Source organism: Pelodiscus sinensis, chromosome 2, assembly GCF_052426305.1.
Source record: "Pelodiscus sinensis isolate ZL-2025 chromosome 2, ASM5242630v1, whole genome shotgun sequence".
Taxonomy (NCBI): Eukaryota; Metazoa; Chordata; order Testudines; family Trionychidae; genus Pelodiscus; species Pelodiscus sinensis.
Genome location: NC_143053.1, coordinates 209,077,345 through 210,230,777, shown reverse-complemented (window position 1 = coordinate 210,230,777; position 1,153,433 = coordinate 209,077,345). Strand labels below are relative to the sequence as shown.

Below are 1,153,433 nucleotides of genomic sequence, written 5' to 3'. Positions count from 1 at the left end.
GACAAAGAGCATCTACACTACATTCAGTTCTGTCGACAAAGCAAGCTGCTTTGTCGACATGGTAGTGTAGACACAAAGGACAGTTTACATGCAATAACACTTTCTGTCGACAGAAAGTCTGTCGACAGAAGGTGTTATGCCTCGTAAAATGAGGTTTACCAGCGTCGACAAAACGGCTGAGTTCTGTCGACGTTATGTCGACAGAACTCAGTGGTAGTGTAGATGCAGGTATAGTTTTGTCGACAAAAGTCCACTTTTGTCAACAAAACTCTGTAGCCTAGACACACCCTAAGTTAAAGCCCAACTATCCCCACACAGCAATTTTTTTCAGTCTGAAGCCTGACCCAAGCCAATCATGTATATTTTATTCCTGTGTAGACATACTCAATAAGACCAGTTGCATGTGGTCAGTATGCTACTAGCTGAAGACAGACACGGTTCTATTAGGATAGGAGCAAGATAACATTTAAATATTTTCTTAAACTAAGTTAAGCCTCACAAATCTCTCAGGCCTTGTCTCCACGTACCAGAGGACTGATGCTCCATTGATCCTCCAGGGTTCGAGTTAGCAGGTCTGGTAAAGACCACTTAGGTTGAACACAAAGGGTGACCCTGTCAGCTCTGGTACTCTTTGCTGTTGCAAGAAGTAAAGGAAGTCAATGGAAGTGTGGGGCCACTTCAGAAAATCGATGCAAAATACATTGACTTCCTCTGTGCAATAGCTGGAGTTGCATATCTTGCATTGATTTTCTCTGCCAATGTAGACCTGTCTTTAGTTTCTTGAAATGGTAGGACTTCATTTATGTCCTTCAGCAATCACACTCAGTGTAATACGCTACTCAAGAGTCTTATGATAGTTGTAAGTTAAATGCTGTGCATTTGTTACTGCTGTACAAGCTGTATATAGATTATCTGTATTTATTTATAACAGTGATACGATTATATTGATCTTACTTGAAGCTTAGTTTCCTATTATGCGAGTAGTTAGTATAAATCCATACTGCTACAGAGAGTAAATGCTAACTTAATCCAGTGATTTGTATAGTAGTTTATATTCAGACTGAGTTCCTTAGAGTTAAGGATCTTTGTGGACATTCTTGTCAGTTCTATTTAACACTTTAGTGAGGCTAGGCCTTTTCTTTTACCCTGAGTAAAGTTAGTGTTTTGTATGTTGACATCACTGAATCCATACAACCTTCTGCTTTATTTTCTTCTGTTCTCCATGCCTTTTCTTGTCTGTTTCTCTGTTCTTCTCCCTTAATTGCTAGAATTTTTCTTTTATGCCCAGGCCCATTTGATTTTTCATTTGTTTGTTATTTCCTAAAACTATATTTCTCCTCTCATGCTTTCCTGTTTCTACTGTCTTTTTCTCAAGCCTCCCCACTATGAATCACATAAGTGCCAATTTCTACAAAGTTGAACATCAATCATAATGTGTTTAAATGTTATTTTCCATTAAAAAGATGAAATTGCAACTACTAAAACAAGCTACACACACATTTGATAGGATCAGTCATTTTCTCCCCTACAAAAACATAATTCCAACCACTTTCAAAGCTGGAGATTTAAGGCAATCAACATGTTCTATAACAGGAAGGAATTAAAATGTTAGACATGGAGAAATTCCAGTTGTTTCTAGAAAAAATTAAATGCATTTATTCATCTTGTATTAGATGTCCATAATCATGGACATGTTTCTGTTAGAGTGATGCATAAGATGGAGAGTTTCTAGGATACAACATGCTGGGCTGAACAGTAGAAATTGAGAAAATATTTCTAGGTGAGAAAATCTAGATATCATTAAATAGAAGCCAAATCATTTCATAGCTTTGCAAAAGTACACAGACGCAAACCATAAAAGTCATGCTACAAATTCACAAATTCTATGTATTGTGAGAGTTTTTCAAAAGGCTGTTTAAAAGACAGATAAATCTAATATTTGAAAAAAAAATTCTTACAGAAGAACCTGAGTTATATGAGCACTTCAGGAATGGAGGTTGTTTGTGATGAACCAGAGGTTCGAGGATTGTCTAGGGGTGGTTTTTTGTGGCAAGGAACTGGGGCTGAGAAGGAGGAAAGCCCGGGACTTAAAAGCACTTAACCAATTACAAACATTATTAACTACAATTTGATTATATTAAATCACTGTCTCTGATTCGTCTTAGACAGCGCAGCATGCAAAAAAAGAATATAAGAAATAAAACCAATACAGCAATAATAAAAACTCCTCCTGTAGCCAATCCTTCTATGGTTATCTTTGAATACTGGTGGAGTTAGTCATTAATCTACATATACTTAACAACCTCTAAATATGAAATGGTTAATACAATATAGTAAGCAATACTCAAAGCCCAGAAACGATTACGATGCACAGACACAAAATAACGCGTAGCATGCTCCGGATTCGTACACCCTTTCGTGATTCGGTGGGTGGGAGGTGGCCTTGGGTGATCAACCCCTCAGCCAGGCTGGACGATACGTGCCTTCTATTTTTTTATACGGAACCTCCTCGAGCTTAGGGCTCGGGGTGCTTTATTCTATAATTTTGACATCCGGTGCCATATTAGGGTTCAGCTTTAGTTGATACTATGATTTGACATCCAGTACCATATTAGGGTTCCTTCCTGTGGTCAGTGCCTGATGCAGACATGACTGGCACATGTGAAAGCTAGCTATGTTTTTTCTTTCCCTGTTCCAGGTGCTTGTTAACTGGTGTATTATGACAGCTCATTTCCCTTATTCCTATCTTGTCCTGTTTTTAGTGCTCATTAACCTAACTTTTTTCCCTATTCTTATCTTCCTGGCCCGGGTGCTTGCCAAGTCCAGTTCCGTTTACTGAGAACTGTGCTGAGCACCCAAGGGAATTCAAGCTCTGTCTCTGGATCCGCCTCAGCGGCCTGTGTTTTTCTTGTGAGGGGCTTTTGTGTGGCAGTATGGGCAATACGCACGAGGCCGTGGTCAAAAGGACCTGCTACACGACAGCTTGTAATTGATCAAAACATTATTGTTCTTTCAAAAATGTACAGCTTTGAAACATTGCCATGACTAAGAAAAATGCTATTTTCCTCTTTTTTTAGTAGTTTATATTTAACACAGTATGGTACTATTGGGGAGATGTTTATTTTTGTCTCTGCTACTGCCTGATTGTGTACTTCTGGTTCTACATGAAGTGTGTGTTTAATAGTCTGTTCGTAACTCTGGGGCGTTGTAATTGAGGTTCTGCTGTAATGTTCTTATCTTTCAAAAGATAATTGAATATTGGTGACTTCATAGCAGAATTTTCAGGAGCCTTTTTGACCTATCACTAGTTTTGAAACATTCAGCAACTGACCTCAGAGTAATTTGCCTATCCTCTTTTTACTTGTATCCACCTACTATGATGACCCACCATTAGAGGAACTGACAGCCCTGGGCAAAGAAAGGATGGGATCAAGGGTGGAAGGGGCAGGATTGATGGCAGCCAGTTCTCAGTGCTTCCTGGACCATGGCACATCCCCCAGCGCTGCGTGGAGCATGGTCTTCTGCCTCCCCAGGCAGCCCTAAGAGCCACTTAGGCAGCACTCTGGGGGTGATTTAGAGATGTCAGGGCTAAGGATGTGAAAGCCAGCTCCCGGCACACATCGGCTCTGGCAGCAACACGGAGTGGTAGGTGGGTGCTGACTCCCACCCTGTATGTAACTGTAGCCACTGAAATTTTTCAGTGGTTACATGATTATTTAATTACACACATTTTAACATCCTTAGTCAGGGCTCTGGATGCTGGTGCTGCTACAGCAATAACAGCTGGAATCTCTCTAGCTCCTTTGAATCACTGGGCCTCAGGGCAGCATTCCCCTTTGTCTCCCCCTGTTGGTGGGCCTGCTCTCTTCCAGGATAGATATAGCTACTAAAGTTATCTCTATATTTGACGTGACCAAAGTACATAAACACACATATGACTTTCAATAGCATGATGTGCTTTCCCCAATAATATTTCTAATAAGCATTCGTCTTCTTTTTGATCTACAAGATACACAAGAGTCTTCACCAAGAACACGTTTTAAAGACTGCAGATTTCTTGTTAATAGCATTAGTTTCACAACCACAGAAAAATATATTACAATTATCTGAAAAACAATAAATACAAGGGCAAAGAAGAAGAATGATGCAGCAAGAACAATGCAGTGTTTATAAATAGGAATACTATTAAAAAGCAAGAGTTGGAAGGCTCTCCCCATCTAGTGTCCCATCACCTACTTTTGGAGTTATTTGCTAATAGCAATTGCAGAGGATATGCCATTGCAGGCAACTTCATCATGCCATCCCCTCCCTAAACTTAAGTTTAATCTTTAAACCAGTAAGTTTTTTTGCCACTCTGTCTCTACTGGAAATACCTCTCCTAATGCATTTTAGGATTTCATTAGACTTTTTCATACCTGAATCATGTTGATATTTCATAGTCATCTTGGGTATGTCTATACTACATGGATCCGTCAACGGAGCCATGTAGATGAGTTTACTAGACATAGGAAAATGAAGCGGTGATTTAAATAATTGCCGCTTCATTTACATCAAAATGGCCACCGTGCTGTGCTGATCAGCTGTTTGGCGGCATAGCGGGGCAGTCTGGACGTACCATGGTCAACACGGGAAGCCTTTGTCGACCGCTCTGATAAACCTCATTTCACGAGGCAAACCTGAGCAGTTGACAAAGGCTTCCCTTGTCGACCGCGGTGTGTCCAGACTGCCTCACTGTGCCGCCAAACGGCTGATCGGCACAGTGCGGCGGCCATTTTAATGTAAATGAAGTGGCAATTATTTAAATCGCCGCTTCATTTTCCTATGTCTAGTAAACTCATCTACATGGCTCTGTCGACGGAGCCATGTAGTCTAGACATACCCCTTGTGATCAACCAGTACACTCAGATCTTTCTCCTCCTGTCTCTTCCACCTCATAAACCCTTTGCTTAAAGCAAAAACTCTTGTCAGTCCCTGGGTATGTCTACACTACCCCGCTAGTTCGCACCAGCGGGGTAATGTATGCATACCGAACGTGCAAATGAAGCCCAGGATTTGAATTTCCCGGGCTTCATTTGCATAAGCCGGCCGGCGCCATTTTTAAATGCCGGCTTGTTCGAACCCCGTGCCGCGCGGCTACACGCGGCACGGGCTAGATAGTTCGAACTAGCAAGCCATTCCGAACTATCTGTACCACGAGGCGTACAGATAGTTCAGAATGGCTTGCTAGTTCGAACTATCTAGCCCGTGCTGCGTGTAGCCGCGCGGCACGGGGTTCGAACAAGCCGGCATTTAAAAATGGCGCCGGCCGGCTTATGCAAATGAAGCCCGGGAAATTCAAATCCCGGGCTTCATTTGCACGTTCGGTATGAATACATTACCCCGCTAGTGCGAACTAGCGGGGTAGTGTAGACATACCCCCTCAGTACAGGACTTTGCATTGTTACTTCGTATCCCACTTTTAATACTCCAGTTTTCAAGATCATCCTGATCTTCTTGCGTGTTATACTAGTCCTTTGTACTGGCAATACCTCCCAACTTTGTATCATCTGCAAATTATTAGCACACTCCCATTTTGTGCTAAGGTCATTAATAAAGGTATTAAATAAGATTAGCCCCTCAATCTTTGAGGAACTCCACTAGTATCCACCTTTAAATATGATTTGATGTAGTCTCCTCTTAAACAGTTCTTTACCAATCTTTCAGTTCTTGTAGTCATCCCCTAAGTTTTGAGACTGCCTAATATTTTGCTATATTTGGTCTCTCATATAAAAGCTCCAGTGGTTTATTTCAGTGGGGTTTTTTCCCCTCAAAAGCTAGATCTGCAGATCCATCCATGGCTTGTGGCAGCCTGTGTCCTCACACACCCTTCAGATATGTAAGTAGGAGTTGCGTAAGAAGGTCCTCCACTCTCACTGTTGAGGCCACTCTGGGCCTGGAAACTTAGAGATATACTAAGAAGAGCACTGGCATCTTTTAATTTGATGGCATTAATTCTGGGGGCAAGCACTATGATCGATAGTGTTTGCAGAATCAGACCCTTATGCTTCTATTCTGAGCTCACCCCTGCGCCAATGCAGAATCCCAATGATGGGAATGGGGCTTTGGATGGATTTAGAGATTTGCCCACACGCAGTTTATTGCAGTATTAGGGTGTTAGATTGTGCAGACTTCAGAATAAGTACTTTGCACTCATTTGCTATTTCATTAGGCCTTTGTAACACAAAGAAGAATAAGGCCCCTTGTCTTTGTACTTACCTGAAAAGCACTAGTACAGTCCGGGCTCTATATAAATTATAAGATAATAAATGGAAGCTCAGTTTATATCAAATTATACAACCCCACTCAAAACATGTGCTGCTAGCAGTCATGTAAATGAAATTCCTGTTTAACAGGGCCCTCGGAGAGTCAGACCAGAAGTTGGAAGACAGTGGTTATATTTTATTGTTATGATACATCTACTCTGCACCCGAAGCTCAAAATAAGCTATGCAATTTGAGCTACTCACATTGCATAGCTTATTTTGAGTTAATTTCAAAATAGAGCATTATTCCAAAATGTCCCTTACTCCTCGTGGAATGAGGTTTACAGGGAAGTTTGAATAGTGAGCCTGTTACATTTTGAAATAATGGGCTTGCTCAAAAGACGTGGAATAGTTATTTGGGATACTTCCAGTATCCTGAAATAGCTCTGCAGTGTAGACATAGTCTTAATGTGTAACAGGAAAGAGAGAGCATTCTATAGTGGAATAATTATAACAGTGCAAACACTGGGGTTTTTTTACTACATAATATATTTTCTGACACATAATCTGACATCCACTGTTGCCTCTCCAATAAAACAAATATAAATTACACCTTTGATTGTTAATCAAAACGTTATCTGTAAACATAAATATAGAGATATTTCTACTAAAATATTAAGATAATTTAGAATAGAATTCTTTAATTGTAGATTTTAATTGTCATTTTATTATTTTGTGCTAGGTTTTTTTTAGAATTATAAATTGCAGAGCTATACAAACTACAGTCATGTTAAATTAAAGACCAGAAACAGTTTTATGCAGATAACACTGACTTACCCGTTAACAAAAACTATAATAATTTCTAGGAAAATGAAATTGGTTAACTACAGACCTTGAGAGAAAGAAGATTACAAAACAATTTTTTGGCAAAATATGCCTTTAGTTACTAGTTTTTTAAATAAAATGTTGAGTTGTATTTCTGATTACTAGAATCTAGGCTGGTGTAAACTGCTGCACAAGTCAGCTTCAGTACAGTTCCAGAAATCTCTATAATTTTCCATATGCATTGTTACAGGGGTTCTGTTAACAGTATCTTTTAAATCTTATGAAGAAATGTTCATAAACATTCCCTTCACTGAAAAATCTACTAAAATACATATTTCACAGGGCATTCGGTGGATGTCTCAGGGTAAGTCTATACTACAGCATTATTTTGAAATATCTTATTTTGAAATAGTTATTTTGAAATATCTTAGTTCAAAATAACACGTCTAGACACAAAATGCAATTCGAAATGGCATTTTGCTATTTCAAAATAGCGCGTCCACATTGATTGGATGCTGAATTGCATTTAAGACCGTCCGGAACCAGCTCTGGCAGAGCATCAGGTCAGGAGTTACCTTGTGTGGCTGCTGCCTGAGGCTATGTAGCCGCGGGCACGGAGTCCGCACTAAGGGGGATTTAAAAATGGCGGCGCCCGGCAAGATGCAAATAACGCCCGGGATATTTAAATCCAGGGCTTCATTGGCAACTTCAAATGCCTATATTAGCCACCCTAGTTCGAACTAGGGTAGCAGTGTAGACATACCCTATAAGAGTATCATAAGGAGGAGGAAGAAAAATTGTTCTGCTTGGCCTCTGAGGTTAGGATGAGAAGCAATGGGCTTATATTGCAGATATTTAAGACCAGGTTAGACAGACACCTGTCAGGGATGAGCTAGGGCAACTCAACGTTGTAAGCCCCAGGGGCCACACTGATACTTACAGAACATGCTGAGGGCTTCAACTTAAGTGTGGTTGCATATGCAATCAAATATATACAAATAGCTTCTCTCACTCTAACAAGCATGAATACAAAGATTAAGGCAAGACTACACAACACACAGGCCCCATTTAAGTCAGTTCTGCTGATATTAATAAAATGCAATATTTATCTGATTTCTACCCATGTGACAGCACTTTTCATGAGCAATGACAGTCCAAGAATTTAACTACTAAAACACATATCAACAAAAGATCGTTACACTGACTACTTTTTTGTTTTGGCTCCCACTTGCCTGCCACGTGTTGATCCCCACATAAACCCAAACTGCACCCTGGGGCGCAAACAAACTGGCCATGGGCAGCATACCATGTTATTAATAAATATTTTATAAACCTTTACCTTTTCTCTTTGCTGCCATATCTCCTCTCCTTGCTCTATCATCTTCCCTGGTGTCTGCTGCCCTCCAACTCCTCACCCTGCTCTGCTGTCCTGACTCCTGCCCTTCTCACTGCCTTCAGCCCTCCTGCGACCTGCCCCCCTCCACCAGCCTTTCTCTCCCCCCTGTGTCCATTCCTCCAGTAGCCCCACTCTGATCATGTGAGCTACTCCTCTTCTAACGCCTCCCTCTACATACCTGCCCTGCCTCTCTCCTCTGGTGTTGTCCCTCCCCTGCAGGTGTCTGCCCTTCTGCTTCACACCCAGAATCCCCTGGCACCTGCACCTTCCCTTAGCCCTGCACCCTCCTCGTGCCTCCTCTTTCCCTCACTGCCCCTGCCTCCTTTGCCCTCTTTTTCCTTCTTGCCCATCCTCTCACCACTCTTTGCCACCGTTCCCCTCACACCTCTGTGCCCTCACACATGCCTTGCTCCATCCCCACCTCTCATGCCCATCCCTTCTTTCACGCCTTCTCCCAGCACCTTCTCCTCCAGCCCCCAATTCCCTTCCCCTCTCTTCTCCTCTCCCCACATCACCCTGTCCCCCCCTTCTGCCCTTTCCTCGTTGTCTGTACTTGGCTCCCTGGCATTTGTCTCTCCTCCAGCCTGTCTCTTGGTACCCTCTCCTTTCTTCCCCCTCCCGCTCCGCACAAGCCTCTTCCTCTCTCCTCTTCCTCCCCCAGCTCCCACTCCTGCTCCCCTACCTTCTGCCTTCTGCAGGGCTGGACTGCAAACCGCGTGTGCCGCGGCATGGCACTTTTCAGTTTTAAAATCCCAGGCATGACGTTACGTCATACCTGGGCGTCTCCCCGCCCACCTGCAAACAGCACGCATGGCAGCAGCAGCTGGCAGTGTGCGCAGCACAGGTAAGGGGGAGCCGAGTCGAGGGAGCCAACTTCCAGGTGCAGGGTGCAGGGCGCAGGGCCCCCTTAGCCGCGGGGCCCGATTAGGCCGAATCGGCCAAATCTGCTTAAGGCTGGGCCTGCTGCCGTAGATGGCCACGTTCCTCCATCTAGTGTGGAGATCATGGATGTTGGAGGCATCCCCCCAAACTTCAGTCAGGACCACGATCTCCGCACTGGATCAGGAAGGCACCCGCCTTCTCCAGCCCCTGGCAGGCTCCTGGGAGCTGGAGGACTGGGCCCAGGGAGCTGTGGAGGGCTGGCTGGCACTGACTGCCTCGCTCATGCTGGGGCCACTGGGTCAAGGGCAGTGAATACTGGCTCTGGGCTGGCAGGCCTGGAGCTGGCACAGACACTGTGGCCAGAGTCTACCCCTTTAAGGGCTCCGGGGAGGGAGGAGGAGAAGAGTTTTCCTGGTTGGTGCCAGAGTGGCCAGTAGGGTACCCTGGGAAGGGCTGGAGGCCCCCTATTTCGAAATATGCCCTATTCCATGTCTACACCAGCGCTTATTTCGAAATAGCAATTTTGAAATAGGCGCTATTCCTCGTGGAATGAGGTTTACTAAGTTCGAAATAAGTGCTCCGCTATTTTGATTTAATTTCAAAATAGCGGTTGGCTTGTGTAGACGCTGGTAAAGTTATTTAGAAATAACAGCTGTGATTTCTAGACATACCACTGGATGCATAACAAATTAATTAAGCCTTTATTTACTTATCGGTTAACAGATTCAAATCTGGTACAGTTCAGTAGTTATTAAACATCATTTTTTAATCAGATTTTTTTTGAGCAGTGTGGACTGAACCACTTGAAAGTGCGTCAGGTAATACACTCCACAGGAACAACTGACTTGAAGCAGAAGTCAGCTGAAATGGGTCTTTCTCATCCTGCTGAGAGACAATTGTTCAGACAGAAAATGCTGTGGATAGAAAAAAATAAACAGAATAGGATATGGTTACTGTGAGAGGATCGGGGTGCGATCACCCCCTCCCAGGTCGAGAGGGGGGTTCGGCAGACCCCTTCGCCTCTTTTTGGTTCGTCTCGTGACCGGGCTCCTAGTCGGAAGCCCGGGCAATCGGGTGCGATCACCCCCCTCCCTGGAAGGAAGGGGGGTGTCAGCGGACCCAGTAGTCGTTACCCGTCCCTGCGGTGTGGGGCCTGAGCCCCTTAGTCCGACCTCCACTTCCTGGAGGTGCGTGACTTGGTTCTGCTACACGCCTACGCCAGCGTCGCTCAGAGATGGACGCTCCTCTGGTGGAGGGAGGGGGACCCGGTCCCACCCTCTCTCTTGGTCCCAGCCCAGGGCCCTAAGCGTCGGGGCTTGCTCGCGCCCCGACGTGGTAGACGGGGTTCACTCTGCCCGTAACCCGTCTTCCACGGGTGCTAGAAGGCTTTCGCCCCGGTCTGCTTCCTCCCTTCACCCCACGCCCTTGAACGATCCGTCCATTCGCCCGGCTTACCGTGCCTCAGTTGGAGGAGTCGGGGGCTGGTCCGTACCAAACCCGGGGGCCAGCCGTCTACCATGTCTTCTCGCCCGGTCGGGCCGCTCCCTCCGTGGTTGTCGCGCACTATCCGGGTCACTGCTGGAGTCCGGGCTAGTGGCCCGTCTGCGATGGGGGCTGGCTTGGGATCCCCGAGCGCGGGGCTGCGCCACCGGCCACGCTCGGGTGCGTCCCCGGTCCGTCCTGAGACGCAATCTACCTCCCGTTCCCCCGAAGGAGACCTCCTCTCCCTGTGCCGACGGGCCGTTTTAAACTGTCCCGCCGGCCCTGACGTCAGCTGCCGGCCCCGCCCCCCTGATGATGCTTCCGGCATGTTGGCAGCGTCCCGAGCGGCGCTCGCGGCCCCTCCCCCTAACGCCTCAGGGTGGGGGCTGCCTGCCTCACGTCGTCGCCGCCGCCGAGGCAGATTCCAGCTGCCGCCACCATCGTCGCAGCTGCGGCTTCAGCGCTGGTGTTCTCTGCCTGCCACCACGAGAGCCCCCCGGGCGGCCGGACCCCCGGAAATGCGGGCCAGCGTCGGCCCGTCACAGTTACACATGAAATTCTGAGAGGGATAAAAATCCCAGGCTCGTACCTAAGCATTCATTTTTTGTTGATTTTGTAAGGGCCAAAACTATATCAGGGTTCAAAAAATAACTGGATAGGTTCATGGTAGGAATGTAAATGGATAACTGGTTAATGGGTGAGGCGTACCAGATTCAGTTAACCAGTAGGAGCTGAACCAGCCCTGTGGGGCCCACCATAGGCTGGGACTGCTCTGGCTGGCTGGAATAGTCCTTGTCCATGTCAGGCCCACCCTAGCCCCGCTGCCGCAGGTTACATGCTGGCTCCCTGGGAGCTGGCTTCAGAGCCTGTAGCAAAGCCTCCCCAGGAACAGACCCCTCTCCCAGGGAGCTGGCTTTGCTACAGCATGAGCAGTTTCTAACTTTAGAGATCTTCCATTTGCAGCTTTAGCATTCTTTTATTTATATTTTTACTGTAATTGCAAATAAATTGACATGGGGACAGAATACATTATCTAAATTTCTCTGTAAACAAGGAATGGGTTCCTGGAGTCCAGTTCTTCCTGAACACTTAGGCTACGTCTAGACTGGTATGATTTTCTGCAAATGCTTTTAACGGAAAACTTTTTCCGTTAAAAGCATTTGCGGAAAAGAGCATCTAGATTGGCACAAATGATTTGCGCAAAAGCACTTTTTGTGGAAACACGTCCATGCCAATCTAGACACTGTTTTGCGCAAGAAAGCCCTCATCGCCATTTTCGCCATCGGGGCTTTTTAGCGCAAAACAGCTTTTATCTGTCTACACTGGCCCTCTTGCACAGATGAATTTGCTCAAGAGGGATTTTTCCCAAGCGGGAGCAGCATAGTATTTGCGCAAGAACACTGACAATCTTACATTAGATTGTCAGTGTTCTTGCACAAATTCAAGCGGCCAATGTAGACAGCTGGCAAGTTTTTCCACAAAAGCAACTGCTTTTGTGGAAAAACTTGCCAATCTAGACGCCGCCTTTGGCTCTGTCTACACAGCAGCATTGTGATGTTATTTCAAAGTAACAAAGCGTGCGTCTACACAGCAAGCCATTATTTAGAAGTAATTTCAAGATGAAGGACTTCTTACTCCAGCTACTGTAACCGTCATTTCATGAGGACTAAGGGAAGTCAAAGGAAGAGTGTTCTTCCTTTGACTTCCTGCTTTGTAGACAGTGCCAAAAGCCGAATTAAGCTATTTCGACGTCAGCTACACAATTGACATAGCTGAAGATAGGTATCTTAATTCGTCTTTTGCCCTGCAATGTAGGTGTGCCGTTAGGGACTGTGACAAGTGTTATGAGTGTAGACTACAATGAGAATATGGGCTAAATAAATGTGTTGGGAAAATATTCTTTCAAGGGGAATAGGCATTTGTATTTTTTTAGCTGGAAGAGTCTAATATCATGCTTCAAATCTAGGCCTTTGTGCTCTGTTAACATATTTATCTTGACCAATGAATGCATTTCTGTTTTTTGATGCGGGTACTCTTGTAGACAACATCACAATATAGCAAAGGACTGTCTGGTTGCAGAAACATTGTTAGGATAATGTTGGAGCCTATATCTGATCTGTGGAGGTAACAAATGGAGACACCTGAACTGCACCTTTCTCAAGAATTAGTAAACAAGGAAGGACCAATACAAATGATCACTGATTTTCAAATATCATTTAACAAAGATTTATTTAACATCTTTGGTTCTAAATTAGGGATTAAGGTTGTTTCTATATCATATTAGACCAAAATGCTTAGACCTTCCTGGTATTTTTTGCTTTTTCAGTGGAACAGATACTATCTAGAAAATTGCAGACATGGAAAAATGTAGGTTACAGCGAAAGGATTAATATGAGGCGAAATTCTCTCTTAATTGAACAGGACCGGCAGTTCTTTGCAGATCAAACAACACAGCAGTCCTATAGATTGTGAGGGCGATGTGAAAAACAAATACTGACTGATGGTGAAGCTGGTAACAAATCATGCTTTTGGGGATCACAGGAAACCAAATTAATTTTCATTGAAAGGTTTTGGTGAAATAGACAGGGTTTTGTTTTGTTTGGTTGGTTTTTTCACAGTGAAAATATCTATAAAGAAAAGAAAAGAAAAGAAAAGAAAAGAAAAGAAAAGAAAAGAAAAGAAAAGAAAAGAAAAGAAAATTCACAATCTTATCCAGAAGGTGAAATTTGAGCATTTTGGCCATGAAAAGCTGTGTTTTAGAAACAGCAACAATTTGGCAGGGATAAGCTTACACTTATTCTTGCAAAACAATCACTTCCTACATATGAATATTCATGAAGCAAAACCTAGTATTTGCATAGCTCTCTGGTCAAACAAACTGTCTGGATTCCATCAGTTCTGCCTATGGTCGCCAGGCTGTTGGCTTATACATGTTTAAAAAACACAGGGAGTGGAGATCTAATTGTACAAGTTCATTGTAACTGCCACTCCGCCCACAAATTAGACAGGACTAGCAAGGGATGAGTCAGTGTCAGACCATCAGGAACTGTATTTCATCTTTCACCAACAGAGCTGCTCAAGAGCCCTTTCCAAACCTGGTATCTGGTGGAGAGCAACTTTGCTGCTGTTGTCTGTCCTTCCAGAAGTAAATCCTTACTTGGGAACAATTGCCATAGCTTCCACAGGAATGCCTTGAGCAACCAGTCTGAGGACAGAATAACGGGTGATTCGTTTATCAGCTTTTTGCCTTATAATCAACTTCTAAAATATGTAAAAATAAAGAATTTTATAGTTTACTGTTGACTAGGAGAGGTCAGACCCCACATTCACAATGAAATTTAAACATTAAAGAGACCAATACAGAACTAATGAAGGAGAAAGAAAACAGCTTATGTTTACAAAGTGTAGTTCTCCTTGCTGTGGTGTTAGCTGCACAAGCTGTGTTGGTAAAGGATTATGCAGTTAGAAAAGTATAAATAGATTTTGCATTCTAATTTATTTTTCTACATTTTCATTTCAGTGGTGAATGTCGCTCTTTTAATGGAATGCTGTATGGAGAAAATAAGATTCTCAAATCTCAAAGTACCAAGATATACTTTTGCTGCTATTGTTGTCAAAGATAGAACTTGAATTTGATGGGAGCAGGACAAGACCCTTTCTATGACTACATAGTACGGTTTTTCCCAAAACTATATTAAATAAGAAAAAAAATCTGTTTTTCATCTACTATGACTCTAATATGGGTATGTCTACACTACAAAGTTAATTTGAACTAACAGCCGTTAGTTCGAATTAACTTTCATAGCGTCTATACATGCAAAGCGCTAGTTCGAACTTAATTCGAACTAGCGGAGCGCATAATTCGAACTAGGTAAACCTCATTCTACGAGGAATAACGCCTAGTTCGAATTAAGTAGTTTGAATTAAGGGCTGTGTAGCCACTTAATTTGAACTAGTTGGAGGCTAGCCTTCCCAGCTTGCCCTGGTGGCCACTCTGGGCACAACCAGGGAAACTCTTCTGCCCCCTTCCCGGCCCCGGAGCCCTTAAAGGGGCACGGTCTGGCTACAGTGCTTGTGCCAGTTGCAAGCCTGCCAGCACCCAGCCAGCAGACCCTGCACCTGGCACGGCATGAGCCAGCCACCCGCTGCCGCCCAGCCCTTCGCCTCTTCCCAGGACCAGGCTGGCGGTTCCCAGGAGCCTGCCCAAGGCCGCAAGAGGTGGGCGCCCGCCTGGTCTAGTGCGGAGATTGTGGACCTCATCAAGGTTTGGGGGGAGGCTTCCAATGTCCATGACCTCCGCACTAGCCATAGGAATGCAGCTGTTTAGGCCACCAAAGGCCACATGCGAACCCAGAAGCAGGTTTGCATGAAAATCAAGTTGGTCCAGTGAGATCCCCGACCCTGAGGCCTGAGCTTAGAACATAAGAACATAAGAATGGCTGTACTGGGTCAGACCAAAGGTCCATCTAGCCCAGTAGCCTGTCTGCCGACAGCGGCCAACACCCCGGACGGGATGGACCGAAGACAATGACCAAGCGATTTGTCTCGTGCCATCCATCTCCAGTCTTCCACAAGCAGAGGCCAGGGACACCGTTCCTATCCTCTGGCTAATAGCACTCCATGGACCAACCTCCATGAATTTATCTAACTTCTCTTTAAACTCTGTTATAGTTCTAGCCTTTACAGCCTCCTGTGGCAAGGAGTTCCAGAGGTTGACTATGCGCTGTGTGAAGAAAAACTTTCGCTTATTAGTTTTAAGACTGCTGTCCATTCATTTCATTTGGTGTCCTCTAGTCCTTCTATTATGGGAACTAATGAAGAACTTTTCTTTATTCAGCCTCTCCACACCACTCATGCTTTTATAGACCTCTATCATATCCCCCCTCAGTCTCCTCTTTTCTAAGCTGAAAAGTCTCAGTCTCTTTAGCCTCTCTTCATATGGGACCTGTTCCAAACCCCCAATCATTGTAGTTGCCTTTTTCTGAACCCTTTCCAAGGCCAAAATATCTTTTTTGAGGTGAGGAGACCACATCTGTACCCAGTACTGAAGATATGGCGTACCATAGTTTTATACTTCCCCTCCTCCTTCTTCCCCTGGCTTCCCCCTTCCAGCTCCCTCCTCCCAGGTTTCTCCCTCCCCTCTTCCACCCTCTCTCTTCTCCTCTCCCACCTCCTTTTCCCAGTCTCCCCAGAGGTTATTCCCCCCACCCTCCAGTTTTGTTAAATAAAGAGAGTTTGTATTTTTGAACACACGTGTCCTTTATTTTTTACATCAGGAAGGGGGGCTAGGGAGGGGTAAGTGGAAGGAGGTGAGGGAGGAATGGGGCACTGTCAGCCGACGGTCAGGGCAGTGTGTGTGTGTATGTTTCCGAGAAAAGGTTTTAACGTCCGTGCCTTTACTGCTAGGACCGGGGTCCCATCGCAGAGGGTGGCCAGCAGGCCAACAGACGCCCCGTTATATAGGAAGAGCTTATTACATCTTAGATTTCAGCTGCTAGAATTCCATAATTCCTTCGCAGCGGGCAGCCTTGAGGAAAGACTGAAAGATGCCCCAGTGGGTCCTGTCACCTGGGAGTGACACAGATCCAAACGCCCAAGCTCTTCCTATAACTGTCCCTTTAGACCGGCTGAAGTTCTTTTAAATTGTGCTTGGTTCTGTTACAGCAACTGAAGGAGTCAGGTTAAAGCTTAAACAGTTACAGGTTTATTAAAGAAGCTTATAAATCATATGGTTACAATGGCTATTGCTCTATTTCTTAACTATTAGCAAAATATAGGTCTTAAAAATGGTTACAAAGAAGGTAAAGATAGAAAAATAGAAATAATGGTACCAAGTAACAGCTTACTCTTTCTATGTGTACACTTAAGACAGAGGACCACATCCAGGTACCATTTTTACCCCCTTCTGTGCCTCTCGACTCCAGCATGTCAGGCCAGGGCCGGTCCCTCAATTCCTAGGAAAGACGAAAATACGAGGTGGGCGTCCCCATAGAACCTCGGGAGGTCAAACACCTAACCCGACCAGCAGGTAGAGGGTAGAATGACACTCAAAGTGAGTGTGTGCTGGGCCCAACTTTTATAATCATGGGGTCACGTATTTCTCTTTCTTATCTATCATGCCAATTAATGCTGGTCTGTCTGCTGTGAGACCAGTTCTTACAAGGAAGTTGTGAACTTAATTTACACTTGTAAGAGAGATTTGAGATGATTAAATTTTGAAGTACAGGACATTGTTTTCTCAGTGGGAAATTCCTCTTCCTGGGACTGTGTGTTCGAATCAACATAGGTGCCAGCCGCAGCCTCGAGGCCAGCTTATTGACTTAGCTACTCTCTATCCACATATCTGTGTTTCAGCTTCTCAGGATCAGATGAGCCAGCATAGACTATGCTGATATTATTGCTCCTTCTCTGCCCTGTGCTTCAGAGAGGCAAATAAGATGGATAATATGGAGGCAGGCTGTCTGGCCACATTCCACCCCCTGATACGACACACCACGTCCCAAGAATGCAAGATGGTGGCTTGCCAGTGCCTCTTGCCCACCTTGGAGGAATTTAAAAGTACCCAATGGCCTGATTAGAGGGTTTAGGATCTAGGAATTGACTAGGGATCTTTCCTGGTGCTGTGTATCAAATGTGCACACAAGAGATAGCTACATTATCTAGGCATTGCACAATACATAGGGTTATGCAGAAAAGGAGTACAACAATCAAAACAATTAAAACAGTGGTCATAATAGAGTGTAGGAAAGAAGTTTAAGGAAAGTTCTAGCTGTTGGGCTAACCAATTTAGCCATGAGTTATTTACATTCTTAGTTACAGCATGTCTTATCCCATTCCGTTCGTTGCCACTTCCCTTGCCTCCCCCCAAAGTTATTTTGAGGACTGCGGTAGTTGCTGTCATCGAACCATACCGGTCCCCATCTGAAGATGTCACTCTTGTTTCACCAGTCATTTGGGCTGAGAGGGACAAACTCGATTCCCAGTCCAGTGGAGGAGTCAAGTAAGGTGTTCTGGTACAGCAGTAGCAGTTGGGATGAGGAAGAAGACCATGGCGAATTGGAGTGCCATGTCTCATTTCAATAGTCTGTAACTAACAACAGTGGTTGCAAGCGCTACAACAGCAAGCGGTGTATATATATATATATACAAAAGTTCATGGTGGTTTCCCGGATCCACACCAGCATTGGGAGGGATCCATCCCACTGGAGCGCTGTTCAGGGATATTGCCTCAGTTTCCTGTGATAAAACATAAGGTTTGCCGGTCTTGGATACAATCCAAGCCTCAGTAATGGTTATTGGTGTTCCAGACTCCTTTTCCCTTGTAGGAGTGCAGTGAATGGATTTGTGTTCCCAAACTGGGGTGTTGGGACAGGGCTATTAAGCCGTTTAGTCCCATGACTGTAAACAACCCTGTTGCCACTGGGGTTGAGTAAGTAAAACCAATTCCTGAAACAATTTCCACTCCAGTTAAAACATACTTCCACCCTTGCTTACTGGTGGGTAGTGTACCAATATAATCTACTTGCCAGGTTGCCCATAGTGCTTTTCCATCTCTTAGTCTGGCAAACCATTGCCCTTCTGTTATATGTTTCCTTGAGTTCAGCACATAGGGTGCAAGCTTGTACCAGATCTTTGGCTTGTTTGTGGGTGATAGGCCACCCCCTGGCATGTGCCTACCGCACTGGCTCATCGCTTTCTGTGTGTCCCAAGGTTTCATGTAGCCAAATGTACAGGCGTTCCCAATCCACCTGGGCAGCAAAAATTTGTATTGCTGCATCTGCTAGGTTATTTAACTGTGCAGCTAGAGTATTATTCTTTTGGACACATGACTTATGCTTAAGGCATGTGGGGTTGCATGCTGGTATATCCATTTCCAATATTCCAATCTATGGTACTGGCCCTTGCCTCACAAGCTAATTGATTGCTGCCAGCTCTGCAAGTTGAGCTGTTCCTTCTATGTTTGTGGTCAGGGGTGCAGTGGATATGTCTGCTGAGACAGCAACAGCCTTCCCTGTCCACTTTCCTTTGAAATAGCCAGGCAGCCTGTATTCACATATAATGTTGAATTTAAAAGCAAGCCAAAAGTGTTATCAACTCAGCCTTGAAAAAGACAGTTAAGTTTCAAAGCTTGAATTTCTAAACTAATAATTTGGTTTCTAGAAAGTTAAATGTCCTTAAGAGTTGAATGCCCAACAGAAGCACTAACCAATTTGTGCCTTGTCTGTTTGCAATTTTAAGCAAGAGGACATTATCCAAAACAAAATAAAACTAGTTAATTTGAAATCCACAAAATAGTTACAATATATAGAGCTCATTCTTTTATGCAGTTAACCAATTAAGTTTCAGTAGAATCCCTAATTGTCCTTTGCAGATTTAACAAAAGTGTCCATAGACAAAATGTTTACATTTGATTGCTTCTTTTCATAGATCGTTTGCACAGTGCTTAAGGAAGAGGCTGCAAAGAAACAAGGTGTCATTTTTAAAACAAGATTTCCCTTCACATATTACAACCATCACTTAATTCCTTCCACACTCCCATGGAGTCCACCTTTTATCTTCACACTCCCTTAAATCACTTACTTTGTCCTTTCAAAGGACATTCCTAGTAACTTTCAATGTCTGCTTTACTTTCCTTATTCCTTCAACTATGTCCATATAGGGCTCCAAACTTTTTGCCTTCCCCTTTTCACATGCTAAATGACTTTTCCCAATGAGACAGGTTTGTCCACTATTAATTTGGTAAGGAGGGTGAGCTTGTTTACTAAGCCTCATACCTCCTGGCCCTTTTCTTAAACATATTCCTGAGGGAAGGAAAACAAAAAATAAATCTGAGAGTTGCTTTAACTCTCAGCACCCATCCTTAAGGGAATCTAGCTTTGTCTGGGTACTGAGGGACATGCATTTCTACCTCTCTATGTCTGCAGCAGAGGTATCAGCCAATTTTGAAGAACACCTCTTTACAGGTTTTCCACAGAAGACAAAAGCTGAAGCTGTTTCCCTCTCCTTTGAAGTTGAGGGTTTACATATACACAAGTAGTTAGTTAATTTGTCTTGTAGGTCTGAAATTGTATGGACAGCAATTAACACTTGATCAGACCAAGGGCTATGCCCGAACCTTTGCAAGATTGTGTTCAAAAGGGGTAACATCTTTACAAATGCCAATTGTCTCAGTCTTCTCTCTGCCTTCTTAAAAGACTACTTACATTTAAACTGTTTTAGTATACCCAACCTCTTATTGGGACTAAAATAGCAATACCAGTACCTCCTTTTTTTTTTTTCTTTCTGGAGGGTTACAATTTGAACTTTCTGATCTCTATTACCTGCAAAGCTTCTTTGTGCTGCCAGCTAGGGCATTTACATCACAAAGGAAATCACAACCTGTTGTGGCTCTTGGAGCTTTCACAGCATTTTAGTCTGTTTGCAGTTTTTTTACTCATTCTATAGTTTACAGGAAAATGTGCAATCTTTGTTTACAACATTACTTAGCCACATTAAACTTTGCATATAGTGTAACTCTTTCTTTATGCTTACAGTTTTCCTGTACCTTCATTAAACAACTTGGACTAAAATGGTCTTACCAAACCAATTTACCAACCTACAAACAAGATTACTGGACCTTGAAAACTTCATATTATTTACACTATATATATATATATCTACACACAGATACACATACATTCTCTCTGAACCTTTCTTACACTATTTCTACATAGCTATACAACAATTACATTCCCTTTTTATTCATTGGGGTAGTTCAGTTCCAATAGAACCCCCTCTCTTTAGAGTTCTTTTAGCAGTCTCTCTAATCAAATGTACAGATTTGAGTCAAATTTGCCTGGATTATTTACAGACATTCCTTTGGAAAAAGGGCCCATTTTTCCTTCAGAATGACTGTAAAGAAACCACAGTTTTCTATCTACACCATTTTAGCATTTGCACAACTGCATTTGCTCTCCATTCTCTGCAGAGTTTAAATTCTCTGATTCTCTTTTCTTAAAACACTTTCTTATCTCTAAAATAAAAACTGGCATTGTTTCAGATATTACTCTTGTAAGTATGCTTAAGGACTTAGATTTCCAGTACTTACTGCCTTTTTTTCTCAGTTTCTACCACAAGGCTTTCAATCTTATCTGTTACCTGCCTGCTTGTCTGGGCCTGATCCTGTTTTCCTTTTTCTGCCTGCTTGCCTGGGCCTGATCCTGTTTTCCTTGCTAAATGGAAAGTGGCTCCTTTCCACAGACTCAGGCTTTGTCCCATTCTTTAGCTTGCAGGCAGTTCTATACTTACAGAACTGCACCCACAACTTCTCAGGATTTCCCCAATCCTTTTCTAACATTTCTCTATCCCATTTTGGGTTGCCCCAACCTTCCTGGGCAAACCCTTTCTCTATACCACTAAAATCCATGTCTATCATGACAGGCTTCATGTTGCTGTATGTGAACCAGTAGCACAATCCTGCCGACTACGCCAATTCTGTCAGCCGACGGTCAGGGCAGTGTGTGTGTGTATGTTTCCGAGAAAAGGTTTTAACGTCCGTGCCTTTACTGCTAGGACCGGGGTCCCATCGCAGAGGGTGGCCAGCAGGCCAACAGACGCCCCGTTATATAGGAAGAGCTTATTACATCTTAGATTTCAGCTGCTAGAATTCCATAATTCCTTCGCAGCGGGCAGCCTTGAGGAAAGACTGAAAGATGCCCCAGTGGGTCCTGTCACCTGGGAGTGACACAGATCCAAACGCCCAAGCTCTTCCTATAACTGTCCCTTTAGACCGGCTGAAGTTCTTTTAAATTGTGCTTGGTTCTGTTACAGCAACTGAAGGAGTCAGGTTAAAGCTTAAACAGTTACAGGTTTATTAAAGAAGCTTATAAATCATATGGTTACAATGGCTATTGCTCTATTTCTTAACTATTAGCAAAATATAGGTCTTAAAAATGGTTACAAAGAAGGTAAAGATAGAAAAATAGAAATAATGGTACCAAGTAACAGCTTACTCTTTCTATGTGTACACTTAAGACAGAGGACCACATCCAGGTACCATTTTTACCCCCTTCTGTGCCTCTCGACTCCAGCATGTCAGGCCAGGGCCGGTCCCTCAATTCCTAGGAAAGACGAAAATACGAGGTGGGCGTCCCCATAGAACCTCGGGAGGTCAAACACCTAACCCGACCAGCAGGTAGAGGGTAGAATGACACTCAAAGTGAGTGTGTGCTGGGCCCAACTTTTATAATCATGGGGTCACGTATTTCTCTTTCTTATCTATCATGCCAATTAATGCTGGTCTGTCTGCTGTGAGACCAGTTCTTACAAGGAAGTTGTGAACTTAATTTACACTTGTAAGAGAGATTTGAGATGATTAAATTTTGAAGTACAGGACATTGTTTTCTCAGTGGGAAATTCCTCTTCCTGGGACTGTGTGTTCGAATCAACATAGGTGCCAGCCGCAGCCTCGAGGCCAGCTTATTGACTTAGCTACTCTCTATCCACATATCTGTGTTTCAGCTTCTCAGGATCAGATGAGCCAGCATAGACTATGCTGATATTATTGCTCCTTCTCTGCCCTGTGCTTCAGAGAGGCAAATAAGATGGATAATATGGAGGCAGGCTGTCTGGCCACAGGCACGAGCCCCCGATGGGGAGGACTGGGGTGGCTCTGTGGGCTCCTCAGGGTGGAAGCTCTCCTGCAGGACCTCCTGGATCCTGACAGCCCCCCGATTGACCCCCCTCTCTGGATGGCAGCCTGCGGCAAATGCAGCCGGGCTGATGGCCGAGTGCTGTGATGTGCAAGTGAGGGCACTCAGGGCACTTCAAGACAGGACTGCTTTGCTGTCCCTCATCGAGTTAGACAAGCCAGCAGGGAACCCTGAGAACTGTCTGTCCGGGGTGGAGTGGGGTCCCTTTAAGCATAGCCCTCGGCTAGCCTGAGGCAGCAGCTCCACGCTCTAAGTCCTAACCTGATGCCCTGCCGGCACTGGTTCCAGTCAGCCTTAACTTCGGTTCAGGGTCCACTCAATGTGGACAAGCTATTTTGAATTAGCAAAACGCTAATTCAAATTAGGGTATGTCTACACTACCCCCCTAGTTCGAACTAGGGGGGGGTAATGTAGTCATACGGAGTTGCAAATGAAGCCCAGGATTTGAATTTCCCGGGCTTCATTTGCATAAAGCCGGACAGCGCCATTTTTAAATGGCGGCTAGTTCGGACTTCCTAATCCGAACTAGCTGTAGGCCTCGTTCCATTAGGAAGCCTAATCCGAACTAGCTAGTCCGTGCCGCGTGTAGCCGCGCGGCACGGGGTCCGAACTAGCCGGCATTTAAAAATGGCGCCGGCCGGCTTTATGCAAATGAAGCCCAGGAAATTCAAATCCCGGGCTTCATTTGCAACTCCGTATGACTACATTACCCCCCCTAGTTCGAACTAGGGGGGTAGTGTAGACATACCCTTAGTTTTTAGGTCTAGATGCACTCATTCGAATTAGCTTAGTTCGAATTAACTAATTCGAATTAAGTTAGTTCGAATTAGTGCTGTAGTGTAGACATACCCATACTGTGGCCTACCTACTACAATAAGTAAAGGGAGAGTCTCTATTTATGCACTAGAAGACTTACCCGATGTTGCTCAGGTCCTTCAGGTCAGGAGGCTGGTGTTGTGGGGGGTGTGTGTGTGCAGGAGTCAGGGTCGGAGGTTGAGGAGGGTCTTAGGGCAGGGAGTGGGGATGCAGGAATCAGGGCAGAGGGCTGGGAGAAGGGGAGGTTCATGGAAGGAGCTCAGGTCAGAGAGTGAGGGTGAGCACCGGCTTTTCCCTGGAACCAGGCCAGGTGATGGGGGCCATGTACCTTGCCCACTGGCTTCTCCCTGGGGTGGAGGTGCTGGCCTGAGATGGGGAGGAGGGGTATGCACCCCATCTTGCAGCTTCTCCCTGGGGCGGATCCAGGATGGGTGGAGGACTCACAGGCCACCCTCTGGCATTCCCTGGTACTGGCCCAGGATGGCAGAGGCTGCACAGCAGTTGCCAGATGCTCCACCTGAGGCAGGTTGAGATGGCAGGGGCCATGTTGCCGACCAGCAACTGCTTGCTGGGGTGCTTGGTACCCCCCATGCTTGCTGCCCACCCCCAACTCACAGACACATGGACAGACAGACAAATGCACATTCCTAAAATATATAGTAAGATTTTTTCTTGCACAGACAGTGAAATTAGCAATTGCAGCATTGGGAGATCAGAAGCAAACTGACTTTAACCATTGCAGACTGCTGCTCAGATAGTCACCAAGGAATTCATTATTTGCTTCTGCTTTCTCTTCCAATTTTATAGAGACATTAAGTGATAAGATATTTGGCTCACGAAGAATGTTTGAAAGTAGATTGGAATTTACAAACCTGGAGAGATTTACCTGAGTAGGAACTACAAGAGAAAACCTTTGGAAAATAAGTTATAAATCCAATATGCTTCAGAGAATGAGACAAGAAGAGAGGATGCTTAACCTCAGATGATTACATCTATTTCTTTGGGAATTTTAAAATTGTGCGGCAGCTCTCAGAGGTCCCCAACCTTTTGGGGCTGCCGGGTGTCTGGGGGCGGGACCGCGTATGTGATGCACGTCCGGGGCGGGAGCCGAGCATGCGCCATATGCCTGGGGGCGGCTCCGTGCATGCGCCATGCACCCGGGGCCTGGGGCACAAGAATGGCTCAGGCTGGCCCTGGTCACTAGGCACGCACACATAAATGCCCCGGCGGGCGCCATGGCGCCCACAGGCACTGCATTGGGGACCACTGGATAGATGGTAACAGAGCTATGTCTCGAAAGGGAGTAGCAGAGCTACATCTTCTTGGTTTGAATTTCAGTCGGTGACAGACATTGAGATTCTAGAGGTATTTAGGGAGGGAGTTGGGCTATGCCAACTGATTTAGATCTGTGCTTCTTTGGACTCATAATGCCTAGTGCTAGGGCACTTATTAGAGTTGATTAGAAATGTCTCTATGGGAGGCCACAACACCGGTTTCTAATATATCCTCAAGATTTTACGTCATTACATTGACTGTATCTGCAGTTATCATACTCTCTTGAATCTTTTTTTCTGCAAGAAATAGTTGGTGAGGCAATTCCGTCAATATCTGGAGCATTCTGATATTTTTTAATCCAGTAGTATTGGCTGTAGATGTGGGATATCAAGCGAGACTATGCTGGTTGTGTTAGTATCTCCTCCTGGTGATGGAAGAACATCACAGTCCATGCTGATCCTTTCTGATCTGTCAGCTGAGTTTAATACTGTTGCCCATTAGATATTACTAACACAATCAGGAAGGAGAAATGGAATAACTTCAGCATTGTTCCAATCTTCCTTCCAGGTGCTCTACTTCCCCCAAAGGCTCTCTCATGCAAGGAGCCACCATATTCTGTCACTCTCATGTTCACTGTGTATATATGCCATTAAGAGGATTAATACAAAGTTTGATTAGCTATATATGTGTTTTGAAAGAGTAGTTGCCAGAGATAGTCATAGAAATCCTGAGCTGTTTACACAGGATTCAGTTTCTCCGTAGATATTGGTCACCAAGTACCAATATTTTTTACTTCTACACACACAAGGTAGACATATTATATTAAATGATTTTTGGAGTAGTAGATCTCCATTTCAGGTTGTATGCAAACAGTAAAGCCACATTACCTCCATGTCTGTGTATCAAAACCTGGCAGATACCAACTATACAAAGCTGGTCCAGCAGTAATGAACAACCAACTTTCAGTAATCCTTACATGCAGGGGCGGATATAGGGCAGGGCGAACGGAGCAGCTGCCCTGGGCCCCGCGCTTCAAAAAGCCCTGCGCATGCGCCGTGGCACCGCTGCGCATGCGCATGGCGTCACTGCACATGCGCCGTGGCAAAGGGGGGGCCCCGCGGAATTACGCTGCCCGGGGCCCTGCAAAACTGTCATCTGCCCCTGCTTACATGATCCAGGTCTGGATTGCCAATGCCTTATGGCTCAACACATAAGGAATCCCAGTATCAGTTCTAAATTTAAAAAAGGGAGAGAGAAACGTTCAGAGAGGGTGGAGGGGAAGAGATGTGACAGAGAGAAAGAGAGAGAGAGAGAGAGAGAGAGAGAGAGAGAATGAATACCATGGGCTTTCATGTTTTATGGGCACAACCCACTTCTACAGATGAGTCATTGGGTTGTGCCCATGTCAGCCCATGTTACTATATATATATATATATATATATATATATATATATATATATACATACAGGGCTCGCTGAACCTCGGGGAGCCCTGCTCACCAGCTGCGCTGTCCGGCGATCTGCGTATGCACAGATCACCCGAACCCAGCTCTTCCAGGTTGCAATCTACTTGCCACGGCTGAGTAGATTGCATTATTTGTTGAGCCCTGTATGTGTGTGTGTGTGTGAGTGTGTGTTAGTTTCTAAGATGCTACAGGACCACTCTTTTTTTAAGTTACAGACTAACATGGCTGTCCATCTGCTCTATTAAAGTGTTATCAAGTGTGATGTATCACTTATTGGGAGAAAATATTTCCTTTTTCTTACTCTAGCACAATTTTTCTTTAAATACAATTTCATTTAAATGTGACAGGTTGTATTACTATATTTCGTATATGAGGAAAAAGCTAATAAAATGTTTAGATATGTGCACCAAGGCCCATACACTGAAGGATACATACAGTATGTCTGTAAAATTCACATGGTGTGATTGGATGTAATTTATAACTACGATAGGACTTCTAAGCCAGAATTTCTTATCGCCCTTTATTTGATCAACAGAGTCTAGACTGAGGTGAAAATTGTGTAATAAGGACAAATTTGGCATATTTTGATTGTGTATGTTTGTATATATAGTAAGATATCAAATGAGGCTTGATTAAAGGCTGAACATACAAGTCAACACACTAAAATAATGATGAGTTTCATATATGTAGGTGTTTCTATATCAAATAATGAATTTATGTTGCTCAGGAAATCAGATGGGTTAAAGAGAACAGAACGTTCTGTTTATTTACTTGTTGTTTCAGAGCATCCTCAGTCCTAAAAGTTGATGCCATGAGACCTCCTGTCTTTTACTAACCTTATTTGTCTGACTAACTCGCAAGACTGTACACTTTGTGATGCTGCTGCACTGATGCTGTCTCTGCCCATCTGTTTTTCCTCCTAGGGACTTGCCCCTTAAGAAACACCTCCTCCAGACTGCCATCTCTATTCAGTGAGACATGATCAAAACACTACAACTTGTCTGAAAGATCTGTCTAATACGCATCAGTTACATTCCCAGACTGCTCAAGCACCTACTTCTCTTGTCTTTTCTCCACAGAGTGAAGAATAAACACTGATAATACCTTACATTACCTAAGGTTTATAGACTGGCAATCTTATTTTAATCAAACATGTAGTTTTGACATACTGAACCACAGTACACCTCAAATGCAATAAGGAAGAAATCAGTTAAAGAAATACATTTCTTACCCTCAAATACTACAACAAAATAAAAAATCATATAGTGAAATTCAGTGAAGTCCTTTTAAAGGTGAACTTCAAAGATTTTTCAAAAGTACAATGAAATAATTGTCCTCTGCAGTGTCTCGCTCACACATGCAGACTGTCTCATTCATTCTTGTTTTTGTTCCCTCTTCCCCTCCTGTATTGGGTCTGAAGAAAAATCTTTATAATGATGGATCTCATTAACCTGCTTCACAGCATATTATTTCATGAGAACATGGGTTTTTCAGGAGATCTGAAAGTGTTGTCTTGGAGATAGTAGACACTACTGGCAATACTGGGATATGGATTCTTAAACTCTACTTTTTATAGAATCACTCTAAGGACCTGAATCCCCACTCCTAAAATAAAATTACATCTCAATGAGAGTACAGTTTCATTCCCTAGAGCAGCAATAAGCATGCTGGAGCATTAAGAAACACTGAGTGTGAAAACATTATTGTGGCTGGTCAACATTGACCAAAAAAAGAGTGCAAAAAGTGCTGTGTCACCTAAGTTGAAATGTTTAAACTGAAATGTTAAGTAAAATGGCTTCTGACACAACCACATTGTTTTGGCTTTTTGAGCAGATTCGTAGTGCTTCATTTTGAGTCAGGTGAGCATTAAACTTCATTTCACTATGATGCTGCATCTTCCCATGAGAACTGCCATTTTAAGTGCTTGGTGTCATAAGAATATAAGAACGGCCATACTGGGTCAGACTAATAGTCTAAGTAGCAGAGGAATAGGAAAACCCGGAACATGGAGCTGTGTCAGACGAATCTTGGATAATAACCACTGATGGACTTAACTTCCATGAACTTTTAAAATTATTTTTTTGGATTGAGTTATACTTTTGGCCTACTGGTCATCTTGATAGTACATTTCTATAGCACTCAATGCATTGCCAGGGAACACCCAGCATCTTTTGTGGACTTCTCAGTCCCATGCTGGTACCCAGCTGAGTAACAACACAAAACAGTGAGTTTCTACCATCAGTTGCCATTATTTTTCTAACATCAAGTGGAATTCTCTTTCTAATGGTATAGCATGGAAATATAGAAAAGTCATCTTTTTCTTTTGGAAGTTTGTTCTTGTATGAAGCAGCTCAGTTTTCAAGCTGGCCTGCCTCTCCTGGCATTCATTTAAACCTTCAATTTAAATGCAGGTTAAATGCAAGTTCATCATAGGCACACAATTATGTTCAAATGTTGGCTGTACAACGGTCATAATTTTTGTTTAACAAATATAGCGGTGCATATAAAAATTTCTTCTCAAATTTTTTTTCAGTTGGTTCTGTCCCTTCTAAACAATAAAATACAGTACACATCTACACATTTGAAGAAAATTTGGAATGTTATTCCTGTTTTGAAAGTTTAAAGAAATCTTTAACAAGTTTAACACTTCCAGAGATATAGAATTTTAAAAATTAGGGACGAGGAAGAGGGGTTTATTTTTTTCGAAAGAAGAGGCCTCCAGGAAAAAGCACAGGTGCCCTGGTGGCCACTCCATCCATAGTAATCACAACTTAAATGTGAGATAGCGTCCAATCAATGTGGATGCTATCTTTCAAAAAAGCAGATCGCTTTTACGATGCACTTTTACTGTGTATCAGAAAAGATCTCTTCCAGAAAAACTTCTTCCCAGAGAAGCCTGCAGTCTAGACATAGCCCTGTACTGGTAACTTTGGCTGGCTATAAAGCAGCATGGATACTTGCTTGTAGCAAGAAGCCATTCTTAGATGGAGAAATGGTGAAGGAAATTTTTCTCTTTGTCATGGAAAACTTGCTTGAAAATCATAACGAATAGACATGAAATAACATCTTGCAGAACGTTCGAAATTTGCAGCTGAGTCACCAAACAGTTTCACGTCAGTTGAAAGATTTGTCTATTGATCTCAAAAGTTGCCTGCTGAACTTGATCAGTTTTTGGCCTGTTCATTGGCACTGGATGAGTCATGTGACATCAGTGATACCACTCATCTCATCTTCTGGATTCGTTTTGTAACAGAAGATTTCCAGATTCATGAAGAACTGCTATCAGCGTGTGGGTTGAGAGATCAAACCTGTGGATCAAATATAGGAAGTCCCCGAGTTACATCAATCCGACTTTTTCTGAAATTTGATTTGTCCTTTTCATATGTGTTCTTTTTTTCTAAATTGTATCCTTTGGTATACAGGCAGTCCCCGACTTACGCGGATCCTACGTATGTCGGATCCGCACTTACGAACGGGGCTTTCTCGCCCCAAAGGTCGAGATAGCGGATTGCTACCTGCGAGCTCCGGGGCGAGAAAGCCCCGTTCGTAAGCTGCCCTGGTACCCCTGGTCTGCTGGAGACCGTCTCCAGCAGACCAGGGGCACCGGGCGGGTTCCCGCGCTTCTGAGGCTTTGCCAGAGCAAAGCCTCAGAAGCGCAGGGAACCGCCGCTGCTGCCGCTTCAGTCCCGGTGCCTGTGGTCTGCTGGGGACCGTCCCCAGCAGACCACAGGCACCGGGACTGAAGCCGCAGCCGCGGGGGGGTCCCGCGCCTCTGAGACTTTGCCAGAGCAAAGCCTCAGAGGCGCGGCACCCCGCTGCCGCTGCGGCTCTGCTCCCCGTGTCCCTGGTGTGCTGGGGGGGGGGGGGCGCGGCTAGTGTGTCCCCCCCCAGCAGACCAGGCTTTTGTTTTGGACCCTGGAGCAGAGCAGCTGGGGCGCTGCCGATTAGCCCTGCAGCGCCGCTCTGGGCACTACTGGACCAACCCGGCAGCACCCCAGCTGCTCTGCCCCAGGTCCTGATTCAGCCGCTGCTGGTCAGTTTCTGCAGTGGCTGAATCAGGACGCCTGGGGCAGAGCAGCTGGGGTGCTGCTGGGTTGGTCCAGTAGCGCCGAGGAGCGGTGCTACTGGAGCAACCCAGCAGCACCCCAGCTGCTCTGCCCCAGGCATCCCCAAGTCAGCCGCTGCTGAAACTGACCAGCGCTGACTACAGGAAGCCCGAGGCAGAGTTGCTCTGCCGCAGGCTTCCTGGAATCAGCACTGATCAGTTTCAGCAGCAGCTGACTTGGGGAAGCTTGGGGTTCTTAAGTAGAATCTGTATGTAAATCAGAACTGGCGGTCAGTTTCAGCAGCGGCTGAATCTGGACGCCAGTTCCGACTTACATACAGATTCAACTTAAGAACAAACCTACAGTCCCTATCTTGTACGTAACCCGGGGACTGCCTGTATATGGTTGTGACTATTTTCTTCCACTATTTGAACTGAGGAAGTGGGTCTGGCCCATGAAAGCTCATCAGCTAATAAACCATCTTGTTAGTCTTTAAAGTGCTACATAGTCCTGTATTTTGCTTGCTGGATACTGTAATCAAAATCGTGAATTTCATTCGCAGCAATGCTCTGCACCATCACCAATTTGTGGAATTTTTGAAAGAAATTGAATCTGAGCATTCTGAAATCATCCATTTTGCCAGTGAGTGATGGCTGAGACATGGGAAGGTGCTTGAGTGGTTCCTTGCACTGCTTACTCCAGTCAGAGACTTTCTTGTCGAGAAAGGAAAGCTGGACCGTTTTTCTGCTACATCCAATCGAAGTATTAGTCACTGTTACTGGATGGAAATATGGAAGATGAGTTGAGGTGTCCTGTCTGCCTGATTTCAGAGGGATAGCAGTAAAACAAAATTGTCAAGTGACCCATTGACTGAATTTCTGTGACGTGATGATTTCTGTTGAATAAAACCAATGTTGAAGCATTCTGTTGACATTAAAAGACAAGAATTGGTATGTTCAGAGAATCTTATAAAATTATTTACATTTTCAGAATAATGTGGCTAATTTGCTAGCTTCAGAACTGGTTGGATACCACGGCTATAGACGATGGATTGTGTAATGTGTCCTGCATGGAAGACAGGCAGATAGGTAAGAATGATTGTTAGTAGGTTCCCGATATAGTGATAGAAATGTAGCCGTGTTAGTCTGGGGTAGTTGAAGCAAAATGCAGGACAATGTAGCACTTTAAAGACTAACAAGATGGTTTATTAGATGATGAGCTTTCGTGGGCCAGACCCACTTCCTCAGATCAAATAGTGGAAGAAAGTAGTTACAACCATATATACCAAAGGATACAAAGTTGTGACTACTTTCTTCCACTATTTGATCTGAGGAAGTGGGTCTGGCCCACGAAAGCTCATCATCTAATAAACCATCGTGTTAGTCTTTAAAGTGCTACATTGTCCTGCATTTCCCGATATAGGACAGTGTTTATATCATTTATGTATCTTTGATGTCTGTTTTTCTAAGAAAAAGAAAAAAGAAAATTATATAAGTATCTTGATCAAATGAAAACCTTTCCCTGATTAGGACTGTCTGCATTCTGTTAATAATCATGATCTCATAGCTCAGAGTTTTTAATTAAAATATTTCAACAAAAGGCTGGATATTTTGGCAAAACCAATTTTAAAAATCAGCTTAGTTTCTATGAAATCGTAAAGACATGGAAGAAATCTTTTCTACATCTCTTGCTGCCCATTGAGCTGACTAGGAGATAATGAATACGAAAAAAAGGAAACAAATAGTGTACGGAATGTCTCTATTTTGTTTAAGAAGACAGAAAACATTAAAAATGTAAAGAATGAATTTTAACATGTATTTTATTTCATGTTTCTTAATTTTTAACTGATGATTTAAAATTAATAGAATCTCATAAAATCCAAAGAATCTGTATTTCTTTTTTACAAACAAATATATAGATTTTTTTTAAAAGAGATAAAATAGACTTCAATACATATTTTAAAGCAGATTTAGAAATATGTAATTCTTGGAAACTGATGGCTATATTTTCCTCTATTCAGGTCACAGCAATAGGATTTAGTGGGAAAAGCTTTATGTGAGAAGGGTCATTGTAATAATTCAAGTAATTATTCATATCTAATTAATTAACATTTTGGGGAAAAATTATGCAAGTGCTTAGACTATTTCCCATTAGTAACACAGCAGATCTGTGCTTTTTATGTTTGTTGTAGCAGATGTCTTTTATATCCCACTTTTCTTCAGAGAAACAACAACAATGAAATCCATCTGAATAATTTGTTGGATGGAGGACTGTGTCTGTTTTGCTGAGAAATATATACCACTCAGAAATAACTTCATAATGGACCATAAAGATCCAAAGCCAACTGAAGATGGTGACAGTTTTGGGTTTGGTACATAGATTCTAGATCTAGTTGAGTGTTAGATAAAGAGCTTTTGTACTCAGATAACTCTACTATTATTATTCACTATTCTTATTGTTTATACAGTACACCAAGGCAGATATGCTTTACCAACAAAGAAAACATGCCTGACCTGATAACTTTACAAACTAAGGGCTCTGATGATGATGAAGGCTCTTGCTTTTGTTAGTAATACTCAGTTTAGACTATTTGTGTGAGTAACGGATTGTGGGATTGGAACTTAAAATATTACACATGAACAAAAGATTACAGACACTGGAAGCAAAAAAGAGGGAGTAACAACCAGATGTATTGGGGTCTGATTGCATTCTACACCTGAATAGGACCTCACTGGAAGACAAACTCAGTGGCTGCGTCTAGATTGGCATGATTTTCCGGAAATGCTTTTAACGGAAAAGTTTTCCATTAAAAGCACTTTTTGCAGAAAAGCATCCGTGCCAATCAAGACACGCTTTTCCGCAAAAAAGCCCCGATCGCCATTTTCATGATCGGGACGTTTTTGCAGAAAACAAATCTGAGCTGTCTACACTGGCCCTTTTGTGCAAAAGTTTTGCGCAAAAGGACTTTTGCCCGAATGGGAGCAGCATAGTATTTCTGCAAGAACACTGACAATCTTACATGAGATCGTCAGTGCTTTTGCGTAAATTCAAGCGGCCAGTGTAGACAGCTGGCAAGTTTTTCCGGAAAAGCGGCTGATTTTCTGGAAAAACTGGCCAGTCTAGACACAGCCAGTATGTTTCCTATTCATTTACAGCAGGAGTAGGGAGCCGGGGGGGAAGGGAGTGGGGCGCTTATCCACCCCAGTGAGAGGTAAAAACAAAACCCCCAAAAAACCCTATCCCAACTGAGAAGGAGAAAGACATTCCCCACATTCCTCGTGCATACCAGAGCCTATGGGGACTTTTGTGTACTCCAGCCCAATGCTGGGGGAAATCTGCGCTTCAAGGGCAGATTAAGGCATGCCAGGTGCCTGGTACCACACCCGATTTACAGAATTGTGTGCTGTCATTAACTGACAATAGGAAACATAGAATCTTGAACCCAAGACTTTGCAAGTAAGGGGAGGTAATACATTTGTCTTGAGGGTTCACAGTGTTTTTAGATATACAATATAATTATTACAAAGGGATGCTAGTCATTTCAGCTCTCATGATTAACTGGCTTCATTTCTTCCCCCCAGCTGCCCTCAGGTGAGGGTGAAGGAAGGACTCCAGAATGTGGTCTTACAGTGAGAGGAGGCCCTGATGTAATGATTAAATGACCTCAGTAAACAGCAGCCTGCCACTGATTGAAAAGGAAGATAATCAGTTGAGATAAGGAGAGAATGAGTAAGGGGGAGGGAGTAATTAATTGGCTTAGGGGAAAGTCCCATATAGCTGCAGAGGCAGAAATTTAGCAGTTTCTTCAATCCTAGGCTGGGAAGAGGGATTGAAGGTGGGAGAAAGAGGGAGTGATTGAGTGCTGGCATCCTTGCAATGAGGTGGAGGCAGGGAGCCCTTTGTTGGGGTATCTGTCTTGCTGCAGTCCTTTCTGTTATGCTGGTTTTGGGGTGGGTGTGTTGTAGAAGGTCATTTGCATGATTATATTGCAAACAAAGACTAATACCTACATTTCTATCACTATTGCAAACAAAGTTTGCATATATGTGTTAATAGTTTAAGGGAAGAAAGAAAAGATTCTTTTAACAGTTTCAGAGGGGTAGCCATGTTAGTCTGTAGCTGAAAAAATATTTAAAAATACCAAATAGTACTAAGGAACTGCAGGACTATGTCTTGTTTTTTAATTCTTTTAACAGAATTTTTTGCAGTGTAGCAGATATTTAAACTCTGAAATTAATGACTTTTTAAAAAACCTTTTTTATTAATTAATAGATAGTAAATTGTGTTTAAAGCAACATCTTTGCTATCTGGTACCATTCTGGCTTTTATGAGTTAGAAGTAGGGATAGAGACTAAGACTGAGAGAATATATTATTGCCTCTATATAAAACCATGGCATGTGCACATATTGAACACTGTATACAGATGTGGTTGCCTCACCTCAAAAAAGGTATATTGGCATTGGAAAAGGTTCAGAAAAATGGTAACGAAATGATTAGGGGTTTGGAATGGGTCCCATATAAAGAGAAAGAGATTAAGAAGACTGGGACTTTTAATCTTAGAAAAGTGAGACTGAGGGGGAGATATGATAGAGGTCTATAAAATCATGACTGGTGTAGAAAAAGTGAATAAGGAAAAGTTATTTACTTATTCCCACAATATAAGAACTAGGGGTCACCAAATGAAACTAATACACAGCAGGTTTAAAACAAACCAAAGTAAGTTTTTCTTCGCTCAGTGTGCAGTCAACCTATAGAACTCCTTGCCAGCGGTTGTGGTGAAGACTAGAACTTTAACAGGGTTTTAAAAAAGAGATAGTCATGGAAGTTAGGTACATCAATGGCTATTAGCCAGGATGGATAGGAATGATGTCCGTAACTATTGTTTGTCTGGAAATGGATGACAGGAGAAGGATCGTGTGTTGATTACCTGTTGTATTCCCTCCCTCTGGGGCATCTGGTATTGGCCACTGTTGGCAGAGACGATACTGGGCTAGATGGCCCTTTGGTCTGACCTTTGGCAGTTCTTTTCTTCTTAAGTACAAGTACTAGATATAGTGCTAGTTGTTTTGTAAGATGAAACCTTATTTTCAAGCTCTCTGAAAATGTCTGCAGACCCTGAAGCCAAGTGTTAATTTGTTCTGGGGCTTCTACTCTTCCTTCAGTGGAAGAAGGCTAATTCCCTACCTTTGTACGGCACCTTTGTAGTCACTAAGTTTACCTCACAGCAACTAGTCACAGGTTCTCATTTTAATATATTTTATTCCACACATATGGACTGCTTAAAATATTTGTATATATGGTATGTGTCTGTATGTGTACATAATGTGTATATAATGTTTATTTTGTATTGGTGGTATACATTGACACACTACCTCAATGTTGGTGGTGCTCATAAGAAAATTCAACCCACCCAAAGATAGAAAATATTAGAGGGAATACTGACCCTAAAGCAGTGTAAGTGAAAGCAATAAATGACTGGATTACCATCCCCAGCTATTCTGTTAGAGGGGAAAGATTGTCACAAACTGGGAGACTCTTCCCCCCCCCCTTTCATCAAGAAGAGAGTGTGGAATGTTGCAGCTTGCTGCCTGAAATTGGAAGAGGCCAGAATCCTATGCCCCTTGTTATGAGGCCTGCTGCCTACATCAGAGAGTTGCAGGGAAACCAAGTGGATGGGTGTGCTCTGCTTCCCCCCATGGCTCCTGTCACTGTAGAGTATGTGTGGGACCCAGCTGCTGCTGCCACCCTGTGCCAGGCCCCCCGGTAATCCCCGAGGTCATGTCCCTCAATAGAACGATGACAGGATGGGGGTAAAGCTTGGGGAACCGGCATGGACAGGCCCCTGAAATGCACAATTGCACCAGTCAGTATGGTCCACGGGCTGGAAGTTTGAGCCCCCTGACCTAGAAGTACTGTAATAGCTTATCATCCTTTGCCATCTGATACAGCATTAATGCCACAAGTATTCACAATACCTTTGGACCTTTTTCTGCATCTTTGAGTTTGCATTAATGAAACTGAGTATGGGGACAGAATTAAATCCTGATCCTTTATTTTTTTTTTAAAAAAAAAGTACTCTAGTCAATGGGGATTATGTATTTAAAGTAAGTATATTAAAGTTAAGTCTGCATTGGCGAACTTCATTCTGTTTCTTTTAACTTTTCAATGCTTGACTTTGCAACTTCAGAATGTTATGTTAATGTAGCTTTTCTAAATTATATATTCAGTTAGGATTTTTTAAATTGTCAGGGCTTTCTTACAGTATGGATGCCACATAATCATGCAAAGATTAATAATCTGTCACTTACAGTAGGTCATGTGTTACCAATCAGAAGAAGAAATGTCTGAATTCATGAGGGGAACATTCCACAGCAACACTGTACTGCATTAGACTTTGTAGTAATAAGAGGAAGGGGTGGGAAAGGAAGAGACTTGTGCTGAGGGGAAAGGGGCAGGTCAGGAGAAGAAAGGGGAAGGCACCAAGGGACAGGGTGGAGGAGAGACAAATGCCAGGGGAGCAAGTGGATACAATGAGGAAAAGGGCAGGAGGGGAGGTGTCAGTGGGAGGGGGGTCAGGGTGACGCTGGGAGAGGAGCAGGTAAGGGCATTCGGGCCTGGAGAGGGAGGTGTTGGGATAAGGCTTGAAAGAAGGGGTGGGCATGAGGAAGGCAGGGATGGAGCAAGTCATGTGTGAGGGCACAGGGGCATGAGGGGAACGGGGGGCAGAGGGTGGTGAGTGGGTGGGCATGGGGGGGGAAAAGAAGGCAAAGGGGGTGGGGCAGTGAGGGAAGGGGGAGGGGGCAGGGGTAAGGGAAGGTAAAGGTGCTAGGGGATTCTGGGGGTGAAGCAGAAGAGCAGACACCTGCAGGGGAGGGACCAGCACCAGAGGAAAGAGGCAGGGCAGGTGTGTAGAGGGAGTTATTAGGAGAGGGGATGAGGAGGGGTCGCTCGCATGATCAGAGGGGGGCTGCTGGAAGAGTGGGCACAAGAGCAGAGAAGGGCTGGTGGAGGGGGGTAGGTCTCAGGAGGGCTGAGGGCAGTGAAAAGGGCAGGAGTCTGAGTCAGGACAGCAGAGGAGGGTGAGGGGTTGGGGTCCAGCAGGCACCAGGGGAGCTGATGGAGCAAGGGGAGGAGACCTGGCAGCAGAGGGAAAAGGTAGACATATATAAGATATTTTATTAAAACTTAGGTGCCACATCCAAATAAACATGATGAACTCAGTATTGGTGCACAATGAATTGTGTTCTGCTCATTGGAAGAAACTCTTAGAGGGAACATTTCCCCAAGCCTCTCTGCCCCTGAGTTAATGTCACACACATTGGGTTAATTCAATTGCAGGATAGTTACATGAGGGGGGTTTGGTGGGGGCCAAACTAATCCCTATTAGTAGGAGGATGGTGGGAGAAGTCCTTAGAGGGGTCACATGACACCTTTTACTTCTGGTTGTGTCCATCTTGCCCTGAGAGTGTTACGTCCAGAGGCCTGGCTAATGGGAGTCAGGGGCGTGGTTAACAGGGGTCAGAGGTGTGGCTAATGGGGGTCAAAGAGTAAATTAAAAAAAAATTCTTTGATGTGAAAAAGTGGGCTGTTCTCAACCCATTTCTCAAGCCCATTTTGATTGCCAGTCTGCCCCTGCCCTGCCTGCTCTGAATAGTGTAATTAGGCTGTGGGGAGTGGAGCTGGGCTGGACTTAGGTGCTTTGTGACCCAAGCTCCCTTCTATGGGCTGGGAGCACTGTTAAGAGCCAAGCTATATGCAGCACTCTTCTTTGGGTCTGAGAGCAGGGCTTGGTTTATGTTGCACTAGGAGCGCTTTAGCAAAGGTGCTTGGGTCATTGCTGAATTGCTATTGTATTTCTTAGCACAATAGTGCACCCACAAACATTATTTCCTTCTTTGTTTAGCAGTTGAAGAACACATTATGTGAAGATCAAGCTACTTGCTCTTTCAACAGATTTTGCACTTGAAGTTCAAACAAAGAGTAATTGTAATGCTCAGGTAACGGAATGACCAGATATTCTGAATGTCCCTCTGTATTTTTATATAGTAGTTATAGCAATATGGCTAAAATAACATTTTAATTCTAAACTTATTATTTTGTATATAACATTTACTCCTGGAGGTATTCTGTGCCACTGTGTAATGCAGAATTTGCACAGAATTCCATGCTCCCCCTGCAAAGAACTGGGACTACTACAGGCTGCTATTCAGAGTAAGTGGTGTACCCAGACCATTGGGGATGAAGGCTCTGCACACTCTCACTGCCTGACTTGATCCTTGTTCTCCCAGGGATATGAGAGGTTCCAGAAGACCCAGCTCCGACAGAGGGTGAAGAAGAGTAAAGGATGTGGGGATGCAGGTGACTGGATTGCTGCTGGGCTCTGGGGGAAGAGAGGCCCAGGTCTGGGCTCTGGAGGTACTCTGTGACTGGGCTCTGGGGCTGCAGGTATTGGGACTCCAGGAGTACCCTCTGGCTGGGCTCTGGGGGAGTTTAGTGGTGATGTCTGGGGCCAGTAGGTGCCCCACAGTTGAGTTCTTGAGGGGAGAGAATTTGATTTAAGTCTCTGTTCCTGGTGGAATCTCGTTGTTGTTACCTGTCAATAAGTATGATACAGATATTGTGAAATAAATTACCAAAATAATTCAAAGTGGAGTGATTATACTGTTTTGACACATATGCCGTTTTTGCAAAATTTTAAAATGTGCACATTTTTAATTTTTTTGTGCAGAATTCCCCCTAAGAGTGAATCTTGCATCTAAAAATGGCCCATCACTAACTAGATTCCCCAGAGATTGAGACAGATTTAATTAACCAATCAGGCTGTGAACAGATGAGCTCAATGGCTAATTATCTTATCAATGAGGATAATTAAAGAGTACAGAAAGGATATGCAAATGGGAGGAGAGTGGCAAACAGAGTCTAGGTTTCTGGATAGTGAGAACATCTCTTCCTAGAGAAAGATCTGAGGACTGAAAAATACTGTAGAGTTGTAGACAGAAGTGTTACAAGGGTATTGTGATGGTTGCTTGGTGATACAAACATAAATAAAAACTAAGAGGTGTTGACAGTCAAGACACATTCAAAACCATTTGAGAGAGCCAAAATCTATTGGTGTGAAGGGCATGCTGAAAAGTTCATGTTTGCAAGGGACATTTTTAGAAGGGAAATGGTGATGATTAAGGAGGCATAGAAATTTCTGGGCTATGTGGTTTAGTTACTGTTTTATTTGTGGGACTGCTGCTTGTTTCTATCTTTATATTATAGGTTGAACCTTTCTGGTCTGGCAGCATCCATGGTCTAGCATGATTTTAGTTAGCCTTATTATGGGTGTGGCAAAGTTTCTCACAGTCCCATAAAGTTTGTTTAAAGCCACCAGTTCAGGCTCTCAGTGTTCTGTGCTGTTATTTAGCTTTAATTTACCCATATATGTCGTCTAAGAGCTCAGTAAGCAGTTAAAATGTTGGTAACACTGCTAGACAATATTGACATCCTGTGGTTTGGCAAATTTTCTGTTTCAGCACTGGTCAGGTCTCAAGGGTGCTGGATCAGAGAAGTTCAACCTGTAGTAGCAGTGTTAGCGATAACTAGAGTATGAGAGTGTAAGTGTCCTTTCTGATTTGCATAAGACTGTAAAGAAATACAAAAGTCACTAACTGATTGAGAACCTGTTCACTGAGTGCTACAGTGAGTATGCCAACATCTACATACATGACTGAACAAAGATCTTTTAATGTGATAGTGTCAAACTTCCTAGATGGAGGACCAAATTCAGTCTTTAGTTATGGTTAGTGGGCTGAGATACATTTCAGTCTACATATTACTTCAGTTGACAGTGAACTGCTACTATTTGTGAGGCTTACACAAGAATTGAGAGTAGAAAGTGATCTTTATGTAATTACTAAACTTTTAGTAAGCAAAAACATGATTGAGATACAAAATAATAAATGGTAGAAAAGTTAAATTGCCCATTTCTATCAATCTGACTTGTTAGACAAGAACAAAGGAACACATTTAGAATAATATAGATATATTTAAACAAAGTAGCATTCAAAACTGAACTAAAACTTGAGAACTTTCACAGATCTTTTAGAAGTGTCATCAGTTTTTGCTATTTTTATTGCAAGTCTCACATGCTTTTCCTAAAGCCCCAGCTCTTGGAGTCATGTAATTACATGAATATCCCAGATTTTATTGAAAAAACACCCCCCCACACACACTTTATAGCCCTAGTAGTTATGAAGAACACCTGAAGATCTAAGACTCAAATCAGAATGTATTTTTTCAAATCTCATGGGTCTTAAATCAGTCTCATAGTTTTGGAGGTCAGATGTATGACATTCCAAGGAAGGGGAGTGGCAACACTGATTTAAACACAGATGTGGATGCGTGGTCATCTGCTCCGGAGGAGGCATCCATTTTCCCATATCAGGATTAGGCAGTGACCAGCATATCCAGCTTTTGTGATTTCACCATGAGTCTCTCAATATTTGGCTTATTAAAATCCCTAGCTCCTGGATGTATGTGATTAGATGAGCTTTCAAACAAGTAAATCTAAAAAGTGTGTGTGTGTGTGTGTGTGTGTGTAAAGAGGATTTCCTTGGAGGGGTAGCAGCTACAGTATTTACTCAACAACTTTAAAATGATTTTTAGCCCTCACAGTTGCTGTGATAAGTTGGAAAACTTGACCTGGGTGCAGTTTGAGAGTTCAGAAACCAATCACAACACGTGGCTAATCATAATCGTGTGTGTGACACACACGCTCGCTCTCTCTGTGTAAGGTGAGGTGATTGGTGACTTTTGAACACGTGGTGTTGCCAGCGCAGTGAGTGAACCGTGGCCCCTCTGCAGCCTCTCCTCCCTGTACTGAAAACACAGATCAGGACGCTGACGCCTGGGCAGCCCCCTCTGCCCCCTCAAATCCGGTCCCGGGCTGCTCCCCGGCAGGGCTAGGGGCAGGCACAGCGGCGCGTCCCAGCTGGGCTCCTGAGCTGCACAAGGGGGCGGGGCAGCCGGGAAGCTGGAGCGGTTTCGCTTTTCGCTAATGCACATGTGCGGCACTGCCGCGCATGCTCAGTGAAGCGAGCCGCCGTCGCAAAGCCCGCCCTGCTCGGTGGCCGGGATCTGCATCCGGGTCGCGGCTTGCGGCTGTGCCCATTGTCTGGGTTACCGGCCCGGACTCCGCCAGCTCCGGGGCCCCGCGCTGAGGAGCCGGAGGGGAGGGAGCCGCGCGCCTGCCGCCGGCGCCCGAGCCCGCCCTCCGCTTCCTTGTCTCGCCGGCCTTAGTGAGTGACTGTCCCGGGGAAGCCGCTTCTCCCCGCACTGCCAAGCTCCGTGCAGCCCCGGCGAGAGGCGTCGGTCTCATCTCTTCCCTCCCACGGTGGGAGGCCTTCCCTACCCGTGAGAGGCATTAGCCCCTCTCTGCCCCCCCCCCGGCTTTCCTTAGCCAATGCCCTTGGTCCCAAGGAGCTATGGGTTTGGGGGCACTGGTCCTGGGGGCTTGCGGGTGCCCCCACAGGAGCTGTGTTAACTCCGAGCCTTTATACATCACGTTTCCTTTCCTCTCTCCACTTGTAGGATGATTTGAGATCCTTGGCTGTAGGAGGGTGCTGTTGTATCTCGTGCTGTTTGAGCTTCCAACTGCACAGCAAAGACGCAAAGCACCTGTATGATCTGCACCGTTTATGTTTAATAATGTTGTTTTCATAGTCGTCTAATAATTGCATGTTTTCTTTCTACAGTGGATCGCAGCTCCAAGAGGAGGCAAGTGAAGCCTTTGGCAGCTTCACTGCTGGAAGCTTTAGATTATGATAGTTCAGATGACAGTGATTTTAAAGTTGGAGATGCTTCAGGTAAACATTTCCCTTCATCTCCCGAGTTCAAAATGATTTTGCATCTTTTATTTTTATCAAATTGTGGCTTTGGGTTTTTTAACTAGTATCTGAAATGGAAGGAAGAGTGGTACTGAAACATTGGAAGACTATACATGGAAATTGTATGGTTTTTGGTCATGTATAGAATATACATGTGTTGAAATGTTGGGACATAAAGCCTAATAATCTGGTTAGCTTGGAATCCTTGCCTTACAGAGAGCACCCAACTAAATTTAGACAGTACATCTGTGAAACACCTGACCCCAGATAGAACTTGAATTTTTTTCCAAGTAAAAATAGATTGCAGACTGATAATAAGTCAGAGTTGCTTTCAAACATTTCACCTTGTGGCTGAAACAAGGACCAGCAGGGAAAATATGAATCTTCTGTACAAGTGCCTTAGTTGTTGCACCTAGTTTTTATTTAGGCTATGTTAGCACTATAGCCTATGTTGGGATGATTTATATCTCTCAGTGTTGTGATCAAATCACCCTGCTGGGTGACATCAGTTATCCTGACATAATCATTCATGTGCACAGTACTATGCTAGCAGGAGAACTTTTTTGGCAAATACAGCTTTTTGCCATTTGTGGTGGTGGATTTTTTTATGCTGACAGGAGCATGTCTCTGGCATAGAGCATCTTCACCAGATGTGCTGTAGCAGTGGAGCTGCATCAGTACAGCTGAGCCACTGCAGTGCTGTATATACAGACCTGGCATTTCCATAACAAAAAACTGTTCTGGAAATACCTTATTCTTTGTAGTGTTGGATTAACATATCAATGTTAGACAGTCATTGCCTTCACAGGACTTTTTTTTTTTTTTTTTTCTTTTCAAAATCAGGTTCTGGGCTGCCTCTTTTTAAACCTGGTACCTGCGAAAAGTAGAAAGGAAAAAAGGAGGGGTGAAAAATCAACTTACACTTATTATAGTAGCACCAGAAAACTCAGTTGGATCAGTGCAGGGAGCTGTATGAACTCAAGATAATATTTCAAAGCATTTACAATTAATATAAAGCCCTATTCCTGCAGTCTAATTCATATGTGAAGACCCTTGTACCTGCTTGGACTCTCTCTCAAAGCCTTAAAGAAGCCCACACACTAAGGCTATGTCTACACTCGTGGCTTCTTGCGTGAGTAATATGCAAATGAGGCTAAGCGTGGAATATCACCAAGCCTCAATTGCATACCTAATGAGCCACCATTTTTTAAAGAGGCTCTTGTGCAAAAAGGAGCGTCTACACTGCTCCTTCTTGTGCAAGAAAAACCCTCTTGCGCAATGCTGTTCTTCCTGTCAAGTAATAGGTGTAACGGCATTGCACAAGAGGGGTTTTCTTGCGCAAGGAGGGGCAGTGTAGACGCTCCTTCTTGCGCAAGAGCCTCTTCTGGAAAAAAGGTGGCTCATTAGGTATGCAAATGAGGCTCGGTGATATTCCACGCTTAGCCTTATTTGCATATTACTGGCGCAAGAAGCCGCAAGTGTAGACATAGCCTAACTGACGTAACAGGAGAAAAAGAAGCTGGAGGTGGGAGGAAGAGGGTTAAAGTGATATTGCCATGTGGATAAACAAGAGGTCTAAAGCCGAAAGGCATCTCTTCCTCTGCTTTAGTCCCAATTTTAAAGATTCCCCTGGGGATTTTCTTGTAGGAAAGAATTGTAGCAGTACCAGAATGAAATGATCTCCATCTTGTAAACTTTATTTTAAGTTTCTTTTGAATTAAAGGTTTTTCATCTTGCAGATAGAACTGCTCTAAAAAGTTGTGAAACTAACTATATTGTCAATTTTCAGTGGCAAGCTAGTCTCTTTTATTCTCTTGCAATAGAAAAGATGGGATTCTTGGGAAAGGGAGCATAGAATGCACACTGAGAGGATCAAAATGTTCTAGGAGGTGATTGGAAAACAGATGCAGAAAGGAAAATACATAATATATTCCTATTTTTATTAATGTTCTCAGATTTAGTAAAAAAAAAAAAAATCAGAAATAAAACTTTCTTCTTAAATTTTTTTTGTTTGGAACCTAAATGCTCCACTTGTATAAAGGCCCATTGACCTATGGATGTTGAACTGGCAGGGATGGAAACTCAATTTGGGACCTGAATAGTTTACAATGGTTTAAGGAGTGAGAGTGGAAATTCCCTCAAGATACAACATAGAAGCCAAAGCAGTTTGGGGTCTCTGACAATGAAAGAAATCCACATGTTCTGTTTTTGAAATATTTTGACCTTTTGTGTGTTTATATTGTTAAATGGCTTTGCTTTAAAACTTCAGAGTTGGTTTGTGTAACTTCAGTTGGGAGTGCTTACTCTGTAAACTGTCAAAAGAAAAAAGTATTTGAAATGAAGTTCTGAATGTTTTGAGAGGAAAAGCTTGCCAGTTCTAAGTTCTACTGTGGCTTCTATCTTTTTAGCATTTTTTTAATAGTAAGTATAGTATAAATGTTTGGATTGCTTCTTGTGTCTCATTAGACAGTAATTGTATACTTGAAAAAGTAGGTCTATGCTCTTTTGTATGTGGTTGTCATGGTGTCTTAAATTTGTGCTGGGCCTAGGTTTTTTTCCTCTTTCGTGTGAAATTGTAAAGGGACTCTGGAATATACAGTTTCTCATAAGAAAGGCACTATTACAGATTGAAGAGTAGATTTTCCTTTAATGTACAACATTGATTCTACAATACATAACACATGGGCACACCTCTATGTTCATGTGGAACCTGGTTGAATTCAATTGTGCTCCATGTGGATCCATCGGTCTGTCTATGTATGGTATGTTGCATGATCAAGCCCTATATATAAAGTACTTTGGATTTAGAATTCTGTGGCTGAATTTCTTGTTTGCAATGGATTCCTTACATGTGTAGATAATCAATAAAAAAGTACATGGAGAACTACCTTAAAATATTGTGCAATATTGCATTTTCTAATAAATGCAGGTATGTTTGACTACTCAGCAAATATGCACTAATGCACATATTTGGATATACCAGTGTACACGTGTACACACACACACACACACACACACACACACAGCAATTTAAATCTTAATTTTTTTAGTAACAACTGAAGTTCTATGGAGGGAAAGTACATTAAATATCAAACGAGAATTTAAATGTACCAAAATTAAGAAATTTAAAAGTTGGGGTTTTCCCTCTGTCTGCCACATTGCATCTGTATGTGAAGGTGTAGAACTTAAAAGCCTGTGGTATAGTATAAAATGCTGAGATGATGCTTACTGTCACATTGAAATCAATTGAAGTGTGTGTTATAGCAAGGGTTTGCAAGATTGGACTCAACTGTTTTAAATAGGTATCCTAACTCTCAAATCTTCTGGAGTCTGTTCTTCTGATGTCCTGCATGTAATCAAGGAACTTCTGAAATTACTCACCTGTTCCTGTGAGAACCCTAGCATGGATAAGATTTCCTTGGGTAGACCTGTTTGTTATAAAAGTATCAGTTAGTTTGGTTTTTGTGCTTTTCTTCGAGTGTAATCAACACAATGGTAAATGATGGAAGCAACTGATACCTTATTTCTAGGATCCTATCTGATTCATGGCCATGAAAATTGTCATAGACCATGAAATCTGGTCTCACCATATGAAATCTGACCATATGAAATCTGGTCTTTTGTGTACCCTTACCTATATTATACCAATGTCCTGGAGGAGACCAACATTTTTCAAATTGGGGATCCTGACCTAAAAGGTGCAGGGGGGGTCGCAAGGCGATATTAAGGGGGTGGTTGTATTGCCACTCTTCTGCAGTGTGACTTTCAGAACTAGGTGGCTAGAGAGTGGCAGCTGCTGACCGAGGGCCCAGTTCTGCAGGCAGCAATGCCGAAGTAAGTATGGCAATACAGGTTGAACGTCTCTGCTCCAGCAATATCTGTAGTTCAGCATGGTTTTAGTTAGACACGTGTCCACTTACCATGGATGTGGCCAAGTTTTCTGCAGTCCCATATAGTTTGTTTAGAGCCACCAGTCCAGGCTCTGTGTTCTGTGCTGTAATTTCGCTCTAACTTACCCGTACATGTGTTCTAAGAATGCTACTAGACAATATCAGTCTCCTGTGCTTTGGCAAATTCTCTGGTTTGGCATTAGTCAGGTCCCAAGTAGGGATGTAAGTGAGTAGTTGAGTTGACTACTTGCTCGCTCCCCCCCCCCCCCCCCGGTTTATGTATCAGTGGCAGCAGGGTGTGTGTGTGTGTGTGTGTGTGTGTGTGTGAGACAACAGGAGCCAGTGCTGGGGGAAGGTGGCTTAAAAGCTGCTGCCTGCCCCCCCAGCTCTGTTTTCACTGTGCTGCCTCCCTCTTTTCTCTCCCCCCGCCCCTGCGCTACTGACTCCATAGTGGGTGGAGGGTAGAGGAGTCTGCAGTGGACCCAGACTTGCTATGAGCGGAGGCTGGTCCAGCAGCAGCTTTTGTTTGCGAGGGGTCCAAGTGGGGAGTTGCCCCCCCTCCCGTTCCCCAAAGACAGGGGCTGCTGTCAGCAAGCAGCCTGTTTGCAGCAGCTGGGGCTGGCTGCTGGACTTGGTGCAAGCTGGATCTGAGCAAATCTGGCTCAGTCTTGGCTTGCGCCAGTCTGGGATCGCTGCAGCTCTGCATTTTAAGTGTGGTAAGAGCTGCCTGGTTCTTACTACATTTAAACTGATGAGCTGTAGCAAGGGTAGCTCCTAGATCAGCACAAGCTGTGACAGAGTACCTTCCCTTATCGACTAATCGTGTAGTTAATGCAAATTGTATTGACTACATGATTAGTCATTTACCCAACTCTTAACATCCTTAATCCCAAGAGTGCTGAACTAGAGAGGTTCAACAAGTGGAGTTCCGCAAGGGTCTGTTTTGGGACCCGTACTGTTCAATATCTTCATCAATGATGTAGATATTGGGATAGAAAGTACGCTTATTAAGTTTGCAGATGATACCAAACTGGGTGGGGTTGCAACTTCTTTGGAGGATAGGGACATAATTCAAAATGACCTTAGCAAGTTAGAGAAATGGTCAGAGGTAAACAGGATGAGGTTTAATCAAGAGAAATGCAAAGTGCTCCACTTAGGAAGGAACAATCAGTTCCATACATACAAGATGGGAAGCGACTGTCTAGGAAGGAGCATGGCGGAAAGGGATCTAGGGGTCATAGTGGACCACAAGTTGAATATGAGTCAACAGTGTGATGCTGTTGCAAAAAAAGCAAATATGATTCTAGGTTGTATCAACAGGTGTGTTGTAAGCAAAACTCGTGAAGTCATTCTGCCGCTCTACTCTGCACTAGTTAGGCCTCAGCTGGAGTACTGTGTTCAGTTCTGGGCGCCACATTTCAAGAAAGATGTGGAGAAATTGGAAAGGGTACAGAGAAGAGCGACAAGAATGATTAAAGGTTTAGAGAACATGACTTATGAAGCCAGGCTTCATGAACTGGGCTTGTTTAGTTTGGAAAAACAAAGATTAAGGGGGGACATGATAGCGGTTTTTAAATATCTAAAAGGGTGTCACAAGGAGGAAGGAGAAAATTTGTTCCTCTTGGTTTCTGAGGACAGGACAAGGAGTAATGGGCTTAAAGTGCAGGAGGGGAGGTTTAGATTGGACATTAGGAAAAAATTCCTAACTGTGAGGGTGGTCAAATATTGGAATAAATTGCCAAGGGAGGTGGTGGAATCTCCCTCTCTGGAGATATTTAAGAACAGGTTAGATAGACATGTCAGGGATGGTGTAGATGGAGCTTGGTCCTGCCTTGAGGTCGGGGGGGCTGGACTTGATGACCTCTCGAGGTCCCTTCCAGTCCTATTATTCTATGATTCTATGATCATCTATACCATACCCTTACTTCTGCATTGCTGGTGGCTCTGCTTTCAGAGTTTGGCTTCCAGGCAGCAGTGGCTATCCTCCAGCTGCCCACCTCTGAAGGTAGCATCAACGGCAGCAATACAAAAGTAAGGTAGCAGTACTGCAAACCTCTCCTCTCCCCTCCCCAACTCATTTTTGAGAGAGGACCCATACAGTTAAAAGAAATGAGATTTTAATATTGAATAGCTGATATTATTGACACTTGTAATTTTTAAAATCCTATGATCATGAAATTCACCAAAATGGACCATGAATTTGGTAGGGTCCTACTTCTTATCTTTAAGGATCCCACTGCTTTTAACTTCCATTCAGTTCAACTGGTCTTGGAATTCATAAACTTCAGTGTAGACATGAAACTAGTTCTCAACTTTAGTGTTGCATTTGTATGGTTACTTTCAATGAACAAAGTAACCTTTTTACACCTCAGATTCTAAGGAGTACTACTTAGAAATAGTATCATTATAGCTAAAGTTGTATATATTCTCTTGTTTATTACAAATAATTTAGAGCAGGGGTGAGGAACCTGGGGGCTGGATGCAGCCTCTAGATTGCCTAGATCCTGCCTCGGGGGTTCAAGGCTCTACCCTAGCATTGGAGAGCCCGCCACTACACCACAGGATTGAAGCACACAATATCTACTAGCCGGGGCCCCCCAGGCTCTGTTGTGCAAGGGAAATGTGGGAAGTGTGTTTCTCCTTCTCAGTGAGGGAGTTTAGTTTTTTCATTTATTTATTTATTTGCTTCTCACTTGTGTGCGATTCTCCAGCCCTGATTTGCAAAGACCTGATCCTGGCTGCAGATGGGCATTACGTGGTCTCATTGCAGAAAAATTAAAAACATTGGTTTAGTTATAATTAAGTTACACGAGAAAGCATTGAGGTTTGTGATTTGGGCTGCTTGCTTTTATGCCATGATGCAAAGTTTCATGTCTTCGGCTGATGTTTTGCAATCCAATAGCATGCAATGAAGATCAGTTTGCTTTGAAAAGCAGTGATACTCTTCTCTTTTACTTTAAATAGGTGCAACCTAAGGATTCTTGATGCCTGGACTAGTGTATCTATTTGTTGCCTGTATAACTTTTGTGTACAGCACCTTTTTAGCCTAGAGCTTTCAAAGCACTTGATAAGCTGTGTGGATATGGAGTTGCTTCTGAGGGATGAACTCTGTATCCATTTGCATCAGCATTGCTGCATAATAAGTGGAGGGAAGAACATGAATGTTTCAGTTGAAACTACAGGTTGAACCTCTCTTATTTGTCACGCTCTGGTCTGGCATGATTTTAGTTAACTGGATGTACACTTATGAGTGTGGCCAAGTTTTCTGTGGTCCCATAAAGTTTGTTTACAGCCACCAGTCCTGGCTCTTGGTATTCTGTGCTACTGTTTAGCTTTAATTTACTCATAAACATCTTTCAAGAGTTCAGTAAACAGTGGAAGTATTGGTAATGCTGCTAGACAATATTGAGCTTCTGTGGTTTGGTAAATTCTCTGGTTTGGCACCAGTCAGGTCACTGAGGGTGCTGGACTAGAGAGATTCAAACTGTATAAAGATAATTTTTAAGTAAGCAGAATGGATTTAGCTATTTTGATTTGATAGCAGGGTTAAAGTGCTTATACCTTTTTACTCAACCTTTTAAAATTTTTCTATTGGCCACCAGCTGTATGTTGTGTTTTTGGCCATTATTTTTATTAAGCATCTGGTATTATGATAGCACCCGAAGCCAGCTCCCCCTGCGTTCTGTCTCCTGCCTGCTGCCTCGCGCTGCTCCCTCTGTATTAGGTGGCTCCACGGGAGCGGGTGTGTACCAGGAGCTAGTTTTTAAGCCTGTCCAAGGTCATTGATTAACCATTTACAAGGTTACACTACCATATCCCTATAGCATATGCTCTTCGTATAAAATGGCTCTCTTGATTATTTAAAAGTAAAATTTGTTAATTGAGAAGTTACATTTTATTGTAAGAAATGTGCCAAACTTCTTATAGGACCCCAGTGTCACTTTTTTTTGTACTTCATGATTTAATAGCAGAATAATACAGATGTTTCACACTCCTCATGTAGCAAAAACTCATTGAAATGTTGTGCATAGAAGTCACTTTGTTCTTTATGCCTTTGTTGAAGAATTTTTAGTTATGTCTTGCTTCAGACTTCCACAAAGAACTGCCCTCTTTTAAAGGCTACCCTCTTCAGTGTGTTCAATGGCATTCAAGCCTCAAGTGACCATTTTATAGAAAGGCATAACTTATCTTTCATATTTATTGTCAGTGGGACTGAGTATACCTTGCTGCTTTCTCACAATTTGGATTGTCACTGTCTTCCTTGAAAGCATCATGACTTCTCTCTCATTCTCTTCCCTCCCCCCCCCACCCCGTTTAATTAGCTAAATGGTTAAACTTAAACAAGATTTTTACATCCCTAGCTTTAGCTAATAATCATGTGTACTGTGGGATTCTCTGCATCTTGTCTCCTCCATACATAACCTTGCTAGTTCCACTGTCTGGGCTGTATATGACTATGAATGTATGTGCAGGAATTGCTGGTTGGTAATTAATAAAATGCTTTAGTCACTGTTATCTGGTAAGTGGGGTGATTTAAGGGCAGATGCATTTTTTACGTGCCAGTAAAGCAATTCTCTAACGTATGGTTCAAAAAATGCATGGTGAAGTTAGAGGTGTGTTTCTTTTGGCACTTGTTGGAGGTGATCAGTACAGTTTAGTGGTAGAACTGAACAACCTGGAAAATTTCAATCCTTGGTTCACAGAATAATATGCATATCACAGAAGCCCTTGTCTCATTGAGCGCATGTATGGTGAGGAACAGAACTTTTACTGTTTTCTAGCAAATTGCTCCAAATAAGACAATTTCTTCATTTCTCTTAAAATAAATATTCCAAATGAAAACTAGTTAAAAAAAAAATGTTACTAAGAGAAACACGCAAGCCATGAAGTTTATACATCTTTAAATGCATCACAGTAATCATTAATTACATTTTCACATGCTCTTTTCCATATAACTCCAACTTCATTTATTTGCACATTGAATAGAGAGAGAAGTCCAGAACTGATGAATTGTCCATTGTGCATATTGGACTTCATGTAGTGAATGAGTCAAGAGACTTCTAACTGAAGAAAAATAATGGAGTGATGATAATTCAGACTTGCATATTGTCCAAACTATGTACTGAATGAAACCGAGGTCTTGTAGGGTAAAAGTAGTAAGTTTTTAATCTGACCGTTGTTTACTGTGTGTGTGTGTGTGTGTATGTGTATGTGTGTGTATATATATATATATATATATATATATATATATATATATATATATATATATATATATATATATATATATATATATAGATATGGCAAGTGGCAGAGTTAAGTTTATATGAACAAACTCAACTTTGGCACTTCTTGACTTTTGAATACTTCATTTTGTAACTTTAATATACTTTAAATGGAGTGTTTTGTATTGAGTATCTGTTTTATATAAAGTTAATTTTCAAGGTTTAGAAAGTAACTAATTTTTTTAATAAGTGTACTTATTCATGCTTTATGTAGTCACCACTTGATATTTTCTGTCCCATAGTACTGCTTATTGGTAATATGAGCTGTGATGCAAAGGGGAATTTAATGGTGTCATTTAATATATTTTAGTCCTTTTTGTCACTTCAAAGTACACTCATTCAACAGATTCAGTACTACATGAAGTAGCGATATTTGGACACCAACTGCAACATAGGTTGGATGCCTAATAAGGGAACAACATACATCAATATGTAACTTTAACAACTTGTTACTTCAACAGCTTTGGGGTTTTTTGGGTACATTTGTGTTGGAACACTTTTTTTAAATTTTCATATGCTCAACAGATTCTGAAGGAAGTGGTCGTGGGAGTGAAGATGCATCGAAGGACAGTGGTGAAGGTTCCTGTAGTGAATCAGAAGAAAATGTCTTGGAGGAAGAATTGGCAGAAGTGAAAGTAGAGGAAGATCAGCAATCCAAACCTTCCACTGGAGAAGCAATGCCTACAACAGAAAAAGATGTGATTAAGACTGAAAATAAAGAACAGGAGGAGGAAGATGAGAAGCCAAAAAAGAAAAAAGAAAAAGAGAAAGAAAAAGCAACTGAATCTGATGCTGCTGCTGCTGCTGCTGCTGCTCCTGCTGCTGATGAGCAAGCAAATGAACCGAAAAAGTGGAATTTGCGTAGGAACCGACCTCTGCTGGATTTTGTATCAATGGAAGAACTAAATGATATGGATGATTATGACAGTGAGGATGACAACGACTGGCGACCTACTGCTGGGAAGAAGAAAGGAAAAACTGCACTGCGGAAAGAGGGAAGTGATGGAGACAACGAGGAGGATGAAGATGATGGAAGTGGTAGTGATGAGGAAGACAATGATGAGGAAGGCAATGAGGACAACAGCAGCACTGCTAGTGATGGTGGATCCAAGAAGAAGAAAAATAAAGTTCTTAGCAGGACTAGTGCTGATGATGAAGAACTGACAAATGATAGCCTGGCTCTTTCACAAAGCAAGAGCAATGAGGTAGAGCAACCAACTTTCTATAATATGTCTGAAAAATGGAAAGTATTCTGCAGTGCTATTTTTTTCTAAATTACTCATTGAAGTTAGACTGACTGGAATCCTATTTACAGTGTTTGATTTTTTTTTTTTTCCCTTAAAAAAAAAAAAAAAAAAAGCTCCAGAGCTATGCTGACTGGGTACTACATGTGAAATAAATTTGCTTGTGCTATAAGGGCCAATCAGTGCCCATTTAAGTCAATGAAACTCTTTTCATTGGCTTCAGTGGCCTTTGTATCAGCTTCATAGCAAGAAGGTCTATAGTGTGAATTAACTTCTGCTAATGATCAGTTTAGTTTTGTTATACAGGCAGTCCCCGGGTTACGTACAAAATAGGGACTGTAGGTTTGTTCTTAAGTTGAATTTGTATGTAAGTCGGAACTGGTACATATTGTAGGGGAAACTCTAGCCAAACATTTCTCCAGAGCTCAGTTTTATTCTCCCACACCTCACTTCCCTCAGTCCTTTATTCTCAAGCTGAGGTGTCTGCTGAGAAAAGCCGCTCCGCGTCTCCCTGGTCTGCTGGGGGGGAGCAGCTAGTGCGGGGTTGCCTCACCCCGTTTGTAAGTAGGGATCCGATGCAAGTCGGATCCATGTAACCCGGGGACTGCCTGTAACGTGCTTTATTAAACAGAAAGCAACACTAAAGCCATGTAAGAGCTTTGACATGTCCTAACAAATGCAAGAAAAAAAAGCAAGTGTTCTTGTCCAGTCCCTCATTGCAACAAATGTCGTAGAAAGCAAACATTACATTCACTGTTCGAAAGCTCTTCATAGAAAAACATGTACTCAGATGCAGGCTAAGCTAGAGTGAACATTATCTCTAACAAGCTATTTATCTGTTGTATGCTCTATTTTTTAATCACACCAAAAGGTACCATGGGTAACAATTAAGTGCATTGAATCATTGTGATTACAGAATGCAAATATTATGTATTAAGTTCCCAATGTTGTAATCTTCCTAATTTCTGTTGCCTTAAATAGGTGTAGCATTATTCTACTGAGTTGTTAAGATTCTTGACTTAATACATCATAGTTGCAAAATTTTATAAAAATCACTGTAAAGATTATTGACTTTTTGCAGGTAATCATAGTGTTGATACAATAGAATGTAATTTATGGATAAATTATAATTATACTGAATTACTTAGAGAATTGTTTCATTTAAAGGATATTTCCTGATGACTAATTTGTGCTGATTTTACTTTTAACACCCCCAATTGTGAGATTAGAGTTGAGTATTTTGAAATTTCTGTGTTTAAACTTTAATGAGAGACCACTTTAATGAATAAATCCATTACATTGGATATCAGTTGTGCATTTTGGTGCTAGTAACTGAGAGTAAAAAACCTTGAGAATTATATCCCTTATGTTTTGCTTTTATCAAATTCATGTACTGTTTATAACATTAAACCAGTACAGTTGTTTACATTTGGAAACTTTTGATATTGTGTACATTATATGCTTTATATGCCTGTTGTGACCTTACAAGGGATGGTTAGATTTTATAGTGTTAGCATCCTAATTACTTCTTGGATAAATGTGTCATTTTGAACTTCAGAGCAGGTAAAGTTAATCCTGATGCCGTACAATAGTTAGTGACATTGCAGGCCTATTTTACCTTGATCTTTAAGGAACTCTTAAAGTGAGAGTGGTCCACTTTCTTTCCTTTATTCTTTATATCATTTTCTAATTTTAAACTACCACTATACCTTTATCCCTGCCTTCTAGCTGAGACTCAAAAGTACTTCACAGATAGATGAAGCTTCACAGCACATCTGAGGCAGGTTAGCGTTGCTACAGTATAATCCCATATAACAGATGGGGAAATTGAAGGACAGAGCGATTAAGGTCTTAATCCTTGATATGTCCTGAGCCCCCACTGACGTGAATAATAATTATGGGTATTTAGCACCTTAATGGATTGATTCTTAAGTGACTTCACTACAGTCTCTGCCAGAAGTCAGAGTCAGAATTAAAACCCAGATCTCCTAGCTTTAAACACTGGGCTTTAATAAAACCATTTCCTCCTACCTTTCAGAAGGAACTATCACAATTGATTAAAAACTGTCCTAACACTGTTTAAGAACTGATTTTTTTTATTAAGCTATTTTTGTTTAGATCTGGTTTTCCTTCAGTACAAACCAAGGTACTGTAATTGAATCTCTAAAACTGAAAATTGGCTTAATGAACTATAATTTTTTTAAAATCTAGTTTTAACTTCTAGGTTAACAGCATATAACTCAAATTTCATTTTATGGGATTTGAAACAGCAAGCCTTCAAAGTGCTGCTGGCAGCATCACTATTATAATTTTTCACACTTAATAAAAGTGGTTCCTCTCAAGCCCAGTAGAATCTCATTACAATGCACAAGCTAAAGTCCTTTGTAATACAGATGTTACTGTGCTTGATGTAGGAAAGGACGGAGTATCTAAGCAACTGTGTAGGCAGTTAATATTGAGGTCTTTAATAAGGTTTAGTTTTTTTCTCTTTAAAGTCTTTTTGCTCAGTTTATTTTTTTACGCTTTCATTTTGCAAAGATAGAATTCAAGGACAGACTATGTTATACTTGATTCTGTGTTGTAATGAAGTACCTCTATAATGTTCTACTGTATTAAGCTTACATTGTCGCAACTTGTGTCAAGCATCATTAGTAGATAAATGATACTCTTCAATTTTATAATTGCTAGTGCTTTAAGGAGTTCTTTTCTTCCCCAATGAGGCCCTCTGCAATTCCCATTAAATCTATTTGGATATACATGTGCATAGATTGTGAAACTTAATACTTCTTACAAAAGTCCATATTATTTGTATGGTGAGTTAAATGGTGATGAGAATGAAATCCATCCATTTACCTTGAAGATGTAGGATTTGAGTTGGAACAGTGGTTCTTGACCCGTATAGGGATTCTTGGCCACTAAATACATCATACTAGAGAATCTGAGCCCCCTTACAAAACCTAATCTTGATGTTGAATTTGGTATCCTTGCAGCATTGGCTCATTCCTCTACCTTATCTGTTTCTCATACATATTTTCTCCATGCAAGTGAGGTAATATCAGTGTTTACATAGTACAGTTTTTTATTCATTTAGATAAAAACTTTAGTCAGAAGTTTTATAAATTGTCTTTTAGTTAGACAAATGTCAGTGTTTAGAGAACTACAAATCAGACCCAGTTTTAGACTTTTTTTCCAGTTAAGACCATCAAAATAAGAGCCTGTGGCACTGGCTGAAAATTCTGGCTTTCTATAGAGTTCTTAGAATGTTAAGGGAAGTGATTATTCCCCTTTATTCAGCACTGGTGTGGCAACATCTGGAGTATTATGTCCATTTCTGGCTCCCCCTCCCCCCTTTTTACAGAAAGGATGTGGACGCATTGGAGAAGATCCAGTGGAGGGCAACAAGTGATTAGGGGGCTGGAGCATATGACTTAGGGTGCATCTACACTGCACTGTTATTTCGAGAACTAGTGTTCTTCCAGAATAACTATGAGCATCTACACAGCAGTTCCATTATTTCAAAATAATTTTGAAATCTGTAAACTTCATTCCACGAGAAATAACGCCTCTTCCGAAATAGCTGTTTCAAAATAAGGCATGTGTAGATGGTCCACTTCTGCTATTTTGAAATAGCTGTCACCAGGGCCATTCCTCCTGGGGCTCTAAATCGAGATAGCACATCTACGTTAGAGACACCTGCTCAGACTAATTGAGGCAGTGTAGATGTGCTATTTTGGAATAACTATTCCAGAATAGTTTATTTCAAAATAACTCTGCAGTGTAGACATCCCCTCATTTGTCTCTTCTGTAGACTAAATAAGACAAAAATCCCTCAGACTCTGAGGGTGTAGTTTGATAGCAGCCTTCAGTACCTGAAAGCGGGGCGGGGGAGGGGATGGTTCCAAAAGAGGATGGATGTAAAGAGGCTGGTCTCAGTGGTGACTCACAGAATGAGGAGCAATGGTCTCAAGTTGTAGTGGGGGAGGTCTAGGTTGGATATTAGGGAAAAAAACTATTTCACTAAGAGGGTGGTAAAGCACTGGATTGGATTACCTGCGGAGGTGGTGGAGACTCCATCTCTAGGGGTTTCTAAATCCTGGCTTGACAAAGCCCTGGCTGGGATGATTTAGTTGGGATTGTTCCTTCTTTTAGTAGGGAGTTGGACTAAATGACCTCCTGAGGTCTCCTCCAACCCTATGATTCTGTGAAGCTGCATACCTAGTTTGGTAGTTCTTGCTCTTACTGTTAGGAGGAGTTTTTTGGACGGACGGCTGGCCAGCCTCGCTCACTCATAGACAAACTCTTTCAGATTTAGCAGATTATACTGGCAGAGAAATGTTCAATTCATTAGTTTTATAAAGTGCTGGCTTTTTAAAACCTTATTTTAAAAGAAGGGGGAAATCCTTGCTAATCCTGAATCTATGTAATATGAGGAAAACTTTATTTCCTGTTCTTCCCTTATGCAAACATGACACTGTATATTATTTTTATAATTTCTCTTATTCCTAGACTTTTCCACATTATCTCAAGGCTCATGCCCTCTTGATTAAGAGGGTAATGGAAAATATACTCAGTGACATCAGCGCATAAAGTTTATTAGCTTGCCTTCATCTTGTTACCCTCTCTTCTACCAAATTTTTTGTGAGCATCTTTAAACTCAGGACAATAGCTGCAAGCAGTCTGGGTAGAACTACTTGCTCCTTACTTAGATACCTGAAGAGATTGCCCATGTTATGAATGGGCTTTTAAATATGTAATGACTACCTGCATTTTTTATTTGTTTGGATGTTTGACATGAATATATAGCTTGTGCCAGATTAATAGCTCTGGAATTGGGAATCTTCTGTAAATAGAAAAAGTAGTAGCAGCAGTACAAACTTTCCCTGTGCCTCAAACTTTGTGTACCTCATACCTGAATCTGTGTCCACATTTTGGAATTGGAAGCTCATTTGTTCTGTCAGGTTCTTTGACCTGTTGGATCAGGATGTCATTTGTGTTGTGTAGTGGAACAAGACTGAGATCTGCAAACATTCCATGTAGGCTACTGAACAGCTATCCTAAAGCAAATTAGAAGTGACAAGAACTCTGCAGTATTGATCTGAGATTGTGGATTTAGCTCTAATTTTCTTAAAGTTCAGAACAATAGAACCAAATCAACATTTTCTCCATATTCTGCTGACATACACACCTATTAAATTGTTTTATTCCTAGTTCTAAGGTGCTGTATGAGATGTTTTAATCTATAACCTAGGCACATCTTTTGCTTAACATAGAAAGGATGGCTGTAAATGCCATGTTAGAAACATGTTTCCTTGAGGTTTTTGGAAAATTCACTAAAATGTTGAGGGAGCTAGACATATTACGCAGGCTTTCAGATCATCAGTTTGGTCCTGACCTCACTTTTCTTGGTGTTTGAGTACTAGAAATTAAAAAAAAAAAAGTACAGCTTTCATTATCTTTTGTAGAGAAGGCTATTTATGTGCATTTATTATATTGTAATGAAAACATAGCAGAATAACTTCCTGTTAATTTAATTCCTCTAATTCAACAGACTAATGGCCGTCAGGGAGGTGAGGGGACTTAAGGTTCTGCATAAACTTTTATCACCACATTGTTGTTGTTAACTGTATTCCTGCATATTGCAACTAGAAACATTTTTTGTTCTTATGAAAATTTGTGAAGTGAAAATATCATGAGGCCCACATCATCTGGAAACTAATTGCCTCTGCATCTGGGAAATGTTGACTACTCATGTTATTCTCTGTCTAGTACTGTATTGCTGCCAATTATGAGCTAAGTGATTGATCAGATCCAAGGATCGCATACGATTTTTTCTTCAGAGCCAATTGGGCATCAGATTTATTTTCTCAAACTGTTGTCCATGGGCCACAAGTTATCTATGGAGCGTTTCCTGGTGATGACAGAACACAAAGCATGGAGAGCAGTGCTGTGTGAGATTTTAGAGACTGTGGGTAATAGTTCACATGAGGATTGGAGAACCACTGACGTAAGGGGTGCAAGTATTCATTCTTTAAAATCTACTTTTATTAGGGAATATCTTGTCATTGTTACATGGTCAGGGTATTCAGAATGAGGATATAGCTACTTTATCACAATCATACATAAGGGATTTGGAGGAAATGGGTTGTTTGAAAAGGATAATTTCTACTCCACCCATTTTATATACTGCTGTGGCTTATGGTGCAGCAGGAAAAAATTCTGCCATATGCTAGGAATTCTAATAGTAGCAGTGCAGTGTCAAATATGGATTGGTAGTTTTAGGGCAAAGGTTATTACAAATGCTTCTTTAATCAGCTATGTTTTTATTTACTGGTGCATCTGGTGCCTCACTTCTCCATTTTTGTTAAGACTTTTATTGGTGAAGCCACTCCTTAAAAACAGAAAACTGGGGTGGGTAGATGGGTGAAGAATTCTAATACAGTACAGATGCACATTTCTACAGCTCAGAAACACATTGATCAATTTGAGGACAATCTTAAATCCATTCTAAATAGTATTCATTTTAATACCTTGAAAGGTTGAAAATACCCAGAACTTATCCTTAATTATTTTATGTCTGAATGATATAAACTGTTCTCATGAGAGAAATTCCTAATTAAATTATATAAAATTATATAAATTTCACTTTATATACGGTGTTTCACTGTGGAGAATTCTAAAGTACTTTATAGCTATATACGTGATTGCAAACCCTTATGTTTGTAGTCAAAAGGTGAGATGTGTATGTGTTTAAAAAATTGTATGTAAAAGTAACATAATACTTGTGTGGGTTTTTGCAAAGTTATAGACTCTGACAAAGTGAAGCAACTTTTTTTTAAGTTAGCTGGACTCCCAAAACATACTTTCAACATTTAAAAACTTCGTTACAAGAATTATATTTTCTGATTACCCTCTGTTCAAGAACACCAACAGATTAAATCAGGTTGGTCAATAAGGCTGCTGGAAGGGAGACCTGCTATAAGTAGATCTTATAGGCCCGCTTAAGGCTTGTGTGCTGCAGGCATCATTAAGATTCTTAAATGATGGATGGCAGAGTTGCACTAGGGAGTCATATGATTATAATGGAGAGGAAGACCCCCCCCCTTATTATACAGATGGGAAACTAAGCACTTGAAAGTTTGTACATGGTTTTTATATTTATAAAATTACAGGGCATCAGACGTTTTATCCTTAAGTATCTAATTTTTTTGTTTACACTGGATAAATATCTGTTTTTAATATAGGTTGAACCTCTTTAATCCAGAACTCTCTCATCCAGAAACATCTGTTGTCCAAGTGATTTTAGTTAGTCAGCTGTCCACTTTCCATAGGTGTGGCCAAGCTTCCGACAATTCTATAAAGTTTACAGTCACCAGTCCTTGCTTACGGTGTTCTGTGTATTGCTTAGCTGTATTTTATCCCAAATGTCCTCTAACAGCACAGTAAGCAGTGGAAGTGCTGGTAATGCTGCTAGAAAATATTGACCTCCTGTGGTCCAGAAAATTGTCCTGTTCAGAATTGGTCAGGTCCCAAGGGTTCCGGACTATAGAGGTTTCAGCCTGTAGCAATAAATAATTCCAGTGTGATTCCAAGTATAATCAGTACATCTTAATTTTCAATGCTAGGACTCGCTGATCCTTGAAAAGTCTCAAAACTGGACCTCCCAGAAAATGGACCATATTCTGATTTGCTGTGTTTGTCTTGGGGATAACAGTGAAGATGCTGATGAAATAATCCAGTGTGACAATTGTGGCATAACTGTGCATGAAGGTAATTTTATGCTCTTTATCATATGTTGTAATGGGAAAAGAAAAGATTAAAGGCAAAGTTTACTACTTTATGAAGACAGTAAACTGTCTTGTCTGACAGATGAATCTCCCCCAAAAAACTGGTGTTAAATTATTTGTATTCCTCTGAGAACAACGGTGGTAGCTATTTTTTTCCTTAGGTAAACGTGTTTTTACAGAAGAAAATTTCAGAGAATATGGGATAAGCTGTAAGAGCTTTTAATGTAAATCCAATTTGAAAACATTAAAATGCAGGATATTTTTCAGGACTTATTTTGGGGAGTTCAGCTAAAATTTAAATCTACTAATGTAGTGGTCCTTCAAACTAGGGAATAAGGTCTTGGCTGTAAGAATTTACTTCTGGGGGATTCTGCGTGACTGTATGCCCTCAGAAAACACTTTCCTGCAGAAAACAGCAGGGAAACAAAGGGAAATTTTGCAAGATGAATGAAGTGCGGAGACAACTGCGGGTGCAATTTTGGAGAAGGAGGATTGGCCCCCAAACAAAGGCCTGAGGCATGTGGGGGAATATGAGTTATGTGCAACTGCTTCCTCCTCCCCTCCCCATTTTTGTATTCTGCTGAAGGAAGCTGTCTCTCTTCCACTGAGAGTCTGCAGCTGAACACTCTGTATGCTGGGAGCCTTGCCGCTTTTTGTGCAACAGTGAGTGTCTGCATGGGACTGGGTAAGGGAAGGTTGGGGAAAATCAGGGAACAGAGAGGTGAGATGGGGAAGGAAGTGGTGTGGAATAGGGCATGGGGAGGGAAATGAATAAGAGGAATGGGGTGGACAAGAAAAGAGAATAGAGAAATGACAGTGGGGGAGGAATGGGAGCTCATCATGAAGTGTTGCCTGAGCACCAGTTGGGGCTCCTCCATTGAGCAGGCCCATTGAACTCTCACCCTGACAAGCTCTACCCTCCCCTAAATCTGGCCTTTTGTGATGACCCCCTGTAATGGGGCGGGCACTCACATCTCAAGAGCTTCCGCCTTTGGCTGAGTGCATGTGCCTGCACACAATCTCCGTGTAAGCCTTCTTTGGCAACTCAAGCCATCTGGCTGAGTAACTCTCCCACCTCCACCCTCATGTGCAATCCAAACAAACCCTTTCAGGGTATACATTTAACAGGGACCCATCTGTGTGTCCAGTCTGTAATGTCTGAGTCTGTTTCCCTCAGTCTGTTCCCCACTCTGGTAGAGAGTCGTGTCCCCAGGACTGCTTCCCCTTTTGGAGGTAGTGTACTCAATAGGGTTGTAAAGGAGTAGTGAACAGGATAGTCAACTAGTCACTCCCCCTTGCCCTCTGTTGCTGACTCTCAGACAGAGGCAGCAAGGGGGGAGAAAAAGGGGATACATAAAAGCGGCAGTGCCGCACGGAGCCTGGGATCAGCTGGGGAGTCCCCAGCTGATTCTGGGCTCCAAGTGATGCTGCTGCTTTGAAATGCTGTGCGGAGCCTGGGATCAGTTGGGCCCAGCTGATCCCAGGTTCAGTGTGGCATTGCCACTTTGAAATGCCAGGTGCAGCCCGGATCAGCTGGGGACTCCTCAGCTGACACCAGGCATCGTGTGGAACTTCAAAGCAGCTTGGAGCCTGGGATCAGTGCGGAGTGCCAGCTTTGAAATATACAAGGGTCCCCAGCGGGGGCTCTTGTGCATATCAAAGAGGAAGTGCCTGCATGGAGCCCAGAGTCAGCGGGACTTCCATGTGGCGTTCCAACTTTGAAATGCACAAGAGCCCCCTTCTGGGGCTCTTGTATATTTCAAAGGTGGAAAATGGAAGTGCTTATTGACTAATCCAGTGTGTGTCAACCTTTTTATAAAGTAAGTACCCCCAGTGCCTACAGTTTTCAGAACCAGTTTTTTTTTTCTACCATTGCAACACATTTGTTTAAACAACTTAATCATAGCCGGGCAGGCAATGAAATTTTTGGATGTAAAAGGTACAAAAATAATAAAGTGCTGTAAAACTTAAATTCAGTTTTCTCCAAATTTCAGTTGCATTGAGGTACCCCCAGACTTCTTTTGAGTATCCCTAAAGGTACTCGTACCACTGGTTGAGAAACACTGGACTAGTCGATGGCAATTCCATCGACTACTCGAATAGCAAAATTAATCGCTAGTTAACATCCTTAGTCCTCACCCTTCCCTTGGGGCTTTATCTATAAGTCCTAACTTAGTCCAGTGGTCTTTAATAGATCTCTGCACAGAGCTCTCCATGGTGCTGCTGCTGTCAGCCAGCCAATCTTCAAGTCTTCCCAGTTTGAGGTCTCCAGAGGAAATGAACTACCTCTGGTCCTGCAGCTCCTTCTAATAGAGCCGATTGGCTGCCTGGAAGCACTCTACCTTGCCTGGAGGACCTCTCTGGGCCGCCTTCTAGTACTGGTTGTGGCAAAGCCGCAAGTCTCCAGCATGGGTCTAGTCCGTCCCATCACACCCTCCTAGACTTTGACCTCACTGATTCCAAATCAACTGCACCTGAATTCTATTCCATCAAGCCTGCTCACTCAGCACCCAGATCCTACCTCTGACCTCCCAGTGCTAGAACGTCCCCCCCCCCCCACTGAACCCAAAGAGCGTTCAACTAGATCCACTGCAGTTTCATGTTGCCCCTATACCCAGAACCCTCTAGTGAATGCCTCTGCATCCAGAGCTCCCACACCTGATGCACCTAGCCCCTTCCCTCCCCCTGCCCCCATTTGGATCCTACTGTGCTAAGGTATACGTGGCTCAGAGGTACTTCTGAGGCAGGCCCAGCCTTTGTGCTGTGTCATGGTCAGGTGCAGCCTTGCTGCTGAGTCCTTGTACCAGGGAAGGCGGAGGCTTCTGGGTGATTTCCCAGCTCAGTGCAGTCAATGCCTGTGCTCCTTAAGCCACATTTATTAGACAAACACAATTTGAAGAATTTTTAACTTTTTGGTGTGGAATTCTCTCAGGAGTAAAGAATTCTAAGTGCAAAATTTGCAGTGGTGCAAAGTGGACTGACTGCCAATGAGGTCCTAAAAGTGCGTGGAACTGAATGGGAAAGGATATGGTCAGGGTAGTTGAGTTCATGTGAAAGTTAGATACTTGTTAAATATAGTATGTATATTGAGAATAAGAGGTCGAATTCAGGAGGAAAATCAGGCTATTTGGAAGAAAAAATTCAGTTCTTCATTTGGTAATTTCAGAAAGTCCTCACTGAGTAGTATTGTGTATGTAGAAGGCCTCTTGTAACACTGCAGAAAGTGATAATGGAGCTATGGGGAGTGGTCTTACAGGTACAATTAGGTAGAATTTTCAGTATGTAGTAGTAGATTGATAGTTACCTTTTATATGAACACTTTACTTTGAGCATGGATTTATTAAAATATGTAAAGAAATTCATTATGGAAATATTGTCTTGGCTATTTTGTTATGTATCTCTTCCAAGCAAGATAGAACTTACTGGGACCCTTAACTCAAAAGCCAAGCAGGTCTGTTTTTTTCTTTTAGGGGGAAAAGAGGAGATCTGCTGCTGTTTCTTTAAGTGAATAATGCCAAACAGAGGACTGAATTTCATGTTTGTGTATGCTCATGTAGATGTATTTACTTCCTTCTATCCATAGTGAAACATTCACCAATCTCAGTGGGAACTTTGCACAAAGACCCTGGAGAGAATATGACCTGTAGTGGCTATATTCTTAGTGCTTTTGTTCAGAGCTTTATTGTTGCTTATTATGTGGAAAAAAAATACTAGCCTTTTCAGATTGCCGCTGTATGTTCTATTCTTCCCCCATCCTTGGTGCTTCACTTCCACTTTGCTGTTTCCTTATTTTTCCTCTGTATTTCCTTTCATGAAGAAGCAGCTTTGCTCCCACCCTATTCTCTCTGCAAAAATAACTAGCAGTGAAATAGTTAATATTGCTATTAAATATCATTTGATTTTATAGTTATCGCTCCAGTAGGATTAATACAGGAAAAGGGAGGTCATACTGCTGAATCATTGTTTCAAGCTGTTGACAGACTTGGAAAAATCTCGCTGCACCGGTTGCCCTCAGTTCATATTTGGAAGCTTGGTTTTTTTCACAGCCTTAAGAGCAAGGAACATTTTTATATGAAAAATTAGTGTTTGTGCAAATTGAATGTTACATAAACTACTCAAATACGAGGCAGAGAACACTTAAGGTAGTTTTTGTTTGTTAGACACAACTAAAAATACTTTTTCTCAATTTTGGATTTAAGGAAGGAAGGACATCCCTTATTAAATGTATTGCAGTATAATTACTTTTCAGAATTATCCATACTGAGAAGTGAACAATCCTTTTTCTTTTTAAAAAATCTTCTTAAATTTGTCACTTTGGATACATGTTTTTATGCCAGGATCTTGTAACTTGTTTGTAATAACAGGGTACCCCTAACTGTGATGCCAATTCTTCTAACATATTGATTGCAGTGTGTCTGAAGAAAAATGTCTGGTACATATCATAGCCAATGACAGTCCTGTGGGTATTGCACTTTGCCAGCAGTTGCTCTTGGGTTTAGTTGATGTGAATTAAATGAAAAAGTTCTGCATTTGCCCAGACATCTTTCAAACTGTTTAATTTGTTACTTTGCTGTGAACTATATGGCAAGGAATAGAATTTTCTGTTCTTAAAAAGTGTGTACTCTTAAGAATAGTTACTAATCAGTAAATTTAATTACTGGTATTTTGATTGTACAGCTTTCTCTGTTCTAATGGTGCTTTCTCTGTGCAGGGATGTAAGCAAGTAGTTGACTAGTTCACTATCCGCTAATCAAAAGCTCTGAGGGGCGGGGCGAGGGAGGAGAATAGGGGAGGCTGCTCTGGCAGCAGCCACGGTCAGTGGGGGACCCAGCAGGGAGCTGGGCCCCTCCACAGATGGGGACTGATGCCTCCCAGCAGTCCCTGTTCTTGGCAGCCTGGGCTGGCAGCACCCAGGGGATGCTGCCAGAGCAGCTCCTGTACGTGGTGGATAGGACTGGCCTCCTCAAACAGGGACTGCTAGACTCAGCGTGAGCTGGGACTGAGCAATCCTGGCTCACGCTGGTCTGGGACACTGCGCTTCTGCATTTTAAATGTAGTAAGAGCCCAGCTCTTGGAGTTATCCCTGCTGTGGTTCTGCATAGCAGTCCTCATCAATTAGTTGGTAGTGGATACAAATTGTGGTTATCTAACTAAGCACGTAGTGGATACAAATTGTATCCACTACGTGATTAGTTAGATAATCACAATTTAACATCCTTCTTTTTGTGTACAATCTGTTTTGTGAAATCCATTGCCTACTCTCCATTCTGTGAAACTGACCTTGTAAGATTGAAGTTAAACTCACAATGGATCACAGAGAAGGACCTGTATTCGTCTGTAATTTAGAAAAAAACCCAACCAAGTAGTCCTGTAGTTTGTTAGTTTTTAAACACATTACAGTAGGTCAGTTGATAACTGTGGGGATGGGAGAAGACAGAATGCACTCAGATTTAATGGAAGTTTTTCATAGAAAATGTATTTTCAGAGGAAATTATGGGTTGTGAACATATTGCAATGTGTTTTTGCAAATGCTGGCTCTAAAATAACAGGTCACATTTTATGCCTGATGCAGCTGTCAGAACCTGAGCAGATGCTGTTGCTTTGTTAATATAACCTTACAGAAAGTAGCAGCAAAGGTGAGAACCTCAGTATGTTATGAATTTGAAAGCTCAGTTGGCGCTGTTTCAGTATAAGTGTTATTAAACCTTTGTGTAATTTTCCATTAAAAATACAATTCTATGAATTAAAGCCAATAATTAAGCGTCAGGTTTTCTAACCTAAAACTACATATTTACACTGAAGTCTGTTCTATGTAGTTTGTGGAAGAGTTAATAACACTATGAGAGTGATAACATATTTCCTGAGTTTTATGTTTTTAAATTTACACCTAATATTTATATAATGTCATCTCCCCCCCCCCCCCCCCCGTTTAGTGTAGAAAGAATTCTGATGTTATGGTGGCATACTGTGCTGTTCATAAAATTTATCTCGCAGTAGCTTCATGTCATCTGGTCATTGATATGAACAGGGCTTGCCGAACTGCGGCGAGCCCTACTCGCCAACTGCGCTGTCCGACAATCTTCGCATGTACAGATCGCCTGAACCTGGCTCTACCGGGTTACAATCTACTCGCCACAGGCGAGTAGATTGTATTATTTGTCAAGCCCTGGATATGAAATTGTGTATTGAATTATAAGGGTACAGTGGGAGAGGGGAGAGAATTAAGACAGAAGCACAATAATTGTAGCTCAGCCTTCCAACACATACTGGGAGGAACTTACAGGGCAATAGCATTCTTCCAGGTTACATCCTGAAGATACAGATTACGTTCTGGCCAAAAATTCAACGTTTTTATTTTTCACATCCCATCTTCAGGCAGGGGTGCATAATACCATACGAAGTCAACTCCTCACAACAAGGACCAGAAGCAATTAGATCTTTTTGGTCGGAAGAGTTACTTTTTGATAACTTTACAATTCAGAATTGCTAATAATCTAGAGTACATATAGACTAGGTGTACATAAATTGAAATATATTTAACAGCTTTATTAATCATTTCCCACAAGAACAGATTTTGGTAAAAACATAATAGCAGCTGATATTGCTTTGTAGTCTATTTCCACCGTGATTGTGATGTCACATGGATCTTGGATCCAGTTGTCAAGAATCCTAGGAAAGTACAGAGTAGAACTGAAGACTCTTCATATTTCAAAAGATTTGAGAGCCAGTTTGAGATCTCTTGGTATGCATCTGCAAATATAATAGTTTTAATAAATTGCAGGTAGCTTAAGTTTAGTCTAGTTCATTTCTTTAACTTCCATAGGCTTCCTGAGCTACCTGTAAAGTGACTAAGTTATTGAAAGAAGCAGCAACCAACTGCTACAGTTAACTCCTTTCAGGTATTTGTTTCACCCAAATGCCACTTTTAATGCTTGGTTGAGAGTTCATACCATCTTACTTGACAAGAATCAACATTTGCACCATCACATCTTTCCTCTCCCACTTTAGGTATTGATTTTTCTCAGTGCAAACAGCATGGGTGAGCATAACATCTGAAGAAAGGTTTGGATGCAGTAATGTTTTGTTGCTGCATCCATTTCATGTCCATCTCTTCCCTGTTCTTTCCGGGGATACATATTACAATAAGTTCAGAGACAAGAAGTCCTCTCTTATGCTTATACTAGAACTGATTCTATGCCCCCTAACACAAGAAAAGGTTTCTATTACTTTTGGGGACAAGAAAGCAATTGTAACAGGGGATGGAGACCAGATCTCTGTAATTACATGAAACAAAAGTTCTTCTTTGAGGATGTCCCTGCAGGTGCTCCACTGCGGGTGCTGGGCTTGCCCCGGCGCTGCAGAACGGATACTTGTTGGAAGCAGTCTTTGACTGGGCTGCGCATGCGCTGCTGTGCCTGTGGCGTTCATGCTCTTTTCCTGTGCGGTCTGGTCAACAGCTAGTTTATCTAGACCACCTCAGGCTGCAGACAGAGAAACCATGCTTTTCACCTCATTCTCTTTTGTGAGGCTATTTGTCCTCTAATCACCTTGTAAATTGCCCTAATTAGCTTCCCTTCCTCCTTGGTTCCCCTCCTAAAAAAAGAAAAGCTGCCTTTTTAAACTGCTTACCTGCTGTTACCTCCCTGCATTCCTGTCACTGGTTTTTCCATCTCATCTGTACATAGTTGTTCGTTTAATAATAAAAAAAAAACCCTAGTGAGGGGGAGACGGAAAGACTCTCGCTCCTTATTGACACCCGGTAGAACGCCGGCATGCCAGCATCCCCAGGCTTTAAGAAATGCGGCACTTGCCGGGAGGCAATGCCAGTCTCTGATGGACATGCGGACTGCATAAAAGGTCTTGGAGTACCATGTTCCCCAAAAGTGTTCCTTCTGCACCAAACTCACGGCTAGGGCTCGAAAGGATAGAGAGGCACCTGAGAATGCTCCTCTTCGACAAAGCCCTCCAGCTACAGCATCAGTCGCCTGCCACTGAGGAACAGCGCCCCCAAACGGCAGGCTTCATCTCCCACCATGGCCACATCAAAAAGACAAAGGCTGTAGATCCCCCACAGGATCCTGCCAGGGCAGGGTGAGCCAAGGAGACAGACGTGGGACCTCCGGCACTATTAAGCTGCATCCCAAACTGCCAGCTCTGCCGAAGTACAGGCAGCTGGAAAAGCCGGCATGTACCGCGGCATCGAGGGTAGCATTGGCACCGCCTGCTCCCCAGCCGCCGGCACCGACCACCGAGCTGCCAATGAGAGCTCCCTTGGAGCCGACCACAACGGTGCCGGAAGCGACGCCGTTCCCGGACCAACACACGGTGCCGGATCAAGCAGCGCCAGCGCGAGCACACCACACCATCTCGCCACCGGCCGCTTGGGTGCCTGGCTCATCGGCATCGTGGGAGGTGGCTCTGGCCAGATCTACAGCTCGCTCTTTCAGATCAGCATGGGACTATCCAGCCCCCTTGACTCCGTGCTGGAGCTGGTCTTGTTCTCTTGTCTTCTCCCCGGTGCCACCACGTTCTCCTTTTTATTATGGGAGCCACTGCAGATCTCCACACTCTCCGGTTAGACTGCCATCACCATTCCTGTCATCTCAGCCTCACTATCAAAGACATCTTCACCGCCGGTCGTCTATTTCTCCTGCCTCCTCCAGAGCATCATATGACTGTTATTGCTCACTGTATTCTCCAGGTCATCATGGGCATCTCTCACACTCTTACTATCCAGAGAGATGCTCACCACTGGACAGGCTATACCCTAGTGATGACTATTACACCCGTGACTCTCGCAGCAGGTACTCTTACCGCTCACACTCTGCATACGACTACGCCTCTTCCAGACCTTCCCTGGCTCCTGCCCCCTCCGTTCCTCTGGAATGTGTGACCTTGCCTTCTCACCCTCCATCAGAACCGGACCATGTGCCTTTCTCCAAACAGCCGGTCAAGGTCTCTCCAGCAGACTCCTCTCCACCAGACAAAGCGGTCATCCCTGGCAAGGACTCTCCACCTGATGACCTTCGACAGTACCACGAGCTGTTCAAGCAAGTAGCCATCACCCGGAGATAAGGACAAGCAGCACAAACTTTTTAGAATTCTTCAGCCGCAGCACAGATTGCGCCTCGCCATTCCCTTGGATGAGAGTATTTTAGACATTGCTGACGAAATATGGCACACCCGAGCACCAGCACTCCTGACTAACAAGAGGGCCGATAGAAAATATTTCGTCACTCCTGAAGGGAATGGAGTTTCTCTTTGTCCATCTTCAAGCTAACTCCCTCGTTGTGGGCGCAGCTCAACAGAGGGCCAAGACCCCACAATTCAAACACCAAGCTTCCGATAAAGAAACAAAGACCGGATCTTTTGGGCAGGAAAGTACACATCAGCAACCCTGTTGCTCAGAATTGCTAACTATACGGCTCACTTCTCCAACCACACCTTCAACACCTTCTCACGTTTGAGTCCAGTCATAGACCACTCTACCAGAGTCAAAGTCTATACTGAAATCGGTCATCCTTGAAAGTTACACGTCAGCAAGAACATCCCTCCAAATGGCCATGGACATAGCTGACACTACTGCTCTCTCTACTGCCACCATTATTGTTATGCGGGGAGCTTCTTTCTTGCAAGCAGCTGGTGTCGCTAAAGGATTTGCAGAGCAAGGTTGAGGACTTGCCCTTTGACAAGGACAAGCTTTTTGCTGAAAATACCGACACCGTCCTACACGCCTCAAAAGACTCACGCACAACGTTGAGGACCTTGGCGATGTACACGCCTCTTTTCAGGAGACGCCGATATACACCATACCAGTGCAGATACAACTATTCGTACGTCAGACATCAATGGCAGCAACATCAACAACAGAGGAGCTTTGATAGTCAACGCTCTCGCCAGAAACCTCAGCGACGTTGCAACTGGATTGGCCGTGGCCAAATGGGCCCCAATAACAAGCAGCAAGTTTGATGCCCTGGTTGGGGGTGTGCAGGTAGTCACAGGCAATGTCACATCAGTTTACTCACGTCTTCCACCACCGGTTGAGGCCCTTTTTCTGTCAAAGGGCATCAATCACCACAGAGAGATGGATGCTGGAAATTATTCAAATGCGCTACACCATCCCCTTCACTTTGATTCTCCCCTTCCCACCCCCGTCCCTTTCAGGGACCCCTCTCACAAGGCCCTACTGCGAACAGAAGTCGACCGCCTACTCCTCCCGGGGGCTATAGAGATGGTCCCGAACGAATTCAGAAATAGGGGCTTCTATTCCCATTATTTCCTCACCCAGAAGAGATCCGGAGGTTGGTGACCCATACTAGATCTCCGCCGTTTGAACAAGTTTCTGTGCAAACAAAGATTCAAAATGATCACGTTGTCTACCATCATTCCTGCACTGGAACATCACGACTGGTTTGCCGCCCTCGACCTCCAGGATGCCTATTTCCACGTTGCTATCCATCCCTCTCACAGGAGATTCCTACGCTTTGTTGTTGGCAAGGACCACTACCAGTACTAAGTCCTACCTTCGGGTTGTCCTCCGCCCCCAGGGTATTCTCAAAGATCCTGGCGGTCGTCACGGCCTTCCTCCAACACTGAGTAATCATCTTTCCATACTTAGACGATTGCCTTCTCAAGGCTCCTTCTGCCTCCGAAGATCTTCACATGATCCATCTCACCAGACGAATCTTCCACACCCTCAGACTTCTCCTCAACGACCAAAAGTCCGTTTTGCGTCCAACTCAGGAGTTCATAGGGGCTCACTTGGGACTCAGTCACGGGCAGGGCCTTCCTGCCCTTACATCGTTTTCAGTCCATTCAAGACGTCATTCAAACTCTCACTGGCAGTCCGACCATTCCACTCATAACATGTCTAAGACTCGTGGGCCCTATACCTGCCACATCATATGTGGTCCGATACGCAAGACTGTACTTCCGTGCCCTCCAATACTGGCTGGTGCTGATTTACAACCACACCAGCCATGACCTCCACAGGCTAGTAACGCCTCCTATTTCCATTACACGGTCCCTCCTATGGTGGACCAACTGGCAAAATCTGTTATCTGGCATACCTTTTCGCCAGCAGCAGCCATACCATCACATTACAACAAATGCCTCCCTTCTGGGTTGGGGAACCCACATGGGTCCCTTTTCGGCACAGGGCCAGTGGTCGCCATTGGAGAAGTGTCTGCACATAAACCTTTTGGAGCTATGTGTGACTTTCAATTCCTGCAAATGTTTCCGCGTACATATCCAAAACACCATGGTGAGAATACTTACGGACAATGTCACAGCCATGTACTACGTCAGCCGTCGGGGCAGGGTTCGCTCCCGTTCCCTGTGCATGGAAGCCATCCACTTCCGGAATTGGTGCATTTGCCACGGAATAACACCTACGGCATCTTATTTACCTGGCACCGCGGACTTCCTCAGCAGACACTTCAACGCGAAGCACGAGTGGGAGCTGCACGATTGTGTCCTGCACTCAATTTTCCAACGCTGGGGTACCCCTCGCATAGATCTGTTCGCGACCTTCAGCAATGTGGTGGGTCACAGGTAACGCTCCAGAGCGGGTCTCGGCCCAGCATCCCTGGGAGATGCTTTCCTCCTCAGTTGGCGCGGACCCCTTCTCTATGCCTTTCCTCCAATTCCAATGATCCCGAGACTTCTTCAGAAAGTGCGGACGGACGGAGCACAACTCATCCTCATAGTGCCGGTGTGGCCGCGCCAACATTGCCTCCCTTTTCTTCATCGCCTATCTTCACACCCACTCATCCACCTCCCGCTCCTCTCCAACCTCCTCACTCAGAACTGGGGACAGCTGAGACATCCCCTGAATCTCACAGCATGGTACCTAACTGGCTGAACCCCTCTGAGTCTCCATGTTTGGCATCTGTGAATAAGAACGTGTCTAACCGTAGACATCCAACAACAAGGAAGACTTACCTTCACAAGTGGTGCAGGTTCGTCTCATGGTGTGCTGCCAAACATCATCATCCTGAAGTAGTTCCTCTTCCTCTGGTATTGGACCATCTCACGCACCTAAGAGACCGGCCTTGTGTTAGCTTCTCTCCAAGTACACCTTGCGGCAATTTCGGCTTTTACATCACTGGTGGAGGGGGCTTCTATTTTCGCTCATCCCACCTCAAAGAGATTCCTCAAAGGCCTCACTAAATTAAGTCCACCATGAGACTCAATCCTGCCGTCATGGAACCTGGATGTGGCCCTTGAGGCCCTCTTGGGACCACCCTTTGAACCAATGGCCACTTTATCCTTTCACCTTTTAACCATAAAGACTCTTGCAATAACATCAGCACGTAGAGTAGGGGAGCTTTTCGCCTTGATAGCCACACCACTGTACACGATATTCTGAAAGGATGGGGTAATAAGACTACACCCGAAGTTCATTCCAAAGATTGCATCCCATTTTCATGTGAACGAGCCTATAGTCCTTCCAGTGTTGTACCCAAAACTCCATATCTCACCACGAGAAGTAGCTCTCCATTCCCTCGATGCTCGGAGGGCCCTAGTTTTCTATATTGACCTAACTAAACCCTTCAGATTCACTGACCGTTTTTTCGTGTCTCTTGCATCTAGATCGAAAGGTCAACTGATATCCTCCCAAAGGATATCCAACCTAATAACCTCCTGCATAACAGAAGCCTATGCAACAAAGCGTATACCTCTCCCGTCCTACCCACGTGCCCATTCCACTAGAGCCATGGCTACGTCGACAGCCTTCCTTAAAGAGGTTTCCCTTAAAGACATTTGCGGGACGGCCACGTGGCCCTCCCACGACACTTTTGCTAGACACTATTCTTTATCACTGGGCACTCGCTTGGATGGTGCGGTAGCAACTGCGGTGCTCGCCACAGCAGATAACTAGGGACTCGGTGTCTTCCTCCTTCTGTTTTGGTGGCTACTGCTGTGCAGTCACCCACAGTGGAGCACCTGCGGGGACATTCTCGAAAAAGAAAAGTTACTCACCTTTGGTGCAGTAAGTGTCGTTCTTCGAGATGGTGTCCCCGCAGGTGCTCCACTACCCTCCCTCCTCCCCGCTTCGGAGTCTGTTGTTGTTTTTCTTTGTGTCTCCCAGACTCTGAGGCGGTCTCGAGGAACTGGCGGTTGGCTGGACCGCACAGGAAAAGAGCGCGAATGCTGCAGGCACAGCAGCGCATGCGCGGCCCGGCCAAAGACTGCTTCCAACAAGTCTCCGTTCTGCGGCGCCAGGGCAAGTCCAGCACCCACAGTGGAGCACCCGTGGGGACACCATCTCAAAGAACGACAGTTACTGAACCAAGGTGAGTAACTTCGCTTTCCCCATGGTGACCTTTGCAGCAATAATTACAGATTGGTTAGTGACTCTCAACCTTCAGAACATGTCTCTTTGGGTCACAATTGCTCCCCTCCCAAAAGCCTGCTTCTCAATTATGAATACTTACAGAACCTTTTGCGTCCGTTTGGTCTGTCCTGTGCCCCAAAGCTATTTTCAAAGATCCTGGTAGTGATAGCTGCTCCTATTAATCATTTAGGGCTAATTGTGTTCTTTTTCCTTCATTGCTTCTCTGGAGGTGGGGGTTGATCATATCCAGAGATATGGTTGGTAGTTCAAAAAACAAGCTTGTTATCCCACAGATTAAGTGCTCAACTAAATCTTGAAGTCTCCTCTGACACAGTGCAGTGGATAGATTTCAGTGGGACTTGTTTGGATGCGGAGGTAGTCAGGGCTTATCTACCTATTGACAGATTTCTCACCCCAAAGAGTCTCAAGTATACATTTCAGGCTTCAACCCTCTGTAAGGAACTGTCACCAACTACTGGGGCACATGGCAGTTTCTCATTACCTCTTTGGTGGCTCTGGCCATGATTCATGATAGCCTATATATTGAACAAACACAATCTGAACAAGTGGGGGGCTGTATCCTGTTGGCTTGTACAGTTAATCAGCTGGTGAAAGGATTCTTTCAATGTCTATGCAGGAGTCCTATTTATTCAAGATCAGCTTTCTCTTGCGATAACATCAGATATTTTCCTTTTCTGATGGACAGTGTCATAATCTAGGGCAAAGGATCATCTGAAGAGCAGATTCTCCCCATTATCAGTCTGAATTTGAACAGTCAGCAATGCTTGCTTCTGCTACCTTCCTCTTATCCGAACCAAAACAGCTAGGTTTGTGACAGTGTTGCCTGCATGTTCAATATCAATTGTCAGGGAGGGGCACATTCTCCCTCATTCTGTATCAAACCAATAAAACTTTGAAATTATTTTATAGCCCTTAAAGTAGTCAAATCAGCATCTTATCTTCTTGGTATTCAGAACATCATAGCCAATGACCTCACCAGGTATTTCTCCCCAAATTACAAATGAGAACTCCTGAGTCTAGTTCCAACAATATATTATTCTTTGAGTGGTCCCTGTGGATGCTCCACTGTAGGTATCAGGCTTGTCTGAGCAATGCAGCTCGGAGATTTTCAATAGCTGTAATCAGCCAGGCTGCTCATGCACGATTAGTGGATCGCGCTGTTCACGCCCTTTGATCATCATGTGTGGCCCAGCTCCTGCCAGTTCCTTTCAATCATCCTGCGCCTCAGACGGAGCTCTCCTCTTCTCCTCAAAACTCTTGATCTTTCCTGTAAATAGATAGTTGTATATAAATTAGTTCAACGTAGTTTGTTTCATAGTTTTAATTCCAAAACAAAAAGAGGAAAGGAAGAAAACTGTTTTGTTACTGCTTGTGGCTTTGCCGCTTCCCCCTCTTTCTCCTCTCCCTCTGCCCCCCCCCCCCCCCCCCCGCGCTGAAGTAGCAGCGTCTTGCCAACTTAAAGAGAGAGAGAAAAGGAAGACTAACGACCTGGTGAGCACGATGTCTGGATCACCAGGTTTTAAGAAATGTGCCCTTTGCTGCAAGGGTATGACAGTCTGATGGCCATTCTGCTCGCATAAGGTGCGTGGGAGAGACGCACATTCCCCAAAAGTGCGCCCATTGCGTCAAGCTCATGGCTAGGGCCCACTGTGATAGGGAAATGCGCCTGAAGATGTTACTCTTTGACAAGGCGTTTCAACTATATGTTCCAGCATCAGGCCCTCAAAGGGCAGTGTCACACAAGTGCAGGGCCTCCTCTCCTGAATTGGCCATGCTCAAAGAAAAACGCGTCTCCCACCTGTTCTTTGCTGGCTAGCAGGATCAGCAGAGGGCACAGGCAGGGCACTTCTGGGCTTGCCCTGTAGCCTTCCGCACTGGCCTTGGCTGCAAGATCTAACAAAATGGCGGCTCTGGCACAGGTGCCGGTGGCACCAAAGCCCCCGCTGCACCAAGCGATGGCAACCGACCAACACAAGTGCCGTCAGCACCGGCCCTGCCAGAACAACTGGCACCATCACCAGTGCTGCATTCGGCACCAGAACAACCATCACCAGTGCCGCGTTCGGCGCCGGACCAACATGACACCGAGCCTTTAACTCTGGGACTGTCAGTGCCGCATCTGGATCCGGCAACATTGGCATTGGATGCTACAATGCCGGCACCGAGGAAAGCTTTGGACGCAACGCGCAACAACAGGAGCTCTCTATCCCCATCTCCTACTTTTTCTCCGTCCCCCTCCCCTCCACTGCATCACTTGCTTCTCCAGCATGTGTACCATTATCACAGTCCAGCACTGCATTACTATTCTTGATGGTGCCCTCGCTCCCCATATCGACAACCGTTGCGACACAATGAGCATCACTAAGATAATGGTTATATTCTTCATCTTCTTCCTAAAGGCAATCACTTCATTATTCCTACTCTCTGGTACGTTCACCTCAAGCCAGTTACAACAGCTGGTATGATCTTGCCAGTTCATCCAGACATTCCAGACATTCATCTCCATCAGAACAATATTACCGCCATCGTAGATCGGCTTACTCTGTGTTGTTACTATCATTTACACTCAATCATCTATCTTTATGCTCCTGTCATTCCCCAGCCCACCAGGTTGCTCCAGTGGAACCACAGCAACAGATGCACCAACAGACCTGTGACTCTCAAAGCCCGCTGACAGTGGCCCAACATTCGGAACCTGAAGAAGGCCAGTTGTCAAAGCCGATGATCAGCAACCGGAGCTACCAATGGCAGACTGCTCCTCATCTTCCCTGATGAGGTAGTTTTCCCGGAGGATATGTCGCCACCGGATGACTTGAAGCAATTTCAAAAGCTTTTAAAATGGATGGCACAGTTACAGGAGGTTCAATTGGCCGAGGTGCAGGCTAGATAGTATCAGCTACTGAAGAACTTGCACCTTCAGCAGAGCTCAAAGATCACCCTCCTGATAGCTTCATCAATCATGGAGGCTGCTGAGGAGATCTGGCAGACCCCAGCTTCCATACCACCGACTAGCAGACGAGGTATTTTGTGCCATCCAAAGGCCTTGAGTTCTTTTTCAAATCACCCACAACCAAATTTGTTAGTGGTTGATGCGGTGCAACAATGAGCTAAGGTGCCACACCACAGAAGCATGACACCTGATTCAAAGAAATTGGACACTTTTGGCAAAAAGGTTTGTCAGCCACTCTACTCCTTCTCATGGCAAATTATGCTGCCCTATTATCAAATCATAATTTTAATAACTAGTCTAAAATGGCGGCGCTTCTGCAATATCTCCCGGATTCAAAGAAACAACTTTTAAAATCGGGAATGCAAGAAGGTTTTGCGGCGGCGCAAGCAGGCTTGCAAATCGCCATAGCCATGGCAGACACTTACCCCATCCCTCTTCAGGGACCCATCTCACAAGGACCTTTAGAAACAGGAGGTCCGTCGTCTCCTGACCATTGGGGCTAAAGAAGTCGTCCCCAGGCAAGTCAGAGGAAGAGGGTTCTATTCTCGTTATTTCCTCACAGAGGAAAAAATTTGGAGGATGGAGACCCAATCTGGACCTCAAAGTTGAATCGGTATCTTTGGAAACAAATATTCAAAATGTTGACCCTCTCCACCATAGTATCCTCGTTAGACAAGGACGATTGCAAGACGCCTATTTCCGTATCACCATCCACCCGGCTCTCAGGCAATTCCTTCGTTTTGTTATCAGCGACAATCATTTTTGGTATCAAGTGCTTCCGTTTGGCCTCGCAGCTGCTCTCAGGGTTTTCTCAAAGACTCTGGTGGTGGTAGTGGCGTATTTGCCTTGCAAAGACGTCCTCATTTTTTCCGTATTTCGACGATTGCCTCAAAGGGTTGATCATGAGAAGAGGCGTTGCAGATGATCACGCTGTCCAGAAGGACCTTCAAATCGCTCAGTTTCATTATCAACGAGCAAAAATCGATGATAGAATCCACTCCGATCATAAAATTTATAGAGGAACAACTAGATTTCATCGCATCTCGAGCATACTTATCACTGGAATGTGTCCAAGCAATCCAAGACCTAGCCACCATTATCATACATTCTCCTACTGTCTCAGCACTCACATGTCTGCACCTCATGGGACATATGGCTGCTACCACCTTTATGGTCCAACACATGAGACTCCGCTTGTGTTGTGTCCAGCATCGGTGACATCGATATATAGCCCCATAAAGCACAGCATCCGCAAGATAGTAACCCCCAACCACTCTCGTCCGTAGATCCCTGCTCTGGTGGACAAAACCACGGAATGTCATGGCAGGTATACCGTTCCATTGTCAACAGCCACTGAGCCAGTTGACCACAGATGTCTCATGCTTAAAAATACAATGAAACAAAAGAAGAGTGGGCAACCGTATCTGAGTACACAATTACCTAGGGAAGTTAAGAAGTGGGCATTTAACTAATACTTGATTAGTCTATAGGCAGCTGACTTACTCCCAGCTTGCACCTGATCAAGGACGAAACCCCACTGTGGTTCTGTAATTTAAGAGGCAGTAACAGCTGGGCAGCCTGCCCCGTGGCTTCTACTGCATTTTAAATTGCACAGTCACAGCGGGCTTTGGTTCTGGACCAGCTTTTACAGGCACTGAGCTGGCTGCCTGACCAGCTGCCTCCTCCTACATTTTAAATACACAGTTGAGTCAATTATTCACATTCCCTGCACTCCTTGCTGCCTCTGTATCAGAAGCAGCAGTGTGGGTGGGGAGGGGGGATGGAAAGGTGGCACTGTGGAGACGGTACTGGGGGCAACCAGCTTTTAAGCTGGCTCCCTGTGGCACTGGCTCCTGCTTACCTATGTTGCTGCCTCTGATACAGAGACAGCCGGGGTGGGGCAGAGAACACGAGTAGTCGACTAGTACCTTACATCCCTACAGTAACCCACTTTAGAGATGTCAAGAAAACCAACTGGAAACTTGGAATAAAAGTGAGACACCACAAATATTTATCCTAGAAACCAGTTAACACTAACTTAAGAAAAATCAAAATAGGAATCTTTATTGCTCAGACCACCAAATCAACCTGTAAAAAATCCACACTGGAAACTCTCAGAATCATAGAATAGTAGAATTGGAAGAGACCTCAAGAAATCATCAGTTCCAGTCCCCTGCCCTCACGGCAGGACCTATCACAGTCTACATTATCCCTGCTAGATGTCTATCCAAACTGCTCTTAAATATCTCCAGTGATGGAGATTTCACAACCTCCCTAGGTAATTGATTCGTGTTTAACCACTCAGACAGTTAGGAAGCTTTTCCTAAGGTCCAGCATAAACCTCCTTTGCTGCACTTTAAGCCCATTGCTTCTTGTGCTATCATCAGAGGCCAAGGAGAACAAATTTTCTCCCTCCTCCTCCTTGTAACTTCCTTTTAGATACTTGAAAACTGCTATCCTGTTCCCTCTAGTCTTCTCTTTTCTCAACTAAACAAGCCCAATTCTTTCAGTCTTCCCTCATAGGTCATCACTTTCATTGTTCTTCTCTGGACTTTCTCCAGTTTCTCCCCACCTTTCTTCAAATATGGTGTCCATAATTGGACACAGTACTCCAATTGAGGCCTAATCTGTGCAGAGTAGAGCAGAAGAACTACTACTTGTGTCTTGCTCTCAACACTCCTGTTAATACATTCCAGAATCATGTTTGCTTTTGTGAAACAGTGTCACATTGACTCATTTAGCTTGTGGTCTACCGTGACCTCTAGATCTTTCAGCAGTACTCCTTCCTATACAGTCACGTCTCATTCTGTATACAGTAATTCCTCATTTAACACGGTAGATAGGCTTCAGAAAATGATTGTGCTAAGCAAAAACATGTTATGCGGGGTTAATTTTCCCATTGGAAATAATGGAAAAGGTGGGGGTTGCGTTTCAAGTGGTGGTGTTAAAGTCAGTTTTCTATTGGTGCTGAGTCGTCTCCAGCCTGCACTTGCTAGCAGCCGGCTGCTGAGCACAGGCAGCTGCCTTGGGACTAGGACATAAGGTTGGGGGAGAAAGGGCACTGGGTTACAGCAGGGAGGGGAGGTGTTTGGCTCTGGGGAAGGGAAGGAGAGGAGAGGTGGCTTGGGATGGGTGTGCTGGGACCTGCACTGCATCCGACGAGGGGAGTGGGGGTTGGAGGGGGTCAGTGGGGAACAGCACGGTGAGCAGCGAGCCCTCCATCGCTTTGCAGGGTAGGTAGGGCACTCCTCTGGATCCCTACAGGCCAGTGGGGCACGTTCCCAGAGTTTTTTGTCCTAAAAGTTGAGCGCATCAGCAATACCATTATCCACTCCTAGGGCCTGCCCTGCATGAAAAAATGTTGAACCACATATAGTGTTTAAATAAAGATGCTCACTAGCCTTGTTACCAGAGTAGTCTTAGCTGACAGACTGTTTACGATATGGTCTATGGGTTGGTTGCTCCAACAAAAATGAACTTTCTTCTTCTGAAAGTGTATTTTTCCCTTCAACTAATGACTGGCACTAATGTATGGAAAACTCAAGAAAAGTGATGTCCCATGTAATAGCCTGAGCTATTCAAGTTTCTGGCCACCTCTGCATACCATTCACCTTGGAAGTACTCCTCCCCCTCCAAAACCTGTGTTTCTTGAGGCGTCAATTTGTACCTGCTGCTCAGCTTTGGCACCCATTCCAAATGCCATCCCATTTAACTCTTTTAGGATTTCCCCCCACATTTCTAAGTCCTTTATTTCCCTTTCCATTTTGATAGTGGTGGGATTTTTTTGCACTCTCCAGGAGGCCAATATTAGATGGGCTCAAAATGCCCAATTGAGAGCCACCACCTGCTGTGCAAATTTTATGTTCCCTATGTCCACCTTTAGTACCATCACAGTAATTTTTTTGTGCTCCCCTAAGAGCCCGTATAAGTGCCCAGACTGATTTTTACTTCTCTAAGTAGTGTTATCAGTTTTTGTGTGTTCAGTCCAGACCAATGAGGGATTGTGTGTCTGGTTGCTTACCCTCCAGCGGTGGGTGCCTCAGAAAACTTTGCTGTTTTAGCTGACAACCAGGGCTGCTTACAAACCTCCTAACATCATACAGGTCCCATTCTGAATATCTGGGTTAAGCTGTCATCTTTGCACCCCAGTGGCCTAGCAACAACACTCTGTTAACACAGTGGTTTCCAGAAGGTTTGCTTATTACTTTCAGGGTGACCCTCAACACACTCCCAGTCCTGATTTTCCCCCAAAAACATGTTCTTCTAGTCTAGTCGTTCCCTTCAGTGTTCAGATATTAGTGTCAATAACAGTTTACTACTTTAACTGGAGTTGCCAAACAGTTCAAACACAATCATGGATTAGTTTAGATTAAAAATAAATACAAAGAGAGGATTTAAGGGAGTACACGTGTAAGGTATTAAGGTCAGAAGCCACTACAAGAAAAATAAAATGCTTTCTAATAGCTAAAACTCAAGAAGCTAGGCCTAATTCAAGGTAAAATACTTACCTCATATTTTCAGTCGCATAGCTGGCCAAATTGCAAGGTCAGAATTTTCCTCCACAGTCAAAGGATTGGTTCCTTTGTCATCTTATATGGAACGGGAGAGAGGGTGGGAGATGCCTTGGGATTTTCTTTGTCAATCGCTTTTGGAATATGGTCATCCTTTGAAGTGGATTCTTCTGAGATTTACTGCTGAAAGAAAGTGACATGAAGCTGGTGGTGAAGATACTACCATGTTTTCTTTCCCCTCTTCTGCCATTTCACCCTTTTGCTGTCTCATGGACCCTGTTTATTACTACAAAATTCATGGCCATGAAAACTATACAAGACAGACCTCCACTGTGAAATTTAGCTATTGGAGGGGAAGGGAACAGCTAGCGAGTCCTAGCATTCACCTGGTTCCAGGTCCTAGTCTGCTGTGTTTTGGCGGGACAGGACTTGTTCTCCTTTGCATGGTTGCTCTGTAAGGGGTAGAGTGGGAAGGAGATCAGGCTTGCTACTGGGTACCTATTCTAGCTTTGGGAAGCTCTGTGGTAGCTGCTTTCAGAGTCCAAATATGTAAACCGTGCAGAAGGGAGGGATGGCAATCCTGTGCCTTCCCGCCAGCTTTACAACTCCCCTCTCCCATGATCCACTGGATCTCCAGAGTTATAGTACTGAAATTTCAGATCTAGACACCTGAAAACCTAAAATTTGCCACTTCAAAAACCCTCTGACGGTTAAATAGATCAAAATGGACCATGAATCTGGTGGGACTCTACTTGTATGTAGACTGAGTTAGAAATACATTTCTTTTTTGAAGATAGACCAGCTTGGCAACTTTTACTTAGAGCTGTGTGGATTTGAACATGTGCTAACATCATCATATGAGGAGGATGTTTAAAGTAACATATAATGTTACTGCATAAACTTCATGATGTTATTGAACAGCTAGTTATAGTTACCCGTCATTGGTAGAGTACGGTAGAGCCGTGCCCCATCAACGGTCAGGATTGCCCTGCGAGGGACTGTCATGCACATGGATAGGTGTGTTGAGGGGCAGGACTTTCCATTTAACTTGATGGAGTGGTTCTGGGCAGTCACATACCAGTAGGTACAATTTATTTGGACCAACTCTGCATGTGTTATTTTCTTGGTAACAGCCACTACAAACCTAGACATTCGTTAAAGCGTTATATGGTCATGTACATACATAGAATCTTTGTCAGAGTGGGTGCAACATTCACTGGGGTACAGTGCCTTTCCAGCGACTTCAGAGTATGCAACACCTTCTATTCTGGTAACAAGCATCAGAGGGGTAGCCGTGTTAGTCTGAATCTGCAAAAGCGGCGAGGAGTCCTGTGGCACCTTATAGACTAACTGAAGTGTTGGAGCATAAGCTTTCGTGGGCAAAGACCCACTTCGTCAGATGCAAGTCATACATCTGATGAAGTAGGTCTTTGCCCACGAAAGCTTATGCTCCAACACTTCAGTTAGTTTATAAGGTGCCACAGGACTCGTTACCGCTATTCTGGTAACGTGACCTTGCTTTAACACTAGCAGGGAGATCACCATTCTCACTAGTTGAATGCAAGGGATGTCCATGGGTGCTCGAAGGTTAAAGATTATGCTATGGCCTGTCCATATCAGCCTTTGTATTCTCATGGATTCTCTGTTTCCCCATTCCCACAGAGGAATATTGCGAAGATGGGGGTCTCACCACTTCCATAAAGGCTGGGTGGACTCAGCCATCTAAAAGGTCTGTTACAATTCCTTGTGTGCTGATAGCTAGAGCTTTCCCCATTCTTGTTCCTGAGAACTCGGTTAATCGTTCCCAGCTAAAGGCACGTCAACACGGGCCATTGCTTCACAAAGATTTGCCATGCTTCCAGGGTGACTTCTGTCTGTGCTTTAAGTGGCAGGCCCATCCAGAGTCGGCAGGCCCTACTTCCACAGGCACTATGCCGGTGTAATCAATGCTTGACTTGATTTCAATGTTTGGTTTCTTACCTACGAGATCCCACTCAAGTTCTAATACAAAGGATTGTGTGGTTATTTCAATGCCAGTGTTGTTTTATAGTATGCAAAGTAGTTGTGTTTAAATGAGGGGTAGCCCAGTGCTTGTATTTTCCTTGGCTGTCAGTATGCAGCCATCCTTCTTTAAAGGTGATTTGGATGCTGGTTGCAAATACCGTCCCCTGAGAGGACCACAGCATGGTTTGAGAATGTCTTTCGTTATTAATGGGAAACCCATGCAATTCCATGGTGTTCTCCAGGTATTTTCGAAGCCTTTTAAGGCATCAGGCACCTAGCACCAGAGTAACTGGGCAATCGGCTGTTATTACAATGGTGAGGTTACTAGTTTCCCAATTATTAGGAGCAATAGTGTATGATTCTATCCACGTTTTCTGATGTTCCACTATCGTTACTTCTGGCCAAGTCCCTTTCACGGTTAGTGTGTAAGTTTTGCAAAAACTAAATATTTCATTAGTGTGGCAATTAAAGCAATCCCTTTCCGCTGGGTTTGCTTTGGTACCCCTCTCCCAGTCCTCCTTTTTCACATGGCAGACTCCTTGCTCTCTGTCAGGCTCCATAGGGGTAGCAGGAGCTGCCGCAGGAACGGTCTCATAGTTACCTTTTAGTTCCTTTTCTTGTTTACCTGTGACGACATTGTTAGCATTCACCTAGCTTAAACAATTACCAAACTATTATTCTTCCACTGAGTTTTTAGAGTTGCAATTTTATTGGGCCTGATCCTTTTTCTTTCCTTTTCACTTGTTAAACAGTTTTTTTTTCAGTTGCTTTTCAGCTGGTGCCAGTGCTTTCTGATGTTCTGAAAGACAAAAGAATAATTTTCTAACCCTGGTGGGGGTGGCACATTATATTTTAAAATCCTTTTTTACTTTGTTACAAGTATTCTTGCTGACTTCTTGATCAGCCTGTTGTTGCCCAATAATTACTTACGCACAGGGCTCACTGAACTGCGGCGAGCCCTGCTCGCTAGCCGCGCTATCTGGTGATCTGTGCATGTGCAGATAGTCCTGCGCATGCACAGATCACCTGAATCCGGCTCTTCCAGGTTGTGATCTACTCGCCACAGGCGAGTAGATTACATAGTTTGGCGAGCACTGCTTATGTGTTTGTTTTGCAAACCAGCTTTTAAGGGTTTGGGTAAAGTACTTCACTGCTCAATTATTAAGGTAAAGATGGTATGCCTCAATTTCCCTTTTATACCACAGACCAGATTTTTAATAGTCTGTCTGTTGTGAAGCTCCAAATTTATTCACAGGTAGTAACTGAGAGGCTTTACTGCTATTGTGATTTTCCTTAGCGCAAGGTGTTTGCTAGTTACCGTTCCAGCAAGCCTAAAAGGCATTCTCTTTGAAGCACATGAGGTGTTTTACAGGTTTTATGTAGCTTATTAGTGGAACAGTTTGCAATTTTAAGTGAGTGGGCATAATCCAAAACAAAATAAAAACCAATTCATTTGAAACCTACCAAACAGATTCACAAATTTGCAGTGCATTCCCGGTTATGTATTTGACCAGTTAAATTCCAGTAGAATCCCTTATTTCCCATTTAGCAAATTTAACAAGTGTCCATAGCTAACTATTAAAATTAGTCTAGATGGGGATCGGTCGACAAGGAAAGCCTTTTCCCACCAATCCCTTATGCCTCGTGCAATGAGGTTTACAGAATCAGTCAGAAAAGGCTTTCCTTGTTGACTGAACCCCGTCTAGACTGCTGCTTTTTGCTGGCAAAGTGCCGTGTCAGCAAAAAGCGGTGGCCATTTTTATTCAAATGAAGCGCAGGATATTTAAATCCCCACTTCATTTGTAATAGTGATGTGCCTAATCTACATCCCTCTATTGGCAGAGGGGTGTAGTTTAGACACCCCTGGAGTCAGGCTTCCCGTGGCATTTCAAAGCAGCAGTGCTGCGTCGAGCTCTGGATCAGCTGGGGACTCCTCTCTAACCCCGGATTCCATTCGGCGCTGCTTCTTTGAAATGCCACAGGGAGCCCGGCATCAGGCTCTTCCCAGCATTTCAAAGCGGCAGCGCTGAGTGGAGCTCTGGATCAGTCGGGGACTCCCCCAGTGACCCTAGGCTCCGTGCGGCACTGCCTCTTTAAAACGCCACAGGGTGCCTGGCGTAAGGCTTCTCTTGGTATTTCGAAGTGGCGGCACAGCACAGAGCCCCAGGTCAGTGGGGGAGTCCACAGCTGACCCTGGGCTCCATGCCACACAGCTGCTTTGAAATGCCAGGAAGAGCTTGATGCTGGCCTCAGGCTCTTCGCGGCACTGCCACTTTGAAGTACCCCCTGCTGCCTTTTTCTGATGGAGGCAGCAAAGGGGATGGGGCGCGACTAGTTGACAAGCTTGTTGACTATCCGATACGCATTTGCTTATTGGCTAGTCAACTAGTTCTTTACATCCCTAATGGTGGCCAGTCGTCATCCCTCTCTCCTGTAGGCTTATTAATTTTGGTTGGATGTGTTTCATCACTTGACAGTCTTTTAATTAAAATTATTCTTAATTTCTGGAGATTTGGCAACCCTATTCTCCCAGCTGGGCAGTGGGTGCTAGAGATTCTTAAAGGGGGAGCTACCTATTGTTCCTTGGTGAGTGCCTCTCTCTCTTTTGAAACTCTCAGTTCCATAAAGTTCCCGTATTCATTGATGCCGGTGGATGGCGTTTCTGTGACTTCATAGTAAACAATGTCCTAGACATAAAGCCATAATATCTGCAGAACAGATATTCTGTATAGTATAATTCCGTCTTTGAATACTTACAGTATAGCTTTATTTGCAAGTCTCTGGCTACATTGCATTTTTTTGGGTTGACATTCCTTCATTTCCTCTGTTGGGGACAAGATTCTTTCAGTGTATTTATCAGCAGTGATTAATGATAATCTAGTGCATTCTCTTTCAGGAACAGATGCCCTCTTACTGATTATGTCAATATGCTGCAGAGCTTTTGCAAGCCGTAGTTAACAGAAAGGTTGAACGCCTCCCTGTGGTTCATATATTTATTTTAAAATTATTAACGTGGTCACTGCGTCCAGCTTATGTTAAAAAATGCGTGGCTCAAGAAAAAATGACAAATGTGTGATGTAATTACATGATCGAAGGAGTTATATTTGTATTGTTACATAACTGAAGTTTGACCAGCACATGATAATGAAGGAAATAATTGTTAGAAATGCATTTGTAATTCTAGAAATAGTTAACTTAAGTACAGTAAAACTCCGACGGTCCGGCATCTGACGGTCCTGCACTCCTGATGGTCCGGCACCATCAGGAACCCAGAAGTGCTCTGGGCAGCCGGACCATTGGAGCTGCTCTGCCCCCAGCTTCCCGGATTCAGCCGCTGCTAAAACTGACCAGCGCTGAATCCGGGAAGCAGGGGGCAGAACAGCTGGAGTGCTGCCGGGTAGGTCCAGTAGCGCTGCCCCTTGAGGCTGCGGGACCAGCCCAGCAGCACCCCAGCTGTCCCGGATTCAGCCGCTGCTGAAATTGACCAGCGGCTGACTCCAGGAAGCCAGAGACAGAGCTGTTCTGCCCCAGCTTCCTGGAGTCAGCCCTGGTCAGTTTCAGCAGCAGCTGACTTGGGGACACCTGGGGCAGAGCAGCTGGGGTGCTGCTGGGTTGGTCCAGTTCAGTTACAGAGATCTCATATTTTTTAATCTTACCGATGAGTCTTGAACACAAATGGAAGACTATTTTAAAAAATGTCTGTTGTTGCTTAATTTCCTGAAGTTAGTTTTAGTTTACTATGGAAAATTCTAATTACGTCACTAGAGGAGTTTTAGCATTGTTACTACTTTGTTAGCCAATGGGTAATGAACCAAACAAATTACATTTGCCATATAATTGCAGAATTCAATATTATAATGCTCTGCAAACAAAAATATAAACTGATAATGTTACTTGAAAAGTAGCTGAATTTAATTTTTTAATAAGTCTTCCAGAATTTATTATGTTGTTTTAATGCAAAATATAGTTTCCTGCTGAGCAATAGGTGAATTTTCAGAGATTGAGATGTCATATAGATATACCTTATTGCCTTGAATATTTTGTTCATGGGCAAAATTTAATTGCTAGTGGCAATAACAGCACTTTTTTGTTCTCGCACAAAAATTTAAGTAGCAATTTCCTGAACTGCTTATTGCTAATTTAAAATATATTTTAAAAATAGAACTAGTTAAACTGTTGACTTTTTTATAACTAAAATTAATAAATCTGGCAACAGTGATTTAGTTTATATACAGACTTGCATAAATTTTAGATTTGAAGCATGTGAACATATCCATTATTGGTTGTATTTTATAAAGCAAAGAAAACAAACTGAAAATGTTTGAGTTTGAAGTTTAAAAAAAAAAGAGTAAGGTAGTAGTAGAGTTAATTAAAATTTTTAATGTAAAGCTGTTATAATTTATTGTTCAGACCTGAGGTATCTACACTTTGGATACCTATTGGTAGAACTAGACCATTAATCCCCAAGTTGACACACACACACTTTATTCTTCTACATATTTCAGTTGATTTGAATGAGGCTATTCACATAATTAAAATGACTTACATATTTGAGTATTTTTTTAGGTTTGGGACCCCAAGTCTTAATTTGAGAGGTACGTATCATGTTAGCAACTCCCATTGATCTACACAAGAATTGTGGGTGTTCAAGACTGTTTTTGGGCCTACTATTTTACTTTTTCTACTGTAAACAGGTAATAGTTTTTGCGCCAGAATTCACTGCAAGAAGCATAATCTAATACATAATCTAAGTTGCTAAATAGTTGGTTCCTTCAAGATCATAAACTGTGTTTTATAGAATAATATTTTAATTTTGTATTCATGAGAGTTTTAGCAATTTTTATTAACAAAAATAAGCTACAAAAGGAGGGAGGCAATTTTGTATTTGAACCCATTAATTAATTTAGGATAATTCATGTCTTTTTCTCGAAATGAGTACAGTGGTTTCCAGATAATCTATATGTTATACAGATGAACTGCATTGTATTCCTATTTTTGGAGGATCTGATTTTACTAGTTTACTACATGATTTTTTGTTCCTTGAAATTACCTGTAACATGTTTTGATTTGTTTTATGTTTTGGTTTGGTGTTTAGTAGGTAGATTTTTACATGGGAGTATCATTTTTATCTTGTTTGTTAGATTATAGCTGGTCTTGTATTCTGAATAACTCTTATCACCAGTAATATTTCTACTGTATGTAATTTCAAAGGTACCTTTGATGTTCTTAGTCTGCTAGCAGAATTCTTGCAGTGAGAAAAGAACCAATCATAGAAATATTCCTCTCTCCCCCCGTGTTTAGTAGGCAGGCTCACAAGTTAGGGGGAACATGTGATATGTACCATTCAGAGGTTACAGTACATTACTCGGTTGTTACCTTCAACTTGAAATTTATTTTTTAATGAACCAAAGTCAAAAATTGCTTTGGGTACTACCATCCTGACTGTTTCAGCTTTTGTGGTTTTACAATCACTTTTTTTTAAAGCTTTTTGTTTCTAAGAACTGACAGTGTATAGTAAACACCAAGTGATATCACATTCACAATTTTATTTTCACTGATCTTCAGCTGAGATCTTGTAACACTAGTAGATAATGTTTAAATTGATGGCCTCCCTTTTTAAAATGCATCTTATGCTGAATATATGCTTGCAAAAACATTATAGCTTTTTCTGAAATGTTAAATTGTTTACCTTAATATTGGTAAAACCAGAAAGGAGAATAGATTGTGTATTTTAGTTTTCTGTTTCTATAGATACTAGGATTTTGTTTGTTATATGGATGTAAAGTCATTGACAGCATTCACGGTACCTTTCTTTGCTTCATAGCTGTAAACTCCCACCTCTTCCCCTTTCCCTCTGACCGAATTGTCTTCAGATATTCTGGGATTTCATCTGTTTTTGTAGATAAGAGTTTATTCTTGCAACCAATTCATGCACACTCATATGCTGTTCCATTGCTCCCAGACCTACAAAAATGGCTAGGATGTATAAGAAAAGACAGTAATCTCTACAAAACATTTTCCGTTATGTTTTGCCTAGAAATAAATGAAAGGAGTTTCATGAGAAATATATACAAGAAAATCTCCTTGATCTGGTTAAAAAAGTTCAGGGAGATATGGAAACCCAGCTGTTAACAATTTCAAACAAGGGTTGTTATTACAAACAAATGTTCTTATGTGCTCAGTCAAAGTTGCTTGTACCTAAATTTCTATTTTACTGGAATTTTCTATTCAGTTATAGGTCCGTTTAATAACAAGCATACCATCTCAACTTGCCCAGGCCCTAATATGTGATGACAAACTGAAATAAAGAGGACAAAAATAATTTACGCAGGAAAGGTTAAAACAAAGGTTGTTAATCCTTTAATGTAACTAAATCTTGAAACCTGTTTCCTGATTCTTTATTTCTGATGTATGTAATTTTTAGTAATAAAAGCAAAAGGACTCCAATATAGGTGCCTTTGGACAGTGAATGAAGAGGAACATTTGAGGACAAGTTTAGGTTGATGCATAGAATAGTAACACATCTGTTTAGCTATGTTTTGTTTGTCTAAGTAATCCTAGTGTGTTTCTCTGTAGTACAGTATCTGAGCTTCAACAAACCACATTGGCCAGTGCACACCCTCACTTAACTCTGAACAATTTGTTTGCCTTTATACAGTGCTAAGAGCTACCTTTTGTAAGATGAGATGTAATATTAATGTGATAAGTATAATAATGCTAATACTATAGCCGTTTGTTGGGCATTTTGCTAATTTGACAGTGTAAAGTATACTTGTTGACATGATTCATGATTTATGCTTGAGAACATAAATACATGCAAGTCATATTTAAAAGAAAAAAATTAAATGCATGTTAATGTTCTCTTACTTGACAGATTCCAATAGAGATGGAAAGTCTTCAAAATTCCACTGCTTAAAAGTTGGAGTATGTAAACGTCATAATTGGAAAAAATAGTGTTCAGAAAGGAAGTAGAGACCCAAAATTAATACAGTTCTAACATCCTCTTTTAACCTGAAATGTCTGTAGAAGAACTAATGCAAATTCCCCAGTTTCTGTAATGTAAGTGATTGAGCAGCATTTAAGGCAGTGCACTTTGGGCAAGGAAATGTTTGTGGAAATTATCTTTAATTTTCGCCTGTAATATGCATTTTGTGATTAGCCTGGCTTTGTAGCTGAGTCTTTCATTGTTCTGGCATGAGATACTGTGACATGTTTTGGGGCCAACTAAAATCCAACGATAGCTAGCTGATTTTTTTTTCAAAAATACACTTTGAGGAGAACTTTGGTATAATTGTCATAAGCAATTGGTTTTATATTTTGGATAATGTTACGAATTATATTTTCATTAAAAACTGGGAGAGGTCACCCTTTTTTAATTTTGATTACAGATATCTGAAATACATGAGCAGATTTCTTTCTCTTAATGCGGAAGAGAATAGAAAGGTACAGGAGAAGGAAGGTTAATGTGCTCATGTGATGGTAAGGAAGAATGGTAGACATGGTTATGTGATATGGTAAGCAGAAGATGCAGAGAGGTCAATTTATGGAAGAGGTGAGATGGGCTCGAAGAGGTTAATTGATTAGTGATGAGAATGGAAGAGAAATCAGGACCTACGAGGAGTTTAGAAATGTAAGAGGGTAGATTTGAATGGCAGAATGGAAGGAGAGGAACCTTTAACCTTGCTGTTTTAGGCAAAATTAGAGAAATGGGAAGAGGAAAGGATAGCCTATGCTGAAAAATTTTGTATCCCTTATAAGACTTACGTAGGTGTGAGCGTGCTTCTACATTTCCTGAGCCCTGCAAATCCTCTCATTGAGCCTGTCTTTACATGAGATATGAGATTTTTGGGGGCAGAGAAGATAGTAAAGAACTTTGTTTAATATTCCAAAAGAACTGTTGGAAAATTAGATTTGTTTCAAGTAAGTATACTCAACATGTATATATTCTATGTCCTTATGATACATATTAAATGTTAAAGTTCAGGGGAATTGCTTCTGTATTCCCCACGTAGTGCTGCAAGGGTACTTGCTTTTAGGCCTCCATCTCCCTTTCTGTCATTTTTGTTGGGCCTACAGAAATACATTTGCTTTCCCTGCAGACCAGAGTTTTTTTTGCAGGCTTCAGAGTTCCTTGCCTACACTGTTATTCTCCAGAAGCCAGATGGCCTAAATAGCCAGCATCTCTAGTTTGCTTTTTCTTCAGAGCTGTAAACTGCATAACTACCAGTGTCAATAAATTACCACACAGGTATTTCTAGCAGGTACATTTATTTCTAAGGTGAAAGCATTATAGAGGAAAAACTATTCATAACAATAAACCTATACACATGCTTAAACTTGGCAGAGGTCACTCCGCTCTTCCTAGCCTCAGCAGGAGCTCTGACATAAGCCAGTCCTGTAGACCCTTCCCTAACCATTGGGGCTCCCCCTTGGACAGAAGGGTTTTTGGATCAGAAAGAAGGCCAGAGTTAAAGTTTAAGCTATGACAAAGTCTTTTGTATATTTGTCTCCTAGAAAATCCAGTTTGCTTGAGTGTTTGCAGACTTCTCCAGGTGCTGATATCTCACTGGAGATGTTACATGAGTGAATTTGCCTAATAATTCCTACTGTTCTTAATTCCTGGAGGGAGGTAATGACTTTCCCCAAGGAGTTGTATGAATCATTGAGAGCCACTGATTACATTCATTTAATACAGTAAGATTTCTCCTATATATTGCAAAAAGATTGCCAGCTCTGTCACACATCAGGATTGTTTTTAAAACCTTGATTTATTTTTACAGCACTTCCCTGTTACCAGTGATCTTTTATATGGCTGCAATGTTTTTGCAAACTTCTGGTTGATGGATCAAATACATTATTTTGCAGCTCTCAAATTTTGTTGGATGTTATAGAATAAGTGTTAATAAAGAACATCTATTTCACAATTTTAAATCGGAGAAATAAAGTAAAAGCCATTGTTCTGTATTCCTGAGCTCTGTATATTTCTCAAAGATGATGTTTTTACTATTTTTAGTGTATAGTAACAAATTCTTCATCTAGCTTTCAGTTTTGTGGTATCTCAGGTGGGAAATTCTATTCTAAAACTTCTAGAATAATAGTGTGTCTTACATTTTTAAAACATTCATTTCACTTCTCATGTTACCTCACCTTTCCCCCCACTCTCCCCTTCCTTGGCCAGTTATGCCAATCTTAACATGTCATTTGTCCACCTCGCCAGTAGTGTCTGCATTTCCTTCAATACTGATCTCTATACTTAACACTCTTCCTGATTTTGTTTATAAGGCTCTTTTTCCTTTCTTTCTAAACTCTCACCTCTGTCATTACATCTATTTTGCAATGATTGTGGGGTGCATGTTTGCAGAGTATTTGAAGTAAAAAAACATTAAAAACTTGCTTTTGGTGTGGGCAGTCACCACTTTACCATTTTACTTATTGGTCCTCTCCCTCTCTGCCTTTGGGACAACAGAACATGCCTGTTGTTGTTGTGTTTGTTGTTTTTTGTATAGTGTTAGTGTGTCCTGGATTCTCATGGATGAAGGGACTCCTAATAATGCTGGGGAAAATTCCCTTAAACTCTAATTTGAAATGTCGGAATAAGTGCTGTGTAAACATTCTAACCTCTTCATAAACTTACATTTACTTATTTAGATTTTTGTTTTTGCTTTGATGCATTTATTCATGTTGTGTATTTTAATTTTCAAGGTCACCTGAAAAGGAGGAAAAATAGCTTGTGCCAATTTTTGTATAATGTACAACAAAAGACGGCTTGAAAGCTTTTTTTTCCCCCATAGGTGTGGTGTGGTTTTTTTTGTTGGTTTTTTTTTTTTTTTTTTTTGGTTTTGTTTTTTTGCATTAGTACATCAGTTTCTGTCAGGGAAACTGTAAACTGACTGGAAAGTTAATGTTATCATGACATCATGAGCTAAAAAGTGAGGACTTTTAATTGCTATTTGAAATCCTTTTTTTAATGCCAATTTAAGTTTTACTGACTAACATTTGTAATAGTGGAAGCCTTTATTAAAGGTTTAACACTCTTATCCTTTCAGTTAAGATGTTGAAGTTTATCATTAAAAGCTTCCACATACCTTCCTACCAAACTAGGGAAGATCGCACTGCATAGTCTTGGTATTTTTGTGGTAAAATACATATAAATCATACAGATAAAATACATTATTTTTTTTTTTTTTTTTTTTTTACTTCTAAACAAACACTTTCAGGCCTTCTTTATATACTGGAAAAGTAAAATTAAAAAATCAAAAGTCTAATTTAAAAATAAATCCTTTGAAAGTCATCTTCAAGGACTACATTTATTAGATACTCACCTTTTTGTGGGTGCAAAGTTATGCTTCCTGTTGTTTGAACCTGCAAAAAACCTGTTTAGGGCTAGGTTGAAAATCTGTCCCTTGAAGTCTGTTTTGAAATAATCATGCCTCCTTTTGTATTCAGTTGTTTTTTCTTATCTATGTCTTTAGGTTGCTATGGTGTTGACGGAGAGAGTGATTCTATTATGAGCTCAGCTTCGGAAAACTCCACTGAACCTTGGTTTTGTGATGCATGCAAATGTGGGGTATCTCCTAGCTGTGAACTATGTCCCAACCAAGATGGAATCTTCAAGGAGACAGATGCTGGAAGGTCAGGTTGCAGAAGTGATTTAATATAACCACATAGTATTTAAAGTTAATACATGATTCTGGGCCTATTTGTTTGAGTTTCATTAGGGGGCACTATCATAAATGAAATTGCATAGGAGGTAATCTCTTTTCCCATTTTGATTTGGAAAAAAATGCTTGCATTTTCTAGTCAAGCATTTAATTTTTGTGTACTTTTAGTATCCTTTATGCCCTATATAATAGGAAGCAGATATTGATTGTTTGATTTGAACATCAAAATTTATAGCCCTATAAACTAAAAATAGACTGAGGTGAAGCAGAGGTCAATATGTAGTTCAGGAGGCAATAAATCTTGATGTTCACAGATATATGCAGTCAGCATACATTGTTATATACATTAATCAATATTGAGAGAGCTTCCCTTCTTGGCCATGAATTGCTTGTTGAGAGTAGGAAAAAAATATTTTAAAGAGTCAAAGGAAATTAAAAGTGTAGAAAGTTATTTACTTATTTTATGTATTTCCAGCATTTATACTGCATGCACCACCAAAATATATGGAACAGAGCTTAGAATAAGCCAAAACCAAAATCCTTGTGTAGGCAGCTAAATAACCAGTGGGGGCTCCTCCTTCCCTCTTAGTATCAATAATTCATAGAGATGTAGGACTTTGTTGGTAGATTAAATAACAGGAGAAGAGAACCAGCAATTATGGAAAACCCTTAACAAAGGCATGTATAATATAGTTTTATGAATATAGTCGGGGTGGGTTTAATCTAATTTCTGGCAGCAATGAATTCTGAAAATGAGGCCCTACTTCTGCCAACAAACTGGTTTCTTTGAACTTCACCTCTGTCAGAATTTATCTGGAGGGTTTTAGGCAAACACAGCTCATGTGATTGGTCAGAGAGGTCTTGTCATACTTAGGCCTTGGCCAATTATGGTTTTATAGATGTTAAGCAACACCTTAAATGTTACCCAGAAGCTTGCTGATAGCCATTGTGTAGTGTGAAGCACCCTTATAATATGTGTACCCCTGCTGGTCACCTTAATCAGATGACCGAATACTCCATTCTTCACTAGCTGGAGTTTGTGTTGCACCTGTGGTTGACAATGTATAGGGTGCATTGAAGCACTATTCTGGAAGTAACAAAGGCATGTAGGAACATAGTTTCTTCTTCAAGGAGCAATTAAAAAAAAGACTTTTGGCTACCCCAAGATAGAAAAAGACACTTCTGACCACTGAGAGATGCAAGAGGCTGAGATTGCAGACCACTTTGACAGTTGGCAAGCAGATGTAGTAATTTAGAGGATTGCTCATAGACATCATTATTTTTCTCTGTGAGGTGATTCCTGTCAGTGAGCGTCACCTCAGTCTTGTCTAGACTCTGCTTCAGTCTGTTAGCTTTCATGCTAGTGATGATCTCTGCCAGATAATAGGATAGCAAGTAAGTGTCTGTCAAGGTCTCTGTACCTCTTATTACCTCCCCATTTCCCCACATAGATTTCCATGTTGATCAAGTGGGATAACAATATTAAGCTCACATGGGACCCTGCATGCTAGACAACTCAGACAGGAATAGAACAGAACCATTGTTATTCCTCCTTTCCCGAGCTGATCAAATAAATAAATCAAGAACACTGGATGTTGATGATGATGATAAATCCTCTTAAAAAAATCCTGGCAGAATTAGCAATGGTGCCTGACTTCTGACCCACAAGATATCTAACCATCAAGGTCACTGCTGGTGCCACACCATATGCACATATATTTCTACACATCTGAAAATTGTGTGATATTCAAAGAATTGAAGAGTTTTCAGTTACTGGGCCTGTTATCAACACTTTAGTTATCAATCTTAGCAGAGGAAGAGAGTACAAATAGTTGGCAAGAACATTAATGTCAAAAGATAGTGGCGCTCAGCCTAGGTTAAAATCTATTGGACTTGAATGGGTGTAATAGTCCTGAGAAACTTTATTAGTTGTGGTGATGGATGTGTAAAAGACCCATGTAATTATGTATTATTATTATTTATTTATTGAAGTAGTACAATAAAACCTGTTATCCAGCATGCTCGGGGATTAGGGCATTCCAGTTATCTAAAAATTTCGGTTATCTGAGGGTCCCATCAATGGAAAAATCAATGGACAATAATAGTAAAACTCAAGTTTTTAATATTGGTAGTTTTATAGTGTGAGGCTGTTGGTCTCATTTCTATTTTGAGTTAAAGATGATTAGTACTACTTAATTTTTTATTTAAGCCAATCATGGTAAACCAAGCCAGGCCTGTGCTGCTGAAGATATGACAGTATTGTGGCTGGGGCCAATGCTGGTTAACAAAGTTTTCTGGTTAACAGAGTGCCGGATAACAAAGGTTTCACTGTATAAGCACACTAACCTTCAACCTTGCAGCATATATGACTATGAAATCATTCATAATTTCAGTGTGCATTTGTGGAGATAATGTTCATTTTGTATCTTTTAAAGCTAGTATAATCAGCTATGTATTGTACAACAAAATAGAGTCTTTATTAGTAAATAATGGTATAGACAAAGTATATTAGAGTGCCTGCTTTCTCCACTTTCAGATACCTGCTTAACTTGATAGCTGGATTTAATAACTTTCTCCCTCAGTAACTTCAAGAACCAAAAATTTTGGTATTACAAAAATGATCCAGTTATATTTTCATAAATATGGAAATAGTAAGAACTATTTAAGTACAATAAAGTTTCATTTTACTTTTTGTTGATAATCATTTGCTTTTGTGTTATGACTCAAAGGAAGATAGCCTCCGTGGGCTAGATGCGGCCCGTCGAGCCCTTTGATCCAGCTAGCAGCTGCTCTGCCGCTCCCCCACCCCGGGGCCAATTGAAATCTGGGGACAGTGTGTGAAGTTTCTCCGCCTGCCCAGAGCACGCACCACCAGAGGTAGCTGCCAGCTGTGCTGTTCAGAACAGCTGGCGGTTCTTTCTAGGTGCTGCACTCCCATGGTGGGGTAGGGGGTAAAGACTTCACATGCTCCCCCAGGCCTTGATTGACCTGGGGGTGGGGGGAAATGCAAAGTCGCCTCCCATTACCAGGTGTGTGTGGCAATTAGAGGGAACCACCAGCTGTTTTGAACTGCTGGCAGTTCCCTCTAAGTACTGTGTGTCCTTGGCAGGGTGAGGATAGGGGACAAAGACTTCACAATCTCCCACACTCTCAGGCCAATCAGGGTCTGTGGGCGAGGGAACATACAAAGTCTCCTGGCCTTGCCCCTTCTGTCTTGGGTTCTGCCCCTTCTGGGGTGGCCTGCAACCACTTCTGAAATTCATGATGTGGCCCTCCCTTCAAAAAATTAACGCCCATTCCTGCTTTATCTGGGAGGGAGGGGAGGAGGAAGCTTTAATTACACTGTTTGGTACTTTCCCTATCTGTTGCAGGTATGCTCTCATTCTTCAGTTCAAGTGCTATAAAACATTGTATACATATATTGTATATAATGTGCTCCAAGGATTTAGCTATGTTTTATGCCTGCCATCTGCTGTCTCTCCCTGCCAAGGATTTTGTTTCATCTTACTTTTAGCTTTCTTGTCCAACTTAGTTCTCTAGTAGTGATTTGACTCTGCAATCATTGGGAGATAAACACATTCAGGATGAGTCCCTTAGAAACGGCATTATGTAACAAAACTAGTTTTCCATCTCCTGTACAGTAAATGTTATGTTAAGAATAACTTTAATGAGTTTAATTCTTGCAGGAAAAATTATGGTAGTGTGTAAAGCTTCGTAGGGCCATATCTCCCCTTTACTTTTTAATCATTGGGGAGGATTCTATATAATGTGAGTTTAGTCTTGGGGAGGAGGGGAGAATGCGACCTACAATGAAAAACCTCTGGATACCAGAAACCATGCTCTTTAATGTTGCCCACCATGACATTTTAAAAAATAGACCAATGATTTAGGCCTTGTAGTCAACAGTTTACTCACATTCATAAAGTTATGGCACATGCTTGAATTATTAGCAGGACTGAGGCCTCAAACACTGCCAGAGACCTTACCTGAAGTTTGTTCTTAAACTAGTTTCCAGTGATTGGGTCTATATTTTAAAACAATTTGGAACAATTCAGTTCCTCACAATTAGCAGTTATCAAATTTTAAAGAGTAGTTGTAGTGGTAGAATAAATGGCACACACAACTATGCTAAAAAGAATATCAAGTTTGCAAAAGAAAGTATTCAGAAGCTACATAGTGCCAGCACTAAGGTTGAATATGCAACCTGTAGTTATCGCCCCTTGTACATGTGCATTGACAGTCTTTAATTTCATGTTCACATACTTTATAAAAACACTGGACCACAAAGTGTGCTTAAATATTTTGTAAACCAGAGAGGCATTGATCAATGTGAGAACATTTCTTCATTCTACTGGTTCTCTGCACAGCATGGCTGCATAGTTAGATAGGATTATTTTCTTCATTACTGACTTAAGGGGTCATCCCAGCTTGCTTATGTTTGAGTTCAGAAAATGTCTTCTATGGCAATCTTGGACCCATGGTCCAGAGCTCGAAAGTAGGAAAGCATAGTGTCCTCTGTAATAATCCTAGTTTAAGTAACAAGTGGGAGTAAGGGGACATATATGGAGTTTAAAAATTTGATTCTCAATCTGTGGGCTGGTCAGATTTTTTTCTGTCTGAAAGGACACAGATAAAGTGGAAGAGAACAATTACATTCAGTGTGAAAAGTCCCTCATCCTCTTCAGATCTTTGCCTGGAAGTTTCAGTCATTAGTAAGAACCATTACCCATTCATAAATTTTAAGCTGTTAAGGATAGGGACTGTCTATTATGTTTCAGAAGTGTCTAGTACAATGTTGTCCAGCCTGGTTGTAGTCTTTAGGCACTACCATAGCATAGATATTAAATAACAAAATCCTCTTTCCTCCATTAAATCCCACCATTTTAGAGGAACTCTAGCTATGTTAGACATGCATCAGTGCTTATGATGTGAAATTACATATAGATGAAAGTCCAACCTGTTCAATTTCTCTTCACAATGAAATCAGAATAATTTATCTCTGCTAAATAAAAGCTGAATAGTTATTTTAATGAAGTGTCTACTTTCGCTAAAGATTCTTTTTTGCCTTAACTTTGCAGTTCCATGAATATAAAGGTAGATTTTAAAGTTTTTCCTCCAAAAAGTATTATGCTAGCATATGAATTTTGTCCAGACCTTGTTTTGGGTGGTTATTTTCTTCTTCCTTAATCAACATCTGTTGTCATTGCTCCAAGCAAAATGGATGGTAAAGTAACAAGGAAGATTATTCTTCTATGATTACCCAATTTGTCTTAATTACAAGGTTCTAATACATGTGCAGCTAAACAAATGAGCAGGAAAATATTTAGAACTGGTATTAAATGCAGCTCAATCTGCCTCAGCTGTGAACTTGACTGACTTCTGTATGTTTTTTAATAAAGATTCAGGTTGGAGTTCGCACATAGGTGGTTGAGGAAATGAGACACTTGTGTGCCAATCACACTGAAATGGCAGTTTAAATCTGTAATACTGTAATACTTGCGTGACATGTACTAAAACATTTTGAGAAGGTCAGTGTGAAGCAAGCAGCCAGCTGTTGGGTTTATCATAGATAAACTCCTACAGAGTGCAGCAGCATTTAATACACCAGTGGAGCATGAAAAAACTGTGCAAATTAAATTGAGGAGCAGCTGCTTGTTGAAGATGTGTATCTTTATATTGAACTCTGCAGGGTGCATTTGGGAAGTTGTATTAAAACTTACTATCAAATCTTAAACTAAAACCTTGGCTTTTTTAAAATAGTAGATAATTGTGAAGATGTGTAACTATTTCTCCACTTCCACCTGTAAAAATGTTCTCAGTCTAACACATCTTAAATGAGTGGTATGGTGCAAAAAAGAACGCCTACACTTCAGAATGCTTTTAGTAACAATAAAACAGATCTTCTTTTAACGTTATCTCAAGGTTATGAGACTTCTACATATGGCTTCAGATGGCATTCTGTTGAGGAAAGTGTTAGAGCTGTGACACTTGGCATGCACACACAGATTATTGACACCCATAAATGATACACATTTGGAATTGTTTGAAATGCACGTATATTTCATTTGTTGAAGAAAACGAGAACACTTTGTACCTGATCATGGCTGGTCCTGTGTACTGGTGTGAGTTTGTAAAGTGGGGATCAGCTGATCCTTAAACAAGTGCACCATGTGACTTCCTTTCCAGTGGAAAATCAGGTTCACACTGCCTTCTCCATTTCCTCCCTCCAAAGGATGTTCAATGTCTTCGTGTATCAGGGTGCAAACACAGTGATAAGTACATATACCTAATAGCTTACTGCCTCTCTGGAGCAGTGGAAAGATTGAAAGGAATTTTTTGAAGCTCGAGTTATAACCCCTTGTAGCTGTGCAACAGTCACAAGGGGGCGGTGTCAGCCGACGGTCAGGGCAGTGAGTGGTTGTGTGTGTGTGTGTGTGTGTGTATATTATACACCTGAGACTTCAACTGCTGAGACCGGGGTCCCTTGCAGTGGGCAACCTGGAAGAGGTTGACGGGCGCCCCAATAAGTGTACAGAAAGAGCTTATTACACTTCAGATTTTAGCTGCTAGAATCTGTGATTCCTTCACAGCGGGCAGCCTGGGGGAGGCTGAGAAGTGCCCCAACGGATTCTGCCACCTGGGAGTGACACAAATCCAAAGGCCCAAGCTCTCCCTGTATCTGTCCCTAATGACTGGCTGACGTTCTTTTAAATTGTGCCTGGTTCTGTTACAGCAACTGAAGGAGTCAGGTTAAAGCTTAAACATTTACAGGTTTATTGAGGAAGCTTATAAATCATATGGTTGCAATGGCTATTGTTCTATTTCTTAACTGCTGGCAAGTGTGTGTGTGTGTGTGTGTGTGTGTGTGTATATCTTTAAAAAAATGGTTACAAAGAAGATAAAGATAGGAAATAGAAAATAATGGTACCAAATGACAGCTTAATCTTTAAAGAGCTCTATTCTATGCATGCACTATAACAAAAGGACACATACAGGTACAATTTTTACCCCCTTCTGCGTCACTCGGTCCCAGCGTGTCAGGCCAGGATCGGTCCCTCAATTCCTCGGAAAGACGAAAGTACGAGGTGAGCGTCCCCGTGGAACCTCGGGAGGTCAAACACCTAACCCGACCAGCAGGTAGAGGGCAGATTGACACTCAAAAGTGAGTGCGCTGCCATACCCACTTATACACCCATTGGGTCACGTATTTCTCTTTCTTATCTGTAATGCCAAATGGTGCTGGCCTGTCTTTTGTGACACCAGTTCTTACAAGGGAGTTGTGAACTTAATTTACACTTGTAAGAGAGAGCTGAGAGGATTAAATTGGAAGTACTGGGCATTCTTTTTCTCAGTGGGAAATTCCTCTCCCAGGGACTGTGTGTGTGTTCGAATCAACATGGGTGCCAGCCGGGCACTTCTTGCAGCTTCGAGCTCAGTATATTGCCTTAATTGTTACTCAGGGAACACTCGCATATCCTGATCTCGCATCAAAGCAGATCAAAGCTTAATGGCTATGCTGATTTTCTTATTGTTCCTTCTCTGCTCTGTATACAGACATCTCAGAGGGCAAGCAAGATTGTTTGAGACGGGGGGGGCTGTCTGGCTACAGGCGGGACTAAGCGTCCCCTACTGTTACCCTCGGTACCTCAGTCTCCTCTGTGTCGTATTGTCTTGAAAAGAAGTCTGCATTTTGGTGGCTCGCTCCAGCTCTGTGTGCCACCTTGAAGGCGTAGGGCTGTAGCAACAAATACCATCTCGTAAGGTGAGCATTGGAGATTCTCATCGTTTGCAGCCACCGTAAGGGGGCATGGTCCCTTACCACCTGGAACCGATTCCCTAGGAGGTAATAGCGTAACATATTAACAGCCCATTTCACTGCCAGGGCTTCTTTCTCTATGGTAGAGTACATATGCTCGCGCAGGAATAGCTTCCGGCTAATATATACTACCGGGTGCTCTTTGGGCCCTTCTCCTTGGGACAGTACAGCCCCATTCCTCTCTCGGATGCGTCGGTCTGCACTATGAATGGGTGGTCGAAGTCTGGCTGTGCCAATATGGGGGCCTCAGTCAGCCAGGCCTTTAGCATTTGGAACGCCTTCTTGCAATGGGGGGTCCACTGCACTCTCTGGGGCAAGGCTACTTGCATCAGATCCGTTAGCGGTGCGGCAACTGACACAAAGTTGGGTACTAAGCGTCGGTTGTAGCCTGCTAAGCCCAGAAACTGTCGCACCTGCTTCTTGGTCCGTGGGGTTGAGTAAGCCCGTACTGCCTCAATCTTGTCTACCAGAGGCCTGAGCTGTCCTCAACCAACTGTGTAACCCAGGTACGTCACTTCACTTTCCCCAAAATGACATTTCCTCAGGTTAGTGGTTAGCCCCGTGTCTTGAAGTGTCTTGAGGGTGGCTTCTACCCTTTGAAGGTGTTCTAACCACGTTGCACTGTAGATGACAATGTCATCAATATAGGCGGCTGCATATTGGCCATGGTCTCTCAGGACTCGGTCCATCAGTCGCTGGAAGGTCGCGGCTGCCCCATGGAGGCCAAACTGCATCCTCACAAATTGGTACAGGCCGAAGGGGGTGGAAAAGGCCGTCTTCTCTTGTGACACTGGGCTGAGGGGGATTTGCCAATATCCTCTGGTCAAATTGATGTTGGATAGATACTGGGCCCTCCCGAGGCGGTCCAGTAGCTCATTGACTCTGGGCATGGGGTAAGCATCGAAGCGGGATACCCCATTGACCTTTCAAAAATTGATACAAAATCTCATTGATCCATCTGGCTTTGGGACGAGGACTATCGGGCTCTGTCACTCGCAGTGTGACTCCTCGACTACCCCTCAGCGTAACATCCATTGCAATTCCTCGTGAACTGTTTCCCACATCTTCCAGGGCAGACTGGTTCGTGCACCTTCTTCTAGGCTTCTGTTGCGATGTGGTGGTGGATCAGGGTAGTGCGGCCCGGTTGGTCGGTCAGTACTCCCGGGAACCGGTGGAGGAGCATCTCCATCTCCTCTTTCTGCGTCGGCGACAAACCCGACCCCACCTGGTATGACACAGGAGCTGCTCCCCCTTCCCCAGGCCCTAGGTCCGGGTCGGGTGCTCTTGGGCTCACCAAGAACCCTTCCCGTTCTTTCCAGGCTTTTAGCAAGTTGACATGGTATACTTTTGTCCCCGCCTGGCTACCCATTAGCCTCACCTCATAATCCACTTCCCCTACCCTCCATACTATCTCGAAAGGGCCCTGCCAGTCATATTGCAGAGGGGCACTGCCTCTTGGTACCTGGTAGCATAGTCTATTACTACCAGTATGTACTGGCACCCAGTTCTGGCTCTTTCGAGCGACCCTACCAAGTCCAGTGTAATCCGCTCGAAGGGCATCTCTATGACCGGCAAGGGAAGCCCGTAACACTCCGCTGGGACCCGCTTTCTGGTATTTGGGACAGGAACTGCAGAAGTCCTTTACCTCCCAATATACCCCCAGCCAGTTAAATCATTGCAGTATCCGCTTCACTGTCTTTTCATAGCCCAAGTGACCAGCCCAGGGATTTGCGTGGGCCAGTTCTAAGAGTGGGAACAGATTCTGCTTGGGGGACCACTAATTGCCAGACCATGCTACCGGGCGTCTCCTCCTCGGTAACCCGGTATAAATGATCTTGATGTATCTCAAAGTGGGGTCCGGCTCGGTGCCCACCCTCTCGTTCGTCTGGGTCATCGGCTTCTTGGGCTTCGGCCCAGGCATGCTGGAGCACGGGGTCTTCCTGTTGTTCCTGAAGGAAGTCCCCCTCCCACAGGCTCAGATGACGGGGGGCTCCTGGATCCTCCACGGGCTGCAGATGTGTTTCTGTGAGACTCCCTCGGGCTTCGTTTGGGCCCTCCGGCCGCCTGAGCATCCCCTTCTCGGTTGGTACAGGTTCTTTCCTGGCCTGCCACTCTGTCATTGCCTACGGAAACCGGCCCAGTCCCGCCCTAATAGACAGGATATACTAGTCTCGGGGCAACCACCACATAGCAGCAGCTCACCTGTGCTCCGTCTGTTATCTGGATCCAGGTGGTGGGGTACTGATGCACATCTCCGTGGACTCTCTGTACACTCATGGGTGGGCCTCTCGGTCCCCCATCATCGACCAGATCCACCCGGACGATAGTTTGACTGCATCCGGAGTCCACAAGGGCCACCACCCAGTGTCCTCCGACATCTACTTCTCGTAAAATTTGGCCCCGCCCTCTGCTGCACGGGTGCATTCGCCGACCAGTGCCTGGGCATAGGGGCAGTCCATGAATGGGCAGTCTTTTTGAAAATGTCCCTCCTGCCCGGACTGATAACAGGTTCCGCAGTGGGCGCCATCTCTGGCTGGGCTTCGTCCTTTGTTGAGTGTGGCCTGGGGTCTTTCCCCTGGGGTTTCCCTCTGCGGGGTAGTCCAGGCCGGTGCGAGCTTCCTGGTCCCACTGCGCCCTTCCCCTCAGTGTCTGTCCCCCTTGAGGCGCCCCTTCGGGCGGAATCCTTTGTTCGGACCTCCCATCGGGGTGGGGGCGCTCCTACTCAGGCAGCTCGCTCCTTCTGCTGCTTCTGCGGCCTCGTACTTGTTCATCAGATCCCCTGCTTCCCTCAGAGTAGAGGGATGGTGTCGTCGTACCTGTCGCTGTCCCCCATTGGGCAGGATGTTGATAAACTGCTCCAGCACCACCATTTCAGCCTTCTGTGCTCTGGTACGCTGGTCTGGCTTGAGCCACTGCCACGCCACCTCTCTCAGCCTCTGGGCTGTCACCCGGGGTCTTGTCCCGTACGTCTCGGGGGTAATCCCCATCTGGTCTAGTATGGCCTCCTTCACTTTGTAGTAATGCAGGGCATCGTGGTCACTCAGACTACAATAGGCCAGTTGAGCCTGTCCCATTAGGTAAGGGGCCAACATTGTGGCCCACTGAGCCTCTGCCCATTGGGCTGCGGTTGCGACCCTCTCAAAGGTAGTCAGGTATGCTTCAGGGTCGTCTGCAGGTCCCATCTTGGTCAACCAGATTGTAGGCTGCAGGCCGTCATTGCCCTCATCCTCGCTGCTGCCTGCCGTGCCCAAGCCTCATAGACTCATAGACTTTAAGATCAGAAGGGACCATTATGATCATCTAGTCTGACCCCCTGCACAGTGCAGGCCACAGAATCTCACCCACCCCTCTTAGAATAATACTCTCACCTATGTCTCAGATATTGAAGCCTTAAAATACTTTGAAGGCCCCAAGATGCAGAGAATCCTCCAGCTGTGATCTGTGCCCCATGCTACAGAGGAAGGCAAAAAATCTCCAGGGTTTCTGCCAATCTACCCTGGAGGAAAATTCCTTCCCGACCCCAAATATGGCGATCAGCTAAACCCTGAGCATGTGGGCAAGACTCACCAGCCAGACACCCAGAAAGTTCTCTATAGTAACTCCATTGGACTATTTCCCACTGATAATGAATGGTCAATTAGTTACCAACATCATGTTCTCAAACCATCCCCTTATCATAGAACTGGAAGAGACATCAGAAAGTCATCAAGTCCAGCCCCCTGCTCTAGACAAGACCAATCCCATCTAAATCAACCCAGCCAGGGCTTTGTCAAGCCAGGACTTAAACACCTCTAGGGATGGAGACTCCACCACCTCCCTAGGTAACCCATTCCAGTGCTTCACCACCCTCCTAGTGAAATAGTTTTTCCTAATATCCAACCTGTACTTCTCCCACCACAACTTGAGACCATTGCTGCTGCTTCTGCCATCTGTCACTACTGAGAACAGCCTCTCTCCATCCTCTTTGGAACCTCCCTTCAGGAAGTTGAAGGCTGCTATCATATCCCCCCTCACTCTTTGCTTCTGCAGACTAAACAGACCCAACTGCCTCAGCCTCTCCTCATAAGTCATGCGCTCCAGCCCCCTAATCATTTTGGTTGCCCTCCGCTGGACCCTCTCCAATGCGTCCACATTCTTTTTGTAGTGGGGGGCCCAGAACTGGACACAATACTCCAGATGTAGCCTCACCAATGCCGAATAAAGGGGAATAATGACATCTCTGGATCTGCTGGCAGTGCTCCTCTTAATGCAACCTAATATGCCATTAGCCTTCTTAGCTACAAGGGCACACTGTTGACTCATATCCAGCTTCTCATCCACTGTAACCCCCAGGTCCTTTTCTGCAGAACTACTACTTAGCTGGTTGGTCCCCAGCTTGTAACTATGCTTGGGATTCTTCTGTCCCAAGTGCAGAACTCTACACTTGTCCTTGTTGAACCTCATCAGATTTCTTGTGGCCCAATCCTCCAATTTGTCTAAGTCACTCTGGACCCTATCTCTGCCCTTAAGCGTATCTACCTCTCCCCCTAGCTTAGTGTCATCCGCAAACTTGCTGAGGGTGCAATCCATCCCCTCATCCAGATCATTAATAAAGATATTGAACAAAACCAGTCCTAGAACCGAACCTTGGGGCACTCCACTAGAAACTGACCGCCATCCTGACATTGAGCCATTGATCACTACCCACTGGGCCCGGCCTTCTAGCCATCTTTCTATCCATCTTACCGTCCATTTATCCAATCCACATTCCCTTAACTTGCTGGCAAGAATATTGTGGGAGACCGTATCAAAAGCCTTGCTAAAGTCAAGGTATATAACATCCACTGACTTCCCCATGTCCACCGAGCCAGTTACCTCATCATAGAAGCTAATCAGATTGGTCAGGCACGATTTTCCCTTTGTGAATCCATGCTGACTATTCCTAATCACTTTCCTCTCATCCAAGTGCCTCAAAATGGATTCCTTAAGGATGCCTTCCATGATTTTTCCAGGAACCGAGGTAAGACTGACTGGCCTATAGTTCCCTGGATCATCATCCTTCCCTTTTTTGCAGATGGGCACTACATTTTCCTTTTTCCAATCGTCCGGGATTTCTCCCAATCTCCACGACTTTTCAAAGATAATAGCCAAAGACTCCTCAATGACATTTGCCAACTCCCTCAGTACCCTTGGGTGCATTAAGTCTGGACCCATGGATTTATGAACGTTTAGCTTTTCTGAATAGTTCCTAACCTGTTCTTTACCCACCACGGGCTGTCCATCTTCATCCCATCTTGCGTCACTTAGCGCAGAAGTCCAGGAGCCGACCTTGTCCGTGAATACAGAGGCAAAGAAAGCATTGAGTACTTCAGCTTTCCCCACATCATCTGTCACTAGGTTATCTCCTTCATCCATTAGGGGCTGCACACCCTCTCTGATCACCTTCTTCTTGTTAACATGCCTGTAGAAACCTTTCTTGTTATCCTTCACATCCTTAGCCAGTCACAATTCCATTTGTGCTTTCACCTTCCTGATAACCCCCTGGCATTCTTGAGCTATACCTTTAAACTCTTCCCTGGTCATTTGTCCAAGTTTCCACTTTTTGTAAGCTTCCTTTTTGTGCTTAAGTTCACCAAAGGTTTCCCCTGTAAATCCGGTCTCCTACCATTTTGCGTCGGGATGGTTTCTTTCTGTGCCTTCAATAAGGCTTCTTTAAAATACTGCCAGCAGTCTTGGACTCCTTTCCCCTTCATGTTAGCATCCCATGGGATTCTTCCCATCAGATCTCTGAGGGAGTCAAAATCTGCTTTTCTAAAGTCCAAGGTGTGTATTTTACTACTCTCTTTTCTTCCTTTGGTCAGGATCCTGAAATCTACCATCTCATGATCACTGCTTTCCAGGTTGTCACCTACCTCTTCTTCCCCTATTAGTTCCTCCCTGTTTGTGAGCAGAAGGTCAAGCTGCGCACGGCCCCTGGTCAGATCCTTCAGCACTTGTGTCAAGAAGTTATCCCCAACATTCTCCAAAAACTTCCTGGATTGCCTGTGTACTGCCATATTGGTTTCCCAACAGATGTCAGGGTGATTGAAGTCCCCCACGAGAACCAGAGCCTGCGATCTGGCAGCTTCGCTCAGTTGTCCTTGTAGGGTTGGCCCATACTGTCGTATCCATTGCTCCTGTTGGCTTTGGAACTGCTCTGACAGTTCCCTCGCTAGCTGTCGTGGCTGCTCCTGCTGCTGCGTGGCCAGCTGCTGGAGCAGGAGTGTCTGTTGCTCCTGCCCCTGTCTTTAGGCCTCCGTTAGCAACTCTAACACCTTGGCTGGGTCCATCTTGCGCCTTCCTGCTCGATGCGCCCCACCAGCTACATAATGTTGGGCGTCTTATTCTTGGGGGCCCGAAACAGGCAGACCTATGGAGGGGATAGACCTTCCTGGGGGCGGGGGGGGGGGGGTGTCTCAGCTAGCCCTCCCTTAGGTTCACCCCGTCCGTCCCCCCTGGGGAAGGGGGACAAAAAAGGGGGCCTTGTCTGACCTCAAAAACCCCTTTTAAATCCAGGGATGGGATTGATCAGTGCCCACATTCTCCACCATCTTGTAGCTGTGTAACAGTCACAAGGACGCGGGGCTAAGTGTCCTCTACTGTTACCCTCACCACACCCACAGTACCGTCTCTTATGAGTCTCGCTCTTCCGGCACTTACGGGTGTCCTGCACTGTTCCGGTTGTCCTCCCTTCCACAAGAGAGGGGAGCCCGGTCCGGCCGTCACTCACGGGCCCCAGCCCAGGGCCCAAAGGTCTGAGACCCTACGGCCACAGAAAAATTTTCAGAACTGTTTTAATCTTGAGAGATCCTTTTGAGTTAACTAAATGTAGTTACTTGTAGGCACTGTTTTCTACTGTTGATTACATGCAGGGAAAGGGGAGGATTCGGCTCAGTGGGAGATTCCTCTCCTCTCTCCCCCCCTTCCCCTCCCTCGTCACGTTGCTGCGTCCGTGTACACCAGCTCCTACCTGCCCCCCTGTACTGCTGCCTCTGATATAGAGTCAGCAGCATGGGGAGGGGGTTAGGTGGCTCCCTGGGAACCGGTGTTTGCGGGCAGCTTACTTAAAAGCTGGCTCCCCACGAGCAGCAGCTCCTGCTTGCTCCCTCTCCCCCTGCTTCTCCACTGCTGCCTCTGTATCAAAGGAAGCAGCTGGGTGGGATGGGGGGAGGGGAGGAGAGGGAAGGGGAAGGGCCTTGTATGTAACTGATGAGCCTAGGCACATTGGTTAAATGTGTAATCGTGTACACTATTACATCTCTAGTAGGAGTACCCCAGGGGTACACAGGTCTTCTAGGTATACATCAAGTCATTTATATATTTGCCTAATTTTACAACAGGCTACATTAAAAGTACTCTTAGTCAATAGAAACTAAAATTTCATACAGACAATATGAGAAAGTAAGCAATTTTTCAGTAATAAGGTGCTGTGACACTTCTGTATTTTTGTCTGATTTTGTAAGCAAGTAGTTTTTATGTGAGGTAAAACTTGCGGTTATTCCAGACACATCTGACTCCTGAAAGGGGTATAGTAGTTTGGAAAGACTGAGAACCACTGAGATTAAATTAATCAAGTTGTAGCTTAATTAAAGCACATCTCAGTATGTTTGTCTTTCTGCATCTCTGGGACAGCAGCCTCCTATACACGTGAAATAGGAAGAGTGATAATATAGAATAACCCTATGTGAGAGCTTTCAGAACAGAAAAAATAACCCAAAACTATCCTTTGGAATTTGAGACACAAGTATGAGGCCACTGTAAGGCAACTGTGTCTACTAAAGGGAGTTGAAGAGTCTTGTGCTTAGTGGTATCTAGAACAGAATCAGTGTGGATCTTGGCTTTTATCTGTTGTCAGATCATCACTGATATTGTATTACAATGAGATCTGAAGCCTGACTGATGTGGATAAAGGAATTCTCAACCATATAGGTTTTCGGAAGATTTCCTAGCTCCATTTTCTCCATGGAAATTAGTTACTTGTTTATAGTTGGCCAGGTTGCTGACATCAAGTACTAATTTTTTTAGGCCCATGCATTACAAACTTTTTTTTTAAAGAATTCTGCTCTTGTTAAATGAGATTTTGACCATCTCCACAAGGTCGTATATTACCCTTAATCATGCTGAAGGAACATGAGTCTTGACATTCTGAAACCAGATGGATGCTGTCTCAGATATAGTCTTGAAATGAGAGACCTTCTCACACACTTTAGTTGTAAGCAGTACAGCCATGTCACCTCCTCATCAATTTATCAGTCTTTCTGTGTGGCATGATGTTTTGACTACTCGGAATGAATTGCACTAGTGACAGCTCTGCATTGTTTTCCAGAAAGCATTCAGTGATGCATGGAATGCTTGAAACCTTTTCTATAATTAAATTATGGATATTTGCTAACTTTTATTAAGTAACCTTGTGTTAATCAACATTAATGTGAAGAGGAAGGATGGTTTTGTGGTGAGAATATTGGCCTATAGGATTTGGGAGATTTGTGCTCAAATCCTTCCTCTGCCACAAACTTTGAGACCTTTGGTAATAGTCTCTTTATGCTTCACTTCCCTGGATAAATGCAAGTGGCCATTCATATTATTAGTGGCTACTTGAATTATAAATTAACCTCTAGTTTCTATGTGTTAGCATACAACGTTCTGCCAGACTTTTTATTAGAGACTTTTTGTTAGCTATGCCTGCAGAGCTGAGACAGATTAAATGGTCTTATTGCATTTCCAGTTAACTGATGCTCCACTTTGAGACAAGAAATGCCATGCAGTACCAAGGTCACTTGTATTCAGGGGAGAAATCCCACTCCTGTTGTGTGGAGTATGATGATGTGGCTGATCTTTCATCATCCCTTTGCTACAGTAACTCTCACAGTCCTGGGTAAGAGCAGTTCCTTGCCCTTTACCATGTACAGAGGATCAGCACTGCTACGGAGTCGAAAACTGCATCTCCTAGAGTAGAAGCATTGGTGTGAAAGAGAGTCCAACAAACTAAGTAAACTCAGGAGTCTTTCGTTGCCCGAACTCCTCCTTCGTTGATTACAGACTCTGAACCAGGCTCAACAGACTATTCTCTAGTTTTCCAGAATTGTTGCAACTATATATTAGCGAGGCCTGATTTCCTTCTTAGAGTCACCATGGGATAAAATTGCAGACAATAACTTAGATTATAAAGAAATTCACATCTTGACATCTGCAGGGTGGCTTATAATATGAGAGAGAGACAGAGAGAGAGAGACAGAGAGAGATAGACAGAGAGAGAGAGAGAGACACCCCGAGTTACGCAGATCCGACTTATGTCGGATCCGCACTTACGAACGGGGCCCTCTCCCTGGTCTCCAGCAGATCAGGGAGAGGAAGCAAAGTGGCGGAACACGCTGGTAGCGGGCAGCCCAGACGCGTCTGGGCTGTCCGCCGCCCGCGTGCCCCGTGGCTGTGCTCTGCTTTGCTCCCCGTCCCCCTGCTAGGGGGACGGGGAGCAAAGCAGAGCACAGCGGCAGAACACGTGGGCGGTGGGCAGCCTGGCGGCAGCCCGCTGCCCAAGTGTTCCGCCGCTTTGCTCCCCGTCCTCCTGGTCTGCAGACCAGGGGGACGGGGAGCAAAGCAGAGCAAAGCCGCGGAGTCCGAGGGCAGCAGGACAGCCACGGCGCGTCTGGGCTGTCCCGCTGCCCCTGTGCTCTGCGGCTTTGCTCCGGGCGCCTGTGGTACAGCAGCTGGGGTGCTGCCGGTTGGTCCCGTAGCGCCGCTCTGGGCGCTACGGGACCAACCCGGCAGCACCCCAGCTGCTCTGCCCCAGGCGTCCTGATTCAGCCACTGCTGGTCAGTTTCAGCAGCGGCTGAATCAGGATGCCTGGGGCAGAGTAGCTTGGGTGCTGCTGGGTTGGTCCAGCAGCAGCGCTACTGGACCAACCCAGCAGCACCCTAACTGCTCTGCCCCAGGCGTTCCCAAGTCAGCTGCTGCTGAAACTGACCAGTGGCTGACTACAGGAAGCCCCTGCCTGGGGCTTCCTCTAATCAGCTGCTGATCAGTTTCAGCAGTGGCTGGCTTGGGGATGCCTGGGGTTCTTAAGTCGAATCTGTATGTAAGTCAGAACTGGCGTCCAGATTCAGCCACTGTTGAAACTGATCAGTTTCAGCAGCGGCTGAATCTGGATGCCAGTACCGACTTACATACAGATTCAACTTAAGAACAAACCTATAGTCCCTATCTTGTACGTAACCCGGGTAACCAGGTGGCCTCAAATTGGGAGATTAGCATGCTGTCTGTATATATTGTTGAAGATAATTTTGCCATGTTCACACATTGTTCATCTGATGTCCTCAAAGTCATCTTTTTTTTCATTTTATCATGTAGTCCTTCATTGATGATAAAGCTAGTAAGGACTATTGTGATAATTTAATCAGACTGCTGTAATGCAGATCATAAAACTTTCCTGAATTAATTCAATTTGAGATGTTTATAAGACCAGTCTTATACCTTAATATTTGATACTGCAAAACAGAGTATACCAGCTGGCTCCTAAGAAAACACACTCTGTGATTTGATGTTTCATTAAAGAAACCTTGCTTCTTTTTAAAAATCTCATTTATGAAGTGGTGGTTGGTTCTCAACATTCAAATTTTAGGTTTAGTACTGCTACTGCTTTTTGTAACTTACTTTCAGGACTTAGGCGATCTAATGAGTTCTGTCTTTGCATCATCAAATGACAGATCATTCAGAATATCCAGAAGCAAATCCAGAATCAGGAGAAGAGAAACTCCCTATGACAAAGTGACTTTTTGTCTCTGTTCTGGGAGCAGCGTCTCTTCATTCCCCACAAAAGTCAGCATACAAATCATGCAGTGTATAAGCCGAACGATAATAGGGGGAGGGAGAGGTAACGATTGTGGTTTTTACTGAACCTGTATTTCACAATGAGCCATATGAAGCTCCTGTCAACACTTGGTCTGGGGAAAGCCAAAATAAGAGCAGAAGTGGTGTTCTTGATGTTAATGGCATAATTTTATCTTTTGTTGCAGGTGGGTCCACATTGTTTGTGCCCTCTATGTTCCAGGAGTGGCATTTGGAGATATTGACAAGCTGCGGCCAGTAACTCTTACCGAAATGAACTATTCTAAATATGGTGCCAAGGTAAGTCTAGAAGAGACATGTTTATCTAGGTATAGTATTATTTTCTTTGTACATAATATGGCATGACATATCTTAGTAACTTTTTGTAATTCTTTTTGTGCAACAGATGCAATAAAAACAGAAGCATGTGTCCTTTTTTCTCTTGTCATCTTTTCCCCCCTCTCTCTTCCTTTCTGGAGACACTCATTACCTCATAATGTGTGTTAATGGCATTCTGCCAAAGTATGAATGTAGAGAGCTGAGGAGTGTATGGGAGTCTGAGTGGAGAAATAGAAAGAGAGTAATAAGAAAGGAGGCAGATATACATTCAGTAAGAATTACTTTAGGTTCTCTGGAATCCTAAACTAACAATGGATAAGAGAAATTTCAAAAGAATTTCTACAAAGCATATTTAAAACAAAAAATGACAGAACATCAAGGGCTCCACTTTGAACTGAAAAAAATCCTTTAACGTCCTACATTTTTATGTGAGGTGTAATTGTTCTTAATCCAGTTAATAAGAGGGTGCATATGCATAGTACTCAAATTACTATCACAATTGGCACAAAATGGCATTCAAGCAGAGACTAAAAAGCTTCTGGTAGATGGCTCATTGGTTTCCTTACATTCAAATATTGTTTCATTGTCAGGCCAAGTGGAACAGAGTTTGCTTGTTGCTTCTTTTGTTGTACCCATTTGGTGCATGTAAAATTTGAGTTCCCAAACATGTCAGTATGGGACTTTTCATAAGAATTAAATTAACCAACTCTTCTCTCCTCCCCCGCCCCCCCAAATGTTTATATCAGGATAACTGAAGAGCAGCCTGTGCATATTGGAACGGGCACTCCATCATTCCTACTACAAGTCTTCCAAAACATTCAGCAAATGGGCAGCCTCTGTACAGCAGCTATTCTACATAATAGCTGTTCTTTTTGTTAATATATCTGATTAATAGGAGTAGAAGTAGTAACTTGGGCACATCACAAGCTTTAAAAAAAGATTATAGGCTAAATAATACTCTTCACAGGTAAGCAGAGTCAGTAATCCAACGCTGAGCAGTATGTTAGCAAAATAAAATAGTAAACCTATCATAATCAAAAGTGCTTGACAAACGGCAGCAAAACCTGCTTGCCAGCTCCGCACTGTGCATGCGCAAGACCCACATTGTGCATGCGCAGGCCGCTGGTGAATGGGGCGACCAGCTGAAATCTACTTGCCATGGGTGAGTCGATTCAGTATTTGTCAAACCCTGATAATCAAGGCCAGGTCTCAGTTTTTAATGCAAATATAGATAGTTATATTTTGCCTATCTGAATTCCCTCAGAACTTCAGTTTTATACAGTTTAATGAAGTATTCTTCACTTCATGACTAAACTGTTGTATAGGGTTACTGCATTTTCACAGCTTCTTGCAAACCTGCAATATATTGCATTTTTGGGTGAGGTGATTCTTAATTTATCTGTAGAGTTTATAAAGTTGCTAGTGTAGTTTGGATACTGTTATGTTTAATTCCTCTTAATTTTTTATCCGTGAACTTTTAGGTGCATAAAAAAGTAATGTGCATAGTCTAAGTTGAAACCTACTAGTGTAAGGAAAAAATAAAAAAGAACCAGCATTATTATTTCAAGTCTTTTTGTACTTTACCTGTTTAAAAGGGAATACAGGATTATAAAAATTATAGCAAATCCTAGTTTAGATAGCTAGCCTTAACTGCCTGGGTATACCTCATAAGATTTAATCCATCCATTAGTAACATTTATACAGATTTTACATGTCTGTATAGAAGGCTTTAAAATATCTTTCATTTATGCCATTTTTAAATGGAATGTGGAATCTTTATTGTAGAGTTTATGCTGTAGTTAATTTTACCATTTTTCTGTGATAGGAATGCAGTTTCTGCGAAGATCCTCGTTTTGCCAGAACTGGTGTTTGCATTAGTTGTGATGCTGGCATGTGTAGAGCGTATTTCCATGTGACCTGTGCTCAGAAAGAAGGCCTGTTGTCAGAAGCAGCAGCAGAAGAGGTATGTTGTGATGCTGCAACTTTAGAAAAAATGTCAAATGGAAATGTCCTAACAAAAGCATGTGGGAAGCTTACTGTGTTCCTGGATAACATTTCCAAGGAGTGTTTTTTATAAGATGCTGCTGTGAGGTTTTAAGTATATTTTCAGAAGTGGGGAGGAAGCTGTTAAAATGCTCCTAACTAGGAAGTGGTGGACATTGGTGCAGGAGTTTGCTTTGTCAGCTTCATTCCTGTTTCAAATCTTCCTTTTGTTTTGCTCATTTTCCAGCTATAGCCAGATTACAATCCCCTTTGTAGTGTTCAAATAGGGCAATATTGGGCCTTGTGTCTTTTTTTAAATGTTTGTATATACATCTTTTTCAATATTATTATTAAATTGTGATATAAATTAGTAACTTTCATTGTGTTAACACAGTAATTCTTGATTTTCATTGAGTTTTGGTAAATATCAATAATTGCATCCTGCTAAAATACTTAGATTCAAATTCTGAGTTTCTTATACGTTCACTCTTGTTACCAGGTTTCTTCTTGATAATAGTGTGAATAAAGTGCTCCAAATGATAAGATTTTGCCTAAGAGCTGATTTATTCAATGGAAATACATTGGACGTGCCCAGTGGTCTATTTTAATCCTAAAATTTCAAGTTAAACAAGTCATATTCATCTCTACATATAATAAATGCAACAGGAAGTAAATTTTGTAAAGATAAATGAGATGCACACTCACATAACCGCACCACCAACATGCAGGCTTTGTTGTCATTCACTGTCTACATTTGAATCACTATTTTTCTTATTTCTGAAAGAACTATCTACTAAGATCATTAGTAATACTCTGGGAGAACTGTTCACAAAAAATAACTTTCACGTATAAGATGAAGTGTTGGAAAGATAAAAATGATGCTTTCAGCTAAACAGTGATGGCTTAACTGGATGGGGTTTAATGTTAACTGTTTAAGGAGCTCATCTTGTGAATCCCTATCATTGTATGGATTTGCTGTGATTTTCACTTAAAACCACTGCATATTGTTAAACAATTGCAAGCAAAGTATTTTGTAATCAAGGATTACATAATTGAGAGTTGTTAATTTAAATTCCTATGATAAGCTCTGTGCCACACACATTCCCCTAACCCTGAATTCTAAATATACAGAGTATGTTTTTAAATCAAACTTGCAAAATTTACTTCCCTCTGGTGAGTAGGTGGGTAAGCTTTTTTTTGGACAAAGTAAAATGTTTAATTTGCTCTTTGTCATGAGAGAATGAGTAGATTATTGTGCTTGGTTAGTACATTTTAGTGACAATTTTTCCTATAGAAAATGAGCTGAAAATTTGAGAGAAAATAAATTGAGACGTGTTAATCCTTCTTTTCCTCAGGAAGACTTATTCAGCTTACAGACTGTATACTCAAAATAAACGAGTTGATAAAGTAGTTCAGTCATAAGAATGTGAACATTTGAATAAGGGAAAAAATGAAAAATAGGAAAAAAAGTATGTATGTGAGAGATCATGTGGCTTATGCTTTAAAAAAACACTTTGAAGAAGTCAAAACGAAATCCAAGCTATTTGAAGTATGTACAGTAAAACTCCGGTGGTCCGGTACGCCTGATGGAACCCGGAAGTACTCCAACTGCAACCCGGAAGTACTCCGGCAGCTGCTTCAAGATGTTAATCAATTACACTAACTGCCGCTGGATCTGCAGGCGACAGGCTTGCAATTTAGCTTTGCTCTATCTATTGCCTCTGGGGGGGCGGGAGGGGAAGGAGAGAGGGAGGAGAAGGGGACCGAGGTCAGAGGCGGGGGCGCTGGCAGGGGCGCGGGTGCCAAACTCTTCGTCATGTTGCAGGGTGGTGGAGAGGGGGAAAGAGGCAGGCTGCTGCTTCAGGAATTTCTAGTCAATTACACTGCCCCAGGCTAGATCCACAGCTGACAAGCTCTCAATCTACCTTTCCTCTCTACTGCCTGGAGGGGGGGGGGGGGAGTTTCAGCAGCAGCCTGTCACCTGCGAATCTACCCGTTTCCACTGCCCCCCCACCCCCTTAGGCAGTAGAGAGGAAAGGTAGATTGAGAGCCTGGTGCCGGGGCACTGTAATTGACTAGAACTTCTTGAAACAGCTGCCTGCCTCTCCTTCCCTCTCTGGTTCTGCCGCTTGCAGGCTTTGCCTCCCTGCAGCAGGAGGTAGGGTTTGGCACACCCCCTCCCCCGCCGACCAGGGCAGAAGGGTCATGGGCCTTTGGGAGATTGGCTGAGGGCGGGGCAGCGGAAGGGATAGGATGGAAGACTGGCTGAGGTGGGTTTAAGGCAAAAGCTGATGGAGGTACTCCCAGATCTCGGCCCCTTAGAGTTGCTGCCTCAGCCCCACAGGGGCTGCATAGAACTCCCTCCCACTCTCCACTCCACTGGGGGAACAGCAGCATGCTGTCTAGAGGCTTTCCCCACTCCAAGGGGGCGCGAAGTCAGGTAAGTGCCCCCCCCGCCCAGACCCCTGCACCCCATTCCCTCTCACTCTCTCTCCTCCCCCCGCCAAAACCACTCACCCTCAGTTTGCTCCAACTCCCTCTCCCCTGGTCAGACACCTACCTGCATCCTGTTCCTACATCTGCCATTGCTCCTGCACCCTCCCTCCTGGACACAAACTGCACTCTCCCTTTCTCCTGCTCCCTCCCTCTGGCCAGACACCCTACTCCCAGCTTGCTTCTACACCCTACCTCCCACCCAGACCTCGCAACCTCTCCCCCTTCTATACCCCACCTCCCTCCCAGATCTTGCACCCCATTCCACTCTCTGGCAGCTCTGTCCCACACAATGAACCCCTCATTTTTGTCCTCACCCCAGAGCCTAAGGGGGGGTGCCCATAAAATCAAGTAACTTGGGAACCCCAGAAAAGTAAATCTGGCCTATGTGAAGCCCTGAACCTCAGTCCTTCCTATCCCTTCCCCTCGCCCTATGGGGCTGGAGCACCAGTGGAGTGAGGTGCTTCAGTTGGAGGCCATATCAGGGAGGGTTTGGTGTTTTTGGAGGAGTTTTTTTGCTTCTCGCATGTGTGGTTCCCCACTGATTTTTCTGTGGGTCAATGGCCCCTGACTCAAATAAAACATTGAAACCTTTTGTGTTGGATGTAATAGTTTACTTTATTTAAAATTAAGTTTGATAAACATGAGAATATTAAAACGTTTAATCTGTATAATATTGTAAATTAAACTGTTCTTCCTACCTGCAGCACTAGCAGAATGGCTCTGGCCTAATTATGTAATTAATGGTGATTTTTTTCCATTAGCAACTGTGTGGGGGGTCTGTAGAAAGATTTACATTAAGCCAGATGGTCCCTGGGCTAAAAAGTTTGAGAATCACTGATCTAGACAATTGAGAAGCACTGACCGTTTGCACATTAGATGCTTCCTTCTTCAGTGAAGTACTTTGCATTTGTCTTTATCGAATTTCATCTTACTTTATTTAGACCTGTTCTCCAGTTGGAGGTTCTTTTGAATTTTAAACTATCTTTCAAAGTGCTTTCATCTCCCAAGTTGGTATCCTCTGCAGATTTTATAGGCATACTTTCCACTTCATTATCCAAGTCAATATTGCAGATGACTGACCTCATTAAATGCACCATACCATCTTGACAGCAAACTATTGATAACTACCCTTAAAGTTTTGGTCTTTCAACCAGTTGTGCACCTACTTCATAATAAATTTATCTAGAACACATTTTCTTACTTTGGATATGTCATGTGGAACTGTATAAGGTTTATCACGTCTATTACTTTCCCCATCCACTTGCTCAGTTATCAAAGAAAGAAATTAAGTAAGTTTGGCATGTTTTGCTCTTCACCAATTCATGCTGACTCTTCCTTATAACCCTATTTTCCTCCAGATACTCACAAATCGATTGTCTAATAATTTGCTTCAATGCCTTTCCATATATTGAAGTTAGGCTGACTGGTCTATAATCCCCTGGGTCCTCTTTGTTCTGTCTTTTAAAAAGTAGTACTATATTTGCCCTTCTCCAGGCTTCTGGGACCTCTCCTGTCCTGCAGGAGGTGTCAGATAATTGTTAATGGCTCCAAGATTGCCTCGGCTAGTTCCTTAGGTACCCTGGTATTAATTTAATCAGTCCCAGATGTATTTAAGTTATATAAATATTTTTAACCTGTTCTTTTCCTATTTCAGATTATATTCCTTCCCACTGGCTGTCAATATTAATTGTGCTATATATGAAAAATATTCTAGAATGCTAACTATATATTCCTCCATATTATTGTACTAATTAGATTTTTTTTTCCCCCTCTTTCCCATCCCATTTTCTTGCTGTAACAGGACATAGCAGATCCTTTTTTTGCTTATTGCAAACAACATGCAGACAGGTTAGACAGAAAATGGAAACGGAAGAACTACTTGGCTTTACAGTCTTATTGTAAAATGTCCTTGCAGGAAAGAGAGAAACAGCTCTCGCCAGAAGCGCAGGTATTGTGCCCATGCCGAAGCTGCATGAATGTTCATCATCAATGTTAAATGAGAAATGGGGAAAGAGGAAAGGTGGATTGTGATGGTTAAAAATGAAATTTGGAATACACTGATGACACATGGTCAATTAATATGACAGTGAGTTACCTTTAGATTGGATTCCCTAAGGGTATGTCAACACTGCAAAGTTAATTCGAAATATCAACCATTATTTTGAATTAACTTTAATTGCGTCTATACATGCAAACCGCTATTTCGAAATTAATTTGAAATAGCGGAGCCCTTAATTCGAATTTGGTAAACCTGATTCTACGAGGAGTAATGCCAAATTCGAAATAGCTATTTTGAATTAAGTGCTGTGTAGACACTTAATTTGAAATAGGGGGCCTCCAACCCTTCCCAGGGAGCCCTGGTGGCCACTCTGGGCACAACCAGGAAAACTTACTCTCCTCTACCGCAGCCCCAGAGCCATTAAAGGGGTAGACCCTGGCCACAGTGTCTGTGCCAGCTCCAAGCCTGCCAGCCCAGAGCCAGCAGTGGCCACCGGGGCCCCTGACCCAGTGGCCCCAAAACATGAGCCAGCAAGCCACTGGCAGCCAACCATCCACCGCTCCCAGGAGCAGTCTGCCAGCTCCCAGGAGCCTGACGGGCTGGAGAAAGGTGGGTGTCTTCCTCGTCCAGGGTGGAGATCATGGACCTTATTCAGGTTTGGGGGGGGGTGCCCCCAATGTCCATGATCTCCGCACTAGATGGAGGAACGCAGCCGTTTATGGCAGGATAGCTGCCAGCCTGGCCACCAAAGGCCACATGCAAACCCAGGAGTCAGGTTGGTCCAGTGAGACCCCCAACCCGGAGCTTCACCTCCCCCTTCCTCCCCTTGCTTCCCTCTTCCAGTTCCCTCCTCCCAGGTTTTCCCCCTCCCCTCTCTCTTCTCCTCTCCCACCTCCTTTTCCCAGTCTTCCCAGAGGTTCATCCTCACTGCCAGTTTTGTTCAATAAACCCAGTTTCTATTTTTGAACATACGGGTCTTTTATTTGACATCAGGAAGAGGTGCTATGGAGGGGTAAGTTGAAGGACATGAGGGAGGAATGGGGCACGAGCCCCCAGTGGGGAGGACCGGGGAGCCTCTGAGGGCTCCTTGGGGTGGATGCTATCCTGCAGGGCCTCCTGGATCCTGACAGCCCCCGATGGATCCCCCCCCCGGATGGCAGTCTGCAGCAAGTGCAGCTGGGCTGATGGCAACGACCCCACGAGAAGCACCGGCGTGCCCAGGGGCAGCTCTGGCTCCATGTGGCCGAGTGCTGTGGTGTCCCAATTTTGGGCACTCAGGGCACTCCCAAGACAGGACTGCTTTGCTGTCCCTCATCGAGGTAGACAAGCATGTGGAGAACCCTGAGAACTGTCTGTCCGGGGTGGGGGTAGTGTCCCTTTAAGCACGGAGCTCAGTTAGCCGTAGGCAGCAGCCCCACATACTAAGTCCTAACCTGATGCCCTGCCGACACCTGGTTCCGGCCAACCTTAACTTTGGTTCAGGGTCCACTCAGTGTGGACGTGCTATTTTGAAATAGCAAAACGCTATTTCGAAATAGTTTTTGTGTATAGATGCGTTATTTCGAATCAGCTTAATTCGAATTAACTATTTCGATTTAAGTTAATTTGAAATAGCGCTGTAGTGTAGACATACCCAAAGAGTGAATGTCCCCCCAAAATAATCCTTGAAATACGTGCATGCAGGCATCTGAATGAAAATAATCCTTATTCACTTATATAATTCTGTATTTTATATCTAGGTAATTTATAATTATTTTAATTCTAGTCTTTATTTCACGATTATAAAAAATAAAAATCAAAGTAGCCAAGATTTCAGACTTTTTGCTACATGTATCTTAGAATGAACTTCTGTTTTCTCCCTTACGGTATGTCTACACTTGCTCCCTAGTTCCTGGTCGGCTGCATTTGCATCGCTAGCTTGAAGTGCACTCCGGGACACGTTAGTTCTAATCAAACTTCTTGGTTCCAACTAACGTTACTCCTCAAAAAATGTTAGTCCTCATTCGCACTTCCTGGTTCTAATCAGCTGGCGAGCAGAATAATATGTGGGCAAGACTATGCTAATGAATTGCGGGATATTTAAATCCCTGCTTCATTAGCAATTTCGGTAGGCTGCATTTGTGTCCCTTACTTGCTCCCTAGTTCAAGCATAGACGCACCCATAGTTATTACAAGGAGCTAGTAGCAAAGCCTATGTAAGGTTACCGCAACACTTTTTAATATAAGACTTGTATTTTCAGTTGCTTGTATATTTCACTCCTTTAGGCTGATATTTTCCATGCTGTGTGTCTGCCTCAGGTAGAGGGGGGGGTGTGTGTGTGTGTGTGTGTGTGTGTGTGTGTGTGTGTGTGTGTACACGCATGAATTCAGAATAAAGTTAGGGAAAATATGTTTTGTCCATACTAAATTATTGCATTCATTTCACTGAGCTTTACTGCCTCTGTGGTTTAAAGAAGGACTTGAACTTTAGAAAGTGAGTTGCCTTAGTGTCAATAGGATTTTGCAGACCTCATGGAAATCCACCCAAATTTGAATTTTTTCAGAGGATTATATATTTTCAGCTTTCATATATTTAGTGGATGATAGTTTTTAAACAAAACACTCAAAAGGTTCCATGGGCATGCCAAAGGCCAAGGCTGAATAAGATTTTACACATTGTTTCTCCTCCTGCCTGTCAGGGCTGCTGTAAACATCAGAGATAAGAATTGAGAGGCTGGAGACTGACTGACTGTGTTTCAAGGTCAGGGGGAGTAGAAATTGATGGTGGAGCGGAAAAGTGACTGAGAAACAGTGCAGGGGGATATGGATGGCAGCAGAGGCAAGCAGCGGATCTACACAATAGTGGCAGAAATGGTGGACAGGGGAAAAATGAATCTATAACCAATGCCTGTATCATAAAGGTCTGTGCACTGAATCTCATAGACTTTATGGATAGTAGGGACCATCATGATTATCTACTCTGACCTCCTACATATGGCAAGCCTCAGCACTTCATGTACTGACTTCTGTAATAGACCTATAACCTCTGGATGACCTAGAGAAGTCCTCAAATCATGATTCAAAATTAGTGAGAATCCACTATTTACACTATTTTAAATCTACACTGACCCAAGCCACTCCTCCCCTGCCTAGAGTCTCTGCCAGTCTGACTTGAGAAAAATTCTTTCCTGACCTCAAATGTGGTCATTTGAACCCTGATCATTTCAGCAAGACCCAGCACCCACACATGTGGAAAGAATTCCCCATAGTAACGTAGATCCCTCCTGGGCATTAGTTATTTGCTGCTCTCTGTCAGAGACATAGGTCAAGTTTTTAAAAAATTAGTGCTTAAAAGATTATTCCTAAATGTTTGTTTATTCACTTAAATTAATGGCCTGATTTTCAAAAGATCTCAACATCCATCATGTTCAAAAGAAAAGCGAGAGTGCAATACATGTCAGGTCTTCCAGTAAGAGACAGTGTACAGATTATTCTTATCAGTATACCCTAACAAATTGTAAGTGTTTCTTGTTCCTGCCATCATTTTGTATTTCCAGTTTCTCTAGTGAAGGGGTTAAACTTGTGTTAATACATGTTCTGTCACCAGAGCTAAATTATTCATTCCTTTAGAGACCATGACCAGGAACATAAAGTTTACTGGTAAGAGGCAAATTATGTATATTCTTCTGACTGCAGAATGTGCCCCCTTTTAATTAAGGAAGCTAAATATCACATTTAAAGATAAAGACTAATTTTGAAAAGTGTATGTGTTGGTGAAACCTTTCCCTGTATGCATTCTTCCATATTTAGCCAGCATTTCACCTCCCTGTGATTGCTGCTTCTTTTCCCTACCCACTTGCTCAACTCTGGACATCCTCAGCCTCCCTCTCTTTTTCTCTCCATTTTGGAGAATCATCCCCTGCTCTCTTTTTCCTTCTTTTCCCACAGCCATCATTTGGCTAGTTCTCCTTCTCGGTTATTTTCTTTGGAGGGGGAGACGCTAGCCTTTTCTTTATCTTGCAAGCATTGGTGGAAGGTGGGTAGCAGCAGTTGGAAAAATGCTTCCTTTCTAAACTGTCTTCACTGCCAAATAGGTAGGTAGGTAGGTGTGTGTGTGTGTGTGTGTGTGTGTGTGTGTGTGTGTGTGTGTGTGTGTGTGTGTGTGTGAGACAGCAAGGTAACTATGGTTTCTTCTTGGAGTGATACTGCTGTGGGTTCTCCACGCTAGGTATTAGTGTGTCCTAATGCTCACAATCAATGATTTTTATAGGAGTGCCCTGGTTGTACCGCATATGCACATTAGTTGTCTTGTGGTGTCATTGATGCCACTTCTCTCACACACGACACATCCCCTCCGTTCCTTCCCTACTGTTCTCAGCAGCAGGCAGAATCTTCATGCAGTGCTGATTCCTTCACCCTAAAATTTGAGAGAACTTTAAAATTAGTTATTCCCTTAATCTATCATAACTCTAATTCCCTCTATCATATCCTAACCCATCAGATTATTACTCTGTTTTAACAATTGACATTATGCTGGGCTCTCATGGCTTCAAAAAATGTGACTCTTGTCAAGAGGCCATACCAGTCTCAGATGGTCATGCTTCCTGTGTCCGGTGCCTGGGAGAATCCCCTATTCCACAGAAATGCTCTCATTATAACAACTTCAAAGCTAGAGCTAGGCAGGATAGAGAGAGCCCTGCTTAAAGATAATACTGGAAACATCACTACAGAACTCGGAAGATACTCCTTCCACAAGGTCCCACAAGCAAAGACAAGACTCAAGCTTCCAGTAGCTCCAGGAAGCGAGCCTCATCATTTCCTACCCAGGACATTCAAAAAACAAGAGCTTCCCTGGCAAGATCATTGCCCTTGATGCAGAACTCTTTGGGAATCCGCACTGCTGAGGCACTGGGCACTTCCGGTACCACCTGGCACAAATACTGAATGACTCAAAATGTGCCAAATCAGAACTGAGACACAAGGCCCCCTCCACCGTAGCACCAGCGCTGACGTGTGGACATGCTGCCTCTGCCAGCACCAACTCAGACGACAGCACTGACAAACAGGTCTCATGCACCAACGCAATTTCTCCACCACAAAGACATAAAGATCACTTTGGTACCACATATCAGAGGGGTAGCCGTGCTAATCTGGATCTGCAAAAGCGATAAGTAGTCCTGTGGCACCTTGTAGACTAACAGATGTATTGCAGCATAAGCTTCTGTGGGCAAAGACTCACTTCGTCAGATGCATGTAGTGGAAATTTCCAGAGGCAGGGATAAATATGCAGGCCAGAATAAGGCTAGAGATAACGAGGTGAATCCAGTCAGGGAGGATGAGGCCCACTTCTAGTAGCTGATCTGAAGGTGTGAATACCAAGAGAGGAGAAGCTGCTGGAAGTGCCATGGGTCTGGCCCCGGGTCCTGCGCTGCTTTGCTCAGCGTCTCTCTGGTCTGTAGACCAGGGAGATGCTGAGCAAAGCCGCGCAGGACCCGGCCGGACCCACGGCGCTTCCAGCTGATCTGGAAGCGGCCGCGGGTCTGGCCCCGGGTCCTCCGCCGCTTTGCTCCGCGTCTCTCTGGTCTGCTGGGGGGGATGCAGCTCGTGCCCCCCTCAGCAGACCAGGGAGGTGTGGAGCAAAGCCCAGGGCCTGTGGAAGAGCAGGTGGGGCGCTGCCGGTTGGTCCCACAGCACTGCTCCTTGGCGCTACTGGACCAACTCGGCAGCACCCCAGCTACTCTGCCCCAGGAGTCCTGATTCAGCCGCTGCTGATCAGTTTCAGCAGCAGCTGACTTGGGGACCCCTGGGGTTCTTAAGTTGAATCTGTATGTAAGTCGGAACTGGTGTCCAGATTCAGCGGCTGAATCTGGATGCCAGTTCCGACTTACATACAGATTCAACTTAAGAACAAACCTACAGTCCCTATCTTGTACGTAACCCGGGGACTGCCTGTATATTGCCATTCCTAATATCTGATTTGTGTCCATTTATTCTTTTACGTAGGGACTGTCCTACGTGGGATTCCTCAGATCCCACTGAGGAATACGCTAAGAAACTTCACCATCTGCTTAGGACACTCCCCACACAAACACAGCAACAAATCAACACACCTTTAGAGCCCTGACCAGGGTTGTTCTATTTCCCAAGATCCACAAACCTGGAAATCCTGGATGCCCCATCTTCTCGGGCATTGGCATTCTCACCCAAGGACTGTCTGGATATGTGGAGACTCTACTCAGACTCTACGCCACCAGCACTCCCAGTTACCTCCGTGACACTACTGATTTCCTGAGAGGACTACAATGCATTGGTGATCTTCCAGAAAACACAATCCTAGCCACCATGGATGTAGAGGCTCTCTACACAAACATCCCACACATAGATGGAATACAAGCTGTCAGGAACAATATCCCTGATGATGCCACAGCACAACTGGTGGCTGAACTCTGTGACTTTATCCTCACACACAACTATTTCAGATTCGGTGACGATATATACCTCCAGACCAGTGGCCCCACAATACGCCCCTGCATGGCCCCACAATACATGGCTCCAACATTTTTATGGCTGAACTGGAACAAAGCTTCCTCAACTCTCGTCCACTAATGCCCCTTCTCTACCTACGCTACATTGATGACATCATCATCATCTGAACCCATGGGAAGGAGACTCTGGAAGAATTCCACCACAATTTCAACAGTTTCTACCCCACCATCAACCTCAGCCTGGACCAGTCTACACAAGAGACACTTCCTGGACACCACGGTACAAATAAGTGATGGTCACATAAACACCACCTTATACTGAAAACCTACCAATCGCTGTGCCTACTTTCATGCCTCCAGCTTCCATCCCCGGCACACCACACGATCCATTGTCTCCAGCCAAGAACTAAGGTATAACCGCATTTGCACCAACCCCTCAGACAGAGACCAACACCTACAAGATCTTCACCAAGCATTCTTGAAACTACGATACCTGCATAAGGAAGTGAGGAAACAGGTTAACAGAGCCAGACATGTACCCAGAAGCCTTCTACTACAAGACAATCCCAAGAAAGACACCAACAGAACACCACTGGCCATCATCTACAGTCTTGAGCTAAAACCTCTTCAACTCATCATCAATGATCTACAACCCATCCTGGACAATGATCCCTCACTTTCACGGGCCTTTGGAGGCAGGCCGGGCCTTGCCCACAGACAACCCACCATCCTGAAACAAATTCTCACCAACTATACAATGCACCACAGTAACTCTAACTCAGGAACCAATCCAAGCAACAAACCTCGGTGCCAACTCTGCCCACATATCTACACCAGCACAGGACCTAACCAGATCAGCCACACCATCACTGGTTCATTCACCTGCACATCTACCAATGTAATATACACCATCATGTGCCAGCAATGCCCCTCTGCTATGTACATCGGCCAAACTGGACAGTCCCTATGTAAAAGAATAAATGGACACAAATCCTTTATTAGGAATGGCAATATACAAAAAGCCTGTAGGACAGTGGTCCCCAACCTGTGGAGGTTGCCGGGCGCCAGGGGCCGTGGCCGTTCGCCTGCCGGGCGCCAGAGGACGGGGCGGGGCCCCCCATAGCCACGCGTCCCCCTTCATAGCTGCGCCCGGGGCCAGCACCCCCCGCCCCTCCTCCAAGTGCCCGGGGCCACCTCCAAGGCATGCGTGCCCGGGGCCCGATGCCCCCCCCTCCAAGCGCCGCGCACCTGGGGCCGGTGCCCCCCCTCCTCCAAGCACTGGGGGCCGGGGTCCCCCTCCTCCAAACGCCCGGGGCCGGTGCCCCCCCCTCCAAGCTCCATGCGCCCGGGGCCGGCACCCCCCCCCTCCAAGCGCCGGGGGCCGGGGCCGGCGCCCCCCCTCCTCCAAGCGCCTGGGGCCGGCGCCCCCTCCCCCCCAAGCGCCGCGCACCCGGGGCCGGTGCCCCCCTTCCTCCAAGCGCCGGGGGCCAGCGCCCCTCCTCCTCCTCCAAGCGCCACGTGCCCGGGGCCGGCGCCCCCCCCCCCAAGTGCCCAGGGCCGGCGCCCCCCCTAAGCGCCCGGGGCCGGCTCCGGCACTGTGCATGCACCACGTGCCCAGGGCCAGGCCAGCCCCGAGCACGTGGCGGGCGCACACGAATGCCGCCGCGGGTGCCATGGGGCCCGCGGGCACCGTGTTGGGGACCACGGCTGTAGGAGAACACTTCAGTCTCCCTGGACACACAGTAGCATATTTAAAGTTAGCTATTCTGCAGCAAAAAAACTTCAAGACCAGACTTCAAAGAGAAACTACTAAACTACAGTTCATCTGCAAATTTGACACCATCATTTTAGGATTAAACAAAGACTGCGAATGGCTAGCTAACTACAAAAGCAGTTTCTCCTCTCTTGGTGATCACACCTCCACATCAGCTGCTAGAAGTGGGCCTCACCCTTCCTGATTGAATTAACCTCGTTATCTCTAGCCTTATTCTGGCCTGCATATTTATACCTGCCCCTGGAAATTTCCATTACGTGCATCTGATGAAGTGGGTCTTTGCCCACGAAAGCTTATGCTCCAATACATCTGTTAGTCTTTAAGGTGCCACAGGACTTCTTGTCACTTTTGGTATCACAATATCTGTTCTCTGGCATGGATCATTCACCAACCTGAAGGACAGACCAACTACCTCTAAGTCCTGCCTCCTACATGAAGTACAGGAAAAGCAATACAAACTCCTGGAGATCTTGCAATTCTCCATGATGATCAAAATCATCCTCTCCATAGATGAGAAATTCATACAACCAGCAGAGGCCATCTGCCAAACACTGCCTCCACTAACTAACAGATGGACAGGAAATATTTTGTCCTGGCTAAAGATGTGGACTTCCTCTCTTCACACCCATAATCTAACTCTTTCGTGGTCAATGCCATCTACCACCAAGTGAAACAACCACAGTTCCAGTCCACTGTCCAAGACAAAGATCACTAATATTTAGCTCTATTTGGGCAAAAAATATATTAATCGGACAGCCTTCAATTTTGGGTAGCCATCTATTTTGCACTACTAGCTAATTACAATTAGTCCAGTTATGCCAAACTGCAGGAGCTTCTTTATTGATTGGCAGAACACAACAACCACAGCTGCAGTCTAGAATTCAAGAGGGTCAAATATCACATAAATGGCTCTTCAGGCAGCCATGGACCTGTATATACAAGGCCTGGACCACTGCCACAGCAGTCACGAAGCAGAGAGCCTTTTGGTTACAAGCTTCTGGGATCCCCAAAGAGCTGTGTGGAATATCTCCCTTTTGACAGTGCACACCTGTTCATCTCTAAAACTGATGCAGTCCTGTGGCTTTCTTCTTGGATAGGACTAAATCTGCAAAACCACAAGACTGTTCATCTGCATAGTAGAATGATCCAGTGGTATTGCAATCTCTTCCCAATAACTCTCCAAATGGATCTCCAACTGTATATACACATGCTACACAGTACGTGATAACCTCTCACAGGGAATGAGTGCAGTCCGCTTGAGCTGTAGTAGCTTCCTTAGCGTTCCTTAAGAATGTACTATTAAGAGAAATATGCCGAGCTGCAACTTGGTCTTTGTAACACAACTCTGCAAAACATTATGCCATCACAAGTGGTCCCATCCCTTCTACCGCAATTGTGCTTGCTGTACTCTCTACCATGTCCTCCAAAACCCACCAACTGTATGGAGGACATTGTTCTACAGAAACTTAGAATGGAGCACCCACAGAAACAGCACTTGAAGAAAAAGAAGTTTTTCATCTTGTGTAGTAATTATGGTTCTTTGAGATGTGTGACCTTGTGGGTGCTCACTACACACCTTTTTCTCCACTTTGGAGTTCCATTTACTGTATTCTCTGGAGAAGGAACAGAGGGGGGGGTCTCATTATGCACATGAGCTCCACGAGACTACTACACAATCATAATGTGGCTAGACACTGCTAACAAATTGCCCAATTGCCAATGTGAGGATGCACCAACACCTAGGCTATGTCTAGACTAAATCCCTCTAGTGAGAGAGGGATGTAAATGAGCCCAATCGAAAGTGCAAATTTAAATATCCTGCACTTTTTTGAAACCACAGACACGAATATGCAAATAAAGGGTATTTTGAAAGTGAAACTGCAGTTTAGACACGGTTCTTTCAGGGGAATAAAAAAACCCTTTTTCGAAAGAAACCATACTCATTTTTTCAGAAGTACAGGTTCTTTCGAAAAGGGTTCCCCCCCCCCCCCCCAATGAACTGCATCTAGTTTGCGGTTTTGCTTTCAAAATACCCTTTTTTCAAAACAGTGATCAGATGTGAATATGCAAATCAAGTGCAGGATATTTAAATTTGCGCTTCATTTGCACTTTTGGGCTCATTTACATCCCTCTTTTGACATAGGGATGTAGTCTAGATGAGCCCCTGGAGTGGAACACCCATGGGGACGAACGTTTTGAAGAACCATTATTACCGCACAAGCTGAGTAACTTCTTTGTATTCTAGATCTTGCTGTGAAATTTTAGAGTAGCAACTCATGCAGGTGCTTCAAGAATCTTGGGGGAAGATTAGATCCAGATCTGCTTCTGGGAATCTCCCCCAGTTGCAGGCATCAGGTAGCTTCTTGGGTGCTGCCTTCAGAGCTGAACTCTGAAGCATTGCAGCTGTGGAGGTTTCTGCAACTGGAGGAGGTACCCAGAGGTGGGTCTGATCTCCCCCTGACAACAGCCATGCAGGGGAAGATGGGGAGAGGAATTCCTGTGCCTCCAAAGTTTGGGGAAGTCTGATTTCACAATCTTTGGTGAATGTTTCATGATCATAAATTTGGTAGGGCCCAAGTATTAGGAAAAATATTATTCATCTAAAATATTGTTGTTAATAATAATAATACCTAGCTCTCACATAGTACTTTTCACCTTTCTATTTCAAAGTCCTTTACAAAGGATTTCAGCATCATTTAGCTTTATTTTACAGATAAGGAGACTGAGCAATTCACTTCACTATTTTGTGCCACAAAGTCACCCAGCAGGCTAGGGCAGAGCCAGCACTAGAACTCAGGTCTCTGAAGTTCAAGTCCAGTAATCTATGTACTAAGGCACTCATTTTCCCTCCCTCTAGGTTGATCCTTTGCCTCATTTTCCCTTGTGGTGAAAATTATGGTGTCTTTTCATCACTAGGTTTTAGTGACATCAGAATAGCAAATGTGTGTTAGTTATTCCAGAGTAAAAACATGTCTTTTTTTTTTAACAGTGAAGACAAAATCTATGACTGGATCATAGCAGTGAGTATTGAGGCCCAGGTGAGAGTGAGAGAATAGTGGTTCTTCGAGAGACGTCCCTGTGGGTGCTCAACAGCAAGTGTTGGTGCGTTCCAGCACCACAGACCAGATTCTTCTGAGCAGTGCCTGGGGTGGGGCACACGTGTGGCAAAAGGGGTGCATGAGCACTGCCTGGTGCAACTGCACATGTGCAGTCACCCTCCCCTCAGTTCCTTTTTACTGTCCCCAGCTCAAGACGGAGCTCAGCAGTGCTCTTCGCACAGCATTGTTCTTCATAGATAAGCAGTGTGTTTTCCCCAATTCTCATTGTTCTTCATCCAAGTTCATCTTCGTACTAACCCCCCCCAAAAAATCTGTTATTCAAGTTGTTTCTCCTTTGCTCCAGCCTTTCCTTAACTGGACAAGAAATGCCTGGATCCTCAGGTTTTAAATGCTGCTCCTCACTCCAAATGCGTTGGTGAAAACCATGTGCAGCAGGATTCCCACCATTGTGCTAAACTTAAGGCACATACACACAGGGATAGAGAACTCCGCCTTAAGACATTAAAGCTTGAAAAGAACCAACACCCTGCCTCTGATTTGGACACCCAGTGGCCTGAATAACAGATCTGATAATGAGAAGAAATCCCCAAAGAAGTGAGTCTCCTCCTTACCTCAGAAACCGCAGTTGTCTAAGTGGTATGCAACGAGAAGTTGGTACTGAGAGTTGAGGGAGCACCACGCCTCAGCACTTAAGATGTGCCAAGGATCTCTGGCACCTAATGAGGAACCATCAAGCAGAGTGCTCAAAAATTCTGCACTGAAGCCACAGGCCATATTATGCCTGTCTCGACAGCCTCAGCTCCCATTATGGCACTGGAAAAACAAGAGACAGTCTCATCGGTCCCAATAATACAGCACTGGACTCAAGTTCCGTCAATATAACTGCCATAACTATCACGGCATGGAAACAGCTTTCAGTTCCAATAGATGCTCAACTAACATCGGTACTGTCCACCACACCATCATTAATGGCACCGTCTACACCGGCACTGAGGTATCTTCAAAGCAAGGATCTCACTGTTTCTTCTACCTTTAAGTCCCCTTTTCTTGGCACCGATATAGCATCAGCTACTGCGACACCACGGCACGTTTCCTCTTCCATGCTACTATCTAGCAATGAGGATGAATGAGCAGAGTTACCTTTCTCATCCCAACTTTTGCCCGGCACTGAGGCTTCTGTACTGTGCTTGCATCCCAGTTTCAGATGCTCAATAGGGCCCACAATCCCCGCCCCCCGCTCTGGGGGCCACACCACTGAATGCCACCACCCATTGCATGTGGTGCACAGTGGCAGTATTGGAGCCCATGGGGATATGGTTTTAAGAGAATGCACTAAGATGACAAACATGCAATCCGTGCCATCCCCTCCACCCCATTCTCCATTCCTTCAGAGAACCCAGGAAGAATTATAGGGTCAGCAAAACCGTGAATCAGGACCAGATACCTCGCCTGACATTAACGCATTATCATTGCCAGATGAAGCAATAATGCCACCACCTCAAACAGTGGCTGATGACTTAACATCTTTTCAGGACCTTTTCAAAAGGGTAGCAGCAGATCTCAACATAGCCACGGAGGAGTTCTCTGAGACCCAATATGAGCTTACCAATAGACTTCAGGCCACACCTACTGCAAAGATCATACTCCCCATAAATACATATTGGCAGACCCATGCAACCTATCCACCCTCTTGTAAAAGTGCTAATAGAAAATATTATGTTGCCCCAAAGGGATCCAATTTTTTTTTACCCACGTAACTCTCTGGTAGTCAAAGCTGCGCACAAGAGAAATAAACACCACCAGGTACTATCTACCGTAGCTGACCAAGACAAGAGACAAGACAAGCTAACCTCTTTGGTAGAAAGGCCTACTATCTCCCACCCTTCAGTTTAGAGTCGCCAATTACACCATACCCTTTAGCAAATATGACTTCAACTATTCACAACTCAGTACCTTTATTGACAATATAGCAGAGGCAAAGAAACAGCAATTTAAAGCAGTGATCACAGAGGGGTATGTGATTTCATGCACAGCCTAGCAAGCCACCCTTGATGCCTCTGACATGGCTACTAGGGCAACAGCCACAAAGGTTGTTATGAGGCAAGCCTCCTGGTTTAACTCCTCAGCATTTCCCCAGGGAAATACAGCCTGCCTTGGAGGACCTCCTCTTTGAGGTTGAGAAGCTTGTCTCAAAAAAAAAAACCCCAGTGAGGTCCTCCATTCCATGAAGGATTCACAGGCGACCTGCGTTCCTTGGGCATTCATATGCCTGCAACTAGGAGATGACAATTTAGGTACCAGCCATACGCAAGACCCAGATAGCCCTCGTATATCTACCATCAGCATAAACAGGGCCAGCAGTGTCAGCAACAACTTGGTCAGGGCAGGCAGCGCAGATGCAACCAGATCAACACTGCAAACTAGCCGCCCCAGCCAAACGAGCAAATTTGAGGCCTCCGTCGAGGGACCAAAAATCTCTCCCCCTGCTCCAAAGACTCTAACCTCTGAAAAAACATTTAACCATCATCTTGTGCCGTTTTACATAGCATGGTAGTCCATAACTGATAAATCGGTGCTACAATACAATACTGGATATACTGTCCCTTTGTTAGGATCTTTAATTCGAACTACCGTTACTCCTCATTCCATGAGGATCTTTAATTTGAAATTAGGATCTTTAATTCGAACTACCTAGTCCGTGCCACGTGTAGCCACGGGCATGGAGTTCGGACTAAGGGGGATTTAAAAATGGCGGCTCCCGGGAACATGCAAATGAAGCCCAGGATATTTAAATCCCGGGCTTCATTTGCAACTTCAATTGCCCTCATTATCCTACCTAGCTCGAACTAACGAGTTAGTGTAGACATATACCCTAAGATCCTTGCTGTAGTCACTGTCTATGTAAGGAAACTCAATATCATTTTTCCTTTTCTCGACAAGTGCCTAATCAAGTCCAGATCAGAGGCACAGTCTGGCAACGACATCCACATGGTCATTACTTGCTTCTAGTCCTTTGAGCCAGTGGCCATTTGGATACTTCATCTTTCTACGAAGACACCATTTTTGGTTGCAATCACATCTGCCAGATGAGTGGGAAAGGTGACCGCTCTAATGGCGGATCTTCCATACACCATCTTTTTTAAAGATAAAGTCATGCTTTGTACCCACCCAAAATTCCTCCCCAGGATCCGCTCTTCCTTTCACATAAACCAGATCATCCACGTAACTGTTCTTTTCTCTAGGCCTCATGTTATTCTCTTGAGGCAAAGATGCATACACTAGGTGTCTGCAGAGCTCTTTCATTCTTTTTACATTCATAGAACTAGGCCCTTTAGGACTTCGCCCAGCTTTTTATATCCATTGTAAAATGCAATAAAGGACAAAAGATATCTTCCCAAAGACTGTCTCACTGGATTTCAGACTGCATACCCTTATGCTACCAGCACAATCATCTTACTCCACCTGTCTCCATCTGGGCCCATTCCACCTAGCTTACCTCCGCAAGATCCCTCTTGAGGACATATGCGCTACAGCCACCTCCGTCTCTGATTAAACTTTTTCAAAGCACTGCGCACTTTCTCATGAGCGTCTTTCTTCAGCTAAGGTTGCTAAAGTGGTGTTGTCCACTGCTTACCTGCCGAATCCGGAGTCCCTACCTCCTGAGGACATACTGCTTTGCAGTCACCTGCTGTGGAGCACCCACAGGGATGTGTCTCGAAGAACAGGTTACTCACTTTTAGCAGTAACTGACGTTCTTCGATGTGAATGTCCGTATGAGTGCTCTGCTACCTTCCTTTCCTCCCATCCTCTTTGGAGTCTTTCTCTCTCTTGTACATGCTGGGTTTCTGAGTAGAGAAGGAACTGAGGGGAGGGTGGCCGCACATGCTTGGTTGCACCATGTGGTGCTCGCGCACCCCTTTTGCCATGCATGTATAGCCCCCCTAGGCGCTGCTTTGAAGAGTCCAGTCTGTGGAGCACCCAGAGGGATACACATCTCGAAGAATGTCAAGTTACTACTAAAGGTGAGTAACCTTCTCTTCATCTGGGAAGGAGCCTGCTTTGTCAGACCTCTGAGGCACTCTGGTGCTGTCTTCTCTATGAAAAGTAGCAGCTGAGGGAACAGGAATGGCAAAATGAAAAAGGAAGGGGCTCAGGTACCTGTGCCAAATTAAGCATGACCTCCCTACTCAGTCTGCCCACTCCAGTTCACTTCTGGGTCCTTTCTGCCTTGGACTGGAGAAGTGTGCTTCAGGCTGGAGTCAGCGTAGTGGCCAGATGTTTGGCAGTCTCCTCCAGATCATGCTGGTCATAAGCCAGTAAGTTGAACTGATGAGTTAACTGGTATTCCTTGAGTATAACATGTACATGCATATATTTTTGCCTTTTATTTCATGCAAGGTCGTTTTATATCTCATACTATGTGTTGGGGGAGTTGGATTAATGCTCTGTAGTCTAACTTCCTCTTCATGCAGGTGTGAGTATACAAGCTGTAACCTGGTACTCAGTGGGATTCATCCCTGTCATGATTTTTTTTGCTAGTGTTATCTTCCATTGCAGTATTTTCCGATTACATATAACAACATTGGTCTCCCAGATGTCCATAAATATAGGTACTGTCAGCAATAATAAATATGCCTCTTGCTTTTGTTTGTGAATTTTATTTCTGGTGCATTAATGTCCCCAGTGTAATAATCTGTAAAGAGGTATGTTTGGGCATTGCTAAAACTTGGAAAGGAGTTCCTTACAAGAGAGGGCCAATAGATTTGCCATAAATATCAGATGGGCATTTTTGCCAGCAATATACTTGATCTAAATGTGCTTTCTCATACCTAAGCCAAGGGCTTTACCCATTTTGTGAGCATAGACAGTTCCACCTACTTATGTTTATTAGACATGCCAGCAGATTGTCCCCAGAAGGCCACTACGTTAATAGTCTTGTTAAAGGTGCTGTTCCCAGAAAGAATGTTATGAATATTATTCCATTTGATTTAACAAACTTAAGGTTAAGAAAATACACTACCACATAACTATAAGTGTCAAGGTTAAAATCCAAATGATATTCATATGTGGTTTTTCCAGTTATCATATCCAAACACACTGATAAATGCTTGATTAGATTGTGCATTTTTTTCTTATTGAAAGTAGAGCCTAGCCTATCTGTAGTCTCATAGGAAGTTAAGTTTACTGCAGAAGTGATTTGGATTCCTTTTATACCTTTTCATTCCATTTTGATTTTCTGGGACTTTGATTGTAGGCCCGGATCAATGCCAGATTGCAACAGTATCGTGCCAAGGCAGAATTAGCTCGTACCACCAGGCCTCAGGCATGGGTACCCAGGGAGAAGCTGCCACGACCACTCACTAGCAGTGCTTCAGCCATACGTAAACTGATGCGCAAAGCTGAGTTAATGGGAATTAGTACAGATATCTTTCCAGTGGACACTTCAGATACAAATTCCAGTGTGGATGGAAGGAGAAAACATAAGCAACCGGCTCTCACTGCTGATTTTGTGAATTATTATCTTGGTAAGGATAAGACTATATTTAAGTTTCTTAAGCCATATAAACAATGCTTCATGCCTACAGACTTTGTGCTATATGATGTTTTGAAGAAAAAAATTGGATAATTATAGAAAGAAAGGAGAGGATTTGGTAATAGTAACACAATATGTTTGTGTGTGTGTGTGTGTGTGTGTATTAAAATCACTAGAGAAAAAAGCTAACTATCATTGCTCATTCACATGAATGCAAAGGTCACATAAATAGCATCTCAAAGTAAGTTAGTATGTGCCTTTTTGTAAATTAAATTTCTTCAAACATAAATAGCAGGGAGTATGTTTTTGATAGGTATAGAAGGGTAGATATTTGGCATCTTTTTTTCTTTTGTCCTCTTTGAATTCAGGTGGAAGACCATCCCTTTCCCCTCTGAACACCTTTAGCCTAATCTTGGGGGCTGTCCTCAATACTCAATTTCCATCTTAGAATGGCATACTCTTGTAATTGGTCACTCCAGGCTAAACTTCAATTAGTGCCCATCACTAAACAGTTACCTTAGCATTACTTTGCCCATGCAGCAAAATCATATGGCAGTAGTGCTGAGCGAATAACTGATTTTGTTCAATAGTAATAGAAATGTAGCTGTGTTAGTCTAGTCCAGCTGAAACACAAAACAGGACTATGTCGCACTTTAAAGACTAACAAGATGGTTTATTAGGTGATGAGCTTTCGTGGGCCAGACCCACTTCCTCAGATCAAATTGTGGAAGGAAATTGGCATGGCCATATATACCAAAGGGATACAATTAAAAAAAAGTGAACACATATGAAAAGGACAAATCAAATTTCAGAACAGAGGGAGGATGAGGGTGGGAGGTAAATGTCTGTTTGTGTCATATTTTCAAACTTGTGTCATATTTCAAGAATAGTTTTGGAAAGTTGTAGGTTAATTAAAACTGCATTTTTTTCATATAAACCAGGGGTCGGCAACCTTTTCAAACCAAAGAGCCAAACTACATCAAAATTCAAAACAAGTTGTCAACTAATAGCTGCGTAAGACTGCCCATTTGCATGACTGAAAATATACAACATAATATTATTGATAATTGACATAATGATTAATAATAGCATAAATGAAATGTACTCATAGACTTTAATGTGACTTTTGCTGTTGCATCTTTTTGCACATTTCTTTGAAGTTTACATCAAACATAACTGGTGAAATCCAGCTTCATGCATGCATTCAGTCTATTGTCTGTCATTCTTGTGGCAGGGGGTTGGGGATGTGGGGGTGCAGGGATGTGGGTTGGGGTGTATGAGGGGCTCAGGACACAGGATTGGGGTATGTGTGGGGTACAGGAGTGTTGTGGCAGGGGTCTGGGGATGTGGGTGTATATAAGGAGCTCAGAGCAGGGAGCTGAGGTGTATGATGGGCTCAGGGTTGGTATGTGGGGGTGCAGGAGTGTTATGAAACTGAAGCCAGATGGAGGGCTGGGCCCCAATTGGGGACTTGTTGGCCAGGCTTCATTTTTAAATAAAGTAAAATATTATGTCCAATGCAGAAGGTTTCAACATTATTTGACATGCATCTGACGAAGTGGGACTTTGCCCACGAAAGCTTATGCTCCTATACTTCAGTTAGTCTATAAAGTGCCACAGGACTCCTCGCCGCTTTTGCAGATTCAGACTAACACGGCTACCCCTCTGATACTTAACATTATTTATGGCAGGGGTGGGGACCCTTTTCTGGGTTGAGGGGACCACTGAGCTTGGTGGAAGGAGGCGGTTGTGACTCAAGGCATGGGATTAGGGTGCAGGAGTTTAGATTATGACCTAGAGCAGGGGATTATAGTGCAGGGATTTGGGTTGTGACCTAACGCAGGAGAGGATTTTGATCTGGGGTACGAGATTGGGATGCAGGGTCTGGGAGAGGGGTATGGGCTCAGGAGGGCGGCACAGGATTTTGGTTGTGGGGGAGGGGACAGAGGTTTAGAGGGAGGGAGGGGCTGGTTTGCCAGAGGCAGGCTGTGGCTGGGGCTCTTACCAGTGCAACTTCAGGCCAGCAGCCCAGCACATTTCTCAGGAGCCTGTCCTGCCCCCACACAGGTTGCAGGGACATGTGCTCTGTGAATACGAACCTGAGGAGAGGTGGGGTTAGTGCCTGTCGTGCTGCCTGTTTTTTTAAATAGGCTGCTTCCATTTGCCAGAAACCAGACAATGGGATTGTGCTGGGGCGGGAACAGCCATGAAGCACCACTTCCCCTCCCCTCCTCGCTCACAGTTGGTGAAAAACAGCCCCTCAGCCACTTTTCTTAGTGTCATGCAGGGGTGTGGCAAGCAGAAGAGTCTGCCTGAATGCTCCCTGCTGTGTCCGTGGGCCGGATTGTTCTGCTGTAATGCCAGAGCAGGCTCTCTGCTGCAGGGAGGAGGGGGAGCAAGGGGTGTGTGTGTGTGTGTGTGTGTGTGTGTCTCGAGCTTCAAAAGAGCTACATCTGGCTCTCTAGTGAGCCATATTTGTCTTATGAGCAAATATGGCTCACTAGGGGGTTGCCGACCCCTGATATAAACTATTTATCAAAAAAAGCTTTTCCCGGGTCTATATGGTGGGAGAATGCTTGTATTCCATCATTTCCATAATTTAACAAAATAGTGAACTGTATTTTGATAATTTCTCTGTGTGTGTGGTGGTATTGTTAATTTCACATGTTAAGGTTTTTTTGCTTAGCACTTAAATGTGTTGCACTTGTTTCATGTGTTAACAATGTGGGACACTTGCACTACTAAAGCTAGAAAGGCCTGGATTTTATTTAAACAGAGAGAAATATGCGCATGATTCAGATCCAAGAAAATATGGCTGAACAAAAGAACATTAAGGATAAACTAGAAAATGAACAAGAAAAGCTTCATGTGGAATATAACAAGGTAAGAAATGCTGTTAATACCGCTTTGCTAAGTATTTGTGCGTTGTTAACTGATAGAATTTAGCTTCTCAAAGGGCATTTCTTACCTATGTGGAAAACTTTTATTTAAAGATAGAGTACCAAGATAAAAATGCTACTTAAAATAATCTTAACTTTCCTATTTTAAATTTTCACAACTATAGTGAATTTCTAAAGTTTAATTTGTACCCTATCCTTCATACAAAGTCTGGTTTAAAAGGGGTCCACATGAGCACAGGGGCTCTTTTGCATGATTCATAGATGATTAGGTTTGGAAGAGACCTTATGAGGTTATCTGGTCCAACCCAGTGCTCCAAGCAGGACCAACCTCAGTTAAATTATGGAACTAATTTAAAGATTTGGGCCTACTTTTTACCGTTTTTATTGTTTGTATGCACTTAGTTCAGATTCTGACCCTTGACTTGTCCGTTTCACATTGTTTTGGGGTAATTTGATTTTCAGATTGTCTTCTAGTGGTAGTGTCTGGATTTCTATCAGTATAGAAGTTGTTTACATGAAATAGTGTAGAATACAAAACATGAAAATTGCTGCCCATTTTTTATCAATATCTAAATTTTGAGCCTTCCCCAGTTTTTAATGGGGAGTAACAGATGATAACATTGCCTCCAAAAATCTGTTATAATTAATGTGTATGAGCAAGTAATGGTATGTGGAGGGGTTAGTGTTGATTAAAAATTGCTTGATCACTTTTGGATTCTTTTGAAACAGAAATAATGTACATAATTTATCAAAATTATTATTTGTGCAGGCTGATACTGATGCTTGCTAAATTCATCAGATTAGAATTTATCAAAAGTGGTTTAAACAGATGTTTTAAATGAAAACACATTTTAACACCTGTTTGTTGAATAGTCTGAGAGAACGGGAGGGGACGATTAGCAAAATTACTAGGCTGTACATCTAATATTATAGCTGGCAATTACTTTTCAGAATGCTCTTCTGCTTTCGTGTTCTTTTAAAGTAACAGAGTAAGTGCTTGGCTTTTTTAAAGTATGTGTTTGCATTGGTTTTGGTTTTTGGTGGTGAAGGAACAAAACTTGATTTTTTTAAGTGTGGAAATATTAGCAATAACTTCAAAACTGGTAATAGTACAGTTGGTATAATGCATTTATGTGCTTGGATTTTGCTTTCTGATTGTGATTGTGGAACCTAATTGTCATGCTAAATTACTTCATATCCTCTTTTACAAAACAGATGGCTGTCCAACTTTTCTTCTTAGTGCTGTTATATGCCTGAATGACTACAAAGATCTCTGATGTATTGACTTGACTATTGAGTTCCTTTGTGTTTTTAATTATGTAATTTATAAAAGTTACAGGGTAAAGAGTTCTCAGATTATAGATGCTGAATAACTTCAGGAAATAAACTTTAAAATATTTTTTCAATTTTTTATTCTTCAGTTGTGTGAGTCTTTGGAAGAGCTTCAAAATATGAATGGAAAGCTACGGAATGAAGGACAAGGAATATGGACTCTCCTGGGTAGAATCATTGGACAGGTTGGCTTTTTCGTTTTTTCCACCTCTTTTGTACCACACAAGCGCGCACAATTTTAAAATAGGGTTTTCTTTTTATTTTGTACTCTAGGGTTAATGATTTCTGATTGAAATGTATCTAAAGCTCTGCAAGCAACCTACTGGGAACCTGTAGCTTAATTTTGTTTTTGTAATAGCTATCTTGTTTGCAAAATTCTTTCATTTGCTGTTACTGATTGACTTGTCATTTGTGATAAAGCTAAACCTGAAGCATGAGTTAATCCCACCATATTCCCCCCACTTTTTCTTTAGCAGTTGTAGATTTCAAATAGTATGGTTCCTTGGGTTTGTATTGACGGTTTATGACCATTTCATAAACTGTACATCCGTAAAACTACACATCACTTGCAACAGTGTTTTTTAAATTATGCAGATAAAATGATGTACTCTTTTTTTAGAAATAGAGAGTATATGGTGATATTGCAAAGTAAGATTATTTCTTGTTGCCACCAGTGACTCTGTTATCCATAGTCATGGGTATTTTTCATGCTTCGGTCTACTAAAAAATTAATTGAATGAAGAGAAAAGGTAAACAGATACATGGATTATGTTAATGATAATTCATTGAATCCCCATATATGTAAAATGGCAATGTGTCATTTATCCATCAAAGGAGAACATGAAACTATTTTCAGTCATGTGTTTAAAGAAGACGGAGAAACTTGTTCAGTACATATGTTCTTTTTCACACTGAATATTGTATCTATCAGTATGTAGATGGCTGTGTTTCTGAAACTGTGAGTCATTTCATTCGTCTTTTATATAATATCTCCCATATCCTCCTAAAGGGCTCAGACCTGGCATACAGGGAAACAGCAGTCTTTTTCAAGATGTAATGTATGGAGCACTGATGTACCACACTAATTATAAAGGTGCTTTTGGGAATTATACGGAATAAATATTGAGTCAGTATTTTAAGATGATCAGAATAAAAAGACATCACCTAATTAGGCCTTGTATCAGAGTCTTGTGATGGCCTTTGGTACTGCCTTGTTTGTATTATTGTACTTAAAATGAAATCTATCATTGATATCTACAGTAATGCTTGTGGCTTAACCATATTGGCTATGGCTGAATTATTTTGGCCTTCTTGTCTTTTACAAAAATCTCTTTGTTAGTAGGACTTGGTCTGTATGGAACAAGATTTTATCTTTTTAAAGTTGTTTGAAAAAAGTCCACAAATGTATTTTCCAGTGTAAACATTAATAAACCAGGGGAAAAAAAAGAAAGAAAGCAGAAATAGAAGTAAAATTCATTTGCACAGCTTGCATGACACTTTTTCCAGTTGGTTGAACAGATGCAGGCCCACAGGGCCGCCGAGAAATGACTTTGATAGATGGTTGCTGTCTGAGAAGCTTGCATACTGCAGATTAGTAGAAACCCGAAGAGAATCTGGTCTGCTTTGTGGAGAGTTTGGTCCAATAAGATAATTTTTCTAATTAACCTATGGAGCACCAGTATAACAGGGATGCTGAGGAAAATAAACTGCCTCAATATTCTTTTGTCAATTGTAGTGGATTCTTTCTCTCTCCCTCAAAGATTGGAGGGGAAAGTTAAAAGCCAAGACTTTAGTGTTTCCATGTTTTTTCTAACTTGGAAAATGTGTGTGTAATTCTGTGAAAAACAAAATTTGTTTTGAGACAAAATAAATATTGTAGTTGCTCATGCTACTGTAAAGTAGTTTAGGGCATGTCTTCACTAGGAAATTATTTCAAAATAACGTATTTTGAAATAATAACTTCTGAAATAACAGTGTCAAAATATGCTTATTCCCCAAGGAAAGCAGGAGTTATTTCGAAATAACAGGCTTGGTAGTGTGTACATTCTGCTTATTTCAAAATAAGGGGAGTTATTTTGAAATAACTCCCTAGTGTAGACCAGGGCTTAGAAAGCAGGTTTTCCCTAAGAAATCTAGTATCTTGAAGTTGACCAAATTTAACAGGCTGTGGAGTAGCAGACACGGGGGAGGGGGAAAGGGGGGACCTAAATTCTTCTTTAGAAACGTATATATACACTGAATTTGTTTAAATCCAATAGAAATTGAACATACCAACAATTTTGCGAGCACCCAAGGAGAGGAAACCAAGTAAAAAGGAAGGAGGAACACAAAAGATGTCTACTCTTCCAGCAGTACTTTATAGGCAAGTAATGCAGTCTTGGTAGAATAGGCTTGATACAATTAAGGAGAATTTTGATGAATCTTTATAACTGAAAAGTTTATTATACAACAGTTGAAGAAAATGCTTCCCCCACATGTTTCTATTGTCTGCTTTTAGAGTTATGGTTATCTCTAAGCTTAGAAGCTGAGACATTTGTTTATTTTGGCACATAAAATGGCAGGGCTTCCTCTGTTAATAGACAGCAGCACTTTAAAGGAAAAAGGCTCTCTACATCTGAAAGGTCAGAATTGTTTGCAGCTATAATTTGGAAATTTTAAATCCGTGCTTTTGTTGTTTGAATTTAGTAATATATATCGCTGTACGGATTTGATATGAACGATATTATGTACTCAGCAGCATAGTGTTCAAAAAAATTGCCATTTTGAGGATATTTATTCTTCCAGTTGATGAATCAGCAAGCTGCTTTTGAACAGATTTGTTTTTACTTTTCCGTACTCACATTTTCTGTTTGTCTGTGTCTGTCGCTCTTTCTTTTTGTCTGTTTCTCTTTCTGTCTTTCTGTTAATAAAAAATCTTTTTGAGACTACTAAACTAGAATGCCATATAGGGACAGTAGCTCAATTTAAAAAGTGAAGTTTGATTTATTTTGTGTTTGTTCATTACCCAGCATGATGAGATTGAAGTGCTGTTTGGGGTTTTCAGTGTTGTTGAAATAAATAAATGATTGATAATATTCTGTTTAGCTACTTTGTCACAGCATGGTGATTCTTCCCTTCCTGCCATTATCTCCCCCACCACATACACACTCACACATATTGTGTTTTGCCCCAACATGGTGATTCTTCCCTCCCCCAATCTCCCTTCCTTTCACAATCTGTTTTTTGCGCTGGTTCTTGGTGATATCATCCTCATTCGAGCATCAGAGGGTAACTGCAGTTCTACAATACTTGAATATGAAATTTCAAGAAAATGGGAGACTTAAAGATGAGATATAACATAGTTTGAAAATATAACCTTAAAGGCACAGATGCTTACTCATAAACTTTTTAAGAAGTAATCAGGTAGTTCGTTTACATGAACACTGAAAACTGTGATGTCATTAACCTATATTTGCATACTTGCACTTTTATTGTCAGTAAGAATACAGTACTGTACAATATGTGCTATACCATTTCAAATGTAATTTTAATGCTTTTTTGGCTGCATTTATTCAAAGTTGTGGAATTTGTAAGAAGAACCATGATCAACACCTCCTCTTACTGTGTGATACCTGTAAACTACATTACCATCTCGGCTGTCTGGACCCTCCTCTTACAAGAATGCCAAGAAAAACTAAAAACAGTTATTGGTAAGAATATTGTTAGTTATCTTTTGCACTGCAAATGAGAATTAAATGTGAAAAGCATTGTAAATGTTGAATCTTTAATAGGGATGTAAAAAACCGCTTACAATAGTTAACCAGTTAAATGAGTTGTTTAACCAGTTAACCACAGGCCACGGGCGGGCGACTGCTCTGGGATCCAGTTGGCCAGGTCTGCTGCAAGCGGGAAGTTGTTCTGGCCTGACCCTGCCTTGCTGAGGCTATGGGTGGCAGGAACTGCTTTGGTCCCTACATGGCTCACTACAGCTAAGGTCTGCCAGCCAGACCACCATGTTCAGGGGTGGGGTGCCTGCTTTGACTGGGCAGGCCCTCCCGTCAGCCAGTTACCCGGTGAGCATGCCGGTAAAGCTAATGCTTTCTAGGTAACCAGTTACCTGTTTAAACTTTTATATCCCTAGTATTTAAGCATTACCAAATACTGCTTAAAGTAGATAGTCTTGATTTCAAGTTTCTTTGCCAATGCATTATTACTTTTGAAAATTAAGCTATATGTTTAAGATCTGTATTTATTCTGACTTCACTTTCATCACTTTGAAGGGTAGGTGAATTGGGTTATTCTAATTGACAACATTGACATTTCACTCAACTTTATCAGGCTAGATGCTTATTTTCCATGTCTGCGAAATAAGAATATTATTCATAGAGACTTTTTAAACTCATGCTAATTGAAGACCATTACTGATGACTAATTTGAAATGTGTATTTTAATTGATAATTCAAGATGAATAGTTAAGTCTCTATTAAAACGCAAGTAAATGTGATTAGATTACAAACTTAATTTAATGTATTTGTATTGGGAAGTGTGCATTAGAAGATCTAGGTTGAATTTGTGAGAAGTTATTTCTCAAATGAATAAATTTAATCTGACAATGTTTTATCAACTGGTCATAATCTCTGGCATCTTTTCCAAATTATGAAGTATTCTATATTCAATATATACCGTGTTTGAGTTCAGTTTAATCTGAAATGTAGGAATATTTGAATGAATGAGGAAGAAGTAACAAATTCACACCTTTAGAAAAAGATATAGGGAACAATATTTTGAAAACTTAGGGTTGTAAAAATAACATCAAAAGATGCAAAATAGTGTTTTGATGAGAAAATGAATGGATTTCAATTTTCTCAGGTGATGTTGCATTCTAACTATGTATATGGATGTACATGGATGATATCTCCAGACACTCATCGCTAGCCTTAATGGATATGTCTGCAGGGGAAAATAAAACCCATGGTTCTAGAGTCTCAGAGCTCATGTCATTTGACTCAGTCTTGCTGGTTTTGGGCTTCATGGTTAGAAAATGTACCTCTGTTCAGGGTAGAGTCTGGGTTCTGAAACCCAGCAAGTGAGGTGGATCTTAGAGGCCAAACACCATGCTGTGCTGAAATGTATATGCTGTTATTTTTAGTTCTTTACTGCCAGACTTAATTACCCCAATATAAAATTAGTGTGTGGGTGTTTGTAAGCATTCTGCATGTTTGTAAAATGTTTTGAAAAATCTAATTATGCAGAAATAGTCTTTACTCATCTCTCTAGAAAAAAGGTTAATGTTACAACTTCCCCAAGAAAGGGCTTAGAACCTCCTAGCAGTGAGCCCTAATTTATCACATTGGAATAACCATTTCCAAAAGCAGGGTTTTTTTAACTAGCTCACTTAAAAATTGAGTTTCAACTTCCCCTTTGTATATAGTTCCTTTTGAATCGATGTCTAAAATAAACTGGGTCTGAAACTGTTTCTTTATTTGAGAATTACACAGGAAAATACTTAAGTATTTTTTCTGGGGATTTTAACAATACTTGTCACATTATGTTCAATGAGACATAAACAATTAAGTAACTTGGTGTTTCTTGTATGTGAGATCTTTATCCCTCAATTGACATCTCATTATGACCATATTAAATTAATTATTAGAGATTATCTTCAAAGATAAAAAATTCAAAGAGTCCCACCACTATTTGAAAATTTATTCTTTTGAGCTTTAGTCTAGGCCAGCCATTCTAAATTATTCCTGTGTAGTCCATTGTCTTTGACCTTAAGTGATTTCTTGTACCTTCATAAACTCCGGTTGAATTTGCAGAATGAATAATGTAAATGATTGTTTGACATTTTATTGCTGCCATAGCATGTGTACAGGAAGTCACTAGTTGTGATCTGCTTTATAACCAAGTTGAAAAGGCCATTAAAAGCCATCAGTTCAGAAGGACATTAACTATACTTCAATGGGTATTCAGGTTTAGTAGGTCAGGTAGATATCAATGCTTTTATTTCAAAGTGCTAGCTTGTCTTTGCTGTGAATTTCATGCTTCAGCTACACTGCTGATCACAAATTTAGCTTTCGCTTTTAATTAGCTCAGGCATAGTCAAGAGGATAAGATTATAGTAGAGAAATTGAGGTGTATTGATTGCATTCTTTTCATCTATGTCTTTGTCTTTGTATACTCTTTTTAAGATCACTAGAGACTGTGTAAAATAGACCCCTGTTCTAAGTGTTAAGTTCAGCAAAAGTTTTTCACTGCTGTTTTTAATACATCTTCTATTTAAACTATTTCATTAACACTTAAAATAGTTTGGTTTTATATAAATAAATATGTATAAACGATAACATATGTATAATTTTATTACACGAGGACAATGTACACCTCAGGTTTTTGCCTATTCATATGGAATTTAGTATAAAAACCATACAAAACAAAGTGAAGAACTATGAATTGCAAGACGTTCCCTGGAACGTGTGATCTTAGATAAATCAGGTCAGTGAATGAAATACTGTGACAGAATTTTAAAAGATTCAATACAATTATCAGTGTTCAGATAAAAACAATACTATGCTAATATGAGGGAACAGCATTTCTCCTACCCCCAATTGTCAAGAAGTGTTTCTGCTGACATTAAGGAGGTCCTAATGCCCCTAAATTAGGGGAGTATTGTGTCTGCTTTCTTCATTCGGAATGACAGGAGGGGCTCCATTTTCCCCTGTGTATTAACAAGTAACTTTAAAAAGTAGAGGACATTTGAAAAAAGTGGAATCTCACTAATTTATACCATAATGATTTTTTGGGAGGAGATGATGGAGAAATACATATGCTGAATAGGTCCCTCTCCTCTTAAATCTAAACTGGCTTTTTTGAGACATTTCTTTCCTGGCTGATTGACAAGTTTGCCCTGGCTTCCTACTATCTACTAAGGAAGGTGTTTAACCTTTTCTCGTATTGCAAAACCATTCAGTTTTAGAAATAATAAAATAAGTACTTTTGCATACAAAATGCAATTTTTAGTCTTTGGAACTCCGTGCTAGAGATACTATTGAGACCAAGATATTATTCTACTATCATAGAAAAAAAATACTAGTTATTTCATATAGATAAGAAGAGCATCTAGGGTAAAATAAATAGTCAGGATTAAAATGAAAGTCAGAAATTTAGGAAATATTATAAACTGACAGCATCAGTGTGTAAGCCAGACTCAAATTAGTGGGTGGTAGGAGGAAACTTTGAGAGGCTGGATTATTCCACAGCTTCCTACTTTGGGAATTTTTGTAATTTAACATTCATCTGCTACTAGGATTCATTAGAGTCTCTGTCCACAAACATCAGCGGAAGTGATTTTGTGGATTGGATGCAGCCATTAGATTACATTTCCACAAAGGTTAAAAATGGTAGTTTAAGTGTGTGTGTGTGTGTGTGTGTGCGCGCGTGCGCAATAATACAGCAGAAACACAATATGGGGGATCCCTCATCCCCTCTAATCAAAGGAATGTCTTAGGTGAATTTGTTCCTTGTAGCTTCCACACATGGTGCTGATGTTCTGTGTGTGGACATCTTTCTTTTGCCAGCTCTCCATGTAAGTGCCTTTAAGAGTGTCTTAGATATAAACATGGTCTTTTTGTAAGCCTTGAAAAATCTGACTAATTTTCCTTTATAGGCATTTTCGGGGGCTTGGAATACCAAATGAGAGAATTTATTAAAGCGGGATACTTTATATTCTAGTAAAGAGAATGGGATAAAAGTTGGTAAAGTACTGATAAGCACCGAAGAGAGACACTCAAATGAAAAATAATTTAGTTGTATTAAATTATATCATATGAAAGCAGACAACTAAATATTAACAAATTTTGTAAGTGCCTGTATACGAATGTGAACAGTATCATTCAATGTTCTCTTTTTAAAACACAATAGCACTGACATTTTTCAGTTGCTTACATTACTTAATGCCTGAATTGAAATACATGACAGCAAAGCTATTTCTGTTAAACTTATTTTAGGTTCAGTTTTGTAAACATTTCCTTTCCTCCTGATAAAGCATCCAGATCATTTATAGTAAATATGCCACAGTTAAATTTTGTTTTTAAAAATTAGCCTTTAATATAATTTTTAAAATAAAATTTCCTTTGACTTTTTGTAACCTGCATTGTATTGCAAAAATTCTGCGTTTATAGGCAGCAAATTAACTCACCTCCTTGTCTTCAAACCATGTAGTTAGAAATGAATAACAAAATACACATTTTTATTTCTTGCTGAAATAAGTTTTGCTGCTTCAGTTAAATTATCAATGTTTTTATGTTAATTTTAAATTGAAATTTTGTTTTTCAATAGTTGGCATGCTATTTCAGGCTATTTATAATAATTCCAAAATTAACCAATGTTTAAAATACCATTTTTGGTAAAAGTAAAAATTGCGTGGTGGTAGGATTTTGGTAAGATTTGCAGTAAAAGGAACAATATTTTAGGATACTCAAAGAAGTACTTGAAAAGTAATTTGTCACAGATATTTGCAGACCAGAAATTTCAACCTCATATTTTAGGGTTAATATCTGCATTTTTGACCTAACATCTTGTTATGAGGTATACAAGGAGGCCCCTGACATTTGACCGCCCGAGTTCTGACCCCCCCACACTTACAACCATTTTTGTAAGTGCGGAAAGGACCAGAAACCACTGACTTACGTCCTTGGCCCACATTTACGATGGTGCACAACACCTGTCGTAAATGAGGGTTCGAGTTATGACGACCCCGACTTGCAACGCTTTCCGTGGAACCAATCGCATCGCAAGTCGGGGCCTCCTGTATTATTTTCTTGTTATGAGAACCTATGAAGATGACTTCACATCTTGTTAATTTTTGTTCATGGAGCTTGTTGGTAGTATACATTAGAGATTGCTCATTTTTGTAGTTCTGACCATGAATTTATAATTTTTTGAAATAGAACATGGAGTTTTTCCGTAGAATATAAAAAATTGCTAATATGCACTTCACATTCTATATATTTTCGTTTGTCTTTAAATTTTTTCTAGACTTCAAAAAATGAATCTAGTGTGAGTTGAATTGTCCATTGTCTTTAAAATGGTTCATTGATTTTCAGAGGAAACCTTTCTTGCGAGTCTGTCAGTAAAAAACTGCCCACAGAGAGCAAATTCCGCACAGTATGTATGTAGTAGAGATTAGAGGCTGCAGCAGCTACAATAATGAATAGATGCAAGATCAATGGGGGTAGGATTAAAAAAAAAAAGTGAAATAAGAGAAGGAATATTTTTTTTCTAAATATAAAAAAAGCACTTTCAGAAAGTCTTAGATACAAAGTGACGCGAATGATGTAAATAAATACCCTGTATATCTGGCAGTGGCAGCTACTTAAATAACTGTTGTTTTGAGAAAAATACACTAAATTTGTGTGGAATTGGGTTTTTGTGTTTTTTATCAAAAAACTTTTTTCTGCTTTTGTGGCTGCTATTGTCCATAAAAAAATCTTTCTGATCTTCCAGGCAGTGCTCAGAGTGTGACCAGGCAGGCAGCAGTGACATGGAAGCAGATATTGCCATGGAAACTTTACCAGATGGGACTAAGAGATCGAGAAGGCAGATTAAGGAACCAGTGAAATTTGTTCCACAGGATGTGCCACCAGAACCAAAGAAGATTCCAATCAGAAACACGGTAAATCACAGCTTAATTGTCATTATACAGGTCATATTCAAAATGATTTGACTTGGTACAGATTAGGGATGTTAAATATAGTTTAATCAACTAATTGACTAGTTGATGGATTTTCCATTGATTAGTCGATAAGCAAGGGAGCCGCAGTGGGGTTAGCTTCCAGTCCCAGCGGTTAACCCCACTGTGCCTCTGCCTTTTAACTGAATTAGAGCCGGCAGGACCCAATGCAAGCTGGAGATCAGCTGTCCTTCATGCCAGGTCACTCCCCTCCTTCCCCACCCCCCCATGATTCTAATTTTTAAATGTATTAGGAGCTGGCAGGCTCTTAATACATTTAAAAAGCAGAGTTGCAGCATCTGGGACTGGGTGTGAGTTGGGAATCAGCTGATTGCTGGCTCGCACCCAGTCCCCGGTACTCACCTACCCCCTGCAGAGATAGTGCTGGGGGAAACTAGCTTTTAAGATGGCTCCCCCCAGCACTGGCTCCTGCTCCCCCCAGCTGTTAAAGGCAGCTGGTGGTGGAGCCAGGCCAACAGCCAGTGATGGGCTGGATGTGGGTGGCAGAGCTCCAGGAAGCAGGCCAGGGGTATCATGCTATCTGGGGACAGGAGAGCATCTCCAGATATCCAGATATTTGCCTCCCTGGTCCATCAAACTCCCTTTTTTGAGACCACACAGGTCCTGAAGGTGCCTGATGAGGGAAGTCCAACATGTATATTTAAAATTGGGACCTTTAGGCTACAATGAATTAGTTCTATATTTAAATAATGAGCACCTATGACATTCTAATATAGTTGTAAAAACTATTTCATCTGATTATTAGATAACCTCATTTTTTGTCTCTAATATGTGATTTACTTGACTGCTAAGGAAACACCTAAACTAATAATGGTGGTAACTGCATACTTTATAAGAATAGTAGATCAAGCTTTATCTTTAAGCTATAGGTCACCAACTGAAATACTGTAAATTTAACCACAAGTAAGTAACAACCAGAAATCTTTATATTTTGACAGATATTCTCTGGCCTATGTGAATTTGTCACCTAATCCACCCAGTTGGTACCATTTGTCATTCTGGCTTGGCAGTTTCTATGAATAGCCATAAAGAATAAATGACATTTATCCCTCTTCCAGTGGTTTCTCTAAGATAGTATAGAAGAAGATTGCATCTGTTCTACTTCCTCTTCTGAGGGGGAGAGAGTTCTTCCGTGTCAAGGCCTATCGCTTATCACTTGTATAGAACTAATTTTTAGAGGTAATTTGTTTAAAGTGAAAAAGTAGTCAAAGTTGCATTGTACAGATTATTTTAATTTGGTTCTTCAGAGCTGATCTGGTGGCCAGCAGTCCATAGGGCCAGTGGCCTGGGGGTGGCGGAGTGTAGCCGACAGCTAGGGAATGGCAGAGCCCAGCCAGCAGTTAAGGGGGACCAGCTTACTTGGTAATAGAAATGAAATTTTGGTGCTCTAGATAAGTTCTAAAGGGTGCTTTGCAAAGGTAATCACTTTGATGTTACCTATTATATTACTGCAAAGTGTAATCAATTGATTAATTTTATATGTGTGTATGTATGTTTATAAAAATGTTATTTTCACACTTAATGTAGTGGACTCCTCTAACACAACAGCAGAAGGGATAAAAACAATAGTTTAACTTCTAGTATGTCTCAAATACTATTATTAAACATAGATGTTTAAAAGATTAACTGATAAGCCTGGGTTTATTGGTTAATCCAAATGACTACATGCAACCTCCTCCCTCTCTGCTGCCTCTGTATTAAAGGCAGCAAGGGGGGGAAGGAGGCGGGATCTGGTGCCCATGGGGAGCCAGCTTTTAGAATGGCTCCCCATATGTGCCGCTTGCCAGGGAGCCACCTGTTCCACCGTGCTGCTTTCCACAGAAGCAGCAGTGTCGGGGACAGATGGGAGCTGGTGCTCAGAGAATTAAACAAATAAGCCAATGCTTATCAGTGCTCAGAGAGAGCTGGCTTAAAAGCCTGCTCCCCGTGAGTACAGGATTCCATGGAGCCACCCACCCCTTCACTCTTGCACTGTTGTCTCTGATAGAGAGGCAGCTGTGTGGATGGTGAGGGGGGGCAGGCAGGAGCTGGTAGATGCAGGAAGCTGGCTTTCAAGAGGCTGCAGCACAGGGGGAAGGGAGCAGATAGGAACCAGTATGTGCTGGTTCTGTGGCTTCACCTGTCTCCCCCCCCCAATCCTCCCCAGCTGCAGCAGTGGGGTTGGGCTTGCCACGGACAGAGGCTGCCACCGCCATGTGCTACTGCTACAGAGGGAGCAGTGCAGGGTGGCAGGGGGCTCCCTGGGAGTGGGGCAGTGAGCTAGGATTGCACTGGCTGCTAACCCTGCCCTGGGGGACCATTTTAGTAATTGTGTAATGATTAAAAATTGTTGAGGCTACCCTATTACTAAAAAACATGGTATCTAGCATCCCTAGTCATTATATAATTAAGTTATCATTTAGAATATTATCCTCTATATATTTCATTTTGTTATGAATGCTTTCACATGCTTTTAGACTGCTTTCTAATTGTTTTTCAGTGCTTCTGCTCTTTTATAAAAACAAATAAAAACACAAACATTATTGAATGCTTTTAAAGAACAGATTTTTTTTTTTTTTACTAGCAAAGAAAAAAGACCCCTGTAGGTCATTTCCATGAGAGAAGAGCTACTTTTAATCATTATAGTAATCATTAAGACAGAATATCTTATTGCCTCTATATAAATCCATTGTACGCTCACATCTTGAATACTGCATGCAGATGTGATCACCTCATCTCAAAAAAGATATATTGGCTTTGGAAAAGGTTCAGAAAAGGGCAACCAAAATGATTAGGAGTTTGGAATGGGTGCCATCTCAAGAGAGAGTAAAAAGATTGTGACTTTTTAGCTTAGAAAAGAGGAGACTAAGGGGGAGGGGGAGGTATGATAGAGGTCTATAGAATCATGACAGGCATGGAGAAAGTGAATAAGGAAAAGCTATTTACTCGTTCCTGTAACATAAAACTAGGGGGTCACCAAATGAAATTAATAGGTAGCATATTTAAAAGAAACAAAAAAGTTTTTCTTCAGTCAGTGCAGAGTCAACCTGTGGAACCCTTTGCTAGAGCATGCTGTGAAGACCTGGACTTTAACAGGGTTCAAAAAAGAACTAGATAAATTAACGGAGGTTAGGTTAATCAATACTAATTAGTCTGAATAGGAAACAGTGGTGTTCCTAACATCTGTTTGCCATGGATGACAGGAGAGAGATCACATGATGATTACCTGTTCTGCTCACTTCCTCTGAAGCATCTGGCATTGGCCACTTTTGGTTTCACCTAGTATGGTCATTCATGTTCTTCTGTTCAGTATTCTCTTGTCATTCTCTACCATACTCCGATCCTTTGAGATTTGTTTTCCTATAAGTTTCTAACTAAAGGCTTTTATTGACATTTTCATTGTAATATAATACTGCATAATAGGGACATAAAAGGGTACCTGGTTAATTGGGGCCCAGCTGGGCCGGAGCAGCCCTCCACCCGTGGTGCAGCTGGCCTGGCCTAGCTGGAGCAGCCCTCTATCTGTGGTGCAGGCCCATCTCGTCCTGGGGAGGGGGGGGGGGGGGAAGGGAGAGGCTGGCTAATAAGGTAAACATATAGTTTAACCAGTTAACATTTTAAATGGGATTTTACATCCCTTCTGCAAAAGAAGATGGAGAGAACTTGAGAAAATATCCATAAATGCAATAAAAAGAATATTTTTTTCCTAGAAAACAGTACTTTTGTCACTCAATGTGGTTTGGGGTAGGGCTGTTAAGTAACATGTATTTGTGTAAATGTGTGACCACTGGATTTTTTAGCAGTTACAAATTTACATGTGAGGGGAGGGAAGCAGGTGGAAGCTGGTGCTCATGGGGAGCTGGCTTTTAATCATGGGGTGGGTGCTTTGACAGCCTTTCCTGTGTGTACTGGCTCCTGCCTTGCTCCCTCCCCACCATGCTGCTGCCCCTCTATCAGAGGCAGCAGTGCAGTAGAGGGGCAGTCAGCTCGCTGGGAGTTGGTACACACAAGGAAGCCGACTTTCAAGGCTTCTCGGTTAATTGTGTGAACGGCTACATGCTAACATCCCTAGTTTGGGGATGTGTGATGTCTGTGACCTTTTAGTTGTGTATGAACTATGATTCATTCCTAAAAGAGCTACCCAAAGTAAGTACCAATCCTTCTTGCCCTCTTATCTCACTATAGCCGTATCCATTGTTCATTGAATGGCGTCACTAGATTTTCTTAAAGGAATCTGCCTTTGAGCCCCATTATGCTTTGCTTACAAATACCCCCCATCTAGTCCAGCTAACATTTGATGGGGTTAAGCTGTGGATTCTTATGATTGCTAGAAGCTTTTGTCTGCAGCAGAATTTTTATACTGGGATTGGTTTTTTTTCTATCTGTAGAACCTATTGCCAAAATGTCAAGCTTCAGTCAGAGGAATGCTTCCCTTCCTGTTCAAATAGCTAGGGAGAACTTTCAGAATCATTAAGAACAAAGCGGCTAATTCGATTCAGGCTGTAGACATGACAAAGCTAGGAAGTGAGGCTGCATGAATAAACCAAAGAGCCTCTTTGAACAGTAAGAGGGAAAGTTCAGCTTGAGGGAAAGTTCAGTTTCTGACCAATAGGCTCTTCAAATCATCTTAATGAAAGTACATCTTATAAGGCTTAAAGAATCAAGCAGTAGAAGAACATAAGAGTAGTGACTCCTAATCTCAGGAATTAGAATCAGTTTTTCATTCTCCTTCTCCCATTTCCTCTGGTGACGATTACAGCTGTAAATACTGAACATGAGGATGAAAAAATTGATTCTCTGAGGGAAATGGGGGATTTGTGGCAAGGGCATAGAACTAAATTTGGGAGATTTGTTTTTGTTTCACACGGTTGAATGTTTTGTCGAATCACTTAATCTTCCTCTTCCTCAATTTCCTCATCCAAAAAATATGACTAGACTTCATCCCCATGAAGCATACGTTTGTTTAATGTTTGCAAAGCATTTTGAGATCCTTGGTTGTGTTGAAGTGTCCTAAAATATGATTCGGCTCCTTAGTACAACTCCTTAGTACTTTTTAGAAATCGTACCCTTATATTGCATATTGTCACACTGTGTAGACAAGCTCCTCAGAGTATAAAAGAAAACGGAACTTTGATCTGCCCTTTCCCCCCAACCAGTTGATGTAACCTTTGCCCTTCAAAGTGCAGAAATATGATCTTACAACCTTTACAATTTAGGTAAAGTCCATGTCTGTGTTTCATTCCTTATTTCTCAGTTATTTCTCTTAGTGTAGAATCTAAGAAACTTGATAATTGTTGACCTTGAATCTTACTATTATGTATGTTTGAGACTGTGCTCTGTGATGTACTCAGTATCTCACACAGCACGACCAATTTCAGCATTCTTTAATCTCTTAGTTTCAAGACTTAATTATTTTCCTTTTCCCTTCCTTTTGGAGATGTTGGTAATTCAGTTGTTGTTCCTTTTACTCTGATTTTGCTAATCTTCAACTTTATCTCTGAGCCCTTTCAGGTCTTTTGAGTACAGATTGTAATTGCTGATGCATGTCGACTCAATTCTTGGCCTCAGTGATTTGATCTTTAACTTCTATCCTGTTGAATAAAGCTTGAAGAGAATCTTGTGAGTGTCTTAAACTGAATTTGTGAACTTGTTGTGGCAAACAAATACAAACTATATTTCGTTCTCCTTCAAAAAATTAAATTGATCCAGCAGATGTTCTGCCCAGAACAGGCAGCGGAGTAGAGTGGTGGTTGGGGTTGAGTGGGGCTGGCCTATGTCCCACTCTACCCCCAGCCCAGCTCTGCCTTGATTCCCTCTCTGTCCTCAGGCCAACTCTTACTCTAAACTGTAAGGTAGAGTTCCAGAGGATGGGGTGTAAAGGTAAAGAATGCTTAATAGTAACTTCTTTTATCAGTTAGGAAATGTAGTTAGTTGTTCAGAATGCATTCCAATGAAGTCTTATGTCAGAGTGATGATGGTTAAGGTGGGAATAAAAATGTGCCAATACATACAACTGAATTTTAATCTCCCTTGTACAGTGTGCTTTATTGGTTGCCCATTGGGTTGGTGCCATCTGTTCCAGTGCTGTTAAATGTGTGTGTGTTTTTATTTGATAGTGTACCTTTAAAGTACTGTCTGTAGATACTTAATCAGATATAAAGAATAAGTCCATTTGAAACCTCAATTCAGTGTTTCAATTTTCCAAATGTTTTGTAGAATATTTGAGTAAAAAAGTAGGAGTAAATTCTGCCATTTAGGTTGTTACTTTGCAGAGAGGGCAGCAGATTGTTTTAAAATAAGATTAAAATTGACTGCTACTTGAATTTTTTTAACCTACCACTGTTATAAAAAATAGCCAATATTGGCTATTTCTGTAACTAAAGCCAGAGTTTTTCTTCCATTTTTGTCAGTTAACATTGTACATTGTGACAGTTGTTTCACTATTCCTTTTGCATAATCAGCCATTTTTGTCTGGCTGTCAGCATGAGTCTACCACACTGGAATGGGAATAGAAAAAAATCAGGAACATTTGATAGTAAAACTACAGATGATGATGGGGACCCAGGAGCAGATGTAGTGCTTGAAATTACCTGAAAGCCTTTTTGAAGCCTAGTCCTGCATGCACATGTATGAGTAACCACTGGGCTCAACAGAACTTTCCAGTATTTAGGAAAGTTGATTTAGGAAACCTTGATTTAGGAAAGCATCTGTATTTAAGAAGAGCACCTGAGTATACGCTTAATTGCCATTTGAATAAGGATAAATTTAAGCACCATGTTTCAGTTCTTTCCTGAATCAGGAGTAGAGTAAGTAAAGGAATGTAAGGACACGTTTACACCACGAGAGGAGGTTGAATCTACAATGGTTGATTTCTGGGCACCCGATTTGAGAAGTTTAACGTTTGTGTTTTCACAACGAGTAAGAGTCTAATGTAATATGAAGTAGTGCATCCCCATTAGGGAGCCTACTATCAATTCAGAGAGCAAGGCACTGTGGGTAGCTTTGCATTCTGAGCTATGCTTATGGTGGTTGCTGGGTCCAAAATTCGGCAGCAGGTGCTTAAGGGCTTATGTTGCTAGCTTCCCATAGTGCACTAATCTAGTCCCTCCCCCCTCGTTTGAGATCAATGGGAGTGTAAGCCAAACTGGCTTAGTCCTGGGCCCAAGACCTGTGCTCAGGCCAGTAAGTAACAAGTTAGAGGCCCCCTTTTAAGCCTGGGCCTAGAGAATCGGGTGGGGCAGGCACACGACCACCAACTGTTCACTAGTTTGAGTAAGCCCAGTCCTGATACAGAGCTGGGTAACAAACAGTTTATAGCCTCAGCCCTGGCTGCAGGCTAGGTAAGAGTTTATAAGGACCATGCCCTGGGACAGGGCGGGGCAACAACAAACAATTTAAAGCCCAAGCCTGGGTGTAGACCGAGTCACAGTTTATAAGTCCAGGTCCTTATTCAGGCCGGGCCAGCAACTAAACAAGCAAATAGCCATAAGTGGCTATATAGTTCAAACAGTTCAATGCTCAGGCCCGCCTGCAAGCTGAGATGGGGGTTGGATCTCCTTGCTAGTGGAGAGCCGACAAGTGCAGGGGGTTTTACCCTATAAGAGGGGAATCTACCACCCCAGGGAAGGGATGGCGGGGGGACACAGGCCCACCTGCTCCACTGCGTCCTGTCCCAGCCCAGCACCCTAATCCAGGCTGCCACTGGATTGGCGGGGATCCTGGCTGCAACATGACAACTAGGTCACAGGTCAGCAGGGATCTGGGCTGTAACACAGTGCCCGATTGACCTCCATTTCCTTCACTGGCCTTAGGTTGGCTACCCCTGAACTGCTTCGTGGTTCCCCTTGGGACCGTACTTGGCTCCACCTCAGCTCTTCAGGGTCCGCTGGGGAGGAAGGTGCTGGCGGCATGTCCGTGGGCTCCGGGTCCAGCTTAGGCAGGGATCCAGACAGTTCAGCCCAGTCTTCAGGACCTGACAAGGGACCTGGGGATCTCATCGAATCCTTGGGCCCAGGAAGTGGTCTCAGCGGTCCTGACCAGTCCTTGGGTCCCAGCAGTGGCGGTGGCAGCCTGGATTAATTTTTGGGGCCTGGCAGTGGCTCTGGCGGCCCAACCCAGTCCTCCCTTCAAGGGCAGTGTGGCAGGGCCTTCCTCCTCTGGAGCTTGGGCAGAGTTTCTAACCTGCTCGGCACCCAGGTTCCACCTGAGCTCTGAGCTTCTCCTTTTATACTTCTGGCCCTGGCTTTCTTCTTCCTGAGGGTAGAATCGAGTTGATCAGGCAACGCCCACTAAGGGGGTCTCAGGGAGAGTTTCCTCTTCCGTGCCTTTTTGTGCCCTGGTTGCCTGTGAAGATACCAGAGTAGCATGAGTATGGAGCCCAGTTTGTAACAAATCATTGTGATATTCATGTGTGTCGTGGTGCACCTAATGGCGCAGTACTTGGGGAGCATACATGTTGCTTCTCCAGGAAAATCACAAGGATGAAGCTCGGCGTGGCATGTAGGTGCTGCTCATGCAAGGCCTGGTGCGGATGCTTGTTCAGCTGCTAGTCAATCCTGTGAACATGATGCAATGTCAGTTCTGGCATCGTGAGACAAGTTCAGATTGGCAGGACTGTATTTGAGATACAGAGCGGGGACAATCAGCTGTGGCTGCAGAACTTCTGAATGTGCAAGGCCACATTCATGGAACTTTGCAAATGGCTTTCTCCTGCTCTGAGGAGCCAGAATACCTGAATGAGACTTGCTATGACAGTGGAGAAGCACATGGCTATTGCCCTCTGGAAGCTTGCAGTGCCAAACAACTACAGGTCAGTGTGGAATCAGTTCGGAATGGGGAAATCCATAATACAGGTTGCTGTTAGACACATTGCCTAGGCGATCAATAATATTCTGCTACGAGGGTTGTGACCCTTGGGAGCATGGATACCATGGTGGGTGGCTTTGCTGCGATGGGGTTCCCTAACTGTAGTGGGGCAATGAACAGAACTCATATCCCCATCTTGGCTCTTGACCACCTTGCCACAGAGTATATAAACCAGAAGGGGTACTTGGTGATGGTGCTGCAGGAGCTGGTGGATTACAAGGGCCATTTCACCAACATCAGTGTAGGATGGTCAGGAAAGGTTCATGATACCTGCATCTTTAGGAACCCCTGCCTCTTCAGAATGATGTACAGTGGCACTTTTTTTCCCCAGACAGGAAAATTGGAGTTGGAGAGGTGGAAATGTTTATAGTGCTCCATGGCAACCCAGCCTACTCTTGCTCCCATAGCTCATGAAGCTGTACACAGGCAGCCTGGACCCCAGCCAGGAGGAGTTCAACAACAGGATAAGCAAGTGCCGAATGGTGGTTGAATGTACTTTTGGATGTTTAAAGGGTCTCCTGACGCATTTTGACCTTAGTGAATGCAACATTCCCTTTGTGGTTGCAGCCTGTTGTGTGCTCCATAATCTGTACGAGAGCAAAGAGGAAACTTTGTCTGGCAGGGTGGGTGGGTGGGCTGAGGCAGAGTGCCTAGTCAGAGAGTGAGAAGCTAGACACCAGTGCGGTAAGGAGAGCACAGCAAGGAGCTGCACAAATCAGAGGCATTAAAGGGCAGTTTTATGTGTGGCCAATACATGTGGCTTCCCATGACGGTGCTGCTTTTCCTGCCAGGGCTGGAGCCTACATGTAGGGGGTGAGACAGGGCAGGGCAGCTTCCTGCTGTGTTCAGCACATGCCAAGTCTGATGCATGTGGCTTCCTGGGGAGAGGGCTAATAGGTCCCCTCCTCCTTCATTCAGGTTGCTGTGCAAGGTATCAGTCCTCTCCAAATCACAGAGAGTGACTGGGAGCAGATTCTGACTGAATGTGACCAGAAGCCTGGGTCTTATGCTGTAGTGCTTTGTGGTTTGATGGCATCAGACCTCTTCCTGGTGGCTTGGCATGGGAAGATGTCTTACTGTGGAGGACAGAATAAGTCTGTCCTTCCAAAAAACCTTGTGAGAAGGATCAAAGAGTTCCTATCTGAGAGCTTCATGGAGATGAGCAGGCAAGATTCCGACTCCATCTGCAGACATATTAACAAGCTGTTCTGCATCTCATGTGCTGTGTAGGCACAGAGCACATGGCACATCAAATCCCATTGCTTTAACCCACTTGTAATTAGAAAAAGTTTGAACTCACTGCAAGTGCCCTCCATGAAGTTGGTGCTAGAATGGGAGACTTCCTGGGAGGAGGGAACTAGCTCCAGTGTCATGAACAGGTCCTGGCTCTTGGGGATTGGCAGCTGTCCATGCTGCTCCTCCTCCCCATCCACCACGCTGGTGCCAGGCATGCCTTGATCAGACGCCACAGTTATGCTGGGGAAGCTACCACTGTCCTCCCAAAATCACATCCAGCTGCTCGTAGAAGCATCATGTGTGAAGTGCTGCTCCAGAACGTCCGCTTGCTTCCTGTACCTTGTGGTAGGACTACCTCAGCTCCTTGATCTTGACTCGGCATTGCTGGGCTACCCTGGAATAGCCTTTAGCCACGAAGCAGCTTGCAGTCTTGCCACAAATGTCTGCATTCCTCTTGCTGGTTCAGAGCTCAGAGAGAAAGGATTCATCTCGCCACACCACAATGAAGTCCAAGAGCTCCTGGATAGTTCACACTGGTGCTCTTTTGTGCCCCTGGGAACTTGGGCTCTAGGGGTATGTCTAGACTACATGGCTCCGTCAACGGAGCCATGTAGATGAGTTTACTAGACATAGGAAAATGAAGCGACGATTTAAATAATCGCTGCTTCATTTACATCAAAATGGCCACCACGCTGTGCCGATCAGTTGTTTGGCAGCACAGCGGGGCAGTCTGGACACGCTGCAGTCGACAAGGGAAGCCTTTGTCGACTGCTGAGGTATGCCTCGTGAAATTAGGTTTACCTGAGCGGTCGACAAAGGCTTCCCTTGTCAACCATGACGCATCCAGACTGCCCCCCTGTGCCACCAAACAGCTGATCAGCACAGCGTGGTGGCCATTTTGATGTAAATGAAGCGGCAATTATTTAAATCGCCGCTTCATTTTCCTATGTCTAGTAAACTCATCTACATGGCTCTGTCGACGGAGCCATGTAGTCTGAATACTTCTGCTCCTAGGGTATGTCTAGAGTCATCACAGCGTTACTGGAATTGTTCGAAGTCATGTCCATGTGTCACATGGTGTGTTGCTCACTCTGAGATGTTCTCGCAGTGCTGGCCTCACAGGAAATGCAATTCAACTTTTCTCAGGACTTTTTCTGCTCATATGGAGAACATTAGACATAGAAGCCCTGGTCAGGGTGGGTAGCTGCAGGAGGCCTCCTGGGGGCCAATAGCTTTGACTTTCACCCAATGCTGAATCTCTACTGTCAATTCAACCATGCAAGGTCAGAAATAGTGTTACTCTGTGTTAAAAGCAGGAATACCTAAATCTATTTCAGCGGCCTTTTTGGTCAATGCAACAGGCTTGGTAATGTGGATGCATCATTTAAAAAATCAACCATATGCAGCTACATTTTATATGAAATTCTAGTGTAGACCAGGCCTAACTGTTTAGCAGATCAGCCATCAGTTTGCAAACCGCTTGAAAAGGACTGTTACGTAAATAAATAATTTAACATATTCTTGATGCTACCACTAGTCACACAATTTTAAAACTTTCTTGACTTAAGATTTGTGACCTTTTAAATTAATGTTTAGAATTTTACATAATTGATTCAGTTTATAAAACTAGGAAATGGAAAATGTAATCTCCACAAACCACATTTGATCTCTACACTAAGTTGCACTGATCTCCATTAGAAAATAACAGTCTAAATTATGACTTGTAAATTATGGCTTGTATATTGCTGAATAATTTAAATGGAAAAAGTATGAGAATTGATTATGTATTTTCCCTAGCCATATTTAGTTATCTTTGTTCTTGTAACATGTATATATCTCAGAATTTTTGCACAGGAAACTTGCATATAAACTATTGATAATATTTACTAGTGGAAGATTTACCTAGTATTATTTGGGTCCTTCAGGGCAGGGAGTTGGCTCTTCCCTAGGGCCAGCCCCATGGCAGTGGGAGCTGGAAGCCACGCTGCATGGCTGCCGGCTGCTCTCCAAGGTTAGGTTGGGGTAGCGGAGGCTGCGCTGCCTGGCTGGTGCCTGCTTCCCAGAGCTGAGCAGCCCCCCGTGGTTATTCAGCAGTATAATTGCCCCTCTGCTTGCTTGCCGCCATGTGGTCATTCAGAACTGTAATTGTCACTTCTGTCACAGTCCTCCCTTTCCTTTTGATGAGAGTCACATTCCATGTACATCCCATTGTCCTGGCACAACCAAATCCTGACCTTGTTTTTTTAAGTTATGATAAGACGAAGCTGCATACCAAATTTGATGGTCCTAGCTCTTACCATTTAGGAGGAGTTCTTGAATAAACAGACTTACGGTTGGATACGCAGACAGACAAACGCTCTCAAATATATAGTATACAGTTCTATGTATAGCTATAACGTATACAGTTCTATGTATTTTCTTTATAAAAATCTGTATGAAGTCATATGACTAGGGCGTCACAACAATTTTCATATATAAATTAAGTGGGCTGGATCCTAATATCTAGTTTAAATGCATATGCTCTTGTTTTTGAGAGAATTTATTAATGAGATGTCACCCAATTAAAAAAATAACAAGAAACTTTAAATGTCAAATCATTTTGTTCTCCTAAAAAAGGAGCAAATAAGGTAGGGGTGGTTTTTGTTGTTTGAGCCATTTGGTTTGTCTCACTAATGTAGGTGATTGCATTAAAATCTGGCCTCACTTTACTGGGAATAAACTAAGTATATTTTATTTGTTTGCATAATCTAAATAGCAATAAAATTTATTAGTGAATTTAAATTAGACTATAATAATCACTTTCCTTTAGAATATGACAAAATATTTGCTTTCCATATGTGATAATTCTCTCAAAGTGTAAATGTTGGAAGGAAAAAAGATCTTTGTGTAATAATACCATCTGCAGTCACATCTTTCAGAACAATGACTTTACATGATGGGACTCAGAACTTTTGGAAACGTCTATAGAAAATACATACATATGAAGAGGCTTTCTTATCAGTCAGTATACCTATTAATATTGTTCAGGGATATTGTGTTGATGGACTTACTGTCCTCAATGGGCAGACCTCAGTTCCGGTTCAGAATATTAATCATGAACACATTTTCCAGCCAAGAACTGTTTTGACACATTAAGACAGAAGAAAACATCCAGTATTATAATGGGGGGAAAAGTGTTATGTAATGTCATTTTGAGAAATGACTAATTCCATTATTTGAATAAAAGTATCTGATCTCTTACCATCAAAATTATATTGCCCTATCTACAAATTTATATGCAAATTATATGCCATTTTACAAAATCCCAGTGAGAATATTGTGTGTTTTTATAAAATGAATTATTTTTATTTGTTGGAGTGTTGCTGTGTGTATTGTTCAGATCATAGAGAAGGAAAGGTCCTTGCCACTAGAGGTCTTAGTCTAAATAAATGAATTTAAAAATTACATACACTGAGTACTTAGATTATAAGTGGTATTCAGCACAGGAAACTTTTGTGTATATTCTTTTTGGTTTACACATAAATATGGTTTCTTAGAGTGAATTAATATTCATTTTTGTTCAGTGTGTGGAAGAAAGATGATAGTGGAGGGAAGAATGATTTTCATTTAGGTTTACTAAGATAAATTTGATATCTTGACTCTAGTTATATTTAACAGAAGCATTTCTATGCAAATTCTTTCCGCTTACCTGTTGTGTGATTTTAATTATGAGATGTCATAGATATTATTTCTGAATAGATGATGACTAGAGAAGAGCCACTAAAATAAAGCTCTTTAGGAATATACACTTAAGTGTTCCTTGAAGCATGATAACAAATAATTATAATACATTTTAATATGTATTTGTCAATTACCAGGTGATAAAACAAAACATCTGGCCTTCTCAAACTATTCAGAATAATTGGTCATTTTATTACTTTTGAAAATGAGCATCTTAAAGCCTCTTAATTATGAATAGCTCTTCTTATTTTTTGGACATTTTTTGGACATTCTTCTTAATTTTTTGGACATTAAATCCAACATTTAATAGCACAACTCAGAGCAAAATAATCAGCAGTATTTCAAAACTCAAAGGCATAGAAAGAACTCTTTAAATTAAAATGTGCTTCTCAGCACTGAATGTAAAATTATTTAAATACTACAACATGTTGTTAATGAAAAGATAATTAAAGAATCATAGAAATGGAGGACTAGAAGGGACTTTGATAGGTCATCTAGACCAGGACTCTTGTGAGAGAGCACTAGGTCTTATCTAGGGACAATCTCTCATGTGTCTGCGTGACAGACATTCCACATCCCCCTTTGTAATTTATTCCAGTGCTTAAAACTATCCCTATAGTTGGTGAGTTTTTCCTAATGTCAAACTTAAATCTTTCTTGCTGAAATTTAAACCTATTACTTCTTGTCCTATTCTCAGTCAGTATCTTATTTAAAATAATCTTTTATGTACTTGAAGACTGATATGTCACCCCTCAGCCTTCTTTCCTCCAAACTAAAACACATTTTTTTCAGTCTTTGCTCAAAGGCCATTTTTTCTAGACCTTTAATCATTTTTTGTCATTCCCATTTGTCAGCAGCTTTCCCAAAGCATGATCCTCAGAACTGGAAACAGTGCTCCAGTTGAGGTCGTATTTATGCTGAGTAGCATGGAAGAATCCTGTTTTGTATTGCCTATACATCCCAGAATTATGTATGCTTTTTTGCAAATGTTACATTGTTCACTTATAGTTTGTGATTCTCAATCAGTTCCTTCAAATTTTGAACAGCCTGTCTCCTACTTGCTTTCTCTACCTTCAGTAATAAAAAGTTATCTTCAGTGCATGCCAAAAACTTGTCTGACAATCTGTACCCTTGTGTGTTATTTTCCCTTAGGCTGTCTAGGTCAGTAGTCACCAACCAGTAGATCAGGATCTACTGGTAGATCTTGGAGCCTCTGACAAGTGATCCTGACTGGTTTAATCAGGAAGCTCTCAAGCACTGGCACTTCAGTTGCCCCTCTACCCACTGTCATGCTGCTCCTTGGAGCTGCCCCTCCTCTCTCCCCCCCCCCCCCCCGGGAGCCTCCTGCTTGCTGTACAGGGTGTGGAGGAGAGAAGAGGGCGGTGCTGATGTCAGGGTGTCCCTTCCCCCCCCCCCAGCCTATTTCCACACAGAGAGAAGGGGGTAGAGAGAGCTTGGCAATGCAAATCTCTGTCACTCACACGTGGTGTGTGTCTGTCATTCTCACAAACACACCAACTGTCGTTCACTCTTGTGGAAGAAAACATTGGCCTCACTCTGAGTTTGTAAGCAACAAGTAGCCAGAGGCAGTTTTATTACGAGCTGCAGCAAGAGAAAAACTGGTTTGGACAGGGGGGAAGCCCCCCCTCCCCCGTTCCGAGGCAGATCTTCGAATACAAGCAATTATGAAGCAGTTTATATACTGTCTATTAGATATAATAACAATAACAATTAGTCTCCTTCCCATTACAAACACCAATGGCTAACAGTTATTTAGTTCCACCCAGATGCTCCTTATCTCAAGGTCCCTGCCAGAGTCAGCATTCTATCCTTATCTCCGTATAGAGGCGAGAGGCAAAGGCAGCGTCTAATTATAGATCTCGCGTTGTCAGGCCACAGACTTAGCCTGACTCTTGCTCTCTTGTTAACAAGACCAAGATGGCTGCACACAAATTCCCTTATTCCCTTTTCCTGCCTCCACACTCTCATCTCCCGAACCAACACGTGGGGAGGGTTTGTTACTACTAGTACTGCTTACAAAGTGAGTTATTTTTGACGTCTGTATTTCATTATTTTCATTTCTCGCTTACGCTTAAATTTAATTATTTGTGTAGTGAGTTCTAAAATGCCTAACCTCTGCCGTGGCTGGAGACATTATCCCTACGGTAATTGCTGCTCCTGGAAGTGACCCTGCAGCCCCAGAGAAGGGAAGAGCAGGGGGTCTCCACATGCTGTCCTTGCCTGCAGACACCACTCCTGCAGCTCCCATTGATCAATAAAAGGGAACCATGGCCAGTAGAAGCTGTGGTCTCAGTGCCTGTAGATGAGGGGCAGCATAGGGTGCCAGGGAGTCATACATGCCAGCTGCTTTCAGGAGTGGTGCAGGGCCAGGACAGGAGTAAGCTTGCTTTAACCCCACTGCTCCACCACCTGAAAGCTGTCTCAGTTAAATGGTGCTCAGCCAGAGCCTGCATCCTGAGCCACCCCAGCCTGGAACCTCTACCTGCATCCCCCAGACATGAGTTCCCCTGGACCCAAACTCCTTCCCAGAGCTTGCACCCTGAATCCCCTCCTGGACCCCAATCCTCCACCCTGGGATGAGCCCAGAACTCCTTCCACACTCTGAAACCTTTGGCCCAAGATCAGAGCCTGCATTCCAACTCCCGACCCTACCCTGGTGAGAGTGAGTGAAAATGGGAGAGGAAGGAGGATGGAGTGAGCAGGTGAGGTCTTAAAGAACGGCAGGAAGGAAGCAGGGGAAGGATATTTGGGTTCGAGGTAGATCTTATATTGCAGTTAAATTGAAAAAAGTGATCTTGTAGTTGAAGTCCCCAAACACCACCAAGTCCTCTACAGGCAGTCCCTGGGTTACGTACAAGATAGGGACTGTAGGTTTGTTCTTAAGTTGAATTTGTATGTAAGTTGGAACTGGCGTCCAGATTCAGCCGCTGCTGAAACTGACCAGTGGCTGACTACAGGAAACCCGAGGCAGAGTTGCTCTGCCCCGGGCTTCCTGGAATCAGCCGCTGATCAGTTTCAACAGTGGCTGAATCTGGATGCCTGGGACAGAGCAGCTGGGGTGCTGCCGGGTAGGTCCCCGCAGCGCTGCACCTCGGCCCCGCGGGGACCAACCCGGCAGCACCCCAGCTGCTCTACCCCAGGCATCTCCAAGTCGTCTGCTGCTGAAACTGATCAGCGGCTGATTCCAGGAAGCCGGGGCAGAGCAACTCTGCCTCGGGCTTCCTGTAGTCAGCCGCTGGTCAGTTTCAGCAGCGGCTGACGTGGGGACGCCTGGGGCAGAGCAGCTGGGGTGCTGCTGGGTTGGTCCAGTAGCGCCACTCCTCGGCGCTACTGGAGCAACCGAGCAGCACCCCAGCTGCTCTGCCCCAGGCGTCCTGATTCAGCCGCTGCTGAAACTGACCAGCAGCGGCTGAATCAAGACGCCTGGGGCAGAGCAGCTGGGGTGCTGCCGGGTTGGTTCAGTAGCGCTGAGAGCGGCGCTGCAGGACCAACCGGCAGCGCCCCAGCTGCTCTACCACAGGTGTCCTGAGAAAAGCCTGGTCTGCTGGGGGGGGGGGGGGTGCACTAGCTGCGCGCCCCCCCCCAGCAGACCAGGGAGGCGCGGGTGGTGGGACCGAGACGTGCCACGGTCCCGCCGCTCGGGTCCTCCGTGTCTCCCTGGTCTGCTGGGGGACCCCTCCCCCAGCAGACCAGGGAGACGCAGAGCAAAGCCGCGGAAAACCCCGCGGGACCGCGGTGCGTCTGGGCGGTCCCGCCGCCCGGGTCCTCCCTGGCTTTGCTCCTTGTGTTCCTGGTCTGCTGGGGGGGACTTCCCCCCCAGCAGACCAGGGAGACACAGAGCAGCTTTTCTTGCCCCAGAGGACGCGGAGGGCGGGACCGCGGCGCGTCTGGGCGGTCCCGCCGCTCGCATCCTCCGGAGCGAGAAAAGCCCCGTTCGTAAGTACGGATCCGACATAAGTCGGATCCGCGTAACCCGGGGACTGCCTGTACTTTGTATAATTTTCTTAGTTACTTAAAAAAAGGCTTCATCTTCCTTGCTAGATGGTGTGCTGTACACCCTGACAGCACTCTTGCGTTTTACCCTTACCCAGAGTCTTTCAGTGGGTCTTCCTGACATGTCAGCTAATCCAATAGCTGAATGAGCTTGTGCTGTTTTGTACATACCGTTTTGCTTGGGCTTTTGCTACACCAGGCTCAGATGGAGGACATGTTAAGATGAGGCGATATGGCTCTTTCACAGTGCTTTGTGGTAGTGGAATGTGTTTAAAAGGAATAAAATGATGGTCTTTAAGGTGTCATCTTTTCAGTTTCAAGACATGAAGACATCTAAGGGTATGTCTAGACTACAGACTTTTGTCGACAGAAGTTTTGTCGACAGATACTGTCGACAAAGCTTCTGTCGACAAAAAGCATCTAGACTACATCCAGTTCTGGCGACAAAGCAAGCCGCTTTGTCGACATGACAGTATAGATGCAATAATGCCTTTTGTCGACAGAACTCTTGTCGACAAAAGGCGTTATTCCTCGTAGAATGAGGTTTACAGCCGTCGACAAAACTGCCGAGTCCTGTTGACGTTATGTCGACAGAACTCAGCGGCAGTGTAGACGCAGATATAGTTTTGTCGACAAAAGTCCACTTTCCGACAAAACCCAGTAATCTAGACACACCTTAAGGGTGTGTCTAGACTACAGTTTGTTTTTTTAAAAGTGGACTTTTTCGAATAAACTTCCCCTGTGTCTAGACTGCCGCTGCGTTCTTTCGAAATTAAATCGAAAGAACACGGTGGTTTTTTGACCACAGTAAACCTCATTTTATGAGGAAGAACGCCTTTTTTCGGAAGTGCTCTTTTCAAAAAAGGCATTTTTGCATGCAAATGGCTTTTTTTGAAAAAGAGCATCCAGACTGCCTGGATGCTCTTTTTCGAAAAAGTGGCTCGCTTTTGCGAAAAGTGGTTGCAGTCTAGACACACTCTTTCGAAACAGGCTTTTTCGAAAGATTCTTTCAAAAAAGCCTTTTTTGAAAGAGGCTTGTAGTCTAGACGTAGCGACAGTGTGCAAAAGAACAAAAACAGAGAACAGAGAAGTTGATCAAGCAGTGACATTTGTAAATACCTGTAAGTGTAAAGAGTAAATTGAATCATTAATCTGTTGGGGGCAGATTTCTATAACAAAGCTATCCATTTTTCTCTTGTATTTTAATTTTCCACTTTCTGCCTTTGTTTTTCTGGAAATTTTTGAGAGGATTTCTTGTTTCAAAATTTCTTGGTAGTCTTCAATAAGCAGGGCTTGACAAACTGCGGTGAAAGCAGCTCGCCAGCCCCGCACTGCGCACGCGCAAGAGCCGCATTGTGCATGCGCGCGCGGCCAGTAAACGGGGCGCCGGGCTAATATTTACTCGCCGTGGGCGAGTGATTCAATAGATTGTCGAGCCCTGTCAATAAGAAGGAAAAACTTGTTTTCTAAAAATTCATAGATGTTTATATGCAAGTATTTGTTACATTTAGATATTTACCGCAATCAAGAGTAACAGCTTAGGGCAAAGCGTTAATACTAAAAATTAATGAAATCTCATATAGACATTGGCGAAAAGTTGATGTCTTATACAGTGCACACTAATCAAGGAACTCCAATAAATGCCACTATCGCATCATAGATGACAAACCTGACGTATTACAATCCTCTGGTATAGTTTTACCAAGATACTAAAAATTATATAACAACATTTTGGCAAATAAAAACAGTTTGTAATTAACTCTTTAAATTGAATTTCTATGATAAATATGTTGTATGTTTACAGTTGTATTAGAGTAACGTGTAATATACTAATATCCTGATTATAAACAAATTCACACAGATAGTACTCCTTTGTAGAATCGAAGTGACAGAAGTATTGCAAAATTCACTTGTATATGAAGTCAAAATTCTCAAAAGACTGCCAACCAAACAAATCCTGGGAGTCTGTAATTTTCGGTAATTATGCTTTTTTCCCCCTCTCACATTTCCTGGCATTTCTGTTTTTGACATTTCCCTTTTTATCACTTCCTATTCTCTGGAAAAACATATATTGGGGTAGTTCTGAATGTACATTGTTGTATGTGCTTGGATCAGCAGTAGTAGACACTTTTATCTTTATTGCACAAGTCTGCCATCTACTGTCTGTTTTGGCATTTTTGCCTTCTCTTAACACTTTCATTCCTGTGTGATACCATGTGTAGGTTACCTATTTTCAATTTTTAAATAGAATTAATTCAAATATTTTTCCTAACTAGGGGGCTTTATGTTCGTCTCATGTTTATAATGATTTCCCACTGACACTTTGCAATTACAAAATTGAATACATATTAGGGAATCTCTGAAATTGAGTGAAGAATTGCCATATTATTGCTAAAATGTGACTCCACACATACCAGATTCAAGCTTCATCAGAAAAGGCATTCCACTTGTGTGTGTTGCACAGTGTCAACTCAACCAGATTGTTCTCAGCGTTCTGAAAATATCTAGTTCATTGTTGACAAGCTCAGAGATTTAACACAGGCATTAGTGTAGTCTAGGAATGTAAGGTGTGTGTGTGGGGGGGGGGCGGGGGGGCGGAAGCAGGAGGTGGTGGTGGGAGCTGCTTAAAATCTGATTCTCCCAGTACTGTCTCCGCTCCTCCCCCCACCTCCATGAGAGACAGCAAGGGGAGGGGGCCAGCAGGAAGTTGGGACCCCCCTTAGACAGGGGTGGCTTCGTGGCAGCAGCTCTTGTCTCTGGGGGCCCCAATTTCCCACTGGGACCCTCTGCAGACAGAAGCTGCTGCTGCAAAGCAGCCCCTGTCCACTGCCAGTCCCCCTTCTCCTACTGTGTTTTAAATTGCAGAGCCGCAGCAGGATTTGGTTCCCACTCTAGCCTGAGCAGGAACTGAGCTGGACTGTCTGCCTGCCCGGCTCCTACTAAATTTAGCCCGCTTCAGTCCCTGCTTGCGTCCAGTTGGGAACCAAACCTCTCTTTGGTTCTGCAATTTAAATCACAGTAGGAGCCAGGAGGCAGGTTTCCTGGCCTCTACTGCCTCTTAAATTGCAGAGTCACAGTGGGATTTGGTCCTGGCACAAGCTGGGACTGAGCAGGGCTGCCTTCCCCTATTAAGTAATAGAATATGTTATGGAAAGTACTGTATACCTCCTGCTTTATTCACTTTCTCTGCACCTGTCATGATTTTATAGACCTCAATAATATCCCTCAGTTGTTTCTTTTCTAAGCTGAGAAGTCCCCATTTAATTATTCTCTCCTCCTATGCCAGTCATTCTATATCCTTAATTTTTGTTGCCTTTTTCTGTACTTTTTCCAATGACAACACATCTGCACAGAGTATACAAGATGAGGGATACCATGGATTTATGTAGAGGCAATAAGATATTCTGTCTTATCTGTCCTTTTCTTAATTATTCCCAACATTTTGTTTGCTTATTTGACTGCTGTTGCACATTCAGTGCATGTTTCTCAGTAGGGATGTTAGATAGCATGTACTTGAAGAACGGCGTAACCGATTTAAATTTTTACAGTTTTACAACTATTCAATAGTCCCGAGAGACTGGCAAGCAGCCAGTGCTCTCCCAACCTCACTCACAAGTTGCCCCCTGCTGCCCCATGCAGTTGCCTTTCAGGGGCAGCAGTACAGGGTGGTAGGCAGGAGCCAGTCCGTGAGGGAAGCCTGTTTAAAAACCAGCTCCCTGCACAGACAGACTCTCACCTGCCACCCCCTACAGCAGCCACTGTCTGGAGTAGGGATGTTAAGGACTAGTTGATTCTCTCTCCCCCACCCTCCACCCCGCCCAGCTGCTTCTATCAGATAGAGGCAGGAAAGTGTGTGTGTGGGGTGGGGGTGGAAGGGTTAGAGGGGATCCCCGGCTGAGCTGTATGGCACTGTCCTTTTGAAACACCACCTAAGTGTTTGAAAGGGGCAGCCCCGCACAACTGGACCCAGCGTTAGCTGGGAACTCCCAGCTGATCCAGGGCTCCAGCATGGCATTTCCACAGAACCTGGTATCAGCTGGGGAGTCCCCAGCTAACCCTGGCTCTGCATGGAATTTCAAATGAGCAGCGCAGCATGGAGCCTGGGGTCAGCGGGGGGATTCTGTGTCCCCTGCTGACTCTGGGCTTCATGCTATGTTGCCGCTTTGAAATGCACAAGAGCCCCCACTGGGGACTGTTGTACATTTCAAAGCTGGCACCCCACGTGCAGCCCAGAGTCAGTGGGACTACCCATTGGCCCTGGGCTGCAAACAGAGTTCTTCTTTGAGTGATTGCTCATGTGAATTTGAATGAGGGCCTGCAGGTCTCCCCCTGGAGTGGTGCTGCTATAGCGGAGCATAAATACCCCTGCCAGCACTCCCCCTCCTCAGTTCCTTCTTACCGCCTGTGACAGTTGTTGGAGCTTCGCTGTTATCACAACAGATCCTAGCGAGTGCTTTCTTTCTTTCATTGTTTTCAAGTAGTTAGTAGTGTTTGCAGTTCATTATCTCTCCCCTCCAGAGGAGGGGGATGCCAGGGCCGCACGGCTTCAAACCTTGTGCATCCTGCGCTAAACCAATGCCTAAAGGAGACCCCCATGACTCTTGCCTAAAGTATCTGAAGGAATCTCATCTTATGGACTCCTGCAAGATCTGCAGGAATTTTAAGCCGTGTACTAAGCGAGACACAGATTCCTGCTTAAAACTCTTGCTTATGGAGTCGGCTCTCCAACTGGCACTTTCCTGGGACATTGTGGTGCGCAGTGCGCCAGCTTTGGTGTGGGAGGCTCAACTGGAACTTCCCCGTACCGCGGCACTGAAGACGATGGCACCGAGGCACAGGTCGCAGTCTCCAGCACCAAAGAGGAGAATGGAAGGGAGAGGACGATCGCCGGGCCATAAGACCCATGGTGGCCAGCACTGTCCACATTCCCTGCACCCGGACTCCCCGAGGAGCAGTCGAGCGGGGGTGCAGATGAGGGGTGATGACCCACCACATGCTCAGAGCCCAGGGCCCATCCCCGTGTACCGCCCATCCACCCTGGAAACTTTTGAGGCACCTCATGAGCTCATTGAGCTAATGACCTCACCTCCATTGTCCCCACCCTGAGGGGTTCTTGCCTTCGGCACTGGGGACCATGTGGCACCAGTTGCAACGACCCAGCCGGTAGCCTGGTTAACACCGGCACCATCAGTGGCACCAATGCTCACACCGGAACTGACCCCAGAGCAGTATTGGCACCGGCACCGACGGCACCCCAGCATGCAGGGGTGACCCGTGCGGCACCGGCCGTTGCCGCCTATCACCAGGACTCACGTCTGGCGCTGGCACCACATGCTTTGGCAACACTGACTACCTTGGCGCCGGTACTGTCCTCAGTTCCCACTCACGGCCCGGGGCAGTAGTTGTCCGGTACCAGTGCTCCGACACCGCAATTAATGGCACCCTTAGGCAGGCCCATGTGGGGAAGCCGGAGTCCATGGACAGGTATAGGTTGAGCCATCGCTACAGGCAGTCCTCCACGGCACCACCCTGATCCACTTTAGACTATTCTTCGGAGTTGGAGCTGATGTTGGAGCCACAGTCCATGCATTCAGTGGGTTCATCGAGGGTTTCCTCCCGCCATCACCCCACCATCTGGGGACAGGTTGTCCCATTTTTTCCAAGCCTGGGCCCACATTACTTCTGACAAGTGGGTGCTGGGCTTGATAAGGATGGGTTACTCCATCCCCTTTCTCAGTTTGCCTCCTTCCCTCCCAGTTGCTCTTCAGGGACCCTTCTCACGAGGTCCTACTCCATCAGGAGGTCTTCTCGCTCATTGAAAAAGGAGTGGTGGAGAAGGTTCCAACTCACTTGGAGGGCAGAGGGTTTTATTCCCATTATTTTATTATTCCGAAGCTGAAGGGTGGGCTCCAGCCTATCTTGGACCTCAGAAACCTCAACAGGTTGATAAGGAAAATGAGGTTCAGAATGGTGACTCTGGCCTCCATCATTCCATCCCTAGAATTAGGGGACTGGTATGCGGCCCTCGACATAAAGGATGCCTATTTTCATGTGTCCATTTGGCCAAGTCACAGGAGATTCCTCTGGTTTGTAGTGGCACAGAATCACTTTTAGTTTACCGTGCTCCCCTTTGGGCTTTCCAGTGCCCCGAGAGTTTTAACAAAGTGTATGGCTGTGGTGGTGGCCTTTCTCAGAAGGCATGGGATAGAGGTTTTTCTGTACCTTGGTGACTGGCTCACTCGAGGCGGTCTAGGTACCAGTAGTAGCCCATATATCGTTTACAAGGGCCCTTTTCGGGCTCATGATAAATGAGGAAAAGTCATTCTTAACCCCTTCTCAGGATATAGAGTTCATAGGGGCTTACATAGATGTCAGAAGGGGTTGGGCTTACCTCCCCAAGGCCAGATTCCAGCCATTGGCTGCCATGGTGCACGACCTGATGCTGTCCCCACTCACTACAGCTTGGACTTGTATGAAACTGCTTGGGCATATGGTGGCCTGCACGTATGTTTGGCGTGCCAGGTTGAGACTCCGACTGCTTTAGACCTGGCTGGCAAAGTCTTTCAACCAGGCTAAAGTGCATTGTGAGTCTGTACTGACGTTGCCTCAGGAGGTGGTCAGCTCCCTGCAGTCGTGGTCTTGAGAGGATGAGGTGTGCAAGGCAGTGCCCTTTCTGATGGAGGTCCCCTCGGTCACGCCAATAACTGACGCCTCCGACTAGGGTTGGGGTGCGCATATGGTGCACCACAGGACTCAAGGGCTGTGGGCTTCTCACAAGAGAGACCTACATATAAACGTCAGGGAGTTGAGAGTTGTCAAAAGGGCGTGCATGGTCTTCCTGGCCAAACTCTCGGGGAAATCAGCGTCGGTACTGCTGGACAACGCAGCAGCCGTGTTCTATATAAACAAATGGGGTGGCTCACTCCTTTCCCTTGTGCCAGGAGGCTGTTCTCCTTTGGGAGTTCTGCATGGCCCACAACATTCATCTCCAGGTGGCGTACCTGCCAGGTTGCCAGAACACACTGGTGGATGCATTGAGCAGGTCCTTCAGAGCCCACAAGTGGTGCTTGAAGGATGCTGTTCTTCTGCCTCTTTTCCTGAGGTGGGGTCATCCCCAGGTGGACCTGTTTGCCACGGTGGAGAACAAGAAGTGCCCCAGTTACTACTTGTTCCTGGGCATGAGAACAGGATGCAGAGGGGATGCCCTGGTCACTCTCTTGCCATGGGGCCTGCTGTATGTCTTTCCCCATTGTTCCCAGGGTGCTAGCCAAGATCAGGGATTCCAAGTCTCGGGTCATCCTGATAGCCCTGGACTGGGCCAGACAGTTCTGATATCCCATCCTGTTGGAAATGTTGCAGGACGCGCCTCTCGCCTGCTCTGGACTTAATCACAGAGACCTGGGAGGGCGGTCCCCTTTACCACCCAAACATCAGGTCCCTCCACCTGATGGCCTGGCTTATCCATGGCTGACAGAGCTGGAGCTCGCTTGCTCTGAAGGTGTGCAGGCGATTCTGCTGGGGAGCAGAAAACCGGCTACCAGGTTGTCCTATGCAGCTAAATGGGAAAGGTTTTCCCTGTGGGCAGCCAGGAGGTGAGTAGATCCTTGCTCAGCCCCGATGCCAGTTGTCCTTGACTACCTCTTTGAGTTGCGCCTAGCAGGCCTATCTACCTCGTCTTTCAGGGTCCATTTGGTGGCCTTGTCGGCCTTCCACCATGGGGTGGGCAACAGATCCCTGTTTACTAACCAAGTGGTTAAGAGGTTCCTCAAGGGTCTAGACAGGCTATTTCCGCACGTGCGAGCACCTGTGCCTCAGTGGGACCGTAACTTGGTACTCACTAAACTTATGTCTCCCCCATTTGAGGCACTAGCCATGTGCTCGCTTAAATACCCATCGCTCAAGGTGGCCTTTATAATAGCCATTACTTCGGTGTGCAGGTTGTCTGAGCTCAGGGCTCTGACCGTAGAACCTCCTTACCTGGTGTTCACCGCAGGTAGGGTCAGGCTACGTCCCCACCCAGCCTTCCTCTCCAAGGTTGTTTCCTCCTTCCACATGTCAGAGGACACATATTTACCAGTCGTCTTTCCGAAGCCCCACCGCTATCCTAAGGAGCAGGCCCTACGTTCTCTGGACATGAAAAGGGCATTAGCTTTTTACATAGACAGAATGAGGCATTTTCGCAAATCATCTCAGCTGTTTATTTCCTTTGCAGAAAGGCTGAAAGGATTGCCAGTATCGGTGCAGAGATTGTCCTGTTGGATCTCCTTGTGTATACGAGAGTATTTTATCTTGGCACAGAGGGAGCCGTCCCATGTTAGGGCACACTCCACCAGAGCGCAGGCATCCTCCACGGCCTTTGTAGCGCAGGAGCCAATAGTTGATATTTGTAGAGCGGCCATGTGGTCCTCCATTCACACGTTTGTGGCGTATTATGCCATTACCCAACAGGCCAGGGGTGACACCGCTCTGGGTTCTGTGGTTCTCAGTTCAGTTCTGTGTGTGTGTGTGTGTGTGTGTGTGTGTGTGTGTGTGTGTGTGTGTAAAAAAAAAAAAAAAGAGAGAGAGAGAAAAGGGAGAGTTAGTTACGTTACTTGTACTTATATTATCTCAGGGGAGTTGTAGTTTATGTTCAGTAAAGTTGTATGGTTGTGTTGGTTATGCCCGGTGAATGGTGTTTTTACAATAGTTTCTCCAAACCCGAATGCACATGAGTAATCACTAGAAGAAAAGACGGTTAGTTACCTGTAATTGTTGTTCTTCGAGATGTGTTGCTCATGTCCATTTGATTTCCCCCACACACCTGCCCTTCGTCGGAGTCTCTGGCAAGAAGGAACTGAGGAGGGGGAGCGCCAGCAGGGATATTTATGCTCCGCTATAGCGGTGCCACTTTAGGGGGTGACCTGCTGGCCTGACGGGTACCGCTGGGGAAAAAATGCCTGGAAACTGTGCACGCACACCTCTCATTCGAATGGACATGAGCAACACATCTCGAACAACAGTTATAGGTACTGGGGTGTATGTGGGGAGGGCGGGGGGGGGGGAGAGAAGAAGGGGTAGGCAGATCCAGTGCTCATGAGAGTCAGGTTAAAGTAGGCTCCTCACATGCACCAGCTCCAGACTCCCATCCCCCTTGCTGCCTCTGATATAGAGGCAGCAAGGTGGGAGGGGAGAGGGAAATGCTATAGTCAACAGGATTAACCGATAAGCCCAGGCAGTCTACACATTAGCATCTTTAGTTTTCAGAGGACTATCCACAATGACTCCCAAGATCTCTGATTGGTAACAGATAATTTAGCCCCCTTCATTTTATATGTAGAGTTGGAATTCTGTTTACCAATATGCATTACTTTGCATTTATCAGTATTGAATTTCATCTGCCATTTTTTTGCCCAGTCAACCTTGGGCATTTCTACACAGCAGGGCTAAAGCCTAAATAAGCTGTACAACTTGAGCTGTATCAGTTGCATAGCTTATGTTTGAAATAGCTTGTTTTGGCTTTTGGCACTGTCTGTACAGCAGGAATTCCAAGTTAGAGCTCTCTTCTTCCAACTTTCCTTACTCATAAAATGAAGGTTACAGGAGTCGGAGTAAGAAGTCCTCCAGATGGACATTATGTTGAAATAACTGCTTGCTGTGTAGATGTGGAATATGTTTTTTCAGAATAACGTTAGTTATTCCAAAATAACCCTGCTGTGTAGATGTGCCCTTTGTTTTATGAGCCCCCTTTGAGGCTCTTAACAGTTTGCATTGGACTCAACTGTCTTGAGCAGTTTTGTGGAATCTGTAAATTTTGACATCTCACTGTTTACCCCTTTTTCTAAATCTTTTCTAAATATGTTGAACGCTACATTTCCCAGTACGGACCTCTTGGGGACACCACTAGTTACCTTTCGATTCTGAAAACTGACCATTTATTCCTACGCTTTGGTAACTGCTTAAAAGATAGGAAACAATCCATGAGAGGCCCTTCCCTCTTCTCCCATGGCAGCTTAATTTAAAGAGTGTTTGGTGACTGACCTTGTCTGGAAATCTAAGTACACTATATCCACTGGATCCCCCTTGACCTTATGCTTGTTGACCCCCTCAGAATTCTAGTAGATTGGTGAGGCATGATTTCCCCTTGCAGAAACCACATTGACTCTTCCCCAACAAATTATGTTCATATGTGTTTGACGATTTTATTTTTTACTTGCGTCTGCTGACAAGGGTGGAAGCAACGGGGGGAGGGGAGAGGGAGTTGCTGTGAAGTTCTATGATTCAGAAGGGCCTGAGGCTCCTGGCCACCTCTGCACACTCTGGGCAGCATTAAGGCATGGCGGGGTAGAGAGGGCGCTCACAACCCTGCCTTTTCTGCCTGAAGCACTGCCGTTGGCCGCCCTGTCTTTTTACTATAGTTTGAACCAGTTTACCTGGTACTGAAGTCAGTCTTACTGGCCTGAAATTGCTGAAATAACTTAGGAGCCCTTTTTAAAAAATTGGTGTCCTCCATTCATTTGATACAGAAGCAGGTTTAAAGGATAGATTACAAACTACACTTAGTTCTGCAATTTCACATTTGAGTTCTTTCAGAACTCTTGGGTGAATACCATCTGGTCCTGTTGACTTATTACTGTTTAGTTTATCAGTTTGTTCCAAAATATCCTCTGACACCTCAATCATCGACAGTTCTTCAGATTTGTCACCTGAAAAGAATGGCTCAAGTTTTGGAATCTTTCTCACTTTCAGTTCTGAAAAAAGATGCAGAGAACTCATTTAGTTTTTCCACAATGGTCTTATTGTCTTTGAGTGCTGATCGAGTGCCCCATGAGTGCTAATCATCCAGTGGCCCCAGCAGGTTTCCTATTTCTGGTGTACTTAATTTTTTATGCTATTACTTTTGAGTTTTTGGCTTTGTGTTCTTCAGATTCTTTTTTAGACTTCCTAATTCTCTTTTTATAGTTCATTTGCTAGAGTTCATGATCTCTTCTATTTAACACATTAGGATTTAATTTCCACTTTTTCAACAATGCCTTTTTATCTTTAACTGCTTCTTTTACTTGTTTGGTGGAGCCATGGTAGCACTTTTTGGTTCTCTTATTATGATTTTGCTTTGTTTTTTAATTTGTGGTATACATTTTAAATTGAGCCTCTTTTATGGTGCTTTTAAAAAGTTTCCATGCAGTTTTCAGGAATTTCACTTTTTATACTGTACATTTCAATTTCTTTTGGCACCAGTAGGTCCATTATTCTAGATGCCACAAGTGGCTGTTTCTTGGAACAGCTAGTCTTGGAACTCACAATGGGAGAGGCCATTCTTGAAGTAATCCATAGCAAGGTATAGTATCTGATCCAGGAGGTAAATACAGCTGCTCCGCTCGATAATAGTGACCATAATATAATTAAATTTTATATTCCCGCAGAAAGGGAAATACCAAAGAAATGCACCGTGGTACCATTTAACTTCCAAAAGGTGTACTATAGAAAAATGAAGAAATGGAAATAGCTAAATGGAAGTTAAAAAGAACAGTTTAAAAAAAAAAACAGTAAAATGTCTCCAAGCTACAAGAAACTCTTCAAAAACACCATAATAGAAGCTCAAACTAAAGGTATACACCAAAGTTTAAAAAAAACCACCCAAAACCCTGTAATAGGACCAAATAAATGCATCAGTGCTAAATGCCATAGTAAAGGAGATGGGCAGAGGCAAAAAGGCATTCTTAAAAAAAGGCAGTCAAATCTTCTTGAGGAGAATAGCATAAACTCTGGCAAGTTAAGAGTAAAAGTATAATTAAGTAGGCCAAAAAAGACTTTAAATCACAGCTAATGAAACACATACAAACTGCAAAAATATTAAGTACATCAAAACTAAGAAACCTTCCTAATAATCAGTACCATTGAACAATTGAGATGTTAAACACTGAAGAAAAAAAAAAGGCCACTGCAGAATCACCTATGGATTAAAAAATTGGTATTATAGCTATCTGCCTGTCATCTGGTAATACAAAGGCTGATTTAAGCACTAGGTTATAAACCACAGTTAGTAGTTCTGCAATTTCACATCTCAGTTGCTTCAGAAATCTTGGGTGAATACATATACAGTAAAGTAGCTGCAATTAGTTGAAAGAGATCTTGGAGTCCTCTTGGTTGCAATGACAGTCAAAAGAGTTAACCAAATGTTAGGAACCATTAGGAAAGGGGTAAATAGATCAACAGGAAATATTATAAGGTCACTATATAAATCTGTAGTATGCACATTCTTTGAATACTGCATGAAATTCTGGTCACCCAATCAGAAAAAAACAAAGGGAAAACTGGAAAAGGCATAGAGAATGACAAGAAAAATGATTAGGAGTATGGAACAGCGTCCATATGAGGAGAGATTTAAATGATTGGGACTGTTTCAGGTTAGAAAGAGATATGTACAGGGGGAGAAGGTACGATAGAAGTATATAAAATCATGAATAATGTGGAGAAAGTGAATCGGAAAGATTCATTTAGCCCCTTCAGATGGCACAATAACCAAGAGTTGTAGATGAGTTTAGTAAGCAACAGGTTTAAAACAAAAAGTATTTCTTCACCCAATGCTAAGTCAGCCTATGAAACTCATTGTCATGGGATGCTGTGAAGGCCAAATGTATAATGGGGTTTAAAAAAAAGGCCATGAATGTCTGTTAGAATGGTTAGGAGCACAGCCATGCTTTTGGAGTTCTTAAGTTCCTGACTCTGAGAGTGGACAACCGGGGATAATTCATTTGATAACTTCCCTGTTCTGTTCATTCCCTCTGGGTCCGAGCAAGAGATTTGCTTTTGGAATAAAAAAGGATGGATTCTGGAAATGCTGAAGAAGCAGGAGCAAGATTGGGAATGACCTGGATTTTTAGTTTACTGTATTGTATTGACTCATAATTTTTCTTGACTTTTTTAAATTTTAAACAGATGGAAAATTTTAACTAAACCAGATAATTAGATTGAATGTTGGTAGTGCATCCTTAATTAATTCCATTGTGTTAAGTTATAGTAAAGCAATGATACTCAGATCTCCAGTGGTACGGGAGCCACTTTAGTGACCAACATTACCTAAAAGTGCAACAGTGTGAATTCATTGTTTTGTTTACTATAGTACTGAGTATTCATATTTAAACAATTTGTAGGGGAAAGATGTAGTGGTTTTTTACGTTTATATTCTTCTCACAGCAAATAAGTTAATAACTTAGTGCAAGCTGATAACTTAATTGGTTAATAACATAGTAAAAGCATCCTTACTGGTTAATAGCTAAATCACATAGTGTTATAATATCATGTGCTGGAAAGAACAGCAAGAGACACATTAAAGAGCCACTTGTGGCTCACGAGTCCCAGTCTTAGTATCATTGTTGTAGTAAAGCATAAGGAACAGAAAATCACCTACTTACGTATTGAAGCATAGCTATGATATTGCAGATAATAATAATAATAATAATAATCATAATTAATTAATAGAAAATGCTTCAGTGTTTATCTTTTCAAGACATTGTTCTTCTTCCACAGCAATGGACCAGGCAATATTGTCTTAAAAATAATCTGAACGTTGTCTGTTTGTGTCTCTTTAATTGCATCCAATTTTTGGTAGGAAAAAGATTCTTTCAGATGAAAGCTCAAAAAAACAAGGATCTGTTCTACATGGACACTTAAAGTTCAGTTTCATTTACTGTCACAATAATTAGTGAAATTCAAGTTTGCAACTCTTGTTGTCAAATGTGCTATGCTTGTTGAGAGACTAGCTCCATCCTCAATCTTGAACATGGCTTGTTTCAGGCCCAGATGTGATTCCTGTGTAATAGAGAAGATCTGTCTAAAAGTTTGCAAATAATTTTGAGAGGTTTTTTATGATGAAAGGCATTATAGCAGTGTAAGATGCTGTTATTTACTCTCCATTTTCTTTGATATTAGAACTTTTTTCTCTTTTAATATAGATTGTTGTTTGAATTTGCATGCTTTGATGTACTATGTTTGTACATACCATGTTTGTATGTATGTCCATAATTTCTAATTGTACTTAGAACAGACATTGTCCCTTATGCTAATTTAACATGCTGATGATATTCAAGCTGACATGCAGTCTCTTTTCGCTTATTTAAAACTCATCAGCATGATTTTTCTTCCACTATTTGGATGTTAGCCCTTGGGACAGTGTTTCAACACCTGGCACTTCTTAATAGAATATCTTTTTAATTAAAATAAAAATCATGCATTATATTTTAATTAAAATTTGCATCATAAAATGTTTATCTGCTGCCCTTTTAGTTCATCCTACGTTGCCTTTGGGATTATCTGCTAATGAAATAGGGCAATTTAAACACTTACATTTTTTTCTTAATTAAAAAAATAGTGTCTGGTACTATGACACCTCACATAAATGGAGATTGTTTCCCTATTTCAAAAAAATAGTTCTTTTGTTTTTAATAACTATATTTGTAAGAAAAAATACCATGATTAAGTAATATTTTATTTGTGAAACCAATATGAATGAAGTCATAAATATGTTTTGCTACAATCATATTACCTTGTGCTAAGATTCTGTGACATTTCCTGAGCCAGTCAAGATGGGTCACGGTCAGTGCTTGATTTGGACTAGAAGATTCTATTTGTAGCTGGTTATTGGAGGAGATTAGCATTGGGTGTTGGCTTTTATAGGTTTTCCAGTAAAGTTCATATTGGTGGAAATTCATTTGAAACAAAGTTGAATCTGATATAAAATGTCAGTGTTCTAAAGATATATGTACTGTAAAAAAGCTCAATATTTCAGGTATAAATGCCCCAAAGGCTTATTTTAGTGTTAATTCTTAGTGTTTGCTCATGTCTATTCCACCATGTGCTTCATCTGCACTGATTAGGCCTCAATTGTGGAGTACTGTGTCCACTTCTGGGCACCACGTTTTAAGAAAGATTTGGAGAGGGTCCAGAGAAGAGCAACAAAAATGATTAAAGAACTAGAAGACAAGACCTGTGAGGGAAGACTGAAAGAATTAGGTTTGTTTAGTTTGGAAAAGAAAAAACTGAGAGAAGACATGATAGCAGTTTTCATGTACTTAAAATGATGTTACAAGGAGGAGGGAGGAAAAACTGTTCTCCTTGACCTCTGATAAGACAAGAAGCAATAGATTTAAATTGCAGAACAGGACTTTAGGAAAAATTTTATATGGGACTTTAGGAAAAATTTCCTGTCAGGGTGGTTAAACACTGGAATATATTGCCTAGAGAGGTTGTGGAATCTCCATCACTGAAGATATTTAAGAACAGGTTAGAGAGGCATCTATCAGGGAAGATCTAGATGGTACTTGGTCATCTCAGATACTGCAGACACAGCTGCTCAGACCATGGTCTCTGCGATCTCCATTAGCAGAGCATTGTGGATTCTTCTGTCTGGCCTCTCATCTGAGGCCCAGAGCTCACTGCAGAATCTTCCCTTTGATGGCAAGTTACAGTTTGTGGAGTAGACAGGTGTTAAACATCAAGGTCTGAAGGATTCTCAAGTGATTTTGAAGATGCTCCGCCATTATGTCCCAGTCCCTGCCCACACCAAATTTGAGCCCCAGCAGATCCCTAACCACGGGAGTCAACCCTGCCAGGGGCCAGTTCATAAATCATTCAAACGCTAGAAGAAGCGCTCCCCTGGCAACATCCATCAGCCCTTCATTTAGGCTTGTCCAAGAGCAAGGAGGCTCTAGCAAGTGCCCACTTTTATGGGACACTCGGGGATGAGCTACCAGTTTACATAGTTTCAGATCCCTTCCCATTCTCCAGACATTTTTCCTGTTTTTTCTCAGCATGCATGTCCATTTCCTCAGACTGGAGATGACACTGAAAATCCAGCAGATGTTATATCCTCCAGTTATACTCTACCTCTCCAATCCCACTCCAGGTACCTTTCTCATGAGCATCTCCTCTAACAGGAGATGCCCCAAGTCCTTTCTCAGGGATAGTGGAGTTCAGAAACAAGGGTTTTTTACTCCCAGTACTTTCTGATGCCCAAAGAGAAAGGGGGTCTCAGACCCATCCTCAACTTTCAAGACCTCAACCAGTACCTAGTATGGCTGAAGTTCTGCATAGTTTCCCTTTCTTCGTTCATCCCCTCCGTAGTTCCCAGAGACTGGTATGCTGCCCTTGACCTTCAGGACATATACTCCCACATCTTCATTTTTGAGGGCCACAGATGCTTCCTCTGCATTGTGGTAGGTCAGAAGCTCTGCCAGATTGCGGTCCTTCTGTTTGGCCTTTGAACAGTTCTAAAGTTTTTCATCAAGTGCATGTTGGTAGTAATAGGTTTTCACAGGCATCAGGGCATCCAGATATTTCCATATCTTGAAGACTGGGTGGAGAAGGGCAATTCCAGGTCCCAGATATGGAGTCATGTCACACTCCTCTGTCCACATGCAGTGCACTAGGTCTACTGGTGAATGCAGAAGTCCACATTAATACGAGTACAGAGGATAGAGTTCATCAGGGATATACTGGATGTTGAGATTGCCAAGGCATCCCTCTCCAGAGACAGGTTCCAGGCTCTGCTGGATCTCATTGTGGGTGTCTCCCGGTTCCCAGTAACTGAAGCCAAAATGTGTCTGCACCTCTTGGGTCGCATGGTGATGTCATGACTTACGTCATCTGACATGCCAGACTTCACAAGTGTCCCTTGCAAATGTGGCTGGCATCAGCCAGAGATCATCTGGACAGGATTCTCACAATCCCTGATCCCATACTTATTTCTATCTGGAGGTGGACTGTTCCAAGGAATGTACTTCATGGAGTCCTAGTCCAGAGTTGTCTTCCTACCATTGGACGGGTATTGGATGCATCAGACCAGGGCTGGGGAGCCCATCTTGGGGATGTCTGCACCAAAGACATGTGGTCCCCAGAAAAAGTGGGCCTGCACATCAATGTGAAAGAACTCAAGGCAGCACATCTCGTGTGCAAGGCCTTCCGCTTCTACCTAACAAGCAGAGTGGTCAGAGTCCTCCCAGACAACATGGCCTTGATATTGTATATCAACAGACAGAGAGGAGTCCTTTCTGCAGCCCTCTTCCAGGAAGCCCTCGTGCTATGGGATTTCTGTATTGCACATGGTACCGATCTGGAAGCTTATCACTTCCCAGGCTCCCTGAACTCTCTCGCAGACCTCTTGAGCCAAGATTTCTCACCACAAGTGAACATTGCATGTGGAGGTAATCCACCTGCTCTTCTGGAGGTGGGGCATCCCCTGTGTGGACCTTTTCACAATCAGGCAGAACCGCTGCTGTCCCTTGTTCTGTTACAAGTGGGGAATGAGTGCAAGTGCCCTCTAGGATGTCGTCTTGCTCCCATGGGTGGGAGATCTGCTCTGTGTTTCTTCCATTTCCGCTCATCAGCAAGTTACTACAGAAAATCAAAAAAGACAAGACCACTATCATTATGGCATGGTCCAATCAACACTGGTTTGGGATCCTGTCGAGCCAGGTGTTGCTTCCCCTATGGCTTCTGCCATTCTGACCAGATTTCCTGTCCCAGGACTACGGCCATCTCCTTCATCTCAGTTTTGCATCTCTGCGTTTCGTGGCATGAATGCTGTGTGGCTGAACCCAGAAGAACAAACCTTTCTCAGAGGGCATTCATTAAGTCCTACTCAAGAGCAGAAAACCCTTAACTCAACAAAACTATATGGCTAAATGGGCAAGGTTTGTGTATCAGACCGTGGCATTTCCATGACAAAGGACCAATCGATCTTAGATTACCTGTTTGTTTTATTTGAAGAACCAGGGCTTGGCACAGTCCTCCTTTAAGGTGTATCGGGCAGCGATTCCACTTTCCATCCCTTGGTGTAGGGCCATCTGGTCTTATTACATGACAGGCAGATTCCTTAAAGGTCTGGAATTTCTCTTTCCCCTGGTCAGAGCCTGGATCTCATCAGGGGAGTTTAACTTGGTCCTGCCTAGACCCACCCATGTGAACCACTGGCCACATGCTTTTGGTCTCATTTGTCATGGAAAGTAGCCTTCCCCATGGCAATAATGTCGACCAGATGAGTTTCTGAACTTTGAATCTTGACCTCAGAGCCACCACATATAGTCTTCCATAAGGACAAGGTTCAGCTCCATCTACATCCAGACTTGCTACCATAAGTGATGTCAGCTTTCTATTTTAGGTGAGGACATTTTCCTACTGGTTTTCTGTCCCAAACCTCTCTTTAAGTGAGGAGAGACACCTTCATTAACTTGATGTGCGGTGGGCCCTGGCCTTTTACCTAAAGAAAATTAGGCTGTTCTGGAAGTATACCTAGCTTGTTTATCTCCATGACTAAGGGAATAAGGGGTCAGGTGGCCTCTACCCAGAGAATTTCAAACTGGATCACTTGGTGCAACCTCACCTGCTACATCCTGGCTGATATTACCCCCCCCCCCACCAGTTGTGTTGGCAAACTTGGCACAATCAACTATGGTGCACACTTCTTTTGTGAGTTCTTGGCTCTTGACACTATTCAGGACATTTGTTGGGTGGCTACGTTGTTAACGGTGCACACCTGCACTACACACTACACCATTGTCTCCCAGAATATGTATGACACTGGGTTCAGCAGGATGATCCTTCATCCTTTTCTTTCATGACTCCTACCCATCTCCATGTGGATACTGCTCTCTAATTGTAAAGTGGTCATGAACAAGCATTTGAAGAACAAAAGACAGCTACATGTTCAGTAACTGGTTTTCTTCAAGATATGTTAATCATGTCCATTCCATATTCCACTCTCCTTCACCAGTGTGGGAGCCTCTGGCAAGAAGGAACTGAAGGTGTGGAGACACAGTGCCCCTAATACTGTGCCAGAGAGCTGCCATTCCAAGGATCGATAGTGACGCTCCCTTATGGACATTCTAGAAGAACAATTTCTGGCACTGGTGCAAGTAGCGAGCAAGCACACCTATTGTGGAACAGTCATGAGCAACACGTCTCGTAAAACATCAATTATCGGAAAAGGCAATTATCTTTTTTCCAAAGTAATTTATTCCCCCCCTCCCCCAAAAGTGTGTTTGAAGATAGTGAAATCTAATAGGAAAACAATAATATAGGTGAACCTTTCTAGTCTGGCACCCTTGGAACCTGAGTGGTGCTGAACTGTGGGAGGTCAATATTTCTCCATTAGTCAATATTAGCACCATTACCAATACTTCCATAGTTTAACATCTTTATGGCTGACCTAGAACAATGTTTCCTCAACTCCCGTCCCCTTTCACCCCTTCTCTACCTACGGTACATCGATGACATCTTTATGATCTGGACGCATGGCCAAGAAACACTGGAGATATTCCACAGAGATTTCAACAACCTACACCCCATCATCAACCTCAGCCTGGACCATTCTACACGAGAAATCCACTTCCTGGACACCACAGTACAAATCAACAATGGAAAGTTAGACACCACTCTCTATAGAAAACCCACTGACTCATACAGTTACCTACATGCTTCCAGCTCCCATCCAAAACACACCATACGATCCATCGTCTATAGCCAAGCCCTTCGATACAACCGCATCTGCTCTAATCCCACTGACAGAGACCAGAAGCTTCAGGATCTCTACCAAGCATTTATAAACCTCAACTACCCACCCGGAGAAATAAAAAAGCAAATTGAAAGAGCCAGACGAATACCTAGAAACCATCTACTTCAAGACAGACCCAAGAAAACCAACAATAGAACACCACTTGTCATCACCTACAACCCCCAACTTAAACCTGTCCAACACATTATCAATAAACTACAGCCTATACTGGAACAGGATACCATACTCCAAGAGGCTCTGGAAGACAGACCCATAGTCTCCTATAGACAACCACCTAACCTCAAGATGATTCTTACCAACCACCACAGGACATACCACACTAATACCAATCCTGGTACCTTCCCTTGCAACAAACCCCGTTGCCAGCTTTGTCCACATATTTATTCTGCTGATACCATTATTGGACCTAACCAAGTGAGTTATAAGATCAAGAACACATATTCCTGCGCATCCAGAAATATAATCTACGCTATCATGTGCCGAAAGTGTCCGTCTGCTATGTACATTGGACAAACATCTCAGACACTTCGCCAAAGGATTAATGCCCACAAAACAGATATCAGACAAGATCACAAAGAAAAAACAGTTTCTTGCCATTTTAACCAGAAAGGACACTCTCTCAATGACTTAACCACCTGCATTCTGCTATAAAGACCTTTTACATCTGCACTTGAAAGGGAATCCTCTGAACTGTCATTCATGTTAAAATTCGACACTCTCCAAAGAGGATTGAACAAACACTTGAACTATCTTACACATTATCAAGATAGCTTTCCCAATTATCACCTCTAATACCATTAACTCTCAAACATCCCACTCTCCCCACCTCTAATATCATCAATTCACAGACACTTACCTTCCTTCCTTCCTCCTCCCCCCCCCTGTATCCCCCTCCTGTTCTGAAATGTGATTTGTCCTTTTCATATGTGTTCATTTTTTTAAATTGTATCCTTTGGTATATATGGTTGTGACTATTTTCTTCCACTATTTGATCTGAGGAAGTGGGTCTGGCCCACGAAAGCTCATCATCTAATAAACCATCTTGTTAGTCTTTAAAGTGCTACATTGTCCTGCATTTTGCATAGTTTACTGGGCTCTTAAAATACTTTTAGAGGTAAATTAGAGCTAAGTAAGAGCCCAGAACACTGAGAGCCGCAACTGGCAGCTGTAAAAAAACTTTATGGGATTCCAGGGAACGTGGCCACCCCCTCCATAAGTAGACATCCAGCTAACTAAAATCATGCTGGACCACGGATGTTGCTAGTGCAGAGAGTGCCAGACTACGTTCAATCTTTACTATAATAGCTTCTTTAACACAGTTTTCTTAGTTGCCCCTATGTATTACATAACACATTTATTTAATTATAAGCAATTTATTGAGTTACCATTGCTATCAAGTAAACAATAAGGCTGTCTCTACACTGGCATGAATTTCCGGAAATGCTTAAAACGGAATACTATTCCGTTTTCAGTTTTTCCGGAAAAGGAGCGTCTACATTGGCAGGCTGCTTTTCCAGAAAATCCCTTTTTCCGGAAAAGCGTCTGTGGCCAATGTAGACGCACTTTTCCGGAAAAGAGCCCCGATCGCCATTTTCGCGATCGGGGCTTTTTTCCGGAAAAGACTACTGGGCTGTCTACACTGGCCCTTTTCCGGAACAGTGTTCCGGAATAAGGACTTATGCCTGAGCGGGAGTAGAATAGTTTTTCCGGAATAGCGGCTGATTTTGTACAGTAGAGCATCGTTGCTTTTCCGGAAATTCAAGGGCCAGTGTAGACAGCTCACAGCTCATTCCGGAAAAGCGGCTGATTTTCCGGAATAAGTGGCCCAGTGTAGACACAGCCTAAAAGTATTGACCCACCTCTGCTCCTTTTCTGGTCAAGTTAATGTTATTTTAAAAGTTACTATCCACTTGAAATCTAGTCAGTTTAAACAAGTTAAATGTAGCTTCAGTACTACTATCACCTTTGAATCCTCTGCCATTTTCCCTATTTTATGTACATGTTTTTTCTCTCATGCCTTTTGAAAGACCCACACAATGGAAACTAAGAATCAAGCTCTGCAGTACTAACACACAGAAATAACTTTACACTGCTGAATAGTCTTGCATGAGATTTGGGATTATGTACCAGGCTAAAATTGCCAGACTACAGTAGGCATGTTAAAATTTGTTTATTTTTGTAAACATGTAACCACTGAAATGTTCAGTGTTTGAAAAAGCCAGGACCTGCCTGCTCCTCCCCCTTCCACGCTGCTGCCTCTGTATCTGAGGTAGCAACAGGGGGGAGGAGGTCCCCTCTGGGAGAGGCAGGAGGAGGGGAAAAGGGGGGCAGGTGGCTCCACAGGACCAAGTGCCCCTCCACCCCTATGCTGCTGCTTCTGTGGGAGAAAGCAGTGCACAGGGGGAGGAGGGGAAGTGGCTCCATGGGAGTTGGCACATGCATAGAGACGGCTTAAAAGCTGGCTCCCCATGGCACTGGCTCCCGCATCCCTCTCTTGCCTCTGATACGGGGGGGGGGGGGGGGGGGGGGACCTGCATGTAACTATGAGGGTTATCCAATGAACTCAGGCTTATCAGTTAACCGTGTATTTGTATATATGTTCACATCCCTAGACTACATATGTGTTAGCAAGATCAGGACTTAAGTGGAGATGAAAAGTAATTAAACTGGCTGTCAGAAGTGGCAAGTAAATAAAATGAATGAAGAAGTCTTTTCCTCTGATGTTTTTATTTACAACTTTAGATATTTTTTATAAAAATTTTAGGTGACAAATTCTGACAGACATTATTTTTAAGTGATCCATATGCTTTTAAATATTTGTTACTTTAAGACTTGTTCCTGTAAACACCTTAACAGTATGCTATTAAAATTAGGGCTAGCTGCTTAGTTGGCAAACTTTGGGGTAGGAGTTTTCCTATTGTATGTATTTTTGTTAATTTTGAAAATTGATGATGATAATTTTAAATGGCGAGAGTACCTCTTACAAACAAATGTTAAACTGAGTGTTTAATTGTATGTATTTAGGGCTTGAATGTTGTTTTTCAATATTATATAAAATGGTTTTAGATTTGTTGTAGTTATCTTCTTACTGTGTTAGAAATATATGAAAATTAAATAATAAAATTTTCATTTCAGTTTGATTTTATTTAATTACATTTGACTTTATATAGTCTGTGTTTTACTTGTAAGCATTTTATGATGAGTCTTTTTTTCTTTTTCTGGGAAGTGCTGAGTATTCTTGTGGCTAGATTTTATTTTATATGAAAATTAAAATTAAAAGATCATTATATAGGTTGATAGGTCAAGAGCTTGAAATTAGGAAATGCAAGATTTGAGGTTTCTCATGCAACCTTAATTTTGACCCATGTGTGTCTAGCTTCTATATTGAATGACACAAAGGTTCAGGGGATGGGGGAGGGCAGAATGGTATGTGATCATTAAGTGAAAGACTTTTGTAAAGTATATCACAAGAAAGGAGAATTAAGGTTGCATTTCCTAGCTTTCAAATATTTTATTTCAGAAATGAAATAACTTACATACATTTTATGTTTTCCCAATATTTAAAAAAATGATTAAAACAAACTATTACGTAGTGCTGTTACAGACCTCCCCAACTGTGTATCATAAGGAGGGACTGAACCTTAAATCTTCAGTACTGCAGCATAGACCTCTGCCACCTGAGCAATACGACTAAGTGCCTTAGGCCAGGTCTACACTAGGGGCAAAGGTATGTGACTACAGCTAAATAAATAGTGTAGCTGTAGTTGAGGTACCTTAGATCGAATTAGTATGGCATCCCCACTGTGGGTGGCTGCTGGAAAAAAGTCTTACTTACTTTTTGCGCTCCAGTGGAGTCCTAGAGTTGACGGGAGTGTGATCAGTGGTCAATTTGGTGCTGTGGGTATTGATCCATTAATCTCCCAGTAACATAGACAAGGCAGTAACTAGCTGGCAGCAGCAGAAGTCTGTTATAAAGAGGGATATTAAAGAGTCACAGGAAGCGCAGGTACCTGTTCTTCCTATAACAGGTAAGCCTGCAGTCCTTTTATTGGTTCTACTTGGTCAGAACCCTGTACCACGCCAGAGCCCTCTTAAAATTAATTAGTACTTGGAGAATAGATCTGTCTGTCCAAAAGAGTTTGCAAGATCAGGGCCTAAAGTAGAAAAAGGAAATTACATTAAAGCACTGGAGTTGAAATTGTAAATGAAGTAATAAGCAAGATGTGAATTTTGGGATTTCATAAGAATTCTAAAGATGGATAACTAGAGGATTTACATGGCATTGCCTGGGTCCTTGTGCGGGCTCAGGGTAGAAGGTGCAGGGGGAGGGGAGGTGCAGCAGTCAGAGCAAGTGTAGGAGGGCTCAGGGCAGGGTTTTTTGCAGGAATCAGGGCATAGGGGGACTAATGCCAGGGGGCTGGGAAGTGTGAGGGCTTATCGGGGCTGCCCATGATGGTGAGGGTGGTGCTGCTCAGCTGCAGCTCTTCCTGGAGGAAGCAGGGGGATGGGGCTACAGTACTCAGCCCCTGTCCCTGGCTGGCGGTTCTTCTACTTGCAGGAGGCAGGAGGGCTGGTCTCCCCAATGTCTACTCCTAGAAAGGATCAGGACCTGGCCATGATTTCTGGCCTCCTAGAGTCTCCTGGCAAGTGGGGGCCAGAGTTTTGCTGTCTGGCCCCAGGTGTGGTCCCAGGGGGCCACAGTAGTGGGGCCAGTGGTAGGCAGGGCTCACTCCCTCGTCTGGCATTGTGGCTGAGAGTCTGGGAGTGGGGCTTAGGGCAGGTGGGCCACTTATTTGGTCTGATGGCTGGCAAGATGGTGAGCCTCGCCCCCAACTGGCCGCTCTCTTGTTGGTGTGGTTTCCTCCCTCTTTCCCCTGCAATTGGTGCCCCAGTGGTCACTCTGAAGTATAGCTGTATCTCTGATCAGTCCCCTCCCTTTTCATGTGCTGGAAAACATTGGATTCCAGGCACATTCTGTTTTATTCGCACAACCAAACCCTGACCTTACTTTTAAGTTAGGATAAGAGGAAGCTGCATATCAGATTTGGTGGTCCTAGCTCTTACCATTTAAGAGGAGTTTTTGAATAAACAGATTCATGGAAGGATGGACGGACAGACACTCACATTTTCTAAATGTATAGATAATTTAGAAATTGACTATTTCTGTGCTCAGCTTTCTCAATGTTCTATACATATTTGACAGATTTTACTGGCTTGGTGTTGGCTCCTAATTCTGGGATTATGTGCACATATGTTGGGCTCAGGAATTGTTTTTAAATGGCTCGCATATTACTCAAATGTTAAATGTTATCTTCATTTTTCAAACTACTGCAGCAGGAATGAAGGGCTCTGTTTTGGAGCTTATCTGCTTTAGGCAATTGAAATTGAATCTGTCTTGTGATTCAGTTATCCACTGCTAATGAGCTCCAAAGAGAGAAAAATCTGCTCTTTTTCTGTAAGTGAAGGTTACCTCAGCAATATGAACTCATTGTCAAATTGATCTGCACAGTTGGGTTTGATTATTAATGAGGGATGTGACTTGTAACTAACTTTTATCCACTGCTTGTTGTTTTGCTAATTCTTCTAGTACATATTCTATATATCTTTATTTTAAAAAATAAATAGGTAACATGAAATGGCATGCAAAGGGTAAAGTCCCAGTGAAACATACTTCGAAAAATGCTATAATCCCATGTTTTTAACACAGTATTATAGGAACAAGATGCAAAATACAGTGCAATAAAGTAAAAAACCAAACTGACTTGATATTAATTTCCCTGTCTACAAGGTTTGCCTAACTCACTTCTTCAGATAACCGGTGTGTTGGATGTCCAGAACCAAGAATAAATGGGGGAAGGAGCGGTAGGGGAGAAAAGGAAAAAAATGGAGGCAATGGGTAGAGATAAGTTTCAAAGGGAAAGCCGAGCCAGTCTGTAACAGGAAAAACTGAAAAAGTGGGCTGAAGAAGTGGGCTGTGTCCATGAAAGCTCAGGATACCATCTACATGTTTTATTAGTCTTTAAAGTGCTACTAGACCATTTGTTGTTTTTTTATGAAAAACAACATATAGTCTATTAGCACCTTAAAGACTAGATAGTTAAAAGAGGCTAAGAACCATTCATTTGCACTTGGAGAAGAAGAGTACTAACAGATTCTATACAGATATCAAGAACCATTGGCACATTCATTGTTCAACTTTAATAAATGTTAACTGATGCATATTGGAGGAGAGGGGGAGAAATGTGAAGTACTCATAGGCCTGGCAAGTTTCTAAGTTAACCAAAGAACTCTGAAAAGTGGCCTTGACATTATTGTAGACAATTTACTGTTTAGTGTACAGCTGTAGTGAAAATGGAAAATAGTACAGAAAATACTAGAAATATCAAATCATAGAAATGTAGTGCAGTATGCTCAAGACGTCATCTAATCCAGCTCCGTACACTGAGGCAGAGTGCGCCTAGGCCAGAGTTTCTCAAATATTTTATTAATGGACTCCTTTTTTTAAATGAAGTGATAATCACGGGTCCCTGTAGTGGTCTTATGTTGGGGTTTATTTCCTTCTAGGTCTGTGGAAGGGTATACCACCTCACTACACACCTGTATGTTGTTCACCATGGGGAATTAGCAGGGTGACAAGTCTTGAGCTGGAGCCTGATTTCAGGGAGGTGAGCAAGAAGCACAGTTGAATAGCCCATACCCCCAATCAGAGCAGGTCAGCAAGAATCTATGGATCAGATCTGAATAGAAAAAGAAAGGAAACAAAACAGTAAGAGTATCAGGCATCCTAGCTTCATTAGAGTACTGACAAACACAGGCTTCTTGGCCCAGAGAGAGGGAGACTGCTACCCCAGTGTATGTGGTGACAAGAGGGGCTTCAGGCTCACCTACTCCACTCCACTGTGGCCCGGGCCCCTACCAGTGGCAAAATGGTCTGCCATTGAGTTAGACCTCAAATTACTTGAACATTGTAATCAGGTCCTTTAGTCTTGAGAGAGACAATTGAACATGTCCAGTTTTAAAAAACTTTTTTCTCATAGGTGAGGTTTTTTAAACCTTTTGTCATTTTTGTTTCTGAACACACTCCAGTTTATTCACATCTTTTCTAAATTGTGGCAGCCAAAATTGAATACAGTATATAAATTAATGGTACAGCCTTATGTAGAATACTGTGTTCAGGAATGACCACTCTGTCTCTGAAAGGAGAGTGCAGAATTAGAGGGGATTCAGAAAAGGGTGAACAGTTATAAGGACTATAGACAAAGTGCAATATGAAAAGAGATTGTTTACTTTAGAAAGGAGGTAAATAAGAGGATGAGACAAAATAAAATAATGAATGGTACGAGGAAGTAGGTCAGGAACTTATGCTTTCCTAGCTTCCTAAAATAAGAAAAAAGGAATGTTAAATCTGTTTTGAAAGGTAGTGAATTCAAAATGATAGACTAAACTAGACCGTGCAACTCATTGCTAAAGGATGTCTTTGAGACATCCATGTGCAAGCATGGATTAGAATGATCAGTTCACCTAGCCATAGCAACATTTGATAATGCAGAGATCATACTTATTTTTTTAAAAGCACTAAAAGTTTTTTTTTTTTCTTTTTTGAGTCCTGTCCCTGTGGGTGCTCAACTTCACTTGTGTCCCTTTGTTGCTGACTGGAGGACTTTGCTGTTGGGCTCACACAGATACTGTGTTTCCTTGTACCCTGGGCAACCCCCCCACCCCCACCCCCCCGCTCCTTCTCAACTCCCCCTAGCTAAGGATGGAGCTATTTATTAGTGGTCAGTTTGTGATGGCTAATTTCTTTAGCATTTCTAGGAGTTAGTCTCCCTAGTCTTGGAGTTTGTCTACAGTAGCACTTTTGTCAGCAAAACTTTTGTTGGTCGGGATGTACAGAATCAACCCCTTCCCCCGACTGACAAAAGTTTCACATACAGAATTGCTGATGTGGATGATGCTATCTGCAGGAGATGCTCTCCTGCCAACATCGCTACTGACACTCACTGGGAAATGGTTTCATTATGCCAGTAGGAGAGATCTCTCCTATTGACATAGAATGACTACAAAGGAGACCTTACGGTGGCACAGATATACAGTGGGCATATCCTTAGTGTAGTGTTTTCTTTATTCTTCTCTACCCCAATGAAAAAAAATACGTAATTTTTCTCCTTTTTCCCGCTTAAAAGGTTTGCCCAACTCACCAGGCTTCAAGAAGTACTTCTCCTGAAAGGAACCCATTCCTTAGGCAGACAAGCACTCTTGCTTCATATGTTCCCATGGAGCAAGCCACATTCCACAGAAGTGTGATTGCTGCCAGCAACTTAGACTCAGGTCTTGAGAAGACAGGGTCTACAGAAGATCATCTTCATGGAGACAACCCTCCAACCCTACCTAGTCTTACAGCAACAATCATTTGGCAGAGAAAAGTCTCTCCACACCCCTCAACACCCTGGGATTCTGGGTCAATGGAGTTAGCTGTGGATCTCTCTTATAAGTAATTGAAAAAGAGAGCAGGAAGTCCCCAGAATGAGCTCTGAGCTAGCTGCAAAAGATCTCCACTGAGACAATCCCAATCCGGTACCCCTGCATCACAGAGATCTGAAATGGCAGGTAATGTTGATGCACCTAAGGACCTGATGAGCACAGGCACTGAGTCACAGTGGTTGGTATGGGGGAGGTACTCAGCACTCTCTGTATTACCAGGGGCACTGGATCAGTCAGCTTACCCCAAATTCTGGCACTCAAGAGCCCTCCAACTATCTGATATACCGGAGTCTCATCTTCTCAGCACTGGGATCTTGACACCAAGGCTCCTCCTAGTGCAGGAGTTTTCTGCAGTCCAATGCTGTCCATATTCACCTTTGAGTGAGTAGTCTGCGAGTCAGATGAGATCATTTCCTGCTACTCCTCTCATGCTTCCTATGGTGCCCACTGTGAATTAGGGATGTAAGCAACTACTGGAGTGGTCAACTACTAGCTCCCCACTCCCACTGTATCAGTGAGGAAGAAGGAGTGGTACTGGGGGAGTTCCTGTTCCCCCCAGCACTGTCTCCATGGTGTGTGTGGGGTGGAGGGAGGGGGAGAAAGAGGGCGGAGGCGGAGAGGGTATGCAGAGGTGCAGCAGTCCGGGAGCCGTCGTGAGCAGGGACTGTTCAGTCCCAGCTCACGCAGGGTCCCGGACCTACCCCCTCTGAAGCTCTGCGTTTTAAATGTAGTAAGAGCCGGCTGGCTGCAGAGAGTTGGACAGCTCTTACTGCATTTAAAATTCAGAGCTGCAGCGGTCCCCGAGCTGGCATGGCTCCGGGTGCTACCCCCGCTGTGGCTCTGTAAGTTGCCTCCCTTTATCGACTGATTGTGTAGTCAATACAAGTTGTATTGATAGCCAAATACCTAGCAGGCCCAGACTGCTGTGCCTCTGCATCCCCTCCCTCACTCCATACACCACAGAGACAGTGTTGGGGGAGGAACTCTGGCTTCCCCCAGCACCATTACTGCTCCCCCATCCCCGCTTACCTCCTTAACATCCTTACCATGAATAGGCTCCTTGAATACGTCTTCAGGCAGCCCCACCACCTTGGTTAGGCCACCCATGAACACCAAGATCGAGCTCTGTTCCATGACCCCGGTATCCATACTAGGACCTGTGAGCTGCATATCTCCCCCATGCTTTTCATAAGAACAGCCATACGAGGTCAGACCAAAGGTCCATCTAGCCCAATAGAGAATGGCTAATGCCAGGTGCCTCAGGTAGTCGTCATGTGGTCCATCCCAATGCCCATTCCTAGCTTCTGACAAACTCAGGCTAGGGACGCCATTCTTTCCCATCCTGGCTAATAGTTATTGATGGACTTACCTTCCATGAATTTTATCTCTTTTTTTTGTACCCTTTTAAAGTCCTGGCCTTCACAACATATTCTGGCAAGGAGTTCCACAAGTTGACTGTGCATTGTGTGAAGAAATACTTCCTTTTGTTTGTTTTAAACCAGCTACCCATTAATTTCATTTGGTGACCCCCTAGTTCTTGAGCTCCCAGTCTTTCTCTTGAGCTCCTAAGAAGTTTGTTTTCTGATACCATGTCCAGAACCTTGTAGCCCCCCACAGGAAATTGCTAAGGAGCAGGAGAATGGAATCAAGGAAGAGCTGATTCCAAGGACAAGCATATTCTCCTCTTGCCACAGTATACAGCCAGTGACTTTCATCTTTTCCCAGATTTGGCAGAAAAGTTTGCTAATATTCTGCAGATACATTACAAGTCTAGGACACCCATTACAAACTCTTTGCTATATTACACACTTCCTCAACCTCTAAAATAGTGTTCCCCATCAATGAGGTTCTCCTAGATTTCCCCCCCACACACACACACATACTCACTCATACAATACCATATGGCAGACCTCAGAATTGATGATTGCTGTTGAAAGTGGGCAAATAAAAAATATTGTGTTCAAGGTAGGAAGGTGGAATTTATTTTTTCCCATCTTCCCTCCAAATTCATAGTTGTGGACCAAGTGTGATTGACCCTCTGATAGGGACTGCAAGCACTTGGCCTTCTTTGGAAAGAGAGCCTATATCGCAGCCATCCTTCAGTTTCGAAACGCTACTTATCAAGCCTTACAGGTAAAGTGCAACTACATCAACTATTTGAAACTTGACAATTTTATTGATCAGCTCCTACAGTCACAATGTGATAAGTTCATTGCTGTCATATAGGAAAGACAACTGGTAGCCAAAACAGTGCTACATTCTGCCCTTGATGCAACTGACATTGTGGTCTGGTTCATTTCTTCAGTGGTGGTTACGCGACTTGCATCGTGGATACATCTTTCTGTCTGAATACACATCCAGTTCTGAATACACCCATGGCTCAGATATATTGAGTATGAGCTGGTATTTTTACTTACACTTTTTTTCAGAACAGAACTATTTTACATGTGCAGAACTTAAAAATACAGAACTTTATATTTAAAACTTAAATTATTTTTCCTTCTTAAGATAGGCAGGGGCAGATGACCGTTTTGCGGGGCTCCCCCTTTGCCATGGTGCATGTGCAGTGATGCTATGCGCATGCGCAGGGCTTTTTGAAGAGTGGGGCCCGGGGCAGCCGCCCCGTTCGCCCTGCCCTATATCCGCCCCTGAAGATAGGATACTAAGACAAGAGAGGATTGAAATTTCTAGCTTTCTCTGATTTTAAGCAACAGTACAGGAACGTAACTGCCATATCAATCAAACCAACAGTCAGAATGGTCCCAAGTCTTTTTCTCTAACAATGGCCAATTCTAGATGCTTCAGTAAAAGGTGCAAGAAACCACTGTGGGAATTACATAATAAAATGTGCATTAAACAGTGTTTCTTCCTTAAACAGTGTTGGCTTATTCCCTGAAGTTTGAGGATTTATATCTTTTTTCCATTTATATCTTTTGCTCATGTCCATTCCAAGATCCGCTCATCTCCTCTCTAACAGAGTATCTGTCAAGAAGGAACTGAATAGGTGACTGGTCCGCAGGGACCTATGTTCACCTACATACGGGCACCATTCCATGGGGACTGCAGTGCTTACCCAACGGCTATCTTTAGAATTTAAGCCTTCTCACATTCATATAGTCTGCGCGCACACACCTCCTTGGAATGGACATGATCAACAGATTTTCAAGAACAATTATATAAGATAAATAACCTTTTTTTTGTTTCTGATATTCTTACTGCCTCTTGATTCCCTGCTCTTTAACCATAAACTTATTCTTGTTTTCACTATATCTGTATATCTCTATAATAATAATAATTAATAATAATCTTGCTGTTAAGCAATGTGGTGATCCTGAGTTGACTCTTACAAACTTGTGTGTCCTGTTACTTTGGTAACAGTGTCTGTAAGAGTTCTGTTAGTGTTCAGTGGAATAGGAGCTGAGCATTCTAAATGGATTGGAGAACTCGGGGATTGGTGCATGTCTGTTGCTAACCTGTACAGAGAGAGTGAGGCCTGTGGAGGCCTGGAACATATTGCCTATGTTGCCTGAGGCTGTTGATTTCAGGGAACTGATCCACAGCAGGCACAGGCAAGACTCATTCATGCTAAAGCCCAGTGGTAGTGAGGCTCTTCACAACCCTGGGTACCTCAGGAAGCATCAAGATAGGACTTGTCTACACTCGTGGCAGCATATAGGATGCTTGAAGCTACGGTCTTCAGTAAAAGACAGGCTGTGTCCACACTGTTGAATGTAGCTACACATGGCAATGAAAGACTGGCAGAAGGGAGGCAGCAGGTAAAGGTTTCAGCAGAGAGTAGCTGTTAGATCCTTTCCTGCTCTTGGAGTCTTTCACTGCAGAGGGGAAAAACTTTGACAGTGGGAGATATTGGGTCACTATAGACATGGGAAGCCCGGCTTGAGCATGTATAGATCTGTATAGACTATATTCCCTAAGGTTCCTGTGTATCTGTAGTTTACTCCCTTAACCTGTGCCTCACTTTCTACACTGCTATCCCTGTGCTAGCTGCGTGTGCATTGTCTGTACTCTTCTGTATGCTCCCATAAGCGTAGACCTACTTATACGGCCTTGCATTTTAACCTCCTTTCCTGCAGTTCTGTAATACAGCTGCATCAGCTAGCTATAACTAGCTAACCAGCAGTATGTCAAGACATTCTTTTTAACGCTTGCAGTATCAAAGGGTGATTATTGGAATGATCCCTGAATTTCTTAGCTTCATTTTCTCTCATTTTCTAAAAAGGGTTTCCAGGGGCAATGAGGGGAAGGTGGTGTACAGCTTATACCAGTTATTTAGCACATGAAGGTTACAGTTAATATTGTGGTTTAAGAGAGATAAATGTTGTGACTCTCCCAAGGTGGACTTCTGTGTGTGACTTGCTTACTTGATTGGAAACCTTAACATTTGTTGCTGTGGAGATCACTGAAACCTTTTATGTTCCATTAGAGTTATTTTTTTTCCTTTGCGCTATTAGTATAAACTAAATTAAATAAATTATATTTTACGGTCAATTGGCAATGCTGGAATAGTTTTCACTTTTGGTGATAACCATTCCATCTGTTATATGCTAGTAGCCAATGAAAACAGATGGTATTAAATTCACACTGTTTAAATATGTTGCATTTTTAAATATATTCTGAGTGCTTTAATCTATGGTTTGTTTTCAGTACTTGTTTCATAATTTAAAAAAGATATCTGCTCAGTCTTTCCATATGTATTTGTAAATGTTGATATATAGTTAATGCTCCCACTTTAGGAACATCTGCCTGATGGCTTTTGGCATCACTTTCTCCATGCACATCAGTGCACGTACATCTAAAGCTTTGTAATTTGACAAAAGGTTTTGGGGAGCTGATTTAGTTGTCCTAGTTAACATTGAACATTTTTAATTTCCCCAGTACAGAAACATTTCCTTCATTTAAATATGAATTGGATTTGGAAAGATGCAACTAATAGCATAGAACTTGTCGATTAATTTTTGGCATGTATTAGTTTAAATGTTAATTTGTTCTGAGTAAGCTAAGCTAAGAGAAAATGAACATGCATAGTATTATCAATAGAATTTATATTTCCTATTAATTGCAGCCTGTGATAGTATTGTAATATATTTGGAGTATAAAGAAAATATAGAATAAAATGCTGTGTATAATATACTTCTACATACAGTCAATGCTGTTTTATGTATTTTTATGTATATAGAAAAAAAACAAAAGTTTAGGATGGTTATGGAATATGAACCATTATTTGTCACACACAAAAAACTAGTATAAATGCGTGTTTTGTGTGTATTAGAAGAATCAGGTCAAAAATTTTCAAAAATAGAGGCCTGAAGTTAGGCTTCTAAATTCATATTCAGGACTACGAATACTTTTGTTTTTCTCACTATTGAGTTCTAGCAACATTCATTCACCTCACTGATTCCTCTGAACTTTTGAACATTGGAAAGATACCTAGATGCAGATTTTGAGTTTAACTTTAGCCCCCTCAATACTTTAAAAAATGTGGGGGGGGGGGGAAATGAAATGCTTATAGAATACAAAATTTGGCCCAAATTTTTAATCAGATTGTCAGAGTGGAAGGTAAGGAAATGATTTTAACAAAACAGTGATTAATATTTATTGATGTCATGTTTAAAGCGGGTACACATTAGGGATGTGTAGTCAACTATCCGATAAGCATAGTGCTAGTGCTGAGGGGAGCTGTTTCCCCCAGCACTGTCTCCATGAGGGGGTGCCAAGGGTGCAGCAGAGAACTGGCAGTGCTTCCGCCTTTGAAATGTAGCAAGAGCTGAGCTCTTGTACATTTCAAAAGCAGAAGTGCTGCGGGGAGCACGGGGTGAGTGGGAGACCTTAACAGTCCTCTGCTGGCCCCATGCTCCCTGTCCGCTTTGCTTTTGAAATGTACAAGAGCCCCCTGCAGCTCTTACTACATTTCAAAGGTGGAGGCACCCTAATCGACTAATTGACTAGTCTATGCAAATTCCATCAACTATTTGATTAGTTGATTAATCTAAATTTAATATTCCTAGTACACATCTTTATTAAATTGTGTAATGGTTTATTTTTTAAATCCTCAAAATGTCTCCCTTTTTCCTTTTCCTTTTCTAAAATTGTTTACCACAGTGGCTGTTCTTGTCATGGCAATGCATATCTATTGTAGGCTTTTCCACTGTAGATCTGTGCTAGCGCAACACTTTACTATTTTTATAATTGTAGAAGAAATAATTATTACTGATTTATTTTTTAACCTTTTATACGTAAGCAATCCTTCCCCTGTTCCTTCAGGAACAAAATGCTTAAAATTTCTTAGCAAGTCAAGATCTGGACATTTTAAAATTTTCCATTGTTACAAGATGATAGCTACGTTATCAAAATTCTGATAACTTCTAATACACACTGCAGTTTAATTAGTTAAATCTCAAAAGCTTACATTTTTGTGTGTTTGGCTCTCTTCTCCTGAAGTATGGGTGAGTTAGATAAGTGAATGTGTTGAACTAGGCTCTGCCTATAAAAGATATTGGATACAATCATAATGTATGAATGTCTCTGTTCAAGTGAAGCAAAAACAGAACTGAAATATTCTTCTAAAGGGATCAAATACTCAAGGTTAGGTTTCAAATAACAGTACAGTCTCTTTACTAGAGCTAGAAGATCTAGCATAGTATTTGCTTATGTGTTTGAGGAATTGGACTCTTAGAAGTAGTTTGTCCCCACATATCTGTAAATTATGTATTTGTTAGGTTGCAGTAGTCTATAAATGGTTTGTGTATTTTTCTAGAATATGTCTGAGAAGAAAACCATTGAAATTTCTTTTTCTGGAACAAGAATCCACACTTGCAAATCCAATACGTTGCATAAAACTCTTTTGCTGTTGCTGTATTTCCAAAAGACTAAGGAAAGTGCTCTAACATCTACAACTGTAGTTACGTTTGCACTCTTTCAATAGTTCATGTTCTAACAAATTCCTGCAGGTGTTTCCCTTGTGAACATTTAATTGTAAAAATGTTTTGTGTTGAATTACATTAATTTTTAAATATATTTTCTTGTAGAGAACTAGAGGACGAAAACGAAGCTTTGTGCCTGAAGAAGAAAAGCCTGAGGTTGGGATAATCGAGTATTTTTTTAACTTAGATTAAAAAATATTAAACTTCAGGTGTGTAATATTGCCTTCAGTACTATAATTGAAAATATTTGCTCTCCCCCCCCTTTTTTTTTCCTGTGATAGGAACGTATTCCTAGAGAAAGACGGCAAAGACAGTCTGTTCTACAAAAGAAGCCCAAGTCAGAGGATTTAAGAACAGAATGTGCTACATGCAAGGGGACTGGAGACAATGAAAATCTAGTCAGGTAGGCTTAATGCTGTGACCTTTTCTACAGGGGATTAACGTTCCATCTTCATCACTTTCTCATGACCATAATGAAGAAAATCACACTATAGAACACTTCAAAAAAATCTGATGTAGGGGAAATGTTACTTTGGAAACATTGATTTGACCCACTTTTGACCTGCCACACACATTTACACTCAAGATTTAGATGTAAATAAGCAACGTGATCTGATTTTTCTAACACAAGAGAATTAGTTTTCTTTTGTCAGGGTGAATTGCCTGTGCTCTATAACAAGCCACAAAATTAAGCAGACTCACGATTTGGTTATTCCAATACTAGAGTTATGGCATTTATCTTACGTAAAAACTTTTGATCAATTAGCTATGGTAACATTCTGAGGTGAAGCATGTTTTGGTAAGGTGTATATATATGTGTTCAAAAATTGTATTGATAGTCTCCTGTTGTTCTATGACATAATGAATGCTTAGCATATGGAAGAAAGGTGAAAAGCTGTGTTCCGTGCAAATTTTAGAAAGCAGAACATTATAATCAGGGGTCTAAGCCAAGAGGGAAGTAATCAGCCATTCTTTGAGTGTTTGCTCATATCTCTTCCAAAGTAGGTGTATACATGCCACATACACTGCCCTAGAAAAAGTTTTTTCCTTCAGTGGCATCTGTTGGGATTGGCTCTGGTGCCCTCTGGAGTTGCTCTGGCTTATAGTAGAGATGGAAAAATTTGCTTAGAAGTCGCTGGAATACATGCTTTGTTTGGATGGGTCACTTGTCCTTTTGGGCTCATTTCATAGCAAAGATGCTTCAGAAGTGATAAGCTGGAGTGAAGACAGGAATGAAGACAAAGATGGAGGAACCTCCAGGGGCCTCTTTATTCCTTTGTACATTCAATGGGAATTTCATAGTTCTCTTTGTGTGAAAGTACCTCCCAAAATGGAGCATGTCACATGAACTCACCTATCCATGCATGATTCAGTCCTTTTTTCGGCAGCAGCCATTGCCAATATGCTGGCCTTAACATTCAGATTCCTTTCAATGTGCGTTGGCCCTACTTGAGGTGCATTGTCAGTGAAGTGCTGCTATTCACTTGACTAGCAATAGCCAATTCTCATAAAATCAGATATAGCAATAATACATGCATATGAATAGCATAAATAAAATCAGCAAATCATAAATTTTCTATAGATATCTCACTTGGCTCACGTTGCAGAAGATTTGGTGCACATATGACAGTAGTTGCAACAGTATTTTTTATGTTCACATCAGAGTCCATTGATGTCATAGGTTGCTCTAGGGGGCTGCTAACCCACCACATCCTTAAGTCCATTTTTTCCTGTATCAAGCTTATATAGCTTTCTATATTCATAGTTTGTTGTTATAGCTTTAGTGTTAGTTGTAATAGAATTGGAACCTACTTATTGGCATTTCCCATTTCCTCGCACCATGGCATGCCTTGGTCTCTAAGGTTTGAGGTTATAGCTCTCAGTGGAAATGCCAGTCACCCTATGTCTGTTTCTGGATTTCATCTCTGGGATCATGGATGCCTACATCATCTGAAACTTGAGTCCCTTAGTCTCATGACCTGGCAGCTACATTGGGGAACCCCAAGCAAGAGTTAACATGCTCAGGTGCAGTTCAAGAAGCTCTTATAGGGTATAGAAAGACAACCATTAGGACCACAACCTGGGAAAATGGAAGAGTTTCACAATTTGGTCAGTGCGGAAAGGAGTATTACCCACCCTAGCATCAGTGCAGGGTATTCTGGACTTTTTGCCACAGCTTAAGTAACAACAGCTATCAGTGTATTCAATTAGAGTATGTCTTGAGACTATTTCAGTCCCTTTCTTCCTCCTCCCCCCTGGTGTAAGAAAACAGCAGGTCCATGGTTTCTTGTGTTGTAACTGCTTCTTTCAGGGTCTGGACAGCTATACCCACAAGGCCCTCAGAGCCTAACTTGGTACTATCAAGGCTCATAGGTCCCCACTTCAAACCCTAGGCAATGTGCTCTGTACTCAATTTTTCCTGGAGGATGGCCTTTCTGGTGGCCTTCTCCTTGACCAGAAGGGTTGTGGAAATTAGAACTCTTACTTCAGTGGCCCATATATTGTTTTCTTTAAGGACAAGATCAAGCTGTTCACTCCCACAGCACAATAACCAGGACATCTTTCTTCCAGTTTTCCACCCAGAGCTGCATGCATATAGCCAGAAACAGAGCTACAGTCACTAGACACCAAGCAAGTGCTAACATTCTACATAGAAAGGACAAAATTGTTTAGGAAAACTACTGAGGTTTTCATGGCTATGGCAGACATCATGAAAGGTCTCCCAGTCTCGGCCAAGAGGATATAATCATGCATCACTTCTTGTATCTGCACATGCTGTGATCAGGTGAAAGTCCATGCTCAGGCCCTGATGGCAAGTTCCACAAGGATGCAAGCTTCTTCAGCCATATTTGTGGCACAGGTTCCCATCCGGAGCAATTGTAGAGAGGCAATATGGTCATAGGCCCCCATCTTCGCATCTCACTATTTCATCACTAAAGAGGCAAGAGATAATGCTGGATTTGGCATCATCACTCTGTAGGATTTGGCATTACTACACTCTGCTTGTCATTGAACTCTGAACTCACCTCCTTCATCTGCTTGGATGTCATCTCTATGGGAATGGACGTGAGCAAGCACTCGAAGAACAAATGTTTACTAGCCTTCTGTAACTGTTATTGCTTGAGATCTGTTGCTCATGTCAAAACCCACTCTCCTACCTCTTTTGGACTTGGCCAGCAAGAAGGATCTGAAGAGATGGCAGGGCAGCAGGCCCCTATATGCTAGTGCTATAGGGTGTGACTTCAGGATGCACAATAGCTGACCGTGTGAATAGCACTGCAGGAAAAATTTCCTGGTGGTGGTGCATGTGGTGAGCACACACCTACACTGGACGGGATATGAGCAACACATCTTGAACAACTATTTCAGAAGATTAGTATTAGTATTTTCACTGATTACCCACAGGGATGTGGGTTTGACATCGGAGTCAGCACTTTGTGTACTTGACCAAGCTAAAGAGACTTTACAGTTATTGTCTTCAGAGAGAATTAAAGGAACTCGGCAACCAAAAAGCACTTTAGTTAAATCAAAAGAAATCCCATTATAAGATCTCTTGGTTAACAGCAATAAAAATAAGAGAGGCTTGCTCTTTTTCTTATATATCTCCTCTTCAACCAGATGTTTCTATGGCAGTATCATCAGCTCAGGCACAACTGTTTAATTTTGGGGGGAATAAGGGAATTAAATTATATAATGAGTAACTTAAAAGATAAGGAACTAAAGCTATTGTAGAACTCTGGAATCAATAATACATGCACGGTAAATATTTTTAGTGCCTTATATGATCTTGGAAACAGGATTTATTTAAGATATATTTACATCATATCATTTACTTTGAATTTTGGTACCTGAAATAGAGTAAATCATTGAACATATTGGTGCATTAGTGTTTATGAATGCCATTTTAGCTATTGATTTAATATTTCTGCAAGTTAGAGAAGCTGTGTAGAAATGTGATATAACAGATAAGATGATGGCAATGATCCAAAAATACCCAACAATATTCAAGAAGAATAAATGGATCTAGGAAAGTTGTTTTACAGGTAGTTTGGGAGTGTTACTTAGCATACCATGCTTTTATTTAATGGGGGAGAGGGGAAGGTTCACATTTTCTTCAGGATTTGAAGTAAAAGCATGGAGAAGAGCCAAATGATTTTCATTAAATGAAATTTAAATCCTGGGTTCCAAGGACACAAACTAAAAGATAGGGAAATGGGCAAAGTGTAAATACATTTGGGAGTACTACCAAACAGGCTTTCTGCTGTATAGTGAATCTACTGGGAAAGGAGCTGCAGAAACCTTCCTCACATGAAAGGAGCTTAGTTCATTCAGATCACAAGAAATTGTGAGTTCTCTGACTCTCTGCCTTTCAGCGGGGGCTCCTCTCTTTTTCTCCCCTCCCCACAGCAGTGAGCCATAGGCTTTATTGATTGGATTAATTCCAGCTGCTCAGGCAGAGTGTACTTAACAGGATGTACCTGATCAGTGTGTTTTGCTGTAAGGTCGTCCTAGTCCTTAGGGATCTAAAATCTTGTTTACTTGGTTAACCGTTTAAACAAGATGTTTAACTCGTGGGCTGGAGCAGCCCCACAGTCCACCATGGGTGGGCTGAAGCAGCCCCCACCCCACCCCACCCCACCCCAGTTGGGGCTGGTCCAGACGGCCGAAGCAGTCCCTGTCTGCAACGTGCCTAGGCCCATAGCTGGCATCCCTACTAGTCTTAGCTAAGACCATCACAACATTATTGAAACTAACTCCTGATTTCTCCCTTTTAGGAGTTCTATGTTTATTGAGTGTTAATTCTGCTGCTCTTCACAGTTGTCCAGAAGCTGGTTTACAACATTTGGGTAGCCCCAGATTCTCTTTACGCTCTCCCATTGAGTTCTTCTAGTTATTTAAAGGTTATAGGTTTAATCTGCATTCTTGGATTCAAGCAGTTCCCTTTGGTGACATGTTGCCTAGTCTTAGTGCATGTGGTTGTACTGGAAATTTTTAACCTTTGTATAAAATATATCCCTTCTTGCTCTCCAGATGGGAAATTAAGATCATTGTACCTGCTTTCATGGCCAACATTCCCTCTACCAAACTGAATTTAAGCAAGTTCTGAATTTACAGGGTAGTACATGATGTATTGTTGAACACTAAATAATTGTTAATTCATCAACTCAGTCTTTCTGGTACCAAAATTGAACACTTATATTATAAACGACAAAACAGATTACTATATTTCTGTATACATAGAAAGTAATTTTAATATCAGATAATAAAGAATAAACCCTTAGACTTTATAAGCTGCAGCCCAGAAATTACATCAGAGTGTTGAGAATTAGGTTCATTTTTATTTTTTTCTGATTGTGCAACATTGGACATTACTGAAGAGTCATCTGCCTATCTTTTTTTAAGTGTTTTTTCCTCCACCACCACAAATGAATTTTAGTATTTGAATAATAGATTGCAAAAATAACTTGAGATCCTCTGATTAAAAAGGTGACATAGAAGTGTAAATATATTTTATTATAGTAGCTAAAAGAAATTTTATGATAGAAAATTATGATAGCCAAAAAGAATGTCTAAAGTAACTATACCTGTGTATCAAAACTGTGATAAAACAGATCTACCATAAATTATTAGCTTTGCTTTAAGCCGCAATTTGATGAAGGAAGTTTCTCTATTTAAATAGCGCCACTAGTATTGTCTATGTATAACATGCACATACCAAGACCCTATTTCCCTTTATTTATTACTCTTGTAAAATTCTATACATAGATGGTCTTATTGTTGTATGTTCCATTATCATTGAGAGATCTCTCTGTCTTTGTTGTCCTCCTTTTTAGTTTCTGTTTTTTGTCCATTCATGTATTATCCTATATTTCAGTGCTTTTAAAGAAAATTAGTAGAAGAATAAGAACAGTTTTCAATAACATAAAGGAAAAAATATACATTTGATTAATTAAAAGGCTGGCCTATAACATATAATTGTTGCAAGTCAAGAAAGTAAATCTGGGATTAGAACAAAGAAATGTTTTACAATTGTCTTTCTCTTGGGATTGAGTGCTACTGAGCAATAACTAAATTTTAAGTGTAATCTTAAAATGTTTGGACAGTTGGCCTACTTATTTTTTTCAGAAATTAATGTTAAGCTTTTAATGCAAAAAGTTTTGGTGTGGGTCTCTGAGACAATCCAGTACTTTCTGTGAAAGGATTAATTATTCAGATGAAAGAGTTGCATATTTGCAAGTTTGAATTGTTAGTAGCATATTGAATCCACCTAAAACATTGAACAGCTCAGTAAGTTAATAAAAATTCACCATTAATGTAAATTTAGAAGACAATGGATTATTTTTAATTTCGGGAATTCTCATATCTTGATATCAAAAGTAGACATGTTTTTAGAGCAGTCTTTGATGTGTTTCATATACCGTATTTTCCGGCGTATAAGGCGACTGAGTGTATAAGACGCCCCCCTAATTTTTTAGTTAAAAGATAGGGTTTCGTCTTATACCCCAGCGCCCCTCCGCCTCCTTTGCTCCCGGTGTCCCTGGTCTGCTGGAGACGGTCCCCAGCAGACCAGAGGCACCGGGAGCAAAGCCACAGCAGCAGCGGGGTCCCGCGCCTCTGAGGCTTTGCCAGAGCAAAGCCTCAGAAGCGCGGCACCCCGCCGCCGATTCGGCTTTGCTCCCGGTGCCTCTGGTCTGCTGGGGACCGTCTCCAACAGACCAGGGACACCGGGAGCAAAGCCTCAGGGGAAGCCGGCGGCGGGGCATCCCAGGCGTGCCTGGGCTGCCCCGCCGCCTGTATAACCGGCGTATAAGACGACCCCCAATTTTTGGGGGATGTTTTTTAACATCAAAAGTCGTCTTGTACGCCAGTATATACGGTAAGTAGCAAACTTTCAACAACAACTTGTTGCATACTAATTGGTTTAAGGTTATGAATAGTGTTCTTAATTTTAAAATATGTATGCTAGTATGTATAAAGTTAATTTGTTCCAAGAAACTTTTTGCAGTCTGGTAATGCTTCATTCTGATCTTATATGAGTCATTTATGAGGTCATTACACACTAATGCACATATTTAAAGTGTTCATGTCATCATGCTGCATAACAGTTATCTTGGGAATTTAACCATATTCTGTAGAAATGTGGCTAAATTGAAATATCTTCAAGTGGCTGAATAAGTATTAAATTATATAACTTTAGTTTTGAACTCTTGAACAAAACTAATTATCACTGGTCTGTTGGAATGTTCCAAGACACACACACACAAAGTGCCTTTATGCAACACCAAATTACTATCTATTCTTTTCTGATTTAAAAACAAAGATCTCAGTTGAACTATGTATATTGTACTTGAATACACAGTAGGAAGACCTTTTGAGGCAAAATACCCAAATACTCAAAGTTAAATCCCTAAAGTTAGGGTTTCTAAAGGAGTGTCCCTAAGTAAGCCAACTGATTTTCAGAGGTGCTGATTATCCAGTTGCTCTCAATCAACACTTTTAAAATGATATAGGAGAGGGCAGTTGTCATTTGCAGTTTTTAAGCCACTATGAACTGCCAATATTTGGAGAGATAATATTAGATGAAATACATGTTAGAGTGTTAGTGTGTGTCAGAAGACACAAACAGGATGTTTTACTGTGGCCTTTAAGAAGACAGTTATTATTAAGTGGGATAAACCACAAAATTGTTATTGAGGTCATTCCAACCAAACGCAGTAAAATCTTTTTACCATATCAAAACACATTTTCTGTATTGCGCATATTTTAAAGCAAATCTTTTATGTACAATGGTTAACTTTTGTAAACTTTATTGGATTTTTTTATATCTTCTTATAAGCCTAGTGATTCATAATAACTCAACTGATGCACGTTATCTTTTCCAGTTAAGCATTTGGTCTCTACTTACTAGGGAATTGGCAGTCCCTTAGTCTGTGGTGTGACAGCACAACTGCCAACTGTTAAGCAACCCAACTAGGGATTTTCATGGTTGTTTTTGGATAGACACCTCAACAGCATTCACACATTTTTAAATAGATTGTTAAAGCCAAAGTGATTTTTAGTTTTTACAAATAACACTGAGCTTTTAACATAGTAGGTGCTAAGTAGGTTTCTAGAAGAGTAACTGTAGGTCATTTCAGCCACTATTTGCAAGAAGCTGATGTGTTTCATATTACACCTGGATATTTTATTGGTGTGTGCAAATTAAATATTTAAAACTTCCTTTTGTAATGCTCAATAATATAATCTGTTTTCTGTGTATAGTTTTCAAAGATACATGCAGTATCTTTCAACAGGCTCTTGACAGGCAGAGGTTACGGGATATTGTGTTTTGCTGTAATTTTACTTGTTTTACAGTGCTGTTAATTTTTTATTGAAAAAGCAAGCCTTTTCTTTTACGCTAGATTTCATCTAAAGTATATTCAGTTTTTTGTTCGTAATTAGTATTTTCTTTAGATATCAGTTGTCTATTCTGCATAACTAATGGGTAACTGGACAATATTAATTGCTTGTCAGTGATGAAATTTGATGATGCAATGAATTTGTGCCCTAGCTGTTTTGCTCTGGAAACCAGACACAAAAATTTGGCATAGAGCCTAACTGATACTGCTTTCGGAGTCAATTGATTGACGTTTATGGGAGTGTTGCCTTTGTAAGAAATGTGGGATCAGGCCTTGAGGTGACAAGAGTAGAATTTTTATTTTTAAACTATTTCTTTCTTGGTGTAAAGAGATTTGAAGAAATAATGCCACATTTGGCTCTCTGCTTTAGACAGACTCAATATGGGAATATTGAGGCTATTGCTAGTCAGAACTGGAAAGCTATTTCGCACAAGTCAATCTCATTCTGGCTGAAAACCATGCTTATGCATTTTGAAAAGCAAGTTGTACAATAATCATGGGTCTAGCCACCTATGCCTTCTAGTCAGATCTAGGTATTGCAAAAAGAGAGAGATCAGTTTTGTCTTACTGTGAGTCGGGAATGAGTTTTCTTGATTTCTCATATTTTATTTGTTGAAAATACTTAGCTGAAAAGGTAGCTTTTAACATATGTAGAACAAGAAGAAAAGGTGCACATATGTTTGTGCTGTATTCTGTAATCATAACATGATGCTGGTTTCTGACAAGTTTGTTTTGGAGCCCATTAGCAAGAGATTTGCTGTTTTTCACCAAATTATACAAGTTGATGTAGACAGAGCATGGCGCTTAGCAGAGCTCAATCAACCTGAGCTGCTTAAAAGCTGATTCCCTCCAGCACCATCTCCACAGGGGGCAGGGGAGTAGTGAGGACCCAGGTGCCTCCAGTCCCAGAAGCTGTGACTCTTGCTTTTTAAATATATTAAGAGCCTGCCGGCTCTTTATATACATTTAAAGGGCTGGTGTGCAGGGAGAGAGGGAAGGGGAAGAGACCCTGCATGGGCCCAGCCAAACGAGCCTGGCTACAGTATCTTCATAAAACAAATGTCAAGTTATGTATTCATTCAAAATGCAGGACAATGTAGCACTTTAAAGACTAACAAGATGGTTTATTAGATGATGAGCTTTCGTGGGCCAGACCCACTTCCTCAGATCAAATAGTGGAAGAAAGTAGTCACAACCATATATACCAAAGGATACAATTTAAAAAAATGAACAAATATGAAAAGGACAAATCACATTGCAGAATAGGAGGGGGATGCAGGGGGGGGGGGGGGAGGATGTTTTGCTTCATTAAGCTAAGCCACTCTAGAGAACATGACCTATGAAGGAAGGCTGAAAGAATTGGGTTTGTTTAGTTTACAAAAGAGAAGATTGAGGGGGGACATGATAGCAGTTTTCAGATATAAAAAAGGGTGTCATGAGGAGGAAGGAGAAAACTTGTTCATCTTGGCCTCTGAGGATAGGACAAGAAGCAATGGGCTTAAACTGCAGCAAGGGAGGTTTAGGTTGAACATTAGGAAAAAGTTCCTACCTGTCAGGGTAGTCAAACACTAGAATAAATTGCCCACGGAGGTTGTGGAATCCCCATCTCTGGAGATATTTAAGAGTAGGTTAGATACATGTCTATAAGGGATGGTCTAGTCAGTACTTGGTCCTGCCATGAGGGCAGGGGACTGGATTCGATGACCTTTCGAGGTCCCTTCCAGTCCTAGTATTCTATGATTCCCCTGCAGTAGGTCCTTCCTGCTGTGCTTTAGCTCTTAATACATTTAAAGGGCTGGTGCCCAGTGGCAGGGAGGGAGAAAACCCAAGCCAGCAGGCTCTTAATACATTTAAAGGCCTAAAGCACAACAGGGGAGAAGCCAGGAATCAGCTGGCCTGGCTCATGCTGGGTTCCCCCCTCTGCACACCAGTCCTTTAAATGTATTTAAACGTCTGTAGGCTCTTAATACATTTAAAAATCAGAAGCTCAGCAGGAGGACCCAGCATGAGGCAGCAATCATCATGTCAGCTCTTAATACGTTTAAAAGGCAGAGCCAGGACCGGGAGCTAACCCTGCTGCAGCTCCCCTGGTTAACGACTAGTTGATGGAAAATCCATTGACTAGTCAATAAGTTGATTAAGCTATATTTAACATGCCTATTAGACCCTATAGTAATATATAATTCTCACTCATGAAATTTAAAAAGCTCTCTATAAGGAGATATTTAAGCATTTTTTTCTGGCAAGATTGCATCTTTTCCTAGTAGTACTATCAAAGAAAATTTTAACAACTATTTTTAAAGGGTGAATTTATTTATTTTATTTCTAGTTTTGTTTTATTATTTTTGGGGTGTTTTTTTTCTTGCTTGCCAAAGTCTGTGCTGCCATCCATACATTTATGCCTTATGGCCTGTCACTATATTTGACAGTTGTCATCCATTTCCAAAATGGCTGTGTACTAGGTTGCTTTATCAGATACCCCTGGGAATATATGCGTCATTGGCCTATTTGTAATTTTTAAAGTCCTGACATCCAAAAGACTTTCTGAAATGCAAAATGTAATGTCATAGCTCCTGTAATTACTGTCTTTAATTGAAAATAAGAATGCGTTATTGAGAGAAGGTCATTGAGTGGGTCATTGCCTTAGTGTAGAGGTCATTTGTACATTGGTGATACAGAACAAAATGTAGAGAGCAAAAGTGCAATAAAAACATTATAACCCCAGAGGACTGATAAAACTGAATTTATTTCCTGGTCCAGCTACCAGTAGTAGATCAGGATTACAAGAGGTTACTGTACTTGTCACAAGTCAGTATCTTCTGATTCCAGTGGCTACCATTAAAGATTAATTCTTTAAACAGTCATGTTGGTATGAAATAACCAAATTCACTTGGCATTTAAATTAATCAGACAATGCATGATTATAGGCAAATGTCTTCAGTTGTATGAAATTCAGTAAGCTTATCAAATATGAGTAGAACAGTATCTTCATAAAACAAATGTCAAGTTATTTATTAATTCAGATGTTTTGCTTCATTAAGCTAAGCCACTCTTACAGACCTGAAAGTTATACTCCAGAAATACATACCCACAGAATATTCTTGTTCAGATATTAAAATACAGCAATTTTTAAAAAGGCCATAGGAATATAAGACTTGAAAAGCAGTGGCTATTGTGATTTTTAATACAGTAAATGTGTTATTGCCTGCGCCTGCACTTTTTAATTGGGCGACTGTGCAGGCAGTTTTCTCAATTAAATGCCTGTCTGCAGCATCATGTCAACATTAGCTGACTATTGCAATAAGCAATCTTAATGTGCAAAGCAGTGATTTCTTACAGTTCACCAAATCTTTTCCATTTTATTTCTTCCTCATGCCCAGACTGTTATGTAGTTAATCTGTAATTGGTTGATCTTTGAGCTTTTTTGGTGGTAGGAAGCCTAAGTCTTCTATATAGCGTGTTGCACTGTTCTTTGTTCCAAAACACCTTTGCCCTCATCTTAATGTAAATAGGGTGTCATGTATTTACACTTTGAGGAAAAAGACACAACATGAAGGAGGCACGAATAATAACTGTATAGGAAGCTTCTCATACTGTTGAGACATTTTTGTAGTCTGTCATGATTAAGTGTATCTGATGGCACTATTTACAGTAATAAAAGTGCGAGCAACAAACTTATGTGCGACTAGAACTTAATTTGAATCTAAAATGAGCAATATACACTATGACTGACACTACAGCTCCTTGTTTCTGAATAGAAAAATGCATTCTTCCCTGATCTTTGAGTGTGCATTAGCTGACAGGGAAAGTATTGAGGAAAACCACTATATATTCTTTTCATATGCCTATCATCTTTGATTTCACATAGTTGCTTTTTAACATGAGGATCAAGAATCTTAATATTGACTTAAAAATGAGCTAGTCTTACATACTGTACTGTCATTCCACATGGATGACTAACATCAACCTTTAATTCCTTTAGCCTTGGCTACTGTAGAGCTAACTCTCAAATACAGTTGTGATTCATCAGTATATTTCTTTCCATCACAGTGCCTCTTAGTTGATCCAAATGAACTACTTGAGTGAAGGTGGATGTTAATATTAGTAAGACCTTGTGTACGCTTCCTGCTGTAGGAATTGATCTCCCATTAAAGACCCACTAAATCAAACACTGATCTCACTCCTCCGGTACTCCACCACAGCAAGAAAAGTAAGGGAAGTTGACAAGAGAGTTTATCCCATCATCTACTCCCTCGCTCCACGATGGGGGCACTGCTTGTTTTGCATGTCTCGCCTGATCCCAGGTTCACGCTGTTGTTGAGTTTATCATTAATGAAAACCAATATTTGCTCGACCCAAGGAAGAACTGTGGATCTTATAAGTGCATATTTTAGTTGAAAAGAAATTTTTTTGAAGTGTATTTTTATTACACTGTGTAATTCTTCTAGATTGTCATATTAGTAAAAGGATATTTTACATATCTGATATACACCGTATTGCACCAAAAAAAATTTGTGGCCAACTTTTTTACACGATAAAGGAAAAGAGACAAGAAATCACAATCTTTACACCAATCAGAGGCCAGATAACGGTACTAATACTGTGTCCTTATATGTTTGTAGAGTGTCATGCACAATGGGATCCTCGTCTTGTTTGGAATGTCTTTGTGTGTTCTGTAATATAAATAATAGTATTGTGTGAAAGAAATCAGAAAAAGTTATTTTCCTCCTTTTCCATTTAACCATTTTATGCATTAGGCAGCAAGTTTCTATATATTTATTTTAACTTTTCCCATGTAGTATGTCTGTATCTGTGCTTTTGAGTGTTTTCTGACACTGCAAGAGGTGGGACAAGGACATTTAAAAATGAAAATTGCAATTGTTAAATCACAAAAATTGGTATTTAAAATAATTTAAACTGATTTTTGAAGTTGATATTTCAGATTCATGGTGTCCCTTTAAAGTGTACCCGGTTTTAGCAAATTGTGTGTGTGTGTGTGTGTGTGTGTGTGTGTGTGTATTACATTTCTATTGGCCCTTGAATTGTGATAAACATGTCAGAAGTGTTAGCTAAATTCAGTGCAACTGCATCATTTTATGAAGCTGAAATGCTTTTTGTGGTGAAGCAGGGGCAAGAACAGGGGCAATTCCAACTGACATTCAGATCTGAAATTATGCCATATTAAGGAAATATAGAATAAAAAACTAAGTTGACAATGCAAGATGGTATAGCAATTGACTTATACCATTGCATATAAACAGAGCAGTTACTGTAAATCATAGCATCACTTTCAGCCAGATAACAACTAAAATCACTGCACTGTGGTTTTCTGAAAATGCCGTAATCTTTCAAGTGCCACATTAAGCCCAGGGAGAACAGCCATCAGTAGTGCCTGCATAGTATATTGAGGGACAAGCCCGGAAACAAGTGAGAAGATGTTCTGGAAGAACAGTAACCTTTCTCATGATGTGTGCATTTTCCATTATATTTCCGACAAAAAATGCTGTGAAATGATTTAATGGTGACATTTTATTTTGCTGACTTTCCTTTTTCTCATTAAAGAGAAACAAAAGTTAGGTAGCAAAGCAGAGTGAAAGTGACCAAGCATTTGAATTCTATTACAAGAATTTGTTTTCATAAAAAAAAGAACAAAGGCTTTTTAGAGCTCCACTGCTCATTCTTGGGTTTTAGTGATTTTGTTTTTAATATATACTTACTTCTAGGGACAATATTGAACACCTACTTCTTAAAGTTAATTTATGTTGTTCCTTAGCAGTAATTGCACACAAAGAAGTATGATAAATCAGGAAAGCATTCTTTCTAATTAGCAGCCACAGAGACCTTACACATCAGATATACGACAGAGCGCACAAACTATCCCATTTCTGCTTGTCATTTCTGATGTATATTACTAGAAATGATTGTGAAATGGAGCAAAGTATGAGTAGACATAGTATCCTGAAAGGTCAGTGCCTGTCACTTGTAAGAGGATAAATTTTTATGGAGAGAGAAGACATAAAGCCACTGCACATTAATATACTACAGAAGCTTGTCTGCATCTAAAGTAATGCATTTAAAAGTGGTTGGACAGAAAAATTACTTAGCTAAAATGCGGTGCGTGCATCCCATGGCAGCATTAGGTTTTCTGTTTTAGAACAGATGAAGAACCGTAGTGCTTATAACACACTTTACAAGTTTATCCTTGAAAAATGTAGTCAGTCCTTTCAGAGGATATATGGAGTTTTCTTGTTACCCCATTTCATCACCCCTCCCCCACCCCCTTTCCTTTTCTTTAATGGGTTGGATGATGATTGTTGTTTCTGGAAAGCATTAAGTTTGTTCGAGGAGGACATGGAAGTATTAATAAATACCATATGCTCGACTCACCGCAAGTTACCTTAGGGGTTCAGTTATCACATAATTTCTTGACAACATCAGAATCCTTTGTAGTGATGGTATTCCTTTAGAGATGAGTTTGATACAATATCAGTGCTCCCTACCCTTGTCAAGGAGCTTGGAACACAGTTGATCCCTTAGACCAACAGCCAATCCTTGGAGTGCTTCTCAAAACATTAAAAAAAATTTTTTTTGAAGAACCGAAATAAAAACAAGTTGGTAAAAAGTATATAATTTAAGACTTTAGTGATTCATTTTGATAGTTAAAAGGAGAGAAAACAAACCCACAATTACTATACTCTTTCTTGCTCTCGCTGTTCCTCCCATCTCTTTTACACCTCTCCCCTTGTTCTCCCAGCACCTTTCCTAAGGATTATTGTTGCAAATGGTTTTCATTATTTCAAAGTCTAACCCTGTTCCACACCCATAAAATCAATGTGGTATGCTGTAAATTTAATTAATGTTGCAGTATGTGTGTTACATTTAGATATTAAAAGCCATGCAAAAATGTTGTTCAAGTATTTCATTTATATCTTTTTTTGGGGGGGGGGGATTGACAGTGAATGATTATATCTTCATCAGCGATTTAGTTATTGGCAAAAAGAATATGCTTATTAAGTTGCAGATGATACGAAGCTGGGAGGGACTGCAACTGCTTTGGAGGGTAGGGTCATAATTCAAAATGATCTGGACAAACTGGAGAAATGGTCTGAGGTAAACAGGATGAAGTTTAATAAGGACAAATGCAAAGTACTCCACTTAGGAAGGAACAATCAGGCTCAAGCATACAGAATGGAAAATGACTGTCTAGGACGGAGTACGGCAGAAAGGGATCTAAGGGTTATAGTGGACCACAAGCTAAATATGAGTCAACAGTATGACTTGCAAAAAAATGCTAACATGATTCTGGGATGCATTAACAGGTGTGTTGTGAGCAAGACATGACAAGTCATTCTTACTCTCTATTCTGTGCTGATTAGGCCTCAGTTGGAGTATTGTGTCCAGTTCTGGGCACCACATTTCAAGAAAGATGTGGAGAAATTGGAGAGGGTCCAGAGAAGAGCAACAAGAATGATTAAAGGTCTAGAGAACATGACTCATGAAGGAAGACTGAAAGAATTGGGCTTGTTTAGTTTGGAAAGGAGAAGTCTGAGAGGGAACATGATAGCTGTTTTCAAGGATCTAAAAAGGGTGTCACAAGGAGGAGGGAGAAAAATTGTTCTCCTTAGCCTCTGAGGATAGGACAAGAAGCAATGGGCGTAAATTGCAGCAAGGGAGGTTTAGGTTGGACCTTAGGAAAAACTTCCTGTCAGGGTGGTTAAACACTGGAATAAGTTGCCTAAGAAGGTTTTGGAATCTTCATCTCTAGAGATATTTAAGATCAGGTTAGATAGACATCTATCAGGGATGGTCTAGAGAGTTCTGGGTCCTGCCATGAGGGCAGGGGACTGGACTCGATGACCTCTTGAGGTCCCTTCCAGTTCTAGTGTTCTATGATTCTATGGAGTTCAGTATGGCACATTGGTGATATTTTAGTGATTTTATCGCTTTTATAAAAGTGCAAATAAAATGTAAATCAGTTTTAGCTTGTTAGATGTAAATAACTATAAGTACTATAAAGAGAGTGGCGTGATAGTGAACATAGTAAATTGTTGAAAAATGGTGCTTTCTTTCTCTACTTCCTCTCCCCTGCACACTCTGCTTCCAAATGGAGCAAGAGAGGAGCAGAGAAAGAGAGCAGCATCTTGATCAGTATCAGTTGAGGAGAGTAAGGCTAGTGGGGTGTGGGTATGTGGCAGGGAACAGAGTTGAAGAATATTTTGTCAGTGGGAATCGAAAGGAATGGATGGATCTTGAAAATATTCAGAAGGTGTAACGAGCAGGAGTCAGTATCAGCAGCATGAGAAATTGTGACAGGGTCAGGTTTGTTTCAATATTCAATATGATTTTGTTTGTAAACGAAGAGAAAATGCAACAGATAACTGGAGTTCATGAAGAGTTAGGTAAAAACATTTAAAATGAAATGCTTATTTTTCTAGATCACTATTTAAAAAATTTTGTTTCCTTGAATATATAACGATTGATTAAAACTTTAAATACAGTCTGATACTGTACAAATATATAAGGTCCTGCACATGTATGTTTATATTAAGATTTTCAGATTTACATTAGTAAAATCAATTGTGCTTCTGATGATTGCTTCAGAAATTGTGTTTCTGATAATCCAGTTTTATGACAAGAATCAAATTTAATTAAGCTTTTAAATATATGTCTGGAGAGGCTATACCAGTACTGTTGTATAAGAAGTGACAAAGCAGCTGGGAATCCTCTAGTCTGAAGGCCAGATCCGGCCAGACACTTACTTTCATCTGGCCCATAGCATATCTCCATGAATTGAGCCACTGCTTCCCACAGCTCCCATTGGCTGGGAATGGTGAACCACAGCTAACTAGAGCTGTGAGCATCTGTATCTGCAGAAGCTCGGGTACATAAAGTGTTTAGTGGCTCACAAGGGGCTAATCTTGGTGTATTGCATCCACCCTGCAGGTCTCTTATTGCCCAAACCTGGGTTAGGGACGCCATTCCTGCCCATTCTTGCTAATAGCCATTGATGGACCTAACTTCCATGAATTTGCGTAAAGTTTTTTTTTAACTATATCTAATAAGTACATAGTTGTTTAAAGTTGTGCATAGGCTTTGAACCGAATTATTTTTTTAATCTGTCAGCTCTGTCTAGTTTTTATAAAGGACGCATTTTTTAAATGTCCCTGCCCTAAATTTTGTGACAGTAGTTAAGTGTTTATATAGTTGTTTCTGTTCAGGCACCTTATAGTTCAGTTCAGGCAGTGCACTCAAAAATTAGATAGAAAGTTCATCATCTACTATATAATTGAGAGAGTCTGTCAGTCTGCCTGCCTGCTTGCTGGTTTATTCAATAACTCCTCCTAAATCAGTGTTTCTCAAAGTAGTCCATGAAACCACTTTGAAAAATCTGCTAACTGGCCATGCCATTGTGTTTACTTATCAGTGCCATGGCCATGGAGCCTCACAGCTCCCATTCATTCTGGTTTTCTGTTTGCAGCCAAGGGGAGCCGTGAGAAGCCTCCATCTCCAGAACTGCCCGAGCCTCCCACTCTAACCCCCTTTAAAGAGGAAAGGGCCTGAAACTCCCCTCCATCCTGGATTCTTACAGGAGCGTTGCTGGTTGTTCCTCTTCATCAGGGAGCGAGGGGAAAGTGCAGCTTCCTGCATTCCTCATCCTGGTTGGGAGGTGCAGGAGGCAGATGAACCTGGACCTGCCCCAGTTGAGGGACATGTACCTCTCCCCTGCCTGTTCCCACAGGAGCTGCAGCAGCCATGGAGAGGCACTTGTCACCTGACTCCAAGCTGCTGCGGCGAGTGAGGGCTGAGGTAGTCCTCTCTCCCCAGGGCAGTCTGCATATTGAACCCCCCACTCCAACCCCACCCCCACCCCAGAGCAATGATTTAAATGAAGCACGCACATTTTCATTTGATTTTCCAAAAAGCAAAAGTTAATTGAGTAAAGGATCCGAGCAATGGCAGGTAAATCTTCTAGTTAAAATTAAGTTCAGTGTGTTGTGAAATTCCTCTGCAAAAAGCCCACTCTCCCTTATTCTGAATTTAAACTGCATTTTCAGTCACACCCATAATCTTAACAATGCAGTATTTATAGTTAATACTGATAAAATAATGAATGCAGGCTGCATAGTTATCTTCAATATAGATAAATCTTGGTTAAACTATTTTAATATACATTTTCTAGCTCCAGTTTATTTGTAAAAGATTGCTCCGAAGCCAGTACTTTATAAGCTAATATTTCATAGACAAGTGATGAGATTTGAAGTATCATTTTTACCTTACCTAATTAAGGTAAAACCATCAATTTAGAATGCATTTAATGTATAAACTTAATATGTTGCTTGAAGAGAATGAATAGCAGTACTATTACTAGATGCTATAGATATTTTACCTTACAGTATTGTATTAATTGTTTGCATTACAATAGTCACTAGAAGACTTAGTTGGGGACAGGAAGTTCTTTATTTTTTGCAAGGGTGGGCAATAATTTTTAATGGGTGGTAAATCAAGAATTTGATAAGTGCTCAAGAGCCGCATTTTTCTACAAATGTAATGGAATGGGCGTTGGGTCTGGGACAGACTTTGGATACAGAAGGGAGCTCTGAGTAGGGGGTGGTGTTCTGGGAGAGAGTTTAGGTGTAGGAGGGGGTTCTGACTTGGGACAATGGTGCAGGAGGGAGGGGGCAGGGTAGGGAGGGCCTTTGGATGCAGGAGGGGGTTGTGACAGGACTAGGGGTTGGGTGCAGGAAGGGATGGTGTGCTAGATGCAGTCTCTGGCCAGAAGCACTCCCTGGCTGCTGTTCAAAGTGGCTAGCTGCTGAGGCCAGTGTATGTGTTTCTGCATGTGTGCCCCCTGGCAGGAGGCAAGCAGCCAGGTCTTTGTGTGCTACATGCACCTGCAAGGACTGCTGGGGCCAGGGCACTGAGATTTCCCTCCCATCAATGGGCATGCACCATGCAGAGACACACATCAGCCAGCCTCTTTGAGCAGTACGTATGGCTATGGCAGCCACAGAACATGCTTAAAGCTCCCTCTGATCCTGATCCAAATGTTGGCAGGCCATATCTCGCCAATATCTGATCTAATCCTTACATTGATGGTTACAACAAAAATAAAGATCTGATATTCACTAGAGGAAATGATGCTGCTAAAGATGCAGAATGTTAATATGTTTGATTAAACATAGTTCTGAAGCATGTTTTAAAAATGTTTTCATTTTTGAAGGGGGAAAATTTCCACATTCTGTTTCTTCAAGAATCATGAGTGATACAGAAGTACTCATACTTCCTTTAATATATTTACATAACACACTAAATGGAAACATGTAAAAATGCACTCTTTTTCTGAAAGTATATGTCTGTCTGTCTGGCAGTGGTTAGGCATTATAGGTAGGGTGGGTAATAGTGCCCATTGTTAAGGTTGCCAGGTACTTTGCATTATAAACCCCTGTTTCAGTGACTTATAATTTTGCCATGTTTTAACCACTTGTCCTGAAACTCTATTTCTGGTGTCTGACACAGGCTGAATTGTGGGGGGAAATTTCTTGTGAAAAAAGTATAGTTTTTCGAGAGATGTGCCTGTGTGTGCTCCATATGTAGGTCCGTGCACCACCACTGAGCCATTCATCGGAAATTTTAGAGCAGTGTCCCTGGGACCACGCATGTGCACAATTGCAGCTGCAGTTCCTTCTCTACCGCCTCCAGTCAGAGACTGAGTTCAACAATGCTCCCTATCTCGTTTTGCATTTAGATAGGTCCTATTAGAGCAATGGTCTCCAACCTTTTTACACCCAAGATCACTTTTTAAATGACAGACCAAGCCAAGATCTACCGCCCCGCCACTTTCTCAAAGACCAGCCCTCTCTATTCTCCTCCTCTCCATCACATGATAAACTAGGCAAATATAACTTAGATAGGGCCACGATAAGGTGGGTGCATAATTGGCTGGATAACCGTAGTCAGAGAGTTGTTGTTAACGGTTCTAAATCCTGCTGGAAAGGGATAACAAATGGAGTTCCTCAAGGGTCTGTTTTGGGACCCGTACTATTCAATATCTTCATCAATGATGTAGATATTGGGATAGAGAGTACTCTTATTAAGTTTGCAGATGATACCAAACTGGGTGGGGTTGCGACTTCTTTGGAGGATAGGGACATAATTCAAAATGACCTTAGCAAGTTAGAGAAATGGTCAGAGGTAAACAGGATGAGGTTTAATAAAGAAAAATGCAAAGTGCTCCACTTAGGAAGGAACAATCAGTTCCATACATACAAGATGGGAAGCGGCTGTCTAGGAAGGAGCATGGCGGAAAGGGATCTAGGGGTCATAGTGGACCACAAGTTGAATATGAGTCAACAGTGTGATGCTGTTGCAAAAAAAGCAAATATGATTCTAGGTTGTATCAACAGGTGTGTTGTAAGCAAAACTCGTGAAGTCATTCTGCCGCTCTACTCTGCACTAGTTAGGCCTCAGCTGGAGTACTGTGTCCAGTTCTGGGCGCCACATTTCAAGAAAGATGTGGAGAAATTGGAAAGGGTACAGAGAAGAGCGACAAGAATGATTAAAGGTCTAGAGAACATGACCTATGAAGCCAGGCTTCATGAACTGGGCTTGTTTAGTTTGGAAAAAAGAAGATTAAGGGGGGACATGATAGCGGTTTTCAAATATCTAAAAGGGTGTCACAAGGAGGAAGGCGAAAATTTGTTCCTCTTGGTTTCTGAGGACAGGACAAGGAGTAATGGGCTTAAAGTGCAGCAGGGGAGGTTTAGATTGGACATTAGGAAAAAATTCCTAACTGTCAGGGTGGTCAAATATTGGAATAAATTGCCAAGGGAGGTGGTGGAATCTCCCTCTCTGGAGATATTTAAGAACAGGTTAGATAGACATCTGTCAGGGATGGTGTAGACGGAGCTTGATCCTGCCTTGAGGGCGGGGGGCTGGACTCGATGACCTCTCGAGGTCCCTTCCAGTCCTATTATTCTATGATTCTATGATTCTATGACTTGCTATCCCCAATCCTTATACTGCTGTTTTTTTAATTCTTCTGTAGGAAGAGGTTTTTCCAACATTTGGCCTGTCTAGACTGGACCAAATGTCAGGAAAAAAAAACCCTTCTCTTGGAAGCCGCCTTATTCCTTGTGGAAAGAGGAATATAGGGATGACCAAAAGAGCCTGTTTGCTCTTCCACTAAAAAAGCGGAAGAACAAACGCAACCCTGGATGCAGAAGAGTTTTTCTGGGATATCTCCAGAATCCTGAAAAACTCCTGCAGTCTAGCTGGACCCTTGCTGTGTTGAGACAGGATGTGTAGTCTCTGGGGTAGGAATGAGGGATTTGGGTGTGGGAAGGGGTGAGAGGTGCAAGCTCTGGGAGGAAATCTGGATGCAGGAGGAGGTGGAGAAGGGGACACTGGCTCGGGGAGGGGGCTCCAGGCTGGGCAGTGTTGGGATACTAAGCAAGCCACAGGCTTGTGGATGTGAGGGTGCAGGAATTTGGGTTGGAGTATGTGAGGGGCTGAGGGCAGGAGGTTCCAGTGTTTGACAGGCTCAGATCTAGGGTCGGGGGAAAGGGGAATGCAGGAGTGGTTGTGGCCAGATGGGGGCTTGGCCCCAATTGGGGGTTTGTTGGCCAGGCTTCATTTTTAAATAAAATACTATGTTAAACACAAAAAGTTTTTGCATTGTCTTTATTTATGAGAATGGCAGGAAACCTGCCTTGAGTCACTGACCCATAGAAAAGTCATTTGGGAGCAGGGGACACAGTACTGGGGAGGAGTGCTAGTGGGTTCTGGGGCAGGGAACAGGGTGCCAGTGGAGGCAGGGGAGAGGGGGCATGGTGCCAGGACAGGTTTCTGCAGCAGTGGACAGGGTGCTAGGGGGACAAGTTTCTGCAGGGGAGGGGGGACAAGTTTCTGCAGGGGAGTTGGGGCAGGTTTCTGCAGCGGGGTGAGGGGGTAAGAGAGAGGGAATAGGGGGCCAGGAGGGCGGGGGACAAGTTTGGGGCAGAGGAGACGGGAACAAGGTTGGGGGCAGGGAATCCCCTACACCAGCCATGGAGGGAAGCCTCCGACCCGTGCTCCCTCCGGACTGACCGCAGGGCAGCCAGGCTTGAGCAAAGAAAAGCGGCTGCCCGGCCAGCTGGCCATGGTGCTCAGCCAGGGTGCCACCAAGCTCCATGTGGGCAGGCGCAGAGGGGAAGCCGCCCGATCAGCTGGAGCACGGTTCAGCCTCCTCTAGGCTGAACGCCACAGCCAGCTGGACAGGTAGCTTCTCCTCTGCACCAGCCCATGTGAAGCGTGGTGCACACTGGCTGAGCGCCATGGCCAGCTGGCCGGGCAGCTGCTTCTCTTCCCTCCATCCCAGCTGCCCTGCGCTCAGCCCAGGGAGGCTGTGCCTAGCTCCAGCTGTGAAAGCCACAGTCAGCTGGCTGGGGTGTTTCAGCCCTCCCGACCTCCCAGCTCCCACCATTCCTCGCAGCTACTCACCTGTGTTGTTGCTTGGTGAGTAGCTGTTCCTCAAATGAGGAAATCTAATGTAAATGTACTGGATAGCCGCGCAGTTCAGAGAGGGCTCAAGAGCTACTCTTAGAGCCCCTGAGATCTACCGGTAGCTCACGATCTACTGGTTGGTGACCACGGTTTTAGAGCCTAGTTTTTTTTCTTCCCAGTTTCTCAGTTTTTGGTATTTTAGTCTAGCTTAACCACCTCACCCCCCTGACTAGTATAAGTTTTTCTCACAGTTTATTCCTTTCCTGTAGTTAGACAATTATTCAGTGCCATGCCTGACTCACTGGATTTTAAGTGCTGTTCCACCTGCATAGATCCTATTCCCGTTTCTGACTGGCATGCACAATGTGTCCGTTGCCTTGGAGAGACATCTGTTTCTCAAAAATATCCACATTGTGCCCTCAATTTCAATTTGCACAATGGGACAGAGATCTGCACCTCAAGCTATTTTTCCTTGAAAACTCATTAAGGCCTGCATCAGACCCGGGTCAACAGCATAGTGAACAGAAATAACATGGAGGTAAAAAGCCTGTCAAAGTGAGTCTCATCTTTACCTCAGAAGATGCTAGCACTGAAGTGGCCATCTCCTTCATGGCTGGTGCCGTGAGCTGCAGTGATACTGTGTTTAAGCACCTACAACACGCTGTGTATCTCTGGAGCTGCTACCACAGCTAGCAAAGCGGGACGCTCAAAACCCCACTCCGAGGCATCAGGCTTGAAGTTGCTTGCCTCATCAGCTGCGATAACATCCAGCATTCAAATTACCTCGCTGACACAGCATGAGAGTATGGTGCCTGCCATAACTTCTGGTGCTGATGCCTCTGCCACAGAGGCACCTAGCGTGTCTTCACTCTGATCAGCACCAAGGCATAATCCAACACCTCAAATACCATCAGTGCCATCTACTATAGCACCATCAATGCCAGCTCAGCAATACATACAACATAGAGACTTATTGGTCTCCTCCACGTTTAGTTCACCATTTCTCTGTACCAGTCATTCTCCTGTTATGTTAACATCACAAATAACATTGTCTCACGAAAGATTTTCATCTGAGTCTGAAGATGACCTTGATGTGGGGCTTTCTCCAGAAAACTCTCCCCACACAGATAAGTCTATTTACTCTTCCAGATGATACTCTGAATATGGGAACATGCCTCCATGCTATGGCAATCCCTGGGTAGCTCCTTCTATGCCATACCCACACTGGCAATATTTGAACAACTGGCAACCTTTGCCAGAAACACCAGTATGGCTGGAAACAACATTTAGTACAATATTTTCCTTCACCACAGGCCCCACCTACAAAGCGAGCATAGGAATGGGACCCACCCAACCAAATTGCAGATGTACCCCTCGAGCCAAATAACCTGCCCTAACAGAGGATGTGCCTGTGCTTCCAATTCCAACTACCTCAGGAGACTTTGCACATTTTCAAGACCTTTTTAAATGTGACTGCTGAATCAAACAGGTTGTCAAAAATCAACATGAATTAATGGACAAATTGCACTCAGTAAGATCTTCTAAACTAGCACTGACGATTAATCTAGCAATAATGGAACCTGCAAAGATGATGTGGCAAATCCCTGCATCCAACCACTCCTACCTCTAAGAGAACAGACAAAAAGCATTACATTCCACCCCAGAGGTCTGAGTTTCTTTTCACTTACCCAGTACCTGACTCTTTGGTGGTGGAAACTGCACACCAGAAAAGCAAGCAGCAGCAATTCTGGTCCACCCTATTGGACCATGATGGCAAGAGATTTGATTTATTCGTGTGTAAAATTTACACATCTTCCACCTTACAATTTTGTATTTCCAATTATGCTGCTCTGTTGAGTAAATATGACTACAGAAACTACATCAAACTCAATGATTTTATTGCAGACATTCCTGAGGCAAAAATACAACAGTTCAAAGCCTTGATAACGGGGTCACAAGATTGCCAGAACATCCTTGCAGTTACATTAGATGCTGCTGATAGGGCTGCATGATCTACAGTAACAGCAGTATTGATGAAAAGGGCTTCATGGTTTAACTCTGCTCCTTTTTCTAGAGAAATCTAAGCTACAGTGAAAGATCTTCCATGTAATGGCCAGAAACTGTTTGCAACTGATACCAATGAAATTCTTCACTCAGTGAAAGATTCCAGAGTAATGCTCTGCTCTCTAAGATTCCACAATGTGGCATCTAGAAGGAGACAATACCAGGTGTGAGCCCTGTCCTAGGCCCTGATACCCTCTGTATACTCAACATTACAACAGACAAGACCAACATCAACAGAACAGAGGTAGAGGCAGAAACCAGTGACAACGCCCTCCCTCTACCAACTTGGAACAGTCACAACACTCCAATAAGCAAATTTTAACATCCAGTCGAGGGTCAGGAAAGCCTCTCACCTATTCTAGCACTATCTTCGCAAGCTAAATTCTTTCACCATGTTCTGCTACCATTCTTTAAAAACTGACAGCGTATAACTTCTGACAGATGGGTGCTCCAGATAATTGAAGGCTGTCTTATTCCCTTTGTGTGTCTACCCCCATTTCATCGTCCATCACAGTCCCTCTTCAGGGATCACTCTCACAAAAATCTGCTTCGACAAGAAGTAGAACACCTTTTGCACATGGTGATTGAATCAGTCCCTGCACAGTATAGGGGGAGAGGTTTTTACTCGCATTACTTCCTGACGGAAAAAGGAGTGGGAGGTTGTAGACCTATCTTAGACCTGCGAGCACTCAACAAATTCATTCAGAAACAGAAATTCAAGATGGTGACATTTGCACCTATTATATTGGCATTGGAACAGGATGGATTGATTGGCTCTTGTCCCTTGACTTGCAAGATGCATTTTTTCGCATCTCCATCCATCCAGCTTATAGAAGTTTTCTCTGATTTTGTTGTAGGTTCACAACACTACCAATACAAAGTTACTCCCCTTTGGACTTTCTACAGCCCCGAGAGTCTTCTCAAAGGTTCAGGTGGTCATCACAGCATATCCGAAGAAGCAAAGCTTCATATTCCCTTACCTGGATGGCTGCCTTTCTGAACGTGCACTCTCACAACTCCTCCTGCCACTTGCAGTCAATCTCAAGACACCTATTCCAACACCTCGGCTTGCAAATAAACTAAGCCAAATCAACGCTATCTCCCATGCAAAAGATTCAATTTATAAGAGCATATCTCGACTCAACAAGGGCCACTATGTCCCTTCCTACGGACAGTTTCCAAAAATTTTTGGCCTTGGTAAATACCTTACAGTCCAGTTCCTGAGCAACAGCACACAAATACCTTCAGTTCCTTGGGCACATGGTAGCATGCAGTTTTGTTGTTAGCAACACTCTCCTCCACATGAGATGTTTACAGAGATGCCTGGGACAGGTCTACAAGGCCAATACCTGCCCACTATGCTCATTCTCCCACCTCAGTCAGACAATACAGCTTCCTACCTTTTTTCCCAAACCGCACGCCAACTCCTTTGAGATGAAAATGCAAACCCTTGACCTGCGCAGAGCACTCTCTTTTTACCTGCAACAAACTAGACCTTTTCAAACATCTGAGACGGTTCGTGTCAATAGCAAACCACAGTAAGGGCCAGGCCTTCATAAGAAAGACTCTCCCACTAGATTTCAGACGGTATTAAGCTTTGTTACTCCCAATCAGAAGTGGTTCCTCCAGACAATATAAGGGCACATTGCACCAGAGCAATGTCTACCTCAATAGCATTCCTCTGCAAACTACCCATGAGAGACATTTGTGCAGGTGCTGTATGGTCGTCAGACCACACATTTGCAAAGTACTATGCACTTATGCTGGGACCTCTCTCCAACCTGAAACTCTGCTGAGTTCATCCTTTCCTCCACATTTCTGCCAGATCAGAAATCCCTACCTCCTTAATCTGAAATAGCTTTTGTAGTCACCTAATGTAGAGCAGCTACGGGGACATCTCTCTCTCTCGAAGAGATTACTCTCATCAGCAGTAACTGATGTTCTTTGAGATGAGTGTCCCTTTGGGTGCTCCTCTTCCTTCCCTTTCCTCTCCTCTACTTTGGAAGTCTGGCCTCCTCAGTGTCATTGTTCTGGGGTAGAGAATGAACTGGGGAAGGAGGGGGAAAGGGGCTCATGCATGTGCAATGCCTGCCACCTAGGAAAACACAGCTGCAGACACGTGCTTGCATGGCCCCAAGGACACTGCTCTAAAATCTCCGATAGATGGCTTGGTGGCAGCTCACTAACCTGATATGGAGCACCCACAGGGACACTTATCTCAAAGAATGTCAGTTACTGCTGAGGTGAGTCACCTCCTCTTTTTTCCATGTTCACACATTTTTTTGTCTATATTCCTTTGAGAAGCTCTACCATCTCTATATTTTGGAGCAGGGTTTTAAAATTTGGCAGGTGGCTGATCTTGATGTCATGGATATGCTATTTTTCATTCTCCTCCTCAGAATCTGTCAATTTTACTAAGTAGTAAGCCTCTGAAGAAATCTCAATATGCCCATATACAGTGGAGACTGCTAGAGTTTACCAGTGAAATTCCTGGAGTCCACCTATGCTGAGTATGCCTCAGTCCAGGGTTGAGCAGTACTTTCTCTGCAATTGTAGCACTTGGCTGTATTGAGGCATGTTAGGACTAAGGCTGAGCATGTAGTCTGAAAGAAGGGAGCCTGTTTCTCCTGTGCTCTTAAGCAGCTTGAAGCTGCCTAATTTGAAAGCAGGAAATGAGAAGAACTGGATTTGGGGGGAGGAGATAGATTGAGACCAGGAACTTGGGTTGAGGAGATGTAATAGGAGCGGAGTGAGTGGTTGACTGTAACTTGGTGGGTGGGTTTAGTAGCCCAGAAGGGGAATGAGGAAGAGGAGGTAACTGTAAGTCATCCGGTTGAGGGAGACTAAGATTGCATGTTCCACTCCCAACTCTTCAGACAATGACTGGAAAAGGAGACTGAATCAGGAGAAGGAGGTAAATAAGGTGAGTGAACTTATTTGACAAGAAGCTAAGGTGTAGGGGCATTGGGGGGATGAAGACCGACTGAACAAGGAACTGGAGTGTGGGGAAGATACTAAGATTGAGTAGGAAACCTACGGAGGGAGATTGATTCCAAATATCAATGGGGAATATAGGCAAGAGGAGGGGAACAACTGGAGTCTCAAACTGGGGAAAGAGACGGATTGCATAAGGAACAAGGTAAAAGGAATTTGAACTGACTAGGATTGGGAATTTGGGAGAGTCTGTGGGTGAAATCAAGACTGTCTGCGTAAGAAGTCTGGGGAATGGGATGAGAACACAATGAAGTAGAGATTGGGCAGGCTATCTAAGGAGACTGGAACTACAATAGGGAGCCAAGGGTGGTAAGAGCAGCATTGAGATAGACAGATTGAAAGGGACAAAGCAGAAGTGGTCGTCCTTTTGGGGAAATAGGCACAAGAGTCTGCGCTCACCAGAGCGCTCTCTATTCCAGAGCATGGATTAGAACCCAAGGTTCCTGAGTCTCCCCATCAATCTGCTGTCATATGTCTGTGAAACCACCTGGTCTCATCCCCCTGTAGTTAGGGATATAAAAGGCTAACCGGTTACCCAGTAAGCATTAGTCTTACCAAAATGCTTAACTAGAGGGAGAGTTAGAGACCCTGGAGGGCAGGGATAGGGTCCAGAGTGACCTAGACAAATTGGAGGATTGGGCCAAAAGAAATCTGATGAGGTTCAACAAGGACAAGTGCAGAATCCTGTACTTGAGACAGAAGAATCCCAAGATTTCTATAGGCTGGGGACTGACTGACTAAGCAGAGTTCAGCAGAAAAGAACCTGGGGATTACAGTGGATGGGAAGCTGGATATGAATCAACAGTGTGCCCTCATAGCCAAGAAGACTAACAGCATATTGACAGCAGGAGCATTAGTTTTAGTATTAGTAGGAGCAGTGACAGCAGATCTAGGCAGTGATTATTCACCTTTATTCAGCACTGATGAGTCCACGTCTGGAAAATTGTGTCTGATTCTGGAACCCCAATATGGAAAGGATGTGAACACATTGGAAAAGGTCAAGTGGAGGGCAACAAAAATGATTAGGGGGCTGGAGAACATGTCTTATGAGGAGAGGCTGAGGAATTTGAGCTTATTTAGTCTACAGAAGAGAAGAGTGAGGAAAGTTAGCAGCCTTCAACTACCTGAAGGGTTTCAGAGAAGTGAGGCTGTTCTCTATGGTGACAGATGATAGAACAAGGAACAATGTTCTCAGGTTGAGTGGGGGAGGTCTAAGTTGGATATTATAATAAATTATTTCACTAGGGGGATGGTGAAGCACTGGAATGGGTTACATAGGGAGGTGGTGGATTCTCCATCCCTACAGATTTTTAAGTACTGGCTTGACAAAGCCCTGGGTGGGATGATTTAGTTAGGGTTGGTCTTGCTTTTAGCAGAGAGTTGGATTCAGTGACCTCCTGAGGTCTCTTCCAACCCTATGAGTCTATAATTCTAATTCTTACAAGTTAACTGGACTTCCAGCCATGCCAAGCCATAGCAGCCACAGCTGCGTTGGGATGGCCAGCAGGACCCCAGCCATATCAGCATGGCAGCTGGGGCCATGTAACAGGCAAGTGGGTCACCAGTCAGCTGCCGTGGAGCACCCCAGTGGGCAGGCAGGAACCCAACTGCACAGGAATGGCCCCAATGGGCCGGCGGAAACCCATCTGCGCTAGACTGGGGAGGTAGGTTCTGGCCATTTTGGATTGGCCCCTGCAGGCAGGTGGGACCATGGCTTCACAGGTGGGACCCCTGTCGTGGCTGCACTGGAGTGACCCAGCAACACCCGGCTGTGCCAGAAGAGCTCCAATGGGGAGGCCAGGCCAGGCCAGTGTAGATACGTATGACCCTAGCCCCACCAGAGTGGCCCTAACGGGCAAGCAGGACCCTGGTTGTGGCCACATTGGAGTAGTTATGGTTAGCAGGCTGTCCTGTAGCAGCCCCCTCCATGCCTGCCTCCACAGACCCAGTGGGACCACAGACCTGGTAAGTCCCCCTACTTTGCCTGCCCTGCACTGGCCCATCAATGTTTAAATGTAATAATTTAACCGATTAATTCTTTTGATTAATGTTTACATATCTGTAGTGCTGATCTATATAGAAGATGGCCATCTGATACTGCTGTTGGTTATTTCATTAGTTCAAGTGGGAGAGGCCTGGGTGATGGATCTAAAAGTTCCAACTCTGCTAATGACCCATATTGGTATGAGTGAGGTGCCACATACTGGAATTTGGTTTTGCTTTAAAAAAAAAACTAAGAAATTCACACAAAAGAATATTGTAAATTTGCAAGTCAAGTATTCATGTTAGAAATTGCCAGAATTAAAGTTGACTGTGCAACAGTAGTTTAGCCTCTTTATTTATATGCATCATGATAGTCTTTAATTACATGAATTAAGTGTGAGCTTGTATTATGTTAAAATGCAAATTTAAACTACTGAGGTGAATCTGTTTGAATGTTAGTTTGTGTAAACATTATACTGGTGAATGCTTAATTCATGTGAGAACTGTTGAAGTCAATGGAACTGCTCATATAAATTAAGTTTGTGGTCCCCAAACAGAGAGGTGCAGAAGAATGTCCAGGTGGCATGGAGAGGCTGGGCCAGTCCCTACGCTGTGGGGCCAGGGATGGAGTGCCACCCAGTCCTGCTGTGTCCCTAGCTCTGCTCCAATCCTAAATGTAGCTCTCTCCCCAGCCTCAGCGTAGGATTGGCATGTTACCCACAGCAATTGTCCTCCACCATTTGAGGGTGGGAAGGGTTGCTGCCAGAGCCTAGAGGATCACTCAGCAATGGCTCCAGCAGAGAGAGGTACCAGCAGCTCTCCTGTGCTGCCCCACTCACCATTCTACTCCCCCCCCAAACACTGTTCCCCTTCCTTGTCCTGTCCCACTCACCCTCCACCCCCAGAGGGCAGCTTCCTCTTCCCCTTCTTCATTGCCTTTTTCATGCACTAAAATTTTATTGTTTCCTGTCTGTAATGTTCCATAGTTGAAATTATTCTGTAATGTTTAGCGGTTTTTAAATGGCATAAAAGCATATAAGACATCAGACTCATTAGATTTAGAACTAGAGGACACCAAATGAAATTAATGGGTAGCAGGTTTAAAACTAATAAAAGGAAGTTCTTCACACAGCGTGTTGTCAATCTGTGGAACTCCTTGCCAGAGGAGGCTGTGAAGGCTAGGACTATAATAGAGTTTAAAGAGAAGCTGGATAAATTCATGGAGGTTAGGTCCATAAAAGGCTATTAGCCAGGGGATAAAATGGTGTCCTTGGCCTCTGTTTGTCAGAGGCTGGAGAGGGATGGCAGGAGACAAATCGCTTGATCATTGTCTTCGGTCCACCCTCTCTGGGGCACCTGGTGCTGGCCACTGTCGGTAGACAGGATACTGGGCTAGATGGACCTTTGGTCTGACCTAGTACGGCCGTTCTTATGTTCTTATTTTGAATTCCATCTTAAAACTTATTCTTTGGAGTTAGCTTTCCTAAGTGCTGTTTTTATGGCAAAAATGTGTATTGTTGCACTGGGAAATGTGAAATTTGCACTGTATGATTATTGAATTGTAATAATTTTGATTTCAGTCTCTATTATGGACATGCTGGACAATTTGACTAATGTTCTATGTAAAAGAAGAGTGCCTTAAATACTTTTATCAAACTATGCTACACACTTCATTTACAGTGTGCCTTAAATACCACCAGTTAAAATTAACTTACTGTTTTATAATAATCCTAAAATCCTCTTTTTAGCATTGATGTAATTCCATGCAGCTCTTATTGGATAATGTATTTGCATAGAAAGTCGTGCTGTAGTATATATGTATATTCTATGACAGTGTTTCTCAACCTTTTTTTATAAAGTACCCCCTTAAAAAATTATAAATACCCCTAGTACCTACAGTTTCAGACACACAATTTTTTTTCCTACCATTGCAACACGTTTGTTTAAACAACTTAATCATAGTCAGGTGGGCGATGACATTTTTTAGTGTAAAAAGTACAAAAATAATAAAGCGCTGTAAAAGTTAAATCAAAAATTATTTTTCTCCACATTTCAGTTGTGTTGATGTACCCCCTGTCCCCCGACTTCTCTCGAGTACCCCAGAGTGTACTTGTACTACTGGTTGAGATACACTGTTCCTTGACATTTTTTAAAATAAAGAATGTCATATAAGTTTGTTTTTCAGTGTTTTGAAATACAAATGCTGAAGAAATAATTACTATTTAGCCAGGTTCTAATTGTGTTCAGTGAACTGCTGTGTTGATTTAGGTAATTTGCTACTAACACTTCAGAAGTTTTCTATTGTCAGACTTATAAATTAGAAATAACACTTTTTCAGAAATTGTTGAAAGAAAGGTTTTTTTTAATGTATAATGGAAATTTGAAATGTGATGCTTAAATACTAAAATATTATCTTTTATGAGTGTAAAGATTTTGTTTCATAACCATCATTTATTGGTCTCAGAGGAGTAGCTGTGTTAGTCTATAACTGAAAAAAACTTAAACAACAAATAGTTCTGCAGCACCTTAGAGACTAACAAAAATGTAGATGGTATCATGAGCTTTCATGGGCACAACTCACTTCAGCTGAATGGAGTAAGTGGTCTAGGGTACAAATAAATGGCACAAAGAGAGGGAATGGGGGGAGGGAAAGAGAAGGGAAAAATAGTGGGGAGGAGGGAGGGAGTCAATTAGAGTGTATGTGTGAAATGAAGCTAATAAAGTGGGCTTGTAAGTACCTGGTGCTTAGCTTTTTTGTCATTATAGGGTATGAAATGTAGCAGTCCATCCAGGTCAGGTCTTTATTCAATCCTTGATTACAGGTGTCAAACTTATCATTTGTTTTCTATAATCTTAGGAGGGCTTAGCTTGGTATCTTGTTTAGTACATTTTCTAAGTATGTTTTGTGTTTCATACAGCTAATGTCCCTGTTTCATACTGAAGACAATTGGCTTTTTTTTAATTCAGAAAGGGAAATGGTGTGAATTATAAACATTTCAGAAAAAAATATACTTGAAGTTTTTATATTTCAAGTTAAGTAAATGTATTTTAAGAGAGCTCTTCTAGCCTTAAAATTATGAATTAATCTGGATTTACTGAAAAAGCATTTCTAGTAATGAAATTTTCAGCTATTACATGTTTACTTGAATAAATGTATTTTAACATCCCTAGCCCTTAGTGGCATTTGTTTCCAATGTTCCCTGTAAGCTGGGCGCTTATGCAGTTACTCAGGAGAGATTCTCATGCCGTCCAGCTGATTAGTAGAGAACTCACAGCTAGATTTTGGTTTCTGTTGACCCCACACATGCATCGGTGCACATAAAAAATTTATTCTGTACATGGATGGAGAAAATCTGTCCATGGATGGAAAAGATTAGAGGGAACATTGATTGTGTTCATCATTGCTATGACAGTGAATAATAATTGTGTATTTATTCAGGGGGTAGCTGAGTTAGTCTGTTACAGAAAAAAACAACAAATGGTCTGGTAGCACTTTATAGACTAACAAAACATGTAAATGATATCATGAGCTTTCATGGGCACAGCCCACTTCTCCAGACCATTTGTTGTTTTTTTATGTATTTATAGTTGGCGCTTGATTTACACAGTAGTTACATTCTTGAAAAAACACCTTGCAAATAAAAATTGCATAAAAAGATATCAAAGGTTTTGGGGGACAGGGGAGAGGGGATGGAATTAGATTCCAGACTCACAAGATGACTTCTCTAATTTTTGCAGAAAAGGTTTATTTAAAAAAATGAAATTTAAATTTGCTTTACTGATGTTGAGGATGAACTTGATATGCTGGTAATGCTCATCTGGAATTCAGAACTTTAAGGATTATAAGGGGGAGAGAAACTGACTAGATTGTTTGTCTCAACGAGTAGTGAGCCATCAACTCATTTAGTTGGCAGTCAGTATCAGCAGAATACCCCAAAGGTCAGTTCTGCGCCCAGTTTTGTTCAGCATCTTCATTAATGATCTGGATGATGCTTTGGTTTGTGTCCTCAGGAAGTTCATGGATGATATCTTGGGGGGAAGAGGTAGATCTGATGAAAGGTAGGGATAGGTTTCAAGTGACCTAGACAAATTGGGCCAAAAGAAATTGATGATGATTTAGTTGGGTTTTGTTCTGCTTTGAGCATGGGGATGGACTAGATGATCTCTTGAGGTCTCTTCCAACCCTTGTCCTCTGTGATTCTATGATTGTGCTTTATAGCTTTCATGGGCACAACCCACTTCAGCTGAATGGAGTAAGTGATCCAGGGTACAAATAAATAGCACAGAAAGAGAGGGAACGGGGGGAGGGAAAGAGAAGGGAAAAATAGGGTGGGGACACTAGTGTTGTAAACAAATAAATTACATATGTTGTTGCTGGTTATTTTTAACTTTATCAGAATGTGATGTGAACACCTGCTTTGAACTATACCTATAGACGTATCATTGCTTTAATGGTAAATACATGCTAAATACTGTAATTAAAAATGATAGTCCTCTAGTCCCTGATAATAGTATATCTAGCAGCGGTTAGATTATATTAATTGTACTTTATTCTCAGACTGAATATAAATCACCACTGCTCCAAGTATTAATATTTTTTATGTTTTATTTTTCTGAGAGGGTTAATCTTTAAGTGTCTTGGGGCAGAAATTATACCTTTTTAAATGTTCCCTTTTAGTGATCTAAATACCCTGTCTGGCCCCACTGTGTCATGCCACAAACAGGTGGGGAGCTGCTTTGGCTCCAGTTGTACTGCTTATGGGCAGACAGGGACATCTCCATCCCTTGCGGGCCCTTCAACTGTCAGGGTCATACTGGCCAGGCCTGTTCTGGGTGAGGGACTGCTCCCACCAGCCCAGCTCTCCGGTTAACCGGTCACTCTGGTAAGCATGCCAATAATGCTAATACTTACCAGATAACCAGTTGACCTTTTACATCTCTAGTTAGTTTTTCCACCCTTTTATTAGATTATGAATCTGCAATTTACAGTGAGTGAGCAGAAAATAGTACACATGCAGAGCCATATTAACGGGAAAATTCATACAATGGGAAAATTCAGTCTTAATGTTAAATACTTTGTTGAACTTGGGGTCAAAGTTACTGCTTTAGCTCAGTTGTTAGCATTTTCATTCTGGATTATTTTATTTTATTTACAAAACTATTATACATTACACCGTACATTTTGTATTATTCCCACAGCTCACTTTTCTCTGTTGAATAATCTATTTAATGAGATATGTGTAGATGGTTACATATGCATGTGTGCACTGAAAACTAACTTTTAGGAAAGTTTTCTAGAATAATATATTTTCCATTTCCAAAGAATTTAATAACATTTGTCACCCAAGTTCTTGACTAAGGGCTTGTCTACATAAACATAGTTGGTTCCTGAAAAGCTGGAGTGTGAAGTTACCCTTCTGCTTGTGTGCAAACTTCTGCTGCACATTAACAGTTTGTTAATTTAGTGTCTGTTTTTCTCATAGCTAATTCAACGTGTTAATTAAAATATTTTCTGCATTTTATAAATAAAGATATAATAATAAAATAATGATGAATCCAAGCTAATCATTTATTTGAGAGAAAATAAATTGTGATTGTGATTGTCAATAGCAAAAAGGGGCTGTATGTTCCCATTATTATTTGTTTATGGCAAAATTTTAGCTATGACTCGAGAGCAAGGATAGGGAACCTCCGGTCTGGGGGCTGTGTGCAGCCCTGGCTTGCCTGGATATCCCGCTCCTGAGGCTCAGGGCTCCGCCCCTGTATTGGGGAGCCCACTGCCCCACCATGGGGCTGGAGCATACAACATCTATTAGCTTGGGTCCCCCTAGGCTCTGGTGTCCAAGGGAATTGTGGGGAGTGTCTTTCTCTTCAGTTAGGGACCACATCAGTGAGGGAGTTTGGATTTTTTTTCTAACTTGTGTGCAGCCCCTGACTGATTTTTCTGTGGGTCAGCAGCCACCAACCCAAAAAAGGCTCTCCACCCCTGCCCTAGAGAGTATTAATGTTAAAATAGTCGTAATAAAAGAAAAATCTTCTGAGATGCTGAAATTTTAACCTATCTATTGAGCTTCTGCAGTGTCTTCAACCATTTTAATGTACACGTATTTATCGTGTCTTATTTATACGCTATTTCTGTAAGTTGTTAATAATTAGGGTATGTCTTCATTGCAATGTTAATTCAGTTGATCAGCAGCTATGTGTGGATATCCAGTTTGGAGTCCTGAAATTGACAAGAATGACAGCCAACAGCCTACGTATACAAGCAGTGTCTACATGAACACTGTCACTCTTAACTACATCAATATAAAACCTATGCCTCTTGTGGATGTAGTAAGGCACTTACACCACTACAAGGATGTAGTATGTACACTGACATAGTTAGACGATGTAAGCTGCCTTAATTAGACCTAACTCTTATGTGCATTGCTAGAATTTTTGTGGGCCTAGCTCTGGGTAATGAATTGAGCAGTACGATGAACTGCTGTAGGATTTTTTCCCAAAAGAATTGTCATTTCTGTTCTTCTGAGCACTTGAACAGAATGGGAGGAAATCCACTAGTGGACTATGAGAATTCAAGTGATTTTGCCTGTGTCCTCACTGTAAGTGGACAGATTACCAGACTGAGTGAATGCCTCACTTGGATTTTAGCCCGTAACCATAGAAGAAACCGCGACAGCGCTGTAACTGTGGTGGCAAGATTTTGTGTGTGGATAGGAGAGTGGTTGGGGGGAGTAAGATCCAGAGTTGATTCTGCAGTGCAGATAATGTTTAGACTGTTCTACCTCAGCCTCTCATAAGAAAACAAACAAACAAAAAAAGTCAATTTACAGTGATCAGATAATTTTGAAGGAACTATTTCAGTCTTTAAACATTTACTATTAAAAATCAATAATAGAAACTTTTTTAAAGTTTACTTGAAAATTTTCAAAACTCATGAAATTCAGAATTAAGACGCTCTATCCTTAATTCAAGCTGTAGTTTTAGTATGAGTTAACATCTATTTCTGTAGCCTAGCTCACAGAGCATTTCCCTGGGTAAGATGATAATTGAGTTTCTGGTGCCTACATATTAATTCTTGTCCATTGTTATTGGATGTATTGTTCATGTGCTTGTTTTTTAAACTATTTGTATCCACTAATATATATGTGGGTAAAAAGATTAGTGTTATAGATATATGATCTAGGTCTTCTCAAGTTGAAACCCTCTTTGAAAAGCATATATTAATTTCCTGGACAGCTCATTGTTTATAAATACAAGAGAGTACAGAAAATGAGAAAAATTGCATGTTAGACTCAGTATCTTGTGGAGATTCCTTAAATTGCTAAATTCCACTGCTTCATATTAATTTATAGGTGAATTTTATCTTGTAGACTTTATCACATGGTTACCCATAGCTTGATTATTCATTTTTTCTAGTAAAAAATCTATAATTATCACAGTCATTTAAGAGAAAATCACTAGTGTGGATTAAAATGAGAGATTAGAAATAATGTATTAACAAAATATGGATAATATTTTTTGAAAATTCTGTTTAGTCTAATAAGAAAATAAAAATTTTATATCAGCTGGATTTAAACTATAAAACCAAAACTTAAGTATGTTCATGTGCATACATGTTAGGTATTAAAGGAATATACTTCCTGAAAAGATGCATTTATTATGCACACAAGTCCCAAACTCTGATTCAGTGGAATTGTGTAAATAGAAATATCGGGTACCTGATGAAATTCTATAAATCACAGATTTTTGTGATAACACTGTGACATGTTTTAAGAATGCTATTCAAGGTACTTAATTTATAATTTCTATAGCTACTAGTGTAGTTCTTTTTAATTCAAGTTTCATTGAATTGTGTGAACACATTGTGTTTGACATTTTACCTGAGTGCATAGACATGCCTTTGTGTATTTTATATTAGTTTTTAGGAATAATGTAAGATATCAGAGTTGCAGAAAAACATTAGTAGTCATTAGAAATACTTTAATAAATAAATAAAGACTTATAATGTATGCTTCCATACAATTGCTTTGTCTGTCATGGACAGTGACATAAGTTCTTTTAAAAGAAATTGTCACTTAACACAAGTCATCTGGTGTGAATTTAATAGATTATAACTGTTTTTGATAAAGTTCTCCTACTTCATTAAAACAATTCATATATATTCTGCTTGCTAGCAGGTTATAGATATATATTTTAATCACACTGGTGACATTACTATTAGTAATGTTCTTATAGGTTGGTTAATTTCTGTTTTGAGCATGAGAAATGTATTAGAAGAGAGAGATTGGCAGGATAGGGATAGGCGATTTCTACTCTCCCTCCTGTGATATGTGAAGAGGTAAACAACCTCTAGCAAGCACTTAGAATCTACAGAAGCTCTTTTTTTCTCGTAAGCTTGTAGATACTAGCAGGTCATGGAACTATTTATTTTTCCAGGTAACCATATACCAGCATGAATATAGAGTTTGTTACATATACAACCTGTTTAAAGCAGAAATTAGACCTAGTCTTCATGGTCTGTATTGTAGTTAATAATTCAGTGTCATCAGAAACTACTGTCAGAACAATTTGCTTTCTGTGCTCTTAACACTAGCTGCCACTATTCTAGGTTTGTCTTAGTGGATCTAATATAAGAATTCCATTAAGGTGCTAAAAGAAACTTTGAGGCAACAAAACAAGAGTTACTTGTTTCAACACATCCATCATCCATTGTCTTGGAAGGTCATGGGTTCAGCTGTCAGCAATAGGCAGATATTTCACAGCTCTGTTATTTGTAAGGTACAATGACATTGTTGTCACCCAGCTATCTCAGTATATGGAGAAGATCAGCCATGGGTGAGAAGAAAATGGGTGAAGTTAAACCCTAGTAAAATAAAGATTGTGCTTGTAGGCAGAGGAAAACCACATGAAGACGTTGCTATCATTGCGTTCTGCCTCTAGAAGTGGAAGACTTCTGTACAGATTATCACACTACATTACAGGTCTTTGATTGTGTGGTGATAATTCTTGTTCAGTTGCATTCCAAAGTAATGGTTCTCCTTTAAAGGGTGTCTCTGTGGGTGCTCCACTCAGATGTTGGTGCGTCCTCGCACCAGCAATCGGAGATTTTTAGCCTAGCAGTGCCTTCCTGTGTCACACAGGCGCAGTCGCCATCTCATGCTGTTTTCGTCCCTTAGTTGCACACACAATACCGGTCGTCTTGGTTCCTTTTCTACTGTTCTCGGCAGAAGGTGGAGTTTTGAGCAGTGCTTTCCTCATGAGAAGAAGATTGAAAAATTAGTTTTTGACAGTTTTTAGTATTGTTAGTTGTTTTAGTTCTAGTTGCTTTTTTTCTTACAAAAAACAAAAAAGTTGCTCCCCTGGTTTGTTTCCTTTCTCCAAGTTCTTTGGAAACGCTTCATGTATAAAATGCCTCGACAAAAGTCATGTGGCGCAGTATGCCCAGAAAAGACCACAAGATGAGGATTAAAAAATTTGCTATGGGATTAATCCCTCCAGCCACCAGAGGCAAAGACAACTGCACCTTCAGAACCTCTAACTCTGAGGAAAAGTGTCAGTTCATCACCTGTGCGGGACTCCTGTTAGGCCCTAGTCTCTCTGGCATGGTCTTTATCAACTGTGCCATCAGCATCCTGTGCCGCACACTCCCCAGTGCCATCTACCTCCAGCACAATGCAGAAGTGGAAAACAGCACTGACAAAAGCCTGAGTTGAAACCTAAGAGGAAGGCCACTTCTACACTGTTGCCACCGGCACTAACAAAAGGCAGACAACCATTGGTGCCGCCTTCACTTGTCCCAGCAGGTAACACACCCCTGCATTCTTGTAAACTCGAGGGCTATGTCTAGACTACATCCCTTTTTCGTAAAAGGGAGGTAAATTAGATGTATAGCAATTGCTAATGAAGCGGGGATTTAAATCTCCCCCGCTTCATTAGCATAAAAATGGCTGCCGCTTTTTTTTGGCACGGCACAATGGTGGTGCTGACATCTCTGTGATGGAGGACTTGCTCTCACAATCTTCTTTCTGGAGTGCCTTTCCATTGCCCAGACCCCTCACGGGTAATAACTACAGATGCATCCCTCCTGGACTAGGGGTACCCACTGCGGATATCACATGGTTCAGAGATCTCAATCTTGTACTGGTCTCTCTAACAAGATGGCCCTTTGAACTATTAGTGACAGCCTCACTACAACACATGGCCACGAAAGTGTCCTTTCTCATAGAGATCTCATCTGCATGACGCATAGGTAAAATTGCAGCTCTTACGGCGGATCCATCTTATTTACTCTTCACCAATGGCAGGATCATTCTCAGACCCTATCCTAAGTTTTGCCAAAAGTTATTTCCAATTTTCACGTAAGTGAGCCCATTTACCTACCCACTTATTACCGTAAACCACATGATTCCCTGAGAGAAGTGATATCACACACTCTCGATACAAGACAGGTGCTCGCATTTTACATATACAGCCAGTCCCAGACTCTACGAACGAGTTACGTACCAAACACAAGGTCATAACTCGATCTGTTCGTAAGTCGGATTACATTCACTTATGTACAGCCATGCTGTTTGTAAGTGCACATTTCGTTCGTAACTCGGGTTCCAGCGGTATAGGAGGTTGGTCGTAAATACGAACGGTCGTAAGTCGATGCGTTCATAACTTGGGGACTGGCTGTACAGGGTTAAGCATCTTAGAAAATCCAGTAGACTTTTTATTTCTGCGACCGGTCCCCACAAGGGAACAGCTGCCTCCGCACAATGCATATCCAAGTGGATATCAAACTGTATAAATACCTGTTACAGGCTCTGTAACAAAGTTCCTCTAAAGACAGACACTGCACATTCCATGCAATAAATAGCTACATCAATTCCTTTCTACATAATTTTCCCCTGACCAACATCTGCAGGGTGCCTACATGGTCTTCATCCAATACCTTCGCACAGCACTATGCATTACAACAAGGGCCATTATCTAACACCTCCGTGGGCAACATCGTCCTTGCATCTTTTTATGGATGACTCCAAAGACCCATCTCTGCACATCATGGGTACTGTTTTTTAGTCACCTGAGTAGAGTACCCACATGGAGATCACTTGAAGGAGAAGAGGAAGTTACCTTCTGCAGTAACAATGGTTCTTTGAGGTGTGTGTCCATGTGGATGCTCCACTACCCTCCCTTCTGCCCCTCTACTTTGGAGTCCGTTAAAGGATTTCTGGTAGCAAAGAAACAGAAGGGACCTTCGTTATGTGCAGCTAACATACGAAAACAGTGTGAGACTGCAATTGTGCATACACTACATAGGAAGGCACTGCTAGGCTAAAAATCTCCGAGCACCAGTGCAAGGAAACACTGACACTTGAGTGGAACACCCACAGGGGGACATACCATAAAAAATTATCATTACTGCACAAGGTGAGTAACTTCCTCATTCCACCACTTTTGGCTAGCAGCTAGGACACCTACTGTGCTGCTAATGGTCATTATCATTATCAGGGTTCGCTAAGTGGCGGCGAGCCCCGCTCACCAGCTGCGCGGTTCTGCACTCTGCACATGCTCAGACTGTTCTGCACATGCGCAGATCACTCTGCGCCGGCTCTTCCGGGTTGTAATCTACTCGCCACGGGCGAGTAGATTACATTATTTGTCGAGTACTGATAATTATTATGGCTTTTGATTTGACATGCCTCTGTTACATGTCAAATAGATTATTACAATGGAATTTATTTAGACTTGAAAGCATCAGCCCTGAAGTAATTGCAACTGGTACAAAAATGTGTTTGCTAAGCAGTATGTGTTACTGAGAGAATATTGTAAGTTTTGTTCCGTATTTAAAGGTTCTAAATGGTCTGGGCCCAAGGTACCTGAATACCCACCCTCACTCTGTGAGACCAGAGATAAACTAGCTGTTCAAAGTTAGTTTATCTCTGGTTCTGCTACCACTGTAGAAAGCCAGAATCAGGGGGTATCTTGTACCTCACTTCTATCTTGTATTGACATAAAAATCTGGCCATGATTTTCTCCTAAAATATGAGAGGGATTTTATCTTCCTGTACCACAACCTTAACTATTGAGCCTCTGTAAAAACTTATGTAATCATTTGAAGCTATTATGTGTCAAAACAGGGCTTGTCAGGGTATATTCTATTTTATACTTTGATATTTTATTTTTGTCCAAAAAAGTATTTGGTAACTTACTACCCTCCACCTCCTGTTTTTGTGATTTTGTTTTTATTTTAATGTATTCAAAGTATTCATCTATGGTTATGCATGGCCATGTTCAGTATTTGATATTGTGCAAGCAGGGTTGATAATTAATTCTTATGTCATCATACTATATGAACCCTAACTTGGTGTCTTGATGATTTACTAGTGAAAAATTGCTTATGCTCCTGTTGTTTATTATTTTAACTACCTTATATAATAAATACACTGACAGTAACCAAATTTGGTTAGATTCATAGGCAAGTATTCAGCTGAACATACTTTTCTTTATAGCTAATATAGGAAGATTAAACTTGAAGATGCTCTCATAGTGTACTCATTCTAAATAATAGCAGATGGAAGGAGGGATCTTGCTTTCAGTGAAAATGGATAGACACTCCCTGCAATTGCACATTGAATCAGATAGAGACAGACAGCTGCAGAGGGGAGATATGCATAGAGAAAACCAAATCAATTGGATTCAGTCACATCCAAATGAAATTACATCAGTCAATAACCTTTTCAAGTGACTGAAATCTTTATGGCCCAAATTTCTCTTGTCAGGTTACTCAGTTTTGCCAGTGATTAAAGTATCTTAAAATTGCTTCGATAACATCAAGGACCTTTTTGTGACAAATTCTGTAAATGCAGCCTCTTAAAAAAGAAAGCTGGATTTCATGCAGAGTATTGAGTGTATTGACTGAATTTCTTTCCATTGGTCCTCAGAAGCTTTTGTTCACAAAGATATTGCGGAATGAAGGAAACTACACTTCTTACATTGAAGGAATTCATTTCCTTGGTTTGATATCTATATTTTATTTTATTCTTATATGTGGTTCAGTGACTTTTTTAAATTTTAAAATAGTTCTGGAAGTACAGTGTATTTATTCTAAAATGGAATAGTATAGCGTTTGAAACACATAATCCTAAAAATCGATAGATGGTTATATTTGTTTACCTCGGTCAGCATATTTATTAAATTTGGGGACACATTGACTACCCATTGCCACCCAAAAGCAGCTAAGATTTCATTTTCCATCTGTACCTGAAATATTATGATGTGTATTTGTTGGTACTGCGAATATTGATTTTTGTTGTTTTATTTTCATTTTGTGTTTTCTTCAGAGTGATCACTATATATGTATTTTGTAGCCTTTCTGGGGATATTTGTAATTGGTTCCCAAAATTAATCTTTAATGAGAAAACTCTCCTTAATTAACACTAAGCCTAGAAGACACATGGCATATAATTGATTTAAAAAAAATAATTAGTAAGATTCTTGATTTTTAGGAAGGCTGAGCTCTGGCAATATCTACAGACTTAAGTGGGATGTGGGTACTCATCTCTCACCACTTTGTCTAGAGTTAGGAAAAAGGTGAGTCTTAAAACATATTTGCTCACAAGTTTCAAGACCATTTACTGTCTTGTACCTTACTAAATATTAAAATATCAGCTATTGCCCAAAAATGTCCTTTCTACACCTTTTAAAAACAAGAGGTTCTCACTGTCCTCTGAGTCCTGCATCAGTTTTTCTTACCCCACTCAGTTTGCACTCACCCTTCCTTTTGCCCATAAATGCTATTAGAAAAAGAACTAATCCAACTGGTGTGGGGTGCTTTCCCTAGAAAAATCTCAAAATATTCCAGTAAATTCAAGATGTGAGAAGATTTAAGGAGATTTTTCAAAAGAGATTTTTCACAAAAACTACATATTTTTTTTATCTGGCATAGGGAAGAGAGAGCTGCTATGGACAGGTGTATGTAGCAGGTGGTTTCTTTCTTCTGGCTTGCTGTTGCTGCATCCATTAACTGGAGAATCTGGGAAACTCAGCTCTCCCTGATATTTCCATTTCAGATTCTCCTGCCTGGCAAATCCTCATTTCTCCAGCCACAGATAGAAATGTGAGTTCTGTGGCTAAATCCACCTGCCAGCTTTGATAATCTCAAGAAGGAGGTGCTAAGGGCTTGTCTTCACTTCCCAGAAGATCAGTGCAGGGGCAGTCGATCTTCTAGAGTTCAGTTTAGCAGGTCTTGGTACCCCCATAGATGCCAGAACTCCTACTCCTTGCTAGGAGTAAGGGAAGTTGAGAGGAGCATTTCTCCCATCGACCTCCTGCTGTGAGGACGGTGCCAAAGCTTGGCTTAAGGTACGTTGACTCCAGCTACGTGTTTTACGTGGTTGGAATAGCGTAGTTTAAGGCTGTCTTCTGGATCTGATCTAAGAGTGGAAATGTACAGCATGGCTAGATTAAGTAGACAATTTAATAAATTGTTATAGTAAGTGAGAGGAAGCCAGTGAGGGGAAAAGAGAAAAGGGCTGGTTGTTTGGATCAGTAATGATTGGGAATAGATGAGAAGTGAAAAGGGGATAGGCAAAGGGAAGAGTCATCACATTACTCAGTATTAGAGTTGATTTAATCATGATTTAAATCAGCAAGCACGAAATTTGGATTTAAATAATCTACTTTAATTATCTTTTGCATTTTTGAGTTATTTTCCTAAAAAAGTATGATTATCATTGACTAGTGACCATTAAAACAGGTTGATTTGCTGCTAAATATAGCTTTTACACTTAATCTAGTTCCTCTCTTTGCTATCTATACATATTTACTGAAGCCGTGATAAACCATAGCTTACAATACTGAGATTAATACTCATATTTTTTCTTGTTAGCAAATGGTGAATGATTCATTTATTATTAATAGATTTTTGTTTGTGATTTGTGTCATCCTCTAGCTGGCTGTACATTCAGATGCAATTTAAAATGGACAAAACCAGATTTTTTAAATATTTTTAATGTTAAATCTTAAATGTGTTTAATAAGAAAATATATTTATCAAATGATCTTTAAAGTTAACTGATATATTAAAGGAAACATTATCTATAATTAATGTATTGAACTGATTATTTCTGGTAAATGTGTCCTTCTAGATTTTAGAACTAGTAGAGGTTATTCTTTCACACAAAGGCCAGGTCTATACAAAACCCGGAAAGTCAGCGTGTAGGGTACACAACTCCAGCTATGTAAATACCATACATACCATACAGCGGAAGGTCGACAGAAGCGTTTGGTCTTGTCGGCTTCCCTTACTACTTACAACTGCCTCTAGTACCAGCGCCTACAGGGGCCACCCTCAGTGTTTGATTAAGCAGGTATTTAATAGACCAGTTAAATGAAATTCCAGAAGATAGATTTCCAGTGCAGTAAGTATAGATGTGTCCATAGTGTTTTTTATCTCAGAGACTGTAAGAGGGAAAAACAAACTTTCTGTTTTTTCAACTTCAAATTGATTTCTTAGCTTTGAATGAATTAGCCACTAATCTAAACTAGTCGAATGAACTGAAATGAATAAAATATTCTCTCTGCACCAGCATAAGATGCTACTGCTGTCAGAATCTGGATTTCCACTCCACAAACTCTAGTACTTCCACCGAATCAGTGATCTGATTTTCTTTAAACTTTGCAACAAGAATGTACTGCTTAATATTATATTATTTTTATATATATCAAATTTAAATTTTAAATAGATTAATTTAAAAAATTCATTTGTATTTAACTTATGCAGTTAAAGAAGTCTTGTTTTTATTATTTGTTTATAATTATTGGTTTTTATCAGTCCTGTTTTTTATAAGAAGGTGATAGACAAGAGGTTTAATAGTGATGACTCAGAAGAAATGTTTTGAAAGTTTCCACAAATCAGTAAATTCGATAATAAGTTAGTGTTTGTGGATTACATGAGTTCTCATTAGTTTTTTTGCCTTCCATTTACATTAGCCAGTTGTTGCTTGAACTGCTTATATGTATAAAAAGCCATTGTTTTCTTAAATCGCCAGTAGTAAATTAGGTGAAGGCTTTTTAATGTGAAAGAATGTTGATATAGCCCAATTTTGCAAATACTGTAAATATGAAATTAGAGGGTAGGCAGTAAAAAGCTTGTTTTTAAATGGAATTCTTTTCTTTGTTAATGTAACAAATGTTCATTAACAAAAATTGCAATGTAAAGGTAAATTACTACAGAATTATTGTCTTGCTAGTCCTAGGTATTCATTGTTTAGATCTTTCATACAGTGCCTTTCAACAGTGTACATGGATTTTTTTTTCATCTTATTACAATATACTCTCTTCGTTGGTTTCCTGGACCTGCTCTTCAGGTCCTTTAGAGGCCTAGATTTGGCTGTATAAGCACTATATGACTGACACACACTTATTATTAAAATAAAATATAATTTATTAAATAGTAACAACATTGTGGTTCAGTACAGCTAGTTTAAGAATCTAACCATGTCTCAGTTTATCAAGAAGAAATGAGAAGTTAAGTATATTTACATAAGTTACTTACCTGCTCTTCAGAGGAATGGACTCTAAATCCAACATTGCATGAACATTGGTGCTAGAAGATTGCAACACCAGTCCTGTCATGTTTTTTTAAATGGTAATTTTTCTTTGAAACAATCTCATTTTTACTCTCCATTTAATTACTTGTAAATCATTTTTAAAAAGATACTAAAAGTATTTTAAGTACTCAAATATTGAATAGAAAGCGATTATTTTAAAGAAAAGGTTTGTTCTATCTTGAAGATGGATGTTTAGTTAAAAAAAAAAAGTAAATAAGTTTATTTTCTGGTTCTTTTTCTATAAAAGAAACACTCTTCCACAACTGCAACAGTGCACCCAAGAAGTGTAGTCATTTGACATTTTTGAGCACTGTTCATGTCTGCCTGTCTTGACTAAGCCATCGCTTTTATGATAAAAAACCTATGCAGTGTTCTCTTTACACTTGGATGGCTTCTTTTTGAACTGCACTGAGTAAAGAATCAAAAAGGATGCTACGCTTAACCCAAGCAGACTGAAGTTTAGACTCGACAAAAAGAAAAAGGCTTCTTTCACATTACTCTGAAATAATCTATTTGAGTCTGATCATACATATTATTTACATCTACTGTGCTGTAAAATATTTCATAAGACACAGAGCAGAGCTGTTATGATCTTAAATTTTAATATTCTTTTCTTATCACTTTACTGTGTAGATACCCTTCATGAGACACAACTCTGCCACAGCTCATCCTCGGAGGCAATCCTGGAAACCTCTTTTATAAATGTGATTTTAAAATGTGGATAAATCTCTCAATAGAACACATAAAGGAGAATAGCTATCGTGTCTTTTTCATAAGCTTATCATGACAAAAAGTAGAGTTTGCTTGTCAGATTTGGCTTGAATGTAATTGATTGGTTTGTTACGTGGACTGACAAGGCAGTTAATTTGCCTGCATTTTTTGCACTAATCAGGAACATTAGCTATGTCCATTGTTGGAAAATACCAGATAAATGTTGTCAGAATTGTCCTGTTAAATAATGTCTTTTTCCCCTGTGCTTCTTTGACAAATGATGGTGGACAGTATTTGAACTCACCGAAGAGTGACAAAAACCTATGGAACTTTAATATTTTTGTATTTCTCTGTGGTGGTATTAATTTCCTTTAAAAACATAATGCTTTGCCATCAGTTGGCTGCTTTATTCATATACACCTTAAGAATATTCCTATATAAATACTGTATTGTGGAATACAATAGAAGTTTATGTAAAAGGATTGTTTCAGTACAGTGGCAATAACAGACTTGTAAAACACTTAGCACTTTCTTATTTTGAAGTAATAGCCTTGTTGCAGAAGAATTGATTTTGTTCTTATTAGCATGAACTAATTGTTGCTGATTTCAAATGTACAAGTGACCGGAAATATCTCCATATCCATGTTTTCTGGATCACTGTAGAGATAACAGGAAAATTTGAACATTTTCTTATTTGGGTTACTTTTGCTGTTACATTCAGGTCAAGGTATGTTTTGGTTTTGGTATTTCAAATTTAAATATAAAACTGCGCTATAAACTGATGGATGAATGAAGAATTGATCACACAGCATACCATCTGAAAGCTCTTCATCTACGCCCCTGTACCTCGAGATAGATACAGACATAATATTTTGATCTACAAACTATACTGATCAAGTTCTTAAATCTACAGCAGCATTATATAGATCTCTCCATCGTTTCATCTTGAACTTGATTGGGAAAAAACTCTGTTCAAGTGCAGTCATACTTGCAACTTTGCAACATATCATCCTGGAACTTCTTGATCTATAGTGGGAGGTATTGTCATCTATCAGGGTATATTTCTAGTTGAAAATAAATTTTAAACATAAAGATATATGCTGTATTAAGTGATAGGGAAAATACGTATTTGTGTATACTAATTTAAAAGTCATCTTATTAGGCTATCTCATGTTTGGATACTATATTCAATAAAATTAACTTGATGTGTCTAACATGTTGTATTGTTTTGGGAAAAAAGTCAAAAGATGATTTTCTTTATATGTTTTATAAATGTTCTTTAGCCATAAAGCACACACAAGCTTGTACTATGTGAAGAAATGTGTATTTTGGGATAGTCCAGTTTTAAAGTCTGAAGGCCATTTGAGATGAGAGAAGACAGACTTTAAATGCAACTCTTGCAGAATTCAGAAACACAGCTGACTAAAGAAAATTACATCCAGCCATTATGCTACTAGGAAAAAAATCATCGTATACAATGGAGGCCCATACGTAATGTTTGGCTAGGAATTACTAATGACTTATTTTTAAAGATTATCTTACTAGAAAACCAAATGTACCGTGACATATGATCAATAATTAACCTAACGTGTTATCAGCTCCAGTTCCTAGTACAGCATTATTTTATTCTCTCTCCTATATTTCTGAGGACATAATGTGAGGAAGTGTGTGCCACTTCCTGGTTTTATTTTTTGCTACCTTAAATTTTAATTTGTTTAGTGGTAGATTAATTAAACGTCATATTCTCAGACAGCAAATTTTGTGAAATTGTGTTTTTCTATTGATGCCCATCCTCCCCAAACTCTGTATTCTGTACTTTATTAAATGAATCTTTCTACACTGGTCCAGCATTAGATGTTTATGAAATGCATTTCCTGTTAAGCATTATTTACTTCCACCATTTTATAGCTAGCAAACACTGAACTTAACTATATGTGCTACATTCTCACATGGAATGAGTAAAATGTATTTGTGATTAGTAAGCACAAAAATATTGGAAGGTAGAATAATGACTTTTTTTGTCGGATATGTTATGTGGAAGCTTTTTTTTTTTGTGTTAAGGTGGTAAATCAGTGTACAAATCTCTCTCATGTAATGAGTTATTTCATTTGTCTGTCCTCTCTGATAACCAGGTAAAATATTGATGACTTCATATCCTGAAAAGTTCAGTAATTATCTTCTAATCCTTAGTGGACATTTAGGCTACATCTACAATGCACTGTAGTTCAAAATAAGATGAGCAATTTGAGCAATGCAAATTGTGTATCTTATTTTGATCTTATTTCAAAATAGCTTATTTCATAATTTGGTGCTATCTACACAGCATCAAATTTCGAAGTAACCCGCTATTCCAAAACGTCTCTTACTTCTTGTGAAATGAGGTTTACAGGGACATCGGAATAGTGAGCCTGAAATAAGGGACTTGCTGTTAAGATATTTCCAGTATCCCGAAATAGCATTGCAGTGTAGACATAGCCTTACAGTAGTTCACAACCAGCATACAGCTGAATACATAGTTGGAAATCATGAACTGCCCAAACTTTTGTAATAGTGTAGATGCTCCAGGTTAGAGCTGGGAGAATAAATGAAGTTTATTGCCCACTCATAGTTTGCATGTGACAAGAGTTTCCAGAATCCAATTTTAGTGGCTAAAAAACACACAAAAATACAACCACTCTTTCCTCTGTCTCCCAGAAGGAAAATATGTAATATGTACCTTTCTGTCACTCTGTCTTCATAGATCTATTTAGTCTAGGTTAACAGTAATATAAAGCAGATCATATATACCAGGTCTACATCATACACTATTTATAACCCACAGTATATTTGAAGCATGAACATTTTGTAAAAGGACACATATATATTGTATCTATGTATTTAATTCCCTTTGTGTGTATGTACTTATGAAATTTCTCTACATAATTTGTTTTGGGAAACAATAGTATGTTGCACAGTTTATGATGTGCCACAGCTGACTCATGACAAAAGAGAACACATACTTCTGCCATAGAAGGATGCTGTTAACTTGCATGTATATTGAAGGAGGTTTCCTGCTAATATTTATACATTTTAACTTGTAAATGCTTTTAATAGTTTCTTTGGGTTCATTTGTTTCATAAAGCAGATAAGAGATGTTTCTGTCCCTGATCATTTAGGGAGTCTTACATTATAAATATACAAAATATAGCTTTCCCAAATTATGGTAAGGTAGTCAAAGCATGATCTTCTTTTGCCTTCGGATATTTAATTTTAAAATACATGGTTATAACCACAACTTTTTAAAAATTGGAATGGACTGACAGATGTGTGCTTGTTTTCTTTTTATTCAATTTTGTATCAATAATTGTACAGCACTTAGACACCATTGTGATAAGTACCTTAAAAAGACCCAAGATAGATACCTTAAGTGTGCTATGATACGTTTGAAATACTTTGTAGACAGAAAGATATGTGTACCTTATTCTTAAATTGAAGTTACTGCCAAAAACCAGAGCCTTTAGCAACCCATGGTGATACATTGAGGGTATAGGGAGTAGGGTGGGTTACTCTCCCAATGCAAGGCATTTTGAACAGCACTTTTCCCTTATACTGGAATTGTAAAAGTAGAGGAGCAGGTGATATAAAGCTAGGTGTGCTAGTTCTACACCGTTCAGGGATTACCCGGAGATATTTAAGAGTAGGTTAGATAAATGTCTATCAGGGATGGTCTTGACAGTACTGGCTCCTGCCATGAGGGCAGGGGACTGGACTCGATGACCTCTTGAGGTCCCTTCCAGTCCTAGTAGTCTATGATTCTACCCTAAACCAGCAGAATATCCAGCTGTCTAACTGGGGGAGATTTCTGCAAGATCACTACAAAGGAGCCCAAAGTATGCTGAGGACATAGCCTGTATATTTTCAATTTGCTCGTAGGTTCAACTTCAGCTTTAGATAAAAGAAGTAAGTTTTACGTTAGGGATGGTCTCTGAGTACATCATAGATGTAATATATTTGTTCACATTTGATTGCTAAGGAGAGGTCCAGCAGTATTGGGCAGGCATGGGTTGTCAGAAAATGGGAAAGTCTAATGTGTGAGGAAGGTTTGTCTTTCATAGGATGTGCAAAATTCGGAATGCCTGATCAGGAGATGGGGAGCACAGACAATATGCTGTGACAGTTAAATACACTCTTGGGCTACGTCTACACTGGCCCCATAAAACGGAAGAGGCATGCAAAGCAGGTAAGTCAGAATAGGGAAATCCGCGGGGGATTTAAATATCCCCCGCGGATTTAAATCAACATGTCCGCCGCTTTTTTCCCGGCTTGGGGAAAAGCCGGAAAAAAGCGTCTAGACTGGCACGATCCTCCGGAATAAAGCCCTTTTCTGGAGGATCTCTTATTCCTACTTTCAAGGCAGGAATAAGAGATCCTCCGGAAAAGGGCTTTATTCCGGAGGATCGCGCCAGTCTAGACGCTTTTTTCTGGCTTTTCCCCAAGCTGGAAAAAAAGTGGCGGACATGTTTATTTAAATCTGCGGGGGATATTTAAATCCCCCGCGGATTTCCCTATTCTGACTTACCTGCTTTGCATGCCTCTTCCGTTTTATGGGGCCAGTGTAGATGTAGCCTTGGTGTTGGAATAGCTGGAGTGTTGTAGTTCTGAACTAATGGGAGGGGGAATGAACATATAGCTCAGGCTTGACCGTTTATTTGTAAAATTCTAGACTGAAATTTTGCCTGAGGAATGATTGCATGATAGACCCTCTCTAACAGAAATGATTTTGTCAAGCTCTAGCAATGTCGTATATCCTCTTCCAATAAAACATGTTTATCCTGAGATATAGATATATAAATATTAATATATTAAAGTTAATTGCAATTTGTTATCATGTCACCTTTTTGCATGCTGTTGTAGACAATGTACAGTGGTGTGTGTATTTAAGTGAGAGATTTTCTGTGGTCTCTGAAGCATATATGTGAAGTTGAATTTAAAGATTAGCTTATTAATGTGATGTTTCAGGGACTTATAGATAATTACTTTTACAGCTGTAGATGGTCACTGCTGACTTATGAATGCAAAATATGTTTTCTCACTCTGCCTAAGTCAGCTTTTTGTAAATTTTATATAATATTAACTGTGGTAATTTACAAATATGCCTGCAATAGGAATGTGAGGCATCCACTGTTCATTTACAAAAGTATGAGTCTTTTTCCCCATTGCTCACTCTAAGACTTCTGCAGGCTAGCTGATAAGATTCCCTCCTGTGCAGGTAGATGCAATGTAATGAAATTGGATGTGCGTGCTGAGCTTTGTAAATAAAATGAGATTGACCCCCAGCCATTATCTCATTTATCTGATTTACATTGTAAAATCAGGATCTACACTATTGATTAGGGCATAATTAGTTAATTATAAACAGGAAAAATACAGAGTTATGTTGAGTTTGAACACAGCAGGCTATACTGCTAAAAAAAATTCCAAGGGCATGAGCAGATGGAGATCACTTTAATAAAGAACAGAGAATATATGTTTCAGGTATGGAACTGTCTAATCAACCTCTTGCTGTGAGGAGATTTTTGACCCCCATTATGTACTTTTTTACACATGAACAATATTTCCTTTCAGTTGTTACCATTTCCTTTATTATTCAATTTCTTAATCTAACTGCTACACATTTTCACTTTCCTCTTTCAGTTTATCTACCTTATTTTCTCCATGTAAAACTGGAAAATTAATTACCTGCCTTCCTTTTTGGAATGGAAAACAAAACACTTCCTAATTTTGTTATGTAACATGATTAAATCAAACACATTGACAATAATATATAACACCATATCATCTCATCTAGTTTAACAAACATCAGGAACTTGCTTTTTTTTAAGCCTACCCTTAAAGAATCTCCATTTTTTGCTTTCACAATGTTCTGAGTACAACTTCTGCACCATTGAGATGCCTTTATCCTTAATTACACTCACAGATCATGTACTTTAGCATATAATGGCCAGTAAATTATCCACAAATAGTGAGAGATGAAAATTTGAATGCCCCTTTTGGACAATCTGACCCTTGATACATATGGTTAAGATTTGAGGTAAATTTGTAGGACTAAATATGGGAGGAATGAGATTTCTTTTTATGGTTAAATCTCTTATGTAGCACAATTGCTTATTTGTATTATCAAACGCTCTTTTGTGGGGGGCACTGAATGTCTCTAGGAATTGATAACATAGTGTATGAAGCCTTTTATGTGTGTCTGATTCAAATCAACTTGGATCTCTTTGCTTTCCTATGAAAAATACCAGCTTATAGTTACAAAAGGAATACTGAATTCCAGATAGACATATGGTCTAAACCAGTGGTGTCCAACCTTATGACACAGGAGGGCCATATAAACATAAGCACAAGCTTGTATGAAAGAAATAGATACTATATATTTTAATAAGGTTTAGTCACCTGTAATGATTTATATTTTAAGTTCAGCTTATTTTGTGTTGTGTTGTCTATTTACACACTTGGTAAACTAAAGTGATGTAAAGATAATGACAAAACACTACTGAGCATGTTGTTTGAAGAAGGCCACAATCCTTATGAAATGCTCTCCAAGGGCATAGGTTGGGCATCTTTTTCTGAACTAGGGAGGCTATACATTGCTAAGCTTGTATAGAAAGCCGCCCAGTATGTACTAGTCAGCTTGTTAATAACTCTAGCAGAGAAGCCAAAAATATACCTTTCTATTCCCTCCAAAGAGGAGTTCCTAAAGATCATGTCAGAGGCACATGTCTCCAGTGTAGGGAAGCATGCGCTATTCTTATTTATTCTGCACTTGTTCTGTGAACAAGACTACTGCAAGTTTTCGGGGCTACTAACTTGGCATCTTTCACAAGCAACAAATTCACATAATTTAAGTTTTAAAGTCATCTTATACAGGCTGGATCTTGCTGGTCCAGCACCCTTGGTAGCTGACTGATCCAGAACAAGAGGATTTGCCCCTGCTGGTGCCTCAGCCTCTTGGGCTGGAGTGCCACAGCCAGAGCTGTGCAGCCAAGACAGAGCTGTGCAGCTGCCTGGCTCCGTGGTTGAGACTAGAGCCCTGCATCCGAGGCGGAGGAACGGGACCAGAGGTCCACAGTGAGGACCAGATCTTCCTGACTGCTGCTGGGACTGGACTTCCCTGGCTGCTGGAGCCAGAACACGACCAGAGCTCTGGGAACAGTGCCAGAGCTCCCTGGCCACCACTGGGGTTAGAGCTCCCTGGCCAGGTCTGGAGGTCCACAGCCATGGCCAGACTAGAGCTCCTTGGCCTGCTGGAGCTAAACTCCCCACCATGCTGTCCGTCCTCCCACTTCCCAGATGCACACACTCTGGACTCCCAGCTGAGTTGCCAGTGCCCCTTATGGTGCTCCTGCCCCGCCTCCAGACATTCCTCTTCCTGGGCTCTGTGGTCCAGAAAAATCCATAGTCCATGCTGGACCATGGATATTGCTGGACCAGGGAGTCCCAGTTAAGGGAGGTTCAACCTGTAGTTTGTTTAGGTTCTGTTTCTGGATCTGGCAGTATATTTTGTAAGATCCTAGACCATAGTAGATTGTTCATATTGAAGACTTTAATATTCATTTTACCTGTTGTCTTTGTAACTTGATGTAACTTAACTAACCAGGTTTCCTCCAGTTCTGGTGCCAGTGCTAAACTATAATTCATCAAGGAGAAGCAACTGTTTTCTTTACGTAACAGAAGTGTATGTAAGCTGTACCTTTTCCCCAACATTTTGAAGCTCAATTATCCAAAAGATATCGCACAACCGTGCTGCAAGGCAGATGTGCAACAGTAAAATATTCTAATAAGTAGACCATTTTATCAGGTCTGATTCAAGCAAAATGTATTCTGTATCCTACTATCTTACCATATTAAGATTGGTAGAGTCTGAACATTCCGCTATAGAAGTCAATGACCAAATCTGATTGGAATCAATGAAGAGGTTATTGGGCCGACAATCATAGTTTTGTGGCTGGAAGATGAACTTTTTTTGAACAGCATCATTTTTTAATTTCAGTATGCAGTACATTTATCATTTTGTCTTGTTTTTTTCCTCTAAAGGGAGCTTTTTTATATTCATATTTTAAAAGATTGAATTTTGATTATTTTGTACAAGAATATATTTTTGTAAAAGCAGCATTTCACAATTTATGGTTATAATTTTTAAATATGTATCACTTGATACTTTCCCATCTGAAGAGTACGTCATATGAGGATGATTTTACCATTGACATGCTCTCACCAGTTGTGTACATATATTTAAATTTTTAAAAATGAACATTTACCAGTGTTTCAACTTTTTATATTTAAGTTTTGAATATTCAAGAAGCATATGAGAATATTATTCATTAGATACAAAATAATTTTCTTTTCAAATCAGGTTTTGTTGAATATAAGAACAAAACTTGGCTTTAAGATCCTGAAACCTTTTTCTCTCATCATGTTATGGTTATTTAAACCCAACTTACACATATTTACTGGATGACATTTGAAATGTGATTTAAAGTAAAATCAGAATATTGGGCATTCTGGATCAGAGATGTTCCTCTGCCCTCCACATTAAAGATTTTAAAGCATGATTTTGAAGAGGAAAGATTGTTCTCTTTTAAATAGAACATTTCTGTTACAACTGTTTTCCTGTACTGCTGTGTCATTACTAAGCAGACTGCCAATAGAATCTTTATAGGTTGTGTTGAAATGTCTAGTATTCTAAAGTTTGGCGTAGGTTTTAGAATCTAGTATTGTTCTTTGGAAATGAATTTTACATATATTTGATAAAATATTATTTACATATTGGAAGCTCTCTAAATGTTTGATAGAAAGGAGGAGTTCAGTTAGAATACTTGTGTGGAGGCACTGCTCAGAAGTGTAAGGGTCTCCAAGTTAAACTTCATTTCTGTTAAATAGATTAGGAATATTGCACCTCTTTTTTTCAGATGCAGAAACCAAGGTGCAAGGAGGTTAAGCAACTTACTGAAGGTCTCTCACAAGTAATTTGCAAAGCCAGGAAAAGGATTCAGGCTCTTCTATTCCCTACTTTCATAATTAACTATGCTATTTCCCTCTGACTTATTTCCTTATTTGGTAATATGCCTTTGCAATATTTTAATTACTTGCATATCTGGTTACACCAATAAAAATTATTCAGAGACTAAGCAAAAATGTTTACAGTTTGGTTACAATTATATTGCTCTTACTATTATAGAATAGATTTTAAAAACCCTATTCAGTTTATTTTCTTTTGTAGTCATAGGCAGGGCTCGACAAACCGTAGCGAGTAGATACACAGATTTGTCGAGCTCTGGTCATAGGGCAGATACTACAATCAGGCAAAATTACAGTTTAACATAGTAAGTGCTATGCAGGGTACTGGTTTCATTATGGTTTTTGCCAATGTAAAAATACTGTATGGGCCCAGTCTTGCATTCCTTAAGAAGGCAAATATCTTGTTAATCCCCAGGGTGTCCATATGGAAGTAGACACTAACATAAAAAGGCATTGCTACTGAAGGGTCTTGGAGGAACTGAGATTTCACCTGTACCAAAGACCATGTTCTATATGACTACATAGAAAAAGAAGACAATTCTGGAATATGCACCCACTACAGTAATGCTAGAAAAATATTTGTTTAGGTTAAACAAATACTATCCCAAAATGGTTGTTTTCATATGGCATTTTAGTGGATTCCTTTTATTTAATCCTCTTTCTGCTTTGTGTTCTATGTTCTGGTAATAATTTATTAAAATATATTAGTATTCTTGGTCTGATAAGTGGCACACTGTGCATTTTATGTTTTAAAAAATAATTCTGCATTCTGCACCTTGCTACAGATTGGGGGTTTTTAAATTGGTTTTGCTAGCTTCTTATTTGTGGATTTTCTAGATTATGAGGCTTTAATTCAAACAGCTGAGATACTAAAGTGGAATAAATAAAAAGAATCTGACAAAATTAGTTTTCAGAAAACTTTCCCTTTTGAACAAAACATCCTAGGGTGTATGCAAAAAAAGTGATGAAGACAACCACTTCAGTAAGATGTATGAATCTCTATTACTTGCTGTTCAAACATTTTTTTCATCTTGAGCATATTTTTGTACTGTTTGATGTAAGACTCCTTTTCTTAAACACTGCAGTATAGCAAATGCTTCTTCAGTGGCAGTAGACTAAGAATGTCTGAATAAAGAACAATTATGATACATGTTTCAGGCTATTTGCTGTGGAATGAATACGGCACAAAACACTATCAAAATGTTTGTTGATAAACCCAGAATTATGAATGTGTAGACTGGACTTTTTGTGAGTTATAAGTGAAAGGTTTGCAATAAAATGTTTTAACTGAATACCTTTTCCAAATCTTATAGACGAAATCTCACGTTATTGACTATTTTGTGCAGATTTTATTTGTTAGTACAAAGTCATTATTTTAAAAAAACATTCATGGAATTGTAAACATATTTGAATTACTTGATATGTGGGCAGACGTTATGGAAGATGCATAATGTAGAAAGTTCTGTTATCTGAAAAGTGTACTAAATCCTACAGATGGTAGTTATTTATACCAGCCATGGTCTCTGAAAAATGACAACACAGTTTTGTACAAATCTTGAAAAAATCTGCAATAATGCTGCAGATTCTCAAAAATTGATTTGTTGGTCATCCAGTGTTTTTTTAGTTAGTAAGACATAAAATTTTGTAATTCCAAGCATCTTTATGGATGAATAGTAAATATACAGAGCATACAAACCTCCCACCAGCGTTACTGCATCAGAATATTCCATATTAAATAGAAACATACTACAGATGTGTGAATGTGTGCATGTAAATCACCCTTCCTGAAAATGTTTTAAATCAAACTAATGATTTGGGGATACCCTAAAGTGCTTTGAATGACTTGATTGAATTAATCAAAAAACATAATTTATCTGTTTCTCTTGCAGGTGTGATGAATGCAGGCTCTGCTACCATTTTGGTTGTCTCGACCCTCCTTTGAAAAAATCTCCAAAACAGACAGGCTATGGATGGATTTGTCAAGAGTGTGATTCTACTTCCTCTAAAGTAAGTTAACTCAATCTGTGAAAATTCAGAGGAGTTCTGTTTCTGCATAGCCTTTTTGAGCACATTGTTGTGCAGTTTCTCATCCTGAGTTTGTGTTTGACAACTTTGAATAGATCTGCAATGGGAAATAGACATTTAATTCTACACAGTTAAAGGTCAAACTGCAAGGATTTCATGTTGTCTTTAACTGAAGAAGAGAACAATGAAAAATGGAAATTGTGTTAATTGGATCAGTAAAAGGGGAGTTAACAGTTCCTCTTAACTTTTCTTCTTATATGATAGTGGTGACCCCCCCAAATACATAAACCCAAAGTATTTAATGAATAAATATCATAGTATTCTTTGCTCAATTAAAAGCAGTCAGATATTTTAATAATGTAAATCATAATCTGTGAAGACATATTTAATACTAAATTAATTTAAAATGTATTTATGAAAGATTTAGAAGTCTATCTTTCTTTTTCCAACGTAAATCAATTGTGCATTACATTATTAGGTTAGCAAGAGGGATATTTGTAAGGTAAAATATTGTAAAATTGTTTGATTTTAAAAATCTCAGTATTGAAACTTTAGAGGGGTAACTGTGTTAGTCTGTAACTTTAAAAACAATTAGTCTTGTTCTATATATTTTCAATCTCTTATTGTTTTTCCCTGTTAGTAAATGAAGTGGGTTGTGCCCACGAAAGCTCATGATACCATCTACATTTTTTGTTAGTCCTTAAGATGCTACTAGACTATATGTTGTTTTTTAAGTTTTTCTAGTTACAGACTAACTCGGCTACCCCTCTCAAGCTATATATTTTTGTTATTCTTTAAGGGGTCATCAGGGCTCATCTAGACAACGCTAGAGTGTTGAAAGAGGATATGCAAATTCAGCAGGAATTTACATATCTTCTTCCGATCTCAAGTGAAAGTAGTTTAGATGTGGCTTTTTCGATGAAACCCCTCTTCTCCCCCCTCCCCCACCGGTTGAAAAGCCATGTAAACCTCATTTTTTGAGGAAGAGCGGCTTTTCGATGGAGAGAAGGAGGGGGTTGCCAAAAAAGTCGCATCTAAACTACTTTCACTTTTGAAAGTGAGATCAGAAGAGTGGACACGCTAAAGAGACAGTGTCAACTTGATTTTTTTTTTTTTTTTTTTTTTGGTAAGTGACTAATTTAAAAAATATCCAGTTTTTGATAGGGTGTTGTTAAAATAAGAGAGTTTTTAAAATCAGTAACAATTCAGACATTTTCTACTGCTCTGTTATTGCTTATCTGGGTCTTTTCAGGGAGATATAAAGTGACTGAATTTCTGATTGCACAGGAAATGGACTATAAAGAAAGTGCTATCAAACATATAAAGTTAAACAGAAAAAATAAAATCTTTTTTTCTGCTAACTTCTTTAGCTTCTAATAATCTTTCTTAGGTATACAGCTATTTGTAACTTAAGGAGATACAAAATTTTCAGGCAGAAGAGGCATTTTCGAGTTGCTGATGTCCTTTTGACAATTGGGAAAAATAAAATATGCTGCTTTGTTGTCCATTAATCAAATCATTCTTCCTTAAGATACAAAAGATGGGCATTGGAAATTAGCTGTCAACTACATTTTGGACATCAAGCAGTCTTTCTTGAATTCCACTTAAATAAAATGGTCACTCCTGAAGTGAATTTTAATTGATATTGAATTCCTGTCACCTCTTAAATCAAAAGGGTTTTTTTTTTATTGTTCGTTAAAATGTTGTGCCTGCTACTTTTTAAAAAAATTTTTTTGGGGGGGGGGGGGGGGGGGTTGCCAAAAGGGCACTTTTTGAAACTCCAGATATGTATTTGGCATTGCTAGCCAAACAACGCAGATACAATGCTATCCTTGCTGAATAACTTACTCTGAAAATTTAATTCAACATTTATATAATTTTCTGCAAAGTGTGTTAATTTTTAAATAGTTTGATATAAAATGAAATGTTTTGAAAAAGTATTATTGAATTTACAAGCTTCTATGACCACAGATTTTTACTGTACGTATATTAAGGATGACTGACATTTAAAAATATATCAAACCATGTTTATTAATTAGACTGATTTTCATTTTCAATTCATAAAGACTCATTCTGAAAAATAATATTTAATACTTCAGACTGATTTATTTCACTATTTTAAACAAGTCAATTTTAATTGTATTTGAAAAATGATGACTCTGATAAGTATTAAGAATGTTGTCTTATGGGGACTCCTTGTGGCTTTGATGAGTTACTTAACAAAGATTTTTTTCTTTCAAAGCACCATAAAGGGACTTTAAAAAAGCTATATTGCTGTCCATATTAAGAGGTATCTTTATCTTTAGCATACCATATTTTTCTCTCCTCTACTATGCCTCATGGTGTTTAACAAGATCGTGTTAGGTGAATTAAACTTTTTGTACAGTCCTTTCTTTATATGAAAATAATTTAAAAAGCTTACTGTTTTCTTTCTTTTCCAATTTCAATCTGTTGTCTTATTTTATAATATAAATAATATATTATTAATAAAATAATATATATTTTACACATAGTGCCCTCCATGTATTTCAATAGCCAATATATGCTTATAAATTCTAGAGCTTTTTTTTACCAACTGTAAAGAGGTGGTCCTTTTGGTCTGAATGTAAGTCTGTTAGGCAGGAACTGTGTAAGGAATCTGACATTGTTTGCTGCACTCTATTTGACCTATGGATGAATAGCAGACTTTAGCCACAAGCACTTTCAATCTCTCACACAAATACTAAATCCAATTTTTGATATGTCACAACAAAGTTTCCTGTAAGGATTACAACAGTGAAATAGGATTGGATAGTGCAGCTTTTGCCAAGAAGAAACTAATGTAGTCTCATTCCCTTCAAGTGGAGACATAAGACTTTATAAAGTAACATTTCCAAATAGAAAGTAATAAAGGAATTTTAATTTATTCCCTTTGCTATTCATCTGCTTAAATCCATTTTAAATAATCACTATAGTATGAATATTAATTCAGATACACAAATTTTAACTTCCTAACCAGCAAGTGTTTAGGTATATTGTCCTAAAAAAACAGATTGCGATTCATTTCGGTTTAATAAAAAGTTAAGTTATAATATACAAGTGGATAAACCACAAAAGATTCTGTATAACGATTTAATTGTCCCAATGAAGGTGATTATATTATGTACATATCTAATTAGTTTTCAATTTTAGAAACTAGGTAATGGTGACATTGTGTTGATCTAACAAGTAAAGTAGTTTTTTAGGTATTAGTGAATGTTTGCAGGTCGAACCAATACAAAGGTGCAGTGTGGTGGTATTAAACATATGCTTTAAATTGCTCTCTATCCCAAGCATTTTGTAGACTACTTCTGTTTTGCTTATAATGTGTCACAATACTCTGCTGCAATCTTGTCAGTTATTTTCCCACCAATGTAACATATTCCCTTATTACCCTGTCTGTCAAATAACAGACAGACAGTGACTTTGCTGCAGGGCATGAGGGCAACATCTTCTTTGCCGGTAATACTGCATGTCACTTTTATGGGTGATGCTCACCACTAAGGTCTGACAAGATTTCTCATCTCAGAAACATTGTAGTTTTTGTTACTTCACATGAAAGCTGAAATAAATCTATTAGCTAGGTATTTTAACATCACCAAACTGCCTTGAAAAAAAGATTACAATGTGCTTCCAATACTGCCAAATATTAGTATACTAAAATTTCCGATTTTGTAGAATCATGATATAGGGAAAGACTTTCAGAAGTTTCCTTTAAACAGCAAATTCATTTGCATTCTAGAATAGCATTTGACTGGTCTAAACCCCTATTCTTTAAGGTACAAGATCTCTTTGTAAAAATTAGATGAAGACTGTGGGAGTTACATAATGTACGTTTCCTTACATTTCTTTTTCAGTACCTCCTCCAAGTTTAAAGTTTTATAAAAGATCAGGATGGCAAAAGATGTATATGTACATCATTATAGTTATAATGACTGCTAGTTACTTTTCCATCATTTTATTCTTGTTTAAGATACATTTTGTGAAAAGTTGAAGAGTAGATATGACAGACAGTTCATTAGCTGACTGCTGTAAGTTGAGCCGCATTAGCCAGGAGACTTCAATTTAGTTCATTTTCATTTCAACTTTTTACTGTACTGCATTGTTTTCAATGGAAGTATATTGTGAATTCATATGCATAGAATTCTCATTTAAATCATTTCTGGAGTATTTTCTGAAACTTACAAATCCATGACATACCCTAACCAGAGCAAATGGTATTTTCTGCTTATCTGTTGTGTTGGAAAGCAGTCATGTAGGATTTTTCTTGTGCCCTAATACTGAGCAAAGTGATTTCTCAAAGATGTTACTTGCTTTAGAACATTGAGCAAGCAAGCTTAACTGCATACAGTAACATCAGAAATGTGAATGTCTGCTCTTCTTCCATTATGAAGATTTATTAAAAATATAAAAAATGAAATGAATTGTTTTAAAATTACTTTTATTTCTAACTTTCAGCTTGCTCATTCAAAGAGTTTTCGGGTGATTGATATGTGGTTAACCTATGGAATTTTAACCTAATTACAATGGAAAATGGAGAGTTAAACTTGGGTAACAAGTACACCTTTTGCTATGAAAACTTACATATAAAATGAACTCACTACCTAGTAGATCATCATATGTCACGATTTTGTGTCAGTGGACTGTGTTAATGAACCTGTTTAGAATCCTCCAAAATGCTAGCCTCTCTATCGTGATAGAAAATTCCAAATCAAAACAAGTACTATTTAAAATATTTACAATATGGGAAATGCACCACAGAAAAAAAATCTATATTATGTGTATTTTAAAAACTAGCAGATCTACCTAGCATTGTTTGTATCCTTAACTCAAATAGGGTTTGTTGTTTTCGTTTTTTTTCTTCTTTTTCTTCCCTCCCCCCACCCCCCATTTAAATCATTGTTCTGTGGTGGGGCTAGGGATGAGAGGTTCAGTATGCAGGCTGCCCTCGGGAGAGAGGACAACCCCAGCCCCCTGTCACTGCAGCAGCGCCTCTCCATGAATGTCCGCCAGCTGAAGGATAGACAGACACATAGACACACAAATAGACAAACTCTGAAATATATAGCAGATAAATGTCACTTTCTCTGCTCCTGCCCCCTTCTGGCTCAATGGGATTATAGCTGTCATGGTCCCCATCTCTGGCCTTTTGCTTCCTACCCTGTGGTCATTCTACAATAAATGACCCTCCTACTAGACACTTCTCCTTTCCATTTTATGAGAAACTATGGAATTTCAGGTATATCCCATTGTCCTAGCACAACTAAACCCTTACCTTGCTTTTAAGTTACGATAAAAGGAAGCCACATACCAAATTTGGTGGTCCTAGCTCTTAAAGTTTAGAAGGAGTTCTTGAACAAATGAACTAACAGATGGACAGACGTACAGATTCACAAACTCTCAGATGCATAGTAGAAGATAACTGACATCAACAATTTGTATAAATTAGAAAAAATTGACTTAGTAATGGTCATAAATAAGATCTGTAATGTAATTAATTCTGCATGAACAGAAATACCTTTTTTATAGCTGGGGTGTGTAATAATGCCGGTTATTGAAGTTATTTGACACATCCCATTATAAGACTCTGTTTTCAGTTGCTTACAACTTTGTCAACTTTTAACTATTTGGGTATTTGCCTCAGGTTGATCTTTTTTTTGAAAATTTCACCCAAAACAAGACTACCTTTTGTGAGAGTGATTCTAGGGAAAAATAAGTTGTTTATGTTAAATTAACAGCTAGCTTTTCTTTGAAAATATCTAAAACATCCATGCTTTTTAAATGAGCTTTTAAATTTGGAATGGGAGTGGTCTTTTGCCAGGTGTGTGCTTTTTGCTCCTCCTGTAAAAATCCACCAAAATTTAAACAATACGTCTGTGAAAAACCACTATTCAGATGCTTCTTAGAGACAACTTACATGTTTGTAGCTAAATTCCTTGAAGATGCCATCATGGGAAAACAGCGTTTACCCAGTCATTGAAATTCCTGGCTGCTCTATGCCAGGCTGGGTTCAGGACGAGGCTCTGGGACTAGAATGCAGAGAACCCATCTCTCTTGCCTTCTTAGTGACTCTCTCTTTTGGACCCCAGGAGCATAGAGGAGGAAACTACCTGAACTGAAGACAAAGGGGAAAAAAGCCAGATGTAGGAGAGAGTGAGTGCGGGGGAGTATATTGAGAGGAGGAGTCTGGAGGGAAGACTAGGATGACTTGGGGATGGAGGAAGAGGGAATCTGGTCGTGGGAGCTGGCGTTGGAGAATGGAACATACAGTGCAAGGATATTAGGAATGGGAAAACTGGTGTATATGTTGGGGGAGGGAGGCAGAAGCACAGGGTGAGACTAAAAATGTCTGGGAAGGAGACTGAGGCTGTGGTGAGTGAGGTTGGAGGTATGAAGAGAAATAGTTCTTTTAGAGCCATAGTGTGAGGAGATAAGTTGTACTGGTTGGGTAAAGAGAGAAGGCAAAGAGATTGGTGGGGTGGGTGTGGGGGGAGATGACTCTGAAATTGTAGAAGGAACCAACTGTGAGAGAGTGGGTCTGGGAGCCTGTATGGATGGTGAACATGGCCACGCAAGTGACTGATGGCCAGGAAAGTGGGGAATGAAAGAAATCAGATGTGGAGCCAAGAGAGGATAGCTGGGTCTGATTGGACAAGAAGACTAGGAGTGTGATCAGAAGCCTGAGGAGTCTAGACTGGGCTTTCTGTTTGAGGTCAGTGGGATTGGAACAAGGAGCTAGAGATGGGAAAAAGAGAGAGGCTTGGACCAGAAACAGGGAAAGAAGCAAATGGGGTCTCAGCATTCCTCTGCTGTTAGCAAATACCTGTAAAAGTGTGGATCTTAGCCCCATCTAGTGTTAGTCCACATAGATGTTGACAGTTTTCTTCTACTATTAGTTACTACATTCCATGTGATGGAATTTCTAAAGTGGGAGGGGGTTCAGCTGGACTTAAAAGCTGTTATACACAAACACCAATGTTAAAAGACTATCATTAATAATTATTAGTGGAATAAGTTACAAAGAGATGTTGTAAAATCCCCATCATTGGAGATTTTTAAGACAAATATTTATCAGGAATATCTAAGCATATTTCATCCTGCCTTAGTGCAAGATACTGCCATAAATTATTTTAAAAACCCTAGATTTCTATGATTATGTAGGTTGCAAAGCCATGCACTTAAAAATGAGAAAATACCAAAATTATGTTTGTGCAATCTGTAATGCTAAGTAGTTTTGAAAAATCAGGTTCTAGACATCTCAAATTTGGCATCAGAATTAGAGGATATTTTTTAACCTTAATCTCTTTTTGCCTGTTTTCTGTATGTGTCGAATGCAGATGATAATACATCCTCATCTCACAGGGGTGTTTTAAAATAAATTAATATCTGTGAAGCTCTCTGCTACAATAGTGATGAGTACCCACGAGGAAATGAATAATTCTGTCTTCAGAGCAGGGTTTGGATAATGTGCAATAATTAAGGTACAGGACCAACACTGAATAATGAGGAAAAAACAAACTAATAGATTGAATAGCTGCTCATTAACTGAGCACCATCTATCCTGGTCACTGAATGAGACTATAGACCTGTAGAAAAACTAGTATGTGATCATGTAATTAAAGACTGTCAGAAGGCATGCAGACAAGCTTATGCAGACAACCTTCATTTTGTCATTGCCTATCTTGTCAATGTTTGTCTTTTCAAGCTAAATGTTTTTAACATATATGTGGGGTTTGGATGTGTAATGTGATGGTGGTGGATTTTTTTAATATTGTAGTTTGTACAACAGCACATGTACATAGCACACTATAAAAATGTATACATTGTAATAGCATAAATCATAATTTGGTAATGCTTACTCTTGCCCTATATTACATAGGTTTAGTACAGTGTCATTTTAATCAATTATGTATAACTGTATTTAAAATGCACCTTAAAATTATGATAAAATGACCATATCATTCAGTCTCACCCATCCTGGTTTTATGGTATATCGAAACTGATTTGAGCAAGAGTGTCCATAATAGATTAATATTTTATTGTAACCTTGCCAAATTTCGGAGTGCACTCATCTTATAAAAACCTTTGGAATCAAATATTTTGAGTGTAATGAGAAGCATAAATACAGTGTTTTTAAAGAAGTTGTGACCCTAGGTATTGTAATATTACATCAGAGGGTATCGGTCATCAGACCCTCTTCTTTTGAGGATGCAGCATACAGTCAAATACATTGTTTCCCATTTTGTCAATGTATCAGCTCAAATTTGATAAAAGCACAGCAGATAACTCTTGCTGATACAACAGACAATAACAAAACAGCAGAGAATAAGATTTTGTATTGCACTGTTTGGACTCTAGATTCTGGTAATTCAAATCACTTTACAAAATAATGAGTTGGATACAATATTGCAGTTTGTGCATTTGCAAAAGGCTGTAGTAGTTCACAAGCAGTCTTGGCTACTCTAACCTCTTATTGTATGCTGGCTAGTGACAATCGAATTAGCCTTACATTTAACCCTCTTGACTAAAGTAGGGGTTAAGTACTGCATAAATCAGCGTGGGAGCATGAATGTGAGTGCAAAATGTTGCTGAAGAAAGTTTCTCGGAAATTGGGGGAAAATGTTAGATTTTAGGAAGTTTTAGAACCACCCCTGTATTATGAGGGTATCCAGATTTTTCAAAAGTTTCCTCTTCAAGTGAGAACTACTTAAGGAAGGGGAAGTGCCAACCTGATTACAGGACCATTGCATCTTGACTATTTTCCAAATAACAATCTATCACACCAATTGTAAATCCAATTTACAATATTAAGCAAATATATCCTAATTTATAAACTTCCATTGTTTATTCAGGTGGAGCTCTTGTATGTCAGCAAAGCATAGACAGATGCAGGTGATATATCCACATCATTTTATTTTTTGATTTTGTGAATAGATGTGCATATGTAACTACCACCAGGCAGATTTGAACCTGGGATCTCTGGAGCTTAGTATAGGGGCTGCTAGCCTTTGAGCTAAAAGCAAGCTGGCTTTTAGGCCCTGCTGTAGACACCATACCTTTATGTGGTTTTCAATGTAATAATACCCATTTAAGTACTAGTTAGTAGTAGCACCTAATTAAGATACATGATTTACAAATTTACTAAAATTTGTTAACAGTAATTACCACAAATCAGATCTCTATGCATTGTTCAGAATGCAAAATATAGCCCTTCTGCTGACTGGTAGGAAATATCAGGGCTCAGCAGGTCAGCTACCCAGTGGAAGAGAAATCACCGTCACAGAATGTGGAAATAGTCTTACTCTAAATTTGTTGAAAATGGGTAATCAGAAACAACACACATAGCAAACCCCTCTTAAGGGATCTCAACCTCATCAGTGTTTCATTTCAGAGTGCAACTCTCTTCCCAGTAGTTGATTACAGAAAGTTTAAGGAAGGTTAAGAGCCATAGCTTCTCCCACATAAAAGCCTGCATCAGAAAACCAACAAAAAATTTTTCCCAGGGCCTAAAAATTTGCTCACATTCCAAGACAAATAATTTATAAGACTGTGTGCAACAACACATCTGATGATTTCTTCCATAACACTATGTTTAACTACAAAAATAAAAAAGGCTTAGTACATCTCTAAAAGGAGTTGATGTGTTTCCTTGTCATCAAAGACTTGTGCTAAAATGGAGCAAATGATAAGTCTCTTGCTTTAATGAACTGCTTTATTTTTAAGGTCTCAATCTTTTCCCCTGTATTGTAAGATGACTTCCCAAAAATATATATCTGAGGGTAAACCCAAGGATGCCTGAGTTTGGGAAGAATTTGTCAGTAATATATTTTGAAAGCAATTAAAAATTATAATCATTCCATAAACTCTTTTCATTATTGTTCAGGACATCTAAAAGATACCAGATTTAAATGTGTGATTGGCACTTATGCATTTATACCCTATTTAATGTAACCAGGCATGTTCTTTTATTGATTTTAAATAGCTTAATTTTTTGAATCCCGCTTAGCTATTGACCTAATTCCTTCTTTGTGCCAGACAGTGCAGGAAAAAAGACAATACACACACAATGGGGTTCAGCTGGGCTGTAGATTTATTAGATGACACATCTGAGAACCATCACACAATAACTTGCGCAGTATAGGTCATCCTTCCTTTGTATTCCATACCACTTGGTGGAGGGCTACCATTTCCCTGCCACTTTTTCCCCTGGAAGAGCAGCCACACCCCTAATTGAGTCACATTAGAGTTATTACAACCTCACAGCCTTTCCTCACATGAGGGTATACTGGAGCAGGTTCTCCTTACTCTTCCAGTCAGCCACAAGAGCATTTCTCGCCTTCTTTAGGAGATGCATTTTCCTAATCTGCTTTTAATTCCAGTTTATCAGGGAATGAAAACCCTCTATTGGTACCGGCCAAGTTGTGACATGATTTTGCAATCTAACTTACCGATGGTGTTCCTAGGCTACTAAGAAAAAGGTGAGAAAATGGCCACAGTGAGAGAAAACTGGGCAGTGAGAGAAAATTCCTTCCCAGCTCCCCGAAGGCAATTAGCATATTTTCCACAGTGTGGCCCCAAACCCCCAGACTAAATGAGGGAAGGGACAAAGCTTTTCTTCCAAAGGCAGAATGGTATCCCAGGCACAAGGAAGGATTTATATAACCTTTCCTTTTGAGAGTGTGGGAGCCAACAGATTTATACACTGCACTTTTATGTCAAGCCAATTAGCTTTCTACCTCCCATCCTCATCCTCCAGTGCCTGGGAGAGAGAAAGCAGGATGTAATCCTTAAACAGGACCAAGGTTTTCTTTTCCCTGCTGGTTCAGACAACCTGCTCGCCACCCGCTTGTGCCTCTGAGGCTTCAGGGGGTGTATTGTGGCACTGAATTTCACAGAATCACAGCAAATTGTATAAAATGTACAGAATTTGGTTATAGTTATCTTAAAATAGATCTTCTCAGTTATGCAACTATATACTCATTTTTAAGTAAAAACTTAAAAAGGAAAATGTAAATGATCAAAATGTAGCTGTGAATGCAGTATAAATGGTCTCTAAAACATCAAATGTACTTCATCAATCCTGTTGACTCCTGCTTGTGGAGTTCCTTAAGAATAATGTGCCTTTATATTAGTGTGCTAATAATTAAGGGCTTCATGCTGGCAACAGAGTGATAAACAAATTTACCAATAAATTGTAATTGACCATTACCACTTTCTATTAGCAACCCGTGATTACAAACTTTGATTGTTATTTACTTAATTAGTAGAACACATATTGACTCTTGATATGCAAATAGATGATACTACTGAAAAATGTGAATGAAAAGCTTACAACTGAGTTGTGAGGCTTTTACTTTTATGAGCCTTGATTAACTTTTTCGATTAGAAAACACTAAGCTAGCATGAAGGCGGTATTGAAAAACATAGCATTACATGATCTTTTCTGTTCGAAGATCTGGGCAGAGAGCATCGGGAAAAGCATTTGGAGATTTTATAAAATCATAAATGACCAGATCCGAGAAGATTCAAAGATGTACGGCTACATCTGCATTGCGCAAAAGGTTTTGTGCAAGAGTGTGTCCACACTGCCATGTACTTTTGCTCAAGAGATGATGTGCTTTTGCGCAAGAATGTCCATGGCAGTGTGGCTGCTCTCTTGCGAAAGCTCTGATGGCTGTTTTAGCCATAGGGGTTTCTTGTGCAAGAAACACCTGTTGCCCATCCACACTGCCGCCTTGCACAAAAAGCCCTCCTTTTTAATGCTTTACTGTAAGGCTATGTCTAGACTGGCATGATTTTCCGCAAATGCTTTTAACGGAAAAGTTTTCCGTTAAAAGCATTTGCGGAAAAGAACATCTAGATTGGCATGGATGCTTTTCCGCAAAAGCACTTTTTGCGGAAAAGCGTCCATGCCAATCTAGATGCGCTTTTGTGCAAAAAAGCCCCGATTGCCATTTTTGCGATCGGGACTTTTTTACGCAAAACAAATCTGAGCTGTCTACACTGGCCCTTTTGCACAAAAGCTTTGCGCAAAAGGGACTTTTGCCCGAATGGGAGCAGCATAGTATTTCTGCAAGCAGCACTGATTTCAGACAGTATGCAGTCTGTGTTCTTGCAGAAATTCAAGAGGCCAGTGTAGACAGCTGGCAAGTTTTTCCACAAAAGCAGATGATTTTGTGAAAAAACTTGCCAGTCTAGACACAGCCTAAATGTCTTTGTACAAGAACAGCCATTCTTGCGCAAAAAGCATGCAGTGTAGATGTAGCCTACGTGTTTTTAGTTGGGTGGCATCACAGCCTATTCTAGCTCTGCACTCGTGTGGTCTGTTGTTACCAGATCCTGTGATTAATTCATTGTCTTGCAACTCTATTGCTTGTAATTTATTTATTTATAAATAGAAATTGTATAATAAAAGCAGAATTGTAGATTGGAAGTTAATCCCATTGCAGGTCCAGATTTTTTAACCTGAAAATTCTTAAAATTAGCACAAGCATAGTTCTTCATTTAACTAAAGAGCGACCGTTAATCCTTTTGCTTTCAGTCCCTGGATGGGGTCTGTATACCTTGTCATAGTAATCTAATATGCCATTTATGTTTGTTCTTAATGTTGATTTTGTTGTAAAGGCTTTCTGAGCGCTGCAATCACTGCTAAACGATCTTCCGCTCACCAATATGAATTATTAATGCTTCCCAGGCACAAACTAATCTTATTGAACCAGAGAGGGGAGAGGAAATAGGAAGTGATCCGAAAGAGTGTTATTTTATAAAGCACTAAAAAAGTCATGAATTTTAGCTGAGTCAAATTTTGCTTTTCAGTTTAAAGTAATCTAGTGGTGGTGAAGTTTGAGAGCAGCTCTGTTTAAAACTGGAGACTAAAATCAGCTACATTTAATCTCTTCTTACAAAAGACAGCTGGGGACTGGTGATTTGTGCTGCATCAACCACTTTGTATGTGAGAAGGGGAAGAGTGTCTCATCTCTTTAATTTTAGCATTCTTTAGCAGAAAAGTTCCTGTCGTTTAAAAAATGGCTCAGCAAATGGTTTCTCTGTGACTATAATTGTAAGTGCATTATAATTAGTTCTACAAAGAGAGTGCACAAATATTATGTGGAATTTTCAGGGTTTTATTTAAAGATCTCCAAGAAACCTTGAAGATGTACCTTCAGTTGTTAAGTTCATGCAGTAATTACGTTTATCTCTGGCTTTTCATTAAATGTATTTTTGGTAAAGGTTGAAAATTATCTGGTTCAGTGGTTTGTAAACTCTTTTGGGTATGTTTGGAAAGTCTCAAGTATTTTATAGCTGCTTTGAAAAGTTCAAAGTACCAGGCATATATCAGAATATTGCATTCACTGGGAAGTCCTAACCAGTAACTAGAGCACTAGCAGATTCATACAGGTTACACAGACTCTTATGGGATGCTGTAATCAGTGGTTTGAAGCCTTGGTATAATTTGTGGGCCCTCCAAAATTTCAAATGGAAATTTGGACCCCTTTGGAAATATTAGGGTGTGTCTAGACTACATGGCTCTATCAATGGAGCCATGTAGATGAGGCAGGACGACAAAGGGAAATGAAGAGGCGATTTAAATAATCGCCGCTTTATTTCAATCAAAATGGCCACCGCGCTGTGCCGATCAGCTGTTTGTCGGCACAGCACAGCAGTCTAGACGGGGATCTGCCGACCCCAGAATCCTTTGTCTGGAAATGAGGCTTCCAGGATCTGCCGACAAAGGGTTCTGGGGTCGGTTAGGAGTATACTGGGAGGTCATGGTCATTGACAGCAAGATTATGCCAATGGCCAACCTCTGAGAGTAAAGGGGTTCCAGGAGTTGGAGTTACTGTCCTGGATGAGCTGCAGAACTGTCCATGATCCGCTAATTGGCATGTAGCAGATTGTTTTTTCCAATACCTCTGTAGTTCTCCTGCACAAAACTTGTTTTTTTCAAGAGCATTTGTGTATGCATGTAGCTGGACTCGGGATGAAATACTCTTAAAAAGAAAGTATATACTTCATAATGATATGAGCTAACATCAAAGGAGAAATGCATAGGCAGGTATCTATCTATCTATCTCTTATATTATTCTTAAGTATGCTGTTTAAGACCAGAGAGGTATTTTGTGGTTTTGTTTCACTAGCTACAGAAGAAATGTCATTCCTGTTTTGGTACAAGAGGTTTTATGGAATCACATATCAGAACAATTGCAGCAAAAGCTTTGAAAATAAACTCATAACTTCAAACTGTTAGGAATCTAAATTTTATAATATGTATTTTTTTAAAAAATTCCATAATCCTTATTTTGAATTTTAAGAAATTTGGCACAAATACATTCGTCTCTGAAACTATCAAACCTTCTAAAATCTGAAGAGGTAATAGACTCTTGCATCATGTACCCTCACCTACTCAATGGTGTTTGTAGTATAGACTCCTAGAAAGATGTAAAATGTATCTATAAAAGAAGCAGATTAAATAATCCATCATAAATTTAGCATATTCATTGGTTCTTAGTTTTAAACCAGTCCATTAAAGTCAATTGGAAGGCTCTTGTTGATGTCAGTGGGTGTTGGATCAGGATCTTTATAATTAAATACATTTGAATCTATTGTACAACTGTTTATCAGGTGTGGTAGTAAATATTTCTTTTATAGTAGGGCCCAATGACTCCAATGCTGGGCATTGAATGAGCATAGAAGAGAACCAGTCTCTGTCCTGATTACAATGTGACCTAATATAGTGGCTAGGTTACCTCACGTTTGCCTCCTCTGAGATTCCTGTTCCATGCTTCTGAAGCCCATAATGCTGGTCACCATCAGACACAGGATACTGGATTATGTGGGTCTTGTCATAGTTCAAGGCAACTACACCTGTATTCCCCTTCATGATCTACTAAGGGCATCCGCTCTTAGCCCTTAGGCTTCCTAGCCATCCTCACTTGGGTGGATCCCCTCATCTCTTTCACTCCTAAATGGGATTTTTCCAGGCTGCACAATTTCTTGCCTACATTGTGTTATTCCCGCATGGCCTAAATCGCTAGCATCTATGCTTTGCTTACTCTGCACTGGCTATAAACAATATAATTGTTAGCAGTTATAAGTTACTATAAAGCCAAGTAAGCACATTTATTCTTAAAGTGAAAGTATTAGAGCAAAAATATTTAAAACAATAAAAGCATCAACATGTATGCTAATACACTTGCCAAAGATCATCCAACATGACTATGGTAAATGATGAGCCCTTCAAACCAGACCAAAGTTTTTTTCCTGTAGTTACAAGTTCATAACAGCTCAGAAGCAAAATGAATATCAATCTCTCCTTCATTCAACTTGAGTTTTTGATCTTCAATTTCTGTGAAAGGTAATCAGCGATCATTGGCTCTCTCCCGAGTACTTCAAAAAGTTGGGTTCAGAGCGGGAACATGGATTCACATCCTCCTGCCCTTTTGGTGTTTCCTAGAAAGCTCACTTCACTTTGTGTGCAAAGTTCCCTTTTGCCTTGTACTTTGTTTAAAATAGTCGGTTGAAGCTGGTGATACTTTCCCCCTCAGAGAAGTTGCAATAAATCTCATAGTAATCCATAAACTTTTCAATATAATGAACACAAAAATATTTAAACTTAATTACGTATTTAAAGATACTGTAGGAAAGGGCCTTGTATGTCCCAGACTTAAGGTCTAATCCACTATGCCCATATCTGCGTTCCTACAATAGAGTACTGACCGAGATTTTACCGCAAGAGAGCAGATTGAGAGCAACTATCTAGTAACCATAGTTATAACATATCTTTAAAAAAAACACAAATAGGATTGTATACATTTTGTTACAATATTCCAAAAGCTTCATTTTTAGCATTAAGTAGTAGCTCAAATTATGTAATGTTTTAGGAAGTAGAGCTTAGCAAATGCATCAAAACAGACAAAACAAAAATCAGCAACACTGCACGCACGTGCGCACACACAAATTATAGACTTTGACATAAAGTATTCGTTATGTCTTAGGCAAACAGTGTATATTTAATCGAAGAAATTTTAGAAATGTCATCTGGTCAAGTACCCTTCACTGTGATTGAATTAAGTATTATCTAGACGACTCCTATCAGATGTTTGTCTAACTTGTTCTTTTAAAACCTCCAGTAACAGAGATCCACAACCTCCCTTGGTAACCTATTACACGCTTAACTACCCTTACAGTTAGAAAGCTTTTCCTAACATCTAACCTTAATCTATCCTGTTGTAATTTAGGCCCATTACTTTTTTTGTCTTTTCCTTTATGGATAAGAACAGTTTATCAACCTCCTCTTTATATCAACCTTATATGTGCTTAAAGACTGTTATGTCCCCCACCTAGTCCCACCCTCTTCTCTAGACTAAACAAACTCAGTTTTTACAGTCTTCCTTGTAGGTTATGTCTTCTACACTTTTAATCATTTTTGTTGATTAAGCTTTTCTGAACTTTCTCCAATTTATCATATCTTTACTGAAGTTTGTTGCCCAGAAAACTTTAATTAACATGTTGTCAGTGCTGAGTAGAGTGAAATAATTATTTCTTGTGTTGTGAGGAAGACTCCTGCTAATAAATCTCAAAATGATGTGCACTTTTTTGCAACAGTATTATATTGCTGATTCATATTTAGTTTGTGATCTATTATAACCCCATCCTTCTGTTCTGCAGTACTCCTTCCTATGCACTTGTTTTCCATTTCGTATATGTGTAATTGATTATTCTTTCCTAAGTGTACTACTTTTCATCTGTCTATATTGAATTTCATCCTAGTTATTTCAGACCATTTCTTCAGTTTGTCAAAATAATTTTGAATTCTAATCTTGTCCCCCAAAACACTTGAAACCCTTCCGAGCTTATTACTTCCCTTAAACTTTATAAGTGTACTCTCTGTGGCGTAGTTTATGAAAATATTGAATAGACCCAAACCTAGGACAGATTTCTGTGGATCCCCTTTCAATATGCCCCTGACAGTGAACCATTAATAGTTGCTCTCTGAATACAGTTTTCCAACCAGTTTTACACCCTTCTTGTATAATATAGCTTTCTCTGGGCTATATTTTTGTAATTTGCTTATAGCAAGATGCTGTGAGGCAGTATCAGAACTTACTGAAGTCGAGAAATATCGTATCTACTCCTTCCCTCCATCCACAAAGTTTGTTACCCTGTCAATGAAGGGTATTTGGTTGGTTTAATAATAGTATTTGTATTAAGAGTTTAATGCATTTTAAAAATTGTTTAAACATTGTGCTGACTATCACTAAAGTGTGAATCAGAGGTCTCCCCAGTATTTGCTATATCAGGACCTCTATGTGTGTTTGAAAGTTATCACAGTATGCCTAAGACACACCTCTCCGCCTGACAGATTCAGATGTTATGCAACAACACAGAAAGGACACACGAATTTTTTTTGCAGGATATTTTTCATGTTTTACGATTCATTTCTTTACCATAGTTTCGATAAACTTAGTTTAATGATTCTGTATTCCTAATACCATAATTCACAGAGATCAGCAGTCAGTGAAAGATCTGCGTGGAATGGCAATGTATTTGACACTGGAGTGAGGGGCTCTCCCACATCCTGGGGTGCTGCCCTGCAGCATACCCTTTTGTGGCTCTGCAGGTATGTTGAGCTCAGCACTCATACCAGTAGTTCTTAGAAATGTAAAACCCCAGGTAAGAATTGTATATAACACTTAATATAGAATTTACATTAAAATTGCACAGTTTAACTGAAGGCTGTCTTTCTGTCATTCTGTAGCTACACAATCTGTTCCTGTGCAGACAAGACTTTTCCAAGAAATCTAATGCATCAATGTCAGGATTTGCAATACATCAAATAGTCATTGGGTGTAGAATAATCCATAACAAATTATTCCTGCTTAGCAGCAATTGTCACCCACTACAGTCAGTATCACCCTGTTTTAATGAATTATTTTTGTTTTAGAGTTCAAACTCAAATATAGGATGTCTGTCACTTCATCATATAATTGAGAGGAATCAGAACAGTGGACATTGGGACATGTTTTCTAACGGAGTGAAGATTTAGTGTGTGTGTGTGGGGAGGGGGGGCTATTCCTGAAAAAGAATTGCTGACTTGCATCACATAGGAAAAGATGGAAACCATTATTCGTATGATTGATACCCTTTAGCAATTTAATGCTGCTTTTGGCAATTTCCCATTTTAGTACCACTTTGTTTCGCATTATGTAGGGAAAATCTGGATTTCCAGTACTTGAAGAGCTAAAATGATTGCTAATGAGGATGCAAGAAACTAAATAAATATTGCTTAAAGGATGTCTCAAGTAATAAAAAAAATCTTAACTTGCTGACCCTGCCTGAAGAATAAAGTTGGATGGTGTAATTTGAAGCTTTGTTCCAACATCTGACAGACACATTTTGCATAATGATGGAGTATATCTGAAAATTGTGCACTTGAAGAGAATGGCTTTTCCAAGCTACTTATCTTTTGTAGCAGAATAAAGCAGCTGATAGTTAGACCAGAAATATCTCCAGGGTTCAATCCTACAGCACAATTAAGCATTTGCAAAGTATTGTGAGCACAGTATGCACCTATTCCCAAACCATAAAACTGGAGTAAACTAGATTGCTCAAGAGTTGTGTGGATTTGCAGTTTAACAGTGATAAGCGGCAAGAAGTTTGCTTCATGGAGTCAAATACTGTTGCTCTAAGCTGTATGCACACACATTTAATAGTTCTTTACTCATAAATGCAGTCCCTTTTGGATCAACTGTCCAAGTGCTTCCGAGCAACACAGTTGAATTTTTTGAGCCGTTTGCATGTGGTTTGCAAGGTAATATAAATTGGGGAACCTTCTATTCCTAGGAGACGTTTTCATAGTCAGTCTCTGGTTATTGATGAAGGAGAGAGAGACAACCTCAGAATCATGAAAAAAGACACATGCAAACATACATGCAGCCTTAGACTCTCACTTAGCTAAGAAAATGATTACAGCTGAAACTCTCACTTTGATTCTTCATAGCTTGCTGGTTGCTTTGTGCATTTGCTGTTTAGAAAAAAAGTATTTTAAAATCTTAAGTGAGATGGGACACATGTTGTTCTATAGGAAGACAGAGATGACTGCATCCTAGGCAGATGCACCACAGCAAGCACCATCCTTGCTGTGTTTTGTTGAAGAAACTTATGGCCTACGTCTACACTGGCATGATTTTCCGAAAATGCTTTTAACGGAAAAGTACGTCTAGATTGGCAGGATGCTTTTCCGCAAAAGCACTTTTTGCGGAAAAGTGTCCGTGGCCAATCTAGACGCGGTTTTCCGCAAAAAAGCCCCGATGGCCATTTTCACGATCGGGGCTTTTTTTGCAGAAAACACTACTGTGCTGTTTACACTGGCCCTTTTGCGCAAAAGTCTTTCGGAAAAAGACTTTTGCCCAAACGGGAGCAGCATAGTATTTCCGGAAAATCACTGACGATCTTACATGAGATCGTCAGTGCTTTTGCGGAAATTCAAGCGGCCAGTGTAGACAGCTGTCAAGTTTTTCCGCAAAAGCAGCTGATTTTGCAGAAAAACTTGCCAGTCTAGACACAGCCATGATGTATTCTAGAGCTTGTTTCGCAATATTTAACCTTCAGAAGAGAAGGGATTGATGGGCAAAGCCATACAAAATGGGATGGAGAAAATTCAGCCTCCCCAATAGCAGATGTGAATAATGTGCATAGTGTCTTAAATGTATTGAAACCACATAGTTAAATGTATTATCTAAGATTTTTTTACAATACAATAGCATAATCTCACTGTCAATTCGCAAGAATTTCTCCTCACAGCAGGTATGTAAAAAGGGAAAGAAGTAAAAACCAACATGCTCAGTAATATATTGGAAGAGGGAACAAACTGTATTTTGAGTAACACTTGTGTTTTATGGTGTAGCATGCTCTCATAGGGTACTTCTACACAGCAGGGTAAAACTCGAATTAAGCTACGCAACTTCAGCTAGGTCAATTGCATAGCTTAAGTCAAAATAGCTTAATTTGGCTTTCAGTACTGTCCATGTAGCAGGAAGTCAAAGGAAGAACACTCTTCTTTCGATTTCCCTTACTCCTCATGAAATGAGGGTTACAGGATTCGGAGTAAGAAGTTCTCCATCTCGCCATTATTTCAAAATAATGGCTTATGTAGACATACCTGTAGTGTACACCTCATCACCATGCAGAGATATCCCCATTGCTGTATGTAATGGAACTGTCACAGATAACTGCCAGAGGAAAGGACAGCAAGATGCTTGCTGAGCATACAGGCAGCCATCTCACTTTTTCCTGTTGAATAAAGAATACTCCATTTCTCCTCCAAAGTCTTGGGAGTGAAAGAGGAGAGCTCATTTGCACAAAACTCTCAGGCTTATAAAAAGAGAGCCTCTGCAATTGTGGGCAAAGGGAAAATGAAAATCATAGCCTTAACTTTTTTTCTCTTCCAAGATTTTCCCATACAACTTGTGATGCTGTTGAGAAAAATAGTAATCTTTTGCATCATTCATATACTGAATGGTATTTGCCCGGTTACAAAGCAGTAAATAATGTGCCAAACATGATTTTACTCCTTCATTTACTTCCTCCTGCAAACAACATTACTGCAGGCAATGCAGCACTGTGCTTCCATAGCTGTGACATGAAAGTCAGGTTGATAAATGGAAAAACTTCATTTACACTCTGTTAAAAATGCCTAACTCAGTGACAGAGTACAAGCAGTGTGTTGCCTTACTCTCTTGACCATTAATGCCAACCCTTCCTTCTGTTGAGCACCATGCAGTTTAAACAAATACAGTTACAACATGCTATCAATAAATATCAATCTGTTTTGATTCACCATCCTCCTCATCCACTGCAAATTACATCAATGATTAAGTAACCTGAAGTCTTTTAAAACTACCACCTATTCCAAAGGTCAAATAATGACAACACCTTGACTATGGTTTTTAATAAGTCTTCTGCTACTTTGCTAGTACCGGTATTTTACTAAGCATGTTTGTGCTACAGTATCAAAGGATCTTATGTTTTTTCTGGATGTGCTCCTCAAATGGAGAAATAATTTTTTTTAGGTACAGAGAGAGAGGTCCTTAATGATTGCAGATGGATTAGATTTTTATCTGTAAATATTGGTAAACGTGAACTTCATTATACATATACACATACTGGCAAAAAATATTTCCATAAAAAATAATCAAAATTTACCGATAATCAAAGTAAGAAAAATGTGCCTTGTCGTCTTTATGATTTTATTTAGTATTAGTTACCACATGGTAGCTAATAGGTAAGAATACCGCAGGCAAAGCAGCACCTTTTTTTCTAGTGAAAATACAATTTTTGAGGGAGAGGATAGCCAGTCAGCAAAAGGGAGAGAATGTTTGGCAGCAAAATGGGTAAAAAACAACCATATTTACAAATAGCAACAAAATAGTATGTAAAAAATTTAGAAGTGTCTTGCATATTTATTTCTAACTGAAATGTAATTAATTCCCCTATATTCTTCAGACTTAAGAAACTGGCTTCATGTTTTATAAAAGGACTTTTCTTTGCATAACTCTGAATAGAAACAGCTTGTTTTCTACTTTGCTAACATTAAAAGTCATTATTAGTAAGTTTAGCTCCCCATTCATTACTGTAGTCATGTTTTCAGAGCCTGGTGTAGGAGATAAACTCTTTGCAAATGAAGACAGCATCCATTTTCTTTGTACCTCAGGCCATACAGAATTGATTGGAGTAATAAAATGACAGTACCTTGTAATGTACTGACGGCTCTTTAATTTGAAAACCGTTCCAACCTGATTCAAAGCTTGTTTAGGGCAGTTTATGACTTGCATAATTTTCAACTGGACCAGAATAGAGGATGGTGTATGAAAATTGATACAGAGTTAATATAACATATTCAAACCTGTCATGTTGAAGTCAACTTTGTGGGGAGCTTTTAGGAGTTTTTGTTTAGTTGGTTGGATTGTTTAAAGTAGCAATGGCAGAAAAATAATTATTAAAGTTCTGCTTGCCATAAATATAATTGTGAAGTACAGTTTACATTTATCTTGTTTCAAATATAGCTTTGTAATGTTTCTGTATGTCTAAACAATGTACAAAAAACAGGACTATGTAACACAGTGTGAGCATTTATATACAGGCAGTCCCCGACTTACGCGGATCTGACTTATGTCGGATCCGCAGTTACGAACGGGGCTGCCCCAGAGTACACGGACTGCGGGACCTCGCGGTCCTGCCGCCCGTGTACTCTGGGGCTTTGCTCTGCGTCTCCCTGGTCTGCAGACCAGGAAGACGCAGAGCAAAGCCGCGGAGGGGCTCGGGCAGTGGGACAGCCCCGCTGCCCGAACCCCCCCCCCCCCACCCGCGCGGCTTTGCAAAGCCGCGGGGGGCTCGGGCAGCGAGGCACCCCAGGCGCGCCTTGACTGCCCCGCCAGCTTCCCCGCGCTTTGTAAAGCAGCGGGGGGGCTCAGGCAGGGAGGCACCCCAGGCGCGCTTGGACTGCTCCGCTGCCGGCGTCCTCAGAGGCGCTCCCCGTCTCCCTGGTCTGCTGGTCTCCAGCAGACCAGGGAGACGGGGAGCAAAGCCGCAGAGGACCCAGGCGGCGGGACCGCGGTGCATCTCGGTCCACCGCCCGAGTCTTCCTGGTCTGCTGGGGTGGGGGGGGGGGCGCAGCTAGTACGCCCCCCTCCCCCCCCAGCAGACTAGGCTTTTCTCCGGACGCCTGTGGCAGAGCAGCTGGGGTGGTGCCGGTTGGTCCTGCAGCGCCGCTCTGGGCGCTACTGGTGCAACCCAGCAGCACCCCAGCTGCTCTGGTCCTGATTCAGCCGCTGCTGGTCAGTTTCAGCAGCGGATGAATCAGGACACCTGGGGCAGAGCAGATGGGGTGCTGCTGGGTTGCTCCAGTAGTGCCGAGGAGCGGCGCTACTGGAGCAACCCAGCAGCACCCCAGCTGCTCTGCCCCAGGCGTCCCCAAGTCAGCTTCTGCTGAAACTGACCAGCGCTGACTACAGGAAGTCTGAGGCAGAGTTGCTCTGCCCCAGGCTTCCTGGAATCAGCTGCTGATCAGTTTCAGCAGCAGCTGACTTGGGGACGCTTGGGGTTCTTAAGTTGATTCTGTATGTAAGTCAGAACTGGCGGTCAGTTTCAGCAGCGGCTGAATCTGGACGCCAGTTCCGACTTACATACAGATTCAACTTAAGAACAAACCTACAGTCCCTATCTTGTACGTAACCCGGGGACTGCCTGTATATCATGCTTTAAAGAGTCAGTTCTTTTTCTTCTGAATGAAAGGATATCTAGGGCTTTTGTTTGGTACAGTTAACAGCTGCTATGACTTTAGTAGAGACCTGAGGGATAATTATTATATGTTTTATCATACATCTCCTTCTACCCTGTATATTTGCATGCTGTATTTAAATGTCACCACTTTCAATATAAATCCTACATAGGTACAATGATTCAATTTTGCACTGAGCTAAAACTTAGCCCCTTATTTAATATTCATGAGTCTGTGTGTGTGTGAGAGATGAGTTTTCTGAGCCTCATGAGACATCCCAGAGCCTGAATGTTCTGAGCCTGAAGAGAATTTGAGATAATTACCTGTGAATCCCAGTCCACAAGCAAGCATATAACTGGGGGTATGTCTACACTACCACCCTAGTTCGAACTAGGGTGGTTAATGTAGGCAACCGGAGTTGCAAATGAAGCCCGGGATTTGAATTTCCCGGGCTTCATGTGCATATTGCCGGGTGCCGCCATTTTTAAATGTCCGCTAGTTCGGACTCCGTGCCCGCGGCTACACGCGGCACGAACTAGGTAGTTCGGATTAGGCTTCCCATTCCGAACTACTGTTGCTCCTCCTTGCTGAGTGAGAGGGTCACTAACAGGGATTTACTACTTGGTAGTGCTGATAGACTACCCATGCCAGGAGTGGTAGAAACTTCCTAAAAGTGTGTGAGAGCCACTGGTGCCGAAACCATAGCCCCACCCTCATGGTACCCCTCCCTTTGAGACCTTGCCTTCACGCCATGCCGACATTTCCCTGTAGCTCCCTCCCCCCAGCACTGCCCCTTCCTCTGAGGCTGCACCCCTATGCTGCCTCTTCCCCCAGATGCCTCCTCCCATCACTCATTCTTACAGCTTGTCAAAAGTGGGCAGGACTGTGGCTCCCTGACCAGCACCCTCCCCATTCCCCTCTTCCAAACTATCCCTGCTCCATCTCAAACTAAGCTTTTAAAATTGTCTTAACACCTAGAGTTAAATCAGCAATGCTTTTGTGTCTGTCTCTCCCCTTCTCCCTGCAAAATTGTAATATTACCAAGGATTGGATCACTGGGTCATCTCCCCACTAGAGATCTAGAGTCAAATCTTGCCTACATAACAAGTGAAAATGACTTGGAGATTTTATTCAAATACCTAGTAAATATGTCAACATGCCAATAAAAGCCCATAATTTCCCTCGAACTATTTATTTTTATTTTTCTAGGACTGGAATATCATAATTTTACTGATTAGAATATGTATTGACTGTTTACAGAAATGTGCATAATATTTTTACAAACTGCTTGATTTAAGCCAATATCATCCTACTTTTCATATTTCATGAGCACTAATGCCAAAAGAGTCACTGTTAAAATAGGAACATCTTTGTATATACATATAGAATGGCCACCTGTTTATCAAAAACTTCCTCTTCTCAATTAAATGCCAACCCAGTGGGAGTTCAAACAGTGTTCAGTTCTGAGCTAATGTCTAGATCGGAATTTTGCAACAGTTTGGTTTTAACATAGATACTGTTGATTTTAATAATAGCTTGTTCAATAAAAGTATGGGACATTCTCCATGTGTGCATATATAATGAACCTCTCCTGTAAAATCACCATTTTGCCAGTAAACTGACCGCTCTAATTTTTTTAACAGTTTACTTTTCCCCATAATTTATTCATTTTTCATGGATACAGTGGTCCAGTAAGTAAGTGTGTGTGTGTGTGTGTGTGTGTGTGTGTGTGTGTGTGTGTGTGTGTCTTCGTAATATGTGTGTGCATACACACATGTACACAAAAAAGCTTCAGGATGAAGATAAGTAGCTCTCCATATGTTGGTGAGAAAATATAATGGTATTCTAATGAACCAAGATGGGCATAAACAACAAAATGTGTATCAGATAATTCAGATGATTTAAGGCTTGCAAGTAGTCATACAGTTAATTTGTTTCTTCTTACTAGGAAAACAAACACATGAAAAGTCCTACAGTACAATGTAAAATGACCATGTTACGATTCTTGCAGCCTTAGACTCCTGGAATTTATCTTTCAGGGATGAGGGAGGAACAGTTCTCTGAGTGGTTAAGACACATATTCCATTGAAGAATGTTCATACTCAGCACACCAAACCCAAAGAACTTTGCTTAGCAGTACTCATTGGGGTGGTGCTTTCACCATTATAGCCCCTCCCAAAGCTATATGAGAGCAACAGTACACTGCACCCCTCTGTTCCTTCTCACTTCCCATAGCTAGGGTTGGAGTATTTCAGAGTTGGATCTCATCTCATGTTCTTTATCTCAGTGTTTCCTTATTTTTTGTTACATTGTGAAGGTTAGTAATTCTGTCAGTTTTAGCTTAGCTGAGCATAGAGTTTTAGCCTGAGGTGATGCCTTCTCTGGGTTTTGATTGTCTGTCACATGATGTTATCTCTATTAATGCTCCCCGCACGCCATATTTATTTTGCTTTTTGAAAGGGAACATTGAGGAAAGGTTCTCTATCTTTAAGTCATTTAAGAAGCAAATGCAGCTAGCAAGGGACATGCATTTGAAGTGACAACTTATAGAGCTGGCTGTAAGCCCCACTTTGGTGTGAGGGCCCACTCCAGTTTACCTGTCTCTCCAAAGAACATCTGAGCCCCTACACAGAATAGCTCCACATCCAGGCTTGGATCCTTTGCCCAGGAAGAAGAGGGAGAATTCTTCCTGTGGTACCTGAGGAAAAGAATCTACACACACCAAGACCACTCCAGAGTTTGGAGGAATACCCCAGTAACTACTACGAGACATGCACTACAATTTTAAATCAACTCTCACAGAAAAATGATAAAACACTATAGCCTATGGGCAAACACTTTTCACAAAAATCCATACCTGATCTTTCAGTCCTCGTCTTCAAAGGAAATGTGCACAACACCTTCAAAAAACAAGCCTACGAACTTTAAATGTATTACTTTGCAGGAAACTAAAAATCAAGGACTCAGCATCGAAAAGGGTGTCACAAGGAGGAAGGAGAAAATTTGTTCCTCTTGGTTTCTGAGGACAGGACAAGGAGTAATGGGCTTAAAGTGCAGCAAGGGAGGTTTAGATTGGACATTAGGAAAAAATTCCTAACTGTCAGGGTGGTCAAATATTGGAATAAATTGCCAAGGGAGGTGGTGGAATCTCCCTCTCTGGAGATATTTAAGAACAGGTTAGATAGACATCTGTCAGGGATGGTGTAGACAGAGCTTGGTCCTGCCTTGAGGGCGGGGGGCTGGACTCGATGACCTCTCGAGGTCCCTTCCAGTCCTATGATTCTAACATAAACACTTTTTTTAACTCTTATTACAACTATCTGTAACCCACCAATAATTCCTTGTCCTCTGACTCCACAGCTGTTAATTGCCTGTGTCATCTTGAATGCTGTCTTTCAATGCGTGTTAACTCTTTATGCTTAATAAACTATTCCATCTTGTGACAGGCCTGAAGAAGAACTTTGTGTGGCTCAAAAGCTTTTTTCTCTCTCCAACAGAAGTTGGTCCAATAAAAGATACTACCTCACCTACTGTGCATCTCTCATTTCACTACAATGGACAGTGTGATCAGAAGAAACTGGTGCTAGAGTGCACACAAGAGGAAAATAACTTTTTATATGCTAGTTTTCTTATTGCATATATTAATAAACATGAATAACAAATGCAATTGTTGTGAATTTTCGCCTTAAAACAAGTTACCATGACCAAAATATGGGAAATCCTACAAATGATGGGTCTGGGTGTCTCTTCCTAACTTCCATGTCCACAGTCAGAAGTTCCATGAATAAATTGCCACAGATACTTAAAAAAAAAATTAGGAGTGTTTATCTTGGAGGTCACATGAATTGGCTAAAGAATAGATGTATTTAAAATGCTCACTACTGACCTCTACAGTCCTCTTTGGCAAGTTTCAGACAGTCTTCTCTGTAGTTCTTCATGATGCAAGACTTTGTGGAAGAAGAAAAGGCCAGTGATTCTATAGATTGGGGCATAATGCTCTAGACTATCCATAAGAAAAGTGGGGAGGCAAAACAATAACTCAGTAGAAGTACTATTTAGACTAAAACACTTTTTTCAATTTACCATTGTTTTAAATAAAGTTTTTGTCATAGGTCAGGTCTGAAGGTTTCTTATACATTTTAGAACTGTCAGTTGCTTATGATGCTGATATAGTGTAAGGTTGTCAATTAATCACAGTTAATGCATGCAATTAACTCAGAACAAATTAATGCTTTTTTTTAATTAGAATTAATTGCACACCAGGGCACCATGCTCAGGGAGGCAATGCTGCATGTCTCCAGGCAGGGATGCCCCTCCTCCTATTGGCCTGCTTCATTACTGCATCTGTCTTCTCCCCCTCAACAGAGTTGCCTCTGGCCAAGGTCTGCTGTTCAGGCTGGAGGGGCTGATGTCAAGGTGTCCCCCCTCCTGGCCAACTGTGCACTGCTCGCTGCTGAGTGGAGGGCAGGGAGAAGGGCGTCTACTGCTGCTACTGGCTCAGGAGTTAGTGCTGCTGATAGCAGCTGATGCTGGCTCAAAAAGCATCAGGCTCCTGTGTGCTTTGCTTAAAGACGCAATCCTTCCCCAACACATGTGTACGTTTTCCCTCAGGCATACACTCTCTTCCCCCAACACACATTCTCTTATACAGGTTGGACCTCCCTGGCATGGCACCCTTGGGACCTGACTGGTCCCAGAGGAGGGATTTTGCCAGGTCAGGGAAGGTCATTTTTGGACCCCAGCCATTGGCCCTCTTGGCCCAGCTGCTGGCCTCCCAGCTGTCTCCCCACCTCTTGTTAGCTCCGCTGCCCTCCCAACTTCCTAGGCAGCCATCGCTGCCATGGCTCTGCCAGGCAGCCCAGAGCTGGGGATCCAGGCAACCTCACATGTTGTGCACCGTGCACCAGGGCTCTCTAAGCAGCTCTGTGCACCAGGGTTCCCCAGACCAGACCCCCACATGCTGTGTGCCAGGACTTTAAGCCCCACTGGGCAGCCATACCCTGGGTCTCCCAATCCTGCTAGGCAGCCTTATTGACACACGTTATGCAGCCCTGCTGTCAGCTCCCTGCAGGCAGCACACTGCCCTGCTCGCCCTGTGGGGTCCTTGTTGTTGGCCCTCCACTGAGACTCTCTGGTCCTGCAACATCCATGCCGACCATAGATGTTGCCAGACCAGAGAATCCCAGTTAAGAGAGTGTCAACCTGTAGCTTAACAATGAGATTAAAACTAATATTAATCACTGTTATTTTTTAAGTTTGTGATTAATCACAAATAATTTTTAAATTGTTTGACGTCTCTAATAAAATCCTTTCAGGTTATTGGCACCTAAGTGTTCCATCTAAAGTTCCCACTAATTAGTACTATCATTCAGTGACTTATTTTATTGTTAGTATGGTTGGGAGCCATAGTGTAGACAAGACGTATTCATCTTCTGGGATTTTTACCACTTTGGCAGTTATGTGCACAGGAGCAGTTTGTTTCCTCACATGGCTGGTTTGCAATATATCTTAACTCCCTGTAAAATTTGAAAGCTGTGCTTCATCTGGCACTTGTCTAGTTCAGGCTAGCTTTGATCAACCCTTAGGTCTTCACACCATTTTCTTCAAATTCCATGTTGTTAAGAGCTAACTGTATTGACAGTTATGTCACCTTTAGCAATTCAGAACAAAAGGACCATGAGAAGTGTTTCTCAGTTCCATTCCTGCAGGGTGATGGTCATCTGCCTGCTCCACCCTTCTTTCCATAAAAAAAGTCATTGGGCAAGCTAATTTCTCCTGTAGCAGAGTTTAATATATAGAAGAGTGGCCCAGACCTGCTTTTGAGTTCTTTGCATTTCTCAAGAGGAGAGCTGCACCATCCTAGCTAGTAGAGGGAAATCTGTGGAATCTGAGCCCTATTGGTAAAGGAGTTCATAGCTGATACTCAGATTTGGTTGGTGTATGGAAGTCAACATTGTTTCAACTATAGGAGTCTGAAATTTTAATATTACCCATATATGTTATAATTTTAACTTGTTCAGTGCTATAGGACACTGTTTTTAAATCATATTCTTTATTATTTTTACCTCACCTTCCTTAGTAATAATCTCATAATTATTTTGCATAATAATTGCTAACCTGGCCACACTTGGTGGAACCTAATTAAATAATATGTTTGGATGAAAATGACAGGCAAAAATCTAGGAACCTGAAGCAAGCAGCCTGCCCAGAAGAGCATCTTTCTCCAACAGATGCTGCTTGTCACCTTTCTCCTTCATAGCATAGATCTTTCTGCTGCAAACAGTCACTGATCCTCCAAAGACACAGCTCTGAAAAGAACACCAACACTTCTCTCCCAAAATGGAGAAGAGGAAACTCCTTGACTAGCAATTACACTGATTAGCTTTCTGGTGTTCAAAGAGGAGACGAGCAAGAGCAGCACTTCAAGGCATTCTCTTGCCAGTACAATCAAGAGTTTGGCATAGTCTGGTCACCTGAGAGACAGCCACTGGGAGAGAATTAGCCAGTAGCCAGGTTGAGCAGAACCAAAGTCATCAGTAGGCATAAGCAGACTAAATTGCTTAGGGCCCCGAGCAGCTCAAGGGAGCATCCTATTTGGGGTTTTTTTGGGGGGTTTTTTTTGGGGGGGGAGGGGAAGATTCCTGCTTAGGGTCCCTAATAGCTAGCACTGTCTCTGAGCAGAATGAATGGAGAAGCAGATTCTATTGAACCAGGCTGGGGCTAAAAAGATCAAGTGGAGGTTATGGGGTCATCCCAACCACTGGTGGCCGAGAGGAATGTTTGATAGAAAGCAGGTCTCCAGCATTAGCAGAATGAGGGGAAAGGAAGGAGCATTCTTGGAGCAAAGTCCTAAAGACATCTCTTATGCTCTGTAATCTTGGGGTTGGGGGTGGGGAGGAGGTAGGAAGAGTAAAACAATACACAACCTCCTGCTATTCATTCGTTCACCTCTGAGATTCCATGATCCAAATTCTGGAATGGGCAGATCTTGTTTCTCAAACTAGGGAACTGAAAATGAGTTTTAAATGGGCTACCACAGATTTATAGAAATACTCAATGTAATTTTCTTTTATGTTCTATTTTCTAGTTATAAGGAAGGGTCTGAATAATGTTGCTCTCTGGTTTTTTAAAAAAATCAGAGAACAATATTGAAAGCAATCCTTAGGGTAGTTACGACACATAAATAGCCTTTCCAAAAGTATAACAAAGGATCTGGTTATGAGCAAAAATGTGAATGGGGTATTTGTCTCAGACTGTTCATGTCTTGCCTTTAGAATATATATTTAGGGAGTTTAAACAGATATATTGGGCTGAATTGCAAATGCTGTGTCAACATAAAATTTTAATTTATTTTTTCTAGAGGTCATTATCTTGGAGAAAGACAGTAATGAGCATCTCTGCTTGCAATTTCCAAGAGTGCATTGTTTGATATCCTTGCTTTAGAGCAGTGGTCACCAGCCAATAGTTTGGGATCTACTGGTAGATCTTGGAGCCTTTGACAAGTGATCCTGACTGGTTTGGCCAGGAAGCTATCAAGCACTGGCACTTCAATTGCCCCTCCACCCACTCTTGTGCTGCTCCTACTTTCTACGGGTACGTCTACACTACAGCGCTAGTTCGAACTAACTTAGTTCGAATTAGTTAATTCGAACTAAGCTAGTTCGAACTAACGCATCTAGAACTAAAAACTAGTTCGAACTAGCGTTTTGCTAGTTCGAACTAGTAAGTCCACATTGAGTGGACTCTGAACAGGGCTTAATGATGGCCGGAAGCAGTGCCGGCAGGGCATAAAAGGAGGACTTAGAGCATGGAGATACTGTCTCAGGCTAGCCGAGGGCTGCGCTTAAAGGGTCCCGACCCCCACCCCGGACACACAGTTCTAAGGGGTGCCCCGCTTGCAAAGAAGTTCTGGCTTGGAGTGCCCTGAGTGCCCACACTGGGCACATCACACCACTCGGCCATCAGCCCGGCTGCACTTGCCGCAGGCTGCCATCTGGGGAGAGGGAGTAATTGGGGGGCTGCAGGAGAGCTTCCACCCCCAGAAGCCCGCAGAGCCAGCCCAGTCCTCCCCATCGGGGGCTCGTACCCCATTCCTCCCTCACCTCCTTCCACTTGCCCTTCCCTAGCCCCCCTTCTTCTTGATGTACAAAATAAAGATAACGTTTCTTCCAACATTGACTCTGTCTTTATTGAAAAAAACTGGGGGAGACTGGGAAAAGGAGGTGGGAGAGGGGAAGAGAAAGGCTGGGAGAGGGGAGGGCAACTAACATGATCAGGGGTTGGGAACAGGTCCCAGATGAAGAGAGGCTACAGAGACTGGGACTGTTCAGCTTAGAAAAGAGGAGACGGAGGGGGGACAGCATAGAGGTCTGTAAAAGCAGGGGTTGGGTGGAGAGGGTGCATTCAGAAAAGTTCTTCCTGAGTTCCCATAAAGAAGGACTAGAGGACACCAAAGGAAAGGAATGGGTAGCAGGCTTGAAACTAGTAAGAGAAAGTTGTTGTTGTTGACAAAGCAAATAGTTAACCTGTGGAACTCCTTGCTGCAGGAGGCTGTGAAGGCTACAACTAGAACAGAGTTGAAAGGGAAGTGAGATCAAGTCATGGAGGTTGGGTCCATGGAGTCCTATTAGCCAGAGGGTAGGAGTGGTGTCCCTGCCCAAAGTTTGTGGAAGGCTGGAGAGGGATGGCACGAGACAAATGGCTTGGTCATTGTCTTCGGTCCATCCCCTCCAGGGTCCCTAGGGTTGGCCGCTGTGGGCAGACAGGCTACTGGGCTAGATGGACCTTTGGTCTGACCCAGGACGGCCATTGTAAGCTCAGGGCTCAGTGTCGGGGGTCTCAGTGGACCCCCTTGATTTTCATGCACACCTGGTCCTGGGTGGCCAGGCTGGCAGCTCTCCTGCCCTAGACGGCCACTTTCCTGTGCCTAGTGCGGAGATCGTGGACGAGGTCCACGATGTCCGCACTAGCCCAGGAAGGTGCCCGCCTCTTGCGGTCCAGGGCAAGCTCCCGGGAGCCGCCAGCCTGGTCCCGGCAAGAGGGAGTGGGCTGGGGGGCATCGGGTGGGTGGCTCTGTGCCGTGCCAGGTGCAGGGTCTGCTAGCTGGGTGCTGGCAGGCTTGCACCTGGCACGGGCACCGTAGCCAGCCCGTGCCCCTTTAAGGGGTCCGGGGCCGGGAGGGGGGCATAGAGTTTCCCTGGTGTTGGCCAGAGTGGCCACCAGGGAAACCTGGGGAGGGCTAGCCCCCCACTAGTTCGAACTAAAGGGCTACACAGCCCTTAGTTCGAACTAGCTAGTTCGAACTAGGCGTTAGTCCTCGTAAAATGAGGTTTACCTAGTTCGAACTAAGCGCTCCGCTAGTTCGATTCAAATTCGAACTAGCGGAGCGCTAGTGTAGCGCATAGGAAAGTTAGTTCGAACTAACGTCCGTTAGTTCGAACTAACTTTCTAGTGTAGACATACCCTACCTTAGAGCTTCCCCTGGGAGCCTCCTGCTTGCTATGCAGGGTATGGGAGGGAGAAGGGTGTGTGTGCTGATGTCAGGGTATTGCTGAAATCAAAATCAGGAATCCCCCCCACACCACTTTTGTACCCTATCTCCATACTAAAATTCAAACAGTCAATCAGACTCACTCATGCCAAAAGCTAGTACGGTCACCTGGTGGCCCATCTCTTCCTAGCAGACCTTCTTCCTGGAATACCATCCCACAGTTAAGGAAGCTGAAGAACTCAGGAAAACAGACTCATTCAGAGATATGTTCTTTCTCTGATTTTTTTTCCCCAATATATTTATGAATTGTCTGCCTCCAACAATTTCAAGGCCTTTCAAGTATACAAATATCATATACAGTAAGCTTCCGATAATCCGGCACCTTTAGGACCCAGGGGGTGATGGACTATCAGAAGGGGGGGCTATGAGGGGTCTGGGGTGGGGTGGGGGGATGCTACCCCAGACCCCCTCATAGCCCTCCCTTCTGATAGTCCGGCTCTGCCCCAGGAGTCCCCGATTCAGCCGCTGCTGGTCAGTTTCAGCAGCGGCTGAATCGGGAGCGCCTGCAGCAGAGCAGCTGGGGTGCTGCTGGGTTGGTCCGGTAGTACCGACCCTTGGTGCAGCAAGACCAACCCGTCAGCACCCCAGCTGCTCTGTCCCAGGTGTACCCAAGTCAGCTGCTGCTGAAACTGACCAGCGGCTGATTCCAGGAAGCTGGGGCTGAGCAGCTCTGTCTCGGGCTTCCTGGAGTCAGCCGCTGGTCAATTTCAGCAGCGGCTGAATCCGGGACAGCTGGGGTGCTGCTGGGTTGGTCCCGCAGCCCCGAGGGGCAGCGCTACTGGACCTACCCGGCAGCACTCCAGCTGTTCTGCCCCCTGCTTCCCGGATTCAGCGCTGGTCAGTTTTAGCAGCGGCTGAATTGGGGAAGCTGGGGGCAGAGCAGCTCCAATGGTCCGGCTGCCCGGAGCACTTCCGGGTTCCTGATGGGGCCGGACCATCAGGAGTGCCGGACCGTCAGAGGCCGGACCATCGGAGTTTTACTGTACTTTGTTTCAAGACACGTGCCATTTTCCTGGTACAACCAAACCCTTACCTTATCTTATGATAAGAGGAAGCTGTATACTGGATTTGGTGGTCCTAGCTCTTACTGTTAGGAGGAGTTCATGAACAGAGACAGACAAACTCTCTCAAATGTGTAGTAGATGACCCGCGTCAGCAACTTCAAGGCCTTTCAAGTATGCAGATTGCATATAACTTGCTTCAAGAGAAAGATATTTTAAAAAGTTTGAGGACATTCTGAAGCAAAATATGGCAACAACCAGTAGCTAATGTAAGAATTGGAGACCTAAGTCCAATGAATCAAATACAATGTTGTCAGGCTTCCATCTCAACCACGCCAAGACACTGAGAGCTCATTATTTTCTTGAATGGAGAATGACAGACACATAACCCAAAGCCTATACATGTAGGAATAACTTTATTTGGTATTCTCACCCACAAGGACCATTTCATCAAGATTAATCAGAAGACTACATCAAGAAACATCCTCTTAAATAAGCATGGGATGGGTCTTAACTGAGGAGACTATTGTGCAAACACTGTGTAATTCAGTGCTAGATCATTGCTCAGATGAAGAGTACTGTGGTCCCATGTGGTTAAGTTCCCCACATAGAATTAGTTGACATATAATTGAATCAAACAATGAGAATAACAATATGGCTATTAGCATACACACAAAAAAGGTTCATTGACTACCAGTCCTCTCTGATATCCTGACTCCTAACATCCAGGGTTGTATTGCAGCAAAAAAAACTCCTTGCCAAAATCCAGAAAATACCACAACTTTCACTTTTTAGATATATATATAGGAAATGTCTTGCCACTGACACATCAGAGAAAGGCCTATATAGACTACAATACTAAGTTTATGGGCGATGCTGCTGTATTGTGGAAAACAGAATGGGAATAAGCTGCTTGGTCTGTAAAAATCTCTATTCGGATGCAGGCTTAACTGTTTCAGATGTGGGTCGATGAGATATGTGGCAGATGACCACTCAAGAACAGCCCTTTATAGCAGCAATTGAGTATCCGGTACATCTACTAAAATGACTGCTCACCTCAGGTTATGTGCTGATTATCCTGAGACTGTTGAATGGATAAAATGTGATACTCACATCGTTTTGACACGTTTGAAATTTTTGTATTTTAACATGTTTTATCTTTCTATTTTATATTTTCAAAATCTTTCTGTTTTTAATGTGCCACTTATGGATTCACTAATAATAATTCAGTATTGTTAAAGCAGCTGATGGACAGATTCAATAAGATCATTGCATAGTTTTATGTTCTACATCAGTGTTCAGTGAGACAAAAAACAGATTTGCTTATGGGTTGGATGACATGTACTATACAGTAAGTGATATGTTTATTGAATCTGGTGCTAGATTTGGGAGTATTCATTGAAAACAAAGGAAAAAATGAAATGGATCAGATTTTCTTTTCCGGTACACCTGTCATATTCTACTAGGCAAAATTCCAACTTCACATACATGAACCACAGCTCCCATGTAATTTTTGCATCAAACTTAGTAGTGACATAAAAGTGGTATAAATTACACTGTAGTTAAAAGTGATAAAGTAGTGTAACTTACTCTGATTTGGGGTGTAGTTGATGTGCAATTTTTAACCTGCACACTGATGAGTAACAGGAAAAGCACACAAAAGGGAGTATGGTGCATACATGGCAATCACAGAATCATAAGAAAGGACTTTGAGATGTCGTCCTGTCCAAGCCCCTGCACTGAGACATGACCAAAGATACCTAGAACATCTCTGATGGATGTTAGGTCCTCTTCTTAAAGGCCTCCTATGATAAGAATTCCACAACTTCCGTTGGTAATCTATTTCAGTACTTAACTATCCTTATAGTTAGAAAGTATTCCAGTATCTAATTTGTTAAGCAGTGTCTCATTTTCCATTTCTTGTTCTATCTCGTTTGCATTTGATTGCAGAATCAAGGCTCAGATGATTCAAGTCAGAAAAAAAAAATTTCTTTCCACGTGAAAGGAATGGAAGGGAAGGAGGAAGAGTAGATAAAACAATATTAGTAGTAATATGGAATTGTATATCTTCAAATATTGTACAAACATTTACTAATTCTCACAATTAGTGGAAGTTATGTGATACCCCCATTTTACAGATGAAAAAACTGACTTGTCCAGGTTCGAAAGTTAAGATTTAGAAGTTCCTGGCTTCCATGCCTGTATGCAGACCAAAGTACCACTAAAACACCCTCTCTTTTGTGGAGTACCACTTCAATACACTTCTGAGGGGTCTATTTGTCTCTGTTGCTCTCAGGACTCCGAACCATCAATTGAAGTAGTCTCAGAGGCCCCAGGTAATGTGGCACCCTCTTCCTCAAGAAGCAGCTCTGAAGAGCAGGTAGCGGTGGCACAGAAACATCCAGAAGAGGTAGGATGTTCTGTCTCTATTCTATTCTTCAATTTATGTTGAGTATGTAGGTTTACTGCAATTTTTCATGCCTGGTCTTATTTTACTTCTAAAGCCTTTGTTAAAGCTACAGCTCAGAGGTATCCTTCCACACTGTGTCTTTGGCACCTAAGACCTAATGCCTGCTGCAGTGCGTAGGGCTTCAACCAGTGCTGTCCACGAGCTAATCCCATTCTGTCTACTGTTAATTGACACTCTCATAATGAATGACTGGACATTCTAGGAACGTGTGAAAATATTTTGTTCATTCCTTATTTCTCAGGACAGCAAGAATTTCTTTAAACTCTGGGGAAATTAAAAGAAGTAGATTCTGATTATTAGAGGGTTTTTTTTTAATGTAAAGCTATTGCCAAACTTCTCAAAAGTAAACTTCACTAGCTTATGTTGGCCATTATCTAAAGGGAATTTCCTCCTCATTTGTAAGGAAGGGAGTTTTGACAATGAATTTCACTGTGACTGTCTATTTTAGCCCTCATTAAGAACACCTTGCTAGCACTAGATATCATGTGCATGGTCTAGTCATATGCCCAGGATCCCCAGCGCTAAGATAAAATCTTGGTCCTCAGTCCCTGAAGTCTACTTAGCAGTAGCTCCCCTGGGTTAGCAAACCCTCCCTACCTATTGAATTCTGTTATTTGATTTTACCTAGAAAAGAATGTAGAATAGATTGATTTCTTTAAAATGTTCTTTATGTGGCTGATGTTATGTGGCATTTCTGTTCTATGAGATTTGAATAAATTATAGAAATGATAAATTATAGAAATGTTGCCAAAATGTTATAAAAACAGCAGTTTAGTGAACCCTTAGCACCCCTAAGAGGACAGCATCAAAGTCCACGCTGCAGGTGCCAACTTGTGACTTTATTCCATAATGTGACTTAAGACTCATTCTGTCTCTGAACCTACATTACAGATACCCATCCATAGCAAGGGAGATGGGTTTTCTGCAAAATTGAAAGTCCTGATCCTCTCCTACTGTGAAAAACATCTTTAGGGGATAACTATTTCCAATTTCAAAATGTCTTATTGAAAATAGGATTAACACCTGAGCCTATGAAAAGCCCTAATTTTCCATTTCCCCAGAGTCCCTATCAGATTTAGATATTCCTTTTCTGTCAGGAAACATTATCAGATGAAGTGGTCTTTATGTTGAAACCAGTCCTACTCCTTTCTCAGTGTTCTAGCTAGAGTCCACCTCATAAAGAAGGACATAGAATTTTTGTCATTCAATAGCAGTGGAAATATGGCTTGACTAACGTTGGGCTCTTTCTTTAGGCAGCTCCTGCTATTTTTAGAACTATCTAAATATCTTCTGGAACTTCCTGTTCTTCCTGGTAGTCATATCTCTTAAGTCCAGCAAAGAAGAATAGAGTCATTCAATTATTATTATTTTTCCACCTGGCAGGAGATCATCAGCTTACATCATTTATTTTGTGGCAATACCATTACTTTTAGATTTGGAAGTGACTGTCAGTTTATTCCACCTAAGTGGTCTTATCCCAGATCTCAGGAAAAAATAATATGGAGCATTACTAATAATTCTGTACTATACCTTGAGTAGCAGAGAGAGCTTGGATTGTTAATATTCATAAATTCCAGCTCCTGATTCCTGGCTTTATCAATTTACTCCAGTGATAGGCACTGATTCTGTCTCTGTTTTTGGATGTTTCTCTGTTATTGACCAACAATTGAGAGATCACACTTAAGATCACATATCATGAGACTAGTGGTGGACAGCTAGAAAGAATAGGTTTCAGAGAAAGGCGTGAATTATGATAAATAGAGGAAGGAAGGAAAAGAAAGGAAGATGGATAATTATATTATTTTGTCCCTGAAACTCTGAACTTTTGGGTGGAAAGGAGGCCATAGCAAGTTCAAGGAAGGGGATGGAATACAGAAGCAATGTTAAGACTTTAGGACTAAGTGAGGGTTGTCTTGTTTAGCCAGCTGAACATAGGAAGGACAAATGTATAGGTAGTCTGTGAAAGAACAAGATTGTCTTCAGCAATGCTCACTATAGTGTAAGCAGGACTAGAGCTGGTGAGACAGGGAGAGAGTTAGGATTACGGAGGACTTTGAGAGGCAGAGAAGAGGAACAATGGTATCTTGCCAAATTCAGAGCCCATGCCAGGCTATAATTGGTGTAAATTGCACATTGGTAACTGATAGTGAATGCAAATTACGTATACACATAGAAGACATTATTTCTTACTGGAAACATGTCTGAGAGGCTCTGCTTTATCTTACACCTTCATTTAACTCTCATTTCTTAATGCAACACCGTCAATGTGTAGATTACACCACCTAACACTTATCAAGGAATAATTTATACCATAATTTGTGGGCCATCTGACCTTGGCCCAGGAAGTGCTGATGGAGAGACAGTTGTTAGGTTAATCAGCATGTAATTACACAAAGAAGAAATGGAAGTTGTAGAGGAAGTAGAGAAGTCAGAATGTTTAATAGACTGAAAGCTTTGTAAGTGTGGCATTAACAGTTGGCTGAGAGCAAATGAGAAATCATGAAGATGGTGATCAGAAAGAGGGATCTCAGAGTTGGGGTGGGGACAGGAGGAAAACAGCTCATGGTGAATACAAACTGAAACATCCCAGTCTGAGAGTTCCAAATTAGTTTCTATAAACTAGAATTGTCATCTGCCAGTGACGTTCCTTTGTCTCAGATACACCAATCTTTAGTTTGTTGCTAATTCTAATATTGTTCATAGTGTGTGCGGCTTCAGTTGAACTATCGGAGTAGTTTGGGTGTGTTTTTTTTTATTTTGTTTTATTCTTGTTAATAGAACTAAAATAAAATTCCTAGCTTCCCTTTTTTCTCTGAGTGCTCAAAAAGATTCATCCTGGGGGAAAAGAAGGAAAAGGTGAGATCTGCTGCTGTCCTATCTTTGTGATCTTATTACACTTGTGTCTTGTTTCAAATTAGATTGTAATCTCTTTCTGGTAGTGACCATGTCCACACACATGTTTACAATACATAGATAGTAGAGACATCTGGGACACTGCTACAACACAAATAATCATACAAGGTTAATAGCATCTTTACAGTTTGGTGCTTTGCCTTTTATTTGTATGACATGTGGGACTAAGACAATTACTGTAGACTAAAGTACATGGCATGCAGAAACATTGTCATTAGAAAAAACTGTTTTACAATATCATGCTTTAAGTTAGAAGGAAATGTTGTTTCTGTAGTTTCAAGATTTATACGCTTTTTAATAAAATAATCTAAAATTTTTAATACGGTTATACTATTGTTTTACTAACAACATCCATATCTCTCACAAAATCCAGAAGTTTTCTGCTTTATTATAGTGAAAAGCTGCTGGAGTTAAGGTTATGCAACAGTTTCCATTCTAATACTAAACTGTTTTCACTCACATGTAACTTACTGAACATGCTTGTGCTTATTTTATGCATGACAGTTTTTTTTGTTTTTTGTTTTAAGTTAGAGCAGTTATAGTTCCACTGCTTTTATATACGAGGAAAGTGGGGAAATGACACTTCTCATTTCATGTATGAGACTGGCCTACAGTCCACATGATTGAGATTTAAAAGATGAAATTTTGGATGGAAATGGCTGTTTGTTTGTTTGTGGAGCATTGCCTTTCATTGTTCCAAGGGAAACCAATGTGGATTCAAGAGGTCCTGCAATCTGATCTACGTGAATGGATCTTTGCACCTATATGGAGCTGAGCTAGATGCTATACAAGCAGATCAAGCTGCAAAATTAGGCCCTATTTTTGTAATTCATGTAGTAAGCATGAACAGTAGAATTTTTTAGTAAACCCTCAAAATGCACACCTTAGGACAGTTTTATTATGCATGCAAGTGTGCTAGGCTTGCCAGCTTCCTAATTGCATAAAACCAAACACCCTTGCCCCACCACTGCCCCAAGGCCCTACCCTGCACCGTCTCTGAGCCTCTGCCCTACTTACTCCAGGCCCCTCCTTCTGTTGCTAACTCTCCCCCACTCTCATTTATTTTGACTGGTCTGGGGCAGATGGTAGGGTTGTGGGAGGAGGATGGGTGCTCCAGCAGGAAGAGTGGGCTCCCGGGGGAGACCAAAAAGGAAAGGTTCAAGGTATAGGAGAGGGCTTGGGTGCAGAAGGGGGTGTGGGTTCTGCCTTGGGCATGTGGACTCCAGCGTGAGACTGGGGATATGTGGTTGGTGTGTAGAAGGGGCCTCCATGTTGGGGCCAAGGCGTATGGCGTGAGGAACTAGACTCAGTGCTGCAGCAGGGGGTTGACATGCAAGCTTTGAAAAGGAATTAGGATGCAGGAGAGGATACTAACCTATGGCAGGGGATTGGAATGCAATTGGAAGTTTGGACTCCAGCGGGTGGCATTTGCCTCAGGGTATGTCTACACAGCAAAGTTATTTCAAATAACAGCCCTTATTTCGAAATCACTTTCCTAGTATCTACACAGCCAAACCGCTATTTCAAAATAAATTCGAAATAGCGGCGCGCTTATTTCGAATTTGTAAACCTCATTCTACGAGGAATAACACCAAATTCGTAATAGCTATTTTGAAAGAAATGCTGTGTAGACACTTATTTCAAAATAGGGGGCTTCCAGCCTTCCCAGGGTGCCCTGGTGGCTACTCCAGTCTCAACCAAGAACACTCTACTCCCTTCCCCCCTCCCCATAGCCCTTAAAGGGATAGACTCTGGCCACAGTGCCTGTGCCAGCTCCAAGTGGCCCCCAAAACATGAGCCAGAAAGCCACTGGCAGCCAGCCCTTCACTACTCCCCAGGAGCAGTCTGCCAGCTCCCAGGAGCCTGACAGGGGCTGGAGAAGGCGGGCGCCTTCCTGGTTCAGGGAGGAGATCATGGACCTTATTCAGGTTTGGGGGGATGCCCCAACATCCATGATCTCCGCACTAGATGGAGGAACGTGGCCGTCTATGGCAGGATAGCTGCCAGCCTGGCCACCAAAGGCCACATGCGAACCCAGGACCAAGTTCTCATGACAATCAAGTTGGCCCAGCGAGACCCCCCAACCGTGAGCTTCCCCTCCCCCTCCTTCTCCTTGCTTCTCCCTTCCAGCTCCCTCCTCCCAGGTTTCCCCCTCCCCTCTCCCGCCTCCTTTCCCCAGTCTCACCATAGTTTCATAGTCCTATCCCCCATTTTGTTAAATAAAGACAGTTTGTGTTAATGAAAATACGTGTATTTAGTTGACATCAGGAAGGGGGGGGGTTAGGGAGAGGTAAGTGGAAGGATGTGAGGGAGGAATGAGGCACAAGCCCCCATTGGGGCAGAGCAGGGAGGCTCTTAGTGCTCCTCAGGGTGGAAGCTCTCCCACAGGGCCTCCTGGATACTGATAGCTCCCTGATGGACCTCCCAGATGGCAGCCTGCAGAAAGTGCAGCCAGGCTTGCAGCAACACGTCCAAGAGAAGCACCAGAGTGCCCAGGGGCATCTCTGGCTCCATGTTGCAGAGTGCTGTGGTGTCCCGAGTGAGGGCAATCAGAGCACACAGACAAAATGCTTTGCTGCCCCTCGTCGAGGTAGACGAACAAGTAGGGAAACCTGAAAACTGGCTAACTGTGGGGGAGGGTTCCTTTAAGCACGGACCTCAGATAGCCTCAGGCAGCAGCCCCACACAGCAAGTCCTGACCTGGTGCCCTGCTGAAACTGGTTCTGGCCAGCCTTAAATGCGATTCAGAGTCCACTCAGTGTGGACGCGTTATTTTGACATAGCAAAATGCTATTTCAAAATGCATGTTGTGTGTAGACGCATTATTTCAAAATAAGTTATTTCGAAATAACACTGTAGTGTAGATATACCCTCAGGCGACTCCAGGTCGGGGTGCAGCAGGGATAAGCAGGCTCTCTGCTTCTCCTAGAAGCATCCAACATGTCTGGCTTATAGGTTAGGGTGGGCAATAATTTTTTATCGGTGGAGGGAGACTCCAATATTTTGATAAGTGATCAAGGGCCACACTTTTCTAAGTGTGTGTGTGTGCAGGGACTGGCATGGAGGTTAGGTGCAGAAGGGAGCTTGGGTATGTGACGGGGGTGCAGGAGAGAGTGTGGGGTCATGAGAGGGATTTTGGATAAAGGAGGGTGTTGTGACCTGGGACAAAAGATTGGGGTGCAGGGTTCAAAAGGAAGTATGAGTGCAGGACAGGTTTCTAGCCTGGGGAAGGGGCATAGGAAGGAGTTCAGAGTCTGGGAGGGAGTTGGGTGCAAAAGGGAGTAGGATGCCAGAGGCAGGCTCTTGCCAGAAGATGCTTACCTAAGAAGTTCCTATCCAGCAACATTTTCATGCAGGCTTCTCTGCCTGCCAGCAACCCCCAGCTCGCGGTTCCTTGTGGCTCTCTGCACTGCAGGAGGAGGGAGGCTTTATGTGATGCCCCCACTCCCAGGAAAATCTCTCAGCTTCTACTGGTCAGAAGTCAACCAATAGAAACGGAGAAATTGTGCTGCACTGTCCCTTCCCCCAGCAAAAATGTCTCCGCGCCCATTGGCTGGTTTCCAGCCAGCTGGTGCTGAGGGATTTTGCTGGGGGTGAGAGCAGCAATCAAAGCTTCTCCTCATAGTGCAGAGTCACAGGGAGCAGTTAACGGCTTTGAGCAGCACTGCTCTGTGCTGCAGGAGTGGGTGGGAGGGCCAGATTAAAAGGCTTGGCAGTCCAGATGTGGCCTGTGGGCTAGATCTTACCCACACCTGCCATAGGCAGAAACACACGTAGGCATCTCTATGCGTCATTGCCTGTGCCTACAGGTGCCACCCCCACAGCTCCCATTGGCTGTGTTTTACACTTGGAAATATGGTAGCTGCAAAGCCGGAGCTCGATACAGGGACCGTCCACAAAGCTTCCCTGATGGCTCCTGGGCCTCAGGGCTGCAGGGATTTGCCAGCTTCTTCCTGGAGCTGCACAGAGCCAGAATAGACAGGGAACCTCCCTTTATCCTGCTGCACTGCTAGCCAGATCTTTAACAGCCCAAACAGCAGTGTTGACCAGAGTTTCTAGGGTCCCTTTTCGACTGGGCATTCTGGTTGAAAATGACACGTGGCAACCCTAAAATATCTATAAACTTGCTGCACGCTAAAATCAGTAGTCCACTGGATTACTCCTAACTGGAGCAGTGCTGTTTTCCAAATGTTTAACAGAAATACAGGCTAAAATATACTTTCCTCATAAAAAAGAATTCTAGCATCATGATTTTGAATAGCCCTTGAACTGATATACCTGAGACTTTAAAGTTTGGTTGACATGAAAATAGCCCCAATCTTAGACCAAAAGAAATTGGTTTTGATTTTGCTGTCTTGAGTTTGAGAATCAGGATATGCTCAGTAGATTTTTAGCAAAATTCATTAGGATGGCAGTAGTTACATCTGTAGCTAAATTAACTTCAAAAGAAATTGACTGGTCTCTTACGGCTGAGGAATTTAGGTAATGTTTGATTGTGTTCTGTTGTTTGAGAAACAGCATGTATTAATTAATTAAAGATAGTATTTTAATGTGTAAACAAAAGGGGGAAGAATTTATGTGTGTAACTCTCATTCCATCATCACTGTCCTAGAGAATTGAGAATACATTTGCTTTCATAAAATTTTATTCTGGGGTGTGTTATCTTTCATGGAGTTCTTGCAATGAAGGTTCTTCATAGAGGAATTTTTACTGACCTAATCACTTGGTACAAACTTCACTTGGTATATTTTTGGGTATGTCTACACAGCAGGATTAAAGTTGAATTAAGCTACACAACTTCAGTAAATCAGTTGCGTAGCTGAAGTTGAAATAGCTTAACTCTTCTTTTGGCGATGTCTACACAGCAGGAAGTCAAAGGAAGAACACTTCCTTTGACTTCCTTTGCTCCTTGTGAAATGAGGGTTACCAAGAGTTGGAGTAAGAAGTCCTCCAGCTCAACATTATTTTGAAATAAAGACTTGTAGTGTAGACGTGCACCATGTTATTTCAAAATAATGTCAGTTATTCTGAAATTACACTGCTGTGTAGACGTACCCTCTGTTTTTAATAAGCTGCTGAATAAGAAGAAAAGCCTGTCTTTGTTGGTTGGTTCCTTTAGACCTTGGCCCCAGAATATTATATTAAAACATGTCATATTTAATTGAAAGTAAAATAGAAACAAATGAGGACAGTTTGGCTATGTCTGCGCAGCAATATTATTTCAAAATAACTAGCATAGTTCAATTTGCATAGCTTATTTCAAGTTAAGCCCTATGTAGATGCACCCTTTAATAGCTTCTTTTGACAGTCCTGAAACAAATTAGATTATCACATTGTACTACAGGTTGAATCTCTCTAGTCCAGTTGTCTCTAATCCTGCAACATCCATGGTCAGACATGGATTTAGTTAGCAAAAGTTTCTTGCAATCTTATGACGCTTGAGCACAGCCACCAGTCTTGGCTCAGTATTCTATGTTGTTATTTAGCGCTAATTTACCTCTAAATATCTTCTAAAAGCCCTGTAAGTAGTGTAAGTGTTGGCAATGCTGCTAGCCAGTATTGACCTCCTGTGGTTTGGCAAATTCTCTGGTTTGGCACCTGTTTAATTTGGCACCCTTGGAACCTGAGAAGTTCAACCCGTAGTATGGGCCCAGAGGCATACAGAGCTTTAATTCCTGCATGTATGTTTTAGGAAAGCAATACTGATTCAGATAAAGTGCCATATTAAGCTTTTCCTTTTATTCAAACACCAGAATATTATGAGTTCATGGCATTTAGCTTTGATGCAAAAAGTATATTTTTGAACCTCTAAGGTAAAATATAGAATGATGATATTTTAGCATGCATGCATGCATATCCTTTATATCTGATTTGCTTTCTGACTTCTAAAACTACCAACACTATACAAAGCATCAAGATACTGAGCTAAGAAAAGATTAAAATAGGTGTCCATTAATCTGTTTCTGAACTATTAGGCATTCATTGCTCATGGCATATCTGGATAGAGTGCAGCCTTTTCCCATCAGTAATTCACTGCTGTCGTATAGTGCTCTGTTTTATGGGAAAGATGTGTTTTGTACTTAAGTCAACTGCTATTAGTCATAGTACTCTACAGGTAGTTTAAAAGGATTATGGATGTTGGCAGGAGTTTTGGCAGCCATTAAAATATTTCCATTTTTCTTCTAAAGGCTAGAGTAGCTTTCTACATTATTTCAAATAAGAGCAATGGGAATGTCTCTTATTTTTATGATCACAAATGGCAGCTGACATTTTCGTTTGTTTTTCACAACTCTCCACCCCTTGATCTTTAAATAAAACATTACTTTCCAAGTTCCATTGCGTCTTGGATCTTCAGTAGGTTCTAATGCTTGCATTAAAAGAGCTTTAAATAACCCAAACTTAATCAGCAGAACCTCAAATCCATTTTTATTTTATTGTAAAGATCTTTTGCCTTTAAACAAAGTGAAATGTGACATGTTCCTGTTCACATTTAAAATGCTGTGGAAAAACATGTAGCAATGCTTGTCTGATGCATTCTCCATCCTCTAATCTCCATTAATACAAGAAAGACACTAAATAATGGAATTATTTTGATAAATATCTGTCATATGATGATCAGAAAATAATTCAAGGACAATCAGTAGCAGCATATGCAGTACAATACCTTGACTCCTGCTCTTGTAAATAGACAAGATGCTTTCATTTTTCTGACTTCAAAGGTAGTGCAATATTTTCTTTCTCCCCCATGCAGCTGTCAACTCAAACAGCTGCTAAGAGAAGAATTACAATACACTGTTACTGGTAATTCAACTATAAATATTTTGTTGTCTTGTTGATGAAGTTAATTGAAAACAAAATAGAGTTATCCACATAGCAAGGCTTGAACACTTGGTTTTGTTGTTCTTTTATTTAAAGAGTTATCCTACTCTGAAGAGTGAGTGTTAGGTTATGTGGTAATTGTGATTGAGCCTCTCCATATCAAATTTTTCAGTTAACAAATAGAGATGATTCCTTCATAAACTGCCAACTCAATTAAACTAAACTTGGGGTCTGAAAGTCTAGTTAGGTTCTTTTCTTCTTAATTTTCATCACTAGTAATAAAACTTTCGCAGGCCAGATTGTGTCCTTAGTTGTATCTATCTAAATACATTGTTTTCTAAAGAAATCCTTAGCCACACGTATACAAATTCATTTCTGTACAGAGAGCCTGGACAAAACCTGTGAACCACTTGTACTGAAGTGGTAAGTGTCCCTTGTATGTGGCATAGGAAGAACAGTGTTTTGTAGCAGCATAGAATTTAGAGCTGGAAAAAACATATTAGATTATCCAGATCATCTCATAGGTAATGCAGGCTTGTTCTCTGAAGTGGTTTTTCTAAGGTTTTATCTAGTTTAGTTTTAAAAGATTTGAGTGATGGCTCTTCTGCCACTTTCCTTTAGAGTCTTCTCTACATCATATATACTCCTATGCAAATCATGACCCACAGAATGCTGCTGTTATCTTTTCATTTTCTCCTCACTTACGGTCAATATATTTTAAAGTTGCAATAAATTGCCAAACCATGATTGCTGTGCACACATACAACTTTCCCAAGTTTATACAAAAGTAAGATAATTCTAATGAGGCTTATACCTGAAGCTTTGCTGTCAATTATCTGTGGTCTGGCCATTCAGGTCAGGATACAGGCTCCTACCAGCAAGTCTGTTTTCCAAAGGTTATAGATCTATCCAGATTACATGGTATTCAAAAGGTGAAAATAAGCCTTGAGTCTTGTTTCTTTATTATAGGTGTTTGTGATAGTCTAATGACTTGGCTTCCCATTAATACTTTTCCAGTTTCATAACAGCAATAGTGGTGTTTTAAATATAAGTGACAGCATAAACTTTATATCTGTTTACTTGGGTTCTTGATTATTTTAAGGAAAGGTTGGTTTTCTTCAGTAAATGGGAGAGAGGGTTGCCTTTTGTGTGATGAAGTGATTGCTTGTATCAGAATAAACAGGAATGCACAGCAACATGGCACATGCATTTCTGGAAAACTGCCTAATGCTTAAATGTTGATTCCACTGTTTGGATAATCTAAAATACAGTTTTTTAATTTTTTCTGACCTCCTCAAAGGGCTATGTTTTATATAATCTTTTAAATAGCAAAAACATTAAGGTCACAAGATGGCTGATGAAATGTTGCCAGGTAATGTATTATGTAGTTTTAAGGTGTAAATGGCCCTATAGAATTATAAAAGTAAGCCTCTTGAAAGAACATTAATTTAAAAAATGAATTACTTCTGTTTAAAATTTTCACAAATCCAAGGCATTTGTCTTTATTTAACCTTTTCACAGTCTATGCCCATCTTTAAAAATACACTCAGTCCTATTTCGTCTGTTACTTGGGAAGGCATTTAATACATGACTTGGCATCATTTGCATTATACAAGAAGATTAACTTTACAAGCTCGGCTATTAATCTGAGTAGCTCTACATATTGACCTATGAAAGAACATAATTAAGTTAGCTTAATTAAGTTAATTAATTGTCACACTCTGATGAACTTACTATTGAGAGGAAATTAAAGGCAAATAGAAATCAGCATTCACCGGTTTGAAATCATATTTTAAAGCATTTTACAAAGATACATTATATTTATATGATGAAAGTATCTATTGTATAATAACCAAACTACAGGCAATTAAAAAATGTTAAATGCTAAGAATCCCTGGAGTATTCACACTCACTTCCAAAAGCAGACAAAAATAGATCTTGAAAAATGAATGCTAGACATTCAGAAAATAAGCTATTTTTCTATATTCAATTGTATTTAGAAATTCATTCTACCATTTATATATTGAGTACACTGTGAAGGATACCATATAAACTAGATGACAAATGTTAGAGCCTGATTCCAGATTTAGTTTCGTTTGGTCAAGCAAGATAGAAAGAGGGTAAGCATAACCTAACTCAAAAATACAAAGGAACATTTTTTTCTAATGAATAGAGGAAGGAAGAAGCAGGCTCCTGGTAAATACCCCTTTAAATACATGTCTGTAAAGAGCAATAGCTGCAGGTACACTTGAAGATAATATAAAACTTTATAGCATAATTCAATGTAAATATTCTTCATGAAGAACAAGTAAAAGCATATTCCACGAATCTTTGTACATTGTACGTTGGTGTCTCTTAAATTAGCTTTCTATTCTCTCAGAAAAAAATGAAAAAATTAGAAATGTATGCTATATATTTATTGAGATGTGTTCTGTGAAAGTGATTGTTTTTACCAATTCTTAATTAGTGCATGTGTAATTAGTACTTTTATTTTATATACTTGTTATGTGTATAAGCAGGCCGGATGAAGTCCATAAAGGATCCAGGATTTCATCCCATATATCTGTTGTTAAAATAATCATTTTTTCCCAAGCAAAGCAAATATTTTCCTGGAGCTTTTTGGTTGCCAACAGTTTTAGATGATATGGAGGTGTCAGATATCTGTATTTATTGCACTATGCAAATGTGGCATGATTGAAAACCAATTAAACTGCAAACTGAAACTAGATTTATTTTAGAAAGTAGCTATGCACCACTTTCATATGAACAATATGCTTACGAATAAGGAGCGAATTCACTCCTTCAAAGAAGAAAAATATTTTTTTCTTCCTAAATATTATTATTCCTGTTTAACTTGCAAATTCAACCTGATGTATCCTGAAAACTAGGTGGGGTCAAGAAGAAACTGAGTTATTCCTCACTTGGATAATCAGACTTAGCATATAGTAGTTGATAAGACTCCCATTTTATTTGCTCCCCCCCCCCCAGACTATTTTCACAAAAGTTTTGTACTGTAACACATTTTGATTTTAAATAAAAGTCCTAGTATGCTTGTTGGTTCTTTTAAAAAGACCTAGAACATTTGGCTTCTAGTAATACTGCAACAAGAAAGCACTTTTTTATTTTCAGATTAAATCCCTTTAAAAATCACTAGAAGCAAAATAAAGGTGGGTGGGTTGGTTGAAGAAGAGAATGGAAAATGTAATAGAAAATTAGAACTATTTAAACTCTCGAGTTGGAAAATGACAGGAATGTCTATACCCTGGGGGTAGATTCTCAACTGCAGTAAATTGTCATACGTACCTTGATTTGAGTGGCATTATGATAGTTTGCACCAGTTGAGGATCTGCCCCTTAACATTTTAAGAATAATATCACTATTGTCATTAGCAATTTGCACTCCTATGTGAAGTATATATTGTACTTAGGATTTCTGTCTGGAGTCAATTTTATCTGGTTCCTGTCTTCAACAACAATTACTCTAGTTTTGTAAGTGTTTTCTTGTTTCTCCTATTAGCTGGCATATTTACATGAAAAGGTAAATAACTAAATTGTTTGTTTATAATATTACAGTGTGACTAGTTAACTTGCTATTATATGGTGTGAATAAATCCATAATCCTTTTTGTAGACAAAGTATAATCTCAATGTTAATTTTTGTTTTTAATGTCGCAGGTTGAAAATACAATTTGAATACAAATACAATGCCTTTAATGTCAAACAATGAAGTTCAAGAATTATTGAAAGTTTCAATGTCATCTTTAAGTTAGTGGAGATAAGAAGAGGTTAGTCTGTAGTCATTAATAATGTAGGATATATAGATTTCCCTCCCTTCTCGTCTTCACCAGTTGTTCAGGGTTATCTCAAAAACTGAAACATTGCCCCTCACCACAGTGTGGATCATCAACATACAACATGCATTTTAAAGTACTGTAACTTTCAAAGAGATAGAGAATGGTTTATAATACCAAAACATAGTAACAGACTAGGAACACTGATATCTGTACGGTTTTGTTTTGTTTAATAACTATATTTTCTGGCGCTTATCTTTTTGATATTCAAAAATATTTAAAGTGTAAATAATTTAGCCTCAAAATTATATTATCTGAGGGCTCTCAGATCCATTTCCACATATTTCCATTTTCCCTCTTCTGCTCCCTCTTTTTATCTACTTTAGGTATTTTAAGAGTATTTTCTTTTGTTTTAAGTTATTACTCAACTGGGTAGTCTCTCAAAATCCCGCCCCCCCCCCCCCCCCGTAATAGTAAGGAATCGCATGTTTTTAATTTTATTTTGAAGTTTAGAACATCGTTGTAACTGAGTACAAGGAGACTTAGGAGGAATATAGTGTGACAGCAGTGACGGCCCGTCAATACAGGCGACCTAGGCGGTCACCTAGGACACCAAGATAAACTGCCGTTGAGGGCTTTGGAGACGGGGGACCGATCACACGTTTCGCCTAGGGCGTCAGTTTCCGGCAGCTCGTCTAGGGCCGCTCCTGTGTGACAGACCCAGTGCAGCTAGCTAGAATAGTTTGGTGGGGAGTAGGCATACTAGATGAATGCTTTTCTGTTCCCTAAATAAATGCCAGCGACTGCTGCCACCTAAACAAGGCAGGCAGGCACCTGAGGCTAATTAAAAGCTTGTCTGAAGCAGCATGCTAATCAGGCATCTGTAGCCGGTTAAGGCCTGCTGGGTTACTTTAAAAGGTTTCCCCTCAGCTAAGTGAAGGGGAATGAAAAGAGTGAAGGACTAAGAGGAGGAAGTGTGTTACTGAAGCAGGAAAGGTTCACTCAGGTACCATGGAGGAGATTCTAGGGAAGTCGTCCAGGGGAAAGGCTTCTGTATTTTGGGGATAGAGGAGAAACCCCATCAGTTAATGCTACCTAGGATCTCTGGGCTGGAACCCGGAGAAGTGGGAGGGCCACCCAGCTCTCCCCATACCACTAAAAAGTCTGCTCCTGAAAATGGAGGCCAGGAATATGAAGGGCTTCTACCCTAATCCTTTAATGGGGAATGACTCAGTAAGCTGTGACTCTGGCTTCTAGAAAAGGTAAGAGACACGTGGAGAGTCACATCGAGCCTCTGAGGTATATCGCAACTGCTTAGAAGCGTAGGACCCATGGTGCATAGCCAGAGCTCTGCCACAATTGTAAACAGTAATATTTTCATTTAAATTAGTTACCAAATGTCCAATCCTGAGTTTATTATTCAAGCAAAATCTTTGCTAAAACTAGTAGAAGCCACCACACTGTATGATAGATAATGGACAGCATGAATAAAACATGTACAATTAGGATACCACACTAATTTGATATGACTTCCTGCTCTTCCATGTCCCCTTCGTTTGGACTCCTTTGCTGATTTTATTTGAAAAGCCCATCTTCCTAACCAATAAATCTTAAACTGTGCATTGTCTTCAATACATAAGGTGCTTTTCTAGCCAGTATCTCTGGAGGTAATAAATTGGCTAGCTGATTGTTAATGTAAAATACCTCATGCAGTGTGAGTGATCATCTCTCCCTAATTTCCATCTTTTTCCAAATCCCATCAATACTTTTGCCTCTCCCTCAGTGATATCCATGAGTATTTGGGTTGTTTGTTCAGATTAGGCTGAAAAACAAGCGTAAGAGTTACCTATTATGAGCTGACTTTCCTTGCTTATGGTAATATTTATTGATACTTTTCCAGGGGAGCCAACAGCCTCTGCAGGTCTTGGGAAAGATGTGTGTGTGGGGGGGGGGGAGGCTGGAGCAACCAGCCCTGAGCACTACCCGGAGTGCAGCACACTGTTCCCTCAGCCCTTAAAGCTGCCTGAAGTGCACAGTGTGGCACTCTGGCAGCGACTTAAAGGACCCAGAGCACCAGCTGCCTCCCTTGCTAAACTGAGGCCATGCTTTGGGATCAAGGCTAAATCAGAGCTAAGTAGACAGTGCTCTGTTCTTACAATTTGTTCCTGTGAAATTTTTTCTATACCTATTGAAAATCTTGTCAGAGTAGCTGTGCATGCAGAATTCTCCCATCCTTATGCTGAAATGATTTTCAATTATATTTAAACCTCACCCTGAAAATGGACATCTTGCAACTTTGAATTCCACCACAACAATGTAGATGGGTTCAAATCTAGATCCTCTCCTCAAAAAAATGGATTGCATTTAGGAAATGGGTTCTAATCTTAGTCCATACCTAGATTTAATTTATAGATAGGACTATTTAAAATTTTGCCAGCACCACAGAAAATTTCCTTTAATCTGCAGATTAAGGATTCCATTAATTGTACTTGCTAATACAAAGTTAGCCTTTGTGACACTTGATTCCTGTCCCCTTGATGCTACTGTAGATTGCTTGTTATAGATTCATAGATGTTAAGGCCAGAATTAACCACTGTGATCATTTAATCTGACTTCCTGAATAATACAAGCCATAGGACTTCCCTCATTTAATTCTTGTTTGAAGCACAGTATGTCTTTTTACAAAAACAATCAATCTTTATTTAAAATAATTCAGTGAAGGAGAATCTATCAAAAGCCTTCAGTGGTTAATTGCCCTCATTGATGATTATTTGTGCTTTATTCCTTGTTTAAAGTCGTCTAGCTTCAATTTCCTGCCATTCAGGGTATGTCTACACTGCAGCTGTTTTTCTGGAAAAACTATACTTACATCTACACTGCTGTTGCGTTCTTTCAACAGAAAGTTGAAAGAACAGAGGGGGTTTTCTGACAGCGATAAACCTCTTTCTATGAGGAAGAAGCTTTTTTTCAAAAAAGCTATTTCGGAAAAAGGCTTGTGTGGATGCAGAAGAGGTAGTTCTTTTGAAAGAAGAGGCCTCCAGGAAATAACACAGGTGCTCTGGTGGTCACACCATCCATACTAATCACAACTTAAATGCGAGATGGCTTCCAGTCAGTGTGGATGCTAACTTTTGAAAAAGCACATCGCTTTTTCCTTGTGCTTTTGCTATGTGGATGCTCTCTTTCGAAATAAGCTGTTCTGGAAGATATCTTCAATTTTTCAACATTGTCTTTGAACTGTGGACACCAGATCCTTGGCTACAGGATACCAGATAAATTTGAAAGGTTGTTGCATGCTGCCACTGATGGCACAAAGGTACATGCCAGTTTTTTTTTCAAGAGTCAATCACATTTGCAATTTGCAGCTAAACTGCCGTCTCTAATGTGTGTGACCACAGAAAGTGGCATCTCCACAACATATGAGAGAGAGAGAATGAGAGAGCATAGCATCTAAAGAACTAGACACAGAGCCAAGATTTTTATTCTGATCCAGGTGCGATATAAATTGATTAAGATTTTTGCCTTACCTTGTCTGTCTGTCCTTACCCACATTTTACAGATGTTGTGGAATTTGATTGTTTGGTATGGTTAGAGAGATGAAGAGTTAGGAGCAACAGAGGCAGAGATGAAAAGGGGGGAAACAAAAGGAAAGAGAAAATGGAACATGAGAGAGAGAATGGAGTGGTGAAGTTTTACTTTTATTTTATTTAATTTAAAGATGGTCTTTTACTTTATTGTACTTTCTTGGCCACCTTGTTTAGTATCTGTAGACTTAGGGGAAAGATTTTTATAAAGCTGGGGCTTGAAAGCTTTCCCTGATGTATTCAGGAACCTAAGATACCAATCTCTGCAAAATTTAGGTTTTGTTTAAAAAAAGTTACCTTATGGTTATGGGAGAAAGCTCTCCAAACAGGAACAGAGCATAAACTGATACTGTTTGCCAAGAGCTTGCAGATGACTCCAGAGTCTCTTTTGTTCGTAATTTAGCCAGGTAGCAACAAAGGGGAAATATCCAGACTGTGTAAAGCATGAGCAACAGCAAACACAATGAGTTACTCACAGGAGAAAAATGTGTTTAAAATAACTGGGGTATGGTATGCTGGGTATGGAGTACTGAAGACCTCCTCTTATACACATACTTCCTTGCTCCTGCCACCAAACCTTCCCCCCGCTCCCCCAATGAGGTTTAGGAGGCTATAAGATAGAGACAGTTCCTAGCAATCTCTCCACCATCTAAGAGTACACGCAAATGTCCTGCTGATGGAATAGTTACCAGTCTGTTGCTTGACCCAACAGATTGGCCAGATAGGTCGAGTATGAGGGGGAGCCGGATTCGTGTCAGTCCATACTGATGCTCCATAATCTTAGCAGGACAGAACCCGAAGAACCATACAAGATATCCCATCCTTTATAGGATTTTCCTTCCATGCAAGGTTATGCATTTTGCCTTGTCATGCCTTAATCAGTCATTCAGCATCACAATCAGTTTTTCTGCGGCATATGTTTATTTGGAGGTTGTTCTTGCAGTCCTCTGATATCAGTATGCTAATAACCCTCCTGGGTGTTGTCTTCTGGTGAAACTTGTTATTGGTTATCAAGGGGTGCTTGCCACTAATGTCAGGGTTCATCAATCTGCCCCGGTAGTCTGTGTCTTCAGTGTGCTTTCACTTAGTTGATATTTATTTGGTGCTTCTGAGTCTCCGGCCCCTCCTCTGACCATTTGAGCATGCAGTGGCCTTCACACTTCTCTCTCCTAAAACATTCTATCATTCACACAAACAATACATTTACACAATTGCAGTATGGGACAAAAGGGTACTTCTAGTCACTTTAACAAAGTTACAAAGTTTTTCAACATTAAACTTCTATCTATTACAAGGCCTTGCCTAATATTAACATCACTATGTATTACAATATTCCATCTCTTTGCTTTAACATCAGAACATGCTAACATCAAACATCTGGAGCTAAGTTAACAAAGTTTTCTGGCCTGCCTGAGGCCTACATCTTGTGTTTAAGTTTAATCCGAACCCTTTGCTACGACATACATTCATTATAACTAACTAATTTATTACTTATAGTATTACAAGGCTACAAACATCTGGAAGATAATAAGGTGATAGGTTACAGCCAGCATGGATTTGTAAAGAACACATCACGTCAAACGAATCTGATAACTTTCTTTGATAAGATAACAAGTCTTGTGGAGAAAGGAGAAGGGGTGAACATGGAATACCTTAGGGATGTTAAATATCGGATAAATTAATAGTCGAGTAACCTCACAAATTCTTATCCATTAGTTGACTATTTCTATAGTCCCTGAAGGTGTGGCCAGCAGCCAGTACACTACAGCCCCACTCCAAAGGAGCCCCCTGCCACTCAACGCTGCTGTTTCTGTATCAGAGGCAGCAGAACAGGGTGCCAGGCGGGAGCTGGTCAGCGAGGGGAGCCAGTTTAAAAACCAGCTTCCCTCATGGGACCCAGCGCGAGCTGGAACTGAGCTGGGATGCCTGCCTGCCCAACTCCTAATACACTTTAAATGCAGAGCCATAGCAGGGGTAGGTCCCAGACGCGGCATGAACCAGGACTGATCTGGGCTGCCTGCCCGCCTGGCTCCTAATACACTTTAAATACTGAGATGCAGCAGGTGTAGGTCCCAGACCCCATCACATGCCAGGGCTGATCTGGGCTGTTGGCAAGCCTGCTAAAAGATTTACTGGCGACAGAGTGAGGAAAATGCATTAGTCTATAGCATTAACCAATAAGCTTTTCTTATCGGTTAATCGACTACACTATTACATCCCTAGTATACCTAGACTTCAGTAAGGCATTTGATACAGTCTCGCATGACATTTTTGTCAATAAACTAAGGAAATACAACCTAGATGGTGCTACTGTAAGGTGGGTGCGTAACTGGCTGTGTAATCATTCTGAGAGAGTAGTTATCATGTTCATAATCGTGCTGGGAATGCATAACAAATGGGGTTCCACAGGGGTCTATGTTGGGACTGATTCTGTTTAATACTTTCATCAACGATTTAGATATTGTCATAGAGAGTACGCTTATTAAGTTTGCAGGTGATGCCAAGCTGGAAGGGGTTGAAAGTGCTTTGGATGATAGAGTCATAATTCAAAATCATCAGGACAAACTGGAGAAATGGTCTGAGGTAAATAGGATGAAGTTTAATAAGGACAAATGTAAATTACTCCACTTAGGAAGGAACAATCAGTTTCACACGTACAGAATGGGAAGCGACTGTCTAGGACTAAGAATGCTGCAAAAAGGATTTAAGGGTCATAGTGGACCAAAAGATAAATATGAGTCAACAGTGTGACACTTGCAAAAAAAGCAAACATAATTCTAGGATGAATTAACTCATGTGTTGTGGGCAAGACATGAGAAGTCATTCTTCCGCTCTATCCTGCATTGATTAGGCCTCAGTTGGAGTACTATGTGCAGTTCTGGGCACCACATTTCAAGAAAGGTGTGGAAGAAATAGGAGAAGGTCCAGAGAAGAGCAACAAAAATGATTAAAGATCTAAAAAACATGACCTATGAGGGAAGATTGAAAGAATTGGGCTTGTTTAGTTTAGAAGAGAAGACTGAGAGGGAGCATGTTAGCTGTTTTCAGAAATTGTTCTCCTTGGCCTCTGATGATAGAACAAGAAGCAATGGGGTTAAACTGCAGCAAGAGATGTTTAGGTTGGGCATTAGAAAAAAATTCCTGTCAGGGCAGTTAACCATTGGAATAAATTGCCTAGGGAGATTGTGGACACTCCATCATTCGAGATATTCAAGAGCAGGTTAGAGAGGCATCCGTCAGGGATAATCTAAAAGGTGCTTGGTCCTGCCAAGAGGTCAGGGAACTGGACTCGATGACTTATCAAGGGATTCTTTTCCCCTAGTAGGTAACTTTTTTTTCTCTTCTAGCCTTCTCCTGTTGAAAAATTAACTATAATAAAGCTTATACCTAAATGAAAGAAATACACATATGAGGGTAAGTCAAAAAGTATCCACAAAGTATTCGTCTTTTTTTTTGCTATTGGCCCAACTGCTGAATTTGCGCGCAACCGTAAGCACAGAACCTCCCTATATTGTAGTGACATATTTGGCCTTGACCGTTGAGATGTTTCACCACAAGTGGGGTCAACATGGCAGTATGCAGTAATTCAACTTTTGTGGGCTGAAGGTATAAGAGGTGCGGAAATTCATCGAAGACTATCAGCACAGTACGGTGACAGTGTTTTGCCACAGCAAAGCGTGTACACATGGATTGATATGTTCAGAAATGGCCAAACAAGTGTCACTCATGAAGAACAATCAGGGCGCCCAGCCACATCGACTACTGAAAGGAACATTGAACAAGTCTGCATGCTGATTCTCAAAAACAGCAGGGTGACTGTCGATGAAGTGGCAAGCCAACTGCAGATTAGTCACAGTTCTGCCTATGAAATCATCCACCAGAAACTTAGATTCAGTAATGTTTGTACAAGCTGGGTTCCCAAACAACTCACGGAACAGCACAGTCGTAACTGTTTGGACATCTGTAACCACCCTTTGAACCGGTATCATGAGGAAGGTGACGGTTTTTTGAGTCGCATTGTCACTGGTGATGAAACATGGATCTACCACTATGAGCCAGAGAGCAAAGGTCAGAGACCCTTCAAAGATGCTTTAAGAGGCCGTCGTTTTGCCAGCGACCAGGATTTGAAGGAGGCGGTGCATACATGGCTTGCCACCTGGCCGAAAATATTTTTTTCTGAAGGCATACAAAAGCTTGTGTGGTGCTGGACCAAGTGTGTTGAAAAGCAGGGGAACTATGCTGAAAAATGATACACTCATGAGTTCTCTATTGCTGTTGTGTTAATTTTAATAAATACATTGAGGATACTTTTTGACTTGCCCTCGTACATGCAAAATCTAGAAAGTTTGGCTGAGCTGATGCTCTGAAATCTGTAATGGTTACTGAAATATTTTGATATTGTGTAATAGTACATGAAAAATAAAAACATAATTATGGAAGGTGAATAAATCACTTACTAAATGAAATGGGTTGCATGTTTAATTAATCTGTGATCCTAAAGCTAGACAAGTATTGTATGTAAAAGCTAAATGAAAAGATTGTTTAAATAAACCTTTTTCCAGTTTTAAAGTTACTCATTAACCGAAGACATTGTCAAAATAGTGACACAAGTGTACATTAAATAGCTATATCCTCCTCAGCTAGGGTTGAAATAAATACCATCAGAAATTATTGGGCTTAACACACATAACATCCCAGTGTGATCAAATTACTTCCTTTTTATTTACTCAATAACCTTAGGTATCCTCAAATTAAAAAAAAACAGGCAAATGTTTCATGCCCTTTGCTATTCTAACAGTAACACACATAACTATTATTCATTATCCCGTAATGGATCATTTTTATCAGAGTCCTGTGTCTCTTCTGTATACATAGAATAAATATTTATGTTTTCTCATTTTTCTGAACTAGAAAATACAGATAGAATAGGTTTGAAGTGTCAGCTATAATTCATTGCCTGCAAAGAAAGGTCTTATACTGATACTGTGTGGCAGGGGGGAAAAAAAACCTAAATCATTTCAGCAGCAAGCTTATAACCAAGATAACATCAGTATTTTCCTTCTTAAAAATATATCTGCCATAAATTAAAGGAGGTCTTCAGTATTTATTAAAATGCATGTGACATGTTTAACCCCATCTTCATTAGAAGCTTATATGTGATTTAGGAGAAAAAAAAACTTGTATTTAAAAAGGACAAGTGAAAGTTAAAATGAGTTTGCAGTGGGCTTCCTACTCATTCTATAAAAATTGTACCTTAAAACAATCCAAAAATTGAATTAATAAAACAAAAATGAACAAAGTATGATGTATAACAGGCATTTGAGTGTATATGTTTAGCGTATTTTAAGTGAAAGATTTGTACTACGTTTTGATATGTGTTTATATAAGTTTGCATAAGTATTAAAATGTATGTTTTTAAATAAACATGAAGCCATTTTGTTGACTTAGACCCAGATTTTTAAATATAGTTAGGCATTGCCTTGTTCAGCATTGCAAATCTAACTGATTAAAGAGTCTAGATCTCATTTTGCTATAAGAGGTGCAGCAGAGAATCTTACCCCATGCCTGAGCACCCTTATTTATGTGAGTAGTCCTTACGTGAATGGTCATTTGAAATCTAGAGGAATAAGGTTTTCTAGGGTGGATATCTTACTGTGCATTTGAGCAATTGTTCTGTTCTTTTAACATTATAAATATTGACTTTAATAGCATTGATAGATGTATGAATATCATTACATTTTTACTCGCAAGCAGTTTTAACTATATTTTGCTAATTATATTTTTTTAAAGAATGGTTTGAATGAATTGTGTCCTTTGGACCTATTAATAAAGAATTGTTGGGTAGGACAGGGCTCTCAACCTTTCCAGACTACTGTACCCCTTTCAGGAGTTTGATATATCTTTGATTTATCCAAATTTCACCACACTATTTGCTTTCAAAATGATACATAAAAATACATGAGTTACTGCACACTACAGGCAGTCCCCGGGTTACGTACAAGATAGGGACTGTAGGTTTGTTCTTAAGTTGAATCTGTATGTAAGTCGGAACTGGCGTCCAGATTCAGCCGCTGCTGAAACTGACCAGCAGCTGACTACAGAAAGCCCGAGGCAGAGTTGCTCTGCCCCGGGCTTCCTGGAATCAGCCGCTGATCAGTTTCAACAGGCTGAATCTGGACGCCAGTTCCAACTTACGTATAGATTCAACTTAAGAACCCCAGGCATCCCCAAGTCAGCTGCTGCTGAAACTGATCAGCGGCTGATTCCAGGAAGCCTGGGGCAGAGCAACTCTGCCTCGGGCTTCCTGTAGTCAGCCGCAGGTCAGTTTCAGCAGCGGCTGACTTGGGGATGACTGGGGCAGAGCAGCTGGGGTGCTGCTGGGTTGCTCCAGTAGCGCCGCTCCTCGGCGCTACTGGACTAACCCAGCAACACCCCAGCTGCTCTGCCCCAGGCATCCTGATTCAGCCGCTGCTGAAACTGACCAGCAGCGGCTGAAACAGGACGCCTGGGACAGAGCAGCTGGGGTGCTGCCCGGTTGGTCCAGTAGTGCCCAGAGCGGTGCTGCGGGACCAACCGGCAGCGCCCTAGCTGCTCTACCACAGGCATCCGGAGAAATGCCTGGTCTGCTGGGGAGGGGCGCACTTGCTGCACCCGCTCCCCCCAGCAGACCAGGGAGACACAGGCGGCGGGACAGAGACGCGCCGCGGTCCCGCCGCCCGGGTCCTCCGCAGCTTTGCTCCCCGTCTGCCTGGTCTGCTGGGGGGAGCCCCCCCCAGCAGACCAGGGAGACACGGAGCAAAGCCGCGAAGCACGCGGGCAGTGGGACAGCCCAGACGCGCCGCAGCTGTCCCGCTGCCGGCGTCCTCCGAGGCTGTCCTCCCCGTCTCCCTGGTCTGCTGGTCTCAATAGAAATGAAAATATTGTACTTAGAATTCAGTTCTAGTATATATGGAGCAGTATGAACAAGTCATTATATGAAATTTTAGGTTGTTCTGACTTTGCTAATGCTTTTGATGTAGCCTGTTGTAAAACTAGACAAATATTTAGATGAGTTTGATGTGCCTTCTGGAAGACCTCTGTGTACCCACAGGGATACACGTACCCCTGGTTGAGAACCACTGGGTGAGGGAACATGACATATTTTCTCTTTATTTCTTTTTATTGGAACAGCGTTGTCAAGCTGCGTTGGTTTTTGTTCAGGGAGACCGTTCTGGGTTGCTAAATATCTTGCTGATGTTGACAAGGTGTTTAAGGTGATTGCTTTTTATATTCCTGACATTTATTGAGTGTCTTTGTTATTTAGAAAACCAAGCAATATTCTTACTTGTCATTACTGTGATTTATTAAATTAACCCTCTAGTATACCATTTAACATTTAATTTGATAACAAGAAATCTTGATCTCAAAGGAATCTTAAAATAAGATATTTTAGATTGCTCAGTTACTAGAATAGTAAAACAAAATGAGGAATATAATCAGGGGTTTTAGCATTGTATCTCTGTGACTGTCCACACTGCAAAACAGCAAATCCATGGCAGTGTCTCTCAGAGCCCAAATCATCTGACTCTGACTCATGCTATGGGGCTAAAAATAGCCATGCAGATGTTTCTTGCCTGAGCTGGAACGTGGGCTCTCAGATCCTCCCCCCCACTGGATTTCAGTACCTGTATACACTGCTACTTTTAGCACTGTAGCACAAGCCTTGCAAGCCAAAATCAGTTGACCCAGGATCTTCTGAGCAGTTGTTTTCTTTTGGGTTTGTGTGTGTGTGTGTGCATTTTGCTTTTTAGATGTACTCTGAGTCTCATAAATATTGAAGAGTGATAAAAATCTTATAAGTTGAGGCATGAACTTGAAACACGTAATAGTTATGGAAGTCCAGTGAAAGAACAGAAAGCACAAGACTAGAGAAGCAAAGAGAAATACAGATTCTCGTATTTAGGCTGCAGATACAAGGAGCCACTTTTTAATCATCTCAGACAGCACGGTGGTATGTCTAAATAGCTAAGGAAGGACCAGAAACTTAAAGATCTACTTCAAATGCAGATACTGTGAAGCTACGTCTACACTGCGCATTGTTGCACAAGAAGATACAGCAATGAGCCACGGCGATGCATATTGCCGCACCTCATTTGCATACCTAATGAGCCACCATTTTGCAGAGGGACTTTTGAGCAAGAAGGAGCTGTCTACACTGTTCCTTCTTGCTCAGAAAAACTCTCTTGTGCAGGACCCGTTCTGCCACTTATTTTCAGGAAAAACAGCTCCTGCACAAGAGGGGGGTTTTGCGCAAGAAGGAGCAGTGTAGACAGCTCCTTCTTGCGCAAAAGCCCCTTCCACAAAATGGCGGCTCATTAAGTATGCAAATGAGGTGCAGCGATATTCATCGCTGTGCCTCATTTGCATATCTTTTTGCGCAACAGTGCGCAGTGTAGATGTAGCCTGAGGGTGCAGAGTAATCTCTCATCCTTCAGTATGTTTCAGTAAATCAGAAAGCAGGTTGTCTAAATAGATGCACAATAAATTACTCAGAGGAATAGCCGCGCTAGTCTGTAACTTTAAAAACAACGAGTAGACCTGTGGCAGCTTAGGGTATGTCTACACAGCAGCGTTATTTTGGAATAATGTTGAGCTGGAGGATTTCTTACTCTGAGGCATGATAACCCTTATTCACAAAGAGTAAGTGAAGTAGAAGGAGGAGTATTCTTCCTTTGACTTCCTTCTGTGTAGATAGCGCCAAAAACTGAATTAAACTATTTCAGCTTTAAGCTACGCAATTGACGTAGCTGAAGTTGCATAGCTTAATTCAAATTTAACCCGAGGCTACGTCTACACTAGCCCCTTTTCCGAAAGGGGCATGCTAATTTGACAGGTCGTAATAGGGAAATCCGCGGGGGATTTAAATATCCCCCGCGGCATTTAAATAAAAATGTCTGCCGCTTTTTTCCGGCTTTTAGAAAAGCCGGAAAAGAGCGTCTACACTGGCCCCGATCCTCCGGAAAAAAGCCCTTTTCCGGAGATCTCTTATTCCTACTTCAAAGTAGGTAGACATATACTCTGTTATTTGGAAATAACATGGGTTATTTTGAAATAAGCATGTAGTATAGAAATTGCCTGGGTGTAACAGAAATTCAGCCACTTAGAAATGAGTGTGCTTGCCACATAAACTTTTAAGACAAATCTTTGCTTCACAAGGAAGATTGTTCATCTGCCCCTGAGAACAGATACTTTTACATAAAGTGGGCTAAACCTTCTGTTCCTTCTACCCTTGCTTTCTGTATAGAAGGATGGCGATTTAAAAGATGAGAAGAGATAAGATTCACATAATATATTTTTATCATATACTACTGGCTAATGAAACTGTTTTTCTGAGATCTGGTGAGACTAGCCTGAGAATACTAACTACACCAAACACAAAAGCCTAGATTCCTCTTCTCTACATAGGCATGTGTGCATCTGACAGTCTGGGCTTTGAAAGGCAACTCCTAATTAGACTGTGTTCTGCATGAGAGCAGCCAACAACGTCATTAGTAGATGAGTCCAGAAAATGAACACACAACCTTCAACTGTAGATCACCTGTGAAAGATTCTAATCCAGGTATGGGGGTAATCAAGTCACAGCTAGAAACCCTGAAATTCAGTCTAGCTTGTAATTCATACATGACAAAAAGAATTGTGACTCAAGTCCAGCACAATCTAGGCATACTTCATTTTTAGCAGTGTGTTATATGTTCCCTATTTCATGAGTCTCTGGCTAACCATTGATTGTTCCTCTGCATTTATGCTTTTCAAATTGTCAGTGAGATCTACAATATTTTGGGAGAGGTCTAGGTTAGATAAGAGGCAAAACTTTTTTACTAGGAGTGTGGTGAAGCACTGGAATGGGTTACCTAAGAAGGTGGTGGAATCTCCATCCCTAGAAGTTTTTAAGTCCCAGCTAGACAGAGTCCTGGCTGGGATGATTTAGTTGGGATTGGTCCTACTTTAGGCAAGGGGTTGGACTCAATGCTCTCTTACAACCCTATGATTCTATGATTTTCCCCACATGGAATTTGCCCCTTAGTCTACTGGTCATCTGAAAGACTCCTTTCAAACCCAGAACATCCATTCCTTCTCTACTTGTCTATTATGTCCTTTGTCCTGATTGAAACGCAAGTGAGTTTCAGAGTGCTACCGGTGCAAGAAGCCGAATATATCTTCTATTACAACAAAAGTAAAACCCTAAAATGCTTTCTGATCAAAGTGAATTCCACCTTCCAGTAAGTAGTCATCCTTGTACAGTTCAAATCTTTTAATACCTAAAAAGAAAGCTGTAGCTTAAGCTGGACAAGTTCATGGTAGTCCAAATATATTTCAAGTACAGAGTCAATGGGAAATAGACTATTATATTTTTTCATCTGAAGTGTTCAAGTCTGGGATTCAATTGTGATGTTGAACAAATAATAAACCAGGGAATAAAAAGCCTATGCCACAAAATCTATTTAAAGGGCTCTGCTACAACAGAAGAAATATATAGAAAAGCCACCAAATTCCTTTTGAATCATTTTTCAAGAGAGGTTTTTATAGCTTTGGGAGCACTTTTTCATGCTCTTCCTGCTTTTAAACGAAGGTTCCTAAGTCAGAGTTTCCACAGGGGATTGGAGAAGTCTCTCTTCCTTCCCTATGCACCAAGGAGCAGGACCCATGTGAAGCCTGAGCAAAATAACTTTAATTCAGAGAGTTTGAAAGTCTTTGTGTGTTTTGGACTTTTTATTACCACAAAAATGGAACCTTATCATTTGTCCAGAGTGCTAGATCACTCCAGATGTTCACATCATGTACTCAGAGAAAACTGTGGAGAAACTGAGACTCAGCTGAACGGATGCTGATCAGGTAGGCAATTCCATAGCACTTAGAAGGAACATTGAACTATCACTGATATCCATGTAGACAAAGTACAGTTAAAATAATAAGGACGAGGAAAAATTCTCTCTAGAAAAAATATCAAGTTTCCCATTTCTTCTATTGTATTTCCTCCTTCCTTCCCTTCATGCTTTTCAGAATCATCTCAATGAAATTCCAAAAAATCCGGTATAAATATTGCTCTAGAACATTAGTTATAAATTCTGTTGACATGAGCTTATTTAAAGGTAAATAGCCTTCATTGCAGCATTGATTCAGAATTTTGTGTTCCCATAGAGATCATCCTACCAACCATCTCTGTCCCTTACATAACCCCAGAAAAGGATAGGTGCTCTACTGAGTACCTGTGTATCCTGAATGTTGGGAGAGAAGTTTTTTATTCTTCACACACATTTTTTAAAAAGTCAAAATATTATATAAGGACTTTTATTATGTATATCACTGGAAATTCCTCAGCTGCAGGCCTACAAATTAGGAACCCACAATTACTAAGCACAATAAGTTATCTCCTGAATGTGATTTCTAACACAATCCATTTCCATCCATTCTCTTTCAGTATCTTTTGCTTTACTTTTTATTGTATCTTAAAGTGGAAATTGAATTAAATGGGCTAGGCATGAAGTCATTTTACCCAAGCAAGCTGAGTTTTAATGCCAAATCTCTTCCTGAAAGGCTACAAGTGAAGTGATTCCAGATCTTTCCCTTAACACACAGAAAGCTTGTTGGCCTTGACTTTAACCTTAACTTGTACGGTTCCTGGAGTTCTTTGAGAGATTTATTTTTGAAGGAAAAAAATTAATGCTTAAAAATTTAGAGCTGTACTTTCTTTCTTTCTTCATTCATTTTATCTATTCTTTTGTTGGGCAGTGGTGGAACAGGTGGCTCCTTCCACTGAAAGTTAATGCTTTTAAAGCTTTCCATACTTTCTGAATATAACAATACTTATATAAAGCTTTTTATCCATGAAGCTTCGTTCAAGAGTGGGTAAGCATTGTTATCCATTCTTAACAGATAGGATAACTGAAGCAGCGAGTTTAACTTTCCAAAGCCAAAAGAAGATCAATAGCCAGCCAATATCAGAGTTGAGATTAAAGCTCGGAAGTTCTTGATCCAAATTCTGAGCTTAGACCACACCCCTCTTTGCACACAGTTATTTCAGTTAATTGGTTTAGCCCAGTATGGTCTACTGGCAATTTTTAAAAACTATACACCATTATTGTGTCACCTCTCCTCAATGCCAGCCTTATCTGCCCATTGGTCAGCTTTTCACACTAAAGTTTCTGTGCTCTCCTCTACTCTGTCCTTTATGCATAGAATGTCCTCTTTGATCTGATCCTGACCTCTCCTCCATCACATCCTTTCTCTGCAACTAGCTCTGTAATGATTTGACAAACTGATAATGGATACGTTGAAGGGTCTGTCAGGTATGGTTAATACTTAGAGTGCATCTATAAAAAGATATTTAATGTGTATTTATTCTTAATGTACTTTTTTTGATGATATCCCCTTTCCAACTCATCCTATATCACTCATCTGGGTCCTTTTACAATGTGTTGTGTAACTACTAGCAGGCAGATTTAAACCTTGGCTCTTCGGAGCTTAGTGAAGGAGCCTCTACAGTTTGAGTTATAAAGCCAACTGGCTCTGAGCATTGGCTGTAGAGCTCCCTTGTTCTTCTCACTGGCTGTAAGTGATCTAAGTGTCACTACATGGGACAGTGAGCCACACTAGGGCTATGTCTATACTGCGCCCATTTTGTGCAAGAAATATGTAAATGCGGCTAAGCGTGGAATATCACCAAGCCTCATTTGCACAATAAATAAGGCTCTGTTTTCGTGCAAGAGGCTTTTGTGCAAAAAGGAACCATCTACACGGCTCCTTTTTGCGCAAAAAAACCCTCTTGCGCAAGAGCCATTCTTCCGCATTTTTTTCAGGAAGAATGGCTCTTGCACATGTAGACAGCTCCTTTTTGCGCAAAAGCCTCTTGTGCAAAAACAGAGCCTCATTAATTATGCAAAGGAGGCACGGCAATATTCCACACTTTGCCTCATTTTCTTTTTTTTTAACAAAGCGGGCAGTGTAGACATAGCACCTGTGTGTGGGCTACATTTGCACAGTGCCTTATGCAAGGGACCCTGTACTCTAGCTCAGGCCTTATGGCAATGTATACCAGTTAATATTTATATGGATTCCAGATACTGCAAAGGTCCCCCCAAAGAGTTCATAATAATCCATTCTCAACCGTGAATTATTAGAGGGTCATATGTGTGTGTGTGAGAGAGAATTACATGATTATGAAAAGGGACAGAACTACTCAATGAAATCTCAACAAAAATTTTGGAAAATATTTAACTCTATTTGGATTGCTTTGGAACCCATTTTTTCTTTTTAATGGTTTGCTGTGGCTTCATGCAATACCGATGGCTCGGAGGAAGTTACCTATCAGGGTGCTGGAAATTTACAAAATGGGACATGTAGATCTTGGAGAGAGTTACAGACCTTCCTAGGCTTAGATTTTTTGTTAGTTGAGAGAATTGGATAGGGAATAGTCTACAAACTTCACTGTTTCCCGTTTTTGAGGCATATCATCCCAAATGCTTTATTTTCTTGAAATTATGTGAATTGAAAATAGCTTAGCCCAGCTGTAGTGAGAATGATTAATGTGTCACTATGGATGTGTCAGTTAAGTGTGTGTAGAGAGCACCACAGGATTATGGAAATTAGCAATTCATTGTAGAGAGAATCAAATTCAGTTTAAAACAATGTGTATTTACATACTGTACAGTATTTGCTGCTTTTCCACATAATTAGATGTTGTAAATTATTTGACTTTTAAGCAACCTCTATTATTACATGTTTGTTGCTAAATTTAAATATTAAAAACTTGGAAGTTTTTTAATATAATAAGTTGCAAGTAAAATGCTTATGTGTTTCTTGTTTTATTATACCGACTGAGGTATAAATATGTGAGAGAGAAACATAGATAACATGGGTTCCATCAGTTGCAAGTAACATAAGTACAGCATATTGATGATTGAGATTGAATATTTGCTACAACACATTTTTTTGTCTTTCAGGATTATAGAACTTTCAGCTCAATTTTCTGTTTTGTAAACTTAAACAGGAAAGGAAATTCATTTTAACTATCAGTTAAATAAGGGAGCAAACGAATAAAAAATAAAATGCTACCTCATTTTTGGAATCTTCATATTGGGTTCCCTGAGCACATATATCTGCAAAATGAGAAAAGCCAAAGATTGGAAAAAAAAAGATGGTGAATAAGTAAATTGAATAACTGGGCATTATGCTCAGATATTCTCTACTATTTATAATAACATATATTAATTTAGCAAGTTTAACATTGTAGGGAAACATCAAGGAAAAGGATAGATGATGCGAAACAAAAGTCAGGCAAAAATAACTATAAAAATAATGCTTATTTGAGTGAAAGATCTTGTAAAACTTAGTTTTATTAAGTACCCACAGGATAAACAACATCCATGGCCATGAATCAATTCAAGATAAATATTTAGCTCAGTTAGAACTCAATCCTGCAGATGGTCATATGAACAACTTTTCCCAAGTGAGTAGTACCAAAGTTAAATGAGACTGTTTTGTGCTTCTCATTTGAGTTCAATTGGACCACTTATGTTTCTAAAGTTACATGTGTAAGCGAGTACATGATGTTGCCCTTAATGTACTGTGAAGGGTAGTGGCATTGCGATATAATGATATGTAAGGCAAAATATCTTTTGAGTGACTAGATTAGGAAGGAATGCAAATGATCACTTTGCATGAAGAGTTTTCCCTAATGATGTTAAATGGCTGCAGCAGTTTATGGAATAGTTGGTAAATAGTGATTTATAATATCAGCTTTGTAATGGGCTATACTGCCATAAAAAAGCAGAACTCTAATTAGTTACAGTCAAATTACGTCTAGTTTTAGGTATCTTTTTTTATTGTTGTCTTACTGTAATTGAATTGCATCTAAGTGATTTTTGTAAGCCTTTTAACAAGACTTTCCCGTGTGTGCTGCTCTCGAACTGCTAGACACCTTTAATCCAGTATTGTGAAAGATCAGTCTCTAGATTTATCAGAGAAAGATGCATAGAAACATACATTAGGAGTCCTTTTCATCATAGATGTCTAGACCTGGACAAGGTCTGCCTTTGCATTTGATTTGACATTTTGACAGGTGACTTGTCTTCTTTCAAATTAACTAGAAAATGTTGACTGACAAAATTTATTTTTGAAGGTTAACAGTAAATGTTTTGAGGCATATGTCACTTTTACAAAGTTCCCCCTAAATAAATTTTAACTACAATAATGCTTAAATGACTGAATGATATGTTGTTTGCTGTAGGCATACAATTATTTTAATGTAATATAAAATGTATTTAATATTCATTCATATTAAAGTTTTTTATTCTTTATTCTTTTTGTGGTGCCGGAAGTAATAATATAAAGCCTAATCAATGCATGCATTGAAAATTTGTCAGTTTTTTAAAAACAAAATATAGAACCACACTAAGTTTTATCTTCATATAGTTGCTATTGTCATAAATATATTCACTCCCAGTTATTAAGTCATCCCCAAACCTAAAATAAAATGATAATACACAAAAATTCTAGCTATCGGAACACACAGGGCTGGAAGGGAGATTAAAGTTAATCTATTCTATTTGAATATATGTTGCTTTAGTTCTTACATTTTCAAGTTGATTAATGGTTAAATTTCAGTATTAAATGTAATAGTTTTACACAGACTTTTCTATTTCCTACTCATATGGGCCCTGACCACTGCAAACAGGGCTCCGTAGGGCAATAGGCATGACTTTCAAGTAAAATAATAGAATTAATAAAATGAAGACCAGCTTAATATGGAGGGGCAAAGGTGTTAGACCTAGAGATGTTGTCACATCCCCTTGCTTGGTGTACATTTTGGTTCAGTGACTCTCAGCACTCCTGGAGAGGAAGAAAACCACAACCCTCATCACCCCTTAAACAACTAAACACCAACTCCCAAATCCATACTCTGCTTATAGATTCATAGGTTCCAGGGCCAGAATGAATATTGTGATCATCTAGTCTGATCTCCTGTACCACACAGGTCGTAGAACTGCCCCAAAATAATTTCTAGAGTATATATTTTAAAAAAAACTTTGCTAGAGATGGAGGATTCAGCACAACCTTTGGTAAATTATTCCAATGGTCATTGTCAAAAATTTACTTTATTTCCATTGACACAGCTGAATTGTATTCTTGATCCATTCTGTCCAACAGAGTTAGTAGGTCCCTGTTAGCTGGATGTGGGAAAAAGTCTTGGTGACTGAAACAACCATAATGCTGTTTAAGAAAATTTTTGGACCGCTTTGTAGGAAATCATTTGAAGGATTCCTTTTGAAGAAAAGAGTGAGTGGGGAATAAGGGGGTGGGGGTGGGGGGCAGGAATTATAATATTACCAAATGATACCAAGCTGGGAGGAGTTGCTACTGCTTTGGAGGATAGGGTCATAATTCAAAATGATCTGGACAAACTGGAGAAATAGTCTGAGGTAGATAGGATGAAGTTTAATAAGGACAAATGCAAAGTATTCCACTTAGGAAGGAACAATCAATTTCACACATACAGAATGGGAAGCGACTGTCTAGGTAGGAGTACTACAGAAAGGGATCTGGAGGTCATAGTGGACCACAAGCTAAATATGAGCCAACAGTGTGACACTGTTGCAAAAAAAAGCAAACATGATTCTGCATTAACAGGAGTATTGTGAGCAAGACACAAGAAGTCATTCTTCGGCTCTATTCTGTGCTGATTAGGCCTCAATTAGAGTATTGTGTCCAGTTCTGGGCACCACATTTCAAGAAGGATGTGGAGAAATTGGAGAAGGTCCAGAGAAGAGGAACAAGAATGATTAAAGGTCTAGAGAACATGACCTGTGAAGGAAGACTGAAAAAATTGGCTCATTTAGGGTGTGTCTAAACTACATCCCTCTTTCGACAGAGGGATGTAAATGAAGCACTTTGAACGTGCAAATGAATCCAGTATTTAAATATCCTGCATTTCATTTGCATAATCGGGCTCTTTCGAAAAAGCGCTATTTCAAAATTGAAATTGCAGTCTAGACGCGGTTCTTTCGAAAATGGGTCAGTTTTTCAAAAGATCCTGTAAACCTCAAAAAAATGAGGTTTACAGGATCTTTCGAAAAAGTGCCTCATTTTCAAAAGAACCGTGTCTAGACTGCAGTTTCAATTTCGAAATAGCGCTTTTTCAAAAGAGCCCCATTACGTGATTATGCAAATGAAACATGGGATACTTAAATCCCGGCTTCATTTGCACGTTCGAAGTGCTTCATTTACATACCTCTGTCGAAAGAGGGATGTAGTCTAGACGTAGCCTTAGTTTGGAAAGGAGAAGACTGAAAGGGGACATGATAGTGGTCTTCCGTTATCTAAAAGGGTTGCACAAGGAGGAGGAAGAAAAATTGTTCTCCTTGGCCTCTGAGGATAAGACAAGAAGCAGTGGACGTAAAGTGTGGCAAGGGAGGTTTAGGTTGGACATTAGGAAAAACTTCCAAACTGTCAGGGTGATTAAACATTGATATAAGTTGCCTAGAAAGATTGTGGAATCTCCGTCTCTGGAGATATTTAAGAGCAGGTTAGAAAGACATCTATCAAGGATGATCTAGATGGTGCTGGGTCCTGCTGTGAGGGCAGGGGACTAGACTCGATCACCCCTCAATTGTATAGATTCTATAGATTTACTTCATTTCTAGAAATATATTATGGAGGCAAAAAAGTTCAAATTGCTAAAATTTTTTGTTAAAATGGATAATGGTAGAAATGTTTCATATAACATTTATTATTGAATAGTGCAGGTTTTTTTCTTCCCACAAAAATACTTTTAACAGAAGTATCTGGGTAAGAATCAAGGCACCATCAGTATGTGGAATAAACTTGCACAGGAAACATATACGTTGCAACACAGATGTTCATGCTATTCAGTCATTGGCAGGTGAAGGGCTTGCACCCCTGCAAATCAGGAATTTGGTCCCCTACAGCAATAGGTAGAACTGAAAGTAGCTGTGCAGTCTATGTACCTTTCTAGAAGTACTCTGTTTGCATTGTTGCTCTCTGACAGCAGTTCCATAATCTGACTCCCTTTCCCTCGCACACATTCTCCAGAGGTCCAGTGGCACTGGCAACCACTGAGGAGAGCCTACAAGAGTTAGCAAAATTATCTCCCAACTGGTTATATGGACGTACTGCTTGCCAGAGAATCCGCAGAGCCTGGACCCTGTACACCTTCAGTAGAGAAGCTTTTGTAATGTTTTGGGGAAGACAGGAGCATGCTTAGATATCACCTGTTTTGGTTCACTTCCATTCATGGAGGCAGAGAACAGATGTGGCCCTAACTTAGTGTTCATGTTCTTATTTCGTGTATATAAATTACTTACAGTTTACTATAGTTCAGTAGGACATATGCGTTAACATACATGCCTGTTATTTATTTAAGCAATGTTTATCTAATCTTTGTTTACTTAGATCTAGTTCAGCAAACTAAGTAAAGGCCCTTTCATATGGATATGTGTTCATTGATCGAGCTCCTCATTTATTTCATTTTAATTAATAAATCTGTGAAAGCAAGAAGGATATCTCGCAGCAAACAAATCTGATCATTTTACTTAAGGCTGTATGGTTACTTACACTTTTGAAATAAAGTATATTAAAGCACTACAGGGATAAGTAAAATATAACTTTTAATTCATATAAATACAATGTGATGTTGTGCCTCAGTAAATATTTAAACTTGTATACACTGTTTAAGAAGTAGAAACTCTAATCCACTCATCTTAATAATTGTAGCAATAACTGTATTAAAGGGCTTAGGGTTGGTTTGGGGGATTTTGTTTATAATTTCAGTTACATATTTGAGCATTGCCACATACCTTACAAAATCAGCTTCTATACATGCTGCTGATTTTTAACATATACCAAAATTAAACTACATAGATCAGAACAGAGTCCTTATGTGAAAAATAGTCTCCTGTGAAATAAAACAAATACAGGTATTTATGGGATTTTTAACTACACAGAAACACAAGTGGAAATTCAACTAGAACATGGATTTTCTACACTTATCACTGATTCAAGCAAGAACCTAAATGTTACCTTAAAGTTGAATGTGAGCCTTAAAAAACAAAACTATTTAAGATCTCAGTTCAGAATAGGGATGTTAAAAAGCATTTTTTTCAAACGTGTAACTGCTTAAAATTTACATGGGGGTGGGCAGCTCCCCCCATCCCTGTGCTGCTGCCTCTTTTATGCGGAGAGGTAGGCGGGAACCAGTGCTCAAAAGTAGCTGGCTTATAAGTGGGCCTCTGTGAGCACAGCTGCCTGCCCCTTTTCCACTCTGCTGCCTCTGTATTGGAGGCAGTGGCATGGGGGCCAAGACAAGAGCCGCCTGTCCACCTCCCACCACTGCTGTGGGGGTAGGCAGGTGGCTCTGCAGGAGTTGGCTTAAAAGCTGCTCCTTGTGCTGCTGCCTCCGATTTTAAGTAGGCTGTCCACAAGCACCAGCTCCTACCTGCTCTACCCCTCCTCTAACCCCAGCATGCCTGTGTGGGTGTGTCTGTGTGTAACTGTGAATGTTAACTGATAAGCCCAGGCTCATCAGTTAACTGTTTACCCATTTATCGTAACACATACCTAGTTCAGAACATATGTACATGCTTAAATTGAAATACATTACTATTACTCATTAAATTGATTCAGTCTTTCACTTGTAAGATCTGATGATCAATAATAATGAACAGACATCAGTCTAATATGTATATTATTGTAGTGCCCAGAGACCCAATCAGAGCAGGAGGATAGCCCTTCATTGACATCAAGGCAGTTATAACAAAATAAAAAGTATATGTAGGCTATTTGTAATAGTGTATTATATAAATGTAAATACAGAGTAGTTTATCTGACATATCATTTTTTCATTTATTTGATGTCATGAAATTTTGTAGGTAGACCCATGAACTCAAATAGATAAGAGGAGGAGACTTTCTAACTGTAAGGTATTTATAGTTTTTCAGTCTAAACGTGAAAGTACAAATTCTGTCTCACGGAGTCTCTTGAATGCTGTAAAAGTACATTTTACACACACTGACTGCCAGTGTATGCTCACGTGCCCCCACATTAAAACCATGACTAATTTCTGTGGATCAGGGAAGGTTTTCATAGTTTTCATTGATAGATTAGGGATACACACGCATAAAGATGTGGGCTAGATCGTGTCCTTGAATACTTCTTTGGAGCCTGATCCATTGCACATTGAAATTAGTGAAACAACTCTCATTGACCACAGTGGCCAAAGTGATCCTTACAGCTCATGTTTCAGATGAAGTACAAGCTAGCTTCATGATGGGTTATGTTGAGGGAACTAGACCTGGGTTGAAAAAACATCTTGGGGTTTGCAGAATTTGGCCTGTCCTTTCACAGCTAATTTTACTGTGTACTTTTAGCTCTCATGAACCACAAGAGCAAAGCTAGTTTGGTTTGTTCATATCATAACAAGAGAATGACAGCCATTATTTATGTGAGCAGAATAAATTTCATGACTTGCATGTAATATACAGATGGGCAAATACCTATCTAGTACACCAAGGTTAGCCCCTGGCAGGCTCCACCACAATATTTACCTGTGCTTCCACACTTACCTGCAATCACAGCTTCCATTGGCCACGGATCGCTGTTTCCAACCAACTGGTGTCCCAGTCCACACTGCTTCCCACCACTCCCATTGGTCAGGAACAGCAATCTGCAGCCACCGATACCTGTGGAGGCGGAGGTAAATATACCAGCAGCAGACCACCAGGGGCTAACCTTGTCAAATTGCCGCTGTTTTATTACCCACTCGATGTAATACATGTTTTTTTAAAAAAGAAAAAACTGTTTCTTCAGTCTGGCTCATCTTCTTATCCTTCTGTAGTATTGGCTTTGTCTGTTCCTGTGTCTTTTCCAGACCCTCTGCCTACACAGCTTTCTGGTGTTTCTCTCATTGTTCATTAACAGGTTGATTTAAAAATACCGACATTCTAAAAGTTACAAAGACCTTTTTATTGTGTAGTTTTCTGACATCACCATGTTATAGTATTAGCTATATAGAAGGATCCCATATTTTATACCTTGAAGTATTCTAGAGTAAGGGAAGAGAGAAAAATAGGAGAAAATCTCTCTTCACTAGTTCATATGTCATTAGATGTTACACTTCACACATTTCAGCTGGGTTTGCTAAGAGTTTCCAAATTACTTTAAATTTATAATCCCGTTTTAGAATTGTTTCTAATTAAATATGCATTTTCCCTGTCACAAGGAAAATCTTTGGTTCTGCATTTTACAGTAATTTAATTAAGCATTTCCTGTATGTTCATTTCAGTATTTATCATGGCCCACTAAAGTTGGAATTCGGTATATAACGGTAGATTAATTGCCCTTTGTATTAAATGAAATAAGAATTTCAGATATGCGGAGTCATGAAATTTAATTGTGTTCCTCGATTGCTTATTCAGTGCATTGGAAAACTGAATCACGAAATACAAAAGAGCCAAAGGTTGTTAAATGTAGCGCATAACACGGATTTTGAACTTTACTTAATGAACCGAGTGTTTATTACTATGAAATAAATGCATCATTTAAAGAATTATGGTGGAATTGTAAAACATTAAAATTCTAATTAATTTTGATCAGAAGCATGCAGTGCACTCATTTTACCTAAAACACTTTCATTATGGTCAATATTTTTTTAAGTTTTTGAGATAAATGTATTATGCAGTGGTATTATGTTATTAAGTATCTCTTGAAATTTAAAACATGCACTTCAGTGGTATTTAGGCTGATTTTTGTGTGTGTACCTTAGGTCTATAAAATTTTTTACCATAGTTTAGGGAAGTGTTTTGCATTGTATATCTGCATATGTTTTGCTATTTAATGTAATTTAGTATTTTGAGCAGAATTAAAATAATATTGAGACTTCTTGCTAAAAAGCTGTATATTCAGGCTTATATAGGAAAGTATTCAAAAGCACGAACAGTTGAACAGTTCAAAATAATTTTATAAGAATTTTATTTAAATGGGACTTTAAAAAAATTGAATTGGTTAAAATAAAATATTAATGCTTCAAATGTGGGGTGTTAGCAGCCTTTTGTCCTTGTATATATATTATAAATACACAAGATATCTACACCTGCTCTTAGTTGGCATCAAGAATATAGGCTTCATGTTCACAAAAAGGCTGAAGAATCACTCTGCCATAGCAAATATACAGTGTAGATGGAGAGAGTTTAACTGGACTAAAGATAGGATTGAAAGTACTATGCTTTCATTTAGAAATAGTTTTAACAAATGCATGGTTAGTCTATAGATGATTGTTTTTCAGGTAACATGGAAACCGAAGTTCCTTTGATCATGCCTTTCTGCTTCATAAAAATCTACTGACAATATCACATTAATAGAAAAATGTTATTCCTGTATTTGTATAGCTGCATATGTGCGTGTGAAACTGATGATGATTTTGTTTTTTCCCAAGCTTCCAATAGTTCCAAATTCTTGTTTGGAAGTTTAAAAAAAAGTATATATTCTGCAACTTAAGAAAAAAATGAATGGCACCTGCCTTTGTACTTAGGGCAGTTCTTCTAATATCATTTTTCATTTAATAGTTGTCTTTTAGATCCGTAATACTATGTAAGCATTTGTTCATAAGGGTTAAAGTATGTAAATATAATGCTTTCAAAAGTTAAGATTCAGATGGCTAAAGAACAAACATTTTCTTAGTACCTTATACAAATTAGAATTAGCTGAACTTGTAAGACAGCACTTTGGTTCCAAGTACCACCTGCCCAGCTGAAAATACCAACTGCAGTGGCAGTCATCCAAAGGGGCCACTGAATGAAATGGCTGCCTCCTAAGAAGAGGGAGAAACAGATGGAGGGTTTGAAAACTGGCATAAAATCCTCCTAGTGCTATAGTGAACGTTCAGTGAAATTTGTCTGTTAGGAATCTTGCAATGGCACATTTACCCCTTTATTCAAAATTAGAATCAAGTAGATGGAAAGCAAGGACACCGACAAGCTATTTTAAATATTTAAAATTCTTGTTCCACTATAAGTTAAAGGGCTTTGTTTTGACATAAACATGCAGCTGTTTGTGGACACTAAGAAGGCTCTTTGTTGGAAAAACAGTTCTCTTGGTCTTGCACTGCCACCTAGAGTCTGATGCTATTTACTACATAATTTAGATATTCCTTTGGAAACTGTCAGCTTTGGTACTAAACAAAAAAGGGCAGGGAACTGCAACCAGTTAATTGATGTCATGTTTGCTTACATTAAAATGGTTAGTTCATTCATGGCTTCCATTATATCAGCTCTGCAAAGATTTTGTTGTAGGAAATTGTTGGGTTTTGACAGTAAGAATTAATGGAGATATACATTAAAAGATAAGACTCTCAGCTTTCCAGTGATCCCAGCGGGTGCATTTTCTTGATGGCTGCTTCAGAATACTTCATGAAGCAAATGTCAAACTTGTCGAGGCTGTCACTATGAAAATGATCCATGTAGCAAGGGTCTCCTTTCCTTGGGAACAAACAGCTGCCTTATCTCTGCATAGTTGCAGTGACAAACCTGCCATCTATCGTAACAAATTTATATTTGTGTCTAATATACATTGGTAAAGAACTGTTCTAGTAATATGCCATATTCCTGTACTAGCCTTCTTTATAAGATTTGTCAGTTACACTTTTTGAGAAGATAATATGGATTTTGGAAGAAGAAAAAAATACTTTGAGCGCTTCGGTTCATGATAGTTGCTGTCTTTCTGGTTTACGAGTTAGATTAATTTATTTCTGAAACTGTAGCCACTTTCTTCCAAATTTGGGCTTTTATGTTGAAAACAGATAGGAATTAAACATAAAAGAAAAACCACAAGCTTCTAAAATCCCTTCCTGATGAGATATGTGGAAAGAAACTTGAAAATGTTTAAAGATAGATTTTACCTTCATCTAAGACATGTTTTGATTACCAGAGTCTGTGTGATATAACTGATAAAATATCTGTCTTCTATCTCAGACTTTAATGATACAAATATTACAGTTCAGATCTTAGAAAAGAAATGCTCTGCGATGGTCATTTTGCTCTGAAAAGTACTCCAGTAAAAACAAAGAAAATAGGAAAGTTAAGGGGGAAGTAAAACAAAAGATTTTAAGAACCATTCAATGGAGCTTATGCGCACAGTATATGTAGATATTTCTACAGGGCTAATATCAGTGAGTAGCAATACTTACATAAATGAACTATTATGTGCAAATTATAGAAATGATAGTATTATATGCTAGCTTGAAAAGGGTTGAACCACTGTCTGAATTAGGGGATCATCACGCCTTGAGATGTGTCCTTATCCCTATCTTAAAATTAATTTCAAAGGTCATTCACAAGTTGTTGATTTGACAAACATCAAACTTAAGGCCATACCCTTTTACAGGCTTTAGTGCCTCTCAGCACTCAAAGCAGCAGTGTCTTACAACAGGCATAGTGTATGTAGTTTCCCAAAGACCTCATCTGAATCAAGTCCCTTCAACAATTATCATCCTTGTACACCAGTGTGTAAAGCTGTTCTGTTTCTGCTGAGATGGCCTATTTTACCCCCACTCTAGTCATGATTCACCCTGCACTGCCTCTATTAGCATGTTAATCAGGAAGGGCATTTTTTGATCAAGCTTCACAAGCTCTTATTGTGGGCTTATGACCTCTTTATGATCAAGGTTTAGGTGAACTATCAGGATGAAGAGTTTCTTGGTTCTTCTGTTCATTAATTTTGTCTATGTAACATCTTTCTCCATTCTTTTGGAGAACTGTTGTATCATGCAAGCAAGGTACTAACAAACTTCAACAGGACTTTATTTACCAAAAGTGGAGCCTCTTTACAGTGCTGCTGCATTCCTCAGTAGCTCTCACTCAGCCCCTGCCAATCTTCTCCCCACTCCTTCCTATTTCCTGTTTCCTGTGCTTCCAGACTCCCAACAGCCAAGACTCCCAGTTCTAATAATTACAAGCAGCATCTAAAACAGCACATTCCCTCCTCTCTTAAGAAGATCTCTCAATTATAAAATAAACATTGTTGTTCTAACCCCTGCAACAAATATGGAACAAGCCTCTATACTGTTGGCAGAAATATTACACTGTAAATACTACATAACATAGTCTCTAGTCCAGACAGGTGGTCATCTGTGTCTGACAGACCATCTCTCAAACCCCGTTTCTAGTGCAATGTTTTGTTGTGTTGGTACTATAGTGAAGTCATCCAACACGGGCTGGGTGTTGGCCTCATCTCCTCTTGGTGCATAGGCAGGTGCAAGCATTCCATAGACGCCCATTAGAAAGTCGATAGGTGCAAGGTCCCCTCTTCTCAACAATTTAAGAGGAGATGTGAATTTATGGTCCCCTTTGTGCAGAATTCCAGGTTTTCTTACTTTAACGAAGGAACCACACTCAAACTTCGGTTCCTTAGCACCCCACCATTTATCTGTTAAAGCTTTATACTTTGCTTGCTTCTGTTCAACTGTTTTTCTCACATCATCCTCTTTTGGTGCATCAGGTCTGGACTTTAACAATCCAGCAATGTTCAGTTTAGTATTCATCTGTTTTCCATGCAGTAACTCTGCGGGTGATCTTTGCGTTGTGGCATGTTGTGTAGCCCTGTATGCTTGCAAGAAATCAGTAGTGAAGGTTATCCACGATCGCCCTTCCAGTTTAGCCGTTTGCAAACTCTCTTTGAAGCTTCTGTTAAATCTTTCTATTTCCCCATTGGCTTGAGAGTAATACAGGGATGATCTTCTATGTAAAATGTTCCTCTCTGCTAGAAAAGTTTCAAATTCCAGGGAAGTAAATTGACTACCATTATCTGAAACCAGTTCTTTGGGGTTACCTTCCCTGCTAAAAACTGTAGAGAGGAACTTAATTACTGTAGCAGAAGAGATTTGTGATGTAAACGCTACTTCAGGCCATTTACTGAAATAGTCTATTAAAGTGATGGCATAATGACAGTCAATTGCTGCAGCGTCAAAGGGTCCTACGATTTCAATTGCAACTTTTCCCATGCAGAATCAGGAAAAGGAACAGGCTGTAATGGTGAGGTACATATCACTGCTGTCTTATCATGCATTTGGCAAATGACACAGGATTTTATGATTGCTTCAGTTTGGGAGTCCATCCCTGGCCACAAATACAGATCCCGTAGTCGGTGTTTGGTTCTGACAATTCCTTGATGAGTGTCATGTGCCAGGTGTATGAGTTTTGACTGTAGTTCTTCTTGCACAGGTAGCCAGTGTGTATCTCGTAGCACACAGCCATCAATCAAAGAAAGTTCATCCTGAATTCTAAAATAAGGCAGCAAAACTGGATCAAAGTTTTTAGAGTTACTGGGCCATCTCTTTGTCAGAAATTCCCATAGCTTTCTTAAATTGGACATGCCAAACAAGCAGCTTGGAATTGTTCTCTTGTTACTGCAGAGTGCTTGTAATAAGCGCAACTACTTCATCCTCATCCTCCAGTGATGAAGACAAAGGCAGGCGAGAAAGGCAATCAACTATCACATTTTGGTTTCCAGGCTTATATTCCAGTTCATAATTGAAAAAGAGTAGTCTTGCAGACTATCTAGCAATATGATTTCCTGCTCTTCCTAGTCCTTTCGTGGTTACCAATGTTGTAACTTGAACGTGCGGCCACACCGGTAAGTTCTCCATTTTTCAGTAGCCCAGACACAAGCAAGTGCTTTTTTTTTTTAACTGTAGAATATTTTCTCTTAGGATCACTCAGTGTCCTTGAAGCAAATGCAACAGTCCTCTCTGTATTGTCCTCAGGAAGTTGTGTGAGGACAGCCCCAAGTCCATAATCAGAAGCATCAGTAGTCACAATTGTGGGCAATGCAGGACTGAATAGTGCAAGTACTGGACTATGTACAATCAAGTCTTTCACCGTTTCCAAACTAGATTGTGCATCCGTTGTCCACACCAAGGTTGAACTTCTCCGAAGTAATTCTCGTAACGGTTCAATGACAGAAGCATAATTAGGAATACATTTTGCATACCAGGAGGTAAGACCCAAGAAGGAACATAAGGTTTGCAAATCTGTTGGAGGAGGAGCCTTTGAAATTGCTAGGATGTGAACTGGATCAGGTTTTAGTCCAGACGGTGAAATTGTATGCCCCAGAAAGGAGAATTTTGTATGTCTAAATTTGCATTTAGACAAGTTGAGCTTTAGGCCTGCTGTGCTGATTCAGTTTAGTACAGATTACAGGTTATTCTCATGCTCCTCAGAAGTCTTTCCAAACACAATATCATCCAGATAGCACTGAACTCCATGTTGATTCTTCAGAATCAATAACATATTTTGGAAGGCACTTGAGGCAGATGCAAGACTGTATGGAACACATTTAAAACAAAATAGTCCCTTGTGTAATAAGTGCTTTGAGATCTCTGCTGTGTTCATGCAGCATAACCTGGTGGTATGCGCTCTGCAAATCAAGAGTAGAAAATATCTTTGCTCCACAGAGTTCTGCAAATCCTTCTATGTGAGGCAGTGGGTGACCGTCAGTCACAATAGCTTTATTTGGCTCCCTTAAGTCCACACAAAGGCAAATGCCTCCATCCTTCTTCTGTGTCACCACTATAAGTGAAACCCATTCAGATGAGTCAATCTCTTCAATAATGTCCTTTTGTACAAGTTTTTTAGGTTCCTCTGAAGCAGCTTCCCTGACTGAAAATTGTAAGCCCTGTAACTTCTGTTGTACAGGCATCACATTATGTCGCATTTTAACTTCATGCACAAACCCATAAGCACAGCCAAGTTTCTTCTCAACCTGGTCTTGGGTCCCAGCTGAAACTGGTGTGTGTACTGCAAGAGTGCTTTGCTGAGGAAGGTGAATTCGTCCATTAACTACCCTGAGGTTTAAAGCAGCCAATAAATCTCTGCCAAGGATAGTGGTGCCTTTGTGGACAATGTAGAACTCTGCAGTTACACAGCAGTCACCAAAAGTCACCGTTGCTGGCTACTGGAATTTGGTTTTTCAAATAGCACACCAAGTGAAGTTTGGGTTCAGTAAGAGGCACATCTTTAAAGTAATACAAATAGATGGAATCAGATAGTATAGATATGGCTGAGCCAGTGTCCAACATTAGCTGAATAGGATGTGATTTGCCTGAAGATGTGGCAGAAACATTTACAGTGCACCTTATCTGTTCTAGGATAGGTGCAGTAGTGATTTTGTCCACACACAGCACAGTAACTTCTGGTATTGTAACTGCATGCACCTGTTGATTGGACTGGCTAGTGCAGCATACCTTAGCAAAATGCCCAATCTTTTTGCAGTGATTGCACTGAGCTACTTTTACAGGACATCTTGTGTAGCTTGCGAGGTGTTGTGGGGATCCACAGTGAAAGCATGCTTTTGCTATGCTTTGAATTTGCTGATTCTGTGGTTTTCCATTAGCTTTCTCCTTGTAATTGTTTGTCTGCAGTGATAGTCGACTTTTTTGCAAAGAAGTCACAGCCCGGACTGGGCCTCCTGTATTCATGCTCATTATTTTGTCTTCTGCTATAGCTGACTCAATCTGGGTAGCAATGGTTATTGCTTTTTCCAGTGTAAGTTGTGGTTCTAGAAGCAAGCGTTCTCTTACATGAAGCATGGTTGTTTTCTCAATGAGCTGGTCTCTAATCTGCCATATTCCCAAAGTCACAAGCCAAAGTCACAAGTTATAATCAGAGAAGCAATATACTGCATTATAGTCTCCCCTGGTTTCTGCTCATGTTGGTGAAATATGTAACGATTAGCTATTACATTTACTTTTGGTGCAAAAAAGTTATTTAATGCAGCGAGTGCAGTCTCATATTTATCATCTGCAAGGGGAAAAGTGTAAAATATATGCTGCCCTTCTGCTCCAAGGCAGTGGATTAGTAGAGCACGCTTTCTTACTTCAGAAATCTCTGTAGCACTGATTGCAAGTTGATAAGTCTCAAACATATGAATCCAGGCAGTAAAAGCAATTGGAGGCTCACCTGGGCTTTGCAGAAAGGGTGCAGGTGGGTTCAGAGGCAGAAGATCCATCCTCGTCGCCAAATGTTGTATCATGCAAGCAAGGTACTAACAAACTTCAACAGGCCTTTATTTACCAAAGGTGAAACCTTTACAATGCTGCTGCATCCCTCAGTTGCTCTTATTCAGCCCCTGCCAATCTTCTCCCCACTCCCTTCTGTTTCCTGTGCTTCCAGACTTCCAACAGCCAATGTTCCCAGTTCTAATAATTACAAGCAGCTTCTAAAACACCACAGGAACATACCAAGATTAATTTCCTTTGTCTTAAACAGATTAAGTCTGCGGTTCTCAAACTGTGGGTCCCAACCCTCCGGGGGGCACGAGCAACTTAGAGGGGGGTTGTGGTATCACAAAGTTTGAGAACCCCTAGATTAAGTAATCTTTTTCTGTTATGTTGCTAGCCACTAACTAGTCAGTTTTCAAATACCTTTTGGTTGTTAAAGTTGGAAGTTCTGTATTTTGATGTCTTTGGAATCTAATACCACCCTGACATGCTTACCAGTGCTGAATAGTATCTTAATACCCAAATCATGGTAGTCCTTCCACAGTCAAATTCTAGAATTATGGTTGCCAACTTTCTGCTTGCACAGAATTAAGCATCCATGCCCCATCTCTCCTGCCCCACCCCTCCAAGGCCCTGACCTGATCCTTCTCTGAGACCCTGCCCCTCCCTCTGTTGCTCTTCCCACCCTCACTTGCTCATTTTTACCAGGCTGGAGTAGGGTGTTAGGATGGAGAGCATGGGAGTGCGGTCTTTGATGTGGGCCTGGGAATAAGTGATTAGGCCTGTAGGAGGGGGCTCTGGGCTGGTATCTAGGGGTTTGGAGTGCAGAAGGAGGATCAGGGCTGGGGCAGAGGATAAGATGTTGGGGAATGTGAAGTCTCTGCTGGAGGTACAGACTCAGGTGGGGCTGGGGATCAGTGTTTTGGGGTTCAGGAGGGTGCAGTAGGGTTCTCCAGGCCCAGATTGAAGCGTTCAGAGGGCAAGAGAGGGATCAGAGCTGGGGCAGGAGATTAAGACTGATGCGATGGAGACTCAGGGATACAGGCTCCAGGTGGCACTTACCTCATACAGCTCCTGGAAGTAGCAGCATGTCCCTGCTCCGGCTCCAAGGCAGAGGTGCGTCCAAATGCCCCCTCCTCGGGTGCCACCCCCAAAGCTCCCATTGCCTCCAGTTCCTGGTCAATGGACCAGGGACAACACGTGGACCTGCCCTTTGACTGCCCTTACAAATAGGAGCTGGGGAGGAGACATGCCACTACTTGCATGAGCTACATGGAGCCAAGGCAGGCAGGAAGCCTGCCTTAGTCTGCTGCACTACCGACCAGACTTGAGACAGGATACTTCCATGCTTACCTACCCATAGACCCTGACAGATCTATGGATGGGAGAGTGCGTGAAGTCTTTGCCCCTTTTCCTTCCCCCCGAGTGAACTGCCAACTGTTCTGAACAGCTGGCAGTTCTGTCTAGGTGCCCGTGCCCTTGGCAATGGGAGGAAACTTTGTGCACTCCCCTCTCCTGCCTCCAGGTCAATCAGAACCTGGGGGTGGGGAGAACATATGAAGTCTGCCCCCACCCTGCAAGGGAGCACTGGGCTTAGAATCACCCTCCTGCTGAACAGCAGCTGGCTGTTGACCCTAAGTGCCAAACCCCTTGCAGGGTAGGAGAAGACTTCGCGTGCTTCCCTCCATCCCCAGGCCCTGATTGGCCTGGGGGACAGAGAGAACACACAAAGTCTCTCACTCCCTGCTCTCTGGTGCACAGCACTTAGAGTCAACTGCCAGGGTTAACTCTATGCATCGCACACTCCCCCATCCCTAGCCCTGATTGGCCTGGGAGCAGGGGAGTGACAGGACCTCCGTGGACCAGATCAACCCACTGGGCGGGCCGGATCCAGCCCACGGGGGCCCTTTTGCCCACCCCTGTTCTAGGGTAAGGTTCCTCTCCCCCCTTTAGCTACAGATCCTAGCCATCAGCCCCCCACCCCATACCCTACTTATAGGGGTCTGTTCAGTCGTCCTCCCCTGCTGTTCCAAATGGGTGTGTGGAGATTAGCTACCCGCCTCTGGGTTTAAGGCCCCTACAGGGCCTAGCAATTTCTTACCCCCACCCCGCCATTTCACCTGAAGCGTGGGGATTCCCTTCCCCCTAGCCCTCCCACAGGGCCTGGGGATTTCCCCCATGCAGGGTCAGAGGGCTCCCTTTCGCCTCCCTGCCCCCTCCTTCCCCGTGCGGCTCCTAACAGGGCCAAGGGATGCCCTCCTTTCCCCCCACCTCCCACACTGCTCCTCTTGGGGCCTGGGGATTCTCCTGCCCCCCATGCAGCTCCTCACAGGGCCAGGCCATGCCCTCTTTTTTGAAAATTACAATCATTTACATAATATATTTGCATTTTTGTTTTATTTCCCAACAAAACCCAACCAACCATTTCTATAGTCACACACATGAGCAATGCTGTGCTAGTATTTTATATGTCTCTAACTTCCTGTGCAGTCGGTCAGATACATTTTTTTCTTCAAGACTTCAGATAGCCAGCTGATGGAAAGGTAAAGAAAGTAAAATGTTTCTGAGTCAAAGGGATAAAAGAAGGTAAACTCACAACCTTGTATTTTGTTCTTCCTTATATAAGAAATACAGCTTTTTTTACCCTCACTCTTCCCTGTTTAGACAACATGAATTTTATGGGAGTTCATTTTGCTTTTATTTTTATACATGATCACATGTTTCAGTAAAGAAGACTGCTTTCATGATTTTTATTTTCTAGGTGGTAGCTCTTTCATAATTAGCAGCTTTTTAGAAGTGAAAATAACATACTGGTACCTATAATTCTCTGAGGATAGTGATTATAATGCAATTTCTCCCCAACTCTGCTCCATTTTTTCCTGTCTCTTTTCTTTGGTCTACAAAATATTTGTGGTATGACATGCTACTGATGGTCCCAATCTACATGGCTGTATCCCCCTCTTTCTCTTTTTCTCAGCTGTTAAATATGGGTTTCTTGGAGGCAGTTTACCAGTGTGAGTTATCAAATCCAAGTTACTGTGTGTAGACTGAGGAGCTTGATCTGTTATTATCACAACCATAAAAGAACAGCAATTACAAACAAGTAATCTTAATTTATTACAATGTGAATGAAGTCTTTGAGCTGTTAAATGTAAATATGCTTCATATATTATGGGGCTAGTTAATTTACATAACCATTAAACTCACAATATTTGTGCTCTGCAATGGCTTCCAAATTAATTTGTTACTGCAATTCAGGATAGGTGGTTCATGTGGTAACCAGCTATAAAGCCTGGAGTGACCTGGGAGAACTTGCCATCTGAGGTATCATTGTAGCAATTGCAGTGAGCCATTAGAAGTCACTGTCTGTCCCTGAAATGGAACTCCTAGGTGTGGGTGGGATTATGATCTTGGAACAGGGTTTAAGCTCTAGAACTAGCTCTCTCTTACAATCTGCCAGAGCCTGAGTTGAAGGATATTTTTCGGATACTATTAGCGAGACATTTGTTTGCACTGGCTTTTTCAAAATTTGGACCTTTTGTTGTTGAAAAAAATAGAAACTATGGTGAATGTGATCTGTACCATCTATTAGTAAAAACTACTTCAATCTTTTTACATATGAATCCAAATATGAGAATATTCTCAAAAGCCTGTACAGTTTAACATTTTGTTAGACTATATTGTCTATAAACAGGATGATTAAAAGAACCAAAAGAAAAATAGTAGAAATGTGAATCATTAATGTTAGCTGTGAGGATGAATGTTTTGATGACAGAACATCTGTCCATTAGAAACTAGAATATGGCCATTTACCAGAAGCCACTAAATAACCACCAATGGTAGCAACTTTGTCTGCCAACCTGGACCAGTTTTGAATTGTTAACCTAAAAATAAAAGACTTTCTTCTGGGTAATTATTCTTCCCACCTAACATGTGCCCTACAAAAAGTGCCTCGTCACTGCCTCTGATAAAGAAAACCCAGTTTTGCTGGTGTAGAACAGTTGGTGCGTTCCAGTTGTGGGTTAGTGTACCCTATATGTACACAGTATGTATTGTGGATTTCTTACCAATGAGAATCTGTATAACTGTAGGTGGTAATTAGTAAAGCAAATACATTAAGCATGTTTAATCTTCAGTCTATTCAGCATCATTCCTTGATAATTAGGCTAAATAGTCCACTTAAAATTCAAACATTGTGAATTACTTTAGAAACCACAACCAGTTAAATACTCTGTATATAATAAGAAATCTTCCTGAAGTACAAGAAATGGTGTTTTCAAACATTGAAATTCTAATTTTACTATAATAGCCAGTTAACACATTGGAGGAATGCTGGGACCTGCCAGTTCAGGGGATTTTTAATATATCTGGAATGCTGGTCCAGATCCACCTGAAGTAAACTGGCAATCACATTTCACTTCCAAATTAATAGGAATGCACATCACAAAAATTGCTATCACAGTTGACATTAATTAGCATCCTTGTCAGCCTCAGCAGAGAGGCCAAGTATTGAATGAATATGGAATTAACTACCTTCTAGAATTGGTCCCTTTAGGTTAAAGTTAAAGCACTTGGTAGAGCAGTAAAAGGGAGCTGGCACAAAACAGCTTAATTTTGTTGCAAGGAGGCTAAAAATCACTACAAATCATATCATGTTTAGCAAACTTGCACAAAGTAAAATTTCTTGGAAAGGATAAAAATATCTCAATTCTTCTCCCTCTCTTGGGCTTCAGAGAAGATGGAAAGTTAAGTTATCCCATTTCCTTGCCTGTAGTTCCTGCCTATAAGCCTCTGTTTGCTGTTAGATGTGCAGGAAACCAGAAGTAGGCTCACAGGAGGAGTGTGCAGCTAAGAGTTAAAAGGGGGTACTTCAGGGCCAGAATAAGTGTTGGGGAGAGCAGGAGCTGGGTGCTGGCAAACAGAAAAGGATAAAGAATAAGGGAAATTGGTTGATTGCAGGTGAGTCACATGCATTGGAGAAATAGTCAACCCTTAGACAATTCTTTAACAACTTACAAATGGGTGATGATGCCATTCAGCTCCCCTCCTGGTGAGTCATCCAGAAATGAAACATCTTGCTTATCTGCTCTTTCAGAGAGCTTCTACTGAACTTAGATTTTGAACTTCTCAAACTGTATTTCCTTCTGCACTTTTTCAATGAACAGCTAAACTCTGCAAATTTATGTTATATGTAATATGTATGGCTATATTTACTTAGGGAGTTTCTATTGATGCTCTGTCTTAAGTTTTTATGTCCTTTACCATTATATCTGAGCACCTCAAAATATTTAATATTTTTATTCTCAACATCCCCAGTTAATTAGGAAAGTTCTATTATTTTTGTTTTGCAGAGGGGGAACTTAAGCACAGAGAAACAAAGTGACTTTCCCTCAAGGTCATGTAGAAAGCCTTTGGCAAATAGGAAACACACCCTGGGTTTGTTGTACCTAAGCTAAGTCTCCAACCAACTACTGCACCAGTAATGAGCAAGATACGGCCTGCAGGCTGGATCCAGCACACCAACCCTTTTAATCACACCAACCTTGGCATGGATTAGCTCCGTGCTATTCATCTAGTTGTCTGCACTGTGTGCAAGGGGGGGAGGGTACTAGCCATTGGGAGCTGAGAGATTGTGCTGGTGGTGGGGTCAACATGCACAAAGCCTCCCTTCTGGCGCACATTGCAGAGAGCTACATGGAACTTTGAGCAGTCTGGGGCTGCTGGCAGGCAAGGAGCCTGTCTGAGAGTCCTGCTAGGTTCCTAGGTAAGCATCTCTCAGCCAGAGCCTGCCTCTGGCACCTCATATCCCCTCCCGCATTCCAACTCTCTGCACATCCTCTACATAGAAAAGTTCAGCCCTTGACCACTTACCAAATTCTTGGAGTGACCCACCATCAAAAATTATTGCCCACCCCTGCACTACACCATCCTCTCTCTGTGTAGCAATTATTTGCCATTGGTCCCTGGCAATGGGTTTTCATGTAAACTAGAACATTAATAACACTCAAATTTCAATGTCTTTTGTTTATTTTTATAATTGAGACTAAGATTCTTGTTTTGTAAAACAAAATGCAAACAGTATGAAGATAGGACAATCTGCATTGTGCATGTGCTCATAGGACTGTTTCTGTTGAGTTCAGTTACAAGATGTCCCTTTAAATATTTTTTTCAAGATGCCATAATTTATATTTTGGAGGTCAACATGTAGTGTTGGACACAAGATCCTATTCATTCCTATGGAAACGGACATTATGATGTCACTTCATTTATTCAGTATGCTCCAGAGGAGCTCACAATGAATTATGAGCCATACTCCTAGAGTTGAAGCTGTAGAATATTGTAAGCATGCTGCTGCCTGACATGCTCATGTTTCCTATTTTAGACCTGACTGATCTTCAGATAACATATGGTGGTACAAGTAATTGGAAAATTGGCAGACCTGTCAAGAAAATATGCTAGATGGGACAAAAATACGATGTTGCAGCACATAAAGTGTCTCTGAAGTTAAATTTATTGTCTTTTATCAAATGGTGAAGTAAACGTATCTGGTTTCAAAAAAATGAAACATTTTTCAATGGCAGATGCTATTCAAAAGTAATTTCTAGGACAGTGATGAAAGTTCTTGCATTTTAGAAGTGATTTAATGGAAACCTCCGGTCAAGAACCAAAGGAAGGTAAAAAATAGCATCCACTACAAGTTTTAAATATCATCACATTTTAACTTTTATATTTTAGAGCCTTCTTTCTTTGTATAATGAGTCTCAAAGCAGTTGTTAGTTGAAGCAGCAGGTAACATTTTTCAATTTAACTCATAAGATCAAATTTCTAAAAATTAAAAATTGAGCACTTATTGTTACTTTATTTTATTTTATAGGAAGATGAAAATGAAGCTAAGGAAGAAAATTCACCTCAAGACTTGAACATGGAAGAAAAAAATTCAAAAAAATAGAAATTTTTGTCATGTGTGAAATATTTACAAGTTGTGTAATAGCAGTTAAAGTTTCTCATTGTAAAATTTACTGAACATTCTCAATAAAGTCATTGAAAATTAAAATTCATGCTGCACTGGGGAATTGTGTAGGTGGCTCTTAGTGACATTCATGATTATATTAAAATGTTGAATTTTCAAGACTGATACAGAATACCTATTAAAGTGGAAAAGCTTTTTGAAATATGTGCATAAGGACAATGTGATCCTCATTACAGATAACGCTTGATACTCAAACTTGTCAAACTTTTTCAGTGTACCAAACAGTGCACATATTGAAAGGTCAGTGATAATTCAAATCATTCAGGTATCTCTGAGCATAAATGCATAATTATTTGCATTTGACACCTAAGTGTTTGGATAAATGTATGACTAATTAAATTAGAATCTGAACATTTCTTTTTACACACCACTGATGTAAAACTTAAATATGAATATAAGAATGGTTTTCAACGCATCTCCTTAAGAACTATTCCTAGGCAGAAAATGCTGTCTGCTTTGTATGTCAAGTCATTTTAAGTGTTTTATACTGCATTATTATTTTCCTTAATGTAAACTGCCTCCCTCTCTGATGACCAGTGTCTTTGATAAGACTGAGGTTTCCCTGTTATTTCCCATTAAGTTCTAATCCCTCTGTCATGATCAGGCTAATGGAAAAGGATTAGATAAACTTGCATTATCACTACTCCTTAACTTAGCAATAGCAACTCCAGAACACTTCTCTACCAAGGTTAGGTATGTTGCTTTAAGACTTTTTGGTCCATGCTGGCCACTGAAAGCCTAATAATGAACATCCAAATTTAGGTTTGCTACAAAACACAATGGAGCATTACAAAATGAACCACATTAATTCTACTCTGAGATATGAGTAATATTCATTGAAGAGAATGAAAGTTATTCATGAACTGATATAGGAGAATCTAACTTTAGGTTGACCTTTTCACTTTTCTATTACCCTGCACTTTCATTGGTATTGCTGCATGTTCCTTAATATACTATAGTCTTATGTTAATTCTCTCCCCCTCCTCCATGCATGAAAATGTTTTCCATTTCAGGAATATTTTCAAATGTGCATAGATTAAGAGAAAAAAAGGCTCAAAGAATATCCTGTAATCACTGCAGTTTCTCTTCTGATCCTGGAGGTTCAAATCTATGTACTCTTGGACACATTTCAGCCATAAACTATAACTGTAATAAGCCCTATTTTTAAATAAAAGAAAACTTTCATATATACTATTAAACTGAGATCATGTCTCCCAGCCACAGCCTCTATTTCCTGATTTGAAATGAGCTGGGAGACTGGCATTATCGGATCTATCTATCCAATCTTTTTTATATAGTACTTATCACCCTCATATTGAATTGCTGATAACTGCACCGACTGGTATTTTGTGTGAAGCGGCAGGTGAGGACTGAGCAAAGTCAGGTTTGAGAGGTGGATGGAGGCAAAAGTAAACTATAAGACTTAAGAGGCAAGACAGATAGCGTGGGTCATAGTCAGGAGAAGCAGGGTGTTATGTAGCTAAAACTGTAAAGGGAGAGGCAGTCACTGTCAATGGGACAGATCTTTAAGATTAAACAGATTTTTCCAATGCTGCTTTGTGCAAGTGGCTGAAATTCACCAGCCACCACAGATTCTGCAGCCCCTTCTACCATGATTCTGGATGTCTGGTTTGCTTCCTTCCACTCCGAAGTTCATGAAGGAGAATCAGTATTTTGGAGCTGAATGCTCTGGTAACACCTCCGCTGCTATTACTTGGATCAGATTCTCTGCCTCTACAGCAGCAAGCACTTAGTAGTGGTTTGAATGTAGCTGTCTTCATTTTGTCTCTTTACATTTTTATGCAGTTTTTCAGGAAATGATTAGTAGTTTTCTTTTCAGCTTCCTCCTACTTAACTTGGATAGCACTCCTGTGATCTAACCCACTATGACCTTCTGCTGCAAAGTCTTCCTGCCAGTTCCTCTGCCCCCAAACAGGCATGGCAGAGCAGCCAACAAAGCATTGGGTCAAATCAAGTGGTTTTCTATTTGTAAAGCAGACTCCCCAGCTGTGGCAGATGGCCCAGCTCTGTTATAACCCAAGGCCATGCATCGTAAAGGCATGTGGGGCTCCTTTTCCACCAAAGAACATGCAAATCCACAATGGGAAAAATGGACTGGGCACCTTAGTGCAGAGAAGGGAGACTGTAAAGACAAAGCAGGCCTCAAGCAGTCAACTTAGAGTATGAATTCCAGTAGTCCCCTCAGTCCAAGTCTTGAAGTGCGTCCTGAACGTCCTAGAGAAAGAAGTAGGGTGGTAATTCTGCTCCCCTCCTCCTCAATGACCAGGAGAGTCCTGACAAGTCATCCCCACTACAGGCAATAGGATCCAGCAGGAGAGGATATGGAGACATCTCACAAGAGAGCTTCAGGTCCAGACGAAGGCAAGCTACAAAAGATCTCACCAAAGGTGAAGCACAGCTTCTGTGCTACCAAAGCAAAGAAAGAAAGAAAGAATCTTCTTCTTCCTACCCCTGCCTCTGTTCCACTCAGAAAGTTGAGCTGTCAGACCTTGAACCCAAAGAGAACGTATAAAAAAAAAGAATAGAGCTTTTGTTAACCCCCAAAGAATTTCAGATTATGCACAAAGATTGTCTCCATAATTCAAATTCATCCTGGACAGGCTCCTCAGAGTAAGGCTATGTCTAGACTACGGGATTTTTTCAGGATATTGTAAGTATCCTGGAAAAACTCTGCTACGTCCAGGGAATGCGTCTGCTTTTTTTTTTTTTTTTTTTTTTTCCCAGAAGAGCAGACATCCTTTTTTGGAATCCCTGTCTTCCTCCTTCCATGAAGAAGAAGGGCTCTTCCGAAAAAGGAGGATTTTCCAAAATTTGGCCCGTGTAGATGGGCCAAATTTCGGAAAAGCCTCTTCCGAAAAAACTATCGGAAAAAGATATGCAAATTGTGGAGCGCATTTTGCATACCTCTTTTCTGATAGATCATTGTAGTCTAAACATAGCTTACACCTCAAAGTAAATTTGTATCACTAACATTTCCTGAGGCTGTGATATCCATTCCTTCCTCTTTAGAGGAAGTGAATGGAACAAGGCTGAAGAGAGCAAGCACATTAACAAAAGTGGTATCGGACACTATAATATTCAGGACTCAAAGGGCTCTATTGGTTCCATTTTAAAGAAAGTCTGCCTAACAGCTTTTGTAGCTTACACTTCAATGGAGGAAATGAGGCTCTCAGCCCAAGCCCTGGCTTTCAACTCAGTAGCCATGCACCACCTAAGGCTCTGACCCTGAAAGATGAATACACAATCTAAACATGTCCTGTGTTAGGCCAAGCTTACAGGTTCCTTCCTTTTTGGAGAAAAGGTGAATAAAGGTGGGCAATAATGCTGCAAAATCCAAAAGGTCTTTCATCTCACCACCAAATGCCCTCGCGATAGAATATAGACCAGCCTTCAGACAGAGGCACTTTAAGTTTCATCTTCACAAAAGTATCAGTGAAGGGACAACAGATTCTCCAAAAGAAAACAGTGGAGTCCAAGTTCAGGGGGAAAGTTCAGGGGGAAAATCCAGAGGTATCTCAAACCCCTACCCCAATCCACTTCATGACAAAGACGTGATAGGCCTCCACCTAGAACTGAAGCTAGGGGACAGAATTTTCCACTTCCTAGAGGAGTAGTTTACATTGATCATGGACAAGTGGGCCTGGTTCATTGCCTTGGCTGCAGGCTACACCCCACCCAGTCTGCATCTGAAATATCTCAACTTCTGCATATGGCTGGGGTAGAGAGCATTCTTGCAGAAGAAAGGTTCTCAGTTCAGCTGCATCTTCTTCATTGTGCAGAAACACATGGGAAGGAAGGGGTGATATCAGAGAGTCATTCTTAGCTTCAAAAGGATGAAGAAAATGAAATTTTGGATGAAGAGTGTGGCCTTTACAGTGTCATCACTGCCCTGTGAGGAACTTCTTGACTTCAGTGAATCTGTTGTCTTCATACCTCACCATCAGACCATGCTATCTACAAATTGGCAAGGTGTGCCTATGACAGTAACATTATCACTGCCCAACGCTTCTGGAGGCTACTCTGATCAGAGCTCCAGTGTAATACATAGCTCAGAAGAGCCATATTTGAGACATTGAATTTCCTGCAGGCTCATGGTTTCATCATCAATATCAAGAAAAGTTCCTTTATTTTGCCTACCAGAATAATTCACTTGGGGGAGGGGGAGATACAGACACATTGCTAACAAAGATCTTCCCATCATTAGAAAGGTTCAGAAAATCTAGGATCTTATCTTTTTCCAGAGTCACATGAGGTTTACCATATATAGAGATCATTCCATGAACAGCAGAATCACACATCAGAAGCCTTCAAGCCTTCATCCTAAATGTCTGGAGTCACTCCCCAGAATGCATAAAAGATCTAGTACAGGTTTCAACACTGGCACCACTTTCTATAATCATGGTCAGCCCACAACCATGTCCAGAAAGGCATGTTAGTCTGCTTTCCACATCCTCTACTTCTTACAATTGACACCAAAAATTCACCTCACTGGCTTGTTCCAAAATGTTATTGCCAGTCCTCTGCATAGTGGTCTGCTCAATCACAGAAGAGAGAATGGGATGAAGATTTTTGGTGGGTGAACCCCAAAATGTTAAGGCTGGTTCAGTCAGCTTGAAAGTTGAAGGAGGAGGGGCTGGAGTTTCGTGTCTGGAGTTTCCTGGCAAATAACCTGACTAGCCTCATGCTGAAGAGCAGGCCAGCTGACTTCTGACAAAAGGTGAGCAGAGAGAATGAAGTCTATTTAGAGAGTATGGAGACTTCAGTACAATTGTAGTAGGCAATAAAAAGTAGAAGGAGGGTTTCTTGCTGGGATAGATTCCGAGTCCTCTCAAGATGCCTACGATGAGTTTATCTATCCTCAGTGCAATTGAGTGAATATCATCCCTGTCCTGCAAAATAATCTACTTCACTCAGTCTGATGGAAATTGATGAGACTATATTTGAGGGGGTAGAGTCTGTGCTAACTAGCCTTTACTTGTTTTCAGCATAATAAATCTTATATTTCACGTGAGCTCTTGATTTTTGCTTAAAAATTTGATTTGGCTCTCAGGCATGTGGTTCAGACATGGAGGAAGTATGGATGAATCTATTGACACCTCCTTTTGACATATGAAATGTTGGTGAGCTGGAGGAGTGTGTTTGATATATTTTTAGATTACATTTTCTAAATATTACTAAATTATAATTAAATAAGATTTTCAATTGCCATTGCATATAAAAACTAAGTCCTCTGCATAAAATAAATAAGATTGATAACCACATAAAATCAAACAATGAGTTAAATTATTCAATTTCCAAAATAGTAACTCATCGGAAATCAGTTATCAGCTACAAAGAAAATAAGCAGCTGGGTCTCAGAGGAAATACAATAAATATGAGTAGTATAGGTCAAAATTCAGTTAGAATTTTCACTCAGTGATAACTTCTTCCCCAAAAATGGAAAAAAAATCCACAAATAAAAATATGGAGACAACTATTATAAGTTTCCTTTCTAGTGCCAGTGATTTCACCTCTTGGGCTGACTAAGCTTCAGTGGCTGGCTTGATTAATGTGAACTCTACCTTAGGATTCATTAAGCTAAAATATGGCTACACATCCAAAATTCTTGCCTTAGATGGGATTTGAATTTCATCTTCATCACATATTTTGCTCATATGTTTCACTACGTTTTTGTGTCTATCTTTGTAAGTTGACCAGGGCTTAGTCAGGAGAAGTAAAGCTTTTGGGATGTCCTTTCCATCTTTGTTCGACACAACACATTTGGTCATGCTAACTCCAAAAGAATCATGTCTATATGAACATAAGAACAGCTATACTGGGTCAGACCAAAGGTCATCTAGACCAGTATTCTGTCTTCCAACATTGGCCAATTCTAGGTGTCCCAAGAGGGAATGAACAGACAAGTAATCATCAAGTGATCCCTATTATGTCACCCGTTCTCAGCTTCTGCTTGTCAGGATACCATTCTTATCCATCCTGGTTAATAAGCATTGATGGATCTGTCCTCCATTAATTTAGCTAGCTCTTTGAACCCTGGTCTTCACAACATCCTCTGTCAAGTAGTTCCACAGGTTGACTGTGTATTGCATGAAAAAATATTTCCTTTTGTTTGTTTTAAATCTTCTACCTATTAAATAGATGTCAGATTGCATTTCTCAGTTTTACTCCTTATCAGGCCTAAGTCTTCAATGGCTTGTTCAAATCACTGTGGCTTGAACTGAGTGTCACAACATGAAGTCCAGATTTGGCCTATTTCTGTGTGTCATTCTATTCATACTGGTAATACATCCATAAAAGAAGGGCTTACACTGTGCTGAAGGGCAAGCTCTACAGGAGGTAGGCACAGAAGGGTTCTAAGCTGCTTGTATGTATCCGTATCTATATATGTTTATATATGTCTTGATTATTTACCTGTCTAGTCTGCCTTAATGTGTCCTGCTTATTTTGATTCACTCTCATTTGTATGCTATAATTGCATTTCAGAATAAATATTGTATGTTGATCTGAAATTCTGATTACAGAGCAGTGATTTTGAACACACCCACCCCTGCCCTTCCCAAAGCAATGAGATGGTATTATCCTGTTGTGAACTGCCCAATTTTTCTGTTTCTTAACTATTTTAGGGCGATTTTTAGGATAGCTGTGCTTTTTCCTGTTTGAGAGGGATCTGTCACACTCCTTCATATTCAAGTGGAGTTGTTTCATTCTGTGCTACTTTTACTAGATTATTGTTATTTACACCTCCATGTTTGCAACTCGGATATTAGTTAGCAATTTCAAAGATATCTATAGAATTTTTGTAGACACCAAAGTTGGGAGCTCCATTATACATGATTTCTCTAACTTTGGAGAAAAATAATTTTTAACCCAATTACTAATTCATGTTTTCAGAAAGAGGTTAATGAGACTAGATACCTCGCTCTAGATCCATCTGTCCAGGAAGAATTGAGGAATTTGGTTGTGTCTGTTTTACCAGTAGGTATCGTTGTAGGCAATTACTGTCTTTGATACTTCATGAGTACTCGGGTATGGACTGCCCACTCATATAGAATGTTCAACAGCTGGAGATTTGAAATTTGGGCATTTTGTTAGTCACATCCAATGTGAAGCTTCCCACTCTCTGGAACATACTGTGTGTTTCAATCCAAGACATGTGCACCAAAAATTCACACCCTGGACTGTATAATAATAAACAGCTTTTACATAGTGATTTTCATTCATAGATCTCAAAATGCTTTATAAAGCAGGTAAGCATCATTGTTCCCATTTTACAGATGAGGGAACTGAGGTACGTGTTCAGTGTCATGCAGCAGGCCAATGGCAGAGCTGAGAATACTCCTTCCTGTAGAATCATCTTACAGAATTTACTAGAATTCTTATAGAATTCTATAGGCAGCTTAAAAACACTAAGGATAGCCTACAAATTGCATGTCTCCTAAAGGTTGAAAAGGTTATGCAATTAAAATACATACAGTTATATTTATATTACTATGCATCTAAGTTATTCTGTATTATAAACAGAGGTAAAATACTTGAGTGGATAATACTGGCATTCTACTTTTAATGTTAACTATAAAATTCCTTTTATGAGCTAAGTAACCTCATTAAAACTACTACTAACAGTTCCTCTTTCAGTACTGAATCAAAATACAGGACTATGTAGCACTTTAAAGACTAACAAGATGGTTTATTAGGTGATGAGCTTTCATGGGCCAGACCCACTTCCTCAGATCAAATAGTGGAAGAAAATTGTCACAACCATATATACCAAAGGATACAATTTTAAAAAATGAACACATATGAAAAGGACAAATCAAATTTCAGAACAGAAGGGGAATGGGGGGGGGAGGTAAATGTCTGTGAGCTAATGATATTAGAAGTGATAATTGGGGAGCTATCTTTGTAATGGGTAAGGTAATTAGATTCCTTATTCAGACTCAGGCGTAAAGTGTCGAATTTAAGCATGAATAACAGTTCAGAGGATTCTCTTTCAAGTGCAGTCTTAAAAGGCTTTTGAAGCAGGATGCAGGTAATTAAGTCGTTGAGACAATGTCCTTTCTGGTTGAAATGGCAAGAAACTGTTTTTTCTTTGTGATCCTGTCTAATATCTGTTTTGTGGGCATTGATCCTTTGGCGAAGTATCTGAGACGTTTGTCCAATGTACATAGCAGACGGACACTTTTGGCACATGATAGCATAAATTATATTTCTGGATGCGCAGGAATATGTGTACTGTTATAGTGGTTAATGTCTGTAACTCCACAATCAAGATTTACCATGTGTCTAAAAGTGCTGTGCCCATTATTTAAATCTGGGGCATCTGGGGTATATTAACCTCTGTTACTGACATCCTTTTTTCTGCGAGAATTGCAGCTTGTGATGTATATGATTTGCATCGTCTCATGTGACTGAATAGTACAGTTTGAAATGCATGCTCTTTAGCAGTTATTGTAAGTGTGTGTGTATCTTAGGAGCTGCTCACTTCCTGCAGGCTATGTTCTGTTCAAGCTGGAGGAGCCAGCTTCTATCATGGACTTTGATACTCTGATGGAGATGATGGCAACATTTTGTTATGCTCACTTGCCAAGATTTCCCATTGCTCTGAATTAGTTCCAAATTCCTTCATATCTCACTTGCCTGTGTTTGTATAACAAAACTTGGGACGTCCAGTTGTTGTTGTTCCCTCTGATAGCTCCCCGAATTTCATGTCCTTGGGTATGCATCCATCTTCCAACCTAATGCATGTGTAACTTCTTGCTCAGTAAGATGATAATGTATACTGGAGTGTTTGGTATCTTGATGTTAATTTCTTGGAATGTGATATTAGTATATTGCTCACCCGAGGTTTTCCTTCTCAGTAGTACTAATAACAGTGCATTATTTCTAACAATGATTGCTTCCAGTGTTTGAAATACAGATTTACCATTTACCCAATCTCAAAATATTTTTTTCTTTTCTGCTGGTTCTAAAGTGTTTTTTATACTTTAAAATGATCCACAAATAATATCTCTGCTAAGGAAGCTTAATATTTATGCACACAAAGCTGCAGAGGTATAAAAAACCAAAAAGCACAAATATCAATTAATTGTTGCCTCTTTCGTCTGTGTTCTTGGTTACTGCAATCCTATAAGATGCCTGCCAGTTGGTTGCTCATTCTGCATCAGCTGAAGAGACTAACTCTCCCTGACATTAGGCTGAATAGGTTTCACTCAATGAAAAGTGAAGGTTGATTAGAAACTGACTCTATTTCACTTGACCTAAAGAAAACAATTTTTACATAGCAATGAATGAGCAAGTTCTATCACCTATCCAAGACTATAGTGTGCAATCATTGCAGGTAATAAATGTTTCCCCATGGTGAGTTCAATGTGGATTCTATGGCTTCGTTATCTGGAAAGGAAGTAAAATGCTAAAGGCAACAGCATGAAAATGCATGCAACTATGGCATAATTCTGATTTGTTTTAGAAGAACTATTAATTTCCTTGTTACAAAGCCAAGTAAGAGCAACCCTTTAAAACTATTGAACCATGAAAGCCATTTCCTTAAAGGTTTTAAATTTGGGAACAGACTCATGAAATTTATAGCTTTGATGAGATATTCTTTGCCTGCAGTCAAATTGAGAGTCAGATCATTGGTTTCCCAGCATGACACCTATGTATTCTTGTGTGCACTAGATATCATTAGGCTCATAATAACACAGCTATCATCACATTAATGTCTGAAAGGTTCACTCTTGACGCTTGGTTTAAGTCTTTCATTTATACCTACAGCATACTAAATAGCTGCATGAAAAGTAAAGACATACAGTACCTATACTGTATGGTGCTTCTGTAATTTAACAGAATACAATAGTTTTATGCCCAATCAATTTTTTCCCAAATCACATTGCTTTCAAAAATGATTATTGTAAGTGCCAATAAATGAGCTAGCAGGATATTGTGAGTACCGCAGCAGGTGACAGTACAGTGACAACCATTTTTTCTGGTTCACGCACAAAGGACAGTGGTGTACATTGTATGCAAATTGGTCTAATAATTGTGATTTTTTTTTTTACTATTTAAAGTTTATGTACTATGTCCAGAACTATTACAGTGACTGATGAAGGTGACTGTTAGAAAAAGTACATAGTCTTTTACTGTGCAAGCCTTTCATATAAATGAGTGTATACTTCCATGTTTTAGAGAGCATCAGTGATAATATTCTACCTCATGAAATAATTAAAGTACCCAACAATGAATTTTCATAAATATTAAGTCTATATATAGCTCTATATGCACACATTAATTCATTCTCTGTGGGAGAAAAAACCCCACACTCCCTTAACAGCACTTCTTTCCTGATAATTGCAAGTTAGTTAACTTGCAACTTCCATACTAATGCCAGCTGCTGCACTCTGAGGTGATCTGGCCTTGGAAAGAACGTGGCTGTTCTTTCTTTATCATAAACATAGGTAAGTACTTGGTGTGAAAAGAAAAACCAAGTCTTTTTAGACATTCATTTGTTCCCAGAATGTTTCCTGCTCTCCTCTCAAACCAGTAAGAGGCAATTCTGACCACCGGTTCTTTAGCCCATATTGGTCATTTTAAGGAAATGTTCATTTGATTGTTAGGGAACCTCCTTAACTAAATGCTATTGAGTTATTTTAAAAATCCTCTGTTTGCTATCAGGCCAGACGGCCGTATTTTTTCTAGGATTATTTCTTATTGTTCAGCAGTCTGGATCTAATCTCAACACTAAGGGCTGGTCTACACGAAAGCTGTAAATCAACCTAAATTATGTTGCTTCAAATGGTGAAAAGATTATCAAATAAACATCTGGTTCAGTATCATCCATTTCATAGTACAGAGAGTGAGAACTCTTTTCATTGTTATTTTGTTATTCATTAGAGTTATTGTATCATCTCGGATTCTTAATCATGGATTTTGCTAGGCACGTTGCAAACAAACAGATGCATAACAAAAAGATGGCTCCTGTCCCAATCCAAAACTTATGCGTGAACTCAACAGGAGCTGCTTTCCATGATCTTTGGACCAGGTCCATAAGGAGTTTTCTGACAAAACTAAGTATTTATTTCCGTGTAATACATGTAACATTATAGGTAAGAATACAATATTCCCAGGACTGATCCTGAAAATTGCTGATGTCATTGGGAACTGAGGATGCTCAGCACCTTCTGGTTATAGCCATACTAGTAGTCCAAAAGACTAATGTCAGAAAGATTTAGGTCTCTTCTGGACTAAGTCACTAAATGGGGGAAAATACAAAACACTTTAATCCAGATAAATAGAAAAGAGCAAACTTTAAGGAAACAGGTCAAACTAGAGAGCACATAGTAATAGCTGAGTGATGCACTATCATAATCAAGAAAGGAATGTAGAAATTGTACAAACTGTTGTTGTAACCACCCACTGTGTGACTGCTTTCCAAACATGCAAGCTGCATATTAATGTTGCATCAATAGAGGGAGGTAATACAAAGCAGTAGGAGTGTTCATTGTTAGCAGGTACAATTCCAGTTAAATATTGGGTAATATTTTCAGAATCATCTATGTGATGTATTGGCCCAAGTCCCATTTTCAAAAGTGACTTAGGCACTCGTGAAAGTCTCACTGAAAGTTTCTGCTTTTGAAAATTTTGCCCTGTATGTCTAATAGCGTTATGAGTTTTGGTAACCTTTACGTTAGGAAGAATGCTTAGGGATATTAGGTTGTAAGTTGAGATACTAAGAAGGCTTGTTTTAAATTAAGTGTGAAAGAGATTGAGTTTCTCAGTATGGAAGAGGAAACTGATGCAAGGACTTATGAGTACTCAACATTTCTCAGAAAGTATCTAGGGGAAGGGAGAGTAGATCTCAGAAAGTAACATCCTGTAGATCTGAATACAAGCAAACCATTGATTTTCGTCATTTTTAATAATAATAAGTTTGATACATTTGTTGGTAAAGAGGAGAACAAAGGATGCAAGGATAAAGCAGAGAGGAAGTGAGAAATTTAAATATGTAAGTGGTCAGTTCCTGTTTAACTAACAAGCCCTCCTCATCCTTTCTATTGTTACCACTTTTTCTGGCTTTTTTAAAAATGTAGCCTTCTTTTTAAGACTGGGCAACCTGGTTTGGAAGACACAAGACCCTCTTCTTCCTTCAGCTCCTCTCTCTCTATCTGGTCTGAAAGCTTTTTGAAAGTTTAAGGATGCTTAGTTAAGGTCCACCACAGCCCCACATCTTGATGCCATACCGTTCCATAGATGTGACAGCAAGTAATTTTTGTAAGGAGTCAAATCCTTCATTGATATTTAATTGAAGTCATTTTAATTAAGGCTGCATTTGTCTCATCATCATTTGATCAGAGAAAAACTGTGCTTTACTGCTTTAATTGAAAAGCTTAAACTAATATAAAGTTAATTGATTTCATATACATCCCTAAAGTACTAAACAATATGAAAATTAGATTGAAATTACAATGTAAATCAACTCAAAAGGGTAGCCATGTTAGCCGGTATCTGAAAAACAATGCGGAGTCCTGTGGCACCTTAGAGACTAGCAGATTTATTAGGACTTAAGCTTAATGAAGTGGGCTTTACCCACAAAAGCTTATGTCCTAATATATCTGTTAGTCTCTAAGGTGCCACAGGACTCTGCATTGTTAATGTGAATCAAGGTAGTCCAGTCAAGGAGTTAACAATAATATAAATTACAAATGGTTAAATTCAAAAAGAAAATAAAGAGCAATGATTGATCACTTCATTGCATGAACACAGATAGTAATCAAATCACAATGTTAACATTACACCAGTGACTGACAGCTTGCTTAATCGCCATATAGTTTACTTGACAACTCATGCTTTCACTTATGAGAACAACGGGTTAGTGTTTGAATCTTTATGTAGCCCAAGTAACCTGTAGAGATTTATGGATGGGTTGCTTTGAATATAGCTTAATCAATTCCCCATAGTAATTTTCATGATGTGCTTATATGCGCGTCCTATTATCTGTGTATAACAAGTAGAGATCTATGGCTAGATTTGCTTTGAATGTTGGTTAACTAATTCCCAATGCAATTTTCACTTTTGGTTTATATGCACCTGTTGTTACTGGACACACACAGACAACACAAATACACACACTGTGTGGGAGACCTGGCAGGCATACCAGCAGGTATTCAGACGTCCTGTTAAAGAAACGGAAGAGAAGAAATTTCCTTTGAAATAGTATTTGCTTTTCAGCTTGCTTGATCTCTAGAGCATCAGAATAAGTCAAAAACTATGGTTTTGGGAACCAGACAATGTCTTCTGACTCAGCTTCCATTGCACTAGCTAGCAGCTGTAATTGTCCAGTCAGTTAGCTGGTCTGTGATATCTTTGGGATTGTCCTGGGGTTATCAGCCGTTGGGTGCTCAGTGTGGAGATCTCAGTAGGAGCAAAATTTCTTCCTTATTTACCTTGTTTTTTATGGGTGAAAGCCAGGCTAGTATTGTCCCCCTAGACCTCCTTGGTGATCTTCTGATTAAATCAGGGATCAAAGATTGTTTCACCTGAACTGCATTGTCCAATCCTGGTCAGGCGACCTGGTCAATCTGACTTTTGGTCCAGTCTTGTGGCTCTTGTTCCTAGGGTGCTTGTTTTTTTGTCATTAGTTTGTGTATTTTCCCCAAAAAAGCAATATTAAAAGACTGACAGGAGACAACGTTGTGACGCTTTCTCTCCATGCTTTATGAAATTGTCTTATGGATATAAATATGCATATCTCAAAAGATGCTTTGGACAAAATACCTCATGTAACCTATCAATTTTAATGTCACAATCTGCTAGATCTGTGTATCTTACTGTGGTGTATGTATCACTGTTGTATGTAGTTAGGATTATGGAGTATGCAATGCTTTATGGTTTTAAATGTGCAAATGAAAGTCATACCGGGGATTTCCCTCAATGTCTGGGTGATCACCTGGAAATGGCTTCCTTTATCCTTTAAGTCTAATTAGTGGTTGGTCTTAGGAGTATATGTGATTATCTCAATTTGTCTGACCTGGTAATTTTCCATAGAAGGTATGGGAGAGAATTCCTGCCCAAAGTGGAATCTATAAAACAATGGGCAGCTAGCATTCTCTTTGGGTATGTCTAGACTGCATCCCTCTATCAGCAGAGGGATGCAGATTAGGCAGGTCAACATTGCAAATGAGGCAGAGATTTAAATATCCTGTGCCTAATTTGCATAAAAACGGGTGCCACGTTTTGCTGACTGAGCACTGTGTCGGAAAAAAGCAGCAGTCTAGAGGGGGATCAGTCGAGAAAAAAAGCCTTTTTCGACAGATCCTGTAAACCTCCTTGCAGGAGGCATAAAGGATCTGCCTCAGAGGAGTCCTGATGATTAGAGGCTGATACCTTCCTGACACTTGAGACATTTGTCCTATGACTTTAAAAAGCTTTTCCCTAACTAATACCACATGCTGATGCTTTCTTAGGCTATGTCTAGACTGCAAGCCTCTTTCGAAAGAGGCTTTTTCGAAAGTATCTTTCGAAAAAGCCTCTTTTGAAAAAGAGCGTCTAGACTGCAAGCAGTACTTTCGAAAAAGCAAGCCGCTTTTTCGAAAGAAAGCAGCGAGTGAGTCTGGATGCTCTCTTTCTAAAAAGCCCTGTTGGCATTCAAGAATGCCTTTTTTCGAAAGAGCACTTTCGAAAAAAGGCATTTTTCCTCGTGAAATGAGGTTTACCGCCGTAGAAAGAAAAGCCGCGTTCTTTCAATTTAATTTCGAAAGAATGCGGCTGCAGTCTAGACACAGGTGAAGTTTTTTCGAAAAAAGGCTACTTTTTTCGGAAAAAACCCTGAGTCTGGACACAGCCTTAAGGTTTACAGATGCTCATGACCCAAGTAAGAAATTAGAGAATTATTGCCCCCTCTCAAACCATGGGGACCTGGATGAAAGTTTATTTCATGCTATCAGAAGTCAAAGTCAAGCTGCTTCAAAGGTATTTATTAAATCTAGTAACATTAAACTACATAAACTTTAATTTGGCTGTTGTAATAAAATATGCTTAAAGGCCTATACAGATATTATATCCAATAATCCTCCCGAGGGGATGCTGCAAGCTGTCCTTGTGCTTGAAAATCATTGCCATTCAGGAACATCAACACAATTTATGTCCCCTTCTGATTGTAAAATCCTGATAGTGCAACATCTTCCTTCCATTCCTGCCTGATTAGTGAAGCTTCTGAGCTAGGAAAGCAGGATCTTACACACTCACAGTTTTATAGTGTTATGGAGCACACTATATCTGATCACATGGGAATGAGTATTTGAATGTTTATTATGGAAAGGCCAGTTTGCACCTATGCAGTTGAGGCTGAATTGAATTTTGAGTACAATTGGTTGGCGTTAGCTCACACCTCTGACCTGCTTTTCACCATTGGAATGTTTAGCTGTGAAATGACTGATTATAGCATTATCTGAAGGTTTGGAATAAGTTGGATCAAATCTCAGCCCTTAAAGCTCTTGAGAACCAGAAGTATAATATCAGCATGTCACAGAAGGCCATTTCTAGTCATTGCTTTGTATTTGTGATTCTTTTAAATTGCACCACATCTACATTTAACATTAATCGCAAGCACTTTTAAACAGGGTACACTGCAAAGTTTCCTGACACCAAACCTCTGGTCTGTGAATGATTTGTTTCTTTTCCTACACAATCAGCACAAGAAATGGCAAGGGTGAAAAAATCCATCGTGAAAAAATTTTCTCTCAAAGAGAATAGGAATTGGTTAAAGCAAATTGAAAATGTGAAAGTAAATGCACAAAATAAAAATTGAAAGTAGGCTGTTAAGTGAAAATATATGTTAAAGTTAAATAAGCAAGTATAAAAATAAAAAGGAAGGCAGATTTAAAATACATCTAGTAGAAAGACCTAAAAATTGAAAATGTTTAAATTTTTGGTTTTTATTAAAAAAAATACTAGCTATGGCAAGGGTGATATTTGGAGATGGGCTGTGTGTGTTTGTATGCACATATATATGTAAATATTTATAATAAAAGAAAATATTGGAACTAATCAGATGTGCACCGATTACCATCCTGCCTACTTTGCTTACATGGCATGTCTCTTTCCAAAGTCTTCATCTGTTTTTTGGTCCTTTAAGACTAAGTTATTCAGGGCAGAGACTGGGAGGGTTCAGGAGCAGGCTGGGCAGCGTGTCTGGCCAGGAGGAAGGGGGTAAGAGTGGGCTGGGAGTGTGGGGTCCTGGCAGGGGTGTGTTTGTGAGGGGGCTGAGGGTGCTAGGGTTGGGCATGAGGGGCTGGGGGGGCACTTAGTTGTTTTCACACTGTGCTCTGCTCCTGGGCACTGGAGGCTTTCCCCACTGCTATTGGAGCAGCACGGAAAGCCTCCAGGAAGTGCATCAGCATGCTGCTGTTCCCCCAGCTGGGGAAAGGGAGCAGCAGTGCAGAGCCATTTCTGCACCCTGTTCCTGGCCATCTCTGGGCTTTCACCCTCTCTCCGTCGCAGGAAGCCAGTGCTGGTGCTCTAATCTTGCAGGGGACTGTGGAGGGAGCAAGGGTGGGAGCTAGGCTTGAGCTTCAACTACCTGGCTCCCTAGTGAGCCGTATTTGGCTTGTGAGCCATAGGTTGCTGATCCCCCGGTCTAGGGCAAAATTCACTCACACAAGCAAAATACTCTTAATGGGAAAACACTAAGATGTTTTTTCAAGTGACCAAACTGCATTAATTACTTAAAAGACATGTTAACACAGGCTGTGGTGCCTGGCAAAAAAAAACCCCAAACAACTGCTTTTCCCAGATCTGAGTATTCTCCTCTCCTGCCTTATTGTCCATCTTTTGAAAAATGTTCCACCACTTTCAGAAATGGGGATTTTCTGACTGTTCCAGTCAGACATGTGACAGGATATTATTGGTTTTGCATGTGTCCATTCATCAAAAAGATGATTCCTAGCTATCAAAGATGGAGCAGGGATTCTTGTGAGACAAAGGCAAGATTGCTTTGTATATTATCCCATACCAGCATGCTTCTCAACAGAGCTCACTCAAGCTTGTGTGTGTGCTCAAAGGCAGGTTTCCAGTGTTCCAACTACTTCAAGGATGTTGAATAAAAATTCTCGACTGCATTGAAAAAGTCCTGTTCCTTAATTTCTCCACCCTTGCTGCAACCAAAGACTTCAGGAGGGTCTTTGTATGTGACATGACAAATCTTTCTCTGAGCCTAATGATGAATTTTTTTGAAGGGTACCAATATGCAGTGCAACTTCTGTCACCGATGAGTTGTTTTTCCACAATTGCCACTACTGTCTTCAGAAAGGTGGCTGTTTGCTTACCAGACAAAACAAACCCCAGTTTTGTGTAAGGGTCACTGAAGACTTTTTTGTACAGTGGTGGGTATGTATCTTCAGAGAGAAAATATGCCTTGTACCCATCAAAAAAATGAACAACATTCTGTCTAGCACTGAAGGGAATCATGCTGCCATTCTTTAACAATGTATAATACTCAAGGTCAATAAAGTGGCAGAAGTCTTTCAATTATTCTTTGACAGGAACGGTGTAAATGTGAAAATATTTATAAACTTTCATGGCAAAGGACTCCAGCTGAAATGGAAGACAGTCAGCTGTTGTTCACAGGCAGTTATGATGTGAGCACTACCACCAAAACCAAATATCTCTTCCCCTACTTTGCCATTCATTGTTTTCCCATCATGATTAGCACCACCACTCTTTGTACTGGCACTGTCTGCACAAAGCCCAACAAGCTTGTCACTAAGAAGAGGCTTCTAAGTGACTTAATATAGGCATCCGCACTGCACATCAGAAGTTTCATTTATTAGAGAAGACAAGTCAATAATGTTTGTGTTTACTGCAACAAAGGGAGCAGCTAGGGACTGTGTGCGGCCAGGGGTAATTCAGAGAGTAGCGAGAGGGCAGCCAGGGGCTGTGTGCATCTGGAGTGAGCTAGGGGCTTGTTTGCAGCCAGGATGATACCCATCCTTGGAACCCTGAGGTATCTAGAGGCCGTGTGCCAGGAGGGATTTGTGGTCTCCCCGTACCCTGAGGGCTCTGCCAGCCATAGATCCGGGTCCCCCTGCATCTCTTACCAGTTGTATGAGCAAAGAGGGCTGGGAGCTGAGGGGCAGCTTCAACACATGCTCAAGAGGAGTGGCAGGAGAGGAGAGAACACCACCACTGCCTGTGCCATGGCACCAGCCAAAGGAGCAGCTTCCCCAGTTTGCCTGGCTGTGGTTTCCCACCTCCAAACTATGCCCTGTACTTCCCCTGAAGTTTAGGGGGGCAACATCCCCAGTGCCACCCTCCCCCCCACCTCTGCCCATGGGCTTGGGGACTTCTGCTGCACAGGGAGCACCGGGGATCCAGAATTCAGCCCTGGCATTCCTGGCTTCAGTTTTGGGGGGGCGGGGGGTGCAGATTGGGACTTCAGCCCCTCAGCTACTGCTTTCAGCCTTGCAGGTGTTGCTTCAGCCCCTGGGGGAGAGGAGTGTGGCGGTTCGGGATTTCAGCTGAGGTGGAAGACATGCTGACGATCAGGGCTGCCATCCAGGGGGGAGGGAAGCCGGGATTGGGGCTGCTACCTGGGGGAAGGCATGCTGGGGATCAGGGCTTCAGCCTGAGTGGCACTGGGAATTCAGGGGTTGTCCCACAGACCAGGGCTTCAGCATCAGGGCACTGGGAATTCAGTGTGGGAAGAGCCACAGGGGATCAAGTTTTCAGCCCCACAGCAGGTGCCGGGGATCATGGCTTCTCTCCCACATCCTGAAAGGGCTGTCAGACTCACCTCCTTAGGAAACCCTGCTTTATGGTGCCCAATGGGGAGGGGTGACACATCCCACACCTATACCCACTCCCATTACCCCTCTGTCACACACAGGTTGGCTCTCCTCCTACTGGCTTCCTGTCTTTCTCCCTCTGCGCCCTGCCTGAGCGTGCTACCTACTGGCCACCGCCTGCTGCAATCACCCGCTAGCCACAAACAGGAGACTGCTAGGGCTACGCTGATGCTCACTAACCAGCAGGAGGCACGCCACAGTGGAAGATACAGGACAATTTGCCTGTTTTTTTAAAAAAGTCAGGACAGCTGCAAGAGGGATTAAATATGGGATGTATGGTCATCCTACTCATAGTAGGAGTAACAATATGATAAATAAGTGTAGTTTTCATATAAAGACAGATATGAATTTGCATGTTAAGTGTTATATTGCAGCAGCCTTTTACTTCTGGAGATCTAGGTTCAATTACAACGTTCATTTCAGTTGATAGAAAGTTTAATTGGTTTACTTCTAAGTTGTTATGGACATGTGCTAGCATTACATACCATCCACCATTGTAACACCAGATAAAATAATATACTCTACCTAAGAGGAACCCAGATCACAAAAGACAGAGACATTACAGATTAGTGCTATGGCAATTTTGTTGTAGGATTGCTAACTTTCTGTTCACTGCCCCCGTTTGCAGGCACCGCCCCTACAGCTCCCATTGGCCATCGTTCCTGGCCATCAGGAGTTGCAGAATTAGCACTTGGGGAGGTGTTTCTCCTGCAGACTAGGACAGCATGAGGAGCTCCTTTGCTGCCTCTTGCCTAAGTTGTATGGACATGCTGGCTGCTTCCAGGAGCCACACAGAGCCAGCTGTTGCAGCCAACTAAACTTTTAGCAGCCTAGTCAGTGTTGCTTTCCTTTATGACTGGGTGTTCTAGTTGAAAACTGGACACCTGGCAGACCTGTTCTGTGGATACAGTTCCACAGGTCTAACGTACTTTGGCCCTCATTCAGCAAACCATGTAAGCCTGTGCCAGCTTTAAGAACATGAGTAAGTATTTTAAATGAATGGACTAAGCATGTGCATAAACCACTGTAGCTGCTTCATGGCCACTGTACTCAAGTCCAATTACTATTAGGCTTCTAAATTAGGAAAGTGACCTAGTGCTGAAGATAGTTGTAAGCAAATAGTTGTGAGGCCCCTCCTCATTTTCTCTTAAATGGAGAGGAAAAATAGATACCTGGGACAATAGGCTCAAGCATCTTTCCTTAACAATGCTGAATAATTATACAATTTCAGAGGGGCCCAGGACCCTTTGCTGAAATTTTTCACCTAAAATATAAAGAAATAAACTTGACAGTGTGAGAGGAACAGGTGGATTCCACGACCATGTAGTTGTTCTGTGGTTGGTAGTAAAGGAGCAGCTTGATAGCTAAAGCCAGCAATAAGACATATGACCAACAATTCCTTAGAACTGCTCTACCTTGGTGATGTACTTGGTGTCACAATAAATCTGCTTGTTCATAAGACACGGATGCAGAATAATTTAGAAAGGCAAAACATGAGAGCTTGTATAAAAATTTGTCATCTGAATGGTTCTATTGCTTGCCGCATTAGAGTAGGTTGTACATTGAGTGCTTGGCTACTCTGATTCCTCTACCCCACTGTTTTATCACAGAGCATTCCAGACAGCATAGTCTGTTGTAAGTTACTTCATTTGTGACCCTATTTTCCCTCAATGCCTCTGCCTCCATTACCTGTACCCACATAACTCACATTGCCTTTGACTGGAGGGCTGGAATATAAAGCCTCCTTCTCATGAAGTAATCAATAGTGCTTCAGATAAAAGGTAGGCAACAAAAGGTAGTAAACAAGTGTCAGCTCAATCTTGAAGAGCCTTGCATGTATCACTTCCCCAATGTTTTTAGTCTCAATTGACCTGGCTCGGGAAAGCAATGCCATGAAGTCTCTGCCAAATCAGATTGCACCAGGTTTGCCACTGGAGAAGGCTATTGTAATCTTTACTATTGCTTACTTAAAAATACTAACTGCAGGTTGTGATGAAATGGTTCTATGAATGTGGGTGTTGTGGTGCAGCCTTAGAGGCAAAGCATCTCTCAGTAACAAAGAATACATAGGGGCTGTGTCTAGACTGGCCAGTTTTTCCGGAAAATCAGCCGCTTTTCTGGAAAAACTTGCCAGCTGTCTACACTGGCCGCTTGAATTTCTGCAAAAGCACTGACTTCCTACTGTAAGAAATCAGTGCTTTTTGCGGATATACTATGCTGTTCCTGTTCAGGCAAAAGTCCCTTTTGCGCAAAAGGGCCAGTGTAGACAGCTGAGATTTGTTTTCCGCAAAAAAAGCCCTGATCGCGAAAATGGCGATCGGGGCTTTTTTGCGGAAAAGCGCTTCTAGATTGGCCACAGATGCTTTTCCGCAAAAAGTGCTTTTGTGGAAAAGCATCTGTGCCAATCAAGACGCTCTGTTCCGAAAATGCTTTTAACGGAAAACTTTTCAGTTAAAAGCATTTCCGGAAAATCATGTCAGTCTAGACGTAGCCAGTATGACAGGCTGCTGGCTAAGCCAGAGCTCTTCCACTACAGCCTGACTGAGTTTGTTGCAGGAACAAACCAACCAAGCTCTGTAAATAGATGGAGGGAAATTGGCATGGACAATAAAAGGCCTCGGTGATTGAACTAGAAAGGGTCTCTGGTTGATTTGTGGTTGAAGAAGGGGACCCAGGTAGAGGGGTCTGGATGAGGAGTTTGCCACAACAGATATCTATTGTAATAATCTCTCATGCATGAATGCATGCATGTGCACACACCCACATACAGTTCTTTAGGCAGAGACCTTGTTTCCTCAAAACCAGTTATTTCAGAAATTTTCATAGCACGCCCCCCTATACTGTCCCTGAGGTGGGTGCCTGAGCTAGAAGAACATTTTCTTTCAGAAACTGGAGGAACAACCATTTTAAATTTCATTCAACAGGGAAGAATTTGTAGTGTATCTGAAGGTTCAAGACAATTTGGGCAAAAGTGAACATGAAATGATAGATATTATGATTCTAAGAAAAACAATGAGGGAAGACAGACAGTGTGCTTCAAAAAAAAAAAAAAAAAAAAACCATATACACTTTAACTGACTCAGAGAACTGGAAGGTCAGATCCCATGGAAATAAGGTCTAAGGAAGAAGGAGGCCAGGAGAGATTACAGAGTCTAAGAAACAATATTTAAACCACAACAGCAAACTATGATGTGAAGGAAAGACAGAAAAAGGCGAGTACAGCTCCATCAGGAGCTCTTTGATTATCTCAAAAATCAAAAAGGTATCCTAAAAGAGTGGGGAAATGGACAAATTGATAAGGAAGGGTACAAAAGAACATCTTGAACATGTAAGAACAAAGTCAGAAAAGCTAAAAAAAAGTGAATTACACCTTTCAAGGGACATAAGAGAAAAGGTTCCTAAATATTTTAGGAACAAGAAATGAAAGAAAGAAGATGAAAGAAAGCATGTCCCCTGCATAGTGGGGAAGGAGAACTTCAAGATCCCACAATAAAGGTGTTCAATGTTGATTTCTCTTCAGTTTCCATTAAAAAGTTAATGGTGACTAGATACTCAACACAACTGGTATTAACAAGATGGAAGGAATACAAGCCAAAGTAGTGTAGAACAGATTAGATATTAAATGGATTAGATGTATTCAAGTCAACTAGGCCTGATTAAATTAATTCTAGGGTACTGAACAGCTAGCTTGTAACTGTTGGCAATTATCTGTAAGGGTTCCTAGAGGATGGGTGAGACTGGAAGAGGGCAATCATATTACCTATTTTTAAAAAGGGGAGAAAAGACTATCCAGGTCATTATAGATTATCAAAATTAGACTGACCAGCTAGGCAAATCTTAGAACAAGTTATTAAACTATTCATTTGTAATCTAGGGCAGGTGTGGGCAATAATTTTTGATGTGGGGAGCACTCCAAGAATTTGAAGAGTGGTCAAGGGTGACACTCTTCCATATAAATGAAGGGAAGAGGTGTGGGGTCTGGGATGGAGGTTGGGTGAAGAAGGGAGCTTGCAGTAAGGGTTTGAGGTGCAGGAGAGGGTCTGGGAGGGAATTTGAGTGAAGGAGGCTGTTGTGACTTGGGCTAAGGGACTAGGATGCAGGGGTTTGGGTTGTAACCTTGAGCAAGAAGGTGTTTGTGACCTGGGGAAGAGGACAGTGGGGTGGAGGGATTTGGACTGTGACCTGAGGCAGTGGATTGGGGTTCAGGATTTGGAAGGAGATATGGAGGCAGACGGTTCGGGTTATGTGGAGTAGGAAGACAAGGTTGGGGTGCTAGAGACAGGCTCTGGCTGGGAGACTTGCCTGCTTCACTCCCAGCCAGCAGCCTTCTCAAGCAGACTGCCTGCCCCACCCCACACAGGCTGCAGGGGCCACATGGTTTTTGAACAGCTACAAGCTGAGAAGGGTTTAAAGCATTTTGGAATACAGGATTTAGCATTTAAAATTACCTCCTTAAATTGGAGAATTGGTCTGAATTCAACAAGATGAAATACAATAGAGATAAGTATCTAATACTTCAATTAAAATTGAAAAAGCAAACATACAGATACAAAAAATAGGGAGTAACTAGCTAGGCAGTAGTACTTCTAAGATTAGGTCTTCATAGCAGGGCAAAAGTCAAATTAAGATACGCAACTTCAACTACACAACTGACATGGCTGAAGTCAAAATACCTTAATTTGGCTTTTGGCACTGTCTATGCAGCAGGAAATCAAAGGAAGAACACTCTTCCTTAACTTCCCTTACTCCTCATGAAATGAAGATTACAGGAGCCAGAGTAAGAAGTCCTCCAGCTTGACATTATTTTGAAATAACATCAGTTATTCCAAAATAACACTACTGTGTAGACATGCCCTATGCTAGGGATGGGCAAAAGGGTCTCCACAGGCCAGATCCAGCCCACCAGCTCGCAAAGGTCCTGCCACTCCCCTGCCCCCAGGCCAGTTAACACGAAGTTTCCTCTGCCCTGCCAGGAGTGTGTGGCAAAGTTTCCTCCATGTTGCCTTCACCCTACAAGGAGCGCATGTCACTTAGAAGCATCACATGCTTCTGGAAGGGTAGGAGGAGAACCTGATCAAAGTCCAGCCAGGATCAAAGTTCAGCTTGGCTAAAGAGAAAGAGCAGGAGTCGTGTGGCTCAAGACCACTACAAAAATGGATGTCTTAGACAAGGACATATATCTGCCTGCAGAAGCAGACAGCTGCCAAACTGACTTATACCCCAAAAACATAATGTGGCAGCACAAGCAAGCATGGGGTAGGGGAGACAATGCAGGGGTAGATGTTAAGGGATGGGGAAGATGGAAAATTACAGTAGGGTCATAGGAGCAACAAAAGGGAGATCAGTGGGAGAATCTGATCAACTTAGATTCATACACAAAGGCAAGGAGTATGGGAAATACATAGGAAGAACTGGAAGTGTTAGTATGTAAGCAAAATTATTACTTAATTGGCATCACAGTGAGTTGGTGGCTATAAGTCTTGTAATTGGAATATTGGCATAGAGGAGTATAGTTTGTTTAGAAAGGTCAGGCAGGGAAAGAGAGGCGATGTTACATTATACATCAAGAATATATACACATTTTCTCAGGTCCAAGAGCTAAGGGACTGAACAATTGGGACTCTTTGGATAGAGATAAAGAGGTAAAACATAGGAGTTATGTCATGATAGGGCGTATACCAAGTCAAGCAGACCACTGAACCAGGAATGAAGTGACGAATGAAGCATTTTTAGAACAAACAGCTCAAATATACAAAATTCAAGACCTTGTAGTAATGAGGACATTTAATACACAAACATTTGTTGAAAAAACAATACATTCAAGAGCAATTTAATCCTGTTTATCCACAGGGGGGCAAAGAGTAGAAAATCTCAAGAGGAGACCAAAAGAACCATAGCAGAGGAATAAAGACTTTTGGTGTGAGAGGGGATGTTTCTGACTTTGGCTGGTGCCTCATTCAAAGGAAGCTGATTTGCGCTTGGGGGAAGAGAGGGAGTACTCTATGTTTAAGAGCAGAAACTATGAGGAGAGAGAATGTGAAACCCTGAAAGAACATACATTCAAATCCAGAGTAGTGAGGAAACTGAGGCAGGACACATAGGTGTTCTGTGGTTTTTTCTAGATTTGTATATTTCTTGTGTTGTCTAAAGTAAAGAATGGATTAAAAGCCTTTGCAAAGTCTGTCTTTTTACATCAGCTATCACATGTTTCTGGTGAGGTACCTGTAAACCAGAGTGTTCTCCAGTGTGGAGCTCCGGGAAAGGGTATACTTAAGCTGATGGGGAATCTGTGAAAGCCAGCAGTAGTTTCAGCAACATGACGTGTCAGCTCTCAGATGGAGTGGTAGGCTCCACCCTGACCATGTGTCTAGCATCAGAGGCAATGCTACAATGCCCGGCCTCTGCTCAGACTCTGGAAGCTTATAGCAGCTGGGTCAGACATCTTGGGACCCAAACACAGCACCCAGAAGAGGATACTCGACTAGGTTTGTAACACCTGCTCACCAAAAAAGGAAAATAAATATTTTTAAATTACCAGAAAAGGCCTTCTCATCCTTCATAGCTGTTACACAAGTTAAGCACACAGTGTTAATTGATAGCTATCATTAGGAAACAGCTGAGCGTTCATTCAGACAAGTTTGCATTTAAGGTGTCAGGAGACAAAGATCTTAAAGGGGAATCTATTCTGAAATTAGAATTGCTTGTGAAAGAAGCAGATAAAGGCCATCTTTGCCTCTCTATGCTGTAAATAAAGCAATGTTAAAAGCATCTGGAATTCATAAGAGGACCATAAGTCATAGTTGTTAACTTAGTTTGTTTTTCTGATGGCACTGCTTATGAGAAAGTAATTTTACTTAGAAAAATCAAGATCTTCCAGAAGTAAGGCCACTTATGCAGGCCACAATGTGCTGCACTCAAACATGCTCTTTCCCATCAAGTTGGCATTGTCACCCTCTTCAAACACCTGGACTTAACCATATCATTTTTAGGGTCAGTAAATATGAAGTGTGATATCACTTCATTAGACAGTTATAGATTCTAACATACAATGAAGGTAGTCCAACTTCCTGATCATCCCTGGGAAGTATTAATTACAGCAAAGCTGCAATACTAATACAGTCACACAAACACTCCTGTGAAGGGTCCCTTCTTTGATAATATACTAATTTCAGTACTAAACAGTGTATTTTGTCACTCCTATAAATGTAAGTGATTTTGGCACCACTTGACAAGACATGCTAGGACAGACCAAGCAAGACACCTTCACTTTCTCAAGGTGGGTGTCTTGCTTGGTCTGTCCTAGCTGCTCAGCCTCTTTTTCAAAAAAAAAAAAAAAAAAAAAAAAAGTAAGTACCCCTGGTACCTACTGTTGTCAGACAAACAACATTTTTTTCTACCATTGCAATATATTTGTCTAAACAACTTAATCATAGCTGGGCAGGTGATGAAATGTTTGGGTGTAAAAAGTACTAAAATAATAAAGCACTGTAAAACTTAAAAATTCAGTTTTCTCCAAATTTCAGTTGTGTTGATGTACTATCCCGCCCCCTAGACTTCTCTCAAGTACCCCTGAGGTTACTTGTACCACTGGTTGAGAAACTGTCCTAGGCCACTTCACATTCTTCACTCTTACCTCAGGGCTGTATCCCAATAGCCAGCCTACAGCACTGCCCTATCCACTCCACTCCTGCTCTAGCAAGGAACTGAACTTGTCCTGGCCCAGCAGCTCTCTTTATACTAGCTTGCTGGACCCTGATTGGTTGCTTCTCAAATAGCCACTCTAGGCAGCTTGGAGGACCTCTCTACTGTCCTTTTCTGGGGAAGGGTGTGATAGGACCACAAGGCTTCCAACAGGGAGCCTAAGGACCTAATCCAGCCCATCACAGTACTGTAAACTTTAATTCTAAATGTTGCACTACCTTAATTCTAAGTGTATGCACTACCACACACCCTACCCCCAGCTTGCTCCTGCACCCTACCTCCCACCCAGACCTTATCTCCTCCTGCACCCCATCTCCTGTCCAGATCCTGCACTCCCATCTCTAGCCCACTCACTGGCAGCCCTGTCCTGCATACTTACCCCGTCATTTTTGGCCCTACTCCAGAGCCTAGGGGGGCCCACAAATTTCACTAACCCTGGAATCCCAGAAGAATTAATCTGGCCTGAGGCCTTGAACCTGGTGCACCAGGGGAATGAGGTGTTTCAGTAGGGGGCCACATCAGTGAGGGATTATGGGAGGGTTTTTTTTTTTGTTGTTGCTTCTCTCTTGTGTAGTCTCTGACTGATTTTTCTGTGGGTCAGTGGCTCTCAACCCAAAAAAGGTTCCCCACCCCGCCCCTGCTATAAATAAAGACAATGTTGAAACCTTTTATGTTAGACATAATATTTTACTGAATTTAAAAATGAAGCCTGGCCAATAAGCGCCCCATCTGGCTGCATCATAAAATTCCTGTACCTGCCCCCTCACACATCAACCCTGAGCCCATCATATACCTGAACCCCTCATACCCCATATCCTCAAACTCCTGCACCCCACATCCCCAACCCCCTGTCATAACACTCCTGTACACCCACACAACTCCAACCCTGTGCCCTGAGCCCCTCATACATCCCAACCCAGACTCCTGCACCACCACATCCCCACCCCCCTGCTATAAGATTGACTGAAGACTGCCTGAATGTGTGCATGAAGCTGGATTTGACCAGTTATGATATAAACTTGAATAAAATGTGCAAAAAGATGCAGCAGCAGAAGTCCCATTAAATAAAGTCAATGAGTACAATGTTTCATTTATTCTATTATTAATCATCATATCAATTACCAATAATATTAAGTTGTATATTTTCAGTCATGCAAATGGGCATTCTTATATGGCTCTTTGTTGATCACTTGTTCTGAATTTTGATGTAGTTTGGCTCTTTGTTTTGAAAAGGTAACCAACCACTGCCCTAGACTGTGCTGCATTTTTATGACAAGTTGCTGACAAACAAGCAGATTCTTCAAAAAATTGTTTCATCTGACAAATGCAGTCCACGAGAAGCATCACACTGTGGAAGAAGCAAGAATGGGACAAGGCAGGCACTTCTAAAGAGCAGTAACTGCTTAACTGAGCACCAGTTGCTATTTTTTTCTTATTGTTAGTTATTAGAGGAATTACCTGGCATTGCTTGGGTACTAGTGGGGGCTCAGGCCAGGAGGTGGGAGGTGCAGCAGTCAGGGTAGGTGTCTGAGAGATGGCAGGGGGGCCTAAAGACAGGATGGTGAGAGGTGCAGGACTCAGGGAAGTGAGGGTGGTGCATTTCTAGCTGCAGCTCCTCTGCAGGGGTTGGTGGAACAGCTCATCCCAGGGGGCTGAGGCTACACTGGCCAACCCTCGTTTGACTGGCAGTTCCTGGATGGAGGACTGTCTGGCCTGCCGACCAGCCAGACTATTTGCCCCCCCTCCCCCCACGCATTTTCCCCATGGCTTCTTGCAGGGAATTTGGGCTGGGCTGTCTGGACCCAGATGCCATCTTTCCCCCCCTCACACACCTGGGGAGGACGGCAGGTCCTCCTGGACATCCAGTGGCTTCTGGTGGGGAGGGCTATCCAGCTCCCTCATTTAGCCAGGATGCCTGGTCCCCCGATGGCTCTTCGGTGACACCAGGGTTGTGCTGCTCAGCCCCATGGGTGGTCCCATGGGGGCCACAGCAGTGGGTCTGGTGGCTGGCAGAACGCTCCCTCTCCTTCATGTGGCACTATGTCCAAAGGCTGGAAGGGGAAGAGTTTCGGAGAAGTGGGCCACTTACCTGGTCTGATGGCCGGCAATATGAGGGCCCTGGCCCTGGATGGCCTGGTGTGGCTATCCCCAGTGGTCACTTTACAGTAGAGCTTTCCTCTCCCTTTCCATGTCGTGGAAAACAATTAAGCCGTGTCTATACTGGCACAATCTTGCGCAAAAGCGGCCACTCTTGAGCAAAAACTTGCTGCCTGTCTACACTGGCTGCGTGTTCTTGCACAAGTAAACTGACATTCTAATGTATGAAATCAGGGCTTCTTGCACCAGAACTCTGACGCGCCCGCTCAGGAATAGGCCCTTTTGCACAACTGTTCTTGCGCAAGAGGCCAGTGTAGACAGGCAACATGAATTTATTGCGCAAGAAAGCCCTATGGTTAAAATAGCCATCAGAGCTTTCTTACGCAAGAAAGCATCTGTCAGCCGATGGTCTGGGCAGTGTGTGTGTGTGTGTGTGTGTTACACCCAAGTCTTCAACTGCTAGGATGCTAGGTCCCGTCGCAGCGGTCAGCTGGGGAGGCTGACGGGCGCCCCGAGAAGTTTAACGTCCATGTCTTTGACCGCTAGGACCGGGGTCCCTCCACAGTGGGCAGCCAACAGGCTGACAGACGCCCCAAAGTTTAACATCTGAGTCTTTAACCGCTAGGACCGGGGTCCCGTCACAGCGGGCAGCCAACAGGCTGACAGATGCCCCAGAGTTTACAGGGAGTGCTTATTACATCTCAGATTTTGATTGCTAGGATACTTGATCCCTTCACAGCGGGCAGCCTAGGGAAGACTGAGAGATGCCCCACGGATCTGTCCTCTGGAATCGACACAATCCAAACGCCCAAGCTCTCCCTATACCTGTCCCTTATTATAGGCTGGAGTTCTTTTAAATTGTGCTTGGTTCTGTTACAGCAACTGAAGGAGTCAGGTTAAAACTTAACCAGTTACAGGTTTACTAAAAAGGCTTATAAAGCATGTGGTTACAATGGCTATTGCTCTACTTTTTATCTGCTAGCAAATATAGATCTTAAAATGGTTACAAAGGAAAAAAGGAGGATAGAAAATAATGGTATCAAGTGACAGCTTAATCTTTAAAGAGCTCTAACACTATGTATATACTTAAACAAAGGACACATACAGGTACAATTTTTACCCCCTTCTGTGCCTCTCAACTCCAGCGAGTCAGGCCAGGGTCGGTCCCTCAATAACTCGGAAAGACAAATATGAGGTGGGCATCGCCATGGGACCTCGGGAGGTCAAACACCGAACCCGGCCAGCAGGTAGATAGCAGATCAACGCTCAGAGTGAGTGTGCTGCTGGACCCATCTTTATACCCCTAGGGGCCCGTATCCTCTTTCTTATCTAAGATGCCGAATTGTACTGGTCCGTTTTTGTGGCGCCAGTTCTTACAAGGGAGTTTCAAATAATTTACACTTGTAAGAGAGAGATAACTAAATTAGGAGTACTGGACATTCTTTGCTGGGCGGGAGATTCTTCACCCTCCCCTCCCCCCGGACGAGTGTGTGATCATATCAATATGGGTTTCAGTAAAGGGCACTCCTTGGCAGCCTCTTGGTCAGCGATTAGTTCGACCACATCTCTTGCGCAAAAGCACATGCCAGTGTAGACGATCTATTCTGGAAGAGTTTTTGCACAAGAATTCTTCCACAAAAGAGTTCTTGTGCAAGAAGCTGCCAGTGTAGACGTTAGCCTTAAAGTCTGGGCACATCCTCTTTTCCTGGTACAACCAAACCCCAGCCTTGCTTTAACTTATGATAAGAGGAAGCTGCATACCAAATTTGGTGACCCTAGCTCTTACCATTTAGGATGAGTCCTTGAACAAATGGACTCATGGATGGAGAGACAAATAGATACACATCCTAAAATATATAGATAGATAATAATGGAGTATGTCTTTTAATGGAGACTCAGTCAACTTAATGTTACTTTGAATGTTTGTACTATATAGTTCTAATTGATAGTCGCTGAACTCACTTAAATTAGAACAATTGTACCAGGTGTCCCAAATTTAGCAATAGGGAAATATGATCACCCTAACTATGAGAAATATTATTTTAAAAATATTTGTATGCTTTGTTAGGGGGAGGTTTTCAAAGCCAGAGAGGAAAGCTAGTGGACAACTAAAAGGGTGCTGGGTTCCTGCCTGCCTTTGAAAATCTTCTTAGTTTATTATATGGCAACCTCTAGTTGTGAATGTGAACATAAGGAAATCTCACAATCTAATGTTCTCCTGTGGGGCTGATAACATCCTATCAAATACTTATGCCCATTAAAGTTCTTTAACATGTAGTCAAATTGCATTTGTGTCATGCATCCAAATTGCATTATGATAGGATTCTAATTAAATCACAATTATTTCTGTTTAGCATAACAATACATCTCTACGTCATCTTGTGTGGCTACTTAGCAGTGCTAATTGAGAAATACAGTTTGTGTGTGTTTCACAGGGCATAAAGTGCATTTTTGAATTGTTGCCTAATCTTTTAAAAATATATTTACAATGTACAGTTTAATAGCCATCAAACAATAAATACGGATGTGATTTTGTTACATTAAAGGCCACTGATTTCATTTCTTTCCTCATGTAAAACTGATTTATCCAATACTTGTTGATTCAATTTTCTTATAACTACACCATACTGAATAAATCAAAGAAACTGAAAAAACAATTTATCTTAGCGTGCTAATTATGCAGAGGCAGAAAAAGAGATGCTGAAGATTAAGGGCAGAATATATTGGTTTCTATTGTGATTTGCGCATGTTTGTCTTTGTCCCCCCTGCCCACATTCATATTACTTAATAATAGGGTCTCTTTTTATGAGAAATAGGGTCAAGCATTTGGAGCAATCAGCAATCAGCACTGGGCAGAGAACATTTTACAGTTTGGGTTGGAATATCTTGTAGGTCCCTGCTGTGTCTATTTCTTCTACCAGCTGGAGGCTGTTTCTCAAGATCACATGGTCAGAATGTGGGGGAAACAAGACAACATCTGTATCTTAGTGCTCCCAGATTATGTGGGGCATCTTCTCTGCACTGTTCTGGGTCCTAGCAGGGAACTGGATAGAGGAGCGGCTCTTGCTGAAGCCATATGTTTTTAATAAATGATCACGCCTTTGATGTGTACACACTACTATGCTTGCAGGGTTGCATGTATATTGAGCAGGGAAAAGTCATTAGATGTAATAAAAGGACATAATTCCCTGTTTACTCCAACATAAGCTGACACTGTGTCACAATGTCATCATGTCATTGCCCCATGAAACTCCCTTTAATACAGAAATATTGAATTCAAAGTAGGGGTGTAACTGGTTAACAAGCATCACCCTCACTAGGTTATAGTTAACTGGCGGGGGCTGGAGCAGCCCCACATCCACCGTGGGTAGAGGACTGCTCTAGCCCTGCGGAGCCTGCTACAGGCAGGGGGCTCTCCAGCCCAGCCGGTTAAACATAATGTTAACCGATTAAACATAATGTTTAGCCAGTTAACTAATTAAATGGGATTTTCCATCGCTAATTCAAACACTTAGCTATTAATTATAAAGCAAAATGATGAATGAAACCACTGAAATTGAAAGGAACTATATTACACAATCACACTGGGTTTGTGGCTTATTTAATGCATATAGCCTTTGAATGTACATTTTATCATGTTTAACACAAAATGATAACGCTTCCCTGTATATTTCAATGTATAGACTCCAAAGAATTCTATGTATTACCATTTGTGTTTTATTTAAATGTGTTTGTACCATATATGTGTTATGTGTGCATTTTTTTCTGTTCCGTTGAATATTATTTATCTTCAGTTAAAAAATGTAACAACAACAAGAAAAAATCCTCTTATTTAGGCAATATTGAAGATCCCATTTCCTAGGATACAGGCCAATTCTTTATATATACATCAGCTCTCACTCAACATTAGTGGCAAGCCGTGGAGTATGGGATAACCACTTTTTAGTCTTTGTCTAGCCCAAACCTTTAATTTATGAAAAAATTACACCCTAAAGTTTCTAAAATATTTTCTGATCCAAACCCCATAAATCATTGAGCCATATAAGAGCAGTGGTTGGAGACAAGATTGACAGGGAATGTGTGTCTTCCAGTGGTATTAGTTTATAAGAGTTTTGTTTTGGTTGGTTGCCATCAGTAGCATGTTTTGCATTTTTTCCATTAATTAATAATGCGTTTAAGTCCAGTGGCTATTAATTACTAAGTTTATGGTCCAGTGGCTACATTCTACCATCTCAGAGTCAGTCTGAATTAATTTTCTCACCTGCAGTTCTGGGAAGTAGTCCATTTGTAGATCTGGACCTCTCTATTTAGTTTTGCCTCAGGGTTGGCTTGCCTTGTGAAGTCAGAATATTTTTATCTGGGTTAGTTTATTTTTAGGAGAACAGCTGCTGCCTCTTTAATGGGGCCATGATGTGTGTTAAATTTGGGCCTTGTTGATATTGGCATCTGGAGGTAGCACCAAGACTCATTATGAATAATGCTGATGAGATTCTCCAGACTTTTATTCACACAAGGAAAGTTTTTCTCTAGTCTACAGGAAATCTGTAACATGAGAGAGATAACTATGTGTTGTTAAAGGGTGGGAACGGAAGGCTATCTTTTGTGCCCTTATTGATTGATAATAGAAGAGGAGCAAGGTGGAAGGTTCCCCTTAGGTTAACCTCTGACTCTGTTGCCAAGAGCAAGTAGTGTTATAAAAAAAGACATGACTTTTGAAAGCTAATGGGCTAGCCCAAATAAAGTTCGCATACACTGTCTCTCTAGTCCTGGGAGCCTAGCAGTATTAACAGGAAATAATGACTTATAGTACATGCATGAGTTTACGATTTGACCAGGCATAAAATGCTTTAATTCCTGCACTTTCAGTTTAGTCCCACAAATAATTAACACTGTACCTAAAAAAAGTAAAATAAAGAAAATAAACATGCTTGACTATCTAATTCCCTCTTGCACTAGAGCATTCCCACCAACCCATTTGTGTTTCATTCATCACTGGGTGACACAACTATTAATTGTATTTGAAGGAGAGTTCTTCTTAACATTGCCAATCTTCCACTCTGCAAACAGCCGCCTTTCCACCTTGTTTGAAGATGGCTGAATTTACTCCAGTTATTTCAAACAAACAAACCAAACCAACCAATCAACACCACTCTCATTCGATCAAAATATATATGAAAAGGTAACTAAAAACTGTTGAGATGTAAGGTTCATTTTCTTTGGCTATTTGAACATAGATATATATTTAATTTTACTTTTATTATATCCTTCCTTGGCTTTTTGACTGTGTATTGACCCTTGATTATTATTTTTTTAATATTCAGTAATTTGGCATTGATGTCTTTGATTTTCCATTGGTAGTAATTAGGCTGGGCTTGCTCCCATGGTTTTATGGGTGCTTTTTGTGTTTGAGATTAGATACCAAATTGGTAAATCAGGGTATGTCTACACTACCCTCCTAATTCGAACTAGGAGGGTAATGTAGGCATACCGCACTTGCAAATGAAGCCCGGGATTTGAATTTCCCGGGCTTCATTTGCATGAAGCCGGTCGGCGCCATTTTTAAATGCTGGCAGTTCGAACCCCGTGCCGCGCGGCTACACGCGGCACAAACTAGGTAGTTCGGACTAGGCTTCCTAGTTCGAACTACCGTTACTCCTCGTGGAATGAGGAGTAACGGTAGTTCAAACTAGGAAGCCTAGTCCGAACTACCTAGTTCGTGCCGCGTGTAGCCGCACGGCACGGGGTTCGAACCAGCTGGGATTTAAAAATGGCGGCGCCCGGCTTATGCAAATGAAGCCCGGGAAATTCAAATCCTGGGCTTCATTTGCAAGTGTGGTATGCCTACATTACTCCGCTAGTTCGAACTAGCGGGGTAGTGTAGACATACCCTAACTTCATAAATCGAAAAATAGTCAGCATTTTCCTCTTATTTATTTCTGGAACTTCCCAGAGTTCCTATTGTGTCTTAATTTCTATATTCTTAGGAACATCCATTGGATAACACCTGGCTCATGATCCAAGGGAGGTGTCACTTGACAGTCATACATATTTTTATATTCACATACCTGGCTCTTGCTATTCGGGTGGGGAATAGTTTGTATGATACACACTGGATAGTTGGAGGCAGATTATTATTTTGTACTTCTCTAGATCATTTTTATCATTCTGTTTCTTAAAGATATTGATACATTTAATTCCATTAGGTATGAAACAACTTTGTCTGGAGATTGTGTCCCAGGCCCAACAAACATTTAGGCACAAGTGTAACCTTACTCATGTGAGTAGTTTCACTGAACATCTTGGAACTGGTCCCGCTACTGAACCCAGCTAGAGGGTCCTTTATACATGCTTGGACCCCTGCTGAAGTCAATGGACTGCATCTATGGGTTTAGTTTCAGGATGAGAGTGCATGGGGATATCCATTTGAGTAAATGTATGCAGTACTTTACTGTTTACAAGTTCAGGGTTTATAGTGGAATTGTAATTTCAAGGTTTAATAGACAGCTAATCAATGTAATTGTGGTTTTAAAAATTGTATTATGGTTTACAGTATATTGATTTTTTTACAACATGCTCATAAAGAATGTGATGTAATTATACCTACTTCATAGACACAAGTCTTGAAAGATAATAAACCTAGCAGAAGCAAGGAGAGCTGTGTTTCAAAAGAACAATGCACAACGAGAGTGAGGGATTACCAGGAATGGTACTGCCGAGATCACTTCAACAGCATGAAACTGCTGATAAACACAGTGGAAAAAAACCTGAAGTCCTCAGTTCAGTGAGGCCTGTTTGTCCAGATAGGCTTGGATGGCTGCCAGTGGATGAATCAGATGTCATTGGGATTTGTACAATAGGAAACAATCTGTTCCAGCAGCACTTGTGTCTGAAAAGAAGGAATGAATCAATATGAAGAGGTTCCCATATACAATCTCCTTTTAATGTTACCAGGAAAACCTGCTTGGTGCCAAATTACTGTGACATCAGTATTGTGCCATTTACCTTATTGGACAGGAATAGTTATCCTTTGTCCTTTAGTCCCGTACTCATTTTCATTCCTGTCTTTGCATTAAAGCAAGGAATAAGGATTCTCTGAGAACACTGTTGAACTGGTTTTCATTCTGATATATTTTTGCTCTGAGGACATACAGGCAGTCCCCGGGTTACGTACAAGATAGGGACTGTAGGTTTGTTCTTAAGTTGAATCTGTATGTAAGTCGGAACTGGCGTCCAGATTCAGCCGCTGCTGAAACTGACCGCCAGTTCTGACTTACATACAGAATCAACTTAAGAACCCCAGGCGTCCCCAAGTCAGCTGCTGCTGAAACTGATCAGCAGCTGATTCCAGGAAGCCCGGGGCAGAGCAACTCTGCCTCGGGCTTCCTGTAGTCAGCGCTGGTCAGTTTCAGCAGAAGCTGACTTGGGGACGCCTGGGGCAGAGCAGCTGGGGTGCTGCTGGGTTGCTCCAGTAGCGCCGCTCCTCGGTGCTACTGGACCAACCCAGCAGCACCCCATCTGCTCTGCCCCAGGCGTCCTGATTCAGCCGCTGCTGAAACTGACCAGCAGCGGCTGAATCAGTACCTGGGGCAGAGCAGCTGGGGTGCTGCCGGGTTGGTCCAGTAGTGCCCAGAGCGGCGCTGCAGGACCAATCGGCAGCGACCCAGCTGCTCTGCCCCAGGGTCCAAAACAAAAGCCTGGTCTGCTGGGGGAGGGGGCACACTAGCTGCACCCCCCCCCCCCCCAGCAGACCAGGGACATGGGGAGTAGAGCCGCAGAGGCAGCGGGGTGCCGCGCCTCTGAGGCTTTGCTCTGGCAAAGTCTCAGAGGCGCGGGACCCCGCCGCGGCTGCCGCTTCAGTCCCGGTGCCTGTGGTCTGCTGGGGGGGGGGGGGGGGAGAGACACAGGCACCGGGACTGAAGCGGCAGCCGCGGCGGGTTCCCGCGCTTCTGAGGCTTTGCTCTGGCAAAGCCTCAGAAGCGCGGGAACCCGCCCGGTGCCCCTGGCCTGCTGGAGATGGTCTCCAGCAGACCAGGGGCACCGGAGCAGCTTACAAACGGGGCTCTCTCGCCCCGGAGCTCACAGGTAGCAATCCGCCACCTCGACCTCCGGGGCGAGAAAGCCCCGTTCGTAAGTCGGGGACTGCCTGTATGCACCAAACTGAGTATCTTGTTGATAAATAATTTAAGTTAGAGACACTTACAACACTGTCATTTTCATGATCAGAAGGCTTTCAAATACCTTTTGAATTGGGCAAGGTTTTAGGGACAGCAGGTTCGGTTCTGTTTTGAGGCACTGCCTGCCCCATTAAGAAACAACTTTATTCTCCATATGTATGACCCTATTCTTGCTGGACATTTTGGAGGGCTGAGCATGGAGCTGTGAATGACATAGATCATATAAAATGAAAGACTGAAGCCATTGTGAATTTTTTACACCCACTGATTATTCTCATCTTCTTTCCAGCCCAAGCGTACCCTCCTTCTTAAACTTTTAGGTGGGTTCCAGGATGTACAATTGTGTCTTGTTCATCTTCATTCCCTTCATGGTGTGATTGGTCTGTGCATGTGATTGGGCTATACATGTGATGGAGAACAATGAATGAGGATACTCTTTTACTAGGTGCCATGGGGCACACGCCCCCCAGTAGCCTCAGTGCCCCCTGACTGTCTTCACATGGCCCATCTCAGGACGAGTTACAGTCTGTATGGGTTGCTCATCATCGGCTTCACAGCAGTTTATATTGGCCCTTTAAACAGGCCGAGTCTACAAACAGATTCTCGTCGTAGCTGGGCACCCCCCTGGTAGGGGGACCCGGGCCCACCCTACTCCACCGGGTCCCGGCCCAGGGCCCTGTGAGCAACCAGGTATAGGGTCACTCCCTCGGTGGGGCTAGCTAGCCAAAACCCACCAAGTCTCTCGGGCTAAGAGGGGCACCTCCCACTCCTGCCCTGGGTCACTTCCTACCTGGCCTTGCCCAGCTGGCTGCAATCTCCAGGCCAGCGTCCCCTCGGCAGGTAGTCTCCAGGTGACACCAACTCGCCTCTGCTTTCCTCCAGGCCTCTCCTGGAGTCCCCGGCAACTGCTGAGGGAGAGCTTCCCTCTCCAGCAGCTATATCCCTCCCAGGAGCTCTTGCTGCCTCTGCAGTCAGCCCTGCCCTCTCCTCTTCAGCCACTGGGCCTCTCCTTTTATAGCTGGCAGCTGGGCTCATTAGCCTAACCATCTCAGCTGGTCTTCCAGCTTCCCTCAGGCTCGGGGCCTGAGCCTTGGGCTTAAAGGCCCAGTGCAGGGCAGGCGCCCTGTCACACTAGGGTAGAGCCGCTTGGCTTCACAACCACCTTGGATCAGACTTTGGAGCCATAAGCTCCCCTGCTTCACACTGTGAGCTCTCTTCAGCAAGACCACCTGACCTGGATACCTGAGAGAGAGAGTTATATCCCCAAAGTTAGCAATGTTCCCCCACCTTCACCATCTGCAGTGACTCAGCCAGAGTCGTAAAAACAGTGAGGTTTATTAGATGTCTGTAACACCGTGTAGCATGTCCTTGGTTAACATAGAGAAAATTACAGCAAGATCCATTCTGTTTACCCAGAGCCCCAGGCAAGTGGTGTACACCTTTGACTCCCACTCTGAACCCTTTCTCAAATTTCTGGGCCAGTTCCTTTGTGGTTCAGCTGGTCAAACACGACCGGCTTCCTGCAGAGGGGTGGGATCTCCAAAGTTGTTCGCAGCTATGTAGTAAATGGCCAAGTGTTTTGGCTTTGCCATCATCTTCAGGGACTCTCCAGTGATGGGGGACCAGGCCCCACACAGCCAGGCATCAGTCATACCTGTGTGGTAACCTGCCCAAGAGTAAATAGCCATTGGCCACGGTGCCACGTATGGGGGGGAAACAGAGGCACATACTGGATTCATACAGATTATTTACAGAGAATTTCCACTCTTTCATAGTGCCAGATCAGAGTGAACTTTTAAAGGTAAGTAGGTTTTCCAGGAAATTTCTCAGTGTATCCAAATGGTTCCCTTTAGTTATTAAAGAACTCTGCCATTTGATACTTTTCCCTAAGGAAAATATCTTTTTTTGTAGCTTATATGAGAAGAGCAGAGGCCCAAATTCTATGAAGGAGTGACTTTCCAATTCGTGGGTATGCTTATTCGGAGCCAAGATGCATATGAACTTGTAACCACAGAAAGAACACTTGGGGGCTTTGAGGGACTGACTTCTGCCAGAACACCTGGTGGTGGTGTGGTGATCTCTGGTAAACTTTGCAGAATTTGTATAGGTTTTTAAAATTGTTTTAATATATATTTTCTTATACTTGCACCATAATAATAAATGTGCTTGCTTAGAAAAAGCTGTGTGGCAACTTGTAACTGTGGGCAATTATGCTGTTTGTTATTTGATAAGAAAAACAAAGCAGGCTTGCTTAGGCAGCCTGACTTGCTGGGGATTTCACACTATAGGTAGGAAGGGGTGGAGCCAGGCCCAACTACATGGGCAGCTGTGGGGAATCATGGATCCTTCTTCCCTGGGTGGGGTTATAGGTTAGGGGCTGCTCTTGACTCCCCTGTCTAGGACTGCCAACTTTCCTGACTGTGAATGGCATCTAGTCCCTGAAGTTGGAGATGTTGGCAACCCTACTCTCACCCCAGGCAGGTGGAGGGGTCTGCAGCTCCTGGCCCACTTCAGCTTTTCACTTGGCCTAAGACACAAGATGAGGGGAAGGGGTTCAGGCAGAGGACCCTGACCGTAGCTGCCTCCCACTTTTGAGGAGGCTCTTCCACCCTTCCAGGAATACAGGGTTAGCTTTACAGAGTTATGTTATGGGGCTCCATGAAGCCTCTGCACCATGAGTTCCATGCCATATGTGGTCTTAGTTACTAGACACAGGAAACCATTAATTAACAACACGACTGTAGGTTGTTTGAGGGAGTTCTCTATCATGGTTGCATTTTGAGTTGGTTGGTTTTGTGGGGCGGTTTTGGGTTTTCCTCCCACTAAAAATACAGAGTGGGTTTTGAGCCAGGCTCAGGCTGGAGTGTTCTAATGTTTAAAAAGGGTGAAACATTTGGTGCTGGGCTCCTAGCGTAAGGGAGCTAAAAATGAAATGCTGCATGTATGCTGGAGAAGTATATTGCCTGGGGTCTGGTGTTAAAAATTCTGGAGGGATGGAGCAGCTGGGAGATGGTATGGTAGAATGGTGGCATGGCTGAAACAGAAATGCCTAGAGGATGTTAAACATGAAGTGTTGGTAGGTAGAATGCTGGGGCTGGTGTGCTAGCAGTGTGAAATGCTTGCAAGAGGGTGCTAAAACTAAAATGTCAGGAATGGGGTAGAGTTTAGTATTAAATGCTGCTATCTTGCTTTGTCCCTTTCACCCCTTTCTAGATTCATGTATGCAAATTTCTAATCTACTGGTTTTTAGGGATGACACTCAGTGTGGTTCTGCCCTGTGAAGTCACTCTCCAAGAATGACACAGCAAGTTCCATATATTCTGTTTTCCTGATTCTCTATCAAATGTGTTCAGCTTGCAAGTAAAAGGAGTCTTCTTTACCTAGCTTCCAGTTCTGCAAGATCAGCCTGGATTAAGCCCAGCTTGTACATCATTGCCAGTAATGAAGAGTCTGTAGGCCAAATTATGCCTTGAATGACAGCTGTAGAGCCCCATTCTCTATAAATTATACCCTCTGGGACACCTGTGCAAACCCATGTCAGCCTAATGAGCCTTCCAAGGTGTAGCTGAGGACATAAGGATCTGAGGTTTGCAAACCCTTTATCATTAGTAGAAGGAATTCATCTTGACTATCCAAAGGTGAGGTTTTTGGGCTTACAGTTGTAGGGGGAAGGCTAACAACTTCTTACTTGCCAACTGGGAATATTTGAAATGGAAATTGGTGAAACACTAACTCTGAAGCTTCACAAAGCCATTTTTCTAGAGTCACAATTTCTGGAATACTTTGTTGTTTAAAAGGCAAAGATGAAGTTAAGTTTAACTCTTGCTCACAGATGAATGATACACCCTTTCAAGGGCTTTGGGGAGCAAACATGTACATCCTGAAAACTATGGACTAGAGGCAATGAAGAAGGTGTCAGGTAAAAAGTGGTAATACTCTCTGGTGCTAATAAAAATGATCACCAATATACTTCTCAATGTGCTGAACTTTTAGCAGGGCTTTGTGGGGAGCGGAGGGGGGGGGTTCTGTTCATAAAATACCTGGATTGGGTTAATGCATTGTTCTTTCTCAATTAGTTGTAATGACCTATCCTTAACTATATTAGTGGAAACTTTATATAATTATTGGATGTTGTATTGGAAAACAGAAAATAATTTGAAGCTGCTTTCAGTATTTAATGAGATTTCCTCTTTTGCTATCATTCATTCAAATGTGCCCTTTGGCAGTAGGGCTCTGTATATATTGAACAGTGTTGGCATGACATTTTTTCTTTAAAAAAAAATGCTATGGGGTCCCCAAATCTGTCTTTCAATTGCCCCTGATTTTTAAGGACAGCTTTATTTGGTCTCTCTTTTCTCCCTTTTTATCACAACTTGTGGCCTGTCATAAATGATAACACTGACTTTTTTTTCCTGCTGTCAAAATGCCACCTAACATATTGCTGAGGGTGTCTGAGAAAATAACTTATGTCATATATGAGAGCTCATGCTGTCTCTGTACAGATTTTATGAAACAAAGAACCAAAACACCACTGTGAATTTTTGTTGTATGCACTCATATATTTGGAATTTAATTGTAGTTTGTGACCAAGTCTCCTGACTGATAACCGACTGTGTGGAGACCACTTAAGTTGGAGCTGTACATTTTAGTAGCTCTTGGCAAAAATATATTAATACGAAGACATCACCTCTAACACATGTGCTGCATTTGATGAATAGAACTAAGGTCTTCTGTTTCTGGACTGCTCTTCTTAGTAACCTGTGCCTTTTAGTGAAACTTTTGAAAGTAATTGTTTTTATGTTGTATAATATGACCCAAATATTGTATTTTTGTCAGCATGTCTAATAGGTTGCTCAGTATCCTTGTTCTCTACAGATCATTGGGCCCATTTGTGTTCAGTGATATACAGCATGAATGTTCATGGGTAGTTTGATACATCTCTAATAGAAAGTGAGTGAAATGGCACAAGTCTATTTTTGACCTTCCAGAAGTGCATCCCAGCAAAGGTGAATTGCACTTTAAGACTGATCAATGGAAAAAGAAAATCTGGGGAAGCAAATATTTAATTGCTACAAATAAACTTCCAACAGTTGTATTGTCATTTCCTGTTAATTAACATTATAAAGCAGATTAAATTTGTTTTAGATAAATTATTGGACAAAGTGAAAGGTCACCACAAGCATTTTTCTCTTCCTCTTTTTAAAAAAGAGAGGAAAAGATATGAATAGCTTATTAGCCTCTATTTCTTTAGTGAGCTCTTTTCTGACCTCAGTATAAAGCTCTCTGAAAAAGGCCTTCAGCCAAACCACTTAATCTATGATTATGCAGAAGAAATAACAATATATGATCATAGTAACAAGTAAAACGACATCAATAATGAACTGTGTGGATTCTTAGCTTATAATTCAGTCAGTGAAATCATGAAGAAAAAGTAATCTGAAGCTAAAAAGTGTTCTATAGTCAATAAAGCTTTTATACAATAGTAACCCAACAGGGCAAAAAGGGTGGAGTTCCAGAATAAGAAAACAAACAAATAACCCATAAGAATTTACCAGTATCTAAGCAGCCATTTTTCCTCTTTGAGCATGTCATGCTGGATCTACCTGTCCAGAGCCCACTCAAGATTAGAGCCTTTGTTATTGGCATGAATTTGGTAGCATTGTGTTGTGATTAGAGCACAAGTCTTCCCGGCTGTTCTAAGGACCATAAGCAAACTAAATAACTTCTTTATGTCTCACTGTCCTCATCTATAGAAATAGATTCAGTGCACACATCACAGAGGCATTGTGGTGCCTAATGATAGAAGAGTGCTTTTAGGTTCTCAGATGAAAGGCACTGTGGAAGTACAAAGTACTGTTAAAGATTTCTCATCAGTCATAAAGTGATCATATTCTATTGCCCTGTACGAATAAATATGGAGATTTCAAAATTTTGGTTTAGATGTTTGATTCCAACGTTTTAGATTTCAGTTTTAGTATCAAATACCTTTATTAGAAGATGGACTTTTGTGGCACTCTGTGTGTGGAGATGGGTTTTACTTTTTGGTTTTGTTTTAAAATAAGAGTTGGTCTCACTTGCCCGCCTTAGGTTAAAATGGTAACCTGGGTGTCAGACTGTAATGTTGGGAAAATTGTCTAATGGACATTTTTGTGGCTTGGCTGATAACTAAATGTTGTTGGTTTTTTTTTTCTTTTATGAGAAGTAATGATGGTGGACAGGGAAGAAAGTGCAGTAGGAAAACAATTCAAACGCTGAACTGAAAATTCCAGACAACAAAATGACCAGCTTTTAAAAGGAAGTGTTTAGAGCAAAATTTACCTTATTAAAATGTCAAATCTGTTTAGAGATCAAATAATAGTTTACTTTAAAAATACATCATTTCCATGATTTCATATCTCCTTCTAAGGCCTCATGAAGATAATTGTTATTGGATGTGCATGCTGCAGTTCTAAAAGCATTTGCACTTATCTATTTTCAACCCATTTGTAAATGAATTTCTTTTCTCAGACTAGGTCTCTTTGATTTTTACCCAATGATGACTTCTGCCACAGTACATTGTAAGGTTTCTATCGTGCAATAATCAGGCCAATGTCCTAAATTGGTCTTGTGTGCATTTATACTTGGACTTAGCTAAACCTCTGGTCCAACTTCTATCTTCAGCATGAAGTAGATTAAATTTGACTGGAGGGTTTTTTAAATCTTCTATTGTATGAAGTCTCAGGGGTAGCCATGTTAGTTGGTATCTGCAAAACCATGAGGAGTACTGTGGCACCTTAAGAGTCAATGCATCTGATGAAGTGGGCTTTACACACGAAAGCTTATGCCCAAATAAATCTGTTAGTTGTTAAAGTGTCACAGGAATCCTCATTGCTATTGTATGGCGCTGGTTTTCATTAGAAGCCTATATACTAGTATACGGTGTCCTTGACAGTTACATAAATATCATGCCAAAGTGCACACCAAGTGCAATTAACTGACAATGTGCAGGCAGAAGAGGAGTGCAGCTCTGAAACTGATTAAAAGTTCCAGGTCAGAGAGAGCCAAAAATTGCCTATGGGTGTGTGTGTGTAAAGTACAGGAAGGGCAATAAAAAAGAGGTAAGAGGATACGAATCACAATTTGCAAAACAGAAGATTAAAAAGTTTGGAGATGAGAATCCTTGTATAGGTCATGGATAGCAAGATTTGGAAAGCTGCAGATGAAAGAGAGGTAACCTGTTCAGCTTTAGGAGTGAAGGTGTAACCCCCTCACAATTTCTGTGCCCTAGAAGGTATAACCCCTATCTGGTGCCTCTGATACCTCTTGCAGAGAGAGAATAATGAATATGCTCAGTAGCCTTATCTACCAGCCAGCTGGCTTTCAGCTCATGTAGCAGAGGCTCACGCAGTAAGCTCCAGAAGTCCCAGGTTCTACTCTCCCACAGACAGGGCCAGCTCTATGGAGCGCAGGGCCCAATTCCAGGGATGGGGCCGCACATGTGCGGGGCCCCGTGCGGCATGGCGCATGTGTCATGCGCCGGAGGTGCGGCACATGGGCAGTGCGCCCGGGGGCCCACGCATGTGCAGTCCCTCAGGAGTACAACACGTGTGGGGGCCCCCCCCCCAGGCGCATGGTGCATGCGCCATGCACCCGGGATGTCACGACATGTGCTCCTGGAGGCCCTGCGCAAGCGGCGGGCTCCCGGCACACGGCGCATGTGTCATTTCCCTGGGCGCGCTCACACCGGAGAATCGGCTGAATTGGCCTAAGGCCGGCCCTGCCCACAGACAACTGGGTCTGTAGGCCTTACAAAGGCTTTTAATTTTACTCCTGCTTCAGTGAGGTTCCAACGGGTGTATATCCGTGCACTGCCCAGGTCACTGCATAATACCTACTAGAAAAACAAGGGTAGTACTGCAATGCTCATTCTTTTTGTTTCTGTTTCTCCAAAATGGAGACTGATTTTTGGCCCAGGTATCCTTTGTTAACTTGAGGCTTTCACATATACACATCCATATGATCATTACATAAATGTCGGAACCATTGTCTTTTATCCACACCTCTTTTATTTTTATTTTACAAGGCAATTTTGGTTGGCCCCATGCTGTCTCTCCCTCACCTACGGCAGCACTTAGCTAGAATGCCGTGGCAGAAAGGCTGGGCTCCTGAATTTATTTTCATAATTTTCAAACATCCACATCAAGGCTTTGTGCCTGATAAATTGAAATTAAAACAAAATAAAATAAATAAGCACATTACGACCCAGCAGGAGTGACCTTGCAAGGTTACAGCTGAACGCAAAAATTACATATTGGAAGATGTTTAGGTCAGTGTAATCAAGCTGCTGTATTTCTTTTAAGACCTCTTGTCTTTTGATGAAAGAATGGTATTCCTGCCACTTCACAGCCGTCCTAAGAGTTATCAGATATAAAAAAACATGAAAATTGGCATACTTGAGCATCGGGAATGAAAACTTCCTTTGACTATGTTTGCATTCGAGTGCACTAGCCATGATGCTAAGAGCCAAAATTTCCAAGTCTGAAGCAGAGATTGCACTGAATGGTGTTTTTATTTTCAGATGGCTCAGAGTCAGACTAAAGCAGTATGTGTCCAGTGTGTGAGCCAGATTTGGGGTAAACTCCTATCCCTGCAATTTTGAAAAGGGGTTCTGTGTGTCTTTATGCTGCCCTCTTCTCAAATGCTGCTGCCTGGCATAGCTGCAGTTCAGAACATGGTGTCTTTTTCCCATCTGTTTCTTCAGGTACTACAAGTCATGGTGGAAAGTGGTCTATCTGGGCACAAACCCTATGATAGTGAGGGAGGGTTAAGGGGTATATTCAGGCTCTAGATGTTGCAAGAAGTGAAATGTACAGGACATAAGTGGGTTAACTTGCCTAGTTTCTTTATTTCCCTCATATACCTAATTATAAGCTCCTCATTTCTCAACTAGGTAACGTGGTGATGGCAGAAAGGAGCTGTCTCATTTATATCAAAAACTTTTCAGATGGCTAAAGAAATTTTGAAGTGGGCAGTGTTGAGAGAGGGCAGGGACTGGAGAGCAGGAAGTCCCGAAATGATTAGGGGGCTCCCGAAATGATTAGGGGGCTGGATCATATGACTTATAAGGAGAGGCTGAGGGACTTGGGTCTGGTTAGTCTGCAGAAGCGAAGAATGAGGGGGGATTTGAGAGCAGTCTTCAACTTTCTGAAGGGAGGTTCCAAAGAGGATGGAGAAAGGCTGTTCACAGTAGTGACAGATGGCAGAACAAGGAGCAATGGTCTCAAGTTGTGGTGGGGGAGGTCCAGGTTGGATATTAGGAAAAACTATTTCACTAGGAGAGTGGTGAAGCACTGGAATGGGTTACCTAGGGAAGTGGTGGAGTCTCCATCCCTGGAGGTGTTTAAGTCTCGGCTTGACACAGCCATGGCTGGGTTGATTTAGTTGGGATTGGTCATGCCTAGAGCAGGAGGCTGGACTTGGTGACCTTCTGAGGTCTCTTCGAGATCTATGGTTCTATGATTCTATAAGTCTCTTAGACTTCATTGCTAACCAATCACAGGAACCTGCTGCCAGATGCTCTGGTGCTGAATGTTTCTACTGCAGTCCAAGAGTTGCCAAATGTTCTTTCTCCTATTAGTTAGAACAGTGGAGCATTCAGTTACCATGAACAAACACTACAAGCTGCCTAGGAGCACTTTGGGGGTGATGATAGTTAATGTTGATTTACATGGTAGGAGTGCCTAATGACTTGAACCAGATTTGGACCATATTGTTCTAGGCACTGTGTACACATGAAGTACATGACCACTGCTGCCTCCCAAGAACTTAGTCTAAAAGACCAAGCTTAAAATGAGTAGATTGCAGAGTGTTTTGTGGTCCTGGTGGCATCTTATTGGAGAAAAATCAGCTTTGCTAGACGACACAGCCTTGCTCCTGGCTTCAGGGCAATGACTTGATCTTTCTCAGGAATAATATACCTGGCAGGCAATTAGTGCCCAAGGTGTATAGATGTTAAGCAGCAAACATGTTTAGCTTGTTATGCTTTGGTTTAAAATCTGATTTTTTTTTTTTTTTTTTATTGTGAGGTTTTTTGTTCTTTTGCAGGATCAAACATTTGTTGGGATCATAGATTACTGCCAATAAGAAACTCCCTTCCCATACTCCAAGTTGATTCATTCCTGTAGCAACCAATAGTTACCTCAAAAGTCAGAGTTTCTGAAAGTTTGAGAAACTAAGTTACAAAGTCCACCCAAGTTACACTTAATAAGATTTCACCTTTATACAATTTCTGACAGAATATTTGTAATTTAATGTCTGGACATGCTTTTAAACAGAGCTGGTAAAGGGGCCCAAGTTATCCCATTTTGGGGCACAACCTTCCATGTTAGTTGTGTTCTCCAAGAAAAAGGAGCATGGATACATAGCATTATATGTAATAATATTGTTTAACTTATGTCTTCCCACACATGTTATCTTTGTTGTCATAACTAACATTTTAAGAAGATTAGCAATCCCACGTAAAATGAGAATTGGCAAAACCACATTTAGGCCAAGTCCTTGTTGGCATATAGTTGCCTCATTTGTACTCATTCACCACACAGGGTTACAAACCATTAATATATAGCTAAGAATGCTCTTCATTTTACAATTTAGCAGTCCTTCATTTATGCTTTAACGTTATACATCAGTATATGTATTATCCTCTTCCACTCTTTATTAGAAAGGCAAAGTTATAGAAAACATTCTTTAATATCAACATTACTTATCTTAAAACAGAAGGGTTATTTTAATACAAAGTCCAGTTTTGTTTTTGAATTATTACAAAGAAGCTTCATCAGAGAGATTCCTGTGAATGCATTTTGAGGAGTGCCTCAGTTTTAGGACATTGATATTGATTGCTTTTAATGGTACCCCAACATAGACGACCAGTTCTTTACACAGGGTAAAGGATGGTAACAGAGCAATACCTTTGGATGTTGAACTGTAAAGTTAGTCAGGAATTGAGGATTATGTTTGAACATACAACCTTAATTCTCTAACCCATTTATTTTTAATTAAACATGCACATGTAAAAATGTGATAGCCATACTTAATCTACAATGTAAGTGCTAATTTCATTGTTTCAAACAAATTGCTTTGAATTTAAGTGCACAAGTCTTCAGCTATGACTGTGTGTGTCAGATTTCTTTGATATACCTGAATTTCAAACAGGACTATCTTTTTATTCTGCAGTTGTATGGCAACCAGAACAATGGAGTGCTGGTCTGTGACTGGGGTTTTGGGGTGATACAGTAGTACACAGAATAAATAACATGTTTCTACATTCAGTAGTTTGTCAGAGCAGGGGTGGACAAAATCTGTGTGTGTGTGTGTGTCTGACCTGCCAAGCATTTCTCTCTGGCCCACGCAGATTATTAGCAGAGTGTGCATACTTACAGTGGGTAGCATGTGTTCTGCTGACCCTTCCCTTGCTCTGTCTTGCAGCAGCGTTGCTCCCAGGATTCTCCTGCTTGCTGTGCAGAGTGGAGATGGGGGAGAGAGGAGGTGATGGGAGAGCTGAAGTCGGGGTGTTCCCCTGCCTTTATACCCCATCTTTGCTTAGCAGAGTTTGGGGAAAGAGAGAGAGAGAGAGAGACAGACACACACACACAATGTAGGTGCTCCAATCTGAAGTATGGATGTAAGTGACTCAGGAGTGCAGAGTGTGGGAGGAAGGAAACAGAGCAGGACAGGTTAGAGACCGAGAGCGGCTTCTCTCAAAAACTTACCTGCCAGCACCTACACTCTGTGTGACTGTCACATACCCCCAGTCTGTTCCACAATCCCTGTCATGTATACACTGCCTCACACACTCAATCTGTTTCACAGTGTCTCTCTCTCTCTCTCTCTCACACACACACACACACACACACACACACACACACACACACACACACACACACAGTCTCTTTTACACTCTCACGCTCCCCATACAAAGGGGCATGACACTAGCCCTGTAGGGCAGAGGTAGGTGTGGCAGTGACATCATAAAGCCATTTGCAATGCCTTAGCTAATGGAAGATGAGGCATTGACCTCACAGAGTCCATGTCAGTGGCCAGGTAGGACAGGCTACTGGGCAGGGGCAATCTCCGAGCCCCCTATGGCTTTGCTGCAGGGAGTCTCCATGGTCTGGACCTGAAGGACTGAGAGAGTTCATGGTAACGATCGTGAGCATGAGGAGGAGCCTCTTTGGAGTGTTCTCCTTTCTCAGAACTAATTGAGGTAGAAGACAGACATACCTGTGGAGACGGTAAGAACCTGTGAGCTGTTTGGTACTGATATAGCCTGATGCACCTGGTGCTGGCCAAAGGCAAGGCTGGGAAACGCTAAGTTAAATTTGGAGAATTATTTCCCCACCTAGGCCTCTTGTCCCTAAGCAGTGTATCACTGGGGACATTGGAATATGTCTTTTTCATTTCCCTTTCCCCATAGCTTCCTGCCCCTCAGAGCCTTACTGCTGATTGGATGAGCTGGGGAAGAAGGGTCAGTGACGGGGAGGAGACTCAGGATTTTGTTTTTCTCTCTTAGGCTCAGTAAATGAGCCAGAACCAATCATCTGCTTGGGAATTGTTCTGCTTCTCTGCATTGGTTGACTCGAAGCAGTTCCTAATTCTCTCTGTCCGTTGGATGGAACAATCCTCTCCTACCTGCCCCATGGCTAGGGAAGTGGGGAGCTGCAATTCATCCTGTGGCCACTAGATGGCACTTGAACCTCGCACTTCCCCATTCTCCTGATTATCTGAATTTTTGGTCACCTGATTCGACCCCGGTCCCCATTTGATGTGACAAATGGGGCTCTACTGTGTAATAGCTGGAACAGTCCATTTTATTGGTATGTTGTATTTAAATCATTAAGAGGAGCAACCCCTTAGCCTGGGGCAGGCAAGATATGGCCTGCCAGGCCTTTCAGTCCAGCCCATGGCCACCCCACCAGGAGCCTCAGGCAAGGAGCATCCCCAGGGCTTAGAGCAGCTGCTCCATCTGCCTCTCTGAGGAGGGAGTGGAGGGGGATCCTTTGTGTGCTGTTCCACCCCCAGCACAATCATTCAGCTTCCATTGTCTGGAACCAGCCAATGGGAGCTGAGAGACTGTGCTGGGGGCAGAGACGTGCGTTCAGATTTCCCCTAACCCATGCAGCACAGAGGCACATGGATCAAACACTCTGAGCTCTGGGACAGCGGCAGACAGGGAGCCTGGCACAGGGTCCCATTGGACCACTGGCTGGGAGCTGCCTAGTTAGGCCCTGCTCAGGAGTTGCTTATCTCTGGCACCCCATCCCCTCCTGCACCTCAACTCACCTGATTCAGGTCAACACCCCCTCCTGATCCAAGGATGATCAATATGGTGCTTGGTCCTGACCTGTGGGCAAGGTCCCTTCTAGTTCTACGTATTCTTTGATTCTAGGTCACCACCCAATAACTCTTTATCCCCATGTCACAACTACCTCCCTGACCCTATACCCCATTCTACAATCCTCCTCCAGGTTAGAACCCTCTCCTGCACCCATATCCCATTCTGAATTCTGAACCCTGTACCCTAGTCTCCTGCTCCAGATCACAACCCCCTCCTTCACCCAAACTCTCTCATACCCCATACCTTCTCTTGCACCAGTACACCAATACCCTATCCTGAGCTCCCTTCTGCACCCAAGCTCTGTCCCAGACCCTGCTCCCCCTCCCCATAGAAAAGTGCTTCCCTTGACCACTTACAAAAACCTTAGAGTGGTCCCACCATCAAAAAGTATTGCCCACCGCTATGTCACAGCCTTCTTTTTAAACATGTCTGGTAGAATATATTTTTAAATGACTTGAGTGATTTTGTTTAAGCTTTTCCGGGGGAAGGGGGGGGGGGGGTAGAAATCATTGCTAGAATGGAAACCATGCCATGGAAAGCTTTTTTCAGGAATATAATTATGTGAAAATGGCAATGGGGTCATAGCGAATACCATCTTTTAATCTACACTCAGTATCATAATGGCTATAAATAGGTAAGCACATAAATAGTTGTTTGACACTTGAAAATAACAAATAGGTGTTTCCCTTCACCCATTATTTGTAATGTTTTCTAAAAAGTCCAAATGAAATGAGGCAATTTTTAAAAGTAGGTTCCAGCAAATAAGCCTGTATAGCCTGAGATTTAAAAGGCTTGTTGCCCAATCATTAATTGATCTGAAATGCAACATCTGTATCCTATCCATACTTGAATTTAAAAAAATGGGGGAATAATCATAGAGTAGGGAAAACTGAACTCTTTCGTGAGGTTTTGTAACTGAGAACTCCTAAAATGTGTGTGAAGTAGGGCTGTCGATCAGTTAGTTTATACAATTAACTAAAAAAAATCTGATTGATTGCACTGTTAAACAATAGAACAAGAATTGAAATGTATTAAATATTTTGGATGGTTTTCAAATATATTGATTTCTGTTACACAGAATATGAAGTGTACAATACTCAATATATATTACAGATATTTCCACTGTAAAAATATAAAATAGTATTTCACTTCATACAAATACAGTAGTGCAAGCGCTTTATTGTGAAAGTGAAATTTACAAATGTAGACTTCTGTTGTTGTGTAACTGCACTGAAAAACAAAATAGTGTAAAACTTTAGAGCCTATAAATTCACTCAGCCCTATTTCTTGATTATCCTTTCACTAAGACAAAAAAGTTTGTGTACATTTAGGGAGATAAATCTGCCTGCTTCTTATTTACAATGTCATCTGAAAATGATAACAGGTGTTCACGTGCAATTTCGTACTGAATGTTGCAAGGTATTTGTTCCATATATGTTAAACATTTGTATGCCCCTTCATGCTTCAGCCACCATTCCAAATGATATGCTTCCATGCTGATGGAGATCATTAAAAATGTGTTAATTAAATTTGTGACTGAATTTCTTGGGGGAGAATTGTATGTCTCTTGTTTTACCCACATTCTTCCATATATTTCATGTGAGAGCTGTCTTGGATGATGACCCTCACAGCAGATTTGCCAAAACACAAAGAAGGTACCAATATGAGACTTCTAAAAATAGCTACAGCATTCAACCCAAGGTTTAAGACTCTGAGGTGCCATCCAAAATCTGAGAGGAATGAGATGTGGAACATATTTGCAGAAGTCTTAAAAGAGCATCATTCTAATGTGGAAACTACAAAACTGAACCACTAAAAAAGAAAATCCTCCTTCTGCTGGTGGCATCTGACTCAGATGACGAAAATGAACTGGAGTCAATCCACTCTGTTTGGATCCTTATCGAGCAGATCTCATCAGTATGAATGCATGTCCTTTGGAACCATAGTTGAAGCATTGGAAGGATACATACACTAAAGAGTCATCTGGCACACAAATATCTTGTGATGCTGGCTACAACAGTGCCATGTGAACACCTGCTCTCACTTTCAGGTTATATTGTAAACAAAAAAAGGGGCAGCATTATCTCCTGCAAATTGTAATCAAATTTGATTGGCTGAATAAGAAGTAGGACTGAGTAGACTTTTAGGATGTAAATTTATTTTATTTTTAATGCAATTTTTTTGTGTATAATTCTACATGTGTACGTTCAATTTTGATGATAAAGAGACTGCAATACAGTACTTGTATGAAGTGATTTGAAAAATACTGTTTTTGCAATACAAATATTTGTGATAAAAATATATATATAGAAAATGAGTGCTGTGTACTTTGTATTCTGTGTTCTACTTAAAATTGGTACATTGAAAAATGTAGAAAATATCCAAAATATTTAAATAAATTCTATTACTAACACAATTAATTGTGTAAAACCACCCTATATAATATCTATTGTATTCCCCTATCCATTAGGCCAGCAACACTGTCAAGGAAATCTGGTTGGTTAAGCATGACTTGTTCTTAATACATCCAGGCTGGCAATTTCTTACAAATTACTTGTTCTAATGTCTTTCCATATATCATAGGTTAACTGATGTCTAACTACCTGGCTCCTCCCTTGTTTCCCTTTTCAAAGATAGATGCTATATGCACTCTTTTCCAGTACTTAGTCATCTTCCAGGAGTTCTTTAAGATAATTGCTAATAGCTCTGGAATTGATTCAGCAAGTTTCTTAAGAACGCTAGTGTGAATTTCATCAAAACCTGCTGTCTTGGATACATGTCTCATCTGATATATTCTATCACGTTCTTTCTCTATGTTGGTTTGCATTCCTTCTGTCCTTCCTTGGTTTTAATATTGTGTTAGGCATCTGGCTACCATTAACCATTTTAGTCAAGACTGAAGTAAAATAGGCATTCAATATCTGAGCTGTCTTGATATTATTGGTTGTTGGATTTCCTTCCCCATCAAGTAGAGGACTTACATTTTCCTTTGTCTATCTTTCTCCTTTCATTACCTTTTATATCCCTTGCTAGGTCTCTCATTTTGTGCATTAGACTTTCTGATGTTGTCCCTATGTGCTTTTGCTGTTCTATTGTATTCTTTCTTAGCAATTCATCCGTGTTTTCACTTTGTTGCCTTTTTTTGGTTATTTAGGTCATTGAAGAGTTCCTGAGGGAGCCATATTGGCTTCCTACTATCCTTTCTTCATATTGAGATGATTTGCAGTTGTGCTTTTAATATTCTTTCCTTCAGAATCAGTCAATTCTCCTGAACACTCTTCCCTTTGTTTTTTGTCTCCCTTTGTGTACAGCAAAAGATGATTGAATTATAGGATGAGAGAAAAGGAAGAGGAAGCTTTTAGAATTATGATTCTAACTCCAGACATGACACAATTAATTTAATGCAGTTTTGCTGCCTTTGCACACTGGAAACCCAAATCCCGTGAGAGTGGAGAAGACTTTTTTCTTAAAAAGCAGTTTACTAGGTGGACTACAACTGCCAACCGGGTTGACTAAAAATAGAGCTCCTGTATCATGCCCTTTCACTGAAACACTTTGATGTACATGTTGCCTGAGTCTTAAAGGTGAAAAGCACATGAACTTGCACTGAAATCAGTGGTAATTGCAGCTGAAAATAAAGGCTGTATTTTGAATTGTGTCCTACTCCCCTCAAAGGTTCATGAACATCCACAGATGGACAGAAGGGGGAAATCTGAATTGGCCTAAACTTTTGTTTGAAAGGGAAATTATTGGGACTGTTCTCGGAATACACGCAGGCACGGGGCTTGTATCGTGACCAGAACAGGAGTCAGGGCCAATGTTCCCTAGAGGTACTTTTATTGACACGAGTGGACTAGGGAATATGCGAAGTCAGGTTGGAACATCTCAGCCACATGGACAGAGTTTAATAAAGTTCTTTGTTCACCTTACCCTGCGTTCAGCTTCCTCCTTTGCAGGGCAGTTTGAGTTTCCTGAGCCATAGACCTGCACCCCCGGCATTCTCCTCCAGTAACAAAAAGAGAATTAAAAATACTAGTTGGAAAAGCTGGTACAGATTTGGGCTGGCTGGAATTCTGTTTGGCAAAACATTTTTTATGTTTATTTTTGTTCCACATTTGAACAAAAGCTGGACCTTTTGTAATGTGGGGTGCAAAAAGAGACAACCCTACACACTCCTGTATAACCAGTAGTCCATTGGTTAGAGCACACAGCTTGGATATGGATTCCCTGCTTTGCCTGATCCAGGGCACACATCATGGTCCTGTACATCCTTGGGCTATTAGCTGTTCTGGAATGGGCACTCCCTTCCCTCCTCCCCCCCATCCAAAAATTCCATTGTGGGCTGAGACACACACATGTTCAATGTATTTCTGTGAAAAATTGGTTTGACAAATTAGCATTTTCTGAATAAAATGTTTAATATAAAAATCTCAACCCGTTCTAGTGCTGATCTACAAAAGCTGATCTTTGAGCTGATCTAGGAAAGGGCAGAATACCAGTGGCAGCAGCGGATATAGGGCAGGGCGAGCGGGGCAGCTGCCCCAGGCCCTGCGATTCAATAGGCCCCTCGCCAGCCCCGCTCGCCCTGCTGTATATCTGCCACTGCTGTCCTTACCTGCTGGAGCTGCCTGCCCTTCGCTGCGAGTCCACGAGCGGCTCCCTTAGCCTGTGGCATGCATGCAGCGGCGGCTCATTGCCATGGAGGTGAAGAGCAACGCTTAGCCATGGCACCCGAGTATCCCACTGCTCCACCCTCCTGCCCCACCCAGAGAGAGGCTGGGGGTGGTATGGTCTCTCCCCTGGGGGGAGCCCAGACTCCTTTCCCGCTGTGCCTGGGGGCAGAGCAACCCGCCCGCCAGAAAGACCCTGTCTCCTCCTGCCAGTCTCCCCCTCCCCCCACTCGTGGGCGCAGTGCGATCCAGCTCCACAGGCAGAGCCTCCCTCTTTCCCCCCCAGCCCCACACATGTACCTGGGAGCGGGGGGAGTTGCCAGCTGCCCTCGCCCACCCAGGAGCTGTTCGAGAGGCTGAAATGGTCATTTTGGCCTGTCTGAGTCAGACACCCCTGCCACCGGTCCTCCCTATGGCGCATCTGTGCACCATCCTCCACGTAGCTCCACCTTGCCTGCCCCCCGAGTCCCAACACCCACACGCTGCCTGCCCCCCAAATCCCAGCACCCACACACTGCCTGTTTTCTCTCCCCCCCCCCCCCAGTCTCACCACCTAATGCTGCCTGGCCCCGCAAGTCCCAACAGCCACACTCCATCTGGCCCCCTCAAGTCCCAATGCTGCCTGGGAAATACCAGCCATGGGCAGCCAAAGAGAATCTACTGTGAGCCAGGAGCGTTTTGTAGGCCTTTCGATTATATCGATTGAAAACTACCTGTGTAAAGAAATGGACTCTACTGACATAATTGAAGAATGTGCTACCAAAAGAGCTAGACAGCTATAGTAGACTTAAATACAAATGAAAATGTTTAATTATAATGCCGAATTGTGTTTAAGAATGAATTACAATATAATTAAAAATTATCCAACTAAATTAAGTTTCTATCAAATTTACCCAATTCACATTTAATATGAAAATAGCCTTCAATTTGTGCATTTGGCACCTTTTTTCTATTTTGTCTCCAGAGGGGAAAACTCCCATCCGCCCCAGACCAATGGAATCATTTCAGTTGCGGATTCATCACTAGTGGCAATATACAAGTGCCTCAAAGAGTCAAAAATAAATGCAAAGTTATTGAAAATGGAGAAAGACTTAACAGTAATAGTGTAAACGTTATTGCAGAAGGAGAGGAAAAAGTGATTTTTTTTTTTTACGATAGTTGAAATATTTCTCACAGCACCCTAGAAGATCCAAAAAATTTCTTTTAAGATTAATTGAGTACATACAGCCTGGTTTTGCACCTTCACCCCTCCAACTGTGAAACATCTGGCTTTGAGATATTAGAGAACGTCTGTGCAGAAAAAGAAGATTTTGAGAGCAGCAAAGATTATTTAACATTTGTCTTATGAAGGATGTAAAATGTCAGTCTTTTTGATATATCAACTTTTGACAAAAGAAAGAGGAACGGTTTAAACCGATAATACAGGAAAGAAAGTTTGAAATAGAGGCAGAGATTTCCTTTCAAGTTCTTTAGTTACAAAGGGCAAACTTTTAGTATTAAACTGTGTGAAGATGGGCAAGAAACTTTTACATCTTCATATTAGAGACTAGCTTACAAGGCTGAGCCCTTCTAAGGACAATACCAAAGAAATGGGGTACTGATTAGACACAGATAAAGCCAAACTGAATCCAGGATGGTACCAAAAATTATTTTCAGCTAAGAGTTTACCTGCAGTCTTTTAGAGAGGGACATTTTTATTCTTGAATCCAGTCACTCTGTCATGGTTTCTTTGGGCTAATACTAAGTTATTTCTCTCTTCCAATGTCTTATGTAAATGATAGATATCAAAAGAAGTTTTATATTGCTCAGTGGTTCATAATAAAGAACAAGGATTTTATATTGCATTAAGGGGACACTGATAAGAGATTAAAGACAGATTCCTTTAAAAATTATAATCCTTGTTAAAAGGGATGAGGGATATCGATACCACATTAATTTTCTTTTACATATTGACTTGGGATTAGCCAATACATACATTTTTAGTTATATTATTTTAAGGTGTGTGTATTGGCCAAATATATTTACATCTTTTCCTTTCTGTTTATAGAGCTAGAGGTATGTGTCTTGCGCACTGCAAATCATCTTCCTTCAATAATATGTTATGTATAGCATGTCTAGGTCTATCTTAATATAGAGATGCAACTAATTAGTGATTTCAAAATATTCCGTAATAATTTGAATATTAACTCTAGTCCAAATGTTAATTTACATGATTTATGGAGTGCTACTAAATCTGTACTACAACATAGTGTAAAACCTGTATTGTAGAATAGCATTACACTTCTTTGGAGTGACCTGCGTAACTCATCCTTGCTCATCTGCAACAGAACTTTTTAAAAATGACGCTACACTGTTATGTATTCTCTTTCAAGGACATAATATCGACATAATTAAGTTAATAAAAAGAAAACCTGGCCTTGTAACTGTATATGAAATGACCTGAGTAGTGTTAAATGTTAAAATCTAATGTTCATGTACCTCAACTAAGCTGAGCTATCACACTCAAATGCAGTAAATTGCAAAGGTTTAGATTACTGTCTTAACACTATGCAGTCATAGTGCACACACTATCCCTCATACTAGTGTGCACAGGGACAAGGCTAAGGACTGTCTCTGATTGATCTCGCATGTCCGGTACTGAGAAAGGGCTCCTTGTCAGGAACCATAGGCTACGTCTAGACTATTTCCCTTTTTCGTAAAAGGGATGTAAATTAGATGTATCACAATTGCTAATGAAGCGGGGATTTAAATCTCCCCTGCTTCATTAGCATAAAAATGGCTGCCACTTTTTTTTCCGCATGGAGCTTTGTCGGAAAAAAGCGCCAGTCTAGACGCTGATCTTGCGGAAAATAAAGCCTTTTCTGAAAGATCCCTTATCCCTTATTTCATAGGGATCTGTGAAAAGGCTTTATTTTCCGCAAGATCAGCGTCCTGACTGGCGCTTTTTTCCGACAAAGCTCCGTGCGGGGGAAAAAAAGCGGCAGCCAGTTTTATGCTAATGAAGTGGGGGAGATTTAAATCCCCGCTTCATTAGCAATTACGATATGTCTAATTTACATCCCTTTTATGAAAAAGGGATGTAGTCTAGATGTAGCCATAGTGTGTCATCTCTTCTGGAAATGATGCACAGATACCATCATTGCTTTGATAGCTCATCTGCACTAGCAGCACTACACCTTCTTATAAGATATGTGGAGTGATTTGCTGTGCAGGATGTGGGCTGTGGCTGCAGATGCTTAGGTTCACCCTTGGTTTGGGAGGCAGGGCTCTGGATGGTAGAACAGAAATTGGCTGCCTAAAGATTACAGAAGGTTCTCGTTGCTGTGTATAGAAACCCCTTCAATTCTTGAGTCTCTCAGAATCAGTAGGGAAACTAGGCCTTCCCATTCCTCTGTTTTCCAGTACAGAGCCCATAAGCTGGCTAAGCAGAATCTGGCTGCCTCCTGCTGTAGTCTGGGCTTTTTTCCTATTTCCCTTGGTTCTTGTAGGCTTTTGCAGTCTGCAGAACTGGTCATTCCTTCTCAGTGTGCCATCTCTGGGTGGCTTCTCAGCACTTGCTGGCAGGAGTTTTGTTAGAATTATAGAGCTGGAAGAGACCTCAGGAGGTCATGGAGTCAAGCCTGCTGCCCAAAGCAGGACCAACCCCAATTAAATCATCCCAGCCAGGGCTTTGTCAAGCCGGTACTTAAAAACCTCTAGGGATGGAGATTCCACCGCCTCCCTCTGTAACACACTCCAGTGCTTCACCACCCTCCTACTGCAATAGTTTTTCCTAATATCCAACCTAGACCTCCCCTACTACAACTTGAAACCATTTCTCCTCATACTGCCATCTGTCACTACTGAGAACATGCTCTCTCCATCCTCTTTAGAACCTCCCTTCAAATAGTTAGACTATCAAATCCCCCCCACTCTTCTGTACACTAAACAAGCCCAAATCCCTAAGCCTCTCCCCATAAATCATGCGCTCCAGCCCCCTAATCATTTTTTGTTGCCCTAGGCTGAACTTTCTCCAATGCATCCACATCCTTTCTGTAATGGGGGGCCCAGAATTGTATGTAATACTCCAGATGTGACCTCACCAGTGCCGAATAAAGGGGAATAATCACTTCTCTAGATCTGCTGGCAATGCACCTTCTAATTCACCCTAATATGCTATTTAGCCTTCTTGGCTATAATAGCACACTGTTAACTCATATCCAGGTTCTCATCCACTGCAATCCCCCGGTCCTTTTCTGCCAAACTTCTGCTTAGCCAGTTGGTCCCCAGCCTGTAACAGTGCTTGAGTTACTTCCGTCCCAAGTGCAGGACTCTGCGCTTGTCCTTGTTGAACCTCATCAGATTTCTTTTGGCCTAATCCTCCAGTTTGTTTAGATCACTCTGGACCCTATCCCCTAGCTTAGTGTCATCTGTAAACTTGCTCATCCATTAATAAAAATGTTGAACAAAACTGGCCCTAGATCCAAACCTTGGGGCACTCTTCTTAATACTAACTGCCAACCAGACATTGAGCCATTGATTGCTTTCTGTTGAGCCCGACAATCTAGCCACCTTTCTATCCATCTTACAGTTAATGAATCCAATCCATACTTCCTTAACTTACTGGCAAAAATACTATGGGAGACTGTATCAAAAGCTTTGCTAAAATCAAGGTATATCACATCCACTGACTTCCCCATGTCCCAGAGTCAGTTTCCTTGTCATAGAAAGTAAGTGGGTTGATCAGGCATGATTTGCCCTTGGTGAATCCACCTTGACTATTCCTGATCATTATCCTCTCTTCCAAGTGCTTCAATATGGTTTCCTTGAGGATCCCCTCCAGGATTTTTCTAGGGACTGAGTTGAAGCTGATTATTCCCTGGATTGTCTTTGTTCCCTTTTTAAAAAGATGAGCACTACATTTGCCTTTTTCCAATCATCCGGGACGTCCTCCAATTGCCATGAGTACTTCAAAGATAATGGCCAATGGATCTGCAATGACATCAGCCAACTCCCTCAGCACCCTTGGATGCAATAAATCTGGCCCATGGATTTGTGTATGTCCAACTTTTCTAAATAATTCTTAACCTGTTCTTTCTCCGAGGGCTGCCCACCTCCTTCCCATTGCCTAGTGCAGTGATCTGGGTGCTGACTTTGTTTGTGAAGACAGAGGCAAACAAAGCATTGAGTACTTCAGCTTTTCCCACATCATCTGTCACTAGGTTACCTCCCTCATCCAGTAAGGGTCCCACACCCTCTCTGACCATCCTCTTATTGCTAACTTGCCTGTAGAAACCTTTCTTGTTACCCTTCACAGCCCTTGCTAGCTGTAATTCCAGTTGTGCTTTGGCCTTCCTTCTCCAGTGCTCGTTCCTCCGGCAGTCACCATGGCCCTCAGCCTCCCAGCTCCTTTATTTGTGCAGCTGTTGTGAGGCTGCCACTGAGTGCTGACCACCAATATCTGCATTTACCTATTGATTACCAGGCCAGTGTGTGGTATGAACATCCATGATTTGACTTTCCAGTATAACTAGAATTCTGCTGATACCAGACCTATGGGAAGAGTCAGAAAACTACAACAGGGGCAGGAGCTTGGGTGGTAAAGTAGGGTAGGACAATCCAGAAATGGAGAGTGTCATGGACAGAGCCTACAGTTAGGGTGACCATATTTTCCTAGGCTGAATAGGGGACACCCGGAAAAAGTGCTCGGATTTAAGTGAGTTCAACAGCAATCAAACAGGAGTATGTGGTGCAAATGTTCAAAATAACATTACGTTGACTGAGCACCCATTCAAAAGTCATATTGAAGCAACATTATTATAACTAAAATGGGTAAAATATACTTACAATGAAGTGGTTACTGCTCTTTAGAAGTGCCCGCCTTGTCCTCATATTGCTGTCCTCTGGAGTGGGCTGGTAGTGTGAGGGGGAGTTGCAGGAGTCAGGGCTGGAGGTATGTGGAGGTGCCCAGGGGGCTGAGTGTGGGGAAGCAGGTTACCTACCTTACCTGCTGCCACAAGGGAGCTGTGGGCTGTCCGGGTGGGGACACTGCTGCTGGGAAACTGGCAATAGTGTGAGAGACTCCCTGGATGACTGTTAGAGAGCTAAAGTAAGGGACTGTCCCATTAAAAATGGGATGGATGGTCACCCTACCTAGAGTGGACCACTTGTATGTCCCTGCCTGCCCTTCCTGGAAACTCTCATGAACACCCAGAAAAGAGCCCTACAGGCTAGCTACATGCCTCTGTTAGGCTGAATTCCTGCTTTCATTAGTCTCTACCATATTAGTGTAGATATTTGCCCTGCACAATTCATTTAGTATGTGTACTCTCTTTCTTAAGAATGTGTTGTTCTGTTTCCTCTTCAAGGTAATACCTGTTCACTGAATCCAAGCACTTAGTCGTGATTTCAGTACTATCCTCCCCAAGTATTCAAAAACAATGAATCAATCCTCTGCCCCGCCAATAAGGAAAAAAAAGTGAAATAGAAACCTTAAGGAGCGAAGTCAATTTTTTTTTTTTGCCTTCTGAGTTTTGAATCTTTAATGTGCAGTTGGATCATGTTCTCAAGATTTTTCAGTGTTAAATGACAGGTGAGATTTGCACAAATCAACATCACTCCAAAACCAAGATTTTTAAGAAACACAAAATGTTGTGAAATGTACAATAAATTGAGAGGACTGGCAACACTGTAATGACTTTTTTCCATATTTTGCATGTTTATATCTGGCACTATTAACATTTGCTGTCTCATGCTTTGTTTATATATAAACACAAGATCCTCTGTTTGGCATGTAACTGAGTAGTGTGGTGCTCTAATTTTCAGTTAGCTTAAGAAAGAGAACCATCAGATGCTATCATTAATACCATGACAGTGGCATACAAGTGTCCTGACTTCCCCTTGGTAGCTGGATCTCTGTTTAAATATCCAACTACGAGTAGTTGTAATATAATTCAAGGATGCCACTATGTATGCATGTAAACAAACAAGAAAAACCCTAACCCAGGAAAAGATCCTCATGTGTAGACCAAAGAATTAGAATTACTGGGAGAGAATAAAATAGGGAAGAGTAGCAGAAGGAGTGTAGAGATTAGAGAACCACATAGGAAACAAATCTCTTAAATTCATTTGTTTATTTTTAGGGAAATCAGAGGTGGACTTCCATCTGAATACAAAAAACCATGCAACTATTCCTTTTTTCTTATGGAAATTCGTATGTGTCTGTTCTTATTTATTTTTCTACCACTTTTCAACTGGCTGTAGTTTTGGAGGTGACTAAGTTATAGCTCTTCTGTATCTACTTATCACTTTCAAGTCAGTGTACTGAAACAATTAGTATATGCATTTTGAAACAGCCAGTCCCACTTTAGTGCTTTTATTTTATTTATTCAGTGCCTCAAGCATGCTAAACACTTCACTGAATAAATAAGACAGTCTCCTTAGAGACTTAATTTACAGTTTAAGGCACCAACCCTTCAGTTGACTGTCTTGCACGGCCAAAGGTAGGATTGGGGCCAAGTTTTAGATATAACTCAGTAAGTGAAAGTAGTAGGGGGAAAAAGAAAGAAGGTTAAATTAAAGTTATAATACAAATATATGATGGTCAGTTTTGATCATTAAATGCAAATGGTAATGGTATCATTGAAAATGAGAAGCTCAAAGCTCTGAGAAGGGAAGCTCATTCCAAGTATAGAGGTCAGCATGGAAGAAAGTGTATAGACAGAAGTAGGAGGAAAATGTGAAGAGGCAATGATAAGGTGGATTTGGCAATTTCATTTCTCTTTAACATTGATTATGATGCCTGTTTTTCCTGTTAACACTGTGTTGGAGGCATGTGCAACCAGGCCTGCCAAGAGGGGAGGCAAAGAGAGCAGTTGTTCCAATGTCTGATGATTCAAAAAGGCCCAGGGCTCCCAGAACAGTGGTGGCAGGAATCCCGGGCTTTTTAAATAGTCGCCAGGGCACCGTGCTAGCTGCCCCTGCCGCTCCCCTCTTCTGCCTGAGGCTCCACCCCTTTTGGGAGCATGGAGCTAGCTCCTCTTGCCCATGGGCCAACAATGCTGTTGGCCCCCCGTGTGCACCATAGCAGTATCACAAACTGTTATGCCTCTAAAATCAATTTTATTGTAGCTATTTGGAGCTTCTCCCAGGGAATTTTCTGCTAGACATCTCAAAGAAGTTCTGTTTGTTCTGCCTCATTTAGCTTTTTCCCCCTCTGTTTTGCTGAATAACATTAAATACTTTTTTTTTAAAGTAATCTTCACAAATTTTCTATAAAAGGGAGGGGGGGAATCCAATGGCTTTGATTATTCCTTTGGCAGCTGGCATCTTGGAGAACAATGCAGCCATTACAAATAATACTAATACATCAATCTGATGGCTTCTGATAACAAGTCATAGTTCTTTTTTTCTTTTAATACCAAGGGCATTGCTTGAAAAGAAGAGAGTAGAGCTGTGTGGTTGTTCGAGAGAGAAATAGCTGTCTACCTGCATACTGGGCTGCAGCATGTGAGTGCAAGAGAGAAGATCCAGAAATTATTTTAGTGTATTTGTGAAGAGGCAGTTTACAGCCTTCATTACCATAATATAAAAACAAGGAACTGAACCTCATAAAAATTATTGGGGGTTCTTTGTTTACCTCATTTGAAAATCTGAATAATTTACCACATTATGCTATGGAAGTCTCATAGTCAATAGTTCCAACAACAGTACAATAGACAAGAAGGACGTGGTTTTTAGAAGTGACTAATGATTTTTCGGTGCCTCTGGTTTAAGACCCTCACCTTGAGAAACCTTAAGGCCAGGGCTGTTGTTCAAAGTGTGGTGGATCTGTAGTTTTTGACAGAGGTATTGGAATCCTTAGTCAAGGGGAAGAAAAACTGAAAATGATGTACCCCAAGCCTGCAATTGCCTGTGTGGACAGATGACTTGCACTTGTTTGGGTCTCACTGAAGTCAAAACCATTCCTCATGGGGCAGAAAGATCTGTGTATGTAAATCTGATCACAAGCTCATGATCTAAAGGACCTAACTTTTTGTCCTAAGTTATATTGCTACAGAGCTTCATCAATGTCAATGTGATTTAAGTAAAAGGGCCTGGTTTTTCTTTAAACATAGTACAGGTTGAACCTCTCTAGTCTGGCACCCTTGGGATCTGACCAGGGCCAAACCAGAGAATTTGCCAGACCACGGGAGGTCAGTGATGTTGATTATTCTAAGTTTTAATAAGCCTGGGGCCCCTTTAACTCACCACCACAGGGGCGACTGCCCCATATGCCCCCCTTCATTCCACCCCTGCATCCCACTTCCCCTCTCCCAACCCCCGGACAGGGCTCATTGTAAGCTTTTATGACATTGAAGATAATAGAATTGCACCTAATGTAGGTCAACCCATTGTGTTACAGTTGTCTGACTTGAATCGTAACTCTAATTACCTCGATAATCAACACAGAGGTAGGCGTGTATGAAGCATGTAACTTGTCAAAAATGAGCTTTGAAAGACTGCATAGGATTATCTAAATTGGATAAATAGGGTGTGTGTGGGGGTGGGGGTGGGGGACATGTTTAACGGAGGTTTTGGCAGAAACTCAAGAAAGAAACATCAAAGAGAATTTTGCTGTTCAGGATCAGGAGGGCCAGCAAACTTGCTGGGCCCCTGGCAAGGTAGGGGAGACCCTGGCTCTGCACTCACAGAAGGGGGTGGGGCTGGATGGCAAACAGCCCTCAGCACTGCTGATGATGCACTTCACTACCCGCACTCTCCCACCGAGCTAGCTTCCTGGAGCATACTGCACAGTGCTCTAGTGGTGATTTAAAGAGCCCAGGGCTCTGGCTGCCACTAATCCTGCAGTAGCAAGTGCTCCCTTTGCCCCACCTCTAGCGGTCGGCCTGTTCAGATGAAATGTTAAATAGGCACAGGCAGTTTAAAAATACTACCATGTCAACTAGCACATCCGTGTACCAGTAGTGCTGATAACACCTTATTACTAGAAGTGTAAGTTTTAAAAACAAAACCAAGAAATTTATTCCTCACTAGTTATAAGCTTTGTTTTCATGTAGCATTCTGAATAATGAAAGTCAATGATGAAAGCTTCCTTTTCAGGTTCTTAGAACTGTAATGTTTGGGTTCCAAATAGAGCGGCAGTATATTTTATTTGTTTAAAACAGTTTTCATTGGATTATTGAAGGGGAAAAAAGCTGAAAGAACTCTAATTTTGAGGTCACTCTGATAGGTACTTTCAAGAACACCTCTGGGAAATAACTACGTTCTATAAAAGCTTTTAAAGGGTCTCTTTGGCTATGTCTATACTACAGGGTTTTCGTGTAAAAACAGCCATTTTTGCGCAAAAACCTGCAAAGTGTCCGTACCTCAAGTGCGTTTTTGCACAAGAAAATCTACAGACAGTCAACAGAACACAGGGCTTTTTGCGGTGTAGGTATACCTCCTTTTATGAGGCATAACTCCTTTTTGCGCAAGAGTTCTTGCACAAAAAGATGTGTGTGGATGTTCAACAGGGGTTTCTTACACAAAAAGAGCCTATCCTAAAAAACACAGGTGCTCTTATGGCCATTCTGTGAATGGCCATCAGAACTTTCTTGCGCGAGAGTGTCCATCAGTGTGAACGCTCTCTTGCGCAAAAGCACATCACTTTTGCAATGCGCTTTTGAGGTGTGGACGCGCTTTTGCGCAATAAGTTTTTGTGCAAGAACTCTTCTGCAAAAGGCTTCTTGTGCAAAACCCCTGCAGTACAGACAAAGCCTTTAATGACAGGCCAGACAAGATGTGCCAGTTGAAAGCTTGAGACAAGAAGCTGCTTAGTTTAATATTTTTAACTTACTTCGAGTTAATTTTATATGTAATTGTTCACAGACGATTATCCCAGGACCCTTAACTGCAGATTATACTCTCTCTACAATACATCACATTTCTTGTAAATGTTTCAGCCAACTCGTAAGTAATGGCTGCTGTGACTCAGCAGGGCTTGCAAGGACATGTGAGCATATCACGTGCTATGGAACTCCATTCTGAGTACCTGTATTTTTCCATTAACTGGTCTGGGAACTGTTTTTGGGGCAAAAAGTTCCTGCTGTATGTAAAAGCTATTTGAGGTGGAGTGTGATGTAATCTAGTGGCCTCACTCCCCACAGAAGGACATTGCTGGAAACACCTGAAAAACAGCATGACCTGGGAAAAGTGCTGGTGCCGGGGTTAAAAGGAAACCTAGTGGACTCCTTGTGTCTATCAGTCAGGATGAAAAGTTGCTAATTCATATCCACGCTATGTACATTGGACAAACGTCTCAGACACTTTGCAAAAGGATCAATGCCCACAAAACAGATATTAGACAGGATCACAAAGAAAAAACAGTTTCTTGCCATTTCAACCAGAAAGGACATTGTCTCAATGACTTGATTACGTGCATCCTGCTTCAAAGGCCTTTTAAGACTGCACTTGAAAGAGAATCCTCTGAACTGTTATTCATGCTTAAATTTGACACATTACGCTTAAGTTTCAATAAAGACTGTAATTATCTTACCCATTACAAAGATAGCTTCCCCAATTATCACCTCTAATATCATTAGCTCACAGACATTTACCCGCCCCCCCCATCCCCATTCTGTTCTGAAATTTGATTTGTCCTTTTCATATGTGTTCATTGTTTTTATTGTATCCTTTGGTATATATGGTTGTGACAATTTTCTTCCACTATTTGATCTGAGGAAGTGGGTCTGGCCCACGAAAGTTCATCACCAAATAAACCATCTTGTTAGTCTTTAAAGTGCTACATAGTCCTTTTTTTTGTTCCATGCTATCTAGTATGTTAGGTTTAGTTTGCATTTTTGTTTGTTTACTAGGTAATGTGCTTTGATCTGTTTGCTTTCCCTTACTGTTACTTAAAATTATCTTTCTATAGTTAATAAACTATATCACCAATGTGCCTTTGAGTGAAGTATCTGGGGAAAAATCTCAGTGTGGTGTAGCACAGGCTTGTTGCGTATCTTTCCCACATCAAAGGGAAAGTGAACAATTTATGAGTTTACATTGTACCGATCGCTTTCCAGTGCTAGAGGGTAGAATTTTAGGTTTATACTTCAATGGGAAGTGGGTATCTGGGGAGCTGGGAATTGGCTAGTGTCGATTGTTTGTATTTGGGTGGGTTAGGAACAGGCCTCCAGTATCTCAGTTTGGGTGAGTGGTGCCCCCCACTGCCATACTGGGGGATAATGGCCTAGGGAGGGAAAAAAGGTCAGCCCAGCTGGATGACTAGAGGGACACTGCAGTTCCCATGGCTCCTAGATTGTACCCTGGAGATGAAAACCCATCACATACATAACAGGCTAAATGCAAGAAGCAGCTGAACTCCTTCTGGAATATGATCATTTAGTTTATGATGAGCCTTGCAGGAGGTCTCTCTTGGGCAGTTACTCCTATTGTTTCAGCTCTGTGGGTTGAATACAAATATAGGTATTGTTTTGGTGGATCTGAGTGCATATGAGAGAGATGAAGCAGTTAAAACACTGCAGAAGCAATAGAGAAGGCAGCAGAAAGCCAAGGACAGGCAGAGAAGCACTTGCAACATGATCCTGATCCACAGCTAAGAGAAGCGGCTTTTTCTGGGTTGAGTTCTGATTGGAGAAAAAGTCTTGGAAAATCGAGCAATGAAACTATCTCCTGTTGTTTGATTCCATGTTCAGGAAAATGAGGATTTGATTCAACCTTGCTTGTTCATAAGGAATATACACAAAGAAATACTTGACTCCATTAGGAAGAGAAACTGATTGTGAAATAATCAACAAGATTCCAAACTGGCTGACCAACAGGATGTCAACGTGAACAGTTTATCATTAGCAGAAGCACTAGAAATCAGTACTCCTCTCATGAAGTGGGTCTTACCCACAAAGCTCATGATCCTTTATGATTTTGTTAGTCTCTAAGATGCTATAGGACTGCGTGTTGTTTTTAGAGTTACAGACTAACTTTGAGACTTTTTAGAAATCAGATATTAACAGAGTGGTTGCAAATGGTCAGAGTTGAAAGCAGGCACTCATCACTGCATGCACATACATGTGCGTGCCTAGCTTATTAATGCTAATTCTTGATACGAGTGTACCAGCCCAGTTATTTGCAACCTTACATGGTTAATCAGGCATGCGGATAAGCTTGGGCAAATAACTGATTTGTACACTCTCCTGTACTGTGTATGTACCCAAGTTAGGCACACGAAAAGGTACAATCGTCACAAAATGTTTATGGCTAGCCTTAAAAACCCAGACAATATTTCTTTGGTGAATCTTGTGTGGCTTCAGCACTCCTTGTTGTTAATATAAAAGAAAAACTATAATGAAGTGTTGATTTTTTTTCCGTAATGTTTTATCTGAACTTCATATAAACATTACACAAAGAGTGCTCACATTATTAATCTTATTATACAAAAATCTAATTGTATCGCCATTGATTACAATTTCATCTGCTGATGAAGGCAAAACTGCTGAACAGTTACAGAAGTTTGATTTAATTGCCTTACAGGGCAGAAAACAATTGTATAGTCTTCATGGTGACACCCCAGGAACAAAAGCCATTAATAAGTTCCATAACTTGTCATCAAACCCCAGGATTAAAAGTTGACCACATCAGTGGCACCAAACTCTTGACTGTATCCCCAGTAGCAGGTATTGAACAGTTTGCAGCACATACACAAATTATATCATGCTGTCAGCTCCTGACCCATATTTTTAAAATCTTCACCAAAAAAATCTGTCAGTTCTTTAATCTCACTTTCAAATATACTAATTACAGTGAAATATATTAATGTCAGTATCTTTCAGCATACTCCCTGACTGAATTGGAGACCATTTTAGTTCTCCCCATGACCCGTCAAAGATAAAGAATTTGTTTACTGCAAATGCACACCATTCACTCGTATATGCCATCTGCCACTCTTAACCACAGAGAACTACCATTTTCTAATAATAGCGCTCAAGAAAAAATAATTTGAGCAGTTCATTCTACACACTAAGGGTGTAAATTTACAGCCTGCATTTAGCTTTTCATGTCACTTCATTCCCACATATTAAAAAAATCTGTAGTTCAATGTCAATCAGATGCTAGTTCTCCCAAATCTGGCACAATTCATTTGATCTATATCACCCTAATGTGAGTGCCTCATTGTTAATGTATTTGATTTTTCATTCCACCCTTTATAGGAGAGTGTACCCTATTTTTACAGATGGGAAAATGAGATTCCGAGACCTAGCTTAGTGTAAATGCAGCCTAAGGGGGTGATTCCCAGCTTGTGTACACATATCCACACACACTAGCTCTCATCGAGCAAGTGCAAGTATGAGTGTAGCTAGTGTAGCTTAGTCATAGAGAGGTAGCTGTGTTAGTGTGATCTTAGTAAAACAAAAGGAAAGAAAAATTATGTAGCACTTTAAAGACTAACAAGATAGTTTATTAGGTAATGAGCTTTTGCAGGGCAGACCCACTTCTTCAGATCACCTTTGTAGCTTAGGCAGCAACAAAGGAAGCATGGCTTAGCCATGCCAGAGATAACCATGTCTAAAAGCAGATGTTAGTTATTCTGCATGGCTAAATGGTACTGCTGCTGTTGTACATGCTACCCTACCATTCATTCTCATGCTAGCTTGAGGGCAACAAGGTTATGTGCATGTGAGCAGAAAATCGCATCTCTACACAAGATGTAGTCTTGTATGACCTTGGGCAAATCTGGATGAGTCAGGAAGTAAACCAGACTCTCAGTCCAGTTCCTTCACTACTAGTCATGAATTATTTTAGGCACAGAGAGGTTTGTATTTTTTCCTGTGTGCAAAATGTTCATCGTAACACTATCCCACTGAAAGGTGATGAGACTTTATTTATGTGTGAAGCATTTTGTGTGAATTGACTGTCCTTGCCATAGGACCATTGGTACCAGTCCAAGCCAGATTATTCATAGGCACAGGGTATAAGGCCTATGAAAAATGTTGGGCCTAAAAAAAAAATTCACAATTAACTCAAATAAGAAAAGAAAACTGCTAAATCACACTTATTTTTATTAGAATACATGTGCAAATGCTAAAGATCAATTAAATGCATGTGAATTAAATCTGTAGTCAATGTACAGATATAATATACAATTTTTAAATATTTACTTTGCAACTTTTTCTTACCAAAATCTCAGATTACATCATCAAATGTCATTTTTCTAAAAAAGCTCACTCTCGATTGAAACTAGTGCAAGAGAAGATAGTTGTTTCTGTCCCGTGGTAGACCAAAGACTGTTCTTTATATATTTCAGCTTTGAAAAAGAGCGTTCCCCTTCACAATTTGTTCCCAAGATGGTGAGAGAACATTCCTTTCAGAAAGTGACATTTGGAAAACTTGTCACCAACTTGTCTGCTATTTGTGCACTGATGATTGCTGCCACAGATTTCTTTTTTGTATACATATGTGAGAACAATAGAAATTCATCTGTAAATGCATGTTCGAGATCTGATGGATAGATATCTACTACAGGCAGTCCCCGGGTTACGTACAAGATAGGGACTGTAGGTTTGTTCTTAAGTTGAATCTGTATGTAAGTCGGAACTGGCGTCCAGATTCAGCCGCTGCTAGCTGTGCCCCTCCCCCCGCCCCCCCCCAGCAGACCAGGGACACGGGGAGCAAAGCCGCAGCGGCGGGGTGCCTCGCCTCTGAGGCTTTGCTCTGGCGCAGGACCCGCTTTGCTCCCGGTGCCCCTGGTCTGCTGGAGACGGTCCCCAGCAGACCAGGGGCACCGCGAGCAAACCCGCAGCCGTGGCGGGGTCCCGCGCTTCTGAGGCTTCGCTCTGGCAAAGCCTCAGAAGCGGGGGAACACACCACTGCTGCAGGTTTGCTCGTGGTGCCCCTGGTCTGCTGGGGACCGTCTCCAGCAGACCAGGGGCACCACGAGCAAACCTGCCGGGGCTGCTGCTTTGCTCCCGATGCCCCTGGTCTGCTGGAGACGGTCCCCCGCAGACCAGGGGCACCGGGAGCAGCTTTTCTCGCCCCGGAGGTCAAGGTGGCTGACCGCTGCCTGTGAGCTCCGGAGCGAGAAAGCCCCGTTCGTAAGTGCGGATCCGACATAAGTCGGATCCGCGTAAGTCGGGGACTGCCTGTAATGCCCTTGCCCTAGAGGTGACTTCAGCACTGGACGTTGATCTATCCACAAGAAAACTGAACCTTTCATTCAATGTGGCATATCCTGCTCTTCATTGGACCATCTCAACAATAAGTTTATCCATGATAGGTTGGAAGCACTGTGTGAAATTTGTCCCTGGCACTCAAAGCTGAGACAGTATTAGGCATACTAACTTCATAAAAAAATTGCTTTCTCAGTCATTTGTATTGTGTAGTCTCATTGTAGTCCTAGTGTGAGATCTTTTGCAGTTGTCTCAAACACGTGAAATTTATCGTGGGTATCACAAAGGTGTGCTAAAAGTCCATCGCATACATTCATGAGTGCACAACTCAGTGCCAGACTCCTGTGGAGCTTTATTCACAAGATTTAGTCTTTTGTAGTGTGTGATTCCAAATAACGCTCATCAAAGCTATCTCAAATTGATCCAGGTTCTTAGTTAGTGACTTTCCTTATGGACAGTTGCTGGTGGGGTTGTTGATCACTTTCAGCTATGTCTATTATCAGGGAAGATAATGGAGCAAGTAATTAAGGAAATCATCTGTAAACACTTGGAAGGTGGCAAGGTGATCGGGAACAGCCAGCATGGATTTGTAAAGAATAAATCATGTCAAACCAATCTGATAGCTTTCTTTGATAAGATAACAAGTCTTGTGGATAAGGGAGAAGCAGTGGATGTGGTATACCTAGAATTTAGTAAGGCGTTTGATACAGTCTCTCATGATATTCTTATCAATAAACTAGGCAAATACAACTTAGATGGGGCTACTATAAGGTGGGTGCATAACTGGCTGGATAACCGTACTCAGAGAGAAGTTTTTAATGGTTCACAATCCTGCTGGAAAGGTATAACTAGTGGGGTTCCGCAGGGGTCTGTTTTGGGACTGGCTCCCTTTAATATCTTCAACGATTTAGATATTGGCATAGAAAGTACGCTTATTAAGTTTGCAGATGATACCAAGCTGGGTGGGGTTGCAACTAGTCTGGAGGATAGGGTCATAATTCAAAATGATCTGGACAAATTGGAGAAATGGTCTGAGATAAACAGGATGAAGTTTAATAAAGACAAATGTAAAGTGCTCCACTTAGGAAGGAACAATCAGTTTCACACATACAGAATGAGAAGCAACTGTCTAGTAAGGAGTACAGCAGAAATAGATCTAGGGGTTATAGTGGACCACAAGCTGAATATGAACCAGCAGTGTGATGCTGTTGCAAAAAAAGCAAACATGATTCTGGGATGCAATAACAGGTGTGTTGTGAGCAAGACACGAGAAGTCATTCTTCCGCTCTGCTCTGCATAGGTTAGGCCTCAGTTGGAGTATTGTGTCCAGTTCTGGGCACCGCATTTCAAGAAAGATGTGGAGAAATTGGAGAGGGTCCAGAGAAGAGCAACAAGAATGATGAAAGGTCTAGAGAACATGACCTATGAAGGAAGGCTGAAAGAATTGGGTTTGTTTAGTTTAGAAAAGAGAAGACTGAGGGGGGACATGATAGCCATTTTCAGGTATCTAAAAGGGTGTCATAAGGAGGAGGGAGAAAACTTGTTCATCTTGGCCTCTAAGGATAGAACAAGAAACAATGGGCTTAAACTGCAGCAAGGGAGGTTTAGGTTGGACCGTAGGAAAAAGTTCCTAACTGTCAGGGTAGTCAAACACTGGAATAAATTGCCCAAGGAGGCTGTGGAATCCCCATATCTGGAGATATTTAAGAGTAGGTTAGATAAATGTCTATCAGGGATGGTCTAGACAGTATTTGGTCCTACCATAGAGTCAGGGGACTAGACTCTATCACCTCTCGAGGTCCCTTCCAGTCCTATTATTCTATGATTCTATCAAAGCCTGATGAATTTCAGATTAGTTCATATATAATGCTCTTGTAGTATCGTTCCATGCTGACTATTTTGTTTGGTTCACTTTGTACAGTATGGGTATTTTGCTTTATGTTATTTACAAATCTAGACCATCTCTGGGGTGAAGTTGAGAAGAATGTAAAGAATGACCTCAAAATCCCCCAAAACCTGACTGTTGCTTGGCAACACTCAAAAGCAGCTGATCCAACCAAATTCAGACTTTGGGCCATACGTGGAACCCATTCGGCCAAATTGTTAGCTTCACAAAACCTAGCTTGAACCCCTGAATAAATGCCACTCATATTGCTGGGGTTATCATAAGACTGTGACCTGCAGCTTTCAGTATCAATGCCATGAAATTTGAGAATCTCCTGCAAAAGATCATATACATATTTTCCATCATGTTGTTCAATGAGAATGAACTGAAGAAATTGCTCAACCTCATTTCTATCACTGAGTATATAACAAAACACCACTGTAAGCAGATCAGTATGACTAATATCCGGGGATGAATCGATATTGATTCCATAATACTTTGCCTTCTTGATTTCAGATATTATCTGCACCATAACTTTGGATCCCAATGGATCAATAAATTCATCGCATATAATTAATGAAAGGTAAGATACATTTCCTCTTCCTGGATTGCCATGTTGTTGCATGTGTTGTGAGAAATGAATCCAATTCAACTAGAAGTTGAATGCAACCAAGGTGGTGTCCGTTGTTAGGACAGTCATGCACTTCGGTGCCCTCACGAAAGGCTAGTCCTCGTTCAGCAAGGAATCTTATGACAGCAGCTATTCTTTTTAGGACTTCAGTCCTCTATTTACATGATTTTTCTTTCATCTTCTCCATCTGTTCTGCATCAATTCTGACAGACTTCTGATACTGGAGCATCATTGACAGTGTGCCAAGATGATCCTTCTACTGGTCATGAGAAGTAATTCTAGTGACTGAATTTTTCCAATCATCCAAACCTGTTATAAATTGAATAGAGTAGTCACTGACACAAAATAGTTTGCATATATAGCAATACACTTTGAGTTTAGGGAGAATAAATAAGCCATTCTCTTTGGACAGTTTCCCCATTTGCCAGTCACCTGAAAAATATTCTTTGTGTGCATAACTTTTCTTTTTACCAAAGTGTCTGCCCTGCAATAAAAAATCAGAATCCACATTCGGGGAAGGTGTATTATCTGTGTATTATATTTTATGAAATATGAAGTGATTTCCCACTCAGCTGGATCAGAACTATATTTTAATATTGTGACAAAATCCGATTTTTTTTCCTTCGGTGTCTTTGTTTCTCTTCTCATCACATCACCTGCTGGTGTTGTCGTGGCCACTTCTGAAGCAGCCTGATGGTCTGATGCTTGCTTGTTCCTTATTTGATCTGGAAGGTTCAACACCACTTTCAGTCACATCGCCTTCAACATGTTCTGCAGCCTTATTTTCCAAGTGTGATGTTGATGCATCGATGGGAGAGCTTGCACTGTCACTCTTCATATCTTTTCTCATGAAATTCAGCATACAAACAATCATCTTTTTTAAAGCTTGTTCCTTCTTTTCCTTTTTCATTTGCTTTACATATCTAGAATCATGCTTTCTCTTGCATTACTCTGTGGATTTTATAGTTGTAGCGGTGGCAACATCATCTGACTTTTCTCCTTATCAGCTGATTAACTATCAGGTGAATCCTAAGTGTAATTGTAATATACAACAAAATGGCTGTTTTGGTACTTCATTATAAAATGAATTTCTCACACAGTTTACAACTTTGAAGAGCAAAAATTAAAGTGGGTGATATTAGGCGTATAGATGATAGAGCATTTTTCCCTTATATATTTCTATATTGTCTAATTTAAGGGACTACAATTATGAGAGTGCCTAGGGCCTATGAAGAGCTTAATCTAGGCCTGGTACCAGCTGGCAAAGGGCTCATTCTTCTGTAACAAACTTTCAACAGGCCAGACAGACACTATGTCCAGGGTGCCTCTTTGGTTCTATTTGCCCATAAAACAATGTCAAGTCAGGTCTCTAACAAAAGTTTATCAGACTGATTTCCCCCCCTAATCTCTATGTGATGAATGTAGCTGAGTTGTATACACGTATTGAAAATACGTTTTCAAGTCTGTCACCAAGCCAAGGGGAAAAACAGGTTTCTTGAGACAGTTGAGTGAATATACATCCTATCTTGGTATACATGTACATTAAGCATTTTAAGCCAACACAATGAGAGCTCAATTTATCTACAAAATCAACAGGGGACCAGGAAGACCCAAGAGCCTAGATATCTCTCTGGGGTCAAAAATTAAACTTTGAACAATGTAAGTAGAATGCATGGAGACATGATAGCTGTTTTCAGGTATCTAAAATGGTGTCACAAGGAGGAGGGAGAAAAATGGTTCTCCTTAACCTCTTAGAATAGGACAAGAAGCAATGGACTTAAAGTGCAGCAAGGGAGGTTTAGGTTAGATGTTAGGAAAAACTTCCTAATTGTCAGGGTGGTTAAGCACTGGAATAAGTTGCCTAGGGAAGTTGTGGAATCTCCATCTCTGGAGATATTTAAGAGCAGGGTTAAATAGACATCTATCAGGGATGGTCTAGATGGTACTGAGTCCTGCTGTGAAGGCAGGGGACTGGACTCAATGACCTCTCAAGGTCTCTTCCAGTTCTAATGTTCTATGGTTTTGTAATCCCATTCATCTGGGAAAACTCACATGGAACAGGGGTGCTTTGTTTAGATCTTGATTCGACTAAAACCAGCTAGCTATACAAAAGACTGAGCCTTTGTTGGGGGGAAAAAATATATATAGGAAAGATACTAAATGAGGACCAGGCTTGTGTGTTATCATTTTTTTGTCCCTGTAGGGATAGCAAACCTGATAATTTCTGTATGTCTCAGGAGCTGGCCATTAAAGGGGAATGCTTCAAGGAGACTTGGGGATAGGGATGTATCTCTTATAACTGCAAGGCAAAATAAGCTGTTCTATTCAATTAGTTTGAAATACTGTACATGTCTAAAAATTCTCAAGAGACATTCAAAACTTCTAAAACACATCTCCCAGCCTTCTCTGAATTCTTATTCACAATTTAATTTTACACCAATACATTCAAAACCTTACTGAACTAAAATAATATAGAATTATTTTCTTTTAATGGAGATTTTTTGCCCCCCTCCTCACCACTCTACCAGCAATTTTTCTTTCTCCATTTCCTTTTTGCAGTCTTCTCATATAGTCACCATGCTCCAGTAATCAGAAGAATATTGCAAAGCATTTTGGGTGCTCTACTTCACTGAGCACATTTCCTTCATTTATATGCGTATACTCCTAAGGTAGTTATTTCATCTTTTTGCTTCACATTGTATAGGACTTTGAATTCTTCTGTGTATCACACCTTTATTGGAAGTAATTTAATTTCAGTGGTTGTGTCTCAAAAGTGTTTTTCAGTATGTCTGGTTTCTTTTTCTGTGTAGTGAAAGCATTTTGACTGTTGAACAAACACACCTCTTAGTGTTTTAGCATTCTTAAGGATTTATTCCTTTCACCTTTACTGCATATTTTGTGTCTGAAAAAATATTAATTTGTATGTTAACAATGGACTGTTTTAATGCGTTGTTTGCAGAATTCCATTTCCTATTGTATCTTGTCAATATGAATGACATAAAAATGGAATGTGTATCAATAATGGAATTTTATGTATGTGGTGTTTATTTTATTTTTATTTTTCAGGGGCATTGGATGCTGTAGACATCTAAGAACTTATCCTTTTTAAGGTAAAATGCAATTTAAACTATAGTACATCTTGTATATATCTTCAAGTGTCTGAGAGCTAGAAGTTTATGCTATATAACCCCAGAAATAAAAAACAAAAAAACTGGAAAAATCACATACATAGATTTCTAAATTTATTTTATTACATGGATTTTTCAAAGTACCTATCATCATAGTTTCAAACTTGGGATCTAATTTTTGTGAAGTCTACCGTTGACCTGACCTCACCTCTTGACATTTGTGGGCTTCTGGTTTCAGAGAGGTAATCATGTTGATCTGTTTTAGCAAAAAGAACATGGAGTCCGGTGGCTCTTTAAAGATTAATGAATGTATTGGGGTATTAGGGCATAAACTTTTTGTGAGCTACAACTCACTTCATCGGATGCTGAAGAAGAAGAAAGAAGGATACAGAGATGGGAGTGTGACATTAGTGCTATTTAAATCAGAGTGGATATGAAGGTGAAAGTACATGATGGGAAATTACCTATTGTAGTGTGAGAACCACTCGATTTGTCTCTTTAAACCTTGGTTTAGGGTGTCAAATTTGCATATGAATTCCAGCTCTGCAGTTGAGAACATATTACACAGGATATGTTGAGAGCTCAACATATGGAGGACTTGTAGGATGTGGCCCTTACAGATAGATTATTGTTCCTTTTTAAAAGGCAAACTCTTCTTCTCACATATTCTAAGCACTTTGTTTAGTAAAGTCTCTTGGTTTTCTTATGTCACTGCTGTCTGGGGAAAATGCCTGCTTGAACTGTGCTTCTGACAGTGATCTAAAAGTGGTGAGATTCTTTTTGTTATATATATTCTAGCTAGTTTTGCTAGGCAAGGCATGAGATGCTGTAATATGCCTCACACCCCAGGGGACTCAAGGCTACGGTAGCATTAAGATGTTTTTGTGCTCACCTAGTCCTGGCTTGCTCTGTCTAAATTATGGCTGCCTCCCTAGGCTTCCCACAATTTCAGCCCTTCAATGTCTCTTGAATCAATCCTGTCCCTCATATGTCCTTTAGGAATGTGCTTTTGAAGGGCTCCTCAGAAGGAAGCCTGTTACTATACTGCCTCAGTTATGAAATCCTTACCTTAGTATCTGTGGGGATTTTAGGACCCTTTTTCATCATGCTGCCCCTTTGCATGTGGCATAAAGGAATTGGAGTAGGAAGTAGAGATCTCACCAGGAGTGCGGAGCATATTTACTAGAGTATGGTAAAAAAAAAACTTTAAGAAAATGCATGACTACAAAATGGAAGTACAATATAAAAAAAGGCAGATGGGCTACTTTGTTCTTCAAAATAGGTGTATCATCAGTAGGCTCATAAAGGTCTACCAAATGGAATGCATATTTATGGTAAATACCAGGTGGTAGTTCGCAGCAGATTCAGGTGTATGTGTGATGATTGTCATTTAGGCTGTTACCAGGGATTGAAATGGGGATATTCAGATGAAGAATCAGTAGCCTCTTCAGCTTGAATTGAAGGACCACATCCTGTAGCAGAGAGCTATAATTTTGACATTCACCTCCTGTGGACCATGCACTCTGGAAGATGGGTGACAGCCTCTGAACAATGGGTTACATATTCAAAGGAACTGTATTCCCAGAGAGAACATGTGGTTCAAAATCAGTTAGGACTTCTTTAAATGTCTCCATTTGCACTAACAGAACATTATTTTTCATGGAAGCTGTAACATCTGGTGAATCTATTTTAATCTGCATGAAAAGGTGAGTTAATACAACTACATGCAAATATTTGTGTAATGGAAGAACAAAAATGCCTCATCCTTACCCCCACCTCAAAACTCTAGTCCTAGACTCCCTCTGTACTCATGTTGTACACGATCACCAAACACATGCTGCTTACTTTTTTACTCTTAAGGATAGAAATAACCAACCAAACCAATAAGTGCAATGCTAGTTGCCTGAATATGCACCTACCCCAGAAAAGACCAAGATAATCTTGTTTTAATCCACTTTCTATTGAGCTCAGCCAAGTCTTTCAATTTATTGTGTTTATCAGCTCTACTCCCACCAGATTAATTCTGACCTTGGCTTCCTTCTTATCACTATTTCTAATTGACTTGGTTTCTATGGATTGTAAACACTAATCCTTGCTGACTTTAAATTTAATTGGGTAGAGTCTAATGTCAAAAATGTAAAAATTCATTGTCTACTCTAAATCAAACTAATTCAAATATAGATTCATCCTTAGTTTAATAGCAAAAAAAGGAAATCATAGTCTTACAGGGTGGGACCTTGGTCAAGAAGAATATGTAGAATCTTCTGCTTTCTAATTGAGCTATTATAATCTTGAGCTATTATAAAGAAACAATTACAAGATGCATTTTATGTCACTTGGCAGTGTGCTCATTGGTTGGTGTGGCTTCATATTTCTTCTAAAATTTGGTCTGCCTCGTGCTTTTAAAATATCTTTTTATATAAAATGGCTTTTGTCATTTTCTACTTTCCTAGTAAATCCCACTGTCTGTGTATTTTCCAAGACAGCCAAAATTTCTGAAGCATGTGATTCCAAGTGGCGAAAGAAATGATCTGTTGTATGAAGGGTTATTATAATTGGGTCAAATTAATAGAAATAAAATGTTGGCTGTCTTGGAAAATATATAGACAGTGGGATTTACTAGGAAAGTAGGAAATGGCAAAAGCCCCATTAAAGGCAGCATTAAGTAGGGCACTGGGCTCGGGGTGTGAGGGGTGCAGGAGTCAGGAGGATGAGGAGGCTAAAGGGGGCTCAGGACAGGGGGCTGGTGGTATGGGGTGTGTAGGAGTCAGGACAGGGGGTAAGGTGGCTGCTCCCTGCTCTGAGGCAGTGGGGGTCATAGCCCACAGCCACTGCCTGATCCCAAGGGATGGCCTGGGGCAGCGTAGACTTCTACGCTGGATTGTTCAGAAGGGTTGGGGTCTGTGCTGTCCAGCTGGAAGCTGCTCCGTGGCTCTCTGAGGATGCTGGTGGCAGGGGCCTGCTTCTTGCTGCCCCCTGTGGTCATTCTGGGGGATTACTGTCCCTACTATCACAGCTCTCCCATTCTTTTTGATGAGACACAATTGCATTCTATACACATCCCATTGTTCTGGAACAACCAAATCCTTACCTTGCTTTAAGGTATTCTAATAGGAAACTGCATACCAAATTTGGTGGTCTTTGCTCTTACTATTTAGGAGGAGTTCTTGAACAAACAGACTCACAGACAGATGTACAGATGCACAAACTCTCTCAAATGTATAGTAGATTATCATGTTCTTAGTTCTTTCTTAGCCATTCTACCCATATTTAACTTTTTAAATCTTTTATGCCAAATAAGCCTCTTCCCAATCATATTTATTGATTCCTGAACTTTTTCCAGCTTGTCATGAGGTTCCTAGAATTCTAAAGAGGGCTGAGGACCTAGGTCAAGATAAAAGAGGTTGTGTCTGACCTGAAGATTATGCCTAACAGAATAGCAGCTCTTTAGGGTATGAATCTGCTTGCAAAAAAGTTTTTTAGTGAATTAGAACTAGTTACGCATCTTCTTTTATTTTTAATTTAATTTAGTAACTTAACTTTGGTCTGTCAGTTTTTCACTTGCAATCACTTAATTCCTACTGTTTGTACTTAATACAAACACTTTTGTTTACTATCAGGCCCAGTGTAAATAATTGTTATGGGGGGGAAGGGAAATGAGAGGGACAACCAGTGTACATATTTCTCTTTCATTGATAAAGAGGGCGAACATCTGCATGAGCTTTCTTTGTGTAAAACTTTTACTGAGAAAATATGAATTTATCTGGGATTTTAATCCCTTTGAGGGTTGGTTTCCTGAGTGCTGTGCCCTAAAACTGCATACTCTCAGAACTGAAGTGGTTCAATGTCTGCATTGCTCTTCAGGGGCATGGTTATGCCAACTCTGTGCTTTTGCTGGGGGGAGACCAGAGAACTTGGCCCAACAGGGCTGAGTAATAGGGAGCCCTAGAGAGCAAGAAGGTCAGTGGCATAATCAGCACACCGGGGAAGAATCCCTGTGGGTCCTCTGTAGCTGCACTCCTTCACAACTGCATAATTGCAATATAATCTTTTTGGTGGTGTTCTCCATTACATTCCTCAACTCTTCTTTGCTTTTTTGACTGAAGCTGTGTATTGAGAAGAGATCCTAGACCTGTCCAGAATGATGCCCAGTCCTTTTCCTGAGGCAACATTTTAGGTCCCCAGTGTCATTATTTTAAACCCGTTTCAGCATAATTAAAATATCTATATAATGTTTCTTTTTGTAATAGTTGTACCAAGAACTGTTGGATGACTTATCCCCCAAGAGACACAACAAAACAAGATGCTGCTTCTTCTGAGGGTTTTGCAGAGAACAAATGTGAACAAAAATGGTTTAAAAATTGTGTGGAATTTTACAGATAAATATTAATTTTTATTTGATTTAAACTGTTTCAAAAGTTACACGAATTATACAGATATTTCCAAAGACAGCATGACTTTCATTATGCTATTCATTTGGTTTATGATTCACAAAGAACCTTTGAACAGAATCTGGCCTACGTTAAAGCCAACATACTCCTTTTAAAGAGGTGCTTTGGCTGTAATTCTCACTGCTCTGTGTAGGTCAGCGGGGAATCCTCAAAGCACTTAAAACTTAGTCCCTTTAAAAGTTAAATCTGATAAAGGCAGACTTCTCAAAAACACATTTTGTTAAATGAAATGAAGGCACTCGCTGACATGAAAGAATGTGCCAAAGAATATTGTCCTCCTGCTGGAGAATGTTTTTTATCATACTAATTGCATTTTTATACCTAATGGGTTTGCTGATTTTAAAACTAAAGTTTTTGAAGGAACCAGAAGTCTAGGTTCATTTTAACTTCATTTTAACCAGATGAAATGAATGCTCCAAAACAGTAGCAAGGATAACTAACTGAAACAAAAAAAGATGAGGAGAAATGACCTCATAACTTCAGACTGAGGGATTTTGGAAACTGTATTCTATTTTTAGCCTTCACACAAATCCTTTGACCCAGGACATGTCAGTTCACCTCTGTGTAACTCAGTCTCTAAACCTATAAATGGGATTATAAACAGGTATATTTTGGGTTCCAATTTGCTTTGATATCTTTGGATGGAAGATCTGGTACATGGTTATGTGCAGTCAGTGGAACATTACCTTTGGGTCCAGTCGCTCACTCCTGATTGTGGGAGAAGCAGCAGAAGAAATCCACTGCTGGTGTCAGATCCTCGGGTTTCTAACTTGTATGGGATGTGATAGCAGCTCAGTATCACTAAGAAGAAACTTCACTGCAACACCCCTTCTTGGACTGTCAGGAATAGGGCCTTATATGATTACATAAAGGAGATATTTGGCAGGCCTTCAAATATGCGTGTCTGTGTAGATGTCTTATTGGCTCAGCTTACCAAGAGCCAATGTTTATATCCCCTTGGGACTGTTTGGGAGTTCTGGCTGTACCATATTTGAACTGTGGATGATTTTAAGACAATAATTTCATAAAAAGCTTATAGGTAGGTGGTTCCACCATGAGTTAACAGGCCAGAGACAATGATGAGAAGTCAGCACTCAGGTTACCCGTTTAAAGTAAAGCCTCTTGGGGGGTGATGGACTTGCTTTAACTGGGAGAGGACACTTCATCCATTTGCCCAAACGGAGAGGGGTTTGGGTGTAATTGAAAGTTGCCAGAGCAGACCAAATGAAGCAGGTGCCCCTAGCAGGAGTATGGAAAGGATGTCTCAGGGAGTGATCTGGGGAGAGAGCCATTTAACAGCAGATTAAGACGAAGGAGGTTGCTTCAGGCATAGTGCAGCTGAGGGGGCATTGGATCCTGATTGACTGAGAAAACATACATGATATCCCAAGGGAAGGGTGAGCTAGTGAGATGCATAATGTTTAGGATGTTCTATTATTTCATATAATCTGTAATCTCCTGTGCTTTACATGATTCAGGATACAAGAGCATAAAGGTATTAGACTAAACAAAGTTTGTGTGTCCCGGCTCTAACGTGCCCCTGAGATGGTTAAACTGTAGACCAGAAATCTTGCATTCGGGTGAAGTTTGGGGACAGGGTTGTTTTAAGTACTGAGTGTCTGAAAGGTTAGTGCTGTGCCCAAAGGGACATATAGTAAGGAAATCTGAAGGATGGGGAAAGGGTGTTTTAGGAGGTAGGCACTGATAGATGGGGCAGAATTAAAGGTGAGGTGTGTATTCAACAATGAACAGTGGGGCTATGACTAGACTACATGGCTCCATCGATGGAGCCATGTAAAATAGCTTATTCGGCATAGGCAAAGAAGCGGGGATTTAAATAATCCCCACTTCATTTAAATAAAAATGGCCACCACACTGTGCCGATGATCAGCTGAGGCATACTGGAGCGGTCGACAAAGGCTTTCCTTGTCAACCATGGTGCATCTAGACTGCCCCATTGTGCTGGATCAGCTGATCGTCGGCACAGCGCAGTGACCATTTTTATTTTAACGAAGTGGGGATTATTTAAATATATTTTACATGGCTCCGTCGATGGAGCCATATAATCTAGACATAGCCTAGGTGTGGACATGGTAAAGTGTGTGGTGGTGGGAAGATGGCTTAATTTTTTATTTTCTTGGTTTTGTATCGGTTATATTCTGTAACTGTTTCACAATGAAGTCGTTGTGTATTAAGTAAATTTAATATTTGCTAAGTACTCTTGTGATTAGATAAATGATATATGTAGGCAGATTTGAAGAATCAGATTCTACATTTATGAATTCTTGTTGATATTGTGAAATTGGTGCATCATGGAATGTCCCCGTGTCTGTTTACCTGCAATGGAGAAACAGAACCTGTAGCATATATGTGCAAGTCTAGCGAAGATAATGTGTACTTAACTTTAATAACTGTACTCTGACCAATCAACACTACACTATGAAAGTTGGCTAGAGCTGGGAGAAGCCATCTCTTTGAGCTTGACCATATGGAGCTGAGGTTTGGAGAGTGAAAGTATACCAGCAGTACAACATAGGAAGCAGATGTTAGTTATGAACTTATAAATTAAAGAGATCCACAGAGCTGCACAGACAGTTTTGGGCAGGGGAGAGGAAAGCAACAAAGGTCAAAGAAGGTTAGCTGGAAAGAGACAAGTTATACACTACAGCAAAAGGCAAATGTAGTACCCATCTTTAAAATGGGAATAAGGAGAATCTGGGGAACTACAGAATAGTCCGCTTCACCTCAGGTCCCAGAAAAATCATGGATGGGATCTTCAAGGAATCCATTTTGAAACACTTGGAAGAGAGGAAAGTGATCAGGAACGGTCAACATGGATTTACCAAGGGCAAATCATTCCTGATTGCCTTCTATGATGAGGTAACTAGCTCTGTGGACATGAGAAACATAGTGAATGTGAGATGCTGTAACTTTAGGAAAGCTTTTGAGATGGTCTCCCACGGTATTCTTGTCAGTAAGCTAAAGAAGTATAGATTGCATAAATGGACTGTGGATAGAAAGCTGGCTAGATTGTTGGGCTCAATGGGTAGTAATCAATGGTTCAATGTCTGGATGTATCAAGCAGAGTGCCCCAAGGGTTGATTCTGGGGCCGGTTTTGTTCAACATCTCATTTGTGAGGTTATTTAGTAAGGTTTTTGAAACCAGATGTGTGTACTAGAGTACAATGCCTACCCCCAGTTACCCTACAGCTTTCACAGATTCTCTTTTCAAACACGTCGTATTTAGTCTTTTTTGTCAAGGTTGTTCATGCAGTGCAGGAGCTGTGCTCAATGGGCTTAAATTGAAGCAAGGGAGATTTAGGTTTGACATTAGAAAAAACTTCCTAACTGGCAGGGTGGTTAAACGCTAGAATAAATTGCCTAGGGAGGTTGTGGAATCTTCATCATTGGAGATATTTTAGGAACAGGTTAAACATCTGACAGTGATGATCTAGATGGTTCTTATTTCTGTTGAGTTCAGGGGACTGGACTTGATGATCTCTCAAGGTCCTTTCCAGTTCTAGTGTTCTATGATTAATGACCTGGATGAGGAGATGGATTGCACCCTCAGCAAGTTTGCTGATGATGCTAAGCTTGGCGGAGAGGAAGATATGTTGGAAGGTAAGGATTGGGTCCAGAGTGACCTAGGGAAATTGGAGGATTGAGACAAAATAAATCCGATGAGGTTCAACAAGGACAAGTGCAGAGTCCTGCACTTGGGATGGAAGAATCCTAAGCCTTGCTACAAGCTGGAGACTGACTGACTGGCTAACCAGTATTTCTTCAGAAAAAGACTTGGAAATTACAGTGAATGAGAAACTGGATATGAGTCAGCAGTGCTCATGTAGCCAACAAGGCTAAAGACTGTAGCCTATCAGGCTACAAGACATAGTGGGGTGCATTAGTAGGAACATTGCCAGCAGATCTAGGGGTGTGATTATTCCCCTTTATTTGGCACTGGTGAGGTCACATCTGGAGTATTGCACCCAGTTTTGGGCCCCTCATTATAGAAAGGATGTGGATGCATTGGAGAGAGTCCATGGAGGGCAACAAAAATGATTGGGGGGTAGAGCATGTGACTTCTGAGGGATTTGGGCTTCTTTAATCTACAGAAGAGAAGAATGAGGGGGGGATATGATAGTGGCCTTCAAGTACCTGAAGGGGGTTCCAAAGAGGATGGAGAGAGGGCTGTTCTCAGTGTTGACAGATGACAGAATAAGGTGCAATGGTCTTAAGTTACAGTGGGGGAGATCTAGACTGGATATTAGGAAAAACTATTTCACTAGGAGGCAGAATTGTTGACTTGAGTCCCACGACTTGAACTCGCGTCAGACTTAAATCACCTAGTTGACTGTACTTGAGACTCGACACAGGTTCATTGTTTGTGACTTGAGACTTGACTTGAGACTTCCTAATTTTGTTAAATCGACTTGGTAAAAAAATTGTCCAAAAATGCCAATATTGATGGCTTGTACAAAAGTGACTTGACATTTTTTAAATTGAGACTTGAACTGTAGTGACTTGAGACTCGACTTGGACTTGACAATGATGATTTAAAGACAACTTTGCTAGGAGGATGGTGAAATACTGGAATGGATTACATAGGGAGGTGATGGAATCTCTTTCCATAGGGCTACGTCTACACTGCGCATTGTTGTGCAAGAAGATACGCAAATGAGGCATGGCAATGAATATCGCCACACCTCATTTGCATACCTAATGAGCCACCATTTTTGCAGAAAGGGCATTTGCGCAAGAAGGAGCTGTCTACACTGCTCCTTCTTGCGTAAAAAACCCCTCTTGCACAAAAGCCGTTCTGCTGCTTGTTTTCAGGAAGAACGATTCCTGCGCAAGAGGGGTTTTTTGCACAAGAAGGAGCAGTGTAGACAGATCCTTCTTGCACAAAAGCCCCTTCTGCAAAAATGGCAGCTCATTTGCATATCTTATTGCGCAACAATGCACAGTGTAGATGTAGCCTAGATCTTTTTAAGTGCTGGCTTGACAAAACCCTGGCTGGGATGATTTCGTTGGGATTGGTCCTGCTTTGGCAGGGGGCTGGAGTCAGTGACCTCATGAGGTCTCTTCCAACCCTATGATTCTGTGATTGTATGATAAGTTACGAGGAACTGGAATGAGGATGTAAGGGGGAGTTTGTGCATATGGCATGAGCTGATACTAACTTCCGGAAGGTTTTGGATGGAACATTCAACTATAAAGTTGCTATGGCAACAAACTGGTGTATATGATTATGGAGTGAAATCATAGCTTTACTAACCTATAGAAAAGGACATCTTAGCATTGGTAAGGAAAGGAAATACAAATACAAATAAAAAAAACCACTGTGGAATATGCATTAGTCATGGTGGCATCAGAGTAACATATTATAAATGTGGCATCCCAGGGCAGCAAGGGTAGAGATGTAAACCTTGGGAGGAGCCAGAATGATGGCCACTGGTGGAGATGAGGAAAATGACTGTGATGAGGAAGAGAATGGCTAACATTTCAGGCTGTTCTGCAAGGGATCAAGGTATGGTGCAAGTATGGATGTCTAAATGTACTTTCTGTATTCTCTCTAGCTGCCTTGCTGAGTTAGTGTATGTAACTTGACTAGCTGTGTAAATAAATATAAAAGTTCCTCTAATGAGAGTGAGGCACCTGTGCTTATCAGGGTTCCCAACCATAAAATAATTGTGGTAATAATTTAACTTTGCCTGATCTTGAGACTACAACCCCTCAACCCTCAGAGTGATAAATGGGAACCTTTAGCTCAGGCAGTGGTGAAAGTAACTTAAAATTTCTTACGGGTATGGTCCTATTGCAAGCCGGGTCCCTGCCAGCTCTTTAAACAGATCTCTGTTGGCTTTTGCCACAGCTCAGCCAGCTCTTGCTGGAGCTATGCACTAGCATGCACCCACTTACTTTCACCTCTGAGGTCAGGCTATAATGGTTACTCTTAGAAGCATTGCTCTTTGAGATGTGTTTTTGTATTTGTTTATTTCCTGGAAATACAGTATGCATCCTACCCAAGTGGTGACAAAAACACCTGTATGACTTAAGACCTGTGTGACTTGAGACCAAGGCCAATTTGCAAAAGTGACTGAGGCACACATAGACTTGCAATGAGATGTATGCTCCTGAGTGCCTAAGTCACTTCTGAAAATAGAACTAATCTCCTTAAACACTTAAGCACATTTGAAAATGTTGTCCTAAACCAGTCTTTTAAATCTTTCCCATTCTACAAACTCTGCCAGTCTGTTTGAATATTTTAAATACTCTGGGAATTAGAAATACACTACTTGGGGAGACTAAACTAGACTTTGAAAAAATACAATCCTTTTATCAATCTAATGGGTTAACTGTACCTGTTTCCTGCCAGGGAATCCAGATTCTTCACTGCAGAAATGAGATTAGAAAATGTTATCTTGACTGACACAGTGTCTCTTAATACTGGGCCTAAGTGATTCATGTATTTTTTTTTCTTTAGTGAACTAGTGATGAAAACTCCTGTATTTAGCAGAACAGTCTTGTGGGAGTAAATTCCCTATGACAGCATCATGGCATGGTATTTGTGTTTGGACTAAACCAAAAGGGAACCACTTGCTTTCAGCCTGAAGGCTTGGTGAGGCCCCTTCACCAAGAATTGGCAGATTAAAGTGCTATATATTGGCAGGGAAAGCCCTCCTGCCTCAACAGGGAGATATAATTAATTAAAGCTTAACCTGGTCTTTCTACCTCATTGCCACAGAAACAGAGATGTTCCCTAAAGTGTACAGGAGTTTCTACATACCATTGTAAGGAAATGCTTGAGTTCTTTGCATTAATGTTAAGAAATTCTCTTGTGCTTTCTTGAAAAGGGCCACAGATATAGTAGTATTTAGAGCACAAATAGAGTTTAAGGTGTTTTAACTCTTTCTGTACATTCTGCTATAGAGACTTACTGAAGTTGATTCATATCCACTGAACAAAGCAACTCCTTGGTGCATATCTGGAAAACACCTGCCTCAGTTCAGGGTAATTACACTTGTATTCCTCCTTTGAGGACACCCACTCTAGGCTCCCAATTCCTCAGCTGTCAGCTCTGGAGCTGAGACTTTCATTGTGCTTGTTTCTGATAATTTATCGAGGCTGCACTGTTTCTTACCTACATGTGATATTCTTAGCAAGCCAGACTTCCAAAACCGGGTGTATATATGCTTTGCTTTCTCTCTGAAGGTTGATGGACAATATTATTTCCCATAACCACAAGTTACAGCTCTTTATAAGCAAGAACATTTATTCTTAAAATTAAAGCATTACAGAGAAAACATATTAAAACAATAAAAGAACCTTCATGAATGCTAATAAGCTTACCAGTCATCATCCCTGAACTCCAACAGAGGCTCTAGTAGAAGTCAATTCTTCAGAGTTCATAAAAGGGGTCTTCTGTGATTAAAAGTTCGCAACAGTCTTAATTTGGAACTAAGAATTTAACCCTGTGAATGGGTTAATCTTGTCTTTATACAACTTGGACCTTTGCTCCTTTAACTCTGGGTACAGATAATAAGTAGTTAATAGTGCTCTTATCAAGTTGTAGTTTCAAAAAATCTGGGTTTTTGCATTGCTGGAGGTACAGAATTTACATTCACTTCCCTCTAGAAATTTCCCAGGCAAATGACTTGACACTGTCTCAAAATTCGATGTGTGTCTGGCACATTGAACCTCCAGAAGTGTTATGAATGTTAAAGTACTGTATTGAACACTTTCCATTTGCCTATTGAGAGGTTACAGACAGTACTGGCCCACAATAATACATATGATATACACTTAATACAATGGACTTCAAAGATTAAGTTTTCAAGAACACCCCAGGGAATTGCCATAGATGTCCCATCTCAAATTTCCAGAGATTTATAAACTAGGTTTAAGAATTCTCTCTAGAAAATACTTGGATGAAAAATCCCAACAACAACAAAACAAACATGACTACTACTCAGTACTGAAATTCTATTATTTATTTGTAAAGCCTCTTTTTTGCAAAAAAAAGAAAAAAAAAGGCCAATTTAGATTTATTTTAATCCATAGTTTGGGAGTAGATGATACAAATTAAAACTTATGTCCTATTAAAAATACCAAAAGCAAGGCAATTTCCCTATGAATATAATGTAAAAAGAGGGTGTCTTGTTTTCATTCTTAGCCTTTGAAGCATAGCTTACTAAATTGCATTTGAAAATAAGGCTATATTTTTACATACCTAAATATAGATTTAAGGCACTAAGATTTGAAAAAAAAAATGGCTCTCCTATTGTTAGTGAAAAGATAGAAATTGCATCCCCATTTTGCAAGTAAATATACATTTAATTGTTTTGGGGTTAAAATACACACAATAGCATTTTAATAAACCCCTGTAAAGAATTATTTTCTTCTTCTGGTTTATGTAACTATTTTCCACTTATCCTGTCTGGCATGTCATGGCCGTCTCTGTTTGCAGAACATGGCTTTGGTGTTTCTGTTGACTGACTGTCTGGATTTGTTTGCATTCATTAGCTATTTTCAATGAAATGATAATGAAGGGGCGGGAAAGATCAAAGAACAAAGAGCAAAAAGTGAAAATGAACAGATCTGGTTCATTCCTCTTTCAAAACTAAGCTTATACTGCTCTCTTGTGGATTTATGCAGCAATCACCAGTACAAGATAAGGAATGAGTATTTTTGTTTTCCCCATTTAACATTGCCGCAAGCGCATTTAAAATCCCATAGGTACTATTGCTTTTTTTTTTTTTTACAATCCTATCTGTGATTAAATGCTGATCTTCAGTAGATTCCTATGATTACATTTTTCTTTGCTATTTTTTTTTTTGGTGTAATGAGAGTGATTGTGTTGGATGTCGTTCCACGTCCTGCTCTTGGCTTGATTTTGGATTCACATTAGCTTGTGAAATAATGTGTATTTGTCCACATCAGACACTTGGCTCTTCTGTATTTTGGATGACACTGAGAGGGATGTTTGTGGCTTGCTCGGTTTCTCTGCTAATTAGTTTCAGCAAGAAAACATCTCAGTTAAACAGACAGACAGACTCTCCAAAGTGTTTGTTGTGTGCTGCATATTAATTAGTCCCAAACCTTTCAATACATTTTTGTAAAGTGAATACTGAGTAAAATATCTAGACAAACACCAAGAGGCACACAAGCATTGCACCAACAAATACAGTTACCCAGGTAATAGACAATTCTTTTCCTTGCTACCCCAGCACTTCTCTTACAGACATGAAACATACACTCTAAAACAGTGGTCTCCAACCTTTTTACACCCAAGATCACTTTTTAAATGACAGAACAAGCCAAGATCTACTGCCCCATCCCTTCCTTGAAGCCCTGCCCTGCCCCTTCTATTCTCCTCCTCTCCATCACTTGCTATCCCGAACCCTTATACTGCTGCTTTTTTTCCCAATTCTTCTGTAGGAAGAGGTTTTTCCAATATTTGTCCTGTCTACATTGGACCAAATGTCAGAAAACCCCCTTCTTTTGGAAGCCCTGTTATTCCTCATGGAAAGAGGAATATAGGGGTCACCAAAAGAGCATGTTTGCTCTTCCGTTAAAAAAAAAAAAGTGGACGAACAAACGCATCCCTGGATGCGGAAGAGTTTTTCTGGGATACCTCTAGAATCCCGGAAAAACTGCTGCAGTCTAGCTGTACCCTCACTGGGTTGAGACAGGATGTGTGGGCTCTGGGGTGGGAATGAGGGGTTTGCGTGTGGGAAGGGGTGCGAGGTGCAAACTCTGGGAGAGAATTTGGATGCAGGAGAAGGTGGAGAAGGGGATGCTGGCTCAGGGAGGAGGCTCCAGGCTGGAGAGTGTTGGGGTCAGGTGGAGGGTTGGGGTACTGAGCAAGCCACAGGCTTGTGGATGTGAGGGTACTGAAGTTTGGGTTGGGGGATGGGAGGGACTCAGGGCAGGGAGGTTAGGAGCATAATGGGCTCAGGACACAGATTTGTGGTGTGTGGATGGTGTAGGAGTGTTGTGGTGAAAGACTGAGGATGTGGAGGTTCAGGAGTTTGATGATGAGAGGCTCAGGACAGGGGGTTCCAGGGTATGATAGGCTCAAATCTAGGGTCGGGGGGGGGGAGAGAGAAAGGAGTGTTATGATGTTGTGGACAGATGGGGGTTTGTTGGCCAGGCTTCAGTTTTAAATAAAATATGTCAAACACAAAAAGTTTCAGCATTGTTTTTATTTCTGAGAACCTGTTTTGATTCAGGGTCATTGAAAAGTCAGTTGGGGCCACACAAGTGAGATGCAAAAAAAAAGAAAAAAAACACCACCTCCCCCAAAGCCTCACTAATGTTGCTCCAACTGTGCTGGTGGGAGCAGGGGACATGGTACTGGGGAAAGGTTCTAGTGGGTGCTGGGGCAGAGGACAGGGTGTCAGTGGAGGCAAGGGACAGGGTGCTGGAGGGGGGACAGGGTGCCAGTGGGAGCAGAGTGCCAGTGGGAACAGGGGGCAGGGTGCTGACTGGGGCAGGGAATCCTCGGCACGCGCCTTTCTTTTCCCCCCACTCTCTGTCCTCCCTTCCCCCCCCCCCCCCAGAGGAGGGAAGCTCTGGCAAGAGCCTCCCCCCAGGACTCCTCCCCCACAGAGGAGGGGAGCCCCGGTGCGTGTCCCCCTTCCCTTTTTCCCCCCCAGGATGGAAGCCCTAGTGCACGCTTCCCCCCAGAACTCCTCCCTCCTCCCCTGCAAAGGAGGGGAGCCCCGGCATGTGCTTCCCCCCGGGACTCCTGCTCCCCCCTGGTGCGCACTTGCCCTCGGGACTCCTACCTCCTCCCTGCAAAGGAGGGGAACCCCGGTGCGCTCTTTTTCCCCCCACCATTTTCTTCTCCCCCTCCATCCCCGGAAGCCCCAGCACACACCTTCCTCCAGGACTCCTACCTTCTCCCAGTGCGCCACAGACCTGGAGAAGGGGAGCAGGCAGCGCACGTCCGGAAACCCCTGAAGTGGCGCTCAGCTGCTGGACTTCCCTCCACCTCATGGGAAGCAAGCACTAACTCCATTTTCAGAGGTAGGTAGTGGGGCTTCTTCGGGGTGGGAGGAATCGGGGAGGCCCTGAACGCCTTGCGATTGACTGGTCGAGCCCTTCTGATCGACCAGTTGATCGTGATCGATGGGTTGGTGACCACGGCTCTAAAATATATCTGTCTGCAAGTCCATTTGTTCAAGAACTCCTACTACACGGTAAGACCTAGGGCCACCCGATTTAGAATGCAGCTTCTTTTTATCATAACTTAAAGCAAGGTCAAGGTTTGGTTGTGCCCAGAGAATAGGAAGTGCTGGGAATGGGACTGTTTTCTATAACATGGAAAGGGAGGAGGCAGAGAGGAGGGACACTACTCACTGGGGGCAGGGACCAGAGGGGAGAGCTGTACTGCAGAGTGACTACAGGGGGCAGCCGCACCATCTAAAGAGTGATCAGCTGGGGCTGGGATTCTCATGTTGCCTGCCGCCAGACTGGGTAAATTGCCGCTCCTGCCCCAAACGCCACTCCCAGCCCTGAGCCTCTCCTCAACCTTCCTCCCCCTTCCAGCTCCCTCCTTCCTCCAAGGTTCTCATCCTCCCTCCATCTCTCCCAGTTTCTTTCCCTAGACTCTCCCCAGTTTATTTGACCCCAAATTTTAAAAAAAGGTATTCGTTTTTCAAAAACAAATTAGTGGTTTATTTTGTCACCAGGAAAGGGGGGAAGGGAGGAGTTACTGGAGGAAAGACAGTGTGGGGTTCAGCAGAAGTCCCTACTGGGATGGCCCAGGGGAGAGTGTCACTGGGCCCCGGGACAGAAGCTCTTCCTCAGGGCCTCCCGGCTGTGCACAGCCTCCACAGCTGTGTGTGGCTGCACATAGGCCCAGCCTATGCGGTCAGCCTCTGCCCCCCAACCCTGGAAGGAATTCCTTCCCCTTCCACTCACACATGCATTGTGGAGCATCCAACATGCAGCCACCATGTGTGGAATGTTGTGCTCCCCAAGGTCAAGCCGGGGAGGAGGCATTTGAAATGTGCCTTCAAACAGCCAAAGGTGCCCTCCCATGACTATGTGGGCCCTGCTGAGCCTGGCATTGTACTTTTCTCTGGACGGGTTGAGATGGCTAGTGTATGGCTTCATGAGTGAAGGCTGGAGGGGATAGGCCACATCCCCCACCAGGCAAACAGGCATGTCCATGTCCCCGACCCTGATGGTGTGGTCAGGGAAGAAAGTTCCAGCATGCAGCTTCTGGATCATGCTAGAGTTCCAAAACATACATATCATGCACCTTTCCTGACCACCCGACATGGATGTCAGTAAACTGGCCAGGTGGTCATCATGGCCAGCAGGACCATTGAAAAGTGTCCCCTGTGGTTGATATACAGAGATGTCCAGTGGTCGGGGGGCTGTATGGGGATGTGGGTTCAGTCAGAAGCCCCCCTTACCCCATAGTTGGGGAAGCCCATGTTGGCAAACCCAGTGATGATGGCATCCATGTCTCCAAGGAGGATGACTCTGAGCTGCAGGATGGTGTTGATGGCCCTGACCACCTGCAGAAGGACACAAGCAGAGAATCACAGGGGTGCCAGGGCACCTGAGAGTTCCCCCAGTCCACACTCCTGGTCCCCTTTCTCCTTACCAGGAGCAACCCCTGCCCCCAGTCGCCCCAACCACTGACAGGGCTTTGTGAGGGTGGGACTGAAAAAACCTCCCAGGGAGGGGCTTCTCCCCCCACCAACACCATCATCCTTGCCATAGGGAAGCCCATTCCTTCATTCCACCCCCACCCCGCCCCTCAGGACAATAGCCTCAGAATGCCAAACCTGCACGACTAGAGCCTCGACAGTTGATCTTCCTATTCCGAACTGGTTTCACATGGACTTGTAGTCACCTGGCCTGGAGAGCTTCCAGAGGATGATGGCAACATGCTTCTGGAGGGGGATAGCGGGTCTCATATGAGTGCCCCGTTGCCTGAGAGCAGGGGCGAGCTACTCGCATAGCTCCATGAATGTGTCCTTCTTCATTCTGAAGTTCTGGAGACATTGCTGGTCTCCCCACCACTCCAGAACAATCTGGTTCCACCAGTCTGCTCTGGTGTCCAGATGCCCGAATGTCCAGGGGAGGGCGGGCAGGATCCAGCTGCATGAGCTGCGCCCACAAAGATCTGAGGAGGGTCTCCGAGAAGGGCTGGGGGTTGGGTTCCTGCAGAACCTGGGAGGCTTCATGTAGAAACCACTTCATAACTTGCAGCTCCAGCTCCATAGTAGGGAGTGCTGTGGTGTCCTAAAGCAGGACAACCGGAGCATGTAGCAGAAATGCTTTGCTGTCCCTCTGAGAGGTAGGCAAGCAAGAGAAAAACCTGAGAAATGGCTGTCCAGGGGGGTTCAGATAGCCTCAAGAAACAGTCATGTGAAGAAACTACTGACCTGATGCCCTGCCTGAACTGGTTCTGGGTGGCCTTAAATGTGATTTGTCATCCAATCAGTGTGAATGCTCTCTTTCAAACGAGCTAAGCGCTATTTGGATGCGCATTTTGTGTGCAGACGTGCTATTTCAAAATAAACTATTCTGGAAAATCTCTTCTAGAATAGCTTATTCTGAAATACACGTGCAGTGTAGATGTAGTCAAACAGTTTTGGGGCAGAAAGGGGAGTAGCATAGAGATTTGCAGCAGAGCAGAAAAGGAGTTGATATTTCTGAGTTCTAACTCAAGTTCTTGGGGATCTTGCTTTCAGTTCTTGGTCAGCTATCTTCTGCATCCCTTTGCCTCAGTTTCTCTCTCTCTCTCTCTCTCTCTCACTATTCATATCCTCTGCTTCCTCTGTGGATTTTCTCTTTATCCCAATCCAGCCCCAGCTGCCTCAAAATTGCCCCAGTGAGAACATTATCTTTCAAAGTGAAAATTTCTGTCAAGCTGTCGGGAAGAATATTTTTGGGGAAATTTTGGTCCTGAGTTCAAAGCAGCATTTTTTTCTGAGCAAGAAACTTAATGAAAAGAATAATTTGTTAAGAGTTCAGGTGTGTGGTATTATGGGCTCTCCTCCCCACCACCACCACACACGCAATGGCTTTAACAGTATTACCTTTGTTAAAATAAGTCAGGGCCCAAAAATAATTACAGTGGCTTAAAATCATGTTTAAAAAGAAACATTGAAATATTTTTTATTTAACTTCTGATTTCTGAGCTCCTTAGGGTTCAGGTTTTTAGGCATTTCTTGCACCCATGAGAGCTCGAAAGTTTAAGAAAGCAAGCTGAACAGTCCATGTAGTCACTTGACTCCAGGAGCTGGAGTTTTAAGAAAAGCATCAAATATCTGAAGTCTCTTAATAAAAATTACTGGTTAGTACAGTGGGAACCAAAGCACCATTGCTGGCCAGCAGGAAAGCAACCCAATTAACAAGATGAGTCACTGTGCCACATCCAGGTAAGCACACCGTGGCAAATGCAATTTTCCTCTTACTCTGCCAAGCACAGTTGTTTGGAGGGTTCTGTGACTCTTTAATTTATCTTCTGCCAGGCTGTTCCTGAAACTCTGAGGTCTCATGGGAACAATTAAAATTTATTTACTTCATTGCAGTAACTAACTAGGATGACTGCAATGTGGATAGGAATATACAGGCAGTCCCCGGGTTACGTACAAAATAGGGACTGTAGGTTTGTTCTTAAGTTGAATTTGTATGTAAGTCAGAACTGGTACATATTGTAGGGGAAACTCTAGCCAAACATTTCTCCAGAGCTCAGTTTTATTCTCCCACACGTCACTTCCCTCAGTCCTTTATTCTCAAGCTGAGGTGTCTGCTGAGAAAAGCCGCTCTGCATCTCTCTGGTCTGCTGGGGCGGGGGGGGAGGAGGGCTAGCTTCGTGTCTCCCTGGTCTGCTGGGAGGAAGCAGCTAGTACGGGGTTGCCTCATCCCGTTTGTAAGTAGGGATCCGATGTAAGTCGGATCCATGTAACCCAGGGACTGCCTGTATTTCCAAACCTCATTGTCTCCTTCCATACTTAAACTATTACAATATTGTGTAGTGTCAATATCAGTACTTTAAGATGTGCAGTGTTTACACCATTTTTATAGAATACTGAAATACATTTTTTATATGGTTCTATTGTTCCTGTACATCTATTTCAAGTTTTTTTTTCTTTCCCTCTCTCCCTTTTAACCTGAATCAGTAATTTTTGCAGTCCTTGCTTGCAATTGCTGCATGTCTACTTGGCCCCCAGCCCGTGTGCAGAGCAGTATATAAAATAAGGGTTGAGTTTTCTTAGTTCATGTTGGTAGGACACTGTTTTCAGCAGGATTGATTCAGCAACAAGGGACTATAGTGGCAGGAGAGCAAATAGCTAACAAACAGTGAATGCAGTTGTAAATGGTCTGCTGTACTGCAGGAGACAGTGCAGTGCTATATTGAGAGATCGGATGTCAGAAGAAGAGTAATGGAACCAAATTTGTGTCCCAAACTGTACACTCCCTCAATATTCTGTTTGTCATCCTTGGTATTTTTCTAGTCTTATTAACTAGTTAACATTTGCATGTTTCTGGAAAATTTATATTCTCTCATATATAGATGGAGTGTGTGTGTGTGTGTGTGTGTGTGTGTGTGTGTGTGTGTGTGTGTGTGTGTGTGTGTGTGTGTGGATAGATAGATACAGAACTTTTTGTTTTTCAAAATGTGCTGCTTTGTTTTGTTTCTTAGCTTTTAAAAATGGAATTTAAGCACCCTGTAAGAACAATAGGGCTTCTAAATAGCTATAGAAATTTTGCAAATCTGCCACCTTGTGGGGAAAAATGGACACATTACTTCACGTTTGTCATGTATGCTGTGTACTGTAACATAAGCTACTCTGTTGCTATGAATTGCTTCTCTTTCAGTATTTGCAGACTGTTTCTTTTAAAAAAATTTTTTTTGATTAGCAGTATTCACTGCAGTAGGCAATGGTACACCAGAGGTATCTACAAGCAGTGGATATTTTGAAGGTGACATAGAAGTGGTTTACCAATAGACATTTTGGTTTATATTCATGCAGAAACTAACTCTTTTGTAGCTACTTTGCCCACTGATTTTCTAATTAATATATAGTCTTGTTTGTCTTCCTACTTGGCTTGATAAGTTTTCCATGCATCTTACACCATCATCCAGCTCATTCCAGAAAACTGTTGACTTTGTACAACTTCTTATTAAAGCTATAGTGAAAACATTTCTCATGCCAGTACTCCCTACTGGCAGCCAGAGACACAAGCACTCTTCAAAGAATATAAAAAGTGTGGTGATTCGCACAGCAAAACCACTAAAAGTCACTGAATTCTGCCCTATTGAAGAGATTGAGTGAGTCAGTGGGGAACCTTAGCTTCATTCATTCTAGTCACAATGTCTGGGCACTGCCACAATGTCTGCCATAAGCTTAGAGCTGCTGCCTTAGTAAAATGCCCTAAACCAAAAGTGACAGCCCGAGCTGTCACTTCATACTTTCTCCATAATGCACGGACAAAAACTGACAAGCTGATTAGATGGAAGGTTTAGAAAGAGTTCTCTCTAAATGTCTGACAAAGCCCTGCCCCCTTCACTGCTATCATTCACATGCACCACAGGAGAAATGAACAAGCACCTTATGGCCACTAAAATTGGAAAAGCAGCTGGAAAGGATGGATCTTATCCTGAATTTCTGGCTGGCAGATCTATTCAGGGCCATATGTTCAACAGGTTGGTCAATGAAAAGCTGTTGTGAAGTGATAGTTGTTTTCAAACATGTCATCCCACCAAATGAGGCTGCTGGCTATCACTCACTGTCACTTCTCTCTACAACTCGTAATGAAATGAAAAGTTTACTGGCCTGTCTCACACCTACCTTTGACATCATCCTCACAAACTAAAAGGCATGTTTTGGATTAGGCAAAAGTTGCCATTATATGTAAGCTGACTTCCTGCAGAATTAAAAAACAGAAACAGCATTTATGGCTTTAGCCACTGCCTAACAGTGTGAAGATACAGCTTTTTGCTCCAGGCATCAGGGGTTATCAAATGCTATAGTACTATGCAACTCCTGCCCACAGCATTGAGATACTGCATTCTCTTGAATGGGCAGATCAGCAAAGCATGGGACCTCAGTAATGGCTAACCTTCATAATTTGGGCTGACTTTCGCCAATCAGCATCTATGTTAGTGCCTTACCGGACAAAATTTCATGTGAGTCACGAATGCTGACTATATGGTGGTTGAGGTATAAGGCAAAGACTTCACCATCATGGGTGACACCCTCTTCAGTAACCTCCAGATAATGGCAGAATACTTTTAATATTAGACTCTTTGCCCAGTGCCTCCAAGTCCTTGGTAACTCCTTTTCACACCAAGGAAGCACTTAATGTCACCTTTTTAAAATCAACAGGTTCACAGTGAGCCCCTTCTGAAGTGTAACTTGGGATAGAAGTTTGACTTTTAAATCTTATCTGGAAAAGACATGCGAAGGGTTAAAATCAATGACTGGCTTCATGTGAAAACCTGAGAGTACAACATGGGATGCCAGTGCATGTATGCCAGTGGAGTAGCCAGGATGGGTCTGGTGGTTTGGTCTCCACTTAGGATGGCAGGGTGACCAGGCTGGGGGTAGAATCAATGTGGCTGCTTCCCGCCTAGCTGGCCTTGGGGGGGAGGGGAGATGCTGTAGCAAGGGGGCCCATAAAACCAGAGGTCCCCTTAAAATGTGCCCTTCACAGCTCCCACCAACTGCGCCCCCTGCCAGATTATTGTAGCTTGCCCTGCTCTGTCCACTGGGTGCTTCTGCCTGAGCAAGGGATCAAAGGCTTTCTTGCTCCACCTATTGGGTTCTTCTGTGGAAGAACAGAGTCAGGGTGTAGCAGCTTGCCCTGCTCTGCCTGGCACTCCAGCTGAGGAGCGGGTCAGGCTCCTCCACCTGCTGGGTGCTCCCACTGAGGAGCAGGGTTGGGCAGGGACGGAGTTTTAGGAGAGTGGAAGGGGCAGCAGCTGTGCACTCCAGGATGTGACTTTTCATCCTATTCCTCGGACTGTCCGGGAGGGAGGGGAAAGTGCTTGCATTCCGTGCATGCCTCTCACACCTGGCTGGTGAAGGGAGCACATGGCTGCTGCCTCCCCCACCCTCCCGAAACTCTGCCCTTGAGGTTGGGACTTGCTCTACTGAGCCAGGCATTCCTGCCCGTGAGTGGAACTGGAGCACGGGGGCTTTGAAGCCTCTGACTCCACTCCCTGGCAAGAGTGCAGAGTGAGCAGAGCCAGTCCCTGCTCCTGCTCCCAGGTCCTGCCTGGCATTCCGGGTGGAGAAGGGCAAGCCCTTGTACCCCTTTGAGAGCACAGTGAGGGCTGGGGGTGAGTGGTCCACCTGAGGCTATGCCCTGTAACATGCAATTCAAAAAGCAACTCTAGCAGGTATATTCCATTGCTAAATGTTAACTTGCGCCCCAGTCTGGGCAGACAGCTCACACATCAAATCTCTCCATGTGTACCTTAATGCTGCCATAACAATTACAATGGGGGGAACATTAAACTCAACACCTGTTCAGTGGTTGGCCACTTTGGCCCATACACCCAAGATCCAGAGCAAGACACTCATAGCTCATAAGTACATGCAGCATGGCCAGCTTGATCTTGTGAATTCATGAGGACTCCCCACCCTCCATATCTTCTGGGACATGAATGAAATCTCAAAGGCTGTTTTAGGATTAAGATATAGCTCTTAAAACATCCTCATTCTATCATGAGGTGCAGTGGAAAGAACTTTGGGATAATTCCAGTGTCCCAAACAAACATCAGACTTTTAACCCTACAAAGAATTTCCAGATTGTACTCTATCCTGGACGCCATAATCCTCACTGAATTGTTTCAAAATGTTGCATGGCAGATGCTGTTGTCTCTTACACCTCTGGAAGATGAGATTATCACAATGTGACTTGAACACCAATCGCAAACTCTGGACCACATTGTTAATTAGTGCCCACATCAGTTATTTGCAGGTGTCCTCAGGTTTATACCATGCCACTGCCAAAGTTGCTCACTAGTCTGGAGCTGGCTTTCTGAATGTTGCTAATCATGTCTTGCTATGCAAAGGAAGAACCACCACCTCCCATTTTTCATAGGAAAATTGCCTTCAGCCAGAAGGAAAGGTAGTGCTCCACAATACGATAGTTGACGTGATAGTGTATGTAAAATGGTGTCACACGGAGGAAGGAGAAAAATTGTTTTCCTTAGTCTCTGAGGATAGGACAAGAAGCAATGGGCTTAAACTGCAGCAAGGCAGGTTTGGTTGGACATTAGGAAACACTTCCTAACTGTCAGGGTGCTTAAACACTGGAATAAGTTGCCTAGGTAGGTTGTGGAATCTCCATCTCTAGAGATATTTAAGAACAGATTAGATAGACATCCATGAGGGATGGTCGAGACGGTTCTTGGTCCTGCCATGAGGGCAGGGGACTGAACTCGATGACTCTTGAGGTCCCTTCCAGTTCTAGTTTTCTATGATTCTATGAATATTCTGACATGTCCATGTTATGCTCTTGCAGATGATTATTGTGGTTATTTTATGTCGGAGTGTAATGAAACATTATTTTGATGCTTGATACTTACATAGCCAGTATTCTTAAATACAAACCTAAAATCATGTACTTAAAAGCCATATTTAGGCACCTAAATACGCAACTTGATTTTTCAAAAAGTACTGAGCAGGCATTTCATCCTCTTAAGATCCTTGTCCACCAGAAATGCTGGGAAGCAACTGGCCAGGACACAATGGACTAGCAATTTCCCCTCCTCCTCCTGGTGAGTGGCTTTCATCTTATCTTTCACTGCCGCAACTGCAGCAAGTAACGGTCCCTAGAAATCCTTGTCCATGTAAGTTCAGACAGAAGCAGAACTTCCTTGCTATTGCCCTGAAAATACAGGATAGAGGAGTGAGCCTGCTGCTGATCCCTAAAAAGCAAATGAATTTTCTTGCCTGTCCTTCAGATGACAGTTTAGGGAGAGAGGATTTGGGGGGTGAGAGTCTCCCTCTCAACAAGATAGTGAAAGATAAGAAGTCTGAGATCTGCTGATGGACAGGTGTGATCTACATTGTTACCCACGCTACCCTCGGATAATCTAGGTAATATTTATATTTGAGAGTTTTTCCGTATCATTCAGAGCCCTCTAATCACCATATCCAAATATTAATGAATTCACAGAACTCTAGAGTTCATTTCCGCTCTGATTTGCCACACCTTTCTCATTCAGCTCCCTCCTACCAAGATGATAAACTGTTTAGATGCCTGTTTAGTTTTGTCTCTTGGTCCTTTGCATTTTGTTGTACTACATAGTGTTAAATACTGTCCCTGTTCTGATCGAAGTCAATTGCACACTTCACTGTCAGAGCTGCTAGGCATAAGTAGCTTGGCAAAGTTTATCTTAACAGGCATTTATTGTAATTTGTGACGGAAATTGGAGACACTTCAGTTGTTTGACAGCTGCACTGCAGTCAATCAGAAATAGAGCAGTAATTTAATTCCCTGTTGCTCCCACTAGAGAAGTCCTTTGTAAGCAGTTGTGTAAAGAAGTAATTGGGTCTATAGTAGCAGTAAGCAGAGAACTGGATGGGCATTTTGGTAGGATTGTTTCTATCTGATCTTGTGGGTCGCATATGAATTCCCACCTTCCAGTTTGGGACAGGAGATCAATTATTCATCTGTACTGATGAAGGGAAGTTCATCTATAGTTATAGACTCGCTGTAGTGATGCAGGAAATAAGGAATATGTAGTGGCCTGTGACTGTCCCTCCCCATCAATCTCTGAGGAGGGGCACACCCCTCACTACAATGTACCTGTAAGTGAACTGCTCAGTGGGGGAAATAGCAACCTAGGGCTCTGATTAGGGAACAAGCAGTCTAGGGGGCTCTGGCCCGGAAGGGAGGCCAGAGCAATAGACAAATGCAGGCCATCTGGCCTCAGGTGGCTAGGCTGCCATCCCAGAGGTGGGCTTATAGCAGGGGACAGAGGGATCCAGATCCACCCTACTCCACTGCATCCCATCCCAGGGCCCTGATAGCAGCGGAGGCTCTGCCACTGGGTCAGCAGACATCTCACTGAAACATGCATACCTAACCTCTGGCAGTACTGTCGGAGTAATGTATGGTGTTGCTGGGCTATTTTCTGTTATCCCATCTGAGAGTATCTCCATCTCCTGACAGTCCATGGTCTCCCTGAGATACACAGCCAATGTCAGTCCCCATAGCTCCTCTGGGTACTAGTCAGTCAGCAGTCATGGCACCCTGCCTGGGTCCTTGGGGCTGTAGATCTCCATCTCCAGCACAGGGCTCAGCAGGCAGACAAGAGATGTTTGCTTCCTTTCCTGGTTCTCACACAACTAAGCTGCGGGGTCTGCCTTTAAAAATTCCTGTCTTCCCCATCTCCTTATGGAATGGGAACATAGCTTTCTTGGCGCCACCCACTGGGGGAGGACTGCACAGTGGTTCCTCCCCATCAATCTCTGAAGGAGGCCCTGCCACCTGACTGCAAGCTTTTATAGTAGTATTTTACATCATAATATTTTTAAATGTCATATGCAAAAATAAGGTCAGGCTTGGTTTGCTAAAGATATTTTCAGAGTTATTGCCCCATGCGTATGTTTGTCAAGGTCCACAGTGTGCACCCTGGACTGTGGGACTACTGAATCCTCCCAAACCCACCAACCTGGGTTTCCTACCATACTGTAATGATGATATCAAGCTACACATTTCTAGTAAATACAGTAGTGAAGTTACACAGCCATACGCAGGCAGGAACACATCTACCTGAGTTACATGAATGACCTCCCAGCCACTCATGAGCCAATGAGAGAGGTTCCAGCCAATTTCTCTCAGCTTCCCAGTCTTGAGCCCGAAAACTTTAATATCTTGCACTGGTCAGAAGCCAATGGGAATTCACCCTTTTCCTCAAAGGAAAGTGGACATGGCTCAGCCTTTGTAAATGGAGCTGAGATTTCCCAAGCACTTCAACCAAAACGCACTGTTTTAGGTAAAATGTGAAACAAGTTTATTAGCTAAAGAGAAATAGATTCTAAGTGGTTGTAAATAGCAGGCACTGAGCTGGTTACTTAAGAAACAAAAATAAATCCACAGTCTAAGTTCTACAAACTAAACAGGATTTGAATCCAGCAGTGTCTCATCCTGACAGATGGTGCATGTAGGTTACCGATCCTCAGTCCACAGACTCGGGCTGCCCTTCCCCAATTCAAGCTCCTTGTTCTCAAAATGTATTTCCAGTTCTGCAGGGAGTGAGGCCAAGTGGTGAACATAAGAATGACCATACTGGGTCAGACTAATGAACCATCCAGCCCAGTATCCTGACTGTCGACAGTGGCCAATACCAGATGCCCCATAGGGAGGGAACACAACAGGTCATCCTCACGTGACTCCTCCCCTGTCACCCATCACCAGAGAAACAGAGGCTAGGGATACCATTTCTACCCATCCTGGCTAATAGCCACTGATGGACCTAACCTCCATAAATCTATCTAGCTCTTTTTTGAACCCAGTTAAAGTCCAAGCCTTCACCGCATCATCTGGCATGGAGTTCCAGAGTGGACTATGAGCTGAGTGAAGAAAAACTTCCTTTTGTTTGTTTTAAACCTGCTGCCTATTAATTTCTTTTGATGACCCCTAGTTCTTATGTTGTGGGAATAAGTAAATAACTTTTCCTTATTCACTTTTTCCACACCAGTCATGATTTTATAGACCTCTATCATATCCTGCCCTTAGTCTCCTCTTTTCTAAATTGAAAGTCCCAGTCTTTTTAATCTCTCTTTTTATGGGACCCGTTCCAAACCACTAATCATTTTTGTTGCTCTTTTCTGAATCTTTTCCAATGCTAAAATATCTTTTTTTGAGATGAGGCGACCACATCTGTACACAGTATTCAAGATGTGAGTATACCATGGTTTTATACAGAAGCAATGAGATATTTTCTGTCTTTCTCTCTCTCCCTTTTTTAATCATTCCTAACATTCTATTTGCTTTTTTTGCTTGCCGCTGCACACTGCATGGATGTTTTCAGAGAACTATCCACCATGACTCCAAGATCTCTCTCTTCAGTAGTTGTAGCTAAATTAGTCCCCATCATATTGTGTGTGTATAGTTGGAAAAACATTTTTTTCCAATGTGCATTACTTTACATTTCTCAACATTAAATTTCATTTGCCATTTTGTTGCCCAATCACTTAGTTTGGTGAGATCTTTTTGAAGCTCTTCACAGTCTGCTTTGGTCTTCACTACCTTGAGCAGTTTGTTATCATCTGCTAATTTTGCCACCTCACTTTTACCCCGTCTCTAGATCATTTATAAATAAGTTGAACAGACCCTTGGGAGACCCCACTAGTTACCTCTCTTCAATCTGAAAACTTACCATTTATTGCTACCCTTTGTTTCCTGTCTTTTAACCAGTTATCAGTCCATGAATGGACCTTCCCTCTTATCCCCTGACAACTTACTTTACTTAAGAGACTTTGATGACTTAAGAGACTTAAGGGACCTTGTCAAAGGCTTCCTGGATATCCAAGTATACTATATCCACTGGATCCCCTTTGTCCACATGTTTGTTGTGACCCTCCCTTAAAGAACTCTAGCAGATTAGTAAGGCATGATTTCCCTTCACAGAAATCATGTTGACTTTCCCCTAACAAATGATGTTTGTCTGTGTATCTGACAATTTTATTCTTTAGTATTATTTCAACTAATTTGCCCGGTACTGGCATTAGACTTACTGGTCTGTAATTGCCAGGATCACCTCTAGAGACCTTTTTAAATATTGGCGTCACATTAGCTATCTTCCAGTCATTAGGTACGAAAGCTGATTTAAACGATAGGTTACAAACCACAGTTAATAGTTCCACAATTTCCCATTTGAATTCTTTCAGAACTCTTGGGTGAATACCATCTGGTCGCGGAGACTTATTACTGTTAAGCTTTTCAATTTGTTCCAAAACCGCCTCTAATGATGCCTCAATCTGGGACAATTTCTCAGATTTGTCACCTAAAAAGAATGGCTCAGCCATGAAGACTGAAGCAAAGAATTAATTTAGCTTCTTTGCAATGACTTTATCATCTTTGAGTGCTCCTTTAGCATCTCGATCATCCAAGGGCCTCATTGGTTGTTTAGACAGCTTCCTGCTTCTGATGTCTCTTTTTCCTCATTTACATTCTCTCCCAGCTTTCTGGAAAGATCTTTTCTGTGACCTGGGCATCTGGTAGTCCCCATTGGTTGAGCGGTCTCCATCTCCTTCCAGCTGTACCCAGCCCCACAGTAGCTTGTAGGGGAACTAGGAACTGCTTGCCACATTAGGACACTTGATGCAGCAGCTCAGGTCTTGGTTCTTCCAGCCTTCACTGCTTCTTCCCTGGCCTGCATCCTGTGCTTGCTTACTGGAGGCTTCTACTCTCCCCCTATGGAATGTGACTGCAGGCTTCCATGCTGAAGCCCTGTTCTCAGGTCAGTCACATCCTGGGTAAGTACTCTGACAACTGGGCTGTAAGGTAAAAGAGGGATCACCAATGCCTTTTCCTCTGGTTTTTTTTGGGGGGGGGCAAAGAGGGGGCTAGAAGTATTCTGGGCACACCAACTGGCTTGGGCTTCACAGGGGAGATAGACTAGAAATGCCTATTTTGAGGCTCTCATAAGCGTTTAGGCGTGAGCTAGATGCTGGGTTTAGGGACTTAGTGGGCTGTATGCAGAAATTTAGACACCTAAGGGATTTTACCAGTGGAAACTTAAGTGCTTAGAAAATGTATTCCTTTGCAGTGGAGCAGAGCTTTTGAATATCTAAATTTTGGAGCGTGGTTCCTAAAGTGTCTAAATCCCTTTGTGGATCTACCCAGCCTTTGTCCATCTGTGCAGCCATAGAGAGATGATTCTTCTTAGGATCTTAAATTTCTTCATCAGGTCAAAGTGGAGAAATGTAGAAATCATGTTTGTGGATGGTTCCCCCCTCCCCACCTCCTGCCCCACACACAGTGGACAATACTTGAACTGTGGTGAGACCATCATGTAGGGCAGACTACTATGAAGATTAACAATATACTAACACTAAATCCAAGATACTACTCACTAGGATATACGAGAAAAAGTATTTAGAAATCAAGAATGAAAATGTGAGGTGAAAACACCACACAAAACTCCACTCTAGCCGTGGGTGCTAAATAGGAACTGAGGGGGTCAGAGCAGCTCTTCCTTTCTATGGCCAGGTGAGGGATCAGGACTATAGACTGCCAGTGCCACCCATTATGGTAGTGCTAGGCAAAGTTCTCGAGCTCCAGTGCCCTGGGCATGCACACACCTAAGTAGAATACAAGGTTGCAATTATGTGAAGAACTAGTTGGTCCTACTGAGAACTTGTGAAAATCTGGTTATTTCCTTGAGATGACTAAATGGGAACTGAGGTCTTTTTAAAATCTGGTCCTAGCTGTTTACACCAACAGAGCATTATGAGAAGAATTATCTTACACCCCAATAATGTGCCCAAGTATGATCGAAGGACAACATTATTAAACACCCCAATGTATCCAAGAACAAGAAAAAACTAAGGCAGCAAATACATCCTAATGCCAGACCAAGAAACAACCAGTTGGTATGAAAATGGGAAAATAAAGCTCTCAAGTCTAACACTCAGTCACACAGGATAAGAATGTATCTGCATGGAGAAGGGGAAAGAAATAAACAGACTTCTAACATTTTAATCTAAAAAGCTTACAGGGTAAATATTTGCTTTTCTAGGGAAGCAAAGTCAGCTGCTGCTAGTCTAGATCTTGTTCTCACTGAAATGAATGGGAACATGTCTCTTTAATTTCAAAGGTGAACATCAGGCACTGTGAGAGCGTAATGAATAACAAACTGACTGAATTTGTTAGCATGGCTGTAGAGCAGGGAGTTGTAAATCTATGAGCCCTTCAATCCCAGAAGCTTCACATGTGTGTATGGTATAAAAACAATGTACAGCATGTGAAACCACCTGTTCTAATTACAATTCAGAAAATGCCAGGAAAGTAAATCACCTCTAAATGAGCTACTATTAAGTCAGCAAATATACCGGAAGCAGTAGATGCCATAAGGTAAAAAAGCTTGGAGAAAGACTCATGACAAGAGAAATATGATGATCTTATTTTTAGTGTGGCTAACAAATTCGGACCAAATATGACAAGTCAACTTGATTTGATATACTCTTAAGAGGGTTAATTGTTATCCAAGTTGTCATCCGCCAATAAACCCCATAAATCTAAAAGCAAATCCTTCAGTGTTGCAATATGTAGACAGACAGACACATACACGATGAACTGTCTCAAATGTGTAGTAGATGCATAGAATGATCTACAGTGGGTTTCAGCAAATTCTCTAAGTGACATTTAAAAAAAATAGGGTAAGGTTTTCAGTTTTACAGCCTGATGTCTCTGCCCTCCTGGAGCTTTGTCCATATTGGAAATGGATGTGCGTGTTAGATTTAGGGTTCTGGTCTCTAAAGCAGACAAGCAGCTTTGATCTACTTCAATGATATTTACACTTGTCTCTCTTTTGTATCATGTTTGCAAAGAACTTTTCAGTACTCTATATTTAAAGTTGCTTTCTCACAGCTCAGCTCTTTGTTTTGCTTGATTCTTTCTAGGACCAAATCAGTTACCAGGGATGTGGTGTGGGGAAATATGCACTCTGATTTCATTTTCAGAATACACAGGGGAAAGTAGAAGAGCTGTGAGAGAGCCTTTGTTGGAACACATTTTGTCTCTGAAAAGCAGTAAGTGTGGAAAGAAACATTATAAAATGTCATTTTTTTCACTCAGCATAAAAGCTTTGCTTTAATGTTCTTTTTTCCCCAAAGTTCATGTAATACCTGCCTTTAAAAATCCTCTAATAATTGATTACCATCATTTTCACTTTCATCTACTCTGCAGGATCAAATTATCAGATGTCTTCATTTACGTGTGCAAAATAACATGGGCAGGAAACTTATAGCTATGTTTTGTGTGTCCAAACACCTATTGAAATTCTAATAGTTGTATGCAGCCCATAAGCAGGGTAATGTCTGTGCACTGAAGTGTAAAACTTGTACCAGCCAAGTATATTTAGTTTTGATCCCTCTGTCGTGTTGACTGAAATCCGAACACTTCAGCATACATTGAGCAAATGAAAGGTGCACTTGTGTGAGAACCAGAGGAGTCAAGAGAACAGATCTAGTTAGTTATCCCATAATATCTTTTAAATATTTTTTTAAATCAAATTCAGTTTTTTCTATTCACAACTCACCAGACCCTTGCAATGATAGAAAATTTCCCTCTAACCTAAAACCCACCACTGTTATAGAGCACTGGTACACGGGGGAATTTCTAAGGGCAGGAGGGCAAGGCAATCACCTTGGGCACCAGCTTTCAGGGACCTCTCTAGATGTAGGCCACTCAGTCTTATTTATTAATTTTTGATTCCTCTCCATTTGGCTGGCTGTAGGATTTTGGTTTGCTATTTTGGCATTAATATTCAAATACAGAAAGTATTTTGCACTCTAACTGGCTAAAACAGCTAAGTAGGATCCTGTGGTAGTTTCCCCAGCCTATGTGCATTTTCCTGCATCTGTTTCCTTCTCCTTGTTGAACACTCTTCGGGCTTAGGTCAGAGGCCTCTAAGTAGTCCAGGATCTAACACCCTTCCCACCCCCAACTCCTGCCCATGGCTTCACCCTCAAATCATATTTTTTCTCTCTTCCCCTGTTCAGCCATTTTGTTTCTTCCTTTGTTGGGCACACAATTGAACAGAAGCCCTCTGCTGTGAAATCATGCCCTTCGGTTTTCTTTCCTTTGACCAAGCTTCTTGTTTCTTTGAATTCCTCAGAGTCATCACTGACTTGCTCATACTCTGTGGCTTTTAAGAGACAGAATTAACAACTAGTCTCTTTATTCACTTGTTTGGGAATCTTCAATTCACCAAACCCAGATCTCTGCAGCTAGGTTGAAGAAAATTAGTTTCACCTGGAATGTGACCATCCCATTGTCCCAAGATGCTCGTATTTGGATGGTAGCAGTAAAAGGTTTAGCAAGCCTCTGCTGTCCCTGGTCTGGGTGATACATGACACAACCCCGACAGCATATGGCTGACTCTGTATACTGTGAGGCATTCATAGCACGTCTACACTGCAGCGCTATTTCACGTCTATTGAAGCAGCCTGTTATTTTGAAATAGATTTCAAAATAACAGGTGGCTTATTTCAACGTCCCAGTAATCCTTGTTCCATGAGGGTTAAGGGGAATCTTGGAATAGCACGTTATTTTGATATTTGGCACTGTGTAGACCGCAAAATAAAATAAAATCAAAATAAGCTATGCAATTTGCATAGTGCAAATTCTATAGGGTTTTTTTTGAGCTAAGGGTGCTGCATAGATGCAGTGATAAAGCAATTTCATAAGCTGCATGTAAACAGATTCATGCCTTCAAAGTCAAGTTCTGAAAATGAAGGAAATGTCAGAATTAAGGTTAACCATGTAATTTAATTCATTCTTTTTGTGTGTGCATGAAGTATGATCTAGTTATTAGTTACACAATCAGATACTATTTTTCCTATGTGATCCCTTCCTCATTCAATGCATAAGATAGACTTTTTCTATCTTCCTATTCTGCTCCATTCTTCTGCTCCTGACACTCTCCCATACTTATTCTTACTCCCCAACTCATTGTTCTGCCTCTTTTTTTATCGTAGCTGGAATTCTAAATAAATAACTTCCAAACTCTAGCAAGTCTCTACTGAGCATGTGTGAACTGAGATTTCTGGAAGCCTTATACGTTGGCCAGATTTGGAGAGGTTTTTCATAAAGATGGCAAAAAGGCAAATCCCTAGCCAAAATTCAAGTCCTGCTCCAACAAAACATGGAGGCACCAGAACTTCTCTGTAAAATGACTAAGATTTTTTATGAGTACATCTATAGCAAAGCAATGTATATTTTCCCTAATCTCGAGCTAAGAAATTATTAAAACCTTTCAGCTGAAACATTTCAAAATTTATTCTGAGGAAGAATCCTGGCATAGAGAATTTCAGCATGAATGGATAAAGTTTGCCAAAATTATGAACAGCTGAAAAATAAGGTCTTATGATGGAAAGTGAAAGTATTTCTGTTTTATAAATTGGAAAATACTATTATAGTCATTCATAGTATAGAAATGATGGACAGAAAGTGGCCTATTCCCCCCAACCAATGGGATTGTTGTGTACGGCATTGTCTCTACAGCTATGCCCAGTTGATCTGAAATGACTCAACAGTACTCCTTTCCCAGAGATTATTCTGCACTCTAATAGCATTTATGAATATTCAATATGAAACTGACTGCTAAATTCCATCCTGTTATTCCAAGACCATTTCCCTTGGACTATTCTAAATTATTCTTCTTTCTTCTCTTTAATTACTTGTTCTTGATTAGCTTATTTCCCCTTACACATTATTTAAGTAAGTGGATATACTGGAATTCAACTTTAAAACCAACGAGTAGTCCCATGGCACCTGTTAGTCTCCAAGGGCATGTCTATGTTTATCAGAAGATCGACGTTCTGGAGGTTGACCTTCTGGCGTTCGATTTAGTTGATCTAGTATAGACCCCCTAAATTGAACGCTGAGGGCTGCTCCCACTGGTGTCTGGTACTCCTCCTTTTGCAACGACAAAGGAAAGCTGACAGGAGTGTTTGATCCTTTCAGCCGCCCACAATATGGATGCCGCCCAAGGCTCAGCTTAAGGTAACGTAATTTCAGCTACACATCTTGTGTAGCTGGAGTTGCGTACCTTAAGCTGATCTTCCTGGTCTAGTATAGACCTGGCCTTAGGTGCCACAGGACTACTTGTTGTTTTGGAATTTACCTGTATTCTATATAGGCTCTTATACTGCCTTCATCAGTGTGCTACTGTAGCACTTCATCAATCATGTAAATTGTGCAGCAGGGTGTTTTGCTAGTGGGTGGTGGTTTTAATATACACATTGCTATGAATTTATACTAGAGGCAGGTTGAGGAAATGTGCATTTATTGAATTCATTTGATCTTTCCTCATGTTTTTCTAACACCATTCCCTTCCATCCCTTGTTCATTGTATCTCTTCAAATATTTCCTTCAAATTTCCTACCCGTTGGAATCTTTCTGTGGCAGAGTTGTCCCTAGGAAGAGACACTCTACTTATGCAACCCAAAATGTCATTGCCCTTTTTGGGCAGGCCACCATATCCGATTGCAAGCTCATATGAGTGTGAAGTCTGGTCCATGAGAGACTGATTGCCTCTTTAGTGAAAAGCACTTTATCAAGTGTTTTACAGTTCTGTCTATGATCATATTGAATTTCATCATGGCTTAGTATTTTCTAGCATATTGTCTGTTTCTTGGTATTTTCTAGCATATTTTCCCTAGTCACTACTTTGCAGTGTTCTGCAATGAATTAATCTCATATCTTATTTGCTCTAGGCACTGTTTTTGTTTACTAAGAATTTGACTGCCATTGTGTTAACTGACTTCTTAACTGTTCCTTTCCATTCAATATTTTTTCCATTAGAAATTCTATCTGCTTATTGCACATTCTCACCAGATAATTGGTAAATAAAGTGAACAAAATTAGTGCACCTGCTTTTCCTTCTGACACTTCATGTGTCATCTTCCTCCAAGTCAAATTGCTGCGTGTGATAATACATCAAATATCTCACTGCCCAGTGCTGAAGATAAAGCAGCAGAGGCTATGCTGTAGGCCTCCTGTTTGGGGCTGAAGTCCTTAAGTTTCAACTTTGGACCCCCTGAATGGGGCGAGGGGCTTGAACTTTGCCCCCCACAGTTTGAGGTTTGGGTGGGCTGAGGAGGCTTAAGTCTCCCCTCTTAGGGCCATAAAGTAATTGTTGATGTCATACAGCGGTTGTGGTACAATGAAATTTGAGAATCCTTGCCCTACAACAGTCCTCTGCTATAATGTTAGGCACTTGTTGTTCCATTTTTCTAGTGGTTATCTCCAAATTGATTCCTGATCTCACTTTTGAGAGAGAAACTGCCTCGATGTTGCTAAACCATCCCTGCTGTTTCAAACATACTAGTTTAGCACCTTCAGAATTGACTCAAATTAACTGACTTTTTCTTAAATCTCCATAGTTTTGTAGCACATAAGAACACTTGTAAAGAGTTCTTTCTATTCTGTGCATCAACAGTCTCTCTCTTTCATTTTCAGGGGCTTGCATCTACAGAAGGTACACTTTAAAAAAAAATTCAGTAAAAGATAATTTGTTAAACTCAATCTCTAGGATTCCTTCTAGTTAATGCTTTCATTTTTTTAATATTGCACCCAATTTAATCTATTAGCTAATTATGTACCTGTTATTTATCAGCTACAATAAATATAGAAAATAATATTTGACATTTGATTTATGATTACATTTATGTGCAAGTTGTTTCCACTGTCCAAGAACTGCAGTAGCAGCAAACTCCCCAGTTGTCCATGGATATAGTCCCAGACTAGAATTTGGGCTTACATCCCATGGTGACACGACAGTATGGTATTGGAAACTGTCATCCTTCAAATGAATTCCTTTCTTCACATTTCTGCTAACTAACTTCTAGCTCTTAGGAAACTAGCTAACTCTATACTTGGGACCTTGCTGTTGCTAGGATTTTTTTTGGAAGATTCTAGGCCCTAGGGGGCTCTGTTGCATGTGTAGGAAGGGTTTCTAGCTACTTGTAGGCAGGAATAAGTAAAAATTCCTCCAACTTCTGCTTCTCGACCCTATATGCTACCCCAGGATGCACTCCTTGTCCTTTACCGTTGGTTCTTAGAAAGTCCTTTAGGGCCAGTAGTGAGTAGTGTGGGGGGACATGGAGCTCAGTATGAAGCAGGCACTACCACACACCGAGAAGAGGTGTGCAAAAGATGTGGGGAGGGAAGCCGGCACACTTGAAGTTGCTACACTTTGTGGATTGTGGTATAAAGGTGTGGAAGTGCAGGGAAGTAAGAGCACTAGTCTGGTATTGGAAATATATATACTGAGAAACTGAGACTGAATAAAAATACAGAGAATCTGCTAACTCAGTGTCATTGTTCTTTAAGCTCAGATGGTACCTGGCAGTTTGGGATAACTCCATTACCTGAGTAGTGCGTTTTCTTTGTCTAATTTCCAAGCGTGTAGTGTGACATAACTGTCCTTTTCCACTACATTGTAACTAAACTAGCAGTGCTTAATTAGTAGTTTTAGGATACCCCTATAAAATAACAGTATTTTTCAGAAACACTAAAACACTAAAGTATTGCCATTATCAGAATAATGATTTGGACCATGGTTGTAGAATCCTTTTTTACATTGTAAATACAGTATCCTGTTAAACTACAGTAGAAATTCATTTGGGTTTGTCTAAAATGGTGGGTTTGGTCAACTTTGGGAGCACAGTATCTTTAATATAACTTGGGGTTTCTTTTTTGGGGTGATGGTGAGAACCTATGCCCCAACCATGAGGTTGCAGCTGGATGAGTGGAGTGAAGCAGCATGGGAAATGGAGTGTTTGCACATAGTGAGCTAGGATTTTCTTTGTTGCGTATCACGCACACATACGCTTAGCGCAGTTTTTGGCACAATTGCTAACACGTCATTATTTTATTTACATAGTCACTCCAGTACTTGATATTTAGCCTTGCATAAAGCACATGGCCAGTATAAGCCCTTTTTTCAATGCCTCCTGACTTTAAAGAAATGCACCATTATAAACAGGTTCTAATAATTTTACATAAATAATGTGTCCTCTCTGCAAAGGGGCTAGGGTTACCAACTTTCCAGTTTTTCAAAACCAGCCACTACACGATCCCGTTGCTCACTTCCCCCCACCCCAGTTGCTCACTCCCCTCCAAAGTCATTCACTCTTCCCCCTACTAGGACTCCTCTACTACCTGAACAGTTGGGATGGGTGGTGCTGGCATGGAGCCTGCCAGCCTGGCCAATTGGGCCATGGTTGGGGGTTGGGGGGCCGTTCCCTGGAGCAATGGGCCAGAGAGAGGGCCTGCTGAGAAAGCAGGATGAGCTGCCACAGGAAGTGAGCCCAACCACTGGCCCTGATCCTCAAATGCCACATGCTGTCAGGATCCCTCCTTCTCCAACAGCAGCTGCTCCTCCTGCCCACCCAGCGGTTAGTGCAGTTCCTGGACCTTTTGGTGCTATAACACTGCTGGACACTGCACAAGTCCCCTTTCAACTGAACTTTCCAGTCAAGAACCAGACACCTGGCAACCCTGAGAGAGACCCATTGATAATCTTGGACCATTTACATTTTTGCCCTGGCTGCTTCAACAGTATAGCTATCGAATGAGGCTGGAGCACCAATTTGTCACTGGCAATTAAAACATCTTACTTGTGCTGGCAAAGCATAGTTTTATGTCTCTGGAAGACCGAATGAGCAACTACGACTAATGTTTTGCTCATTAGCTGGTAAGTGGAGGCCATTCCAGGCAGCAATGTAGGCTTCAACTCCAGCTGCTGTTTTTAATGTTGCAGAAAGCTCTCTGCAGTTCATTAAATTCAACTTCGGGCAATTGCAAAAACTGCTGGCTAATTATTTCTTTTTCTTTCCCCTTAAGTCTAACCTCGTGTCACCATCATCCCCCAGCAGGCTGGAGCCACACGGTTTTCTGCCTTACTTCTTTCTTGGGGAACTTAAAAACAAATGCTATGGGGAGGAGCTCAGTGAAAATGCTTTAAAAGACTTTTGCTATATTTGCCAGAACTTTATTTTAACTCTCTTCTCCTAATTCCTCATTAGGAAATATGGCTTGTTGCACATGGCAGCAGTTCTGAGTGTGTACTCCAGACAGCCCTGGCCTCTATTGATCACTAGTAGCACTGCATAGGAATACAGCAGGGATGCTGATCTGTTGTCATTTATATGCTAAATCCTTCCTGCTCAAGAGACCACAAGGTACCTAAACAGGATCCTGATAAGGAAATGAGTGAAAGGAAGATTGGCCTTTGGAGGGGAATCCAGCCCTATGAGTGCTCAGTTGTGCTTGTGCAGTATGGAGGGAGGGAAGGCAGGGTAGAGCAGTGGGAGATGAAAGGGAGAGAGACTTGTTGAAAGACAGGAAAGGGGAGTTGGGAGGAAAAAGGGGAATTAAAAAGGAAAGCAACAGGGAAGGGGCATTAGAAAAAAAAATTACTAGAAAAACTCCCTTGAAGGCATCTGAGTAAGTGAAAAATGAATCGATGAAGAAATTAGAAAAGCAGAACGAGTTGAATGACAGAAAACAACAAATGGTCTGGTAGCACTTTATAGACTAAAAAAACATGTAGATGGTATCATGAGCTTTTGTGGGCACAGTCCACTTCTTCAGATGACCAGAGTTATGAGTTTAGGATGTGCACACCCAAAATAAATAGGAGAGGGGAATGGGAGGGAAGAAAAGAAAGGGGGGTGGGAGTCAGAGAGCAGAGGGAATCAGTAAGTATCTGAAGATTAGGTAGTTAAAATAAGCCAATAAGAATCAAAGTTAATAGATAGAATTCTTCCTGGCATGGGAGTAATGGGAGTTTGCACCTTCAATGGCTGTTAAGTTGGCAGTGTCCCAACCAACTTTCATCATGATTGAGTCCATTAGCATGTGAATTGAATTTGCAGATGAACTCTAATGCCAATGCTTCCCTGTGGATCTGGCTTGTAGAACTGGTTTGTGACAAGACCGCTACCTAGAGATCTTTTACAGCTGTGGTTCTCAACTGGTGGTCCATGGTGACTTTTTCCATGGTCCACAGGAACATTGTCCAAAGTCACACGGTGTGAGCAGGTGCAGCCGTTAGGCTGTTTTACACCATGTTCACAAGCATGCGGTGCGTCATCCATAGCGTTACCTAGGATGCAACTGCGTTGTGTTGCCAGTAACTTTCATCTGAAGCTCTGAGCATCAGTGTAGCTGCTGCCATCATGCTGAGCGGTTGCTGTGTCGTTTGTCCTGTTCTACTTGTGCTGTTTTACAGGTGTGGTGTAGTTTGTTTATAATGTCAACAACAGGAAGAAATGTCAAGCGCAATTATTCGGAGGACTACATCAAATTCGGCTTCACTTGTCAAGAAAAAGAAGGCATGGATTTGCCACAATGTGTTATTTGTTTCAAAGTCTTGGGGAATGACTCAATGAAGCCAGGTAAGCTGAAACTCCATCTCAAAAAGGGTCACCCCAACTTGTTGCAAAAGGATGAAGATTATCAGGTCTGAAATGGCAGTGCCTCGACTCAACAAGTGCATTCTACAATAAGACAAGCAATGCAGTGCGCGCTTCCTACATTGTTGCATACAAAGTTGCACAGGCCAAGAAGCCTCATACCATTGTAGAGCAACTTGTGCTCCCCTGTGCAAAAGAGATGGTGCAGCTTATTGTTGGCGGGGAAGCAGCAAGAAAGCTGAATGGTATATCTGTCTCTAACGACACAGTATTGAGACGGGTAAATGAGATATCACAGAACATCAGTGAACAAGTTGTGGATGAAATAAAGAAGTCTCCGTTGTTTGCCATACAATTGGATGAATCGACCGACATCGCATTATGCTCTCAGCTATTGGTGTTCGCACGATACATGGTTGAGGGAGACTTCAAAGATGAGTTTCTTTTTTGTAAGACTCTTGATACCACCACAAAGGCTCAGGATGTGATGGAAATTGTTAACAATTTCTTTGAAGTACATGGTCTGGATTGGGTAAATCTTGTGGGTGTCACCACTGATGATGCACCTGTTATGCTGGGCTCAAGATCGGGCTTCCAAATGCTGGTGAAACAGCGCCCTCCAATGGTAACCAGAGTTAATTGCTTCATTCATAGGGAAGTTTTGGTGTAAAAAGCATTGCCTGATCAACTGAACGCCGTTTCCAAAGGGTTGATGAAAGTGGTGAATCACATCAAATCATCGGCTCTGAACACCAGACTGTTCAAAAGATTTTGCCTGGACATGGGTTCCGACGACTTTGATGTGTTGCTGTTCTACACTTCTGTAGGGTGGTTGTCAGCAGGGAACATACTCAACAGAGTTTTTCAATTGAGAGAGGAGTTGGATTTATTTCTTCAGGCTCAAGGGAAAGAGGAATTCCAAAATGTGCTGATGCAGTCAAATTTAGAACTTACGTATCTTGTCGATATTTTTGAAATCTTGAACAAACTGAATCTTTAGCTGCAAGGGAATGGTGCAAATCTATTCTCTCACCAAAGCATCATCAAGGCTTTCTTGACAAATTGGAACTCTGGATCCAAGAGTTGAAGGCAATAATTTGGTTCAATTTCCATATTTGGATGCCATGCTCAGGGAAAAGGAAACCATTTGGATGCAAATTCTCAATCATTTACAGAACCTATGAGACGAATTCCAACAATACTTTCCAGAGGTGGACAGGACAAGGGATAGATTATCATTCATCAGGAATCCATTTACAACAGATGATCTGCAGGAGGAATTCTTGGGTCTGAAAAATGATTTTGCGGCTCAAGATGTGTACCAGCAGTCTACCATAGAGAAATTTTGGGTCAGCGTGACCAGGAGTTACCCAAATCTGTCAGCATACGCAGTCAGATTTCTTTTGCCATTTGTATCAACTTATATGTGTGAGATTGGATTTTCGTGTTTGTTTCACGTTAAATCCAAACAGAGGAATCGGCTTGCAGTGGAAAGCGATATTCATTGTGCATTATCAAGTACCACTCCAAACATCGAAAAGCTTGTCAATGAGAAGAGAATCCAAAAAACTGTTAGTTAGAAAAAAGTTTCAAACCAAAATGTTCATTGTCTGCTCTTTATCATGTCTCAAAAAGGAGGTGGTCCACAAAAATTTTTTGATTGGCCTGGTGGTCCGTGGACTGAAACGTGTTGAGAACCACTGTTTTAACAGGAGATGTGGAAGATTGAAGTGCTCCCAAATAGGTTTCTGTATGTTCCCTTTATGTATATCTTGTGTCCATTGATTCTTTTCCACAGAGACTGTCCAGTTTGTCCAATATATATAGCAGTAGGGCACTGCTGGCATTTGATGGCATAGATCAAATTACTGGATGTGCAGCCAAATGACCTTTTGATTTGCTGGCTTATGTTGTCGGCTCCAGTGATGAATTCGCCAGTATAGATATGTGGGCAGAGTTAACATCATTTTTGTTTGCAGGGCTGGGTTCCTGGAAGCTTATGATGTGGTTGTGTGGCATGGTTGCCAGAAAGAATTTGTTTCAGGTTGGGGGGTTGTCTGTAAGCAAGAACAGGCTTTTCTCCCAAGGCCTCTGAGAGTGAGGGATCATTTCCCCAGATGGGTTGTGGATTGTGTATAATGTGTTGGAGGGGTCTGAGTTGTGGACTATAGGTAATAACAAGAGGAGTTCTGTTATTTTCTCTTTTGGGTCTGTCTTGAAGTAGTTCATGTCTGGGTACTTTTTTGGCTCTGTCAATTTGTTTTTTTCACTTCTCCAGGTGGATATTTCAGTTTTAGGAACGCCCTCGAAAGATCTTATAGGTGATTGTCTCTGTCTGTGGGGTCGGAGGAAATCTGGTTGTATTTTTGAGCTTGGCTGTATACAATCGACTGAGAAATGTGTCGGAAATGGAAGTGGGAGGCATGAAGGTAAGTGTAGCGGTCAGTGAGTTTCTGATATAGGGTTGTAGAAATTTGTCCATTATTTAACTGTACTGTAGTGTCCAGGAAGTGGATTTCTCACGTGGACTGGTCCAGTCTGAGGTTGATGGTGGGGTGGAAGTTGTAGAAATTCTTGTGGAATTCTTCAAGAGTGTCTTTTCCGTGGGTCCATATGCTGAAGATGTCATCTATGGTAGCATAAGTAAAGTAGGGCTGTTAGGGGGCAAGAGCTGAGGAAACATTGTTCAAGGTCAGCCATAAAGATGTTGTCATATTGTGGTACCATGCAAGTGCCCATGGCTGTGCCGCTGACTTGGAGATAGAAATTGTCTCCGAATTAGAAGTAGTTGTGAGTAAGGACAAAGTCACAGAGCTTTGTAATCAGTTGTGCAGTGCTGTTATTGGGGATAGTGTTCTTGATGGCCTATAATCTATCTTCATGTGGAATGTTGGTGTAAAGGGCTTCTACATCCATGGTGGCCAGGATGGTATTTTCAGGAAGATTACTTGATGTTTTGAAATTTCCTCAGGAAGTCAATGGTATTGTGGGGGTAGCTAGGAGTGCTGGTAGCGTAGAGTCTGAGGAAGGAATTGATATAGACAGATAATCCTGTGGTAAGTGTGCCAATGCGTGAGATGATGGGCCATCTGGGATTACCAAATTTGTGTATTTTGGGTAGCAGATAGAAAGTTCCTGGTCAGGGATTAGGGAGGGTGTTAGTGTAAATTGATTCCTGAGCAGCATCAGGGAGTTCCATGGGCAGTTTTTTCATGGGTTTTTCTGGTATTCCTTAGTGGGATCACAGGAGAGAGGCCTGTAGAATCTGGTATTGGTGAGTTGTCTGTTCGCCTCCTGTTCATAATCTGTCCTATTCATGATGACTATAGCACCTCCTTTGTCGGCCTCATGTGTCGGCTTCATAACTCTGGTCATCTGAAGAAGTGGGCTGTGCCCACGAAAGCTCATGATACCATCTACATGTTTTGTTAGTTTATGAAGTGCTACCAGACCATTTGTTGTTGTGTTTTTTTTTCTGTAACAGACTAACTCGGCTACTCCCTGAAGCTTTTGAATGAAGTAGAAAGGAGTGGATATGAGGAACAGTGACAATGAAATTTAGTTATATACTTGATCACATAATTTCTGTAACCAAACCATTGTCATGGTGGATAGACAACTACATATTTAAAAAAAAAAGCAGGAGAGAGAAATAGGGTTGCCATGTGTCCGGTGTTGAACCAGACAGTCCATTATTTTCACCTCTTGTCTGGTGGTAAAAAATTCAGAAAATATTGGACACCTAATGTGTCCAGAATTTTCTGTTTTTTTTGTTTTTTGTTTTCCCCCGGCCAGGAGGTGAAAATCCCGGGCTGTCCGGCTCAATACGGAGGCAGTCTGGCAACCCTAGTGCTTACCGAGGAGCTGTCCAGCCCGGTGCAGGGAGGCAAGATGGTGGGTGGCCTCCAGCAGCCTATTAGAGCCAAAATGCCTCACCACATGTTTAATAAAGGGGCCATGGTGTTTTGGTTTTTTTTTTTTTTTTTTGCTTAACTTCTCTCGGGGTTCTTTTTTTTTTCTTCCCCCCACCCCCCTCAACAAACTTCCTGGCATGTTTTTTGTTGTTGTTTGGTATTTTTTCTGAAACCATCTGGCAACCCTAGAGAGACGTATTCTAAAATATTACTTTATGCTGTGAAATATTGCAGTTAGGAGAATGGGAGGCACAGTTGGTGCAAAGAAAGGCCCATCAAAGAAAGTCCCATCGTGGATGGCCACTGCAGCTATGGTTGGGGAAAGCAGGCCCTGCCCCATCCCTCTCCTGAGGTCCCACCCCTTGCCACAGGGAAGGGAAGAGAGAGCAGGAGGTGAGAGCGCATAACTAGGCCCGGCCCTACGGCAAGGTGAGCAAGGCAGATGCCTTGGGCCCTGCGCTTTCGGGGCCCCATGCTGCTGATATTCACCATCCACGAGCTGGGGCCGGGGCCCCACTCCCAACATCCTGCCTTGGGCCCCGCAAACCGTTTGGCCAGGCCTATGCACAACCCAGCTTCCCAATGCTCCTGGACCATGGGAGGGAAGAGATCACGTGGCCAGGGCCTCCCCAGCCCCCAGAGCTTGGGGAGGGCAGAGGGTGTGTAGCTCCACCTTCTCTGTCTCCAGGGCATGAGAAGGGCAGGTGCTGGGGGCAGAATGAGGGCAGGACCATGCCTGGTGGTATGGGAAGGCAAAGCCTGCCCCTACCTCGGCTACTGGGTGCCCATGAACGGCCTCCCACAAACAGAATGGAGAAGCTCCTGAGATTGACATGTTCCTTCCCACCCCCACCCATGTCCTACTGTGAATGGGCACTGCAGTGTTTCTGTGATTATTAGCCAAGTATTGATATAATTGTATGGGGCTGAATGTGGTGGTTTTTTGCAACAAGTTAGTCACAGTGATTGCCTGTGTGCTCTTCAGTGCCCTCTCTCATCTAGTCTGTCTCTCTTATGGAAACTAAGAGAAAAGCTATTGTCATGCAGTCCTGTAGCGTCCTGCACCGAGCTGTATGATTATACGGCAGTTTACTGAATTTGTAGTGCATGTGGGGTTCTTTCTGGATGGAAAATGCTGTTTAATTATAAAATACACTCTGTTATTTGTTAAAACAGCAATGGGTTTAAAGACAATAGTAGTAGTTTAAGTAGAGGCTGCATACCTTTTACTGTGCAGTCAATAAAAATGTGTACGTCCTTTTGCAAGGAAGATAGTTGCAATGGACTATTGTCAATCTAGTCTCTCACTAACCTGCTCTGTGATTTTTAGGTTACATCCATTTATTACTTTCTGCCTCGGATTACCCATGTCTCTCATTTTGCCTAATTTCTGAAAAAAATGTTTATTGGGGTATTGACAAAAAGGGGTGAAATGGCCTGTTGTAAGTATTTTGAACTATAACAAATTCTTTTTCATAAACTGGATGCTGAAAACTGTAGTGTGTGTTTTTTTTTTTTTTTTTTTTTTAATTTTCCCCTTCAGGAATCCCATGTGTTTTTTGGAGCGACTGTTTTAAAACTAGTTAACTGATGAGAAAAAATCAAGGTTGTGTGTGTGTGTGTGTGTGTGTGTGTGTGTGGAATATCAGTGTTGAAGTAGAGACTAAAGACTGAAATATAGGATGGTTCTGGCAAGGTATAAGTATGTAAATGCATTATCAATATTTAAACATGGCTTATGTTATATTCAGAACTTTTCAAATGGTAGTCACCTGTTTAAGAAGCATTGATGTAACTGAAAGCAGAATTTTGTGTTTTAGCAGATGCTCAAAAAGAGGAAGTTTGAATGCAAATGCATTTATAAGCTACAATCTTGTTACTAGGAAAAAAAGCCCATAATTTGGTTGTAGAACAGCTTTAATTATAGGTCTGTATTCTTAAACATCACTGTAGTGTGTGTGTAAATATTTGGAGGGCTTGCGTATCCCTAGTATTTTATGGTACTCTTTATGTCAGCAGAAGTGCTAATGTTGCCAGTATAATTACTGGCCAAAGAAGCCACCTCAAGTTCTGCATTTCTCTAGCACACAGGGCCTTTGTGTTTCAGGTGAGTGCAAACATTGGAGAGATGAGCTGTATTTTTGTTTGTTTTTTTGTTAGGGGAGGAATGTTGGGGTTGGAACTTTATAAAGAGTGGCTTGCTTATGATGAGTGTTCATAGGGGCTCATTACTGCAAGCGATTGATGTGATATAAAGCCTCACCTCTCAACAGCTGGCTTGATTCCCATCCAGAATGCATATGACTGAACAAATGGAATAGCTGAGGGCTCTGTTGTCTATATAAAATGCATATGTGGTTTCTCCTCTGTTCCTAATGCCTCCTTTCACAAAAGCAACAAGCACTGTAGTTTGCATCCATGTGTTAGCAGACTCCATGGAAAAGCTAATGATCAGATACAGGGGCATGAATTCCTTAGCACTCACAAGCCCTAAGACGGAAGTGTGATCTCTAAGTCATCACTGAGGTATTCCAACAGCCTAGTGCGGGGAAGTTTCTGTTGCCACAACTGTGCATGTTCCATGGATAAAAATAGTACTTCTCTCTGAGTCTGTCTGCCATCCTTAATGAGCATTTAACTTACGTCACACAATTACATTAGAACACACTGTCTTTCAGTGATTTCTGTTTTCTAATTCTAATTGATGGAGGCAAATGGAGTTTTTCTTTTATCATATCTATCTTTTATGTCTTATTAAGATATAGTCTGATGAGTGAAATAATCATCAGGACATCTGTGTAAAATACAGATATGAAAAAGAAATGAGCTTGAATGTGAACATGTGTTAGTTATCGCAGTCCTGAACCCTGGATAGAAGGGGGGGAGAGGGGAGTCACATCCAAGTTTCTAATTTACCACACTAAGCTAAGGAAACGTAAAACTACATGCTGGGACAATAACAGGCTCTAACAGCATACAGTGGTTGTTATTTATTGTTTGTATTGCAATTCCAAAATGAGGGAGTGTCCCACTGTGCTGAGCATTGCGTGAACATAAGGGGCAGTCCTTAATATAGATGGCATGTAGATGGTTCCCCACCCCTGGGATATAGTGTACTTGGACATTCTGAAAGCTTTTGACAGGGTCCCTTATCAAAGGCTCTTAAGCAAAGTAAGCAGTCAGGGATCACTAACTAGTGAAGAGACCGAAACCAAAAGATAGGACTAAATGGTCAGTGTTTACACTGCAAAGAGATAAATTGTGGTATCCCCCCAAGATCTGCCTCTGAACCAGTGCTGTTTAATATATTCATAAAGGTCTCTAAAAACATCACCTCAAAGTACAGTGACAGTCAAAAAGCTAGCACTATAAGGAACCATTAGGAAAGGGATAGTTAATAGAACAGAAAATATAATGCCATTTTGTATACATCCTGAGCATGCTCACACCTTGAATTCTGAGGGCTTTTGTGGTTACCCCACTTCAAAAACATATATTAGAATTATAAAAGACATTAAGATGACCGACAAATGATTAAAGGTATGGAACAGAGTAAAATGAGTAAAGATTACAAAGACTGGGACTTTTCTATTTGGGAAAGAGATGATTCGGGTACCTCTACACTGCAGAGGAAGATTGAAGCTGCCACTGTCAATCTTACAGGGTTCAAATTAGCCGTTGAGTTAAGACAGCTAATTCGAACTGAGAGGGGTGCTCCTGTCGATGCCAGAAACCCTCATTTTGCAAGAGTAAGTGAAGTCAAAGGAAGAGTGTTCTTCCTTTGAGTTCCTACTATGAAGACAGTGCCAAAAGTCGAGTTACGCAACTTCAGCTATGAAGTAACTTATCTTAATTCAACTTTGTAACTTAGTGTAAACATATCCTAAGAGTAGATATGATAGAGGTCTATATAATTTTTAGAGGGAATTTTACAGCTTCATATGAGGAGGGAATGGAAGGAGTATCCATTTTCTAATATGAACAGGTAAACTGAAAGCAAAGTTGCGTTTCTGAAATATCTGGCAGGAGGACATTTATATCTTTTAAAGCTATTCTGGGCACCCTACTTATTATATTTTTTGAAGTGATATTCTTAGAAATAGATTAAGCCTAATTCAAGAAATGTGCATAAGTGGTTCTTAAATGCAGTCAGCTTTGATGACCAGAGTCTGTGGCACTCAAAAGAGTGACTTTGTAATGTAATTATTTTGCTCTTCATAGGGCCTGGACTTGTAAAGCTCCTGTCAATACTAATTTTGGAGAAAAATTGTCATCAGTTATTCTTGTTCTCCTCTAGAGCATTTCTCCATCTCGCCCACTTTTGATCTAGCAATTTCCTGCGCAGAAACTGTGAAGTTCTGGAACTGCTGGTGAAGACAGGTAGGGAAGTGAATGAGAGAGTGTTCTCACTGTTTTCAGTGAAATGATTAGTTCACAAATGTTGTTTGAGATTATTTTAAAGGATGTTAATCATATTTGAAGAAATCCTACATAAACATTTTGTCCATTGCAGATTGTGTAATACATATTTTGTAAAGATTTACAAACATCAGCTGAAAAAGGTACCTGCTGTTCAAGAGCCCGGTGTCATTTTTAGAGGCAGGTTTCAGAGCTAGATGTCTCATTGACCATGTCTGGTATGGCAGGGTCCTATGTTCCACTTACTTTATTCTACAAAATATTTACCAGAGTATATGAAAATTGGCATAACAAAACATTAATACTCAGCAAATACAGCTGAATAAGTGGGTTATGCCCACGAAAGCTCCTGATACTATCTATATTTTTTGGTTAGTCTCTAAGGAGCTACCGGACCATTCCTTATTTTTTAACATATGGAACAGTAAATGGCAGATTCTAGTTTTATAGAACAGATGCTTTTTAATAAAATAGGAGTGCCTGTAGGAGGGGAAGAGGAGGTATTTACCTGTAACTAGATGTTCTTCAAGATGTGTGGTCCCTATTTGTATTCCAAAGGAGGGTGTACATGCGCATCATGCATAGGAGCTAGAAGTTTTTCAGCCACAGTGTCCATTGATTTGTACGGTTGTCTTACAATCACCACATGCTCCATGCAAGGTTATAAGAAGCCATGCAGGGTGACACACCCTCAAGTCCCCCTCTTACCGCTGCATAGAGAGTCTGCAGAAGAGGGGAAAGTGTGTGGATATTGGAATACAAATGAAGATCACACATCTTGAAGAACCTCCTGTTACAGGGTAAGTAATCTCCTCCTCTTCTGCAGGTGATGGTCCCTATATCATGTATTTAAAATGTGTCTGAATATGAAGCAATGATCAACTCACAGGGGGGTGTGAGGATGTGATGGGTAAGGCCTGCTACAAGCTGACGCATCCTAAAGTCATATTGATGACGTTGTGTGCTGTGAAAGCAAGGACAGAGGGCCCAATTGCTGCCCAGCCAGTCTGGTGCCAGGGCTCATCTGCCAGGGAGGCGGATGTGGTTGCATACACTAATGTGGAGTTTTCAGTGATCCTGCCTCTGTGGTGTGGAGTTGGATTGTGTGCACATAGCAGTACGTAATGCACTTAGCGATCCAACAGTATACACATTGTGAGGAAAAGGCTGGATTTCTTGAGCATTCTGCAATGGCTATGAAGAAGCATGGGGAGGTATGAAATGCAGGAGTCCTGTCCAAGTAGAAGGCTAGTGCCCTGTGGATGTCCAGAAATGCAGCATCCTGTCTACGGTTTTGGATGGAAGACTGGGAGGCAGATGGACAGGTTGAGATGAAACTCTGAGACAACCTTTGGGAGGAACTTAGGATGAAGGCACAGCAAAACCTTATCGTTATAGAAAACTGTATACATAGGGTCACCAATTTATTTAGCTGCTGGGCAGAAGTGATGGCTATCAGGAAGAGGACCTTCACGGATATGTGGGAAAGGAAACATGTAGCTAGTTGTTCAAATGGAGACTGGGTGAAGGTAGAGGTCCCATGGGAGAAGCAGTTCATCAGCCCCCTTAGGAATCAGGTAGTGATAGGCTGGGTAAAGACCAATTGACCATCCATGGGAGGGCGGAAGGTATGGAGTTCTATGAGGTGGACATAGCTCAAGCTGAGTGTGAGGCCTGAGTTCTTGAGCGCTAGGAAGTAGTCTAGGATGATGGACATGAAGGGGAAGTGGTGATTTTTGCACCCAGGAGGTGTTTTCAAGTATATCCCGCAAAATATACTGATTTACAGCATAGCATAGACAAAATCATTTAAAAACAGGCACATGAAAATTATTGTGTTTATATTTATTGTCAGCAATACATCAGTTATGTAAAAATAACCCATATGAAAATGTAAGACTTGTTACATTTTCACATGCCATCTATATTAACTGAATAAAGCTTAGTGACAATATACACAAATTTGCAGTAGTTGTACGTAAACATTTTGTGCATTAAAAAAGAATATACATAATTTAAAAAATAAAAATGCATTACACAATTTACAAATTAATATTAACCCAAAAAAGTAAACATTCCTCAGACAGCTGCCTCCTTATTCTACAAAATAAATATTCAAGTAAATTAAGTTAGGCAAAATAAACTCTTAACTTGCGCGAGAACGATAAAAGTAAAAGAAGATTTCAGTTTCATCCAAGTTATATTTTACAGTGATTTATACTGAGATTTAAGTGGGTCTTTTCAGATTACTATATTGAAAATTAGACTTTATTACACTTTGGTGGCAGAAAGGGAATTTTAAAATGGGTGCATTGTAGTAAGCATTAAAAAAAAAAAAAAGCTTGTGCAGTATCAGCAAAGCTTTTAAAAGAAACAGCTCCAGGACTCAAAGCAGACACAGTAATCTAGAAATTACAGACTTTTAAAGTAAATTACGAACCACCACACCAACAATGTCTACATAGCTATTTTCTAAATAAATTTAGATCATTGGAAACATTACTTGATCACTGAAACATTACTTTCACAAACTAACAATCTACAGTAGTGGCTGCTTTAGGCACTGGATTTGTAGAAGCACTCTGGTTATTAAAGCAAATTAGTCTTCATTGTATACAATACTTTTTTTTTTTTTTACTGTTTCAGAATAATAGGGCTGGGCCACCTTTTTATATCTTTTAGAGTTATAGACTTAAACTCTCCCCATATCCTAAACTATTTTTAAAGGATGCCTTTTTTTTCTAAGGAACAGGCTATTCTGGCTCCAGATTTACAAAATTTAATATAATTGTAGATCTGTACTTTATGGATTGTAAAAGCCAAACACCTATTCTTTGTTTTTATCAATAGTAGTTTTGGTTAAGGAGAAACAGATGATAAACTTTAATTGGAAATCAATTGTGAAAATTTGTGTGTCCAGGTCAAACAGCCTTCATGGAGAGTGTTACAGTGGCGCCTCCTACTAAAAGATTAACCCCTTAATTAATTAATAATGGTAAATTGCTGACAATTAAAGAACATTCCTCACTTATCCCCATGGAGAGAGGCAATCTCCATTAATTTATCTATCTTCTAGAACTGGAAGGGACCTTGAAAGGTCATCAAGTCCAGTCCCCTGCCATCACAGCAGGACCAAGTACCATCCCTGACAAATTTTTGCCCCAAAATCCCTAAATGGCCTCCACAAGGATTGAACTCATAACCTTGGGTTTAACAGGCCAATGCTCAAACCACTGAGCTATCCCTCCCATGTTAGCCTAAAACAATTCAATATGCAGAAATGGGTTTTCAAAGGTAATTAATCCATGACCAAGTTTCCACATCTTATTTTTGAAGTTTTAAATTTTTTTGTGCAATTTGATAACTTTCCCACAGTCCATTTTTTGTGCATGTCTGATAAAGTAGGAACTAACTTTTTATTGTTTCTCACTCAAACACTTCAAGGAACTTAACTTTGTACATACAAGGTTTTTTTTTCTTCACTCTAGGGCTATATGTAATTATGTAAGATTAAGGCCTCAATCCTGAAACTTGTATGTAAGTGAACTGCTGCAGCAGCAAGGAGTCATACTGAGTTCTGTGGTGAGGCAGTTTTCACTATCTACTGTCAAATTGCAGGATTGGGGTGTGATAGTGAATCTGCACAAATGACTACTAGAAATTGACATACACTCAACTGGTCTTGTTACCTATGCATTAGGAGAAGATCATAGTGTAATATCAAAACAGTGGTATTACCATATTCTACTTTTGATTTTTGAACAAAACACACAGATTTCAATGACAACTGAACATTGAATAAGCACTTATGCCACCCACTGATTTCAGTAGACACACAAGCCAGCCCAAAGTTGGTAAAGTATATGTATATAGTTTTATTGGCTGTACAAAAAACTGGTGAATGGTGGTAGTGATGCTCAGGAATGGTTGAGAGTATTAAAGTCCTGAGAAACCAATACCTAACTTTACACAACGTTTGTTTTGAAAGGTGTTGTGATAAGGTCTTGTCATTGTATTGCTTGGTTTCCGTTTAGGTTACACTTAAAAGCCTCAGGTCATGAATCCTGTCTGTGACACATGTGTCGATACACTGGCAATACAACAGGCTTCATTTTGGAAGCATAACAATCTATTGGGCTAGAAAAGATTAAGATGCAAAGAAATTAGTGGCAATGAGCTGCTATACTGCCACAGTTATCAGAGGGTGTGTCTACACTATAGAGAACGATCAAAGCTGCTGTTGTCCATCTTTCAGAGTTTGCATTAGTGGGTCTAGTTAAGACAGCTAATTCGAAGTTTCTCCTGTCGATGCCAATAGTCCTGCTTCCATGAGTAAGGGAAGTCGAAGGGAGACTGTTCTCCCTTCGACTTCCTGCAGTGTGGACAGTACCAAAAGTCAAGTTAAGGTATTTTGATTTCAGCTACCTAATTAACATAGCTGAAGTTGCACAGCTTAATTCGATCTTGACCCGTAGTGTACACATACTCTGTTTAGTGAGGAAAATATTTTGATAGCTTTCATTAACCAGTACTTTTAATGAATATAATACTGAATAATGGAAGATTACAGCCAGTGCCCCTAATTAAAGAGAACAAGGGCAAGTTTTGCACTGGCAGCTACATTGGCAATTATTTGATTAGGGAGAGGAAAATAAGCAACTTTTCTTTTCCTAGCTGAACAAATAATCAGAATATTTCACTCAAGATGAGAGAGGGCAACCACTTTTCTTTTTTTTAACAAAGTTAACAAATATAAAAAATCTAGTCATAAACAGCCTTCAAAGTACAATTAGAAACCAACCGGAGAATCTACATTTGTATAAGTAGATGGGACAAGAAACTAGACACTTATATTACTGCCATGATGTAGACTACAAAATGGCTGTGGTGAGGAGAAACAGTGTATACAGTACATGTATTAGCTGATTCCATCCAGTCACAGTCCAAACTGAACTCTACTCTCTTCAGGATTCAAGAACATAAATGCCTATGCGACACTCCTGGCACAAGATGCATCATCATCCTTTTGAAAAGAGGCAGTTTCTATGGCAATACTAGTTAAGTGCATATCATGCTGCACTAATATAGTGCAAAAATTTGCCTTACATGTAGCAAAAAAAGATGCAGGCAACAGTTTGAGAGTTAGAGAAAGTAGAAACATATTGTAACATTTACACCAGGTATTCATTTTTTCCAGGCAGTAACCACTATAAAATACTGAATCTGAGGATGTGTTTCCTTCCTAGATACTTGTGCATATGACACTTTGGAGTGATAATAGAACAGAGTCTAGCAAGAGAGTCTTTGCCCTCTGAAATGCAGATTAACACAAGCTACCATCAAATTGCCAAGATGCTGAATTTGTTCAATCTTCTCAGTTAACATCTTATTAAGCACTAAAATGTTCTTTAACAAGTATATTATTGGACAGAATAATACATATGCGTCAACTGAGTATATAAGTTATGCTTGACTATAAAGAGTTATGGATAGCTGGATACAAACTCTTCATGCTCACTGACTATACTTGGTTAATGGTGCAGGTAAGTCTGACATCAGGGCTCTCAACTGAATACTAACTCAGCCACAGTGGTTTGGAGACTGAAGTGATTGACAGTTTCAAAAAAGAAAAAAAAAACGTATTTCCAGTTGGCCAGAATTCTCTGTGCTCGTGGTTTAGAATAAAGCAATGCCTTGAATATCCATGGCCATTATGAAAACTATTGTTCTTTGTTTTACAGCACGGTTCTTAAAAAACAAATGATGTCTAAAATCCACTCCGTAGCATGCCCTTGTGCCTCTGGACACTCTCTGATTTCAAAACAGTAATGTAGAATCCAGTTGCAATGGAAAGTTATATTTTACATATCTGCATCTCCATCATAAGCCAGCGTTAAAGGTTTCAGTCGATTGTTCTGCCTTCTCTGGGGTTTCTTTGGCTTTTTGCTGAAATGATTAATTTAATAATGTTTTAAAAAAATAAATTATTTAACTTTAAAATGAATCCCACTCTATGAATAGTTCCTATACCACATTAGGTTTTTTTTTTTCATTTACAAACTGGTTAGTTTATTTGTTGGTAAAATATGAGTATATAAATCCTGTTTCATCTGAAATAACACATTAAACATCCAAAAGCCACAGCCTCTTTAAATACCACATTTTTAGAGACAGGATGAAAGTTTGAATCTAGATTAGGTTTTGATTCTGACACATGATTGTAGTGAAACATGTATGTGATTGGAAATTTTGCATGATCATATTATGTTAAGAAATGACCTATATTTTGAACGGTGTTTTGCTCTGTGCAAAATGTTGGCGTTCTCACAACAAGTCTCATTCCAGCGGTAGATGTTATTCAGAACCGAATATCTTAATCTTCCCTGACATTTTAAGGGAGTTCAGATTTGAGGTTCTGGCCCATCACTGGTGCTATTCTTTTGTCATTAATCTGAACATGGTACCTGAAATTTATCATTTACATCTTGATGTAAATGCCTATTGCAGTACCTATACCTGTGTTTAGCAAGCAGTTTTTCGCTAGTGCATCTTGATACATCCTCCAAAATACATGTATTTGCAGCAGTGGATATATTAATTCTAAATGGTATCACCATATAGGGAGTATCTATGCTGCATGGTTACCCACCTTCTAGTCAGCGTTACCTTAGATTTTAATTTAGTAGTGGTTTACATCTGTGACGGCGCGTTGGGGTCCCCCGTCTCCTGCACCTCGAAATGGCACAAACAGACTGCACCAGCCAGTGGAATAGAGGAAGTTTATTGCCTCTCCAGGATACAGCACAGCACAGATGTAATCTGGTCACAGAGCTGGGCTAGGATGCCTCAGGCCCCCTTGAGATGGGGGAGACTGGGCCCCTAAACTCCAGCCCCTTTCCCTAGGCTGTCTCCTCCATGCTCCCAGCCAGCCAGCAACTAACTAACTCTCTTCCAGCCCTGCCCCCCAGCCAGGGCAGCATTCCACCTTCCTTTGTTCCTCTCCATGGGGGGTGTCTGGCCACTGGTTTGCATAGTGACTCATCCTGTTTTGCTGGGTCGTGGTACCCACGGCAGCCAGTGGGGGTTACCCCAGAGCCAGCAGCATAGAAACCAGCCAGGTACCCCCACTACGTCACAACATCCATTTGGCACAGGGGTAAATATCTACCAATTCAGGAGGCTCAAGTCCATTTTGTTTGTGAATTTGTATCTTAGATTAATATGTATAGACCTAATTGTTAGCTTGTCTTGGGATACCCCATGAAGCTTTAAACCTATCTTATTTTACCCCATCCCCGCACTGCAGGACTCCTCAGACAGCTAGCTCTACCAGCTATGTAGTTGCTTTATGCCAACAGACTACTGTAATGAACTCACCACAGAGGCAAAAATCTGGCCCACAGCATGTGGAACAAACATATAGGAATATAACAACTCAGCCCCTGGTAAATTGATACATCCGCTTTTGGTTACAAAATTTAAGCACCCTGATATACCTCTTGGAACCATTCACAGGGAACCTCCATTAGATTAGCCTTACCTGGGTACTTTTTTGGGTTACAGCTCCACAAACAAAGCTGCTGGGATATTATTCTGGGTGTTAAGAGTGATTTTTAGTGGAAGCAAACAATGTCTCCAATGCAACCACCTTTATGTGCTCGCAGCTACTGAAGACATCTTTAATGGGGCTTATATCTGTAAAACAATATTTTTTCCAAGCCCCAAGAAAGTTGTTAACACAATGGCAATGGCCATTAATCTCATTTGGGCCAAATCATATGCACCCAAATTCTGAAGGCTGTATATTTGACGTAGTTCTCATATCTGAATCAGATTCAGTGAAATGCTCAGTCCATGTGTCCCTTGTTTGTTAAGGAATAATTTAAAAAACTCACCAGGCTAGATAGATCATAGAAACAATAAAGATGAGTAAAACAAATGCGCCAGCAGCTACACCATAAACCCAGGTCTTCAGCCTCCCATCTAAAAAGAATGAATGTTAGTCGTTAGTTTACAGGTTAGTCTTGTTGCATTGTAAGCTAGAATAGGCTGTACAGGCAGCATTAAAGCTTAATATGTATAAATGTTATTAGATTACTTAATTTACAGGCTTGGTTAAATACACTCTCAGCCTTGTCAGCATGAACAGTAATAGAGCAGGTTTGGTTTGATTCACAAGTGAGCACTGCCTCTCACTGTGAGCAGGCCAGCCACCAAAAAGGCCCAGAATCTTGTTTACATTTTGCATTTTGTGTGAATTCATAGACTGGCTGCTTATCAGGACAAGAGCAGGTGGACATGGGAGAAACTGGGTGATATGAACCTGCTCAACTGAGATCACTGACAAATTACCAGCCTCTATTTATGGTGAAGGGTATTTTAAGTGTTACTCTCCTCACTCAGGAGAGATGGGAAATACTTTAAGTACAACTTTTAGTTTGGAAAAAATAATATATATGTTCTCACTTTCACATTGGTTTTTCTCTTTTTAAATGGCATTAGTGACCATACTTTGTTTTGAATATAACAGTTCTCTTTGCTGCATACCTAAATGTTGATCCTCTTATTTCTTCCTTTTAATTGCATTGTTGGAACATCTTCTTTCTTCCCTTTACCCCAGCTCTCCATACTTATTATTGGCCTATAGAACTAGTCTGCTGTTATCAATGGCTGTGTCCAGACTCAGGGTTTTTTTCGAAAAAAGTAGCCTTTTTTCAAAAAAACCTCACCTGCGTCTAGACTGCAGCCGCGTTCTTTCGAAATTAAATCGAAAAAACGTGGCTTTTCTTTCGATGGCGGTAAACCTCATTTCACGAGGAAGAACGCCTTCTTTCGAAAGTTCCTCTTTTGAAAGAAGGCGTTCGTCAATGTAAATAGGGCTTCTTCGAAAGAGAGCATCCAGACTCACTGGATGCTTTCTTTCGAAAAAGCAAGCCGCTTTTTCGAAAGTTCAACGTGCAGTCTAGACACTCTCTTTCGAAAGAGGCTCTTTCGAAAGAGGCTTGCAGTCTAGACATAGCCAATGATCTATCTGCACAGCTCATTTTCACATGCAGCTAATTACAAGGCATATCATATTACCTCTTTTGCCCGATGTCAAACAGGCTCTAACAGCCTCAACTGAACACCCCACTCATCTGTGGAAAAAGAGGGAGAAAGCTGCTCTGATCCTCTAGTGTGTTGTAGCTGAAAGCTCTGAATAAACCTTTCATAAGCTAGGGTACCCTGTTGTAGACCAAAAGTGTTGTTAATGCCTTGTCCCTTTTTAACTTCGGGGAAAGTTTGCAACTCCAGAAATGTGAAGGTGGAAGCTGAGCCTGCAAAGATTCCATGATCTGTTGAGCCCCAAGATGCATTTCAGAAAAGCTCAGAGAGAAGAAATTATTTATTTCTATTTTCTTTTTAAAAATACATTTGGGTTTGAACTATTTTGACACTGGGACTTTTTTTTTCTGAGCTAGGTCACCTGCCCCTACAATGAATCTAATATTTGAAAACAAATTCTTATGCAATAGGCCATGGGAATAGTGAGTGGCTTGTGGCTATCTTCAATGGGCTTATTTTGCCCTAAGACACATTACATCTTATACCACCCAATCACATTCATGTGAATTATTTTACAGACACAGGGTCAAATTGTGCCTTGAATATACCATATACACACCAGGACTGTCAGTAGTGTGGTATAAGATGTAATGTGTCTTCGGGCAAAATATGCCCATTGAGGATAGCCACAAGTCACTTACTGTTCCCATGGCATTGTTTTAAATTTCACACCAGCAAGTATTGGTGAAAATGAGGGCTTCAAACCAACTCTTTACAGTGTTTTGATAACATCACAGAATCAAGGATCTATTTCAATGCAGGCTTCCGGGGAACTTGTTACAGTTTAATAATGATAAACCTAGTCACACTAAGTTTGCCTTTTAAACTTGCCAGTAGCCTTCCATGCTGCTGCACAGGTAGGTATGCAGATTTTATACTACCTAACAACCCAGGGCCTGGTGCTGGTAGTCATCGGACTACTTGATTTAGACTAATTAATACAAAAACATTTTTGCTGGACTAATAAAATGGAATAACCTGAAGCAATGAAACAACTGATCCATTAAAGATGGACTAAGGCAGTAGATTTGCCCTGACTTATCCAGTATCGGAAGTGATAGCAATTCAGATTTCATTATGACTGAAGTGTTTAATGTCTTCCTTAAAGGGTTATTTATATTCAGCAAAGTGTAAGCAGCAGCAGCAGGGGGAATCACTCACAATTTCTGATATGTTTTTAATATACACCTAATACAAAAGTTCAAGTTCTATAATGTTAACTGGAAATTTGCAATAAAGTGCCTAAAATGATTCTTTCAGAACTAATGGGGTAATTTTCAGGGATGGGAGATTTATATAACTGTTTAATCAAAATTGGAACTGAATCAAATAAACCTGAATCTGACTCAGAATTCAAAATATGCTTGCTTTTTACATGTGCGCCCTCTTTCCCTGATTTTCATCAAAAGTCGAATTTCCAAAACAACAATTTTTTTTGTGCAATTCATGTTTCACTTGTGATAACTGGTATTTCCGTTTTAGCTGAAATCAGGAAGTACTGGAAATGTTGTAAAATCCTGATATTGCAAGATTTCCAAATCAGCTGTATCTGATTAGTCTCAGAACCGATCTAGGGATGAACATTCGTGTTTCTAGATGTTTGTTTGAATAAGATTTTCTCACTTTTAGGTAATAGCAATTGATTGAGATTTTAAAATAGGTCAATTGGAACAGCTAGCCATCAGTCACATCAAAGAGTTTCATTAAATGTACAGAATGAGGTAGCATGTAAGAAATATGAAGTACTTATTGAGAGAGCACCTTTTTTTATTAAAGTTGTTTTAACGGTGGCCCAGAATAGGCATGCGCACGGGGTGTGCCCAGGCACACCCTAATGTTTCAAAGGGGGCGTGAGCAAAGGAGCATGCTTCGGTGCTCTGGGGAATGGACACCGTGCTGGGTTTGCCCGCATGCGTGGCCAAAACCGGTGGGTCTTAGGACCCCAAGGAAAGAGGCGGCAAGGACCCAGCCACCCCGTCAAGCGAGGTGAGTTTACACCCCGGGCGGGAAGGCGGGGGGGTGGAGCATGCCCTGGGCACGGGAGCGAGTGTAGCATGGCTGGCCCCGGGGACCGGGGTTGGGGGCAGCGTGGCTGGCCCCAGAGAGGGAGGGCGGGGGGCAGTGCGGCTGGCCCCCACCCCACCCTAGAGCTGCTTCCCATCCCCTCTTCCTCCCAGCCAGTCCCTGCCCCCAAGCCAGTCCCTCTTCCTCTCCCCCCCCCCCACGATCAAGTGTGTCTGTTTTTTGGGGGGAGGGTCTACCTGGAAACCCTACAACTCAGACCCAGTGTAGGCATCAAGTGATGGGGATTGCTGGAACTTTAGGAACCAGAGACTGCGGGGTGGGGGTTTGTGGCCCAAAAGGGGGCTGAGAAACCTATGAAAGACAGAGTAGGGGGAGCACCAGAAGGGTGACAGTCAGGGTGACCCTAGAACTCTGTTACAGACCAGCTGGCGGCTGCTGGAAGAAGAGAGAAAAATAGGGGGTAAGGGTCAGAGTGGAAGGGGCTTGTGCTGAGGGGAGGGGGGCAGGTCAGGAGAAGAAACGGGAAGGCACCAAGGGACAGGGTGTAGGAGAGAGACAAATGCTAGGGGGCCAAGTGGAGACAATGAGGAAAAGGGCAGGAGGGGAGGTGTCAGTGAGCAGGGGGACAGGATGATGCTAGGAGAAGAGAGGGGAAAAGAGGAGGTTTGGGAGAAGGCTTGAAAGAAGGGGTGGGCATGAGGGGAACGGGGGTAAAGAGTGGTGAGGGAGTGGGCATCAGGCAGAAGGAAGGTGCAGAGGCAGGCACCAGGAGGTGAAGCAGAAGGGCAGGCACCTGCAGGGGAGGGACCAGCACCAGAGGAGAGAGGCAGGGCAGGTGTGTAGAGGGAGGTGTTAGGAGAGGGGATGAGGAGGGGTAGCTCACATGATCAGAGTGGGGCTACTGGAGGAGTGGGCACAGGGGGGAGAGAAAGGCTGGTGGAGGGGGGCAGGTCTCAGGGAGGCTGAGGGCAGTGAGAAGGGCAGGAGTCAGGACAGCAGAGGTGGGTGAGTGGTTGCGGGGGCAGCAGGCACCAGGGGAGCTGATGGAGCAAGCAGAGGAGACAGAGCAGCAGAGGGGAAAGGTAGAGAGGTTCATAAGATATTTATTAATAACTTGGGTGCCACAGTGGCACATCCAAACAAGCCACAAACTCAGTACTGGTGCACAACACAAAATTTATTGTGCTCATGGGACGAAACTTTTAGAGGGAACACTTCCCCCAGCCTCTCCATCTCCCTCCTCCCCCCTAGTTAATGTCACACATATTGGGTTAATGCAATTGCAGGATAGTTGCGTAAGGGGGGTTTGGTGAGGGCTAAACTAATCCCTATTGGTAAGAGGATGGTAGGAGATCACATGACACCTTTTATTTCTGGTCACGTGTCCATATTGCCCCGAAAGTGTTACCTCCAGAGGTGTGGCTAATGGGGGGTCAAAGTACATTTTAAAAAAATTATTTGAGTGCACACCCTAATGAAATGTGCTGCACACGCCTATGTGGCCCAGTACTTAAAAGTATTGACTCTTTGGAGTAGGGACTATATTTTTGTTGTGTGTGTACTGCACCTAGCATAATGGAGTCCTGGTACTACTACAACACAAAACAACTACTATTGTGTTGCTCTGATAAGATCAGGCTACAAATGTAGTTGCATCCAATCAAGATAAACTGTTCATCCACCATGTTTCTGCAGTTGTCCGTAGCAAATTTAAGTGACGAGGCAGATACTTTTAGGTAAGATATAAGCATAATAAAACTTTCAGAGGAAAATCTGACCGCTAAAATAGTCTACAAACAGCAACCACACTAGTGGAAGCAGTGAATAGAAAAGCCATTGAGGTCCTTGTCTTTAGAGAGTCTTCCGACCTTCTGACAGTCATGTCAGTCATGTTCTTGACCCTGATACCCTAATTTGTTTTCCAATAACTGAACATGAAAACATAAGAATGGCCATACTGGGTCAGACCAAAGGTCCATCTAGCCCAGTATTCTGTCTTCCCTCAGTGACCAGTGCCAAGTGTCCCAGAGGGAGTGAAGAGAACAAATAACTTGATCCCTCTCTTGTCATCCATTTCCAGCCTCTGACAAACAGAGACTAGGGACACCATTCCTAGTGAATAGCCTCCATGAATTTATCTAGTTCTTTTTTGAACCCCGTTAAAGTCCTAGTCTTCACAACATCCTCTGGCAAGGAGTTCGACAGGCTGACTACACTGCGTAAAGAAAATCTTCCTTTTGTTTGTTTTAAACCTTCTACCTTTTAATTTCATTTGGTGACCCCTAGTTCTTATGTTATAGGAACAAGTAAATAACTTTTCCTTATTTGCTTTTTCCACACCAGTCATGATTTTATAGACCTTTCTCATATACCCCCTTAGTCTCCTCTTTTCTACAAAGATTGCTGTGAACTGTAACTGTTTTCCATTCTTTCACAGTATTTTCCCTCTCACTGGTAAATTTCAAACAGGAAGTATCAGGGAAGAAAATCTTATCCCTTCTGTAATATATGGTTTTAATTTAAACATACCGATGCAGCAGCAATGAATGGTGGGGATTATTTGTGTCTCTTTCCTTTTGTTCAATCCTTGCAGATGACTGCCTTCTTAAACATTTAATGGCTTTTGGCATCAGAGCAGCTTAAATGCCAAACCCTTTGGCAGTACTTAGCATTATTAAGTTCTCATGTAATGACTTCACCTGGCCCGAAAGGCTGCAGAAACCAGGTCCTTCCTCGTCCTGACTGGTTACTGGATGGCTGGGTGGGATTCACAGCTCGACTGGTTTTCACATCTCCTTTTTTGTCCTCTGTGGTGGGGATCACTACCACGGGGATGAGCGTGCACTCCTCGAGTGTGCCATCAGAGGACATTACTTCAGTGTATCCTTCTTCACAGCCACACGTTCTAGTCTGTAAGGAACAAGTGTTTATGCTGCGTAGCAGAAACACACAGCTTTCTGAGTGCTATAAATCATGACAACATTGATGACTGGAAGATTGTTTTGATGAGCATTAGCCTGGAGGGCAGGCAGCTCTGAATGTATGTATTTGTGTGGCATCACCTAGTTTAAATATTTAATGGATGGATTAATTATTTGAGGTTGATGACAAAAATTCTAGTCAGAGGTCTGAAAATGCTTCACCAGTAATGATTGTATGTGCAAAGTATTTTCAAAACTAATGAGGGCCTATGTACTATGTTTCATTATAAAGTCTTTTAGCCTTTACTACTGTTGTGTTGTAGAGTACACTAATGTACTGAAACAACATTGTTCCGATGGAGTGACACATACCTCACTACAGTAAGAATGGGGTTGATTGCATGGTGGGTTACATGACCTGTCAGCATCTGGTTGACGCATCACTACACAGCCCCCTGTAGGATAGAAAATCAGATTTTGACATAAGAACACCTCACCCCCGGTTGAAATTACTGGCTTCAACCATGAAATGGCACTTGATACAGCATGTCACACATTTTTTTTTTTAAATCACAAGGTATTTTCTTGCTTGTATGAACTTAGGATGATACTACTGTACCAAAGCAGGAGGAAGATGGTTTTCTTAGTCCTGCATTAATTCTTGTAGGCAGAGTGCAGCATCTGTAAAATTTATTTGTATTGATCTGCACTTTATAAGAAGGTGTTTGACATGCTACATATCTTTATGTACCTTTTAAGGATTGCTCAACCCAGGGATAATGCTTGTTTGTGTGTAGGGGGCTGCATTTTGTTTTTCAATGGGTAATCATGTTCATGGCTCTAACTAGACAGCCAAGAAAAACATCATGCAATTTTTCTACAGAGTGCTTTACATGGGGAAAACATTAAAGGTCTTTTTTTCTCCTCTGCATATTTTGTCTTGTCTTAATTTATCTAAAAGGTCAATCTCTCTCTGAATTTCTAAACATGGGGGGGTGGGTGGGCAGGGAGATGTCTATGGTGCTCCCTTGCCAGTTATAAAGCAGCTGTTACAGGGTCAGGTTTCTTGAGGATAGAAATGTCCTAAAGGAGGACTGAGAGCAACATAAATATTGAGCCCTTTGCCACTAACAGCTCCATTTTTCCAATCCTTTGCTCTTAATGGAAATTGTCACCCTTATTAATACAGGCTTATGTACAGTACAAAGCTATTTGTTATGGACCAAGACACAATCAGGCTTTCAGCATCATTTCAGCCACAACTCTTAGCCATTTACTCTCAATAAAGCCAAGCACACAGATTCTTTCTGTCCTGGAAAAGATGGCAGTGTACCAAGCAGGATACATTTTTTTACATGTAGAGGTCACCCATTGCAACGTGCTTGCACTATGCCCCAAATCCTCCAAAAGTAATTACACTATTATACTGGTGTGAAATGATGGTGAAATTCTGATAAGTGACTGTGGTCACTCCCACAGAGGATGCAGTTAGAGGCAGTTTTTTATAGCCATGGGTTAAGAGGAGGGCTGATGATGAACAAAGGAAACTCAGCCACAAGAAATGTTGCCCACCCACAGGGAATACCACATGCTTGCAAGCGCTCATGCAACAAAGTATCAGTCCTCCAGAGAGCTGCTGAAAGAAAGAGCTGCCTCATCACTCATTTCAATCTAAGCTAAAGAAGCTATGAAAACACCATCCTAAATGAATAAAAACAAACAGTTCAGAACTATATTGGGTCAGAATAAATCTGCACAAATGAATACAAATGGAAATATAATTTACCATGCAACATTTGAATATATAGGAATGAAAATAAACTATTTCTTAACCCATCCAGCAAGATGGCAGCTGCAAAGAAATACAGAGCTCTCAGCAATGGGATGACACCAAGCTACATTCTGTTGTTACAAGTGCAACTCCAGTGAAATAAAGGCTGGGGGCCAGTGTCTGTTTCTGAGGGCAGATTTGGTCTCTTAATGAGCTCTATGTGTGGTATTGGAAAGCATACCTAACACTTTGAAAATATGCGTGGTAGAACTAAGAGTTCCAATCTGATCCTTAAGTCTTGTATGTTCAATAGAATAAGAAGTCTCCTGAAGTCCTATTGGTCAATCAAGTGCTTTGCTCCATCAGGACCAGAAGCCCATATAAGATTTTATTTAGAGCTGGATGGAGAAAAATAATTCAGTTTTGGATGATTTCTGTATTTCCAACTTTGGAACAAAGCTCTCTACCTACTAGGATAATTAAGTACAGGACTAAGTTAGGAAGAGAGTTAGTGGAATCCTGGCAATGGAGAGTTCATAAGAACAGGTTAAACAAACAGGTGTCAGGGATAGTCTTGGATTAAGTCCTGCCTTGGTCCAGGAGGGTGGCCTAGCTGACCTCTCAAGGTCCCTCCTAACCCTACATTTCTTTGATAAAATCCAAAATGTTTAGAAAATCTCTCTAAAAGGGAACAGAGCTCTGGCTCTGAGGCAGTCCACTGTGGAGCCATAGACCCTGGAAGCCTTGGGGTTCCTGGCAGGCCAGTACACAGACTAGCCAAAGCTGATTACCCACAAGCCTGAGAGAAAAGTGGACCAGCCGAGAGGAAACCAGGCAGATAATCATCAGTAGTGCCAGAATAAACCAAATAAAAAAATAAGATGTGCCCCCCACAACTTTGTTTACAACCTTAGAGCTTCCCAATGGATTTAATTTTACAATAGTGCTTGTAAAATCCTCCACAAATCCTTGGGCAAGGAGGGGGTAGGAGGGTGGTGGTTCTGCACTCCCAGAAGGGGTGGGTCTGAGGACAGCTGGCCCTCAGTGCTGTCCAGAGCACAGGATGCTTCCCCAAACCCTTAGTGCTGGCTTGCAGTGCATGGCATGGTGCTCTACTAGCATTTTCAAGGGCCCAGGGCTCCAGCTGCTGTTGCCACTGCAGCAGTGGGAACCCCAGGCCTCGTTGAATTGCCAGGCCTTGGGGCAACTGTCCACTTAAACACCCCTCCCCCCGGTCAGTGGGCCTAATCCAAGGATACTAAATTAAGGAAAAATGTACATGATCACATTACTGAGATTAAAAATTACATGAGCCTTGCAGCTGCTAACACAATTTTGTGTGGAATTATAATATGCCTGCAGACTGGACCTGCAATAACTTTGTGAGGAGGATACATTATAACATTTTTACCAATGCCAATTAACACACAAGAAACACAAATGGCTCCAAAGGATTATTAAAGCATTCTGTGGTGATACTACATGGATTAAAGTTCCAATGGCATGACATACAGTAACAGTTATTTCAGAATTATTCAGGTCTGTCATATCACCAGTCCATAGATTAAAGTTCCATTTGTATGTGTTCAGTGGAATACACATATCTAAGAATAAGTCAAGCTATGAGTCTGATGTACCTACATAAAAAAACCATACTACATTCTTCAATTCGGAGGCCTCAGATTGTTTCTTAATTTACCTTTTTGTGTCTGCCTATTGCACCACAAATAGCAAAATATACATAACAATGCCTCTTTAGTATTTTGAGGCAAAAGAATGAATTAAACCCATTAATCAATTCACTGATCTTATGTCAAATTCTTATTATTTTAACATCTTATACACCATGAAGTTGTCTCCCTCTGTGAATACATACATATGTGTATATGTGTGTGTATGACACACATATATTCCATACACACGATATACATATTTGTATAAAAAGATTTTTGTGTAATAGGGAAACTGTTGATATCTGAATTCTTAACGCTGGTGTACGATGAACATTTTAGGCAAGTATAATGTAAAATATTCAGTTTGCAATGAGGAAGGCATTATTTTATAACAGTAGGTTTTACAGTGTCATCAGTTGAGTTTTGGAAAAAGATCTTTCAAGCACTTTCAGCCAGGGAATAATACAATGATTTGAAATAAAACTATACTAATACTGAATATTCAGTTACTCTGTATTGTTATCAGAAAATATAATGTCTGATAAGTATTTGAAATCTTTTGACAAGAGCAACAATGTCTCCACTCCTTTTTATTCTTTCATGGCCTGACTGAGCTCTATGTAAGATAAATGAAAATAATAGTTACCTGTAACATTTAAGCCATCTGTTCTTTGGCACCATACTGTCCGAGAAGATCCCTTCCATGGGCTAGCCATCCACTTGTATTCATGACACTGGCCATCTGCATGTAAAGCATTGACACTAACAAATAATGGACAAAGCCCCAGGAAAATGCCAGGTTATTTAGCACGGACAGATATCTCTAACAGCAAATGAGAGAGGTAAATAAAACTAGAATTGAGAAAAAAAATCACACTATACTGTTTTATACAAATCTTATTTTTATGCAGTTTTGGAGAAAGTTCAAATAAAACAATAGACCAAATATGCTTCTGAAATTACTATATATTTGATCTCCTTTCCCTCTGTTCTCATGTTATCTCTATAGCAATTTTTCTGTCCACAGAAGTATTTAACACTGAAAAACTGTACTGGTTCTATTCTTGGAGAATTTTCATGAATGAAGACAAAGCAGAAATAGACTACAAATGTTTAACTGTGTCCCGATTAGTTATGGCCACTGTATTGACCTTGATCTAGGTACATACAACTACTGTTCACTGCCCACAGCAATTTCTGTTCATGGTTCATAAGCAGTAAATGGTACTTAGGGTTTGTCTACATTAGAGCTGAAAGGAGTAAATTCCAGATGTACATTTCTAGTTCAGAGAGAGCTAGTGCCTGGATGCCTCCTTGAGCTAGCAGCTTCTGTGGCACAGAAGCCAGCAAACAGAGTGGTAAACAGAGGAGTTTGAGTGGGAGTTCTGTTGGAGGAGAACTTTGAATTTGGTTTCGTATTTGTATTGTTTGTATGTGTAGAGGCAGTGTGCTACAAGAGAAGCTGAGCCCTGATTAGAGGGCGGGACTTCACTGATTAGCAGTCCTATAAAGGTAGCCATCCAGTCAGACTGTGGCACAGACAGCTGCTGCAGCACAGGAGCCAGCAAACAGAGTTGTAAACAGGGGAGTTTGAGTGGGAGTTTGTAAGGGGATTTTGGATTGTGGGACTCGTTGGGGTTTGTTTTTGCTGGGGAGGGGGGGCGTGTTTTGGTTTGTTTTTTTGTTCGCCGGACTAACAGGATTTAGGTGAGAAGGCTGATAAACACAGAGGCAGCAGTGGCCATGGCCCAAGTAGTAGAGAATACAAGGAGGATGATTGGATGTGGTAGCTTCAGTATGTACATGATTCTGGAAGGGTTACCTGAAAGGAGTTTTGTTTGCATGAAGTGCCACCTGATAGAGCTGATGGAAGAAAAGATCCGAGGATTGGAGATGCAGGTGAAAACTTTGGTCGAGTTTAGACGGGGGTTTGAGCAGATGATGGAGCAAAGTCATGAGGTGGCTGAAGGGGAAAGCTTAGACATGCAGATGGAAGCAAGATCAAAGGCCTCTGAGGGGAGACTGCTGGGCGAAGAAAATGGACAGTGGAAGCATGTGACTAAGAGAACCAGGCAGAAGAAAAGATGGGCCAGTGAAGGAGAAATAGAGCTCAAGAACAGGTTTGCGGAGTTGGAGAATGAAAAAGGGGTACAGAAGGTGGCCACTGAAGATGGAAGGGCAAGAAAGAAGAGAAGAGTGGTTAGTCCCATAGATAAAGGGGAAGAGTCAATGGAGACAACACCAATAATGAGCACCAGGAGAATACAGGATGGGTTGAAGAGGATTTCAAGGGAAAACAGAAATGGAAAGCATTTCTAGCTAGAGAAAACAAGAGATAGACCAGAGAATCGGACTGTCACCAGGAAAAGGCAGGTCTACGTGATTGGGGACTTCTTATTGAGAAGAATAGACAGGCCTGTAACTAGAGCTGATCCAGAGAATAGAAGGGTGTGCTGTCTGCCAGGTGCTAAGATACGGGATGTGGGAGTGAGGTTGGAGAGGATCCTAAAGGGAGCGGGAAAGAATCCATTGGTCATCCTTCATGTAGGAACAATTGATATGGCTAGATTCTCGCTGGAACAAATCAAGGAAGACTATGCCAAGCTGGGGAAGACTCTTAAGGAAATCGAGGCTCAGGTGATTTTCAGTGGGATACTGCCTGTTCCTAGGGATGGGCAACAAAGGTGTGATAGGATTATGATGCTCAATAGGTGGCTCAGGCAGTGGTGCTATAAGGAGGGCTTTGGGCTGTATGGCCACTGGGAGGCATTCACGGACAGAGGACTGTTCTCTCAGGATGGACTTCACCTAAGTAGGAGGGAAACAGACTTCTAGGATGGAGGCTGGCACAACTGATTAAGAGAGCTTTAAACTAGGAATTTGGGGGAAACGGTTGGGAGATGTCCAGGTAATCTCTACGCCGGATTTTAGCATTGAGAGGGAGGAAAGCGAAGTAAGAAAGGATATAGCTGGGGAATGGGCATAAGGAGGAAGGGTAGAGTGGATACTAGTCTAATAGGTCATATTGGAGGTACAATGTCCAGGCCAAATTGGGTAAAGAATGTGAGTGAGGCCAAATAGCAAAAATTAAGATGTTTGTACACCAATGCGAGGAGCCTAGGTAACAAAATGGAGGAACTAGAGCTATTGGTCCAGGAAGTGAAACCAGATACTATAGGAATAACAGAAACATGGTGGAATACTAGGCATGACTGGAGTACAGGTATTGAAGCGTATGTGCTGTTTAGGAAAGACAGAAATAAAGGTAAAGGTGGTGGAGTAGCATTGTATATCAATGATGCGGTAGACTGTAAAGAAATAAAAAGTGATAGAATGGAGAAGACAGAGTCTGTCTCGGCAAAAATCACAGTGGGAAAGAAAACTATTGGATCCTCCCCAGGGATAGTGCTTGGGGTGTCCTATAGACCACCGGGATCTAATTTGGATATGGATAGAGACCTCTTTAATGTTTTTAATGAAGTAAATACTAATGGAAACTGCGTAATCATGGAAGACATCAAGTTTCCAGATACAGACTGGAGAAAAAGTGCTAGTAATAATAATAGGGCTCAGATGCAATAGCTGATGAATTCCTTCATCAAGGAGCTGCTGAACCAACAAAGGGGGGAAGCCGTTTTAGATTTGGTTTTGGTGAGTAGCAAGGACCTCATAGATGAAATGGTCGTAGGGGACAACCTTGGCTCGAGTGATCATGAGCTAATTCAGTTCAAACTAAATGGAAGGATAAAAAAATAAATCTGAGACTAGGGTTTTTTATTTCAAAAGGGCTAACTTTAATAAATTAAGGAAATTAGTTAGGGAAGTGGATTGGACTAAAGAATTTATGGATCTAAAGGCGGAGGTGGCCTGGGATGATTTTAAGTTACAATTGCAGAAGCTATCAGAAGCCTGTATCCAAGAAAGGGGAAAAAATTTATAGGCAAGTGTTTTAGACAAAGCTGGATGAGCAAGCATCTCAGAGAGGTGATTAAGAAAAAGCAGAAAGCATATAAGGAGTGGAAGATGGGAAGGACCAGCAAAGAAAGCTACCTTATTGAGGTTAGAGCATGTAGGGACAAAGTGAAAGAGGCTAAAAGTCAAGTAGAGTTGGACCTTGCAATGGGAATTAAAACCAAATAGTAAAAGGTTTTTTATAGCCATATAAATAGGAAAAAAACAAAAAAAGAAAAAGTGGGACCGCTAATCACTGAGGATGGTGTGGAGGTTAAGTATAATCTAGGCATGGCCCAATATTTAAACAAATACTTTGCTTCAGTTTTTAATGAGGCTAATGAAGAGCTTAGGGATAATGGCAACATAACAAATGGGAATAAGGATATGGAGGTAGATATTACCATATCCGAGGTAAAAGCCAAACTCGAACAGCTTAATGGGAGTAAATTGGGGGGCCCAAATAATCTTCATCCAAGAATATTAAAGGAACTGGCCCATGAAATTGCAAGTCAATTAGCAAAATTTTTTAATACATCTCTAAACTCAGGGGTTGTACCATTTGACTGGAGAACTGCTCAGGCTTCAGCTGATCGCTATATTTGGGGTCGGGAAGGAATTTTCCTCCAAGGTAGATTGGCTGAGGTCCTGGAGGTTTTTCACCTTCCTCTCACTTGCTGGAGGATTCTCTGCATCTTGGGGTCCTTAAACCATTTGAGGTCTTCAATATATGAGATATAGGTAAGACGATTATTCTAGGAGAGGGTGGGTGAGATTCTGTGGCATTCATTGTGCAGGGGGCCAGCCTAGATGATCATAATGGTCCCTTCTGACCTTAAAGTCTATTTGCACTTTCCAGCTCTAGTGTAGCCATGTCCTTAGTTTTTTAAGCACTCTATAAATATTTACTATAAATAATATTTTAAACCCATAGACCTGACACTCCTTACATTAGCAAATATATATGAGGAGTAACTAAAATAAAGCACTAGTGAGAAATGAGGAAAAGACCTAGGGATGGCCGAGCCCTAGCCTTTATTTAAAGGAGAAGTCACTGGATATGAAATCAAGAGACCTTATGTGAGAGTTTGGCCATAAGTTACTTTATTTCTTGGTGCCTCTCTATTTCCCGTCTCACTCTTTGCCTATTTAGGCTGTGAGGTCTTTGATCCAAAGACTGCCTCTTAGAATATGTACATACAGTGCATAGACAACAGGGCTGCATCTTTGGTGGGGTCTTTAGGGACTACTGTAATTGAAATAGTCTATAATTAAATAGCAGCCCTCAGTAATTATTTAAAGAGGGAACAAGCCATTTTCCCCTGTTAGAGGTAACATCTAGTGCTAAGTAGGTGAAAGGTGGGATGACCAGTAGGAGGGTGGGGTGTGTGATTTTGCTTTCCCACTAAAAGTGGCATTTATATTATTTGTAAGCTTGGTGTTATTGGTCTCTAGCCAAACTCATAGACTCATAGACTTTAAGGTCAGAAGGGACCATTGTGATCATCTAGTCTGACCCCCTGCACAGTGCAGGCCACAGAATCTCACCCACCACCTCCTAGAATAATCCTCTCACCTATATCTCAGATACTGAAGCCTTCAAATAGTTTGAAGACCCCAAGATGCAGAGAATCCTCCAGCTGTGACCTGTACCCCATGCTACAGAGGAAGGCAAAAAACTTCCAGGGCCTCTGCCCAGTGTGGGCTGGAAGGATATGGACAAACTCTGGAAGCTTGAGTCAATGTCTAATTTCTGAAATATCAGAGGAACCATTAGTGTTGCTCCTGATCATCTGAAGGGTAGGAGTCATGCATACGTCTGGATGGAGGCAGGAAACAGCACTAATGCATTAGTTGTTTCAGAGCATCCATGGCATGTCTGGGGAACAACGTGCTAATAATATACAGGTATCTGTTGCTAGGACTGGATCCACAAGGACGAGCAATTTGGGACTGGTTTAAATTGCCAGGTTCTGAAGAAAGGTGTATCATGACTTTGAAGGAGGCGAGCTGGCTGGAGTCTTGGATATAGGTGGGTCTGCTGCTGCAAGACTGGGCATGACTGCCTTCTGCTAGAGTGTTACCAACAGCAGGGGTGGCCTGAGGTGGGCTGCTGGCAGCTGACGTCCCAACGGAATGCACGATCGGCGCCCCTACCTCCACAGCCCTCAATGGCATGATGTCATCATTGGGCGCCCTGTTTAACGCAGCACTTTAGGCGACGGCCAAGTCAGCCTATACGCACGGGCCACCGCAAACATCAGTGCTGAGGGAGAATGCTCCCTTCTGTCCTTGTGTGAAGGTGCCAATCCTGATCTTTTCATAGGTTGAGAGCAGTGGTAGCTTTCAGTACCTTTGGTACTAGCCCATGTTCCCAGTGAGCTCTGTACACATCTGTTTTGGGGCCCAGAATCTGACTGACACTGAGGGGAGAGAATCAGTCCTTTTCTTAGAGCACTTATGGGGCCATTTATTCCTCCTTTTATGGCCACACTTATCGTTTCCCTTATCATGCCTTCATTTGCTGGAGGAGTCCATTCTAGCGAGTGCCAGCTTCAGAGAGATGCCACCTGGAGGCTCAGGTTGGTAAGATGAGGAGCAGGATGAGATGAGAGATTTTTGCCTCAGTTACCCAAAGTGACTCACTAAACTCTAAATTGGAAAATCTGCAGAGAAACCTTGGGAAGGGGTTTACATTTTCTGAAATTACAAAATGCTCAACTGAACATAAATTGGGCAGTGGTAGTGTCAGGACCCTTTGACATGATGAGCACAGTGATTAGCTTTAGAAATAAGGCTTTAATTTAATAAAATTAATAATAGTTTAAAAACTGAAAATTCAGTAGTAGTTGTTATAGAGCGATGCAACAGAATGGGAGATTCCATTTCTAGAGCTAATAAGGGTCCATTGCATGTGATAGAGTTATCCTACTTTTTGTGATATAATTGTAAATTCCACTTCCTTTGGGGAATGATTCAACAAATCCCCCTAAGAATACACTGTAGCCTATAGAAACCAATGGGACTTCTAGACAGGAAGTACCTAGGGTTTATCTAAAGGTCAGTTGAAAAACTCTATAAAATCTGATTTTTCAGTCCTCTGTCAGTTCTAAGATGTTGATAAACATGTTGTTTCATGTGAAACAAGGAATTTAGTTCAACACACAACAATTCCTCTTGCTTTCAAGTTTTATTTTTATAAAACTGAAGGAATTTTTTTGTTATGAAAAGTTGTTGAAAAATCCAACAGTTCATTTAAAAAAATGTTGAAATGTTTTGCAAATACAGCAGAATTCATGGAATGTTCCAGTTGACTGGAATCTATATTTTTTGTCAGAAAATTTAGTTAAAGAAATTCATTCAGCTTTCTGCAGGATATTTGGGCTGGATTCCCACCTCTGCTATAGACTTCCTATGAGAGCTTAGGCTTGTCTTTCACTTCCTCTTTGTGTCCCCCATTACTCATTTGTAGTACTTCCTTTCTCTCCTTTCTCTGTTTTGTCTGTTTACATTGATGGGCAGAGAATGACTCTTACTATTAATGTGTATAAAACCAAGCATAGTGGGGACTCACTGGTGTTATTGTTAGTCAATTAATAAAAAATAATAGTACAAGGAGAATGAGAGAATACAGTGAATTTTGATTTGTTTTCATTTCTATTAAACATTGAGGCAGAGATGCTACTGGTTAGTAAATTTTGTTATAAATGAAAGTGAATTATTGAGGAAAGAATGAAAAACATTTTTAGAAAAAATTACCATGAAATTTAAGAACTGAATCTAGAATTAAAATTTAACAGGAGATTGGCATAAATTTGTGAAGTTTTTGGATGAAGTTACAAAGCAGCGGTTCACACAATTATTAACATTTACAACATTTTTCAATCTCACAACCAAAATTTGGCAAAGAAGCAGTCCTATGCATCTACATTACAATGGTGGTCACCTACTTTCTATGTTTTGATACTCACCATTACATGATCTTGTTTCCAAAGCCTGTTCCGGACACAGGTGTTGGTTTTCTAATTCCTGAATGATCACTGCCCGGGATCTGACCTGTATCCCTCCAAAGCCAAGATCTTCTCCATTTACGCAGGTCAGCTGACAAAGGCTCCATTCTGACCACTCTTTCAAGTAACAATCACCTGTCCAACAACAAGGATGTAAGAAAGCTGAAGAGTTGATACTAGAGAAGTTTTTAATACTACCAGTAAATGCCATAGGAAGTTCTGATCCAAATCATATTCTCCCTCATTAATTACTAAAACACACTAGAACCATAATTATCTTTATCCTATGAAAAGTTGGTGTTCTGTTACCTATATTTTAATTTCTGTACAAAAGAAAAGATTCTTCAAGGAAACTGAAGTGTTACAAAATCCTATTTATGCCAGAGCATTCCAAGCACCAGTAGCATTTCCATAGCAGTAATTGCTCTCGTTTTCAGTTTCTAAATGAAACTACATTCAGAGTTTGGGCTTTCACAAGTGAAGAGGTACTGCATGCTGTGTTCCAACCCAATTTTCCACATTATCTTCATTATATACTTCTCTTTCTATAAACGGAGAAGGTGACAATTTGTAGATAGCCAATTGGAAAGATAAGGTAAATTCTTGTTCATTCTCCTGCACTTGAAGTAAGTAGAGCCATTATTATTTAAACCAGAGATGGGGAACCTTTTTTGGGTCAGAGGCCACTGACCCACAGAAAAATCAGATGGGGACCACACACAAGTGAGAAACAAAATAAAAAACAAATAAACCCTCATTGATGTGACCCCTAACTGAGAAGGAGAAAGACACGTCTCACATTCCCCTTGCACTCCAGAGCCGGGAGTGGAGGTAGAGGGCAGGCTAGTAGATTTTGTGTGCTCCAGACCCGCAGTGGGCGGCTGGAGCACCAACACAAGCTCCCCAGTGCTGGGCAGGGGAGCCCTGAGCCTCGAGAACCAGATCCGGGGAAGCTGGGGGGGGGGGGGGGGCTGCATCTGGCCCTTGGGCCTGAGGTTTCCCACCCCTGATTTAAATGTATTAGGGAAGTAGACCGGAGAAAGCTTTTACTGTGAGGAACATTCCTTGTAATAAATGAGAATAGCATGAATGGCTTAAAATACCTTCTCTAAATTCCATGATGGTAGGATTAGCTTATGATTAGCTTATGGTTGAAAACAAAGGAATAAAATCACACAAACAAACATTAATTTGCACAACAGCCTGGAGAATACTAATCTGCAGCATGGTGTAAAGGTAATTTTTGCTAATACTGCTGGGTAAAAGGTGTCTAGAAAATTAAACCACAAAAAGACTCATAAATGAGCCTCTTTAGCTTTAATTATTTCAGCAAAAAGACTATTAAAAATTCATGGTATCTTACATTATGCTGACAAAAAATATAATAAGCACCGTGTTGACCAGCTCACTAATTAATGAAGGAATTTTATTTGCTGACATTAAGAAATCATGTAAAGAAATGAATTATTGAACAACTGATGTATGTATAATCGGAAAGCAGGAAGTGATTTTTGGAAACCTTAGTTAGAGTGTACAATTAGCATATCCCCACAGGGTAGTTATTCTCCTTGGCTAAATGTGAGGTTGATCAACCAAAGGTCATTGTTCAGCAAAACTTAAAGGCTGAGCAATAAACAGCTAAATTTCTTTAATTTATTTTGTTTGTTAAATGTATTACAAAATGGCGTATCTAATATCCATTTTCTATTGGAATGCAGAACTGTGTGTTGACAATACATAATTCATTAATTAAAATATTAAATTTGGGAAACCTATAGCTGTGTCTCTGTACTGAGGCTAACGAGACTTTTAGTAAAAGTAGTGATATCACTGGTCAAAATCTCTCCTATTATCTTGGGTGCTCTATATCAGTAGTTCTCAGTATTTTGAAACTATTGTACCTCTTTCAGGAGTATGACTTGCCTTGAGAACTACAAATTTTATCTCACTTAAAAAACTCAGGCTTTGGGGTTTCAGTCCTGTACGTCCTGTCCAGTCCTGTCCCGACTTTCTGCCCTGGGCCCCAGTGAGTATGATGCTGGCCTGGGTGACCTCATTAAAATGAGCTTGCCTACAGTTTGAGAATTACTTATGTAGTATATAAAGCAGTATAAGCAAGTCATCGTATGGAATTTTTGCTTGTACTGATGTCGCTAGCATGTAGCCTGTTATAAAACTAGGCAAATATCTAGATAAGCTGATGTGCTCCTAGAGATCTTTCAGTGTATCTGCAGGGCTTCCCGTACGCTTGGTTGAAAATCCCTGCCATATCAGCTGTCTGCTTGCTCTCATTCAAGGGAATGGTACTTATGCCCATGGTTTCAGACATACTGTTTGAGAAGTGGTGCAGGAGTCTTTGGGATGAAAAATGCTATGTCAATGAAATACCTAATTGCACTTTTAGATGGATACAAAACATTACTGCACCTCTTATAACTCAAATGGCTCAAAAGATTTCTAGAAAATTGCACCTTTGGACTGATACACTAAATTTTGTGCAAAAGGAATGGGTTTGAAAGAGTTGTGAAAGAATGAATATACGTGAAAGAATGAACATGCAGGCTTGGTATGGAATAGATAGTTGTGATGAGACTTGATTTGGCAGAGAAAACAGGACATCTATAGCTGAAATTTCTTGAGAACTGAAGGAGCTAATCTAAAAATAAAGCACTAATTACTTTACTAACAACAGCTACAATCTTGCCTCTCCTCCTTTTTGGAACTTACTAACAGGTTTTTAATTTTCAGAAAAACTGTAGCAGTTCATCTTTAACAGTTGTTATGGTCTCTTCTTCCTAATCCTTCTCAATATGAGGGTCACAGATCTGACAAACCACAACAGTTCCTTTTTTATATAGTCTGTTGAGTAAATGTGGGTGTCATGCATTTGTTGAAAGTGGAAGGATGACGAACAACGATATTTTCCTCAGGGATCAAACATTCATTTATCACAGTGTGATTTTATGTAAGCAAGCACTAAACCTCCTTGGGCTATTTCCTCAACTCCATTAAAAACAACCAAAAGTATTAGACCCTGATTTAATTTAATAGAAAAAGCTGTTCACATGCTTAAAAGGAACATTTAAACACTAAGCCCTCTATCTTTTGGTCAGTCTTTTATTTAAATATCTATGAAATGGAGTCTTCTCATATTCACATTACCATTTCATTTTCTGTGGAGTAAAATAACACCTTTTTTTGTGCCAGTTGTTGAAAAGTAAAATTCTAATTGGGATACTCTATGCCAAACATTTTTTAAAACATTTGTAAATTTATGTATTCCTTTTCCTAGTCATTGTTTTATCACAAAGTATGGTCACTCTTGTGAAACTACTAATAAAAAGTAATTCCTTCAATAGGCAAATGTCATAAAGACTTCACAGCCTGTGGCTAATCATCTTTTTTTCTTTGTATTGTAGGCCATATCAGGTTGACCAATCTTGAAATGCAACAACATATATCTGAACAAGTTTGTTACCTGGACAGGGTAGTGTGCAGGTTTCCTCAAGTACCATTTTCTTATTGTTATCAACAGTAGGCTCAATTTCTCCACAGAATTCATCATCTACTATTTTGCCAACATCTTCATTGGATCCATCATAGACCACACATGAAATGTTCCTGACTCTTGTCCCCTCTCCACACTGTGCATCCTGGAAAGGAAGGGGATGCATAAATGTAGCATAGAAAAAAAAGTCATTCAATGACTCAGATAGGGAAAGACACTTCTAAATGGAAACAAGTGGATGTCATTAAAAGAATAATTAGTATTTGCCCAATTATTTAAACTGAAATAATAAACAGTAATAATGATTCAAGTTATTTAAATCATCAGTCATTACAAGGAATTAGCTACAGCAGAATGACTTACACACAACAAAATCAAATTAATCATCCAGTAAATTGAAACAAGATAAAAATACCTTATCGCACTGGGATGACCATATTCACACCCGTGTTCACACCCTACACACTATACTAAACTTTTTACAAGGTATGCTTTATGAGGTATCATTAAAACTCGTAACTTGCTGAGCAGTAATATCATATGGTATAATGTGTTAAGCAACTTTATTCGTGAAGTTATATATTTCCCCTTTATTATGTTAAAATATATATTCTTTCAGCACTAACATGCTCAAACAAACCTGTGTTGAACAAAAGAGTGTATGCTTTTCTTAATTTGCATTTAAGTACTAAACAGAGTCATCAAGCAGAAAGGGGGGGGGGGCAGGAAAAAACATATAGTTCACACAGGTGAAAAAGCCCAGCAGGGAATGCTCCTTCCTTCAGCTGATGGCCTGTCTTAGCTGGGAAATTATTTTTAAAGAGGGATTAAAAACAATAAAAACAAGGGGAAAACACCCCCTAAATACCCTTATCTTTCTTTTTCCCTGCCAACCTCATTTCTGCACCTCAGAACACACAGAAAACAGCCACTGGACTCTGAGGGAGGGCCCCCAACTTGAAGAATTTGGTCAGTAATGCTTTTAGAAGCATGTGGTGAGAAACTTTGCTTGAATCAAATATAGCTTGTTAGGCAATAGAAAGCATTTTGTCTTTATTTTTGTAACCATTTCTGACTTGTGTGCCTCATTTCTTGTACTCACTTGAAAGCTCTCTCTCTCTCTGTACTTTAAAAACTTCTTTTAATGTTTTATATAATCCTTAAGTGTCTGTGTAACTCTAAATACACTTCTTAATATTATATTAAAGGAATGATGAATTTGGTATATTTTGACTGTCCGGGAGAGTGCTGACCAGTACAACACACACATTTTTTTGTGGAAAATCCCAGAGTAATCATGTTGTGATCACCATCTAAGTCCTTGTAAGGTGCACGGCTGCACAACTGCAGAGCTATTTACTGATCCCTTCTCAGAACCTCAGAACTCCTGTGCAGGCAAGGAGCTCAGTTTACGGGCTGGAGGAAGAGTCATCTGAGCAGCTTCAAATGGAGCTGCCTGCTTCAGAGGGAGGAACTCAAAGAGCAGGTAGGTAGGAGAAATAAGGAGGAGGGAAGGAGGGAATAAGTAGTTGAGGGAGAGGAGGCAAGAAGTTTGGAGAGTCTCATCTGTGCTAAGAGTGGAAGTAGAGGCGGAAACTCAGCACTTTCCTCAAACCTCCTGGGATGGGAAGGGAGGTGGAGGGGAGTTGATGGCATGAGGTAGGTAGAGGAAAGGGAGGGTGAGTGCTGGCATTGGGGTGAGGGGGAGGCAAGGGGGAGTTTGTGCTATGTGTCCTGGGGTGAAGTGGAAGAGGGATAGAGAGTTTGTTAGTGCTAGCTATCCTGTCCTAACTCCTACCTAGACTGCTGGTGCCTGCACGTCTGAAAAGCAGGATTTTATCCCAGCCCCAGCTGGGCTGGGGGGAGCAGATTGCAAAGTTGTAGGTGGAAGAAGTGGGTGGGTGGCATCTGTTCAGTGAGGTGAAGGTGAGTTTGTTTGGGGTGTCTTTCTGACTTTTTTGCTGCAGTCCTGATTGCAGTTCTCTCTGTCTGGTTGGGTTGGTGTGGGGATGAGGGAAAAGGAGAGGAAAGCAGGCTGCATTTGTGTGTGTGTGTGTGTGTGTGTGTGTGTGTGTGTGTGTGTGTGTGCGTGCACCAAGACATTTGCATGATTACATTTCAAACAAAGTTTACACAGGTGTTAATGGCTTAGGTAAGAAAGAAAAATATTCTTTTAACAGAATTTTTTGGAGTATTACAGATATTTAAATCTTGATCTTAATGATTTTTTAAAAATCCTGCGTTACTAATTAATACATGGTAAAATTCTATTGCATTAAGGCCAGATCTTTGCTGTGTGGTAGAGTTCTGGCTCTTATGACTCAGAAGCTGCAAATACTAGGGATGGTGTTAGATCTTTTGTAGGACAAAGCCTTATTTGCAAGCTCTTTGAAACATGCATCTGTCTACAAAACCTGAAGCCATGTGTTAATTTTCTCTGGGGTTTCTACTCTTTGAGCTGATGACACACACAAGGTGAAAGTTTCAAACCATGAAAACTTTTATCTGTTTTTTTCAGGTCTCTGTTTCACTTGTTCTTGTATAGCATGGATCCTAAACATTCTCCAGAGAAACTGTATAAGCTTGAGTAAACGTCTTTTATTCTCTTTCCCGGTGTCATTAAATATTGTATTAGCATTTGCTATGAAAGAATGACTATTTCTAATTAAATCATAGATTTGTTTAGCATCTTAAAGCTGAACTATGTGTGGTATGTTTACTAACTTGAGTTATTAGAAAGGAAGGTGATACGTGTACTACAAAGGTAGTGTTAATTTTCTTTTTATTTAATTTCATATTAAATATCATAAGCATTGCTCCTTGTTAACTGCCCCTTGTTTTAATATATTTTCTTCACACCTATGGACTGTTTAAATGTTGTGTGTGTGTGTGTGTGTGTGTGTGTGTGTGTGTGTGTATATATATATATATATAAAAACATATAAACAACATATATTTCTTATGTGCAATGCCAATATTGAGGTAGCGTGTGGATGTGCACCAGTAATACAGACAAAAATATGTTTATTTGTGTTGGTGGTGCACATCCACAACTAACCTCAATACTGGCATTGCACATATGACATTTCAACCCACCCAAAAGAAAATTCAACATGCCCAAGGATAGAAAATGTTAGAGGGAACACTGGTCACTGTGCATAATAACCAAGAATAGTAAAAGTCAGAGTGCAATCCAAGTGTGGATGGCAGGTTGCAATTACACACAGACACTTAGGGACAGGGTTCAACTTGAATAGTTGGAGGTTGTTTGTAAGCGACCCAGGTGGGAGCTAATTTTGCAAGACATTGAGACACACTCACGGGTTCAAAACAGAAGTGACACTGCCCCTCCCCCAGCCCCATTGGTCTGCATTGTACCTCAGCATGTACAAACTCTCCCACAAAACCCCCATCAATGCCCTCCTCAACTCCTAACAAGACAACAACAATTAATCATTCAGACTATTTCAGAGAAGCAAGTGACAGAGCCATAGTCCCTTCCCAGAGAATGCTCTGCTGGTTCCGCCTTTTTAGAACCAGGGGAGCTACAGTTTGAACATTTATACTAATTAAAACTGTGGCAATATCGTCAGTGAAAACCTTTTCTGGACAGAGCTTTTTCCCAGATAGGCTGGTGTCAAACCATTTAAGTTACCACAGTGTTATGCCAGAATTTTTCTCTATACTTTGAACAGGAATAACTAGGGCAAACAGTGGTACTTGTTGGCATGGCATTTATGGACTCCAATGGCAGTCACTTGATGCTCTCGAATATACAGATTTAGATAAAATGGCTGAACCATTTTGTAAGTTGATATGTACATATCACAAATATGTATATATATGATTATATATATATACACACACACACACATATATATACACATACACATATACACACACACACAGTTATATATGTGTACACACACAACCATTTTTGTAAGTTGATTATATACATATATTTCACAAATATTGCTGGATGCAACAAATGGAATAATTTCAAATCTCCATCTCTGCCTTTACCTCAACTTTGCATTCAGCCCAATGGCCATACTGCCATCGATAACAAGGTTTTACTGGGCAGGGTTTGAATTGCTCTATCTGAGATGGACAAGGTCTCCCATCACCTTGGAAAGGCTGATTTACTGTCCTCCTTCGTATCATCTTTCCTTTAAAAGAGAGAGAGAGAAAGAGCAACTGTGAGGTGGTTAAATATATTTATTCATCAAAATGGTCCTGTTTCAGTCTGTGACAAGCTTTATGTTATCATTATTTTTACCTAATGCAGTGAACTGCGCAGTGAATCTGCTGTGACCTATTTGATGTGTGGATTGTAAATTCTCAGAGATACTTATTTTCTGCAATGTGCATGTACTAGTCCGAGCACAATGAGATGCTTGCTTAGAGAATAAGGCTACTGCTGTAATGCATATAAATAATACTTCTCGGCTGCGTCTAGACTGGCAAGTTTTTCCGCAAAATCATCTGCTTTTGCGGAAAAACTTGCCAGCTATCTACACTGGCCGCTTGAATTTCTGGAAAAGCACTGACGATCTCATGTAAGATCGTCAGTGCTTTTCTGGAAATACTATGCTGCTCCCATTCGGGCAAAAGTCGTTTTCTGAAAGACTTTTGTGCAAAAGGGCCAGTGTAGACAGCACAGTAGTGTTTTCCGCAAAAAAGCCCCGATCGCAAAAATGGCAATCGGGGCTTTTTTGCGGAAAACCGCGTCTAGATTGGCCACGGACGCTTTTCTGCAAAAAGTGCTTTTGTGGAAAAGCATCCTGCCAATCTAGACGTGCTTTTCCGAAAATGCTTTTAACGGAAAACTTTTCAGTTAAAAGCATTTTCGGAAAATCATACCAGGGTAGACGTAGCCCTCTGGTTAAGATACAGGGAAAAAATAGGCATCCTTTCCTGATCTGATACTTTGTTCTAAGCAGCTCTGTTGAGAGAGGAACTTTTGGCTCTCCAAAGTTCTGGAGTAGTGCTTCTAGGAAGGAATGACAAACATATCTAATCCATAAAAAATTCCTTGTATTAAATTTGTATAAGATCAAGTGTATCAGATTCACAAGATGCTTGTTGTCTAAATTCAGAAAGCAGAGGGATCTTGCCACTTATCTTCTTTGTTTTCCTGTGTTTTATTATGATGGAGAATTTGAAAGGAACAGAACATATTTCACCTAGATGTAAATAAAATTAAAATATAATAGGTTTAACTGACATTAATCTTCTGTTCAATTGAGGGTGACATACTACTCAGGCCTGTTTGAGGACTAGATTCTATTTCAAGCAGTTATATAATGGAATGAAGACTTTTTGTATTTAGTCAACCTTTTGGCTGATTCTGTTTCTCTCTTCTTTGGTGAATACCAAGCTTATATTAGACTTTATTACTAAGGGTATGTCTAGACTGCAACACTATTTCAAAATAACTAGAGTTATTTCAAAATAGTGTCAAAATACTATCAAGCTGGAGGACTTCTTACTCCGACTCCTGTAAACCTCATTGTATGAGGAACAAGGGAAGTCAGAGGAAGAGTGCTCTATTTTGAAGTAAGTGCTGTGTAAACACTCCCTATTTTGAAATCAGCTATTTCAAGTTAAGCTATGCAATTGCTGTAGCTAAATTGGCGTAGCTTATTTTGAGTTAAGCTCTGCAGTGTAGACGCACCCTGAGACAGATGATAGAGCGAAGCCACAAGAATTTTTTTTTATCATGCATTGTGATCATTAGTAGCTCCTCTATAGCTAGGGGTTTGCAATAAGTTCCATTAAACCTGCATATTTGTGTGGTTTTAACTTCAATGCAAATAAATACACGCATTGACCCAAAATGCATAACACTGTTAAAACACAACCAACCACCAAGCAAAAAGAGTATAACATTAAAGTTAAGTACCCTACCTGATATATTCAGATTTGTAATGTGCCACAATGCACTATACTGATCTTCAAAACTTCATAGGATTAAATGGGACATCCCCTGCCACCTATCTATTTTTAATTAAATTTGTTACTATGAATTTGGAAGTAATTCCCAGTACTCATCTATCAAGAAACAAATGCTACTCCTACAGTAACTGGCCTATGCTATGAACTGTAGCAATCTCCCCAAAGTGGGCACAGAACTGCTTAATTAAGATTTTTCAGAAAATGCCAACGTGTCAGAATGAAACGTTTCATTATTCCTGTACAAATTTGATTCAACTTTTCTCAAACATTGTTTTCCCCCTAGCTTTAGGGTACACAAACAAAGCTTCAGGGTGCTCTGCCTCCCTGGCTCTCCCTAGGTCCCAGACAGGGAGCACATCTCTAGCTCATGGATCTGGTTCCAGAAAGCAGGTTGGGTGTGGGTGTCACTTTAAGGTAGAGCAGCTGGACTCTCTCTGTGGTAGCTGGCCTGCATTCCTGTTCTCAGCTTCAGTGAAATGGGTAATTTGATATTCTGTCCCACTTCAGGAAAAGAAACTTCACCTCAGAAACAATTTTTGCATAAAATGGTTTGTCAGTGGATCCTCATCATTTTGAAACTGAAGCTCCTGCAGCTAGAGGACCACAGACAAAAGAAAGTGAATTCTGACCTACAGGGTTAGAGCCTATGATGCAATCACTGTGCAAAACTTTTCCAAAAGCTAATTGGCTTATATTAGTGTGGCTGGAAGAAGAATTAATCAGACTATTATGTTCTAGGGTTTGTTATTACAGTAAAAACATTTTTTATCTGGCATGCTGAGGGAATGGTGGGTTCCAATAAGTGAAAAATTCTGGTTGGGGGTGGGAGGTGGCTCACAGTATGGGGTCAGAGCACAGAAGGAATTACAGATTGCTGAATCTGAGAGGCACACACCTTGGGCAGCTCTCCACAAATGGTAACCCACCTGTCTGCGGAAGTGTGGCTAGACATTGCCCTAGCTGTACCCTGTGCACTGGTTTTGCAGCTCCTATCGGCCAGGAATCATGGCCAATAGGTGCTATAAGGGTGCTGCCTGTGGCAGCGCATAAATCCACCTAGCTGTACCTCTGCCAGAAGCAGCAGGGTCAGGTGGCCGCCTGTCGAGAGCTGCCCATGGTGAGAACACCTGCCCAGATTCGACAACCCAAACCCTTCCTTGTCCCCCAACACCTTGCTGCAAGCACATTACTGTACTCTGAACCCTTCATGGCTGTTCCTCTGCCTAGGAGCAGCAAGGATATATTGCTGTTTCCTGGGAACCATGTGGAATAGGTAAAGAGCCTGCTAGCTCTTCACCAACTAGACTATAATCAGACGTTCTACAAAGATTACAAATGCCATTGTATAGAGGTTTCCAGATGGTAAAGGACCAGATAACACAATGTTTACTGTATACAGAAACCTACCTAAAATGTATTTTATTTTCATACACAATGAGTCTGCCTCCATACATAACAACATCCTCTGTGTTAGCAATATCAAATAGATATATTTAGGAATCACAACATCCATAAAATCATATTGCTATTTTTAATATATCGTGGGGGTAGATACCCACGTACATATAAATACAGAAGCTTCAGGGGGTAGCTGAGTTAGTCTGTACAGGAAAAAACAACAAATGGTCTGGTAGCACTTTATAAACTAACAAAACATGTAGATGGCATCATAAGCTTTCGTGGGCACAGCCCACTTCTTCAGATGACCGGAGTTATGAGTTTAGGATGTGCAGACCCACAATAAATAGGAGAGAAGGGGAAGGGAGAAAGGAAAAAAGAAGGGGGGTGGGAGATAGGGAGCAGAGTGTATGGAAAATCAAAGGGAAAAACAGGAAGGCAGAGCTGGGAATCAGTAAGTACCTGAAGACTGGGTAGTTAAAACTGTATACATATTGGCTGTGTCTACACTGGGCCACTTATTCTGGAAAAGCGGCTGCTTTTCTGGAATAAGCTGCGAGCTGTCTACACTGGCCGCTTGCTTTTCCGGAAAAGCAAAGATGATCTAATGTAAAATCGTCATTGTTTTTCCAGAAAAACTATGCTGCTCCCGTTCGGGCAAAAGTCCTTTTCCGGAGAAACTGTTCCGGAAAAGGGCCAGTGTAGACAGCACAGCAGTCTTTTCCACAAAAAAGCCCCGATCGCGAAAATGACGATCGGGGCTTTTTTGCGGAAAAGTGCGTCTACATTGGCACGGACGCTTTTCCGGAAAAAGTGCTTTTCCGGAAAAGCATCTTGCCAATGTAGACGCGCTTTTCTGGAAATACTTATAACGGAAAAACTGTTCCGTTTTAAGCATTTCCAGAAAAGGGTGCCAGTGTAGACACAGCCATTGTGTATTTACATTTCAAGCTGGGTGTGTGATTCCTGGCTTGAGGAGAAATACTCATACGAGCTATTAAATTAGCATGCTAAAAAATATGGTGCACCAAGGCAGTATGAGTAGTGGGGGGAGGGAAGGGGAGAGAGGTAGTTGCCCTAAATATGTGCCAAGGATGTCTGACAGGTTGTACTCAGGGTGACTAGAACTGATGCCACTTGTGTTGCCATGGCTACACTGTTTTTAATGCACTAGCTTGATCAGTGCTAAAATGGCTATGTCTCCTTGAACTGAGACAAACTTCCTTAGGTTATGTATGTAACACATATCAGCTACCACTTTCCACAGTGCCTTCCTTCAAAGGCTATACTCAAGGATTCATGAAAGGATAAGAGACAATTTGTCTCTTTCAACTCTCTCACCTCTAGAAGAACATGTTAAGAAAAATGGAAACAAAACCATATAGGAATTATATAGGTGTTTTAATGTTTTGCCCTCTCAATCTCAGTCTCAAACACAAAAGGGGAAAATAATTTAGCCTTACTATCACAGCAGAAACCTGAGTGGATATCTGGCTTAATGCGAAAGTTACTTCACGTTCTTTATCCTTGCAATTCTTCTAAAAAAAGACATTAAACAAGTACTATTAGACCCTAGAATGTTCATTTAAGGCCAGACTGCTGAGACAGATGCAAACAGCTGTCTGCCAACCTTTCACATATCCTTTATAATTGTCAACAATGGATGAGCTGCTGAGTGTCATAGTCAGTACCCTCAAAAATTTTTAAGTGTTGCTATCTTTCTTTCTACAAGCTTATGTATTTTAGGGGTGCTGGAGAAGTTGGAATTTCCACTTGTCATTAAGAAATTGAAGCAGTAACTATTTTATAGGCCAAAAGAGATAATTTTAGAAAGTGGAAATCCCTCACACATACAGATCAGTTTAATGAGCTCTCTACTACTCCATTAACAGAAAAATGACTTTATTAAATAGAAACTATAAGAAAAATATGAGCATCTCTAGTTACACTATTATGTACTTTAGCATTTTAGTATATTGCGGACCCCAATAATCATGTTATGTCTCACTTATTTATCTGTTTAATCACTTTAATAATTGGTGTCCTGCATGACCAGTTTGGGTTCAGGTTTTCTTGTTTTTTTTCCCCCCAGGTTTTATAAATAATGGACAGTGATTTTTTTATTTATGTGCTATTTCCATTTTATGCATGTATTTGTATTGATATGTGATTTGTTTTATTCTATGTTTATATTCTATATAAAAACAATACAATGAAGTTTAAATATTAGCCTATTGAAAGCAAAAGCTCCTCTTTTCTGGGTATAAAAAAAAGAAGTGTGTTATGGTAGGTTTAACTTTCAAGAGCCATGTGGTATGACTTTGCTTTTCTTATCTCAATAATTTTGAGAGCTGTCAAACTATCTTTCTCATCATTTGGACATCTATATCTAATATGCACAGTAGTAAACTTCTCAGACAAAGACATGTATCATTTGTCATATCTGATGTCTATTAATTGAATCAGAATTTTTTTCAGTGTGGGTCAAAACCTTTTCACTTAAACCATGTATAGCCTCATTGAAGCCTGCTATTTGCCTGAGCAATATAAGCCAGATTTAGGGCCTTCTCATTATCTTTCTAACTAACTACTCTTCAAATTCCTGGCAGACTGATATGAGTTGTGTCAGATCTTAAAAAACAAACAAACAAACAAACAAAACTCAGCCATAAATATATTCCAAGAACAGCAACTAACCTGTAAGGCCACATGTTTGAGAACACTCAGACCACGAAGACCAGTCAGAAAGCTGACAGTTCACAGGACATTCCACCACACAGGAGGTGTTCATCTGCCATGTTTTTTCCAAACTAAGCTGAAAGAGGAAACACCACTGTTAGCGTGTAAAGTGTGGTCTATCCCACGAGCCTAGCCTATACTACTGAGAACAGGGTGAATTTGAGATAATCACATTTGATTAAAGATGTAGTAATTATTAAAGAGAAAGAAAACTCTACAATATATTAATCCATTAGGGCCCTAGCTCAGAAGGGCATTTAAGCTTGTGCTTAACTCTTAAGCAAATGCCTGAATCCCATTTTCTTCAGTGGGATTTAAGCAGGTTCTTAAACACACTTCAGAAACAGGAATGATTTCCTGAATCCAGGCCCAAAGATGGAGGAATACAGCTCTGAAATGTTAATGTAGAGACTGGCCAAAAATAAAAGAATAAGGGAGCAGTATTACAAATCTACTAGACAAAGAATGCAGGAGTAGATAGTACATAGGTGCTATTCAGCTCAAATTCACCAGCTGCAACAGTTGAACCATATAATCCCTCCTTAACAATGGCACAGAAGAGGAAGTTTTATGTTCTGAGTAGGTAGTTCTTCATGATGGAGCTTATTATATTGAAACTAGCCAGTTAGCCCATCATAACAACAAGATTTTCAGGTCTCTCGCTCCATCTCTCTCTCTCTTCTCCTTCTACTGCCTCCCCCACCCCCCCCAGCTCTCCTCTGCCTCCTGCCTCTCTCTCGGTCTCTCTTTTTCTCTTCTCCTCCCCTGCTGCCTCTCACTCGGGGGACTGCGGAGCCCAAATGGCATAGAGCCAGTCACGCTGCACGTCACCGCTCCGGCCCCCCTTCGCCTCCTGCCGTGGCACTCGGCTGACTTCTGCACCACTCAGCCAGGCTGCTGCAGGAGAGCAAGCAGTGCAAGCAGCTGTTTGGGCCCCGCGCTCTCCATGCAGCACCCGTGCTGCATGGGGACTGCGGGACCCAAACCGCCACTTGCACCGCTTGCTCCCCCGCGGTGGCCCAGCTGAGCAGTGCAGAAGTCAGCCGAGCACCACAGTGGGAGGAGAAGGACGTGACTCAGGCAACAGCGCCGCCCAGAGGGAACAGCCAGGGAGGCAACAGCGCCACCCAGAGGGAACATCCAGCATTTCAGCATTACAGAGTCACAGACATTGGGCTACTCTATATATGATAATTGTTATATGGCTGTCATGACCAGTCTCCTTTTCTGGGAGAAAGGAGAGAGACTCTAGAGATTCCAAATGACAATATATAGCAATAGAATTAATGGAAATGACAACAGAACTAGTCATATGGCTACAGTAACCTCTGCATCCTGCAAAACTCCAGTGTGAGTGAAAGGGACAGATCCAGCATAGGCAGCAGATGTGAAACCTGATAGGAAATAATATTAATATCAAAGAGGTCTGCAACATCCCAGTGGGACAAATTCTTTCCTTTATTGCAGTGGACTGAATTTTATCTGTGGCTTTCAGACTCAGATCCACAATGGTATTTAAAAGCCTAACTTTCATTGAAAACAATGGAAGATAAAAGCCTAAATACCTTTGAGGGTCTGGGTCTATTGACTGTGAGTCCAAAAGGCTACAGATAAGGATCTATCCATCAGAAGCTATATAATTAAAAAAAATAGAAAATCTCTTAAGATACCTAGACAATTTGAAACACATTATAATAATGACTGCAAAAGATAGGAACATAAAACCAGCAAGTAGACTTTGCAACAGAAATAAGAAACACTCTTTTGCAGTCAAATATATAGCACAGATCATCACGTAGACACATTAACAAGCACTCTATCAATATACTGCACATATGGTAGCTTTCTGACCCTGACATACCGGTGGCATTAGACTTACATTTGCAGTGTCATTTCCTGAGACAAATGAGGTAGGAGACCTCTGTTCTGTTTTATGAATCAACCAATGAATTCCTAGTATCTCTCTGTTGCAGTGTAACCTTGATTACCCAAAGCTCTCAGGGGACACCTGAAAACCTTTTTGATAATCAAGAGTTGGATAATCAGGAAACTAGCCAATAAGTCTTTGAAGTTTGCACACAGGGTCAGTTCTTCTGAGCACAGACTTCAAAGCTTGCTGAGCCGAGTCCGTGCAATTACAGAAAACTGGCTGGCTTCCCCAAGGCTAGCCTGCTCAGCAGGACTTCAGCAGCTAGAGAAAGCAATATCCCAGCGGGAAGCAAAGGAGAGAGTCGGAGCCCAAATTACAGAGTGTTGGCTGGCTTCCCCAAGACTAGTATGCTGAAATGCTGCAAAGCCAGCTCTGAGAAAGCCAAAAAGATCTTTGTGATCAGGATTGTGACTCTCTCCTACTTATCCATTGTTCTCCTTCCCTTTCTCTGGTAGAAGACGTCCTTCTGAGCTTCTGGGACCTGGAAATAATGGCTGGCTAACCATTTGGAAGAATATACAAACTTCCCTTATCTGGAAATACTAATGGACATAGCCCAATGTTGGATAACAGGAGGTTTCTTGTTGATGATTTTCAAATACTGAAGTTGTACTGAATATGTATTCAGGGTCGTTTAAGGGGGGGGGGCTAGCCAGGCAGCTGCTCAGGGCGCCAACCTACGGGGGGGAGGCGCCTGATGGCAGCTGTAAGGGGTGCCGTGCACCCGGGGGCCGCATAGCACCCCTTAGAGCTGCCATCAGGCGCCGGGTGCCTAATTGCAGCTGTAAGGTGTGCAGCGCGCTGGGGGCGGGGCCACGCTATCAACAAGAGATGTTTGTCGGCTTTCAACTGGAGATCTATCATGTAAGGCTGACCAGTGGCCCGCATACAGACAAAATGCTTGTCTCCAGAGTCTTCTGATTTGTAACCGTGAGAAAATGAGTAACAATAAACTCACAGGTATGTAAAAAGGGTGTGGTGGGGGCAGCCTGAATTAGGTGATTTGAATTTTAAAGAGCCCCAGGAAAATGCCGCAAGAGTTCTGTCACACACCAATTTTACAGTAGGTAGTGACCAAGTGATCCACTACTAGTGTTCTCTGAGAGTTCTCTGAGAGTATTCACAGAAACATGAGACTTGACAATAAGCTCTGGAAATTGATTTATCTTGGCAGTAATCAGGATCATTGGATAACTTCTTTAGCTGATTGAAACTAATGTTAAATCATATAGACTGCTTTAGGACAGTAACCACTGGCATAACATCAGGATGGAATTTCAGAATTTACTGAGTATAAGCTTGCATCTGGATATAATGCGGACAGCTCTGCAAGTGTAAAATAAGGTTTTATTGTGCTCTTGGATAATGTAGTTATATGCAGCTGTAACATTTTGGCTGATGATAAGACAAATCAGAAATCAGATTAGCAATAGATATTCTAATCTCTGTTCTCTGCTTCTACCTTAAGTAAAAACAATTTCCGAGTTACCAATTTTGATGTATCGGTAAATAAACCTAGAATGAGTTTTGTATAACTAATGAATCTGCAATATTATTCAAACACAGACACCTGTCTGCTACGTACCACCATACCATACATATTTAAAGGAATGAAATTAAAAATGGTTTACTACATTGTCTGTAATACATATTATAAAAATATAAGAGAGAATACTTTTAATTAGATTAGCAAAAAGCATATAGTACTCAGAAATTTTGTAATTTCTTAAATCCCACTTCTGATGACATGGAGTTTACTTTCACTCCCCTATAATGAAAGGTCTTGTAAGATTCTGACAGCTTGGTTTTCCTGTTAATCAGGTAAACAGGTCTTACCCTACAGTTACTGGATTAGTCACTGACCTTGCTGCACCACTTCTTACATCAATAAAATGTAACAAATAGAAGGGCTTGAATGGTAAGTCTGTTAGTGGATCAGGGCTTTGTAAATACAGACTATGTGAATACACTCTGTTTCTTGAATTAAAAAACTAGTGGTTAATTGTATGCTGCCCTCTTCCACCAAAGTAGGATTGTATTGCTGCAATTGTTGGTAAATGATGGTGTAGCTGCCAGGACTTCTGGCTGGCTAGCCACTCAAGGCTAGAAATTTTTGAAATGGTTATTCAGCTGCCTCCATTGTCCTTGCTGTCTAACTAGGGAAGCACCCACCCTTTAATTAGGGGAAAGCTGTTCAAGTCTTCTACAATGAAATCTCCATTTACAAAGTAACAATAATTTGCTCTGCTTACTGCTCACATTCACAGTTTGTAGATACATACACACATATCTATAATGCAGGATGCAGAACTACAGCTTTATGAAAAAAGAAATCCATTGTTACTTTACTTATTGTTTCATGAAAGGCATTTTCTGTTGAAATGTTCACATGGACAGACCTATAACATATGCCATGTCTCATTATATAAAAATCAATATGGTAGTTGCCTAAAAATATCTTGAGCACCAAATTCGGTCTTCTAATGCACAGGACAGCTTTCATTAACTTCACCGGGGCTTGCTGGAAGACATCCAAGGGTTGATTTTTTTTGCCCTGAGACTCTGGCATGAAAATGGTCACATTATTAGGCCTGATCATATTCTTAAGATCAGGGGTGGGAAATAATTTTTGGTGGGGGGCCACTCCAAGATTTTGGAAAGTAGTCAAGGGCTGCACTTGTCTGTGGAGAAGGTATAGGGTATAGGACGGTGCAGAAAGGCACATATGGTAAGGGATTGGGGTGCAGGAGATGGTGTGAGATCTTAGAGGGAGTTTGAATGAAGGAGGGGGTTGTGACCTGGGTCAAGGGATTGTGGTGAAGAATCAGGAAGGGGATATGGATGCAGGATAGAATTCTGGCCTCGGGGAGAGGCGTAAGAGGGGGTACTGGGTCGGGGAGGGAGTTGTGACTAGAGCAGGGGGGTGCAGAGGGTTTGGTTGGTGACCTGAGGAAAGGAGATGATGTGTGTGAGGGGCACAGGTTCCAGAGGTAGGCTCTGGCTGGGAGGCACTTACCTAAGTGTCTCCCAGCCAGCAGCCCTGCAGCACTCCCAAAGCAGGCTGGGCTCCTTACCTGCTGCAGCCCTAGATGGCTTAAAACTGCAGGCTGTTCCCTCCATGTGACTCTCAGATCCAAGAGGGGGAAGAGGCTTGCACTGCCCCCATCCCCGAGGCCAATCACTCATTTCCTATTGTTTGGTTGTTTACAGCCAATTGGCTGGGGTCAGTTCCTATTGTCTAGTTGTTTCTGGACAATAGGAGCTGAGGATTGGGCTGGAGGTGGGATGATCACATAAAGCCTTACCCTTCCTCCAGAGCAGAGAGGCATATGGAGCAGACCTGCACTTAAATCAGCAGCTGCTGCATGCCCGAGAGTCCCAGCAGGCTATCCAAGGGCTGGATCTGGTGGCTTGGTGGGCCAAATATGGCTCGTGAGATGTAACTTGTCCACCCTTGCTCAAGATCTATGTGCAAAAGAAAATCTTTGTGCACAGAAGAAATGACATGTTAGTGGCCTTCACTGCAGCATCCTTTGCTTAGAACTTGGGGGTTCAGGAGTGGGCAGGTCAGGAGAGATACACATAGCACCAGTCTGGCAGATTTTCTCTCAAATATAATGTATGTATCACCTTTTCATGGCTCCCTCCATCACTGGCAACCTTCAATTCCTTCAAGAGGAGTCTTGAGAAACAGCTGCAACCAAGGGAAGATCTTTGGAGAAGGGGAAGGGGTGCTGATATAATTGAGCTATTATGGAGGACATATGGTCTCTTCACAGGTGACCCTAGTCTCCTACTTCCTGGGTGGTTTCATGTCTGTTTCATTAGGGAGTTGAAGCAACCTCAGTCACTTTCAGTTGGAACACCTAGGGAGCTTTTGCCATAATGCAAACCTTGGTGTATTTTTAACATAGTCCTTCATGGTATGATCTGCATAGCATCAATCATTAATAGATGCAGTCTTCTTTAACAGGCCCATGAAATGACTGAAGCAATAGTGTTACCTGCCTTGAGCAGTCATTTAAAAAACAGATTCATGAAACAGTTACATAAAATTAACGTGATCCATCTGCTGAATATTACTCCACTGCACACGCTTATGTAAGAAGTTCCATTTCCTTGTTAATGCTGCAGGTTTTTTTCCACACAGCTTGAATGTCTCTCATCTTACGCAGCTGGATGCAAGAAGCTAGCACTCAGCCTGGCTGCATTATGGCACATGGCACATGTTCAGCAACACACTGAATAAATTATTGATATCGGCAGCTGTCCAAGGTACTACACAGAAATCACATCAAATTAGAATGATTTGCATTCTGATTAAGATCTATTACCTTTATTCACCATGATTGCTTATTGTTCTGAAATTATTTCCTTTAGGATATAATCAGCACCTCTTTGTAGGTGCACACATGCTACCAGAGGAATTTTTATGAAGAAATCATAGGTGATGACACAGCCCCATTCTAAGGGGTACTTAATGGTCCATGAATAATGTTGAGAAACATCTGTCAGAGATGGGCTACATGTAGCACAGGTCAGCCAGTTCAGCATAAATTAAAGCTATTAGGAAGAGTTTACTCACAAAGGGAAAAGAGCTCCACTCACCTCTTCACAATACCGCAGGTCAACTGATTTGCCATCACTCCGAACACAATCTAGCATTCTTGTTTTGATGCCATTACCACAGACAGCCTTCTCACTGAGCTGACACGTACTCCAGTCTGGCAATAAAGAAGACCATCAGGACAGGAGGTCAATGAAATTGATCTCTGATGAAGCTTTGATTACTTGAATAATACATTTAATTCAAATAGCCTAAAAATACCCTCCGAATATTTTTTTACATATTCAGAAGCTCATGGAGCCCATTAGCAGGACACATTGGAAACAACCATTGTTAGGTACTAAGTGACACAATGTATTTCTGAAAAATCAAATACCGTATTTATCTGCATGGCTTTTGGGCAAGTCAAATATATATAATGGCCAGAGAAATAGGCTTTTTCTTTGAGTCATCAAACAATTTGACTATTTACACTATAGACTGTACAAACCACATCAGATAACATATGGAAGCAGAAAGACCTATACTTTGGGCACACTGGGTGCCTATGATAGGTATTTTATTTCTTCTTACATAGAAAACCCACTTCATTATTAACACAGTTTCAGTACTACTGCAGAGAGTCTCACTAACAAGAGAAACACCTTGGAAATGATGGCTATTGTTAGCTGCAAAGAGGAGTCCGGACCATAACTTCAACTCTAGGGGGAAGGAGCTGTAGGATATTCAACCCACACACCTATTGAGTGTGGTGTACCACCCATATAGTAGCACTTAAACCACTTACAGAGAGAAAGAATGAGTCTGCTCTTAAGCATTAGCTGACAGCCAATTTACTTTTAGCTCAAGTGGCAGAGGCTCATACACTAAGCTCCAAAGGTCTTCAGTACAGTTCCACCTGTTAGCATTACACTTAGCCAACCCAGCTCTTCTTTCCTACATGCTGAGAGCAACTTTATCAAGACTGAGTGTAACAGATTCTTTAAAGTAATTCTGTTGGATCAGGAATTAAGGATCATAAGCCCTAGTTTAAAGCCAGGTGCTAACAAGAAAAAAAAACAACAACCTTGACCCACACATTAATGATTAGCTATTGAAGTACTAAATTGTGAAAATAGGTACAGCTCTTATATTTTACAGCCTATTGTTAGATTATAAGAAAGCTAATACCTGTCACATTGTAATCATAGTGGTAACAGTTTTTGTTCAGACTGCAAGGTTCTGTCTCAGTGGAGGCAGGGCAAGCCTTTCCTTCATCGGGTTGTCTTAGGAGCTCCGTTGACCTTTCACGCACATTACTTCCATTACAGGGCTTTAAAAGGAAAACAAAAACAATTGTTTTTAATATGTTCCATCTCTCCACCTACAAACATAACAGTCTTTTAAGCATCCTTTTTACAAAATGCTAATGTAAAACAATAACATTATACTTTGCCTAGAAGGGACTCTTTCTTTGTTAATTTTATGGGAGGCGTGAGTTGCTGTTTTATCTCGGTGATAATACCTAGGAATTAATAATACCTAATTACGTCTGTAATGCCTCAATAATTCCCTATCTAGTTCACATTTTGTTGATGCTGCCTTAAAGCAACTGAGTATTTGAACTTTCATATTATTAGCTGCCTCTCAATAAATTGCAGTGCATGGACACAGACGCTGAGGAGTAGCTTCAATTTCCCAAGCTACTGAAATTGAAGAAACCCATTTTTATTCTCATTGTGGTTTCATATTCTCACCTGAGACTCCAGACAGCCAAAACACAGAGGGCTGATGGACTGAGCTATCTTTAATTTCATCTAAGTCTTTACCCTACAGCCTTTTGCTCTTCACAGATGATAACTAGGTCACTCACACATCTCTGAGGAACATAAATATATAGATCTAACTCACCGAGTGGACAGCATTGTGTTGATGGAGGGCTTCTCCCATTCAACAGTTACCACCTCTTGCAGAGGTGAAGTACCTACACCAATGGGAGAAGCCCTCCCATTGGTGAAGCACTGCACCAGCAAAGCTGTTATGTTGTAGGGTTTACTGATAGACCTGCTCCTACTGTGTTTTTAGAGAGAAATGAAGCCAGATTGAGCAATGTCTAAGAAACGTGGGGTCTGTAGATATTGCCAAAACTGACTCATTCAAAACTAACCTTCCCTAAAAATAGAGGGCACTAGCTCATGAAATTGTCAGCATCAAGAAGAGATTTCTTGAAAAACTGCTTTTAATGAAGAAATGCTGACAAGCTGCCCTTTTGAAGGGATATCTAACAATCCGTGTTTTCCAATAATGTAGTTATCAGGATCTTACAATCATTTGCATGCCTGTTGATTGTTCAGTGTAACAGCTCTGCAAAATAACTCCTCAGTTAGGGTATGTCTACACTACAACGTTAATTCGAACTAACTTAGTTGAACTAACGGATCCAGACTAAAAAACTAGTTCGAATTAGCGTTTTGCTAATTCGAACTAGCATGTCCAGACAGAGTGGACCCTGAACCGGGCTTAAGGATGGCCGGAAGCAGTGCCGGCAGGGCATCAGAGAAGAACTTAGAGCGTGGAGCTGCTGTCTCAGACTAGCCGAGGGCTGTGCTTAAAGGGTCCCAACCCCCACCCCGGACAGACAGTTCTCAGGGGTGCCCTGCTTGCAAAGCAGTCCTGGCTTGGATTGCCCGGACTACCCACACTGGGCACATCGCACCATTTGGCCATCAGCCCGGCTGCACTTGCCGCAGGCTGCCATCTGGGGAGAGGGGGCAATTGTGGGCTGCAGGAGAGCTTCCATCCCCAGAAGCCCGCAGAGCCAGCCCAGTCCTCCCCATCGGGGGCTCGTGCCCCATTCCTCCCTCACCTCCTTCCACTTACCCTTCCCTAGACCCTCTTCTTGATGTACAAAATAAAGACAACGTGTCTTCCAAAATGGAATCTGTCTTTATTGAACAAAACTGGGGGAGACTGGGAAAAGGAGGTAGGAGAGGGGAAAAGAGAGGCTGGGAGAGGGGAGGACAACTAAAATGATCAGGGGTTGGGAACAGGTCCCATATGAAGAGAGGCTAAAGAGACTGGGACTTTTCAGCTTAGAAAAGAGGAGATGGAGGGGGGACAGGATAGAGGTCTATAAAAGCAGGAGTGGGGTGGAGAGGGTGCATACAGAAAAGTTCTTCATTAGTTCCCATAAAGAAGGACTAGAGGACACCAAAGGAAAGGAATGGGTAGCAGGCTTCTAACTAGTAACAGAAAGTTGTTCTTCACAAAGCAAAGAGTCAACCTGTGGAACTCCTTGCTGCAGGAGGCTGTGAAGGCTAGAACTGGAACAGAGTTTAAAGGGAAGTGAGATCAAGTCATGGAGGCTGGGTTCATGGAGTGGTATTAGCCAGGGGGTAGGAGTGGTGTCCCTGCCCAAGGTTTGTGGAAGGCTGGAGAGGGATGGCACGAGACAAATGGCTTGGTCACTGTCTTCGGTCCATCCCCTCCAGGGTCCCTAGGGTTGGCCGCTGTCGGCAGACAGGCTACTGGGCTAGATGGACCTTTGGTCTGACCCAGGACGGCCATTGTAAGCTCAGGGCTCAGGGTCGGGGGTCTCACTGGACCCCCTTGATTCTCTTGCACACCTGCTCCTGGGTGGCCAGGCTGGCAGCTCTCCTGCCCTAGCCGGCCACTTTCCTGTGCCTAGTGCGGAGATCGTGGACGAGATCCACGATGTCTGCACTAGCCCAGGCAGGTGCCCGCCTCTTGCGGTCCCGGGCAAGCTCCCGGGAGCCGCCAGCCTGGTCCCAGGAAGAGGGGGAGGGCTGGGGGGCATCGGGTGGGTGGCTTGATCCGTGCCAGGTGCAGGGTCTGCTGGCTGGGTGCTGGCAGGCTTGCACCTGGCACGGGCACCGTAGCTAGCCCGTGCCCCTGTAAGGGGTCTGGGGACGGGAGGGGGGCAGAAGAGTTTCCCTGGTGTTGGCCAGAGTGGCCACCAGGGAAACCTGGGGAGGGCTAGCCTCCCACTAGTTCGAATTAAGGGTCTACACACCCCTTAATTTGAACTAGTAAGTTCGAACTAGGCTTAATCCTCGTAAAATGAGGTTTTCCTAGTTCGAACTAAGCGCTCCGTTAGTTCGAATTAAATTCAAACTAACGGAGCGCTAGTGTAGCGCCTATGAAAGTTAGTTCGAACTAACATCCATTAGTTCGAACTAACGTTGTAGTGTAGACATACCCTTACTTTCTTTAAATAAAATAGCCTCAAAACCCCAAGTGTCAAATTATTCACGTTTCTTACCAAAAAACATCTAGACCATTGGCCCCATTCAGACATAACACAGTCTTCAGGGCATGGTAATATGCATCTCCTAGCACCAAGAGGCATCTCTTCAGGGTCACACAGGTAGTCTTCAACAGTGTCAGAAGGACCATCCACTGTGTTTTGCATGCATCTAAAAAAATATAAGGCTATACATAAAACATATTTTCCATGGATTTTCTATAATAAATGCATCCATTACATTAAAATGATGTGGCATTTTAGTAGTTTAACCACGGGCAATATACTAATAGCAAAATCTGGACATCTGTGATGCAATCCCAATAAATAATGAACTATTAAAAAGCCCAAAAGAATTTGAAAAAGTCAATATATCCCCAGTTTTTATCTGTTGGAGATAGAAGTGCAGTGTATTGGTTGAAGCTCAGATCGACACGTGAAAAGCACCATGTTCTAATCCTGCCTTGTGGAGAGAATGTGCACAAATTCTCTGTACTGTTTTACCCATCAGTACATTGAAAATGCACAACTCTTTCTTACCTCTTAGAGTTAGTTATGAGGATTATTCTGTTAATATTTATAAAACTTTGCAGTTTGGAATAGATTTATTCAGATACACACTGCCATCTACACTACTGATATCCTCAAAGCTTTTTGCTTTGCTCACATTAGTATTCAGAGGCCCCAAATAGACCTGGGCTCATTTATGCTCAATACTGTCCAGCCAATATGGAGGACAACCCTTGTTCCAAAGAATTTTCAGCCTAAACAGGGTTCCTCTTTCCAGCCCTCATACCTACTGCCAGAATAAGGGGCATGACAAGGATTAATGAAAATTGCTTGGAGCAGATTCATAACACAGTTGTTTCTACACAACTGTTAAACCTTCACTTTCATTGCAATATTTTCAAACTGCAATTCTATTACTTTACTAATTCCTGTATGCCTGATGATCTCATGCTGTCAGTCTGAAAATATTTTAAATGAACACACCCAATAGAGATACTGTATCTGCAAAAATCTATTTGCCAGAATTAGCTTTCCAATGACAGTTAATATGTTGATGGCAAAAAGGAAGGTAGCTTTTCTTGTATTCATCCCAAAAGGGATGAAATTCCTTTCTTTTGTGGGAGATTTCTGGACGTTTTTGTTTTACTAAATTCATTCTTTACACAGTTTTACATTTACAGACTGGGTGGAATTAAAATGTACCTACTTTTTTAATGAAAGGGAAAAAGACAGCATTCTGAACCAGCAGAGTCTAACATGCAATTGCAATGCACTACTTGGCTTTCAGTTTAACTATTCCAGGCAGCTCAGTCCTCACCCACAACTACTTCCATTTCGGAGACAATTTCTATCTTCAAGTCAGCGGCACAGCCACGGGCACCTGCATGGCATCACAATATGCCAACGTCTTTATGGCTGACCTCGAACAAGATTTCCTCAGGTCTCGCCCCCTAAAACCTTTACTCTACTTATGCTACACTGATGACATCTTCATCATATGGACCCACGGGAAAGAGACCCTTGAAGAATTTCACAGGAAGTTCAACAACTTCCACCCCACCATGAACCTCAGCCTAGATCAGTCCACATGAGAGATCCACTTCCTTGACAGTACAGTACAACTAAATGATGGACAAATTTCCACCACCCTATACTGGAAACCTACCTACCGCTACACTTACCTTCATGCCTCTAGTTTCCATCCCAGACACATTTCTCAATCTATTGCATACAGCCAAGCCCTAAAATACAACTGGATTTGCTCCAATCCCACAGAGACAAACACCTACTGTATCTATATAAAGCATTCTTAAAACTGAAATACCCACCTGGAGAAGTGAAAAAACACATTGACAGAGCCAAAATAGTACCCAGACTTGAACTACTTCAAAGACAGGCCAAAAAGAGAAAACAACAGAATTCCACTTGTCATCACCTACAGTCTACAACTTAAACCCCTCCAACGCATTATCCACTATCTACAACCTATTCTGGAAAATGATCCCTCACTCTCACAGGCATTGGTGGAAAGGCCAATTCTCACCTATAGACAGCCCCCTAACCTCTAACAAATTCTTTCCAGTAACCACGCAACACACTTCCATTATCATCCCTTATCAACACACCTCCATTATCATTATCATCCAGGAACCCACCCCTGCAATCAACCCCGGTGCCAACTCTGCCCACACATTTACACAAGCAATTTCATCACTGGACCCAACCACATGAGCCACCAAATCAGAGATTCATTTAACTGCACATCCACTAATGTGATCTATGCCATCAAATGCCAGCAATGCCCCCACTGCCATGTATATTGGCCAAACTGGACAGACTCGAAGGGAAAGAATTAATGGACACAAATCAGATATCCAAAAAGGCAATTCACAAAAACCTGTTGGAGAACACTTTAATCTGCCTGGACCCTCATTAATGGATCTCCAAGTCACTATTTTGTTTCAGGCCAGTTCCACAAGCCAAATACACAGAGAAGGGTTGGAATTTAACTTCATTCACAAGTTTAATTCTTATGCAAATAGTATGAACAGGGACATCGACTGGCGGCTCCCACACTACCTCCCACATCCTAATGACTTAACAACCAACCAAATAATAGAGGTGCTAATTGTTCTTATCAGCTTCTTGTAACTATTTGAACCATCTGCTCAATGACTCTCCTTTTTTTTCTCCCCTCCTTTTCTCTCTTTTTTTCCTCCCCCCTTCCTTTATTTATTCTTGGATGTGGACTTTTACTACTCCAGTCATCTGAAGAAGTGAGTTTTGCCCACGAAAGCTCATGATACCATCTACATGTTTTGTTAGTCTTTAAGGTGCTACTAGACTATTAGTTGTTTTTTAAGTTTTTCCTGTTCCAGACTAACTCGGCTACCCCTCTATACCCCTTTATCTTCAGCAATTGTTGCTCTGGATCAGTGTTCTCATAAATTAATGGAAAAAAGGCAAAATATGAATTTGCTCTATGAATTTTTCAGTCTCTACTGTAAATCTGGTACCTTTCACAATAACTAAATAATTAAAACAAATATATATTGTACTCCATGTGACTTTATAGTGAAACAAACTATTTAGTACTATAATAATGTAATTATGGTAATTATGTAATAGCTTCTGAGCAGAACTGTTCTCTCTCCAGAGATGATTACTTTCCAGACCCAGCCGATGTCTGTGAATTTGTTGTCAGGAGTTGTTCTACTGTAATCTGTCAGCAATATTTCAACCATGCTAGAACACTGGGCACTTCAAATCCACTGTTCACATAGGTTCATTTAGTAGACCCAATGGACTAATACGGTAACAAAAAGATGGTGAAAACCAGCACCAGATATAGGTCCATATTCTCTGCTCTGATGATGTGCCAATTTAATGTGGAACAGAGACTTTTACCCGTTACTTTTATATTTAGAACTTTCTAGGCCATATATATTCCACATTTAAAATATTGTTAAGGACTTCCATAGCTATTCCTTATCACGTCAATAAGAACTATGGAAAAAAAGCTATTTCTACTGTTCTTTATAATTTAAGCATAAAACTCAGAAATAGGAGCAGCACAGTTGCTGATAACATAAGACTCCATACAGTACATTAATCTATCTTTGGACTTAGATGCAAGTCTGAGACACTGATCACCTGTGGTAAAGTTCTCTTGGCACTTTTCAGCAACAGAGTTATTAACCACAATCCCTGGCCAAATTCCAGTTGGGATTATTACATTCTGAGTACCTTGATCCACTGTGTTTTCAATTGGATATGGCATCCTTCACCTTTTGCCCCTAACTGTTGTGGAGTATTTTGTGTGCTGCTAAATGGGTTACTATGTTTCACCACAAAAATGGTTGCATTTCACTGATCAGTGAGAAAGGATCTCTGTGAAATGTATAAAGCATTTTGGAGTTATCTAGCCTTTGAAAGGCACTATATAAATGTAAGTTACAGTTCTATTTAAAAAACCCAAAGGATGTAAACGAGTGTAGCTCCATTGATTTCAATCTACAAAGATTTCCACTAACTCAACACCTGGTGCAAAAATGTTTTGTCAAAATAGTCCTCTATAGAATTTTGCTTCCTTAATGTCATAATAATTTAAAGGTGAGGGTTTTTTTCAAGAGAAGAATTACATTCTATTTACCTCACTTTCCTGGTTTGCACACCTTCTCCACAGTTCTCCTTTAAGTCAACATTGGTCACTTTGCAGACACTCCAGGGCTCTGTAATCCATATATACTGGTTGCAGTCACTGTGGCATGGTACCACCTCATATACCTGGAATCCAAACAGAGTGTGAGTTTGCTGCACACAGTATGCAGAAACTGTTATTGTGACATAGCAAAGATACAAATATTATTATATTGAAAAGATAGATTTCATCTTACTTGAGGTACAACTAGGTTGTGAAATAGTTGCGATTACAACAGACATTAAAAAACTGACACAAAAACAAAGAAATGAAAAGTTAAGTAACTAATAGCACAAATTGTCTTCTGCACCTTACCATTACCTTTGCTAATATACACCAGAGAAAACACACAGTCTCCTTTACTTTGCTCTGCTAGGGAAAACCAGCCTTCTGCTACTCCCTTTGCTAACTTGCTCCTCAATCTTTCCTTTTATAGGCCACACTGTACACAATAGCAATAGTTGTGGACATTTGGTGTGTTTGAGAAAGGCTGATTCCAACGTTATCACTCCCTACATTACACCAATATAAATTAGAGCATAATCCGGCCCCTTAATGCCAACTATTTTTAACTATGAAGCCTAAAGTTATTATATTGTGCTAAGATTGTATTTTATATAGAGAGAATGTATCTGAAGTACATTAAAAATGGTATCCTATAAACATCACATGCATCTTTGTAAAGAACAATTACAGAAAAGGCCAAATAGCCCATATATTATAGAGCTTGATCAGGAAGCACATTATAATGTTAGATACTTATTTTAGAGATTCTTACCTGAGCCTGGAGTAGGTATTTGCCACGAATCAGGGGAACAACCAAAAATAAATAGAAACATTAGTTAGTGAGCAAAACGCAGGTATTTGAATGAGTGCTTCATTGGTTAAAAACAATCTTTTATGGGCTCTACCAAGCAGAAGGCCTCACCACTTAAGTCAGATAAGACTCAGCTTTCCCTCTTGCATCTCTCCTAACATGTTCTGCAAGAAGTCAGCATTTAAAGAACATAAATCTTTCAGACATTACCTTGGTGGAGAACTAGTGCAAATATGCTCACCTCTTCCTCATGCTGTTCATAAACACATTATTAAACTATTTTATTCTCTGCCTACCATGGGTATCAATTTTTTACAGGCATAGGATTTTAATCTCTCCAAGACTGAAGAGCTTCCTGAGTAATTTTGGATGGAAGACTGTGTTTTATTTATTAATAATATTGTACTGTGGATTCTGTGGGATGGCTGTAAAAGTAGTGAATGAGACAAAGATCTCATCCTTCTCAAGTTTTAAATATCTTTTTGGCCTGTCTTAAGTTCGTGTCCAATATTTTAAGCCAATTACCACTGAAAGCTAATCTCTAGCTGTCTTGTATATCTGCTATCAGTTAGGTAGATCCAACATTTCCAGGAAATTTGGAGGAAAATCTCAATATGGCGCTCTCTAGCTATTGGCAGAAATGTAACCGTCAGTCATCCAAGACAGAGCTCATGCCTGAGGCCCAGTTGTTACTGGAGTTCTCTCTACATTATTGGCATTTATGTGACTGTCTCTGATAGCAAGCAATTAGAGTTAGACATTGTCATGGACTTCATGCCCCTTGGTAGATGTGGAGGCAAAGAATCCCTGAAGCCAATGAAAAGGGAGATGTTATTTTCCCCAGGAAACTCAGATCTGTCTCTGCAGCTGAATCTCTCTGACAGTCAGAGAAACATCACCTGCAAACCTGCACTATAGCAATGCAGATAATTTTTAACTACAGATGTATAGGGAAAAGATAACACATTTTCAAAGTTAATTTCAACAATTTCCTGCTCCACAGAGAATTTAAGATATTTGTTTATCCGTATATCACATCATGACTGAATATGCTGCGCATACACTTCTGCCAATAAGAGAAAACTGTAAATAAGGATATTCCAGGAAAAAGAAATTAGGAAACACCTTTTAGCCTCAGATGAGATGTTTTAGGATGGAGAGAGCAGAAAAACAATTGATGGTTTGATTGGTCTCCCTTTCAGTGGGACAGTTGGCATGTATGGATATATTTGCAAATCATTCAAAAATAGTATCACTTATGAATGAAAACAGGTTTAGATTAAAGGCAAGACTGTTGTCAGTTCTTACTTGAACATGCCTGAGAGAAGAGTATAAGATGCCTTTTCCCCCTCCATGCAACATGGGTGTGGAATTCTCTCTCCTCCTAACCCTGTGTGTGGCAGCTACTTTGAAGAGTAGGCATAGAGGATTGGAATGTGGCATGAAAAACTGAGCATGTTGCTTTCTCCCCATAGTGGAAACATTTGCTGAATCATCCCCAATGGTAGCATAGTCCTCGCAACATCTCTCCAGCACACTGATAGGTAACAACAGCAAAATTTAATCTGTATATTTTATATTAAATATTATTATTTACAAGTGGCAGTACCTTTCCTTCTGAAGTGTTGGCATGACAATGTGCTAGTTTGCCCTGCTGATTTTCTTTGAGCTGTGGATCAGATGTGGATTAATTAAATAGTCCCAGGCAGCTGTTTTGTCATTGGCACAGGCTGAGTTTGTGGGATTTCCACACTTAAGGATTTACAGTGAAGTGTATTTAATATTAAGAGATACAAAATCTTAGCTTTATGGATGGCACAGTCACTTCCACATGCAATATCAGATTGCAATATTATTTTTATTTTAGTAATATGGGATTATTTTGTCAGTTATAAAGCTGCAGCAAAAAAAGGTGCTAGACCACACAACAGTAGAGGGCAGCAGTGCTATATGCAAATATATATATATATATATATATATATATATATATATATATATATAAACAAACCCAGCAATATAGCAATATTACCTCTGACATCCTGAAGTATAAGAGCCTATTATAAAATATTGTGCTGAATTAACGTACAACCAGGAAGAGATGTTTTCATAAACTATAATTTGCTCCTATTATAATGTATTGTCTGTAATTTTTAACATGTTCCTCAAAACCAACACAGCCTTCATTATAACTTGCATTTTGTGTTAAAGTGGATTCTAGACATAACTTATTTTCTAAATTAGGAATGATTATATACCCTTAAGCTGAAACATCAATCAGCACACCATTTCATTCAGTATTGACAAAATGATAATAGGGTGATGTTAAAAACATGTACCTTATTCAAATATGAACAGCCAGATTTTTCTCCTCTCCCTGAAGATGTTTATTGAGATGAATATGGGACCATTTAACAATGCTATCCTCAAATGCAAATTAAATCCAAATGTGAGATTAATATATCAATGTAGAGAGAGACAAGGAACCGGAAACAGCTTTTTCCTACACAAATTGCCAACTAAACATCTTTGCTAGTAACGGATCATTTTTTATTTTAAAAAGATTCTGCTTAGAGCATCCTGCTTGGTGTCTGAGTTTTGAATACTGATAGGGTTGCCAGGTGTCCAGTTTTGAACCGGGCAGACCAGTATTTGAGCTTTCTGTTCGGGAAACAAATTGAGAAAATATCAATGAGAAAATAGAACTGTCTGATATTTTCTAAATCAGATGTAATGTAGATTGTGATGTAATGTCAAGTTTGTCCGGTATTTTTGTTGAAACCATCTGGCACCCTAAATACAGACAACTATAGTTCACGAGAGATTAGTGAGGCACTCCCATGATCCATTAATCTGACTGCTGTCCCGGGAAGGATTCCAACACCCAGGCACTTACACATTCAAGTTTCAGTTTCAATCTATCCCTTTTTTAACAAACAAGTGCTCCTGGAAGGCCAAACCTCATGTGGTCATATTATGGATATTTTAAATGTTCCTTATATTTGGGTTTTTTTTGTGCTACTGATAGGGGGAGACAGTGGAAAGGAGGCTGGGCCTACTCAACAATTTCACTGATTGCATGGAGAACTATAAGAAAGGCAGGCAGGCCCAGAGGAATTTCACAAGGCCCTCCAAAGGGATTTGGGGTGGTGGTGGTGGTGGTGGTGAGTGTTTTGTTTTTCAGGCTCAGAACTACACCACTTATATGTCTAATCAGATGTTTGGGTTCCATGATATTTTTAAAATGGTGAGCAATTTCTTTGTTAATGAAGAAGCAGCAGTATTTTTTTAATTTTTAGATAATAACACTACAAATATTTGCTTTGGTGCATAGCTCTCATGATGATGTAATCAGATGGAGGAGGAAAAGACTGATCATGATAAATTGGTATTCTTCATAGGCTGCTTACTTTGCATGTACTTTATCTATTATGTATGACAGTGAATTAAGGAGATGAATTTCCTGGACTTAGTAATTCAACTTCCCTCTCTGTATACTGAGAGCGTTATCTCTTGTTCTTAAACATGTTGCTGAAGAGATGATTTTGCAGAGCCATGACGATCTGCAGCTGATGGCATTCAAGGCCTTGCAGAATTGAGGCTTGTAAATTTTGCCTTTGATAGAAGCATATTGAATAGATTAAAAAAATCCACACAGAGTAAAGCCCTTGTTCTAATTTTGCATATAAAGACTTTTTGCCTTCCACCAGTGCCCGTACTTATTACTCAATTCAAAAAGCATGTAAAAGACTCAGAAAGGAAGAATTATTCACTGACTTTCTATATAGGTAATGCAACTTGTGGACAGAAAAAAGGAATATATCACTAAAGAAAAGTAACTCAATTTACCTGATTGACATGATCCAGCTTCGGGCAGGGTCTTCCACCATTGTAGGGCTTTTCACGGAGCCATTTAGACCTAACCTTTACTCCGCTACCACAGGATTTACTACAGCGAGACCAGTTGGACCATTCACTGAGCTTGCAGTCTGAGGGGCATGGAATAATGCAGGCTTCCTCAATGTAACCTGAGACAATGGAAAGGAAAGAGAAATCTCACCTGCATGCTGCTCTGCCATGTCTCCCCAAAGTTTCAGTCTAGTTTGTTTAAAGTATCCGAAGTTTGAATTTACAGAAATGGGGGAATGCAGATATATCTTTACCATTTGGCCTAAATTAAATTCAGCAGGAAACTGATGCATACACCCAGCTATTGTGTTAAAATAACAGCGGAGTATTTTCAGAATGATCTGATTAATATTTTTTCATAAAAGATTTCCAAATTCCAGCTTTTCAACAGCTAAAGTGTAATTGACACTAACTCTTGCTGCATTATTCTCATGCTGCAGAAATGAGCCGTTAAAAAAATTGTGAAAACCTTTTGTATATTTGTATGAAGAAAGTCCACTGTGGTTATATGTATCTATCTAGTCTATCTAGACCACAAGACTTGTGTCTTAACAGCTTGGAACTAGTAAACTTAACATCTTGTGACCTATTCAAGGCTAGAAAGAGAGAGTGGTCAGCTACATTACTGATTTGCAGATTAACAACCATCTGCCCTCAATAGTACAGACAGTAATCACTCTGAAGGAGAATGTCAATGCTTACTGTTGATTACTCATGGATCCTAAGAAACTGGAAAAAAAGTCATGTGTCGCAGGATGTAACTAGGATATTATGCCTAAATCAATGAAATAACTGACAACATTTTTTTTCAAAAGCAGAATACACTACAACTATACTATATAGTGTACATGGTTTATATGACCATTTACAACAAGAGCCATAAAAGTTAGTTTTAATGATTGATAAACTACATAGTTACTGTAGAGATATCCTATATATATACCGAATATCCCCTGCATAATATGTATGGAAAAATTATGGTAGTCTCTCAGGTACTTCAATGTAATAACTGATGGCAAATGTAGACTTGTTAATGAAAATAATTTTACATTCAGTTGAAAAATCAGCAAATTCATAACATGATGAGAGGAAGTTTGAAAATGAATTACATTCTGGATGGTCACAGTTTTACATTTATAGTCTTTTAATTCCATTGAATGCCTCCTTATTTTTGTACTACAGTAAACTTCCGATAATCCGGCACCTTTAGGACGCAGGGGGTGCCGGATTATCAGATATGCCGGACTATCAGAAGGGGAGGCTATGAGCGGTCTGGGGTGGGGTGGGGGGATGCTACCCCTAGACCCCCTCATAGCCCTCCCTTCTGATAGTCCAGCTCTGCCCCAGGAGTCCCCGATTCAGTCGCTGCTGGTCAGTTTCAGCAGCGGCTGAATCGGGGGCGCCTGCAGCAGAGCAGCTGGGGTGCTGCTGGGTTGGTCTGGTAGCGCCGACCCTTGGCGCAGCGAGACCAACCCGTCAGCACCCCAGCTGCTCTTGGGAACGCCTGGGGCAGAGCAGCTGTGGTGCTGACGGGTTGGTCCCGCAGCGCCGCTCCTCGGCGCTACTGGACCAACCCAGCAGCACCCCAGCTGCTCTGCCCCAGGTGTCCCCAAGTCAGCTGCTGCTGAAACTTATCAGCGGCTGACTCCAGAAAGCCAGAGGCAGAGCTGCTCTGCCCTGGGCTTCTTGGAGTCAGCCCTGGTCAGTTTCAGCAGCGGCTGAATCGGGACGCCTGGGACAGAGCAGCTGGGGCGCTGCTGGGTTGGTCTGGTAGCACCAAACCTCGGCGCTGCGGGGACCAACCCAGCAGCACCCCAGCTGCTCTGTCCCAGGTGTACCCAAGTCAACTGCTGCTGAAACTGACCAGCGGCTGATTCCAGGAAGCTGGGGCAGAGCAGCTCTGTCTCGGGCTTCCTGTAGTCAGCCGCTGGTCAATTTCAGCAGCGGCTGAATCCGGGACAGCTGGGGTGCTGCTGGGTTGGTCCCGCAGCCCCGAGGGGCAGCGCTACTGGACCTACCTGGCAGCACTCCAGCTGTTCTGCCCCCTGCTTCCCGGATTCAGCACTGGTCAGTTTTAGCAGCGGCTGAATCGGGGAAGCTGGGGGCAGAGCAGCTCCAATGGTCCGGCTGCCCGGAGCACTTCCGGGTTCCTGATGGTGCCGGATCATCAGGAGTGCCGGACTGTCAGATGCCGGAACATCGGAGTTTTACTGTATTAGAGAGAACTTACCTTCTCTATACTATTTATTATTTTGACTGCTTCTATATTGTCTCTTTTTATTAACCTACTCTCAACTGCAGACTTTTCAATATCTTTTCATATACAAGTCTTTCCAGGCCTCTAGTAATCTTCATTCCTCCTCTCTGAATCTCTTTCCACTTCTGTTGTATAGTTTTGAGATAAAAGTGGGATTGAATAGCACTGGGTCATGTTAGATCGACAAGCTTGCACACCTCTCTTTTTTTTAAGATTTCTGTCTTACTCTCCAAAATTTCATGAAATGAAATATCTGCATCCATTACTATTCTGAGGAAATACTCAAACAATATTTCTAAATTTAATGGACACAGTGATGGTAGCCCAAATTTGTAGAGAGCCTGAAATACTAACTCTAAGAGATGTGGATTGTCTCATTCATCCCTAAAGGGTGCTAACTCAGGTGCCTAATAATAATTTATATGTCTACACATCTATTTCACTGCTCATCAAAGCAAATATGAAAGGAGAGGGACTTTCTTAGTATAAAGAAATGCAGAATACATACATTTTAATGCTATAACTGAGTGGCGCTTGAGAGACAACTTATTTTGTTAGCAGTTTGACCTATGGAGCCAAGACGCCAAAGGGGAATAGTGGAATCTATGGGATATCCGAGTCTCAGTAGAGCAGCAGCGGCTCAGTCTGTTCCAGAAACAGGTATGGGATTATCTTCCCTCCCTGCCTCTAGAGGACATTGCGAGTCACCATCTGCAGACTCAGGCAGACATCATTATACTGGTCACAGGTGTGACAGGTTCTCAAGTTTTCTTACAACCATGACCCAAACCAAAAAGGAAAAAATAAGAGCTTGGATTCTGATGTCATTTCAAATGATTCCAGAAGCCATGTGTTTTAGGCCACCTCTGCCCAGAGTTGCGTCCAAATTCACTGAGGGGAAGCCGAGCTTCAACAGCCAAGCAGAGTGGGCTCCCGGTCACACTTTAAAAATCTAGACATTCTACTGTGAATGACATTAATTTTCACTTGTCCACTTGACTTGTAGGTGGAGCCTGGCTTGTGGGCAAGCAAACAAAAAAAGCCCCCACTATTTTTTTCATTTCTAATTTGGGTCTGGAAGAGTGACCAGAACTGCAGATAATACACACATTTCTTCCTTATAATATTTTAATAGTAATTTTCTTCAGGTTTCTTTTTACATCCTAGCAGTTTCCTTGCTTTTTGTCCATCCTCACATGTTGGTAACCTATCATCTTAATTAACTATGATATTAGTCACTCTTTAAAAGTTTATAATCTGAGAGAACTGTTTTCTGCTGAGATCTTTTCTGAAGACAACTAAAACCAAACAATTACATGCTATACAAAGATTCAGAACCATCTGAAACATTTTTATATCCAAATAAGATTTGTAGACACTTCCTAGCAACCTATGTTACCCACAAGGTGCTGTAGAAATAAAAAAAAACCCTGTACAATTAAAATACACACATTTTACCTGTACATTCAAATAAGCTCTGAATTCTGGTTCTAGTTTTCTACAGCTTGCATTTGCTTGGAATTGCTAGCTAGTTAAATAGCCATACAGAATATATCTTGATTTTGATCTATGTAAAGCTGTCCTTCAAAGAATGTATCATCACAGAACTGAATTCTGACCTTATTTATTAAGTAACTTTTGACATTCAGCTGAACGATACTTTATGAAAGGTACATTATTTTAGACATATTTTGGCAAGTCATATGATATGTAGTAGTTTGGATTGCCCTGCAGCAGAATGGATGACATTGATTATAGATAATTTCTGGGTTAATCCTGGAATTCAGATGTGCCTGACCTCAAAGCTCCATCTTACACTAAATGTTAATGCATAAAATTCAAACAGTAAATCTTCCATGGGATGCAACAAGCACTTTAAGATGGAATGTAAAACCAGACATCTGATTTCCATATTTTTGGAATATTACAATTTGAATTAATCATAACAAAGAATTTAAGAAAGAATAGAAAATAACTGTATAGCAGGTTTTTTTTGGCTATTTATTAAAATATGAGGTGTTGTTTTATATCTCTAAGATTAATTTTTACTTGACATTCTAATCTACTAGCACAAACTTTTATCTATACTAGTTTCAACATACTTTTATATCATTTTAGCCTGTAAAGCTGTTTCTATTTTAACAGTAACACACAATTTTAGTGTTTGTTAATTTCTCTCTCTCCAATTAAAATATGGAAGAAACAACTTCATCTCATTTTAGATAAATTATTCACTTTTTCAGAAAATAACTTCAATCAACCTAGATTAGTTCATCTAGCTCATTTATTGAGACTCTAGCATAAAATATTTTAGAAGTTTAACTTCATCTGATTGTAAACTCAAGGGATTCAATTTATCTCCGTCTCAGTCAAAGATTCAGGCACTCTCAGATGTGACTGCCACAAAATATTCATATAAGGCGGGGGGCTATGTGTCAAGTGGTTATTGGGATAAGAAAAGGGAAGGTTTTGGGACATATTTTCTTAAATGACCTACCAGTTTAGCACATATTTTGCTTTGTTTCCCCTGTTGATACAAACAGAATAAAGAATTCTTCTAGTAGGACAATGTGTGTAGTGCATTGCATGTATGTAGCTGAAAAAAAACCAAGAAGCACTTTGCAATTTTACACTTAGATCGTATATCCACAAAAAAAATTCAAGTCACATATTTCACTTTTTTTAAACTGTAATTAAAAAGCGTAATTAAAAATGATCCTCCAAAATGGCAAATTAAGCTGTACCACAATAACCTGTAATGATGCCACATGTAGTAAAAATCTCCATATGCTTGCACCATTCAGCTGGAAATGTTTTCATTCACAATGCACTAAAGCCATAATTGTATCTAGTACCTGAAATTCTTTACTAGATTTAATTCCAAAGTACTATAATGAAGTAAAATTATGATTTGTGAAGGACTAATGGACATGCTTCAGGGAGGCATTAGCAGGTAAATTACCATACAACAACTATGTAAATAAAAGACTGTATAACTGAAACTCTACGCATCCAGGCAACATCTGCTCCCCAGCCAGCTTTTAGTCCACCTTCCACTGAGAGGACGTCCTTTGCTGGCTAGACAGGTCTAGGGTGCTGATGGAATCTGCTCCACAAGAGTTGTATCACTCCTGCCTCTCCATGACACCAGCACCCACAAATCCTCTGTGACAATAGGGTAGTGGGGACTTTTGAATAACAAGCACTGAAGGTAGAAAATAAGAGGGGACTCGACTCGACCACTGGAGACATAGGAGAAGGGTTTTTTTTTGCTTTCACCAAAGGGTAGAGGAGGAAAGGCAGGAGTCCTCAGGGAGGAAATACTATCAAAAGATAAAGGGAACAAATGAGTGAAGACTTTTAGCTACTGGTGGGAGACAGAAGAGCGTCTGACGATGGATCTTCAGCATTAGCAGAATGAGGGGGAAGGAAGAAGCTTCCCAGGTGCAAAGAGTTCTCCAAAGGGAACAGAGAGACTGAAGGCCTTCCCAAGGAATGAATAAGGTTGAAGTGCAGGGAGAAGAGGAGATTCTGAGGAGGAGCCTGACACCATGGGAGATATGAAAGAGAAAAGAGTGCCAGAGAAGGGAAGACAGGAAAGAATAGAAAGAGATCAAAGGAAGAAGGAAGGAAAGCAGACAAAGGAGGACAGAAGATGAGAGTGATACTTTCTTGGAGGTGATAGACTGTAAATTTCCTTACTTTCTCTCTGCCTCAGCGAAACAGAAATCTGCAGATACTAAACTGTGTTAGCTCCCTGACATTCCAGTGCATTAGCCAATCCAACAAATTTTCAGTACTCTGCCAGCTCCTATTTCACCTTGCATGTAACACTTGGAACACTTCAGATCCTGAATCCCCTTGAAGAGTATTGCTCTGCAAAATCCAGCCCCTACCACTGGATACTAACAGAAATTACCAAGTCCACTGCCTCCAAAGAGACAGGACAGTCACCGGTCTGTTGGCTTAGCAGATGCTGCATGCTTTAATATATTGCACCGAGATAGTAAATGTATAGTAATACCAAGAAAGAGTTGATTAATAAAGAACAGAGATTCAAGTGATGCTAAGCAAGGGTAGTAAAAACAGAAAATAGAAGCCTTGTCTTTGTGTCACAAGCTCTATGTGGCCAGGATGCTGTGTTCATGGATACAAAAAGCACTGCATGTTGTGTTCCCTCAGTAATAAGATAGCCAGTAATAAGATAAGACCCCCTTCTTATAGTTAAGTAAATCTTTGAAATCTATCTTTTGAAGTATAGTCTGAGACAAAATTCCTCTCCTCTGCTGTTCTTCAAGATGCAGACTCCATGCTTTCTGTGCTGTTTGAATCCTTCTGAAAATTTACTTTTCTTATTGAATCAGTACGCAAATATAATTTCCATTGTCTCTGGCTACTCCTACTCCATTTACATTCAACATCTGGATAGATAGGAAAGTCAACATTCCTTCATCTAGGGCAGGCATGTCCAAAGTCCGGCCCGCGGGCCAATTGCGGCCCGTGTTCCGATTTAATAAGGCCCCCGCTTCCTCCGCCTCTCCTGGCTCCCCGGCGCTCTTTTGAACTGGCGCGCCCATGGCCGCCCATGGCCTCCGCGGTCCTAGAGCCTGCCCTGTAGGGCACGTCCGCAGCCCCACTCCCCCGCTCGGCTGCGGGTTCGCCCTGCCCCCGGGCCGCCGTGAGGCCGGCGTGCCCTGCGCTCTCCGCCCGCCTCCGACCCTGCGGGCCCTCCGTCTTGGGGCTGAGAGTGCGGGGACGGCCCTCACGCATGTTCACTTCTTCAAATCTGGCCCTCTTTGAAAAAAGTTTGGACACCCCTGATCTAGGGAATCTTTAGTCACTCTCCCTGGTTTTCTTGGTTTAAATATAGTTTAGTGTAAACACACAAGGTATTAATTGTTGTCTGTGCACACATCATGTAATATTTCATGCTGGCTATCATGATCAAGTTTTTGTTTGATATCTCACATGATATTCTTTGTAGATCAAATACCATAAAAGTAATTTGCGAGGTGTAGAGTTGGTCAGGCGAGACAGGAGTTTCTGTTACATGACAGCGAACCCGTTGTCAGTAGGCACAGTACGCTCCCAGCGCAGCAATAATACAATAAGAGAGCTCAGAGGACAGGCTGAATGAAGTAAGACAAACATGAGATAGGCAGATTTAAGTGGACTTCATTGCCTGCCTGAGAACAAGGCAATCGAAATAGGAAGACCTAAGATTCTTTCTATTCTCAAAGCGCTGATGTCTGTATGCAAAGTCTGACTCCAATTGGGGTGAGTATATTGGACTATAACTTGGAGACAAGATCTCAAAATCTTAGGCTGTGTTTACACTGGGCCACTTATTCTGGAAAATCAGCCACTTTTCTGGAATAAGCTGCGAGCTGTCTACACTGGCCCCTTGAATTTCCGGAAAAGCACTGACAATCTACTGTAAGAAATCAGCTGCTTTTCTGGAAAAACTATGCTGCTCCTGCTCGGGCAAAAGTCCTTTTTCCGGAAAACTGTTCCGGAAAAGGGCCAGTGTAGACAGCACAGTAGTGTTTTCCACAAAAAAGCCCTGATCGCGAAAATGACGATCGGGGCTTTTTTCCGGAAAAGCGCGTCTACATTGGCCACGGACGCTTTTCCGGAAAAAGGGCTTTTCCGGAAAAGCATCCTGCCAATGCAGACTCTCTTTTTCCGGAAATACTTATAACGGAAAACTATTCCGTTTTAAGCATTTCCGGAAATTCATGCCAGTGTAGACGTAGCCTTAGTGTTTACAGATCAACACAGCAGGTGGCCACACACCTTATGTGTGACAGCAGCCCAACTATCCTGCTTCTTTCTTGCATGTATTGTCCTCTGCTTCTAAGGGTGAGTCTACACTGCAGGGTTTAACTCGAAATAAGCTACGCAAATCAAGATACGTAATTGCATATCTTATTTAGAAATAGCTTATTTTGAAATAGGGAGCGTCTACACAGCACTTATTTTGAAATAGAACACTCTTCCTCCGACTTTCCTTATTCCTCATACAATGAGGGTTACAGGAGGGTTACAGGGTCGGAGTAAGAAGTCCTCCAGCTTGACAGTATTTTGACACTATTTCAAAATAACTGCCTGCTGTGTAGACACAGACTAAGTTATTTTGGGATAGCGCTAGTTATTTTGATATAGTGTTGCAGTGTAGACATACCCTAAGAGAGAAATTGTAATACCACAGTTTTTTATGCTCTGTAAATTGTAGGAGTCTATCTTTCTTGGGATTGATCTTCTAGGACTGAGAGAAGAGCACAGCTGTCTGAATTTATCTTGGCTTTAAAAAGTATTTGTTCTTTGACTGGGAGTGCTTACATTTGTGACTGTCACAATAGCCCATTGAATGATGAATTATACTACAGCATGTCCTTTTTCTCATTCCCAGGATTATCTTTCAAGACTTCAATGCCAAAGAATAATTGTTAATACTTAGTGATCTTCTGCATCAGCAGTTCTGTCTCTGGTGGACTAAGGCTTCATGTGCTCTGTGACTTGACGGATGTCTCTAGAGTCATGACCAAATGACAGAATGAGAATGTTGGCACCTGCAATAGTGGTGGCAGAGGATGAGATGGCAGCAAGGAGACTGAGCCAGAATAATCTATCCCACGACTGTTCTCTTGTCTGGTACTTGCCAAACTGCTCCTGGCTACAACATACTGTTGGCAGCTGCTTTTAGATTTACAGTCAGGTGCAGCGTCAAGGGCAATGTCTATGTCATTATTTGTGCTATAGATAGTGGATAATGCCTTCATCTGCCCTTATGTATAATTCAAGTACGTTTATCTAAACCATGCTTACTAAGCACCTGTTTTTGCACTTCTTGATGATGAATTCAGTCAAAAATGCACTTGCCTGACCACAAAGAGATTTATGTAGAAAATGTTACAAATGCACAAGTAACATATTCCAAGACAGCACACGAGTTGTATCAAATACATTATCTTACAGATACCAAACAAGGTATAGAAAAGTAAAATACATGCCCTAATCTATCTATGTATTTTAGAAATGTGCATGTCTGTCTGTCTGTGAGTCTGTGTGTTCAAGAACGCCTCCTTAACTGTAAGAGCAAGGACCATCCCATTTGGTGTGCAGCTTCCTCTTATTCCAACATAAAGCAAGATCAGGGTTTGGTTATGCCAGGAAATGACTGTTTTGCATAACATGGAAAGGGAGGGGCACAGAGAGGAGGGATGCAATACTGAGAGTGGCCACTGGGGGAAGCGAGCCCGCAGCGGAGCGGTATTCCACAGATTAACCACTGGGGACAGCTACACTGCCTGCTAGTACCCCGAATAAGGAGCTCCCCTTCCCCAAACACTTTCACCTCCTGTCCCAGCCCTTGGCCACAGTGCTGGTGGTGGGGAAGACCCCTGCTGTTTAGAGGGGCTGTGGGGACAGAGAAGGTGCCTGCCAGCCAGGGGGTCTGGAGAGGAGAAAAAATGTCCTGCCAGACGGAATCCCCCACCCTCAGCCCCTCACCACCAAACCCTCGCTCTCATACTCCCCCATCCCTAGCTCCATACTTTGAGCCCCTCCACAATCCCCACAGCCTTCTGTCCTGCCCACATCCTTAAGGCCCTGCTTGGCACAAGCCCTTTGAATAGAAGCAGTTGAAAGGGCTTGCACCTCACGGGCAGCTCCCAGGCAACAGGCCAGTGGGACTGAGAGCTGCGAACCCTTTCAATTGCTTCTCTTTAAAGGGCTTGTGCCTGCCAGGTGGCTGCCAGGCAACACAGCTACCCAGCAAGCGCAAGCCCTTTAAATAGAAGCAGCTGAAAGGGCTTGCATGTCTCCGGCTCCCAGGAAACGCACCAGGGCAGGGGTAAGCAACCTTTCAGAGGTGGAGTGCCAAGATCTGACTTATTCACCTCTAATGTTCGGCTCCGCATGCCAGTGATACTTTTTCAAGTCAATAATAGTCCTACTTACAGCAGCTTCATTAATAAATAAATTAAGATGCAGATCTTACCTTGTAGTGCAGGGGTCAGCGACCTTTCAGAAATGGTGTACTGAGATTTAACTTATTCATAGATCTGTGTGCCAGGGGGAGGAGGAGGCAGGAGCAGGCTAGGTATAGTGATCTTATTTTCTGAACCAGCTACAGCTAGGGAGAATGGTTTAATTTAAATTATGAAACAGATTAAGCTTTTAACTTCCCCATGTTAGTTTATCAACCTTCATTTTAAATAAAGTAAAGTATTATGTCCAACACAAAAGGTTTCAATGTTTTCTTTATTTATGGCAGAGGTGGGGAACCCTTTTTGGGTTGCGGTCACTGACCCACAGATAAATCAGTTGAGGACCACACAAGTGAGAAGCAAAAGAACTTCTCCAAAACCCCCCAACGCTCACTGATGTGGCCCTGGCTGAGACACCTCACTCCTCTGGTGTCCTAACCTCATGGGGTGAAGGGAAGGGGGGGGGACTGAGGTTCAGGGCTTCCCATAGACAGGATTTACTTTTCTGGGGTTCTGAAAATAGTGGCTTTTATGGACCTCAATAGGCTCAGGGGTAGGGACAAAAATGAGGGGTACAGTGCGTGAGACAGGGCTGCCGGCAAGTAGGACAGGGGTAGGGTACAGGATCTGGGAGGGAGGTAGCAGCAGCAGGCTGGGTGTAGGGTGTCTGGCCAGGTGAAGGGAGCAGGAGCAAGGGAGGGTGCAGTGTGTGGCCAGGAGAGAGGGTGCAAGAGCAACATGGATGAAGGAGCAGGGTGGGATGTCTGGACAGGAGAGAGGGTTCAGGCACAAGGGAGGGTTTTGGAGCAAGCTGGGGATGCTGGCACTAGGGGGAAAGGTCTGGGCATGAGCGGGGACCTTATCTGGTTTCGTGCCCCCTTGCAGAAACAGCCACAGCCACTCTGTCCAGGCTGCCCCGGAGGAAGGCCCAGCTGGTGGGGCCCACGTGATCTGGGCTCAGCCCTGGCGTCCCCGCTGCTGACACAGTCCTGGGCCACTCCAGAGGCCCCACTGCCACTGTGGTCTGAGGTCAGCCCTGGAGGCCCTGAGGCTGCGGCTCATGTAGTCTGGGGCTGGCCCCGGAGGCGCTGCTGCTGTGGCCATGTGGCCCCGGACCACATGGCTGTGGCACCTCCAGCCTCTGGGACCAGTCCCAGACCAGGTGGCCATGGCAGCAGCACCTCCAGGACCACCCTGGACCATGTGGCTGCAGCAGCTGCATCTCTGGTCCCTGCCGAGGCATTGCTGAGGAGCCTCAGACCTAGTGCTGCCTCCTCCCACCACAGCCTAACCTGCTGCAGGAAGGCGGGAGTGCTCTCCAGCAGCTGCGCAGGGGAAGAGGGGCGTGGCTGAGCTCCCTTCTCCGTGCTGCTGAAAATCGGCATGTGTGGCATGCATGCCATAGGTTGCTGACCCCTGTGCTAGGAGGCGGGGCTTGAAACTGCCTTGTGAACCGGATAAAAGTCTTAGGCAGGATCCAGCCCACTGAGGCTTTTGCCCCTTCTGACCTGGGCAATGTCAAGTAAGTCTTTTAGTAGTATAGTGATAGAAATGTAGCCGTGTTAGTCTGGTGTAGCTGGAGCAAAATACAGGACTATGTAGCACTTTAAAGACTAACAAGATGGTTTATTAGATAATGAGCTTTCGTGGGCCAGAAAGCTCATCATCTAATAAACCATCTTGTTAGTCTTTAAAGTGCTACATAGTCATAGAATCATAGAATTATAGGACTGGAAGGGACCTTGAGAGGTCATCGAGTCCAGCCCCCCGCCCTCAAGGCAGGACCAAGCTCCGTCTACACCATCCCTGACAGATGTCTATCTAACCTGTTCTTAAATATCTCCAGAGAAGGAGATTCCACCACCTTCCTTGGCAATTTATTCCAATATTTGACCACCCTGACAGTTAGGAATTTTTTCCTAATGTCCAATCTAAACCTCCCCTGCTGCACTTTAAGCCCAATACTCCTTGTCCTGTCCTCAGAAACCAAGAGGAACAAATTTTCTCCTTCCTCCTTGTGACACCCTTTTAGATATTTGAAAACCGCTATCATGTCCCCCCTTAATCTTCTTTTTTCCAAACTAAACAAACCCAGTTCATGAAGCCTGGCTTCATAGGTCATGTTCTCTAGACCTTTAATCATTCTTGTTGCTCTTCTCTGTACCCTTTCCAATTTCTCCACATCTTTCTTGAAATGTGGCGCCCAGAACTGGACACAGTATTCCACCTGAGGCCTAACTAGTGCAGAGTAGAGCGGCAGAATGACTTCACGAGTTTTGCTTACAACACACCTGTTGATACAACCTAGAATCATATTTGTTGTTTTTGCAACAGCATCACACTGTTGACTCATATTCAACTTGTGGTCCACTATGACCCCTAGATCCTTTTCCGCCATGCTCCTTCCTAGACAGTCGCTTCCCATCTTGTATGTATGGAACTGATTGTTCCTTCCTAAGTGGAGCACTTTGCATTTCTCTTTATTAAACTTCATCCTGTTTACCTCTGACCATTTCTCTAACTTGCTACGGTCATTTTGAATTATGTCCCTATCCTCCAAAGAAGTTGCAACCTCACCCAGTTTGGTATCATCTGCAAACTTAATAAGCGTACTCTCTATCCCAATATCTACATCATTGATGAAGATATTGAACAGTACGGGTCCCAAAACAGACCCTTGCGGAACTCCACTTGTTATCCCTTTCCAGCAGGATTTAGCACCGTTAACAACAACTCTCTGACTACGGTTATCCAGCCAATTATGCACCCACCTTATCGTGGCCCTATCTAAGTTATATTTGCCTAGTTTATCAATAAGAATATCATGCGAGACCGTATCAAATGCCTTACTAAAGTCTAGGTATATGACATCTACCGCTTCTCCCTTATCCACAAGGCTCATTATCCTATCAAAGAAAGCTATCAGATTAGTTTGGCATGACTTGTTCTTCACAAACCCATGCTGGCTATTCCCTATCACTTTATTACCTTCCAAGTGTTTGCATAGGATTTCCTTAATTACCTGCTCCATTATCTTCCCTGGGACAGACGTTAAACTGACCGGTCTGTAGTTTCCTGGGTTGTTCTTATTCCCCTTTTTATAGATGGGCACAATATTTGCCCTTTTCCAGTCTTCTGGTATCTCCCCTGTCTTCCATGATTTTTCAAAGATCATAGCTAAAGGCTCAGATACCTCCTCTATCAGCTCCTTGAGTATCCTGGGATGCATTTCATCAGGACCTGGTGACTTGCTGACATCTCACTTTCCTAAGTGATTTTTAACTTGTTCTTTGTGTATCCTATCTTCTAAACTTACCCTCCCTCTGCTCGTATTCACTATGTTAGGCACACCTCCAGACTTCTCAGTGAAGACCGAAACAAAGAAGTCATTGAACATCTCCGCCATTTCCAAGTTTCCTGTTACTGCTTCCCCCTCCTCACTGAGCAGTGGGCCTACCCTGTCCTTGGTCTTCCTCTTGCTTTTAATATATTTATAAAAGATCTTCTTGTTTCCCTTTATGCCTGTAGCTAGTTTGATCTCATTTTGTGCCTTTGCCTTTCTAATCTTGCCCCTGCATTCCCGTGTTGCTTGCCTATATTCATCCTTTGTTATTTGTCCTAGTTTCCATTTTTTTTATGAGACTCCTTTTTTTATTTTGAGATCATGCAAGATCTCCTTGTTATGCCAAGCTGGTCTTTTGCCATATTTTCTATCTTTCCTACACAGAGGAATTGTTTGCTTTTGGGCCCTTAACAACGTCCCTTTGAAATACTTTCAACTCTCCTCAGTTGTTTTTCCCTTCAGTCTTGCTTCCCATGGGACCTTACCTACAAGTTCTCTGAGCTTATCAAAATCTGCCTTCCTGAAATCCAATACCTCAATTGTGCTGGTCTCCCTTCTACCTTTCATTAAGATCAGGAACTCTATTATTTCATGATCACTGTCCCCCATACTGTCTTCCACTTTCAAGTTCTCAACTAGTTCCTCCCTATTCGTTAAAATCAAATCTAGAACAGCTTCTCCTCTGGTAGCTTTTTCAACCTTCTGAAACAGAAAGTTGTCTCCAATGCAGTCCAGAAAATTATTGGATAGCCTGTGCCCCGCTGTGTTAGTTTCTCAACATATGTCTGGATAGTTGAAGTCCCCCATCACCACCAAATCTTGGGCTTTGGATAGTTTTGTTAATTGTTTAAAAAAGGCCTCATCCACCTCTTCCACCTGGCTAGGTGGTCTGTAGTAGACTCCTAGCATGACATCACCCTCATTTTTTACCCCTTTTAGCTTAACAGAGATTCTCTACACAGCTATCTCCTATGTTCATCTCCACTTCAGTCCAAGTCCTGTATTTTGCTCTTCTAGTAGTGTTTGTAATACAGTTGAGTGGTACTGTTAAGATGCAAGTACACCAGCATTGTATTAGAATAGCCATACAATAGGCTGTGTCTAGACTACATGGCTCCATCGATGGAGTCATGTAGATTAGGGTTGTAGGCAAAGGCAAATGAATCTGCGATTGAAATGATCAGCTGTTTGTCCGCTCAGCGCGCTAGTCTGGACGCTCCCACGCCGACATCAAAGCCCTTTGTCGGCAGCCCCGTTATTCCTCGTGGGATGAGGTTTACCGGGGCTGCCGACAAAGGGCTTTGATGTCGGCAGGGGAGCGTCCAGACTAGCGCGCTGAGCGGACAAACAGCTGATCAGCTGTTTTACAGTCATGTAAATGTAAATGAAGCCGCGATCATTTAAATCGCGGCTTCATTTGCCTTTGCCAAAAAAACAAATCTACATGGCTCTGTTGACGGAGCCATGTAGTCTAGACATACCCTTAGAGATTGCCATGGAAAGAACATGTGTTTTATGCTTAATAAAAACCAAAACTTTTCATCTTCATTTCTAAGTTCTTTATTTTCCTTTCCTAAATCTACATTGCTTAGAGTATTTTTAAAAGGAAAAGACAAAGAGAAAAAGAACTGATAAAAGTGGACACAGCAAATTATAAACTTATATCTGAGATGACACGGACACTTTTATAACATTTGAGATTTGGTCATCAGGCACACGAGCAATTCAATACAAATTTCTTTGCTTCACATACTCTCAACAGATGTTGCAAAAAATATGCACTGATACACAGATATTCCTTTATAATCCCCTGCATAAGCCTTGTAGCCATCGAGCGCTTTGTAGAGTCAGCCCAAATCAATGTATCTCATTTAATTAAAGCTAAAGGGGGAAATAATCTCACACTAATAAGGCAGTAGACAAACTATGCTGGACTGGTTGACTGTGCCTAAGGTCTTAACAATAAACTGACATGAATGAAGAAGGGTAATATGACCTATATACATTTACAATAGTCTGCCCATGCTAGTATGTTTACCCCCTACATAAGAGAATATGTCTTCATTTACGTGGGTCATAAATCATAATTACTATATGAAGGACAGGAACGAAATACTGTAGAACAAACAAAGAGGTTTGTATGCAGTACACTAGCTGCTTGCTTTCCATGATCAGGATAGAAATACAAGTTTTTGGCCCCAGAGCAATTCTAATTTAAACTTTAAAAGAGCCACACAGGGATTTTGTACTTACTATTTAGTGTGTTAAATAAACTATAATACTGCTTTGGTAAAAATGTGTTCAGTTGCTGAGGATGTTACTTCCTCAAACTAAATCACATACCAATGATGACAGAGACAGGCCACAAAAAGCAGTTGTGTGTTTTGTAAAGAAAAGCCTGCAGTTCAGTTGTGATTTACATTTTCCTATTTCCCCAGCAAATTACTGGAACCAATATTGAAACCAAGTAGAGGTCAGAGAACTAGAAAATGGAAGGTCTATGTCTGCAGGGAGAGAAATGGAAAAATACAGAGAAAGAGAGAGAGAGAGATATCTGCAGTATGCATTGTGGACACAGCACTTTCCTGAATGATCCTAACTTGGACCCTACAAATGTACCTTCGCTCAAAGTCTTTACTGAGCATTGTGCTTCTCTGCTCCTTCTCTTCATGTCAACTTAGATCCCTCAGTCTGAGCCACCTGGACTAAAGATTTTCAGTCAATGGCCTCTAATGAAGAAATGAGAGCTGAAAAAATTAGACTCTCTTTGCTCTCCTCTTCTCCCTTCCCCAGAACACAAGCTGTACTGTCCTATCTATTCCTGGCTCCCTGAGTCCTCCTTTCACTTCCAAGAAAAGACACCTACTATTTCCTCTGCCCAACCTGACTAGTGCTAAACAAGACTTCCTTCTTGCAAAGAATGGATGTTCTCCTGATCCTCCCTGTAGCTTACTTCTAGTCTTTAAAGTGCTACATTGTCCTGCATTTTGCTTCAGCTACCCCAGATTAACACGGCTACATCTCTACCACTATTCTGCCTGACAAAACTCTGACCCATGCTCAGGTCATTAGGTCACTTTGGAGTCAAATTTTCTGTAACCTAATTACTGCATGCTTCCTCATTCCTCCTGTTTCTTGGCCTGATAGAAAGGATGAAACCCACTAGGTAGGAGATATACAGGTAATTGGCATCACAATCCAGCCCTTCTCAGAAGCACTTCACTTTGCCTTGCACTGCAAGATGTCAAATAGCCTTAGATTTTTCAGTTTCCATAAACATTTTCTTCTCTAGTTCATAATTCAGAAGTTCCCTATTTATAAACAGACTGGGCACAATATAAGATTCTATGCAGAGCTGGACATAGAATTTATGTCTCCCAAATACCAGCACTGTCTTCCCTGCCTGAAATTTAACCGAAAAGTATAACTTAATTGTCAGTGAAGAACTACAGGAGATAACAAGCCTGGGATTTATAAAAAGCAAACAATACCAGAGAACAAAGTAGCTTTTTAAATTGAATTACAATATAAATAGATAAAGATAACGTAAAATGTGTCCTATATTTAGAGTTCAGTAAAGTACTCGATACAGTACATAAATAAACCCTACACATATTGGGAAAAAATAGCTCAAATAAGTTTGGATATTGGCACTGATGAATGGGTAGAAACAGAACAATAACTGGAGAACTACAAAGATGATGAGAAGTTGCAGTGGATATTAAGTTGGTGAGTCCTGCCCAATGGGATACAGGGCTCACTGTTAGATTTCGTATAATTTAGCATCTTTATTCATGCACTGGAAGAAGGAGTAAACAGCACATTAAAATTCACAGATGATACGAAATTGCAAGGCTATGTAAATTCCACAGAGGACATGAAAACTACACCAGGGGACTTAAGGGAAATTGGAAATATGGGCAACACATAAAATGAGATTCAACCTCAAAAACACCAGTGAATGCACCTAGGGAAAAATAAACCAAAACACTGCAACATAAAATGCTAATTCAACACAGATATTCAATAGATGTGACAAACATATATAGCAATTAAAGATGGAAAAGGCCTATTAAAGTTTATTCTACCCTCTTGTAAGTGCAAGAATATAGCAATCTATTTGCTAGTCGGGAAAAGTAAGAATGAAAGTAGACAATAAATTAGGTAAGTCCTTCAGGAGAAGGAAAAGTCTCTTATGATGGGTATGTATGGTGCCGAACACAATGGGGTCCTGAAGGCACTGATGTATGGTAAATATATGCAGCAGTGTTCAGGGAAAGCCTATTGTGCAAATACTTCATTGCTTGCACTCCTGAAACTCCCAGTGAGGTCACTGGAAATTCTGGGTGTGCAAGGAATGAAGAATTAGCTCCACTGTGATTCTCACCTGCTTCTGTCAATGCACTGTGTGACGAGGTTCCGCATCCCTGCACTGTAAGCCACCCAAGTGTGGCTTGTCGGAGCGCCCTGGCAGGCGAACACGAAACCTTCCACACCTGCGCGGAAGCTACTCTCCCCGAATGCAGTGGTGCTAGGACCCTGGGGCTGCCGCACGTCTGCAGCATGGGAACGCTGGGCCACACAGAGTGGGGAGTTCAAAAGGGCAGGGGAGAACAGGAGGGAGAGCAGGGACTGGTTGTGCTCTCTCCCGCAGAAGGGCCGGTAGACACCATCGAAGCGGAGGAGCTGGAAGGATGGACGCTAAGCCTCCCGGACCAAGGCACCGGAGGGCCTTGACCGGAGGACGTGGGCCAAAGCAGACGATTGTCAATGACCCAGAACGAACTAGGGGTGACGTCGGGGATGGGGCATCCGTGAAGGAGAGACATTGGGCGGGGTAAGGAACCCCAAGGGGATGGTAGCAAGGCAAGGAAAAGGGGGATGACTGGAGACCCTGAAACGGACTTTGCCACACTGGTGGAGAATGTGGATAGTGGGGATATACAAATACATAAATAGATAGATAGTTATAGTGGAGCATGGTAGATAAGGAAAGTGGGAGAATATGGATACGGGGAAGCTGCTGGAATGGCTGGCTAAGAGCCAGCGGCAGCAGTAGCAGCAGCAGCAGACTCGGTTGCTCCAACAAATGACTAGCCAACAGAGGGAGCAACAGCAGTTGGTACAGGAGCTGATGGAGCATCAGCAGAGGCAGCAGGAGTAATGGTCAAAGCAGTGGGTCACGGTGTCAAAGGCAGGCCCAGCAGGGCCGCCTCTAGAGGGGACAAGGACAGTCTCGGCTCTGGCGCTGGCGCTGCCCCTCAGACTCGTGAAGATGAGCCCCAGGGATGACCCCAAGGCATTTTTAGTAACTTTTGAAAGGGTGGCTACTGTGGCACAATGACCAGAGGAGCATTGGGCCACCCTGGTGGCCCCAAATTTCACAGGGCCGGCCCAGTTGGCATATAGGGGGCTATCTGCCAGAGACACATTGCACTAACACACGGTCAAAGTGGCCATTCTAGACCAGGCAGGAGTAACTCCAGAGACGTTCAGGCAGCAGTTCAGAGCAGAAAAGTATCGGCCTGGCAAACACCCATGAGCCGTCGTTCAGAGGCTAAAAGAGGCAGCTACCTGATGGTTGGAACCAGAAAAAAGTTCAACTACCCAAATTGTGGAAAGAGTGGTGCTGGACCAGTTTTTACAGATTTTACTCGGCGAACCCATCGCCATTCTGGAGAACTATATGGCGGCCGAGAGCGGAGAAAGTAAGACCAAAGACTTCCGGGAGGGTCCCGATGTGAGTCCTGTGAGTGGGCGGGCTCACCCCATGAGGGGTCGGGGGGCATGGGGCCCCACCCTGATTCTATGGAAAGGATGGGGAGAGGGACCACGACAGGGGGCTAATGAACACAAGGGAGAAGACACGACCCAGCCAATGGAAGGACCGAGATCCAGCCCACTGGAGCCAGAGAAGTGGGGTGCCTGTTACGAGTGTGGGCAGGAGGGACATTTTAAGCACAATTGTCTCTTCATGGACTGCTCATATGGGAGGATGATGGCGGCGAACTGACGAGCCCGAGGTCTGGACCCCTCCAAGATAACCATCCAGGTAAGCCTGGAAGGGGAAAAGGTATTAGCCCTAGTAGACTCGGGTTGCAACCAGACCATAGTGTGTGCTGGGCTTATCCCGGAGGGGGGCCTAAGCAGTTGGCCAGTCACTATGCAATGTATCCACAGGGACATGAGAAGCTACCCCACGTGCTGGGTACACATAGCTGATGGGATAAGGGAAGAGAAATGCAGGGTGGCAGTCGCCCCAAAATTGGCATAACCTGTGGTGCTGGGGCGGGACTGGCCCAGTTTTCGCCATCTAATAGAGGAATGGGGAAGGTCCGAGCAAGTAGCTCCTGCCCAGTGGCCTGGCTCCCGGCCCCAAGGTGAGAAATTGTCAGAGGTGCAGATCATGGACACACCACCCGCCAACCCCAGGCTGGAAGAGCTTGGAGCTGAAGGTGACTTCCTACGGGAGCAACAGGAAGACCCATCCTTAGCGCATGCCTGGGAGCAAGCTGGTACGCCCCAAGGAGAAGGGTCGGGGAACCAAGACGTCTGCTGCAGGCCCCGATTCAAGGTAAGAGCGGACTGGTTGTATAGGATAGTGGACCGGTTGGGTGAGGCTGGGGAAACCCAACAACTGTTAGTGCCAACCAGATTCCGGGGGCAGGTGATGGATCTGGCCCATGCCAACCCCTGGGTGGGACATTTAGGGCACAAAAAGACGTTGCAAAGGATTCTCCAGCAGTTTTATTGGCCAGGCGTGTATAAGGCAGTGAAAGAGTTTTGTGAATCCTGCCCGGACTGCCAGAAGGCAGGAAGCGAGACCGTATGAAAGGCTCCGCTAGTCCCCCTCTCTGTAGTGGACATTCCGTTTAAAAGAACAGCCCTGGACTTAGTGGGTCCATTGGAGTGGTTGCGGAGAGGGAACCAGTTTATTTTGGTCCTAATAGACTGTGCTCTGAGGTCTCCGGAGGCGGTACCCCCCCGGAACACAAAAGCCATGACGTTGGCGACCAAGTTGGTTAAAATATTTGCTAGAGTGGGGATCCCCCAAGAAATATTAACTGACCAGGGCCTAACGTGTCAGGGCAGGTAATGGCTGAACTGTGCCGATTAATGAGGGTAAAAGCCCTCCGCACATCCGTATATCTTCCACAAACCGATGGGCTCGTGGAATGTTTTAACAGAACCTTAAAAGGGATGTTAAGGAAGTTTGTGGGCCTATATCCAAAAGACTGGGACGTCTTTTTACCAATCTTCCTGTTCGTGGTCAGAGGTACCCCAAGCGTCCACTGGCTTCTCCCATTTCGAATTATTATATGGGAGGCAGCCCAGGGGGATCCTGGATCTACTCAACAGAAAACAGGGAGGGGCAGGAGTAGCAGGTAAAAGGGGCAATACCTTATATTCTAGGTCTAAGGAAAAAGCTACAGGTGGCGGGCGAGTTAGCTAAAGAAAACTTGTTATGGGCCCAAGAAAAACAGGGCCAATATTATAACCAGGATACAAACCTCTGTACATTTGCTCCGGGGGATAGAGTCCTACTACTATTGCCCTCCACCGAGTCGAAGCTAATGGCCAAGTGGCAAGGACCATACGAGGTCCTCCAGCAAGTGGGCCCCGTAGACCAGGCCTGCACAACATATGGCCCGAGGGCCTGTACAGCATGCGGCCCACAGGGGCTCACTGTGCGGCCCATGACGACTACGGGCGGTGCAGCCCCATCAATCCGCCGGCCGGGCGAAGGAGTAGTGTGCCGCCGGGGAGGGGGAAGTGCAGTGATTCTCGCTGCCGGGCTGCCTACGTACAGCTCCAGCGTGAGGAGGCGGGGCACGAGCCAGAAGGCAGGATGCCGGCAGACGCCAGGACGTTGGCATGATGTGGCATCGTGACATCACAGCCGGCAACCGCCGGACTAAAAAAGGCTCTGGCAGCCCCGCAAACTGGAAGGCAGAAGCCAGGTAGGGGAGGGGAAGGGGCTTTTGCTGAGGGGAAAGGGGCAGGTCAGGAGAAAGGAGCAGGCACCTACGGACAGGGTGCAGGAGAAACAAATGCCAGGGGGCCAAGTGGAGACAATGAGGAAAAGAGCAGGAGGGGAGGTGTCAGTGGGAGAGGGGACAGGGTGATGCTGGGAGAGGAGAGGGTAAGGGCATTGGGAGTCGTATGTTGTGCAGGCCTGATTTAATTGAAAAATTCTTAATAAAGTATCACCCCCTCCCAACTTACCCTTGCGGCTAGGGTTGCCAGGTGTCCAGTTTTCTACCGGACAGACTGGTATTTGTGCTTTTTGCCCGGCTGGCACGGAAGCTTGGTGGCGCCTCCTGTGGTTGCATGCTGAAGCTGGGTGGTGCAGGGTTTTTTTTTGTATGCCCAACACATGTGATTTTTTTTTTTTTTTTTGCTTGACAAAAATTTTTAGCCCATGTATTTGGTATTTTTTGGGAGAGCATCTGGCAATTCTACTTGCGGCCCACAGCTGTTTTCTTTGGAGTAATATGGCCCTCGCCACTTTCCAAGTTGTGCAGGCCTGCCAAAGACTATGAGATCAAGCTAACAGGTAGGCACAATAACATGCAGATATACCACGTGAATTTACTAAAGAGCTGGAAGCCACGAGAGGGCCTGCTGATCACACTACAACTGTCAGAGCCAGAACTAGGACTATGGGGAGGGGACTTAGAGATGCCAGAAGACACCTCGCTAAGAGCCAACCTGACAGTGCAACAGGAGGAGGAGATGAGGGCCCTTCTACGAGAAATTACAACTATCCTCTCAACACAGCCAGGAAAGACACCCCTGGCAAGCCACCATATTAAAACGCCACCAGGGCAAAAGGTAAGTGAACACCTCTGACCCTTACCGAGGAAGCTGTGGGACCCTGTGCGAGAGGAAATCCAAAGGATGCTGCAGATGGGGGGTGTTCCAGGAATCGTGAAGTGAGTAGACGTGCCCCATAGTTCTGGTCCCGAAGGCAGATGGCTCATTGAGGTTCTGTATTGACTTCTGAAAAGTCAATGCTATTTTGCGTTTTGACGCATACCCCATGTCGAGGCTGGACGAGCTCTTGGAGAGGCTAGGCAAGGCCCAGTATTTGTCCATGATTGATCTCACCAAGATATACTGGCAAATCCCTCTCACTCCTGCCTCACAGGAAAAGATCACCTTTGCCACCCCTTTTGGGTTGTACCATTTTTTAACGATGCCATTCGGGCTCCATGGGGCAGCAGTGATGTTCCAGCATCTAATGGACAAAATCTTGTATGACCACCGGATGTATGCCACAGCCTATATAGACGATTTTGTCATTTATAGTACATCCTGGGAGGAACACTTACAGAACATTCGAGCCATCCTCAAGGCCTTGGCAGATGCACAGTTAACAGCCAATCCCAGAAAGTGCACATTTGGAAGGTCAGAGATGACGTATCTGGGGTATATTGTAGCCCCAGGTGGAGGCTGTGAGGAACTACCGGAGACCCACCATGCCCCTATATTGACCCAGTCGGATTTTTCCAAGACCTTCCTAGTGCAAACTGACGCGTCGAATGTGAGGTTAGGGGCCATGTTGTCCCAAGAACATGGGGGGACAGAACACCCCGTTTTATATATAAGCCGCAACCTAATACCCCAAGAGCAGCTATACTCTACCATAGAGAAAGAAGCATTAGCAGTTAAGTGGGCAGTGGAATCACTGTGGTACTTTCTGCTGGGAAACTCCTTCCAGTTGATAACTGACCATGCACTGTTAAAATGGATCCAAACCATGAAAGAGACTAACCCGTGCATAATGAAGTGGTACTTATTCTTACAGCAGTATAAATTTCAAGTCCTGCATAGATCGGGGCAGACCCATGGGAATGCAGATTTTTTATCTCGATGTGAAAGCGGGACAGGAAACGAGGGGAGTACAGAGACACTAAGGGGTGAGGTATGCGATGGGGTTCCGCACCCCCGCACTGTAAGCCGCCCGAGTGCAGCTTGTTGGCTCACCCCTGCAGGCAAACGCCGAGCCTGCCATGCCTGCGCGGAAGCTACCCTCCCCGAACACGGTAGCGCTAGGACTCTTGGGCTGCCACATATCCACAGTGTGGGGATGCCGAGGCACGCAGAGTGGGAAGTTCAAAAGGGCAGGGGAGGAGGAGAACAGGGGAGAGAGCAAGGACTGGTTGTGCTCTCTCCCACGGAAGGGCCGGCAGACACCACTGTAGTGGAGGAGCTGGAAGGACGAACGCCGAGCCTCCTGGACCAAGGCGCCGGAGGGCATCGACTGGAGGATGTGGGCCAATGCAGACCGTTGTCGGTGACCCGGAACAAACTAGGGGTGACGCTGAGGATGGGGCACCCGTGAAGGAGAGACATTGGGCGGGGTAAGCAACCCCAAGGGGACGGTAGCAAGGCAAGGAAAAGGGGGACGACCGAAGACCCTGAAATGGACCTTGCCATACACTGCATCATTTAGATGATGATAATGTAGGGTTTAAATGAAGTTAGAGAGACCTGACCACACTTAGGATTCAGCATGTAAGTTGGGACCTTTCAGTAGTAAAAAGACGTAAATACACTGGAGAGAATTCAGAGAAGGAAGAGACACTGCCTTATGAAGAAAGAATAAAAGAACTCACAGCAAACATGTAGGTGTCATCAGCCAACAATTAAACCAGATGATAAAGAACCACAAGTATTTCAAAGGCTGTAAACACCAAAGAGGATTTGCAAATCCAAATCCTTAGAAAGAGTAACAGGATGAAATTGAGAAAAGAAAAGAAAACCATGCTGTATGTCAAGAACATTCTCTCAGTGGTAAAATCCATTGAGTGAGAACAGCTTCTTAAGGGATGTCCCAAAGGATGACTATCTTGAGTAATTCCAGCTAGATGAGATAAACCAATTGAGAACAGGTTGAGGATCAGTCTTTCTTAGTTCTTAATTCCTTCAATTCTATGAACATTTTTATAAAGCTCTAACGTGGTATTACACTTACTGCAATAAAATACAAATGCCAAGGGCTGTAGCTATTTTATAATGAACATTTAAAAACAAAGCAATATTTTTGATTATAGAAGCAAACATTTCTGCCATGAATTACTGTCTATACACACACACACACAAGACTCTGTGTACTCAAAATGACAGTAGTGAATGCAAAATTCTGGGGGGTGGAAAAGCTGTGTAACATCTTGAGAAAATTCTGAATTTCACAGCAATGGAATCAGCAATGGAATCAGAGAGCATACAGGGCAACTCACAGACCTATTGTTTCAGGCTGCATGCTGACTAAGGAAACTACGACTGAATTGGTTTACTCAGTTCCAATTGTGGGGTTGTTTGTGCATCTGTAAGACTAAAATAAATACCTTTTAAAAATGAAAGCTGAGCATCTGTAGCATAATTCAAGAGCAAAGGATGAATTCTGTGGCAAATTCAGCAGCCACACAGTTGCAGAACATATGAGGCACTGAATACAGGGTAATCAGAATACATCATTATAGGCAGAACTGGTGTTTAGTAAGTTTGTTTGATATTTTACATTATATGACACTATATTCAGTGGTTTATGAGTATATCAGCTCTATCATATGGGCTAAATTTTCCAAGGTTGTGTACCTCAATTGTTCTGGAAAATTTCAGCTAGAATAATTCAACTATTTCTAAAAACAAAGCTAGGGAAAAGTACTTTGCTTTGCCCATGTTAAAAAATGCTGGAAAGAATCTTAGCAAGGGTTGGCCTTTTGTATCAGTGAAGTGCCTGTCGTTGTCCCAGTGAAAATATACCAAAATCTGGCCACATGGTAAGTCTCTGAAAAAATAGCAAGCTCAGTAGCGAATTCTTAGCTTTCAGCAGCTAAATTCATTGAAGATTCCACTGCCAACTGCTATTCTCAAGACCAGAGCTCAACAGGACTTTCCTGTAATTCTGGGATTCTGAATGAAGTGGTGGGTCTCGATGCCTAAACTGAGCACAGATGAGCTTTCTTTTAATGACAGCACTCACCCCCCGCCCCCCGCACCTCAACATGGAGTAGGAAACTGCCTGATACAAGAGCAGAATGGACTAGAGGTAGACCTGTGTGATGGGGGTGAAGTCTATTAATTTGGGACAAGGACTCTTCAACTGGAAGCTGGTGTAACCGACACACCTAGTGTGGTTACTGAGTAATGCAAGTGGCACTTAGACCACTGCAACAGTTAAGATCAAGAGACCTCGGGGAGCCTGGTGGTTTTTAGCTCAGAGGGTAGAGGCTCCTAGAGTCAGCTCCCGAGGTCCCAGGTTCAAATCTGCCTTGGTGGTGGTTACACTGGCAGGGGAGGAAACTGGGATTACCTGGGCAAGAACACTGGAGCTGGGGGAAGGGAGAAGCTAAGGGAACTAGTACTTAAAAGCAGTGGCACAAGGTGAAGAAAATTAGAATACAGGGGAGCCAGGGTGCAGGGGGAGCAACAGCACTGGGAAGAGCCAAGGGAGAGGGAATGTGGGCAGACAAAGAATTGGGGGATGTCAAGACAGGAGGAAATAGCAGATAGAGTTGCCAAATGTGGGAATGAACTGGGACTGACTGGTCAACGATACAGAGACTGGAACTGCAGAGGGGTGAGACTAGTCTTGCTGGGCAAATATACTGGGATTGGTTAAGTGGAGAGAATGAAACTGAGATGAGGAGTCAGGGATGGGGAAAAGGAGGAGTGGGCTACAGACAGATTAGGGGAAAGAAGGCCGAAGGGTCTACACTTTGTGAGGAAAGAGTAGAAGTGTGTGCCAACTAGAGCACACTTGCCTCTAAAGCCTGGAATGGAACTCAAGATTCATAGTCTCACCATTTCTTTGCTATCAGCAAATATCTATAAAAAACACTGATGAAGTGCAGAGCAGGGGGAATACTGGGTTTTTCAGTTAACTGGCCATTCTGAAACCGAAAAAAAAATAATTCTGAGAAACAAAAAATGAAATTATTTGGGATTTTCAGCAAAACGTAAGTAAAAAAATTGTGGTTCCAAAACCGACAAATGATTTTTGGGCATTTTGACAAAAGCAAAGCAGGACAAGATTCACAAAATGGCTTGGGGGAAGTGACCTCTCTTGTAACCTTTAGTTCAGTAATAAGGAATTCACCAGGGATGTGGGAAACTCGGATTCAATTTTCTCCTCCATCTGATGAGGAGAAGAGATTTGAATATGGATTTTCTACCTCTTAGGTGAGTGCCCTAGCCACTGGGCTAACAAGTCACTCATATTCTGTCTCTGTCCCATTGTGTAAACACAGTGGAACAGCTTCAGCAAGACAGAGTGATTTATGACAAAATAGCCCAGAGTTCATATTTCCAAAACTTGTTCAGTTCAGTAAAACTATTTGACAAACATTACACAAATTCACAAATAGTTTCAGGTCACCAAAACTGCATAGTTTATTTTCTGAAAATGTTTTGCCCAGCTTCAGCACAGTGTCTTGTTCTTTGTTAGTGTTGGTCAAATTACAGGGTGGAAACCTGCTATCAGTTAACTTCATTAGCTCAAGTGGAAGAGGTCTCTGTGGTGGATCTAAAGCAGGGATGTTCAAGAGGCTTCCAGTGGGCTGGATCCAGCCTGCCAAGCCATCAGATTCGGACTGCGGCTGCCTCGCCACAATCCTTAAGCACAGTTCAGCGACAACTGCTTTAAATGTGGCTGCTCTATTCTGGGAGCAAAGAGGGAGGCTTTGTGCTCTGTCTCCTTCCCCCCAGCAAAATCTCTCAACTCCCACTGACCACTTTTCAACCAATAGCATCTGAGCTATTTGCTGACGGCAGGGGCAGTCAATGAAGCCTCCTTTCTCCCCCCTCACCCTGCCTGGAGTAGACCCAGGGGGAGCAGCTTGTGACTGCAGCCTTTAGGTTCCTGCAAAGCTGCTGACTGGGAGCTGCCTAGGTAAGCACCTCCCAGCCAGAACATGCCTCTGGCACCCCTACCCTTGATCCCCTCCAGCTACCTGCCCCAGGCCACCATCCAAACTCTCTGTACCCCTTTCCCCCAGATCACAACTCCCTCCCAGACCCTTCACCCTCTCCTACACCCTACCACCAGGCCAGAATCCTCTCCTACACTCATGCCCTCTCCCTGCCCCAAGCCATCACCCAAACCCTGAGCATCCCCTTCACCCATGTCACAACTCCCTCCCAGACCCGGCACCCCTCCCTAGAGTCCCTCCCACAGGCCAGAATCCTCTCGCACCTATACTCCCTCCTGGACTTTGCACCCAGATCACAGCCCTCTCCTTCACCCAAACTCCATCTCAGACTCCAACCCTCCTCCTGCAACCTAGTCTCCTACCCCAAGCTCTCTTCTGCCCTCAACCTCTGTCCCAGACCCTAGGCCGCCTCAGTAGAAATGTGGCACTTGAGCACTTGCCAAAATCTTGGAGTGGCCCCCTATTACAAATTATTGCTCATCCCGATCTTAAAGGTTCCAATTCTACTGAAGAACCATGTGGGTGCCAAAATTATGCTGCATAATGAAACTTCTGTTTACTCAGGATGCTTTGATTTGTTTATAATTTAGGAAACAACCCACTAAACTATGTTAAAAGAACGCTGTAGAGTTGTCATAACAAGCCGTCAAAAGTTAGGTTGACTGTGAAGCATTATTCAAAGCCTACTCTGAAGACATAATTATTAATTTACTCCCAGGATTTTGTATGATGCTCATCACTTTAGTATCTGAGTACTTCACAATATTAATGGATTCATTTTCAGAACACCCCTATGAGATGTAAGTGTATTGCACCCCTTTTATAAATGGTGAATAGAAGCACAGAGTATGCACTAATTTTGGGTGCCTGAGGTGAGATGCCTGGAACTATTTTTTGAGAGTATTTAGCACTTCATAATCCAAAGCACAGAGGTGTCTACATAACGGTTAAACTTGAGTCTTGAGCACTGAACTGTTTTCTTAAAAAAAAAAAAAAAAAAAACGATATTATATATACTTCATCACAATAAGGGATGGCAGCTGTATTAATGAGGAACCATCTTTATTCAAAAAACCAGGAAGAATCAGAAAATATTACATGAATAGCTTGGAGAACAGCTTTTACCTCAAAGTGAGTGCTGTTACTCTTTAAGATTGCAAAATACTTTCAGATTCTTGGATGAAATGAATTATTTATAAGTGCAAATTGCTGTTATTAAATAATTAACAAAGCTTAAAGGGACCAAAATCAAATTAATGAAACAACCACGTAAAAGATTTGAAGATATCTTGCCCAACCATGAAAGCTGATAAGCAAATCACATATTCCTATTAAACTGTTCCCTCTTCCTGCATTAATTCACAATGAATTTGTAATGTGATACTGAGAGGAACAACAGATATTACAGACCTTGAGGTATTTTTGTCCAAGTGGTTCTGTTGCTGTTCCTCTGCAATGTGACTATAGCTTCTTAAATTAAAAACAATGACTGGTCAGCAATGTCACCTTAAAACGGAAGTCTACAACACAATAATCAAATCCTCTGTCTGAACACGAATCTAATGGTACCACACAGACACTTTATTTTGACTGGAAGATGATAGAGTATGATATCCAAGCATGACATCATGAACTTTTCAGTCAAAGTTATGGGGTGGACTGCATCTTAAACTACTTTTAAGTCCCTATTCAGTGCATCACCTCTGGAGTCAGATGTGGTTTATGGCACCTCATTCTGGGAGGAACCATCTACTCCAATCACACTCAGACTGAATCTCTGGGTTGAAGCCCCCCCTTGTTTCTCCATTGCGTGGACATATGTCTCTTCCACTACCAGGGACCTATGGCAGCAAGCTAATTGAAGTGATTTAGAAGCAGCATTTTCAAAACCATTCATCCCTCCAAAAGCACAACACACAGAGAAAGGGGTAGAAGTAATAAAATCTTTCATTGCATGCTTTATTAGGGCATCAGCCCAGCTAACTCCCATCTCTGGCAGGGGGAAACAAAGAGTGCACTGCGAGCAGAACTGTCTAGTTTCGACATGATACCTGGCCACCTTTGCAGCTTTGATGGACACTCTCTGGATAAGCCACTGGCCACTCATTCAACCCTCCCCCCGTCTTACGTTGTGTGTAGGGGAAAAGTGTTCCTCTGAAGTCTGACTGTTCTCTTCTTTTCTCAGCATTCGCTAAATAGCTGTGATACCAGAACTGAGGCCACAAGTCGCCTCTTCCCAGCTATAAAACTGATTGTTATGCTTGTGTGTTTGTTCAGATGCTCGTTTTTTACGCCATTATTTTACCTTTCCTGCCTGATTCCTCTAACAATTCATTTGATCTAAATCCACGGAAAGAAACCCATCACAGGCAAAAACATCATATTTATTAAAAAAAAGCTACAATACAGATATTTCCTACTTAGTCACAGTTGCCAAAAGACTTACTTAGGTGTTTTTCATTTAAAGAGACATTGCCAACTCAAATGATCACATTTTTGGATAATTCATTGTAGCCAACTATATTTACAAGTAAACCCCTACAATTTTCATTACTGAAAGAAGCCAGAGAAAAATATTTGGACCTCAATATATTACTCTGTGCACTTGATAGCTTACTAAGAATAGTCAGTTTTATTATTTCACTGAAAGTCATTTTCACTTCCTGATTCCTGCACTAGCATGATCACTATGGTACCCCAGTTTGTGGGGTGGCAGCTCACAAGATGCTGTTCCTCAGAGGCATCAAGAGAGCTACTGTTGATTTTAAAGTTGGGGCCAGAGAAGAGGAGAGAAGTAACAATTCTGGGAAAGGGGTGGAGTCAGAGAGGCTCCCTCAACTAAGTCCCTAGCTGCCTTGCCATGTTGTTAGGAGGTAATATCAGCATGGAGGAGCAGGGTGCCCCCTCCTGCTAGCACAGGAATGGGACCAATGGGAATAGGCAGGGTGTGATCAGATATTCTCTCTTGGATCACTTTCATAATTCCCACTGAGCAGTGGGTGGTGAGCTCAAAGTGAGGGAGAAGGAAAGAGATGTCTTCATGCCCTGTGAGCTTTGCAAGGACTTCCTCCCAGCTACCTACATGCTGCTAGGCCTACTCCACAAACTCACGAAGGAGTACTAGGAGGTGAACACTTCCCACTGCAATGAGCTCTGTGAGCTAAGATGGAGAGAATGTGATCTTCCCTGGTTGGAACCATTAAGGAATCCCAAGGAGTAGCTGCAGGGGCGGATATAGGGCAGGGCGACCGCCCCGGGCCCCGCGCTTCAAGAAGCCCCGCGCATGCGCCGTGGCAAAGGGGGGCCCCACGAAATTGTGCTGCCATGGGCCCCGCAAAATGGTCATCTGCCCCTGAGTAGCTGTAGTCTGGCTAACAAGGTTGTGGATAGGGGTGAACATGGAACAGGGATCTTGATTCTGACACTACCATAAAATCCTGCAGAGCGTATGCAGCACAACCAGGGGAGAGTGGGGAAAGGAAGGCTTTTTATCTTTACTTCCCAGATTTATGGACAAGTCCCAGTGAAAACTTGCTGCCCAAATGACGATTAAGTAGGCAGATATCAGGAAAAAAAATCCTGTGAGCAGCTACTGTTGAGATTGGGTGGGGAAGTTCACACTTGAAGAACATGAAGTTGTCCCAGGAAGCAGATATATCTGGGAATGGTGGGTGAAAGTGGAAGCACCTCTACCACTTCTTCTGGGGCCAATGAAAACAAAGACTCTGGTAGGCAGCGAGTGCACGCAGAGAAGGGGCAACAGGGGCAAAAGAGAAAATGATCTCAGTTCATTTGTTATTGTGTCTCTTGGGCCTAATTTATTCATGGTCCACAACCAAAAAGCCCTTTAAAAGAGCAAGGAAACAGTAAAACAAGTATACACAGTAATAAAAAAAGCCCTGTGCCAGTGCTATTGAAATGCTGAACTACTAGAAAATGGAAATGTCTGAAATTAATCAATTTCTACAAATTCAAGATGAGGGTGTCCTAACAAGAATATTTTGGGCTTTGGTTTTACATCACACTGTGAAACACAGAGGCAAAGAAAAGAAACTATTAGCAACAGAGGCAGGGCACATAAACACATGGTCTGAGTTTTCCCAAGCAAAGGGGTATTGATAATATGGAGGACAGTCAGTAGGGGGCAGATTTACAATCAAGTCCTGCTTCCATTCATCCAAATGTAGTGGGAAAGAAAGAAAGAAAGTTATGTCTAGTCTGTACCAAGATTAATTGAAGATCCTCCCTTCAAGCACCTGATGGTGAATAAATGGGAAATGGGGTGGGTTCTGGCAACAGGTCCTGGTTTCTGCAAATGCAAGTTTGGGACCTTTCCTGTTCGAAGGACATTTGAATATCATCCTTATCTGTCCTTTTCTTTGTCAGTTATATCAGTCAAGTTCCCCAGCATGCATTGCATCTACAGATTAAAGAATAACTCCTGCGTCCGTCCCGTGCAAATTTTCTTTTAACAGTTTACACACAATTTGAGTGTCCAAGTCAATGATGATTTACATTAGACCCATATGGCTTATCCTGGACTCAAATCTTTTATTGTTTTATGCTTTCCACTGACTAAGGTCTCAAAAGGCTGAGAGGGTTTTTTATGCTTTAAAAAAGCCTACTACTTAGGTTAGGTTTTTCAAGCTCTCACAGCTCTAATTAACAGATCAAAAAGAAACACTCAGATCTGTGAAAATCTTTTGCAGGCTCACAGACGATGATGAAAATAAATCATCCACTAGTGACTTGCTATGCATAACAGCCACAACAAATTAAAAATGTGATCTAACACATCAGCAGCAAAGTAGAAAATGGAAGAACTGCACTAAGGTTAAGTCTCCATTTTATAATTTTCTAAAGGTGGCTTCATGGTCAGTTAAATGCTATTTATCTCCCTCTAAGTAAGGAAAACAGACAAGCGTGGATAACTAGCCTGATTTGGTGAGATGCTGAGTACTCGCAGCAAAGGGCCAAGAACTCTCCTTTTTTAATTCAATGAGAATTAAAAGAACTCAGAACTTACCAAATTCAAGCATCGCCATTTGCCACACTTCCACCAGACATCATCAGCACTTTATAACTTATTATGGGTGAAGTTTGACAAAGGAAGGCATACAAATAATTATCCCTTTCATTCAGTTAATGTTGTTGTTTGCTTATTTTAAGTATCTTTCAGTAATTACATCTATTATGTTTATAGCCCCGTCCTACAGTACAAACCAGAATACACAGCATACGCTCAGTGTTGACATTCTGGTGAAATGGTATACTGACATTCAGTCTAATAACACTGGCATGTATATAATCCCACACCTAAATGTGGAACAAAGTACTCTGGAATCAGATCTTTAGCCAATGCAAATCAGCATGGGTCCATTGAAGTTATGTAGGCTGATTTACATCGCCCCAGGTCTGGTCATAACTCTGCATATGTACAGACCACAGGCCAGCAACCATTTTAGAACCAATCCTACCTTCACCCAGATCCAAGTAAGCAGGATACAGGAAGCCTGTGTTCTATAATGTTCTCTCTGTGACAGTGAGATGTGCATGGAAAGGAGCTGTGCATGGTGTGGCAAGTGGACAGAGTTATGTATGGACACCTGATAAACTTCCTGTGAAGGGAAGTGGGTAAAGGATTTGGATCTTCAGGAGATTAGTACTATCCTAAAGCTCTGCAGTCAGGGGAAATAATTCCATTCTTTTCAGAGCAATTTTGCACCACATCTTATTTGTTGAGGATTTGGCCCTGTGGCTCTTAAAGCAAATGAGAACTGTGGGTGTACATAAAATGAAATTGGTACATTTTTAAGATATACTTGACTATATCAGATATAGCCCAACTGACACCTGGTAATTTAGTATAATTTTACATACAAACATTATAAAGTAGAAACTAACAATTATGAACACCAGTATTATGAACTGACCAGTCAATCACACCTCATTTGAAACTGAAAGTATGCTATCAGGTAGCAGCAGAAACAAAGAAACAAAATTGCAAATACAGAACAGTACAGGTTGCACATCCCAAAACCAGAATTCTCTAGTCTGGCAACATCCATGGTCTGGCAGGACCACGGTTGTTCCAGGATCAGAGAACTCTGGCAGCCTAGTGGCAAGAGGGGCCGGGCTGAAGCAGTAGGATGGGGTAGGGGCTGAGGCTGGCAGCAGCCCCCAGCAGCCCGCAGCAGTGGGGCTGGAGCTGGAAGCAGCCCCCAGCATCCCTCAACAGCACTGGAACCAGGTCGGGGCAGCCCCTGGCAGTGCAGGATTGGGCTGGCAACTGCCTGTGGCAGGACAGGCTGGGGCCAGAACCTCGGGCAGCCCGTGGAAGTGGGGCCAGAGCCTTGTGGGCTGCTGTGGGCCAGGAGCCTGTGCTCTCAGCAGCCCGTGGCAGCGGGACTGAGGCCGGGTCTGGTGGCAGCCCCAGCAGCCCATGGCAGCATAAGGCCGGGCCTGTGACAGCCCAGGGCAGCATGGACTGGAGCCCGTGACAGCCGGTGGCAGTGAAGCCTGCTGAAACCCATCAGGCAATCCAGCCCACGCAGCGGCAGCAAACCCAGCAGGCATTCTGGCAGGGGCTGGAGGTAGTCCCCCTGCTTCCACTACCCAAGATGGCAGAGTCAACAGCTGGGGGCTGTGGCAAGGAACCTTCTCTGGTTCAGCAAATTCCCTGGTTTGGGACGGGTCAGGTCCCAAGGGTGCCAGATCAGAGATGTTCAAACTGTACTAGGTTAAGCATAAACTACTATGAAAAGGTAAAGTAAGGCGGTTAAAAGCTGCATTTTTCTTCAGCATAGTAAATTTTTGAAAGATATATTAAATGAATGTTCAGTTGTAAACTTTTGAAAGAACCAGAACATGTTTTTTCAGTGTTACAAATCACCTCCATTCCTGACCCTATCCCTTATTTACTGTATGACTCAGAACAAGTTTTCCAAGCTCACTACTACTACTCAGCGTGATTTGGGTTAGGAGATATTTCTGGGACAACATGACATATTCCACAGCAGTTACACTCTGTCAAATCAATAAATATCGATTTCTTAATTCAGTTTATGTATATGACCTACAGAGTCTCAAGAGTTACATTTAAATAAAACAATTAAATAAAGAAAGAAGAAAGAAAAGATGTCTGTACATACCGTGACTGTTGCATCGCGATGTTTCCACAAGCCGACTATTTTGATCATAGCATGCCATGGCCTGGTAACGATAGCCTTGCCCACATTCCTTGATATCGCCTTGTACTTTCATTCCCAGTAATACTTCCACTTTGCCCTCTGGCAAAATGCAGTCTGACCAGTTCCCGACAGGTTGAGCGTTGTACTTGTCACAAGGACAAAACTGAGTCTCAATCAAAGGATACAACTGGGAATTTTTGCATTTGTCCCTCTTCTTACTTTTCCCTGGAGGCAGAAAATAATTGTTCAGAAAGTACTTTCTATCATGTTACACAAAAGGAGGTAATTATATTTAATGATCTATAACTGTAGAAAAAATTATCTAAGAAGCACATAACTTAAGGCCAAAACTTTCAGATGCAGAAATGCCTAAAGTTAGGCAGCTAAAACTACACTTAATCACTTAGGAAAGTGGCCTGATTTTCACTGGTGCTAAGCATTTATTGTTGAATAGTTAATATGTCATAATCATTCCATGCGTAACACAAGGTGTTTTTTTGTGGTTTTTAAAAATTCTTTAGGTATCAAGGGAGAATAAGCCTCTCTCTGGTTCTGTTACACTATTTCATATGATTAAAATCCTCAAATTTTACTCCATGCTATTACATCATTATACATACTTCTTGATCATAGTTCCCGGTAAAGCGTGCACCTGTGTGGCCACGCGCCAAAAAAATCTCTGCCTGCCCACCTGCTTTGTAGAGCCGTGCAGCACCACTCACTTTCCTGCTGGAAGGCGAGTGGCACAGCAAGCAGCTGCTCCAGTCTGGGGCTGGGTGAGGCGGTGTGGTGGGGGAGCCAGCTAAGGCCTCGTAGGGGAAGGGGCTGGTCCGGAGGCTGGAGCCTTCTCCAATGAGAGGCCGGGACCTGCTTGGGCTGCGAGTCGGGGGTAGGGTTGCCAGGTGTCCGGTTTTCTACCGGACAGTCCGGTATTTGCGCCCTCTGTGTGGTAGAAAAATACAGAAAATACCGGACATGTGCAATGTCCGGTATTTTCTGAATTTCCGGCTGGGCGCCGGATGGAAGCCTGGCGGAGGTGAGATAGCGACTGGGAAGCGGGGCACGATTCGTGCTGGGAGCCCTGTGGTCGCATGCAAACCCGGGCGGGGTGGGAGGAGTGGCTGGGAATCCCAGCCACTCTCCCCCACCTGGCTTCTGCACACAACCAGAGGCTCCCAGCGCCAATTGCGGCCCCGCCTCCCAGCTGGGAGCCTCTGGTTGCGGGCTGAAGCCAGGCGGGGGGAGTGGCTGGAAGCCACTCCAGACCACCCCCGCCCGGCTTCTACTAACAACTAGAGGGAGTGCCTGCCACGGGCACGGCCTGTCGGGCTCCAGCTGCGGCCAGTGGCTTCCCGCCCCCCTTCCCCCGATCCCCCCCAGCTCTGCTTTCTGCCCCCCCTTTCTTGTGTATGGCAATTATCTGCCTAGTTATTGCCCTTGACTTCTGAGGTGCCTGCTTGTCAATAATACACACAATGGCTGCCCTTGGTCTGTAGAGCACTGTACAAGTTTAAAATAAAGTAAACAGCAGCTAAGAATAAATAATGTTTCTGTGCCCCTATGACTCTTACCAACAAGAGAGCGTTTTCTTGTCCTGACTGCTCCACAGTCCCCATTGCAGGAAGAAAACTTTGACCAGCTTGTGAACTGACAGTCATCTTGGCAAGGAATCTGGCAGGCCTGTGTTAAAGGTGGTAAAGGGCCTGCATATTTTAGGCACTCACTGATGTCAGACGGTCCTCCATCTTGTCTGCGACAAGTAATTGCTGGAAACAAATCAGTTTGGAGTTTATAAAGATTTGGCAGTTTGTAAAAGTGGTTCTCAAGCATGCAGAGGTCTTCCGGTGGGTATATTAACTCATCTAGTTAGTTCTTACTTTTACAAGAGGATGCCCATAAAAGGCACTGGTGAAATCAGTACAAACTAAAATTTTACACAATGACTTGTTTATACTGCTCTGTATACTACACACTGCAATATAAGTGCAATATTCATATTCCATTTAATTTGTTTTATAAATATATGGTAAAATGAGAAAAGCAATTTTTCAATAATAGGGTGCTGTGGCACATTTGTATTTTCATGTCTGATTTTGTAAGCAAATTGTTTTTAACTGAAGTGAAATTGGGAATATGCAAGAGAAATCAGACTCCTGAAAGAGTTACAGTAGTCTGGAAAGGTTGTGAGCCACTGGTCTATACTACAGTCATTAGCTAGGAACACACACATTTAATTTAGTAGGTCAGACAACATTCTGATAATTCATCACAGATAAAAACCCAGAACAGATATGTGTAACACAATGGCCTAATATTTACAGATGTTTGTACACTACACTTAAATGACTGGACCTGAAATTTCTGAGATGCTTGATTCTATTTAAATTATTTCTTTATTGATGTTTACCAACAATGCAATATTAAAAGCAACCTCATAGATTATTACAGAAGTAAGTTTTGTTAGGAATTGTCACCCCTCAGATTTACATATCATTAAGTTAGGTTATACAATTCGAAACATAGATACTACAGTATGCAATGCCCCTCTGCTTTGTATATTGGCCAAACCGGACAGTTTCTATGCCAGTCTCTGACGGCCGCCTCGTCAAGACCCTTAGGCAGAGAACAGCTCATACTTTAAAAAATCATCTGGTTCTCCATTCCCAACAGCTGGGGAGGGAGGAGGGAGACTTTTTATGCTGTTTCTGCCCCCCAGCAAAATCTCTTGGCTCCCATTGGCCAACCTCTCAGTTTCCAGACAACAGGAACTGAAAATGTTTGCCTGCTTCTTTTCTTCTTGGCCTCCTCCCCCGCTCTCATGCCCAGAACAGAGCCATGTGGAGCGGCCTGCAGACAGTCTGCTTCAGGTTTCTGCTAGTAAGTGCCTCCCAGCCAGAGCCTGCCTCTGGCACCCTAGCCCCTCCCTTCCCAACCCTCTGTCTCCTTCCACATACCCAAACCCTCTGCCCTCTCCTGTATCCATACTCCCTCCCAGATTTGGCACCCCAGTTTCCTGCCCCAGATCGCAATCTCCTCCTACCCTAGGTCACATCCCAAAACCCTGCACCCTAGTTCCCTCCCCTAGGTCACAACCACCTCCTTCACCCAAACTCCCTCCCAGACCCCATTCCTCCTCCTGCACCCCAGTCCCTTACCCTAAGCTCCCTTCTGCACCCCACTTCCATCCCAGACCCCGCATCTTCATTAATATCTTAGAAGAGTGCAGCCCTCAACTACTTTCCAAAATCTTGGAGAGGCCCCCATCAAAAATGATTGCCCACCCCTGCTCTATGCCAAAGGATAAAGGGACACAATTCAGACATCTGGAATGATAACACACATAAACCTGTAGGGCAGAGGTGGGGAATCTTTGGCCCAGGGGCTGCATCCGGTCCTTGGCTTCTCTGGATCCAGCCTCTGAGGCTCAGGGTTTCCCCCTACCCTCTTGGCATTGGGGAACCCTTAGAATTCCCTGTAGGGCTAGAGTGCCAGCACTGGCTCCCCACTGTGTGTGTGTGGGCGGGGGGGGGGGGGAGCCCAAGCTTCATAGGCCAGAGACAGGCAAGCCAGGGCCAGATCCGACCTACCACTAGGGAAACGGCAGCGCAGCAAAGTGCTGCCTTCAGGCTTTTTCTCCACTTCTCCAGTTGGCCTTCACCCTACCTTCCACCCAGCCCTCCCACAGCCTGCTCCTGCACCCTACCACCCTCTCAAACCTACCGACTCACTCTTGCACCTTCCCCCCATTCAGCCCCATCCCGGCAGCCCCCTCCCACACACTGAACCCCTAATTTGTGGTCCCACTCCTCATGCCAGTTATATAGGTTTATTTTTTACTTCTCACTTTTGTGCAGCCCCAAAATGTTTTTTCTGTGGTCAGCAACCCCCGACCCAAAAAAGGTTCCCCATCCCTACTGTAGGGGAGCCTTTTAACCTCCCTCAATAATCTATTTCAGGGGTTCCCAAACTTTTTGATACTGGGGACCAGTAAATCCATTCACGAGCTTTTGTAGGACTGGTAGCATTTATTTGCATATTTGCATATTCATTAAGCAAATGATGAATATGCAAATACACTGTATCTGGTCCTCCCAAAGCCCCGAGTGCCAACTTACAGAAAAGTCAGTTGAGGCCACACAAGTGATATGCAAAAACACAACCCATCCAAAGCCCTCAAACCTAACTAATGTGGCCCCAACTGTGCTTGTGGGTGCTGGGACAGAGTTCTGGGGAAGGGGACCGGGTGCTTGCGGGTGCTGGGGCAAGGGACAGGGTGCTTGTGGGTGCTGGGGCAGGGTACTTGTGGCAGTCTGGGGGGGAGGGGACAGGGACTGATACCTGGGAATCCTGTAGCAGCGAAGGCCCAGGAAGTGCGTGGACTGCTCTTCTGTTCCCCAAACAGCAGCGTAGTACGTGACACGCTGGTCCGTTGTACGCCTGATGCCTTTCTGCACAGGGGGAGGGGGAGTTCCAGACCATGCCAGCCCCAGCTGCTTGAGCAGCGCGCGCCTTGCTCCTCAGCTCCCCACGGCAGCACGTACCACCCGAGCAGCTGGAGCTGGCGCAGTCCCAGATCCCCACCAACTCCCCTGCGCACAGGACAAAGTCCCCAGCATGAGATGGACTGGCATTTTAGGTACTGCGCCAGCTGTTGGGGCAGGGAAGAGAGTAGCCTGCGCACTTCCAGGACCTGGTGCGCAGCTGCAGAACTGCCCCCCCAATCCCGCAGGAAGCCCACGTTACCTCTGTTGACACTGGGAGTTCAGTGCGGCATTCATCTTGGGGGTTGCGGGCAGCGAGGTGGGCACTCACAAAAAATTTTCTGAGGTCCGGTATTTTTTTCTTAAGGACCTGTACTGGGCTGTGGACCACAATTTGGGAAATGCTGATCTATTTGAAAGTAGCCATCCTTCCACAAAAAGATGTCTAAAACTGTTCACAAAGGAGAACTCTGAACTGGACTTCATTTGCAAATTCAACATGATCTACTTGGGATTGAATAAGTATCTCAACTGGTTAATGCATTACAAATGCAATTTCCCCTCTGAATATTCACATCTCCACATCAAATGCTGTGAATGACTGACTTTCACCCTGACTTGATTGGCTTCATTAACACAAAAATAACTTCTTCCTTATATATACTCCTGTTTCTGTAACTTCCATTCCAATTTATCTGATAGAATGTTTTATCCATGAAAGCTTATTCCCCAATAAATTTGTTAGTTTCTAAGGTGCCACAGGATTATTGCAGATAACCCAGACTAACAGGGCTACTTCTCAGACTTTTCACAACAGTATGAGTGCTAAATAAGAATGTGAACAGTATTCATACATTCCAGGGCCAGAATGTATGATCATGCAGTCTGATCTCCTGTATAATACAGGTAATAAAGCTTCCCCCCAAATACATCCTACAGCAGATCTTTTACAAAAAAAATCCAATTTTGATTTAAAAATGGTCAGTGATTGAGAATGCACCCCATGACTCTTCATAAATTCCAATGGTTAATTACTCTAACTGTTAAAAATATGCATCCCATTTCCAGACTGAGTTTAGCTTCAATTTCCAGCTATTGGGTCATATTATACATTTCTGTGCTAGACTCAAGGGCCCATTTGCAAATTTTTGATCCTTTATACATTTTGTACTTGCAAACTGTGATCAAGTCATCCATTAAGCTTCTCTTTGTTAAACTAAAAAGATTAGCTCTATTAACCTATCACATAAGGCATATTTTCTCATCTTTTAATCATTCTCAGGGTGCTTCTCCAAACCATCTTCAATTTATCAACATTTTTCTTGAGGTATGGGCAAAGAATTTCAGGACTCACCACACCAGGGCCAAATACAGAGGTAAAATAACCTGTCTACTCCTCCTCACATTTCCATTTTTTATGCATCAAAGGATTTCCAATTCAGCGATTGGACCTCTTCTGGCTAACTTGCCATACTGGGAGCTCATGTTCAGCTGATTATCCACCATGACCCTGAAATCTTTGTCTGAGTCGCTGCTTCCCAGGAAAGAGTTTCCCCATCCTGTAGGTATGGCCTATATTTGTTGTTCTTAGATGTACACATTTACATTTAGCAATGTTAAAATACACAGTTTGCTTGTGCCCTGCCTACCAAGCAATCCAGATCACTCCGTATCTACAACCTGTCCTCTTCATTATATAGCATTCCCCCAATTTTTGTGTTGTCTGCAAATTTTATCAGTGATGATGTTATATTTTCTTGCAAGTCGCTGATAAAAATGTTTAATAGTGTAGGTCAAGAATGGGTAGGCATGGGCATGCCTGTAAGCATGGGTGATGCTGGGGGTGCTGCCGCAACTCTGGGCTTGAAGCTGTTTCTATTATATATAGGATTTCAGTTTAGTTTAATAGCTCTCCACACTCCCACTCATTGGCATGCGCCCGGGGTGTGCCAGGTGTGCCCAGGCACACCCTAATGTTTCAAAGGGGGTGTGAGCGAAGGAGTGGCACTCTGGGGAACGGACGCCACGCCGGGTTTGCCGCACGTGTGGCCAAAACCAGCGGGTCTTAGGACCCCACGGAAAGGGGTGGCAGGGACGCAGCAACGTCACCCGGCCACCCCATCAAGCGAGGTGAGTTTAAACCCCGGGTGGGAAGGCAGGGGGTGCCCCGGGCAGGGGATCGGGTACAGCACAGCTGGCCTCGGAGGAGGGGTCGGGGGCAGCGCGACTGGCCTCGGGGAGGGAGGCCTGGGGTCAGGATTGGGGGCAGCATGACTGGTCTCGAGAAGGGAGGGGGCGAGGTCGGGATTGGGGCAGCGCAACTGGCCTCGGGAAGGGAGGGAGGAGGGGGAGCCGGGGTCGGGGGAAGCGCAACTGGCCTCGGGGAGGGAGGGAGTAAGGGGAGGCCAGGAGCAGGATCAGGGGCAGCACGGCTGCCCCCCCCGAGCTGCTTCCCATCCCCTCTTCCTCCCAGTCAGTTCCTGCCCCCTCAGCCAGTCCCTCTTCCTCCCTCCCCTCTGCCCAAGATCAAGTGTGTCCATTTTTTTGGGGGAGGGTCTACCTGGCAACCCTATGAGTCAGACCCTGTACAGGCACCAAGTGATGGGGATTGCTGGAACTTTGGGAACCAGAGACTGCAGGGTGGGGGTTTGTGGCCCAAAAGGAGGTTGAGAAACCTAAGAAAGACAGAGTAGGGGGAGCACCAGAAGGGTGACAGTCAGGGAGACCCTAGAACTCTGTTACAGACCAGCTGGCGGCTGCTGGAAGAGGAGGGAAAAATAGGGGGTAAGGGTCAGAGAGGAAGGGGCTTGTGCTGAGGGGAAGGGGGCAGGTCAGGAGATGAAAGGGGAAGGCACCAAGGGACAGGGTATAGGAGAGAGACAAATGCCAGGGGGCCAAGTGGAGACAATGAAGAAAAGGGCAGGAGGAGAGGTGTCAGTGAGAATGGGGGACAGGATGATGCTAGGAGAGGAGAGGGGAAGGGCTTTGGGGGCAAGAGGGGAGAAGGGGAGGTGCTGGGAAAAGGCTTGAAAGAAGGGGTGGGCATGAGGAAGGCAGGGATGGAGCAAGGTGCGTGTGAGGGCACAGGGGCATGAGGGGAAAGGGGGCAGAGGGTGGTGAGGGGGTGGGCATCAGGGAAAAAGAAGGCAAAGGGGGCAGGGGCAGGGGCAGTGAGGGAAGGGGGAGGCACCAAGAAGGTGCAGGGGTAAGGGAAGGTGCAGGTGCCAGGGAATTCCAGGAGGTGAAGCAGAAGGGCAGACACCTGCAGGGGAGGGACCAGCACCAGAGGAGAGAGGCAGGGCAGGTGTGTAGAGGGAGGTGTTAGGAGAGGGGATGAGGAGGGGTAGCTCACATGATCAGAGTCGGGCTACTGGAGGAGTGGGCACGGGGGGAGAGAAAGGCTTGTGGAGGGGGGCAGGTCTCAGGAAGGCTGAGGGCAGTGAGAGGGACAGGAGTCAGGACAGCAGAGGTGGGTGAGGGGTTGCGGGGGCAGCAGGCACCAGGGGAGCTGATGGAGCAAGGGGAGGAGACAGGGAAGAAGAGGGGAAAGGTAGTGGTTCATTAATACTTGGGTGCCACAGTGGCAATCCAAACAAGCCACAAACTCAGTACTGGTGCACAACACAAAATGTATTGTGTTCCTGGGAGGAAACTCTTAGAGGGAACACTTCCCCCAGCCTCTCCACCCCCCAAGTTAATGCCACACACATTGGGTTAATGCAATTGCAGGATAGTTGCAAGAGGGGGGTTTGGTGAGGGCCAAACTAATCCCTATTAGTAAGAGGATGGTGGGAAAAGTCCTTGCGGAGGGGGTCACATGACACCTTTTATTTCTGGTCATGTGTCCATATTGCCCTGAAAGTGTTACCTCCAGAGGCGCGGCTAATGGGGGTCAAAGAGTAAATTTAAAAACAAATTCTTTGGGTGAACACCCTAATGAAATGTGCTGTGCACGCTTATGCTCCCACTATAAACATTGTTCTAGCATCTCGGCCTGAGGGGTCCCACTGGAAGATCCATATAAGACCCCATCCCATTCAGTAGGATCCTGCCTATTGAAAACTACAAAGTCTGAGTATAGGTTTCAATACAACACATCACTGAGAAGTAAAAAGAAAATAAGGATCCAGCTCTGATTCTGAGAGCCACAAATTTGGAGTGATTAGAATGAGCCATTGACCGCTGAGAAACATACTGTAACACTATTGCCTAACACTATTGTTGGGCTTGAACAATGGCTGATGTAAAACATCTTAACTTTGTAATGAGAGCAAGATGGCTTCACAAATATTCTATAGCAGGGTAACAGTATGTTAGAATTTACGTTTTGTATTTATAAAATCTGCATTGTTTTAACTGATTATGAAAAAAAGGGACATTTCAGCTGTCCCAAAAAGTTCCTGGGACACCAGGACATAAAATAAAAAACTAGGACTATGCCACAAATATGAGTAAGTATGACAACTTTATATATAATCTCTCCACTGTACCTCCTCCCCAGAATTGCTGAATGCCACTTCGCCATTGCTTTTTCCACCTGAATGTAAACACTTAATTTATGACATACATATATCCTCTATATCCCATTTAATATTATTATTTGATAATAGAATTATAGCTTTAGTCTAAATACATTGATGATAATAAACTATATTGGTTGTTTACCACATCTATATTTATTCCAAGATAAAATGTCAGTTTTATTATGAGTTAATTCTATTGAAAACTTCTACAGGTTGGACCTCCCAAAACCAGGTCTCCCTCATCTGGCAACATCTGTGGCCCAGTAGGAGCCCCACTGGCAAGAGGACTGGCAGCTCAGAGCCCGGCAGGGTTGAGTCTGGGACTGGCGCCAGAGCACAGCAGGGGCCACGCAGCTCTAGTAGCAGGGCCAGGGAAGTGGGACCTCTGGTAGCAGGGCTGGGCAGCTGTGATAGTGGGGCTGTGATGCAACAGCTGTGATAGTGGGGCTTGGGCCTCAGCAGCCTGGTGAGGGGACAACTGGGGTCAGCAGTGAGGAAGGGAAGATGGTCTGGGGAGCCGGTAACAGGGGACCTCCTCTGGTCTGGTAAATTCCCTCATTTGGGACTGGTCAGGTCTGAGGGTGCCAGACAAGAGAGGTCCAAGCTGTAGTTGTATTGTTTTCAGAGGGAACAATGACACATTAATGTCTCTTGGTTTATGACAGCGCACGGTATCTCAGAAATGAGAAAGTAATTTGGATCATCTATTGATAACAACACAGCATATAAACAGAACACAGCTCACAAAAGATGTGGAAAAATCAGAAAGCTTTATACAGTATTACATTTTACTGAATAATTCAGCAGCAGTTTGTTTATCTTCTCAACAACAATGGTTTTACTGAAGTGTGAATTGAAAATTAAAAACCCTTCAATTTTGCTACATAAAGTTTGGCATAATTATGTTCAGCTACCAATAGGAAACCATAAATAGTTTTAGATTCAAAGTTTCTAAAGCAGCAGAAGTATCTATGGGAAATTAATTCATTCAAGAAGAAAAGAAATAAATATTTGGAAAATAATCTGCTCTGCCTTCCCTCATATATCTTTAGAAGCAACAATCACAGAAATCACAGTACTGCTTTGGTAAATGACTTATAAAAGAAACAACTGCATATATTTAAAATCCCCATAACTATAAAACTAGAAAAACTTAAAAAACAACAGTCCTGCAGTACCTTAAAAACTAACAAAAATGTAGATAGCCTCATGCGCTTCTGTGGGCACAACCCATTTCTTCAGATGAATGGAGTTTAAGAGGTCAGTCCAGTTTTCAAATAAAGAACACAGAGAGGGAATGGGAGTGGAGAAGAGGAGGAAAAAACCTAGAAATTAGTGTATTTACGCAATATGAGTATTTTGTTTTTAATTTCATTAAGTGGGTTTATTTTATTTTTCTTGAGACTCATGATGGACCCAATACAATAAAACTGAAGTTTCTGACTTATATTTCAGTACTGCCTTAAAATATTATTAGAAGGCCATGAAAAGAGGCTCAAGTCCTGAGCTCTGCTGAGCTTCAGGAGAGAACAGAAGAATAATGAAAAGCAGCTGTAAGCAATCTTTACAATTTCCCATTGATCCTTGGCTTAACTGGTGGGAGAAAGGGACTGAAACAAGCTCTCCTAAGATAAAGAGTTTCAGTATAGTTCAGAGCTGTGCGGACTAGTCTCATGACTTCTACACTGTCCCAAACCTTTCCTTTTGGAGGCATTGGTTTGCTCATGTTTTATGCACTTAGTTTTCTCTCTCAGACACACCATTTTCCTCTTTCAAGGAAACAATGTGAGGCTGATGAAGTCCTGTCAGATTCAAGTTATGAATCTGTGCTATAGAGCTAGTTCCTGCATTTGCCTACTATTCCAATGTTGTTCCTTTAACCATCTTTTACGTAACTCTCCCACCAACTCTCATTTCTTCCTTGGCCTTGTGGCGTCTCCCCAGATATTTACTCATGACCATCTTTTGTAATATGCCTCATAGGAAGTTAACATTTCTGTGTCTTATTGATTGAGGTGAGAGTTACAGGGGCTTCAGAAACAGAACCTCTTTCATCTTCTATATGTTTCCTTTGAGTTTACAGGATGCATTATCTCTTTGAAGAAAGACTAGGTAAACCTTCACCACACATGTAAGCAGATTTGTTCATCAGAACCAAGGTTAAAAATCAGAAAGAAAATGCAGTAAAAACAAAAAGAAACAGGTTGCTTACCACATGTACACTTTGCTCTATTATACTTACACTTTGTTAAACTAGGCAAGACAAGTTTCAGTTACTGAAAAGCATCACAAATGCTAATGATGTTCCAAGAAATATGTGGGATTCTATACCTTGAGAGAGCCCTGTAATAGGGATGTAAGTGACTAGTTGATCACTACTCAACTACTCACTTCTCTGACTTGCTGCCTCTGATACAGAGGCAGCAAGGGGGGGGGGGAGGTAGCAGGAGCCAGAGCTGGGGGGATCTGGCTTAAAAGCCAATTCCCCCCAGCACCGTCTCCATGGAGGGGTGGGGGAGAAGAGCAGGAGGGAGCAGGAACAGGAGAGGCAGAGCCGCAACAGTCTGGGACCTGGCATGAGGTGGGATTGCTGTGTCCCGGCTCACAGTGGTTGCTCCGCTGCAGCTCTGCCTTTCAAAGGTAATTCAAGCCTGACAGCTCTTACTACATCTAAAAAGCAGAGACACAGCAGTCCCGGAGCCAGCGCAAGCCGGGATTTGTTCAGTCCCTGCTCGCGCCGCCCCCAGGAGCCAACCTCCTTATCAACTAATTGAGTAGTCAATGGAAATTCCATCGACTACTCAATTAGCTTATTAATAACTACTTACCATCCCTATCCTGTAACTCATATCCCTCATTCAGGGCTGCCAACAGAATTGCCAAGTCCCTGGGCAGAAGGAGCAACCTCAGGTTGAAGGGGCGGGACTGGAGGTTAGCCTCCCCCAGCCAGCCCTTCAGCACTGTCCAGCCTGTGCCGTCTAGGCTCTGCAAGCAATTTAAAGAGCCCAGGGCTCTTGCCACTGCCTCAGCAGGAGTGGCTGGGATCCCCAAACTCTTTTAAATCGTCAATCCTGATAGCAGCCGTCCTCCCACTCTGTAGGAAACCCTGGCCTCATTTACATATAATTGTAATCTTGCATATAAAGCACACCAGGTAAGGTGTCAAGGGAAAGGTTATGACCTTGTGAAAGTCACTGTTCTAACTAAATATGTAAAGCTTTAGTGCATATGAAGTTACAGGATTGTGTTGTATGGTTGTCACTAAACATGTTGTCAGTTGGGGAATCAGCCAGGTGTTAAATTCCAGAGACAACAGCAAGGAGAGTAACCAATGCCCAGGTAGGGTGTTAAACAACCATCAACAGCCATTGTCAAGCAAGAGAGAGTTACAATTCACTGACTCACCTGCATCAGACCACAACAAAGTAACTGGTCAACTTGCCTGGGAACTCAGCAATGCCCACCAGACGTGCCTGGACTTGTATTCTCCAATAAGATGGGACTGAGGGTATAAATAACATAGAAACAGCGGTCCCATGCTTGGTCTTATTCCTGCACCCACCTATGCTGCGAGCAACAGGGACAATGAGAAGACTGGTCCAAGTTTAAGAGATAAGCCTGCATATTAAGAACTGCAATGTCCAGTATGGTGAAAAAAACTGCTTAATCTGATTATTGCCCCATCTAACAGTGTTGAGAGTTTAGACTGTGTGATTATATTCTTTTTCTTTTTCTGGTAACCAACTCTAACTTTCTGCCTGTCACTTAAAATCTTTTATAGTCAATAAACTTGTTTTCCTGTTTATCTCTACCAGTGAGTTTGTCTGAAGTGTTTGGTAAATTTGCTCAGGTTTTAAAAAGGTTGGCGAACATTCACTTTGCACTGGTGGAGATCCAGTTAATACATTTGTACAGCTCATCTTGAGCAGTTGTCTTTCTCAGTGTGATTGAATGGCTCTGAGAGCATCCATGCAATCTAGCTGGATAATAACTGAACCTGGAGGGGCTTGCTGCTTGTCACTAACAAACCATGATGTGCAACAGCTCAGTCTGAAAAGGTAAGGGAGCACAGCAGTCCCACAGTCCCAGGCTGTACACCAGGGATCCTGTCACATAGTGAATAACGGCTCTCAGCCAAGGATCAGAGTTCAAGCTCCAAAATTGTATGAGAAATGTCTCTCTCCCCCTATGGCTGTGTCCAGACTCAAGGGTTTTTTCGGGAAAAGTAGCCTTTTTCCGAAAAAACTTCCCCTGCGTCCAGACTCAAGCCGCGTTCTTTCGAAATTAAATTGAAAGAACGCGGCTTTTCTTTCGATGGCGGTAAACCTCATTTCACGAGGAAGAACGCCTTCTTTCGAAAGTTCCTCTTTCGAAAGAAGGCGTTCTTCAATGTAAATAGGGCTTCTTCGAAAGAGAGCATCCAGACTCACTGGATGCTTTCTTTCGAAAAAGCAAGCCGCTTTTTCGAAAGTTCAACGTGCAGTCTAGACGCTCTCTTTCGAAAGAGGCTCTTTCAAAAGTGCCTCTTTCGAAAGAAGCTTGCAGTCTAGACATAGCCTATGTCTCAAGATTTCTCTCCTCCACTGCCATCTTATTCCAGACATACCTCCCATCACCAAGGGCACTTGAATCATCCTATTCTTCAAATCAGACTTACCCAGTTACCTGACCTCCAGCATGCTGCTTTCTCTAGTGTGGTGTATACGACAGACTTACATCATTATAACTACATTGCTCAGGGGTGCGAAAAATCCATACTCGTGAGTGATGTAGTTGTACCGACCTCACCCTCGGTATAGACAGCCATGTTGGGAGAGCTTCTCTCGTTGATAAAGCTACTACTTCTCTGTGAGGTGGATTGTCTATGCCAATATCAGCATAAGGCACCTTCAGTAAAGTGCTACAGTGTCATAGTGGCATCTGTACAGCTGCGCCAATCACTGTAGTAAAACAGCTACTACATAGCACTTCAGTGTAGACTTACTACATTGATGGGTGGATTTCTCCTGTCACTGTAGGAATCCCACCTCCCTAGAAGGCAGTAGCTTATTTTTCTGTCAGCCTAGCACTGGCTATGCCATGTGTTAGGTCAGTTTCACTATGTCTGCCAAGGGGGTATGGAGTTTTCAACCCTCTGAGAGATGCAGCCACACCCTTAGACTTTGTCTAGTGAGGCTTCAGAAATGACCAGCTGGTATTGCCCAATGACCTTTAACCCCAACTTTTCAAAGGTTTAACAATCCCCTTCAGAGACTGCACTTTAAAGATGAGTCTGCCCATCTAGTAAAGTGGTTTTTGTCTGGCCCTAAATACTGTTCAGTGTTACCAGTATGGGTGGAATTATTTTAAAACAAACTCTCTTGGCTATTAAATGTGACTTTTTTACAGACATATCCAGCCGGTCACACCCTTTTTCAAAATCTTACCTTGTTTGTGCATCCAACTTTTATCCAGCAGACAGAGATGAGAAGCTCCCTCTAGAGCTAATACTTCTGCTTTTTCAAGGATCAGCTGTCAGTTGTGCACTGAAGCAACCGAAGCAGGAGAAAGCTTCATCCTTGAAAAAGATTTCATCTCTGTGACAATACATTATACAGTGTAGGTTGTGATACCGAAACTGCCCTGACACTGACTCTCCCAGCATACATAACAGCACACCATTCCACGCCAAGAGGGTTCAAATGAGTGGCTTTTGATTTCATTTTACTCTGTTACACTACTGATTTAGGTATCTTTTCTAAAGTTTATACTTATTGCTTACAGGTGGCCAAACAGTGGTTAGTTTTTCTACTGCTCGCAATACTGGATGTTGAAAGTTATGTAATTTATTGATACGGTACCTTGGCCAAATAATAATCCATGTCCAGCTACACTTTTTCATTGCTTTTAGTAAACCATCATTCATATTTTTTCTACATAAGGTCTAAGTTGAGCACCCACAGATCTAGTTCAAGTCATTTGGAGTGTCAGGTGCACAACACATCTGACGAAGACCATAATGCTTTAATTACACTCTATAAATGCCAGCTGAGATCTATGATCAACCTTCATTACAAGCAATGTTTTCAACTGCTATAAAAGCACAGAGTGCCTGGCTAATAATCAATCCCAATGAACCACATCAAATTGATTATAGCCATTAGCAGTGAGAAGAAGGAATGTTTGTTTGTTCTGGTACTGGATTAAACATAAATGATTGTGCAGTGAACATATAAACCACAAAGAGAATAGTTAACAAAAAAATCAAATTTAAAGTGGATACAATTCAGTAAGAAACTTTTCCCCCTATTTAACAATTATCTTCCAGAAGAGAGGCGTGGAAAACTGTGCTCTACATTTTCTAGAGAAGAGTCTTTAATGTAATTAAAGATTTGTCTGACAATGTCACTTGAACCAACACACAAGGGGCCAGAAATTAATACATTTTGTTGTTGTTGTAATTAAATGCTAATGTTGTATTTCAGTAAGTCTGTATGAGTAGGTAAAAATAAAACACTATTTAGTTTCCTTCCACATTTGTTTGTTTATTTTTAACTGAACTACTAAAGGTACAATGGCAGCATAAAATTACATTTATAAATTAAATGACTGAGGTCCTTTTGCTTTACAAAGGACTCTCACTAGTTTGTTTATTAAATGGAAAAAAAACCCCACGCCCACCACCAAACAAACCCATTAACTCAAGAGTTAAGGTTGCCCAGTAATATCTTATTCAGAAAAACTCAAACTTCAGAAAGTCAGGAAATACTAAATTAAGATAAACAGCTGATTCAATCTTAACCTCATCCCTCTGAAGTTGGTAATAGTCACTGGGAATTATATACCTTCATGTCAGCTGTATTCTCTGTCTTACATGTAGCTGTACTGAATGGTGGAGGACTACATGGAAGAGCTGTGATTGTGAGATGTCTGAGTCCTGTCCTCCAACGTGTGTTATATTAAGGTGAGGTATATGCACCCACCTTGAGGTTCCAGTCTGCATCATTTCATTACATGATTGTGTAGATTGGTATCATTAGTAGGACACCCGAGTCTACTTGCCCTGGGTATCATCAGTAGCAATGTTGGGATATGAGAGCAATGTGTGGATTTAAAGATGGAAGGGGAAAGTGTAGGTGTAGGCGTAGGCAGAATCTTGTTAGCAAGTGTCATGATTATGAGGGCTAGCCAGCAGCCTGGGGATTAAGGGGTTAACTACACCTAGCCAGGTGGAGTGGCCAATAGGAATGTAGGTAGGACTTTCAAACTGGGACAAAGGAATTTGGGTTTTTTCCTCCTTTGTCTCTCTGGGCGAGTTCTCTGCAGCTACAGAGAGAGAGAAACATCTCTCTCTCTCTCTCTCTCTCTCTCTCTCCAAGAAACAATTCTCCACTTTCTTCAAGTAGGGTAAAGTTTAGATAAATCGGTCAGGTTTTCTTGTTTTATGATTTGGGTATGGGATCTGAGATCTGTACATGTTTTAAAATATGTTTTGGCTTTTCTTTGTAACTAAATTCTAGGTCCATGAAGTTTCTCCATGAGTATATTTTGTTACCTTCCCATCTAGTCATGATGCTTGCAACAGGAATATTGTTGTAATAATACAAGTTATTTTCTTTTTATTAATCTGGCATTGGTTAATTGTGTGCCCTGATTTTTATTTTAGGGATGAGATTTCCCAAATGATCTTTCCCCTGATTTTCTTTATTAACATTTGGGTGGTGGCAGCGGAAGTTTAATTCCCAAAATCTAGGGTTTTAAGATTTTGGGGGAAGTTTTATACCAAAGCCTGGTAGATAAGGCTTTGGGGTACATCTGCTGGCCCCCACTTCTGCATTTATCCTGCCAGAGTGGGGAAGGAGCCATGACAGCAAGTGTGTTGGGTATATAAGGCAGTGGCTGGGCTTCAAAGTGCAGGGTTGACTTTCACAGTGTTGTCGACACAGCTGTTTTTGGAGTGTGAGCATGAGCTCCGCTAGGCAAAGTCTGGTGACCCAGGCTGAGAGTCTCACTTCAGTGGGCTGTGCAGATGTACCTTATCTATGAGAATGAAAAGGTTGCCACAATCTCACAGCTTTAAAAAAAAGACTTCTTTTTGTGGTGCAGCTGCATCTGGGAAACCCCCTTAAGTCAAATGACTCCAAATCTGGAACAATAACAGAACTCCAATCCTAACGGGAACACCAAATTTGAAGTCAAACTGAGTAACTATATGGATTTTACAGCACTTAGAATCAAGCATTAAACAGAAGCTGCTTGAATCCCTTGTTTAATATGATAAGATCAATTTTTGTTTTATTTCTTAGAAAGATACAAATTATTCCAGTACAGTTACTTGTGTTTTCAGCATCAGTGCTGGTCACAAGTGTTACACAATCCAAGGGTGCTTATGCTCTTGTGAGTGCTTGTAGCACATGGGACAAAGTGTGGCGAAATATTTCTGAGACTGATCATATCAAAAAGCAGCAGCATGCCATGCTCTGTAGTGAAACTGGAAATCACATTTCTGTGTGAGGGGGAAAAAGGTGTTGACTAATTTAATTTTGCTAAAAAGTTTTTGCTCCGAGCTTCTCCACAAAAATTGTATTTCTTGCAGGAAGTATAAATGTTCCTTTTAAAACATTGCTGCTTAATTTCTTGGTGTTAATGCAGTGTTTATTTTCCTCTACAATTAGTAACGTCTGAATCATTCCTTGGTATCACTGCTCTATGAATAATGCCATCTGCTCTCACATTTTAGCCCTGTAATCTCCTTCGATTTACACCTTCTCCTTGGGCCCTTTTGTTTTCTTCCCTCGTGTGTCCCCAATGCAGCCACGGAGCAACACATAAGGGCAAGAGGACACCTAGCCTATTGCCTTTGAACAGTGGAGTTATGCTCTAGAAACACTTTCTTTTCTAACTCTCCTCAAAGGTGGAAGGACTTCCTTGTCTTTGAAAGCAGATGACAGAAAACATTCACACAACAGCATCTTCCATAAAATACAACTGATTAAAATATAGAGATAAATTAGATAGCACTAAATGACTACCAAACATCCCTTATCTCCATATTTATTATTACTACTCAATATTCCTCATCTGGAAGTTACTTTGCTCGTACTGTAATCCAGGGCAGTTTCCCACCACAGTTTTTTCCAGTTATGTGCACACACCACAAATGGGCATTCTCTGCTCTAGGAAATGAACACCTAATAACAATGATTAACAGATGTTTTTCAAATGCTCAGCTAACCCAGTTCTCACACATTTCACAGAGGGTGTGTCTAGACTACAGGGTTTTTGTTTTTTTTAAAAGTAGCCTTTTTTCAAAAAAACTTCCCCTTTTTTCGACCGCGGAAAACCTCGTTTTATGAGGAATAAAAGTGCTCTTTTGAAAAAAGGCGCTATGTAATGCAAACTGTGCTTTTTTGAAAGAGAACATCCAGACTTCCTGGATGCTGCTTGCTTTTTCGAAAGTACTGGTTGTAGCCTAGATGCTCTTTCTCAAAAGAGGCTTTTTTGAAAGATACTTTTGAAAAAGCCTCTTTCGAAAGAGGCTTGCAGTCTAGACGTAGCCAGATTGTTTTGTTTGCCTGTGCCAAGTCTACGTTGGCTTCTGTTTTAACTTTTTCCCCCCCTTTCAAAATCAGTTTTTCCTTGACAAAAAATATATTTTTTGACAAAATCCACATTCTCGGTCACATTCCTCTGTGTTTTTTAAATGTTTGTGGAACATTTCAGGTGTCATGTGTAAAAGGCTCTGCATCCCTCTATACAAGTCTCTAATACATTCACCCCTTACTTGAGAACATAAGAATTTAAGAACGGCCATACTAGGTCAGACCAAAGGTCCATCTAATCCAGTATCCTGTCTTCTGACTGGCCAATTCCAGATGTCCCAGAGGTAATAGTCAAGTGACCATCTTCTGCATCCATTCCAGCTTCTGACAAACAGAGGCTAGAGACACCATCCCTGCCTATCCTCCTTGAATTTATCTAGTTCTTTTTTTGAACCCTGTTAAATTCCTGGTCTTCACAACATCTTCTGGCAAGAACTTCCACAAACTGACTGTGTATTGTGTGCAGAAATGATTCCTTTTATTTTAAGTTTGCTACTACAGGCAGTCCCCGGGTTACGTACAAGATAGGGACTGTACCGTATTTTCCGGCGTATAAGTCGACTTTTTATACTAAAAACATCCCCCAAAAATCAGGGGTCGTCTTATACGCCAGGTATAAACATACTGTAGCTTCGGCTACATACAGAACGTCCCTATTATTACCTTTTAGCCCGCTGGATGTGCCCTAATACAGTACTGTAGCTTCGGCTACATACGGAACGTCCCTGTGCTGATACAGTATGTACCGCGCTGAGCAAATCCCGGCAAGCGGTGTATTCTATTAATGCATACAAAGCCTGCTCGGATTGGCAAAGGTTGTAATAGCCCGCCTCTCTGACTCAGCCAATCTGAGCAGGCTTTGTATGCATTAATGGAATGCATAAAATAGAATATTGGCTCAGCGCGGTACATACAGTATCAGCACAGGGACGTTCTGTATGTAGCCGAAGCTACAGTACTGTATTAGGGCACATCCAGTGGGCTAAAAGGTAATAATAGGGATGTTCTGTATGTAGCCGAAGCTACAGTACTGTATTACTGGATTTTGAAGGATTTTAAGTACCGGTAAGTCAAAACCATTTTAATTAAAATTATTTAAATCAAATCTGATGTTATTAAATGGTGTTGCCTTCGAAGGGGGGGATAGTCTTATACGGCGAGTATAGGCCAAAACCTATGTTTTAATTGGAAAATTAGGGGGTCGTCTTATACGCCCAGTCGCCTTATACGCCGGAAAATACGGTAGGTTTGTTCTTAAGTTGAATTTGTATGTAAGTCGGAACTGGCTTCCAGATTCAGCCGCTGCTGAAACTGACCAGCGGCTGACTACAGGAAGCCCGAGGCAGAGTTGCTCTGCCCTGGGCTGCCTGGAATCAGCCGCTAGTCAGTTTCAACAGCAGCTGAATCTGGACGCCTAGGACAGAGCAGCTGGGGCGTTGCCGGGTAGGTCCCCGCAGGGGCGGCGCAGGAGGGACCAACCGGGCAGCACCCCAGCTGCTCTGCCCCAGGTGTCCCCAAGTCAGCCGCTGCTGAAACTGATCAGCAGCTGATTACAGGAAGTCCGGGGCAGAGCAACTCTTCCTCGGGCTTCCTGTAGTCAGCCGCTGATCAGTTTAAGCAACGGCTGACTTGGGACACCTGGGGAAGAGCAGCTGGGGTGCTGCGGGGTTGGTCCAGTAGCGCCGAGGAGCGGCGCTGCAGGACCAACCCAGCAGCCCCAGCTGCTCTACCCCAGACGAGAAAAGCCTGGTCTGCTGGAGGGCGCACTAGCTGCGCCCCCCAGCAGACCAGGGAATCCCGGACGGCGGGACCACGGAGATGCACCGCAGTCCCGCCCGTATCCTCCCCAGCTTTGCTCCGTGTCTCCCTGGTCTGCTGGGGAGTCTCCAGGAAGACGAGGAGCAAAGCCGCGGAGGGGCTCGAGCAGCGGGGCAGCCCAGGTGCTTCTGGGCTATCTCGCTGCCGGCTTCCGCCGAGGCTTTGCAAAGCCGCGGAGGGGCTCGGGCAGCCGGGCAGCCCAGGCGCGCCTGGGCTGTCCCGCCACCGGCTTCCCCTGAGGCTTTGCAAAGCCTCAGGGGAAGCCGGCAGCGGGACAGCCCAGGCACGCCTGGGCTGCCCGAGCCCCTCTGCGGCTTTGCTCCGTCTTCCTGATCTGCAGACCAGGGAGACGCGAAGCAGCTTTTCTCGCCCTGGAGTACACGGTCGGCAGGACCACGAGGTCCCGCAGTCCATGTCCTCCGGGGCGAGAAAAGCCCCGTTCGTAACTGCAGATCCGATGTAAGTTGGAGCCGCGTAAGTCGGGGATGCCTGTATTTCATTCTATTTCATTTGGTGACCCATAGTTCATGTGTTAGGGGAGCCAGTAAATATTTTTTCCTTATCTACTTTCTCCACAGCAATCATCATTTTACAGACCTCTATTATATTCCCCCTTAGTCTTCTTTTGTCTAAGATGAAAAGTCATAGTTTTATTAATCTTTCCTCATATAGCAGCTGTACCAAACCCCAAATCATTTTTGTTGCCCTTTTCTGAACTTTATCAAAAGCCAAGATATCTTTTTTGAGATGAGGTGACCACATCTGCACACAGTATTCAAGAAGTGGGTCTACTATGGATTTAGATAGAGGCAATAAGATACTCTCGGTCTCATTCTCCATCCCTTATTAATTATTCCCAACCTTCTGTTTGCTTTTTGGACTGCTGCTGCACATTGAAAGGATGTTTTCAGAGATCTATCCACAATGACTACAAGATCTCTCTCTTGAGTGGTAATAACGGATTTAGTGCCCATCATTTTGAATGCATAGTTGCAATGATGCTTTCCAATACGTATTACTTTGCATTTATCAACATTACAATTAATCTGCCATTTGTTGCACAGTCACCATTTTTTGTGAGATCCCTTTGAAGCTCTTCACAGTTTGCTGTGGACTTAACTATCTTGAGCAGTTTGGTGTCATCTGCAAAATATGGCACTTTGCTGTTTACCCCATTCTCCAGATCATTTATAAATATGTTGAATGGGATTTGTCCCAGTACAGACCCCTGAGGGACAACACTAATTTCTGCTCTCCATTCTGAAAACTGACCATTTATTCCTGCCCTTTATTTCTTATCTTTTAACCAGCTATCAATCCACGAGAGGACCTTCCTCTTAGCCCATGATAGCTTACTTTGCTTAAGAGCCTGTGGTGAGGGACCTTGTCAAAGGCTTTTGGGAAATCTAATGACACTGTATCCACTAGATCCCCCTCGTTCACATGCTTGTTGACCTCCTCAAACATGTCTTCATGGCCAGTATGATGCAATTGCTCCATTACAGCTTTGTTGCCAGAGTTTTTATTTTGACATTCAACTATATACATCCTTTGATATGTGAGATTTTTGGCCTAATTAAAGTTTAATAGCGTCTATGGCTTTTGTATATTATTCAAATTAAAGTTGAAAATGCTTTTTGACATTATCAGAATTATTCATATTTTTAAATGGGATCCACATATTGCTGTCATACAAGCTCTGAAAAAGATATTTTTATTTTACCTTTGTTGTCAGCATCACCGTCATCAAACATTTACAATCTGGTTTTATCAAACATTTCCAGTTTGCTTTTTTCCCCCCAATCTGCCGATATTCCATGCCTTTCACTCCTCCTTCCGGGTAATATTTTAAAGATGAAAGAAGTATACAGGAAGTATAGCAACTCTAACCTTCATACTGAAACACACCCTGTTAGCATACCCTCAAGCATACATCAAAAGTCTTCCATTAGATGTTGAAAGCTAGGGTATATAGTACATTTACACTGTTTTTCACTGCTAGAAGATTAGAAGGCATTTTACCACAAGCAAAATAACTGTAGTAATCAGTCCCTACTGGAAGCTTACATATATCACAGATTAATACTGTTCACTACGACTGCCCTTCTTTGTTCAAGACAGACTCATGACCAACTTATCAATTATCTTATAGGTCAGGATTGAAACGTTTTCAAACAGCTGTATCAAGGGAAAGTCAAGCCTATTTGGTTTTAGTCAGGAATATCAGTCCATGATATTTATATGACAACTGAAGTTTACTAATTTTTCTCTTAAAAATACATGTTGAAAGAAAAGCAATTTTGTTAACAAAATTTTAAAAAAGCCCTTTCTTGTCTTTCCTCCACACCAAACTTGAGCTCTAAAATTGTGACGTGTTCATTTACACGGACATGATTTGCAATAAAAGCTTCATTATACAGGACAGCTAGAAGCAGAACTGTCGTGAAGGATGAATCATTCTCCCAGCATTATGATTCACCCTGGTACCTTTACTGTCAACCCAGCCCAATGTAATAAAATAGCTGAAAAATGCAAACATGAATATTGGGGTTACACTATTAGGCAAGGTCATTCTAACGATATCTGTAGACTGTCACAACCACCTCCTCTCCACTCCTTTTTAACAATCTCTCTCCCCATTTTTTCCTTTCAGATTTAATTACTTTTTTCTGATGAATGTGTGTTCACAGCACAAATAGTACATAATGTTTTGTTTGAAAGAAACTGCTAATGAATCTGTGTAAGTGGGAACTGTCCGTTCTGTGGTATGTGTTCCTTTGGCTGTAACACCATTGCCGCTAAATTGCAGGTGATTGCTGCTTGTGTGTAGGCAATGATGGCCAAAGCAGGACTGTTCTAATAATACTAGGAAATAACATCTCCTAACAGTGCTAATGAAGAACTTCTAAACTGAGAACAGTTCTTGTAAGTAGGAAAAACTAGAATGGCATGTTCTGGTGAACAAAAATCCACTTTTCACAGGAAAGTAAAGTGCTAAGATTGCTTTGGTATGATCATTGTAAAAGGAGAATTATCACGGAGCACTCAATGGATGGTGCAATGTAACACTCACGCTAATGTGTTAGAAATGATTTAATAGTAAAAAACAAGTATTCATCATGAACTATCATTTTTTCCACCAAGAGGCTATAGCTATATCTACACTTCCATACACAATCACGCAAAGTGAAAACCAACTAACATTTGAGCAGCTTTAAATACACTATCCAAAATATCTAAGATGAAATCAGTTATTTTACTGTAAATTCATGTGAACAGCTATTACATTAAAAGGATCTTAAATTTGAATGTGCCACTTTTCCTGATTTGAGCATTTAAAAGGTAAAATACCTAGCAAAACAATATTTCTGCGCTTTCATCAATGTGTGTTACAAAGCAGATTAACCAAATAAACACATGCCACATTAATTCTAATATAATGTGATATTATATCGGTTTCTACAACTTGTAGAACATTTAGCTTATTGCCTTCACACTAAGGAACATGTGCATCTGCTCTCTCTGACCTTCTCAACTTAGAGAGTCAACAGTCAGGGCCAACGCCTCTAAGTAGAGTTATTGCTTCAGTCCATTCACCCTGGACAACAGTTTCCACTGCAAAGCCAAATTAGCCTGATGTTTGTGCATCCCTTACCTGCACACTTTGAATGAAATTTGCTTCTGTGAAGAGGACCAGAGCCACTTAAGTTCTGCTTAAGACCTATTTTCAAGGCTAAAATTAAAACTTAAGTAGTATAAATGTACACATGCTGGACAGAAGTGACTATCACACTGTGACGGAGCACGGACGCCCTGCCACAGGGCAGACACGGCAGCCGGGAATCCGGGCTGCTGGACCCCTCCTCCACGCCCGTGCAGTGCATGCTCACGCTAAACGCTGGGCGCTTTAAATGCTGGCGGCACGACTGGAGGCGGGGAGAGAGAACTGCCCTCCGGAGCGGGAGGCAAGGGGGAGCCAGAAGCAGTGGAGGAGTCACCATTCCAGCAGCATGAAGAGCCGGAGGGTCCACCTGTGGGGGGAGCAATCCGACCCCCCGACCAGGAGAGGAGCAGCCAGCGGCTGAGAGACGGGCTGAGCCGGCACCCCCCGGGGAAGTGGACGGCATCCTGGCTGGAGACGCCAACGAGCCAGGTACCCCAGTCTGAGAGGAGGGGAGGGGTAGGAAGGAACCCAGGGCGGGCTTGTTTCATCCAGCTGGAGATTTGCGGAGCAGAATCCCGCTCCAGCCTTAAAGGGGCGGCATTCCCTGACCCCTAGGGCCCTGGGATGGGGCCCAGTGGGGAGGGTGGGCCCAGGCCCCCCTACCCACTCCCCTTTCCCCTCCCCCGCCCTAAAGTAGGGCAGGAAGAAGGCGAGTGACTTTGAGGGGCCGCGGTGAGTACAGCGGCCCAACTGGAACATGGGGCAGAAGACCCCGTGGCGGGACTCTTGAACTAGAGGAGCGAGCCCTCTGGGGGACCCCGGGGGCACAGAACCACTAGGCAGTGGCGGCGAGGTTGAAGGGTTGGTAGGACAGCCAGCACGCCCAGGGGACCGGGAGGTGTTGGGAGGGGGGCTGAGACCCCTCGTGTCCCTTCGGCCCACCTGCCCAGAAGGCAAAAGGAAAAGGGAGGTGTTGCCGGGAGGGAGTAGGTGGAACCCCCACGGTGCACCCCCCCCCCCCGACACACACTATAAAGAACTCATGGAAAACATGCACTATGCATACAGAGCTTGCAATTTTCAGAGGTACAGACTCAATTAAATCTAAACCAATTTTCTCTAGAATGCTAAAAGATACTTCTACACAAATTGGGCTATTTCTATACAAATGTTCAACTTCTAGTTCTCAGCCATTTTGGCTGTAGAGGTTTCAAAAGAAGAAAAAGTCTATGTATTTCACACTCTAATGCCTCTAGAAGAGCTGAGATGGTTTTGCTCACATTTGCCAAAGACAGTTAACTGTTTCTGTAACTGGAGCTCTTTGAGATGTATTGCTCATGTCCATTCATGTGCACTGCTGCCAGAAGTTTTTCCCTAAACAGTATCCATAGAGGGCCAGCTCTGGCACCCTCTGGAGTGGCGCACATAAACCACAGTATATAGGGCATGACTGGCCCTCCTTCCCACTCTACATTCCTTCTTGACAAAATCTCCCATCGTGGGGAAGGAGGGCAGTCTATATGCAAGTGATAATCCAGTTTGAAATCCTCTGTGTGATCAAAGGGAGGCCCTTCATCCTATCGACTATAGAAATGAAGAATTGGATTGACTTACGGAAAGGCTTTGTCCAATCTAGATAAAAAGCCAGGGTCCCCTCTTACATTCAGAGTGTGTAAGTGCCTCTCTTTGCTAGTCTCATGGGCTATGTCTACACTCACCGCTTCTTGCGCAAGAATCCGCAGAGCGTCTACACTGCCCATCTGCTCTTGCACAAGTAAATGTACAGTACGGCGTGATAAGAGACGGCTCCTTGCGCAAGAGCTATGCTGTTTTCTATCAGGCTTAAGCTCTCTTGCGCAGGCAGTCTTGCGCTAGAGGGCAGTGTGGACGTTCGGCAAGCGCGTACATGCGCAAGAATTGGCTTCCAGTGAAAAACACAGGTGGCCTCTCCAACACTCCGTACAGGCAATCACCACTCATTGGTTCCCGCTAATTGGCCTCCCCTTAAAGGCACAGGCACAGAGCACTGCCATTTGCCATGTGTTGCCTGGTTAGCAGCCAGAGGGAGGAATGGCAGCTGCGCAGCCTCACCCAGGTCCCTCAGACCCCATGGAGGAGCCACCCCAGGGCACCCAGCAGGCCCGAAGGGGCAGCAAGCGGCGGGCTCCATGCTGGAGCACCGCCAAGGTGACTGCTCTCCTGGACCTCTGGGGAAAGGAGGAGGCCCTCCGGGACCCCAAGTCCCGGAGGAGAAATGCACACGTTTTTGCCCAGATGGACCTGCGCCTCACCTATGTGCGGGCCAGCAAGCGTGGGGGTGGCGGAGCCACGGCCTGTCCCCAGTATCACCACCTGCACCAGATCTCGGGGGACAAAGGGGCCACTCCCTTGCTGTTCCAGGTGGACACGGCGGTGGCCACCCCAGTGGTCCGACCCAGGTCACCGGAGGAGGAGGAGGAGGGGAGAGACCAGTTCTCAGACACGGAGGAGGAGGTGGCAGAGGACAGCAGCCAGACCTCACCATCCCGGCCCAGCACCAGTCAGGATGTGTCCCGAGCATCCTCCGAAGCCGGCGACGGATTGTCTGGTGAGTGGAGTGGCTACCATTCACAAGTGTGCTGGAGAAGGGGGGGGAGGGCCACAGGATGGGGGAGAGGTAGCGGCACATTGCAGAGCCTGGCCACATGCTGCGCAGAGGCATGCAGCACGTGCAACCTCGTGCAGCTAGGGTTGCCAGGTGTCCAGTTTAGAACCGGACAGTCCAGTCTTTGAGCTTTCTGTTTGGGAAACAAATTGAGAGGATAAAAATAAGAAAATATACATGTCTGGTATTTTTAACTAAGATGTAATAGAGACTGTCATGTAATGTCAAGTGTGTCCGGTATTTTTGTTGAAGCCATCTGGCAATCCTACATGCAGCCAGACCAAGTGGCACAGAGAAGCGGCAGCTAGCCCCAGCACATGCCTAGGACCCCAGGGATTCCACTCGACCAGACCGGGGTGGGGGAGGAGGAGGAAGGTTTGGCCAGGAGTAGGCCAGCCCCAAGGTTGCAGGCCTAACCCCACACAGCCTAAAGGGTGCTGCACACAGCACACATCCATGGACACCACTGGGACACTGTAGCTTCCCCTGGGGAAGGCACAACAGGCTCCCCTGGGGGCTCCTGGGCCATCTTAGGAACCCCCCCCTCCTGCTGCCCCAGGGGAATTCCCCCTCACCAGCCACACCTGTCCCTCTGGAACCCTCAAAAGGGTGCGTGAGCATGCAGCCACAGGGAAACGGCCATCCAGGAGTCCCTTTAAGTACATTTCCCAGTGGGGTTCCAGTGCATGTCCACAGACGCTGCAGGTGACCTCTTGACATGACCGATTTGCTTCCAGAGACATGTTCTTGCGCAAGGGCTTCCCGCCAACGTGGACACTTCCTTGCGCAAGAGCTCAGCGTTCTTATGATGTGGTTCTGGCCAGTGTAGATGTTTTCTTGTGTAAGAGATCTTGCACAAGTATACTTGCGCAAGAACCCTCCAGTGTAGACATAGCCATGGGGTCTGGGGCAGAAGACCAAAAGACAGATGTCTGGGCTCATATGGAAAGACGATACCATGTTGGGAAGAAAGGCCAGGTGTGATCAGAGCTAGATCTTATAGAGGAGGGCAGCTCTGATGTAAAGGCTCACACCTCAGAGACACGTCTGTGAAGGCAGGTCCAATTGGTCTAGGAAGGCCCATGGAGGGATCACTGCCAGACTCAATAGTGTTATGAACCAGTAATGGTAAGGCCATGCAGGGGTAATGAAAATAATCTGAGCCTTGTCTCTTTTGATTTTCCCTAAGACCTTGTTGATGAGCAGAAGTGGGAGAAACATGTACATCAAGCCTCCTACCCACAATTAGGAGAAAAGCATCAGAGAGGGAGCCCTTGTCCAAACACCAGCTGGAGCAAAAACAGTGGCACTTTCTGTTCTGCCCGATGACAAACATATCCACTTGGGGAGCTCCCCATCTTTGGAAGATCATGTAGGCTACCTCTGGGTGGAGCAACCACTTGTGGCGAGAGGAGAAATCTCTGCTTAGGTGATCTACTACCATATTCCTGACTCCCAGTAGATGACATGCTTCTATGTGGGTACCATAGCTCATGCAGAAGTTCCAGTGACAGAGTGCCCTTGACAGAGAGCTGATGAATGTGCTTTCATTTTCCTGTTGATGTAGAACATGGAGGTGTAGAATACGGAGGCTCTGTTGTTTGTCAAGACCCTGACCACTCTGTCCAACAGGTAAGGTAGGAAGACTGCACATGCCCAGCAGATAGCCATAAGTTCTCTGATGTTTATGTGCAATGTCATTTCTTCTGGGAACCATAGACCTTGGGTCTAGAGACCAGCAAGGTACACGCTCCAGTTAAGAACTGAAGTGTCTGAAGTCAACTCAGTTGAGGGAGGGATGTTGGCTAAGGTGCCAGGGAGGAAAATGGGAAGGAGGGGTAGAAAGCAACAGAAGGGCATAATCCTGTACGATCATATTGAGGACATATTGATCTGATGTTACAGATGTTCACACAGGGAGGAAAGAAAAAAGCAGTTAGCAAACAGAGAACAGGAAGGATTCAGGCAACAATCTGGGTAGGTCACTCTCCGGCATACCATCAAAATGGTTGCTTGTCTATCTGCATAATGCGAGTTGGCTAGAATGCCTTGCCCATGGATTATTTATGGGGAGGCGCCAGCAAAAGTGGTTTCCCTGCCCCTGAGGCTTCTGTGGCTTAAACTGCTTGTGGGAAGGTCTGGGGACATACAAGCCCAGTGTTTTCAGGCTTGTGTGGGAGTCTTTGATGCCATGGAGTCTAGTTTTACCTGTTCTGAAAACAGGGTATGCATGTCAAAAGGGAGGTCTTGCATTGACTGTTGAGCCTCTGAGGAGAGACCAGAGAGGACCAGGCAAGAAGTCTGGTGCATTGAGCTGACCATGGCCATGGTTCAGGTTAGGAATGTGAACGTATAATCATGTAAATGGTTAACCAATAAGCCTGGGCTTATCAGTTAACATTCATGGTTACACGCAGGCTCCTGCCCTGCTCCTGGGGAGCCATCACTGCTCTGTGCTGCTGATTCTGATATAGAGGCAGCAGCATGGAGGGCAGCCAGTGTGCACCAGGAGCTGGCTTAAAAGCCAGCTCTTGGTGCATACTAGTTCCTGGGGAGGCAGCTGAGGGTGCCTGTAACCATGAGTTTTTTGGCAGTTACACATTTACACAATTACCTGCATTTTGACATCCCTAGTTCATGTGGTGGTATCCACTATGTGTGACGCTGCCTGGAAAGTTGCTCTGGACATAACTGAACCCTCATCCAGGATCACCTGGAACTCCTTTCTTGAGGCCTCAGGAAGGGTGCTCTGAAACTTAGCCATGGCCTGCCACAAATTATAATCATAGCAGCCCAGGAGGGTCTGATGATTAGCCACCATCAACTGTATAATGGAGGATGAATAAACTTTATGCCCAAAGAAGCCTAGTCTCTTTGAGTTTTTACTCTTCAGGTTCATCTAGACTATGCTAGAGTGTCAAAAAAGGATATGCAAATTCTTTTTCTGATCTCACTTTCAAAAGCAAAAGTAGTTTAGACGTGGCTTTTCTGGTGCCCCCCTTTGTCAAAAAGCCACGTAAACCTTATTTTTTGAGGAAGAACGGCTTTTCGACGTGGGGGAGGGAGGGGAGTTCGCCGAAAAAGCCACATCTAAACTACTTTCACTTTCAAAAGCTCTGATTTCGAAAGTGAGATTGGAAGGAGATATGCAAATTCCCATGGAATAGCCTAGCCTAGTGATGAGGAGGAGGAAGCCTGTGCCAAGAGTCCTCCACAACCAATGATGGACAAGCAGCTTTTTCTTCCATGTCCTCGTGCACCAGTGGGATCCCTGCAGTCAAAAACTCTTTTGCCAGAGGGGTGGGAAAGAGAGGCAGATGACCTCTCCAAAGCTCCAGATACAGAGCAAATGACTTGGGAGGGCTGAATGAACCCCCCCAGGGTTCCATGGGTACTATGATGCCAGACATGGTGTTTGAGTACCCTCAAGAATTCTCATTAGTCAGTCAACAATTCTATAATCATGGGGGCAGGGCCAGCAGCCAGTGTGCTCCAGCACCACTCCAGAAGAGCCCCCTGCCGCTCCACACTGCTGCCTCTGTATCAGAGGCAGCAGTGCAGGATGCCAGGCAGGAGCTGGTCCACAAGGGGAGCCAGTTTAAAAACCAGCTCCCCTCTTGCTCTGTGCTGCTACCTCTGATAAAAAGGTAGCAGCATGGGGTGGCAACAGCTCCTGTCTAGGGGAGGGTCTGTACTCCTGGACCTGAGTCCAGCTGCCTGCCTGCCCGCCCAGCTCCTAATACACTTCAAATGCAGAGCCACAGCAGGGTAGGTTCAGGACTCATTTTAAGCCAGGACTGAGCCTGACTTCTAGCCAGCTTGCTAAAACATTTATTGGCAAGTGGGCGGGGGGGAGGAGGAAATGCATGTAATCTATAGCATTAACCTATAAACTTTTACTTAATGGTTAATCGACTACACTATTACATCCCTAGTCCTAATCGGCACTGGTCATTCCTCCTGGAGTCAGAGCTGGTTGATTTTGACTGGAGCCTGGAATGGGGTCTGGGTGATTGGCAGCGCTCAGCAGATCTGTGAAAGCTTAGAGCTGTTGATCTATGCCTTGCACTTGATGAGTCGTACTGGGATGTGGAGCAAGACCAGGAACCATAGAGGACTTTGTGTCGGGAAGATGCACCTGCAGGTGATGATGCCACCCTGAGGGAACAATGACAAGCCCAGGGAATGGTACCAGGAATCCCTTGTCCCTGTAGTGGTACCGGGGCCTCAGAGATTCCGGGTGCTGGTACCAATATTCCTGTTGAAGGGTGCGTGCTTCTAAAGGTCTATGCTTAGTCACCAGCAAGCCATGCCTTTAGAGATCTGCACCCAGAGCCATGCTTCAAGTCTTTCTGCCCTTATTGAAGGTCTGGACACCAAATGGGGTGCCTTGCATCTACCTAACATAGTCAGAGGCATAGCGGCTGTGGAGTACAACCACTAGCAGGATGCCCACCACTATGGAGAGTGTTGCTGTTGACACAGGGACTATGACAGTTCAAATACAGGTTTATCCCATGACCAGGAAATCGCAGGGGTCGGAGTGGACAGCACCGGGATGGACATGATCTCCTGCACTGCCTGCAGGGCCTCCAGTGTGGGCCGCATCCAGCACTAACACAAACCTCCATCGTTATCTGGGGTGACCACAAGGGAGTAGGCTGGGTTACACTGTGCCATTCTAGAGGGCATCTGAGTCGGTCCCCTATAGGTACTGTTGAGGGACAACTTCTGGCACCGGTGCACATTTAAACTGAATGGACATGAGCAAGCACTCCAAAAAGAATAGTTTGTTGCTAAGCAGAAGAGGAACCTCAAATTACAGCAGTTTTCCCCATTCCTGTTAAAATACAGTACACATGCTAATATTACAGAGGATGTAAGTAAGAGACTTATTTTTACTCTGTTCTGTATCAATATTTTGCAGTGATGGTTCATTTGTGTATACACACACATAATCTCCTGAAAATCCCTCTCCTGCAAAAAACCCCACCCCCCAAAACAACAACAAAAACCCTGCTTTCACAGAATTAACAGTTGTTTGTGTGAAACTTCTAAACAGATTTCCAATCAAATCCATCTTCTAAAGAAAACATGTGTAATGTTCTTGGGTTGGGTTACTGCTGACATTGGAAAAAGTTAAAAGTGAAAACAAATTACATCACATTCCTATTCTTTTTTTAATCACTGTTAGAGATTGCCAGCTGCAGTGCTCACAGAACTAGCCCAGCTGAGCCCCACTTGAATCAGAGGCAGACGATAGATTGATTATTTTGTATCTGAGTTAGCACTGTATATGCCTCAGATAGTAAAAGAAATGAAACTAGTAAGCATATGGTCCAATCCCGAACACAGTTCTGGCATCTACTATATATTTGAGAGCACTTCTCTGTCTGTCTGTTTGCTTTGTAACTTCTTCTAAAAGCTTTGATAGGTACATTAAAAACACTGCAGCAGGTGTTTAATTCAGAGTCTGTTTGCTCAAGAACACCTCCTAAGAGTTAGAATCACTAAATTTGGTATTCAGCTTCCTCTTATCATATCTTAAAGCAAGGTCAGGGTTTGGTTGTGCCAGGACAATGAGATGTGTGTGGAATGTGATTGTTTCTCATCAAATGGAAAGGAAGGGCTGTTACAGCAGGGCTAGTAATACTGCAGAATGACCACAGAGGGGCAAAAAACAAGAGTGTCCTGCTGCCTTGACAGCTCCATAGAGCTGCAGTGCAGCTGGGCCATGTGGCCCTACATTACCTAGGCCAGCCCTGGGGAGTAGCCGCTGACCAGGCTGCACAGATCCCTGTGGCCCTGGCAGTGATTGCTGATTGCCCATAACCCCTGCCCTAACTCTTGAACCCCCACCCTCTCCCCTCAGCCACCCACACCTCCCAACCCCCGGCTCAGATTCTTGCACCCTTCCTCCTGCTCTGAGCCCCCCACTGCTGTTTTAACTCTTGCACCCCCACCCTGAGTCCCTCCTCAACCCCGCCCTGACTCCTGCACCCTCCAAGCTCCCAGGCCCCTGCCCCTCCTTACCCCCCAACCCTGAAACCTTCACCCCTACACCCCAGCCTCCTGCCCTGAGCCCCCCACATCTCCAAGTCCTTGCCCTGACTCCTGCAACTCCAACCCCCTGCCTTGAAAGATCCAAGCAGTGCCAAGTAAATCTTTTAGTTTATCTATAAGAAAGAAGAAATAGGCCATCTCAGGGCTCAGGGCTGACTTTCAGATGTGCTGAGCAGCCTTAACTTTCATTGTCAAAACTAACTCCCGGTTCCCATATTTTGGGTGATCATATCAGGACTCAGTCATGCAGAACAAGTTCCAGGATATTCATCGGAGAGCCCAGAGAGGGAATTGGGCCCCCATCTCAAAAGAGAACAACTGTCCCAATCTGCTCTAAAGCTAAATTTATACACTGTGCAGAATGAAAATCTCATCCCCTTCCTGGAATTTAGCTCCATTAACATACTGTAGCTGCAGCCTTCTCCTCACATTTGGTTACTTCTAGAGTTCCTAACTCAAAAATGTTCTCCAGTGCTTAATTTGTGCTAGAGCTTGTCAAGGCTGAGTCCTGGTACTGCTAAACTTGACAATTCATAGCTCTGGCATTTCTGAGCTTGCTGCTTCAGTTGCAAATGTAAAGAAAAAAAATCCTTGATCTCTGGTATCTCTTTCACGGCTGTTCTCCCATGTCCTAGGTCCTCTTTCTCTCCAGAGAATCATTCCACTCTGGCCAGGTAACAAGTCCTTGGTTTAACTGAGTCTGCAGAATACACTTAACCTTTCTCAGACCGTTCAGAACTTGTTTGCTCAGTGTGGAGTTTCAGGGAAACACTGTTATACCAAGTTTGAAAAATGTGCCCCCAATATTTTGCAAAATAACATTACTGTGTATGTGTGAGTGTCTGTACAGTATGTGAATGAAGTTACAGAGCCATTTATATGGAAAGCTCAGGAAAACTCTTATGGTGCACTGTATATACAAAATCTGTGTGGTAAAATAAGTTGGGATGTGCTTCAATCTGTAGTACTGATTTTGAGACACAAGTTGTAACTATAGTGCAGATTCAGATGCTGTTTCTGCCATGATAATACAAATGAGGAGGCAACATTATGTATTGTCCTGAACTGCTGCCATCAAAGAGAGAAAATATATTTTTAGGTGCATAATCTGATTGTTGCCTCAGGAAGCTGCAAACTCAGAAATAGATTGTGTTGTTGGTTTACCACCATGAGAATTACACATTGTCAGAAATGTTTTGTACTAGCAGGCAATACCTTCAGGATAATTTTCATGGCCTACCTTAAATACATTTCTGTAACATCTTTAGAATCAGCCATAGAAGCTACTTGATAAAGATTTACTCTGCAGAAAACCTAAAGAATATCATAACCTGCTTTGAGATTGCATGCAAGCTAATAATCAGAACATCTCACTTATGCTGCCATCAACATCTCTTGCTCAGGAAACTGCTCTACATTTCAACAAGTCAACTTTATTATAATGGATCAGAGCTTCCATTAAAAAACCAGAAATATATCCTGCAACATGCAGGAGGCCAGACTGGATGATCATGACGGCACCTTATGGCCTTTAATGTAATGCAGAAAGTGGAAATTGCAATAATGTTGTAAAATCTCATTTAACCAATTAACTGGTTATACATTACGTTTAACCGCTTAACCAATTAAGCAAGATCTTAGCCAGGGGTGGGGCTAGCAGCCTCGCCGCCCTGTGGGATTGCTGGCTTCCAGCTGCCAGTTGCACAGGGCTCCTGCAGGTTAACTGGTTACCCATTCACATCCCTACACTGAAGTTATAATTTTCACAGATTTTATTCAATACACTTCAAAAATTTTCTTAATTTATGCAATGTAGTCACATTTACAAGAATACATTAGCACAAAACATTCACTCTAAAACATGTGACATGGAATCCAGAGCTTTTGACTACTAAAATTATTTGTGATCATACAAAAGACATATAGGAGCCATAGTTTCAGATCTATGCATAATTGGCATGCCCCCAAAATGTACACATATGTGAAAAACACCACATATGTACAAGCAAATCAGCATTTTCACTGCAAAGAGGGTATAAACATCTAACTACTTACATGTGCAAAAACACAGGTTTTTAGAAAACGTACTTACTACACCCATGTTTGAAAACTTGGCCCAGGTAATGAGAATAAATTTTAGATTCTTCCTTCTCTTGGTAAAGGAAATATAGTTAGAATGGTTGAATAAGGAGCAGCATTAACCTTAGTCACATACTGAAACAGTATTTAAATAAAAACCGAGGACAGATATTTTATGAACAAGTATTTTATATGGGTTGGTGTGGCCTAAGGTTCTATCAGGCTGGTAATCTAGTAATTTACCCTGATGTCTTTCATTTATTTAAAAAACCCATTAAGGCTCTAGTCTTTATGGTTGCAATGATAACCCTTAATGTGGAAGAGGCACAACTACTTCCCCCTTTTCAGCAATCTAGCCACTGACTCTTAGGAAATGAAGGATAGAAATAAAGTCTTTCACCTCTTGCTTGTAGTCCAGGCCCACATGTCTCCTGGGCACCTGGACTGTCCTGGCGAACATACCATGGTACCAGCTGGCATCTGCGCCATTTGTGCGTCTTCCACCTGCAATAAGGACAAGGATAAGAAACAATATATCTAAATGATATTTATCAAGACTTAAGTGAGTAACATATAATAGGTTACTCCAGAAACAAGAATAAATAATTACTTATTATTAGTTTAGACTGATTATCCACAACAAAATGTAACAATGGTATGAAATAGCATACCGAGGTTGTTTTTTTTTTTCTTTGTTCTGCTTAAAGGTTCTGTTAACTTCTGCAGGAGTTGCAAGTGCTGAAGAACACCCCATTGATGTTTTTGATTCTTTTCTTTGTCAGCTGCTTCATATTAAGTGGCAGCACAAGATCAGAAATTAGGACAGTTAAAGCCGAACCCAGCAGCCTGTCCATCATCACTGGTTCAGTATTGATGGTTTTCTCGGAACACACACATTATTAGGATGGAAGATCAATCAACTCCAGAGCATGTTTACTAAGGAACGTCACTACCGGTGTTGCCAAAAGCTGTATTAGTGAGACAGCATTGCCAATGATAAACATAAACTGAATACCAAGGCAGACAACTTTAAGATCCAAGGTAGAGATGGATGTGTGTTTGTGTGTTGAGAGCACGCTACAATTAGTCAATGAAAGTCTACTAACAATGAAAATTGAAAATATGGCTGTGATGGAATGAGTTATGCATGAATCCAATTATGAACCCAGATTTGTTGTGTGTGTGAAAATGTTGGAGAATGTCTGGGGCATCTGGCATTGGCCACTGTCAGCAGATGGGATACTGGGCTACATGGACTTTTGGTCTGACCCAGTATGGCTGTTCTTATGACAGGGTGATCGTGCAAGCCTGAATATACTAAAGGCAACTTATTGCATTGTGTTAGATAGCTGCGCTACCTGGGACAAGTGCTTGACACCTTACTGAAGGAGTCTCACTAAGAAGCCATCAAGGCAACAAGAGACTTGCAATAGGGTGAGAAAAGCAGTGACTCTGCCTAGCCTGAAACATCAGCAAACCTCACACTCATGAGAGGTGAGATCAGACCAGTGAAGGGAGCAGCAGCAGAGAATTTTTGTTTTGCTTTCAAAGAAATTCCTTTGCTAAGCCTGTGTTCCTTGCTTTCCCACCATGTTGTTCCAAAAGAGGTTAAACTAATATTCCACAGTGCCCTGAGTAGGTGGAGCACTGAGAGCAAGGAATTGACAGGAAGTCTCAGACACGGATTTCCAAGTCTGGAATGGCTGGGCAGAAATGCCCCACAACCCAAAGTGATTGTGATTAGACTCTAGGTCCACTCCACCACTCAAAGAAACAGTGATTAGACTGGCCAAACCCAGTTGATTTGGAAGCACAGTGGACCCAGAGATTGTGATCACTTCAAACAGGCTAGTGACTATACAGTGGGGCATAGGACCAGGTTGTAACAGTGGGATAACGTAATTTATGCAAAAACAAACAACAAGGATAAGTAATTTTATATGACTGAAATAGATCAAATAAATCAATACTATACAGATTGTTCAGGTGCATATTTAATTTGGTTATAAACATCCATTTTAAAATTCTTCTACAGCTGCTACAGAATTTCTACCAAAATGCCATGGAAGTTAGACCTAGTTTGCCCCAGAGTGCACAGGGCCTTGAATATAGCAAAACCTATGCGGGATGGCTGTTCTCATGTTCCCTGTAATCACAACTGGATTGAGTCACGCAAAGTGAAAGAAATAAAATGCATACATGACTCATATTACCAATGTGCCTTAGCCATCAGCAGTGATACTAAAGTGATCCATCATGTGAGATCATCTCTTCCTCTAGGCCCAGTGTTCAATGTAACCTGCCTTCCTCATACTGGTCCTGGAATTGAGGAAAGAGTATGGAGCTGGTTGTGTATGTGTGTGTGTCATACTATGTGCCCCGGCCAGTGAAGAAGAAGAGTGCTAGAGGGAGTAGAGGAAAAGGTATTTAACTCTAGTCCCCTTCAAAAAACTGAAGCTGCCCTGCCTGTCACTGCTAGAAACCTTGAGTTCTACTGCACACAGCTTCCTCCAGTGGCTCAGGTGAAATGCCAGGAAATCATCTGGTTCTGAAGCTGTTAAATAACTGAGCATCAGCCAATATTTACGGGATAAAATGATTAAGATGACACTGCAAAGGAAAGTTTAAAATTATAATTGGAGAACTGCATTTTGGTAGCTTCAAGCACTATAATTATAGCCTCATATACCATTCAGTTAGATATGCTGTAATCTCCTAATGGATCAGAAGTGATAATTCTCTAAAACAGGATCAAGGTAATACATTAATAACCTCAATTTGTTTTCCATTCTGTTGTGCCAATGGAAAGAACATGTATAAGCATCATTATGACATAGTGGCAGCATTTAGGAGAAACAGGTGTTATTTTCTGCTAGGGAAGAAACAAGATACTACTTTCTGAATCAAACATGCCTTTCCCTTCAGCATGATATTTATATGGTAATGTCAATTAAGTTTAACTAGTTTCCCATTGCTAGAAAGGTCTAAATCTCAGGGGACACATCTGGACTGCTTTGTGCTGCTCTGGTACTATGAAACAATTCCAAATCTGGTTTCATCCTCTACTAGCGGATGCACTCACATAGGGGAATCCTTACATGGCACAGAGCTACTGTAGTCATGCAGTCATGTTTATAGCCCTATGTGTGGGAGACACAATCAGGTTACACTTGTATTCTATCAACCTTTACATTCTGGAATGTTCCTTTGAGTCCTCCGGTGTAGATTTACAGCAACCATGAGGATGCTTTAATCTATGAGAAAATGGATTGTTAGATACCTGATGCATTATTTGATAGGAGCTGATGTTGTGTGTATGATATTTATATCAGCAGACATCAAATATGTGTAATAAGAAACAAAATACTGGAATAAATTACTCTGGCTGGAATATGGGCATAAATCCAATAGAACATTAACACAATTGGTCAAATACAAACTTCATGTAAACAGGTGTGTCAGAGTCAATGGAATTATGCCTGCTTTTACCAGTCTTGATTTGATTCTGTACTCTATTTTCCCTTGCACTTTGAATAGGGAGGAGGGAAGTGCTGAAGAGACATGCATCATGTATGAGTGTTACCTGTAAGTATAGCATACAGGAGAAGCTTCACATTCCTTTTCCTCATATAAGGTGTCGGGGCAGTCACGGCCACCATTTGCAGGGAGTTGGATGATGACTCGATGGCGAGACTGCTTCTTTACTGTGATATCCCCTAACAAGAGTGCAATAGTTTGTTTATTTCCCCTCACAAACAGAAGATGTCTAGAATTAAGATTATATTGGGACTGTAGGAATTAGAAATAAAAAAGATTTAACCTATTACATAATGGAGACCATTGCTGTATGAGAACAAGTTATTTTGCCCATGACAAAAAATTAATGATATTAACCTAATATTACCCTTGATCCCAGCCATTGGACAAAAAGCATTTCAGTCAATAGAAGTATGAATGCATACTCTGTACGAATGAATGATATGCTCAGTGGGCCTGATCTACTACATAATGTGCAGCTTCTTATTGTTTTATCCGTAAAATTAAGATATAAGCTGAAATGTAAGTAATGCAGTGAATAATAAAACCCCACCCCCATAAATAGCCCAGTAACAGAATCTAATTCTTTTACCCTTACCTCCACACCCAGAAGGTGGGTGACAGATTTAATTCATGCAGTTGTCTTTATCTGAGACTTACTTTAATTATATCTATTTTTCCTACATGGGACTCATATTGCCACCTAAACAGACAAACTCCCTAAAAAGCATGCACCATGTTTAAATGTGAACTTTTATTTTACTTCTATGACTTACTTTACTGTCACACATTATTAATTATTACAGACATTTATTACTGATGATAAATAGTAAATTATTTCAGGAAAAATTAGATTGTGGTCATATTCTATAAGTCTGAGTTCTGGGCAGAAGAAAATATTAGCAGAATCATAACTTTGTCGTTTTTCCATAGCCCATGGAACTGATTTGCTTTTAAAGCTACAATAACCTGGAAGTTTTCGATCAAAAATATACATTTGTAAAACAATAGCCTTTAAAACCTACTAAGGATAAATTGTATGGTCCTAAACTGCAAATCAGAATTTCGCTTAGGGCACTAGTGTTGCTCCAAGCCATATTGGATGGGCTGGTAACAGCTTCCAGTAGGACACTGCAGCATCTGGGGATTAGATAAAGGCTCCTAGGCAACTCTCCAACATCAGTAGCTGAGAGAGGAACAACATAAGAACTGCTACACCAGACTATACCACCAGTGTATTCTTCAAAAAAGAGGAATTCTCATGTAGTCAGTAAAGTACCCAGGATCTGTATCAAGGCATACAGCTGAAAAGATTCCCAGGGTTGCTGCTGATAGCAGCAGCAGCAAGAACAGGTGATTACAGCCGCTCCCCGACTTACAGCCACCTCCACTTACGACCACCCGCACTTACGACCAAAGTGGTCGTAAATGCGGATCCGAGTTATGAACGGCGATCTGCGCTTACGAACCGCGTGGTTGCCATGTAACTCTATGAGTTCCGAGTTACGAACAGTTCGAGTTACGGACCAAGTGTTGGTCCGTAACTCATTCGTAACTTGGAAAGCAGCTGTATTGTAAATTGAACATTCTTGCAAAGGTATTGAGATAACATTTGGCTATGCAGTAGAAATGACATTCATTCTATTTGTCAGTTTTATTATCTCATTTGCCCATGTCTATTACTTTGTTTATGTTCAGTGTGTTTCAATTTGTAGTACATTTTCTTGAAGATATGCTAAAATTATTAAGAATCTTTTAAAAAAATAATAAAAATAAAACAAGACAAGACAGTTTTGCACCTTCACCAGAGAACAACCTCTGCAGAAATATTTCAATGAGAAAACTAATATTACTCTGAAATTATAGAATAACAGTAGTGATTCTGTCTTCATAGCAAAATTATGATTATGGATTATGATTCCATATTTTAAGTAGCAGAGCAAATGCTGTATACTGTCAAATTCAGTGGTCACAGCTATCATATTTTAAGGTTATACATTTCATCTCCTCTCTCTTTATTAGTTGTGTATACAAATTGAAATTGTAAACGTGATTGAGGTTTTTTGTAAAGCACAGAGAATTGACACTGATATTTTAAAGTGTATATATTTAATGCAAGATTCTAGCACTTTTTGAAAATAAATGACAATGAGTAATCATCTTGCCCCATGGGGGGATTAACACACATGGGCATGGAATTACATTATTGACTATGCCTATATTAGTGCATATTAGAAGAATATCTCCTGTTAAGCTTAAAAGAGGAAAAGAGATATGGCAGAAATATCTGGGCAACATTAATTTTGTTAGTGCTTCTGCTATAGCATTAATTATAAAGAAATAAAATGCAAAAACTTCTATGCTTTGTAACTTCTTCTAAAAGCTTTGATAGGTACATTAAAAACACTGCAGCAGGTGTTTAATTCAGAGCCTTTTAACATGAATTTGAATGCTGGTTAATTTTGTAGTTTATTTTCTGGTGATTTTAAAAGCAGTCTAAAAGGGAATGGACAAAAATGAAAGAGAGTAACTTCTGCTAGAGCTTTAGGACTTACATAATAGAGACTTTTAACCTTTGCTGGGCCTATTTCAATCATGCACATATGTTAAAACAAGCATAGAACCAAATTTTGCTCTAGGATATTTGTTCGTGTTTTCCAGTGCAGTCAAACAGAGCAGTATGTGTGCATTCAAGGCCATTTGTGCCTTGCATTTACACAAGTTTAAAAAATATTGTTCTAATTATACAACTGTACTTGAAGCTTCAGTGGTGTTACATTGTTTCTGTCTATGTGGCTAATGAGCTGTTTGTAAAATAGCAAATCCCACAAAGAGTTTGCAGTACCAAAGTAAACAGAATGGCGGGAAAGTTGCTATAAATTAATAAAACACACAAACAAATTAAAGAATATTTAGAGAGTCTGAACTCAGTCCTCTGGAAACTGACAGCTACAAGGACAACGTTATAATGGGTTACAGAAGGTTTTGTGCAATCACTGTTTGCTGTTTTAATATTAAATAAAAACAATCATTCACTGTAGCAATTGTTGTGTCACAGTGGTCTGGCTCTAAATACATGTACACCATCTACAAGAAAAAACTGTATACCAATATCAACCTATCAAAGAAGCCCAGGCCAGTGATTAACTAAGACTGTGATTTATTTTTATATAGCCTGCCTACTAATACGCAGTGAATTGTATTACCTTCTTGACATGAGGAAGAACACAATGTCCAGTCACTGTATGGTGTCACAATACAGTCTTTCCTACAAGGAAGCAAACAAGGTCTCACTGTTTCCGGTCGAAGACTTTCAGGACATCTACAAAAAAGGAACATTACAAAATGAATGATTATACTGTAATACTGTAAACTCCTAAGGGATGCTGAGCCACAGCTGGAATTTTCATTATTTTTACCATTTAAATGTTATCGTCTATATTTTCAAATGTTGGATAAGATGCTAGATGTCTGAATACATTCAATGGGACCCCCTGCACCACTTTTCAATTTAAGGATAAGGGTCCCAGTTGCCCTTTTCAGGAAAGCAAGCCCAGCAGTTGATATGTGAGTAATCTTGATCCGCAGGAGACAGAACAATTATTGAGGAAGGGTGGAAAATTGAGAGCAAGAAGTTTTGTTATCTGTACTGCTGGAGAGCTTAGGGAAAATGATATAAAGAGACTTAGAATGGTCATTTAAATCCAACAATTCAGATTTTTTTTAGGCCTTGCCTATACTAGAAATAGTTATACTGACAAACATTTCTCATGGAGATTCAGCTCCTACCTTCTACAATTCTTTAAATCAACATATCTAAATTTGTTCAGTGAATTTGTATATGCTATACTGATGTAAAGAACTCTTTAAAGAATCAGTTTCCCAAACAAAATAAGCTATCATGGCAAAAAGGGGTTTCTTTTTTGTGGTAGAACTGCACTTACATTAGGGTGATTTTTTGCTATGACGGCAGAATATTTTCACATAGACCAGACCAAAGTTCTTAAAGTTTATATCAATAAGTAATCTATAATATGGTCATCTGCCCCTATTTGAGGCCTGTTTTTCTAAGTTATTCATGTACATTATGGTTTTCTAGGATCTTAGAAATCTGAGTGATTCAAATTGTTTATGTACACTCAAAAGCCTATTCAAATTTGACACGAGTTAAGGAACACAGACACTTGATTCAGAAAAGGCTAATTAGATCATCCAGTTTAGTCCACTATGAATGCAGGATTGTTTCCTGTGTTTACTTTGTTACAGAAAGGACGTTGAACATTATGTGCTGCTATCTAGTTATGCAAAGACATTACATGTTATGACCTCCATTTTCCACTACAACCAGAATGTGCTTGGGCAAAGTGAAATGGCAGCTGCAGGAAGCTGGCTGCATGTTCCTAATTCTCAGGTTCCTAGGCCATATGGAAGTAAGAGTAGCAAAGAGCCTGTTCTAACCTGCATTACTGGTATCTAGTCTACAGCAGACCATGCTCCTGCCACAGAATACCCTTGATCAGACCTTCTGAAAGATAGGGGGGAAAGGGGACAACTGTACCGGGGCCCAGTGATTCAAAAGGGCCCAGGGAGGCTGTTGGGCCCACTGCCCTTCTCCCTCCCTTACATCTGAAGTGGCAGGGATGGCTGATGCATTTCCACTAGCTTTCAACTGGTAGAGAATTCCTATCTGAAAGGGGAATTCTGCACCAACTACCTCTGACCATTTCAAGGTCAATTGTCTGATTTACCACTTACATGGCACAAAGCAGACTGGAGAACCATGCTATGTGTGTCTGTGAATGCACCTACAGTTTCCACTCAGTAACTACATTTTCACAGTTTTTACCTTATAGTTACGTGTTTGGTAATGTTTGGCAAATATCGACTTCCTAGTGACTTTTTCTTTACATGCAGAAGTGTATACAAGTACCACAACCTTTACATTTATAAAGACCTTGCACTACCCAATCAAGATTATATACCAGAGCTTCCAGGCTGCCACGGGGCTGGAGTTTCCTGGCTGCTGAAGCCAGAACACGGATGGAGCTCCACAGCCAGAGCTCCCTGGCTGCCCGTGGGGTCAGAGCTCCCTAGCTAGGGCTGGAGTCCAATGCCACAGCCAAGCTACAGCTTCTCAGCCTGCTGAGGCCAGAACTCCTCACTATGCCGTCCATCCTCCCCACTACACTCAGACTCTCTGGGCTCCCGGCTGAGTGGCTGGTACCCCTTACTGCGCTCCTGCCCCTGCCAACAGAACTCCCTTTTTCTGGGTTCTGTGGTCTAGGAACATTCATTGTCCATGCCAGACCCTGGATGTTGCTGGACCAGTGAGTCCCTTTTAAGGAAGGTCCAACCTGTATATGTGGCTTAAAACAGGCTGTTAATATTCTTTTCAATCCTTATTCAAGGTGAAATTAAACAGAAGTGATACAAACTAAAGTCTGTTACTTGCAAGATAGATAAGGCCAATAATATTGATTTTATCCTACCACAGCAATCCATTTTATTAAAGGGAGCTTAAAATGAGGTTCCTATTTACATTTTCATGTCAAATGTCTGCTCTTTAAAATGATTCAGTGAATTAAACATGGTAATTTGAAAGATAACCAGTGCCTTTTTCACAGGAATTGCTATGACAAGATATAATAGTCTTGCTTCCAAAATTTTAAGGTCAAATCAAAGGCAAACCCTGTAATGGCTTATTTTAAAATCAAAGGAAAACTCACTGCAGAATGGTTTTTTTAAATGTAAAATGGATGCCTATTAAAACTGCATGGAATGCTTAATACTGCATTTTAATGTAGTTGCATGTGTACACATTTTAAGATATGTGATGTGCTAAACATACCATATGAGTTCTCCCCCCTCCTCTCTTCCTTTTAAAGTGAATTTAAAAGGACCATCATGCTGATGAAAGCAATATATTGGTGACATTGGGCAAAGAGAAGCTGTGAGAGAAGCTGCATTAGAAACTTCATTAAAGAGCCCTATTAAGACACACTGTTCTTGTTCTGCAAAACACCAGCAATTTCATCTTTCAACTTCTCCTGACAAGGATACATTGAGTCATTGACTGTAATAGAGAGTGACAAATCATGTCAATTTTGTGAGATACTATCAAATTAATTTCACTTGAAGTTAATTTGCATTTGTACTATGGTTTTACACCAAACCAGGCAATTAAACTATTGGGCCATCCCTTAAAATGGTGGTTATGAGAAAAACCTAACATGTATACTAAGGTTAACAAACTGAGATCTCTCTGGTTCCATAGAGAGAAATCTACTAGAGTTGTGCAAACCACAATCCATAGCAGCAGAGTCTGACTTAGATACTGAGGGGCAAACCCCTATTAGGGGGGCAATAACACAGCAACTAAATGGCTTTTAACCTGGAAGCCATCTCCACTGGTGTGATCTGCCCTTTCTTCTCCCTCAAAAGTTTTAACTGCTATATATGGAAATCAAGTATTGGGGAATAGCATGAGGTGAAGCAATGCCTCCACAAGACCACATGGAAGGCACAAGGTAATTTCTTCTTGATCAAGAACCAAGGAGATGGACTGAATCAAGATGCTTGGAGCCAGTGTCCCTGTAGTAGGGCAGGTGCCCCAATTTGGCATAGGAGGGATTTAAAGCAGGTGCAGGAAGCCAGTGCAGAACCCAGCCCACCAGGGATGAGTTTATTGAAAGCCAATAGATAGAAGGCTTGCTGCAACAGTCTATACATAAAAGGCCGCTCAGTGAAGCAGAGGAGTCTCTCCCTGACTAGCAAGAGAGTAGGGTTGGCTGCTGAAGGAAGCATCCTGACCAGAGCAGTGCTGGGCAGGATAGCAGGAGAGTGGAGGCTCTCGCTGAACACTGCCAGAGTGAAATAAGGGCTGAATGGGTACAAGGGCTATGGGGAAGTGCCTCAGGGATGACAGGAAGTAGAGGGGAGTAAAGGAGGGCAGTAGGTGGCAGCCACTCAAGGGTTATGGAAACAGAGCCCAGAGTAGTGGGCTGACTTGGGTTTCCCCCCACCTCTGTTTTGCCCCACTCACTGCTGGAGACAGTAGAATCATTGAATCATAGAACCATAGAGCTAGAAAAGACCCCAGAAGGTCATTAAGTCCAGCCCTCTGCTCTAGGCAGGACCAATCCCAACTAAATCAACCCAGCCAGGGCTTTGTCAAGCAGAGACTTAAACACCGCTAGGGATGGAGACTCCACTACTTCCCTAGGTAACCCATTCCAGTGCTTCACCAGTAACCCAGCAAAGGACTGCAGTCACACAGGGCCAGACTGAAGAGTGCTGGAAGGGGAAGAACATAGGTTGGAGCGCCATGCCCCAAAGAGGATGCGATTGTCCAGATGACAATGTGGGTCCAGAGGGTAGAGACAGCTGATGTAAGAGTGATGAGGGGTGAGACAACCCTAGAGAAAGATGCACTGTGAGACAACTGACCTAATTCCCAGAGTGAGCAGCACATGACACCATGAGGATGAGCTCAGCCCTGCAAGACAACTTTGCAATGGAGCTGTCAGCAGAGCCTGTTGTTGTGAAGATACCCTATTGCAATCTTCTAATATTTGCTTTACAGTTCTGCTAGTATTTTAGATTTTGTGCCTTTAAAAGTTATTTACTCATCTGAGCAGACATGGTCATCAGCTGAACTGTTTCCTTTTGCAAATGAGTCCATACTCTGCTGATAAGCTGTGTCTGAAAAAAAACCTAAAAAAAGTTTAACTTAATAAATAATTATTCAAAGATCTTTACTTTTTTGGTCCCACTTGTCCCACGTTGACCCTTACACAGATGACTTTTCTTGTTTGCATGCCAACAGCACATGTGGCCTCCCCATTCCAATTGGTAGATGAGTTGAAAGTGGACACAGAGACATCCTCTATACACTGGCCCCAGGGCCCAGTCTGCCAGTGGTACACAGTGCAAGGGTGTTCATTACAGCTGCGTGCTTCCAGAAGTGCACTACTGTTTGGGCACTGGACACCTCCTGGAACAACAAAGCAGTGCATATATTCATACAGTGGAAAGAAATAGATAATTATAAATACATTTGAGATTCCTATTAAATACATACCATTATGTGCATCCTTTTGACCATTTCTTTGCCTCTTATTTAAGTTATAAGAATAGTGAGCAAATGTGCAGAACAGATCATGAATACAAAAATGAAATATACACAAATGTGAAGTTGAAGTGATTGTAGTATATATCATACAGTATCTTAATCTGCTGGGAATAGCGAATAACCTGTTTTTTGTTTTTAGATTTGCCGTCATCAGGAGTTAGTTAAATAATATTGTGATAAGGCGAGGAAAGTCCTATGTTTAAAACAAGGTATTAATTATACACTTCTAGAGACCATTGCTTATATCCAGTTCAGGGAACAAGTAAAAACGTGTTTCAAAATCTGGTCCTCATTTCCTTCTGACATTTACCTACATTATATCATCACCAAAGAATTTGCACAGTTGGTAATTTCAGCTCCAGCTTGAAATGGCAGAGACGTCGCAATTCAAAATTAAAGTGCAGATACACAGCAATTGTGTGGGAAAGCCGAGATAATGCTATTATCATTATGTCCAGCTCTATTTAGTGTTCTCAACTCCCCACCCTCCCCAACCACCTCATTGTAAACAAGCAGTGTTCTTTCCCATTAAGATTAGATCACAGCGGAGAAAGTCATGACTTAAGCATATGTTTAATCATTCATGGTTTAAGCACAGAAGGAGGGATGCTTCTCTGAATCTACTTTAACTGCTCATCTCCACAAGCTGGAAGAGACAACATCCTGCCTTAGTAGGAACCCCTAATGGGTGGTGGAAGAAGGGAAGTGGTATGGTTGTACATTAGTGGCAAAACATGACCCCTAACTTGTTTTTCCTTTGATATCACTGCAGTTATTAGCTTATTAGGATTTTAAAAACCTACTAGTGATTTTTGTGTCTAGGAGAGAGACTATTTTATGCTTGATTTAGATAAAATAGGGAGTAACTGGTTAGAATTTAAAAGTGGACGGCAGCTTGGGTGAAAGAGACTATAAGGTGACAAGTATCAGAAGGGTAGCCATACTAGTCTGTCCCCTCAAAAATAATGAGGAGTCCCGTGTCACCTTAAAGACTAACCAATTTATCTGAACATACACTTTCATGGGCCCAAACCCACTTCATTAGATGAGATGGCCGAGTTCAGGATAAGCCCATTACTCAATAAGGGTATGTCTACACTACAGCGCTGTTTCGAATTAACTTATTTTGAATTAGTTAATTCAAAATAAGCTAATTCGAAATAACGCATCTAGACCCAAAAACTAATTTGAAATAGCGTGTTGCTATTTCGAAATAGCACGTCCACACTGATTGGACGCTGAATTGCATTTAAGGGCAGCTGAAACCGGCTCCAGCAGGGCATCAGGTCAGTAGTTGCTTTGTGTAGCTGCTGTCTGAGGCTATCTGAGGCTCGTGCTTAAAGGGACCTCCCTGGACAGCCGGTTCTCAGCTTTCCCGCTTGCTTGCCTACCTTGCCGAGGGACAGCAAAGTGTTTTCCTCTCCGCCTGCTTCAGTCACCCTCCTTTGGGACACCGCTGCAGTCGGCACCATGGAGCCAGAGCCGCCCCTGGCCACTCTGGTGCTCACGCTGAACGTGTTGCTGCAAGCCTGGCAGCAATTGCTGGAGGCTGCCTGGCACCTTCTGCTGCAGGCCAACCCCCTGGCCCTTCCCCTGACCCCCTGGGAGCCCTGGAGGAGCAGTGCCCGGACACCAGCATGCCCCGCCGCATCTGGCGTCTGGACACCAGCAGCGACTGGTGGGACCACATCATCCTGGAGCGCTGGGGAGACCAACAGTGGACCCAGAACTTCAGGATGAAGAAAGAGACCTTCCTGGTGCTCTGCGAGTGGCTCGCCCCTGCTCTGCAGTGACAGGACACACACATGAGGCCCGCCATTCCCCGCCACAAGTGGGTGGCCATCGCCCTCTGGAAGCTCTCCACGCCGGATAGCTACCAATCCGTCGGGAACCAGTTCAGCATGGGGAGATCCACCGTCAGAGTGGTGCTCATGCAGGTACAGCACTCACTGGCCACTGGGCCAAGACGGGGGGCTGCAAGGAGGAAGTAGGCTGCCCCAGGGATAACGGGGGGGAGGTGGTGTAAGTGCCCTCCCCAGGAGGGATCGGTCCATCCCAGCTGTGCTACAGACTGCCTGCGGTGGCCAGGATTGCAGTGGGGGTTGCTTCTGGGAGCGGGGCATGGGGCAGTGGCAGGGAAAGAACACTCCCAGCCGAATGGGCACCCCAATGACCCTCGGTTTTGTGTGTCTCTCTGCAGGTGGTGAAGGCCATCAACAGGGTGCTGCTCCGCAGAGTCGTCTGCCTCACCGACCTGGACGCGGTCATCCAGGGGTTCGGTGCCCTCAGCTTCCCCAACTGCAGCGGGGCAATCGACGGGATGCACATCCCCATCTGTGCCCCGGACCACCAGGCCTTCCTCTTCATCAACAGGAAGGGATACTTCTCGGTGATCCTGAAGGCCGTGTCTGACCACCTGGGAGTCACCAGCCTGGTCCTGAAGAACGGTGGAGGGCTGGGTGGCAGCCAGTGGCTGGCTCATGGTGTGCACAGGCACTGTGGCCAGAGTCTGCCCCTTTAAGGGCTCTAGGGAGGAGAGGAGAGGGGGTGGAGCAGACAAGTTTTCCTGGTTTGGCTCAGAGTGGCCACCAAGAGGAACTGGGAAGGGCTGAGGCCCCCTAATTTAAAGTAAGTATCTACACAGCACTTATTTCGAATTAGCTATTTCAAATTAGGAGTTATTCCTGGTAGAATGAGGTTTACCTAATTCAAAATAAGGGCTCCACTATTTTGAATTTCTTTCGAAAAACAGGCAGTCTCCGGGTTACGTACAAGACAGGGACTGTAGGTTTGTTCTTAAGTTGAATTTGTACGTAAGTCGGAACTGGCGTCCAGATTCAGCCACTGCTGAAACTGACCAGCGGCTGACTACAGGAAGCCTGAGATAGAGTTTCTCTGCCCCGGTCTTCCTGGAATCAGTTTCAACAGCAGCTTCCTGATCAGTTTCAACAGCAGCTGAATCTGGACGCCTGGGACAGAGCAGCTGGGGTGCTGCCGGGTAGGTCCCCGCAGCGCCACTCCTCAGCGCTACTGGACCAACCCAGCAGCACCCCAGCTGCTCTACCCCAGGTGTCCCCAAGTCAGCTGCTGCTGAAACTGATCAGCGGCTGATTCCAGGAAGCCCGGGGCAGAGAAACTCTGTCTCAGGCTTCCTGTAGTCAGCCACTGGTCAGTTTCAGCAGCGGCTGAATCAGGACGCCTGGGGCAGAGCAGCTGGGGTGCTGCTGGGTTGGTCCAGTAGCGCCGAGGAGTGGCGCTGCGGGACCACCTGGCAGCGCCCCAGCTGCTCTGCCCCAGGTGTCCGTGAGAAAAGCCTGGTCTGCTGGCGGGGGGGGGGAGGGGGCGCACAACTGTGCCCCCCCCCCCCAGCAGACCAGGGAGACGCGGGCGGCGGGACCGAGACGCGCCGCAGTCCCGCCACCCACGTCCTCCACGGTTTTGCTTCGTGTCTCCCTGGTCTGCTGGGGGAGCCCCCCCAGCAGACCAGGGAGACGCGGAGCAGCTTTTCTCGCTCTGGAGGACGCGGGTGGTGGGACCGCAGCGCGTCTGGGCGGTCCCACTGCCCGCGTCCTCCGGGGCGAGAAAAGCCCCATTCCTAAGTACGGATCCGACATAAGTTGAATCCATGTAACTCAGGGACTGCCTGTAGTGGTTTGTACGTGTAGACAGCTATTACAGTTAGCTGTAGTGTAGACATACGCTAAGGGAGTAATGATAATACAGGTTGAACCTCTCTACACTGGCACTCTGTGGCCCAGCAACATATGTGGTCCGGCATGATTTTATTTAGCCAAATGTCCACTTACTATGGGTAAGGTCAAGTTTCCCACAGTCCCATAAAGTTTGTTTATAGCAACTAGTGCCTCTCAGTGTTGTGTTGATATTTAGCTTTAATTTACCCCTAAATCTCTCTAATAGTTCAGTAAGCAGTGGAAGTGTTGGTAATGCTCCTACATAATATGAACCTCTCATAGTTTGAGAAATTATCTCATTCAACACTGGTCAGATCCTGGTGTTGGGCTAGAGAGATTCAACCTGTAATAGAAAATGTGAAAATGGCAGAAGTGATAATACAACTTTTTTGCTTCAGTTTTCACCAAATATTAACAGAGACGCGACATCTAACTTACTGAACACCAGTGAAAATGTGATAGGATCTGAGTCTAAATGAAGGAAAGATCAGAGGCCTCAAGTTGGAAGGGTCTGATGAAACACATTCTAGAATACCAAAGAAGCTGACTGAGGAGATATCTGAGACATTAATGATTCCAGAAGCCTGAAAGAGGGGAAATATAGGGCTAATGTATAAGGGGAATAAGGGCAACCTAGGGAATTAAACACCAGTCAGCTCAACTTTAGTGTGTACCTGGAAAGATAATGGAACAAATAATAAGATAATAAAATATGCAATGATCAACTTGGATTTGTCAAGAACAAATGAGGGATGCAAAATCCTGGTTAATCAGTTATCCGGTCAAACCATTTAACCGGTTTAAATGTTTAACTGGCTCACCAACTAAAAGCAGGATCCAGGGTGAAGGCCAGTCCAGCCTGCTGGAGCAGTCCCCAGTCCACCGGGCTCCCACCTCCTGCCTCATGCTGGGGCTGGCTATCAGCTCCCAGCACCTGATGCCAGCTCCTACCTCCTGCCCGAGCAGCTCGTCTCCGTGGTAGTTGCTTATGCTCCCCTCGGGCAGAAGCTGCTCTGGACATTGGAGCAGCCCCTGCCTACAGAGTGCCTGTGCCTCCTGCAAACAGATGCTGTTCTGCTGGAGAAGCTCCTGACTGTGAGGAGCCCAGGTGCCCCTCAGACAGGGGTTGCTCATAGTAGCACCTGGTTGCGGGGCACCCAGACCTGCTGCAGACAGAGGCTTCTGCAGAGGAGAGCAGCTCCTGTCTGCAGCAGGCTCTCTGTGAGGCTGGAGCAGCCCACCAGTTACTGATTAATGTTTCACATCCCTCCAACAAATCAAATAATGCAAACCCATTAACTTCCTTGGGGTAACAAACTTATGGATATTGGGGCAACAGTCACTGTGGTATATCTGGACTTTAGTAAGAATTCTGATACTGTCTTGCATGACCTTAAAAAAATAGGGAACTATTGTTGTGATGGAGCTACTAGAAGGTGGATGCCTAATTCACAGGAGAACCATTTCAGAGAGGAGTTATCAGTGGTTCACAGTCAAACTGGAAGGCCATATTGAGTAGGGTCTCACAGGGATTGTCTGGTTCTGTTCTATATGTATATAAGGCTAGGTCTATGCTAGAGGCTAAGCATGAATTAAGGTACTCAACTCCAGTAACGTTAATTATGTAGCTGGAGTCAAACTATCTTAAATCACATTTGGGAGCCGTCCACACAGTGGGAAGTCAACGGGAGCACACTCTCCCTTTGACTTCCCTTACTCCTCGGAGGAGCAGGACTATCAGTGCTGACAGGAGCACGCTCTCAGTTTGAATTAGCGTGTCTTCATTAGACCCACTAATTCAAACCCCGGAAAATCGACTGTGTCTAGTCTAGTGTAGACAAGCCCTTAATGATTTAGATAATGGCATAGAGAGTACACTTAAAGTTTGTGGATGATACCTAGCTGGGAGTGGATTATGAGTGCTTTGGAAGGAAGGATTAAAATTCAAAATGATCTGGACAAACTGAAGAAATGGTCTGAAGTAAATAGGATGAAATTCAAACAGGAAAAATGCAAAGTACTCCACCACTTCAGAAGGAGCAATCAATTGTGCACACAGAAAATGGAAAATAACTGCTTAGGTAGAAATACTGCAAAAAAGAGTTCAGGCAGTTATAGTGGATCACAAGTTAAATACGAGTCAAAAGAGAAACACTGTTGCAAAAAAGAAAGCAAATGTAATTCTGGGGAGAGAGGCCTGATAACACTTTGCAAGGGCACAAAAGTTAGTTTCAAGGAAAAGAGTGAAAAACTGTTCTAGTTAATCTCTGAGACCAAGACAAGAAGCAACGGGGTTAAATTATGTCAACGGAGATTTAGGTGGACATCAGGAAAAATTTCCTGTCGGGGTAGTTAAGCACTGGAATAAATTGCCTAGGGAAGTTGTAGAATCTCCATCATTAGAGATTTTTAAAGAGCTGTTTAGACAAATACCTGTCAGGAATGGTCTAGTTTTAGCACGGTCTTGAGTGCAAGAGACTACACCAAATGACCTCTCAAGGTAGCTCCTACATTTCTATTATGTGCATTAAAAAGATTAATATTTACTTTAAAAGAGAAAAATGATATAAAGCCATCCTGTGTCATAACAAAATTTAGGGCCATCAAGTGATTAAAAAAATTAATTATGATTAATCGTGTGATTAATCGTGTGTGCTGCCCCCTTGAAACGCTGCGGCGAGGCTTCAAAGGGGCAGTACTGCAGAAGGCTGGGGTTAGCTGGAGTTCTCAGCTGACCCCAGGCTTAGTTCAGCTGCCTCTTTGAAATGTAGCAGCAACATTTCAAATAGGCAGCATCGCAGGAGCCCAGAATCAGTTGGAGTCCCAAGCTGACCCTGGATCCGTGCAGTGCTGCCTCTTGGAAAAGCCACCCCTGCGTTTCCAAGGGGCAGCACCATGGGAGCCTGGGGTCAGTTGGAGTCCCCAGCTGACCTTGGGCTCTGTGCAGTGCTGCTCCTTGAAACGCTAGAGCGGCACTTCGAAGGGGCAGCGCAGCATTGATACCTGTGATTAATATGTTAATTTTTTAAACACATTAATCCTGCCCTGAACTAATTGCAGGCATTATGCAGATAAATTGTCAGCCCTAACAAAATTAAATAATGAACTAATAACAATAACAGTATTTCAGGGCAGAAGCCAACCATTATCTGTCTGGAGATGGAAAGAAATGTCTTCTATCATACGGTTGTTCAATAACTGTCCACTAAGGAGACTGCACCTGCCTCTGAAGAATATGGTACTGGCCACTGTCAGACACAGAATATTGAACAAGAAGGACTCTGATCTCATCCAACTTAATGCTTTAGCTAGATACAAACACAAGTGATTGGTTTGCAATATAAAGACATTCTGACTAGATGACCTAATCTTGTCCTTTCTGGCCTTAAACTCCATTTTTTCCTCTTATGTTGTCATTTGTGGGTTTTTTAATCTCTGTATTTTTTCACAATGCAGCAATAGCCTATCTGGTAATGACAAATACAAAGGAAAACAGCTCCAGCATCTGCATTATGCTTTGAGAAACCTCCACCGTATAAAGTGATGTAAAATATGCAGATACATGTGGTATTTGAGGCCACAACAGCAGGTTTTAGTACGAGGTCAAGACTTATGCAAAAACAAGCCTCAGTGTGTGCTTCCTAATTACAGCTAATTTATGGGGAGGATTATGGCAAGGTGAAAAAACCCATATATTGCAGCCTGACATGGCACACACAGAGAGATGTATATTGTATATATTAAATCTGGATATGCGTAACATCTATGAGATGTGTAAGGTCACGGCATGATGTCTTTTACTGTCATTTTAGATTTTCAGATACACGTTTCCCTGAGTTTTTTGTTATACAGAGAAGATGAGCTGGAAAGCAACAACTGAGGTACTGCCAGGCTCATAGAAAGGAAACTTAAATTATTACTCCCTTCAAGCCAAATGAAGAGAATGATTCCAGAGACACAAACAGTTGTGGAACATCTCATACTACGCACACAACTTTTTGTCTCTCTCAGTAGATTTAAACAAATCCAGCCCCATCTTCCATAGACACCTAAGATCCTCTAACAGCATAACTGGTATGGTTCAGCTTCTTATGCTGCTGGATGTAGGCCTGGAAAAGATGATGCACCCAAGAGTATGCTGATTGTGCACCCTGGCCAGATTCACAGTTCCAGCAGACATTTGCTCAGTACAGGAATGGGCAAGATGGGGAGGAAGAGTTTTATTGTGTCTTTGCGTTTCCTCATTCTCAGTGTAGCCTGCAGCATAATTTAGAGTACCTTCATGAATTTGTAACTTAAGCTTGGCTTATAACAACCCCAACAGGGCTATTCCTTCAGACAAAAATAGATAAAAGTAGCTCAAGTGAAGAAATACATTAGCTAATCCTATGCCTGAGACACAATCCCTACTTCTGGGGCTATGAAAGGGTCTAGGAAAAAAATGGCTGTGACGTGTATTTTCTAAGTGGTATTTTCTAGAGGCCAATTCCACTAACTTTATGGCCTCTTTATACCACATGAGTAGGTATAATGAAGAATTAAATACAGTGGAGAATTAAAACCCCTCAAGACGACACCTCTGGTTCCACGATAGTTGAAAGCACGATGCAGCCCAGACCAATATTGCAAAGTGAGTTAAATTCAGGTTTCCTGAATGTTAAAATAATATACCTTTATTCATAACCAGAGAGGGAGAGAGAGCTCACAAATGAAGGAGTAATAAGAAGCCAATTCGGGCCTTGATCCAAAAAGGTAGCTGCACATCCTTACCTTAGTTTAAGTACATAAGTACTTCCATTAATTTCAATGGGATTACTTGCATGCTTGACCTTCAACCAAGCTTAAGTACCATGCTGAATCAGAGAAAAGCACTGATGCTAGTTTGAAGGACTGCAATATTATTTGATTTTATTATAACTGGATTTCATGGTTATAGTCAGATTTGCAGGATCTTATAACTGAACTATCCAAGACTAGCTGCAGTGTGCTTTTAGTCAAGTGTCCACATCTATCAACTCTGTGCTAACAGCTCAGCACAACCAAAGTTTGGCCATTTTCAGTGATTGATTTAAAGCTCACTTGCTCATTCAGGCCTGTCATCATGTAGTTGACTATGAACATTGTAAGGGGTTTGGGAATGATTTTACTAACTCATCTATAGGTCTTAAATGCAAGCTGCTCATACACTATGGCTATAGGTACCATTTAATATAGGTATGGACAAAAAGATATATGTCTATGTAGGTCTGTTGTCTAGCTAGTCTAGTATTCCATCTAACACTGCCAGTACCAGATGCTTTAGGGAAAGGTGCAAGAAGTCTTTCAGTGGGACATCAATGTTTCCACTTACATGAATACCATCAGTAAATATTTTTAGGAACAGGTCTTAGTGTAAGACAACATGAATATTATATATATAGTACAGATAATGCACTTAAAAGATAACTTATTAATGTTCAGATTACACTGTTTTATCAGCATCATTAAAGATAGCAAAGAACAATCATAAATTTGTGTCTTGGTCATCTAATACTTTTCCAGTGTGAAGAGTCTTGTCTTTAGACATAATGATGCAATCAATTCTGGAAGCATAGCTAAACCTTTGTTGTGTATTTCTCAAGGTGAAAAGTCACTAATTATTTGACAAACAAGAAGTGACTAAAGGGTATAATGGATTTACTGTCAGGAAGATGAAAACTGATCTAATTTAAGTGAAGCCTAAAAGTTATAATCTGAACTGGTATGATTTAATCTGAGAAAAGGTGAACACTACACTTCAGCTATAGTAGTAAGGGTATTTCAATTCTGCAAGGTTACCTTTTATTCATAAATTATATTTTCTCTCTAAAGCCTTAATTCCTCAAACACATGGTTAACTTTAAGCATGAGTAATCCTATCCCTGTATAGCAAAGCATATGCTTAGTGCTTTGGGACCTGTTCCAGATCCCATTGTCTCCAGTCAGTGATGAATCGGGACCTTGCTGAATAGTATAGATTTACTCACGTGCTTAAATGCTTTGCTGAATCAGGGCCTAAAGTATGATCCTGGTTGGTTCTGATCACCAGCAGCTCACACTGGGATCAGATGGCCACTTTTTAAAAAGAAATGTAAGATTGTGGTAGAATTTTGGTAGAACATTACTTACTGTTTTGGGTTTTTTGTTTGGTTTAATATTGCACACCCTGACTCCGAATGGTAGCCAGCATTTCCTAAAGTCAGGTTTATATTTCTGTGCCATACAGTCAAGATTTGCAGTAGTGAAGGGTGGCAATATTTCTGTTTCCTTAATGCTAAATAAACAATTGAAAGCAAATATCTTGAGTTACAAATGAAAGCCACCAGTTAAGGAAAATTTCACATTGGGGGGCTGTTCTTAGATAATTGTCTTTTCAAAATCTCATTATTGTGATTTTTGAGATGTTGGAATGGAGGAAGAGAAAGAGATAATTTTCATTTTTCTAATTTTTAAACAGCATTTCTATTTTGTTGTGTAGATTGATCTATCTAGAGCAGCTACTTCTTCTCTGACCATTACAAATTGTCCCTTGTATTTCCAGCTGAGCTGGTCTGAAGATTAAGGTCAAAACTCTCAGCTCTGATCCATCTTCCTAATGTTTCTTGATTCCCTGGAGATTATCCTGCCAGAACTCTGCAGGAGTCTTGTGGGGGAGCCACGGGTGTTACATTACTTTCCCCTCTTCCTTCAGGTAAATCCTTATTTGTAGATGGCCAAGATGCTGCAGTGCAGAGATGTGTGTAAGCGAGGTCTGAATCAATGTGTTCATTACAGCCAGAAGGAATGGGAAAGAAATCCCGGGTGTGTTTAATGTAATGTTTTGCTCATTATAATCAACTTGGCTGGTGTAGGGTCACAAATTGTATTAATACTAATTGCAATGTTTGTAATTATTGGGGGAATGTAAAAGAAGAAAGTCTGTGCTTAACCTGGCAGATACTCCCAGTTTAAAGAATGACATTCTGGATGTGTGCATGTAAATACAGTTCACTCAGTTTGCTTATGTCTGCTAGATATTCAACTGCTACAATAGTGTTTTGCCCATTGTAACCAATTGGCTGTTGTGGGGTCACAAATTCTGTTAATACTAAATGCAGGAATTGTGAGATAGGATATATGCTTGCAGTTACTGTGGGAATGCAGGAAAGTCAGACTGTGTTTAACTTAATCCAAAAGGAGAGATTCTGTCAGTGTAAATACACTTGGATGGACAGAGGCTCAACTTCCAGAGCCCTATGAGATTAAGCTCGGGAGGGAGGACACACAAATGATTATTATTATGAACAATAACAACTTTAACTATGGATATGGAAAAGTGATTTATCTGTGATACCAACAAACTCTAATCCTGCAAACACTTACTCCTATGCTTAAGTGTTTGCAGGATACTGTTGTAAGTTATGAGTAATGTAGGATTGCAAAAGACCTGCAAATATCTTACACTGTGGTCTGTTTATGATAAATCATTTTTCGAGTTTAATGTAAATGCAGAATAGCAAAAAAAGCATGTACAATAAGAAATGACACACTTGTACAAACACAAGAACAAAGACTAACCAAAGCAAAGAAAAACACCAAATAATCATTTCATTAAAACTGAAAAAAACACATGTATTAAAAATTAACACTGCCAACTTTTTAAATTAAATATAATACACTTTATTTCGAAAGAAAAGATGCACTGTAGTAAGCTGTTCACTCTGATCATTGAATTATTTCAACATTGTAAAGTCAATTAACAATTCAGACCAAATACTGACTGCTGAAGTATGCAACCTTACCTTCACCTGCATATGCCAGAATAGAGCGGGATCGCATCTGTTTTCCTTCTGTGGTTTTGCCTGAGCAGGTGTGAGAGCAGGAGGACCATCCAGACCACATGCTGAGCACACAATCCTTTGGGCATGGAACTTCACAGACAATGGGAATTGGATAGATAGCATCTCTACACAGCTGTCTGTCAACCTCTTCTCCTGGGAAAGAAAAGGCCAGTAGCAGTCTATCATTGTTAAATTAACTTAAAATGAGCTATCTAGCCCAGATGGGCACACAAATAAATTAGATTCTGTTGTAGTGTAAAACCAAAGTAAATAAATTACTCATCAGAATGACTGTCTTCTATGGCCTGATATTAAAAGAACATGCTACAATTCTCAGATGTACTTATGTAGCAGAATTTGAACTCTGCTGAAGTGAACTTCGATATGGGTGGCTTTTGTTATCTTCTCACTTGTCACAGCTACTGTAAATAAATTGTGAGTATGTGATACACATGAATAAAATATGGTATATACTCAAATAATTTAAGTATAACTGAGACAGGCAAGTGAACAAGCTGAGTTTGCAGGGATTTCAGGAAAAAAATAATTTTCAGTTCATGGATTTTTTTTCAGCCGCTAGATTTTAATATCCACAACTGAAAAGAAGAAAAGCAAAACAAAAATCTTTCCATTTTAGTTGAGTGTCAAAATGTGTAAAGTGTTTCCAGGCCCGTACGCAGAAATTTCTGGGGGGGGAAAGAGTGCTTTTTTTGGTAAATATGGACTGCAAGGGAGTAAATGCACCCCCAAGTAAGCAGGGAAATCAGCCCCAGCCTTCTCCCAGCTGGTCAGAGCATGGGAGAGGGAAGCTCAGGCAGCGTACTGACTCCTGCCTTTCCCTTGCCGGCCAGAGCATGCTTACTTGGGGGACCCTAAGGGGTGCTTTTGCATCCTTCATATCCTCCCCCCTTCATACAAGCCTGCTTCAGCAGGCTGGGAACAAAGTTCCTTATTTGGTTCTAAGAGTTCTTTGTTAATTAGCAGGGCCAACATCTGTCTTTGGCTACACCACAAACATATATAGTATTTTGGGGTTCTCTTGGGTCAAGCTGAAGTGCACATCTAATTATATAGGAAGAGAGTCACTAACAGAACATATTTCAAGGAAATAGAGAGTAGAGCTCCACTAGGAGGATTACATTTAATGTCGGGAAGGAAATGAAGTGCTCCAGTTAAAATTAAGTATCTAAAATTACAGAATGGACAAAACACTAGCTATTTACTTTACAATAAGGAACACAGCAAAAAATAACTGGGCCGAAAATCTAGCTAGAATGATCCTATTCTAGATCCATGGTCTTTATCTGTACTTTTATGTAAGATTTGTAAATAAAACCTTCTTCCAGTGAACTTGAGAAGAAGGGGCTTCCTGGTACAGCCCTGTATGCTAAACCAGCTATTGAGAAAAAGTCCAACCTTACCACTGAGGAAAAAGCAGAAGCTATAGGGGCAAAGGACAGTACAGAGGGGTCTTAATGGATGGAAGATCCTGGCTTCATAGTGCGGTAAAGAATGAAGTCCAGGGGAAAGGTACATGAATGGTATCAAATGAGTAAAAAAATTACCAAAACATTTCACTAGTGGTAACAGAAGCATATTTCTCCTGAGGGGAAATCCTCATATTAAACATCACAGGAAAACCAGGAGTTAAGCAGTATGGGACCAATATGGCTATGTCTACACAGCAGCGTTATTTTGGAATCTACACATCAAGCCCATTATTTTGAAATAAATTCGAAACAACAGGCTTCTTACTCCGACTTCTGTAAGCCTCATTTCATGAGAAATGGGGGAAGAGTATTCTATTTTGAAATAACTGCTGTGTAGAGTGTGCCAAAAGTTGAAATAAGCTATTTTTACTTAAGCTGTGCAATTAGCATAGCTCAAGTTGCGTGGCTTATTTTGAGTTTTGCCCTGCTGTATAGCCATGCCCTATGAGTCCTCTAAAGGCATGGCCTTGTCACCATAACATGCATGTATCAAAGAACCAGAACCTAGTTACAGAAACCACTTTCAATAATTCTGGGGACTAGACTGGACAACCCGCAATTCCAGAGTGTCGGATTTCGGAGGTTTCTTTCACCATTTATAACCCTGTACTGATATGGAAAGATCAGCCTCAATGTCACTTTAACACAGTGGTCCCCAACGCGGTGCCCGCCGGGCCATTTCTGTGCACCCGCCGAGTGATCGGGACCAGCCCCGCCACCAGGCACATGGCACAAGGGCGCTACCAGCCTCTGGGTGCATTGGCAGCGTTGGCCCCGGGCGCACAGCACATGGTCAGTGCCGGCCCCAGGCACGTTGCGGTTAGGTGGCCTCACCCCCGGGTGTGCGTCACAAGGTCTGTGCCAGTCCTGGCCCTGGGTGTGCAGCGTATGGGCGGTACCAGCCCAGATGCGCAGCACAGGGGCGGCACCAGCCCCGGGCACGCAGCACATGGGAGGCCCCACCCCTGGGTGAGCGGTGTTAAAAATAAAAAGCACACCAAGTATGGTAAAGTTCAAGCAAGGCAGGTGAAAAGAAAATTAAAATATTGGAAATGCCTACAGATTTGGGACAAACCTGAATTAGAACAATCAACATTCACCTTTAAAGACCTTGTCTTAAATACAGTCACTTTTCAGTTTAATTTTCAATGGGTAATTGTATAGATTACAAAAACAATCAATACACAATGTGAAATAATTGACAGCTACAATTTCCTAGCTTTCATACCAGTAACTATTTAGATTCCTCCCAAATTCTCCAGATGAGGAAAAATCCTGTAGGTATAGTACCTAAAATCCTGGCTTTATAATTACAATTAGATTTTTCACATACCCAGGTGGCATAACAAGACCAACCAAACAGTTTATTGTAGACCTGGGGTGAGCAATGATTTCTGAATGGGGACCACCTCACAAATGTCTGAAGTAGTCACAGGCTGCCTGGAAGGGATGAGGCCTTGAGTGGAAGGGGAGGGGGCCAGGAGGCTTCCCTCACCCACAGACTCTAATTGGCCTGGGAGTGGGGGAGCATGTGAAGTCTTTGCCCCCATACCCCTGGCGCCTAGAAAGAACTGCCAGCTGGTTTGAATGGCTAGCAGTTCACTCTAGCACTGAGTGCCCCTAGCAGAAGGAGGAGACTTCATGTGCTGCTCCTGCCCCCAGGCCATTTAGAGCCTGGGGGCATGGGAATGTGCAAACTCTCTCACCCTCTGCCCCTGGCTGGGGCGTGCGGTGCCTAGAGAGAACTGCCAGCTGTTTTGAATAGCTGGCAGTTCAGTCTGACACCATGCGCTCTGGGTGGCGGGAGGAGTCTCAATTGGCCTGGGGGCATGGGAGTGGCAGGATGGCTGTGAGCCAGATCAACCAGCTTAGCGGGCTGGATCTGGCCCACAGACGCTGCCTTGCCCACCCTTGGTGTAAACCGTGGCCTTACACTAACTTTCCCCTGCAAAATGTACTGTTGCAATCAATAATGTTGAACAGGGCAAAGAGAGATACATTAAAATTGTGATAGAATGCATTGTAAAGAATAGAAGTTCATTATACTTTGCACATTCAACAAATGATTTCTGCCCAATAACAAACCAGACAGCTGCTAGAGATGGAAACACTTTGCCAGCTCATTTTCCTCCCATCTTACTCTGACATTCTCTGATGTACTGAATAAGAGCCTAGAATGAAAGAGACCTCACACTGAGACTGAAGGTTCATTTGTGAAGTCACCTTTTTTTCTTATATAGCATTGACGGAGGAAGGCTGTCACTCCCTCACAGTACATGTCTCTAATTAAAATCCATGCACTACAAGCAGAAGTTGACCCAATTTTTATTCTGGGAGGGGTAGTAGAGAAGTTAATCACTGGAAAACTAATCAAAATACATCACTGTAGACAGAACAAAAACTATTTACCTGAAATTTGTCATTATTTATAGTCCTCTTGGACATACTAGCCTTTTAAGGAGGAGTTTGGAAATAAAACAGAGCATGAAACAAAGTCTGAACTCTTGTTCTTTTTGCTCTTACCAACTCAATAATTTCCATGTAGTAAATATTTTTGGTTAGTATACAAAGAATTATAAAATCTTTTGTTTACTTCAGCAGCATTTACAAGCTCCGGACAACATTTGTTCCTATTTTTCTACCTCAAAATCTGAGAATCTAAGGCAGCTCTAATGTCAATAAAACAAAACTGGTGAGTCCTATTAACAATAGAAAAACTCTTCCTCTGTGAAACTCTTTTCTATTCCAGTTCTTGAATGAATACTAGTATGACATGGAATAAAATCTCTGTCTAAATGACATACACAGACAATTTTCAGCAATTTTGTGGATCTTTGACTAAAGTAGATATGTTCTATACACTATACCCTGATTGCCTTCTTGGTTTTTAGTGATAACTGGATGAGAAGTTAGTGGACATTATTTCTTGATATTTTTCCCATAAGTTGAAAATGAGTGACCTTGAAAATTTCTCCACAGTAATACATCAGAAACACAGTTTTGATACTATTCTGTACAAATAAAAGAAAGAAAAGGAAAAGTCACAACTGAACTCAAACAATACATGTCAAGTGGTATAGTTCTAATGGGAGTCCATTCCCAATTGTCAACATGACCTGGAGCATGGCAGGAGTTTCACCCAAATTAGTTTTACTAGCTAATAAGAAAATATCCATTTTAGTTTTCTTTACCAAAGGAATCATGCAAATCTCTTCAGGTTCATGTTATTGAATAACTCTCCTGAATTGATTTATCAACACAATTATTGTAAAATTGAGGATCTTTAAGGTGTAACATTATGTAGCTATTTGCAGAACAGTTATAGTGCTTTTGCAAGCACTAGTAGCAACAATAGTTCTTGCATTCTAATTTATTCTTAGGTGATGCTGTTAGCTGTGTGTACTAAATCAGTTGCTAATTCCCTAACCACAGGCCTCTCCCTCAATTGCTTACATTACGTAACATTTGCATTTAATTATGTCTCAATTAGTTGATAGTTAATATTCGTGAAGTCATTTTCTTTTAAGTAGAAATGGCACTGATTTGAATGAAGACCAATATTCACATGTTTCTCACATCTACTGGTGATGCTGAGGTCTAAGAATGTTTCTCTTAGGGTGCATCTACACAGCAGGGTTTAACTCGAAATATGCAATGCAAATTGAGCTATGTCATGTGCATAGTTTATTTTGAAACTACTTATTTTGAATTTGGGAGCATCTATGCAGCACTTATTTCTAAATAAAGCACTCTTCCTCTGACTTCTCTTACTCCTCGTACAATAAGGGTTACAGGAATCAGAATAATAAGTCCTCCAGCTTGACAATATTTCAACATTATTTCGAAATAACTGCCTGCTGTATAGATGCAGACTAAGTTATTTCAAAATAATACTAGTTATTTTGAAATAATGTTGCTATATAGACATACACTAAGGGTATGTCTACACTGCATGCTTATTTCGAAATAAGATATTCCGGAATAGTGATTCTGAAATAGCTTATTTTGAAATAGCTCGTCTACACTACAGGGAAGCCTCAAAATTAGTCCAAGGCAGGCTTCCCTAATGTAGATGTGCTACCTCGATTTAGAGCCCCAAGAGGCACAGGGGAGGAATAACTGAGAATAGCCCCGTGAGTTGTTATTTTGAAAGAGCAGCAACGGAATGTCTATATATACACCTTATTTTGGAATAGCTATTTCAGAATAGGCATTATTCCTCATAGAATGAGGTTTACAGATTTCAGAATAAGCCGTCTGCTATTTTGAAATTATTTCAAAGTAATGGAATGGCTGTGTAGATGCTTGCACTGTTATTTTGATACAACGCTAGTTATCTCAAAATAACGGTGCAGAGTAGATGTACCCTAATAGATTAAATTAAAAGATCGTTGTATTGATATCACTTGGTTAAATGGTTTATTTGCAACTTTATACTGATTCTTGTTTCAAAACAGAACTTAACACTGCTATTACAGTAGTCCTTTTAATAAAAGACAATAACACAAAAAATAAATATGAAACTAAGCCTCAATTTGCAAAATGCCGATTTAATAAAGTGAATAGAGATGCACATTTTTAAATTGGAGGTCTGCATACACAAACACACATGTAACTGCATCCAGTGTATCTTGTGCATACAGTTGCCATCACTGCCCACAGAAACCGGGAACTGCAAATAGAAATGGCCACTGAGTTACTTAACTTGCCCTTTATCTGTGCAAGTACTACACCACACGTACAACGGGGCATATGCAATTAGGCCTCCTACTATTTTAAAAATGTAACTGCAGAAAAACTTTTTTCTGTTTTAAATGTTCATAATTACAGTACAATACCTATTTTTCCTCATTTTTAAACAAATATTAATAAATACTGATTAAACTTCTCTAGTCTGGCACTCTCTGGTCCAGGAACATCTGTGGCCTGGCATGGTTTTAATTAGCTGGAACTCCACTGATCATGGGCGTGGCCAAATTTCTCGTAGTCCCACCAAGTTTGTTCACAGCCACCAGTCCTGGCTCTCAGTGTGCTGTGCTGTTATTTAGCTCTAATTTACCCCTAAATATAGTGAGTAGTCTTGTGGCACTTTAGAGACTAACAAAAATATACAGGATCATGAGCTCTCGTGGGTAAGACCCACTTCATCAGATGAGCTGGACATTGGTCTTACCCACAAAAGCTCATGATCCTATATATTTTAGTTATTTTCTAAGGTTTCACAAGACAACCGTTGTTTTTAAAGTTACAGACAAACACGGCCACTCCCTCAAATATCTTTTACCTCAAATATCTTCTCAGAGCCCATTAAACAGTAGTAATGCTATTAGACAATGTGGACCTCTCATGGTTCAGCAAATTCTCTGTTTCAGCACTGGTCAGGTCCCCAGGGTGCCAGACTGGAGAGGTTCAACTTGTTGAAGTTTTACTTGGTGTTGCTGGGGTCCTTAACTCAATTTTTCTTTTTTTGAAAATAAAATGAAAATGTACATGCTTCATTTAAATCATTGCTCTGGGGTGGAGCTGGGGACGAGGGGTTCAGTTTGCAGGTTGCCCTGGGAACAGAAGACTACTCCAGCCTTCTTTCACTGCAGCAACTTGGGACTAGGGGAGAAGAGCCTCTCCATGGCTGTTGCAGTTCCAGCAGGCACAGCTGGAGGAGGGATGTTCCAGGTTCACCTGCCCCCCCTACGCCCCTCAAGCAGGGAGAGGAATGGAGCAAACTGTTCATTTTCCCCTTGCTTTCTGGTGAAGGGGAACAGCCAGCACTTTCCCTGTATGAATCAGAGGGGGAGAAGCTTCAGCTCCCCTGCCCTCTCCAAAGGACATTTGTGGGGTCGGAGGCTCAAGGCTGGGGCAATCTTGGAAGGGGGAGGAGCGCACCCCCAGACAGCCCTTCCTGGTGACGCTATCTCTTTTCCATATGATTTTCTGAAAAGCAATCCCATTGAAGGCACATTCTATTTTCCTGGCACAACCAAAACTTTACCCTGTTTTAAGTTATGAGAAGAAGAAACTATACTAAATTTGGTGTCCCAGCTCTTACACTGTAAGAGAAGTTCTTGAACAACAGAGAGACAGACACACAGACAGACAAACTCTCTCAAATATATAGATGACTGTATAATACTTACCTTGGGCAACCTGAAAAGAATCAGACAAAGATCCCTTCCTCTTTAATTGATAGTGGATTTAGAGACCAAGCAGAAACAACTGGCAGGCAAAGATAGATGGAGCTCAAACCTACCAGATCTGGGTGCTTCCTAACTAAGGGAAGAAGTAGAGCTGAATATAGAAAATGTTTCACTAAACACACAAGTGTTTGTGGGCTGTTAAGATTTTCTTATTAGTTAGGATGCAGAGTTTGCAAAACCCAAGAATCCATAGAGAAATCTCTCTTTAACCCAGAGATACCTGGACCCTTTTTCTTACCTCCTGTCCTTCCACAGTAAACTTACTATTCTTACCTCAGTCCCAGATGATAACACAGCCTCTTTTTGCTAATCCCTTCACATCACTGCACATTAGCTGCTACAGAAGAGACTCAGAAGGTGTTATCCCTTCACAGATAGCAGAACAGAAATTTACAGAATCTGAAGGACAGTATGCCAGAGAGATTGACCACTGCATGGCTCCACTTTCTGGTTCCCTGTCTGGGAATCTGCAAAGATTTCTCTTCCAGAGAAACTCAGGAAGAGGGACATGGGTGGAGAGTAATGTAGTCAAGGGAAGAAGAGCCTTCCCAAAATTGCCTACACTGCCCAGACACCCAGGAGGGACTGGGGCCATGACACGTGGCAACTAGAGATGTTAGATATTAATAATAATGGTGTAATCACAAAAAATCTTAGTTGTTACACCATTATTTGATAGCCCTTGGAGGAAGCAGGGCTGGCAGCCAGTGTGCTCCTGTCTACATTCCAGGGGAGCCTCCTGCCTCCGAGCTGCTGTAGCAGAGGCAGGAGCACAGAGTGGCAGGGGAAAGCCGATCCATGAGGGGAGCCAATTTAAAAGCTTGCCGCAGCAGCAGCCCCTGTTTGTGGGGGGCCCGAGCTTCCCACAGACAAAGGCTGCACAACATCCTATGGAGCAATCCCCCCGCCTTCTCCCCAGTGCTGCTGCCTCTGTGAGGAGGTGCAGGCGGCTCTGTGGAGTTGGCCCCCCGCATGTATTGGCTCCCGCCTCTCCCCGCCCACACACTGGTTCCTCAGAGAGAGGCAGCAGTGTGTGTATGTGGGGGAGGGGGACAAGTGGCTTCGCAGGAGCAGATACGTACAGGCAGCCTGCTTGAAAGCTGGCTTCCCGTGTGTACCCAATCCCACCTGCCCACCACACCCTCTGTGCTGCTGCCTCTCCATCAGAGGCAGCAGTGCAGTGGTGGGGAAGGGGCAGGCTGCTCTGCAGGATCCATTGCTCATGCAGAGTTGATTTAAAAGCCAGATCCCCATGGGCACTGGCACCTGCCTCTACACTTCCCCTTGTTGCCTCTGATACAGAGGCAGCAAGGGGAGGGGGAGTGCATGTAGTCAATAGGATTAACCAATACAATCAGGCTTATCGGTTAATCATGTAATCAGCTACACATTGACATCCCTACTGGCAGCCCAGCTTTCCAGCTGCCAGGGAAGGCTGAGGCCATGATGGGCAGCAGCCCAGCTCCCTGGCAGCTGGGGAGCCTGGGGCAGCTCCGGTCAGATTCTCACTACGCATAATACTCACAGCAACAAACAACTCCAAAGAAAAATTCCTTCTCAGAAAGACGAAATCTTGAAAACAATAACATCAGGAACACATTTAAAACTCATGTTTCCTCATAAAATTGTTGAAAATTAGAGGACTGAATTTCAATATATACTAGCTAAACATGAACCCACACTTTGAGATACAATATTAATGCCTCCCATAATCCTATTGTAATGTTTGATAATGGGAGAAACATATGTATCTCCATTTATATTGCAGTCATCTATCAGCATTACAATGATGTAGATACAACCTCTGACTTGACACACAGGTATAAAAAAAGAAGAGAGGAATAGTATTTCCCCATCCATATCATTTTTAGATGTAAAATTCAGCGTCATCTGTCACATATCTAGGGAGGCCAGATGAAGCAAGAACAAAGAAGACAAGAAAAAATAATTTCCCATAAAAGTGTTAATTCAGAGGTGTATTTTAAAAATGCTGTGGACAGAGGGACCTAAATTTTCCCCTTGAAAATGCAAACACTTCATTCAGTCTTGAAATCTCTCTTCTGGTAGAAGAGGAAAATGCCCTATCCCCTCTCTCTTGTTACCAATGAGAACACCAGGACACATTTCCTGGTTTCCATTGTTAGTCTTTTTTATTTTTTACTAATTAACCCCATCTCTTATTTTTCACTGTGACATTCTAACTCTACTTCCACTCAGGCTGTAGTACATGAGGTAAAAACTAAATCCAGCCTTTGGAGATCATGGAGCTGTCTCAGAATAAAGAATGTTTCAGCTGTACTAACGTGCCATGATAACTGGCCTCTCTCTAGCTTATAAACTGGCACATGCTGAGTGACCATATCACACATGCTGAGGGCCCATTTTAGCACTGCTATCATGTGGCCTGATTCACTTACAATATAGCACAGTCAATTTAATAATTGGCATGGCTGGCTGACATGCCACCTGCATTAACTGAGAAAACACAGTGTAGATATTACAAAAGGAAAACTTAGAAAATAAAGGGAAAATTCCTCCTCTTATTCTGGATGTTACATTTACTGATCGTTTCACTTGTTCTGTTATCATCTAATAGTCACTGACACAAATATATACGGTAACATTTTATCAATAGAAAAGATTTAAGAGATGAATGAATTATTAGAGTGTAAACTGTTTAAAAGAAAACAAATATTAAAATGTTGCTTTGACTTTACCACAGTATTGTCCATAATACAAATTTATACCACAGTACATTTAATACAGCATCATTGTGAATGGTCTCCCAGAAAGTACCTACTGCACAACAACAGCACAATATTTCCTCTCGAATAGCAGCAGGTTTTTGCTGTACAGTTTGACAGAGATCTGGAACATTTTCAGGGTTGATTTGTTAATGCAGTCATATTGAGAATGATAAGAAGCAGTCAACACAAGTGTATTGATTATAACCAAGCACAGTTGCCTTTTACAATCAAATAAACCAATCACATGCCATCTTGGTAAAAAAGAAAAAGAAAGTTTGATGACAGTGCCATTGAGAATAAAATCAATTTTAGGCATGGGACTAAGTCAGATCAATATATCAAGCCAATAGGCCACTTTTAAACAGAATGAGGTGAGGAGAGATAAAGTGCTGATGGTGCTATAAAGAAACACAAAAGACACGATGCTGCTTTAAAGGGTTATTCTATCACTTGAAAATTACTAATATATTTATAAAAATGTTTGGCAAAACACTAATATGTGATTTTATAAAGATATCACAAATCCTGATGCAAGATATTTTGACAATAGCCCAGGGACAACAGGTTTTACTAAACCAAAGTGCTTTACAGAATTTCTATGGGAAAATATATTTTTACAATATTTTATAAAGACTTACTCCAGTTAGTTTCTAGAAAATGTAATAGAAATTCCATAAAGTTTAACAGAGTGAATGCATAAAACTTGCTTTGACCAAAATTCTTACACAATATTGGAAAAAAGCCAACAACCATGCCTTAAATATTTTCATTACTGGATATTCAGCCAGTTTTAGACTCTGTCAGAAGCAGGCAACAAGAGAAACTGCCAGCACAAGAAAGCTTCCACATGCCTTTTTACTGTAACAACTGACTGAGTGCAAAGTTTCAAGTATTTTTCCCCCCTATAATAAACCTCCAATCCCCTCACATTAGTGTGATAACAGAACAAAGGAAAGTCACTGAATTTAAACCAATTTTAATTAAATCCTAGTAATGTGCCTTAAGTCTGATTTTTGCAACTGAACTAGATTTGGATTCAGGATCTTGTTTATCAGGATTATTCAAATATGAGGGGAAATTTATAAACTTTATACTACAGATACTGAATACGATAAAGGAAATAATGGGGAAGATCGGAACAAAGGCAGCCATGGGAGAACAGCTCCCAGAATGCTGGTAGTATGCCACTAATTTCTACAGCTTATATTTTTAAACACAAATGCCTAAAGTTAGGGTCTTTACTCTACATTCAGGCAGCTGCCTAAAAATGGACTGATTTTACAGAGATGCTAAACTTCCATAACTATCAGTGACTTCAATGGGAGCTTCAGATGCCCAGTACCTTTGACAACCATGTTCATTTTGGTGCCTAAAAATGAATTTAGTAGCCTACCATTAAGCATCCAAGTTTGAACATTTTGCCCTAAATTCCCATGCCAAGGACTAGATTCACAAAAGGCCTTAGCTTTCTGAGTGCTACCTTAGGCACTGAAATCCAACACTGGGCATCACAAACCCCTCAGGCAGCATCTCTCCACCAAGTAGAGGGGGAAATTGAACCTGGTTGGTTTGGTTGGTGAAAGATAAACTTTTCAGCTTATTGTATAAGGTGGCTGTCGTCACCTCATTTGCATTCCTCCTGAAGACCCATTATCGTGACATCCACAAGAAGCGAGTCAATCAAGACATTTTTCATTATTGTAGTCCTATTTAGTTATGTTTACTTAAGAAACACAAATTACTTCAGAATTACATGCAACAAGTAACCAAATAAAATCTTTGCTGTTTGCATAGTTTAGTAACTCTCCTTCAATGCCTCAAGTTGTTTCAGCAGAACCTCAGTGTTATGAGCAGATTGTTCAACCATACTTCATTTGGAACTGGAAGCATGCTGTTTGGCGGCAGCAGCAGATACAGGTCTTTCCTTGAGGGCAGGGGACTGGACTTGATGATCTCTTAAGGTCTCTTTCTGTTCTAGTATTCTATGATTCTATGAAAATATTTAAAAGTTTTAATTTGTTTTGACAAGGCAAGTAAGCTGTTTCTATGCTTGTTTCATGTAAATTATGATGTTTTAAAGCAGCATTTTTCTTCTTCATAATAAAGTAGCAAAACTATAATAGCTATGTCTCATAGAAGAAGAAGCAGAGAAAGAAACTGATAAACAGTTCATGATAGCCCCAAACATCCTAGCTATTCAATACAGCAAAAACAGTTCAAAGAGTCTGTGCTTTATTTTATTATTATTATTATTTTTCCTCCTTTCATTTTTTTCACAATAGCATGATTTAAAGCAAAAATGGAAAACTTGAAAAGCATCAAACTGACTACCTTTAAAAATGTATGGATTAAAGAATTCTCCCTAGTTTTCACTCTTTGTTATTTGTATTAAGATGGAGCCTAGAAGCTCCACTCAAGACCAAGTCCCAGTTTCACTGGGTATTAAACAAACATAGAACTAAAGATTGTCCCTGCCTCAATCAGGAAATACTGATCTGTAAGATCAAAACAAGTATACCACCAAAACCATACATAAAATGCTGGGAGTGTCCATAATGGGGACCTTCACAGCTAAAATCATTGTGCCTTGACAAAAGACAAAAATATGGATTCTTCACTCACTCCAAAAAAAAAAAACCCCATAGAAGCCCTAGACCAGTTGTAGCCAGACAGACTGCCCCCCCCCCCCCCCCCCCCCCCCCCTCATCCATCTTATTTGCCTCTCTGAAGCATACAGGGCAGAGAAGGAGCAATAATATCAGCATAGTCTATGCTGGCTCATCTGATCCTGAGAAGCTGAAAACATAGATATGAGGAGAGAGCGATTAAGGCAATAAGCTGGCCTCGAGGCTGCAAGAAGTGGCCGGCTGGCACCTATGTTGATTCGAACACACACAGTCCCTGGGAGAGGAATTTCCCACTGAGAAAAGAATGTCCAGTACTTCCAATTTAATCATCTCAATTCTCTCATACAAGTGTAAATTAAGTTCACAACTCCCTTGTAAGAACTGGTCTCACAAAAGACAGACCAGCCCCATTTGGCATGACAGACAAGAAAGAGAAATACGTGACCCCATGGGTATATAAGATAGGTCCAGCACACACTCACTTGGAGTGTCATTCTACCCTCTACCTGCTGGTCGGGTTAGGTGTTTGACCTCCCGAGGTTCTATGGGGACGCCCACTTCGTATTTTCGTCTTTCCTAGGAATTGAGGGACCGGCCCTGGCCTGACATGCTGGAGTCGAGAGGCACAGAAGGGGGTAAAAATTGTACCTGGATGTGGTCCTCTGTCTTAAGTGTACACATAGAAAGAGTAAGCTGTTACTTGGTACCATTATTTCTATTTTTCTATCTTTATCTTCTTTGTAACCATTTTTAAGATCTATATTTTGCTAGTAGTTAAGAAATAGAACAATAGCCATTGCAACCATATAAGCTTCCTCAAATAAACCTGTAACTGTTTAAGTTTTAACCTGACTCCTTCAGTTGCTGTAATAGAACCAAGCACAATTTAAAAGAACTTCAGCCGGTCATAAAGGGACAGACATAGGGAGAGCTTGGGCGTTTGGATCTGTGTCACTCCCAGGTGACAAGATCCGTTGGGGCACCTTTTCAGCCTTTCCTAGGCTGCCTGCTGCGAAGGAACCCCTGTGTTCTAGCAGCTAAAATCTAAGGTGTAATAAGCTCTTCCTATATAACGGGGCGTCTGTTGGCCTGCTGGCCACCCTCTGCGATGGGACCCCGGTCCTAGCAGTAAAGACACAGACGTTAAACCTTTTCTCGGAAACATACACACACACACTGCCCTGACCGTCGGCTGACACCAGTGCAAATATAACCACTTCTCTCCACAAAGCCATGTGAGTGAGAGTCCTCACCATATAGTCTTTGAAAGCACATACCTAATGCTTACCCAATGGCCCACCCACAACCTGTGACCCTGCAACCAAAGATGCATTATGTAAACAAAACTTTGTTATGTACTTACTCAATATTAATTCTGTCTATAGGTAAAAAGCATGTTTTCAGTTAACTGCAACTCTGTCTCCAAAAGCAAACAACAAATTACACTAGAAGCAAAAGGTCCACTATACTATGAACTATATTTGATTGTAGTGGTTCCCAAACTTTTTACTAAGGTAACCCAGTAACTGCATGTTGTCTTTTTTTGCAACCCATCCAGGGTCCAAATTCAAGGGGGGTGTCCAAGATCACAGACTAGTGTCCCTCTCTTCCCTCTCTGGTGTTGCCTCCTTTTTGCCTGCTGAGGGGGTACCAGCACCACAATCCTAATCCCAGCATGAATATAGAGGGTAAATTTAGAAAGTGAGTCCACTTCACACTCACCCCACAGGGTGGTTCCTATCCAATGGAGCTGAGCTAGGCTCTGTGCTCCAGGCATTGCAGCCTGGCACTCAAGGCCACAGCACCACTCAGGTCATAACAGAGGGGTAGCCAGACCAAGTCCAAAAAGTTTTGCAACTACATTAACTAGTTTATAAATTCCAAAATAGAGACTGAGGACTAGCCCGATTGTCACACTGTGGAGGAGCTCAATTTCCAATATTCCCTTGTCCCACTCTCTGTGGCTTCCCCTCCATATTAGGTCTGCATTCCATCTAATCTAGAACCTTCCTGCACAAAGCACTAATTTATTGCAGCACCTAGATGTGGCTTTAGCAGAACAATGTATAGAACTAAAGAAGGTCCATCCCTGTCTCAAACAGGAAATACTGATCTGTAAGATCTATATTTAAGTACAACCTGCAAATTTGGGTTATCCCACCAAAAACAGGATATTGGGAGTGTCCATAATGGGAACTTCGCAGCTAAATTCTTTGTGCCTTGACAAAAGACAAACATCATTTTGGAAGTGATGGGACACACAGTGATGTGTTTTAAATCAGTCCACCAAAAGAAACTATATTATGACATACAAATACAAAGGCATCCATTCTGATCCAGGTTTTACTGAGGATGTTCACCCTCTTAATTCTAAGCTGAAAAACATGAAAAAGAATTGGGTTGACTGAATTAAAAAATATATTTAATCAGCATAAAGATCATCACATTGTAATCTCCTTCATATCAGTTCTATAATCATGAATCTTAAAACAGCACTATCCATTGAATGTTGTTAAAGAATTACAATCCTTTCATGAAATATACTATATATAGCAAACCTGGTTAACTACAAATGCTTTTCACAGTCCAGTACTATGAAATGTTTATTGCCATTTCATATCTTATTTAAGAGCTCCCATCAATGCTTCTAGAAACAAATCCTTATTTACACCAAATGTCCGATAGAGATAGTGGATAATTCTGTGTGGGTAGATAAATTAAGGATTTGGTTACAATGATCATGTCCTATTTGTTTTATTTTAAAGAATCCTACCAAAGAATGCTTCTATATTAATGCAACTTTAAATGCAGCATGGTGGTCAGCCAAAAAACCTGTCAGCCAGAAGAGAACATTCTTAATCAATCACTTAATGATATTACCTAAGAAATCTCATCTCATAAAACAATGACTACGGTGCACATAAACTCAGTTCCTGCAAGTATTATGTGGCTTGCTGAAAGCAACTGTAATTATTTCCTGTAGTTTTCTATAGATTGACTGGAGACAGTGGGCCATGGTCTGTACTAAGGCTACTACAGAACAAATTCAGTAATTTTGTGTAATTGAGCTCTGAATCTGATCCATGAAAACTTTTTAAAAATGACAATTGAAATTGCTGTAAAATGGATATTTTCCTCTTTCTTCTTTTTCTAAATAACCAGCACAAACAAAACCACACACCGATATTTTATTCTATAATGCTGGACCAATATGTATGACTGTCTGAATGAATAAATATAGAAGAAGCAGAGTCTTTAAACACTAACCCTACTCACAAAACTTTTGTCTATGTTACTATTCTTACCCATTATGGAATTGAACCAATGCTCATTGATATCTGTGGAAGCCTTTCCACTGATTTCAGAGAGTTGGATCAAGCTCTAAATGTACAGGAGGTAAAAAGTTCCAAACCAATAAAAGTATTTTAAGTGCAACCATTACAATACAAAAAAGGTTAACTGACATCATAAAGAAGCCTTTTACCTCCCTTAAAAAGAAAATTGACTGGAAGTGGTGAAAAGCCTAATACTGTAGTAACAGATTCAGACAAAATGCAGAAATCAGTCATGAAGCAATAGTTAAAAAAAAAACCACTACAGTACAATGAAAATTCAAGTCTTTGTGCATCTTATCTTACTATCAAAGAAAGTACCATACAGCGCCATAAAGAGAAACTAAGTACATCAGAGAATCGTTGAATAAAAAAGTGGGTCTACAACAAAAGAAAAACGTTTAAATATTCAGAATTATCATGTATCAGAACAGTAGGCGTGTTAGTCTGTATCTGCAAAAACAGCGAGAAATCTTGTGGCATCTTAAAATAGGGATGGGGAACCTATGGCCCAGGGGCCAGATCTAGCCCCCAGTTTGCCTAGATCCATCCCCTGACACTTGGGGCTCCCCCCCCCCCACGTCAGGGAACTGGCACCGGTACTCCAGCCCCATGGGCACACTGAGGGCTTTGAGTGGCAGTGCCAGCTTTCTGCCATGGGGGGATGGGAGAGAGATGCAAACCTCACAGGCTGCAGTCAGGCAAATCAGGGACAGATCCAACACACAGGCTCTGCCTGGTGGAAGGAGGGGAGAAGAAGCAGCTCCACATGCTGTTGCTCCCCCCTTCCTCCTCCTGGCTGGGAAAATGGCAGCGCAGCAAAGAGCTGCCTGGAGGCTTTACGCCCACCGCTCTGATTGGCTGTAATCATGGCCAATAGGAGCAGCAAGGGCTGCTGGCTGAAAGCAGTGAAGGACACGGAGCTATGTGCATACCTGGAAACCTGCATCAGGTAAGCACTCCCCCATTGTCCAGGCCCTGTAACCCCACCCCACTCCAATACCCTTCTGCCTGCCCATTTTGCCCACCCCCAACTCACTCCTGAACTCATTTTTGGCCTCATCCTGGAGCCCAGAGGGGCCCACAAAATTCAGAGGCCTCATCCATGAGGGTTTTTTAAGTTTCTCACTTCTGTGTGGCTCCTGAGTGATTTTTCTGTGGGCCAGTGGTCCCCGACCCAAAAAAGTTCCCTACTCCTGTCTTAAAGACTATCAGATACATTTGGACATAAGTTATCATGGGCATCTGATGAAGTGGGTCTTTGCCCATGAAAGCTTAACCCCAAATAAATCTGTTGGTCTTTATAGTATCACACGACTTCTAGTTGGTTTTGTAGAATTGTCATGTAGCTTAGAGTCATGACTTCTATTCTTGATGACATGTGTATGTGGATGGATGGCTGATGGTTGTGGTGTTTTTAATAATGTGGTCACAAGGCCCATGATGAATCTGCCCTCCCCCCAAAATGAGGCATCTTCCATCAAGCATAGCACAGTTATACAAAACGATGCCTCTATGTTAAAAAGATTTCAGATCAATAGTTTATTCACAGACTTCTGTAACTGTCCTTTATGTAGTTTTTTATGATATGGGTAAGTTAACTTTAGTTTGACTATAAATACAGTTAAAAACTTTTTCACATACGTATCAGAGCAAATGGAATTTGATAGGGTAATTCTGCAGGCACATATAATAGGATACTAAATTTTTCACCTCTGACTCCCTTGCAGGTCTATTGTGCATCAGTTTTAACTGAACATGGGCTCTATTTAGTGTTTTGGGTCAAACAAGCAGGCAATTTCAGAGAGCGGTCAGGACTATGTCACAGAGATCATTACAACTGGTACCCGGGCAGGCAGTTTCAGCAGAAACCCCAGGAAGTGAATGAACACAATGAATGAACCACTTTCTTTTTACTATTTGGATTTATCTATGCTAGGAAATTCTGTGGCCATTTTTTAGTAGTGGGGCCAGCAATAAGGGAAACTCTGATAAAGACCTACAGGATAGGAAAACATGAAGAAAAAACTGTTTGTGCCCTGTTTACACTAGAATTTGCACTTATACCAAAAATTATTAGCAAATTTTCTAGTGTAGACAAGGTTTTGGGAGGCTAAAGAAACATTGACAGAAAAGATAGCACTGACCACGCTGTGTCTGAGTGGTAGATGAATATAGAGGAATTCACTTTACACCACTGTCTGACCAGAACTTATCAACTGCATTAAATCCAGTTAAATTTAAATATATATCTATTTTAAGGGCAAAAACGCTTATCTGCAATAATACCATGTAATCTCTACACAGAAGTTTAACATTTAAGTAACTTTGTTATTCACAGAGGTTAATCTCAAGAACAGAAAATTCTTCACCCATCATCACAGACATCTATCAAAACAATTTATAGGAGATAAAATTTTGATCAGGCTTGATCTAATTTTGCTGCTGTCGCATGAGAAAACAGTTTTCCTGAAACAACTCTTTTATAAGAAGCATTGATACAAAGTCTGAGAAGCCAGAATAAACATTTTTTTAAAAAGGGTTGAAGTTCTATTTCTATACCACCATACATCTAAATTCATTATAATCCAAACCATGACAACCTGAGGTTACTGACTGTCAGATTTTTCAGCCTGAATGAAAATTTTGATTACTTCAATCTGCTGTGCAAAGAGAATGACAATCACAGGCCTCCAGCAGTAACAATGAAGGATAATCTATTGTCTCAAAGGCTGTAATGGCTCCTATCTTTCCAAAAAATGGAATAAACTCATCCTAATTATATGAAATGCCCCTACGAATAGTTATTTGCTTCTAATTATAAAATCAGAGGCCTCAAGTTGAAAAATGATATCCCAGCTAATTGTATTTCAAACACATTTAGTGATGCAAGAACCAGCAAAAAGAGAAGATACTGATGAGTTTTATAATATGGCTTATGATAAAACAATGAATTTACCATGCAACATATATAGTTAAATCTAAAATAACAGTTTATTTCAATGCATAATGCAGAAGCCTAAGGAAAAAATACATATACATTTTAAAGTATGTAAGCTCCTTTCACCAATTCCTCTGTTGGAGAGGTTGATTTAAGCTCTAGCTTTTTAATTTGAGTTTAAGTCACAGCCATCTTTAGACAGGGAAAGCTAGATGGAAATTGTTTAAGAAGAGAAAGAATTTTCAAGGAAGAAAATTTGTTGAGCTTCAGTTCCATACAACAAACTTTGATGCTGATTAATATTTTCTCCTAATGTTGTTTCTTCTCCATTGTGTCATTCAGAGTTGCCAAGTTTTCTGAAACTCAGCATGTGCTTTTTAGGTCACACAAGCTCTAAGTATTGAATTCACATACAATCATGAACTTCCACTGATCGTCAGTGCACACTTCCCCAGCCAGTCTGGGAAGAGGTGTATGACATGGAGCTGGTTCTAGAAGCACCTATGAGTGCTTTCTGGGGGGATAGTTAAGGGAGGGGTGGGAGCTGTTTGGAAGTCTCTTGGCAGGGGAGGATGGGCAGTATTATCTGCAAGCAGTTTGGGGCAGCAAGATGGAGGATACCTGGGAGAGGCAGCGGACCCCTCACTTTCAGTTACCACCTCCACTTGTTGCTGATGCCATCTTTTTTCTACCCCTGCCCTTCTGCCAGGAATGGAGGTAAAGAGGCTGCTTGTATAGCAGGCACAACAGCAGTCAGTGGTGACCAGGAAAAGGAGCTGCAAGTAATTTCTGCAACTCACCTCAACACATAATATCTCAGCAGGATGCAGGCTGCATTACAGATCCTCTTGTGTACCACAGGGAATGAATTATACTTGACAGCTTTGGTCATTAGATCATGTTGCTTTACTGTAATCATACAATTCATAAGAAATGTACAAACTAATTCCCAAGACCAAAGCGATGCAGTGCACCTTGGTGGAAAATATAATTAAATCTGTAAAGCTTGATCATGGCTACTATTAAAATCTGAGGAAAAATATGTATAAAATTTCAATTCAGTATGACAGGCATCAGCATGAGACATTACAATTATCCTTTACCAGGAAAGCAATATGCAGCATGTAAGAGAAATCAGAAAACCATGGCAAAGAGATAGTTCTAAACAACTGTTGTCTAGGCAGAAGAAAGTCAGTGCTGGAGTGCAATAACTGGACAAAACACAAAAGTAGCCAACCATGTGTAGCCAGACACGAACCCCATCTTGTCCCCCCACCCCCCCCCCCCCAGAGAGCAAGAGAAAGGCAGTCAGTCTTTGATGCCCTGGGAACGCAGGTGTGCTGCCTGTCCCTGACTCTACCATAAACAGAAACCAGACAGTAAATGGGCTAGCTGACGACCCGGAGCCTCCCGTCGCCCTGATGGCTAGTACCAGAAATTGACACGCCTGCACTGTCCCAGGAGAGGAATTTAAAATTGGAATTTAGGTGACAATCTGAGGCACTATCCTAGATAGAGATGTTGATAGAGAAGGTTTTGGAATAAATGGATAAACTAAACAGTAGTAAGTTACCAGTGCAATTTCGAGGCTGGTCCTACGCTTCCTTACCAGCAGCAGCACTTGGGAAAATTCTCACTGTGGAAACGTGAGGCTTTGCACTACTTTGTGGCTCCTGATAGCCATGTTTCCTAGTGCTAAATATTGTAAACTTGGATGCCACTCTGGAGATAAATAGTAAATATTCTTGAATATCCTTCAACTTTCTGGGGTCCATTCCTGATGGGCCACAAATAATATTTCTAACTCCCCTCTGCAATTTTAATCATTTAAAAATTTTTTAAAAATTACTTTGAAAAACAGGTTTTAATTTTTACAAGCAAAATGCTAAGAAAATAAGGAATCTCATGATTTTGTTTTACTTGGTGGACTGATTGTGTAGGGTGAGAGAGACAAGAAGAGGAATAAAGAAAAAGGGTAGAATCATGCAGCAAGAGAACCAAAGAGAGGTAGCAGTGAAAAAGAGAAGGAGCAGTAATAACAGAAGTGCAGGAGGAGCAGATCAGAGGAATTAACTCATAAACAGTATGCAAAGTTCCAGGGAAGCTACATAGCCATGGTCTACACTAGGGAGTTATTTCGAAAGAACTCCCCTTACTTTGAAATCACAAGCGGAGCGTCCATACTACCAAGCCTGTTATTTCAAAATAAAGGGCTAGTTATTTTGAAATAACAACTCCTGCTTTCCATGAGGAAAAATGCTTATTTCAAAAGTTATTTCAACTTCCAAAAGTGGATGCTCCACTGCTGCTATTTCAAAATAACTACTCCCCACCACAGTCATTCAAAGTAATTACTCTTCAGTGCTTCTTGGGGCTCTAAGTTGAGGTAGCACGTCCACATTAAGGGAACCTACTTCAGACCAATTTCAAAGCTTCCCTGTATGGGGACACGCTATTTCAAAATAAGTTATTTCAAAATAATTTCCCAGTGTAGACAATCCCTTATTGTTACCTGCCACCTCTGTATGAAGGTTATGAGTAGCAGTGGTGATGCAGAGACATTGCTCCTGTGGAGTCACCCTCACCAACAGTGCCAAGTGTGACACTCCCCAGCTCTGCCTCAGATCCCTTCTGATAAAGAAGAGGAGCAGGAGCTACCACATCCATCTCCTGGTTCCTTAACCACACCTGTATCTGCACCATGGAAGAGCTTACCTCAGAAAAGGTGAGTGGGCCCTTCAGAAGAAAAGGATGCCCATTGAGCAGCTGAAGGTGGCCCTGCAGGAGAGGGAGAAGGCAGCGACAGAAAAAAACAGCATAGTGGCCAAGCAGGAGAAGAACCTGGTTACAGGGTGCAGGCATCCTTCCAATGGATAGCAAGATGTAGGGTCATCTTTTTTCTTCTGGATTCTCTAGGATACTATTCTACAGTATCAGCACTGCTACTGAACCCCACATAGGAGACAGGTCTTACTGATCATGAGTGAAGTACAGATTAGGGATGTTAGATATCTTGTATTTTAGTAATAGTGTAGCCGCAATAAATGTTACTAAAATACTCCCCGAAAGCAGGGCTGGCAGCCAGTGCTCTCCCAAACTCCAGCCCCACTCCTAGGGAGCCCCCTGCTAACCTGTACTGCGGCCTCTGTATCAGTGGGCAGCAACCCATGTTTGCGGGGGGCCTGAGTATCCCATGGAGCAGCCTCTGTGCACAGCGAGCCTGGGACCACTGCGGACAGAGACTCTTCTGAAGTAGCAGCCTCTGTCAATGGGGGGCCCAGGCTCCCTGCAGAGAGAGGCTGCTTCAGCATTCCACCCTGCCACCCTCAGAGGTGGGGTGCCTCTCCTCTAAGCTGGTGCTTGTAAGGAGTCAGTTTCTAAGTCAGCTCCTACCTGTCTCCCCTGCTGCTTCTGTGGAAAGCAGGTTTGTATGTGGTTACGTGTGAATATGCATATATCAGAATAGTGTTACATTTTCAATAAAGATGGCATTTTGCCTTATCCCTTTAAAAAGATCCTGTGACATTCTTTCAAGTATAACAGTATCCTACATCATTACAGATAACTGGCAGCGCTACCTCGTGACAGCCAAGAGACATCCTAAAAGCTTCTTTTTCACCTCCTGAATTATACAGTTTATGTCTATGCAATCCATGCCCACTATCCAGCCTCTGCACAAACCTACACAGAAGCCAGACTAATCACTGGTGAAAAGACAAATGCACTCACATCAGCAAACTATAGGTGTATACTACTCAGCAACAAACTACACTGATCAACAACAATTCAGTAAGGTTCAGAGAAAAACACAGAGTAAATATCTGAAAACAAGCAATCCCAACTCCCCTCCAATTTAAATTCTGTCCTAAGTCCATCACTAAGGACCTGATCCAGAGCTCATTCAAGACAACAGAAGTACACCCATCGACTTCAGTGGCCTTTGGATCAGGGTCAAACAAAGAACTGCCCACCTCTCTGTAAAAGGCTATGGTTAAGTGATTCAACCACATGCTCCAAGATATATTATCGTTACAATAATCCAGATAGGGACAAGAAAATCTACACTATTGAAAAACATACTGAACAGATCAAAAGTTATGGAAGAGAAAACAAATTCTGCCCTCTACCACTAAAGAAAAGAAGAGAAACGTAAAATAAAGTAAAATGAAAAGTATGGGGTTTTTTTCCTGTTTGCAGATTGCACTGAATTTTTATGACAAACTTCATTATCAGAATTGGCAAGCAAAAATATTCATGTATGGCAAAGGGACATTTTTCATCAAAATTAGTTTTCATAGGAAAGAACTGTACTATTAGGCTTTGTCTAGACTACGCCAAAGTTTTGAAAGAGGATATGCAAATTCTGCAGGAATTTGCATATCTTCTTCAGATCTCACTTTTCACAGCAGAGCTTTTGAAAGTGAAAGTAGTCGAGATGTGTTTTTTTCAGCAACCGCCCCCCTCTTTTCGAAAAGCCACTCTTCCTCAAAAAATGAGGTTTACGTGGCTTTTCGAAAAAGGGGGAGTTTGCCGAAAAAAATGCATGCCAGCAACTTTCACTTTCGAAAACTCTTCTTTCGAAAGTGAGATCAGAAGAAGATATGCAAATTCCCGTGAAATTTGCATATCCTCTTTCAGAACTTGGGCGTAGTCTAGACGAGCCCTTATTGTGGAGAAAGGACAGGAAGGGAACTCTTGTATAAAAGAATGTTGCTGTGCAAGGAGAATAAAATATAAATCATGTTTTTATGTCATTCTACATTATCAGTTTCCTTCCAGGGATGAAAACTGTTAGGTACTAAACACAGAATCCTCTTTGCTATGAACATAAAAATGAAAATTATATTGTATTTTCTCAGTTTTCTCAACTGAGCCCCAAACTCAATTCTGAAACAAAACATAGAGCTAAAGCTCAAACCTAGATCCAGAGTTTGCACAAGTAATCAATTCCAACTCCCTGTGCCCAGTTTAATTACAAAACAACATTTGGTGCAGCTTCTAAATGCTTAACTGGTGATCTCTTGGTTAATCCTATATACGGTATTTACAGGTCTTTGCTTTACTGTAGCCAGTAAACAGATATCATCTTTCTCTCCAAATGCAAACGGATGGACATTATACCAAATGGACTGAAGGTGAAAAATCCATTGCTATCTACATACTGCACAGACTACAGTGAGAGATTATGCCATATACTATCCAAAAAACTGAGGAACCACCTGATCAGCATCCTGTACAGCAAACAGGAAAACATCAAAAAAGAGCTCTCCAATCTGGAGTCTCTCATAAAACACCAACCTTTTGCACAAATGGACTTTACTAAAACAAGACAGGAGATCTACATTACACACTTCACTTCTCTACAGAGGAAAAAGGACTGTAAGCTGTCTAAAATCCTACCTGCCACATGGGGCCACAACAATGGTACCCCTAACTCACCCAGCAATATCGTCAACCTCTCCAACTACACACTCAGCTCGGCAGAAGAATCTGTTCTATCTCGGGGACTCTCTTTTTGCCCCGCCACCCCTACTAACATGATACAGTTCTGCGGTGATCTAGAAGCCTACTTTCGCCGTCTCCGTCTCAAGGAATACTTCCAACACGACACTGAACAGTGCACTGACACACAGATACCTTCCCACCAACAGCACAAGAAGAAGAACTCCACATGGACTCCTCCTGAGGGCCGAAATGGCAGTCTGGACCTCTACATAGAATGCTTCCGCCGACGTGCACAGGCAGAAATTGTGGAAAAACAGCATCGCTTGCCTGGTAACCTCAGTCGTGCAGAACGCAATGCCATCCACAGCCTCCGGAACAACTCTGACATTATAATCAAAGAGGCTGACAAAGGAGGTGCTGTTGTCATCATGAACAGGCCTGACTACCTAAAGGAGGCTGCCAGACAACTCTCCAATACCAAATTCTACAGGCCACTTTCCTCAGATCCCACTAAGGAATATACTAAGAAACTGCACCATCTGCTCAGGACACTCCCCAAACAAACACAGGAACAAATCGACACACCTTTAGAGCCCCGACCAGGGTTGTTCTATCTATTACCCAAGATCCACAAACCTGGAAATCCCGGACGCCCCATCATCTCGGGCATTGGCACTCTTACTGAAGGACTGTCTGGCTATGTGGACTCTCTGCTCAGACCCTACGCCACCAGCACTCCCAGTTACCTTCGTGACACTACGGATTTCCTGAGAAAACTACAATGCATAGGTGATCTTCCAGAAAACACCATCCTAGCCACCATGGATGTAGAGGCTCTCTACACAAACATCCCACATGCAGATGGAGTACAAGCTGTCAGGAACAGTATTCCTGATGATGCCACAGCACAACTGGTGGCTGAACTCTGTGAATTTATCCTCACACACAACTATTTCAGATTTGGTGACAACATATACCTCCAGACCAGTGGCACTGCTATGGGCACCCGCATGGCCCCACAATACGCCAACATTTTTATGGCTGACCTGGAACAACGCTTCCTCAGCTCTCGTCCACTTACACCCCTTCTCTACCTACACTACATCGATGACATCTTCATCATCTGGACCCATGGGAAGGAGACTCTGGAAGAATTTCACCATGATTTCAACAGCTTCCACCCCACCATCAACCTCAGCATGGACCAATCTACACGGGAGGTCCATTTCCTGGACACCACGATACAAATAAGTGACGGTCATATCAATACCACCCTATACAGAAAACCTACCGACCGCTATACTTACCTGCATGCCTCCAGTTTCCATCCCGGACACACCACACGATCCATTGTTTACAGCCAAGCACTGAGGTACAACCGCATATGCTCCAACCCCTCAGACAGAGACCTACACCTACAAGACCTTCAACAAGCATTCTGTAAACTGCGATACCCACACGAGGAAGTGAGGAGACAGATTGACAGAGCCAGACGTGTACCCAGAAGCCTCCTGCTACGGGACAAGCCCAAGAAAGAAACCAACAGAACACCACTGGCCATCACCTATAGTCCCCAGCTAAAACCTCTCCAACGCATCATTAGTGATCTTCAGCCCATCCTGGACAATGATCCCTCGCTCTCACAGGCCTTGGGAGGTAGGCCGGTCCTTGCCCACAGACAACCCGCCAACCTGAAGCATATTCTCACCAGCAACTACACACCGCACCATAATAACTCGAACTCAGGAACCAATCCTTGCAACAAACCTCGGTGCCAACTCTGCCCACATATATACACCAGCAACACCATCACAGGACCTAACCAGATCAGCCATACTGTCACTGGTACATTCTCCTGCACATCCACCAACGTAATATATGCCATCATGTGCCAACAATGCCCCACTGCTATATACATCGGCCAAACAGGACAGTCCCTACGTAAAAGAATCAATGGACACAAATCTGATATTAGGAATGGCAACATACAAAAACCTGTAGGGGAACACTTCAATCTTCCTGGACACACAATTGCAGATCTAAAAGTAGCCATCCTGCAGCAAAAAAACTTCAGGACCAGACTTCAAAGAGAAACTGCTGAGCTACAGTTCATCTTTAAGTTTGACACAATCAACTCTGGATTAAACAAAGACTGTGAATGGCTTGCTAACTACAAAAGCAGCTTCTATTCTCTTGGAATTCACACCTCCAGATCAGCTGCTAGAAGGGGGCCTCATCCTCCTTGATTGGATCCACCTGGTCATCTCCAGCCTGATCCTGGCCTGCATATTTATTCCTGCCTCTGGAAATTTCCACTACATGCATCTGACGAAGTGGGTCTTTGCCCACGAAAGCTTATGCTCCTACACTTCAGTTAGTCTATAAGGTGCCACAGGACTCCTCGTCGCTTTTGCAGATTCAGACTAACACGGCTACCCCTCTGATACTTGTAGCCAGTACAATTATTTTAATGTATATGCAGCTCTGAGTAGACTGTAACATTACTAATAAACACTCTCAACATTCATACAGGAGCCTTTTGCAGATTAATATATTTTAAATGTGTAGCTTGAATTGTTAAGACTTAATATTCTCTCTCTCTCTCTCTCTCTCTCTCTTCCCTCTTCTCCCCGCCTGTCTGCTTTCATTTATTATAGCTAGATGGGCAAGTGAGGAAAAGTGATGCATGTCACAGGTTGTCAAACCAACTTCATAGCACACATCACATACTTTGTTTTTTAATACAAAGAGATTATCTAGCTCCCAGATATTTCTAACAACAAGGCACTTTACTTTGCTCACCCTTAATATTTATGTGTATTGCTCAGTGGGACAAATTTATCAGTGAAATTACATCAGTGAATTCAGCGAAGTTGACCCATTGAGCAATAACTCCATGTCTTCTTGTTCATTTTTCATTTATTGTTTATTTTCAGCTTCTCTTTCTCAAGAGGCCACTAAAGAGGATTCCTCTGAAAAAAAATCTATGGAAAGAAGAGCCCAGTACTACATCATTTGGTGGCCACACCATACATGGCCAATATATGAAGAACAATGAATTCTAATTGAAAGGCTTCACCACAAACATTGACTATCCTGAGCGAAATCAGGAATATTACATTTTCACTCTCAATCTGTGAGGGTATGTCTACACTAGTCCCCTAGTTCGAACTAGGGAGGCTAATGTAGGCATTCAAAGTTGCAAATGAAGCCCAGGATTTAAATATCCTGGGCTTTATTTGCATGTTCCTGTTGGGTCACCATTTTTAAATGCCACTAGTCCGGACTAACTGCCCGCGGCTACACGCGGCAGTCAAACGTTAACTTGAACTAAGTCCTTAGTTCGAGTTAACTGTTATACCTAGTGGAATGAGGTGTAACAGTTAACTCAAACTAAGGACTTAGTTCAAGTTAACGTTTGACTGCCACGTGTAGCCGCGGGCAGTTAGTCCAGACTAAGGGGATTTAAAAATGGCGGCCAGACGGGAACATGCAAATAAAGCCCAGGATATTTAAATCCCGGGCTTCATTTGCAACTTCGAATGCCTACATTAGTCTCCCTAGTTCGAACTAGGGGGATAGTGTAGACATACCCTGAGACAAGTGACTGACTAAAACCACACATTTGTTGAGCGAACATCTTACCATCGCTGTTGATACAGACCACCTCTGGAACTTGAGTGCCAGGTCCACATTGCTTCTCATTGTCTGGTATGCACTCTTCTAGTTTCACTATTCGCCAGTCATAGCAAGAGGGCTCCTCACATGGGATAGCTTCAAGAAGATGAGGGCAATTTCCTGTCCCTCCAGTACCTCCTGTAGGTTCATTAGTGATGGACCGCTTCCTTAATTTAAAACCTGAAGTGAGAGTAAAAACAAGACAAAAATATAGTAAAAGATAAAATGAAAAGCATTTGTATCTGCCAAAAGCTGAGTGAAGGGTTCTGTGTTTCTTCTGTAATAGTCAACTGCATATTTAAAGCAATAAAGGCAGCTGTGTTCTTTACTCTGCTGAGACAGCAGATGTCGTGAACCTGGAACAAACAGTTCACTGAAATGATTTGGAATGTGTCCTGGTTAAACCCCTTTTTGTCCCTTTGGAGTACCCCTCTTAGGTGAATGCCTGGTGTCTGGCACTTCATTCTGAGTGGAACCACAGGTCCAACCACTCTGTCTTGGGTTGGGACTCTTGGCTGAAGCCCTCCCCCCCGCATTCCCAACCCATGTTAAGACTGCTTACACATTTCTACACGCTTCATGTCCAAAAGAGGCATAGAGAGTCTGCAACAGAGGCCCTCTGTTTTGACAAACTCAAGCAGTAGGGGGCAGAAGCCCCAAGCCAGGTGCCCCATGTACTGACTGCAGCCACGAGAGGAGGGGGGGGACAGGAAGCCTGGGCTCCAGCTGCAGCTGTGAGGGGCAAAAGCCTCTAGCCCAAGTGGGGGCAATGTGGAGCAGAAGCCCTGAGCTGGGAACCAAGGGAGGAAGGACAGAAGCCCGGAACACAGCTCTGGGGCTGCTGCAGGGTAGACGTGAGGATGTGCCACCCTCGTTTCTGTGCTGCCTCCAGAAGTGGGTCATTTTCTCTTTAAGAGTGGCCGTGCAGGGAAATGGTAACTCCTGTCCCTCCCCATGTGGCCAGACTATAAGAAGCACCGGGAGAACAAAGAAGGGATTATTTCATGGTCTTTGACACATTTTTCATGGCCATGAAATTGGTAGGGTCCCAAGAGTAAACCCTATAATTACAAAACAATAAATAAGAGATATGCAACAGATTGCAGCTCAGTCCATATAATCAGCTATTTGTAACAATTTCATGCTCAAAACCATGGTAGTATAGATGCCATTTATCTGCTGAATAACACCTACAGTCCTATCAGGGAGGGAAGGGATGGAGTGTTCTCAGAAAGGTTTGCACTTTTTCAGAAGGGTATTAAAACCCTCTGCTTACACAGAGCTAAAAGTCTGGTCTGCATCTTACCACCCTTACATTTTCTACATGTTGAAACATTGACAATACATATTTAAATACATGGAAAATAAAGTGTAAGTTTCCTGATAGCCATGTCTTCACATTTAAAAATGTCTTAAAGGGAGCTGGCATTTTTAGCAAGTGTCCAAATTTGAAACACAGACATACCCACACCCACAAATACCTATCAAATATTTGTATGGTAAAACAACAGATAAGTAACATAAATAGCAGCACTAAGAATAGGCAACCGCGTGTTAGCCTAATGACTGCTCCCCCCACCCCCGGGCCTCAAATTTTTGAAATGGTCCCTGCCAAAAAATTATTGCCCACCCCTGGGTTACACACTTACCCAATTACCCACTTTTTAACATCACTAGTAAGAAGAGTACTCTGCAAATGAAATCTCCTGCTCTAACATTTAGCCTAATAGTCTACTGGAAAATTTTTAAGGCAGTCTTGACTTGTAAATTCCAGAATGGCTTGGGAAGTTCTGACTTCAGAGACTGCAGCTCTTTTTTTCTTGTGACACAGTCACAATATATACTGTGATCTGGAGAGATATTCAAGCTGGATCCCCCTCAATTTAAGAAGAAGCCCTGAGCTTTGTAATTGTCCAGTAATAGCTGAGATCGGTCAACCTACAGAAATTACTAGAAAATCCATCTCTTTTCCAAGGCTTTTGAGAAAGAAGGAGAACCCTGAGAGGTGTTATTTAAAGGGTGGATTATATGGGTTGGGGTTTGGGGGGGGGGGGTTGGCTGGTTATTTTCTGAGTTTGAAGGCTATTGCATGCTCTCTTGCTGGTATAAATATGACTATTATTGTATTGTCAAAGATGCCTAAAAATTGGAATTTTTTTTCAAGTATTGTTTACAAATGAAGTAACAATGTTGTTTTTGTTTTAAAAAGCAGGTACAGTAAAACTCCAATAGTCCGGCACTCCTGATAGTCCGGCATCAAAATGACAAGAGCCTAGTGAGTGAGCTTCGGCAAAAAATGAGTCACAAGGTAACAGCGGCAGCAGCTGAACTGAGCAAAAAGGGTAAAAAAGGCTTAAAACTAAAACATTACAGTATACTGTATACAGTATGTACAATAAAAAGGGTTTAGAACACTTTATATACAGTATATAATGTATACAGTATATATATATATAACCAGCTTATAGTACCTCCTGATAGTCCGGCGTACAGTATTTGATAATCCGGCACCACCTAGGTCCCATAGGTTCCGGATTATCGGAAGTCTACTGTATTTAAAATGTGTACATACCTTTTCTGGCTTGCTGGTCATCACAGCTTTCATAGGTGCATGGTCCCCAAGCTGTCCAAGCTGACACTTCGCATTCTGTTGGACAAGGTATATGGCACAATTGGGTGGTGCTGGGTATAGGTCCTGTGCACAGTTGCCGACTCACAGGCTTGGAAGCTGCGTATAAGAAAGATGACAGATGACATACCTTTACCACTTGCATAATGTTCTGCCTCAAGTTGACACCACTACTCTTCGGTCAGAAAATCTTCTGTCTCATCATTTTGATCTGATGAAGTAAAACTACTCCCCTAAAATAAACTTAGGGAACTCACTGCCTGGACTGAATCAAACCAGGTTATGTGGAATCAGGAAGATTCCACAAACACTGGCATATTCTCTAGGACTTAGCTCTTGCAGTTAATGAATGGAGTATTGGGCCCCTATGAAATTCAGCACTCTGCTCTCTTACTGAGTGCCTCTTGACTGGAAGAAAACAACAGAAATGTACATTTTCATTCACCTTAATAGGTTGTTGCAAATGCATAGCCTAGTTATAACCACATAAATATTAACACTTAGGTATCAACCAAATCAGAGACATTGAATTTAAATCACTGAACTATAACAATGACAGATTCTTTTTGTTTTCCTTTGGCCATAAAGCTCTTGCACGCACACAGAAAAGCACCCACCTGTAGAAGTTATGAAGTGTTAGCTTTAATTGGTTCAAGGAAAACTGTATTTAACATACATAGCTTTTTAATCTAGTATACAGTATAATTACTTCCAACAACGTGCAATCAGACTGCACTGAAGGGATCTGTGCAGACTGGAAGCCCTGTTTCTTGAAGACCAGATAAGGCCCATAAGAGAACAGAACCACCTGTTCTCCTATAATACATGGAAAGCCAAGATACAACCTTCAGCACACTATAGCCCAAGCTCTATTGCCCTCTCGGCACAAAGGCACAATGGAATTCCCTTTCTAGCATGTTGCCTATATGTGTGTATCTGTTGCCAACCAATAAATGCATTACTTTATTACAATGTATTTCTACCAATAACTCTCAAAAGATCTTTCATAAGTCAGCACCTCACAAAATACTTAAAACTAAGCACAGAATGTAGATCAGATATTCAGATTACCTCTGTCCAATTGATCAAACAGATGTGATTTCCCCAAAGTTAAAAATCATGACTGCTCCTTAAGAATTGAACTTTTAAAACAAGAGTGTTTTTTTTAAATTAGAGTTCTGTTCTGCCAGTGTTATTCACCTTAAGTAGCACCTCATGCTGTCTACAGTTCCATATTGATTACAACTACTTGTACAGCAAGATACTACTCAGGGGAAGCATAGGTAGCAGAATCAAGCTCCTGAGGATCACAGGAACACAGCAGTAACAGAGATCTGATGAATGAGCTGCATGCAATTGTCAAGGAAGTAGAGTCTCTTCAGGGGTGGCCCGTGCATATAGGCAGACTCGGCAGTTGCCTAGAGCACCGCATTAAACAGGGCACCCAATGATGACACACTGCCGTTGAGGGCTTTGGATGCGGGGGCGCCCATCGCGCATTCTGCCTAGGGCTCCAGTTGCCGGCATCTCGTCTCGGGCCACCCCCGAGTCTCTAATTCATATGTATGTGCACTGCATGCACCTGCTTTTGCCTGCCTGACCCTTCAGGTAATACAGATCCCTTTTAGCCACAGGCCCAGCTGTGGGTAACTCATAGCTACATTTTGAGAGGGAGGGAAAGAGATGGCAGCATCCCATCATGATGCCTTGTGCATGGTTTTGTCCTGCTTTGCTCCATGAAGCAAAGATGCAGTGTGGAGAGGGCAAATAGCTATAAAACATATTCCAGAACTCCCAATGCCATCTTTTAACACAAGATGACAATACTGGAAAGAACAAGTCTAACATCCACGCAGTGCTATGGTGAGGACCTAAACCGCAATATACTGTAGCCTGCGTTAGGGTGTTATGGGGCTGGAGAGTCTTTCAGCCTCTCCTGTTGAGGCTGTTTCACTTTGCAAATGGTGACTGGAGTAGTGCCTAAGTCACTCTGATAAAGGTTATAAAGGGAGAGAGAGGAGGTGCCAGAGGCAGCATCACCATTTGTGTAAACTAAGTCTGTCACTCCCTTTGCTTTTGCTAAAAATACCAGAAATGTTACATTTCAAGTTGACTACAATATTTTGGTTTTGACATTAAATTAACTCCCCAATTTTTTTTTTTTTGATTCATCAAAAATTCCAAAACATTTGGATTTTGGTTAAACCTCAACCTATTTTTCAAACCTGTCACCAAATTTAAAAAGTAGTTCTTTGCACGGCATTGCTTCCCAATGTTCATTCCTAAAACACAGTTTTAGCTAAAAACTCATCAACAGTAATAATGACTGACTGCAAAATCTTCTCTGGGCCTCACCAGCTTCTCTGATACATCTCGAATTAATGTTGTGTGTCGAGTATACAGTGATTGACACAATGCAGCACTGTGCATCTCTGTGCATGACAAAGGGGCATTTCTCTTCAGCCATCATTTCCCTAACAATTCCAGGAAGCCACTGTGCACAGCTGATCTATCTGAAAGCTCCTGAAAGTTATGATTTCTTTTATACACATCACTTCGCATCCAGAGAGTTCCCAAAGCATTTTGTTTGCTATGTATCTAAAATTCATATCAGCCACAAGTGTTAGAGTACGATAAACATTATTTATTTTCTTTACAATACTGTGGAACAGAGGCAAAGATGCACCTTCTATTAGCATCTCAATCCCATTATCTTCAGTGGCTTTACTCTAGATTTACACCAGTGCAAATGAACTTGGAATCTGACCTCTGATTTGACTTGATATGATTTGAAAGAAGCTACTAGATACAGAAGTTAAGAGACAAAAGACAAAAGACGTTTCATTGCTTCCCTTTCATATTTTCTTTTTGTGCATTTGTGGTAGATGTTGTGATTTGTGGTAGATGGTGCTTGGTTCTTTTACGTCCCCTGAACATTGAGTCAATAATGCTAAATCACACAGGCTCTGTGTGGTTTTCAGATAGTTTGCTCAAATTTTGGATACAGATGAGAAAAAACAGAATGTGCTTTGCTAACAAGCTCTCATTTTCCTCCTACCTAACCAGAAAATTAGGTTCAAGTTTGGAATGGTTTTCAAGTTTGGTTTGGGAGATTAAACAAATAAAAAATCCAAACAAAAATACACACATAGGTTTCTCCCACCTCATTTTCTCTTACTGTGTTCTAAAAATCTAGAAGTTCACCTTTCTCCTAAAGTGGGATAAAAATCAAACAAATTATGGGTTGCTAACTCAGTATGTCTAGTCCTAAAGAATAATACCTACTAGCAAGTGCCTAGAAAATAATTTGTTCTCTCCTGTACTCTTTATTGGTCAGATAATTCACTAGAGAAGTTCATGCAGCAAGACAGAAGTCTACAAGCATGAGGACTGTAGATTTTAATCAATTATCACCAGAAAAACACAAACTCCTCTTTTGGTAAACAGTGGACTAAATTCATTATGGACATGCACTAGCTCCATCTCTGGCAGAGTCCCAATTGATCAGTGTGGGTCCAAAGTGGCCATCATGGGGTCACACACAGACTGGTGCTGAAGATCAGCTAATTCTTTGCATTCTCTGGGCCGCTTCTGCCAATAGGGCCAGAGTGTTGAAGAAAGAGCATTTGTATATCCAGGTCACAGCAAGAGGGCACCATTTTTTTCCAGGACACTAGTTGCTCTACCCTCACAGGAGCAGAGGAAACAAGCATTAATAAACAACACCACACTAACAAAAGAGAACATCACATGTTTCCTTCCCAGTTTTCTATAATGTATCTGGTCGAGTTTACTACCACTTCAGACACTGATCCTGCAAACACATGCACACCCATGTATATCTATGTATGTAAGTAGTCTTTTTCAGGTCAGTGGTTAAGTACACAATTATACCAGAAGAGAGCCAAGGAGAAGTTGAATGATTTGCTTAAAGTATACAGCAAGTGAGTGCCAGAACAATAGAACCTAGAAAGCCTTAATTTCCAGCTACCTGTGTCAACTGCTACACTATACATCATACTCCTGCTCAGCTTGTAAACTTGTAATTTCTGAAATGAAGATCATAAATTTCTTAATCTGATTTATAGGTATATACCAAGGCCAAAAAGCTGGTATATACATTCAAAGTTCAAATTCTTATCTGAATTATACAAATATCCTGAATCAGCAAAACAGAGCTGAAAATAGCAAAGGAAAGTGGAATTGGAAGGCCAAAGAAATTCACAGCACTTCAGGGCCAAGATGGGAAGTGTAAGTGAAAAATATTTATCAGAACATTTCAAAACCCTGATAGAGGTTTTGTTTGAATCTGTGCTATTGGTTTGTATTACAGATCTGACACTTGATGTGTATTTTGCTCTCATTTTTTAAAATTATTTTGAGCATTATGAGTGAAACCCCACAAATACAGTTCTATTTTAAGAGAGAGACTTTTTTATATATAGCCAGCATAGTACTCCCAAAGGGGACAGTGCCTCCTTGCACACTTTTGATTGAAATGTCAGGTAGAAGGCTTTAATTACCTACCTGTTATTTCAAAAGTGATTGATAGAAGTGGTGCAGCACTAGACTTCGACTTGCTCTGTGACTGACTTTCTGAAATAACAGGGAAACACCACTATGAGTACGTGACAATGGAAGTTTCCAAAACAGCCTTGCTGAGATAGCATTAGCTGTTTATACAGAGCTACATTGTATGAAGGGGTTTCCCACTGCTAGAGTTGTGGGATTTTCCCCCTTCTGTTCTTGAATCTTTGTGTGTGTTTAATCACATCATTTAATCACACAGAATAGCTGTTTCTAAGGGTGCACAGAAGCTGCTAAAAATCCTCTTTAAGTCTGTCTCCTAATATGTAAATGTCCCCAGAGCTTTTTAAACTAAAACCCACTTCACCTCTAGTTTGAGCTCTTGAAAAAAGTGTTCTCATGTTTATGCATCCCCGACTAGTTACATTTTAAACAGCTGTCTGGGGCCTAGAGAGATTACCTCCTGATGGGCTCTGCATATTCCTGTCACATTCTGATAAGGACAGATTTCACACAAGCCTAAGCCAGCAAGACTTCACAGCCTACACATCATCATTCTGAATAATACACTGCTGCTGGTTTTACTGTTGACTCTCTTTAGTTGAGAGTTTGTCAGTCTTTACTTCTAAGGCAGGGGCCTCTAAACTTGGTCCCATAGGAAATCTGCCAAGAGCCCTGGGGCTGCAACTAATTTGTACCAAATGAAGCAGACTGAACACCTCCTCCCTCAAATACGCAGGTGCAACCAATGGTGCATAGAAGATTCAGAAAACAATCTTCCATTTGAATCCAAGCAGATGTATTCAAATGGATGCTGGGACCAGTAGTTTCCACAAGCTGCAGTACCACATTAAAGATATCCTATGCTAGAGAACTCTGTAAGCTTCAATGTGGCCATCTCCGTTCTGAATGTTTAACTATGCATGCCAAGTCAAGGGTGTCCTTTACCTTGAGTGTATGGATATATTTCTTTGTGTCAATGTAAATGTGTAGCAGACAGCTGCATAATGTATCAAAATAAATGTCATCAGAATTGTGGGCTAAATGCACTTAGTGTAATTTACTGTCTTGAAGGATTTCTAAATTACCAAGAATAAGTTGTTCATTTCAAGTTACTTTTGCTGCTGTGGCATAATGTCCGTTAATGTAAATTACTCACTGAGATTTTGTTCTTCAAAAATGCATATAATAATATAGTTGAACTCAGAAAATAATTGTATGTTAACTATATTGAGCTAGATGATTATAAGATCCCAATATCACAAAAACTGTCCAACTCATTAACATTATACCTATTAAGCATGGAATGTTTATTATCTACATTCTGCAGACAGGAACTTTCTTAAAGGTCAGATATAAAGTCTGTGGCAATACCAGGAACTGAACCCAAATCTCCTAACTCCCATTCGAAACTCAACCACAAGATTATCCTCTTACTTTCATCTGCAGCATATTTTTGTATCCAGCACACCTTTATGAAGGTAAGTATCCTCTAGCAAAATAACTACTTTCTTTGAAAAAGGTTAGGGACTGATTCTTCACTCATTTACACTGGTGTAAATCAAGAATCACTGGATGGAGTTCACTTACATGGATGTAAGTGAAAAGAAACTAGGGATAAGTTTTCCCTTCTCTCTCTTTTTTTAAGAGCTGTAGAGGCTGCAAGCATGAGAAACTTGTGGGTTTTTTTGGTTTGCAGAAATTCTCTTTATATAAACCTTTTTTCCTGTTTCAATTTTGGGGGTGCAGGTCCACACAAGTATCATGATGAGTTGCAGTTTTTCACAAAAACAGGAACTCTACATGAAAGTCTGTCAAACCATCAAATTTTGCCTGGTTTCAAATGAAAACAAATTTAGTGATCTTTTTGAACCTATAAAGTTGCTTCACATATATATTTCCATGTTGACTTTATACATGATTTACAGGGTTTTTTTTGTAGGTGCAACATATATAAGCACGAGCAGTGCTTTTTTTTTGTGACGATACTGCCCGGTACCCAGTACCAGCACCTCCAGACACAGTATCATCATTTCCAGTCAGAGCTCAACAACTTTTCCCTTCGAGTACTAGCACTTTTTTTTTTAAACACAAAAAAAGCACTAAGCAGAGGAAGTTAAAGTGATTTGCATGAGGTCATACAGAAAATCTTTGGCAGAAATGGGACCAGAACCCAGAGTTCCTGACTCTGCGTCTTATATCTTTCTTACCACAACACCAGCTTAGAGTAAGGTGCAGACATTTGCAGATTAAAGTATGAATCCATCCCTCCTGGAATTAAATATTTCCACTTCAATTAGATTTTAAAAAATAGAGCACAGTAACCTATAATGAAATAAGACACTTGTGACAAAAGACAATGGAGGTCAACCCTCCCTCCCCTATCCTCTCCCCACATGCTGAAGTGTTCAGTTTTCACACTAATTCAATTGCAAGTGAATGAAATTTACCTTCTTTTTCCTTGAGGGTATTTAAATAGGAGAGGAGATTTTCATTAGCATGCACACAGTACACCTCACGTGTTTGAATTCCACCTCCACACAGAGCTGTCTGATTCCCTCGTCTTTTGTCCTGCTGACTAAGTAAAGGGTCAACACGACATTCTGTCCACTCTGTGGTTCTCCAGCCATACCTGAATCAAAGTAATTGAAAATTGGGTGGATTAGCTCTGTAAAACATGCACAGCCACACGAGATAATCTTGTATTAGCAAATACTAAGTGTCCTAATATTTCTGACTCATTATCTAGAAAGTTTGGCTCCTCAAAAATCTTTATTTTACAGATATGCATAAGGTTTGGGTTTCTACACTGATTGGCCTACTTTTCCATTATTTCATTTTTGAAGAGATTATATTTAGGAAGATATTTACTTAAGTTTAATCAGTGGAATTCATTATTTTACTGCAAGGAAGAAGAAAAATGTCACATGGAAAGAAATTGAGTTTTATGTTCAAATCTGCCAGCCCTCAGGTTTGTGACTTGGCATTTGTTTAGAACTAGACAGCTATAATAAAACAACACAGAACAAAAATCAAAGAAATATGAACACTGAAAAACTAACACCTGAAAGAAGAAAAAAAGGAAAATCATCCAATTTACCATTGATAAAAAGTATGAAAGTTTCTCCTGCATATCAAGGTAAATTTATAATTGTGCTTTTTATATCCTTTTTCAAAAAATCATTTCAGAGTTCCTTTTTCACCATCAAGAGAGTAAGATGGTTTCTCTGCAGCGCTCAAGCACCTCTACTCAGTACTGACAAATGATGAGAAGCTGTGAGCTATCTAATCAGTAAGTGCATAGAAAAGAAGATCTGTGACTCCAAGTTAAAACCTCAATCCGACTTATGAATTGAAAGAAATGTCATAGGATTCTCTACCCAACAAGTACTTTAAGGAGATATCAAGGGAATCATTTCTTAATGCTACTGGAGATAGAGAATGATATTTCTCCTCTTCAAGGAAAATGGTGTTCCATAGTCAAAATGCACAGATTCAAAAAGGCGTAACATCAAATGCCGTTTCCTCAACAGTTCTTTTCAGGCAGGTAAAAAGCAAAGTTGTGACTGTTAATATTAATCTCAATTAGATGTTAAAGATTAAAGCAATCTCCTGAATCTAAAGTGCTTGCTGTCAAACTTCCTACACTTTAAACAGGGCAAAATTATTTGCTATCACTTTTAGCCTCTTCCCCTCCTGATTTAGGGCTTAGGTCTTGCCTCCTTTAATCAGCCTAAATTCTCAATGAAGTCAGATAGGAGTTTGGCTGCTCAAAGAATACATATCAGCTTGTTACGGTGTGACATACTTAGTATGTGATTAGTGATAGAAATGTAGCCGTGTTAGTCATCATCTAATAAACCATCTTGTTAGTCTTTAAAGTGCTACATAGTCCTGTATTTTGTTTTAGTATGTGATTGTCTCTCCCTCCCCATACTTCAAACAAACAAGGATGGATTCTAGCAGAATGGATCTGTTGGAAAACTACCACTGAATCAAGAAATTAGTTTTACTATGCCCTTAAAGCTTTTTCAAAGTAGTCAGTACATGTAAGTGTATCAATGCACACACAGTTGTTCATATTTAAAAAGTCATCACTTATGAAGTTACATAAGTTATTTCTCTGTATTTAGAGTATGAAGTAACTTCAACTGCAGCTACATGGAAATGTTAGCTTTTAGAGGGATCACTGAAAATGCACACACATAACGCAAACCCTAATATTTTCTTTAAATGCACTTGCACTGTTATTCAAATTATCATCAGTGTCCTGCACCCTCCCATGGGAAGTAAAGTATTCATTTTGATGAGGTGGGATTCATTAACACTTACGTAATACATGGTGCCACACCATCTCCTTGAGAGCTACATTGCTCTGTTTCTTCTAGTTCTGGGCATTCACTTTCACTGCCAATAGGAAACTGCTTAATGGTCCGTGTTCTTGTACGATTTCCTTTAGGGGATGACATATCAAAACATGTTTTCGAACATGAGCTCCACTCAGACCACTCTGACACCTGGCACTCCTTAATGATCACACAGGACTGGAAGGTAATTGGCAACTTGTCTTGTTGGCAAAAGCTGTAAAAAGAGCAGTAAGATCTTAAGCACCTGTTCACAAGCAGTTACGAATCCCTATGTGAATATGCTATTCCCTGAACTGAAAAACACACCCACTTAGGAAGTATTTATTTCTGCTGAGAACTGTGGATCATTTTGCGGGTGTGTCAGGCCATATTCTGCAAGTCCTTATTCACACAAAGATTTCTCTGGCTTTAACTCTCTAAATAAGAGTTGGGTGAATAATATATGGCTGCTGGAAATGTCTTGTCAAATACAGTATAGCACCTTGCTTTTTTAGGGAGTGCAATGCAACAATGTTTTAAAGAAATATTGGGGTTAAATGTTAAATATACATTTTTACCTACCTGTCTCCACTGTATGACAATACAATAAATGAAAACAAATCGGTTTGCTATCACTTTTTTGTTGTTTTTAGTTCCACATTTGTGTGTTTAAAAACATCAGAATTCAGCATCAAAGATGCTCACAATGTGAAAATGGCTGGTCAGACAGTGCTGGCTTCTCTTCAGTTCAGTTTACCTTCAGTTGTAGCCGATCTAGTACTTTACAAAACAACTACAAATACATTACATACTATTCTATGTAAGCAACTGATATAGTTGCAACAAATATGTGACAATTTGTAGGAGTTTACAGGGAGTTATGATGGCTGTATTATGATATAGTCCACACTATGAAATGGAGCATAAACGTGGTCTTTAATTCCCTTTTCCTAGGGCAATCTATCTGCTTCAACCCTATGGGCTCATCTACTCTGCCTCTTTTTTGCGAAAGAGGTAATGCAAATGAAGTGCTCATTAGCAACTTCTTGAGATTCATTTACATATTCTCTTCTGATGCTTTTTGCGGAAAAGGTTTTTGCGCAAAAAAAGTGGAGGGTAGACGGGTCCATTTTGCACAAAGAAAACTCTTTTGCCCAAGAACCTGTAAACCTCATTTTTTGAGGAATGAAGGTTCTTGCACAAAACTGACCCATCTACACTGCTTTTTTGTGCAAAAACCTCTTCCACAAAAAGCATCAAAAGTTGCTAATGAGCACTTCATTTGCATTGCCTATTCCGCAAAAAAGAGGCAGTGTAGAAGTAGCATTTGTGAGCTTTGCTTCACTCACGTTATATAGACTTTCAGGAAGACTTATGTTCCTAAATGCCTACATAAGTTTTGGAAAGACAACTTCCACACTTTAACAAAAAGTATTCCACAGAGAAAAGTTAAGCCTTTTGCATTATAGTTTGATTCACAATAATAAAGAAAATCTACAGAAAAAATAAGCAAAACAACATCTTGATTAGACTGGTCAGAATACCAATGCTTTCATCAGTTACAATCATTCATATTCATCCACTTGTTCTAATACAGGCTACTCAGTTTTGAACTAACTAATCACTCAGAAAAAAGATGTGCACATCACTGCAGATAGTTCAGTGTTAACACTCTGCTCAATAAAGCTTAAAACACAACGAATAGTCTAATAGCGCCTTAAAGGCTAACAAAAACATGTAGATAGGATCATGAGCTTTCCTGGGCACAACCCACTTCTTCAAATGAATTACAAAATAAGGATGGGAGGGGGAGAAGGAAAAAGGGGAAAGAAATAGTCAATTAGAGTGTTCCTGCCATACTGTATAAACCTGACAGAGAAGTGTTCTTAGAAAACAAACAATGGGTACTTAAGTTATTAGGATGTGGAAGTTAGTGTGCTAGCCAGGTAGTCTTCATTCATACCTTTATGATGGAATTCCTGTAAATGAAATTAAGTTCCAAGGCTTCCCTGTGTATTTGGTTTGTGAATCTGCTCAGTGTATGGCATGCCATGTAGATGGAACAGATAGCTCAGTGGTTTGAACATTGGCCTGCTAAACCTAGGGTTGTGAGTTTAATCCTTGCAGAGGCCATTTGGGGCAAAAATTTGCCAGGGATGGTACTTGGTCCTGCTGTGAAGACAGGGGACTGGACATAATGACCCAGGTCCTTTCCAGTTCTAGGAGATAAATTAATGGAGATTGCCTAACATATGTTTTGATGTATTTAGAATGGGATAGAAAATAATACTGCCAATTGCTGGACCAGTGTTATAGCTTTTGATGTATAAATGTGAATGTCAAAGGTGGGGAAAATTGCCTTTGTAGTGTATTAACTAGTTAATATCTATATTTAAGCCCAAGTTAATAGTGTTGAACTTGTAAATGAATTCCAGTTCAGCAGTCTCCCTCCGTAATTGGGCGATAACATTCCTTTGTAGAAGAATAGCTCCTTTTAAATCCATTATTAAATGTCCAGGGAGGTTAAAATGTTCCTATGTGTTACCATTCCTGATGTCTGATTTGTGCCCATTTATCCTTTATCACAAAGACTGTCGGCTTGGCCAATATACATGGCAGAGTGACACTGCTGGCACTTGATGGCATATAACACATTAGAGGATATGCATATGAGCTCCTAATATTGTGGTTTATGTGGCAATTTCCCCGCCTTTGATATTCACATTTACACATCAAAAGCTATGAATGGGACATATTCAGCCTGACACAATTAGCTTAACACTGGTCTTACAATTGACAAGTAATTGCTTTTGCTGTTATATATACCCTGGATTCTGTAATTTCCACTCCAACTCATCTGACAAAGTGGGTTTTACCCATGAAAGTTCCAAGGCTTGCGATATATTTCTTAGTCTCTAAAGTACTATTGACTATTTTATACAGTTCTTGGAACTGTTTGAGATTATTAGCAGGTGTATGCATGGGTGGTATGACTGCTTCACCTGGCAAGGAGGAGGAATTATTGATTGGGGAAGTGTTCTCATTGTTAGTGGGACTGTGATCCTCCTCACCTTACAGCTTGTCATCTAGGAAGGCAGATGCTGAGTTATGTGTGTCAGTAGAGGGTAATCCAATGGCTTGCCTAATTAATGTGGATGGGATGGTGTAATGATGTTATAATTTGCCCAAAGGCACCAGGGCAGCCACTGCATAGGGTTAGATAATGGTAGGCAGAGCCTGGAGTCCCCATACCACAGTTGCACAGGGCAGGCATAAGTGATCGTAGGGTTGGTGGGCTCCCATGGAGGTCTCCTTTGTATCGGAGAGGAGTGTTGAGGGCAGAAGCTGCTATTGCGTCCACTCACTTCCACTTCACTGTGTGGAGAGGAGGGAGCTGGAGATAGAGCAGGCTGATTAGAGCTGCTGCTAGGCGACTGGTCGCTGCTGAAGAGTGGAGATTGCAGTACTGACACAATGTTGATGGCCTTCTGGTGGAGGAATTGTGTTGGTGCCCATATCTGTGGTGCTGTTCTGGATCTGCATACCTAATTAGCAGCTGAGCTCAGTCCCATGTTGGATCTTCCTGCCAGTCCCATGGTTCGTATCAGTGCTGGTGGAAGTGGCATTTCCAACCATGTCAGCTTTGGTGCTGGATCGTGTGTTGCTATTGGTGGTGTCATTGAGGGGACTTTGTATCTTGGCTCCAAATCAGCATATTTGGGGTCAGCAGATGTCTGTGCTGAGGTGGTGCCAGATGTGCCTATGGACTCAGCAGTGTAGACTCTAGAGGAGCTTGGTACCAAAGGCAAAAATCTCACTGGGGAAGCTCTCCTTTTGTGAGAGACCCGAGCAAGAGAAGGTGAGGCTCACTTCTTGGAGTGAACACTGAGCCTTGTTCTTGCTGGTATTAAGACCATAAGAACGACCATTCTGGGTCCATCTAGCCCAGTATCCTGTCTGCCCACAGTGGCCAATTTTTGTAAGACTCTGGAGTCTTCTCAGAGAGCTGTAGGGATTTCTTTAGGAGAATCATCTTTAGTCCAAGCCTTAAGATTACTGCAGTGCATGTATTTTTGGAGGTGTAGGCTTCCCCTAGGCAGAGGATGCATGAGTAATGGCCATCAGAGACCGACATGGCTTCATAGCACGAGTCGCATTTCTTGAAGCTGGGAGAGATGGTTATAGTGACCATAATTAAGTGTTAAGGAAATGTTAGGAAGAATCACTACTCTAAAGTACTGGGGTGGGCTGTAAGGAGGAAAATAGTATTTTTTTCCTGAAAAACTAGAGAATTGGGGGTAGAGGTGAGGAAAGTAATGAACTTTTCTATTTCTTTCTTCTAGGGAAGAGAAGTCAGCACTGTTGAAAGGCTCAGTTTGCTGCTGACAATGGTAGAGAAGGAACCGAGGAGGTGGCACCAATGGCACTGTGAGATGGCTATTGCACGTGTGTGATGCAACTGATCACAGCTTCCAAAATTCTCCAGCTGTTGGCATGAAGATACACTGTCATCTGAAGTGGAGCAGCTCCAGGGACATTGCTCAAAGAGGAACACCAAGTTTTATACACATTAAGTTTACAATAATTTTCTCTCTGGGGAACTGAATGTTCCTTTCTAGACTACTGAGTATTAACATCATTAGATCTGTCTTCTCTATTGTTTCATTACATTTGATATATCTTGGCTCCAACTGTCAGGTTCTGTGAAATGTTTTCTCTCATGATGATGCCAACATCAATATCTGAACTGATTAGCAGAAGAAGCCTAAATGTACCTGCAATGTATTGGCAGAATAAATAGCCTGAGCCTCTTCTGTTTTTTTCCAACTAGCTTTACAGATAAGCATCAACACTTCCACAATGTGAACATTTGCTTTAGGGAGAAAATGTGGGTTAGGTAATATCTTTTATTGGAGATATTTCTGCTGGTAAGATAGACAAGTTTTCAAGCATACACAGAACTTTTCTTTAAGTCCCCTCAAAAGAGCTCAGTGTAAGCACTAAAGCTTAGGAGTTGGTCCAATAACAGACTTTTATCTCACCAGATTGTGTCTCTAATACCCAGGACCAGCGTGGCTACAACAATACTGCATATAATATATGCTTTACTTTATTAACTTGTCATGTATATAACAGGCTTTGATATCCAGCAGTTAGGATACTGGAAATGTTAGTTATTAATCCCATATACTTCAAAATGGGAGTAAAGAACATGGTGCACTAACTCAGCTTTTATATATAGCTAGTATTATATTACACACCTGTTTAAAATTAGAGCCAAAAACACTTCAGAATTTCCATCCTATCAAAAATTCTGACATTTCAACATTTTAAACCAGGCTAAAAAGTTGCATTTTTAAATTATTTTGTGAAATGGAAATCTGAAAAATTTCACACTGAAAATGTCAAACATTTTATTTCAACCTTTTCCATTGAAATAAATCTTTTTGATATTCCCAAAATCAAAATGTTGTGTTTTGTTTTGATAAAATTACCCAATATGCAGTTTCAAGTAATTTCAGCATCAAGCCATGTTCTTCCACTTCAGCATGTTGCCTCATGGGAGTTGCAGATCAGTAGGCTGATGCTTCATTTCTTCTCAGTGGTCTACACCCCAGGTGACAGACAACTATTCACCACTTAGAACATGGCAGTATGGGAAATGTGGTCCCCTAGGGAACTCCACTGAAAGAACCTGTATGGGGACAACTCCTCTAAGGCAATGCACTGATAGGGAAATGCAATTTAATCTTTAATTGAACTGACTTAAAACAAGGATTTGGTCAGCTCAACAAATCAAAATATTCTAATTTGTAGTGAACTGACCTGAAATTAAATATTACATACACATTTTCATGATGGAGAAAAGAAATTTTAGATTTTCCTCTAGAAAAAAAATGATTGAGCAGAAATGCATTTTATCTTAGGAAATCTTTCAGATAGAAAATTCCCAATCAGCTCAATTTACAATTAAGCATTCATTGAGTACAAAGAATTAAATCCAATGATGAATCCATTCCTACAAGATTACAACTATATAATGTAGTCCATTATATGAAATGCTATTAATAAATCTAAGAGAATGGACATTGTAGTCTTGTCAACTTCTAGGAGACTAACACACACTATTGACACAAATATTTTTATTTCTATATCCAAATATGCCCTCAGACTGATGCTCATGAAAGTACAGCTGCATATGGCTCAGCTGTCGTAATCCATTACTATTCCTATTTTTAATGTATAATTTTTTTTAATAACAAAAGAAAGTGCATAAGTAACAGGGCTAAATGACAAGCAAGAGGTTAAAAAGAATGTAAAAGGATCAATTTTTATAACAACTGAAAAAGATTAGTCTTTCATTTTTACTCAAGCATCCTCAAAGTAAAATTGCAAGCCAAAAGATAACACTATGAGCTTTATATTAGCTGCTGTTATTACTCAGATGGATTTAAGAACTAAAAACAAGTTGACTGACTGACTATCTCTATTTACATACTTACACCCTTCACTATTTACAATATTAACTACTGACATATAACTGCTAGCACCATAAATCATGGACTGGAAATCTTTTTATTGTGAAATAAATCTTTAATTTTTGCATGATGCTGGAGCCTGTAACAATTAATAAAAGGAGTAGGATAAAAGCAAATTAACTGCTGTATCTTATTTCAACAACTGCTTTTCTTTGAGCAAATTAGACAGATTATTAGAGTTAATTGCAAATTGCCATTACCACGAGTTTTCTTTCATTTTGCAAGAAGCAGGAAAAGGCATATTGGATTTCAAGAATTATAAGTCTCAGTACTGGACTCTAACTAAAAGAGAAACTGTGTAGCCCTTTAGTTCGAACTAGTGGGAGGCTAGCCCTCCCCAGCTTGCCCTGGTGGCCACTCTGGCCAACACCAGGGAAACTCTATGCCCCCCTCCCGGCCCCGGACCCGCTTAAAGGGGCACGGGCTGGCTACGGTGCCCGTGCCAGGTGCAAGCCTGCCAGCACCCAGCTAGCAGACCCTGCACCTGGCATGGCACAGAGCCACCCACCCGATGCCCCCCAGCCCACCCCCTCTTCCCGGGACCAGGCTGACGGCTCCCTGGAGCTTGCCCTGGACCGCAAGAGGCGGGCACCTTCCTGGGCTAGTGCGGACATCGTGGACCTCATCCACGATCTCCGCACTAGGCACAGGAAAGTGGCCGTCTAGGGCAGGAGAGCTGCCAGCCTGGCCACCCAGGAGCAGGTGTGCATGAAAATCAAGGGGGTCCACTGAGACCCCCGACACTGAGCCCTGAGCTTACAATGGCCGTCCTGGGTCAGATCAAAGGTCCATCTAGCCCAGTAGCCTGTCTGCCGACAGCGGCCAACCCTAGGGACCCTGGAGGGGATGGACCGAAGACAGTGACCAAGCCATTTGTCTTGTGCCATCAATCTCCAGCCTTCCACAAACTTTGGGCAGGGACACCACTCCTACCCCCTGGCTAATAGCACTCCATGGACCCAACCTCCATGACTTGATCTCACTTCCCTTTCAACTCTGTTCTAGTTCTAGCTTTCACAGCCTCCTGCAGCAAGGAGTTCCGCAGGTTAACTATTTGCTTTGTCAAGAAGAGGAACTGTCTCTTACTAGTTTCAAGCCTGCTACCCATTCCTTTCCTTTGGTGTCCTCTAGTCCTTCTTTATGGGAACTCAGGAAGAACTTTTCTGAATGCACCCTCTCCACCCAACCCCTGCTTTTAGAGACCTCTATCCTGTCCCCCCTCCATCTCCTCTTTTCTAAGCTGAACAGTCCCAGTCTCTGTAGCCTTTCTTCATCTGGGACCTGTTCCCAACCCCTGATCATGTTAGTTGCCCTCCCTTCTCCCAGCCTTTCTCTTCCCCTCTCCCACCTCCTTTTCCCAGTCTCCCCCAGTTTTTTTCAATAAAGACAGAGTCAATGTTGGAAGAAACGTTATCTTTATTTTGTACATCAATAAGAAGGGGGGCTATTGAGGGGTAAGTGGAAGGAGGTGAGGGAGGAATGGGGTACGAGCCCCCGATGGGGAGGACTGGGCTGGCTCTGTGGGCTTCTGGGGGTGGAAGCTCTCCTGCAGCCCCCCGATTTCCCCCTCTCCCCAGATGGCAGCCTGCGGCAAGTGCAGCCGGGCTGATGGCCGAGTGGTGTGATGTGCCCAGTGTGGGTACTCCGGGCACTCCAAGCCAGGACTGCTTTGCAAGCGGGGCACCCCTTAGAACTGTCTGTCCGGGGTGGGGGTCGGAACCCTTTAAGCGCAGCCCTCGGCTAGCCTGAGACAGCATCTCCACGCTCTAAGTCCTCCTTTTATGCCCTGCCGGCACTGCTTCTGGCCATCCTTAAGCCCTGTTCAGAGTCCACTCAATGTGGACTTGCTAGTTCGAATTAGCAAAACGCTAATTCGAACTAGTTTTTAGTTCTAGACGCGTTAGTTCGAATTAACTAATTCGAACTAAGTTAGTTCGAACTAGCGCTGTAGTGTAGACGTACCCTATGAGTGTGTGTACAATCTTTTCCTAAGAATGCTGAATATGCAATATACAGGCCTGTTATGTGTGATTATGTCTTCTCTTAGTATCTGATATGAGAAAATCCACAGCCTGCTACTAAGAACTCAAAGGAATTTCAGTTATCTCAGCTTATTCAGGCTTGTGTTATTGGTTCTGGAAGTGACAGATTTGATTTCCACTGATGACGTATGAGGAGGTTGCACTTAAGTTTATGTAACACACCCATGAGTGTGTTTTTACACTTTGCCAAGTGCAAAAGGCCCACATTTTGTTATCCAGGACTGAATGACTACTTGGCTGATAGATTTATAGCAAACACCAAAGCAAAATATGCAGGCAAATGGCCCTCTGAGGAAAAATAAAGCAGTGTAGCCCCTATGTGGTTTCAGGGTCAGCAGGAACTCCTGTTTATACGATGTTCTTGAACAAAAAAAAATCACGGGCCCAAAAAAAAAAAAAAAATGGCATCGAGATCAAAATAATCCATCCTTTATTTCAGGTAAAAACCTCTTTAGAGAAGCTATTTTCTCTACACAGACAAATGCCTGAAAGTTCTGAGTTTAATTTCTATGACAAATTCAAAAGGATGCAAAGATACCTTTAAAATCGCAAAAACAACCTTAATTCTGCTTCTTTGGCTACATAAGAATCACTGGAAACCCTGACTCAATTACATAATTATCCAATTACATAATTATGTACGTGCCAGAGGCGAGAAAAAAACCTTCCCGTACCCCCGTGAGCTCCATACACTACCCAGCCTCACTAGCACTGCCCAGATCATGGTTTAGGAGTCAGGGGAAGAACACTGGTTGTATCAGATGCACACAATGAGCAATAGAGCTGGTTCTCTGAAAACATCCACTCAATGTCAGCAGCAGTCAGAAAAGCAAACAGGCTGTTGGGAATCATTAAGAAAGGGACAGGAAATAAGCCAGAGAATATTTAATTGCCACTATATAAATCCATGCTACACCCACATCTTGAATGTAGCATGCAGATATGGTTGCCTCATCTCAAAAAAGATACTTTAACATTGGAAAACAAAAATAGAAAAGGACAACAAAAATGATTAAGGGCATGGAACAGCTGCTACATGAGGAGAGATTAATAAGAATAGTATTTGTCAGTTTAGAAAATAGATGACTAAAGAGGGATATGATAGAGGTCCGTGTGGAGAAAGTGAATTAAGAATCATTATTTATACCTTCCTACAACACAAGGTCTATATTAGACCCAAAGGTTGGCTGAAGATACACCACTCCAGCTATGTAAATAAAGTAGCTGGAATTGACATACCTTAAGCCAAGCTTGGTACCGTCTTCATGGTGGGAGGTCCATGGGAGCAAACGCTTCCATCAGTTTCCTTTACTCCTTGCGAATTGAGAAGTACAAGTTCCCATGGGGGTGTCCTTGGCATTCAATTTAGTGGATCCATACTAAACCTGCTAAATCGAATGCCAGAAGATTAATATTCAGTGCAGCAAGTGGAGATGTAGTCTAAAGGTCACCAAATTAAATTAATAAGTAGTATGTTTAAAGCAAACAAAAGGAAGTACTTCTTCACCCACTGCTCATGTAGCCTTGGATTGCACAGGGCCAAGTTCCACGAGGTGTACCGGTAGTTCGGAATAGGAAGCCTAGTACGAACTACCTAGTTCGAGCCCCGTGTAGCCGCGCTACACGGGGTTCGAACCAGCGGGGTTTTAAAAATGGCGGCTCCCCGCTTATGCAAATGAAGCCCGGGAAATTCAAATCCCAGGCTTCATTTGCAAGTGTGGTATGCCTACATTACCCTCCTAGTTCGAACTAGGAGGGTACTGTAGGCATACCCATAGTTACAATAAAAATAGAGAGAAAACCCAAAGTAAAATTTGAACAGTTCATGCCACACAAAACACAGTAAAAAGAAACCGAGAGATTCCAAAAGCTTAGATTTAGTTTACCTAAGCCTCATTTAATGTCTTTGATTAAAATCTGCACAATATGCCGAATCTGAAATATCTCTCCACTTGCTTGTAGGAATCCTCAGCTGGAATCCATAGAGACGCTTCCTTTGCTGTGGATCACTGCTAGACAGTAAGCTTAACTGATTAACCACTCAGAGTCACAAATATACAGACTTAAAGAAAATACTACAGGCAGTCCCCGGGTTACGTACAAGATAGGGACTGTAGGTTTGTTCTTAAGTTGAATCTGTATGTAAGTCGGAACTGGCGTCCAGATTCAGCCGCTGCTGAAACTGACCGCCAGTTCTGACTTACATACAGATTCAACTTAAGAACCCCAAGCGTCCCCAAGTCAGCTGCTGCTGAAACTGATCAGAGGCTGATTCCAGGAAGCCTGGGGCAGAGCAACTCTGCCTCGGGCTTCCTGTAGTCAGCCCTGGTCAGCTTCAGCAGCGGCTGACTTGGGGACACCTGTGGCAGAGCAGCTGGGGTGCTGCTGGGTTGCTCCAGTAGCACCGCTCCTCGGCGCTACTGGACCAACCCAGCAGCACCCCAGCTGCTCTGCCCAGGGTGTCCTGATTCAGCCGCTGCTGAAACTGACCAGCAGCGGCTGAATCAGGACGCCTGGGGCAGAGCAGCTGGGGTGCTGCCGGGTTGGTCCAGTAGTGCCCAGAGCGGCACTGCAGGACCAACCGGCAGCGCCCCAGCTGCTCTGCCCCAGGGTCCACAACAAAAGCCTGGTCTGCTGGGGGGGGCACACTAGCTGCGCCCCCCCCCCCAGCAGACCAGGGACACGGGGAGCAAAGCCGCAGTGGCAGCGGGGTGCCGCACCTCTGAGGCTTTGCTCTGGCAAAGCCTCAGAGGTGCGGGATACCGCCGTGGCTGCGGCTTTGCTCCCAGTGCCCCTGGTCTGCTGGAGACAGTCTCCAGCAGACATGGGGCACCGGGAACAGCTTTTCTCGCCCCGGAAGTCGAGGTGGCAGATCGCTTCCTGAGAGCTCTGGGGTGAGAAAGCCCCATTCGTAAGTCGGATCCGCGTAAGTCGGGGACTGCCTGTATTACAAGAATATACAAAAAATGAAAATAACAAAAATAGAAATTACTCTTTCTTCTTTACTACATTTAAAGAAAAGCTGACAAATCACACTAGCTGAGAAAGTTAATTGGACCAGTTTGTCTAAAATCAAAACAACATTCAAAGCATACAACTAAAACAGAAGAAGTTATGTTTCCCTCCCAATTTCCCCTTGCTATAACATTGCACATGTTCCCTGGTAGAGAGTTATCATCACTATCTGCTGAAAAGTGCTTCAGAATGAGGGACAACAGCCTCTTTTCTGCTCCTGAGTTCAGCTTCTCCCAGCTCATACAGGACACAAAGCCGTTAGAAAAGCAGCTGCTCTGCCTGTTTGCTCATGGAGTCTGATCCCAGCGACGAAGAGAGAACCTACTGGAGCAGATGGACAAACTACCACACCCAATTCTGGAACTTCTGGGTGCGGAGTGCTAAGTCTACCTAGCAACAATGACCCAGACACAACTCACTCCTCTTTTCCCTATGGGTCTCCTAGAGAGATATCTCCCTATTAAATACATGGGTTACACAGAGTCAACCTGAGGAATTCCTTGTCAGTGAATATTGTTATGGCAAAGACTATAACCAGGTTCAAAAGAGAAAGATAAATTCATGGACGATAGGTCCATCAATGGCTATTAGCCAGGATGAGCAGAGATAGTCTCCCTAGCCTGTTTGTCAGAAGCTGGGAATGGGCAACAGGGGATGATGATAATCACAGAATACTAGGACTGGAAGGGACCTCGAGAGGTTATCGAGTACAGTCCACTGCCCTCGTGGCAGGACCAAATACTGTCTAGACCATCCCTGATAAATATTTATCTAACCTACTCTTAAATATCTCCACAGATGGAGATTCCACAACCTCCCTGGGCAACTTATTCCAGTGTTTGACTACCCTGACAGTTAGGAACTTTTTCTTAATGTCCAAGCTAAACCTCCCTTGCTGCAGTTTAAGCCCATTGCTTCTTGTTCTATCCTCAGAGGCCAAGATGAACAAGTTTTCTCCCTCCTCCTCCTGACACCCTTTTAGATATCTGAAAACTGCTATCATGTGCCCCCTCAATCTTCTCTTTTCTAAACTAAACAAACCCAATTCCTTCAGCCTTCCCTCATAGGTCATGTTCTCTAGACCTTTAATCATTCTTGTTGCTCTTCTCTGGACCCTCTCCAATTTCTCCACATCTTTCTTGAAATGTGGTGCCCAGAACTGAACACAATACTCCAATGGAGGCCTAATCTGCGCAGAGTAGAGCGGAAGAATGACTTCTCGTGTCTTGCTCACAACACACCTGTTAATGCATCCCAGAATCATGTTTGCTTTCTTTGCAACAGCATCACACTGCTGACTCATATTCAACTTGTAGTCCACTATAACCCCTAGATCTCTTTCTGCCGTACTGCTTCCCAGACCGTCGCTTCCCATTCTGTATGTATGAAACTGATTGTTCCTTCCTAAGTGGAGCACTTTGCATTTGTCTTTATTAAACTTCATCCATTTCTCCAATTTGTCCAGGTCATTTTGAATTATGACCCTATCCTCCAGATTAGTCGCAACCCCTCCCAGCTTGGTATCATCAGCAAACTTAATAAGCGTACTTTCTATAAATCGTTGATGAAGATATTGAACAGAGCCGGTCCCAAAACAGACCCCTGCAGAACCCCACTTGTTATGCCTTTCCAGCAGGATTGTGAACCATTAATAACTACTCTCTGAGTACAGTTATCCAGCCAGTTATGCACCCACCGTATAGTAGCCCCATCTAAGTTGTATTTACCTAGTTTATTTATAAGAATATCATGCGAGGCCGTATCAAACGCCTTACTAAAGTCTAGGTATACCACATCCACCGCTTCTCCCTTATTCACAAGATTTGTTATCCTATTAAAGAAAGCTATCAGATTGGTTTGACATGATTTGTTCTTTACAAATCCATGCTGGCTGTTCCCTATCACCTTGCCACTTTCCAAGTGTTTACAGATGATTTCCTTCCTTACTTGCTCCATTATCTTCCCTGGCACAGAAGTTAAACTAACTGGTCTGTAGTTTCCTGGGTTGTTTTTATTTCGCTTTTTATAGATGAGCACTATATTTGCCCTTTTCCAGTCCTCTGGAATCTCTCCTGTCTCACATGATTTTCCAAAGATGATAGCTAGAGGCTCAGATACCTCCTCGATCAGCTCCTTGAGTATTCTAGGATGCATTTCATCAGGCCCTGGTGACTTGCAGGCATCTAACGTTTCTAGGTGATTTTTAACTTGTTCTTTTTTATTTTACCTTCTAAAACTATCCCCTTACCACTAGCATTCACTATATTAGGCATTCCTATAGACTTCTCGATGAAAACCGAAACAAAGAAGTCATTGACCATCTCTGCCATTTCCAAGTTTCCTATTACTGTTTCTCCCTCCACACTGACCAATGGGCCTACCCTCTCCTTGGTCTTGCTTCTAATATAGTTATAAAAAGTCTTCTTGTTTTCCTTTATTCCCGTAGCTAGTTTGAGCTCATTCTGTGCCTTTGCCTTTCTAATCTTGCCCCTGCATTCCTGTGCTGTTTGCTATGTTCATCCTTGGTAATTTGTCCTACTTTCCATTTTTTATGAGACTCCTTTTTTATTTTTAGATCATGCAGGATCTCGTGGTTAAGCCAATGTGGTCTTTTGCCATATTTTCTATCTTTCCGACACTTCGGAATAGCTTGCTTTTGGGCCTTTAACAATGTCCCTTTGAAAAACTGACAACTCTCCTCAGTTGTTTTTCTCCTCTGTCTCGATTCCCATGGGACCTTACCAATCAGCTCTCTGAGCTTACCAAAATCCGCCTTCCTGAAATCCATTGTCTCTATTTTTCTGTTCTTCCTTCTACCCTTCCTTAGAATTGTGAACGCTATGATTTCATGATCATTTTCACCCAAGCTGCCTTCCACTTTCAAATTTTCAACCAATTCCTCCCTATTTGTTAGGATCAAATCTAGAACAGCTCCCCTCCGGTAGCTTTTTCAACCTTCTGAAATAAAAAGTTGTCTCCATCGCAGTCCAAGAACTTATTGGATAGTCTGTGCCCCGCAGTTTTATTTTCCCAACATATATCTGGATAATTACCTGTTCTGTTCATTTTCTCTGGGGCACCCCAACATGGGCCACTGTCGAAAGACAGAAAACTGGGCTAGATGGACCTTTGGTCTGACCTAGTAGGGCTGTTCTTACGTTCTTATGGGGAAAGTATAATACACTAACCCGGGCCAGGATGCTTCCCGCGGCTCCCCTTAGCTGCGAATGGCAAACCTGAGCCAATGGGAGCCACAAGGCTCTGTGGCTGCAGAGCCAGTAACTAAACAAAGTAGTAGCATTCTGAGAGGGGGCTCTCAGCCCACTTTGAGAAACACTGGGCTAGGATATTCAAAACTGTATTTTTGTTCTGTATTTGTATAGTGCCTAGCACATTGCGGTCTCAGTTAGGGTTGCTAGGTGTCTGGTATTCAACCAGACAGTCTGGTTTTTCGGTCCTCTGTCCAGTAAAAACATAAATAAATCAAAAAATACCAGACATGTAATGTCCGGTATTTTCTGGGTTTCCGTCTGGGTGCCCGATGAAAGCCTGGCGGGGGCGGGGTGCGATCGGCGCTGGGAGCCTCTGGTTGCATTTGACGTAGGAGTGCGCCTTGGAGAGGAGAAGAAGCCCTGTCCATGCTCCTCAGTGCTGTTCAAGCACATTGTGGAGTGGTAGCCAGACTCGCTTGTGCTTCGCCTGGACCGTGTGCGGGACAGGCAATGCCCTGGGATCTGCATGTGCCTGGGTCAGTCCTGCTCCCCATCAGCTGATTCTCTCCCTCCTCTCCCCCCGCCAGCCCTGATCCCCCCGACCCCCTCCCAGCCAGCCCTACTTCCCACCCACCTCCACCTCCACCTCCACCTCCCAACCAGCCCCGCTCCCCTCCTAGCCAGTCCCCCCCTTTTCTCTTCCCCACAATCAAGAGTGTCCAGTATTTTTTCTGAAGCTCCCTGGCAACTCTAGTCTCAGTCCATGCCTGGAGGTCCTAGGCACAATGATAATACCAGCAAATAAAATAATTAATACAATAAACCTGCAAAATTAGGACATCTGACCAATCTAGAAAACAAAACCACCGGAAATGTGATTCTTCCTGCCAGGACATCTAATAAATTCTGAGACATTCTAAAAATCAAACATTTAAGCCTGGACTATTTCTCATCACACCAACTTCCTTTTACATTCAAATACAGAAAGGCAATGACATGGGGTTTACAAGTCTAATATAGAGGACATGAGATTTCACAGTGGAATACACATCATTAACAATAAACTCACTGTATTCATCAGAGCTCAGATTTAACAAGAACTACTATTTGCTGCATTTATGGACACAGCATAGCAAGAAACCAAATAAATAAAATCAAGTCAAGCCATGTCTTTTAGTATTTTTCTCCAGTTTTCTTTGTGCCATTCCCCTGACCTTTCTATTTTTCCTATATTGCCTCATCAGATCTGACTTCAATTTTTTTCCCTTTTATGGTATTTTCTCACCTATTACTCCTTTCTTTTATTTCCCAACATACTAGAGAACCCTAATGTTTATTGTCCCTCTAGCTGATTTCCTTTTTGATTAAATTCAAATTTTTCCATTGTTCTGAATTGAATACCATGGCTACAATTCAGCAGGGAGACTGCTTCCAAAAACTCTCTGCACTTAGGAGGAACAAAAGCAGTGGAAGGCTGAATTGTTATTTTCAGCTCTGAATTCAATAAAGCCTCCCATGTATTAAAAAGAACATCTATTCAGGATTAAATCACTAAGAAATACCAACAACAGTAAATAAACTATTCAGATGCACAGATTTAACTGTATAGGAAACAGTGATCGCTTGGAGGAAGAAGGTTTACATGGCATAAAAAAGGCCTTGATAAGGCAGCAAGTCTCAGAGCCTGGGTCTACATACATGGCAGTAAAAACAGCTTGTGTAGATATTTCAGCTCTTCTAGAGCTTGTGCTCTGAAGCCCAACCCTCTCCACAGATTTCATCACTAGAGCAATAATATGTATGCAGCTAACATTGGGTATGTCTACACTACAAAGTTAGTTCGAACTAACGGACGTTAGTTTGAACTAACTTTCATAGGCGCTACACTAGCGCTCTGCTAGTTCGAATTTAATTCGAACTAACGGAGCGCTTAGTTAGAACTAGGTAATCCTCATTCCACAAGGATTAAGCCTAGTTTGAATTTACTAATTCGAATTAAGGGCTGTGTAGACCCTTAATTCGAACTAGTGGGAGGCTAGCCCTTCCCAGCTTGCCCTGGTGGCCACTCTGGCCAACACCAGGGAAACTCTACTGCCCCCCTCCCAGCCCTGGAGCCCTTAAAGGGCTACGGGCTGGCTACACAGTTTGTGCCAGTTGCAAGTTTGCCAGCACCCATGCCAGCACACCCAGCAGCTGACACCCCATGAGCCAGCCACTCGATGACACCCAGCCCTCCCCCTCTTCCCGGGACCAGCCTGGCAGCTCCCAGGACCCTACCCGGGGCCACAAGAGGCGGGCGCCCGCGTGGTCTAGTGCGGAGATTGTGGACTTCATCGAGGTTTGGGGGGAGTAGAGCAGGGGCGAGCCACTCGCAGACCTCCAGGAAGGTGTCCCTCCTCATCCTGAAGTTCTGGGTCCACTGTTGGTCTTCCCAGCGCTCCAGGACGATGCGGTCCCACCAGCCGCTGCTGGTGTCCAGACGCCAGATGCAGCGGGGCACGCCGGTGCTGGGGCGCCACCGCGGCTCCTCCACGGCCCCCAGGGCGGCCAGGTGGAGAGGCAGGGGGCTGACGTGCACCAGGAGGTGCCAGGCAGCCTCGAGCCATTGCTGGCAGGCTTGCAGCAGCAAGTCCAGAAAGTGCACCAGAAGGTGCAGGGTGAGCTCTGGCTCCATGTTGCCACCTGCGGCGGCATCCCTGAAGGGAAGCACCGACACACACGGGCGCAGAGATCAACGCTTTGCTGTCCCTCGGTGAGGTTGGCAAGCAAGCAGGAAAAGCTGAGAACCAGCTGTCCGGGGGATCCCTTTAAGCACGAGCCTCAGATAGCCTCAGACAGCAGCCACACAAAGCAACTACTGACCTGATGCCCTGCCAGAACCGGTTTCAGCCGCCCTTAAATGCGCCCTGCGTCCAATCAGTGTGGACGCGCTAGTTCGAATTAGCAAAACGCTAATTCGAACTAGTTTTTAGTTCTAGATGCGTTAGTTCGAATTAGCTTAGTTCAAATTAACTAATTCGAACTAAGTTAGTTCGAATTAGCGCTGTAGTGTAGACATACCCATTAGTACTGTAGCATGAGCCCAAGTCTGTAGCCCTGGGCTCTAAGAATTGCAGAGGCGAAAGTTCTTCATATTTTGTAGTAAACTGGCAAATAAATAAAAGTTTAAAATGCATCTCATTATATTAATTTGTCCTCATTAATTTCCCTTTAGTCTTGTTAATTTTATTTTTTTCATTTACTTTGGGACAAGATCCTAACCCCAGCACCAGCCCTGTTACGCAGCAGAAAAGGGCTAAAGCAGCATAAAAGTTCTGTATACAACTGGTAGAGGATACCTCCAGTGCATGAACTGTGGAAGGCAGACCCAAAGCCCTTCATAAGCACTGTTATAGGCCCAGAGCTAGCTATGTTATATTAGAGGCCTATCTAGTTCCCAGAACAACCTAGGATTGGGAGGGCAGCTCTGCTCTCCTGCAAGTTCTTCTCTGTGCCTCTTAGGGTATGTCTACACTGGAGCTTGAGGTATAATTTCCAATTTAGGCAGACATACCTGCAGTAGCTTTATCGAGCTATGATGCTAAAAATATATAGCCATGGCACCATGGGCATCAGGATGGGCTAGCTGCCTACACACAATCTCGCCTAAAATCCTAGGTAAATTCGCTGATGTCTAGTCTGCCTCACCATTTGTACCTCTGCAGTTACACTTCTTTGTTAGTTTGCTAGCTCAGAGTCACAGTGGGTAAAAGTTACATCACCAGCAAGGACATCCCCTCATGTAGCCAGACATGAACCCCATCTTGTTTCCCCCCTCCCCCCGCACCAGACAGCAAGAGAAAGGCAGTCAGCCTTTGATGCCCTGGGAACGCAGGTGTGCTGCCTGTCCCTGACTCTACCATAAACAGAAACCAGACAGTAAATGGGCTAGCTGACGACCCAGGGTCTCCCGTCGCCCTGATGGCTAGTACCAGTAATTGACACGCCTGCACGCCCAGGAGAGGAATCTTCACCCATCACATACCAGAGGTGCCCATTGTCTGCATTTTTCCAGGTGTGAATTATGCTTTGCACCCTTCGTGGGAAACTTAGCATCCAAAGCCATTTTTCCTAATTGGCCACTTGAGACCAGGAAGAAGCCTACGTGACCCAAGGGGTATAAAGAGGGGTTTAGTAGCCCACCCCATTTGAGCTCCAATCATCTACATAAAGTAGTAACTGTTTAAGCTGTGACCTGACTCCTTCAGTTGCTGTAACAGAACCAAGCACAATTTTAAAAAGAACTCCAGCTGGTCATAAGGGACAGATATAGGGAGAGCTTGAGCATTGGATTGTGTCACTTCCAGGGGACAGATCCGTTGGGGCATCTCTCAGCCTCCCCAGGCTGCCCACTGCGAAGGAATCGTGTATCCTAGCAAAATCTGAGGTGTAACAGGCTCTCCCTGTAAACTCTGGGGCGTCTGTTGGCTGCCTGCCGCAAAGGGATCCCGATCCTAGCGGTAAAGACACGGACGTTAAACTCCTCGGGGCGCCCGTCAGTCTCACCTAGACTGCCCACTGCGATAGGGCCTTGTGTTTCAGCAGCTGAAGACTCGGGTGTAACACACACACTTGCACTGCCCTGACCATCGGCTGACACCTCACACAAGCTTATTTCATGCTGCATCTCTATGGGTATATCTACACAGCACTGCTGGGTATCACTTAATTGCACACACTAACAACACTGACATGAATGGCTCTCTCCTCAGCATGCATAGCCCATCTCTCTCAGAGGTGGCAAGTAGGCCAACGTGAGAACTTTTCCATTGACTGAACACTTTCTAAACACCATGGCTGGACTGGCGTAGTTATATGTCAGGGGTGTAGATTTTTCACACAACTGAGACACATAGCCATCCCGATGTAAGTTCCCAGTGTAGACCAACCCTGAAATTCTACATTACATTAAGGATAATAAACAAAACAGGGCTGATCTACTAACTTTTAGTTCTTTACTATTTCCTGAAGTTGTCATTGTAGGGTTATCTATATTAATACGTTGCCTTATTGCACCTATTTAAGAAACCAAAGACATATTGGTACACAGAAACTCTCGTACTGGATCAAACCCCAAGTGCTTCAAAGGAAGAGATAAGAACCACACAGTAGGTCAGCAGTGGGCAAATACCAACACATGGGCCAGATCTGGTTCACCAGGTGGTGAACCGCTACCACTGTATTTACTTGAGTCTCAGCAGGTATAGGGAATTGCAGCTCCCATTGGCTATGGAAGGCTGTTCCCGGCCAGTGAAAATGCAGGAAGCGGTGTCCCAGTCCATGCCATTTCCTGCAGCTCCCATTCCCTTTAATACGATTCCAGTGGCCTCATATAAACACTGAAAAGGAGAAGTGATACAACAGAAGCTTGCAGAATTCTAACGGAGTATGAGACACATCACTCAACATTACATTCTGGATTCTCAGAGAGAAAAGCATGGAACCACTAAAACATCATTCTCGCAGCCTTGCCTGCATCTGCAGCACTGTTACAAATGTTCAACTGCATCTAAAGTAGCATATACATCTTAAAGCTTGGGTATACATTGTTTATACCATAGCCAGAAGCGGCCAGGAAATGTAAGGACTCTAGATAATGTGAGGTCTTCTGTCACAATTTTCACAATAACCTTCCCTCAAAAAAGAAAAGGGTTAGAGGCAGGATTATAATGGCAGGATTATTTGCACCATGTGACAGATTCTTGAGCAACAATATATATAAAAATTACTTGAATTTTTCCAGAAAGCTCCTCTGCAAAGCAAAATGTGTGAAAGATCAGTGAGGGAAAATGTTACATTTATCCTCAGACCCCATAAAAGTGCTGTCACCAGTAAAACAGCCAATCTGCTCTAACTCCAAAACAGTTTTATCTTCAGAATAGACAGAAAGTTTAGATAAATACTTAGCATGCATCTGAGTAGAAGGCAGCCATGATTCATCAAATGGCTGAACCATCTACTGATTAGGCCTTCACCAATACTCTTCTATATGAGGAAAAAAACCAACAAAAACATTCTTTGCCTCAGATACAATTCTTTATCTCACTCTTGATCAGATTTAGAGCATTATTTTCACATTCTAGCCTCCCACTTTTATTTTTCACCTGCCTATTAAGGAGCCCTTAAGTATGCCCCACACACTGAGGGGGGATTTTGGAGCTAATGGATGAGAAGACAACAAATCAATATCCCAACTGACTCTTAACAGCCTATTCCATCTGTTGTATAGCGTTCTTCCTCAAAGAGCTCTTAAAAACTACTAGGCCCATTAATTTCCAAGAATGGACAATGAAATGGTCATACAATCACTCTCAGAGAAAAGGCACATATGGACTGTGAAATAAATTGGCGTGGAAGGATCTGTATAAAGGTAAAATATTTAGTTTTGTTCTTAATAAAGACAATGGGAACTGTGAACAAATTCCCTCCCAGGTTTTAGGCTCCTGTTTTATAATTGGGTGTCAGAACACACACTCAGTGGGATCTAGAGACCAATTCCACCATCAATATTTCCCTCTGAGTGATGACTTGCTGGCCGGCACATATGTTCATTTATTTAAGGAGGTTAGTGAAAGCCCACTTGTTTTTCCTTCCCAGAGACAAATGCCACAGTATTCATTATGAGACAGTCATGATTAATTTTTACTACAGCTGCACTATTTGTTATCATTCATATTATATATTGTGCTGAAACTCTTTAGTACCTTGTGGTACAATGGGAGGTTATATTCAACAAAGCCTTTTTTATTAATTTACAAATAAAGTATTGTCCATATATGGTTTTTTCACAAAGATACTTTCCTATGATTCTGTAAAATTAAGATGACTTGTGCCAGCAACAAACAACAGCCCAAAAATTGTTTTGGTGGAGAGGGGCAAAGTTGTCTTAATATTACTGTGGAAAGACAGACAGAAAGAGAAGAACAGAAGAGTGGTTAGTCCCTTAGATAAAGGGGAAGACTTAATGGAGAAAACACCAATAATGAGCATTAGGGGGATACAGGATGGGTTAAAGAGGATTACAAGGGAAAATAGGAATGGCAAGGACTTGCAGCCAGAGGAAGCTAGAGATAGACTAGAGAATTTCACTGTCACTAGGAAAAGGCAGGTCTGTGTGATTGGGGACTCCTTATTGAGAAGAATAGATAGGCCTGTAACCAGAGCTGATCCAGAGAATAGAATGCTGTCTGTCAGGTGCTAAGATACGAGATGTGGAACTGAGGTTGAGGAGGATTATTAAGGGAGCAGGAAGGAATCCATTGATCATCTTTCATGTAGGAACAAATGATACGGCTAGATTCTCGCTGGAACGAATTAAGGGAGACTATGCTAGGCTGGGGAGGATGCTCAAGGAAATTGAGGCTCAGGTGATCTTTAGTGGGATTCTGCCTGTTCCTACAGAAGGGCAACTAAGATGTGACAGGATTATAATGATCAATAGATGGCTTAGGCAGTGGTGCTATAAGGAGGGCTTTGGGATGTATGGTCACTGGGAGGCATTTATGGACAGAGGACTGTTCTCTAGGGATGGACTTCACCTAAGTAGGGAGGGAAATAGACTTCTAGGATGGAGGCTGGCTCAACTGATTAAGAGAGCTTTAAACTAGGAATTTGGGGGAGACAGTTGGGAGATGCCCAGGTAATATCTACGCCAGATTTTAACACTGAGAGGGAGGAAAACCAAGTAAGAAAGGATATAGCTGGGGGTAGGAGAATGAACATGAGGAAGGGTGGGGTGGATACTAGTCTAATAGGTCATACTGAAGGTATAACGTCCATGCCAAATTGGGTAAAGAATGTGAATGACGCCAAACAGCAAAAATTAAGATGTTTGTACACCAATGTGAGGAGCCTAGGTAACAAAAAGGAGGAACTAGAGCTATTGGTCCAGGAAGTGAAACCAGATATTATAGGAATAACAGAAACATGGTGGAATACTAGGCATGACTGAAGTACAGGTATTGAAGGGTATGTGCTTTTTAGGAAAGACAGAAATAAGGGTAAAGGTGGTGGAGTCACATTGTATATCAAAGATGAGGTAGATTGTAAAGAAATAAAAAGTGATGGAATGGAGAAGACAGAGTCCGTTTGGGCAAAAATCACATTGGGGAAGAAAACTATCAGATCCTCCCCTGGGATAGTGCTTAGGGTGTGTTATAGACCACCAGGCTCCAATTTGGATATGGATAGAGACCTCTTTAATGTTTTTAATGAAGTAAATACTCATGGAAACTGCGTAATCATGGGAGATTTCAACTTTCCAGATATAGACTGGAGAACAAGTGCTAGTAATAATAATAGGGCTCAGATTTTCCTAGATGTGATAGCTGATGAATTCCTTCATCAAGTAGTTGCTGAACCAACAAGGGGGGGATGCTATTTTAGATTTGGTTTTGGTGAGTAGCGAGAACCTCATAGATGAAATGGTTGTAGGAGACAACCTTAGCTCGAGTGATCATGAGCTAATTCAGTTCAAATTAAATGGAAGGATAAACAAAAATAAATCTGAGATTAGGGTTTTTGATTTCAAAAGGGCTAACTTTAGTAAATTAAGGAAATTAGTTAGGGAAGTTGATTGGACTAAAGAAATTATGGATCTTAAAGTGGAGGAGGCCTGGAATTATTTTAAGTCAAAGTTGCAGAAGCTGTCAGAAGCCTGTATCCCTAGAAAAGGGAAAAAAATTATAGGAAGGTGTGTTAGACCAAGCTAGATGAACAAGCATCTCAGAGAGGTGATCAAGAAAAAGCAGAAAGCAGATAAGGAGTAGAAAATGGGAGGGATCAGTAAAGAAAGCTACCTTATTGAGGTTAGAGCAGGTAGGGATAAAGCGAGAAAGGCTAAAAGTCACATAGAGTTGGACCTTGCAAAGGGAATTTAAACCAATAGTAAAAGGTTTTATAGCCATATAAAGAGGAAAAAAAAACAAAAAAAGAAGAAGTAGGACCGCTAATTACTAAGGATGGAGTGGAGGTTAAGGATAATCTAGGAATGGCCCAATATTTGAACAAATACTTTGCTTCAGTCTTTAATAAGGCTAATGAAGAGCTTAGGGATAATGGTAAGTTAAAAAATGGGACTAAAGATATGGAGGTAGATATTACCATATCCGAGGTAAAAGCCAAACTTGAACAGCTTAATGGGAGTAAATTAGGGGGCCCAGATAATCTTCATCCAAGAATATTAAAGGAACTGGCACATGAACTTGCAAGTCCATTAGCAAAATTTTTTAATAAATCTCTAAACTCAGGGGTTGTACCACTTGACTGGAGAATTGCTAATATAGTTCTGATTTTTAAGAAAGGGAAAAAAAGCGACCCGGGTAACTATAGGCCTGTTAGTTTGACATCTGTAGTGTGTAATATCCTTGAAAAAATTTTGAAGGAGAAAGTAGTTAGAGACATTGAGGCTAATGGCAATTGGGACAAATTACAACATGGTTTTACAAAAGGTAGATCGTGCCAAACCAACTTGATCTCCTTTTTTGAGAAAGTAGCAGATTTTTTAGATAAAGGAAATGCAGTGGATCTAATCTACCTCGACTTTAGTAAGGCATTTGATACAGTACCACATGGGGAATTATTGGTTAAATTGGAAAAGATAGGGATTAATATGAAAGTTGAGAGGTGGATAAGCAACTGGTTAAAGGGGAGACTACAGCGGGTCATACTGAAAGGTGAACTGTCAGGTTGGAGGAAGGTTACTAGCGGAGTTCCTCAGGGATCAGTTTTGGGGCCAATTTTATTTAATCTTTTTATTGCTGATCTTGGCACCAAAAGTGGAAGTGTCCTAATAAAATTTGTGGATGACACAAAGTTGGGAGCTATTGCCAATTCAGAAAAGGATTGGGATATCATACAGGAAGATCTGGATGATCTTGTAAATTGGAGTGATAGCAATAGGATGAAATTTAATCGTGAGAAGTGTAAGGTTATGCATTTAGGGATTAATAACAAGAATTTTAGTTATAAGCTGGGGACACATCAGTTGGAAGTAACGGAGGAGAAGAAGGACCTCTGAGTCCTGGTTGATTATAGAATGACTATGAGCTGCCATTGTGACATGGCCGTGAAAAAGGCTAATACGATCTTGGGATGTATTAGGCGAGGTATTTCCAGTAGGGATAAGGAGGTGTTAGTGCCATTATACAAGGCATTGGTGAGACCCCATTTGGAATACTGTGTGCAGTTCTGGTCTCCCATGTTTAAGAAGGATGAATTCAAACTGGAACAGGTACAAAGAAGGGCCACTAGGATGATCCGAGGAATGGAAAACCTGTCTTATGAAGGTAGACTCAAGGAGCTTGGCTTGTTTACCTTAACCAAAAGAAGGTTGAGGGGGGACATGATTGCACTTTTTAAATATATTAGAGGGATAAATACCAGGGAGGGAGAGGAATTATTTAAGTTTAATACCAATGTGGACACAAGAACAAATGGATATAAGCTGGCTAGTAGGAAGTTTAGACTTGAGATTAGATGAAGGTTTCTAACCATTAGAGGAGTGAAGTTCTGGAACGGCCTTCCAAGGGAAGTAGTGGGGGCAAAAGATCTATCTGGTTTCAAGATTAAACTAGATGGGTTTATGAAGGGGATGGTTTGATGAGATAACATGATCTTGGTAACTAATTGACCATTCATTATCAGTGGGAAATAGGTCAATGGAGGGATGATAGGAGTTACTATAGAGAACTTTCTGGGTGTCTGGCTGATGAGCCTTGCCCACATGCTCAGGGTTTAGCTGATCGCCATATTTGGGGTTGGGAAGGAATTTTCCTCCAGGGTAGATTGGCAGAGGCCCTGGAGGTTTTTCGCCTTCCTCTGTAGCATGGGCTACAGATCACAGCTAGAGGATTCTCTGCATCTTGGGGTCTTCAAAGTATTTGAAGGCTTCAATATCTGAGATATAGGTGAGAGGATTATTCTAGGAGGGGTGGGTGAGATTTTGTGGCCTGCACTGTGCAGGGGGTCAGACTAGATTATCATAATGGTCCCTTCTGACCTTAAAGTCTATGAGTCTATGAGAAAGGTTCTAAAAATACTAAGGAATAAAACACAACCAGAACAACAAGTACAGGGACCATTCGTTTGGATTCAACTAGATATATGCACAGTGATGGGTAACCTGCCATGATCTAAAAACACTTAGAAATATTCTTTCTGGATAATTTATTAACTTCCTGATCTTTTTTCTCTGCCAATAGGCATATATTTTCCTGTTTTAAACCATATAATTATAATTCTGATTAGGGCTGTCAATTAACCTGCATTAACGCCTGTGATTAACGCAGGACAGGATTAACACGTTAATTTTTTAATTCATTAATTGCAGGCGTTAAGGTTGTGCTGCCCCTTGGAAGTGCTGCTCCGGTGCTTCAAAGGGGCAGTGCAAGCGGAGCTGGGGATCACATGGAGTCCTCAGCTGATCCCCGGCTCCACGTTGCAAATCCCCTTTGAAGTGCCACTCTGGTGCTTCCAAGGGGCTTTGCAATAAGGAGCTGGGGATCAGCTGGAGTCTCCAGCTGATCCCAGGCTCCTAATGCTGAGCCCCTTGGAAATGCCACCACGGCATTTCAAAGGGGAGATGCACGTGATTAATTTCAATAAATTCTTTTAATCGCTTGACAGCTGTAATTCTGATATTTAATTTAAAACAAGAAAACATTGTGCTACCATGATAAAATTAATAGAGCACCCAGCAAAGAACAACAACCTGTAAAATATTGATAATAATAATCTGGTTCAAAAGTTAATGCCTCTCTATGCAAATCAGTGTAAAATGGAAGCAGAGGATACTTTATGCAGAGGAAATATCACAGAGAACAGTAGAGATAATATAAGGCTTTTCTGTTTGCTTCTCTCTCTCTCTAAGAAAACAGGATAGGACACAATCGTCAAGTTTCTAAAGGTACCTCTAGTTACAAGAGAAAACAAAACGTGTATCTGTATATGGAAGGATTAATTTACAAGGGCATATATGTATTTTTTATTTAAAGAAGTATACACATACGTAGCTATTATATATACTCAAGTAAACCTGTTGTAGAAATAGTATGCAAACAGTTTAGGTCCAATATTGTAGTAACTGTACAAACACATTACAAACATCTCTACAAAAATATTGTAGAATTTTATGTGTGTCATATAAGGAATGTTTATTTTTGAAACATTTCATAAGCAAAATGACAAAACTTACCCAAAATTCAAGGTTAAAAAACCTATGAAAATCATCTTTATACTGCTAGTCATTAGGTTGCATGGGTATGTCTACACTACAGCACTAATTCGAACTAACTTAGTTCGAATTAGTTAATTCGAACTAAGCTAATTCGAATTAGCGCATCCAGACTTAAAAACTAGTTCAAATTATCGTTTTGCTAATTCGAACTAGCATGTCCACACTGAGTGGACCCTGAACCAAGGTTAAGGATGGCCGGAAGCAGTGCCAGCAGGGCATCAGATGAGAACTTAGAGCGTGGAGCTGCTGTCTCAGGCTAGCCGAGGGCTGTGCTTAAAGGGACCCGACTCCCACCCCAGAGAGACAGTTCTCAGGGGTTCCCCGCTTGCAAAGCAGTCCAGGATTGGAGTGCCCTGAGTGCCCACACTCGGCACATCACAGCACTTGGCCATCAGCCCAGCTGCACTTGCCACAGGCTGCCATCCGGGGGGGGGTCAATCAAGGGGCTTCAGGAGAGCTTCCACCCCGAGGAGCCTGCAGAGCCACCCCAGTCCTCCCCATCGGGGGCTCGTACCCCATTCCTCCCTCACCCCCTTCCACTTACCCATCCCTAGCTCCCCTTCCTGATGTACAAAATAAAGGACATGTGTGGTCAAAAATAGAAACTCTCTTTATTGAACAAACCTCGGGGAGACTGGAAAAAGGAGTTGGGAGAGGGGAAGAGACAGGGTGGGAGAGGGGAGGGCAACTAAAATGATCAGGGGTTTGGAACAGGTCCCATATGAAGAGAGGCTAAAGAGTCTGGGACTTCTCAGCTTAGAAAAGAGGAAACTGAGGGGGGATATGATAGAGGTCTATAAAAGCACGAGTGGTGTGGAGAGGGTGCATAAAGAAAAGTTCTTCATTAGTTCCCATAATAGGAGGACTAGAGGACACCAAATGAAATGAATGGGTAGCAGGCTTCAAACTAATAACAGAAAGTTCTTCTTCACAAAGCAAATAGTCAACCTGTGGAACTCCTTGCTGCAGGAGGCTGTGAAGACTAGAACTAGAACAGAGTTTAAAGAGAAGTGAGATAAAGTCATAGAGGTTGGGTCCATGGAGCGGTATTAGCCAGGGGGTAGAAATGGTGTCTCTGGCCTCTGTTTGTGGAAGGCTGGAGATGGATGGCATGAGTCATATGGCTTGGTCATTGTTTCGGTCCATCTCCTCCAGAGTCCCTAGTGTTGGCCACTGTCGGCAGACAGGCTATTGGGCTAGATGGACCTTTGGTCTGACCCAGTACGGCCATTCTAAGCTCAGGGCTCAGGGTCGGGGGTCTCACTGGACCACCCTGATTTTCATGCACACCTGCTCCTGGGTGGCCAGGCTGGCAGGTATCCTGCCCTAGATGGCCACTTTCCTGTGCCTATTGCGGAGGTCGTGGATGAGGTCCACGATGTCCGCACTAGACCAGGTGGGCGCCTGCCTCTTGCGGACCCTTGCAGGCTCCCGGGAGCCGCCAGCCTGGTCCCGGGAAGAGGCGGATGGCTGGGTGGCAATGGGTGGCTGGCTTGAGCCATGCCAGGTGCAGGGTCTGCTGGCTGGGTGCTGGCAGTCTTGCACCTGGCACGGGCACCGTAGCCAGCCCATGTCCTTTAAGGGCTCCGGGGCCAGGAGGGGGGCAGAAGAGTTTCCCTGGTGGTGCCCAGAGTGGCCACCAGGGCAAGCTGGGGAGGGCTAGCCTCCCACTAGTTCGAATTAAGCGGCTACACAGCCCTTAATTCGAACTAGTTAATTCAAACTAGGCCTCGTAGAATGAGGTTTACCTAGTTCAAATTAAGCGTACCGCTAGTTCGAATTAAGTTCGAACTAGCGGTTTGCATGTGTAGCGCCTATCAAAGTTAATTCGAACTAACGTCTGTTAGTTCGAATTAACTTTGTAGTGTAGACATACCCCATGTTACTTGTAATCTGTACCCCGTATGTGCTAACATATACTTGTGTCACCATGAACAGTATAAGAGTGAATCTACATGTGCAACTGGAAAGGATTAAAAATGAAGAGCCATATTGAGAGTTCATTCTTTGCCCATAATAAGAAGAGTGGATGGTTTTGCTGCCCTGGAAGCAGATCTGCAAAGGAAGCTGAATAAAGCACTGAAGCTTCAATCATTCCCCACTTTTACCTGTCCCTTCCCTCACCCCCACACAGAAGAGGAGAAGCAGTCCTGAGGAAGCTGTTAATATCCTCACTCCACACACTAACACTTGTGGCACGTAGCTCAAAGAGGATAAGTGAGTAGCTATAGCTAAGTAAATATAGCGATAGATAACTAAGAAGCAGTCACTCACCTTATGCAGATGGTTTGTCTGCATCCCTGCATTGCTGATGAGAGAATTTGATTAACAGTGTTTGATGGGTTCATGCATGCGCTCTCTCTCCACATGCTGCACCAAGAAGCTAGTCAATGCATGCAGGCTAACCTTCTGCAGTAGAGAAGCAAGTATGGATTCAAAGACAAGATTTTTAAAGTAGAGGGGAGAAAGGATGGTTATGGAGTATCCATAGAGACACACATCTTGAAGAACCATTGTTGCTGTACAAGATGAGTAACAATTTTGTGTAGTTTCCCTTTCAGTGCTTCACTGTAGTTATGTAACAATTGTTCCTTCCCTTCTAGGGTAGAGGGAGGCCACACACCTCACTGAGCCAGATCCAGAGGAGATGTGTGAGGGGGCCACAGCCTTCTACACCAACCTCTTATCCCGGCATCCGACTGATGCTGAGGCTTGCAGGGGGCTCTGGACTGAATTCCTGATAGTCGGCATGGGTGACTGGCACCGGCTGGAGCTGCCTCCCCCTTTGGCTGAGTTCTTGGAATTCCTCTGTCTCATGCCCACCAATAAGTCCCTAAGCATGGATGGGATGACAGTAGACCTCTAACACATGTTATGGGATGTTCTCAGCCCAGACCATGTCACAATATGGGCTAAATCCTTGGAAGCAGGGTTCTCCTGCTGTAGTGCAGGCAAGCCATGCTTGCCTTGCTCTTTGCATGAATTTCAAGGTTGTAGCAAAAGCCATCTCACTGCAGCTGGTGGCTATGGTCCATACCGAGCAGACCTACACATCCCGGGCTGTACCATCTTTGATAATCTGTATTTGGTCCAGAACCTCATGGAGCTCAGGTGGTAGGGATGATCTATCATTCACCTTCCTGCCCTTGGTCCAAGAGAAGGTGTTCAACAAGATGAATCACAGGTGTCTTCTGAGCACTCTGAAGGCATTCGACTCTGGGCCTCAGTTTGCAAGCTTTCTCCAAGTGCTGTATGCCTCCATATAGTGTTTGGTCAGGCTCAACTGGCTCGGAACAGGCTGGTCAGCTTCTGGAGGAGGTACTTAGGGGTTTCCACTATCAGGCCAGTTGTATGCTCCAGCAATTGCGCCTTTCCACTCTCTCGTCCATTGGAGGTTAATGAGGTTGGTGCTCTGGAAACCAGAGTTGTGGCTGGTCCTGTTGCCATACATCACATACAATGTGCTCCTTGTGATCCAGAACCTGGGTGACCTAGATCAGGTGGAGGTGGCTTCCACTGCCCTGATCAACTGGGTCATAAGCTCTGGCCTAGTGGTCAGGGACAGGTGGCAGATGAGCTCCTTCCCACCCATGCTTCAAGCCATCATATTGCTATCAAACAGAGGGCGGCATTGGACGGGAATGGGAGGCACAGGCCACCTGACTCCACCAAGTCCAAATCCCAAGCCTTAACAGTGGCAGAGAATTCAGCGCTAGAGTCAGCAGGGCATCAAGCTGCAACATGCTGACTGTGTTTCGAGAAGTGCTACAGCCAGACTGAAGTTGGATATTTCTCCTTCTTTAGGCAGGTGGCCAGTGGCAGTCCCCCAGGTCCATTTCAGACACAGCTCCCCAGTGAGCAGGGTGTCGCTGAGTTCAGGAACACAGTAAGCATCCTGGAGCAAACAGGAAAGTTCTGCCTCCCTTTGTGTGTTAGTCCCAGCTGAGCTGGAGGTTCCACCCTTTATACTTCCTGTTCTGCTAACCTGCTTCCTGGTGGGGAGGGTGAGGCCAGTTTGGCTCCAACCACCTGAGCACAGAAGATATTTTCTCCCCTTCAGATTTGGAGGGAAACCACACAGACTTACTACATTCCCAAGCAGTACTCTTTCTGGAAAGTGGGGACTTCAGAGTAGGGTCAGATACAGAGGCAGAATCTCCAGCAATTGCAAAATGTTCTCTAGAAATGTGGACTGATTCCTATGTTGCCACTCTATGAATTTCTGCGATAAGAATAATCTTGAAGAAGGCAACAGATGAGGAGCTCAATCTTGTGATGTGTATAGATTGAGACTGGGGATTGTCATGTTGATAGCATTTTCTGATGCAATTCAAGAACCACTTAGACAGTCTTTAGCTTTATATTGCTGAATTCCTGAGTCAAGTGTCAAGTTGAGTCACCTAGGTGACTTAAGTCGGACTCGAATTCAAGTCGTGGGACTCAAGTCAACAACTCTGAGTATTGGGAAAGAAAGTTTGCAATTTGAGACATTTCTGAACCTTGGGGACCCCCATAACATTAATAATTTGCCTACAACAATTTTAATAGTTGTTCCTATGTGGACAGGGAAACCTACAGAATTGGTAACTGTTAACAGTACAAATACAATAAAGAATGGGACCTGTAAATAGCATTATCTCAGTGTGAAGAACACAAGAGATGAAGCTAACACAAGGAGGAGATGAAATAAACACGATCTACAACAGATGGTTCTGTGAGTGTTCAGTCCGAATTAACTTGAACACAAGCAAGGGAGGCTGGGCATGGTTAGTCTTTAAAGAGAAAGTGAAGGAGGCATCACAGCTCAGGTACACAGTAGGTGCTGTGGACTATCACAATTGTTAGGTGAGAGTATGATAGAGGCTCTGACAGACAACAATGAACAGAAAACACTGGTGACCCATCTCTTTGCACCTGTATCATCCTCGTCCCTTAACACCAATGATTTTGAACAAATGAAAATAGATCATTGGGTGTCCATTGCTTAATTAACACCCCAGCACTAGTCACCTGGGAATAACTCTGTTCAGGCAATGGAAACACCAGGGTAAGTTATACCAGATGAGGTGAAATTTCACCCTCTGATTCATTCTTTAAGTCTAATATTGTTGGTGGTTCAAAGGATCACTACCACTGTGGTACTGGAAATGTAATATTGGGTAACAAACTTGAAAAAGAAAGCTCAGAAATAGAGGAATATGATGCAAATGAAACAAATGCTATTAAAAGAAAGAAACAGGGGAATGTAGCTGAGGCCTGACCCAGCATAAGTAGCTTCAGGGGGTAGCTGAGTTAGTCTGTTACAGAAAAAAACAACAAATGGTCTCGTAGCACTTTATAGATTAACAAAACATATAGATGGTATTATGAGCTTTCGTGGGCACAGCCCACTTCTTCAGATGACCGGAGTTGAATTTAGGATGTGTAATAAATAGGAGAAAGAGGGGAGTGGGAAGAAAAAGTGGGGAGGGAGACAAAGAGCATCAGCAAGTATCTGAAGATTGGGTAGTTAAACTGAAAATTACAGAGCATTCCTAAAACTGAAATACCCACCTGGAGAAGTGAAAAAACAAATTGACAGAGCCAAAAAAGTACCCAGACATGAACTACACCATGACAGACTCAAAAGAGAAAATAACAGAACTCCTCTTGTTATTACCTAGAGTCCACAACACAGACCCCTCCAATGCATTATACACAACCTACAACCCATCTTGGAAAATGATCCCTCATTCTCAGAAGCCTTGGGAGAAAAGCCTATTTTTGCTTACAGACAACTCCCCCAATCGGAAACAAATTCTTTCTGGTAACCATGCCATACAACCACATCATAAGCCTCCAGGAACCCAGCCTTGCAACCAAAAACTATGCCAACTCTGCCCACATATCTATACTGGCAAATTCATCACTGGAGCCAACAACATAATCCACTAAATCGAAAGGTCATTTGCCTGCACATCCAGTAATTTGATCTATGCCATCAAATGCCAGCAGTGCCCGATTGCTACTGCTATATATATTGGACAAACTGGACAGTCTCTGTGGGAAAGAATCAATGGACACAAATCAGATATACGTAAAGGAAACATACAGAAACCTAATGGTGAGCATTTCAATCTTCCACATCACACTTTGAAAAATCTCCAAGTAGCTGTCTTGTCACAAACCAGTTCTACAAGCCAGATCCACAGGGAAGCATTGGAATTATAGTTCATCTGCAAATTCAATTCACATGCTAATGGACTCAATGTTGATTAAAGTTGGTTGGGACATTACCAGTTTAACAGCCACTGAAGGTGCAAACAGCTCTCTGTGTAGTATCCGTCCTGACATGGGAGTCTATCTATTGACTTTGATTCTTATCTCCTTCAGTTTAAGTATCCAATCTTCAAATACTTACTGATGCTCTCTGTCTACCACTCCACTTCTTTTTTTCTTCCCTCCGCCTTCCACTTCCCTTCTCCTATTTATTTTGGGTGTACACATCCTAAACTCATAACTCCGGTCAACTGAAGAAGTGGGCTGTGCCCACGAAAGCTCATACCACCATCTACATGTTTTGTTAGTCTATAAAGTGCTACCAGACCATTTGTTGTTGTTTTTTTCCAGAATAAGTAGTTAAACTGAGGAGGCCTCATGTTTTGGAAGACAGAATTAGGAAAGGACATTTCTGATCAGGTTGAAAGCAAAATGTTTGTACTAAATAAATAGATCAACTGACTGAGAAAAAAAAAGTCTGAATGAGAACTCCAGGGTCCTATTTACTATGAACTAGATAAGTGACAAGTTAAGACAGACTATAGATATGAGATAAAGAGGAAGTCAAAGCATGGACAGTGCATGCTGCATAAGGATTGGTTCCTGCAAATTAATCAGCCAACCCAACAAGGCGTGATGCAATGCAATTATATATAATTTAAATAGAATAGGAGACAGTTTCTGTGCAACTTTGGAACAGTGATTTACCCTGCATCCATGCCTTCGGTGTTTGACTCTGATCAACTCAATGTAACACTGATGTAAGCCAAATAGAGATAACCGAGTGATGAAGGCTGGAATCAAACTGAGTTCCTGGGAAGCCAAGTGGAAAGACATCTTGGAGGAAATCCCAACACTAAAGCAGATAAGTCCCTAAACAGACAAATGCTTAACACTGTTCATTCTAAACTAAAATATCCAGCTAAACCAAAACCCTTCACAATAATACATAACATAACCAAACTCTCATGTCATGCTGTATCTGACCGCTGGTACATGGAAGGCCACAACCATCCCCTAGGATTCTCACTAAATTCAGAAATCAGAATTATACCAAAGTATTTCAGCCCTCAGGAGACTAAACTACAATCGATGCCTCTTAATGGCAATCCTAATAACAACAGCTTACTTAATAGCAATGTCTTGCTATAAAATGACGCCATCCTATTGATTTTCATGTGAATGGGATTCAGATATTGGCTAACAGCATGATGCTCAATAACCATTTTTATTAGAAGACAGGCCCCAGCTGCAAGAAGGTTTTTTTTAGGGCTGCAGCCAGGGAAGGAAGCTGTGAGATGTGCCTTCCCTCACTGCAGCCCTACAAACCTGTCTGTGATTGGTGCTCAGCATGTCAGAGTTCGTCCTTCTCTGGATGCAGCTCTACAAACCTACCTGCAGCCCAGGACCTACCCAACCAGGGGAAACCCTTGTCAGAGTTCCGTACTATGGGCTGGGGAGTTTAGGAGATGAGTCTGTAGGCAAGGAAGCAACTGAAAGGGGTCTGCAGCCCAGATCCCGGGGCTTTCCGTAGGGAGCAGGGCATTGGTAGCCCATATTGCTGCACAGTATCTCTACTTACATTTTCCAAATTTCACCCTACTCTGGCTCTGAGGATGCAGGTAGAACACATCCCAGCACTTCCTTCTCTGGTGGCAGCCCACAGGCATGTTTGTGAGGCTGCAGCCAGGAGAGCCATGTCCCACAGCTTCCTTGCCTGGCTACAACTCTGCACAGTGCCTTAGGAAACTTTTGGAAAATATAAACTTTTTTGCTGGGAATCAAGAGGTTGCTAATAAGGGGATACCACAGTTTTATGTGCCACAGAGAGAATAGGCACACCCATGCCTACAGTCCCCTGAAATGGTGGAGAACCGATGAAGGGAGATATACCTGGATGGTCCTGGCAAACAACCTGTGACCCATGTTGAAGAGGAAGGCATAAAAGCCCCCAACGTCAATCTGACCTGGGGGGAAATTCCTTTCTGACCCTAAATATGGTGATCGGTTAGAGACCCTTAGCACATGATCAAGGACCACCAGCCAAGCACCTGAGACACAGCATTTTCAGTACCACACCTCAGAGGACTGACCCACCCCATCTGACAGAAGAAACCCTTCCTACAATACCCATTCACTCACATTTGCTAAGCTCTCTCAATTAGTTTTAAATTGTTTGCCCCACAGCTGCTATTGAAATCCTCACTCCTTTATGGCTAGAAACCTTATCCTAATTTCCAGCCTAAATTTATTAATGGCCAGTTCATGTTCATCTGTCTTTGTGCCAATGTTGGCCTTTAACTTAAACCTCACCCCTTGATTTATCCCCTTGATGTATTTACAGAGAGCAGCCATATCCACTCTCATCCTTCTTTTAGCTAGGATAAATAAGCCAAGCTTGTTTAGTCTTCCCTCCTAAAATGGGCCCTCCATTTCTCTGGTCATCCTGAACACCCTTTTGAGGAAGAGAGCACGTTTGCTACTGTCAACAGGGGCTGCTGCTACTCATCAGTCAAGGGGGTTGATTTTTATAACAAAAGTTAACAAACGATCAGAACAGTCTTGACTTAAGACCTAGGTCTCCTAAGACCCACCCTTTCTTGGTTTCACTGAAATAGTTGTTTAGGTAGTCACATTCCATTATCAGGCAATGTGGGTTTTGTTTGTTTGTTTTTATTATTCCCTGACTGGTCACACCTGAAGCAAACCAAGGGTCCTGGTCCCTTTCAACTGGTATTTCCAGGAGGCTGCATGGCTCCCTAAATCCCATGTAGGGGCTGTGAACCCCCTGAATTTAGGACACTCAGAATTTTTCCCTAGGATACTCCATGGTGAACTCCTCTCAGTTTACTGTAGTAGTTAGACTGATCGTCTCTTTAGGACTCAATGAAGGCTTCAGCTCACTCTATCGCTTCCCCCACTGAGGCTGGCTGGAAGGCCTTACCAAGCTCTTCATCTCTCTGGGTAGAACCTTCATGAACAGCTCCAGGATGACCTGGCTTAGAACTTTCTCTGCTAAACTCATTTCTGGATAGAGCCACTGTGCTGAAATATCTTGTAATTTCTGAGTATTCATGGTCATATTCCTGGTGGGTATACTCAGAACCTGTGCTAGATAAGACTCAAGAGTCAGCTTTAACCATTTCAGGCTGACCAGCTTCACCACCAGATAAGAGTTTGCCTGCTCATCAGCCTGCACCTTCCCCATCAGCAATGGTGCTATGTGGGATATCTAAGGCAACTGCTCACAGTCCACTGCCTTTGCCATCCACTCAAAGGTCCAGAGGAAGTTCTCAGGATCAGTTTGTGGTCAGAGCTATGCCAGGTGGGGCACAGCCCAACCATTTCTGTATCCATTCCTGTTATTTGGAGGGGACTTCTTGCTTCCTCTCTTGTGCAGCCAACTGGATCTCCTACTGTTCCTGATTTTCCATTAGCTGCATCAGCAGAGCCTGAATCTGTTGCTGCTACTCTTGTTGTTGTGCCCATTTTAAAAAAATGGGTTGGTGGGCTGACCCAGGTCAGTAAAGGTCTGTCAGTCTGAGACTGATCCCAGGCATGGTAATGGACCATATAATATGGAACTTCATTAAAAAAAATTAAAGGATATAAGTCAATATGAGGTTTATGAAAAATAGATCTGACAAACTAACCTGATTTTATGAGATTGCAAGTTTGACTGATAAAGGTAAAATTATATACTTAAACTTCTGTAAGGGGTTTGATTTGGTCCCTAGCCTCTGTTTGTCTGGAAATGGGTGACAGGGGAGGGATCACATGAATATTACCTGTTGTGTTCCCTTCCTCTGGGTCATCTGGTATTGGCCACTGTTGGCAGACAGGATATTGGGCTAGATGGACCTTTGGTCTGACCCAATATGGACATTCTTATGTTCTTATGGTATTGTGATTAAAAACAAGAATGATAAAAATTGACACAGCACACATTATATGGATTAACAACTGGACAACTGATAGGTTTCAAAATGTAACTGCAAATGGGGAAGAAATTGTTACTCACCTTGTGCAGTAACATCTGTTCTTCGAGATGTGTGTCCCCGTGGGTGCTCCACTACAGGTGTCGGGCTCATCCCGGCGCCGCAAACCGGAAAGTTTTCGCTAGCAGTAGCCCCCTCCGGAGGACCGCGCATGCGCAGAGTGTCCCATGGCGTTCGCACCTTTTCTGCGTCGCGCGGTCCAACTCGCCAGTTCCTCCTAGCCGGAACATCTGAAATAGAGAAAGACAGAGCTCCGAAGCAGGGAGGAGGGCGGGTCGTGGAGCACTCACGGGGACACACATCTCGAAGAACAGATGTTACTGCACAAGGTGAGTAACAATTTCTTCTTAGAGTGATGTCCCCGTGGGTGCTCCACTACAGGTGAGTATGAAGCAGTCATCCAAACAGCTGGTCGTGCTTCGGAATTATCTGTGCACAGAAGAAAGAACTGCCTGAGCGACTGCTATGTCTGCCGCTTTGAGACAGTCAAGGGCATAATGTCAAGCAAACGTGGATGAGGACGACCAAGTTGCTGCACGGCATGTGTCACGTAGTGGGACGTTCTTTAGGAATGCTGTGGAGGCAGCCATACTCCTGGTTGAGCGCGCTGTTGGTGGACAGGGTAGGGGCCTGCCCCTGAGGGTGTAGCAGCGAGTGATGCAGTTAACGATATGCGACGATATACGTTGTGACGACAGTTGATGACCTTTAGAGCGGGTCGCCAGTGATAATAGTAATCGTGGAGACTTCCGGAAGGGACGCGTTCTGTCTAAATAGAATGCCAACGCCCTTCTGATGTCTAACGTGTGCCAGCGGGCTTCCTCAGGTGTAGCATGTGGCTTGGGGTAGAAGGTAGGAAAGACTATAGACTCATTGATGTGGAATGACGAATTAACCTTTGGCACGAAGGCTGGGTGACATCTCAGTGAGACACCCTGTTGAGTGAATACTGTATAGGGAGGATCGGCGGAGAGTGCCACGAGCTTGGAGACTCGTCGGGCTGAAGTGATCGCAAGGAGAAAGGCAACTTTAATAGTGAGAGTCTGTAATCATAAGTTGCGAGTGGTTCAAATGGTGGACGGGTAAGAGTGTCCAGTATGAGGGTAAGGTCCCATGGTTCTGAGATAGGCCTATGCGGTGGGTAGAGATTGGAAATACCCTTAAAGAATTTCTTCGTAAGTGGATGAGAGAAGACGGAAAAACCCTCTATTGGAGCGTGGAAGGCCGAAATTGCTGCCAAATGTACTCTTAGGGAAGCAACTGCCAAGCCTTGCGAATGTAAATGGAGTATATAGTCTAGGATGCATTGGATATGTTTTTGCTTTGAGAGGATCGATGGTTTGTGACTGGCACCAAGCAAAGAAGCGACGCCACTTGTAGAGGTGAGATCTATGAGTGCTGTGACATCTGCTTTGTACCAGTACGTCTCTGACTGCTTGGGAGGAGGTTAGCTCTAGGCCTTGGAGCCAGTTAGGAGCCAAGCTGTCAGATGCAAACGGTCGATGTTCGGATGGAGAAGATTGCCGCGTTGCTCCGAGATCGAGTTGCTCAGCTGTGGGAGTCGTTGAGGTCTGGATAGCGACATCTGCATGAGTTGCGTCAGCCATGTCTGGCGAGGCCAGAAGGGAGCCACCAGGATTACTGTCGCTGCGTCGGATAGTATTTTCCCTATTACTCGGGGTATCAGTGGAATCGAGAGAAAGGCGTCTAGGAGATGGTATGTTCCCCAATTGAGCAGGAAGGCATCTCCCATCGATTGGCTGCCTATGCCTGCTCTTGAGCAGTAAGCGCGACATTTCTTGTTGCCGCGAGTGGCAAAGAGGTCGATTTCTGGGTAGCCCCATAACTGAAACAGATTGCGGGCTATGCAGTCGAGGAGCTCCCATTCGTGCTGGGATTGGAAGGATCTGCTGAGTGCATCTGCAATTGTATTGGCCTTGCCGGGGAGATAGGAGGCTGTGAGTGTGACACTGTGGCGAATCGCCCAGTTCCAAAGGCGCACTGATTCCGCACACAAGGTCCTGGACCTGGCTCCGCCCTGTCGATTGATGTAGTATACAGTGCATATGTTGTCTGTAAGGACCTGTAGTATGGTTCCCTGGATCTGGTGGACGAAGTGGCGACAAGCGTTGAAAACTGCTCTGAGTTCCAGGAAGTTTATGTGGAGTAGGGATTCCTGGTGGGACCATAAGCCTTGGACCCAATATTGTAGCATATGTGCTCCCCAGCCTACAAGGGACGCATCCGTGGTAAGCTGGATTGATGGGGGTTGAGCCCGGAAAGGGACACCAGCAAGAGTATTGGCAGGGTGGAGCCACCATGCGAGCAAGTCCTTGACACGGGCAGGGACAGGCATGAGCCTGTTGATATTGGTAATACCGGGTCTGTAGGTTGCGAGAAGCCAATGTTGCAGGCACCGCATGCGAAGGTGAGCGTGGGCTATGACATACGTAGTGGAGGCCATGTGGCCTAACAGCTTCAGGCAGGTGAGGTATGAGACTGCCGGGGCCATAAGCAGGACGCTCGATAGGTCTCGGATGGCGTCGGCTCTGTCTATGGGTAGATACGCCATAGCGGTTGTAGAATCTAGTCTGGCTCCAATGAAAACGATGGACTGGGCCGGGACCAGAGAAGATTTTGGTAGATTGATAATTAGTCCAAGAGCCTCGAAGATACCTCTTGTAGCGGTAACTGTGGTCTCGGCCTCTTGCATCGAAGGGGCCATGAGGAGGCAGTCGTCGAGACAGGGAAAGATGGTGATGCCGGCTCGACGAAGGTACGCAGCTATGACTGCCAGGGTCTTCGAAAACACTCTTGGGGCTGCGGATAGGCCAAAGGGGAGCACCGCGTATTGGTAATGATTGTTGCCCACGGTAAAGCGTAGAAATCTCGTGTGAGCTGGATGGACGGCAATATGGAAGTATGCGTCCTGTAAATCGAGGGACGCGAACCAATCCCCTTTGTGTAGTGCTGGGATGATGGAGCCCAGGGTAACCATCTTGAATTGCTGTCTTCGCAGGTGGCAGTTGAGGCCGCGAAGATCCAGGATCGGTCTCCATCCACCAGACTTCTTCTCGGTGAGGAAGTACCGGGAATAGAAGCCTCTGCCTCAGAACTCGAGAGGAACTACTTCCACCGCACCCATGGTAAGTAGGTGCATGACCTCCTGACGAAACAAATTCGTGAGAGGGGTCCCTGAAAAGGGACGGGGATGGAGGGTTGGTGGGAGGTAGAGTGGAGAAGGGAATGGTGAGTCCAGAGGTTATGATCTCCCTGACCCAACGGTCCGTGGTGATGGCGAACCAACGGAGGCAATAAGGGTTCAGACGGCGGTGGAAAAGCTTGGTTATTCGTCATGGAGACTCCAATAGGGGGATGGTACGCAGACCCTCGACAAGTCCGTCAAACTTGCTGCCGAGGTTGTTGTTGATTCTGATTCTTATTAGGCTGTTGGCGGCTACGTTGGGGGCGCTGCCTTTGTCTATGTTGGTCGTAGGGCCTGAAGCATTGGTTGGAATAATAATAAGAAGGAGGCCTTTGTCTGTTATACGGCCAAGCTCTCCTGCGCCTGAAAGGCGGAGTGTACATCCAGAGAGTTCTTAACGTGGTTCGAGAGTCTTTTCCGGAATGGAACACTTGATCCGTGTTCTGGGCAAACAGGGAGGCTCGATCGAATGGAAGGTCCTCCACCTTGGGCTGTAGATCTTTTGGTACAGAAGCAAGGTGGAGCTAAGAGGCACGTCGCATGACGATCGATGTCGCCATAGTGCAGGAAGCCAAGTCAGCAATATCAGCAATATCTGGAGTGCATTACGGGCTGCTGTATAACCCTCCTGCACAATGGATTTCTGTACATCCCTTTTGGAGTCTGGCAGATGTTGTATCAAAGGCACCAGCTTCGAGTAATTATTGAAGTCGTGGTTGGCAAGTTGGGTGGAGTAGTTTGCCATCCTCGGTGTGACTGTTGCCGACGAATATACCTTCCTGCCGAGCAAGTCCAGACGCTTAGCTTCCTTGACCGCAGCAGAGTTTCTCGATTGCGTGGACTTTGCCTTTTGCTGGGCTGCGTCGACAACGATGGAATTAGGGACGGGGTGAGTAAAAAGAAATTCTGCGTCTTCGGCATCAATAAAGTATTTCCTGTCTGTGCGTTTATTGGTAGGGGGCACAGATGCCGGGATTTGCCATATGTCATTAGCTACTTCAAGGATAGCGGCATCGAAAGGGAGAGCTAGTTTCGATTTGTTAGACTGTTGTAAGTTTCTGAGGAGGGCATGGTGCTTCTGTGGCGCCTCGGAGGCATGTAAGTTTTGTGAATATGCTACCCGTTTAAAAAGCTCATGTAATTGTTTGTAATCATCCACGAGAGAGGGTTCGTCATCGAACACCGCGTCGTCCGGGGAAGAGGAAGAGACATCTGTCGGAGAGGCCGTGGGCTGTTGCTCTGCTACAGGTGACTGAGCGATATCGTCATGTGAGGCAGAGGCTGTTGACGCATCCCCGGTAGGTGTTGGTGGGCATGGAGCCGGCGAGATAGAGTCCTGAGTCATTGGTCGTGGTGAAAATAATTGCTGCCGCTCTGGAGACGAGGGTGAGCGTCTGTGACTGAATGTGAGCGATCGCCATGGGGCGAGGTGTACATACGATAACGAGAGTCACGGGGTGAATATTGCGGAGAGTAAGAAGCGACGCTCCTGTGGCGATAGTAATGGGAGCGAGGAGATCCCGGGGATCGTGAGTGGTATAAATGGTGATATGAAGATCTCGAGTAGTATGTACGGTGATAACGCGGCGGTGTAATAGATCGCCTCGGGGATCTGTAGTAACGGTGCATAGGAGAATAACCGTAATGGTGGTCTCGCCATCTTTGGCAAAGTGAGAACGATGGCTCAGGGGAAAATGCCGCCCTATCGGGACTGGGGGAAGGCGTACGGCGATGGTGAGTCTTTCTTTGCGCCTTAGTCGGTACCCCCGTGGATGGGGGAGCCCTGGGGATTGGACTACCCAGAATGGAGACGACCGAGGCAAAGTCGGAAACTTCCTCCGGGAGGCGAGGTGACTGAAGTGCGGAGGATGGGGATGGTAGTGCCGTATCATCCCCCAAGCCGTGGGGTTGTGTAGCCAGACAGGAATCCCCTTGTAACATCCATTTTTGCTTGCCTGGAGCATACAGGGCACACAGAGCAGAAGGCCCAGGCTGTGTGACCGTGAATGGCTATAAACAGAGATATGCCAATTGCTGACCAAGAGGCTGCCAAGGAGTGCCCTTGACTTAACCCATATTGATACGAACACACATCCATCCGTGGGGGGAGGAATCTCTCGCCCAGTAAAAAAATGTCTAGTGCTCACAATTTAGTTATCTCTCTTGCAAGTGTAAATTAACTTGAAACTTGCTTGTAAGAACTGGCGCCACAAAACAGACCAGTACAATTCGGCATCTTAGATAAGAAAGAGAATACGGGCCCCCAGGGGTATAAAGATAGGTCCAGCAGCGCATTCTCTTTGAGTGTCAATCTACCATCTATCTGCTGGTCGGGTTTGGTGTTTGATCTCCCGAGGTTCTAAGGGGACGCCCACCTCGTATTCGTCTTTCCTAGGAATTGAGAGACCGGCCCTGGCCTGACACGCTGGAGTCGAGAGGCACAAAAAGGGGTAAAAATTGTACCTGGATGTGGTCCTTTGTTTAAGTATATATATACATAGACTTAGAGCTCTTTAAAGATTAAGCTGTCACTTGGTACCATTATTTCTATTTTCTATCTTTATTTTCTTTGTAACCATTTTTAAAATCTGTATTTGTTAGCATTTAAGAAATAGAGCAATAGCCATTGTAACCATATGCTTTTATAAGTCTTTTAATAAACCTGTAACTGTTTAAGTTTTAACCTGACTCCTTCAGTTGCTGTAACAGAACCAAGCACAATTTAAAAGAACTTCAGCCGGTCATAAAGGGACAGACATAGGGAGAGCTTGGGCGTTTGGATCTGTGTCACTCCCAGGTGACAAGATCCGTTGGGGCACCTTTCCAGCCTTTCCCAGGCTGCCCGCTGCGAAGGAACCCCTGTGTTCTAGCAGTTAAAATCTAAGGTGTAATAAGCTCTTTCTATATAACGGGGCGTCTGTTGGCCTGCTGGCCACCCTCTGCGACGGGACCCCGGTCCTAGCAGTAAAGACACAGACGTTAAACCTTTTCTCGGAAGCATACACACACACACTGCCCTGACCGTCGGCTGACAGGTTGCGGGCCCGTAAGAGCCGGCGCCGAAACAACAGACGGAGCCGGTTCAGCCGCACACAATGGGTGGTCGGTGCGGACAGGTGCAGGCATGCCCTGTATGTGCGACGTAGCCACATCCCCAGGTCTTGAATGGGGGCGGGATGACCTAGGTGCCGAGTGTTTTCTCGGTGCCGTCTCCAGTGTCTGTGCTGATTGCGGCTTAGTCTTCGGTGCCTGCTTAGGCTTCGGTGCCTGCTTAGGCTTCGGTGCCGGGTCGACTCTCGGTGCCAGGATAGCCTGAGAGCCTTCATGAGGCAACGGTGCCAAGTGTCTCGGTGCCGAGGACCGCATCGTATCTGGCTGCGGTGCCACTCGGAGACTCGGTGCTGTAGATGAGGGTGCCGATTCCGGGTGACCTGGCGGGACCGAGAGCACAGAGAGTGCGGGGCTTGGCGCTGATATACTACGGGCTTTCAGTAACTTGTCCACTCCCTGTGTGGGAGGGTGGCCCGACGAGCCTCGTGCCTCTCCTGCACTTAGGCTCCTGGACGGAGCGGAGCTTCTTCCGTCCTTTGACTTATGCGGGCCCGGAGCTTCCCGTTCTTCTACTGACGGGGGCTGAAGCGCCTTATTGAAGAGTAGCATCTTCAGGCACATTTCTCTATCCTGCCTTGTCTGTGCGGTCAGCTTGGCACAGTGACCGCATTTCTGGGGGATGTGGCCCTCTCCCAGGCAGCGAATACAGCGGGAGTGGCCATCGGAGTCCGGCATGGCTTCACCGCACGAAGCGCATTTCTTAAAGCCAGGAAAGCCAGGCATGTTTAGTGCGGCGGTCTCCGGGGGAAGAACGAACTTGAGGAGCTCGTCGGAGCAGCCCTCAGAGGTTCTAACGGGAAGAGAAATTTTTTTTTGAACTATTAACTACTAATTAACTAAGATAATAACTGACTAACACTATGTAGGAAGGGGCTAACTGGGAAAGAACAAACGAATAACGATACGATTTCTCCTCAGAAGAGGAGCGTGTTCCAAATCCGTCTGCGGCCGTGGACGGTTAGGAGGAACTGGCGAGTCGGACCGCGCGACGCAGAAAAGGCGCGAACGCCGCGGGACACTCTGCACATGCGCGGTCCTCCGGAGGGGGCTACTGCTAACGAAAACTTTCCGGTTTGCGGCGCCGGGACGAGCCCGACACCTGTAGTGGAACACCCACAGGGACATCACTCGAAGAAGAATCATCATTAGGTAAGTATGTTACAAGTGGAATCCCATAGGGACCAGTTTTTGGCCCTATGATATTTAACTTTTTCCCAATGACTGGGAAAAAAAACACAAAAATTGGAGGAGTGATAAATCATGGAGAGGAAAGGTTTTATAGAGCAATTTTTACCCTTTTCTGTCAATTAGGGTACATCTACACTAGCCCTCTAGATCGATCTAGGGAGGCTAATGAGGGCGACTGAAATTGCAAATCAAGCCCAGGATTTAAATATCCTGCGCTTGATTTGCATATTCCCGGCCGGTCGCCATTTTAGAAATTGACTAGCCCGAAGTAACTGCCCGCGTCTACACTCGGCAGTGAAACGGGATTCCGATTTAAAGCCCTAACTCGAATTAGCTGTTATTCCTCCTGCAATGAGGTTTACCAGCTAATTCAATTTAGGAGCTTTAAATCGGAATCCCGTTTCACTGCCACGTGTAGACGAGGGCAGTTACTTCGGGCTAGTCAATTTCTAAAAGGGTGACCGGCCAGGAACATGCAAATCAAGCGCAGGATATTTAAATCCCGGACTTGATTTGCAATTTCGGTCGCCCTCATTAGACTCCTAAGATCGATCTAAGGGGGCTAGTGTAGATGTACCCTTAGAGATTATAAAATTTAATCACTTTTGGATAGTACTATGATCCACAACTGAAAATTGTTACGTAATGCTAAGTAGTAGTAATAGTAATGCTGGTCCATATGATTGTAACTGATATTTGGCAGGGTTCTTATAACTAGACCTGGGTATAAGGTAATAAAGAATTGAACTTTTGTGTTACATGTCTGAAAACTTGCCATACTGGGAAGGGCTGTATTAAATGCTGCTCAGAGGGAATGGCTGAATTAATTACATTTCTTAAACTTGAATGAGGAGTTAAATGACAAAATGAAAATTCAAATGAAATATCCACAGCACAAGTTAATCAAATGGCAGTGGATGACAACTTAATTCAGCCAGCAGAATCATTCATTTAACAGTGGGAGTCATATTAGTTAATCACCTGCTATATTTGAGAGAAGAAAATGGGGAGGATCAGATCACAGGAGGCCAAAAATGGAAGAGATCAGGGAGGAAAGGAAGAATTAATATGAAATAAAACATACTAAGGGACTTGGGAAGGGGAAAGTGCCAAATGGAATGGGAGGCCAATGAGGTAGAATGCAATGGAAGGCAATACAGTGATAAGGACTGGTCAAAATCCAGGGCAAGGAGGGGGAAGGAGTAAGAGTGAAGATCTCTACTATTTGTTTACACCATGTTTACACATTTAGTGATTGTGTTCTTTTACTGACAAAATATTATTCACACAGTTGTTTGTCTTCAGTAAAACTTTTGTCTTCGGGGGAAAGGTGTAATTCTTAACATCCCTGAAAGACCAAAATCTTGTCATTCAGTTACCAGTATAGATATAGCCTGAGAAAGGGAAGATATAGCCGGGAGGAGAGAAAGTCAAAGGAAAAAGAAAGAGGATAGATTCATAGATTAAAAGGCCAGAAGGGACAACAGTGATTATCTAGTCTGACCTACTGTCTAACACAGGTCATAGGCTTTCCCTGAATTAATTCCTCTTTGAACTAGGGGACATCTTTAAAAAATCCAATCTTGATTTAAGAAGTGCCAGTGGTGGAGAATCCACCACACCTTTTGATATGTTGTTCCAGTGGTTAATTACCTTCAATGTAAAAAACATGCACCTTATTTCAAGTCTGAATTTATCTAGTTTCAACTTCCAGTTACTGGATTTCATTTAATCTTCGTCTTTTAGACTAAAGAGGTTCTTTTAGAATGTTTGTTCCCCAGAGAAGTGCTTACAAACTGTGAAGAAATAACTCTGAAGCAACTCTTAACCTTTTTCTCTGTTAAGCTAAATAGATTGTGCTCCTTGAATCTGTCATTATAAGGCATGTTTTCTAATCCTTTAATCATTCCAATGACTCTTCTCCGTTTCTCCAATTTATCAACATCCTTCTTAAATAGTGGACATCAAAACAAAAACAGTAGCAGTTGCACCAGCGTCAAATTCAGAGATGGTAATACAACCTCCCAACTCTCACTTGATATTCCCCTGTTTTTATGTCGGAGGATTTCTTTAGTCCTGTTGGCCACAGTGTTGAACCCAAAACTCACACTTAGCTGATTATTCAGCAAAACCCATACATCCTTTTCAAGGTCACTACTTCCACTCCCATCCAGTCAGCATAGCTAGTATTGTATGCTCCTACATGCATCTCTTTACATTTGACCATATTAAAATGCAGAGGTTTTTGTGCCCATGAATATGGAAGATGCAAAAGGAGAAAAAAAATGAATACAAATATTCAAAAGTAAAATGCACATTTTTGATAAAGTATTTTTGGGGAACTAAACCATAGGAAACAAAACCAATAAAAGAAACAGATTGGGTAAAGGGTAAACAGTACTTCATTCATTTGCATTTCAAAAACAAAAATTCTGGAGTAGATGTTGACTTTTTTGAGATTCTATTCCTAGTGTCTGATAGACAGTTCCCCCCATCAGCCCTATTACTGTGTGCACCCAAAGATTTAAAAACAATGATGCAGACATCATCTGTTTTCAAACATGATTCACTTGTTATGAATAAAAATGTGCCAAAAATGCCAGAGAAACAGAACACACATTTGATGAATAACCTCGGGCTTTCAGTAAACCTTCTGGGATAGATATTTAGACAAACAGAGGCTAGATGGTGTATAATGCTTAATATGGCATGTTTACGTGATATTTAGTATGAGCATACCACTTGTGCTATGTTTTTTTTTCAAATGTATTATTAAAAAATCTTAAACAAGACAAGGTAAGGTTATGCTGATACGTAAATGGATACCACAGTAAAATTATTAGATTATTCATGCTTTTCTTAAAGTTCCAACTACACAGACACAGATGTTCAAGTTAATAAACAGTGGTTACCTCAAGGCAGCAGTTTTCCCATTTCTGTGAGTACATGTAACCTGTCGGGTCTGATATCCAATCTGTATATCCCAATACTTGTTCTCTTGTCTGCTCTGTCTATTTCGATTCCTCTTTTTCTTAATAAGTTCCCGAGCTTCAGGATCCCGTACCCCTTTTTCTCGGTCTTTCTCCTTTTCTTTATTCTTCCCTCGTTTCCTTGCTTGCCTTATATGTCTTGAGTGGGGCATGGAGCATGTACTCCAGGGTCCCACATTCAGGCTATACATGCTTTCTTCAGTAGTACATGGGGGAGAATGACAGATCTGAAATTCAGTCAGGTTAGGGCAAGCAGAACCACCAAACTGAGGTGGAGCAACAATGTGACGAGTTCGATGTTGAAGCCCTTTGCCACATGTCTTGGAGCATTCTGACCAGGGGGAGAACTCTGCCACAATACAGTCCTGGCGGCAAGGGATGAGGCATGCCTGTTCTAGGCGTGGTTTTGGTTCAAAATACTCACAGATGACATCCTCAGCAGAAACCCCATTTGATTTTTGGACGCAGGTTACGTCTCTCAGCTGGATTCCTTCTTCCCCTTTGATGCATTCCACTGGCTTTTCAAGATTCCTTGAAATAACAGGCTGGCACTGATTCCAGCTGCCCAACTGCCAGTCATACAGTTCTTTGTGCCAGTCACAAACCCTGAAACAGTTCTGTTGGTTCTCAGGCCTCTCTGTCTGTTTACAATTTGTGGGAAGTGTTGTCCATCCTTCCACATGAGCACACCACACTGCTCGTGTTTGGATACCACCTGGACCACATTCATCTCCCATACACCTGCCCCATGGACCTAAAAAACAAGATGAAAGCCGCTGTAATATTTTACATTAAATTACTGTTTCACTAAACTCAAGATACACCAAGAAAGGACAAAAATCAAGAGTATATTGTTTCCCAGTAGCACCGCAAAGTAGGGATCTTCATCTGATTCATGGGAAAGAAAAGTTCTTGATTTTCACATATTATAGAGTACAATCTCAGATAGCCTACACAATAGTGTAAGTAAAGGACTATCCATCTGTTTTCTGTGATTATGAATGCATTTTACTACATAGTTTTCTTTTTTATGTTGAGCAATTAAAATATTTATGTTCCAGGAGTATATCAGAGGTTTACCACACCAAAATCAAGGCAGTATACAATTCATTTGTCAAAATTTGTTTTGCCAGCAAAATAGGAGAAAAGCTTCCCCATGATATACTTAAATAATCTTGGCTCCCACCTACTGTGAAACACTTCTGGAGATCTGATCTGCATACCTTTTCCAATGCATCTCAACTTCGTAGTCACATGCTACATATTTCTCATTTTTCTAAACAGTGTAAAATGACAACAATATTAAAAAAATCTCAAAAGTGGTATTTTGAGATGATGCAAGACATGTTTGCAAACTTTTAAATCCTCCCCATCTATTATATATTTAAGAGAGTTTGTCTGTCTGTTGAAAAACTTCTCCTAAATAGTAAGAGCTAGGACCCGCCAAATTTAGTATGCAGTTTCCTCTTATCATAGCTTAAAGGCCAGGGTTTCGTTGTGACAGGAAAATGGGATGCACCCGGAATGGTATTGTTTCTCATAAAACAGAAAGGGAGGCCTCTGCTATATAATGACCACACATGGGCAACAGCAGATAGGGGATGGAAAGCAGGAACAATTATACTGTATAATGATCACAGGGGGTGGGGGGGGGCAGAATGGAGACCAAGACAGCTATAACCCTATTGGGGCACCAAAGGACAAGGGTGGAAAAAGGGACAACTATCTACTTTATATTTGAGAGAGCTTTTCTGTCTCTGTGTCTGTCCCTAACCAGGGGACATGTACGCCTCTCTCAGCTGTGCCCCACTGGAGTGCAGCAGCCATGGAGAGGTGCGTCTCATCTGGCCCCAAGTTGCTGTAATGAGAGGTGGTTGGGGTTGTGCTCTCTCCCCTGGGCAGCCTGCATACTGAACCCCTCATCCCAGCCCAACCTCAGAGCAATGATTTAAATGAAGAAAAAAATTGAGTTAAAGACAGGAGCAACAGTGGGTAAATGTTCTAATACTATTATAAAAGAAGGAAGCATGTTAAGTAAGCCTTTGTTCTGAGTAACTTATGAATAGTACTAGTGAAAAATATATTCAGAGATGAAGTCTTACCAGTTTGTGGCAATTCACAGAAAGACCAAAATAAGTGATGAAAAAGAGCTAGCAGGTCTATGAAGGGCACGCTTGTTTAAACTAACAACAAAACCATTCGAACTATCAAGGAACAGAAAGCATACAATGTAAACAGTTTCTGTGGTTTAATAAAAGGCACAACAGGGCAAATTCACAAAAATCCACAAGTCAGACAAAGTAGGAAAGTCACTATTTATTATGAAAATTTTGCTTGTTATTTTTCTGAGTTTTGATAAATTGATCCAAAGTGAAAAGATGCCATTTCTGTCTCCAGAAATTGCAAATTTGAACTAAGGTGAAATATTTTGATATCCAGGAGAATAAAATCTCAGATATGACTTATATTGTTATAGTCCTGAAATGAAAGTCAGACTTTTAGCAGCATAAATGTCTCGCTAAAATTGAAGTATGAAATATGGACAAGATTATATTACTACTAAAAATAAACCTGTTCTGAATTAGTGTTCTCTATTAAATCAGTCATGCTCAGTTACTCTACAGTGGAGAGCAAAGAAAAAATATAATCTAGCTTTCCAAAACTGAAAAATACTGAATTTAATATACATTTACTTATGTTTTCATAAGTTCTTCTATGAACTCAGTAAAACACTATTTTTTATTTCTGTTTTGCTTCACTGTGGAAGAGGAGAAAGGGTGTGTAGAAAAACTACAATGACAATTTCTCCACAGTACAAATATCCACCACCAAACACAAACCTTATAAAAATCAGATGCCTATCTAGAAAATACTTTGACTGAGAAGTTCCAATTTCCATGCAAAAAATAGATCAGACAATGCGATCCTTATTTATCTGTATTACCCCACTCATCACAATGGGACTATCTGAATGAATAAAGTTGAATTTTCAAGTCTGAGCCCTTCTGATTTCAAAATCACATACTAAGAAAATATCCAATACTGCACAAGAAAAAGAGACCGTGACATTGCTAAAGAATTTTAAACACCTTTCTGATATAATGACTGGCAGGAATTTGGAGATATCTTATCATTGACTCCCACAGACTTCAAAAACTCCTATTGGGAATATTAGGTATATTTATATATAAAACCTAATATTAACTTCAGTGCTGCCTCTATATAAAACCATGGTATGCCCACATCTTGAATACTGCATATAAATGTGGTTGCCTCATCTCAAAACAGATATTTTGGTATTGGAAAAGGTTCAGAAAGGGACAACAAAAATGATTAGGTGTTTGGAACCTGTCCCATATGAAGAGAGATTAAAAAGACTTGGACTTTTCAGCTTAGAAAAGAGGCAACTAAGGGGAGGATATGATAAGAGGTCTATAAAATCATGACTGGTATGGAAAAAATGAATAAGGCGGGCCTGGGCAAAATACAGCCCATGGGCCAGATCTGGTCCACCAAGCCACTGGATCTGTCCCCTGGAGGCAGCAGGAAGCCCCAGGCAGGCTCCCCAGCTTACCCCAGAGCCCCGTGCTGAAATGCAACTGCAGGAGTCTCTTTCTGTTTTAAAACTGGAGGGGAGGGGGGAAGTTTTAGGAGCTGCCCCACCCCCAGCACATTCCCATTGCACGGTTTCTGGCAGAAACCAGCCAATGGGAGCTGCTTGTCAGAATAACAGGCAGCCAAGAAGAATCACGCCTGTCTCCTGGGCTCAGTTATTCATGAAGCACATGGCCTGGCAAGCAGGCTGGCTGACTGGGAAACATTTTAAGCTCTGCAGGCAGGCAGGTTAGTTTGGCAGCTGGCAAGTAAGTCTCTTGGCCGCAGCCTGCTTCTGGCACCCCCGCTCTTTCCTGCCCCAACTTTCTGTCCCCCCACTCAACATACCCAAACCCTCTGTCCCCCTCTTACACCCATACCCCCTCCCAGATCTGGCACCTCAATCTCCTGCCCCAGACCACAATCCCCTCCTATCCTAGGTCATAATCGCCTGCTTCATCCCAACTCCCTCCCAGACTCCAGTCTCCCTCCTGCACCCCAGTCCCTTAACCCAAACTCCCTTCTACACCCAACCTCCATTCCAGACCCCACATCTCTATTAATATCATGGAAGAGTGCAGCCCTCAACCACTTTCCAAAATCTTGGAGTGCCCCCCAACAAAAATTATTGCCCACCCCTGGAATAAGGAAAGTTATTTACTTATTCCCACAATAAAAGAACTAGGGGATCACTAAATGAAATTAAGAGGCAGCAGGTTTAAAACAAACAAAAGGAAGTTTTTCTTCACTCGGCACACAGTCAACCTGTGGAACTCCTTGCCAGAGGATGCGGTGAAGGGTAGAAATTTACCAGGATTCAAAAAAGAGCTAGATAGATTTATGGAAGTTAGGTCCAGCAATGGTGATTAGGATGGGTAGGAATGGTATCCCTGGCCTCGGTCAGCAAACAGGATACTGGGCTAGATGGACCTTTGGTCTGACCCAATATGGCCATTCTTATGTTCTAGTTTTGGAAGCAGACTTGTGGTAAGATATGGTACTTAGCATCTGTAGCCCAGTGATGGGCAATCATTTTTGATGGGAGGCCGCTCCGAGGTTTTGGTAAGTGGTCAAGGGCTACACTTTTCTATGGAGGGGGTGCAGGATCTATAACGGAGAGTGGGTGCAGAAGGGAACTAAGGCTAGGGTACTGGTGTGAAGAAAGTATGGGTGTGAGAGGGAGTTTGCATGGAGGAGGGGGTTGTGACCTGGGGCAGGGAATTGGGGTGCAGGATCAAGGAAAAGATGTGGGCATAGGAGAGGATTCTGGCCTGGGGGAGAGGTATAGAAGAGGATGCTGGGCCTGGGAGGGAGTTATGGCTGGGAATAGTGGGTAGGGAGGCATTGGATGGTGACCTGGAGCAGGAGGATGTGGTGATCTAGGACAGGGAGTTAGAGTGCAGGAGAGTTGGGGTGCTAGACGTAGGCTTTGGCCAGGAGGTGCTTACCTAGACAGCTCCCAGCCAGCAATCCAATGGGCCCCTGTGTCAGCCTGCCACAGCCCCCGAGCAGCTACTCCATGTGCCTCTCTGTGTATTTGTGGGGTGAGGAATATATACACACGGCCCCTGCTCCTAGCACAATCTTGCAGTTCACATTGGCTGGTTCTGGCAAATAGGAGCTTAGAAACTGTGACTGAGTGAAAGGCAGCCAATGGGAACCAGCCAATGGGAGCTGAATGATTGTACTGGGGATGGGGCAGCAGGCAAAGGTTCCCCATCATCTCTGTGTAGAAAGGCAGATGGAGCAGCCACTCTGAGTCGTGGGGCTCCTTCCTGCGTGAGAATCCCAGCGGGGTGGCCACGGGCCAGACTGAAAGGCCTGGCAGGCCATATCTTACCTGCCTGTGGGCTAAGGAGTTGTTCCTCTTAATGATTTAAACATAATAAAATACCAATAAAACTGACTGTTCCAGCTATTACACAGCAGAGCCCCATTTGTCACATTGAATTGGGACCAGGGCCAGGTGAGATAATCATAAATTAGAATAATTAGAATGAGGAAGTGCAAAGCTGCAGTGTCATCTAGTAGCCACTGGAGGAATCGTCTGTGTCTGGGCCCTTGTGCGCTGCTTGGTGACTGCACATGGAAAGCTGCACAATGGAAGGTTGGAAGAATGGGACTCTACTGCACCTCCTCATCATCTGTAATGATTCCACATGACAGGGCACCTCATAATATACACTGATAGTGACACTCTCACACAGATCCTCAACTCCCTAGCCAAGGGGCAAGTAGGGAACGATTGTTAAACCTAACTGATAGTAATTGCTCAGAGCCAGCCAATGCAGAAAGCAGAACAATACCCCAAGCAGATGATTGGTTCTGGCTCATTTGCTGGCCCTTAAAGAGAACAACAAAATCCTGGATCTCCTCCAGCTCATCCAATCAGCAGTAAGGCTCTGAGGGTCAAGAAGCTATGGGGAAAGGGAAATGAAAAACACATATTCCAATGTCCCCAGTGATACACTGATAAGGGACAAAAGGCCTAGGTGGAAAAATAATTCTCCCAATTTAACTTAGTGTTTCCCAGCCTTGCCTTTGGCCAGCACCAGGTAGATCAGGCTGCATCGGTACCAAACACCGCACAGGCTCTTACCTTCTCCACAGGGACATGTGTCTTCTAGCGCAATTAGTTCTGGGAAAGGAGAACACTCCAAAGAGGTTCCTCCTCATGCTCACATTTGTTACCCTGAATACTCTCTCAGTGCTCAAGGGCAGACCTCATGAAGGATACTCCCTGCAGCAAAGCCACGGGGGTCTCTGAGATTGCCCCTGCCCTGCAGTCTGTCCTACCTGGCCACTGTCATGGACTCTCTGTTAGGTCATCACCTCCCAACATCCTTTAGCCAATAACCTGAGATGCTGCAAAAGGCCTTGTGATGTCACTGCCACACCCTCCCCTGCACTACAGGGCTAATGTCCTGCTGCTGGCCAGCTCCTTTGCATGTTTGAGCTGCTCCCCGCATCACCCCCAATCACTCAATGTTAGGGTATGTCTACACTACCACCCTAGTTCGAACTAGGGTGGTAATGTAGGCAACCGGAGTTGCAAATGAAGCCCGGGATTTGAATTTCCCGGGCTACATTTGCATCTCGCCAGGCACCGCCATTTTTAAATGTCCGCTAGTGTGGACTCCGGGCCGCGCGGCTACATGCGGCACGGACTAGGTAGTTCGGACTAGGCTTCCTATTCCGAACTTCCGTTACTCCTCGTTTCAAAGCCAGTTTCACGAGGAGTAACGGTAGTTCGGAATAAGAAGCCTAGTCCAAACTACCTGGTCCGTGCCGCATGTAGGCGCGCTGCATGGAGTCCACACTCGCGGACATTTAAAAATGGCGGCGCCCAGCGAGATACAAATGAAGCCCAGGAAATTCAAATTCCAGGCTTCATTTGCAACTCTGGTTGCCTACATTACCACCCTAGTTCGAACTAGGGTGGTAGTGTAGACATACCCTTAGTTCTGGGATGAAACAGGCTGCCCATGGAAACATCAGAGGGTGCCCAGTGTCACATGCAGTTTGCAGAGATTTGCAGACTGTAAGGCCATCTAATGCAGGGGTGGGCAATAACTTTTGTAGGGGGGACACTTCACAAATTTTGATTCGTGGTTACAGGCCAGCCTTGGGCTCGCCAGAAAGGGTGGGGTCTGGGGCAGAAGTGGTGGAGTCGGAGGTTACAGATTGAGACAAAGAGAGAGTATGAGTGTGAGAGACACACTTTGTGTGTGAGACAGATTGTAACAGACTGAGTGTGTGTGGCAGTGTGTATGTTACAGTGACTGCGTGTGTGGCACAGACTGGGGGTGTGTGATAGTGACAGAGTGTGTGTGCGCTAGCTGCTGCTAGGTAAGTTTCTGAGAGAAGTTATGCTCTGTCTCTAAAGGAAATCTGTCCTGCTATGTCGTCTCCCTTTCTCCCTGCTCTGCACTCCTATGAGTCACTTACCATCCACACATCTTATTGGAGCAGCTACACTGACTGTCCCTCTCTCGCGCGGACCCCTGCTCTGCAGAGATGGGATACAGAGGCAGGGGAACACCCTGACTTCAGCACTGCCCTCTCCTCTGCTCTGCACAGCCAGCAGGAGAACACTGGGCGCAGCTCTGCTGCAGGATGGAGCAAAGTGGGGGAGGGACAGCTGAACACATGCTGCTGGCTATAAGTATGCATGCTCTGCTAATCTGCTGGGTGGGCAGGAGTGAAATGCTTAGAGGGCTGGATCCAGCTGGGTCTGATTTTGCCCACCTCTGCTCTAGCCCTTGCTAGTTTATTTTTTAACAGACTCTTGATCACAGTATACTGTAGAAGAAGATGCACTGTGGTTGAACAGTTTGTTTATGGATTTTAAAACCTGAGCATTACATACTTGATAGCAATGCCATCTGGCAGAGAGATTCAGCACATGAAAACTCCTGTACTGTTTTCTGCAGATTAAGTTTGAATTAGGGTTTCCAAGGTTTAGCTAGATACCCAGAAAAATAAATGTATGTTTTAAGTACAAATACATTTCTGTTCCCATTTCAGCGAGATTACCCTAGTTTATCTCTAACCAGCCTTCCACAAATGATATAATCATTGTTGTATTCATTTTATTGTAAGTATATTTACATTGAGCACAAAGCAATTGCATTTCCCCAGAAAATTGCATGGGGTTCTATTTTAATATACCAACCACATCTAAAGGAAAAGAATACTACATATAATCACCAACTGAAGCAACAATAGTAATATAATCCTAACTAAACATAAAGCTAACTTGTTCACCTAGTACACTGGAAATTCCTGTCTTATCACATCACTTCACCTTGTATATACCATGTGCGTCCAATTAAGAGCCTCTATTTTGAAGATCAGATTTTTGTCACTAGACTCCAGATGAAGGGTCACTAGTTTGGCATTCATTTGAGACTTGAAATAATCAAGTATTCAAGCGACAGTGCACCATATCTAAAAATTATTCTTGACAGCTGAGCATTGCTGGCCCAAATAAATCTCATGTTCTTACTAATCTAAATGCTAAAATTTGCAGTTGGGACATTAAATGCAAACTACAGTAATATAAGCATGAAGAATGGTAAAAATTCTGTATTAGAAGATGATAAATTGGCTTTGAATTTATCTTTGGAACAATATGAACTAACTCCACAATTCATGCTGTACTGACTAGGACTGCTGTACTGTTAATGATTTAATTCCACCGTAAAATCTGCTGACAGGTAAAAGATGGCACCAAAGAATTAGAATAAAAATATTAAAACAAAACAAAAAATAACACTGAATACCTTATATATTGTTATCATTTCTAAGCATAGAAGACAGATGGAAAATTTATTAGTTCTCTGTGACTTTTTTTGGGGGAGGAATCTGATCTGGTGGAAAAATCCTTCCCAATTCCACATATGGCAAGCAGTTGGACCCTGAGCATATGGATAATTTCCACCAGTCAGACACATAGGATAAAATTATCTATAATATCTCAGAGCCCTCCCCATTCACTGTCCCATTACAAGCCACTGTAGGCAGTCCCATCATGCCATCCCTTCCATAAGCTTATCAAGCTCAGTCTTGAAGCCAGTTTGGGATTTTCTCCATACTGCTCCCCTCTGAAGGCTGGTCCAGGACTTCACTCCTCTGATGGTTAGAAATCTTCATTTAATTTCATGAATAAACTTGTTGATGGCTCATTTATCTCCATTTGTTCTTGTGTCCACATCGGGGCTTAATTTAAATAATTCCTCTTCCACTCTGGTATTTATCCCACTAATGTATTTGTAGACAGCCATCATATCCCCTGAAACCTCCCTTTTAATGCAGCAGGCTGAAGCAGAAAATGTATACAGCAATAGATACATGGCTTGGAAAAGGACTTAAAAAGAGGTGTTTGTTAATGGAACAAACAGGGACCAGTTGGAAACTCTTACGATTGGTATAGCAAGGAGCCTATCACTCTGTTCTTATAGCTCACCGTAACCCTCTTGCAAGGGGGGGTGGATGATAAGGTTGTGACAATGAATTTGCTAGAGGGACCCCTATGGAAAAAGGTGGGAGGTGGTAAAAAAACAACAACCTGGACAATTACAGAATAAACATTGGGTTACCTGCACTGTGCACTTTTATCTATTGGGGAATACCAGACATATAATAATAAAGTTGTGGCCTGATTAAATGCTTGTCAAATGTCCATTGTCCTTCTTCCAATACAGGCAGTCCCTGACTTACGTGGATCCGACTTATGTCGGATCCGCAGTTACGAACGGGGCTGCCCCGGAGTACACGGACTGCGGGACCTCGCGGTCCGCCGCCCGTGTACTCCGGGCGAGAAAAGCTGCTGCTCTGCGTCTCCCTGGTCTGCAGACCAGGAAGACACGGAGCAAAGCCGCAGAGGGGCTCGGGCAGCGGGCCAGCCCAGGTGCGCCTGGGCTGCCCCGCTGCCGGCTTCCCCGAGGCTTTGCAAAGCCGTGGGGGGGCTCGGGCAATGGGGCAGACCTGGCGTGCCTGGGCTGCTCTGCTGCCGGCTTCCCCGAGGCTTTGCAAAGCCGCAGGGGAAGCCGGCAGTGGGACAGCCCAGACGCCCCGCGGCTGTCCCGCTGCCGGCGTCCTCAGAGGCTTTGCTCCCTGTCTCCCTGGTCTGCTGGTCTCCAGCAGACCAGGGAGACGGGGAGCAAAGCCGCCGAAGACCCAGGCGGCGGGACCGCGGTGCGTCTCGGTCCGCCTCCCGCGTCTTCCTGGTCTGCTGGGGTGGGGGGGGCGCAGATAGTACGCCCCCCCCCCCCCGCAGCAGACTAGGCTTTTCTCCAGACGCCTGTGGCAGAGCAGCTGGGGCGCTGCCGGTTGGTCCCGCAGTGCCGCTCTGGGCGCTACTGGACCAACCCAGCAGCACCCCAGCTGCTCTGCCCCAGGTGTCCTGATTTAGCCGCTGCTGAAACTGACCAGCGCTGACTACAGGAAGCCCGAGGCAGAGTTGCTCTGCCCCGGGCTTCCTGGAATCAGCTGCTGATCAGTTTCAGCAGCAGCTGACTTGGGGACGCTTGGGGTTCTTAAGTTGATTCTGTATGTAAGTCAGAACTGGCGGTCAGTTTCAGCAGCGGCTGAATCTGGACGCCAGTTCCGACTTACATACAGATTCAACTTAAGAACAAACCTACAGTCCCTATCTTGTACGTAACCCGGGGACTGCCTGCATAGCCAGACAATGGGAATACCTCACCTAATGCATCCTAGAACTACATTTGCCTTTTTCTCATTCACAGCACATTGGTGGTTCATATGTCATACTCTACAAGTAGAAGGCTCCTTCCAGATTCCACTCCTCCTGAAATCATCTTATATCTTGAGGCATGAGTTTTAGCAGAATACTATTACTATATACTTTGTACATTTATCCCCTCATTATTTATGCCCTTGCTCTGTAGGAAGGAGTTCCTTTAAACCCTAACCCTCCCCCCCTTCAAATTCAGTGTAATTGAATGGAATTCAGCCTGTGAGTTAGGATGTTCTACGAGAGTAGATGAAATACCGCGGTTTCACACTGTGATCTGCTGTGGGTTCCAAAGCCTTATTCTCTTCATTATAATTCTACATCATACTCTAACTACCTCTAAAAATATTTCAAGGCAGAGCTTTTCTTTTTGAAAAAGCCAGCTTGTCCATTTCTTGTTCCTTGAGAAGGTTTCAGCACCAACAAACAAGCCTTGTAATAAACACTATAAAAATTTCCAAAACCAAATTATGCAAATAATAACTACTAGACATTCACAGTCACTCCTATCTCCTAAAATAAGCTTGTCTATAAAATATGTCTACATCCTTTATTAAGCTCCTTTGTTTTCCCCTACTGGATTAAAAGAAAGTTGTTTATAGAACTGAAAATCCCCAGTGCAAAAGAACCATGAACTGCACAAACAAATAATTTAGTAATATACAGTAGTCTATTTGCTGAGCTGCATTTTTCTGCTTTCACTCTGAAATAATATGCAATTTTATAAATGGATTGCTGGTGAATACCAACCAATCATGTTTATGAGAACTGCTGAGCAAAACTACTTTTGAATGTGTTTTGGATCATAAAGTCAAAGGATACTTAAGAATGCTGGCAAATTTAGCTTATTTGTTTTACTTGTATCTGTTGGCAAAATTTATAGATTTGCTTATACATGTAAAAAAAATTCTTTGCGTTTATTAAATAAAAGTATTCCGGTAGAAAAAACAAACACTAAAATCACAAGTGTGTGACTTTTGTGATAGATTGAATTTAAGAGATATAAGTAGGTTTCATGATATAGATTTCAAAGAGCTATCACAAGCAAGAGTGAGAAAAAAATTAAATGTTACATTAGTTTAAATCCAAGCATAACTCTATTGGTTTTCTTTTAATGGAATTATTCCAACAATGAATTTGGGTCATTTTACCATTGTTCTTTTGCACCAGGATGCAGTAGTCTAGAGAACATAAAAGATTAGATTGATAGCACTAACACTGAATTTAAAAAAATGCTTATATTCACTTAATGTTCACATATAGGACACTTACGACTAAGTTTACTGAAAATATTGGCAGCACAGATCAACAATAAAAGCAATGCAATCATGATCCATATCAGGAAATATCTTGTAGAGAATGTGTATCTGGTGAAACATGGTTGTACAATAAACAGATCAGTATTGAACTTAATATTGCTGATTATTGGTTTATTACATTTTACATGAATATATACTGATACATAAAATATTTGGAACAAAAGTGATCTTGAGTTCTGTTTTACAGTGTTACCAAATTTCAATAGGGTAATGAGGCAGAAAGCGGTGGGTGTGTGGGAATTCCATTTAAGTGGATAGTAAATTTGTTTGTGGAGCATCTACAAGACAGTAGTAGGTTAGGAGAGGGAATCAGCACATTGCTGCTGAAAGCACGCCTAATTTATAAAATGCACAGGTCTGATCATTTCATCCCTACAAAGCTAGCTTTCACTGCAATTTATTGCCCCAACACATATATCAGTGTAATGTTACAGATGATATGAAAATCTCTTTGAAATTATAAATTACTCAGGAAGAAATCAGATAAGTGTTTAATGTATGTCTGCCTCTCCCTTTAATACACTGCATATAAATAATAATTCACTATTACTGCCTCTCCCTTTAATACACTGCATATAAATAATAATTCACTATTACAACAATTTTCACCCATAAATATGAAAGCACTTTGAGAGAAGCAATACCCTTATCCCCGTTTTACAGAGGGTGAAACAGTGGGATACGGAGGTGAAGTGTTGTCATCAATATTTTCAAATCAGGGTGCCTGAGTGGTGCATCCCTTAGATGCAGTGGATCTGGCCCATGGCAAGGTCCCTTGAATTGGAGAATCCTCCACTAGAACAAACCTGTGTTCCCATGCTACGCCTTTTTGGCACCTGAAAATGAGGATGTGTCAGGAAGAAAAAGGGCTTAAATAAATGTGTTTCTATTATGTGGCATCCTCCAGATGCTGAAAGAATCCCTTGAGTTACTGGTGATATAATTTAGAGCAATCTCAAGACTATTCTAATGTATCTCAGAGACCATCTTCAGGACTGGAAAGCTTGGAAAGGACATCTTCCTCTTCCTTTGTGTTAAAATTCAGAATCAGTAGCAGGAAGTCAGGCCTTCCCAGCACGATGTCCACTGTTCGCAACAAAACCACCCAAACCTGAAGATTCCTAGAAATCATTATGCATAAGTACTGCTTTTGGGATGTTATGTAAAAGAATCAAGGATTTAAATGATCAAATGGCAAAGATTATAGTTTAAAAGTATGAATTTTTGTGACTTCAGAAGATTTCATGATTGTTTTCAATGAAATGTGTAATTAAAGGCATTTGTGTCACAAATCAATGTCTAAAATGTTTATGTGCCTGTTTAAAAATGTAAGGGACTAATGGTATATTACTAGAGAAATGTAATTTCTTTTTATTACTATTATTATTGGACAGACTACCAGCTATATATAGTAATTTTGAAACCTGCATTTAGAAATGCTCTAATGTTTAATAGTACACCTCAAATACTAGTTGTGGAACAAGTAACTACCTTTTCTTCTTCAAATGATTGCCCATTTCCATTCCACCTAGGGTGACTCCAAGCAATACCCACAGAGGCAGGTAAAAGTTCACAGACACATGGACGATAGCATAACTCTGCCAAATGCAGTGTCGTGTCTGGTCTGTTGAGCAATGGTGTAAGTGAGATGTAAACGTGTGGAGCAAGGATCATGTTACGGCTCTACAAATATCTTGTATTGTTGTGTGCACCAGGAAGGCCACTGAAGGCACCTGAGTTCTGGCTGAATGGTCTCAGATGATCTGTGGCAGAAGGACCTCTGTCAGCTTATAGCAGGTTCATATACACGAGGTGATCCAACTGGAAAAATCCATTGTTTAGAAACTGGCAGGCCTTTCATTCTGTCTAGTGATAAAGAGTTGAATCTACCTAAAGAAAGGCTTAGTATGTTCCAGGTAAAAAGCCAAGTACCTTTTGATGTCCAGAACGTATAGAAGCCTCGCTGCTGATGTCTTGTTGGGCTTGAAACTGAACACAGGCGGGAGGGAGTATGTCCTGGCTCACATTGGAAGAAGGAAATGAACTTTGGCTGGGAAGCTGGGTGAGGCTGCAGCTGGACCTTATTGTTGTAGAAGACAGTGTACGGGGGCTCTGAGGTCAGTGCCCTGACCTCTGAGACATGCCTGGCTGATGTTACTGCTACCAGGAATGCAACTTTTCAGGAAAAGTAGAAAAGGGAGCAGGATCCAAGTGGTTCAAAAGGCAGCCGGGTGAGATGGGAGAGGACCAGGTTGAGGTCCCACTGTGGAACTGGGTCTTGTACCTACTGATAGTTTTGCTTGAGGCCCCACAGGGCTCTCTCCATCATGTCACGGGAGAACAGTCTGCCCTTAGATTGGGTCATAAAAGCGGAGGTAGCTGTAAGGTGAGCACTGGTGTAGGAATGTACCAGACCCTGGTTCCTGAGCTGTAGCAAGCAGTCTAGAATGGACTGTATGGGAGAGATACTGTGCTCTGAGGCCAATTGGAGAACCTCATCCACCTTGCTTAGTATAGTATCATAGAATGCTAGAACTAGAAGGGACCTGGGGAAGCGGGAGAATGTGTGTAGATTACAGCATTAACTGATAAGATTTTGCTTATCGATTTATCGACTATTACATCCCTAACTCATAATAGCAATGCATTCCTCTTTCTGACCATGAAAAGGAAAAATACTATTTCAAATACAGCAAATTTCCTAATCACTAGTAAATTTAATAGGCAATATGAATTTAAAGCTAGGAGAACTCCAACCAGACGACTCATCTCAAAAACTTTTACTGACTACTCCTCAGTGACAATTATTATAAGGCCAGTCCAACAGTTAATCCTGAAAATTTGGTATCTCTTTGGGATTAATTTTAGTTTTGTTATGTAGTTAATTTTCAAACTCAAATTTAATGTGGAAGAAACCATTTCAAATATATTTCTAACTTCATAAGGGCTGGTACTGAAGAAACTATTGTGAGAAAAAATGTACAATGTTACTTTTCTTTTTAAAGTAATTTCTGGGTATTCACCTTACTTCACCACCCTAACCTACTTGCAGTTTCCTGTTATTTTGGTATTTTGAGTATCTTCAGTAATTCAAAACTTGCATAATTCTTGGTAATTGAACAGTCGTATGCAGATAGAATTAGTAGATGTGCAAGTCTGGAAATAACAGATAGGCCATGTTTTGTATATACAAAAATGAGTTTGACAAAAGGTAAAGGTAGAATGTTTTTAGAAAATTGTCCCATAAAGAGGAACAGAGAATCAATCAATATGTAATTACATCTATGGACCTTCTATGTCAAGATCTCATAGAGATAGTAATGTAGTGATGAGTTAGCTAGAAATAGCGCACATACAAAAAAAGAGATAAAGTGTGCATATTTTGCTATAATTTCATAACACGATATTTATGCTCTGGTAAACTTTCTGATGTGCATTAGCCACAATGTGTCACACATATTGTATCTTGCAAGGGTCGTATTGAATGACTAGTTGTGCTATAACTGTATTAATTGCATTATACTAAAGGCAACCTTGGTTATCTTGTCATCCTTCTTGGAAACCAGAGAAGCAGATAACATTCCTGCCCCTTGAGTGAAGATCATATTAAAGCTCAATTCCCAAAAAGTCAATTCACAGCATTAATAATGTATGAAAAAGTCTGATAGAACAGTTCTTTAAGCCATATTATCACAGTAAGGGGATAAAAGCCAAACAGATGGTGACAGGGGAAAAAAGTAGCCATCTATTTAGAAGTCCATATGCATTTACGTTACATTTTGTTGGTCTGTTAGCTGTGGCAGCCTGCTCCTGGTAACCTGATGTAAAGCATGTATGTTTTAGGATTACAGGTAAAATCCAATTATCTATATTTATGTAACTACTAATCTAATTGTTTAATGTAAGTGTGAGAGAACAAGTGTACAAAAAAATAAATTCAAAGACCTTTATTAAGTAAGTAAGGCTACGCTAGGAAATGCCAGTTAACACTAAGCATATATAATTCTCTCTCATTGTCAAAGAGATAGCACAAAGTGCGTGCTATTGCGTTCCTTTGCATGATGAGCCAAGCAGCACTGCAAGTACTTTTTACATGGGAAGAAGAAGAAGACTATGAAGATCTGGCAAAGACCAAGAATTAACCTCAGATTTACTACAGCTCCAGAAAAAAAAGTGTACTTATGAGAGGCCTTTGTAATCATAATCAAAAGCAACAACACTGCATAGTGCATGTGACTGATTTAATGCTACAAGATCAAACATGAATAAGAGTACTTCAATATAACATGAACAAGAGCTATCCAAGCAGCTGCAGGAAACTGATTTAGCTTTAAAATAAAGTTACAGACATTTGTAGAAAGATGACATTAGTGAAGTACAGCTTTATGCTAATGAATCCAGCAGGAGCTAAACCTAGAAATGAAAGCAACCAAAGTAACAATTTAAATGGAAGTTCAGACTCCTGCTCAGGACACATTCAGATATTTCAGTGATTAAAATCCTAGCAGATTCCTGCTAAAGCAACAATAACAGCAGTGGGAAATTTTAATATAATATGTCTAATAAAGCCAGGGCTTCAAATAATATTGTCCCACATGCTATTGTAGCTGCTCCTTGAGTATATCACATGCTTTGCTGAGGCAGCCAGAGGTAACTGCCTAAATTGCATTGATCATGATTAGGTAATATAATGTTTGTAGGCACAAACATTTTTGTATCAGGAAAAAAATTGATGCTTTTGGACACACTTCAATTCCAGCTCTTTTGTCATATCGGGATGACCATGTCATGAACTGGTCACAAAAGCACAGCTGTACTTGAAGCATTAACGTGCCCTAAATTGTTATGCAAGCAGTTCATTTCATGTTGTAAGTTGGGACTCAGACAGGAGGTTAGTAGAATTTATTTAGTGAAACTCTTCATGGTCATTGTACTGGTTTTACAATGTTAATTTGTCATTTGTGATTCTTTGCTTTTTTTCTAATAATCTCTGCAGAAGACAACAGTTAAGATTCTCTCTAAGCTGAGGTAGGATTAATATTTATTTTTGTTGGGGAACAGGAAGTTACGTGAATTAACCATTAATGGAAATTCATTCTGAACTTTCAGGAACTGTTAAAATGAAGATCAACTCCAAGATGAAGACGTCCCAGGCTGAAAGCAAGATGATTTGCAGATACATTAATTTTTTAGGGTGTGTTCCTGCTTCTTTTGAATTGTGTTGTCCAGTTTGGGTAGACTGACACGCACTGCCTCCATGCGATCTATTGCACTGAAGCAGAAGCATTGTTGGGGGACACATAGGCAGTGTTTTTGGTGAGCTGAGCACAAACCTTCCTAAACCTCCAGGTCTGTATCCAAGCAGATAGTTGGAGCCATCTTCTGCACTAACTGCAGCTACACCATGGTTTGTAGCATGCTAGCGCAAGCAGAGCTAGGGTGTATGTGTTGACCTGACCTGAGACGCATACTTCCAGCCATTATAAAGTCTAGTCATACCATTAGGGTGAGAAAGGCACAACTACTGAAATAGAGCAAACTATTGCATTTCTTACACTGCTCTAGGAGTTAATGTCATCAGCAGTTAAAGGAGAAAAAGAGACCTATAAACTCAAATCCTGGATAATAAGTGAAGGAAGATAACAGCATTTCAGAAGTTTGGGGGTTTTTGTTTTTTTTTTTTTTTTAAAAAACTGCATCTTTTTGTAGTCTGTAAGTCTAAAGCATAGGGCAGGGTGGGCAATAATTTTTTGCTGGAGGCCACTTCAGAAATGTTTTAAGCGGCCCCGGGCTGCACTGGAAGGGGCAGGATCAGGATACTTCCAGGTTCCTCACCCCCAGACCAATCAGGGTCTGGGTGTGGGGGAGTGCCTTTGCCCCCCCCCCCCGGTACCCATGGCATGGGAAGAGACTTCCTGCGCACCCCCATCCCCAGGCCAATCAGGGCCTGGGGGCATGCAAAGCCTCCTCGCACCATGCCAGGAGAGCCTCGTGCTTCTCAGCATCATGTGCTCGTGGCAGGGCGGAGGAAACTTCATGCGCTTCCCCCCGCCCCCAGGTCCTAATTGGACAGGAGCAGGGGAACAGCAGGGCCTCTGCGGGCCGGATCCAACCGTGTGGTGAGCCAGATCCGGCCTGCGGAGGCACTTTTGCCCGCCCCTGGTATGGGCCTAATCTTATTCCCATTCAGTTGAATGAAAATGTTATCAGTGATTTCAATGGGAACAGATATTGGATCCGTACTGTGTTTTGGATTTGGGATCTCAGTTTATCATCAGAGACCGAGATCTGTACTGAACAAGATACAGGTTGGACCTCCCAAAACTGGGACTCCCTCATCTGGCAACATCCCACAAGTGTTTCTGAACCAGACAGTCCTGGCTAGGAGCCCCAATGGCAAGAGAGCTGGCGGTTCGGATCCTGGCTGGGCTGGGGTTAGGACTGGTGCTGGAGTCCCAGTAGAACAGTAGGGTAGCAGCAGCACAAGTAGCAGGGCCACAGATGTGGCAGTTGCAGCAGCCACGGTAACTGGACAGTGGCCAGAGACATGGCAGCTGTGGCAGCCCCAATCTGGGGCTGTGGCAGTCTGGGCTGCTATGGCATTCCGGCAGGGGGCACAGCTGGGGCTGGCAGCAGGGAGGGACAGTGGTCTGGGGAGCCAGTAGCAGGGGACCTCCTCTGATCCAGCAACTTCTCTTGGGTGTCAGATAAGAGAGGTCCATCTTGTAGCGGGAAGCTTAGTTACTGACTTTTTACTATTTAAAGGAGAATGTGTTTAGTAAGCCTTCTGGAAGACTCATTTGTAGAAATCTACTTTCCTTGAATCTAGAAGGAAGTGAGTATGAAGCTTAAAAAAACCCTGTATACAGACTATTCTTAGCTTTATGGGAAGGCTGCAGAGAAGGGTAAGAATTGGGGTGTGCTGAGGTGAGGTGGATATGGGGTGAAATCTGAAAAATCCAGGACAAAAGCCAGATGTTATCATTCTAGGCCAAGCAGCAAATCTCAAGAAGAGTCAAAAAGACACAGATAAAAGAGTCACTGGAAGACTCAGGAGACACAATTCAGAATACAAAGTGCAGCCCCTGGTAGTTGAAGCAGTCAGGCAGCAGAATGAACAGCAGGCAGCAGAGATGAAATATGTAGTGTCAGAGCAGCAGCCAAATCAAGTATAAATTTGGTATGTGATGCTGTAGTAAAGCATGAGTATAACTTTTCACAATGTATTTATACTATCTATATTTACTTTAAATATTTATGGCAATAATGAAGAATGAATGTTTTTGGGGCCAAGTACTTTTGTGATAGTAGTAGAACGTGAACTATCAAAAAAGGAAAGCTTTTGGATATCAACAATGTGTATACACTGTATACTGCAAAACTATGAGGGATGCTGGTAAAATGCCTAAATGTTGGACATATTCTTTCTAGCTTATTTACACGGAAGTTGCTATGTTGTCAAAATGAGTACAGCATAGTCATATTGTGACAAATATAAGGGTGCTGTTTAATAAAACTTAGTGTTGTCTGGGGATCTCTCGCCAGCTGGTGTTGCTGTACAATTTTTTTTTTATTAAGTGCTCCCGAGTACGATATGGAGTAGTCCAGGCAAGAACATGATGATTGCTAATTGTGGTCATCTACTAGCTTCCACTTTAGGATAGCTAAGGGGCAGTGCCAGACCCATTAGCTCTGGCAACTCTGGCTCAGTTTCTCCAGAAGGGGCCAAAGTCACTAACACTTGAAGATGACTTCAGGAAAACAAAGAACACATGCAAGCTTTAGAAAGACAATGGTATTCAGGGTGTAGGGAGATAACTAGGCAGAGAAGAACATCAAGGGTGGTAGAAAGAGCGAGTATGTCCAGATCACCATAGTGCAAGGGTGTCCAAACTTTTTTCAAAGAGGGCCAGATTTTATGAAGTGAACATGCGTGAGGGCCGACCATTTTGCCTGACATTCTTTGAACCATTAAAATTAAACACAAATTAACTATTTTATGAAAAGTTTATTGCAAACGGCATACTTTTCATTTCGTCACATGGATGACAAATCTAAACAGGTGTTAAATCACTCTGCCTTTCATATCTAAAGGCCAGATGAAAAAAAAAATCCAGGAAGCTGAAATATATGTCAGGAACATTGTAAAGTACATTACATATTATTGGTAATAAAGGTTGTCTGTCAACTTTTAAGTTCAAAAAATATGAACAGGAACATAACACCAAGTATACATGTTGTGTCCAAATATATTTATAACTGATTTAGACCAACTGACATTAACTGAGATTTTACAATGTATTCATCTCAATACATATGGATTCGTTGGGGGCCATAAAAGATAGATATTGCCAAATTACCTGTGGGGCCGTATTAAACCGGAACACGGGCCGCAATTGGCCCGCGGGCCGGACTTTGGACATGCCTGCCATAGTGGGACAGCAGAATAGAAGATTACTCAGCTTGTGCAGAAACAGGAGGTTTTTTGAGATGGTTGTCCCTGTGGGTGCTCCATTTAGGTGTTTTGGCACCCTGTCTTCTACACAGAGACTTTTGGTAGCAGCAGATGACCATTTTGCAGAGCCCAGGGCAGCACAATTTCGCGGGGCCCCCCTTTGCCATGGCGCATGCGCGGGGCTTCTTGAAGTGCGAGGCCCGGGGCGGCCGCCCCGCTCACCCTGCCCTATATCTGCCCCTGGGTAGCAGTTCCCTGATTGGCCATGCATACACAGCAGCTTTCTTGTGCCACTCTGAGAGACTATTCTAAGTCCTTGCAGAATCTTTTGGATACACCATCATTTGCTGAATGTTTTGTGCTTGCACACTGGCTCTCCCTTCATCCGACATATCCCCCTACAAGGGTTCCATGGATCATCTTGAGAATAATCTTGTCTTTATAACATTTTTGTCTTTCTTATCTTTCTGAGCACAGCAGACAAGATAATGTCAATATGAAAGAAAATGGATGCAAAACACACACACACACACACACACACACACAAAAGAAGGCCAAAAAGAAAGGGATTACCAAAGTATTAAAATGGTAGTCAGCAATTAGTAACTAAAAGGGGTGACTTCATTACTGATGTGGGGTTAAGGATGCAGTCAATATAACAGTTTAAATTATTCTTAAACTTGTATGAACATGATGATTCCCTTTTTCTAGATGAGAAAGAAAATGTGATTGAAAACTAGTTCATAAAGATGCTGTAGCTGTTGATTTAGCTCAGGGGATTTCAAACACTGGGTTGCTGCTTATAGGGGTAAGCCACTAGCTTGCCACGAGACACTTTCTTTGCGTGTGCCTCCGCAGGTACGGGCAATCGCAGTTGCAATTGGCAGTGGATTGCCATTCTCAGCTAACAGGAGCTGTGGGAAGTGGTGTCCCTGTCCGCACCACTTCCTGCAGTTCCCATTGACTGGGAATGATGATCCATGGCCAACAGAAGCTGCAATCGCCCACATCTGCAGAGGTGCAGATAAACAAAGTGTCTTGTGGCCAACTAGCAGCTTGCCCTTACAAGACACAACCTAGAGTTTGCAAACCCCCAATTTAGCTGATGCTCCAAATTGACCATTTCCCTGGACTCTAAGGGCCATATTTTTTAAAGAGGACAACCAAGTGGCAAATGAAAAATATGGGTATGTAATTGTACACCTAGGTGAGTATACACATACAAAAGATCATGCAGATTTATAACTCACAACATGTGTATTCATTTTGCTACATGGACCTTACCCTTCTCTTTTAAAATCTGGGCCAAAATTGTGTTCTAATAATCTTTGTGTATACATGTTCCTGATCTTATAGATCCTGATAACCCTGATCTTATTGAGACTACTGTCAGATTTTTTTGTCTTTTGGACTCTTCAAAATTTCAAATAAAAATAAAATATAAATAAATTTATATAAACATATACTCATTAAAATTTGACAATTACAAAGGTGCTCTCAGATTATTTTTCCCTTACTAAGTACCTCTATGCTGAACTACTGGAGCAGCAACAGACCTGTATTTTGCTCAACTCAGACATAACTAGTCTTCCTGTTTTTAATTGAACAACTTGGGTGAATAGGGCAAGAAATATGTGTTTCATGATACATAACTTATAATGACAATATTCCCCAGTGGAGAATCATCATCGCTGGAACACATAGGTGCACATTGCTCTATTGTCTCAGAGTGTAAGAGAACTTTAACTCCTATCTTATAACAGTTAGCCATGTTTAATTTCCTTCATCAAATAAATTGCAGGCACTGAATAATACTCTCATTCATTACAAGAATTACAAAATTCTCACTGGGAAGTGTGCATTTTGTGTAACAGAATAATATTACAATAAGTAATGTGCACATTTAATAATTCTTTTCAAAATACTATGCCAATTCCTTCTTCCGGCAAAATCTGAAAACTGATTCAGAACTAGGAACAAGAGCATCTAAACTCCTTAGAACTTTATATATTTGTTATTTTTATGTCACTGCTTTGGTTGAACTATTGAAAATTTTAAACTACATAAAGTATGTCCATTTGTATATCACATTTCTGCACAGCATCATTTGAATTTACAGAGATATAAAACAATGACAATCGAGATATAAAACAATGACAATCTGTATTTATCATGAAAACACTGGTAGCCTCCAACGTGGCTGGTGCAATGCTAAAATGAAGAGTGTGTGATAGAGAGTTCGCTCACTGAGAAAAATGATTAAGCTTAACATTTATGTCAAAACTTGCTATGCAATCTTTTCTAATATTATTCAGTCTGCTATAATATTAGCAGGCTCTTAATAAAAATAGCATAATATTCAACTTCCTAAATATTCCTTCCTCAAAAGCCTTTTTTTTGTTAGTATGAATTTGTATCCTCTAATTTCCTGTGATAAAATGTAGCCTGGAAGTAGCAGCCAAAATGAACACTAAATGAATACAAGAAAGGAAAGGAATACTTAATTTAAGTGCATGCCTTAAAAAGAGATAGAACTTTCTAAATTCTGCAAAGCAACTACATGGCTTTGAGTTTGTTGTGTTGCAATAAGCATTCTTGATTTGTGAGATACTGAACACATATTTTTCTCTTTTGGCCCACAGTCTCTTTTCATAGAAAGCTAAGCTTTCTTACTTTAGAGATAGTTAAATTTATAAATAAAATGCCTGTCTTCTCCACCTTTTGAGTTGAAAAGCTGAATGAAAAAACACTAAAATCTCTATAAAAATGTTATTCCCAATGCGCAACAGACACCTTCAATAATTTAATTACTAAGTTTAGGGCTTTATTACCCCAATTTAATTATTATTCAATTGCATTGCTTGAATCCCCTTCTCTCACCCTTCATGTTTTTATCATTTCTAATTGTCAACATTCTGAAGCAGGAACTGTCTCCTCCTAATGACACATAGCACCTTGAACATTTTAAAATGGTAAAATAGGTAAATAATTAAAAATTATATACCAGTATTACATTAGGAACTCAATTTGATGACAACCGAGATCTCTTTGCAGGGCTATTGAGAACACAGAGTAGAGAATGTCCTATAATATGTAGCAATTTTTTTTAGTACACTTAGAAACTCTCTAAACTGAGACTTCCGGACCACGGATTTTGTCAGACCAGGGAGTCCCAGTGGCGGGCCAGAGGCAGAAGCTGTGCACTGACCCGGAGCCCTACCATAGGAGTCCAACTGAGCCAGTGGCAGAGACAGGGAAGCAGACAGCCCCCGTGGGGTTGGAATCCCCAGCAGGGGGACAGAGAGTTACTACAGTATGTCTGGTGGAGCCAGGAACCCTGGGCCAGCCATAGAAGGGCTAGCAGGGCGGTGAACTGGTGGGGAGGGGAATGGGGGAAATGGCGGGGAGGCTGGTAGGGTTGCTAGGCATCCAGTATTGACCCGGACAGCCTGGTATTTTTGCCTCCTGTCCGGTAAAAAAAATTCAGAAAACACTGGACAGTGGGGTTGTTCGGTATTTTTTGGTTAAACCAGCTGGCAAACAAATGGCTGGTGGCCAGGCCTGGAGAAGCCAGGCTGGGGGAAGGGGTATAAATGACCTTCCCTGGTGTAAGGGGACTGTTAGCCCCTTATTAAAACTCCGTAGGAGTTTTTAGGTCGCCAGTTCCCAGTATCAAAAGGGAGAAGGTCCATGAGACTGACAGACCCCAGAGACAATGGAAAGCTGCCAACACTCCAGCTCAGCCTGACTGACAGGTTGGACAGGCCAGTGAGTAAAGTAAGAGGCCAGGCCCCATCCTCTGTGGGAGCTGGGATTTTCTGGGTCTCTCTGAGCAATAAGAGAGAGCTAAGAGAGAGCGAAGAAGAGCAAGCTGTAGGGAAAGGCAGTCCTGCAGCAACAGAGCCAGGCACACACAGCCCAAGGAGCGCAGACCCTGTGTTGAGCAGCAGACTTGCACTGATCAGAGAGCCAAAGGGGACAGAGAAGCAACACAAGGATATGGAGACTGGCAAAGCAGCACAGCCTGCAGCTGGGTGTGGACCAGCAAAGTTGGGGGAGAGGCTCTGGGCAGGGAGACACCAGCCAAGAAGCCCTGCAGGCCAGACTGGGAGAGGGGTCCTGCCACCTAGAACCTGAGGTCCTGTGGTCACTGCTAGAGCAAGCGTGTCCAGCCTGTAGCCCCCTGAAGCACAGCCAAGGCCTGAGAGAGCGCCCTGGGACCTATAAGGAACAGACTGTGAACTGTCCTTACACTCTGCAGACTGCTGTTTGTGCTGTCCCCATGCTACAGAGCAGAACTGTGTGTTCTCATTTAACCTTTTTCATTTTTTCTTATTCTTTTCTCTTTAATCAGTTGATGTTTAATAAATTATATTTGCTTTGAACTGTATGAAATGATCACTGGGTTAAGAAAGCATCCAGTGTGCAGAGAGCACCCTGGAGTGGGGACACCCTAACCCTTGCCCCAAGTGACTACAAGGTCGGGGATTAAGCCCCAGGAAACCTGGGCCCAGCCTTGCTGGGATTCCGAGGACTCTGCTACTCAGGAGAGTGGAAGGGGAGCCCTCAGGGTCAGGGAGGCCGTTGGGTAAAGGAAGTGGGAGAGGGGACTCAGATCCTTTCGTTGGTCCATTGCACCAGGGTGGTATAGAAGCCAGGAAAGTTCCCCACAATAGCGGGACCATTCCCCCGCTTACACTGGTCCAACAAAATCCCTCGTTCGGGACCAATCGGGTCCCGAGGGTGCCGAACCAGGGAGATCCAACCTATATTGCAAAAGGGGAACAAAATCATTTTGGTTATTTGAGCCCATTAATGCAAGTTTGAAATAATCCTAATCATTCTGACAGTTCTGATCTTGACTAAGCAGTTACCGTTTCAACTAAAGCTCCATTAGAATAATAATTCTCAGCAGTTAGAACAAATCTCCTTATCCCTATACAATGTTGGTAGCAGCAAAAATAGTAGTTCCCTTCTACAGTGGAGGGAAAGATTTGGTACACACTGTGCATCACAGGGGGCATAATTTGTTTTGCAGGGATTTGTAAGAATTTTTTTCTTAGTTTTGAGTAACATGTTTTCACTGCCATCCACAATGAAGTTTGTATTCGAACTAACTCAAAAAATCTCAAATCAAATTTAGGGAAAAAGTTCCAAATTTCACCAGATTTCCAAAAAAGAAAACCACTCGCTTTTCATGATTTCTATTTAATTAGGTCTGATGCACTGAAAACTGGTCCCAGATAGATTAAGAGGTTCATGAATCAGTGATCTTCTGTACAGATGGGAAAAACCTGAATTTACCCAACAGTGACCAGACATCATGCAAACTGCACTGGTGCTGATCTCTATGAGTACACTAAACATGGAAGTGTTTGCATTAATCCAGGTGCTGCAGGATTATTTTTTTTTTTAAGTTTTTTGCATTAATTCAGCTAACTTGTAAACAGGGTACACACCAATTACCTCAACTGGTATAGCCCTGGTTTGCTCTTTTCTACACACAGAGATCAGAATTTGTGCAGCTATAGCAATTGCTGGCGACTGTTTCCTAAACAGGGATTAATCACTACTCAATGTACTCAGCCCTGTACTCCACCTTGTAATGAAACCTAAACCCACCTGAAATTTCTTGGTTTAGCTTTATTGTTAAAATGTTGCACACTTTTTATGGTATGCTAACTTTGATTTTCTTACAAAGTATAACAGCCACACATATTGAATGAAGAAGAGAAAATATTATTTCAATTACAAAGTCCACAAATGAGTGGTTTTTATTTTCAAACCTCTGTCCAATATTCTGTGCTTGCTTTTCTTTCTTTCTTGTTCACTCAATAGCTTGCTAGCATGCTGATAGCAATAACAGCAAGCTGTTGTGAGAGTGACACTACCCCAGGACACATCAGTCAACAAAAACAACTCTTCCATAATGCCCATATCAACCTACTGGTTTATAATCCCAGGATCTGTGTTTACATGAACCTAAGATCAAACAAGTCAAAAACATTCTCAGCTGAGATGTTAAGAAATTCTCTGCTACAGCATTTATGGTAGTATTCATATAGCCTGGTAATGTGAGACATTCAATTCACGAGCAATATCTTTTTACACTAGGATTGGAGGTCAGATTTATTGTTAGTTGTAGTACTCAGTGTCCTATCTCATTTTTCCCGTCAGCACATACTTTCCTCATGCAGTCTTTTCCTTTGTATTTTGTACAAGGGGCCAGAACTTCACCCCAACTTCCAAATGTGCCAAAATGAACATTCGAACAAGGGAGAAGGAGACCCATACAATAACTGTCCCTAATTGTCAACATTGGTAAAGCATTGCACCTTTATAACCCATTTATTCCTAAAGCTTTTCTCAACCCCCCTCCTGTTTTCCACAAGAGCTAAGGCAGACCTTCAAGGATCAGCAGCAGTGCAAAGCAGAAAGGAGTAAATGCTTTGTGGTTGGTGCTCTGAGGCCTCTGGCATAAAAATCTTCAAAGGGAAACTGGAACCTAATGAATACAGCTTTGATAAAAGTCTGAAACTACTAGAAAGGACCAGGGCAGTTCATCTGAAGAGTGAATGCTTTCTATCTTACTTGCCAGTTTTATAAAATTGCTCATTCCGATTACAGAACATTAAGTAAAGCAGACATTTTTATTTTATCATTTACTGCTAAATATTTCATTAGTGAAATCGCCTGAGTTACACTGAAATAACATTCCAGGCATAAATCTTTTGAAGTGCACTAAGACTATATATCTTGCTGAGAAACATTCTCCCAAGCACATCCTCCATTCATTTATTATTCATGAGCCTCTCCAGTTTGCCAAGTTCCTGTGAAACCCATTTTCAGTTTTTCAGTGACAACTTTCCACCTAAAATCATGCTGTTTTCATCATACAGAGATAGTGCTCAAAGCAAAGGTCTCTAATCCATGCTAAAATATAAAAATAGCGGCATCACGGTGGCTCACAGACTAGGATAGATTTACATTAATTTTGAGGTCTCATCAGGACAGCAGCGTAATGACTTCATATGAGAACAGCATAAACACACACTTTGATTCCAGGCATAACTGAGATAAAGCATTAGTGCAATAAATTCAATTACAATGCTCTTTTCCTTCTAATGAACATATAAAAAGGATATTAATAGGAACTTATTAAGTGTTCCTCGTCTAATTCTTGATGACATGCATAAAAATAGACCTGTTTATGTCACCTTTCTTTGCACAAAAGCGTATTTTGTTTTATAAAACAAATTAAAAAACGTTAATGCAGCCAGCTGTCTTGACATTTTAGCTCATATCTTCATATAAGTTTTTAAACAGGACTGTCTATTAGCCTCCACTGTAGTTCTCCTTAGAATGGATGGAGCAATCTGGTCCTTCATTATCAATCATGGTTTTATAATAAGAGTCAGAAGACTTATTAAAAGCAGACTATTAGGCCATCACCACTTATATTTATATCACCTATAAATACAAAACATTTCAATGTCCATCATTACAAGAATACTTAGATCTGTGAAATGTCCTAGAGGCAACTTGAAATTTTTTAACGCAATGACTAGAGCTACCTGCTCCCGATTTATTCTTTTATATTACCTTAGGGAAAGTGTTTCTTTGTTAGTACTAAGTTTGGCCCCAATTTTGAAAATTACTCCATAGGGTTTCTCCCATATAAAGTAGGATGCCGGATCAGAGCCTTTCAGTAGGACCAAATGGAAACTGGCACCTCCTAATTTAACAACATATACTTAAAGGATAACCAAAGAGTATTTTAAGTATCTTAGACTTAGTGTACACTAGAAAGGGATTGTTGGGACAGCTATGCCAATACAACCATGCTGACAAACCCTCTTTGTGGAGACAAGTTTATTTTGGCAAAAGAACCACATAGTATATAGTTTACACCACTTCTCAGGAAAAAGATAACCTATATTTTAACACACACACATATATTATCCCATCATCTCTGGTATTGGCACGCTCACTACTGGTCTATCCAGCTATGTAGACACTCTTCTCAAACCCTTCGTAACCAATACCCCCAGCTATCTCCGAGATACTACTGACTTCCTAAGGAAACTACAAAACATCGATAACCTCCCCAATAATACCATCCTTGCCACCATGGATGTAGAAGCTCTATATACCAACATCCCACATGAAGACGGATTACAAGCAATTAGAAACACTATCCCAGAGGACACTACTGCCAACCTGATAGCAGACCTATGTAACTTTGTTCTCACCCACAATTATTTCCAGTTTGAGAACAACTTATACCTCCAGATCAGCGGCACAGCCATGGGTACACGCATGGCCCCACAGTATGCTAACATCTTTATGGCTGACCTAGAACAACGTTTCCTCAACTCCCGTCCCCTTTCACCCCTCCTCTACCTACGGTACATCGATGACATCTTTATGATCTGGACGCATGGCCAAGAAACACTGGAGATATTCCACAGAGATTTCAACAACCTACACCCCACCATCAACCTCAGCCTGGACTATTCTACACGAGAGATCCACTTCCTGGACACCACCATACAAATCAACAATGGAAAATTAGACACCACTCTCTACAGAAAACCCACCGACTCATACAGTTACCTACATGCTTCCAGCTCCCATCCAGAACACACCACACGATCCATCGTCTATAGCCAAGCCCTTCGATACAACCGCATCTGCTCTAATCCCACTGACAGAGACCAAAAGCTTCAGGATCTCTACCAAGCATTTATAAATCTCAACTACCCACCCAGAGAAATAAAAAAGCAAATTGAAAGAGCCAGACGAATACCTAGAAACCATCTACTTCAAGACAGACCCAAGAAAACCAACAATAGAACACCACTTGTCATCACCTACAACCCCCAACTTAAACCTGTCCAACACATTATCAATAAACTACAGCCTATATTGGAACAGGATACCATACTCAAAGAGGCTCTGGGAGACAGACCCATAGTCTCCTATAGACAACCACCTAACCTCAAGATGATTCTTACCAACCACCACAGGACATACCACACTAATACCAACCCTGGTACCTTCCCTTGCAACAAACCCCGTTGCCAGCTTTGTCCACATATTCATTCTGCTGATACCATTATTGGACCTAACCAAGTGAGTTCTAAGATCAAGAACACATATTCCTGCGCATCCAGAAATATAATCTATGCTATCATGTGCCGAAAGTGTCCGTCTGCTATGTACATTGGACAAACATCTCAGACACTTCGCCAAAGGATTAATGCCCACAAAACAGATATCAGACAAGATCACAAAGAGAAAACAGTTTCTTGTCATTTCAACCAGAAAGGACACAGTCTCAATGACCTGCTAACCTGCATCCTACTTCAGAAGACATTCAAATCTGCACTTGAAAGGGAATCCTCTGAACTGGCATTCATGCTAAAATTCGACACCCTCCGCACAGGACTTAACAAAGACCCCAACTATCTTACACATTACAAAGATAGCTTCCCCAATTATCACCTCTAATACTATTAACTCACAGACATTTCCCCTTCCCCACCTCTAATATCATTAACTCACTGGCATTCACCTTCCTCCCCCCCCCCCCCCACATCCTCCTTCTGTTCTGTAATGTGATTTGTCCTTTTCATGTGTGTTCTTTTTTTTAAGTTGTATCCTTTGGTATATATGGTTGTGACTATTTTCTTCCATTATTTGATCTGAGGAAGTGGGTCTGGCCCACGAAAGCTCATCATCTAATAAACCATCTTGTTAGTCTTTAAAGTGCTACATTGTCCTGCATTTTGCTACATTATATTAATTATAATTATTATTATATTATATTATATTATATTATATTATATTATATTATATTATATTATATTATATTATATTATATTATATTATATTATATTATATTATATTATATTATAAATGCATCTACTGTAGGGCCTTTCTTAGCATAGGTGAAGTTACATGTAATCCAGGCCAATATGCCCACACCTGGAATACTGCATGCAGATGTGATCACCCCATCTTAAAAAAAAAAAAAATCTATTAGAATTTGGAAAAAATTACAGAGAAGGGCAACAAAAGTGATTATGAGTATGAGACAGCTTCTATATGAGTAAAGATTAAAAAGCCTGGAATTATTCAAAAGGAAAAAAATATGCAGCACTTTAAAAAACTGTCAAGATAGTTTATTAGGTGATGAGCTTTCGTGGGGCAGACCCACTTCTTCAGACCATTCAGCGTGGAAAAGAGACTAGTAAAGGGGGATATAATAGAGGTCTATAAATTCATTAATGGTACGAAGAAAAAGTATTATTTGTGTGTTAACACAACACAAAGACCAGTGATCACCCAATGAAATTAATGGACAGCAAGTTTAAAACAAACAAAAGGAAGCACTATTTCACACAAAGCACAATCAACCTGTGGAATTCATTGCCAGAGGATGTTGTGAAGATCAAAACAATAACTGGATTCATAAAAATAACTCAATAAGTTTATATAGGCTAGGTCCCTCAATGGCTATCAGCAAAGATGGTCAGGGATGCAAGCACATGCTCTAGGTAGCCTAACCTTCTAACTGTCAGATGTGGGAATGGATGCCAGAGGATGAATCACTCCATAATGGCCCTGGTCTCTTCATTACCTCTGAAGCATCTGGCTTTGGTCACTATCAAAAGAGAGGATACTGGGCTAGAAAAACCATCTCTATGGCTCAACGTGGCCATTCTAATACAGTAGGGCTGATTATGTTCTCCCCAGTTATTCTGAAAACAGTATCAGAAGCTCATGATACTACCTAAATGTTTTGTTAGTCTCTAAGGTGCTGCAAGACTATTCGTTTTTTATGACCAGGTCTGTTGTTCATGGAAGGAGCAGTGCTTCAACTTCTCAGTATAATCACTGTGCTCCAGCTGGTGGATGGTCTCCTCTCTCTTTCTGACATCCATTCTCTGGACTGAAACAGAAAGATTCCTTTAAAAAAAATCTTATTCTCTGCATGTTTCAGTTGTGGGAGCACAACTGGTACTAAATCTGCCAACAGATGAGACATGGTGAGATGCTGAAGGGACAAGTATCTTGATGCTTGTGTAAAATCATAGTTCCCAATCCGCTTCAATAAAAATTGGAATTTTGTTTCTGACACAACGCTTGTTTTCCATTATGTTCATCTTCTGATAACATTTTTTCTGAAATGAGACATTATACCTGAGATTAAACAAATGATATGCCTGTGTTGAGGTTTCCCCAGGCACTGTGTGTCTGTATTTGTCTTAAATCCAAGATGTTCAGGAAACCTTATCTCTCTTTGTGTTTACAGAACAAAAGTTAAAGCAAAGAGCAACATGTCCACAGATCCCATTGAACTCCCCAACAAGACATTCAATAAAGAGGAGCAGGAAACAGATTTTCCTTTTATTGCTGGTTTTTCCTGGCTTATCTCACTATCTGAAGGCTGCCAGAGCAACTGCTGCAAACATTTCAGAAGGAAAAGCAGAAGTAAGGGGACAGTCTCCCCCCAGAAACAAATGCAGTCCTGGGATAAGGCTAAGAATTAAACGGGACATACTGTTTATCAAATTTATAGTTTACACTTAATTAAATAGTTTGGAATTCACAGAAAAGATCTACAGCATTGAGGTCTGTCTGAACCGCTGGCTGCTATGGAGGCAGAAAGTCTGGAGGGAATTTCAGAAGGTGGGGCATTCCCCCTACTGTCAATGACTGCCAGTTTAGGTTCTTCCTCCAAACTGCAAGCAGGCTGAAGTACTTGTAACAGCCCTATGAATCTTCAGATGATGAAGAAACTATGACATGGCAATAAGCAGCAAGGAGTGCCTCTGTAGTGCTCACTGGTACATTAGGCATAAAGAGTGACGAAGCCACCTACTGACCCCTTCACACTCCAGAAAACCATCCAGAATTTGAGGGTAGGTGTGGCTTCACCTGTTAACCTCTTAAAGGCACCATAATGGAGAGTAGGTAATCTATCAAAATGTGCGTCGAAGGAGACTATTTAAGACAGAGGGGCCTTCGTTATCATTTATGGTAATTAAATACAGAAACACAATTAAATAGTAAAACTAATGTAAAATGTTTTACTATCTCACAAAGTTCCCAACCACTTTGCAGGCTATTAATTTAGTTATATTATCTTTGTAAGAAAAAAATTCTCATTGATGTCAATCGCTTAGAAACCACAAATCATGATGTAAGACTTTTCTCAGAGTGGATAGTACACTGGTACACCACCAAAAAATAGCACAGAACAGCTGTGAAGAATATTGTACCTAGTTGCCACTGGAAATGAAGTGTAAATATAACAAATCCTACTTGGAACTGAACTAAGATTTGAGGGGTTTACTACAATTTTTCCAAGCTCTCAGTTAGTTTTCACATCCCTAAGTTAACTCTCCCAAGTATACAAGCACTTTAATTGCATTATTATGTGTAGAAATTAATCTCACAAAGACTGAAAGATTTTATATATAAGCTTACAAATTGGTGGAATCTTTACAAGATGACAGCAAGGACTTTTTGTTTGTTTGTTTAAGAATTTAAATTAATAAAACATGTCATTCATCACAATCTCCAAACCTTTCCAAGATAATTAAGGCATAAGAAATAAAGAAAAAGTAGAGACCAATTTTTTTTTAAAGACAACTTTTAATTTCGTGCCTAAAATTCAGCACTTGCTATTAACAGAAAGCACAATTACTTGTGGAAGCAACTGATAAGATTTATTAACTTACCTATTGCACTGTTCCTGGAACTCTATAAAACACATTTTGTGCCGACCAATTTTGTAAAGACTATAATCTAAATCAACGGATTGATAAAGCAAAATTAGCTCCAGGATCAAACATGGAAGTAATTTTTTTCAAAAAGTTTAAGCAAAGATAGGGGTTGACTTATGTTGTTATTGAAATTGATAATTAAATTCCTACCAAACTTTGTTCCCTATCTTTAAATTTTATTTCCACAGACCAATACAGTGCTTAATGATTACTATTTCTTCTCTTTTGAAATACACATTACCAGTTAAACTACTTTTCCACACCCAGAAAAGACAGACCTTTTCTACAGTATTTTAATTTCAATGAGAGAAATATGTATTCAAAGACATATATACTCGAATAGTAGAGCTGGTTATTTATTAGTACTGACACAGCTGAAAGTTGAGAACACTGTGAGCACATATAAAGATGCTTCAGTAGCTAGAGTTAGAACGGAAACAATTTATTTGAAAAATTGTCTGCAAAGCAATTAGGTACAATTGGTGAAAACTGCTGAAATGTCAGTTGTGATGTCAGGTCAAACCTTTAACAGACTAAATGAGTGTCTCATGAAGTCATGTACAATAAAGTAAATGTTTCATGTCCATCAATTTTCCTGATTTTACTGGCTCTGAATTGCTGGAATCTAAATTTACAAAGGAATTTAAACAAAGGGAGACAAATTTGACAGGAGCATCTTGGTGATTTTACAACATTCATAAAGGGAAGAACTCAGAAAGTGTTCTGTAAACATGTGAAGGATCTTCACTCCTTCATTCATATTATGGGGTAAAAGGAGGATTTTTGTTCTCACCAACTAAACAGGAAAGGTTATCTTTTTTATATAAAACAAAAGCTACCATTGTAGTTCTTCTGTAGCAGCTTCTTGGGTTACATCATTTAAGATATTAGAAAATGTCATTCTCTGTTTCAATTCCCCTTCAGGCAAGAAGGTTAACTCACTGCCAAGGAAACTGTAAGAGGTCAGATCCTTCAAAATCAATAGTGAATTGGGCTTTCAGGAAGGGACGAGATATCTTTCAGAAGGGATGAGTTCAATTAAAACAACCCTCACTACTGATGATAAAAAGAAAGGTGAGGTTAGTTCTGAACAAAGAAACACTGGCCCTTCTTGCCAAATGTGTGATCCAAAGATCCATATCAGCATGAATTATACTGAAAACCTTCAATTTAACAACAGTCTGGAAAACTGAAAGGTCACATTGTTTCAAGGAGACTCTTTAATGACAAAGAAAAAAGACAGACTTGAAAAATCATTTCTAGTAGTTTCTGTAATTCACCAGCATGACAAAAAATCCCTGTGTTCAATGGATAATAAAAAGATTCAGGAAAACTGGGCTTTCAACAGCACCAAGGACAATGACAGTACTTTATGCGTCTGGGAGCCATCTTCCCAGCTTGGGTCCTCAGACTTGTGTAAGTGCCTTAAAAATATTTGTAGATATTACTGCGACATTGCTGCTTCAGCTGGAGTGCAGGAACTCAAGCCCATACCCAATCTCACACACAACCCTTCCTTAGGCTTGAGAGCTACATTAGTCATATAGTTATTTTTTGCACGTTCCACCAACACAGATCTGTAGCACTGAAATTGGGAGGCTCTTTCCCAGAAGCAATGAGCACAATATCCCTAGAGCCAGTGATCATTCTCCTGGAGAGCTTGACATAAATATTTATTTCTTTACTCAGTCTATAATATAATAAAAAAGCACAAAACATTCTGTTCATCTTCAATTGCACAATACTTTGGACCAACTCTTGCCCTAGACTGGGCTTGCATTCAGTCTTTTTGGTTTCAAATTTATACCCAAAGTACAATTTGGCTCATATTATTTGATTTGCCATTTTAGTTTTATCTAGAGAAGATAGTGTTTGTTTCTCTTTAGTATATAACTTAGTGGATGTATGGAAGTGATTTGCATCAAACTGGAAAATAACCAAGAGGAAATCACACATTAAATCAGATTCAGTGATTCTTATCGGTCATGCTTTTAGCAGTCATTACTACTGAACCACTGTTAACTTTATTTCTTTCCTTTCCTTATGCTACTTAAAAGAAATCTTTTCTAGGAGAGCCGAAAATATTCAAAGTTGTATCGATGGCACCACCAAAAGAAAAATAAATGGCTGTGTACATCCAACTGAATGTACTGCCCTATTCTATGCAAATCCCTTTGGTTTTTGACTATTTTGTAATATCTGTACATTTTTATGACGACGTAACTTTTATAAGAGAAAGCACTGTGCTAGAGCAGCAATTTACAGCAGGAAGAAAACTGATTTCTTTCCAGGTGATCAGAATTTCCTAAGAGCTATGCAAAAGGATCCTGTTCTCATCAAATAGGAGTGTTTTTAAAATAGTAAGGAATCCTGGTTGTCATATTTGTTAGGGTGGTGACATTTTAACAAAAACCCATGTCTGGACGTTAAAAGCCAGACAAATTCAAATGAAAAATAATACTTTTTTTAAACAGTGAAAGTGATAAGCCTTTGGAAGAAACTACTACAGGAAATAATACATTCTCAGTCTTTAGAAGTCTTCACATAAAACCTGGACACTTTTCAGATGAAACACCTATGACCAAATGCAATTTATGAGGTTCAGTACAAAAGTAACTGAGTGAAATTCTCTGTCCAGTGTTATACAAGTGATCAGACTACATGATCTAATAGCATTTATGACCTTAAAATCATTGCTCGGGGGGGGGGGGGGGGGAGCTGGAAATGAGGGGTTCAGTATGCAGGCTGCCCTGGGGAGAGAGGACTACCCCAGACCTCTCTGACTGCAACAGGTTGGGGGCATGTGAGAAGCACCTGTCCCTAGTTGTTGCAGCGCCAGTGGGCAAAGCAGGGGGAGGGGTGAATGTCCCCTAACTGGGGAAGGTCCAGGTTCATCTGCCCTCTGCACTCTCCAGCCAGAGTAAGGAATGCAGGAACCTGCACTTTCCCTTTGCTCCTTGATGAAGGGCAAGAGCTAACAATGTTTCCGTAAAAATCAGGGGTGGGGAGGCGGGACAGCTTCAGCTCCCCCTTCCCTAATCATCCCTAAAAGGTGCCTGAGGGGTGGCAGGCTTGGGGCTGGAACAATCCCAGAAAGGGAAGAGGTGTGTGTCTCCAGCCAACCCCTTTCATCTGCCTGGTGATTCTGTCTCTTTTCCGTAGGTTTTTCTGAGAAGCAATCCCACCCCAGGAACGTCCCCTTTTCCTGAAACAACTAAATCTTTGCCTTCTTTTAAGTTACGATGAGAGGAAGCTACATACCAAATTTGGTGTTCTTAGCTCTTGCCATGTAGGAGGAGTTCTTGAACAGAGAGATAGGCACCAGGGATGTGAATGTTTAACTGGTTAACCTGTGGAGGCTGGAGCAGCCTTGTCTGCCCATGGTGAACTTGGGCACTCCACAAGCAAGGGCTGCACCAGCATCCCAGCCAAAGCAGCCCCTGCTTGCATTGAGCCAGGGTGCCCCAGAGGCAGGGGCTGCTCCAGGGGCTGGCTGAGGGTGGGCCCCTCCCCCAAAAGGGGCAGCCCTGAGACTTCCACTCTCCTCGGTGCCCTTTAAGGAGAGGAGGCGGGGGTGAAGCTTCTCGCCCACGATTCGTCTGGAGAGGCATAAAATTATACAGGAAAGAGATAGAATCATGAAGCAGGTGAAAGGGGCTGGCTGGGAGCCTCCATTCAAGACTGCCCCAGACTCAAGCCTCTCATCCACCAGGCACCCTTTTGAGAGGGGGGTTGCTTCCTTCACACACGCACCTTCCCCCCGATTCATACAGGAACATTCCTGACTGTTCCCCTTCGTCACGGAGCAAGGTAAAAGTTCACGGTTTGCTGCCTTCCTCACGCTGATTGGGAAGCACAGGGGGCAGATGAGCTTGGATCTGCCCCAGCCAGGGAAATATACCTTTCCTCCAGTTGTGCCCACTGGAGCTGCAGCCACCAGGGAGAGGCACTTCTCACCTGATCCCAAGATGCTGCATTGAGGGGGACTTGGGCTGTGCACAGCCTGCATGCTGAACCCCTCATTTCCAGCCCCACCCCAGACCAATGATTAATTGAGTTAAGGATCCTAGCAATGCGGTGTGTGTGTGTGTGTGTGTGTGTGTGTGTGTGAGTGAGTGAGTGAGTGAGTGAGTGAGTGAGTGAGTGAGTGAGTGAGAGTGTGAGTGTGAGTGAGAGTGAGAGTGTGAGTGTGAGTGTGAGTGAGAGTGAGAGTGAGAGTGAGAGTGAGAGTGAGAGTGAGAGTGAGAGTGAGAGTGTGAGTGTGAGTGTGAGTGTGAGTGTGAGTGTGAGTGTGAGTGAGAGTGAGAGTGAGAGTGAGAGTGAGAGTGAGAGTGAGAGTGAGAGTGAGAGTGAGAGTGAGAGTGAGAGTGTGAGTGTGAGTGTGAGTGTGAGTGTGAGTGAGAGACAGACATATGTGAATAGGGGGTTATAAAGGCTTGTTTTAGTTTTAAAAAATCAGATGAACTACAAAGCAGTTAAAGTATGCAATTTCAGAAACCCTAATAAATATTCTTTTCTTTTACAGTAATTCAAACTGTAGAAGCTCAACCCCTGCAACAGACGCTCAGACACTGACTCTACTACGCCCTTGGTGGCTTTTAGGACCTTGGTTTCAGTCATTAATCCAGATGCTAACAGAGTTACCTCTGTAATTGGGAATGATATCAGAAGCTTTCATAATTCCTCTGGAGAAAGTGAAACACTTATCCCTAGCAGTTTTAATATTAATTGCATGCTTCACATCACACAGCCCTTTCAACTAACAGGCTTTTCACTATCAGCCCCGTCAACCCCATCACACCAAATTCATACAACAGAACAGAGAAGGAATTTGAAATGAAAACGCAATGGGAATTCTAACAGGGAGAAAAAGGTAACTCACTTCTTGTAACTATTGTTCTTTCAAATGCATTGCACATGGGCTTACATTGCCATCTGCACTGGTGCAAGAGGGTTTTCCCTTGTGATACTTGTAGGGGTAGCCCTGCCCATGCCTATGCTTCCTTATACTCCTAATTGAGGATATTAAAAGGTGCAGCCACCCCAACCATTTGTCAGTTCCTTTGCACCAGGATCCCAATGATGGACTCAAAGGACACCTCTACACAGAAGGGCTAAAGCCGAACTAAACTATGCAACTAGAGCTACATCAATTGTCAAGTATCAGAGGAGTAGCCGTGTTAGTCTGAATTTGCAAAAGCGGCGAGGAATCTTTGCCCACGAAAGCTTATGCTCCAACACTTCAGTTAGTCTATAAGGTGCCACAGGATTCCTCGCCACTTTTACATCAATTGTGTCACTTAAGTCAAAATAGCTTATTTGCATCTTCCCTTGATGCAGCATTCCATAGTGTCTACTAAACCAGTGGCTGGATGACCACATTGCTTGCCAGGCCAACGACTGATGGTTGGTAATGAAGAGCTGTAATCCTAAAATTAAATGCATCTCTCTCCACTGACCTTTGGGGTTGCCTTACCTCAACCTTGATATCTCTTACTCACTGCAGATGCTACCAGTGAACCTAGTATAGTGTGTGTCTAAATCTGTTTGAATCCCTGGGATGGAACTTGCTATTGGTACTCTGCCCTTTGCTACTTCCAGAATAAATGAGAGATTTTTCCACAGTGACTTCATGGATTGTACTACTGCCGCATTTATTTCTCTTTCCTGAACTAGCTGGGTGCAAAATACCAATGAGAATGTGATGATTCTCCTGCACCAGCTGTGTCTGAATGCTACTTGATAAACCATCCTTCTTAGGAGCTCTTTGTAGACTTCATAGTCATCCAGGATGGGGGAGGAAGCTTCCTATACCAGAGCTCCAGTGGGCGAGGAGGCAGAGATATTCGGAGAAGGTTAAGGAGAAATTTGAGATTCACCTTGCACTGACAAGGTAGACTGGTGGTCCAAGGCAGGTTCCATGTCCAGAGGTTGTTCAGCACCAATCATTAGAAGTCTCTTGGCACCAGAGAGGGAAGCCTCTCCTCTTGGTGATGTGCTTCTATAAAGTCAGTAGAAAGGTCAATCTCAATGCCACCAAAATCCCCCAATGCATCCAATATGACCTATGAGTAGGCTGATAAGATACTGATAGCCAGTTGTGCCTAGACCTGTTTTCCCAACTTCTAGCTCTGCTCTTGAAAGAGAGACTTCCGTGAAAGCAGGAATGGGTTCTACAGGAGGCTTTGTAATGAAAGAGTCAGGAACCTGCTTTGGACTCTGAAAAGGAGAAGTAGTATTGTGAAAGCCATGGTACTAAGGTACAGGGAGGAATCCTTGGAGACTGGGGCCAGGATCTATGTTAAGACTGCACTCCCAGAGAAAGTACTGAAGGCTTCCTAGACATCACTAACATGTGGAGGCGGCAGACCTGGCAGTGGAGGTCTAGGTGTGGTCATAGAGAAGGCTGATGAATGAGTACCAGAGCTGAGACTGAAGGGGGCTGCAAGAGACCCTACCATCCGCACTGATTAATGCAGCATATTGGATGTTGCCAATAGGGCATCTTCACCCTGAATCATCAATAATGGAAGTTACGCTTGAGCAATGTCTATTCTATGGGATAGATAGGTGTCCTGGTTTTTACTTTGAATATTTTGTTACCATAATAGAATGGGTAGCTGTCTGGAAGAAGAAGAATAGCACCATGACATTCAGCCCCACCACATAATTTGGGCAGCAGCAGCTATTACACTCTCAACAAAATCAACAAGATTAAAAAAAAGAGACCTAATTTATCATCATCTAGATTTGTAATTTATTAGATGAGCTCTCCAGTGGCATGGACTGCATCTTGTGTGTTTTGCATAGCACAAAGGAACACCATTCCCTAACTGTTGTCTCTAGACATTATTGCATTTATCATTATCTGTAATGTGTAATGTAGCTTTCTTTGTTTTAAAATTTTAAAGAGTTGGTCTAAGATCTCTATTTTATGTAAAACTATCATTATCCATCCCGTTGTGATGGTAGATGTACATGTGGCTTCCTCCCTCCCCACTGCTCCGGGGCCAGGGAGGCTGGAGCCACATGGACCCCTCCCTCCCTGCTGCTCCTGGGGCAGGGGAGGCTTAGGCCATGCAGCCTCCTCCCTTCCTGTTGCTCCTGGGGGTGAGTGGTGGGGGTTGGGCTGTTCATCCTCTTCCCTCCTCACTGCTCCAGGGCGTTGGCCACATGTGCTCTTCCTCCTGACCATGGCCTCATCCTTCCCTTCTGGTCCTGGGGCTGGGGAGGCTTTGGCCAGCTCAGGACATCAGGCCTTCTCCCTCCCCACTGCTCCCAGGGGCGGGGAGACTCAAGCCTCTTCCTTCCCTCCTCTTCGGTGTGGGGGCAGGGCCTCAGTGGTGGGTGCAGGACTGTAGGTGAGGCTGGGGGCCTGCCTCCCACTAGAAACTTCTCAAGTCTTCTCAAATGTTCTCTGTGACAGATGGTGTGGCAGACACCTCTTCTTTAATGATAGTATAGATTAGTACCATATATACTCAGTCATTAGCCATTCATTTATAAGCCAATGTCCTCCCCCTCTCCCAAGATGGACAGGTAAAAATGGCAAAACACTATGATCTTTTAATAAGTCAACCTTATATATTCGAGCAATTGGAAAACTTTGGTTCCCGGCTCATCAGGGTAAGCTACTGGCACGTCAAGATATTTTGTTTATCTGGAGCGTTTGCAGGCACGAAGCCCTGCAGCTCCCAATGTCTATGATCTCCTGGCAGCAGGACGGGGCAGCCAGAACTTCCCTATGCCCATGTGCTTCCCGCAGCTCTCATTGGCTGGGAATGACAAACTGTAGCCAATGGGAGCTGAGGGGCTCTGTGTCTGAGACATGTTTTGTTAGTCTATAATGTGCTACCAGACCATTTGTTGCAGACACAGCAGGTACAAAAAATATCCCAGCATGCCAGCAGCTTATCATGATAGGCTGGCAACTGAAGTTTGCCAACTCTTGGCAATGACAGTGTAGATCTGTTGATAAGCCAACACCCTCTCTTTGATGCTTCAGTTTTTTACTAAAAATATTCAGCTTATGAATGAGTATATACAATATCTAAGAACATAAGAACTAGGTTAGACCAAAGGTTCATGTAGCCCAGTATTCTGTCTGCCAACACTCTCCAATGACAGGTGCCCCAGAGAAAATTAAGAGACTAGGCAATTATCAAATGATCCATCCCCTGTTGCTCATTCCCAGCCTCTGACACATAGAGAATAAGGACACCATTCCTGTTCATCCTGGCTAACAGCCATTGATGGACCTATTCTCCATTATGAGTAACAGTGGAGCAAGATTACTTCTGCTGCTTCTAAATGCACATGGTCTCTTTGTAATCTAGTGGTCCTTAACACCACCCTATTTGAACTAGGAATATAATTGACTAGCCAGGTAGTTGAGTCACTACTTGACTAATCACTTTCCCCTCCCCTCCTTGTTGCCTCTGATACAGAGGCAGCAAGGGGGGAGCAGGAGCCGGTGCTGCAGCAAGGTTGGGGTAGGAGTGTGGGGTTTGAGCAGGAGTTAGGTTGCAGGAGCGGGCTGAGGATTGAGTTGTGAGCTCTGGGAGGCAGTCAGTGTGTGGGAGGGAGTTCAGGGCTCTGGCAGTAAGTTGGGGTGCAGGGAGCTTACTGGGGCAGCTTCCCTTTGGGGGGGATGTAGCTCAGTGCAGGCTGTGCTGCACTGTGTTCACCTGTATGCCCTGCCCCCACACAGCTCCCATTGGCTGGGAATCATGGCCAATAGGAACTGCAGGGGTTAGTGCTTCCAGACTAGGGCAGCACAGGGACTGAGTTTCCCCCACTGCTTGCGGGAATGCATCTCCAGCTCTGTGGGAGTGGGAGGGCAACAGCATACAGCCCCTAGAGCCCCATTGTTAATCTGCCCTAACCAAACCATCATGTATGCATTTGTACTGTCTAACAGCTAACTCAGCTCTGCTCAGTGCATTCTGAAAGCTGTCTATAATAGAGCAAACTGGCCCTTTATGATGAGTTCCAGGTCCAGCTTTGTGCAATTTCGGATGTTTATTTAGGACAGACACATTCTGGGATTAGCAGTTCCCAAAGCCCATGGAAATTGCATATCTTACAACAAGTGCATGCAGGAAAAGGGGGCAGGGATATATACCTTGTCAATGTCCTGAAAGTGTGGAGGGACAGGAGCTGATTATAAGTTGCCTGAATGAGGAAAAAGAGAGAACCTAGTGGAGGGGAATGGAGCCAGACCAGTTGTGAGCCTCTCCAGAGTGTTTTAGCCATGTTGGTAAACCACAGCTGAGGGGAATGCTTGTATGAGAGGAGTTTTCTCTACAACTGCATGAGACTTTAAGCCATACTCCCTGGCAAATGTCCTCATAGCACTGTTTGAATTTCAACTCAAATGTTATCCCTAATGCAATTCCCGTCCACACATAAAAAAGGCCCTAGTTTGAGTCAAGTAGCTCTTTAAATTCCAGCGAGCTAGTAATGCAGTTGAAATGGGAGGCCTAGGTTATATCTACACTTGCAACATTGAGTCTTATACCCTGAGTCAACTGAGTCAGGGTTGTGAGACTCACAACATAGGGCTAAATATAGCTATGTGAACATTCCTATTTGGGCTGAAGCCTAGTCTCTAAGGCTATGTCTAGACTGCAAGCCTCTTTCGAAAGAGGCTCTTTCGAAAGATACTTTCGAAAGAGCCTCTTCTGAAAGAGAGCGTCTAGACTGCACGTGTAACTTTCGAAAAAGCGGCTTGCTTTTTCGAAAGAAAGCATCCAGTGAGTCTGGATGCTCTCTTTCGAATAAGCCCTATTTACATTCAAGAACGCCTTCTTTCGAAAGAGGAACTTTCGAAAGAAGGCGTTCTTCCTCGTGAAATGAGGTTTACCGCCATCGAAAGAAAAGCCGCGTTCTTTCGATTTAATTTCGAAAGAACACGGTTGCAGTCTAGAAGCAGGTGAGGTTTCTTCGAAAAAAGGCTACTTTTTTCGAAAAAACCCCTGAGTCTGGACACAGCCTAAGACACTCCATCCAGCCCAACCCCACACATTTATAGACTGCTACTTTTAATCCCGTGAGCCAGAGTCCATTGATGTGGGCTCGGAGACTTGGTACCAAAGGTTTTCCTTGTAGAGTAAACATGCCTTTAGTGATTTTGTTGTCATTGAATCAGATGGTAGGAGGGGCAAGAACTGTATGAAACAGACTGGGAAGTAGCATTCATACCAACAAAGGCTTTAGGCTCCCAAAGTTTGGGTGTATGTTCAATATGCTACTTCTATATATGATGTGTTTTAATAGTGATGGCTCATTTTCTAATAAAATACATATAGGAGGAAAAATAAAAATCAGGCAGTGTAGTCAACTTTTGTTCTGCAGCCACTCTATCCCAGGGCAAAAGGAAGGATGTTAAAAATATATCACACCAAAACATGGGAATGAGAGACAGATCTATCTAGAGTCACGTATTTTAAGATTCCATAACATAATACAATTTTATGTTAGAGTGTGTATTTCCTGAAGAAATACAAATAAATGTTCAAAGATCAAAACCCTTAAAAACTGAAGAAAATAAGCTTTCCGTTTTATGACAAGAACTCACTGCTGAACGTGCTAACTGGCTGCACCTCTTAGGTGCTACCAGCATTCGGCCTTTCACTTCATGGCTGATTTTGCACCTTAATGTGAAGTTATCACTTTAATCATCCCTAGTGTGTGTTATTGCTTATGTAACTACCCTGTGATTACAAAGTGACTGCAATTCACTTTGACTATGTCAGAGCAAAGTTCCTGTGATGTGCTGTTGTATGAATGCAATGGCATAATATATTTTTGTCCATTATTTTTAAGAAGTTTGATACAGATGCTAAAAAAATAAGAACTGTTCAGTTATAATGGCATTAGCCGTCTATAAATGTCTAGCTCTGATCCATTCCAGATAAAAGGAATATTAACTTTAGGTTTTCATTGCAGATACATGACTATTCTTCATTAGCTTTATGATGGCATGGTCAGAACTAATTTTTATTTAGAACTTCCCTTTTAGGAGAGCATAAATAAAACAAACAAAGAAAGAAGTTTAGGTTGGTAATAAATATTTAATGAGATTTTCTGGCACTAAAGTAGGTAATAAATTAGCTTTCAACATACTGACGATGCAAAAGATGTCGGCTGAAGGACAGCAGGAGGAACACAGACTTGTGATGTGTCTGGCTGTAATATTTAGTTAATGTAGAGTGATTTGAGGAAGGTAATAAATGCCAAGGATTTTCTGCCACATCAACATAAACCGGAAGCACTACAAACATAAAACATAATGATAAAAAAAACCCAAAATATTAATGTCAGGCAACCATGGATGTGAGACCTGGACATGAGTTCAAGAGCATGAGTTGTGTGCACATAGTCATCTGCATGGGGATGCACTGATGCACTGAACTATTCAATTCCTTGATCCATGCAATTATGTCTTAAAGAGTGCACATTGTCCTGAATACTGACAGGAAGATAACCATTTTAGCAAGTGTGTCTGGAAGTCTGCGTCTCACTGTGTAAATAGATTTATATATTCATACAACATCCCTCCCCATTAAAACATGCCTGTCTCATAAGATATTATGGGCAAAAATCTGTCCATTAATACACCATGCAAATTATTTGATATTAATAGGATTATAACAGAAAGGAGAATGTGGCCCTAGCAGTCATTTTCTTTGTGCTTGATTTTTGTTTTGTAGCAGTCGCTTGCATTTTAAAAACAACTTTATATTAAATAAAACACCAATAATTTTGGTAGAGCTAAATTGCTTTGGTGCTCCACTATGCAATGGAGGAAACTGGAAAAAAAAATCTGAAAATTAAATTGTATTAGCCATTTTAGATGCAGACTCAGATTCTTGCAGATGCTTCTGACACTCATACAATGCAAATAGGTGTCTATAAGAGAACGTGAGCTATACAGCACTGAAAGTAAATTAAAACTCTCCTTTGTTGTAAGGCCTACCAAAACAAACCAAAAAAATACCCTAGCAATGACAAAGACTCTGTGGTATTGAGGCCACAGCATATCATGCTGTCCATTATTGTCTAATTCATTCCTTAATCTTCTCCATCTACAGTATCTCTTTCTTATCTTATACTTAGATTGCCAGCTTTTGGGAGAAGGGACTATCTTTTTGTTCTGTGTTTGTACAGCACCTAGAACACTGAAGTCCTGACAATACACATAACACAAACATGTTAAACTTGGATTGTAATGTAAAGACAATAGCAATTCATCTCCAGAATTATGATACAATTGGTTGGTGACTACTATAGTTGAAAACGTGATCTCCAAGGAAAACAGCAATGGAGGAATGTCATCACTGTGAGGCTGTAAATAAGAAAAGTGACCATTGATATCACTGTTGTTACCACTATTACACAATTACCATAACTGCTCCATGTTCTCTGTGATAAAGCAGCAGCAGACCACAATAAGCAGTTTCTGCTTCATCCTGAATAAGAGAGACCCAGACATCTCGTATCAAAATCCAACATCACTCCTTAGTCCAAAGAGTCTCTGAAGCATTTTTCATTGAAAGCCAAATTCTGCAGTCCTTACTCAAGCAGAGAGTTCTGTCTGAGTAAAGATTACAATTTGACCATGAATGGAAAAAATGCTTTGGAGAGTATTTGAACTAAAACACTGGAGTTTGACACAAGAGAAGATTACTGTACAATATACGTGGCTGTGAATGAAGTAAGGGGCAAATCTAGTCTTCAGCACCCTGATGGTCTACTGTGGCTAGGCAATGAAGAGAGAAAGTGTTTTCACTCTATTGGCAACACAACAACAGTGGTGACAACCCAAAGAAGGTACTCATGTCTAAAAGCATGCTACAGCTCCACAGACCAAGGAAGACTCATGAAGCATCAGACTCTCACGATCTGCCCAGGCCATGGTATGCCCTCAAATAACTTTTCATTTGGACAAGAAAACTTTCAAAGTCTGTCTCTATGCCAGAATATGAATCTCTACATGCCTTCTTCTCTTGAGCAGCACAGAATCACATGAGAATGTCTGCACAGGTCAATAATGAAGAGCATTCTAGGGACAGAATGTACTCAGCCATAATTTGGGTATGGGACTGCAAACACAGAGTTTGCAAAATGGTCAATTAAGATCTTTTATTTATAAGTAGAGATGGTTGGAATTTCCCAAATCCCCAGTTTTGATTTATTTTTGTAAAAAGGTTACTACACAACTATTGTCCCCCATCCAAATTTTTGGCACATTTTCAGGTTTTTCAGTCAGCTACATTAAGAAAGAGGTCATCAAAGAGTACTAGTGACATCCAAAATAAAATTCTAGGATGAGTTTTTATTGTAAAACATTGGTGTATAGATACTTATTGATAATATTTCTATTTTATGCAAATTAGAAAAACATAAGAACAGCCATATTGGGTCAGACCAAAAATCCATCTAGCCCAGTATCCTTTGTGTCGACAGTGCCCAATGCTAAGTGCCCGCAGAGGGAATGAACAGAACAGGTAATTATCAAGTGACCCCACCCCTGTTGCCCATTCCCAGCTCCAAAATGTTACACCAGAAGAGATAGGATGTATTTGTGACAGCAACGTTACCGTAAGAGGTCACTCTAATGCCACCATAACTGTGTCATTTCTTGTCTGCAAATTTGTTGGGAAAGTTCAAAAGTTACAGTCTACACTATTTTTTATTCCCAAAGAGAGCCCAGCAGTCAAAACCGTAGTACTTGCTGCTCTAAAGTATATCTACCATAATTTTTGTTATACGTATTTAACCTAATACCACTTTCTTCTTTCTATTCTTACACAAATTCAGAAATGTTATTTACAGGATTATGGTTACTTTTAAGAGTCTTTTAAGGGATTACATAGATGTCTGTTCCTGTCTTCAGAATAATAAAGATTTACCAGACTTGGAAGCTTCTAACAGCATCTGATCTTTTATGATCTCATCAAATGTTACACTGACATTTCCATACAGATTTCTATTTTGAAAGAAAATATTTTCACCCATCCACTTTGTCTCTCAGTATTCTCCAGATCATTAAAATCAGCATTTTTGTGCCTCAAAAAATGATCATTTTAATCATTTTAATCACAGAGCTGACACTCGTCTTTGCCAATAAACATATTAACTCTTATTTTGCAGTGTCAGCCTTATTAAAGAACTGAAGTATAGAAAGCTGTAGGAGTCAATGATGCATGGTTGAAACAAAAAAGGTAAACTGTTAACATACTTTATTTATTTTGGTTATTGGAAAAGAAGGAAAGCTGAAAGATAAGAAATTCCACTGAAATTCATATTGGCCTTGTTTCTTCACACTCTTAAACAAAAAGCACTTCGTATAAAGATTTTTGACAGTGAAAAGGAACGAATTGGGCTATAATTGGCAATAGTAACAGACTAGAAGAGCAAAAAAACCCAGATTTCAGAATGCATTAGCTTATCACTTAATTAGAAGTGGCTTTGAACCATAAAAAATTGATATTTAATCTATGCACAATATTTAATGGGGAAGTCTAGTTGAAGCTCCTTTTTTATTTACACATCTGCCTAAGCCTGTTGACACAATTTTATTCACAAAACTTTTTATATGCTTAACCCTGGTCAGACTATGATTTAAAAAGCAGAAATAACAGAAGTGATTTTTTTTTCATGTTGTACTTTGTTCTGGTTATTATGTACCCTAACAGACAAATAAATGTTTCTTCAGTATTTCTATACAAATAAGGTCCTGTTGAATTTAGGGGAACTGTCAGAAAGATTGGAGGCTTTAGCTACTTATACTACTGGTGCTGCCACATGACAACATGTTCTTCAAGAATTACAATCACATCTCAAAGCAGAATCCCACTTTCTGTTTCACAGTTGTAAATTTTGCATTAGTAGGCCAAGGCAGACAAAAAAAAATCACGTATTAGAGCTAATCAGTTTTCATTTCAATGAAAAACAACAAAATGTTTCCATTATTTTTTTTTCTGACCATTTTCACTTGGGCTAAAATTATTGAACCTGACATTACTTTCCTTCCCATAGAAAACAATGATTGGATGTACTGGGATTTTTGCCTGAGCAGAGATCTGCAGGGTTGGTTCCACTACATGAACGTCTCTCTGGTAGGTTTGGGACCTTATTAATTTCTCAAATTATATAGTACATCAGTTACAAGATAGTAATTTTTCTTTATTATTGAGTTGCTACAGAGAATATGCACCTAAATTGGCTGCTACAATCTCATAATTTTAAAGGTAGCCCATTACTCTGGAATCCTCATTCAGTGCAAAACCAACGAATGTTAATACAGAATACCCAGAAGGAAAAATAAGAGTCTCCTGGAAACACAATATTTTGCATGTCACATTTTCTTTGGCATTTCTTTTCTTATTATATATTATTAATTGCACCTATTGCCAGCTATTCACTATCCTAATTTAAATCTATAACACAAACACATTTTGTGCCTTGTGTAGCAATCAAAATGCAAATCTACAGAAGAGTACACTCAAAACTAAAATGGTAAAGAGAAGAGTTTGTTATACAGTTTAAAATCCTGAGTTTTGGAAAAGAGGGTAAATCAGGCAAAAATTATTCATCCATTGGATAATAATGCTTATGCATGTGTCTTCACGTACACAACAGTACTGGGATTTTACCGGAGCAGAGCACTACAACTTACTCTCAGTAAGCATATATGCATTTTCATTAATAAACGGTCTCAGATTGAGATCAGCATTTTTCTGCTTATTTCTAGCTCTAGATATGTCAGAGCTCCAAAACTGTACTTAATCTGCACAACAAGCTGATTGTGAGAGTGTATATAATTAGAGAGACTTCTGTTATTAAAAAAAATACATGCCAAAAGATGACTGTTACATTTTGATTTGACAACTCTACCACCTGATTCACTCCCAAAGGCCATGCTCAGCACAGTTGCTGTCTGGGTCCAATCAAATCTGTGCCAAGCTAATCACCTTCTGAGAAGACCATTAGCAGATTAAGCCTGGGATAAAAAAAAAAGTTACATGCATTTATCAAAGGACAGAAAACCAATGGCTTGCATGTAAGCCATCTTTTAAATTGTATTTAGGCAAGTGATTAGTCTTCCCCTTATCGCTATCATCTTACAATTTAACTTCATCAGGCACATACTGTGACCCAAATACAGTGTGTGTGTGTGTGTGTGTGTGTGTGTGTGTATGTGTATGTGTGTGTATATATATATATATATATATATATATATATATATATATATCAGCAACTAGATCTAGCCTGATTCCAGCTGCAGGCTTTTTAAGACTTCTGATATATAAGGGATGACTGATGGTAGCTCTCTTGTTTTGCTCACAAATTATTTGTGTTCCATGTGAGGGGCATCTAAGAGAAAAATAACTCGTTCCACAAAACGTTTTATTGTGGTAGTCTTAAAATTCAAAAGAAAAGGTATTGAATATATAAATATCTATAGCAAACATTCAAACAACCTGCATTGTTAATTTCTTCTCAAATGCTGCTGTTTTTAAATTATGTATGTATATTTGGAAATTAGGTTAGAAACAGAGATGTCTGACTGACTTCTAATCGTGCAGGGCTTAATTATGCTGTCCTAACTTGAACAAATCTTCCATGGCAGGATAACCCAAGAGAATGAGAGAACTATATAAACTTACCCATCAGATGTCCCCAAAAGCATTTTGTTTGAGAGAAGGATATAGGGATTGCCCAGATGAACTGGACAGTAGTTCAGCAATGTTAGCCTCATGGCTTATCGGAAGCATAACACCATCTGCATGGAGGTTCTGAGTTTGTCTTGACTGTAGAAATTCACCATGCTACCGGACTTCCCCCTGTCACTGGAACTAGCATTGTCAACTTTGTAATATTTAAATACCGGACACTCCAGCTCAGGATGTTAGATAGAATGTAATTCAATAGTCGTGAAACAGCATCACATTTTAGCAGTTATATGACTATTGGATAGTCACCAGGGGTGGGGATGGTAGCCAATCCATTTCCAGCCCCACTCCCAGGGATCCCCCCTACCACTATGCGCTGCTGCTTCTCTAGCAGAGGCAGCAGTGAGGGATGGCAGGCAGGAGCTGGTCTGCAAGGGAAGCCAGTATAAAAACTGGCTCCCCATACAAACTGGCTCCTGCCTGCCACCCTGCACTGCTACCTCTGATACAGCAGCAGCATCCCCTGTCTGTGGTGGGTCCGAACTCCCTTCAGACAGAGGCTGCTCAGTGGAATGCCAGAGCAGCCTCTGTCCGCGGGGAGCTCGGACCCCCCCACACATAAGGACTGCTGCTGTGGAGCAGCCTGCCTGGGGCAAGTCTGGGCCTGCCACAGGTTGGGGCTGTTCCCAGCAGCAACCCCTGCCCCTCTCCCGCCATGCTACAGCTTCTGATAGAGGCAACAGCATGGGAGGGGGGGAGGCAGCACCATGGAGAGAGTGCTGGGGGGGGAGGGAACAACTCCTGCCACCACCCCACCTCTGTAGGAGGCAGCAAGGGGGAGCAGGCAGGGCCATAGAGCAGGCATGTGTGGAGAGCCGGCTTAAAAGCTGGGTCTCCATGTGTATTGGCTCTTCATGCTGCTACCTCTCTATTAGAAGCAGCAGCACTGGGGCAGGAGATGGGGGCAGGTGGATCCAGTGCTTGAGAGGAGTCGACTGATACAGAGGCAGTGGGGGGAGGGTCAACACAATTAACCGATAAGCCCAGTCTTAGTGGTCACTCATGTAGTCAGCTACATATTGACATCCCTAACTCCAGCAACAGGTCCATCCCCCCCTCCTTCTCTCTTCCCTTCTTAAGTTGCCGCCCCATTTACTCCATTTTTCCCATCGTTCACTGCCATGTCCCTCTCTTGCCTGCCCTAACGCAGGTAGGAGACAGCCTGAGTTACGTAGGGGCTGGTGGAGGTGATGACCTAGAGACCCCGTCTGCCCTGCTCACAGTAATAGGCAAATCTGGCCAGACACTGTCAAGTCTCCTTTTCAACCAGACTTTCCAGTTGAAAACCAAGCAATTAACCAGCCTAACTGGAATCCCCTTTCCCACTTCACTCGTACAATAAAAAACAGGAGAAAACAAAGAGACTGTATTCGGGAAGGCAGAGGTGGAAATTCCACAGCACAGAATAGGCCAGGGTGGGCAAGATATGGCCCACAGATTGGATCTGGCTACCAAGCCATTTCATTCAACCTGCAGCCCACCCTGCTGTGCTCCAACCCCCAGGCCAATTGAGACTCGGGGACGAAGACACATGCGAAGTCTCCTGCTCCTGATGGGGGCACGCAGCACCAGAGGGAACAACCAGCTGTTCAAAACATCCGGCGGTTCCCTCTAGGCATTGTGTGCTGTGGCTGGGCGTGGTCGGGAAGAGACCTCACATGCTCCCGTATCCCCAGGCCAATTGAGGCCTGGGGACAGGGCAGCACACGAAGACTCCTACCCCTGCGAAGGGCACATGGCACCAGAGGGAACCACCAGCTGTTCAAAACAGTTGGTGGTTCCCTCTGGGTGCTACACACCCATGGCAGGGCAGGGGGAGAGCCCTCCTGTGTTCCCCCACCCTATGGAGGAGCATGTGAAGTCTCTTCTTCCAACATGTGGTGACTAGAGGGAACCACCCCTTCCAGCAAAGGCCTCACCCCTTCCACCTAAGGCTCCATCCATTCCAGGGCCCAGCCCATCACCACTACCTTCATTGGTGAAGTGGCTCCACTATAAAAAGTACTGCCCACTGCTGGAATAGGCTCTGGATTAATACAGTAACACAGAGAACTAACTTTTTAACATATTACCACCCCCCAGAGGTGATGTGTAGGGAAACGGGAAATGCAGGAGGATGTTGCTACCAAGATAACTAACCCCTCACATTCAGTGTTTCCGGTTTTCATGATTTTATCATGAGCACAGTCTGAGTAGTTTGGTGGTTATTTATTCCAAGCAGCTCAACTGAAACAAGATATTGTATGACAGTCAAGCTTTCAAAAAAATGTTTCTAACCCTCATGATTGCAAAGAAAAGCTTAATAACTTGATGTGAGGAATCAGAAGGCAAAGGGAAAGGACCCCCAAATATGTATTATTTTAAATGATTGGGGGTGGGGGGCAAGACAAAACATTTTTGAATACATATGATCAGCAGTATTGCCAGCACACTGCATTAACACTCAATGCATTATATCCAGAAGTAGAGGAAGGTTTGTACTGAAGATAGTCAAACATCCTGGGTCTGTTTTGGTTTGTGCATGGTGAGGGAACTCATTTTTAGGAGCTCTCCACCTTCCGGCTGCATCCTCGGCATTTGGCCATAGAGTTGTTTATTCTTTCAAGTCACTGGCCTCCCAAACAGCCCTGTTTTCCTGCTGAATATTCTGACATTCTGTGGAGTCAGAATCGGTCATCTAAGGCAAAAAGGATAGGGTCATTTGTGACTAAACAGTACCCCAAGTGAGCTATGTTTATACATTATTGAGCTAGGTCTACTTCCAAACTCTTGCATCTGTGCACCAAGCAGCACCTCAATCATTTGCCAAACCAAGCACTACCTTTAGGCACGAGATCATTATATCTGAGTCATGTAAAATATATACCCAAGCACCGGTGGCCTTAGCAGCTTAAGGATCCCAACATTAAGTCTTCAGCAGCTTGCAGCACAGCAGCACTTTTTCTTTAGCCCAGTTCTGTGTCTTTGATCTCTCTTTGCAAAGGATTCAGTTTATGCCTAGGCTGCTCTTGAGAGAGAAATGAGCATTTAAAACATGTTCAGCATTGAATTTGATTTCAGTACTTTTTCCCCCAAATAAAAAGTAGTAGTATTGTGTTTCATTATTTTCAAATGTATGATTTGCCAAGGTCTTGCAGCAGTTTAATTTAGGACATTGCAAAGTTATTAAAATGAAAGTTCATTGGGGCAGGAGACCATGTCTTTCTCCAGGGTGTGTGTCTCTCTCACTCATGCACGTCAATAAAGATAATAGTAGACAATGTTCACTTGCTATTTCGTATGCTTTTAAGGTTCTGTTGATGACAGATATCAGAAGGTGTGCCTATATTTTATAACTGACTCATGAATTACTTTGTCACTCATTCTATGTATGTTTATAGGAGGGAAAACAATAATACATTCATGTTATTGCAAATACATTAGTTTTAAGTACGTGTCTTTCATATGCAAACTGAGATTTGAGAGTATTCTTAAAAAAAAAAAATCACAAATTTGATTTTGGTCAAAAGTAACCACTATTAAGCAAACAAAGTTCTCCCATGATTACTAATATGGTGAAAATTTTCATTCACAATGAGTTTTGCTATCTTCTGGTAGAAAGTATTGTAGAAATGGCAGGGCGAGGTGGGGAAGATCCATATGGTAGATTCATGCCATAGGACTTGATGTATCCAAGTAAGAATATATGGGAAGCATAGACTCAATTTCCTTCCATTGGATAAATATTTATTTATACCCTATATTTACTGAGTAAAAGCTGGCAGCCCGATCAGGAAAGATTTTCACATGTAGCATGGCGGTCTACCTGACTAGTGGACATTTTGTACATGTATGTAACACATGTATGCACAAACCATGTGGCACTATGCATGGGATAAATGCACATATGCATCATTAGTTGATTTTCAATGACTCCTGGAATTAGGGATGTAGGAGTGTAGCTTTTTAAATGGGCAACTGATAAATGGCCACACATGGCTCCCAGGGGGCTGTTGCCACTCCATGCTACTACCTCTGATACAGGGGCAGCATGCAGGAGCCAGTATACATGGGGAACAGGTTTAAAAGCCAGCTCCCCATGCACACTGAGTTCTAAGGAGCTGGCTTCTGCCCTGTGCTGCTGCCTCTATATCAGAGGCATCTCAAGGAGCTGCCTGCTGCCTCACGTTGCTGCCTCTGTATTAGAGGCAGCAGTATGGGGCAGTAGTCAGCTCCACAGGAGCAAGGTGGCAGGTGGGAGCCACTACATAGCAGAAGCTGGCCCTTAAGCCAGCTTCTGGTGTGCATCAGTTTCTGGGGAGCCAGCTGCTGACCAGCACTGTTGCCTCTATATCCTGAGAACTGGTGTGTGCCAGGAGCTGGCTTAAAAGCTAGTTCCTGATGTAGACTGGCTCCTAGAGAGCTGGCTGCCACCTCATGTGTAACCATGTTAACTGCTGAAATCATCAGTGAGGGTTTGCTTCTGTTTGGGTACTACAAAAATTGATTTCTAGTATTAAACATTTTATTATTAATTTGGTAGAAAAGAAAATAATAATAAAGCTTGCAGATAAAAGACTGGGGGAGTGGTATATTTTAGAGAAGAAACAGGCGACCCAGGAGTGGATGGGGTAAATGGACCTGCTTTATTGCCCACACATATTAACCTTAGACCCCCCAACACAATGTTCCGAGTGGCAAAAATTTAGCACCAATTACACCCTATTTTTTATTTTAGTATGTTAATTTACACATGTATTACTATTTTTCCTAAAACCTTATTTAGTAATATTAACTTTTATATAATGAATATTAATAAGCAGGTGATTAATACAATTATACCTACCCCTGTTGGCTGTTTACTGCTGTTTAATTGAATTACTATTACATACTGTCTTAATCAGCAGCTTATGGGGAGGAGGAAAGCACTTTGACCCTGAAAATATTTGTACAGAACAAGTGCAAGGACAAAACAAGACACTGTTCAGTGCAACTATCTTTCAAGGCTGCCACAACAAAGGGGAAAATCATGTTTAAAAGGGCAATGCCTACTGTGGCTGACCCCTTACCACTATTCTAGTCCCTTATTAATTTGTCCATACTGTATTACAACAGTAAATAATAAAGTTGACGGGTCATTTAGATAGAGCAATTGGGATTGTTTGTTAAACTGAACACAAGGGAACATAAGAACATAAGAATGGACATACTATGTAAGACCAAAGTTCCATCTAGTCCTGTATCCTGTCTTCTGACACTGGCTAATTCCAGAGAGAATGAACAGAACAAGTAATCATCAAGTGATTCACCCTGTTGTCCTTTCACAATTCTGACAGACAGAGGGAACAACATGTATTTTAATTCTGCCAGCTGTAAAGCTACACATCTGGGAACAAAGAATGTAAATAGTCAGCAGTAGTAAGGAGGTTACACTAGCTCTCTATTTGGCACTGCTTCAATTGCTATTGGAAGCACAGAATCATAGAATCCTAGAACTAGAAGGGACTTCAAGAGGTCATCAAGTCCAGTCCCCTGCCCTCACGGCATGACCAAGCACTAGATCATCCCTGATAGATGACTATCTAACCTGCTCTTAAATGTCTCCAGTGATAGAGATTCCACAACCTCCACAGGCAATTTATTCCAGTGTTTAATCAGCCTGGCAGTTACGAAGTTTTACCTCCAATCTAAACCTTCCTTAATGCAATTTAAGTACATTGCTTATTAGCAGGAGTGGCCCTAGACGAGCTGCCAGCAACTAATGCCCTAGGGGAAGTGCACGATCCACGCCCCCGCCTCCAAAGCCCTCAACGGCCATTTATCTTGGTGCCTTAGGTGACTGCTTAGGTTGCCTGTACTGACGGGCCGCCACTGATCATCAGAGGCCAAGGAGAATAATTTTTCTCCCTTCTCCTTGTAACACCCTTTTAGATACTTGATAACTGCTATCATATTCCCTCTGTCTTCCCTTTTCTAATCTAAACAAGTCCAATTCTTTCAGTCTTCCCTCATAGGTCATGTCTTCTAAACCTTTAATCATTTTTTTCTCTTCTTTAGAGCTTCTCCAGTTTCTCCACATCTTTTTTGAAATGTGGTTCTCAGAACTGGTCACAATACTCTAACTGAGGCCTAATCAATGCAGAGTAGAGAGGAAGAAATGTCCAGTTCAGGTGTTCACAATTCAAGAATGTTGATTAATTGGAGAGAGTTTAGAAAGTAGTGGTAGGAATTATTAAAAGACTAGAAAACATGTTGCATAGCTACAGACACAAGGACCTCAATTTCTTTAGCTTAACCAAGAAAAGGATAAAGAATGACTTAATCACAGTCCATAAGAAACTACACAGGGAACAAACGTTTGATAATGGACTCTTCAAACTAGCAGACAAAGATATAACTTGATCCAAAGATTAGAAACTGAAAATTCAGACTTGAAATATAGTATAAAGTTTTAATACCGAGGATAATTAACCAACAGAACAATTTACCAATTGTTGCTGTAGACTCTCCATCACTGGTAATTTTAAATCATGATTGAATCTTTTTCTAAAAGATATGCCCTAGTTCAAAGAGGAAGTCAGACTAGACTATCATAGTGGTCTCTTCTAGCCTTTAGATTTACAGTCTATGACACTGGGAAGCCTTACAACTTTATGGCCTTAGATCCACTAGTACACATTCCTTTCCCCACAACATTGTCCTTTGTTATCCAATGTTGCAGCTCCACCTGTTCTTTAGCATTTGATTACTGTTGTCTAGACCTGCTGTGAGCAAGGTTAGATGATACTGAGATTAACATAGTGGCAGCCAAAAAATGCTAAGAGTTTTTTACTGCTCCAACTTCCTATGTACTTTAGCAATAGTAGCAATACTAGATAATTAAAAGAAAAGTTTACTCTAGACACCCACTGAGAAATTCTGGAGTCATATGATCACTTACATGTATCAAGCACGTCTCACCTGCACTCCACCCATGAATCCCTCATTCCAAAAATCTGCCTGGTAATGCTTACTTATTTATTCCTGATTTCTCACACTTTTCACACTCCTCCCAATGTAAATGGTCTAAAGACCATGATGGGCATTATTCAGTACTGAATAAGTGATATATGTATGCTACAATCTCTCAAAATTTTTCAGTGTCAGAAGAACCGTGACATTTCTCTTTGATTCAACAGACAATTTCAATCTGAAAGTTCCTCAGGCTTCAAAAATGACAACTGTTTCACCTCATTTAACTATACACAATTCATGTATTGACATCTGGAAGCTGGAAGGAGGTAAGTTTAAGATTTGTGTGATTTGGGGAAGATTGGAACCATAATATTAACATACAGCCTATCGCTCTGTGTGTGTACATATGCGTGTGTATTTGTTGATTTACAGACAGACTAATATATAGATAGAGATACAGACAGATAAAAAAATAATATCTATAAAAAGACTAGCCACTTATATTTAAATGAATATTCAGGACTTTCAGTAACAGTGCATCTCAACAACATTTTTATGTCTGTCACTAAGTAGCAGAATATTTGGAATAAATGAGGCTGTAATTCATCATTTATTTCATATCAAGAAATCTGTTTCAGGGAATTTCATAGAGTCAGCTCCACTGAAGTTTAAATTATTCCCATAATACTGAGGGAGCCCTTTAAAAGCTTCACATCTCACTTAAAAGTACAGCAGAAAGAAGAAAATTTTAATATTTAATTCAGGAATAGATTAACCAGTGAAGTACTGAACAATACTATGCCTCCCTAAGTAATGTACTTAGTTATGCATTTTCATGTTTTTTTATACTATGCATCTATTGCCACTGAGGAAAACTGAGCTGTCACATAATGAAGATGTGCTGCATCTAAAACAGTATACCAAGTAAAAATGTTCAGCCTTTCTAGATAATGGAATAAATGCAACATTGGGGAAGATTCTTTCATAAAATTTGGCAAGCCCACAAACTCTAGTTACTTTGAGATCGAGGAGCAACAGATTGGTATATATACACTACTCACTCATTTATTTTTCATTAAGGCTGCGTCTAGACTGGCATGATTTTGTGCAAATACTTTTAGCAGAAAAGTTTTTCCATTAAAAGTATTTGCGCAAGAGAGTGTCTATACTGGCATGTGCCTTTACGCAAAAGATTTGCTTTTGCGCAAAAGCATCCTTGCCAGTGTAGACGCTCTCTTGCGCAAGAAAGCTCAGATGGCCATGTTAGCCATCGGGCTTTCTTGCGCAAGAAATTAACATTGTGGTCTACACTGGCCCTCTTGAGCAAGAATACTTGCACAAGAGGGCTTAACCCTGAGCGGGAGCACTAGAATATTTGCACAAGAACCACTGATTTTGTACATTACAAAGTCAGTGTTCTTGCTCAAATACTCGCGGCCAGTGTAGATAGGCGGCAAGATTTTGCGCAAAATCATGCCAGTCTAGACACAGCCTAAGGATTCTGCTCAAACAAAGTCACACAAGCAGCTACATTTAAGTTGAGTTTCAAACTATCACCTAATACCAAAGAAGACAGAATTCTTTTTGTTTCTCTTATGATCTGAACTCTGAAATAAAAAGAAACAGTGAAAAGCAACACCTTCAGGTCACACAGCATTTTAGATGATGTCTCTGAAACCTGTTCCAAGTTAATATGTAACAAAATTCACTAATTGTGCACCCTCCTACAAATGACCCTGATTTCCAGAATGAGACATATCCTGAGAAAGGGACAAGGCATCTATATCCAATAATACTGTAAATAGCATTATATTCTAGCCAATCTAGGGAAAGGCCATCCCACAGACTATGGAGATACACAGCTGTAAAACTAAGGTGGCCACTTGGGCACCAGCCTAGGCTACTTTGGTGGAGGAAAAGTAGTAAACAGAGTGAACAAAGACAAGCCATTGCGCTGATAGAATCATAGAATAATAGGACTGGAAGGGACCTCGAGAGGTCATCGAGTCCAGCCCCCCGCCCTCAAGGCAGGACCAAGCTCCATCTACACCATCCCTGACAGATGTCGATCTAACCTGTTCTTAAATATCTCCAGAGAGGGAGATTCCACCACCTCCCTTGGCAATTTATTCCAATATTTGACCACCCTGACAGTTAGGAATTTTTTCCTAATGTCCAATCTAAACCTCCCCTGCTGCACTTTAAGCCCATTACTCCTTGTCCTGTCCTCAGAAACCAAGAGGAACAAGTTTTCGCCTTCCTCCTTGTGACACCCTTTTAGATATTTGAAAACCGCTATCATGTCCCCCCTTAATCTTCTTTTTTCCAAACTAAACAAGCCCAGTTCATGAAGCCTGGCTTCATAGGTCATGTTCTCTAAACCTTTAATCATTCTTGTCGCTCTTCTCTGTACCCTTTCCAATTTCTCCACATCTTTCTTGAAATGTGGCGCCCAGAACTGGACACAGTACTCCAGCTGAGGCCTAACTAGTGCAGAGTAGAGTCGCAGAATGACTTCACGAGTTTTGCTTACAACACACCTGTTGATACAACCTAGAATCATATTTGCTTTTTTTTGCAACAGCATCACACTGTTGACTCATATTCAACTTGTGGTCCACTATGACCCCTAGATCCCTTTCCGCCATGCTCCTAATGAGTTCCAACTATCCACAATTTTACTGTCTCCACTGGAAGCTATCAAATTTTGGTTACACAGGAATGCATGGTCACAAACACATACACATGGAAGCAAAAAGACAGAGGTTTCTTTTGAAGTAGGGAAAAACATTTTAAAATTAAGCAGTTTGTTTTTAGTTTCAAGTTTCTATTTTAGAAAAATGAAAATAAAATAGTAAAATTAAAAAGAGATGGCATTGTTCCGTTAGGGTGAACTGAAAGAAGCAATGATTAAACAGATGTATTATTTCTTCCTGATTCCTGAATATTCTTGTCATTGATGAATGTTATATTAATGGCCTTGATATCTGCATAGCTAAGCACCTCCAGCTCCTGAAGTCCATGAAAAGTGCAGGTGCTCGGCATTTCTGAAAAAATCATGCCACAAGCGTCTGCTAGTTTAAAATCTAATACACTTTTGAACTTGGATAAACATCTCTGAACATAGCAACTGCATAAATCCACCATTGTTTAGAATGTTCTGGGAACAAAATGAACATGCACTTCAGGATGTTCCTGTAACTGAGACACAGTAATAAAGAACCACCTATTTCCCAACAATGAATAATAATGTACATGGTACATCTATTACCATCAGAATGAAACCTTAACTTGGATGTTCTTTGTCACGACTAGATATGTGAAAGTCCAGTCTTGTTTTCTGTGCACTATAGGATGAGCTTATTCTTGTTTTCTGACAAACGAGCAATACTTACTCTCTCCTTCCACACGTATAAACAAAACTTCCTTTGTCTTTTTTTTTATATTGCTTTGTTTTCGAGTTTGCAAAGAGCACGGTCACATGGAGGTCACTCAATTCCTCAGGGTCAGCTACCACTAATAATATCAACCTCTGGAGAACACTGGCATTGTCACATTTCTGTGAAGTTCAACAAGCTGCTGCAATTGTTCACCAAGAAACTAATAAAGACATTTTACAAGCACTTTCTCTGAGAGTTAAGAGCATAGCCATGTTGATCAAACAGCAGCCTTTTATTTTCAGTTTATTGTAAGCAAATCTTCATTCTAAAAAGGGATTTTCTTTTAAAAAACAGAAAAAGGATAAATGAAGACTTAAGTAATTAATATATTACAATCAATCTAGATAAATTATTTCTGATCATATAGACTTCCCCCTACTCCCCACAACTGCAAGGGGTATTGGCATTGACCAGAGCCGCCATCAGTGTTCAATTTAGCGAATCTTACCTAGACCCGGTATATCTAAAGTCAGAAGATCAATCTCCAGCACAGCAAGTGGAGACATGGCCTGAGGCACAGTGAGGTGAAATGAATTACTCCAGTGTTAGAGCTATGAACAAATGCCAGGATTCGTGAGTCCCAGTTTAGTACTTGATAGGGATGTAAAATCCCATTTAACTGGTAATTGGTAAATGTAATGTTTAACTGGTTAACCAATTAAAGGGAGAGCGAGCTGAAGCAGCCCCCTACTGCAGACAGAGTCTGCTCTGGCTTGGCTAGGGAGCTACTCCAGCCCCCACCAGCTAACCAGAACCAGTAAGCCCCACTCATTATAAAATCAATTCTCTAACATGATCAAAAATTCTGTGCAAGTGGGCCCTATGATCTTGAAGCTCCCATAATAATCAAATACTTAAAAATGCATCGACTTACCTAAACTATCTAATTCAACAAGTTGGGTGTATTTTGATACAGAAACATAGATAAGATAGAAACATAGACTGACCAAAGATCAAATGCAAAAAAGGAAAGTATCCTTAGATGAGAAGAATATTCAATATAAATACCTGAACTTATACTTTAAAAATGTCAGGCACACACTGCAGGGACAAGCAGGACTATGGATGTTTCTGGACTAGCCCCAGTGACTGAGGTTGCCAGCATCGTGGAGCAGGTTGGCTGGTCCAGCGGGGCAGCAAACCTTGCAGGGCACCAGAGCCCACAGCCACTGGGGCTGGAAAGCCATTGAGGAGAGAGGAGCTCGCAGGCCCGGGAGCTCCAGCAGGGCCACCGCAGCTCGTGGGACTAGGATAGGAGGCTAGGAAGAGGAGTCTAGGGTGGAGGCTGTCCCCCGCTCCAACGCCTCGCCTGGTCTGGCAAACTCTTTTGTCTGGAACTGGTCAGGTCCTGAAGGTGCTGGACCAAGGATGTCCAACCTGTACTAGTTCAACTCCAGAAGTGCTACAAGCTGATTACATAGGCCCTACTCCTTAGATGAATAAAAATCTAAAATACCTTAGAACACACTGATGAAATAAAAGGAGAAAAGCTTGCTTTTTAAATGGCAACACAAAAGCTAAGAACATTACATCTGCACTTACGAATGGGGATATAAAAATATCAAGCACATATATCAAGTTATGTACAGTGAGTATTTTACAGATCGCACAATGTAAAGAAGGTTGTGATAAATTTATCTATAAAAAATCCTTTGCACAAAAAGAGTTGGATGCTGCTCTCATGTTTGGTAGTCATTGATGATGAAAATCACTCAAGTTGTAAACGTTGTACTCAAAAACACATTTTAAGAACAACAAAATATATTGGCCATTTTCACTTTTTTCTTAAAAAATCCCTTAAAGACAAAAAGCAACTTAAAATTACCTCTTAAAGCTACAGTATTTTTGTATATATTAATAATGTTTATAACTGCACCCCTTTCCTTCAGCACTATAGATACAGATTTCAGATTAATGAAAAGAATTCTCTTTGCTTTCCATTTTCATCCTCTTCCTCTAGCAACATTAGCATAAATCCTGTAATTGGCTTCAAGTGTATAAGCTATTTCTGTATTCAGTTGATCATTTATTTTAATCTGTCAATTCCTTTCACTTTTCTATTACAGTACTATAGAATTTCCCTCTCTCCTTGCCACTAGCACTTCCTTCCTGTGGCTCTTTAGTGATGTAATTCACTCTTTGGGGCCATGAGAGTACTATATTATTAGCCTACATTCCAAATGCAGAATTCAGGTCATGGAATGGCCATAAAAAGAATACGAACACCATTTGGTTTCACACTTTAAAATGTGTCTTTGGGCACACAGTGATGCTTACCAGGTTACCAGTTAACCTCATCTCTATCTTAGGTTCACATTTCCTTTATTATTAATTACTATTATTAATTATTATTATTATTATTATAACAACTGTTCAACTTTAGGACTAAACTATGCAGACTATGCAACTGAGCCACAGAGGGGAAAAGGAGTCATGTTGCCTGGCTAGCAAGAATCTGGAAGCACTCTGGCTATTATGGCATGATGTCTCCTGGGTATTGGGAGCATATAATGAGAAATAACCCTGCTATAACTTTTAAAAAGTATACTCTGCTCCATGCTCTCTTACTGTAACCATGTGAAACTGCTAAACCCAGACATACCTCTCTGGTAAAGAACAGTGCAAATAGCAAAGTTAAAATTTTTTGAATGGAATGGATAGCTTGGAGCCAAAATTATGGTTACTTGCTGTGCAAATATTCTCTCCAGGAGAGAAGGAGCCTAATTACACCTTCCCTCCTCTCTAGCTCTCCTGCACTGTAGCAGGCATATTTTATCCAGTAATGGTCTTCCATATTGTTTAACAAGAAATAGGGAGATTGCACATGCTTACTAATGTTAAATATACGTAACCTGGCTCTGAAGGTCACTCCTAGCTGAGGTGAATGGCGAAGAAGTGAGGTCGCAAATTGTGACTTTTGCTGCTGCTGTTTGTCTCACTATACAATTTACTGCAAGCTCAGGTAGAGAAAGGCAGCAGCTTATATGCATATGTTATAATGGTTTCATCTTCACAATGAAGGAAGATGGGACTTTTAACTTTTTAAAAATGGCAGAATATCCTAGAACGCAGGAAACATTACAGAGAGATTCTAACATGTTGTTCTTTTGTTGTTGTTTTTTTAAAGGAAAGGGTTTTGTTGGAATGTATCTATGGCGTATCAGTGAAACAACTGCAATCTTCTTAATTCCATACTGCCTCAGCAGTAGCCAGAAAGCAGAACTCCCCTGTGAGAAAAGCCAAGAAAAAGAATGAGAAGGATATTTGTCATGAAAGAAGTAAGGCTCCTTTAGGCCCCGCTAAAATTCACAGTAGATACTCAGTGAATATGCCAAGATATGATCTGTCAATGTTGTATAAATGTTAACATATTGTATATCATTCCCACTTCTGGACAACTCTCACATCAGGGAACACAAAGCGTTAGTCCACTGGCAAAATCAAGCTATGACAATTTATATCAGCAGAGAATCTGGCCTTGCATCTTTGCAAAATTTTAAACTTCAGCTCTTTTGCTGTAGCTTTTGATTTAATAAAAAGCAATTTGGAATTATTTTATAATATGAAATGTGACTACGTTAATTTTCTATTTGCCCATAATTGAAAGGCTTGACTATTTTTACTTGAACTTTCCAGGAAAATTCACCACAGCTTGAAAATCTCATCTCACAAAGTGAATATTTCTACAGAAAACGAACATGTGAAAATAAGGTGTTATCGTGGAGGATGTTTTGTAACTTATTATAGGCTTTCATTGCATCTTCCATGAGATACATGCTTAGTTTAATAAATACTCAGAACTGACTGATATAGCTTTACAGGAATGAAATATCTGAAGCAGTGTTACACAGTGTAATCATTACATTGGCTAAAACCCTTCCTTTCATCTATGTCTGCAGTGTTATAAGTCTCTTACTATAAGACAAAATAATAGTTAGACATCTAGTGAAATAAACAAAGGCAGGAATGGAAAGCAGCAAAAGATGACATTTTCATCACAAAAAAGATCTGCTAGAGAACAAAAGATAGTGATTATAATTACATAAATTAATTCTTAACTGTTAAGAAATTGCTTTGGCAATCAAAAAGTCATTTATTTCAAATGTTTGATTAAAATCCTTTACAGATCAATTAACAACTTAGTATATCATATTTATCAGTATAGATATAAATGATGCTAGCATCTTCTAATAAGGAAAGTCAACTAGATTAAATGAAAGAACATAATGAACCAATATATTGTAGGAAATCAATCTAACACTTGTTGGGCCTATAAAAACATTCTTAAATACTGTTGGCATTCAAATTTTGTTGCTAGTTTTTGGCAGAATTCAAGCACTCGTTGTTGACAAATATATTTTATATCTATGCAGCACAAAAAGAGTATAAGAACAGAAGAACAGCCATGCTAGGTCAGACCAAAGGTCCATCTAGCCCAATATCCTGTCTTCTGACAGTGGCCTATACCAGATGCTCTACAGAGAGTGAACAGAAACAGGTAATCATCAAGTGATCCCTTCCCTGTCATCCATTTCCAGTCACTGACAAACAGAGGCTAGGAACACCATTCCTCACTAATAAGTATTAATGGACGTAACCTCCATTAATTTATCTAGTTCTTTTTGGAACCCGGTTTAAGTCCTGGTCTTCATGATATCCTCTGGCAAGGAATTCTACAGATTCACATATCTTTTGATGAGTATCTCTACTTAAATCATCTCTGCTCATTCCAATGTAATTATGACACAGTGAATCACCTGCAGTTGTTTAATGCACTGATTCATACAACTGAGGATGTGCTAATGTATTCATAAAGAAATAAATCAAGATCTCCCTTCTGCCTATTTTTTATCTTCATCTGTTTTGGCCCGAGCTCTGCTGGCAGACACATGCCCAAGATTGAGTGAGTGTGTGCGCGCGCGCATGATAATGATCAGGGCTCGACAAATAATACAATCTCCTCACCTGTAGAAGGCAGATTGCAACCCGGAAGAGCTGGGATCAGGCGATCTGCGCAAGCGCAGATCGCCGGACAGTGCGGCTGGCGAGCAGGGCTCGCCATGGTTTGGCGAGCCCTGATAATGATCCTCCCCCCCCCATACTTTTGCTCCAGATTGCTCTAAGTGGACAATGACTGTGAAAATATTCAAAATATATGCTTCTTTCTACATGACCTGCCTACATTCTGGGAAGAGAACACTTCAGAAAGTGTCCCACTGCTGAATTCTCTTTATGCCTAATGAACTATTTATAGTTCAGTAGAAAACTTTTTTTCTTCTTGATGCCACAACAGCCTCCTGAAATTAATCATGACACAATTCTGCTCTGTATTACATAATTGTGTGCATTTCCTTTCATGCCTAATACGTAACTGATGACAATTCATAGGCATGCCTCAGTACCACCTGAGACTTATGAGTTCACCAATGTTCAGGAGTTTGTTACCCAAAAATACATTAAGTTCAATCTACCATTCAAAATGACTGGCAATACCATTTAGGAAGTGGCATTTGATATCTATCTGAGAAATATCTGCCTTGAGAAAAGTACTTCTGCTATAACATTTCATTAAACAATATCAGGAGGGCAAAATAAAGATTATGCACGATACAGCACCTTAGGTCTATAAACAACTCTTGAAGTGGCTCTTTCCTATCTGTTAATTCAAGGCCTATCTTAATTTAGGATTGTAGCTTTAAGGAATAGAATATAAAACCATAAATCTGTAGACTGAACGTGTCAAGTAGCAGTAGCATTGCATAATGCCAGTTGGTTAGTTTAAATTCTTCTTGCATGTCATGAACAGATTTCATCATCAAAGTGGGTCTATGTGTCTGAGTCCATTTTTCAAGAAATCTTCTTAAACAGTAAGAGCTAGGGCCACCAAATTTGGTATGCAACTTCCTCTTATCATAACTTAAAGTAAGAGCAGGGTTTGGTTGTGCCAAGACAACAAGACCACCCAGGAAAGGGACAATTTGCCATAATGTGCAAAGGAAGGGGACGCTATTCTGAAAGACGTGATATGAGAATGCTCACTGGGGGCAGCACACTTGCAGGGGAGAGCTATCCTGCGGAGTATCCACTGGGGGCAGCCATACCACCAAAATAGTGGCCTGGGGCTCATCATCTTTCTTGCTGGCTAGCATATCAGTAAGTAGCCCACTCTGCCCAAAACACTTTCTCCCTCCCAGCTCTTGGGCACAGTGCAGGAGTGAAGGAAGAATGGGCCCTGGGCCCAAGGGGTGGAGAACAGGCTCCGGGGCAGGCTAGGAGGGTGGCCAGCAGGGGAGGGGGAAGAACAAGCCCCAGGCAAGCTGAAGAGTCATGGGGGGAATCATGGGGAGGAAAACAGGCCCTGGAAGGGCTAGTGGGGTGTCCTGGAAGTGGTGTGTGTGTTGGGGGGGGGGAGGGGAACAGGACCCAGGCAGGCTAGGAAGGTGGCTTGCAAGAGAGGGAGAGGAATAAATCCTAGGCAAGCTGGGGAGTTACCAGGGAGGGTGGGAGAACAGAGCCTGGAAGGGGTGGGGTTGCTTGGGGGGAAGAACATCTGAACTAAGTAATAGGGATGTCAATGTGTAGTTGACTACATGATTAACCAATAAGTCTAGACTTATAGGTTGATAATGCCAACTATACATACAATATGATGGGGGCTAATTTAGCTATAACTAATGAGGAAAGAGATCTTAGAGTCATTGTGGATAGTTCTCTGAAGACATCTGTGCAGTGGCAGTCAAAAAAAAGTAAACAGGATGTTAGGAATAATTTAAAAAAGGGATAGAGAATAAGATGAAGAATATCTTATTGTCCTTATATAAATCCATGGTATGCCCATATCTTGAATACTGAGTACAGATGTGGTCACCTCATCTCAAAAAAGATATATTGGCATTAGAAAAGGTTCAGAGAAAAGCAAAATGATTAGGGGTTTGAAATGGGTCTTATATGAGGAGAGATTAAAGAAACTAAGATTTTTCATCTTCGAAAAGAGGAGTCTAAGGGGGGATATGATAGAGGTATATAAAATCCATGAGTGGTGTGAAGAAAGTAAATAAAGAAAAGTTATTTACCTATTCCCATAATATAAGAACTAGGGGCCACCAAATGAATGCAATAGGCAGCAGGTTTAAAACAAATAAAAGAAAATTCTTTTTCACACAGCGGATAGTCAACCTGTGGAACTCCTTGCCTGAGGAGGTTGTGAAGGCTAGGGTTTAAAAGAGAACTAGATAAATTCATGGAGGTTAAGTCCGTTAATGGCTATTAGCCAGGATGGGTAATGAATGGTGTTCCCTAGCCTTTGTTTGTCGGAGTGTGGAGATTGATGTCAGGAGAGAGATCGCTTGATCATTACTTGTTCGGTTCACTCCCTCTGGGGTACCTGGTATTGGCCACTGTCGGCAAACAGGATACTGGGCTGGATGGACCTTTGGTCTGACCCAGTATGGCCATTCTTATGTTCTTATTATTGACTACACGCATTCCACCCTTTCTACCTCTGTATCAGAGGCAGCAAGGGATAGAGGGAGTCGGTGCCCATGAGGAGCTGGCTTTAAGCAGGCTCCCCGTGAGCACCAGATTCACCTGTCCCCTCCCCCCCACACACACAGCTGCCTCTGATAGTGAGGCAGCAGCATGGAGGGTGAGGAGGGCAAGCTGGAGCTGATACATGCAGGGAACTGGCTTTCAAACTAACTCCCTGTGTATATTGACTCCCATGGACATGCCTGACCTTCCTTGCTGCCTCTTAAAGGGGCTTAAAAGCCTGTTTCCACCCCCCCCCCCCCTCGCCCAGCACCAGCTCCACAGTGCTGCCTGAACCTCCCTCCTCACTGGTGCCTCTGTATGCGGGAACCCGGGTCACCATAAACAGAAGCTCATCCACAGCAGCAGCCTCTGTCCGCGTGGAGCTCTGACTCCAGTGGACAGGCTGCTGGCAGCAGCAAAGGGCGGCAGGCAGCTGGTCTATGCAAGGAGCTGATTTTTCAACTGGCTTCCCTTGCAGACTGGCTCCCTGCTGCCACCCCACGTTGCTTCCTCTGACACAGAGGCAGCAGCATGGAGTGGCAATGGGCTCCCTAAGCGTGGGGCCACCACCGGGGACTACTGAATAGTTGTGTAACCGCTAAGATTTCTAGCTGTAACACCACTGTTCATTTATAATATAGCTAACATCCCTACTAAGTAAAGGTATCAATGCAGTGCCCTCCCCCTAAAGCAAGTTACTACTATACATCGCATAAACAGAATTTGTGAGAGGAATGTGTAGAAGCAGAATACTGAAGTGTATTTTAAAACTGCTTCTATAGTATTTGATATATAGTGTTAGGGTAGGTAAAAATACAGAAGCAGACATGTATGTGTACACCGTTTAGTAGTAGTAAGGAAAAGGGTATGGTTATGCCAGTTCTCCCACAATGTACAAAATTTGGCTCTTGAGTTGCATATTTTTGAGGAGACTTGAAAGCAAATTTCCCATCTAAACCTAATCATAGCCTCCTTTAATCAAATAGCCAGTAATTTGTTCTAAGGGCCAAATTATCCATGAGGTAATTTCAGTGATATTTCATCAAGGATCTGTTTGGCCCTCCTTGTTTGCCACTGAAGTTAAAGTTTCATTTAAATTCTTGGTTTACCTTTATTCAGACTTATCAACCTTCTCCTGCTTCTCTCACATCCACACACACAGATAATGTGGAGCAGTTTTCACCTTTATGTCTCCTTGCCACAACCAATCAGGTCAATTTTATTAAGCCTTTTCCCATTAATGAGAATTGTTTTTGTTGGCTTCCATTCATTGCCCAAGAGAAGAGCACATTGATGACAGAAGAGATATAACATAAATGTAGTTTAGATAAAATAAAAGACAAATCAAACTAACTTTAGTGACTGAGAATCATTTAAAGATCCCTCAAACATGAAATATATTCCTCTCTTACTTATGCTCTACCACAGCAGATCTGTGTAATTTACAAGAGAACCCCATTATGCAGATGCCATTTAAATTTAATGAAATTGGTACTCCACTGTCCACAAAACTGTGTAATTTGTGAATAGTTTCATTCATTCAAAATACAGCAATATAAGCTACCCTTCAAAAAGAACTAAAATCATATGAAAAGGTATGGGACTAAGAGAAAAATAAATTGCATATTTATCCCTGAAATGTACACACTGAAAACAAAAAGTAAACAAATAAAAAAAAACCCAGATGAATGTAAGTTAAATGTTATCACCAAAACCAAGCATCTTAAATTAAAATTGTGAGTCTAGAACTCAGGCGAAGTCTAGACTACAATGATTTATAGGAAGACGCTTTTCCGAAATGTGGCCTGTCTACACTGGGCCAAGTTTCAGAAAAATCTCCTCTTTCAGAAGAGCCCTTCTTCCTCATGGGAGAAGGAAGACAGGGCTTCCAAAAGAGCCTGTCTGTTCTTCTGCAAAAAGAAGCAGAAGAGCAGACGCATTCCCTGGACACGGTGGAGTTTTTCTGGGATATCGCCGGTATCCTAGAAAAACCCCATAGTCTAGACGTAGCCTCACTCATATCATGTTCTTTCATGTAACCACTACCAAGCCTTGGTGGCAAATACTGTGCAATTAGGTGACCTTGGTGCACAATTAACAGAACCATACAGTAATTTTTAAAATGTATAGAATACACATCCAATATTACCTGACAAGGACTGCATATAAAAGTGAGGTGCCATATGGGGTTAGATTAAATTGTAACGATAGACTGAAAAAGGCAAAGACAATCCAATAAAATAAAATATTCTTTGTTTATAGACCCCTTTTCATCCATAGATCATAAAAAATGTTTATACTTTAATGAGTAATCTACACCTAAGTTTTCAACAATGCAAAGGAGAAAGATCAGAACAAGATGATCTGTAGAATTTCATGGAATCCGTTTGAAATAGCAAATTCCCAAGACTATATCGGTTAAGACTAGAGATCCATCACAGATGTATTGAATAAGTAAGGTCTATTCTCTCATCAGCAGGAGCATAGGTCAGAGTAAGTCATTCGCTTTCCATGATACAGAAAAACCTGTAGTGGCTTCTGCACGCAAAGCATGAGGTCTTTTACAGAGATGGCAAAGAATGGCTCATTTGTTAGTTCATTCTTGTCTCAGTGCTACTCATTTCATTTCTGCATGCTCTGCTTCAGTGCATTTAAATACGCATTGCGTTTTCCAGCATATTTAAACACCAGCAGAGTGTTAAGGAAGATTTTAATGTCATTGCTAGTTTCCCCATAGTGCTAAAAGGACAAATTACATTCACATTGCACTTCTCAATTTATGAGGTTGATTAGGAGAAGATAAATGCAGGAACCAAGAAGAGTGAATTTATCCCAAAAGCTAGAGTTGGTTCATTTTTGGGGGGGAGAGGTCCTTTCCTCGCTCTACAAGTTGTTTCTGGGGCATAGCCTCTTCCCATTTTATTTAAGGGCTCCTTCCAGAGCAACTAATAGAGCATGGGGCCCCTCCTACACTTCAGTTTGGAATATCATCTTCTTTTCTAAAGAGCAGAAAAAATGGTCAAAGAGTAAGGAAAACAGCCTTCTGGAAAGCTGAGACCTGCCCTCTTCTCTTCCTAATAAATGACATTAATAGAACACTTTGATTTCTTCTTTCAAATATCTTTCACTAACTTGTTCCTACTTCAAATTTGTTTCTTTTACAGCCTCTGTTCAGTTTTATGTTTTAGTTTAACATAAAAACAAATTCTTTATATAAAGAATCAAACACTTGCCACATTTCAGACAAAGGGGCTAGAAAGGGCTATAAGGGGAGTAAGTTTTCGTTTCAATTTTTTATAAATAATAATCAATGTCTAACTGTCACTTTCTTTTGACTGGATTTCTTACATTTCTCCATTTCAGTTTTATTTTTCTTGGATGCCGAAGAATAGCTGAAGAATCTAAAGTGATTACCATAAATTAGCGAATATAACCTGCACACGAGTATAACCCACGGTTTTCCCTGACTGTGTAAAAAAAGTCTTGTATACCTCGCGCACGAGGTCGGGAGCGGGGGAGGACTTAGCCTGCCTGCGGGAGGGGAACCGCACTCACCCCCCAGTTCCCGCGCAGCCGCTGCAAGGCCCAGCCTCTGGGTGGGGAAGACTCACCCACTCACCGCCGTTTCCTGCATAGCCACAGGAAGGCCCAGCTTCTGGGTGGGGGAGCACTCACCCCCCAGTTCCCACACAGCCACACTCACGCCCAGGTGAGTAAAAAAAGTTTTGTATACCCTGCGGACAAGTATATTCTACGAGGGGGGTGGGATGGTACGAGGTTTGTAAAAATGCATGTAACCGCTAATTTACAGAACTTTGCTTTAAAAAAGGATTATCTAGCAGTGATGAAAACAGCCCATCAACTCTACCAGCAGAAGTAATAGAAGAAGAGTAGAAACATGATCAAAACAGAACCATACACTTTTAGATATTGACCTATTGGCTATTTCATTATCTATTTTACCAGAAGAAAAATAAAACCCGATTGGAAAGATAAAAAAGACTGGATCAAAAAAAAAAAAAAAAAAAAAAAAAAGGCAAGCAAGAGAGAGAGAATGAAGAATATGAAGAGCAACTATTTTATGTTGTGAAGACGTCTCTCAAAACATTTTGCTTTTGTTGCATCCAGTTCCAATTTCTGATATGTAGACAAAAGACACATTGAGCTATACCTTAAAAATATAAATTTAAAAATAGGTGTCGATGCCAGTAGACATTACACAGCATAACAACATTACTCTTCTTGCCTACTAGCGATAACATTTAAAAGAGGAATGTAAATAACATAATAGACAAGGGTTTGATTGTACTGTCTGTAGCATAAGCTGAACTCACAGATCAGATTCTTGGTATGAGACCAAAGTCATCTAAGCCACAGAAAGCCATCCGCAGAGATGTCTCAATTTGCATAATGGAGAAATATGCAGCATAATACAATAATTTAACAACACAAATGCTCAGATTTGCTATTAACTCTATAGAGTATTAGAAAGATAAGTATTCCAGGACATAGACTATCTAAAAATAAATGTATATGCATACACAAAAAATCCAAATAGAACATGAAATATGTACCACATAACTACTACAAACTATGTTTTCCAATAGGTGTTTTTAAATTGTTTCTTTCATCACCATAACATCCAGTTAAACAGAAAACATTTATTTCAAGAATACAGTGCACTTTAAAGTTATGAGCAGTTTCATTAATATAGCCAACTCAATACTGAAGAACACTTCCTAGATTATGCTGTACTGCAGTGCAATATATGAGGCTTTAGCACTTAGGACAGGGAAATTCTACTCTAATAATTATCAAAAAGATCTGGCATAAAAGTCACATATTTTAGCTAAAAAAAAAATCCAAGACCATCTTTATACAGTGCCATTTCTGCTTGGAGTGATTGCTAGGAGAATTGAAGGTTGTTATTAACAAGGATCCCTGGTGTTGCTGCAGTTAGTGATTTATCACTTTCACATATAAATAGGAGGAGGTCGGCTTGAAGAGAAGAAACCATTCATTCAAGATGGCATTTCTCCTTCTACAATAAGCTGCTTTAAAAGTAGTAATTTATATTTAATTAATGGCTGACTATAACAGTATTATGAGTTCATTCAGGTTTACAATAAAAACTGCTGCTTTCAAACATAATTCTTCAGTGGCATGACTATAAGGATAGAAATGTACCTCTGCAATTAGAAATCATTTTTCTTTTGCCTCCCACTTAGTACCCAGCACAATCTAGAAATCATATTCCATGCCTTTTTCTCCTATCATATAAAGGATTATGGAATTTCATTATTTAGAATACTATACTAGAGATTATTACATTCCATACTGTGATTTAAAATATTGGGCTAAAAAAAATTGTTTACCTGTTCTGCTCAGTTAATAATTATGATGGCTTTGCCATATTTTATAGCTTTGATGGATGGCTTACCCAGTAATTTGTTATTAATTTATGTTATCTGTACAAAGCAGCTCAAAGATGAATAACTGAGTGTTCAAAAATGCAAAACTACAGCTCATTTTTACAAGTAGTGTGTTGTCTTATCTTTCTGATCTGAAAATGATGGTGATTTGGAAAATAATGTATCAGTCACAAAGCACAGAAAATGCATCTTTATATTAGGGTCTGTATTTACCTTGAGTATTTTTCATGAACCTAAAAAAAGGCCTCTTTCCCCACGTATGCACCGGTTGTGGAGTGCTACACCCACCACCTATTAACAGCATTTTGCTGCAGTGTAGAAAGTTCACTATAGGTAAAAATCATAGAATCATAGAATAATAGGACTGGAAGGGACCTCGAGAGGTCATCGAGTCCAGCCCCCCGCCCTCAAGGCAGGATCAAGCTCCGTCTACACCATCCCTGACAGATGTCTATCTAACCTGTTCTTAAATATCTCCAGAGAGGGAGATTCCACCACCTCCCTTGGCAATTTATTCCAATATTTGACCACCCTGACAGTTAGGAATTTTTTCCTAATGTCCAATCTAAACCTCCCCTGCTGCACTTTAAGCCCATTACTCCTTGTCCTGTCCTCAGAAACCAAGAGGAACAAATTTTCTCCTTCCTCCTTGTGACACCCTTTTAGATATTTGAAAACCGCTATCATGTCCCCCCTTAATCTTCTTTTTTCCAAACTAAACAAGCCCAGTTCATGAAGCCTGGCTTCATAGGTCATGTTCTCTAAACCTTTAATCATTCTTGTCGCTCTTCTCTGTACCCTTTCCAATTTCTCCACATCTTTCTTGAAATGTGGCGCCCAGAACTGGACACAGTACTCCAGCTGAGGCCTAACTAGTGCAGAGTAGAGCGGCAGAATGACTTCACGAGTTTTGCTTACAACACACCTGTTGATACAACCTAGAATCATATTTGCTTTTTTTGCAACAGCATCACACTGTTGGCTCATATTCAACTTGTGGTCCACTATGACCCCTAGATCCCTTTCCGCCATGCTCCTTCCTAGACAGTCGCTTCCCATCTTGTATGTATGGAACTGATTGTTCCTTCCTAAGTGGAGCACTTTGCATTTCTCCTTATTAAACCTCATCCTGTTTACCTCTGACCATTTCTCTAACTTGCTAAGGTCATTTTGAATTATGTCCCTATCCTCCAAAGAAGTTGCAACCCCACCCAGTTTGGTATCATCTGCAAACTTAATAAGCGTACTCTCTATCCCAATATCTACATCATTGATGAAGATATTGAACAGTACGGGTCCCAAAACAGACCCTTGAGGAACTCCACTTGTTATCCCTTTCCAGCAGGATTTAGAACCGTTAACAACAACTCTCTGACTACGGTTATCCAGCCAATTATGCACCCACCTTATCGTGCCCCTATCTAAGTTATATTTGCCTAGTTTATCAATAAGAATATCATGCGAGACCGTATCAAATGCCTTACTAAAGTCTAGGTATATGACATCCACCGCTTCTCCCTTATCCACAAGGCTTGTTATCTTATCAAAGAAAGCTATCAGATTAGTTTGGCATGACTTGTTCTTCACAAACCCATGCTGGCTATTCCCTATCACTTTATTACCTTCCAAGTGTTTGCATATGATTTCCTTAATTACCTGCTCCATTATCTTCCCTGGGACAGACGTTAAACTGACCGGTCTGTAGTTTCCTGGGTTGTTCTTATTCCCCTTTTTATAGATGGGCACAATATTTGCCCTTTTCCAGTCTTCTGGAATTTCCCCTGTCTGCCATGATTTTTCAAAGATCATAGCTAAAGGCTCAGATACCTCCTCTATCAGCTCCTTGAGTATCCTGGGATGCATTTCATCAGGACCTGGTGACTTGCTGCCATCTAACTTTCCTAAGTGATTTTTAACTTGTTCTTTGTGTATCCTATCTTCTAAACTTACCCTCTCTCTGCTTGTATTCACTACGTTAGGCACACCTCCAGACTTCTCGGTGAAGACCGAAACAAAGAAGTCATTGAGCATCTCCGCCATTTCCAAGTTCCCTGTTACTGCTTCTCCCTCCTCACTAAGCAGTGGGCCTACCCTGTCCTTGGTCTTCCTCTTGCTTTTAATGTATTTATAAAAGGTCTTCTTGTTTCCCTTTATGCCTGTAGCTAGTTTGATCTCATTTTGTGCCTTTGCCTTTCTAATCTTGCCCCTGCATTCCCGTGTTGCTTGCCTATATTCCTCCTTTGTTAGTTGTCCTAGTTTCCATTTTTTATATGACTCCTTTTTTATTTTGAGATCGTGCAAGATCTCCTTGTTAAGCCAAGCTGGTCTTTTGCCATATTTTCTATCTTTCCTACACAGCGGAATTGTTTGCTTTTGGGCCCTTAACAACGTCCCTTTGAAATACTTCCAACTCTCCTCAGTTGTTTTTCCCTTCAGTCTTGCTTCCCATGGGACCTTACCTACAAGTTCTCTGAGCTTATCAAAATCTGCCTTCCTGAAATCCATTACCTCAATTGTGCTGGTCTCCCTTCTACCTTTCCTTAAGATCATGAACTCTATTATTTCGTGATCACTGTCCCCTATACTGTCTTCCACTTTCAAGTTCTCAACTAGTTCCTCCCTATTTGTTAAAACCAAATCCAAAACAGCTTCTCCTCTGGTAGCTTTTTCAACCTTCTGAAACAGAAAGTTGTCTCCAATGCAGTCCAGAAACTTATTGGATAGCCTGTGCCTCGCTGTGTTAGTTTCCCAACATATGTCTGGATAGTTGAAGTCCCCCATCACCACCAAATCTTGGGCTTTGGATAGTTTTGTTAATTGTTTAAAAAAGGCCTCATCCACCTCTTCCACCTGGCTAGGTGGCCTGTAGTAGACTCCTAGCATGATATCACCCTCCTTTTTTACCCCTTTTAGCTTAACCCAGAGACTCTCTACACAGCTATCTCCTACATTCATCTCCACTTCAGTCCAAGTGTGTACATTTTTAATATACAAGGCAACCCCTCCTCCCTTTTTTCCCTGTCTGTCCTTCCTGAGCAAGCCGTACCCTTCCATACCAACATTCCAATCATGCGTCCCATCCCACCAGGTTTCTGTAATACCAATGATATCATAGTTGTATTTATTGGTTAGCAATTCCAGTTCTTCCTGCTTATTACCCATACTTCTCGCATTTGTATATAGGCATCTAAGATACTGATTTGATCTTGCCTCCCTGTTGTGCCCTGACCCTCCTTTCTCCTTCCCATTATAGGCCGTAGTCCCCCCCATTTCCAACCCATCTCCCAGTCCCGCACATGCAGCACTTACCTGTGGGCTTTGTTCACCTGCCCCCAACAAACCTAGTTTAAAGCCCTCCTCACAAGGTTAGCCAGTCTGTGTCCAAACAAGGCCTTCCCACTCCTGGAAAGGTGAACTCCATCTCCGCCAAGCAGTCCTTCCTGGAAGAGCACCCCGTGATCAAGGAAGCCGAATCCCTCGAGGCCTGTGAGAGTGAGGGGTCATTTTCCAGAATAGGTTGTAGATTTCTGTTAATGCGTTGGAGGGGTTTAAGCCATAGGTTACGACAAACGTTGTTCTGGTTTTTTTGTTGAGCCTATCTTGAAGAAGCAGATGTCTCGATATTTGTCTGATTATGTCAATCTGTCTTTTCACTTCTCTGGATGAGCATTTTAGTTTCAATAATGCTTGATATAGATCCTGTCGGTGCTTGTCTCTGTCTGTGGGATTGGAACAAATCCGGTTGTATCTTAGGGCCTGGCTGTAGACAATAGATTGGGAAATATGTCTTGGATGAAAGCTAGAATATGGCTTTGGGAGACAGGCCAATCCTTGCCTACAGATAACCCCCAAACCTCAAACAAATTCTTTCCAGCAGCCACACTGCACACTTCCATCATATTCATTCAGGAACCCCCCCCTACAATCAACTTCAGTGCCAACTCTGCCCATACATTTATACTAGAACATCATCACAGGACCTAACCACATAAACCACCACATTAGAGGATCATATAACTGCACATCACCAATGTGATCTATGCCATCAAGTGCCAGCAATGTTCCTCTGCCATGTATATTGGCCAAACCGGACAGTCTCTGCAACAAAGGATTAATGGACACAAATCAGTTATTCGAAAAGGTAACACACAGAAACCTACTGGGGAACATTTTAATTTGCCTGGGAACTCATTAATGGATCTCAAAGTTACCATATTATTACAAGCCAATTTCAAACACCAGCTTGAAAGGGAAGCTGCAGAACTTAATTTTATTTACAAGTTTGATACCTGCAATAGAGGTTTAAACAAAGACTTTAATTGGATTACCCACTACATCCCACATCCTAATGACATAAAAAGCCAAGCACCTGCTGAGCCAGAAGCTATGGTTTCCCCCAGCAAAGGCACAGAGTTTGGTTTACGGACCACAGCAGAGCAACACAGATACATGTTGAGTAAAGCCTATGCCCAATACAGTATAATGTAAATGTAAGTTTCAGTATAATGTGATTGTACCTTTGAGCTCTGTAACATTCCATTATGTGAGAAAGGGAGCTTGTGTGGTGAGTATGTGGCATGGGGAGGGGAGGGTGATTAAAAAAAAATCAAGGCCATAAACTGAGAGACAAAGACTAGATGGACACAGAAGCCCAGTGATTTCTGATACAATCTGCCTAGGCATGAGAAAAGCAAAACACAAAGGCACCACAAAGGTGAAAGAAGAACTTGAAATATTTGAGAACCTAAACCTGGGCACAGAAAAGGAACTCTGTGCATGGGACAGGAGTCACCTGGGCAGCGTGATAAAAAGGGAACAAGCAGACAATGGGTCATATGATCATTCTGCTGGCTCGGATGCATAACTGCAGGCAGACACACTATGCCTTGGCTTCTTTTGCTGTCTCTGTGCAACTTTTCTCTTGCATAAGTGCGTGATCAGGTTCAATCCCTTTTCCATTTAATTCAACAGTGGCATTTAATAAAAGCAATGTCAGTGTAACTGTGGGATGGTCTTTAGTGAAAGTAAGGTAACAATACAGGTCAGCTTTGGGGAGGCTCATTCACAGGGACTTTACAAAGCACCTAGGTTTACAGCTCCAATGGGATCAAAACCCCAGATAAATCCATATTACTCTGTATAAACGAGTTACACAGAGCAAGCTCATAACATTTTTGCCCCCCCCATCCCCTAACCCCCAGCAACAATTAATTAAAAATAAACACAAGTGATTTTATTAAGTATAAAAATTAGGATTTAAGTAGCTGCAAGTGATAAGACAGATCAAAGTAAGTTACTAAGTTAAAATAAAACAGGCATGCCAGCTAAGCTTAAGAGAAGTTGTTACAAATCATAATTTCTCATCCTACTAATTTCAGGTGAAATATTTCTCAATATTTCTGATTTGGGTCCAGTAGCTCATCTCCACCCTTGTCATTAGAGTGCTTTTGTTTCCAGTTCTTTTAATGTATCTTCTCAAGGTAGGGAGTCGTCTTTGAAACCAGCTGAAGATAATCATTGCTTCCCATTCCTTATATAGATTTTCCCTAGGGCAGGAAGTCTTTGTTCAATTCTCCCCTCCCCCATGGAAAAATACAAAATTCAAGATGGATTCCAGCTCCAGGTGGCATGGCATAGCTTTGCAGAAAAACAAGACCATTCACAGGTCATTGTCTTGAGTACCAGGCCATCACTAATGGCCTCCACTAGCACATGGATATATAAGTGGGTTTATACTTCATATTTCTAACTTCACATACAAAAATTATACAGGCCCACAAATAGAATATGCACATTCAGCAGACTAATAATTCTTTAATGATAGGTTAGGTGTCCCAATTTGCATAAAGCATATTTAAGTTATGAATATTCATATTCAAAACATATTTCTATAAATATGGGGATGCAATGCTGCAGTTGCCTTTACATCCATAAAGGTTGTGTAGAATATAGTGGGACATGATCATGAAAACACTGGTGGTCAATCTAGATCTCCAGAATAATGGGATCCTATGGCACCATGATAGTTGTCCTGCACGATCCAGTGTAACACAACTGAATCTTCATTGTACTGCAAACTTAGCCATCTTTGACATGTAAGACAATGCTATGAAAGTACCACCCAGTTTCTTGCCAGGGACTTAGTCCACTGCACAATTTCCCACCATAATTAGCAGCAGTAGGATTGTATCATTCACTTGATCCAGGACTTCAACCATGGTTTGCAGGGCTAAGAGTGAGGGGCAACGTGATCTGCAGGTGCCACAGGCAAATGTGTGAAGGCAGGAAAGAGTACCAACAAAAAAACTTTAAGCTCTTTTTCCTAACATAAAAGAGCTCTGGTTTTAGCTGAAGCCTTAAAGAGCTACCATAGTACAACAAAAAATAAACTTTCTTGCTAGATATATCTTGGGGGTTCTTGGGATTTTTTGCAAAATCATCTAACTTATTAAAACTCAGAGCCAATATCTGTTAAACTGGAGGTAGATGGTGGACGACTAACAGAAATGAGTAAGCAATTATGAATCACTAAGAGTGAACTGCTGTTATAAATACTATCGAGTTTATTAAAACAAATATTATAATAAGTAGTTACTCTGAGTTGAAATTTTTTTAAAAAACAACTAATAGTCCAGCAACACCTTAAAGGCTAAGAAAACATGTAGATGGTATCATGAGCTTTCATGGGCACAACCCACTTCTTCAGATGACTTCAGATTGCTCAGATGTCTCTTGCTTGAAACAGCCTCTGAACCATGCTGTACATAGGTATATCATCTTTGAGGCCAGTTTAAAAATAATGATAATCACATTAAGTTATATGCCCACATTTGTGATTGAATGTAACTTCACTTTACCTGACCAATACTTGCTCCTCTCTATGTTTACAAACTGCTCAAAACATAAAATCAGAAATATATAATATAGTAATGGCATAAAACAATTTACAGGACATATCTTCACACCACACCAAATTTCATAAACTATAAAAACTATGCCTATGCTAATAAGGTAATAAGACAATTAAATGAGGAAATCTAGTCTGGGCTGACAATTTATTGCTATTATTTTAAATTGTGGTGGCATAAGGACAAAAGGTTTTGACTAACATTTCCTTTAAGCCATCACATCACATTAGATCAAGATCTTTCTGATTGTGTGATATTTATGGAACTGAAATAACATTTTGAGATGTAAAAAGGACAGAGAGTCACCATGATTTCACTAGGTAAACCTAATTACATTATTTTTCACATTGCAACTGTAAGCTCTAGTTTTTTGGTTACCCCGTGGTAATTTTAGAGTTGCCTGAAGTCAACCTTATAACTCTCCCACAGCCTGGTACAAAATATTCAGGTTGATGCTTTGATATATGAGGGAAAAATGAAATGAGGATTAGTAAAGAAATGTTAAATGTCCTTATAAGAGACACCTCTACATAGGAAATATTTCAGCATGTTGTATGTTGAATAACCTTCCTGACAACACACCTTAAGTGAAGTTTGACCTACTTTACATTCAGAAAAAATATTTGGTGGGCATAATGATATACAGCCTAAGGTGGTCTGTTTCTGCAGGCCCAACAAACTGATCACATTTTTGTCACTACTTGTATAATTCAGCAATGAGTAGAAGATGTTCTCAGTTGGGAAAAAGGAATAGCAGTTTTTTTTATATTTAGACCGATTAAAAATGCCCATTTTAACTGTATCATTAAATGTAATTATGACCCACTATGAACTTATCCTGCTGCCAGGAGAGAATCATAGAATCATAGAATAATAGGACTGGAAGGGACCTCGAGAGGTCATCGAGTCCAGCCCCCCGCCCTCAAGGTAGGACCAAGCTCCGTCTACACCATCCCTGACAGATGTCTATCTAACCTGTTCTTAAATATCTCCAGAGAGGGAGATTCCACCACCTCCCTTGGCAATTTATTCCAATATTTGACCACCCTGACAGTTAGGAATTTTTTCCTAATGTCCAATCTAAACCTCCCTTGCTGCACTGTAAGCCCATTACTCCTTGTCCTGTCCTCAGAAACCAAGAGGAACAAATTTTCTCCTTCCTCCTTGTGACACCCTTTTAGATATTTGAAAACCGCTATCATGTCCCCCCTTAATCTTCTTTTTTCCAAACTAAAAAAGCCCACTTCATGAAGCCTGGCTTCATAGGTCATGTTCTCTAAACCTTTAATCATTCTTGTCGCTCTTCTCTGTACCCTTTCCAATTTCTCCACATCTTTCTTGAAAAGTGGTGCCCAGAACTGGACAGTACTCCAGAGGTTGATGTCTAGTCGTCTAACTTCATGGTATAATATTTTTACAGCAACTGCTGCAGTGAAAAAACCAGCTGTAAATATTTAGTTTTAAGCTCCCATTTTTACCTTAAGCAAAATGAACTATTCATGAACTTGAAGTTATGAATGTCTACTAGCTGGCAAATGTACCCCACCTATGCTCTCCCACTAACTTGAATATTGCATCAACAAGGATGGTGGTAATGAGGGGGTCATGTATAAACTCTCTTCATTTCACATTACTAAAAGAGCAATTGAAGTAAGTTACATTGTATTCTTACTTAGCCCCGTCTATCATAATACACCAAAAAAGAGATAATGTTATGAAAAATTAACAGGACAGCTGTTATTGTTTTCATTTCAATAACAATGAAGCATCTTTGTTTCTTCATCAAAAAAAGATTACCATACACAAAGCAAAGTTAATTATGTTTATGTAGCAGAACATCATATCAATTAACAAAAGGAAAAAATATAATACATATTTTATCCTACAAGTTTTTTAAAACTTGGACGAATAGGAGGCTTAGAAAAAATATCTATGGAGACCATTTTTAGATATGAATAAAGGCTCAGCAGAGAAAGAATTATAGCCTAGCCTATGTCTATATAAAATGTTGCTGAAACTGTTTTCTGCAGTGAGTCCCTTAACCTCTATTTTGTATTTTTAAAGCTCTCTTGTTCTCACCAATTTGAACATAAGTGGCTCATCTTGCAAAATGGTCCCTGAAGTAGAGTTAAGCCCTTTTCATACAAAATTCATACGGAAATTTCAATCTCATAAGAAATAAGAATATAGATGCTAACAATTAAAAAATCATGTGATGCCTTCAGCATTCCTGAGCTATTACAATTGGAACAAAGAGAATCTTTCAGACAGAACAAATGCTTTCATTTAACGTTTTTTCTTTCCCGAACCCACAGCAACAATCTCTAATTGACTGTCTGTTCTAAGATTTTTCCCTACAATTTCCCATCGCTAACATTGGTGATAACAATAGAAGTGCTAGTGTAGATAAGGCTCCAAGTAGCCACTTGTATTTTAATAACCATAAACCCTGAGTGAAGGTAATGACACAGCAATTTTAAGAGGCCAATAGACAATCTACACTAGCTCTTGTGTGTTTTTATTTTCTACAGGAATTTTGGAGGAAAAGGTATGATAACTACAGAAGAAGCTAGGATTTTGACCCAGAAATGGAAGAAAATGAAAATGGCTGAACGTGCAAACTGCAGGGCAGAGTATCTTGGAGTGGATACCTGAAAGGTGATTCATTTGTGTAATGATGAGCCACTTGACAGACATGGTGGAAATGATGTGAGCTCTGGAGATGCAGATAGAAACTATGGTTGAGTTCCAAAAAGTACAAAGTACTTTTTCTTACCACTGCAGTAAAAGTAATACAGGTTGAACCTCTCTAGTCTGGCACCCTCAGGATCTGATTGACTCTGAACTAGAGAATTTTTCCAGACCACAGGAGGTCAATATTGTGTAGCAGCATTACCAACACTTCCACTGCTTACTGGGCTGTTAGACAACATTTAGGAGTAAATTAGAGCTAAACAACAGCATAGAACAATGAGAGCTAGAACTGGTGGCTGTAAACAAACTTTTTGGGACCATGAGAAACTTGGCCCACCCATGAAAAATGGGTGTCCATCTAACTAAAATTATTCCAAATGATGGATGTTGCTGAACCACAGAGAGTTCTGGACTAGAGAGTTTCAACCTGTACAGGAAATATTACAAAAGGAATCCTAGTGTAGACCAGGCTATGGAAATTACACAAAACTCTACAAACATTGACATTTAACCCATCAGTGTCTACTAAAACAAATACAAAATTATACATCCTGGCAATTGAACATGTTCCGGCCAAATTGAAACACTATAGATGGTTAAAGGGGAAAGAGTAAGCTTATCACCTTTTCAAATATAAATGTTAGAAGAAAGAGAAGTTTTGTACATGTACTTGTAGCAATCAGAGATGCAATGGACCTTTTCTCACTAAGGCTATGTCTAGACTGCAAGCCTCTTTCGAAAGAGAGCGTCTAGACTGCACGCGGAACTTTCGAAAGAGCAAGCCGCTTTTTCGAAAGAAAGCACCCAGTGAGTCTGGATGCTCTCTTTCGAAGAAGCCCTATTTACATTCAAGAACGCCTTCTTTCGAAAGAAGCACTTTCGAAAGAAGGCGTTCTTCCTCGTGAAATGAGGTTTACCGCCGTTGAAAGAAAAGCTGCATTCTTTCGATTTAATTTCGAAAGAACGTGGCTGCAGTCTAGACGCAGGTGAAGTTTTTTCGGAAAAAGGCTACTTTTCCCGAAAAAACCCCTGAGTCTGGACACAGACTAAGGGTATGTCTATACTACCCTTCTAGTTCGAACTAGGAGGGTAATGTAGGCATACCGCACTTGCAAATGAAGCCCGGGATTTGAATTTCCCGGGCTTCATTTGCATAAGCGGGGCTCCGCCATTTTTAAATCCCCGCTCGTTCGAACCCTGTGCCGCGCAGCTACACGCGGCACGAACTAGGTAGTTCGAACTAGGCTTCCTAGTTCGAACTAACGTTACTCCTCATTCCACGAGGAGTAATGGTAGTTTGAACTAGGAAGCCTAGTTCGAACTACCTAGTTCGTGCCGCGTGTAGCTGCGCGGCACAGGGTTTGAACGAGCGGGGATTTAAAAATGGCGGAGCCCCGCTTATGCAAATGAAGCCCGGGAAATTCAAATCCCGGGCTTCATTTGCAAGTGCGATATGCCTACATTACCCCGCTAGTTCGAACTAGCGGGGTAGTGTAGACATACCCTCAGAGAGAAGGAGCTATGGACAATAAGTAATGACTGAAAAATTAGGAGCTACAGACAATGTAAGTAATGACTGAAAAAGCTATTGTAATGCATTTAGGGATGTGAATGACTTGTTGATAAGCAAATGCTTATCGGATAGGCAACAGACTAGTTGATTAGTCGCTTCCCCCTGCTTGCTGCCTCCATCAGAAAGAGATGGCAAGGGGAAGGAGAAGAAGGGGTGCTTCAAAGTGGCAGCGCCACGTGGAGCCCAGGGACTGCTGCTTTGAAATGCTGCATGAAACCCGGGGCCAGCTGACCCAGGGTTCCATGTGGCACTGCTGCTTTGAAACACCGTGGGGAGCATGGGTCAGGGAATCTGTGACCTTAGAGAGCTTTTAAGCAGAAGCCCATAGAGACAAGGTATTTTAAAGGCATTTTTAAGGTCTCTTGCGGGTCCCTACCTTCTGCCCTCTGAGTGCCAGAGTGGGGAACAGCCTTGACAATTGTGTACTCATATCCACATGCCTCAACCTAGTGGGAATTTAGGAGAGGGAATAGTACTGTTCTGTTTTTGTTTTGTGTGTTTTTTTTCCCCGCTTGACAGGAACTTAGGATGGAAATTTATATCAGAAACAGAGGAAGCAATGGTGGTGATTCAAGGAATGGAAGAGGAGACAATGAAGATGACCAGATGTGGAAGCTGCAGAATGTATATTATTCTGGAATGTGTATCGGAAGGTGCTCCCTTTCTATTAAATGCTACTTAATAGATCTGATGGAAGGAAATATGTGAGGTTTGAAGATGCAGATAGAAACTATGGTTGGATTTCAAAAGACAGACCCAGATGATAGAGGAAAGACAAAGAGGCATGTGAAGGGAAAACTCAAGAATCTGCAGATGCAAGCTGGACTGGAGAACCATGAGGATTGACAGCTGGATGAGTGAAGAGGCCAATGCAAGCATGTGACTAAGGCTGTGTCTACATTTGCTCAACAAAACTTTTGTCATACACAGCTGCTTAACTCCTCTCCCCCATGAATGATGAGGTTTTGCCATAGTGAGAGCATATACGAATGCTGCTTTGTTGGCTGCAGATGGTGGGGGTGGAAGTATTTTGTCAGCAAAAGTGCAGACAAAAAGCATTCACACATGGATTACAGAAATCTGGTGGAATAGTAGTTGTAACTGAAGCACAGGTATTGGAAGGTATGTGCTGTTCAGGAAAGACAACTAAAGGTGATGGAGCAGCATTTTATATTAATGACAAAATAGATTTAAAAATAGAAATGATATAATGGAATCTGTTTGGGTCTCGATTATTTTAGGGAATGAGCTAACAGATGCTCCACTGGGCTAATGCTTGAAATATGCTGTAAACCACCAAGATCTGATCTGGATAGGAACAGGGCAGGGGTTTTCAAACTTTGGGTTGCTGTCCTCTGGGATGGAGAATTGTTTAATAGTTTAAGGAAATAAATATTACTGGAAATATTGGGATTTTCATTTCCCAGATAGGAGACTAGAGGACAAGTGCTCTTGTGCTACTAATAGTGGTAGGACCTGGCTATGTTAGCTGAAAGAGAAAGTAATTAGGGACAGGACTGGCACTACCATGAGGCCAACTGAGGCGGCCGCCTCAGGTGCCAGACTCTGGGGAGGGGGGCCACTAGGATCCAAAGTGTAGAAAATTGTGTCTGCTGCTAGTGCATATGTAGGTAGCAGAACAGTATCATGAAAGGACTAGAACAGGTAGAAGGCAGAATTGAGACCTTTCAAAGTTTGGGCCCAAGTGAGTGGGTATGAGGGCACCATTTGAGCTCTCCACCTCATGTGCCAAAATGTTGTGGGACGGCCCTGATTAGGGACCTGGGAGCAAATGGGATAAAATACAGTCTTACAAAAGATAGATCATGCCAGACTAACCTGACCTCATTCACTGGGAAGATTTACTGTATTTTTTTTAAAGCAATTGATGTAATGGACCTGGGTATCAGTAAGGCTTTTGATACAATCCCACAATGGAAATTATTAGTTAAAGCAGAGAAGATGAGGATTAGTATGAGAAATGGACAAGGAACTGGTTGAAGGGGAGACTACAATGGATCATGCTAAAAGGTGAACCTTCAAGCAGGGGAGAGATTACTGGAGGTTACCAGTAGAGATTTTTCAGGGATTGGTCTTGGGACCAATCTTATTCAAAAATTTCATTAATGACCTTGGCACAAAATGTGAGCGCCAAAAAAATTTGTGGATGACAAAATTAGAAAGTATTGCTAATACTGAGGAGGATCGGAATATTATACAACAATATCCGGACAACCTTGAAAACTAGAGTAATATGAATGAAATTTAATGGGATGAAATTTTACAGTGCGATATTCAAGGTCATGTATGCAAGTACTAACAAGATTTTTTGCAATAAGCCGGGAATGCATCAATTGGCAGTGTCAGAGGGAAAAAAAAGACCTGGGGATATTGGTTAATCATAGGATGCCTCAGGCTAGGCAATTATACAAGGCACCGGTGACATCACACTTGGAATGCTATGTGTAATTCTGGTCTTCTGTGTTTAAGAAACATGAATTCAAACTAGGGATGTGAACAACCAGTCGACTATCTGATAAGCAAATGCTTATCAGATAGTTGACATGCTAGTCGACTAGTCACTGCTCCCTCCCTTGCTGCCTCTACCTGAGGGTGTGTCTAGACTACACCTTTCTATCAACAGAGAGATGTAGATTAGGCATGTCGAAATTGCTGATGAAGCCGGGATTTAAATATCCTGCACCTCATTAGCATAAACATGGCCACCGCTTTTTTCAAAACAGTTTTTTTCAAAAAACAGCAGTCTAGACATGGCTCTGTCAAAAATAAAGCCTTTTTTGACAGATCCTGTAAACTTCATTTTTTAAGGAATACAGGATCTGTCCAAAAAGGCTTTATTTTTGACAGATCCGTGTCTAGACTGCCATTTTTTTCGAAAAAACTCAGTTTAGGAAAAAAGCGGTGGCCATGTTTATGCTAATGAGACATGGGATATTTAAATCCCAGCTTCATTAGCAATTTTGACCTGCTTGACTTGCATCCCTCTGTCAGAGGGATGCAGTCTAGACATAGCCTAAAAGAGGCAGCATGGTGGTGGGGAGGGAGGAAGAGAGGAGGTGGTGTTTCAAAGCGGCAGTGCTACTTGAAGTCTGGGGTCTGTTGCTTTGAAATGCCGCAAGCAGCCCAGGGCCAACTGGAAGTTCCCAGCTGGCCCCATGCTGCACACGCCGATTCAAAGTGGAAGTGCTGCGTGGAGCCTGGCATCAGTGGGGGACTCCCCGCTGACCCCAGGCTCCATGGGCACTGCCACTGTGAAACACCGCAATGAGCCTGATGCTGTGCTTCCTGCAGTGTTTCAAAGTGGCAGTGCCACATGCAGCCTGGGAGCGGCAGGAGACTCAAGAGTCTCCAGGCTCCTTCCAGCACTACCACTTTGAAACACGACGGGAAGCAAAGGGCCAGTGGGGGACTGCTTGAGGCGGAGATGTCCTTATCAACTAATTGATATTTTACATCCTTAATTCAAACTAGAATAGGTGCGATGAAGGGCTGCTAGAATGATCAGAAGAATCGAAATCCTACTTTGTGAGAGGAGATTGAAGAAGCTTGGCCTGTTTAACGTAACAAAACAATGGCTGTGGAAAGATATGGCTGCTCTCTAAAAAATCAACAGAGGGATCAATTCCAGGGTTGGAAAGGAATTATTACAGTGCAGAGCCAATGCTGACCAAGACTAAATGGATATAAACTGGCCATCAACAAGTTCAGGATTGAAATTTGACAAAGGTTTCTAACATCTAAGGGGTGATGTTCTCAAACACCTTTCCAAGAGGTGCAGTGAGGGCAAACGATTTAACTAGTTTGAAGGTGATCTTCACAAATTTATGGAGGGGATGGTATGATGAAACAGCTGCTAGCAGTTGCAGGTGCACCACATGCTACTTTAGGGTCTCCCCAACATGCTCAGGGTCTAATTCATGGGCATATTTGAAGTTGAGAAGGAATTCTTGCCCAGGTCAGATTGGCAGAGATCCTGATAGTTTTTACATTCCTCAGCAGCATCAAACATGGGTTAAACTAGAGTAAATAGTAGATTCTCTGTAACCTGAAGTCTTTAAATCACCAAGTGAATGACTTCAGCAGCTCAGCCAGAAGTTAAGGATGGGAGAGGTTCTCTGGACAGTGACATGCAGATCAACATATTCCCTTTTGACCTTATGTGAGTATATTGAGGGCTACTGTGCTGAGCATTTTAGAAAATAAATGTCAATAACTGTCATCAAGAAGCTTAGAATACTAAACAATATATACTCATAGGGAGATATTTGCCCACCCCTAAGCTAGTGGGTTCCAGAGTGAAGAAGAGTACCTGCACCACAGGGCCCTGAGGGTGACAATACTACTTCAGTGCTCTTGAAGAGGTAAGCAAAGGTAAGGAAAAGCAAAGAGGAAGTATCCCAATGTGATCTGATATTGAAAAACAAATCTAACATGCTTATTAAAACATGACCATCATATGCATCAACACCATGATGTGTGAATCTTAATTTTTTGCATCCCTAGGAGCACCCACAGAAAAAAAAAAAGGAGGTGCTCAGCACCCATTGACACCCAACTACTCCCCCACCCACAAGCCACCTGCCCATAGGTGATCAGTTGCCTATTGGCATGCAGGAGGTGGTGAGGATAGGGGGACAAAGGGAAGGAATCGGAAGAAGGGAGGCAGGGTGGAGGTTTGGGTGAAGGAATGAAGTGGCCTGCTGCAAGAGAGGGGGGCACTCTCATGATGACCATGACAGAAGATATTTCTCAAGAAAAAGCACATTTGCAGGTATGATCTTATATACACAAGGTTTATCAATTTAAATGAAATTCAATTCTATATTTACTAAGTCCTCCAAAATTCTATATTTAGCACTAGTTAATGAGATGCAATTCACAGAGGTTTGGCAAATATTGGTAGTATAAAGTCAGGTCACAATATCTTACTGAAATCTATAAGCAACAATGAATATATAAAACCAATGATAAATCAGTATTATATGTAAAGTTAGGGTCGCAAATTTTAACAAAGTCAGAAAATGCAGAAGTTAAGGTTTTACACAGCACAACAAAAAGGTGCAGTATAAGAGCCCAGAGAGGAGGTAACCGAATTAGAATTAACTAGGCCATAATGCAAAAAACTGAATCTAGTGTTGCCAGTTCTTGCCTTGCCACGTCTTATAATAGTTGGTGTTCTTCTTAAAGCCCCAGCTTCAGAATTAATGAGATTATAGACATCTCTCAGCTTTCTCTCTTTCTAAAGAAAAAAAAAGTAAATTTCAAATCTTCTTGGTTTTTTGCAAATAAGCTTAAAAGCATGACCCAAGAATTCAAGACTCAAATACCAGAAATCAAATTAAAGAACAAACAGTGTTTGTAGGTTTTTTTGGTTACATTTAAATTTTTAGATTTTTCCACAATTTTTAAACTAGTCAGATAATTTTGGGGTTTCTGATTCATAATTTTTAATGCTCCAAGCTTGGCAGCATTGTGTGCATGATAATATACACTTAGGAGTCATAACAGAAACAAAAAATATCATTAAAAAAGCCAGTGGAAAAACATAGCAAAGAAAAGAACAGTGAAGTCTTTTTTTCAATAGTTATTGTTTATAACGAGGAAGGAAATAAGTTAAGAGAAATAGGAAATTAACAGAAAAGTTCCCACTTTGGAATTCAATAAAACCCTCTAATTAAGTCCTTTATAAAACCACCTCATTGTCCTTTCTCTTCTGTTTCCCAAGCAGCCACCCTAATAGCCTTTTCTCCAGAGTGCCTGTGATAGCATATGGAGAAAGACAAGCTGTGATTAACCCTTTGCACCAATGCACTCTTCAATAGCCAAACTCTGCTCTGGCATACATAGTCCACAACGCCTTTTGATGCTAATGATACTGTAATAGTAGGGAAACATATGTCCTAAAGACCTTTATGAAAAATTACAATGTAATTAGCTTTTATATTATAAGCACTCCATATTTTTTCAATACTGGTTAGTTTAGAAAGTGTGAACATGTGTTAGGAGAGGGCAACATATTATTCAATCATATACAACATATAAAAGAAATTTTGTGTATTATACAAGATACTTAAAACAGTTATATAATTCAACTTATGAAGCTGTAGACTATTACTGAATTTAAAGTTATAACTAGAGGAGTAAAGTGTTAGTTTTTTGTGTAAATAATGAGAGAAGAGTCATTGTTGCTGCTGAGATTTAAGAACAGGGTGTATCAGAGATAGCCCCAGAGACACTGCTTGTGGTTGCTATCATATTAAAAGTATGAATGATTTGTGTGTGATTATGTTCTATTTCATAGGCAAGTTCCTGGAGGAACTATAAACAGTGAGACGTGATTAAGGAGTCACTGAGACTAAACACCTTGAGGTAATACCCCTTGAAGTACTTGACATATATTGGTTCACACTGGGTTCTTCATAGATTAGCAAACAAAGAAAGAGCTTTTGGTGTAAAAGGATGAGCTTGAATTGACCCGACCTGGGGGCTTCTTTGTGATCCAGCAAACAGACACACAGGTAGTGAACTACAGGTGCAGGCAGTGCTATCAACCCAAGTGTTTTCCATTATATACTGCACTAACTAAGGATGTTAAGTATTGACTAACTGACTAATTGAATAGTTGATGCATTTTGCATTGACTATTCGATTAGTTGATAGGACTCCTCCGCCACGCAGAGCCTGGGGACAGCTGGGGACTCCCCCACTGACCCCAAGTTCCATGCAGCGCTGCCACATTGAAATGCCATGAGGAGCCTGCCGCAAAATGCATCAACTATTCAGTTAGCCAGTTAGTCAACAGACGGATAGAGGCAGCAAGGGTGTGTGTGTGTGTATGAAATGACTAGTCGACTATTCTGTCGATTATTCGATAAGCATTTGCTTATCAGATAGTTGACTAGTCCTTCACATCCCTAGCACTTACTGTTGAGTTGAGTGGTTCTCAGCACCCTCGCTATAAAAATTGTTCCAGTGGCCATGAATGGACATAGCCTTCTATTGAGGGCCTCACCTCCAACATTCATTGCCCACTAGAGTTTCATAAAACTGATGGGTGACTTCTGGTATGTTTAGTGTGTGTTTAGATCGGTTTGTTTGTTAAATATGGTAATGCTTTCACTTAATGAATAAATATGCTCACTTAGAAAAGGCTGTGTGGCAACAATGTAACTGCTAGGAACATGTTCTTCATGGCCCTCAGTTAGAAAGCAAAGCGTAGGCACTTCTGTCAGACTGTCTTGATGAGGATACCATAGTGCAGTGGTCCCCAACGCAGTGCCCGCGGGCGCCATGGCGCCCGCCGGGGCATTTGTAGGCGCCTGCCGACAACCCGGGCTGGCCCCGCCCCCTGGGGCGCGGCGCACTGGAGGCGCCGGCCCCAGGCGCGCGACACTCACCGGCGCCTGGTGCGCGGCGCTTGGGTGGCCCCAGCCCCGGGGCACATACGGGCGCGCAGCGCCGGTGCCGGTCCCAGGCACGCAGCTCGGGCGGCGGCGCCAGCCCCGGGCCCACGGCATAAGGGGCTCGGGCGGCCCCAGCATGCCCCAGGACGCGCAGCCCCGCCCCCGGGCGCCCGACGCGTGAGTGGCCCCGCCCCCGGGCGCCCGTAAAGGTTGGGGACCACTGCCATAGTGTAACGTTATTAACATTACAGAATAGCAAATGAAGTTTATATTAATTATAGTAAGAATACTAAGAAGTGGTTGTTTGTTTAGATATAAACAAAGGCTACATAAGATTCAAAGTCAAGCATTGAGGAAGAGTGAACAGGGAGGCAGAGCTTATCTCATATATACAAAATAAAGGGAGATATTGAGGGTGGCAGGTACAGACTCTTTTGCTGATTTGCCCCCAAGCTTGACCTTCTCTGCTTTATTTCTTCCAATCAGTTGCTGTCCCACTCCCGACTCCTCTCTTCCACTGGCTTTTTGGTTTAGTTAATTCTTCATTTCTAGTCACTTTGATGACCCCCTCCCCCGCAATCTCCGCTCCACAAGCTTCTCATTCATTTCGTAGTCTGTCCCCCAGCAGCACTCCATGTTGCAGTCTTTTCCCCTTCCATTCCCACCATGACTTCTTGTACCCAGTCTCCTTGGCCAGACTGTCCCAGTTCTTTCAGGTGCATGTATGATCTGCCCTCTTCCCCCACTGCATCCCTATCCCAAACACAGTTTCCATTTCCTGATTTCTCATCTAATCTACATTCTCCACCCTGCCTTGTACAGACACAGCTATTTATTCCAGTCTCTTTGTAGAGCTAGAGTTCCAGTCAACTTCTGCCTCTTGTTCCTCATCCAAACTCAGTCTCCTCCCCTACACTACACATGCCAGCTGGTTCTCAGTCTCCTTATCCAGCCAGTCCTGGTCTCCTCTCCCTTTTCTTGCCCAACAAGTCTGAATTCCCTCAGATTCCCACTTCCTGGTTTTCTGAACCAGGCATTTTCAGTTGCTCACTGTCCCCCATATTCCAATTTGCTTCATCTTTTCCCCACCTCTGCCTTCACCAGCATCCAATTCCATTCTCTCCTCCACCTTTCCCACAAATATCTTGGCCTGATCTGTTCACTTCACTCTCAGACCCAGCTCTTATCCCCACTGCATTACATTCAGGCAGCTTCCTCCTCTATGTCGCTTGGCTCTGTAATGAAAGCACAGGGAAAATAGTCCCTCTGCTCTCAGTTTTGGTGCTCAGACACTGCACATGCCAGAGCAGTCCAGAGTTGCAAATGCAGGAAAAGTCCTGTTCAGCCCCACCGGGAAGCAGTCTTTAGAGATTTTAACAATGAAGATCAGCAGGCCTCTACTGTGATTGTGATCTGTCATTTTGTGACTAGGGTTGCCAGGAGTCCAGTATTCGGGCCCTCTGTCCGGTAAAAAAAATTCAGAAAATACCAGACATGTGAAATGTCCAGTATTTTCTGGTTTTCCAGCTGGGCACCCGACGGAAGCCTGCTGTGGGTAAGGGGAGTGGCTGGGAGGTGGGGCGCAATCAGCGCTGGAAGCCTCTGGTTACATGTGACGTAGGAGTGACGCCTTGGGGAGGAGGAGAAGTCCTGTCCGCGCTCCTGAGCGCTGTTCAACACGCTGTGGAGCCGTGGCCAGACTCACTCGTGCTTCGCCGGGACCGTGTGCGGGACAGGCAGCGCCCTGGGATCTGCATGTGCCTGGGTCAGTCCCACTCCCCGCTGGCTGATTCTCTCCCCCCCCCCCCCCGCTTCCTCCAATCCCCTCCCAGCAAGCCCTGCTTCCTGCACGCCGGTTCTCCTTCTCCCGATCTCCCCCAGCCAGCCCTGCTGCCCCCACCCTTCACCAGCCCTGCTTCCCATCCCCCGCTCCTCCTCCCGGCCAGTCCCTTCCTCTCCCCCTCTTCCCCCCCCCCAAGTGCGTCCGGTATTTTTTCTGAAGCTACTTGGTAACCCTATTTGTGAACAGCATAAAACTTAGCAAAATCTGAACAGATTTTCATAGGGATGGTAAAAATATGATTCAAAATTGTGACATGAAAGGCTCAATTGGAATTAGATATTAGTGCAGTATTATATAGCATAGAGAAAGAATAGACACAGTACTCCCCTTGGATTTGATGACAGTGACGGTAAAGAGCTGGCTATGTCTCTTTCCCTCATTGTTTCTGGAAAGATGTAACAGATTCATTCCCAGACTAAGCTCCTTTGCCAGTGCCATTACATAGGGTTTCCAAGCAAAGAAAACTTCTTAACCAGAAGAAGCATCTTTTGGCATAAACTGACGATGTATAGAAATAATTTGATTTTTGTGTGAAGGCATGATTATTTATAACTGAGAGGACTAATATTTCTTCCAGAATGTATTTCAGTGTATCTTTCTCCCCTCTGCCCCCCAATAATGTTTTTTTCTGTTGATTTCCCAAACAGAAAACATTAGCTATAACAATCTCAAATTAGTTTCCCATGTACATATATTGATTTATTTGGTTTCCCAGACTATCTGTAGTACTATGGATATAAACTATATATGATAATCCTAGATGCCTGTAACACATAACATTGCTTAATAGGATGGCTTATAAATCAAGGGCCAGTGTTCTGAGCCTTAGAATTGAATATACACTTAATATAATAATAGAGCATGGCGAATACTTGATATATAAATGAATCAAACATACAGAAAGAAAGTACCAAAAGGGGTAATATTTACTAAACAAACATTGCCAAAAGCATGGAGACATTATAGCATTTCAAAGAAATTGTCTCAGGAATTTTTGTATACTTGTTTCCAAGCTACATTTTCAGAAATGGATGAAATGTTCCCAAAAAATGCAGTCTAATGCAGATATCTGCTGCAGATAATACTGCCAAATGGTTAAAGTTTGGCAAAGTTCTGAACATAATAAACATAATTAAAACAATTATAATGTTAACTGTTGGGCAACTGTAATAATAAATGGTGATACAAGCTTTGTTTGTAAGAGATGGTACGAACAACAATAACTATAATTATGGATGTCCAACATTTCCCAGAATTTGTATGTCTTCTGTTCTGCACAATAGCTCTCTGTGGATACAGAGAAAGAGATTGTGGGTCAGGAGATGCAACTCTTTCATATTACATAAAAATATATATTTTATGCATATGAAACTTAAAAAATGCTGCATAATACAAAACTTTAGGAAATTTTAATGTAAACTTCACTGCCATTCTGCCTCAAACTTCCTGCTTATAATATTCACACAAACACGAGAGCTACAAATTCATTCTACACTTTTTTCTTTAGTGTGAAATGCTTGTATTTTGTGTTTTGTTATTTATTATAAGTAATATTCAAGGCACAAGCCTCCTATAGTTCAAAACTTACAATGTAAAATTATTTCTCATGCTTGATCATTTGTCTGTTAGCAGCATTTTATAGTGTCAGTGATAACAGGAAAAAACACAATTGCTGCTGAAGTCCAATCTGGTATTATAACAAGAATTCAGGAACAAGTCCAAATCCCCATCTTCAGAATGAGCCTAGCCCTGGCATTGTACCCGCTAGCCCCTCCACAGGCCCACATAAGCATAATATCTATGGCTGCTCTTCTATTTGACCTACATACCATACTGGTTATTACAGCTTTCTTTAGCAATAGTAATTCTGGCCTACTGTGCTAATAGTTTTTGCTGATGGGTCCTAATTAACAACCAGACAATCTACATTATTTCTTTATTGTGACAGTGTTAACAAGTTCTCAATGAAATTTCTATTAAATTGCACTGTGTGATATTGAAATTCTGGCTACAATCATAATGCTCTGTAAATGAGTATAGGTGTATTATGGATGAACAGTTAAATATACTAAGTACATTATGGCTTTTAAAATGTTATATATGAAAGAGACATCATAATATCAGCAAATATAAGGAAGGAAAATTGAGACTGATATGCCTACATACTTGTTGGTCATGAATGTTTAAACAAGACAATCCAAATAAAATTCTGAGGTTTGAGGGAGAAAAAAAGAGAGAGAGAGAATGTGTGTATTTCCAGCAGTCAGTAATTCAGTGATACTATTAGATAGTCATGCAATCTGAACTTTTAACAATGTAAATTTAAAACAAAATTTTTAAAAAAATCATAATTGATGTGTTAGCACAAGTATTTCAAAATGTTCATTAATCACAAAATCAACAAGTAATTCCAACTAATTTGGCAAAGAAATTCTAGTTTGTAACAACACACAAATAAATGTTTTCACAGTACAATTTGACCTCCCCTCCCCTAACGTTCTTTGTGGTAAATTTCAAAGCCCAAATGACAGGAAAATGGAGCATGGATGCAGAGGAAAAAGGATACCATTCTGATAGGATTTGGTTTGAGTTAACAGACAAATCTCATGTATCTGGAAAAGAGAACAATTAAAACACATCAATGCCATTAACCAGTATCAGCTCAAAGAGTGTTTAAATATTCTTTATGATTACAAGCAGCAGGCCACAATGGGAACAAAGCTTCTTGTTTAAAAATAGTCCACATTGTAGTTGAGAGCACATCACTCAGATGTTTAGCTCTTTTCTTCAAATCCCTGCCAAATCCAGAGGAAGAGCCAAGTGAGTGTAGAGAGAAAAAAAGTATATGACGAACACACACAGAACAAGAGAGAAGATGAAGGGAGAAAAATAGGTCACCAATAGTAAAACTGAAGGGTCAGTCTTAAAAATAGAACTTAAGAACAATGGAGTGAAAGGAATTGAAAAGAAAAGAAAATTTCCATAAGAACTGAGTGGCCAATAGTGAGGTAGCAAACATTAAAGAGAAGTAGCATGGAGATGAGACTCTTAGAAACAGGATGGAAAAGTGTTAGTGACTTTTGTGACAGGCTGCTGGCTAAGCCAGAGATCTGCCTGGCTGAAAATAGCAACTGAAGCCAGTAGAGTAAACCCATGCCTGAGGGGCTAATGGGAAGCAGCTGTGGGCCTCATTAGCCAGACAGCTAAATAAGGCAGCCAGGGGGGAAGCGGAAGGGGAGGAGCCAGAGAGTGGCTGAATTTGCTCCCCAGCCACCTAGGGAGGCTAGCTGAGTTTGCTGCAAACAGAAAGCTCTGTAGATAGAGGGTGGTGGGAAATTGGCCCGGACAATAAACGGCCCGGGTGACTGCACCAGAAACGCTCTCTGGTTGATTTGTGACCGAAGAAGGGCTCCTCAGGGCAAGGGAGCTGAGCAAAGACCTTGCCATGCTTTCCAGAGAGCTATTTCAGTAAATGCTCAAATGGAGAGGGCATCAATAAGGGGAAACAAAGACACTGGCAACACACTACCCCCTCAAGGACTTAGAATTATATTGGTCCTACTGCTTTTGAGGGAGAATGGCTAGCAAACAGATGAGGGGATGGATACATGAAAAGGGAAACTAGCATCTTTTAATACACAGGAGGAGGAACTGGGGAGCGATGGCAGGTGGAGAGACAGAATAATGCAAATTGCAAGGGAGTTTAGGGGATTAAGATCTCAAAAGATCTGAAACAGACTGGGAGCTGGAGACCTCAGTATGAGCAGGGTTAAGACAGGATAAATATCAAAGGATTAGGGCATGAGAAGAAGTGAAACTGCCAGATTGTGAATAGAGGAAAAAGTGGAAGCCGAGGAGGAAGAGTGCTCAGTGCAGAGTGTTTGCAAAGTCTTAGAGCTGTCATGGATTAGGAACAGAAGAGTGGGTAAGACAGAGGACACTAACTCAAACATATTCAGGAAGTCAGCAAGATCCTAGTACTTCCTGAAGAAGGGACTGGAGATCCAAGGATGGTAATTGATGGGACAAGCAGGCAGGAAGGATTTGGGGACCAAAGTCATCAAGGATGGAAGAGAGCCACACAGAAGAAACAGAGGTTGTTTGAAAACTAGAAGAAAAAACTGTTCCATCTCCAAAAAACAACGAAGGTGTGAGCCCTTTAAATAGAAGCAGTTGAAAGGGCTCACAGCTCCTGGCCCCACCGCTAACGTGTTGCCTGGGAGCTGTGAGCCCTTTCAATTGCTTCAATTTAAAGGGCTTGTGCCTGCTGGGCAACTGCCAGGCAACAGATTAGCAGCAGAGCCAGGAGCTGCAAGCCCTTGTGTGTGAATTTCAAGCCTATACCCTAGACAACTCTGGGATGAGACTAGCCCCTAGCACCCTCAGGTCCGTTCCGTTGGGAAGAACTCAGGAGGCAGAAACGGATTGTCCCTGCCTCTCCCTTTGGTTCTCCACCTGGCCAACCAATGACTCTGGAGGTGGATTCGAGAAGAGAGATTCGTTCCCCTCCTTGGACACGAAGTACTGACGCTCGGCCTTCTTATTCATCGGTAGGACAGAGGTCAAGGTTTGCCAGAGGGACTTAGACATTCTGGCCACCATTTTGTTAACGGGGAGGGCCACTCTGGTAGAAGTATCAGACAGCAATATGTCGAGAAGTCAGGTCGTAATCCTCTGACATCCTCTTAGCCTGGATCCTCTGGGTCAGGCGTCAAAGGAGGTCCTGGTGTGCCCTCAAGCCAATGGAGGGCATGGAAGGGAGAGTGACACCCAGGGCATCGTCTGGAGAGGAAAATGAGGACTCCTTTGGCCCCATCTCCACAGGGGCCTCAGCCTGCAAGAGGACCTGAGAGGCTAACGATGAGGGTCCTGTGGGTGGTTAGACAACCTGGCCCTCAGTCTCCTAGGGTCATGGGGCGGTTTGGACTGGGGGAAGTGACTGCCCTGATGTGGGCGACTGGGTCAGTGGGGTCGCCGAAGGGGGCGCCCTGGATCCAGAGAGGACCGATTCCAGCCAAGAAGGGCCCATACCCTGGCGGTAGGCCCATGGGGTCCAAAATGGCAATTGAGATGGGCCTGGAGTCGGTGGGGGCCAGGACTGCTGCATCACTGGTACCAGGACTGGCTGCGCCCATTGATGCTGTTGCTGATGAGCAGAGGTACTCTGGTACCATGATCAGTGGGAGTGGGACTGGTGCTGGGACCTGGATCTCCTGGATGACCACATGGAATATGCTTCTGAGTCAGTTGAGTACTCCAACGCCGACCACAGCAGGGTGGAGGCAGATGCAGTCGGTGATTTGGTTGATGGGGCATGCCGAGCCATTGACTCCGGTTTAAGCTGGTGCCAGCGGAGAGGAGGTATGGCAAGGCATGGACCTGGGCAGCCCTGAATGGAGTCGGTGGTTGTGGTGGCTGGTGCCGGTTGAGATCCTTGCCCTGGTGCCGGGTCCAGTGCCGAGGCACGGGCCAGAATTGAGGTCCCTGTGCTGGGCCTGTAGGCGGTGCCACATTCGGGCCCAGAGCAGCGTGGGAGGTGACCCTAATGGAGAAGTTCTTCTAAGGATCCGGAGCCAGGGCACCTAGTGCCCTAGGCTTCGATCGGTGCCACCTGGGTTCCCAATCCTTTCCCGAGGGCGGTGCCAGCACAGGAGAGGGGGACAGTTCAATCAGATCCCTGGTCACCTCAAAAGCCTCCAGAGTCGAGGGCTCTGGGAAGTCCCCCATCGAGCTGGTGTCCTGGTGTGGACTTGGTCGCTTGCCTGTCCAAGAAGGTCTGGGCTTGGCACCTGATGGTGCCGCATGCCCCACTTGAAGGCGTGTGGAGGGCATGCGTCTTAGGGGCAATTTACCCCTGCTAGCCCTCCTCTTCTTCTAAGGCACCGGGGACTGGGAACAGTGCTGAGGTGGCACACGAGTTGCCTGATGGCTGTTGCACTGAGTGCTCTGCATTGCTAGTGCTGGGTCCAATGCCCATGCTGGACATAAAGCCATCTCCATTAGAATGATTGTCAGGCACGACTCTCTCCCGCTTCATCTGCGGTTTAAATGCCTTACACATTTTACACGCCTCAGATAAGTGAGCCTCTCCCAAGCACTTAAGGCAAGCAGAGTGTGGATCACCACAGGGCATAGGCCCCTGATACTTTTCACAGGGTTTGATGCCCTGAGGGCTAGGCATGCCCTGCCGCACGCAACGGATGTGCGAAGCAAGGACCACGGTGGGTGCTTAGCACTAGAAAACAGTCCTTAACAACTACTTAGAGAACTGATAAGAACTGTCACTGTTGAAACTAGAACAAAGAACTTGAGAAATGAGTGACTGCGAAAGGGCGCTTGCTAGGCAAGAGCAAGAGCACGTTCCAATGATTGTCATGGGCGGTAAGAAGGAACTAAGGGGCTGGAGGGCCAGCAGGAGTATATATTGGCCGGTATACTAGCACAACTCTAGGGGTCTCCCCTGCTGGCCCAAGAGTATTAATAAGGGAAAAATTTCTGACAACACAGCACGCGCACACCTGCATGGAATGGACATGAGCAACACATCTTGAAGAACTTTGTGGATTTTTTAGGGTATGTCACAGGTCACTCACCAAACTGGTACCTCCTGCTGGGTGTTTCAGGAATTAGCTCAGTCCCAGCAGGTGTGCCTTAGGGTGCTGGCAGCTCTTACATCCTTGTTTTGCATGCAGACCCATTATGGTTCCTTTCTTTCCGCGTCTGTTTCTTGGCACGGCTCTCTGGCTGTTTCCCCATCAGTTTTTCTCTTCTCCCAAGGAACTCTTCCAACAAGAGTTGAGCCCCTCCTTGCAGCTGCTTAACAGTACACACCATGACTGGACCTTCAACAGCTAGTGGGGCTGTTCCCAGGCCTACCCATTACTCCAGGCGTTAGCTCAGGGTCTCTGAAAACAGAAGTTTCCTGCTACCTCTTCCTTCCAGCTCTGTCTATTCCATGAGCCGATTCCTTGCAGCCTCAGTTCCTTCCGCTCTTGCCTCTGACTTCAGTTTCTTTGCCCTCTTCATTGTAAGTACCAGCAGCCCATCAGGAGCTCTTTCTTAGATTCCCTGATCCCTGCTTGCACCTGCCCTTGCCCAGGGGCTGGTTTCCTAGTAACCCTCTAGGAAACCAGATTAACACCAAATGTACATTTCTGCTCTGGAAAGTTACTACAGAATGTAAAATGGTGCCTTATTATTCAACAGATCAGCTGTCTGTGTGTATTCACTCTTACCTGATTACTGACTAAGGCGAGCTGCATTCCTGCTAACCTTGTAGAAGCAATAAAGGTAAGAACAAGGAAGTTGGAATCTATTCCATCCTGTACCACATCTAGTAAATTTTTTATTAAATTCCAATCTGTCAGATGTGCAAGCCCAACAGAGGTTGCCCAGGGGTCACTGAGGGCACAATTTAACCTGCACAATCTTTATTTCTGGTGATGTACAAGAGGGAAAAAATCAAAATAGGATTCTAAATTCAATTACAGTTTTCAGGCAGACGATTTTTTTTATTGGAAGGGGTAGAAGGAGAAGAGGACATCAACTTTTACTTGAAACCAAACACATTTGATATGGAGAAGACAGAGATCATAAACATGGAATCAAACAACTATTTTATAGTACATTTTCAGAAATGTATCCCACTTTGGGAAAATAGTCTTCTAGCACATATTTAATATATATTAGTTATGCACTACAAGCTATGCTACTCGTAAGAAGGCAAGAACATAAATTGACTACATAGGGTACCTGCCAAAAACATCTGTATTGCAGGATTCACAGTAATCAAACTCAAGATACACTTATTAATGAAATCACCATATACTACAGAAAACATATACATCAATAATTTCTTCCCCTTTCTTGTTTTCATCATATTTTATCCTAAGAATTATAGCAACTATAAATTTTAATCATTCACATTTGAACACACTTTAATTTTGAGATAAGTTCTCTAACAGCAGAAAAGTATAGAAAAGAAATATCTGCAAATTTATCTAAATAAGACTTCACCTAATTTTTTCCCCCCACTAGCCAATGTATCAGCAATTCTCTCACAAAGAAACATTCACTTCTTATTCTTTGCTAAAGGTATATGGTAGCTTTACACATGATCTGATGACTCCTCACAATTATATTATAGAACTATGCAAAAAGTAAAATGTAGCAGAAGAGACGGATACTTTAGATAGCTTAGTGTTTTATAAACATTATTCAATATTACTGTTTGTCAACACCATAACATGTAAATGTCTGGCTACACTGTCCTCGTTTACATCTGAAAAAGAGTAGTGGATTTAAACAGTCAAAAATCATGCTCTTTGACCTTTTCTTATTACTACTGCCCACTGAACCTTTTCAAGATGAATAGTGAAGATCTTTGTCCAAGACAGTTCATTCAACAATCACTATATTTCCTATAAGTTAGATAAATTGAGTGGTCACTTAACAGGGAGAAAGGCCAACATCAATTGCAGCAAAGGTCATTTAGTCCAGATATCGTGTACTGTATTAAATTGTCATCAGATCTGAACAGCAATTCCGTCAATAACCCATCCAACTAGAATAACTACAAATTTTAGAAAATAACTAATTGCCACATGAGAAACACAAAATGGTACTTACACAATAACCATGTAATTCATGTGGCTCTATAACTTCAGACCTTGTGGCACAGACAATTATAGAGAACCGGGTACTGATATATCAATTAAATTAAAAACTATCATAGAAGAAAACATATCATCCTGTCTTTTCAGTTTATTACAGAATATACTTATAATGTGGTGACTTAATTTTATTCACACTCATTTCATTTGCTGTAGTTTTTAACTCTGAGATCAAGTATGTCGTCCACTCAGGTCCTGGAAGGTACAAGAGCTGTCCTAATACAGTGAGGTCCAGAACTCTACAAGACAACTGTTGTTTCTACAATTCTTAATGCTTGCAGAACCTGGGTAAACTATTGACAGTACCTTAAGAGTCTGGAGAGGTACCACTAATGATGCCTCCAGAAGATCCTTCATGTCAAGATCACTGCACTAACATCAGAATACTTGCTGAAGCCAACAGAACTGGCATTGAAGCAATTATCCTCATGCACCAACTTTGCTGGACTTGTGTGCAGATGCTAGACTCTTGCCTTCCAGAACAAGTCCTCTACTTTCAGCTCACCAATGATCAGAGATGCCATATAGTGGGCAGAACAAACACTACAAAAACACACTGAAAACATCTCTTAAGAAAATGGATATCGACATCACGAGCTGGGAGGAGCAAATCCCCAACAGATCCCAATAGTTCCATAACTTCCATTAGGCAATGGCTCATTTCAAGGAGAAGCACCTTGTCCATGAAGCTGGAGAGAGAGAGATACATGGTAGGAAAAAGAAAGAAGTTGTTTCCAGCAGGTAGCTTGCTTACTACAAAATGTCTGTACCTACTGCAGGCAAGTTCCTGAAACAGACTCTGAGTCATCTGAGGTTCCCTATGTAAATCCATGGTAGAGATCATCCTCCAATCTAGGGATGGCCAATGAATGAGTGTTATAGGTTTACAATGTTACAGTGCAAAGCAAACAACTTCATGTCACTAGAAACTCCATAAAGAATGTTTTCTTATCCTGCACTTAAGTGCTTTTGAGCATTAGAATACATCAAGACAGTTTTACATTTTGACCCAGTTTCTTAGGAAATCATCACAACCTGGAAATGGCTTGACACAAACTAAAGGCTAACAGGTGGATTTTACTTCTTTTAGAGTCATGGCATAAATGCTGCATTAGCCTCAAGCAACTATATTCTGTTGCTCTTTTACATTGTGACAGACTAGCTCTCTGAAGAAATTAAATAAAATACAGAATACTGCAGTACCCATCAGAGATGAACAATTAAGGGCTTGTCTATTCCAGTAATTGGACTCAACTGTATCAGAGAGTCTCTTAAATCAACACGTCGCCAAGTGCTATATTTTGTATCTTAATCTGTGATTTAGCTCAAAGAGATGTAAAACCTGATCTAGCCAACTTATCAGTAGGACATGATACGAGTCTCAGAGGCATAAAATGATTCCTATTGAGGCCAACTGTAATCCATGCTCACAAATTCACCTGGAGACTGAGGGAATCTCAGACAGCACAGAAACGTCGAGTTTGGGCCAAATAATACTCATGTTGATAAATTTACCATTAAAAATGCAGAAGACATGAAGATATGGTGATGAGAACAGGAAAGCCATTTATATCAATCTGCATGAATGCTAATCTAGTTGTTTGATTTTGATTCACGGACACAGTTTCTCTATAATATAGTTGATTTTAGGTTAGCTTTTTCTAACTCAAAATACTTATATTTACAAGTAGAGAAACTGAAATTAGTTCTCTGTAGAGCTTATTTTCATAAATCTGCTTTCTAAATCATAAAACAACCAGACATATGAAACCTGAACAGTAAGTTTATTTCTCCTTTAGGCCATTTGACAAATTGCTTGGAGAAAATGGTATCCACCTCCCGGATTAGGTTAGTGCTTACAGAGGGGACTTCCAACATACATTTATAAGAGAAAGCAGTGTGGATGATTCAGTAGATGGTACTCTTCCCACTGCATTACTACTAAACCAATGGCCCAGATGGATAATGAGGCCCTGTGCTCTTGAAAGTTCTTCTAGATCAGAGGTTCCACCAAGATCTTGAGCACTTGTGATCACTGAATCTCCAAGGTACTTTATGACATTTGGGACTAAAAACCACTGTATGTAGTGAATAAATTCTAATTCTGAAAGTTATATTCTGTGTTCCCTAGTTCCTCTTGAAGTTTCAACTTTGACAGTAAAGTTGGAAGAAATGAAGTTTGGGGGCAAGTGAAACGATTTCTAAATTCAGGTCAAATGTAGCACATAGTTTTAGACAAATTATAAAATGAAGACAAAAAGGTTTTAAAAAGTCAAAACTATTTATTTTGAAAATGTTTGTTCACAATCGCTGGTCTAATTTCCAAATATCATTTTGTTCAAACTGAACAAAATTGTTTCCATTTTTCATTTTAGTGAGCTAGCTAAATTACAACTAGCACAGGTACATCTAACTCAAGGTATAATCACAGGTTGACATTTTTACTGATCTTATTTCCATATTCCAATTCAACCAGGATGAAATTCACCTGTGTTCACAGGGACACATAAATGGGACTTACCCCTGAAACTATCCCTTGAAACCAAAGTGGAAGTTAACTAGGGTGTAGGCTTGTGCTGGGCCTCGGCAAAGGGTTAATTTTCCTCAATCCATATATTCAAGCATAAAAGCCATGTCTTTCTCCTGGCTCAAAGGAAAAACTCCATTTGACTTAGCGTAACCATGAATTAATGACTCTACAAATGCAGTCACTCAAGTTCAGTTATCATTAGAATGGAAGAGTTACCATTCTACTGAACCTTTCAATGGACTGAAACTTCTGACAGCTAAGGTTGCCAGATGGTTGAAACAAAAATACCGAACACCCCACCCCCCCACCCCAGCCCACCCCACCCCAACAAAAAAAAAAAAAAAACCACACCAGGAAAAAAATTCTGTTGAAGGGGGAAAAAACCGGGGGCGGGGGAGGACCAAAATTGTTGAACCAAAAAAAAATGTTTTAAATAAAACAGCATTAAAACGGCATGTCCCCTTTAAGTGCAGGGATAGGAACAGGGGAACAGTTGAGTACTAAGACAGAGGGGAAGCATTGCTTCTGCTAGGTCTTTTGGCCGGCAGCCATTTTTGTGCCGGCAGCCTTGTGGAACCAGGTAAGAATGGGGGATGGGGTCGGAGGGATGAGGGTGTTGGGGGCCAGAGAGGGATTCAGGGGAGGCCAGGCACTGTACGGTTGCCAGGTGCCCAGCATTTTCACCTCCTGGCTGGGGAAAAATTCAGAAAATACCGGACATTTTAGGTGTCCGGTATTCTCTGAGTTTTTTAACTGAACAGGAGCCGAAAATACCTGGCAACCCTACTGACAGCATCCTAAATAGAGGGGACCAAAGAAATAAATATTGTAAGAAACAGTGCTGTAACTCTTCATATCCTTGATTTCAGCTGGCATGTTTTATTTAGCTGTCATTGAAATCATCATGACAAAGGAGGTGCAGACTGGGACGCCATTTCCCTCAGCTCCCAAGGGTTGGGAACAATGAGCAACGTAAGGAATATGGTCAGAAAGCACAATAAGCAAATAACCTCTCTTTAGGGAAAAAGGGGAGGCACAATGATAGAGGTAATTACTGCTACTGGATAAAAGCAGACACTGGCAATATTGGAAGAGCTATCTATTTATAGTCAAAGATCACAATTTTATCATTATGCCTTGAGTTGCAATTGAAAGACTGTATCATCAGGTAGTAAACTAATGAGAGAAGACTGAGGTGACCAGGGTAGGTCACATGAAAATAATTTGCTGATAAAGTAATACTGACAGTGAACTGGACTGCATTTATAGAAAAGTTAGATAAAATAACAGACTTCTTTCATTATACATATTGAATTGACTGTTTAAGTATATGTATGAGAGACCTTTGAAACAATCTGTGTTTTCACATAACTCAGAATACTTGTATATGTCCCATTTTATAAATCATTAAATATCTAAACAGAATGTAAAACACAGGAACAAGAAATTAACTTCTCTTTAAGGATCTATATTTTGCCATCACCTGTTTCCACTACAATCAAACATTTACCAGCAAATGATCAGAACAGTATACACATTTTTAATGAATATTAAATAAGGAAAGCAAAGACCTTGCATTTATGCTTTACATGTTAACAATAGACTAAATATAGTGTTCTACCTTGATACTGCATCCAAAATGTCCAGTGATCCCAAAAGAATTGAGTACAAATACTGAAAGTAGATTATGGTACAAAAGTTAAAATGGAAATATGTGGACCACAGACCCAAAGGTTCAGTACATTTAAACACATAGTATTTCCACCTCCTTAGCCTCACATATTTGTTACCTGGAAATTAATGGAGCTTCTCTTATAAGGCCATAAATACAAGAACTCTAAATTACATCCCTACAGGAGAAATAAAAAAGTACAGGTTGAACCTCTCTAGTCTGGCACCCTCTGGTCCAGTGATCCATGGATGTCCGCTTACCACAGGTGTGGCCAAGTTCCCTGCAGTCCCATAAATTTTGTTTACAGCCACCAGCCCTGGCTCTCTGTGTTGTGTGTTGTTATTTAACTTTAATTTACTCCTAACTGTCTTTGAAGAGCCCAGAAAGCAGTGAAAATGTTGGTAATGTTACTAGACAATATTGACCTCCATGTGTTGGGATATGTAAAAATGTAAAGGGGTCTAGGATAGCTATACATTAGTGGTTAAAGGGTCCAACCACAGCTGGCACTTCCCTTTAAGCATGTTTTTCCCCTTTGTCCTTGCAGCCTAGAAAGATAATTGCACAGAACAGTGTCTTTGTCTTCTTACTTGCTCTGTAGAAACACTTTCACAAGCAGAGCTCTGTTCCCCCACCCTCTAAGCTGCTGATGAAGATAGTATGTAATGCTGATTTAACTAAAAACCAGTAAACAACAAACAGGGGCAGGTACAATTGTATTCATCACCTGCTTATTAATATTCATTGTATGGGCTAAACAAGGATTTAGGGAAAGTAGTGATAAATGTGTGAATTACCATTCTAAAATGGATTACGGGGTATAACTGGAGCCAAATCATTGCCACGCAGAATGTTGTGTGGGGTGTAGGGGGTGGAGGGTAAGGTAAACATGCATCATCAATAAAGTAGTCCGTTTACCCCATCCGCGCCTGGGTCGCCTGTTTCTTCTCTAACACCATGGTTCGGCAAATTCTCCGGTTCAGCATTGGTCAGATCCTGAGGCTGCTGGACTAGAGAGGTTCAACCTATATTTTTCCATGTGGAATTTCATTTCTATGTAAACTGTTATAATGCACCTACATTAACTTACCTACAATCAAAAATTATAATGATAGTTGGTATAATTTATAATGGCATTTACTGCACCCAAGAGAGATAGGATCTACATAGTAACTTGCTAGTAGGAGTGAATCCATCTGTCCCACTGCTATTCAATGCCTAAGAATGAAATGGACAGCAAACCCAAATCATCAGTTTGAGTCTACCTGATTAAAGATGGAGTCTGAGGCCATCTGCTAAGTTACAATAATCTGTCAGGGAGTCACAAATCATTAGCTTGATATGAGAGAAGTGGACAGCTGGAGATCTTTTAGTCCCAAAAACTATATTAAATAATTCTATAGCCGAAAAGATATTTCCCAGTATTTAATTACTGAAATGTATATGAATATTCTAAACTATCTAGACGCTCTGCCACCCTAGCAAAATGACTTTTTAACTAAAGTGTGTATATTAAAAAGAAAATGTAAAGTAAAACTAAGCATTGTATAATTTCTTAAGAAATTTGCAATCTAGTTGGGATGTCAAGAAATACTGTATGTAAGTTACTGTATGTAAGACATAGTCCTGTCTTTTGTTTCAGCAAGACCAGACTAACACAGCTACATCTCTATTACTATTCTATATGTAAGTTAGGCAGCTCTTCCAATCTTCGCTTGTAAACAAAACACAAAACAATCATATAAGTGATATAGCATTAGCTACCTTGAATAGCTGTCCAGCCATTATTGAAAGTCTACAAAGATGAAAGATTATACATCTGTCTAGAATTTTGCTCAACCTTCTCTTTCTACACCAATTCAGAGTAATTGTTATCATATAAGAAACTAGACAAAGACCTAAATAAAGATATAAAATTGAAACAAAGACTGAACAAAATAAAGCAAGCTTGACTAAAATTATCAGAAATCAATCACTTAATCACCAATATATCAGAAATCACAGTGCATACATTTTAAATTAAAATGGGTAGTGTTTTTAAGTTGCCAGAAATAATTTTCATATCTTTATTAGCACAAAATACTGAAATGCTAAATAACCAGTACAAATAAATAAAATTCAAATCTGATCCTATTATCTTTTTTCTCTCTTTCCTCAACGGCTATCATTACATTTCATATTTAAAGTCTTTATTAAAGGTGCTTAAAACAGGCCATCCTGGAGCCCTTCTTGGGAGAAAGGGGGTGCGGTTTTCCCTCTTCAAAATATGGCTCAATATCATATGAAAGTAAGATGTGGAGTAGTTTATAAGGAAGGAAAACAATGCTACAATAGTAATGTCATCCCCAAGTGTCCACAAATCATGAATCAGACATGAAAATATAATTAGACTGTTCAAAAGCATTATATTAAAAGTACCAGACCCCTTGCTTTCCATTTTATGAGAAATAATTGATTTCCTCACACATCCCATTATCCTGGCACAACCAACCCTGACTTTGCTTTAAGTTATAAGAAGAAGCTACAGCATACCAAATTTGGTGGTCTTAGCTTTTACCATTTAGGAGAAGTTCTTAAACAAATGGACTCATGGACCTGTTGGGGTCACCGGGCATGATCCTAGGTAACTCGGGGGAGTGGAAGATCACAAGGATCGATGAAGCCCCTCCGCTCTAGGCCCAAGCACCCTAAAAGCCCTCTTTCCCCCCCCCCCTTCCCTCCCCCAGGCATAACTGTTCTCTAGCTCGCTAACAGCTGGGAACAGCAAGACCTTGAAGTTGCTTAGTTACTATCAGTAATATAGAAGAAGAATTCAGATGTGTTTCTGTAAAGGGGGAGGAGGAGGAACATGTCCCAGTGTGGGAAACTTGCTACAGTTCACTATTCTCCTGCAAGTAAACAACCTGGGTATATAAAGGAGAGAAAACTGCTTACGTTGGTGTGCTTGATTTGAGATTCCTGGTCTCCTCGCACCTATTTGAACGTTCAAATAAACTTTTTTTGCTTCTCCACACCGGTGTGTTTATTGGAGTGCGCACACCAGGCAACGAACCCAGCTGTTTCCCCCCTCGGGCACTGTGTGCCGGCAGACAGACAAACACACACATATTTCTAAAATATATAGTAAGACATGATCTTCAGTAAGATTGCACAGATCTAACTGGGGATAGAAATCCCCATACAACTGGAACTTATTTAACCACTTTAATACACTCACAGGCCTAGCTTGTGCTAAAAAATTATGTTGGTTTAAGTACGGCAGTGAGAGGTGTGCGTAATCTATGGCATTGGGCATGTTAAGATAACCTAAGTCCATGTGCAGACAACACTAATTCAACAAAAGGATGCTTCTGTTGATCTACCTACCAACTCTTGTGGACATGTGTTACTTATGCTGATGGGAGAACTCCTGCTCTCAGCATAGGTAGTGTTTACAGTGAATCACTATGGCTGCAACAGCATCTTAAGTATACACAAACCCATAGAATTTAAGGCCAGAAAAGACCATTGGATCGTTTAGTCTGACCACCTGCACATTAACAGCCACCAAACCCAGTTATCCATGCCCTGAGCTCAGTAGCCTGGACTCAAGTACTGCAATCCTCAGGAAGCTAAACTATTATGTGCCATAAACACAGAAAAGCAGGAAGTGAGATGCACCAATGTATGAGGCCCCTGCAATGTCAGTAAATTAATTTGGTGAGATATTCAGATGAATCTAGCAAATCTGATGATACACAAGAAACAGGATGAAATCCTGGCTCCACTGAAGCCTCACTGATCTCGAAAGGGACAGGATTTTGCCTACAGAATGCAGCTTTGAATGCATGTTATAAATAAAAAGTGCCTAATAAATTACAGCATTACAGGCAGAAAGTGAGATTTACCTTAAGTATCTTGGTAACCTCTATCAGAAATCCTTATAGCTTATACACATGTTCAACAGACTTTCTTGCTAAGACCATAATGTCATTAGGATAAAGAATGAATCTGTACTGGGATGACCTAAGGAATATACATATAGATGAAGAATGACACCAGAAAATTTATTCAGGGATTCTTCTAAGGCCAAAAGTAGAGTACAGCATCACCTAGCTTGGTCTGCCCACTGTCTTTCTTTCGGTATCTGAGTTCAAGTGATTAGATATAATTTTTAAATTTAGATCAACCTTTTTCAGATCTATTTCCTAAGGAGCAACATTATTGAGTAGGGACTCGTGCCAAGATAAAGATTTGTATAATTTTTCAATGTAGGTTTTAATAAAATTGTTTAAGCCCAGATCATTAGTAATGGGTCTTTTCTTTCTCCTAGACACCAAAGTATGTTACAACTCCATGTCAACATAAATCTGCTTGCCAGTCAGACATATTTCAGTTTTCCCTTTCCTAAAGAGTACCATTGACAGGTTCAAAATAGACTGAATTTTATAGCAGATTAAACTAATTCATTTTACCGGTATTTGTCTAATACTAATTTACGTAGTAGAAAAATCTCCTCTTTGTGCCATGATCCCTTAAGGTTTAAGGCAAATTGAAATCAATGGGGTTCTTTGCGGGTGCAACACTTCACCCAGGCATTGTATATTGCGGGCCAGGAGCCTGATTCCATTTCTAAGCAGCATCTTTATGACTCTGCTTGTTTAGGAATCAGTATTTATCCACCAAATGTCTCTGCATTTAGCTTTAGTTTTGTTTTCCCCTGCAATATGCCATGTATAACTAATACAAATTCCCCTAAATGATGTGAAGAATAAACACCACTTTGGATTTCTAAGGCTTTCAGTCTGAAAAGTGCTTTGCCTGGGTATCCTTGTGTCCACATGTAGCTCCACCGTATATGTTTACATTGTGCTGGGAGATGTGATTTGCAGAGTGGGCAGACAGGCACAGGTTAGCTCAACTCAAAACTAGTGGGCTAATAAACAGCACTGTGTATGTTGCAGCAGCGGAAAAAGCTCAGGCTAACTGCCTGAGTTTAAGCCTATTTGATCCCCTGAGTCTGAGCTTGGGCAGTTATCCAGAGCCACCACCAGTGTTGCAACATACACATTGCTAGTTGCAAATCTGTCTACCGTCATTGGGCATCATAACTCCCAGAATCATGATAGATAAACCACTTAAGCCCATGGGCTTGAAGAATCGGGGCCTAAGTCCTAAATTTAGCTAAGTGGATAAAATCTGCCTCTTCCAAAAGAGGGGAGGAGAAAACACCCTACAGTTTTGTGAACTTTATTAAATTATATATCTAGTTACTTCAACAATAGGATTGGTATTTATTGGTGAAATCCCTATAGGTTTAGGAGACACAACAAAACCTGTAAGCTACATATTTAAGAAAAGTGAAACCAAAGACCAAAAGAAAATGTATAGAAAAAGGGAAAAATTAAATTATACCATGCCTGGGAAATGATCTTTGGTTCTGAGGAGAAAAATGTTTCTTGCCTGTCCCCCATAAAAATTTGCATTTATTTGTAAGATAAAACACCCTATATAAATTTATCTTGGAAGTTAAAAAATGAAGCTACAAGATAAATATTTCCTTCACAAAATCTGAAAATGATCTTGAACAAATTCTGCTCTTTTATCCTCTTCATTTAGGCCACAGTTCAGTCAAGCACGTAAGCAAGTGCTTAATATTAAGCATGCTCTGAGACAATATGTAGTCAAGCAAAGCACATAGGCAAGTGCTGAACTTTAAGTGCTTGGCTTACAGTCAATGAAAAGGTTTGCATATAACAGAGCAGAATTTGCCCCTGTGTTAACATGCACTATTATTTTATGTGATTTCCCCCCCTTTGAATATCTATCATTAAAATAACTGGTGGAAGCAATAAAGTAAAAGAATTAAAGGAATAAACTTGTCACTGACAAGAGCATGTTTGTCCTCAATAGGGCTATGTCTACACTATGAGTTTTCTCAGCAAAAAATATGCTAATGAAGGACTCATTTGCATGAGTAGCAATCTCATTTGCATCCTTATACCCCCAAAAAGGAGGTATACCGATCTTGCGGAAAAAGGGGTTTTTGCACAAAAAGAACGTCCACACTTCTTGTTTTTGTGCAAAAACCCAGCACAAAAATGGATCGGCAGAAAAATATGCAAATGAGATCATGACTCATGCAAATGAATCCTTCATTAGCATACTTTTTGCCAAGAAAACTTGTAGTATAGATGTAGCCTAGCAGTTTAAGTTCCAAACATAAATATGTCACTAAGGAGGACATAACCACAAGAAAAAGAACAAAGAGAAAACCTCAGCATAAAGATAACATTTCTCAGCTGCAGAATTGTCTAGTTGGGGAACCATTCTAGTTTGCTGGCTTCTCTTTTCAAAACCTTTCCAACTCCTTGACCGAGACAGTTTCACAAACAGAGAGAAAAAAATCCCTAGTAGAAATAGAGGGGGAAGGATTGTGGGTTTTTTTGTTTGCTTTTTTTAAAGAAAGAAAAAACAAGGAACAGCACCAAGCTGTCCTTAAACAAACAAGCCAGCTAATACAGACCTTGCCCCTCTTAACTGCAGTGCACAGAAATCCTGTTTGGTTGTTGACAAACTGATCCCTGAGATGTCAGCGAGGGACTTAATCGGTAAATTCTTTGGGTGCATATCTGAAGACAAAAATAAAAGTCACTATAACGACAGTTACAACTGTCTGTTTGGGCCATTTTGATGAAAGTGTGCAGCAGTGGAGTTTCTATACTGTTTAGAATATGTTTACCTGTAAATGTCCTCATAAGTTAGACTTGATGTTATTCTCTGTCTTGAACAAAACAAGTGGTAAGTAGCCTGATTAAACTAGAAAGACCAAGAAAAATACAATCTATACATACTTAGATTGTATGTAGACTAATGACATTTTGCTCTTAGGTGTATACAGATTGCAGTTTAATAAAATAATCAAGAAGTGTGTGACATTGTTTTACAAACTGTGGCAATCAGAGACTTACTTATAGTGCATGTACTTTTCTTATAATTTTTGACAATGTGGCTTGTCGCCTAAATGCTGGGACATTACATATACATCTATGACTCTACTACTGGCTGTCAGACATTTTAAGAGGCCAATGAGATCGGACTATGAAAATTAGTGAAAGGGCTTTCACAAATTGAATTAATCTACAAAAGTACAGTAGAATTTTCAATAACATTTTAGGTAATGGAAATATTACCAGTGTGGTATAGCAAGTCATTCAAAATCCATGTGCTGGTTCAAAGATGTAGGACAAAATTTTCAAAAGCCCCATCTGACCAACTTAGGGTACATCTACACTGCAAGCTTCTTTTGGAAAAAGCTTTTCCAGGAGATATCTTCTGGAAAAGCTTATTTTGAAATAGAGAATCCACACCACAGGGAAGCCTCAAAATTAATCCGTGGCAGGCTCCTCTAATGTGGATGTACTATCTGGACTTAGAGCCCCAGGAAGCACTGAGGAGGAATAATTTTAGAATGGCACTGGTAAGGAGCTACAGGCAGTCCCCGGATTACGTACAAGATAGGGACTGTAGGTTTGTTCTTAAGTTGAATTTGTATGTAAGTTGGAACTGGCGTCCAGATTCAGCCACTGTTGAAACTGACCAGCAGCGTCTGAATCAGACACGCCTGGGGTAGAGCAGCTGGGTGCTGCTGGGTTGGTCCCGCAGCGCCGCTCCTCGGCGCTACTGGACTGACCCGGCAGCACCCCAGCTGCTCTACCCCAGGCGTCCCCAAGTCAGCCGCTGCTGAAACTGATCAGCGGCTGATTCCAGGAAGCCCAGGGCAGAGCAGCTCTGCCTCGGGCTTCCTGTAGTCAGCCGCTGATCAGTTTCAGCAGCGGCTGACTTGGGGATGCCTGGGGCAGAGCAGCTGGGGTGCTGCTGGGTTGGTCCAGTAGCGCCGCACCTCGGTGCTATGGGATCAACCCGGCAGCCCCCCAGTTGCTCTACCCCAGATGTCGGCAAGAAAAGCCTGGTCTGCTGGGGGGGCGGGGAGGTATACTAGCTGTGCCCCCCCCCCCAGCAGACCAGGGAGACGCGGAGCGGGTTTTCTCGCCGCGGAGGATGCGGGTGGCAGGACCGTGGCACGTCTCGACGGTCCCGCCGCCCGCATCCTCCACGGCGAGAAAAGCCGCTCCACGGCAAGAAAAGCCGCTCCGCGTCTCCCTGGTCTGCTGGAGGGAGGGGCGCTAGCTCCGTGTCTCCCTGGTCTGCTATGGGGAAGCGCCCCCCGCACCGCCAGAGGCGGCGGCAGTGGGGGAGGCATCCCGCACTAGCGGCCCCCCCCCCCCCCAGTTCCCGGTTCGTAACTAGGGGTCCGACTTAAGTCGGACCCACGTAACCCAGGGACTGCCTGTATTTCAACATAGTAGCAGTGGAGCCTCTACACACACCCTCTTCTGAAAAAGCTTTCAGAAAAGGGTTTATTCCTCATGGAATGAGATTTACCAACATTGGAAAAAGCCTCCTGTTATTTCAACTTTCTGTCGAAAAAATGCAATTGCAGTGTGAATGTGAGAATTGTTTTTCTGGAATAATGGTAGTTATTCTGGAAAATGGTGCAGTGTAGAAGCACCCTTAGATGCATACGTCCCATTTTGAAAAGTGGCTAAGTCTTTTTAAGTAGTTGGTAACTTTTGAAAACCTAACACTAGCATGCTAGTATAAGTATCAATACTGAACATCCTTCAAGGCAAAACAAAAACAACTCTGCAAAACACTGGTACTAGTCAACAGCTAATAAAATATTGCAAGAAAAATGACCCAACATGCCCTGATCAGGCAGAGAAAGAATAAAAGGATGTGCAAGTTCATTTATTCTTCTGAGTTATTCTCTTGGTCAAAACCTTTGCCCAAGTCCTGGGTGATTCCATTGCAGGAAGGCAATCCATAAAGAGCTACTTCAACATATCTAATGAAAGCAATAATTAAAATGAACTCGCCAATAACCTCAATATAGCTTTGTAGAGGTGGGAAGATTATGTTTAGAGTCTGCAAGGAGAAATGCATTTCATAAAGGACATCAACTATATCTGATGTACATCAGAAGCCTCCAAAAAGCACAGAAAAAGAAAGGGAATAATTCAGTTTTGGGAAACATGGTAAACAATGTTCTTTTCTGTAATTACTATTGATGCTTCATTTCTTATCTGGCTACAACACTGAATTTTGGTAAAAAAAATTTAGATCACCAAAAGACTTGGATGTGGCCCGATAAACGTAACAAGGATTTTTAAAGGTCAAAGAAGTATTGCCAACCTCAGAGGAATTAAATTCTTTTGCCAATACAGTTTCAGAGTAACCAATTTTTGTATAGACTTGCAACAGTCATAATCCACATTATGAACATAGAAGAAAAGAACCTATTTGTCTTTGCCTCAAATACATTGAGCAAAATGTGAAACATAATTTGAACTGCCAAAACTGAACTGGAAGTATTTGCAATTATTTTCATAGCATACAGTTTTCCTCTTCATTCATCTGAATAAAATTCATTCATTCAGATAATTCACTGCTCTCTCAGTAATGCCTCTGGACCTTGCATGAACATTCAATCTCTAGATGTCAGAAGAACATGAAGGCTAGCGCTACTCATACATACCTACAATATCAGGTTCAGAAAGGCCACACAGGTGCCATATTGAGATTAACTTTCCCTGTGTGTTAACTTTCCACAAAGCTTCCATCACCAGCTTCTCATTTAAAATAGTAAATATGCCAAAACCGATACATTTTAACTTCATAAATCATATAATAAGCATGGATAGACCCATTAGTCTCCCAGAGTTTAGACCTGCGGTATTCCACAGAACAATCACAAGAGCTCAGATGTTATAATTCCACAAGACAACAGAGACTAGGCTAGTTTCCTCATGGATATGGCAGGGAGGCATATGAAGGACTGCCCAAAGTGATATTTGATGGTCTGTGCCTTTGAAAAAACAGAAAAACAAAAGTTTGTTCCTCAAACTGAATTATGATACTATATAGTAGAATAGGATATCTTCTTGCCCATCTTATAGCATAGGGATCCCACAGCAGTATACCCACATAGCTTTTGCTCATCCTTTTGAAGGGCACATTCTTGTGCTTACTGACAACAGCCAGAGACCTGGGGAACTGTTACTTCACTCACTGCATGTGCGCTCCAGAAATTGCATGAAACCTTCAGCCAGGGCTATATTCTTCCAGAAAACACAGTAAAAGGCAATGGACCTCAGTTTGTATCTCAAGTTCAAAATATTTATGCAGATGTATGGTGGGCAAGATATTAAAATTGGCATTGTACTGTTTAGTTAGTATTGATTTGGCAGAAATATTTGTAAGGGGCTGTATTAATTCTGTTGCAACTCCAATTTTTTATACCATGTGGCCATGAAGAAAGTTCTATCACCACCACATGCAAGCCAGACTTCATTAAAATTAATGGCCTGAAGATCTCTTACTAATTGGAAAGCCAGGTATTAACAATCACCATTCAGGATGAGAATGATTCTCAAGCTCAACTGGAAGTTGAGTAGGTTAATATTATTTTTTATATATAACCATCATGTAAATAGAAGATAAGGTGTTGCTTGGCTTAGCATGAATAGGTTGATTTAGCAAGAATAGCTATTTAAATTTGTAAAACCTGAGCTTGGCTAAGTGATAGCAGAGAGACATAACAGGCTTCAAGTACTGTGGAGTGTCCAATCACCAAAAAGAAAGGTGAAATATTCATGGTGGTACAAAAAGATATAAACAGAGGCAATTAAATGAAATTAAGATAAAGTATAGGTAGAACCTTAGGAACATTTTCTTGATAGTGAGATATGAAGGTTGTTATATAGTTTCTCAAGGGAAATGACAAAAATCCCATTTATTGGAACTTTTAAAATTAGAGGATGAAAGCAAATCATGGGAGACACAATGCAGACCATAGAAAGGAAAATAGAGAGACAATAATAATTCAGCCTCATTAAACTGTGCATCAGGAGAACTAAAGTATCATAGTTTGAGCATTTCCTTTTTCATTGGAGTATGTTTTAATACTGACATCCACCCAATTACATTCAAAGTAATTCCTAAAATACTGTAGCAATATAGCTACTTTCAGAAATTCTTTCAGATTAATGAACTGCATGTTTTTTCATTAAAAACTGCAGTGTGCTCTTTAGGAAATATGAAAACAATTGAAAAGAAAGTACTCTCATAAAGCTTCTAGCTTCCTTAACGAGTTTCTCTTCTTATTTGTAGTGAGTCTTCTACCTTTATTTTAAGAATTCATATGACAAAACAGTGGTGCATTCTTAGCTTGTGACCGATTTAATGAAGTGAACAGCACATACTGGGGTTGGAGTGGTCAATATATATAATCAAAGTGTCAACTAGAGGTGAGGTAACCCATAAAATAAATTCGTATTGGTTTCTAATAGTTAGGCTGCATTTCATATTTTGTGTAAAACGTTGTGTGTAGTTTTTTCCTCAGGAAAAATAAGATGAATACATTGTATGTCTGTCTAGGTCAAACTACTTCCATAGCTCTGTATAGATTTAGAAAACCTTAGCAAGTGGCAACTTGTTCCCTTTTTTGCACTCACATCCAAAGAGAACTTAGATGTAGCGAGAAAAAAGAAAGTCTCATACATCAACTTGTTTACTCTACCTAAAATAGGGAATCTTTGTTTTAGCTGCATTTTTCATATATTTCAATATGCTTTCTTGTCCAAAAGAAAAGCATCTCAAAGGGTAACACTTGCTTAAAACATAAAGAACTTATTTCCTAACTTGAAAACTTGTAATATTGAGCCATATTCATCAATGTGTTTTATGGAGAACACTGGGGCATTAGATTGTCACTATCCTGTTAATAAACTAATTTAAATCATGTAACAATTTGAGATGAAATTATCTGATTTTTTCTTATTTCTTATAATATTTTGTTTTTAATTGAGATTTCTTAAGTCTCAAATTCAACATTCAGTTTAGTCAACTCTGAATTATTTCTGTCTGGAGCTGCTATTAAAGGTCTTCTGTGGAGCACAGCTGAACATCATTCTCTCAATGCTACGAAAAATATTCCACCTTTGGAATATTGTCAAAGATAACAAGGAGGATAAAAATATACATGAGAGATATGCACCTGTATATCTACTGTTAATGATTTTTTTCCACATGGAACTTTTGAACGTGTTGATATAATTATTCCTTTCAGTCTACACAAATTAGAATCAGGACCAGGAACTAGAACCTACATTTCTTTCGTTTCTCTGGATCCTATTTGTATCCCACCCTTTTAAAATATATATAGATTACATTACAATAGATTTAGATAGACTCAGACAATGGCAAGAAACAGATTGAGTTTACCTCTTGAAGTACAGACACAATATATTTCTCATTGCTTTATACATAAGATTTTTTTTAGATTGGGAATAAAACAGAAATAAAACAGTTTCACCAATATGAACAAAATGCATTCTACTAGTTAAAATGTTATGATCAGGGAACAGTCACAGTTAAGTTTTTCTGGAAAAAAAATAGAGCTAATTTTTAAGATCTCAGACATAAATGAACTTGTGCAATTTGGTTAACTGTTACTGTACATACAAACTAACTATTTGTATATACAAATTAATGCCCAATTTACCACATGTACACAAATACCCGAATTAATATGAGGCCTGATGGGACAATTTGGGGCATATCTGTACAACTTACAAGTTCAGATTGATGCTACGGAGCTGATAATATGAAAAATTGCTGTTGAAATGTCTCTATTTGTGTAACCAACATTGCTGTCAAGCCTTTAACTTATCCCTCCCAGAGGTAGGACACTACCAAAGACTGTCAGTATCTGCACAGCTCTTAGTTGGGGAGAACAAAAAAGTGTAACTGCATCTTACAAGAAGCTAGTTCTCTCCAATTTCCTTCAACTGGGGTCTGATGTTTGGAAAATGGGAAATGTCCTAAACACTGAACAAAGAAGCCAAAGCTCTGAGTCTTTTGAAACCACAGAGAAGACATACATGCCACACAGGAAGTTCTGTGCTGGAGAGAGCAAGGAGCGCTAAGAACAAAAGGCTCCAGGTTTCAAAACACAAAACATGCACTTCACCAGAAGGATTTTGGATGAGCTACACAAAGAATGCTCTGCTTAGCCCAAAGAATGCTCTACTCCAGACTGGTAAGGAAACAGACAGGGAAATACATGTAGTCGATTTTGAACAGATCTGTGCATTTTTCATAAGTGTATGTAAAAAGCAATGGTTTTAGAACGTGCCTTTACATTTATGTTTTACAGTTACTACCTGCCTCTTAAAGAAAGATATTGCAGGCCCTGAAGGAAAAAAAAAACCCTCACACCTCTGGAGTTCTAGGAGTAGGTATCCTTAAGCCGTTGGGGAAGTGGTGAGAAGACTCTACAGGATCAGTATCGATTCCACACACAGAGCAGTGAGCTGGCTGGTCCCAGTTCTCAGGAGGGAATGCTAGACAGAGGGTCTGTACCCTGGGAGTATCTGGCTTCAAGATTAAACTAGATGGGTTTATGAAGGGGATGGTTTGATGAGATAACATGATCTTGGTAACTAATTGACCATTCATTATCAGTGGGAAATAGGTCAATGGAGGAATGATAGGAGTTACTATAGAGAACTTTCTGGGTGTCTGGCTGGTGAGTCTTGCCCACATGCTCAGGGTTTAGCTGATCGCCATATTTGGGGTCGGGAAGGAATTTTCCTCCAGGGTAGATTGGCAGAGACCCTGGAGGTTTTTCGCCTTCCTCTGTAGCATGAGGTACAGATCACAGCTGGAGGATTCTCTGCATCTTGGGGTCTTCAGACTATTTGAGGGCTTCAATATCTGAGATATAGGTGAGAGGATTATTCTAAGAGGGGGTGGGTGAGATTCTGTGGCCTGCATTATGCAGGGGGTCAGACTAGATGATCGTAATGGTCCCTTCTGACCTTAAAGTCTATGAGTATGGTGCAGAGTCTGGGAAATATCCCAACTCCAGGGGGCTTAAAGAGCCAAGGATTGAGTGGCTCAATCTCCTCACAGCAATCTGGTAAATGGCCAAGAAGGGATGCTCAGTTGGAGCTGACATACATGGGTCCTCTGATATTTTCAAAATTAGGGCCTTAAAGACTGCTGCTGTATGTTAATCAAGAAATTGCATGGCATAGAGCCCAGGGACAATTGCAGAGCGCTGTGGAAACCTACTGACAAGTCTCAGCATTTTCAGAGATAGATTTTTATTGCTCCAAATGTGAAGATCTATATTAGTGTAATCTATCAAATAGTTTTGGCAGTATGGATGAGTAAAAAGACAACACCGATGTTGCCAAAGTTCAACTTGATAATATTAAAAAAGTGAGTAATTTGAATGACAAAATTGCTGAATTGTTAGTTGTTTGTAGAGCTATCATACAAACGGATGTGTCACCCAATAAAGTGTAAAGTAATTGATAACTAATAGGGAAAAAAAGAATCTTTACATCATAGTAATGCAAGATGTAAATTAGCATCCTATCAGTAAATTAGCAGCTTCCCTGGTGTGGCCAGACAGCCTGCCTCCATATTATCCATCTTATTTGCCTCTCTGAAGCACAGGGCAGAGAAGGAGCAATAATATCAGCATAGTCTATGCTGGCTCATCTGATCCTGAGAAGCTGAAACACAGATATGTGGATAGAGAGTAGCTAAGTCAATAAGCTGGCCTCGAGGCTGCGGCTGGCATCTATGTTGATTCGAACACACACAGTCCCAGGAAGAGGAATTTCCCACTGAGAAAACAATGTCCTGTACTTCAAAATTTAATCACCTCAAATCTCTCTTACAAGTGTAAATTAAGTTCACAACTCCCTTGTAAGAACTGGTCTCACAGCAGACAGACCAGCATCAATTGGCATTAAGATAAGAAAGAGAAATACGTGACCCCATGATTATAAAAGTTGGGCCCAGCACACACTCACTTTGAGTGTCATTCTACCCTCTACCTGCTGGTCGGGTTAGGTGTTTGACCTCCCGAGGTTCTATGGGGACGCCCACCTCGTATTTTCGTCTTTCCTAGGAATTGAGGGACCGGCCCTGGCCTGACATGCTGGAGTCGAGAGGCACAGAAGGGGGTAAAAATGGTACCTGGATGTGGTCCTCTGTCTTAAGTGTACACATAGAAAGAGTAAGCTGTTACTTGGTACCATTATTTCTATTTTTCTATCTTTATCTTCTTTGTAACCATTTTTAAGACCTATATTTTGCTAATAGTTAAGAAATAGAACAATAGCCATTGCAACCATATGATTTATAAGCTTCCTCAATAAACCTGTAACTGTTTAAGTTTTAACCTGACTCCTTCAGTTGCTGTAACAGAACCAAGCACAATTTAAAAGAACTTCAGCCGGTCTAAAGGGACAGTTATAGGAAGAGCTTGGGCGTTTGGATCTGTGTCACTCCCAGGTGACAGGACCCACTGGGGCATCTTTCAGTCTTTCCTCAAGGCTGCCCGCTGCGAAGGAATTATGAAATTCTAGCAGCTGAAATCTAAGATGTAATAAGCTCTTCCTATATAACGGGGCGTCTGTTGGCCTGCTGGCCACCCTCTGCGATGGGACCCCGGTCCTAGCAGTAAAGGCACGGACGTTAAACCTTTTCTCGGAAACATACACACACACACTGCCCTGACCGTCGGCTGACAGAATTGGCGTAGTCGGCAGGATTGTGCTACTGGTTCACATACAGCAACATGAAGCCTTTCATGATAGATATGGATTTTAGTGGTATGGAGAAAGGGTTTGCCCAAGAAGGTTGGGGCAACCCAAAATGGGATAGAGAAATGTTAGAAAAGGATTGGGGAAATCCTGAGGAGTTGTGGGTGCAGTTCTGTAAGTATAGAACTGCCTGCAAGCTAAAGAATGGGACAAAGCCTGAGTCTGTGGAAAGGAGCCACTTTCCATTTAGCAAGGAAAACAGGATCAGGCCCAGGCAAGCAGGCAGAAAAAAGGAAACAGGATCAGGCCCAGACAAGCAGGCAGGTAACAGATAAGATTGAAAGCCTTGTGGTAGAACTGAGAAAAAGGCTGTAAGTACTGGAAATCTAAGTCCTTAAGCATACTTACAAGAGTAATATCTGAAACAAGGCCAGTTTTTATTTTAGAGATAAGAAAGTGTTTTAAGAAAAGAGAATCAGAGAATTTAAACTCTGCAGAGAATGGAGAGCAAATGCAGTTGTGCAAATGCTAAAATGGTGTAGATAGAAAACTGTGGTTTCTTTACAGTCATTCTGAAGGAAAAATGGGCCCTTTTTCCAAAGGAATGTCTGTAAATAATCCAGGCAAATTTGATTCAAATCTGTACATTTGATTAGAGAGACTGCTAAAAGAACTCTAAAGAGAGGGGGTTCTATTGGAACTGAACTACCCCAATGAATAAAAAAGGGAATGTAATTGTTGTACAGCTATGTAGAAATAGTGTAAGAAAGGTTCAGAGAGAATGTATGTGTATCTGTGTGTAGATATATATATATATAGTGTAAATAATATGAAGTTTTCAAGGTCCAGTAATCTTGTTTGTTTGTAGGTTTAAAACAAATTGGTTTGGTAAGACCATTTTAGTCCAAGTTGTTTAATGAAGGTACAGGAAAACTGTAAGCATAAAGAAAGAGTTACACTATATGCAAAGTTTAATGTGGCTAAGTAGTGTTGTAAACAAAGATTGCACATTTTCCTGTAAACTATAGAATGAGCAAAGAAAAACTGCAAACAAACTAAAATGCTGTGAAAGCTCCAAGAGCCACAACAGGTTGTGATTTCCTTTGTGATGTAAATGCCCTAGCTGGCAGCACAAAGAAGCTTTGCAGGTAATAGCAAACTAGCTGAGATCAGAAAGTTCAAATTGTAACCCTCCAGAAAGAAAGAAAAAAGGAGGTATTGGTATTGCTATTTTAGTCCCAATAGGAGGTTGGGTATACTAGGAAAAGTTTAAATGTAAGCAGTCTTTTGAGAAGGCAGAGAGAAGACTGAGAAATTGGCAGTTGTAAAGATGTTACCCCTTTTTGAACAAAATCTTGCAAAGGTTCGGGCATAGCCCTTGGTCTGATCAAGTGTCAATTGCTGTCCATACAATTTCAGACCTACAAGACAAATTGACTAACTTACTTGTGTATATGTAAACCCTCAACTTCAAAGGAGAGGGAAACAGCTGCAACTTTTGTCTTCTGTGGAAAACCTGTAAAGAGGTGTTTTTCAAAATTGGCTGATACCTCTGCTGCAGACTTAGAGAGGTAGAAAAGCATGTCCCTCAGTACCCAGACAAAGCTAGATTCCCTTAAGGATGGGTGCTGAGAGTTAAAGCAACTCAGATTTATTTTTTGTTTTTCCTCCCTCAGGAATTATGTTTAAGAAAAGGACCAGGAGGTATGAGGTTTAGTGAACAAGCTCACCCTCCTTACCAAATTAATAGTAGACAAACCTGTGTCATTGGGAAAAGTCATTTAGCAGGAATAAGGAAAGTAGAGCAAACATTGGAAAGTTACTAGGAATGAGAAACATTTTCTTTGAAAGGACAAAGCAAGTGACTTGAGGGAATGTGAAGATAAAAGGTGGACTCCATGGGAGAATGGAAGGAATTAAGTGATGGTTGTAATATGTAAAGGGAAATCTTGTTTTAAAAATGACACCTTGTTTCTTTGCAGCCTCTTCCTTAAGCACTGTGCAAACGATCTATGCAAAGAAACAATCAAATGTAAACATTTTGTCTATGAACACTTTTTTTAAATCTGCAAAGGAAAATTAAGGATTCTACTGAAACTTAATTGGTTAACTGCATAAAGAATGAACTCTATATATTGTAACACTATTTTGTGGATTTCAAATGAACTAGTTTTATTTTGTTTTGGATAATGTCTGCTTGCTTAAAATTGCAAACAGACAAGGCACAAATTGGTTAGTGCTTGTGTTGGGCACTCAAAGGACATTTAACTTTCTAGAAACCAAATTATTAGTTTAGAAACTCAAGCTTTGAAACTTAACTGTCTCTTTCAAGGCTGAGTTGATAACACTTTTGGCTTGCTTTTAAATTCAACATTATATGTGAATACAGGCTGCCTGGCTATTTCAAAGGAAAGTGGACAGGGAAGGCTGTTGCTGTCTCAGCAGACATATCCACCGCACCCCTGACCACAAACATAGAAGGAACAGCTCAACTTGCAGAGCTGGCAGCAATCAATTAGCTTGTGAGGCAAGGGCCAGTACCATAGATTGGAATATTGGAAATGGATATACCAGCATGCAACCCCACATGCCTTAAGCATAAGTCATGTGTCCAAAAGAATAATACTCTAGCTGCACAGTTAAATAACCTAGCAGATGCAGCAATACAAATTTTTGCTGCCCAGGTGGATTGGGAGCGCCTGTACATTTGGCTACATGAAACCTTGGGACACACAGAAAGCGATGAGCTGGTGCGGCAGGCACATGCCAGGGGGGTGGCCTATCACCCACAAACAAGCCAGAAGATCTGGTACAAGCTTGCACCCTATGTGCTGAACTCAGGAAACATATAACAGAAGGACAATGGTTTGCCAAACTAAGAGATGGAAAAGCACTATGGGCAACCTGGCAAGTAGATTATATTGGTACACTACCCACCAGTAAGCAAGGGTGGAAGTATGTTTTAACTGAAGTGGAAATTGTTTCAGGAATTGGTTTTACTTACTCAACCCCAGTGGCAACAGGGTTGTTTACAGTCATGGGACTAAACGGCTTAATAGCCCTGTCCCAACACCCCAGTTTGGGAACACAAACCCATTTACCGCACTCCTACAAAGGAAAAGGAGTCTGGACCACTGCAGATGCTGGGCTAACACCAATAACCATTACTGAGGCTTGGATTGTATCCAAGACCGGCGAATCTTATGTTTTATCACAGGAAACTGAGGCAATATCCCTGAACAGCGCTCCAGTGGGATGGATCCCTCCCAATGCTGGTGTGGATCCGGGAAACCACCATGAACTTTTTGTATATATATATATACACCGCTTGCTGTTATAGCGCTTGCAACTACTGTTGTTAGTTACAGACTATTGAAATGAGACATGGCACTCCAACTCGCCATGGTCTTCTTCCTCATCCCAACTGCTACTGCTGTACCAGAACACCTTACTTAACTCCTCCACTGGACTGGGAATCGAGTTTGTCCCTCTCAACCCAAATGACTGGTGAAACAAGAGTGACATCTTCAGATGGGGACCAGTATGGTTCGATGACAGCGACTACCGCAGTCCTCAAAATAACTTTGGGGGGAGGCAAGGGAAGTGGCAATGAACGGTATGGGATAAGACATGCTGTAACTAAGAATGTAAATAACTCATGGCTAAATTGGTTAGCCCAACAGCTAGAACTTTCCTTAACTCCTTTCCTACACTCTATTATGACCACTGTTTTAATTGTTTTGACTGTTGTACTCCTTTTCTGCATAACCCTATGTATTGTGCAATGCCCAGTTAATGTAGCTATCTCTTGTGTGCACATTTGATACACAGCACCAGGAAAGATCCCTAGTCAATTCCTAGATCCTAAACCCTCTAATCAGGCCATTGGGTACCTTTAAATTCCTCCAAGGTGGGCAAGAGGCACTGGCAAGCCACCATCTTGCATTCTTGGGACGTGGTGTGTCGTATCAGGGGGTGGAATGTGGCCAGACAGCCTGCCTCCATATTATCCATCTTATTTGCCTCTCTGAAGCACAGGGCAGAGAAGGAGCAATAATATCAGCATAGTCTATGCTGGCTCATCTGATCCTGAGAAGCTGAAACACAGATATGTGGATAGAGAGTAGCTAAGTCAATAAGCTGGCCTCGAGGCTGCGGCTGGCATCTATGTTGATTCGAACACACACAGTCCCAGGAAGAGGAATTTCCCACTGAGAAAACAATGTCCTGTACTTCAAAATTTAATCACCTCAAATCTCTCTTACAAGTGTAAATTAAGTTCACAACTCCCTTGTAAGAACTGGTCTCACAGCAGACAGACCAGCATCAATTGGCATTAAGATAAGAAAGAGAAATACGTGACCCCATGATTATAAAAGTTGGGCCCAGCACACACTCACTTTGAGTGTCATTCTACCCTCTACCTGCTGGTCGGGTTAGGTGTTTGACCTCCCGAGGTTCTATGGGGACGCCCACCTCGTATTTTCGTCTTTCCTAGGAATTGAGGGACCGGCCCTGGCCTGACATGCTGGAGTCGAGAGGCACAGAAGGGGGTAAAAATGGTACCTGGATGTGGTCCTCTGTCTTAAGTGTACACATAGAAAGAGTAAGCTGTTACTTGGTACCATTATTTCTATTTTTCTATCTTTATCTTCTTTGTAACCATTTTTAAGACCTATATTTTGCTAATAGTTAAGAAATAGAACAATAGCCATTGCAACCATATGATTTATAAGCTTCCTCAATAAACCTGTAACTGTTTAAGTTTTAACCTGACTCCTTCAGTTGCTGTAACAGAACCAAGCACAATTTAAAAGAACTTCAGCCGGTCTAAAGGGACAGTTATAGGAAGAGCTTGGGCGTTTGGATCTGTGTCACTCCCAGGTGACAGGACCCACTGGGGCATCTTTCAGTCTTTCCTCAAGGCTGCCCGCTGCGAAGGAATTATGAAATTCTAGCAGCTGAAATCTAAGATGTAATAAGCTCTTCCTATATAACGGGGCGTCTGTTGGCCTGCTGGCCACCCTCTGCGATGGGACCCCGGTCCTAGCAGTAAAGGCACGGACGTTAAACCTTTTCTCGGAAACATACACACACACACTGCCCTGACCGTCGGCTGACACCTGGGGTAACCCAAATTTAGACCACCACAACAGACAGAACAAGAGGAATGAAAAAGGTGATTAGATTTTTTTTCTATTGCAGAGGAAAAGTAAAAAGAATGACAATATTAAATAACCAAAATATTTCTCTTTGAATGCATGTAGACCATTGTTGCATGTGTCAGTTAATGACTCAAGATCAGTTTCTTAAACTATGTTCTGGGAGGTGTACTGCAGAGAACAACAGAGTTCAAAATGGCCACCCAATTACTCCCCCCTCCCCCCCCCCCCCGGCACGCAAAAAAAAAAAAATCCTTGGTGTTTCTCAAAAAAATTGTTTGGTGTTCCTCTGTCTTGAAAAGTTTAAGAAACACTGCTCAAGATTGTCAAAATAACAAGCTCAATTGAAATTATTTAAGATTATCAGGGAACAGTACAGTGCTATACAGACTGCAGAAAGAAAATAGATGTATACTGTCCTTTGATGTAAGAGTTTGATAAGCAGTGGATGGATGTCTCTCCTGCATCTAGAAGGGACATGCAGTGTTCGTTCCTCCATTAAATTCCCATATCAGTATCATTATACAGGGTATCGGACAAAGGAAACCTGGTTGCCAAAACATTCTCCCAGTAACATATCTTGTGGCGTCATTTCCATACAGTCTCAGTTTACTCGATTTACATGTGAAGGCGTGATTATTTACAGCTGAGGGGACTAACAATTCAAGATAATATCTCGCAGCAGGTTCTCCTTACGACACAATCATTCTTCCCTGTTGATTCCCCAACAGAAAACATCTACTGTAACAATCACCCCTTATTATTTTCGGTATATGCTTAGGTCAGCATTATATACATATATGTCAAGGAGATAGTTGTAAGACTATCTGGAGATGTAGTGACATGAAGGCTCCCAGGATTGTTAAAATATAGCATAACAGATAAATTCCTGAATCTTCTGGTGCTTAGAATTCAGATACATTCCTTGTTGAAGATAAACATTCTATAGGATAGTAAATATTAGATTTATTTACATATACAAGAAGAACTATTAATAATTTTAATAGTATTTATATTTACTAACAGGAACTAACAATGAAAAGGGATATATCCAACTACTGATCAACCATACTATTTTAGCATACCAGCTGCTAGGAAACAAATCTCTCTGCTATAACATGTAACTTTACAATTTTCTCATTCTCTCTCTATGCACAGACTCATGAGAGGTAAACACTGTCTATTCCCTTCTTGTTCTCATTCTAGGTCTCCAATCTAAGAGCGGAGGTGCTTCTGTCCACAAATCAGATTGATGTATGGGGTACCACTTATCCATGAAGGATTGAGGACTATAAAATCGACCTCATGTTCTATTTCGTTATGGTTCTATCCCTCATTCTCCTCTTATTCTTTTGCCCCTTGAGATTCCTTTAATTATCTTCCCCCCAGGGCATCCAAAACACTGCGAAGCTGGGTTGGGCCCCTGCCTCCTAAGGCTGCTTTCTACAAACTGATGCTGACCACACAATTTAAGAGCCCAAAATTACAAAAGGTTTTTTCATGACATTTCAAGCCTTTAAGGCATTCTCTCTTCCTCAACCCCCAAGATGCTGCCTCCCACAAAGTTGTAGCTTATTTTGTTTCAGAAGAGCAGGTCTGAGTCTGGGTTCCCACTTCCAAAAAAGTCAGTGGTGTGTAGATCTGGAGTTTTGATTCAGCCCAGATCTAGGAATACATAAAACTGTTTTGCAATCTTAGCCATCAGATGAATACCATATTAACCTTACTGTTAAAGAAGCATCATAACAGAGACATCACAGCCATATGGTAGTGCCACATGGTGTTTGTAAATTATCACATGACACTCACTAGCATGATCTAAAGGAATCATTTACATATATAAACCAGCAGAAAATATCAAAACCGAACATCTTCAGGATTATCTTTAAATACTAAAGTAGACCGTATCTGACACATTGCAGTGTTAATACAAAAATAGAAACGGTCTTTGAAAAAGCAATATACAAAACTAAAAAGTAAGGAAAATACATTTGAATATATATTGGGACCATCTCCTTCATAAATTACATAGATTCATGTGTCAGGGAAGAATATTATCTTCCCTTCCTTTCTCTTCCACTCACGTACACTCTCCCTCCCAAATTTCCTCTGAATAATTGTTTATCTTTTTTTTTCCTCCATACATATATGTCATGATCCTTCATGTCTTACTGTCTAATCTTGGTTCTCTGCTGCAACCGCCAAGCTTCTAACTTGAAAATCTCAGACATCTCTTCCCTTTGCTCCTTTGTTAAAAGGACCTTGTCCCTATAAACAGGGCCCCTGGTAAGTATAGCAGGTGCTCTTTGAAGGCTGCAGTAGAAGTCTCCCTTTACCACAGCTCCACTCCACACTGAATTACTGAACTTGACAATTAAAACCTATGAGATAACTTGGAAAATGATCATCTGTCCACTGTCCTTTTCAAGACCCAGAACATCTTATTTCATACTCCAGTTCAGGCTTCCTTTTCAAAAACCATAGAGAAGGATATTTTCCAAAGTAGTCTCACTCCCTGAAGCCCATACCTCTGTCAAGCTGATGGACCTGTCTTTGGGGTATGCAGAGACTTTTTTTTGATAAATTAAACCACTTCAGGCTCTCGTTGGCCAGTCCTTGTTGTCCCTTCTCTAGCAGCTGTCAATCAATCATTGTGAGGCTGCTCCAAAACAGTTCAATGGTGGGTCTCAGAATTCTTCAATTCTACACCAATGACTCACTTCCATCCATTTATTTATCTCCCAAATATCTTATACTTATACCATCATATAAATGTAATACACACCCTAATGTCCTCCACAGCTTGGTAACTAAATTCTACCAAAATTTAGCACATTAATATTTTAATGAAATCAGCTGGAGGTTTGTCACTAGCTTCAATAAGAGCAAGACCAGTCTTCTACATCTCTGAAAATGTTGACTTTTTTTACCACTACGAATAAACAATAAAATAAGAAAAAGTATCAATATATTTGAAAACAGTTTGAACAACAGTCGTTTTCCTCTTGATCTTACTTGACAATGTAGAGTCTTGATTCACTAATATTCATAATATCAGCTATAGTAATATTTGGATTTCCTCTTAGAAAGTTTCTTGAACTTTAAGATAATTGACAACAACTACCATTATTATTTAGTAAACAGCATTTTGAGCCCTGTTTACTGATATCCTTTGAGTAGGTCTTTTAGGAGAGACTACAGAGTGCAAATTTAATGAAAACTTTATTTCAAAATTGGTTTGTGTTTGTCATCAGATCAAAACCGATTTGGGGATTGGAGGGGGAGATTTGGAAGAAAAAAGCTCACAAGACAAGAGACCCAAGCATCCCTGAACAGCCAGTAACTCAGGGCATTTGCCAGATATAGTAGACACAGGCTAAAATCCCTACTCCTAATTCAGAGCAAGTACTTGAGCCTCAGTTTCCGACATCCCAGGTGAGTACTCTGGGATATCTGCTATTCTCAGGTCTGTCTCTCTCCCACCATCACTCCTGAGAAACATTCTTAATGAAAGTTTAATTAAACAGATATTTTCCATGAAAACATTCAATTTCCACATCACCACATGCGCCAAGGAAAAATATTTTGTTGAAAAATTTCCAACCAGTTCTACTGATTTGTTCCTTCTATTGCAATTCAGGGCTAAATAAAAGTAAACACTCATCTTATAAGCACTTTAGAAAAAATACACTAGTGTTAAGTTAATAAAGCCACTTACTTTGCACAACACTGGAAACAGAAACTAATGTAGCTCATTAAAAAAGAAAACGTATTGGACTAATAGACAATATTTTAATGAATAAACATGTATCTTGCTCTATATCTATAAAACCTATTCATGTATTATAAACTGTTCCACTTACTGTCTCTAAAGTGCTTTACACAACCTGAAAAACCTGAAAAAGAGCAGCTAAATTACTGGCATTCTTTGTCATCTCTCTCTCACACACATAAAACTGACAATTATTGTATGGATTTGAAGGTTTGGGGTGATTTTAACAGCTTTGTTCATTACAGAGCACATGGGGCAAGCAAGAAATCCCCATTGCCTTTGTGTGGCTGAACAAGGAATGCACACAACAGTAGTCCCTGAACTTTGGAGGGCACAAGGACTGCTCAGTTTGGTTTCTCCTGACCAAGTGGAAAGAGAACACAAAAGCACTTTGAAGAGGAGGCAGGGCCGCTGTATGGTCATGGGGAAAACAAAACAAAACAAAACAAAAAACAAATCCCTTCAAGCAAACAGAGACAATGTTCTCTCCAGATCTACATCTTGGAACACCCCAGAAATCTCAACCAGAGCAAAATGCCTCTCTCCATTTCCTAATGGCTGTTTAACGCAGAGGATATCGCCCTCCTGCCCCCCAATTAATCGCTCTGGCTGCCTATTAACTTTTGGGTAGAGTTCTGGGATTGATATTATTTTTTAAAATCCCTAAATGGTTTTGTTCCTTGCTAACAGAGAGGCTGATTTCCCCCCCCCCCCCCCCCGCTAACAGCACCTAAACAGTGGAGGCAGATAGAGCCCCTTCAGGATGGAGGAGTGGAAGCTGTAGACAGAATGTTCTCGATGAAACCCGTTAGCTTTGAATTCTTCTCTCCTCATCTATCTGAGCCCAACCTTCCAACACGATACAAAGCCCTGTTCCATTCGGGGATAGGACTGAGAAGGGTACAGAGCTTTGGGACTAGGATTCCTAACACTGAAGTTTACAGGTGAGATGGAAAGTACATACTGGCTATTGTCCATTATTTAATGTAATTTTATTATCTGGGATTATGTGGTAATATTCATTTTAAATGTTGTTAGGGCACCCAAATAATATAGATGGATTATTTTAATGTTGGTTCACAGATAAAAACAAGTCAATATAGATGTTTTTATGAATCAAAAATCTCATTCTTGCCACTTTCATATTCTGCTTTAGTGGCATTTTATATACTTTTGCACTATTGCGCATGGCCGTAGCTGAAAATAAGAAGAGTCACTCTTTCTGACTTCTGCTCTTTGCTACACCAGTCAGCTTCTCACCATGACTCATACCTGAACAACATGCATATCAAACCTACTTTTTTGTCATGCTGCCACCACACATGAAACCCAGTGCTTTTCTACCCCCTTCTTGCTTGGTTAGGGATTCCATTGCTTTTCTTCAGTTTCACTAGACTCAGTCAGTGTGTAAGGAGGATTCAGAATGAATTGGAGGTAGGGTCAGAGAAAGATTTTATTTTTATTTATTTTTTGAATGTAGCAGCAGGGAGTGGATCAGAGAAGCAGACAATGGGGGGATGAAAAAGAGAAAAACTGAAGAAAAATCTACTCATGGGTATTGTGCAAAAATAAAAACAGACTAAATTTGTTGAGAAAAAAAGCAAGAAGTTGCTCCCAAAGCTCCTATTCATAATATCTGATTTCTTGCCAGTATTAATATGACCTTAAACTATGTGCTGCTTGATAGTTAGTCTTCATGAATATTTAGAAGCCATATATTACATAATTGCAGGACCTATTTATCTCAGAATTCATGGTTTCCATTAATTTCAAGATTCTTTATTAAAAGACAAAGACAAGTGTTGATTTTTCCAAGGGAGTGACTGCATGGGTGGATATGATGATGAAAGGATGGACTACCTACACTCAAAGGCTTAGGAGCTGCCAAGTTAAACCAGAAATGTATGAGATGCTAACCAGTCTAGAGCACAAAACAGTGAGTGTTTTTTCATGGGTTTTCTTGTAACGTCTTCTCTCAGCACAGCCGTCCCATGACATTTGCTAAAAACAGTTTGGGCAACATTTCAGCCACTAATATTTTCATGAATTGTCATTGAATAGTGCTCTAACAGCATTGCCAAAATAGTATCCTAAAGAGAAATGAATTATCACAAAGTAGGCTATTTGATTAAATGAATTATAGGCTCATTGTAACATCAACCACTTCTATTTTTGTAGCATCAAGAGTTCTTTCTTCCATATAAAACAAACTCTACACATGGGATTGGAAGTTTACAATGTAAAACAATTTGGAAAATGGCAAAAGTTACCCAGAACTGTAAGATAATTTAGCCTTACAATAAAGTAGTAATTGCCATGATCAGTTTTGATTGTTTTAAATGATGATTTGTTTGTATAAGCAATTCAATGTTTTGTTGCAAAATTGCAACAAAATCCATCTTCCACATTAATCAAAAGCACAATACTATGTCTGGGTAACTTGTAAAAAACATTTAAATATTTGTATCATATTAACCAACATAACGGTTTAAAACTGACTAACATTATAACAACAGTTCCTGGAAATAGACAACTTCTGCTGCAATGAAATATCCATTCTGATTCCCTTCTTTTTTTTTTTTTTTTAAATAAAAGGAGGATAAATGTGTCAACCAGTTTGGAGTAATGAACAGGACAAATTCATGTAATATGACTACAACTCTAGTCCAGTCATAATGCTTGCAACTTGTAGCAAATACCTATTTTACCAAGTAAAATAACTGGTTATTTTTGAAGTGAAAAAATGTTAAATTTTAAATTCCAGTGAATACGATTCAAAAACGGCACATTATCAGTTTCTATATATTGAACTAAATTCAGGCCTGGTGCAAATGGGCACAGCTTTTGAGTTAATGAAATCACACCAGAACTGAACTTGTCTCATTATGTTTGCTCAAATCCTTTTCTTTAGACATACTCAACAGGGTTGTCACTATCACTCTATTTCTCTGCCCTGCCCCACCTCCTTATTATCACTGAAACCACCATGGTCAAAGAGGAACACTGCAAATCTTCTTTTATGTGGACTGGGCTCAAGATAAACAGCATCAAATTAGGGTTGACAGGATTAACAGAGCACTAAGAATAAACTATTAGCACAGCTACTATGCTAAGTCTAAAACTTTCAGGGTTGTTCTTTAGTGTTGCTTATCCCATAATATGTTTTTGTTCCATGCTTAGTCCGCAATATGCAGAGAAAAATTCCACACAAAGGTAAAGGCATTCAAGAACATCACCCTATGGCGCTATTTACATAAATAACATGTGAAAGAGAGCTTCAGAGAAAAACCAGAAATATTACTTGTAGAACACCAGACACTGAACACCAGATTGACTGGGCATTTCTTATACATATTATTTTATTATACAATAATCAAGAGTTTCCTCATTGCATATAAATGAGAACTAGAGTTCTGATCATGCCATAGGATTTGCAAATGTGGACACGTGCCCAGAAAGTCACGAGTGGAATTCTATGACAATGCAGAAATCCTCAGCAGCAGATCCCACTGAAATTCTGTGCCTAGGTTTGATTACAAAGTATAATATAGTTTGTGACACTATGGCAGAACATACTTTCTTGAATTTTTTTGCTTCTTGTATTTGAAGCAATGAAATTCCAGTGCTTAGTATTATTTTTTCCCCCACTCAGATTAGCAAAATTGATACAGAATATGAATTTAAGATTACTGCATTCTCATTTTAGCTGTATTCTATTACATTTAACTCTGATTCTGACCAAATCATCTCCTAATATAAGATTGACAGTCCTTTTAAATGTGTTTTATTACTATGTTTTGCACTGAGGAAATTTTAAACATTGAAATCCTTGAAGAAATACAGGCACTATAAAGGTAAAAGATGTGGCTTTCTTAAACTTTCAAGGCAAAATGGTTAACGTTTTGATACAAAATCTCAATGAATTGAGCTATGAAAAACAATGTGGAATAAAATAAAGACATTTTGATTTATTTCAGTTTTTGTATACACTTTGGGAATTGAAAATGTTCCCAAATTATATGTAATAGATTGAACTCTTCCATAGTGGAACTAACAAAGCTGCTTACTTTGAGATATTATTTTCAAATAAAATGGAGATAATTAGGTTCAATTGTGTGTGTCTGGGTTTTTTTAGTGTTTCAGTTGTAGGGCATTATATTTATATTAGGAATGTTAGATATTGTAGGGTATTGTATTGTAGGGCATTAGTCAGGCATTATATTTATATTAGGAATGTTAGGTATTGGGTAATTGAATAGTCATATGACCACATGAATATTTATCTGTTACACGACTATTTGATAGTTCCCAGACCAGGGCCAGCAGCTAGTGCGCTTTAGTCCCACTCCTGGGGAGCCCCCTGTCACCTCTGTATTAGAGGCAGCAGTGCAATGTGCCAGGTGGGAGCTGGTCCATGTGGGGAGCCAGTTTAAAAAACAGCTCCCCAAGCAGACTGGCTGCCTTCCACCTTGCACTGCTGCCTCTGATTCAGAGGTAGTAGTGCCGAGTGGCAGAAGCCCCTGTCTGTGGCGGTCCTAGCTCACTGCAGACAGAGACTACTGCGGGGGAGGGGGGGAGAAGAGAGGAGGCAGGGGAGGCTGCTGCGAAGCAGCCTCTGTCTGCAGCGGTCCAGACTTGCCACAAACAAAGTCTGGTCCAGCAGCAGCTCATCCATGGGGGTCAGAGCTCCCCACGTACAGAGGCAGCTCCACTTTCTATGGAGCAAACTCTGTCTGCAGCAAGCCTGGTGAGCCTGTGGAGGTGGAGCAGCCTCTGTCTGAGGGGAACTCTGACCCCCCACATACCGGGGCTGCTGCCAGGGACCAGCCTCTGTCCACAGCAGGCCTTGGCTCTCTGAACAGAGGCTGCTCCATGGAAGACTGTGCAGGATCTATCCGTAGGGAACTCAGGCCCACCATGGAAAGGGTCTGCTCCTCTGCCCCCCCCAACTGCCTCTCATAGAGGCAGCAGCGTAGGGTGTGGGGGAGGCAGCACCAAGGAGCCAGTGATAGAGGGGAGGGGGAAAACCAGCTTTTAAGCTGGCTCCCCGCAGCACTAGCTTCTGTGTCCTCTCCCCTTGCTGCCTCTGCTGCCTCTGATACAAAGGGGAAGAACGCATGTAGTTGACACAGTTTATCAGTTAATCATATAGTTGACTACATGTTGACATCCCTTATTTATATTTGCTTACAATATAAGACCAATGGAATATCTCAGTGAAATTGAAAAGTGACACATTAAAAACAAAGGGATTTTGATTGAATACTGAATCTGACAAAAAATGCAGTTTTGGTGTAACAAACTATTTACAAAATTGGGTCAAATGCAATAAATTTTAGTTGAATAAAGAATTAGAACACTTTTTTTAAGTTGAAATTATGTGCCTTCAAATATTTTGATATTTTACTTTGAAACTAAGTTATTCCATTTCAAAATGTGATTTCAAAAAGGTTTGTAAAACCCACATACAATCACAGGATTTTTCTGGAACAGCACATACTGCCAAAACTCAACTTCCAGTTAAAACTCACAGTCCAGATACAACAATATAAGTTGTTGTCCTGTCTTGTAAGCTAACATTCAGAAAAAGATACAGCACCATCTACAAGTAGAGGTGCTGTCTACATTGATCATCAAATATCACTCAACCTGAACCATTTTTTTTCCTGATTTTTTGGTTCAGCACTGAATATAAATAAAATCAGTCATTTGCTCAGCTCACTTAAGAGCATAAGGGTAGCCATACTGAGTCTGACCAATGGTCTATCTAGTCCAGAAGAGCGTCGCTTAACCAAGTCCTGTGCCATATACTTCAGATGGAATGAACAGAATATGGCAATTAGTGGGTTGAGAGTCAGCAACCTTGTGTAGGGGTCGGAGGAGGAATGGAGTCAAAGTGGCAGGGAGGGAAGGAAACCTGTGCAGGCTGAGTTTGCTAAAGTTTGCCTTCTTGAAATTCATTAAATTTCCCTGTTCTCCCTCCCTTCCTGCTTCCCTTCTGCTTCCCTAGAGTCATTAACGCTATCATTTCATGAGCACTTTCACCACCCAAGCTGCCTTCCACTTTCAATTTCTCAACCAGTTCCTCTCTGTTTTTTTTTAAAATTAAATATAGAACAGCTTCCCCTCTAGTAGCTTTCTCCATCTTTTGAAATAAAAGATGGTTTGCAATACATTACAAGAATTGTTTTGATAATTTGTGCCCTCCTGTGTTATTTTCCCAACAGATGTTTGGATAGTTGAAGTGCCCAGTCACCACCAAGCTCTATGCTTTGGATGATTGTGTTAGCTATTAAAAAAAAATCTTTTATCTACCTCTTCTTCCTACCATGACACCACTCTTGCTTTTTTACCCCTTTTATACTTACCAAGAGACTCTTAACAAGTCTGCCTCCAATGTCCAGCTCAACTTCCATCCAAGTGTATACATTTTTAATATATTAGGCAAAGCCTCCTCCCTCCTTGCCCTGCCTATCCTTCCTGAGCAAGCTGTACCCTTCTCTACCAATATTCCAGTCGTGTATTATCCCACCAAGTTAACTGTCAGCTGACCAACAAAAACTAACGAAATATATGGTAGAGAAGGTTGAAGGAAAATGCTGGTGTTGACAGCAATTATATGAGTATGGTGTGTATGAATGTATTGTTATAAGATGTCAGCTTCCAACAAAAATAACTGAATTGGTGATTACGAGGTAGCAATCTTTACTTGAGAATCAGAAATTTTCATATTTGGTTCAAAGAACTCTTAACTTGAACACCTACTAGGTCTCATTTGTTGTGATGGTGCACAGAGGAAGAACTATTCTCTCGGATAACCAGATTCCACATGGGTTTACAGGTCATGAACACGAACTACAATTGAAAAATAAGTAGCAAGCCAGTGCCGCTACTGAAAAATTAGTGCTATATGTTGCCTCAGCTAATGGGCACACTTCCATATTCTACAAGAACTATATCTTCTGAGTAGGCATCAAGGGAATCCCTGTGTAGGGCACATTCCAATAAATCAATCTAGAAGCCACAAAAAGTTGGATCAGAGAGACACAAAGTCTCAACTGCCCAAACAAGGGATTAAAAATGCCTTTAGCTACTGATGCCAAATAAGTGTTCAAGAGTGCATGAGAGTAACGAAACTCCTGAAAATAGCAAACTTGTTGGATGCAGAGTGGCCAAAGCACTCCTAATAATAAGTGTCAAAATCCCCACCACCAATATGCTTCCAATCTGGAGTACTATCCACTAGGTTCATCTTTGTCTTATTCAATTAATATTCAGGCAGCTTGCTTTCATCTGCAAACCAATCTGAGTCAGGCAGTAGGAAAGCTAAGACACAGACCATCTGGGTCTGATGAAAGCAAATGCTCTGAAGTCACCACTTTCCATACTAGTTTGATTGTCTCCTCAAATGGTAATACATACAGTTTTAATAGGAGGGGCACCGAAACAAAACATTATAGCACCACATACTACAGATCCCTTAGGACAGAAAAACAGCTGCTGTATCCCACCATCTGGGACTTCTCAAAGAAATAATACATCACTTCAGAGGAAAACCATTACCTCACTGCATCCAGAAAGTAGCATGGTCACTGGTATCAAAACCTACTCATAGATGTAGCAGAATCAGCACAGATACCTGAACTTTGTCCTTTACTAGGAGAAGGTAGGCAATCTGTCCCTGCCAATCTCAATAAAAAAAAACCATGAACTGATAAGCATGCAGAATGTGAGGATTCTAGTATGTGCCATATGTGCATTGCTATTGTATTGCTTCTCAATAATCTCTTCCACAAAGGGGAAAAGATTAGAACTGGGGACAAAATGGCAAGTTTGTCAGCATCAGCGAATATTTTGTTTTAAGTGTGTAGACCCTTCCCAGCCACAGGCACAGCCAGGATCTCTCCCCTCCAGGGACAATCCACAGCAGACTCCAAAGCAGCCTGGTAAATCCAAGCCCCAGCAGGCTTTCTGTAACAGGCTTTAGCTGCAACACAACAGCTCCTGACTTGGAAAAGGCTCCACAATAGGAGCCTGGCTCCTCTCTCCAAAAACGGAGACTACTAACTATTTCTCTCTCCATGCCTGGGAGAGCCACCTTTTCCCCAAGGGCTCATGGGAGTTGTAGTCTCTAGGGCCAAATTGGAACACAAAGGATCCTCCCAGAAAAAGTCAGAGGCCTCTTTAGTAAGGGAACTACAAGTGGATAAGGGTACAATTCTCTCCTCACACACAGGACATGTGAACAATCTCAACCAACAGTGGACCCAATTCCTCCTCCCCTGACTATATTAGTTGTGTGGAACAAAGATCTTCTCACGTGTCACAAGAAAGTTTCTGAGAGCCTTCAATACTTTTCAGAATAAAACTCGCCTAAATGCAGCCAGGGAAGTCATGACTATTCACATCTGCAGAGATAAAACTACACTTATGAAAAGAGCTACACAGGTACAAGTCATACTGAATGGAAACAGTTCCTCTCAACTTGAAAGACTGGACTCTGTTTCTTCATGGAGGCCTCAAGGATTCACCAGGCTCAACCACCTGTAACAGTTCCCTTGAATAAGAAAAAAAATATGCAGTGCCTTTCATTTACAGATCTCAAACCACTTTGCAAAATATACTGTTATCCCCATTTATTTTCTTTTACACAAGGAGAAACTAAGGCAAAGAATCAAGGCAACAACTGTAGTCTGGAAACTAACTGGGAACATACCAGGTCCCCTGATTCTCACTGTTGCAGCCTGACCCACTGAATCCTGCTGCATATTGCTCAGGACTGGCAAGGTTGTGATTTTTCCCATTTTAATTTAATGTCAAGAAAGCAAAACTATTGCTTGGGACAAAACATACGGGCAGACAAACTTTTCACGAGATAATATGATTGCAATTTGTCACACACTGGCTACAGAACAACAACAAAAGTTATCCTGGTTGTAATGCCATTTTTGAATGTGCTTTTAAAGAACTGTCAGAAAATATTATTTCCTCTCTGTTGCCTGAGTGAAACAATAAGTACATGTATTGTATGCACAAGTAAATGGGGTTCTCTCATCTTATTGCAATTAACTGTCCTTTGTGACTACAAAATCATATCAATTTGTTAAATACAGTTGTTACTATCCTCAGTCTATATGCTCCTTTTTAAACTACTTCAAATACAAGCTATTAAATTAAAGGACTGGCATACTAAGTGGTGGGATTATAAAATGCTAGACAGTATATTCTACAGATTTGATTAAACTACTTGAAAGCAATGTGATCTGCTTTGTAAAAAACCTTTAAAATTATCTATTTGTTTTTGCAAAACAAAAACACAAAGCATTTCTTTTATGCCTTTGGATAGGTGTTCGTGTATTTAAATAAACTGGAAGAACAAACCCTTTGACATTAGATAGACTATCTTCTGAATTTGTTAATGGATCAATTTTTAAAAAATGAATCAGGAGTTTGATGGCATAACAAGAGTAATAACCTATCTTTCACTATCAAAGGTTCCCCCCCCCCCCTTCAAATTTCTCTTTCAGTATTATTGGAGAGCTTGTCTCACAGTTAAAATGAATTTCCCTTTAATCTTCTCCTTGAGCTGCTGGATAGATGCAGCCTCTTAAAAAATTCAGGATATCTGTGTAATTGTAAATTGATCTGTCTCTGTGGCAGAAGGCCAGGGGCGCTCTTCATCCAGGAAAAAGACCCAGTCTAGTCAAACTTGTTTTTCAGTCAAATGATTAATATTCATTTTCTCTAGTCACTGTATGTTCCTATTAATGAGAAAGCATTTCTGAAAGAATCATGGTATTTTATGGATGGTTTATTCCTGGCACCATACCAAAAAGACCCAGCTCTTGATCACTTTAAGACAATAGATATTTTTTAAGTTTTATGTTTACTAAAATAGGATGGAGGTTTTATTCAAGTTAGTGATAACTTGTCATTGTTACATTGTTAGTGTTGTGGATTTAGTCAGCATGTTAAAAAAACAGATTTTTAATTAAAAGTTGAGAATGAGCATAGTTATGACTATGCAATCTTTAAAACAGACACGTAACTCATTAGTACCAGTAGAGGAAATAATCTGTCTGGTGTGATTCTGAATCCACATAGCCTATTTGCCTTTGGCTCTTTGGTTATGAGATCTGGCATCACTTGGATTATTTCACCTAATCCATCATTAGCTTTCATGTGTCCTATATAAACCTAAACGTAACAAACCCAACTCCTCATCAATTACCACACTGAATACATTACATGTCTGTATAAAGGATACATGAATACACATACTGAACTACATCTTTCTTTGTGAAACATCAATATTTTGGTACCCTGTTAACCCCGCTGAATCCTCCTATAACATTTTACCACCTTCCATCAGGAAAGTGCAATTCTGTACTAATCTCTCTATTGAAATACAGAACTATTAAAAAGGCTACCAGTGCAAAAAATCCACTTAAAAAGAATGTGACAATTTTTTTTTAACAGAACTCTGAAAGATGACCTACATTATTTCCCCAGAAATCTGTTCATCAATAAGTGGTACAAATTGATATTCTACCATAAGAAAATATTGGGATAAGATAGTAACAGTCACAACTGGAAATAAACGTGATAAAATATGTTAATGTGACACACTTCCTTACTTACCAGTCTTCCATAAATATACCGATGAAGTTTCAAATTCACTTTGTGTCTTAGCTTCCCAGATTCCAAATAGAAGAACCACAAGAACTCCAAAACATCGGATTGAAGCAGAAGAAGCTCCTGGGTCACCGAATAAAGCTGTGCCTCCCTCTCTCACCCCCATGCCTTCAGCAGGCAGCTTCAGTATCAAAATGTGCAGCACAAAGGGTAACCCTTGTTTGAGTAATTTTCTCCCCTTCACAATTTGTTCACAGAGAGAACAGAATGGAAACCTCTTCCCAGCTATTGTGCATGTCAGCTGAAAAGGAAAAACTGTTTAACACCAAGGAACAATAGAGACCTCGAAGGCTGCTGCTATTGCTGTTGCTGCAGCAGCTACTAGTGTGATTGTTGCTCCACTCTCTTCCATTCAGTGGTTAGTAGCAGTTTTCCATCAGCTGAGAGAGACAGCTGTCCACAGGGGGCTCCAGCTGACTGAGCAGGTTATCTTGGTCTGGGAGGCAGCGGCAGTCATTTACACCAGCTGGAGAGAGTGAGAGAGAGAGATGAGGTGAAACACAAATACCCAATGCTGTAATAGCACTGCATATAGAAACTGTAAAATGCTGCCTTTTGCACACCTCTATGTAGAATATCACAAGGACGTGTACTAATACAAAATATCAGGTATGCTTGAGAGATAAGTACTATAACAGCTCTTAAAAAATATCAATGTTTTTCTAAGTTTCAAAATAAAAAAATCCAACATAGGTTTTTATTTAGCTGCATTGATATAGATTCAGTTTAGGATATAGAACTTGAGCCTTATTTTTGTTTTGATAACAATATGTAATATAATGTGTTTTTCATCGTGCAAACAATCAAAATACTTATAAATGGCTATACATGCACTAAACTGAAAACTCACAGAGTCTACAGGAAACAATGAAAAACTTTTTACTGTATAATATTCTAATGAAGCTGTTTAAGGTAATAAACACAAAGCAACCTGATGAAAGAACGTAAAAGGAGTATATATAGGTGGTTATAACATAATATAAATAATAGTATAATATACATAATATAATATAATATAAAATATAATATATAACAGTCCTATTCCTAGGATATCTGAGTGTAGTGTGTGAAAGAGATAAGAAATCATAGGAGCTGATAATTAAAAATTATTGACAATTTAATAAACCGTATTATCTGCATATCTAAAAACAATTAGCAATGAATTTCTTACAAATCTACCATCAGAAAAAACTGATTAGAATTATATTTTAGTTCTAGCTGGCCACGTTTTTCTTTTTGTTAATATATGTTTACATCAGAAGAATGGGAGAAACATCTTACACATACACATGATATAAATGTGTATTTATTTATGCATCTGTGCAGACACACATATTTTCCATCCAGTCAGCATGTACATATGCATACATGAGGACATGCACAAAATGTAAACTGTATGTCAAAGTACTTTGAAAACATGGTCATCTCTGAGTTTTTAAACTAGAAGTTATATGCAAGACTTTTGATCTAAACTTTACAAGCTATTCCACACAGTCAGGCATGCAGGGAACCGTGAAAAGTAGCAAAGCTTGTATTTTTTTTAAAGGAACTTTTTCAATAAAATTCCTCCCTAATGAACTGAATCAAGCCTGTTGGCCTAGTTTTCAGCTACAAACCTAAAGTCAAGAGAGAAATACGCTCAAAAGAGTGATTGTCATACACAAAGAAGGTCCAACCAAAAATTATATGAATGTATTCTAAACACCATGCAACCAGAGAGTTTTAAATGATGAAGCTACTGCTATTGAAAGAAGAAACCTTCAGAAAGCCTCTCTTGGGATGCCTGTCATTTTGCAGAACCTTCCCAGACTCAGCCTTTTCACATGCATTAGATTAAAAGCAGCCTTGATCAAATAATTCCCAAATCCTTGCTGTTTAAATATTCTGACATCAGAGCAAATTAGCAATGTTGAAGGTTGCAAATTTGTCTTTGTTTACTTTCCACTCTGTTATGCCTGTAAGAGGGAATTAAAGGCTCTGGGAGCCCTAGCACTGTGAGGCTGTGATTAAGAGAGATAAGCAAGTGTGGATTACTGTTCCTCAGCTGTTGAAAAACAGGCAACAATCAGGAGATTATAGGTTGATAAGGGATACATAGAAAGCCATGATCCTAACAAATGTATAGCATCCTGATACAGGACTTGCATCACCAGCTAAACTACAGTTAAAAATACAGTCATTTCTCTTCCGCACATTATTCTGTGTGTTCAATTACAAACCAAGTAGACCCACTGTACTTGTGCTATGTGGTGTGATACAAATACAAAGCTGATTTAAACCAGTGAAGCCCCTTGAATTTATAGCTCAGGATTATTTCATAGGGATAACTTATGATTTATACTAGGGGACATAAGTATACTTGATATAATGAAATTTATTTAGAAACAAGATTATGACTACATTCTCTGAGAAAATACCTTTTATACTGAACAAGGAATCTGTTGCAGTAATTTCTGTTCTATTTTAATTACATACGTAGAGAAATAGCTTTCATAGACCTTTGAAAAATAAAATTAAAAACACTAGCTAATAATGAAAGCTTAAGTGAGGGGAGAAGTCAGGCTTACAGGGCTACATGGCCAACAAGGGTCCCTTTTCAGAGGCATTAAATCTAATGGAGCATGGAAGATTTTACCTGGAGTTTATATGAATCTTCAAAGAATACGGCTATAAATATTTTGTACATGACCCTAGGGACACAGACTAGCCAGGCAGTTAGCACAGCACAAAAAATGTGTCTGGAATTGTTCCTAATATGAACTCACATCTATAACATTTGTGTATGTGGTTGTAAACACACACACACACACACACACACAGTCATATTTCCATCTTTACATTTAGCTATATATTCACACACTTCTGAAAATTTACAAGAAGAACACTATTGAAACTCATTAGTCACAGTGGGGCAAACTCATTTCATTTTTTATTATGACTGCAATTCTTTTCAAATTATCAAACAAAGAAACATCTATGCAAATAAAAGATATAAACTACAATAATGCAAAATAATTATATCAGCAATTTATTATATGTAGCTGTGATAGATTTGGAGCGGTTTGGTAATACCTTATTAATACCATAGAAAGAATTTAAGGAAAGCTCACTGTATGAATTTACTGTTTTAACTTAACAGAGGACAGTCTGGGGGAAAAAACCCAAACAAACAGGGGAAAAAATGGCTTCTGATAGATCTGTGGTGCCACCTGCCCCCACCCCATGCTGATTCCTCAGAGACAGCAGCGTAGCAGGAGGTGCAAAGAAAGCTTACGTGAAGCAGTCTCTGCCCACAGTAGGCCCAGGCTCGTCATGGGCAAAGGCTGCTTCACGGAGCAGCCCCTGTCCACAGCCAGCCTGGGCCACTGCAGATAAAGGCTGCTTCGTGGCAGCCTCTCCCACCCTCTTCTAGCCTCTGTGTGCAGGGAGCTCAGACACCCAGTGGACAGGAGCTTCTGCCACCCAGCACTGCTGCCTCTCTATTTTTTTAAACTGGCTACCCTCATGGACCAGCTCCTGCCTGGAAACCCACGCTGTTGCCTCTAACACAGAAACAGCAGCGTGGGGGGGGGGGGGGAAACAAGGGGCTCCCCAGGAGTGCGGCCGAAGCACAGTGACTGCCAGCCCCACCCCCGAGGACTACACAATAGTCAACTAACTGCTAAAAATTCATGAGGTTACTCAACTATTCTATTATCCGCTAAGATTTCTAGTTTTGAGAAGACTGTCTGGTCACTGTATACCATTGGTCACAGACTCCAAAAGGAAGAACACCACATGTCTGATTATGGCATTTGTCAATTAGGGTACATCTAGACTACAGGCTTTTGTTGACAGGCTTTGTCGACAGATACTGTTGACAAAGAGCTTCTACACTACAGCCAGTTCTGTCAACAAAGCAAGCCGCTTTGTCGACAGAAAGTCTAGACATTCTCTTTTGAAAAAGCACAGTGTGGATGCAATAGCGCCTTTTGTCAACAGAACTCTGTTGACAAAAGGCGTTATTCCTTGTAGAATGAGGTTTACCGCCGTTGACAAAACTGCCGCGTACAGTCGACTTACTGTTGACAGAACACGGCAGTGGTATAAATGCAGGTATAGTTTTATCGACAAAAGTCCACTTTTGTCAACAAAACCCTGTAGTCTAGACACACCCTTACTGTAGCTATGCTCAGGTGTCTATTGTAATCCCTTGTATTCATAATGTTGTTTTGAGGACTTTTTAACTAAAATTTTCCATGCTCAGTCTTCACTCATTTTTGAGTTATGAAAAGATGTTTCAATTTCCACTCCAAAAAAAATATTTAGACAAAAGGATACAGAACTGTACTTCAAAGATTCAGAAGTTGAATCTTTTTAGGTCTAATCCTATTTGGATTATAATCTCCTTTCTAGTAACTCAAATACCATCAGGTAGTTTTAAATAGTTATTGTAAAAGAGCACCACAAAATTTCCATTAAGAGTAGAGGTCTGCATCAACTAATGATTCAGAATCTCTCTCAGTAATAGGTATTTATATTACTTTGTTCAGAATTGAACCTTTATTCTTCTATGTATGTGCAGCATGGCAAAGTCTTCATATTGTAAACTGCTACTTTTAACTATTTCAGTTGATAATACAACTGTTCATATTTGTAAAATTGTAATGGACATTGTAATATGCCAATTTAATATGGTCAAGTGCTCAAACTGTTATATGTCAAAGAATACACTTTAGATTATCCCTTTTATTGGATTAAATCTTGAATAAACTCTTGAAACACACAGACTTCTCGTATCGTAAAGCAGGAGCCCTTGACAGTGCAAAGTTGATCTAAAAGGGTATGCCAATGACACAAACTGCCAGCAAACTCTCATCCACGGTGGGAACATGCACCCAACCTACAGAGATTCTAAAATGGCTTACGCTAATGAAGGAAGTGTGAATTAGGGTTTTATCATATCCAGGGTCAACGTCAGTCACAGGTGGCATTTCAAGTTACCCTCCCCTCAGACAGAAGCTCTTTAAACATAGTGATCTTGATTCACACAAGTCCATTGTGCATTCTCCTACCCAGAAGAGGTAACTCATGCATTTATTTATTGTTCATTGATCTAATAAAAAGAGATAACTTCCATCTCCTTGCTCTTTTATATAATATGCATATCACTTTCATAGCTTGTCATTTACTCACAAATTGGCCAATGATAGCTCCTTTAATTAACAGTCTAAAAATTAGAACTTCAAGCAGTAATACAATGAACTTTGCCTTTAAGATTAAACTGTGCATTTATTTTCCCCTAAAACAATAAGTGGTTCTCAACCTTTTCAATAAGAAGACACACCCTACTACACATACACCTCTTCCCATCTGCCTGAGGTCTTGCTGGGACCTCAATCCCATTTAGCAAGGATGGTCATGAACCCTGCTACTTGTTCATAATCTCCAGGTTGAGAATTCATGATCTAGCATGTACATAGGAAACTTAATTTGTCATAGTTATATGTGTTTTAGGTGATCCAAAATAAATGTTTAATATACCCAGAAAAGATACAGTTACACAAAGTCAAATAAATGTTAGTCTCTGTCAACCTTCCACACTGGTAGCATAACAATGTCACCTTTAGCAGCTCCCTAGCTGCTATTCTCATGCTAAGGCTGTGATTCCCAGATTGCAGACACACCCTCATGCTAGCTCTCATTGAGCTATCATGCTAAAAATAGTAGAGTAGCCACAGTGGCATGGGCAGTGGCACTGTGCGTATGAGGTTCAGGGGAATTTGTACTCAGCACAGCTAGCCTATGTGGCCACTCACTGCTGCCTGTACTACTGTGATTACACTATTTTTTATCATGATAGCTCCATGAAAACTAGCACAAGTACATCTACATGAGCTGAGAATCACACCCCTAACTTCAACTGCTGCCATAGCCTTACTTACTCCCCACAGTTCTTACATTCCACCAATGATCTCCGCAGGAGTCAAACCAAGCCTCTCTGTCCCTTAGTCTGCTCACTACAGGATTATGTTCCACAGGCCATCTGCCTGGGAGTTGCACATGAACTGGGTTCTTTCCCCTGACCTAGGGTCACCCACAGAAGCCTCCTTCCCGCTTCTCTCCAGGTAAGAAATTCTAACTCACTGAGGGTATGTCTACACTACCACCCTAGTTCGAACTAGGGTGGTAATGTAGGCAACCGGAGTTGCAAATGAAGCCCGGGATTTGAATTTCCCGAGCTTCATTTGCATCTCGCCGGGTGCCGCCATTTTTAAATGTCCGCTAGTGCGGACTCCGTGCCACGCGGCTACACGCGGCATGGACTAGGTAGTTCGGACTAGGCTTCTTAGTCCGAACTACCTAGTCCATGCCGCGTGTAGCCACGCGGCTCAGAGTTCGCACTAGCGGACATTTAAAAATGGCGGCGCCTGGCTTTATGCAAATGAAGCCCGGGAAATTCAAATCCAGGGCTTCATTTGCAACTCCGGTTACCTACATTACCACCCTAGTTCGAACTAGGGTGGTAGTGTAGACATACCTTTAGTGTGGCAATTATGAGGAGAGCCAAACCAAGAAACTGAGCACAGGACACACATTTCCTAGGTAACAGGTACGAAAAGCTGGTTCCAAAGATAAATGCTTATCAAAGCTCTAGAGTCTCCGTCTCCTCCTCTCCTGGAAATTTCATTTATGTACATGCATATGTATATACTCAAAGTTTACATTAAGCACATACGCACAAAGGGACTATGAGAGAGCCAACAAATAAGGGAAGACCAGGATAGGATTAAACCCATTTAGATAAAAACTGCATTCCTTTTTTAAAATCATATGGAGAATAGCATATAGACCATTAGACTGGCCTTGGCAAATCACATGTGTTTCAATTTAATTTATTTCCAAAAGCAGACAATTTCATTTTAAATAAACAAACTGCTGTAGCATGAAAAGGACAAGTACTCCACAATAGTAGTGTATTTGTACAACATGTGTCCATTTGGTAATATTGATATCTAAACTGGAAGCATATTGCCACCACATGCTGTTAAGACTATTCTTTCATTTCTTTTATATTGCCCCAAATTATTTTTTCTTCTGTTTTCAACATGTAGTCACTTGTTTTGCCATGTAATTAAAGAAAGTACAGTGTCTTTCCTGTATATATAATATTCTGAAAACTACTTACAATTTTAGTCTCTCCTCATCATACTGATTACATAACCATTCATTTAAATGTCCCACTCTGATTCAGTGGGCTAGAATCAGATTTTTCAAATTTTAGGCACAATCCTGAGCAAGAAGTGGTACATAAGCTGAAACTGAACCATCCCAGAGAGGCATTTGCCTCAAACACACACAGTCCCCTGAGACACAACTCTCTCCCTGCTTTCCCTTTGTACTGGGTGAGATACAAAAGGGTAATACTTTCCTAATGACCTATAACAATAACAAATGATGATACTCCCCATGTGCCACACTTATGTTGGCCAGAAAATAGGGGTGTTGAGTCAAGATTTCTTTTCTAGCCTGTGGCCCACCTGCTTTTGGGGTGAGAAGGGAAGGTGACAGGTATGCAAGATGTGTTTATTTTGGGTGTCCAGTCCCAAGGTCCATTTTACCCACAAAATAGTTTAAGTTTTTACTTTCCTTTCTTTCCTTGTAATGGTTGCATAATCCAAGACCCATTCTATTCCTGTAATTGCTTAGGGTCTGTTTCTGTTGCAGATATTTTAATATAGAACGGAATTTGCTAGAGAAGGAGCCATTGAAAAAACGTTATTGGTCTTGATATCTTCATCTTAGAATGCTGTACACAGTGTTTTCTTAGGGCTTTTCAGCTTGCCCCAGGCTTTTGAGCATTTTTCATTGCTCACATGGATTATATGCCTGATGTATCTTTTTTGTCACTGTCATTTAGCCCAGTGAGTGAAACAAAGGAAGTGGAATGGCTGGACAAACCCATATTAACAAAACATTGCAACTGTGTTTTAATATATAATCAGGTCCATTTTTGAGGTCTAAAGTATAATCTATTCATGCTTTCTGAATCTCATGGCCAAAGAAGGAAAAACAATCACCCAAATGAACAAGTATTATTTCAGGGATACAACGTACGTGGCCTCTAGGTGTCACACTTGACCACATTTAGGTTCTGAATACACCGTTTATGGGTTTTCCCAATATTTCATGCCAGATAAAGGGAATGCCAGTGTCATTTCCATCTTTGAATGTGTAACACTTAGCCTGTTCTTTATTTCCTAACTTGTTACTAACGTCTTCATCAAAATTGGGGAAAGCTGCTGCTTCCCACATTGTCATGATCCAGTTTTTATTTTGCCCTGTATAACTAAGCTATGTATTTGTTGTAAAAAACAATGGTAGTAGAACAGCACCACAACACAATCCTGCTTTCCCCCCCTTCCTTACATTTTGTGAATCTGACAAAACTTAAGTGGTATATGATATGATTATGTAAGTGCCCATAGCAGGGGGTAAGAAAGGATGACAGTAACCAAGAAGCGATAGGGAAAGGTTAGCAGCAGGGCGCGACAAATAATATAATCTACTCGCCTGTGGCGAGTAGATTGCAACCTGGAAGAGCCAGGTTCAGGCGATCTGCACATGCACAGAACAATCTGTGCATACGCAGATAGCCGGACAGCGCAGCTGGCGAGCGGGGCTTGCCGCGGTTCGGCGAGCCCTGGTTATCGGTTTGTACATAATAACTGCCATACTGGGTCAGATCAAAGGTTCATCTAGCCTAGTACCCTGTTTTCCAACATGGGCCAATGCCAGGTTCTTCAAAGGAAATGAACAGAACAGGCAATCAGCAAGTGATCCCTGGTTGCCCATTTCCATATTCTGAAAGAGTCTACAAACACTATTCCTGCCCACCCTGAATAATAGTCATTGATGAACCTATCCTCCATGAATGTATCGAATTCTGTTCTGAACCCTGTTACAGTCTTGGCCTTCTCAACATCCTCTGGAAAGGAGTTCCACAGGTTGACTATGCACTGTGCAAAGAAACCGTTCCTTTTTTTTAAACCTTCTGCCTATTAATTTCATTTGGTGACACCTAGATTTTGTATCATGAAAAGGAGTAAACAACACTTCCACATTTACTTTCTCCATACCAGTCATGATTTTATAGACCTCTATCATATCACCACTTAGTTGTCACTTTTTCCAGATGGAAAGTTACAGTCTTATTAATCTCTCCTCATGCAGATGGTGCTCCATATCCCTAACAATTTTTGTCGCCCCCACATCTTTTTTGGAGATTAAGGGACTATAGATAGCTGCATGCAATATTCAAGATGTGGGTGTACCATGGATTTGTACAGAGTCAATATGATATTTTCTGTCTTCTTAGCTAATGATTTCTAATGAATCCCAACCCTGTAAAGCTTTTTGACTGCCACTGCACATTGAGTGGATGTTTCCAGAGAACTATCCACAATGACTCCAAGATCTCTTCGTTTACCATTAGATATAATTGAATGGTGCTCTTTCATTTGACTGTTTCTCATCAGATCTTACTTATATTTTATCATCTTTCATTCTCTTCTCCTTAGTAGGACATAGAGAATCTGCATTAATAGATCTTCCCCTAAAGGATATCTGTGTTCGAAACTTTTGCTCTTCTGCCAACCCTTTCTTTAAAAACTGCTCTTAAAATTAAAAAAAGACTGTAAGTGCCAATTATCTGGTTCCATTTTGATTAAGGTGGAGCCCATCCTTCCTGGAAAGTTGTCCCAGTTTTTAATAAATCTAAAACCTTCCTCCCTACACCATTGTCTCATCCATATATTGAGATATTGTAGTTCTTCCTATCTACCTGCCCTATGAGTGGAACTGGAATCTGTTCAGAAAATGCTACCACAGTGAGCCTAGATTTCAATCTCTTACCCAGCTGCCTTTATTTGGCCTCCAGGATGTCTCTCCTATCCTTCCCTTTGTCACTGGCACCTACATTTACCATGACTACTAACTCCCCGCCCAGGGCTACACAAAAGTCCATCTAGGTGTCTCAAGAGATCTGCAAACTTTGATGCAAGCAAATCACCATGAGGCTGTCCTGGTCATCACAAATCCAGCTGTCTATTTCTAATGATCGAATCCTCCATAAATATTATCTGCCTCTTTCCAATAACTTGAGTTCTTTCCTCCAGAAAGGCATCTTCAATGTAAAGAGACACCACAATATCATCTAGCAGAAGGTTCCCAACTATGGGATAGTAATCCCTTTAAAATATTTTCTAATATGTGGAATTATATTAAGCATATTTGTTTATGAGGCTGACCAGCAGATTTTACCCACGTCTACAATATACAACTGGTAGCCAACAGACCTAGATCTGACTAACATCTAAAGTGTCATGTTTTCACAATAAATAAATAGAAGATATTTCTCAGATGGTTTTTAATAAACAATATTTGTATTAAAAACAATCTAGCCTCCATCCGCATACATATTTGTGGGGATGGGGGAGTATAGTTCCCTAAGACACTGTAATAATGTACTCTAACAGTAGTTAGACTTTTGGTTAACACCATAGGCAAGTAATCAACAGTTCTGGCAAATAACCATCAGAAGAAAATTCAGAGTACTAAAACAAAAAACAGGACTAAGTAGCACTTTAAAGACTAACAAGATGGTTTATTAAGTGATGAGCTTTCGTGGGCCAGACCCACTTTCTCACATCAAATAGTGGAAGAAAATTGGCAATTTTTTCCACTATTTGATGTGAGGAAGTGGGTCTGGCCAACGAAAGCTCATCACCTAATAAACCATCTTGTTAGTCTTTAAAGTGCTACATAGTCCTGTTTTTTTGTTTCAGCTACTCCAGACTAACATGGTTACATTTCTATCAGAGTACTAAAAGGATAATTAATGTAGCAGAGCAAGGCATAATAAGAACAAATGGCTGGAAACTGAAGCTAGACAAATGCAAATTACAAATTAGGTACAAATTGTTAATAGCAATGTTGATTAACCACTGGAACAAAGTACCAAGGGAAGTGGAGGATTTTCCATCTCTTGATGTTTTCAAATCAAGACTAGATGTCTTTCTAGAAGATACGAGTGGTGGGCAGCTGCCCTTTGTGCCCGGACTGGAGCCAGGGCCATGGTGCAGCTGCTCTTGTGCCAGGGCTGTGGTGCTGTTTTTAGTACCACAGCCCAGGATCCAGTTTCAGCAGCTGCCACGCGGCCTCCCCGTGCTGCAGCTCCAGTTCTAGAGAAGCCCCCCTTTATCAACCATTAGATTAGCTAATTAACCACTACTTAACATACCTTAGCCAGAGCAGCTGAGAGAGGACTCCAGAGGCCAATTATTTCGAAGTAGCGGCAGCGGAGTATCCACACTAATGCTATTTCAAAGTTAGCGTGATTTGCCAAGGAAAGCAAGAGTACAGATTTCTAAATAATCAGCCCGTTATTACGAAATAATGGGATTGGTAGTGTGGATGCTCCGCTTATTAATTTGACCTATGGGGAGTTATTTCAAAATAACTCCCCTTTGTAGATCAAGAGCTAATGCACTAGCTCAGCTCTAAAAGGAGAGAGGAGTCTACTGGGTTACAGCCGTGGGCAGATACATTTGGCCTCTATATAGGAATATCAGAATGGCCATACGGGTCAGACCAATGGTCCACATCTAGCCCAGTATGCTGCATTCCAACAGAGGCCAATGCCAGGTTCTTCAGGAGGCATGAGCAGAAGAGACAGTCAAATGATCCATCCCATCACCAGGTTGTGGAAAACAGAAGCTATGGACACCATCCCTGCCCATTCTGGATAGTAGCCATCGATAGACCTATCCTCAAACTTATTTTGCTCTTACTGTAACCTTTTTATAGTTTGAGCCTATCCACCATCTCCTAGCAAAGAGTTCCACAGGTTGACCAGGAAGTAATAATTTTGTTTATTTGAAATCTGCTACTTATAAATGTCATGGGGTGAGCTTCTTGTGTTATGTTAGTGAAGGAATAACTAACATTTCTTTACTCCATTTAGTCACATAATTCATGATTTTCTAGACCTCTAACATACGTTCCCCCCGCCCCACACACACCCTCTAGTCATTTTTTTCCCCAAACTGAAAAGCCCCAGCCTTATTAATTTCTCTTCATATGGAAGCTGTTCCTTACACCTAATCATTTTATTGATCTTTCTCTACCTTTTCCAAAGTCAATATACCTTTTTTAGATGGGATGACGAGATCAGCATGCTGCATTCAAGATGTGGGTATACAACAACTCTATATAGAGGCAATATCATATTTTCTGTCTTAAATATTCCTTTCTTAATGATTCCCAATATTCCATTAGCTTTATAGTTTGCCACTGCAAATTCAGATGATGTTTTTAGGGACTATTCACAATGATTCCAAGATCTCTTTCTTGAGTAGTAAAAGCTATTTTAGACCCTATCATTTTTGTATGTATATCTGGGATTATATTTTTCCATGTGTATTACTTTGCATTTATCAACACTGAATTCCATCTGCCCTTGTGTTGCCCAATCACTCAGTTTTGTGAGATCCCTTTGCAATTCTTTGCAGTCAGCTTGGGACTTAATATTGTATCATCTGCAAATTTTGCTACCTCATTGCTTACCCATTTTTCAAGAACACTTATGAGAAGTTTAACAGAAGTGGTCCAAATGCAAATCTTTTTTTCTGATCTTTTAAGTGGAGTACCTAACAATGTTTTCATAATGACCTAATAATTCCTCAATTACTTGAATGACACAGCTTTTGTTATCTTAATCATCCTGCCTTCATTTACAAACACACTCCTTGTTCCCAAGGCAAAGCAGAGAGCAGCACAAGTAGGAAATCCAAAGGTTCAAACTTTATGGGGGATGGTGCTGACCCCCATAACCGGGACCATTGATGAAAAGCGTACTTTTCCAGTGCTCCTCAGTGGCACCAGCAATAGAAAGCATAAAGAGAGCTGCTTTTTCAAGTGGCAGTCAAAGGCTCAAGGTCAAACTATCCACAAGTATGTGATACTGAGAAATCAAACTACTCATCATTGATTCAAACAGTTCTTGTGCACTAGTCCTGGCAGACGCTTCAACATGGTGAAATACTTTTTGTAGCATGCATTTTTCATTATACCTCCAAACATGTAAGATTCATAGTATTCTGATCAAAGAGAATCACAAGTTCATGGACTACTACTGTCTATGACAATACATTAATAATAAGATAGGAGAAATCTTTGTGTCTTAGAATTTCTCTGGCCAAAGGTCATGCATCCAACACATAGTGTCTCCTTCTCTCACACATACAAATGTCACAAGCAGAGTTGATTATGGGTGGAACCAGTCCCTCCTCTAGTTAGGGTTGCCTGACACATTCCATTAAAAGAACCAGTTTACAATTGCTTGAAAATTTATTGAATAAATTATTCAAGCTGAAATTTTCCATGCCAGGTATCTGCAACGTTTCAACAAAAATTATTCAGACACTTCAGCTACAAATGACAGGAAGAAAAAAAATATTGTTTTACCCATGTTACAAATTTATTACTGCTTTTTTACTGAACTCTAGAATCTCCATCCTTGCTTGAAGCAGGGATTTTCCATTTGGTAGGAAGTGCCATTATAAAGGATATGCCCTGGGCTGTATCTGTCAAGCTAACCCAATATGGCCAAAGCATACGTTTTTGAGGGGGGGAAGTCTTAGTTTGTACATGCTCAGAGTACTGAGCATGATCCGGCCTGGACTTTTCTGGCAGTGGCTCCACTGGCAAACAGAAGATACAGTGTTTTGGGGAACAACAACTAAGAGCATGTAAGGCAGTGAATGCTCCTGCTGCTGGTACCTAGACAACAAGGAAGAGGAACAACCTGGCTGAAACAGAAAGAGATAAGAATCTGGGCAAGGGAGGGTAGAAGGAAGGAAGATGGAAGGAGTAGATGAAAAAAAAAGGAACTTGAGGGAGACAAATATACATTAGGAGAGGTTGGGCAAGGAGATTAGGACTGGGATGGGGAATTCATACAAGGGAAGAATGGGACTGAAAGTTGATGGGGGAGAGGGGAGACCAAGGTTCATACATAAGAATGGCCATACTCGGTCAGACCAAAGGTCCATCTAGCCCAGTATCCTGTCTGCCGACAGTGGCCAATACCAGATGCCCCAGAGGAAGGGAACACAGTAAGCTCAGTGCCTGTGCAGACATGTAGCCCTTTTGAGTCCTGCGCAGGAAGGGAGCTCAGCTGACCCCAACTATACATATAATATGATGGGGGCTAATTTAGCTACAACTAATCAGGAAAGAGATCTTGGAGTCATCGTGGCTAGTTCTCTGAAAACGTCCACACAGTGTACAGCGGCAGTCAAAAAAGCAAACAGGATGTTAGGAATCATTAAAAAAGGGATAGAGAATAAGACGGAGAATATCTTATTGTCCTTATATAAATCCATGGTACACCCACATCTTGAATACTGCGTACAGATGTGGTCGCCTCATCTCAAAAAAGATATACAGTAAAACTCCAATAGTCCGGCATCCAATAGTCCAGCACTCCTGATAGTCCGGCATCAAAATGGCAAGAGCCTAGTGAGTGAGTTTCAGCAAAAAATGAGTCACAAGGTAACAGCGGCAGCAGCTGAACTGAGCAAAAAGGCTTAAAAAACTAAAACATTACAGTATACTCTATACAGTATGTACAATAAAAATGGTTAAGAACACTTTATATACAGTATATAATGTATACAGTATATATATATATATATATATATATATATATATATATATATATATATAACCATCTTATAGTACCTCCTGATAGTCCGGCATATTTGATAATCCGGCACCACCTAGGTCCCGTAGGTTCCGGATTATCGGAAGTCTACTGTACTGGCATTAGAAAAGGTTCAGCAACTAAAATGGAGATTAGGGTTTTGGAATGGGTCTCGTATGAGGAAAAATTAAAGCGACTGGGACTTTTCATCTTAGAAAAGAGGAGACTAAGGGAAGAGATGATAGAGGTCTATAAAATCATGAGTGGTGTGGAGAAAGTGAATAAGGAAAAGTTATTTACTTGTTCCCATAATATAAGAACTAGGGGTCACCAAATGAAACTAATGGGCAGCAGGTTTAAAACAAATAAAAGGAAGTTCTTCACACAGTACATAGTCATTCTGTGGAACTCCTTGCCTGAGGAGGTTGCGAAGGCTGGGACTATAACAGAGTTTAAGAGAGAACTAGATAAATTCATGGAGGTTAAGGCCATTAATGGCTATTAGCCAGTATGGGTAAGGAATGGTGTCCCTAGCCTCTGTTTGTCACAGGGTGGAGATGGATGGCAGGAGAGAGAGCACTTGATCATTACCTGTTCGATTCACTCCCTCTGGGACACCTGGCATTGTCCACTGCTGGCAGACAGGATATGGTCTGATCCAGTATGGCCATTCTTATGTTCTTATGATTGGCTAGGAAATGGGGGGGGGGGCACTGTCCCTCTTAGAGGAGCAGAAGCAGCAGCAGCATCTGCTGCTGCCTGTTATAAATGAAGAAGCTGGCTCCTGCCCCTGCTCCAGGGTTGGGCAAAAGATGATCAGTGGGCTGGATCTGGCCGCAAGAGCATCAGCTGGCTCCCTGCCTGCCACATACCCACTCAGCACTCAGGAAAACCAGGTGCAAGGCCAAGTTTGTGTTTCTGAAAGCTGAGAGCCTGGAGGGAGGGCAGACAAGCATCCCATGCTGTCTCCACTCCTAGCAGCTCCCATCGGCCACTTTCGACCAATAGCATCTGCCTGTTTGCAGGACAGGCAGCAGATGAAGTGCCCCTCCTCCCTCATCCTCCTAGGCTCACAGCATTCAGTTCAGCCCAATTTGGTTACAGCCCAAATTCCTGCATCCCCCTCCTCACCCTGGTCCTTTGCCCAAGGTCATGGTCCCCCTACTTCACCCAAACTCCCTCCCAGATCTCACACCCCAATCTCCATTCTAGACCCCACACTTCCTGCATTAATATAATGGAAGAGTGTGGTCCTCAATCTCTTACCAAATTCTTGCAGTGGTCCCCTATCAAAAAATATTACCAATCCCTGTGTTAATGGCTTGAGGTAAGAAAGAAAAGATTCTTTTACCAAATTTTTTGAATATTTCAAATATCTAAAACTCTGATCTTAAAGATATTTTAAAATCCTATGTTACAGATTAACACATGGTAAACTGTATTGCATTAAGGTCAGATCTTTGCTATCTGGTAGAATTCTGGCTCTTATGAGTCATAAGTAGCAAGTAATAGGTGTGATGCTAACTGTTTTTAGGATAAAACTGTATTTGCAAGATCTTTGAAACATGCATGTGTCTGTTAGAAAGGATGAGGATACATGTACTGTAGTGGTGTTAGTCTGTAACTAAAAAAAACATCAACAACAATGGTCCTGTAGCACCTTAGACTAACAAAAATACATAAATAGTATCATAAGCTTTCATGGGCACAACCCACTTCTTCAGCCAAAGGTAGTGTTAATTTTCTTTTTATTTGGCTAATTCTCAGTCTTTATCTTATTAATATATTGATTGATTATTCTTCATTTAAGGATAGATGGCAAGCTTCTTTTGTTAGTCATAAACAAACTTTTTTTAAAATCTCAAATGTTCAAATCAACTAAATAACATGAATAAATAAGAAAATGGAATAAAATAGGTAGGGCTGTCAATCACAAGTAATGCATGCAATTAACACAAAAGAAACTAACTGGATGAAAAACAGCTACAATTAACTGAAGATTTAATCGCACTGTTCAATAATAAGAGATATCAATTTAAATTTATTTTAAATATTTTTCATTTTTTTTACATTATCAAATATATATATATTTGATATTTGAATAACACAGTGTACAATGTTCAGTTCATTATTAGTTTCACTACAAATATTTGCACTGTAAAGAAGAAGCAAAAGAAAGGATCTCAACACACAAGAGCTGCACTGCAATCTCTTTATTGTGAAAATGCGATTTACAAATGTAGGATTTTTTTTTAACATAGTATCACTCAAACAAAACAATCTAAAACTATTACCTACACATCCACTCAGTCCTAATTCTTTTTCAGATATTTGCTAAGACTAGCCAGTTTGTTTACATTTATGGGAGATAATGCTGCCTGCTTCTTGTTTACTAGGTCATCTGAAAGTGAGAACAGCTCTTTGGATGGTGCCCTTGTAGCCAGCATTGCAAAGTATTCATGTGCTAGATAGGATAACCATTTGTACATAACTTCATGCTTTGACTAATAGGTACTAAAGTTTTACACTGCAGTTTTTGGGTATAGTTATCTAGAAAAATAATTTGACATTTATAAGTTGCACTTCCACAATCAAGAGATTGCATGACAGTTCTTGTAAGAGGTGAATAGAAATATTTTACAGATTGAAACTCTGTAAACAAGGGCTCACTGGTCTAGCAACATCTGATGTGGGTTAATGTTTAAAAATCTTGCCATCACATCTATATTAAGCTAGTGAGAAGAGTTTAACTGCAATTTACAAAACAGCCAAAACTTTAGCATCCCTGGAAGCACTGGGGAGTAATTAGTTCAAATTACTCTTGGGAGTAATTATTTCAAAATAGTGGCACTGGAGCATCCACGCTACCGTTATTTTGCAATAACTATTTTGGAATTAGCCTTAATCCTGATGAAAAGCAGGAATACAGATTTCAAATTCCGTGGCTCATTATTTCTAAACAACACGTGGACGCTCCGCTTATAAATTGTGTGTGTGTGTGTGTGTGTGTGTGTGTGTGTGTGTAAGAGAGAGATCACCATGGCCTGTAGTGTATGTGTGTGCGTATGTGATCACCATAGTGTGAGAGTGTGTATGAGAGTGAGAGGAGAGATCAGAGTGAGAGAGAAAGAGGAGAGATCACCGTGGTGTGTGTGTGTGTGTGGTATTAGTAATTACATTTTGTGATATATCACATTATTGTTCCAGGTATATGAGCTGTCTGGAAAAGGGGGCAAGAGATTATGTAAGAAAGGAACCATTTTTGCTGTACATTTTTCATTGAAAAAAAAACTTTTCAGCTACTCCAACATATCCCATTATATATATATATATATATATATATATATATATATATACACACACACACACACACACACACACACACACACACACACACACACACACACACACACACACAGAGAGAGAGAAGATGTATCGTTCACAGCAATCAAAAGAAAACAAATCCCCAGTTTTCTGGGGCCCAATTTCCCTGCTAAGGAATATAAGCAGTTCTCACAGAAGTCAATGGAAGCTACATGTAACCCTATGAAGAGCGGATGGAATTCTACTGCAATAACTTTCATTATATACTGTAGTCACTTACTCTAGAATAAAAGTTGAAAAGAGTAAGAAATAGGAATCTTTTCCTTATCAAAATATAACTTTAGATTTGATCTAACACATGGATCCAAAATTTTGAGTAATGCTCTTCTCAAACTCTTGTTCCCATTAATGCAGTCCTCTTCCTTCTCTCCCAATGCTGTGGCCCTCTCCCCAGAGATGGCTCTAGATGCTGCCTACTTTACCTCCACTCTGTCTCCTCAGTGGTCTTCCATCCTCATTCAGTAGCAGGTTTTGTTCTGGAGAAGAAAGGGGTTGTGGCTGTGGATATATCTGCATAATTAATGGTGATGTCATAACCATAAATAGGATTTTCTGCTTGCAGATTGCAATGTGCTTAACACCAAATCTCTCTAAGTAAATTACCAAAATAAACATTAAATTCAATACCTCACTATGGGGCTCAAACTAAGCTTAAGAAGATGTGACATGTTTACGACAAAAGTGAATGTCATTAAAGTAGCACCATTGTGCTTCCACATAGTGACAACAGACATTATAGATTTACTCAAACCACGATTATATTTCCCTAACTATAAAGAAGAAGAAAAGCTTTCTAATTAATTGCTAGTGGCAGCTCTGGTACTCATAAAAGTTACTCCCTTGAGACATAAAAAGCTAACTTAGGTCTCAGCATATGACAGTTGCCTTGGTATGCATGTTATTGAATCTATGGTTACATTCTTTTCAGCAGTACAGAGGAGACTGAATGGATATAAAGTTGTCAGAATGATTACTACACTTCTGGAAAAAATGCTCAAAGTTGCTGAGTAGCAACTGGACACAAGTCTTGACTCTCACCCATCATTACCATCTAGCCAACTGAATAAAGAAGGGGGCAGAGTAATATTCATACATTCCGCTGAATAGACACATTCTTATGAGCAAACTGACACATGATCGGTAGACCAGAAAACAGTGTGGTCAAGTTTGAAGTTACACATTAAAGGAAAGCAAGAATTTTGGAGTGAGCTAAGTTCCATCCTCCACAAAATTCATAGTACACAGGTGTTAAAATTCATGGTAAATACACAAACTTTCTGTGAGCTGCACTGAATATTTAGCTTTTGACATTTCTAAAAGAAACATTATGATCTATCATGTAAATATATATTTGGACAATTTAAAACAAACTATTACCATGCAAATGCCATATATGAAGTAAACTGTATTTTTATAGATATGCCCCCTTAAGTTCTAAACTATGTGTGAGAGTCTGAGAGCACAGAGAACGTTCAATTCTCTATTTCTATTGTACATATCAAGTACCGTCTACTTCTATTGTACATATCAAGTTCAACTATACAGACTCTTTGCTCAGTAGTATAAAAGAAGCTTGCCAATCATCAGCTGCAAACTACTCTTTACACAAAACCTGTTCCAATGAGGCAGCCTCCACCAGTGGATAATTAAGAGGAACGTCATGCTTCTGAGGCTGTCACTGCCAATGTCCTTTTGCTTGCTTGTTTGGATTAAGGTTTTTATTACATTTTTACTTTTCAATACAATCATCACAAAAGAAAAAGTAAACTTAAAACTTAAACTACCATCTTTAACACACAAGAGTGTTAAAATGGCTTTTGCATAGATATGTAAACAGCCTTACGACTGAATTGTAAAACCAAATACATCAACAATTTACAACTACAGGAGGACCACATAGATAAGGCAGGGAGAGTAAATGCGAAAGCAGGAGGGAAGAGATTATGAGGAAGACAGTCAAGGGGAAGGTGAAAGGGATAGAAAGCCTAAACTAACCACTAGATCCTGAGGTGTACCTAATCATATGTTTCTAAGTGCTTGTCCAATAAATGAACTGTTTCTAATTAATGCCATATCTGGCCACTCCTATTCCAGAATGAGAATCCTCTCAGAAACCATGGACCCTGTGTTGATGAAAGGCCCCAATTCATTGAAAAAAATATACTAATAGTTAGTGCTCAAGGCCAAAATTATTTTAATTCCAATGTCAACTCTTTCCACAGATAACCAAAGGACATTCCCATTATATGTCCAAAAGTATTCCCTTATCTTTTATCACAGTGTCAACACATGTCTAAGGGAAGAGTTTTAATCTTATATAGTCTTTTTGTATTGTCCAATACATTTTAAACTTTTTCATTATTACTAAAATTAACTAAGTCTAAATCTATAGGTGCATGTTTTGTGCTGCATAATACAGTTGATCATTCTAGAACTTTTAAGAGACACTCCAGATCTTTATGCCAAGTTTTAGTAATAACTTCAAGAGTGAGAGTAGTTTTTCATCAAAAAAAGGCATCCGTGCATGATATGGGTATGGAGTACGTGCAACATCTCTACTAAACGCTAAACTTTAAATTTACCAGGTAGTCCACAGGCATCAGACCAAAGTAAGTGATCAATAAATATTTCAGCAGTGTATGCTGCCATGCTGCTGTAGCAAGGAAGTTATACAGATGCTGTAGAACCTGAAACTACCCCCTATCTTCAATGAATCATTCTCTCTAGAAGATTAGTTGGTCTGCAATCCAGAAGTAGTGGCTATCCCAGATAATAGTTTCCATATAGATGGCCACCCGAGAGGGTTCCCTGTTTTTCTTTTGTGGGGCAGGATGAGGATTCCAAAAGCCCCAATAGGCAGCTCAGTTTCATTAATTGTTTGGTTCCCACCAATTCCGGGGGTGTTGTTATCTATGTGTTGGAACTTCTAAGATCTGCAACATGATATAGGCATTATTAGTTCTGAAGATCCAGGAGTGTGAAATTACCCTGTCAATGAACATATGAAGCTGCCTTGGGTGTTACTCCATCCTCATAGAAAGATCCTGATAAAGTTACTGAATCTTTCAAAACGTGACAGCAAGATGACAAGCAACAAACATAAAAACATACAAAAATCTAGGAAAGATATTCATCGTAACTGTGTGACTCTTCTCCACAGCTCAGACAAAATATTAGCTACCTTTGATACCTTGTGTTAGTGATGGAAGGGTGAGTTCTAAATGTTTCTTTACAATATTTATTTGTCTTTTATCACCAGAATTTAATTACCTCCCACTGGCTACAAAAGTTCCACTGAGAGAAAGCACCATTTTAAGGCAACCAGGAGACTTCAAGTAGTTCTAAATTATCACAGTTAATTCTTGACCTTAAATGTAAACCAAAATCTTGGATTGTTAGGACAGAGATTGTGGCATCTGGACTTGTTATGCACAAAGGCATCACTAGCGCATACTGCCAAACAATATTAAAATAGGCCAGTCTTGCTACCACAAATATATAGGCAAGATGATACGGCAATCATTGTGTTCTCAGGAACAGGAGATAAGACAGTGAGCAACCTGTTTGGTGTCTCTGAGGAGGTTCAATGTATCTGACATTAAAACATTTGTTAAGATATAAGATTTGGGACTCCATAATATAGAGGCTCTAAATCAAACTCTGGAGAATATATAGCATTGTATTCCCAGCTCACTTGACCAAAGCCATTTTTGGCCTCCTAGTACTTGGAGGTGGGGATTATACTATCTTGTCATTCCATCTATTAAATATCTTACATTATCCATGCCATATCGACCTTTGAAGAAACCCTGCTTCGGGTGTACAATATTGGGCACAACTTTCTCCAGCCTAGATGCCAAGTTTTGGCCAATATGTTTACATGACTGCTAACTAGAGAGATCAGTCTATAGTTTAAGCATGATGTGAAATCCCTAGTACTGCTGGAATTATTTAACTACAGGCAGTCCCCGGGTTACGTACAAGATAGGGACTGTAGGTTTGTTCTTAAGTTGAATTTGTATGTAAGTCGGAACTGGCGTCCAGATTCAGCTGCTGCTGAAACTGACCAGCGGCTGACTACAGGAAGCCCGAGGCAGAGTTGCTCTGCCCTGGGCTTCCTGGAATCAGCTGCTGATCAGTTTCAACAGCGGCTGAATCTGGACGCCTGGGACAGAGCAGCTGGGGCGCTGCCAGGTAGGTCCCCGCAGCGCCGCACCTCAGCGCTGCAGGGACCAACCCGGCAGCACCCCAGCTGCTCTACCCCAGGTGTCCCCAAGTCAGCCGCTGCTGAAACTGATCAGCAGCTGATTCCAGGAAGCCCGGGGCAGAGCAACTCTGCCTCGGGCTTCCTGTAGTCAGCCGCTTGTCAGTTTCAGCAGTGGCTGACTTGGAGATGCCTGAGGCAGAGCAGCTGGGGTGCTGCTGGGTTGGTCCAGTAGTGCCGAGGAGCGGCGCTGCAGGACCAACCCGGCAGCACCCCAGCTGCTCTACCCCAGGCGTCATCGGCGAGAAAAGCCTGGTCTGGGGGGGGGGGGGCACACTAGCTGTGCCCCCCCCCCCCCCCAGCAGACCAGGGAGACGCAGGTGGCGGGACCGCCGAGACACGCTGCGGTCCCGCCCGCATCCTCCGCGGCTTTGCTTCCTGTCTCCCTGGTCTGCTGGGGGGGGGGGGGCCTTCCCCCAGCAGACCAGGGAGACGCGGAGCAGCTTTTCTCACCCCGGAGGACGCGGGCGGCGGGACGGCAGCGCATCTGGGCGTCCCGCCGCTCACGTCCTCCGGGGCAAGAAAAGCCCCGTTTGTAACTGTGGATCCGACATAAGTCGGATCCGCGTAACTCAGGGACTGCCTGTACTGCCTTTGTTTCTAGGATGCTAGTATAAATGCATATTCCTAGTAGATGAGATGAGAATATATTCTGGATCACTGCAGAAGAATATAATTGATCCTACCTCTCCCAAACCCAAAGTAAGAGAATGACTATTGGAAAAGCTCAGTTACGACACTATCAGTTGGTCTTGTTAAAAAGTAATTTCCATTCCTTACCAAGTATTAATAAATAAATGTTGAGGACTTTTCACAAAATACAATAAACATGAACAAGGTAATTTTCTATAAAAGAATATGCAGAGGAATTAAACAATGAATAAAGAATAGCATTTTCCTTTCGCTGTCCCAATATTGTAGCTATTTAAAAATATGTATTACCCTAGCAAACATAATCCCTGTCCTCTTCTGTTTGAAATATAAGGCAACATCTATACTGTTTGTTTGTTGCGGAAGAGGAAATACAAATGAAGCACTCATTTGCAAATCTCACACTCGCATTTGCATATTCTTTTTCGACCCTTTTTGTGGAAGAGGTTTTTACGAAAAAAATATGCAATGTAGGTAGGGACATTTTTTGGGGGAAAAACCCTTTTCCACAAGATGCCTTATTCTTCAAAAAAAAAAATCACGTTTATAGGATCTTGTGCAAAAGAGTTTTTCCCCCCCAAAATGGCCCCATGTACCCTGTGGGATTTTTTGCAAAAACCTCTTCCGCAAAAAGGGTCGAAGGGAATATACAAATGAGTGCAAGATTTACAAATGAGCACTTCATTTGCATTTCCTCTTCTGCAAAAAACAGTGTAAATGTAGCCTAAGTGTTTACTCCTCCCTCTCCTTTCCTCCCTAGCTTCTTTGCCTCCCAGGAAACATCACAGTGAAGCATTCCCACATGTTTTTCTTTGTCACTGACACAATCTGAATTGTTTCCTTGGCTTCACATAACATGAAGACCATCCAGTGCATTACATTGCTTTGGAATGGACCATTAGCCATTATATTCTTAAGTCATTAAAAAGAAGAATTTCGAACCAAACAATAAATAAACCTAATGTATAGCTCTAAGCAGTAAGTAATTAAAATAAATAGTAAACATTTGCTTTATTGTTTGTTTTTTCCTGCACTAAATCATTATTTTGAAACATTTCTTTAAATGGCTTTCATTTTTATTGCACTGCAAAAATGAGACCATATTCATTGCACACAGTTCATTATCTCAGCTGATTGTATTTTAATTCCTGAAACAGCAATGCTCTAGATGTGTCTTTTACTTTGACACAGATTGTGCACACTGAGAATAATTAGTTTCCACTATGGCAGAACAGACGATTTCTTTGCAAAACACACCCACTGCTTTTTAACAAAGATAATCATAGAACATGCAAGGTATTTTATGTCTTACAGTAGAGCAGCTATTTCATTTTTAATTAACTATTTTGTACACTGATTCCCCTAATAACCACAATGACCCATGTACTATTTGATAGCAAGTGTTTTTCAACATATCTAAAGAGGGCAAAAATGAAACTTTCTGTGCAGCAATGTGCTATAGTAATCAGTTCAACAATGCTATTAACAGTAAGCTCAATTTAAAGAGCTTTTAATTTATTAGTTTGTGATGTAATAAAACAGGATTTTTTTTTCAAATTATAATTTAGATGCAAATGAAGGCTCATTAGGCAGTTACCAAATACAATCTTTTATGTGGGGTTTCCTACTCAAAGAAGAAAACTTTATCCAGAATTTCACAAAAATATCACTTTGTTACATTCAGTTATTTGCAAAACGGTGATTAATTATGTTTTTCTCCTCAAAAAGCAAATTATTTTATTTAGAGATTTACAAAAATGTGCTCATACCACAGCCTCTAAGAACATGTACATGCCTATAAAATAAACAACCAGTTCATAAAATCCAACTAAGTTCTCAAAATGCCAGTGTATTATATTCTTCATAATCAAACACTACCATCTCATTTAAAGGCCTGAGTAAGAGAGGGACCTTACCATATTCCCTAAAGGTCAACACATTCAGACACTGCTGAATCAATAAGGGAAGCAATCTATAGAGTGAAAAGATATCCACTAACTATACCACTCTGCAGTCCATAGCCCATACACATTACATGTAGGGTCTCTTTACAGAAGCACCACAAAATCTCTAGAGAAGAGTATAGCTCCCTCACCCAGCTAAGCCACTCAGCTTTATGGATTCATTAAGGAGCAAGCAGGATATCAGTAGTCTTCACAGAACTAGTACAATATTCTCCTAATGTCAAACAATGCAAGTAGGAAGGCCACTGGATTCTGCACAAGTTTCTGTATTTCTTAGTGGTTGCCAGGTGTACCCTCATTCATAGGACATGCAGTTACCCAACTTATGGTCAGAGAGATACAGATAACTTTGGTAAGGGCTACATCAGAGAGAAGTGAACATAATCACCTACTTTGGTTCACATGGAAAGCAGTGGTTCTAACACCAAGTTCAACCAACTATCAGAAGTACCCTGAAGTTGTAAGCTTTTTGAGACTTTCCCACAACAGAAAGAGACCCACATATGCTTTTTAACCGTTTCCTTAAATGCTCTCATCCAGCACCACCTCCATCTTGAGTATGCAAAATCTCAGCCAATCAGCTCTCATTAGCACTAATTACTAAAACAAAAGAAAAACAGCACCATCAAAGTCTGAGAAAAATGAAATATAGCACTTCATATCAACATATTGATGGACATCACAGCCCAAAATTACCTCATTATCTGCCTCAGTCTTACATCAGAGGAGTGACAGAATAGAACTTTGTACATACTAATTTGTCCGGGTCTCTTAACACAGCCATCTGAGATCTTTCAGAAGAAAGAACAAACACCAAAAGATTATTTTGTCCACTCCAGTTAGAGTTTTCAGGCAAATTAATGAAATCTTGCGGCCAACTGTATCAAAGGCAACTGAGGAGGAATGTGACTTCTATCTACTATTATAAGAACAATTACCAACAAAAGTAATGTAGCCTGACATGCTAGTTCAATGGCCAAATTAAATGTGTTCAGGGAAAATGAGGATGTCAGATGACACAATGTACTTCACCACCACCTTCTCAACAATGATAAGAGCCCATACTAGATTTAAGTAGCACACAAATCTTGTCCTATAACAACAAAATACAGGTTCAACCTCTCAACAGTTTGGCACCCTCAAGACTTAACCAGAGTTGAACCAGAGAACTGACCAAATTGTGGGAGGTCAATATTGTCTAACAGCATTACCAACACTTCCAGCATTTTTGGGGGCTCTTAGAAGAAGTGGGTTGTACCCACAAAAGCTCAAGATACCATCTACATGTTTTGTTAGTCTTTAAGGTGCTGCTAGACTACTGGTTGGTTTTTAAGTTTATATTTAGTGGTAAATTAGAGCTAAACAACACAGAACACAGAGCCAAGACTGGTGGCTGTAAAAAAAAACTTCATGGGACCATGGGAAACTTGACCACATGCAAGATAAGTGGACTTCCAGCTAACTAACATCATGTCAGACCAAAGAGGTTCAACCTGTACCTGCACTGTTAAAGTGGATAATAGCATCAGCACCATGGACAGTGTCCTATAAGCTGTTCTTTTTCTTTAAACTTAGCAATCACAAAATAACATTCCCTGAACTATTTTCAACAATCTGTTCATTGCATAAAGCTTAATGACAAATTTTAAAAACACAGTCTTTATTTTAACAATAAACATTGCACTGTTAACTGTATAAATCACAAACAAGTTGCATAGATGGACAAACCTGAAACTGCCCAAAATCTTTGATTTCTATAGCTATAGAAGTTAATAGGTTATGAGATTTTACTACTCTTTCTCCTAAATTAGTAATACATTCCTAGGATAGGAAGAGTCAGATTTGTAAATTTTACATTATTGTAATGGAGTTCAGCACCAAAACACTTTTGAAAAATGGGGCCCAAAGACTTGAAAACTATTCTACTCTACACCCACTTAGCATCCTTTATTTTATTATCTGCAATTAAGGGAGAGTTCTCTCTGTTGCAGTTCTGTCCTCTGGAGAGGAAGTGACTCTTTAGCTTCAAAATGCACATGCTGCACTTCTCCAACAAATGTTTTGAATTTTTAAGCTATACTTAGTTTGAATATTACAGATGGCAACTGTCATGCACTTGACAATTACTGGAAGTGGAGATTATAAGAAGATAGTGTTTTGAAGAGTAGTCCAACTTAGAATAAAATTTTTGTTATTTACTTTTAGTCTATATTTTTAACATTGATAGCTTTGGGCATCTCAATTCAAAAGACAGAATCAAGTCTATAAATAGGTCTTGCTTTTATCCAATTTATTTATTATAGTTAAAGGAGTCAAGTGGCATAGTAAAGTTGAATTACAGGATGAGTGAATTAGTGACTGACACCATATTTGAACCAAAGCCACTCCGCTCATCTGGTATTATATTCACCATACGCTCTATTAAAAGGGAGATTTTTAAAGATATTATTTATATATAAGCCAATATGAATATTTAAAAAGTGTTTTAAAAGAAAAAAGTCAGTATGCTTATTAGAATCCTTCTGTTATGATGAAGTAAGTTGTTTTATTTACTGCAACACAAACTTGTTCCTTAGAAAGTGTTTTGCAAAGTACAACTGCACCTTTATTTTAATGACACTGTAACCAGAAATGTTTTGCAATTCATCCTGAACTTTATGATGTTGAAATGTTCTGATTATTGCATATCATTCAGAAATGCTCCTGGCACTCTTCAGATAGAGCTTAACTCATCAGAAAGGAGACACTGGCTAACCAACAAAAGAAAGTCAGTTTCAATAAGAGAAAAGTGCTGCTTTGTAGGCAGACAAAACCCGAGAAGGCAGAATGTGACAAAAAAGGGAATTACAATGTGCAGTGGAGAATTCCTCTAGCATATCTTCAAGGACAAGATACTGGGATTCAGGTTTTTTGCTTCATTGGCAAGAATTATTTTATTATTCAGTGATAATTCCCAAGCACTGTAAGTATAGTAGTATTTATTGTGGCATATGTTAAAGATTCTAGACTTCCAACACACATTTCATTTGGAAAAATATTGCAAAGACCTAGACAGGTTGCCATTAATAAAACAAGGCAAATAAGGCTTAGAATGGCTATCAACTATATTTCCATTATATTTAAAGCTGTGTGTTTTACTGTGTTATCCTACCATGTATCTTCCAATTTTGCCAACAGCAAAGCAACCAAAATAAAAACAAACTACAAATCTTAAGAACAAAGTTTTCATTCCAGAAAGGAAAGTGTGATTATACTTTATAATTACACAACTACTGCAATGATTTACAAAATCAAACATGTATTGAGCCAGTTGAAATTGTTATCCTAAAAGTCTGTGAAAACTGAATAAACCTTAAACTACTAATCATCATGTAAATTTGCCATGAATATGGTATATAGGGAGATTTTTTGCTGACATTCCCCCCAAGAAATCAATATAAAGTTAAAATAATTATTTATTAGAGAAAGTTTCTTAAAAAGGATTTAAAATCACTATTGGGATCCACCTGCAGGCCACTGCAGAATGATTGCAGCTGGGGGGGGGGGGATGAGACAGCAGGGAAACCCATTCAGGCTGATCCAATTTAGATATGCAAATTTTATCTTGTGTGCTTGAAAGAAACATTATGGCACAGCATAATTTGCACCTTGAGTTCTAAGGAATAATATTTCTAATCTAATGAAAACATGCCTCCATTTTTCACTTTCTTGCTCACCAGGTTTCATGTAACCTATTGTTCTTTTGAACATATTAAAACCCCTCTTTCACATTTCAAAACTAATAATTACTTTAGAAAGAAGTAAAAAAAGACATTTATTATCGTAGCTGACTATAGAAAAGACAATATTATAATTGACCAATTAATGTGCAATCCTAAATTACGGCGCAAGAACTTGCACATGCCTAGATTTAGAATGGCAATGGCATATAAAGAAACTAGTACAATCAATTCTGATTGGTCAGCTTATATTTGATTATCTGGATCAGGGATAGGCAATAAAATGGCAGCAGTTCACAAGGGTTAGCCCCTGGAGGGCAGCTGCTGCTAGGTTTACCTGCACTTCCACAGGTACTGGCAATCGCAGCTCCCACTGACTACAAATCACCATTCCCAGCCAATAGGAGCAGTGGAAAGTGGGGCAGACTGAGAAACTACTTCCCGTAGCTCCTATTGGACAGCAACAGCGATCTGTGGCCAAAGGGAGCTGCAATCACTGGTTGCGATCACCCACACAAAGCTAACCTGGGCAGACCAGATCCAGCCCACAGGCCGGTATTTGCCCATCCGTTTTGGATGGCCTGAACAATGAGAAGATTCTATGTTCAAGCTACACATATGTTTAAAGTCATGCCTTGCGTTTCTCCACTGAAGTCAGTAGAGCACTATCATGAATACTCTAGCCCAGCGATCAGCAACCAGTAGATCAGGATCTATCGATACATCTTGGAGCCTCTGACAGGTGATCCTGACTGGTTTGGCCAGGAAGCTATCAAGCGCTGGCACTTCTGTTGCCCCCTCCACCCACTGTCATGCTGCTCCTGCTCTCTGCCTTGGAGCTACCCTCACCCCCAGGAACCTCCTGCTTGCTGTGCAGGCTGTGGGAGAAAGAAAAGAAGAGGCATTGATGTCAGGGTGTCCCTTCTCCCCCACTTTTGTACCCATCTCCACACAGAGCAAAGAGGATGGAGGGAGCTTGGCAATGCAAATCTGTCACTCACACATACTATGTTTGTCTCTGTCATGCACACACACCTGTCCTTCACTCTCCTCTCCCAACCCAACACACATGTGAAGGGTTGTTACTACTTTTACTGCTTGCAAAGTGCGTTATTTTGGGTTTTTGACTGCTCTGCACATGTCATAATTTTCATTTCTCTCTTACACAAATTTATTTTTTTGAGTAGTGAGTTCTAAAATGCGTAACCTGCCATGGCTGGAGTAGTTATCCCTGTGGTAACTGCTGCTCCTGGAAGTGGCTGGCATGTCCCTGCAGTCCCTGAGAAAGGCAGAGCAGGGGGTCTCCAAATGCTGCCTTTGTCTGCACATACCACTCCTGCAGTTCCCACTGATCAATAACAGAGAACCATGGCTAGTAGGTGTGGGCTCAGTGCCTGTAGATGAGGGGCAGCATATGGCAACATGGAGCCTTCATAAGTGGTGCAGGGTCAGGGCAGGTGTAAGCCTGACTGATCTCCACTGCTCCACCACTTGGAAGCTGTCTCTGTTAAACAGTGCCCTGCTTCCTGAACCCGTCCCAGCCCTGAACTCCCTTCAACATCCACCCTCCTGCCCTCAGTCATGAGTCCCGCTGTATCCAAATTCCTTCCCAGAGCTTGCACCCTGAAACCCCTGGTGGACCCAATCCCACACCCTGGGCTAAGCCCGGAGCCCCTTCCATACTCCAAGCTCATTGGCCCAAGATCAGAGCATGCACTCCAACCCACTACCCCAGCCTGGTGAAAGTGAGTGAGGATGGGGGTGGAAGGAGTAAGCAGCATGGAGGCCTCCAAGAAGGAGTGGGAAGGAAGTGGAGCAAGGATATTTGGATGACATAGATTTTACATTGCACTTAAAGTGCTCTTGTGGTTAAAAAGGTAGGAGACCACTGCTCTAGCTTAAGTAGTACAATCCATACTTACTATTACTATATTAACTCTTCTGACACACATCTTATCACATTTTTATTTCAGGAGCGTGTGTCTCTTCCTAAGTAGAACCAAGTGATGCTCAGGGACTAATGCTCATTTGGAATACACAGTATAATATGTCTACTGTTGAAAGGCAAAATTATCTTCTCATATCCACACAGAAGATCCAGGCTGATATTCTCTTCTCTTTACATTCCTGGAATTCCAATTAATGTAATAGACAGATCCATGATGGGTATGTGAAAAGAGGATGTTGTCCAGGTATTAAACAGTCTAACTTTGAGAAGTCCAAAAGAAACCACATCTCCTATAATTTTCAAGGGAATTGAAGGTCATTAAGGGCATGATCCTGAGGCAAGTTTCAAGGGCAGTGGAGTCTAGCCACCTGTCCAGTTTTTCTGGAAGTGTACACACACACACACACACACACACACACACACACACACACACACTTCTTTTTTGCTGCTGCTTTTGTAAGAAGGAACACAATTTTAAAGAATTAAAATTTATATTAAAAAGTCATACCAACCTAAAATAAAAGTATGGACAACTGAAGTTTGAGTTTTTGCATAAAATCCATTTTCCCAGTCTTTGTCGAGTTCAAAGTTCCATAATGAATATGGAAATCACATCAAATATTGTAATGCTTGGAAACTAAGATTAAGTTAAAATCCCAAAGGCAATGAAAATACATTTATGGTTACGTGTCTACTAATGTAACCAAATATTTTCACTAAAAAAAATTCAAGTTCAAGATTATCTGACTGACTGAGATTACCTGAAATCTTCTGCTTCATAATCTCATTTTCCCATTCAACCAGAACAGTTCCTCCCCTTTGGAAGAATAATATAGGAGCAATTTATGTATATATTTTATTCACAGGTATCTAAAAGCTTCTTATGGCCTCACAACACACAAGGTTGAATACTTGTTATACACATTTTACAGATGGGTTGATTAAAGTGGAGGCCAGTTTTGAAATTTATATATGGTCCTACAGCTAGGATTGGCAGAATTAGGAATGGAATTCCAGAATCCCGACTCTCTATCCTGTGCTCTAATACTGGACCTCAGTCTATAGTTCACTTCTTGGCTTCATTATCCAGATAAACATTATTTGTGGCATCTCATTCTTAAAATTTCAAAAAACAATAGCATAAACTTGGGTGAAAATTAGCCATTTGGTTTCATTATTCCAGGAAAGATGATTTAGTATCCAACTCCGTTTTTCCAATTTTTGACACAATCTGAAAATATAAATAACTAAATCCCAATTAGTATTCAAGGCTCATGTATATAAGTTATGTAAAATTTAGGGGAATCAGAAACGCTATGAAAAACAGATATACACACTAAGAATGTTAAAATGCGGTTAACTGACTAGTCGACTTGTTGATGGAATGTCCATCGACTAGTCGAGACACACTTCTGCATTCTTCCTTTGAAACGCACAAGCTGATGCCTCTAGCCAAGAGCCATCAAAGTTGACTGTCAATTACCTATTGGATGAGCATTCTTTGCCAAAGAAAGGGAGCAGGAACAAATGGATCTGCATCTTAGCAACAGCATGAAACCTCTTTCACCATGAGCCTCTCCCCTCTGAAAAAGAATAAACTTTACCTCAGGCTAAACCTCAAGAAAATGCATTTCAAAAGAGCTAGACTATATAGTGAAAGGACGCCACCCCATGGAAATTCTCCCTATATCTATCTATCTATCTCTCTCTCTCTCACACACACACACACACACACACACACACACACACACACCTCTCTCTCTCTCACACACACACACACACACACACACACACACACACACACACACACACCTCTCTCTCTCACACACACACACACACACACACACACACACACACACAAAAGGAACAGCCTACAAATTCTGGGATCAGATCTTGGCCTAAGCATTTGGTCAGCAATGTTATGGAGAACATGTGGTAAGAGATTTCTCTTTGAACTAAATCTAATTTGTTACACTTGAAAACCAGAAACCATTTTCATCTTTATTTCTCGTCACCATTTCTGACTTGAATGCCTTATACTTGCACTCACTTAACATCTCTTTGTAGTTAATAAGCTTGTTTTCTTCTTTAATCAAAACTAATCCAGTGTTATATTTAAACTGAACTGTGTGGATAAATCCATTTAAAGTATCAAACTGCTGGATATTGATTCTGTTAGAAAGGCAACCAACGTAGAATATATTAACTGTCCAAGAGACCACTTAACCATGCAGAACTCGGCCCAGCATTGCTGATAAAGAGGCAGCAGTACAAGGTGGACAGCCACTTTGAAAGCTAGCTTCCCATGCATACTGGCTCCTGCCTGCCCCCTCACTCTACACGCTACTCCCTCTCTCTCAGAGGCAGCAGTGCAGGGTTGGGGGAGAAGGAGCAGATGGCTCCATGGGATCTGGTGCTTGTGGGGAGCGAGCTTAAAAGCTGGCTCCTCACAGGCACAGGCTGTCGCCTCCCCACCCTGGTGGGGAGGGAGTGCATGTAGTCAATAGGATTAACTGATAAGCCAAGGCTCACTGGTTAATCATGTAGTCAACTACACACACATCCCCATTTTTAGCAAACTACAAATTGCAAGATAGAGGGTATGGCAGGATATTTTCTATCCATTTGAAAAGACATGAAAGTATTTGCAGTACCCAGGCCTCAACTTTGTATTTCTTCAGATTAGAAAGCCATCCCTATTATGAAAATTTTGTTAAAATATGCTTAAGTCTCATTTAACTTAATGAAACCTAAGTATATCCTTCTCTTCAAATACATGCTTAAGTGTTTCCTGATATGTGTATATGCACAGGGTTATGTGCTTTCCATAAATGGCAAATAAACATGTCCATTAAAAAGATCTAGACTGAGATTTCGTGTTGTGTCTCCTGAAGGCATAGAAAACACAGTCACAGGGTACGTCTAGACTACAGGCTTCTGTCGACAAAACTTCTGTCGACAAAAAGCGTCTAGACTACATTGAGTTCTGTCGACAAAGCAAGCTGCTTTGTCGACATGGTAGTGTAGACGCAAAGGACAGTTACATGCAATAACACCTTCTGTCGACAGAAATTCTGTTGACAGAAGGCGTTATGCCTCGTAAAATGAGGTTTACCAGCGTCGGCAAAACTGCTGAGTTCTGTCGACAGAACTCAGCGGTAGTGTGGACGCAGGTATAGTTTTGTCGACAAAAGCCCACTTTTGTCGACAAAACCCTGTAGTCTAGACACACCCTAAGTGAAGAGTCAAAAATATGACTCTACACTACTTTAAACCATTCAGATTTGGGATGCTCCTGGAGCCAAAAAACAGCGGCACTCTAATGTACAGACGTCTCCTAAAGGCTGTTCCATAATCTGGAGCAGTCCAGAAAATCTATAGGGCTTCATCTACACTGCTGGTTTTGCCAGCAGTGAGTATGCAAATGAGACACATTAGCATATCACCACCCACCATTTGCATAATTTATGCATTGTGTTTTTGCACAAAGGGTTTTTGCAGGGGGGAAAAAAAGTAGTGTGGATGGGGTTTTTGGCACAAAAACCCTGCTTTGCACAAGATCCTTATGCCTCTCCCAGGAGAGTAAATTATTTGAGTTATAAAATAAAAGAAGGGAGTGTTTTCTATTCATGACAGAATGCTTACAAGTATGAAAAGGTGAGCCTGGATTATCATAGTCCCTGGTTGCTTTATAATCTAATAATCTATTAATCTAGATACAGAATAGTTAACCTAAACGCCTCATTAATTTTAAGCAAACTAAGCAATTTATTAGTCATAGGATACAAAATCAGAAAGACTATCTCAAAATACAGTTCCAATTATACCTGCCATTTATACAACTTAGACTACTATTTTATTAGGGAGACTGAATTTATGCACACGTACAAAGAATACCTTTATATTGGATACTTTGACACAATGGTGCTTGAGGAAAAAAAAGATAAGGAAGTCCTGCCTCTTGAGAAGTGTATTTTAATTAGTATATATAACACTGTTATATTTGATGAGTTATTGTTGCCTAACTAGTCCACACATTTTCATGTTCCTCACCCATTCTTATGGTCTGCAAATTATCTTAATGACTGACTTATCTTCCCACAAACAGTGCATTTCAATATCTTCGTTTCTTCTCTGACAACGATTTGATGTCATCTGAGATTTTATGAAGATTATCCTCCATAGAAATGCTTCCAGTTACCATTTTACTACCATGAATGCTTTTATTTGCTGCTGGGAATATAGCTCATTTCATTTTTCAGAATTTCCCTATAGTATTAGCTCCTTGAGTATATCATTGGTGATTTTTGTGTGGAAGTCTCAGATTCAAACCAAATCCATTTTCTCATTACACCTGCCCCCACAACATGTAGAGTTTGTGTTTTGAGGCATGTTTCAGGGTTAAAGATACAGCTAGATTTGATATTCAGTCCCCAGATGGTGGAAGTCAGAGGAGTCTAGAAGCCAGAACAACTCTATACCTCGGATCTAACTGGCTCTCTGCAATCCTGGAGATCTAAGATCAGGACCCAAACTTAAGTAGAAATGATTTGTAGTAGATCTACCAACAAGGGTATATTGGGTTTGTGGCTGCAGCATTGAAGGCCTATGTAACCAGCTGCTAATGCAAATGACCATTTATTAGCCTTAAAATATGCAGTTAGTAAATATACTCAGAAAATTTGGGCACAGTCATCATAAGTGCAAGGTTCTTTCTATGGGCATTCAAAATGAATTACCACTAGTATGATGCAGATTACATATGTCCCAAAATTCTACCGAACTGTTGTAATCTGTGGTTGAATCTTTGGAGTTTGCAGGAGCACTACATTTTGAAGATGAATTCACATAAAACCCTTGCCTCTGTTTTGCCCTCCCTCCTCCAACCCCCAAAAGCATATCACAGATGGAGTAAATGGGGCTATAAATCCCATGGGCTTTTAAAAATTCACTATCTTCGTTCAGAAATTGTGGCTGCATCATTGCCTCACTGCTATAAATGGCTGATTCAGTCTGACATACTAGATGTAAAGCCTTGCTAGATTAAACTGATATCTTAAAATCTCTTTATGGATTATTAAATCACCAAAGTAGAGAATATAACATATTGCAAATATTTACTAGGGGTGAGATACTATATACAGCTGTGACTGGATAATCTGATCAAGATTTGAAAGGCAGTTTCTTGTGAGCACAGTTCTGATGAATTAAAATAGCCAGCTAAAATATAAATTAACAAGAGTTTGGTTTATTTAATTAAATAACCATTTTTTCAGTCTGGCAAAAACAACCTACCATACACAGTTGTTTTTGCATTAGAAAAACTAAAGCGTATTCTTAATGCAAGATGCTACAATATGCATCCAGATATCCACTGAAAAAATCCTAGGGGAAAGTCTTACAGTGATGATTTTTAAAAGGTAGAATGACAGAATCAGGCCAGCGGACAGGGGCATATGGGAGCTGTAGCCCCAAACCCTTTAAGTGACCACTGGAGTGCCGCATGGCACACTCTATGCATCTCTGGGCATGTACAGGGTACATGGAGCAGGGTACACCATGCTCTGGGCAGTGCAAAGGGCTTGCTTCCCCTATGCCTGTCCTTTCAGCCTAAGTCCCCACCCATTTCGGGACCAAAGAGAAATCCCCTCCCCCCACTTTGCCCATGGGCCCATCAAAGCTGTTGGCTTCCCCAGGCAGAATCAAGTGATCAAAAATGAAACTCAGAAGAGTTACTCTTGTAATTGACAAATATAAAACCCAGCGATTCCCTCAAGGGAATCCTCAATGGCCAAATTTGGGCACCATCGTACTACCTCTAAACCAGAATGGTAAAAGGGATCATTACTCAAGCTAGGAATCTGTCCTTTATGGCCTCAAAACCTCAGAAATTCATGGACATGCATAAACATATGTGTAACTGCTTGGCTAATGCGTGTGTGTACAACCACTATGTTTGAGTATGCAAATATGCAAATTGTTCATGTAAGTGTCCAGTTAAGACACTGAATTCCATTGCTCCCAGGGTTTCAGTCTCATGTCCTCCAAAAGAACCTACAACAAATATAAAAACATGCCAATTCATCAGACAGAATTCACTTCAAGCAAAATCTTTTTCCTTTGGACTTTCAAGCAACTCAAACCTAAAACTGTAAAAAAAGTTCATAAAATGAGAATAGAAGCTAAATGAATTTATCTTAATTCAAAGCTGAAACATTAGTCATTGTCATGAACTGGAGACAAGTCAATTTTGGCTTATAGCCTCATCCCATACAAACAAAGAAGACTTTCTTAAATAGAAGCCATCTGAAACTTTATGATGTTGCCTCCTTTTAACCTAAATTGAAGCAAACTTGGTACTTTTCACTGGATTTCTCTTGGAGATTTGTACTAACCAGGTCAAATAGCTATGAGCCCAAGAAGATAAACAGAATAGGTTTGTGCCTTGCCCTTCGCCTGACAGTCTTGTTTCATACAGCTCAACTGAAATCCTTTTAATAAAAATTTAGGACCCACTTTGAATCTAGAATATAACAGTTTCTCCAACCTGGAAGAGGAGTTGAAGAAAGTGAGCAAAACATTGGGTAGGACAACCTTGCTTTTGTGGAATTCTAAATAGAATAGACAGAAGGAAGAGTATTAACTTCTCAGTTATTCTGTTAAGGGAGAATGACATTTCTCTATACTGATTCTGCCTGGGGAAGCCAGACTTATCTGGCCCTTCAGAGAAGGGGACTGGCAGTGTGGAAGGTGCAGGACTCAAAGCAAGGTCCTGGGGATTTGAGGGGAGTGCAAGAGTTAGGTTTTGGGGGTGAAGAGGGGCTCAGGGTGGGAGATGCCATCCAGCACAGCCCTTTTCTCTCACCCCAACCCCTCCCTGGCCCCCAGGGGCTCTTTGCTCTCACATCCAAGCCCACCCCCTGACCACCAGGGGTCTTTTCCCCTCCTCTCCAATTCCCAGCTGCCAGGAGCCCTTTTCTCTTCCCCCCAGCCACTAGCTTCACAAATTCTTCCCCCTCACCCCCCCACCGCTCCGGCTACCAGGAGCCTTTTTTCTTCTCCCCCCTCCCCCATGCTGCAGCCAAGGGCCAGAAAGGAGGAAAGGGCTGGCATGGGGAGCTACTTACTCAATGTGCTGGCAGGCAAAATGGTGGAGCTCCAGCCCTGCTGGCCACTCTGTTGGTGGTACTGCTGCCCCACTCTGCAGGGTAGTTTTCCCCATGGGCTCACTGCCCCCCCATGGTCACTCCCATATTGTATCCCTCTGAACAGCAGCCCCTTCCTTTGCATGTTATGGAAAACTGTACTTTTCCTGGGGCTTCTGGTTGTCCTGGCCACAACCAAATCCTGATCTCCTTTTAAGTTAGAAGAAGAGAAAGCTGCATACCAAATGTGGTGGCCCTAGCTTTGCCCACTTCACTTGTGGGAGGACCAGAGCCCACACACTACTCTAGGTCCCAACCCAAGGACCCTATAAACTAGCACTCACATGTTGTTTCCATTACTTGACTGCTGCTGTTGCATTCCCTGGACTGCTTCCCACTCTGTCCCATCACCTTCACCTGTTATTTTAGGATTACGGTCTTTGGATTCTTTGCCTATTTCCTGCTTGAGCAGAGTCTCTGCCAGACCTCCTCATCTGGAGAGCTTCTCAGAAGTCCAGTCCTTCTTCATTCTTCTAGTTCCAGCCAGCAACTGACCTATTCAGCACCCACAATATCTTTTATCTAAGTTTACTGTGCTCTGATTGGATGCTTTCTTGTATCCTTTCTAGGCATGCCTGGAGGACCCACTTTCACTTCTGCTTTTCTAGGGTAGGGTGTAGTAGGACTGCAAGGCCTTCTACAGGGGGCCTCAAAAGACCTAGTACACTCCCATTGTAACTAGCAATTTTGAACTTCTTAAAACTTAACTTTTATATTCTTTGTAAAGATTTAAGGGTCCTCAACTCCTGCCTCCAGCTCAAGCAAGTTTATATGTCAGAAGTAGAGAGTGGTGCTAACAATACCTACAGCAGTAAAAACAGCCTGCAGAGAAGAGATTGCTAATGATTCAAACCACAGCAAGACCCCAATAAGATTACAGAAGGAAAAAAAAGGTGAGAGGAACAATTACCAGCTAAGGAAAAACATCACCTCAACAATGGAAAGGAAAACTCTAGGGGCTCTCTCCCCAATCCCAGGATAAAACATAAGAAAATTAATAAAGGACAATCTGTATCTCATCATTCGGGTTTCTGGCTATGGGGGTATTATTATGTTCACAACATACAGGGAGATTAGATAAAAACATAATATTTTCAGGGAGGCTAGGTATAATGCTACTTAATTTCCTAAAATTCAGAGGCCTAACACACAAGTACCAAAAAAACAGAGGGGGAGAAAAGCAGGCTGCTCCATAAAGCAGAGCAGCACAACTTGTTCTAAGTTGGTTCTTTGTAGACTGACTGTAGAAAACCCAGATCACGTGCTTCCCAACAAAGACTCCTAGTCTGCAAGCAGCAGCAGCAAACCCTTTACAGTGCTATTTTGTGACTTTAATATAATTTTCAATATACTATATGGGAAGATTGACCCTTTTCTCAAGTATGGGAGAGAACTTTGAGAAAGAAAGAGGCCTTCTTAGAAAAGCATTAACAAACGATCTGAGCATACACTGAAGCATACCCTGGATGTCAACCTCCCCAACTTCTCCCTCTACTGCTTTCAGCGCTCTCAACATACTTTTAACTACTCATCTCTCACTGTCCCTTTTTTCTATTACCAGGAAGTAGGGTTGCCAGATGGTTTAACCAAATATACTGAACATCCCCCCCCCCTCCCCCCCACACACAAATACATAAAAACACTGGGGGAAAATTCTGTTGGAGGGGAAGGGGGAGACCAAAGTTGTTGAGCAAAAAAAAAAAACCCCTGAGAGTTAAGCGTGCCCCTTTTCGACCCTAACAGGCTGCCATACGCCATCTTGTTTTCTTGCTCTGGACCAGACAGCTCCCCTGCAGAAACAGATAAGCACCCAGTATTTTCATCTCCTGGCTGGGGGGGGGCGGGGGAAATGAGAAAATACCGGACATTTTAGGTGTCCAGTATTTTCTGAATTATTTTTTACTGTACAGGAGGCGAAAATACCAGACTGTCCGGGTCAATACCGGACACCTGGCAACCCTACCAAGAAAGAGGAAATAGCAGATAGAATCTGAGTACCTCTCATTGCCCCTCCTTCGAAATTGCAACAGACAAATCTCTGACTATTCCTGATTATTATAAGATTAAAGACAACTTTTCAAAAGCTCCTCAATGATTTAGGCACTAAGGAGGTTAAGTGCCTAAGTCACTTTTTAAAAGCTATACTTTAAAAAAATAATGTTGTTAAATCTTGAAATACAATACAGATCATTTTTAAGATGAGATGTGATTTGTCTATGGCAATATTTAAGTTTTGAAAATTAATAATAATGAAAAAATATTTTGGGGCCAGAAAGTAATAAAACTTTCAACTTCTAATTCAACCTAGTTTTTCCATGATTAAAAAACCCTGAAATTCTCTCAAATAGAGCTCAGGACCCTTTCACAAATAACTGAACTTCATATCTGTTTACATATATATATAGCACTGCTCCCGAGGAAAAAGAATGGTTACTTACCTCGTAACCATTGTTCTTCGAGATGTGTTGCTCATATCCATTCCAAATCCCAGCCACCTCTTTCCTTGGAGTAGTCACGTAAGAAGGAACTAAGGGGGTGGAGGGCCAGCAGAGATATATAGTGGCACCACGCCAGGGGGCTCCCCGGCTGACCGAACAGGTACTGCTAAGGGAAAAATTTCTAATGACACATGCACACTGTGTGTACACACTTACATGGAATGGACATGAGCAATCACTCGAAGAACTGGATTATTACAATCCTAAAGACTTTTCCATTTTCTATCAACACTTGAAAGAGTTGCTGCCTACTGCCTCTTAAAAGACCTAGGAAAGGAGTAGAAGAGAGTAGACATTAGAAGCTCTGAAGAAGAAGGAATAGGACTTACCAGGAAGCAGGAGTCCAGGAGAGCTGGAAGTATTTTAAAGAAGCCTTACTGAAGGCACAGGAAGAAACCATCCCGATGTGCAGCAAGAAAAGCAAATACGTTAGGCAACCAGATTGGCTTATTGGGGACATCCTTGGTGAGCTTACCACAAAAAGGAAGCTTAGAAGAAGTGGAAACTTGGACAGATGACTAGGGAGGAGTATAAATATATTGCTCAAGAATACAGGGGAGTTATCAGGAAGGCGAAATCACAATTGGAATTGCAGCTAGCAAGGGATGTGAAGGATAACAAGAAAGGTTTCTACAGGCATGTTAGCAATAAGAGGGTGATCAGAGATGGTGTGGGGCCTTTATTGGATGAGGGAGGTAACCTAGTGACAGATGATGTGGGAAAAGCTGAAGTACTCAATGCTTTCTTTGCCTCTGTCTTCACGGACAAGGTCAGCTCCCAGACAAATGCACTAGGCAACGCAGCATGGGAAGGAGATGGACAGCTGTTGGTGGGGAATGAACAAGTTAGCAACTATTTAGAAAAGCTAAACATGCACAAATCCATGAGCCCAGATTTAATGCATCCGAGGGTACTGAGGGAGTTGGCAAGTGTCATTGAGGAGCCTTTGGCTATTATCTTTGAAAACTTGTGGAGATTGGGAGAGATCCTGGATGATTGGAAAAAGGCAAATGTAGTGCCCATCTTTAAAAAAGTGAAGGACAATCCAGGGAACTACTGACCAGTCAGCTTTACCTCAGTCCCTGGAAAAATCATGAAGGGGATCCTCAAGGAATCCATTTTGAACACTTGGAAGAGGGGAAAGTGATCAGGAATAGTCAACATGGACTCACTAAGGGCAAGTTGTGCCTGACCAATCTGATTAGCTTCTATGATGAGGTAACTGGCTCTGTAGATATGGGAAAGTCAGTGGATGTGATATACCTTGATTTCAGCAAACCTTTTGATACGGTCTCCCATAATATTCTTGCCAGCAAGTTAAGGGAATATGGATTGGATAAATGGACTGTAAGATGGATAGAAAGCTGGCTAGACTGTCAGGCCCAATGAGTAGTGATCAATGGCTCAATGTCAGGTTGGCAGTCAGTTTCTAGCAGAGTGCCCCAAGGATCTGTTCTTGGACTGGTTTTGTTCAACATCTTTATTAATGACCTGGCTGAGGGGATGGATTGAACCCTCAGCAAGTTTGCAGATGACACTAAGCTAGGGGGAGAGGTAGATACATTGGAGGGCAAGGACAGGGTCCAGAATGACGTGGACAGATTAGAGGATTGGGCCAAAAGAAATCTGATGAGGTTCAACAAGGACAAGTGCAGTGTCCTGCACTTGGGACGGAAGAATCCCAACCATTGTTACAGGCTGGGGACCGACTGGCTAAGTAGCAGTTCTGCAGAAAAGGACCTGGGGATTACAGTGGATGAGAAGCTGGATACGAGTCAACAGTGTGCCCTTGTAGCCAAGAAGGCTAACGGCATATTGGGTTGCATTAGGAGGAGCATTGCAAGCATATCCAGAGAAGTGATTATTCCCCTTTATTCAGCTCTGGTGAGGCCACATCTGGAGTAGTGTGTCCAGTTCTGGGCCCCCTATTACAAAAAGGATGTGGACGCATTGGAGAGGATCCAGCAAAGGGCGACCAAAATGATTAGGGGACTGGAGCACATGACCTATAAGGAGAGACTGAGGGATTTGGGTTTGTTTAGTCTGCAGAAGCGAAGAGTGAGGGGGGATTTGATAGCAGCCTTCAACTTCATGAAGGGGGGTTCCAAAGAGGATGGAGAGAGGCTGATCACAGTAGTGACAGATGGCAGAACAAGGAGCAATAGTCTCAAGTTAGTGGGAGAGGTCTAGGTTGGATATTAGGAAAAACTATTTTAACAGGAGGGTGGTAAAGCACTGGAATGGGTTAACTAGAGTGGTCATGGACTCTATATCCCTAAAGGTTTTTAAGTCTTGGCTTGACAAAGCCCTGGCTGGGATGATTTAGTTGGGATTAGTCGTGCCTTGGGCAGGGGGCTTGACTTGATGACCTCCTGAGGTCTCTTCTAGCTCTATGAGTCTAGGAATCTAGTAAAAACTTATTTCATGTTTAAACTAGAATACAATTCTTTAGATATTTTGTTCTAGCCTAGATATTTCCCCCCCTTATATGGATCAAAAATAAATGACACTCCATTATTGTAAGAAATTAATAGTAGCCTCAGACTCTTATTTGTTCAACATCTGAAATATTATTAAGCACATTTGGATTAGCAATAGATAAAGAATATAAAAGATGTATCATTCAAGAAAAGTGAATGTTATATACATCAGAATTGTGAATGACTGCCATCTCAACAAATTACTGTACAGAATGAAATATCAGAATTCATAATAAAAGTTTGTGAAAATGCTACAAAACTGAAATTTTAACACCAAAAGCAATGAAACATGTATGAAGAAATTCTGTTTTCTTTGCCTCAATCAGAAAAAAAAAAAAAGATCCTCATCATACTAATGTGCCCCAAACTCCGCTTTCTGTTCCCTGACAAAATATACAAAAACACTAAGAAAATATTTGGACATAAATGGTCTGAAAAAACAAAACCAAATGATGTCAGAGTTCCAAGCAGTTCACAGACCTAGAAAGTGGTGCTGCTGACTGCAACAGCATTCATGATAAAGAAATCAACTACTATAGAAGCACTTGGAAGAACTTCAAAGAGAGGTGTAGTGGTAAAAGAAAAATAAATGGATAAACTAAACTCTATACTCCCCAAACGAGGAGAGAGTTAGAACATAAGAACATAACATAAGAACATAAGAACATAAGAACGGCCGTACTGGGTCAGACCAAAGGTCCATCTAGCCCAGTATCCTGTCTACCGACAGTGGCCAGCACCAGGTACCCCAGAGAGGGTTGACCGAAGACAATGATCAAGCCATTTGTCTCCTGCCATCCCTCTCCAGCCTCTGACAAACAGAGGCCAAGGACACCATTTTATCCCCTGGCTAATAGCCTTTTATGGACCTAACCTCCATGAATTTATCCAGCTTCTCTTTAAACTCTATTATAGTCCTAGCCTTCACCACCTCCTCTGGCAAGGAGTTCCACAGGTTGACAACACGCTGTGTGAAGAAGAACTTCCTTTTATTAGTTTTAAACCTGCTACCCATTAATTTCATTTGGTGTCCTCTAGTTCTTCTATTACGGGAACTAATAAATAACTTTTCTTTATCAGCCCTCTCCACACCACTCATGATTTTATAGACCTCTATCATATCCCCCCTCAGTCTCCTCTTTTCTAAACTGAAAAGTCCCAGTCTCTTTAGCCTCTCCTCATATGGGACCCGTTCCAAACCCCTAATCATTTTAGTTGCCCTTTTCTGAAACCTTTCCAAGGCCAAAATATCTTTTTTGAGGTGAGGAGACCACATCTGTACACAGTATTCAAGATGTGGGCGTACCATAGTTTTATACAGGGGCAGTAAGATGTTCTGGGTCTTATTTTCTATCCCTTTCCTAATAATTCCTAGCATCCTATTTGCCTTTTTGACCGCCGCTGCACACTGGGTGGAAGTTTTCAGAGAACTGTCCACGATAACTCCAAGATCTCTTTCCTGATTTGTCGTAGCCAAATTAGCCCCCATCATACTGTACGTATAGTTGGGGTTATTTTTCCCGATGTGCATTACTTTACACTTATCCACATTAAATTTCATTTGCCATTTTGTTGCCCAATCACTCAGTTTGGTGAGATCTTCTTGGAGTCCCTCACAGTCTGCTTCTGTCTTGACTATCCTAAACAGTTTGGTATCATCTGCAAACTTTACTACGTCACTGCTTACCCCTTTCTCCAGATCATTTATGAATAAGTTGAAAAGGACTGGTCCCAGGACTGACCCTTGGGGTACACCACTAGTTATCCCTCTCCAATCTGAAAATTTACCATTTATTCCTACCCTTTGTTTCCTGTCTTTTAGCCAGTTCTCAATCCAAGAAAGGACCTTCCCTCTTATCCCATGGCCATGTAATTTACACAAGAGCCTTTGGTGAGGGACCTTGTCAAAGGCTTTCTGAAAATCCAAGTATACTAGATCTACTGGATCCCCCTTGTCCGCATGTTTGTTATCCCCTTCAAAGAACTCTAATAGATTAGTAAGACAGGATTTCCCTTTACAGAAACCATGTTGACTTTTGTCCAACAAATTATGTTCTTCTACATGATTCACAATTTTATTCTTTACTATTGTTTCGACTAATTTGCCTGGTACTGAAGTTAGACTTACCGGTCTGTAATTGCCAGGATCGCCTCTAGAGCCCTTTTTAAATATTGGTGTCACGTTGGCTACCTTCCAGTCATTAGGTACGGAAGCCGATTTAAAGGATAGGTTACAAACCACAGATAATAGCTCAGCAATTTCCCATTTAAGTTCTTTTAGAACCCTTGGATGAATGCCATCCGGTCCCGGAGATGTGTTAACATTAAGTTTTTCTATTGTGTTAACATTAACCTCCTCTAATGACACTTCAATCCGGGACAGTTCCTCAGATTCATCACCCACAAAGGACGGTGCAGATTCAGGAATCTCCCCAACATCCTCAGCCGTGAAGACTGAAGCAAATAAATCATTTAGTTTCTCCGCAATGGCTTTCTCATCCTTGATTGCTCCTTTTATAGCTTGATCATCTAGGGGACTCACAGGCTTTTTAGCAGGCTTCCTGCTTCTAATGTACTTAAAAAACATTTTGTTATTTCTTTTTGAGTTTTTGGCTAGCTGTTCCTCAAAATCTTTTTTTGCTTTTCTTATTACATGTTTACACTTGATTTGACAGTGTTTATGTTCCTTTCTATTTATCTCACCAGGATTGGACTTCCACTTCTTAAAAGATACCTTTTTGTCCCTCACTGCTTCTTTTACATGGTGGTTAAGCCACGGTGACTCTTTTTTAGGTCTCTTGCTATGTTTTTTAATTTGGGGTATACATTTAAGTTGGTCCTCTATTATGGTGTCTTTAAAAAGTTTCCATGCAGCTTTCAGGGATTTGGCTCTAGTCACTGTGCCTTTTAATTTCTGTTTAACAAACCTCCTCATTTTTGTGTAATTCCCCTTTTTGAAACTAAATGCCAGGGTGCTGGACTGCTGAGGTGTTCTTCCCACCACAGGAATGTTGAATGTTATTATATTATGGTCACTATTCCCAAGCGGTCCTGTAACCGTTATATCCTGGACCTGATCCTGCACTCCACTCAGGACTAAATCGAGAATTGCCTCTCCCCTTGTGGGTTCCTGCACTAGCTGCTCCAAGAAGCAGTCATTTAAGCCATTGAGAAATTTTATCTCCGCTTCTCTTCCTGAGGTGACATGTATCCAGTCAATATGGGGGTAATTAAAATCCCCCATTATTATAGAGTTCTCTATAGAGAACTCTATATTATAGAGTTGACTCTGCTTACACGTGTTGAACCTTGACTTCAGTACTTGTTTCAAGTTAACATTATGCGATTGCACCATAGCCACCTTAGGCTTTACTTCACGCAAGAATAAAAGAAAAATGGATATAAAATGAGATGAGTTAACTTCCAACAAAAACACTAAGCACTATCAAACTACAAAAAAGAGGGAAGGCCATGAAGAAGTGAAAAATAAATGTGGCTGTCAGTAAAAAAAAATTCTCCAGATACAAATGGCTGTGGTGCCAATCAGCTGAAGTACAGTGCCATGATATGGAGTGGGATCACCAACCCCCGTGAGGAGTTATGAGCCAAGGAGCAGTGCTGGAGCAGTGAACCTGTCCCTAAAATGGTGCTCAGACCTTGAGGAATACTGGTCCCACACATACTGTCTGTAACAGAGGGAGTGTACCTCTGAAGATCCACGCCGAAGTCCCAAGAGTCCCACCTGCTGCAATCAGTGGTCCTCGGTCCCACCAAGGATTGGGCTGGGCTGCAAGCTCTACAGTTCTCAGCATGCAAAGGTGAAACCTTTAACATTCCGGTGGATGGGGAATGGTGCAGAGACCCGGGCAGTGCTACAGACTGCTTCCTCTTGTGGTACGGTCCTGCAACTACAGGAGTAGACAGTACTGGCATGGACAAGATGTCCTGGGCTGCCTGCAAGGCCTTGTCATGATGGCATCCGGAGCTGTTCAACCCCACTCTGGGAGCAGGGCACCCTTGCTCCAATGAGGTTTGTTGAGCCATGGCAGGAGAGTCCACAGTGTTGACATTCTGGGCATGTCCTCCGTAAGTCCAGGAGACTTGCCCTTGCCTTGTCTTGAGGCTTGTAGGGAGCCAATGAGCAGCGCTGCTGTGCCAGAGTGATACAGGACAAGGTGCTGGTGCCGGGTGCCAAATCCAAAGGTTTGCATACCAGAGCCAAGGCGGATTCCACCAGGAGAGCCTTGAGACGAATGTCCCTCTCCTCCTTGATACAAGGCTTGAAAGTCTTACAAGTGTAGCACTTACCACTTCTGTGGGCCTCTCCTATGCCCCAAAAACATCCGCAGTAGGGGTCACTCACTGGCATGGGCTGATTATAACTATGACACCACTTGAAGCCCAGGGAATGGGGCCTGCGCCAGCCCAAGACTTAAGTCCCTACACTAACTAACTACTATAACAGTAAAACTGATTAACAGCAGAAGCTATTTACAGAGGAAAAAAATCCAACTAGGGAAATGCGCAACAGCTAACCAAGACCAGCAGATTCTAAGCACTGTCACTGGCAGCAAGAAGGAACTGAGGATGAAGAGGCACCCTATATAGCGTGGTATGTATACACCACTCAGGGGATGGCTGAGCCAGCTCCCCTACAGATACTGATAAGGGAAAATCTTCCGGCACTGGCGCACATGGCAAGCACATACACCTATATTGAATGGACATGAGCAAACACTTTAAGAACCACCAAACTCTACAGTGTTGCAAATAGTATTTTTCACGTCCACAGAGATAAAAATTAATAATTCAGTTAGCATCAAATGATTTAGAATTCAAGTTCTTTTATTCCAATCACCAAATGAACAGAAAACAACCAACTAGTATCTCTGATTTTTAAAAGTTCTTTGTTTTACCATCTGGTCTAGAAAATTTGCAATCACTTGCGACTGGAAGAGATTCAAAAAACAGCTCCCATAGGTGAAATCCCAGTATATTCAGAGAGTTAAATAATTCACAGCACCAACAACTGTGACAGTGTTATGTCTTTTAGTTTTAGTGAATAAACCATCACATTCTGTCAACTGCTTCTATCCTTCTTTAAAAACTTCATCTCTAATTACATATTTTACTTCAGGACATTGAAAAGGCTAGTGTATACCAATCTGTATAGTCTGATATGACTGAAATGAAAAACAAACAAACACTTTTTAATTATGTTGGCCTAACAAAATCTTATTTGAGAATTTTCTTTTTAATATTAATTTTGAAACCTCTCAAATATTAGATAATAAATTAATGTGGTCACTAAGGATGTAAGAGTGTAGCCATGTAAACGAGTAACCGAGCGTATCGGTTACCCAAACTGCTAAACAGCTACACACCACTCTTGGTCCAGCTTCCAGGGAGCCACCTGCCACCCCGTGCTGCTGCCTCTGTATTGGGGGGAGGGGGGGGGGCAAGCAGAAGCTGGTATACGTGTGGAGCTGGATTAAAAGCTGGCCACCGTGTGCACTAGCTCCTAGCGAGCCACTGGCCACCCTGCCTAGCTGCCTTTGATACAGAGGTAACAGAGTGGGGTGGCAAGTGGGCACTGGTACACATGGGGAGCCAGGCTTCTGGGGAGCTGACTGACACCCTGCATGTGATGGTGTAATCGGTGAAATTTTCAGTGGATACACGGTTAATCGTTTACATGAATTTTAACATCCCTAATTGTCAGTGTTAGTCAAAATAGTTTGAATAAATTGTGAAAAACTACAGCTTATGTGATGACACCAAAACTTGATACTTTCAGTATCTATCAAAATTCCATGATTTATTGGCATTGGTACATATCACTAAAACCTTTATCACCCCCAGGGCACAATATGCGCTGAAGATTAACTATCTAAGCTAACAAAAATTCTGCAAAAATACAAGCATTTCTTTGACAGGTAATAGATTCCACACATGATAATGTCCTGATTGTGTTTGAAATTTTTTTCAGGGGAGGAGGAGGAGGAGAGAGGAAGAAAGATGAAGAATGGCCATAAAAAACTGTATACAGTAAGACTCCAGTGGTCTGGCATCCAATGGTCCGGCACTCCTGATGGTCTGGCACCATCTGGAAACCGGAAGTGCTCCGGGCAGCCGGACAATTGGAGCTGCTCTGCCCCCGGCTCCCCCGATTCAGCCGCTGCTGAAACTGACCAGTGGCTGACTCGGGGAAGCCGGAGGCAGAGCAGCTGGGGTGCTGCTGGGTTAGTCCCGCAGCGCCGAGGGGCGGCACTAGGGGACCAACCTGGCAGCACCCCAGCTGCTCTGCCCCAGGCGTCCCCAAGTCAGCCGCTGCTGAAACTGACCAGTGGCTGACTCGGGGAAGCCGGAGGCAGAGCAGCTGGGGTGCTGCCGTGTTGGTCCCGCAGCACCAAAGGGCACATCCCCGCCACTCCACCCCAGACCCCTCATAGCCCTCCTTCCTATAGTCCAGCATATCTGATAATCCGGCACCCCCTGGGTCCTAAAGGTGCCAGATTATCGGAAATTTAATGTAGTACTTTGAACTACTATCAAGGAACTTTAATAACAAATGCAAACAGGAATAATATATTATAACTATATCAGTTGATATTACATCACCACAAAATATTCATACGGACTATAAAACTGTTTTTTCCCCCTAAAGGCAAGTATTGAAACCCATATTGTTAATATATACTGAGGCTTAAGACAAATACTGAAAGTTCAGGTGAAGCAATCAGAATCCTTAAAATGATGCTGCCTAGATAAACAGGCCACAAAACACGTCAGAAAACGGCTTCTCCCCATGTGCAATCACTCGTTTATGCTCACATTGCTGTACATTATAGTGGACTGTCAGGTCTACCATAATTAAGACATTTTCTGTTTAAAGCTTCATGCTTCTACATGATTAAAATCCTTACAAATATTCAGAATGACCTGAAATTCCTTATGGTTCATGGGGCACTGCTGAGTTTTAGTGAGCAAAATTTGAGGCTATTTGATGAAGGTACCCATGAGATTTCAGTCTCCTAAAAATAGTTTTTCCTAAAATTGATATCCTACCAAAATATTTTTGCCCAGACCTAGGGAAATTACAGTTTTGATCCTGATGTAAGGGTCACACTTGCATGGCACCCACCAATTCAGCAGAAGAGTCTGCTTCCCCAGTTAGACTCACACCTAAGTCTAACATACCAAATGAATGAAACTGAGCATGTACAGCATGTGAGAAACAAAGTCAATCAAAAACTGGCTATGATTCACATGACCTGTGTAGCTCTGGATAACCATTGTGGTTATCAAAGTTAAGCACCACCCAGACTCTGAGAATTAAGGGGGGGGGAAAAAAATCAAGGAAATCCTTGAATCATAGAAAGAAATCTGAAAGAGGCATATTGCTACAATCTGCTTCAGTCAAATAGCTTTCCATTTCATTTATTTATCTTTGGGAAATGTAATCTGAGCACAACAGAAACTTCAGATGGCACTCAAACTGTTTTTGAAAAGAAAATGAATTGCAAATGCTTGGGGCAGGGGAGAGGGAATTAGGGAGGAATAAAGTGAGGGCAGTAAACAGAGAGATTGGGGGCTGCAGCAAAGGGAGGGCAATAAATGGGGAAGGGATAGAGATTGGGGGTTCAGATGAGGGGAGAAAGAAGAAAGGTGTGCAGTGAGTCTGAGCTCTCCCTCCCTGAACTGCTCACATGGACTTCAGTGTAGGGAGGCTCACCCCTGTGGAGGTGTCTGAGCTCCCATGTGTGTGCTGTAGCTAGTAAAGATGTCCCTCCTGGGCCCTCTCTGTAGATGGGTACGGTCCTCCAGCTCCTCATGCATACATGGAGAGGGCTGCCCCCCCCATATGTACACCAGTAGCTGGAGGAACCTACTTATCTACAGGGTCCTAAGCGCCTCTTCCCCACGCATGGAAAATGAGATCTGGGGATCCTTGTCATTAGGTGGATCTAAGCCCCTCTTCTGGCCTCATCTTTACCGGGATCTAGGGAAGCCTTGACCCTCAGGGTGTGAAGCTGAGCACAGGAATGCTGGGAGCATGGTCAGAGAACACACTGCTGACAGGGAGATGAAGATAGGCATGCCTGATGCTCTCCAGCACTGGAGAGCGGGAACACCTACTGACCTGAATGGAGCAGATCTCTCACACACCACAGAGTCTCATTGGAGTAGCCACGTTAGTCTGTATCTGTAAACACAACAGAGTCCTGTGGCACCTCACGGACAAACACATTTATTAGGGCATAAGTGTACAATACCAGTCCCACAAAGGTATTGTTTCAGACGTGCACTCATTTTCACTGGGCATTCTCATTCAGCTGAACATCATATTGAGATGAACAGGCCACTCCCAACACTCTGAACTAGGGATGTAAGCAAGTTATCGACTACCCGATAAGCCTAGGCAGCAAGGAGTGGCAGGAGCTTAAAAGCCAGTTCCCCCCAGCACCGTCTCCGTGGTGCCCATTGATACTCACCCTTGCTGCTGCCTCTATCAGAGGCTGTGTGGAGGCAGGGGAGGATGCCACAAAGCAGTCTCCCCCACTGGGACACTCTGCGGACAGGGGCTGCTGCCAGCTGGGCAGGCAGCCCAGCTCAGTCCTAGCTCGCGCTGGGTCCAGGACCAAACCCCACTGTGGCTCTGCAATCTAAAACACAGGAGGAGCCAGGGGGCAGGCTACCTGACTCCTACTGCCTTTTAAATTACAGAGCTGCAGTGGGATTTGGTCCCAGCGCAAGCCAGGACTGAGCCACCTGCCTTCCCCTATCAACTAATCGAGTAGTCAATAAAAATTCTATTGAGTACTCGATTAGTAAATTAACCTAATTTTAACATCCCTACTCTGAACTAGGTGCAGGTGGCTGGGGAAGGACACTGGGCAATCACATAGCAACAGCGCAGTCTAGTGCACAGAACAACGGACAGGCCTCGAAAACTTTGTGCTCTATTGCTGACTCTGCCACTTGCCTTAGGGCTGACTCTGGTCAAACAGCTTAGCCAGTTTTTGCCTCAATGTCTTCATCTGCAGAGTGGGGATAATGATGTTTTTCTCCTTAGAGCACTTTGTATCAGTAGATCTCATCATCATTACCTCTCCATAGTAGCACATGAACTGCACATCTACATGGTAATTACAACTGCCTAAATGACCATTAACTCCCAAGAACATTTTGCTCGGCAACAAATTAGGAAATTTCATAGAAAAAAAGTTTAACTCAGAATTAAGGTTACTTGGTGGTTCCACATGCCCTTCCAAACAGGGAAGTACAGCAAAATAAACTTGTAAACACTAGGTAATACAGAGTTAAAGCATATGCCCATGAAACTTTATCTCTACTGTCTTTGAGCAATGCCTCAATATGCATATATAAATATGTCTGAGTCAGAACTACAACAATGGCTGCCCGTCGCAGGGAGCCATAGCCTGTAATACCTCTAAGGCTGGTATAGGGGGCTCTGTCTGTGAGGTGGAGTGTTTTCCATATAAGGGCATGTAAATTAATAATCTTCCCCTGCTCGCTCCACCCATTGCAGTGAAAGATCAGCCAATGGGCTGACTTGTGCTCAGGCCTGCTACTCCACCCACTGCAGCAAAAACCAACCTATGGGGTGATAAGTTCACAGGCAATAAAACAGGCAGGCAGCCCCTCTCTCACTGGGGATTCGCATCGAGAGAACGCCTGGCCTGATCACCCAGACGCCTTGCACCCCCCGCTCTCGAGTCTTACTGAGCGTACTCTGAGTTGGTCGACCCGAGTGGAGACAGTTTATGAGCATACGACCGGTACTTGTGTTCCTGTTGTCTCCAGAACTGGTATACCCCCCTCCCCCCCGCCATCATCCCTATCCTAATTGATTTCTTAGTTGTCCTTATTGCTTGTCAAGTGACAGTGGCTAAAAAGTTACTAAGTTAGTTTATAAATAGTTGTGGTTTAGGTTTTTTACTGTTTCCTTGTATAAAGTTGTGTAAATAATCAGCCCTATGGACAATACCAGTGTTAATTCAACTGTTCCTAACCCCTGGGCAGTTATTGGGAATTATTGTGATTTAGAAAAGCCTCAGGGAATTGTTTTGTGTTGTCTGGCAATCTGTTCAATTTTTGTTCTGATGATTGTCTGGCGCCATCAAAATAAAATCAGTTTGTGCTTTTTAAAACCCCCAGTTGTGGTCTCATCCTTTCCGGCATCCCTTCGAACCTCGTGTATTACGGGGACTGACAAAATATACTCTCACTCTTGACTTTGCACTGTATTTAATGGGAGCTACCTACTCCTGCTCTACACTCAAATACCTAGCCTATGCCACATCAAGAATACATCTGCTAAATTTTATAGTCCATTCACCTTTATGCATATGATGTGATTTAACAATGTACTCACTCAACCTTCATTAGCCTCAAACCACACATCTCCCACAATGGTGTGGTCACAGCACCAGCACTGAGAGAGAGCTCTCTCTCCCAGAGCTCTAAGTAAACCACCTCTGCAAGGTGAAAAGCTATGGTGGTCATGTTTTCTGAATTAAAATTAGGGACACATTAGCCATGCCCCTGGCCGCCATAAGCCACACCCCCTGCCACAAGAAGTACCACCCCTAGAGGTAGTACTCCTGGGATCAAGAAGTAAAAGGTGATGTGTGACCCCTCTAAGTCATCCTCCCACCATCTCCCTACCAATAGGGACAGGTTTGGCCCCCACAAGACCACCTCCCCCAATGCAACTATCCAATTTGCATTGAATTAACTCTGGGGGGAAAAGGCTGGGGAGGAAGTGTTTCCTCTAAGATTTTTCCTCCCATAAGCAGAGTGAATTTTGTCTTGTGCACCAGTATTGAGTTCATGTGCATTTGTTTGGATGTGTGCCACTGTGGCACCGAAGTTATCAATAAATACCTTATAAAACTCTCCCTTTTCCCTCTGCTGCCATGTCTGCCACCATCCCCTCAGCCCATCTGCTCCCCTGATGCTTGCTGCTGCTCCCTACCCCTCACCCTCCTCTGCTGTCCTGGGTCCTGCCCTCCTCACTCCCCCTCAGCCCTTGGGGACCTGCCCCCCTCTCCTGCACCAGTCCTTCTCTTCCCCATATCCACTCCTCCTCTATCCCCACTCTGATCTCTAGCTACCCCTCCCCATTCCCTCTCCTAACACCTCCCTCTATCCACCTGCCCTGCCTCTCTCCTCTGGTGCCCGTCCTTCCCCTCCATGTGTCTGTACTTCTGCTTCTCCCCCCTACCTACACCCCCACACACACAACCTTTGTACCTGCACCATCTCTTACCCTAGCACTTTCCTGGTGCCTCCCCCTCTGATGTCTAGGTCACGTAGGCCATGTCTATACGTATTGGCAGGTCGAGAATCCAGAGGTCAATCTTCTGGCACAGTGTGTGGCAGGTCTAGTACAGACCCATAAATCAAATGCTGAGGGCAGCTCCAGCCACTGTCTGTACTCTTCACAGTCATTAGGACTAGGGGAAGCCGACGAGATCAAACGTGTGGATGGTGTGGAAACATGATTTAAGATACGTCATCTCCAGTTACGTAATTAACATATCTTAATTTGAGCTTCTGCTATAGTATAAACCAGGCCCTAGAGATTGTAGCATGCCTTATTTCAAGGAGAAAATATACTTGAAAAGCTGCAATGTATATATATTTGTATGTCTTATACACAAAGCTATCGTGATGCCTAGAGTCAAAGTTCCCTAACATCTCTCACTATAAACTTCTCTGATCTTAATTCTTTATATTTTTTTTTTTTACAAACTTCCTGTAGTGCTGCATTTTCCTACTCAATCGCAGTTTCAGGTTGGGATTTCTTCAAAAGTTTGAGGAAAAAATAGATAAATAATTTCCAAGAGAAAGCAGTTTCAAAAACATTAAAAATGTATTTTTAATGAAACAAAAACAATCAGAACAAGAATCCAGGTTTGAAGATATGAAAAGAAGACGACGCTTAATATTTTAAAGCAACTACTGTACTATATTGTAATAGAAAAATGAGAGGAAGTGTGCCCAAGAGGTTAACTAAATAAGAAATGTTTCAAGCATTAAAGCTCAGTGAAGGAAATGCTAAGCTCTATGACAAACTAAAGGTAATTTACTAACAGAAGAGCATGAGAATGTTAAAAAATAAATGAATTCTTAGCTTCAGAGTTCATAAAAGAAAATGGAAAATAGAAGCCAGAAGCAAAATATAATTTCCCAGAGGAAGAAGAAGAAAAGTACTAAAGGAAATCAGTATCACATAAAAACAAGTGATCAAAACCCAGAATTGTCTGAAGATTGACAAGGACTCCATGGCTACGCAGGATCCACCTGAGACTTGCAAACACAATCTTTTCCAGAAGTGTGAAAGTATGTAGGAAAGAATAGAAGTACAAGTGACCTACAAATCAATCAAGGGTCTCATTTTGATACATAAATTAGATATTACAGTAATGAAAATAATAATTTCTTAGGAAGTTACTAGAGGAATTGAATGAAAAAGCTATACAATACAATATGTAATTTCATAAATGTTTGGTTGTGTAGCAGCTGAAGTACAGTCATAAAAAGGCCTAACCATGAGAAGATTTTTTAAAAATTTATATGTTCACACGTACATTTTTATAGGTGGTGCATACCGCAATACAGGTTGGACCTCCCTCGTCTGGCATCCTTGGGACCTGAAAGGTTCTGAAGGAGGAATTTTGCTGGACCGGGGAGGACATTCCTCGCCCCCCTGCCATGAGCCCCCCCAGTTTGGCTCTGCTCCTGGCTTGGCCTCTCAGCTGGCTCCTCACCTGCCACTAGCCCTGCTACAGCAGCCCATGGTCCTACCTCTGGAGCTCCCAGCTCTATTGTGGCAGACCACTGGCCTGCCAGCCCACAGTCCTGCTGTAATAGAAAAATTCCTATTTCCTATTTTAGTGATATTTTAAGCATGTAAGTTTTAATATGTTTTTAAATTATTTTGAAGTGGAAATAAATGTAGGGTTTATAGTTACTGTAGAAATTATTTAAAATTACTTTAGAAATAGATTTAGATTTTTATGGTTATTTTGTTTTTAGTTTTAAAGTAAATATTGTAATATAACATAGGCGAAAGAATGTAATGATTTGCTTTTTCTTGAAATTTTGTTTGTAACCCTTGTTCTTGTTTTTGTTATGTGTGAGAGATATGGGTGAAGGCCACCATTCAACCAGAGATACTGAAAGGAAGGATCCAACAATGGACTAGAAGGCATAACAAAAGAGGGCAGATTGGTGACCCAGGACAGAGGGAAACAGCAAGCATTTATCACTTGGGACAAGATATTTATGATCAAAGCCAGCTTAGCATGCCAGAACAAAGATAAGGAGGGTGAGGGTTCAAATTAGCCAACCACAATACTTAACTAGGATTTCAAATGAAATTGTACTCAATGTAGCTAGCTTGTTATGCTACCTGTGCAGTTGTAGATCTGCTCTTATTTTTATCTTGCTAGCTCTAACATAGCTAGCATCACAGCTAGCACCAGCAGGTCCAACTAAGCTGGAAGTTACACCGGCAGCTCCAGCGTAGACATAGCAATAAAGCTAGTGTATCCACATGCATTCCAACTATATTTAGGACTAAGCATGGTGCAGCGCATAGTGTTCTGCGTGATCCCAAGCCAGTACACCAATCCCTGAGAAAGCCTACAAGCTATTCTGAATCTGATCAAGGGCCATCTTGATCCAGTTTAGTAGCTCAGAAAGTTGGCTGACACATTGCGACCCACTATGTATAATTATTCATTTAAAAAGTAGGCTATATCTGAGATGATGTGAAAGCAAGACAGAGAAGCTTGGAGTCTGGAGATTACTACTGTGCACAAGCCTGATAATATTTTACAAACTTATTATAGAATGCAAGTGAGTAGAGTAGAAAGTAACCAGGATAATACAAGGAAAGCTATTCAGAAAGGTTAGAGGTGCTTGAGAAGTATCTGATAGTAAGCATAGCTACAAGAGGAGAGTTGAGGTTAATATAAAAAGCAAAAGAAAATATGCATGTTAATAAGGTATTGACGGGTGCTGAGGGAATTTTGATTAAAAGGGCAACAACAGCTGTAAAACTGGACCAGAGAACATTTATGGTAATCAGTCTGTTGGAGTTATCTATGCCATTATTAGATATTTGTACCTGGTTTATATATTTGTGTGTGTCTATGTAGATCTCCATCCTGTCCTGGCATATATATTAAATTGTAGGTACAAATGGAATAAGCCTCCCTAGATAAGTTTGTTCACATGAATGTTCTGCTAATCATCTTTTTTTGGGGGGGGAAGGGGGGAAGGAGCCACTACATCATGCCACAAGCCCAAAAACTGAATCCGAGCTGACCATTTGTAAAGTCACATAAGCCATATATAGAATTTGGAACATTTAAGTTTTCACATAAAAGCGGATAGATTCTTTATTAAAAGAGCTACTGTGAACATTTGACATTCAAATACCAGGAGGGTAAGTTCTCTAACGGGTGAAGAGCATATGTTCTTGTAAAAAGCATGAAAGAGTACCTGACTACATATTTGCAGAGCCTACTGAATTTTCTATATCATCGCTATAAAAACAACCACCACCACCAAACACTTTTGCCCACATGGCAAAATATCCAATACAACTTTCTCGTCTATGGAAAAATATTGTTAAAAAAGAGCTGCTTATGAAGACTGGTACTAGCTTCAGGAAAGCTTACAACCCAGTAGGAGAAGCTTTACAAGCGACATTTATTCTAACCTAGTCATACTCAGACTGAAGATCACAGGTGGTGATTTAATGCATCCCCTGCAGCACATATTGAAACACTGTTGTAATTTAATTATTAACCAATCAGAATGCTTTCACTGTATCTACAAATTGTAGAATACTTAGTCATTTTGCTACGAGTGTAATATTTATACATAGAAACAAGGAATTCATGCTACTGTGGCTCTTTTGGGTAATGTTGATTGCTAATTTGGTTTCTGAACCACTGATGTCTGAGTATCACTGTTCTACATAATGTGTAGATACAGAACAAAAGGACATTGAAGCAATTAAATTAGCAGAAAAAAATTAAATAAACAATTCAAAGCTTCATTTTACAATTCTGTTGCTCCTTTGGGTAAAAAGTGTCTTATAACATCTATTAGAAACAGGAATCATGGCATACACAGGGATACATCTCTGTCTAGGATGAAACATTCTGCAGCATAGGACCACATAGCAATACCACAGAATAAACTAAGGGCCTTACAATGGGACGATGTTCAACAACAAATATTCAAAGCACCAGAAAGCAGCCATAAGGAATGCCTAGCAGGAATATGGTAGCTATTTCCCATAAAGGAAGTGGGGTGAGAGACAGAGCATCATTAAGTATCTGGAGAATGGGCACTTAAACCTAAGCAGATAAAAATCAAAGTCAATAGATAGATTGCTAAGACAGGAAGGATACCACTCAGAGGCACCTTCATTGGTTATTACGTAGGTAGTGTCCTAGCCAGCCCATATCATGAATTGAATTTGTGGATGAACTGGGATTCCAGTCCTTCTCTATGAATCTGGCTTGTAGAGCTGGCCTGTGACAAGACAGCCACCTGCAGGTCTGTTAAACTGTGATTAGGCAAGCAGAAATGTTCACCAATAGGCTTCTGTGTGTTCCCTTTACGTATATCCAATTTGTGTCCATTGATTCTTTCCCGCAGAGACTGTCCAGTTTGTCCAACACACACACACACACACACACACACACACACACACACACACACACACACACACACACACACACACACACAGAGAGAGAGAGAGAGAGAGAGAGTAGTGGGACATTGTTGGCATTTGATGGCATAGATCAAATTACTAGATGCAGTCAAATGACCCTTTGATTTTGTGGCTTATGTTGTTTGCTCCAGTGATGAATTCATCAGTGTAGATATGTGGGCAGAGTTGGCATCTTTTTTGGTTGCAGGGCTGGGTTCCTGGAGGCTTATGATGTGGTTGTGTGGCATGGTTACCAGAAAGAATAAGTTTCAGGTTAGGGGGTTGTCTGTAAGCAAGAATAAGTTTTTCTCCAAGACCTCTGAGAGTGAGGGATAATTTTCCAAGATGGGTTGTAGGTTGTATATAATACGTTGGAGGGGTCTGAGTTGTAGACTGTAGGTAACAACAAGAGGAGTTCTGTTATTTTCTCTTTTGGGTTTGTCTTGAAGTAGTTCATGTCTGGGTATTTTTTTGGCTCTCTCAATTTGTTTTTTTTCACTTCCCCTGGTGGATACAGGCAGTCCCCAGGTTACGTACAAGATAGGGACTGTAGGTTTGTTCTTAAGTTGAATTTGTATGTAAGTCGGAACTGGTACATATTGTAGGGGAAACTAGCCAAACATTTCTCCAGAGCTCAGTTTTATTCTCCCACACCTCACTTCCCTCAGTCCTTTATTCTCAAGCGGAGGTGTCTGCTGAGAAAAGCCGCTCCGCGTCTCCCTGGTCTGCTGGGGGGGGGGAGGGGCGCTAGCGTCGCGTCCCTCTGGTCTGCTGGGGGGAAACAGCTAGTGCGGGGTTGCCTCACCCAGTTTGTAAGTAGGGATCCGATGTAAGTCGGATTCATGTAACCCATGGACTACCTGTATTTCAGTTTTAGGAATGCCCTGGAAAGATCCTATAGGTGATTGTCTGTGTCTGTGGGGTCGGAGCAAATCCAGTTGTATCATAGGGCATGGCTGTATATAATCCACTGAAAAATGTGTCTGGGATGGAAGCTGGAGGCATGAAGGTAAGTGTAGCAGTCGGTGGGTTTCCAATATAGGGTGGTGGAAATTTGTCCATTATTTAACTGTACTATAGTGTTCAGGAAGTCGATTCCCCTTGTGGACTGGCCCAGGCTGAGGTTGATAGAAGGGTGGAAGTTGTTGAAATCCTTGTGGAATTCTTCAAGAGTGTCTTTTCCGTGGGTCCATATGATGAAGAAGTCATCAATGTAGCGTAAGTGAAGTAGGAGTGTTAGGGGGTGGGAGCTGAGGAAACGTGAAATACCCACCAGGGGAAATGAAAAAACAAATTGACAGAGCCACAAAAATATTCAGATAGGTAAAAACAGGGCCAGATGGCATCTTGCCTTAACATGGGAGCCCCTCCCTGTTCTTGGAACCTCACAAGGACAGAAATAAGAGCAGTCATTGCACTTGAGAATGGGCATGGCATGCACACTCTTCTAGAAAGTCATGAAATTGGACTGTAGGGCCTATGACTCTATACCACCTACCTAGAAGTCTACCTGTGAGAATAGTTCTGCATCTCCTGTAGTCAAAATTTTTGCTTCTCAGGCCTGTAGCAACCATGTGAAAACAGCAGTAGTCATGGCAAATACCCAAGTAATCTCAATAGCACCAGCAGCTTCCCAGTTCTCCACATGCACTGCACATGTAAGTCAAGAAGGAATAATATACTTTGAAAGTTTAAAGTATCTGGCTTGAGTAAATGGCTTAGGCTGCACTTTTTCAGTCTTCAGAGAGAAAGTATTATATATATAGGTCATGTTATTTACTTGCTGTGAAAGAGTCAATTCACAGCTCTTGACCTATAGGTCAGACTGTTAAAGGATCTATTAGCTTGTTTGTGAGATTATCCGTAATGCTTTGCGGTGCTGACGCATGAGGCCTACAGCCTACGCATTTATTGTGGCTGTGCTTGACAACTCCCACAAAGCCTTGTAAGTAATATTGGGGCTGCATACAAAAGAAATGTACTAACTAGATGAGGGGTGGGCAAAGACCAGCCCGCAGGTTGGATCCAGTCCACCAGGGTTAGCCCCTGGGGTTGGTACTCACCTCTGTATTTACCTGCTTCTCCACAGATATGGGCAATTGCAGCTCCTGTTGGCCACGGATCACCATTCCCAGAAAATGGGTTCTGCAAAAAAGTGTTGTCCCACTTCACACTGCTTCCCACCACTCCCATTGGCTGGGAATGGTGATCTGTGGCTAATATGAGCTGTGATTACTGATACCTGCAGAGGCACAGGTAAACATAGTGCTAAGAGCCTGTCAGGGATTAACCCCGGCAAACCACTGCTATTTTATTGCCACCCTGAGCTAGACTTTTTTTCAAGTATAAGAATATAGTATACCTCAACCTATTTCTAAGTTGTGCTTCACTAAAACGACAAAGACGTTTTGCAGGCATATAAACTATTCCAAAGGAAAAAGGGTAAAATGCAGAGCAGGTTGAACCTCTCTAGTCTGGCACCCTCAGGATGTGACTGGTGCTAAACCAGAGAATTTGCTGAATCATGGGAGGTCAATATTGTCTAGCAGAATTGTGAACATTTCTGCTGATTACATTTGTGGATAAGTTAGAGCTAAAAACTGGCACAGAACACAGAGAACCAGGACCACAGGAAACTTGGCCACACACATAAGTGGACATCCAGATAACTAAAATCATTCTGGACCACAGATGTTGCTGGACCACAGAGTACTGGATTAGGGAGGTTCAATCACTAGTTGGCAAAAACATGTTTTCAACTTGCTTTAGTTGTATTGCCAACATTGTTTGGATGGAAATATAAGGCACAGCAGAATGTTTTAAACCATGTAGTTAACAAGTTGCCCTTTACTAGTGATTGGAGCTAGCCATTAAACTGGAATGTTAAAAAACAATATACAGGAGATTTGTAGAATGTTAACTAAATTGAACTTAGTACAAGATAACATGCATGGTACTCCAGATCAATTTGTATGTATTACTGTTCTGTGCAGTTTGATCTTACATGTCTAGTCTTTGATTAATAAACCAAACTTGAGCTTGACAATTTGATATTTTGTCCATTAATCATCTAAAAGAACCCACTATTTACAAGAAAAACTTTTAAAAAACCCAAATAGTCTGGTAGCACTTAAAAGACTAAGGCTATGTCTAGACTACGCTCTGTTTTCAAAAGAGGATATGCAAATTTCCCAGGAATTTGAAAAAAATGAAATTTATGAGTTTTTTTCAAAAAAGGTCCTCCCCCCCAAAAAAAATCCACACGCGTCCAGACTTATTTTCGAAAGCTCTGCTTTTGAAAGTGAGATCAGAAGAAGATATGCAAATTCTCATGGAATTTGTATATTGTTTCAAAAACAGAACTTAGTTTAGATGTACCCTAACAAAACATGTAGATGGTATCATGAGCTTTCGTGGGCACAGCCCACTTCTTCAGATGACAAGAAGTGGGTTGTGCCCATGAAAGTTCATGATACCATCTACATGTTCTGTTTGTCTTTAAAGTGCTATTAGACTATTTGTTATTTTTTAAGTTTTTCCTGTCTCAGACTAACTCTGTTTACCCCTCTGAAACCACTATTTACAATAATAGACAGGCTAAGAGGTGGAGAAATACCAGCATGCTGTAGTTATTCAGAAAGATATAAAAACCTTTGATATAGTGCCCTATCCTTTTGAGTTAGTGAGCAGTGTCTTAACTACAATAAACAAAAGTATGCATAAATATAATATGCTGATGGCAAGTACATGAGTAAGCAGCAGTTGTCTAAAGCAGGGGTCTCCAAACTTTTCAGCCCGAGGGCCGCATTAACTATCAAACAGCAGTTCGGGGGCCGACTACGCACTTGAGGTCCAAATAAAAAACAATCAAAACATGGATGTTGTTTTAAATTATTTATTTAATATTATTTTATTCAGTTATTATTTAATAACTCATTGATACACTACACATGAACACCTGTATTAGTGTGAATGGTGAAATTGTTTCCTGGATGCCAAAATAGCAGACATTTCTGGCTTTAGATTTGTTGTCCCTAACATCAACAGTGACCTGAGATTATCATCGGACAAGTTTGTTCTCAAATTGTTCTTCACGTATTTCATTCTTGAAAATGTTTGTTCACACAGGAATGTTGTTCCAAAGATTGAAAGGTACCTTGATGCAAAAGTTTTGACATTAGGAAAGTCTTCCTTGGGCAAAAACTGGTAAAAACCCACCAGTCCTATTTTGAACTTGTCCCTAAGGAGGTCATTTGCTTGCAACTCAATGACTTCCAGCTGCAGTTCATCTGGGCAACTGGCCACATCTGCTTCAAATGGTAATTTTTTTTCCGTAGACAAAAAGGTCTCCACGGGCCGGATGAGAGGGCCTCGCGGGCCGCATCCGGCCCGCGGGCCGTAGTTTGGAGACCCCTGGTCTAAATCACAGAAGTGCTCAGAACTTCCTTTTAAATCATGGTATAGAAAGAACAACAAATGGGATTGTAAACCATCTGATTATAAAGATACTAAAGTATAAGCCATTATTAGCAATGAAGAGATCGGATCAGACATGAGACCGCAGAATCAGTTCTAACAGATCTTGGCAATGTATGCCTTTTCTGTTATGCACTCACTAAGGGTACGTCTAGACTACATGCCTCCTGGGATGAGGCATACCTGGGTGGTCGACAAATACCTTTGATGTTGGCAGGGGAGAGTCCAAACTATCACGCTGAGCCGACAAACAGCTGATCAGCTGTTTGTCGGCTCAGCACTGCAGCCACGTACATTTAAATGAAGCGGCGATTATTTAAATCGCCACTTCATTTTACTATGTCCAGTACCCTAATCTACATGCCTCTGGCGACAGAGGCATGTAGTCTAGACGTACCCTAACAGTTGCTTCATAGAACTCAGTCAAGCTTGGTTAGCGAAGGTCTTATTAGTTATTTGTAAATTTGAACCTGTAAAATAGAGTATAATTTTTTTATTGATTACAAAGTGAAAGCACAGCTGGGATCCCAATAATCAATTATTGATTCAATGTGACAAAGTTTAAATCTACTTGTCAAGAATAAGATAGCGAAGCTTTGCTCTGATTGTCACATCCTGGTTTGTAACAAACACAGCGGACCTTGCAGCCAAGTGCCTGTGTGGGGAAACCTTTGAATAAAATCAAAATACATACAGTGAAACTAACTCGGTAAAGTGCCAGAAATAGTCATATGCTGCCTGCTGCTGAGAAATAAATACTAAAGGAGTTCTTGAATTATTTATAAGATACATAGGTTGTACCTTCCTAAACTGGGATTCTTGTCTGGTAACATCTGTGGTTTGGGAGAACCACGGATGTTGCTCAATGAGAGAGCCCTGGGGCAGGAAGGCCAGCAGCTAAGAGCCCCAGAAAAGGCAAGGCTGATGGTAGCAAGGCCAGGGCTTCAGCAGCCCAGCAGCAGTAGCAAGGCCGTGGCATCAGGGCAGCAGCAGCCGCCCGGCAACCCAGATGGAGCCAGGGCAGCCTCTGTGTGCTGGCCTAGGAGTGGGGACAGAGCCGCAGCAGCCTCACTGGCAGATTCAACAACCTCCCTTGGCAACCTATTCTAGGGGTTAACCACCCTTACCATTAGTTTTCCCCAATGTTCAACCTAAATATCCCTTAAATTAAAGTAAGTCCATTGCTTCTTGTCTAATTAGAGGTTAAGTAGAGTATTTTTTCCCTCCCTCCTGTAAATTCAAAGGATGAAAATATTTGAATTACAGGTTAAACAGATGTGTGTGTGCGGGGGGGAGGGAGGGGAGAAGAGGTCAATGAAGTGGATGAGATTCTTAAAAAAAGAATGTGGAATTTAAAAATTGCTATTTGACAATGTGTCCTTGGCTCTTAACTTGCAAGAAATTAAAGGAAAGTTTAAAGAATGTCAGACGTAGTGTGGTGAGGAAAATGTAAAGCAGTTAAGTTGGCAAAAACAGATGGAGAATTTGAGAAGTGTCTATGTGGTAGCACAGGAGGCATTAATCATGGCACAACAGGACATCCCAAAAGATTATACCAAGTGCAGGAAGGATGCAGAGAAATTAGAATCAGACTTGTCATCAGGCTGTAGGATCAGTTCTAACAGACTCAAACTCACTCAAGTTTGATTATTTGAGGACTTTTTAATTACCAATAAATTTGAACCTGTAAAATTATCATTTTTATTATTATAGATTACAGCCCCTATATCCACTTAGGGCTGGACATGGCATAGCAGACTTTCCCCACTTAGCATCTTTAACAGCCATTTCAGCCCTGCAGTGAAGTGCCTCTTGTGACAGCTTCAAAGTCCCTCCTCTGCTGAAGTAATGAAAGAGTCTAATAACAAACTCAAAGAAACAAAAAATGTTTGCCCAACATAAGCTAACTTCCCTAAAGAGACTTCACCCCTTCCTTGGCTCATTCTCTGGGCCTTAAATAGAAAAACAAGTCCTAAGTCTCCTACTTGTTACTGACCCTTCCAATCAGCAGTTAGACTCTGTGGGGCAGGAAGCTATGGGTAAAGGGAAATGAAAAAAAAAACCCTAAAACTCCAATGTCCCCAGTAATAAGGGACAAAAGGCTTAGGTGGGAAAATAATTCTCCCAATTTAACTTTGTGTTTCCCATACCTTGAATTTGGCCAGCACCAGGTGGATCAGTCTGCATCGGCACTAAACATCTCACAGGCTCTTACCTTCTCCACAGGGATGTCTGTCTTCTACCTCAATTAGTTCTGGGAAAGGAGAACACTCCAAAGAGGTTCCTGCTCATGTACCTTGAATATTCTCTCAGTCCTCAAGGGCAGACCTCGTGAAGGAGACTCCCTGCAGCAAAGCCATGGAGGTCTCTGAAATTGTCCCTGCCCTGCAGCCTGTCCTACCTGGCCATTGTCATGGACTCTCTGTGAGGTCATCAACTCCTAACATCCTTTAGCCAATAACCTGAGATGCTGCAAGAGGCCTTGTGATGTCACTGCCACACTCACCTTGCCCCCCAAGGCTAATGTCCTGCCCCTGATCAGCCTCTTTCCATGTTTGAGCTGCTCCCCGAGTCACTCCCACTCACTCAATGTCAGTTCTGGGATCAAGCAGATTGAATAGGGAAACATCAGAGGCTACTCAGTTCCACAAGCAGTTTGCATACTGTAAGACTATTTAATCCAAGGGTCAGCAATGATTTTTGTAGGGTAGGCCACTTCACAAATGTTGGTATGTGCTTGTGGGCCAGCTCCAGGTCTTCTGGAAGTGGCAGGGCTTCAGGCAGAAGGGGTGGGGTTGGGGACTACAGAACTATGTAGCTATGCCAACAGGTGAGGTTCTCCTGCCAGGTTAGGAAATCCACCTCCCTGAGAGACAAAAGCTAGGATGACAGAAGAATTATCCCATTTTTCTAACGCAGAATACATGGAGACTTAGGTCATCTTAATACCACCACGCAGAAGGGGGAGGGGAGGAGAGGGGAGGGGAGGGGAGGAATTTTTCACAGCCAGGAACAATGTCGCTAAACCAACCTAATTTTCTAGTGTGGACTAGGGATGTTAAAATCTGTTTAATCATGTAAATGTATCTGTTGAAAATTTCAGTGGTTACATGTAGGGAGCCAATGCATGTGGGGAGCCAGAACACAGGCAGTGAGCGGGGGCAGGTAAGTCCCAAGGAGCCAGTGCACACAGGTAGCCAGCTTCTAAGCTGGCTCCCCTTGAGCACCAGCTGGTGGGGAATGGCAGGTGCAGGTGGCTCCCCAGGAGCTGGCTTGCACCAAGAGCTGGCTTTTAAGCCAGCTTTCTATGCATCGTGGGAGCCTGTGTGTAATCATGAAAGTTAATCGATGAGCCCTGGCTACAATTTCACATCCCTAGTGTGGACCATGCCTTAGTCCTCCCTCCCTCCCTCCCCCCCCCCTCTCTCCCTCTCTCTCTTCCCCCCCCCCCCTCAAAAATAGAATCCTCCATCCCCCAAAGAAAGAGCCTAATGGTTAATATAACAATTATTTGCAATGATTTAAATGGTGGTCAATATCAGCAAGCAAATATGAAAACCTTAGAGGGCCTTCAAATTACCATTCCACTTGTCATACATATAACAGATCTTGCAGGGCTGCAGGTAACCAGCTATAGTTTCTCCACTGGTTTAGGGAAATGTCCTAGTTTTCAGGCAACAGTGAAGCCTGAGACCTCTCCAACACTCTTTCCCTTCTAGATAGATCTCTGTCACTGAAAAAGTGGTGTTGGCATTTTCTGGCAACCATTACAGTGTGTCAGGGGTTTAAAAGATCTTCCCCAAGCACCCCTCATTCCCATCCATTATTCATCTATATCTTCTATAGTCCATCAGCTCCTAACAGCCCATCTACAGCCTTGTACGCTGCATCAGAATCTCCTCCTATGGACAATCCCTCTCTAGGATTTCTCCCTCTAGTAAATCCCACATCACCTTTCCTCCAACACTGCAATCCGATCTCCTCCAACCCACAGAACCCCTTCCAAACTTCTGAATTCTAAAGCATGCAAGGAATAGGTGTGTGCCTTCCTCAAATCTGCTCTGACTGCTGTAGGTGACCCTAAGGGGTAAGTCAAGGTTTGTTTCTCAATTAGAAATGTCACATATGGAGCAGCACAAATCTTGGCAGCTATGTCCAAGTGTCAAATATACTCTCAGTGGTATGGCGACTATATAATAATATCAACATTTTAAAACATCAGGTGCTAGTTAAAGTTTCCAGCTATCAGAGGAGCAAAGTTCTGGAACAGCCATCCAAGGTGAATAATTGAGGGGGAGGGGAGAACCTAACTGACTTTAAGACTGAGCTTATAAGTCAGTTTCTGATAAGTTTATAGAAAGGATAGTATGATGAGATTGCCTACAATGGCAAGGAAGTAATTAAATCAAGATTTCAGGAGTTCAGTAAGTCAGCCAGAAATTATTGGCCTACTACATAGTGGGTGAGGTTCTGTGGTTTGTAATGTGCAGGAGGTCAGACAAGAGGACCATATAGGTCCCTTCTGACCTTAAAGTCTATGAGTTGGTAGCAAAGAAAGAAAGAAAGAAAAAAAAAAAAAGATCCTTTTAGCAATCTCAGTTCTCAATTTTGAGTAGTTGAAATCTGTCTCAGATACAGATCGAAAATTCACAGTGGTTATTAAAATGATTGCATGGCTCACAGTTATATGCACAACAGAAAATATATATTGTTCTCATATCAGCATCTGCATATTACCTCTATTTAAACAAGTCATCGATAATGGAATGTTAACCATTAACTGAACCCTCTGTTCTTCTCACTTTTCTAAAATGATCTGTTTATTGGATCTATACCTAAATGTTTCCAGTGAGTAAGAATCATCCTTCCTCAAACAAAACCAAAAGCAACACATCAGCTGCTCTTAAGGATAAATTTGTTCCTTTTCTTTATTTTCGGACTAAAGTTCTTCCTTCCACTTCAAAGAAACGGGCATATTTTAACAGCTAAGAAGAGAAGCTAACAGCTTTAATAGCTATGTTTATGTACATTTATGTGCAATAAATTGCATGATTAATACCCTTATAGATTTCCATTTTGCCATTCCATGCACCCTCTTTTCTCCCTCTGGTTCTTTAAATTCAGAATGCAGGTTAGAGTTGTGCCATATTCTGATCTTAGTCACACCAGTAAGAGTGAGGCAGAATCTAAATGTTCACTACAAAAAATAAAGTTTTTAGGCCTTAATTGAAAATCGTGTCAGTGGGATTAAATACAATGTTGTCTTCCTGAATCCGAAGTAGCTCTGTTGTCACTATTCATGGCTTCAACAGGGAAGAGATTGTGTGATGAGCTCCATGCAGATAGATCACTGAAACTGTGGGAAGCTCATTACTGATTAGAGCCCACTGGTTTCTTCTTGCCAAATGAAATAATTTACTTTAAAACAGGCTGTCTGTGTTTCAGCGCTTAGTAGTCAATCTAAGAGCTCTCTCATTACTATTTCAGTCATTAAAAAGCATCCATTTACTATATAGTTGGGGTTGCCAGGTGTCTGGTTTTGAACTGGACAGTCCAGTATTTGAGGGTTCTGTCCAGGGAAAATATTAAGAAAATACCGAACATATAAAATGCCCGCTATTTTCTAATTAATAAAGCTTACCTATTAGGAGTATCAGTATCTAGTTGCAAACTGTCTGGCTGGTAGACACGCTCATGCTGCATGAGCATGTCTACCAGCCAGGCACTATGCAACTACGCAGAAGGTGGGGCTAGGGTGGGAGGGAATCCCTGGGGCTGGACTCGCTCATGCTTTGCTGGGACCGTGCACGCAATGGGTAGTGCCCCGGGATCTGCGTGCGCCCAGGTCAGTCCCCCTCCCTGCCAGCCAATTCTCTCCCCCCACTTGCTCCTCCCTGACCACTTCCCGGCCAGCACCCTGCCCCCCCCCGCCCTGCTTCTCATAAGCTGGTTCCCTCCCCCCCCACACACACACACACACACACATCCTCCTGGCCAGTCCCCCCCACCCTCCCATTTGAGATCAAGTGTGTCCGGTATTTTTTCTTTTTTAAGCCACCTGGTATCCCTAAATATAGACCATTCCAAGAACTGCTTATTACCTTCATCGTACTTGGTAACATCCAATCAAACGATCAGAGAAAAGTGCTTCAGAAAAATTATCACCCTCTGATGGTATATTCAAATTAAATCTGTCACATCACAGCTCTTATTTACAATGCTATATAATGATTTACTATGTAATGAATGGACAGTGAAAAGATGCATACCAGAGTGAAGCATTATGGACTATGAAAACTGAAACACTGGACATGTCCACCAGATGCATTTATGGAAACTATCTGATGTTTGTAATAAAATTGCCTCACTTTTTCTGTTATGAGATGACACTTCTTAATGTCACTCAAATAGTGCTTTGGTTAACACAAGTTTAAAAATGTATTTCTGTCAACATACAGTTGCTATCAGTCACAACTGAGGCATTGCAAAAGACTGAAATGATTCAGTTCAAGTCACCAGAGAACCTGGGGAAGAGAGTTAATTATTTAGACACACAGCCATGGCTCTGTTTTGTGATTTTTTTTAAAAAAGATTGGTCAATGGATAGTTTAATCTTTCACAGACTATTTGCCTGCAGTTGTGTAAACTATGACTGGTGTACACTCTTCTCCATGGCACTATTTGGATAGATAGAATGGACTGGTCAGAGCTCCTCTAGACCACTGAACATCAGTGAACCTTATCTTTGGGTTTTCTATAGCATCCAAGCACATTTTATAAAAAACTATTTTTCAGTAATAAAAAAAAATAAAAAAATCACATCTGATGAAGTGGGTCTTTGCCCATGAAAGTGTATGCTCCAATAAATCTGTTAGTCTATAAAGGTTCCACAGGACTTCTAATTGTTTTCGCAAATTCAGACTAACACGGCAAACCCTCTGATATTTTTCAGTAAAATGATGAAAAGATCAAATGTACTGTTTTTGTTCTATGCAGAAGGTTGGACAAGAAGGCCTAAGGGGAAATGTACGCACAAAAATTAAGATTTCAATGACTCAAAAATTAAATATACATATGAAGTAAAAAATCAATTTCCTGACATCATGATGCAGGAATACACTTGCAAATGATGTGGGATTTCAACTGAATACTTCTGAATAGAAGCCATACGTTAAAAACAGAACTTTCTGAAAATTTACTCCATGCTGTAATTATCTTGGTAACATATTTTTGAAGAAGCATCTCAGAAAATAGAACTCTTTCCACGTTTGGCGCAAATGAGAACAATACGGGTTAGTACATTCTGCATCTTCCTAGTCTTTGGCTGAAATTAGAGTTTTTAAAACAGATGGCAAAAAATTTGAGTGACAGCAAAGGTCCTTTGGGTTTGATATTCCCCTGCCTCTTTTCAACAGTAATGCTTATCAGCGCCATAAAATGTGAAAAACTCATATTTTCCTCAATTAATATCTACTAGCATCTGTAAAGTGATATGTCTCCATACTATTATTACTATTGCACTTGACCTTCATATTGTGAAAAAGAATACAATTATGATAATAAGCCAATTATTTTTATACAATATAGCAATCAAAGAGATCACCATTCCCTCCTGTTCTCATGACAATAAATGAACAGTCTGCCTTCATTCTATTGTCAGTTGCTGCCATGAAATCTTCATTACAATATTACTATGTTTTTGTTATTTATTTCTAAAATTAAATTAATATGGAATACAAAAAGCATTAAAAGGTCTAGAGTCTTAGAGTATTCATAGGAGTATTTGGTACATGAGTTTTATGAAAGGATAAATTTTACTTCTTGGTACAACTGCCTTTTTACTGAAATATTGGTTATTTTAATGCAACAATCTATATATTAGTTATTTTAATGCAACAATCTATATTTGAACAGTAAGTATGTGCCACACATTTGTATGTATCTACTGAGTTGAGGGCAATAAAGGTTTAGCTGCCAAGAATTTGGAATGCTGAAGAATATGCCTATAATCACAAACACAAGCCAGTGATACCTACATACCATCCTATATTTTGCACATGTGAAATATTTCACATGACACAGGAGTGGCCACCCCAGTGCCAGTGAGATCCAATCCTTGCAGGCACAAGTTACCAGAAAGCAGCTGTATTCACACCAACAGATTTCCCCCCCCCCCCCCATTTCAGTGTGTCAGCTGAAATGGTCATTAACTGACATCTACTAATATGAAGCAAAATCCTGCCAACTCTAATTATAAGCCAAAGTGATCATCTTGCTTGAAAACCCCTGTAATAAACACTACAAAACCTTATCCAATAATTCCTGCATCAAATCCCCTGTTGGCTCAATTTTTATATTTGGTGTATTTCTTTGTAGCCTGTTGCCTATAAAGAACAGGTACCTAAGTTATCAGGAGAGCAACTTTACCAGGCTCAGTAGGACAGAAAAAAAAATGCAAACTGACAAATGCAGAACAAACCTAATACAGTAATGACTTTAATCCACATAAAAATATCATAGACTTTAAGATCTGTTATACTGTGCAGAAGTTGGGTTCTATTAAAAATCCCATGCCCCAAGCTCACATTTCTAGGTCTGCAGAGTCATCATATAATGGATTTTAAAAGTCATGATATTTTTAAATATAAAAAACTACCATGGGCCAGCAATGAATCTTGTCCCACTGACATTGGGTGTGGGCAATTAGGAGTAAAAATTCCATACAATAGGGGGAAGATGAGGAAAACATTTAGCTGGCATTTTGGGTTTTTTAATTATATAGGAAGCTGTTTGAAGCAGTTGAGGATTTCTAATGTTAGAGTAAGTCTCTGGAAGATGGTTAACGAGCAAGTGATGCAAGCAAATATAAGTGATGAATTGCAGAGTTATGTGATCAATTTTTGGCTTAAGACAACACAAATGCACAATAGAAAATTAGCTATTTATCCTCTGATCCATCTGATCGGGAAAGTTGGCAACCCTATGTACAGGTTCTTGCTGCTACACCTCAAACATATTTCAAATTTTCAGGACATCAACTGAAAGATATAAAACTAACATTCCATATAAATCTGTTCCATTTTTTTAAAAAAGAGCTAACATACCTTTTTATCATAGGAAGATTCCATTCTCCAGTACTGAGCAGCTGTGATACAGTTGCCACTATTCCACTGCATGTTGGGACACAAGTACAGGAGTAAGGAGTCAGCCAACCACAAGGTAACAATGTCAGCATCAACCTATACATAAATAGACAAAGCACAATTTTAATAAGATACCCTTTGTTTTAGTGAATGATCAGAAGGAACTTCTGAAAGTATGTGGCCTATTGGTAAAGCCTGGTGATTCTCAATGTAAATCACGCACAACCCAATAATGAATTTAACCTTTTGAATCAACATTTCTATCATATGTGCATAAGCTAAATTCGTTGACCCTATTTCCAAGCTCATTTTGCCCTGTATGCCTCAGGAAACCATGTAATTTTCCTGAATGACTTAGTATTTAAGCTTGCATAGCATAATAATACCTGGGAGGCCATTCCACACATTTTTGATTGCTTGTGTGAAAAATTGCTGCCAGACATCTGTTCTGAATCTTCCCCCCCTCCTCATGCCATCTGATCCCATTACTTGCATTAGCCTGAAAGTTCTAATTTAAATTGACATTTGTCTGAATATTGTCCTAGTCCAATCCCATATTTTTCAAGATGGACTAAACAAGCAAAAGTCTGTTGCAATTTATCTGAATCAAAATATAAAAAGGCAAAGAGATCTATTATCTCTCCTCCTTCCTTAACTACCCTCAAATGAATTAGCACAAAGCATTTCCTGCTGCTAAATATTAAGTCTCACCTGCAGATGGGGATATACAATCCATATAGCAAACTGCTACAAACTTAACCAAGTACATATTACACAGTTTCAGTAAAAAGGAATGAAGGGAATAGTGCAATGGTAACCTGATACTGCACTTATACGAAACAGTTGTGAAGCCACCAAGTTATTCCTAGCTAGGAATAGCAGCCAAAACGAAGAGGGGGGAAAATATAGCTATATGTCGCATACACGTGATAACATTCTGCTCCACTCCACCCCATCTGAGACATACTGATGGAATCAAGCCCCATCTCCCCGGCTGAAGATTCTGATGTTGGGAGTGAGCCCACTGTAGATGTATCTTGCTCATAGTGCCCAGGCAGCAGGGAGGCATCCAGGGTTGGTAGACAGCTATCTTCAGTAAGAAACATACACCCACTGGTGCAGATTATAGGAGACCTCACTCTGCTCTAATCCTGCAATGGGTCAACTTTGGAATCAGGAAGCCATTGCTGCCTCTTTGGGTACCCCACTCTCTGCTTCAGAGATACTTCCTCGGCCGTGTCTATTCTCAACTTAACTTTCAACCCATCTTAGCCTCTTCTTTTGAAAGTAAAGGAGTGGAAATGCAAAAAGCAGAAAGAAATGTTTCAGCTCAAGGTAGAGCAGATTAATATAGTGGGGAAAGAAGCTATTTACTGGCATAAATAAGGCTAAGTTTTAGGTTAAATTAGAGTTACAATCTCTCACACTCTGCTGTACACCCCAATCTTACACTGGACAAAGCAGCATGGCATGGCTCTCCTTGCCATGCCTCCTCTGTGCTCTTCTTTTTCTTGAGAAGGAACCATTATTTGCCTTGATTCTTGACACTTACCAATGCCATGGGGAAAATACAGGGCACTAAAGTCTACCTCAACACCTTTATTTATTTATTTTTTTACAAACACTTCCATAATCTTCCCTCACCTAAGCGTCTAAACTAACTTCAAAATGGTTCAAATCTCATTTGGTACCTTTTCTGGAAGTTAAAAATCACTCAAATGTCCTTAATGATTTTCCAATACATTTCTGATTTTTCTTGCTGCGTGATATGAAAAAAATTGCTATCATTAGCAGTTACAATACTGTTACACCTACTTTAAACGTTTTGCCTGTAGGTCAAATCATAGAAAGACTTCACTAATAAAATGGTATATACAAGAGCTTAGAGCCTTTTTGCGATTTACCCATCCATTGTGAACTATTCCGCAGTGTGGAAGAACATATTGCATAAAAACCATCCTTCCAAAATTACTGTACAGGATTTCAAAACAAGTTAAATTTAAGATGAAGGGGACTCATGATATTATTTGTACACAGTGTCAGCGTGTGCACTAGTAGATCACTGGAGCAGTTCTTAGCTGAAGACATGAGACTCATCATAAGAGGGTATGCTTTTCAAACCGAGAAATCCCCATCACGTTGTAGCTCACTTGACTCTGCTAACTTGTGATATGAATTAGGTGTACCATTATGTTATGAGTTTAGATCAGGGTGAGGAACCTCCAAGACCACAAGCTAGATTCAGTTTGCCAGGGTTAACCCTTGGAGGGCCACCAGACACCTGGTTTACCTGAGAGTCCACAGGCATGACCACTCATAGCTCCCTATAGCTGCAGTTTGCCATTCCCGGCCAATGAGACCTGCAGGAAGTGGCAGCCTGGCCCATTTCATTTCCCACAGATACCATTGGCCAATAATGGTGAACCATGGTCACTGGGAGCTGAGCGTGGCTGTGCCTGCAGATGCTCAGGTAAGCAAAGTGCCTGGCAGCTCGCCTGGAGTTAACTATGGCAAACTGTATCTGGTCAGTGCACCGGAGGCTCCCCATCTCTAGTTTAAATGAAGAGTCTGAACTCTGATTTTCCCTTTAGACTATTATAATGTAGGCTGTTTCAAAATGTAACATTTTGCTTTTACTAACTGTAGAGCAGAGGTTCCCAATATGTGGCGCATACCCCCCAAAGAGGGCACAAAACAACATTGGCAGGAGCATGGCTGGGACCTGGCCCAGCCCCCACAGGGACAAGGCAGAAGCACCAGCCAACCCTGACTGCCAGCCCTGCTCCATGGGCTCCACTTCCAGTTGGGGTTGCTAATCCCACAGTCAGGGAACTGACCACCAGCCTCAGCTCCCAGCTTCAGCTCTGTTCCTACCCCCCATCTGCCTGCCCCACCAGGCTTGGCTCCCTTTCCCCATCCATGTCCTCCTCTCCTAAAGGTATGGCCCCTCTCTGGATCCTGACTCCAGGGTGAAGTGTCACAGATAAGAGTAAGGGGAGGCACCAGTAAAACATTTGGGGAAAACTGTTGTAGAGGTTCAATATCTGCCATTGAAAAAATACAGAATATATTAATTCAAGGCATGCAGTTATTCAAATAAAAACCCCTGACCTAAATTTACAGGCTATTGCTAAAACAGACACTGGTCCAGAAAAGGGATTTGACTTCAAAAGGAGTATGTGTGAACACAGGAGTATTCCCACATATATCCCTTTGAATCAGCAATTTGTCAATTTTGCAATCTCTATTCATATCAGTAAGTCACACAGGCTCATGGGAGCCAAAAAACATAACTATGAAAAAAAAAAGCCATGAATGTGTTTGGAAAATAAAATGAAAATTAAAGCGAGAAAGGAGAGCAGCAAAATACAGATCCTGAATTTCAGAAAAGCAAACTGCCTCCCTTAGGGAACTGATGGGAGTGGTATCTCTCACCTGGGAGATACCTCTCCAACACCCTCCCTGGGTCACTTCCTACTGGCATTGGAAGGGCTGTGTCCCATGTGGTTCCTGAGTTCTCTGGTTCCCCTGCATCTGGCTCTCCCTGAGGCTCCTCGGGCTATGGTGCAGTCTCCTGGGTTTCTGGTTCCTGTCACCCGGGTCTCTGAGGGGGGTGGTTCTGATGGTCCTAGTGAAGGTCCTTCTCCTTTGGTGTCCAGCCCAGACTAAGCTGCACTACTGCCTTTTGTGCTGTCCTAGCATTTGGAGCATGCCCAGTCTGGATGGAGGAGTGGGACTTCCTCCACCCACAGTGGCTACATCTACATTGCAGGCTTCTTTTGCAAGAACAGTTTTGTGCAAGAATTTTTGCGCAAAAGTACTTGCACAAGAGTGTGTCCACACTGCCATGTGCTTTTGCTCAAGAGATGTGCTTTTGTGGAAGAGCATCCATGGCAGCATGGATGCTCCATTGTGCAAGAAAGCTCTGACAGCCATTTTTGTCATAGGGGTTTCTTGTGCAAGAAACCCGTTGCCTGTCCACACTGACTTCTTACACAAGAGATCTTGTGCAAGAAGGCTTATTCCTTGTGGGGAGAGGAATAAATCTTGTGCAAGAAGCCCTCTTTTCTGACACTTTACTGTAAATTTACTTGCACAAGAACTTACGTGCAGTGTAGATGCTCCACAAGTTTTTGCACAAGTTTTAACCCCACCTGATTCAGTGCAGGGTAGGCACACCCCATCTCACACAGGAACAAACCATCCTGATGTGCAGTAAGACCAGCTTGGCTTATCAGTGAAATGCTTGGTGAGCTTCAACACAAAAAGAAAGCTTACAAGAAATGGAAACTTAGAATCATAGAATCCTATGGCCAGAAGAGACCTCAGGACCAACCCTAACTAAATCATCCTAACTCATCCTCAGTCATGTCAACTTGGGAGAGATGACTGGGGAATACTCTGAATATACTGATGAGCATGTATGGGTATAACCAGGATGGACAAAGCACAATGGAATTGCAGCTAGCATGGGATGTGAAGGTAGCAAGAAAGGTGTCTACAGACAAGTTAGCAATAAGAGGATGGTCAGGAAAGGTGTGGGACCCTTACTGGATGTGAGAGGTAACCTAGTGACACATGATGTGGGAAAAGCAGAAGTACTCAATGCTTTTTTTGCCTTTGTCTTCAGTCAAGGTCAGCTCCCAGACTACTGCACTAGGCAATGCAGTATGAGAAAGAGGTGGGCAGCTCTCAGTAGCGAAATAACAGGTTGAAATATAATAGATTGGTCTGGGGCACTGCTGAGAGGGTCAAATCAGGACTACTTGCAGCCCAAGACTGGGGTTCTCCTCTATAAGGCACCAAACCAGTGAATCGTGTCAGCAAGAAGTTGCACAAGCAAATCCCCTTAGAGTAAGACACTCCAGCTTTAGCTGTGCCACAACCAGCACTCACCCTACACTGATGAGAGCTTATGCATACCAATCTTACCAACTCTGAACAGGTTCTTCCAGTCCCAAAGGACCAGCCACAGTCCCAGGTCAATTTATACCTCAGATCTTACGCCAAAGAGCATGCTGTGCCAGTCCTTTAGAATCTAAAATCTAAAGGTTTATTAATAAAAAGAAAGACAAGTTTGAAAGTAAGACTGTTAAAGAAAACACATTACATATATCAATCACCAAGTTCTTCATGTAGGCTCTTAGCAGAGATGTAACAAACTACTAGCTTAAAAGTCTCTGGAGCACATCCTAAGTTAGGACGGGTCAACAAATCCTTTCCAGCCATCTGTCCTTAGTGAGGATGCTTCTGAAAACAAAGATGGAGACATCCCCAGTTTCCTTTTATCATCTTGCCCATGCAGACGGAAATCTACTGTTCTCCTAAGTGATGGTACCTCTTAAACTAGAGCTGATCACATGATCAAGTGACTGTCCATGTCCTCATGGCAAGCAGCCATGGTGCACTTGTTGGTATACAGGATCCCAGTTGCATTCCTCTGGTGTTTATTGGCAACACTTGAGAGTCATTGTCCATGCAGCATCACTATTTAGCATAGCTCTTCACTGAATAACCACTCCTCACAATAGGTGGCCGACACCTAATGCTGTCTCCCAAACAAAGAATATTTAAAGTCTAAGTACAGAGCCCATATTCATAACTTTACATATATAAATCATATAAGTATATGAGTAGCATACATAGACTCACCATAGCATAAGCTTTTATTAGACACCTCACTTGACCCACTTTGCATAGGATTTGGGGCAAACACACAACAGTGGGTGCAACAATGACCTGCAGTTTTCTATTAAAATCCAAAAACATGGCACAGGCTAAGAAATACTTAAAAAGTTGGATATACAAATATCCATGGGGCCGGATCTAATGCATCCAAGGGTGCTGAGGGAGTTGGCTAATCATTGGCCATTATCTTTGAAAACTCATGGTGATCGGGGGGGTTCTGATGACTAGAAAGAGGCAAAAGTGCTGTCCATCTTTAAAAAAAGGAAAGGAGGACAATCCAGGAACTACAGGCCAGTCAGCCTCATCTCAGTTCCCCAAAAAATCATGGAGGGGATTCTGAAAGAATCCATTTTGAAGCCCTTGGGAGAGAGGAAAGTGATCAGGAATAGTCAACATGGATTCACTAAGGGAAAGTCATGCCTAACCAAGCTGGTTGCCTTCTATGATAAGGCATAATTGGCTCTGTGGATATGGGGAAGGTGGTGGACGTGATGTATCTTGACTTTATCAAAGCTTTTGATACAGTTTCCCATTGTATTCTTGCCAGCAAGTTAAGGCAATATGGTTTGGATAAATGGACTGTAAGGTGGACAGAAAGCTGGCTAGATTGTTGGGCTCAATGGGTAGTGATCAATGGTTTGATGTCTGATTGGTGGTGTCTGTCAAGCAGAGTGCTGCTGGTGTCAGTTCTGGGAGTCAGCTTTGTTCAACATCTTTATTAATGATCTGGATGAGGAGACAGACTGCAAAAAAAAATGAGGAGTACAGGATCTTTCAAAACGGGGCATTTCTGTTGAAAATGCCCCATCTAAACTACCAGGGTTTTTTTCTGAAAAGCCCCGTTTCAAAAAAAACAACAACAAACAACAACAACAACAACAAAAACACAGCCGCCATTATGCAAATGACGCACGGGATATTTAAATCCCAGCTTCATTCACACTTTTGATAGGTCTAATTTACACCCTTCTGCCAACAGAGGGGTGTAGTTTAGATGTAGCTTGAAGGAATGGGTCCCATGAAACTGGATTTACTATGCAGTGTAGAGACAACCAGCATTCTGGCAGTCCAGCATGAAGCATGATGCCTAAGCAAGGCTATGGAAAGGCATGATAAGGCTATCAAATGGTGTCATGAGATCAGTGACACTCAACATATGCGTACAAGTACTAGGTCAGCAATATGAATACTATAGGTTGGACATCCCTGGTCCAGCACCATCCGGACCTGACCAAGAGAATTTGCCAAACTACAGGAGATCTCCTGCCACTGGCGCCCAAGCCCATTGCCTACTGCTGGCATCCTTCCTAGTTCTCCCCCACCCTCAACCTGGCTGGGCTGCTTGCACAGCTTCTGCCAGCTTCCTGGGCAGCAGAGGCTCCGGCCTTGGCCCCACACTCCAGGGGGCTGTTGCGGTGCTCTGGCCTCACACTGCTGTAGGGCTAGATTCCAGCCTCACACTCCCAGGGGCTACCGCAGTGCCCCAACCCTGCACTCCAGGAAGCTGCCAGGGTACTCAAGTCCCATGCTACCATAGGGCTTCCAGTCTCAGCTCCAAGCTCCTGGGAACTGCCACACCAACCTGCACCACTGTAATCTATGGAAATGTATAATTGGGCTGGAGTTTATTTGGATTTGAAAATGGAGTTTGTGGGTCAGCCTTGTTGGTATACAATCCTGTCAGCCTAACCAAAGGAGGGGGGCCGAGGGGTTTCTCTGTCTAAAGATTCCCTCCACTTACATGGTTGCACTCATTACCAAATGCTTTGCACCCATCACCAAATGCTTTGCACTCCATTCCAAAAGAGCTGCACAGGACCCAGAAAGCTCTGCACACTGCTCAAATGGTGTTGCACTCAGCCCTACTAACATCTTCCCGCCTTTTTGTCTATAAATACCCTAGCTGTGATTCTTTTGGGTTTGGTCCTTTGGGTTCAGCTTGTGTCATTGTGTAGGTACACTAGTAGTATGTTTTCCTATTTGTCATTAAACGTATGGAAGAGTGATTGAATAGTGTGACCATGTGGGTGTAGATAGTGGTTGTCCTTCCACTGGGATTAGTTTCCTGTGGAGAAGTCCCGTGTAAATGATAGCCCAGCACAGGATTGGCTACTGAGGGTTTACTTGACTCCCTATTGAATTAATACGTGGAGAGCGGAAGTCCCTTCGCTAACGAGTCCAGATATCTGCACCTGCCAGGCCGGAGGATAGGATCCAGAGTATCATCACGGGATTGCCTCACTGTTCCTCTGCCGAGGCTTCCTATTAGCCAGAGCATACAGGTTGTAAGCTCCAAAACCTGTGTTCAATCACGTGGATGTAATGTAAGCCTTGCGTATTGGGGATATTCTGTCATCTTTTCTTCTGGGATAGGGTGGGCAAACTGATATTTCATGTGTTGATCTCTTCAGATTCTTTACAATATATGGTTTGGCCCCATATCTTGTGTCTGACATTTGTTTTAAAACCCATAACCAGTGATCGATACGGCCTCGGGCGATCCCTTCTTCTGGGACTTGGGACAATTAATATCTCCAAGTGTCAGGGCGTGCCTAATTAGATCTCTTAATTAATCATTACTGAGTCCCAGGGTAACACCACTGGGGGACTCTAGACTGGTCTCACTGCCATGGGCTGCTAGAGGCTGCTGTAGGGCCCCAGCTCTGATCTTGCGCTGCCCGTAGCTGGGCTGCTGACCCTATCGCCCTGGCCCCAGCTGTTCCTCCTGCCCTTAAGCTCCCAGCTCTCTGGTTCAGGAGCAACCATGGTCCTGCCAAACAACAGATATTGCCAGACCAGAGACCAGGGGCGGACTGGCTGTGTGGGACACCGGGAATTTCCCAGTGGGCCATCCTCTGAAGGGCCGGCTGGCAGCTGTTGGAGAAAAAGGGGGATTGTGACTGGGCACCGCAGCCCAGCACTTTAAATTCCCCGGCGCTGCGTGTCGGCCATGTACAAAGCCCAGTGGGGCTGAAGGAAGTGCATGCGCGGCATGCTGAAACGCAGCGCAACAGGTAAGTGGGGACACGCCCAGGCATGGCATGACCTCATGGCCCAGGACTTTAAAAGCACTCAGCCCAGAGTTGCACCACATGGCCCAGCACGTGGTCTGGAGCACCGGAAGCAGCTGGGGCCTGATCACAGACTCCAGCCCCGCAAACTGGAAAACAGAAGGTAGGTAGGGATGGGGGGGTCAGAGATGACAAATCTCTATTTTGCTTGCTGTTAACACTTTAACATTACAAATTAAATTAAGCCACATTTAATTTTAAAATTGCTTTGTAGTTCATATTTCACATGCCAAGTTTCAGCTTGAAGCAAGTTTTTATAAACATGAAGAATGGAGTTTAGAATAAAATGCTGACAAGCCCTAAACTACAGCAATCCTAATAGGCTCAGCTAGAGGGATGATTGACTATTCTTGACATTTACAAATAAAGCTAAATGGATGAATTAATTTTCGCAAAAACACAAAACATCAAAGGCCAAGGATTTGACATTTCCTACGACCCTTTGCACAGCTTCAACTTTCAGCTTTCTGACAAACACTGTTTTCAGGCGTCAAAGGACAGTAATATTTAAAACTGGAGGATTTTTTTTGCATAAGCCAGTAAGCCAAAACTGTTTTTCCATTACTTGCAATATTCATTTCACTGGAGCTGTACAGTTAAAATGTAAAGAAGATTTGGGCCACTTAAAAAAAACAATATTCTTGATTTATGAAAAGAACAAATGGAGAGAGTCAATTCAAGTAAAGGAAAAGAGCTAGTTCCAAACACAACTAATGACCAGTGGCTTTTCTAACAGAGCACTTAGTCCAAACAGGTGCTTCAGACGCAATGAAGTGTGACTTACTATAGTATTATCATTTAGATACAAAGAATCTACAATCATCTTGAAATCAGAATGACATGAGCAGGCAAACAAAACTGCTTTAAATATGACTCAATTTATTATTTTAACAGATGGACAATCACTAAGAGAAGCCAACTTTCCACAGAGGGACCTAAACAGAGGATTCTTTGACTGATATAACCACCGCAGAGTTCCTAAAAGAAGAAAACCCAGAAAATAAATTGAGGAAACAAACCTCAAAACTCTTCTAAGTCAGAAGGGGCTGAGGTTCTTCTCTCATGGAGTGAGGTGGTACTAAGAGCGAGTAAAGGTGGCAGATTCCAGCTTTCTCTCTGTCCTATCCTTTGAGTCTTCATACACTTCCAATCAAGCTATAGATAGCAAACAATCCCATTTTCCTAGATTATATGGGAAGACCCTGATATACAGTCAGAAACCTTTTAAAATGTTTAAACTCTTTCATATTAGTGAATTTGCTGCAAACCCTTCTTTTGTGAATAATAAAAACACTAAATACATTAAAATATTTTAGAAATCTCCCTGGACAGCCAGCTCCTGTGCAGCAAGTTCCTGGGCAGCTAGGATGCTGGCCAGTCAGTAAGATAGATGGTCTCTCTGCCCACCCACTGGAAAGGTATACAGCAAGAAAAAAACAAACAAACCTGTTTTGGTTCCCCTGAATTGAAATATTTTTATCCCTTTCCACACAAAAAATGAATTTTTGTTTTTAATTCAGATTTGGGATTAACAAACATTTCAAAAGTTAATAGAAATGGATTTTAATTTTCCAGCTACTGCTGATAGTTAGCCACATATACAAAAAAATTCATCTTCCAAGTGCTTTACAAATGTTATTTAATTATTATTCACACCAGTCCTGGGAGATAGTTAAATGCTATCCACAGTGATTTGCCTATAGCAAAGAGTCAGCATCAACACTAGGACTAGACCTCAGAAAATCCTTATTTGTAAACCTATAATTAAAGCAGTAGACCACACAAATGTATTGGCAATTGATTTTGTTTAGAACCAGCAGTATTCAGGAACTGTTTATATTGTAATACCATAAGCTTGACATACACAGGTTGAACCTCTCTAGTCCCACGACCTCATGAGCCAGTGCAGAACCAGAGATTTTGATGAACCATAGGAGATAAAAAATGGCTAGCAGCATTACCAACACTTCTACTGCTTACAGGGCTCTCAGAAGACCGTTAGGGGTAAATTAGAGCTAAATAGCAGCATAGAACACTGAGATCCAGGACTGGTGGCTATAAACAAACTTTATGGGACCATGGAAAATTTGGCCACCTCCAAGGTAAATGGACATCTGGCTAACTAAAATCATGCCAGACCAAGAATGTTGCTGGACCAGACAGTGCTGAACTAGAGAGGATCTACCTGTATAAGCCTTGACTTTCAGTGGTTGATGGACATTTGTTCCAAAAATAAGTGTTTTATTTTTCACATATCTGTTTTCTTTATATTTCCCTTGTTTTCTTAAAGCTTATTTTGAGAATGTCTAGTTCGGTTGCGGGGGAGGGGGCGGGGAGGAAGGGCATGTGCAAACTATGGCCCGCGTCACATCCAGCCTGTCAGACTCTTCAATCTGGTCCACCGAGCTCCCATTGAGGAGCATGGTCTCCAGGACAATGCAGTAGACAGGTGCAGCTCACTGCCAGTCCATCCCCTCCTGAACGTTGTGGTCGGCACACTGCCAGCACAAATGATCCAACTGGCGCGGCTGCAGATTTGGGCGATGGTAGCACGGCTGCAGATTTTTGCTCCAGGTAGCACGGCTGCAACTCCAGGTACTCAGTGTGGCTCTGGAGCCACCAGTTCCAGTGCTCCAGACAACACAGTCAGGGGGCAGGCAAGTTGGACAGGGGGCAGGCACTGGGGCCATGCCTGGTTGTTTCAGGAACTACAGCCTGCCCCAGCTTTCCCTACCCTGGCCCTTCATACAATTTCCTTACCTGATGTGGCCACAGGCCAAAAAACAATGTGCACATCCTGGGCTATTTTCATGATATAAGTATTACCAATAGTCCCACATGTTATCCATTCTTACCTACAAAATGCTCCACAATTCTTACACATACTGAATCAAAAGCAGTTTCTAATTTAAAGTCAGTCAGTCTGAATTACCTCACATTTATGCATTTGAGAAAGTGATCATGAAATGTGAATATTCCTAGGTTACTACATCTATTAATGTTCTTATTATATGGAATACTGCATAGTTTATATAATTCATAGATTCTCATAACCAATAGTCCTTAAAGGAAATTACAACTTCAATTATAAAATATATACAGAATATATACACATTTTTGAGAGGCTAGCACTTTTCCTTCTTCCTCTTTCCTTATTCTAGGTCCAAATTATATTTAATTAGAGAGATTTCAGAACATCTGGGACTGCTACAAAGAGAGTTTAAGTATTCAGAAACCAAATCTGTGACATTTATTTGTTAAAGAAAAAATAAAATTGTAATCAACCAATGTTAAACAAAAGAATTTAATAAATCCAAGTATCAGAGGGGTAGTCTGAATCTGCAAAAGCGATGAGGAGTCCTGTGGCACCTTATAGACTAACTGAAGTATAGGAGCATAAGCTTCCGTGGGCAAAGACCCACTTCGTCAGATGCATGTAGTGGAAATTTCCAGAGGCAGGTATAAATATGCAGGCCAGGATCAGGCTGGAAATGACAAGGTGGATCCAATCAAGGAGGATGAGGCCCACTTCTAGCAGCTGATCTGGAGGTGTGAATTCCAAGAGAGCAGAAGCTGATTTTGTAGTTAGCAAGCCATTCACAGTCTACAGACCGCGATACTTACCTGCATGCCTCCAATTTCCATCCCGGACACACCACACGATCCATAGTTTACAGCCAAGCACTGAGGTACAACCGCATATGCTCCAACCTCTCAGACAGAAACCTACACCTACAAGATCTTCAACAAGCATTCTGCAAACTGCGATACCCACACGAGGAAGTGAGGAGACAGATTGACAGAGCCAGACGTGTACCCAGAAGCCTCCTGCTACGGGACAAGCCCAAGAAAGAAATCAACAGAACACCACTGGCCATCACCTACAGTCCCCAGCTAAAACCTCTCCAACGCATCATTAGTGATCTACAACCCATCATGGACAATGATCCCTCCCTTTCACAGGCCTTGGGAGGTAGGCCGGTCCTTGCCCATAGACAACCCACCAACCTGAAGCATATTCTCACCAGCAACTACACAACGCACCATAATAACTCGAACTCAGGAACCAATCCTTGCAACAAACCTCGGTACCAACTCTGCCCACATATATACACCAGCAACACCATCACAGGACCTAACCAGATCAGCCATACTGTCACTGGTACATTCTCCTGCACATCTACCAACGTAATATATGCCATCATGTGCCAACAATGCCCCACTGCTATATACATCAGCCAAACTGGACAGTCCCTACGTAAAAGAATCAATGGACACAAATCTGATATTAGGAATGGCAACATACAAAAACCTGTAGGACACACAATTGCAGATCTAAAATAGCCATCCAGCAGCAAAAAAACTTCAGGACCAGACTTCAAAGAGAAACTGCTGAGCTACAGTTCATCTTCAAGTTTGACACAATCAACTCTGGATTAAACAAAGACTGGGAATGGCTTGCTAACTACAAAAGCAGCTTCTGCTCTCTTGGAATTCACACCTCCAGATCAGCTGCTAGAAGTGGGCCTCATCCTCCTTGATTGGATCCACCTGGTCATCTCCAGCCTGACCCTGGCCTGCATATTTATTCCTGCCTCTGGAAATTTCCACTACATGCATCTGACGAAGTGGGTCTTTGCCCATGAAAGCTTACGCTCCTACACTTCAGTTAGTCTATAAGGTGCCACAGGACTCCTCGCTTTTAATAAATCCAAGAAGATAGTCAAAATTGGATTAATCTCTTGATTCCTTATATTTAATTCAGCCTTGTAACTGAATACCTTGCATATGCTACTAGCCCAAAATTCTTTTCCCATTATATTTGTGTCTCTTCCAATCTGCTTACAATTCCATTTAGCACCATAATCCCAGGGTTTACAGGTATGTCCACATTGTAACAAAAGGTGTCATTGCAGCATGTGCAGACTACATATAGATAACTGATTGAGCTAGCTTGTTAAGAACATTAGCACAGGCTCTACAGCAGAGGTGGAGGGCAAGGGCTAGCCACCCAAATAAAACTCCAACCTGGGCCCAGGGAATTTGTGCAGGCAGCTTGTCTCTGCTGCTGTCCATGACACTGCAGCTACTCTGCTTTTTCTCTATTTGGGGGGGGGGGGCAAAGTCAGCTTGATCAATGCTAGCTTGGGTAGGTCTACACATGTTGCTGCACCTCCCAGTTTCATCAGACAAACCCTACATGTACTATGGCAGTTACATGGTTTCCCAAATTATAAATCACAAGTGCATCATAACAAGGAAAGATCATGGGCTCAAATCCTAAAATAGTAAATCTGACTGCATGATTTGGGCTTCAGACAGTAAATTCTGTGTTACTAGGTGAGTGTATTTACATGTGCTACTGCAGTCTCTAGTTGCCTGGTGCCTAATTTAGTTTCCATATGCCCCTCACTGCTGTAGTAGCAAAAGTGCCTCTAAACAATATTGTATTAAGAATGGGAAATAGTACTATCCATAACACCACAGTTCTTAAAAATTCCTCTTTGCACAGATAAACAAATTTATCTTCAGTGGTGGAAGGCTGAGGAGACTATAAAGATATTTTCAATGAGAGGTTAAACACTTAACAGAGGAAAACAACAAGTTAAAAGTTGTTGTGCAGCCAAAACACACTGGCTGCGTCTAGACTGGCATGATTTTGCGCAAATGATTTTACCACCTGTTTACACTGGCCATGAGTATTTGCGCAAGAAAACTGATTTTGTAATGTACAAAATCAGTGGTTCTTGTGCAAATACTCTGATGCTCCCGCTCAGGAATAAGCCCTCTTGAGCTAGTATTCTTGCCACGTTAATTTCTTGCACAAGAAAGCCCAGTGGCTAAAATGGCCATCGGAGCTTTCTTGCACAAGAGAGCATCTACACTGGCACGGATGCTTTTGCACAAAAGCAAATCTTTTTTGCAAAGGCACATGCCAGTGTAGACGCTCTCTTGCGCAAATACTTTTAATGGAAAAACTTTTCCGTTAAAAGTATTTGCTCAAAATCATGCCAGTCTAGACATAGCCACTGTTACTACAACAGCCAGAATAAGAGCAGAGTGAGATTCTGATCATCCAATTTGTCCTACGGTGTTTGGGTTGTTCTTTTGATTTTAGCTTTTTAAAATTCCTTTGATAACTTTAGACATCAGTGGTGCCAAAACATGCCCTTTCCCTCGGTGTTCAAAGTAAAAGATATAGAAAGATTTCCCACAGAAGGTAATACTGAGTTCTCCCAAGCTTTTTTTCCTTGTTTGGAACTGTTCACAATTGGCAAAAGGACAGAAATTGACTGACACTTGCATGAAAATTTATAGATGCATCATCACTGCAATTACTTTTAGGGTCACCATATATCAAGGAAAAGGGCAATCATTCATCCACTGTTCCAACAGTTACACAAAGGCTTTTATTACACATTTCTCTTATACCTTCAACATTTCAATATTATAAAGATGTGAAATATTTAATTTTGATCTCTTTTCATTTCCTGACATCATTATGGTTTCCAGACAGTTACCTAGTCTGTTTTGTTATCTGATTTTGATGCCATTAAATGACTGGCTTTGGGAAAGAGCAAGAACTCTGGAGGGAATTTAACTAATGGTTCTTTATTCCACACAGTCCTGAGGGGATTTACACAAATGGAAAAAGTCTTAGAGATTGTTCTCTATAAAATATCAGTCATTGCATTGCAATTTGAATAAAATTTTGAATTCACTGGGGAATTAGACCATAATTTATTTTTACCAAATATATGATAATTAATTCTAATGACATTAAAATAATCCCTTCTGTTTTGGTGCTACCATACACCAAAAGGAAGTTAATAAAGCTTGTTGCCTTCTTGCTAGACTTCATTTCATAACATTTACAAAGGCAGCAGCTGTGATTAAATTTCGCAATACAATTTGGAGGACAGAAGGTCAGCAAACCATTCTAGAGACTCAACAGTTATTCTGCATTCACTGATAAACCCATGCATTCACCTCTCAAATGTAAATAACTGAAACAGATTTGCCTTAAGATATATTTATTATTATAATGTGGGACCATGATGCCAAGTTTGTATCAGGAGTCCAACTTCGTACAGGAGTATTCTGAGAGTTCACCACTTAATTGTACTTAATGTTATTATTGCACTTAATTTCTTAAAATCTGACAACAGTATGTGATTGAGGAGATACAGAAGGCCTAAGTGTTGCAATATGGCTAAGCAGAGTCTTTAGCAAGTGTGCATGGGCACACGCACAAAGATGGTTTGCAACGTTCTGATCCTAAGGTCAGTCTGTGCAAGGCTGTCATCCTGTCTTGTCTTTGAGCACCCTCAGGGTTACTTTAATCTTGCATCACTAGGTCTCCTGCAAGGCTGTAAACAGAGCCAAAACTCAGCATATCACAAGCACATCCACTGGTCAAACCTGTTTGTCCCTGCTAACTCAGCATCAGATGATAGGGATGAGGATGAGAGACATTTTTCATATCTTGACACCACAGGTTCACATTCCCTGGAACAGTTAAGCTGACTTTACAGCCAAATTATATCAGAAGTTCTGCATAAGGAGGTTGCACTGCTTTATGTAATCCTGGCCCTGACACCTAAAAATTATGTTCAAGGACCAAATACCATTTAACTTACCCATTGTTGTCTCACTGATTTCAAACATGATTTGGCCTTTTTTGATTTCTCAGTATTGGCTAGAGCTGCTCATAATTTTTCTGATGGAACATGTTTTCCACTGGAAAACTCTGATTCACTGAAATCAAAACATTCTGTGGGAATATGTGGATTTCATGAAATTTTTCATGGTAAACAAAGCAAACGGGTGGGCTGTCATGCTTCCCATCTCCCTCCCTACCTGTCTAACAAAGGCTTTTTTATTTTAGATTAATTGATTTTAAGTTTACTACAACAGCTGTTTATCTAAAAGCAGTTTTAATATTTTGAGTGCTTTGTTATATTTGAACATGAAAATAAGATACGTACAAACCAAAATAATTTCAAATTCTAAAAAGACTCCAGAATTTCAAAGTTTTGTTTCAAAAACTCCAAAATGAAACATTTCAATTTTTTAAATGAGTTTAGAATTTCCATTCTGTAATATTAAAATTACTATCTATCGTTCCAAAACCGAAATATCCTCCAAAACCGAAAAGTTTCCAATAGAAGGGAAATTCCAAGTTTTTCCCAGCTCAAATACAAACATGTGGTTATCAGAAAGAAACTTTATGTCTTACCTTGCCCTAGAGTCCATATTCAAAGTGATAAGATAACGATTTAAGCCCAAACAAAACATAACAAGCATGGCTTAACCTTTAAATAGTGGGATATAATTAACAACCTTCTCTCATGTAAATGTGTTGAGAAGAAATACACATTTTCATATTCATGTGTTTTCAGTTATCTAAACTTGCACAACAATTTTACTAAATTTTTGTACACTTGTACATAAGATACATAATTATGGAAATCATGTGTACAGGCAGTCCCCGAGTTACGCGGATCCGACTTATGTCGGATCCGCACTTACGAACGGGGCTCTCTCGCCCTGGAGCTCACTTACGAACGGGGCTCTCTCGCCCTGGAGCTCACAGGCAGCGGGACCGCCCAGAGCACAGCGGTCCCGGCTCGACCTCTGGGGTGAGAAAAGCTGCTCCGGGTGCCCCTGGTCTGCTGGGGACCGTCTCCAGCAGACCATGGACACCTGGAGCAAAGCCGGGGAGGCGGAGGGGTCTCGCGCCTCCCCGGCTTTGCTCTGGCAAAGCCTCAGAAGCGCAAGACCCCTCCGCCTCCCCGGCTTTGCTCCCGGTGCCCCTGGTCTGCTGGAGACGGTCCCCAGCAGACCAGGGGCACCAGGAGCAAAGCCGCAGCAGCGGCGGGGTGCCGCGCCTCTGAGGCTTTGCCAGAGCAAAGCCTCAGAGGCGTGGCACCCTGCTGCCGCTGCGGCTTTGCTCCCCGTGTCCCTGGTCTGCTGGGGGGGGGGGGCTGCTAGTGCGCCCCCCCCTCCCCAGCAGACCAGGCTTTTGTTGTGGACCCTGGGGCAGAGCAGCTGGGGCGCTGCCGGTTGGTCCCGCAGCGCCGCTCTGGGCACTACTGGACCAACCTGGCAGCACCCCAGCTGCTCTGCCCCAGGCGTCCCCAAGTCAGCCGCTGCTGAAACAGACCAGCGCTGACTACAGGAATCCCGAGGCAGAGTTGCTATGCCCCGGGCTTCCTGGAATCAGCCGCTGATCAGTTTCAGCAGCAGCTGACTTGGGGACGCTTGGGGTTCTTAAGTAGAATCTTTATGTAAGTCAGAACTGGCGGTCAGTTTCAGCAACGGCTGAATCTGGACGCCAGTTCCGACTTACATACAGATTCAACTTAAGAACAAACCTACAGTCCCTATATCTTGTACGTAACCCAGGGACTGCCTGTATTTAGAAAGAAAACTACAATCATCTGTCCTCTAAATCACAGAATATGGTCTCAAAGCAGTCCACAAGTTTTTAACTACAGGACTTATTAAAATCAATGCGAATTCTGTGGCTGCACAATATTACATTTTAAGAAGTACCTTAAATACTTTTAATAAAAATTAAGTATGAAGCACAGAGTGAATATGGTAATAAACCATGAGGGCATGAAAATAATAATAATTGTGAAGAAACAGCATAAAACTGGAAGAAAATGGGTACTCCAATAGTGATATATTGTGTCCCACCCAATAAAAATGTGTTACCTGTTACATAAATAATGCCTTTAAAGACTAGAGTTCTTAAATGTGCTTTGTCTTTCATTCCATTTGTTCTCTAAAAAGTCTACATACATCTGCATTATAATTAAGTAAAAAAACAACAGGCATTTATTTAGCAACTTTTATTTCGAGCTCAAAGAGCTTCACTCAGATGTTTGTTAGACTTAATACTAGAAAGTGAAGAGCAGATATACATGAAAGCCTAAGGAATTACTTTTTTGCTCATTCAGACACACAATTATCCACCTTACTTGTCAAACACCAGGGAATAAAATGTGAAAACAAACCAGCCACAATAGGGTTTCTTGTAGCTTTCACTGATGCATCTGTCACTGACCAATGTCAAAGACACTATATGGGCTATATTGATGTCAGATTGCATTTTGTAGGATTATTCCATGTTCCTGGAATAGAATGCTTTAATTTACTGTTACAGTACCCAAAACATGTGCAAAATCAGACATTTACACACTGAAAGTGGAAGCTACATTCAATTGCTCTCTGAAATTTCTAATTATCTTGCTTTTTTACACTCCTACTCAAATTGACAGAGACAAGAACAGATTAGTAATATTCATGGTTTGTGGGCCACCAAAATACTGAAAACTGTAGAAGGCACACAGAAAGGAATGGCCTCGTTTTGAGGAGATTAGAAACTAAATACACAACTTACAGAGATTCCTAAAGGAAAACACCAAGTTAGAATTTATTTATTTTTTCCTTCTAGGAAGTAAACTGTTTGCTTGTTTCCTATGAGAATTTAAATTGTTTGCCCACAACAGTATAGCCAAAACCCAAGACACAACAAAAAAATATTACGTCCCTAGATTAACTCACCTGCATGCACACACAATATTTTCTATTCCTCTTTAAAAAAAAAGAAGTCTGTTGTGTTTATAAGGTATAGGCACACTTTGGAGTGGTGTGAAAGTATGCTATCCAGCAGAAGCACTGAAAATAACTGCACGCCAGAAAGGCACAACACTACATTTTCAAAACTAAGTAGGGCAGAGGGGAACACAGACATTGATGACACTCTTGATAAGTGGATACAGGGATTTCTTCCTTGAGGGACCAACTTGTTCTGTTGAACAGCGTAAAGTGTGGTGAAAACATGTCCTATGTGCTGCCTTAATCATAGAATCATAGAATAATAGGACTGGAAGGGACCTCGAGAGGTCATCGAGTCCAGCCCCCTGCCCTCAAGGCAGGACCAAGCTCCATCTACACCATCCCTGACAGATGTCTATCTAACCTGTTCTTAAATATCTCCAGAGAGGGAGATTCCACCACCTCCCTTGGTAATTTATTCCAATATTTGACCACCCTGACAGTTAGGAATTTTTTCCTAATGTCCAATCTAAACCTCCCCTGCTGCACTTTAAGCCCATTACTCCTTGTCCTGTCCTCAGTAACCAAGAGGAACAAATTTTCTCCTTCCTCCTTGTGACACCCTTTTAGATATTTGAAAACCGCTATCATGTCCCCCCTTAATCTTCTTTTTTCCAAACTAAACAAGCCCAGTTCATGAAGCCTGGCTTCATAGGTCATGTTCTCTAAACCTTTAATCATTCTTGTCGCTCTTCTCTGTACCCTTTCCAATTTCTCCACATCTTTCTTGAAATGTGGCGCCCAGAACTGGACACAGTACTCCAGCTGAGGCCTTAACACATTTTTACATACATTTTTATATGTTAATTTAGAAGATCCCTGAAAAAAGTTAAATACCAAAGGATATTAGCACAATATATTTGTACTATATTTCATGGATTTCCTAGGTTAGGACACTTTAAAATTCAAAATTGTTAGAAGCAGAAAAGGAATGTAAAACAAATAGTAAAACTGCAAGCAAAACACAAAACTATACTGGCAAAGGAATACTATATAGATCTTTTCCATTCCTAGCTTCAATGTTATTATTAAATATACTTTTAGTTGTATTTAAAACCATATAGTGAAGAGGCCTAGTTTAGAACAATATTAGACAAAAAAAAGATGTTATTTATGTATACTAAGTTTTATTAATTTACATGACTTGGAAAACTTTTAGTGTTAACATTTTTCACATATTAGGAATATTAATATATGTTAATATATTCATTTAATATGCATCAAGGCATTCTATTTGTATGCATCATTGTACTGGAAACCTGGAAGCTTTTTTTTGGTTGTTCGACATTTGTCACATGCAACACATACAGAAGAATGTTAGCCCAGTGGCGGTCATTATGGTGAAAACAAACATGCTACATGATTATTTTCCTGCAACCCCTATCAAACCAGTCTCCAGGGAAACAGATTATGAAACATGTCTTCAATATAAAAAGGTACCCAATTGATTGACAAGCATTTTAATCTAAGCCTTTTCCATACCACCTGACTACTTGAAATTCTGCCAGATGATCACATTATTATTGTGCAAAGTACTTATGTGTATTTACATTACCTGGCCTTCACATTTTCTCCATTCCATCATCAAGGTCTTGAGTGTACTCTTCCTCTCATTTCTTAATTCTTGGATATCATTCACTAAAAAGTACCATACTAGTCACATGCTTTTGGCAATAACTAAGTGCAGAATTTTGGTTAAATGCGCATTAAAAACAGGACAACTACCACCACTAATCTCTACAGCTCATAAAAAAATAGAATGTGTCCAGGTCATAGTCTTCTGGGGGGAAATGTCTTGTAACAGGTTTTAAAACAGATCTAAAATTTTAGATCTCTGGCTCTGCTTTCATCCACAAGTACTACATTTTCTATGACTTATGTCAGTGCTGTACCAATTTCTCAGCAACATAATCGGTTTATTTAAGCAAGAACTCAACAGTAACCGAGCCTCTACACCGAGGCAATATGGAGTGAAGTGGGATAAGGAACTGCCCTATTCCCCAGTGAGAGCTACCCACCCTGCACCAGGGGAAGAGCAGCTACCACAGAATTTCAAACACTCCTTCCCTTCATGATCAGGATTGTCTGGCACATAGTGGGGGAGAGCCAAGACCCACTATCTATTTGCCAGCTAACATAGTGCAGATGAGTTTTAAGACACCAGAAAAAGAGCTGGTGTGACTTATTTTTCCCACCAAGCAAAGGGAGAGCAGGGATGGTGACTGAAGAGGGGAATCCCCATGTTAACATTCTGCTTCAGATCCTTTCAACTATATGCTGTCCCTTAATCATAGGTGTCAATCAAGACCAGAGAGATTGGTTATACAAGGCAGCATCCATGGCTTCACATTCAACTGTATGCACTTTAATCCACCACAGAAGTCACTTCCCCTGCCTTTCCGATTTCTTTACATTGACCACTCTTGTTTTTCTACTGACCCTAAGCCCAACAATGCCCACTCTATACTGCTTGCCTGTCCACTTTCAGGTCTCCAGTCAATGGCCCTGTCCCTGCCTCTGCATGGTTCTCATGCCACTGAACTGAAGCAAACAAAGTTGTACTACCTCCCATGCTCTTTCCACAAAAGTAGGGCTGCCAGATGGTTTCAACAAAAATACCGGACACACTTGAAATTACATCACAATTTACATTACATCTTTAGAAAATACCAAACATTTATATTTTCTCAATTTGTTTCCTGAATAGAAAGCTCAAATACTAGACTGTCTGGTTCAAAACCAGACACCTGGCAACCCTAAACAGAAGGTGTGTTCTTTTCTCCATCAACTGTGCGACTTTGTTCCAAGCTGATTAACTGTACTTCTTCCTAACCAACATTTTTGCTCCTTAATATCTTATATTCTCTCTGCACAAGATCTTGCTCATGATTTCAAAAATAAAATTGCTAATAAACAAGTTCTCTCTCTCTCTCTAATTCTTCCCATCTCTTCATTCACCAACCTCCAAAGCCATTTTCCTTCCTCAGTTCCATATCTCTCCTCTGTAATTAACCCTCCCGCTCACATTCCGTCACCTGTCCTTTATTAACCTCTTTCAGCCTTCAGAAACTTTTTTTTCCCAGTCAAATGCACCTACATATTGCTTGGTTATCAGAAAGGATAGGGGACATTTAACCTGAGTTTTGTCAGTCCTGGTTCAGCCTTGGTCCATGTAAAACGGAAGGCTCCAGGCATCAAACAGCCACTTCTAAACCCCTGTATTCCTAGGAGAGAAGTCTGTGACCATGCCGCACCTTTTTTTGAAGCAATTTTCATCTCCCCCATCCCACCCCAGCTATAAAGCATTGTTACCATCATTCAACCAGCCAGGCAACACCCCTTCCCTCCACCACAACTTAAGGTGCAGGCTGGTCATTCTCCCTTTTGATCATCATCACAGGTTTAATAGTACAAGGATCTAAATTAATTAATTCAAAGGTAGAGCTGGTTGAGACTTTCAATAAAAATTCCAGAGAAGCAAACCAATTATTTTTCAATCAATAAAGGCTTTCTTCACAAAGTACCTTTAAAATTTGTTCCATTTGTTTCCAAAAAAATTGTTAATCAACAACCATTTTCAGTGAAAAAAACATGCACTTCCTAGTACATAAAAACAAATAGTAAGTTTTCAGTTAAAAGATTAACCATTTTGGTTTTTTTGTTTGTTTGTTTGTTTGTTTACAAATAAATGAATATGTAGCACGGAAAATGTTATGGAAAAGGTTCAGTTTAAACCCTGTGAATGAAACAGTTTCAGAACATTCACAAAACCATTTTCCAGTTTTTCAACCAGCTCAATTCAATGCGAGTCTGAAGAGGAGGATAAGGTGTCAGAATCTCACTGTATCACTCAAAGATTACAATGAAACTATTATACGTGTCTAATCTTGGGGGAATACTCTGCAAAAAAAGAAAGAAACAACTGTTTAATGGAACGTAATCCATTTCTTCTGGGTCCCAAAGCAGACTGAATTGTTATGCAGAGTATATATTAACCATAAAAATGTCAGATACCTCCCATTTAACAAAACTGATTCAGAGTAATTCTTACTAGCAAAATATCCCCATTGTTTAGTCTTCAGTTTAGTGAACATTATGTGCCTCATTCATTACCAAATAAGTATGCTGTTATTCCATTATTTTGACACTGAATTTTGACTCTGGAGGCTACTTGTGCAATATATGCACAATTAAGTACAGCAACTGCTGTTCAACATAGCTAGATATACAGCATTTACGTGAATACCAAAATGGTAATAAATCATTCAAATAAGCAGAAGCAACCTGTTTGCCTGTACTTTGAAGAGACTGTAGCTTTGTTGGTTTTTTTATTTCTTTACATATTGAAGCAAGTAGTTGAACTTTTAGTAAGTAAGTCTTAGAAAATAAAAAGTTAATCATTTTTAATGTAAATAAATTAAACATGTATTTATGATCCCCTATAGCAATGTATTTAAAAGAAAAAGAATATAAAAAAATTCTACATAAGAACCACTGAAAAGTAGGTTTGATCAACCACACTTGATTAAGAATAGTGATCTAGAAACTGGTAGTATGTTTTTAATAGGTTGTGAACCATTAAATAGCACTTACTGATTTCTAGGTTTCAGAAACCACCAGAAACCCAAGGCATACATGTAGCTATTCCTTATGCATTAAGTACATGTTCTGTAAACAGTTATTTGGACCATGAGAGTGGTTAATAAATTTTGTATACAGTGAATAAATCGAAGACGACAACAATTGCTGAGGAGGATGGGATCTTAACCCCCCAAAAACACAATGGTAAAAAAGAGCAATTCCTAAGAATGAGTCAAATTGAAAAGGAAACTGAAGTCTACAACCACTGGGCCTGAGCAACCTGCATATTTAGAGAAACAAGAAAATGAGAGACGGTGCCAATGAAGTAGCAACTAAAGATGTCAAGAAGTTGAAACCCGCATCACAAAATCTATGCAATAAACAAACTAGTGGGTCAAGCAAAATGCACAACATCAACAACATTCAAAGTCTGCATGCAGACTTTTTCACTGGAACAAAACAAAAACCACGCCCTTTTTTTGTTTTTATTTTGGATGGAATTAAAAGTTTTATTTAGCTTGAAACTGAAGATGTAGATTTAATTTTTAAAAGTCAAACACATAGGAAACAAAACTAACTAAAGTTTCTAAATGAAACATTTTGAAATGAAAAGCCATAACATTTCATTTAAAAAGTTGTGACTCAAAACACCACATTTTGGAATTTACCTTTATTTGTCTCTATTGAAACTATTCCCTGAATTCTACCTGAAACTGCATGTTTTAACAAACTATTCCCTAAAAAAGAAATTGCTCAACTCAAACGCAATGAATTTAGATAACCCCAATCATATTTAAAAGGCAAAACCTGTGAATTCCTTTGATGCTTTACCTCCAATCAGGACAATTAGGGATGTTAAATAGCAGGTAATAGAATAGTTGAGTAACCACATGAATTCTTAGTGGTTAATCCACTATTCTATACTCCCCAGGGGTGAGGCCTGGGGTGCCAGGCAGGAACTGGTCCTCAAGGGGAGCCAGTTTAAAAAGCCAGCTTTCCCCAGCACTGTCTCCTGCTTCCCCCCACCCCCTTCTGCCTCAGATACAGAGGCAGCAAGGGATGGAGGAATGTGAGTAGTTGACTAAATTAATTGATAAACCTAGCCTTATTGGTTAATCACATAGTCAACTACTCCTTTGCATCCCTAGTGACAATACCAGGGTTGAAGACACACATCCCTAGGAAAAAGCATAAAATGTTTCTGCTCATATGTGAGGAAATGATGGGACTGCGAGGGGAGTGTCTTGGAGAAAATGAAGAGCAGAGATGTTTGAATTTGATAAAAAGTGGGCTCCTGGCTTACAATTAAATGAGCTCTGGGAGTGGTTGGCAGGCAGTGAGGGCATGTCTACACTGCAGCTGGGAGATATGATACCCAGCATGGGTAAATAAACTCATAACAACTCAGTCAACCATGTCAATGAAACAGTCATATTTGGGGTCTGCTAGAAGTTTGTTGGCAGGGCTAACAATGAGCGTCTGGTCAGTTTCACCAGTACTATTCAGTGGAAACCACTCATGAAACTGACAACCATGTCTATTTCAATCAGCAGCTGCCAGGTCTTCCCAGGCCCCAGCTACCTTGGTGGATCCTGGACCAACATATAGTGTTTTTTAAATTACATGTTACAATGTTTCGGAATAAAACCACCATAAATGAAAATCCCAGGCTATATTTTGAATTTTGGGATTTTTCACCCCAAATTCAGGATGTGAGAAATTTTAAATCTCAAGTCATTCCAAGAAGAGGAAAATCCTTTCCTGCCCAGCTCCAACAGGCACATACCCAAACACCAGCAGAAAACCCCGATGTAATAAACAAAAATCATTCAACCAATCATGCTCCCCCAAGGTTCTAAGAACAAGAATTTCTGAAAGCAACAGAGAAGGAGAAAGACTTTGGTATAATTGCTAATCACAGGATGACTATGAGCCACCAATATGTTACAGGTGTGAAAAAGGCTAATGCACTCTGAAGATGCATCAAGCAAGGTATTTCAAAGTAGAAACAGGAGCGTCTTAGCTCCATTATGCAAGGACTCTGGTGAGACCTCACCTGGAATAGTGGGCAGTTCTGGTATTCCATGTTTAAGAAAGATCCACTCAATAATGGGTGCAGAGAAGAGCTTTTGGAACAGGCCTGGGCAAAATACCTTTAGGTGGTAATGTGTTCCATAAACAGATTTCACAAAGCCAACAACAAATGTGAACTCCTGAATCATTATACCAGTCCTCCCATGGAGTCCCCATATTTTCTCTAGTCTATCTTGCCACCCAAATAATTTGAACTCTGTGATAAGTTATTAAAACCAAAAATTCATACTATATCTAGGTGATCCTAGACCCATTTACCCCAGATTGTTAGTCCAGAGTTTATAAAGACAATGCTAGCAACCTATTCCATAGTAAATAACTGTAGGTTTATTATCTAAGAAAAAAAATGAGTTACTGAGAGGTTAAAGCAGGTAAAATATGTTAATAGGTGAATCACACATGATAGCAGAGATATAACAAACTGCCAGTTTCCTGGCACTAAAATAAGGAGTTTCCTAGAAGTTTTTCAAGCAGTAGTGCAAGTACAGCAGTACAGTCCACCATGTCCATAAAGTATTTATAAGCAGTACAGTATACTGGAAAGACACAAGAAATGCAAATATAAGGTTGTTGGCAGGCCGCCCCATCCACTGCTTCCGGTCATGTCCTTTGGTACAGACCCCAGATAGATGCAGCTGTGTGGAAGGGCTAGGGCAGTATAGCCATGCAGGAAAAGCGGTTGGCCTACATTCTGCTCCTTATCCCACTATAGTTCCAAAGTTTTCAGTGCAGTGGGAGGACAACAGAATGCCCCACCATGGATAATGGTTGTTGGATCATAGGGAGGGGATGGAGAGAGCATGGGGGTCCCAGGCTGAGGGAGAGCTGGGGAGTGTAGTCGGCAAGAGTAAGTCTTAGGTCCGACACTGGGATTTCAAAGTACAAAGGACACTATACAGGTATCTGTCAAACACAAGTAGCTTAGGGTATGTCTACACTACAAAGTTAGTTCGAACTAATGGACGTTAGTTCGAACTAGTTTTAATAGGCGCTACACTAGCGCTCCGCTAGTTCGAACTTAATTTGAACTAGCGGAGCGCTTAGTTCGAACTAGGAAAACCTCATTTTACGAGGATTAAGCCTAGTTCGAACTAGCTAGTTCGAATTAAGGGGTGTGTAGCTCCTTAATTCGAACTAGTGGGAGGCTAGCCCTCCCCAGCTTTCCCTGTTGGCCACTCTGGCCAACACCAGGGAAACTCGTCTGCCCCCCTCCCGGCCCCGGACCCCTTAAAGGGGCACGGGCTGGCTACGGCGCCCGTGCCAGGTGCAAGCCTGGCAGCACCCAGCCAGCAGACCCTGCACCTGGCACGGATCGAGCCACCCACCTGATGCCCCCCAGCCTTCCCCCTCTTCCCGGGACCAGGCTGGCGGCTCCCGGGAGCTTGCCCGGGACCTCAAGAGGCGGGCACCCACCTGGGCTAGTGCGGACATTGTGGACCTCGTCCACGACCTCCGCACTAGGCACAGGAAAGTGGCCATCTAGGGCAGGAGAGCTGCCAGCCTGGCCACCCAGGAGCAGGTGTGCATGAAAATCAAGGTGGTCCACTGAGACCCCCGACCCTGAGCCCTGAGCTTACAATGGCCGTCCTGGGACAGACCAAAGGCCCATCTAGCCCAGTAGCCTGTCTGCCGACAGCAGCCAACCCTAGGGACCCTGGAGGGGATGGACTGAAGACAGTGACCAAGCCATTTGTCTCGTGCCATCCCTCTCCAGCCTTCCACAAACCTTGGGCAGGGACACCACTCCTACCCCCTGGCTAATAGCACTCCATGGACCCAACCTCCATGACTTGATCTCACTTCCCTTTAAACTCTGTTCTAGTTGTAGCCTTCACAGCCTCCTGAAGCAAGGAGTTCCACAGGTTGACTCTCTGCTTTGTGAAGAACAACTTTCTGTTACTAGTTTGAAGCCTGCTACCCATTCCTTTCCTTTGGTGTCCTCTAGTCCTTCTTTATGGGAACTAATGAAGAACTTTTCTGTATGCACCCTCTCCACCCAACTCCTGATTTTAGAGACCTCTATCCTGTCCCCCCTCCATCTCCTCTTTTCTAAGCTGAAAAGTCCCAGTCTCTTTAGCCTCTCTTCATATGGGACCTGTTCCCAACCCCTGATCATTTTAGTTGCCCTCCCCTCTTCCTCCCTCTCTCTTCCCCTCTCCCACCTCCTTTTCCCAGTCTCCCCCAGTTTTGTTCAATAAAGACAGATTCCATTTTTGAACACAATTGTCCTTTATTTTGTACATCAAGAAGAGGGGCTAGGGAAGGGTAAGTGGAAGGAGGTGAGGGAGGAATGGGGTACGCGCCCCCGATGGGGAGGACTGGGATGGCTCTGCGGGCGGAAGCTCTCCTGCAGCCCCCCAATTGCCCCCTCTCCCCAGATGGCAGCCTGCGGCAAGTGCAGCTGGTCTGATGGCCGAGTGCTGTGATGTGCCCAGTGTGGGTATTCCGGGCAATCCAAGCCAGGACTGCTTTGCAAGCGGGACACCCCTGACAACTGTCTGTCCGGGGTGCGGGTTGGGACCCTTTAAGCACAGTCCTCAGCTAGCCTGAGACAGCATCTCCACGCTCTAAGTCCTCCTCTGATGTCCTGCCGGCACTGCTTCCGGCCATCCTTAAGCCTGGTTCAGGGTCCACTTAATGTGGACATGCTAGTTCGAATTAGCAAAACGCTAATTCGAACTAGTTTTTTAGTCTGGATCCGTTAGTTCGAATTAGCTTAGTTCGAATTAACTAATTCGAACTAAGTTAGTTCAAATTAACGTTGTAGTGTAGACGTACCCTTATTTCCTGACAGCTAACAGTTGTGCCTTATAACTGGAAGAACAATATAACAAAGAAGCAGCATATCTTACATCGCTTCCTGCTAGCCTGGAACCCCAGGTAGGCTGCAGACGAAGTGGGAAGTTGTCTCAGGTTCCGAGGCACCAGAACCCAAAGCCCATTGGTGAGGTCCAAATTGCTGTACTTTGGTGCAGCCCTAAATACAGTTCTCTTGCCTTGTTTTGCAGTTTGGAAGTTTCCAGGGGTTACTCATTACGTGCTGATGTAGGGCTTAGCTGTTAGTTATTGATCTGGTTCGGTTCTGGATCTACTTGTTCTTTGGCCTTGTTTACATGATCAGTACATTAGGGTAAACAGAATTGTTTATGTTCCCGCCCTTATCTACAATTCATTTTTGCTACAATGGCGTATGTTTCTAGAGGCTTGCTTCTGGCTCATCAGAAAAAGGGAAAAAGGGGGGAAGAATGCAGGCCTCACCACCCCTAAACTTGAACGTACAAAGTTCTTTCGCAATTAACCCCTACAGGGAGGAGTCACATACAGGGTCATATGGTGAAGTCACATGCTCCCTGTTAACAGGTGCACCTCTCCCACGTATTGGCAAGAAATGGATTCTCCTTACACCTCTATTTTCAATGTAACCAGATTGTCTCTGCAGATCTCACGTTTGCGTCTGGGACAATTCCCTATAAGAGTATAAATTGTCTAACAAAGGATCTTTCTTTGAATCCATATTCATAGTTTCGTCACACTGAGCATGCTGACAGCATCTCTAGACATGTGGACTATTCCTTTGACAGTGGTGAGTTAGGAAATGCCTTTAGGTTTTTGGCCTCTGACTGCCAAACATAATGGCTGCTTGCTTTGAATTAACTTTTTCTGTTAAGTTCATTAGAATTTCACCAGATTTCTTTGATGGGTTACTTATTACATGAGTATACACAATGTAAAATATTTGTTATCGGTCCCTGTTATAGTGGTATAAGTGAAAATGAAAATAATGCCCCATTAGTTGTCATGAAGTTTAAACACCCAATATGCTCTTTTACATCTAACCATTACTTTGATCTATACTACTACACAAGTGGAGTGATTTGAATGCACTCTAGCAAGACCTGGTCTGCCAGCACCACACACTGCTCCTCTATGGTTTTGTTTCAAGTTATAGATACAAGCCAACCAAATGACCATTTTGTAAAACTACTTTTTTGACTGAATCAAGTCATTTACCACCTTAGCATACATCATTAAACACATAATTTTAATACAAACAGGTAAAACGCTCAAACATTTTCAAAATATGAATGGGAGTAAATATTCTCAAATCTTGCTAGAACAAGAAAAAGTGATAAGGCAAGCTATAAAAAGACCCTTAGAGCCTACTCTTAAAATAACAGACAACAATTTAAGTGCCACATTCTATTATTTCTATCATCAAATGAATGTATCTCAAAGTCTGCCAAGTTTTAATAATGAATTTTAGAATCCTACAATTCAGCAAGACCATAAATCTGATTTTCTATATCTTTTTCTATTTTTAAAAGGATTTTTGGCATCTCAAGTTTAGTAAATGTTAAAGGCATAGGTGTAAAGTGAATTAATCTAAAACAGTGTCTTAACTCATTATGAGGGGCCAAGATTATCCCTTGAAAAAGCTCAGTAACGACTATAGTGTTAAACCAGACATAAATTTTGACCACTATGTTTAGCTCAGGCTAAGCATGTTTTTCTAAGTTCCTTTTGTTAACTCCAAAATTGGGAGAGTCAAACTAATTAGAATATGTAATTAAGCTACCTACTTAGAGTGAAACCCGGTGCCAGAAATCTTTCAGTTTAAAAACCAAACATTTGGAAAAAAAAAGTAGCCACAGAATATACAGCATATTGAGTGCATTGTTAGGGAGGAGAACTTGGCCATTTTGCCTCATTTTGTACTGTTTCTCTCTCACACACACACACACACACACACACACACACACTTTGGAAACAGGAATCTCATCTATTAAATGGTGACATTTCTCAACAGCAAAGGGAGGTAGTTTTCACATGCAGAAAACATGCAGACTCGGTATTTTATTGTTTTCCATCACTTAAAAAAACCCAGTGGTGAAAGGAGAACAGAACAAATCAGGAAAATTTCATGAGAAAGATGATTAAACAAATTAAAAAGGAAAAAAGGGTAGTTATGTTAAGATTTAATAAAATTCAACAGAATACTTAAGGACTCACTGAAACCTTCCTCCTCACTGTAACCAACCAAACTTCGCAAATCTTAATACTGTTGGGGCCATTTTTTCTTTAGGCATTGCTCATCAAAAATGCAGGATGATCACTGATAAAGCAATAGATGAGTAACTTTATTGTTCTGAAAGAGAGCAAAAGAATTGGATGCCAGCTTCAACACCACACAAATAAAATTACAGATGCTTCTAATGTTTAGTCAGAGAAAAAATAAAATTATTAAATACTAGAATGGCATGCTAATGAGCACATGATATCATGCTCTGCTAGTGGAAGGCTCTGCCAGGTAGTTGATCCAGCATTTGTCAGCTGGGTTTAAATAAAATTCTTAAATACTTACCACATATTGTTCTGAATAACTAACACTAACTGATTGGCTCAGTATTTCTGTTGAATATTGAGATGACTCTACTCAACTCACTTGTAATGTTCTATAGCCAGTAACCTTAATCAACACTTAAAATTATAACATTATTCCAAATTAATCAAAAACCCCCAAGCTAATAGCCTTGTTATCTGGTTCTAAACAGTATGCATAATGTTTTCTTTGGAAGGTTTAATTTTAAATTGCCTTGATTATATACATCATTACTATTTGGCAGCAGAGCTGCAGCAGGTGCCAGCAAAATGCGTCAGTCTCTGCTAACATAAAACCCACACATTTGCACTTTATGTTCACTTATTATTTAATGTAACAAGATTGATTATTAAGTAGCTCTCTTTTTTAAATTTAAATAGAAAAGTATGCTATATACAGAAGCCTCCATTTGTAATCAATCTAAAATATAATCTAAGTTTGCAGTGAATAGAACATTAAAATGTAAAGAGTTCATTTCACCATCTAGCCCATACTTTGACAAAGCAAAAGTTTCTCCTATAGTTTAATATTAAATGTAGCATAATGCTGTAATGAACAAGATACTAGGTCAGATTCTGATCTCTGGCATACCAGCATGCAGACAAAGTACAGCACTGGATTTTCTTATTTACACTGGTAGAACTACACTGGACTTTGGGTCAGCATGGCCAACAATTTAGGACAACATTCAAGTCCATTAATTAAAAACTAGCCAATTAACCCATCATAAGATGGGATTTTCAGGTCTTCTCTCCTGAGCTCTCTCGCTCAGTCTCTCTCACTCCTCCTACTGCCTCCCCCCGCCCCAGCTCTCCTCAGCCTCCTGCCTCTCTCTCCAACTCTTCCTTTCTCTTCTCCCCCTCCTGCTTCTCACTCTCCCTTTCTCTTCTCTTCCTCCTCCTGCTTCTCTCTCCCCTCCGCCTCTCCCCGCCCCTTTTCCCCTTCCCTCCTGCCGTGGCACTTGGCTGAGTGCTGCCTGCTCAGCCAGGCTGCCTCAAGGGAGGGGGGCGGGGGCGGGTGACATACACAGCCAGGGGGCGGAGCCATGTACATCACCGCCCTCCTTTTCCCTCCCATCCCGGGGAGCCCAAACAGCTCCTTGTGCTGCTGGCTCCCCTGGAGGCCCGGCTGAGGGGTGCAGCACTCAGCTGAGTGCCACAGCAGGAGGGGAATGGGGGTGGTGACGTACACGGCCCCACCCCCTTCCCCTCCCTCCATGATGGCTTGGCTGAGTGTTGTACGCTCAGCCAGGCTGCCGCGGAGGAGGAGGGGCGGGACAGTGACGTACACAGCCAGAGGGCGGGGCTGTCTACATCACCGCTCCCCCCTCCTGCAGCGGCCCAGCTGAAGGGTGCACCACTCAGCGCCACAGTGAGAGGAGGAAGGGGGGGGCAGTGACGTACACTGCCCTGCCCCTGGCCGTGTACATCACCGCCCCACCCCCCTTCCTGTCCCACTAGGGCTCGGCTGAGCAGTGCAGTGCCAGCTCCACTCAGCTGGGCCGTGGCCGGAGAGCAAGCGGTGGCTGCGGCCAGTGACAGCACCCCCCCTTGCCAGGTCTGCTTCCTGTCCCCCTCTTTCCATCCAGCCCCACAGCCCCTGATCCCCCAGCTCTACTTCCTGCCCCCTCTTTCCACCAGCCGGCCTCCCAGACACCCTCCTCCTCCCCCCCGCCAGTGCTGCTTCCCTCTCCCTTCCTCTGGGCTCCCTCTTTCTCCCCTCCAGCCCCACAGCCCCTGATCCCCCCCCAGCGCTGCTTTCCACCCCCCTTCCGGCCAGCTCCGCCCCCCTTCCCTTCCCTCTCCCTCCATGCCGCTCAGCTGGGCCCAGCTGAGCAGCACTCTCACCAGGCCCAGCTGAGCAGCGGCCGCTTGCCACCCTGGGCCCAGCTGAGCGGTGCTCCCACCAGGCCCAGATGAGCAGTGCTCAGCTGGGCCCTGGTGGGGGAGCAAGTGGCCGTTTGGAGTCCGCTTGCCGCTGCTTGCTCCCCCGCTGGGGCCCAGCTGAGTGGCGCAGCATTCGGCCGAACCGCCATGGAGAGAGGGGAAGGGGAGCTGACATACACGGCCGGGGGCGTGGCCATGTACATCAGAGTTCCAGACTAATAGACAATGGGTTACTATATGATATCAGTCCAAGTTCAAACACTGGTAAAAGACGTCACAACTTCCATGAATTCTGTGAAGTTGCATCTCCTTTCTCCAACAGTTAGTTTAGCCTGTGGAATCTTAAACAAAGGTAAAAAGTATCCTATTGCATGAATTAAGAGTATCTTTCCAGGGGAGAAGACAGACAGCTCCTGTTATTTTCACACACCACGTAACACTATGGGGGTACCAGTGCTATTGAAGGCAAATCATTAATAAACAGCATTTCAAAACCAGAAGTCTGATTTATTTGCCTTCTTTAGCAAGCAGTACATTTCATGAACACATTACAACTCTAATAATATTAAACCCTTAAAATCCCAATTTAGAGAAACATCTTAGTCCTTTGTTTACTAAACACTTAATATTTTCCAGACAGGTTATAGTATCTACCCCTATTCATGACCAAAACTGTTCAAGCTAAATGGCTGTCTAAAAACATGAGCTGCTATTAAGTGGGCCTCTCCAAGGGAGTTAAGACAAGCTGTGTGATGGTCCCTGTAGGACATAGGTTTCTGGCACTTCTCGCACAGCTTCAAGACTTGGGCACGCCCAACTGGAGATACCTCAGATGGGAAACAAGCCCCAAGTCTGGGTGCTTAAGACTAAATACAACACTTATCAGCTAACACAACCTTAGATAAGAACAATGTCTTCTATTCAGATCCAAAAACCTCGCAAATGCACAAAAAAGCCAACCTACACTTTTCCTTAAATTATAACCTTTTCTGTCACTTTGACAAACTCTTATTTTCACACACACCTGGAAGTTGTTTCACAGCTAGAAAGTTGCCAGCTAGCTTCATTTACTATGTTTAGATTGTAAAATTCAAAGCAAAGCATGATAAACACCTAAATAAATATGCAATTCAATAAAATTTTAAAAACACTTATGGCTGGCTGCACAATGAAGGTGACCCAAATTATGTTCACTCCCCAATACAAAAATTGTGAACATTAATAAGTAAGTTAGTTTTAATTAAATCTAAGATAAGCTATATGTTATAAAGATGTGAAAAGTACTGACAGCTGTAATCTAAACTTGTGTTACTAGTAGGTTTTTTATGAGACAAAATTAAAATCAATACCAGGACAAGGAGAGGCCATGAGTTCTAATCTACCATATATTTTAAAGGGTTTGTGCGTCTGTCCATCTGAGTCCATTTGTTCAAAAACTCCTCTTAAACAAGAGCTAGGACCACCAAATTTGATATGCAGCTGCCTATCATAATTTATAGCAAGGTCAGGTTTTGGGTTATGCCAGGGTGCTGTGATGTGTGTGGAATGCAATTGTTTTCCATCAAATGGAAAAGGAGGGGTGAGAGAGCAGGGACAGTTATATTCACAAATGATCATAGGGGGACAGCAAGCTCTTTAGCCCACTGAGGTACAGAAAGCACCCCTGCCCTCCTTCATGGGACGGCCGGAGGGAGCAGCCCCTGCCCTCCTGGCCCCAGATCTTAGATGTTCCTTCTAAAATTTTCAACCAATGAGCAGAGTTTTGTCTTGTGCACCAGTATTGAGGTCACGTGCGCTTGTTCAGATGTGTGCTGCTGTGGCACCCATGTTATTAATAAACACTGCCCTCTGCCCCAGTTCTCCTCATACCCCTCTGTGCCCTCACACATGACTTGCTCCACTTCCTTCCTCCTTTCAGTCCCTCTTCTCCTGGTACTCACTCCTCCTGTCTCCCTCCCTTCCTCCCGCTCCCATTGTCCCTCCCCTTTCCTCTCCCAGCATCACCCTGTCCCCTCCCTTCTCACACCCCTATTGACACCTTCCCTCTCCTCTCCCTTCCTGTCATTTTGCTTGTCTCCTCCTCTTGGCCCACTGGCATTTTTCTCTGCTCCACCCTCCCTCTTTCTTCTATTGCCCCACACCCCCTCTCTCCACTCAGCCCAAGCCCCTTCCTCTTCTAACCCACCTTCCTCCTTCGTTCTCCCCCTACCCCTTCACTAACTTTCTTTGACATGGAAAGCAGTTTGCGAGGGCTGGAGCCAGGGCTGCAGTGCTATTTTTAGTACTGTGATCCTAGCCCCCGCAGCCCTGGCTCCAGCTGCTCCCGGTGCGGGACCACATGCCAGAACTAGAGCAGAAGCCACCCAAGGTGCTATTTATTGTACTGCGGTCTCAGCAGGACCTTGGTACTAAAAAATAGCACTAAAGGTGGCCCCAGTTCTAGCTGGAGCAGCATGACGGGAACAGCCTCACCTCATGTACCCTGGCTTCAGGTGGGGCAAAAGGGCAGCTGTCCATCACCAGGAACCCACCAGGCCACCAGCTGCTGCTACCACAGCTACCACCACTCACCGTCCATTCCAGCAGCGAGAGAGGTGAGTGCTGCTGCTGCATGGCTCTTAAAAGGACATGGGTGGACCTAAAATTTTTAGTGCGCAGTCATGCAGGTGTCCAGGTTAGAGAGAACACTGCCCCAGACAGAAGCTAGTGAATGGCCTGTGGGGCTCCCTGATGCCCCAGGGAAGAAGCTGCCAGTCCTGGACCCATGCAACACTGGGTAAGTCTTCTAGTCTACTACATGGAGCCAGGGAATTTATTACCGACCACCTGACCAGGACAGCGATACTGACATGGAAATGTTGAGGGAGATTAGAGAGGCTACCAAAATAGAGAACTCTATAATAATGGGGGATTTTAATTACCCCCATATTGACTGGATACATGTCACCTCAGGAAGAGAACCAGAGAGAAAATTTCTCAATGGCTTAAATGCCTGCTTCTTGGAGCAGCTAGTGCAGGAACCCAGAAGGGGAGAGGCAATTCTCGATTTAGTCCTGAGTGGAGGGCAGGATCAGGTCCAGGATATAACCATTACAGGACCGCTTGGGAATAGTGACCATAATATAATAACATTCAACATTCCTGTGGTGGGAAGAACACCTCAGCAGTCCAGCACCCTGGCATTTAATTTCAAAAAGGGGAATTACACAAAAATGAGGAGGTTAGTTAAACAGAAATTAAAAGGCACAGTGACTAGAGCAAAATCCCTGAAAGCTGCATGGAAACTTTTTAAAGACACCATAATAGAGGACCAACTTAAATGTATACCCCAAATTAAAAAGTATAGCAAGAGACCTAAAAAAGTGTCACTGTGGCTTAACCACCATGTAAAAGAAGTAGTGAGGGACAAAAAGGTATCTTTTAAGAAGTGGAAGTCCAATCCTAGTGAGATAAATAGAAAGGAACATAAACACTGTCAAATCAAGTGTAAAAATGTAATAAGAAAAGCAAAAAAAGATTGAGGAACAGCTAGCCAAAACTCAAAAAGAAATAAAATGTTTTTAAGTACATTAGAAGCAGGAAGCCTGCTAAAAAACCTGTGGGTCCCCTAGATGATCGAGCTATAAAAGGAGCAACCAAGGATGAGAAAGCTATTGCAGAGAAACTAAATGATTTCTTTGCTACAGTCTTCACGGCTGAGGACATTGGGGAGATTCCCGAATCTGCACCGTCCTTTGTGGGTGATGAATCTGAGGAACTGTCCCGGATTGAAGTGTCATTAGAGGAGGTTTTGGAACAAAAAGAAAAACTTAATGTTAACAAATCTCCGGGACCGGATGGCATTCATCCAAGGGTTCTAAAGGAACTCAAATGGGAAATAGCTGACCTATTATCTGTGGTTTGTAACCTATCCTTTAAATCAGCTTCCATACCTAATGACTGGAAGGTAGCCAACGTGACACCAATATTTAAAAAGGACTCTAGAGGCGATCCTGGCAATTACAGACCGGTAAGTCTAACTTCAGTACCGAGCAAATTAGTTGAAACAATAGTAAAGAATAAAATTGTTAGGCATGTAGAAGAACATAATTTGTTGGACAAAAGTCAACATGGTTTCTGTAAAGGGAATTCCTGTCTTACTAATCTATTAGAGTTCTTTGAAGGGGTTAACAAACATGCGGACAAGGGGGATCCAGTAGATCTAGTATACTTGGATTTTCAGAAAGCCTTTGACAAGGTCCCTCACCAAAGGCTCTTGTGTAAATTACATGGCCATGGGATAAGAGGGAAGGTCCTTTCTTGGATTGAGAACTGGTTAAGAGACAGGAAACAAAGGGTAGGAATAAATGGTAAATTTTCAGATTGGAGAGGGGTAACTAGTGATGTCCCCCAAGGGTCAGTCCTGGGACCAATCCTTTTCAACTTATTCATAAATGATCTCGAGAAAGGGGTAAGCAGTGAGGCAGTAAAGTTTGCAGATGATACCAAACTGTTTAGGATAGTCAAGACAGAAGCAGACCGTGAGGGACTCCAAGAAGATCTCACAAAACTGAGTGATTGGGCAACAAAACAGCAAATGAAATTTAATGTGCATAAGTGTAAAGTAATGCACATTGGGAAAAATAACCCCAACTATACGTACAGTATGATGGGGGCTAATTTGGCTACGACAAATCAGGAAAGAGATCTTGGAGTTATCGTGGACAGTTCTCTGAAAACTACCACACAGTGTGCAGCGGCGGTCAAAAAGGCAAATAGGATGCTAGGAATTATTAGGAAAGGGATAGAAAATAAGACCCAGAATATCTTACTGCCCCTGTATAAAACTATGGTACGCCCACATCTTGAATACTGTGTACAGATGTGGTCTCCTCGCCTCAAAAAAGATATTTTGGCCTTGGAAACGGTTCAGAAAAGGGCAACTAAAAGGTGCTTCGCAAGGAGGGCTGAAGCTCTCCCCCTCCCCTAGTCATACAGTGATATTGCTGGCTGTTACATTTCATTTAATCAGGGAGTGATAGGAAAATGCCGTTTGCTGCATTCCTCGCTCTGGCTGGGGAGAGCAGGAATTGCAGCAGCCATGGAGAGGCACTTCTCACCTGGCCCCAAGCTAATGAAGTACAAAAGGGCTGGAGCTGTCCTCTTTCCCCTGGGACAGATTGAATACTGAACCCCTCAGCCCCAGCCACACCCCAAAGCAATGATTTATATGAAACATGTACATTTAAATTTTGTTTTCCAAAAACCAAAAATTGAGTTAATGATCTGGGCAATGCTGGGTAAATCTTCTGATGTGTTCATATTCCAGTTCTTTATGTCTGAGCTTAAATCTGGTTTTTGCATAGGAAGTTGATCAGCTAACCATTTAAATATCAACATCCCCAGAAAGAGCACAAACAAAAAACTGTATGTTTTATAAATTAATACAAATAGAATTCTACCTTTGGTCTTTTCTGTTTCCAAGATTTAAAAAAAAAAAATCAAGGTATGGATTATGTTATAGGACCTTCCTTAGATAACACATTCAAAAAGCTTTTTTCTACACTTGATTAAAGCAATAGGAAAGTGGAAGGAGGCGTGAAAACTTGAAAATAAATATCAATTCTCTATCTGAAAATAAAATGAAAGCACAAATTTTTCAAAAAAAAAAATTCTCTAACGTATCTTGTTCATCACAGAGTTAATGATGCCATAATTCAAAAGACTACTTTCAAGAATAAAGATGAGCAGGATTTGGGCCTAAGAGTAGACCATCAATGTCGTAACCAAATTAACAATAAAATAAGGAATTACAGAAAGAATGGATTGCATACTATATCACAGAAAAAAAATTGACATCTTTAATGATTTATGGTGTACCTAACATTATTGGAGATAAAGGGAACAGCTCTAAAAGGACAGCTTTAAAAGCACAGCTCTAAAGTAAAGGTGTTGAATAACAAAGGAACATTATAAAATACACTCTGTTGTACCATGTGTTCATATAATATTCTCAACAGTGTGCCTATTTATTTCTCTTATGATCAAATGTCAGTATTCGCCTCAGAACCATACCTGGTACCAAAGAACTGAAGTCTTCCTTCTTTATTATGATCAGCTGTTCACAATTTCTGCATGCTTGCTTTTTCTTGTTCTCCCAATAATCTGGGACCCTAAAAATGCAACTCTTACCTACCTTTCACAGATAAATCAAAAGATTCGCCAGGCAGCCATTAGAGGCTACAGCAATACATTCGTGGATGTTTATTTACCTCCACCTACAAGTTTTATTGGTTTTGTAACCATTTATAAAAGGGAAAAAACAGCTTGTTTTCTAATGCTAAACCAATGTAATACAGGCAGTCCCCGGGTTACATGGATCTGACTTACATCGGATCCCTACTTACAAACGGGGTGAGGCAACCCCGTACTAGCTGCTTCCCCCCAGCAGACCAGGGAGACGCGAAGCTAGTGCCCCCCCGCAGCAGACCAAGGAGACGCGGAGCGGCTTTTCTCAGCAGACACCTCAGCTTGAGAATAAAGGACTGAGGGAAGTGAGGTGTGGGAGAATAAAACTGAGCTCTGGAGAAATGTTTGGCTAGAGTTTCCCCTACAATATGTTCCAGTTCCGACTTACATACAAATTCAACTTAAGAACAAACCTACAGTCCCTATCTTGTACGTAACCCGGGGACCGCCTGTATATGTTTTGAAGATTTGCTCAGTGTTAGCTCATCACCTAGGGTGGGTCTAGACTTCAGGGTTTTGTCGACAAAAGTGGACTTTTGTCGACAAAACTATACCTGCATCCACACTGCCTTTGAGTTATGTCGACATAATGTCGACAAAACTCAGCAGTTTTGTCGACGTATGTAAACCTCATTCTATGAGGAATAACGCCTTTTGTTGACAGAGTTCTGTTGATAGAAGGCATTATTGCATCTGCATTGTCCTTTGCGTCCACACTGTTATGTTGACAAAGTGGCTTGCTTTGTCAACAGAACTGGCTGTAGTCTAGACGCTCTTTGTCGACAGAAGCTTTGTCGACAGTATCTGTCGACAAAACTTCTGTCGACAAAACCCTGTAGTCTAGACATACCCCTAGACTATAAAAGAAAGGAATTTTGTTTTGGAAGTACAAAGCAAAAAGCTCAATGAGTGTGTCATTAAGTGACTAAATTCACCTGAAACAGGCATTTAGTCCTATTAAAACCCCTCTGAATCTAAAAATAATGAAAATTGTCCAAGAGATCACACTTCTCACTTAATTTTCTTGCCTACAAGAATGCCTTGGACAGTGATTTTCCACCTGTGGTCCACAGAGCTCTGGGTTCCCACAAAAAAGGTCTAAGATTTCCAAGAGGGTCCACACCTTCATTTGAAAAATGTTAGGGGCCCATAAATGAAAAAAGGCTGAAACCCTGGCCAACGGTATCCCACAAAACACCAAGACCTCCCATTTCATTCCCTCCCTCCCAGAAATCCACAAGAACAGCTTCATAAGGGTCCCTTAAGACAGGTATAACTAAGCATAAAACTCCAGAGAGGGATTCTCATATTATTCAAAACATTAACTACATTTTATAGGAGGAATTGCTTCATCAATCACCTTTTCTAATATTTATGACTGTGTGGTTCCCACCTCATGATCATTACATAACTTCCTTATGCCAAGTACAACAATGGTTTTGTGAAGAAGTTTGGTATCTGGGAAGCTTTTAATATATCTGTAGCTGTTTTTTAATGCAAGTTGGCTGCAAGAAATAAGTCAAAGTGCATATCAGGTGGTCAGATGGTTCTCCGCAAAGTAACAAGTAAATGTTCCACAAACTACAGTTTAAAAAAAAACAAAACAAAAAAAACCCCACTCTGCTGAAGATACTTCATCAATAATTCAGAACTACTTTTGCATGTTCTATGCCTAACTATGCCTAACCAGACTTCATCTGCCATATCATGTACATAGATAATCTTCCTCACTTCTCTCCTGCGACATGTTGATATATGCTGCCAACACCAGCCACTTTACTAACCATAAGTAGCTACTTTTAAGGTCTGAATGAAGTGATGCCTGAATATACCACATTATTTTATATGGCAAGCTTTGAAATGGAAGATTATTTGATATGCCAGATGAAAGTGAGATATTTCTGGCACTGATACTTCAAATGAGAAAAGCATTCCTAAAATTCACCTCTTTGATAACAGGATACATTTATACAAAATCTCTGAATCTATTTCACAGTTATTTTCTGTGTTTCCTATTGGAATAAAACTTTGTTTAGAAGAGAAAAACAATGGCTAAAAAGGAAATACAGCAATGGATTGTTGATTAACCAATGTTAAGGGTATCTGAGATCTGTTTTCCTAGTTTTTAAAAAAGTAATACAGTTCTATTTTATATAAGCAGGAAAAATGTTTCATTTTCAAGCTAAGACGAGAACAATAAAAGTGTCACTAAAAAGTTCTATGTATAAGATTGTCGCACCCATTTATCCATCTCTCTTATATAAATTCTGATACAACTAATAGCAAAAATCTAGTGGTAAAATGGTCTTAAGTATTCTAGAGATTCTCCAGCAATATAATGAAGGAATTAATTTTGCTCTGAAACAAAAGAATATAAAAGGCAAACTACATTAAAAAAAAAAATCTTACTCCCCTTAAATTAAAAGGTATTTTCTAAGAAACCTGTTTTAACAGTGATAAGAGAATAGCTAACCCTATAAATGGAACATTTGCATTACAGTGACATTTCTTCAACATAAACCACTACTGTAATAATGTTGAGGTCCATGCCACAAATTCTCTGCTTCATCAATCTATTTAAAGTGAATTTAGTGCAGGTTCTATATTAACTCAGTGTACTGTGGTGGCTCAAAATTCTACTTCCTTTCAAAAGACAATTTACCAGCAGACAGATTTTAGAATAAACTAAATTAAATTACAGATCAATTCACATACAATGGTGTCTGCATTTCAGAAAGGATGTTGAGAAATTGGCAAGGATTCAGAGAGCTGCAAAAATTTGAGGCTAGTGTGAAAAAATATTAAAGGTTCTGCAGCAAAGAGGCCTGGGAAAACCCTGCTAAAGCTATAAATGCAGAAAGAACACTGACAAACTCCAGAGGGAGTCACATTACTTTCCTGCTAGTGACATGGCTGGTTCTGCTGACAAAAAAAAAAAAAAAAAAAAAAAAGCAGCCCACAGCTGACAATCTGCATGATCAATTTTTATCTATGGCTCTTAACTACTACCTGTTTCATGCCTGTAACAAACACAGTAATATTCTTTTGGCTATGAAAACCCATCCAATCTTTAAGAGAGAAACCTAAATAAAAGCTCTGCCTAAGCGTAAAAGCTAGTCTCTCACCAATAGAAGTTTATTCAATAAAATATATTACCTCGCCCACCTTGCCCATTTCTCAACATCCTTTCTGAAATGCAGACATCACTGATTCTGTCAAAAGAAAGAACTTGCTAATCAACAAAAAACTTTCAGAAATCATTAAAATTTTAACAAAGATCAAAATTACAGCTTGTAGCATCTCACATACGTCATTCGCTGTGCAGTTACAAATGTATGTTCCATTGTTAATTTTCAGATGGACTTAAGTGTCTTCACTGTATGTGCTCCAACACTATCTTGTCATAACCATTTGTAAATCTCGCCATATACAGGATTTCTGCTTCATTAGACAGGAATACTAACCAACAATATGATATCCACTTTTACAATTACGTGCCTTAAATGAGTACAAATGTTATTTGAATCACTAATTATAAATATTCTTCTATTAATTACAGTTCAAATATACAACTTCAACTTTATTACAAAAAGCAGAAATCTATGTTGAGAATTTTTTTTTTTAATGCAGGTTGAACAGGTCTAATCCGGCACCCTGAGGATCTGACCAGTGCTGAACCAGACAAGTTGCCAAACCACGGGACATCAATATGGTTCAGTAGCATTACCAACATTTCCATTGCTTGCTGGGCTTTTAGACATTTAGGGGTAAGTTAGAGCTAAACAACAGCACAGAACACTGGGAGCCAGGACTGGTGGCTATAAACAAACTTTATGGAAATGTAGGAAACTTGGCCACGCCCATGATATGTGGGCATCCAACTAACTAAAATCAGAAAGTGCCAGACTAGAGAGGTTCAACCTGTAGACTAAGAATATTAAGTATAAATTGGCTGATGACTATTTTAGACATTCAATATCAGATATGGATTTAAACGCAAGACCAATTATGAATTATTAATAAACTGGAATTTAGCAGCAATATAAAATTATAGCACTGTTTATAGAAATAAAAGCATGGTTATATTTAACGTGAATAAAGCAGCATTGAGAAATACCTATTAAAAAATAACTTCAAAAAAAAAAACCACACCTTAATCTGTTCTAGTTTGTTAACAACCAAACAGCAATACCTGGTTATTCACAGAACAGATGTAGGCATGCCATCGTCTGATAAGCACCATGTCATGATTACCTGATTCTCAAGGATTTGTGAACATGGAAGATTTAAAAACAAAAAAAACCCATCAATGACTTTTTAAAAAAAATAAAAACATGTTTTTTTTTAAATTAGATTTTTTAAAACATCAATAAAATGCTGTTTTCGTTTAAAAACAACAGTGGCAATTAGATTTTAACACAACCATGCTACAGCTAAACTTACAGTCTCAAAAAATGAAATAATGGTTCCAGTCTGTCCAACCTAACAACCAGGTCTTACTTCTTGAAAATTCTGGTCTTTCAATTTCTGTTTCTTAGCCTACTAACATGTACAAATACAGACACAGGCTGGATAGGATTGTTTTGTTCTGTGCTTACATGATGGTGGACCTGGGCCTAGCATTCTAAAGACAGAGAAACAATATATAGGAAAGGAGGGATGCAGAATAGAAAGGAACAGTGGTGTGGAATGGAAAAAAAAAAGCAAGACATTATTCAGCAAACACACTGCTTCCTATACTCCCCTGCACTTTTGCCGCAGAAAAACTGTCATGGCATCGGTGTGTAAAAGAGACTCTACCTGGGAATATTTTGAGAAAATTTAGCTCCCTGTGTAAAGAAGGAAAACATGTCAAGTGTAAGCAGAACAAGAAACAAACATCATAAGAAAACTGCTTATTGGGAGAAAATTATGTGGATGAAAATGTGCATATGTCTCAAGATGTGGATCAACTTTGCAATTAGGGTTGCCAGATGTCCGATATTGAACAGGACAGTTCGGTATTTTTGCCTCCTGTCTGGTAAAAAAAAAAAAAAATAAATAAATCAGAAAATACTGGACAGCTAAAATGTCTGGTATTTTCTGATGTTTTCCCCTGGCCAAGAGGCAAAAATCCTGGGTACTTACCAGATTCCACAGGGGAGCTGTCCATCCCAGCGCAGGGAGGCAAGATGGCGGGCGGCCACCAGCAGCCTGTTAGGGCCAAAAAGCCTCAAAAGCAAGGCGTTTCTTAAAAGGGTCATGCTTTTTCCCCCCCATTAATTCTCGGGGTCTTTTTTTGGCTCAACAAGTTTGGTCTCCCCCTCTTTTCCCCCTCCACAGAAGTTTTTCCCCAGTGTTTTTTTGGGGGGTGTTCAGTATTTTTTGTTAACCATCTGGCAATCCTATTTGCAATGGATCTTTCATCAAGACTCTCTATGTGCCTTTTAGTATAAGTGTGATTTAGCAAGTAAATTCCCAAGCTATTCACTATGTTGGATGCCGCTAGCATGAAGTTTAGCTTAGTTAATCCTTATGGCTTGTTTAGCTAGGTTTAGAATCTATTACTCAAATTCTACAGTACAGAAGGCTGCTGTAATAGAAATGTAGAGTTGCCAGTTGCCACTCATTTTCTTATTTTATATTACATATATAAACATTGGGGTCACAGAACAGAATGGTGATGCTATCAATCTATTCCCAATTTTACTTCAGCATAATTCAGTTTTCCCAAAGCAACCTCATCCTATACTTGTTTTCAACGATGCTTACTCCAAAATTAAGTGCACTCTAAGCAGTCAGTCTTTGCTTTTTTTGGTTACCTGGAATCAGATGTGCATCAAAATGACAGTGGGAGTGGGGAAGATGAGAGCTAGTTACGTAAGTTTTAAGGACACCATACAATTAGTGTACTGAGAACTTTTCTGTTAGATTTAATAAAATCTGAAAATTAAAAAAAAAAAAGTTTCAGGACAACCAGCACCCCACAACTCGGAGAATGCTGTAACTGCAAATGTAAAACATTTATTTAATATTTAAGATTTAGTTTAATAAAGTGCTATTGTGTTTGTGTGTATGATTTAGTTCTTACCACTCCTAATGTCAAGCTGCAGTTGTAGCAGCAGTACACAGGTAATGATTTTTATTAATTTCAGAATACTCAAGTTAATAAATTACACAAAGCATACTCTTAGATATTCTAAAATGCTTTAAAAACTAACACGTTTTAATGATCAGATTTACACCATTTTTTGAAGAACTGTGTAGTAGTATTAGTGAGGAATTTGATTTAAAACAACAATTTTTTTGGGTGATTTAAATCACCTGGATTTTAATCAATCTACTCGATTGTGACTGATGTGTCAGACCAAGTCAGTAGCACCAAGTCTGAAATACTGTGCATGGGGAAAAATATTTCCTTTAGAGGTTCAACTGAGGTGGGGAAAGTCAGTGATATGCTTGGCCTACTTAAGTAACATTGTCCCCTAACCACAATGACGTAGGACAGATTGAATCTCTTATTCCAGCACCCTCAGAACCTGACCAGTGCTGAACCATAGAATTTGCCAAAACACAGGAGATCAGTAGCATTTAGCAGCATAACCAACACTTCCACTGCTTACTGGACTCGGAGACATTTAGTGGTAAATTAAAGCTAAACAGCATAGAACACTGAAAGCCAGGACTGGTGGCTGTAAACAAACATTATGGGACTAAGGAAACTTGGCCACATCTATGATAAAAGGACATCTGGCTAACTAAAATCATGCCAGACCAGAGTGATGGACTACACAAGTTCAACCTGCACTGTGAAAATCTGGTCAATACCTTCCATAGAGCAGCTTCAAATGAACCTCCCAAAAAATCTGGTCTTTCCAGTAAGCTTATAAGAGTTGATGGCTGCACCAGAAATGTTTAAGGTATTTCTGAAAGCTGCACTAGTACTTATACAGCAAACAATGGTCAGAATGTGATAATTACCTGTTCTCTTTTGCCCCATCATCACACAATCCATTATTTTATAGGAAATAATGGCTAGCCAATAAAGTCAGCTGGTACGATCACATTATTGCAGTCTAACATTGCAACCAAGTATCACGATTACAAGTCACACTGCAATTTGTAAAATGAAAGCATGAAGTGTGATTCAACTGCACTGATATAGGCAGAAACAAATTGCACGTAGCTTCAGCAAACGACACTGCATCCCAATATGACTCATGCCTCTGTGAGTACCACCAACTTCACTTAAAGTCTACCAGAAGAGGAGAGATTGGAAGCGTGGTTAATGGTTCAAGGGAGTCAAAAAGTCAGAGGCTACTTAGGGGATCTACTTGATCAGTGCACTCACAGCTGACTTTGCTATACCACTTCCCAGGCCAGTGACCTTTATTTTGGGGACAGCAATTGCTGACAGTAGCTTCCACCAGCCTCACCCTCAACCCCAAGCCAGAGAGACTGATGAACGATGAGTATAAAGAAAATATGAACAGGATAGTGTGCACGCGCACACACACACACAGCCAAAATATCAGATGCACGAGTTTAAGCAAAGAGAGTATTTATTTTTAATTCCTACATTTCATAACAGAATAGTAGAAAAATATTAAAGGTTATTTTACTGTTAAATATATATTTAAGGATTTGGTATGTCTGTTTATATCTCAAGCAGGGGCAGAAAGAGGATCCTTCTGATGCAAACCAACTGCTGCTCCAGCTCTTAACTCCACATCTGAAGTCATAATCTTATTTGACATCACAATTAGTTGCTGTAGATGTGATAATTATGTCACAAAGAGGACTGGGCGCTTAAATGAAGCAGTAAAAACAAAAGCCAACCAATTCCCAAGACAGAGATCCTGTCTTCAAGCTCGTGTCCTTGTAAACAGAACAGAGGAAGAGAAATATCAGCAGAATTTCATCTAACAAGGATGTTTTTTAAAGCTTTCCAGTGTCAGTGGTTTTTATCATTACTTACACACTGCTTCGGTGAATGATTAATATTCTATGACAGATTATGACTGCTATAAATTATTCTCAGTAAGAAACATTTTATGACACATTTCTCCTCATAGCAATTTCTTTTATTTAAAAAAAATAAATCACACCAACAACCCTTCTCAGAAAAAAAAGTGTTTGGAATGGAAATGCTGACAGGACTCTCATAAGAACAATGGAAAAAAAGGTTTGTAGGCCAAAATTATGCATTACTGGCTGTGCAGTATTTTATATAAATATGCTTTAGATCACCTAGTCGCCTTTTATCAGTACCTGTAAAGTGCTCAGCCTTGCTCTCCTTCCATACACCATGCCTTTAAGAGGATATGGACAACAAGCAGCATATGCTAGCCAGAGGAATGCAAGCAGATCTGATTAATGGAAAAATACAGCATGTTTGGCAAAGTTTTATACTGAGCCATCCTGCCAATGCAGTTTCAGGAAAGCTCTTCTTAGGAATGCACAACTACAGTACAAGTTGAACCTCTGTGGTCTGGGATACTGGTCCAGCAACATCCAGAAGGACCACGGATGTTGCTGGACCAGAGAGCCCCAGCCACAGAGGTTGCCAGCAACTGGAAGCTCATACTGGAGGGCCAGTGGCCTGGGGAGGGTGCAGGAAGCCCCACTGGCCAGAGAGGAGGGGAGCCCCTGCTGGCTGGGAGCACAAAGCTGCTGCCAGCTGGGGGCAGGGAGTCCCACAGGCTAGAGCAGGGTGGAAGCCGGGTGTAGGGACCTGCCAGTAATTGGGGACAGCACACTGGCTGGACCAGTGACCAGGAGAGGAGCCTTGGGAGAGCCCAAGGCCTGACCTCCCCTAGTCCAGCCAACTCCCTCCTTCAGGACTACTCAGGTCCTCAGGGTGCTGGACCAGGGAGGTTCAACCAGTACAAGCTTTGTTATCCAGTACTCATGGGGAATGGGGGTTGCCGGTTACGTAAATATCCCGGTTAAAACAAGCTGTTTTGTATGCAAAAATTTGTATTTAAAACTACAACTTTTCAACACTAGTATATTATTATACACTACAATTTTAACACTATTAATGTATACTGAACAATACTGAAATTTTATAACAATTTTATAAAAATTTCTTCTGACAGGAGCAGAATACAGGCTGCAAAGGCCCATGCCATAACTTTGCCTGCAACAGCAAGGAGAGGGATACCATGACAGTTTCCACAGTCCACTTTATCCCCTTTCTTAAAGAGGGTTACAATCCAAGCGTCCCTCATTTCACTGGGTATCTTCTCCTTTATCCACATTTTAAGGGTAAGCAGGCTAAGTTGCTGAGTTAAATCCGGTCCCACATCTTTCAAGATTCCAGCGGGGATCTCATCTGGATCTGCTGCCTTGCTGTTCTTCATCTGATTGATGGCACTGTATACTTCATGCAAATTGAAAGGGTCTCTCCAAGCTCATCCCTGGAAAGTCATTGTGGAGGGATTTGCTCAAAACCTTCATCCATAACCATGGAGTAATGATTAAGATTATCTTCAAAATGTTAATTCCAATGAAAATGAATGGGTTTGGTGTCCTTCAAAAGTGTGGTTCCATCCTTAGAGCGAGGGGGGTTTGTGCCATGGCAAGTTGTCCCATTAACAGCATTAAGAAAGCCATGAGTATTATGGGTGTCCATGAAATGTTGGAGTTCTTGCACTCAGTCCATTTGTTCTTGAGCTCTCTGGTTTTCCATTGGACTTCCACCTTTGCTTTAGCATGGTCTTCTCTCTTTCTATTGCAATTTATATCATTCTGCCAAGCATGAAATGCCATTCTCTTCTCATTGATGAATTGCTCCATTTCAACAACATTCTCAAACCAGTCCTGATGCTTTCTGCTGTGGTAGCCAATAATTTCCCCACAGGTATTGATTGCTGCTTTCAGCTGGCGCCAAAGTTCCTCAGTTTCTTTCAGAAACTCTGACAAGCTTTTCATCTGAAAAGCTAGGAAGTGGTCATGCTTAATGGGGTCCTTCACATCTTGAACCTTCACCTTGCACCTGACCTGCTTCTTTTGCAGCCTCCATTTGGGGGCAATCCTAATTTTCATTGTGGATCAATTGAGGTGACCATCAGTCCAGCAGTCATCAGCACTTTTCATTGCTCGTGAGAAGTACATCACTGCGATCTCAAACACAAACTATGACATAGTCGAGAAGATGCCAGTGTTTTCAATGTGGGTCTCCCCAAGATGTTTTGAACTTGTCCTTGTGTCAGAAAAGGGGGTTTGTGATAAGTTCATATTCAGCACCCTTTGTCAGGAGCAGGATTCCATTTGAACTGCTTCTGCCAATTCCTTTCCTCTCCCCCCTCCCCCCAATTGTTCCTTTCCACAAGTCTGAGTTTTGTCCAATACATGCACTGAAATCCCCTAGAAGAATGATCTTATCTTCTGTTGGGGCTTTCAATAAAATGGTTTCTGTCCCAGAGTAGAAATCTTCCTTTACATTCTCATTGGCATCCATAGTTGGCACATTGTAGCTCACCAAAAACCAATAGGTAACTATTGTGAGCACCTATCAGAGTGTTATAAGCTGCTCATTGATGTCTACTGGCAGCTCAGAGACATATCTTATGAGCTTGTTCTTTATAGCAAAGCCTACTCCATACAAACCAAGTTTCTCTAAAGATTCTCCCTTCCAGAAGTAGGTGTGTCCTCCATTCTCCTCCCTCACCTGTCCATCAGCTCTTCTAATTTACAGTAAGGCAGCTGTAAATTGATGTTAAACTGATTCAATTCATGAGTAATGATAGCTATGCATCATTCTTGGGCTGTTCCTTCAAAGTTGAGCAGCTTCCTCATAAAACCCCTTCTGTAGATTACTTTTAGGTTTTGAATAATTCCCTGGTCCACTGGCTAAATAATGAGGTGACATTTGCAAATGACCATGAAAATATCGCCAGAAACAAGCTCTGCTTCAGAAGGGTGAGCTCGACAGCTATCTAAAACCTGAATAACTGTTGTGTCTTCTGGCACTCCAAGTTCTTTCAACTGGTCTTTCACAGCAAGAACAAAGATATAGTGGAACCAATACAAAAATGTCTTTGTCCATCAATGAATTAGGTTGTGCCTTGTATTCCACAAGCAGATGGACAATACTCTTGAATGTTCTTGGCTATTTGAATTTTGAAACAACTCACAACTTGACTTTGTGTGTGCCAGCAGCAGTTGCACACATAAGCAATGTGATTCCTCTTAAATCCTGCTGCACCAGTGTCATCTGCACCAGCAAGGGTTGAAGATGGCTGGCAACACCAAAAGAGTCCCGTTTCATCAGCACTGTAGATGTTCTCTTGGGTTATATCATGCTCCTGAATCAGCTTCTTTAACACACCCAATATTTCTCTGTGGCTCAATGATCAGAAGACTGTTTCTCTCCAGAGACATCAGGCATGCTGATACCATGTTGCATCTTAAGCATGCCAACCAGCCATCAGAAAAAGTGCAGGTCTTGGTCATTTCCATTTGCTGATAAAAATCCTTGGCCTTTTCAATCAGCTTTGGGCCAGAAATTGGAGCTCTTGCAGAACGCTGCAATATAAACCACTCGTCTCAGAGCAAATTGCTCTAATTTTGTTCAAAGTATGGCATTTCTCAATTGCTTTGCTTGTCGCGGCACTTGACGAGAATTCATTACTTCTGCGTTCTGCACCTTAATATCACATATCAAAGTGCTAACACCAAACTCTTGCATCAACTGGCTCCTGTTTTCTCCTCTTTCAAGGCACATATTTAGGTTCAATTTCTAGGTTATTGTCAGCACAACCCATTTCCTTTTCCGTCCTTTGCCTATTGCTAATGTACTGCTACCCATAGTACTGTGCTAACAGGTAGGACAAGAACAGCCTTTACTGCCCCAAATTTGCAAATGCAATTGTTTTGCTATTGATGGGGAGATGCTGTTTTACGGAGTTTTCTAGATATTCAAGTGCCAGATAACATGGCTTACACTATAATACACTTCCGTTCCCTTAAGGTAATAATAGGATTTAAACTCACAACTTTCTTAAAGCACTTATTTGTTGACTTTGAACAACATATTTGTTGAGTTTCTGAAAAAGCTGAAGAAAAGAGATGAATAAACTACAACTATAACATGTGCTCTTGGACGTTAGGTAATTATGTTTGGAGCTCTGCCATTCAAAATATGGGAAACAGGACCTGGTCTGTAGTTTCCTGGGTTGTTCTTATTTCCCTTTTTATAAATGGGCACTATATTTGCTCTTTTCCAGTCTTCTGGAATCTCTCCTGTCTCCCATGATTTTCCAAAGATAACTAGAGGCTCAGATACCTCCTCTATCAGCTCCTTGAGTATTCTAGGATGCATTTCATCAGGCCCTGGTGACTTGCAGGCATCTAACATTTCTAGGTGATTTTTAACTTGTTTTTTAATTTTATCTTCTAAACCTACCCCCGTCCCACTAGCATTCACTATGTTAGACATTCCTTCAGACTTCTCGGTGAAGACCGAAACAAAGTAGTCATTAAGCATCTCTGCCATTTCTAAGTTTCCTGTTACTGTTTCTCTCTCCTGACTGACCAGTGGGCCTACCCTGTCCTTGGTCTTCCTCTTGCTTCTAATATATTCATAAAAAGTCTTCGTTTCCCTTTATTCCCGTAGCTAGTTTGAGCTCATTTTATGCCTTTGTCTTTCTAATCTTGCCCCTGCATTCCTGTGTCGTTTGCCTATATTCATTGTCATGATGATGAGGGTTAGCCAGCAGCCTGGGGATTAAGGAATTAACTACACCTAGCCAGGTGGAGTGGCCAGTAGGAATGTAGGTGGGACATTCAAACTGGGACAAAGGAATTTGGGTTTTTTCCTTTTCTTTCTGAGAGAGTCCTCTGCAGCTACAGGGAGAGACAAGCGTGTGTCTCTCTCTCTCTCCCCAAGAAACAATGATTCACTTTCTGTAAGTAGGGTAAGGTTTAGGTAGCTTTGTTAGGCTTTATTGTTTTAAGGGTTGGTATGGGACCTGATATCTGGCACTGCTTAAGAGATGTTTGGCTTTTCTTTTTAACTAAGTTCTAGCCCATGGTGTAATTCCTCCATGAGTATATTTTGTTACCTTTCCATCTGATCCTTATGCTTGCAACAGGAATATTGTTGTAATAATAAAAGTTCTCTTTTCTTTTTATTAACCTGGCATTGGTTACTTGTGTGTCCTGATTTTTATAATAGGGGTGAGATTTCCCAAATGATCTTTCCCCTAATCTCGTTATTAATATTTGGGTGGTGGCAGCGGAAGTTTTATTCCCAAAATCTAGGGTTTTTTTAGATTTTGGGGGAAGTTTTATACCAAAGCCTGGTAGATAGGGCTTTGGGGTACATCTGCTGGCCCCCACTTCTGCATTTATCATGCCAGAGTGGGGAAGGAACCATGACATTCATCCTCTGTAATTTGTCCTACTTTCCTTTTTTATTTTTAGATCATGCAAGATCTCGTGGTTAAGCCACGCCGGTCTTTTGCCATATTTTCTATCTTTCCGACACAGCGGAATAGGTTGCTTTTGGGCCCTTAATAATGTCCCTTTGAAAAACTGCCAACTCTCCTCAGCTGTTTTTCCCCCTCAGTCTCGATTCCCATGGGACCTTACCTATCAGCTCTCTGACCTTACCAAAATCTGACTTCCTGAAATCCATTGTCTCTATTTTGCTGTTCTCATCTTCTACCCTTCCTTAGAATTGTGAACTCTATGATTTCATGATCACTTCACCCAAGTCTCTTTTAACCTTTCATTTTTTCCTTATTCTTTTCTTTTTAATCAGTTGCTGTTTAATACATTGTATTCATTTTGAACTGTATGTAATGATCAGTGGGTCAAGAAAGCATCCAGAGTGAAGAGAGCACCCCGGAATGGAGACACCCTAGTCCCTGCCCTGAGTAACTACTAGGTCAGGGATTAAGCCCCAGAAAACCTGGGCCCAGCCTTGTTGGGATTTTGAGGACTCTGCTGCTCAGGAAAGTAGAAGGGGAGCCCCTCAGGCTTAGAGAGGCCTTTGGGTAAAAGTGGGAGCGGGGACTCAGATCCTTTCGCTGGTCCATTTCACTGGGGTAGTATAGAAGCTAGGAAAGTTCCCCACAATAGCGGGACCATTCCCCCGCTTACATTAAGTAAGCAAGATACCATGCAGGCAAATCAAAAAGTCTTTTGTACCACTGACTGATTTGCAGGAGTGGAAATGTAACACTGATCTGTATGATTTTGTAGTGGTTCCATATTTGGCTCTCTTTCTGAGAGACTAGCTTAAAACAGCATACAGTCCAGTAAACAAGCAAGGCAGTAAAGGATTTCTGGACCAAATTCTGCTCCTTTTACAGCCAATAAAAAAATATACACGTTGGTTTCAACATCAGCAAAACTGGATCCTTTATTAGCCTCTGGTACTCTTAGTTCAGTTTTGACAGTTCTGCATTGCAGCTGACAAGGGTCAGTAAACATAAGCCAAGCCAAAACTAAAGTGCAAAAGCTACTACAACAGCAAGACAAGGAGAACGGCACTCCCCTTCTTTGGAGCAGTGATCTGAAATTTGGCAGAAGGGTGGGCTTTGTGCCAGGGGTAGGTCTTTTGTCATCCCTGTGAAACTCTTCCCAAATTTAGCCACATTATAAGTGTTTGAAGAATTGCAGTTTGTGTATGCTCAGAGAATTTAACTGCTAAAATCTAAGAAGTCTCTCAACATCACATCCATGCTCTAGGTCATGCTGTGGCCAGGTCCAGGCATTTGAAAAGAGAGCAGAGAGTACTGTCTTTTACTGACAGAACCAGTCAACACTTTTCCAGAGGAATGTTTTCCTGTCAGAAAACTCTACTTCAAGACAACTCAGATAAATATTGTTGTCTCTAAAATTTTTGGCAAAGTTATCAAACCACTGCTCCAAAGAACAGGGAGTGCTAGCAGTAGCACTTTACGAAAGAGTCTGGCAACCTTAACATACAAGGCAACAGTTTGCCTGAATTTTATTCTGGGAATATATGAAATGTTGCAAAGGTTTCTGCCTGAGGCAAACTGCTCATGAAAAACTTCAGTTATAAGCTACTCAAACAGGGTTTTCCAATGTAAAACCATCTGGCATCTTTAACAACAAGCAGGGCTACAAGCCCCACCTATAATCAACTCAAGATTATCTTCTCCCTTAGCCTCCAAATCTAGTTGCCTACTACAGCGGACAAGCCATTAAGAATGAAGCTTACCAGTTAACCTTTTATATCCCTATTATGAATGCTGTTTGGGGTGTTTTCCCAAATTAATGCCAAATTACTTCAGGAATGTAAGCGACTAGTTGACTATCAGACAATTGACTAGTGACTCGACTAGTCATTTCTCCCCTGCTTGCTGCCTCTATCAGCGAGAGTTGGGGGGAGGAGCGCAGGATCTGGTGCGGGGCTAGAGGGGAGGAGAAGAGAGAGCCAGCTTCAAAGCCCATTCCCCCCAGCACCGTCTCTGTGTGGACAACTAGCAGCACTTCCGCCTTTGAAATGTAGCAAGAGCAGGACTCTTGTACATTTCAAAAGCAAAGCACCACTGGGAGCATGGGGCCAGTGGGAGACTCAAGCAGTCTCCCTCTGGCCCTGAGCTCCTGGCACTTTGTTTTTGATATGCACAAGAGCCTTTACAGGACAGTTAACCAGTTACCAGGTCAGTAAGCCTACTGCTTATTGAGTAATCAGCTAATTTCTTACATCCCTAATAGAGAGAACATAAAATACATAGACTATATATTCTAAAAGAGACCTTTAAAATATTTCCTTGAAAACAAGACTTTTCACGTTTCTAATCATTTTCAGAAATCTAGAAAATTACAGACTATCACAAGAGTAGTTAGATCAGTGAATTGGAACTACAATCCACTGTCAGTATTCAGACTTTACCTCAGGTCAAATTTCTTCCAAGTATTACTTTTTTTTTTTTTTAATAATCTGAAATTCAAGCCTCAGTGCTTCATTGTACAATAATCATCCTTCAAAGTGATGTGCAGGAATTTCCTATTCCGTGCTGGTAACTGTGAACATTTTCCTGTTATTTTTTTCCTGGAAAAAAAAGGCCCTCCTCAGTTAATGAAAAAACAACAGAAATGTGATGGAGAATATTCCTCACAAAACACAGCGAGGAAGTTAGTTTCAAAAATATCTCAGACAGAGATTTTAACTAAGATTATGCCTCGTAGGCTGGCTGTGTTTTAATATAAGAAATGGCAGTTGGCTGTCAGACGTGGGGACACTGATTATTTCTGTTGCTAGAGTAGTAAAACATTGTACATAGAAATGCTGCCAGCGACAGGACCTTTCTTAGCTTTTTTTTTTTTAAAATAAATCACAAGTCAGCATGAGATTTAATTCAAGCAGAGAGCATGATTTTGCTTATTTAAAGACAATTACACAAATTATTGTAGTCACATAGAACTAGGAATTAGTATTCAAAATTCCATACTAGTTTTCATTGTTTAGACTCTTGCCAAATGAAAATACTCCAACAAAGGAGTTAGTAAATAAAACAAATACTTTATTTTTTCAGCGGCTTTTTTTATGCCAGTTATTCCCCAGGCAACCCAGCATGTACAAAGTCAGCTCCATTATGCTAGGGGCATGACTCAACCCCTTGCAACAGAGTAAGGAAGCCATTATGTAAAGTTTCCTACACTACATGTGGGTGAAACTGTTGACCTTTGAGACGTGAGCAAAAATCTTTGTTCAGGTTTGTGACTTTGCACTCTGTGAAATTTTAAATCCCTCCTCCTTCTTTGCTCTTGCCATTAGCACTGTATTTTGGGATGTGTTAAGAGCTTGACCCAATCAGATGCAAAGATCTCCTTATACTAACAACTGAATCACCTACCCAAGCTGCAACCAAGATACAGTTCTAGAAAGCTATCCTAGCTGTATTGTTTGAAACAAGACTCACTTCTTCAACCAGAAAAACAAGGGGGGGGGGGGAGGAGAGATCCCTAAAACCTCCCAAGAGTGGTTTAAAAAAAAAAAAAACATTACAACACTATATTGGAACATATCAGAGTCCAATCCGCATTTCATTACAAACTAAGGCCCAGTCTACACTACAAAGTTACATTGATGTAAACTGCCCTTCATCAACCTAGCTGTGCATGTGTCTATGTAACCCATGCACCTACTGGGTATGGTTCACTGTCCCATTTAGTGGCACTTAATTCACTTAGAGATAGGAGTGTGCTCTACAGCCTTAGCTGAGAGCCAGCTGGCTTGTTAGCTCAAGCTGTAGAGGCTCATACATTAAGCTCCAGAGCTCCCAGGTTCTGTTCTGCCTGTTGGCATTACATCTACACTTAAATTTGTCTCCCACCTATCTACTTGGCCTATTACTTACATAACGCCACCTCCCCAAGTGATATTGAGCCACAGTCAATGCATAGAGGATAATATAGCATGGATGTGTACACAGTGTTAACTATGTTAACCCTAAGGGCTCATCTAGACTACCGGGAATGGTCGAAAGATATTCAAATTCTATGGGAATTTGCATCTCTCTTCCGATAGCACTTTTGAAAGCTAGCTTTCAAAAGTGAAAGTAATTAAGACATGGCTTTTTCGAAGAACCACCCCCTTCGTCGAAAAGCCGCTCTCTCTCAAGAAAGGAGGTTTATGCAGCTTTTCGACAAAGTGGGGGGGGTTCGCTGAAAAAGCTGCATCTTACTTTCCGAAGCTCTGCTTCTGAAAGTGCGATTGGAAGATATGCAAATTCCCACAGAGTTTGCATATCTTCTTTCAACTATTCCCTGTAGTCTAGATGAGCCCTAACAGCGCCCCATCAACGGTCCCACACTGACTGCTCTGATCAGTCTTGTGAACTTTGCTGCCTGGGGAGTCACACAGACTGGAAGCCCCTTAATCCCTTTAAAGCCTCAAGAATTTTTGAAATTATTTTTCTGATTCCCCACCTTCACAAGCACATCTAGCAGCTTTCCATGGTTACATCAAACTGCCAAGCTGACCATGCTAGCTACACTCTCCTCACACACACTTACTTAGAGTAGACAAAATGCATTGGCTTTCTTGTTTCTGTGGGGAGAAGAGGCTATGCAGACATAGCTCCTATCCAGCCATAGCAGCAACAGCTTTGAGAAGATTGCCTTGGGGATGCAGGAGAGGGAATACAATGGACTAAACTGCATAAAAGCCAAGTAACGGTGGGCAGTTTACCAGAAGGCTACCAAGGACAACAATCAACCCAATGCCATAGACCTCTCACTTTTAGAGAACTGCATATCATCTTTAGCAAAGACCGCACCACTACCCCATACAACACTGCGGATACCTCCTTCTGGTGTGAAAAACAAGGAGGACGAGGAGGATAGGGGACCAACGGACTCCAATTGCACAGTGACCCATGACCTGTTTATGACTGCATTGCAGGGGAAGGAACCCTGGGTATGTGTATACATACATTTTCTATTACAAAAGGGATGCTGCTGCCCCCCAGAGCAGGATGCAGAATTTGACTTAATTTATTAATGCTAGAAGAGACAGTGGAACAACTAAGAGAGGTACAATTGTAATCTGCTTTTCAGTCTCCTCTAGTTAGGCAGCAGGGTTGGAATTCATGCAGAGCTGTTTTTGTACATAGGAATGTTCTTTGAATCCTCTTGAGATCTCAGCAAAGCTTTCATGGAAATACTCTGCAAACCTTGCTTGAAAGTTGGAGAGAGGCCTTATTTTTTCCTCCATAGTGGGACACCTTCCCATCCTAGTCAGTGATAACATCATGCAGTATGCAGGCTACAGCATACAGGCCCAAACAAATTCAGACCACCACCACCAGCTGTGCTCTCTCTGCCTCTGTTACCCCCAGGCAGGGTTTCCCAACCTATGGGTCGCAATCCATATATGGGTCACCATTACATTTCAAAAGGGTCACCAAGTCTCCCCCCAGGTGGCTCTGCCCCCTTCTTCCCCCTGTTTTTGAATTACCTTGGGTCACCAAGTCTTCCTGAATTGTCAAAGTGGGTCCCCATCTGGAAAAGGATGGGAACCACTGCCCCCAGGAGTAAGCGATCATTTAAAATCATCACTACTGTGGAAAGTGATGCCAGTATTCAGTGCCAGTGTACTATGCTACTCGTTTCATGCAACCAAGCAATTCCCTCATTTCCCTAACCCCTAGCATGCCATGTTCACTCTGATCTGGTGTTGTGAATGGTGCCATGCACAAGCAATCCCAAACAGAAGTGAGAATAAGCATGTGATGCTTAACGTTATGGAAGCAGGGGAAGTGAGATCTGCGTGTCAAGTTTTGCTTTACATCGTGAACATACTACGTTATCTGCAGCTGGTGCCATTGCAGCCTTGAGAGTCTCCCCACACTACCCTTGTAGAACACCTGCGTCAGGTAAGGAGGAGAAACAAGGGGACTTAGGATGATGCGTTCAGTAAAATCCTGCAAGCCAGTGCTGTGCACAGGGTCTGGAGAATGAATATTGCTGACACCCTGGAGAAGGAAGGAGTAGAGAGGAATCAGAGGCTCCAGAGCACAATGAGGCTTCTCAGGAAGCAAACACAGAAGGTACAGATTCTGGCGGACCTGCAGACTCCAGAATCTTGGGCTCCCCTCCCTCTGCAGCCCATTGATAACAATACCAGAACCTCTCTATGACCCTCCTCGCCGCAACATTCCATATGGCATCAAGGGTCACCACACTACCCTTACGCACCACCCCATGGTACATTAAAGAATCACAGCTCCTCATATACTGGCCTAGCATAGGTGTAGCTGAAATGGACATGAATGTTCTGTTCTCATAATTTATTATTAAAGGGAATGAACTTAAGTCTTAATATTTATGTTTTAGTATTTTCCCCCACTGAATTCTGTTACAAAATAAATGTATTATTTAAACCATAACAATTTTATTAGTTTGCAACATCTGCTGGATCATCTCCCCAAAATGCTTGGTGTTCATTATCAGCCACAGCAGCACTTCTTGGAGGTCCAAATATCAGAAGTTATATAAATATTCCTACCTTTTTAGAAAATATAGTATATTACCTGAAAAATACACACTTCAAGTAATGAAATTATGATGCAGTGTTGTTCAGCTCTAATTGGAATGTGAATACCAGACCTTTATTATTCAATCACATGGTAATCCATAACCTGCTGTAAAGGCCACATTCTGTTCTAACTATGTGAGGAAGGTGAAAGCAATGACCAAATAAGCATGATCAACCATTATATAGAAAAAAAATGTTTTTTCCACCAACTAATCACCAACTACTCATTTTAACAACAAATATAGGTCACACTAGCTTTTGAAAGTTAGCTTGCATAATGTAAACTTCTAGACTGGTTTAGAACAGAAGAATGGCCATACTGGGTCAGACCAAAGGTCCATCTTGCCCAGTATCCTCTCTGCCAACAGTGGCCAATACCAGATGCCCCAGAGGGAGGGAACAACAGGTAATCATCATGTGATCCCTCCCCTGTCATCCATTTCCAGATAAACAGAGGCTAGGGACACCATTCCTACTCATCCTAGCTAACAGCCATTAATGCACCTAACCTCCATGAACCTATCTAGCTCTTTTTAAAATTCTAGTATTCACAGCATCCTTTGGCAAGGAGTTGAACAGAAAAACTTCCTTTTGTTTGTTTTAAGCCTGCTGCCTATTAATTTCATTTGGTGACCTCTAGTTCTTATATTGTGGGAATATGTAAATAACTTCTCTTTATTCACTTTTTCCATACCAGTTATGATTTTATAGAACTCTATCATATCCCTCTTTACTTTTCTCTTGGGGTGTGTCTGCCTTCACATAATATGAATCTGCAGCAAAGGTCTCAAATATTATAAGAGAACCAGATTCCACTGAGGAATCTATACTTTGCACTTGGCCAACTTGTTATGTAAATCTGTGTGTTCTGTAATAATTCAATAGCAACGAGTGCATTTTTAAAATAAATGTGGGCAAAATACTTCTAATCCCTCTTTCTGTCCAGCACCAAGCAGAAGTCCTCTGAACAAGAAATGTCACCATCTTTATATTAGCTGCTAAAATGAACAAGTGCCAGCAAGTGGAACATTCTGTTCCTCTATTTTTGCTTTACTCCCAGGAAACAGTTTCCAACCCCAATTTTGAAAAAAAATGTTGCCCCTCGGCTGCTTCCGACATTTAGGGAGTTAGAGAGCATTAATATATACAGTAAACTTCCGATAATCTGGCACCTTTAGGACCCAAGGGGTGCCAGATTATCAAATATGCCGGACTATCAGAAGGGGGGACTATGAGGAGTCTGGGGTGAGGGAGGATGCCACCCCAGACCCTTCATAGTCCCCCCCCCCTTCCGATAGTCCGGCTCTTCCCCAGGCATCCCCGATTCAGCTGCTGCTGGTCAGTTTCAGCAGCAGCTGAATCCCGGATGCCTGTGGCAGAGTAGCTGAGGTGCTGCCGGGTTGGTCAGTAAAGCAAATTCCTGGGAGTAAAGCAAATTCCAGACCATGGGCCGAATCTGGACCAGAGGGTTAGTCCCTGGTGGGCCCCCACCTCTATATTGACCTGTGCTACACAAGTAGAGGGAGATCACTGATCTCCATCAAAGCTCACTGTTCACGGCCAATGGGAATAGTGGGAAGTGGTATCAGAGTCGATGCTACTTCCCACTACTCCCATTGGTTGCAAATGGTGATCAGCAGTCAATGAGAACTGCAATCACCCAATACCTACAGAAGCGCAAGTAAATAAGAAGTGGCAGCCTGCCAGGGACTAACCCTGGCAGGCTGCTATTTTTTATTGCCCATCCCGATATACACAGTATTTAGTATATCATTCTTTCTTTAATTATAGGGCTGGTTTCATCTTCTCCTAACTCGCCTAAAGTTGCCAATAAAATTTGTACAGATTTTTTAGGTTTTCAATAGGGACGTGAGACTAGTCAAGCACTTGCTTATCGGATAATCATTGGATAGTAAACATGCTATCGACTAGTTGCTTCCCCCCCCCTGCTGTCTATCAGAAGGGAGCAGCAAAGGGTGGGGGAGAGGAGAGGTAGGGGTACTTCAAAGTGGCAGCACTACTTGAAGCCTGGGGCCAGACCCTGGGCTGCAGCGGGGCTGCCTTTTTGAAACACTGCATACAGTCTGAGGCAGGGGTTGAGCTGATGACTGCCCCACTGATCCTGGGCTACACATGGCACTGCTGCTTTGAAACTCCACATGCAGCCTGGCAGTTCACAGTGGCAGCGTCGCATGGAGCCCGCAGTCAACTCCCCAGCTGATCCTGGGGCTCTGTGCAGTGCTGCCACTTTGAAATGGTGCAGGAAGTCTGCCATCAGGCTCCTCATGGCATTTCAAAGTGGCAGCATCATGTGGAACCGGGATCAGCTGGGGACTCCCTTACTGGCCCTGGGCTCCATGCGGTGCTGTCACTTTGAAACACCACGGGGAGCCCAGCATCAGGCTGCACGTGGCGTTTCAAAGTGGCAGTGCCACATGGAGCCCAGGATCAGCTGGATTCCCCAGCTGATCCTGGGCTCCATGCAGCGCTTTTACTTTTTAAGTGTAGCAACAGTCCTAGGGCTTCAAAGGTAGAATCACCCTATCAGCTAATCAAACAGTCGATGCAAAATTAATCAACTATTCAACTAGTCGCTATTGAACATCCTTCATTTTCAGTTGAAATATTTTGGAAAAAAAGTTCTGAGAGAAAGTAGGCATTTTCTGTTAAAGTTTTAACAGAAAAATTCTGGCCAACACTCATTAACACCCATGCAACTCCATTTACTTCAGGATGGCAAGTGAGAACAGAAGTTGGCTTACCCTGGGAAAGCTCAAATCTTTATACTAGTTACATTTCTTTCAAGCCCTGTCTCAGTTTGGGGCTGACTAGTAAGGAGTCAGGAGACCAGTTCAGCAGGATAAAGGACACAAGCCAGAGCCTATCCGCTCGGTAGGCGCAGGAACAAAGTATAAGCCCCAGCCCCATGGGAAAAGGGGGAACCTACTGACAAGCCCCAATGAAGGGGAATCTGGACTCTTAGACCATACCCCAAACTTAAGACTCGACTAGGGAGAGGTTCAAAGTTCCTGGGCCAGGAGCAAAGATGGCAGGTGACAAGGGATCAGCATCCCTCCTTTTATGCCTGCTTACTCTGCAACATAGCCACTATGCTACATTGCCACCAGGGACCCAGCCACACACGGTTACAAAATCCAGTAATGGTCCAGGGTAACAACAGCTGCTGTATATATGGACTTTCATAGCTCTAAAACAGGGTTGGGGAACCTCAGGCCCAGGGGCTCGATGTGGCCCCTGGATCAGGCCCCGAGGCTTAAGGCTCACCCACAGCATTGGGAAGCCTGCACTGGTACTCCAGCGCTTCTCCCCCCCCCCCCCCCACACCCCAGGGAATCTACTAGCCTGCCCCTTCCCTTCCCTCCCCCAGATGTGAGGGGAATGTAGGGAGTGCCCTTTTCCTCAGCTGGGGGGCACAACTATGAGGGTTGGTATTTGGGGTTGTTTTGGTTTTTTTGCTTCTCACTTGTGTGCAGCCTCCGACTGACTTTTCTGTGAGTCAGGTGCCCCCAACCCAAAAAAGGTTCCAAACTCCTGCTCTAAACTTCTATTAACTCTGTACAGTAAAACTCCTATTGTCTGGCATCTCGTGGTCCAGCACTCCTGATAGGCCAGCACTAACTGGAACCCGGAAGTGCTCCGGCCAGCCGGACAATTGGAGCTGCTCTGCCCCCAGCTTCCCCAAGTCCGCTGCTGCTGAAACTGACCAGCAGCGGACTTGGGGAAGCCAGGGGCAGAGTAACTGGGGTGCTGCCGGTTGGTCCCACAGCGCCACCCTCTCCCACACTGCGCAGTTCCCCGCCAACACCCCCTCCCCCCCGACCACTCATAGCCCCCCCTTCCTGTACTCTGGCATATCTGATAATCCGGCATCCCCTGGGTCCTAAAGGTGCTGGATTATTGGAAGTTTACTGTACTGTAAGCTGTCAGCATTCTGACCACTGCTGAGAATGACATGGATTGTTAAGTGAAACATGTTACATTGGGTCAGCTTCAAAGTTCACTTTAATATTAAAGAACAACTTGTTTATACAGCAACTTTCATTCTGAAGGACTGGGTCCCAAAAGCCCTCTCACAGGCTTTTTATATAGGCATTAACATTTCGACGAGATAGTATATACAAATCTGATTTCTAGAGGCAGAAATTTAATGAACAACTAAATTAAAGGTTGTTCTAGACTGAACATTTCACTCAGCAAATATATTCATTTTCAGGGAAAAGCAATGAAAATGTATACACAATTTATAAAGATGCTGAGAGGAGATATCATGAAAAAATTAAGAGATACATTTGGATCTATTTAATTGCTCATGTTCTGAAATTTAAAATACAACCAATTCCAAGGACTAAATCATTCCTTTTACCAGTAACTTCTGAATTGGCACCTTAGTTGTAAAATATACTTTAGAAACACCTAATAGCTGGTAATAGGATTTGTCATGGGGTAGGTACAGGGTGTTGGGTTATGAGGGAAGAAAAAAAAATGATTTGATGGCTCAAATGGTCTAGACTCTGGTGTCAATACAGCTTCCCTGACTCCCACGGCAGCATAGACCAATAGCCAGAATCAGGAGAGCTGTCCTTTGACAGGAAACTCCACCCTTTCCAGGGAGGTTGACTACAGTCAGGGTAAGGGATTCCAGGCCCAACCTTCTCCACGGGGTCCTAACTCAGAGTGCTGAGGAACAAGTAATTTTGTGATCTGTCTCTGTTTTCCTACAGCCCTGACCCTGGGACCCTTCCTACTATGATTTCCAATGGGAGCAAACTTTTCTCCATCAGCTAGGTGCTCACCATGGTCTCAGAACAGCTAGCCTCTGATGCCTGGGACTCTGGCAGCTTCCCAGTAGGACCCCACAATGCTTATCTAGTCTCCTTTTTGGTTAGACCACACTGAGTTTAGCTGCTCCCTTCTATACTCTGGTTCCAGTCTGAGCATGCTGAGCAGGGACAAGGGGGAGTAGCCTCCTCGACCTAAGGAGTGTGGTGAACACCAGTGAAACGGGCACAAGTATGCATCCTCCAAGACCTCTGAATTCATTAGTCTGTTTGAAATCTGCTATTTTTAGTTCTAAAAAGTGTAGCACTTTTTTTTTTTTTTTTTTTACTATATATGGGAAACACACTATCACTGAATTTCACATACTCATCTACTGTCTATTCTCAACAGCCTGTGAGTTAAGCTCCTGTTGAAAGGACTGGAAATTCTGCACATGAGATGAGATATGAGGGGAGAATACATTCCAAACTTGTCTCATGGGATTTTTAAAAGCAAAACCTATACAAAAAATGGTCAAACTGCCTTTTGTTTGCCTTAGTCCAGCTTCATTGGTTCAGGCTCTTTTCATAGCGTCCCAAACAGATGTCAAACCCCCAGTGGGCACCAACTGCATTACTCCCTTGAAGGCAAAGGTGCTACATCAATTAACACCAGTTGAGGGTTTGGCCCAGTGTTATCAGTCATGGAGCAAAACCAAAAGACAACATTTCTCTTGTGAAAAACAATCCTTCATAAGTTCAGGGAGGATGATATCAAATGATTTAAATATTTTTTGGAAAACTCTGCATTGATATTGGTCACCATATAATACTGTTATTTCAATTTATACAGGAAATGTATAAAGATGAGGATAAGATGGAAATTAAAGGTGTCTGCAGTAGCTGAGCAGCCTGCTCTCACTGAAAGCTCTACATTGGCACATTTGAAAATCTCAAAACATATATTTAAATGAAATCTTATTTGCCTCATATAAAGCCTATGGAAACATGTACAGTTTCAATGTATTATTGCAAAACCTGTATTAGTTCAATTTTTGTACAATCCACATCTTGTGTAATATTTTAGGAAACATTTGTTTTACCTTTGTTAATTTTCTGTACATAAATACTCAGTCTGTTTTGATAAAATGGAACCTGTAATTCTTTAATATAACAAGACCACTTGGAAATAGTGATAATAAAATAAAATTCAACATCCTTGTGGTGGGAAAAACACCTCAGCTGCCCAATACCAAAGCATTTAATTTCAGAAAGGGGAACTACACAAAAATGAGGAGGTTAGTTAAACAGAAATTAAAAGGCTCAGTGACAAAAGTAAAATCTCTGCAAGCTGCATGGGAACTTTTCAAGGACACCATAATAGAGGCTCAACTTAAATGTATACCCCAAATTTAAAAAAACACAGTAAGAGAACCAAAAAAGTACCACAATGGCTTAACCAAGTAAAGGAAGTAGTGACAAATAAAAAGACACCTTTTAAAAAGTAGAAGTCAAATCCTAGTGAGGAAGGTAGAAAGGAGCATAAACTTTGTCAAATTAAGTGTAAAAATATAAGAAAAGCAAAAAAGCTAGCAAAAAACTCAAAGTAATGGCAAGAAAAAAAAATTAAGTACATCAGAAGCAGGAAGCAGATTAAACAACCAGTGGGGACCTTGGATGATCGAGATATTAAAGGAGCACTCAAAGATAATAAAGTCATTGCGGAGAAACTCAATGAATTATTTGCTTCAGTCTTCACGGCTGAGGATATTCGGGAGATTCCCAAACCTGAGCCATTCTTTTTAGGTGACAAATCTGAGGAATTGTCCCAGATTGAGGTGTCATTACAGCAGGTTTTGGAACAAATTGATAAACTTATAGACTCAAACTTTAAGGTCAGAAGGGAGCATTATGATCATCTAGTCTGACCCCCCTGTACAGTGCAGGCCACAGAATCTCACCCACCCCCTCCTAGAATAATCCTCTCACCAGTATCTCAGATATTGAAGCCTTCAAATACTTTGAAGACCCCAAGATGCAGAGAATCCTCCAGCTGTGATTGCTACCCCATGTTACAGAGGAAGGCAAAAAACCTCCAGAGCCTCTGCCAATCTACCCTGGAGGAAAATTCCTTCCCGACCCCAAATATGGTGATCAGCTAAACCCTGAGCATGTGGGCAAGACTCACCAGCCAGACACCCAGAAAGTTCTCTATAGTAACTCCTATCATCCCTCCATTGACCTATTTCCCACTGATAATGAATGATCAATTAATCTCATCAAACCATCCCCTTCATAAACCCATCTAGTTTAATCTTGAAACCAGATAGATCTTTTGCCCCTACTACTTCCCTTGGAAGGCCATTCCAGAACCTCACTCCTCTAATGGTTAGAAACCTTCATCTAATCTCAAGTCTAAACTTCCTACTAGCCAGCTTACATCCATTTGTTCTTGTGTCCACATTGGTATTAAGCTTAAATAATTCCTCTCCCTCTCTGGTATTTATCCCTCTAATATATTTAAAGAGTGCAATCACGTCCCCCCTCAGCCTTCTTTTGGTTAAGGTAAACAAGCCAAGCTCCCTGAGTCTACCTTCATAAGACAGGTTTTCCATTCCTCTGATCATCCTAGTGGCCCTTCTTTGTACCTGTTCCAGTTTGAATTCATACATGGGAGACCAGCTCTGCTCACAGTATTCCAAATGGGGTCTCACCAATGTCTTGTATAATGGCACTAACACCTCCTTATCCCTACTGGAAATACCTCGCCTAATACATCAAGACCGTATTAGCCTTTTTCACGGCCATGTCACAATGGCGACTCATAGTCATCCTATAATCAACCGGGACTCCGAGGTCCTTCTCCTCCTCCGTTACTTCCAACTGATGTGTCCCCAGCTTATAACTAAAATTCTTGTTATTAATCCCTAAATGCATAACCTTACACTTCTCACTATTAAATTTCGTCCTGTTGCTATCACTCCAATTTACAAGGTCATCCAGATCTTCCTGTATGATATCCCAGTCCTTTTCTGAATTGGCAATAGCTCCCAACTTTGTGTCATCAGCAAATTTTATCAGGACACTTCCACTTTTGGTGCCAAGGTCAGCGATAAAAGGATTAAATAAAATTGGCTCCAAAACTGATCCCTGAGGAACTCTGCTAGTAACCTTCCTCCAACCTGACAGTTCACCTTTCAATATGACTCGCTGTAGTCTCCCCTTAACAGTAACAAGTCACCAGGACCAGATGGCATTCACCCAAGAGTTCTGAGAACTCAAATGGGAAATTGAGGAAATATTAATTGTTGTTTGTAACCTATCCTTTAAATCGGCTTCCGTACCTAATGATGAGAAGAAAGCTAACAAGATGCCAATATTTAAAAAGGACTCTAGAAGTGATCCTGGCAATTACAGACCGGTAAGTCTAACGTCAATACCGGACAAATTAGTTGAAACAATAGTGAAAAATAAAATTGTCAGACACCTAGATGGACATAATTTGTTGGGGGAAGTCAACATGGTTTCTGTAAAAGGAAATCATGCTTTACTAATCTACTAGAGTTCTTTGAAGCGGTCAAACATGTAGACAAGGGGGAATCCAGTGGATATAGTATACTTAGATTTCCAGAAAGCTTTTGACAAGGTCCCTAACCAAAGGCTCTTAAGTAAAATAAGTTGTCATAGGATCAGAGGGAAGGTCCTCTCATTGACTGATAACTGGGACAAATTCTAGTCAACCTATTTACAAATGATCTACAGAAAGGGGCAAATAGTGAGGTGGCAAAATTTGAAGATAACTACCTTGAGCAGTTTGGTAAGACCAAAGCAGACTGTGAAGAGCTTCAAAAAGATCTCACCAAACTAAGTGATTGAGCAACAAAATGGCAAATGAAATGTAATGTTGATAACTGTAAAGTAATGCACATTGGAAAAAATAATCCCAAATATATATACAATACGATGGGGTCTAATTTAGCTGCAACTACTCAAAAGAGATCTTGGCGTCATTGTGGACAGTTCTCTGAAAATATCCACTCAGTGTGCAGCAGAAGTCAAAAAAGCAAAACAGAATGTTAGGAATCATTAAAGAAAAAAAAGGGAGAGAGGAGGAGACAGAGAGCATCATAGTGCCTCTATATAAAACAATGGTACACCCACATATTGAATACTGAATGCAGATGTGGTCACATCTCAAAAAAGATATATTGGCATTGAAAAAGGTTCAGAAAAGGGCAACAAAAATGATTAAGGGTTTGGGAACGGGTCCCATATGAAGAGAGATTAAAAAGACTGGGACTTTTCAGCTTAGAAAAGAGGAGACTACAAAGGAATATAAAAGCGGTCTATAAAATCATGGCTGGTGTGGAAAAATTGAATAAGGAAAAATTATTTTCTTGTTCCTATAACATAAGAACTAGGGGTTACCAAATGAAATTAATAGATAGCAGGCTTTTTTTAAAAAGGAAGTTTTTCTTCATGCTGTGCATAGTCAATCTGTGGAACTCCTTGCCAGAGAAAGTTGTGAACACAAGGACTTTAACAGGGTTCAAGAAGGAGCTAGATAAATTCATAGAGGTTAGGGTCCATCAATGGCTGTTAGCCAGGATGGGTAGGAATGGTGACGCTAGCCTCTCTCAGAGGCTAGGAATGGGTGACAGGAGAGGGATTTCTTGAAGATTCCATATTCTGTTCACTCCCTCTGGGACATCTGGCATTCGTCACTGTTAGAAGAGAGGATGCTAGGTTAGATGGATCTCTGGTCTGACCCAATACGGCCATTCTTATGTTCTTAAAATGGAATATCAAAAGCAGGGACACCTGATAATCATATAACAAGTTGAAACTGCCACATTAGAAAAACTAAATAAGACATGTATAGTGCACTATTAATAGACTAAGCTCAATTACAGAATAGCCACTTAAACGGTCTGATTTAAATAAAATAAAAACACATAATGGCTAACCTGAGTCCCACCTCTACTTTCTGAAACTAAATATTAAGCAGTGGATCCCAAGTTGTGATCTCAACTCCTGAAGGTCTGCGCTAAGGATGTAACTGACTAATCATGAGTTAGTCAATAAGAGAAGGCGCTCTATACTGGCTCACCCTAGTCCAAGTGTTACCCCAGCTGCGGCACTGCAGTTTAAATGGCATAGGAGCCATGCAGTCAGGCAGCCTGGCATCTACATTTAAACTGCAGAGCCACAGAGGTGGGCTGGTCCCCAACCAGTGCGAGCCAGGAGAGAGCTGGGACTGCTACAGGTCTGCATATGAAATGTAGTAACAGTTGGGTGGCTCTTACTACATTTAAAATGCAGAGCCACAACAGCCTTTGCCTGCAGCCAAACTGGGCCACCGTGAAAAGGGGCTGCTCTGGCAACAGGCCCTGTTTGCAGCAGCCTGGGCTGGTCACGGGCAGGGGCTGCTTCATGGTAGCCTTCCCATACTGCCCCCCCCCCCCCACCAACGGTGGGGGAGGAGGGAGAACAGATGGCACCGCAGACAGTGCTGGTGGGGGGGAACTGGCTCATCATCTAGCTTCCCTCAGCACTAGCTCCTGTTCCCTTGTCCTTGCTGCCTCTGAAACAGAAGCGGCAACGGGGGTGGGGAAGCGAGTTGTCAACTCCACTACTCAAAAAGCTTAGGCTTATTGGGTAGTCGACTAGTCACTTACTTCCCTAGTCTGCACAATGTGTCTAAGACAGTGCTCCCCAAACTTTTTCAGTAACACCTTCCACTTACCAAGTTCTTATCCTCCTGGGAGACATGGCTTAGGAGTGGGACAAGGACACAAATGGGGCTTGAGATATGGTTGGGGGCAGAGCTATGGGCAGCCCCTCCTTATCCCCCTCTCCTCCATGGCAGCTGGCTTGGGGCCTGGCTCTGCCCCCCAAAACATTTCTGTGCGTCCAAGGGAGGCACTCCACCATTTAGGGACCACTATTCTGGGGGAGGGGTGCAAAAGGTTATTGTTACTATAGAATAGTGACTGTCAATCTGAGGTCTGTAGACTATGCCTAAGATTTCCAAAGGAATCCATATCTCCATCCAAAATTTGTTACGGGGTCTGCAAATGAAAAGAAATTGAAAACCACCGAAAGAATAAATTCTGACTCTCATTGAAGCTGATAGAAATTTTGCCACTGCAAATTTTCACACAGACTAAGAAAGGAGGGTGCAGTTTTAACTGTTATGTCTAGTTTAATTTGGATATGGAAATGACCTAATTAAACTAGACAACCTTTTGCTAGCTCAGCCCTGTTTATAAATATCATACCACATTAAACATTTGAATTCCCTCCTCCCCCCCATTCCTTAAACACACAACCTAATATATGCACTGTCTTCAGTATTTCATCCCGTTTCCAAAGGTACTGACCCTCAAAATCTAATATTGATCTTAGCTTTACTTTGATCAATATTAATCTCGGAGATGAATTAGTCTTTACATTGCCCTTGATAAGTCATTACAGGTATATTAGTGAAACACTACAACATATGTTTAATTAAAGAGATCACTAACTATGTATTTCCCCCCACCCCAATCTTTACTCCTAGGATTTCTATTCATCGACCTTAGCAACAATTTTAATGTGACTAAATTCCCATAATTATAGCCACTAATGATTTCTCAATACACCCTGACCTCACCTCTGATTTCATGACTAATGTTCTCTCTGCCACATTGTGTATATCTAACTGGAAAAATACCATATTATAGAGTTGTTAGGTTATCAAGTCCAGTTTTGTTCTCATTAAAAGGTCAATGGAAAAACTCATCTTCAATGAGAGAAGAACTGAACCCTTAAAATTGTGATAGACCTGGGATTACTAGATTGTGATAAAAATCCCACTGAAATCAATGTGAGTATTTGAGATTGAGAATGAGAGAATATTTCCTTTGCTTTCAAAGGACTTTGAGGAATGAAAACTATTTTCTCAAGTAAAACAGTCCACAGCACTCAGAAGTGCATTTATATAAAGCTGAATGTTTTACACAGTTACTACATATCAATATTTATGAATGCAGAACTGCAGAAATGAGAATATAAATCCACACAGATACAAATGATGCATCATAGTAGCACTCCTATCATTTGAAAGAACTGTTGATTAATCACTGTTAACTCACCTGATTAAGTAAAAAATTTGTGATAAAAAATTACAATTTTAACAAAAGTTAAATTAAAATGTCTTAAATATTTTGGATTTTTCTATAGTGTACGGTGTTCACTTTGTTTACAAATATCTACACTGTAAAAGTGATAAACAATGTGTTTTATTTCAATTCACCTATTACCAGTGTTATAGTTCAATCGCATTATGAAAGTGCAACTAGATTTTTTTTTGTGTTACCCAACTGCATAAACAAAAAAAATTAAAATTTTAGAGCTTACAAGTTCATACAGTCCTACTTCTAGTTCAGCCAATTACTAAGAGAAAAAGTTTACTTTTACAGGAGATAATGGTGTCTGCTTCTTATTTACAATGTCACCTGAAAGCCAGAACAGGCATTCTCTTTTTTAGCACTTTTGTAGGAAATTACAGAACTTAAACCACGAAAAAGAGTTGGGGGAAAATATTTCTGCTAGTGGCATCTGATTCAGATGATGAAAATGAACATGTGTCAGTCTGCACTACTTTGGAACATTATCTACCAGAAGCCGTCATCAGCATGGATGCATGCCTTCTACAATGGTGGTTGAAGCATAAAGGGAGACATCAGTCTTTAGCATATTTGGCAGGTAAATATTTTGTGACAATCAGTTATAACAGTGCTATGTGAATGCACTTTTATATGACTTTGTAAACAAGAATCAGGCAGCATTATCTCCTGCAAATGAAAACAAACTCATTACTCTTAGTGATTTAGCTGAACCAAGTAGGACTGAGTGACCTTTCTAGGGTCTAAGAGTCTTACATGAATACAGTTATTTTTGTACATAATTCTATATATTTAAGTTCAACTTTCATAATAAAGAAATTGCACAGCAGTACTTTCATTAGGTGAAGTGAAAAATGGTATTTCTTTTGCTTTTAGAATGCAAATATTTGTAACCAAAATATAAAGTGAGCATTGTACACTTAGCCTGTGTGGTAATCAAGTATTTTAAAAATGTAGAAAACATCCAAAATATTTAAATAAATGGTTTTCTATTAATAAAAGTGCAAATCACCACAATTAATTTTTAATCGCTTGACAGCCCTAAAAAAATTAGCTTCCTAACCAAAGTTGATACAAAATTATATGGAAGTGTACAGAACAGATGCAAGTCACAGGTTGTATTAAGATAAATCACAATATTTCCTCCATTAAATTGCATGCTGAAAATTAGTATTTTTTGAAATATTGATTGCTTAGTTACAGTACTCAACCAGTGCTGATGCGAAAGTGAATTTACAGTTTTAGACCATTCTTGGTAAGTGATAAGAAATTCCATGCCAGTTACAACATACTTTTAAAAAAAAATCCTGATCATTTTAAGATCAGCTGAATTAACACCCATGATTTATCATGATTATTTCTACATTGGCAGTTACATCTGATTTATCTAGTCCCATAAAGCTCATTCCATCAGCATAATCACATTTTAGCACTAACATTAGGTCTCCCACTTCTGGAGATTGACATCACCCTCCTGCCCCCACAGCCAACACAGGTATGTTAGCTTTGAACTGAAATATTCTGTTACTGCAGTACGCTGCTGAAAAGATATGACGAAAATCCTTTGTAGTCTTGTGTGGTTTCTCTAGAAAGATAGGCAGCTGTTAAACATTGCCTCCTGGGATTTTTCAAATGAAAGGAACAAAGCAGCTGAAAAATTCATGAGCAATCACGAGCATGATAAGAGAACCTTATCTCCAATGACTCTAAAGACCACCAATAGCATCTAATACAAATCATCCTGGAGATCTCACGTTGGTACATGACAAAGAGGAAATCAACCATCAACATTAATATAGCCCAGGACTCCAACTCCTCAGAGGTATCCATGCTGCCTTTGGGGATCTGAGTGGAGTCACTGCTGAGAAGCACATGCAGCTCCTCATAGAAGTAGTATGCCTGCGGTGCTGCACAAGAGCGATCATTCACTTATCTTCTGGTATGCCTGCCACAATTCCTTGATTGCTGCATGTCCCTCAGATAGCGCTTCCTCCCTACGCCCCATGCTGTGTGTTCATAGGTTTCTATGTTTCTACAGCTGGACTGGAGCTGTAGTTGCACAGCCTCTTCTCACCACAGAGCAAGAAGATACCCAGGGGCGGATGAGGATTTAACAGGGCTCAGGGCAGCACAATTTCACGCCCCCTCCCCCTTTAACACGGCTCAGGCGTGGGGCTTCTTGAAGCACGGGGCCCGGGGTGGCCACCACGCTCATCCTGCCGTATATCTGCCTCTGAAGATACCACTTCCTATGTACTTCAGACTGGACTGCATTTGGAGTGTGGAGCCACCATGATTAGCTGGGCAGACGAGTTCTCTAAGCCAAAAAGCAGGAAATGGACATTCAAAAAGTTCCTGGTGCTTTAACAGGGGATCTTTCATGTATACCTGGCTACTGTACAGTGGAGCTAAAAATGTTTACCAGAGCAGTCAGAATACAGCATTGTGAGATGCTTCATAGAATTAAGTGCTATGCTTATTCCATGGAAATGGAATAATTAAGTCAGCATAGCAGGTGAGTTACATCAGCATAAAAGACCTTGTAGCACGCACACAGTCATTATTATGTTTGCCTAAGGCAGATATGTCAACCTAACTGCATTGTACAGATCAGACCTCAGTTCCATACTCACCATGGGCAGCCAGTATGCAAGGTGGGGAAGAAACTGCTTTCCCAAATCACCAGCCTGGCCCCACCTACACTCCACCTCCAGAATGCCTACTGTAGGTTTTCTAGAGGCAGAGTGTTGCTGCCCTAATGCCTGCTCTCCTCCTATTCCAGGGCCAGGAAGGCTTGGGCCACACATGCTGCCTTCCCTCCACACGATGAGGGGTGTGGCCTGGGCAGAAAGGACAGGCCTGGGGGCCAGGTTGGGATCTTGCCTCCCCCAGCCCTACCTTCACCAACCACCCATTATACTCACACTGTAAACCAGACAGATCTCAGAGACATCCAGAATTCAAATGTTGCCAAAGCTGTGCAACACCACTTCCTCAATAAAATTCACTAACACAAGGAATAATAATCAGAGGTCATAAATGACTAACCATGGCTCTTGAGCAAGGGTCTAATCATGTGGATAAGGGTTTGCTACATATGATGGCTATTGGTAACATTTCCATTCATAACTGGGTCCAAAGTCTCTCTGCTGTCCTCAACTAACCAAAAAAGACATAGGTCCAAGTCATAAATGACCCACCATTAGTCTCTATGTAGAAATGGGTAGGGAAAAATATCAACCACAAGTATTGGTGGTAAGTGTCAGACCAAGCAGACAAGTCCAGATCAGTTCAGTTGTAACCATGACACAATCTGGTAACACCTCATAGTTAAAGAGGAAGTGGTAACTGAGCTGCGGTAGTTGAGGTTAATCACACTACTCAAATTTCCAGACACTCATTGCATAAGCAAAAGAGTAAGAAAACTCTATATGCCACAGCACTCATTAAGGGAAAAACAATACATTCACTATGGTATAACCATGGTAACCGACAAACTTCCAGCAATAGGGCTTCAGATTTCTTTCTGCCGCTTCCTCTGCAATATGCCTTCAGAGGAGTAGCCTAGTTAGTCTGTAACTGAAAAAAACTTAAGGAAACAATGACTAGTCTAGCAGTACCTTCAAGACTAACAAAAGATATAGATGGTATCATGAGCTTTCATGGGTACAACCCACTTCTCCACATGAAGGGAGCATAAAAAGTCGGGGATTGGCTTCTACATGGATCTTACTAATAGTTGTAACAAGAGTCTTGACCTCTACATGGATTGCTTCTGCAAACGTGTACAGGCTGCCACTGTCAGCAAACAGATACCCTCAGTCATGCAGAATGCAATGCTATACACAGCCTCAAAAACAATTCTAACATCATAATCAAAGAGGCTGACAAAGTGGGTGCTCTAGTCATGAACAGAAGGTAACCAGACAACTCACCAACACCAGATTCTACAAGCCGCTCTCCTCTGATACCACTAAAGAATAATAATAAAAAAAACCTAAAAACAACTGCTCATGAAGCTCCCTAATACTGCTCAGAACTACTAACACCTCCCCTAATTCCCAGCCAGGAGTTTTCTATCTGCTATCCAAGATACACAAACTTGGAAATCCCAGATGGCCCATCACGTCAAGCATTACAACAGGATTATCTGGCTATATTGACTCTCACCTCAGACCCTATGTTGCCAGCACACCTAGCTATCTTCAAAACACCACCGACTTCTTGACAAAACTACACAACATCAATAATCTTCCTGAAAACACCATCCTGGCCACCATGGACACAGAAGCTCGTTATACCAACATTCGACGTGAAGCTGGATTATAGGCTAACAGAAACACCATCCCTGATGACACCACTGCACACCTGGTTACAGAACTCTGCAACTTTGTCCTTACCCACAACTACTTCCAATTCAGAGACCATTTGTATCTTCAAGTCAGCAGCATAGCCATGGGCACCTGCGTGGCCTCACAATATGCCAACGTCTTTATGGCTGACCTTGAACAATGTTTCCTCAGCTCTCGCTCTAACACCCTTACTCTACTTATGTTACACTGATGACATCATCATATGGACCCGCAGGACAGAGACCCTTGAAGAATTTCACAGAGATTTCAACAACTTCCACCCCACCATCAACCTCAGCCTGGATCAGTCCACATGAGAGATCCACTTCCTTGACACTACAGTACAATTACATGACGGATACATTTCTACCACCTTATAACGGAAACCTACTGACTGCTACACTTACCTTCATGCCTCTAGCTTCCATCCAAGCCATTTCTCAATCTATTGTTTAGAGCCAAGCCCTAAAGTACAGCTGGATTTGCTCTAATCCCAGAGAGACAAACACCTACAAAATATATATGCTCTAGCATTCTTAAAATACCTACCAGGAGAAGTGAAAAAAAACCCAAATCAACAGATCCAGAAGAGTACTCAGATATGAACTACTTCAAGACAGGCCAAGAATAGAAAAACAGAATTCCACTTGTCATCACCTACAGCCCACAATTTAAACCCTTGCAATGCATTATCAACAATCTATCCTGGAAAATGACCCCTCACTCTCCTAGGCCTTGGGGGAAAGGCCAATCCACATCTACAAACCACTAACCTCGAACAAATGCTTTCCAGTAACCACACAGCATACCTCCATCATAATCACCCAGGAATCCATCCCTGCCATCAGTCCTGGTGCCAACTCTGTCCATACATCTACACAAGAGATTTCATCACTGGACCAAACCACATCAGCCAACAAATCAGAGGCTCATTTAATTGTACATCCACTAATCTGACCTATGCCATCAAAGCCCCTCTGCCATGTATATTGACCTAAGTGGACAGTCTCTATGGGAAAGAATTAGTGGACACAAATCAGATAACCAAAAAGGCAACACACAAAAACCTACTGGAGAACACTTTAACCTGCCCAGGCACTCATTAGTGGATCTCAAAGTCACTGTGTTGTTTCAGGCCAATTCCACAAGCCAAATACACAGCGTAGTATTGGAATTTACAAGCTTGGGAGCCATCAGAAAGGTATGAATAAAGACATTACCTGGCTAGCACACTACCTTCCCCATCCTAATGGCTTAACCAACTAACAATGGGTACTTATAAACAATGTGCACCTTCTCTATCAGCTTCTTGTAGTTTGAACAATCTAATGCAAATTTCCCCCCTTGCTTCTCTCCACCCCCATTTATTCTTGGATCTGGAATTTTTATACTCTATTCATATGAAGTGGGTTGTACCCATGAAAGCTCATGATACCATCTACATGTTTTGTTAGTCTTTAAGGTGCTGCTACAATGTGTTTTGGGGTTTTTAAGTTTCTCTCTGCGAACGGTTATCCAACCAGTTTTGCATGCACCTTATAGCTGCTCTATTTACGTTATATGATCTTCTCATTAACAAATTAGTGAAATATAAGACTGTATAAAATGCTTTACTGAAGTCTAGATATATCATATCTACCACTTCCTCCTCATCCATCAAGTTTGTTATCCTGTCAAAGCAAGCTATCACATTGATTTGACATTGTCTGTCCTTGACAAATCCATGCTGTTACTTATCATTAGGGCTGTTAATGTGTACTTGGTTAACCAATAAGCCTGGGCTCATCAGTTAACCGGCATGGTTACACGCACTCCCCCCTCTGCTGCCTCTGTATTAGAGGCAATGGGGGAAGAGGCAGGAGCCAGTGTGAGTGGGAAGCCAACTTTCAAGCCAGCTACCTCTGTGCGCTGGATCCTGGGGAGCTACATGCTGCCATCCTGCTGCCTCCCAGAGGTGGGGGACAGGCAGGTGGGACCCAGTACATGTGGGCAGCCAGCTTAAAAGCTGGCTCCCCATGCATACTGGCTCCAGCAAGCCAACTGTTCCCTCCCATATTGCTGCCTCTGCATCAGAGGCAGCAGCACAGGGGGCAGTTAGAAGCCGGTATACATGGGGAGACAGCTTTCAAATCAACTCCCCTCACATACTGGCTCCTGTGGAGCTGCCTGCCACTGCTCTGCCACCTCTGATATACAGATAGCAATGCAGGGTGGGAGATAAAGCACTGCCCCCTGCCTAAGCCAGCTAAAGCCAGCTCCCCACAAACACCATCTCCCTCCTGCTCCCACTGCACGTAAAACCACGGAAACGTAAACGTAAAACCACGGAAAATTTCAGCAGTTACATGTTTACAAAAATACTTATCACCTTCTCTTCTAGATGTTTGCAAACTGATTCCTTAATTATTTGCTCCATTATTTTTCATGGTACAGAAGTTAAGATGACTGGTCTGTAATTTTCCGAGATCCTTATTTCTCTTCTAATAGATGGGCACTGTATTTGCCCCTTTCCTGTCTTCTGAAACCAATCTTGTATTCTAAGACTTTCAAGTATAATAGCTAATGGCTCACATGTCCTGTCAGCTCCTTGAATGTATTATGGGATGCATTTCATCTCATCTGGTCCTGCTGACTTGAATACATCTAACTTATCCTAACTTCCTCAATCAAGTATTTCTTCCTTTCATTTAAACTCTTTGCTTCACTTTACTTATTTTGCCTGAGTCTTTGCTTGTAAGTTTTCCACACTTAACCTTGCACTATACTTAGATAAGCACAAATTATATAACCAGATTTTTATTAATGTTATCCTCAGAGGTGATTCAATCAATTTGTATAAATCGATAATGCATGCTTTGTTCTGTTTGCCATCATAAAACCTGCCATAATAAATCGTCTGTTAATTCAGTACTATCCTCATTGCGATTGTGGCTGCTGTTGTGGACCCACAGATCCAACTTCAGAAATAGAACTCCATAGTTCTCATATATTGTAACCTAGAGTACAGAGGTCAAACCTAGAACCTTCTAATCAGATTGGCGAGCCTTACCCTCCTAAATTCCATTATACTTCTCCCCAGGGCTACATAGGATAAGTGTCCAAGTCTCAAAAGATTTCCATAAACCTAAAATCTGGAAAAATAAAAACATGTTTGCATCAGTCAAAACTTTTCATTTTGATAATTTTTAAAAAAAGTTTCATCTCAATTTCAGCCATTCACCTTTAGTCGGATTTTACTAAAGCTTGAAAATGAAGGGTTTTGCATTGAAACAACAATATTTTTCATTTAAGTAATGTCAAAATGGACATTAAAGTACAAGAATATACCAGACGGAATAATTTTTACTCAAGATGACCTTATGTCAGCACCACAATCCTCACCTTAAAAAAGCCGTAATTTCTAGTTCTGCATTTCAGTATAAAAAAATGAAATAAATCCTATTTCATCCATTTCCATAAGTTTCAATCTACAAAATATAATTTGAAATTGACTGAATTCTTACAGAAGCTAAATGGTGAAAATTAACTAGAAGCTTATAAACTGAATATAGGTTGTACAGGCAGTCCCTGGGTTACGTCAGTCCGACTTAAGTCGGACCCCTAGTTACGAACCGGGGGGGCCCCCCGCTAGTGCGGGGAGCCTCCCCCACTGTCGCCGCCTCCCGCGGCGCGGGGGGGCGCTTCCCCCCAGCAGACCAGGGAGACGCGGAACTAGCGCCCCACCCAGCAGACCAGGGAGATGAGCAGCAGCTTTTCTCGCCGCGGAGGACGCGAGCGGCGGGACCGCCGAGACGCGCTGCTGTCCCGCCGCCCATGTCCTCCGCGTCGAGAAAAGCCGCTCCGCGTCTCCCTGGTCTGCTGGGGGGGGGGGGCGCGCAGCTAGTGCCCCCCCCCCCCCCGAAGACCAGGCTTTTCTCGCCGAGGTGAGGCGCTACTGGACCAACCCAGCAGCACCCCAGCTGCTCTGCCCAGGAGTCCCCAAATCAGCCGCTGCTGAAACCGATCAGAGGCTGACCACAGGAAGCCCGAGGCAGAGCTGCTCTGCCCCGGGCTTCCTGGAATCAGCCGCTGATCAGTTTCAGCAGCGGCTGACTTGGGGAAGCCTGGGGTAGAGCAGCTGGGGTGCTGCCGGGTTGGTCCCTGCAGCGCCGAGGTGTGGCGCTGCGAGGACCAACCCAGCAGCACCCCAGCTGCTCTACCCCAGGCGTGTCCAATTCAGCTGCTGCTGGTCAGTTTCAACAGCGGCTGAATCTGGACGCCAGTTCCGACTTACATACAAATTCAATTTAAGAACAAACCTACAGTCCCTATCTTGTACGTAACCCGGGGACTGCCTGTACTTCCCTAGACCAGGACTCTCTGGACTACGGATGTCCCCAGACCAGAGAGCACTGTGGCCAGTAGTCTGTGGGCAGCCTGTGGGGCCAAAAGCCAATAACAGCCCTGACCAGGGATGATGGTAAGTGTTGGCTCGCTGGGCTGGAAACAGAGATGGTGGTTGGCGGGATTGGCGGGTTTGGGGGGGGAGGGGAGGGTCAGTGGCAGGTTCTCCCTCCCGATCCAGCAAATTCCCTTGTTCAGAACTAATCAAATCCCCAGGGTGGCAGACCAGAAAAGTCCAACCTGTACTAGCAAAAAATGCCAATAAAAAGTATCACTTTAAAATTTATAATAAATGTTCCTGCTTCCCTGTTGATATTTAGAAGGGCTACACTTCAACACAATCAAATATGCTAGGGCCTATGTTTTATTCCCCTTCTGTTCTGTGCAAATGCTTAACTGCTGCCATTTGTTTGCTACTACTACTGCTGCTGCCACAAGTGAAGGCATTTTCATGTGTGAACTCTTAACTACAGTGCAAAAAGGTATTTTCATGCTAATATAGGAAGTGAAACTGTTCTAAAGCACTTTTTGCGGGAAAATTAAACACATTGAAAAATAACCTTATTTTCCCTCTAACTTTTTCAATTTCAACCATCTTTTGGCTTTCTTCTAAAAAGAACAGGTGGTACACAGTATTCAGATGGAAGTGTCATTTTTCAATCTGACAGTGCAACTCCTAAAATTAGGAGCTGATTATGGAAATACTGACAAGAAAATTCTCTGTAATACTCTTGCTGTGCAAGTACTTTACTTTCACACAACTGAAGTCTTAGTTTACTTTTTTTTTTAAATCAAGTGTGTAACCACAGCTGAACAGCCAGTTTGTCTAGAGAAGTTAATAATAAAAATAAGGCTTATGAGTCCATTAGCTACATAAATCCTACACAATTTTTTCAGAGTAACAAATTGCTACCTTAAAAACAGAATAGAAATATTAAAGGTTGTCTCTGATTTGCAGTCTAAAATTCCTTCACAGCAGAAGTGCACAATGCAATACTTTATAGTGTTTTTCATATGAAGGACACCCCAGAAGGTTTCACAGAGGTAAATCACAGGAAGATGGAGATATAGCACTAAGTGTCCCATTTAACCAGCGCAATGGACAGCAACACAACACTCCCCAGACTGGGGATCCATCAATTTTTAGAATACCTTGATCTGGAAAGGATGAGAAATTGGGACATGGGTTTTCAATGCGGTAGCTTTGTGCATCGCCCTCGTTTTGCATTATCCCCCCTCCTAGACTGGAAAAAGCAGTGAAAACTAAAGGATGATAATACTTCCCATCCCTAGGGCACCTTCCAGTCCGTGTGCTGCCCACCCTATGGCCAACATTAACTGAGTCAAACAGTCTAGGAGGCGGGGCTGGGTAACAATGAGAGGATGCAGAGCTAAGGGAGGGTAAGTGACATGCCCAAGGTCACCCAGTTAAAGTGGAAGAGCTGGGACTAGCCCGCGGTGACCGTCTCCCTCACTCCCCACTAGCCAAGACTCCTTCAAAAAACCCGCCCCGCCGGCAGCACTAGGAGTGCCCGACGCTGCTCCACCTCCCTGTCCGATAGCAGGCACCTGACCCCTCCAGCAGCCCCGGGCTGTACTCACCGCGCCTCCGCCCGGGCCATTCCCCAGCACTGGCGCTGGGCTGCGGCGCCCGCTCCTTAGCTCGGGCGCAGGCGGGGCAGAGACTCGCCAGCCCCCTGAGGCAGGTCCGTGGGGAGGCGGGCGGCGGTCCGGGCCCTCCCCTCTCCCAGCCCGCGGCCGCCCGTCTCCTTCGCCCCAGAACCGCCGGCTCCAGCCGCAATGCAGCGGCGCCAGCCCCCTCCCCCAGCCCTGCAGGAGCCCGACGGGCGAGCCAAGCGCTCGGCAGCCGCCAGCCTCCCCGCGGGGCGCCCCAAGCCAGCCACTCAGGGGAGCCCCAGACCCCCGTCGGGCTACGCTGAGCCGTGGAGGGGGGGGTCTCTTCGCCCGCCCCAGAGTATGACTACGGGGGGGGGGGGCGCAGCCCGGCCAAAGGCTCCAGTCAACCCACCGCAGGACTGGCAGGCGCCTCCCGGCTCAGCACCATGACAGCACCCCGCCGCCGCCGCGCTAATGGCCAGGCTGCTGCTCCCTCCAGCGCCGCTCGGCGCCTCCCAGCCTGCCTGGCCGCCCCCGGCGCGTGGGAAAGCGCTCAGCCCCTCCGCCCCCCTCACAGCCGGCCGCTCTCTGTTCGCTGCTCCGCAGCGGCGGGCAAAGGGAAGTGACTTACCTCACCACAGTGCCTCAGGCGGCGCATCCCGCGAGGAACTTGAGGGCACTTGGCGAAAGTGACCCATGCCTTTGCCTTCTTTGGGGTGGAGCCGAGGAAGCATTTTCTGCCGCTGCTGGGCCAGCTGCCAAAATTAGGTCATCGGGCCACCTTCCCATCGGCCCTTATCATTCGAAAGCCAAGCAGGGCAAAACAACAGAGGAAAGGGGTGTTATTTTACAAGCTAACTTTGCGTTTCCTTGTCCTCATTAAAACAGACCGCTGGAAAGGTGCAGGAATTGCTACAAAGAGCATTGTAAATCAGCCAGCTGTTTAGGTGAATGAAGAAGTAAATGTAGTTTCATCTGGGAAAGATGGCAAACAAGTCACATGAGATTATTTCCCCACCAGTGTCTTAAATCATTCATTATCTTTGGGGAGGGGAGAGTTGTAAAAGAGAATCTTTTAACTAAGTGTGAAAGTTCAGTAGCCAATAAAAATACCCTGCTCTTATTTGTTTCCTGGAAACAAATACTACTAAAAACGAATTCATGAAAATTGTCTTCCATACTCTAAGCAAATGAAGTACTCGTAAATTGAACTTTTGCAATTTAAACAAAAATATGAAGAAAATCATGACTCAGGCAGCTGCAACCCCCTCCCCCAAATATTTGCAAGACGGAAGAAAAGAAAAAGGACTCTTTATACAGTTGGCCTTCAGACATAAATTAATTGCAAAATTAGGGTCCTGGATTTGCAAACACACCACATCTGTGTAGACCTATGACCTGTTCAGAGTCTTTTCTAAAGCACTCTTGGGCTATGTCTACACTGGCAGGTTCTTGCTCAAGAACAGCCATTCTTCCACATAGTGTCCACACTGCCCACAAGATTTACAGTAAAGCATGGTAAGAGAGGGCTTCTTGTGCAAGAGCTATGCTCTTTTCTAACAAGTGTAAGTTTTCTTGTGCAAGAGCTCTTGTGGAAGAGGGCAATGTGGATGCGCAGTAGGGGCTTCTTGCACAAGAAAGCCCTATGACTAAAATGGCCATCAGAGCACTGCCATGGACGCTTTTGCGCAAAAGCACATGGCAGTGTGGACGTGTTCTTGCACCAAGAACCCTTGCGCAAGAACCCACCAGTATAGACATAGCCCTATATTCCAGGGCATGTGATAACTGAAAGGAAATGAACAGATGTACCTTGTCATTTTCAGCTTATTTATCTTTAGTACTCTTGAAAATTCTACTAAGATCAAAATGTTCACATTTGTATGGATATTTTATTTTAATTCCTTGTAAATAATAGGTGCAGCCTGTCCTGCGGAATTTTCACCATTTTATTAATTAATTACAAAAGAGTATTGAACACTGTTTGAGAACTGAATATTCAAGATACTAACAAAGCCTTTTTTTAATTAGTCTAGCCACAGTTTGTTTCACATGGCAAAAAATGAATTATGATTGTATAAGGTTTAATCAGTCCTTTACATTGATTGATATGTCAAAAGCTTAAAACTGATGGCCATGAATAGAGTAACTATGAATTTGATTAGATGTCTGTCGATAAGGGGATCAATCTACAATGACATCAATAATTTTGCAAAATATAAATTAGGTGGTAATATAAAATAATATTTGTAAAGTGGAAAATAGAAAACATGGAGTTCACTAGGAATTTACACACAAGTTCTAACCTTTTCAGTTAATTTTAAATTTCATTACTTTTCAACCAAGCTTTGCCTTATGCAGAATCCTTGCAAGTGCTAATTCACCAGTCAACATTAAATATTAAACACTCTGAAATCTAGACTCTCTTCACTTTCATAAGTGACATAAGTTAGTGAAAAATCTTCTGAATTGGGGTATTACAGTGGTGTTTATAAAATATTGTTAATTTAAATCTAAGAAATGACCAAAGTCATTTTAATTTGTTCTCAGAATTTGGCATGCCTGAGCAATATGTATTTGAAAGCTTATTTTATTTGCAAGTGTCTGTAATGATTAATGTAGCAACAATGAACAAATATGTGAGTGCGATCTCTATTTTGAGAAACAATACATACAGAAATACATTCTAAATTAACACTTTTTAGATGATAAATCATAAAATGAGTCAGAGAAATGACTAATTTTTCATAAATTCATAGTCCTCTCCCATTTCTTAATTAATGGGTAATAATGATATTGTTGGTTTGTAGTTGGGATATGGGTAACAAAGATTTGCAGTTTTTTTACAAAAATGCTTCATAATACCATCTAGAGTTCATGATTATTATATCTCTCAGCATCTGAAGATGTCCAATAAAACCTTTTTGAAAGATCCATCTAGCTCAGTATCCAGACTTCTAACAGTAGCCAATGTCAGGTGTCCCAGAGGCAATGAACAGAACAGATAATCATCAATTAATATATTCTCTGTTGCTCATTCCCAACTTCTGGAAAACAGAGAGTAAGGACACTATCCCTGCCCCTCCTGACTAATAACCATTGATGGATCTATACTCCATGAATGCATCTAGTTCTTTTTTGAAGCCTGCTATAGTCTTTGCCTTCACAACATCCTCTGGCAGAGTTCCATAAGAAAATAAGAATGACCATACTGGATCAGACCAACGGTACATCTAGCCCAGTATCCTGTTTGCCGACAGTGGCCAATACCAGATGCCCCAGAAGGAGGGAACACAACAGGCAATCCTCACGTGATCCTTCCCCTGTCACCTATTTCCAGACAAACAGAGTCTAGGGATACCATTCCTATCCATACTGGCTAATAGCCATTGATGGCCCCAACCTCCATTAGTCTATCTAGCTTCCTTTTGAATCCTGTCATAGTCTTAGCCTTCACCACATCCTCTGTCAAGGAGTTCCATACGTTGACTGTGCTGAGTGAAGAAAAACTTCCTTTTCTTTGTTTTAAACCTGCTGCCTATTAATTTCATTTGTTGATCCCTAATTCTTATATTGGAGGAATAAGCAAATAACTTTTCCTTATTCACTGTTTCCACACCAGTCATGATTTTATAGACCTCTATAGTCTCCTCTTTTCTAAGATGAAAAATCGAAGTCTTTTTAATCACTCCTCATATGGGACCCATTCCAAACCTGTTCCAAACTCATTATAATAATTTGTTGCCCTTTTCTGAACCTATTCTTATGCCAATATATCTTTTCTGAGATGAGGCGACCACATCTGTACACAGTATTCAAGACGTGGGTGTACCATGATTTTATATAGCGGCAATAAGATATTTTCTGTCTTACTCTCAATGATTCCTAACATTCTATTTGCCTTTTGGACCTCCACTGCACACTGAGTGGATTTTTTCAGAGAACTATCCACAATGACTCCAAGACTGCAAATTTTGCCACCTCACTGTTTACTCTTTTCTCTAGATTATTTATAAATAGAATAAGACTGATCCCAGGACAGACCCTTGGGAGACCCTACTAGTTACCTCTCTTCACTTTGAGAACTTACCATTTATTCCTATCCTTTGTTTCCTGTCTTTTAACCCATTATCAATCCACAAAAGGACCTCTCATCCCATCACAACTTATTTACTTAAAAACCTTTGGTGAAGGACCTTGTCAAAGGCTTTCTGGAATATCCACTGGATCCCCCTTGTCCATGGCTGTGTCTACATTGGCACCCCTTTCCGGAAAAGGGATGCTAATGTAGACTTTGGAATAGGCAAATCCGCGGGGGATTTAAATATCCCCCACGGCATTTGCATTAACATGGCGGCCGCTTTTTCCGGCTTGGAGATAAGCCAGAGAAAAGCGCCAGTCTAGACGTGATTCTCCGGAAAATAAAGCTTTTTCCGGAGGATCTCTTATTCCTACTTGAAAGTAGGAATAAGAGATCCTCCGGAAAAGGCTTTATTTTGAAAGTAGGAATAAGAGATCCTCCGGAAAAGGCTTTATTTTCCGGAGAATCACGTCTAGACTGGTGCTTTTCTCCGGCTTATCTCCAAGCTGGAAAAAAGCGGCAGCCATGTTAATGCAAATGCCACGGGGGATATTTAAATCCCCCGCGGATTTGCCTATTCCAAAGTCTACATTAGCATCCCTTTTCCGGAAAGGGGTGCCAATGTAGACACAACCCACATGTTTGTTGACCCCCCTCAAAGAACGCTAGCAGATTAGTAAGGCATGATTTCTCCTTACAGAAATTATGTTGACTTTTCCCCAACAAGTTATGTAATAGTAGAGTCAGTGAGAAAAGATTTACTCCATGTTCTTTTAAAACTACTAATAATAGTGTCATCAAACCATTAGGATTCATTATAGGGATTTTGCAATTATGATTAACTGCTTCATTTTCTCTTATTGAGGCAGTTTATCATAATTATGTTTTTCTGTTCTCAGAGTTGTAAAATTGCAAGTCCAGATGGACTCCTTCATCCAGAGTTTATAGGTTCTAATAAATGGTCACTCTGAGGGTCTGGTAAAATTCTGTTAATGGCCCTTTTGTGACCTATGTGAAAAGAGTTCACTAAGCACTTAACTTCACAGTAACTGCTTGAGTTACTCCACTCAAGTATTATTTCACCCAGACTAGTTCAAGTGAGAGTAGCCACACTGTGAAAAAAAGCCCCTCATACTGTACAGAACTATTGAATTAGCTGTTGATAAGTTGAGCTCACTAAATTTGTAGCCTATGTCTGCAATCTTGCTGCATTACTAACTCAGTGTCAGTAGCACTTGCATTTCATCTCATAACCTGACTGGTCAAATATCTTGTTTTTAAAGGACCAGTTGACACAAGGTAGGTATTTCTGCATGTGGACAAGAGCAGAATTAGGAGCAACACTCAAGTTCCATCTCAAGCTAACAGTAGAATTAATACAATTCCTACGTTATAATGTAGTAAAAGGCAAAAATTCCCTTAGTGGCTTAGCTCCAGTGTTTGATGTAAACAAAAGCTCAACACTGATGTTTTAACTATCCGGGGCTGTAATGATACTTGCCTATGATGCAATTTTTCAAAAAGAATTAAAGTGGTTACATGTTCTCATATACATGTGTGAGGCCATGATCTAATGAATTCTTAATGAACCTATATGAATTGCCAATCGGGTTAAAATGAGAGAAGTGGCTAGGAAACTTAGCTGAGAGTAAGGGTTATATGTCTTTGATATATTCTTTCCTGATCACTCTCTTCTACTATCAGACTCGTAATTTTCACAAATTCCACAATAGCGCTATTTTGAGAGAAAAAATGGGAGGAGTAAGGGTTATTTTGATGGAAGGGTTTTATCTCGAAATAACCCCATTTTTTCTCTCGAAATACTGCTATTCCGCAATAGTGCCATAACGTGATTATGCAAATGAAGCATGGGATATTTAAATCCCTACTTCATTTGCAATTTCGAGTGTCTGCATTTGCATTTCTCTCTTGAGAGGAATGAAGTATAGACATACCCTACACATCTGTGTAAGTGATACAGGTTGGACTTCCCTGTTCCGGCACCCTTGGGCCTGACTGATTCCAGATAAAGGATTTTGCCGGACCAGGCAGGTCATTTCTGGATGCCCTGCCACTGGCCTAGGTGGGAAAAAAATTCTCCCAATTTAACATAGTGTTTCCCATGCCTTGCATTTGGCCAGCACTAGGTGTATTGGCACCAAATGTCTCACAGACTCTTACCTTCTCCAGAGGGACATGTGTCTTCTAGTGCAATTAGTTCTGAGAAAGGAGAATACTCCAAAGAGGCTCCTCCTTATGCTCACATTCATTACCCTGAATCTCCTCTCAGTCCTCAAGGGCAGACCTCATGAAGGATACTCCCTGCGCAAAGCCACAGGGATCTCTGAGATTGCCCCTGACCCGCAGTCTGGCCTATTTGGCCATTGTCATGGACTCTCTGTGAGGTCATCACCTCCATGTCCTTTAGCCAATAAGCTGGGGAGCTGTAAAAGGTCTTATGATGTCACTGCCACACCCACTCCTGCCTTGCAGGGCTAATGCCCTGCCCCTGGTCAGCCCCTTTGTATTTTTGAGCTGCTCCCCCTGAGTCACTCCCAATTACTTAACGTTAGTTCTGGGATCAAACAGGCTGCACATGGAAACAACAGAGTCACATGCAGTTTGCAGAGATTTGCAGACTGTAAGGCCATCTAATTCAATGGTGGGCAATCATTTTTGCAGGAGGGCCACTTCAGGAATTTTGATACGTGGTTGTGGACTGGCTCTGAGCCCCCTGGGAAGGGGTGGGGCCTCAGGCAGAAGGGGCTTTGGAGAGAGACAAAGAGAGTATGTGAGTGTGAAAGAGAGACACTGTCTGTGAGACAGACTGTGCTACAGATTGTGTGCAGCAGTGTGTATTTTACTGACTGTGTGTGGCACAGAGACAGTGTGGCACAGACTGGGTGTATTCTGGCTGTTGCAAGATAAGTTTCAGAGGCAAGCGCTGTCTCTAAAGGAAATCTGTTCTGTACGGTTGCCTCTCTCCTCCCCTGCTCTGCACTCCTAGGAGTCACTTAGCATCCACACGTCTTATTGGAGCAGCTACACAGACTGTATCTTTCTCCCCCGGCCCCTGCTCTGCTGAGATGGGGTACAGAAGCAGGGGAACACCCTGACTTCAGCACTCTCATCATCCATTCCCCCTCCTTTCTCACAACACCCCACTCTGCACAGCTAGCAGGAGAATCTCAAGAGCAGGCTGGCTGCAGGATAGAGCAAGGTATATGTGGAGCAGCTGAACACATGCTGCTGGCTGTAAGTATGCACATTCTGCTAATCAGCTGGGAGGGCTAGAGAGAAATGCTTGGTGGGCTGGATCCAGCCTCCAGGCCTGATTTTGCTCATTCCTGTTTTACAGAAGGGGGATGAAGAAATGAGGATGTTATTAAAAAAACAAAAGTTGTTCACTTGAGATATGTTTCCCAGTGCAGCACTAAAATCTATCAATTTGTGATTCAAGGGCTGAGACCATGACTGGGGTTACAGGGGTTACAGTAAGTTTTGGGACATGTTGGTATGCCAGGGTAAGATGAGGGCAGCTCTTGACCCGCAGAAAGGATGGGGCCTCAGGCAGAAGAGGCGGGATTAGGGAAACAGACTCTCCCAGCCAGCCCTTCATGGCTGTCAATGCTACAGCAGCTGGAAGCCCCAAGCCTTTTTAAATCCCTGGGCCCTGGGGCAATTGCCTCTTTTGCTCCTGCTGATGTTGGTGGTCCTGCTAGTAGGGTACAGCAGCACTGCTGGACCCTACTGGCAGGGCTGCCAACAGTAGAGGGAGCAAAATGGACAGCAACATTAAAGCAGTGCTGTGACAGCGTTTTAACATCAGCCATGTATGGCGCTGGTACCAGCAGCCACTGTTTGCCAGTTTGCCATACTGGCCCGTACGAGGCCACTTTTACATATGGAAGGTACCAAAATGGAACAATCAATAGATTTATTTGAAATAAATCCCTAGCCAATTTGGCAATATTTTTTGAACCAGAGGAATCACACAAGCATACTTTATTTTCCATGTGTCTAAGTACCCCTCTTCCAGGCTTTGTCTTCAGAATGTCTAGAAACATTTTTCTGATAGCTGATTGTGAACTCATTTACACTGAAAAGTCCACTCATTTGTCAATTTCTCTAAGGATATATTGGTACTGCAATAAAACATCTACAACTGGCCTGCATCAGCTGACACAGGCCAGATGCAAGTGTTTACTGCAGTTTAGGCATATCCTAACAGTCTTGCAACTGCTATAAATTTTATTTTCCTGGAACATGCAATGTTAACAAATCAGTTGCTCTGATGTGTTGAAAATATATTTTTTAGGAGCTGCATGTGAAAGGAAACAGATCTTGGCCTCTTCTTTCTTGTTCAAATACACTACAGCTTTTAACCTGATAAATCTGTGTAAGCTGACTTTGTCAGAACCAAAGACTTAAAAAAATTTACTGAAAAACTCTCATAAATAGCCACAATTCCATCCTGTTTATGTTCCAACATAAAGGAAGGAGGTATCTTAATATTTATATCTATCACTAACTCTAAATAGGCTGCTAAAGTCCGGTCACTAAACATTTTTCAACTGATTTCTAATGTCTCACAAGCAAAAACATAAGAAGCCGATAAAATTGCTTCAGTACAGATTGATACTGAAGCTGTCTAACACTGGTTATATTCCAAGAAATAATGATGATAAATCAGTTTTGAATCCATTAATACCCTTTGTTGTCTCAAAATCAACAATCACTTTATTTTTTAGTGCAAGTCAGTCTTAAAGTTGAAACTATTGTAGCTCTTCATATCACACCTCATCTTAGGGTAGAATTTCACTGGAAATTTGGTAAATATAAATGTTTTAAAGTCAGGCTTCTTTGAATCTGTACCTACACGTCCTTTTAAGCAAGTATCCAAGAGCTTGTTATTCTCATTGTTGCCCCAAAATGGCTTGTTCTACACATTCCACATCTGTTCTCTTTTATTGGCCTGCTGAAGAAAAGTGCCTTTAAGCATTTCTGAGAGCTTAAATGTATGACTCATTTGAAAGCATATACAGAGCGATACTTGTAATTATAAATATTCATTACTGTAAATGGTCTTCTGACTTCAGCTTCTAAGCTGAGTCTCATCTGCTGTTGGTAGAGATCAGGGGGAAATGTTCTGTAATGAAAAACTGGGAAGCTATATGAAGAAGGGGCCAGGCTCTGGAAAAAACAGGGAAGGATGACATGGAGCTATGTTTCCAAATCTTAGAATGGGCATGCACAATGGAAGAAGGCAGGACACTCTTGGGCCTGAAAGGTGAATGCAGAGAGATGAAGGTATGTATGCATGGGGACTACAGGTTGAACCTCTAAAATCTGGGACTCTTTTAACCAGCAACATCCGTAGTCCAGCAGGACCATGAATATTATTGAACCCAGAGAGCCCCAGCTGGCCAGGTTTAGAAGCACAGCCCGGGCTAGGTTGGCAGTGGAGAACTCAGCCCCAGCAGGGCCAGCGTGGTGGAGAGCAATGCCCTGGCCAGGGCCGGTGGCAAGCAGCGCAGCTCTAGCCAGGGTTGGAGGTAGTGGAGCCAGTGGTAGTGGGGTGCGCAGCTCCTGCCAGGGTTTGTGCAGAGGGAAACACAGTGTCAGTTGGGGCTGGCACAGTGCAAGAGCGCAGCCCTGGCCGGGATTCATGTGGTAGGAAGCACAGCCTCAGTCGGGGCTGGTGCAGTGCAGAAGTACAGTCCTGGCCAGAGCTGACCGCAGGGAGTTCAACCCCAGCCAGGGCTGGAGTCAGCTGCACGTACAGCCCAGGCCAGCACCGGGGGAGCATAGTCCTTGCTGGGTCTGGAGGCAATGGGGACAGCCCCTATCCGGGGCTGGCGCAGTGGGAGACGCAGCTCCGGCCAGGACTGGCATGGTATGGGGCTGGAGGCAGCAGCAGGCAACAGAGAGCACAGCCCCGAATGAAAGCAAAACCTATAGCCGGGTAGGGAGCCTCCACTTACCCAGCAAACCCCATTTCTTGGGACCACTCAGGTGCCAGACAAGGGCATCCTGACCTGTAACATAAACAATTATTTCAGGACCAGAATTAGATTCGCCCCTAGATTTTAAAAAAGCTGATGCAAAGGGATTTATTTACCCAGTCTTTCTTCAGCAAAATACCCACAGAAGGTAAGTGTTGCATGACTGGTCTTGTGACACTCCTACAGCTAAAACTAATTGCCACTCACAGAAATTAAGGATTCCATGACTAGTGGGCACATGCCACCGCTTCAGACAACATGGAGTTGGAAGATCAGCAATCATAAAAATACATGACCTGTTTATCAGTGTGCTATAAGTCCTTTATGCCTACAAAACCTATTAGCAGATCAGACCCCTGGAGAATTACCTCAAAGTAAGGCATCTGCATCAACCCTCTGGTATTACCCGCACATAGAAGACATGTTGGAGGATTTCCAGGCAACATAAGGAAATGGCAGGTGGTTTCTATAACCCATCCATGGCACACAGACAGTCAAGCATGGAGGGCAATTTGTAGGCTGCTGTAACCTAGACAGAATGATGTCCTAAACCCTACTGACCCAAGATAGGGAAGGTGCAATTGTGGCGTGAAGCATCCACTCAGTCCATGAACTGATTTATGTTCCACTACAGGGATGAATTGAGCACATATGACACATCTAAGGTATTGTAGGGCATTACTTCCATATTTATTAAAAATATTAAAAGGGTTAAATTCTAGGATTGTATATGTTTTGAACAAACCTTGAACATATTGCAAAAACTTATATTTTTGCTTTAAAATTACTAGAGTTAATTATTCTACAAGTTAACATGGATTAAACCAGCAGTGTTTTATGGAAAATTATTTTTTTAAACTTTCAGAATTAAATCTTTTCCACACAATTTTTACCCACCACACACAATTCATTATAATTGCATTCTACTGGAACTGTAGAAAAGTCTTTATATGGGATTTTTCCATAATGGATATGTTCAGGGAATGGAAAAAATATATGTTTTCATCTGAATGTAAACCTCATGTAGTAGTGAATCACCTTTAAAAAAAAACCCACCAAAGTTATTGCTTCTAACTCTGAGCAGAAGAGCTATACAGGCAGTCCCCGGGTTACGTACAAGATAGGGACTGTAGGTTTGTTCTTAAGTTGAATCTGTATGTAAGTCGGAACTGGCGGCCAGATTCAGCCGCTGCTGAAACTGATCAGTTTCAACAGCGGCTGAATCTGGACACCAGTTCTGACTTACATACAGATTCAACCTAAGAATCCCAGGCATCCCCAAGTCAGCTGCTGCTGAAACTGATCAGCGGCTGATTCCAGGAAGCCCGGGGCAGAGGCTTCCTGTAGTCAGCCACTGGTCAGTTTCAGCAGCGGCTGACTTGGGGACACCTGGGGCAGAGCAGCTGGGGTGCTGCTGGGTTGGTCCAGTAGCGCCGCCGCTCCTCAGCGCTTCTGGACCAACCCAGCAGCACCCAAGCTGCTCTGCCCCAGGCATCCTGATTCAGCCGCTGCTGAAACTGACCAGCAGAGGCTGAATCAGGACGCCTGGGGCAGAGCAGCTGGGGTGCTGCCCGGTTGGTCCAGTAGCGCCCAGAGCGGCGCTACGGGACCAACTGGCAGCGCCCCAGCTGCTGTACCACAGGTGTCCGGAGCAAAGCCGCGGAGCACGGGGGAAGCGGGTCAGCCCAGATGCGCCGTGGCTGTCCTGCTGCCCTCGGGCTCCGTGGCTTGGCTCTGCTTTGCCCCCCGTCCCACTGGTCTGCAGACCAGGGGGACGGGGAGCAAAGCGGTGGAACACGCAGGCAGCGGACAGCCCAGACGCGTCTGGGCTGTCTGCTGCCCGCGTGCTCCGTGGCTTGGCTCTGCTTTGCCCCCCGTCCCCCTGGTCTGCACACCAGGGGGACGGGGGGGCAAAGCAGGGCAAAGCAGAGCCAAGCCGCGGAGCACGCGGCCAGCTGACAGCCCAGACGCGTCTGGGCTGTCAGCTGACCGCGTGCTCCGCGGCTTGGCTCTGCTTTGCTCTGCTTTGCCCCCCCCCCCGTCCCCCTGGTCTGCACACCAGGGGGACGGGGGGGCAAAGCAGAGCAAAGCAGAGCCAAGCCGCGGAGCACGTGGGCAGCGGACAGCCCTGTCCGCTGCCCGCGTGTTCCGCCGCTTTGCTTCCTCTCCTTGGTCTGCTGGAGACCAGGGAGAAGAAGGGCCCCGTTCGTAACTGCAGATCCGACATAAGTCGGATCCGCGTAACTCTGGGACTGCCTGTACTGTCCTGGAGTAATCCTTCTGAAAAGGAAGTGAACTAAATGCTCTTTGTCAAGTACTTCATAGGAAAGTTAATACTTGATCACTTAATTCATATCCCATATATACAAAATAAAAGGTATACCAGCATTACTATTATAAAAAGTGCTTAATGAGCTCAACAACGTACGTCTACACAGCAGAGTTATTTTGGAATAACAGACGTTATTCTAAAATAACATTATGCGCTGTCTATACAAGAAGCCTGTTATTTCAAAACATATTCGAAATAATGGGCTTCCTATTCTGACTTCCTGTAAACCTCGTTGTACAAGAATTAAGGAAATCAGTGGAATAGCAATTTATTTCAAAATAAGTGCTATTTAGATACCTTTTTTCATAATTTGGTGCTATTTCAAAATAAGCTACACAATTTGCGTAGCTCAAATTGTGTAGCCTATTTCAAGGTATGTGCTACTTTGTAGATGTACCCTTTATCTCTTGCATATGGCCATTACACTAGCAAAGGTGGTACCTAAAGCCCTGACAGGAAACTATTTTTATTAGTGGGAATTAAGCTCATTAGTTAGCTAACTACCAAGTAAGGAGGTACTCTTTTGTCAATGAAAATGTTTACATTCCAGTTGAATGGACTGAGGAAGGGCTGCTGAAACATTAAACCTTTTACAAAGATAGTTTGGAGAGTTACACCAGGGATGCAATTTTAAAAGGTTAATTTCCATTCACAATAAACAAAATATACCCAAAAAGACAGAGTTTTCAGGGGAAGCAGAGCCAATTGCTTATTGTTCTCAACATCACTCAAGGAACATAGTGAGATCCTTATTTTAGAAAAATAGAACAATAAAACCTTTAGTGGGCTAAAACTCATTCTAACTGAAGTGTACCTGAATATGATACTTTCTTACTAACAACAAGCATACAAGCTTCAGGGGGAAGCCGAGTTAGTCTGTACAGGATAAACTTAAAAACAACAAATAGTCTGGTAGCACTTTAAAGACAACAAAATACTGTATGTAGATGGTATCACCACGAAAGCTCATGATACCATTTACATGTTTTGTTAGTCTTTAAAGTGCTACCAGACAATTTGTTGTTTTTAAGTTTAACAAGTATACACTCATGTATACCTACACTTCTATTTCTTGCACTGTTCTTTTTTATTATGGTGTTCTGGGAGTCTCTTTTAAAGCCGTATATACTCTGATCTGTTGATCATGTATTAATCATATTGATAACTTAAAAGCTCCCAACTAATGCTCTGAGCTTTGATAGGCTCTTGTCTCAAGATCAGACCCTGTATTAGTAACTATTATTATGCTACCGGAAATCCCAATATGCATGACTACAATACTCATACTGCATAATATCCTTCTGAATTTGCAATGGTTTTAGTCACTTTATCAGTAAAGGCACAAACACTCCAACCCAGCTAGAAAAACAGAGAGAATACTGACTGTGCATCTACACATCCTTCTACTCACACCAACCCTGGCAAAAAGACCCAAGTGTTAATTATCCTCAATATTACCATCACTCCCAGTCATCACTTCTCCCCAGGCACACAGCTGGGATACAGTTTTTCTAACATGTTATGCAAATGCCACTATACCTAATGCTTATTCACCAGTGGTTTCAGCCTCTCTTGTGTATTTGTAGTTTCTCGCTCAATTAATGTTGGGTGTCCTTCTCCCAAAGGTTACTAGGCCTTTTTTCTCAAGCTTATTAGCATATTTGTCAATTAGTTACCATGGCACTCTTGTGATCAGCCATCTGCTGATATTCCTAATTTAAAATATCCAATATGGTATAAACTAGCATCTGTGTTTACCTGTCATTACAACATTCTATCTTGTGGCCTATGTTACTCCTGGTTAGCTGCTTCTGCTAAGGCTTATGGGTCCTATACCTTGTTTAGTTAAGTTATTGTCTTACAAGATTTGCAGGCTTATTATATTGCCTCAACCTAACAAATAGCTATAACTATAGGATGTGTGTGTGAAACAAGACTCTGCTCTTGGAACATCTATGGATAAAAGAAAGGTGTGGAGAAAAGATCCCTGGGCTTCTCTCTGTCCTTAACTACAGCCATACAACTCTACTGAAAACATCAAATGGAACAAATATATATACATCTATACACAATCTATGCTACTACTATATAAATAGCATAGGTTTTACATATGCGACTTTAAAAAAATCATATGGGCAGTGGTTCCAAACCATTGGTCCATGAACTGGTGCTGGGCTGTGGACCGCTGGTTGCCGGGCCATGGTACACTGCCAAGCCACAGTGATTGGCTCAGCAGGACTCTGGAGCAAGCCCCAGTCTGCCCAGAACCCTCACTTCTCTTCTCCCCAGAACTGTCTGTTTTCCCTGTGCCCAGTGCTGCATTGGCTTCTCTGCATGACACTGCCTTTATGTGGGGCATGCTGCCCAAGCCCAGGAGCAGGAGGGTCCCCAGGTGCAGGGGTGCAGCACAGTGAGTTGCTCGCTAGGACCCAGCAGCAATGGATAGGGGTTCTGGGAGACAGATCTGGGCTTGGCCCCCACAATAGGAAGCAACTCACAGCCGCTGCTTGCGGTGACTCTGCCAGTCTAGACGCAGCCAACAGAGTTTAAGTCAGGGGCTAACAGTCCCCTTACACTAACACTTCCACTGCTTACTAGGCTCTTAAAAGACATTTAAGGGGTAAAGTAAAACTAAATAAGAGTACAGAACACTGAGAACCAGGACTGGTGGCTATAAAGAAACTTTATGGGACAGCAAGAAACTTGGCCACACCCATGATAAGTGGAAATCCATCTAAATAAAATCATGCCGGACCACGGATATTGCTGGACCAGAGAGTGCTAGACTAGAGAAGTAAATCTTTAGTAAAGAACATGAGAATATAAATATTCATTCAGCTCCTCTCTGACATATCAAAAATCACTGTGAAAACACCAATATTCGAACAGATGTGTCATCAGTGGGATTATTCCTAAAGAAAGATACTACTCAATGAATATAAAGGTATCAGAATCTGGCCCATTATCATGGTAAGATAAATAGTAATGGGCACAATTCCTGTATCACTGAAACTAATGGCAAAATTCCCTTCATTTCAATAGCAGTACGTTTGCCTTAATGCCATCATTACCATCTATTTAATTACAAAAAATTGAGGAAAAAAATGTTAAGGTGCTCCTAGTAACATTTGCTTAGTCATATCACATATACATTATAGAGGCTTAACAGTCTAGCTAGTAATAAAAATATAATGAGTTACCTTTTTTCAGTTTAAGACTTTTGACTTTAAATTCTTTTGCAACTTTTTTCAAATTAAAAATAAACTTGAAAAGTCTGAAACCACAGAACCAAGGGTTGCACAAGTATTTACTTTTCAATTTTGCAGATTTCAAACTTGACTGCTCTCTAAATGTAAATCCTGTGTTAAAAGGGACATGGGGACAAATGGCTTTAAGCCATCTTTGTGGCCCCTCACTCTCCACTGGCTCAACCCTATACTAATATCCCAGCCAAAATTAAAGCTGCCTAAAAGCTATTCTACAGAGTAATAAGGTGCATTTCAGAAGATGGGGATTGCTGAAATTTAGAGGAGTCTCAGATACATTTCCTTTTTCTGTGGCCACACTCTATACCACTGACGGATTCCCACATACAGGGGGAATCCTCCACTGCTTGGCTTTATGGCACAGCTGTGCTGGCACAAACATGTTCTGGTGGATTACAGCAGCAGCTTTCAATCAGTCCCCAGGGGGCTTCAAGTAGCTCTCAGGGGGTCCCCAAGCAAGGTTGGCATTATACTCACTGGGGCCTGAGGCAGAAAGCTGGTCACTCCACCAAGAGCCTTTACACCTGGGGCTACAGCCAAGGGCTGAGCTGCTCATTTTTGCAGATCCCCTTGTGGTGGAGTCCAGGACTACTTCCTTTCTTGCTACCCCCTAATGCTAGTCCTAGTTTTAATATACATAAAAACAGTTGTTGTGGCATAGTGAGACATGGAGGTTGTTAGGTAGCAAGTTGTAGTGGCCTCAAAAATATAATTGAGAACCCCTGGATTATGCCATTTGAAATATAAACAGGAGCCCCAGAGACAATTGTATATTTTAAATTTAATTTAAAAAAGAAAACAACTTTGGCTGGAGACTAAGCACTAAGGGCTATGGTTTGAAAATTATGAATGACTGACACATTGATTGTACTGAAAGCAATATTTAATTATAGTACCTTGTCTGCTACTGTTGTAATAATTCTTTGCTCTTATTATGATTTCCATCCATGTGTATGAAAGTTTTCTACATGTTATTAACCCTCACATCACCATGATGAAGTAGGTATAATCCCTATGTATATAAACGAGCACTGGAAACGGTTAAGCAATTTGCTCAAGAAAGTAAGGACCAGAAGTAGGAATTGAAACCATGAAACTTGTCTCTATGTCTACACTTGCACCCTAGTTCGAACTAGGGATGCAAATGTAGGCATTCAAAATAGTAAATGCAGACAGGATTTAAATATCCCATGCTTCATTAGCATAATCTCGGCCTCAGTTTTTGAGGAGTAATGTTAGTTTGAACCAAGGAGTTTGATCGAACTAACGTGGCCCGGAGCGTACTTTCACTTTTGAATCATCTGGGTTCTGAGCAGGGCTGACCCGAGCCATTCATGTGCCCCGGGCCCCAGGAGCGCGACCCCGCCCCCAGGCATCCAGCGCATGTGCAGCCCCGCCCCTGCCCGGTCAGGTAGCCCCACGCGGCATCCCCTACAATGGGGCGCCCCGGGCGGTAGCCTGGTCAGCCCGTAGCTTGGGCCAGCTCTGGTTCCAAAACAGCGCGCAGCCGAGATTATGCTAATGAAGTGCAGGATATTTAAATCCCAGCTGCATTTACTATTTCGAATGCCTATATTTGCATCCCTAGTTCGAACTAGGGTGCAAGTGTAGACATACACTAACTTCCCTGCTTTAAACACCACTACATTCTTTCCTGTGCGAAAGACATTTTACAATGTGGTAAGTTTAATATTTAGCCAATACATCACAATTGTCTTAGTACAATTTCCCATGGGAAGGAGTAAGGAAGGCTATGGTGTTAGGAAAATTTTGACTTAGAAGGCCAAGCCTTAGTGTAAAACCAAGGTGTTATAGCTCTCTGGTGCTTAAGCCATTTTCAGCAATTGGATGCATATGCTTTTGAAAATATTACCCTTCTAACACTGTGCTTTGAAGTGGCCTATATTGTTCCTAAAACTGTCTGGCCTATTCAAATTGTTCTCAGGGCTTTTTTAACCAAGCTGTGAGAAATATCTCACAAAGCCTCTGATGGCACTAATGATGCCATCACTCTTCTTGCTGAGTTGTCATTTTCCCTAATGATCATTTATATGGGTCTTGCTACTTGTGATAGTAATATTGCCACATATACACTTTAATTGTTAAATAGCACTCTGCAATGCTTATTCATAAGGGGATATTGTCTGGGTTCTCAGGCTTTCCCCGAAGCCTTGAAATATTGATGGATACTTTTAAGATAGGCCCTGCTTGATGCTTGTTACCAGAGGATGAGTTAGTTGTCCACAGAACTTTTCATATGTATATGAAGATGAGCACTGTTTGTGCAAAATGGGTAATTGAACACCTAATTAGTGAACACGTGACTTCACACACAACTAGCCAATCTGCAAAAGCAGACACTGTCTTCTGGATACAAGCAGACTGTTTGCAATGGCTGCATTTTTCCTCCTGTGGCTATATTAAAAAAACCTCCACTTACCTCCAATTGCCCCACTGCAAAACAGTTGACGCCTTGTCAAAATATTCTAATATAGGGCATCCTGACCATAAAAACCTGAATAATCTAGTACTGCCACTAATTCTTTAAATCTCTAAAAGAATACTAGGGTAAGGCCTCAACCCTTTCCTCACAAGTACAATACACCTGCACAACCTCTCTCTTCATATTATGCCTTGGATCAATAGAAGGCCAATTGGCTTAAATAAACCGTTTTAAAAAAATGGCTATGCCAAGAACTGTTCCAACTACATCTGGGCTTTATGATATTGCTACAATAAAGCCTACAGTTAATTCCTGTCATATCCATTGTCTTAAGAGTAGTTATTGAAATCTATAAGTCTCCTAATTATGCAAGGTATAATTTAGATATTTATTTCTCTGAATAAGGTTCCTTTTCAACAAAGGAAGTTTGCTGACTAGATCCTTCTCCTAGTCAATCCAGTCACATTCACTATTTGACAGGTTTAGTCACCAGCTGTCCTTTCACGGGATTTTTTATTTAATTACCTCTAAACACCTCAACAGAAATCTATGGGCAAAGAACTGGTTAAATCCTAAAGGGTTTCATTATCTCACAGAATTGCTCAGTTCATTAAGCATAGCTGCATCTAATAGTGACATACCAGCTTGAAGATTCAGGTTTGGGGATGGATGGGAGGCAATGGGGAGGAAGAAATAAAAAATGAAAATGCAGTTTAACAAAAAAATCAAAGTGCATTAGTGTAGGGCAGGGGTGGACAAACTCAGACCTGGTGGCCAGATCTGGCGTGTTTAGCTGATTAGCAGAAGTGCATTCTTTTACAGTTGGGCAGTCAGCAGCGTGTCGTAAGATGCCCCTCCCCCACCTTGCTCTATCCTGTGGCTAGGCTGCTTCTAGGATTCTCCTGCTAGCTATGCAAAGGGATAGGGGTAGAGGGGAGAGTGAAATGCTGAAGTCAGGGTGTTCTCCTGTCCCTGTACCCATCTCTGCAGAGCAGGGGTCATAGACAGAGACACACAGTCAGCAGAGCTGCTCCAATCTGAATCGTGTGACATGGAGGAATGCAGAACTGGGGGGAGACAACAGAGCAGGACAGATTTTCCTTATAGAGACAGAGCGTGGCTTCTCTCAGAAACTTACCTGACACACACACTCTCTGTGTCACTGTCACACTAATCCAGTCTATGCCGCACTGTCATTGTGCCACACACACAATCACTGCCACATACACTCTCCCATCTCTGTGCCACACATACTGAATCTGTCACACACATACACACACACACACACACACACACACACAGAGCCCCACCCCTTCCACCTGAGGCCTTGCCCCTTCCTGAGGGCCAAAAGCCAGCCCTCAACCATGTACCAAAATTAGTGATGTGTACCCCCTTGCAAAAATTGTTGCCCACCTCTTGTATAATCTTTGATTTCTACATGAACACAGGGTTTTCATTCCACTAAATTGAAGATAGATATTTAATCATTCTGTTTTATAACTTAATCGATGTCAGTGCTCACTGTGCTAAGATATTTGGAAAGAGAATGAAACCTGAAGCATACAGTATTTACAAATCTTGTATAAAATATTCAGAGATAATTTTGGGGCTGGTTCCCTGAAAAAAAAAACTATATTCTTTGCAAAGGAAGAAAATATAGTACAAATATCTTAGAATGTGGCACTAGAAAGTAAAAGCAAAAATCTAATGAACATGAGAATTCAGTTAGAGTAAACTTGTCCAGAATGCAAAATTCTGAGACATTAAAATCAAACAATATATTAAAAATACAGCCTCAATTCAAACGTATGTGATTAGCTCTAAGAACTTACATTTGAAAGTTTTAGACTATTGTAAAAGACATGAACCTGCTCGCAGACACAAAATACCAAAAATAATCCTAAATTATGTTGTTAAAAGTTTCACAAATTCTTACAAACTAAAGGAATTGCAGAGGATTTTTATGTTCAAAAAAGAATTTTAGAATAGATACATGAGTCTTTCAGATTCTTAAAATGGGACATCAGTTGACCAAAGAGAGATATTACCTCCAAGGTCCAAACAAACATATTAAGAATAAATGGAAGTAAACAAATAACATGTACAGTCAATCGGGAGATCTCTTCAGATTAGAACTCCTATTGCTCTGAAGACAGACTGGTTGGTCTTGCCAGAGATTTTTTTTAAAGATATGTGATAGTCATACTAAGGGTGATGTCCAGCATGAATCACTACTATCAGCGAACTGTAGTAAGCCCTCCACTCCTACATCCCTATCTTCTAGTTGTATTATTTGGAGCAGAAGAACTACTTCACCCAGCTTCTCTTACCTTAATAGATTGTTTTGTTTTGTGAGACAAAGAGAGGGATTTTTTTTCAGCCTTAAGGTCCTTTTTTTCCTCATGTCTAATCTCTGAAATGAACTTTGAGTTAAGGCAGCCCTTGTATATTCAAGGCACATCTGACTGTTACAGCAAACCAGCAAAAGTCTCTCCCATTCTAGAATACTGCTGAAGTCATTCCCAGGAGTGCAGTGTTAATCATCTTGGGATGCGCTGAGTCAGACTTTACTGTGAGAAGACAGCTACAGGAGCAGTTAGCATCAAAAGCAGCAAAGTAGCCATTCTTCAGAAGGAACACGAGAAGGGTAAAAATAAGAAGAGGGAAGGGCTGTGTGCCAGGGATTTCCTTGAAATGGGAGGATATGGGGGGGGGAGGGGAAACAGGTGAATTTTGTACAACTAAAAATTTGTAACATGGGCCTTGCTAAAGAGGAAGTATTTTCATATTTGGGACAGGGAGCATGACTATACAGGCTAGGTTGCTCCCCCATTGAAGATCTAATGAGACAATCTCAGAGGATTCCAACTTGCTAGATTAGGGGAGGATAAATAACAGCCTGCAGGCCAGATCTGGTTCACTAGGGTTAGCTCTTGTTAGGTCGCCACTGCTATATTTACCTGTGCCTCCAGTGGGGTGCGGATCACCTGCTGGATGCAGATCCACCGTTCCTGGCCAATGGGAGCTATGGAAAGCAACATTCCAATCTGTACCACTTCCTGCAGCTTCCATTGGGTGGGAATGGTGATCTGCAACCAACAGGAACTGCAATCACCCATACCTGCAGAGGTGCAGTTAAATATAGCACTGGCAGCCCACCAGGAGCTAATCAGGGGCTAATTCTGGCAAATCTCTAATGTAATATTGCCCACCCCATGCTAGATCGTGTTTCCCAAATAAACTGGTTTTTAGCTTGCATTAAGTTTTTTTTTTCAGTTAAGGGGACCCTCATCTCATTATGAAGGATTTATAACTTTCCCCCCAGACTCTATGTGGGAAACATAAGCAGTATTTTGACATTTTTTAAAAATGTTAACAGCCAGTAAGCAGAAATGTCTCACTCTGCTGACAAAGAGGAAGTTGCCTTAAAAAATTACACATATTTATGAAGAAAGGTATAGGTACAGATAGATTCTGTATTAGTCTAGTAGAGCTTCCCATAACTTTAACCAGAAGCTATGACTCACTTGTTACTTGTTTTACAAATACAATCCATTTTTATTCCAAATCAATTCTAATTTTGTTTTCTGGAAAGATGATTTTACTGATTACATTTGATTCTCTTGGAACTGACTGAAAAAATCAGTCAATTATTCAATGAAGGGCTTTTTCCTTGTTTCATATTACTAGACCTGCAGAGCATAATAATTCTTTATTCTGGATTTACTTATCTAAGGTACAGCGTTATACATAAGTTTCTTGAAGCAATTTACAAAACACCAGCTCAATAGCACTTCTGTGTAAGAAATTAGCTTGTCGGAGAGATTTTGAAGATGGAGTTAAACTAATTGTTTTGTAGCTTTTTAAAAAGGAAATGAACCGCTAAAACAGACATCCATACATCTTGTAAAAATATTTTTTTTAAAAAGGAGAGGGGCTACAAGTAGTAGAGAGTAGACCAGCGATAGGCAATCAGAACTAGTGAGTGGGTTGCATGAATGGTCCTCCTTCCACTCAGTGGGCCACATGACCAGTGGCGGGCAACCTGCAGCCCACAGGATTCCACCTGTAGCCTGCACACACTTTCTCTGGCCTCATCCCCCATACCCATCTTGTGCACTGGGGCACTGGAACACCACAGTCATCTGCTTGTCCCCTTCCCTCCCTCCCAACACTTTCGGAGCACTACAAATCTGCTGATTCGTGTTCTGTCCCCACTCACTCCCTGCCTCCCAGAGCTTGAACAGCCACAAACAGCTGATTTGCAGCATTCAAGCTCCAGGAGTGGGGAGGAGGAGGAGTGGGGATGGGGCATGAATCAGCAGATTCACGGTGCTCCAGAAGTGCAGCGAGGGAGCAGATGGGGGTAGGAAATGTGGGGCGCCAGTCCCGCAGTGTGCATGAAAGGTCTAGGGAGGGGATGAGACAGGGGATGCACAATCATACCTGGAACCCCAGTGAGCAACAGGCAGCCTGTGGGCCAAAGGTTGCTCACCACTGGAGTCGACTGTTGGTGATGTGTTCCAGTTTACCCCAGCACAAACAACAACTGGTAGTGCAAAGGTTTGGAGAACTATGTGGCATTGTATGGGGGGAGAGGGGGATAGGCATGGGAGTCTGGTATGCTGGGCAGAGGAAGGCCATTCCAAACTGCCAGGCATGGCCCTGCCCACACTCTGTCCCCAGAATGCCTGCTGTAGGACTTCTGCGAACAGAGTGTTGCTGCCCCCAGCACCTGCCGCCCTCCCAGTGCTCTAGGACTGGGGCTTTGCCACGCACCCTCCTTCCTCTCCTGGTGCTCCTTCCCCTCCCCATGGTTGGAGGGGCATGTGTGGTGTGCTGCCCTGCCTTTCCATGAGTGGATGAGGAAGGGGAGAGGGGAGGCTCAGAAGAAGGGGTGAGGCTGGAGATGGAGCTGGGGGCTTGCCTCCCCCAGCCCTGCCTTCACCAGCTGCCCATGGGAATAGGTATGTTACACCCACAGGTCAGCTCATAAGATGCTGATGTCCCAAACGGGCAGCAAAAAAAACCCCATGTGCTGCAGAGACATAAGATATCTCAGCCTGTAACTGGAAGAAGCTAGCAGACAACTTACTAGGGCCTCTCCTCCCTTCAAAGCTAGCCCATCAATACAGAGGAATGCCCTATGAAGACCACTTCAACCAGTGCGAGTTTGTGAGATAGCCAGAAGGTGAAATTTGGGTCACCCAAATTTCCAGTGGTGATTGCACTGGAAGGTTTTCACTACGGCCAAACCTTTTGCATCAGGCAAAGGAGAGAGACCAGGATCTCACTTAACCCATTACGTCTGGAAATCCCAGGGTTCTATTACTGCTAGTTCAACCAGCCATGTGTGGGCAGATTCTCACTCATATTGTAGCAGCCGGTCCTTGCAGGATCATGGCTTAATTGCATTAAGATAAACAAGACCAGGCACTAAACCATAAGATTTCATCCAGACAATATAAAGTGTGAAGCCCAGATAGCTATGACAAAGTAACATTCCATTTACTTATAGAATCCAGTTCAGTGATCAGATTTCATTGTAGTCATTGTTACAGGAAGTTTGGACAGACATCTCAATCTCATATTCTGAATTCAACTCTTCCTTAAAATATAAGGCTTCCATGCAAAATTTTGGAACTTCTGGGCACTAGTCTTCAGCTCCTGTTAGCTTCCAAGAATGGATGAATGTTTTGCCTGTTAAAAGATTCATTGTGTTACATTTAAAGAACCACCTTTAGTGGTGGTTGTTATATATCTACTAACAACAATACTGAGCCAGAAGCAGGACTTTAACCAGTAGCAAATATATTCTTTATATTCAACCTGTGATTGAAAAACAATAATATAATCAGTAGCCTTATTTATGTGCTGCACTTGTGTACACCAGGTAGGGAGGGAGAATTTTATATCTTAGCAACCAGGAGAAAATGTTTGATCATCTATTTTCATTATCAGGTTTGTTCATTAGGGGTTTTTTTAAGCTTTTTTTTTTAATAGAGTGCTGTTAAGTACTGAAATGGTCAGTGTTTAATGGGAAGTGTGCTGTTGAATTAGTAACTGGCATATTGTTTCCTACATTTTCCTTTCAGACTCTTACTCAGCTCCATAATTTTATAATTTGCACTGGGGCATAGTTAGGCTTCTACAAAATTCATAGTCAATTTCATAGCCATAGGATTTTTAAGAAAGTAAATGTAAATTTTAGCTATTTAAATCTGAAATGTCATTGTATTGCACTTGTAGGGGGTCCTGATCCACAAAGGAATTGTGGAGAAGTCACTTCTGCGCAGCTGCTGATGGCAGTGCTGCCTTCAGAGCTGGGTGGCTGGAAAGTGGTGGCTGCTGGCAGGAAGTAAGAATGACAAGGCTTGCTGTTGCCACCTTTACTTCTTTGTTGCTGTCTTCAGAGTTGGGCCCTGAGTCAGCATCCTCTACTTTACAGCCACCCATCTCTGAAGGCAGCAGCACAGAAATAAGAGTGGCATACTATGGTATTGCCACCCTTTCTTCTGTGTTGCTGCTGGGAGAACTGGTCATCTGGCCAATAGCTGTAACCCTCCCACCACCCAGATGTGAAGATGGCACAAAAGTAAAGATGGAAAAAACACAACTGCCCTAAAATAACTTTGCAATCCCCTTGCAATTTGGGTCAGGATCCTTCGTTTGAGAAATACTGATCTCCCACATGAAATCTGCATAGTATAGAGAGAAAGCATACCAAAAAAACCAAAACAAAAAAACAGATTTCATGGTAGGAGATCATGCTTCATGACACATTTTTCAGAGCTGAGAATGTTGTAGAGCCCTAATCATAGCTTATTAGTTAACAACATGCAGATGTTCTGAAAAAAAAGTTATTGGAGAAGAAGCTTTCACAAAAACAGTTAAATTTCTAAAGCCATGAGGAAGGTTATGATCATTAGTGTACTTCATTCTAACCACTTTTTATTTTTAATTAATCCGGTCAGTTCATTTCACTTAACACGGATTATTAAAAAATTTAAAGTCTTCGCCAGAAAAATCTCAATTATTCAATCAGACTGCCCTGCAAGAATAATAAAACAAATCTACCAGATCTTAAGACTTCATCTATGTCTGCAGTGTAATCATGCCTTCTAAGAGTAATGCTGCTGTAAGTCATTTATTAAGCTCAAGAGGTGAAGGACTGGACCACCCTAGTCCAGTATCCTCAGGACCTGACTGGTCCAAGATGAAGGAGTTTGCTGGACTCCGTCCCTCTGGGCTCTCCTGGGGTCCATCAGCAGACTTAGTGGCCAATCCAGCTCAGGTGGCCAATCCTGCCATGCAACTCTGCTATCCCGGGGTCATCAGAGTCCATCCACCCCAGGGCTGCCATAGCTCCAATGCCCAGGGACCACTGGGACTCTGCTGTCCCAGGGCCGCCACAGCTCTGCAGCCCCAGGGCCACTGGGGCTGCGCGGTTCTCAGGCACCAACACTGTCACAGCTCTGGGGTGCCGAGCTGCTGCAGTTCTGGGGCCGCCAGGGCTCTACTCCCTGGGGCTGCTGGAGTCCGTTATCTTTAGGCTGCCACAGCTTCCTGGCTTCAGAGCCACCAGAGTTCCAGGCATTGGAGCTGCCGTGGGTCTGCTACTCCAGGGCTGCCAGAACTGCCACAGCTTCACTCCTTAGGGCCACCATGGCTCCAATACTCCAAGGTTGCCAGAGCTGCCACAGCTTCACTACCCCAAAGATGGCAGCTGCTGCTTATGTCAACCCTGGGGCCACCCAGTCCTCTGGTTCCGGGGCTCTCTGGTCCAGCAATAACTCTGGTCCTGCCAACCACAAATGTTGCCGGTCCAGAAAGTCATGGACAAGAGAAGTTCGACCTGTATTGTGATTCAGAAGATTAAACTTTGCTGATGAACCATGGATAGGTTTGCTGTAACTGTATGTGACAATTTGTTATAGCAGTTTTATTTTATTTTTTTAAATAGAAAGTTTCATAGAACCCCTCTCAAGCCAAAATTACTAAATTAAAAAGGGTTGAAACGTAGCTTTGCCACAAGCCAGGGATTTCTGTGCAGAGAAAGCCTTACAGGCCAAACCTTTCCTTCTAGTTTCCCATGCATATTTAGAGTTTCATAAGGAGTAATGAAATGGAGAAATTAAAATCATAATTTAAATGAACTAGAGATAACTTTAGTTGGTCACACTAATAGTGCAATTTAAAGGGATTTAATTGAATGATACAGTCTTAGCATGAAATGAAAATGTGAAAAAAACAGGAATCACTTTATGATGGAGAAAATCATAAAAGTGTTTAATGGCCCAGCAGGCAATGTTGTTAAAGCTAACTGATGGGGGAGTTTGAGAAATGGAACTACCATGCATCATGGATATCATAGACCACTAGAACCGGAAGAGACCTCGAGAGATCATCGAGTCCAGTCCCCTGCCCTTATGACAGGATCAAGCATGGTCTACATCATCCCTGAGGCTATGTCTATACTGCAGCCTTCTGCCGCAAAAGCTTATGTAAATGAAGCGCAGCGTAGAATATTGCTGTGCTTCATTTTCATAATTAATTAGCAGCCATTTTTGCGCAAGAGGCTTTTGCGCAAAAAGGAGCTGTGTAGATGGCTCCTTTTTGTGCAAAACCCCCCTCTTGTGCAAGAGCTGTTCTTCCTCATTTTTTCAGGAAGAGTAAATCTGGCAGTCTGGCCTGGGCAGATTCCGCTTCACAAGGCTCCTATCTGCTCAGCTCTGGCCTTGGCCTTTTGGGCGGCCCGTCTCCCAGCTCAGGGTGCTGCTTTGGCAGGTGGGAGGCCTAGGGCCACTCATGCTAGGAATGGAGGCAGGACCTGGCCAGGCCTGTCCCGCCTGGCATGGGCCATGATAGAAGCTCAGCAGGGGCGCTGGAGAAACACCACACCACAAATCTCCCGCTGAGCAAGCGACTCCGGCATGTGTGACCTAGGGCTGCGCTCTCCTGGGCCTGCCATGAGCTGGGCAGGTCTTGGCCACACCGCACATCTGGTCCTTTGGGGTCAGCATGGTTACACTGCACCCCGGCTGCTTCCCTGGCTCTCTGAAGTGGCTGTTCTGTATTCCGGGCTCCCTGGGTTCATCCCAGAGGCTGTTCACACAGAATTACACAAACCGCAATCGGCCCATGAGGAAAGGCTGGGCTGGCGGTGGGCTGGGGCTCCTGCTGCGGTGGCCAGGGCTGGGCTGCCCAGCCCTGTGGTGCTTCTGGGAAGGAGGGGTGCACAACTTGATGAATTTGTGGGAGGGGGCAGGTGTGTGTAGAGATGGAGGAAGGGGGATAGGCAGTATGTGCAGATGGGCAGTGCAGTAAGGGGCAGTGTGGGGGCAGAGGGGAGGGGTTAGAGAAAGATGGGGGTATAGGAATGGAGGAAGGAGGTGGGGGTAGGCATAGGCAGTGTGGGGCAGGGGAGGAGTTAGGGAGGGTGAATGGGTGTAAAAATGGAGGAGTGGTAGGGATAGAAGGAGAGGGTAGGTTGTGGGCCATGGAGGTCTGGAATAAGGACTAGAGGCCCACTTTATCCCATCAGGCTCTCTTTCCATGTGACTCAAATCTGATTCTCAGTAGGGTATGGGCATGTAAACTGGGGGCTCCCCTGTGGTTCCATGTCTCTCCACTGTGCCCTGTCTGCACAGAGCATGTCCTAGCCCAGCGGCGTGAGCTTGCTTGCCTGCTGAAAGGGCACATCAGGAGTGCTGCCGCCCTGCAAAGATGGGCAGTAACTAGGCACAGAGAACAGGAAATTCTCTCCCTACTTGCATGTAACCCAGTCCCTGCCCCTCACTAGCAAGCTGGGTGTCCAGGAGCACCTGGAACAAAGAGGATTAGTTTGGAATTGGGCCCCCATTTTACTGATTACATTTGGGTTTTGTTTACATCTGAGCCCCACGAGCCCCAGAGCACAGCCCTTCCTGGCAGATAACTTCTCCGTAGCCCCATGCTAGCTGCCAGAATAGGCTCCGAACTCTGCATGTGAATGAGGAACAGGAGCAGGAAGGGCGCAGAGTGGGAGGGTGTGGACTGGCTGGCGACCAAAGGGTGCAAGTGGGCAGGATGGGCCCAAGAACATTTGGAGAGAGGGGCCGCTTGTTCGGGGGGGGGGGGGCAGCAGGAGCATAGAAGGGTACTAGTGACTTGGGCCATGGAGAACACAGCCAGGCTTAGTGCAAGATTAATAGGCTCTCTGGCCACAAAAGCAGTCAACGAGAGGGGGGTTGGCGATCGTAGCAAGCAGGGGGCACAGCCCCCGAATAAGAATCAAAGCATATTATTTCAGAACAAGGTTTTGAAATTCAGTGTTCTTGGTCACTTTTTTCTATATCTGAAACTGAAATATTTTCATTCCAAGTTTAATTAATATCCTCAGGAATACATTAATTCAATGAGAAAACAAAAAATGGTTTAACAGAACTATAGATACCAGACCTTAACAATACATTTTATACTTTGATTTTGTTAAACAGCCCACATACCATCCACTACTACATCTTGAACATCCTTTTTACTCTTGCATAATACAACATATGCATTAATTGTTACCTAAAGTCTTATTCATTCTGCAAATAATAAACTCACTTCAAAAGAAAGCACCATCTCCATCTGTGGGCTACTCTCTCTAACTACACTTTCACATTCAAAACCATCCCAGGACTGATTTGCCGACCTTCTCAAAGACAGAATTGGCAACAAATGCCGAAAACCATGTTAGAAATAAAAATGGGCCCTGATCCTGCTGACAGTCACACATCTGCCTAACTTGATGCATGTGAGTAACTCCCTTCCCTTCCCACAGACTACTACTGAGTTCAGTGGGGCTACTCATATGAAAATTTGGGCATGTGTATAGCTGTTTGCAGGATTCTGATTATAATTTGTATATCCTCTTTCCATGGTAATAAGAATATCCTTGTTATGTAATGACATTTGGTCACTTTAAGATTTGAAAACAAACACATTAATGTATCACTGGGTACCACTTGCCATTTATCTCCTAATTATTGTAAAAGACACCATTTATTATACAGCCAGGATTTGTTTTTTCTTATCACTAAGTTTTCTTTTTTGATCTGCTTGAGAGAAGAGACAGAGGTGATTTAGAACCTTCTGCTCAAGGCAGAGACTTATCCTTTTGAGCAGCTCTTGTAAACAGAAGCCTGGGATTTTGAAAATAGGTTTAGAAAAGATATAATTAGAAGGCAAGTTTTCACATACCATATGTGACTGGACAAGAAACTAGCACTTGTTTATCATCAGATGAGTCAGATTCAGTAGTTAGAATGCCATTTACTGTGAGGGAGGGTAGGGAGAATAATTGAGCCATACAGAAATAAGCATTCATCTTTTTGAATCTCTGTGGTAACAAGAAATGATAGTGTCTCATTAAACCAACAGCCCATTTCTGCACTTACCTGTATTAAATTATATATTCACATTACCTATTCTGTACAACGGTGTCTACTTAAATTAGGTCTATATTCAGCTACATTAGCTGGATTCAGAAAGAGCTGGATAATTTTATCACTAGTTAGATTTCTAGCTATGCAAGCCAAGATGGGATAATCAAATCTCATGCTTTGGACTGTAGACTGATTGCCACATGAGTCATGAATTGCCACTGTTATGGTCAGCATTTCATAATTAGCTAAGTGCATCATGAGGTGTTTTACCCCTCAGTCTGTAGCCTCCGTTATTATCCTTCTTCCAACAGTAGTTGCTGATTTACTAGACTAGTGGGCATACTAGATCCTGTATGACACATAATAATAGAAAGCACCTGGATTATTAGTTCAAGATTTAGAATACATTCTTGGCCAGGTAAGGTATTGTGCTGCACTAACATTTCTGTATGTGTAAACTGCTATGGGAAGATAAATAGCTGAAAATTGATAGAAACCACAATTTAGCCCTGAGATGCAAGGGGACAGGTTGAAGTAAAAAAAAATCATTTTCCCTAGATGTCAAAGCTGAGATATCTATCAAAGAATTTTTCATATAGAGTGCAATCTGGGTTTGAGGACAGATGCAGGTCTTCTAAACCCATCAGACTGTGTGCTGTCTGCCAGGGAGTGGACTTCCATGTCAGCATTTCTAAACCCACTGGGGCTAGGAAAAGTTTCTTCCATCTGCTCTCTTCCAGGATTGTCAATATAATTTGCCTCTCTGATTTCCCCAGTTTGCACCATCCTCCCAGTCTGGGTTTAAAGCATCTGCTATCATTGTCCCCGTCTGGGTTTAGGGCATGTAAAATACCTGCCATATAGAAATGACAGACTCATCTCTTTGTACATCTGGAATGGGGTGTTTTTACTGTCATATGTTCATAGTTCTAAGAAAATTGCAAAATATTCATACAAATAATCTGGTAAGATTTTATTGCCTATAACATTTAATTTTGTATTAGATGCTTTGGAGCACATTTCATACTTTTACAATGCCTACAAATGAAAGCATTTCAAATTTCTACATCATGGGACTGCCTGCTCTGAGGAGCAGATGTAAATTTGTGGCAGGCCTAGTTCATGTGCAAGAGAAAGTCAAGTAGAAATATATACTGATTATTAACCATTCAGTATGTGTTTCCTTTCTTTTGATCTCCTGCCACTTAAAAACAAAATTGAATTTACTGTGTCCCTGAGCATTCTGGGTAAAATTCTGCCTTCAAGTGGGTGCAAGCAACTCCGGTGTACTTCAGAGAAAGTGGTATGCACATACCTGTGGTTCTTTTGTGGCTGAAAGCAATGCAGCGTTTGCTCTTCCCTTCTCATTTTAACATCTGTGCTAAATGCAGCACTGGAGCTGCTGTTAATTGTGAAGTGAATGCAGCTGCTCAGCAATTCTTTCAAGTTCCCTGGCAGTGGAAGTAAGGCGTCATAAAAATGGAAGCTAAAACGTGTGTGAGAGATACATGCAATCCAAAATATCAGATCATATACAGACAAAATTCAAGTCTAAGAGAATGGAACACTGGAAATCTTAGTTTTCCTCTTGAAAGCAAAATATAGTACAAAGCTGGAATACAATAATAAATGCTATAAACTACCATTGCTCAGATAACTGCATTATGTGTCATTTCATTACTGTTTCTATTAACAAATAGAAATAATGGGTGCTTAGAGTGTAATTTTAGGAGCTATCTTATTTTCTGCCATTAGTCATAGATAAATCTACTATATCAGAAGCAGCATGAACAGATGGTCTTAATATTAGTACATATCCTTTAGTAGTAGTTGGGCTGGTCTTTTTTGTTTATTAAGTATAGCTGAGGCATCTTTGGCATCTTTGATAACTACCTGTACAATACATAAGATAGATTACTATTTTAACAAGATATTGTACTGCACAATCAATAAAACTAACTGAAAACAATGTTCTATATTTTAGAAGGAGAGGAAGCAGACTGCCATATTAAAGTTAGCTATCAGACTCTAATTTAATCCTAAAGAAGAAGTTGGTAATAAACAAATGTCAGAACCAAAAATACAATTTAGAGTTGGCTAAAGATACAAAGGAGAGAAAAGACAACGCAGACAATATTTATGGCTCAATGGCCAGATCCTCAGCAGAAGTCAATTGGTATGTCAATTTATTTCAGATAAGAATCTGGCCCCAAATCTCTGCCTTGGAAATAAAAAGGGTTGGATGAATCTGTCCGAGACAGAACATTAGAAATGGCTGCCCGTCGCAGGGAGCCATAGCCTGTAATACCTCTAAGGCTGATATAGGGGGCTCTGTCTGTGAGGTGGAGTGTTTTCCATATAAGGGCATGTAAATTAATAATCTTCCCCTGCTCGCTCCACCCATTGCAGTGAAAGATCAGCCAATGGGCTGACTTGTGCTCAGGCCTGCTACTCCACCCACTGCAGCAAAAACCAACCTATGGGGTGATAAGTTCACAGGCAATAAAACAGGCAGGCAGCCCCTCTCTCACTGGGGATTCGCATCGAGTGAACGCCTAGCTTGATCACCCAGACGCCTTACACCCCCCCGCTCTCGAGTCTTACTGAGCGTACTCCGAGTTGGTCAACCCGAGTGGAGACAGTTTATGAGCATGTGACTGGTACTTGTGTTCCTGCTGTCTCCAGAACTGGTATTACCCCCCCCCCCCATCATCATCCCTATCCTAATTGACTTTTTAGTTGTCCTTATTGCTTGTCAAGTGACAGTGGTTAAAAAGTTACTAAGTTAGTTTATAAATAGTTGTGGTTTAGGTTTTTTACTGTTTCCTTGTATAAAGTTGTGTAAATAATCAGCACTATGAACAATACCAGTGTTAATTCAACTGTTCCTAACCCCTGGGCAGTTATTGGGAATTATTGTGATTTAGAAAAGCCTCGGGGAATTGTTTTGTGTTGTCTGGCAATCTGTTTAATTTTTGTTCTGATGATTGTCTGGCGCCATCAAAATAAAATCAGTTTGTGCTTTTTAAAACCCTCAGTTGTGGTCTCATCCTTTCCGGCATCCCTTCGAACCTCGTGTATTACGGGGACTGACAGAATCCAGTATCTTGACTTTAGCAAAGCTTTTGATACAGTCTCCCACAATACTCTTGCCAGCAAGTTAAGGAAGTATGGATTGGATAAATGGACTGTAAGGTGGATAGAAAGCTGGCTAGATTGTTGGGCCCAACAGGTAGTGATCAATGGCTCGATGTCAGGTTGGCGGTTGGTTTCTAGTGGAGAACCCCAAGGATCGGTTCTAGGGCTGGTTTTGTTCAACATCTTTATTAATGACCTAGATGAGGGGATGAATTGCACCCTCAGCAAGTTTGCTGATGGCACTAAACTAGGGGGAGAGGTAGATACATTGGAGGGTAAGGATAGGGTCCAGAGTGACCTAGACGAATTGGAGATTGGGCCAAAAGAAATCTGATTCAAGTTCAACAAGGACAATACAGAGTCCTGCACTTGGGAAGGAAGAATCCCTAGCATTGTTACAGGCTACGGACCAACTGGCTAAGTAGCAGTTCAGCAGAAAAGGACCTGGGGATGACAGTGGACGAGAAGCTGGATATGAGTCAACAGTGTGCCCTTGTAACCAAGAAGGCTAACGGCATATTAGGAGGAGCATTTCCAACAGATCTAGAGAAGTTATTATTCCCCTTTATTCAGCACTGGTAAGGCCACAGCTGGAGTATTGCGCCCAGTTCTGGGCCTCTCACTATAGAAAGGATGTGGACACACTGGAGAGGGTCCAGCGGAGGGCAACCAAAATGATTAGGAGGCTGGAGCACATGACCTATGAGGAGAGGCTGAGGGATTTGGGCTTATTTAGTCTGCAGAAGAGAAGAGTGAGGGGGGATTTGATGGCAGCCTTCAATTTCCTGAAGGGAAGTTCCAAAGAGGATGGAGAGAGGCTATTCTCAGTAGTGACAGAGGGCAGAACAAGGAGCAACAATCTCAAGTTACAGTGGGGAAGGTGTAGGTCGGATATTAGGAAAAACTATTTTACAAGGAGGGTGGTGAAGCACTGGAATAGGTTACCTAGGGAGGTGGTGGAATCTCCATCCCTAGAGGATTTTAAGTCCAGACTTGACAGAGCCCTGGCTGGGATGATTTAGTTAAGATTGATCCTGCTTTGGGCAGGAGGCTGGACTTGATAACATCCTGAGGTCTCTTCCAGCCCTAGGATTCTATGCATACCTAGAATAGCAGGGATAAATTTAAGGATTGAAACCATTGACAAACTACTCCCATTACTTCAAAACTTAATCATTGCACATTAATTTAACCCTGGGACTAATTGCCCTCTGAACTTTTTGATGTGACTAAAATGCTGCGGTCCAGTTCTCCTCTGTCTTGTGCACTATACGTTTCTGACACTACTAGGCTACGTCTACACTGCAGGCTTTTTGCGCAAGAATGACCGTTCTTGTGAAAAAACTTGTGGAGCATCTACACTGCAGATGCTTTCTTGCGCAAGTAAATTTACAGTAGAGCGTCTGAACAGAGGGCTTCTTGTGCAAGAGTTATTCCTCTCCCAACAAGGAATAAGCCCTCTTGCGCAAGAAGGCAGTGTGGACAGGCAACAGGGGTTTCTTGCGCAAGAGAGCATCCACACTGCCATGGACGCTCTTGCACAAAAGCACATCTCTTGTGCAAAAACATATGGCAGTGTGGACGCGCTCTTGCACAAGACCTTTTGCACAAGGACTCTTGTGCAAAACAGTTCTTGCACAAGAAGCCTGCAGTATAGATGTAGCCCTAGAGTAAAATGTGTCCTAAACAAAGCTATTAGTATATTGGTCCTGATTATAGCTTGCACTAAGATCTCTTTACATGGCTCTCACCATGTTGCGCCTATGCTCAGGTCATAGTTCCTTAACACTAGCATTGGGTCAAATTTTTCATTCATACATTCTTTTTAAGAAAAGAGCCCACCACATATGATGACACCAAGGAAGTTTACAAGTTTGTATCCATTGCACCAAATTGCTGTGATAGAAAAAAAATTTGGGAGGCGGGATAGGCCTTTTGTTAAGAACATTGTATTTTAAACAATTGTCTGATAAAGTTTTCTTCATTTTAAACATTAAAAGTACTCAAAATCAAAATGAAATATTTTGAGTTAAACAAAATGTTTTGTTCGACCCAATCCAGAACAGATGTATTTTTCAGAAGAGCCAATGAACCAAAAATCCATTTTTGACATAGCTCTACTTAATGCTGCCAGAGCAGTATGAAGAGGCCTGAGGGTATGTCTACACTGGGAGGCAAAGATATAATTCCCCATTAAAGGAAACATGCTGACTCTAGAATATAGCCATGGCAGCAGGAGTGACTAGCCACCATTAATGCAATGCCCATCTGAGACACTAGATATGTACTTGGGTCAATTAGCTCCTTTTGGGGCAATTAGCCACATTGGCTCCATTCTGTTTTTAGCACACTAACTTAGGGTATATCTAAACTGCACACCTCTGGTATCCTGAAATAGCTACCCCATGTCTACACAAACCACCCATTATTTCAAACTATTTTTCAAAATAAGGGGCATGCTATTTCGCCATCGCAGTAAACCTTTTTGCATGAGGGATACGGGATGGCTCAAAATAGCACGTTATTTTGAAATTTAGTTTTTCGAAAATTTGTGTTGACGTGCCAAATTCCAAAATAAGCTATTTTGAAATAGATTTGAAATAAGATACACAGTCTGCGCCACAGAAATTTCAAGTTTCGGGTGCTGTGTAGACGCACCCCTAGTGAGATCTAAGACAAATATGTCTCCTCGAGGTGGAGGAATCACATCTCAGGTCCAAATGCAGATATCCCCTCAGTGTGCGAGTCAAGCCTATTGCGTGTCTATGCTGTTTTTTAGTGAATACTGACCAATGCTTAATGCTAACATAGGACCTATATTGAGAAATCACCTGTGTAGCAGAATACAAAAACAAAAAAATGAGAGTAGACCATATTGCCAGCTATAGTGATCCCTGGAATGCAGAGAACTATTTAAAGGCTTCATGGAGAGGGCCACTGATATGTCTGTCCACACTCAAAACAGATCTATAGCTTTTAGGATGCTTTTGTCCTTCCACAAATGTATAATGCATCTCAGGATTTGTCCTCTAACTGTACAGTAATGATTCCGCAACTGGGCATTCTAATCATGGATGGCGCAAGCACAGATTTTTGAATCTTAATTAAGAGATGTGTCTGGCCAAAGGGAAACTGATATTCCTTTGAAAGATTATGCTCCACCAGCAGGAAATCCAACTAAGGAATTCATGGCACATATAAAATTCCACACACACACAAATTTTGTCAAGGTGATGTTAAGGTTGCAGACACTTGCCTTTTATCAAAGCTAGTTAAAAGCACCACAAAAGAAGCATGACATAGTAGAAACCAGGAAATTCAGAATCAAGGTTGCACTTTTCAAGCAAGGTACTGACTCAAATTCTGCTTGGGTGAAGAATCTTCCTTCCACGTCCCCTAATCATTTCCTAGTCTTGATAAAGAAAGGTCCCCTCCATCATGCCTATCTACATCCTGAAGCTTTTCAGTTCCTTAACTGAATACCCTAGGGATTGAAGATCCCCCTGCCATTCCCCAAATCATTGGGATCGTCTTCTCTCCCTCTCATTTCCCTCCTCCCAGTACTCTGATAGCCTTTGCTTCTTCTGATCCTTTTAGATCTATTTAGACTTTTCAGCCCTGCCATGTGAGTTTCAGCTCAGTAAGGGGATGAAGATCCTTATGGAACCCAAAGTGCACCAGGGAGACCTGGGTAAGGAATCATTCAGGGAGCAATGGGAGATGGTGGAGAAGGAAGATGCAATTGATATGGTGCCTCGGTGTCACACAATTCTCATTCCTCATCCCTTGCAGATTGCGGAAAGTCCTTACTAGATGTGCAGGACTGGGGTTCCCTTCTTGTGGGCCTGAAGTGAGCTGCAGGGAGGGTAGACTGTTAGTAACAAACCTACCGGGCATTCTTCCATTTTGCTCACTTGACTCCAGGAAGAACTAGCTCCCCAGCCATCTTTTGACTCTTCCTGCTCGGTCTTTAGAACTCTTGAGCCAAAAGTAACTCAGAGCTGACAAGCCATAGTACTTACACTATTTCTAAGCTAAAGTTAACCAAAGTTCAGTCTTTTGAATTAGATATTAGCCAGACTTAGTTACTTTACTCTTGTCAGGTGTTTCTATGTTTTACTACAAATTATTTAAAAAGGAATTATAATCCTTGGACCATGGGGCAGAGATCTATTTTAAGGTGTTGTCATTAATGAATCATGAACTCCTTTCTTGATTAACTTTAAGTTTGATAGAAAATTTCCACCTTCACCACAGATCTAGCCTGCCAATTTGGAGACTCGTGTCCCTTTTGTGGTGTTAAATTTTAGTGGGGTATTATGAAGACATTTCAATTTATCTTATGCTAGACACTCAGTTGCAATCTTGAATGTGGAGCAGCTGCCATTGTTTCATAATGCTGAGGAAAATCATCAGGCGATAAAACACATTTTTAACCTTTTAAAGGAAAGATTTACAAATTGATAAACAGGATTCATAATTAATGACATTAATTGGATGGATCATGGATGTAATAAAATGGTCATTCCCCTTTAATATTATTATCTCTTGCACAGTATACCCCTTTACTAAAGGGCTGTGTCTAGACTGGCCACTTTTTCCGGAAAAGCAGCCACTTTTCCGGAAAAACTTGCCAGCTGTCTTCACTGGCCACTTGAATTTCCGCAAAAGCACTGACAATCTCATATAAGATTGTCAGTGCTTTTGCGGAAATACTATGCTGCTCCCGTTTGGGCAAAAATCTTTTTCCAAAAAACTTTTGCACAAAAGGGCCAGTGTAGACAGCAGAGATTTGTTTTCCGCAAAAAAAAAGCCCCGATCACAAAAGTGGTGATCGGGGCTTTTTTGCAGAAAAGTGCGCCTAGATTGGCCACGGACGCTTTTCCGCAAAAAGTGCTTTTGCAGAAAAGCATCCTGCCAATCTAGACACGCTTTTCCGAAAATGCTTTTAACGGAAAACTTTTCCGTTAAAAGCATTTTCGGAAAATCATGCCAGTGTAGATGTAGCCAAGTTGTATTCTTCATGCATGTAATACGTGGTCAGCTGTTAGTACCACAGAAAGTATAGTGGAGATAGTTTATTCTCATACTTAGGCAAGAATTAGTATAATTTTACATTCTGAGTGGCTTATTTTACCAGAGGAAGGAACTGATGTCTGGATCTTACTGTTCAAATAATGACCTGGAGATCCCTATGAGAGGCTTTTGTATATGCATGGGAAAGAGCACATATCACAATACAGTGCATAAGACACCACAGTAAGGAACAAGTTGTGGTAGAGTTGCCAACTTCCTATTTGAACAAAACCAAACACCCTTTGTCACCCACCCTACTCTAAGGCCCCATCCCTCATTCACTCCATCCCCCGCTCCCTTTGTCACTTGCTCTCCCCACCCGTACTCATTTGTTCATTTTCACTAGGCTGGCTCAGGAGGTTGGGGTATGGGAGGGAGGGAGGCCTCTGGCTAGGGGTGAGGACTCCACAATGAGGCCAGAAATGAGAGGTTCAGAGTGCAGGAGGAGACTCCAGGCTGGGGGGGGGGGGGTGTGAGGGCACAGGCTGGGAGTGCAGATTGTGGAGGGGCTGGAGGGCTTTGTGGTGTAGAAAGGTGCTTCAGGCTGGGATCAAAGGATTCAGAAGGTAGGAGGGGGATTAGAGCTGGGGCAGAGAGTTGGAGCATGGTATTTGTGTGTGTCGAGGGGGGGGGGGGAAGAGCTCAGGCTCCATGAGACATTTACATCAAGCAATTCCCAGAATCAGCAGCACGTAGCCCTTCTGGCTTCTACTCAAAGGCATGGCCACGTCACGTGGCTCTGTGTGCTGTCCTGTTTGCAGCCACCACCATTGCAGCTCCAATTGGCCACAGTTCCCAGCCAATGGGAGATGCAGAACCAGCACTTGGGATGGGATCAGTGTGCAGAGTCCTCTGGCTGGTCTTACATGTAGGAACCAGAGTGGGAGGGGGGACATACCACTGCTTCTGGGAGCTGGGCAGAGCCACAGAAGGCAGGGAGCCTGTTTTAGCCTACTGCACCCCTGACCAGACTCTGAACACCTAGCAACCCTAAGAAGCGGAGGAACAGTATAGGCCCCAACTTCCAGCAGCTGCCAGTGATGTTCTCTATTGGGAGCCTGTTTGGAAGAGAGTTCTGGCAGTCCAATAATGGGGAGAGTGGAGGAGCGAGACTGGCTGCAACTGTTGAAGCAGAGCAATCTAAAAGCAAAGGATTGTGAGCAAGACTCTGACAGGATTCTCCTTTCCTCTGGACAAAGGGTAGAGGGGGACAATCTGGACTCAGAGGCTCAGCTGGGAAGCATTGCTTCCCCTTCCCCCCCTCCCCCACACACCTTTACAACTGAAGCAAAATGCAGGACAATGTAGCACTTTAAAGACTAACAAGATGGTTTATTAGATGATGAGCTTTCGTGGGCCAGACCCACTTCCTCAGATCAAATAGTGGAAGGAAATAATCACAACCATATATACCAAAGGATACAATTAAAAAAATGAACACATATGAAAAGGACAAATCACATTGCAGAACAGGAGGGGGATGCGGGGGGGGGGAGGAAGGAAGGTAAGTGTCTGTGAATTGATGATATGGGGAGAGTGGGATGTTTGTGAGTTAATGGTATTAGAGGTGATAATTGGGGAAGCTATCTTGGTAATGGGTGAGATAGTTCAAGTGTTTGTTCATTCCTTTTTGGAGAGTGTCGAATTTTAACATGAATGACAGTTCAGAGGATTCCCTTTCAAGTGCAGATGTAAAAGGTCTTTGTAGCAGAATGCAGGTGGTTAAGTCATTGAGAGAGTGTCCTTTCTGGTTAAAATGGCAAGAAACTGTTTTTTCTTTGTGATCCTGTTTAATGTCTGTTTTGTGGGCATTAATCCTTTGGCGAAGTGTCTGAGATGTTTGTCCAATGAACATAGCAGACGGACACTTTCGGCACATGATAGCATAGATTATATTTCTGGATGCGCAGGAATATGTAAGCCCTGGAAAATGTAAGCAAAAGGCTAGGGTCATGACCCACTCTGAAGGGAAGACAGGAAAAGTATGGAGGTGCACTGAGGAGGCAGAACTGGAGTGGCAGCCAGAAGGGAATAAGCCACCCCTTGCCTCTCTCCCCTGGGGACCCGGGATGGGAATTGGGTATGGTGGAGAGGGAAGGCCTGGGTCCCCCTGTTCTTCTGAAATCCCATTGGCATCACTAACAACACTGAGCAACAGGCTTCAGGCAACATTGTTCCAGTGCCTTGCTGCTGCTGCAACGTACTGCACTACTTTACGGGGCAGTCGTTAATACTCCAAACCTGAGACAAGGCCTCTTCCCCAGGCTTTCAGAGGTGGTAGCTTCTTATCTCTCCTGAGACTGACCAACAGTGAGCTGGGAACTAAGAAAAGGTACTGGTGAGCTCTGTCTCGCATTTCAACAAGGACCTTATCTAGACAACGGGAGAGTCCATCCATTACTACTGGAGTACCCTTGACTGTGTGATCATGTCTGTAGGATGATTCTGAAGGACACTTCTGGGGGTTCCTAGCCTGTTCCATCTCCTAAGTTTGGGGTCTCAGACTTTTCCAAGTCCTTTCTGAAAGTTTGGCATTGGTGCATTAGTAGATTCCACCTCTCCAAAGTATTTAAAAAAGTGTAATGAAATTTAAAGTGAAACTGATTACACTGCCTTTGTCCAGGCCAAATAAGTGACAGTACACATGGGAGCAGCATAAACAATGGAAAGTACATTAACATTTTAACGTTATTTCATCTGTAAATATCTGAAAGGTGGTTATCACAGACAAAGAAAATATATTTTAAACAGTTGATTGAATCTGACGAATATTTGTAAAGAGGTAAGTAAATTTACATTGCCATCCTGCCACAAATTCACTTAACAGATCTTGTGCTGGTCGGAAGGATTCTAGAAAGCATAGCCATAAGTGGGCAGTCGGTTTAAAGATTTAGGTCAGATAAACCCAGTACAGAAAGTGGGGGATAGATTTTTTTAGATCTGGCAATATCATATCCACATTTACTAAGCAAGGAACCAAAAGACTGAGTTGAAAAATTAACACTTGGCTATTTTAAAAACAATTTTAAGTGGCGTTTCTGCGATATTCTCTTCATTGTACTTTTCTCTCCATTCCAGTTCATCCCACCAAAGATGAAAGTGTATGTCTGTCTTCTGCAGTTGAAATCTTTGCTTATGTATTAATGAATCTGACTAGGTCTCATAGCAGACACTAATGAGCATCACCAGCTTTCATTTAAGTCTACTGATTTGCTAGTATACACACTGGAAAATCTATTGGTTTATTCATAACTACCACTAGATATTCTTTTTCATTAGTTAGATACTAGTTTTCCCTGTTGTGCATTTTGTTTTTATGGAGAAGTATGAAATGTTAATTCCCCCCTTAAAACCCAGGGCAAAATGCCTTCCTCCCACCCTTATCCTCTTTAAAATGCAATCACTTGCATAGAAAATGATTTCAAACATCTAAGCACCAGGAGCTAGAGGCTTTTAAGAAAAAAATGAAAAGAAAGCTCAGTGTAACTTGGGTGTCCAATTTACTGTGTTCTCTGCATTTCTTCTGGTTAAATCAAGCAGCAGGGATGCAATTATAAAATATACAATAAACAACTGTTAAGAACTACCATGTTCCCAGCAGGACTCTTAGATTGGTTTTTGGAACAAGCCATGTCTACATCTTTCAAGACTATGGCCTGAATCTATCATTTTTACTTTCAGTGCTTTCTAATCAATGTAAGCAACCTCCTGTCTCAGCTTCCTGCTGTTATAGTGGAACAGTTGTATTGCAATGTTTGAGACACATCAAATATACATTGGAGAGATTCATAGATACCATATGTAATCAGGCCTGATTCATTGAGATCTGAAACCCCCATCTCAGCAGGTACAAGCAGAGCAAGGAGAATAGAACTGGGACTATAGGGATGAGGGAGAAAGAGTGGAGAGACAAAAATAGGGAAGAGACAGGTCTGGGATAATTATGGATTAGAAGGTAATGGGAAAGAAGGATCCAACTAGAGAGAGGCTGACAGAAAAAAAATGTTCCCTCAGAAAATTCAGTCAAAAGGTGTCATTTAACCAAAACTAAAACATTGTGGGAACATACTGACTGATGAAATTTCATTTGGGAAAAGAATTGAAAAATCATTTAAATAATTATTTCAAGCTCATTGGAACATCCATTCACTATGAAAAATAACTACCATAAAATCGCGAGTATAACGCACACTCCCCCCCCCCCCATTTTTTTAGGCTCAAAGACAGGGTATGCATTTAACATAGGAGCAATTTTTTTAAGTTTCTCCCCTCCGCACAGAAGCTTTCCCACTACAGCGCAGCGCGGGGGCCACTGCCCCGCCAAGCTCCCATACAAGGCGAGGAGCCAGCAGCACCACCAGGCTGCAGCACCCTGGCTTGCTGCCTGCCTGGTGCTCCTTCAGGCTGTGCCTGGGGGCCCCCAGGGGTCCCTGCGGCGGGTGCGGGGTCATTGCCAGTGTAGACATAGCCAAGCCTGCTGACAGACAGATGAGCTGCAACAGCCTGAAAACTACAGCTTTTCAGAACCCTGTGTGCACATGCTGACAACAACAGAATCACACATTCCTGAGCCATCATTGGGCCAGTTCATGTTAGATATTTAGACAAATGTCTTTAGTGTAGAGTTAAAGACACTACTACAGTATCCTAGCCAGATAAATCACCAGCTAGAGAGAACTATTTCTTATCAGTGTGCATCTACAGTTAATTCATTGGGTCTTCCAAAGGAACATGCAGACTCAAAATTACACTAATGTAAAAATAGGACCTTTTACTCACTATATCTATAGATGATAGTGGAATGTGTCTTCTGCGCTGTATTGGGAAGAGCAACCAGAAATGGGTACTATTAATGATGTGTAATTTATGACAAAAACACTAGGGCTGTGTCTAGACTGCATCCCTTTTCTGTAAAAGGGATGCAGATTAGACACATCGCAATTGCAAATGAAGCGGGGATTTAAATCTCCTCCGCTTCATTTGCATGAACATGGCTGCCGCTTTTTTCCGGCTCGGGGCTTTGCCGGAAAAAAGCGCCAGTCTAGACGGGGATCTTTCGGAAAATAAAGCCTTTTTTGAAAGATCCCTTATTCCTCTTAAAAAAAGGGATGCAGTCTAGACACAGCCTAGAAGTTTAAGGTAAGCTGGTAAATAATGTTTGTACCAGTACTGGGAGATGAAGAATGCATTTGACAACAGTTTTAGTTGCATTTAGTAGTAAAAATTTCACTGTCAGTAGTTTCACAGAGAGCACCAAGCAAGTAATAATTTTAGATGAATAATGTTTCAAAGAAGAATACAAAGGAAGAGTTGCACAGCATTCCTCCCACCTGGACTGTTAGGCTTCATCTACACTTCAGGGTTTTTGCGCAAGAAGCCTGTTGTGGAAGAAATGTAGCCATATCCTTTGGTATATATGGTTGTGACAATTTTCTTCCACTATTTGATCTGAGGAAGTGGGTTTGGCCCACGAAAGCTCATCACCTATTAAATCATCTTAGTCTTTAAAGTGCTACACAGTCCTGTTTGTTGTGGAAGAGATATTCTGCAAAACTTCTTGCGCAAAAGCACGTCCGGACCTCAAAGCACATCACAAAAGCGATGTGCTTTTGCACAAGAGAGTGTTCATACTGCATAGACACTTATGCCAGAAAGCTCTGAAGGCCATTCTGTGCTTTTGCTGATAGGGATTTTTTGTGCAAAAACTCCTCCAGAGTGTCCACACCTGCTTTTTTGCACAAGAGCTGTAGCGCAAAAAGGAGTTACTGTAAAATCTCAAGTATAATGCTCACTTTTTTCCCTTTTTTTTAGCATCAAAGTCGGGGTGCACATTATCCATAGGAGGTTTTTTTTTTTAAAGTTTTAAACTCACCCTCGGCAGGCACAAGCTGGGTAGGGGAGACGCACCCCTGGCAGGCGCGAGCTTGGTGCGTGGGTAGCTGGGTGGGGGGCAGGTTTCCTTCCTGTTCCTTCCCTCCCATTCTCCTGTATAATGGGTGTGCATTATACATAGGAGTTCGGTTTTTTCATAATTTTAAGAGTCTAAACTCAGGGTGCACACTATACATAGGTGCGCATTATACTCAAGATTTTATGGTATTCTTTGTGGGGAGAAGAATAACTCTATCGGCAAAAGCCCTCTGTTTTGCCAATTTACTAGCACAAAAACGCGCTTGTGGATGCTCTGCTGGTTTCACCTGTTTTTGCGCATACACCTTGTAGTGTAGACGTAGCCTTATTGTTACTATTAGAAGCATAACCAGCAGCTTCTCATTTCTGGTTCAAAATCAGACAACCTTTACGTTCATCGTAACACTCCTTTTAAAGCGAAGAGTAATACATATATTTTAGATGGCTTTGTTTTGTACAATATTGAAGAATGTTTAGATTTTCCATATTCCACTTACGATTACTACAGCAAATCTCTTTTCCTTCCATTTTTAAAGATTCTTTTATTTCAGTAAACTATGGGAGAATGAAGTCTAATATGAAATACATTAAGCATACCACCAACAGCTGTAAAAACCCTACATTTTAGTGTTCACGGACAGTTCAAAACAGAGTGATTCCATTTCCAATGTCTACATTTACAAACTGAGTAAGCTCCAAAACTAGTGCTGAAGTAAAACAACTCCCAAAACGTTATTTTGTGTTCATCTGTTCCTTTAAAAAAGGTGTAAATGCGTATTTGGATACCTGTTTTATCACTATTGTTGATTTACAGCTGTGTGAGAGCAGAATCTGTCTAAAACAAGATGGAAGAAATGCTGATTTCTACCCCCTCCTACAGCCCAGTTTTTGAGCCACACAGCCCCGGCCCCAGAGCAGCGCCTGCCTTCTATGCAGCTACTGCCTCAAGCCCCGGGCAGCAATCCTCCCGTTGCCTCAGCCCCCAGCAGCAGCAACCTGCCCTCCTGCAGCCCCAAATCCTAGCAACAGCAACCTTCCCGCTAAATGACTGCAAACTCTGGTGGCAGACACCCGCTGGCCCACCACATAGCCTTAAACCCTGGTGGCAGCCGAAACAGCTGTCCCCCAACAGAGCCCCAGCCGGCAGCCACTCGCCCTCTCACAGCCCCAAACCTCAGTGGCAGATATCTGCCTGCCACATGGCTACAAACCCTAATGGCAGACACCCACCTGCCACGTGGCTGCAAATCCTGGTGGCAGCCCACAGCCCCAAATCCCAGAGGAGGGCACCTGCAGCCCAAAACCCTGGCAGAGGACACCCACCTGTCCACAGCCCCAAGCCCCAGAGGAGGACACCCGCAGTGCTAAACCCTGGTGGAGGACACTCATCGGCCCACAGCCCCAAACCCCAGCACAGGACACCTGTCTGCCGGCAGCCCCCAAACCCAGCAGAGGACGCCTATCTGCCTGCATTCCCCAAACCCAGCAGAGGACGCTTGCCTGCCTGCCTGCAGCACCATACCCGAGTGGCATACACCTACTGGCCTGCCACGTGGCCGCAAACCCCAGTAGTAGCCGAAACAGCATCACCCAACAGCCCTACCCACCAGTAGCAGCCCCCTGGTCTGCCCACCCTGTGGCCTCAGCCGCAGGAGCAGCCACATCACTTACCTTCCAGATCCAGCGGGAAGGTGAATGCTGCTGCGCAGCTGTATGAAGGAGGAGGGTGGGCTTAGAATTTTTTGTGCATGGCCATGTAGGTGCGCACCTTAGAGGGAACATTGGTCAGGTCCCGGGGGTGCTGGACTAGTGGTTCAACTAGTAGTTTCAGCTGTGCTGATGATCAAGGTAGGTGATAGTATGATGTCACAAGATGGCATTTCAAAAGTCCATCTTTTGGAATTTCCAGGATGTGTGTATATGGCTAAATGTTCTTATTTTTCCCAGTTTAGTTCTCTAAGCCAAGTCTGGATTTGCAGGAAATCAGTGCTGCAGCAGTTGATCTTTGGGTGCTTGATTTAGTGGGACTAGTAAAGACCCACTAACTCAAACACTAAGGGCCACTCATCAGTGCCAGTATTCCTCACTGTAACAAGAAGTAAGGGAAGATGATGGGAGCATGTCTCTCATTGATCTTCCACTGGGGGGAACAGCGCCAAAATTCGGCTTAAGGTACATCAACTCCACCTATGTTATTTATGTAACTGGAATTGCATACCATAAGCCAACCTTCCCCCATAGTATAGACCTAGCCTTACCAATTTCTTTTAACCATTTGATGCAGTGCTATTCCTTCAGAATGTATTTCATTGCTTTCACTTTTTCATAATTCCATTTTTAACCAGTTCAGTGCTTTGAACCCCCCAATTCATCTCATCTTGTTACATAGTTTTCCTCAAGTTATTATTATCTGCTAGACAATTTCTAGGTAATTTACCTAAGCTAGTTCACAATACTTGCCAGACTCCCAAACAAATGTTTGCATGAATATTTGTTGGAGGTTTTTTTTAATACTTTTGTTCCATTGTATTGCCATGCTATATGCCAGGAGCCAATAGGAAAAGTAACTGCTTCCAAAAGACACTGACAGTTCCATTAGGTCATAGCTCTCTAAAAATAGAGAGTATAAAGGGTAATGAGCAAGATTATCTTCATGAATGTTTAATGAATCTAATAATTCCTATAGGAGTTAGTCATTCTTCTTGTTTTTTTAAATCCCACAGGTTATGATGAGTCCTCATGATGTGTCTATTAACTTTTAGTCAAATACTAGAAAAAGCAATAAGCCTGATTGTGACGGGGTGGGACCCGCATACCCCGGGGAAGCGGGCCCACCCCGCACTGATCCCGCAATCGCCCTGTCGCTAATGGGGGTGGCGCGGGGCTCGGTAAGGGTGTGCGCACACTGTAGCGTGGCGGCGGCTCAGCTGAGCGGCGGAGCGGAAGGCGCCGCAAGAAAACTGCCGGCGGGAGGTGAGGGGGGGCGGGGCCGTAGGGGTTGGCGTCGGCCGACGGCGGTGACGTCAGGCGTCCCCGCAGTGGCCGTGGGAAGTTTAAATGGAGGCTCGGAGGAGCTGGGGGGGGGGGGCGGGGAGAGCGTAGGAGAATCCTAGACAGAAAGCAGGGTGGAAGTAGCCCAGGGCAAGGCAAGGAGCCGGCGCACCGGTGGGTTGAGGGTCGTTACCCCTCCGGTGGGACAGGTCCTTAGGAGTCTGTCCTTAGGGCCCTGGGCTGGGGTCCGGGAGAGAGTGTGGGCCCGGACCCCCCTCCCCGCACTTCCATGGCTGTAGAAGCACCAACACGGAAAAAGGGGATTGTGACTTGGAGACAAAAGGGGAAAGAAAGGAGGGGGAGCAGGGCGAACCCCCACACTGATTTTATCCTAGTTAATGTTAAATTAATCCTAGTGTTACTTACACCATCATCAAAAAGGAGTAAGAAAAGAACAAAGCTGTACATCTTTTCTTCTGAAGAACTTTAAATCCATTTCTGTGCATAGACTTAATGGGGCTATTTTGGCAACAAAAATGATTGCATTGTATATATTTAATATGTGTGTGCAAGCATGTAATGAGAACCCAAATAGAAATTAAATGTTTCCATCTTCGGATGTTACCTTGGCATGCAAATGTCTTATATTAATCAAAATGAGAGTTGTTCATTAAATGTTGATACATACATGTATAATTGCCAACAAACAAACAAACAAACAAAACCCATTATGTTTATTCTAAGTGTAAAAACTAGATTTCTAAATCATGCCTTAACTTGGCATGTCATTACTTACCCTATGATTTTCTTTTTCACTGTAAGCTCTTCAGGACAGGGACTTTGTCTACAGTATCTGTATAGCCCAGAGTACTACGGTGACTGAATCCTGATTACAGTTTTTTTGGTACTAGCATAAGACATTTAATAAAAAGAACTTTCCCCATATCAAGCGTCATATTTTTCTTTAACTAAATACTTTAAATATGCCATAAGTATGCAAATGTACTTGGAAATATATTTACCGTATTACACTGGATCAAAAGAGTGCCTACCATAAAGTTGCTTGTTAAGTCCTAGTAAGGTACAGTAACATTTGCCTCATTTATTCTTCTTTGCTCATTGTATGCTCCCACCTGCAGGCAGCAATTAGAATGGGAGACAGACTTTTCAACCTAAGAAAATGCCATTAAAAAGAAGAGAACACTGGAAGCATCTCTCTGTCTTCAATGGCATAGAAGTTACTTTGTGGTGTTCAGCAAATATGGTGCTTTAAAAACTAGTAGTCCTGTGGCACCTTTTAAAGTTACCTTAATCTGTAACTTTAAAAACAATGTGTAACCCTATGGTGCCTTACGGACTAACCAAAATACAAAATATATAGAATCATGTATTTTGGTTAGTCTGTAAGGCACCATAGGATTACTCCTTGTTTTTAAAGTTACAGATTAACACGGCTACCCCTCTGAGTTTTTTAAAATATGGCACTATACAGCCTTAAGAAATACTTTGTTTCTTGTAACCAGATATGGTTACATTATACTACCTTAAATTGCAAAGAACAGAAGAAGAGTGCAGGTACATAAGTCATAGCATAATTGTTATTATGTGCTACTGTTTTTAATGAATGTAAAGCTTTCCACAAGAAAAAAAGATTGTAGCCCTTTCTTTGCAGATAGCGACTTTGTAATGCAAACTTGAAGAGCTCTCTGAACTCAAAAGCATGTCACTCTCACTAGAAGTTGGGCCAATAAGAGGTATTACCTCACAGACTTCCCTCCCCCACAGCCTCTGCTTACCCAGCACCTGGGCAGTCTTCCTGTTGTCTGCAGCACTGCGGCTAAGCAGCCCTCTCAGGTTATGTCTACACTGGCAGCTTCTTGCATAAGAAGTCTTGTGCAAGAACACATCCACACTGCCATGTGTGAGCTGTGCTTTTGCGCAAGAGCATCCATGGCAGTGTGGATGCTCTCTTGTGCAAGAAAGCTCTGATAGCCATTTTGGCCATAGGGCTTTCTTGTGCAAGAAACCCCTGCAGCACGTCCTCACTGCCCTCTTGCGCAAGAGCTCTAGCGCAAGAGAGCTTACACCTGTTACAAAAGAGCATAGCGCTTGCGCAAGAAGCACTCTCTTCCCACGCCATACTGTAAATCTGCTTGCATAAGAGCCAGCAGGCAGTGTGGACGATCTGTGGGTTCTTGTGCAAGAACTGCTGTTCTTGAACAAGAACCCGCCAGTGTAGACATAGCCTCAGAGGGCAGGAAGCTCCTCAGGGGCTTACCAAGTAAGCCTTACACAGAGTTGCCTTCACTGTTTGGCTGCTTCATCCCTGTAAAGCCCCCCCCCCCCATGCCAAACCCCTCCCCTCTAGCTTAGTAACATTCCTTATTGAGACCTCCCCCTTACATGACACCCAAAGAGTCTCCCAGCCCTAACCTTGATAACGTCTGCCTTCATGGACCTCCACACAATTTTCATACCCACGTGTGGCTCTCAAGCCAAAAATAATGTCCACCGCTGTGGTATCACCTGACCATCAGGCAACATTACTGAATCCAAATGGACCATTGTGGAACAGAGACACTGTTGATTATTTCCACTATAGCTCTGATGAGGGTTTGTGCCCAAGCATTCATCCTATTCCATCTTGAACATGGGAAAAAGGGAGTTAAGGAGAACTCAGGTTTCTTATGGTATATGATATGGAGCAAAGATTCCTAAACATAAACAATAGTTCCCCAGGGTTAATCTGGGTTAGTTTTTAAGGATTTATAGAGCTGGCATATTTCAGCAGCTTTATCTCCATCTGAAATTTAAGACTAGAACTCATTTATGTGTTTGACAGTTTTAATCTTATAAATAAGAGAAATGACTTAATAAATCCTTAGTTTGTTTACTATATGGTTGTCCACAATAATTGCCATTGATATACTAAGGTGGAAACTGATCTGGGGTAAGTGATTGATCTTTTGAGACTGGTAGTAACCTGAATATTTTGTCATCTTTGGTGTAACAAGATCATCTATATCAGATTCAAGCTTGCCTAGATGGCATCAAGATAGACTCCCAGACAGTCACCTTAGGAATTTATTTTCTATGTTAACGATATATAGTGCCTGAAAAGTTTACACTTATTAATGGGTTAGTGAAATCTAAATATAAGACTCAAAGAATTTGGAGTTTGTGTTCTGCTTCTTAACTGTCTGCTGTAAGGTTGGTATTCTCAACCATGAACTACTCCAGACAGCATGACAATAAATCAATTAGTTATTTTTTTATGTTGATTAATACATCAGACAGGGATTCTGCTACATTAAGATTAATGACTCAAGCAGGAGAGATGGCTCCTGGATGATTTACTTAATTGATAACCAACTGTTTACATTCTGGGTGTCAGCTGTGCTATGTTAGGGTATGTCTACACTACAGCGCTAATTCGAACTAACTTAGTTTGAATTAGTTAATTCAAACTAAGCTAATTCGAACTAACGGATCCAGACTAAAAAACTAGTTCGAATTAGCGTTTTGCTAATTCGAACTAGCATGTCGACATTAAGTGGACCCTGAACCGGGGTTAAGGATGGCCGGAAGCAGTGCCGGCAGGGCATCAGATGAGGACTTAGGAGCGTGGAGCTGCTGCCTCAGGCTAGCCGAGGGCTGTGCTTAAAAGGACCCGACCCCGGACAGACAGTTCTCAGGGGTGCCCCACTTGCAAAGCAGTCCTGGTTTGGAGTGCCCTGAGTGCCCACACTGGGCACATCACAGCACTCGGCCATCAGACCGGCTGCACTTGCTGCAGGCTGCCATCTGGGTAGAGGGGGCAATTGGGGGGGCTGCAGGAGAGCTTCCGCCCCCAGAAGCCTGCAGAGCCAGCCCAGTCCTCCCCATCGGGGGCTCGTACCCCATTCCTCCCTCACCTCCTTCCACTTACCTTTCCCTAGCCCCCCTTCCTGATGTACAAAATAAAGAAAACGTGTGGTCAAAAATAGAATCTCTCTTTATTGAACAAAACTCGGGGAGACTGGGAAAAGGAGGTGGGAGAGGGGAAGAGAGAGGATGGGAGAGGGGAGGGCAACTAAAATGATCAGAGGTTTGGAACAGGTCCCATATGAAGAGAGGCTAAAGAGACTGGGACTTTTCAGTTTAGAAAAGAGGAGACTGAGGGGGGATAGGATAGAGGTCTATAAAAGAGTGGAGAGGGTGCATCAAGAAAAGTTCTTCATTAGTTCCCATAATAGAAGGACTAGAGGACACAAAAGGAAAAGAATGGGTAGCAAGCTTCAAACTAGTAACAGAAAGTTGTTCTTCACAAAGCAAAGAGTCAACCTGTGGAACTCCTTGCTGCAGGAGGCTGTGAAGGCTAGAACTAGAACAGAGTTTAAAGAGAAGTGAGATAAAGTGATGACGGTTGGGTCCATGGAGTGGTATTAGCCAGGGGGTAGGAGTGGTGTCCCTGCCCAAAGTTTGTGGAAGACTGGAGAGGGATGGCATGAGACAAATGGCTTGGTCACTGTCTTCGGTCCATTCTTCGGTCCATCCCCTCCGGGGTCCCTAGGGTTGGCCGCTGTCAGCAGACAGGCTACTGGGCTAGATGGACCTTTGGTCTGACCCAGTACGGCCATTGTAAGCTCAGGGCTCAGGGTCGGGGGTCTCAGTGGACCACCTTGATTTTCATGCAAACCTGCTTCTGGGTGGCCAGGCTGGCAGCTCTCCTGCCCTAGACGGCCACTTTCCTGTGCCTAGTGTGGAGGTCGTGGACGAGGTTCACGATGTCCGCACTAGACCAGGCGGGTGCCCGCCTCTTGCGGTCCCGGGCAAGCTCCCGGGAGCCGCCAGCCTGGTCCCGGGAAGAGGGGGAGGGCTGGGGGCATCAGGTGGCTGGCTCGAGCCGTGCCAGGTGCAGGGTCTGCTAGCTGGGTGCTGGCAGGCTTGCACCTGGCACGGGCACCGTAGCCAGCCCGTGCCCCTTTATGCAGTCCGGGGCCGGGAGGGGGGCAATAGAGTTTCCCTGGTGTTGGCCAGAGCGGCCACCAGGGAAAGCTGGGGAGGGCTAGCCTCCCACTAGTTCAAATTAAGGGGCTACACACCCCTTAATTCGAACTAGTAAGTTCGAACTAGACTTAGTCCTCGTCGAATGAGGTTTACCTAGTTTGAATTAAGCGCTCCGCTAGTTCGAATTAAGTTTGAACTAGCAGAGCGCTAGTGTAGCGCCTATCAAAGTTAATTCAAACTAACGTCCGTTAGTTCGAATTAACTTTGTAGTGTAGACATACCCTCACAGATTTCTCAACACAATGTGATGGTAAGGAGGGCCATTGCCACAAGGTGAGCACTCACCCCCAAGGAGCCTCCAGTTGGAGCACTCTCTTCCTGGCCACCTGCAGGTGCCCTTTACTCTTCAGACTGTCCTATGTCAGTGCCCCTGCATTCTGGGGTCCTATCCTCCCAGGGAACACATCTTACCTCAGTGACCCACTGCCAGTCATCATCTAGCCCCTTACCTCAGGGGCAAACTTCAATCTGAAATGGCCACTAAACATTGACTGGGGGTGCTGGTACTGCGTCTGGAGGTGCCGGTACTGCGTACTGGGCAGTACCGTCACAAAAAAAGCACTGGACATAACAATGAAAGTCTATCAGTTCCTAACAGCTGAGGACATGGGTACCAGTATTTTCTGCATAAATTATTTAAAAACATAGGTGCTGGAAGTAAAGGTGGGGGTAGAGGTGGGGGGTGCTTTACCACTCTTTGCACATGGTGGTCCACCTGCTGGGCCTATTGCTGCCTGGGGACTTCGCTGCTGGCTCCAGGGTCCTGCCACCCACGTTGTAAATGGGGCTCCCAGCACCACTGCCGGCCTGGGTGTGCTGCTGCCTGCCAACATTCCTCTTGGCCACTATTCCTGGAGCCTCAACCACTGGCCCCACATTCAAGGCTCCACTCAGCCACTGGCTTTGCACCAGGGTGCCACTTGGCAGACAGGGTCAGGGGCTCTGCCGCTGACCTTCCATGTGGAGTCCCAGCTGCCAGTACAAGCTCTAAGGAGCAGTGAGGCACATGGATAGAGCTGGGGGGTGCCGCTCAGCTCATTCCAAGAATTGTTCCAGCACCACTGTTTAAAGAAGAGAAAGAACAGGACTCCAACAACAGAGAAATAAGTTCACCAAATCAAACTTTCCTGGTAATTTGAATTGCATTAGACTACCACTATAAACAAAATAAGAGATCCGCTATTTAGAATGCAGAAAGGTGAATAGCCAATCAGTAGAGTTAAGAAGTTATAATACTGTATATATACAATGTCCTTTTTTTCAACTTTTAATGAAGGATTGCTGGATTTTACAGAAGCTATTATTCAGTTTTTAGTGATTTCACTTTATGTCTCTTAAAAATAAGTTCAAGTGTAAATGCAAGATATCTATTAAAAAGACAAGTATCAGAGGTTAGTCTGGATATGCAAAAGCGACGAGTAGTCCTGTAGCACCTTATAGACTAACAGATGTATTAGAGCATAAGCTTTCATGGGCAAAGACCCACTTTGTCAGATGCATGTATTAAAAAGACAGTGTCAAGGAAAATATTCATATATGTATGCATTCTGTTAATGTATAGTTCATTAAATAAAATACAGGATTAAACTGCTTTTACTCTCAACATCCTTCCTTTTCTCTTTGTTGCTTTTCTTTTGTCTTTTCTCCAATATTAACCCTGGTATGTACCCAAAAAACTGTGAAGTTAATTTTTGTACTGATTTTACCTGTTTATTTTTCTAATAAAATATGAATCAATTCCCAGAGAATTTTAAACAACCCCCACTGGCCCCTGGAATCAAAGGGCTTTGTGTGTATGTCTAATTAAAAGTAACTGGTTACCAATTAGACCATGTCCTTATTCTTAAAATTTAATTATATGAAAAAAATAACCCAATACATTAAAAGATCATGATGAATGATATTGTTACAGTGTCTGCTATCAATAAGTTGTCCAGCTTGTCTTTTGTCCACAATAGCAACCCTGTCCTGTTAGAGTTTTGTAGCAGGTGTCAGGTTTTCAGTTCTTTGTACAGCCACCTTCAGTTTTCTTTATCTCCCTTAAGGTCACAACTCCTTCCACACTGTGGCTGCGTCTAGACTGGCATGATTTTCCGCAAAAGCACTTTTTGCAGAAAAGCATTCGTGCCATTTCCGCATTTGCGGAAAAGAGCGTCTAGATTGGCACGGACGCTTTTCCGCAAAAGCACTTTTTGTGGAAAAGCGTCCGTGCCAATCTAGACGCGGTTTTGCGCAAGAAAGCCCCGATCGCCATTTTCGCCATCGAGGCATTTTTGCGCAAAACAGTTTTTAGCTGTCTACACTGGCCCTCTTGCACAAAAACATTTCCAGAAAAGGGCTTTTGCCCGAATGGGAACGTCAAAGCATTTGCGCAAGAAGCACTGATTTCAGACAGTAGAACGTCAGTGCTTTTGTGCAAAATCAAGCGGCCAGTGTAGACAGCTGGCAAGTTTTTGCGCAAAAGCAGCCACTTTTGTGGAAAAACTTGCAGTCTAGACGCAGCCCAAGAGTATCAGCTAATAATTTCTCCAGTTGTAGTCAAATGGACTAGTTCAGTTTAGACTAAATAAGGGAAAATATTTATCAGTGCATGAGAACTTAAAGAGAAAACAGAAAATACAGGAGCAGCTCTTCAGTTGTAAATTATCATAGATCCATTGGCTTCAGTGGAGCTCTGACAATGTACACCCGCTGAGGAGCTGCATGATACTCTTTCACAAGAAGTCTAAGGGAAGTTCCCAAAACTAGGATCTAAAAAGGAAGTGTCTAAATAGAGCAAAAAAGTATGCTGCTATTTTCCACAGAAGAGCTGTCTACAAATTGGCTTCTCATCTCTGCATGCTTGATATCTCTTTAGAGAGTGTGTATTTTGTCATAAAAAGAGAGGTTCATTTCAAGGTCTAGGCTAAAAGGCTTGTTACATTATAATGTCAAGTCCTTTCACTTTAATGTTGTTTGAACCTCATCACCATTTTATGAGGAAACCAGTTCGAAGTACTTTATGTATTTTACTGAGAAAGTAAAGAAACAAATATGGATTTACTATAATTCCCTAAAACACAAAAAAAATCAATACTCAAGTTGAGGTCACAATCAGTCAAGAAACTGACAGGTTGAAAAATCAAATGACTGATAAAAGATTGAGACCAGCAATTAATCAAATGGATAATCAAACAGTACAACCAATTGAATGGCTTACTAACATTTCTCAGATATGCATTCATCCCCTAATGAGTAGAATAGGTTAGTGCTGCAGTCTTTATAGAGCTTGTGATTTGTGGCAGGATTGCTTTGAACCTAGATTAGTTTATGCCAATTGTAACAGTAAGAGTATGTCTACACTGCAGGCTAAAGTCGAGTTAAAATATTCAACTTCAGCGACATTAATTGCTTAAATAAAGATGAAGTACCTTAATTCAGCTTTTAAAACTGTCTATACAGCAGGAAGTCAAAGGAAGTACACTCTTCCTTCTTCTTACCTTACTCCTCATGAAATGAGGGTTACAGAAGTCAGAGTAAGAAGCTCGTTATTTCAAAATTATTTTGAAATAACGGGCTTGCGGTGTAGATGGGCACTCTGTTATTTCAAAATAACATGAGTTATTTAGAAATAAGCGTTCAGTGTAGACTTAGGGTATGTCTACACTTGCAACCTAATTCAAACTATGGATGCAAATGTAGGCATTCTAAATAGTCAATAAAGCGGGGATTTAAATATCCCGCGCTTCATTAGCATGATCTCGTCGGTGTGTTACTCTGATCAACAGCTGTTTCTAAAGTGAAAGTGCGCGCCGGGACGTGTTAGTTCGAACCAAATCCCTTGGTTCAAACTAACATTACTCCTCAAAAAATGAGGAGTACCGTTAGTTCAAATGAAAGGGTTTGGTTCGAACTAACGCATCCCGGTGCGCACTTTCACTTTTGAAACAGCTGTTGATCCAAGTAATGCGCCGGCGAGATCATGCTAATGAAGCATGATCCCTGTTTAAATCCCTGTTTCATTCACTATTTCGAATGCCTACATTTGCATCCCTAGTTCGAACTAGGGTGCAAGTGTAGACATACCCGTAGCCTTAGAGACCAGGACATGGGCAATCATTCCTCATAGGTTGAGCAGGTGTTAGTAGCCAGAACTAGGAGATCAGGGTCTGAACCAGATGCCAGAGCCAAGAGTCAGAGGCCAGAGACTAGAGTTAGTCTCTGGATCAGCATTAGTTTGCCGGGGGTAAGGTGAGGCAAGGCAGGAGTAGGACTGGGAAGAAGCAGGCACAGGAGTTATCATGGCTATAGGCAGCCTAGTACTGGTCAGATGCATTTATTAGTTTGTCAATAGACTAACTCTACTGCAGGCCCTGACTCTGGCCAAGCTCTCTCTTATGGGTTTACATGCACATTCTATTATTTAACTGACCTCCCTCACCCATCTCCCACCACTGCCACATCCCCAGTAAAAGATAAATATCGGACAGCTGCCATATGCTCAATATCTTGTCCAGGCAAGTTAATATTATGCCAATTGTAATCTGGAGCTGGAAGCTGTTTGATGGTTATATCCCAGAACTTAATATTATCCAGATTAATAATCAGACCAATGCCTCTTGCTTTTTGATTCACCAAACACAGCCAACAAGACAGTGTTTTCAGTGTATTTGAACTCTCAAGGCAGAATGGTGTTTAATTCAATGCCACTGACAGCTGCCTCCAAGATTATCCATCAACCAACTAATGTCAGTCTTGAACAATGATTAGCAATTACTGAAACTAAACAAAAAAGACAGCAAAAAGTCATAAATTCATTCAATGGTCCAAACCCCTTTCTGTGCGGATGAGAGAACATTTGTTGGCCAAAAAAACCAACAACCCCAAGTTGTTTGAAAAAGGGTATCCTGAATACCCATGAAAAGGTATTGAAATCTGAAGTTTTTGTGATCATTTTGCATCGATGAGTTTGTAAGTCATCTTGTCAGGAAGCAGTAACAGTAACATCTCCTTCAGGTGACCAATCACACAAAACAAATGAATTGCAAATAGCCCGTATATAAAACAATTGCTATGGTGATCAGTTTACCAACAATCCATGGACTGAAACATATGTGTTAAAGCTATGGATAATAACTTTAGATATTGAACAAAGCAATAAATAGTATTTCCATTTTTTTAGCAATGAGCACACTTATGACAAAGCAGGAAAATAAATCAAGTAATAATTTTTGCATCAGTCCTTTTAACATGTTAATTTCTCATTTACCTTACGGGTCTGTTGTGTTACAGGGAAATACAGTGTAGATTGAATTTTAATGCAGAATATCCAATACAGAAGGTATTTAATTTAAAATTACAAAGTTGGATAGGATAATTATTCCATATCATTTGCTAAACAAATGTAAAAAAAAATCTTCCTCTAAAATAACTACACAGATATCTTCTCAAAATCACAATATAGAAAAAGGAGAACCAACATAATATTTCAAACAGCCAGACACATAGGGTTTGTCTTCACTGCGAGTTCTTCCAGCAGAAAATATGCTAATGAGGGACTCATTAGCATAAGCCGTAACTTCATTAGCATATTTTCTGCCATTTGTTTTTGCACAAGGGGTTTTTGCGCAAAAAGAAGCAGTGTGGATGAAGAGGCGTAAGGATCTTGCGTAAAATGGGGGTTTTGGGCAAAAAACCCTCATCCACACTGCTTATTTTTGCGCAAAAACCCCTTGAGCAAAAAGAAACAGCAGAAAATATGCTAATGATGTTGAGACTTATGCTAATGAGTCCCTTATTAGCATATTTTCTGCTGAAAGAACTTGCAGTGAAGACTTAGCCATAATGTATACTGTTTCTTGGGGTACTCCTACACAGTAGCATGTAGCTCAAAATAAGCTATGCAAATTGCATAGCTTATTTCGAGATGGCCTATTTCAAAATTTGGAGCTGTCTAAACAGCGCTAATTTTGAAGTAGAGTGCTATTCTAACAAGTCCCTAAATCCTCATGCAATGAGGTTTACGGGACATTGGAATAATAATTCCATTATATCAAATGTATTTCGAAATAACAGGCTTGCTGGTAAGATGTGCAAAAAGTTATTTCAGAATAATGGATGTTATCCTGTAATAGCACCTCTGTGTAGACATACCCATATATTCCCCTTCCTTCACTTTTCTTTATATCCTCCATCACTGTCTCTCTTTTTCTTCTTATCAGAAATCCCTCTTTTAAATAATCGCCGCTTCATTTAAATTTACATGGCTGCGCGCTGAGCCGGTCAGCTGTTTGTCGGCTCAGCGTGGTAGTCTGGACGCGCGAGTGTCGACATCAAAGGCATTTGTCAACCACCCAGGTATGCCTCCTGGGACGAGGTTTACCTGGGTGGTCGACAAATGCCTTTGATGTCGACACCCGCGCATCCAGACTACCGCACTGAGCCGACAAACAGCTGACCGGCTCAGCGCGCAGCCATGTAAATTTAAATGAAGCGGCGATTATTTAAATCGCCGCTTCATTTTCCTATGCCTGGTAGCCTAATCTACATGCCTCTGGTGACAGACACATGTAGTCTAGACGTACCCCTAGACTTCCCCACAATTTTCCTACTCTAGACAGACCAACTATAATGAAATTTTGATTTTATGAACTTAACTACTTCTGGGCAGGACCTTGTATTCAGTAGTGTACTCTTCTATAGCCTTGATGCTAGTATGGACATTGACACTTGGGCTATGTCTAGACTGGCATGATTTTCCGCAAATGCTTTTAACGGAAAAATGTTTCCGTTAAAAGCATTTGCGGAAAAGAGAGTCTAGATTGGCACGGACGCTTTTCCGCAAAAGCACTTTTTGCGGAAAAGCATCCGTGCCAATCTAGACACGGTTTTGCACAAGAAAGCCCCGATCGCCATTTTCGCCATCGGGGCTTTTTTGCGCAAAACAGTTTTTAGCTGTCTACACTGGCCTTCTTGCACAAAAACATTTCCGGAAAAGGGCTTTTGCCCAAACGGGAACGTCAAAGCATTTTCACAAGAAGCACTGATTTCAGAGAGTAGAACGTCAGTGCTTTTGCACAAAATCAAGCGGCCAGTGTAGGCCGCTGGCACGTTTTTGCGAAAAAGCCGTTGCTTTTGCAGAAAAACTTGCCAGTCTAGACGCAGCCTTGGAGTGGTCCTCTAATTCTATCTCACCTTTTATTTGCATTACTCTACCCAGGGTCAATGGTGGCCAAACCATGACTTGTGAGCAACATGCAGCCTTGTTGCAATTAAAGTACACTTTCTGGCCTGCCCCCTCCCTGCCATTGCTTTTCATTCTCCACCTACTGGATTCTAGGGAATCTCAGGATTACTACCTTGCAGCAAGTTGGTGGAGTAGGAAATTCTGCCCAGCGAGGAGAGAGGTCTTGGGGCTTCAGACCCACAGAACATACCTGTTTGGGCTCTAAGCTTCAGCAGTATTGGGGCAAAAGCCCCAAGGTCTGACAGGTGTGCCCCAGCTATCAAACATCTGAAGATTATTGTCTGTTCCTCTGAGGGTCAGTAAATTCGGCTGCCCCTGGTACAGGAGACTGAAGAAGAAAGAGATAAAAGTCATTGCTACAGAAACAACATTTCAGGGTAAGTAAGAGGATACAATAGGCATAAGGTAACTCTACATATTTGTGCTTAAAAACCTGTTTTACTTGAAGAAAGTAGCAAGGCCCAGTTCTGTAAAGCAAATAAGTTTTGGGAATTAGCCTAGTTTCTTCTATGTGCTACTTTGTTGCCTGAAAATCTGCTATTGTTAATTTTATTCACAATTTTACTTGGCACCAACTTTCATGTATCCATAGCTGCAATGATCATAAATAGAGAGCAAACTCTAATGCTGTGAGTGAAAGAATACACTTGCTTCTGAATTGTGAGTTTAAACTGTTTGTTGTTGATTATTGCTCTTAGATGCTCATGAATTTGTTGAATAAACATAAATTATCTGTGAAACTTCCAATTGCTCTATGCCTAAATTGTTCCCATTAAAAGAAAGTATCCACACTGATAGAACCAAGTAGATCTAACAAACCACCCTTTGTTCTTGCGCATCTGCTGCCCTGTCATATGATTCTCCGCATGGAATCTATCACAGGCTGAACTTGAGAGCTGGCAATCCATCAGCATTTAAAGATAGAATAGCTGATCTAAGAAGGGAAGGATGGAGGAGAGATAAATCACACATGCTCCTACACCTGTGTTCTAAAATATGCTCTGGAAACAGTCCTATACCCAAGGGGGGAAGAACATAATTAGTCTTAGTGCTCAATTAGTCTGGGAGTCTGGTGAAACAAAAATCTGCTAATCTTATTAAATTATACTTTTATAATATTATGTATTCCCCAAGGAGCAGAATGGAGGCTCATTTACTGCACCATCAGGAATGAAAGGCTCAAAAATATGCTGTGTCTTCACTTCGAGGCTAGCACATGAGGATTTGAAAACATTTTTGATCACAGATGATAATAAATAGACTATATCAGTTCATACAAGGGAGGAAGCTCTTTGAATCAGACCAACACACACATTTCTTGAGACAAAATAAAATTATTATTTTAAGACCTTTAGCACTAAAAATATAATAAACAAATACCTATAGCACTTTTCATCCACAGTCCTCAAACCACTTTGCAAAGAGATATTCTCATCACCATTTTACAGATAGAAAAACTGAGGTGTGGAGAGTTCAAATGACATTTTGTCATTTCAAAGCCTGCTCAATCCATTGGAGACCAACAGTTAATAACTGATGATTGATTATTGGCCTGACAAAGGTGAGTTATTGATCCCAGTCCAGTTCCTAATAGATCAATATCTGCATAAAAAAACCCACCCAAGCCATAGTCATTGTTCTTCAGGGTTTCACTCCTGCAAGCACTTATATGTGCAATGAACTTTTTGCATGAGTAGTGCCATTGACTCAAAGACCTATTTTCCTTTTCATTTGTTGACTTCAATGGGACTCGTCATGTGTGTAAAATTAAGGAAGTGCATAAGTGTTTGCACAATATTGGCTGGCAATCTCAGCAGGAGGACCAAATATGGAATGAACATGGAGACTGAACTATGGTTTCATCCTGGATGTGTATCCTCTATCTCTGTGTCATAATTAAGAAACCCTAGCAAGATGCATGTATGGGAAGCATGAACTGCCACTGCATATGCTGTACCTGCTCTGTGGTTAACTACAGAACTTGCTTTCCAGGACTGTCAATCCCAAGCTCAAGTTTGCCTTTCTTTTTAAGAAAGAATATTTTCAAAATATAAAGAACCTTGACATTAGGAGGGCTACATCAGGCCAAATTTGATTGTTTGGATTTAAACACATTAACACCACACTACTTTTATTTCTAAGGCAAATGACATCAGTATTTGCTACTGCAAGAGCTCAGAGTATATCTACCTATTTGATCGAAGTCAGATTGACCAATAAAAATGAAATCCTCCTCCTCAGCTATGAATAATAATTGCAATCTGTCCTGCAGATGCCTGAATAGTTTGCATTACTGCTAATGTTAGTTATAGGAAAACAGATCCTATAGTTTCAAATACAACAGTCTATATAGATGCAAAAATTAGGGGTGCGATAGTGTAGCTGGGTAGGCGATTAACCAATAAGTGAATGCTTATCAATTAATGTTACCAACTACACGCATCTCCCCCTTCCCTGCGGCTCTGCCAGTAAATTTTGTAGAGGACTGACCAGCAACCTAGCTCAGTCATAGCTTGTACTATGTCCTGGGAGATACCCCTTCTGTGGCTTTGCATGAAAAGTAATTTAAGAGCCAGCCAGCAGGCAGCCCAGCTCAGTCCCATCTCATGTTGGGTCCTGGGAGCTACCCCCACTGCAGCTCTGTATAAAACATCATTTAGGAGCTGGGAGACAGTCAGCCCAGCTTAGTCCCAGCTCGCATTGGGTCTCAGGAGCTACTCCCACTGTGGCTCTGCAAGAAAAGTATTATTGCAGAGCTGCACTGAGGGTAACTCCTGGGACCCAATGCAAACTGGGACTAAGCCAGGCTGCCTGCCCACCGGCACCTAAATTACTTTTCATGCAGAGCTGCAGCAGCGGTAGCTCCCGGGACCTGGCAGGAGCCAGGATGGAGCCGAGTTGCCTGCTCGCCATCTCCTATAATACTATTAGTGCAGAGCCGCAGAGGGGGTATTTGCCAGACACAGCACAAGCAGTGCTTGCAGTGCTAACCCTTATCGATTAATCATATAGTCGACAAAATTTTTGTTGACTACACAATTAACAAATTATGTGCTTCTTAGCATCCCTAGTAAAAAGTTACTAGATAAAGTGCAGGGAAATGGTACTCAGGATTAAGTACCTCCATAGTTCCTGAATTTTGCTGGATCAGTATAACCCATTGTACATGCCCAATGTCTTCCTCTGCTGGGTCTCTATATTAGCTCTAAACAGTTTCTGCAGCCTTTTTTGTTCTGGCAAATCAGATTCACTGCTTCAGATTTAGAGAGGTGCAAACAGCCATCTCTTTATCTTCTCCATCCAAGGGGTATCCATCTGTGGAAAGGGAGGTGCTGGTAGTGTGTGTGCTTTTTGCTGGAGTTTCTGTTGTAGATGGAACCTTTTCTGAGGACTCTACCAAAAGAAGATGCCTAAGATGATGTGCCAGATCAGTATTCCAGCTGCTCTAACCAGTCCTTGTTTTTGCCCAGTGCCACTCACTTTTGTTGTAGGAGAGGTTGTGGAAATCTTGTTTTGCAGCAAACTTTGCTGCTGGCACACACCAGAACTAATCTGTGTCCTAGGTAAGTTGAGTCCTTGCCCTACACTCCCCACAGCTTGGTTGCTGGAAGGACTGATATTATACATAAAGGCATTACATATGATGCACAGTAAACATAGTGAAGCATAATTAAGAAGCATAATTACCTCCAGTAACTTCCTTGCCCATCAGTAGGGCCCCGTGCAGATAAAACCCCCAAGTGAATAGCAGATATCTGCATCCACACAAATTTGCAGATACCCAGAGATATAAAGCAGATAACTGCAAATCTGCAGGGGTCTAGATACAAAATTTGAATCCATATCCATATCCACAAAAAATGAGCCAAGGATATCCACATTCACAGCTGCAGATGTGGATGCCCGCAGATACTCGCAGATTTGCAGGGCTCTCCCCATCAGTTGGACATAAGTAGCCTAGCTGGATTTTTAAGGTCTGCAGATGCAGTAATTTAATTTTGTATACCAGGTGGCATGCTAACAGAAAAAAAAGTGCCATAAGGTTTGTACTAGGTCATTAGAAAAACATCTGTTAAGTCAGAGCTTACAGTGTTATTTAATATCAGTAAGCAAATGAGTTTTAAGTTTGTTAATCCTTAATTGGAATTTCTATGTTCTGACAAAAACATCCCATTCTTAGTACTAATAGCAGACAACTGTCAAGTAATATTTATATTACAATATACAACTTAATCATTAAAACATTCTTCTTATACTTAGGAAAATGCATTCTAATTCCATTACCAATTCACATTACAAATTTGATATTAAAAAACATTTGGCAAGTGAACTTTTCAAGAGCATTAGCTTAACTCTGCTCCCTCTGATGTCCGCTACGTCTAGACCTCATCCCTTTTTCGGAAAAGGGATGTAAATTAGACGTATTGCAATTGCTAATGAAGCGGAGATTTAAATCTCCCGCGCTTCATTAGCATAAAAATGGCTGCCACTTTTTTTCGGCACAGAGCTTTGCTGGAGAAAAGCGCCAGTCTAGACGCTGATCTTTCGAAAAATAAAGCCCTTTATGAAAGATCCCTTATCCCTTATTTCAAGAGGGATAAGGGATCTTTCAGAAAAGGCTTTATTTTTTGAAAGATCAGCATCTAGTCTGGTGCTTTTCTCCAGCAAAGCTCCGTGCCAAAAAAAAGCGGCAGCCATTTTTATGCTAATGAAGCACGGGAGATTTAAATCCCTGCTTCATTAGCAATTGCAATACGTCTAATTTACATCCCTTTTCCAAAAAAGGGATGTAGTCTAGACGTAGCCAATGTGTATTTTACCAGTGGCTTCAATGGGAACAAAGTGAGGCTGATGCTGAACATATTAGGACATACCAGTTTTATACGATGAGATACGCTTCTCCCCTAGCTAAATTATCAGATTGCTGTGCTTGGTAAAATGGGTGAGCCTTTGTTTTCAGATTCTGTAAAGCCACTGAGTACTGTGGCCCAGAACCACAAAGGTACTTTGGCATTTTAACTCCAGAGTTAGGCACCTAAGGCCATGTCTATGCTAACAGCTAAATCAGCCCCACTACTCGGCTTGATGCAGCAGTGTTGATTTAGCAAGTCTGGTGAAAACATGCTAGCCTGATGGGAGAGCACTCTCCTGTCAATATCTGTACCACACCTTCTGGAGAGGCAGAAGCTATGTTGCTGGATGATATCAACCTGCAATGTACATGTGCTGCACTGGTATAAAATGGAACTTGCATCAAAGAGATTTACCTCAGTAAGCTGCGTTGGTGTAGGTATGTTGGTGTAAATTTCCCTAGACTAGATAAACCTTTAATTTCAATTTCAGGTTCATTTGAACTTCAAATCAAAAAATTAGTCAATGTTGTCAATTGATGCAACAGAAATGTTTTCTCAAGGAGATTTGTAAGGTTTGTCAATTGTACAGCAAATCTTTTGTCAGAAATTTAGCACATATAATCTTTCTGCTCTTTCTGGAGCCTGGAAATAGTATAAAGATTCAGTGACTTTCAGCCACTGTTCATTTGGCTTCAGGTTTCATTATGATAGCTCCTCACAGTTTTATAGCATCCCTTTATGGTTGCATACAAACATTTATTTATCATCATTATCAAAAGGACAAAGAGTCCTATCATGGAAACAGGATCTCATTACTTGAGAACTTGGTATCAACTATATTGAACCAGCCTGTACCAACACCTTTATTAATTGCAGTAATTATGCCTGGTAGTGTGCTACCTTGTTCCACTGCTGGATCCCAAACAGTAATAAGTCTTCTGGTGACATTTCCCTCATGTCATTGGTTTTATCTTGCTGCTCTCTGCCTATATTGAAATGTTTTCTCACTCACTATTCAGCAGATGGTAGCTGCCAGCAAAAAAGAATAATCAGTGTACAAATAAATATTTGATGCCAACATTAACTTGGAAGATCATTACCAAAAATTGCAAATAGAAATGGAAACCAGCTAGGCTGTTCTTCTGAACCACTAATAACACAAATGAATACAACTAATAAAGAGGATGTAATCAGTTATAAACTGTTATTTCCAGGTCAGGGCCAGTTTATTCAATAAATTATTATGATAAATAATGTTGAAAGGTCACCATCAATGCTTCAAAATAAAATTTTCATCTAAAAAATGTGTACCTTCTCTTTTCTACAGGTAACCCTTAATATTATTTTAAATACTGTACATGATTAGAAAAGCCACCCAATATTTTCTCTTTTGTTTCAGTCTGTTCACAGCACTTACTGAAACTGCTGATAGGCGGTTTTGTTGACAGCCAATTGTAGTTCCTGTTTCGTGCATTCCCACAATGACACTGCTCTTATAGGGTATGTCTAGACTACATGGCTCTGTCGCCAGAGCCATGTAGATTAGTTTACTAGACATACCCAAATGAAGTAGCAATTTAAATAATCGCCGCTTCGTTTAAATTAAAATTGCTGCCGCGCTGAGCTGATCAGCTGTTTGTCGGCTCAGCGTGCTAGTCTGAACTCTCCGCAGTCGACATCAAAGGCATTTGTCGACTGCCCCGTTATGCCTCGTGGGACAGAGCCAAGTAGTCTAGACATACCCATACACTGCTTTATTAGTAGTAGTATTGTGTATAATTTACACTGCCAACAGAGGCCTTGCCAGGGATGGTTCCCATTGTGGTAGCTAGTTATCGTATTTACCCTGTGCTCATGTGCATGCTCTTCTCCAGGCCCTGCATGAAGGGGATTACTGCTAGCAGAGCAAAAGTAAAACTGGAACTGACCAGGCAGCAGAAAAGCAACTGCACAGAGTGGAAGGGGAACATTAACTTCAGGTGAAGTTACACAAGAATCCATTTAGCATTTGAAGCAAGCAAGAGCATTAAAAAACACCTTATCTACATGCTCAGGCCCGTATGTGGGGGGGGGGGGGGGCATTGTGAAGGGTGTGAATGCCCCTCCGTGGTCTACCATGGTCCCCCATGGGGCCAATTCCAGTCAGCTGGGGCAAGGCAGGAGCAACGTTCTGCTGAGCCTCCCTCCCCCGTGCTCTGGCTGGCTGAAGCTGATTCCCTCCACCCCTGGCCTCGCTCCTAGTGGCAGCAGTGACTGCTGCTCACAAAAAAAGACTGGGCAGACAGAGGAAGGTGGGGGATAAGGGCAATGCTGGAGCTGAGGGTGGCAGGAGCCAGCCTGTGGGGCAGCATGCCTGTAGTGAAGAAGATAGGAGCTTAGCCACTGCACCGCCTCCAGCAGCTTCCAGGGAATTCCCTAGCTTGGGAGAAAAGCCATCGCCTGTCACCTCTCGCCTCTGTGCGGGGCGTTAAAGTATCTCTCTCCTGGGTGGAGCACTGGACACAACGCCATGCCCCTTGCAAGGGGACAGCCCCCTCCCCTAAAGAGACGCTGGAGGGTGCTGACAGTGTGGCCCAGCACACACGGCCCCCAATGCCCAGTGCACACCCCCTTTGTTTGATGCCAGCCACTTCCAGGAGCAGCAATTACCACAGGGATAATTACTCCAGCCACGACCCGTTAGGCATTTTAGAACTCACTGCTCAAAGAATTAAATGTAAGCATAAGAGAGAAAGGAGAATTATGAAATGCACAGACCAGTAACATACTTTACAAGCTGTAAAAGAAGTAACAACAACCCACGTATATGCTGGGTTGGGAGATGAGAGTGAAGGACAGTGTGTGTGTGTGTGTGTGTGTGTGAGAGAGAGAGAGAGAGAGAGAGAGAGAGAGAGAGAGAATGACAGAGACACACAATGAGTGTGACAGAGATTTGCATTGCCAAGCTCCCTCCATCCCCTTCTCTCTGTGTGGAGATAGGGCATAGGAGTGGGGGAAGGAAGGACACTAATATCAGAGCCCTGCCTCTTCTCCATCCCACACCATGCACAGCAAGCAGGAGGCTTCCAGGGGGGCAGCTCCAAGGCAGAGGACAGGAGCAGCATGACAGTGGGTGGAGGGACAACTGAAGTGCAGCACTTGATATTTTCCCAGCCAAACCAGTCAGGATCACCTGTTAGAGGCTCCAAGATCTTCTCGTAGATCCTAATCTACTGGTTGGTGAGCACTGCCTTACAGTGTTGTAACTTGAATGGGTACATACAGGAGAGCAGCCTGGGGAAGTGAGACTCAATTTATTGGTGACAGAAGCTTAAATATGGAATGAGTTATTTAAAAGTCAAATATTTGTTCCGTGGCTATCTCTTAGGCACCCCTTCTTTCATTGTTATTTACTTCTGGCTTTTAGGCACATAAGCCAACAATTAAAAATAAAGACAGCATCTGCTCCTCACTCCCTCACCCCAATATGATAACTAACCTCAGTAAAATCAAGCCCAAACAATAATACCTCTCTTCCCACACATAGCCTCAGTATCTTCTTCCCTCTTCCACAAGCTGTGCACAGAAATGAAACCTCACAGCATTCACACAATATCAGCAAATGTGTGCGGCTGGGAGAAGAGGCTTAGCTTCCAAATTTGAGAGCGCCTCACAGAGAACACCCTATGGTAGTTCTCCTTTTATTAATAGAGGGGCTTCTTCTCAAGCGTGCACCCTGATCTCAGCTGTGGTATATCACTAAGGTTAAGATTCTGCCACTGGTATTTTTTGGTAAAAGAGACAGGTTGCAGACAATAAACAAAAAATTCACAGAAGCCCACAATCTGCCCCTGACTTGTACTAAAAATACACTGGCAGGGAGGGCGGGTATGGAAGCAGCTGCTCCAGAGCTGACCACTCTTGTTCCAAACAGGCTGTCTCAGCCCCAACTGCTGCTTCAGCCCTAGGACCATTGTTCCGGCGGTTTCAGGGCTGACAGCTGCCTCAGTCGTACTCCAGAAGGAGTCACGGAGGTTCTGGAAAAGTCACTGTGAGTTCTGTGACACATTTGTATGCTTACATTTCATCCAGAAAGAGTGGCTAGTAAAACGCCAAACATATCTTTAAAAGGGTTGCTTCTGGAGACTACCTTTGTATCTGGTTGCCTTACCTTTGGCAGGAGCTCTTTCTGGGAAAAGAAAATGTCACACATCTCTGGCTAGTATATAAACATCCTTGTGCCTCCAGAAGTACATTATGAAATTCCACAAAATGTTTTTGACTCACTATAGGAAATGCCTCTGAGCTATTTTCTACCATGGGCACGAGATCACAACTTTAATTTCTGTTGTTCCTCTGGAAAGAGCCTGTCACAAGAAAACAGGCACTGTAAAATAAAGATGACTCAGAAACAGCAGAGGGACCCTGGATAGCTACAGCAGAAGAGAAAAGGGGAATCATTAGAAGATTAGAGTAACTGTTTTAAAGGGGAGGATATCATTGAGCTGGACCTGTTATCTTTAGGATTTGGATGTGTATGGGAAATGGATGAAAACGTAGGTATACAGGGCAATTTTACAGGCTTTGTGGGATTTTGAGATTGGGCCTACCCTAGTTTCAAGCCATTGTCATGATTATGGTTTCATAATTCTGACCTTGTGTTTTCTATGTTTATAGCTGACAACCTACTGGATTTAATCTTGTTTTCAAATGCTCAGAATATCTTCTTCATGATATGCTTCTCATAGACAGAATGCTTCCCTGAGTTTGAGCTATAAATTCAAGTGGGGTTTTTGCAACATTTTGCAACATTGTTCATTATGGGTGCGTCTAGCTGTCTACACTGGCCGCTTGATTTTGCACAAGAGCACTGACATTCTACTGTCCGAAATCAGTGCTTCTTGCGCAAATACTTTGACGCTCCCGTTCAGGAAAAAGTCCTCTTGCAGAAATGATTTTGCGCAAGAGGGCCAGTGTAGACAGGCGGCTAAGAAGTTTTGGGGAAAAGCAGGCTAACTGGAAAAAAGCCCTAGTAGCCGTTCGGACGGCTCCGTAGATGCAAGCCTGCTCCTGACTTCCTTGTAACCCGAGACCCCTTAAAGGCAGACGCAGCCTGCTAAGGCCACGAGGCAGAAGCCCTTCTGGGACCTCTGGCCACAGCTCTGCCACGCGGCCCCTTATGTCCCCAACGCCACCCAGACCACGATGGCAGCTTTAGGGGAGGATCAAACACCCGCACCCCCAGCACATGAGGCCCAAAGGGGCCGAAAAAGAAGGGCCCCATCCTGGTCCTCGGGGGAGCTGGAGGCACTGCTGGACCTCTGGCAGGAGGAGAAGGCCCTGCATGACACCCGCTCCCGGTGCCAGAATGTGGACATATTTCACCGCATGGCCCAGGCGCTCGCCCAGCAGGGACATCCAGCCCGGATCCTGGAGCAAGTCCGGGCTAAAGTGAAAGAACTGCGCCTGGGCTATGTGATTGGCAGCGAGGGCCAGAGGGCAGGAGCCGACACCTGCCCCCACTACCAATGGCTTCACACCATCCTGGGCCAGCCAGCACCGCAGGGACCGGATGTCCCTGTGGACACCTGCATGCACCCCCCGTCACCAGGACCACCAAGGTGGGGGAAGGAGACAGCAGCAGCAGGTCAGAGGATGAGGCCAGCACTGCCACCTTGCAGGCCCCCTTCAGCAGCCCCGACATGTCCCGTGCGTCCTCGGAGGCCAGGGAAGGATCCACCGGTGAGTGTTGCACTTTGCATTCACAAGGGCGTGGGGGGGGGGGCGGGGAGCCAGGCGCCCAGAGGGGGAGTGCACGTCACTCAGACCACGTGAGCTGCACGGTCTGTGTAGCATTAGGCAGTATGCAGCACGTGCAACCATGTGACCGCAGCAGGCAGCCTCAGGGCACGCCTGTGACTGTGCTGCTCATACACATCTGGCGGGACCGGGGGGAAGGATGGATGCCGGTTGGAACCCGCCAGGGCCCCAGGGGCTCAGGCCAGAGCCCGCACCTCTGCAAGGGTGCAGCACGCAGAATGGCACACTGTCCCATGCCTGGCTGTGAGGCACAGCCAGCTACTCCTGGGAAAATCGCAGCATCACAGCCCTGTGAGCGTGGCCCTCACTGAGTCCCTCGCCTGCTCCCGGTGCCTTGGCTGGCCCCCCGAGGGAAGTCCCCACTGCGGCCACATATGTCCCTGGGCTACATGTGTGAAGGCTAGCAGGAGGGGTAGGGGGGAAGTGCTTGGGACGGCCCTAGGGCCGCCTGAGTTTTGCTGCAAGGATGGGACACTCTCCAGTCACTCTCCTGGTTCTGTCCAGGAGATGTCCCACATGATGGGGATCTGAGAGCCCAGACCACATCTGCTAGATGTGCTCCCAGGCACTGTGTGGGGATTCATCTCACTCCCTGTCAAACATCATTGATTAGCCCAAAGCCTCACAGCCCAAAGCCTCACAGCTTGGTGAGCCGGATCTGTCCCACTGGCCACATGTTGCTGTTCCCTGTTCATGGCCTAATGGATGACCTATACAAATCCTTTAGCCAATAATTTAAAAATAAATAAAACCAAAACTCTGAAGTAGCATCAGAAGGGGATAGTCCTTTGTGCAGGGAAACACAGGCAGAAATAATCTGCTGCTATCCTAAGGGTAAGATGTTTACTCTCCCATCCCACAAAGTCTGTGGTGCTGCTAAGGCAGGGCCGGGCAATAATTTTTGCCAGGGAGCCACTTAATGAATTTTGGTGTGTGTCCATGAGCCGGGTCACCCTCCGGTGGGGTGGGGCCTGACACGGAAGGGGTGGGGTAGTTGTCTGGGGCTGGAGGTTTTGAATAAAAAATACAGCAAAGAGCTAGCTGGTCTGCTGCTAGTATGTTGCCTGGCAGCTGCCAGGAATTGTTGTGGCTATTTAAAGGACTCATGACTCCAGACCCTGCCATAACTATGAGCCATGAGCCTAGGGTTGCCAGATGGTTTAACCAAAAATACCGAACATCCCCCCCACCAAAAAAAAGTGGGGAAAAAAATTTTGTTGAAAAAAAGGGGGGAGGACCAAAGTTGTTGAGCCAAAATAAAATAAAATAAAATAAAATAAAGGACCCAGAGAGTTATTTAACACAAAAAAATTAAAATAAAAAAACCAACATGACCCCTTTAAGAACAGGAAGGGCTAGGCTCTGCCTCTCCTGACAGGCTGCCGGCAGCCAGCAGCCATCTTGCCTCCTTCCCTGCTCCAGGCCAGACAGCTCCCCTGCAGAACCAGGTAAGCGGGAGGGGTGGGGGAGCTGGGCCCAATTGCTGAGTGTGTCGTAGGGTTGCCAGGTGTCCAGTATTGACCCGGACAGTCTGGTATTTTCACCCTCTGTCCAGGAAAAAAATCAGAAAATACTGGACATTTTAAGTGTCCAGTACTTTCTGAATTTTTTACCGGATAGGAGCCGTAAATACTGGACTGTCTGGGTCAATACTGGACACCTGGCAACCCTACATGAGCCATTGAAATAGGATCCTAGTTTCTGGAAATTTGGTGGTACAGACAACTTGATATAAATAGAAAGAGGCCAGATGCAGTCCACAGGCAGGACCAAAGTGTTAGTTGGGCTGGAACTGGCCCCCCTGGGCCACATCTTGCCCAGCCCTGTGATAAGGGGCGGGGAGACTGAAGTTCTTAGTACGGGCCAAAGCATGGAAGAATGGAGATCACGTTATAACAGTTACACTATCCTCCATCCTCGTCCGCCTCCTGTGCTGGATGATGTGTTGGGGAGGATAGTCTACCTCTCCAGTTAAGATGCAGGGAATCAGGGGGAAGCATGGATTTGATATTTCTTATGCTCCTGTAAGGCTGTGACAAAATCTGGCCCTAAACAGTTTTCAGTGTTTTGAAGTGGAACAAACCTTGTGCCTTAGCAGTTGTCTTTTTTTTAATTGAACTGTTTTGATACTTAGGAAGTCTCTAATGTAATATTCATTTTATTGTTCTGTGAAGCAGATTTTTTAATATCAGTTCTATCTCTTTTACAATCATTTACACAGAGCTGCATGAGCTCAAGAGATTGATATAATGTCTCAGGGTATGTCTACACTACCCTCCTAATTCGAACTAGGAGGGTAATGTAGGCATACCGCACTTGCAAATGAAGCCCGGGATTTGAATTTTGTGGAATGAGGAGTACAGCTAGTTCAAATTAGGAAGCCTAATCCGAACTAGCTACTCCATGCCGTGTGTAGCCGCGTGGCATGGGGTTCGAACTGCCGGCATTTAAAAATGGCGCCGGCCGGCTTCATGCAAATGAAGCCCGGGAAATTCAAATCCCGGGCTTCATTTGCAAGTGCGGTATGCCTACATTACCCTCCTAGTTCGAATTAGGAGGGTAGTGTAGACATACCCTATGGGTATGTCTACACTACCCCCCTAGTTCGAACTAGGGGGGTAATGTAGGCATACCGAACTTGCTAATGAAGCCCGGGATTTGAATTTCCCGGGCTTCATTAGCATAAAGCCGGCTCCGCCATTTTTAAAAGCCGGCTTGTTCGAACCCCGTGCCGCGTGGCTACACGCGGCACGGGCTAGATAGTTCAAACTATGTAGCCATTCCGATCTATCTGTATGCCTCGTGGAACGAGGTGTACAGATAGATCGGAATGGCTACATAGTTCGAACTATCTAGCCCGTGCCGCGTGTAGCCGCACGGCACGGGGTTCGAACAAGCCGGCTTTTAAAAATGGTGGAGCCGGCTTTATGCTAATGAAGCCCGGGAAATTCAAATCCCGGGCTTCATTAGCAAGTTCGGTATGCATACATTACCCCCCTAGTTTGAACTAGGGGGGTAGTGTAGACATACCCTCATAGAGTCTCATAGACTTTAAGGTCAGAAGGGACCATTATGGTCATCTAGTCTGACCCCCTGCACAGTGCAGGCCACAGAATCTCACCCACCTCTCCCAGAATAATCCTCTCACCTGTATCTCAGATATTGAATCCTTCAAATACTTTGAAGACCCCAAGATGCAGAGAATCCTCTAGCTGTGATCTGTACCCCATGCTACAGAGGAAGGCGAAAAACCTCCAGGGCCTCTGCCAATCTACCCTGGAGGAAAATTCCTTCCCGACCCCAAATATGGCGATCAGCTAAACCCTGAGCATGTGGGCAAGACTCATCAGCCAGACACCCAGAAAGTTCTCTAGTAATTCCTATCATCCCTCCATTGACCTATTTCCCACTGATAATAAATGGTCAATTAGTTACCAAGAACATGTTATCTCATCAAACCATCCCCTTCATAAACCAATCTAGTTTAATCTTGAAGCCAGATAGATCTTTTGCCCCCACTACTTCCCTTGTGATCTCCACTCTTCTACGCTTTGGCCCATACTAAGAACTTCAGTCCACACTTAACTCATTTGAGTCCATTACCTGCCTTCTGTCTTTTTCCATAAGTGAATTCAACCTCTCTCTCTCTCAAGGAGAAAAGTTTGCAGTTCAGTCAATAGGATCATTCAATTTGCATCATTCTTCATTGTTAGCCTCATACTGCTGGTAGTTGATAAAAGGTGAAATAAATGGTAGCAGTCAGACCTAAATAAATACAAAGCAAATTTAAACTGTCAGCTACATGCACATTGAATTGATATATATTGATTTTCAATTGCCACTAGGCTTCAAAATTATGTCCTAAGCTGCAGCCTAGCAACTAAGTATCATCTTTACATATGTAACAGGCTACTTTGATGACTGAAACTCTTTAACAAGAGAGAATGAACACAGGTGGAAGGGACATTCACTAATCCAAACTCTGACCTCATATAAGGCACTCTACCCTTATGCCACTTGAGGCTTCTGGAGTAGTTAAGTTGCTGCTAACATCAGGCCACATGAGTTGTAGAGTAGGTGGAAGAGACAGGGTGTGATAAGGAAAGTAAGAGTTTGTATAAAGAAAAATCCACTAAGAATCTTTCATTTGAAAAGTTTACACAAACGTTTGGCGTACTAAGCAAGGATCTGGCATATAGCATCACATATCACAAAACAGAGACTTCAAACTCTTTAAAATAAGTTTTGGATTGCCCCCTGAATTGTCCTCAGCCTGCTTAGCTAGTTTCCCCTTTCTCTCTCTCTCTTAATGCAATTGCATTTTTAATTTAAAGTGAAAGGTAATAAGATAGGTACTGTATTAATATGTATTATAAATCTTAGTTAAATAAGATTAAGGGGAGTCCAGGCCAAGTGCAAAATGAAAAATGTAGTAAACTACATATATGGTTGATTTGTCAAATTCCCAACTACCCACTACACAGATTGGGTTCTTCTCATCTCAGGTTACGGTGTACATATAAGATACCACACAGAAGCATTGTAACAGGGTCTTACACAGTCTGGAATCAGGCCTTACTACTGCCACAGTTTTCTCTTCTTCAGGTTCTCCAAAATTGCACCCAAGCTCTCATAAGTCAATAACATCCTTTCTTGGGATTTGCTTTATTGAAAATATCATAATTAAAATATCAACAAATCAAAACTAGCCTTTCCACAACTGTACAGTTTCTTCAGTACCTTGTTGGACTAACAAATTCTTTCCCAAAACTAGTCTACTTACAAAGTCTCTTTTTCCCAACAGAGCTGCTTGTTTGCCTTTGATCCAGAGACCGTTAATCTACAGCTCTTACCTAATCTTTAGTTTGAAACACACCACCTGGGAGACAGCTAATTAGTCAGAGGCAGAGCTAAACCCACCTTCTTAAAAGACCATGTCAGCCAGTGGCGGGGGGGGGGGGGGGTGAGGGGGGGAGGTGGGCACAGTCATTTCAGTGGATGAGAACCTCTTCAACAAATGGTGACAAATTCCCTAATTAATGGGCTGAAATAGTCCCTTCCATATATTGAAAACCCTTCTTTCTGCCCACCAATGTGATTGCTATTAAGACATACACCTTTAGTGACATTTATCACACTGGGATATGAGTATTTGTCTGCTGCTCTAAATCTCAGATACCACTGTGCAGTTATTAGTGGCAAACAGTGACATTTTAAGAAAGATCACTGTAGCATCTCCTGTTTTGCTTGGATAAACATTCAACCAACTCACCCTCATCCAAGTTCCATTTTGGCAAAACACCAGAATTGCAAAGATATTGCACCATCTGGGTTTGCTGATAAAAAATAGAGCTGCAAGTCATCCACACTATGGCAACATGGCAGGCCTAATCATTTCTCGGTCTACTCCCATGCCTCACATACACGCTGACAAGGAGTGACAGAATAGAACCTTGTGGCACACCACATGAGTGCATTCTGGGACTAGATGAGTAACTATAAATGTCACCTTCAGGGATCTTTCAGAGACAAAAGATGTAACTCCCTTTGGGTATGTCTACACTACCCCGCTAGTGCGAACTAGCGGGGTAATGTATGCATACCGAACGTGCAAATGAAGCCCGGGATTTGAATTTCCCAGGCTTTATTTGCATAAGCCGGCCGGCGCCATTTTTAAATGCCGGCTTGTTCGAACCCCGTGCCGGCTTGTTCGAACCCACGCGGCTAGATAGTTCGGATTAGCAAGCCATTCCGAACTATCTGTACGCCTCGTTCCACGAGGCGTACAGATAGTTCGGAATGGCTTGCTAGTCCGAACTATCTAGCCCGTGCCGCGTGTAGCCGCGCGGCACGGGGTTCGAATAAGCCGGCATTTAAAAATGGCGCCGGCCGGCTTATGCAATTAAAGCCCGGGAAATTCAAATCCCGGGCTTCATTTGCACGTTCGGTATGCATACATTACCCCGCTAGTTCGTACTAGCGGGGTAGTGTAGACATACCCTTAGTTAACCTAAACATTGCAAACCTGATTTAAATAGAACTGGCCTTCTTTGACTACATGGGGATTTAAAGCAAGAGTGTGGCCACTGTAGTAACTCAGGGTACTAATCTTCTATCCCAAAGGTCATGATAAAGTCTGCTCTTGTTTCAATCACCATTTTAAAAGGAGATTAAGAAACAAATCCTAGGAACAAATATTGCAAGTAGGACAATTGCCTTTTCTCCTCATTATAATTTGTGACAATTAGCCATTTGTCCTCTGGCTGAAAAGGCTTTGGACTTTTCTTCTTTTTTTCTAATATGTAATTTAACATCCATAGAAATTCATAATGAATTAATGTGTCATCTTCACTTTATCTCATCAGGTGGAAAAGGGTCACTCTTTTTCTTCATCTCAAGTACATCTTCTAAGCTGACACCAACCCTCTTCATGTCCTTCTTTGGTATGTCTGCAGTTGAAATTCCATGGCTGGCTCATGCCAGGGCTCATCTAGACTACGCTGAAGTTTCGAAAGAGGATATGCAAATTCCATGGAAATTTGCATATCTTCTTCTGATCTCACTTTCGAAAGCAGAACTTTCAAAAGTAAAAGTAGTCAGGGTGCAGTTTTTTTGGCAATCGCTCCCTTTTTCGAAAAGCCGTTCTTCCTCAAAAAATGAGGTTTACGCAGCTTTTTAAAAAAGGGGGGCGTTGCCAAAAAAACCATCTCGACTACTACCCATGGAATTTGCATATCCTCTTTCGAAACTTCAGCATTGTCTAGACATAGCCCCAGCTGACTCAGGCTAAGGAGCTCATGCTAAGGTACTATTTAATTTTGGAGAAGAAGTTCAGGTTCAACCTGAGGCCTGGGTTGTAAGACCCTGAAAGGTGGGAAGGTCCCAGGGTTTGGGCTGCAGTCTGAGCCCAAAGCTCTGCATAACAATTACACAGACTTTTACCCCAAATCCAGCGAGCCTGAGTCAGCAGTGTAGACACACCCTTTCAGTGTCTCAGGCTATGTCTATACTGCAGGCTTCTTTTGAAAGATCCTTTTTTCGGAACAGATCTTCTGAACAAACTTCTTCTGAAAGAGAGTTGCCACATACAAACACACATCAAAAAACACACATCAAAAAAACGCACATGTTTTTCGAAAGATAGTGTTCACATTGAATGGACGCTATCTCATATTTAAGCTGTGATTACGATGGATGGAGTGGCCACCAGGATACCTGTTCTTTTTCTTCTTTCCTCTTCTTTCAAAAGAACTCCCTCTTCCCTGTCCACACATGCCTTTTTCCGAAAGCGCTCTTTCAGAAAAAAGCTTCTTCCTCGACGAAAGAGGATTACCAATGCCAGAAAAACCCCTCTGTTCTTTCAATTTACTTTTGGAAGAACACGATTGCAGTGTGGAAGTAACTCAAGTTTTGTCGGAAAATGGCTGTTTTTCCGACAAAACTCTGTAGTGTAGACATACCCTCAGTTACCTTTCTCTAGGTCTTCTTTGTTGGTTTTGTCCTATGACTGAGTTGTTGTGTTTTCTAGTTAACATATCCAACACCTAATTATTACACATGACCCACCTGCTTTAGTTGACACTTTCTTTGCTTTTCCATGACAGGAGCTACCTGTGTCATAGTTTAAACTGTTTCATTGCTTAGCCTATTTCATCTTTCCCAACACCCTCCTGAACATTCTCATTTTGGCACAGTGAAGCAGTTGTTTTTCTCTTTTCCTTATTGGTCAGCATTCTGATCCATATGTCATCACAGGCCTCATCATGATCTTACCTACTTGCTCTTTAGTTTATTTGGAATATTCAAATTATGGAGAATTCCTATCAGCTCCCTCTGTTCACCCTATGTGCTCTTCTTTCAGCTCCTAACATTGCATCCACATTCCCATCATGGCTCAATGCTGAACCAAGCTATTTAAACTGTTGCACAGACATAAATTTGATACTAACTAGCTTTGAGTTCTTTTTGTTCCTCTCAATGAAACATCACAAGTATTCTATCTGTTGTTCACTAATTCATAAGCCATTTTATTCAGATACGTCCTCCATACTTAGGTCTCTTTCCTGTTCATATTTATTTCATCGCATAACATAATATCAATGAAAAGCACAAACCATGAAGTGTCTATTACATTCACAAATATGAATGGGCTCAAAGCAGATCTTTCATGTAGGCCTAACCTCACAGTGAATGACTTGCTATAGCTGCAGCTTCTTCCCACTATTGTTGTGCTACCATCATACCTCTCTGTGATAGTGTGAACACATGTCTCAGGCAGATTGTATGACTGCAGGATAACAATTCATCATAACAGCTCTCTAGGAACTTTGTCATAAGCCTTCTCTAAATCCACAAACACTACGTGCAGTTCTCCCTGTACTTTTTCTGAGATCTTCGAGTTGCAAACATTGCTGCATTGTTGACTTTTCTAGCATAAACTCCAGGGCAGGCAACAGATTTTCCAGTCCCCTAGGCAAGGTGCAGCGAGCTGGCTCTTGTCCCTGGAAGGGGTGGGGCTTTGGACAGAAGGATGGGGCTAGGGGCAAGCCTCCCCCAGCCAGCCCTCAGTGCCACCAGGATTTGACTGTCTGGGGCTCTGGTGGTGATTTAAAGGGCCCAGGGCTCTGGCCACTGTGGCTGCCACAGTAGCAGTGTTGGCATCCAGGAGCCCTTTTTAATCACCAGGGCCCTGGGCAGCTGCACCCTTCTCCCTTTCCCTCCATCCCCACCCATTTGTGGCCCTGATAATCTCTAATTGGTTGTCACTTACATAATGTTCCTCTCCTCCCAAAGTCTTTTTTCAATAATTCGTTCTAGTCATTTCACTGTGTGACTCATTAACTCGATGGATCAGTACTTAATACATTCTTGCATGTCTCCTTTATGCCTGAAGCTAGGGTCCAATGTGCTCTTGCTCCACTCTGCAGGCTGTTCCATTATCATTGTTACTGAGCCTTGATACATTATCTTACAACCCTTCCTGATGTTCATGGATTTTGTCCACTTCCATTTTATCTCTTGTGTACAGGATGCGTGCACTCCCCTGCTTTTCAACACGACAGCAACTTACACAGATTTCCCGGTCACAGTTCCCCAGTTCAGGGAAATCATAGCTATTGGGATTGCTTCTTTAGTCACATGCACCCAGATTATGATAGCCTTTTCCCAATTTCCACAGGTATTACAGGCTAAGCGGTCAGACACTGCGGCCTGGAGAGTGCCACAGCATTGTACTTATACACTACTTGAAGACAAAGACTCATATGGCTACGTCTAGAGTACATCCCTTTTTCGGAAAAGGGATGTAAATTAGACGTATCGCAATTGCTAATGAAGCGGGGATTTAAATCTCCTGCGCTTCATTAGCATAAAAACGGCTGCCGCAGGTTTTTTTGGCACGTAGCTTTGCTGGAGAAAAGCACCAGTCTAGACGCGGATCTTTCGGAAAATAAAGCCTTTTCCGAAAGATCCCTTATTTCAAGAGGGATAAGGGATCTTTCGGAAAAGGCTTTATTTACCGAAAGATCAGCGTCTAGACTGGCGCTTTTCTCCAGCAAAGCTCCATGCTGAAAAAAAGCGGCAGCCATTTTTATGCTAATGAAGCGCGGGAGATTTAAATCCCCGCTTCATTAGCAATTACGATACGTCTAATTTACATCCCTTTTCCGAAAAAGGGATGTAGTCTAGACGTAGCCGTATAGTATGTGCCATTGGCATAACATTTACAAACCAGCTAGCCAATCCTGACATTCTTGGTTTTAAATTGAAGTCCCCTCTAAGTGGGCTGCCTACCATGGCTAACAAGGCAATCTAGTTGTAAGGCATCAGAATCCTTCTTTTCACCCTCCCACTTTCACTCTGCCATGGGAGGGCAAATGAAGAGTTCAGCTGTCAGAGACTATACATTATGCTGGCTGCATGAAACATTTTGATTGCTTTTTAGGAGAAGTTACTGCGTAAGAAAAGAAAATTAGTTTAGTTTCTATATTCCTGGGGAGTTAAGGGAAATTGATACAAAATAAATAAGCAAACATTTTGGAGAGCTTAATCCACTCTGAATTAAAACCAGCAGTGAAAGTAACTTAAAATTTCTTACAGGTACTGTCCTATTGCAACCCGGGTCCCTGCCAGCTCTTTAAATAGCTTCCTGCTGGCTTTTGCTGTAGCTTAGACAGCTCTTGCCAGAGCTGCGCACCAGGACGCACCCGCTTACTTTCACCTCTGATTAAAACTCACACAATTTTCTACTTTATTTACCTTGGTATTTTTTTCTGTATGACACTATTTACACTCAGGTGATTTTCACATTTTGATGACAGAAGAGCATATTATATATCTGAGGGATTACAACTAACTCTTCCTGTTTGGTCCCATGCTTCTTAACTCTGAGTCATACATCAGCTTTTAAGTGTCAGCTATCACAAATCAAGTGCCAGGAGTATACATTTTAGTAATAAAAATGGATATAGAGACAGTACCTTTCAGTCTACTCAAATTAATGACGAAAGCTGTGTCATTCCATGAGATACATGGGCTGGATTTGAAATAAGCAGAAACTAAATCAACATGCATCTGTCATAATACATGAACAGATCTTCTCCAATTGCATCTGGGTTCTAAGCAGAGATTTCTGAAGTCTCTGCTGCACATGCACAGTAGTCCCAGTTGTTTACCAGAAAGGAAATTTGCCTAGTCCTTAAGGGGTGTTTTTAATCCAGAGTCTATTTTTTTTAAATGTGTTAAAAATCAAATGTGTGTGTATGTGTCAAAGAAAAGAACTCCTGTTTAATAGGTGCCCAATAGTTATTGCAATTAGCAGTAGTTGTATGTTCACATGTTTTTATACACAATATTCAAACAGAGAGCGTGCCAATGTTAAGGTTTAAAAGTACACAATAGAAAAAAGAACATCAGGATGACTGTGGGCACTCCCGAGAGAATATGTTCCTGAAGACCCCATGAAATTAGATTGGCAGCTTGTGAAAAATACAATTCAGATCCCATATGTTTCATCCCAAGATATAGGATAAAATACCCTTGTTCTTCACACCAGCACTCAGAAATGTCCAAGTACTGTACTCAGCTCTCAGCATAAATATATTTAGAAACACAGGAGAAAATTACTATGCATTTTCAAAAAATATTCACGCTCTTGGAAGGTGCTGAGAATTCTTTCAAGTACCACTATGTTTAGTTTTATGCAATTTTCATCCTGTCTCTTCTTTTTCACCTAATCTGACTGCTACTGTTTTACACATGCTTATCTGTATATTTTATTTTCTGTGAGCCTCATTCTGCCTTTGGTTACATCCAAGCTGACTTGATTAGAGCTGAATGAGTATTTCCTGTTTTTTCCTCTATTAGACATGCAATTTGCATAGTTAGATAAGAAAAATGGTTAATGAGTTATAAAATATATATGTATATATGAACATGAACTAAATTAGAATGAATGCATGCAAATTTCTGTTACATAGAAAGGTCTAGGAACAGCAAAGATGATCCACTATTTTAGCTGGTCATTTTATTGAATTAGTGTGGAAATAGAGCTAGAGCAAATGGCATCCTGAAAGTCATTTTATAAACTGGTCACACTATTGCTCTGGAGTTTGCACTCCTTAAAAATTCCCTTTCCCTGTTGAAAGTTAAGCATTTTGTGGTACTTTGTATTTCTTCAGTTCACAAAGATGTTTCTGTAGTTCTATGCTCATTTGTCCCTCTGAGCTACGTTATCTTCCTTCCTGCTTCCTTTCACATAAAATGAGCCAGAATCTCATCTCAATTACACAAATGCACATTTGGAGTGACTACAGATTTTAATAGAGTCATTTCAGATTTACACCAGGATAACTGAGATCAGAATCTTGCACTGTGTTTCTTTTCTCTAGTTTCTCTTAATTAATTACTTTGGGACAAATTCTGAAGTTTTTGTTCAGTCTCTTCCTGTCCCCTTCCCCCCCACCCCGTTACTTACTTGAGTAATTTTCTATTTACTTCAATTGGGGTTGTTACTGAGAGGGATTTGACATAAATCGAGTAAGAATCTCCACATTTGGCCCTTTGTTGTCTTTCCAACACAAATTGTATTAATTCATAGGCTTGCTAGAAGGGTGTTTTCTTCTGTTGGAATATCCATCTATCAATCATAGTGATTTAAAGGGCAAGACTCCCTAGCATTTATTATCTGCTCTTTAAAAGGCCAGAAATTCTTTTTCTGGTAGAATAAGTAAACCAGATAGGGCATTACAGTATGCTCATATATTTTGCTTTTAAAATTAATAGACTGTCCACACTACAACTATGACATTTTAATCAGTTAGAGGAACAGTCTTCTTAGTTACTTGTGACTTGTAACCTGAAGAAGTGTTACAAGTGTTAACAAGTGTTCCTGACCGGCTAAAGGCATGGGAAAAAGTTGTGTGAATGGGACTTCTGTCCTTTAGCTGGAGGTCAGTGAACCTGATCCTGCATTCCCTACTTAGGCAAAATTCCAAGTTACGTCAACAAGAGCTTTGCCTAGGAAAAGATGGTGATATCGGGGCTTGTCTTTGTAGGTCACAAGATTTGTTTTTAAAAAATCTGTAAAAGATTCTGTTTAGGAGCTGATGCACTAGTTCTGGTATCCACCAATAAACCCGGAGATCTGTGGGTATTAGGAACCTAGACATCTTGGAAGATCTGGATCTAAGTCAAGGATGGAGAACTTTTTTGGGTTTGGGGCCACAGACGCACAGAGAAATCAGTTGGGGAACTGCACACAAGTGAGAAGTGGCCCCCGACTGAGAAGGAGAAAGACACTCTCCACATTCCCCGCACACACCAGAGCCTAGGGTGGCCCAGACTATTAGATTTTGTGCACTCCAGCTCCCAGGGAGGCTAACAGGGAGGCTGGAGCACCAGCACGGGCTCCCCAATACTGGAGGAGACCCTGAGCTTCAGGGGCTTGATCCAGGCAAGCCGAGGGCTGCGTCCGGCTCCCGGGCATTAGGTTCTCCACCCCTGACCTAAGTGAAAACCCTGAGATCAGTCTCAAAGCTATTAGTTAATAAGCCAAAGATAAGTGAATGTAATGCATCTGTGATATCAATAACGGTAATAACTCTACATTACATACCACACCATGAAACCAATAAAAAGTTAATTGAATTCTCAAGCCATTAATTTACTATTCTTTCAACCTTTATCCACCCAAAATGTGGCCAACAGATTTTAATAAACTCTCATGATATTCAAAGTATAAAATGACTTTCTTTACTTGTCAGAGAGTCTACTCAGGCTTATTATACTAGGCTTTTTTACTGCCAATCAGTATGGCTACATCTAGATTACATCCCTCTGTTGACAATGGGATGTAAATGAGGCACTTCAAAAGTGCAAATGAAGTGGAGCTTTAAATATCCCACACTTCATTTGCATAATTGCATCATAGCGCTTTTTCGAACAAGCGCCATTTCGAAAGTAAAACTGCAGTCTAAACGCAGTTCTTTCGAAAATGACAGGCTTTTTTGAAAGATCCTGTAAACCTCAGGATCTTTCAAAAGTCTGCTGTTTTCAAAAGAAATGCGTCTAGACCGCGGTTTTACTTTCGAAATGGCGCTTTTTTGAAAGAGCGCCATGACGCAATTATGCAAATGAAGCATGGGATATTTAAATCCCCGCTTCATTTGCACTTTTGAAGTGCCTCATTTACATCCCTCTGCCAACAAAGGGATGTAGACTAAACATAGGCTACATCTAAGGCTATGAGTAACAATCATGTTCCATACTGTAACATGTATGGATTGTCTTTGTGCATTGACAGTACACAAAGATTTGCACTATGCTAGTTGTGAAACATACCCTCAGAAAAGCTGATCAGGAAACAGTTTCTCCATGCCATGAAAAATTGAAATATCAAAAAGTGCTTCCATCCTAAACTATGATAAAAGAAAAAAAATCTCAACATTTTTCTTGAACTGAAAACCTTAAAAGAAAATATCAATTGGAATTCATCAAAATGTTTTGTTTAGAAAACATCAATAGTTCATTTTGATATTAGTTATATAAAAATGTTTAAACTGTAATTATCTTGAATTACCAAACAAAAATAATTTTGAAGTGGAAAACTGGAATTTTTCATTTAGCAAATGCTGAAGTGTTCAAAACTTTGTTTAAAAAAAATCAGTTTTTTTGTCATCATGGATAGTAACTAGTCAGTCTAGCAGAGTCCATACTTAAGCATTCATTTTAAAAGTAAATCCTCAAAAATGAATCAATTGACTATATTAAATGTCTTGATATGAAGTAATAAATATGTACATTAATAAGTGTAATACTGAACTTTCACTGTAGCAGGAGAACCAGGGACAACCTGGCTTAATGCCATATATGACAGGACTGCTTTAAGGTAGTCTGTGCCTGCTGGTTCTCCTGATGCTGCATCTTCTGTTACCTCTGAATAGTCTGTTGTGGTGCCATTTCACATGCTTCAATAAAGGCTCAAATGGTACTCCCTCTGAGTTTATTGCATTGGTGCCAAGATGAAGTAAATCAATTTCAATGCATAAATGGAGATTGCTGTTTGGCGCCTGAATCTTAAAAGCAGATGGGAGAATCCTAGAAGAAAGACATTAAACAAGATTCTTTACACCAACTATAGATTAAGATATTATAATAAATGCAAATGGGAAATCAAAAGTACAGGAGGGGTTTCTTTGTATTGGCCAAATAATATCTGATTAAAGGAAACAGTACTTGGAGATTTTGACATGCATGTATGTTGTCTTTAGAAATAGTTGTGTTAGGCTGACAATGTCAGAGAGCGCCTTTTAAAACACAGATGCATAGGTTATATGCAGGAAGTCAGACTTTCCTAAGGTCTTATGTAGGCCTTATCCTCTCTCACCAAAAAAATATTTTAAAGTGTTGTGGGTTTTTTAGGTTTAAGTATGTTCCATTGCATAAATGCCAAAGTTTTCATCCTCTTCCCAACAAAACTCTATGATAAATGCATTAGTTTGTTAAACATAAATAAGAAAGAATGGAAGGAGATGAGCTCACAAGTAGAGCTGTTGATTAATCACAGTTAATTCACACAACTAAAAAAAAATCATGATAAAAAATTGATCACAATTAATTGCATTGTTAAACGGCAAAATGCTAGTTGAAGTTTATTAAATATTTTGGATGTTTTTTTCTACATTTTCAGATATATTGATTTCTATTACAACACAGAATAGAAAGTGTACAGTGCTCACGTCATATTTTATTCCAAAACGTGCACTGTAAAAATGATAAAAAGTATCCTTCAGTTCACCTCAGAAAAGTATGTAGTGCAAACTCTTTATTGTTAAAGTGAAATTTACAAATGTGGAATGTTTTTGGTTACATAACTGCACTCAAAACCAAAACAATGTAATACTTCAGAAACTTAAGTAGGGTGGTGACTTGGGCAAGGAGTTGTGGGGAGGGATGGGCTGGGATGCCAGAGGCAGACTCTGACTGGGAGTTACTTACCTAGGTGGCTCTTGGCCAGCAGTCCCGCAGGGCCCCTGACAAGCCCCCTGCCTGCCACAGTCCCATGTAGCTCAAAATGGCTAGCTGCTTCCTGTGGCTCTCTGTTCTGGATGCTGGGGGGAGGGAGGATTCGCCTGCTGCCCCCAGCCCTAGCGAAACCTCTCAACTCCCATTGGCCGGTGTCCATGAAACCTCCCCTTCCCCAGGCACCCAGAGCAAAGAATCACAGGAAGCAGCGAGCCACTTAAAGCAGTTTGGGGCTGCTCTGTGCCTGACGGTCCTGGTGAGGCAACCTGTGGGCTGGATCATACAGCCTGTAGGCCGTATGGGGCAGCCTGAAGGCTGGATTCAGCAGTTTGGTGGGCTGGATTCAGCCCATGGCCTGTATCTTGCCCACCCCGATGTATAAGCAAGGGTGGAAGAATCTGGCCACCTCTGCAGCCAGCTGCAGCTCTTCTGAGGTAAGGCTCCAACCATAATTTTTGGAGTGCTTCTAATAAAAGGTTCTATGTTAATATAGTGGATCACTCATTCAATTAGAAAAGAAACATTCTGCTGTTCTATATTGATGATATTTTGCTCATTAGTAGTGAGCCATGGGGTTTTACATATGAAAGCTGGACACATGCAAGAATGGAGAAATAGGGGCTGTTTCCTTCATAATGCTCTGACAATATGTATTCTGCATGAGAGTCATAGTTCATACACAACATTAAAATTGCATAGTAACTGCGATAAGTTATGTTCTTTCTGTGTCTCCCTCATAATGCAGAATTTAATCCACTCACACATGTCAAGTGAGTAACTACTGTATCATGTATACAGTATAAATAATGACCCAAAATAAATGTGAAGGTACGCATTCATAAGATCAGAGCAGCAAGAATGACAGTTGTTAGTAGGAATGCAGTACATCCAAAGCCCATCAGATATTGAATATCTTTATTCTTTATTTATACAGATAGCTCAATGCAAAGACACCAGATAGCACCTAGAGCTGAGACTTTCCATAAAGGAATATATCCAAATATTCCAGTGGTGCATTCCTCATAAAGAGCTGCAACTCTGGAATGCAAAGAATGCTGCATGGAAATGCTTTGAGTGTTTATTTATATACTCCTTATCGGGCGTACTCTTCCGAAAGGGTGGAACATTGTGGCAAAATTCCTGTTTAATGCAGAAATTGCTGAAATAAGCATTTGGAAATGTGACCACACAATTTTAAAAGAATTGCTGCTGCACAGCACCATATTACTGAACAAAGTATTGGCTACATTATAAGTTTGTGGTGCTGTGCTGCCATTGGAGCAGTCCTTGAGAGAGACTGTGATTCTGGGAGTTACAATGTCCTTCCCAGCATCTTGATGCACTGGAATGAGTGGTCTATATCAGCCACAACATATGTTCCTCAATATACCAGTGCAGACCCACCATCAGAGGGGGGTAAAAAGGTTCAAATTGCCTGAGGGCCCAGAGATTCAAAGAGGCCTAGAGTTCTCCTGGCTGCTGGCAGGCGCAGAGCTCCCGGCGGCAGCATATAGTCTCAGGCCCCTTTGAACTGTCACAGGAATGCCGGTGTGCTGTGCTGGGTGCTCTGAGAGCTGGAGGCAGGGGGCACTGTGGTCTGGCTGGAATCGGCAGTCTCGCACAGGGTGGATGGGAGCCAGCAGGGTTACCCATTCACATCCACAGCTGAAGGTCAGGGCAGTGTGTGTGTGTGTGTGTGTTACACCCAAGTCTTCAGCTGCTGGGACACAAGGCCCCATCGCAGTGGGCAGTCTACGAGAGACTGACGGGCGTCCTGAGGAGTTTAACGTCTGTGTCTTAGTCCGCTAGGATCAGGATCCCTTCGCAGAGGGCAGCCAACAGGCTGACAGACGCCCCAGAGTTTATAGGAAGAGCTTATTACATCTCAGATTTTAACTGCTAGGATACGGGATCCCTTCACAGCGGGCAGCCTAGGGAAGACTGAGAGATGCCCCTACGGATCTGTCCTCTGGAAGTGACATGATCCAAATGCCCCAGCTCTTCCTATATCTGTCCCTTATGACCGGCTGAAGTTCTTTTAAATTGTGCTTGGTTCTATTACAGTAACTGAAGGAGTCAGGTTACAGCTTAAACAGTTACAGGTTTATTAAAGAAGCTTATAAATCATATGGTTACAATGGCTATTGCTCTCTTTCTTAACTGCTAGCAAATACAGATCTTATGGTTACACAGGAAGTAGGAAGATAGAAAATAGAAATAATGGTACCAAGTGACAGCTTAATCTTTAAAGAGCTCTATTCTATGCATGCACTAAAAACAAAAGAACACATACGGGTACAATTTTTACCCCCTTCTGCGTTGCTCGGTCCCAGCGTGTCAGGACAGGATCGGTCCCTCAATTCCTCGGAAAGACGAAATACGAGGTGGGCGTCCCCGTGGACCTTGGGAGGTCAATCACCTAACCCGGCCAGCAGATAGATGGTAGATTGACGCTCAAAGTGAGTGTGCTGCTGGACCCATCTTTATACCCATGGGGTCACGTATTTCTCTTTCTTATCTGTGATGCCAAATGGTGCTGGTCCATCTTTGTGACGCCAGTTCTTACAAGGGAGTTGTGAACTTAATTTACACTTATAAGAGAGATAATTAAATTGGGAGTACTGAGCATTCTTTTCTCAGTGGGAGATTCCTCTCCCAGGGACGACTGTGTGTGATCGTATCAATATAGGTGCCAGCCAGGGCAGTTCTCACAGCCTCGAGGTCAGCTTATTGCCTTAATCGTTCTTTCTCATATCTATGTTTTCAGCTTACCCAGGGTCAGATGAGCCGGCATATCCTGGCCTCGCATCGAGGCTTCAAAGGCTATGCTGATTTTATTGCTCCTCTCTGCCCTGCATTCTCCAGGCACCTCAGAGGGGCAAACAAGATGGATGTGACAGGGGGGCCTGTCTGGCTACAGCTTCTCCTGCTTCATGAATGCTAGAGTCTGAGTGCTGGGACTGGATAGACCCCTCTGGAGTAAAAAATAGGACTTGGCTTGCCATGCCACTGGATTGCCTCTTGCATGTCCCACATCCTTCTCCAACTCCACTTTTCATCCATCACTTCATCCTCAGGGATGATTCCACTAGCCTCTACCTCCAACCCCACCAAAATACCTATGGGTCTGTTAGTGGTTGGGTCACCACTGTGGCTGATGTGCAGCTCCTCACAGAAGTGACATGTCATCAGTGTGCACCAGAGTAATGGTTGCCCTCCCTTGTTTTTTGCTATGCCTACCCGAGCTCCTTGATCTTAGCACAGCACGGCTGCCTATCTCTTTCATTGCTCTTCTCCTGAATACTATGAGCAATCTGCTTGTAGCTATGGAAGTTCGTATGATTTGAGTAACATTGTGACTGCACAGCTTCCTCTCCCCACAGAGCCAGCAAATCCAATAACTCCGGTATACTCCATGTGAGAGTCCATATGTTACAAAATGCCAACAAAATGCTGGCATGGTTATCTGGGAAGACACTGTGTGAACAGTCCATGCTGAGCAAACAGGAAGGGGAATTTCAAAAATTCCTATGCCTTTAAATGGGTGGTTGAGTGGGTGGATACATGCAGAGCAGCAGAGCTTAAGCTGCTGACAAGAACCATCTCGATGGCCATTTTGAGATACCTTCTGGAGGCCAAGTAAGGCAAAATAAGGAAGTACACTGTTCATGCTGGCGTAGTGTCACTCTAACTTTATTACAAAAAACTCTATGCCATGTATTGAGCTGATTTTATGTTATTGGTATAGCAGGGGAATTAAATGGATGGGAGAAGCCTTGATGTGTGCACATCTCAATTGCTTTGTCGACAAAAGCTAATCTTTGTTTTCAAAGCTGTGTAGCATAGTGTTAACAATCTCCCCTTTCCGCGAGGAGGTATCGTTGGTCCTATCCTCCTCCCCTTTTCCCCGTAATCACAGTCCAGATGGAGTAACACTCACCAAAAGGCTTTAATGTTGGTCAATGAGTGACTTTTCCCATCAGCAGCAGTGGGAGGAATCTGTCCCCTCCGAGCCTGTGCCCACCAACCAGACACCCCGTGCCCACCAACTGGACACCCATCCTCCCCCCCCGGGAGCCGCTGCCAACTTTTGAAGCTGGAGTCCTCCCCTGAACGCTGGCACAGCCACTGTCTGCCCCCGCAGATTGCGCAGACTCCAGCTCCCCCCATGCAGGCGCTGTCTGCTGCCTGCCAGCTGAGTTGCCTTGTGCCGCCGCTCGCAGCCACTGCCGAACAGCCCTGGCACGCCCGCTCCACCAGTGCGGCGCTGGGTTGGGCCGTCGGCGGAGTGCGGGATAAGGTGTTCCCTGAGGTTATCCCCTGCACCCTGTCACAACTTCCCCCCTCAGGTTCTCTCCTACTTCTGATGAAGTCCTTTCCCCAAGTCTTGAAAAAAAAGTCTGCATTTGTATGCTTCTTTCCGGACCAGTGTATCACTTCAAATTGGAATGGCTGCAAGGCTAAATACCATCTCATCACTCTCAGGTTCGACTCCTGCATAGATTGCAGCCATTTCAATGGGGCGTGGTCTGTCACCAGATGGAACAAGTCTCCGAGCAGGTAGTAGCGTAGGGATTCTACCACCCATTTCACTACCAGCGCCTCTTTTTCCACTGTTGCATAGGCTTGCTCCCTAGGAAACAGTTTTCTACTTAAGTATAATATGGGGTGTTCTTCCCCTTCGATCTCCTGGGCCACGACAGTCCCTAGCCCCAGGGCTGAAGCGTATGTTTGCACTATAAAGTTTTTAGAGAAGTCCAGTTGTGCTACTACCAGGGCCCTCATTAAGCAAGTTTTAAGTTCCCTAAATGCTCTTTCACACTGCGCTGACCACTTTACCCGGTTAGGCTGTGCAGCTTTCGTTAAGTCTGTGAGGGGGGCAGCTATTATTGCAAAGTTCAGAATGAACCTGCGGCAGTATCCGGCCAGGCCTAAAAGCTGCCTGGTCTGTTTTTTTGTTGTTGAAGCTTTGTATCTGGCTAGTGCTTGGACCTTACTGACTAGGGGTTTCAGCTTTCCCCTCCCCACTGTATTCATAACCTCCCATAATCCTATACGGCATTTCGCCGGGTTTGCTGTCAAGCCTGCCTTTTATAATGTTTGTAATACTGCTTCCACATGCCATAGATGTTCCTTCCAGCTTCCGCTATATATTACTATATCATCAATGTACGCTGCCGCATATGGACTTTGGTTGTATAAAACCCGATCCATTAGCCTCTGGAATGTAGCAGCCACCCCATGTAGCCCGAAAGGCATAGTTTTAAATTGGAACAAACCAAAGGGAGTCGAGAATGCAGTCTTTTCCGTGGACGCTGGGGTCCGAGGGATCTGCCAGTATCCCTTGGTTAAATCTAGTGTGGACAAGTATTGGGCCCTTCCTAATCTTTCCAATAACTCATCGACCCAGGGCATGGGGTAAGCATCAAAATGCAAGATCGTGTTGACTTTTCGGAAGTCCACCCAAAACCTAATAGACCCATCCAGTTTTGGCACCAGCACAACTGAGCTGCACCAATTGCTATTCTTCTATCATCCCTAATCGCAACATTTATTTTACCTCAGCCCTCACTGTCTCCAACATCCTCCGGGGTAGCGGGCAGACCACATCACATACCTTACGCCCTGGGCTGGTGGCTATAATGGTGACTCACTACCTGTGTTCGCCCTGGTACCAAAGATAGGATCCTGCAGTATCGCTGGGCGAGTCTTACCACCTCCTCCTGCTACGTCGCTGTCAAGTCTTCTCCCATCTTCACTGCCGAGTCCTGGCCTAGCCCGCCCAGGGTCCCACCTCTATTTCCTCGGTCACCAGTGCTATCATCAGTGTTTCTCATGGTTTCCACTTTTTCAAGCAAATTAACATGATATACCTGTGACCTCCTTCTCTTTCCCTTTAACTGCACTTCATAATCTACCTCCCCCACCTTACGGATTATCTCAACTGGCCCCTGCCATTTTGCTAATAGTTTTGATTCTGTTGTGGGTAACAACAGGAGTACTTTATCCTCAGCCTAAATTCCCTCAGATTAGCCTGTCTATTATAGTAGTGGGCCTGTCGATTCTGAGCCTGCAAGAAGTCCTCTTTCGCAAAATCTCCCAATTTCTGTAATTTTTCTCATAAATTCAGAATATAAGATACCAAGCTCTGTACCCGGGTCTCCTGGTCCTCCCATGTTTCCCTAATTAGGTCCAGGATCCCCCACGGCTGTCGGCCATACAAAAGCTCAAAAGGTGAGAACCCTAATGATGCTTGGGGCACCTCCCTCACCGCGAACAACAGGGCAGGTAGCAATTTGTCCCACTCCTGTGGTTCTTCCTCTATAAATTTGAGGATGTCGGGGGGCATCCCCGACTTGGGGGGTGCCGCCCTTGTCTGGGGCATAGTTTAGAGTTCTTGGGTCTAGACTCGCAGTACGCTGCCCCTGTATTAGGGGGAAATATGGCCCACCAGCCTAGTCTCACAGTACACTGCACCTGTATTAGGGGGAAATACGGCCTCGTCCTTTGTATGCAGGCTCTGAGGCCTAGTCCTTCAGCTGAGCCCCCACTCGCCGGGACTCAGGGCAGGAGGGGTGGGGGAGGCCCAGGCCCTCCCTCTCCACCTGGCCCCGACCCAGGGCCCTATCAGCAGCGGGTGGCTCCCACCACTGGCTCGGTGGGGGTTCCTCCCCGCAATGCGCTGAGCCCTCAGGGGCCTTTCCAGCTCCCTGCCCTGGGTCACTTCCTACCCCCTTCCCGCGGCCCGTCGCGGTCCCACCTGCTGGCGCGAGTCGGGTGGTGTTAGCGGCACTTCCCCAGTCAGCGTCGGGGTTTGCGGTGGCCGGTCCGGTGCCTGGGTCGGGGTTGGCCGGCGGCTCCATTGTTGGGGTCGAGCACGGCTTGGGCCTGGCAGCGACGTGTTCAGCAGGCCTGACGAAGCCCTGTCTGGCAGTTGGGCCTGCGACTCGGGAGGCTGGGCGCTAACTCCAGCTCTGAGGGCGGCCTGCCCCTTCTGAGCAGGCCTGCAGCCTTTTATACCTTGGCTCCCCTGGGAGCATGCCCAGAAGGGCTGCGTGGGTGGGGCCTTCTCCTTCCCCTGCACCAGGTGGTTTCCCTGGGCTTGAGTGTGAGGCGGGGCTGCTCCGTACGATTGAATTGCTCTACCAGGCCATCGCTCTACCAGGCCATCTGCTTGAGGATGGTATACTGAAGTCCGCAAGGTCTTAATTCGCAGCAACCTGCACAATTCCTTCATAAGGCAGGAAGAGACGTTAGTCCCCTGGTCCGTTAAGATCTCTTTTGGAAGCCCCACCCGTGCAAAGATCTTAACCAGCTCGCTAGCGATCGTAGGGGCCGTTGTGTTTTTCATGGGGACGGCCTCCGGGTATCGTGTGGCGTAATCCACAATGACTAAAATATGCTGGAAACCTGCCTTGGATTGCTTGAGGGGGCCCTCTAGGTGCATGGCTATTTGATCAGAAGGAACTCCCACCACTGGGAGGAGTACCAGGGGAGCTTTGGGCCCTGTTCGTTCTTGCGTTTGCTGGCACTCGGGGCAGGATTCACAAAATTCTTGAACTTCCCTATATATCCCCAGCCAAAAGAATCGTTGGGTCAGACTCTGTAGAATCTTTTCTTTACCCACATGGTCTGACCAGAGATTTTCATGGGCCAGAGCCAGAATTTTGTCTCAATAGCAGGCTGGCACTAATAGTTGGTACACTCTCTCCTATCCTCCCATCTTGGGGACTACCCTATACAAGCAGTCCCCCTGTACTTTGAAATGTGGCCCTTGGAAGTCTGTGAGCTCTCCCCTTCTGCTCCTTCACTCTCCACTTGTTCCCATGCCCTAGCCAGCGAGGGATTCTCGCATTGGTCCTGAGCAAAATCTTGGCCTGTCACCAAGTCTGGTTCAGCTATTTGTTCCCGGGACGCTGTCCCTTCTTCTCCTGTTCCTGGGGACTAGCCTCTGGCAGACTTCGCTGGAGCCATCCAGCCATGGTTCAGGTAAATCCAGGCTAGTCATGCCCCAATAACACCGGGTAGGCCAGTTGTAGAGCTAGGGCCACCTGGCACACAGTTTCTTCTACTTCATCCTGGATCCGCACCCACGATGTCGAGTATGGCCGGGCCTCCCCATGCACACACTTGACCCAAATTGTAGTACCTGCAGACTCTGGGTCCAGGATTAAATCAGCCCAGACCATGGTCTACCTGCACCCGAAATCTACCAGGGCTATTACAGGTACCCCCTCTACCGTTACACGAGTGGTTACTTAGGTTTCATCCTCTTGGCGAGCCGGAGAGGTAACTGCTACCTCTTGCCTGAAGGAACAGTCCATAAAGGGGCAGTCCCTCTGGAAATGTCCTTCCTGGTCACACTCAAAACAACATCTTTGAGGGCCAGTCCCCCACCAGGCCGCCACCCCCTTCTCTTCTAGGTGGTCCTCTCTCTCTCCCGGGGTTTCTGCGGGCTCCTCCTTTATACTTTCCGGGGGTCTATACTCCCTCCGCCTTCCCCTGGGGATACGGGGTTCTGGGTCCTGGAGGCCCTGGGGCCACAGAGCCCTTCCCCAACCTATTGGTTCCTTGAGGATTTCTCTTCCCTCCTTACCTACCTCGGCTGGTGTTTCGGCAGCCAGGTAGTTCTCCATGAGGGATACTGCCTTGGCCACCACTGGCAGGTGATGCCTGTGCACCCACTGCTGTGCCCGTCAGTAGGATCTGGAGGAACTGCTCGAGGACGATGGTGTCTGCTAGCTGAGTGCTGTTGTGCCGCTCAGGCTCCAACCATCTCCAGGCCCATTTGTGTAGTTTCTGGGCCACTGCCTGGGGTTGGGCCCCCGGCAGGTATTTCTCTTGCTGAAACTTCTGGCAGTAAGTCTCGGGGGTTACCCCGCCTGCTCCAATATCACCTCTTTGACCTTATAATAATTCAGGGCATCCCGGCTGGCCAAACCCAGTTAGGCTAACTGGGCTGGCCCTGTTAAATAGGGGGCCAGGAGGATGGCCCAGTGTTCCTCCGGCCACTGTGCCACGGAGGCCACACGTTTGAAAGTCACCAAGTAAGCTTTGGGGTCATCTAATGGTCCCATTTTGGTCAGTCTTATTGGGAGCTGAGGGGTCCTTGCTGGTCCTTCCATCTGCCCCACAGATGGCCCCGGGTTAACCTGCCCCAGGGCTGCACCTTGCTGCAGCCGTCATTCCTGCAAAGCCTGTTGTTGCTCCATCAAATCCCTTATTAGATGCCTCTGCTGCTCCTAATTTTGTATGGCCAACTGTTGTATTAGTTGCTTTTGCTGTTTGCTTATCCACTCAAATACTTTTGTGGGGTCCATCGTCTCCCACCATCTATCGAAGAAGTCTATTCACCTTACTTTTTTGTGTGTGTTTTTTAAAGCTACACCCTTCACCAAGGTGCCTGGGATCAATACCCACATTCTCCACCACCTGTTAATGATCTCCCCTTTCTGGGGGGAAGTATTGTTGGTCCAATCTCCCCCCTTTTCCCAATAATCACAGTCCAGATGGGGTAACACTCACCAAGAGGCTTTAATGTTGGTCAATGCATGACTTATCCCATCAGCAGCAGTGGGGAAAATCCATCCCCTCTGAGCCTGTGCTCACCAGCCAGACACCCATCCACCCCTCTCTGGGAGCCGCCGCCAACTTTTGAGGCTGGCGTCCTCCCCTGAAAGCCAGTGTAGGCGCCGTCCGCCCCCACCGACTGCGCAGACTCCAGCCCCCCCTGCGCAGGCGCTGTCTGCCGCCTGTCAGCTGAGTCTCCTCGCACCACCACGCCGGCACTCGCAGCCGCTGCTGAACAGCCCCGGCACGCCCACTCCTCTGGCACAACGTTGGGTCGGGCCGCCGCCAGAGTGCGGGGTGAGGTGTTCCCCGGGCTTATCCCCTGCACCCCGTCACACATAGATAAGGTCTAAGATATTCCCTCCCCTCCTTCCTTTTTGGAAGACAGCTCTTTCCTTTGTTGCAGTGTTTCTCAACCAGTGGTACAAGTACCCTTAGGGGTATCTGAGAGAAGTCTGGGGGGTATGTCAACACAACTGAAATTTGGAGAAAAATGAATTTTTGGTTTAAGTTTTACAGCGCTTTATTATTTTTATGCTTTTTACACCTGAAAATTTCATCGCCTGCCATACTACAATTAAGTTGTTTCAACAAATGTGTTGCAATTGTAGAAAAAAAAAGTGTGTATCTGAAAACTGTAGATACTGGGGGTACTTATAGATAGATAGAGAGAGAGAGAGAGAGAGAGAGGGGGGTACTTTATATAAAAAAAAAGGTTGAGAAACAGTGCTTTTGTTGCATGGTCAGCTGTGCTGACTGATTGGGAGGAGGTGTCTCTGCTCTGCTCCCTCCCTATTTGTCCCCTACAGGTACAATGTGAAAGTCACCACTGATGTTAATGAGGGGATGTGGAGCTTAAGAACAAAAGAATGGCCATACTGGGTCAGACCAAAGGTTTATCTAGCCTAGTATCCTGTCTGCTGACAGTGGACAATAGCAGATGCCCCAGAGGGAGAGATCACAACAGGTAATCCTCATGTGATCCCTCCCATCACCCACCTCTAGAGAAACAGAGGCTAGGGATACCATTCCTAACCATCCTGGCTAATAGCCATTGATAGACCTAACCTCCATGTATCTATCTAGCTCTTAAAGAAAGCCCTTCCAAATTAGGGATGTTAAGTAATGGTTAATTAGTTAATCGAGTAGTCAATGGAATTTCCATCAACTACTTGATTAGTTGATAAGAGGGGGGTGCTCGCTACTGCTGCTACAACTCTGCACTTTAAATGTAGTACCACAGGGGCGGCGTGAGCCGGGACTAAACAGTCCCAGCTTGCGCTGGCTCCAGAACCGCTCCAGCTTTTCTTTCCCTGCCCTCCCACCCCCAAACTACAGAGATGGTGCAAACCCGCTCTTAAATAGGCTACCCACACACTGGCTCCTGCTTCCCCCCCTTGCTGCCTCTGATACAGAGGCAGTGAAGAGGGGGTGCAAGTAGTCACTCGACTAGTCACTTACATTCTTATTCCAAATGTCAGTATGTAGAACCCTGTACATTCGCAAATATCCACTTTACATACGTGGGTATCCACGTCCACAGAGGTGGATATTCGCACCTCATTTTTGTGGATGCAGATAACACTATTTTGTATCTGTGCAGGGCTCTATCAATATGTCTGCCTAAGAAATAGGAACAGTCTCGCCAGTCACCTCTCCCTATGAGTACTGCCCATCTCTAAAGCAATCTGTCGCAAGACTCTGGGAGGCTGAGGTTTCCAGAAATAAACCCACTGACTATTACAAAATCTGGGATGAAATCATCAGAGTTGGCAACACGGTAAAGGCCAAAAGCGCCGCACGCCCAGCTCCAGAAGTGAGGTCCAAGGGGCTCTGGCAGGGCGCTTGGGGGGGGGGGGGTGGCCCTGTTGGTCAGTGCCCAGCCCGCTCCGGGGCAGAGCAGGCCAGCGGGAGCCACGGCCCAGCCCCGGGCTCTGCAGCCGGAGGGTCACAGCGCCCAGAGGAGGATTCTTGCGGGGCTCTGGCTGGAGCCCGCGTGCGAACGGCTAAAGAGGCGGGCGGGGATTGGCAGCACGAGTCCGGCCGGGCCTTCCCAGCGCGGGGGGGGGGGGGGGCGCAGATCCGGGGGGGGGGGGGGGGGCTGAGACGCTTCCCCCGACCCCAGCCCTAAGCTCCGCCCCGGGAGCTCCTCGCCGGGCCGCGGCCCCGCCCCTGCAGCCCCCTCCCTCAGGCAGGTGCCCCCTGCCCCCTCGCCGCGCCTGCGCGCTGAGGCGGCTCCGAGCTCGGCGGCTTTGTTGTTGTTTCAGCCGCCGTCGGAAGCCGGGACCCGCCGCGCAGCCCAGCGGCCCCCAGCGAGCGCGCGCGCGAGCAGCCAGGCCCGGCCTGCAGGTGAGAGGCCGCCGGGCGTCTCTGGGGCGGCGGGGGCCGAGGGGCCCGTGGTGCGGGGCGGCCTGGGCAGCGGGCGAGGGGCCTGGTGAGCCGGCGCCACTGAGTGTTGGCGGGGGAGGGGTGTGTGTGTGCTCAGGTGGGGCGTGCGGCCCAGGGGTGGGTGGGGGGAGGGGTGTGCGCGCGCTCAGGTGGGGCGTGCGGCCCAGGGGCGGGGTGTGCGCGTGCTCAGGTGGGATGTGCGGCCCAGGGGCGGGGGGGGGGGGAGGGGTGTGCGCGTGCTCAGGTGGGATGTGCGGCCCAGGGGTGGGTGGGGGGAGGGGAGGGGTGTGTGTGTGTGCTCAGGTGGGATGTGCGGCCCAGGGGCGGTGTGTGTGGGGGGGGAGGGGTGTGTGTGTGCTCTGGTGGGATGTGCGGCCCAGGGGCGGTGTGTGTGGGGGGGAGGGGTGTGTGTGTGCTCAGGTGGGATGTGCGGCCCAGGGGCGGTGTGTGTGTGGGGGGGAGGGGTGTGTGTGTGCTCAGGTGGGATGTGCGGCCCAGGGGCGGTGTGTGTGGGGGGGGAGGGGTGTGTGTGTGCTCAGGTGGGATGGGCGGCGTTGTCATGTTGTGGCTTTGAGTTGTGTGTGTATGTGTGGGGGGATTGCTAATAGTTGGTTATTTAGGTCTCTGGTGAAATAAAAGTTTCTGCTTTCTGTTGTGGTGTCTGTGTTGTGGCTGCGGGGGCGGTGGCGGCATTCATCTGTAAACTCACTGTAGGCCCTGGCTGCGCTGAGGGCTGGCTCTCTGCTGTGTTCACACAGGATGTAAGTTTCAAGGTCCCAACATATGTTTCTTGAAACCTTTTTTTCCCCCCTGTGTACTTGTGTATAGCTGAAGGCTCGATTTGACAAAGATTGTGAAAGCTTGTGTATTCCATGTTATTAGCCTTGTCTATCCAGGCTGGAAAAACTTCTGAATACCACCCCATGTCTCTCTTATCTCTTCTACCTTATGTACTCAAGAACAGTTTGTAATACTAATGACTAATTCTCAACTGATATAGCAGACAACAGCAACGAATAGGCTTTTAAAACTGGGTGCACTATTATCATTTTGTTTGCTTTTTTTAAGAGTGGAATTTTAATTTTCCATATAGTAGGAGTGAAATAAATCCATTTTTAATGTGTCTTTTTTAAAAGAAAGTTTCATCCCTGTAGGCTACGTCAATACATACAATGCTGCACTAGCATTGCTGGTGTAAACTAAAAAATATACCTCCATGAACAGCATAAGCAATGTTGGTAGGAAACACTCTCCTACCTATATAGTGCTGTATGGACGAACACTTATGTTGATAACTTATATCACTCAGCAAGATAGTTTACTTATGCTCTTGAGTGACATAAGCTATGCTGGTATAGGCTGTAGTGTAATATTCAGAAGTATTGTGTCTAAGGAGCTGACTGCAGGTTTAGCAGCCAGCAATTCCTGAGTTGTAATTTTGGCTCCAACACTGGTTTATTGTATGTGTTTAAGCGCAAGCAGCTCTCCTAATTGCTTTTTCTTTCTGTATTCTCATCTACAAAATGTTAACTTTTTAAAACCCCATTGTAGAGGGGTATCACAGTTGAAACTTTATAGATTTGAGATGTAAAATATTACAGATAAAATGGTAGCTTTCTCTTAAGTTGGTGGCTGGATGAGCTAGTTGCAACTGTAGCATAACAGTAGCAGAGATAACAGAGAGGTAGTCCTGGTAGTCTGTATCCACAAAAACAATTAGGAATCCTGGGTATATCTATATTGGAGAGTATGCCTTCCAGCACAGATAGAGACTAGGGATGGTAATGGTTAACTGGTACCTAGGGAGCAATTTCACTAGGTTGGAAGTAACTGGGCTGGAGAAGTCCATCCTCGCAGTGGTGGAAGGGGTGGGGGAGTGAGGTGATGGTCTGGTCCCTTTTAATCAGTTAACTGTTTAAACTTAAGCTTAACCAGTTAACTAATTAAACAGGATTTTACATTCCTAGTAGAGACTAGGGATGTTAAAATGCAGTTAATTGACTTAGTCAATGGGCACTTCTGCATTCCTCCTTTGAAATGTATAGGAGCCCAGCTGGGGCTCTTGTACATTTCAAAGGAGGAATGCAGAACTCTGTTACAGCTGGGGGCCAGTGGGAAGTCCTGCTGACTCCAGGCTGCACAAGGGTGTCTGCTTCGAAATGAACAAGAGTCTCCAGTGAGGGCTCTTGTGCATTTCAAAAGCATGGAGCCCGGAGTCAGTTGGGAACTCCCTAGCTGACCCTGGTTCCGTGCGGCATTTCAGCAGAACTCAGGGGCAGCTGGAGAGACCCCAGCTGATCCTGTGTTTTGGGGAAATGCCGTGGGGAGCCTGGGATCATCTGGGCAGTCCCCAGCTGACCCCGGGCTCCACAGCAGCTGCCCCTTTAAAACGCTGCCTTGGGGTTTCAAAGCGGCAGTGCTGCAACTTTGAAGTACCCCTTACCACCCCTTTGCTGCCTCTGTCTCATAGAAGCAGCAAGGGGTGGGGCAGGGAAGTTGACTAGTCGACAGACTATCCGATAAGCATGTGGGGGTCTGAGCTCACGTGACTGGCCCCATTCACTGTCCATGTGGTAATATTCACTCTATTTTTAGTGCAGAACCTCATACTGTTCTAGTGAGAGCCTGTTTATCTGCTCTGAGATGGGGCATGTTTCCACCTGCAGTGTGAAGAACTTGGGGAGCCAAAGAGTTTGGCAGAATCATAAAACTCTCTCAATCAGGGCTGGGCAAAATACGGCCCCGGGGGCCAGATCCGGCCCACCAAGCCACTGGTTCCGGCCCTTGCACCATCCTGCTGGGACCTTCAGACATGCAGCTGCCACATTTTAAAGTGCAGCCCCTGTGTGTGTCTGCTTTGAAGGGAGAGGGAGGGTTTGCGGAATCTCCCAGCCCACTCCTTAGCTCCTATTGACTGGAAGCAGCTGATCAATAGGAACTGAGAGATTGACCTGGGGGATGGCAAGTCTCTTTCTCCCCCCTCTCCCCTTCCTGGAACTGGAAGCCACATGGAGGGAGTGGCCTGCAGTTTTAAGCAATCTGGGGCTGCAGCAGGTGGGAAGCCCAGCCTGATTTGGGGTTGCTGCAGGGGTGCTGGCCAGGAGATGCTTAGTTAAGAGCCTCCCAGCCAGAGCCTGCTTCTGGTACCTCAGTCCCTCCTGCATCCCAAGTCCCTCCCCTAGCTCACCATCCAAACCCTCTGCATCCCCCTGCTCCAGGTCACAACTCCTTTCCAGACCCTGCATCTCATTGCCCTGATCTAGGTCACCACCCCTTTCTTCACTGAAATTCCCTCTCAGACCTCACACTGTCTCCTTCACCTCAGTCCCTTACCCCGTGAATCCTTCTGCACCCAATCTTCATCCTAGACTAGAAATGTTAAATATTGGTTAACTGAATAGTTGATTAACCTCATGAATTCTTATCTGTTACTCAGCCAGTTTAAAACCAGCTTCCCTCATGGACTAGCTGCCTGTATGAGCTCCCAGTCCCAGTGCAAGCTGGAATTGAGCCAGGCTGCCTACCTGCCTACTGCCTAATACACTTTAAATCAGGCCTGGGCAAAATACGGCCTGCCAAGCCACTGGATACGGCCTGCGGAGGCAGTGGGGAGCCCCAGGCAGGCTCCCCAGCTTGCTCCGCGCACTGTTCAGAAACGCTCTGTTTTTGTTTTAAAACTGGAGGAGAGGAGGGAAGATTTAGGAGCCGCCCTGCCCCTAGCACGTTATCATTGGCCGGTTTCTGGTAGAAACTAGCCAATGTGAGCTGCTTGTTAGAATAACAGGCAGCTAAGAAGAATCACATCCCTTCTTCTGGGCTCAGTTATTTATGAAGCGCGTGGCCTGGCAAGCAGGCAGGCTGGCTGGGAAACATTTTAATCTGTGCAGGCAGGCTAGTTTGGCAGCTGACAAGTAAGTTTCTTGGCCACAGCCTGCTTTCCCGCCCCAACTCTCTGTCCCCCCCACTCGACATACTCCAAACCTCTGTCCTCCTCTTAAACCCATACCTCCTTCCAGATCTAGCACCTCAATCTCGTGCCCCAGATCACAATCCCCTTTTACCATAGGTCACAACCCAAACCCCTGCACTTCAGTCCCCTGCCCTAGGTCATGATCGCCTGCATCATCCCGACTCCCTTCCAGACTCCAGTCTCCCTCCTGCACCCCAGCCCCTTACTCAAAGCTCCCTTCTGCACCCAGCCTCCATTACAGACCCTGCATCTCCATTAATATCATGGAAGAGTGTGGCTTTCAACCACTTTCCAAAATCTTGGAGTGCCCTGCCCCCCCATCAGAAATTATTTCCCACCCCTGCTTTAAATGCAGAGCCGCAGTGAGGGTAGGTCCCAGACTCCTCTCAAGCCAGGAGTGAGCCAGACTGCTGGCCAGTCTGCTAAAAAATTTACTAGTTGGGGTAAGGGGAGAGCATTAGTCTATAGCATTAACCTATAAGCTTTTGCTTATCAGTTAATCGACTATACTATTATATCCCTATCCTAGACCCCACATCTCCTCCACAGAAAAACGCAGCCCTTGGTCACTTTCCAAAATCTTGGAGTGTGCCACCCCCCCATCAAAAATTATTGCTCACCCCTGCCCTAAATAGACTAATGACTACAGGGGGCAAAAGGTGTCATTTGTAGTCAGTGAACAGTTTATTAAATTAGCCACTTTTTCAGTTTTTTCTAACAAATTCCAATCCTAAATGTGTTCGTTATTTATATGGTTTGTGTGACCCTGTTTTAGCCTTGAAATTGTTCATAAACTACTTGCTGAAGCTTGTGCTGTGGATGCTTATTATTTACAGTATGCTCTGTGTTTTCAGTCATCTGAGCTGTCTGTTATTTCAGATCCATTATTGGATCATGCCCAAATCCACAAAGCACATTCAAAATGGCTGTAAGAATATCCATCTGAGTAGGTGTCCTTATCATGAATTTTCTTGTGACTAAAACTTGATTTGAACGAATACTTGCTTAAACCAGGAAAATTGGTCATGAATATTCACACACATTCATAATTTTTAGTTCCAGCAAATGTCTGTGTTCTCCCAACTGTAATGATGATGTAGTAATGCCGTGGTCCCCAACACGGTGCCCGCGGGCGCCATGGCGCCCGTGGGGGCATTTCAGTGCGCCCGCCAGGTGCTCGGGGCTGGCCTGGCCCCGGGCACATGGCGCATGGGCGCTTGTGGGGGGAGCGCGCTTGGCGGGGGGAGCGCCGGACGCGCGGCACGCGGCGCGGGCAGGCGCCGGCCCCGGGCACGCGGCGGGGGGGAGCGCTGGCACTTGGCGGGAGGGGAGCGCCGGGCACTCGGCAGGAGGAGGGGAGTGCCGGCCCTGGACGCGCGGCCCTCGGCGGGGGGGGGGGGAGCGCCGGCCCCGGGCGCGCGGCACTCGGCGGGGGGAGCGCTGGCCCCGGGCGCGCGGCTATGGGGGGGCCCCCGCCCCCGGGCGCGCAGCTGGGGGGGGCCCCGCCCCTGGGCATGCGGCAAGGGGGGGGCCCGCCCCCGGGCGCGCTAGTGTCCCCGCCCCCTGGCGCCCGGCGGGCAAACGGCCACGCCCCCTGGCGCCCGACAACCTCAAAAGGTTGGGGACCACTGTAGTAATGCTTCTGGAAGTCTGGGATTGACAGTAAGATATCAATGAACTTCTGACCTTTTTCTATCCTTTCCCTAATACGTTTTATCAGTCCTTGGAATAAATAATATATATTTTCAAAATATGAGAAGTCCATGCAGTAGGAATGCATGCAAGTTCTTAAAATAGTACTTTACTTTCCCTGTATGGACCATCTTATTATGCAACTGCAGGAATGGATTTCCTTTATATTTTAGATTTTTTTGGTGCCATATCAGAAATTAATAGTATGATCTTGCAGTCCCTATTAAGGCAAAATTTGCTTTGAGTTCAATAGAAGAATTGTGTATGGGCGGGAGTAATGTGCTCAGGATCAGACTGTGCATTAGTATGAGAATTGTTCAGACCCTGTGAAAGACTGTAATCTAAGTTAGTGGTGCGCAGCCTGTGCATTGCGACCCCCAATGGGGTTGCGGATGTCTTCCTGGAGGGCTGCCAACGGCCGGGCCCAGCCTCCGGCCGGCCAGATCTAAATGTCGCACCATGCTGCTCAAATTATCTTGGGGGTCGTGAAACGAGTATATGGTCGTGGTTGAAAAGAGGTTGTGCACCACTGATCTAAATCATGGTAGTTGGTGTGCTATTCTGCAGTAAAAATTAATAGTGGTAGGTTATATATCTGTATAAGGGCAACTAAAGTGATTAGGGGTTTAAAACGGGTCTCATATGAAGAGAGGCTAAAGCGACTGGGACTTTTCAGTTTAGAAAAGAGGAGACTGACGGGGGATATGATAGAGGTATATAAAATCATGAGTGGTGTGGAGAGGGTGAATAAAGAAAAGTTATTTATTCGTTCCCATAATAGAACTACTAGAGGACACGAAATGAAATTAATGGGTAGTAGGTTTAAAACTAATAAAAGAAAGTTCTTTTTCACACAGCGCATAGTCAACCTGTGGAACTCCTTGTCAGAGGAGGCTGTGAAGGCTAGGACTATAACTGAGTTTAAAGAGAAGCCAGATACATTCATGGAGGTTAAGTCCATAAAATGCTATTAACCAGGGGATAGAAATGGTGTCCCTGGCCTCTGTTTGTCAGAGGCTGGAGATGGATGGCACGAGACAAATTGCTTGATTATTAAAATACAGGACTATGTAGCACTTTAAAGACTTAACAAGATGGTTTATTAGATGATGAGCTTTCGTGGGCCAGACCCACTTCCTCAGATCAAATAGTGGAAGAAAATAGTCACAACCATATATACCAAAGGATACAATTTTAAAAAATGGTCACATATTGTATCCTTTGGTATATATGGTTGTGACTATTTTCTTCCACTATTTGATCTGAGGAAGTGGGTCTGGCCCACGAAAGCTCATCATCTAATAAACCATCTTGTTAGTCTTTAAAGTGCTACATAGTCCTGAATTTTGCTTCAGCTACACCAGACTAACACGGCTATATTTCCATTACTATTCTGCTTGATTATTGTCTTCGGTTCACCCTCTCTGGGGCACCTGGTGTTAACCACTGTCGGCAGACAGGCTACTGGGCTAGATGGACCTTTGGTCTGACCCAGTATGGCCATTCTTATGTTCTGTCTGCTAGAAAGGTACAGACGCTTGCAAAATATTTTACCTTGGGGTTATATTTCCACAGTAGTAACACTCCCACTGATTATACTGGAGCATAGCCATAAACCCACTGTAGAGAATTATTCCCGTTAGAGGTTGGTACAGAAATGGTGGCCAGGAGCAAGTGCTGGGGCTAATGTACTGGCAAGAAGTCCATGCCCTTTTTGCCCTCTTATTTTCTCATCAGATGTCTTCCTGGACTGTGCTTGGTAGGGATGTTAAGTGGCATTTAATCAGCTAATATTAGTTGATAAGCGGGGGACTGGTCCCGAGAGCTAACCCTACTGTGGCATTGCCTTTTAAATATATTAAGAGCCATTAGGCTCTTAATACATTTAAAAGACTAAAGTGCAGTTGGGGGAGGACCAGGTGCAAGCTGGACAGCTGATTCCTGGCTCGCACCTGGTCCCCAATACATCTCTGCCTCCCCTGTGGAGATGGTGCTGGGGGTAGGGGCAGCTGGCTTTTAATTTGGCTCCCCCCAGCACTGGCTCCTATCGCCCACCCCAGCTGCCTCTCACTGATAGAAGCATCGAGCAGAGGGAAAAGTGGCTAGTCAAGTGGCTTATTAGCTAGTTCATTGTTTCTCAATTTTATTTGGCCGAGGAACCCTTTTCAGGTTTTCAGAATTTCAAGGAACCCCTAGGTTTGTCAAGCAAAAAAAAAAAGGGGGAGGGGGATCCCCACCAATGCATGAAAATCACATTCCTTCCCCAAGACTCCCCCACCCCCCTTCCTTCCTTGAGGCCTCATTAGCTCTGTTCCCCTCCTCTCCATCACTTGCTATCCCCAGCCCTTATACACTCTCACTAGGTTGAGACGGGAGGTGTGGGGTGGGAATGATGGATATGGGTGTGGGAAGGGGATAGCAAGCTACAAGCTCTGGGAGGGAATTTGGAGGCAGGAGAAGGGGATGTTGGCTTCGGGAGGGGGCTCAGGTGGAAGGTTGGGGTGCTGAGCAAGCCATGGGCTTGTGGATGTGAGGGTGCAGGAGTTTGGGCTGGATATGTGAGGGACTCAGGGCAAGAAGGTTGTGAGTGATGGGCTCAGGACACAGATTTGTGATGTGTGGATGGTGCAGGAGTGTTGCAGCAGAAGACTGAGGATGTGGGGAGTTTGGGGATGTAAGAGGCTCAGGACAGGGGGTTCCAGTGTATGATAGGCTCAGATCTGGGGTCAGGTAGTGCAGGAGTGTTATGATGCTGCCGTGAGATTGGGGTTTGGACCCAATTGGGGGCTTGTTGGCCAGGCTTCATTTTTAAATAAAATAAAATATTATTTTTAAATTAAATAAAATATTATGTCAAACTCAAAAGGTTTTAGCATTGTCTTTATTTATGAGAGGGGTGAGGAACCTGTTTTGAGTCAAGGGTCACTGACCCACAGAAAAGTCAGTTGGGGCCACACAAGTGAGATGCAAAAAAATCCAACAACCCTCCAAAAATCCCCAAGCCTCACTGATGTGGTCCCAAATGTGCTGGTCGGGGCAGGGGACAGAGTGAAACTGGGTTCTGGGGCTGGGGAGAGGGTGCTGCTAGGTGGAAGGATGCTGGCTCAGGTGGCAGGGTGCTGGGGCAGGCAGGTGGCAGGGTGCTGGGGTCAAGGACATGGTCCTGCTGGGCACTAGGATGACTGGCAGGGTCCTGGGGCCAGGGACAGGGAGGGGACTTGAGTAGGAGGAGCTGGACCTCCCTGATCTGGCACCCTCTGGACCTGCCCTGGTTCCAGATGAGGGATTTTTGGACCAGGAGAGGTCATTTCAGGGCTCCTGGTTTCCCCCCGCCCCCACACACTAGGCTTCTTTGCACCTCTAACCCCTGCAACCCAACTGAGCTGCCCACCCCTGCTGGTTCCCTGCACCTCCCCCAAAACCATCCCCCACAATCCAAGGGAGTGCAGCACCAGTTCCTTGCAGCCCCTCACAGCCCAGCTGAGCTCCCTGTCTGTTCCGTATGTCCTCCCCCATACACCTCAGCCCAGCTGAGCCCTGCACTGGTTCCCTGCATGCTTCCCTCACAGCACAGCTGAGCCCCGTTTCCCTTGAATCTAGCCCTGGTTCCTCCTCCTGCAGGCAAACTGAGTTCTGAGCTCCATACACACACACCCACAGCCCAGCCCAGCCCAGCTCCCCGGACCTCCCCATTTTGCAACCCAGCTGAGCTCAATTTCCCTGCACCTTCCCCCAAACCATGCAGACATGCTGAGAAAGCGCTGATTCCCTGCCCCTGCCTCCCTCCTGCCCTCCCCTTGGCTGTCTCTACACTGGCACGATCTTGCGCCAAAGCGGCTGCTCTTGCGCAAAAACTTGCTTCCTGTCTACACTGGCCACGTGTTCTTGTGCAAGTACACTGACATTCTCATGTATGAAATCATGGATTCTTGAGCAAGAACTATGATGCTCCGGCTTAGGAATAAGCCCTTTTGCGCAACTGTTATTGCGCAAGAGGCCAGTGTGAACAGGCAACATGAATTTCTTGCGCAAGAAAACCCTATGGCTAAAATGGCCATCGACGCTTTCTTGGGCAAGAGAACATCCACACTGCCATAGATGCTCTTGTGTAAAAGCACAGCTCGCAAGTACTGAGTTCATGTGGCTTGTTTGATGTGCCACTGTGGCACCCGAGTTATTAATAAATATTTTTAAACCTTTACCTTTTCTCTCTGCTGCCATGTCTCCTCCCCTCGTTCCATCAGCTTCCCTGGTGCCTGCTGCCCCCCAACTCCTCACCCTCCTCTGCTGTCCTGACTCCTGCCCTTCTCACTGCCCTCAGCCCTCCTGCTACCTGCCCCCCTCCACCAGCCCTTCTCTCCTCTCTGTGCCCACCCCTCCAGTAGCCCCACTCTGATCATGTGAGCTACCCCTCCTCATCCCCTCTTCTAACACTTCCCTGTACAAACCTGTCCTGCGTTTCTCCTCTGGTGCTGGTCCCTCCCCTGCAGGTGTCTGCCCTTCTGCTTCACCCCAGAATCCCCTGGCACCTGCACCTTCCCTTACTCCTGCACCCTCCTGGTGCCTCCCCCTTCCCTCACTGCCCCTACCTCCTTTGCCCTCTTTTTCCCTGATGTCCACCCCCTCACCATCCTCTGCCCCCGTTCCTCTCATGCCCCTCTGTGCCCTCACACATGACTTGCTCCATTCCAGCCTTCCTCATTCCCACCCCTTCTTTCAAGCCTTCTCTCAGCACCTCCCCTCCCCCCTCTTGTCCCCAATATCCTTACCCTCTCCCCTCCCAGCATCACCCTGTCCCACTCCCACTGACACCTCCCCTCTTGCCTTTTTCCTCGTTGTCTGCACTTGGCCCCCTGGTAGAGTCTCTCTTCCACCCTGTCCCTTTGGTGCCTTCCCCTCTCTTCCCCCTCTGCACAAGCCCCTTCCTCTCCCAGCCCTTCCTCTTCCTTCTGCCTTTCACTTTGCATGGCTGTAGTCTGTGCTCTTTCCCTTGACTCTGAACTCGCAACTCAGCCGCACAGTGCAACACAGTGCCCAGCAGTTTTAAAATCCTGAGCTGTGACGCTACGTCATGCCCAGGCGTCTCCCCGCCCACCGGTTGGAGCATGCCACGCAGGGCAGCAGCAGCCAGCAAGGGGGAGCTCAGTGAAGGTTGTGCACTGCAGGGACGGTCCAGGGACGGGGCTAGGGGAGAGAGACTCTGGGGCTGGGGTGGGAGGACGCACTGGGGGCCAGGGCCTGCTCCAGCTCCAAATATTGGAGGAGCATGGGCACCACGAGCCCATACAACTCGCTGCCCATGCCTCTGCTGGCTAGCCGGCTCTCTCTCTCTTTCAGAGGGGGCGGGGGAGTGCTGGCTCCTCACGGAACCCCTAGTTTTGCTTTGCAGAACCCCAGGGTTCCCCAGAGCACCAATTGGAAAACACTGAGCTAGTTGATGGTTACATTCCTAGTGTTTGGTGGTGTGAGGTGGAGGGATGGGTAAATCTATAATATAGATCAGGGGTCAGCAACTTTTCAAACCAAAGAGCCAAACTACATCAAAATTTACAACAAGTGGTCAGCAGAGAGCCATATAAGAATGCCCATTTGCATGACTGAAAATATATGACTTAATATTATTTTCAGGTCTTTTCAAACAATACAATCTACTCGCCTCTGGCAAGTAGATTTCAGCTGCGCGCCCCGTTCATTCGCGGTGCGTGCATGCACAATGTGGTTCTTGCGCATGTGCAGTACGGGGCTGGTGAGCGGTTTTTGCTGCCATTCGTCAAGCCCTGATTATTGGTAATTGACATGATTAATAATAGCATAAATGAAGCCTTGTACTCAGGGTTTGTTTAATGCGACTTCTGCTGCAGCATCTTTTTGCACATAACTGGTCAAATCCAGCTTCATGCACACTTTCAGGCTGTCCTCTGTCATTCTTATGGCAGGGATGTGGGGATGCAGGAATTTGGGTATGTGGAGTAGGAGGGGCTCAGGGTTGGGGCGTGGGAGGTGCAGGAGTGTTATGATGCAGCTTTCAGATTTGGGACTTGTTGGCCAGGCTTTATTGTTAAATAAAGTAAAATATTATGTCCAACACAAATGGTTTCAACATTGTCTTTATTTATGGCGGGGATGGGGAACCTTTTTTGGGTCAGGGACCACTGTCCCACAAAAAGTCAGTCAGGGACCACACAAGTGAGAAGCAAAAAAAAAAAAAAAAACCTCTCCAAAAACTTCCAACCCTCTCTGATGTGGCCCTCAACTGATACACCTGGCACTCCAGCCCCACAGGGGAAGGAGGGAGAGAGTAAGGGCAGGGAGGATTGAGGTTCAAGGCCTCAAGCCAGGTTAACTTTTCTGGGGTTCCAGGTTTAGTGGGTTCCAGTTTGCGGAACCGAGCTGACATTGAGGGATGGGTGTGCAGAATCTGGGTGGGAGGTAGGGTGCAGGAGCAGATTGAGAGTAGGATGTCTGGCTGCGGGAAGGAGGTAGGAACATGCTGGGGGGGGGGGTAGGAACCTGGCTGGGGGGAGAGGGTAGGAGCAGGGTGCATGTCTGGCCAGGGGATAGTGGGCAGGAGCAGGGTGTGGGAATTTCCATCAACTAGTCTATAGGCACTTCTGCATGCAGCCTGGAGCCAGAGTCCCCAGCAGGGCCTCCCTTGTATTTCAAAGCAGAAGTGCAGCATGGAGCCCAGGGTCAGTGGGACACTTAGAGTCCCCTGCTGACTCCGGGCTCCATGCTGCGCTGCAGGTTTGAAATGCCACATGGAGCCCGGGATCAGCGGGGGACTCTTCAGCTGATTCCGGGCTCCCTACTGCATTTCGGAGGAACCCGGGATCAGATCCCAGGCTAGAGTTCCCAGCTGACCTTGGGCTCCACCCAGCGCTGCCACCTTGAAACGCTGAGACGGTGTTCAAAGGGGCAGCGCTGCACAGATAGAGGCAGCAAGGCGGGGAGAGGGGGATCGACTAGTCAACTGACTATCCGATAAGCATTTGCTTATCGGATAGTTAACTAGCTCTTAACATCCTTAGTGTGGGTGGGTGTCTGGCCAGGGGGAAAGGGGCAGGAGCAGACTGGGGGAGTAAAGGAGGTAGGGTTTCGGTGACACTTACTTGCTTTTTGCACCCGTGCTGCTCCCAGGCTCCCTTTCCCTGGTATGGCTTCCTGCTGCTCCATTGTAGGGATGTTAAATATTGGTTAACTGAATAGTCAATTAACCTCAAATTCTTATTGGTTACTCGACTAGTCTGAAATCCCCAGGGGTAGGGCTGCACTCACAAGGAGTCCCCTGCCACTCCCCGCTGCTGCCTTTGTATTGGAGGCAGCAGCATGGGGTGCCTGGCGGGAGCTGGCCCTTGAGGAGATGCAGTTTAAAAACCAGGTCCCCTCATGGACTGGCTGCCTGTTGCCCCGCACTACTGCCTCTGATACAGAGGCAGTGCAGAGTGGCAGTAGGCCTTGTCCAGGGGGAGGAGGGCAGTCTGAGCTCCTGGACCCAGTGCAAGCCAGAACTGAGTCGGGCTGCCTGCCTGACTTCTAATACACTTTAAATGCCGAGCTGCAGCAGGGTAAGTTCTAGATCAGGTTCAAGCCGGAAGTAAGCCAGGCTGCTGGCCAGCCTGCTAAAAAATGTACTGGCCAGAGGTGGGGGATGGAACGCGTGCAGTCTGTAGCATTAACCGATAAGTTTCACTCTATTTCCTTCATTGTTCTTTTCGCTAAAAATTATCAACACTGAAATAATATTATTACTGCATTGTTATAATTGAATTTTAGAGTTGATGTCCAGTTAGCATAATAGAATCTAGGGGAATTCGTGCTCCTCAGACTTTGTTATAGGCTGTTCGCAGACTCAGGCAGACGACCACACCAGTTATGCTCAGTTCATATTAGGAAGCTTTTGCTTTTAGCTCTCCTAATTACAAATATTATTAAAAAAAAACAGATTCTGGACAATCTGAATGTTGTGTGCAGGCTGGATGGAATCTGCAAATCATGTATTTGACTTCTCTTCAGAGTAAACTGTTAATTGTCAGCTGTTCAATTTCAGATTGCATCTTGTTTTGTTTCTTCTGATATCATTTTATTATGAATTCTAAATTAATTGGGCTATTTTCATTATGAGTACTGCAAAATTAATAGCTCTTCCTATGTTTTGTATAAGATAGTAAACCATTTTGAGTGTTTTTCCTAAAACCTACTTTTTACTCTCTCTACCATCAGACATGGGGAAATCCTTTTCTCACCTGCCTTTACATACGTGTAAGGAAGATGGCTATGATGGAGGTACAGCATCTGAAAACATGAGGAATGGATTAGTTCACTCTGAATCCCATAGTGAAGATGGAAGAAGTGGGGATGTGTCACAGTTCCCCTATGTGGAATTTACAGGAAGAGACAGTGTCACTTGTCCCACTTGCCAAGGAACAGGGAGAATTCCACGTGGTAGGTGTTATAATTTACGAGGAAATATGTTTAATTTTAAGCGAATGCCCTGCATCCAGTAACTACAACTCCGTAACTGAAATTTGTTTTTATTTGTGCACTGCCGAGAAGATAGTCAGATTATGCTAAATCAACATTTTATAAATTACCTTTTCAGTATATGTATGAGAAAATCAGTGGAAGATTTAATCTTGATTTGCTTGTGCATATGTGCTCATAATTCTCTTTGTATCTAGATATTTTATTCCTTAACTATATATTGAAACGAGTAGGAAGAGTTGTACAGATGGACGTTTTATGATACCTCTCACTGGAATATATACAGTGGTAATCAGAACCTGCACTCTTGAGGATATTATGTTAATAATGTTCTCTCTAATTTTTATTTTTAAAACATGTAAGTCAACTTAGAATTTAGCTGTCCATCAAGTGTAGGGTCTTCTGGATGTTTTTGCTGTTATGCTTTCAGTATGCATTTCTGTTTAACAGAAATGGTCATACCAGTTTTGTGAGGTAACAGTTCTTACAATTAATGTACAATATGTACAACCATCATACATATTGGTTGAAAACATTTTAAAATTTGAACTTCGCAGTTTTATATAATTTTTAGTTAAAAGTTAAAGCGCTTTAACTGGACAGTAACATGTAGCTCTCATTTTATAGATGGAGAAATTTAGGCAAAGCTAGGTCTTTTAATTGGCCTTTTAACTATGGCAAGGAATGAGAGTACAGAGAATCTGTTGTGTTTTTTTTGCTTTGACAAATCTATACCTTAAATTACTCCACCTCTTAAAATGAACTATAATATGGAAAATGACCTTTATAGAAACTAATTACAGTAGCACATATAGTGTTTTCCTTTTAGCTGTCCTTTGTATCTTGTGTTAAAAGCTTTACTTCTATTTGTCTTTCTTTTAAAAGTAGCATTTTTATGCCTTTAAGAAGGTCTTTGCTCCTTTATAGATAGTAATGTCAATCATTGCAAAACCACATTGTATTCTGCTTGTTAAAATCATAATTGAGAAATTCAGATCTCAGTAGGTAGTTATGCTTTTATGTATTGTGTATACTCCGATAAGGGTTTTTTCTTGAAATCCATGGATTTTGCATGCATTCAATAGCAAATATTAATTGTTGCTTGGGAAAATCATTTAAAATAGGTTAGCTATATTTCTGGACATGAAACGTTTTTCTCCTGTGACTTCATTGTTGGATGCTCCTTGTTACTTCTGTTTTTCTTAAAAGATGATGCACTTGTCTTTGCATGTTTGCGCTCCTGACAGTATTCATGCAAAGATTCTCAAATATATTTGTGAACAGTAGGATGAAATAGTTCATCATATGGTGATATTATCCTTTCTAGCTGACATTCCTTGGAGGATTTCTTGCTAGCTAGCAGATGATATGAGAATTTGGGTGAAGTCTAATACCCAGTGTTGTTGAAGTTCAGCATTTTGGTTTTAAAAAATGCACCTTCAAGTATCATGGTGTACACAGCTTTGAAAATACTTGGCTTTGGGTAATATAATGCGTTTAAAAAGTTATCACAAAAATTAATTTAAAGCTGTGTCTTTTACTGTGGTGTATTTGACAGATGTCATTTTGGAGAGGTTCATCTTCCATCCTTAAATGGATTATGGTTAGCCTGGTCAAATGACTAGTAGATACCCATGTCAAAGCAAAGTCCATCTCTTCAGTAGTAGACTTTTTTTGGTCAAAATTAGAATTCTTACTGTGTGTTCAGTAACAGGAAGTACAATCCTTGAGAAGACAATACATTTGTAGTTCTACATGCTGCACTTAGGATTTACCCTGACTTTCTGAAATGTACGAAATCTATGACTTCCTTGTCTTCATGAGCATACTGCCATGTGTTAGCTAATTTTTTTTCCTGTAAAAGAGACAGTCTTAGGTATACTACCTCATTTATATTTCAGCAAAAGATAATCTTCCTCAAATTACTCTTGCATCTTTAATTTGACTATTTTTCATTTTCCCTCCTAAAAAGGTTATTTGTGGGAGAATTTTGCACCACTGTTCATGTGCAGAATTCATGTGTCCTGCAGAACTTGTTTTCTGTACATTGTGCCCAAGAAATGCTGCAGTTCTACTTTTGTCTGCTAGAGGCCATAGTGGTGCCAGAATAGCCATCAACAGGGCTCGACAAATAATGCAATCTACTCGCCCATGGCGAGTAGATTGCAACCCGGAAGAGCCGGGTTCAGGCGATCTGCGTATACGCAGATCGCCGTACAGCGCGGCTGGCGAGCAGGGCTTGCCGCAGTTTGGCGAGCCCTGGCCATCAATATGAATACAGCTAGCTGTTCTGGTGTCACAATAGCCTCTGGGCAAAAGGCAGAATTGCACAACTTCTGGGATAGAATGTATTTTTGGGGTGGGGTTGTGGAATTCCACCAGGAGTAGAAGTTCATTACAACATTCAGCCTGCCGAGCCAGACAAAGTGGAGCACACAGGGCTGCTCCTGGCTCAGTGGAGCGGAGGGCGTGTTGTCATAGACTGGTGTTCAGAATGGCTAATGCAGGAGACAGACTGGGATATGTGCTTAGAGCTAGTGGGGTGATGGCGTTAAGCCAGGAACTTAATGAGAGTGGGGGTGCAAAGTCACATGGGCATGGGAGGATGCTATGGAAACCCATGGGGATGGAGGTAGGGATGTTAAAGACTAGTCGACTATCCAATAAGCATTTGCTTATCAGTCTTTCGACTAGTTGATTTCTCCCACTTCTCCCCCCCCCTTGTTGTCTCTATGAGATAGAGACAGCAAAGCAGGGGGGAAGGGGTACTTCAGAGTGGCAGCGCCGCACAGCTATGGGACAGAAGCCACCCTATGCCACCCTTGGGACATAAGACAGATAAGGGGGGCCCAGATTGTTGGGAGGCTCCTCCAGTGGCCCAGTGGATAAGGTACCTGCCTCTGAAGCCAGAGGTCGAGGGCCCTGGCCCCTTCCCCTCCCCCCCAGGGACAGCCCACCCAGGTTCCTGAGGGACAGAGCTGGCACCCTTGGAACAAAGGAAGGATATGGGGGGCCCAGAATGTAGGGAGTTTGGGGGGCTCCTCAACTACTCAATAGGCACTTCTGCATTCCTCCTTTAAAATGTACAAGAGCCCTGCTGGGGACATGTGTGCATTTCAAAGCAGGCAAATGCATGCAGCTCGGAGTCAGCGGGTCTTCCTGCTGGCCCCGGGCTGTACGCAGAGTTCCGCATTTCTGCTTGGGAATGTACAAGAGTGCCAGCAGGGGCTCTTAGGCACTTCTGCATTCCTCCTTTGAAATGTACATTGAGTAGTTGACAGAAATGCCGTTGACTAGTCAATTAACCACATTTTAACATCCTTAGATGGAGAGTGTGGGGATGGGGCAGATTTGTCTAACTAAATGGGAGAGACTTGGTCAGCCAGGGTCTGCATGGGGAGGCTCTCCAACTCCCTAACAATCTTCCCCTCTCCCCTCCCCCCCCCAAAAGCCTCCCTACCCTGTTCAATACTTTTTCCACACCTTAACAACCATCCATCTTCATTCCAAGTTCCTTCCCTCTCCTGACCCTTCTTCCCCACCACCACCAAAGCTATTGCATTGCTTTTGATGGGTGCAAGAAATACAGTTTGTATTGTAATTTATTTAAAGGACTCACAGTTCTGTTTTAATATGCCCAGTAAATCTATTAATCAAAAAAATACCATAATCAATTTTTGGTCTGTATTGATACAGGCATTCTTGCTGACAGATATAGAAATAAATTACCAAAATAATTGAATCTGGCATGATTACATTGTATGACATCTGACAAAATATACAGAATTTTGCAGAATTCTAAAATATGAACAGAATTTTTATTTTTGGCACAGAATGCCTCTAGGAATAAAATGTTATTTTGGTATAGAAAGGCTGCAAAATTCTACTCCAGAGAGCTGTATTTCAGTACTGGTTAAGCATTCTTATTCAAATACTGTTTGTAAAGCATTTCAGAATCTTCTGGGAGGAAAGGAACTAAAACCACTAGATTTTTTTTTTAAATACCAATAAATTTAAGACACTGATATTAGTTGCAAATTAAATTATCAGTGTTGTTCCTTTAGGTTTAGGTAAGCAATTACATCATCTTAAAACTTAGCGTCCAGAACAGAGGTTTAGTACAATTAGGCGTTGCATCTGTCCCAGTCCTTCTGTTTTTGTAGTTTTATGGCCATATATTTTTCTCTCCTGTTGTCTTGTGAAAGACCCATACTAAGGGCTGGCAAGTATTTCATACAAACAAATTAAATAGAAATCATTTTAATCTTCCTGTAATAGTAATGTTAGGTGTTAGGATAGTAGGTATCTCTTAAGTTGAGGGTGTTTAATATGTAAAAATTAGAATTAATATTTAGTAAATCAAAATAGAAAATTGTGAAACATACCATTATTCAATTTTACATTAGGTAATTTATTAAATACGTTATTTGGTATGCTTGTCTCATACTAAACATTAAAAATGTGAGCTAACTAATGCAACTCTGAAATTCACTCCATTAGCCAGTTCTAATGAAACTATTTTATCTTAAAATATCCTGTGCACTGAAAATGAGATTTCAGTTTAGTAAAAATATTTTGAATAAATGAGACTATATTGTCCTATTGGAAATAGAAGCACAATGAACTTGGATTCATGCTTTTTGTTAAACTGCAACAATCATATAGAATTTGTTTCTTCTGGACAAATCCAGCTGTTCAACCCAGCACACAGTAGCACTATAATACTTTGTGGCTAACTTTGAAGACTATTTTTAAACAATCACATGATTATTTTGAGTAGCTTTTTCTTTTTCTCTCAAACTAGAAAATATAATTCCAGAATTTTTCCCAAACATTTTAACCATGTTTCTAGCTTTTCATGTTTTACAAACATAAAGGCTACGTCTACACTGGCCCCTTCTCCGGAAGAGACATGCTAATTTCGAACTTTGGAATAGGGAAATCCGCGGGGGATTTAAATAGCCCCCGCGGGATTTAAATAAACATGGCTGCCGCTTTTTTTCCGGCTTTTCCCCAAGCCGGAAAAAAGCGGCGGCCATGTTTATTTAAATCCCGCGGGGGATATTTAAATCCCCCCAGATTTCCCTATTCCAAAGTTCAAAAAAGCATGCCTCTTCCGGAGAAGGGGCCAGTGTAGACGTAGCCAAAGACTTTCTGTGCCCTAAAGAAGCTTTGTGTGGCTTTATTTTTGTTGTTTCTCCAGTCATGAGTCTACAATTGAAAACTGCAGCCGGAGAAGAGGCTGTGGGGGTTCAATAGAAATGTCGAGAGATCTCTTGTTGTGGACAAGAAACTGATGTGTTTCAACCTATTTTAACTTCCTTAATACCTTATTGCAAAACCTATGTTTGAGCTGACTGGTGCTATTAATATCTAGATGTGTGTGCTTAGGCTCCACACTTAAACTCAACTATCATCACATGCTGTTTTGCTATATCTGTCTTATCTCTTATTCTGCTTTTTGCACAGCTTCAACATTAAGTAATCTGCATACCTTCAACTTCTCTTCTGTGCAAGTCCTGCTTATATTTTTAAGTTTGTCATTTGTTTAATTTATTGGGACTTGCATTTTTTCCCTCAAAAATACCACATGGACAAATTAATAACTTGTAAGTCTTGTGCCTGCACTAGGAATCCTAGGAAAATGTCCATATTTATTATACTCTTTATCCTCCTGTGGGTTTGTGTACAGGATGTGGGAGAGAAGAGTGAAAGACCCAGTGAGGAACTTGGATCTCAGAATCTAGGTTTCAGCATTAGTATGTCTAGACTGTTATTTTTAGTCCAGTAACATGAGTCAGGTGATCTGGGTCTGAGACTCACTGCTGCAAGTCTCTTTGTAGACCTCACAGGATTCTTGAGCCCAGGCTCCTGCCAAGTCACAAACATCTACACCACAATTAAACAGTACCTTAGCCAGATCCCTGCAACCTTGAGTCAACACAAAGCAGCCATGAGTGTCTAATTGCTGTGTCAACATAAAGTAATATATCTCTGGGTTCAGACCCATAATAATTAGGGGTGTCAGCATATAGTCAACTACATGATTAACCAGTAAGAGTGGGCTTATCGGTTATTCCTGTCAACTACACACACTCCCCACCTTGCTGCTTCTGTGTCAAAGGCAGCAAGCATGGGGGAGCTGGGAGCTGGCTCCCTATGAACACCAGATCCCATGGATCTGCCTACCCCGACCCCGCACTAGTGCCTCTGAGAGAGAGAGAGAGAGAGAGAGAGAGAGGCAACAGTGAGGTGAGCAGGCAGGAGCCAGTATACATGGGAAGCTGGCTTTTAAGCCAACTCCCCACACATATTGGCTCCAGCAGAACCGCCTGTCCCTCCATGCTGCTGTGTTTCTATCAGAGGCAGCAGCATGGTGGTAGAGGGGGGAGGCGGGAGCCAATATGCATGGTGGGAGCTGGTGCTTGGGGAAAGCTGGCTTAAAAGCTGACTCCCCAGGAGCACTGTCTCCAACGCCCCCACCCCTGTACTACTGTTTTTATCAGAGGCAGCAGCACTGGAGGGTGGGGGGCAGCCTTTGTTCGCCATGGGATGCTGACGCAGCCTCTGTCTGTGGAGAGCTTGGGCCCCCGGCAGACGGGTTGTTGCCTCTATATCAGTAGCTGCTGCCTCTATTTTTAAACCAGCTCCCCTCATGGGCCAGCTCCTGCCTGCCACCCCATGCTGCAGCCTCTGATTCAGAGACAGCAGCGTAGGGTGGCAGGGGGCTCCCCAGGAGTGGGGCCAGGCGTGCACTGGCTACCAGCCTCTCCCCTGGGTATGATCGAATAGCTGTGTAACTGTTAAAACTTGATGTGGTTACATAATTATTCAATTACCTGATATCTAATGTCTCTAATAATGATGCTCCCATGTATCCTAATCACACACGGAGTCAAAAATGATCTTCCTCTCACCATTTTTTCTGTCTGATGTATTAGTTACATGTTGGAGTTTTTTGTGCCTAAATGTTGATATAAGGACATCAGGTGTGCAATAGTTCTCTGAACTTTCATAGCTGCTGCTCAGCTCACTACTGCAGGAATAATTTGTTGATACAGGCTGCACCTCTCTAGTCCAGCACTTCAGAATCTGACCAGTGCCAAGCCAAAGAATTCAATGAACCATAGAATCATAGAACGCTAGAATTGGAAGGGACCTCCAGAGATCATCAAGTCCAGTCCCCTGCTCTCAGAGCAGGACCCAGAACTGTCTAGACCATCCCTGATAGAAGTCTGTCTAACCTGTTCTTAAATATCTCCAGAGATGGAGATTCCACAACCTCCCTAGGCAATTTACTCCAGTGTTTAACCACCTTGACAGGAAGTTTTTCCTACTGTCCAGTCTAAACCTCCCTTGCTGCAGTTTATGCCCATTGCTTCTTGTCCTCTCCTCAGAGGGCAAGGAGAACAATTTTTCTCCCTCCTCTTTGTAACACCTTTTTAGATACCAGAAAACCGCTATCATGTCCCTGTCACGGGGCCGCCCGTCCAGGCCGCCGCCCCTCCTGTTTGCCCCTAGGCCGCGCTCAAGATACCCCTCGATTCTGGGTCGCCGGGCGGAGTAGGGGGTCCGGGCCCACCCTCTCTCCGGACCCCGACCCAGGGCCCTGACACTGAGAGGCGCCTTCTCAGTGGTAGCGGGGGGGGCTGGTACCCCAAAACACCCCCGCTCTCGGGTTCCGCAGCCCGCCCTGGGTCTGGCTCCACTCCGCCGACCCGTAGCCGTCCAGTCCCGCCTTAGCCTCGGCGGGTCCCCAGCCGCCTTCGCTGCCTGCTTGCCTGGCTCCCGTGGTTCCTGCCTCGCTGTCCTGGGCTCCTGCCCCCGCTGGCTCCGCCGCCGCTGGACTCACTGCCCCTGGCTCTGGCGCCGCTGGTCCCGCCGCTGCCGGGCCTGGTGTCGCTGGCCCCACCGCTGCTGGCTCTGGTGTCGCTGCCGGGTCTGGTCCCGCCGCCGCCGGGTCTGGTCCCGCCGCTGCCGGCCCTGCCGGCTCCGACCCCCTTGCCCCGGCTGCCCCTCCTCCTTTTATCCTCCCCCTCCCTTCCGCCTTCCTTGGCGTCGCCCCTGTGACGTCACCCCCGGCGCGCCCTGGCGCCGTGTGATGACGCGTCCCTTCTCCCCCGCTCGGGCTTGCCGCGCCGGTTGTCTGCTCCCCGGCTGCCCCGTGCGCTCCGCGTGAGTGACGGGGTTGCTTCACCCCGTCACAGTCCCCTCTCAGTCTTCTCCTTTCCAAACTAAACAAGCCCAAGTCTTTCAGCCTTCTTTCATAGATAATGTTCTCTAGACCTTTAATCATTCTTGTTGCTCTTCTCTGGACGTCTTTAATTTCTCTACCTCTTCCTTGAAATGTGGTGCCCAGAACTGGATACAATACTCCAATTGAGGCCTAATCAGCGCAGAATAGAGCGGAAGAATAACTTCTCGTCTCTTGCTCAAAATGCTCCTGATGATGCATCCCAGAATCATGTTTGCTTTTTTTGCCACAGTGTCACACTGTTGGCTAATATTTAGCTTGTGGTCCACTATGACCCCCAGATCTCTTTCTTCAGTGCTCCTTTCTAGATAGTCACTTCAACTATTGGAGGTCAGTAGTGTCTAGCAGTATTACCAACATTTCCACTGTTAAATGGGCTCTTGGGAGACATTTAGCAGTAAATTAGAGTAAAGAACAGCATAGAACACTGAGGCTACTTTCCTTGAAAGTAGGAATAAGGGATCTTCCGGAAAAGGGCTTATTTTCCGCAAGATCCAGTCTAGACTGGCGCTTTTCTCCGGCAAAACCCCGAGCCAGAAAAAAGTGGCAGCCATGTTCATGCAAATGCCGCGGGAGATATTTAAATCCCCCACGGAATTTGCAATTCTGAAGTTTCTCATTAGCATCCCTTTTACGGAAAAGGGTGCCAGTGTAGACACAGCCTGAGAGTCAGGACTGGTTGTTGTAAACAAACTTGATTGGACCATGGGGAACTTGACCATGCTCATGATAAGTCAGCCTCTAAATAACTAAAATCATGCCGGACCATGGATGTTACCGGACCAGGAAGTGCTAGACTAGAGAGGTTCAACCTGTACTTCATAGAGAATGTGTTGGTAAACTTTCATGTGTTCTTTGCATCTGAGTGTGAGCAAAATTAATTAGTGTGTGCAAAATTCTTGGTCCTGACATAAAGTTACCCAAGTAACCCAGGTAATGTTACCTAAGTAACATTAGTTCTTTTGCTATTTTAAACTGATTAGGACTGTCAGTTGATCTGCGCTAATGCCTGCAATTATCGCAAGGCAGGATTAACACATTAATTTTTGTAATGCGTTAATCGCAGGTGGTAATGCTGCGCTGCCCCTTTGGAGCACTGGTTCGATACTTCAAAGGGGCAGGCAATTAGGAGCCGGGGATCAGCTGGAGTCCCCAGCTGATCCCTGGCTCCTAATGCGCTGATCCTTTGAAGCACTGCAGTGGCGCTTCAAGGAGGCAGTACAACACAGAGCCAGGGATCAACTGGGCATTGCAGTTGATACCAGGCTCCTAATGTGCTGCCCCTTTGAGGCACTAGGGTGGCGCTTCAGAGGGGCAGCGCAACACAGAGCCCAGGATTGTTGCAAGGGGATGTGGATTGCAACTGCTTTAAACACTAAGGAGAGGGGATCACCACATAGGAGTGTAAAGGGTTTGTTTATTCAACTAAAACTGGGAAGGGAGGGGAATCTCAGTCATGCACTCAACCACACTTACAGTCCCAGGCAGGATGATAAGGCGAGCAGAAGGCAGTTCATATTATTTGATCTTCCCAAGTTGACTCCTAAGCTGGTCCGCTGGCCAGGCGATCCGAGCAGAGGGTGTTCTGGGAGGCTCCACTTGATGGTAAACAACCACTGTGTCTCTGTCCCTCTCTCCTTTTAGGATCAGCCACATGCAGCCTCTGAGTCTGGGCCTCTTGGGGCCATGTGCACTCCCTTCTGGGGGCCGTGTGCATTGTTGTTTACTCCTGCTGTTTACCTCAGACATTCTTCTGCATTCACTTAGGGAAGGGATAGGGGGTTAACAGACAACACTTCCAACAGTTTAGGGAACCAAATAACATTAACAGGTGAGAAAGAACAACCACCATTTTAACTCTCCTCTTGCTCCTCCTTTGCCTCCAACAAGGATCAGCTGCAGTTTCCAGCTGATCCCGGGCTCCGCGTTACACTGCCCCTTTGTAGTGCCAGTCTGGTGTTTCCAAGGGGCAGTGAGGTGCACGGAGCTGGGGTCAGCTGGGGACTCCAGCTGATCTCAGGCACCTGTGGTGCTGCCCCTTTGTATCACCACTGCAGCATTTCAAAAGGGAAACTTCACTGATCCTGGGGTCAGCTCAGGACTCCAGATGATTCCGGGCTTCTGCAGCACTGCCTGTTTGAAACGCTGTGGCAGCATGTCAAAGGGGCAGTGTGCGCGATTAATCACTATAACAATTTTTAATTGCTTGACAACCCTACTTTTAGTATTAGTGATGTTCCTTCTTCATTTACTGCCATGCTGTTGAAATTAATTCTCACTCATTGATTATTATTTACTTCCTATGCATCCTAGTTTTGCATGGTACATTAAAAACTCTTTTTTGCTCCAAAGTGCTTACAATATTCTATTGTTGACTCGTAAGAAAGGAATAGAGATTAGAAATTGGTTAGGTTGGAAATTCTTTGCACAAGGACTGTGTATTTCTATGGGTGCATCTACACAGCACCTGAAACTCAAAATAAGTTACATAATTTGCACTATGCAAATTGTGTAGCTTATTTCAAGTTCTATTTCGAAATAACATGCTATTTCAAGATATCCCTTAACACTCGTGCGACAAGGTTTACAGGGACGGTGAAATATCGGGTCTGCTATTTCGGGATATCTTGGGGTATCTTGAAGTATCTCTGCTGTGTAGATGTACCATATGTGTTCATACAGCATCAGGCATAATGGGGGCCATGGTTCTATGGTGCTTTTGCTGGCTAATACAGTACAAATAATTGTCTTCCAGAGAGAAAAATGTCAAAAATTGCTTTTTAACCTTTCTTTTGGGATAAATGCATATGTCCCTTAATGTACCAACACATTGTTCTGTTACATAGAATTAAAAGAATGTACAGTCTAGGAAGAGATGTTTCATAAAAAGGATGTAAAATCTTGGTTAATCATTTAACCCAGAGTGGGGACCCTGCAGGCCAGATCACTGCTTCCCATAGCTCTCATTGGCTGGGAATGTTGAACCAAGCCAGCTGGGAACTGTAGGACTTTGTGCCTGGAGGCACTCAGTAAACAAACAATTTTGCAGCCCACCAGCAGCTAACTCTGATGAAGTGCATACAGCCTGTGGGCCGGAGGTTCTCCACCCCTGATTTAACCGGTTAATCCTTAGGTTAAATAGTTACCCATTCACATCTCTATTCCATACCGAAGTACACTTTCCAAAATGTTATTTTAATTGTGGTGTCTTTTTATTAAAAACAAAATCCAGCGTTAGGTGCTATTAAATTGTGCTGGAAAATGCTGCTTGAACTCTTTTTGCTTAAAAAATAAATAAGCCCACATAAAGAGATTTCTGAAGATTGTTCTTGTATATTTGTAGGTCAGGAAAACCAGCTTGTGGCACTGATTCCATACAGTGATCAGAGGCTGAGGCCAAGAAGAACGTAAGTTACAGTAAGAATATGAATGTGTGAAGTGATTAGTTTTTTCTTTTGCTGATACATTTTGTTTAACTTAGATGTTTTTCTCTAAAGAAGAAAGATAAGTAAAGTCACTGAGCAGTCTTTTCTTAGGCTCATTATCTGCAAACAATAGTCCCAAACCATGGTTTATACAGAACTACCGCCAACTCTCAAAACATTGACAACAGAGGTGCAGGGTAGCACATCTATTTTCTAATAAGGTGTTTTTTAACATTGTGCAGTACAGTATATTTTGGTACTTATGTGGAATGATAAATATTTTAGAAGACTCTGGCTGTATATTGCTTGAGAATTCAATACCCTTTACTCTAATATGTAGACAAAAGGCCAAATTAATTTGACATAGGTAGAGGCAACTTCACTGTCACATCTGAATCAGCTGTGCATTTGGTCCCCTGTGATTAAATAAAGCAGCTGCTGTTGTATATTTCTTTGGAATATTTCTTGGTCATCAGTGTCATTATGATGTAGTCTTGTTGTTGTTGTTATTGTGTCTATTAAACTTACTAGATCTTCCCATATATTAAATTGGTCAAACCTCAGTGATTTTATGATATATTTTTGATGGTGATCAATAGGGTTTAGATTTTTCTATAATAGACTTTTTGCTTTCATGTCTAGCAGACTTTAGAAATTCCGCAATACTTAATTTGGCAACAATGTGATGTTAGCAATAATAGCAATTGTTAACATGTACTTGAAACGTTAGCAGATAAATACATTTTTATAGTTCTTTATTATAAGATTGTCATCTCTCTGCTAAACTAGCTCCATTTTCTGATTTCCAGCACCTAATGTATTTTACTGAAGCCATAGATTTTTTTATTTGCTCACATTTAAGGCTATGTTTTAGTCCCAGGTATTTTTAATAAAAATCATGGCTAGATCATAGGCAGTAAATAGAAATTTCTGCCTGTTCATGACTTATGTATATACACTAACTAAAACTTGAGCTGGGGACTATGGGTGCTTGGGAGTGGCAATGTTGGCAGGCTCCCTACCTGGCTCTGCGCAGCTTTGGATAAAGCTAGCATGTCTCTGCAGCTCCTATGGGGATAGAAGGCTAGGGAGCTCCATGGCTGCTCCTGCCATGAGCACCTGCTCTGCAGCTCCCATTGTCCAGGAAATACAGCCACTGGGAACTATGAGGCTTGTGCCTGCAGGCAGGATCAGTGTGCAGACTCTCCTGACCTCATCCCCTTGGTAATTGTAGGGACATACTGGCTGCATCTGTGGAGCCCCCTGAGGTAAGCACTGCCCCAGCCCTGAGCCCCTTCCAACCCCCATCAGCAGCAGCAGCTTGGGTAAGGAGAGGCTGAGGTGTCCCAAGACTGTGTTAACTGAAGCCAGTGCAGATGTCTCAGGGGCTGGCTGCACTACCCTTTGCAGAGGTCACAAAGTCACAGAATCTGTGACTTCTGTGACAGACACAGTCTTACTCCTCCAGTAGACCTTATTTTATAATATTGAACTATGACAAGATACCATTTTTATGGGGATGTAAAAATTCTCACATTTTACAATTTAAAATTTGTGAGCACTTAAAGATTATGTGGTGCGATTAGGAATCGTCTAGATATGGAACAATGGTAAGTAGATTCTAAAGAAACTTTTTGTTGTCCAAGCTTGGAACAAATCTGCAGTATTACAAAGCTTTATTTCATATGCCTTGCTCTTTTTTCCAGGAAACCAAAACTCACAATGTTTAGTTAAACAGAAATGTAAGCAAACTAGTGGCAGTACTATTTAGATTTAGTATTAAATATTTCTCCTGGAAGACCAGATGCTTTGCAGGGCATATGAGAGCCTCATTTTCATATATGACAGTATTTCAGAATTTGATTTGCTTGTTCTGAGTTCTACTTCAAATTAAGAATATTTTTGGATCATGGGTCTTTTTCTTAAATATACTTAACACCAAAATTTCTTTATAAACTTTACATCAGAGCATCCATGTATATACTACGTTACATTGCTTGCTTATATATTTGAACTCTGCTTGAAAGCAAGGTAAACCTATGTTCCAAGATTTTTTCTTAAACATAATATACAGTTTAATTATTCTCAGTTAAAATGGAATTTAAGGAGTTAAAGTGAAAGGTTGAAACAAAGCGGATTAAATATCTTGATTTTATGGAGGAATGCTCATATACTTATGAAGAAAATATAGGAAAGAAGTGGTTTGAATTTTATAACAAATTACTTTGGTCAGTTATATAATTAAATTAACATTTTTTGTTTTTGCAGAAAGCTTTATGTGACGGCTTCTGTAATTGTGTGTTTACTCCTTTCTGGACTGGCTGTATTCTTCTTATTTCCTCGTTCCATCGATGTTGAATACATTGGAGTGAAGTCAGTATATGTCAGTTATGAAACAAGTAGGCGCATAATATATCTAAATATTACGGTAAGGCATTCTGTGACTATTGATAAAGTGGACAGTGTATTTGTGTAAATTGTCTCCCTATAAAACACAATGCATGGTTCAAAATAAAAATGCTTTACTATATAGAATTTACCATGCACATGATGTGTATCTTTTATTTATAAGCATTCTGACAGTGTTTATCTGCATTTTATGTTGATTATAAAGACAGTGAAAACTGTTTGAATGGTCAGATTCCCTCCCTGTTTGTATGAGCATGGGCTGCCACCCTGGGAATCTACTGTCAAACTTCCATCTGGTCTGGACCTTTGGGGAACAGTAGAGGTCTTGCAGCATGACTTAGAGGTAGAAACTGCTTGGGGAAGGTGTACCCTGGATTCTGAGTCTACTCTTAAGAAAGATATGCCTTCTATAGATCTGTACCTGTAATCTACTAAATATCGTGTACAGGGTGATTGCATTTTTTGAAATGCAGCCTTCTAAAATGTGTGAGTATTGTAAGTGTTCAATACCAGCATTCTGAATTGGATAAAATGGTGAACAGGGAAATAATTTGGTGCACAGATGGCAGCATGCTGGAGGGAGGCTGAGAGAGGGGCCACTCTGAATACAATTGCTAAAACTTCCACATGTAGTATATGCAGATGTATGTTCTCCTGTGAACAGGTGAAGTAGTTCCAGTTTTCCTTTATCTCTATTCTTCATGAAGTTTGAATTATTTATGAAAACCCAGTTATTCATTGTATTGAACAGGAGTGAATTTTCTTTTACTGCATGCATTAATGAATAAGCTGACAAATATTGTGGGAAGAAAATTGGCATACTTTTACAACACTCACATTTACCTTCTAAGACCTTGTTTAGCCTAAAAGTAATGAAATTTAGTAAAAATATTAACTACCATTTGTGAAAACACCACTGTCTCTGTCTCCACCAGATGCTGTCTAGTGTTTTAAAACATGTTTTAAGCTGTTAGTTCTCAGGACAAATATTTTTGGTGACCTCAGAGTAGGGATGTAAAATACTGTTTAGTTAATTAACTGGTTAAATGTTAAACTTAACTGGTTAAATGCAGACAGGTGCCACTTCCACATGGGTCTGTCACTTCCATCCCCACATGGAGCTGCTGGCTCCCAGACTAGCAGCCCCATGCTGGGACGCAGTAGGGTTGCTCCCCAGGTACTGGTTAACCATCACTGGTAAAGGCAATGGTTAGGGTTAGCTACTAGTTAGTGGTTACCTACTAACATCCCTATGATCCAGTGGGTTGATCCAGGCTGTGGAGGCCCCTTCTGCTCCCCTGCCCCGAGGTCAATTAGAGCCTGGGGGCAGGGAGAAGCACATATGCAGCGCAATCTCCTGGCAGGGCAGGAGGAGACTTCACATGCTCCCCGTCCCCAAGTCCTAATTGGCCTGAGGGCGGGCGGAGCATGTGAAGTTTTCTCCACCCTGCCCCTGCCCTGTGAGGAGTGTGTGGCGCTTAGAAGCGCATTGCACTCCTGGCAGGGTGGGATGAGACTTCGCGTGCTCCCCTGCCCCCAAGCCCTGATTGGCCTGGGGACAGAAGGGGGAGTGCACAAAGTCTCTTTCTGCTGTCAGGGGCACAGGTGCCCAGAGGGAATCTCGGGGAGGGGACAAAGGCGCTCCCCCACCTCCAGACCAATCATGGTCTGTGGGTGGGAAAGCAGGAAAGCTTTCTGCTTGAGGCCCCGCCCCTTCTGGTGCAACCCCGGGGCCACTTCAAACATTTCTGAAGTTGCCCCGGTAAAAAAAAAAATGTATTGCCCACCCCTGCTATAATCAGTTCCTGCTGGGGGACCACTTTCATATTTTTCCTAAAATATTTATTAGTTTTAGGAAAAATAAATAACCATGCACATATACATGTCCAACTAATTGTAATTTATTTGTTTGTTAGTAAGTCTGTGGTGTGATAAGTGATATTAACAAATGAACACATCACTTATCACAGCGCACGTACTCAGCCCTGGCAAGCCTGGGGACAAATTCATTCCTGGATGGGAGTCGGGGAGGCAACAAGAATTAGGAGAGATGGGATGGGGGGGTTGCTAGAGGAGGAGCTGGAGCCTGAAGCCCTGTGGCTAGATTCCAGGGCCTGCTGCCTCAGAGCTGGATCCCAACACCTTGATGCCCCCCACACAGGGCTGAAGCCCAAAGACTGGGCCCCACCACTCTAGGAAGATGTGGAACTCCTCAACTGCCTTCTCCAGCACTGTGCCTGAGGTGTCTCTGAAGTCAGGACGAGGTTAGCAGGGGCCAGCCCCTGCTGGCAGCCCAAGCAACCAGCACCAAGATGGTGCATCCAGGAGTAACAGGGAGGGCCTGCTGTTTTGTCACTTGCTCCCCTTCAGTCACAGCTCAGGAGTCTGTGGCTGCAAGAAAAGTCCCTGGTGGCTATATGCAGCCGTGGTAGCCACATTTGAAAAACAGTTTTGAAAAATATGTGTAGCGAAAGAGATAAAGCAAAAGATAGCTTATACAGCTATACCACTTTGACAGGAGATGCCTTAATGTCTTCTAATCACAAAATGGTTATTTTCCAAGAAACTCATGATGAGCACTTCTAAAATTCTCTTTTTTCTTCTTCTTCAGAACACTCTAAATATAACAAACAATAATTATTATTCTGTTGAAGTGGCAAACATTACAGCCCAAGTTCAGTTTTCAAAAACAGTTATTGGAAAGGCAAGGCTAAACAATATTACCAAAATTGGGCCACTGGATATGAAGCAGGTAAGTGTGGATATGCTTTTTAAATGAACTGTATTTTATGTTGTGTTTCTTATCATTACACTGACTTATTGTGGTTTTTTCCCCAGATTGATTACATGGTGCCCACAGTCATTCAAGATGAAATGAGCTACATGTTGTAAGTGTTTGGCTTTTAAAATATGTGTGTACAGTATTGTACTAATAGTGCCCACTAAAAACTGTTTACCACACTGTTATACTATATTTGGAATAGAAAGAACTGAATTTATACAGTAGGAAAGCAAATATTGCTTTTTGTGAATGTTATGTGGGACTATGAGTGTTGCTGTGCTAGATCAGATCTTTGGTTCATTTACTTCAGTTTCCTGTCTTTAGCATTATTCAGTATCAAATGCTTCAGAGACAGGTGTAAGAATTCTTTTAATGTACTGATATACAATAACCTCCTCCAATACTGAAATATTGTTTAGCTAGAAGTTGATTTATAGGCAAAACGAGGGATTATATCCCTTATTTATCCTATTTGGACTATGGCTATGTCTATGGATGTATAATGTAACCAGTGTGATTGCAATTGAGGAGACACATTATTTAGATGCTTTTGTACATTTATAATTTCAAATAATGTGGTTTGAGTTGAAATTTCAGTTGAATTTTGTAACTTGGTAAAACTTAATTCTCTCATTTTTGCTACCATAATATGAAGAATCTTCTGTCCATGAATGTCTTTCAGATGAGCTTTTTGTATTTAATTAGTTGACTGCTGTCTCCCACCAACATCTATCCACACCAAAGCTTTTGTCAGTGTAACGTATGTAGCTTAGGCAAGTGGCTTATTCATATCCCTGAGCGTCATAATTTATGTTGACTTAAGCTATAGTGTAAATGTAGCCTTATGTATTGAGGCTTTTCTGTTGTGTTTTTTCTGCTGATATCTTGAGATTTCAATTGCATTCTTGGTTGCAAAGCCCTACTATCACCTGGTTACAAAGCCCTTTGAATGTCAAGTCTATAACTAATCTTTCCCTTGACTCACTTTAAAAAGAAGCAATTAACAGACAATTTTTTTACATTTAGATAAAATGACTTTTTGCATGTAAACTTAAAGGGATTTGTGTGTAGAGAAGATGCCAATATGCTCTATTTGCAGCAACTTTTAACTAAAATATTTTATAGTTAAAGATGAAGTAGGACATAAATAGCCTGTCAATTAAAATATATATTTAGTTTTGTGTTTTAGCTAGTTACATTTTACCACTTGATTAGTCTAATTCTGGTTTTGTTGTTTCAGCGATTACTGTACCTTGTCATCTATTAAAGTGCATAACATAGTAGTCATGATGCAGTAAGTATGGATCCGTAGTATTTGTGTATAAAAGTAACTAGCGAAGTCATGTAGTGCATTTGAATATTTTCATATACAGTGTTCTTTAATGTGGGGGAAATATATCCTATATAAAATGAATAAACGTTTTAATTTATAATGTGGTAATAATGGCTTTATGGTTTATTAAATCTCTTCTTTGCATGCTTCAGCTTTTAAGAAGTTATTTGCAGTTTAAATGTGATCTTGCCTTAATACGGAGCCTGGAAGTGTGACGAAACTTGCATAGCCAATTCCAGTGGTATATCTGCTCTGTGATTGGAGACCTTTTTCTGATAAATTAATTTTTAAGAAAGCTCTTAAAATGAATTGTTCACTTACTGACAGGATTATAGTATTTTTATAGTTATAAAAGTTTCACTTTAAGCCTGAAATTGTCCCTTACTAGTGATGTAAAATCCCACCTAATTGGTTAACTAGTTACAAGTAATGTTTAATCAGTTAACTAATTAAAGGGGGAACTGCTCCTGTCCCCACTGGTTAACCGGAACCTGCTAAGGGTGAAGCTTACCATTTAACCGGTTAACCATTCACATCCCTATCTCTTACCTATCTCTTTCCTCTTCTTCACCTGTATACATTGTTGCAGGCTCACTGCCAGTTTGTCGTGGGTGTGAAGACTAGAGGTGTTGAATATTTGGTGTGGTGTGGATATCAATTTTTACCTTGCTTTTGTACACAGATAAAAAATAGAACGAAGTTTGGACTTTTACAGTTCATCTTAACACTTAATCCAGTCCATGACTATTTTTAAAACTCAACAGGATACGCTAGGAGTGTGTTTTAAGGGATCAGACCGTCAACTGGAGTAAATGAATACCACTTCATTGGTTTCACCATCATCTCCAAGTATAGAATAGACCTATATAATGGTAGCTCTGTGTATGTAGTACAATATTAACTTTAATTAAACTTAGCTAGCTACTAATGTAAAATAAAATGTTTGAAGAAAATGTGTATTTAAAACATTTTATATAAATTAAGCAATTTTTATCTGATTAAAAATACTAATCATCTCACAATTTTTTTCTATAGTCCTTACAAACCAAACATCTCTTTTCTTTTTGTCTGTATTTAAGAGTGACAGTGACGACCTCTTACTTTGGCCACTCTGAACAAATATCCCAGGAGAGATACCAGTATGTAGACTGTGGTGGAAACACGACTTATCAACTGGGCCAGTCAGAATATCTAAATGTACTTCAACCTCCACAATAAAAGTGGCAGAATGGATGATGCGGAAAGAAAAATATGGTAGTTGTTGCTGCCAGATTTCATTTTAGTAGAACTATTGATCAGATTTGCTGCTATTTGAAGCATTGTGTGTGTAAAGTAAAAAACCTGAAAGTCTGCTCATTTATTATATAATCTGAGGGGGGCAGGGGGAGAGAAACCATGCAAAATGTATATAGCCCTTTCTCTTCTAGGAAAAAAGCATCTTAAATTTTGAGAGAGAACTTGGATTATCCCCTACAGTACAAGAGTTTTAAAATGTGCATATATTTAGCCATAAAGATGAAACAGTATCTCTAAGGAACACTTGTGAGAGAGGGAAAAACTATATGAACTGAAAGATAAGTAATGAGAACTGAATTTGTGACACAGTACTACAGATCAAGGCTTCTATTTAAGTCACCAGTTTCCTATAGACTGTCTGGATATGTCTATATATGTGGTAACTAGTCGTTGAGGCTAAATTAGTAAATTTATGGCAATATGGCTTCCTTTATATTGGAATTCTGGTTTAGATATATTTCCGTTACAGGTTAACTTCTTGATTATTTTTTTCACTCCTTAAACATAAACAAAACTCTTACTGACTTGAATGAAAGTTTTTGTTCTCCTTGAATGTGGAATTCTGGATCTCCTGTCAGGTTGGCTACTGTTCGTCGTTTGTTTCTACCTCCTCCCTGCCTCTACCATGGGATGGGAAGCTAAGAAAATGTTCACTATTCATATTTTTAAAAAATGAATTGTGTATATAACAAAAATGTACTGCTTTGCAAAATTCATGAGTTAAAGAAAAATGTTAAAGTCCCTATTGGATTATGAAAGATACAAATTGTGTAAAGTTGTTATTCCTTTATTTTGTAGTTTGGAGTTACAAGTGTGTCACTTTCAAGATTTCACAAAAATCACTTAAATATTGTGTGCGTAGCAAGACTAGATATATCTTTTGAAGAGCAAGGTGTAAATTAAAAATATAATTAATCATAATCGCTTTGAATGTGTACCTAAACAACTTGTCAGTGTTAATGTCTGTATGGACTGACTAAGCAGTTGTTGCACAAATGCTCTTGAACTCTCACACTTCAAATTATGAGATTTGGAAATGCAAGTGCCTATACAAACACCAAACTAGAATAACTCAAATATGGCTTCTTTCTGATCACAAAACAAAATAATCCTGAGTATAAATGTTTTCCATGTCACTGAAGGCCAGGTATAATTGGCCCTGGAAATGGGTATTTATACGTTTCACCTTGTGAGGAGCATAATTTAATTTAGAGTAAATCTTAAAATCTGTTTTTTTGGGTATATTTAATGTCTTTAAAACACTTTTGTTCTTTTACTAGAATTAAAAAAGCTTGAGCATTAGCTAAAAGAATCCTAATTTAGTTCTCAATTGGATAATTACAGATTGTATACTGTGTTATTTAGTGGTTAGATTATTAAATTGAAATGAACAGTATTTTTAAACAGCTTTAGTGCTTCCATATTTTTCCAACATAGGATATTAGAAATAAGTATCCAGTTCATTGAAAATAGTATTATATCCTAAAGGTAACTTTTCAGTTAAGCAACAGTCTGAAAATTTGAAAATGCATTTTTTTTCCTCTCACATATTTTTGTAGTATAAAATTAAACTTCACAATTAAAAAAAAAAAGTTCCGCATGGGTATTAAGTTGTGCCTGTTTATATCCCTTTACATTATTGGACTCTAAATCATCATAATCTTGTAAATTGTGCTGGCCAGTTGACACTAATAGAACCAGAAGACACTATGCTGGCATTACAAAATCAAGTTACTTTTTGGATTCTTAAAATATTTTCAGTACTAGGTTGGTAAACTTGAAAAATGATGAATAAACGTAATAAAAAACAGTATACTGCACTTAATATAACCTGGTGCATTTACACATAAATACTTAGTTGTAAATGCTCAGTCTTATAGCTGACAATAGCAAAGCTCGGGAGGGTTGAGATGATTGGCTATGTTGGAAGTTGTACCAGAATTTGCGAGGAGCAGCTATCTGTCTATAGTTTAATGGGAGATGATTTCTTAACTATTGACTGGCATATAGAGAGGCTCTGGCCAAACTCTTGTGCCAGCAGTAGAGAGTAGCGTGGTAAGAGTTGCTGCTGATAGAGCTCTCTGCCACTGAAGGATCTCCATAGATCATGGTAATCTTTCTGAATCTGGCCATGCCAGATTTAAGGCCAGATCCGGCCAATGGTACAGTGTAAAACATTCCATGAGCAAAACTGGGGGCTCTGAAATAGACCGAAACTCTTTTGTAATTTTACTTCTACATAAGCTTTGAGTATTAGCTATTTTAAGACAATGATCCCCGAGTAAAATGAATAGTGCTGTCAGTAGATAGACATTTGTGTGAAGCTAGTTACTTTCCATAGGCTAGTCCAGCTAAGAAACTTTTGGTTCAAGAATATAGGAATATTAAACAGCTAAGAGCTTGATTCTGAAAAGGGACCTATCTGAATGTGTGGGTAGGGTCGAATGGGTGAGAAATAGGGCATGAAATAGTACAAGAAACTCAAGTTAGAAAGCTTCCTCATTTCATAGATACCCCCAAAACTGCTAATTGGGTCCATAGTGAAGCATATCCTTGAAATACTGATTTATTTGGTCACAAAATCTCCTCTGAGGGGAGGGATATATAACTTAAATTAAGGTGCTTAATTTGCACCTTTGGAATGTTAACTTGGAATTGATTCTGGAACCCCAACATAAGATGGAAGGGGAGGTTAATGTGTATTGTAAAAATTGTAATCTCCTCCCTTCCCCCCTCCCCCCCAAAAAAATCTTCAGTATAGTGTGTCATTTGAATTTTCATAGTTTTTATTTTTTAGCAGATCTGTTACACTCTAAATGGAAACTGTTGCCATATGACTGAGATGATGTAAGCTCAGGGACAACGATTGCCTCTTTATTCTGTGTTTATAAAGCACATAGAACAAGAGGAGTCCTGATCAAATACTGGATTCCCAGGCATTCTAGTTACACAAATAATAAATAATGTGCTCTAATGACATTAAACAGAAAATGTGCTTTTAAAACAGGGATGGGCAAGACAGCCTCAGCGGGCTGGATCCAGTTTGCCAAGCAGGTTGTGCTGGCCCGTGGATGCTCTGCTGCTCCCCGCCGCCAGGCCAATCAGGGTCTGGGGATGGGGGAGTGGGCATAGTCTCCTGCCCTACCAGGGGAATGCAGTGCTTAAAGTGAACAGTGGTAAGTGCCATGTGCCCCTTGCAGGGCGGGGGCAGGGAGTGAGAGACTTTGCACACTCCCCTGCTCCTAGGCTCTAATTGATCTGGGAGTACGGGGAGTGGGCGAAGCTTCCTCCTACCTCCAGGGATGCAGGCACCTAGAGGGAAATGCCAGCCTTTCAGTACAACTGGCAGTTCTCTTGGCGGAAAAATGGGGGTAAAGACTTCATATGCTTCCCCACCCCCAGGCTAACCAGGGTCTGTGGGTGGGGGAGCAGGGAAGTGTCCTGACCCCGCCCTTTCCGCCCAAGGCCTCACCCTTTCCGGGGCGGCCCAGGGCCACTTCAGATATTTGTGAAGTGGCCCCTCTTCTAAAATCGTGGCCCATGATTGTCAAACGTGATTTAAAACATGATTATCAAATATATGCAATGTTTAAAAAACTAAATGCTTAATTTATATTGAAGTAAACTGCATAGAATGGTAGGTCAATAAGATATTATGCATTTTGATCTGTTTCTACCTAGAAAAATTGAACCCCATTTAATTTAAAATACGATGCTATCAAAAAAGTATCCTACAAACTCTGGAGATCTACCCACTAAATACACAGTAAAGGAGTTCAAAAGGCAAATTTTGTTCTGAAAGATATAGCCAATGATTTGTTGTTACTTAACAGTTATAGAAGAAAAACGCCTTTGAGATGTTCACCTCACTTCTAACTTTTTTCCTCATCTTGAGACTCTTTTGATAGAAAATTGCATAATTATTTTAAAAAATTGAGTATGGAGATTAGTGTTCTTGTAACAATTTGCAATGCAGCATAGCTTGACAGTTTCAAAGCACTTCTGATGTGTGCATGACCTTAATATTAACATTTCTATTACCTTTGACAACTTTATTGTAACATATATAATGACTTTGATACATATTGTCCTTGAAATTCTCTGAGTAATCTGCTAAATAGTATTCAAAACATTGTTTTTCTTTTTTTAATGTAAAGTGACCAGTGCAGACTATTGAAGCACTGATGTTTTACATTTTCATCATGGACTTAGTACTGCCAGCTGATTCATTGAAATATATCCTTAGAGAGGGTGAAACAATGGAAGTGTTTGGAGGCAGTATGCTGAGTTGTAGTCAAAAGTTTTTAGTTGCCATTGTTAAAAGCTGAAATATAGTATGAAAAACTCTTACTCTTAAACGTGTGTAAGAAGTCTATAACCAAAAAATTTTTGTAAGTTTTGTTTGCTAACTACCTGGTACTAGACAGTGGAACCTGTTTAAGTGTATATTCCCGTTAACTTCTGTGGGACTAGTTAATGTCCAAGAGTTAATTACATGAGCAACATTTGCAGAATCGGTGCCTTGTTTGGCATTTTCATAACTTAAATAAAAAGTAATCCAAAAAGCTACCTGTGTGGTGACACTTCAAGATATATTCCTTTTGTAGAAGGGGCAATCTATCTTCTGTAAACTGCATTAATCAGAAATGAGTTGGGATAAATGAGTAACTATAGACTTTTTATTCAGCATATTAAAAATATCAATTTAGTGTGTTCAGAGGTCTAAAGTAACAGTATTTGTTGTTTAGATTGATTTTTTGATTTTTTTTAAGGTCAGTTTTGAACTATCTTGCTCCATGGAATGATAACTACTAGATGTATTACAAAAACATCATACGCTGTTGCATTTGGCCATACTTATGGCCTAATGTATTTAATTGGGTATGCCGACAGGGTAAGGAAATGTAGTTCGTTCTTCTGGCCATGAAATTCTATTCTTTGGGCCTGTTTTAGACATGGATGTACTTAAGATTATCAAGATCCTCATTATCTGTGAGGAACAATTTTTAATTGGTAAGAAATGTGAAGAACAGAGAAGTTCCTGCTTTTGGCATCTGTCTAAACCAGAAGGTACTCCCAGGACTGGATTAAAATGCTGTGTTACAGCTTTAGGTATTGGTTGTGCACCAATAAGTATAATGACATTTGGTTATGGTGATTGATGGGAAACAAGCCCTATGCTTTTGGTGTAGTTGTCTTTTGGGCATTAAAGTTTTTACATTACATACTAAGCCACTTCATTAGCTAGTCCTTGAATTTATTTTAATGAATCATTTTCACCAATATAACCACTATTAATGTTAATTGTACAAAAAATGCATATTGCTAAAGATATGTATAGAGATGCTAATAGGTGATAACTATTTTTGTAATTTAGAAACTGTAACTGTTGCCCTTGTAATTGTGTAGCAGATATGTTTGCATTCAATTTATAAGCATGGTAAATAAAACTTCCATATGCCAGTGTATGTGGACATGCTTCTAGGACACATCAGTTTATCTTAATGTTAGTAAACTGAGGGGACTATAAAATTATGTCACTACTTTTATTTAAAATTCTGAAAGGGACGTCAAAGTGGGAATTTTAAAAGGAATTGTGCACTCATGGAAAGAATGATTAAAAGTTAATTTTTGAAAATAAACTTACATCCTGTAGTTTTTGAATAACTGACTTTAATCCTGTGTTTTCTAAGAAAAGAATTTTCTTGTGACTTGAGCTTTCATACACTAATAGCTTAAGTGTTATAGTGTTGTATATACATTTCAGGCTCTCTAGCAGCAAACCTTTATGAGGCTGCCCTAGTCCTGACCTCCCCACCTTTAGAGCCAGCACCCTGTCCTACACTCTTTTGCACCCTGGACTCCCTTCTGCATCCTAAGCCCCAGTCCTGATCCTTCTCTCAGAGCCAGCCCTTCCGCTCCCCTCCCTCCTGCTCCCTGGCCCTGATCCGACTCTCAAAGCCAGCACCCCAAACTATCTCCTGCCCCCGAGATCTCTGCCCCAGCTCTAACCTCCCTTTCAGCGACAGCAGCCCATGTCCCATCCTGCACCCTGAGCACCTTTCCTAGCCCTGACCACCCTCAGAGCCAGCACCCTGCATTCCTTCTACACCCCAACCTCCTTCCCCAGCCTAATGTAAGTGAGCGAGAGGAGGGTGAGGGGTTGAGTGAGTGTGGCATGGCCTCAAGGAAGGGTCAGGGTAGATCTTTGGTTGCCCTTAATTTCAGAAAGTGATCATGTCCATAAAAAGGTTGGAGCCCAATGCTCTAGGTCAGGGGTCAGCAACCTATGGTACGAGACGGGAGCTGAGGGGAGAGGGAGCATCAGTCTAGGGTGCTACAGACAATCCTTCTCCAGCTCACACAGTAATGGTGCTTTCCAACTGCATAACAGTTGGATAAAATTTAACCTTGTGCAAACACCAACCTTCACAAGGCCCAAGTGAAGTGGGCTGGCCCTGAACCTCTGTCCTCTGTCCCTTCCCCTCACCCTGTGAGGCTCGAGCACCAGAGGAGTGAAGTATCTCAGTTGGAGGCCACATCAGTGAGGATTGGGGAGGTTGGAGGAGTTTTTTTTTTTTTGCTTTTCACTTGTGTGGTCCCCTACTGATATTTTCTGTGTGGGCAGTGACCCTCTGACCCAAAAAAGGTTCCTCGCTCCTCCCATAAATAAAGAAAATATTGAAACCTTTTGTGTTGGACATAATATTTTACTTCATTTAAAATGGAGTTTGATAAACTAACATGAGAGTTAAAATGCTTAATCTGTCTAATAATTTAAATTAAACCGTTCTCCCTAGCTGCAGCTGATTCTGAAAATATGGTCACGGTACCTAGCCTGCTCTTGCCCAAGTTAAATCTTGGCACACCACTTCTGAAAGGTTGCTAACCCCTGAATACAGCAATACAGTAACTGTTCTAATCCAGAATGTTGTGTGTCTAAAGGAAATTCCACAGCGTCACAGAGGGAAAGAGTTCTATTTCTGTTGTTTCATAATACTGAAACCAAAGGGAAGTCTAAGACCAATTTTAGAATAGTGCCAACTCAACAAATATCTGTAAAAGATCATTTCCATGCTTGCCCTGACTTCCATTATTCCCTCTCTGGAGGTGGGTACACCACTTTCCATGTTAAGATATGCCAAATTTTGTGGGGCAATTTACCAAGGTTGCAAAGTTTCTCAGTTTCATAGTGAAAAAGTCTACCAGTTCACTGGTGATGAGAGTTCATTATGAACCTTTTGGCCTGGCAACAGCTCCTTAGATTTTCACAAAATGTATATCTAGGTTGATGGCATTCCTGAGGAGATTAGGCAGACAGGTCTATCCTTATCTAGCCATACAGCTAGTCAAGGGCTAGTCCAAGATTTAGGTTCACTCCAGTGTTCAACTCATTCAATCAGGTTTTTAAAGCTCTAGATCTGTTCATCAAATGATCTAAGGCCAGGTCTACACTTAAAAGCCACCTTGAATATTTTAAATAGAAAGATGAGGTAAAAATATTTAAATAAATAAAAATTAAAAGGATATATTGAATCAAGATATGGAACTCTAGCTACTCTTCCTCTCTAATTGCTAACTAATGGTCCTTATCTGCTTCTTTTACCTATCCAGATTTAGGTGCTTATAGACTATCAGTTTTGCCTGTTACATACCGGCTTGGTTTTCCTTTTTATATTTATATACCCACTGCCTCCTTTTGTCCCCCCCGCCTTTCCCATTTTTTTTCTCCCTCCCTCTCCTTCTCTCCTATTTATTTTGGTTCTGGACATACAACACTCAGTTCATCTGAAGAAGTAGGCTGTGCCCATGAAAGCTCACGATACCATCTACATGTTTTGTTAGTCTTTAAAGTGCTACTAGATTATTTTTTTGTTTTTACATTAGCTGGAATTGACGTATCTGATTTTGAGTTTTCCCACTTTCTCCACAGTGGGAGGCAGATGGGAGCAAATGCTTCTGTTGACTTCCCTTACTCCCAGCAGAAGCAGGAGTACCAGCTGCCAGCGGGTTCTCTCTCTGAGAAAGATTTAGAAAGTATTAATTAGACTCACTAAATTGAACTCCAGAAGATCAGTCATGTTAGTATCAAATGTCTGTTTAGTGTAGATGTGGCCTAAGCCTTTCCTTTGGGCAGGGCGAAGGATAGAATTTATAGGAGCAGTGCTGGACTCTACTTACACCAGAGCTTTTCTTCCATGCACCAGAGTCCAAACAATTCAATCTATTGTGGAAAATCTCAAGCTTCAACCAGCAAGTAACTTTTTGCACATATGTAAATGAGGTTTACAGGAGCGGTTGACAAAGGCTTCTCTTGTCAGCCGATCCGCGTCTTGACTCGCGCACTGTGCCGATGATCAGCTGATCCGGCACAGCGCGGTGGCCATTTTTATTTTAATGAAGCCGGGGATATTTAAATCCCCGCTTCATTGACTGTCGGGTAGCCTATTTTACATGCCTCTGTTGACAGAGGCATGTAGCCTAGATGTACCCAGTCTGAATACTGTGTTCACTATGCCCTCGCTAATACAGATTGAACCTGTCTAGTCCGGAACTCTGGTGCAGAAACATCCGTGGTTTGGCATGATTTTAGTTGGCCACATTATGAAAAGTGGGCATCTGGCTGAGTTTCCACAAAGTCCTATAAAATTTGTTTATAGCCACCAGCACTAGCTCTCAGTATTCTGTGCTGTTATTTAGTGCTAATTTACCCCTAAGAATCTTGTAAAAGCCCAGTAAGCAGTGGAAGTGTTAGCAATGCTGCTAGATAATATTGATCTCCTGTGGTCCTCATGACCTCCTGTGCTGGAGTACCAGCTGTACTAACATTGCTAGATTGGTGGGCAAACTAACTCAATGGTTGTATTGGCATTCCCATAGTCCACCCCACACTGGTAATGCATATATCTGTCCTGGTATAGGATGCTCTGGGCCCCTCTGAACTCAAAATTATGCACATGTCCATTCCCTGACTTACCTTCCTATCCCTTGGCATCGGAGTTGTCTGCCAAGAAGGAACAGGTTGGTTGGAGCAGTGGACCATTTACATGGATGTGCACTGGCACGTGGCAGGAAAGGGAGCTCAAGCTGCCATGCTTATCGGTACCACTGAAAGAAACTTTGTGGAATGGATGTTTGCAATGCATCTAGAACAGCTACACAAGATTAATATGTTTTTTTTTCTTTTTTTGTACATTTAGAATGGCAGCTGCACAGGACAAGTGGTTTCATTCACTTAAATTGAACTATTTCATTCAATAAGATCTAAGATTTTAGTATTGCATAATCCCAGTTGCTTTAATTTATAGGCTCTGTGCAGAAATTTCTTCTCTTTGGGTGTTTTTGTGTTCCGTGGAGATTAGTGGGCACAAAATTTCAAGTCCATTAATGAGTGAATGGGTTGGCATTTAACTTGCCCCTGACTATTTTGTTGTATTATCTCACAGACTCCCTCTCAGGTTTCCCTTCTCTCACTGTTTACTTTTCAAAACATCATTAGTGGTTTTTCTCTTGCTGTGCAAAACCTTAAACCAGGAACTTAAAGTGTCAATCTTTGTGTATGTACTGTACAAGTGGTACAACATACATATCCATGAGATGATCAACTCAGCAATACAGTAACTACTGGTTATCAACAAGGAGTAAGTATACACTATTACAAATCTAGGGCATGTGAACTGTTCATTTTTAGTGACTGAACATAGCTTGCTTAGACTATGCAGTATTGATTAGGGGTTGTAAAGTCCTTAGCTCCACTCCCTGTAAATACATGATGTAAAAAGCAATCATGCATATTATATTTGTTTTGCCTAGTGTTAAATAGCCCAAATAATAAATCTGCTACTGCTTCTGCTAGAGAAGGGTATTCCATCATCTAACCAATCTCCTTGTTGGAAAAGATGTCCTGAAGATTAGCCTGCATTTTGTTTTCCTTCAAGTGGTAATATCTTGTTTCACTAGTGAAAATATCTGATGGTAGGAAGAACCTAAGGAAGTGACAAGACTTTGTTCATGATATCATCCTAAGTGTTTGACAGTGAGAAATTACAATTTAATTGTCATCCTCTGAGACATCTTTCACAGAAGGAAATGACTTATAACAGCTACTGATCTGAATACTTCAGGCTGCTGCTTTGTGATGACTAGTTCACCAAAAAAAGTAAGATTCAGCACAAAAATATAATGTGACAACTTGCACGAATAGGCACTGTAGGATTTTAATTTTGTGTGATGGTACATGTTCCCAGGGTTAGAAAGTGCTACACTGTTTAAAAGAGAAAAGAAAATCACTGCCCTGCCTCTCTCAAGCAAAGTAAAAAGTAGGGCTATGTACACATAACTTACACTGATGTAATCTGTAATGTTGCTCAAGGGCATAAATGTCACCCTCGGAGTGATGTAAGTTACACCAACCTAAGGGCTTGTAACACTGCTGTCACCCACAAAAGAGCTTCTCCCACCAACCTTGCTACTGCTCCTTGCAAGGGCTGGTGTAATTAAGTCAACAGAAGAGCTCTCTCCTGTTTGCTTACTGTCTGCACCAGCAGCGCTATAGCAGTACAGCTGCACATTTGCAACTCTGCTTGTGTAAGCTTTGTAATACATATAGCCATCGCCCAAGACTTTAGTGAAGTTTGAAATCTTAAATTACTAAATCAAGCAAAACCACAACAAGAGAACTACAGAGGAAGTATAGGTGCTGGGGATCATGAATAAATGAATAAATAATAAAATATAATAGCACATTGCCAGTAGATTTTGAATATTGCAATCAGGTGTCATCATCCAATCTCAAAAAATATATATTAGAGTTGGGAAAGGTTCAGATCACGGCAACAAAAATGATTAGAAGTATAGAATGGCTGCCATATGAGAGATGAATAAGACTGGGACTTCTGAGTTTGGAAAAGAGACAAGTAAGGTGGGATATAATAAAGATCTATACCAGCATTTCCCAAACTATGCGCCACGGCCCGGTATCGGGCCATGGGAAAAAAATACCGGGCCTCAGTGTGGCTGCCGGAAGGGGAGCGGGGCGGGCTGGGAGGAGGAGGAGGGGTGGGGGTGGGGGGGTGGGAAACCAGGAAGCAGAGTTGGGAGTAGTGGGGCTGTCCGGTGGAGATGGGGGGGCGGCGGCAGACGGAAGCAGAGCGGGACGGGGGGGCCTGAACGGGGGACATCAAGGGGAGGAGGAGGATGGGAGAACCAGCCTGTGGAAGCAGGGCTGGATGGGGGCAGTGGGACTGGCCAGGGGAGATCGCTGGCACTGGGGGCTTTAGAAGGACCAGAAACAACTTATTTGAATATTCATCATTTGGTTAATGAATATGCAAATGAATGTTACCGGTCCTCCAAAAGCTCATGAATGGATTTACTTGTCCCCGTGTCAAAAAGTTTGGGAACCCCTGGTCTATACAATAATGACTTGGGTGGAGAAAGTAAATAAAGATTATTTATGCCTTCTCATAACACAAGAACTAAGTTACCAAATGAATTAATAGGCAGCAAATTAAAAACAAAATAAGTTATTTTTCACACATCACACAGTCCACCTGTGGATCTCCTTGCCAGAGGATGATGTGAAAGCCAAAATTATAAGCCTCTGTCAGGGCTGGAATTGGGCAACCGAGGATGGATTACTTGATGATTAGTTCGGTTCATTTCTTCAGAGGCATCTGGCATTGGCCGCTGCTGGAAGACCAGCTGCAGAACTAGATGGACCTTTGGTCTGACCCAGTAAGGCCAGTCTTACATAGGTGGGAAAAAATCATTAGCCAAGGATCAAAATCAAAACTTTCTTCTCCCTCTCAGAGCTAACACATCTCTGCAAGATACAAGATTGCTAAAACCCTTTCAAAGGTTAATTTGAATTGCTTAAAGAGTGAATTGCTTTAATATTAATGGCACTTACATCTTTTATTTGCTTCAGCATGCTGAAAATAAAGCAATTTGGTGCAGTCTGGCATGATGCCTGTTTCCCGCTGCGCCTCCCCCCCCCCCCCCATTCAACAGCAACAAGACTGAGTAAAGTCAGTTCTACACTACAGCCGTATTTTGCCAGGGTAGGAAACCTCTGCCACATCAGCCACATACAGTTCATCTGGGTTA

At 42.2% G+C, this 1,153,433-nt stretch overlaps 3 protein-coding genes and 3 long non-coding RNA genes across 6 annotated transcripts; 3 read left to right on the top strand and 3 right to left on the bottom strand.

The window, feature by feature from the left end:
* Positions 1–37,327: 37,327 nt before the first annotated feature.
* On the top strand, positions 37,328–357,070 carry PHF14 (PHD finger protein 14). Its single transcript, XM_089776015.1, has 21 exons — positions 37,328–37,339; positions 38,048–38,116; positions 38,408–38,477; positions 41,858–41,968; positions 51,687–52,366; positions 60,028–60,172; positions 93,487–93,646; positions 112,523–112,634; positions 114,499–114,636; positions 118,954–119,100; positions 135,703–135,973; positions 138,758–138,864; positions 140,303–140,398; positions 142,472–142,575; positions 143,771–143,902; positions 149,694–149,862; positions 202,828–202,878; positions 203,004–203,125; positions 260,901–261,018; positions 297,180–297,293; positions 350,374–357,070. Exons 1-21 carry the CDS (start codon positions 37,328–37,330, stop codon positions 350,446–350,448), a joined length of 3,003 nt encoding a protein of 1,000 aa, XP_089632141.1. The 3' UTR covers positions 350,449–357,070.
* On the bottom strand, positions 83,678–93,479 carry LOC112544344 (uncharacterized). Its single transcript, XR_012902029.2, has 3 exons — positions 93,337–93,479; positions 88,822–88,904; positions 83,678–83,813 (listed from the first exon to the last, which is right to left on the bottom strand). It is a non-coding gene; the product is annotated as an uncharacterized LOC112544344 (long non-coding RNA).
* Positions 357,071–385,868: 28,798 nt separating the features above from the next.
* On the bottom strand, positions 385,869–388,718 carry LOC112544348 (uncharacterized). Its single transcript, XR_016348962.1, has 2 exons — positions 388,146–388,718; positions 385,869–386,067 (listed from the first exon to the last, which is right to left on the bottom strand). It is a non-coding gene; the product is annotated as an uncharacterized LOC112544348 (long non-coding RNA).
* Positions 388,719–399,449: 10,731 nt separating this feature from the next.
* Positions 399,450–431,765, top strand: LOC149525427 (uncharacterized). Its single transcript, XR_016348963.1, has 5 exons — positions 399,450–399,624; positions 413,801–413,884; positions 423,938–424,004; positions 427,119–427,162; positions 431,431–431,765. It is a non-coding gene; the product is annotated as an uncharacterized LOC149525427 (long non-coding RNA).
* Positions 431,766–476,944: 45,179 nt separating this feature from the next.
* THSD7A (thrombospondin type 1 domain containing 7A) lies at positions 476,945–1,017,035 on the bottom strand. The gene is made up of 32 exons (XM_089776685.1): positions 1,016,887–1,017,035; positions 1,011,256–1,011,418; positions 928,725–928,859; positions 856,466–856,985; positions 714,329–715,160; positions 666,561–666,809; positions 664,679–664,860; positions 662,229–662,297; positions 657,645–657,800; positions 655,040–655,252; positions 626,580–626,771; positions 614,716–614,950; positions 610,164–610,279; positions 607,004–607,136; positions 603,821–603,924; positions 570,139–570,333; positions 568,529–568,792; positions 533,787–533,965; positions 529,902–529,907; positions 529,076–529,209; positions 524,932–525,085; positions 521,841–521,982; positions 520,712–520,827; positions 514,132–514,249; positions 508,102–508,247; positions 504,049–504,223; positions 500,532–500,705; positions 493,256–493,351; positions 489,538–489,620; positions 488,944–489,154; positions 483,010–483,097; positions 476,945–481,060 (listed from the first exon to the last, which is right to left on the bottom strand). Exons 4-32 carry the CDS (start codon positions 856,623–856,625, stop codon positions 480,976–480,978), a joined length of 5,007 nt encoding a protein of 1,668 aa, XP_089632811.1. The 5' UTR covers positions 856,626–856,985; positions 928,725–928,859; positions 1,011,256–1,011,418; positions 1,016,887–1,017,035; the 3' UTR covers positions 476,945–480,975.
* Positions 1,017,036–1,107,419: 90,384 nt separating this feature from the next.
* Positions 1,107,420–1,146,971, top strand: TMEM106B (transmembrane protein 106B). The gene is made up of 8 exons (XM_075922306.2): positions 1,107,420–1,107,644; positions 1,121,566–1,121,787; positions 1,133,424–1,133,487; positions 1,135,774–1,135,933; positions 1,138,526–1,138,666; positions 1,138,753–1,138,802; positions 1,139,937–1,139,990; positions 1,141,109–1,146,971. The coding sequence occupies exons 2-8, from the start codon at positions 1,121,568–1,121,570 to the stop codon at positions 1,141,245–1,141,247; spliced, it is 828 nt and encodes a 275-aa protein (XP_075778421.1). The 5' UTR covers positions 1,107,420–1,107,644; positions 1,121,566–1,121,567; the 3' UTR covers positions 1,141,248–1,146,971.
* Positions 1,146,972–1,153,433: the final 6,462 nt, after the last annotated feature.

Coding starts and splice junctions, on each gene's coding strand:
- PHF14 (XM_089776015.1), top strand. Junction 149,863..202,827: donor AGATTCCAATCAGAAACACG/GTAAATCACAGC, acceptor ATTTTCTTGTAG/AGAACTAGAGGACGAAAACG. Junction 297,294..350,373: donor CACAGAAACATCCAGAAGAG/GTAGGATGTTCT, acceptor TTTATTTTATAG/GAAGATGAAAATGAAGCTAA.
- THSD7A (XM_089776685.1), bottom strand. CDS start 856,625: ATGGGGGTGAGAGAGGGAGGCACAGCTTTATTCGGTGACCCAGGAGCT. Junction 603,925..607,003: donor CCTGTATGCTATACTTACAG/GTAACACTCATA, acceptor TCCTTATTGCAG/GTGGAAGACGCACAAATGGC. Junction 489,621..493,255: donor AGATGGCTTAAATGTTACAG/GTAACTATTATT, acceptor TCTATCCTACAG/GGGGCTGTGTAGTGATGCGT.
- TMEM106B (XM_075922306.2), top strand. CDS start 1,121,568: ATGGGGAAATCCTTTTCTCACCTGCCTTTACATACGTGTAAGGAAGAT. Junction 1,133,488..1,135,773: donor AGGCTGAGGCCAAGAAGAAC/GTAAGTTACAGT, acceptor TTGTTTTTGCAG/AAAGCTTTATGTGACGGCTT. Junction 1,135,934..1,138,525: donor TAATATATCTAAATATTACG/GTAAGGCATTCT, acceptor CTTCTTCTTCAG/AACACTCTAAATATAACAAA.